The sequence below is a fragment of the Eublepharis macularius genome, chromosome 6, assembly GCF_028583425.1.
Source record: "Eublepharis macularius isolate TG4126 chromosome 6, MPM_Emac_v1.0, whole genome shotgun sequence".
NCBI classification, from domain to species: Eukaryota; Metazoa; Chordata; class Lepidosauria; order Squamata; family Eublepharidae; genus Eublepharis; species Eublepharis macularius.
This window is the reverse complement of record NC_072795.1, coordinates 121208224-122293587: the sequence shown is the minus strand read 5'-3', so window position 1 is coordinate 122293587 and position 1085364 is coordinate 121208224. Positions and strand designations below refer to the sequence as shown.

The 1085364-nt window shown below is 43.8% G+C and overlaps 1 protein-coding gene, 1 non-coding gene and 1 pseudogene across 4 annotated transcripts; 2 read left to right on the top strand and 1 right to left on the bottom strand.

The window, feature by feature from the left end:
- Positions 1-160681: 160681 nt before the first annotated feature.
- On the top strand, positions 160682-160788 carry LOC129332960 (U6 spliceosomal RNA). Its single transcript, XR_008597362.1, has one exon. It is a non-coding gene; the product is annotated as a U6 spliceosomal RNA (small nuclear RNA).
- A 47091-nt stretch (positions 160789-207879) lies between these two features.
- KCNMA1 (potassium calcium-activated channel subfamily M alpha 1) lies at positions 207880-950417 on the bottom strand. 3 transcript variants are annotated; one of them, XM_054982574.1, is made up of 29 exons: positions 950073-950417; positions 783411-783578; positions 646694-646755; positions 546847-546940; positions 543084-543195; positions 504153-504228; positions 491657-491732; positions 488860-489030; positions 486649-486740; positions 442936-443046; positions 439098-439203; positions 436954-437036; positions 426383-426452; positions 422692-422847; positions 414997-415106; positions 399125-399193; positions 384667-384753; positions 379524-379600; positions 332348-332441; positions 320543-320666; positions 316493-316717; positions 312430-312622; positions 239715-239828; positions 235146-235276; positions 227839-228033; positions 226206-226324; positions 222607-222831; positions 219853-219881; positions 207880-208624 (listed from the first exon to the last, which is right to left on the bottom strand). In XM_054982574.1, the coding sequence occupies exons 1-29, from the start codon at positions 950415-950417 to the stop codon at positions 208470-208472; spliced, it is 3669 nt and encodes a 1222-aa protein (XP_054838549.1). In that variant the 3' UTR covers positions 207880-208469. The 3 variants fall into 3 exon arrangements, with proteins under 3 accessions (XP_054838549.1, XP_054838548.1, XP_054838547.1); XM_054982573.1 differs by lacking the exon at positions 219853-219881 and having other exon boundaries at positions 208516-208621; XM_054982572.1 differs by lacking the exon at positions 207880-208624 and having other exon boundaries at positions 219745-222831.
- A 132753-nt stretch (positions 950418-1083170) lies between these two features.
- Positions 1083171-1085364, top strand: part of LOC129332731 (nucleoside diphosphate kinase-like) — a 5217-nt pseudogene continuing 3023 nt past the window's right edge.

Sequence of the window (1085364 nt, the reverse complement as noted above, 5' to 3'; positions counted from 1 at the left end):
TTGCTTGGGTTCGCTCTCTCCCAGACCAGGGGAGGGATCCAAGTAGAGAGAAGAAGGTCCGGGGAAAGTTCAATCCCCTCCCTTCTCTAGATTCAGGCAAGGTCCTGAAAGCTGAGGAACCGGAAGGTAAGCTGGTGCACAGCCTTGCCCCTCAAGCCCCACCCCTTGTGCCTCACATGTTATTGCTTTATTTTGAGCTGAACCGTTTGGTAGTAATCTTAGAACGCTGGGTGATAAATTTGAGAAAGCAGCTTGCCAGCAGCTTGCACAAAATTCTGTGAATGTCTTTCTCCTTTGTTTTGGTTTTTGCTAAGATCAAATATAGTAAAAAAGTAATGTTCAGAACAACAGATTCTCTGGATTTGGATTTCAATAGTGAGAAAGGCGGGCTTTCCTCGGCAAAACAAGTTGTGCAATTGGTGTGCAGTGCAGCAAGAGAACAGATGCAGGCTTTAGTTCTCGGTTTGAATGACGCATTTCAGTCACACAGTTAAGATTTTATGACTTAGAGTCCTGAACATGTTTCCTTTCTTTTTTGATCCACAATTTTCCCTTGTGTGTGTGGGGTGTGTGGGGGGGAGATGTTCTCTCTTTCCTTTCTGTTCCCTTTTGTGTACTTAGCACATTCCTGTGATGAAGGTTGAGGGAAATATTTCTGACACTTATATGGTTTGTGAAAGAGTGGTGGTGTTTATAGCTTTTGCTTCCCTGTGAAACTGTCACTTCCTCAAGTCTTCCAGGCTCAGTTGGTCCAGGGAGAATTAATCCTTGATTGTGTTCCCAGGACCTCTGCATAACCAATTCGGCCTGGTCTATCTGGGAAGGCTGGTCTTCGTAACTATAGCTGTCCCATTTCAAATCAGTGTGTTTGGGCGGCACTGAATACCATGAAATTGGTCAAATAACCTAAGGAGTTTAAAAATTATTAGATTTATATTCCATCCTCTTCCTTGCACTTTAAGGGACTTGTACAGATTTATATTTTGTGTGTGCATGAAAGGAAAAGGCAAAGAACAAAAATCAGAGTACTGCAACTATGCTAGGACTTAGAGTGAATGTATCTAACTCTGTATTTGAAATAGATCTTCTCTCCCAAGGTCCCCTGGATATGCAACCAATCGGAGGGCATATACAGGAGCCTGAAATGCAACATGCAGAAGGACGGAGACTGGGTTAGTCTCTCAGGTCCTTCTGGGAAAGGATGGGAAGCAGCTAGAACAAGTTGGTTTGGTGCTTGGCAGCCGAGCTAAATCTAGGGAAGGGCTGCAACCTCCATCAGGTAGATGGATCACAAATTTGGAAAAACCACTGGGGAGTCTGTTGAAGCCATTGAACAAGCAAGGGTCCTAACCAGGACTGAACTCTAGGGGAAAGCAGCCCCACCTGTTCCATGTGTTTTTTTCTTAGGACCCTGTGCATGCATCCGGCTCACATTTTATGAGCAAAGGCTGATATTTTGGGATTTCTCTTACATAGGGTGACTTCCTCATTGGACTATCCTCTTCGGCAGTCTTGGCAATCAAAAGGGAAGCTTTCCATTCCCTGTTAAGACAAGGAAGGCACTAGGAAGTGATGGTGTCAGCAGCCACCCAATACAATGTATGTATCGCATGTATGTATTCCATAGGTCAACTAGGGCTTTGGTCAGGGGTACTAGCCTTACTATCTGGAAATTCCCTGAGAGACATCAAGAAACCATTCAGATCTATTGGCCTCATGGGGACAGACTGTCCTAATCCAGCCAGCATCTTTGTGGAGCTTCCGTTTACATCTCGCCAAACAATGGTTAATGTATTGTCGAAGGCTTTCACGGCTGGAGAACAATGGTTGTTGTGGGTTTTCCGGGCTGTATTGCCGTGGTCTTGGCATTGTAGTTCCTGACGTTTCGCCAGCAGCTGTGGCTGGCATCTTCAGAGGTGTAGCACCAAAAGACAGAGATCTCTCAGTGTCACTTTTGGTGCTACACCTCTGAAGATGCCAGCCACAGCTGCTGGCAAAACGTCAGGAACTACAATGCCAAGACCACGGCAATACAGCCCAGAAAACCCACAACAACCAAACAATGGTTAGTTCACGTAAAGTGAAGCATAGAAACTTCCCCCCTTACCAATCCATGTACTTTGTCCCTGGAGAAAATCAATATTGTGGCCCATTCACTCCTGCCTGAACATCCCGAAGGAGAATCCCTGCCTTGGTGCCACTGTTCCAGGTAGACTGCTGGAAAATGATATTAAAGATAGCAATTTTTAAAGCAATTGTATATAAAGAGGAACAAGTCCTGCCAAGAAAGAATCAGCATTGCTTCTGCAAAGGAAAATCCTACCTCATAACCCTTTTTGTGTTCATCTGATGCTCTTTCCTCTGGGTTGGCAGCGCCTCTGGGTTTGGGGTCAGCCACTGCCCCTTTAACTGCTGTCCCTGCCTTCTCAAGATACTCCTGTCTCTTCCTCATCTCTCCACACTTATCATCTAACTCCTTACTCTCCATCCTGCTTGTAGGGGAGACTCTCCTTTTCTCCCTTTACCAATCCCAGCCACCACCTCCTAGCTCCGCCCCTAACAACCTAGCTGCTGCCTTGGCTGCCTTAGGCAACCACACCTGTGGCTGCTCTGCTGTTGGCTCTTCCAGGCTACTCCCCGCCCTTTCTAGCCTGTCTGTTGGTTTGCTGTGCTGCTGCACCTCTCCTGCTGGCCTCTGGGTGGTAGTGTGGCCTGGTGCCTCCTTTGCTGCCTTTGGCCTGCTGCTTGGGTCGGTGCTGTCTGGCTGTCTCTGCCATCTGCCTCTTCTCCCCCTGGCTGGGCTGTTGTTCTTCCCCTGGGCTGAGGAAAGAGGCTGCCCTGGAGCCCTGACTGGGTAACTGGCAGTTGTTAGGACCCAGGAGACATCGCCTAGCCTGCCTCCTGTTGTTGAGGCTTTGCCTGAGCTTCTTGCACCTGGGGCTTTGCCTGAACTTTCTGCACCTGGGGTTTCTTTGGCATTCTTGGCCCTTGTTGGTGTCTCTGATGTCTGTCCTCTCCTGGTTGGGTAAGTGTTAAGGGTGGTAGGGCTGGACTGGGGGGCGGCAAGCCTTGTTTCTGGAGTGGGTGACCCTGTCGGGTGTTCCCTAAGTCCGGCCCCAGCACCAGACAGTTCTTTGAGAGTGTTAATGAGCATGTGACCATTGCAACAGAATTTTTATGCTAAATTATTAGTATTTGCATGAGCTGATGATTCAAGTTCCATGGGAAGGATGGAAATTGGAAGAGAGCAGGTGGGTGACGAAGAGGGTGAGTCAGCAAGGAATGCTCTTGGGTTCAGGCTGGGTGGATTGGCCTTTTAATTTACTAGGAAAGTTCTTGTTGGGCTGCTACCCTGGGATACCACAGGAGTTCAGGAGAATCTGAGCCAAGAGGCCTCTGTATGAGGGCAATACCACACCATTTGCTCAACTAAGACTGGGCTGCCATTTTTTCCCGAGCCCAAGGCTGATCTGAGCAGACTCAACACTGGGCTGTTATAGAAACAGAATAAAGTGATGATGCATATTCCACTAAAAGCAAGGTAAGGATTCTGCTTCTGTCCAGAAACTGATGTTTTCGAGCCTGTTGGGATTCAAACCACAGCGAATATGTATGCTGGCTCTGGAGGGTTTTTTACCTCCTGAGCCCATTCCCAGGCCCTTTCCCCTACACCAGCCAGTTGAATGGCAGCAGGGAGCAGAGGCTGGGAGCAGCCCTGTGTGTAAGATCTATCTTAGGAATTCAGTCTAAGCAAGCAGGAGACCTTCTGGAGGTCCCAGAGTAGGGTGAGGCCTATATCCCAGGCTCTGTACTGTATGCTTCCAGAGATGGGTGGCAACCAAAGACATGGCATTTATCACTGATATCACCTTGTTTATGGAATGCCCTCTCCACTGAAGGTTGTCTGGCACCTGACCTGTCTTTTCAGCTCCAGACAAAGACATTTTTTATTTCCTTGGACTTAATTGTGATTTTTTAAAAAAAAATCTTGGGTAAGTTTGTTAATCCATCTACCTCTTTATGGAGCTTAGTTATATTGTTTTGTTTACTAGACAGTTTTATATTATGGTTATGGCTTTCTGGGTTTTATGCCTTTTTAGGTACTGCTGTACTTGGTTTTACTGTGCTGTTCTAAATTCTTTGCCATTTTGTTGTTTTCAATGCCGTTTTGCTGCCTTTTTAAAAGTGTGGCACCAAAGCTGGATAAGTAAACGGAGGCAAAATTTCCAGTATCTAAATTTCCATCTTCATTACTTGGGCAGAATCCAGAGGAAAGACTGGCACCATGACTTTGTCTAGAGGTCAGCCAACACCTGCTGTTTCTTCCCAGCTTCAGATATTTAGAAATATGTGTTACCAAGCGTGGTGGTACCATTAAGGTATCATAGCTATTGATGGCCTTTCCTCCATGAAATTGTCCTAGTTTTTAAAAGCCAATCTAAGTCGAGTCACTACATCCTGTGGTAAAAGTACTGCACATTTCTATGAAGAAGCACTTCTTCGTGTTCCTTGCCACTTTCTTCCACAGCTTCAAGCAGATCTCTGGAGAGGCAGCACGTATATCTTAGAAGGAGCGGTAAAACCGACAGAGCCTTCAGGAGGCAAAGAGGAAGTTAACAAACCCTCTGAGCAGCATCTCCCTGGCTCTGTAGAGAGGTGAAATTGATAAAGCCTTCTGATCTCTTTTATAACTCAGCTTCTCGACTCCCTTCACGTGCTCCTCCTCATGTAATTCATTTCTTGTAGCTTGGCTCTGAGAGACAAAGAAGACATTTCTCCACTTCACGCATGATTCAATAAACTTTTCTAATGCCCCTTCATTGTAGTCCGCTTTCGAAACTTTTTTAAAAAATGCTTTTTTGCTTTTCCTCATGAAGAAAGCACTTCAGCTCCACGAACCTTTTAATTTCCCAGTTTCGGCACCATTTCCAGCATTCTGTTTGTAGCCACAGAGCAGCTGGCCCTTCATAAGAATCACCAACACCCAAGGAAACTGAAGAACCAATTATTTGCTTGAGGACATGCCTCTTTGTGTAGCCCATTAATGTGGTTGGCTCTGACTTTGATTTTTTTAGCCTGGCCTCTATATGGGAGAACTCGATGCCTCAGCTACACCCCGTGTCAGCTCCTTGGCAGGACACAGTCTTATTTTTCTTAGTGAGATTGGCAAGGAATAAGAGCCTTGAGTGGTTGCGAAACGATAAAGCAGTGGGATTCGGATCCATGTGAAGGCACCTATTGTACTGCTGTGAAGTCATTCTGACTGCTGCCACATTTGTGGCAATTTGACAAAAGGATGGCCAGTTATTCTTTGTGACTATTAACTCTCAGCATGCTTTGAGAACTGAAATTAAACTCTGAGCCACTGAGGCAGGGAAGCAGCTCACCCACCTCGCTTCTCAGAAGAATAAACTGTGCTTGTGGCTAAGGCAGGCCTAGAAAGCCCTGGATCTGATACCTCTGAATATTGTATGGAAATGGATGTCATTTTCATGGGAGACCGTCTGATTCTAAGTAAAATTCCCAGGCAAAGCGATGAATTATATCATGTTGATTTCCTTACTGATCCCCCTCATGCTGGCTAGGACAGATGTACCCCCCCCCCAAATCCTTAAACATAAAAAGTGAGCCGTATTCCCGACGACTCATCTCTTATCCTGGTGCAAAAGCACTGAGGACCCTGCAGTGTACCTGCGCCAGGATAAAAGAGATGTTGGCAGCAAGCCTCTGAGGGGCTGCGGAGCCAGCCGGGAGGTGTAGCATGGGAGAGCCCCCCAGGCAGCCTTCCTGCTGCCTCCACGGTGGCTGTGGGACCCTGCTGCACCTCCCTGCCAGCTCTATGGCCCCTCAGAGGCCTGCATGCAGAGTCAGTGGGGAGGCACAGTATGGGGGAGCCCCCCATGTGGCCTTCCTGCCACCTCCATGGCAGCTGCAGGACCACACTGCGCTGCTCCGCCACTCATCAGAGGCCTGCCTGTGGAGTCAGCGGGGAGGCACAGCGTGGGGGAGCCTTAATATGCAGGCTTCCTGCCGCTTCTGTGGTGGCCAAGGCCCCACTACTAAAGCCCTTTGTATTTATTTTTACAACGGCCTCTGTTGCTAGTAAGCAACCTAAGTGAAGAGGCCCTCATAATTTAAACTAACAGATTATCAAAAGCACCTGATTTAAAGGAGACACCAAAGAAGAAAAAGTGCCATGCTAACCCTTAGCAGTGTGTGGCTCCATTGACCGGTGTTACATTTAAACAAGGTGGCTGACAGTTTTCACACAGCAGTTAGGGCAGCCAAGATGTGCCAGTGTCCCCGTTTGAATGTGACACTGACTACATGTGACACTGAAAATAAAACATGTGATCAAATGTGACACTGATCACATGCGACACTGAGAATAAAAAAAAACCCTGACCATCTAGGGTTCCATGGGAACTCCACACAGGTCAGGTGTTTTTTAATTTTCCTAAAGGTCTGTTTAAGTCAAGCCCAAGGCCTGCAGCACAACACAAGTATGAGAGGTGGAAGAGCTCCTTCTAAATGTAAGTTCAGTACCCATGAGGGAAACAAAAAAAGAAGAGTTCTGAAGGGGGCTGTGAAAAGACTATAGAAGCTATTTACAGGTGCAATAAAGTCTTGCTGGGCCCATTCATTTGTAAGGTTACAGATGATAATTAGGTGTACAGAAAGCAGTTTGTAACCAATTTTTCTCCAGAGACTAGCAAAGGATTTCTTTCAGCTTCCTCCTCTGAAGGCACAATCCTCTCCACCCTTTTCCTGTTGTCACCTGTTCCAACTCAAAAGGCAGACCCTGAGAACTCTGAAGTCTCCTAAAATGGGGCCTCTCCAACTTAACACTCTGGAGACATAAGCCCTATCTAACAGAAACTGAGAAATTCCTTTTTTCTCTCATTCTCCCCCTCCCATTGGGCTCCTTTCCATAGATCCTGACTGGCTATTAGCTGGTCTACTCACGTACCAAACAGGACTAAAGGAGACTGGTGATTTTCAGAAAGGGCCAGGACCTTTGTCCATCTCTCACAATTTTATGTTGGAAACATCAAAACGTACAACATGGAGCTTTGCAGTGATACATGGTAGAATTCCATTACTACCATCTAGCACCTCATTTGGCATAAAGTGTAGACACGCTGGAGCTACTAAGGGTGTTATACGAAATCATTGGTCTGTTCTTTGACAAAGTTTAGTTTAATTAACATGGGATTAGAATAAGGTCACTATGCTTATGTTACATGGAATCCCCCTTCCCCATCTCTTCCATATCTAGAAGTCTCTAAACAATAGGAGTGATACACACATTACTCTCCCAAGGAAGAGCCCATTGTACTGGAATTCCCTTCCATTTCTTTTGGGGTAGTATATATGGAACAAATTTCATTTCACCAGTAGGTAGTACAAGGGGAAAGGGAAGGTGAGGCTTCCATGACATACTTAATTACTGCTTTCCCTTTGCATACACTGAGGGAATCTAGCCTCCTCAGTCTCTCACACGCCACTTAGGCTATATCTGCACACCACTAGATATTAAGTTATGGTTGCTATGATGGATAACCTGGGGGCTAGCCACCACCCCGCAAATGGTTTTTTCCCCTTCTTGCCACAATTTCAATTCCCCGCGTACTCCACTGCCACAATTTCAATTCCACCATGTAGCCCCCTGCGTACCCCACTAATTTTCCTAGTGGAAAATTAAATTAAAAGCATATTAAAATTAAATTAAAAGAAAATTAAAAAGAAGAATATAAACTGGGTTTGAGGGGATAGGATCTGGGCCTAAGTAAAAAAACAAGGGGGGCCCATTGCTCACTCCCGCACTGACAATGCTGCACACACTGGAGACGTCACTTTGCAGATTGCCCCTTAAGTGTTTGGTTCAGTAAATGAATTTTGGTAGTTGAAGCCAGCTGGGTCACAGCTCTCTCAGCCCCAACCACCTCACCGGATGATCGTTGTGGGGATAATAATAACACACTTTGCAAACGGTTCTGAGTGGGTGTTAAGTTGTCCTGAAGGGCGGTATATAAATTGAATGTTGTTATTATTATTTAACCCTGGACCCACCTCCCATCAACACAATTTGTTGCTCCTGAATTCTAGTAGTTTGTTGCCTATGTGTGTGTGAGATTGATTTCTGTCTAAAGCCATTCATTGATTTTTAACATGTAGCCCTAACTCCTACCCCAAGGCAACAAAATAACCCCAATGAAATCTTCCTATTTTATTGTTTTTGTTTCCCGATTCTTGGGCTGTAGGTTAATTTTTGCCTGTTTCTACTGCTAGATTTTTAATGATTTTTAAAATTATTTTTTGCTGTTGTAAAGTGCTTTGAGTTTTATAGGAAAAGCAGTTTATAAGTATACAATAGGAATTCACCCTGCTCTCAAATGTTGCCAATCTATCATGAGTTCAGACTCAGCCTTTGTATGTTCCACCACCAAGTCTTCTAAGCAGGTACTCTCCTTTTCGGCATGAAATAATGTTGACTGGTCATCAGAGAGAGAGAGAGAGAGAGAGAGAGAGAGAGAGAGAGAGAGAGAGAGAGAGAGAGAGAGAGAGAGAGAGAGAACACAGACACGTCTTTGAAGAGATCTGTTTTCATTAGCACTAGAGTGTTTCCCTTTCCTCCTCCTCATTGTAGCACAATTATTTTTTACAATCCCTCAGGGAAATAGCAGAGATGCCAGGGCATAGCTTTGAACAACACCTCCCTTTACTGTGAGGTTATACTGGCACCTGCTTTTCTCTGTGGAATGCCAGAAGAGGCAAGCTGTTTATCCACAGAGGATAAATCCTTTTTCCATCCTAGTGAGTTTGAGGAGGAACTGGAAACCAAAGACCTTGCTCAGTCATATATGGAATTAGCACTTGTTCTTGTTACATTCACAAGGTAGTTCATGGTTAAGGTTTAAAGAACAGCGTTTCCCTGTGAAAGTACAGTTTGACACACTGACAGAAACAGTCAAGCCCCATTCCAACACTCGTTACGGACAAGCAATGAGTCACCTATAATTCTTGCCAGTTCTGCTCCTGCAGTACTTCTAATGGGGTCCAGGATGTCATTTTTTAAAAAGATTTGATGCCTCTGACATTCTGTTTTCACCCCTCTTCCATTCCCAAAGCCACTGGTGGGATAGGACACCATAGAACTACTCTGTTGATAGCCTCCAAGCGCCCAGTATTACAGGCTGCTTCTACTTAGAGGTTCAGCAAAATCTCTGTTTCAAGATCTCAAAATCCCCTGGAACATCCTGGATTCCAACTGGATCCAGGAACTTCTGGCAGTGGACCGTCCTGACTAGTCTGCTGTGAATCAACTATGCCTTCAGCAAAACATCAATTTGCACATTAGGAGTGTGCACCCAAAAAACAATCCGGGTGATCCACACCCAGGTTTCATGTTTATCCAGGATTCCTGAAATCTAGGTCAGATTCTCTGATCTGGGTTAGAAAAGCTCAGATTTAACAGGCCATTATTCCCAATGGGGGAAAATGTCGGGGGGGGGGCTGAGGGGGGCTTTTAAAAGCAATCTCCACCAAATTTACAGGGGATGTACTCCTGACTGATCCATTAAAAAAACCTCAAATTCCAGGAGGATTATACCCTGGAGTCCAATTCTATGGGCCCCTGAACAAACTTCCCCTAGCCACTTTCCATTATTTCCCATGGAGGAAACATTTCCAAGCCTTTTAAACTCCACATCTCCCCACTTTTGCTTGGGCTTCTCTGGTTTAACTCTCTTTCAAACTTATTGTCAAACCAGAGAATCCCAATGTCAAACCAGAAAATCTCTAAGGAGCTGAAGCAAGAGGGGGAAGACAAGTCAAGCCGCCAAGTTCAAAAGACAGCTGCCAGCAGCTTTGAGGAGCTCTTTTGGAGTTTGGGATGCGGGAATCGCTTCTGCCTGCTGCCTTCTCCCAGAACAGATTTAGTTCTTTAATGGGAATTGGGAAAGCCAAATTTAGCTGGATTGGCATTAATCCATCTTTCTTCCCAGTTCCTGGACCCAGATTGTACACCCCTAGTGTATATGATACCCAGCTCTATATTTTCTCAACAAACCTCTGCAAGCAGCCATCTCTTTCCTTGCCCGGCACTTGCATGCCAAGTGATCAAGTGACTGAGGGACAACTATTTGATATTTAATCCAGACAAAGAGGAACTGGCCAGTAAGGCCCTTGAGGGCCTGCTGTTTCATCTGGGTGGTGTGAACCTGTCATTTGTTTACTGTATTATGATTGTAGTAGTTCTTTAACATCTACCTTTATTATTTGGACAACATGTCAATATGGTAACCAGAAGTGATTTTATCTTCTCAACTGCATTTGATGTGGCCACTCTTTTTTCTTCAGCTCTGCCAATCTGACCATACTGATCCCTGCTGCCATAGCCCCAAAGTCGAATCATGGTAAACCACTTTTTGTGGAGCTGTCCTTGAAGACAGTGTAGAAACGGTAGTTGCTTCACAATGCATCAGGAAGGGTTTTTTTTTTACTGGAGCTAGATAGTTTGTCCTCTCACAGCTACATTCATTGCTTAATATGCTTCTGGGTTCAGTTTGAGGTGTTGATTATCACCTTTAAAGCATTTCTTGGCCTGGGACAGACCCACAAAGGACCACTTGTCACAGTGAGAATCCACACTTCAGCTTCAATTTTCCCAACAATTCTTTTTCCTCATACTCTCGACCAGGGGTCATTTCATAGAAAAAGAGCTGGAAGAACTCATTAGCACAACTCATTAGCATAACTCATTAGCATATGCCACGCCCTTTGCCATCACCAGAAGTGTGTCATTAGCATAACTGATTTGCATATGCCACATCCCCTGACATCACCTATCCTGGCTGTTTTGGACTCAATCCTGGCCATTCAGGGCTGAAATTGAGCTCAAAATGGCAAAAAGGGGCTGAAAATGCCCCAAAAGTGGTCCAAAATGGTCAAGATAGAGCCATTGCTGAGTGGGAGAGTGATCCACCACCTGTCAGAGGGCCAATCCGGGCTGTTTCAGCCCCAATCCAGGCCGAAACAGGCCCCAAATGGCCAAGAGTCAGGTGGGCGGGTCCACCTGTCATGTGACCTCTTCGGGGAACTTCCAGAACTGCGTTCCTGTGCATTCCCCCTCAAAATGAGCCCTGCTCTCGACCAGGCTGATTAGATCTTCCTCTGCCCTACCACAGATCTTTTCTGCAGTGACCCTGGCTGTGTGGAACAATCTGCCTGAAAAGGTTACTGACCCTACTGTTTAGAATTTATCCCCTCCTTGTATCTTTGAATGGTGTTGTAGTTATCTGCTCATTGGGGATTAATTGGGTGCATCTGATGAAGTAGACTTTGGCTGACTCGTGTCCTATGGTTACCTGTCTTTAAGGTAGCATAGAGTTCCTTTTTGATTTTGCTACCTCTCTAGAATTTGTCTATGGAATGAATTACTTCATTTGTGCTCAGACCTCTCCAGGGCTTAACCCAGAAGTTGTTTTCAACTCCAAGGCTGAGTGCTGAAAGAAAAAGGTACCCATGAGCATGTACAGGGTGTGGATAACTGCTGTTTACTACTTCCCCACATATTTTACCATTTAGGAGCAGGTTGCTTCTGGATTTTCCAATATACAGGCTGAGACCACAACCAATTTCTTTTAGAAAACAAACCTTCCAGTTCTGATTTTCTATCCATGCCTTTTGCCAACTTCCATCCAATATAAACTAAAAATATCCACCCCCCTACTTTTAAAAATAACTTACAAGAACCAGCAGAAGACAAAGTCATTTTTCAACTATTGATTTGGATACTTTGTCAATAAATTGAGCTCTGTGTTGAAGTTTGGAAGATGACCTTTCCTCCTTCAAAGTTTTCAGTTTCCTATGCATAGAAACTTCCATTATAGACCCTGTCTGGCTTCCTCAATCTGAGTTTGGATGGAGTTGAATGCAGCCAATAATAAATGCATTTAATTAGCATTTAACATTGAAGCTTCTTGGAGGAAAATTGGGGAGGGGGATCTACAACTCCACTTACAACAATTTATTTTATGCCAGTTTCTTTTGCATGCCTCAGTAACTATACAATTAACAGCTATAAAGGGAAGGGAAAATGGGGTTTGTGTCACGTAATCCTTAAGGTTTCAATTTAGGGTGATATAAATGCTGTAAAGAAAAGCTAGCTGCTTGTGAAGCTCTTGACTTCAGCTTTAGAACAAAGGGGGGGAGGAGAGACCATTGGAGGTGTCTTCCAACTGGGCAGATAGCCAATGGAAAGGGACAAGGAAACAAAAGCAACAGTGAGATGGTAGGATTTGCTCAGCTCTTCTCATCGTGGTGGAAGCTGCTGAGACTGGTATGTAGTATTTTATGGATTTAGCCTTCTGGGGTTTGAAAAGTCTGCTTTACAGTTGTTAGTTGATCTTTTATTGACTGTGTTGTTTTATTGTTGTTGAGTTGATCCAGAGGCTCAGGTAGTCTCATTCTGTAAACCACTTCGAGCCCTCTTTGGATTGGGGAAAGTCACAATAAAAATATTTGGATGAATGGATGGATGTTATGCAAGGTGCATGTCAAAGTTGCTTTGGTGATTAATAGTGCAATCCTAATCAGAGTTAGACATGGGCATGAACAGCATTATGAACAGGAAAAACCCATGAACAGCCCATTCATCTGTTCGCGAACAAGCCATTTGTGAGGCCCCATTCTAAATGAACAGGTGGTCATTGCAAGCCTCATTCGTTGCCTTCGTCAGCTGTTCATCAAGCCAGACACCGGTAATCAATTCCCTTGGCAACCTGAGGCAGGGACTGAACTCTGTCTGAACTCCTTCTGGCTTTAACCCTTCAAAGTACTTCCAGCAGAGAGTCCTGTTTTTGCTACTGTGAAGAGAAAATGACAGCAAAGGGGGGGGGGGACCCATGGATCGTGCCTTTCCCAGGGTGCAATCTCTCTGAAACTTGGGGGGGGGGTCCTTCGGAGGACAGTGAGGACTATGTCCCCTGCAAATTTGGTGGGTGTTGGACATTGGGAAGATCAATTTGTAACCCCTCAAAGTAGCTTCCAGCAGAGAGTCCCATTTTTGCCACTGTGAAGAGAAAATGACAACAAAGGGGGAGACCCATGCATCATGCCTTTCCCGGGGTGCAATCTCTCTGAAACTTGGGGTGGGGGGGTCTTTGGAGGACAGTGAGGACTATGTCCCCTGCAAATTTGGTGGGTATTGGACATTGGGAAGGTCAGTTTGTGGGGTGTGTAAAGGGCCCTGCCCCTTGCATTCGGCTGGCCGGCGGCAGGGGGGAATCCCCACCTGCCAGCTGATAGTTTAAAGGGATCTTTAAAGAGCCACAAACAACGAACATGTTTGTGAACAGGGTCATGTTCATTATTCGTTGTTTGTGGATGGCAACGAACAACGAACAGCTTGTTCAGGGTTTTTTTCCATTTGTGCCGATGTCTAATCAGAGTTATTCCAGTCTCAGCCCATTAATTTCAATGGGCTTAGACTGGATTAACTCTGCTTAAAGATACACTAAGTTTCTTTGCAACTAAGTACAAACAGTACTTCTAAAGCACCATTGACTTTCAGATTATAACAAATTAGCATCATTTTAATGCAACATTAGCATAAGTGTGACCAAACAGGCACTTATATTCAAAATAAGTGGAACACACCAAAAAGATTTTAAGCGAGAGGTATCCGAAATTTAATATCATGGTCTTCTGTGGAGGGTGCATAAGGTAAGTATGTGCTGTGGAGACTGGTGTGCATGTGTGTGTTGTTCATCATTACAGAGGCCAGGTGAGCATTGTCAAATGATTACAACGTCTCCTCCAAATGTCCATGCTCGAAGTGAGGTCTTCATGGGCAGAAGAGAGATGAGGCATGGAAACTCAACTGAAAGAGCAACTACCAAGGAGGTGCCTCTATCTCAGCCCCGCATCCTTTACCACCTGCTGACTACCTGAGCTGAGGTGCTATCATTACAATATGGCCCCACATCTGTCTTGGCTCATTGCAGGCAGTCCTCCAACAAGTGTGAAGGCAATGGTGTTCCCTACACCCAGCGCATTTGTGGCAGTGCCTGGCATTCCCCCCACTGTTCTTGGAGGGTCGCCAAGTTTCTCCTTCTGCTTCCTACCATAACCTGATGAGCTATAGTATTTTCAGTAGGGGCAAAGGCACAATGACACCTTTCAGGCAGCCAGGTTATGCTTCATGTGTGCAAGTTAGTGTGTCACGTATTAAATGATGTTATCATGGTGGTCCCACTACTGTCACATGTGATTCCTTTTGTCAATGGGCAATGGAGGACATAATCAGGAATGAAATCATGGCCAGCCAATGGTGATCAGCAGCAGTTTGCTAGAAGTTTGTCGGAGTGGCTGTCAACATTGTGATGCGAAATCTTGACACTGGATTGGAGAGTGTAGGACCGGAATGAGTTACACCAGTCTGAACTCCAGCGTTGTGGAAGCCATCTTTTGAAAGATACCTAACACTGTATCCCAGCTATGTGTACTTCAGTCTTTCTCTCAGGAGCAAAGGGCATAATTATTCAGCCTAGTGGTTAGGAGTGTGAGCAATGAGCCCAATGCAAGTAGGACTCCTCGTTTCAAATCTCACCTCAGCAACCAACTCACCCGTTGGCTGTTCTTTCAGTGTCACACAGGCACCCACATTGCCTTGCCTTACAGGGCTGTGGTGAGAATTAGTGAGATAGTATATATCAATGCTTTGAACTCTAGAAGCACACTATGAAAAGGCAACACTACTGGTTCTCAAAGTGCTTTATGACTCAATAGTTGAATTATATGAAAGACTTGCAGGCCTTATGAGAGGAAGAAATTCTCAGTAATTAGGCAACGCTGCATAGCCTTCTTGTAAACAGGCGGACACAAATCTTGACTAGGAGATTAGAGGCTGAATTTTTATTCCCTTTTTTTTCAAAAAGGCTGTGTATGATTCAGCAATGGACTGGGAGATTTGGGTTCAAATTCCTCCAGTGCCATGAAGCTTGGTGACCTTGAACCAGCTGTGCTCTCACTCTCTCTCAGTATAACCTACTTGACAAGATTGTCCTGAGGATAAAATGGGGGAAAGAGATCCTCATACACTAGAGGAACGACAGGATGAGAATGTTCTACTAGATAGGTAGATAAATCCCCTTTGTTTCCTGCTGACTTTGGTTGGTATCCTGTTGTGCTATTTTCTGTCTCGTTGGATGGGTGGGGGGAAGCATAGACGGCCTGGAATCGGTTATATATATTTCTGTCCATGTACATAAATGTGTGTGTGTATATCTCTACATAAAAATGTGTGTGTGCACATTTGTGCATGCACATATGTATCTAAATCTATATATTCTTCCCCTAAACAGACGGTGCAATGGCTGCCTCCCCCCCCCCGCACATCCCGTCCTGTCATCAAGGCAATCGGCAGCCGTATGGGAGATCAGAAAATGACCCCATGCCCATAAGAAAGAAGCAGGTGGCTGGTGTGATGTAATGTGCATCAAGAATGACAAACTCAAGGATTTTCTTCCATTCCCGGAGATTATTGCTCTTGCCATTTCTCATCTCCTGCCTTCAGGCTGCTCACTCTGATTCATGAGATGAGGGAGGGAGAACCCTTGAAGCTTTGGTGATCTGGTTGTCCTTATCCTATTGCCCAGAGCTGCACATGCTCGCTGGGGATCATAAATTTATCCTAGCCTTCTTTAATAACCTAGCTGCTTTATTTAGCCCTCTGACCCCTACTGCAGTGAATTCTGGGTCTGCCTGGTACAAAGCCGTATTTCTTTCATTTGTGCTTCTTCTTTCACCTGCTAGTATTTCTCTTCCTTTTTCTGTGATGGGAAGGAAGTGTAAAAGACGAGGGACCTGAATTCTGAAGTAATATGGGATGCCTTCATAGTCTGCGACCTCTGTGTCTTGAAGCAGACCTTTCTTTTTGGAGTGAGAATGCTGTTGGCGAAGAAAAAGCTGGAGGGTAATATTAAGGCCAGACTATGTTGTCAAGGAAGCTGTGGCCTCATTGTTAGACAATTGTAATACTTTCCAGGACATTCTGCTAAGCAGTAACCCTGTTCACAAGTTACAGTGAACACATATACAATCTAGCCCTGTTAACAAGTAACGGTGAAAGTACATACTATCCGTGTACAATGTACACTTGATTGTTCTTTGTATGCACATTGAGTAATTCTCATGTTACATTCAGCACATGTACAACTGAATGTGTGAGTCAAACCCCATCCTTATCCAGGTTTACCCCTGGTTTAATTCATAAAGTGAACACACGGCTTTTTCTTATAAAAAGATGTTTGCACATGCAGACAAGATGTACGTGTTTTCAGTGTAACATGTGAGCAGGGCTACTATGTACATTGTACACTTGATTTTTCCTTATATGTGTGTTGAGTAATTCTCATGTTACCATCAATGCACATACAGCTGAATGTGTGATTTAAGCCCCACATTTATCCCGATACTGGTCCCTGGTTTCATGTGAACACACATTTACTATTTCTTACAAACAGATGTACATGTGTACATGCAGAGGATATGCATGTTCACTGTAACATATGAACAGGGCTAATACGATCACACAATCACCCAGTTGAATTGCACTATTTCCTTCCTGAACACAGGTTTAGCTGTTCAGCATACAGTGATGGCACAAGTAGAGATGGGCACAAACCAGAAAAAAAGAACCATGCGGTTCATGGTTCGTCAAGTTTCATGAACCACGGACTTTTACAAACCTGCCCCGGTTCACGAATTGATTTGTTTTGGTTTGTGAAAATGTCACTTCTGGGCCAGCAAATCACCACTTCTAGGGCAGCAGAAGGTCACTTCCAGGTCAGCAGAAAGTCACTTCCAGGTCAGCAGAAGGTTTGCAGGAAGTCCATCCCCTGTTGCCTAGGAAACTGATTGATCAGCGCCAGGCTGTATGCAGTGATGAACTGAAAAACGAACCAGCCTAAAGTTCATGGCGGTTCGTCAGAAATTGGTTCTGATGAACCACTGGTTCACGAACCATGAACCGGCCTGGTTCGTCACGAATTTTGGTTTGTATTTCAGCACAAATAATCATATTGAAACTCATCCAAGGGCTTGACCAGATGAAAATGAACCCCGCTGTAAAACCTTCCAATCGTGCCACTTAGGGGTTCTGAAAAGCAGGAAAGATGCTCATGTATGAGAATGACCAAAATAGTGATTCTCTGGTAGCAGGAAAATTCTCATGCATGAGAATTGCTATGATGGAGATTCTCTGATTGGTAGATTATTGTTGCCATTTGCTCTTTAAAAAAAAAACAGGAAGTGATAGAAAGCTGCAGAACGTGAAAATGGCATGGGTACACCAGGGGACTTGATGATGTTAAGGAAACACCAGTCATCAAAAAGAGGGTTGGACGCTTTTTTAAAAAGTGGGTGGTAGTGGATGGGGCAAACAAAACCAAAAGAAACAGTAACTCAAAACTGGCTTCTAAAAAAAGATTGGGGTAAAAGCGGTCTCAAAAGAGGTGAGAAAAAACTGGGAGTTTAAAAAAAAAAGGCACAAAAATGCATGCAGGAATCAAGAAACACCAAAGCAGCACGGGGCCAGAACTGATGGGGAAAACCCTGTGCAGAAAAGCTTTTTAATGTTGACTGAGTCTTCATTGGTTCTGCTGCAGATTATTTCAGCAGAATTGATCTGCAGGTCTTTGGACATATACAAAGAGGGCTAACAAGGACCTAAGACTGGAATAGCAGGTTGCCAGAAAAAGAGGATAGTCTTCTGAAGTGTTTGCATTCTGCTAAGGTCCAGAAAAATTGTCTGAAGTATGATTTTGTTTGGTTGGGTTTTTTTTGTTACAGAAGGTTTTTGTAAAGGTTTGACTGGCAGGTTGTCACTCAAGGCTCTGAGATCTGCCTGCAGGTTCAAAGAGCCTGGCTGCTGCTGGAGGCTAGGTAGCCTTGTCCGAGCAGCACTGTTTTTGGGGATGGATGTTTAGGTGTTGCTGTTGCATTCCTGCCCAGCTGCAGGCTAAGGAAAAACGGACGGTTCAAACTAACCAGGCTGTTTGGGGTGAATTGATAAGCTATCAGAAGGGAGAGCGGAGAGGGCCTAGAAAAGTAGCAGACAGAGCTGGCACTGCGGTGAGCTGTGTTTCTCTTTCAATTATAGCAACTGTGTGTAAAGTTGCATGTGTGACAGTAAATAAGCATGTGCAAACTCTGTCCTCTTTTTTGAGGGCTCTAGACTTCTTTTTTAGTCCATAGGACATGCTAATTCTCTCTGCACTTGCTAGGTGTGGCAACAAAAGCCGTGTTTCTGACAACCCTGAGCATTGCTGCAGGCCTCTGAGATGACTTGTAAGGCTTACAGATCCCCCAGGACACATTCGGTTTGACAGGCATGCCTAGTTTGGCACCGGGTCAAAGATACCATTGATATGGTCACAAGATATCTGGGCACATCATAAGGAGGTTTCAAGGCCATTCTAGGCCTCACCACACACAGTATTTTCAGATTCCATTTTGGAATGAAATCCACATCTCTAACTCATAGTTGTAGGAGCTGTTGGGTATCAGGTGGTGTCAGATACATCCTCTGTCACTATGAGGGTCCCCAACACTGCCTTGGCAAATGCTGGGAGATTTGGGAGAGGATGGAGTTTGGGGATGATGTCACTTCTGGGTAGTGCTCTAGGCTGACTTCCCTATTCTCTATGGCCTTTACTAGGGGAAATTCCTAGAGCATCACTATGTGGAAGCCATTTTCTCTCTTGCTCCTCAGTTCCTCAGGATCCAGAAACTGGGGCTGGGAACAGGTAATTCCCTGTCCTGAGTGGATAAATGGGAGGCCTAGTGACTAGTGATGGTGGAAAGAGTTATCAAGTCTCACCTGACTTAGGCAATCTGGTAAGGTTTTCAAGGCAAGACAAACAGAGGTGATTTGCCATTGCCTGCCTCTGTGTAGCAACCTGGACTTGTGTAATGTCGTGGCAGACTGCTACTGTCTTAAATGGGGGAAAGACTGAAAAATTTGATTTCCCTTTTAAAATAATAACTCCCAAAATCTTCTCTCTTGAACAATTTCAGTTATCATGGTATTTCAGGATGTAAGGTGGGTGGAAAAATATTGTAAATTTCCGAATCCATTCTATCTTCCATTTCCCCTTTTGCACTAATATACTGTACTGATTCTGCCATTCTAAAAGCTTCCCTTAACATACAGAAAGCCACTCTCCTGCCCACTGGTTGATTTATCACTCTGTCTAGGTAGCCCAAATGATTTAAGTGGAAACCAGCCTCGTAGCCTGTAGGTATCACTGACTTTTTAATAAGAGGAAATTTTGTAAAAATGCAGTTTGCCAGAGGAGTCACATTATCACAGTCTGATTGTATTTGGAGGATGCTAAAATTAAATCCACAGAAATTCACCTCCCAGGCCATTAGATTAAAAAAAATGCGTTGCCCATATTAAACTGGAAGTTAGACAAAGATCACAGCTTCGTTCTCTGAAATCAATGACAAGCTAATTGCTCGGCTATCGTGCTCTGGAGGCCTACCTCTTGGGCTGACACTCCCCATGTGCTCTGAAAGCAGCTCAGTTTTAAAAAGCCACCCTTCGTTATGGTTTTCGTTGCATACGGGACCCTGTTCAGCAAAGTGCTATCATGTGACATTGGCATAGCACTGATAGCTGTCGATTCTTGGACCGGCACGCAAACTCTCAGCTTCTGGATTGTGTTGCCAGTAGTGTAACACACACATGCACCATTTACAAGATGTGAGTTGAACCGTGGCAGTCACTGCGGAAATTACACTATGAATGGACCTTGAGGTTTGTGGAAGATCCAGATCTGGCAAGGCAGAAATCTGCTGATCAGTTGCAAAATGGCATGGGAAGGCACAATCTGAAGTTGAGAAGTGGGAAGCAGGTTCTTAACTCTCCCCCACCCCTGCCCCGGCCTTCCTTTCCCCCCGAAACATCTTCTCCTAACTTCTTTCCCCTAGCTGGGACTCTAGAACCACGTGGCCCAACACTGTGGAAACTGGAAGCATTCCATTAGAGATAGACCCTGCCATGTGCAGCACACTGGACCACACCTGAGCATTTAACTAGTATACTCAATATCCAGTTTGTGCTCCCCCTTCCCTTTGAGTCTCCCAGTGGGTCTGTTGCCTGTGGTCTTAGAAGCTTCTGTTTCCTTTCTTAACATTATGGCTTCTTAGTCTATGGAGATCCCTGCCATCCTTCTCACAGCAACAATATCCAGCTGTCTTCATTTGGCATCCCTTCCTTGCGCCTCCCTTCTCCTCTGGGACTGTCCTGACTAACGTTTTGTTAGTCACCAACTCACAATTTGCTCCTTGCTCACTGGTATTTCTTGCCACCTCCTTAGCCCATTTTATAGTGCTCGGACACTGGCAATCACTTGGTGGTTCGAGATCCATATGTAGCTCTTTGACATGCCACCTGTGGCTCTTCTGAGCCCCATTCCCCATTGCGGCACCTGTCCCATGATTTATGAAAGTGGACAAGGCCCTTGCTCTGTAAGGCCTGTGATTGACAGGTGGTTCCTACCTTGAAACAGCCACCACCAGAGGAATGGTAAGCTGCTAGCCTTCTTGAGATGGAGGCCTCATGTCAAAGACTGAAGTAAATGGAGCTAATTTGGTTAGGGCAAATGAGAATGTAGCGCTCTGTGAGCCACTGAGTGAGTACCACTGTGCTAGGACTTCTGCATGGACTAACTATGCTGTTGAAATACTGCCTTTGCCATCACAGAGCTGCCCTATGTAGTCGACTAGGATGCCAAGGAGCAAGGCTGGTCCTAATTGCACTTTGATCACAAAAAAAAAATCTGCCACCGGGGGTGGAGCAGGAAGAAGACATTTATTTATTCATTATTTATTTATTTATTCGATTTTTAGCCCGCCCTCCCCACAAGTGGACTCAGGGTAGGTTACAATAGTATAAATAATACCAAAAAAACCCATTTTAAATACATTTAAAGTCAGAACAGTAGTATATGTACAGACAGAGTCTCAGATGGCGGCCTCCTCCATTCTTCCATTACCACACTATAAACAAAAAAGGAGTGGGGAGTGGGGGGCGCAGTTGATATCATACAGTGATATTGCATATGGGGGGCAGATGGTTTAATCCCCCCCCCCTGACAGGAGACTCGTTGGGAGGCATTTCTAATAATCTAAGAATCTTATATTCACATGAACCTCCAAATCCTTGTTATGATAGCCACCCACTCCAGGCCGCCATAGGTCAGGTGACCATCTGGGGTAAACCAAGATGGCCTCATTGGAAGTTACCTTGGGAGCAGCTGGGCTGCTTAGCGCCAGGCTTAGTGAATGGCGTGAATGCCCATTTCTTGCATGAAAATAATATTTCCGGAATTCAAATGGGTCAAGGGCTTGACAAATTGCTGTCTGTGACTTGGAGGAATTAAGCCAAAAAAGAGAAAAAAATTTGCCCTGACCTTCTATGAACCTAGATTTTTGGGTGGCTGGCTCAATGTTACGGTTGCTTCATAGTATCAATTAAATGAGGAGGGACGTTGTTTTAAGTTTCTGAACTATGGCTGTTGCCTGCATCCATTTATCTGTTTGCCACCCCCTCCCCTTTTCTAATGTGACATGATGAGGATTCGATGTGACACACACCAAACTTTGAATGTCCCGCAGCCAGTTTCAGTGGCTTGGATGCTGTCATCTTGAGCCACGTCAGAAGCACTGGCTCAGTGGCTGCGTCGGTGACACATGTCAGAAACTTTTAAACGTCTGCTCTTTTTTTCATCAGGCTGCTTCTGCATCCTAGCAAGGGAAGAGCTGACATTTTCTGTTTGGGTGGAAGTTGCTGTGGTCCCCTCTTCCTGCCTCCTCTAACTGTCAGCCTGAGTTTCCCCTAAGCATATCAAAGTACAGTCAAATAAACCTTGTCATTTAGAAATACATTCGGTAGTATCCAGGCTTTTACAACCCTGTGTGTGTGTGTGTGTTTAAAAGAAAAAAAAGAATCAACTTGGGCACATTTTCTTATAGAATAGATGCACTACACAAAACACAGCACCAGGCTATCTCTGACCTTTTTTACGTGCCATGCTTGGAGAATGATGTGCAGAACTCAGCTACACATGAATTCCTTAACATTTCTGGAGTCCCCTCCCCCCCATTAAAGTGGAATAATTTGGCATATACAACACACAGCATACTAGACGTGTTCTCCATCCTCTCTGTTGCCAATAGTTGGAGGAATTAACATTTTGATTAAAAACATTCCGTTTAAGCATTAAAAAGAAGAAAATGCCCTCTCTATATGCAACTTTAGATCATTAAGAACGGCTTTTATTGCAGAGCCTCGATAGGGAAAGCCAGTATTGTAAAGAGGTTAGAGAATCAAATTAGGGAAACAGAAAGGCACAGATTCAAATCCTCATATGGCCATGAAACTCAGTGGGTGACTTTGGGCCTGTCACTCTCTCACAGCCTAACCTACCTCAAAGGGTTGTTGTGAGGATGAGAGGATATCCCTGTATGCTGCCTTGATCTTGATGGAGGAAGGACAGAATAAAATTATGCTAAATAGAAGTACTTGAAAAGAAGAAATGATCACGATATATGCACGTTGTTTCAATAAATTCATTGTAGAGTTCCTTAATTTCCCCCCCTGTAAATAAGGATAAGAGAAAGCCTGTAGGAGCTGAGTGTGAATTCATCAGACCCAGCATCCTGTATCCGACAGTGGCCGTTTCCACACTACTCACCTTCATCCGGAACGCTGCGGAACATCGCGATAAAAACACGGAAGATAGCGTCTTCTTGCGTGAGTTTTGCGTGACGTCGCGCAAAACTTGCGCGAGAAGACGTTATCTCCTGCGTTTTTTCCATGATGTTCCACAGCATTCCAGATGCACTCAAAACTCGCACAAGAAGACGCTATCTTCTGCGGGGGGGGGGGTTGCGATGTTCCGCAGCGGTCCGGATGTGAGAAGATGTTATCTTCCGCTTTTTTTGCGACGTTCTGCAACGTTCCGGTTGAAGGTGAGTAGTGTGGAAACGGCCAGTGATCAGCCAGGTGCTTCTTAGACTTTTCCTGGCAGGGCATGAGGGGAACAAGCCTCCTTGGTTGCTTGCGCCTCAGTAACTGACTTAATTCTTCTGAACATAGGAGTCCATTTAGACTGTCAGCAGAGTGCCTGTGCAGAGTCAGGGCACTGAACTGATTAAGAGTAACAACAGTTTTATTAACAGAACTAACAAACTGGATAGGAAAGAGAAGAAAATAAAGCTAAATTGCCTTGCAGTAGAGTTCTAGTTTTAGAAAAAATGCCTAAATTTTGTAGACTGACAAGGAAATGCCCCCTTTCCTTGTCAGAACGTACTCCCCTGCAGTCCTGTCTAGCCCAAACTTGTTGCCCCTTGCAAGATCTTCTCTTCTTTGTTCACAAGAGGTTGCTATACTCCAGTGCAGCATCCAGTCCTCCATGCTAGACCTACAGTGCAATCCTAAGAAGAGTTGTACCCTTCTAAGTCCATTGAAGTCAATGAGTCTGAGAAGGGTATAATTCTGTTTCAGATGGTACTGCTGGCCGCCTAACCCCTTTCAAAGCCACCTCAGCTTGTGACTATCTGTACATCTTGTTTTAGTGAATTCCATAGGCTAGACAAGTGTCATATGAAACTGTATTTCCTTGTGTCTATCTTGAATCCACTGGCAATCAGTTTCACTGACTGCCTGTGTTTTTTTGAGTCTATTCTTTCCATACAATGGTTAATTTTATAAGTAATTATCTACAAATAATTTGGTGAAGGAAGGAGGGGAAGAAATGTTTCCTAAGCAAAGGCATTCTTCGAGTAGGGTGAAAATTGAGCTTGGAGAATATTTATTTGTTTATTTTATGTCATTTATATTCTGCCTTTCTCACTGAGACTCAAGGCGGATTACATAGTGTGAGATTACTACAATCAGTAGCAAAGACAAGGGTAGGCATTTCAATACAGTGTCAAGAACATTTCCATAAACAATGTCATGAGGTAAATGAATACAAGTTTATAAAGACATAGCATTAGCAAGGGTCCAATATGGGGTTGAAGAATTGCTGGAACGGAACATAATCAAATCTAGGACTTACAGTAAACAACATGAAGCACAGATAGTATATAGGAGTACATATTTAAAGGAACAGAGAATATGTAAGACAATGTAATGGTGAAGTCTATGGTTCCTAACTCATATATGTCCCTAGGCAAATTCCTTTCCCACACTTTTGTCACCACAGGATTATGTAGGATTGGTGGCAAATTAGCGTCAGAAGCCATGTGGTATGCATCCCTTGTAGCTAGTTCCTTTCCCCCCACTCTTTCTACCTTCTTCTCTTTTCCAGCTATCCATTGGCCTTCTTCCCTCCCGTCACCCAATCCTCTAGCTGCCCACTTCCTCTGCTTCACAGGGTCTTTCAAAGACCGGCCTCTTCCTTTCCCCAAGTTTCTTCTTCAGTTGAGTTAACCTTTTCTGCACATTTTCAGCTCCGTGGTATCATTTCTGAGATGGGAATGACCAGAACCATATGTGATATTCCACCAAAGATTTAAGAGCCAAATGAAAAACAAGGTAGTTGCTTAAGTTATGAGTTTAATATTTTTTTTATTTTTTCATGTAGACCATTTATATGCTGCATTACCCTACTAAAAAGATACCCAAGGAGGATTACTGTATAAAAACTGGAAAACAACAATAAAAATACCTCATAAAAGCAAAATCATCCTAAAACAATCATTGGAATGAAACAGCGGTACCATGCAGCATACTAATCAGTGCCAGCTTAAAAACATAATTCAAAGGCCTTCTGGAATAAAATCATTTTAAGTTGTCTCCCGAAGGCCTAGGGTAAGGGTGCCAGTTTGACCTCCTGAGGAAAAGAGTTCAAGAATTGAGGGAAGCAGTAACGGCCTTCCCACCCATCCACCCTCTCACTCCAAACAATGTAGGTTCCCATGAAGAGGCCTCTATCGTTGCTCTTAAAGCTCACAATGATTGGTATGGCAGTTATTTAGGTACTGTGGTACCAAACTATTTAAGGCTTTAAAAGACTGAATCAACACATACATTGGGCTCAAGATGGAAGCCAGTGCAACTGACACAACATTGGTTGCCCTGGAGCTGTCCAAGTTCTATAGAGGCTACAACGGTCAAGCTATAACCAATAAAATATATTGAAAATAAATATTTATTATGCAGTGTACACAGTAATAAAATTAAAAACAAAGGGCCTGAATGTCAGGCAACATAAGAAAGATTTAGATAAGCTGTAATGTTCTCCAAATACTGTTGATAAACATGTCAAATGACTAAGACAAGACCATACGTGTTTCGGTCTGAGGGCCTTCCTCAGTGATCAATTATATTCACTTTTGCAATAAACAAACCCACACATCCAGAAACCAATATATATCAATCCTGTTGAGAAAAGAGGCAGAATGGATTTTAAAACTGAAAACTCTGCACTCTAATGGGTTAAATGAGAACATTTCCTTGCAAATACTCATGTAGATAAGAACTGAGGCAAGCCCAGAAAGCTCATTCTGCTATAGTGTACATACGGAAAAGATACTAAAGGAATTTAGAAGTGATTTATTTATTTAGTTTATGTCATTTATAGTCCGCCTTTCTCACTGAGACTCAAGGCGGATTACACAGTATGAGATTAGTACAATCAGTATCAAGTACATTTCAATACAGTATCAAGGACATTTCATAAACAATACCATAGAGTAAATCTGATACAAGTTTAAAAGACATAGTATTAGCAAGAATCCAATACAGAGTAGAAAAAATACTGAAACAGAACTTAATCAATTCTAGGACTAACATTAGACAACATGGAGCACTGGTGGTACATAGGAGTACATTATTTAAAGCAGCAGATAATATGTAAGGCAATATAGTGATGAAGTCTATGGTCCCTAACTCATTAGCGAAGCATCTTCCCTACAATACAGCCCTCCCATTTGAGTAAAAATCCTTTTGGAATAATTCGGTTTTGCATTGTTTACGGAAAGCCAGGAGAGTGGGGGCTCTTCTGACTTCCTCAGGCAGGTCATTCTGCAGGGTAGGGGCCACCACAGAGAAAGCCCGTGTACGTGCACCTGTGTGCAGCCTGGCACCTGCAGGAGACCCTGTTCAGATGAGCGAAGCTGCCATGGAGTAACATAGGGAGGGAGGCGGTCCTGTAGGTATGCCGGACCAAAGCCGTGAAGAACTAATACCTTGAACTGAGCATGGTAGCTGATGGGTAGCCAATGAAGTGACTGTAGGATGGGAGTGATGTTCCTGCTCGCTCCTGATAACAGTCGAGCTGCAGCATTTTGCACTGATGTTTTAAAATGGTTATTCACAAATAATGTAAATGAAATTTTGTGTGTGTATGATTATGAGATATGTAGCGTATGTTAATGTTAGTTCAGGCATCCAGATACTGAGTATGTATTATGAACTGCACTTTGTACGTGCTCTGTGAACTTGTCCTGTGTTTTAATAATACATTTTATTAACTTTTAACATTATGTACTAATTATCAATTTATATTTTGTTTTAATTGGTAGATCCCCCCGATGAAGCTGTTTGCAAAACGTGTAGGGGTTTACTAGTATTAAAGATACTTTTCTTGCAACAATTGCTGTTTTTTCCTTTGTTTTGCCTTGGTGTAGCCCCCCCCCATCTTCTTCACTGAGGCCTAGCAACAGCCACTGAGAGGGCATTCATTTTTTAAAACTACAAGTTCTGCTTCTATTATTTGGGACTGTTTATTTGGGGGGGGGGTTGTTTGGTTTTTTAAAAATGTCTGATTTTCCGGCAAACCTGGGGCTTTTCTCAGGTATGTAGAAATATCTGTATTGACTGTTCATGAGTCATGACCCTAGTCTTTGGATTTGAACATCCATAGATGGAGTCATATTGAGAATTAGATACATTGACGCTTTTGAACTGTCACACTCTTTTTGCACAGACTTTTTAAAAGGAGGATAAAGGGCCTAGTCAGTGACGGAAGCCAAGCTTATACCCATTGAAGGAACTCAATCCTCTCAGGATACCCTCCTCTTTTAGATCTCTCCCAGAGGACAGAGCCACCATTACCACAACTTCTGAGGGGTGATTCTAAGGCTAACAGCTACCCCTCCAAAAATAACACTCTCTGCTTGTTCTGCTACCTGTACAAAGAACAGAAGAAAGGCAGAGCTTAATGAATCACAGCAAATTAATTGTCAGGCAATCAGAGTAGATTAATGGCTGAGTTTAAATTAAAAATTTGGAAAGTCTGCAAGTGGTTTTAAATAAAGAAAAGTCTTGCTGCCTCTGTCCCCTGATGTCCAAACTGGCATTCAGGAGGAAATACCATTTTTACAATCCTTCTTACAATCCTTCATATTAAGTATTCTAGTTGCCTCTGCTGCTGCCCCGGTCACCTGCTGCTGTTGGGACTGGCATGGCTGCAATTGCATCTAAGAGTGTACACCCCCCAAAATTGGTAAATCTGATTTTTTTACCAAATCTGAGAAAAAAATTAGAATTCCCTGAATCCCAAACTGATTCTCTAATTCAGTTTGGATATTTCTGAAAAATTCACCTGCCTACACCAAAATAGTAAAGTGCCCAGTAGCACCTTTAAGACTAACCAACTTTATTGTAGCATAAGCTTTTGAGAACTACAGCTCTCTTTGTCAGATGCTCTAGGCTCCACCTCCCAAATCTCCAACCTGGGGTTGGCTGGGGTTATGAGGAGATAGCTGTGGCCTTGGTTAACAGAGACAAAGTATTCCTACAGGCCTTAATTCCTTTCAACTCAATCCCCCTCCATTGTAATGGAAGAAAACCCAGCATGATTCTGGCTGCTGATGGATCTGCCACCACCACTATTGGGTGAGGCTGCCACTGTACCTTATGGGGCTGTTGCTTTGATATTGCTGTTATAGGGTTACCAGGTCCTTTTACCCTCCCAGTGGGAGGGGGACCTGGAATTCACCTTATTTGAATTTGTGCGCTTGTGTGTGCTCCCATAACATCACCCTAACATCAACTGGGGGACCTGGGATCCCTACCAGCGGCTCATCTCCCTAAAGCATTCTTCTATGTCTCAGCCTCTTTCCTAAAAGTTGGGGGCAGAATGTAGGGATTTGCCACAACATCTATCTCCCTTCTGGCTAGGGCAATTTCTGGAGATTTGAGAGTAGAGCCTGAGGGTGCAGGGTTTGGGGAGGGGAGGTACCTCAGCAGAGTATGCTGCCATGGAGTTAGAGATCCCATTTCCCTGGTGAGGGCAGAGGATCCCCCACTGCCAGCCTCTGCCCCCCACCACTTCTCACCTGGCTGGCAGGTGGAAAAATGCCTGTTAACAGTAGGAGTACGCCTGCCTACAATTCCCAGGAGCCCCTGGGCTGTTTTGGCACCCTTCTTGGTCAATCAGAACACATGGGGCTAGTGATATATAAGTCTGGAAGGGGGGGAAAGCCTTTGTTCTTTCTCCCAGGAAGCAGGCCAGAGGAGGTTTCTGCTAGGGAGAGAGGCCCTCATCCAGGTAGGGTGAGAAAACAGGCCTGGCAGACAGAGGGACAGTGAGTTCAGTTGTGCTAGGGCCTTTTGTTTATTTTGCTTTCACCCATCTATTGTTGCTTAGGCACCTTGTTTGCTTGTTGTTTTTGTTTGTTGTTACTCTGCTGGGTCCTCACACCTGTTTATTGGCCAAGCTACGGAGGTCAGAAGGATTGGGAGGGTACTCTGGGCCTTCCCAAGGGACCCTAAATCCCAGAATGGTGGCAGCATAAGGTGGCTCACCCTGCCTGAGGCATGACAGGGTGTCAGGGCTTGCCGCAGTCGCCACTGGGCGGGGTGCTGGGTGGTCTGCTCCTGACATCAAAGGGGGGCCAGGGATTCTGCGGAACCCTGCTTTGTGGATGGAGGGGCGGTATACATCACCCAGACGCCCTCTCACTCCACTCACTGGCCCGCTCAACCTGTGCCACTCACTCCCCTTGGTCTCTGCCATCTCCTCCTCCTTCATCCACTCTCCTCCTTGCCTTTGCTCTTGCTTGGCTCTGCTCCAACTCCACTCCATTACTCCTACTCGAAACCCACCCCACCCTGTGGGCATGCTTCCCTTTTATCCCTTCAGCCTAGCCAGGCTCTGCCTGCTAACCACGCCCTCCTGCTGCCTTCCACCCCAGGGCCCTAGCTGGCCTAGGCAGCTGCACCTGGGCTCGTTTGGCTGGAAGCACTGAGCTGGTCCACCTGTGCCTCGTTGGCTGGCTGTCCAGCCTCCCTGGCTGATCTGATGGCTGAAGGCAGGCACAGCTGAGCCTCCCTGGCCGGCTGTCCATCTCCTCCCACAGAATGCCTCAGGCAGCTCTACCTGAAGCTGCTTAGCTCCTAGCATCCCCTGTGCTAGGTTAATGCTTTCCAGCAGGGCTGCAGGCTGGGGCGTGGCTCTGAGATGCTGAGGCAGCTTCTCCTCCCTGGCTGGTAAGGCTTCAGCTTGGCCCCCTGCTGGCTTCCTGGACTCCCACTGGAGGGTGGGGATGGCTGGTCTCCACCTGCCCCTTCTAACCCTCTGAGGCTTGGGTGTCTCATCCCTTCCCCCTGTGGCTGGCTGGGGCTTGGGTGTTGCTTCCCTTCCCCCTGTGGCTGGCTGGGGCTTGGGTGTCGCTTCCCTTCCCCCTGTGGCTGGCTGGGGCTTGGGTGCCTCTTCCCTTCCCCTTGTGGCTGGCTGGTACTGGGCCTGGCTGCCTGCTGAGGCATCTGGGCTGCTGTCTCCCGGGGGTCTCCCATCCTTTCCTCCAGGTAAGTCCGGGGGCTGGGCTGTAGACCCCGGACACAGGGGCCATGGACAAATTCTGCACTCTACTAGCCCCCCTCAACTGCTGCTCATAGAAACTTTACTCTGGTGTGTGTGTGGGGGGGGGGTAGTAAAAGCTTTGAATGCAATTGCCAGTGCAGTTAATTGAAGTGTGTATAATGTGATCCAATTGCTGAATGAGGACGTTTCTAGTTGTAGAATGACAAGAGAATTTCTTTTTGCTGTTCCTGTTCAAAGTTCACTTAAATATTATCCCATCACAGTCATTGTGGCAAGCCTTTAGAGAATCATTGACAGCTGAAATAAAGCTACTGACTGAGGCACATACACGATGCTCAGCTTAAGGCCCCTTTCAGTTTTAGGTATTTTCTTCAGGTCTACATATGATACTTCTGCTGTGGGAGGGAAGGAGGGAGGGAGGGAGGGAGGGAGAGAGAAGATTTAACAGAAGTAAGATGCATTTGTTTTTGGCTTCTAATTAATCAAGATAACATCTCTTTCAGCCATTAGACAGTAAAATCAATAGCCTGGGCAGCCTGACTGCCATTTAGACTTATATACAACACCTATTATTGGCAAAATAGTGATGTATTTAACCATTTCATTCTTTATTATATTTCAAATAAGGATCAGTCTCCACAAGAAAGAGATGTACCAAGTGCCTTGAGAGGGATTGCTGTGCTATGAGCCCCTCTATGTACTTCCTCGGGTAGGTTTGTTTTAGAGATTTTTTTTTTAAAAGCTGAAATAACAGATGCTGTCAGGTAGCTGCCACTGAATTTCACTTAAGCTGAAATTCAAGGCAAAGTAGTAGGTCGAATGCGTACTGGAATTTCTAAGGTACTTAAAAACAATGGAATAGGGCTGAGGAGAATCCACTCTGGTTTTGCAGACATTTTCAAATGTCAGCTCAATAGCCTGTGTCACCCTCTTTGTAATACAAATACTTCTACTAAAGTCACAAATGCCTCCTTGGAAGCAAAGACACTAGTACAAAAGTCCAGGGCACTGAGATGAAATTGGTATACTTTGAAGCAGACAAAATGTATCTAGTCCACTTTTATCCCACCCTACCTCCAAGGGCAATATACAATATTTCTCTCTTCCTCATTTTATCCTCTTGACAATCCTGTGAGTTAGGTTAGATTGAGAGACAGTGACTGGCCCAAGGTTACCTGATGACTTTGGTGGCTGTGTGTGTGTGTGGGGGGGGGGGTATGAACCTGGATCTCCCAGATCCTACTCCAACATGCTGATCTCTGTATTAGAAATGACCCGGAGCATTTCCCAAGCTTTCCCACCAGCATCTGCTGGCATCTTCTTCATGGAATTGTCTTCTTGTTGAATTTCTTTGACGGTTGGTAGCTGCTTTCCTTCTACTGCCACCACCACTGGTGCCAGGGTTTCTGGTGCCCGCGGCCACCCCCACATGCGCGCGCACCCCCGGACTGCGTGATGACATCACCACGTGATGATGTCATCACGCAGCAAAGCTGGGCCCATTGGCCGGCGGGTGGCTGGGGCGGTGTGCAGAGGCTGCCTGTGCTCCGCATGCCACCCCAGCCGCCTGCCGTGCTTGGCCTGCGGCTGCTGCGCCCAGCCGGGGGCGTGTGGTGGTGGCAGTGGCGGTGTGGGGCTGGCTGGCTGCAGCAGCTGTGGGCCGGGCACGCCAGCTCCGTGGCACATGCCTCCGCCCCCAGCACCCCCTCCGGCACCCACGGCACCCGCCTCACCCCCTCAATGATGGCACCGGCCCTGACTGCCACCCCTATTACCATCATCACTGCTATACTTGTACATGCTACACTGGCCAGGTCACATCCACTGCAGTGTGGTGACATCATCCCATCTTTCAAGAACTATCATCGTTTTGTAGTAGACAGCAAATTTCTACCTAGCATTTTGGGTTTGGAGAGGGAAGGACTGGCAAAACGGAGCTCCAGGGGAGCTATGCTGAATATTACCCAGTTTTTAGTTTTGAATTAAAAACTGTCATGCTTAAGATTGTGTGCTTTTTCTTCTTAGATTGTGAGCGAGTCTATTTCTGTTTAGCTCAAAGGACTTAGATTTCCTGAGAACCGGTGAGAATGATGAACTCTTTTCCAGTCTTGCCATTGTGTCCTTATTTTTCCCTTACTGGTATTGCTAGTCTTACCTTCCTAGATAGATCCCACCCACTCAGTAATAAACTAATACATATCACTGCACGCTGCAAAGCCACCTGATTTGGCCACATGAGCAGGTGGGGCAATTTAGCGTACAGACAACTTAAATTAATAGGTGGATATTTTCTCAAGGGATGCCAAAACAAAATGAAGAGACTTTCAGACCTGCCAGAAATGTTGACTAAAAACTGTGAGCCATTTTGGCTCAGCTTTTCTATGTAGATCCTTTTTGGTGGAACGTTGGATAGCACATGAGATATCACAACTCGCTTTCCCTCCTTCACTTCCTAATGTAAATTAATGAGAACAATATTTTCCTTCTGCATAGGTTAGACAAATGTTAAATTATACTTGGGCTGTATCAGTAACTAACAGCCAAATGTGAGTTATTCTCAAGGCGCTACAACAACAGATGATGGAACAGTCTCATTTTAACAAATCTCTAAGGCTTAAGGACAATAAAATATTGGATATATATATATATATATATATATATATATATATATATATATATATATATATATATATATATATATATATATATATGTATATATATATAATTTGTCTACAGACTTAGAAAGCTACATAGTTCTTTGGAGAAGTATGTATTTTTATGTAGGTCACTATGGTTCAATATTCATAAAGAGTCTGGTACCTATACTTGCATGTCCCTTAGCACTTGGTCTCAGGATTGCATCCTTTGAGCTTTGTAAGTCATCTTCCCACCTGTGAATTCCTTGATTAGGTAATTAGCAGTACACATCAGCTGCTTCGACGGTTCCCCGTGCACAACGATTTCACGTGCATGTACAAGACCTTGTTGATTAGCTCAAGGGATTTAGCCAGTAACATCAAGGGGCGATCCCAAGGCAGCTTGCTTTTAAGAGTGTCTAATATTAATAACCATCTCAGTATATACTGTAACTCACTCTACGCAGGGCTGCCCTTGGGGCTTGGTCTGGAGACTTCAACGGGTCCAGAATGCTGCTGCGCGTGTCCTAACTGGAGTGTGTAGGACACACATTACGCCTATCTTGCAGCAGCTTCACTGGCTCCCAGTAGAATTCCAGATCTGGTTCAAGGTGTTGGTTCTGACCTATAAAGCCCTAAACGGACTGGGACCAGCATACCTAAGGGACCGTCTCTCCCCATATGTGCCCCAGAGAGCGCTTCGTTCAACTGGAAAACATCTACTGGTGGTCCCTGACCCTAGAGAGGCTTGGCTGGTCTCTACCAGGGCCAGGGCCATTTAGGTCCTGGCCCCAACCTGGTGGAACTTTCTGACTGAGCACTCTCGGGCCTGACAGGATCTTGTACCATTTAGGCAGGCCTGTAAGACTGAGATGTTCTGCCAGGCATAAGGTGGACGTTATATGCTGACTGCATTGCCGAACTCCCGACCTCAAGCGATCCGCCGGCCTCAGCCTCCCGGGAGGCTGAGGCCGGCGGATCGCTTGAGGTCGGGAGTTCGGCAATGCAGTCAGCATATAACGTCAGAAGACGACTGTATCGGTGAGCTGAAAGGGTCCAGAAGAAGTGGCCCGGCTCATACTAGCGGAGCGCAAAAAGCTCCAAAGATCATAAGGAAGGCATAAGGTGGAGGCTAATTTTAGTCCATCAGTGCCGAGCCTTCCACTGGTCTCCCTCTATGAGGGGTTTTGGAGAGTCCACTGCTGACTTCCCTGAAAAGGGGTACAATATTCTATCTGTCTGCTACTAGCTCCCCCTTTTGTATGCTGACAGGCAGGAGTGCAGGACTGCCCATCTTGGAATGGTTTTATTAATTGCTGGTTTTATGCTGTGATTATTGTTTTTATGTTGTATTTTAATCAATGTTGTACCTTGGCCTGAGCCCACTTGAGGGGAGAGCGGGTTAAAAATATAATAAATAAATAAATAAATAAATAAACGTCTTGACTGAGCTGGAGGGTTTCTGAACCCAGTATCCTATTTGAAAAGAATCCAAAATGGCGGGCTTGCCTGAAAGCCAACTCCTCTTTATGTCTCTCAATCTCTTCTGCATCCTAACTTTGTCCTCTTGCTCTTCTGTCTCCTTGCAATGTTTTAATATGCAGTTAATACATTTTCCAATATAATAGAGGTTTAGTTCTCTACTGCTAGCTTTTGTTGTCTTGCTTCATGAAAGAACAATGGCCATAGAAAGATGGCCTCCGGCAGTGCACAATTTATAGGTATGGAGTGGTTTAAATAGCCAATTTGTAAAAGCTTCAGACTCAATTTATGTGCTGGGCTTTTTCCCCCCATGGCGTTTATTTTGAAAAAAAGTGTAAAATGTGCCAGACTTCGATTCTGTTTACTCCTCTTGTACCTCATCAGCTCACAAACACGTGGTGGTGGTGGTGGTGGTGGGGGCTGCTCAGTACTGTTTGAAAGTCCATTTTGTCACTCGAAATAGCAAATGCAAGAATACTCTCTAAAAGCCATAAACTGAATTACACGTTGAACTGTTCTTAGCACTGTTCCAGACTTATTACTGTTTTGATTTTTGCATAGAAACTTCAGTTTAGATAAGGGTAGACATTTTTCTTGAAAAACACTTTTTGTAGATGTTCACCTTTTCATGGAGGGGATCCCATTTGGCACTATTGTTTCCTCAGCTGTCCTTACGGCGCTCTTTTTTCGCCTGGCTGTTGCTGTTTTGTTATTCCTGGTTGCATCAGTGACTCCTGGCACTCAGAGGTCATGTAGTGATATGGATTATGTTAGGTTGTGTTGCAAATTGAATTTGAGCTAAACTAGATATGTTGAGAGGAGATCCATGAATCTATCTACCTGCTTTAAATGTAAAAAAATCTGCTGTGCCACCCCCCACCCCTACCCAAATTTGAATCAGGGACACACCGCAACATGGCAGAGTGGAAGGTATTAGCCCTTTCCTGTGCACCATCTCAATCACCTTTCCAGGTTTATTGGCCCCACAAGAGAAAATATACAGAAAGAGATCTATAGTCATGTCTAGATGAAACAAACAGTGAAATCCTAAGTAGAGTTACTCTAGTCTAAGCCGTTTGAAGTCAGTGGGCTTCAACTGGAGTAACTCTGTTTAAGATTGCATTGTAAATTGCTGAGTGCCAATAACAGCATTTAAAAACAAGGGCAATGTGGTTTGCAATAGTCACATGCGTGATCACATCAAATCATGGCTCATGCTGTGAACAAGATGATCTCATGGTGCTACAGAGCCAATGAGAGTTGCCTATATGATGATGTCAATAAAGCAAGTGAACTGAGAGATGGCAGTGTATATAACAAAGTGGGCATTTTTTAAGGAATGTTAGAAGATCCTGAACTATCTTCCATTGCTGATGTCACAGGTGCTGGGGCCCAGGGAAGCTCTCTGTAGGCTGCCACCACTCTGGTACAAGTTTTCTCGGACGGGCCCAGAGCACCCAACAACTCCTTCTGTTTACTTTTTCCCAGTAGGATTGATTTAGTATGTGACCGAATGAGGCGTGAGGACCCAGGTAGAATAATAAAGAACTTTATTTAAAAGGTTCATTAGCAACTGGTGTTCAAAACTGTAAAGTAGAGAGAATAGTAAGGGTTGGTGAACAAACAAAATGATAACACCCTAACGTGTCTAACTAGACTGTTCTTAACTGTCTTCTGGCAATTGGCTTACAACTCTCTCACCCCTTCTGGACGAGGGATCCCTCCATCTGCAACAGTCTCTCCTCAGCTCTGCTCCCTAGGAGTGAACACCCTCCCACTGTGGTGAGGCCTTTTATCCCTTCTCTCAGGCACCTACTTTCCTATTGGTGCAATTTTTCCTCAGAATCCCTCCTACTCAATCACAGGGGCCAAAGGGAACCTGGGAAATGTAGGCTCTGCAGTCACTTTAGTGCAGGCTTCCCCAGAGCCACTAGGCCTCACTAGGCCCAGGCTCATAACAGCTGAAAATACTTACAATAATTGAAAACTGATCTTAATTTTGTGGCATTCTAACAATTTGTGAAGGTTCTATGAACATTTCTATATACCATTCAATAACATTTTTGCTACTACATTGCTTTGGATCTCTGGAAAATGTGAATAACTTAGTGTAACCGTTGTCCACTAGAGGGAGATAAAGAGTTGGGGTATTACTTATAAGGGAGGGGAAAGCACAATTTTCCCTGAGAGACTGGAGGGCCTGAAACTGCAGGGAGAAGCACTCTCTGCACAGCAGAAGGGAGAAGCTGCCTTTTGGAACCACACAACTCCTGTTACTTTTTGTGTGTGTTTGTGGGGGTGTCCTTAATTGTTAAGGAGCACAATACTATGATAGGAAAGAAGGAAAGAACATTCTGGCTAGCCAGCTATGATAGGAAGGTAAGTACTGAGAGCACATTTTGCCCTTATGGAGGTTAGACGAAAAAGCAGGAAGAGGAGGAGTTAGTTGGAAGGAAGTCCTTGAGACTAGCAATCGGGGGGGGTAAACAAAGAGACAGACATCTACAGAACAGACACGAGGAAGGATACAGAGGGATATGACCTATATGCCTTATCTACAGCCCCCTATGGAGTACTGGTGCTCTTGGTACAAAGAAACATTGTACAGTCCTTCACTTCCAACTAGGATTTCCAGCCTCCAGGTGGGGGCTGGAGATCTCTTGGAGTTACAACTGATCTCCAGCTGACAGACACCAGTTCCCCTAAAGAAAATGGCAGCTTTGGAAAGTGAACGCTATGGCACTATATCCTGTTGAGTCCTTCCTATCCCCAAACTCCACCCTCTGCAGGCTCCACCCCCAAATATCTGAGTGTTTCCCAAGAATGAGTTGGAAACCATCCTTTCAACAGGCTTGTCAGCAGCAGCCATCATGTCATCAATAAGGAACTACAGCTTTACTGGGAAATACAGGAAGGTGGAAGTGCCAATGGGAGATAGGGCACTAAGTGGGTGTGTTTACAAAAGGTCTCATGACTAGAAATGGGCACGAACAGCAATATGAACTTTAAAAAGCCACGAACAGCCCAATCAGCTGTTCACGAACAAGCTGTTCATGAGGCCGCATTCCAAACGAACAGGTGGTCGTTGCAAGCCTCATTCGTTGCTGTTCGTCAAGCCAGACAGTCTAGTACCTGCAGTCAATTCCCTTGGCAACTGGAGGCAGGGATTGTCTGAACTCTGTCTGAACTCCTGCTGTTTCCCTGGAAACCCCAATCTAAGCCCAATTTAGCTTGATAGGCAGGTCTTCCTTTCAAGTGTGGAGCCCCAAATTTGTTACAAGGAAGCAAAGAGCAGGGGGGAGGGGGCTCTCAGCTCTGGTTTTGCAGACAGTGAGGGAGAGACCGTTGCTGTTGGCATTTGGAGAGAGAGAGAGGGAGACATTGGAGCTTGAATTTTCTTTGTGTGTGGTGGGATAGGGATCTACCTCTTCAAGTTCCAGGGCTGCTGCCAGGCTCTGGGCCAAGCTATTATTTATTACTGGTACGTTTCCTGCTGCCTGCTCAGGTAAGGTTTCTGGGAGTGGTGTGGTAGGGATCTACCCCTTCAAGTTCCAGGGTTGCTGCCAGGCTCTAGGGCCACCTGACAATTGATATCCATTTCGGAGCTAGAGGAGAGACTGCAGCTTTGTGGAACTGCACAACCACCAGTATATAGCGCTCTTGACAAAGAAGATACGAAACAGGAGTTCAGCTTGCCTCCTGTTGAGCGCACGATGGCTTTCCATCCTCCCTGCAGGGTTGGCGTCCTCCTTGCGGAATCTCCTGACTGGGGGCTGGTCATTGGAATGTGTTCATCATTTGACCACCATGATTAAGAAGAAAGGAGTGACTCACTTCATTAAGAGACAATTTTGGGACGTCTTCCCCAGAGGGGAGTGTGGACTTTTTGTTGTGCAGTCCTTGTGTTCATTTTGTATTGAAAAGGAACAGGCTAGTGGCCTTTGTGATTAATATTGTTCATAAAAGTGGTCAGTAACTTACACCATAATTGTGTGTTGTACTTTGTAGACTTTATGTTAAGTTGCTAGTCCTTACTGTTGTGGGTCTTTTGATTCGTTAGGCTCTGGGGCCAAGCTATTAATTATTACTGGTACCTTTCCTGCTGCCTGCTCAGGTAGGGTTTCTGAGAGTGGTGTGGTAGGGATCTTGATGGCTGGAGGAGAGCCTGCTGGCCCCCATGAACAACGAACACCCAACATGTTCATGAATAGGTCATGTTTGTCAATGTTCGTTGTTCGCGGATGGCAACGAACATCATGTTCATTTTTTTTTCTGTTTGTGCCTATGTCTACTCATGATACCTTGATATACCATAAGGCCGAATGGAATTGTGCTCATTGAGAAGGTGCCAAACATTCATAGGTCTGGAGGCATTCTACCTTGATAAGTCTGCTGTTAGCACAATCCTTTGCTAGACAGGTGTCACACTTGGACTCCTTCTCTGTCCCCCTACAAAATGGAACTACCAACATAGCTTCTTGGTGGCACGTGTCTGAACAGAATGCTCCCCAGCCTCTCCACCATGTATTTGTTTAGCAGGGAGGAAACATGCAAAGCCACAACAATATTGATTCTGGAGGTTTAAGTGCATCAGCTGCAAAAAGTCTTGGTGCCTAGTCTTGGAATTGCTGTCAGCAGTGTGCTGTTAAAGATGGGGCCGGCTAATTCAGTCAGGTCTGCTCTTTCTGCCACAGCTTTGAGTGACGTGCATGGCCCAGTGCACATTCACTGAAAACTAGTATCAGGGAATGACATACAGTTTGATAACATAAGATGCTTAGGGTTTTTTTTGGCTCAAGTGAGATGTTCAGAGCTAATAGCCCCGGTGAGCGGAGTTTTAGCTGTGATCTGTACCTTGAGATATCGGCGGTGTCTGGCTGAGGGAAAAAGGGGAAAGAATGAAAGCTTATTTCTAGAAAAGGCTTCCGATGAGCAGCATTTGTCATTGAAGGGGAGATGGGTATAATTAGCTTGTCAGTCTCGTTTGGGCTGAGCTGGCTTTCTGTGCTAAGAAAGATGGACTAACTGCCAGAGCCGCTGACAGGTAGTCGATAATGCAGCAATTAATGTCATAAATAATTCTGGAACCAATTATATCAAAATGGACTCTGAGCTTTAAAAAAGATCAGAATTCCCTTCTTCTTCTTCCCTGCTAACAGCAAGCCCGAGCTTTTCATTTTTCTCAGTAATTACTTTTCATTGTATATAGTCATAAAGTAGGGCCTTTTTCTTCTCTCCATATTTTTAACGCCCCTTTCAGTCCTGGCCCCCTCCTCCCTTGTTGCCCCTCTTCACCCCTCCCCTCCCCGAGGACTCAGTTGTTACAGGATATCTTTGGGTGAGCGCTGTAATCTTTTAGCCTGGCTGTTTACATGATAACTCCCACCGCACCGGAATGATTAAGAGCCCAGTTTTCTCAAATGTCATGAGCAATGACAGCAAAGAACACCAAAACAATGGCATTTGGAAATGAAGACATTTGTGAAATAAATTGATTTGTCTTATTATTTTAAAGGTTGTTCTGACTTTGCTTACACTGAACCTATTGATTTTTGGGTGCCCCCCTCCATTGGCTGTACAGTTGAAACCAGTAAATGTGAACCAAGCTTATTCCCTCTTTGCTGCAAACACAATTCACTACAAGTTGAATGGCTCTTCTGTAACCCTTTCAGTTTCTACAGTCTACAAGGCAGGAGACAATAGGAGAATAGCAGTACCTGTTCTGTATTTTTTCCTGATGCATATTTTTGGAAACAATGCTGCAATTTGGGCAGGACAGTATCTGGGAGTCTGTTTAGGGGAAACAGCCTTCAAATATCAAACACCAGGCCCCAATGCCTCCCCCCTGCTTCTAGGCAGCCCCATGCTTGCCACCAGCCTGCCTGGCCACCCAGCCACGGGTGCCACCAGGGGGAGTGGTTAGCCAGCCAGGTCGGTTTCCTACGTGGCACCTGGGAATGGCCAGCCAGCCTGCTGAGAAGTGGGGAGACGCAATGATGTTACTCCCAGTAGTGATGTCATTGTGCTGGGCTGGATGAGCATGTGTACTTTGAGGCCATGTGAGTACATTTTTTTTTAAAAGTCCCATGCCTCCCTTTCTCTGGGGTCCAGTTTTGGTTTGATACTGTACCGAGACAATCCCACCTGTGTTTGTTTGAAACTTGTATAGGCCCACCATTCCCCCAGACAACTGGAACTGAGGCAGGTAATAACAGTACAATAGGCATAAGGTAACATAATTCTAAAAGCAGCAGAAATACAACCAAAAAAATCAGAAATATTAAAAATAAAATCTTTCAGGACACCCACAAAGCTATCATATTGAGGAAACAAAGGCTCATCTAACGAGCTCAAAGACCTCCAGAACCACAAGAGAGATGTTGATCTTCTCGTTTCTTCCGGGTGTAGGGGTGGGAATGACCAGAAGGCATCTTCGTGGTGTGCAAAGTGGCTGCACGAGCTCATGGTAGAAGAGACAGCATTTCAGGCGTCTGGGCTTCAGGTTCTGAAAGGCTTTAAAGGCAGGTTAGGCAACGTGGCACATATATAGCTTTGAAGTGTTCACATGCAGCACCCCTATATTATATTATCCTATATTATATTATCCTCATATTGCAGATATGGGATGCTGAGGCAAAAAAGACTGGTTTGCCTGAGGCCATCTAATCAGGTCATGCAGGGACAATATTTGAATCCAGCACTCCCTCACTGACTTTTCAATCGGTTTGCTACAGTTGTTCTTATATGCCACATTTTTCACCACACTTAGGTATTTACTTTTGAGTTTAGATCCAAAGCACTGCCAGAATCACAACTTCCCTGTAGGGTTTCCAGCCTCCCAAAAGTACAAACTGACCTCCAGATTACAGAGATCAATCCCCCTGGAGAAAATGGCGTCTTTGGAGAGTGGACTCCATGGTATTATACCACGCTGAGGTCTCTCCCCTCCCCAGGCTCCAACTCAAATCTCCAAGGATTTCCCAACCGGAGCTGACAAGCCCACTTCCCTATCTCTTGCTGCAGCCTTCCGTCCCCCCTCCCCCAATTCTGCTCCTGAGGGCCAGGGGGCCCTCGAGAGCAGTATGAGATGGTAAAGTGAGGTTCTGTAGTGGGAGACATGACCTGGTGAATATTGCCATCCCTCCTCTGCCCACAGAGGTGCCATTCTGCTAAGAGAACAACATCTTTGAGCCCAACCATTTATGAGTAAATTATCTATTTGACAAAAACTCTTATGCTGTTAATTCATAACTCAAGAAATACACCAATTGTTAATAAAAGTTCAGGACTTGGAAGACAGTCTGGAGCTAAAATGCATGTTTTCAAAATGAGTTTTGCATGCTGCCAATGTTTGTAAGCAGGAAGGCTCTAGATTAATGTAAGAAACTTACGCTGAAAGTGAATTCAGAAAAATAGAAATCTGAGGAGAACGATCAAGATGGGTCGCTGTGTTCGCCTGTTTGTAGCAGTAGAAAAGAGCAAGAGTCCAGTAGCACCTAGAAGACTTAACAAAATTTGTGGTAGAGTATGAGCTGAAGGAGCTGTGACTCATGAAAGTTCACACTCTACCACAAATGTTGTTAGTCTTATAAGTGCTACTGGACTCTTGCTCTTTTATACTACTTTAGTAGAATGATGCAGAGGAGTTAGCCGTGTTAGTCTGTGATAGCAAAATCAAAAAGAGTCCAGTAGCACCTTTAAGACTAACCAATTTTATTGTAGCATAAGCTTCTGACGAAGAGAACTTGATTCTCGAAAGCTTATGCTACAATAAAATTGGTTAGTCTTAAAGGTGCTACTGGACTCTTTTTGATTCTAGTAGAACGATGTTATCCTATGTATTAACAGAAGTTCTGTTCTAGTGTCACCAGAAATATTACTGGAGCCAGGCGGAGTCACCAGCAGATGTATTCAATTCCAGACTTGAGACTCCCTGAGCTCAGGGGATGGGGCTGCAGAAGTTTTTGCTCTGTGGCCCAGGCCCATAGATTCCTGGTCTGGTCAATCAAGGCTTCATATTAGTCGGTATGAGGCATTTGTAGAGAACTGAGTTCCCATGGTAAACTTGCAAGCTGCTATCTGACTGCCTGTCCCCATGGTAGCCACCAGTTTAAATGTAACACCTAGTTTGACTATAGGTCCCAGCCTCCTACCAGGACATTTTCCATTCAAGGCGGGGGGTGGGGGGGAAGCTGGAGGATGTCTGGCTAGCAGCAGCTGAATAAAAAGAGTTGATTTTGTTTCTTCTCTTGTTTTCAGTTTAGTTTGGATACAACCATGCCTTTGGCACGATCCAAATGGTGAAAATGAAAGAACTCTTGATTCTTAGTCCACAACTCACAGCCAGAGGCCGTCAAGTGACCTGGCCAGTGGATCCAAACCCTGGATCCAGTTCCGAGGTGATCTCCCATCTAGGCACTGATGAAATTCCGACTTGCCTAACAACAGCAAGGTGAGTGCATCGTACGTCTTCAGACTGTACCCTGCAGAGCTTTTATTTTGTTCATACATTGCCATATGTCAATAGATGGGGGGGGGGGAGAGAACTTGTAACAGTGAATCTGCCTTTTGCTGAGGCCCATTTTGCTATTCTGTTTTGTATGGATAATTGTTTTAAATGCATTGTGGAAGCAGCAAATTACCGTAGCATTCTTTCACAGCTCCCCCCACCCCTTCTTTGAACCTGACAACTGTTTCCAGTTTCTCAGCCATGGTGGCATTTACTCATGGGAGGTTGGAGGAAACAGTTCATGAAGTTCCCACTGTTCTTAAACTAGAAACATCTGCTAGGATTGTATGTTGTTTTGCCCACTTGGTTCTGGTGCAAAAAGAACCTTGCAACCCGATCCTCCCATCTCCTAGCAGTAGGTGTCATTGCCCTGAGTATTAATTACCGCAGATAGTTGCAGATTTGTCCAAGCCAGCAAATGCATAAACATTTACTGTTATTTTCAAACCAGATGCACACCGGAGCTGTCTGTGTGTTGTCTCAGGATGCATCAGTAGAGACGTAACTGATTCGGTCAAGCTTGTGAAGCAACAAAGGTTGTCCAGATTTTTAATTTTGGAAAACACAGGTTGTTGTTCTGTCAAGAGGGTTGCGCGTTCTTCGGCAAACAAAGCACAGGATCTGAAGGAGATTTGGGGCCCAAACTAGGGGTGTGGATGTTCTAGAGATCATAATATACTTCTTTTCTTCTCAAACATCTTTTACCTCCTCCAGATGTGGTGATGACTTCGTTACAATTTTTAAGTGTTCTGTTTCCTGGAGAATTCCAGGCACTTCTGCCCACATTTCTGGATACAATGTTCCTCATATGGTGCTCTCAGAAAACCACAATGCTGGAAGAAATGAGAATCTCTGGAGCATTGGAGGACACTGGGGGTACTATGTGGTTTGGGGGAATTATTCTCGCTGTTCATGGAAGAATATTTTTCCAGTTATTGTTTCCTAGAAACCTCAGGAGATGAGATTCTTGGGAGTATCCAAACTTCTTCAGTTTCTTCAGGAGATTCCTGGGTCGAATGTTTAGCCCTGGGCAATAACATCTCCCCCATTACTCTGTGATGTTGTAAAAACTGTTAGGTATACAGGGCTTTTTTTCTGGGAAAAGAGGTGGTGGAAATCAGTGGGTTGCCAGCACAGGGGGCAACTCTTGGTGAGAGGTAGTGCCCCTGGTACCACATGTGCAAGCTCAAAGTGTGCACACGCTCCCAGGACCACACAGTGATGTCATTTTGGGTCATCTGGAACAAAGGGGGGGGGTTAAATTTAAATCGCCCTTGGCAAAAATGGCCACATGGCTGGTGGCCCCACCCCCTGATCTCCAGGCAGAGGAGAGGGGAGTCTAAACTCCCCTTTGTCTGGAGATCAGGGGGCAGGGCCACCAGCCGTGACCATTTTCAAGAGGTGCTGGAACTCCTTTCCACCATGTTCCTGCTGGGAAAAGCCCTGATGGTTTGGCTAAATTAAATTTGAAGCAAATTTAATAGGTGGATCTGGAAGGTCTAGCCTAGGAACATCACAAGAATTTCAAAATTATCAAAAAGAGTTTTGATAATATAACCTCTACTGTATGGGTTCTATGGGGCGAATTTAGGAAAAGCAGGTGGGGAACACGTGTAAGTATCATAATCATCTCTTGAAGGCAGGAGAAAAGCGCTTTCAGAATTTGGATCAGAAGCAAACACAAGTCCAGGTAGATGAGGTTCTTCACACATGGGGAGGGGGGAGAGTGCGCCACTCCCTCTGAGCATGAAAATAATGTCTCATGGGGTATAGGCACATGGCTGGCATCTGATTCATGCACTCCTTCACTCCTTTTTCTGCCCCTTGAGGCTATCACTATTACCATTGTTGAATGACAGGCAGTGTTCCCACTTGTCCACCACCTGATATTGATCACTGCCCAAGTAAGCCAAAAATGAGTCACTTTGGAGCCAATGTGCCTTAACAATGTTGAATTTGTAGACTCCTTTGCAGTTCCCTTCAGTCTGGCTCGCTTGCCAGGTATTCATTGTGATTTCATTAACTGAAGTGGATAAAAAGCGCAGTGTTTGCAAAAAGGGGGTGGACTAAAGAAGCGAAGGAAGGAAACTATAAGGAGAACAAAACGGAATTAATAAGCACTCCTGTTTACCAGATCCATAATATGCGACAGCTGCTGTGAAACGAAATGCACGTCAGGCTGATTGGAGGAGACACTCTGTGGCAGATGAAGCAGTATTCTCAACTCCAAAAATGCCAGGGAGAAAAAGCAACCCTTGCCGGAGTAGGTCTGATGCCACAGAGATGTGTTCTCTCCCCCCACTCCCGTTGTTAACTTGCTGTCTCCACAGAAACAGATCTTAAAAGGCCTTCTGTCAAGTCCTGCGCAAAGTCCCAGGTCTTACCAACTTTGCCCACTACATGGAGATCTACTTCCATAGGCCTAAAGCCTCAACAGGATAACTAGTGCCAGTTAAGGGTAGTTCATATCCACAGCACAATCTGACTAAGAGCTGAGGTCTCATCAAAACAGGTTTGTGACAGATTGCAGGAATGTAGGGTGGGGGAGGAGCAGGAAGGAGGATAAATAGAGAATGGCATCACGTGCACGCTCCCCAAAACAGCACTGCATTTAGGAAATCAAGATGAAGTAAAATAGAAAAGAGTCCAGTAGCACCTTTAAGACTGGACTCTTTACTATTTTGCAACTACAGACTAACATGGCTAATTCCTCTGGAAGATGAAGTAAAGCATCCAGAGCCAGTGTGGCACACTCTTTCCTCCTCTGTGTGAAGAACCTCATCTACCTGAGCTTTCGTTTGTTCCTGATCCAAATTCTGAAAGCGCTTTCCCCCTGCCATCATTGCAGAATCGGAACTGGGGACGGAACATAAGCAGTTGCAATCAATGAGGCCGTGAAATGGTTACGTCATATGGCCTGTCATTTGACTGTGGTGAGACCTCTCTGCGCAGTGTTAGGAATCTTCTAAAGTAGGATAACTCATCTCCAGATGGGGCCTGGAGACCGCCCAAAATTATAACTGTTATAACCGTTCACAGAAATTCATTCTCCTGAAGAAAATGTCAGCTTCAGAGGTTAGCTCTACAGCATTATACTCTACAGCAGGTCCCTCCCCGGACCTTGCCCTTCCCAGGATCCCCCTGAAGAAATTTCCCAAGCTGCAGTTGACAATCCTATTCTAAGAATACCTTCTGATCAGGAAAGGCCTTCTTAGAATGTTGTTAAAACATTTGGAAATGGTGAGTCTGTCTATACTGTTAGGGATCTTCTCAAGACACACAAAACATAAGAAGAGCCCTGCCGGCTCAGACCAGTAGTCCACCTAGTCCAGCATCCTGTTTTAGACAGCAGTTGCCCTGGAAACGCACAGAGCACAAGGACTGAGGCCTTCCCTCAGTGCTGTTGGTACTGAGAGGCATACTGCCTTTAGAGTTATCTATAGTCACCCTGGCTAGTTGCCATTGATGGGCCTCTTCTCCAAGAATCTTCCCCCTTTCAAGACATCTGTGTTCCTGGAAATCACTGTGACTTAATTAGGAAGCGCCACCTTAGGACTAACTTTTTAAATATAGGTTTTTGGCTTTGTATCCCAAATCCTCTTGGGAGGGAGGACATCTTGAGAATTCTGTGCACTCTTCCAGCAATTTCTATTGGATGTCTGAAGCAATGTTTTTCTTTTCTGTACTCTGAACGACTGTTCTCATTCCTCCTATGTAGAAAACACAGTTTTGCATCTTAATTTCATCATCCAACAATTACCAGCTTGTTTTCTTTCTTCCCTCACCCCAGTTTAACAATCTCCAAAGTCAGCTGTGATCAAATACGTTAAAAAAAAACAATAAGGAGAACATGCTGCCTAATCACCAATGAAAAGTCATAACTTCTATGGCTGTAACTCATGCCAGAACAATGCACTTTCTCTCGGCAATACCTTTTCCCCATCTAATCCGCAAACATACTTACTAGGCAGATAATGAATAACTTATTCTTGGACAGAGTGGCCTAGGTTTGATTTATCTTTCTGTATAAATAAATAAGAAAAGGCTGTCAAATCTAGGTACATAAATCTCGTCTCTCCTGTAAGGCTTGAGTATTAGGATGAAGGGGAGGAGAACCAGTGAGCAGGTGCTTTTACCCTAATTGGAGATATGGGGGAGGGTTAACCCTTTGCAGGCGGGGGGAGCAAAGCAACTCATAAACCAGTATGAGTGTTTGGAGATTTTAAAAAGCGGAATATTTGAAGTTAGATTTTGGTCCAGTTTTTCCTCATGCAAATGTTGAGGTGCTGGATAAAATAATGTCTGGAGTGAAGATGTGTGAGCCACCCTTGAGAAAGGGAGCTAGTCTTGTTGCCCCTTTCTTGGATGGTCTACCTGAGCAAGAACTTGCAGATTGCAACTGATATGGTCCTTTAGGCAAAATGTGAGGGAGCCTGTGGCTCGGTGGTGGAACATCTGTTCTGCATGCAGAAGGTCTCGGGTTCGATTCTTGCCGTCTCCAGTTTAAAGGATCATGTAGTCAGTGATGTCAAGATCTACCACATCAGACCCTGGAGAGCTGCATAGAGAATACTGCATAGAGCATAGAGAATACTGACCTTGAAGACCAATGGTCTCTTATTTAGTATAAGGTAACTTCATATGCTAATTAGTCCACTGTATACCATATGGTATGGAAACTCAAATCCTTTAGCTGTATCGTGCAAGCAAGCCACATAGGCTGGGAATTGTTCAAGTATTTAGATGTAGTAGAGCCAGAAGAAATAAAAACAGGGCATGTCAGATCATTAATCCGGATAACATAACTTTGTAATCAGCTCAGTAAGATACTTCCAGATATATGGAGCAGCAAGAAAAAATGGATGGGAATATTCAGGACTCATTTTGAGGGAGAACGTGCAGGAACACAGTTCCGGCAGTTCCCCAAAGAGGTCACATGTCAGGTGGCCCCGCCCACCTGATTCTAGGCCATTTTGGGCCCGTTTCGGCCTGGATTGGGACCAAAATGGCCCAGATCGGGCCTCTGATGGGTGGTGGATCACTCTCCCACTCAGCAGTGGCCCGATCCTGACCATTTTGGGCCCCTTTTCAGCCATTTTCAGCTTCTTCTTGCCATTTTGGGCCCAATTTCAGCCTTGAATGGCCAGGATTGGGTCCAAAACAGCCAGGATAGGTGATGTCAGGGGATGTGGCATATGCAAATCAGTTATGCTAATGAGGTCCTCTCGCTCTTTTTCTACGAAATGACCCCTGGGAATATTTAGCAACAACAACAACAATCACTGAAATAGCCTCCAAAAGTAGAGCAGGACTAGCAATTTCTCTTGCCCTGCCCAAGCGGATATGCTGGTATGCTAAAATAATATTGTTAAAACTCACTGATACCCCAAATAAAAGAGTTTAAAACACAGACTTGCGGAGTGCTGATGAACGTAGCTTTCAGCTCGCGGCCATTTTTCTGCAAATCCTCCAACAACAACAATAATAACATTCGATTTATATACCACCCATCAGGACAACCTAACACCCACTCGGAGTGGTTCACAAAGTATGTTGTTATTATCCTCACAACAAGGCTGGAAAAGACCATTTCTCCAAACAGATGAGGCTGGTTAAGAGAAGGAGTTTGTACTGAGTGTGGAAGGGGATGGAAAGCCTACATGGGGATTTGGGGAGGGTCATCATCACATGAACCGAATTAGAATAAGAAAGGTAGCCCAGAACAAATGACCACACCATTCTTGCAATTAATGTAACATCCTAACGGACCTTGTCCTTGATGCTTCTAGAAGGCACCATTGTACCGCGCACGAACTATGAAAATGTAGCATTCAAAATTTAGCACTTGCTCATTTTTATGATAAGAACAAAATCCCAGTAAAGATCTGGAAGTCACGTGTCTTTAATGGTTTCCTTTTTATTCTCAGCCTGGTGCCTGAATTGGGGAAGGAATGAAGATGCATACCCTCAAATACATTTTCTCCAAACTCACTTTCAACACCCCTCCCCCACAAAGATTCTTTAAGCTATAATGGAGAAATTGGGCAAGAAAGTTTGAAATACATTGTACTAAAGCTTTACAGTGCAGTACTAGGCAGAACTATATCCAACTTTATTCTTGAAGAATTGTGCCTCTAGCCGGTTAAAGGTTGTATTCGTTTCTTTTTTAAAACAGATGTTATTATTTTTTCTTAATGATATATATTTTTTTTAAAAGAGGGCTTCAATACAAGGCGCGCATTCTTCAAAAATAAAACTGGACATCACCCCCCCCCCTCACACACACACACACTGTTAACAGTAGTCAGGCTTATATATTATAGGCCCCAGCAGATGTGGGCTATCATTAGTTAAATGTATACCAGTAAGATTTCACTTCATAGGTCATACTGTTGTGGTGGAAATGTTAACTCTAAAAATCCAGCAGAGGTGTGAGATGAGCTTTCGCCAAAGATCAAGTTACACCCCCCCCCCTGCAACTGTTGACTCACGAGGAGTCCATGGGTAAAAGGCATGAGACAGACAACTATGTAAAGTGAAGATTTGAGAAAGAAGCGCCCCCCTCCAATTTGGCTGCATGTATCATCTCAGTTTGATAGATGAGTCTCATCTACAGGATGAGACACAGGAGGTGGTGGCAGCTACAAGCATTGCCAGCTTCAAGAGGGGACTGGACAAATATATGGAGCAGAGGTCCATCAGTGGCTATTAGCCACAGGAGATAGATGGTATTCTCTTTGTGGGGAGGTGGTGCTCTGTTGTCTTGGTGCTGGAAGGAAGGCAGTGGGAGGGCTTCTGGTGTCCTGGCCTCACTGACAGTCCTTTAGATGGCACTGGATTTCTAGCCACTGTGTGTGACAGAATGTTGGACTGGATGGGCCACTGGCCTGATCCAACATGGCTTTGCTTATGTTCTTATGTTCTTAATTCATCCAGAGAACTTGCCAAGTGGTAGCAGCGTAAAGGGTTTCTAGAATTCCATTTGTTGCCACGGATGCAACAAAAAAGTCGCACTGCTCAAATGGGTTCGACGGGAAAGTCGGGATTGGCTTTCCATGGCATAAGTTCAGCTGCTTATGTATACAACGTTGGCAGCAATATGGATGGGGAAAGCATGTGTTGAATACATCTTGAGTGTCTTGGGTCTCTGAAGGTCACTCTGTGAAAGTAATATATAGTGCTAGGATTGGTAGCTCAAGGTCAAGTCAGCTTGCTTTTCATAATGCATAAACCTGAAGCACTCCCAGACACCAATCATCTGACCTAAAGCCTTGGAACAAATATTTTACTAAGTAAATCAGAGAGCATGCTGGCATTTCTATTAACCTTCAATGCACTGGTGACAGGAAATGAATAATGATAAATAATAACTCAGGTCTGTAAATCATACTTAACATGGAGTGGGGGTGGAATCCTGGTAGACTACCATCTGTTAAGAGTAAAGCCAGAAGAGCTTGCTCAAGAAAAAACAAAGGGGGAACAGGCTGGCCCTCTTTCCAAAGATTTTCCAAGGTGTCCTTATAAAGAATGAAAGAAACATAACATATAATTTCCTAAATGGGACTGAAATAGATCATGTAAGAAACCTCTGTGTGTAAAGATGTACGGTTTGTTATAAACGAGCATCAGCAATTTGTCTGAACACAAGCGGTGTCTGTGAATGAACCAGGGCTGAACCCTAATGCCCCCAACCACAAAGACAATGTGCTCTTAAACCCAGTGTGGGCCGCAAACAAGCCCTTCTTTCTTACCTCTCAGCTGCTTGATTGTATTTCCAGGGTCATAAAGAAGTAACTGTGGGCCTAGGGCAAAACATAAGGGTTTTCCGCGTGGGTTTTTTTCCTGTCGGTTCTGGCCCCGTACTGCTCCGATTTATCCTCTAATTTCTGAACGCATTTTTTTGGCCTTTAGTTTTCGCTTTGGGTTTTTTTTGGTTCCCCCCATTTTATCCCCCAGTTCTTTTGAGACTACTTATACTGGAAATCAATTTTGAGTCATAATTTTTCTTGTGCATAATGTTTCTTTCAGTTTTCTTTGTCCTTCCTACTCTCACCCACTTACAACCCACTTTCCCATGACTGGACGTTCATCATCATTAAACCATTCCTCCTCCCACCTTCCTTTCTCCCCTCTTGGTTTTGTTTCTATCTTTTTATCTTCAATTTTATAGCATTATATTGACCTACTATTGTAACAAGACATGCAGCAGATTCTCTGAATTCTCAGCTTTTATTTTTTTAAAAAAGGTAAGTGTCGAGTCCATTCCATTGCATAGATATGCCTTTCCTTTATATCTCTGCTAGGGAAGGGGCTAGAGGCTTACTTTTTTAAAAAAGTGAAAGCTAGGAATTCAGAGAATTTGTTGCATGTGTTGTTATTACAATGGTAGGTCGCTGTATCGCTTGTCACTTCTGGCCTGGGCTGGATCTAGGGTTGCTGGCACCGAGGGCAACCCTAGTCCACCCCCCTGTGCGCGTGTGCATGTGCATGCTCCCAGCACTGTGTAATGATGTCATTTCTGTGACATTATCATGCAGGGGCAGAGCATGCTGCCAGCGCAGCAAGCTGGCTGCCCTGGTGCACAGTGCGCTGTGGAGCTGGTGGCAGCAGCGCGGGCGGCTGGGAGGCCACCTGTGCCATTCACCTGCCCTGCTGAGGGGGTGGCTGGCTTGCCATGCACTCCTTGTCCTGCAGGGCAGGTGAATGGCTCGGGTGGCTTCCTCCCACCGCTCAGCTGCCCGTGCTGCTGCCGACGTGCTCCCGGTGGTTGGCAGCTGTGCCTGGTGCCCCCTTTGGCAGCACCGGGGGCAGACTACCCCCCCTGCCCCCTCGTCGATCCAGCCCTGCTTCTGGCACCAGAAAAAGTAGTTAAGTTTGAAAAGCACATTGCTGTTGCTGCTGCTGGTCCAGACTCCATTTCAATAGATGTTGGATTGCCCTGTTGGTGCTGAACTCCACAACTGTAAAAATGCAAAAGAAAAGCAGACATGCAGAGGAACCGTACCCAAACAGATTCCAGTGCTTGGGGCTAAGGAAATCAGGAATAAGTTGGCCATGTGGCAAAGCCTTTGGTCCTTCATGTATCCTTCCTCACAAATGCTGCCTGTAAAATGTCATAGTGTGTCAAGATAATAAATGTATATATAATTTAATATGTAGCATTTAATTAATTATTAATCATGAATCTCTATTTTGTAAATAGGCAAATAGCCTGCCTGTTTGATTCTTTAAGCAACTGCCTTGAAGGTCAAAGGTTTCGGTTCCAGGGGTTTGTGGAATAATTCTGTTCCATTACTGTTCTGGCTGGCACAGTGCAGACTCAGAACTTACCCGTTTGTGTGTGTGTGCGTGGGGTTCGTTTTCATGAGTTTTGGCCCCTTGTATGAATGTTGGCCATGCATGCACAAATGTATACTATTCTTTTCAAGGGGGTGGAATATGAGGCTCTGGGTCAGTTGTTTTCCCATGCACCAAAATCACACAGAACACAGTCCTCTATCTGAACCATCGACCCACTTAGTTTGAGAACACTCAACAACGAAGTTCTGTGTTTATGGATCCTGAGGAATGTTTGGAGAAGGTGCATGCCAAGGTGAGTATTGGGCACCTGCGCACTCATGAACCCACTGGGTGTATTTGCATCATCCAAATATGTGTCAGCCCAATCAGTTTCTCCTCAACTACATGAAAATGCATACAACCAATGGACCCCAACGCAGGTGAATTTTGGCAGGTGCACACAAAGAGAAGAAACAAGCAGTGCCAGCACGGCACTCAAGCAGGGGAGCGCTTCACTGCCAATGGCACAGCAGAGCAAAATTTTTAAAAATAATATTCCTGCTTTAGTGACAAAGCCAATAAATTATTGCCTTTGAATCCCGCTGTTATGCCATGTTTCCCTAATAAGTGGTGAAGCCGTCCTCGCCAGGAACTCCCTGATTAAACCTGCCGACCATCTGTGAGTAAAAGCACATGGAAAGAGTGGGCTGTGTGTTAGTTTTTCCTTCACGGGAAGCGAAGTAGACGGAGAATGGCCCTCCTTTTCTCCTATCTTTTATTATTAAAAGTGAGAGACGGGACAGGTTGCTGGCTGCCAGTCTGCCTCTCTGACTAAACTCAGAATTGAATGAAAAGAAAACAGGAGGAATCACAGGAGAAAGAGTCCGGTTGTACCCCCCCCCCCCTCCCAAATCTGACCAGATCAAGCCTTCTATATGGAATACTGAGCTGGAAAGACATGGTGTGTGCAAGTGTGTAATGCACACACCTGCTACCTCCCCACCATTTAATACTGGTTTAACAGTTTTAATCAGAAAAAAGCTTGAAAGCTTTCTGGACAAGATGAAATTCCTCCTGGTGCTCATTGACCTGCTATCTTTGGAGAACTTCTTTAGTCACAGTGGCACCATGGCACCTAAGCAAATGACAGCAGCAGCAGCAGAAGGCTACTGAATGCTACGAAGGCTACAGAAGGCTACGAACCAGCTCCACATGCCTGGAAACTCTGCAGTAGAGCTCTCCCTTAACAATTGCTTTTTCTTTCTAATTTTCACCATAATCTGCATAGCGTGAACCTTTGCGGCAGCCAGGGACTCAGAGGCTAAAGGAGACCCCTTCTTCCTCAAACCCACAAAGCCTTTCCTTGCATTGTATCTAAAAAAGTACAGAAAGGACAGTGGCACTGATGCCGATGGCACCATACCATCTGCTGCTCCCTGGCACAAAGCAAACTTTTTACAACTGGATCCCTATGAGCCATTCAATGCCATTGCCCAGAATGCAAGAAAAAATGCACTCATGAGTGGTACATATCCCTGTCCTGCCAACAGAGTGAACGCAAAGGGCTCAGTCTTTCTCCTTTGGATCCAATTGGTTGCATGATGAGTGTAGATGCAGACACACTTGCCATTAAGGAAAACAAGATGCTGCTAGCTGGCCCACCCCACTGCCTAGCCTGCCTGCGCGGTCTCTGCTCAATATGAACCGAAATGAAACACACAAACTTTTTGGTGGAGAGCAGTCATTACAGCCTCAGTTCCCAAACTTGTTCTGCTGTTCCAGAAGTCACTTTGACAAGCCGAACCAGCGATTTCTGTGTGTATTTTCAGCTTGGTTTTTTTGTTATGTATACCCCGAGTCAAAGGTAAGGCAGGCTCCACCATATTTATTCACTAACTTTAGGCTGTATGAACCAATGCATTGGGTGATTCTGCACAGAGCAGGTGGGGGGCTTGGTTTGACCATAGGTCCTGCTTTTTAAAATTTATTTATTTATTTATTTATTTATTTATTTATTTATTTATTTATTTATTTATTTATTTATGCTCTGAATCCAAAGACAGGGACGAAGCAACTTCCTCTGGAGCTGGTGCTACTAATTTCCTGCTTCTGGGCATTCCCCTTTATCTCTTTTTGGGGTCTCATTCTCTGGAGAGGTGGTGAGTCTCTCTTGCTCTGCTACCTCCTGGGCGTTTTCCAACTCCTCCCAAAAGGGGCAGAGTCCTGCTCCACAACAATACCATCACTAACCACAAGATAGTGTTATAATATTTTCTTGTGGTTTGTCTGGTATTTGGCATGTTACCTTCTTGATGTTCTGTTCTGAAAACGATCTGGATGTTTAGCCACATTGTAGTATGTGTGTTTCTGGGGTGACATTTTTCCTGTCTGTTCATTCACAAAGAATACCCCAGCATCTCTGGAAGGAGTCAAACCATTTTCCAGCAACTTCTTGCTGCCAGTTGTGGCTCTTACAGGCAACAATCCAAATACTTGAAAGGTTGCTAAGAAGGAGGTCTGGTCCTATTAAAATACAGAAAAAGAAGAGGTTGAGGGAGGCAGGGCAGTGTAGTTTCTGAATTCTTATTTACGTGCACTGAAAAAGCTGTTCGATAGAGTGAACTTTCTCTATTCCTCCCTGCCCCAGGGAAGGCAAGCGGCACTTGCCAAGACAGATCTGGAGCTAGAATTGCAGCCAGAGGCCTGTATTCCTTAGCAAGCTAGGAAAGAATCCTGTACTGAAGAGGAAATTTCTAGAACTGTCAGTAAAGGAAGATGCCACCCTAGCGAAATCTGTGGTCTCCATTATAGAAACATGCAAGCAGCGTCGGGTGGCTCTGTAAAGAGCTTTGTTGTGAACTGTAAGGCTTGAAGTACCTGTCTTATGCTTTCATTTACCCCTCCTGGAACAGAGGTAGCTCAACATCTGGAGAAGGCCTTTCAAAAAAGCCTGGGAATCAAAAGAAAGAGGTAGTTTCCCAAGTCAAACCTGGTCACATCTGCAGACAATATGAGGGCAGGAACCACTGGGGGTAGGGAAGATGAATAGAGGGCAAATGCACCAGGGAAATTAGAAGGAGCTGATGCAGGAGGGGGGAATATTCAAGGACCATAAAAATAGCTCAGGTGTTCAAACAATTGCTTTTAGGTGACTGGGAACATCAGTAAATGAACAACAGGGATGCTTCCAAAAGCTTCCTCCTCCATATTTCTCTCTATATTTTGAAGTTTCCACTTAAGTGTGCTGGTTCCTAAGGGGGACACAAAATTGCACCTCTCACTGTATCAGCAGCAAGTGGGTCAGAGGTGGGCAGGGACAGTATTTCTTTGCTGCTGACACTGAGCCACTCTCTGCTGGTGCCACCCCTCCTCACCCCCTTGTCCCTCATCAGATCGGTGCAGAAGTACTGATCCAATGGGAATCTTGGCAGGCCCTTCTGCACCCAGGGCATCCTCTTTTCTCCTCAAAGAAGGCCCATTAAAAAGCCAAACCCGAAGGGGGGAGGAGCGTAGCTTCTCTATTTTGAAAGCGACACTAAGCTCCTCCCCTACTATGCACTATGGTGTATCTCAGGTCTTTTTAAGCACTCTTGCAAAGAGCAGGAATTGAACTAGGGACTAAACTTGAAATGGTCTGCTGTATTATAAAGCAGCAATCTCCTGTACTCTAAGGGGCCCTATGCATATGTTAATTCATGTCAGTTGTTGTTGTTGGAGGGTTATAAATAGTTCACATTGCAGCAAACTAATGGAAGTTTTTTATGTGAGAAAGGTATGCGTGTACAGTAGCGTACCTGATGCTGAGATAGTAAAGGGCACCCAAGACAGTATTTTAAAATTTGTTTTAAAAAGCATTTCACTCATTCTAAAAGAGCAAATGCTCTTAAAAAAACAATTTAAAAAATTAATTATTGTATTTTATAAAAAATAAAATTACAGATTCAAACCTGGATCTCCCAGATCCTAGTCTGATACTCTAATAACTGCACCATACTGGCTCTTGCTGCAGATTCATCCACCTACTATATGTACCAAAAGTGTTTCTTGGGGCCTAATGGAATACGAGTTTCTTAAGCAGGTCTATCAAGTGTGTGTTAAATTTACTCATTTGCCTATTAATTTTGTCCTAGAGAAGTTATGGCCAGGACCTCTAACAAATTTGCAAGGTATTCCCTAGTGTATAAGATCCCGAGGAGTTAGCCATGTTAGTCTGTAGTTGTAAAATAGTAAGGAGTCCAGTAGCACCTTTAAGACTAACCAAAATTATAGCTTTCGAGAACCGCAGCTCTCTTCATCAGATGCATGCATCTGATGAAGAGCGCTGTGGTTCTCAACGCTTATGCTACAATAAAGTTGGTTAGTCTTAAAGGTGCTACTGGACTCTTTTCTAGTGTATAAGGAGTTTGCAGAGCAGTCAATTCACAATCTGCCCTCTCAGCATTCATGTGGCAAGAAGATGTTTGTGCCAAGTGGTAAGCTGCAGCAATAGAAGCAGCGAAGTAAAGAAAGTTTAGAAGAATGTGAGCTACAAAAGCCCTACATTTCTGTCACTGGCAATGTACTCGAATCTAATCTGGGAAATCAGTGAACCATTGCATTCTCCCATTCGGGCATAATAGGGTTTGCTTACTGTCAAGTCCCCTCCTGTCCATTTGCGTTAGTTTCTGCCTGGATGCCCATGATCTGAATTGACAGGAAGGATCTGGTCTCGTCACTTGCCCCTGTTATCCTATCCTACCCTTCTCTAATTACCTGCTTCAGCATCTCATATTTTTTACAATATTTCCACATCCTACTAATCATATGGCAAAGTCTGTCTCTCTGCCCCTCTTCCACTAGTGGTGAGAAGTTCCAGGGACAAGGCTTATCCAGAATGATTACATTTAGAAAAGAGAGAGAGAGCACTGGAGACATTTGCTGTTTTTATAGTATTTACTTTATTTTCAGATATGCAGGCAGAGCAGGCATGGAGGCACAAAGCCACTTCTACAGGGCAAGGGATTCATTAGCCTGCATCAAATCTACTGAGAGATCTTGCAGCCCCAAGGTTTGTCAGCCATCTCCAGCAGTGCCTGCCTGTTACTCTCACAGTCTTTTTCTTTTCATACACTCACATTTCTGCTCCCTACCTTAAGCTGGGGGGGAGGGGTGCAGTGGTTATATCTCCAATCCCTAATGGACACTTAGATGATGATAATGATAACGAAAATGATAACGATGACAAAGACGATGATGATAAATGGAGAAACTGTCAAAAAAAGAAACAACAAAAAATAATGACCAAAGAAGGGAAAACATCATGGCTGAACAGACTGAAGCCACGGTGGAAGAACATGCTCTACCTGAAATACAAGCTATGGATCAGTCTGATAATAATGATGTGAATGAACAGCAAAGAGTTCTGAAAGAAAAAAAATTGAGTCATGTCAGCCAAGGCAGTGAACGACAAAGACTGCATATAATTCACCAAATAAAAAGAAAACAAGTTAAAACTTTACTGAATGTAGTCAATGATGTCATCAATATAATTCCAACCAACACATTAAAAGAAACAAATCAACTCATGTATAGTACAGCTGCTATAATAACAGCAGAGCTTGGCTACAAACTGCCAAAAAAGAAAAAGCCTGGCATACCAAAATGGAAAATCCGACTGAAAAAGATTAATAAACTACATGGAGATATCAGTAACCTGGAATACTTGAAAGATGGGAAATTGAAAAATGAGAGGATAAAAGATGGACTATGCCAAAGGTATGATTTGGAAAGGAAAACAATTGCTGAAACCACAGAAGAATTAAAACAATGGGTAACAGCAACAGCAAAGAAAATAGAAAGATATGATGGGCAAATAAAACAGTATAAAGAAAATTTGTAATTTTGTAGCAATCAGTGATTATTCTATAAGTCACTGGGAGAAAATACACTGCAGAAGAACATCATCCCATGTAAAGAAAATGCCCTGAAATTTTGGCAAGAAATTTGGGATAGCCCGGTAGAGCATAACAGAAATGCCCCATGGGTTAAAGACATTAGTAAAGAATTTAAATGGAAACGGATGAATGATGTGCTAATAACAACTGTAAAGGTTGCCAGACAAGCGAAGAATATGAAAAACTGGAGTGCACCTGGGCCAGATGAATTGCATGAGTTTTGGCTAAAGCATTTGACTAGTTTTCATGGCAGTGCAATTCAATGAAATGCTTCAAAATTCTACCAGTGAAGAATGGCTCACAAAAGGCCACACATTTCTGGTTGTGAAGGATGAAGGAAAAGGCAATGAGCCTGGCAATTACCATCCAATCACGTGCCTTCCAACAACATTCAAACTTTTCACAAGGATATTAGCAATATCAGTATATGATTATTTAATGGAAAACAGTATGTACCCTATTGAATAGAAAGGCAGTTTTTAAAAGTCAAGAGATCAACTGCTAATAGACAAAATGGTACTGAAAAATTCAAGAAGATGAATTTGAATATGGCATGGATTGACTACAAAAAAAGCATTTTGATTCATTGCCACATCGTTGGATTACTATCTGCCTGGAAATTTTTGGAATTAGTGAAAACATCAAACTGTTCCTTAAGAAAAATATGCAAAAATGGAAAATCATGTTAATGGCCTATGGTGAAGAAATTGGGGAAGTTTGTATTCAAAAGAGGTATATTTCAAGGGGACTCCTTTATTATTCACCATATCATTTATCCCCTTGACAATGTCCTAGAGAAAACAAAAATGGGTTATTATATTTCTGATCAGGCTGGGAAAATATACTATCTCCCATACATGGATGATTTGAAATTGTATGCAAAGAGTCCCACTGAACTTGAATCATTGCTTAATTCAGTGAAAATGTACAGTGATGATATTCAAATGCGATATGGCCTAGACAAATGTGCAGTACTCTCCATGCAGCAGGGAAAAGTAAAAAAAAATATTGACAGAATAGAACTTGAAAATGGTGACATTATGCAATCATTATCAAACAATGAAAGTTATAAATATCTTGGAATATTAGAATTAGATAACATCCTGTATGTGAAAGTAAAAGAACTGACTCAGAAAGAATATATCAAGAGAGTACGAAAAATTCTGAAGTCAAAATTAAATGGTGGAAGTACAGTCAAGGCCATAAATACATGGGCAATTCCTGTGATCAGATATCCATCTGGAATAATAGATTGGACACAAAGCGATTTAGAAAAATTGGATCAAAAAACGTGAAAACTAATGAACATGCATCACTCTTTACACCCAAAAAGTGATGTTGACAGGCTATATTTACCACGAAAAATTGGTGGAAGAGGACTGTACATCAGGTAGTGGAAGAAGAAAAGAATGATTACATCAGTAGAAGTACAGAAAAATTACTTCAGGCTGTAAAAACAGAGAACATATTAAAAACAACCGAAACAAATGCCGAATACAAGAAGAAACAGTTTGAGAGTAGATTAAATGGCTGGAAGAACAAACCCTTACATGGGCAACATCTAAAAAATATTGAAGGAAAAAGTGACAACAGCCTAACTTGGGCATGGCTGAAGATGAGTACATTCAAGAAAGAAACTGAAGGTCTGATCTTCGCAGCACAAGAACAAGCATTGCAAACGAATGTTATGAAAGCCAACATTCAGAAAATCAGTGAAAATCCAAAATGTTGACTTTGGCAGGAAAAAGATGAAACTGTGTCCCAGCTTATCTCTGAATGAAGCAAAATTGCACAGACGGACTACAAAGCTAGACATGACAGCGTCGCAGAGCTGATTCATTGGTCATTGTGTAAAAAGTATAACTTGCCAGTATCAAAGAATTCATGGGGACATCAGGTGGAAAAGGTGCTAGAAAATGAACAAGTCAAGACCTTGTGGGATTTCAGAATTCAAACTGATCGGCACTTTGAACATAATACACCGGACATAACAGTCATGGAAAATCGAAAAGTCTGGATAATCGACATAGCAATTCTTGGGGACACCAGTCGAAGAAAAACAACAAGAAAAAATGATTAAATATAGAGATCTGGCAATAGAAACCACCTGACTATGGAAGAAGAATGCAACAGTAGTCCCCGTTGACATCGGGGCACTTGGAACCATCTCGAAAAACTTTGCAATTCATATGGAAAAACTGCAGCTTTCTGACATAACACCTACAGAAATGTAAAAGACAGTGCTACTTGGAACAGCAGATATATCACGTCGATATCTGGTTGATACTTAGGTCTCTGGTGGAAAGTTGTATCAGCTTAGCAAGACCAATCGGTAATAACATGTGACCTCTGCTTATTGTTGATTGTGTTTCAGATAATTCAAATAATAATAATGATAATGATACTTAGGTCTCCGGTGGAAACTTGTATCAGCTTAGCCAGGCCAATCAATAATAATAAGTGACCTCTGCTTATTGTGTTTTGGATGATGATGATGATGATGATGGATGATGATGATGATAAAAAAAAAAAATTTATATACCGCCCTTCAGGACAACTTAACGCCCACTCAGAGCAGTTTACAAAAGTATGTTAATGTTATCCCCACAACAATCACCCTGTGAGGTGGGTGGCATCCAGCTGGCTTCAGTTGGAGGAGTGGGGAACCAAACCTAGTTCTCCAGATTAGAGTCTCGACTCCCGTCAGTCTTAACCACTACACCAAACTGGCTCTCCCAAACCATCTCCTAAGGCCCATTGAAACCTATGATCGCTGAGAGACATTATTGGTCCTTTGGTCATGTAGGCTAGAGTGATCTGCAGTAATCAGCATCTAAGGTTGCAACTCCTGTCTGTCCGTCCATCCGTCCGTCTGTCCACGTTAGTCTGTCTCTCTGTTTCGTTTGTATTCTATCCTTTTTCCACAGAATTCAAGATGGTATACATGATCTCTCCATATTGCTGATTTTTTTAAAAAAATGGCCAGATAACCTGAAAACTCAATTCTGCCTCTAAACATTTTGTGGTTTCATCACTCATGTCCTGAACAGCAGAACCTTGAAATTCCTTTTCCTTAGAAGAAATTTTGCATAACATCCTTTCCTGCCGATTCTCTTTGAATTTCCCATTGATCAAAACAGAATTACTGTGAACAGACTCCAAATTCCTTAAAAGAGGAAAAGAAATCGATAAAGAGGAACAAATTAACACTATTTTCAAACTTTCTACCATGAAGGAATGTTTTCTACTCAGAGTTGTATATCGTACTGTCCTTGAGCATAAAACATGGGACTTGAAGTCTTTCTACTCAAGACATCTTACACGGGGATGCTCAAGTGACTTACTTTCTGTGTATTCTTATATTCAAGTGTCTTATATTCAAGTGTACTCTGTCTCCCTAGCAGTGCATGTGTATCCACAATGGGAGAACAAGTGTAAGATCTTTCACTTGAGCATCCCCGTGTAAGATGCCTTGTGCAGAGAGACTCTCAGTTATGCTGCGGAGGTTTCTAGGGCCATGTTTTAGGGTGCATTCTTGGCCTCTAGGCTTTTGCTCTTTGGTTTCACAGTCAGCTCAGTTCCGAGCACTCCCATATATGCCGGCTGTACACTTTAACATTGTCGGAATAGATCAGTAATAGCAGATAAACTGTTTTTTTAAGGAAATCTTGTTCACCATCATTGATTGTCTCTTTGAAAAGCCCCTGAGAAGCTCCCAAAGACACCCAGCATTCCCCAGAACTCAGTTTGGAAATCACTTATATTACCCATTTCAGTGTTTGGGTGAAATGCAGTTAGTTGCTGCATTAACATCTATACTCTGTTATCTCTCCTCTTGGGAGAAAAAATGAATCTTGACCTGAAGGGACCACTGCAATAGCTGATTTATTTTCTCCATTGCTCAGCTCCAGTTATCCCCAGAGAAGACCTTTCCAATTAAGCAAAAATAAGCCAAATAGTATATTGTGCTATCTGATGGAGACTGGCCCTTATGCAAGACAGACAAATTAATTTCAAAGACTTAAATGCTCAGTCTGTAACCAGTTCCTGAACAGAAAGCTCAGCGTTTTGTCCCTTTAATCTCTACCTTCCACTTTTTCAAATACAAATTAAACCATTTAACCATGATTTAATAAGCACTAAAAAGTGTAATGAAGTGGGTAATGAATAGGAGTGTGTATTTTCTAAATCCACTTGGGGCCCAACCCTCTACATTCTTGTACAACTCTCCCTAATTTCAGTGGGACTCCTGCTAGTAAGCTTCTCTCTGAGTTTTGCCCTTTAGTAATCTATATTTCTCATTCTTATTTTTATTATTTTATTTACTTCATTTATACCCTGCTTTTCTCCCCAGTGGGGACCCAAAGCAGCTCACATCATTCTCCTCTCCTCTATTTACTTCTCACAACAACCCTGTCAGGTACGTTAGACTGAGAGTATATGACTTGCCCAACTTTCTTTGGCACAATGGGGATTCAAACCTGGGTCTCCCAGATCCCAGTCCACCTCTCTAACCATCATACTACACTGGTTCTGTATTTCTTAAGAAACATTATACGAGACTCCGGGGCGCATGTCTGTCAAGTGTCAGAAGACACAATGTTAGCCGGGAAGTGTAGTTTTGAAAGACAGAGCCAGTGGAGATCGCTCCGGATGGGACGGATTCTCTCACAGCCCTCTACCGCCTCTGGCATGCTGGATTGTCTCTCCTTCCAGAGTTTTTACCCTGCCACCCTCAATGCTTACAACTAATTTAATTGAGCCTCAGCAGGGCAAAATCTCCAGAAGGGGCGGCGGAGGGCTATGAGAAAATCCATCCCCTCTGGAGCGATCTCTGCCGGCTCTGTCATTTAAAACTATGCTTCCCAGCTAACATTGTGTCTTACGAAACGTAAAGAACACGTGTCGAAAGTATTGCATAAAGAGACTCAAAGAATGATAACCATGACAATAGACAATGATTTGGACTGATATTTTGCCATAGGACTGAACTGGGTGGATATCCAATGTACTGATAAAGCACAACTTTAATGAGATCTCATGTCAGATGTCATTTGACAGTTCATTTTGTATCTTTCTGACCTTATGGAAAAATGAATATGGGAGTACTATTGGAAGGTGGTGTCCTGAATATGCACACCATCAAAGAAGAACTTGCACTGTGGTGTATCTCAGGTCTTTTTAAGCACTCTTGCAAAAAGGGGGAATTGAACTAGGGACTAAACTTGAAATGGTCTCCTGTATTATAAAGCAGCAAGCCCCTGTACTCTAAGGGGCCCTATGCATATGTTAATTCATGCCAGTTGTTGTTGTTGGGGGGGGTTATAAATAATTCACATTGCAGCAAACTAATGGAAGTTTTTTTATGTGAGAAAGATATGCGTGTACAGTAGCGTATCTGATGCTGAGATAGTACAGGGCACCCAAGACAGTATTTTAAAATTGGTTTTAAAATGCATTTCACTCATTCTAAAAGAGCAAATACTATATAAGCGGTCCAGCCTCGCTTTATCCTCCAATAATTTCAGTTCTTCCATTGAAAAAATTAAAACAACCCCACCTCCAAAGCCCTCTGTAAACTCCCCCTCTCCCTTGCCAAATCTGGTTTGTTAAATTCTTGGAGATTTGGGGGCCGTCCCAGGGAAGGGTGGAGTTTGAAGAGAGAAGGAAGCTCAGAGGGGATGTGATGTCATAAAGCCCACTCTCTAAAACTGTCATCTCCTTTTGGGGAACTGATAAGGTTGCCAGATGGTTTCAGCCCAAATTCCAGGCATATTTCATGTTCCTCATGCACGCGTGTGCTCCAGAGGTCCCCATGACATCACTTCCAGTAGAAAAACAGAAGCTGCAGGGTCTCAGTGGGGTCAAAATTGGGCCAAAACATAGCATTTTTGCGCACACAGAGCACAAACCTCACAGAGCACAAACCTAATCCTGCATATTTACAAGTAAATATCTGGGAGTTCAGTGGGTTTTAGTTTAGTTTTAAGATAGTTTAGGATCGCAGCCACGGTCTATTTTAGTTATGCTACAATAAGAAAGAAACATATCTTGAATCATGTACAGAGTGCCTCCCCTTCTCCTCTGTCTCCAGTTCATACATACTCTGCTCCGTCCCGCTTCTAACTTTTCTCCATCAACTTCGTTCAGTCTAATGTTATGCAGCAGACAGAGTTTAAATGCTCTTTTTTGTCAAGGGAGCCTGAAACTGCCTTCAGGAAAGGGGTGCGCGTGTTTTGAACATTTAATCATTCCCATATTGAGATTTGGTGGGAGGCTACCTGAGTCTTTCTGCACTGGGGTAAGGCAGAAAGTGCAAGTTGGATATCAACACGAGTCCCCATCCTACCGCTGGCAATTATCCAGCTCAGGTCACTCTGGTTATGATCCTGTAAAGGAGGACAATTGCGAGAGGGAAGGGGATTGCACGGGCAATTTGAGCAAGTGTACTGCCGCCTTGAGATGGAGAACGTGATGCTGGCTGAGGTGGCTGGACAGCAGAGGAGGGTGGAGGCAGGGAGGTGGAGCCTGAGCTCTGCTCTCCTTGGCAAGGGCCTGTGCTTTTGTGCCCTTCAGCAGCAGATTGGCAGCTGGGTGGAAGCACAGGGAGGAAAGGTGAGGAGGCAGGGAGGAAGAGCCCGATCCCGCCACTCTCCTTGGCAAGAGACTTCTCTTACCCTTCCCTCCTACCAGACATTGAGACACCAGCCAGCCATGTGGCATTTCAGCAGCCATAGCAACCTGCTGGCGCTGCCATCTTCACACCCACCCACCCCCGAAATTCTTGTGCACCCAGGCACAGCAGGAGTGGGCATTACTGCTCATCTTGCTTGCCTTGGTTGCTCCCCACTGCACGAAAATACCAGACTTTTAAATGTCTGGTATTTTCTTTGAATTTTCCCCAGGCAATCCAAGAAAATACCAGACTGTCTGGGTGAAAACCAGACATCTGGCAATCCTAGGAACTATTCTATGTAGTCTGGAGATCACCTGTAATTCCAGGAGAACTACAGGCCCCATCTTGAGGTTGGTAACCCTTCCCACACCTAAAAAAACCCAGCCTTTCTCCAGGACCTTCATAGACTGAAGTTTCCTCAGTATATGTTTCAGATTATGCCCCAAGATAAAGGGTTGCCAACACAGCATTGGCAGCCAGCAAAAGCCTTTTGGAGGCAGGGAGCAAATATGTGTGATGATGCATGGTGCCATAATGTCACTTTCAGTTCGTGCCCAGAAGTGACATCACAATGCTCTAGAAATTTGCTTGCCTCTGTCCAGCAATGCCATCCACTTTTCCACTACCACCGCAGATGGTTGGATGGAGGCACTGGTGAGGGAGGAGTCTTACACATTTATGTTTTTTACAATAGAGATGTGCATATTCCTAGAGTAGTCTGGTGACAGTTCTGGGTACAAACTTGAAGTGACATAATGATGACACTGCTTCCCACCCTTGTCCCTAGCTCCCACTGGAGCAAAGATTTCCAGTGGAGCCCTGAACCTAGGCATGGGAGCTTGCCTACCATCCCCAGGAAGAATGGTAGCTGTACTAATATGTGATTGCCTGAAATGACCCCTAGTGCAGCCTAACTACATATTATGTTTGCCTTGGAACATGCCCAGTTCAGATCAAGACACAAGAGGTGTTCTGGAACCCCATGCTTCCCAGGTGTGTGTAGACCTAATTAAGATAAGGACTGTAGTTAGGCTTGTCTTTTGCCCACTTGCAGCCTTGGCCTAGGCCCCAATCCACCACCCTTAACAAAATGGCTTCCACGGTGACATTATAAGAATTTCCATAGTGACACTATATTTCTATGGTCTTTACCATAGAGTTCAGGGGAAATTCCTAGAGTATCATGTGGAGGCAATGTCACATCCTCCTCAAATTCCACCCTTCCCTAGCACTGCCCTCAAAATCTTCTAACTGCACTGCAGGGTGGGAGGGCTTAGACTCCAGCCCACAATGGTTCCGTGACTTGAAATGGCACCAGGGACCCACTATTTGTTGTATTGGGGACTACATTTGTATTGATTATCAGTTCTGTTTCCCAAATGGGGCATTTTTGGTGGGCACCTTTTTGCTTCATTCCTCCTTTTAGTGATTCCAGCCAATCACAACTGCACACTAGACATATGACATTGTAATACTAGTTGGTTCTATCCCTGTACAGATATCACAAAGGGCTCATGAAACCCGTTATTGTGAAGGCATCAATTCTGGGACTGGCCATATAAGTGAACCTGGCCAAATCACTGTCAGAATCAAACAAGTGGGGGGCATGCAAGGACTTGCGTGGGGCATCTCATTCCCCCTCCCCCACGATTTCCTCTTTCTCTTCCCTGAAAACCCCCATAGCCTCTCCTCTTGTTCTGCTACCTTCTCTACTTGTCTCCCACCAGTCACTCTACTTTTATTTGGCCTCTCACCTTCAGCTTTCCTTCCTCCCATCCCCCTGGAAACCTCTACCCAGGAAAACTACAGCTCAGTTGCAGTTGGATGAGTCATACAAGTCTCATGGCATCAAGTTGCCCAGGGTTGCTTGTAGGCCTGGCCCCAGTAAGTCCTTGTTTAAAGGCCAAAACAGTCTTGGAAAGCACCCTGTCCCCTCCCCCTGTTTTTTACTGACAGAAACTAAGGTTTGAAGGCTGGTAATATTTCTGTGGTTGCCTAGCAACAGCCACAGAGGACATTAGTTTCTTAAGCTATAGGCACTGCTTCTATTGATTTGGGTTTTTAAAAACGCACACACTTTTTTTTAGATCCTTCTACAAACCTGGGGTATTTTTGCAGGTGTGTGGAAAGATCCATCTTGTCTGTTCAAGGTTCCAGTGTTAGAATTTACGTATCAACAGATTTGGCCACATTGAGAATTATGGATGGTTTGTCTCCCATTTTTCAGCAAGCCTGTAAAAATTGTGGGAAAGGTCCTCCAATCAACAAGCGTTTTTGCCAAACTGCTCTCTCTCTCTCTCCCTCACACACACACACACACACACACATCACTTTTGGCTTTCTACAGCAGAAACAGTAGAAACCCCCCATTGGGGGAAAGAAAATTGCTGCTGCTGTTGACAATCCAAGCAGTAAAAAAGAGCAAACTTTAAGTGATAACACGGAAAGGACTGGTTCATACATTCTCTTTCCAAGAATCATATGCACACATCTTCTGCATTCCCACCCCACACGCCCCAATACCATGTGAATAAAATAATGCAAGATCAAGCTATGCCATACACAAGCACCATTCACACAATCCCTCCCTCTGCACATGTACACTTTAAGACACTAATGTTAAGTAGAACGAATCTTCAGATTAATTAAAACGAAACAGTGGATATTCATTTTGTGCTGCAGAGTTGGTGATGAATAGCTCTGAAACCCACGTCACAGATAAATAAATGGCCCTTCATTTCTTCCATGAGCCCATATAGACAACTTGATATATTGTAGCCATAGATGTCTCAATGAGTGTAATCACTTGATCATAATAGATCATGTTGCATTAGGATATGTCCGGAGCTGTAATTTACTCTCCAAAATGTGAGGTATTAGCACCACTGGAATAATCTCTACATGGAACAGAGCGCTTTGAATTCATTATGAGCAAGCTTTGGACTTTAAAACGTTAATAATATTGTAAACTAAAGGTACACTTTGTGTACCATAAATCTAAGTGTCGGCTCATCCTTTGCGCTCAATAAATATACTTCTCATCAACTTTTAATTATGCTGTTTACATTATTCTGTCCTGAAGAGGATAACGCTCGGTAAATCACCTACTTCTAGTGTATACTGCAGCATAAGTTCAGTTAATTAAACCATATATTTTATTAGTTCTTGCTCTTCCTTCTTACAAACGTATACTCTTCTGGAAAAAAAATAGGGAAACCTTTATTTATGTTAGAGTCAGAGACAGGGCTAGAGAATCTCTAGGAAGTATGTTGTGCTGCAGCCCTGTGGCTTTCTTCTGAACTTCCAGGCATGAAGAGCTCTCATCAGCCAATAGAAGGCATCACTGGTGGAAGTTGTAGCTGCCATGGAGTACATGAGGGTGCCATGACCAGGGCTGGCACGTCCATGGAGGTGGGTCCAGCAGCTGCCTCGAGTGCTGAGGCGCCGGAGGGGGCACCAGGGGCAGTGGTGTGCACCACGGAGCTGGCAGTGGCAGTGCTGGCAGATGCGCAGGAGGGCTGGGAAGCCACCTGCATGCCGCCCCTGCTACCTGCCACACCTGGCCCACAGATGCTGTTAGGGCTATGACAGCCTTTCCAAAAAAAGATGTGTTTGGAAATAATGTAGTAAAGAAAGGGTTGGATCCAGTGGACAGAACATGTTCACAGAACAGATCTGTCCACCTTCTCCCTGTTCCCCATTCTGGAGAGTTGGGAGAGGGGGGGTGTATTAAAGAGGGAAATCACCTTCCCCTCTTGCATGACCTCTTCTGTGAGTGGAACATCCTCAAGCGTTTGAGGGCCATTTTGGGCTACTCTCCATTCTTACTCTCGTCCCAGGAGCAGCACTGGAGAGAAGGCAACAGAATGAAGGGCAAGAGAGTCATTTTGTGAATTTATTGCATTCACAGTTCTTTGGACCAAACCCCAAGTAATTTCTGTTTTAAACTTTTCAGTATGGATTAACATCTAACATATCTCTGTATTAGTATAGTTATGGTAATTATGTTTTGATAAATAAATCATATGTTGGACCCAGAAACCTAATTCAAGGATTCCATGTTTGGGCCATTAGCAGAATCTGTCTTTTAGCAGTGGAAGCGCAGTCATAGGTGGTTATGAGCTGGTTCTGCTGGCTGGTGTGTGTGCAGGAGAGAAAATAACAAAGCATACATTTACTTAGAAAGGAAATAAGAGTTCTTTATTATAGGAACTCCATACTCTGATAGGAAAGGAGGAGAGATAGATCCTATCTACCTATCTAGTCTAAGGATGGGCATGCATGCTAGGACAAGTCCTGCATTCATGGATCCAAGATGGAGGGAGGAGAAGGAGAGAGATGGCTCCTGGAACAAAGCCAGGAAGAGAAGAATGGAGAAGGAGGATGTCACGAGGAGGAAGTCCTGACAATAGCAATCTACATATCAAAGGGATAGTCAGAGCAGTAGACAGTAAACAGGATGTCCTGACCTCTGTGTCTTTCTAACTCTGGTTTGTCTCCCTCTGAAACCTGAAGAAAGGGACGGCGCTGAGTCCTCCTCTTCCAACATGTTTTCCTTTGGGAAATGCTTCTGATTAGTTAAATGGAAGTCCAATGTCACCTTAAAGACTAACAAAATTGATTCCACCATGTTTCATGAGTCAGAGCTCACATCATAAGATGCATGCAGGCTCATAAAAGCTTACACTGGAATCAAGTTTGTTACTTTTTAAGGGGCTGCTTGATTCCTGTTTAATTTTGTTATGACATGCTATCTCAGTTGCCACTTTGGAATTATAATCATGGAAGGTTTCAGATTAAGGTTCGTTCTGTTTAATATGTAGACTTTGTTTTGAAAGTTCTATTCCAGAGGGACTGCTTGACCTTTGGATATGTCTTCTGTATGTGTTGCAATCCTAAATCTTCCCTTCCAGGCAGTTTTCTAATACCCCTTTTTGTTGATGGCTTTCCAATGCAATCTCGATGACAACCACCATCACTTTGAATAGGTACTCTAAATACAGAATATGTCATTCTAGACTCACCCATGAATTATCAGTGGATTCTTATTTGTCACAGAGCGGGAACAGAGATCAGTTTCCTGATCTTGCATCTTAAAGATGCTTATATGAGGTCAATGGAAAGCAAAAAGTGCCGATCTTCATTACCAAGAAACTGAGATAACGCGGCTGATGTATGAACCTTATAGTGTTCCTGAAAAAATCTAGCAAGTGGTCTTGAAACTCCTCATCTGATGTTTGGTAAGAATCCAAAATGGGGAAGGAGATCATTTCCCCCCTGAAATTGAATGCCAAACATGATTGCATTCTAAGGCTTGTTTTGACATTTTTATCTGTGCCGTGGTAAATGTCACAGTTAACCAGAAGCTGATAGGAAAGAGGATAAAATTTGGAACTCTCTTCCCAGCAAAACTGCTCTGCTTGGCTTTTAGGCAGTTGGTCAAAATAATTTTACTTCAGAGAGCATTTGAGGTAAACTGATTTTGAGTTCTATTTTGTAACTGCTACTGATTCTTTTTCCCCCCTAATATTTTTTTTTTATTTTCTTCAGTTTCAGGTTTGTTGCTGTTACTTTATCTGTGTTAATTCTGATGGATTATTTGCTGATTAATTAGGTTTTGGGCCTCTGGTTTTATATTGATATCCTTTTATTTTTTAATGGTTTAAACCCCCAGTGGGGTTTTTTTTCCATCCAGGATCTGTTTGCAGATGGCCTTTTTGGCCACGCTCCACCTTCTGCTCCAATCAGTGCACCTGCACCCAGCCCACACCCGTCGGCAGGGCCTTGGGGTTTTTCTTCGGTCTTTCCTGCAGCACCGGTATCCTTCTTCCCTTGTTTGCCATGTTGCAAGTATCAGGATTCACTGGTGGTTGGGATCCTTACAGTTGCTTGGCATCCTTACAGATTGCCAGGAATCCCATTTTCTGAGGAGGAAAATGGGATTCCTGGCAATCTGTAAGGATGCCAAGCAACTCTAAAATGAGGACTTTGAGTAGTAAAAGTTCTTTATTGATAAGCTGCCAGAGTCATACTCCATCCTTGCCAAGAATAATGGTCATAGGAAAGCATCAAGCAATTATAGGTTCAAAAGCACAGTTAACTTCCAAGCCACCTCCCCACAGTCTAACGTCATCGAGCGGGCATCAGGAATGCAGCTACAGCGGGAAGGAACGGGAAGGATAGATGGAGTTTTCCAAGGCCATACCAGTGTCTTTCCCAGGCTCAGGCGAGAGGTTCAAAGGAGTAGTCAGATAACACCAGAGTAAACACTCCTCTCAAATACTTTCCCATCATGGGCCCAAAGGCAAGGTTACGTTTGACAGGTCAAGCACTTGAGTCATAACATAAAGCATAGAAATTCTTACACTAGTCACAGCCCCAGATGGGGCCAGGTTTGATTATGACACGTGATACCAGACACTTGACAGCCAGGTCCCTTACCCTCCCAATGGGAGGGGGGACCCGACACTCATCTTCTCTTTGTTCCTTGTGCCAGCGTGGTGACATCACTTCTGATGACATACGTCTTGGTATAAGTACAATTATATTTATTATGACAGGGATAACATAACATGTAATGTTGGATATGGAAACCTTACCCACTTGGCAAGCCTAGCTCCCAGTGCAGCATGATGTCAGTCCTGTGAGTGACACCATTGTGTAGGCCCCTGCTTCTTGCCAGATCAATTTGGACCCCAAACAGGCCAAATCGGTCTGGTGCAAAGGGCGGGAGCTAAACTTCTGGCTCTTCAGGAGAGTTCCCAGGTGGAAACCAAGCCTCAGATGGGCCCACCAAGATTTTGCAGATTGAATTAGGGAGTCCAAAAGGTGCAAGCCTTCCAATAAAGTTGAGGGACAAACAGAACTGTTATTATTCCAGATCCTTATCCAGCCCAGGTAGTGGTGTCAGTAATACACGAGTTCCTTATTACAGGCAAGAGTTATACAGTTTTAGAAAAACCATTTGGTGATGAACCTCCATTAACCCCTCATATACAATTACTGGAAATATAAGGAAAATCTTCTTATTTTTCAGGGACAATAACACTTTTAGCCCAAAGTGGCTTAGTGACGGGTCATTTCCTAGAGAAAGAACTGCAGGAACTCATTACATTAACTCATTAGCATATCTCATTAGCATATCTCATTCACTCTCTCTCACAAGTCACAAATGAAAATAAAGCAGCAGAATGAATTCAAAGCAGCTTACCCTCCTTTGGAGTCCAGCCCAACCTGGCTTGCACTCACTCATTTTCTCTCTCCCTCTCTCTCACGAGTCACAAATGAAAATAAAGCCGCAGAGCAGAATGAATTCAAAGCAGCTTATGTTCCTTTGGAGCCCAGCCCCACTCGGCTTGCACTCTCATTCACTCATTCTCACTCTCTCTCTCTCTCTCCCTCTCTCTCACAAGTCACAAATGAAAATAAAGCAGCAGAGCAGAATAAATTCAAAGCAGCTTACATTCCTTTGGAGAACTCTCACCGCTTACAGGCGTCAATGACGGCCCATGCCCCTGCCCCCCTGGTTCCTACCAGGGAAACCAGGAGGTGGTAGTGCTGCAGCTGCCGCTGCCTGCTGCTAAAGACAAGGAGAGCCAGGAGGGAAAGGAATCACCTGGGCAGGGCCAAAACCCATGTGACCTCTTTTCAGATCTACCGGAATGCCATTCCGGTGAATTCCGCCTCCAAATGAGCCCTGCTCCTCACATTTTAACCTCACAACAACCCTGTGAGGAAGGTTAGGCTGAGAGTGTGTGACTGGCCTAAGTGTGTGACTGGCACCCAGCAACCTTCCATGGAAGAGCAGGGGGTCAGACTTCGGTCTCTTAGATCCTAATCCAACACTCTAACCACTACACCATGCTGTTTTTTATAGAGGGAGTCTTAGTACCCAACCATGGTTACAAAAGGGAAACTATCTCATCCCAAAATAAGTTAATGGAGGATTGTCCTCTTATCCCCTTATTCTTTTTCATACCCCTTCTTTCAAGATATTTTTCTTGTTTTCCCTTCTTTCCTTCCTGTTCTCTTTTAGTTATAAAAAGGGGGGGGGGGGACAGAGGGCAGTCAGGCAATATGCTGGCTGCTAGTGAAGTAAGGGAAAATGAACCCGGATCAAAATGCATAAGCAAACTGGTTGCTGGTGAAACATCTCCAGGGAGCATGTGTTTGAACCCTTTCTCGAGCGCTTATTCACATTGAAAATAACTGTTACTCTAAATCAATCTGCTCTCTTTGTTTTAATTCCATGCTTATGCCATAAATAGGTATCAAACAACATAAGAACAATCGTTGTTGCTTATTCTCTAAACTGCACTTGAAACCATTAAGAGCCCTCTCTCCAGTTTCTCTACCTGCCTCCCACCTGCGGGTGATTGTGGACTTATTGACAGAGCGCAGTCTCCTCTAACCCTGCTGCCGACTGTTCTGTAGTTAATACAGAATTGGCCCGGAGCTCTGAATCTGTATGCTTGACTTTAAACACAAACAGCAAAACAAAACTGCACTGAAAACAATGACATTTATTCATATTATGATCACCAGTCAGAAAGGGGTCACCGAAGGAGAAGCTGCTTTCTCTTTTTACTGCACAGGCCCCCTCTGGAGGTAGATGCTGCTTCTGTAATTGATCCCATCTGACCGTAGCCGTTCTGTAATATTCACCATGTGAAGAGCATCTCCAGTTTGGACTGGATGGGGGAGAAGGAGTGTTTGAGTGTATGATCTTTGGATTGACAGTTACGAGACAAATTAAGCCCTGAATGCCAGCATTCAGTTTAAAAGAAAGACACTGTGTGTGGTCCCATCTCTTCTGCGTTTCTCTTCCTGATAGCTTCTCCCTTTTTTGCATTACAAGCCCTTAAATGTACTTTAAAAGCATTTTCTTGCTACCGGTTGAAATTAATTAAAAGGCCTCCAGCAGAGTGATACATTTATAAAGAGTGGCTGGGGTTACTCTGATGTTGCACTACTCCACTCAGTACATTAATTTGAAGTTAATGACTGATGGTAGTGATAGCGGTCATGTGCCAGACAGGAAGGGCTAGGCCAGGGATGGCCAACATCTGTGTTTATCAGGGCTGCTCTGTTCTCCGGTAAGCAGTCCAAGGGCTGAGAGTGTTCTTCATTCCCACATAGATTGGCTCTCTCAGAGTTTTCATCCTACTATATAAAAGGTAAGCCATATTGGTGACGACTCACTTTTTATCCTTGCGCAGGTGCCCTGCTGAAGACTCTGGCCTCGAGGCTGCTGTGAAGTGCCTGCTCACCACCAGGAGTGGGACTGCAGACCTCCAGGCCGCTCCGTTTGCCACCAGGAGGAGTGCTCAGAACTTTGATTCTCTGGACTCCCTGAAGGTGGCAAGTGGGCACTTTGCAGTGGCCCCCAGGCCAGAGTGGGGAAGAAGAGCAGAATACAAATTAATTTTTGCACAGGCACATAGCTTGAAGGGGGCCCGCTGAATCACTGGCCTAAGTGCTCCTCCCTGCACCTCACCTGAGGGTTGCTGAGGAGAAGGTGGAAGCCCCAGCAGCACTGGATGCCTGTCTGCGTTTGCCTGGGAGGGGTCCCCGCCGGATCCTGTGGAGTTATTCTCCCCTCCTTAAAGAAGCCTGCTGCAATTCTGAAGGCAGTTCCCTTGAAGTAAGCTCTGTTAAATAGCATAGGCCTCAGGTCAGAATAGACCTTGATGACTTACTGTTATGTTTCATGATAAAATAAAAAAAATGACCAACAACAGTTTTCTAGAGCCCATTGTATTTTTCACACAACAGGCTTTGTTTCTAGTGTTTTGTAATGGAGTTGTTCCCTTCAAGAAGTAAGAACTTTGCTGTTGGGGAATACGTAGCATTACATGCAAATATGCATGGTCATACTGTAGATCCATGTTCTATATGTATGTATGTGCTGTCAAGTTTTGACTGACTGATGGCGCCACTGGCAAGGGTCTTTCAAGGCATTGCCTTCCTCTGCAGTCTTCCTTGGTGGTCTCTCATCCAAGAACCAACCCTGCTGAACTTCCAAAATCTGATGAGATTGGGCTACACCATGCTGCCTTCCTTCCTCCATCAAAAAAAAATCAAATCAACAGAAAAGAGATATAAATATTAAAGTGCAATATCTCTACGTTCTTTTCTGTTATCAAACCCAAGCTTCTTTCCACATCTTGATAAAAGATGGTCAGGATTAGCATTGAGGTTGGAACTAACTTGCAAGCCAATTGACTATCCATGAGCCAGACCCTTAAAATTATAGCCTTCCCGTAGAGGGAGCACAAGCAAGCTAGATCAGAGAGTTTGAACTCAGAGAACCTGTTGACATTTTCTCATATCAGTTTATTCAGTGTGTGATTAGTGAGTAAAATTGTAACTCCTATTCCTGGTCATTTGAATATCTGCTTCTTAAGCATCTTTGGTTGCGGGACACCAAGTTAGACACAGTATTTTCTTTCTTTCTTTCTTTCTTTCTTTCTTTATTTATTTTTATTAACTACATTAACTAACAATACAACATTAACTAACAATACAAAGGAAAAGAAGGGAAACAAGGGAAGGAAAGAGAAAAAAAAACCAAACAACAACATATAACATCTACACTACACAGAATGCTTTCCCTTCATACTGCCATTATTAAAAACTAAAGCTTTGTATAATATTGATGGAGTGGTCGACCTTACAAAATGCAAATTACAATTCAAATTCAAATTAAGCTTTCCTCCCCCTCCCGGGTCTCGGACGCAGTTCTCTCTGAGCAACTGCAGCCGCAGTGCTCGTTTCCTCCCCCCGCCCCTCAGACTTCTCGTTTTCTTCTTGCTTGGTGTCTCGCTGGAATTCCGGATTTTTATCCTCAAAATCCCTTAGTTGATCTTCTGATAATATCTTGTGAGCTTGATCTTTGTGACTAAACCAGATGCCTTCAGGAAATAACCATTTGTACTTTATTCCACGTTCCCTCAGAAGAGCTGCAAGCTTTTTATACTTAAAACGTCTTTTCCGAACTAAAAATGGGACGTCTTTCAGTATCTTGACCTTGTTACCCAAAAAGTCCAGATCCGCATTGTATGAGTTGTATAGGATGATGTCTCGGATCCTTTTAGATGAGAAATCGATAATTATCTCGCGAGGCAGCTGACGCTTCATTGCATATTTTGAAGAAGCCCTACGGACCTCCAAAATGGCGCTTTTAACCTCTTCTTTAGTTGCCTTCGCGGGTGTCGCCAGTAGTTCCGAGACCAAACCCCATAAATCCTCATTTTCCTCCTCTTTCACATTCTGGAGGCGCAAAATTGTTTGTGTTCGTTCCACTTGTAGCCCGATCAGCTGGTTCTCCACCAGCTTTAACTCTTTATTCGTAGCCTTCACGAGTGACGCACTTTCCTGAGCAGACTTCTCTGCCCCCCCCCCGCTGCTTCCTTAATGGTTTTCACTTCGCTCTCAATTAAGCCCACCCTTTGATCTGTTTCGTTCAGCTTGTCAGCAAAGGGTTTTATGGCTTTGGTAACCGACCTCCGCACCAGTTCTTCGAGCGACTCTCCCTTCCCCTGCAGGGCAGCCAAGATTGACTTGCCCAGGGCGGGACTCTGTTTTTTCGCTGCCATTTTAGGGGAGGGGCACCAGCCAAATTCTGAGACTCAGCGAGGGGGAAGAACTAGCCTTCTTAGCTTCAGATCCCACCACTCCTTCGCGTGCGCTTGTAATAACAGAAGGGATTCGCTTACTTGCAGGCTTCCGCCTAGTTCTGCTCTTTGCCGTTTTCCATGGCCCGGCAGCACACGAGGCGCCGTGCACGTCTGCCGGCCTCCTTAGGGACAAATGGGCAATTTACCCCCCGCATAGGTTTTCGGGGGGCTCTTCCCGCAGTGTCCCGGACCCTGCGTCCCTCACTGGGAGTCCTGGGGGCTAATCTTCGCAGATCAGCCGCCCGGTCAGAGTGCTCGGGCGCTTCCTCCTGGACCTGCGGAGAGGAGCGTCCGACATGGCCGAGAAAACGAAACCGAATCAGTTAGACACAGTATTTTCAAATACAATTCTGAAGATGTTTTTTAAACATTTAATTCACAGCCCATCCACAGTAATCACTTGTCATCTTGTTGGAGAATGAAAGAGCTCTCTCTGGGACATTAAGAGTCCATATCAGTTGCTTGGAACAAGCAGGACAACTTCCAAACACTTTCCTTCTCTCTTTTCCCTGGTCAAAACAACAAGCCCTCATGCAAATTAAGTAGTTGCTTTGCTCCAATCAACAGCCAGATCAGGGCCAGATCAATGGGGGGAGAAGGGGTAGAGTGCCCCTGGTGCTGTCAAAGAGGGGGCGCTGGGCGCAGCTGCCAGCCGCCGGGAGCATGCGGGTGGCTGAGCAGAGGTTTGGGAGCCTGCTCGCACCATTCGTCTGCCCCACAGGACAGGGGGCACACGAAAAGCTGGCCGCCCACTCAGCAGGGCAGGCGAATGGCACGGGCGGCCTTGCAGCCACCTGCGCTGCTGCCGTCACCAGCTCTGCGGCACGCTGGGGCAGCTGGCTTGCCACGCGGGTGGCGCGCTCCGCCCTGCGTGATGATGTCTCGGAAGTGACGTCATCATGCAGTGCCAGGAGGGCGCACGCACTGCGCACACAGGGGGGCGGACTTGGGTTGCCCTGGGCACCAGCAACCCTAGATCCAGCCCTGGCCTAGATTTCCAAAGCTCTACACATGCATAGGTCTCCAGCATGCTTTCTCTTAATAAATAGCCATGGGACCCCCAGATTGGGTGTGCAATGCGAGTGTGTGTGAGGGGAATAACTCTTTGTACTGTGCTGTTTTCCAGATCTCAAACACCAGCTCTCTAGAAGTGCTATTTGCTCTCTTGGTGAGCCATATGGGGACATAGAAGCAAATAGCAGTGCCAGGGGGCCATTTAGGGCACTTGTGTAGAGTGGAAGAGTTAACCCCTTTCAGTGTATTTCAGCCCCCACATGAATAGGGTATTCCCAAACTGCTGTCTGTCCATAGAACTTGGAGTGTTTCATCTTGTTAAGCCCTAAGAAGCATGTTTGAGCAGCCTTTTGTGATCAAATTATATGGGTGGGGGTAGAGTTGAACTATCCATTTTTTGTTTTTATCATAGGTAACTGAAGAAGCCTGTTAAAAAATGGCTAGTCTGAATATAAAGGCTATTCTTCACACTGATAATCACTTCTCACCTGAAATTGTCAAGGAATTCAGCCCACAAATATGGAACAATGTACAATTGCTGCTTGGAAATAACTACAGACAGCAAACTGAAAGACTTCATAATACTTCACGCTGTGTAATAGCCTACATGCTGTAATTCCAGATCATTCAGGCTACCATAGTTCACGTTACTGAAAATTCACAGCTCTTCAAGTTTTACAAATATAGGCCAATGTCAACAAAAAGGCCAGCTGCTTCCAAGTGATGTCCAACATTGTGTGACATCTTCATCTGGAACAGTTACAAGCTTATGCATATTCAGCAACTAAAAGCAGGCAGACAAAGGTGGAAATGAATTGAAACATTGCACTCACCAGACATCATTTTACAGGCAAATAAATTTCTTTAAACTGTTAACTGAAGGGAATGGCTGCCTCAATAATAAGTTCATGATGACCAAGAATGTGAAAGCCTGGTCCTTTATTTTAAAGGAATATTCTGCCGGGGGTGGGTGGGGGGCAGGGCGGGATATCCATCAAAACTCCAGACATCATAAACTGCAAGCATAAATGGGATGTGTATCCAAAGATAGATGATGTCCTTCACTTTCCAGAAGATTTTTTCTTTATTTAAGCTATAAACAGTAACATAAAAGCTATAAACAATAAACATAAAAGATAAAAACACAACATTCTAAAAAACAAACACACACACACACTAACAATACATAAAAACATAAAAACATAAAATAACAAACAAGAAAAAGAAAAAAAACCTAAAACTAAACTACAAATTGAGTTTCGATTTTCTCCACCACAAATATACATCGTTTTGAAAGTCTCACTTATTCTATGTTAAACATAAGAGCCCTCTTTTTTCTATTGTTCATGATTCTTAATCCATAAATCCAGATGTTATCAAGTCATTATTATCTATTTCATGAAAAACGTCTATGAACGGTTTCCATTAAGTCAAAAATGTAACTAATGTCTTTTCTCTAATCAGTGAAGTAAGTTTTGCCATTGACCCTCTTTCAACGGGATGTGTATCGTAAGATGCACATCCTCCTTCTTCCACTCCCAGCTGGCTTGGGCAAAAGTATGCATATCTAGACACAGATAATTCCCCCCCCCCCGATAAGAAATATATGATAGAATAAGGCAGAAGTTTGAATAGCTTCTCCTCCACAAGCAGTAATTATTCAGGTCTCAGTAAATTTGGGCCCTGACCTGGATAATGGACACAATCCTGATCTTCTCAGATCTCAGGAGCTAAGCGGGATCAGACTTGGTTAGTAATTGGATAGGAGACCTCCAAAGAAGACCACGGTTGTGATGCAGGGGCAGGCAAGAGCAAGCCACCTCTGTTAGTCTCTTGCCTCAAAACCCCCAGCAGGGGTCACCATAAGCTGACAGTCAGCCTGGATGCCTAGGCAGCCTCCTCTAGCTGTGTGGCACAACCCAGGAGAGCAGCCAGTCAGCCTGGACCGCCTCCTGCAGCTGCATGGTGCCACCCAGGAGTAGCACCCAGAAGTGGGAGGGGCATTGTGACATCACTTCCTGCAGTGATGTCATCACGCCATCCCGGAAGCATGCGTGCACTGCACACACACATCATCTATATAAAAAAGTAAGTCTCTCCCCCGCCCCCCACATCTCCCCAGGGTCTGGTGTTAGTCCAGACCCCATCTGGCAACCCTTCCATCAAAACAGCACCTTATGCTAGAAGAGAATCTTTCTGCAGATGTATAAATGTTGCATATTAGAGGTCAGTTTTGTCAGGTTACTTTGAAAGAAGCATCTTCCCAACCTGAATTTAGAGTTGTTATATCTGACTGGAGATGTTTCCTGTCCGTTGTTGTCATGGAGTGGCTATTTATTTTTATTTAAGTATCTTTCACATTTAGGTTGTTTTCTTTTTGTCTGAAAGAGACCACTGTTGCTGCTTGGGATATGTTGACAATTATCTGGATTACTCTGACAAAACCAGAGTATTAAGTAATCCTACAAGATGAATATGTAGAGACAGTGTAGCAATAGAGCTGCTACCCATTTAAAGATTGATTATTCAGACTAATTATTAATCTCGTTGTTAACACATTTGCATGCTACTAAAAAGCTGACTATGGTGCTTTTTGAAGATGTAGATAGGAGCATGAAAAAGTTTACAATTTAATAAATGAAAGCATTGTAAGAATGAAAGATAGTCTTTAATTTTTTTCTTTTGCAAATCCTATTACATGTTGCACATCACAACCAAAATAGCCCCTGCCATTTAATTTCAGAGGGGTAGCTGTGTTAGTTTGTTGTAGCAAAATTGCACCAGAGTCTGGTAGCACCTTAATGGCTTACAAAATTTACTTCTCTGAGAGCTTTCCTGAGTTTCATAAAAAAATCATGGTGAAATATATTTTGGTAATCTTTAAGATGCTGTTGGACTCCAGAATAATTCCCTTCCAATTAAAACACTGTACCCTTAACCCTTAGTCCCAGCTTAAATTTTATCCCACTGAATAAAAGTGTTCATGGATTAATTCCCCCAGTCAAACAGAGAAAGAGCTAAACTACAAGAGACGAATTACACGAGGACGCTCCCATGAAAGGAGTCGTAATGTTAGCCAGGAAGCTGAGTTTTAAAAGACAGTTTGGAAGGCTCTGTCAATTTCCCCTCTCTTCAGAGCCAGCAAAGACAGCTCCTCAGAGGGTTTGTTTATTTCCTCTTCACCCCCTGAAGGCTCTGTCAGTTTCACCTCCCCTTCTAGGGGGCAAAGAGGAAATAAACCCTCTGAGGAGCGATCTTTGCTGCTCTGTAGAGAGGGAAAATTGACAAAGCCTTCCGATCTGTCTTTTAAAACTCATCTTCCTGGCTAACATTGCGACTACCTTCATGTGAACGTCCTTCTGTAATTCGTCTCTTATAGTTTAGCTCTCAGAAGCGTTGAGAAATTCCTAGAGATTTGGAGGCGGAGCCTGGAAAAGATGGAACTCAGCAGGGACGTGCCGCCATTGAGTCCACCTTGTGAAGCTGCCATTTTTTCCAGTGGAACTGATCTCTGTAGTCTGGTTGTAGTTTGGGGAAAACTGCAGGCCCAACCTGTATCTTGATAACCTTATGCACAGATCCTATTTATGGTTTAATTTCTAGGTAAACTTGCTTACAATTCACTGCTTGCGGCTTGTATAAAGACTATTCTTACTATGAAGGGACCACTTGTGATAGAGATGTATATTCCTGTCCAGAGATATGAGCGTGCTCAGATGCACACACAAATCAGTTATAAGTGGGAGCTTCTCCTTTTATTGAATTGAAGGGACTTAGTCCAAGTATAGAAAAACTGAATTTCTTTAAGCTTTCTTGTTGTTTAAATCTGAATTGTTTGTCAGATGATATACAGGTATGCTTCCTGGTTTTGATAATGCAACTGCTAGAGTCTAGTAAGAGATGTAGTTGGGACCAGGGCTTTTTTTCAGCTGGAATGCGGTGGAATGGAGTTCCGGCACCACTTGAAAATGATCACATGGCCGGTGGCCCCGCCCCCTGATCTCCAGACAGAGGGGAGTTTAGAGTGCCCTCCATGCCAAGCGGCATGAAGGGCAATCTAAACTCCCCTCTGTCTGGAGATCAGGGGGCATGGCCACCGGCCATGTGACCATTTTCGCCGAGGGCGATTTAAATGTAAAAAAACTCCTCCCTTGTTCCAGCTGACCCAAAGTGATGTCATTGTGCAGTCCGGAGTTCCTCCACTGAGTTCCACCACCTCTTTTCCCAGAAAAAAAGCCCTGGTTGGGAGTCCTTCAAAATAGCAAATCTTGTAGTTGTGTGACTGCTTACTAATATGTATTTTAGGTCAAATTACTTGTGGTGGATGAATAACTGTATTGACAAAAGAAGGATTAGACTGTTACAGTGTGAGGAGCCAGATGGAAAATGTTGTCCAGACAAACTACCCTGAAAACATTCTAGTACTGCCTGTAATGGAGGATAGTTACTATGATCTTGATGTGGCAGTAGTGCTTGTTATCAGTAGGGTTGCCAAGCAACAGGTGGGAGTTCTGGGGGCGGGGACATGGGGAGTGCATGCGGCATCTTGGACATTGCCAATGTCATTATGTCACTTTCATGTAAAACCCAGATGTGACAAAGAGTAACCCAAGGAATTAACAAAAACTCTATGGTAAAACCATAGTTATCAGGAATCCGTAATATGCTACATACTTTTAAAATTTTTCTTACATGTAGTATTTCCACAGCAGTTAGGGATGCTTCCACATTTCAGTCTCGTTCTTTCCATTTGAACCCCCCCCCTTTTTTTTTTTGCTTTTCTCTTATGTAAATCAAACACCTGAGCCTTCACCTCTGTGCACTTTTCTGCATCCTTACATCATATTCATATCATTTCGATGTTATTTTTGACTCAGTCATATCGAAATGACGTCTAAAGGGTGCTTATTTTATAAAAGGTAGAGAAATTGAGTAGAAACACCCGCAAAAGAAACAAACCAATTGGGAAACAGCAGCAAATGAAACAAAATGGCTTCAAATGACAAGAAACGCCCCGCCTCCCTACCGCTTCCAAGTTTTTCCAAACCATTTTTTTCTTTCCAGGAGTGCCCTCGGTCTTATATCCTAAATGTTGTCCCTGATATATTGAATGTGCACATTACCCTAGATAGTACCATCTTTTGAGTTATACATCAACAGAGTGAGTCATTCTGATGATGTATTCTAGAAATACATCACCCTAGCACCTTGTTCTGCTGTTGCACTAATGACATGTTACTGTAATACATCATTGGAGTGAACTGCACTGAAGACATATGACTTAAATGGTGATGGCATTAGATGAGTAAAGGGTGAGAGATCAGATACGGCTTTATGCAAAAGCAAAAAAAAAATCAGTCCTCATTGAGCATAAGCACTTTCCTAATAGCAAAGCTGTTTCTTACTGAGCACCACATTTCTGGGCCACAAACCTCGGACTTGTGAACAATTTTGATTTCTGCTGCACTTCCTGCAATGGCAATAGTGGCTTAGATCCTGTGCAGCGTGTGCAGAACAATTTCCTTTCATGCTCTGCCATTAGGTTAGAGGAATCACACCTGCTTGCACTATTGATCATGCAACTGCACGTTTATTTGAGGGTACAAAATCAAGTGACTCTTGGTGCTGTTTCAGAAATAAGCATCCGCTTGTGCAATCGAAGATATGCAAGCAAAATGATACTGTAGGCTCCCAGCTTTCTTTTTTGCTATGGTATTTGCTGTCTGTCTCTACTCTCAAGCTAGGAAGTTAACTCTAGCATTTTACATCCTCCACAATGATGAGAAGCCGCCAGTGCATTAAGACAAGTACCTACTGCTCTGATGCAATATGATGCAACTTGCTAGGAAATAGTGCAGCTGTGTTTATCAGGTGACACAAGGGACCAATGATGTTTCACTTTGCCCTATAAATTCTTAAACATTTGGACCATTTCTTCACTGTGACCACCCAGTCTCCATTGGACTTCTGTCCTTGGCTCACACTAAGTGCGGTCAAATTACTTGTCAAGCCTATAGAATGAGCTTAGACTGGAGTAAATTCATAGGATTGCTCTGTTAGTTATGACTAGAGATGGGCACGAACAGCAATACAAACTTTAAAAAGCCACAAACAGCCCAATCAGCTGTTCAAGAACAAGCTGTTCCTGAGGCCCCATTCTAAATGAACAGGTGGTCATTGCAAGCCTCATTCATTGCTGTTCATCAAGCCAGACAGTCTGGCATCTGCAATCAATTCCCTTGGCAACCGGAGGCAGGGACTGCCTGAACTCTGTCTGAACTTCTGCTGTTGCCCTGGAAACCCCAATCTAAGCCCAATTTAGCTTGATAGGCAGGTCTTCCTTTCAATTGTGAAGCTCCAAATTTGTTACAAGGGAGCAAAGACCAGGGGGGAGGGGGCTTCCAGCTCTGGTTTTGCAGACAGTGAGGGAGAGACAGTTGGTGTTGGCATTTTGAGAGAGAGACAGGGAGAGTGCATTGGCGCTTGAATTGTCTTTGTGTGTGGTGGGATAGGGATCTACCTCTTCAAGTTCTAGGGCTGCTGCCAGGCTCTGGGCCAAGCTATTATTTATTACTGGTACCTTTCCTGCTGCCTGCTCAGGTAAGGTTTCTGAGAGTGGCGCGGTAGGGATCTACCCTTTCAGGTTCCAGGGCTGCTGCCGGGCTCTGGGCCCAGCTATTATTTATTATTGGTACATTTCCTGCTGCCTGCTCAGGTAGGGTTTCTGGGAGTGGTGTGGTAGGGACCGTGATGGCTGGAAGAGAGTCTGCTAGCCCCCACGAACAATAAACAACGAACATGTTCGTGAAAGGTCATGTTTGTCAATGTTCATTGTTCGTGGATGGCAACGAACACCATTTTCGGGTTTTTTCTGTTCATGCCCATGTCTAGTTATGACCCAGTTGCCTGGCCTCCATAGATCTTGATGTGCCTCCAGCTTGTTAACTGTAACAGCCATACTACATTAGGGATAGTTTGCACTTGCCCTTGGCCTAGCTCTAGGTATTTTCATCTAGTTTGTACCTTGGGTGAGGGTTGGGATCTAGAGTTCATTCCATCAATTCAAGGCTACCACTGTAAGGGTCTTCCTTGTGGTAGCCAAATTGTTCTTCTTCCTTAACTGATGATAAACTGAGCTTGATTTGACAACCACACTTTGCTAGCGGGTGGATATAGAGACAGGGGGCCTCGCCATTCTTTATGGTGTTAAATGGTAACCCCCTTGCAACACAGTCTTTTAAGTCCAGAGAGAGTTGAAACAATCTGCACATCAGATGTGGTGTAAATTTGGAAAAGTACTAAATGTTAAAAACGCTAAATATAAAACAATTGACCAAAATTTGGTGAAACAGTCAAATTTGGAATAAAAAAAAATCAAAAATTCACGTAAGAAGAATTTAGACTCCTTGAACTAAAAATATATTGAACTAAAAATATCTGTCCATCCCTAATTTAGTGTTTATCTGGGCCCCAAGTATTTATTTCGGTCATATTGAAGCACACAATTAAAAGTGCATAATTTGGCATAGGTCCTCAGTATTGCTCTACCCAGGGACAGAAACTAGGTCTTAGGGCATGGCTAGTGTGCAGTAAAATGTCTTATCAGATGTTATCTTGTATGCAGTAGTTAAGTGTTCACAATTTAGCATGTGCAACTCATGCCCTTCAGCATTGCTCTTAATGGCTTCCCCTCACCAAAGTAGTCATAGTCAATATGGATCTAATTAACATTTCTTTTCCGGGAAGATCCATACTGACCCATTAGTACTGATTTAACCTTTATGTTTTAACCAAATTGAATTGAGGAAAAGTGAGACTTTCTTGTCTCAGAGAAGGAAGTTTTGGAGGAGAAATTACTGTATAGACTACCTCTTAACCTTCTAGAAACCAGCAGTATTAACAAAATATCTCTCTGGCCTCATTCAGAAGAGTAAGAGCCAACAGAACGTGACATTTCTTTATCTTGAGTTAGGCCTCAGGTCAGATCACTGCTATCTTTTCTGACCCACACATTTTCTTGGGGTTGTCAGGTACCCCTTTACCCTCCCATGGGAGGTGAGGGGACCTGGTACTCACCTATGTGGCAATCTTCTGTCAGTGATGTCATCGTGCTTCATGCTGGAGTGCTGCTGCACTTCACATGGGTTTGTGGCCCAAGTCGGCCCCTGTGAAGTGCGAGAGCACTTCCACACGAAGCACAATTATGTCACTAGTCCAAATGGAGTGCTCCCTCCCCTGCTTCAGGAAGTGACATCATCGCAACGCATTGGGAGTGTGCAAAACCCATTGTCCTAAGTGAACAGCTATTACAAAACATTTTTTCCTTTGCCAATAAGCAAGTGTGAATTACAGCAACACATTAGTTGCTCCTAAACAATAAACACAAATTTTAACTGTATGACATAAACCTTTTCTCTGAGTCCAGGGCCTCAGCTGTGATTGACAAATGATGTGGGACTAACAATTGGACATGTGCAAATGTTTGAAGACGCAGAACATTATGTTTAGCCTAGGTCTCTGGCATGGTTTGCACATCCAAAGTTGCAACTTCAGACACCATGTAGGACAATGCTTAAATTTCATTCGGTTAAAATAACTGTGACTGTCATACAACTACGACAAGGTACATTGGATCTTTAGCATTACTTTTCATTTATGCATACAACAAACAAAAAACACTGTCTTTAAGACCAAGTAAACATGTAACTATTAATTTCATGTTGCTCAAGGGTCAAATCCTATAATTTCAAAAGAAAACATTATACGTGCTAAAGAACATTAGATTGGTTGTATGCACTCGGTCCCCCACTCTATCAAACTAACTACAGCATGTATTATAGCTAGCTTCCTGATGCTCTTATTTGCAGTATCCTTCCCACTTTCTATCTAGATAATAATGATTCCTTCCTTTTTCCACTCCTCATATTTGATGAAGGGAGCTTTGACTCTCGAAAGCTAGATTGGAACTCTAGTTGGTCTTTAAGGTGCTATTGGATCAAGGTCTCGCTCTTTGTGTGTGTGTGTGAACTCTCTCTCTATAATACACTAATACAGGGCATCTTTAGTCCATCTGAACTCTAAGGGAAGCCATAATGTATGCTGCCTATGCTTCTGTTGTTTTCCACTGCATTTTGTGCTTCTCTTTTGTAAGTGATATATCCTGCAGATCTGTCTGCAAATGGAAGACCTGCAGTTAGTTAATGCTTCTTGCAACCCTAAACTTTACAGAAGGAAGTGTGGGCCTGACCCCAGCTCTGCTAACAAGAAGCAACATCAAAATGGAGATTTTCACATTGAAATTATCTATTTGTTTAGAAAATGTATATGTTGCCTTCCTAGTTATGAAATTTCTGGAGATTTTTAGAGCAGAGACTGTTAGAAGAGGGGACTGGCGCTGTCTCTTGCTCAGGCCTTTAGGACTGCCAGCATAGAAGAAGAAAGTCAACAACCATAGAGTCAGTTAGATAGACAGGCTGCTATCAGTCTCCTTCCTGCGAGGGGAACTTCCTTCCTTCCCTTCTCTCCCCCTCCTCTCGCTCTTCTTCCCTGCATGCACCAGGAGAGGCAGCATGGTGTCTCCTCCTGAGAGAGATGGCCTGTTTTCAGTCTAAAGCCAACCTTGCTAGTTAGATCAGTTACTAGTTCTTTCTCTCCACTAAACTTATGGAAATATATTTCTTTAGATAAATAAACAGTTATTCGTTCTCTAACTTGGATGAGAGCTTTCTGTGTGCAGTTTGTTTAGTTAACATGCCTTAACTAAAACTAGGGTTGCCAGCCTCCAGGTGGTAGCTGGAGATCTCCCGGAATTACAGCTGATCTCCAGGCCAAAGAGATCAGTTCCCCTGGAGAAAATTACTGCTCTGAATGGTCAACACTATGGCATTATATTCCACTGAGGCCCCTCCACTCCCTAAACCCCACCCTCTCTAGGCTCCACCCCCCAAATCTCCAGGAATTTCCCAATCTGGACCTGGCAACCCTAACTAAAACCCAACAGAGACTGGGGAGGGCAGGGTTTAGGAGGAGAGGAAACTCAGCTTGGTACAATGACACAGAGTCCACCCTCCAAAGGAGCCATTTTTCTCCAGGGGAACTGATCAGAAGATTAGTTGCAATTCTGGGAGATCTCCAGCCACCAACTGGACATTGGCACCCTACTTCCAAGGGATCTGGCTGAGGAAACACACAAAATAAAAACAGTGCAAAATAATTTTAAAAAACAGCAAAGGAATTATCTATATTAAAACAAGCCATTAAAAACAAACCAGGGGCATAACACAGCATTCAACTTCCTAAAAAAAATCCACAAAACAGTCCTTAGGTCAGAAGTAGACAACAACAACAATAATAGCAATGTTCTATTTATATACCGCCCTTTAGACAACTTAACACCCACTCAGAGTGGTTTACAGAGTTTGTTGTTATTATCCCCACAACGATCGCCCTGTGAGGTGGGTGAGGCTGAGAGAGCTCTAAGGGAGCTGTGACTGACCCAAGGTCACCGAGCTGGCTTCAGTGGAGGAGTTGGGGATCAAACCTGGTTCTCCAGATTAGAGTTCTGCCACTCCTAACCACTACACCAAACAGCTTTAAAATGGAAACTTTCATTGAAAAAACTAGGTAAAAAGAAATATTTTGGCCTAAACGACAATAAAGTAGGCAGCAGGCAATGCCAAAGGGAAGGGAGAATGGGAGTATTGAAACTCAAAATTGCCCCTGCTATTGGAGAGATGAGGTATTTTCCTCTTGGTACAAGCTGTGAAGAAGTGTCTCATAGTTCTTCAGGGCATGTTGCTGCTGTTGTTTTACAAGTAGCAAAGTAGCATAGGAGCATGAAGGAAGGAAGCCATGTATCCCAAAAGTACTGCAGCGAAGTCTGGGAAAGGTCTAATGCCATAAGGTGAAGCAGAGGGATATGGAATTTGACCTGCTTAGGGCCCTGTGAATGATGAGGACAATTTCTTTTGTTGTGAACAAAGCTCTAAATTGGTAAGATTAGCACACGCAGCATTGTGCAAGTTCAGCACCAGCCTGCTCCGTGTGGGTGTCCTTGGCCCAGTGTTTATTGGTTTGTTGACCCCTAGGACTGGATTTCATTATACTTGATTGACTTGTGTGGCATTTTAGATTTCTGCATGTGTGTGTTCATCTATTAATCTCACCTTGCAAATCAGTGAGTGGACATCCATCAACTTCACTGCTGTCTTCATACATCTAATATAGGGCTCTTCCTGACAAAAGGCCTTGCCAGGATAAATTAATCCGTTTTTCTGAAGCAACTTAAACGGAGGCTTTCTTTCTGTTTAAGCTAAATATCCTCTGTTCTTCCAGTCTTTCCTGTGCATTGTTATGGCCATCATTTAAGATGACATTTTTTTCATTCAAGGTTTTCTTAAACTAATAGATACAAGCTTAGATCCTATGGAGCGCGCCTGTGAGGACTTAGTTCTCCCCCTCCTCGTTTCCCCCTGAGACTTTCAATATATGCTAATATAGTGGTTAAGAACAGTGGGACTCTAATCTGGAGAGCTGGGCCGTTTCCACACTGCTTACCTTCCCTCGAAACGACCCAAAGCATCGCACAAAAAATGTGGAAGATAGCGTTTTCTTGCACGAGATTTGTGCGACATCGTGCAACTCTCGCGTGAGAAAACGCGATCTTCCGCATTTTTTTTGCGATGTTCTGGGTCATTCTGAGGGAAGGTAAGCAGTGTGGAAATGACCCTGGATTTGATTCCCGACTCCTTCACTTGAAGCCAGCTGGGTGACCTTGGGTCAATCTCAGCTCTTCCAGAGCTCCCTCAGCCTCACCCACCCCACAGGGTGATTGTTGTGGGGATAATAATAGCAACATACTTTGTAAACCACTCTGAGTGGGTGTTGTTGTCCTGAAGGGCAAGATATACATCGAATTATCATGAGGATAATAATAACACACTTTGTAAACTGCTCTGAGTGGGCGTTAAGTTGTCCTGAAGGGCGGTATATAAATTGAATGTTGTTAAGTTGTAATGTTGTTGTTGTAGATCACAGAACTTGGGTGTACAAAAAACTACGTGGCCTTTTCTCCACAGGAGTCCTGCAGGCTCCAGCTTCAGGGTTTGGGCATTCTCAGAGGGCTGTTGAGGCAAAACGGAAGAGTGGAAAAGAAGCACTTCCATCAAATGTTCTTACAGAGGATCCAAGTCACTTATTATTCCTTAGTGGACAGCAGTGGTTAGAAGATGCTTTTTTTTTTTTAATTTTCAAAATTTTTATTGAAAGCGTAACAAGTAACAAGATCAACAATAAATGCGTGGAAAAAAGGTGTTATCATACGTAGCAATGTTCAGATACAACAATACATAAACATCAAAACACTAACCGACTGCAGTACTCAAGTGTGTAGATTATATACATAATCAGTAAAGTCCTAATACAGTGTTAAGCAAGCTAGGTACAACTACATCGGGAGAAACGTGTACAGGCACATCTAGCATGTCGCAGAACAAATCTATAATTCAGATTTCGGGGTTTATAATCGTGTAGTGAGGTAGCTTAGAGATCAGCCATTCATTCTGAGATAAAAATTCCAGAAAAGGGGACCATTGTGCGTAAAATTGTGTAGGTTTGGAGGGGTTTTGCAACATTCGAATTCTGTCTGTTATCTTTTCCATTATAAGGTGGTCCCACACCACTCTATACCATATATCAAGAGTGGGTGGGTATTGCGATTTCCACCTGAGTGCAATTGCGGTTGAAGATGCTTTCTTAAATAAGCAATGGTTGGCGGTCATGGGCAGCCTTCACCTGGGCCGATTACAGATGGGCACAAATAGAGCGAGTGCTTTCGCTTTTTCAGCGACCTCACTCGTAAAAACCCGCAATTTCCCGTCCCGGCTTACCTGCGGTCCATGGTGCTCAGTTGCACTCTATAAGCGGACGGTGTGAACGCGGTATTGCGAGTTTGCACACTTCTGGACGCTTCGTCGCCGCAGAGAGGCCCTCCCCTTTCCCTCCTTCCTTTGCCGGCCGGCAACAATATTCCCTTAATTTTTTTTTTAAAACCGGGCGCCATTTGCGCAGTCGCACGTTTGCACAAATGCACAAAAGTGCACAAAAGTTGATGCTGCATATTCGCATACCTGCACGTTTGCGCATTTGCGCAAAACACGTAAAAAAAATTTTTTTAAAAAACTGAAATGCGAACCAATGAAGGCCCCCGACGTCAACTGTGACGGGGGGAAACAACCAATCCCGGGTACCTCAGTTGGCCGTGTGAACATCCGGAAGAGGGACGGCACGGCACGCTGCGAGACAAAGCGGATGGAGACGAAAGTGAACGCGTGGCCGGTAAGCGATTATTTCCGCAGAAAAACCACAATTTCTGGCCATCTGGAATCGGCTCTGTTTGGGTGGGATAGGGAGAAAGAGCATGGCTTGTGGAATTTAGCCAGGAAGGGAGTTTCGCAGCCTTCTGTCAAGAAGCTACGTTAAGAGGGTCCAAGGGTATGTCTTTTAAAGGGTATGTCTGGATGTGCCCATTCCCGGTCCCCAACCATGCTTAATAGCAACACTTTTAAATAAACAGACATTACAGAAAGTCATGAGTCCATAGTCCTGCCTGCTTTCAAGGAAAAGGCTGCTCCCCCTCTGCCTCTCCCACCAATCCCCTCAGGAAAGTAGTGAGAATTTTCAACCACTTAACCATCTGTGTTTTACTTTTCTCTGAATCTTCTCCGTTGTTTTCTTCACTGTTTTGAAGAATAAGAATCAGCTAACATCACTAATATATTTTTGACAGTTTTCTGCCCCAAAGTAATGCTATAAAATGTGCTTAACAATAAATGCAACATTTTCAGTGAGGAATATTGTGCCATTTTCTTCACATTCTCCTCCCTTCCCCTCACAGACTTTGTTTTTGTATAATCCCTCCCCAGAATTTATCCCTGGTGTTTTGGAGACACAATAATAGATCTATCAATTATCTCATTAAAAAGAAAATAATATTCAGCGCTGACAGATGTCAGACCTATGAGTATGTAAATATTAATAAACTAGCTGACACAATCCACATAAACAAAGAGGGATTTTGATATTTCAACATCCCCTTGTGTTTTCCAAATATAAGGGCAGAACGAAACCGAATAGATGTGGAATTGTACCACACAATCTCAAATTAGCTTACTGTTACTTACTTAGTATGTATTCCAGGGTGAGAGAACAAAGGCTTAATTTCTTAATAAATCAAATTTCCAACATGTAAATGTCTCCAAATCTTTAAATGTTTTTTTCCTCTCAAATCTAACAAAGTTTTCAAAATATGAGCTTGTTTCATAGAGGAAATACTTGCCATACTAAAATACTGTCTTAAATAAGAAGAACCTTGATGGATCAGACAGTCCTGTTTCAATGGCCAACCAGTTGCTGTGGAGGACCAACAAACAGGTTATAGAGTCCAGGGGCTTCCTAAAACTGACGTTCAGACATTGACTGCCACTGGATGTAGATGTTCCCTTTATTTTTTTTTAAAGAATTTTTATTGGATGGGTTTACAAACATAAACATAAAAATCATTATCATTATCCACCCCATTGCATTTTCCCCATCCTTCCCCCCCCCCTTTTCTGGTGACTCCCAGCAGTTTTCCATACCCAACTTAATCTAAAAAGTATATCATATAAATTCTTAAAATCTATAATGTATATCTATATTATACATACTAATCAAATCTCTTTACTTATCTTAACTATCTACACTATCTATATTGCTTATCTTAGTTAAAAATATAAAAATTATATAAGTAATAATAGGTACATATACTAACTAAAAAAACCCTACATATATATATGTAACATACTATTCCTTACATACCAATTAACTATATTATCTATATTTCACATATATTCCCTATAACCTTATTATTCATACTCCCCTGTAAATATACTATACAAATCCAATAAAATACAGTAAAATATACCCCTTTTTAAGCTTAAGTAAGTTTCTATCTCCCCTAATTCTCCAAAGACCTAGATGTTCCCTTTAATTATCATTGCTAGTAACCATCGATGGACCCATTCTCCATAAATCCGCCTAACCCCCTGTATTAACTTTAGCTAATAATTGCCTCTTCCATTTAACTGTCCTGATAGTTGTACGTATCCATAACCTCTGTCATGGAATTGGTGAATACTGGTGCAGTCAGCCGCTTGTAGAAAGAACAAGAAGCACCGTGCCTCACTACCCTCCCCACCCCCATAGCTGATTGGCATTCATTTTCTGACTGGGCTTGGCTGATTGATTGGGGTAGGAATTAGACATGGGCACGAACCACAAAAAAACTGAACCATGTGGTTCGTGGTTCATTAGTTTCAACGAACCAGGAACCATGAACTCCCACAAACAGGCAAGTTCATGAACCAGTTCGTGGTTTGTGGGGTTTAAATGCCCCTTTCCAACTGCTTAACAGCAGCAGGGAAAGGGCTTTTGTTAGTTTAAAGGGCCCTTTCCTGTTGCTTGCAAGCTACAGGTCCCTTTAAACTATCAGCTGGCAGGCAGCGAGGGGGGGGGGTCCCCAGGGAAATGGCCATTTAAACTGCCCCTTTCCCTGCTGCTTTGCAGCAGCAGAGAAAGGGGGGCATTGCCCTTTAATACAAACCAAATGAACCAGTGGACCAGTTCCATGGAAGTCCATGGAAATGAGCTTCCACGAACCACTGGTTCACGACCCACAAATCGGTCTGGTTCATGGGTATTTTTGGTTCGTATTCAGGTTCACGCCTGTCTCTAGTAGGAATTGACACAGTTGTTTGTATGCATGGTTCCACATCTGTCTATGTATATGGATGTTGAAGCTAATGCAAATTTTCCGCACTAAGTGATGCCTTGCAAGAGCCTATATTGTTTAAAAGTCTTGAAGAATACCCCATAATGATTTTCTTCAGTTTCTATCTACCTCTTGTATGAAACTGTTTTAGATCTAGTCTAGGCACTGCAGTCTTTACGAGGATGTTTCTGTTCTCATGTGCCATATTATTTCTTTTAGACGAGTTACAAGGTAGGTTTTCTGCCCTCTGTGGTGAAACAGTCCAACTGACGCAGCAACAGGCAGGAGCATAAGTTTAACTTAAGGGTAGCATCCTCCATCCCAGGCTATTTGTGTCCCAGAATAGTGCTTTTGGTCAAGCAGGAACCTCCATGATCCATCTAGGAACTTAAGATGCAAGTTCTCAAGCCCATATCCTTCTAGTTTTACCTTCCCAAAGAAAATATCTCTCTTGCAGGTAAAGATATAGAAGTGAGAGGATTGCTTTTTGCAGCATGCATGTCCTTCAAGCTTAATTCCATTTTCTCAGTGGTAAGCCAGCTGCAGCCCCTGTACTCCAACATGAAGGTGGATCTTAACAACTGGAAGCATCAAAATCAATCTTCTCCCATCTTTCCCTTTCCTCAGCTGCCAACTATGATCCTTGAAAGGGCATTGTTGAAGATCAGGAGACCTTGTGGACAAAAATCCAAACAGCACAGAGGGTTGCAGAGAGGAGCAGAATGGGGCACGATTACCCCTCCTCCGTCTTCTACCAGCAGAGCTTCTACTGGTGAAAAAGGGAGGGGTAGCCCAATTCCTATTCGGAACTGTAGCCCTCTGTGTTGTATGGTTAGCTGTCCGATAGAGTCCTCCAATATGCTTTCCTGGGGATCACAGGGGGCTGCTGGGGGAAGGGAACAGATTTTTATCTTAGTGAGCACCTTGGGCTAGTTGTACTCCCTGAGCCTAACCTAATTTACACCGTTGCAGTGAGGATAAGCTGGAAGAAAGGAGAACCAGGGACACAGTGCTCCTAGAAAAAAACGAGAGCCCATGAACCCAGTGCTCCTAGAAAAAAGGCAAGATAAAATGTTGCCTAATAGTTATGCCAGCCATCTAGTTCTTAATTTTTATTTATGAACCTAAGGCTGGCTCAGTATTGCTGCCCTTTCTGATTTCTTAACCAGCTGAGCTTTGTGTGAATGTGCTCAACATCCAAACAACACTCCCAAGTTATGCTATTTTTACTGTGTTGGACATCTTAAACATTTATGACGAATTTGCTTTCAGCTAACTTTTGTATTAATGTGCTTCTGCTTGAAGTTAAAACATGTGGGGTAAATAATATGACTAATCATTATTACATCTGTGAGGATACATACCAGGAAACAGAAAAGCCACGCTAGTGAACACTGGAGAATTGCATTTTCTTGGATTTCAATGTTCCCGTATTCCTAAGGCAAAGCAAGCCATGAAAGAAGATGAAAGTTTCAAGGCTGGTAGTTTTTCAACCCTCCCAGGCAAAAACTCCACATGAATCACCGTTTAAAACAGAAATGTGCGTGGAGTGCCAATATAAACCTCAAAATATTTGTGGAAGAACAATGCACTGGGGGATTAAGGCATGCATCTGAAAGGGAAACCTCTAAACAAGTGAAAAGTTATAGAAATTACATTAGAAGCACAGCCATCAGCCAGAAGGGTAATCTATAAACTGCCTTCTAGACAGCATGGGCCCGCTTTAAAAGTTTGCAAAGGAAGATAAAAACAAAGTCAATGAACTGAGTAAAACAGAATGAATTGAATCTCAGGAGTTTCCCAGAGTAAAGGGTAAAACCAAACATAATTTGCAGAAATTATGAATTAAGCCAGGATGTAATAGCCAAAACATGTTGTAAGAATATTGCCACTTATTTTGCTGTCAAAAGTTCCATAAGTAATTGTTTTTACAAGCAGGGAAACTGTGAGGACTCACACACGAAACCTGCCCCCTCCCTACAGCCAATCATCCTCCCCAGCCCATCTTCATATTCCCCCCCCTTCCCTCTCCACCACAACCTCTGCAGCTGTGCTTCTTGTACTGATTCCTTCCTTCTCTCCCACCTACCTTTCTCATCCCAACTGCTACTTTCCCTCCCATCTTCCCCTCTTGCAGCTTTCCTGCTTTCTTGACTCCCTCCAGTCTCCACTCACCCCTTTTGTTCAATTTTTCATTCCTTCTTCCCTAATCTTTCTTATTTCTTTGCCTTATCTTGCCTGCCCACTCTGTTTTTCCTTAGTTCACCTCCAATCTTGAAGGGAAGGTTCAGTAGCCATTTTGGAATACCAGAGTTGCCTAGGCAACCTATAGGCTTCCCAGGTCCCTATACTCTCCCTGCAGGAGAAGGGGGGACCTGGAACATACCTGGAGTAGACTCCACCCATGCATGCTTTGCACACACGTGCTCCCAGTGAGGCACAATGATGTCACTTCCAGGAAGTGACATCATCATCCTGGCCACAGGTGTGCTCTCGCACTTTGCTTGGCTCCAATTCAGCCCGTTTGGGGAAAGAATTGCCCCCAGTGAAGTGCAGAAGCACACTTATGGCCAGCGCAACAATGAAACTTCCAGGAAGTGACGTCATCATGTTCCATCAGGAGTGCACTTGGTGTGTGCTTTCCTGGGTTGCCTACCAATGGTGGGCAATCTCCAGGAGGGTTGCCACCACCTGCCCATCACCAGAGATTAAATGTGTCAGGAGATTGCCCACCACCAGCAGGCAACTGGGGAGCCTAGGAATCAAAATGACTGCAGATATCTTGTGAAGAATTCCTGTGGGATCTTAGCATTTTAAAATACTTTATTTTCTTCTCCTTATCCTACTATATAAAAGGCGTTTCATATTCCAGACAACTCACCTCCTACTCTGGTATGCCTCCAGAGGGCGCTGCCATGGAGGGAAGCCCGGACAAGGCAGCTCATCCCTCCAGAGGGCGCGCTGCAGTGGGAAGCCCAGGCCAGGATCAGGCACAGAGCAGGTGACAATGCCTGCCCCCCGCCTTCATCCAGCTGGGATCAGGAGGAGAGCAGGTGGCAATGCCTGCCCCCGCCTTCACCTAGCTGGGATCAGGACAGAGTGGAGCAGGTGGCAATACCCCTCCCCTCTTCACCCAGCTGGGATCAAGAGCGGAGCAGGTGGCAATGCCCGTCCCCTGCCTTTACCCAGCTGGGATCAGGAGCGGAGCAGGTGGCAATGCCCGTCCCCTGCCTTTACCCAGCTGGGATCAGGAGCGGAGCAGGTGGCAATGCCCGCCTCCCCGCCCTCCCCTTTCTAGAGCCCATTGTATTTTTTTCCCACAACAGGCTTTGCTACTAGTTGTTTTATAATTTATTTTTTGTTTTTGCAAGTCCTTGAGGTTCCCCAAGTTTGGAAAAAGAGCTCCTTCCTGCATATATGGCCCTAATCTCTGGATTTTATCATCTGCATCTAGATTCATGTCAAGAATTAGATATAACAAGCTGGGGACCCACAGGGACTTGTAGGGGGTCCTCTGATTTTCCCTTTCCCCAATATTTCTTCTTTAACTTTCCCGAAAGCCCCCATAGCCTCTTCTTTTTCTCCTTCCTTTTCTCCTTCCCACCCACTAGCCAGTCTACCTTTATCTGCATCTCTGTTGCAGTATTTCTTCCTTCCCTATCCCTGGCAGACTCTACCTGTGGAAACTATGGCCTAGTTGCATAATACCAACTTCCAGGCTGGTGCTAGTTACTCATTGAGGAGCCTGCCCCTCAAATGGGATGGAGCGTCTTATTTTCCCCCTGTATCCTCTTTCATATTTCCCTCCTCCTGGCTATTCCCACATCCTCACTTTTTCCTTCTTCCTTCCCACTGACCAACCTACCTTTTAGCAGCCCCTCATCTTCTGCTATATTTATTATTTGTTTATTTAATTTATAACCTACCTTTCTCCACAATGGGGACCAAAAAGCAGCTTATATCATTCTTCTCTCCTCCATTTTATCCTCACAACAGCCTTGTGAGCTAGGTTGAGAGTGTGTGAATGGCCTAAGGTCATCCAGTAGGCTTCTGTGGCAGAGTGGATATTTGAACCTGGGTCTTCCAGGTTTTGTTCTGAAATTCTAACCACTAAACCACACTGGCTTTTATGGGGTGACTGTTGTTGAACAATAGCAAACAGCCAATCCTGGATGAGTCTTGCAAGTAGGGTGGAAGCAAGTAGTCTGATTCTTACTGGTAGCATGGAAGCAAATTGCCCGATTCTTGCTGGTGGGCCTTGCCCCAATATGTCCTCCCTAGGGTTACCAGGTCCCCATACCCTCCTGGCAGCGGGGGGAGGGGACCTGGTACTCACAGGTTTGAAATACATATGCACACTCCTGTTGGGGCACATTGACATCATGTCCCGGAGTAATATCATTATGCTGGCTGCAGGAATTCTCCTGCACTTCACACTGGGCCACATCTTTAAAAGTTGACCTGTTTGGGGCCCAGATCAGCCCCAGTCAAGGTGCAGGAACATTCCTGCAGCCGGCGTGATGATGTCACATCTCACTTTCCCTGAACTTAAGCTGAAAAGCATGGAATCAACTTGTATGTGGCCATTCACACCGCTCTAAAACTCGATATTAAAATCTTTATTTTTGATACCCAGACATTTAGCCCCCTATACAATACTCCCACCCATGCCAAAGCAAAAATGATTAAAGGGAAATTCCCCCTCTGCTTTCAAACCAGCCGTTTGTTGATCCTGTGCTGGACTTTAATTTTTTTTTTAAAAAAAAGAGGAAAGAGGGGAGTGGGGAAGAATGGAAAGGAGGGAAGGGGGAGTGGCTGGCTAGACGAGAGTAGCCAAGCACAATGCAGTGGGCTAGCAGGGGGTGGAACACCAAAAATGGAATAAGGGGTATGCACAGCGAAACAGCCTACTCCAAAGTGGATTTCTTTAACAACGCTGGGGTCTAAGCGCTCCCCGGAAAGCCAGGGAAAAGCTACAGTGGTCGAAATGACTACTCATGGTGCCAAATCTGGTGCAGACAGTCACGAAAAAATGCTGCAGTATGGGAACTGAACTGACAAAATGAACCCATGCAGATTCAGCTTAATGAAGGTGCTTTGCCATTGCCTGCTGGTGCAAAGCAGCCCTGGCCTTTCTTGGTAGTATCCCATCCAAGTACTAACCAAGGCTGGCCTTGCTTAGCTTCAGATATCTGACAAGATGGGGCTAGCCTGGGCCATCCAGAGAGCCAGTTTGGTGTAGTGGTTAAGAGCACGGGACTCTAATCTGGAGAGCTGGGTTTGATTCCCCACTCCTCCACTTGAAGCCAGCTGGGTGACCTTGGGCTAGTCACAGTTCTCTGGAGCTCTCTCAGCCCCACCCACCTCACAGGGTGTTTTGCCCCCTCAGTTGGAAGAATGAGACAGACACAATTTCTTGGAATAAATGGCCGCTTTATTAAACATAACATCAACACTAAACTGCGGCAAGGGCAAACTATGCGGTACAGGTCAGGCCACGGGGTCCCTCAGACCACCGCCCTGACCTGTCTGGGCGAGCCCCGCTGCCCCGGGCGTAATCCATTCATGGAATGGCCTCAGCCCGGCCGGCCAGGCAAAGGGTTCCCCCTCAAGCTCCTAAAGCCTCAGCCATACAGCATGAGGGAAAGACTTGCACCTGGGGTTCCCTGGTGGCAGTCTGCACAGGTGGTGGTAGCCATGAAGCATTACCCTCCATCCTGAGAGACCCCATTTCCCCACCGTTGGGGAATTGCCAAAGGGGTGCTCACCAGCCCGCTCCCTATTTCCCCACTTTCTCCTGCCAGGGGAAGCCTACTAGGCACCACCCTTAAAAATACCACCATCCTCTGCTGCAGTACAAGGTAGGCGAAAAACCTACCCCCCCACCAAGGCCAATCAGGGGGGAGCAGGAAAAAATTCCTACCTGGCTCAAATGCAACCGGCTAATCCTGCACTGAAACAGGGAGAGGAGGGTGGGCCGATCGCTTGGAGCAACTGCGTGCTGGAGAGGGCGGAGATAGAAACGGCTCTATCTCCGCCCGCCCCCAGAAAGCCCCGGATGGGCGGGAAAGTCCCATCCTCCATCCGAGGCTGCAAACCCGGCCCCCCGGCCATAGCCACTTATGGCTGCCGGGAGTGGCCGAATTGTTGTGGGGATAATAATGACATACTTTGTAAACCACTCTGAGTGGGCATTAAGTTGTCCTGAAGGGCAGTATATAAATCGAATGTTATTATGTTGTTATTATTATCCAAGTCAGAAAACTGTATTTTCCTGAATATCTGGGGAGTCCCCAACTACGTAGAAACTCCTACCTTATCTGCAAATAACCTGCTTTTGTGATTTACAGCGCAACTCTAAACAGAGTTATCTAATTTACTTTAATGGATTTAGAAGGCTGTAACTAGGGTTGCCAAGTTCAGGTTGGGAAATTCCTGGAGATTTGTGGGGGGAGCCTGTAGAGAGCAGGGTTTGGAGTAGAGAAGAACCCCAGCAGAGATGTGATGTCATATAGTCTACCCTCCAGAGCTGTCAGGGGAATTGATCTCTATAGCCTGGAGATGAGTTATAATTCTGGGAGATCTCCAGGCCTCACCTAGAGGTTGGTAACTATTTGTATAAGTCTGCTTAGCATTGCAGTATGAACTACCCACTTTATTATTAAATATAGTAACATTTAAAGATAAAGATTTATAAAAGTCTCAAGCTATATAAGTACAGGTACAAAAGCACTAATATTTTTCTGTGTTGCAATGTACCATTGTGGGTTGCTGCTAGCTGCCCAGTTGGCTTGGATCTTAGAGGAATTCTGTATGTTTCAGTCCACTGTTGAGAAAAACCTTCATTTATATATGATCAGAAATGGTAATGAATATCTTATAAGCTCTGAATAGTTGGCTCCCTAATTTTTCTTCTGGACATTAAAGGAATTTGATGCCTGTGAGAACAAACAAGCATGCCTGTTACTCTCAACTCCACTTATCCCATCGAATAATCATCTAACTGGATGGCCAATTTGATTATGCCACTGAGATCCTAATTCTCAACAGACGGCTTCATAATTTTGTATAGAACAATGTCAAAACAACATTGCAGATGAAAGTTACTTCATATGTAATGAATTACTCCCTACAAATAGTAGCAGTTTTGTTCTGCTTTCAGATAGATGCAGACTTCATAACTTTTCATATGGGCACCATTCTAATATACTTAAAAGCTTTAGTTAATTAATTGGTTAAACATATTAAAGCTTTTGTCCCAAAGCTATGCAGAGCCCGTCTGAGAAATGTTGCTAGTCTGAACATAACTATGTGCTTCCCTCAGAAGCCGTCAGATATTTAGACTGAATTTTCATTTTGCATGTTAGGTATATGGAGGAACAAAATACCTTACCCGGGACAATTATACACAACATTATAATTTTAATGCTGATTGATACAGAAATAATATTAAAAAGTATATACATTTTATAGGAAGAATTGGTGCAAGGAAATGGAAAAAAGATACAAACATGAGTTTGGTTTACAAGAGAAAGAAATGAAATTGAAATGGGGTATTTCAAAAACATTCCTAATGGAATGTCATGTACACTTGTGTTTTACTTTACATCATCCGGGGTGTCTGTGTAGTCCCATAAGTGGTATGTTAGTGTTTTTACCCATGTTGAGAAGATATGAGAATCTTCACTTTGAATGTTATGGTGTATGAATAGAGGAAGTGGCTTTCTTATGGTTCCTATGTTTTCCTCACATTATTAACTCTGAAATCGTGTGTATACATGAAGTGCCATCCAGTAGCGGCCAACTTATGATGACCCCAGAAGTTTTTCCATGCAAGAGACAAACAGAGGTGGTTTGCCATTGCCTGCTTCTGCATAGCAACCCTGAACTTCCTTGGTGGTGTCCCATCCAAGTACTGACCAGGTCTGATCCCATTTAGCTTCCGATATCAGACAAGATAATGTGCATTCAGGTTGGTATGGCTGTAGGCCTGAAATCGTTTAGATTATTAAAATGATAACAGTCTTCCACCCTTCATATAACATACAAAATGTTATGTAGAAACTGACGTTATATTTGAAAGAATTTTTGTTGTGTATCTCAATGTGTAAATTAATGTCTGAAGTGGGACACGGGGAGGATCACAGTAGTGACTTTGATAACTAGAAAAAAATGCATCTTGTGGTTTTTCTAGTCATGGAACTAGCCATTGCAATCTTTTGTATACCCCAATACAAATAGACTACTTCTGTGAGTAGCTATGTATGATGGATAACCAGCAGTAATGTCCACACTAGCTCTTAGACAGCAGTTTTCAGTTTCCCCTTTGATGCTAAATGGCTCCTATTCGGTCAACTGGAGGACAGGAGTAGATGTCTTTTATGTGTATTTGGTCTTGCATAAATTTAATTAATGCTATACCATCCAGTTGGCAGGGTTAGGGCAGACTGTATTGTAGACATGACATGAAGTTAATGAATTTACATTGACTAATCCATAAAATGCTTAGGACTTTTTCTACAGGACTAATATCTCTTTTTTAAAAAATGCAGCGAATGTCCTGATACACTAACGTCCTCACTAAATCACTATGCTATACTGACAGGATTAATTAGCTACCAAATTTGGTCGTTTGTGGATATACTGCCATTTTGGTTACACTGCCAGGATAATAATTGTCATTAAAGGAAGGGTTGATAATTTTACACTCAACGATTCCAGCACGGCTTTGGAGATAAAAGTTATTTCACATGTAATAAATCATTGCCTAAGAATAGATTGCACTTTTGTTCTGCTTGTAGATTGATGCGGACTTTGTAATGTTGCATATGGTAACCATTCTAATACACCCAATGTACTCTACAGTTCTGTAGCACTTTGATTTCTGGCCTCCCACATTTAAAAGCTCTTTTAGAAGTGTCTGTTGATGGATTACAGAGTCTTTCAATATCCCATTCACCCTTTTCAGTTTTGCTTGCTTGATAGCTGCTCTTTGGCAATATGTGGAAGAGGAAATTAATGGAGAAATGCACAGTTGGGGCCAGATATCTTGCCGTCTGGGAGGAAGGGTGGACATATGAGTAGGGAATTGAACCCAAAGAAGCTTCTTAGTTGACCATTTGCAAAATTTTGCCATTTGATCATTTGTTTACTTTGATACTTGTTCAGTAGTTCAAGCATACATTTCCTTAGTGTTACTGCCCTCAAAACCCATTGCTTTACATTTATTAGAATTTTTACTAATGTAAAACTAGTATACCTTATGGACTTCCCTCTCAAGATGATGTAAATTAAACAACATGGTAGATCTCATTTTCCTGCTCTCACTTTTCCTTCACTTACCTCAAGCATACATCTTCCCACAGATCTCACTTGACAAATTGACTACCTTATTTACTTCTGCTCCTTTGGCAAACTTCTGCTTTGTGCGCTGGTCATTTATTGTCTCGACTGTTGCAACTTTCTCCTTTCTGCTCTTCCATTGCTGCCTCTTGCCCCCCTCCCTTTACCTCTATCCGGTATTTTGCCTCCAAAACATTCAGCTTGACAGCTTTCAATATTCCAACCTTGTGATGCCCACTCTAAAATTCATACTGTCATTCTCAGAATGAGCACAAACTGCTCACCTTCATGTACTCCTCTGTTCTTCCTCTATCGTAGACTGATACACTGCCTACTCGAGACCTTTGGTCCTCTAGTGCCGCCATGTCAGCCGTCCAAAGTTCTCCATCCTTCTCATATGATTCATCCTGCCCTTGTGTCTTTTTCTCCTCCTAAATGAGGTGGCTTGTTGTGAATCTATGTGGTCTATTTAGAAACTCTCTGCTGAAATCTGTTTGCCTTTCTATATTAGTTTTTTTTGTTTACAGAGAAGGCAGCAAAAGGACCTCCTGCCCTATATCATTTTCTGCCAGAGCTGCAATAAAGCACCTTTCTTGTGTTAAGATACAGTCACTATGTTTGTCCCAATTCCTTTTCTTTACCCAACAGGCATTAGGCTGCTCCAGGGCTTGCTATCCAACAAAACTATCAAGCACCAAAGGAGATCCACAATGAAGGCAATGTCAACAGTGATTGTTACTGCTAAGATATAAATCTAAGTTTTCTTCGCCTTTCTGAGTACTGTAGTGGGTCGCCGCAGCAGCTGTTGTATTTTGACACTAGTTGCAGAGGTGTCAATAGCTGGAAAAGAGAGTATAGTCTTACATTGTGGGCAGAACTTAGACATTTGCCACCCAACACAGATGTCTTAAGTTCTGCCCCATCCCTTGAATGGATATTTAACCAGACCTTATTCCACTATGTTTTGAGAAATGCTATCCAGGGGAGGTTGAATCTGTGGCTGTTTTTTCATGTCTTTAAAATAGCGCAATACTCACGGAAGGCTGACTGCTTCCTCGTGCTATTTTTGATGCCGTCCGTTTACAAAATGGAGGCAGGCAGTGATGATGGCACTTTTGTGGCTGCCTGCCTCCATTTTGTAAATGGATGGCATCAAAAATTGTGCGAGGAAGCTGGCAGCCTTCCATGAGTATCATGCTGTTTTAAAGACGTGAAAATGGCCTGTATGTCCACTTTTATTTTTAACATCCAGTTTCATACCTTGAGATATCTTTAAACGAAACAGAATGCCTTTTGAAACCAGCCCTGTGGCATCTGTGAGGCCGAAGGAAAGAAAAAACTTTTGAATCACCCAGAAGAAGGTTTGTGACTTTCCTCCATTCACATCAAATACCAATGTCAGTGCCTGCCATGCCCCCTCTCTCCATCTAATTCACTTTCTTGAGGGCTCCAGGGATTAGTACAAGCTTTTTATATAACTGCCAGCATGGCGTAGGAAAGGAAAGACCAAAGTAGAAGAAAAAGATATTAAAGCATCGTACTAGGATGTTGGGACCATCCTTCATAATCAGCGCTGTCCTTGGGAAACTGCGGCTGTTCCTGCGACCCTTAGAAATCATACTGTGCCACTAAATGGAAAAACAATAATTATTTTCTGATGGATAGGCAAGATTACAGTATTTCTTATTTTCACTTCTTATAGCTTCAAATAAAAATTCCACCCTTGTTTCTCGTTGACTTGCAGCTCCTGGCTGTGATATTCACTTCAGCCAGGAAGCCTTTTATGAATCTTCACAGGCCTTCTGCATGTTTTGCCCACATTGTCAGTTTTACTCAGTCAACGGAGGTAGACTAGAATTGGGGTTCTAAGGCAACACAAATGTTTGGACCAAAAGTATTTAGCTTCTTCTTAGGGAGTCGACCAAATGGCTTGTATCCAACAATCTATATGTAGAAGGAACATGGATTATTCCTGAATTCCCTTCTTCTACCTCTGCTGATGAGAGAGAGAAAGAAGGGGCCCTTAAATGCCTTCTCCCGCCACTGCAGCACGCACACTTATGGGACAGTTTATCTATATTAGTCTTATGAATTCAGGAATCATCTTTCTGGGGGTCAATTGTGTTGGGGAAAAGGTTAAAATAGTTTAAATTCAGAGTTGCAATGGATCTTGAATCAATAGGGAGTCAGACACTTGGTTTGCTTTTAAGAAAAGTTTACTTCTAAAGGAAAAGGTGCATGGGTTGCTACAAAACAAAGAAATCTATCACCTACATCTTGACACTACAAAGTACAAACTTAGACTGAGGGCCAAGCTACAAGTGACAAATGACACTTGAACAGCAAGTGTATTTCTCCCTACATCTTTTCCACACTGTGACACTGAGAGATCTCTGTCTTTTGGTGCTACACCTCTGAAGATGCCAGCCACAGCTGCTGGCGAAACGTCAGGAACTACAATGCCAAGACCACGGCAATACAGCCCGGAAAACCCACAACAACCATCGTTCTCCGGCCGTGAAAGCCTTCGACAATGTATTTCTCCCTGTTCACTTGCCCTCCACTCAATCCTCTTGCCGTTCAAGTGTCATTCATCACTTATAGCTTGGCCCTGAGATACCACGCTTGTTATGGTGACCTTCTTATTGACCCTAGAAAAGAAATCACCTGATCAGTTCAACTCAATGGCAGCTTAATTGCTGCTATGAAAACTATTCAAGTTCTAAAAATCTATATATATATAAAGACAAGTGTCCTAACTGACTCATCAACGCCCAGCCCAACCCCCTGGACCTAGAAACATGAAATTTGTGGAGAACATTCCTTTCACGATGTAAACACCCACTACGATGAGATTTTAAGAAATTTGCCCCCTAAGGGGGTGAAAAGAAGTAAAATGTGTTTCCCAACCCCCGAGATAGTTGGAACACAGAGGTCATTTGCATATGTGGCCTGATTGGTCCTCACCCCCCACATTCTAAACAGTATGCAGTTGCTATTGGGAGTTATTGAATGTGCCCTGAGGTAAAAGGCACCTCCCAGTCTTCCCCTAAAAGTTCACTAGGGTTGCCAGTCTCCCTGCAGGACCTGGCTCTCCTGTGTGGCTGGCAGGCTCTGGCCTGCTTGCACCCCCCTCTCTCTGATTTAAATAGTTAAATAGTTAAGTAGTTAAATAAAGTAGTTAAATACTGTAGTGAAACACAGGTATCAAGCACGGGTAATAATTATATATATATATATATATATATATATATATATATATATATATATATATATATATATATATATATATATAGCTACTAACATTGCAGTATCATTTATCGGCAATTCAGACTCTCCTTCTAAAGTGAAATGGTTTCTTAGAAGTCCCATCAGGCCTGTACTCAATATAGAGTAAGAGAGAGAGACCGATATTGGTATTCATATTTTCAGGATGTTTTTGCTGTTTCAGGGTCTTTATATTTTGGAATTTCAGTGTGGAGTAAAGGTTAACAAATGGGGTCCTGGGATAATTTATAAGGAAGGGGGCACTACTTTTATACCTCGTAGACAGTCATTGAATAGGAATTCTCTAATATTAAAATGTATTGCAGAGACTATCCCATTTCATATTTAAAAACCTAAGTGAAGAACTAGGTGGACTCTATAAATGACAGAACACAGAGAGAAGGCAGAAAGGCTCAATGCCTACTTTGCCTCAGTTTTCTCCCTGAAGGAGAGAACAGGCCCACCTAGAGATGATAGTAGGCAAAGCATGGCATCAGGGCTGCTGGCTGATATGGGCAGAGAACTTGTGGAGAAGCACCTGTCTGCACTGGATGTGTACAACCCCCCTGGGCCAGATAGGGTACACCTGAGAGAGCTTACAGAATTTTTGAAAGAGATTGCAGACCTTTTGTTGATCATCTTCCAGGTCTCTTGGAGGACAGGTGATATGCAGAAGACTGGAGGAGGGCAAATGTCACCCCAGTCTTCAAGAAAGGGAAATAGGACAATCCTGGAAATTACAGGCTGGTCAGCCTGACCTCTGTCCCCAGGAAGATGCTGGAACAAATATTAAAGGCATCAGTCTGCAAGCATCTGACAGACAACTTGGTGATACGGGGAAGTCAGCATGGATTTGTTCCTAACAGGGTCTGCCAGACCAACCTCATCACCTCCTATGATTGAGAGACAGGCTTACTGGATCATGCAATTGTTGTCAATGTGACAGAGCCAGTTCGCTCCCTAAGGACTTTTGCAGGAGAGCTCAGAAAGGAGCAGGCACGAGAGATGCTTCATAGTTGCCTGGGCAATGCTGACATAATCCACCAATTGCAGGGCGGCTACAGTTGACAGCATTATGAGTGGCAAGGAAAGGTGTAGCCGGTCCATGGACTGGGCCGCCTTCCCCATGACCAGCTGCCAATACTACTCCCGCACCCTCCAGAGAGCAAGTGCACAGGGCAGGAAGACCCCCACAATTGGGCTTGCTGCACCCTAACAGAGGTGTCTGCCCTGAGAGGAGCCCTGCCTCATGGGGGGCACTGAAGGTGCAAATAGGACACTCACCCACCTCCTTGCCCAACCCTCATTTCTGACAAGGGTCAGGCTGGCAGCTGAAGCACCACTCACTTGCAAGTTTACCCCCTGCTGCCACTGCCACTCTGAAAAACATGCATACCCCTCCTTGAAAGCACCCATCATTCCCAGCACTCAGAATCAACCCCCTGAGTATTGAAGATGCAGCTCCTTCGAGGCGAGTGGGGGGTGAGTTCTGAAATAAATGATGGGAATTCCCATTGGAAACCATAATAGAAGGGGGAAGGCCTATTGTATGTGACGGGAACAATGAATAGCCATCAACTTGCAGTGGATCCATTGAAACACATCACTGCATTGCAAAGATGTGAGGAGAATGTGGGGTGGACTCCGAGAACCAGTGCCCCAGTCCCAGGATGACAATCTCCAGAGTGGAACACTGGCCTGCGGGACCAGACAAACTGCTCCAGGCCCCAGAGAAACTGCTCTTGGCCCATCATCCTACCCCCTGCACCAGATTCCCAAAATCCATCCCTACCTCCACAAACAGCAAAAGAGAGGGTGGTCTAGCCTTGCGGGGGAGGAGCCCCAGAAATCCCAGGATGTTGCTTCACATACAACCCTCTGGCCATCAATCTTGCTACCCACATGTGGTGATCTTCTGCCTGGCTTATCAGATGCCAGCAGCACTGTCCATTGGAAAATGAGTGTCCTCTGTGGTGCCCCTGCCACATACACACAGGCAACACTCCAAGTTCCACCCGATTGCCTGCAGAGAAATTGAGGGGGGGGGGAAGGGTGCCACTGGGTACCTGCTCCTTTTGGCAGCAGAGCAATGGCAAGGCACAGAAGCACCTGGAGCCTCTCTGGGACCACCCCATCTGTCCCAGCCCAGAGCCAGAGACCATTTGCTGAAATGTGTGAAAGGGCAGTCCTACAGGGGGCACTGTCATGCACAGGCAAGCAAACAGACAGGGAAGGAGTTGTTGTTCAACGCAGACTTTATTGAGCAGCCAAAAGTAAGAAGGATGTCTGGACACATGTTGCCAACCCAAACATTATTTTATTCATTTTAAAAAGAGGAGTTAGATTTATGAAAGATTCTAAACTTTACCAGTGGAGGTAATACATTACTGATATTTACAAAAGGGGCTGCAGAACTAGAATTATCATCTAATGTAAGATTTACTTTTTATTTAAAAGAACATCAAAGCAATACATTTATGTTAGAAGACAACTACATAAAATTTGTCAGCATGAATATCTGCTTGAGAGTAATCCATTTGAATGGATTTTTCCCACTATGTAATTTATCAGTAAGGAATTTTACTTCTGTCCTTTCCCTCAAAGATATGGGAATAAATCCGGGAAGAACTATATCAAAAACACCTTTCATTCATTTATTTTTAGATTTGGTATCTTGGAATATGTAATAATGCCCATATAAAGTTTTTGCTTCAAATTGCTGCACAATGAATTTAATAAATTTCATCAGTTAAAATCCAATCTAAAAATAAGGGCCACAAAAATTCTTCCCTTTAAGCCAATAAATTATCACTTCCCTTTTTTTTAAACAAAGACCTCAAATTTTAATTCTGTTTTTCATATTTCTGTTATCAGTTGACTCAACATACTTACCCAGGTCTTCTAAGCCCTTCCCATTTATACTCCCAGCCACATCAGAAATCTTCAAATTAAGTTGAAAATCTTCTCTTACTCAATTCTTTGTTCATTCTTTATTTCTCCAGTAATTTGAATTCCTTGCATCAACTATCACTGAAACACATTAAATTTGTACTCCAGGGTATTCAGTCTGCTGTTTAATTCATCTTTCAGTTCTTCAAATTGCTTACATAGTTTACTTACAAGTCATTTTAAATTTTAGATGCGTTTTATGAAATTCAGAAAGAACTTCTTGATCTCTCTCAAGAAGCATAACAGCATCTGATGTAGCAGTAGAGTCTTCTCTACATGGCTCGTGTTCACGTTAAGAACTGCAAATGGCTTAACTAGATAAAATGAGGATTAGAGAGCTTAAATCTTAGTGACTAAATATCAAAAGAACTTCGATTATTGTATCAGTTAATTCAGTATAATGTGCTTGAGTGGAATCATGCATAACAAAAACTATACAAAAGAAAAAAGCAAGGGATTAAGATTGTAATTAAACAATCCACAGGCTTTACAGTCCCACAGCAAGGAATTTCGATTCAACTGAGAGTTTTGACACTTGAGAGTTTTGGACCAAGTTCTGAGAGACCCAAGGTTGAATTCCTACTCTTCCATGGAAGCTTGTTGAGTTACCATGGGCAAGCAACACACACTTAGTTTAACCTACCTTAACCTTACCTTGTTGTAAAGATAAAATAGAGGACAGCAGAATGATGTAAGCTACCTTGAGTCCCCATTGGAACGGCAGGTGAGGTATAAAGGAAGAAAATAAATATTATTTTCATAAAGTAACTGTAAATGCCAAATGAAGTGCTTCCCCTGAACTGGTTGTTTTACATTAATGTAGAAGGATATAGCAGTAATAAGTCAAAAAAATGACAGTGCATAAATGCTTTGTAAGCAGCAAGAACCAGTTAGTTTCAATTACCATAACATATACAGAAACAGAGCCAAGCTGCATCAAGAATTTCTAGAAGGAAAGTAATGGGTTTCAACAGAAGTGCTCACCAGTGGGATGCTGCAGCACGAATTCATTAGCAACTGCCATATGCCTGATGCTCTCTCAAAGAGGGTTCGGTGGGGTCTCCTCTTTCTCTCATAACAAGAAGGAGGGGAAATCCCTCCACAACAATGATAGAGGATACTGACAGGAGAATACAACCGAGGAGTGGGTCTGGACCTCACCTGCCATTGCACACATAGCCTCAGAATGCCACTGCAGGGGAAGGAAGAGCTCCTGCCTTCCCCCCAAACCATTTCCCTGCGTCAAAATAGCACGGTGGGGAGCAGCAAAAACAGAGACCCCCCTCACTATTTTGGAAAACGGCTTGAGGGGAAGGCAGGAGCCCTTCCCCTCCACCTGTGGTGACATTCTGAAGCCATTTGGGCTCTCCTTTATTTTTTAACAGCCACTCCCAGTAGCTGCTGCGTGGTCACAAGGAACCTGAATTGGGTCCCAGACCCAACTCTTTAAATACCTGCATGTCTAGTTTGATCCTGAACTCTAGGGATTTTTAAAGAAACATGATATTAAAAAGTTTTCTTCGTCCGTGTCCGCCAGGCAATAACATGATAGCAGGTGTAATATTTGATGCCTGTTTGATTTACATAGCAAAGAATTTTGCATTTTGGCCTGATCACATGCAAAATTATGCATGGACAGTGAAATGAATGGGGACTTAGGCATGCATAACTGCTCTGTTTAGGATTGGGCTATAAGCCATTCTGTTTGAAACGAACAAGAATTCATTTTGCTTTTCTTTGTCTGAACTGTGCATCATGACATGCACCTCCTTGAAATTGCATGGCTGAAATTACAGTTTTGTCCCATTAAGTGTTGACTGCAACATTCAAGATGCTTTGCCTTATCAGAAATGGGATTTGAACCCTTATCTTTTTGAAGGTTGTCTTTATTCCTCCCATTCAGCACTGAGCTAAAATATGTTTTGCAAAGCTTACAGACACTCACTCTCAATTCCCTGTCTATTATTATTATTTCTGTCTGTTTCTTTCAACAGTGAGAATTATTTTTTCACACCTCTGACTGCCAGCCATATAACCCTAGGAATGGAATTCCCACAAGGATGTAGTAGAGAATGTACATCCATTGTTGCTTTTATGTACAGAAAAATACATATAATAGATAGAAGGATAAAAGCCAGAAGAACAATCAACTTTGATAGCAACCAAGAGGAAAAAGTTAGATACCCAAAGGGGAAATTTATGAACTTCACCTAAACCATCAAATGACTGATATAAAGATCACAGAGACTGTAGAACTGTGAATGTTTATCTGACCTATTGTAAGTGTTAGCTCAATTACAAGGACTTGGGGGGAGGGGTAGAATAAGGTAAAACACAATTATCTTTTTATCATTCATCATAGATACTGTTACAAGTCATTTCCTGGCTTTCTTACTGCCTTGTCCACCAACAATGAAAGCTGATAAATGGGCAACCAATGTAAGTTTGGAATACAAGAACAAGACATGCTAGTCCGTCAGAGTGAGAGCTGAGAAGTGAAGCATTTTTAGGACACGTTCCTGCCTATTTCCCATCTGCTAAATCAGTAATATGTAAATAGTTGATTCCTATAACCATCCTAAATCACCAGCATTTTCTCTTGCAAGGAAACTTGCTTTGAAACAGATGTGACTAGTTGGGGGAATGCGAAACCAGTTATCCGGTCTGGGAGATTTTCATAGAAATGCTGCATGTCTGGGTTTATATAATGGTTGGCCCACAAAGACTCATGGGAAGGAAATTAACCCCCCCCCCCCATAGGATCTTTTCAAATTTTGTGTCACCCCTCACCCACTCACAGTTTGCCTATAGAACCTGCCTGCCCACTTCTTCTCCCCTGCCACTCATTCGGTTTCAAAATGGAATGATAATCAAAATCTCACAAGGTAGTCTCATGAGATCTTGGAAGCCATTTTAGATTGTCTAGGCAATCCACTTAAGTTCTTAGCACAACTCTTCTGTTTTATTCTATTCTTCTCCCCTTTTAAGTTTAAACATTTTCAGCTACCCAAGCTCTGTGTGACTCCATTATGTAGAGTTTTTAATCCACACTGTGGGGCCACAGTCTGTCTATTGCAGGGGTGGGGAACGTCTGGCCCATGGGCTGTATACGGCCTGCAAAGTCATTGGATTTGGCAGTGTGATGACATCATTTCTGGGAGTGACATCACATGCACAGGAGAAAGGGCGCTCCCCTCACGGGATAGAAAATAAACTTGGCCCTTGGCAGAAAAAAGGTTCCCCTGGTCTATTGGTTGTGTGCATTTGCTAAAAACAAGAATTTTTTAAAGAATACTAACATTCTAGAATTGAAACAAGAATTGTTGTTCCCTTTGTTGAACTCTACACTATTTATCCCACTATCAAGTACTGAAAGTTTTAGAGAAAGAATGATGCAGATTCTGCAACACTGACTGAAAATTTTGGAGGAGGGAGGAGGAATGTAAACTCAAACCTTCCCCCTTTTTCTCTTCCTAATCTTGTGAATCCTACTTCAAAACTGTTTCAAAAGTGCTGATGGGATGTATGGGACAACTGTCCTTCAGTGTCGTGAATGAAAACCTTTTTAAATTTATTTGTAGGCTTCCTTTTGTTTGATCTGTTGCTTACTGGCTTCACATCTTTCGGAGAAACAACTCCACTTTTAATGTAAGCGGTATATTGTCACAAGGGAGTGGATGGCAAGATTTCTTAAATTATAACTAAACTGTATTTGTATACTATCATTGCCCATGTTTTGCCTGAGATTTCAGTGGTTTAAAGTTCAGCCACTGTCAACAACATATCTTTAGGCAAGATATCCTCCTTCCAGCAGGATCTTTTGGTTTTTGTTATTAAAATATTATATTCTCTCTCTATATATATATTCTAAATTGCCCTTCATTATCTTGTTTATTTCTAAATTGCCCTTCATTCTATTCTAAATTGCCCTTCATTATCTCGTTTATTTCATTTGGAGTAGTATGGTGTAAACTTTTAGTTTAGATTATCATGTCTTTCTTAAGCACATTTGTTGTCTTATTTTCTTTCAAAAACTCATATCTTGAATTCATGGCTTAATATAACAAAAATCGTTTCATTTCCCTCAGCGCTTTCACTTCTACAGTATTTTATTTATGTGTAGAAACATATACCTATGGTAGATCCACTGTAGATGCACTTCATAACATAAGCAAAATAAAAGAGGGCTTAGTTTGGGTGTGTAAAACATTCCTGAGAGATATTTGTTAGTCTTACTGAAATCTTTTACAACTTCTCTCAAGATCCCTTGACTGTATCAGGTGTCGCCAAATTCATCTCAAATGTAGTATAAGGTAGAAATCAGTGGCAGTCTACGTTTCAGGTGGGTAGCTGTGTTGGTCTGCAGTAGAACAGCAGGATTTGAGTCCAAAGGCACCCAAAACAACAAGGATTTCAATCTAAGGATCTGTAAAATCCTTCTGAGGAATTTTCTTGGTTATCAAAACACTTTTGGTTCTGTCAACTCCTCCAATGTTTAGCCCAAACAGGAATGGCCAGTTAATCCAGGGCATGTCACTTTATGGGTTATAAGTAGATGGCAGCTGTGGAGAGGACTGTATCTGGATTGTATCCAGTATGGCTACCCAATAAATAAGTCATGGTAAAGCACTAAATAAATAGTGAAATTTAGTGGATTAATGTATCCCTGTTTTCCCCATAATCTCCCAAATCCAGTGTTATCCTGTCACATCTTGGTAATTATAACAAAACCGGGCTTCATTTTGTACTTGTGCCTAGTATCCAATACAATTTTGTATTATAGTTGCAAATATGGAACCTCTTATATAGGTCTGAGATTGTGGGGGTGTGGGTTGTGTAAGAGAATTATTCCTAACATCCCTGTAAAATAGGAAGTAAATCAAGATTGGTGAAACCTAGACTGGTTGATTAACAGCCTCCAATTAAGTAATTCCCCAAATGATGGAATTTAACACTTTTTAATTCTTTTGACAGGACAACATGTATTTCAACACCTATTACACCCTCTGCCCAAAAGCATCCAGATTTGTATTCCTTGTACTTTGTCAACCTCCCGGCAGGTACCGTAGGACTATGCTAGCAATGTATCTGAGGGTGAGGAGAGTGTTGCTTTGTCGACACAACCTTTTAAGTAATTTATGAGAAAGTCTTTAAGCCACATATATCAAAAATAATAACAAGTGATTACTTATATTAATGGGAATTTCATGCTACAACAGCAGTCTCACAGAGGAAATGTAAATTTTTAGGTCGACTTGTAAGCAAAGCACGCACATTTACTCACGTATGCCTGTTCTGCGCAATTATGCAAAGAGCACGGACATGAGCATGTAAACCTCTTGTACAATGTAAACTAGCCAAGCTATCAGCACAGTTGTCATGTGCAGTTGCAAAATAGATATTGCAAAACCTCTCTAATGATAAAAGAATTATACTAAAGCAAGCGCCACATGCAGCAAAACCTCAGAGGTGTTGATATTATATGGTATAGAACGTACTGTGACGGTTTGAGATGCTCTTATCTACATGAGGCATTAATTAATAAACACAGTTTCAATAAACCCTTGACCTGATTTAAAGGATGAATTAATATACAACGTTAATAAATCAACCAAACACTTGATGGTTGCAGTTGTCATTTGAACACCATATGGTTGCAGTTATTACTTGAAGTTACTGTCTTGGGAGATACATGAGAGCTGGTGTAGTGTAGAGTCCATGAGCGGGGAAGTCCCATTTCAGGTATCATATCCACTACATTCAATCCATCTATTTAGTACATTTAAAAAACCTCCTTTCTTCTAAGCAACTGGGACTGAAGGCGGGTATAACAGATTAACAACTGTATAAACCACAGGCACTTTCACACATCTGACTTTTAAAACAGCCAGCAGGCTTTATAAATACCATCCCCAAGAGACCTTTGCCCCTAAGAACCAAGAAAATACAGAAGCCATCAAGATACTCTCTTTAAAAATTCTATCTTACAGTTCTTGTAAAATGACCAGAGGGACAGGGTCTTTCTAACTTTTCAAGAAGTCCAATGCAAAAGGCTTGGAGCAGCTACAGCTAAGGCCCATGGACAGCAATAGGAAAGCACACTCACAAGGTTGGTATAACTCACAGATGCTGCTGTGCTGAGTGCAGTTGTCACAGGAGCTCATGCTAGGAGAGACAGTTCTTCAGGTATATGGGCCCTTAAATCATGAAAGGCTTTAAAGGTAAATTCCAGCACCTTGAATTAACTTGGAAACCAATGCAAAGATAGCAGAGTAGATGCCTTATGAACCCTACAGCCCTTTCCTGCTACTGGACAGTCTCCCTCATTTTGCACAAGCTCCAGTTTCCAAATTGTCTTCAAGTACAGCCTACTCCCCACCCACCCCACCCCCGTGGGGAAGTACCAGGCAGATAAGGTATTTTTCAGTGGGGAGATCATGATACTGACCTACACAGGGCTACTCAAGCCAGTAATCCCCAGCACTATATAGGCTCTATCTCATATATATCACACATCTATGTATCACCAAAAAAATCATCTGTAACTAAATACAGTTTGTAATAGTGGCTTCAAAGATCTGTTCAACCACCATCAAAGGTCCACAGCCTTGCAGAACTTTCAGAACTGGGACAGTGTAGAAACCATCCCCTTTTGGGGAAGGCCATTCCAGAGGATTGGTGCTGTATATTGAGATTAATAGCTCTTTATTATAATAAACATCTTTATTGGAGACTGGAAGCAGACAGACTCAAGACTCAGGCTCAACAGGAACCAACTTATACTTGTAGAAACCACTCCTACTTTTATAACAACCAATACAATGTAAGCAGCTAGAAGCCTTCATTTGCATGAACTATATACAAGTATCTACTTTTGAGCACAGCGACTGGACTACAAAGCAACAGTTCTGATTGGCCGTGCCGGCACCCAAACACCAATAGCTTTGTAGGCCTCAGGACAGGAGCCTTCGTTCTACTCAAGCAATACATAACAGGTGCCACAGCTGAAAAAGATGGCTGTGGCAGATCTAAGAACTCTGAAGGTGGGAACAGACAGGAGGGAGTTCTGAGAGGATTTCCACGGGCACATGCTTTCTTCTGAGGAGAGACACTCCTTCTAATAGAAAATACTTCCTTAAAATCCATTTTTCCCATGAATCCTCTGGTTTAATCCCTCAATCCCATCTCCAAAAAAGACTGAATACATTACCGCATTTATCCCATTATTTTCTGATATCTCCTCTTTATTTCTTAAAGTTCCACATACATTGATGGTGCTATATTGATGATGGTAAATACCTTACAGTAATTGTCTTCAGCTTTGCGAGAAGCAGGGCCCAGCTTTAACCCCCAATGGCAGCATGAGGCGCACTGAGATGCAAGCACATTGCAGGCAGCTGTGTGACATCACAGAAAGAGGAGGATTCTGAGTTATGAGCTCACCAGTGTCTGCAGGGCAAAGGAGGACTGGCGAGAAAGAGGGTGGCAGAGCCAGACCGTGCTTGGTGAGAGGGAGAGAGAAAGCTAGGAAGAGCTTCTGTCGGGGGGGGGGGGGGTAGTATCAGAACCTGCCTGTGTGAAAAAACAAATCTTCTCCATAGGTGAGTGACCGTTCCTTACTGTCCCAGTGCTCTTTACAGGGCCAAACTAGAGGTGATGGCCTGTGGATTCACCACCATTTTAAAGGGCTTTAAAAATGCCAATCCTGGTTGGACCAGCTCTTGTCCAACCAGGAGCTTTTGTGCCCCTCCCACCCAGCCCTGCATGCTTTTCAAGTGCTAAAAGGGCCATAGGGGGGATCACAATCAGGCCCACACAGCATTTTAAAATCCCTTGAATAAGTTGCAGCCATGGATTGTCACATCTAGGTTGCCCCTCAGAGAGAGGGTGGGGAGAGAGATAGAGTGCGTGTGCACACGCAGTGCTGGAGGATCATACTCTTAGCTGTCTGCACATGCGCACTAATAGCAATTCCTTCCAGAAAGCAGCAAAAATATGGCAGCTCTATAGCAGATCTCAAACTATGGACTGAAGTCAATTGCCTTACAGCAGAACTGAAAGGGCTCCTGAAGTAGGCCATGTGAGGGTCTTTGATGCATTATAATGATACGGATGATTGTTTAGTTGATTGAAACATAACAGGAAACTTAATGGTCTGTTGAGTGTTTCCTGGTTATCTGAGCTTCCTCACCCACCCTGGTTTGCTGGTTAAGCACAGGCATTCAGTGATTTCTCATAGCCTTACCCTCAGATTTGGCCACTCACCACTAGTGCCACCTTACAGCCCAATTTTAAGCATGTTTACTCAGAAGGAAATCCCACTGTGTGCGCCAGGAGCTTCCTCCCAGGTAAATGTGCATAGGATCAGAATCTTTGCTGCTAATCTTCAACATAATTGTACTGCCAAATAATGGTTATTAAAACATAATGAAATACAGAACTAACCTAAAGCTGGGGAAAATGCAAATAATCTAAAAAGACTGACATCAAAATATAAACATAGCAGATCTATCTCAGGTACCATCATTGCAAGCAATGGAAACTGAGTCATGTTCCTCTGTTGGAGGGCATGTATAAGTTTAGCCCTGTTTCACTTTTTTCTCTTTATTAATAGAAAAGAGCAAGAGTCCAGTAGCACCTATCGGACAAACAAAATTCTTCAGATACCATGAGCTCACGAAACCTCATACCCTACCACAAATTTTGTCTGTCTTATAGGTGCTACTGGACTCTTGCTTTTTTATACTGCTACAGACAGATTAACGCAGCTAACTGTCTTGATTAGAGACGGGCATGAACCAAAATACGAACCAAAATTAAGCATGAACGAGACCAGTTTGTGGTTCGCGAACCAGCGGTTCATCAGATCCCATTTCTGACGAACTGCCACGAACTTTAGGCTGGTTCATTTGATTCATTTTTTGGTTCGTCACTGCAGACAGCCTGGTGCCAATCAATCAGTTTCCTAGGCAACAGGGAATGGACTTCCTGCACTTCTGCTGACCCAAAAGTGAACTTCTGCTGGCCCAGAAGTGACCTTCTGCTGACCTGGAAGTGATTGTTCTGGAAGTGATCATTTTCTGACCTGAATGTGACGTTTTCACGAACCAAATGAACCGGTTTGTGAACCAGGGGCAGGTTCATGAAAGTTCGTGGTTCGTGAAATTTGACAAATCACGAACCACATGGTTCGGGTTTTTTTCGGTTCATGCCCATCTCTAGTCTTGATCTTTCTCATTATTGACTGTTTTAATAGTGTATTCACCAAAGCAGGATTGCGGTATAATCAAACCAAAATAATGTCAGTTGACTTTACACCCTCCAGCCCCGTTCAGTGCAAGCAATATGGGAAACCATTCCCTTATAATGAGAACCACTTTAGGGTGCCACATATTTTCCTTGTCCCTATATTGCTCCTTAGTTTGCTTCTCTTTATAATGGAACAACTCAGTAATAGGGTTTTGGGCTTTATATAGAGATGCAAGAAGCATCTCCTGACAATTCTGGAGATGAAAGTATATCTTAAAGTAATATATTCATGATGGAAAAGGGGCAAGAGGGGAAAAGATATTTAGTTTCTCTAGAATCTCTGATATTTCTCATTAGCTTCCATGAAGATGAAAAACAGTCGGTTTACAATTCCTTTTTATTTTTCTTCTTGTATCTTCTCTCTTCTCGTTTGATTGAGTAGGTCAGTAATGTAATCTGATAAACTGGAGGGAAACATGATGTGGACATGAAGACTTTAATCAAGCTCATCATTTTAGAATAGCCCTCAAGTGAAAAAAAGAGGGCAGTGTGTCTGTTGCGTTGTATATAGCCAGAAAAGTTCCAGTTTTTACAGCATTCATGAATAAAGCATATGAATCCCATGCAAAATTTCTAAACTTCTCAAAGTGAACTACTGCCAATATTTTTACAGGTGTTGTCATGAAGTACAAGCGTCTGCATTTGCCTTAATACTGGTTATTATGAAATTAAGTCACAAACTTTGATTCACAATAATATGCCCAGAAGGCTTGTTTTACAGTAGGGCAGTGGAGCATATACTGAGATGTTTTATCAGTTCAAGCAGAGCCCCAGACAAGACCCAGCAAAGCCTATTATTGAGTTGTTCCATTATGAAGAGAAGCAAATATAGGGACAAGGAAAATATGTAGCACCCTAAAGTGGTTCTCATTATAAGGGAATGGTTTCCCATATTGTTTGCACTGAACGGGGCAACTGACCTTATTTTGGTTTGATTAGACTTTGAATACCACAATCCTGCTTTGGTGAATACACTATTAAAACAGTCAATAATGAGAACGATCAAGACAGGTGGCTGTGTTAATCTGTCTGTAGCAGCAGAAAAAAGCAAGAGTCCAGTAGCACCTAAAAGATGAAAAAAATTGTGGTAGAGTATGAGTTTTTGTGAGTCACAGCTCATGGTATCTGAAGAAGTGAGCTGTGATTCACTTCTTAGACTCTCCATTCCTTTTTCACATTATGATTTGTCCAAATGTCCATTTCTAACAAATCCAGCACTTTTCATAACTGCTTCATTTGGGATATGGAGATGCCTGTCTTCTATTGTTGAATTCAAGTTCAGCAATCTTACATTGTAATTAGGGGTGTGCACCAAGAAAGTTTCCACTTCAGTTTTGGTTCCAGGATCATTCTTTTCCATTACTGATTTGTTCCATGTCAGCCAGTGCTGGCTTGGGACTGATCCTTTATTATTATTATTATTATTATTATTATTATTATTATTATTATTATTATTATTATTTTCACAAGTTTTGGTCATTGCACACATGTTGGCTGCTCATGCACAAGCTCACACTCTTCATGCACAAATGCACAGAACACAGTCCTACCTCTAAACCATTGACCCACCAAGTTTGAAAGCAGGGTTCTCTGTTTATGGACCACAAGGAATGCTTGGGGAAGGCACACATCAAGGTGAGTGTTGTGCTGCATAGTGCGCATGAACACACTGTTCTTTCCAAGTGGTGGGGGGAGAGTTGGGGAAAAGAGGCTGTATTCACACTTAACCAAAAACTCATTGGAACTTCAATCCAATACGTTGAGTTTCTCTTCAAACACAAGAAAACTCACATAACAATGGACCCCAAAGATGGTGAGTGTTGATGTGCACACACAGTAATAATAACAATAACAACAACAACATTCGATTTATATACCATCCTTCAGGATGACTTAACACCCACTCAGTGCAGTTTATAAAGTACGTTATTATTATCCCACAACAAAACACCCTGTGAGGTGGGGATGAGAGAGCTCCTAGAAGCTGTGACTGACCCATGGTCACCCAGCTGGCTTCAAGCGGAGGAGTGGGGAATCAAACCCGGTTCTCCAGATTAGAGTCCCACGCTCTTAACCACTACACCAAACAGTGCAGGAGACTTACTGGCAAAGTGGCAGCATGCCAGCACAGTCCGCAAGCAAGAAAGCATTCCATTGCCAACCAGCACAGTGCAATGAAAGAAAAAACAATTGCGTCTTTATGATAGCAAAGCAAATAAATTATTACCTTTAAATCCTGCTGTTTGACATGTTTCTCTGTGTCTTGTAGTTTCATTTCCATGATGCTTGTGCATGTGCATCATGATGCTTGTGCATGTGCATCAGAGGCTGCAGAAGTCCCCTTCTTCCTCAAACCCACGTGTGCACGTCATTGTGGATGTTGCCGGGCTGGCCTTTGCTTGCATTGTGAGTAAAAGTGCACAGAAAGGAATGGCGACGATGGTGCTAATGGCACCATGCCATCTGCTGCTCCCCTTCCTGGTCCAAAGCAAACTTTTGAACTCTATGAGCCACTCGCTGCCAATGCCGTTGTCCAGGTGGTGCTGGGAAAAAATGTACTCATTATGAGTGCTGCACATATCCTCTTCCTGCCAATGGAGTTAATGCTAAGGGCTCAGTCTCTCCCCTTTGGAGCCAATCGATTGCATGTGCAGATAGACTTGCCATTAAGGAAAACAAGATGATGCCAGATGGCCCCCGACTGCCTGACCAGCCTGCATAGCCTCTGCGCGGTAAGTACTGAAACATACAAACTTTTTGATAGGGGGAGTCGTTACAGCCTCATTTCGCAGATTTTATTAAGAGTTCTAGAAGCTGCTTTAAAGTGCTGAATCACTCTGTGTAATTTCAGCTCATTTTTTCCATCATGTACACCCCTAGTTGTAATCTTCTTTTGAATCATCTCTGTTTGAGGGCTGCCAGTTTTAGGTCAGCAATGGAATGTCCTGGGAGATTAAAAGGTTCATCCACTGATTTTGAGTGTTGTGATTTTTCATGTCAGATTTATATCCATTTATTCTTTTGTGTAGGGACTGACCAGTTTGTCCAATGTAGAGAGCAGAAGGGCATTGCTGATACTCGGTAGCATGTATAACATTGGAAGATGAACAAGTGAATGAACCTGAGATGGTATAATAAATGTTGTTAGGTCCAGTGATTGTGTTGTTGGAGTGAATATCAGGTGATTACAATGTGAGATTGCTGAACTTGAGTTCATTCACAAATTCAGAACAATGGAGCCCCTGGGGCTGAATAAAGACACCGGATTCATTTCTCACTACTGATGGTAATTTTTAACTCTAATTACGCCCCATTGTACCATTGGACCTTTGCATCCTGACAAACTTCTTTGCAACACCCCTCCTACCTTCTAACTGGGTATAAAGGCTCAGGGATCTCCATTCCTACTTGTGTCTGACAAAGGGAGCTTAGACTCTCAAAATCTTATACCCTGAAAATCTTATTGGACTTCAAGGTGCCCCTGGACTTGAATTTTACTCTTCCACAAGCCCTTGAGTAACTCTCAAAGACTCAGTGGCAAGTTTCATTAAAATTATGATTTTTTTCAGGGTTTCTTTCTGAATCCTCCTATTCCCCACCCACAGATATTTTGTGTTTTTAGAATATTCCAGGAAGAGATATTCTTTCCCTTGGTATCACTTCATTTCATGTATTTTTCATTCATTCTGTTGTTGTTTTTTAAATAGCCTCCAGATTCATCCACATTAGCACAGATCCCTTCAGAAACTCAGATGGGTGATGTGTGTGTTTTAACCTCATACCTGATTAAAAAGAAATACACCCTAGCTACACTGGGAAGCATTTATCAAACCTAGAAGATAAAACAGAAACCCTTGTATGTCTTTCTTGTTGTGCTTTAATTCTGTTAATCGCCCTAGGTAAAGATTAGCTGCTGTTGTCAATTTAATTCAGCTTCAAACAAAGCAACAAGGTCACTTTTTTTTTTCCTTTTTAGCAAACAGGATTGAGTTGTCATGTAGTCCTAATAGGCAGCGCAGGGAATCATTAGTCCTCCTCGACTCCCTGACTGATGGGCATTTCATTTCAATCATCTGACGGAGCTCCAGTGGTCCAGTACTATTGACACCATGTCAGCGCTCAGAGTAGAAGCCTTAATCGCCTCAGACACCCTGTGCATTGATTTGACAAGTTGCCGTAATGACCTTCTTGGTGTTTTTTCCCCCTCTCCCCTTTCCTGAAGGATTACTGTTTACCCAAGGAGGAGCCTGGGACTAAATGTGCTACATTGTCATGGAAACTATTATTGTTACATCTCAATCCCATTAACGCCATGGTATGTGACATTGATATGAGACACTGAATATTTCAATAGACTGCAGACTCCTTCGATATCACTAATCTCTCCCCATTAATCAGGCTTTTGCGCAAGCCACAAGTTGTTTTTCCACCGCAGCTGAGCCAAGAGACGGTATTCAAGTGCTGCATGGTCTCTCTTTTATCATAGGTGATGCTTAAATCTGTTTTCAGTATTTCCTACATGCATAAATTAAATTTCAAGTTCTCATTGGCTGGAATCGGGGATTTTTTTCAGCTGGAACGTGGTGGAACGGAGTTCCGGCACCTCTTGAAAATGGTTACATGGCTGGTGGCCCCACTCCCGATCTCCAGAGAGAGGGGAGTTTAGATTGCCCTCCGCGATGCTCCAACGGAAATCTGAACCCCCCTCTCTCTGAAGATCAGAGGGCGGGGCCACCAGCCATGTGACCATTTTCACCGAGGGTGATTTAAACTTTAAAAAACTCCCCCCTTGTTCCAACTGATCCAAAGTGACCTCATTGTGCGGTCCTGAGCTCCACCACTGAGTTCCACCACCTCTTTTCTCAGAAAAAAAGCCCTGGCTGGAATATATAAACATGAATTCTTTCTATCTCACACTGACAACATTCACAAGCAATGCTATGTACATATGTGGCTTATTAATTTTCATTATTTGTAAATGAATTTTCAGCTTTGAGCTTGATTGCCTAGACTACCCCAGTCCCTTCAGATCTTGGAAACTAAGTAGGATTAGTCCTGGTTAGTATTTGTATGGAAGACCACCAAGGAAGGCCAGGGTTGCTATGCAGAGGACCACCATTTCTGAACATCTCTTGCCTTGAAACCCTTACAGGGTAGCCATAAATTGGCGGTGCCTTGATAGCTCTTTACAGACATATGCATTTTCAATTTTGTAATTTATTTATGTGCCCTGACTAGGATAGCCCAAGCAAGCCCGATCTTGACAGAAGCTAAGCAGGGTTGGCCTTGTTAGTAATTGGATGGGAGACCTCCAACAAAGAGTAGGGTTGCAGAGGCAGGCAATGGCAAACCACCTCTGTTAGTCTCTTGCCATGAAAACTCCGCTAGGGGTTCCATAAATCAGCTATAACTTGATTCCACTTCCACTTCAATTTATTTATGTAGGAAACCAGGAAAAATATAATTTAGACAAAGAAAAAAAGTATACAATGGAATTCCAAGGTTACTCCTAGATACATGGAGCTTCCTGATTCAAAGCCTTACGTGGAAAGCCAAGAGCTCCACCCTGGCTAAACACCTGGAAGGAGAAGAGGACCTCAGTCCAGATTAGACATGGGCACGAACCGCATTACAAACAAAAAAACCCCACAAACCGCCTGATCATCTGTTTGCGATCCAGCAGTCCGTGAGGGTCCATGGCCAACGAACCAGCATTCGTTGGAAGCCCGGTTCATTGCGTTCGCCTGCAGTTCATGAAGCCAGACAGTCAGGCACCATCAATCAATTCCCTTGGAAACGGAGCTGGGGGAATGCTCGAACTCTGTCTGCACTCCTTCTGTCGCCCTGGAAACTCGAATCGAAGCCCAGCTTACTTTGATTGGCAGGTCTTTCTTTCAACCATGGAGCTGCAAATTGGTTACAATTGGCTACATGGGAGAAGACACCTGGGGGGGAGGGGGAAGGGGGTGTTCTGTAGCCATGGGCACTCCAATCTCACCCCTGCAAACCCTGATAGGCAGTTCTGACGGCCAACCCCTTGTACACTGGGCCAATGTCAACTGGTGGCTCTAATTGTATCGAGTGTGAGTTTCCTGGTGGCCTCGGATTGGAGAGGGTATAACTCCAAGAACCCTATTGCAATCTTGACTAAACTTGAGTGCTGGCTGGAGGAGAGCCTTCTAAACATTCCCTGTGAATATGGGCTCTCTAAGTGCAACGCAGGCCGTTCTGAGCCCCATGAACCGGTTTGGTAACGAGAAATGTTCATTTCGGTTCATTTGTTCAGGTTCTTTGGCGGCACCAAACCACGAACTGCAGGTTCATTATTTTTTTTTGGTTCATGCCCCTGTCTAGTCCAGATTAGGTATGCTCAATCCCTCCCAGTAGGGTTTACACCCTGTTTGCCAGTCATGATGAACAGGGTGCTGATTTTTCAACGATTTGTTCAACTATTTACTTGTTCATTGCTGTTAGGTAGGTTGTTTCACTATAGTCCTTCCTAAAAATGCAGTACAGCGCAACTGGCTTTTGGAATGTACGTGTTCTCACACAACCCAATTGAGTTCTATTCCTTTCCCATCCTTGCTGCATAATTGCTCCGCTCAGCATGCATTTCTTAAAAACAGACAGTTAAATGAGTTTAAAATCATATAAGTTGATCATAAATAAATGCTGTGTTTTAATTAAATCCTACCCTTTGGTGTTTGTCTGAATACTCCCTAGTGACAGTGATGGCTTCCATAAACCTTGGTATTTTAAACAAAATATCTTTAATTTTCCTCCAAATTCCTGTAGATATTTAGTGGGATACAGGTTTTATATTGTTTGGGGATAATACTGGCTGCATGAAGAATAGAGTGTTTTAAATCCAGATAGTTCAAACTTCCTTTCACTACTATAATGTTGATGGATTCTATTTTGACTCCATTCCCCTATTTTCTAACTTAGGTACCTTATAACACTGCTCCTTCTTGAATACTAGTTATATTTGCAATTATTATTTACATCAAACAAATATATTTAATTTTAATAAGTATATAAAACAGTATAAATTTATGTACTAATTAAGTTATAAATAATGAATTCCATGTTTGCTGGGGATTAAAGGGTGCTTTGATCCAATAAGAAATATTGCGTATATTTCAGTCCGCACCCCATTTCCATTTTGTTCTAGAAAAGAATACCTTGGAGGCGGGGGGAACTTATTACAAAGATTTCTGCAGAATGTACATTGGTCTGTGCACAAGGTTACAAAATATTTCTGTAGAGTTTGGGATCCGTGAAGCTCCATTGCTCCAATTATCTATATGGTAAGCAGTAGGAAGCAAGTCTACAGAACTCGTGGTAGCACCCCCTTTTATCCTGGTGGGCCCTTTCTGCTGGTGAGGAGGACAAGCAGCCACAAGCTGGCAGCATACAAGTTGTGGAGCAAGGTCTGCCTATGGCAGCTGTTATTCCAAGAAGTCAAATGTTGTGCAGGAGTTTAGCTCAACTGAATTGTTCAGGAGGTAATAGGACTCTGCTGTAAGGAAAATGGTTCAGAGAGATTCACTGGAGAGGGATATGGACTGTACACTATACTACTACGTAATGTTTGTTGCTGTAAGTATGCTCGTATTGGCTATTTTCCTGGTCTTGCAATAAATCATGCCAGTTTGGTTATGTTTTCTTTCAGCACCATTTCAGCTCTATGTCAGATTTCTGCTTGTTTTTTCTGCTATCCTTACCGTATTGTATTGTTTATTGAATGTTCCAGCTGTTGACCGTATTGTCCTACACAGTGTAATCTTTCTTGAATCTCCATGAGAAAGGTGGACTATAAATAATGTGAATAAATAAATAATAAAACTATTATTATGAAGTGTTACTTTGAACAGCTTGAAGTGTATACTCTGAAACCCTAATGTTAGGTGCGTACAGGATCAAAGTAATTTCCAGCAACATGTTGCTTTTTCACTAGTAGGCTGTTTTCCACCATGTTGGAAATTACCCTTTAGATATTTATTTACTTATTCACTATGTGGTCCTCCCAGCCGGCAGGCCCGGCTGCTCAGGCCGGGGGCTGGGTTTGCTGACCCGGAAGAGGAAAAGGCAGCTGGCCTCTTCCCAGGCATTGGCTGGGGGCAGAGCCGAGGGCTTATAAGCTGGCTCCACCCCTCCGGCCTACAGTTGCCACCGTGTTATATCTCACCTTTCTCCTGATGGGAATCCAAAGCAACTAACCTCCTTCTCCATTTAATCATCACATCAACCCTGTACAGTAGGTTAGGCTGAAATTGTGTGTCTGGCCCAAGGTTACCCAGCAAACTTCCATGACAGAATGGGGCTTTTCACCTGGGTATCCCAGATCCTAGTCTGACACCCCTAACTACTACGCTACACTGGCTCTCTATAGATGTATTTTGGATGCATAAATACCAAGAAAAAAGGTATTTCAGAAAACCATCATGCTAGATGCGAGAGCTTCTGTGTTTGGTACTGTGAAGAAAATGCTCCTTTTCTAACTCGAGACTGAAGCCATGTTTTTTGAAACTTTGGTCAAGAGGAGCTTTGCTAAAAAACCTCCTGCTAGAAAAATTCTTCTTTGCTGTAAACCTCCCCCCTTTTGCTTGAGAAACATGCTTGAGAAAGTACTAAGCTTCAGAAGTTCTCTGTTCACTGCAACCTTGTAGATGAGATAACTTGTGAGCCTCCATGGTATGGTTTTCTCTGAGCCAATTAACATTCTTGATTCATCAAACAATTTGACACCTGTGAGAACTGGTGAGTGGTACCAAAAACTGCAGATTTGGTCTCACTCCTCCTTCTCTCACATATGCACTTACCTTAGGTGACATCAGCATTTGGACACCCAAATGGCATAAAAATAGCTAACAAACGTGGAGCAGGGCGCTTTAGCTGAGCTTTGGCAACACGTGCTTCAGCTTCGCTATGGTACCAACTCTGGCTCAGATGCTGCAGATGGACGCTCATGCAACCATCCCTCTGTTTTGCTGTGATGCCTAGTGATGGAAAGAGACTTTGATTTCTGCACCTTTGACAACATTTTGTTTTGCCTTCTGGAATACCGTGGCATGTATTAGCTAGAGTTAACATGCTGCAGGATTTATTGTTTTATCCCCATAGTTTGTCTGGTGTATTTTGAAGAATTTTGCCCCTTAAATAAATAATTATATTTTTCCTTTTGAGCAGTTCTTGACTCTGCAGCCTCAAAGCTATAAATCACTCCGTTGAGCCCACTTTGTGTACCTCTTGGACCACCTACAGAATTAAAACTCTGTTTTGAGAACTCTGCTTGCAAGACACTCTGCTTGCAAGGTAGACTTCTGTTTAGTTCCTTGGAGATTTGTCCCTTTACTCCTGTGCCTAGGGAAAGACAAAGGGAATGGTGGCAGCATATCAGTACAATTGTGAGGCTTTTCTCTCATTGCCGGTTGTGTAAGTTCTGTAACCCAACTGCCAGCCACTGTGTGGCTCTTCCCCTTAGCTGGGCAGAGATGCCAGGGCCGGGTAGCATGACAGGTACATCCAAGAATGTTTTTCTTTGTAAATAGCAAAGACATACAACAGCCCAATTTGTATCATGGCTGTAGTGCGGGGGCAAGGGGATTAACCCTTTCCCCCACGATCTTTTTCGATCTGAAATAGTCCCAAGGAACTGCTATTGGAATAAACCTACAGGCTTTTTAGATAGGAAAATGGGGCAGGGGAGAGTTCAACCCCCTTACGCCGTTATTCCAGTCCTCTTGCAGATTTATTTATCTTGGAGAGAAAGTAGTTTGTGTGTGGCAGAAATGGTCCATTTGCTAGCCTAATAACCAGATGTCTCCAAATGCAATGAATGGGGGTGCAAATGACGTCCACCACTGCACTGAAACCATTTTCATTCATCTTTTTCTACCCTTTCATCTTATGCCTTTCAACAAACAGAAGTGTGGTGTCTGTTCCTATCTCCAGAGCAAGCAACAGGATATGACAAAGTTGGAAAGTCACTGGAAAAACTTAGGAATAATTAAGGATGCTTGAACACCTGCTGGTTCAGCTCATGCCCTGTTTGCCAGTGGTGAACAGAAACTCTGGAACTGATTTTTTGATGTCTTTGTCAACCAGTGGATGCCTGTTTGGCAAGTAACTTCATCATATTCTTTCCTAATAATGCAATACAGTGTTTCTCTAAATAATCCATATCAACATTAATGGCTGCTGATATATTTGGATCAGCGGTGTTTTTATGTCTGTGCGGTTTTGGAAAAAAATGACACAAAACTGTTCTGCAGATATTTGAGTCATGTGGTTCCAAACCAAACAGATCTGGAGATCAATCAGTTCATAACTGATTGTCACAGACAAACAAGACAAGTTCAACTGTCAAACACTTTCAGTACGAAATTCATGGCATCCCTAAGAACAGGGGCGGTGCAAGGGTTTGCTGTGCTTGTGGCTGGCTGGCCAGGTGCCCCCACCCCCCCTGTGCGCAAGCGCGCGTGCACCGGCCTGCGTGATGACATCACGAGTGATGTCATCACGGGAGCGTGCCACCACCGGTTCGATCACTGCGGCAGGCAGCCTCCGAGCTCTCCCGCTCGGTTGCCTGCGCCGCCGCAGATGCCTGACCGCGGCGACTGCACCCGGCCGGGGGCTTGTGCTGGCAGCGGCGGCGCAGGGCGGGAGGAATAGGTGGTGGCTGCTTTGTGGTGCGCGCTCCTGCTCCCCACGCCTCCTCCAGCACTCCCTCCGGCACCCCGCACCTGAGGCCACCACCTACCTGGCCTCAATGGGTGCGCCGGCCCCTGCCTAAGAATAATACGCAAAAGTCCTTTTGCCCAGACTACCATTCCCTGTTTTTCATGCATGGTTATGCACTTAAAGGCTTATTAAAAATACAACCATGCAGTTGTACAGGGGGGAAAAGTTAATAAGCATAAATAAATATAATTAACAGCATTTTGCATTCCTTCAACTCTTCTGGGGCTACCCTCATACATTTAAGAATATGTTTGTGCGCATATTTCATATACAGGGCAAGATGTGTGTTTATGCACATGATGTTGGAAAGGAAATGACAGGAATATGTGCTATGTTCAAATAGATCATATAGGGGCTTGGTTAAATATATATTAAGATGACAAGACCCCAACTGTGATCCAGTTGGAAACTGCTAATAGTATGTTGTCTGTTGTTTCCATAGTGTATTACCAGTGATTCAAATTACGGAGGGAAGAAATGCAGGCTTATGGTGCGTCACTTTAAATTGATGCATACTTTGGCAATGTACAAGGGCACTGCTGAAGAATATTTATCTGGCACCAACATGTTATTGTTGTAATAGATTTAGCCAAGAGAAATTCAGTGTGCAGAGAAAAACAGTAATAAATGACATCAAAATTAGGAGCAGAATGAGCCTAATTCCTTGAATGGAGGCCCTCGGGGCCAGCATGGAATATGCAGGCTGCGGTTGTTCCTTATCTTGGCCCTGTCCTTTTCTGTTTGGTATTTGCCTTCTACTAGAATTGAACTTCGCCTAGCTCTGCTCAATAGCAACAGTGTGTCTGATTAAAATGGAATTTACTGTAGAGTTGTTTATACAACCATAGATCCAAGTGTGCCTGCCAGGATCCAGGGAGCCAGCATATGAGAGACCAGGTTAGGAGATCTGTTTTACCTCCAGCATTTCTGCTTCTCTTGGCAGTTTAGATCCACCCAGCCTGGATGACTACAGTTGGAAAAAGGCCTTCATGCTAGCCCAACACTAGGATTTATGGAGATTTTTCAGATTTCATACAGAGGCAGAGCTGCTAAATGGACATTTCTTTACTTTAGAGGCTTCTGGGATCTGGTCCTTTGGCAGCAAATTTCTGTGGAGAAAAGTGATATTCAGTGCAGCTAAACTAGGGGGCCCTTGGAGGCACTATGTTTGCTATAAGACTATAATTCCTCCTGAGTGAGTCCAAGGTGGACTCTTACTCATTCAGGTCAGACTCTGGCCTAGTCCTGACTAGAGATGGGAACGAACAGCAATATGAACTAAAAAAAGCCACGAACCGCCTAATCAACTGTTTGCGAACATGCTATTCATGAGGCCCCATTCTAAATGAACAGATGGTTGTTGCAAGCCTTGTTCGTTGCTGTTCGTCAAGCCGGACAATCTGGCACCTGCAGTCAATTCCCTTGGCAACCAGAGCAGGGACTGCCTGAACTCTGTCTGAACTCCTGCTGTTGCCCTGGAAACCACAATCTAAGCCCAATTTAGCTTGATAGGCAGGGCTTCCTTTCAAGTGTGGAGCTCCAAATTTGTTACAAGGAAGCAAAGAGCAGGGGGGAGGGGGGCTCCCAGCTCTGATTTTGCAGACAGTGGAGAGGGAGAGACAACTGCTGTTGGCATTTTGAGAGAGACAGGGAGAGTGCATTGGAGCTTGAATTTTCTTTGTGTGTGGTGGGATAGGGATCTACTTCTTCAAGTTCCAGGGCTGCTGCCAGGCTCTGGGCCAAGCTATTATTTATTACTAGTACCTTTCCTACTGCCAGCTCAGGTAAGGTTTCTGGGAGTGGTGCGGTAGGGATCTTGATGGCTGGAGGAGAGCCTGCTGGCCCTCATGAACAACGAACATGTTAGTGAACAGGTCATGTTCATCATTGTTCGTTGGTCATTGTTCATGGATGGCAACGAACAACGAACACCATGTTCAGGGTTTTTTTTTCCTGTTCGTGCCCATGTCTAGTCCTGACAGGGAATAAGTAAATGAAAGTGAAGGAAAGTAAGAACGAATGAGTGAGAGACAAGCAAATGATAGCAATAAAGTTAAGCAGTCAGGGCAATTCTAGAACATCTCAGACTGAATGCTTACCTCACACAGGAAGTTAATACATGACTTTATTAATAATATTGGTGGTGCATCTAGAACAGCTCGGACTGAATGCTTACCTCACACAGGAAGTTAACACATCACTTTATTAATAATATTGGTAGTGCATCTAGAACATCTCGCACTGAATGCTTACCTCACACAGGAATTTAATACATGACTTTATTAATAATATTGGTGGTGCATCTAGAACATCTCGCACTGAATGCTTACATCACACAGGGAGTTAAAACATGACTTAATTAATAATATTGGTAGTGCACTCAAACCTTAGAGTATGCTGTATGAATTAAACGTTGTGTGCCTTAACTGATTCTGTGAGGAAAAATGGAAACTTCCTGGAGCCCCATAGAAGCTTGAGCTTATGAATCAGCTCAGAATTCCCATGGCCACTTGAAACTGAGTGGGGAACAACCAGCATGATGGGTTGGAATGGAGTGATAGCCTGACAGAGGAGGGGAGTCTGAAAAACATGGCAACAGCCTTTGTTCAGCCGATAAATCTCTGAGCATATCACAGCACCGGGTACATTCAGAGGCTGTGCTTCTAAGGGGTACCAGCCCCCCTTACCTTAAAAACAGAAGATGGGGGATTGCTAGGCAGTTGGGGAGCTGCGATCCACTTCTTTGCACATGTACAATTCCAGTTGAAAACCAGAAGCTATGGAGTTTCAGCAGAGCCAAAATTAGCCCCATTTGGCCCTGGTGAGACCCCATAACTTCTGTTTTTCCACTAGAAGTGCATTAGTGGGGCCTATGGAGTGCACGCACATGTCATTTCACTGGGTGCTCTAGAGGCTTCTAGCCTGCTTCCCCCTCCTTCCCCTCCTCCCCACTGGCCAGGTGAGCAGGGCTGGAGGAGGAGTAAGGCTGGGGGAGCCCTCGGTCTCACCAAGGAGCTGGCATCCATACCTTCTTCAGGTGTCCCCACCCTCCCAAATTAGACAAGTGGCTGTCCTGTTCTGTTGCCATCTTCCACCAAAAGGTGAAGACTTTTTTTGTTCCACTTGGCATTCCCTCCTTTCAGTTTTAGCCTTTTTTAATTTTATTTTTATTTTAAGCTCTGTTTTAAATTGTTTAATGGTATATATGTGTGCTGATTTCAATGGTTTTTAAGATTATTTTAATCTGCATGCTTTAATTTGTTAGCTGCCTTGGTGGCCCCATTGGCAGAAAGGCAGGGTAAAAATCTTGCTAATAAATAAGTTCAATAAATAACCATCCCTGTACAGGAAATACTGTACCACATCTATACATTGGTGGTGCAAAATTATGTAATTCAAAAAGAGCTGTCATTTCCCCAACTAGTTAGATTTTCATGACAGGGTAAGAGATTTTGTAGAAATTGTGGGGTGCTGTATTAAAGGAACCTTTCCATTGTGACGCCATGTTATGCCGTGATCTTCACTTCCCTCACGTTTGAAATGGTTGGGGAAGCAATATGGGCAGATGTGTATCAAATTGCCAGTGACAAAAATGATGATGTGTTGACACCTGGTGGGGCTACATTATGGTTGTGGTTGTTTTAAAACCTGTAAATGTTTAATTTGTTCTCCGCACACTCAGTAAGCTGTGTCATGTTGTTTTTTACATTTTTATATACACATCTGTTTATCTTTTATTCCCCTTATAGGAAAACTGTCCTCTAGGACTGTGGCTGGACATATGTAAAGAGTTTGCTATTGTCTTAAGTCCAGTCCTAGAGGACAATTTCCTTATAAGAAACCTAATCTCCTGTACAATACTTTTCCTCTTTTCAGGGGCAGACGAAGATATTAAAACAGCTCAGCAGAAAGCTGAGCCCAGTGGTTCCTGCTAACGCCACAGGTCCACTCACCTCAGCCTCTGGCTGTGGCAATGACAGCAACAGGTGAATGCTCACCCAGTTAATGAGCTCACACGTTGTCACTGTGGCCTGCGTCCAAGCTGAGCAGGCCCTGAGGCACTGACACCACCATAGAGGTCAATTGTCTTAGCTTGTTGCTGGTTGCCGCAGGCTCTCTAGAGGAGTGGCCCACTGGAAACTTTCCTGGTTGTACAGGCCCCAGAACAAGGTGTCCCCAGCCACTACTTGCAAAGAGGGGAAAGGGCTCTGCACCCCACCCCAAAGGGAAGAAGGAACAAGCAAGAACTTCAGCATTGCAATTATTCCTTATGAGGTACTTTTTTCAGAGTGGCTGTTTTTCAACCAAATGATGCCAACATTGCAGCAGAACTAGAGCTGCCTGTGCACTAAAGAGAGCCCCCACCCCCACCCCCAGTTTCAAGCAAATTCGATCAAGGATTCCAGTTCTGCAGGCCATGAAACAGGATTCCTCCAACCACTACTTGCAGAGCTTTGAAACTGATTTTTTTATATCCCTGCCTTTCGTTACATCCAGGGCTTTTTTTCTGGGAAAAGAGGTGGTGGAACTGAGTGGGTTGCCCTTGGAGAAAATGGTCAGATGGCTGGTGGCCCCACCCCCTGATCTCCAGACAGAGGGGAGTTTAGATTGCCCTCCGCACCGCTCGGCGGCATGGAGGGCAATCTGAACTCCCCTCTGTCTGGAGATCAGGGGGCGGGGCCACCAGCCATGTGACCATTTTCAAGAGGTTCCAGAACTCCGTTCCCCTGCGTTCCAGCTGAAAAAAAGCCCTGGTTACGTCTGAGATTTTTGGTTATGAGACACAACTTTGCTGGAGTGCTTATTGGTTTGCCCCACCTCTTTCAATAGCTTATTTATGCAATGTTTCCTTCTGTTTCTCTTCAATGTACTTTGGAAATAGTCAACCTATTGATATATAGGTTCTCTTTTGACAGTATACTTTCAAATATAGTCTTTTATAAACATTTATGAGTCCCCTGTCAGGGCTTGCCGCAGCTGCCGCTGGGCGTGGCACTGGGCGGTCTGCTCCTGACGTCACAGGGGGGCCAGGGACTCTGCAGGACCCTGCTCTGTGGAAGGAGGGGCGGTATACCTCACCCAGACTCCCTCTCAGTCCACTCGCTGGCCCGCTCAACCTGGCCTGCTTACCCTCTGTGTCCTCCATCTCCTCCTTCCAGAACTCTCCTCCAAGCCTCCACCCTTGCATCCTACTGCTCTCACTCCACATCATCACTCCTCACTCACACCCACCACCGCAGAGCTCTTCCCAGCCACCCTTTATAGGGTTTCCTTTCTCCACCCCGCCCTCCTTCCAGGCTTGTTCCCTCTCCTGACTGGGCCCAGCTGTGCATTCCTCCAGGTGTTTCCCTCCAACTACTAATCCCTCCTGGGCCCTTTTGCCATGCTGGCAGGGTGGGGTTGAGTGCGAGCCATCCCCAGCTGAGGGCTCCTTGGCCTTGCTCACGAGGAGCTGCCCCAGCCAGCCCTTGTGCTATTGAGCTTGCCTGGCCTTGTTCACGAGGAGCTGCCCCAGCCAGCCTCTGAGCTACTGAGCTTGCCTGGCCCTGCTCACGAGGAGCTGCCCCAGCCAGCCCTTGTGCTATTGAGCTTGCCTGGCCTTGCTCACGAGGAGCTGCCCCAGCCAGCCTCTGTGCTATTGGGCTTGCCTGGCCCTGCTCACGAGGAGCTGCCTTAGCCAGCTTCTGCGCTGCCTGCTTAGCAATGCTGGGCGGGGTTACCCATCTCCTCCCCCAGAATGCCTGTGGCAGCCCCCCCTGGAGAAGCTTGGCTTCTAGCAACTCCTGAGCCAGGCTGCTGTCTTCTAGCCATGGTGTGGCTCTGGGCTGCAGCGGCAGCGTCCTCTCCTTGCCAGGTAAGGGCTCTGCTTGGGTTGCTGCTGCTGCTGCTGGACCCACCTTCTCCCTGCTGTGTCCCTTTCCCTCCGGCCTGCTTAGCCCCCTCTCTTCCCCCTGGAGGGTGGGGCTGGCTGGTTTCTCCTTGCCCCCTCCATCCCTCTGAGGTACTGGCCTTTTGCCCCTTCCCCATGGAGTAGGTAGGTTCTGGCCCTGGTTGCCGGCTTGGGGGGTGGAGTTGCTGCCACCCTTTTGTCCCCTGCTGTTCCCTCTTGTCAAGTCTGGGGGCTGGGGCTCAGACCCCGGACACGCCCCCCCGCTTGGCTTTGAGTTGTGGGGGTCTGGCTCAGTCTCAAACATGCGGGACATATAGTCCGCGTCCACATGCCGTGCCCCCCGGCGGTATTTGATGGTAAATTGGAAGGGTAGAAGGGAGAGGTACCAGCGTAGCACCCTGGGGTTGTGCGCCTTCATGCGATGGAGCCACTGCAGGGGTGCATGGTCCGTCAGCAGTATAAAGGGGTTGTTGGCCAGGTAGTACTGCAGGGCCCCCACCGCCCACTTGACCGCTAGGGCCTCCCGCTCCACCGTGGCATAGCGCTTCTCGGCGGGCTGTAGCTTCCGACTCAGGAAGAGAATCGGGACGTCTGCTCCGTCATGTTCCTGGGTCAGCACAGCCCCGAGGCCGGTGTCCGAAGCGTCTGTGGCCAGTGTGAAGGGCCGGTCAAAGTCCGGGTTCCACAGGGCAGTGGCGTTAGAGAGGGCGGAACGCAGGTCTTTGAAAGCTGCCTCTAGTTCTGGGGTCCACCGGACTTGGTTGGGCAGCCCCTTCCTTAAGCTGTCCGTCAGGGGCGCCGCTCGGGAGGCAAAGTGAGGGATGAACCGCCCATAATACCCCAGCAGTCCTAGGAATCTCTGAACCTGCTTCTTGGTCTTGGGCTTGGGGCGTCGGCTATTGAGGCCACCTTGTCCGGTGGTGGCCTGACTTGTCCTCCCCCGACCACGAAGCCCAGGTATTGGAGTTCCTGGAACCCCAGGTGGCTCTTTTTTGGGTTCGCCCTTAGCCCAGCTCGTTGGAGGGCCCTTAAGACGGCTTCCAGGTGTTGGAGGTGGGTGGGCCAGTCGGGGCTGAAGATAATAATATCATCAATGTATGCCATGGCGTACGCCCGGCACTCTCCCAGCACCTGGTCCACCAGCCGCTGAAAGGTGGCCGCCGCCCCATGCAGGCCAAATGGCATCTTCTTGAATTGGAAGAGGCCTTGGGGGGTGGCAAAGGCCGTCTTCTCCCGGTCCTCTAGCCGTACGGGCACCTGCCAGTAGCCCTTTGTTAAGTCCAGGGCCGACAGGTAGCGGGCGGACCCCAGGTGGTCCACCAGCATGTCTGCTCGGGGCATGGGGTAGGCGTCGAACTGGGCCACCTTATTCAGTTCGCGATAGTCAATGCAAAACCGGGTGGTCCCGTCTGGCTTGGGAACCAGGACTATCGGGCTCCTCCAGGCACTCCGTGAGGGTTCGATTACACCCAGCCGGAGCATCTCATTTGTCTCCTTCTCCACTGCCTCCCACCGCTTCCTGGGGATGGGGCACCAGGTAGCCCGGGCTGTCTGCCCCGGGCTGGTTGGGATGGCATGTTGAATCAGGCTGGTGCTGCCTGGCCTGCGGGAGAAGACCCCGGGAACCCGTGTGCAGAGGTCTCGTAGCTGGGCCCGTTGAGCTGGGTCAAGCTGGGGGTCCACCTTGGGCGCCTCAAACTCCGGGGCTTCAGAGGTCCACGGCAGCTCACTGTCAGGAAGCTCCAATGGGTCCTCAGCCATGCCACACTCCTCTTCGGGGCGCTCGTGCCACTGCTTCAGGAGGTTCACATGCAGGGTCTTCCGCCGACGTCGGCCGACCCCGCACTGGACTTCATAGGTAGTGGGGCCCAGCACCCTTCGAATCGGGTAGGGGCCCCTCCAAGCGTCCCCTCCCTCTCTGGGAAATACCGAGTGGTGCACCAGGACCTTCTCTCCAGCCTGGAAAGTCCTCATCCGTGCACCCCGGTCGTAGGCGGCTTTCTGCTTCGCCTGGGTGCGAGTCAGTCTGCGGTTCGCCTCGGCTTGGGACTGTTGCACCCGATCACGGAGCTGGCTCACGTACTCCTGTGGGGTGGGCGCAGGGTTGCTGGCCTGGGGCCCCCAGCGTTCTGTCAGCCGGGAGAGCATCCCTCGTGGCTTGCGCCCATATAGCAGCTCGAATGGGCTGAAGCCAGTGGAGGCCTGCGGGGTCTCCCTGAGGGCGAACATGAGCGGGTCGATGTACAGGTCCCACTGGTGAGGCTTGTCCCGTGTCATCTTCTTCAGGGCCTCCTTGACAGTCTGGTTCAGCCGCTCTGCCAAACCATCTGTTTGAGGGTGGTAAGCCGAGGTGAACACCTGCCGGATCCCCAAATTCCGGCAGAGTTGGCGCATGGCTGTGGCACGGAACAGGCCCCCTCAATCCGTCAGGATTTCATCTGGCAGCCCCACCATCGCGAAAAACTTGGACAGGGCCCGGACCACCCCCGGGGTCTGCATGGTTTTCAGCGGGATGACCTCGGGGAACCGCGTGGCATAGTCCACAATCACCAGGGCAAAGCGATGACCCCGGGGTGTGCGTGGCAGCGGTCCAATGAAGTCCATCGCGATCCGTTGGAAGGGTGTCTCCATGACGGGTAGCGGGGAGAGGGGGGCCTTCGGTGGGCGGCGGGCTGCCACCCGCTGGCAGGTGGGACACGAGCGGCAGTGGGCCTTCACATCTGCATTCACGGAGGGCCAGAAGAACTGTTCAAGGATCTTCTTCAGGGTCTTGTGGTGCCCCAGATGCCCGGCCCACGCATGCTCATGGGCCGTGCGGAGGACTTCGGCCCGGTAGGCCGCCGGCACCAATAGCTGGTGGACCTCCCCCTGGCCACTTGGGGCACGAGCTAGGCGAACCCAAACCCCTCCTTGCTTCTCGATGCGAGGGAGCCGCTGGGACCTCCGTTCATCCCGCACCTGCTCCTCCTCACGAGCGGCTGTCTCTCGCAAGCGCTGCAAGGACTCATCTGCCCCTTGGGCATCGCGGAATGGGCGGTCTGCCGGGGGTCCCGCTGGGTCTTCAACCTGTGGTTCTGCCCCTGGTCTGACAGAGGGACCCTCGCCCGGGTCGTTGGCCTCCTCCACTTGCAGAGCGGTGGCAACTTGAGGGCCTGCCAATTCCCCTGCCGCCTCCAGCAGCAGCCCGGCATTCCCGGGGGCGTCTCTTCCCAATTTCTCCGTTGCCTGCTTGAGGAGCCTGAAGAACCATGGAGCGTCTCTTCCCAGCAGCACTGGCACGGGTAGGTGGGCTACCCGGGCAACTTCCATTTGGTGGCAGACCCCTAGGTACTCTATTGTGATTAGGGCCGTAGGGTACGGCTGGGTGCGGCCCATCACGTCCGTCACCGGGATCCAGCGGTGCACTGGGGTGGCAGCTGGGAGAAGCTGGGGTTGAATTGCTGAGACTGCACTCCCGGAGTCCAATAGGGCTTGTAGGATCAGCCGGCCTATCCTCACGGTGGCGCATAGACTCTGCACCTGCTTGCCAGGCGGTGGGTTATTTTCCCAAACGAAGGCGCAAACCCTTGGCAAGGCCTCTGTGAGCGCGCCGGCTTGCATCCGTGGCTCTGCTGTCAGTGTTAGTTCCACTGGAGCAGCTGGGCAGGCTGCTTCCAGCCTTCCCCACATCCTATCCTGGCGTTCCTCCAGCCACAGTCCGAGCTCCACTGGGGTGGCGGCCTTGGGAGGCCGCCCCTTGACTGGCGCCTGCGTCGGAACGTCTCTCCCTGTACGGGCCACCAACTTGTCAGGGCTTGCCGCAGCTGCCACTGGGCGTGGCACTGGGCGGTCTGCTCCTGATGTCACAGGGGGGCCAGGGACTCTGCAGGACCCTGCTCTGTGGAAGGAGGGGCGGTATACCTCACCCAGACTCCCTCTCAGTCCACTCGCTGGCCCGCTCAACCTGGCCTGCTTACCCTCTGTGTCCTCCATCTCCTCCTTCCAGAACTCTCCTCCAAGCCTCCACCCTTGCATCCTACTGCTCTCACTCCACATCATCACTCCTCACTCACACCCACCACCGCAGAGCTCTTCCCAGCCACCCTTTATAGGGTTTCCTTTCTCCACCCCGCCCTCCTTCCAGGCTTGTTCCCTCTCCTGACTGGGCCCAGCTGTGTATTCCTCCAGGTGTTTCCCTCCAACCACTAATCCCTCCTGGGCCCTTTTGCCATGCTGGCAGGGTGGGGTTGAGTGCGAGCCATCCCCAGCTGAGGGCTCCTTGGCCTTGCTCACGAGGAGCTGCCCCAGCCAGCCCTTGTGCTATTGAGCTTGCCTGGCCTTGTTCATGAGGAGCTGCCCCAGCCAGCCTCTGAGCTACTGAGCTTGCCTGGCCCTGCTCACGAGGAGCTGCCCCAGCCAGCCCTTGTGCTATTGAGCTTGCCTGGCCTTGCTCACGAGGAGCTGCCCCAGCCAGCCTCTGTGCTATTGGGCTTGCCTGGCCCTGCTCACGAGGAGCTGCCTTAGCCAGCTTCTGCGCTGCCTGCTCAGCAATGCTGGGCGGGGTTACCCATCTCCTCCCCCAGAATGCCTGTGGCAGCCCCCCCTGGAGAAGCTTGGCTTCTAGCAACTCCTGAGCCAGGCTGCTGTCTTCTAGCCATGGTGTGGCTCTGGGCTGCAGCGGCAGCGTCCTCTCCTTGCCAGGTAAGGGCTCTGCTTGGGTTGCTGCTGCTGCTGCTGGACCCACCTTCTCCCTGCTGTGTCCCTTTCCCTCCGGCCTGCTTAGCCCCCTCTCTTCCCCCTGGAGGGTGGGGCTGGCTGGTTTCTCCTTGCCCCCTCCACCCCTCTGAGGTACTGGCCTTTTGCCCCTTCCCCATGGAGTAGGTAGGTTCTGGCCCTGGTTGCCGGCTTGGGGGGTGGAGTTGCTGCCACCCTTTTGTCCCCTGCTGTTCCCTCTTGTCAAGTCTGGGGGCTGGGGCTCAGACCCCGGACATCCCCTCCCCCCACCATTTTTATTTCCCACACAGCATTTATGTTTTTTTATATCTACTTCATTTATACCCCTCTTTCATCCCCAATGGAGAGGAGACGAAAAGCAATGTATGTCACTCTCCTCTTCTCCATTTTTCCTTATTGGACTATTATTATAATTTATTAGTACCTGGCCATTGAACTTCTGCTAAACATCATTAGGGATGGGCCATCTCAAGCATTTATCAGCCAAGACTCTGCTCTGCTTCTTGGCTGGCTTTCATGGCTAGCTTTGACCCTTCTCAGGGTTGGAGAGGCAGACCCTGAGCCACTGCTGGTGGTCCTATCATGTCACTTCTGGCCCAACCATTCTTCCACTTGGGCTGAAAGGAGGACAGAACAGATGCCTAGCTCCTGGAGACCTCTTGTTACCTCACAGACAAAATTTCGGTTGCAGACTTCAAAGTCCAGACCTCTGAGAACTGGTAAGTAAATTTCCTGGTCGAGATTAATTGTAGCTGTAATGAAAATGTCGTTTAGCAATTCTGCCAAAATCAGCTACAATAGAGAAAGCCCTGGGCTACCTTTGTCTTGGCTCTAATTTCTGTCTCAAAAACATACAAACACAGAAGTTTCTTTTTAATAGGAATGGAATTGAATAATGACAGCCTGAGGAAATATGAGAAATAATTTTTATTTAATTGGTTTTAGACCCAACCTTTGGTTGTTTATCGGGGTGGGGGGGCAGTTAAATGCTAATGGCAATGCAACCTTTTTCAAAGATAGAAACGGCTATTTACACAATAAATTGTGCTGTTTTGGAAATGTCACCAATCTTTTTTTCTACATATACATGTTGAAATGAACCAAAGATCATTTAGTCATTGGAATTTCATGTTAAATAACTAAATACTCTCCCTAGGCAATATTGTAAAGGCACAAACTGAGCTCTTTTCTGGAATTGAGTTAGGCTGGCAAAAAGCTGTATGGGGGCTAGGCAGGGAGGGGGAGGAGGGGTTCGGATCCTTTTACCTGTGTGCCCTTTTCACTTAAAATTAAATCCCACCTAACCATGGCTTTATATGTGGGAAGAGCAAATATGTGAAAAACAAGCATGGCTGCCTTCTGGAAGTGCCGTTATATCTTAACAATTGATGCTGATGTTTCTAATGTGTATATATATTTCTTTAATGAGCCAAGAATAATTTATTTCCCTCCCCATAATATTTCCTTTGCTTTTACCTGCACAATCCATAATTGTTCGCATGTACAAATGGGTTAAGTTTCAAACTTGGTTGCCTTCGACCAAGAAAGTCGACTGCCCTTCTTCCCCCTTAATGAATGCCAAAATCATCAGGAAAGCACAGCTCATGAATAATGCATTTGCGGTCCAATTAAATGTGGCTGCTGCTTTATTTCTTGCAAGGGATATTTTGATGCCAACAACTACCTAGGAGTCAGTGGCACCGTCTTTTGACAGACAGACCCACAACCTGTAAAAACATAGTTGGGAGTCTATAAATTAAAATGGCTTCTGTTTTAAAATCTTCACTTTAAATATGATTTCCCTGTCTAAAATAAATTAAGTCATGCTTAACTGAGAAAAAAAAATTAGAACTATCTACATCTATTTCTTTATGCTAGTGGAGAGTACAGAGCAGAAGAATCTTGGAACCTCAAAATAAGAGTGGCAATCAGCATTACTCCAGTGGAGACAGTCTTCCCAAGTGCTTTAACCATAATTACTGTAATTAAGGGACCAGATCTTTAACAATAAATCCTTAAAGGTTCTTAATGACTGGGGACAGTTTGTCCTGAAGGCCTTCATAAGGCGACATCCCATAGAAACAGAGAAAGGGAGACAGGGAAACCTTTTGGACCCTTGATCTCACATGTATAATAAGGCATGAATCTCTCCCAGTTGTATCTAGAAGGGTTCTTGGTACAGCAGCAGATGACACTTTATGGTTAAGAAGGGGAAGTTGGTCCTTCATCCTATCATCTCTCGCCTGAGAGCCAAGCTACAAGTGACGAATGACACTTGAACGGCAAGTGAACAGACTAGTGTGTACTCCTCCCTGTTCACTTGCGCTCCACTGGAGCGTTCAAGTGTCATTCGTCACTTGTAGCTTGGCCCTTAGTTCTGGAAAATCTGAACAGATTAGGGGTTCTGTTGGGATCCTGCCTGCCATGCTGCTTAGCCCCCCCCCCCATCTGAGCTATTTGATGTTGAAAGCCCCCGCCTCCTGAGGGATTTCTTCATTCATGCAAAAACCTTTTAAACTGCACAACAGCCATGGGGCTGCCTCGCAACATCTTAGTGCCTGTGCATTTTGTACTCTCAGTTTGGTTTTCTCTTTTGCCCATGTTCAAGTCCAGTGTGATCTAGGATTGGAGAAAACACTGACAATTCTTTGTGTGACTTCATAATGACTTCTATCTTGTTAAAATATTTTCATAGCATTCACTCAAATGCCTTCCATCTTGGAAGGGCAGGGATCAATTTACCTCAGTTGTGTGATTAATTTTTCAAAGAAGCTTTCAAAATATTGATGACAGATAATCCTTGACATCTACATATCACATTAACTTTGCAGCTCTTGTACAAACATAGGTTCACAGGCTAGAAATATTAAAAGATCAACCCTGCCATAGGTACCAAGCATGTCCTCATTTGGGAATGTTTCTCTGGTACACATTTTTGTCATGGGAGTAGAGCCCCTCCCTAGATACGCAGCACACAACACTACAGAACTAGGCCTGGACTGTCCTACAAACTGCAGTTGGAGAACTACATGATACGATCTATCCCATGAGGCCAAAACTAAATGTTAGGAAGAAGGGATTTACTCTAACCTCCCTGACATTTTAGTTTTCTGTGAGCAGGGTCTTTTTTAGATGGAGGATCAACCAGTCAGGCAACCTTCAATCTTACCTAACAATCCTACAGAATTTGGCAGCATCTCTATGTAAACCTGGCTGTAAAGATAAGAATTATAATTCAAACTCCCTCTCAGATTTTTCCTGTCAAAGGAACTTCGATTGGTCATTTATATAAGTTATTTCTAAGTCGCATTGTTGCTAAAGTTTGCTTATATTTCTAGATAACACATGTTTATCCTGCTGTCTCTCTTTAGAGTTCAGGGTAGCATAAGTGGTTCTCCCATCTTCCATTTTGTCCCCTCAACAAATTTGTGAGGCAAGTTAAACTGAGGGCCAAGCTACACATGACGAATGACACTTGAACGGCAAGTGTATTTCTCCCTGTTCACTTGCCCTCCACTCAATCCACTTGCCGTTCAAGTGTCATTCGTCATGTGTAGCTTGGCCCTGAGAGTGTGTGACTGGCCCAAGGTCCCTCAGTGAGCTAAAGAACATAAGAGCCGCTGCGGTAGATCAGACCAATGGTCCATCTGTTCTAGATTCCTGTTCTTCATAGTGACCAGCTAGTCCCAGTCTCTCCCTGTTGTTGCCTTCATAGATGAATAGGGATGAAGAATCAAGCTAGCTATGCTCCGTGATCTTTCTCCTTATGCCAACTGCACAGGAAAGGCAGATATCAAAAGCAGGACCTTTACATTTATTAAAACCTCTTCTGATCTTTCTCAAGAAGTATTCACATCAAAACTTAGGGTTGACAAGTCTCAGATAGGAAATTCCTTGAGATTTGGGTAGATCCTGGGAGGGCAAGATCTGGGGAGGGGAGGGAACTTAGCAGTATATAATGTCATAGAGCCCACCCTCCAAAGCATACATTTTCTCCAGGGGAACTGATCTCTGACCTCTGTAGAGGAGTTTGTGATTCTGGGAGAACTCCAGGCCCCACCTTGAGGTTGGGAACCCTGTGTACATAAGCCTGTGTTTGCTTGATGAATGGCTCTGAGCCCTCACTCCTTGTCTGCCTGAGCCATTGCTTCTTTTAACTCACCCGTCTTATCTTGAAGAAACACATCTTGTTCTGTATCCGAACCAGGTTGCTTATCTCACCTCCAGAGACTGCCCATCAACAGGGAGGGTGTGAAGCAAAATGACTTTGCCAGCTATCAGCTCAATTTGCAGCCAGCAACCCCATCTCGATACCAACACATAATTCAGTTGGCTTTGGCAGATTGTTAAAAGGAAGGCTAGAATCATACCGCCAGGGACACTGAATCATATCAACTTCAGACAAAAATCTCAGCCCTGCAGGTCAGGATTTGAGGACACTGAAGGAAGCCTCAACTTGTACTGGAAGGAGGAAAATATTTTGAAATATGGGTACTTGACGCAGTTGAAAGGGTGGTGGCCCTTGATCTTAACCTTCCCAAATTTTCCTAGAAACTATTAAAGAGAAGATGAATGATAGGGTGCTGTTTATAATGCTCTTATAGCTAAATCCTAAGAAAGGGACTAAGTAAGAAACTGCCTTGAATCATACGGGAAGGTGGGGTATAAATCTAGGTAAGATTCGGGTGATCAGATTTCCTGATATTTCATCCCCGCCCCCCAGCACCTTAAAAGTGCAGAGGGGGTTAAATTGGATCAGGGAACTGATTTAACCCTCTCCCTTGTACTGTTTTCCAAATGCTCTCCTCCAAATGCTCAATTCCTGGGCAAATAGTTGAATGTTTCCCCAATGGGGCAGCTTTGGGAGAAGCTGTGATTTAAATCAATAAAAGGACATGGAGGAAGGCTTAGAGTGTAATCCTCTGCAAAGTTACTGTAGTCTAAATCTATTCATTTCAGTGGGCTAGATTCTCTGTAGTCTTGCCATGCTAAAGACCCAGTACTATGGCCGTGATCAAATGTGAGGGTATTTTGGCTGCTTTAAGGGCGGGGGGAGGGGGGGGAAATCTGATAATGAATCTCCTGCGTCTCATTCTAGTTTGAGCCTTAAGAACTGCTGTGCATATCATTTTCTATGCACAGGGCTGTGTGTATGTCAGGATTTCTTGGGACTGAAAATTATTGGGAGTACAGATTCTGACAAGTGGTGCAAAATGAAACTTTCAGAAAATGTCAGCTTTCTTTTGTTTAATTAAATTTTTTAGTCCTTAAACTGTGACAATATGGTTGAACATGGGAGGGTGTTGCCTACTGTAATCTTAGAAGCCAGAGAGACAGCTGAAATAATGTGTAGTTAAACTATTCAGTATTTATCTCCTTAACTGCTATTGAACTGCTATGATTGCTCTTCTCTGCTTTGCACATTATTTTATTAGCAAGTTTCAAGCGCATGGTCATGTTGGATTGCGGTAGAAGAGCAGTATTTGAGTCCAGTAGCCCCTTAAAGTCCAACAAGATACAAGTATCTGATGAAGGGAGCTTTGAGTCTTGAAAACTTATACCCAGGTTCTGGGTCTTTAAGGGATGACTGGACTCAAATATTGCTCTTCCTTTTTGCTGCTGTTATTGGTTCTTTATTGCAATCACCTGCTCATGTCCCAGTTGTCCATCATGAGTAGAGATGGGCACGAACAGCAATACGAAAGCCACAAACAGCCCTATCAGCTGTTCGCAAACATGCTGTTCGTGAGGCCCCATTCTAAACGAACAGGTGGTCATTGCAAGTCTTCGTTGCTGTTTGTTGTTGTTTGTTGCTGTTCATCAAGCCAGACAGTCTGGCACCTGCAATCAATTCCCTTGGCAACCGGAAGCAGGGACTGCCTGAACTCTGTCAGAACTCCTGCTGTTGCCCTGGAAACCCCAATCTAACCCCAATTTAGCTTGATGGGCAGGTCTTCCTTTCAAGTGTGGAGCTCCAAATTTGTTACAAGGAAGCAAAGAGCAGAGGGGAGGGGGGGCTCCCAGCTCTGGTTTTGCAGACAGTGAGGGAGAGACAGTTGGTGTTGGCATTTGGAGAGAGAGGGAGAGTGCATTGGAGTTTGAATTTTCTTTGTGTGTGGTGGGATAGGGATCTACCCCTTCAGATTCCAGGGCTGCTGCCAGGCTCTGGGCCAAGCTATTATTTATTACTGGTACCTTTCCTGCTGCCTGCTCAGGTAGAGTTTCTGGGAGTGGTGTGGTAGGGATCTTGATGACTGGAGGAGAGCCTGCTGGCCCCCACGAACAATGAACAACGAATATGTTCATGAACAGGTCATGTTTGTCAATGTTCATTGTTTGTTGTTCGTGAATGGCAACAAACAACGAACACCATGTCTGTTTCTTTTTTTCTGTTCATGCCCATGTCTAATCATGAGCAAGGAGCTGTTTGTCCTGTGGACAGTTTAGGTTGCTCACAAACAGTTCCATCCTGTTTTCTGGGTAACTTTTCATGCCTAAAAGGAGTGGTATGCAGTTGACATTAAGCCCACCCCCCCCACCCCCCCACACACACCGGCTGGCATTGTTTCACCGTGCTCCGCCATCCATTGTTTAAATGAAAAATGAACAAAAATTAGCCAGGCACGTAGAAATAAATACTGTGTAATTTTTTTAAAAAAAATCTTACCAGTTGGTGTTTTGTTATATCTGTCTGATAAACAGATGCCAATCTGTCTTGATCTGCACCACTTTGCCCGTGTATATTTTTGCACAGTCTGACAGGAGGTATAATTTTCTATTTGCAAACTTACACACCCAGCGTCACTGAATTTCCTGGCTCAACCATGACCCTGTGTGAGCACAAAAGTGGCTACCAGGTAAAAGGAAAGGAAACTCTACTACTGTAGCTGCAAATACTCAGCGCAGCATTTTGCATTGGGCACCAAAGGGGAGACAAGCCAAACTGAAGCTCAGTTCATAAGGGACTGTTAAAAACTGTATGTTCATCTGCTGAACATGTTCACTGTAAAGTTCTCACAATGCTAACATGTAATGTCATGGGTCACTTTCTTGAGATCTTTGGTTTCAGGGGCTGTGGACCTATTTTTTTTAAATTTCCCCTGTGTTCACAATCACTGAGGATGCAAGGGTGAGAACCCCTTGGTGAGAACCCCACATGGGCTGCTCATCATTTTGATTCAAGGCCAAGCTAGAAGTGATGAATTACACTTGAATGGCAAGTGAACAGACTCACATGTATTCCTCCCTCACATGTATTCCTACGTGATCGAGTGGAGTGCAAGTGGAGCCCAAGTGAACAGGGAGGAATGCATGTGAGTCTGTTCACTTGCCATTCAAGTGTAATTCATCACTTCTAGCTTGGCCCTCAGTCAGCCAGAGTGGGGACCAAGATGTGACTGGAGAATCCACCCTAATAACATTTCAAACATCCCTAATACTTGTGGGGGTGGAGGGAGGAAGAACAGACAAGTAAGGGCAAGATGTGTCTATTTCTGGCATTTGGAGGCATTGATTTATTCTGGGCTGTTTCCACACATCTTACCTGCCTGCGGAACATCGCGTGAAGACAGCATCTTCTAATGCGAAATCGCGCCAGGAAGATGCTGTTACCTGGGAGTTTTGCGCGATTTCGCGCAAAACTCCCGGATAACAGCGTCTTCCTGGCGCGATTTCGCACAAGAAGACGCTGTCTTCCAGGTCTTTTGCGCGATGTTCTGCAGGCAGGTAAGACGTGTGGAAACGGCTCTGTTCGAATTATCAAAATGCTGCTGTCCCTCATCTGAGTGTTCATGTTTCACAAACGTATAATTTTACCTCCCTCCCTGCACCTACCCAATCAGCATCCATTGTGAGCATCACCAACCCAATCTGTTAACAAGAGAGGCTTCTTTTTTCAGGAGATGTTTCTCTCTTTTTTTATCCCAACATTCCAGAATCCCACTTTTCTCCTTCAGCTACCTGCTTCCTTGTTGATAGGGAACAGGATAAATAGAACAAGCTAATTTGTAATCCCGGATAGAAAATGATGGCTCAACTGTTTCCAGCATTGAGCACTCTGCCAGTTTAAACAGCTGATTAGTCAGCTTCTGTGGAATCGATCTGAATCAGTTCCACCTGCATGCTCCCACCAGGAGCCACTTTATTGTAAATCAATCATTCTGAAAACAACTCACAAAGGGGCCAGTCCTCACTAACAAGCCATCAATTTAACCTGTCTGTCTGGAGCACACTGCCAATTAGGAGTGCAGCAAACATTTATTCAAAAATTATGGGCAAGTTTATACTGTTTATTTTTCTCCTCTTCTTAAGCATTGCCTGTAACTCTATCTTTTGCCATACCCTGTTTCTTTAAAAATTTACATAGGGAAGGGGTGTTTTTTTTCCCCTAGACCTCACAGTAGAATAGGGCTTTTGGCATGTCAGTGATCAAGGAAACACGATCAGAATTTTAACAAACAGATGGGGCAAATAGCCTTTATTATGAAAAGCCAATGTTAACAGGAACTCTGAAGCTTTATATCCTGCCCTTGGGCCTCCAGGGTGTGAAGATCAATCTGGGGAGTGAGAGAAGTTCTCATTCTTTGACATGATGAATTGCTAACTTTTGGCCATGTGGATAGCCGTGCTTCCCAATAGGCAGCACTTGGAGAAGTTGCTCCAAATCAGACATGCAGATATGTGGTTTGGCATTTCAGCTTCTCCTTTAAGACGTTTCAAATTATCCCTACATAAAAGGGAATGGAAAAAACAGGGTTTCTCACCTGTAACTGTTGATCATCGAGTCTCTTCTGTGCAGACACACATTGGGACTGCGCAGGCGCAGGCCAGCCGCGGAAAAGATTTTTCTAGCTTTTAGAGATGTGAAGGGGACGTTCGGATCCACCGCGCATGCGCGCCGGTGTTCCCGCCAATTTTGAATGCATATATATCCGAACGTCCCCGGCATTCCCTCAGTTCACCTGAGCCGCCGGAGAAACTCAGAAACCAAGCACTCACAGCGGGGTAGGTGGGAGGGAATGTGTGTCTGCACAGAAGAGACTCGACGATCAACAGTTACAGGTGAGAAACCCTGTTTATCGTCTTCGTCCTTCTGTGCAGCCCCACATTGGGAGAATAATTAGCATCTCACCAATGGGGGCGGGTGTGAGTGTCTACTGGAACAGAGAATGCAGGACATCCGTGCCAACAGCTGATTCACGCCGTGCATTCACGTCCACAGAATAGTGTTTGATGAAAGTGTCTGCAGTGGACCATGTCGCAGCTTGGCAGACGTCCCGGAGCGGCACTCCTCGCAGGAAGGCAGCAGAAGCAGCTTGCGCTCGAGTGGAATGAGCGGTAACCAACAAGGGACACTGGACTCCAGCATGCTGATAGCAAAGTTTAATTGCAGACACAATCCAGCGAGAGATGGACTGGGCAGAAGCAGGTGAGCCCTTGCGAGGGCCAGAGTAACATAAAAACAGGGCAGGAGACTTCCTGAAGCATTTGGTGCGATGTAAATAAAACAATAAAGCACGCTTTACATCCAATGTGTGTAGTGCCCGTTCCCCTGGGGATGAGGGTGATGGAAAAAAGGAAGGGAGGACCACCTTTTGCTGTAGGTGAAATTTGGAGACCACTTTGGGCAGAAATTCCATGCTAGTGTGGAGCATGACCGTACCAGGGAAAAACTGCAGGAAGGGAGGGTCACACCTCAGAGCAGACAACTCCCCAACACGCCTAGAGGACGTGACCGCCACCAGAAAGGCCACCTTTTGTGTGAGCAAGGGCAGGGGACAGGTGGATAGGGGCTCGAAGGGCCGGAGCATCAGTTGGGAGAGTACCAGGGACAGACTCCACTGAGGAATCGGCGGGGCCCTAGGAGGGAAGGTCTTAAACAGGCCCTTTAGGAACTGCTTGGAAAGCCAGTGAGTGAAAACGGTCTTTCCATCAATCTGCTCATGAAAAGCAGAGATCGCAGCCATGTGGACCTTAATGCTGGAGAAGGCAAGACCCTGTGAGCACAAATATAGGAGGTAGTCGAGAATCACAGGCAAAGGGCAATCAAAGGGAGAGACCCCTTTTGAGGCCAGCCATTGGGAAAAACGTGACCACTTCCTCTGGTAGGATAGCCTGGTGGATGGCTTCCGGGCATTTAGAATGACTTTAAGAACCTCCGAGGAGAGGCCTACTCCGGAGCGCACAGGAGCCAGGCAGCCAGGCTCAGAACTGCCACATTGTGGTGTCTGACCCCGTCCCTGGTCAATAGGTCCGGGGCCGGCGGAAGTGCTAGGCACCGTCCCCGTGAAAGGGAGAGTAAGAGCGGGAACCAATCCTGGCGGGGCCACCGTGGGGCAATCAGGATACAGTGGGTGTTGAAGGCCCTTATCCTGGAGAGGACCTTGTGCAGGAGTGGAAAGGGCGGGAAGGCATAAAAGAGCCCCGGGGACCAGGGTATCTGAAAAGCATCCCCTAGGGAGTGACGGCCAACTCCGGCCCGGGAGCAGAACAGCGGGGCCTGCTTGTTGTGGGCCGTGGCGAAGAGGTCGATGAGTGGTGTGCCCCATGATCGGAAGACCTGGTGGAGGTAAACCCTGTTGAGGGACCACTCGTGCTGAGGTAGAAACACCCTGCTCAGTGTGTCTGCTGCGGTGTTGAGCTCCCCGGCAATGTGAACGGCCCTGGGAAGGACGTTGTTGACCATGGCCCACGTCCAGAGAGTCGTTGCTTCCCTGCAGAGCTTGAGCGAGACCGTTCCTCCCTGCTTGTTGAGGTAATAGCAGGCTGTGGTATTGTCCGACAGGACCTGAACCCTCCTGTTCCGAATGATATCTGCAAAACAAGCAAGGGAGTAACGGATCGCTCTAAGCTCCAAAAGGTTTATGTGCATGGATGCCTCAGTTGGGGACCAGACACCTTGGGCTGAGAGCTGCCCACAGCGCCCTCCCCATCCCAAGTTGGAGGCGTCAGTAAAGACGGTGACCTCTGCCAGGAAAGGGCCAAAGGGACAACCTTCGGACAGGTTCTCAGGGACAGTCCACCAGGCCAGGGAGCGCTGCACCACCCTGGGGATGGAGAATTTCTGATGCTGGCCCATAGTGAGGGGGTTGTACCTCCGGACGAACCAGTTTTGCAGAGGCCTCATATGCAGGCGTGCGAAAAAAACTACCCCTGTGGAGGAGGCCATAAGGCCCAACAACGTTTGGATCAAAAGGGCAGTCTGGAAACGGTTATGCAGGAAGTGACGGGCTAAGGAGGAAAGCCTGGTCAGGCGATTGGGGGGCAGGAAGGCTCTGCCCCGGGGAGAGTCGAGATGAACCCCAATAAACCTAATGGCTGTGCCTGGAGTAAGGACGGACTTATCCCCATTAACCACCAAGCCCAACCTAGCCAGTACAGACAAAGTGAGGGCAATATGGGCCTGGAGAGAGTCAGCTGAGGGTCCCACCAGGAGCCAGTCATCCAGGTATGGGTAGATAAAGCATCCCCTGGACCGTAGGTATGCCACCACGGTGGCCATGCACTTCGTGAAGACCCTGGGTGCAGAGGCCAGCCCAAAGGGCAACACCGTATATTCATACACAGAATCCCCATAGACAAACCGCAGGTACTTCCTGTGGCCCTCGAAAATGGAGATGTGGAAGTAGGCGTCTTTCAAGTCCAGAATAGCTAACCAAACGCCAACCTCCAGGAGCTCTATAACCCGTGCCAGGGTCAAAATCCGAAATTTCTCAACCCTCAAATAACTGTTGAGGCCCCTAAGGTCCAAAATGGGCCGGGAACCTCCATCCTTCTTATCCACCAGGAAATACCTCGAGTAAAATCCCCAAGGGGAAGTAGCGACATTGACCAGTCGGACAGCACCTTTGTTCACCAACTCTATAACATTATTGTGTAACACAATATCACAACATGGAGAACAACGGGGAGGGAGAGAAAGGGGAGGTGCATCAACGAATAACAATTTGTAACCATGGGCCACAATAGACAGGACCCAAGTGTCAGATGTAACAAGTTGCCAACAGGGCAAAAAAGGCCGAAGCCTGTCCAGGAACCGGGCAGTAGAGGGAGTGTCCTCAGAGGCCAACAGGGGAGCGTTCAGGCTTAGTCAGAAGACTGAGGGCTTCTGCACCGAGGTCGAAGGCTTGGGTGAAGAGGGCTGTTGCCTGCCCTTGGACCGGCCGGAGCGCCTGGAAGAGTGACGCTGCTGGGCTGAATAGGATCGGTGACCGTAGGACTGGCCCGAAAAGAAGCGCCCTTGACGCTGCTGGTAAGGCTGGTAAGGGGTCTGGTAGGATCGGAACCGACCATAACGATACCTCGGACCCGATGACTGAGCTGAGGGGGCGACTCCGAGGGACTTGGCCGTCTGCTGATTCTTTTTCATCAGGGAGAGGGACTCATCCGTCTTCTCCGAGAAGAGCTGGGGCCCCTCGAATGGGAAATCCTCCACTTTCGCCTTCTTCTCTGGTGGCAGGGCAGTGGACCGGAGCCAGGCGTGTCGACGCAGGACCACCGAAGTCGCCATCGAGCGCGCCGCGGAATCGGCAGCATCCTTGCCCGCTGTCATCTGCTGTTTTGACAGCCGTATGGCTTCCGCCTGAAGGGCCTTCACCAAGTGGCGGCGATCCTCGGGGAGATCGGAAAGGTAAGAGGACAGCCGTTTCCAGAGGAACAGATTGTAGGACCCCATTATGGCCTGGAAGTTGGCAATACGGAATCCCAAAGACGCGGACGAGTAGACTTTCCTGCCCATGCCATCCAGCTTTCTGCCTTCACGGTCCGCCGGGGCCGACGAGGAACCGGAACGGAACCGAGCCTGACCTTCCTCAGCCACGATGGACGAGGGTTTCGGATGACTGAAGAGGTACGGGCAAGCATCCTGTTTTAAACGGTAGTACCTCTCTACCTTCTTTGCCGTCGCGGACACGGACGCCGGAGTTTGCCAGAGCGCGAGAGCGCTGTCAACGAAATCCTCCACAGGGGGAAACGCCACCGACGCGGGGGACCCGGAATACAGTGCCTCCAGCAGCTTACTCTTGGGCTTGGAGGTCGTGGAGGAGACGTCTATCTCCAGCGCGGCGGCCATCCGCATCATTTGCTCGGAGAACAGCCTGTAGTCGTCATTCGGGGACGACGAACGGGACCCACCTACGGTGTCATCCGGGGAAGGGTCAGAAGCCACATCCGAAGAGTATTCTGACGGGGAAGCCAGGCCCTCCTCATCCTCGGAATCTGAAAATTCTGCCGGCGTTTGCGTCGGAACCGAAGTCCGGCGATCAACTGGGGCTGAAGGACGAGGCGCAGGAACCGAGGAATGGACCAGCACGCTAGCCGCAGGAGGAGCAGGCGCAGGGTGCACAATCGGCTGAGCCAGAACGGAAGGCTGCGGAACCGAAGGATGCTGCAGGAAGGGCACGGACTGCTGGAACCAGGCCACAAAATCCTGCCAGGAGGCCATATTCCCTACTCCTGGGACAGACTGGCAAGGAGGTAGAGGAGCGGGTACCGGGGCAGGCCAGCGAAATGTTGCCGGAACCGACGAGGCGGACGGCATCGGAACGGAGGATTCCGAAGGCGCCGGGGCAGACGGCAGGGAACGCTCGAATGGCTGATATGGTTCCGAAAAAGGCGGGAACGGCAGGAATTCCTCCGGAACCGACGGAGGAGGCGTGCAAGGAGGTGACGGGGTGTGGAGACTCACCACATCGTCAGCTATCAGGACCGGTCTGGGCGGAGTACCGGGAAGCACAGTTGGAGCCGGGGATGGAGCACGGCCCTTGGCCTTAGACTTGGCCTTGGCCTTTTTAGGCAGGGGCTCCGAAGAAGCCTCTGTGGCCGAAGTTTTGGACGAGGGCTTCGATTTGGATGACGGACGCTTCTTGGCCTTCCGACTCGAAGGACGATCCACGGAACCGGAGTCAGATCGGGCCTCCGGAACGGGTTGCCCCGTCGGTTCCGATGGAAGCGGCTCTGGCGACTTACGAGACGGCGCCGGTGACGGAGCGGCGGAGCGGGGCCTATCTCCCGAAGAGCCCGATGGCTTGGGGGGGAGAAGGTTAGCATCCCACAAGAAGGCACGGAGCCTGGCCTTCCGATCGCTCCTCGCTTTCGGGGTGAAAGACATGCACACCGCACAACGCTCCACGACGTGCCCCTCGCCCAGGCAGATGAGACAGAGCTCATGGCCATCCGAGTGTGTCATTTTCGTTCCGCATTTCAGACACTTTTTAAATAAGGACGTCTGAGACATTTTGAACGGTATCTCCCGCCGATGGACACAGGAAAACACCGAATAGCAGAAGAAAACGACCAAAGAACTCTGAAGAGACGCTGAGAGACAACGAACGCTAGACAATAAGAACCTTTTCGACGGCGGCAAAAAAGGAACTGAGGGAATGCCGGGGACGTTCGGATATATATGCATTCAAAATTGGCGGGAACACCGGCGCGCATGCGCGGTGGATCCGAACGTCCCCTTCACATCTCTAAAAGCTAGAAAAATCTTTTCCGCGGCTGGCCTGCGCCTGCGCAATCCCAATGTGGGGCTGCACAGAAGGACGAAGACGATCAAGCTATTCTAGTGTCCCCCCCCCCCCTTTCTTGTTTTCAGTTGCTCTGTCTAGGTATTTCCTTTCAGATATGAAGAATCATATTTGGAAGCTGTGCTTAGCATTCTCTTTTGATGGGATGAAGTGGGAGTGGCAGAGGTGGGAATTGCACAGGGCTGTGCTTTAAAACATGAGCTGTGTTGCCAATCTCAGTTTAAAGTTTAAAAAGTGCAGTTGGGTACTCCCCTTACTGTATTGTCAAATTACTTTTGGAGGTTAGTTGACTGGTTATTGTTTGCTGTTAAAATCAGGCCTTGTGTCCTACGAAGCTATAAAATAATGAGGGGAGGGCTATCAGAGGACCATTAAGAGGTGCCCAGCTGGTTAAGTCCGGTGGTCTATCTAGTCCAGCACCATCTTTCACACCATTATTTATTGATTTTATTTATTATTTATGTCATTTATAGTCCGCCTTTTTCACTGAGACTCAAGGCGGATTACACAGTGTGAGATTAGTACAATCAGTATCAAGTAAGTCTCCATAGAGTATCAAGGACATTTCCATAAACAATGCCATTGGGTAAATAGATGCAACTTTAAAAAGACATAGCATTAGCAAGAATCCAATACAGAGTAGAAGAAATACTGAAACAGCACATAATCAATTCTAGGACTAACATTAAACAATATAAAGCACAGGTAGTACATAGGTGTACATATTTAAAGCAACATATAATATGTAAGGCAACATAGCGGTGAAGTCTATGATCCCTATCTCATTGACAAAACACCTGAGACTCCCTCCCTACAATATAACCCACCCATTTGAGCAGGGCTCATTTTGAGGGGGAACGCAGTTCCGGCGGTTCCTCAAAGAGGTCACATGACAGGTGGCCCCGCCCACCTGACTCTCAGCCATTTTGAGCCCGTTTTGGCCTGGATTGGGGCCAAAATGGCCCGGATTGGGCCTCTGATGGGTGGTGGATCACTCTCCCGCTCAGCAGCAGCCTGATCCTGACCATTTTGGGCCCCTTTTCAGGCATTTTCAGTCCCTTTTTGCCATTTTGGGCCCAATTTCGGCCCTGAATGGCCAGGATTGGGTCCAAAACAGCCAGATAGGTGATGTCAGGGGGTGTGGCATATGCAAATGAGTTGTGCCAATGCGTTCCTCCAGCTCTTTTTCTACAAATGACCCCTGCATTTGAGTAAAAAGCCTTTTTGAATAATTCAGTGTTGCATCTTTTGCGGAAAGCCAGGAGAGTGGATGCTCTCCTGACCTCCTCAGGCAGGTTGTTCCATAGGGTAGGGGGCACCACAGAGACAGCCCATGTACGGGCTGCTGTTGATTTCACCCATGTGCAGCCTGACACCTGCAGGAGACCCTGTTCAGATGAGTGAAGCTGCCGTGGAGGAACATAAGGGGGGAGGTGGTCCCATAGGTACGCCAGACCAAAGCCATGAAGAACTTTGTATGTAATAACCAATACCTTGAATTGAGCATGGAAACTGATAGGTAACCAATGGAGTGACTGTAGGATGGGAGTGCTGTTCATGCTCCTGCTCGCTCCTGATAACAGTCAAGCTGCAGCATTTTGGACTAATTGGAGCCTCCTAGTTAACTTAGGAGACCTATGTATAGTGCATCACAATAGTCAAGCTGTGATGTTACCATAGCATGGATCCAAGTGGCCAGGTTAGCCACCTGGATCCATTCTATGGTAACATCAAGGCTTGACTATTGTAATGCACTATACATAGTTCTCCCATCTAAGCCAAACAGTTGACCTGGAGGACCAGCAGAAGAGATGGCCTGCTGCTCCACCTAGTTCAGTTCCTCTGCCAGATGGTTTTCAGTTTTTCTGCCTTGAGGAAATCTCTTCCTTAACAGCTCACCTGCCAAGAGACACCTGCAAAAAAACCTTTAGTGTACTGTAGAGGATTCTAAGGCACGTTCTATAATGCACAAGGGCTCGTGTAAGGCATTTCTCAGGCCAGTTGGGTCTGCCCCACATGAAGTAGAATATGCAAAATTCTCCCCCTGTTGCTGTGTATGCCCTGGTAAGAAAGGTATGGTTGAGTACTTTTTAGCAATAATACACACATTCCTCAATTCATTTTTTACAGAAAACAAAACATTAATCCATTTTCATTATATTTATCAATCCCGTCAACACCAAAGCTGTTCAGATGGTCTTGTTTCCAGTGTTTTTAATTCCTAGTAAAGGAGAAAATGTGGTGATTCTCAGATCTCTTTGGGGCAGTGCAAAACAATGATAAAATTTACTATTACAGCTAGGGGTGTGTGTGTAATTTGATATCGATATATCAAATATATATCAGGATAATGGCTAAATTGACATTATCCAGATATACCAAATCAAATTAGAGAATCCTGAATAAAATTGGGATATTGAATATATTGGTGGTGGAGAGTGCCCTCAAGTTATAGCTGATTTTTGGTGACCCCTGGTGAGGTTTTTATAGCAAGAGACTAACAGAGGTGGTTTGCCATTGCCTGCCTCTGCAACCCTGGTCTTCGTTGGAGGTCTCCCATCCAATTACTAAACAAGGTAGACCCTGCTTAGCTTCTGAGATCTGATGAGATCAGGCTCACCTGGGCTATCCAGGCCAGGGTACCAAATACATTAAAGCCGGGTAAAACCAAATATATTCAGTTTTATCTATCAAACACAGCTCAGCCAGTTCAAAGGTGGCTTGTTGCTTCTCCAAGCTGTTTTCGTTACTTTGCTTCAGGGGGAGTGAGAGACTAAGTGGCCAAAGGATATACTTTAGGGAGCTGGCTTTTTTTCTGATTGTGTTAGTTTAAAGAAAAGAATTTGCTTTGCTGCTTGCTAGTGTTTATATATTATTAACAGATTTGGGGCAAGGGAGGGGGAGTTGCTTAAGCAGTTGCTTGCTGTTTATTTACTTGTTGCCTCTTGTAGGAAGGGGATTGCTTAAGCAGTTTATTCTGGATGACTTTGGTCAGGCCTGATTCTGATATAAGTGCACACCTATCTCAAGAAGCCCTGAGCATCTAGTTAGCATCCCTATATCAAACTATTTAACTGCTGGCCGGAGGTACACCACTGATAAAGCCTTAGGTTTGTTACCAGGTATTGTACACAAGTAATACAATTATGGAGTCTCTCTGCTTCCGTTTTAAGCCTTTATTATTGCAAAGTAATTATTCAGTATTCTTAATATCAACTCAATCAATAGAAAATTATACTATCCATTATAACTACATAGATCATTAAGGGAGAGCAATTACGTGAGTGCAAGAAAGTATCTTTTCCAAAGATATGAAGGTCACAGGCAAGGAGCCTCTTCTAAGAAGAAGCTCTCAATCAATTTAGCCTGTCATATTTATAGGGCTTCAGAACCTTCTCTTAACAATCGCTGTCTTTCCCACTTCAACGACTCACATTCTTGGCTAACTTATTATCTTATGACTTCATACACCAAAGTTATCGATATTTGGAACATCTTAAAACATGTAACAATAGTTCATTCTTTCTTTGTTTGGGAAACCGTTTTATAATGCTTTATAAATAATTCCCAATTGGATTTTGACCAAGACTGAGGCTAAGGGTAAAGATGACAGAATTTTAAAAAATGAAAAAAGGTGTTTACAGCTGCGTAGGTCCAACAGTAAAATCTAAAAAACCAAAAATCCAATCCATGATTGCGTTCTTTTATTAAGACGAGCCAAATGACCCATAGTATGCAAAATTTCAAGTACTCCAGAATTCTTCTTCAGATCGCATGTTACAAAAAATGTTTTTAAAGGATTTTGAGAGAGGTGGATTTTTTAAAAAAAATAAATTTTATTGAATGGTTAACATAACATACATAACGTTATTACATCTTACTTACTAATTACCCCCAAAGATGTAGTGTGTGCTCCCCATCCCCTCCCCTCCCCCTTTCCTCTATTGACTTCCAACAGCACTACAACCCCCCTTTTCTGTTACAAATACTGTCTCTTAGTTGTCATTTTAAACTCAGTGGTAAAGATTTACATTATGTCTTATCTTACTTAATAACACTCAAAAGACCATAATTGTCCTTTAAGATCCCATCTTTTTTCTAAGTATTTTTTCAATTTCCCCCAGTCCTCAAAAAATTCCATTGGATCTTGCTCTCTCAGTTTCCTTGTTAATTTGTTCATTTCCGCCATATATAACACTTTTTGTATCCATTCTTCAGTTTTCGGCATTTCTTCTTTCTTCCAATATTGTGCATACAAAGTTCTTGCTGCCATTATCATATAGTACAATATTACTCTGTCCCTTCTATTAATGCAAGGATAACAATAACATTTCTGGATTCTTAACTACATTATTTTGGAGTATTAAGGACATTTCAGTTCATATTTTAGACCAAAAGTCTCTAGCCTGAGAGAGGTGGATTTTTCAGGATATGATCACTCCTGCTGAAACCTTGGTTGTGTGCTAGATGTGGAGCAGATTCAAACAGAGTTGATTTCAAGTTGTTATGGGGGTGAGGAATAGTAGAGACTTAAGTTTGATTTTCATAGGATTAGAGGGAGCGAGGAACGCCTGAAATAAGCCTCTGAATTGCACCTGATGGGAGGAAGCTGGAAGACCTGAGATGAACAAGTATTCACAAGTGGAAGGTTTTCCCAATGAAAGCCTAAGCAAGGAGCAGGGCCGGATCAAGGGGGGGGGTTGTCTGCCCCCGGCACCGCCAGGGAGGAGGTACCGGGAGCAGCTGTCAGCTGCCAGAGGGTGCCGGCAGCAGCAGCGCGGGCAGCCTTGCAGCCCCCTGCGCTGCCTTTCACCTGCCCCACAGGACAGGGGGCGGCCAGCTTGCCACGCACCCCCTGTCCTGCAGGGCAGGCAAAAGGCAGCACGGGGGGCTGTGGGGCTGCCCGCACCATTCGCCTGCCCCGCAGGACAGGGGGTGGCCGCCCGCCCGCTGTCCTGCGGGGCAGGCGAATGGTGCGGGTGATTGCACTGCCTTTTGCCTGCCCCGCAGGGCAGGGGGTGTGCAGCAAGACGGCCGCCCCCTGTCCTGTGGGGCAGGCGAATGGTGCGGGTGGCCTCACAGCCCCCCGTGCTGCTTTTGCCTGCCCTGCAGGGTAGGGGATGCGCGGCAAGCCAGCCGCCCCCTGTCCTGCGGGGCAGGTGAAAGCAGCATGGGGGGCCATGCTGCCTTTTGCCTGCCCTGCAGGGCAGGGGGTACCCGGCAAGCCAGCCGCCCCCTGTCCTGCGGGGCAGGTGAAAGCAGCGCGGGGGGCTGCGAGGCCGCCTGTGCCATTTGCCTGCGGGGAGGCGAATGGCACGGGCGGTTTCCCAGCCCCGCACGCTGCCTCTGTTCTGCCCTGTGTGATGACATCATCAAAGTGACATCATCATGCAGTGTGGGGAGCACGCGTGCACTGTGCGCGCGCGCAAGATGGCCGGCCGAGGGTTGCCCTGGGCACGGGCAACCCTAGATCCAGCACTGGCAAGGAGTTAAGGCTGCTCTGGGAGGAGTTTCCTTGAGTGAACAGGCTGAGGTCACCAGAGGTCCTCTCTGTTAAGCTAGATCAATACCAGTCAATGATGCATTGTTCTTCCATTGGATCAAAATGTTTAGAAAAATAGCCATGGAGCCATGCCTGATTGAGTCGTGACTTTAGGCTTGTCCTGCATCTTTCAACAGATTACTAGCTGGCCATTGTATTCTACAAGTGGGGGACCCATAATGACTTGTGGGGGGGGTCATCATATTTCCCCCTCCCCCACCATTTTTTCTTTCACACTGCCTTGGGAATGCAGCCTAAAAGCTGAGAAGGAAACTCCTATTCTGTCCCCACCCCCAATAGCAACCAGAGACTGAAGCAGGAAATTGCCAGTCCTTCTCATGTCTCCTTTCTTGGTACTACTTTATTACTGCTGCAGTCAGCCCATTCTTCAGAAATGCTAGAAGTGCAGTGAAAAAAATAAATGGTTTCTTTAGCCTGTGCTTGTCGTGCCAACTGATCCTTGGAATGCCTTTTGCTATAACTCACATACACTCTCGGTTGAAATTATGGAAGCTCAGTGCTGAAAAGCGACACCAAATGCTTTGTATTTACTGTTCCAACGACTTTCACTGACACACAGTTTGCAGGAAAAGAAAGATGGGCAGAGATCTGAACGGGACAGAGAAGGATTCACAGCAAGGCGCGCCCACTGGAAGCAGTTGCCCACGTGGGAGCCATTTTGTGATGGGCCATTGCAATTGTTTTCTGGTGGCATTCACTAACTTGAAATTCCACAAGTGTCCCCCCAAACTCAACAAAGTTGAGAACCTCTGCCCTGGGGGAGGGAGTGTTCTGTTGACAATAGTGAAGTGCAACAGTAGGGCTCCACGAAAATTGTATTGCCGTTATTGAAATTTTCAACAGCAACAATGGTGGTTTGCAGCAGCTCTGAAAGGGAAAAAAGCAGCTGAGCTCCAAGGGTGCTGAGAGGACCCTCTGTTAGGCAGCTTCCAGCACTAAAAGGGATCCTGCTGTCTGAAAGCTCCAGGGAATTTGGCAGAGAGTGGGAAGACCCTGGAGTGTCTGGCACTATGTCTCAAGACCTCTCAGAATGTAGGGATGTCTCTTCCAATGTGTTATCCTACTCAGCAGCTCCAGGCATTGGGTGCAAGAGGCAAGCTCCCTTCAGCCAATAATCAATGGAAAAGAAAACAAAATATGCAGAAATGGTGGTAGTGATGGTGAAATGTATAGGTGTGTTTTAAGACTATTTTGTTACACATTACTTTCTTAAAAGTAGGCCTAGTTGAGGACTAGGGACACTGCAAAAAATTAAAGGGATCCTGCAAAAAAACTTTGCATAAAAATGCCATCAGCATTTGAACTTACAGTCATCAAGCTACCACAATTGCATTGATGTTCCGTTGCAAGTTCAAAGCAGATGCCAAGCTGTGTCATTAACTGCAATAAAATTTTCATGGATCCCTCCTGTTGGGCTTCACTATTGTGAACAGAGCAATCCCTCCAGAGCATAGAATGTTATTGAGTGGGGGGAGGGGGGAGGACGCTTGGAATTTCAAGAAAAAGTCATGTGCTCGCTTCGGCAGCACATATACTAAAATTGGAATGATACAGAGAAGGTTGGCATGGCCCCTGCGCAAGGATGACATGCAAATTTGTGAAGCGTTCTATATTTTTCATACTATATGGTTCCCTGATCTGGTTCCTGGGCCCAATAGAAAAACTTGAAAATCTACAATTAACCTTCTTCCGGAAAATACTTGCTCTACTACCATGTATAGCCTCCACAGTCATACAACTTGAATTGGGCCTTCCAAAAATCTCAACTCTGAACTGGAAGGCCATAGTCAATTTCAAGAACAGACTGCAAAACTCCAAAGATCTTCCCGACTTCACTAAATCAACAGCCCAAGAGCGCTGCTGGTCAATGTGGAACAAAACTGTGGACACGGAAATGAACAAATTAGGTTCACGAGACCAGAACCTGGGAAAAACCCAGAACAACTAATAGAGAAGCTGCTAAAGCAGGACTGGGACTCCCTTCTAAAAGATGCGGCACGAAAAGGCTCCCCGCTCTACGTGGGAATTAAATGTCCTTCCCAGTTCGATGAGCCTCATTACCTCAGTATGCTAGTGGTCCCAGAACTGAGGCAGTCATACATGGTTGCACGTGGCAACACATTGCCGACAGCCCAGACAAAGGGCCGCTTCCTTAGGATGCCCTTTGGCTGAAGTTGACTCACTCACTAGCCCATATTTTCTTTCACTGTCCAAAGGACAAACTAACCAGAGAAAGATTCTTTAAAAAATGACTACTGAGGCATTCAAACATCTCTACCGCCTCAAAATTACTGAGGCGCCTTTGTAAAAACTGCATTGTAGACATGGCAACCTTTTCTTTAACCATTATTTTTAATTCTTAAACTTTGTTAGAGTGTATGGCTTACGGGCTGTTCAGCTGAATAAACTGAAACCTAAGTTTTTTGGAACATCTAAACTCCCCTCTGTCTGGAGATCAGGGGGCGGGGCCACAGGCCATGTGACCATTTTTAAGAGGTGCCGGAACTCCGTTCGCATTCCAGCTGAAAAAAAGCCCTGGGTACCAACAATGCCACCAAATACTAGGTGCCATTGCATGAAATGGGGAAAGAAAGATGGAATTCCAGATCTATAGTGATTTTCGTGGCGTGAAACTGCAGTTTAGAAGTCCAATAGCCTTCTAAAAACTGTTTGCCTTCGATGTTGCTTGTAACTTAAGTATCAATATATCTCCTATGGATGTACGCTTATATCTGATAAACTGACTATTACTCATGACAGCTTTCTCTGGAGTAAATTTTGTTAATCTTTAAGGTTCCAATGGCCTTCTGATTGATTTCCCTTGCGTGTTTAGCCTGCGAAAGAACATCTCAATTTGCTTCTAATGTGCACTTTGCTTTAATGGAGTGGGGGGGGGGGAAGAAATTTTGATAACCTTATTGACGCTCTTTTGGCTTCACATCTAATTCCTTGCGATCTCCACATTCACACAGAATGTGCCTTTGGCTCCTCTCTGCCATGTCACTTATGAACATGGTCACCATGGGACTGAAAGTAGGAGAAAATTTGTGCACAGCTTGTACTCCGTGTAGGTTTTATATTCACAATGCATTAAAAGACAACTGTGGTTTTGGAAGGAAGAGTTACAGCAAAGCTTCTCAGCTGTGTGGTCAAAGGTTGCGTTTTGCAAAAGACCTCTCTCTTAATTACAAAATGTATTGTCCTCTGTAGGACGAGTGAGAGAATGGTTCCATCGACTTCCATGGCAAGAAGCCAGTGTGAAACCACGGATGGAAAAGCAGCAGATGGTTTTGGACCTCAGTAGAGCAATGACAACATTAATAAGTTTGTCCCTTTATCAGGCAAACATCTTGAAGCAGAGCCATGGTGCCGACTGGAAGAAAATGAATATATTTCCCTGTACCTTTCTCCTGCTTTGGGTTGCTAGCCATCCAAACCCTCCAGATTCACAACAGCACCTACTTCCAGGTTTCTTACAGATCTCCTGGGATTTGTACTTGCCATGTGCTACACAAATGCAAAGTATCATCATACTATTCTATACAGGGTTGGCGTTTGGAGTTGAGAAGAGGGTAAGCCCAGCTCCAAGCTGAGAGCAGATCAAACAGATGGCCAAATATCTGAGGTGTTCTGGAGCTCGCTACAGGCTATTTAATGGTGTGTGCACACGCTTGTTTAATATTTTGATTAAAACCAGGGCTTTTTTTCTGGGAAAAGAGGTTGTGGAACTCAGTGGGTTGCCCTCGGAGAAAATGGTCACATGGCTGGTGGCCCCGCCCCCTGATCTCCAGACAGAGCGGAGTTTAGATTGCCCTCCGTGCCACTGGCATGGAGGGCACTCTAAACTCCCCTCTGTCTGGCGATCAGGGGGTGGGGCCACCAGCCATGTGACCATTTTCAAGAGGTGTTGGAACTCCATTCCACTGGGTTCCAGCTGAAAAAAAGCCCTGATTAAAACCAATGACATTTGATTTTCTAAATATTTCTATTGAACCTACCCTTTCAAATAACTAGGTAGGCTGGACCCCACCCTAAATGCAATCGCTGCTCTTCCTGGGACATTCATCTTCAGATGGCTCACTGATTAGCCCTCTTGTTATCTTGTTCTTGTTCTCTCATATTCTTGAGCCTATCCTTAAAAACCTCAGCAGTGTTCCAGTATCCCACATCAAGCTGTTACCAAAAAGCTCTACAAGTCCCCCACCAGCTGCTAGTGTTTGAATAAATACTCCAGGGTTACCTCTACAGCCAGATGGCCCCTGATCAAATCTTCAGATGTCAACTTCCATTGTAACATCAGAGCAGTTCCCCCCTCTGTCTTGTACATACATGAAAAAACATTGTTTTACTGCTTTTTTCCTGCCATTATAAGGATTTATTTCATGCATAAGGGCTGCTTAGGAATAACAGGAAATCAGACTTTTGTACTGAATTCTGAATGTCTGACCTCCTAACTTCATTTTAGGCAAACCTATAGGCCACATAGTGAATGCTTGAAAGCTATACATTTGATAGATAGTCCTACTAGACTGTATTGTAATCAGGTTTGCCAGCCTCCAGGTGGGGGCTGGCGATCTCCCAGAATTACAATTGATCTCCAGACAGCAGAGATGAGTTCCCCTGGAGAAAATGACTGCTTTGGAGGGTGGAGTCTATGGCATTCTACCCTGCTGAGGTCCCTCCCCTTCCCAAACCCTGCTATCCTCAGGGTCCACCCTCAAATTGCTAGGTATTTTCCAAGCCAGAGTTAGCAACCCTATGTATAAGGCACCCATCCAACTGATGAGGTCAGAACTCCTCCTCTTCCTGTTACATGATTTCCTGACACGTTTTTGCTGCTAATTGAGGCCCTATGAGGCTGACTGGGTATTTAAGCTGTGCCCTGGTTCTGGAAAGGTTGAAGATCAGCATCATGGAGAAACTGTTTGGTCAGCAATTAGATTTTTTTGAGAACTGGGGTGGGGGAGCTAGTTATGTTTGCCTCTAAGGTGTCCAAGTCTCCTGTTTTGTGCCCCCTGCCCAATCCAGAATGAAGAGACAGACACAAGGCTTGGGTACTAAAGGGCCACTTGATTAACGAACATAAGATAACTAGCAGTTCAGGTCAGGTCCAAGGGGTCGCCTGGACCTCCTCCTTGACCTGTCTGGATGAGTAACCCACTGCCCCAGGTGCAAACCATCCATGTGCATGGCTTAGGGTTGCCAGGTACCCCTCACCTCCCATCGGGAGGGTGGAGTCCCTGGCACGTACCTTGTGCCGAGTGCATGCCCTGGAGCTGGCATAATGATGTCACTTCCATGTCACCGCCCCGGCTGTGTGAGTGCTCCCACACTCTGCAGGGGCCGATTTAGCCCATTTGGGGCCCAAATCAGCCCCAAATGAAGCATAGGAAAGCTCCCGTGGGTGGCACAACAACATCACTTCCGGAAGTGATGTCACTGCACCAGTTGGGAGCATACACCTGGTGTGCGTTCCTAAGGTCCCTGCTGGCGGCAGGCAAACTCTGGGAGCTTGCTCCCTCCTGCTGATCACTGGATGATTGGCAGATGAGGGGGCAAATCTCCAGGAGTTTGCTGCCACTGGAGGCCACCTGGGAACCCTAGAACGGCTGTACCCTGGTCCAGCCAGGTGATTGGTTCCCCCCTTAAAGCTCCTAAGACCCCAAGCCATGGAACCTGCAGGCAGGGCTTGGTACATGGGGTCCCCCAGGCAGTCTACCCTCTCAGCTGGCAGATGTGAAGCATGCAAGCCAATCCCTGATAGACACCAATTTCCCACCAATGGGGAGGTGCTACTGGGTCCTCACTGGCCTGCTCTGTCTACCCAATCTAACCTGCTAGTGACCACTATTGCAGCACCACCTTCACCAATGAGCACAACCCAGAAGCAATACAAGATAGGTGAAAAACACCCTTCCTGAGAGCCAATTTGGGAAAAAGTGAAAAAATTCCTACCTGGCCTGGACAACCAGTGACCAGCTAATCCTGCATTGCTATGGACCAAGCACGCTGAGCCAACTGCAAGGCTCCAAGAGGCAGAGCTGCCTTATGTAAGGCCTGGGTCCGGCTCCCTAGAAGGCCATGATGCCCGGGAAGAGAATGCCTGCCTCTCCCTCCGATGGAGTGGGGGTGCCCGGCCCCCAGCCTGAGCGCACCAAATTATTCTAGCAGAAGCATCTGTAGATTGCAGCCCAGTTCTGTTGCTATGAATAGATCCTTACGATGGTTTCCTACTGCTTTCGTTCCTTTGAGTTAAAATGCTCTTTTTATGCTGGGTTGCTTATTGTTTTATATTTAGATGTTTTTTATCTGTTTTATTATGTTGTATGGTTTATGTGATTTGCTGAATGCAGGCTGGAACAAATTTAGAGGTGGTATATCAGTATATTGTTATCCAAGTCACGATGTACATGTTTCTCTCTCGTGCCTCAATGGACGGTCAGGTGTGCCTCACTGCAGTGCTGCCCAGTGACATGCAGTTGCTTTGGTAATTTCTGTACCATTTTGTTTTATTTTCAGTATGTAGAAACAGGGCTTTTTTTCAGCAGGAACACAGTGGAATGGAGTTCCAGCACCTCTTAAAAATGGTCACATGGCCGAGCGGCGCAGAGGACAATCTAAACTCCCCTCTGTCTGGAGATCAGGGGGCAGGGCCACTGGCCATGTGACCATTTTCTCCAAGGGCAACCCACTGAGTTCCACCACCTCTTTTCCCAGAAAAAAAGCCCTGTGTAGAACCTGTTCTATGAGCCTTCCCAAAAGTCTGAGAGGGACTTTTGCCCTCACAAAGGGAAATTCTTATCTGTTTTGAGAGAACCTTGGAGGGGGAGTAATCTATTATCATCCGTTCTTCAAGGAAGATTGTGTTAGAACAATAAGGGCCTCCAGTGTTAATTTCAGAAGAAACCTTGTTCAAAATCTTTTAGTATGGAAAGGGTTGTTCTGAGGATAAAATGGAGGAGAGGATAATGATGTCTGGAGCCAGTTTGGTGTAGTCGTTAAAAGCGTGGGATTCTAATCTGGAGAACCAGGACTGATTCCCTACTCCTCCACTTGAATCCAGCTGGGTGATCATGGATCAGTCACACCTTCTAGGAGCTCTCTCAACTCCACCCACCTCACAGGGTGTTTTGATGTGGGGATAATAATGACATACGTCGTAAACCGCTCTGAAGTCATCCTGAAGGGTGGTATATAAATCAAATGTTGTTGTTGTTGTTGTTGTTGTTGTTATATAAACCACTTTGGAGTCGCCACTGGGGAGAAAGGCAGGGTAAAAATGAAGAAAATAAAAACTGAATAGGTAATTTGTCATCTCGCCCAAAGAGCACATGAGCTTACTTCTAGAGCAAGGCTTAAAAGCTGTGGAACAAGATGTTTTGCATTGCAATCATAAGCAGAATTACACCCTTCTAAATCAATAAGCTTGCAGCAGTGTAACTCTGTTTAGGATAGCGCTGTTAGTTGCTGTTTATATTAAAATCATTTTAAAGTCATTCGCCATTTTGGTAGTGTTACCTGTGGACCCAGAAGCATTACAATAACAGGCCTAGGTGAAATTTAGTCCACCACACTTCATCCAGGGCCATAGATATACATCAGACCTCTCAACGTGCGGCTTCAGCTGAAAAAATCTGAAATTTTTCAAGTTGTTTTGAGTGCTTGAGTTGAGCTAGCAGAGTCTCACATTACTTGATGTTGAACATAGATGTGTGGCCCAGATATCTGTGCTCTTCCTTTTTAGATGCATTTTTAAAGAGCATGTGTGCATGCAATAATGCCATGAAAGCAATCTGATGTTCAATAAGACCCCCCCGCCGCCGCCCTTTTTATGCATGTATCATGAAGCTTAGTTTAAAAACAGATTCCACTGTACTTTTCAGAAAAAAGAGCTTCCATATTTGAACAGATAGGGTGCTGGTTGGGGGCATACTTCGGGTCCTGTTTGCCCAGTCTCAACTTAAATTGCAACCAGCAGAGAGTACGTCCTTCAAATATCAGCTAGCCCCTAGGCACTGGCGATGGTGTCTAACATTGAGCAGTAACACTTCAGTCCCAGGAAAATTAAAGCCAATCTCTGGACACTCAAGTCGGGTTTTTATTCATGCATCAAGACAGCATGGAGACTGCCTTGCCATATACTGACACAAAGGACAAATAGACCTAGTTATTATCTGTGACATGGTGAGAACCCGGCTGACATGCTCCGACAATGTCTGGAAACAGCAAAATAGAGATGTTGAAAGGAACTGGTGTTAAGAAGGAAGCCCTGAGGATTGCATCATGGATCAGCGGCAGGATTAGGTGTGTAATTCCTTAAAGTAGCATACTGAGATTTTATATGTATTAATAGCTTGCCAGTTAACTTTAAATCCATATTAAATGTGCAGTGACCACAGTACAGTATCAAAGACTTTTTTTTTTGCTTAGTGGTCACAGTGCAAGAAATTCTTTTAGGGAATTATTATTGCTATACATTAAGCAGAGTTCCATGATACTTTCGTGTGTAGGGTGTCTATGTGGTTGTGTTTTTAAAACCCTAAGTAGCCTGGAGCTGGTTGTGCTTCAGCGGAAGGAGGAGGGGAAGGAAAAGATTGCGTAAATATTTTGCCTCTCGTAGTCATTTTTCAACTCAAAGTCAGCATCTCCAATCTGCTTCCTCAAGAGCTCTGTAACTTCCTCAGATAAAAAGCAGCTTGGGCAGGGCAAATTTGCCTTGAAAAATAACTGGAGGGGAAAGGGTTAATCAGTCATTTTCCATATGGCCTTTTTTTTTTTTTTGGTCTTCTCCTGGCAGAGTCTCTCCTAGGGATGCTTTTGGTTTAGGGGAAAAAATAGGGAGGGAAGAAAGTGTTACGGAACCCCAGGCAGCATTTGTTTGAACCTTGATGTCTCATAGTTTAAACAAGAGCATTTCAGATTAGTTCGCTTCATATTCTTTGATTTGCATGTGTGAACACACCATTACAGATAAAAGCAGAAGGAAATGGAAGTCTATCACAGCTTACATGACGTCAAAGCTGTTTGGCAGCTGCTCAGATCAGACCGTGGCGAGGTGAAGAGGTCTGAGGTGAGGTAAACTCAGTTCACAAGAGATTGCGGCTGTCGCAAACGGTATGATTGCCTGCCTACCAAACATATTTGCTGCGAATTTCACGGCACCTTCTCTAGGTATTGCTCAGGGCCTGCCTTCCAGTCTCTTCAGGCAGTTGTGCCATCTGATTTTTGTCAGGAGTGAGCCACTAGAACCCAGACTTTAAACTGGTTAACCTGTTAGATGGAAGCCTTTTTCTTTCCTTTTAGTTGCATCCTATGGGCAGTGTGTGGCTGGGCCCCGTCAAATGATACACAGACACAGCATGGTTGGTAGAAATGGCCACGGCTTTACTGATTCAGCCTTTGAAGCATTGGCAAGGCATAGGGCAGCAGATCCACAGCATCGAAAGGCCCCACACTGTTCGATGCATTGTTCCCCAGCAATTCTTCTGGCACCACGGGATGGCAAGTGATGTCCTGCCACCAACAGCTGCTGGATGGCCCTTGTCACCCTTGGCAGGCAGAAGAGCTGCTCTTTCCACACTGTTCACCCTGGTGGATAACAACAACAACATTCGATTTATATACCACCCTTTCAGGACAACTTAACATCCACTCAGAGCGGTTTACAAAGTATGTTATTATTATCCCCACAACAACAATCACCCTGTGAGGTGGGTGGGGCTGAGAGGCTCCTAGAAGAGCTGTGACTGACCCAAGGGCACCCAGCAGGCTTCAAGTGGAGGAGTGGGGAATCAAACCCAGTTCTCCAGATTAGAGTCTCCAGATTAGAGTTCTTAATCACTACACCAAAGTGGCTCTCAGTTCCAGCCCAATGCCTCAAAACCCACCAAACCACCTAAAGTTGTGACTAGACCCACAGTACTCTGCCACAGAGGGTGGGTGAGCGAAAAAGCGTCCTGCTTGTGCTGTTGTTGCCTTGGAATAGTGGTGACTAGGGGTGTGCAAAGGCACACTGTTTCATTATTCTTGTTTCGGGTTTACCTGAAACAAGAATCTGTTTCGGATACAGGCAAAAGCCGAAACGGCTAGCCGTTTCGGCTTTCGGCTTTCGGGTTTGTTTCTGCTTGTTTCGGCTTTCTTTCGGCTTTTTCAATGGGAAAATGCCTCCATCTTCCCGGATGCCTGGGGGAGGCATTTTCCCACCGAAGCATCCCAAAAATGGTGGGGACCTTCCTCTAACCCCTCTCTAACAACCCCCCAAGTTTCACACCGATTGGACTTTGGGGGGGCCATGTTATGGCCCCCCAAACCAGGTCCCCCTATCCTCGCATAAGAAAGGGAAGGGTGAGCATATTGTTAGCTTGCTGCTGCTCATCTTTTTCTTCATTATTTCCAAGGTGGTGGGGGGTGGGAGGAAGGGTGGGAGAAGGGCCCCTGAGGGTAGGGGGGCATTTTGCATGCAAAATGCCACCCCTGGCAAAGGAAGCCTGCCTCTTCATTTTTTCCCCATAGGAAATAATGAAGAAGAAGATGAGCAGCAGCAAGCTAACAATATGCTCACCCTTCCCTTTCTTATGCGAGGATAGGGGGACCTGGTTTGGGGGGCCATAACATGGCCCCCCAAAGTCCAATCGGTCTGAAACCTGGGGGGTTGTTAGAGAGGGGTTAGAGGAAGGTCCCCACCAATTTTGGGATGATTCGGTGGGAAAATGCCTCCCCCAGGCGTCTGGAAAGACGGAGGCATTTTCCCATTGAAAAACCCGAAACAACCCGAAACGTTTCGGGTTATTTTCTTTCGATTAACCCGAAACGTTTCAGGTTTCCCAAAACGTTTTGGATAACCTGAAACAACCCGAATCAAGTTTGTTTCAGGTTTCTTTCGGGTTTCAGAAACCCGAATTGCACACCCCTAGTGGTGACCTCGAGGTGATCCTAGGAAAAGCGATCCCTTTCTCAGCTCCTCCTCTTCTGCAGTCATCGTCCTTCACCTTGCCCCAGCCTGCCCTCATCAGCAACAAAGCCCCTGGTGAGTCTGTGAACTTATTTTGCATTAGAAGAGTGGCTCTTGATGGGCTACCTCAAGACTGAGCTTGCAGGACTTGTGACTTAGCATCATTCCCCAACCAGTTCAAGCTTACCAGGACTTGCCAGGCTTCTGTTCTTGCAGTCCCAGGAATACCTCAGAAACAAGAGAGTTCTCAGGCCCCTGAGGGGATGTGGTGCATTGCTGGCAAGATGCATTTATAATAATAATAACTGCACTTATGCACTGCTCTTCTACATTGATTAACATCTCACTAGAGTGGTGAACTAAGTCAGTGTTACTATTATCCCTACAATCAGGGCTTTTTTTCTGGGAAAAGAGGTGGTGGAACTCAGGACCACACAATGACGTCACTTTGGGTCAGCTGGAACAAGGGGAGTTTTTAAAAGTTTAAATTGCCCTTGGCAAAAATGGTCACATGCCAGTGGCCCCACCCCCTGATCTCCATACAAAGGGGAGTCTAAATTGTCCTCTGCGCCTCTGGCTGGAAATCAGGGGGCGGGGCTACCGGCATGTGACCATTTTCAAGAGGTTCCGGAACTCCGTTCCACCGCGTTCCAGCTGAAAAAAAGCCCTGCTTACAATACAGCTGGGGAACCAGGGCTGAGAGGAGAGGAGTTTTGGGGTACTTTAGCTATAGCAGCTTATTTGGCTTGGTGAGATTCTCAGATTCCCTAGAAGATGGTGATGAGATGAGACTATGGTGAAATTAGTAAAAGGGCTCACCGGGAATTATGTATCGTAAATCCTAAAACTAGGCCTGCTTACAAGATCATCTATCCCTGCAGTTCTTGGGGCCTGCCACTGTCAGCGCAGCCACCAATAAAAATGAACCAATGACGATGATAAAGGGAATTTAGAAAGACGAGGATGTGGAGGAGTGGAAAAGATATTTTTCATGCATAAGTCGATCAAATTCAGCAGCCTGTAGAGATGGGAAAGATGCATAATATGATAAGGCTTGGTAGCAAAGACACGTGTGATTGAACAAACCAATGAAGAGATAGCATTTGAAAGCTTTACAGCTTGGAAAGCTGTTAGCAAGCTGGTGTCCCCTTCATCATTTTTAATTTTAGTTTTACTGCCCTTCATTTACTTTGACGGGTTGATGTTGCCATGGTGCAGCTGAAATTCTCATAAAAGTGCTGTTACCCTTTTCAAGATGGCTATTTTTTTCCTGGGGTTTATGCCACATTTTATGGTTATGTCAGAAGGTTTACTCGGTTTATGAATTCTGCTAGCACCAGGATTGCTCTGAAAACTCTGGTTTGCTTTTGGGCATTTGCCATTTAATGGCTTAAGCTTTAAAGCATCTCCTTTTCAATGTGTTGTGCCCTTAAATAATTAGAAAACTCATTTCAAATGTTTTTTTAAAAATTAATAAGGCATAGAAACAGATTTATACATATGCTACCCATTTAATATAGAAAATATATTTGTCAGAGAGGGATTCCTGAGGGTGTTTTTCAAAGAGAAGAGCAGTTCTGTGTCCTTAAAATCTTTTAATATGCTGCTCAAGTTTAGCAAACATTAATCAGTTATGAAATCTATGGCTAGAAGATCCCTGGTTTAAGCGTGCTTCCCTCCTATAAGTGGCTAACATATATGTGTAGCAAGTCTGGGCTTGCCCTGGTTTTTTGGAGAAGGGGGCAGACATGTTGCCTCCAAAATATTTTCCAAACAACCAACAAACTATCCGGGGTAACAATATATAGCAAAAATATATATTGTATTTAATGATTCGTATACAATACAAAAGTGCTTTCAGTGAATAATAACAATATTCCCAATCATTCCAATTTGTAAACCTATGCACTGGTGGAAAACTTTTCATATATAATCTTCAGGATGCATACAAGCATTCTAGTATGGTAGTAAACATAGGTAACTGGTGGGACATTATAGTAGAAAGTGTACATAAACAATCAAATACAATCTTTCAATTTTTCAAATACAATTTTTTCAGTTCAGTTGTCAACTTCAATCTCTGTGGTATACACCTACACAATTCGGAGCATAAATATAGACAAGTCACATCATGTAATTTCCAGGACACGCAGTCTCTGTAATCTGCAGCAGTCAACCTTGAATAGGCATATGAATGAACTGCGCCAGTCAGCGTTGAGAAGACCAGCCACACCCTACGGGTTTTGCCAGCATGGAGACTCCTCCCTGTTTCGTCCAATCACTTCCTCATGGGCAGCATCAATTCATATAATCTGTGAAATGACATGTCTAAATATACTGTTCCCAAGCATTTCAGTAGAATAGCCCTTGAACCCAAATACTTACTCATGCTCACACAATCAAGATCAAGCCACCATGATGGTTGGCTCAGGACGGTCTGACGCCGTGAAGTGGTGCTCCTGTTGCCTTCCCTTTCAAACACAACCATTTAAAGGGACAGTGGAAGATTTTTACCTCATAAGAAACAGCTAAGCTCCATAGTACCATTTAAACCATGGGGACTCAAACTATTTAATCTAAATATCCACTTAGATTCTAATGGTAACAATTTTGTGGTAGTGGAGTATCCAAAATATTTTCGGCAAGCCTACAGAAGCTCACTAGAGAGCCATTGGCTGAAACCCTAGACGTGGCTATCTGGATTCATATCTGCTTCAAATATTCATAAACCTGCCTTCAGAGGATAGAATAGCCATGATCTCTCCTACCCTTGTCAAATGACTAAGGAGTCAATGTAGCATAGTGGTTATAATGGCCCTTTTCACACTGCTTACCTGCTCCTGAGACGTTGTGAAATATCGCGCAAAAAACGCGGAAGATAGCGGCTGATTCCGCACATGTTGAATAATGCACTTTCAATGCACTTGATCAATCGTTTGAGCTGGATTTTTTGTTCCGCACATGAAAAAATCTGTTCCAAATAATTTATAAAGAGGATTGGAAGTGCATTATCCAACATGTGCGGAATCACCCAGTGTCTTCTCATGAGAGTTTTGCACAATGTCGCGCAAAACTCTCACGAGAAGACGCTATCTTCTGTGTTTTTTCCGCGATATTTCGCAACATCCCAAGAGCAAGTAAGCAGTGTGAAAAGGGCCAATGTCAGACTAGAGTCTAGAAGAACTGAGTTCTAATGCCCACTGGAGTTAGCCGTGTTAGTCTGTAGTAGCAAAATAGAAAAGAGTCCAGTAGCACCTTTAAGACTAACCAACTTTAAAAGCATAAGCTTTTAAGAATCACAGTTCTCTTCGTCAGATGCAAGACGAAGTAATCCCCAGTATGCATGAAACTCACCGGGTAATCTGTAAGGCCAATTATTGTCTCTCCACCCAAATTACCTCACCAGATTGTTGTGATAGTAAAATGGGGGAAAGAAAACTCCTTGGACAAAAGATGGGATACAGATGTGATAGACTAATATCTATAAAGTAAGTAGTACATTTGTTGTTCTAAAAGAAAACTCAGATTGGTAGGCCCAGTTTCTAGCAGTACTATTCACGTATATTGACAATTCTGGCCGTATCCCAGATCAATGGAGAACTGCAATTGTAGTGCCCATATATAAAAAGGGGAGGAAAACTGATCCTGCCAATTATAGACCGATCTGCCTCCTAAATATTATTAGCAAACTGTATGCAAGGCACTTACTGGATAAATTGGAAATATGGTTGGAGCAAGAAGAGATTATACTAAAAAAACAAGCTGGCTTCAGAGCAGAAAGATCGACAATGGAGCACTGTCTGACCCTTCGACATCTAATTGAAAAATATTCAGCTAGAGGTCCTACCTCACTGTATGCCGCCTAGTACATTTGTTTTATATCAAGCTAATACGGGCAGCATATTCATGTGGCAGCATACAATCCAAATCAGTGGGATCTTTTGAAATATTTCATTCGAAAAACAATTTTCAGTCCAGCTCAGAATGCATATGTAGAGATCACAAATGTACACACTGTTATTTCAATGTATCAGCATTGGAGAAGTGATTCAGAGCAATTCAGTATTGAGATAATCCTGCTGTGTCTATACCTCCAGCTTTTAAAACAACTGCCTATTAGTCTCCAGGAAAATTTGAAATGCTGGTTGGTTACTGTAAATCTCTAGAATCTGGGACAGGGTATTTAAAAGGCTGCTCCCTCGTGGACCTGCCCATCAATTAAGATCTTCCTAGGGGATCTTACTTTGTTTGTCTTCAGTCTCAGAGGTGAGGTGGCTGACTGGCTGTTCACCAGAGACAGGGCCTTTTTAGTAGTGGCATTTTGTTTGTGGAAACAAAATCTTCACAGATGTCTGCTTGGTGCCTTAGAGTGTAAACCTAAATCAAGCCCATTGATTTCACTGGGTTTTAAATCTTGTTCCCCTAGGCTTTGGACTCATACTTTACTTGGTTTATTATGCTATATGTGTTATGTTGCGTGTTACTTGCAGTCAAGTTGCTTCTAAGTCACGGAGACCCTATGGAATAATGACTTCCAAAAAGTCCTGTCATTAACAGCTTTGCTCAGGTCTTACAACGTAGGATTGTGGCGCATTTATTTATTTATTTATTTATTTATTTATTTATTTATTTATTTATTTATTTATTTGCTGTTTGCCTTTCTCATTGAGATCCAAGGTGTATTACACAGTGCAAGTGAAATATAATCAACAGCTAGGATAATAAACCACTGTTAGGACATTCAGTGAACAAAAACAGTGGGATATGGTAGCAGAACATTTGAAAACAACCATAAAGTCGAGCATAGATGTGAAATCTTTCTGAAATAATACATAACTAATTTACATGGCATGTTTAGCAACATAGAAACTCCCTAACAGGCACATATCTGCATCAGCAGACAATACCCAACAGAATAGCGTATAGCCCCTGTCCCTTTCAATGCATCCCTCCAAGCTACTTCTTATGACACAGCCCTATAATCTGGGTAAAAAGCCCTTCAGAATAATTCAGTCTTGCATAGTTTGTGGAAAGTGGGAGAGTGGGAGCTTTCCTGACCTCAGTCAGGCCATTCCACAAGGAGGGGGCTACCACAGAGAAACCACGTCTATGTGTATTTTATCAGGGTTCTTCCTTCCATGAGCATGTGCTCACACCCAGAGAATTTCTGACTATTTGGGGGAAATAGATTTTATTTTGCTGAGTTGATATTTATTGCGAGGATGATCATTAAATGACCTTTAATATTTTATTGTTATAATGCCTTAATAATAATACTATTTTTATTTGCAGCAATTGTTGAGATAAAAGAAAATTTGAAATAAATATTCTAAAGACAAATCTTTGCACACACAATCAGATGGGGGGGGGGCGGTAATTCAATGTCTGAGAAAATTCTATTGCCCAATAGCTCTAGAAGGCTGACAATTTCAAAAATAACATTTCGATCATCCTTATTCAGATTTGAAAATTTCAGGGGGACTGTTGATAAAACGATGAGAGTACTAACAGAACTCTCATGTGTGGGAGACAAAATGTTTAGAAGGAATGCTAGCTGTAAACATTTTGCTCCTCCTGTTAAAGAACAAATTGTGGTCCTCCTAGCCTTACTTTTTAACTAATGCACCGGGGGTGCGTGGGTGTGGAATAAATGCTTGAAACTGGTGTCAACGCTGAAATCTGCCACCCAAACCAAGTGGTTCACCTGGGTTCATGGGAATGAACACTCATAAAACATTCAGCATCAATGGTACTGAACAATATATAACTTAGAAACAAGTTTATTTCTACGCTAATGTCAAGGTGCCACTGCCTATCTTCAAAATTCTATCTGGCTGTGCTGCAGGATTCCTGCACGAATGCCTAACTCCAGATCACTGAGCTCCGGTAATGGATCTCTGCTGCAGGTGCTGCTTTAATGTGAGTTGCCTTTGACCAGGGCTTTTTTTCAGCAGGAACGTGGTGGAGCGGAATTCCAGCACCTCTTGAAAATGGTCACATGGCCGCTGGCCCCGCCCCCTGATCTCTAGACAGAGGGGAGTTTAGATTGCCCTCTGTGCCAGGCGTGGAGGACAATCTAAACTCCCCTCTGTCTAGAGATCAGGGGGCGGGGCCACTGGCCATGTGACCATTTTTGCCAAGGGTGATTTAAACTTTAAAAAACTCCCCCCTTGTTCCAGCTGACCCAAAGTGACCTCATTGTGCGGTCCTGAGTTCCATCACTGAGTTCCACCACCTCTTTTCCCAGAAAAAAAGCCCTGCCTTTGACAGTTAATAGAGCATCCTGTGTTGTGGCAGGGCATTTATGGGATCCATTACTGCTTCATACCTTCCAGAACTGAGAGCTTGAACTCTTTAAATGGGCCTGGTAGACCATCTTCTTGGCATGCATAAAGGTCCTGGATCAATTCCCAGCATCTCCAGTTGAAAGGACCAGGTAGTAGGACCCCAGAGACCTGCTGCATGTCTGAATAGACAATAAGGGCCTTGATGGACCAAAAGGTCAGATTCAGTATAAAGCAGCTTCATGTGTGACTCAGTGGCCATGGGGACATTTATTTTTCAGGCTTTCAACTTCCTGTGTGACACAGCTAGGATAAGGTTGTATTAGCTAACAAATGTACTTTTCAAGGTTTTTTAGTATTGTTCTCTGCTTTGAGAACTCATTTGAGTTGAAAAGCAGGTTATAAATCTACTAAGAGATACAACATAAATCAAAATAGTGAAGAGTCCAGTAGCACCTTTAAGACTAACCAACTTTATAGTAGCATAAGCTTTCGAGAGCCACAGCTCTCTTCATCAGATGCAGCTGACAAAGACAGCTGTGACTCTTGAAAGCTTATGCTACTATAAAGTTGGTTAGCCTTAAAGGTGCTACTGGACTCTTCACTATCTTGCTACTACAGACTAACATGGGTAACTCCTCTGTACCTATGAACATAAATCAACTTGTTTATGGTTTTTGTCGCATCCCTTTTGACAATCTAACTTACTCCACTTTTGCAATATTCTTTAATACGGTATTTCTTAAACTGGGGTCTCTACATCCCAGATGTGTGTGAGTGTATGTACAAAGCTATTCTATAAGGTCCATGAGACCATTGGCTATGCAAACAAGCCAAAGTTGGGGATCCAGAAAGGGCATTGAGGATGAGACGTGCTCATCTTTAGAGATCTACCTACTGTTATAGACAGAGGTGACAGTCAAGCATAAATGTACTGGCTGGTGGTCCAAAAAAATCTGCTTGGCTGCAAACCCTATCTACACTTAACCAGAAGTAAGTTTGTTTATTTACTTTATTTATTTCTCCCAAGCAGCTGATATCATTCTCCTCTCTTCTGTTATCTCCTCACAAGAGCCCTGTGAGGCAGGCTAGGTTATAAGTGTGTGTGACTGGCCCAAGGTCACCCAACAAGCTTCCCTGGCAGGGTGGATGTCCCAGTTCCTAGTTTGACACTCTAACCACTACACCACACTAGCTCACAGTTGAATTAAAATCAATGGGAATTGCTTCAGTATAAACTTGATTCCTTCTAAAGTTAAAGTTTAGTTAATATTGAGTTAAATCTCTTTAAATGGAGGAGGAAAGAATACTAGCTGCAAAAAAGGTTGAATCAGTCACTTTTATTGTAACTTTATAACCATGCTTAGTGTTTAAAAAACAGTGTCCTGTCATTGGTCCCCCCTTGCTCAATATTTCCTTCCTTAATTGCCTTTCCATTCAAGCCGAAGAAATACAGTGGCAAGCCCAGCGTGGCGCAACCCCCTCCCTCATTCATTCATTTGTTCATTGTTATCGGTTATAGAGTCTCCTAAAGGAGCACCTTAGTAAGAGCCAACCAGTACTACTTGAAAGGCACAAGATGGATGATGTTCATAGTTCATTATTTGAACAAGGGTATCTGACTTATGGCAAATCTATCTGAGGGAGTGTTATAGAATTCTATTTTATCTTTAAGGAATGGTGTTTTATAAAAGTAAGATATTTACTTCTGTTGCAGTGAAGAATTTAAGTAGAAAAATTCGCTCTAATGTTTGTTTGAATCATACTAGAATGATGAGGCGAGGCCAACCCATATGTCAAGCAACTGAAGTAGGGGAAAAAGGTACTTTATATTGTTTGAGCTGTGCAGAGAATTCCCTGTGTGATTTCTAGCCCTTTCTTTCTTTCTTTCTTTCTTTCTTTCTTTCTTTCTTTCTTTCTTTCTTTCTTTCTTTCTTTCTTTCTTTCTTTCTTTCTTTCTTTCTTTCTCTCTTTCTCTCTTTCTCTCTTTCTCTCTTTCTCTCTCTCTCTCTCTCTCTCTCTCTCTCTCTCTCTCTCTCTTTCTTTCTTTCTAATTTGCAGAAATGTCCATGTTCGGCAAGTATCATCACAACAGTTCCAGCTATTCTATTTTTCATATTAATGGAGTATACCCTGGTGACTTTGCAAGAGTGAATTGCCTGGGTATACATAGCCCCATAATTCTTGCACTGTGCACAGTCCGTTTTTGTGTTTTGTGACTGCAGGGTTATCTTGTGGATACTTCCCTGTTGGTTGTGATTCTGTGGCCAAAAGGGCATACCCAGCCCTGCTTGGCTGCATCACACATGTAGCATATTAAACCACCATTGACTGCTAAGGAGGAAATAGTTAAAAGTTCAGAAAAGAAGGGGAGCATTCTGTTTGTTTAGGAACAATTTCCACTGATCTGTGTAATGCCGGCTGATGGCTTGTCTATCTATCAAGTTGATTTTTACCCCACCCTTCCTCCAGAGAGCACAGGGTTCTCCTTTCCCTATTTTATCCACACCATGGCCATTTCCACACGGCTTACCTTTTGCCGGGATGCAGCATATTCTCGCACGAAATCGCGCGATAACAGCATGTTCTCGGCAAAATAGCGTGATAACAGTGTCTTCCTGGCGCGATTTCGCACGCGAAGACGCAGTGTCCCGACAAAAGGTAAGCCGTGTGGAAACGGCCCATGACCCTTTGAGGGGCATGGCTAAGAATATGTTACCCTTCATGGCAGAATGGGAATTTGAACCTGGACTTCTCTGAATCCAGTCCGACACTATGGCCTCTTCAGCACACTGCTTCTCTACTCATTAAACAGGCAGTTACCAGTAATTCTATCACAAATGGGACTTTGTATCACGTTATCAGTGGAATTTCTACCTTCCCAGTCCTTTTAAGCCAGTTTTGTGAGGTTTAGCTGTGAAGGTGACTTTAACACTGCAAGACTGAGATCCAGGAAGAAGGCTGTTTGGCTCTGAAAAGTTTTATTGAAGAGTTAAATTTCCCAGGCCCATATCAGGTCAAAACATGTCTCTGGCTAGTATTTTATCATGGGGTAAAAAAACACACCCTGATATGTTGTGAAGCATTTGAAGAAGCATCCTGCTACCCAGGCAAGCGACACTGCTTTGTAATGATAGCTCTGCCGAGCAAGCATCTCGCAAATCATTCCGGCTGCAGAAGCAGAGCAGAAATGATGTGGGCCAACGTTGCCATTTAATGTGGTTTTCCAGCAAACCTCTCGTAAAATTCATGGCAGCAGCTGACCCTTGTTACTGTGCCCTTCCTTCTCTATCTCTCTTTTAGGGACCAATAACCTGCCTCCGTAAGACTCATGCAGCAGAAAGTGATGTTCAGAGAGTCATGTTCTTTTCAGCAAAAGATACAGGAGGTGAGGACACAGTCAAACAGTTGATTAAATGTCACAGTGCATTGCGCCATCTCCTAGACGGTGACAGGATTGATTTCATTCTGTCTCCACAACAAGAACTTGACCCTACACTACTCCAACAGAAAAGCTGCCACCGAAATGTTGGCTAAAGTGCATTTTTGCAGTTGCTGCTTAGGAGGGATTTCAAATGAAGCCAAAGGAGTTCTGATGAGTCTTAACTGAATGTCGCAGTTTTCAAACATTCCTAGTCCGACATGTCATGCAGATAGATATTATATAACTAGAGAGGTGTGGAGTCTCTCACAGGATTTCCCCAGAACGTTTTTCTCAGGCAGGTCCCAAGCCTTGCGCCAAGGGTCCGACTGTGAGTCAAAAGCCACAGTATCATCTAAGCTCTGCCAAGTGCCCTCTTTAATGTGGCGGCACCGACATTCTTCCCTGAAAGTTCCCATGTACAGGTGCCATTTTGGATGTTCACCCATGCAAGAGAACTGATGGGCCCGTATTGAAGATGGTATCCAGTAGGGAAAGTTTTGAGGTCCACCGGATCATGGGGATACTCGGGGTTCCCTTTAGTATTCTGAATGTCAGTCCACTTTATTCATATTTGGAATTGCCCTTTAGCAGATCTTAATTTACCCCTGGCTAGTTGCTTCATATCAAGCTGTAGTCAAAGGGGTAGCTACTGCAGTCCTTTGATGTACTTGCAACTGCGAAAAAGAACCTTGGAGGCAGGCCACCTTGGAAGTCAACTTTGGCCTTCAGCCACCATCCTGGTACCCTGTACTGCTTTTAATATTGTAGTAAAGAGATACAAAGTATGATACAAGGGCCGTTTCCACACGACTTACGTTGTTCCAGAAAACAGCAAAATCTCGCTCAAAATCTCGCATGAAGACACTGTTATTGTGTCTTCTCGCGCGATAACAGCGTCTTCTCGCACGATTTCATGCATTAACAGCATCTTCTCACGAGATTTTGCAGGATAACAGCGTCTTCTCGTGAGATTTCGCTGTTTTCCGGAACAAGGTAAGTTGTGTGGAAACAGCCAAGAAAGAGAATGTTTGAAGGAGAGGCCATTGGCTGTTGTTGTTTTATTTTTATTTATTTATTTATTTATTTATTTTATTTGCGTCATTTATAGTCCGTCTTTCTCACTGAGACTCAAGGCGGATTACATAGTATGAGGTTAATACAATCAGTATCAAGTACATTTCAATACAATACCATAAGGTAAACAGATACAAGCTTAAAAGACATAGCATTAGCAAGGATCCAAGACAGAGTAGAAAAAATACTGGAGCAAAACATAATCAATTCTAGTACTAACGTTAGACAACATGTAGCTCTGGTTGTACATAGGAGTACGTATTTAAAGCAGCAGAAAATATATAAGGCAAAATAGTGATGAAGTCTGTGATCCCTAACTCCCTACAATACAGCCCTGCCATTTGAGTAAAAAGCCTTTTTGAGTGGTTCAGTTTTGCATCGTTTATGGAAAGCCAGGAGAGTGGGGGATCTTCTGACTTCCTAAGGCAGGTCATTCCACAGGATAGGGGCCACCACAGAGAAAGCCCTTGTACGGGCTGCTGCTGACTTCACCTGTGTGCAGCCTGGCACCTGCAGGAGACCCTGTTCAGATGAGCAAAGCTGCCGTGGAGGAACATGAGGGAGGCGGTTCCCCTAGGTATGCCAGACCAAAACCATGAAGAACTTTGTATGTAATAACTAATACCTTGAACTGAGCATGATCTGCTAGAATTATTGCAGTTCAAGCCTCTAGGCACAAGTTATATGTATATGAAACTGTTGAGTTCTTTCACCAGCAGTTGAGATCAGTTCTATGGTGAACCTTGAGAATTTTCCTAAGTTTCTTTATCACAAATATGTGAAAAGAGTCATAAAGAGCAGTCGTGGCCTGCTTATAAGCAGCCTGTAAAAATTTGGCTCCATGCTCACCACCAGCAAGCAGAATATGAGCTATACGGGTGGGTGTTTGAGCATCTGAAGATGCAGCCAGTTGTGCCCACATATCCATGTACATTCCCACCATCCTGTGGGCCTTCCTCTAGTAACAACAGGCTGTTCAGTGCAGGCAATTTGGAAACAAAGCAACAACAGAGTGCATTAGTCCAGCAAATGGCAGCCATGCAGAAGTTAATCCATTTCTGTTGACCAAAGCAGCTAAGGTCAAGGGATTCTGACATTTTTTTTTAACTGTAAGACATCCATGGATATAGGGTGACTGCATAGGTTAGTACACCAGCCCCCAGTGGGGCTGGGGATCCCCTGTCCCCAACTTTTGCCCCCTCAGCTCAGCTCACCTGGCCTGGGGGGGGAAGAGGAGGGAGGCAGGCCAGCAACCACCAGGACATATGGAAAAATGGCGCACACGTGCACTCCAGAGGTCCCTGTGACACACTTTTAGTTCAAAACTGGAAGCTACGGGGTCTCAGTGGGGCCAAATAGCCCCAAACATAGCAAAAATACTGTTTGGGGCTGCTTTTGGCACTTCTGAGGCCACAAAACTTCCCAATTTCAACCAGAAGTGATGTCATCAGGGCTTTTGGAGTGTGCACATGTGAGGAAGAATAATCGGGGGGCCCTGCCCGCCTGGCAACCCCACATCCACTGGCAACCCTAGAAAATGTCATGGTGCATGGTCAGCTCAAAAACAAAATGAAACAAAAAACAGCACATGATGTGGAAGGAAGGAGGGAGGGAAGGAAGGAAGGTAGGTAGGTAGGTAGGTGATATGATAGAGGCCAGCTGTGATTGGTAGTGCGTGCTGTGAATTTGATAGTGCTTTGCCTGTGAAGGTATCATTTTGCTAGACCTGTGGAAGTATGATTAAACAAAATAGACATCACTGCTGTAGTTTTAAGCATGGCTTGTTCCCCAAACCAGGGATGTAAGGAACATGTTTTCGAATTTTTTTGAAAAAATCTGAATTATTCTAACCATATATAATGGTACTGGTCCATAAAACTCTTGTCTTCTTTGGCAATACCTGAATACAGCCAAAATGTGTTATATAGTGGCCAACAGGATGCCCTATTATTTATTTTTAAACTCTTGATTTTGCTTGCCTGTGGGGATGGTAAAAATATGGATGGATGGTCCAGTAACTGGAATACTGTTATGCCTGAATGGTGGGCCATGTTGTGGAGGGCTTTTGTAGTGGCATTTTCTGGCCAGATGAGGCAGATTTAATGCACATGGTGAGAACTCATTCTACAGGAGGAAACATGTTCCAAACATTAAGGACATGAGCCAGGTTTGTGGGTTTCTTGTTAAGGACTTATAGGATGGCAAAGTCTCTTCTCTTTCATATTTCAAAAACAATGGTTCTTTGTAAACTCTCAGCATAGTCCTGAGACTGACCACAAGGGCAAACAGCAGGCACATAGCCTCTGGACAAGAGCGTTCCATTCATCAAAGCAGAAATAATAGTACCGCCTGAATTGGCTGTTCAGCTATCGTCTTCAGCCCGAACTATATAAATGCACTGGTGCTAAATGTCTTCATTTATATGAGAGGATACAAAAGACTGGTCTTTAATTATTTCTGGCACATGTCCTTTAAATTCAAAGCTGGAGAATTGCAGTGGGCAAAGGGTAATACTTCTTAACAGGTTACACTTCCCTCAGGATTTCTTGATTGACATCAAAATTGGGTTTTTTCCCCCTCTCTCCATATGATTGACAGGATGGCAGGTGCGAAGTGATCATAGAGTGCTGTAATAATGTGTCAAAAGACCTTAAATCAAGACTAATGTTGCTCCAGTGATAGGTTCCCCATATGGCTCATATAGAATTAAAGGGACACAATCATCCAAAGTAGATACCTTTGGAATATTTAGATTGCTGAATACTTCAGCCCTGTAGGAGAATTTGTAGAGAGATTTAAGTAAAACTCATTCTGAAATTTAACACCCTTTGCAAAGGCAAGAAAAGTGCAAATGAATCAGCCATATTGGATTTTATGAGGTATAGGAATATGCAAATCCTCATTAAGAAATGTCACCAGCTCTATCAAAACTGTATTTATTTTTTCCAAGGAGGAATCACCCAATATCTCTTGAAATTTCAGTTTCACTTAGAGGATAGCAGCTGGACAAGCCTGCCATTGCATTCTTCACCAGCCCTGAACTCCCCAAATCCATTGTTAAAAATTGCTGGCCCCGCCGCACAGTTTGACTATCAAACCATGGTACTGTTTATTGCGGGTCCCAGAAATATTGCTTACCTAATCCAAACTTTTTAGGCATCCAATGAAATCTTTGGAAGCTTTGCTAAAGTTAGAATTTCAAAATTCATTCTGAATTTTCCGTATGATGATAGCATATCACCATTTTTTCTGCCTTTGAATTTTATACTCATTATATTGTCGAAGGCTTTCACGGCCGGAGAACGATGGTTGTTGTGGATTTTCTGGGCTGTATAGCCATGGTCTTGGCATTGTCGTTCCTGACGTTCCAAGACGGATATGTGAACCGCACTTTCTCAGTGAGGAAATTAATCATCTAAACCATGCACTTCAAGCAAATGGCTACTCCAGAAATGAAATCAGAAGAGTGAGTAAACCAAGGATAAATCAAACAACTAAGGAAAAAGAGTCTCCAACAGGAAAAGTGTTTTTGCCATATATCAAAGGAATCACTGATCAGATGGGAAAGCTTATGAAAAAGCATAGCTTACAAACGGTATTCAGACCCACCAGAAAAATACAACAGATGCTACGTTCAGCAAAAGACAGTAGAGACCCCCTTACCTCTGCAGGAGTATACTGTATACCCTGCAGCTGTGGACAAATTTACATCGGGACCACAAAGCGTAGCATCCAGACAAGAATAAAAGAACATGAAAGACACTGCAGACTTGGCCATCCTGAAAAATCAGCAGTGGCTGAACATAGCCTAACTCAAACAGGACACAGTATCCTATTCCAGGACACTAAAATACTTGACAATACTTCCAACTAATTTGTCAGACTGCGCAGGGAAGCCATTGAAATTCACAAGCATAAGCACAATTTCAACAGGAAAGAAGAGACTTTAAGAATGAATAGAGCATGGTTTCCAGTCCTGAAAAACGCCAGGCTAACAAAACACTCTATACCCGACAATAGCCCTGCAGAGAAGATTAGCAAATCAAGCACCAATCCATATGCAAAAGAACCTCCTCAGGTTACAGTGAAGCCTCCCTCCATTAGCATTCCACACCCTGGGAAACTCTTACAGGATGACTCAGCCCAACCCCAACCCTCCTGAGTAGATATAAATGACCTGTCAACATCTTTTCCACACTGTGACACTGAGAAATCTCTGTCTTTTGGTGCTACACCTCTGAATATGCCAGCCACAGCTGCTGGCGAAACGTCAGGAACTACAATGCCAAGACCACGGCTATACAGCCTGGAAAATCCACAACAACCATTTATACTCATTGCTATCATTTTTAGAAACTCAATTTTGTCATCTTCTAGAGACTAGAGAAAAGAGATGAGGGGTTGGGAGAAAGAGAGAGGTGATGTCTATTCCACTAATATAGTAGAAAAGAGCAAGAGTCCAGTAGCATCTGCTTGGCATGCAGCAGGTTCCAGGTTCAATCTCTGAGCCAGTTTGGTAAGAGAGGCAGGACTCTGCTCTAGAGAACGGGATTTGATTCCCACTCCTCTGCTTGAAGCCAGCTGGGTGACCTTGGGTCAGTTGCAGCTCTCTCAGCTCCACCTATCTCATTTAGGTTCTGTTGTGGTGAGAGGAATGGAAGGTGCGGGGTAGTGAAGGGGAGGTATAAAACTAGCTCTTCTGCTTCTGCTTTTTTTTCCTTCTTCTTCTTCTCCTTCTGCTTCTCCAGTTAAAAGGCTCATGGCCAAACTACAAGTGACGCCTGACACGAGTTGGACACTTGTCAGCTTCCCTCAGGTTTTGATGGGAAATGTAGGCAGCTTGGCGGAATGTTGGACAAGTGACAGTTGAAAAGTCCATTGGACAGCAGTCGGAGAGCCAAGCTGCAAAACCAGGACGCCTACATTTCCCATCAAAACTTGAGGGAAGCTGACAAGTGTCCAACCTGTGTCAGGCCTCACTTGTAGCTTGGCCCTCAGGCAGTCGATGACATGAAAGGCCTCTGCCTGAGACCCTAGAGAGCTGCTGCCAGCCTGAGTAGACAGGACTGACCTTGATGAACTAATGGTCTGGTTTAGTATGCGGCATCTTCATACGTTCATATGTCATTGCATTACTGTCATTTTAGGTGTATTGTTGACATTTTTAGTTTTAATTGCATTTTGGATGCCTTAGTATATTGTGTCAGCTGGATTGAGCCCTTCAGGGGAAAGGCAAGATGATATACAAATTTTAAGCAGATTTCTGTTGAAGAGTTGCTGTGGGCCAGGTTTATATCTTATTCTCTCTGATTCGCATCCGTAAGATCAATGTGTGTTGCGATTTTCCTGTGTGGCACCATACATTTGTGTTTTAATTTGGGATTTTCCAGCTGTGTGTGTGTGTGTGTGTGTGTGCGCACGTGTGTGTGTGTGTGTGAGAGAGGGGGGGTTCTCTACACAGAACAGAGTGGGATGTAGATACACCAGCTTGCAAGAGCTACCTGCAGGCAGAAGGTCGTGGCAAACACTCATGGGGCAGCAGCTCTATGGGGTAGTAATTTAGAGAGCTCTCTTCCATCCCAACCTCCTCCTTTGCCCTTACTGAAGGTGTCACGTTCCTCAATAAAGCTTTGGGGCCATTTCAGTCTAACTTCTTTTTTCTCAATACTCTGGTGGTTTCACTTATCAGAACACAGTTGTGAGATCCACTTCCCACCTGACAAACAGCATTATATCAACCAAACAGGCCCAGCATGCAGGTGTTTTCTTTGTACACGTTTACTGTGTTGACTTGCAGGCACCAACAGTACAAAACCGCCAACGTAACTACAGCTAGAGAGCCTGAATTTATTTATTTAGTCTGTGTTCTTCATGCATTATGTTGCCTAACTAATGAACTATCCCACACTTTTATATTGCCCTGACCTGGATAGCCGATGTGAGCCTGATTTTGTCAGATCTCAAAAGCTAATCAGAGTCAGTCTTGGTTAGTAATTGGATGGGAGACCTCCAACGAAGACCTGGGTTGCAAAGGCTGGCAATGACAAACCACCCCTGTTAGTGTCTTGCCTTGAAAACCCCAGCAGGAATCACCATGAGTCAGCTGTGACTTGAGGGCTCTCTCCACCACCATCCCAATTTACATCAGTTGTGAGGAAACTTGGATATTTGGCCCTCGTTTTGTCTCCATAATCCTCCTCAGTTGTCTTTCTTCTTTTCTCAGAGGCACAAGATAAGCTGTGATGTACTGATTGGACATTGGCATGAGTTAGATTTTAAAGAGGAAAAACCTATTGCAGCTTACCAGCCATGAGAGCCAAATGGAATCTCTGGCTTTGGAAGAACACCTCTGGCTGCCAGACGCTGGGGAGTAGTTCGCGCGGGAGGGCGGTTGCCTGTGGGCTGGGCTTGTGGGCTTCCTTGCGGTACATGTCTGGCTGCTGTTAGTAAGAGGATGCTGGACTAGAGGCACCATTGATCTGATCCCATATGGCTCCCCTGAAGTTCTTATGCTCATAAACCTTCATGTTACCCTCTCCTTTCCTCCTTTTCTCTTTTGCCTTGTGTTTCTCTAAGAGCCAGCTGCTTCCAAATATGAATAAATCTGAACGTCAAACCAGACCTCACTTAATACTTCAAATGCTGATCTGAATTTGAATGTCAGGATTAGAGATGGGCACAAACAGAAAAAAAAACCTGAACATGATGTTCGTTGTTTGTTGCCATCCACAAACAGGGACTCACGAACACTTACGAGCATGACCTTTTCACGAACATGTTCGTGGTTGGATGTTTGTGGGGGCCAGCAGACTCTCCTCCAGCCTTCATCCAAGTCAAGATGCCTACTGCACCACTCCCAGAAACCTGACCTGAGCAGGCACCAGGAAAGGTACCAATAATAAATAATAGCTTGGCCCAGAGCCTGGCAGCAGCCTTGGAACCTGAAGGGGTAGATCCCTATCCCACCACACACAAAGAAAAATCAAGCTCCAATGCACTCTCTCTACCAAAATGCCAACAGCATCTGTGTCTCCCTCTTCACTGTCTGCAAAGCCAGAGCTGGGAGCCCCCCTCCCCCCTGGTTTTTGCTCCCTTGTAACAAATTTGGAGCTCCACATTTGAAAGGAAGACCTGCCTATCAAGCTAAATTGAGCTTAGATTGGGGTTTCCAGGGCAACAGCAGGAGTTCAGACAGAGTTCAGACAATCTCTGCCTAAGTTGCCAAGGGGATTGATTGCAGATGCCAGACTGTCTGGCTTGACGAACAGCAAGGAACAGCAACGAACGAGGCTTGCAGTGATCACCTGTTCGTTTAGAATGGGGCCTCACAAATAGCTTGTTCGCGGACAGCAGATTGAGCTGTTCGTGGCTTTTGTTTGTTTGTATTGCTGTTCATGCCCATCTCTAGTCAGGACCCTGCAGATGCTTAGTTTTTTGTCTGAGCATTTCTTGCCTCTCTGGCAGAGTGATTTGACTTCTCTGTATTGCATTAGACCACTGTCATTAACGATAGGGGTGTCATTTTGATGTGATCTGAGGCAGCCGAATCTTTGAAGTTGAATGATAGAACAGACATGGAGAAATTGCGCTCAGAGTGTGCTGCTATTGCAACCATTATTGCAGGCAATTATTTTGCCAAGTGACACATCTGATAAGAAGTCATCCAGCTTTCTACAAGAAACAGGCACAAAAAAACCTTCCGTTCATTGCAGAAATGTGGTAGATCTGGTGATTTATTTTTATTTATTTTTTTACATACAAAAGCTCCTTACTTTGGGCCACATTCATTCTCTGTTGTGCTGTTTTCCAGCAGTCTTTGCACGATGCGTTTAAAGCTCAAGTTTCTGTCTTTCTGGATAAAAGCAACATTGCTGTTCAGCAATTGGCTCCTTGACTTACCTGCACACCTGTTTACCTCTTCATTGCTGCTGGTACAATGAACAGGAGAGGGAGATGAAGGCCACAGGCAGAGTGGCTAAGGGAGGGAGAAGCAGAAGAGCAGGGAAGGCAAGCCAGAGAAAGCTTCACTTCCTGAGCTGGGCCACGTCGCCGTCACCGCCACATTTTCACACTCAGACTCTGGCAGGGATTTTGTTGCGATGGTCAAACATGCACAAATGTTGCTGTTAATTTTTGGACCCCAAAATTAGTTTCTTCTTTTCTGCAAACTCAGGTTTGGAGGACATTTAATTGCAGCCCTGGTCACCTCTGTTGTGCAGATTTGCCTGTCTGCATAAGAACCAGCCTTTAGCTATTAGATATCAGGAGTAAGGAAAATAAAAGGCTGGTGGTAGTAGGGACGTTTCCATCTATATGCCAACCTATATGCATGCCAGCCCTTCTGTAGACTAGGCCCATGGTTCCTAAAAAATCCACTACACCATCTAATGTGAACAGGGAACGCTAGCAGAATTGAAGAGATCTGCAAACCCTAGCTAGTTCTGGGAGCAAGCTCTGGATATGGGGCATGACTAAAGAATGGTTACAGGTTGAGCCACAGCATAGTGTACTGTCAGCGAATATCACAAAGAAGAATGTTGCAAGGAAAAAAAGAGAGGCCTGGTGCCAATAGACAAGTTTCTGCAGATAGGAATGTGAGCTCTTAGAGCCAAGCTAGAAGTGACGAATGGCACTTGAACAGCAAGTGAACAGACTCATGTGTATTCCTCCCTGTTCACTTGCGCTCCACTTGCGCTCCACTTGATCAAGTGTCATTCGTCACTTGTAGCTTGGCCCTTTTCCTAGGAGCACTAGAGAGGTTGAGACATCTGAAGGGTCACTTCCTGTTTAGGAACAGGCGCAATGCCTGTAATCCCAGTCTAACCACGGGAGGCTGAGGCCGGCAGATCGCTTGAGCTCGGGAGTTCGGGACTGCAGTCACCATAACGTCAGAAGACGACTGTATCTCTGAGCTGAAAGGGTCCAGGAGAGGTGGCCCGGCTCATACTTGCGGAGCACGAAAAGCTTCAAGGATCATAAGGATCGCACTATGATGCTCTAGGAATCTCAAAAATCTGTTTTACCATAAATGTGTTGAAATTCCTAGAGCATCATCATGATATCACTTCCTGTTCCAAACCAGGTCTTGATGTTCAGGCTCTGATTGATCCCATTTCCCCCTGCTGCTCCATTGAGTGAGGGTGGGAGGCAGGGAGCACTGCTGGGGGGTCCTCTGCAAGAACTGGGTAAGTAGCAACCCTAAGGGCAGAGGCCTCTTTCTGTGTCCTAACTGAGTGCAGGCTAAATTGTTCCTGTCTTGCAAATCCATCTTTCAAATGCAACACAAAGAGTGCAGCGGTTGTCCAGAAGCTCTATTTGTGAAGTGGAAATATAACAGTGCAATCCTATGTGGAGATTCTCCACTCTAAGTCTATTAAAACCAATGGCCTTAGCCTGCAGGAACTCTGCACAGAATTGCACTGCTAAGTCAGTTTTTAAACATCCACATCTCTTTCCTCTTAGTAAAATATTGTAATATGACGTTTGTCAATTGTAGGTTAAAAAAATAACACAAGGTACTTTAAGAACTATTCATTCAGCCGGAGTGTAAAACATCTATCAAATCTCAAACACATTTTAAAATTAAGGTAATGTGAACTGGAGGTTTTCATCTATTTGCCTCAACACTCAACTATGAAACAAGGCAGTAATTACATAGACAAGCATGTGTGGGTTCAACTAGTTTGTATTTATTTAAACATTTAACTTTAAACTGCTAATTTTTGTCAACACTTATAAACTGACAATTTGAGGGTGGGGTGCACTAGGCATCAACCTTGGATGCCCACCGGGCAAGTTCACACTAGCTCCAAACTTGGCTGGCAGTTTCGCCTGTTTTGTTTATCCCAGCCTGCACAGCCCCCCCTGTGCTGAGAGGTGCCCAGCTTCATCCGCTTCTCCTGACAGGCTGCAAGGCATCGACCAGGTTCAAGGGATGCTGCTTAGCACCCGGGGTGCTCGTTCACAGAACACTCAGCCGCCCACCCGGCATGTGAAGGCCTGTTCTGGACACCCCGCCCCATCACCAAGATGTCTCAGGGTGTTTGTCGATTAACCCAACCTATCCTGAGCAATCTGCCCTATTCCTGACAAACAAGGGGGTTAGCCTAACTTCACACAATTATGTCATGCAGGCAGGGCTTTTTTTCAGCAGGAACGCGGTGGAACGGAGTTCCGGAACCTCTTGAAAATGGTCACATGGCCGGTGGTCCCGCCCCCTGATCTCCAGACAGAGGGGAGTTTAGATGGCCCTCCACACCACCGAGCGACGCGGAGGGCAATCTAAACTCCCCTCTGTCTAGAGTTCAGGGGGCGGGGCCACCGGCCATGTGACCATTTTCTCCTAGGGCAACGCCACCTCTCTTCCCAGAAAAAAAGCCCTGCGTGCAGGCCATGACAAAGATCAGCCAAAACAGAGGTCTCATCCCTCCTCGGAAAAGTGGACTCCGTCACTTCCATGCAGGTGTGGCCAATCATACCTCATCAAAGGATGGGAAATGCTAGCCCCTTTGTTTGCCATGACAGCCTTTTCAAAGGCCATGTTGCCTTTCCTCCTAGCATTCTCAATTCCACCTGGTTTGCTTGCACCCCTCCAGATCCCCTCTGAAGGAGTTCCATCCAAAGCAGCAGGAGGCCAGGGCATAAACATCTAATTCTTTCTAAATCCTTCTGCATGCCCTAATTATAAGTCCACCCCTTTTGTCGGCACCACATTGTTCTCACCTAAATGAATAGCCAAGTCATCAGGACATCTGCCCTCTCTCAAAACGTGATGGAGAGAGGGCCGGAGCCGGCCCCACAATATCCCCCTTTTGCCACATCATCTGATATTTGCAAGAAGGAAAAGGCCAAGCTGTGACCCATCGACGCTAGCTTCAGCTCTCCTTTTTGCCCAAAAGACAATCAAGTGGCCCAAAGTGAGGTCTCTAATGGAGCTTCATGATATGCGCACAGCTGCAAGACAAAGTGTATGTAGTAGTCTCAAAGATGACCCAGTTCAAATGGCTGAACAAGCCCTGTGTTATCTAATGTAACTCTTGAAAATCTTGGATCGTCCTTGGCCGATCTGCTGCATAACCTGGCCAGGGAGGTCCAAGCCTGCAGCCGTTGAAGCTGGTCCAATCTGGAACAGTCTCCAGATTGCCAGCTGGCCAATCCACCATGCCACTTGGCCTGACAAGGCCCCAACGTGCCACAGATCACCACCTGGCTGTATCATGCAGCCTGAAAGGTTCCAACTTGCCTCAGGCCGCCCCCTGATGGTCTGCTGCCTCTCTCAGCCAAGCAGGACCCCACTTTGCATCTCTCTCTCAGTCACTTTGCATCTCTCCAGGCCAGGGGCAGGCTCCCCATACTGCATCTCTCTCCGCCAATTTGCATCTCTCTCATCCAGACAGGCCCCCCATCTTGCAACTTTCTCAGCCCCTTTACATCTCTCCAAGCCAGGAAGCCCCCTCCCCTTTTGCATTCCCCTGTGCCCAGCATGCCAGGCAGGTGACTTCTGCTGCTGCATAAGGAGGCACCCACCGTTCCCCTGTATCTATCAGCCTGACAGATCCCACCCTGTTTCCCATGGCAGGCCTCCAGTTTAACCATCCAACCAGTACCCTGGTTAAATTTCTTCTGTGTGCTCAGCAATTATGATATATCCCTGATTAAGAACATAAGAGGGGCTCCGCTGGACCCAATCAGTGGCCCATCTAGCCCAGCATCTCATCCCATTTTAGATTGATGAGACATTAAATTTCAAACAACACAAAGCAAACTGCACTCCCCTAGAAAATCAGATTGCTGGTGGATTGACAGACAAGGGTGCAAACCCTCGGGAATTTGCCCGGCTGAGGCAAACTGATCCATAGCTTAAGCCATGAACCTCACTTTTTCTAAAACAATATTCAGCCCCTACCCTTCCTCCAACATCACACTTGTTGCATACTCCATCCATCCATCCATCCATCCATCCATCCATCCATCCATCCATCCATCCATCCATCCATTCACTCATTCATTCATTTTAGTACATTTTTATCTCACCCTTCTTTTAATGGGCTCAGGGTGGGGTACATGATTCTCTGTCCTTCTCTGTTTTTATCCGCAACCCTGTGAGTAGGGTTCTCAGGTGCCCACCAGTGGTGGGTAAACTCATGGGGGTTTGCACCCTTGCCCGCCAATCCACCAGCAATCAGATTTTCTAGGGGAGTGCAGTTTGTTTTGCGCGGTGGTAGGTTATGCCTGTAGAGAGTAACTGGCCCAAGGTGCTTTTCATGATGAATGGGGGGTTTGAACTTGGGTTTTTCACATCCCAGTCCAACTCTTTAACCAATACATCATTAAAACATTGCCAAGAGTTCTTAGGTTTTGCAGCCCTGCCATTTAGAACCACGTCACATTCATTCTGCCATGCAGAAAATAATAAGGGTCCCTGAGGTATGGGTAGGGTTGCCAGGTCCCCATACCCTCCTGGTGGGAGGAGGGGGGACCTGGCACTTCCTTGTGCAGGTGGTGTGTTCTTTGCGCCCTCTGGAGCCTGTGCAATGACATCACTCCCAGAAGTGACATTATCGCGCCAGCCGTGAGAACACTTCTGTGCTCCATGTGGGGCCAATTGGCCCCAAACAAAGCACAGGAGCGCTCCCACAGCCAGCGCAACGACATCACTTCTGGGCGTGATGTCATTGCGCCCCCTGGGAGCGTGCATGCTGTGCGTGCTGGGGTGAATGAAATTAGTAGTAACTATATGAATTCCGTTCATCGCTTATTGCATTGATTATTGTGTAAGAAGGACCTTTTCTGTAGCTTGTGACAGTTTTTCTGTAAGCCTCCCAAGTGTTGATTTGCAAAACTGAAGTATTCAAGAGGACTTTTTATTCAGATAGAAGGGCTGGGCTATAAAGAAGCAGTCTCAAAGAATCCTTAAAGGGATAGGGACTAGAGACATTACTCCTAAGTAGTGTCTATTGCTATAAATATGATCCTACTGGATAGTTGCTGTGTTTTTTAATATGACAGTCTCAGAATTGCTTGTGGTCTGTTTCAGCGTTTCTTCAACTCGGTATTGGATTTCTGCTGGTTTTAAATCTTTGCAAATCTGCATTTATATACCCTATTCCATTGCTCATTGAAATGTCTTTGAAATTGACTATGCTAACTCACACTGTGTAATATTGGCTGATAAAGGACATGTGTTAGATTCTCTAACATAATCTATATTTGATGATGAGTTACATGTTAAATGCAAAAATTGCCCAAATGGAATATTTCTCTTGAGGTTCCTGGTATGAAATGAGGAGTAATGAAGATACGTGCAGTGGTCTGTACTGTTTGTATAGGGATGTCACTTCCAGGGTGATGTAGTTTCATCACTTCTAGAGCAACCTGGGAGTAACGTTGCATAGGTCACGCTTCAGCATTTGCCCCCAATTTTAAGAGTTTATCATAGAGTTTTGGGTGACTGCTATCTGGGTTGTGTCACCAGTGACATCACTGTTCCTGTTACTCCCCCATAGACCCACATAGTGGGGGTGGGGGGAGGAAGCATGCTGCTAGTGGGAGGCCTCCCCCTGATCTGGCAGCCCTATCTGTTGGTGAGGTCAGGGCAGCAGGTCATGCTCCTAGTACATATGACAATCCAGAGGTTTCACATTGCCTGCTAGTTGGTGGTGGAGGAGAGTGACCTCACGTCAGAGTTGACATGGCAACCTGTGCTGGGATTTTCATGGCAAGAGACTATCAGAATTGGTTTGCCATTGCCTGGCTCTGCAACCCTGGTCTTCGTTGGAGGTTTCCCATCCAATTACTAACCAAGGCTGACTCTGCTTAGCTTCTGAGATCTGATGAGATCAGGCGCTCTTGGACTATCCAAGTCAGGGCGCCTGCTAGTTACAGGAGCCAAAGTTGCACACTGCTTGTCCCTTCTCTGCCTGAGTACACACAGCCTGAGTACACAGAGAATGCTAAGCTGTATCGAAGTCATGGGTAGTATAGTCTGACAGTTAGTGTAATTATTTTAAGTGTGTGTGTGTGTGTGTGTGTGTGTGTGTTTCTTTAAATGCTTGGTGTGTTACAGAAGAAGAATGGGGGGGGTAAAAGAGAGGGATAAGTGAGTGAGGTGATTGGTTGATGACTGAGAGTATTAGTGGAGCTGAGGGGGGTGTGTGTGTGTGTGAGTGTGGAGAGAGACAGTTAGCAGAGAGAGCTGGGACTGACAGTCAGGAATTAACAGAGAGTTTTCCAAGTAGAATCCACAATAGTGGTGTGAAAGCCATTGAGAGCCTGGGCAAAGCAGGCAGCCTGTGCGGAAGCCTGAGAGGATTCTCATTCTAGTCCAGTCAGGCAATCTGTGTGAAGCCTGAACTGTGTGGCTTTGTGAGAAAATGTGTGGAGTTTATTAGCTTAAAGAAGACCTATGTGGAAAATTACTTTGTGTGTCTGGGCCTATGTAAAGACACCTCTAAAACAGATAACTATCTTTGAAACCACCAAGCTTAAGTAATAGTGTGAAACCAATACACTTCATGTAATAATAAAAGTTTATTTTGTTTTTTGGAATTTAATTCCTGGTGGCAGCATTATCTACCCAGAGGGTGTAAGAATAAGAGGGTTTAAGACACAAAAATCTAACTACATGATAGAAAGGGAGTCATGACAGTTAGTGTGTGGGGGGGGCACTAGAATTTGGGAGATTTAGGTCAAAATCTCTACTCTGCCACGAAACTTGCTGGATATCCTTGGGCCAGTCACTCTTTCCGCCTAACCTACCTCATGGGGTCGTTGTGAGGATAAAATGAGGGGGGCTATATATGCCACCATGTTCCTTGGAGGAAGTCTGGAGTTTTTAAAAAGTACTGAATAGATAGTTCCTGGTTCAGATCCTGGGATTGTCAACAGCTGTTTGTGGTTATAGACTGGTGAAGTAAATGCTGTCTGCACATACATAGAGGCATTCTCTTGTTTGTTATTAAGGCTGTGCCCTGGCATTAGAAATATGTTCTGTGTGAACCCTTGTGCTCAGAAAGCTCTATTGCCACTGTTGCTGTAAGCACCTGGAGCTTAGAACTCTGCTGAGGCAGAAGTTTGGGGACCTACAGCCTGGCAATACATAGTATACCTTTTTCCTTTGTGGGATGTAATGCCGGAGAGTCCACCCTCCAAAGCAGCCACTTTCTCCAGGGGAACTGATCTCTGTAAGTCGGGAGATCTATTGGAATTTCAGGATGTCTCCATGACCCCCCCCCCCCCCGGAGGCTGGCAACCCTAACTGTTGCAAACTGAGTCTGTGAATTTGGAAGAAGGAGAGCTGGGGGTGGGGTTAAACCCCTGCTCAGTTATGAAGGGCTCTGGGTGACCTTCAGCCAGACACTTACCTCTTTAACCGACTCCACATAGTTGTTGGAATAAAATGCTATAATCCCATTTTGCTTCCCTTACATTCTGGGTAATTCCAGATAAGCGTGGCAAATATTTAAGGAAGGGAATACTAAGCTGTGTAAGATAAAAGGAAGCTGTGAAGGCAAGAGGAAGAGATGCCTTTTGGATCTATATAGAGCTGGTGATATGTCATGGCTAAGAGTGTAAAGCAATGATCTGCAACAAGATACCCACGGCACCATGGTGCCCTCTGAAAGTTTTCCTGGAACCTATTTGCTTCTTCCCCAAAGCAAACCAGCCAGTCCTGGTTTTCCTGAACAATGGAATAGGAGGTGCTTCAGAAAAAACCCAAGAGGGTAAGTGCAGGAAGCAACTATTCAAAGCTGCCTTCGTAGTGCAAAGACCACTTTGCTTGGAACCTCTCTCAGGTCCCAGCCCAAATAACAACCATTTTCTGGAAGTGCCCTCTCAAAATTTCAGAAGTGCTCATAGGCTCAGTAAGATCAAGGATCCTAGATTTAAGCCATTGAGCAGAAATCTTGTGGTTCAAATCTCATCTCACCCACAAATTCACTAGAAGATGGCTGTAGACATGCCATTATTTTGTTTGTTTAACTTTATCTATAGTCCAGCTTTCTCACTGAGACTCAAGGCAGATTATTCTCCCAACCTCACTTGAGTTACAGAAATACAGGACTGCCTTATAGGTTGTTGTAAGGATTATTGAAGGAATGCAAATGGAACCCTCGAAAGTGAATTATTAATTTTACAGTATTATTCTTATTATTTGTCCATAGGCCTGTAGTTCTGCATCATTTATATGTGGGGGTTTGTGTTACTTGCACATCTGAATCAGTTGGGATTAGGATTTAACTGTCATGAGAACTTCCATACAGATAAATCACAAGGTATTGCTGTGGAAGCACTGAGTGGCTGTGTTTGTTTTATCATTTTTAACGTTTTTTAGTAGATTTGGTGTGTGTGTGTGTGGTGGTGGGGGGTGTTAGTTCCTATGAGAACCTGGCTCAGGAAGAACTTCGATCATGTGCAGTACAAAGTGGCCGGGCCTTGTATCAGCCACGGTCAACACAGGAATGAAGTTGCTCAACTTGAAAACATGCCATCTTGAGTCTGTATAATTTCTCTTCTAATGATGCAAAATTCTTTCTACATTCCTATGGCCCCGTCTTTGGGCAAGAGCTGTAACTCTTTTGACAACGATAACTCTGCTTTCATGGATTTGGGTCCTTGTAGTCCATGAATCTTTGGTGTAGTCCAAAAGAGAGGGAATTGCCAGAGCACCAAAATGGAAATTAAGTTAGAGCAAGTGCACCAGTAATTTTTTAGCTGGGATTCTGCAAACTTGACAAAAGGGTGGCTTTTATCACACTATAAAGAGGCATTTACTTATGCAGCAAACTCTGCTGGGATTCAAGTGCCAGGCACCCCACAGTTGTTGATCAAAGTGATTCTGCAAAGTCCTGGTGACTTTGAATGAGAGAAAAGTTGGGAGGCAACTTCAGGATTTTCAAGCACTACCATAACAGAAGCCTTGGACAGCATGTGGCTTAATGGGAGGGCTACTTTGGTGTAGTGTGGAAGGCCAAGATCCTGCTCATCTAGTAAAAAGTGCTGCTGTATTTACCCATTTCCACAAATTGTTCTTGATTCTAGGTTGCCAGTGGGAGGGTGGGGGGCAGCAATGTTGGATCTGGGGCCTTCTGGCATGACTTCCTATTTAAAGGCTATGGATAGATCTCTCTCCAAGAGCAGAGGCATCCTTCCTTCCAGCAGGGCAAACTTTGCTTTACTTTGCCCTCTAGGCTCCACCATTACACATACTCTACTCTGACGTAATTATGGCTTTTCAACGTAAGCGACAACCAATTCTGCAAAGCTGGCTTCTTATGGAAACAGAAAGAACCAGTTGTTCCTGACTTTTGGAGATGTCTAAGATGCTATAATTGCAGGCCCAGAGCTCAGTTCATAGTGAATTTATGTCTGCATGCAGCACCAACTGCTTAAAGCAACTGATCCTGAATGAAGTTCAATCCTGAGAGGATTTGGGAGCAGGGGGAAAGCTGACTCATTTTATCAGATGATTTACCTCAAAGTTTAGGGAATCTCTGATAAAAACACTGTGCCAAGATAGAACCCAAGTCCTTGTTAGCCTTTCCCTTTATGGTTGGGTGGAAGGGAGAAGAAATGTCTCTCTCATTGACTTGGTGACATTACAGTATTATTGGCCTACCTGTTGGGATGGTTTTAAAGATTTCTGAAATAGTATATGTGAAGTACTTGGAACTCTCCAAGAATGCAAAACATATAAGTACAAACATTGGAAGAAACTGAAGCTGATGGAGATGCTATTATTCCATTCAATAGAGATAGGTTTGGCCCCCGATCCCACGGCATGGGGACACGGTTGGCAAAGGGGTAGGAAGGCCAAGGGCAATGACAGAAAGTAGGGTTTGGCAAAGCAAATGGGAGAAAACGGAAATGGAAGGAAGCAAGGGGTGGGGGGTGGAGACTGGTTGGTGAATTGGAGACCCTGTCCCCCAAGTGCCTCCCTCACAGGATGTGTTTTACACAGGACCACATAATAAGGAAAGGAAAACAAATCCACACCACTCTCTCTCCTTGATTTTTAGAACACAAATACATAAATTTTTAATCTGAGAAAAATACAAAATGAAACCATGTACAAGTTATGTACAAACCCTTTTTACAAGACAATATATTTATCACTGGATATTACAGATGACAAAGTCAGGTAGATCATTTCTGAGCACCAGCATTTGCGCTTGCTTGCTCTTTCCCTCCCATCTTTAGTCAAACAAAAGGAAACAGAAATGATGAAGCCACACTCCTTTTTCTTGATGAACTTTGGAGTTAATGCCCCAGCCTCTTAGTGTTAGACCTTTGGGAGAAACAGCTGGCTAACGTGGTTACTTCTAGAAGTTACACTTCCTTATCTGCATCACTGGCAGGGTGGGATGTGGGAATTGGTAGGCCACATTTGACAGCTCCAAAGATTTCTAGATCTTAATCATAAGAGTTTTTACGGGTGGGATGTTAAAAATTGTCATTGCCATTCAATTGTGCCCTGGATGCTAAAGAAAACAAATGTTTAAAATTGCATTTAAAAGTCTCCTAAGTTCACTTAAGGAATATTTGTAAGGGTTTCTGTTCATGATATATTATTTCTTTTTTAAATTGTATTTTAATTAGATATGTATGCAGGGCTTTTTTTCAGCGGGAATGTGGTGGAACGGAGTTCTGGAACCTCTTGAAAATGGTTACATGGCTGGTGGCCCCGCTCCCTGATCTCCAGGCAGAGGGGAGTTTAGAATGCCCTCTGTGCCACCGAGGAGCGCGGAGAGCAATCTAAACTCCCCTCTGTCTGGAGATCAGGGGGCGGGGCCACCAGCCATGTGACTATTTTCTCCGAGGGCAACCCACTGAGTTCCACCACCTCTTTTCCCAGAAAAAAAGCCCTGAATGTATGTCTATGTTTCTCTCCCACCCCCAGTCTGAAAAGCCTCTAGATGAGAAACTAATTGGGAAAGGAAGAGAGGCAGGTGGCATATGCAGCAATAGCTGTGAAAACTTTCTTGCTTCACAAACCTGCTGGAAGCATGTATGCGTGATCCATGCATAAAGCATGCATTGCTGCCAAGCTTCAATGCTTATGCCTGCTCCAGAGGCACTTCAGTGTGGACTTATCAGTAAGGGGGGGGGGAACCCTGCCAAATTCATGCAACATAAGCTGGCAGATGAGGTCTTTGTTGGAGAACACTAGCAGGTGGGGTTGCCAGAACAGATTTTGTAGAAACGAAGGAAAATTTGGAATCCTACTATGAGATTTAAGGGTATGTGTTCATAGAATGTGTGGAAGTATGAGAAATAAGAGAAAAACCATCCAGTCATGAAGATCCTCGTGAATCCTTCATGTGCCTCTTCAGCAGAGTCACAGGGATCTGTTGACCGAATGTGATTTTTAAGGAATTGCGCAAGCAACATGTTGCCTACAACTAGAACTAGATTGGACTACAAAATGTTATGTTCGGTGGGACTACAAAACTCTAGCAACCTTGACCATGGTACACTACAAAATGGAGCCCTTATCAAATGCTACTATAGTGTATTTCGCTCTGAAGGCAATGCTAAGGTACTGATCAGAAGGCAGGGCCTAACTGTGAACTGTGCTGGGAAAGACCAGATCATTAACCAACTGGAAATTTATTGCACTTGTCATGAGGCTGACTTCTACCATTTATTATTGCAAACTTTTTTTAAGCAGGAGGGAGGAAGTGACATAACTTACTCCTTGACTTTTCCTCTTGGTTCCTCTATGAAAATGTTATGGCTAATTGGTTCCTCAGTGTAGCCCTCTGTCTGGATCTAGTGAGAAGATCTCTTTGATGGATAGAGATCACACTGCAGCATCTTTCCTGGGTTGTCTGCATAAGTGAGACTTACCCCGGAAATGAAGAAGGGGGGTGAGGAGAAACCTTAATTAAAAAATTAATACATGAATGTTGTTATGCACAACTGTACAGACTGTTAATTATACTGCAGAACAAAAGAATTGCTTTGCTTGATCAGACCACCATTTCGTTTATTCTAGCTCTATATTTCTAATAATGTCCCAAATGCCGGGGAAGCTTACAAGAAGGGCGACGAGGGTGGAAATACTGGGTCCTAGGGGTCATTTAAAATAGGGGTGTGCTATAGAGATGGGCACGAACCAAAATATGAACCAAAAATAAGCATGAACCAGGCTGGTTCTTGGTTTGCAAACCGCGGTTCATCAGATCCCATTTCTGATGAACCGCCACAAACTTTAGGCTGGTTCGTTTGGTTTGCTTTTTGGTTCGTAACTGCAGACAGCCTGGTGCCAATCAATCAGTTTCCTAGGCAACGGGGGATGGACTTCCTGCAGACGTTCTGCTGACCTGGAAGTGACCTTCTGCTGGCCCGGAAGTGACCTTCTGCTGGCCCGGAAGTGATTATTTTCTGACCTGGATGTGACATTTTCACGAACCAAACAAACCGGTTTGCAAACCAGGGCAGGTTCGTGAAAGTTTGTGGTTCATGAAATTTGACGAACCATGAACCACATGGTTCAGTTTTTTTCCGGTTCGTGCCCATCTCTAGTGTGCTATTGCCCACGTGATCAAACCCTTGAAGCTGATCTTGAGATGGAGAAGGGAATAAGGGAGGTGACTAAACCAGATAATGTTGTGATGCTGGGTGACTTCAAATACCCTCACATTGACTGGGTAAACATGTGTTTGAATCATGCTGTGGAAATGAGATTTCTAGATATCATAAATGATTGTGCACTGGAACAGTTGATCACATAGGGGTGGTGATCTTGGATTTCCTTCTGAGCAGGGCCAAGACCTGGTGAGAGATGTAGATGTCATTGTACTAATCGGGAATAATGACCACAATGCTATTAAGTTCAGCATTCATGTCAATGGAAAGTTACTCCTAAAATCCAAAACAGTGACATTATTTCAAAAGAGGGACATTTACAAAAATGAGGGGAATAGTTAAAAGGAAGCTGAAAGAGAAACACAGGAGTGTTTAATCCCTAGAGAATGCTTGGAAGCTATTTAAAAGCACATTCATTGAAGCCCAGGTAGAATGCATTCCCCAGGTTAGGAAAGGTGCTGCCAAGTCTAAAAGAATGCCTGCGTGGTTAACAACCTAAGTCAAGGAACCCATAAAAAGTAAAAAGTTTTCTTTTAAGAAGTGGAATTTCTTCTCCAGTGAAGGGAAAAGAAGGGACCATGGGGTCTGACAAAAGAAATGTACATTAATAATTAGACGTGTGAAAGAGCAATTGAGAAGTGGATTGCTAAAATAAGCATTTCTATAAATATAACCAGAGCAAGAAACTAGTCAGAGAAGCAGCTGGGCATTTGGAGATGCAAGGAATAAAAGGATTGCTAAAAGAAGATGGAGAGATGGGGGAGAAGCTAAATGAGTTCTTTGTATCTGTATTCACTGTGGGAAGTGTGGGGCATGTACCCATGCCACAGCCACTTGTTTCAAGAAAGAGAAAGATGAAATTCAAGACCTATTGGGGTAATTAAAAACTAATTAGTCTCCAGGTCCTGATGGCATATAGTTGAAAGTTATCGAGGAACTCAAATGTGAGATTGTTGATCTCCTAAATCAGCCACTGTATCAGCAGACTGGAGAGTAGCAATTTTGAAAAGGGGTCCAGGGGGGAACCAGGAAATTATGAGCCAGTTAGCCTAACATCAGTCCAGACAAATTAATAGAAACTGTAATTAAAGTGAATTATTAGGCACATATAGGAACAAAGCCTGTGAGGGAAAATCAGCATGTCTTCTGCAACGGGAAGTCCTACCTCACCAATCTTCTCCAGTTCTTTGAGAAAGTGAACAAACATGTAGCTAACAGTGACCCAGGAGACATTATGTGCTTGAACTTTGAAAAGGCTTTTGACTAGATACCTCAGCAAAGACTCCTGAGTAAGTGTAGCAGTCATGGGATAAGAGGACAAGTTTTCTTACGGATTAAAAATTGGTTAATCACAGGAAGCAGAGATTAGGAATCAATGGACAGCTATTTCAGTGGAAGGAATAACAATAACAACATTCGATTTAAATAGTCCTTCAGGACAACTTAATGTCACATTCAGAGTGGTTTACCATGTGTGCTATTATTATCCTCACAACAACCACCTAGTGAAGTGAGTGGGGCTGAGAGAACTCTGAGAGAGCTGTGACTGACCCATGGTCACCCAGCTGGCTTCAAGCGAAGGAGTGGGGAATCAAACCTGGTTCTCCAGATTAGAGTTCTGCTGCTCTTAATCACTACACCAAATGGGGATTGGTATTGGGAATGGTGCTTTTTAATTTGTTCATAAGTTATCTGGACCTGGGAGTGAGCAGTGTAATGGCCAAGGTTGCAGATGACACAAAAGTATTCAGGATGATGAAAACCACAGAAGATTGTGAATAGCTCCAGGAAGATCTCCACAAATTGGGTAAGTAGGCAACAATGTGGCAAATTAAGTTCAATGTAGGTAGATGTAAGGTAATACATAACAAAAAATCCCAACTTCAAGTATATGCTAATAGGGTCTGAACTTGCTGAGACTGAGATGGAAAGAGACCTTGGGGTCATAGTGGATAGCTCAATGAAAGTGTCAACCCAATGTGTCACAGGAGTGAAAAAGGCGAACTTTGTGCTGGAGATTATGTGGAAAGGAATTGAAAATAAAACAGCCAATATTATAATGATCTTGTAGAGACATCTGGTGCAGCCTCGTATGGAATACTGCGCAGTAGTCATGGAATCTCAAAAAGGATATTCTAGAGCTGGAAAAACTACAGAAGATGATTAGGGGGTTGGAGTAACTTTCCTATGAGGAAGGACTGAAGAGTCTGGGACTTTTCAATTTAGAAGAGAGACAACTAAAGGGGAGCAGGATAGAGGTTTATAAAATTATGCACAAGGTAGAGAGAGGAGACAGACAGAACTTTTTCTCATCTCTTCTCTCTCATCTTCTACTATAACTTGAGAGCATCCCATGAAGCTGATGGGCAGTAGATTCAGGACTGAGAAAAGGAAATACTGCTTTCCACAACATGTCATTAACATGTGGAATTTGCTGCCAGAAGATGTGGCGATGCCCCCCCCCCCCGGCACAGACAGCTTTAAAAGGGGATTAGACAGATTCTTGGGGGATAATTTTATCAGTGTTTCCTAGCCACGGTGACTAAAGGAAACATCTACATCCAGAGATAGTCAACCTCTGAACACCAGCAACACCAGGGGAAGGCCTTGGCTTCTGTGCCTTCTTTGTTGGCTCTTGAGGGCAACTTTTTTGGCTGCCGGGTGAGAAAGAATGGTGGCCTAGATGGACCACAGGTCTGATCCAGCAGGGCTCTTCTTATGTTCTTAGTTCCACTGATTTAATGGAGCACCCCCCAAAAATAATGGAAGAAAAATCACCCCATGCTTGTGAATTTGCTCTTTACTAGCTAAGTGTTAACTAAGTGTGTTTATTTTACTACGTTTAATGTCTCCATTTTCTTGATTTATAATCATGGCTGCATTCATAGGGGGAGCAAAAATCACCTCTATTGTGGCAACAGCAGCAAGCAGAGTGGGAGGGGTAGGAACAATGTCCACAGACACCTGTTCCCATGCCAGTCGCGGCAGCTGCTGCCGCCCCTGTGATTCCTTCCCCTCACCCCCATGCCTACGCAAAAATGCAGGTGCAAGGCACCTGCACTCAGAAAAACAGGGTTGCACCTACCTGTGTTTTTCATTCAGTGTTGTTCTGTGCAGGCACACATGGGAATCATGCATGCGCAGACCAGTGCAACTGGCCTGTGCCTGCGCAGTTCTCATGTGGGACTGCACAGAAGACACAAGAATGAAAACAGGGTTGTACCTACCTGTAATTGTTGTTTATTGAGTGTTCTTCTGTGAGGCACACATGGGAACTGTGCATGTGCAGGCCAACCACGCTGACCTGCGCATGCACAGTTCCCATGTGGGACTGCACTGAAGACATGATGAACCCCCCTTTCCTCTCCTTCTTTCTCCTCTGAGCCACACTGTAATGCTGCAGCTGAGCTTGGCAAGGAAAAAGCCCTCACAGCTCTTCCAGGATACATAGACATATGAACAATTTAACGTGAATGGAGCAATCATGGATTTGGCCAACAGCATCCCAGTGATCATGGAGCTGGAAGAAGCTTTGCCCTGACCATTACATGGGGATGGCTGCAAGGCTGATTTGGGTCTTTCCCCCAGGGCTGTGTATATATTTCAGGCTAAGTCATTAAAATTCTTTGTCCTGGCAATCTAAGTTCTGTACCAAGAAAAGCTGAATTTTGTGATGTGTATCAATTATGCAAACTGAACAACATGTACAATTTCTCTTATTTTACACAATGGATACCACAGTGGTTCCAATCTTGCATGATTCACTCCCCACCCCACCCACCCCTCGATGGGCATGGGGCTATGCAAGTTGCCAATGGTCCACTCCTAATCTTTGGAAATTTCTTTCAACCCACTGCACTGGCATGTGAGATTCCAGCAGAGATTGGGTTGGATCTGGTGTAAGAACACATACATCACTGGAATAGCCGTTCTGTTGCCAAAGGGTGAAAAGTTCCTGATTCCGCCTAGGAGGAAAACCCTGACTTTGCCTTCCAGACTGCTCATGAGAATCCCCTCACCCCTGAGGGCAAAATTTCAGTGGGCTGCAGAAGGAAACTAGAAAAATCCTGTGTTAAGAGGTTCAACCTGCTTGCAGTATTTCAGAATCAACCCAGGACTCACAGACCTTCAATCATATTCCTGCAGCTGTAAGGGGTAGAAACTTGCTGTAAAAATAAAATGAAAGCTGAAACTTTCCAGAAATTGAAAATCCAATAGTGCATTGTTTTCACTTTATCTGCAGCTCCAGAATTATGGTTGGCCGTTTTCACACTGCTTACCGGCCACGGAACATTGCACCAAGCTCCTGGAACGATAGCGTCTTTTGTGGCCAGTAAGCAGTGTGAAAACGGCCGTTGACACACAGATCCATCCTTACTAAATCAGCAATCAAAAGTAGGAAACAGAAAGAAAGCTTTTATTGTAATTTCAATATGAGTCCTCTTGGCATGGATGTATCGGTTAGTTATGGACATTAACCCCCCCCCAACAGATGTGTGTTCCTAGATTAACATTTTGGAAGTACTCATCATCTGCTACTTAAGTGCTTTACTGTTCAAAAATGTTTTTTGCTTCATAATGTGGCCTTTGAAAGGAATGGGATGATCCACTTAAAAAAGAAATGACTGTACAGTCTTACTCTGATTGTAATAATTTTCTGTATTGAAATATCCAATACATTTCGATGGAAACTGAATTAGTTCTCTTGGTATTGAGGCAGATGGTACTTTTGCCATCTTGAAGTTCATGAATGAAAAAGGAGCACAGATGGAGTACAATCCACATGTTTTTGTCCCCCATCTCTGGTGAGGCTGTGAGATGTTCTCGGTGGATTGTGCCCTATGAAGAAATAGTTTTAAACGATCTAATACAAACTCCAGAATTCAAATTGCAGCCTGCCCGTAGGTTTTCAGTGGTAATTCTCACCATTGTTTTAGGTATCATTATATGGCTAAATAAAAAGGATTGCTCTTTTTTGTTTTTAGGAAACTGGTAAAATAAAATTGGAACTTTTGAGAAACAATCCAATTTTCCAAACATTATATTCACAGTTATTATTTTTCCCCTTTTGAGTAGCTAATTCTACAAAACATAATGACAAAGTAGTCACAGTCGAAGAAGTCACTCCAGAGTTAAGCCTATTAGGTGTGAGTATGAATATATTTGTACTGCAGCCTGTAGACAAACATTAAAGCTGAGATAGTTTGAGCTTAAAATATTGGGTTATATAGTGGACACCTTTATCTGCTCAGTACTTGTTTGATTCACTGATATTACTCTAATGATAACAGTATCACAGAATGTTTAATCTCAGCATTTTTACAACTTTGCACAATTACAAAGCCTAAAAATTAGCTTGTGTTGTGGGACCCAAAGCCATCTCTTCCCTCTGCTCTTTTAAAGAAACATCAGCCCCAGCTCGATCTAGATCAGCAGTTGATAATTTAAACTGGAAAGAATATATGCTAAATTATTTAGATCTTCAAATGCTGGGGCAGCAGAGGTATGAAACATCACCATTTCCCCCCCGATGTCTAGAAAGCCTATTGGCCATTTAGTGAAAAACTACTCATTGAGTTGTAAGTAGTTTCTCAAAAGACCTTTTGAACATCATATGAAATACATTCATTATTCTTTGTTTCTACGTTGATGCTTGTTTGGGTGTTACTTTTTCAGTGGAGTCCCAAAAGCTTGGACATTAAAAGCAGATTTCTATCACGTAGGAAAAAAAAGAGGAAGACAAAAATTAAGTGGCTATAGGACAGCATGAGCAGTGGCTGAACCATACATAGTATTTGCATCACAGTTAGAACTCACCTAATATCCAGACATCTTAAGAATGAGGGGCTGGATCTGGCCTTCATTAGCACAAAGGGGCCAATGGCAAGATGTGATATGCAAATCAGTTTTATCACCTCTCCAACTGTATTGTGGGAGATGAATTCAGGCCTAAGTCCAGCCAATTTTTTTTTGAAAAAAATTATGGTGTAAAATATCTTGATAAGATTTTTTTTTTTAAAATCTGGTCTAAGTCAAAGCCCTCTGAAATTTGGTGAGGAACTTGGGAGTTCCATGGCTGACCCCCCCCCCCCTTTCCACTGAGATCTGCTGCTGTCAACATGAAACAGAACATAAAAATAGTCTCACTTCTCTGTCTTTCTGGAAGGTACCAGGATCAGTCTCTTGTTTATGTGCTGCGTTTTTGTTTTAAGCTGTAATATATACTGCCTTGTTTTTGACATTATATTTATCTGTGGCAAAGATGCTCGGTATGAACATCTGTAGTCACTATGATGGAAAACAGATAATTTGAGAGAATGTTAAATCTACAAAAATATGACTTTCCCACTTTTTTTTTTCAAAATAAATATGCTTCAGTTTATTAAGAGCTGGTGTCAACGCTAAACAAAATACACATCTTCCAGGAAAGAAACATTCTAGTAAACTCTTCTTTGTTTCTTCTGCTTCTTTGATTTACTAAAAATACAAGGTGGACCTTCTAAAATACATTTTTTTTGTTTCTCTTAATTACATTTTTCCTTTGAATTGTGACCATCATTCTCCTCAAAGACACTGAAAGAAAGAGCAGGAATATATAATTTTTCTTCTTTTTTTTGTATTTTGCTGGAGTCTGGCCACGTTTGCAGCTGTGCCGTTAAGGGAAAATACTTGACAATGAAATAAAGAAAAAATATATTTTCTTTCTAATAAATAAAAATAATTTAAAACGCTAGAGGCTATACATGACTGTTTTGATTATGTTCTTCTTCTTTTTTATATAAACGGAACAGTTTCCAAAATACATGGAAGCAAATTATTAAAGGCAGACAAACAAAGATCTGTCTACTTTGCTTTCCGGCAAACTCTTTTAACTTTTTCCACCAGTGGTTCAGCATGAAAAGAATAATAAATGTCACATCACCATTCATGAAGTCTGTCAGGCTTTTTTAAAAAAATAGTTCTGGCCTTCTGTAAGTCAACACTCATCTTCCACTTCTCTGATTGGTGGTATCAGGCTGCTTGTAGACTTATACTGATTGATCTGATTGGCCACGTGTGTACTCATAGGCTTGATTTGAATGTTTCTGGGGTAGGCATTATCCGGCTCATCTGTAAACCATTTCTTTTCTGCTAAAGAGCAAAACAGGTGGAGAGACAGAACAAGGGAGCAGGGAAATGAAAAGTTTAATTAGTGCCAAGCCAAAAGCAGTTGAGAAAAGTGCACAGGGGGACAGGGAAGTGGGAAGCAAAGCAATTGATAGTAAGTGGCTTAGAAAAATGGCTTGCAGTGAAATACTATAGATTTAATAAACCTGAAAAAACTGATTAGAAGAGAGGATTGAAAAGTTTGAAGGAAACGGATTAAAAAGACTGACTTGTTTGCTGAAGGTGACAAGACCCTTTAGGGGAGAATAGCAGAAGACCTGCTTTCTACATGAATGTGATTACTGAAGTGATTGGTGATGAGAGAGTTTTTGTGAGGTACAACCACAGTTCAGGTTAGAGCCCCGATGAATTTGCCCCATACATTCTTCAAAGGGCTCACCTTTGTGAATCTCAGTATCAAATAGTCCTTGAAAATCTGACACCTAGGTGCGATTAGATCTTTTGCTATGGCTGGAATCTAATATCAATATTTGACGAGGACATGTAATGGTGTATAGTATTTGATGGAATCATTAGCTGATTTGCAGTATTCTTTCAGATCACTACTTGGCACGTGGCATGCAAAGGTAACTACTATTTGATGATATTTGATATATGACAGATGATGGAGTGAATATTGGACAGTATTTAGCATCTAACTGGTGACAATTTGTGAGATTAGGATTGGATACCTGCCCAAATCAAAACTGTGAAGGGATGGCTGAGCCCAAAGGACACAAATCTTCAATATTATGATGGAAAACATGTTTAAAATATGAATTCAAATTTCAAAAGGGAAATTTAAATTCAGCCTCTGAATGGCAACATTGGAAAATATATTCAACAAGTGGGGCCCCCATGAGACTCACTTTGGGGGGGGGGTCTACTTTCCCACAGCTATGACAGCAGCTCCCCCAACACACCTGACCCCAGTTTCACAGCTTCTGCCACAGTAATGACTAGAGATGGGCACGATCCACATTACGATAGAAAAAAACCACGATAATGGCGATCGCGCTATCATGACCCGGCGGATCGTGATCGTCCACGGCCAACTATCCAGCAATCGGGAGAGGCCTGGATCATTGTGTTCAGGCTCGGATCGGGGATCCAGACACTCAGGCGCTAGCAATCTATTCCCTTGGCAATGGAGCCAGGGGAAAGCCTGAGCTCTGTTTGCCCTCCTTCTGTCGCCCTGGAAACCTGAATGGAAGCCCAGCTTTCCTTGATCAGCAGGGCTTCCTTCCAACCACGGAGCAGCAAAGCAGAGAAGACACCCAGGGGAGGGAGGGGGAAGGGGGTGTTCTGTAGCTATGGGCACTCCAATCTCATCCCTGCAAACCCTGATAGGCAGCTCTGATGGCCAAACACAACCTCCTGTGTTGCTGAATGGGACCTGAGGGGAGGCGGCTCATCGCCGGCTCCCTGTGCCCGCCAGGCCCGGCGGCCGCCGCCAGCACCCACCATTCATGTATCGCTGGGAATACCAGCGCGCTCCAGTTTGGCCTGGTGGGCGGGCACATGGGGGGTGCTGCCGGCGAGTGGCCAGACCCCCCGCCCCCTGAGGGGAGGCGGCTCATTGCCGCCTCCCCGTGCCCGCCAGGCCCGGCGGCCGCTGGCACCACCCACCTTCCCACATAATACCAGCGTGCCCTGCTTTGGCCTCCACAATCACGATCCACAGCTCGGGAACGGGAGATGGTCGGCACGGATTGTTATTTCGGGATCGTCGTCGGTGCTGATCCACAATCCGCTGGATCATTAAAAATTTTTGGATTGTGCCCATCTCTAGTAATGACACTCCCTCCTAGCTTGCTCAACCATTTTCGATGCTTTTTCTAAACGCTCCCTGCATCACTGCCACTGGGCCCACCAATGAAGGAAGCAGTAGGTTGCTTTGGGGGGTGGAATTTAACCCCCCCCCCCGCCTCATTTTTAATAGTTTTCAGATTTTTACACAAACCTAGGGGGTCCCCCAAGTTTGCAGAACTACGTGTGTTGTGTCAGTGTGGCCCCGATCTGCAGATTTAAGTGTCTGCAGATGGGAACCTGCAAGGACTTGCAAGGGGGTTACTTCATTTCCCCCCATATCCCCTTTCCCACACTATTTCTTCTTTTTCTCTTCCTCACAGCCTCCATAGGCTCACCAACAACTTAACTTTTATCTGCCCTCCATCTTCACCTATATTTCTTTACTTCATTGGTATACTGCCTTTCTCCACAATGGGGACCCAAAGCAGTTTACATCATTTTCCTTACCTCCATATTATCCTCATAACAACTCTGAGAGGTAGGATAGGCTGCTTCCATTCAAAAGAGCACACAGAGCACAGGGAGACGAGCACTTCCTCTACCTGTTATGGTCCTTTGATACTATACAAATGGGGCATTTAGACTGATAGCTGTAAACACAGCTGTGATATTTATTGGTATATATCATAAGTACTTATCATATATAGTGGAATACTTAATATTTATAAGACCTTGATGATATTTTGACTGAATTTATTCTCTTTTGAGCACTGTGCACTTTTAATATTAAAAATCAGGAATTGCTAATACAAATCTATTTATTATCCACGGAGATTTTGTATCTTTAAGTAGATTTCCACTGGGCAAGGCTGCAATTATTCCTTGAAATATCAAAGGAGTTTGTTTACCCCAAATCCTGGGGTACAGAATATCCTCACCACTAAAGAACTTATCAGAATTCTTCCCCTTTGAACAATTTAAACATGTCTTGAAATCTTCAGAATGTGATCTGGATTTTCTCGGGCCTCATTCTTTTGTACTGTACAGATCTTGGGAGATTTAGCTGCAAGAAAATGGGCAAACACTAGACTATTTACATGAGGAGCAGTTCCTGTGAGCTTCTATCTTGGAAAAAAAAACAGCTCAGGGAGAAAGAGAATAAGCTTTGCTGAGGCTCCCAATTCTCACATTTGGTCAATATCTTTGCCTGTATGGGGCCAGCTGCATAATTTGTTTGCAAAGTTTGGCTGGATTCATGGAAGATTCTCTGTGAATGAGTTGCTGTGGCAAACATGACAGAGGGTTGGATCCAGCCAGCTTTCCCACTGGTTAAAAGAGGAGGAGGGAGACCACTTTGATCACCCAAAATGCCTATGCTGGGGATAATGGAACCTGCATGGACAGAAAGTATGTGGGTGAGACTGAGTTGGCTGGATCTAACCCAGTGTAATGTTTTTGTTTCCATAACAACCACAAGAACTACCCTGAGCTCCACTGAGGATGTTGCTGATATGCTGGAGCTTGGTCTGGCATCTAGCAATGTGGTGGTCTTACTTTTCACAGCTGTCCCACTTTGTGTGCTTAAAAATGGCTAGAGCAGGGGATTTACTGCCCCTAGCAGCTTGCTGGGTATCATTTTATATTTCTTTTGTAAGTGATCTTATTCAATGAATTATAAACTCAAAGGAAGATGTAACTAATATTTGATATATATTTATGCTCATTTGAGCCAAGTTTGCTTTCCTCCACAAGGTAACGCACATAATTTGGGACCAGGTCCTACTACGCTTGCTAATCAAGTTTGCTCTGATTTGAACAGATTGGCCGATAGGAATTCATAATGTTAAATCCTGCATAGTGAAGCTAACTGATTAAGTGCCTTAAATTATTCTTCCTGACAAAATGATAAAGTTACAATCTGTTCTGAGATGATCTACAGCTTGCCAGACTCATACAGCTTCTTTCTATATTCATTAATCTTTTTTGTCACACACATATACACACACACATACACACATATATATATTCTCCATCCATAGATCTTTTAAAGTCATCGGAACATCTGAATTGTTAATGAGGCTCTAAGGGGAAAGTCCCTGTCAGGATGGTTTCAGAAAGGTTATAGAGAAAGAAAAATTCTGGGAAATGTGTACACATCAAAATAATTTCAGCTCCATTTAAAAACCATTTAGCTCAAGTGTGACACATGAACCATTATGCATTTGTGGAAACCAATTTTATATGATCTATAATTAAACTAACCTTTCAGAGAGGTGTTAAAGTGTGGTTCTTGTGTGTTTAAAAGCCTTGCAAGATCACACAAACAATTTCAAACTAGCTTTTTTTTTCAAATACTTAGTATTTAAAATGATTTTGAGAGAAACCAAGCATTGTGCTCCTAATCGGTCTCTTTTTCTGTGATTATTTGTCTGCTGTGCTACTTTATAAACTTTCCTTGACACTTGGGAGAACTTGGGGCAAAATAATCCAGCTCTGGAAGTGTCTGAAGAAGAAAGCAACAGTGCTTCCCGATGCAATGAGAGGAAATGTGCCTACAAATAAAGTAACCACCTGCAAGTAAATTTCCCTGGGCTGAAAATCAAGATTAGACATGGGCACAAACCAAAAAAATTTAATGAACCAGCGGATTGCGGTTCGGTGCCGCCGCCGATCCCGAAATTGCAAACATTTTCTGTTGCCAAACCGGTTTGCGGTTCGTTGGGCGCGGAACGGCCCCTGTGGCACTTAAAGAGCCCATATTCCCGGGGAGTGTTTAGCAAGCTCTCCTACAGCCATCACCCAAGTTTGGACAAGATTGCAGGAGGGATCTTGAAGTTATACCCTCTCCAATCCAAGGCCCCCAGGAAACTCCCACAAAAATTCAAGCTCAATTATACTCTCAGTCTCTCTCCCCAAAGGCAAGTGGCAAGCAAGAGCTCTGTCCCACTCCACTACTTGCTGAAAGTAAAACCCAGCCTGGGAGCCCATGGCTATTTATAAGCACAGGTCCCATTGAGCAACACAGGTCTGTGTTTGGCCATCAGAGCTGCCTATCAGGGTTTGCAGGGATGAGATTGGAGTGCCTGTGGCTACAGAACACCCCCTTCCCCCTCCCTCCCCTGGGTGTCTTCTCCCAACTTGTAACTGCTTTGCAGCTCCGTGGTTGGAAGGAAGACCTGCCAATCAAGGTAAGCTTGGCTTCCATTCAGGTTTCCAGGGTGACAGAAGGAGCACAGACAGAGTTCAGGTATTCCCCCGGCTCCGTTGCCAGGAGAATTGATTGCTGGCACCTGACTGTCTGGCTTCCAGAACCGCGGCTGAATGCACCGAACCAGGTGTCTCCTTAATGCTGGTTCGTTTGCCGTGGACAATCATGAACCGCTGGATTGCAATTGCACGATTGCCAATTTCATGGGTTTTTGGAGTTCGTAATGCAGTTCGTGCCCATCTCTAATCCAGATCATCCGAATCCAATTGATCTTCCTGACCCACAGAGTATCAGCTCTCCAGCTAGGGTTTCTAGCTTGGGTAAAATGTGAATTTGTACATGGGTTTCCTTTTGTTGGATCAGTTAAGATCTGCCACACAAACCTTGCTCTTCAGAAGTGAGGCAGGTAGTAGTTAGAGACAGGGCTTTTTTAGTAATGGCCCCTTGTTTGTGGAATGCTCTCCTCTGTGAGGCTTGCCTAGTGCCTATGTTACTCAGGACAAAACATTTCTGTTTACTCAGGTTTTTGAATAAAGGGCTGGTCATATTCCTTTGAAGTTCATACAACATTTTGCCTGAACAGAAACTATTCAGTTTAACACAAAACTTTGCTACCGAATAGAGATGGGCACGAACCAAAATACGAACCAAAATTAAGCACGAACCAGGGTGGTTCGTGGTTTGCGAACCATGGTTCATCAGATCCCATTTCTGACGAACCACCACGAACTTTTAGGCAGGTTCATTTGGTTCATTTTTTTGGTTTGTCATTGCAGACAGCCTGGTGCTAATCAATCATTTTCCTAGGCAACAGGGGATGGACTTCCTGCAGACCTTCTGCTGACCCGAAAGTGAATTTCTGCTGGCCCAGAAGTGACCTTCTGCTGACCCAGAAGTGACGATTTTCTGACCTGGATGTGACATTTTCACGAACCAAATGAACCGGTTTGCGAACCAGGGGCAGATTTGTGAAAGTTCGTGGTTTGTGAAATTTGATGAACCACGAACCACATGGTTCGGTTTTTTCCCGGTTTGTGCCCATCTCTACTACCAAATTAACCTGTTGCTTGTATGTGTTACTCCACTTAGGATTTTCCCACCACTGGTTAAGAAGTGTGTAAGAAATTAGAACGTAGTTTGAGACAGGCAGTGCAATAGAAGCCAGGACTCCTGGACTTTTATGAGTTAGTTAGAAGAGAGCATTTGAGTTGATCTAGCTTATATGATTGCTGCATGACAAATCAACCTTTGCACCCAAAGTCTCTTTACTCTCATGTAAATAAGCTTTGTTCCTATGAGATGGCTTGGCCATGCTCAATGTTGCCACCTTACTGAAGGCAAAGGGCTCCAATCAATAGTCTGGAAAGCTGGAAGTATAATACATATTTTTATAAGGTATATCCTTTGCATCTGGCCACCTTAGGAGGAAGATGTCTTGGGCCGATTCCAGACGGCCCTCCCCATCCCGAAACGTCGTGCGGAAAACGCAATGTTTTCCGCGCGATGACGCACGACGTTTCGGGATGGGGAGGGCCGTCTGGAATCGGCCTTGGTTTAGCTTCTTTAATTTTTTGTTTGTTTAAAAAGTGTTTACAGCCCCAGAATACAGAAATGAAGTCAGTGGGAGAAATTTAAGTCTTTAGAATTAAGGGGACTCAATGGGATTACACTTTGGATTGGTTTTGTAAATCTCTAAAACATATGCCCCTGGGGATGGATGGACAGACGGACACACAGACACACGCACACACACAGAACCTTTGCTATCATATTCCTAGCAAGAGTTCCATCCAGGCCACCGTCCAAAGAGCTCAAGAGCCTATATGGATCTCTAGTTTACCCTCACAGCAACCTAAGCTGAGAGAGAGATTTGACCAAAGACACTCAGGGAGCTTCATGTAGAGTGAGGATTTGAACTCTTCCCAGTCCTAGCCCACACCCCTTACTATTCTTACCGGCTTTCCTGTAAACTGTGGTTTCAGAAAGGATGTTTTTGTCAGAAAATAAGAAAAAGCTTTTGTTTCTTAAAAAAAAACCTGTAGTGAGCACCAGCAAAAATACTGATTGCTTTGTAGGTGGCATGTTTAACATTAAAATGGCAGTGTTATGGGGGGTACACAGATTGCATCCAATCCCCCCTCCCAAATTACAAGTATTAAACATCTACCACCCCCATACTTGTTTGTTTGGCAGGGAGTATTTTATATGCACTCGCTAGTAATCAAATTGCAGGGAGGTGAAACTGCTGTCATTATTTCTGAACTTATTTGACTGTTCCCAACATGGTTTCCCCCTGCAAATATGTTTTTGGAACGAAATGTTAGGAGATGGAATAAACGAGGCTGTTATTAAAGTTTCTAACTTCTACAACATGGCAAATAAACAGGATACCACTTCCCCTGATTTTAGAACCTGACTTGTCTTTGCAGAGGGGAGGCAATCTAGATAGGGCAGCGGCAGTGACTTTTGTTCTGCTTCAAGTCTGCCCTCTTCATATATAACGTTAGGTGAGACGGGAGGTTTAATTTTAACAACGAATGTGCCTCCATGGGGGAAGATGAACCCCCAGCCCAGCCCTCATCCTGGAGGCAGGGGGAAAAGATGGGCAGGTCAAGCAGGGGACAGAAGTGGGTTGGGTCATTTCTTTTGACCACACCAAATGCAAACTGCTTCCTATCTTTTGCATTAAACACAAATAAAGCAGATGCTTGATTCATCAGCTGCTGCCATCAGGCCTACTTTGGCCCTGACCTCTGTAACGTGTTCATTTTCCAGTGTGGGAATTTTCCTGCTCCAGGATCAGGAACATAGGGCACTTCAATCCATTTCTGGATCCAAACAATCCAAATAAAGAACTGCTTTGTTCTTAGTGTATGATTTGTTCAGCTGTCAATAAATACTGAAAATGTGAAAGGAATCCTGGAGTTCTTGTAGTAAAGGCACTATTGTAGGTTCAGAAGAGGACAACAGAGGGCTCTAGGCCTCTTAGAACTCCAAGGACTCCACCTACCCTGCAAATTTCATTCTACAAACAATGCTATGGCTCTAGCCCTCATGGTTCTTGTTTAGTGATTGTTTCTTTCCAAGCCAGTACTGAGTACTGGCTCACTGGGGCAGGGGGGAGCTCTGCCAAGTCTTGAGGGAGGAATTGGTGGAAATCAGTGCAACCATATATATGAGAACTGGCATGTTTTTTAAAACAAAAAAAGCACTGAATCACATTTTGAAAATAATATACAACTGGCAACACATCTGCCAGCTGCAGTTCGGGTATCATTCATGTTAAAAATTATGTGCAAATGATTCACGATAAATTATGCAAACCAGCTGCACCCCTGTGACTCATGGAAGAAGTATGTATACAGCATGGATCAATTTGCCCACTTCTGTTGAAAGCATAAATGCGCAGTCCAGCAAGACAGCTCCTCCTGTTCCGGCCAGCAGCTAAAGTGGTTGAACTGTGTATTTGCATCCACGCTGAAAGACCCATCCAGGCTCTGCTGGAACTTGCTAAATGGATTGTTCTGTGTGGATGGGGATTGGGAGGGTGGCACTAATTTTGCACACTATTGCATATGACTAGAGCTCAGTAGGCTATGAAATGAAATGCTGGGCTGCATCAAACATTTACTACTGAACATTTCTGGCATGAAAACAGGTTTGGGGAGATGCACAAAGATCTCCCAAGTACCAGTTTGGGTCAGTTTGGAGCATCTTCACATCCCTGATTGGCTACTCCCCCTGCCCCCCAAACAAGTGAGTCATCACACAGTTAGCACTGGGAATGTGATGATGTTACTGAGGACCACAGAAGCTAATTCTGAGTGCTTTCTGATTCACCTATTTGTAAGGGAGTGGGAATTGGGTTGTACCTACCTATAACTATGGTTCATCAAGTGGTTTTCTGGGCATGGCCGTGCAGTCTTAGTGTGGGGCTACACAAATCCACAAAGATGTACAGGGACTCATGACAAGGAAAGAAAGGTGCTGGAATAGCAGCTGGCCAGAAGTAAAGATACTTGCCCTGGAGTGCTGTAGCCACCACCATGCTAGGTGCTGAGCTGGGGACCCTGAATGAGTCTCGGGAGATCCAAAGATGTGCGGCAATCATTTCATCTAGTTATCTTTGACTGGGGGCAGTTACTTTTCACATCCCATTCAGGTTGGCTCTACTACTTATTCTTAAACCATGTGTAAATTAACAAACAAACAACATTTTGCCACTGCAGTTGGATGAATCATCACTTTTGCTTGTTTACCAGTTTTAAAGATGCAGGTGGTTTCAAGCAATGGTTAAAAGTTTGCTTTGGTGGATATATTAGTGCTTTATTGCATTTACATCTTATTTATTTATAGTCTGCTTTTCTCGCTAGGACTCAAGGCAGATTATGCAAAATATCTTGCCATTCTTCCATGATGAAAGTCATGACAGTGTATGTCAGGCTCCAAGGATGTCTCTCATCCAGATGTTCAATAAATACAGCTCTGCTTAGCATGAGCAAGATTGCCGTATGAAGTGCCCTCCTTGGAATCTACTGAAGTCCACAGTAACTCAAAAACATTCCTTGGAGTCAATGCAATGGAAACTTCCAAGTTGACATATGGAGGCTCAGGCCAAACCAGCTTGTGCAAGTGGCACCTACACTCTGGCATTGTTGCCTAGTTAGATCAGCACGCAGGGCCTGAGGTAGCAGATGGCAGGAAACTGGACCCATAATCAGCCCAGGAACATTCATGTGGAGGATATCAAATAGAATACTAAACCAACTGGAGCAATGGTAACCATACACCAACACTGGCCTTTGTGCCGCCCTTCCTGTTTCTCCAGAGCAGCCTCCTCTGGCTGTATCTGCAGAGCTAACAGCATGATCTGGGACCCAAGAAGTCCCCTATGCAAATCTTGTCTCAGCCATGAACTTTGGATGTGGCCTTATGCTAGATATTCCTACTAACTTTACAGGGCCACTGTAGAAGCACCAGGTTGCTATAAGTGAAGCAATTTCAGATGTACAACATGCTATGTAAATACTAAAACTCATTAAAGATTTTTAATAATTTGGGATCTATAGATTATGAGCCATCAATATATTAAGGCAGAATTTTTAGATGGATTAAAATTGTAAGTGGGATGCAAGGACAGGAGGAACTAGAGTGTGTGTGTGGGGGGGAGCATATACTTAATATTCATTCTTTTTCACAGTCTTTTCAAGTGCTTTATGTGGTAAAGCCTTAAGGAATTATAAACACTGGACATTTATTCAAAATCAAGGATCTTCAAATAAGTAAACACATAAACAGTCAACACCATGCACACCATTTCTACTAAATCAATCTATTTGTATATTGAAAGCAGTGTAAGGCTAGATGACAGTACAGGGTACAATCCAACAAGCTGTGCGTCATTTCTCTAGCACATCTATGGAATTCCTGTGGCCACAACCCATTGGAAGGAATAAAGAGGCAGGTTCAGCAACAGGATTTGCTGGATTGGATCCTTCAAGGCCCAATTTTGGAATGGCTTTCACTGAAATTTTTGCTCTGGGGCAGTATTTTCTATGTTCTTCTAATGCCAACGAATTCTCTATTGCTGTCTTTAGTTCAAACACACAAATTATTCACCGTTCCCCCTCAAGAGACATTCGTGGCTCTCAAATTCATGTGACAACTGCTTTCATATGAACATCCCTTCCTCAGTCAGAGGAAAAGATGAAGTGGCGTTAACAGAAAAGCAGGTCCAGTGGCAAAGCAGCGGGTGTTCTCCCCACCCCACCTTGGAGTGTGTCTCTAAATAAATTGCAGCATAAAGTCCAGTCATTATCACCATTATCAAGAGAAAGATGGAGAAGGGCATACAGAGATACTGGGTGAGGATAGTGGGAGAAAGTGGACGAGACGAGGTGGCCACAGGAGGAGAATAATTCCACTCAAGAGTGAACACTGAGATGTTTGGGAGGAGGACACACGTGCAGTTGGGAATGCAAGCGGATGAAAGGGGTTTAAAACGAAACCAAAACCAAAAGGGAGGGATCAGCAACAGCAGCAGCAGCCACAGCAAGTTTAGGCTGGGTTTAGAAATAAAGCACAAAAAAAAAAAATTACGACAATTCCAAAATCAAAAGAAAACAAATCAAATAACCGCATCAAGTTTGGTAACTTGGTTTTTAATGTGTCACAAGTTTTCACAAGGACAACGTTATAGAAGGAAACCCCACAGCAGTGTTTCTAGCTCATGCAGAACCATCAATTGTCATACCTTGGCCCATTCTATTCATCCTTGTCGCACTTTAGAAAGAGAAGTAAGCTATGTAAGTTTTACAAAGGCTTTTAAACTGTCACACGTCCTGTTGAGCACTTTAACTGGCATATCCTTGGTATGAGCTGGGAAAGACCTGATGGAAAACATCAGGACCTTCTTTTGCAAACAAAGTGCAGAAATTTGATCCATGGTCAAGAGCTACAAGGGGGAGGGCAGTCGTGTTGCTTTGGAGGTTGGGCAAAGGAGAGATGGGTCAGTGGAGGGCAAGCTTAGTTCAAAATGCTTTTTAGCGATACCAGCTTACAGTCTCCCTTCAGGTATATATCACTGGGAACTCCAAATCATCATCACTAGTAAGGAGGAGATGTTTTGTGTGTATCCTACATTGTACCAAACCAGAGGTTGTCAGTAAAAGTGCTTGGCTTTATTGTCAATTCACACAGCAAGCTTCTAGAATTGTCATGCTTTTGGGGGGGAGGGGAAAGGGAAACGCAACACTGACCATAAAAACCACTTCTCCGAAGAATTCTCTATCTGCTCTGCAGCTCTCCCGTTCCCAGTATACTGTCTCAAACATACTGCTTATAAATGCCAGGCAACTCGCTAGCTATTTAATGAAGATAAAGGCACAGGGCAGGAAACAAGGGGGCAAGATATGGTGCTGTTTTGAGGGAGGAGGCATCTGCAGTGGATAAATAAAGTGGTGCAAGAACTCAAGGCATCATCCGAATAGGTCAAAAAGCTCAACATTTTTTATGGACCTTCAATTCTGATTCTATGCCTGTGAGCTACATTTAATTCTCTTCAATGGCATTAGCTTGGCTAGCACTACATGACTAAGCGCACCTACATTAAATTAACTAATAAATAGGCTTCCTTGCAAGTAAATGCATTTAATATAGTAGTGACCAGAGCAAAGGACTGCATGACATCAAGTCAGAAATCCCGCTTCTGTCTTTGATACAGTGATGCCCATGCCGTGGGCTGGGTCACATTAATATGCTTCAAGGGGGACTGAAGCCATGCCTTGACAAAACAAAGCCGCTGTGATGACTGTCCCCACCACTCTGTTCCTTTTGGAGTGGGGAGACTCTGTGTGCCATTTATTTCCTCTCTCACCAATACACGGGTAAAGAGAACACCCCAAAGGGAGGAAGTACCAGGATTTCCTGATGCAGAATCCTGCACTATAGTTAACAGGCTTGTGGTAACACATGAAGCACTGCCAGTGTTCAGAAAACATAGGCCTATCTCTTGATCCTTGGGTAGCTAGACAGTTAAGGAGGAAAGAATACTTAGAGAGGGTTTCCCCATCATTTTAAGGTTGTCCATTGTACTTGGGGCTGCTTAAGAAAATATCTTTTTAAGTATGAGGTTTAAGTCAAGTGTTCCTCCTTTTGATCTGCAAATGAGGTGTACCCCAGACATTAACTCTTCGGGACCCATTGTTGAATGGTTCCAAGGCACTAGTATCCGGCAGCCTCATTTGAGGCAGTTGCGCTACTTTCCTGTGCCAAGCAATCCTTTCCTTGGATTTTTTAAAGTTAACAGATACCATCTGAATAATGTCAGCAGATATTAAGGAAGGAACGATATTGCTGTGCGCCTCTGCTAAACCCATCAGCGAAAATGTGACCCCATTTTTTCTGAAAATGCACAAGTACTTTCTGGAGGTTTTAATGTCACAAAATTAAGCTATCAGAGGAGGAAAAAATGAGTCCTCTTGGGACTCATACTTAAACATGGAAAAATACTTGCTTTTTTCTGAACATTATGAGTATGATCCTCTGCCGCACATGAAGAGATCGTACCCCATTCGTTCTGTACATAAGGTGACTAATTCACCTTTTAATAGATGTAAAGTCTCAGGAAGGAAGATTCTAATGAGTTGCATTCAATATTTATGATACACATGGCTTTTCATCCCAAATGTCAAAAGTGAGAGAAAATATAGTTATTCATGTGGCAATATAAATACACAGAATTTAATGTACAATTAGGCCCGTCAAAAAAGGTTAAATCATTAGAGTTGTAGAACTCAGTTCCTGGCCATTTTTTTTGAATTTTAGCATTAAAGCAGAGAAGGCACCCAATCCATAAGGACACTTTTTTTTTTTAAGTAAAAAAGAGTCTGTCTAAGTGCAGGAGAATCCCTGATACGACTTTAGTATAAAAGCAAGTGCAGTAAAACTATACAAAAAGTTCAAAATTTGTGTTGTTTTCTACCCACAAGTGTGAAAAGTCCCCCCAGAATTGAAGTACATTTCTCTGATGCTTAGAAAACTAACCCATGAGGGGGGGACACCTAACTTCATATGTGCAAACTTTAACATCCCTTTCACAACGCAGCCTTGCACTACATAACTATCTTCCTCTAACTGACACCACAAACTAATGTTCACGCTGCACATGCTTTCGCCTCTCATATGCAAGGTAGTTATGGCAGTGTTAGTCACATCTGCTCCTAGCTCTTTCCCACCTGCTCTCCATCATAAATAACTTTTTGGTCCGTCTGCTTTGTTGCTGTTGTGCTTAAGGGTTTTATGGTATTGAAATAAAAAATGACAATCACATGCACACTGTTATACATATGCAAAATATGTGTATAAAAATGGGAACTCCATGGGGGAGGAGAGGAGAACAAGGAAAACTACTATTGGACACACCAATTGGGAGGGTATGGGTGGTGGATACAGCTGCACACACAGTGGGAGTGGGTACATGTATCAAAGTCTATCTTCTTGCACGTACTTCTGCTTTTCCCGAGAGTCCCTGGTCTTTGCACGGTTCTGTCGGTTTGTGGTGGATGGGATAGAATGAATCGATGAGCTTTTCTTGCTGGAAGCGTAGGAGGAATGGGAAGAATGAGAGAGACTGGCCCGGGACTGGCCGGCATTGTGGTCAAACTGCATCAAACAGAAAATCAAGTCTGTCGGCACAAGCTCAAATTCATAAGGTGGGTTGGCTATAACAAAACTGAAAGAGAAACAGAGAAGAATGGTCTTACTTCCCCTTCTATGAGGCTTCCATGGCCTGAGCTCTATAACAATACTAGTATTTCTGTGTTTCTTCAGTTCATACTTTACAGATAGAAGCATACATACCTTTTATATGACAACTGTTTTTCTGGGGCTTCTCTGTGGCACTGCTGTAACACTGAAAAGCCTGCAGCCACATTGGCTGGACCAATCTCCCCAACTCTACCCTGATATCATCAGGTGACTAAGAAAGGGGCCATGCTAAGGAGAGCAGGAGATCGGTGTGATTTAACCCTGCCCATGCCTGCAAGTGTTACTTTTGGAAAGAATCATATTCAGCAGAGAATTTGGTGCGTACAGTTAAGTTCCACCAATAATTTCACTTGCAATGAAAGTTAAGAGTTCAGGGCTCCTTCAGAAGTGGAACATATGCTGAATATTGAAGTTTTGAGTTTTGATGAAACAAGAAAAAAATTTTGATGAAACAAAAAATTTTCAGGAGGCGGGGAGGTGTGTCTGGCAGGCTATAAGCAGATTTTGCATTGGTGAAATTTGAAGGGATCTCAGGTCCTCAGGTAAAGAATTTCAAGGGAAAGCCAAAGAGTACCAATTAAGAGTACTGAAATTGTTCAGGAGGATTCCATACATCTCTAGCAACCAAGATAATGGGATTTTTTTTTTCAAAGTGAACACGTTTAGAATGGTATGTTCGTATTAGCACAAGAGACAAGAAACAGCTGCCATCAACTGAGGTCTTTTGCACGCAGTGAGTAAAGCGGAGGCAGCTTGAATCTATGTTTGTAGCTACTCTCTTTGTACTAACTGGCAGCATGCAGGTTGTTTTTTTTTTTTAAGTGCTGCTGCAAAACATTTCTGCCAATTTGTGGTCGCGTGGTAAAAGGACCCGATCCGTATGAAGGAACTGTCAGGCAGATGGAATTTCAAGCAACCTTTATGTCTGTTCGCATGCAAGAGGGCCTCAGTCTTGAACAATGTAACTTGTACTTTGATTTCTAAAAATTCCCTGTATGTTTATATTCCAGTCTATTTGGAACATATATTTTTTTTGCTCAAAAGTCCTTTGCACATATCATATATCAAATTGTAAGTCTGTTTGTCTGACCACACCGGCATAAAAATCATTTTGAATTGAGTTGGTTGGGGTGTGACCCTTATACAGGAGCCGTGTTGACTTCAGATTCAATACCTTTACCGGTGCAACATCTCCAAGATTGCTCCAATGCCGCGGCCACTCACCTCATGGCTCATTTCTTTCCTCACTTCCGTCCATCCCCACTCCTCCTGCATGCTTTGAGAGGTTGAAATTCCCCTCCTCTCCCTAACCTTCTACTGCTACCGCAGCCATGGAAGCATCAAGCTTATGTTTATTTGGGGTTTTTTGGTAACGGTCACCTGACAGACCACATCTGATTATTCTGAAGTCAGAGAAGGTAGATGGCAAGGCTTTATTGATTCAGAAAGATTTGCCTTATTACGCTAATAGTGGAGACTACTCTCTGCGCCGAGTTACTGGCCACTGCTCTACTACACAGGCACGGCTGCTGAAACGTAACTGGGGGCAAAACATAGTTGAGGGCCCTCCTCCTGCTCCTCTCCTCCCAATACTAGTTAATCATATATTTCAGCACATGGAATATTGACATAATACATGTATTATGTAGTTAAATTGGCATACATCAGTTGGAGTCTATTGGCAGCGCCTGAATGAGTAACAAAATTGTACTGCAGGGATTAATCCTTCATGGATTAAAGCTCACGTCTGCAGATGCAGGAAGTGGTTCCTGATGCAAAGAAAAGTCCACTCATTGCATTCTTCTCTTCCTCTTGATTTTGTTCACCTCTCAAGCTATTTCTCTTGTCTTCCTGTCTTCAGTCGTCCCTGCTCTTTGTTTCCTTTCCCCATCCATTCTCCTTCCTGACTCCTCCTTTGAGCTCCACCTAGCTTGCCTTACCTTATTTGCTCACCTGGGAACTGCAGAGGCTCTACATACTAGCTGCACTACCTGGGCTTTGCTGTGCTTATTGGAGGAGTGGGGATCCGAACAACATTTTCAAAAAGATGGATGTTTGTAGTCAATTAATTGTGTGTGATTGTTCTAAATGTTTAGATCTTGCCTTTCTACCAATTGTTCACAAAACAGCAAATAAAATAGCTAAAGGTAACAGAACTGCAGTGCTGAAACACTAATATTCAATAACACCACTTTGGATGTAATGGCAGCACGCAGTACCCTTTAAAAGGTTTTATCCACCACCCTTTTCAACAGCCTGACCAAATAGAATGGTTTTTACCTTTCAGTGGAAAGAGAGAAGGGAGAGGTTTTTTGTGGACCTGTTTTGTTGTTGACTGCAGTTTTAATGGTTGTATTCCTCCAGCTTTTTGTGGATCTGTTTTATATTTTTATGGCATTTTAATAATCATATTTTAAAACTTGTTAGAAACCACCTCAGTATTTTCTGCTGATGAAGCGGCTTAGAAATCTTATAGAGAGCCAGTTTGGTGTAGTGGTTAAGAGTGGTGGGACTCTAATCTGGAGAACCGGTTGATTCCCCTCTCCTCCGCTGGAAGCCAGCTGGGTGACCTGGGGTCAGTCACAGCTTCTAGGAGCTCTCTCAGCCTCACCCACCTCACAAGGCAATTGTTGTGGGGATAAAAATAATATACTTTGTAAACCCCTCTGAGTGGATGTTAAGTTGTCCTTAAGGGCGGTATATAATCAAATGTTGTTGTTGTCGTTGTTGTTGTTATTATTCAATAAATAAGATTGTGGAGTCTGGGTATCAATATGGAAAAGTCTTTTTCTTCTCCTCAAGAGTTCTCTGATCATCTGTATTTGCCAGGTCCTCACTGTGAGCCTCTATATATTTTCCCATTAAGCCCTCAAATTCCCTCCGCAAATTCTAGAGAACTAGGCATGGGCTGTCTGGTGGGCAGGTACAGCTTGGCACAGACCTGCCAGCCGGAAATACCTGGTGGCCATGGTGTGTTAATCTCAGCTTATTCTTCTACTTCTTCTGAATTACTTCATCTCTTGGTCCATTCTAAGCTTGCTCAAATATAATAGTGCTGAATGAACTATTTTTACACATCTCTTTCCATTCCTAAAGTTCTACCAAAACTGTACATAGATGATAGAGCTGAACTGTGCAAACTTGTGGGCTTTTAAAATAAAGGACGTATCATTAATAGCTCTTTCAAACCTTCAGCTGGCTCCTTGCAAATTTTGCTAATATTTTTTGCACCTCTAATCATAACAGACACTTGCACCTAAGCAAATAGAAACCCTTAAAGCAATAAAGCTTTACTCAAAGATGCTAGAAAGAGCCAATACAACAAAGTTTGACACATACCGCTTGGTGCATTGGCTAGGTGTATTTTGATGGAAATCTCTCAATCGGTATATTCCAAAACAAAGCATATTGTATGTTTTCAAAGCTTTACAAAACAAATCTCCATAACAACCACCATCCTAGGAGACAAAAGGAGAAAAAGTTAGAGGGTTTTTTTTTCTCACCCCAATTCTGACAATAACATTGTAGGGGAGGGAGATATTTTAAGTCAGTAGTTCTATCGCCTAAGGGACAAGGTGTGAGGCGATCTGTTGTTTACTTGTCGCAAGTGAGAAACAATTAGTCAGGAAGCTGTCTAATTTAAATGTTTAATCTTGAAACCAGCTAATAAATGTGTGCACGAGAATGTTCTCTCTCAGTGACTGTATTATATTAAAAAAAAAAATTCTGAACTAGGAATCATGACTGACTTTTATTTTAATTGAGCATGCAAGCTTTGGGGCCAGAAAACAGCTATTCCACAAATTAAGAGCAATGTAGTCTGAACAACTAGATGATTAAGAAGGTGTGACTTTTTCTTTCTTGCTCCAGTCTTGGAAATTATTGTGTCATATGGCTCAGTTTCCTTAACCATTTTGTCAATTTTCACCAAGATAGTTTGGATTTCACAACGGAGAATAACATGGTGACAGTAGGTAAGATTCCCCCTCCCACTACACACTTTCATTCCTAAAAAAAAAAGAGAAAGTTAAAGAGAAGGATAAAAAAAATATATTTGTCTTTAAGAAATGCTGCCATACATCAAGATTCTCTTTGGTCCCCCCACACCAAGCATTTGCTGTGATTAGGGGATTCAATTGGCAATGAGGATGGCAGATACAGAAACTGGTTCTTGTACATAATACATCAAATTCTCAGCTTTACCATCATCAGTATAAATCACAGCAAATTTAGGATACATTTAGTGCTGCCCAGCTTGTCAATGAAGAATAAAAGACAAGCTGGGCAGCACTAAACGTATTGCCTGAGGGAATGGAAATGATGGCTGAAAGCAGATTCACATGTGGAAGGGACTAAGAGTTAGTTCACATGCTTATCTGCCTGGAATCTTTCAGGCATAAAGGAACATCAGCACTGCATATGAGTCTCTCACCACATATAGGCTGCAACACATGATGTATGTATGTAAATACATGAATGTGAGGCTTTAGAATCACATAGATTAGACATAAACATGTGGGTGTGGAATGATTTATCCAATTGATTATACTGTATGCCCGTTTCCATTCCCCATGACTTGTCTTGTGTTTAAGAGTCAACTGCCATTGATTGTGAAGAACTCTGTCCCAGCCTTGGTCTTAGTGAAAGGAGGTGGCATTAAAGAGCCCTTTGCATTTGTTTCAGATTATCCGTGGTCCTGAGGATTGAAGATTATGGTGGTGCCAACTGAGAAGTTTTTCGGGGGGCTGGGGTGGAGTGTAGGTTGAATGATTCCTTGGCCATCAGTGTTTGCACTGTTTAACATGCTGAAAAACTGACTTGGCTGAAAAAGGCTATGTTATGGCCTTGGGCTGTTCCCAAAACAAAGCTGCACATTGCCTTCAGAGTTACAATTTTTATTTATCATCAAGATAGAGACAATGGCAGTCATAAAATGGCTGCCCTTAGCTTTCTTTTCCTGTCTTGGTCTTACCCCGAGGTCTGCAAAAGGCCCATCTAGCAATGCTAGCTGAGCCACCCGGCACCTGTCCCTGTTTGCAAGTGTCTGGGGTGTACTGTAGCCTCCCCTCAGAGCGTTCTCCTCAGCAATCAGCGATTCCAGCTCTGGCGTGGCTCCCCCTGTTACCAACGTACGTATCAGCGTGAGAATATTGTCATTGAAGTATGTCTGCAAAAATAAAAGAAAGCTCTTTAAGCAAACACCATTAAAGTCACAACTGAAGACATTCAAATTACAACTTTTCCAGGTTTCTGCTGTTTAAAGTTCTTGGCTGTCTCTTCAAATAATTTCCCATCGGAAGTGAAAAGACAGCATCTCCCAACTACTTTATTGTCTTTTGTCCCATTAGGCTCTTGCACTCAATCCTTCAACTCCCCCCCTTTTAAAAACCCACACCAATTCAGGGCTGATTTTTATTACAGAACAAAAATGTGAATCATTTATGTCTCCTATAATTGGTGTTAGTGGTGAAGCAATGACTGCCTTCCTTCTCATTGCCTTCATGTCTAATAACAGCTTTTAGGATGTGTAATTGTAAAATCCTGACCACATTTAAAGCTTACAGGGCTAGATTGCCTTTTTATACTTGTCACCAATCTGTTGGGGAGGCGCCTCTGTGCTTCAGATGTCATTACTTATTATGGTGGCTGGGCTCTCGCCGTCTTCCCAATGCATTGTACTAAACATCTTATTACGAGGCTTGACAGTGTTCAGACATAAGCAGGTATCAATTAAACATTTTGAGTTCATTCCAGATAAATGCATGATGAGTTTAGGATCCTGTTGGTCCTTTTTAAAAACTCTAGGGTATAGGGTAAGAGTAGTTTATTAGGCAAGATTTACACTACAGTGACATTTTGCCAGCGTCGGAAGCTGCACTGGCCTGTCAAGCAAACAATGGGCATTTTAAATATTAATTTAATGCCAACAGAAAGAAGTTCATTTAAAAGTACAGTGGACTGGTTCAAAGATGCTCCATTAAAGAGTTGCACTCTATGACAGGCCGAGTACCACAGTAATAAAAAAGAGAGATACTAATCTCTAATCTTAATGCTGTCTACTTTTCTTCATATGATTTCACAGAGAAACTTGGTGATGACCCAGAGACACTCTGAAACTTCCCAACTCTCAAAGCTCTTGTAATGGTGCCCTCAAAATTCTTCAGATGATTTGCCTCAGATGAAATCCCAGAATTCACTGTGAGGATGAAATTTCACTTTTAAATGACATTTTTGTGGCAGCTCCAGCCCCTTGACTTTGTAGTAACCTTACAGGGAATTGACTGCACTCTGACCAGAATCACTAGAAGCATTGAAAGGGCATGGAGGATTGCTGTCAGTATGCCTCGAGATGAATACCTGATGGTTGGCACAGGAAGCCTTCTGCTATTGTTGCCTATACTACTGATTTGCAAGTGATTGGTTGGGGTCCATAAATGGGCTGAAGGATGCTGCACCAATGATGTTGCCAATGTTGGTTTTCTTTCTTGTTTAGGGATTTTATTAGCAGGAGGAACTCATGCAGTGGAAGACAGGGCTTCTTTAATGGATAGCTGTGCAGAAGATGTAGTCTTGGCAAGTGCAACTTCTCCCTCCCCCAAAACCACATGACACACAGCACCTGTCACCACTTTCCCTCCTATGTAGCTGTTAAAGTCATAGGAAGACTATATTCCTTTCCACATGGTCGTCCTAGAGAGAGGAGGGAAAAGGAGACATCTATGGTAAAACAATTTTGGAGAAGTGGGACCCACATCACAGGTTGGGATTAGAGGCGGGTCTGGGATCTGAAAGCACTGAAGAATACTGACAGACTATAACAAGGGATGTTGTTTGCTAGTGTGACTAGATACAAAGAATTAAACAAACAAATAAATAAGAGCTCTGTACTTTTCATGGCTGTATCAAAGAAGTATACCAAAAGGAAATAGTAGCTATTCTTACCCCTTAAACAGTTAAAGGCGCAGAAGCCACAGCCCTGCTCTTGCTCAAGGCAGCTGCTGGTTTGAGCTTCAACAGGAAGGTACTAGAGATAACCCTAGCTATACTTCTTATGGTTTTGAAAACATACTGTTTCCAGAGCTACTTTAAAAAAAAATTAATTGAATACCAGATACAACAAAATCAACAGCTATAAATTTCGTACAGGGTAGACCACCCAGAAGCCAATCCAAATACAAACAGACAATCTAAATACAATCAAAATAGTCAACCGTCTACAGAAAAAAAAACATAAAAATATCATATCTCTGTAAATTGGATTATCCTAAATAAAGTCCTGTTCAGCCAAAAATTGCACCAAAGGTCCCCATATTGCCACAAAATTACTGTGGGCCTTCTCAGAGTATGGTTGTGTAGTACCAACAGTAATCTTTGCCATAACAAAGTTAGACCATATGCGACCCATCCAAGTATCAATATGGGGTGACAAGGGATTTTTCCAATGAGCGGCAACGGTATTTCTTGCCGTAGAAAGTAAAATAGAAATTTGCATATTATGTTGCTTATTTTCTATTAAGGGGTTTTGATATTCCAGTAGAAAAACTTCTGAAAGGAAATTTAACTTTACACCTATAATTGAAAAAATATTTTGGTGAACTTGTTTCCAAAAAGATGCAATAATTGGGCAAGTCCACCACATAAGGAGGAAGTCACCTATCTGACCACAATTCCAGGTACATCGAGGGAGACTCTATGGAGTCCAGTTGGAGGTAAGTTCCAACAGGTCACCATTTTTATCATTTGAAATTTTACATTAAAAATTGGGGACCTAAAGGATTGGGATTCCCAAATTTTTCCCCAAGCATTTGGTTTAAATCTATTTAAAAGATTCTGTTGCCAATTCAAAACTAAAATTTGTCAGTAAAATTTTATATATCTTAGAAATGAGACCTTTTGAATTTTGTTTAATATCTTTCAAGATGTGTTCAAATTCTGAAAGAGGTCATCATGATAAGGCAGCTTTGACTTGAGGTAAAGATAAAGCATGTTTTAGTTGTAAGTAGTGGAACCAATTGACCTTAGAACCGAGTTTCCTTTCTAAATTAATTTTTTCAAGTATGTTATTTTTATCAGCTAAATCTCTTAACACTTTAATACCTTTCTCTGTCCAATGATGATATATATTGCCATCATACTGAGAAAGCCCTGGAAGGAACCATAATTGCTTTGTCAGCAGCATGATAGGAAAAATATTTGGCACTAAAATTTGTCTATGTTTTTTCGATATTTTCCATGAATTTACCAAATATGGATTAGATTTGGCTAGGACAGAAAGTTTTTGTTCATGATCCCAGAAAAAAATCTTGTATGGGGGTCGGTGAGGTATAATTATTTTCAATTTGCAACCAAGGTAGTTTTAAATCATCTGTTAAAATTTTAGTTGTTGTGGCAAGGGCAGAAGCTTCTAATATAGCCTGAGGTTTGGACAATCAAGACCTCCTCTTTCTCTGGGTCTATAAAGTAGCTTATATTGAAACCTCGGTTTTTTACATGCCCAGATAAATTTATTAATTTCGGATTGCCATTTATTAATCTCAGTTTGGGTAACTGGAATAGGTAACACCCAAAATAAAAAAAAAACATTTGGTAAAATAAATGATTTTATTAACTGAATTCTATCTGGCCAAGAAAAGTTCTTTGTGTGCCAATTTTTAAGTTGAATCTGAATCTTTTTAAACAGACTATCAAAATTATTTGTATATAATTTAGAAAAGCCAAAGGGGATATACACCCCTAAATGACACCAATTTTTTGTGATCCAATTAAAAGTAAAATTCTGTTGAAACATGGTTTTGGTAGTTTTACTCAGATTGATTGCATAGAGGTTTGATTTAGCTCGGTTAACGTGTAGGCCCGAAATATGGCCAAACCCTTCTAAGATGGATTGAAGTGTATGCAAAGATGAATTTGACATGAATTTGAAGTGTATGCAAAGATGCTGGATTTTTTAGGAATAAAACCATGTCATCTGCATACATCCCAATTTTGTGGGTAGTGCCATTAATGTCAATTCCCTCTATTTTAGGATTATCCTGAATTAATTGGGCTCGGGGCTCAATTCCCCAGTGCGAAAAGCAGTGGGGAGAGAGGGCAACCCTGCCTAGTTCCACAATATAGATTAATTGTATCTGATAAGTATTGATTAATTTTCAATTTAGCCTTGGGGGACTTATAAACAGCATTTATAGCATTTTCTGAAATTAGGACCAAAATCCATTTCTAAAAGAATACATTTCAGATAATCAATTTGAATGCTGTCAAATGCTTTTCTAATATCAAGAGCTAGTACGACAGCTTCTTGTTTTTGAGATCGACAATATGTAATCATGTTTAATGTACGTCTGATATTTTCTGTCAAGTCTCTCTCAGGGATAAAGCTGACTGATCTGAATTTATATATACAAATATAAATTTATTTAATCTATTTGTAAGAATTTTTGTAAATAATTTAGCATCCAAATTAAGAAGCGAAATAGGTCTATAAGCTTCTGGAAGTGTAGGATCTTTTCCCTCTTTTGGTATGACTACAATGTGAGCCTCAGTCCAAGATTGTGGGAACTGGCCAGTTATATTTGTCATTAATGTTAATAATGGCGGTATTAATGTTTCTTTGAAGGATTTGAACCATTCGTTAGGCAGCCCATCTGGGCCAGGAATTGAATTAATTTTAGATTGCTGTATCGCTTCTTCTAGTTCTATAGCTGTAATCAGCTGGTCTAAAAGAGAGAGCCATGTAGTGGTTAAGAGTACAGGACTCTAATCTTGGGTTTGATTCCTCACTCCTCCACTTGAAGCCAGCTGGGTGACCTTGGGTCAGTCATAGCTTCTAGCTCTCTCAGGCCCACCCACCTCACAGGGTGTTTTGTTTTGGGGATAGTAATAACATACTTTGTAAACTGCTCTGAGTGGGTGTTAAGTCATTCTGAAGGGTGGTATATAAATTGAATGTTGTTGTTGTTGTTGTTATTCAAAATTTGATGTTGTGGTTGTAAGAGCTAGAAGGATAATTTTAACATGAAATTTAACATGAGCTGTACCTCTAGGTCATGTACTTGGTGGTGGTGGTAGAAGATGGAATTTAGACAGATGCAGTTTGTCAAACAAGATGGACTTAACTGTGGTTCCTTCTTCTGCGCAACTATTGAAGTGCCTTCTTTCTAATCTAATAATCCTCTGGGTTATTATCACAATTCCATTGACATTGAGAAAGTGGGAGCTCTTAGATTCATGCCTCATTATGTCCCCCCCCCCGCCCACACACATGGACAATCAAAAGAGGGACACATCTTCAGATGCAAAACTTTACAACTGCTGCAGAATCCTAAGAAGTTGTACACATCTGACACTGACTAAAGTCTTTGTGCATTAAGAGTACCCGTAAAGCTAAATTAATTTGAAACTATTTTCTGTTCAATCTATGAGACAAGGCAGCATGGTCTGAACCTGCTGTTCAGGGTAAGAAAGCAGTCTGAATGTTTTTACAATTGTGATTTCTTGCTCTGTGATTTAACACAATCCTTTTTAAAGGAAGGCGTGACTTTCCTGTAAAGTGTGTCACTATCACTGATCAAAAAGCTCTAGAGGCTGTCTTCAGCATTCCAGTATTGAAATGTACCCTGAGTAAGGGACAAAGCAACTGCGCCAGCCTTGCTTACTGCTACCTGGGCAAAAGGCTGCCATTTGTGAGCTCGGTATTTGAGCTTGCAGTGCCACCTAGCCCCTGATCCTGCATCCCTTTTGAGAGGCAGATATTTGGACACTGCTTTTGGCATCCTCTCCCTCCACCACTTAAAAATATATATATAAACATATAATCTTATGGTTCATTATTGCTGTCATGCTTCTTAGACTAATTGGTCCTTTACAGAAAATTTAACTGAAAATTAACAGATCTTTTTAATACGTTCCAATGGCATTTTGCCTTTCATTTATAATTACTCTGAAAGTGTCATTTTCTGTCATAGCTGCTATTTTTAAAATATTTGCTAGTTTGCGCAGTGTATTATGAAAAGTCCAGGGCCTTTTGGATGGTGGGGTATTTTTTAATGTGCATTTCAAGCCAATCACAATGTCTGAATACATTTTTCTATACCCAGCATTTATTTTAAAAGTTTGAACCTCCAAATGTTGACAATCCTGAACTGAAATCATTACCTTAAAGCTAATGATGTTACAGGGGCTGAACAAGGCAAAAATAGCAAAAGGTTTGTAACGTATTATATTTTGAATCTACAGTGCTGATTCATCAGGTTTTATGTAAGGCTATCAGAAGAATAAACCAGGGAGTGGTTTAATACCCGTTAATCCTTCCAAACAGCAGGAAACAAACAGTTTAAGATTTGTGTTTTCATTGCAACTGTCAACTAACATGGAAAAAATGGTTTGAGCAGATTGCCTTGTTTCAGACTGATTGATTTAATTTAAACAAATTTAAAGATGTAAATTTAAACAAATTTACAGCTTGCAAAACCTTGTTTTGTTTTGTTTGTGAGAATTCATCTCTGAGTGCTGGTCAGTTCCTCTCCAGTGGCACTTCTGCTGCCTCTCCTTGGCCATTTCCTTCCATACTTTATATACCAGGCTTCTTCCATCCATTTCCTACTCCCCCACCCCTAAACAACTATCCCATTCCTGCTCTAGCCCTCACCTCAGGCATTGGCCTCTTCCCTGTATTTCAGCCCATCTCAGTTATAGTCATAGAAATGCGGTGAAGGGACAAGTGAGTAATTTTGCACTGAGCAGGTTGTTCTAAGTGGGGACAGGAAACCTCAAACAAAATGTTTCCCCTCACAACATATAGAAAATGTGCCCCTGCTTCTCAAAGGCCTACACACAGGCATTTATTGATGTAGCATGGGAACAATCTTTTCTCCTCAGGACAGACCACAACATCCATGAAGTAAGGGCCTCTGGGTTGCTAGGCAGCCTTTTGAACTACCAGAACAGAACGAACAATACCTCTTCACTGGCAAATTCTTTATATTCTTGTAAATAGTTGTGCAAAGAGGCTCCATAAAATATTACCAAGCACTGAGCCTACCATCTTACTTATTTGTTCATTCCCATTCTATCTCCTAGTGCAAAGGGACATTTGAGGAGGCTTTCTGCCAGTTGAGAGGCTGAAAGTTTCCTGAACAGTGCCTATTACTTCCCCCACCATTCAGAATAACATTATATAGGTAAGAATGGGAGAAATGTTCTCCCTCAGCCTGAAACCAGCTGTAAAGGTTACTGCGAGTTCTACTCTCTACACGGTGAAGAAACAGACATGGTGCTTACTGCGCTCATGAGAGAATCCAACACGCTAACTGCAAATGCAGTTCCACACGCAAAGGGTTGTGTGAGATACAGTTCTGTATCAGGGTCGTCATCATCATCTTGGTCCAAAAACTGAACATTTGAATCATTCACTAAAAAAAAAAAAGATTATATATACATACACACACATTAATACATAGATACAAAGAAATTTGTTTCAAAGTACCAGAAGATGGCCTTCACATACTACACAAGAAGAAGAAAAAAGTTTGTGTGTATCTAGAAACATGGGCATGTTTTGAATGTTACCGAGAATAAACTCAAAATAGATTGGAAATGTGCATCTGAAGAAACTCAACTGATCCTTGTGAAAGATGAATATCTCTGAGGAGCAGAAGTAATTTTCTCAGGTGAGGAATTTGTGACACTATCTGGAATATGGGGTTCACTAACCATAGTGGAGTCTGCATTATCAGGAAGAGAGAACAGCTCAAGAGTTACGTTGTGAAATGGAGATTCCACAAAACGCTCTCTAAGCTCAAAGGCCTGGTCTCTTTTAAATGGTCTGATGTGGTGCATTTGAGGTTTTTGTGTGTGTCTGAAATTGTACTGCACTGCACACAACACAACGAACACAATGCAGATGGGAAGGGAATTTTGAGAACATCTCCAACAGTTGCGTAAGATCCAACATGACTTTCTGTTTTCTGTTCCTGCTGTAGGTAGTAGGACATAGCCAGAGGCCTTTGATGTGACTGCAGTGGAAAGAGCCAAAGGGGTCTTGACTCTTGCCCTATGTCCCTGAAATACCTATACATATCTAAATAAGTAAATAAACCATGCAAGAATGGTAACTGGAAGGGGGAACTAAAGATATAGAGAGATCTCCCCCCACAAACCCTGTTTCCCCACTACAGAAAAATATTTAAAAATCACTGACGTTATACCTCTCTAGGAATTGCCAGAAATTCTATGGTCTTACTCATATCCCCTACTCCAGACTCTTGCTGGTTTCCAGCTGCTATCTGGCAACTCTAAGGCTTGTTCTTTGCCCCAAGTATTAAGGAATTCCAATTTGCGCCTGGGCTTTTACTGTGCAGCACACAGCACAGTTAATGTTCATTTCCCAAACAAAACTGCACAGCACGAACACTAAAACATATGTTCCATGCATTGAGTACTTATTTATATCAGGCAAATTCTGGCAATCAATTGCCACAGATTTATGCCTCACCAAAGTTTATATCTGTGCCTGGGCTATACCACTTTAAATTGCAGTTGGGAATGTACACAACTGAATGCAAAAAAAAAAATGCCTCAGATAAAAAAGTTGAATATTAGGGAGAAAGCTAGGCCAGAAGAACTCTTCTCTTAAGATCTAATTTTTAAAAATAAGGATGGCGGGGGGGGAGTGTCACATGGAGAAATAAATACCAGGCCTTAGAATATTACAGGCAATGACTGCATTGCAATGACTAAATTAGGTCCAAATAACTTGATCAATCACATGGTGCCAATGGAAAAATCAGACAAAGGTTGGCATCACCTGAATCTGACCAGAAAAACAGTATTTCCAAAATAGTTTTTCCATTTGTGATGTCAAATAACACAGAGTCTGAAGTTTATTTGGGCTGTGTTTTTCCTTTGATTATCATGTCATTGTGTTCAAATAACCTAATACCACTGGAAAAATTATAAGTTCCACCATAGGCTTCAATGATGTCAAATATTTTCTTCCATTTTCCAACTAGCAATCATGTATAAGTTGTTCTGATCCCCATGCTATTTCACAGCTTTTGAATCTTCTTCAAAAGCAGTTTGCTGTGAGATGGGGAAGAGGGGGCCACTGTGTTGACTCAGGAAGCTTGTGTCAGAATTGTTGGGATCCTTCCTGACCTTGGTTTTCTTCTTATAAAGGTTATATTTTCAAGTCTCAAAAAGTCATCTACAAAGAAAAATTCATAACCATTTCATTTTATTAAGAAGACCATTGTGGTGACACAGACAATGCATTAGGCTGATTCTCCTATGCAAACTGGCCACATTTTCCTCTTGTGATCCCAGTTGCTCATCTGCTTTGTGTGAGAAAATATTCCTGTATGTAGACCACTAGACACATTAAAACATTATTTTGAACTCACTGAAACAGCAGTTTTCAGGAATTTGGCGGCACTTTAGCCCATATAACTAAAGCCACTACAGACGAGACCAGAGCCAGACACTCCAGTTCTGTCTCCTCCTTTGTTTCAATGAGTTCAAATAATGTTTTGCTTATTCACAACATATATAGAAGAGCAGCTCAATTTGAACATTTCCTCATACCGTAACTATTTGAAAGAGTATTTGCACTTCAAAATTTACCTCAGGGAAAGACAGAGCCTCTTCTGAAATGGTAAATTAAACAAAGGCACTATCTTCAGGAGCATTGTGTATTGTACCTGCGACTGGTAGAGTAATATCTCACACAAAGTTAATACTTGACACAAAATCTTTCCCCAGTTGTAATGCTGGTGACAATTTTTGAGTCGCAGCGAAATCTCAGGTGAATGTTGCAAGAGGTAGCCGGAGTCTCAAACCTCAATAGCTTTATCTTTCGTGGCCTATGTTGTCCCACTATGATTTGTGTGAAAGGTCTCTGAGCTGGGGGTGGGGGGTAGGGGGTGGGGGGGGTTGGAATTAGTTTTAGAGAGGATCTTCACCACAGTAAAATGCTAATCAAAAATCTCACATTGCAGAAGGAACCTGCTTAGAAGCTTAGCCAGTTTTAGGGGCTTCAGAACTCAACCCCCCTCCCTCAAACAAACAAACAAACAAACAAAAGAAAAGCAAAAAACAAACAGCTTATGAGGAGGTGTGATGCTGGGGTTTCTTTGTTTTTTCTCCCTCAAAATCTTTTATTTCTTCTTTGACTCCTGTGAGAGCTGTTAAGACACGTCAGTCAACCTGACAGGTGGCTGGAGTTTTTTTTTTTAAAGGAAAGAAAAGAAAGCAAAGCCAAGGGCAGGTGGGGGGAAGGTCTAGACCAAAGAAAAATGAATTGGTGTGAAGATGCTATGGAAACAGCCAGCAGGTCAGATGAGTGTGATCAAAGATTTACTGATGCTATGTGTGGGGGGAAAATCATTAAGAAAGGCCAGAACAAGACAGTTGATTTCAACTGGAATCACAAATAAAACACATTCAAAGCGGTGCTATGAGGGTAGCCCCCTCTGATACAGCCAGATAAATAAAAATGAAAGCCGATCATGGTTGGAACAACAATAAAACAAAAGGCAGCTGAGGTGAAGGGAAAAGGCACTTCTTACCCAGTTCAGTTATCATTAGAATGTGAGTTCCACTGTTTTTTTCCTGACTGATTGAAACCAAAGCCAGAAGTTTGCCTGGCTTAGCTAATAAGTAAAGTGTTTAGGAGGGGGGATTAAGGGGATGGGGTGGGAGAAAAGAAGGCACAAAAAGAGAATAATGTAAGGGAGTGAGACAGGTCAGGTCTAAAACTAAATGGAAAGAAAGTAAAAGGACAAAAAGGATTACAAATCAAACTTGTCTTTGTTGTGAGCGACAGAATAGATGGCTCTCACACTCCATACAGCTTGGCAATCGCCTCCTGCCTATTTCTGTACTGGAAATGAAGCTAGGCAATTGGCCGCCTCACTCTCAAGAGTGGCAACATGCCCCACACTATTACAGTACAAATTTATTGTTGATTTGTTAGTGTAATAGCAGAGGGATTGACCAGTAAAGTTTGAATGCCAGCTATGAGGTTGGTGGCAAGGCACTAGACTGCACTTCTTGTGCTACCCAAAAGTCCACCTATTTCAGGCAGCCAGGGCAAAATACATGCCTGCAGTGGCACCACCCCCACAACTGCAATGATAGGATATTTTTTTGAATGTGTGACTCACAACTCAACTCCGCATTGTGTTCTAGTTCTGCTCCACAGAATACCACTCATCGTTGGACACTGCACAATTATTGCGATAGAGTGGTCACTCACAACTGGATTTTCCTGGTACAGACAAGACAATCCATTGGCAAATGATTGCTAAAGCAGAATGATAGCACAATAGCAAGTGATGCATGGATGCAGCCTAGGTGTGCTACAAGTCATATTAAGCCCCATTCTCCCCTACCACCAACAATTCTTGCTAGAGATGAGAGCGCAGAATTGATCTGATTATACCACACACTATAGTCAGGTTTATGTGCCCACTTGTTCTAGGCCAGAAATGCTACAAAACTATGCCACCATCTCACCTGGCATTTTTGCTGTAGGCTGCCCCCCCCCATGCCTACAGAATGTCATGTACAACTTCCTGTTCTGTGTATCAGCACTGGGTTTTTTCCCCTGAAAAAGCAATTCTGTCCCTTATGGACCAAATTTTCATTTGTTATGCATGGTAATCAAGGTTGGAAAGAAGTAAAACCATATTAATGCTTCAAAAAGAAATCTTGCATAATCATTGGGGGGTTTTTTTCTCCCTTCATGAGCATAATTCTATACTGGCAAGTTAATGAAGAGCCTGCAATAAAGAAAAGAAAACAGGAGCAGAAAGCCACATAAAAGGACAGATCACTTTTTGTTTTCCTTACCTAACTCCGTTATAATTGGGATATTAGCCCCTGTTGTGATGGAGGGTTGACGTAGGAGACCATGGACTGGACTGTTATCTGGGGATGACCTGTCCATTCCTGGTGGAGTAAACCCTGTGAAGAAAAAAATTCATAAATTGAAATATTACAGCACAGTCAAAAATGCAATTTTGTTAGTGACAATAAAATAAAAATAAGCATTTTATAAATATGAGACATATATGTGGTATTTTCCCTAATTTCCCTGATAACATCTAGGAAATTGAACCAAGCTTAATTGTAACACAGTAATTGTTCATGTAGCACATACATACATGTTTAAGGAAAGATATAATGAACTCTGCACTACCTCTAGGAATAAAATAAGTTAAGAAAGGACAAACCAAAACAACCTTTCTTAGAATTTAAAAAAAAATTTCTCAAGGAAGCCACCATTTCCTAAGAAAGATTCAGTTTCCAAAATGCTGGAAAGTGTAAAGAACCAGTACAGAGAGAATCATGAGAGTCAATAGCCAAGAGCTATATCGGGACATAGTAACTAAACAATAAATCAATTTTCCAATATAACTGTCTTATTATTATTTGTAATAAATATTTTCTTATACACAGAAACTGCCTTCAATATATATTATTGCATGCAAACTTCCCACCACAATGGCTGTACATAAACATAAAGTCCTATGAACAATCATTAAAGTGCTAATAAGGCAAGATAAGGCATATTCAGCAGCAATTCAAAACATAGAGTTCATAGGAGAAATGCCAGGTACAGCATAAAGGGTGTAGATGGAAGGACAATCTGACGGGCAGACTGGTTCACTTTCTTAATCCCGTTTCCGTTCTTTATCAAAGATGGTTGAAGAGCTGACGTCAATTTCAAGTTCTAAAAGCAAGCCATTCATGTATTGATAATACAGATGTCAAGAGGTGCTCGTTTGTGCTGTACCTGGCATTTCTCCTCTGAACTCTATGTTTTAAATTGCTGCTGAATATGCCTTATCTTGCCGTATTAGCACTTTAATGATTGTTCATAGAATTTTTTATGTTTACGTATGCACTAGACTTTTTGTACAGCCATTGTGGTGGGAAGTTTGTGTGTAATAATATATATAGAAGGCAGTTTCTGTGTATAAGAAAATATTTATTACAAATAATAAGACATTTATATTGGAAATTTGATTTATTGTTTAGTTAGTATATATATCCCTTGGAAAGTGTAAAGAAGCACGTAATTATTGCAGAATAAAATCAGAAACTTCCATAACCTTTTGTGATGAATGAGCAACTTTTCCAAGTATGTTAGACATACAGTGCAATCCTATGCAGAGTTACTCCAATCAAAGCTCATGGAAGTCAATGGGCTTAGACTGGAGTACCTCTGCATAGGATTGTACTGTTAGAGTCTGGATACAAATGGGACAGTAAGCTTAAACCCAGTTCCAAACACTTGTGCGAATTAAGTATAGGGCTTGATGGATATAAGGAGACAGCAGAGAAGAAGTAATAGATGAGCTAGAGCAGCCATGTTGGCAGGACCCCCTTTCTGATGCTAGTTTGTGGTTGAAAAATGTGCTGTATCCATTATATCACACTGGATCTTGATGTCCAAAAGAGCTCAGACGATCATAAATGTGATTCCTGACTGTTTTTGTGATACAAATCAGACCTAATTCATTTCAGGAATAACATAGGCACCTACAGGGCATTCTCTGGGCTTGAGGTCAACCCTGGGAGTACTACTGCCACATTATCTTTGTGCTCACTGTTCTAACTGGCTTAAAATCTCTGTATTAGCCTTAAGAATGTACACGGGGTTATCTCCCAAGGAATCACAGGGGAGGGAAAATCCTCATTTTATTCCTCCTGTGCTTGTAAGCTGTAGTGAGGACATGCATAGTGTATGCTTGAAGCTGAACAAGAAATGCCCCCCCCCCATTCAAGCAGTTGACTGGAGAGAGGCACAATATACATTTCCCCAATAAACAAATAAGCTCGACAAGGATGGCCCATTTACAATGAAAATATTTTGATAAGAAGCTATTAATTAAAACTGGAAAAAGCTCCTCCTTTCCTAATTAATGCTAATAGTATGCACCAAAATTGTATTCCATTTCCTATTCAATTTTTGTTCTTTGATAACTGTATTCATTTGCTCTGTTTTTGTTATTACATGTGTTCATTTCTTTTATTCTTTTCTTCATTTGTTTCCAATTTTATCAATGGGAAACTTTTTGTTGCCAAATTACAGACAGGGAGAAAGCAGGCAATTGAAGGCATGATACATTTTTGGCTCCCCCCACCCCTCAACCAACCAACCAGAATGATGAGAGGATGGTTTCATCTCCTTCCCCCTCCCCACTGCAGCCTCTAACTTGCAAAGCTATTATGCCTTGTGGGTCCAGCAACTTCAGGAAAAAAACTTTTCCAGCACTGGATGGGGTTTCTAGGGGGAAAGGAACATCAGAAAGATCTACAACCATCATTGCTTTCCATCAATGGATCCCTACACCCACGCCCACACCCACACGTACATTTGTACAGTTGAATAGTGTTGCACATGTTGTGGATTCAGATACTAGTTATATTGGAGCTAATCCAAAGGGCAGAACCTGGAAGTAATGCAACTGAGCTCAACTAACCAAGATTAGTTAGTGATCTGCCCCCCTCACGGAAGCAGTCTCCATCAGAACAAGCTGACTGGGTTTTTTGGAAATATGATAGAAGGATTTATGGAAATTGCTTAATTGTTTGCCCTTGAAAAAAGACGAGTGTGCGAAACAGATGTGGCCAACAGTATGTAGGGTGTCTCGATGGGGTGGAGTCCCATCCTCCTTCAAGATGCTTGAAGGAGGAGTAACAGTTTGAAGGCGGTTGAATAGCAATTTGTGCTCGCAAAGACAGTTCATGGACTTGGATTGTACTTCGATGGTATCTACCTCATTATTATCTTCGACGGGAACAATATACATCTCTTATTGGATTCATTGTACTGCATATGGACTAAAGTGGACTGTATCCTTTATTATCTATTACCCAGGAGCTATTCCATGTACTTGATTACATCGGCATTTGTATCTGTATTTGTATGTATTTATTGATTGTTATTTATGACTACTTATGACTGTATTCCCAATTTTTCAATGCACTTGTAGCACTTATTCACTTTCAATATATATTTATAAAATTAGTATTTATTGAGTGGTTAGGTAAATCCATTGCTGGAGTGTTTTGTGTTGAATTAGTTATATTGTGCCATCCTGAAGCTTCTTACATGAAGACATGAAATTTATAAATATATTGTTCACTATATATTTGTACTGTAGGGGGGCTAAATGGCTGAGCTGTGTATCAGGAAAATCCTTTGGTTGGATACAATTTCTGCTATGAGACCTATCTAGGATTCAGCACCAAGATCCATATTCAGTATGGGGAATAAAACTGACCTGCCTATAGGATTCTGAAGGATTACCACAAGATCATGTATGCAACAGAAATGCTAAGTATTATTATTTCCATTCTCTAGAAAGAGGCAGGTAGAAGAGAGACAAGCAGCAGGTCCTTTTGCTAACCTCCAGGATACATCCATCTTGCAGCCTGCTTTCAGGCCCACAGCCTGAATTTTAGATGCTGTCTATTTTCTTCCTTCAGGGGGGAAAAAAAGTAAAGGAAACCTAAACTGTTTTATCACAACTTTCATTTGAAAGCATGAAAAACTGCAAGTGACAGCTGTGTGAATTCAGTGAATGTGAAGTTTTTGAATTTCTTCAACTTGACAAGTAAACACCTTAAATCGGTAATGCTATATGCATAATACATGGCCTGTATTTTGACATCCATCATTGAATGCTGACTTGAGAAAATACAGATTTGTTCATCAAGGAATAGCACCCATAAAGCAGGAAGAAATTCAGGTCACAGGGTATTAGGAAAACAGTTTTTCATTACAGCACCAGAAACAGACTAAGTCATGAGCTGTTTGGGGCTCTGAAAAGACACTCTTCTTATGCACAGGACCTTCCTTTAGTTCAAAATGGAATCATTTCCTTAAAGACCATTTTTAATTTTCCTTCTCAAATTCTTGCTTAAAGATCAGCAACCATAAAACTGGCCGAAGACTGGCAATTGCTATTTTGTTTTCCATTTGGATGAGAAAATTACCCTCACAATAACTGGGAGAGTTTTAAAAGTAACTTCTTCTGTTGTGATTCTAAAAATCACAAACAATATAAACACACATTCAGACAGACTTAGGGCAAGACACACAAAGCTAACTCTGGGAGATGGTGTGACAAGATTGGGCTTTTAAATGAAAGGATTACTAAGTGCAGCACCCAAAGAGTGGAAGGGAAAGTGTTAAAAAACTGCCTGAAGGCAGAATGGTTGACAGGCTGCTCTTCCCTCTCTTTGACTGGCCAGTGAGAAGGTAACAATTGGTGCTGCTGACAGAACTGTAAAAGGAGTTGACGCTTGGAGTCTGACAAGGAGGGTAAGTCTAGTAACCCTTTGTGTGAAGAAAAAAAGGAAAAGTTTGCCCTAACTGGAACAGCTTTAGGTTTAAAGAAAACTTCAGTTAAAGTACTTAAGTGTGAAAGCCAGCACTGATTTTCACAGACAAGTGAGAACCGGGGATGTGTTGTTGGCAGAAGAAGTAAGTAGTGAAAGGAGACTCCAATCAAGTGATCAGGCTTATATCTTTTGGAGAAGAATAATTCCTGCCCAGTGTCTAAAAAAGGGGTTTGGCTCTGAGGAGGACCCTGGGTTTAGTGTAAAGGGGAAAGAATGCTATATTGAAGTCAGAACACCTAAGCGGTACAGTGAAATCTATGAAGAAACCTTGTTAAAGTAACCTATGTCTGAAACTACCAACCTTTCACTTTTCAAGATCTGTGACTATTGAAACTAAACTTTAAGAAGTTAGTTAGAATGCTTTATTGCTTCAGCACAGCCATAGCAAATAACAAGAAAAATACAATAATATTAATACGAAATTACTACATCATAGAATTTAAACAAAAGTTAACAAACCTCCATCTAAAACTCTAAATCCATAAAATCCATAGCAGCATATAATATAATATAATAAATCCTACTAATAAAAACTTATTATTAATACCTTTAAATAAATCAAACTTGCTTCAATAGTCTTAACTGAGATTTAAGAAGATTATTGTGCTTAATGCTTGTGAAGTATTCTGTTCTACAATCAAAATTTACCTCAGCTTTACTTTCCCTGCCTATCTATATACCAAACCTGCCTGTTTAATAAACTTTCTGATTCCTTTTGAACTTTATTCATAGCCTCTAGTGCCATTTCATTTGAAGAAAACATTGGCTCTCGCTTCTCCCCTACCAAATATTTGGGCTGGGATATAAGCCATAAATACATAAGAATAAAGTGTGGGATAAAAAGATCTTTAAATAACACCCTGAGACTCACTTTTAGTGGCTGTCCAGCCACACCAAGCAACATTGACCGTTTGGGAGGAAAAATATGCCTCACAGTGGGAGAGTGAGTGGGGCTTACTTCATAGATGGCTATTATGAGGAAAGACAACAAAACTACCCCCTTTTCTACATTGCATGCTTGTGTGTGTGCGAGACAGATGGATGGACGGACAGACAAATGCTGGATGCGTAGTGTACAGAATAGTTACGTGAATAGCCATGTTGGTCTGCAATAGAACAGCAAGATGCAATAAGTATGGCAAAGGGTTTATCACAGTGGTGGTCAGCTGCACCTCTCCAAGCACCCCTCCAGATACTTGAAGAAGAAAGCTCTAACTTTCAAAAGCTCTGACAATCTTGTTGGTCTCTAAGGTGCCACTACCTTCTGAACCTAACTAGGCAATCCATTCCATCAAGATGCAACAAGTATGGCAAGGGTTTAACACGGTGGTGGTCAGCTGCACCCCTCCAAGCAACCTATCAGCATCTTCAGGCCAACAACAGCTGGAAATCATCCAAGCCACTACAGCTAGGCTGAATTTGGACAATTTCTGAGATTACCCAGAAATAACACTGATGCATATGTAAACGTTTTCAGCTGTGAACTGTCTTGCCTCTAAAGACTATCTGGGTATTCCATTCAAAAAAGCTTTGGGCAACCAGAAGTGTAGCTGTCACAAAGCAGGTGTCAGAATATGTTCTATTTGTATTTGATCATGCTTTTCCTGTTTTCTTCATCTCCCCCAGCTGCTCTTAAGCAAGCCGCAATCTTATTCTCACAATTACAATGTGATAGCTTACAAATAACAAGAGTTACTACCCAATGCTATAAGGAACGGCCATTCTTAACACCTTTAAATATTATTATAGTTAGTAGCTTGGATCCAAAGAATCACAGCCAGAGTTCTACTTCTGCAATGGCCTTTTCTGTCCCTTTACCCCTACAGCCCATTAAACTCTATTGAAAGTCACTAAGAAGGCTGGTTTCAGGTGGGGGAACCTCCAGAATGGAACAACTCAGAGGGCTGCAGCTTAAGGAACTGGAAATCTTCCTTTTTGCTCACACAAAGGGCTCCTTTGATAGAAGGAATTAATATTAAAGGCAGACTTTATTATTTTCTTTTTCTTTCCCCAAAACAGCTACAACAATTAATATGTGGAATTACTTATTTATGTTATTCATAGTCTGCCTTTCTCACTGAGACTCAAGGCAGATTACATAGCGTAAGTCAATATGATCAATGGCTGGGTTGCAGAAATTTGAAAAACCATCATAAATTCAAATAATCAATGAAAGTTGATTCATTTACTAGTTAAACAAATTCTGTCTTGCAGATAATGCACTGTTTCTGTTATATTTGAAGGCATATAGGGTTGAAAGAAGACTGGCTGTGATTTTGTCTCAAGAGACTGAGTTGACCTTGGACCTACCTTTGTGGGCTTCCCTCTTACCTCACCTTGAGGAAACCCTCCTTGATATGCCTATTATCAAGCGAGCAGAAGCACTAAGTTATACAAGCAGATTTCATCAGCAACATCTAGGGAATCACTTAACCTATCACCATGTTGCAAAGAACTCAAGGCCAGAGTGCTTCTTAACTCTTTAACTGTGCACAGTTAGTACAATAGTGTTTCTGAGGAGAGTCAAAAGTGAGTCCTATGTTTAGTGAATGTGGAAAATTACTGCTTCCTAGACTAAACTTAACCAAATGGCAAGGTTTAAAAGCTGTATTTTACCAGCTGGATTGTTTAAAGGATGCCTGTCCCCCTTACACACACACCTATGGTGCAATGCCCTTAAAGCACCAATAACTAAACACAGTTAGATTGAAGACTGCCAAAGCATTGCGGGGGGGAGGGGGGTGATCAGGAAATCCATTTTTTCTAGATACACATAGAAAGAAAGCCGGTATATTTTCTATTTCTCCCATTAATCAAAAATATATTCACTATTTAACATTCCCATTTTCCAACTGAATAGTGAATCTCAGAGCCCCTTTACACATTGTACAGCAATATTTGCTTCAGTTACACTGGAGCCAGCCTCAGAAGCCATGTGAAGTGTGAGCAGCTCTCATGTCAGTAAATGCGTATGTGAGGCAGCATAAAAGCCCCTGAGAATCTGCAGAGTTTATCTCTCCCACTGAATAAAAAGAAGCAATCCATCTAGGATTCTTTTTTATTCAAAGAAACACTTAGAACTGCAAAAGTGGTATGTGACTGTAATTGGCACACAGCACACACTGCTGCAGCACATCTGTGCATTCCTTGTGTTACACAAATTCTTCGTTACTTAGAGTCATGTTTTATGTCGTACTGAGCAATCCTTAGAAGGGTACAGCTCTGCTTAGGAGAGCACTGTCAGAAGCCTACCCAGAATGGGAAAAAATCCTCAGAACTGGACACTGGAGGCCACTAATGCAGAAGACTTTAATTTTTGAACTGCACAAATATTGTTTTGGAGCCACACATTTTCTACAATAGAGAATTTATTTAGTTTTATTTAATTTATTTACTTCGTTTATACCCTATGGGGACTCAAAGTGGCTTTCATTGTTCTCCTTGCTCTATTTTATCCTCATGACAACCTATGAGGTAGGTTCAGCTGAGACTGCGTGACTGACCAAGGTCACCCAGAGCTTCCACAGCAGACTGGGAATTCAAACCTGAGTTTCCTAGACTCTAGTCAAACACTCTAACCATTAAACCACACTGGTGTTTGTATCCTGCTTTTCTCCCCATAGGACTTAAAGAAGCTTATTCTCTCCTTTTCCATTTTATCATCATAATAACCCTTTCAGGTAGGTGAGGCTAAGAGTATGTGCTTTTCCCTAGGTCACTCCATGAACTTCCATAGCAGAGAGGAAATTCGACTCTCCCAGATCCCAATCCAACACTCAAACTATTCAACCATGCGGACTATTTTTGTGTCTAAATGCTTGTTCTAAAAAGCTTGAGGATGAGAAAAGTCTTTCCAGAAAGTTGCTTGGTTTACAGATAATATTATTTTAGAAATTAAGCATCCAAGGAATTTTATGGGAACCTGAACATGTTCCAATAAGATTAGCTAAACTTATTATGGGGTTTCACACATCTTTAGAAAACGGACCTTTGGACACTTACCGTGAAGGGTCCTTCTCCTCTGAGGAAAGGAGGACATCTTGGGTGATTCCCACCATCCAATCAGGGAGGCAGGAACTAACTTTCTTCCTCTTCCTGTCTAGCCTGTGGGACCACCCTCTCTTCAGTTTAGGTAACTCCACAAAGCAGTAACATTGAATTTATCATTCAGCAACTGTCAATACTGAGAGAAAAAACACTGTTGCATTAACATGTACTGTAAATAAAGCATAACCCGGAGGAGGTAGAAGAATGAGGCAGCAGGGTAGAGAAGGACGGAGACCCGGGGAGGGCAAGATGTCCTCCTTTCCTCAGAGGAGAAGGACCCTTCACGGTAAGTGTCCAAAGGTCCATTCTCCCTCTGAGGTGGAGGACTTCTTGGGTGCTCCCAAAGCAGTTTCCAGTTTCTGGGTGGGATGTGGTCTTTGTCCACGATCATGCACTGCAGTACTTTTCTACTACAGACAGTGTCCGCTGAATCATATAGATTTCATTTGTAGCATCTTAATAAAGTCAAGACTGACAACTTTGTTGCTGCCTTGCAGACTTCTTCTACAGAAGTGTTCCTGTGTAATGCTGCACTGGTAGTAGCACTCCTCAAAGAGTGAGCTGGTATTCCACAAGGAACCTCTACGAAGAGAGTTTTCAATAGTGCCGCTCGGCAGCATGGAGGGCAATCTAAACTCTCCTCTGTCTGGAGATCAGGGGGTGGGGCCACCAGCCATGTGACCATTTTCAAGAGGTTCCGGAACTCCGTTCCCCCGCGTTCCTGCTGAAAAAAAGCCCTAGTTTATCTGTTTATTTACTTACCTTGCCCTTCAACAAGTGCTGCCAAGGTTACTTATACTAAGATTTCATAAAACCATAAAAATACAAAAATCTGCATCAGCATTTAAAACTTTAAAACACTAAACAGTTGTCCAGATACAGAATTAAAATCAAATAATATGCAATAGATATAATCAGTTTATCTCAAACGGTAATAAATGCCAATGGAGGAGGAGCATAATTTTAATCAGCCTTCTCAAATTTGGGAAAGAAGAGGCCAAGTACGCATGAATGAATTCCAAAGAAGAACACTTGGCATTCCCGAGACTGACTAGATCCGGTGCATGGAAATGTTCAAATTTTGCCTTGGAACATTGCTGGTTGGCATTCTAAGAAATATGGCCTTTCATTTCTGAACTATCTTTCCTTGTTTGATATTGTTCTTCTTCAGGAGACCTTTGCTGATGGATGGGTTCTCTACTAGTGTACTATTGGCTTCTGATTCAGGGGGGGGGGGGAGGGAGACCTGGAGGGGGGGATTGGCTATTTTAATTTTCTCCACAAAATTACAAGCCACAGTGACAGAAATAGGACATGATGCCCACCAGGCCCAGGCTCTGGTGGTTCAATTTCAGAATTTCCATCTTCTGGTTGTTAATGTGTACATACCCCCTTCACATGACAAGCCCCAAATTCAGGAGATTTGGACCAGCCGAGAAAGTTTCATAGCTGGTTTGCTATTGAAATTTCCTCATGCCTATTTTCTGATTGCAGGTGATTTTAACACTAGAAGTGGTTGTTCTACTGAGTCTTTGTACTCAACTTACAATGCCATCCCTCCAGAGGAAGAGTCCTCATTGCCTCTCTTCCTTAGACATTCCAAAGATGTTAAATCAAATTGGAAAGGAATGTGCTTAGTAAAACTAGCTAATAGTTTACACCTGTTCATGGGGAATGGTTTTGACAATGGAGACTTACCTGGTGAATTTACCTGGCAGTCAAACCAAGGAGCCAGCACCATTGATAATATTCTTGTTTTGCGCAACTTGTTAGAACATTTAGTTTTTGACTTGATTCTTGACAAGATAGTGATCATCTACCAATAAATGTAATGTTTAAGTTCCAACATTCCCCACTTCGATTAACTATGAAATCTGAGGTAGAACTGTCACAAGTTTCCAATTATAAAAGAATTCGATGGTCCAGTAAAGTTGTCAATCAAACAAAAGTCTTTTTAAACTCAGAAGGGATTAGCCAGCGTCTTAATGAAATGACCACAAATTCCAACCCAGAAGCTGTCTTAGAATGCTATTAGAAAATTTTTAACAGGTAGCTAGATATATGCCTCCCTAATAAATCAACTAACAGGTCTCAGGAACTTAAAAATTATTCTCAACCATGGTTTGATCATGCATGTCGAATAGTCAAAAAACAGCTAATAGATAAGTTATACGTCTTAGAATCTGCCATCAATTCCACCAGAACTACATGCCTTAAAGCAGCAATATAAAAACCTAATTAAAATGGAAAAAAGCGAGGCACTTAAAAAAAACTTGGTTACATCTCAACCTGGTTGCAAAATTTAAAAATGATGCACTTTTTTGGAAAATAGTTTCAGGAGGCCTCTCTCTAGAAGACTCCAAACTTTTGTGAGATCGCGAAAATTTGGAAAGAGCATTTCTATGCATTGTACGCAGCTGAGACATCTCAGATGCAATGCCCTGCAACTGATATTGACATGCTTCCATCATGGCCACCAGTCATGGTTGTAGAAGTAAAGAGACTTATATCTCAGATAAAACTAAGGAAGGCCCCTGGAAATGATCTAATCCCACTGAGTTGATAAAATCAGACGTTGACTGGTGGGGCCTGGCGCTAGCAACTCTTTTCACTTATATTGACCAAACAGGCACAATTCCTAGAAACGAGGGCATGGCAGTCATTATCTCAATATATAAGAAAGGGATTAAGCAGGGGTCATTTTGTAGAAAAAGAGCTGCAGGAACTCATTAGCATAAATAATTAGCATATGCCACGCCCCTTGATCACGCCAGAATGGCCAGGATTCAGTTTCCGCCAGACTGGGGGGTGTTCCCCCACCTGGCAGTGGCCAGATCAGGGCCTTTTTGGCCCCAATCCAGGCAGAAATGTGCTCAAAATGGCCCAAAACAGCCCAGATTGGGTCAGTGTTGGGCAGGAGAGGGGTCCCCTGCCGGACACCAACCCAATCCTGGTGGTTTTGTCTCTGACCCCGGCCGAAAGGGGCCCCAAAAGGCCAAAAGTGGCCATTTGGGGCCCATTTGGGACTGGATCAGGGCCAAAACAGCCCAGACCTGGTCAGTGCCAGGCAAGGGAGGGTTCCCCCACCTGGCGCCAACCCAATCCTGGCCATTCTGCCCCTGTTCCCTGCAGAAATGGGCCCAAAATGGCCATTTTGGGCCCATTTGGGCTTGGATCAGGGCCAAAACTGCCAGGATCGGGTCGGTGCAGGGCATAGGATGATTCCCCCACCTGGAACTGACCCAATCCAGACTGTTTCAGCCCAGATCAGGGCCAAAACAGCTGGGACCAGGTCGGTGTCGGGCGGGGGATACTCCCCCCACCTGGCAACGATTCAATCCAAGCCATTTCAGCCCCGATCCAGGGTCTAACAGGCCCAAAATGGCAGTTTTAGGCCCGTTTCAGCCCTGATCAGGGCTGAAATCGCTGGGATCGGATCAGGGCAGGGCAGGGCAGTGTTCCGCCGCCTGCCACTGACCCAATCTGGGTTGTTTCAGCCCCAATCCAGGCCGTTTCAGTCCCAATCGAGGCTGAAAAGGCACAAAATGGCTAAAAGTCAGGTAGGCGGGGCCACCTGACTGTTGGAGGAACTGCCGGAACAGAATTCTGGTGCGTTCCCCCTCCAAATGAGCCCTGGGGTTAAGATCAAACTCTTTTAACTATCGACCCATTAGCTTGTTCAGAGTGGTTGGGAAAAATATACACTATATATCTGTTTTGGAAACTTTGAGACTAGATAGATAGGGAAAATATATTAGCAAAAGAACAAGCTGGATTTAGAAGTGGCTGATCTATGATAGATCAGTGCCTGCTTGTGCAGCATCTAGAAGAGAAATATACAGCTAGGACACCAGGAACCTTTTATGCAGCTTTTGTTAATTACAAAATGGCATTTGATAGTATCTTGCACAATAGACTCTGGTTAAAACTTGAAGTGCTTACAAGAGATAGGAGATTGCTGGCCCTCCTATGAGACCTTTATGAGGATAACCAACGATCAGTAAGATACAACCCATAAGGTGTCTCATAAGGTGCCAGTTAGGAGGAATGTGAAACAAGGCTACATACTTGCTCCTTATTGTTCAGTTTCTACATCAATTCTATGATACAGTCCATATCTAATCCAGATTCCCATCCTTCAACCGTTGCAAATAGATCGATCTCCATGTTCCTATATGCAGACAACGCAGCTATTCTGTCATATACTGAAGTAGGGCTGAGAAGAGTCCTTCGAGCCCTTTTGTCCTATTGCAATGAGGAACACCTCACCATAAATTTTACTAAAACCAAAGTACTTGTCTTTGCCAAAAGACCCTCAATACACAGGTGGCAAATAGATGGACATAAGATTGAGCAAGTCCAATTGTTCAGATATTTGGGAGTTGCATTTCAGTCTTCAGGTTCAGAATCATGGGCTGCACACCTTTCCCAGGTCATGGAACCTACCCAATAAATGGCCTCAGCCACGCCGAGATTCTTCCATATAAAAGAAGTTCATATTCTATATGACCTGAAGGTCTTTCAGGACAAGACAATATGCCAGCTTATGTACGACATGCAAATATCCCTGTACAAAGATTACTCGAAAGTATTTATTTAATTCAAATTTCTATTCCGGCCTCCCCGCGAGCGGGCTCCGGGCAGATAACAACACACTAAAATACAATTAAAAATTCATCTACATTAAAACATTAAAATAACAGTGTATTAATACACATTTAAAACAGGATGGTGGACAGTTGAAGTAATCTAATCAAAATGTTTAAGATCTTTATTAGGGGTACCAAGATGCATCCATAATGCTTTGCTCAGGCTAGAGGCTGGATTTGTATAATTGTAAACCCAGGCCTGGTTCCATGCCATCTGTCTATGGCTCAAGATAAAATTTTCCCCTTCAGGATTAACCCCTCTAATTTTCTTAAACAGTTTCTGCTCAAGCTGGATCTCAGAACACAAATTGTTAATACCGGGCTTTTCCAGCACAGTTCCGTTGCACCTTGGCCATCAAGGAGCCAGAATAATTATTAAACAGAAACTATGGGACACTTCTCTACAAGCAGATGGAGCACAAACGTTATATATCCCAGCAATGGGGAACAGAAAGCAAAATTTACTCTGCCCAACTATCTTTTTTCATTGGAATTTCCAAAACACTGCAGAGCTTTTACCTTAGCACGTTTTAATGTTCTCCCATCTGCTCTCTTGGAGGACAGGTATGCTCATATCCCATATGCAAACCGCCTCTGCCCCTGCCAATCTGGACTGGTAGAGACAATAGACCATGTTTTTTTATACTGTCAGTATTATCAGGAGATTCGAGCAAAGTACATTTTACCAATTATCGCCACCTACCCAAGCAAACCAAATCCATTTTATTCTGCTCTCCTTTTAGCTGATTGCTGTAAGGAAATTACTGCCAAGGCAGCAAGATTCTGCACTCTGACTAATGTAATCAGACGGAATACTACTTCTAAGAAGACAGGGTTAACATACCTGTAACTTATGTTCATCGAGTTCTTCTGTGCCGACACACATGGGTACTGCGCACGCGCAGGCCAGCCGCCGGAAGATTTTTTATCGCTTTCCCAGCTCCGAAGGGGCCGTTTGCCGCGCGCCTCAGCGACCGTTTCCCGCCCAAACGGTCACATGCTCCTCCAGCGGCCAACGGCCCCTTCCCTCAGTTCTCCCTTGCCGCCGCTCATCCAATACACAGAGCCATAACCCCGATAAAGACTAGAGCCATAGCCCAGCAATAGTACAGCAATCTGTGTTGGAGTTCACAGCGGGGTAGGAGGGAGGGTTGTGTGTCGGCACAGAAGAACTCGATGAACATAAGTTACAGGTATGTTAACCCTGTCTTCATCTTCGTTCTTCTGTGCCTCCACACATGGGAGAGTACCAAGCTTCACATAATAAGGAAGGTGGGGTGAAATCCAACTCAATTTTATTATACAACAGGAAAAAACAAGACAACATATATACACATATACATATGTGGCAAAAGAAAACATACCAACCCCACAACATCCAGCAAGTATAAATATATATATATAATATACACTATATACAGCGCCTCCACCTCCCCCATTGGAGCATATTAATCAGCATACTCCTAGGGAAACAAGGAGTGGAGGACGGCCCTAGCAACAGCTACATCTTCATTGGCATTTACATCCACAGCGTAATGCCGTACAAAGGTATCGGCGGACGACCAAGTTGCAGCCCTGCAAATATTAGCTAAAGGTATACCCTTGAGCAGTGCCGAAGATGCCGCCTGGGATCGTGTGGAGTGAGCCCTGACACCCAAAGGACAGTCCACCTTAGCCGTGGCGTAGGCCTTCACAATGGCTGTCACAATCCAACGGGACACCGTCTGTGCAGACGCCCTGCGGCCCTTGTCCTTCGGCCCGAAACACACAAAAAGGTAGGGACTGGTCCTGAACACCCTTGTCCTCTCCAAATAAAAAGCCAAAGCCCTCCGCAGATCCAAACTGTGGAGGGCCTTTTCCCCTTTAGTAGAAACTTCAGGGAAAAATACAGGCAGAGAAATCTCTTGTGAAAGGTGGAAGGTTGACACCACCTTGGGCAGGAACGAAAGACACGGTCGCAAGACCACCTTATTCGCATGAAAGCGAAGGAACGGGGGGTCTGCCCTAAGAGCAGCCAGTTCGCTGACCCGTCTGGCAGAAGTGATCGCCACGAGGAATGCCACCTTGTAGGAGAGCAAGTCCAGAGGGCACGTAGCCAAAGGCTCAAAAGGGGGCAACATCAACCTAGCCAGGACCAGGGAGAGAGACCACTGGGGCACAGGGGGTGACACAGGCGGGTAAAGATTAAGCATCCCCTTCAAAAACTGGCGGGACTTCTGGTGAGAGAAAACCGTGCAGCCATCCACCTGATCATGGAACGCAGAGATGGCCGCAAGGTGCACCTTCAGAGATGCTACACTAAGGCCCTGGTCCTTCAGCTCGCAAAGATAATCCAAGACCATCCCCAAGGGGCTATCCAGAGGCGCCACCTTCCTAGAGGCGGCCCAAGCCTCAAACCTACTCCACTTCGCCTTGTAGGCACGCCGTGTGGAGGGCTTCCTAGCGTTCAGTAGGACCTTCTCGACTGGCTCAGAGAAGCCTAGGGACGGGGCTGAATCCGCCAAGCGGTCAGGTGTAGTTTCCTGGGCTCGTGGTGGAAGAGCTTCCCGTGTAGGAGGAGATCCCTCCGGGGCGGAAGGGCCATGTAAGCTCGGCCGGACATCTCCAGCAGCTTCGGGAACCAGAGCTGCCGTGGCCAGAACGGAGCCACTAAGATGCAGTCCGTGTTGTCCCTCTCCACCTTGCACAGCAGTCTGGGTATGAGAGGGAAAGGCGGAAACATGTAATGTAGTCCCCGGGCCCAAGTAAATTGGAAGGCATCCCCAATAGAAAGGGGATCGCTTCCTGCCCGAGAACAAAAGATCTCGGCCTTGGTGTTCGCCGATGTCGCAAACACGTCTATGCTCGGGCGACCCCATTTCCGAAAGATCGGCCCAACGTACTTTGCGTTGAGCCCCCACTCGTGATTCAGCATGTGCACCCTGCTGAGAGTGTCCGCCTGCACATTGTCCGACCCAGCTACATGAATGGCGCGAAGCGTCACCCCATTCCTGATTGCCCATTCCCAAATGAGCGTGGCCTCCCTGCAGAGGATCATGGACACCGTGCCGCCCTGTTGGTTCAGGTAATACATAGCGGTAGTGTTGTCCGTCTGCACCAGCACCTGATGGTTCTGCAAGATTGCTGTGAACGACATAAGTGCAAAACGAACAGCCCTCAGTTCAAGCACATTAATATGGAGACCCTTTTCTCTCTCAGACCACACATCCTGAACACATAGCTCCCCACAGAAAGCCCCCCACCCTTGCAGAGAGGCGTCCGTGGTTACGGAGAACTCGGGATGATGGAAACCAAATGGGGTCCCTTTAAACAAATTAATATCCGACAACCACCAGTCAAGAGAGGATATAACGGCTCTGGGAACAGAGAATTTAGCAGTCGGAGGATGCTGTAAAGCATTGTATCTCCTCACAAACCAATTCTGGAGCGGGCGCATCCACAGCCTCGCAAAAGGGACCACCGGGGTGGCAGCAGCCATATGCCCTAGCAAGCATTGAATCATGCGCACTGGCTGAAAACGATTTCGTTTAAACAAGGACACCAGTCTCTTCAAGGAACGTGCCCGCTCCGGAGGCAATAAAGCCTTGGCCTCCAATGAGTCGAACACTGCCCCAATATAAGGCACAACACGGCTAGGTGTCAGCTTAGATTTTTCAAAATTAACCAGGAGGCCCAAGCGTTCGCAAGTGTCTAGCACCAATGCCACATCTTGCAGCAGCTTAACCTCCGAGCCCGCTGTTATAAGCCAATCATCGAGATAGGGGTAGATGGTACAGCCCCGCTCTCGAAGAAAGGAAACCACAGGAGCCACGCACTTAGTAAACACACGTGGGGCTGTGGAAAGGCCGAAGGGGAGAACCTTGTAACGGAATACCCGCTGCTTGTAAACGAAGCACAGAAATCTCCTGTGCTCCTCCAAGATCCCCACGTGGAAATACGCGTCCTTTAAATCCAGGACAGCGAACCAATCCCCCCTCTTCAAAAGGGCAATTACAGCAGGCAGTGTGATCATCCTAAACTTGGTGACCCTTAGAAAGGCATTTAGGCCCCTAAGATCCAAAATGGGACGTAGACCCCCATCCTTCTTAGGGACCAGGAAGAACCGGGAAAAGAAACCCTTCTCAGACTCCACAAATGGCACCTCTTCCACAGCACCCTTAGCCAAGAGGGACCTAATTTCATCCTCCAGCTCAACCAAGGTATTATTCACCGCACTCAGCGGTGAAGTACACATCGGCAGTTCAGTGAATTCCAGCCCGTACCCCTTATCAACAATCATTAAGACCCATGAGTCAGATGTTATTGACTCCCATTCAGACAAAAAAGGACTGAGTCTGTCCGAAAAGTTCAGGGCTGCCGCAGGGCCGGGTCTTCAGAACTGCCTTCCAGCCCCTTGCGGATCTTTTTGCTGGGGCGGAGGTTGAGACGAGCGGGGCTTGAATGGCCTACGCCTCCTGCCCTGGTGTTGCGCTGGGGTATACTGGCGCTGCGAGGTAGGGTATTGCTGATAGTACGGACGGGGTTGATATCTGCTGCGGTACTGGTAGGGATTATACCTCGACGAGTACCGAGGCTTGAACGTGGACCTGTCCGCCGGAGTGACCCCCAGGGAGCGTGCCGTCTGCCGGTCCTCCTTCTTCTTTTTAAGCGCCTCGTCGGTGGTGGTAGAGAAGAGGGAGTCACCCTCGAAGGGCAGACGTTCAATCTTGGCCTTCACCTCCTGCGGGAGGGCAGTCGACCGCAACCACGAGTGCCTCCTCAGAAGCACCGCTGACGCCATACCCCGAGCAGCCGTGTCAGCCGCATGACTCCCGGCATTCATCTGTTGCTTCGATAATCGTACTGCCTCCGTCTGCAGCAACGACACCACCGCCTTCTTGTCAGCAGGGAGGTCAGTGACATAGTTCGCCAGCTTTTCCCATAGGTAGAGCTGATAGCCCGCCATAATCGTTTGATAGTTGGCTATCCGGAGGGCTAAAGCAGCAACTGAGTACTGACGTCTACCCAGTGCGTCCATCTTCTTTCCCTCCTTATCCGGTGGGACGGAGGAGGACCCCGACCTCTTGTGCTGAATCTCCTCGGCTATCAGGGATGACGGTGGAGGGTGCTTGATGAGAGACTGCCACGTCCCCTGTTTGATCTTATACATCTGTTCGATGCGTTTGGACGTGGCAGGCAGGTCAGATGGTGACTTCCAGACCTTGTCGATGATCTCCTCCAAGCCCTCCAACATAGGAAAACCTACTGTAGCCGGGTTCTCCCCATAGATTCTGCACAGCAACTTGTCCTTCGTCTTCGGGACCACAGAAGACACGTCAATCTCCAAGGCCTTGGACATGCGGGCCATTTGGTCTGCATAAATCCGCAGGTCCTCGAAGGGAGAGCTGGTGGAAGGGCCGACATTGTCGTCCGGAGATGGCTTGGAGAGCGACTCAGAGCGGTAGCCGGACCCCGCATCCTCGTCATCCTCATCAGACGCAAGTGCTGACACTTCCTCTCCTGGGAAGGGTGGAGGCAACCACTCACGACGGCTAGACGACGACGGGCCCGGATCCGATGACCTGAAGCCAGGTGGAGCCCCTTTCCACTGGCACCGATAGGCCTCTGGTAGACCTGTAGCCTGTTGGTGACGCGCAGCCACGGACCGCTCGGATCCGACTCGCTCGGATCCGACACTCCCCTCCGACCAACACCGCTGGCTACGGGCAGACTGTGCAGGCGACGGATCCCTGGTCGTCTCTCGGATCCGACGACGCGGAGCAGGGCTCGATTCCGGTGTTGGCGAACGCCGTCCACTCGACAGGACCACATAGGCCCCCGGATCCGGCATCTCCTCCTCAAGGAGGGGACGGTCAGGGGAGTCCAGGTGAGGTGATGGCGTAGGTGGAGACACCAGGACCACCTCTTCTGTAGACCGGCGCCGAGGGGACCGAGAGCGATGCTTGGTCTTCTTAGCCTTCTTCTTCTTCGGAACCGATTCGGAGGAAGCTTTCGGAACCGATGTCCTCTTGGTCGACGCCTTCCGTGCAGCCTCCGGTCCCGGGACTGTCACAGGCCCTTCGATCGACGCCGGGGCTGACCGTATCGGATCCGACTCGCCCGGTTCCGGCCTCGGAGCCGACCTCCCCGGTTCCGACCTCACCGACGCCGACTTGTGCGGGGACTTTGCAGACCTCGCCACCGAGCTTGCCCTCGACGCCGGCTTGTCTGCCGGGCGGGATGTAGCCACCAATTTGGAAGAGGTTACAGAGCCCGCTCGAGACCGGCTTCCGGCATGGGTGGGGGTTCGGCCAGCCTTCTCCGCGGCCCCGGGTTTCTCCGCCTCGGAGGGCCCAGGGGCGTCCAAGACCCGCTGCCACAGTGAAGCCTTGAGGCGGGCGGACCGCTCCTGCCTGGCTTTATGCGTAAAGCCCTGGCAGATCTTGCAAGTGGGGACTACATGTTCCTCCCCCAGGCAAAGCAGGCAAAGGCTATGCCCATCCGTTTGAGCCATTTTAGCACGGCACTGGGCACAGTGCTTAAACAGGGCCGTAGAAGCCATTCCGAGGGGCAAAAAACAAACGCGAAGTCAAAAACAGTCCGGGTCAAATACTCTACCAAGATCAGTCCGTCCAAATCAGTAAGCAGAAGAGAAGTCAAATCCAGATCCAAGTCAGTCACGAGAAAGCAATCCAAAGACACAAATAAGCACGGAGCTACAAGCGAACGTTCTCCTCAAGCGGCGGCAAGAAGAGAACTGAGGGAAGGGGCCGTTGGCCGCTGGAGGAGCATGTGACCGTTTGGGCGGGAAACGGTCGCTGAGGCGCGCGGCAAACGGCCCCTTCGGAGCTGGGAAAGCGATAAAAAATCTTCCGGCGGCTGGCCTGCGCGTGCGCAGTACCCATGTGTGGAGGCACAGAAGAACGAAGATGAAATTTTAATTAGATTTAATGATTTTATTCATTTTAGTACATAGTTGTTTTTAATTCTTAGATATGCTTAAATGTAGAATTAATGCATTCGTTGTATCTTACTGTATATGCCAATCTGAATTTTGATCTTGGATCAGGGAGTGAGCGCAGCTAGTGTAGCTGTTCAGAGAGAATTGAGACCGAGACGCAGGGGGGAGGGAAGAAGACCTGATCTTGACTGTAGTTTGTATTTTATAAGATCTGCCAATCTAATAGCATATGAGAAAGTTTAACTTTAAAGAATTGTATTATGAAGGGAATTCAATACTTGTAGTTGTAGTTTATGTTCTTACGTTTTTTTTTACCTTTCCCCTTGTTTCCTTTTTCCTTTTTTTGTTTGTAGTTTGGTTGTAGTCTGGATGTTAGTAATTAAAAATAAAAAAATATTATAAAAAATGAATTTTGATCTTGGATCCTTTTAATAAAACTGAAGACTGAAGACACTGAATAGTAGCAATGTTAGTAGTAAGCCACTGCCAATGGAAGACAGAACCTAGAATAATATAGAATAATACTGCCATAACTATTGTATCTACTTATTTGGAATTATTTATATGTATATAACTTTTTAATTTTTAATGCATATTGGTATCACATTTTAAATCATATATTGCTTTTACATTTTTATATCTTATTTTAGGGTAGTGTAATTTCTTGTTTCTGTGTTATGCTGGTCTTTGACCATAATAAAGAGGTTGACTGATTGAATTCCAAAGTCTCAATGCTACCACCAAGATGGCCTTATCCTGTGTGCTCACCGACTAATTTTCTGAAGGTGATGAAGAATGAAACAGAGCATTTTTCAACTGGCTTGCAGTTGTCCATTCACGCTACAACAGCTCCAGCTGTATGTTCCTTGCAGTTGAGTTAAAGTGGTTGTCACAAATAAGCATTTTTAAAAATCCAAACATGCACAGGTAAGATCTTTCTGGTTTCTCACTGTTTTAACTTATTCAAATGGTTTATGACTTCTATATTTGGAGCAAAAGGACCAACAGGTCAATGTTCCATAACATCAGAACATGCTAGTTAGGCAGGGGTGGGCAATTGTTTTGGCTCGGGGGCCACTTTGTGGGAGCGGAGGTTAGCGGAGGGCCGCACCTTTTAAAATGATTGCATTCATTAGTTAACTTTGCATTTCAGAAAAGGTATAAATTGTATCATAAAAATCAATAAATATAAATTAAATAAAATAGTGGTAGTTTTATTCAATTTATTTATTGTGCTAATTTCATATCATCTATAGCTGCAAGCACATTTAATTTTAGAATCAGTTTAATGAGACAAATTTTTTCTGACTGTCTTGGCGGGCCACAAAAAAACTCTGTAGCGGGCCGCATGTGGCCCGTGGGCCGCAATTTGCCCACCCCTGCTAGTTAGGTAATGTCATGGCTAGTAACTGTTGATGATCTTGTGACAAAATGGCTGACAGTTGCTGGATTTCTAAAAAGTTCATTTATTTAATAATTGGTTCCAACTTTTTGAAGACCACTCAGCTCTGCCCCTATGCCAACAAGCTGCTTGTTTGTTAATATGTGTGCATCCTCAACTTCCTGTCTCACTCCCCAAAAGATGTGGATTCTTTGCCACTTAGACCACAGGAACTGTTTCTCCTTCATCTGTATAACTTTTGTAAACCATATATTCCTACTCTTTTTTTATTGACTAATTCTTGGTCCTCCCCTCATTTGCATATGGAGCAATTCTGACAATCATCATGGGATAAACTTTCAAAATCAAGGGCGAGACCTGTGAGATTTTTAAAGAAGTGTTTTGGCAGAATCAAAAGTTTCCCTTTCTGATACCACGAGGTATGTAAGATTATCTAAAACTGCAAGAGCCCAAGTAACATGTGGATGATCAAATTTTTAACCCTTTGAAATTTCTTAAGCAAATGGATGCTCAGAACCATATAGGTTTTGGAGACTCTGCAGGACTGAAGGACACTTAGTCCTCCCTTAGACTAACTTGGGGTTGCTTCTTTTCATAACAGGATTCTAAAGCTTTCTGAAGACCTTTGGAAGAATACTACGATTTCTGATAGAGTTTAGATCTTTTGGGGAGCAGGCAAATAGATGGAGATACAAAGGGGATGGGGCTGACTGGCCTATTCTGTGACAGACTCATCCACAGGGATGGCGCCAGGGTTCCTGGCGCCTGCAGCTGCCCCTATGTGCGCGCACATACTGTGTGATGACATCACCATGTGATGATGTCATCAAGCAGCAAGCCGGCCCCATTGGCCAGCAGGTGGCGGGGGAGGTTTGGCACGCCGCCCTGGATGCCTGCTGTGCCTGGCCCATGGCTGCTGCACCTGGCTGGGTGTGCGTGTTGGTGTTGGTGTTGGTGGCGGCATGGGGCTGGCCGGCTGTAGTAGCTGCGGACCAGGCACGCCAGCTCTGTGCCTTGTGCCTCTGCCCCCGGCACCCCCTCCAGCGCCCCCTTCAGTGCTTCAGTGCCCACGGCGTCCGCCTCACTGCCTCAGTGGTGGCACCAGCCCTGCTCATCCACTATGAATTTCCTTAATCTCTTTTTAAAGTCATTTCTGCACTCGTAGGAGTGAAATCCATGATTCTTGTTTCTGTTTTCCTTATTGGCTGTACTTTCAAATAATTCTGATTATAAAACAGCTGTTACCTAAGCTCCTATTGCTTGAATGATACAAGTCACTATTAGACCGGGATCCTGGAGCCAAAAAGAGCAGCCAGGGCTGACATAGTCCAATAAATTAAACTCTGTCAAGAGGTGTGTTGAGACAGGTACTCAATAAGCATTGAAATGGGATGTTCACTGTTAAAACTGATCTTTAAACACTAGTTACAGGAGGATTCTGTATACACCTGTCTTCTTAGCAGAGGGCAATGGGAGAGAAAAGGAGAGTAAAAAAGATCTATGCAAACAAAAATAGTTTGTTAAGCAAATGTAACAGTGCTGTTTAACACGATTGTCAATTGCTGATACATAAATTATAAAAATTCCCCATTGCCACTTATGGGGAAATTATGCAGATTAGAATTTGATTAGGTTTATATCAGGAGACTCAATTTGGACTTTTAATCTATTAAGAGCCAATAAATGAGGCATCTGAATAGCTCCCCTGAGCAGAAGCTGTAATAACCTCAGCAGTCATTTTTTTAAGGGGGGCAATATGTATTCCAACCATTTTTTTAGCAGATGAAGTTTACGAACATTCCAGGTCTTCGAGTACAATTACTTCTTAACTAGAATGAAAATGTCAGGTGTGCATAGTAAGGGAAATGGAAGCCTTAAAACATGCTTAAATGGTGTTTTTTACCAACCTCAACTTTGGCTACCTTTGCTGGGGTGACTATTTTTTTCTTTCAGGTTTGATTTGCTTGCTGGGAGGGTTCAGCAATGCCAGCAGACATGGAAATGTCTAGTGCTGCAGCTGAGCTGCCGCAATTAAAATTAACAAAATGCCCCTACTGTTATGCTGGACAAGGCCTGTATTTTGAATTCTCCAATGGAAGCTTCTGTTGGTGGAGGCTGGACCACCCAATCCAGCCTCCAGCTGCAGATTTTGCCTCCTGACAAGAAATGCCCTACACTCCAGGATTCATGTCACAGTTACAATAATTGGGATTGCACTCTTTATGTGCTCAAAGTGCCTATCTACAGGTTAATTGCTAGCAATGAGGAAACTATAGGGGAATGAGTTAACGTCCCAGGGACATGGCAAATTAGGGACACATATGCTGATGGCTCTAGAGGGCTTCAGATAACACTTTGGCCAGAGAATCAGCAGCACCTAGGAGAGAGAGATGTGGGAACCCACAGCTAGGACATTTCCTTTTGTGGAGAAAGAGATGGCACAATCTACAAGGGATGGGTCAGAGCAGAGGCTATAAAATCTCCAGGCATGGAGAAAACAGGGTTAACATACCTGTAACTTATGTTCATCGAGTTCTTCTGTGCTGACACACATGGGACTGCGCAGGCGCAGGCCAGCCGCCGGAGAATTTTCTAGAGCTTCCATGGCTCCGAAGGGGCCGTTTGTCGCGCGCCTCAGCGACCGTTTTCCCGCCCAAACGGTCACGTGATCCTCCAGCGACCAACGGCCCCTTCCCTCAGTTCTCCCTTGCCGCCGCTTGACCAACACACTTCAGCCATAACACCTTAAAAACACCAATTTCCGTTACAGCCATCACATTATCATGCATTGGAGTTCACAGCGGGGTAGGAGGGAGGGTTGTGTGTCAGCACAGAAGAACTCGATGAACATAAGTTACAGGTATGTTAACCCTGTTTTCATCTTCGTTCTTCTGTGCCTCCACACATGGGAGTGTACCAAGCTTCACACCATAAGGAAGGCGGGGGTGAAGTCCAACACAATTTTATTTAGCAAACAAGAACAACAATAAATAGACATACATATATACATCTATGTAAAAATACTGTGTAGGGACACATAAATACTCAATATTTACATATATACACACCCCCAGGTACATATATACACTTTCACTCAAGGGTACCCAACAGGTACGCCAAGAAAGTCATTCCAAAACTCCCTCAGGAAAAAAGGGAGTGTAAGACAGCCTTGGCCACAGATACATCCTGCTCCGCATTGACATCAACGGCGTAATGCCTGACAAAGGTGTCTGCAGAGGACCATGTGGCTGCTTTACAAATGTTAACCAGGGGCACCCCCCTGAGGAGTGCCGAAGAGGATGCTTGGGACCGCGTGGAGTGGGCTCTGACATGAAGCGGGCAAGCCACCCCTGCCAGGGAATAGGCCTTGCTAATGGCCGTCACAATCCACCTAGACAGGGTCTGTGAGGAAGCCCTGCTACCCTTGTCCTTGGCCCCAAAACATACAAACAGGTGAGGACAGGTGCGGAATTCCTTTGTCCTATCCAGGTAATAGGCTAGGGCCCTCTTCAAGTCTAGGGAATGAAGGGCCTTTTCCCCCTTAGAGGAAGGTTGAGGAAAGAATGCAGGCAGTGAGATATCCTGCGAGAGGTGGAAGGCGGACACCACCTTGGGCAGAAACCCGAGGCAGGGACGCAGGACCACCTTGTTGGGATGAAACACAAGAAAGGGAGGGTCAGACCGCAGTGCAGACAGCTCACTGACCCTTCTGGCCGATGTGACGGCCACCAAGAATGCTACCTTGTAGGATAGTATATCCAAGGGGCAGGTAGCCATAGGTTCAAATGGAGGCAACATGAGACGTGAGAGCACCAAGGACAGCGACCACTGAGGCACTGGCGCCGACACAGGTGGGTAAAGATTGTACATGCCCTTAAGGAACTGGCGGGATTGTGGGTGAGAAAACACCGTAGCACCCTCTACTCGGGCGTGAGCAGCTGATATCGCTGCCAAGTGTACCTTGAGGGAGGACACCTTCAAGCCCAGGCCACGCAAGTGGCACAAATACTCGAATACAACCCCCAAGGGACTGCTGTCAGGCACCACTCCTCTGGCAAGTGCCCAGAGCTCAAACCTGCGCCACTTGGCCGCATAAGCGCGCCTAGTGGATGGCCGACGAGCATTCAGGAGGACCCTCTGTACCTCGTCAGTAAAGCCTACAGGGGAGGAACGATCCGCCAAGCCGTTAGGTGCAGCTTCCTGGGATCGTGGTGGACTAGGCTCCCGTTTAGGAGAAGATCTTGCCGAGGGGGCAGACTCACATATGTCCGTTGGGACATCCGCAGGAGCTTCGGGAACCAAACCTGCCGTGGCCAGAAGGGGGCCACCAGGATGCAGTCCGTCCCGTCCTCCTCTATCTTGCACAGGACCCTGGGAATCAAGGGGAACGGAGGAAACATGTAGTGCAAGCCCTGCGTCCACATAAACTGGAAGGCATCCCCAATAGAGAGGGGGTCGCTCCCTGCCCTGGAACAGAACGTGTGGGCCTTGGTGGTCGCCGCAGTGGCGAACACGTCTATCACCGGATGACCCCACATCTGGAAGATCGGCCCAACGCACTCTCCGTTCAGTTCCCACTCGTGGTCTAGTAAAGGGGCCCTGCTGAGGGCATCTGCCCGGGCATTGTCTGACCCAGCCACGTGTATAGCTCGGAGCGACACGCCGTTCTTGATAGCCCACTGCCAAGTGAGTGTGGCTTCCCGGCACAGGGCCATGGACACTGTGCCCCCCTGCTGATTCACGTAGTACATGGCAGTCGTGTTGTCCGTCTGCACCAAGACCTGACGATTTCTCAGCAGTGCTGTAAGAGACACAAGTGCGAAACGAATGGCCCTTAGTTCAAGCACATTGATATGGAGGGTCTTTTCCCTGTCAGACCAGACATCTTGCACAGACACATCACCACAGTAAGCCCCCCATCCCAACAGAGAGGCATCAGTGGTAACCGTGATGTCATGGTGTTGATACCCAAAAGGGGTCCCTCTAAACAAGTTGTCATCAGACAGCCACCAGTCCAAGGAGGAGAGGATGACCCTCGGGATAGAGAATTTGAGGGACGGAGGGTGCAACAGAGCATCGTACCTCCGCACAAACCAGTTCTGGAGGGGGCGCATACGCAGCCTAGCGAAAGGCACCACAGAGGTGGCCGCTGCCATATGCCCTAGTAAGCACTGGATAGTGCGCACAGACTGGAACCGGTTCCTTTTAAACATGGACACTAGACCCCTTAGAGACCGAGCCCTCTCCAAGGGGAGCAGGGCCTTACCCTCCACAGAGTCTAAAAGTGCACCAATGTAGGACACCTTGCAGTTGGGCACCAGCTTGGATTTCTCCAAGTTCACCAGGAGCCCCAGGCGTTGGCAAGTGCTAAGTACCAAGCCAATGTCCTGCACCAGCCTAGACTCCGATTCAGCCACGATGAGCCAGTCATCGAGGTACGGAAAGATGGTACAGCCTTCTTCCCGCAGGAAGGAAACCACAGGGGCCACACATTTAGTGAACACTCGTGGGGCAGTGGACAGGCCAAAGGGGAGCACCTTATACCGGAAAACCCTTTGCCGGTAAACAAAGCTCAGGTATTTCCTGTGCTCCTTCCGTATGCCCACGTGAAAGTATGCGTCTTTTAAGTCAAGAACCGCAAACCAATCTCCCTGTTTCAGCAAGGCGATCACAGCCGCCAACGTAACCATTTTGAATTTGGTCACCTTGAGGAAGGCATTAAGGCCCCTCAGATCTAAAATGGGACGTAAGCCCCCATCCTTCTTAGGGACCAGGAAGAACCTAGAGAAGAAACCCTTTACAGAGTCCTCATAGGGCAATTCTTCCACAGCACCCTTGGCCAAGAGCGACACGATCTCCGCATCCAGCTCGGCCATAGTGTTATTGACAGCTGTCAGGGGTGAACTGCATCTAGGCAGCTCAACGAATTCCAGCCCGTATCCCAGTTCAACAATCGTTAAGACCCATGAGTCAGATGTTATTGACTCCCACTCAGAGAGGAGTGGACTCAGTCTGTCCGAAAAGTTCGGGGATACGGCTGGCGTGACCCGTCAGTATTGCCTCCCGGCGCCCTGCTGGTCCTTATGCTGGGCCGGTTGCTGTGCCGGACGAGGCTTGAAGGGCCGACGCCTCCTTTGCTGTTGTGCGGGAGGGTAAGGCCGCTGCTGGTAGGCAGGAAACTGTTGGTAGCCCGGCCGCTGATGTTGGTATCTGCCCTGATAATGGTAAGGGCCAGACCGGGGAGCGTACCGTGACCTGGAGGAGGGCTTGTCTGCTGGAGCCAGACCCAAAGACCGCGCCGTCTGCCTGTCCTCCTTTTTCTTCTTCAGGGTCTCGTCGGTGGACTTGGAGAACAGCGAGTCCCCTTCAAAGGGCATGCTCTCCACCCTGGAACGCACCTCTTGGGACAGGGCCGTCGACCGCAACCAAGAGTGGCGCCTGAGGACCACCGCCGACGCCATCCCCCTAGCAGCAGTGTCAGCAGCGTGGCTCCCAGCGTTCATTTGCTGTTTAGACAGCCGGACAGCCTCTGTTTGCAGCAGGGACACCACAGCCTTCTGCTCAGGAGGGAGGTCCCGGGTATAGGATGCCAACTTCTCCCATAGGTACAGCTGGTACCCTGCCATGATGGTCTGGTAGTTGGCAATCCTCAGACCCAGCGAAGCGACGATGTACTGGCGCCTGCCCATGGCATCAAGCTTCTTGCCCTCTTTATCGGCAGGCACCGAGGAGTGACCCGATCGTCGGGGGTTGAACTCCTCTGTGACCAAGGAGGAAGGTGGAGGGTGTTTCACCAACGCCGGCCAGGTGCCCTGCTTGATCTTGTAAAGCTGCTCGATGCGCTTGGACGTTGGAGGTTGATCACAGGGCACCTGCCACACCTTCCCCACAATCTCCTCAATACCCTCGAGCATGGGAAAGCCAACGTACGCCGGATTATCCCCATAGATACGCTTGAGGAGCTTGTCCTTGGTCTGGGGAACTGCCGAAGAGATGTCCATCTCGAGAGCCTTGGCCATCCTTGCCATCTGGTCGGCGTAGATGCGGAGGTCCTCGAATGGGGAGTCCGCAGATGGCACTAGCTCCTCAGCTGGCGATGGTTCGGACCAGGACTCCGACTGGTAGCCGCCAAAGCTCTCCACATCCTCCTCATCGGAACCGAGCTGGGATTCCGGAACCTGGAGCGGAGGGGGAGCCCACGCCGACCTCGATGTCGAAGGCCTCGGTTCCGACACGGAGAAGCCCGCAGGTGCCCCCTCCCATTGGCAACGGTATGGCGAAGGGAGGTAGGAAGCCTGTCGATGCCGGGACGCAGCGGACCGGACCGATCGGACACTGTCCCCGGAACCATGCCGCTCACGACCGACCGGAGGTGGAGACAGACGGGCAGGCGACGGACGGCTCCGACGAGGAGACGGGCTCGGTTCCAGCCTCGGCGACCGAAGGGCAAGCGACGGTCGGCTCCGACGGTGCGGGCTCGGCTCCGGCCCCGACGAGAACTCTGCGGGCACCGTCTCGAAGGCCATCGGATCCGGCACCGGCACGGAGATGTCTTCTGGCTCCGGGGAGCCCAGATGAGGGGAAGGCGTGTGAGGAAGCACGATGACCTCCTCCTGAGGAGCGGGACGCGGCGACCGATGATGCTTGGTCTTCTTCTTCTTCTTCGCTGGTTCCGAAGAAGACCTCGGAACCGACGCGCTCCTCGCCTTCGAAGGGGACCTCGGCTTCGACCTCTTCGCCTTGATCGGGATCGAACCGGTCGTCGGTTCCGACCGGGGACTCGGTACCAGGATCCTCGGTTCCGAAGCTGGTCTCGGATCCGACCTGGTAGATGACGCGCTACGGGGCGGCCGCACCGGTCCCTGCGCTGGAGAGGCCGCTCTCGACGCCGAGGTACTCGGGGGACGCGGTTTCGACCCCGACCTCGCGGAGGCCACTGAGCCAGCTCTTGAATGCCGTTCGGCAGAGGGGCTTGGGCCGGCCTTGGAGGAGGGCAACGGAGCGCCTCCGGACATGACCTTCTGCCACAGGGAGGAGTTCAGTCGGGCCTTGCGCTCCTGCCGGGCCTTGCTGGTGAAGCCCTGGCAAATCTTACAGGCCGTCACATTATGGGTCTCCCCCAAACAGAACAGGCACAGTTCATGGCCATCGGTCTTGGCCATTTTCGTGTGGCATTGGAGACAATGCTTGAAGAGAGCCTTTGAGGCCATCTTCAGGGGCACGCGAAAGGAAGGTCAAAAACAGTCCGAGTCAAATTACCGAGTCCACAACAAAGTCCAAAACGAGATCCGAAGAATAGTCGAGGTCACGAAGTCCGAAGTCAAAAGCCAAGCAATCAGTCAGAATAAAGCACGAAGCACAAAAAAGCACAGAGCAACGAAGCTCACGTTCTCTCCAAGCGGCGGCAAGAAGAGAACTGAGGGAAGGGGCCGTTGGTCGCTGGAGGATCACGTGACCGTTTGGGCGGGAAAACGGTCGCTGAGGCGCGCGACAAACGGCCCCTTCGGAGCCATGGAAGCTCTAGAAAATTCTCCGGCGGCTGGCCTGCGCCTGCGCAGTCCCATGTGTGGAGGCACAGAAGAACGAAGATGAAGCAATGATTTTTAAGATCTACACTGTTATGATCTTAACCTCTTCTCACTTAATATGAGGGATTAAATAATGCATATCTTGATCATGTGCTGCTGAACAAAAGGAAAGAAGCCCCAACCTAAGAAAATAAAGTAACGAAGGCTTGCTAGAGGCTGTAACTCTAAGGAATAGCAGCATATCCTAAATTTACCATCATTTAGGGTATGTATAGAAGTAAAGAGAGAGGTTTGGGATTTATCCCTTTTCATGTTGATCTTTGCTCAAGATTGCTGTATAAAACAGAATGTGTGCACTTTGATTATTTTATTAACTTTATAATTTGGATGCCAATAACCTCATCTCTGGACCCACATTGCCCCTCATTCATTCATATGAATCCAGGAGAAGTAAGGGGGTGGTTGTAGATCCCTTCATCCCTAGAGTGTACAAGTGTGTATGTGGGTCCCCACAGTAGCTGGCAAGTATGAAACAGGGCAAGAGGCAAAGAGGTGGAGCCTTTAAGCAACACTGTGGCAAAAAGTGCTAAAGTACAATCCCTTCAGCAAGAGATATGCTTTTAAAGACTAGAAGGTGGCAGTAGCAGAATTACCCAGAGAGAAGTTGGCTACATGGGAGTAAGGGAAACAGGAGCCTCACCAGACAGAGACCTGAGGAAAGGCATTGATCTTTCCAAACCCCCACATGGACAGAAACATGGTTCTCTATACCTCCATTCCATCATTGCCCCTAAAGACAACACTTTAACTTTCACCATTGGAGTAAATGCTAACAATTCATGTTTTCTTGGAAAGGTTAAAGGATGAAATCAAGGGCATCATTGAGGGGTAGGATGAAGTTGAATTTCCAAATAAGCTTCTCAGACTAGAGCACAGAGTTCTAATTCAAGTGACATCACCACTAGGTGTCACCTAGAAGTGAGGCCACAGCATTTGTGCCCACCCCTGACATTTTTTCTTCCTCTTCTCTCTTGATTGAACATAGGCAAGGGTGGAGACAGGAGTTCACCCACTGCGCACTTCAGGCTAAGAGGGAAAAACTGGCTGAAGGTCATCCAGCCAGTTTCATGCCAGAATAGGGACTTCAATCTGGGTCTCAGCACCACTGACTGTCTGAGACACTTTTAATCAAACGGGAAGCCACTTTAGGAGGCGATATAGCTGAGAATGCCGGGTATAATTATTTTAAATAAAGAAACAGCCATCTGTGCCACATATGAGAACACTAAGGGGGGAGATAGACATAGCACTAGTCTAGGCAAGTGCTATGCAAGGGAGGGAGGGCATTTGGAAGCATTCTCGCTGCATTTATCTTAAACTTACATTTACTGCTCTGAGGCTGAGTGCTGGGGGGAAAGTTTCTGCAAACATAAAGGAAAAGCTGGCAGCAGACAGTGCCAATTTGCCATGACATCACCTTCTCAGCTCCCAATCTACACTGCACATTTGTAAGTTTTTAAATAAAGCAAAGGATGAATGCATACATATAAAGGGATAAATTACCAATGCTGCGTACTTTACATTGAAAAAAGCAAGGTGGGCATTATGCAAAAAACATGGGAGAAGGTGCAAGGCTGATGGCTGACTCAGTGTTTGACTCACTACTAGCATATCTGACTGTCATGCAAATGGCATAGCCAGGAAGATGACTGGCTCATATCACAGGAGAAGAAACTCCTGCAAGGTTTACAAAGATATCAGTGCCTTCACTCTAAAAACCAGTTCATACTCCTCTGCCACATCTAGGTAAGTCTTACACATCAATAAATATGAATGTGATCCCATCCCACCATTGACAGGACGGAGGGGGGGGGAACACACTATTTGGGTGCCCCCAGTGAGCAGTGAGTGAGTTGGACTGCCAACCTCTAGGAGGGGCTTGGGGATCTCCCAGAATTACATCTGATTTCCAGGCTACAGAGATCACAGAGTTGGAAGGGGCCATACAGACCTTCTAGTACAACCCCTGCCCAATGCAGGATGAGCCTAAAGCATCCCTGACAAATATTCATCCAGCCTCTTCTTGAAAACTGCCAGTGAAGGGGAGCTCACCACCTCCCTAGGCAGCTGATTCCACCTTTGAACTACTCTGACTGTGAAAAAGTTTTTCCTAAGATCCAGTCGGTACCTTTCTGTTTTTTTAAAAAAAAAAATTATTTTTGAGTATACTTTTCAAATTCAATACATACATTCCCTCAATATCTAATTAACCCTATCCCCCACCCTTTTCCTCCCCCCTCTCTATCGACTTCCAACAGCTTTCCAACCCTTAACCCCTCTTATTACTTAATAAATCCCTTACTCTAAGCACATTCTAATTTTTTTTCCAGGTATTCTATCATATATATCAAATATCCTATCAATATAGTATACTTCTATCAATTATGCTATCAAATATTCTATCAGTATAATATACATCTATCAGTTATACTATCAATATAGTATAGATCTTATACCCCTCAATATAGCAGACCAGTATAATATAGTATAATATATAACAGAAATCTTAATTTAAACATATTCTATTTCTTTTAAACATATATTCTATCAAATATACTATCATCATTATAATATGTATTAAAACCCCTACCGTGTGCCCTGCCACCAATGTGGCACAGCATACAACACCGTACTACACATTCATTATATAATATACAATCTGATCCACTAACATTATAATATATATAGTATGCCCCATCAGTATATTTATTTAACTATTCCCTTATTCATATACTCTAAAAAAGGTATTACTTATCCTAACCTCCCTATCTTATTCTTTACAAAATCAGTTCTAAATTTCACCCCTTTTCTACTATATTATAATCCAAGCTTAGATTAAAATAGATATAAATTCTTAATGGTAAAGTCACTTCTCTCTTCTGTTTAAAATGTCTTATTTTAAAAATTCTCAAACTGCCACAGTTCTCCTTTCACATCCCATTTTTTTTCCAAAAATTGTTTCAATTTCGCCCAGTCTGCCAAATACTGTCCCGGATCCAGGTCTTTGAATTTTCTTGTCATTTTATCCATCTCTGCCATGTACAACAATTTGTAAATCCAGTCCTCTACAGTAGGTACTTCTTGCATTTTCCATTTCTGCGCATACAGTAATCTTGCTGCTGCTGTCATATAAAATAACAATGTTCTATTTTGCACTGGAACATTCTCCATTCCCAAGTTTAGTAGCAGCAGTTCTGGGTTCTTATTTATTTGGGTTTGTAACACCTCATTAATTACTTCTATTATATCTCCCCAGTACTGCTTCGCTACTTCACAAGTCCACCACATGTGATATAATGATCCTTCGTGCTTTTTACATTTCCAGCACTTATCTGACATATTAGCGTTCCCCAGCGCAATTTTCTTCGGTGTTAGGTACCACCTGTATATCATCTTGTATACATTTTCTCTAATATTCGTACACGTTGTAATCTTAATTGTATTCTTCCACAAGTGCTCCCATGCCTCCATTGCTATTTCTTTATGAAAATTTATTGCCCACTTCACCATCTGTACTTTCACTACTTCATCTTCAGTATACCATTTTAAAACAGTCGGTACCTTTCTGCATGTCATTTAAGCCCGTTGCTTCGAGTCCTATCCTCTGCTGCCAAATGGAACAGCTCCTTGCCCTTCTCCAAATGGCAGCCTTTCACATATTTAAAGAGAGCAACCATGTCCCCCCTCAATCTCCTTTTCTCCAAACTAAACATTCCCAATGCCCTCAGTCTTTCCTCGTAGGGCTCAGTCTCCTGACCCCTGATCATTCTCGTTGCTGTCTTCTGCAGTCTCTCAATTTTGTCCACATCCTTTTTGTAGTGAGGCCTCCAGAACTGCACACAGTACTCCAGGTGCAGCCTGACCAAGGCAGTATAGAGAGGGACTATGACCTCCTGCGATTTCGATGCAATGGCTCTTTCGATACAACCCAAGACTGAGTTTGCCTTTTTTGCCACCGCATCACACGGACTGCTCATATTTCGTTTACAGTCCACTCTTACTCCAAGATCTCTTTCGCATACACTACTACCCAGAAGTGTATCCTCCGTCCTGTATTTGTGCTTCACATTTTTGTGGCCCAGATGTAATACTGTGCACTTATCTATGTTGAATTGCATCCTGTTCCCAACTGCCCACTTCTCCAGAGTAGTCAGGTCTTGTTGAATTTTAACTCTATCTTCCTCCCAATTTGATATCATCAGCAAATTTAATGAGTAGCCCATTTACCCCTTCATTCAGATCATTGATAAAAATATTGAAAAGTACTGGGCCCAAAACAGAGCCCTGTGGCACCCCACTGGACACCTCCCTCCAATCTGATGAAATGCCATTGACCACCACTCTTTGGGTGTGGTCCTCTAACCAGTTCCCTATCCACTGAACTGTCCTGTAGTCCAGTCTGTAGTTTTCCAGTTTACCCATTAGAATGTCATGGGGAACCTTATCAAAAGCTTTACTAAAATCCAGGTAAATCACGTTGACAGAGTTCCCACGATCCAGTAAGCTCGATCCAGTGACTGCTTTGGAAGGTGGACTCTACAGCATCACATCCCTGCTGATTCCCCTCTCCAGGCTCCACTCCCAAATCTCCAGGAATTTTCCAACCCAGAGTTGGCAACCCATGGAATAAAGCTTGCCAGGAAATGCTGCTCTGAAGGGGTCTGGGTCCTCCATCCCCTCTTGTTCATTCCTTTGCTACGACATCCTGACAATCCAGATACAAGGAAAATCTGGACAGCCTTACTTCCTAAGGTGATTGTGAAATGGAGAAGCGGAGAACGATATTGTAAGCTGGTTTGGTTAAAAAAAGAAAGCTTGGAGACATATGTTTATAGCTAGGAAATCCCAAGGGACTGGTGCATGCTGAATTAAAAGAAGTGTTATATGTTTCATCTTTGGGCAAAGGATTAGAAGAAGAGAAAAAGGTTTAATAATAGAAGCCAAAGAGGATAGAATGAATACTGATGGCAGATGCACAGCCATTTCATGGGAGTAATTATTCATGGGAATGATTAGAAACAAATGAAATATGATGCTTTTCATTCCAGAGATAATCATACTGGAGAAACATCTTTGTGTGTGAAGAACCAAACCAGCCAGACCTTGCTGCAGGGTCGCCAACATGGCCCTGCAGCAAGCAGATGCAAGAGGTCCCAATGGGCCTGGCAGCAAAGACAGGGGCCACTCAGCCCAGACCTGGGCTGCTGTGACAATGGCAATTGGTTTGGCCTACGCCTGTTGCCATGGACACTGGCAACATCCTCTTGGAACACCTCAACAGCCCTACAGTTCCCACCCAATACTGGCACTGTGCAAAGATTGTTTTGCAGGTCAGGGGAGAGAGATAATTGTGCTTCTCGGGGGCTGTTCTCCTTTCTGCCAGATAAGAAAAGCCTTCTCTGGTTACTGCACAATGTTTTAGCCCTGTATTTTGCCTTAGTATAAAAAGACCTCAAAACTTCTACATGTAACATTTTGAAAAAACAGCTCTAGAATCAGCACCCCACAAACCTAGTGTATGGTTCCGGTTTGTGGATGATACATTTATCATTTGGAGCCATGGGAAGGAAGAATTGATGGGGTTTTTGAATCATCTCAACAACATCCACCTGAACATACAATTCACAATGGAGAAAGAAATCGAGGGAAAACTCCCATTCCTGGATACCTTGGTCATCCGCAAAGCAAACTTTCAGTTAGGTCACAAGGTCACAAGGTCTACAGGAAACCAACTCACACTGATCGGTACTTACACAAAAACTCCAATCACCACCCCCGACAGAAAAGAGGCATAATGAAAACATTAATGGATCGTGCAAGACGGATATGTGAGCCGCACTTTCTCAATGAGGAAATTAATCATCTAAACCACGCACTTCAGGCAAATGGCTACTCCAGAAATGAAATCCGAAGAGCAATCAAACCCAGGATGAATCAAACAACCAAGGAAAAACAGTCTCCTACAGGAAAAGTGTTTTTGCCGTATATTAAAGGAATTACTGATCAGATGGGAAAGCTTATGAAAAATCATAACCTTCAAGCAGTATTCAGACCCACCCGAAAAATACAACAGATGCTACGATCAGCAAAAGACAGTAGAGACCCCCTCACCTCTGCAGGAGTATACCGTATACCCTGCAGCTGTGGACAAGTTTACATCGGGACCACAAAGCGTAGCATCCAGACAAGAATAAAAGAACATGAAAGACACTGCAGACTTGGACAACCTGAAAAATCAGCAGTGGCTGAACATAGCCTAACGCAAACAGGGCACAGTATCTTATTCCAGGACACCAAAATACTGGACAACACTTCCAACTACTTTGTCAGACTGCACAGGGAAGCCATTGAAATTCACAAGCATAAGCAAAACTTCAACAGGAAAGAAGAAACCTTAAGAAAGAACAGAGCATGGTTTCCAGTTCTGAAAAACACCAGGCTAACAAAACACTCTATACCCGACAATAGCCCTGCAGAGAAGATTAGCACATCAAGCACCAATCCATATGCAAAAGAACCTCCTCAGGATACAGTGAAGCCTCCCGCCATTAGCATTCCACACCCTGGGAAACTCTTACAGGATGACTCAGCTCAACCCCACCCCTCCTGAGTAGATATAAATGACCTGCCAACATCTTTTCCACACTGTGACACTGAGAGATCTCTGTCTTTTGGTGCTACACCTCTGAAGATGCCAGCCACAGCTGCTGGCGAAACATCAGGAACTACAATGCCAAGACCACGGCAATACAGCCCGGAAAACCCACAACAACCATAGACCTCAAAACTATTTCACAAAACAATTTATAGCCATATATGGAATTCTGCTTCCAATCCCTTGGTTGCACTCTTCCATACTTTTTCCCAGCTCTGCAATATCCTTTTTGATATTCGGAGACCAGAACTTTCCTTTCATATTCTGTTTTGGCTAGCTTTTATATTGTATAAAATGAGAAGTAAAAACATTGTGCACCTCTGGGAATATATGCAATATCCCCTGAGAAATTTCACCTATCTTATCAAAATTCATTTTGCTCCCTTCAACATTGCTCTAATTTTTTCCCCAAGGATCTCCAGATTCTTCTCAGAAATGTGCTGAGCATGCTGGTCCTAGATCTTATACACTTTGTGGCATACTCTACGAAGAGGAACTTGACCAGCTCCAGACTCCCAACAGGGCCTCAAGTGCTGGCAACAGGAAGATGGTATCTGTAACACAGCTTGCATTAATGGTTTCTGAGGACCTTAGGAATGGTATCCATCTTCTCCTGTAAGAAATTTTTCTCTTGCTTCCCCTGAAATAGTCACCCAAGCAGGAAATGCAACTCAAAAGTTCAGTGGCAGTTCTAAATACTAAAACTCAATTTGTATATGCAGGATGTACTCTGAAATGAGGAATCTCTTCCCATGAACATGGATCTATGATCCTCCATACTTTCTCACACCGTATGCTACATTACTTGTATGAGCTACATGCATGTTTCAGTGGTTAAAGCTTTGAAGTTCATGTGTAATGCCTGGAGACAGGCTTTTGTCCTTTTGTTTTGATGAGGCAAGATATACATTCCAGTGTCCCAGGCAAATCTCCAGAATTCTGGATCAGCATGTCTCCCTAGCCCCCACCCCACCCCAACCTGCCTGTTGTGGTTTGTTAGAGTAAATGTTGTAACTTTTTGCCGGCTTTTTTCTCCTTTATGATAAACTTTCATCTTATTATGTATTTAGGCACCAGTGTCATTTTTCTGTTTTCTACCCCCAGGATATATTTTACGAGCCCACCAGAAATAATTCTGAAATCTGAGAGCCACAGAAGTTCTACCTAAGAACTGAGAGGGAGCCATGAATCAAGAAGCAGTTTTCCAGCCTAACACCCCAAAGGGCTGCACTGCAACATGAATCAGGTCATCCCTCATGATGCTGACAGCTGGGGAGCATCTATAGCTCAGAAGCACAGCTGATGCTTTTTATTCAAGAGTCCAAGCTCAATCCCTAATATCTCTAGTTAAAGGGTCTCAGAGTTAGCAGTGCTGGGAAGATCTCTGCATCCGTAGATAATAACAGTCTAGATGGTCTACTCAAGATAAGACTGCTTTATATTTCTAGTTCCTTAGTAGACTTTCTCAGGAAAAGCAGAAAGAGCACTCCTAAGCAAAGCTGTGGAGGTACTTTTATCATCCTATTCCTTCCTTTGGAAGGAAATATTTTATCTTCTAATAAAATTGAATCAACATTTAGGGTATCTTAATGTGGCAAAAACGGTGTTGAAGGATCAAAACACCACAGATAAAAAAAGGACCAAAATTATCCAAAATGATGTGCTGTCTATAGTGACAGTACCCCCCGCCCCTGTATGGATTGCTGACATATCCAAAGATTCTTCAGCAATAATGTGTCCAAAAGTAAGTTTACTGTATCAATTTCATAACGTCATCTCTTTCATCCCTTGTTTACCCTTGCGAACCATAAGAATGCAGCAATCTGCACATGAAATCATAAATACTATCCAACTCTAGACTACCCATCTATGATTTATTGATTGATTGACTGATTGATTTATTGATTACATTTGTTGCCCACTCTTCCCGTGGACGGGCTCAGAGTGGATAACATCAAAAATGACATTTACATTAAAATTGTAACATTAAAACCACAATAAATAACAGTTCAGTCATAAAAACTATTCCCTTTCTGCCTTGAGGTCCCCTCATAGAAGGGCAGCTATTATCTCTGCAGCAGCTTTTGGAGTCATTTAATTGGCACAGGACCTTCGTACCCAAGCTTCAGAAACGGATTTAAAGCAGAATTGAACAAAAGAAACAGTGAGTACAACCCAAGAAGAACAAAAGAAGTAAAGATTGCTATCTCCCCTAACGGACTCAATAATTAAACAAAGACCAAAGTATATTGAATTAAAGAGACAGATACCTAAAGTGGAGGAAGTAAGAAAGTGACAGGGAGTGGAAATTGTGACTTTTTGAATATAAGAGAGCTAAAAAGAGTGGAAAAGACGTTTTGTTTTGCATACCTGTGGTTTGAGAGATAATGACGTGGGGAAGGAGTGTGGGAAGCAGCTGGAAGATCGTGAGAAGTTAAAAGCAGCGAGCCGCGGCTAGAAGGGCAGGAAGTGCATTGGGGAAGCAACGGAAGGAGAACTGCGTGAGACAGAGGACCTGAAGAGAAAGTGGAAATTTGCCATCTTGAGCGTGGGAAAGGTTGAAGACTTCACCATAGACTATATTATAGGGAAAAAATGCCCAACGTTTTGAAGAAGAAGGGAAATTCACCATTTTGAGTAAGAGAAGGTTGTGAATTTTACCATAGACGGTACCATAGAGAAAAGATGCCTGGGATTTTGAATGATATAAAAATTGGACTATTAATTTAAGATTCGATACGGGAGTTTAAAGTGACAGGTGAGAAAATGGACTTGAGAAAGAGAACGGATTCATGGGGTGCCAAGGCAAGTCCAGCAATGGCAAAAAAAGATAAAGATAGAGACTGGCAGATGGCAATTGAAAGCTTGGACAAAAAAGTGACAGAGGGCAATAAAGAAATAAATGAAATTATACAAAAGACACAAGAAATGGTACAGGAATCGCAAAAGCAGATACAGGAGTCACAGCAAAATTTATTGAAGGATATTAAAGAGGCTATAAAATCTGAAGTGGCAGAGTTTGCGAAAAATATTGATGAGATAAAAGAGTTGCAAACAACACAGCAGAAGGTACAGGAGGTGGAACTTAGAACGGATGGCATAAAAGCAGAAACATCAGTATTAAGTGACAGGATGGTTATGATGGAATGCAAAGCAACGGAAAAACAACTTCATTTTAGAGGCATTCCAGAGACAATGGCAGGATCAACCTTGAAACAAATCACTGAAATAATAGCAGAATTTCTAAATAAGGAAAAAGAAGAGGTGGCAGCCAGCCTGGATATAGCCTACAAAGTGAATTCAAGATATGCAGAGCAAAAGAATCTACCAAGAGATGTTATTGTCCAGCTAACTACAAAGAGAATGAAGGAGGAAATTATTAGAAAGCATTTTGAATCCCCGTTGGTACTTGAGGGGACAAGGGTCAGAATTATGAAGGAGTTACCAAGGAGAGTTTTGCAAGATAGAAAGAAATACAGAGATTTGACACAGAAACTGAAATTTATGAATATAAGATATAGATGGGAAATACCTGAAGGTTTGAGTTTTGAGTTCCAATCTGTGAGACAAGCGATTAAATCAAAACATGCAATGGAAGTGTTCCTGTTGGAGAACGAAAAGGACTTACCTAAAACAAGTAGACTTTAAATATGGGAGTATAAATTAATATCATAGAATGTAAATGGACTTAATTCAACCTCAAAACGCAAGGCAATATTTCATTGGCTTACCAAACAAAGATGTAATTTAATTTGTTTACAAGAAACCCATATAAGAGACCAAGATAATAAGTATTTACAAAATAAGAAATTGGGAAAAGAATTTGTAGTGGCAACAAAGCAAAAAAAAAGAGGAATTGTAATTTACATAAAAGAAGAATTGCAACAAAACTGATTGTTGGTGATAGAGATGGTAGATATCTGGTGGTGGAATTTGAGTGCAATGGGAAAAAAACATTGATTTTGGGCATCTATGCGCCTAATGGAGCAAAAGAACAGTTTTTTAATGAAATAATGACTCAGTTGGATCAAATGACATATGATCAAGTGATTGTGGCAGGGGATTTTAATGGTGTTGAGGACTTAAAATTAGACAAAAAAATAAGTATGAGTAAGAACAAGATGGGAAAATTGCCAAAGTCATTTTTTGAACTTCAAAAACAAGAAAGTTTAGAAGATATTTGGAGAAAGCATAACCCAAAGACTAAGCAATACACTTTTTTTTCAGCAAGTCACCAATCATTGTCAAGAATAGATATGATTTGGGCATCCAAAGAATGAGCAGTGTGGACTAAGGAAATGGATATTTTGCCAAAAATTAGTTCAGATCATAACCCTATGTTGTGGAGATTTGGAATGAGAAGGAAAAAACTGAGATGGAGATTAAATGAAGATCTCCTGCTTAGCCAAGCAAATTTGGATGTTCTTAAAAAAGAGACTAAATGCTTTATTCAATACAATGTGGATCAAGTGTATCAATTCATAAAGTATGGGATACCTATATGGCTGTTATTTGAGGAGTACTGATAGATCTAAATGCCAGAGATAAGAAGAATAAAGAATTGAAATTGAAAGAAATTCAAGAAAAGATAACGCAAAAAGAGCAACAATTAAAGAAAAGACCAGGTAAAAAGAAATTGCAACATGAGATTAGAATGTTACAGGAACAAATAAAAGTGATGGAAAACAAGGAGGTGGAATGGGAACTGAAAAGACTGAAACAAAAATCTTTTGAAGGAGCCAACAAACCTGGGAAATATCTAGCATGGCAGTTGAAGAAAAAGAGAGAGAAGAAAATAATAAGCAAAATTATAGAAGATGGAAAAGAGCTATTTGATCAAAATGCAATTGGGAGAGCATTTTATAAATATTATGCGAAATTATATCAGAAAAAACCTATTGGCAAAAGGCTAATGGAGGATTTTTTTCATAAAATGAAATTGCCAGAGGTGCCTAAGAAATTGAAAGACAATTTGAATGCTAAAATTACAGTAACAGAAATTATGGAGGCGATACAAGCAACGAAAGTGGGAAAGGCACCAGGACCAGATGGAATTATGGCTAAATTTTACAAAGTATTGGCAGATGAATTAGTACAATTGATGCAAAAAGTAATGAACGCAATATTAGAAGGACAGGAAATACCGGAAACATGGAATGAAGCCAACATCTCACTTATACCGAAAGAAGCACAGGATTTAACGAATGTTAAAAACTATAGACCGATATCTCTGACTAATAATGACTATAAGATTTTTGCAAAAATATTGGCTGAAAGACTTAAAACCTGGTTGGTGGAGTTTATAGCAGAGGAACAAGCAGGTTTTCTGCCGGATAGATGAATAAAAGACAATTTAAGAGTAGTACTGAATGCAATAGAGTACTATGATAAGAATCCAGGGAAAAAAGTCGGTTTTTCCTTTGTGGATGCAGAAAAAGCTTTTGACAATTTAAATTGGGACTTTATGTTTGCCATGATGGAAAAGATGCAAATGGGCAAGATGTTTATTCAAGCAGTGAAGGCAATATATAAAGACCAATCTGCAGCTATAATCATAAACTGTGATATAACAAAAATGTTGGAAATAAGAAAAGGAACAAGACAAGGATGTCCACTCTCCCCATTGTTGTTTGTGATGGTATTGGAAATTCTATTGAGGCAGATACGTGAAGATGATATGATAAGAGGCTTGAAAATTAAAGGATTCTCATATAAAGTGAGAGCTTTTGCCGATGATATTATGGTGATAGTGGAAGATCCAATCCAAAATATGCCAAGATTGATGGAGAAAATAAAAGAATTTGGGGATTTAGCAGGATTTTACGTAAATAAGAGCAAATCAAAATTAATATGTAAAAATATGCCCAAGCAAGAACAACAAGATTTAATGGAGATAAACTGTGAGGTAGTCCATAAAATAAAATATCTAGGTATTGAGTTGACTGCAAAAAATATTGATCTTTTTAAAAACAACTATGACAAATTATGGCAGCAAATAAGATATGGACATGTTGAAATGGAACAAAATGAATTTATCATGGTTGGGTCGCATTGCTGTAATTAAGATGAATGTACTTCCGAGGATAATGTTTTTAATGCAAACAATACCAATTGTGAAAGATAATAAGCAATTTGAAAAATGGCAAAGGAAGATTTTGAACTTTGTATGGGCAGAGAAGAAGCCCAGAGTCAAGATGAAGGTATTATATGATGCTAAGGAGAGAGGCAGACTACAATTACCGAATTTGCAATTGTATCACGAAGCTATATGTCTGGTTTGGTTGAAAGAGTGGATGTTATTGAAAAACCACAAGCTATTGACATTGGAAGGATATAACAAAATTTTTGGATGGCATGTGTATCTGTGGTATGAGAAGACAAGAGCTGATACTATGTTTTTACATTATTTTGTGAGATGGAGTTTATTTGCGGTTTGGAAAAAATAGAAGAGATATTTATATGAAGAGACTCCAATGTGGATTATACCTGCAGAAGTTGTAAACCCAAAGGTGGAATATGATGGAGAGGAGTGGAGGACATATAAAGAAATTTTAAGAGTAGATGGTGATAAATGTATACTTAAAACCAATGAAGAACTGCCGTTTCAGTATGGTTGGTTTCAATATAGACAAATAAAAGATTTATATGATACAGATCGTAGAAAGGTAGGATTTAGGACTAAAAACTCGGAACTAGAAGAATGTTTACTTCAAGAGGGGGAAAAGATGATATCTAAAGTATATAAGATTCTGTTAAAATGGTTTACAGAAGATGAGATAGTTAAAGTACAGATGGCGAAGTGGGCAATAAATTGTAATAAAGATATACCGATGGAAGCTTGGGAAAGGTTGTAGAAAAATACTATAAAAATTTCAACATGTACTACTATAAGAGAAAATGTGTATAAAATGATGTATAGATGGTATTTAATGCCCAAAAAGTTAGCAAATGGTAATAGTCAAATGTCAGATAAGAGTTGGAAGTGTAAGAAACATGAAGGTTCTTTTTATCATATGTGGTGGACTTGTGAAAAAGCTAAACAATTCTGGGGGGAAATTGTAGAGGTTATGTCAGATATTTTACAGAAAAATGTGATTAAGAACCCAGAATTGTTGTTATTAAGTATGAACCTAGAAGAATTTAATAGAATGGACAGAACAATGGTGTTTTATATGATAACTGCGGCTAGGATGTCTTATGCACAGTTGTGGAAGACTCAAGAGATACCATCAGTGGAAGATTGGATTTTGAAATTACTAAATATGGCAGAAATGGACAAGCTAACAAGGAAGTTGAAAGAACAAGATACTGTGGAATATGTTATGAGTTGGGAGAAACTTAAGAATTATGTGGAAAAAAAGTGGGACATGAAAGGCAAAATGTGGTCTTTGAATAATTGTTAAGAGGGGAGAATAGATCTTTATATTAGTTAGAGGTAAAAATATGGATAGTGTATAAGTAAGAATAGAAAGAAGACTGAGACAAATTAGAAATAGGAGAAGCCAATGTTTTTGTCTTCCAGTGATTCAAGTAGAATGAACCACTGAAAAATGTGGTGGGACTAAGCTAATTGAAATTGAATGTAATTAGATGGCTGTTTCTCAGTCAGATCATCTAAGTTTCCCTTTCCATGAACATCTTTTAACTAGCACCATCTGGGGGGTGGTTCTCAGCATTCTTGGTTGGCTCTAGATTGTACTGAAAGAGAAACTGAAAGAGTATTGACTTCTTAACTCCTAAATCTGACCCCACCCTTGCTCAAGAACAGACACATTTGGAAAGTTTTTTTGCTGATAAATTAGCTCAATGTGCTCTGATCTGAATGCCAGTTCTAATACAGGTGAAGCAGAAGTAATACTCAACACACCATCCTGTCCACTTCTGAAATCATTTTGACCCAGTTACAGTGATGAATATTGACTGAATTCTAGCATCAGTGAAGGCCACTACTTATATACTGGACCCCTGCCTATCCTGGCTACTAAATCTTGTAAAGACCATATAAAGTAGCCCTTGATGTCTATCATAAATCAATCACTAACTCAAGGCACCTTCTCTTCAGCCTCTCAAAGTGGTGTTCATCCACCTTCTTGGACAACTCCAGTGCTCTGGACCCATTTCAGTCTGGTTTTAGGCTCTTTAGGATGGAGATGGCTCTAGTGGTTCTAGTTGATGACCTCCACCTGAATGTAGACAAAGGTCATGCTTCATTGTTGCTCCTCCTAGATCTATCTGCTGCCTCAGATATAGTAGACCATGCCATCTTGTTGAGGTGTTTGGGGGCAGAAGTAGTTATCAGAGGATGTGCCTTGGACTGGTTTAAATGGTTGCTCATGGGATGGTTTCAAAGGGTTGCTCTTGGAGACCAGTTATTAACAGTGTGGGAATTATCTTATGGGGTTCTACAAGGAGCAATCTTATCTGCCATGTTATTCAACCTCTCTATAAAGCCTTTAGGAGAAATCGTTAGTAGCTATGGAATTGAGATGCCATCAATAAGCAGATGTTGCCCAGCTCTATAGTTCACTGCTGAAACCTCCTGGTGATGTTGTAGACATAGAGTCGTTGCTTGATAGCTGTTGTAAAATGGTTGAAAGCAAACAAATTGAAATTGAGCCCAGACAAGATAGAAATGATGCTGGATGGAAAAACAGAGATCTTGAAAGACATTGTGCTTGTAACCTTTGATAGTATCCACTTAACCCTGGCTGACTCAGTGATCCAGCACTGCTGTTAGGGAAGCAAATAAATGCAGCAGCAAAAGGCCTTCTCCCAACTTAGACTAGCATGGAAGATGGCTCTCTACCTCAACACAGCTGATCTAGACACTTGGATTCACACCATAGTAACCAGGGCTTTTTTTTCTGGGAAAAGAGGTGGTGGAACTCAGGACCTCACAATGACATTACTTTGGGTCAGCTGGAACAAGGGGGGAGTTTTTTAAAAGTTTAAATCATCTTTGGCAAAAATGGTCGCATGGCCGGTGGTCCCACCCTCTTTTCTTCAGACAGAGGGAAGTTTAGGGGTGGGGCCACCGGCCATGTGATCATTTTCAAGAGGTGCCGGAACTCCATTCAACTATGCAAGACTAAATTATTCAGGAGGGACTTTCTACTCAGATTATAGTGCTGTATCATAAGAAATAGCTCAAAGAGATACCTTGGTAAAGGACAGACTATAGACTAGGCTATTGGTTACTGTTTGCTGATGTAGATATGCTCCTACTGAGTAGTTTGATGTTGCTAAAGTTGGTGTGTTATTAATTATGCTTTAATTCAGAAAGGCTTCAACTATGTGTTTAATCTTTATGCTAGTTTTAAAATTTGTGGTGACCATGCCCTATTGAATCTGTTTTCATTGAATGCCCTAACTGTTGACCATATTGTATGTTTTGTTCTGTGGATGTCCTAGCAATCGATTATATCATATTCACTTGCAGTATGTAATCCATCTTGGATCTCAGTGAGCAAGGCACACTGTAAATAAACAATGACAACAACAATAATAAATATATATGCTGAGCAAGAAAGAACAAAGGATTATCCCAATAGATAGCGTTTAAATTGAAAGAGGCATCAGACGCAAACAACCTAAGTGGAAGGCATCCCCCCTTCTCAATCAGCTGCACTCCTCTGGCTTCTGTTGCTCACACTGCGACTCATCACTTCTTCTCCAGGCCTCACCTGAGCACAGCAACCAGACAACTATGCTCATTAAAGAAACATCTTTCTAGTCATCACAAGCTATTGACGAAGTTTCTTCAGCTAGCTTTGGGTAAGTAAATACATTTAAGGTTAAAGCCTGCTTCAAATCTCTTGGAATAAATAAGAACACAAATCTGCCCTGTGCTCAGAGGAAAAGCAACATGATGCCGAGCTGCGGAAATGCTTATTCACAGTGTCAAAGGGATCTTGGAGGTCATCTAGCCAAATTAACCTTAAGATAATAACAAGGATGCACAGCAGTGTTATGTGGTGGTTAGAGTATCGGGCTAGGAAGTGGGAGACTCACGTTCAAATCTCCACTCTGCCATGGATCTTGGGTCAGTCACACACTCTCAGTCTAACCAACTTCACAGGGTTATCATGTTTTGGGTCCCCACTGGGGAGGAAGTGGGGTTTAAATGAACTAAATAAATGAACTAAATAAATAATGTAACAAATCTTCTTGTTCCTCCAGTAATTTTTTGAAAGGAGTTGCATGTTAAACATTGCCTCAATAAGAGTTCAGAGCCCTATTCTTCTGAAATAAAGAGAAAACACTGTAAAAATGAACTTGGAATTCATGAACTTTCCAAAAATAATTGCTCAAATGCACATAAATAACTGTTTATTAAACAAACAATATGTGCCAAACCAAGAATGGGTACCAGAATTATGCTCAGGAGGACATCTACTAGCAGCAGTAACTTTAAACCAGGCTCATAATCTTATAATATATTATCGATATGTTGCATTTTGTCAAAGCTATCTTCATAATCAAGGTACTATCACAGCCGCTCTGGGCATTGAAACTATTTTTAATTTTAATTTAAAGAGCAATTAAAGAAAGACAATGGATACACAAGATAATAAAGTAAGTGATTAGCGGCATGCAAACGACACTGGCTTAATGATAATATCCTGCTCTATTCTCCAAAGGGCCTGTTGAGAGAAACCTTCCTACTCAGGGGTTGTTTGGCTAATGTGCCTCAACCTACAATTACAACATTGCTGACACCATTAACCACTGAAACAACATCACTTCGCAAAACCCTTGTTGTCTCATTAAAATGTAAAGGGTCAGGTAATTTACCAGCTTTGTATGTCTAGTTTGGTTGTTGATAATTAGCAAGCATTACCCAGAATAGACCTCCTCTGGGACCAGTGAAACTTTGTGAAATATTAAAGAGGAAACTCTTCACATTTTTATAGAAAATTGAAAAAGATTTGCAATTGTCTTGGAAAATAGCTTAGCTGCTGGAAAATAGGGCTGGGGCCTCACCACAGAGAACGACTGGAGGAAAATGGAAGCAAACAACTATTTTCATTTAGATGAAATTTATTTCAGTGAAGAGTTGAGTCTAGATATGGTTTTTCGACATAAGATGATGATGGACTCAGTTTACCAGCAATGTCTTATGCAGAAGGCCCACCGAATCACAAAGGAACACAGCAAGAGTAGAAAAATGTAGATGCTTGGAAGTCAGTCCCATGAGATTCAACAAACTTACTTCCAAGTAAATGCCGGTAGTAAGATTGGATTTACAGGCTCAAAGCCTTAGCATGATTTGTTTATACTCTGCCAAAACTAGAAGATTGAGAGAATACATCTTGAAATTCCCGTCCCTCCTTTTAATATTAGTTGCCTTCCATAATTTTAAAGCAGCTCCAATAACATTTACCATCAGTTAATACGTTGTCTGGGAACCAAGCAGTGTCCTGCTCTTTTAAATGGATCTTTTGTGGCATAAACTACATTCCAATAAAAAGTGAAGAGAAAATTATGAATTCATTAAACCACTTTGGTATCTTTGCTGCTACATATAATATTTATATTCCAAATCCTGTAAAAATATGCTTTAATATCTTTAGGCAACTATAAGGGCTTAAATATTTATAAAACGGCTAAAGATAAAGCATGGCCCTCTTATTCCGACATACAGATGATGTAAGGCATGCAATCGAAGACAATAACGCTTTCCACCCATTTGTCATCTTAAAGGAGCCTTTCGACTTCGGTTCCCTTGTGTGCCATCTGCGGGAGAGTTGCTGCCTGCACAGGGCACTCCAGAGGAGTTTGCTCCTTAAAAACTACCAAGAGTGCTATACTTCACATAAAACAGGGTTTTCGGAAAATGGAGACCGAACTATAAATCTGCAAGCAAAACAGCTCCAAGTGGGGCTTCAAAATACTGCTGTATTTATCTCTGGGACATCTGGGAAACCGGAAGCATTTTGATTTAATATTTCATAACACAGAGGCAATTGCTTCCTTGCCTGGTGTATAATTAATGCTCATAAAAGAGAGGTTATGTGTATGTTTTTAAATTTTGTTTCTCAGTATCAGGAATAAAAAAATGCACCTGCATATTAAAAGGTTTTTTTTTCTTTTAAGATGCACAACAAGAACCAGTAATAAAAAGGAGATGTCATTTATATTTCTGGAACTATTAAATGTTTGTACTACATTATTTTTCTCCCCTGTCAATGTTTGGCTTTCCTATTTGTTCATTTGGCCAGAGTTAGTTTGCCTCTAATTTTTCTGTGGTCAGACATGTCAAAGGTGTCTTTAACTCAACTCTAGCCATTTGCATTCAAGCCCATGTGCTTTCAGATCCCTTTATTCTCCCACATGCACCTACAGGCCAGTGCAGACATAATGCACTGTCAGTCACGGTTAGCAAACCGAAAGTCAATTTCAAGTACACATGCTTCCTCCTTGAAAACCTTCCCTTCCATGGAGCCAGGGCTTTTTTTCAGCAGAAACGCGGTGGAACGGAGTTCTGGCACCTCTTAAAAATGGTCACATGGCCAGTGGCTCCACCCCCTGATCTCCAGACAGAGGGGAGTTTAGATTGCCCTCCACGCCGCCAAGCAGCACGGAGGGCAATCTAAACTCCCCTCTGTCTGGAGATCAGGGGGCAGGGCCACCGGCCATGTGACCATTTTCGCCGAGGGCAATTTAAACTTTAAAAAACTCCCCCCTTGTTCCAGCTGACCCAAAGTGACGTCATTGTGCGGTCCTGAGTTCCACCACTGAGTTCCGCCACCTCCTTTCCCAGAAAAAAAGCCCTGCATGGAGCATATTTCACCCATAACCACATGTGGTCAAAACTAACGCGAGTTTCCATAATATCAGGATTGGGGTTAAACTGCCACTTTTGTTTCCAGTTTAATGGAAATCCTGAAGGAGGGTCTAGACCTTTCACGTTACGAAGGCTTTCAAATGAGGCTGGCAAGGTCTCCCCTGTCCTTGGTGGGCCCTTCCAGCCACCACTCTTTCTGTATGGATATGTTTGTCTGAGAAAAGGGGAATTGGTGGGCAGGGCTGACAGGCAGCAGTATTGGCAAACCTGTTATAAGCGGGGTCCAAATTTCAGAGCAGGTCTGCAGTTGATCTCACAATGGAAGTGTGGACTTTAAAACTGGGGTGCAATTGTATTTCAAATCACACATGTTCAAAATTTACACCCATTGCTTAAAAAAATGAGCATTAAAAATCCTCTAGTTAGAGCTTGGGACAGTTGTTGGATAGGCCTCCTATCAATCATTTGGACCAGAGGAAGGGCTCCTCAAGAGCAGTAAAGGGGATATGAGGAACTGTGGCTGGATAGAATACTGGGGTTGAGTAACAAGACTGGCATACTGCAGTCTGCAAGAATCAGGAAATAATCTAAATGGTGCAGTTGGGCAGCACTCCTTCTGATTGGCTACAGCTGTGTGCATGTGTAGGGGGGAGATCCTCCCACCCTTTCTACTGGGAAATTGCAAGCTTGGACCATATACATATCACACCTGTATGGACCTTTATACACTTACATAGCATCAGTCCTGGTCTGTATTGGTGTATCTGAGAGCTGGAGCCCTGGGGATTAGACAGACTCCACTGTGTGTCGTTCTGCTGTTGCTGTAGGGTCAGGGAATTGTGTTGTGGAGTGGTAACTATGGCTTCCACTACATTCCTTACATCTGCCATTATTATTGCTGGCGTGGTGAACTTTTTATTATGGTGGTCAACTCAGCATTTTCCCCTTGGTGGGATTCACACTCTCCTTTCCTGTTCTCTATTTTAGAGCTCTCTGCCACTGAGAGGCCAAGCAAGGCCTTGTTTCTGGCCCCCTGTAAGTCGTACATTGTAGTCCCAGCTCTTCCTTGAGTATGTTACCCTCTTCCGTGGCTCTTCCCATACAGACGCCAATGCAGTTGTGCTATGTGAGGGTACTACTTTCCCAGCAGGTCTTGAACCTTTTTTTAAGAGAGCCGATGGGTTTGCTATACATGCTGCATCCTGAAGGAGCTACACCTGAGTCAGGCATGTCAACCACCTTTTCTCTGTGTGGCCTTGTGTGTTTGCTCATCAAAAGGGAAATTGTTTGCAGAAGGCATCTGTGCTTCCAGAAGATTCAAACCACTGCCTGACGGGAGCATCACAGTTGATGGGCTTCATCTACCTATGTCATGAGATATGTATGAAGGAGAATGCTGTACTGGACAGGGTGATGGCCCAGAATTGTCTGCACACTGACAGTTTCTTCCCAGAATGGTTAATATGGTACACATTGCTGGTATACAGCATCATAGTAATGGAGTGGCACTGCCGTTGCCACAGGCAGTGTGGCAGTGTCTGTCAGGGTTGCTTCAGTATTCATATTCAAGTGGTCCCAGTTTGCCCGTGATACTGGTGACTGGGTATGAAGGGGATCTCAACTGCATTACACTGACATTAGCCGCTGCAAGCATAGAGAGAACATAGGATCATCCCACTTAATGCTTATTTTCCCTGAGTCATCCATTGCCCTCTGGTAGCCTTTGCTGTATTGCAAAACCCATTACAAGAATTGTAAATGGAGCTCACAAAAGGATTACTTATGTGGCTGAAATACGATTCCCAGGGAAAACTCTCATAAGTAGAAGTCATTCAGAAAATGTTCTCTGAATGCTCTAGTGCTGAACTACATCTGAACTGTTACACCATAATCTCTCTTCTGATGCCTTTTAGGAACAAAAAAACAACACCAACATGTTACTAAGTGATTCCGCTTTCTGCCCCAATCCTACTTCAGACCTGCTCAAAGCTATAAGGTAGCTTTTTATTGTTTAGTAAGAGGTTTTAATAAAATGTATTGCCCTTATTATATAGGATTCAAAATAACAGCTAAATCATTATACGATAAAATAAAATTATTGGGCTGGATATCCAAAGTTACTACCCAGTAGCACTACTCTACAGTACATATAAATCTCTAAACAGTTAAGTATAATTGTCTTTATGTTTGGGGGAAGGAAGCTTTTCAGCAGTTTCCATTACAAAGGGAAAAAATATTTTGTATCGGGTCCTTTTCAGCAAGAATCAGCAAGTTGAGGTAGAAGAAATATGAAGAAGGAATACTAAAAGAAATGGGATGCTATATCTTCACAGGATAACAAGGTGCTACTTGGCAGTGTGTATCTTCAGCCACCTAATGTACACACTGACAGTGTTTAATAAGAAGGTGATCCATACCTCCTCTTAGAAATTGTTCATCATGCTACTTCACCTACACATGAATAGGCCATCACATGTAGTGTTCATACACAATTTAAATAAATAATCTTTTTTGTGATTAGGAAACATGGAGAGTATATTAATGTTCGATTAGTTACCTATATATTAAGTATTTATTATGAATTACAATCTGTACATGCTCTGTGAAATTGTCCTGTGTTTTAATTATATGTTTTAGTAGCTTGATACCTGTGCTTCGCGATGGTATTTAACTACTTTAAATCCAGTTATAAATCCAGTTGTGGGGCCTAGCAACTCTCATGAAATTTGAGGGGAAGATTGGGAGGTGCATTTGACCTCAGGACACATTCAATGACTCCCAATAGCAACTGCATACTGTTTAGAATGTGGGGGGGGGAGCGCAAGGACCAATCAGGCTACATATGCAAATGACCTTGAAAGGCTGGCCCAATCAGGGAACAGTGGCCGAGCCGGCAGTGGACGGAGGGGCAAGCAGGCAGCAGCCTGCCAGCCATAAGGGGAAGCTGTATCCTTTTGGGAAAACAGATTTTACCCCTTTTTACCCCCTTAGGGGGCGAGTTTCTTAAAATCACTTCTTAGTGGGTGTTTACATCATGAATGGAATGTTCTCTCCAAATTTCATGTTTCTAGGTCCATGGGTTTGGGCTGGGCGTTGATGAGTCAATCAGGACATGTGTCTTTATATATACAGACTAGCTTGATGCCCGTACTTTGCTACAGTATTTAACTACGTTAAATCCAGTTATAATTCTTATGGGTATGTAACATTTTTTGGTTTGTGTTTTTTTTAGTTGGTTTTATAGTATAATAGCATAGTATCTGAGCTTCACAAAGGTGTGTGAACAAAGCGAAGCATGTTGATGCTGAAAACTGATTAAAGTGAATTTCGAAATGTAACATTTATTGAAGAGATTTTAAAAGGAAAAGATTGTAGTGCAATAAATAAAGTGAAAAATACGTACAACCTTTTTTTTCCGCTGAAGGACCTCTTTGTAGGCCTCATTGGTGGTTTTCCCCTCAGGTGCTAGGATCACCAGGCTGCTGTGTGAGCTCACTCTGCAGCAGACCACGTAGAACTGCCCATGTGAGAAGCAGTCCTCCCTCAAGTCAATTCCTGCCACCTTCTGTATCTGCCTTGTTGATTGTCACAGCAAAGCAGACCTTGAGGGGGAAGTGCAGTCTCCTGAACTCAAAGAGGTTATCTGATGGTATGAATGGTATGCGTGGTATGAACACCGACTCCCCCTGAGCACTGCCAGTGAACAATGTAGCCTTGATGATGTTCCTGTGGAGGGCTTTCACTGGTAGTCTGGTGCCATTGCAGAATTTGGGTGGGCTGAGGTTCTGGAGCAGCATCACTGGAACCCCCACTTTGAGGAGAAGCTTGTGGACTGGGAAGCCAGGAGGGTTGAGCATGTTGAGGAACTCCACAGGGTAGTAGACCGCATCATCCATTTGCACCACTGAATCCACAGATCTGTACTCCATTTCTGCCCCTTCAAGGGAGTTAAGATGTGTTCCATTAATTATGGCAGCCTTGTCATTCATGGGGGTCAGAATGGCACACTTGCACAGCCAGTCCATGACTTCTCTGTAATAGTGATGATTTCAGGGTATATCGTGGCTGTTAGGTCTGGTATAATGCCTTGACACATACAATAACCTCATCAGCTCGAGTTCCCCTTGGGACTACTGGCAGAGATGCCCCTGACATCTTTGAGGATTATGCTCAGTGCCTCAAAACACCCCTTAAGCACCCTCATCCCAAACAATGAGCTTACAGTTCCACAGCACTTGGGTCATGTTGCTTTGTTTTAAGACGCTGAACAGCGGTGTTTCTGCATGGATGAGGTTAAAAGGCAGCTTGAAGGTAGCGAAGGATCATATACTATGCCTGAGTGAGCCTTGACCTTCCATGGAAGTGAGTGCCTCTCTACTCATCTTCCAGGATCTTTGCTCTGCTGCTCTGTACACCTTGGGATGATCTTGCTGGTAACTGGCCACTGCTGCTCAGTGCACCACAGGAGTAGGATGTGCATATTTCTTTGCTGCATCTCTAAGTTGCTTCCTCCTTTTAGCATCGGTGTATCTTGCACGATGTCTGCCAGAAGGCTTCTTAGCGGCAGTAAGAGGTGATGGCTGCGAGAGGTGTGAGGTGGAGTTGGACTGAGGGAAGGGTGGTGTGGTGGCACTTCGGCAGGTTCATGTGAGAGGTTCACATTGAAACGGCCCCTAGAAAGGTGGTGCACCATCTCCCCATGAACATTTAAAAACTCAGTTGCCATACTGACTTTTATATAAAATCCCTTTTCAGGAGTCTTGTACTGACTTTCTTCAACTTTCTGCAGTTTCCTTTACCTGATTTTTACCTCAGAACACAGAGTTCCACAGCTGACCAATCAGGGAGGGGAGGGGTGCAAGCAGACAGGAGCCTGCCAGCTACACAGGAAAGCCAGGCCCCACAGGGAGATTGGCAACCCTAGAGGGGAAGACTGGGAGGTGTATTTTTACCTCAGGATACATTCAATGACTCCCAACAGCAACTGCATACTGTTTAGAATGTTGGGATGATGACCAATCAAGCCGCATATGCAAATGAAGAGTGGCCAAGTTGGTAGTTGGTGGGGGGGCGGGGGGAGAGCAGCCTGCCAGCCACACAGGGAAGCTGTAGCCCTAAGGGAAAACACATTTTACCCTTTTTTACCTCCTTAGAGGGCAAATTTATTAAAATCCCTTCTTAGTGAGTCTTTACATCATGAAAGGAATGTTCTCCCCAAATTTCACGTTTCTAGGTCCAGGGGTTTGGGCTGGGCATTGATGAGTCAGTCAGGACACTTGTCTTTATATATACATAGATTAATATGATTTATCAACTTTGAAGATGTTGTATTCATATATTTTGTATTTCTTGATAGATCTCCCTGATGAATCTGTTGCAAAATCCGTAGGGGTTACATAATTATTCAAGACTCTTCCCTTTGCACCCTTTGCCCTTTCCCCCCTTCACTTTGGTGCATCCCTCTTTCTTTTCCATGGGAATGTCCCATGTGATTGGCCTTGCAATTATGCTTGTATCACTTCCATCCAGCTCCCAGCCATGTGGGACCACATTACAGAAAAATGGCTCCCACATGGGTGTGTCTGAAGTATCCTTATCTTTCCCCCCAAAGCTACCAGAAGAGAGAAGAAAAAATGGCTGGGGGAGGGGGGAAGCATGAAGCTGACCCTTCCTCTAACATAACAGTTGTCTGAGCAAGATTGCAGGTTCCCACACAAACTTAATTTTTAAAGGAAGTGGGGAAATAACATGGTACTGCATGTTTCATTTATTTATTTATAATTGTATGCCCACCTTTCTGATCAACAAATGGGACCCCTGTAGACATTTAGCTTGTAAAATAATCCTTGAGAAATCATGGGAAACTGGAAAGAGCAAAGAGATGCCTAGAGAAAGTTACATTCATTGAGCAAAAATTAATGGATCGCAATTAAGCTAGAAATATGTACCAAGTGATATTCTACAGGAATCTCTTCTGCAAAAAGTTATCCATAATCCTCAAACACAATTTGAATGGTGGGGGGAAGCGAGTGAAGAATCTGATCATTAGTTTTGCAAAAGAATACAAAACTGGGGAGAAATAAAGACAGCACAGATCACGGGTTTACAATCCAAATAGCCTTATTGAATTATACTGGATCGTAAAAAGAAATAAAATGGAATTCAACAAAAAGAAATGACAGGCATTACATACTGGAAAGAAAAAGCAATTGTTGAAAGGGAAACTAATGGGAAGTTGCCTAGGTTGTACCATTGTTGAAAAAGAATATTGAAAAAATGCACATGCCAAGAACAAATGAAATCAGTGCATTTTGAATTTCTTTAACAGAAATGTAATGCAAGCTTCAGAAAAAAATAACATAAATCTGCTTCACACTGACGAAGCATATGAGGTGATCTACTGTGTCTATTTTGAATGCTATGAGTTGGATCCCAAGGTCATTTTCTGCTGGCATAAGTCACTTCTATATGTTAATAATTTTTAGTCTGCCCTTTCTCCAAGGAACTCAGGGAGGCGTTCATGAGTCTCTCCAGCCAGGAGGAAGGCAATTTTCATCCTTATTGTAATGGAGCCAGCCTAAATGCTGCTTTTAGGTGGCAAAGGATCTTCGGGAATGGCATGGGAGGAAAAGTGAGGGATCTGCAGAAGGAACTGGTGAAAATCACCCCCTTCCTTTGGCAGAAAACGACCTTTGAAGTTCATCAATGTGTTTGGAGACGGTGCAAATGAAAGCATTCAAATGAAAACAGAGGATTAAAAAAGCATTAAAGTATAGATTTTTTTTAAAAAGCTAAGTACGTTTTACAGTGTTTCCCCCTAATGAAATACTTCATTATATTTGGATGTTCTGTTTGGGTGAAATTAGAAGGGAGCAAGTAAGCAAAAAGAGTTTAAATTATTGAAATTCATTACTGAAATTATCAAGGAAGAATGAAATTTATCAGCTAGTGAAATTTACCAGGGAAGTATGAGTGCTGGCACATTCCTAAGTTATAACTTAGATGTTGAGGCAAATATAGAGGCGCCTGCTTGCATGAAACAGAAATTTCAAGGGAAGCAAGAAGATTTTTTAATACGGTAGCACTAATCACACTTCCAAGAGGGGTTCCACATAGTCCTAAACAGGCCACTGAGGAGAAATGAATATGCTCAAATAGATCCAATGTTTTGTATTGGTTAGAGCAAGGGTCCCCAAAGTGCCGCCTGCCAGATCCCCCGGCAATCAGTGCAGGGACTACAGGGGCAAGACTTACATCACTTCCAGAAGTGACATCATCATGTTGCCAGCCTGCCTGAACTGCTCCATTATTTGGGCTTCACTCGGCGATGTGATGACATCACTTCCAGGTGTGGAAGAAGTGACATCAGTGCATCACCAGCAATGTCATTACATCACTGGCAAGCGCCCCAGCAGCAGGTACATCCCCTCCTGTTTTACCACTATTTCTTTCTCTGACAGCCAGTTCAGTGGCAGCGAGGGATGCTGGCTGGGGGTGGGTAATTCCGCATCCCCCATGGAGAACTAGAAACTCTAGCCTATGAACACGTATCCTGATACTGGCCAAGTGTTTTTTTAGAAAGTGGGTGGGGCCAGGTGGCGAGGCTTCTGATTGGCTACTGGAGATCTGATTGGCTGAATAGATTTTTAAAAAGAGTTGCTTTTGGCAGCAACTGCCACCACAGCACAAGGATCTTCGCTGTGTGAATGAGGTTCAGCTGTGTGTATGCAACAGAATATTTTTAAATGGTATGTTCATTTTTAAAAGCATCCTATTAAGCTGAGCATCTGCCAGAAATGTCTTGAGTGTTACTATTAGGGTTATGCATCACCTCACGTTTTGTAGTTGGTGCTGCCTTCTGTGGCAGCCATTTTGTGGTTGTGTCCATCACCCTGTGTTAGAATTCCAAAGATGCCCACAGAATCAAAATGCTTGGGACCCTAGGTAAGAATGTTGGTCTAGGATCAGGGAGACTCGGGATTGAATTCCTACCCTGCTGTTGAAGCTTGTTGGTTAAATGTGGGCCAGTCACACTCAGCCTAACCTACCCCCACTGGGTTGTTGTGAGGATAAAATGGAGACAGGGAGATTGCTGTAAACTGCTTTGGGTCCTTACTGGGAAGAAAAGTGGAGTATAAATGAAATAAATAAAATGGCAACAAACCAGTGTGTGTGTGTGGGGGGGGGTTCAACATAAGAAGAGTCCTGCAAGATCATCAATCAAAAAACCACAAGGTATATAACAAAATAGTGTGGTTGGTTTATTTGCAATGAGTCATGTAGTGCTTCAGCATGATAAAACGGGGTTGCACCTATGTGTAATTGTTGTTCATTGAGTGTTCTTCTCTGCAGGCACATATGGGAACTGTGCATGCGCAGGCCAGCCATGGGTGTATCTTAGAGATCGGCATGAACAGGAAAAAAACCCGAACACAATGTTCGTTGTTCACTGCCATCCATGAACAGGGATTCACGAATATCAACGGACATGACATGTTCACGATCATGTTCGTAGTTGGGGGTACGTGGGAGCCAGAACCACCCCCTTGGGCCGGGGAAAGGAGAGTCCATGGGTCTCCCCCTTTCACGTCATTTTCTTTCCACAGTGGCAAAAACTGAACTGTCTGCTGGAAGCTAATTTGAGGGGTTACAAACTGACCTTCCCAATGTCCAATACTCACCAAATTTGCAGGGGACATAGTCCTCACTGTCCGCTGAAGACCCTCCAAGTTTCAGAGAGATTGGACCTTGTGATAGCCATGATCCATGGGTCCCTCTCCTGTAATTTTCTTTCCACAGTGGCAAAAACTGGACTGTCTGCTGGAAGCTACTTTGTGGGGTTACAAGCCAGAAGGAAAGCCAGAAGGAGTTCAGACAGAGTTCAGACAGTCCATGTCTATGTTACCAGGAGACTTGATTGAAAGGCACCAGACTGTCTCGCTTTATGAATGGCTGAGGAATGCCACAAAGAGGGCTTGGAACGAACACATGTTCGCCAGGAACGGGGCCTCACAAACAGCTTGCTCGTGAACAGTGGATTGGGCTGTACCTGGCTTTTTTTTGTTCATATTGCTGTTCGTGCCCATCTCTAATGTATCAAAGCTCCAAAAGGTGTGAGACGCTCACTTGGCCTTTTCACGTTTTTTTAGTGGGAGCAGCTATAAAAGGCAGGGCGAGTGGATCCCTCCCTCAGTTCACTAAGCTGCTGGTGAAGGAGAAATTAGCATATACAAGAGCACACAGCAGGGAGAGGCATCTGTGCCTGTACAGAAAAATACTCGATGAACAATACTTACAGGTAGGTGCAACCCTGTTTTCGTTGCCGTGTCTTCTGTGCAGTCCCACAAGGGAGAGTAGCAAGCTAACTTACCCAGGAGGTGGGCATGTTGCTCTTCATCGAAAAAGACTCTTCAGGACTGCTTCGCCAACTGCAGCATCCCTTCTGGGGTCTACATCAATAGCAGAGTGCTTAATAAAAGTAGGCGGCGTCGACCAGGTGGCCGCCAGTGGAATGCCCAAGCTAATTTATTTATTTATTTATTTATTTATTTATTGTCCACCTTTCTCAATGAGACTCAAGGCAGATTACACAGTATGAGATTAGTACAATCAATATCAAGTACATTTCAAGACAGTATCAAGGACATTTCCATAAACAATGCCATAGGGTAAATAGATATAAGTTTAAAAGACAACAGTATTAGCAAGAATCCAATACAGAGAAGAAAAAATACTGAAGCAGAACATAATCTTTCTAGGACTGATATTAGACAACATGGAGCACTGGTGGTACATAGGAGTACATATTTAAAGCAGCAGATAATATGTAAGGTAATATAGTGATGAAGTCTATGGTCCCTAACTCATTAGCAAAGCATCTGAGAGAGACCCCATCCCTACAATACAGCCCTCCCATTTGAGTAAAAGGCCTTTTTGAATAGCTCGATTTTGCATCGTTTACAAAAAGCCAGGAGAGTGGGGGCTCTTCTGACTTCCTCAGGCAGGTCATTCCACAAGGTAGGGGGCACCACAGAGAAAGCCAATGTATGGGCTGCTGCTGACTTCACCCGTGCGCAGCCTGGCACCTGCAGGAGACCCTGTTCAGATGAGCGAAGCTGCCATGGAGGATCATAGGGAGGGAGGCAGTCCCACAGGTATGCCAGACCAAAGCCGCGAAGGACTTTGTATGTAATAACTAATACCTTGAACTGAGCACAGTAACTGATGGGTAGCCAATGAAGCGACTGTAGGATGGGAGTGATGTTCATGCTCCTGCTCACTCCTGATAACAGTCGAGCTGCAGCATTTTGCACTAATTGGAGCCTCCTTGTTAACTTAGATGGGAGTCCTATGTATAGAGCATTACAATAGTCAAGCCTTGATGTTACCATAGCACGGATCCAAATGGCCAGGTCATCCAAGTCAAGATAAGAAGCCATCTTCCAGGCTACAGTGAGGTTGTAGAAAGCATTTTTTGCTGCTGCCTTAACTTGTTTTTCTAATAATAATGCTGGATGCAGTATAACCCCTAGGCTCTTAATTGAGTCTGCAAGGGTCAGATGAACTCTATCGAAAGTGGGGAGTACGATGTCCTTCAAGATCTCTGCCTTCCCAACAAGTACCACTTCAGTCTTGTCTGGGTTCAATTTGTTGTTTTTCAACCATTTCACCACAGCTGTCAGACAGCGATTTAAGATTTCTACTGCATTCTGTGGGGACCTGGATAGCGAGATATAGATTTGGGTGTCATCTGCATATTGATGACATCCAACTCCATAGCGCGAATGAGTTCTCCTAAAGGCTTCACGTGGAAGTTGAATAACATGGGAGATAAGATTGCACCCTGCGGAACCCCACAAGATAGTTCCCATTCTGGAGATAGCTGATTTCCAACAGCAACCCTTTGAGTCTGTTCCAAGAGAAATGATTTAAACCAGTCCAGGGCACATCCTTTGATGCCCACTTCTGTTTCTAAATGCCTGAACAGGATGGCATGGTCTGCTGTATCAAAGGCTGCAGACAGATCCAATAGAAGCAATAAGGAGGTGTGGCCTTTGTCTATATTCAGATAGAGATCATCCACTAATGCTACTAGTGCTAAATGCTGACGAGGTAGATTGGGTTCTTGTAGAACGCGCCCTGATGTTAAAAGAGCAAGATTGTTTGGATTGTTTACAACACTCTTTAATGAGCCACACCAACTAGTTGGAGATAGTCTGAGCAGTGACTTTTTGTCCTTTTTTAGATCCCCTGAAGAAGACAAATAGGTTGGAGTCCTTTCTGAAGGCAATAGTCCTGTCCAGGTAAAAGCACAGAGCATGTTTGACGTCCAATGTGTGCAGCAGTCTGTCAGCCTCTGTAGAAGGCGAAGGAAAAAACACTGGCAGAGTAATGTCTTAGTTGAAGTGGAAAGCAGACACTACCTTGGGAGGAACTGGAGGCTGGGATGGAGAGCCACTTTGTCTGCAAACATTCTGAGGAAAGGAGGATCGTACTTCAGGGCTTGCAGGTCACTCACCCTCCTAGCTGATGTATGGCCACTAAGAAGGCCGTCTTGGCTGTTAGGAATAGAGGCTCAAAAGGCTTATGCATGAGAATTGCTAAAACTAAAGATAGGCTCCACTGAGGAGTGGGTTTGGACACTGGAGGGTAAACATTTGCTAATACGTTAAGGAAGGATTTGCATTCTGTTTGGGAGAAGAGGGACCTTACCTTTCACCCACTCATGAAAGACTGAGATGGCTGCCAGATGGACCTTTACAGAGGAATTAAGAGAGTCCTTAGTTCTTGAACAGGGCCAGATAATCTAAGACAGATGGTAAGGTGCTGAAGAAGGAGCTAAGCCCTGTTCCAAAGCCCAAGGAAAAAACGTTTCCACTTGACTTCGGGGTGGAAGGCTTTCTGGCCTGTGAAAGTATGTACCTGACTGGGGAAGAGAATTCTAGAGAGGACACAAGCCAAGCTATCAGCTTCAGTGTTTCTAAACCATGGTAAAGAACCACGTCCTGAAGAAGAGTTGGTTACAGAGGAAACCGGTATATCCTTCCCTGTGATATTCTGGACAGGGTGGAGAACTAAGCCTATCTTGGTCAGTAAGGGGCGATAACAATTGCTGTTACCCTTTACCTCATCATTTTGCTGACTGTCAAAGTCTCAAGAACTGAGGGAGGGATCTGCTCACCCTGTCTTTTAAAGCCTCACCCACTCAAAAAGCATGTGAAAAGGCCGGGCGAGTGTCTCACGCCTTTTGGAGTTTTGGTATGTCCACAGCTTGCCTGTGCATGTGCAGTTTCCATGTGGGACTACACAGAAGACGCGACGATAAACTATTGGAATCATACCCTGCAATGCTTGTGTGAATGTGACTGCTGATTGAGCAGAGATCGGTGCAAGTGATCAGCAGGCACATGATTACCACCATAAACAGTACTGGTGACTCAGCATATCAGCTCCTGCACTGGAGAAGGTCATGTGACTCAAGTTGTTAGTGACAGAAAGATGATGACTCTGTCTGCAGCTCATATAGTTGCTGCCAGTTAGTTTCCTGTGCACAGAATGGAATTCTAAGCAAATATGAAGGGTATTTTTTCAGATAGATCTAACAAGAAATTTCTGAAGAAGCCAATACAATTTCAACAAGACTAGCGAGTTGGGATTTTTTTTGAGCTGTGTATTTTTTAAATTCTTTGTGGGTGTTTAAACATTTTGCTTCATCCCTCCCTTAGTTTTCTTACTGAAAATGCAAATTTGGCTGATTGTTCTGTACTAGTATGATAAACTTGTTATTTAGCCGTCTAGTTTAAGATGCCTCTTTTAAAATCAATTAAAATATATCCTATTCTTGGAAGTATTTAAAAAGTCTTTGTGAATGGGCTGTTTGCCTTGTATTGTTTTGGCTACCCTCCCAACGGCAAGCTAGAAAGAATGCTACTGTTTCTGTTGGAAATCAGTGGAACTTAAAAGACTCTCTCCCCTGCTTCGTATGTCAATAGGATATTATTGCTCACTCCCCTCCCCATACAGAATGATTGTTTCTGTGCCATTCCTCTATTTTTCTTTTTAAAGAAATCAACACATTTCTTTTTTGGCACTAAATACTTAATTGTTCAATGCTCACATTGTTTCAGCCAGCCATTACAGATGTTAAAACTTTGTTTTTATGCATTTTGTAATTGTGATTTTATTTATATTGTAAGCTACCTTGAGTTCCTGTAAAGTAGAAAGGTGGTTAATAAATGTTTTAAATAAAAATAAATAAAAATAAATGTTGTTCTTTCTTTGCACACAGAAGGGTCAGCTCTTCCAAGCTGACACAGATGCTTAAGAAACAGAACTATCAGGGGCCTATTTCTAGGCCCCTAATGTTAGGTCATTAACCTAACAAAGGAATGATCAGCTAACATTAATAGCAATACTATTACAGATTCTAGCAACCACAGTTTTTAATTTTTTCAGTTGGACAGCTGCCATTTTTTTGCTTCTTCTGCCCAGAATACTAGTGATGAAAACTTGTGCCCTTTCAAGTCAGGACATTCCATCCAAGATACAGACAAGAAGCCTGAAAGACTTTGGTTTTCTCTTCCCTTCTCCTTTTTTTTTAACAGGCAGCTTGATGAAAAGCTATAAAGAAAACAAAAACCTGCCCACTACTGTGTTGTATTATTTTGATTGGTATTAATAAAAATGTATGAAATGGCTTTTATTTACAGATCACAATGGGACACTTGGTATGAACACATCTAGCATTATGTCAGCACAATAACATTCCAAGTTAGAAAAGAAAGAAAGAAGGATAGTGAAGGAATGTCAAAAATCACATATAACAAATAAGGGGAAATGACTCAAAACACTGTGATTAGAATGTAACTGACAAACATGAAGATCTTTTTTCCATCTCTACTTTACCGTGAGCTGCATTTATCCCTACCTCTGGATAGACCCTCCTGGTGCTCTAAATGATCATATCCTTCTTTAACTGTTATCTTCTAATGTGATGCTGGACAAACATCCAAAGCCACAACCAGTCTTTCCAGTTCCCAAAATTGCACTGTTTCTTTAAAATCAACAAGGAAACGCCTTGGACTCTGTCCTAATATTTAAATATTTGGGTATTCATAAAATTTAGTGTAGAGCTATATTGACTTTTAACCATGTAAATGCTCTGACATGGGTGCCTCAGCTAGCCCGATCTTGTCAGCTCTTAGAAGCTAAGTTAGTCCTTGGATGGTCGTTCACCAAGGAAATCCAGGGTCACTATGCAGAGGCAGGCAATGGTAAATCACCTCTGAATGTCTCTTGTCTTGAAAATGCTACTAGGGCACCATATGTCAGCTGTGACTTGAAAGCACTTTACACACTTACATACACACACATACACACACACTTAAAAAGACAGCCATTAAAAAAGGGAAAGTGCTTGTATAGATATTTCCTGAGGAGAAAGAATGGAACTCTTCTTATGAACGGCAAAAATGTACAGATGCAGATATTAAAGATTATTTTTTTCTTATGAAGTGATTGTAAAAATTGCTTATTTGATCATGTCAGTTTCAAAGTTGTCCCTTAATGTTTGCTTGAAATGCCTACTAAAGCACAAGGTTTTTAAAGAATTGTTTTTGGAATGGCTGTTTGGCTCCAGAAATGATTTACCACCTCAAAATAAACTGTTAGGATTACAAACAGCTGTTGGAACAGTGGACAGCAAACCAACTCAGCTTTGTGCTGCTTTAGCGAAGAGGTGAAACTGAAATGTGGTTGGGACAGATTCCCTTATTATCAGACAAGAATGAAGGGTCTAAATGAGAACAGTTGGGCCTCATCAGGATGCACATATGTAGGGGAACAGATGTGACATCACTCCTCACTACCCAGTTTTGGCCACACATGGTCTCTAAGCCATGCGATTTTAAATACAAGCGTCATCACATTAGACATAGTGTCATGACTAGAACTAAGTTGAAACAGTTACTGTTACTACAGTGTTCATGCACAGGCTGTAAAGCTGGACTCTCCTCCTTTTTGCCAGTGATTCAGAGAACCCTACAAAGATGGATGAGGCAGAGAAGAATCCTTGTGTTGCCGAAGCAAATAATAATAACATTTGATTTATATACCACCCTTTAGGACAACTTAACACTCACTCAGAGTGGTTTACAAAGTGTGCTATTATTATCCTCATGACACTCACCTTGTGAGGTGAGTGGGGCTGAGAGAGCTCCAAGAAGCTGTGACTGACCTAAGGTCACCCAGCTGGCTTCAAATGGAAGAATCGGGAATCAAACTCAGTTCTCCAGATTAGAGTCCTTGTCTTCCAATTTTTTTTGCTTTTTCTTTTTGCAGCACACTGCAGGAAAGGACCAACACTATTCAGCCTTTCCAGATGCAGGATCCACTGAGCTCCAAGCATGTGACAGAAAGACACATGATATCAGAGTCACATGACAAGAGGGGGACCTAGAGTTATGACCTCACTAGTATTAAGACCAGGATCGTGGGCTGCAGACTAGAGGTGGGCACAAACCATGAAAAAAAAAATTGTGCGGTTCATGATTCGTGGGGTTTTCACGAACCATAAACCACGAACTTCCACAAACTGTGGCAAGTTCACAAACCAGTTCGTGAGGGATAAATGCCCCTTTCCGTCTGCTTAGCAGCAGCCGGGAAAGGGGCATTTAACCCCCCCCCCAAATCAGCTGCTTGTTGGGGAGATCCCCAACAAGCAGCTGATCATTTAAACAGCAGGTCTGTTTAAATGGCCACTCTGAGCGGCGGGGAAATGGGCATTTAAACTGTGGGCAGGGCGGGGCAGGGCTTGGCTGGCCAGCCAGGAGTTCCAGGCTGGCCAGCCAGCCAAGCCCTGCCCACAGTTTAAATGACCATTTCCCTGCCCCTCCAAGCAGTGGGGAAATGGCCATTTAAACAGTGGGGCTTGGCTTGCTGGCCCGGAACTTCTGGCTGGCCGGCCAGCCAAGCCCCGCTGTTTAAATGATCAGCTGTTTGTTTGGGATCTCCCCAACAAGCAGCTGATCCTTGGGTTTAAATGCCCCTTTCCCTGCCGCTTTGCAGTGGCACAGAAAGGGACATCGGTGTTAAAACAAACCAAACGAACCAGCAGACCAGTTTGTGGAAGTCTGTGGAAACGAGCTTCCATGAACTGCTGTTTCGTGGGTTTTTTTGGTTTGTATTCCAGTTTGTGCCCATCTCTACTGCAGACTGAAAGAGCTAGGGTCCAAGAAAGATAAGGAATCCTCTCCACCACTGAGTGACTTTGTCTCACTGTCCTGTTGATTTTCTCAGAATGCCTGCAAAGAGAGGCAGGAGGCATGGCACTCTTCCTCTGTACACAGCAGGTCCTTCCAAAAGGTAGCTTCCCAAAATGTCAGATCTGTAACACCTTGCAACCCGCCTGAAGGTCCCATCCCATGTGCTGAAGATAATGCATAAATGTTCCCTTAATCGCCGGGTGTTGATCTGCCATCTGGTTGCCTGGGGAAGAGGCAACTTTCCCTGTCTTCTGCTGCTGTGCTGTGAGCCACTGTACCAACGCACAGGTCGGGGGTGGGGGGCGGGGAGGGGATGGCATTAGTCTCCTTCAGAGCAGAAAGACAAATTGCCACAGCCAATTAGTTAAAATGGCACTGTGGGTAAATGAGGCCTAGGGTTGTTGCAGACAACATAGGAAAATGGCACTAAGCACAACAGTGAAACAATGTTTTCACATCAAGTACAAATAATCTTTCAAAGCAAGAGGTTTTCAACAAAATTGAGGTAAATGCTTTCAGCTCAGCACAATAAATTAAAAATGTGATCCTTGTGAAGGACAAACACATTGTTCTAGATTTTTAAGTTTCAGAATCTTACCAGTTCAACCTTTAAGCATGGATACCATTAATGTTAATTTTTCTCTGGTTTTCTGTCATTGGGAGTGAACGCATTGGTATTCTTAAATTAGCATATCTACCATTCCTCTATATTTTTCCCTGATAGGGAAAACTAACTAGGGCAGAAGTCTGAGAAACTTGTGTGCCAATGAGCTCTGACATGAGGATCATTTCACATCTCACACAGCAACAAACTCAGGCTTGGAGCTGCAGCTGACTCAAGCCATCTGTTGAGTTGCTTGCTGTATGTTACACCTGTTTACAAATACCTCACATTCACACATTATCATGCTCTTGGGGGGCCCTAGGGCTGCCCATCAACACCCCACTCACTGTAGAGAACCATTCTCAAGGCTAGGAAGTTAGGAGTTGCTTTGACAATAGCTGGTGCTCCGTTCCTCAGCATCAGCCTCTTTCACCATTCCCTTAGCATCAGCAACTCAGTTGTAAATATGTGTGGATGGTAGGAAAAAAGTGGAGATCAGCGCAACTGAAGGGAGCAAATCAGGCTAAGATCAATGCAGAGAAGTGGAGAACAACAACAACAACATTTGATTTAAATACCGCCCTTCAGGATGACTTAACACCCACTCAGATTTTACAAAGTATGTTATTATTATCCCCACAACATAACACCCTGTGAGGTGGGTGGGGCTGAGAGAGCTAGAAGCTGTGACTGACCCAAGGTCATCCAGCTGGCTTCAAGTGGAGGAGTGAGGAATCAAACCCGGTTCTCCAGATAAGAATCCTGCGCTCTACATCAAACTGGATTACTGGGATTACAGGGACGTTTGGTAGGAGAGACGAAGGAAGCTGTTTTAGCAAGTAAAAGGATTTTGGAGAATAACCAGTGGCTGGTGGGAAGTGGACTGAGAGCGAAGAGGGAAGAAGAATCCTGGATCCCTTTACCTTTTCCCTAGGGGTTGGGAAAGAGGTTTTGAAAAGACAAAAAAGAAGAGGGCGAAGCAGCCTTGCCATCCAGTGTTCCCTCAAGATTTCTGTTCAGTAAAATAGCAATCTATCAGGAGTCTCTTCAGATGCCTTCCTCTAAGGATATTCTGTTTAGCCCTTAGAAGGTAGGGAACTGGCAGCTCTCTCTTTCTCTCTCTCTCTCTCTTTCTGTGTGTGTGTGCGAGAGAGAGAGAGAGAGGCAGTCAGGGCTGGGACCACCACTGAGGAGGTGAGGGGACGGCGGGGGCGCCGGAGGGGGTGCCGGGGGCGGAGGTGCACACCACAGAGCTGGCGTGGCTGGCTGCAGCCAGCCAGCCCCATGCCGCTGCTGCTGCCGCCACACACTCACGGCCAGGCACAGCAGCCGCGGGCCAGGCACAGCAGGTGGCTGGGGTGGCGTGCAGAGCATGGGCATCCTCCGTGCGCCGCCCCAGCCACCCGCTGGTCAATGGGCCCGGCTTTGATGCGTGATGACGTCATCACGTGGTGACATCATCACGCAGGCTGGGGGAGGGCACGCGCACTGTGTGTGCATGCACAGGGGGGTGGCCGCAGGCGCCAGAAACCCTGGCGCCAGCGGTGGGGGCAGTGGTGGTATTGTTGTAGAGATTTGGGGAGGCGAAATGCTGAAAAGTGGCACTTTGGGATGAGATGATGAGGGGAACTATTTTTAGAAATTAAGCAAGGGTCCACCTACTGTCTCCTACTTCCCCTGCCCATCTACACCTGTACATTTTCAGTGAAAAGTCTGGAATATGACCTCTGGCATCTGCTTGCTGAGAACCTGGGCCCTCCAAATCATCTGCCACCTTTATTTCTACCTCTGACTGGTACCTTTAACAGTACCTGGTGATGTTTGTTCCATCCTGTGTCTCTGGGCCAAGCTACAAGTGATCACTACGTGATCAAGTGGAGCGCAAGTGAACAGGGAGGAATACACGTGAGTCTGTTCACTTGCCGTTCAAGTGTCATCCATCACTTGTGGCTTGGATCTCTGTGTCTGTGAATATTTCTAGGTGTCAAGCTACCGTTAAAGGCATGGAGCAGGGCCAGAAAAGGTAACCGCCTATGTGGGGGGTGGGGGGTAGTGAACAAAACTCCCCCACCAAAATGTTTGGTCCAAATTTGACTGCTGCCACTTTTCAAAGCAGAAAGCGGTGTCCTAGGGAAGGCCAGTGTTTATGCATGATGTGAATGGAAACGTTCTCCCAAGATAAATAATGCATCTGCTTTAAGCAAAAGGAAAGTGACAGCCTCCGCTGTAAATAAAAGCACTTAGAAAGGACCTGCAGAGTGGAAGCACTCTTGACTGGCTGGCAGATGCAGGATCCCTGCCTTGCATCTTGCTTCTGTATACTGTTGTGCCTTCTGTATACTGAGCGCAATCCACTGGGGAAGGTCTGTGGGGCAAGCCCCCACTGAAGTGGACAGGAGTTGCTCTACAGCACTACAGCACTGTTTATCCAGCTCCCATTCATTTGGGGGATCTTGTGCAGGAGACCTTCCGCCACTCAAATTGCATCTCACAAACCGTATCTCTCAAACTACATCTCACAGACACAACTGTCACTCCAAATACATTTTCCACCAAAGTCGGTGCCACCCCTTTGATCTAATAGCTTCTGACAATGTGAATCGTGGTATTTAACATCCTTCAAGAAAATCTCCTGTTGTGTCATGAAAGTGGAATACCAAGATCAGAAGTGTGCTCACATAAGTGGCTCAAACCTCCATGAAGCTAAGTGCTTTGGTTCTGAGCAGTTTTAAAGAGTAGACGCTCAACACTGTGTGGTGTCCCACCCATATATGTATCCTTCCCAATCTAGAGCTCATGTTTTAGATCAGGCCCTGGTTACTTAAGCCTTTGTTGAAAGGCCAGTTTTATACAGAGGGTCAGTTTTTTTTCAGAGTAGCTTTAGTAACAACCAGTAGTTCAGAGAGTGAATGCATGGGCTTTGTTCAACCCATCTACTTGTGGGTAAATACTAAGAAACCCCACTTACAACAGCACTGGCTGTTCAAGCAGAGCACAAGGAACACAAGAATGGTAACATAAAAATGCTTTGCTATTAAGATAAGGCATTGTAAGCTAAGCATTCTGCATTACTAGTATTCACACTTTTCAGCCCCAGGGCCCTAACCTTCAACATGGGATCCAACTTTAATTGTGGATCTGTCCAACTTTCTACCAGTGCTCTGGAGAACCATCATAGGTCTCATACACAGGCCATCATAGATCCCTCTGTGTGTGTGTGTGTGTGTGTGTGCTCTCAAGTCGCTTCCAACTTATGGTGACCGACTTATGGTGACCTCCAAAACGTCCTATCGTGAACAGCCTTGCTCAGATCTTGCAACCTGGAGGCTTCCTTTATTGAGTTAAGTCATCCCATTTGGGGTCTTCCTCTTTACTTACTGCATTCAACTTTTCCTAGTATTATTGACTTTCCAGTGAGTTTTGTCTTCTCATGATGTAATCAAAGTAAAATACCATCAGTTTTTTCATTTTAGCTTCTAGGGCGAATTCAGGCTTGATTTGATCTAGAACTCACTTATTTGTTTTTTGGTCCATCCATGGTATCTGTGAAACTCTCTTCCAGCACATTTCAAATGAATCAACCTTCCTATCAGCTTTCTCCAGTGTCCAGCTCTCACATCCATACATAGTGTGGATTATCTTGATCTTGGTCTCCTTAAGGATCTTCACTAGTTCCATTATGGCTGCCCTTCCAAGTCTCAATATCCTTCTGATTCCTTGGTTGCAGTCTCCCTTTTAGTTGATGATTGAGGCAAAGAGTAGAAAATCTTTAACAATTTCAATTTTGTCGTGGTCAGCCTTTAAATTGTATAATTCCTTGGTACTCATTACTCTTGTATTCTTGATGTTCAGCTGTAAGCCCACTTTGGCACTTTCTCTTTTATCCTTCATCAGTAGTCATTTCAAGTTTTTACTATTTTCTGCTAGTAATTTGGCGTCATCTGCATATCTCAAATTGTTAATGCTCCTTCCACTAATTTTTACTCCAACTTCTTCTAAATCTAATCAAGCTTTCCTTATGCTGTACGATGACAATGTTTAATTCTGCTTTTTCTCCTACTTTTGCAATCCAGTCACCTACACTTATTAGTGTATCTTGTTTAGATGTATGATCGATTTCTTCTCGGACACTTGCATAAAAGCTTTCAATTTCTTCCTCTTCAGCATCTGTAGTTGAGGCATAAACTTGAATGATGGTTATGTCAACAGGGTTTCCATGAAGTCTGATTGATATTAATCAGTCAGACTTTGTATTATAGTTGCGCTGCTTGTGTAACATCTTGTCTCACTATTAAAGCAACACCATTTCTTTTGAGTTTGTCATTTTTGAAGTAGAACATTTCGTAATTTTCTGATTGCAAATGACTTAGTCCAGTTCACTTTAATTCACTCACACCTCGGACTACAATGTTTAAATGTTCCATTCGTCGTTTTACAATTTTGAGCTTGCTTTGATGCATATTTCTCACATTCCATGTTGCTATCATATGTATCACACATGTTCTTTGGACATCTATGGATGTCCTTTCAGCTTTATTCTAGTCCCTTCATTATGAACAGTCCCATCATATTTGTCCTCTGCTCTTCCCCAGTAGACAACTGAGTGCCATCTGACCTGGGGGTCCTGTCTTCCAGCACTATATCTTCTTTCATTTTGGATTGTCTCATCATAGGGTTTTTGAGGTAAGAGATTATCAGAAGCAGTTTACCGTTGCCTTCTTTTGCGCAGTACTAACCAGGGTTAGCTGAAGTGTCATTGCCACTGGTTGTGAAAGATCCTCTGCCAGTGTCACCTTCCATTACTGCTTCATTCATAGTACCCATATTCAAACCATTATCACATGAAAACAAATCCATGAGCCCACAGGGTGACCCCCTCTGGGGATCTTGTCCCCAAGGTTTTCCCTTTAAGTAGCCTTGCTTTCAACTTCCCGAATCCTTCTGCATCCTTGGTTTAAACAGCTCTCCCAATACCAACATCACAATGGCACCCATGTGCATGGCACAAATTGTACTACGCAGCAAACTACAATGGTGTTATAGGGTTCTGCAAATCTGGAGGAACCAGAGGTCTTCTACAAAAATGTGACATTTGGGGGGGGGGTGCTATTTTGGGGTGGAAAACTGCAAAAGCCTTAACTGAACAGTGGGAGTGGCAGAATTCAATGGTGTCAAGTGGGAGCTGCTTCCTTCTTCCTCTTATTCTATTTCAGTTCAAGTCTTAACACTTGTTGCCTGGGTTGGGCTTCGAAACAATCGTTTCATGGGATGGAATGTTATTTTGCTGGAGGAAGGGGGTGGCTTTTATTTACTGTTGTGACCCTTTTTAATGGAGCGGGCTATAAAGAAATATATAGAAATATTACAATCAAATTCACAGTTGCTGTGTTGATTGTGAACAATCCTGATTACGAAGTTTTATTTTCCATGTTGCAGTACTGGGGTTTGATGGCAGGCACACTGGAAACACATAGTCTTGTTTGTGGGTTACCATTTTAGAAAGGTTTTGTTTTGCTTTGTTTTGATGTGTGTTTTAATCCTCCCTATGACCTTGAGATAGCAATGATGAAAAATAAAAATAATGTGTGGCCAGAATTTAGCTCTCTGTTAATCTATTTATGCTTTCTGAGCAAGAAATCACAGAGAATTTTACAGATGTGGTGTGAGATCTTCCCTGCAGATTTTTATACAACTGCTCCCCACCCCAAACTCTTCCCATTCCTTTTTCCTTTTCTCTTTTTCATGTAAAGGTGTTATTACTATAAGTATTATTATTGTGCTGTGTGGCATTTGGCTGCAAACACCCTTGTCAGGCAGCATTTGTAATTATCCTGTTTTGCATCCAGCCTGAGGACAAGCCTCCTCTGCCTACATGATGAGTACCAATGTGACTTTATTGCAATGAACTAGAAGACTGTGGAACTGTGTGGATTTAGCAATCTCCTATCTGCGAGAGAAATGAAATAACATGTTCTGCTCAGTCACTTCTCGCTCCTCTGCTAGGAGCACCAAAATTTGTGTGTGCGAGCGCATGCGTGTATAGTACAGAGTGGTATTTGTGACCATCCCTTTAAAACCCATCATACCAATCAGCAGGTTTAACTGTCAAGCAAGCTGATGTAAGGTCCCTTTGAATTACTGAGTGAGGGATATTCTTCCTGCCAGGTCCCGTCCCCTGTAGGCACCATCGAGAAGTATTATAGGGCAGTTCTTACCTTGGGAATTAGCCTGCAAGACCCCAATGCTGTCATCAAACTGCATAGACTTGATGTTGAGTGACGCCAAGATGCATTCCTTGTCCTGCAGCGAAGAATCGTCAATATTATTCTGATTGGCTGACAGGATTACGCACATGTCGCAGAGGTTGATGTTGACAGCCCTTAAATCAGCTCGACTTAATGGTGTACCCTTTGGCAGAGAGAGGGAGAGAGAGAGAGAAAGAGAAAGAGAAAAAAACAAATTAAATACTGAGAAGGAGCTTTGGGAAATTATTTAACAAGTATCCTTTTTATGCTCTGACATTAAGCTGGTCTAACTACGTGCCAGGGAATAGAAGAAATGTGCTAATCTAAAGGGTAGTTGGTGCTGATGGCAGCATTTTAGAGTTAAGTCTCAATACTCAGTCAAGCTATTACTAACAAACAAGGAACAGGAATGATGCCAGCGTGCTGCATCTCGCCTGCAACTCAGAATCGTCCTGATTTCCGTCACCCTCATTCAGCATGCTCTGCCTTTCAGAGCATAGCGAATAGGTGTGTTCCAAACATCTGCTGGTCAAAATATCTAGCCAAAAAAGTAACAACTGAAACCAAGGATGGCTTTATGCACCTAAACGCTCGCAAGAGGAACCCAAACACAGACTCCCTGAAGCCAAACACAGGAAAGGCCCCTTGTTTCCTAGTTATCTTCCCCCTGCCCTGCCCCAATGGTCTTAAACAAACAGACTGATATTTAAAGCCCTTTGAAAAAGAAAGAGGCTACTAAGCTAATATGCACCGTCTCTGTACTGTTCCCCGGATGAAAAACTGCAGTGATGACAATGCTCGTTTGATTTCTTTCTTTTGTATTGCCACTGACCCTCCAATCCTAAAAGATGTTTTCTTGACAGTAGTGGACGTTTTAAGTTCACAGCCCTTGTGTACAGACCACTCAAAAGCATTTGCCACGTATGAGTGTAATTTTTTTAAAGCTCTTGATTTCCACAGCAGTGCTTCCATTGTCCAAGCATTTGAGCACTGCATACTCAAAGAACTCATGCATGAGATCAGGGCCTGGCAACTATTACTCCAGTTATCTGGAGTGTCCATGCTGTACAGTGCCATAGTCAGCAGTTTAAATTGGCATTTTGTGTGTGTTACGTGCTGTCAAGTCACTTCCAATTTATGGCAACCCTATGAATTGAAAGACCTCCAAAATGCCTTATAATTAATCATCCTGCAAACTGGAGGCCATAGCTTCCTTTATTGAGTCCAGCCATCTATTTGGGGGTCTTCCTTTTTTCCTATACCTTCCATTTTTCCTAGCAATATTGTCTTTTCCAGTGAGTCTTGTCTTCTCATGTTGGGACCAAAGAACAACAGTTTCATCATTTTAGCTTCTAGGGGGCATTTAGGCTTGATTTGATCTAGAACCCACTTATTTGTCTTTTTGGCCGTCCATAGTATCTGCAAAACTCTCCTCCGGCACCACATTTCAAATGAATCAATTTTCTTCCTATTGGCTTTCTTCATTTGTCCAACTTTCACATTCATACATAGTAATGGAGAATACCATAGTTTGGATTAGCTTATTCTTGGTCCCCAGAAACATTGGCATTCGGAGACACTGATTTCTATGGAAAAGTACTGGCATCTACTTCCTTGGTTTCTGCACTTATTTTGCATGATTCACAGTTGAATTGGGTAGTTATTTATTTTTTTATTTAGGTATTTGTATCCTACCTTCCTTGTGCACGAGACAGCTCACAATAAATACAAAATGCAAGCCCAGCAATTCCGTCATGAAACAACTGGCTGTACTAAAAAGCATTCAGTTTTTAAGGGGACATTAGGAGCTCTGTTTTCTGTGCAATATTAGGTATGGGATGGGTTGTTTGCATATGCAAATTATCTCTGTGGTGATAAACATGCATATGATGATATTATTTAAATCACCCTCTGTCCTATAGGCTCAGAGCAATGTTACTCAGCTATAAACCGTTAAACCTAAGGCAGCCAAGCCATGACATTTCTTAGCCTGTATTTTACTCCTGTAAGTCAATATTGCATGTATCACGGCTATTCCTGTGTCTCTGGTCTAGATCTGATGAGCTATTTTTTTCAGTGCTGCCTAGATGGACTTTAACAGCCAATTCAAAGAAATGCACTCATTACATGGTGGCTGAAACTATCACACAGACGTAAGGTTAAAACAGCCATGGATAAAGATTTCTCATTTAGTGGATGCTTTACCAGACAAGCTGATAAACTCTCATTTGATAACTATTGAATTAATGGAGCATAAATTACTTGGGTATCATGCGATTATTTCTGAAGATATCCACAGATGGTCATAAAGGATACAATCTAACTTCTCCTACATGGCTGCTTTTTCCAAATGAATGGGTGGGGCTTGCAGAAGAAAACATCTCAGTGGACTATGCTGAAAGCATTGTACCTGTGGATTTCTACATCTGGCAATTTGAAAGATTTCCTGTAACTTTTAAAAGACAGATAACCTCTAAAGCTGAGGGCCCAATCACATTTTACATAGCAAGTTGGCTTGGAGGGTAAACTTTTTTTTTAAGTGCTAAACGTGGTACAGTGTGAAGGGGAAAGCCCCATTTGCAGACAGGTGGGGATATACACCCGGAGCTGGGAAGGGATTAATGACAGTTCCCTAGCATATGTCCCAGAATGTTTATAGAGGCAAGCTCCCCTTCACGTTGCATATGTTTAGCACCACAAACACAGGAGCAACTATGTAGCATATAACATAAATACATCAGCCCCAAGAGAAGATGTTCGAATTCTAGTGATGTAATTCTAATTAGAGTTATGCCCTTCTAAATCGATTGACTTCAATGGACTTAGAAGAATGTAATTCTGCTTAGCTATGTGGATTACCTTGGGCCCAATTTAAAGGACACAGTAGTTGCACATAAAGCACTCTCACATGTGGGTTGGTGTTACAGTGAAAGGGGTTTGAACCTATGAGCTGACTCCTACATACAAAGTGCTTGCACACCAACATGGCTAACCTGTGGGACATGGTTAGGTGGTATGCAAAGTCTGTATGCACTGAGATGTGTGCAAAATGAGAAACCTTTAAATGAAATACTGCTTGAACCACATGGAACACATTATGCATGCTCATAGGTGAACTCATTATGCATGCTTGGCACCTTGATGAAACTGGTCATCAAAAACAAGTGTAAGCATAGCTGTTCTCCTACATTTTTTAAAATATGGGGACAAAAGGTGACTTGTCAGAAAGCTGCAGCTTTTAGAGGTGAAGCTGGACAGAATTGTCTTCCACATTCCAGACTGTTTTTGAAAGAGCTTTTGATTTTTAAGGGGGGAAATATGGATACAAAACATTTCACGTGGAAATTATTGCAATTCTCTTGCTGTTTTATGCCTTGTTCACTGAATGCAAACAACAATGTAACAGAAATCTGCATTATGGTTAGCAGTCAGGCATAAATGGCAACAGCAAGTATTGAAGAATTGGGGCCTCTTCAATAATGGACTTGTTTTATTAAACGACACTCCTATCATAGGGCTGCATAAATCCCCTTAAAAAGATGAAATGCTGCTGTCAGGGTGTTAAATAAAGCCAAGCCAGCAGGCCAGCATTCTGAAGGTCTTTACGGATACAAATAGATTAGGTAGATAGACAAATAATACCAAATGTTTTCAAAGGTTTCACAAGCATAAATAATGACATAAAATAAAGTCTGTCATTCTGTCAGGAAAAATCATAACATCAAAATTGGCTGCATGCAGGGCACTCGAGCAAGTGTTCAATAGATAACGCAGCTAATATATTTGATAGCTGCTGAAATTCATCCCTGACGAGGGACTGAGCATGTCGGCAAATTTCTCCTAATAAGGTCTCCCCGGGCTCAGTATTCATAGATACAACAAACAGGGAAAAGGCCAAGTCCTGAGGCCTGTAACCAGACACAAGTTAAAAGAAAGAAAAAAGTCCAAGATCAAAGCCAGTGTGATTCTGTCTAGTTGGTATCTTTAAAAGGAAAGCGGGGAAGGCATAGAAAATGTGGCTTCTTGGACTTACAGGCAAGATTGAGACCTTGGGGAAGTTATGCAGCGTCTCCCATTCTCTCCTCAGGTATTCAAGAGAGCCCACAAACACAATGTGTTTAAGCTCATGGTAGTGGAAGTTGCTGGCTCTCAGGGGCATCACAAAATTTCTTAATCCAATCAGAGCTGATGTTACATCCCCAAATATGCAAACGACCACATGTCCACTTAATACCGTCATGGCAGCTTCGCTTCGGGTCTGGAAAAGCAAAATGAGTTCAGAGAGGAGAACAATGCAAAGAAACTAAAATAGGATTATTATTTTTTTACCGAAATCAATGTTGAATCGATGCTACTGAAAACCGGAATAAATTCCACGTTGACAGAATTCATCAGAACACCCAGGAAAAGAAACAGCCGGTGTTTATTCTGAAGTCTGCATACTCTGGGGTCCAAATTTACTGCAGCAAACTGCATTTATCATATAGACGTGAATGATCTTTCAACGATATTCAAACATGAAGATAACTCGCGTGAATGATCCCACAATAGAAAAGGAAATTTCTGAATTAACCCTAATCAAATGGTCATGAGTTCAATTTTGAGCTTAAAAGACGATGTTTTGCTGGATAGACCGTTGCCTCTGGGCAAATATGCCACACTATTCTCTTTGACCCTGTCTCTTCCCCAAGCAGCACAGGCTGTAAGGCAGGAGGACACAGGGCAGTAAATGTCCAAATCTCTCTACCAAAAGCCTTGTCATGATGAGAAATCGGCTAGAGGAGTGATGGTATGTATGAGTGTGTACATACTTATTTTAAGCATGTACACGGCCACCATTGTCAGTGTTACTACAGGTCACACACCTGCATTGTCAGCATCTTATTTCCTTGACAGGCAACAGTGACTGTGAAAGCAGCACATACAAGCCAAGCAGTACATGAAACTGCTTTATAATGGTGCGATCCTAAGTAGAGAGACACGTTTCTAACCATGTTAACTTCAATGAGCTTAGAAAGGTGTAACTCTGCTTAGGATTGCACTGCAAGTATATGATTTGTTAAGATTGTGTGATATCTGGGCCAGATGAACCCCTAGTTTAACAAAAAAAATATATGGGGGGGGGGGTTACAAACCCAAAGTAAAAGAAGCAGCTTTAAGAAACAGATGCCCTCAGTGGCCAATGGTAGGCAACCACAATAGTACTACCAGCCTTCAAGCACTGATTTGTCAGTAAAATGAAGGGGAAGAAGCAGGGCCCTTTCCAGCAGCCACAGGGCAACTGGCTACCACATGACTTGCACGAGTCACCCGACCTGGCTGCTTGGGCCAGTCACTCCAAGAAAGCCAGTGGTGTGTAGTGGTTAGAGTCTCAGACACTTTGCCACGGAAGCTCACTGGGTAACCTCGGACCAGTTACATATTCTCAGCCTAACTCACCCCACAGGGTTGTTGTGAGGATAAAATGGAGGAGAAGAGAATGGTGTAAGCTGCTTTGAGTTGCCATTGTGGAGAATGGCAAGGTATAAATGAAATAATATAGCTGAAGATGGGAGGCAGATAAAAGGTGGGTTGGTTGGTGAATGGAAGGAGAGAACAAAGCAGGAAAAGATAAGGATATGGGGGTTGCCAGGAGGAGGAAAAGAGGAAATAGTACGGAGAGGGGGATACAGGCGCAAATGAGGTGTCCCCACAAGCCCTTGGGGTTCAGGTGGGAGCTGAAAGTTTTCCTAACAACGTTACCTATGATGATACACATATTTCTTAAATCCCCAGTCAAATATATTATTTTGTTCAGAGCAGATCTTAACAGTAGGAAAGGTGACTTGCTAACTGAGCTTATACTACAGTTCCAAAGGTGTGTTTACATGTTGTCCTCCCTGCTCCCTATCCACCTTTTTCATGCAAACAGAGGAAATTAATGTTAAGTCACAATCAGGCAAGGAGGGCACTCCCAATGTCATTTTTTTTTATATGCAAACTTTTTGCAGTGGAGCATTAAGGTCATTAGTGTCGTATCTGTTTGAAATATATTTAAAAGATTCTAGTTGACATCTGTCGCCCTTAGTTATTAAGCAATGCATGGGAGAGTTGTCTCTAGCGGTCTAGTGAACACTGCAGAATGCATATCAATTTAAGCAGTTTTGAATCAAACTTGTAACAATTTACTCAGTAGAATTGACTGGTTTATCGATTGCTTAAATGCCAGTTTTGCAATTGCAGACAATGTCATGGTTATTATACCAAATCCCCGAGGAAAGTGTGGAACAAGGTTTTGTCTCCCGATCGTTAGAGTAAACCAGAGCTGTCACCATTATTGGCCGCACCATGCAGTGGTACGGCGAAATCTTGAGAGAGCAGACACTGAGAAAAGCTTCATCAACTACAACAAAGTGAAGACCCACCAGGGAGCTCATTTCACATATCATCAGTTTTGTCTATGAGATAGAGAGTTGATTCCTTGCTACTCTTTGATTCAGGAACATGAACATAAGTGGCACAAACTTTCACTGAAGTTAACAAACTAGGAGAGGCCTTCTCGTTATATTTAATTAGTTGAGTCAGTTCGATGGCTGCCCCCACTTAAGACATAAAAGGAGCATGCAACGAGTCCAAAACAAAGACTTGGAGATAAAGAGCAGCAGCCTCATGCTTCAGCTCACTTGTCTGCGGATGGAACCGAAAGTTATGAGATGCAGGGCTGCTGCTGAAAATGGAAAGGGTGGGATTCCACACAGGAATGCTGTTTTTTGTGGCAGGGTCATGTCATAAAATTAAATGTTAATTTTTTATTTAGATATTTCTGCTTTACTTCTGCCCCCAACAGGGACTTGAAGCCACTTAGAGCACCATTCTTCTCTCTTCCATTTTATCTTTACAACAACCCTGTCAGGTAGTTGAGGCTGAGAAGAGTGAGATGGCCAAGGGTCACCCCGCAAGCTTTCATGGCAGGAGGGGATGCCTCGGGAGACCTGGGCTGTGGGAAACAAGACTACATGGTGGCAGCAGCCTCCAGTTTGTATAGTGCATGTTGGAGCCTGGCTGACTAGAAGGGGCCTGAGAGGTGTCACTGCTTGCACTGCTGGGGAAATGAGAGGTGGGTGGCAAAGCTTATTATATATTTTATATTTCGTACACCTGTAGTCACAGTCGCAAAAAAAATCTTGAATTTTGCCTTGGAAGTTAGAGCCAGTTTTCAGTGTTGTAAATACAGAAACTGACTTTAATAATCAAGTAGCACACAGCAGAAAATGATCTGAATGGCCATCTATGCATGTATCTGAGTGTAATATTTTTGCTATTAAAATCTGGCCTGCATGCATTAACCAGATATACTGCAGAGTAATAAGCTCATTCAGAAATTCATATTTAAAATGATTTTAATTGGACTTGAATATTAAACTGTGAAGGCTGTTCAGTCATGTCGATGGCACAGTTACGAATGATCTGTGTTAAAAGATATATGTAAAGGCTCAGTTGTTTCAGGTATTGGGTTATGGATCCTCTGTAGAATAAATGGCTTGTTTATTGGTATTTTTTTCAAATTATTATTTATACTGCAGTAATTTTTTTGTATTTGGTTAACTTGGGTGTGGGCAACTTCAGATTCTTGGCCCACTCAGTATGGCTGTAGATGTTTGATTGTGCACAGACACCTCTGGATCTCAGCTCTTTACCCATCAAGGTGAAGGATGGTGACGTTATGTCCCATGAGAGGTAGAACTGGATGGCAAAATGGGTATCATACTTGTAGACTACAGACATAGAAAAGGCAGTTGCAGTCAATCATTCATAAAGCAATTTGTGGAGCTTCCAAAAGAGAGGAGTAAGGGATTGGCATGCAGTATGTATACTGCTCAATCCACAAAAAGCACACAGCAGAATTGCAAACAGTTGTTTGAAACCTACGGATCTGTTCCAGTTAATGGTGGTGCATTTCTCTGGGGTAAGAGGTAGGGAAAGGTTCCTTAAGTCAGAGAAATGTACCACTGTTAACAGAAGAGACGTGTGGAATTCAACTGAATGTGCTTGTGCAACTTATTGCGTGAATTGGCTTAGCAAGGATTGTCTTTCAGATACCCACCAAAATAACCTTTTCAATATCCTTGGCTGTACACCAATGAAACATGCCTGTGGAGTCGTATTTTTTCACATTGCAGTCCATGTTGTCAACTTGTTCATTGCCAGGTATTAATAACGGGTCATGTCTGGGGGAGGAAACACAAGAAGTTTCATATTGGGCAAAGCAATAACAGACTACACTCAGAGAAAACTAGTGCATGTAACACATTTCGACACACCTACTTTAAAGTGACTAATGAAAAAATGAGATTAATGTTTAAGTGTGGGGAACTGAGCGGTAGAGAAATAAGCCCACCATTACCTTTCATCAATAACCACTTTGGTTAAAATCATCTTTCCAACATCTGAAGGCTCATAAATATTTTCTTTCTTGTCCCTTCCCCCCCAAAAGAATCACAAGAGGCTCTGTTAGCATCTGCGATGAAGTAGAAGCGATAGGTACGGAGCCCCCATGCTGACTGACTCGCATGAGGATGGAAAGCCAATTGCTTGCTTTCTCCGCATACAATTTCTGACATGACGCCCTTCGAAGTAAAAGCTTTAACAGGCTGCACTTTAAATATTTCAGCGATTTGCCCAATCATATTTTGCTTTCCCAAACTGAAGCCCTTTAAAGATTCAGCAGTGTGTCATTTTACAGCAAACTGACTAACAAATGCCCACATCAGGAATACATGATTTTAATACTAAGCAACAACATCCATTTTTTCATGACGATTACAGGATCTATGGCAAGTTGGCAACATTCAAAGCAGTTAATAATAATAAGAATGCCTTTTGTAATCACATATTGTTGAGAGACCAGACAGAAACTTTCTAATTACACCCCCCTTTCCCCACCCGCAGAAAGATGCCTTGGTCGTCTGCTCTTCTTGAGCGCAACTTCAAAGAGCAAGTACAGATGTCCATTCTTCTATCAATTTTGATTTTCTCTTACTCCTTAATCTCGACACATATTCTGCTCAGAAGGAAGATAAGGGCAGAATGCCACTCTTATTCTCTGATTACAGGTTCTCTCAGGTTGTAGTTGTAGCTCAAAGGGCAAGTGCCATATTTTCCAAATGGCATTCTAGCTGGAGGTTTCTTTGAAGTTGATTAGTAGGGGTGCAAATTTTCTGTTTCAGATTCGAATCAGGGATTTCTGAATGAGCTATTGGGTTTTTTTCTGGGTGGAGCATTGCTATTTCATATCTAATCTGTTTGGTTTCTTTTGTTATCAAGAGTTTTGGCCCCCTTCTTTGCAATAGTAACTTCCAGGCTCTTTTTGAACTTTACAGCACCAAAATCGCACACAGCACAGTCCTCTCTCTCTCTCTCTCTCTCTCTCTCTCTCAACCATTGACCCACCAAGTCTGAGAGCACACACAATGGGGTTTGGTGTTAATGACCCCAAAGAATGCTTGGAGAGGGCGAGTGTCAGAGGCACATGTGCATACTGTTTTTTTCATGGGGGGTTGGGGAAAATGAGGCTCTGGGACAGTTATTTTCACTCTTAACAAAAAAGCATATCAACTACTAGTCCCCCTAAACCATCAATCCACTGAGTTTTTCCCCAGTTACACTACACACACACACACACCTACACCTACACACACACCCCAATTTTGATCAGGACGGGGCTTTCTCCTCCCTCCTGATCACTACCTGCTACTGCATGTTAAGAACCAAAACAAATCACACAAACTTTTTGGTGGAAGGGTTCCATTATAACTTGGTCTCCTGGATTTGATTAAGTGTTTCAGAAGCTGCTTTAATGAAATGAAACAGCAAATTCTGGTGTATTTCTGGCTAGTTCGTTTCATTTTGATCAGGGTTTCTTCAGTGAGAAAACCGGTAATTTGTGGGTAAGTATCCTGGAACAGGCACTGCCCACAGTACCAATCTTCACCAGCAATACACTGCAGTTGAGGATTCCAGTTCACATGAAGCAATCATGGGCACTCAAAGAGTTGGTCCATCACGTGAGTCCAGAAAAAGGTTCCCTCTATTCCACAGCATTCTGACTCAAACTGACATATCACGTGAAAGCGAATCACATAGTTTGCCTGGTTCCATGAACTCCTGGAAGTTGGCCCTGCCCTTTTGGCAGCCTGCTTGCCATCTGAACATGCACTAGAGCTCATGTCCCAGGATCCTTTGCATTGTGCAAAGTTTCAGTGGCAGAAAGTTCGGGCTTCCTTAATAGATATACTGATGCGAAAAACAGTTCCTGAAAGTGGAAAGTTTGAAGCCCACTAGGCTAATGAGTTGCCTCAAATTAAATTTTATAGCCTCCCACCCCATATGCCCATACTGTTAGCTTTGTACACGCTTTTGACTAAATAAAGTCATGTATTCCTCCTCCACCCAACTCCCCCTCAACTTAAAAGTGTAGCTTGGGGACACCTGCATTGCTGCAAAGGCGCAACTGAGAATCTGTGAAAGGAGCAAAGGAACTCTACTGGTTTAAAATTAAGAGCATTATTTTAAGCTTGATAGCCAGAGGGTCTAAGTTCTCCATTCACAGCTATAACCACAATTTTTGTGCAGGGAAATAAATAGAGACCAATTGCATGTGCTTCAGAAAAGCTACTGAGCCTCATTTCTCACATCTCTCTCTGACCATATAAATAGCTCTGCTGTTCTTATGGCAAAAATTACGTGCGCCTGAGTTAAAGCAACGAGGAAAGTACGATCTTTTGAGGGTTTTGCAGAGCATATAATGCCACTTACCATCAATTAAACTCAAGAGCGACACTAAATGCCAAGCTATAGCTGCAACCCCAAAAAGCCTGCCTGGAAGACAACAGCCTAGAGCAAAAACGCAAATCCCTTTCCCAGCAAACCTGCGGCGAGAGCGCCAGCAGTACATTTGAAAGAGCACTGCTCCACATGTAATCATTTGCAAGAACTCTAAGCACATCTTCAACTTCTTCTGACTGACCTGGAAATGGAGGGGGGATGCCAAAAGGATGAAACAGACCTTGCTCCCATTTCACTCTCTCTGTTGTCCACTCTTCTGAATATTCCAGGGGTAACAGAGAGGGCTGGTTCCCTGCCCCCACCAACAGTGACGCTATCGAATTTTCATCAAGTGGTGGGATGTGATTTTGTAAGTTTCATTTGTAAATTGGTAATGGATCTTAGTGAAACTTACCTCTGAATAAACCTACATAAGAGGTGTGTATGTCTGTGTATGTGTACATACTTCATTCCTTCACCATACATTGGTAAACTGGAGGGGGGCTGATTTGAGGACGCTTTGGAGCACAGAAGTCGCAGATTGGGAAAGGGTATCCTCTCTTTCTGCTTACTGTTTCTCCATTCCAAATCCCCCCCCCCCTTTTTCCTCAGGAAAAACAACTACTGGGCTTTGGTTACAGACATTTGCACGTATAATGCAAGAGTTGAGATTCACTTCCCATGTAGTAAGATAACATCTGACATGAGGTATCTATGGTAAGGTTGTTGTCTGTGTGTGTGTGGGGTGTGTGTGTGTGTGATTAGCATGATTCCTTCATTAAAGGGGGGGAATCACATGACTCCCTCTAATGCATGGAACATTTGCCTTAGGCTACTCTGCATGGTAAAGGTAGCGCTGCCCATCCCCATCTCACAAAGGCATTCCAAGGCCAGGTATGTTTAGGAAACAGCCTAGGTCTCCACTTATGCTGAGAGAGATTCAGAGGAGGTTGCCCTACAAAAGCGAAAGTTGAATCCCCTCTTTTTGGGGGGGGGAGGGGAGAGATGCACTTGTGCCTGTACAAGCATCTTCTGTTTTCCATTTCCATTAAAAACAATGAACTGGTTAGCTTGGGTTTTTTGGGAAGGGCCGAAACGGGGCAGGCATCTAGCAAATGCATCCTGTCTTTGAGATGCAGCGGGTAACGTCTCGTGCCTTTCACATTTTCTCTTACAACCGCCCTAACAAATTGTGGCAATTAACATGCTGTTAGTGTTAGATGTAGGCAGCAAATGCAGGTGCTAATAATTGAAAAAGCATTTAGAGCTTTTACACCCCAGCTGAATATTTCATAATGTGCGGTATGCTTCGCTATTTGCTCAGTGGGTCTCTGTCACTTCAATCTTCCCTGACTGCTTTGACTGGCGCTCCAAAGCTCCACCAAGACAAGACTGACGGCTTGTCACAGGCAAGCTCTGCTGACTACTGCGGCAGCTCGCTGGGACTGGCTGCAAAGGTTGTCACGCGGCTCTGATGGAACTCAGCAAATGTTTTCTGACTAATACACCCAACATTTGTCAGCTAACATTAGCCATTCCCTGTGACCCTTTTCAGTCTGTACCAACGGCATTAAGTTGTAATGAGAATTTGTCACCAGCGTGTGTGTGCGCGTTGCACTAATGACACTCTCCGGCTGACCTTTACTTTCACAAACTTAATCAGCAATGAAATTTCCAAGGGATTCAGAGCACATATGAAAGAAGCTTTCTTAGGCAAGAAGCACAAAGTGATAAGGAGAGAAACTTACACTCTTTTACTGTGGTTCTTACGGGGCATCCTTTCTTGTTAGATGAAAGAAATGATAGTAATGAAACCGCCATTCCGTCTGTGCTCTGATATTCCTAATTCAAACTATAGTTATTGACAGGGCTTTTTTTCTGGGAAAAGAGGTGGTAGAACTCAGTGGGTTGCCCTCGGAGAAAATGGTCACATGGCTGGTGGCCCCACCCCCTGATCTCCAGACAGAGGGGAGTTTAGATTGCCCTCTGCACCGCTCGGCGGTGCGGAGGGCAATCTAAACTCCCCTCTGTCTGGAGATCAGGGGGTGGGGCCACCAGCCATGTGACCATTTTCAAGAGGTTCCGGAACTCCATTCCACCACGTTCCTGCTGAAAAAAAGCCCTGGTTATTGATAACAAAGATCTCATGTACACCTGAGTAGACTTTAGAAAGCAGGGAGAACATTTGGGTCATTTTACTCCTTGTTTATTCACTACATCACACAAGCTCTTAATCTGTTTTCAAATGTGCAATATGGTAGTTTAGGAACTAGTTATGAGTAGATTGCCAAGGTTTTCCGTATCAGTGAGGTCTGTTTTCACTGCTTTCGGTGGGTATAGCTTATAAGGTATGTTTCACCTTTAGCTTCTCTTTCTAATCGTTTAGCAATTTTTCTAAGGATTTAGGTAATTTGGTAGTGTATATGTGTGGAGGGAACACCTAACAAATCTAACCTGCAGAACAAGAAGTACACCCTTTTAAATGCTTTGAAGGTAATGTGTAACTCTGCTTAGGATTGTACTGTACATGACTAAGAATTATCGCCAGATGAAGCTTCCCCTTGACCAATTACTTGAGTTTCTGTTTGAACAGAAGATTCAAATCAAATTTTCTATCAGTTGAAGGGCAATGATGTTCAGCATGTGCTAGCCTTGGGGGAAAATTAACCAGTGTCAGCTTCGGAATGTGGTGAGCAAGCTGCATAGAGCATGGGTCAAGTTTTAGCACTTGGTCTTAAATGCATCTGTATTTGTTACTGAATGCCAAAACTCAATTCATGCTGAATTCAGCATGTGACAATGGACTTCATATTAATGGATGGAGCTAACATGGTCTGAATTTTCTCAAAGCCAGTGTGAGTATGCAAGGAAGGTTTGTGTGAATGGGCACTGGTGCTTTTTTCCAAGGCCAATTCAGATAACGAACATTTGATTTATTTTCAAACAACAGACTTTATATTTACCAGCATGGATTAAATCCCGAGGTACAGAATCAGACATACAAATAATTCCATAATATCTTCAGCTTTTGATTGGAAGTTCTAGGGTGCACATTCCAAAAATACCTTTAAAGTAATGTGCTGAGAGTGAAGAATGTGCGGGTGCTCTCTGATGCCTGCTTCATCTTCTATTTATAATTCTATTTATTTATTCTAAAGTGTTTCCCCTTCTTTGTCCTACAAGCTTAATACAGTGCACAGAAATAAATGGACAGAGCCATTCACATAATACAATTCTGCATTAAATAGAAAAAATACTTGACATTAAATATCCACTCTATGGCTGCATTTCTGTACTTATCCTAAAGTAAGTCTCATTACAGTTACAGAACTGTTGTCTTTTTCCCTGTTATTTTTCAGGACCATGCCACTCTCTGAGCAAGTTTAGGATGTCCTGTTTGGATTGACATGGCCTGAGAGCAGGTGTGCGGAGGTGAAATCGAAGGAAAATCCTCAAGGTTACAGAATTCTCCTTGGCAACCAACAGGAACCTCTGCAGACCTACTGCCTCTGTGATTTTTGTGTGTGATCAGGGACACTAATGATAATGACCCCTTCCTGAGTACACTGCTTGTCTAGAAGCCAATGTCAAGTATACCATTCAATTGGGAGTGGACAGGGACAAACTATTTGTTTGCACTTCAGGCCCCTGGGCCCTGTCACATGCCATTTGCTTCTGCATTAAGAGGCATTGTCTCAGCAGGTCTGACATTTCCTCCTAACTCTGTGTGCTGGACTCACGAAACTGTAGCTACTGAAGCACCAAGGACTGAAAGGACAACCCACCAGAAACGTTTTCTGGTGCAAATGCCAGTGAAATGGATGGGAGATAACATCCAAGCATGCATCTGCTCTAAATAACCCCCATGCCCATTAACACATGAGGTCCATTACTCTGGTGGATTGTGCTCTTCAGCATCATCAACAACTTTTGGAAAGAATAGTCAGTGTGGGTTTGGGGGTTGCCACAATTCTGTTTATTTGTCACCAACAAATATGTATGTGTATCCAAACACAATTTAAAAAAAATAAGAGTTCATGTGTAAAAAAGTAAAACACTTCAACCAAAAAAGAAGACACTCAGGTATCAAACGACAATTTCCATTAATATATATGTATGCAATACACAAAATATGCCTTGATGATGCCAGGTAAGTAAGAAAAACCCAAGCACACTTTAACAACATGACTTCATCAGCAGTTAAAACTGAACATACAGGTTCACCAGGAACAAACATTAAAACCAATAATAAGTGTGAAACCAAGTCTGGTCTGTACACCAGAGTAGTAAACGTCATCCACGGAGATTTTTGTATATAATACCAATTAAAGATATAAGCTCCATAACAAAAAAAATTCTGAAAAAACTCAGGTGTGGCTATATGCAGAATTCACATCAAGATCCATCTAAGGTCTCAACTGACTTTGCTGGATCCCTGTGAACAGAGATGCTCAATTTTGACTACTGATGAAGACTTGTCAAAACACATTTAGTTTTTTCTTACTTATTTGTCATAATTAAAAGTTTCATGTATTGTGTAGGCATATATTAATAAAAACTGTGGTTTGATATATAGTACAGATGTTTTCTTCGTTGGTTAGAATGTTTCATTTTTTACACATGTACTATAGGTTTTTAATTGTGTTTGAAGATAAATATACATATATATTTGCTGTTCCATAGCACTGCTTTCTTCTAAGGCACAAATGAATTTATGTTCTGGATACTAGCAATGCTGCATGACATTTGTTTTCAGCACTCACTGGGATGTAACATGGTGGAAATATTGATATTTTCAATGTGCAAGCCTTATGTTATTTCAGAATTTATCACACGTCTTTAGATGCACATCTCTTAATTTCTTCCTGAAATGGGGAGAGGAGTTGGGGAACATTTTGAAACAGATTTCTAAAAAGAAATCCAAACTTGCCACATCCACAATCTTGCTTAAGTTCACCTCCAGCTATTTTCTACCACTGCTGGTTACTAGAATGGGTACTAGCTGATCACATATTTTAATACATGTACTGAATATCTATGGGTCCAAGCTGTAGATCTATTCTCATTTAGTCTGTGTTCTACCATTGTTCCATATTCATTAATAATTTTTAAAACCCTGGGTGTTGACTGAACTAGTTGCATATTAGTAATTATTAAAGTGCTGGCCCAAGGATGGAACTGAACTTCCTTAAAGATTCAATAAAAGCAGCATCTCCTCCCTCTTCCACTTCCTGGTAATGTGTAGTAAAATACCATTCCTTCCATTTGTGACTGTTTCTAGGGTTAGGGAATTTCTGGGCATTATGATGTCACATCATGTGTTTTACTTTACTTCACATGACTGGAGGAGGGAAGGAAGGAAACAAGGAAGCAGGGAAGCAAGGAAAGGACGCGGGGCGACTGTTTTTGAGAGCAGCTCCGCAGATTTACTCATGACTAGTTTCATCTAAGACTCCATGGAATACATTAAATGGGAATTGGTTCCTGGTTGCAATATTTTTACCTTTTAAAATGTGCCAGAACAATTGTTGAATTTGATGTTAGCGTATGTCTACTGTTTATGCTGGAGGAAATGTAAAAAACTATGATCATTAATGACTAGAGTGATTTAATTCTTCAAATCCTTCTTGGTTCTGCTAATTGAAACTAGGCTCCGAGAGCTGTTTCTGGCATTTCAAAAAGGAAACAAAAAGGTATTGCCTCTAAAACCCAATACTTTTTCATTTAAAGTGCTTATAAAAAGGCTGAGAGCTCATTTTCAGTTAGTAAGATTGAGGATGTTTGTACACATTACAGAGTCCGTAAGTTGGATCTGGGGTCCCCACTCTTGTGTACTATGGAATAATCAGACAAGAACTGTGGATTCTCCATGTCCGGGCACATATTTTAACATACACGGAAAAGAGCTTCATCCTCCCCACTTCCCATTTTCCCAGCCCAGGTGCATGACCTGGCCCAGGGGGGAAATCCACACATGTACATATTGATGGTATTACCATAATTGCAAAACTTTATAAAATTGTTGCTCTTCAACATGAAAGACCCAAAGTAATTTTGAAAAATCTTAATAGTAGACTTTAAAAGAATGATGGCACAGAAGCTATAAAATGAATATTGTTTGCCATTTTTGCTACCGTATTGTTTTATCTCTAGAAAAAAAGAACCAGAAACTTGGAGTACAGGAGGCCTCTTTTTAAAAAAATCACAAAGTGAAATTTGAGAAGTTTTCCTTCCTGTACAAAAGTCAATGCACAGTTGCCCAGGGAGGTTTCACCCATTCCTAATTTGCCACCTTTAAGTGAAATTTAAAGCAAATTTAGAAGTTCTTCCTGAAGCCAACTTACATAGAACTCTAAAAGAAGAAAATGTTTCAGCAAGGCTAGCAGCATATCTGAAAGGATGTTCATGCACCCTTAGCATAGGCACAGTAGGTATTCACACAAATAATTAGGTAGAGGAACACTTACTTTAATGATACTGCTCATTTGGCCAACAGGCCTTGAGCAATGCCACATGAAATAAAAAACAATTTTAAAATGACCTCGGTAGAGGAAGACAAAGGGATCTTTCTGGTTCAGCGTTTTAGTTTTAGCAATGTTGAGATATTTTGTATGTATGCCAAACGATTCAATCTTATTGTAGACTGTATTGAGTCTCATAAACGTGGGGATATCAAATGATATCTTTTGTGGTGGACAACAGCAGGCAGGGTGTAGCAGCGGGGAAAGGTTGAGGCCAGCCACCGAGGAACAGTGAGTTGAGTCCAGCGGACAGACAGAGAAGGAAGCAAGGCAAGTCTGGTTCTGGAGAGTTCCCAACTCATTGCCTGATCAATGATTAGCAATTCTGATGTGTTACTGAGCAGACAGCTCAAGCTTGGGATGAGTAATCTCCCTTAGTCCCTCTTCAGCAGGCAATGAAAGCAGGCTTCACTTTGAAAATTCTCCCCCCATCATGCAAGCTGACACAGGCATGCTTTTCAAAAACCCACAGCCAATCTGTTGATCATTACTTATTTACAAAGGCCTTCGGGCAGAAAGTCCTGTAAAAACCATACTTGATACGGTATACACTAGCTTTTTCGGCTTGTGGAAGAGGGGGGGAAGTCCCCCTAAGGCTACCTCAAACCATCACTTTCTATTGCGCATAAAATGTACCGTGTAACACTAAAGTATTTAATATATATAGTATAATATATCTACAGGAAAGGCATTTGTGTAGAAGTGAGTTAGCCTGTATTTGGTAATTTGATGTTTTGCTGAAGGCGATGACTTGAAAAAGCCTGCACCTAGTGCCGAGGACCTGTCATCTCAGTACCCAAGAGCCAGTAGAATAAAGAAGTACCCTAAAGCAGCAAAACTTTGACACAGCTTTGAAGCATATGAAAACAGTATAACTCCCTAGAATTATTATGACTCCAGATCAAAGAAATGAGGCATACTTTACATAGCAAACAGGGACAGTGCACTTCGCTCCAAATGTTGCTGTGCTCTCTTCCCTCTGACTTGCTTTCCTCTTATTTCTTTCACTTTTATACTACATTTAACAGATGATGGTGGAAGAAAGGGGAGCTTTTTTCCCATTTCAGGGGGATAACACTAATGTTTTTGGCCAGGGTAGAAGACTTGAGGATAAGTAAACTGAAAATGAGGGTATAAAGACAGCAAAAAATTAGGAAATTGGTGGTGCATTCATTTCACTCTTCCCCCTGTGAACAGCCATGTAAATCAATGTTGCAGGTGCCAGGATGAGCTAACAGGAAGTTGAGTTTTTCTGAACAGCAGTAGATAGTCAAAGGGAAGGGACAAAGCTGGGCATATTTTCCCTTTCTGAATGAGTCTTGGTGTTTTGGTCTCCCAGTCCTAAATATCAAAAAAGATGGCTTGGAGAAAGAAAGATGCCATACTTTGCAGGAGCAATAAAGAAGAAATGGATCATTTCCTAGACAGATTCAAGTAACTGTAAAGGTAGGTGGATTCCCACTAAATAAAACTCCATACTTTCAGAAGCAGCAATTGTTTTAAAAAATCCAGAAATCTACCCCAGAATATTGCCTGAAGTAAGCTAAAATGTGAGTCTAGGGCTTCTTCCTTAGGCAAAACAGCTGGATGATGATAAAGGAAGACAAAGATATTTCAATAAGATTAGCTACATTTTTAGGTGTGGTGTATGTGCATTTCTAAGTTGCGACTAAATTTTGCTAAAAGGGGCATTCAAAATTAATTTGGAAGTTAAATATCTGAGGAATTAAGTGTTACAGGCACATCCATTGCCCTATATAATTTTAATATCAACCTGGAAATGGGATCCTTTTCTCTATCAGGTCTAGAAATTTTGCTTCGAATCTGTCTTATGAAATCAATCATATGGGAGGGACCCTGATTGAAACACCCTACTACTAACAATATATGAAAAAAATGACTAACGTGAATTTACCTGCCTTCATAGTACTGATACTCCTTTAAAAACTCTGCTTTTCATAATTAATATTGCTTTTATCCTTAGCTAGCCTGCATTAATTCTGAACTTCGCTTTGGCAAGTACATAGATTATCAGGTCTTTTTTTAAAAAAATAATCAGTCAAAATCAATTAGAGGAAATTTGATTTCAATCGACAGGATAAAAGGAAGGTAATATTCAGGTTCATTTTTGATTGTGATGATACATCTCACATATGGCCTTAAGTACAGAAAACAGTACTCAGAGGGATTCCAACAAAAAGAGAATTGCCTCAGGCAAACTAACCACACGAGTTCTTCTGATTGGTTAGCGCTATCATTAGTGCCACTGCTGTTTAAGAACTACACATGGACAGGGTCGGGTGACAGCCAAGACTTTAAAGCCTATGTATTTTTCAAACAGCTTTTCAAACTGTTTTTCATGACAGATTTTTTTTCAGCTCTATCATTAACTGCTGACAAGCTGACAGAATAAATACTTCAGCCTTTCAGAAACCATCTAACAATCTTCTTCATTCCCCACCACCCCGCTATGACCCCCCCTCTTTTTATTGGGGGAGGAGGGTAGGTTGGGAGACGAAGGATATAGGAAAGGAGATAAAGATATGAGTTGCTTCGAGCCTCACCTTATCATCTTGGGCGAGGAGTTGGGCGAATTCCTCATGCCTCCATTTCGTTGCTTCTTTTTGGGTGACAGTGTCGAGGGCTGCTCGTCTTCAACTGGAAATACAGGCAACTCATGAGGTTTTGAACCCCTCAAATTGACACATGAAAAAAACAGATAAAATATCCAAGAACACACACTCACATTCCATTCACACACTGCTACTTCACTGCTATCTTGTTTAAGAGTTGAAAGACCAAATCGGTGTTAGTCAAAGAGATCAATTCGAAATGTGGGGAGGAAGAAAAGGGGGGGGGGAAGCAGAGCATTGGCTGAAGAAGTTTTGAATATGGTCTCATATTTTAATGAAGTCTTATTGTCAGTTAAGCTGTGTTTTTGGAGGACACAAATTAGCATTCCGCTGAATACACCAAAAGATTAAGTACTACTTGGAATCCAGACATAGACTGCCAGCCTGCACTTGGCTAATGAACATGACTCCCATCAGTTCTTGCTCCTTAAATGCCAGACCACAGAGTCTTCATAAGGAGATGTAAAGCATCCATTGCCTTGATATTCAATGTTGCAATTAAATCAAAACTACACAGTAGTACACACATCTTCAGTACAACTCAGAACTCATTGATTCACCCTTTATCACAAAGGGGAATGTTATCTCAGGAGCAAGTGGAATGATACCAAATGACAGGAGAAAGTCCTGCAAACGACGGACGGAAATTCTTGGAGATACTCTATTTCAAGGAAAAAGTACACATTGAGTGGAAGGTCATTTTCTTAGAAGTAAACAAAAGGTTGCTGAAAAGAACACATCACTTGTCCAAAGTTTTACCTTAATTACAGTGACATTTCTAATAAGCTACAAGAAACTATTTAGCTATCACTGCTCATGTATAAGACTGTCCCATTATTAGCAGATCAGCATTCTGACTGCTACTCTGTGCCAATGTTCATCTAGGCAAATTCATATGTAAGACACAACAAAATAAAAAGGCTGTCATCCTATAATTAACAAACAAACAAAATCAGACTAATAGAGCCAAAGAATCTGAGAACTAGGTGATATTTACCTTCAAGTTAAAAACAATGCTGGGAAAAATCTGTTTGTTCTGGGAAAAATCCTCCTCTCAAGTCCATTTCTTTTATAGTTTTAATCTTTAAACTGTAAAGTCTTTAATAAAAGTGTATTTTATGAATGTTGTGACCCCTTTGGAGGCATAAATCTGTATATAGATAAATATCATGAAAAACAAGCCTATGTATTCTCAAATTATTCCAGATGCCACTGAGGCAGAGTGCAACAATATTCTCTGGCCCCACTTCTTGGCAGCAGCTAATTTAAGTATTATTAATTTCGACCAGGGATGTAAGTAATCAAAAACCTGGACCAATTATGCCATCTTTTAAAAATATAGTTATAAATAATCTGAATCAGGACTAGCTCAGTCGCCTGCTGGGGGCAGGGGATCCCCTACTCCCAGCCTCTGCCCCTGCTGCCTCTTACCTGGCTGGCAGGGGGAAAAGGTGTGGCGAACAGGCCCAGCACCTCTGGAGCATACTCCTGTGCACTTCGAAGCCTTTGTTGTCATGCTGGGAATTATGTCATTCCCAGAATACCTCTATGGGGAGGGGCTTCCTTTGTTGTTGCACCAAGAATGACTTCATTCCCAGTGCAATAACGAAGGCTCTGGACTGCGTGCACATTTCGCCCATGAACACGGTAAGTTCCTCCCATGCTACCTACCCCACCACGACACCCCTCCATTCTCCAGTTTGGAGCCTGGACGATCTGGCAACTGCAATTAGAATATGAACAACATTTGGAAACAGTCAGGAAAAAATGTTAATCCTTGTTGCTGCCATGAAAACTTTAGATCACAAAATCTACTGATATCAACAAAGATACACAAAGGGTTTGTTCTGAGGAATTTCTATTTTTACCAGTGGCACAGAAGTATGCATTTATTTATTTTATTTACAAAATTTATGTTCCACATTTCAGCTCAAACAGGGCCACAAAGTTGGCTAACAATTTAAAGCAGAACGTTATAAAACACATCATAAAATCAGTTAAAACAAGAATAAAACATGTATTAAAAACAGCAATTAAAATGTAGGGCAGGAAAGGGAAGTCACTGAGGGAGCACCAAATGAAACAAAACAGCCTTCATCCAACAACAGAAGATGGTGAGGGAAGGGGACAGAGGAATATCCCATGGGATGGAGTTTCACAGTTCTGATGCCATGACTGAGAAAGCCCAGTCTTGGGTTGACAGACATCCACTTAAACTCTTAATATGGGAGTACATGAAGCAAGGCCTCAGAAGATTATTGTAGTGGTCAAGTAGGTTCATATGGGTAGGCAGAGTGGTAGGGGAGCAAGCGGCAGGGCAGACAGAGTGATAGGGATGGGGATAGGCAGGGGGACAAGCAGGAGGCCAGAGGGGAATGGTCAGGGACAGGTAGGAGGGCAGGCAGAGCAGTGGAAAGGAGGCAGGAAGGCAGAGTGGTGTGAGATGTGGGTAAGATTCCTCCTCCTCCATGAGATTCTTATGGGTCTCTGAGGAAGGAGGACTGGGATCCCAAACGTGGACAGGTGAGTGAGCTAAGGGGGAGAATGGGACTCCCCTCTGCAAGTCTTACAGGTCCCTGCTTATATTAATAATAATTGCTCAGATAGCAGCAGAAGAGGAAGCAAAACCTACAAATTCCTGCGAACAGCACTAAAACACAGGCAGTCTCAAAAATTTATGAGAGAAAAAACTTGATGTAGTCTTAGACTGTACCATTCTACAGCAGGAGTCCCAGCCTTTTTGAGCATGCAGGCATATTTGGAATTCTGATACAATGTGGTGGGCGCAGTAACAAAATGGCTGCCACAAAATGGCTTTTGCAGGAGATGGATCCAGCTACAAAATGGCTGCTGCAATTAACTTCCAGTCACATAGTGAAGATTCTTGTGCTGTGGAAGCAGCTTTTGCCAAAACTATGTTTTAAAAAATCTGCACAGCCAATCAAACCTCCCTACCCACTTTCTAAAAACACTTGATGGGCACAAAGAAAGATGTTGGCAGGCACAACTGTGCCCATGAGCACCACGTTGAAAACACCTGGGCCGATTCCAGACGGCCGTCCCCATGCCGAAACGTTGCACGTCGTCGCGCGGAAAACGCAAAATATCGCGTTTTCTCACTTGAGTTTTGTGCGACATCGCGCAAAACTCATGCGAGAAAACGCAATATTTCGCATTTTCCGCGCGACGACGCGCAACGTTTTGGCATGGGGAGGGCCGTCTGGAATCGGCCCTGTTCTACAGCATGAAACAACTACTCCTAAACACAGAGACCAATGTCTAGGAATAGAGAGGTCTAAACAATGAAGAATAGCAATACCAATGTATCTAAAATGTCAAAATTTGTATGTTGTATCTGAACAAATCTACAGAAGGCAGTTACTGGTAAAGAGGGAAAATCTTGAATCAGTTACAGATTTTTCCCTGCAAGCCCCCACCCCCACCCCCAATCTAATATTCACCTGTGGTGCTAAAGGATGCTGCTGAACTATTGTGAAGCAATACATAATCTCAAAGCAGTCAAAACCTCAGGTGGCCTCAGAGCACAAAAACCCAGGGGCCTCATTGGGTGCACTCTAACTACTGTTAGAAGTATGAAGCATTTTGGTTGATACTTGAGGTTCTTAAAGAGCAAAAACATATATAAAATACAATGTTCTTGTTGTAAACCTAGACTTTAGGCTGGAATATTTGATTAAATACTATGTATTTCCCAAACTGCCTTTATTAATGAAAATGTATTGCTTCTTTTAAAAAAATCTGTTGCCATTACATTATCAGCTGGAACAGAATTGTGATGACGTGAATGAACTGTATGGAACTATACAGAGTTTCTATATCAACAGGCAGGGAACCCCCAAGAACTTGCAGTGGGTAGCCCATTTCCCCCTCCTCACACTATTTCCTTTTTCCCTTCTCCTGGTAACCCCATATCCTCTCCCCTTTTCCTGCTTCCTTCTCTTCTTCCTGCCCACCAGCCAACCTACTTTTTATCTGCCCCTCCCCATCTTCAGCTATATTAATTATTTATTTACTTCATTTATACACCACCTTTATCTCCAATGGGGATCCAAACCAGCTTGCATCATTCTCCGTTCCTCCATCTATCCTCACAACAACCCTGTGAGGTAGATTAGACTAAGAATGTATAACTGGCTCAGAGGCACCCAGTGAATGTCCCTGCAGAGTGGTGATTCAAATCTGGGTTTCCCAGATCCTAGTCTTACACATTAAACACTACACTACATTGTCTTTTGTACAGTGGCTACTGTTGAACAGTAGCAAGCAGCAAAGCCTTGTTGAGTCGTGGAAGCCATTTTGTATTAAGTTGCTCAGCAGCTGCTGCCATGTTTGGTCCCGCTGAGTCCTCCCACAAAGGTCAAAACCACCCTGGAAAGGGCCCTTTCTCCTCCCCCAGCATTTTATTAACAGAAACCAAGGCTTAAATGCTGTCAATACCGTTATGGTTGCCTAGCAACTGCTACTGAGAACAACCATTTGTTAAAGCTAAAGATAGTGCTTTTATTATTTAATGTGCTTTTTTAAATTTCAGAAACTGTTTTTTTTCCAGGTTTGTAGAAAGATCTATCTTGTCTGTACATGGCTCAAATTTCTGGATTTAAGTATTCATAGATATGGACATGTACAGAATTAGATTTATTGATCATGAAGCTATAGGGAGGCTTAGGAATTGGGCGCAGAAAAAAAATAGAATCTGAACTTTCTGCAGTGGTGCTCTCACAAAGCTCAAGACATTGGTTTTCTGGGTATCCTTAATTGTAACATACAATGTACAATCCTTGCATCAACCTACAGTTCACTTTTGCCTAATAAGCACAACATCTAACGGTTTTATCTTGAGAGGAAGACTTGGTGTTGGAAAAGTGACAGACAACAGCTAATGAGACTTCAGATAGTTCAGTTTAGACTGCAGTTTAATTTAAAAGTCACCAGGATGTTTTAACATCTTTGCTTATTCCTGAATAATAATAAAAAAAGATTCATTATTTCAATGACATAACCTCTAGACAATGTTCTGTGAATTGATTTAAGATGTGCCAGTAATATGAATGGCCTTTGCACAAAGGCGAACATCTGAAACAACATCTTACTTGGCTTTTATCCCCAGTTCTTCCTTTAAGCACAATCAAGGAAATGTCTTCAACGAAGCAGTGGTCAAGTTCTTTAGCTATTTAGATTATTTTAATATGCTTATAAAAATAAATCTATCATCTTCATTGCCTAATCTATGTCACCAACAAGACAATCAAGTCAGGTTTTAACAAAACCAAACTTTACTGCCCCTACAATGTAATATCAAATGTGATTAATTGCATATTAATGCAAACTTGTATACTTGCCAAGTATATTGATAGAAAAGGGAAAGATTTCAAAGCCAGCCAAACATGAAACACAAAACCAACCAGAAACCATTAGTTGACTTGCTATCTCAAATAAGGTATTAATCACTACATCTGAAGAAACCCACATCTGCAAGAACTTAGCAGAGCATTAGTAATGTCATTTTCACATTGAAAACTCTCAGATTGCACAACCCATGCATAAAACAATCTCCATTGCCTGATGCATCCGGTTATGGGGCTACCTACGGAGCTCTTGGTTCAACCCCGGATTTTTATTCTGGAAATGGAGGCATTTGTCCGGTAGGCTGAGTGCCCTTTGCAATCTACAGTAGGAAGTTTTTCCTTGCTCAACAGAGCCCAACAAGTTAAGGTGCAGCAGTGAAGGTTTGTTGGGTAGAAGAAGGCTTCCTTTACGGTTATTAACAAGCGGGATTGGTTCCAGGGTTCCATCAGTGGACTTGGTGCCAACTACTGCATGAGTACTTGTGATCTTGAACTGAACTGAGTGGTTTGGATAACTTGGATTAGCTTCATTCTTTACTTCTAAATAATAAGAAAAAGTGAATATTAATGCTTTATGCATTAAATCATTTCCCATACTACCTCTGTGAATCAGCTGTTAATATTATGTGGCAACTTTGGATTAATGGTAGTTCCTTTCAGAATCACAATTCGCATGGGCTCCAAAGAGCAATGGGAAACCACTGCATGACGGTATTTGACTCGTGATTCTGGCAATCTTCATCAAACCACCAAACTGCCTCCCCAAAATACATCTACACTTAAAGGTTTAACTATCTTATCCATTGCTAAACCAGAATTTTATGACTGGTATCCATGTAAATATTCAAAACAGTTTTGTAGGTACATGGGTGGGGGACTGTCCTTGTTGAAGAATTATATGGTATTTTGGATGCTTCCCCGGAAGGCTCCCTGATATTCAGATGTGGTTTTTTTCAGGGTGCAAGTAGGGCTACAGTGGAAGGAGGAGCCCTGAAGACCCCCAGGCTGTACGTTCAAGCTAAGAACACAAATCTTTGGCTCTCTCGTTTTAATTTCTACTAAGAGGCTCTTGTAAAAATAAGGACAATCAGTTTACAAAACTATCACCTGTAAGCAATAATCTCAATCTAGAGAAATTGGCTGCACTTACATGTCATAACAAACTGCAATTAAACTGCAGTTGGGCATGAACACAGTTTATTGCTGTGCTGGTGTGCTCCCATCTCTCCTTTTCTCATGTATGGTGTTTCCTGATTTGATCAAGCTGTAATTTGCCATGATCTTTGAAGGCATGGTTCCCCCCCAAAGCCAGGATTCTAAACCTTAATTAAACTCCAGTTTAGAATTCTGGTTTTTGGAAAGCAAACAAACTCCAGTTTGCCGAGGTGCCTACATTTAGATGTCATCATGGCAAATTGGATATTGATCAAACTGGGATGTTTTCAACCAACCTCTGTGTGCTAGAGGAGTGGGAGGAGTGTGTGAGCACCACAACGATCTGTGTTCACATCCAGTTGCATTTTTTGGTGTCTGAATGCAGCCAGTAGGTCTAAAGCAATGTTTACTTCCTACATGTTGAAAAAATCGCAGTACTTGTTCATGGCACAGAAAGTGGATTCTCTTGATCTACCTAAGCAACAGGGATTGTATTTTTGAGGACTCTTAATATTCCAGGACCAGTATTTTCAACTGTGTGTCCAGAATTAGGCAGCTTCTCTTGGGAAGTTTCCAAGTGGTTAACAACCCATGAAAACTGTTTTAACAAATTCCTTTCAGTATTCAGTCAGACTGAACGTCCTTGAATCCAAGTATTCTGGTTTAAGCAAATTGAGGATTGGAGTACACAGCTGTGATACCCAAAGAAGATAGTCAGGAAAAAGTCATATTGATATTCTTCAAAGTTTCCTTCAGTCTGAAGACTTCTTCCAATGGAAGTGGGTCTTTCACCAGTAGCAGAACAGCCCTTTGGAAGAAGACTGCTTAGGCTGGAGGAAGACTTTTGCTCAGCAGTGGGAGAATACAGGCCACTGTCTCAGGATTATTGAAGAGCATGTGATTTGAGGTTGACATCCAACCTGATAAATATATAAACCATAGCACTGATTTCTTGTATTTTGATCTCTTGTATTCTCAAAAATGCTATCTATTTTTGTTTAAATGCATTATTTCTTCTATGTGATTATCCTGCTATAAATTGATTTGAACAGAATTGTATGGAAAAACAATGGGAAGAACAATCCTATGAAAGTACCATACTACAGGCGATCCACTCAGGCTGGTATAACATGGAAATATGGAATCACTATCTCAAGGCCCTTCCAGTGGCAAAAATAGGCCACAGGAATACACTGCAAATGATTCTATGTGCTCTTTCTCTCTCACATACACACAAGCATGCACGCACACACATATAAATAAGCACATCTATAAGAACCAGTCAAGGAATGATAATCCTTTTCTGCTGTTTTGCTTTAGAACAAGCTGTAGCATTTGAAAAAATACACAAATATATTCCGTGTTAATTAAGGGACAATTTTAAGGCACAACTCACAGTATTATTGGTCAAAAGAAGGAAAAGAGGGGATTTGTGTTCACAAGTGCACACTTTTTTTTGTATGTTTCAGAAGGTATAGAATGTTCTGAAATCAAATAAATAGACACTAAAGCGGCTCGAATGCAAGTTACCAACGTCTCCCTGACAACCACCTGCTTTCCAGAAACAGGAACTTGCATCTTCCACAAAAAGCTGATCACATGCAATGGGCACCAGATACATTGAAGATTGAAGGCATTGACCAAGGTTTGGTTTTTAACAAATCCATATGAATCACTTAATTGGATGACTGGTTTAGGAGCTAAAATGAGGGCAAGTTCTCATGTAATATTTTGCACCTAGAGCCAGGGTCCAAGAATAAGTCCTGGGGCTGTGTGCAAATGAATACATGTCATCTGAAAGATAATTCTGCTTGCAGATATGGTCTTATGAACATCAGGATTAAGGATGAACAGGCTCAGGGAAGAGGAAGGGTCCTGCCAGGTCTGGAAGCTGTCGTGATGGGTGGGCTGGTTGCTGCAGATTCTTCTGCATAGGCAGCAGAGCAAAAAACTTGAGCATCCAGCATTAACCAGCAACCTCCCATTGCCCGTGAGTGCTTGATAACAAAGTTTTTACTGTATTAGACATTATCAGGGAGAAGGAGAGAATGAGATATGGGGCTGTTGGTTCAAGCGGCAAGATATTTTCAGCTGAGGGCCTGCAGTAAATTTGAATTACATAAAGATAGTTCAGTATTTCCCTCATTTTTGGCTTGGTATTTATTTGCAGTATTCAGATTAATTTGAATGATAACTGAGTCTTGAAGCATTTTCTTAAAAAAGCAACTATTGAGGATAATTGAGTATTTCCATGCCCGTGGCAATCTCTACTATATTCATTTTGAATGTGCACTAGCCATAAGTTAAAAAAACTGGCTTCCAATAGCTTTAATTTAAATGCAACAAGGCAGAATACCAGTGCAGCATTTGGGAAGGAATAGCTGAACCTAGCTCCTGACCAATTTGCCTGGAAGCAACACCGAGCATGCATTCACAATAAAAAAAGGAAATCTCTCAGTGCCAAAGCTACTCTAGTTTGGAATTGTTAAATATTCAATATTCCTGTTTCCCTAGATGTCAATGTAGCATGAATTGTTGTCAGTGGTGGAACACTCATATTTATCCTTCTTTTCACACTCAGATCTCCTTAATCTTCATGAACCATTATGCCACCACTATAATTGTGACTTCCATAGCCAACTACTGGTCCTCATTTTAGACACTATGTTGATTTCCCCCAAATTCACACTTTATTGAATAACTAGTCATTTATCACCAAACCAAACCACTTCTTCTCCTGTTATATGTTACCCATTATCTAGTGCAACAATTAATATATGCTTAAGCCTTTGATGATAAAAGCTCTCTTCGATCAGGTTGTCATTAAACAATAAGCAATTTCTCATTTTTCAATGACTGGTGATAGCTGTTTAGCTTATCTACTTCACACTCTGTGAATCTAAAATACCTACAATTGTTCCTCTAAACTGTCAGCTAATGCTGTGATTCCACCCAGCACCCCCAGTACAAGACAACAGATTAACCATTAGACTAGATACGTTGAAAATATACAGCTTCAACCTTTCCCCAGCTAGCTCAGAGCGATGTATAGATGATTATTTCAACCGTCAGCTGCCGCATAGACTTAAACCCCTGCACAATAACTCCTGGATTCATCTGCCCCTTGTCAAACTCACACAGCCTTACTTTGAGGATACGTGGCATGGCAGTTTCACTGCGGATCTCGAATAATCCAGACGGCCACTGTCTCTTTGTTAACAGGAAGCTGAACTGATGAGTTTGTAATGCATTTCTTATCAAAGGTAGTTACATAAAAATATACTCAGTAAGTTTGGGTTGGAGTTTATCATATACTCAAATAGAGGTAAGTCAAAACATTTGATTTTTGTCAAGAGAGAAACAAAAATCCTTGTGACCTATTTAATCCATTCTCCTCCACAACGATTTAATTATACGGTGGTCATCATTACCTTCCCGCCCCCCATTTTTCTCAGCAGAACATGCCGTAAAATTATTGACGAGCAATGACATAAAGTGTTCGTTCTCTAAAGCAGCAGAATGAAAGACCTGCGGACATGCTTAGATGTGAAGCAAATATCTGTCATTTCTTACTTCAGATGAGAACATTTGGGAGCATTTTATGCTCCAGATAAATGCCCCCAAAAGGCAGAACATTTGAGAATATTACTGCACTGCTGCTCGGGACGCAACTCATGTGTTGTGCAATGTAATGCACAATGGTGCTACAGACTGCAAAAATTACTCAGATTTGCATTATTCAGATTGAACCACCGACCACTCCCCAGACATGCATATATCAATTATATTATATATTTTAGCAGGAAGTGTTGAATGATGATTAGTAACAATGAATGCCAGTTCACAAGATAACAGGCTTCCTTTTTGACACTGCACACCACTGTACTGAAGGTCAAAGGTGAAAAGTCAAAGGGATGCAATCTTGTAAGCATAGGCAATGTTAACCAATATGTTGGGGGATGTAGTTTCCCCTCCTCCAATCCCATCTTGATCCTGGCAAACTGGCTGAGTTCTGAATGAGAAGCAAAAAGTTGCACAAGCTGACAGAGGTGATGAGAGCAGAGATAATGCACTCCTTACAGGTTGACATAGTGGACAAATGCTTCCTTTTTGCCTCTTGGTTGTGTTGGTCTGAGTGCTAAGGGACGATGTACAGTGTGAGAAAACTCAAGCTGCAAGCATTCATGTTTTACATTATATACTTGGAAAAGTAATAGGTTATAATTTCCACACCTTTCCATTGTGCTTAAGGCTTTGTTGAACTACGCATATTTTGGAATCCCCTCCTCCCATACTCCATCTTGGCTTTCCAGGCCTATCAGTTGTGCTTCCTTCCCAATTTATGAATCACTGGCTGTTTATTCAAGCCATAACAGTATTATTGGCAAACTGTCCAATGAAAGCTTTCAAAGTTATCAGTGGGCATTTTTCTCTGTCAATATGACAATCCATATATGTTCATGCGACTGTGGTAGAAAAAGATATGATTAAGTTATTTAGAAGCAAGGCCTTTTCACTATAAACACTAAGAAAACACAGTGGGGCGAAAGTTATTCTGTCAGTGATGCCAAATACCAAGAATCAGGTAACAAACTCCCTGGTTTCAGGGCATGTTCAACTCAAGCAAAGTGAAAAAATATAAGTTTGAAGAAGCTTATAAAAAAGAACAATGCTGTTCAAAAAACATCGATAGCAAGGCTATACCCTCAACAAATAAATTTCTGGTGGTTGATCATTCAGTGATCTTCTCTTATATTTAAAGGAAAAAGCTGTGTTTGGGATACATAAAAAAAAGTCTAGATCCCAACTGTATGTATACACAATAGGAAGATTTGTCACTTCCAGGGAAAACCCAGAAGTGACATCAGACCTCTCTAGGAATCATTGAAAACTCTATGGTTATACCATGGTGTTTCAGCCAATTCCTAGAGAGATATGAAGTTGCTTCTGGGTTTTTGTGGAAGTGATATCACACCTTCGGTTGTCACCCTCCACATCTCTGCTCCCCAGAGTCTCACTGGTTCCCAAGCCAGGCCGGGCAACCCTAATTGATGATCAGCCATGTTCAGCTTTGTAATGAGAATAAATCATTTGGGCATTTTTTTTCATGAATGAGTTATAAGAAGTTATCTTACAGCAGTGATGGCGAACCTTTTTGAGCCCGAGTGCCCAAACTGCAACACAAAACCAACTTTTTTATTTCAAAGTGCCAGCACTGCAATTAAACCTGAATACTGAGGTTTTATGTATTGTCGAAGGCTTTCACAGCTGGAGAACGATGGTTGTTGTGGGTTTTCCGGGCTGTATTGCCGTGGTCTTGGCATTGTAGTTCCTAAGGAACTACAATGCCAAGACCACGGCAATTCAGCCCGGAAAACCCACAACAACCACTGAGGTTTTAGTTAAGAAAAAACAACTCACAGTTGTCCCAACTAATTAACCTCTCTCTCTCTCTCTCTCTCTCTCTCTCTCTCTCTCTCTCACTCACTCAGGAGCTACGAATGAAAGTAAAGCAAGTTAAATCAAAGCAGTTTGCCCTTCTTTAGACCAGCAGCCCTGCTTGCAGGCACTCTCTCTCTCTCTCACTCGCTCAAGAGCCACGACTGAAAGTAAAGCAAATTAAATCAAAGCAGTGTACTCTTCTTTAGAAAGCCAGCCCCAGCAGCCTCGCTGCTGCCTCCGCTTCCTGCTGCTAAAGAGACGGGCAGCAGGGAGGCAGCCTTGAGGAAAAGGAATCACGTGGGCAGGGCCAAAACCCATGTGATCTCTGCTCAGAGCTACTGGAACGCCGTTGCAGGTGTTCCCCCTCCAAATGAGCCCTGGACCTAGTGATCGGTGACTTGGCTCGCGTGCCCACAGAGAGGGCTCTGCGTGCCAGCTGTGGCACGCGTGCCATAGGTTCGCCATCGCTGTCTTATAGTTACCACCAAAAGTAAAATGCATTTGGAGGTTCATCTTTAGGAGACACATCTGATGAGTCCTGAGAAAAATCCCCCAAAAGTGTTTTGAAAGGATTATCAACATTTTAAAAACTGTTCTATGGATCTCCCTAAACTGAAACCAGATCTTTGAGAAAGTTTCGAAAGATCTTGGGGGCAAGGGGCATAGTGCATCCCTAGGTCACTTTCTTACGTTCAAGCAGATATCCCCGCTCCTTCACAGTCCACTTTGCTCAATGAAAAAGATTGCAAAAGTTTAAAAAAATGACACCATGACTTTTCAATACAGTATCTCATGCCAATCTCTCAATTCATTGTTAAAGCACTAATAACGCTAAACAACACTGTTAAGATTATCTGTACGTACTCGACTGGATATGGCGCAGTCAGATAAAGAGTATCCTTTTTTAAAATGTTGAAATGAAAGACATTCTCTCAGATAATGTTTTGACACCAGCATCACCAATGTGGGACACACAGGCAGGAAGCAGCATTGTTACAATCATTAGCCGGAGCTGGCCGTAATAATGTACTTCTTTCAGCCTATCCTAGGGATCTGTCCCACTATTGCTGAAATCTAAAAACTAATGGAGGTTGCCCCTTTGTAGCCACATAGAAGGCAGAATTATCCGTTTTTGTTAAGGTCAATGAAGTTCCCTACAAGGTCCAAAAGTAGAGAGGAGAGGCAGTCCTTATTTTTAAATGCATCACCCCGAATCAACACATACTTGTGCTTGGGAGCTGTTTCTGCTCATCTAGCCTCCCTGCGATTCTATGAGAGAACATAAACTATGATGGATACAAGAACCATACCGAGAGAGAGAGAGAGAGAAAATAGGGCCCTTGGTGATTGTTCTGCTTGTCCGGATTTAGAAGGCTTCTTTTTATTGCAAACAATACTTTTGACAAGAAACTAAAGTTATTTAGCACAGAAGAAAAGGGACCTCCGATACATGCCTAGATACTTCTCCCTGGCACTTAGGAATAAATCTGGACACCAGCTCAAACTTTCTTTCCTATTACCAAATACACCAACAATGCTAAGTATAAAATTCTGCCCCAGTCAACAGAGTTGGCTTGTCATAGAGGTTCATCTTCAGGTAGCTCATGAGACCTCGGGCCAACAAAAATTGAGCTGTATACTTGAAGCCAGAAGCCTTCAACTTTTTCAGATTCATCTGCCTTTTAACATGGGACCCATTTTAAATTTTTATCATACAGCTCACCTTTCTCCTCTCTGTCCTCCTTCTCCCTCCTACTGTCCCTCCCCACTCCTACTTTCTCCCTCTTTTCAAGCATCTAAAACAACAAGGAAATCTTGGAGCAGCTACTGCTGTGCCCCAACGTAGGTTATCCTACCTCTCGGTCTCAGCCCACCCGCCCAAGACCAGTATTCGAAGCTATAACCCATCATTGATTCCACTCCACTTCCTTCCCAAACAAGCTATTGGAACAGTTGGGCCTTTGGAGTGGGGGGAGGGGGAGGCAAACAGAGAGATTCATCATTATCAAATGCCATGAGACAGTCCAATTATATCACTGTTTGGTGCTTCTGGGCACAATCTATACCCCTTTCAAGTAAAATGGCAAAGTTGCCATTGATTTTACTTTTTGAGCGGCATTGTACCCACTGCTCATGCATAATATTCCCTAATATTTTTGTCAAAGGTATTCTTAAACAACAGTATTGTTCATAAGACTAAGGGCATTACATTTTCAGTGTACATTACATTTTCATCTTAGATGTACGCCTAAAAATGCAAACTATAACAACAGCGAATGCATGTTGATGCATGTGTGTAATACAGATACGATCATCAGTGAACTGGGATTGACTGTAGCTCCCAGTCACAACTACACTCAGTATTGCTGCTGCATAATGTGCAAAATGCCCAGTAATTACCAGAAATTACTAGTACCTTGCTGAAGTGTAACTTTTAAAGGCCTTTATCCACTTACACTAACATTGATTCACAGTATCCCGTTACGATCTCTAAAATCAAATTGTTAATCTTAATCTATCATCTGTGCACCATACAGAGCAAGATTCATGATGCCTTTTGGTTATGAAAATTCCTTCTCGTGGATGTTCCTAAGTCTGAGTATCTTCTGTAAAGTGTTCTTAAAGCATTTTATTTGAAACAGATTGCTGTGAGGTAGAACTGACGTTTGCCTGAACAAATTCTAGAAGCAGTATTTATCTTCTTTATACACATGTTGGCAACTGGACCCAAGAATTAAGCAGGTTGGTTTGGGATTATTTTGTTCATGTTGCATGCCGTATTTTGTGTGTCTTTGTTTTAAAATGTGGGTTTGTCGCATTGGGAAGGGGGAGTACAAATTGAAAATATGTGTACTAGATTCTTGTACTGTAGTTACCCTGAGCCAGCAGAACAGGCTAAAACTTTCAGTTCTATCTGTTTTGAATCTACACCCTCACTGTCAGAAGAAAATTAAGATACCACCAACATCCTAGTGTCTGGAGCTCTCCAGGAGCACAACTCTTAAGTTGGAATTTACAAAAACAATGTTTAAGGTGCTGGGGGCGGGGGGGACAGGGAGATAAGATAGAAAGATTATTTCATCCTCAGGTCTGTGTGCCACAGCAACACTACAGTAGCCATCTAAGTGGAATGGGGAAGAAGAGGGGGAGTTGTCCTCCAGTTGGGATATGCAACCTGGGAAGAACATAATGACCAATTCTGCACGGCTTACCTGAAGCTGGGATGCTGCGAAACATGCTGGAAAAAACGCGGAAGATAGCGTTTTCTCGCGCGTTTTGCGCGATATCGCGCAAAACTCGCGCAAGAAAACGCGATCTTCCGCATTTTTTCCAGCACGTTTCGCAACGTCCCAGCTTCAGGTAAGCCACGCGGAATCGGCCAATGTTTGCACCAAACTGGAAACAAGTCTACGCTCATATTCTGAGCAAAGGGAAATTAATTTTGGAGGCATGACTACATTTTCGCTTGGCTTCTCCTTCTTGAGTGATCCCAGACAATTAAGAGAACGTGATGACATCATGACACTATGAAGCTAATTCAATTAGGCCATGTGACAACAAATCAAAGCCAACTCAGACAACGCTTCCTACCTCGACTCTGAATGCACAGACATTTTCGCCCTTTGTTTGCAGACCCCAAAATCATGAAACAAAGGGGAGAGAGTTCTCCGAGGAGGCAAAAGTTTCCAAAAAATTGCCTCCCTGAGTCTTGGCCATAGTTTTGTTTCCATACAACATAGCAGAAATATGAATACATTTGTATGCACATGTAGGCAAATGATTACAGATGTGTTCTAATATAACCAAAGGTGCTTTCACCGAAAAAAATAATTTTTAAAAACAATGTATTTGACAGCCTTACAGGGGTTATTTGATTTCTAAGATGGGAGCACCATCTGCTGGTGATAATGAGTTCTAAGATACTTCTGCAATTATTTTTCCTCACCGTATTTCATGAAATGTACACTTAAATATGTAGCCATATTTCTAGGCTGCAGTTAACTATAGGAGTTTTAGTATCATCTTTTGAGCTCGGAGGTTATAGTTTAATAATACTCTATTACCTGAATTATGTCATCCATAAAGACAGGGAAAACTTAATTGCTCCAAAAACTAATTCTTATATGTAAACAATGTAAGTCACCAAGAAAAGTCCCAAATAAAAGAAAAAAGAACAATTTTGTTGCAGCAACAGCTTGCAATTACAGATGCCACCAGATTATTTACAAAAGTTAAATGTAGTTCACAACACAGAGGGAGCAAGAAGTTTATTGTAAAATACAAGTACTTCTTTGTTGTAGTGAAATGCCCATTATTTTGAGGTAAGGTTGGAAGTGAAAGCTTACAGAGACATCTTTTCACCTCCACCAATGGGAGTGATGGGCAAATTTTGTGCTTACCACATTTTCCCACATGCATTACTTTATTCCTACATAAATAGGGTTGCCAACCCCCCGCCCGGGGCGAGGGATCCCCCGATCCCACCCTTCCCCCCCCGCACCAACTTCCCTGGCTGGCGAGGGGGCGTGATCCCTGGGGCGCCCCTCCTCAGGTGGCGCGGTGCACCCCCCCGGGTGTGGGGCGCACTCCCGCATTGCGAAAGTGGGCGGTGGCAGTGGCAGAGAGAAAGCAGGCGGCGGTGGCAAGAGCAGGCCGCTCTCACTGCCACGGTCGCCATGGGTTGCTCTCTCACTGCTGCTGCTGTGACTGCCACAGCCAGCTCTCTTGCTGCCGCCACGGCCGCTGACCCTGTGCTTCCTGCGCTGGCAGGGACAAGGGCCGCCGCAGCGGTGAGAGAGCGAGCTGCCCGCTCTCTGCCCTTTGACCCTGCGTGATGACATCACTCCCAGAAGTGACATCATTGTGCATGCCAGGAACGCGTGCATGCGCACTTTGCACGCATGCAGCCAAACCATCCCGATCGGCGACGGGGTTAGAACAAGCATCCCAGTCTCCTGCTGGGAGACTTGAGGGACCTGGCAACCCTATACATAAATGAATTGCAGTGTTCTCCTATGGCAGAAAGTAAAGGGGTGTATTCAGGAACACAATTGGATGAGTTATTAAAACTTGCATTGCCCCTTTGTTGGACAGGTTTTGCTCAGTTTCATCTGCGTCTCAGAATGCACACGGTTTGCTTTCTCCTATAGAGTCAACTAGAGTCAAACACTACTCAATCGGCCAGTACCTGCAGAGCTCCACTCATTCGTTTTTTGGGGCCAAGCTAGAAGTGACGAGTTACACTTGAATGGCAAGTGAACAGACTCACAGGCATTCCTCCCTGTTCACTTGCGTTCCACTTGCACTCCACTCGATCACATTCTGGTCACACGTTTTAGAGGCTTCGGTATCTCATGCGTCTCTTTTGTTGTCTGTAAGCTCCACCCCTAAATAGACTTGTCACTCCGCAAATGTACTAATGCAACAAATAACTTGTATTATAAATAGCAAAGATTGTATCTGTAAAATAATAGTAAAATAGCGGCATTCAAGGATGACAGAGCCATTGCATATTTCAGCAATATGGAGCAGGAGGCCAAGTGTGGCCTGTCATGTTTTGGTAGCCAATTGCAAGAGAGAAAAGGCAAAGCAGCACAGTGAAATACAACTATGAATGCGCGATAGTGAAATCTGATTACATTTGCAAACAAGCAAACCAACAGACCTCTCACACAATGAATATATAGAAAAGCATCTACCAAAGCATGCAGTACTTTGGCTACAATTGATTATTATGGAAGACCCCAGACTGGCAATTCCATGAGTGTAAAATAAACTGTAAGTTAAGAAATCTGCCAGTGATAACTAATGGCAGTGATACTTACAACGGTGATTTGATCTCTAACAGAAAAAGTGCGCTAAAAGATGGATGCATGCAGCCCAGGTCATTTTTTCATATAAAAACAAAATAGGATCAAGATGCTTCTACAAAATAATGGATGGCTGCTATACGTTTCCACTGATTTGATCGCTAACAAAAATATTACGCTGATAACACTCATATAGCTCCAGAGAGTAGCAGAGGACGACTTACAGATTGTAATGTGAAGGGGGGGGGGGTGCTTCCCATATTTCTGTGAAATGTGATGATGTGTTTTTGAAGTTATGGAAATTACTCTTCCCTAACCTGTGTTAGCAGGCTTCCGGGTCACTCAAACGTCATCCATAAAAAGGAGTTAAGAGTTTGGTTGTTATGGCTGCACATGGCACAGAAGGAAACCACTGGTAGACTGTGTTATATTACATTAATGTGCAAGACTTATTAGTGAACTCCAATTTATCATGAAGGATATACTATTTGTGTCATTTTCTGTATTCATGTTCTGGGTAGCTATGTCTCTTATTTCAGCATTCTCTTGTTGTTCCATTGGAACATTTTTTTCAATATCTACTACTTATCACAGCTTGGCTCAAAGCAAGCGGGGCAAGTCTGCAGATCCGCTGCAACCCCGTGACAAGAGGCCATTGATGTACATCAGGTGCACACATCTGAGGACTGTTAAAATGGTGACCAGAAGAGCCCACTGCCTGGCCCCTTCTTTATCCTGACCTCACCATGCCCGGCAGCCACTGACTTTCATGCATTTCATCAGAGCTGACACAGCTACATTACTTCACAAGAGACTAACCCAACCAGCTGCACCAATGTAGGTTTCTGGGTTGGATGGATTGTGTACCAGATCACAACGCCTGCGAATTATGACTGCAATAAACCAAGAAGTGAGAAAATACTATTGGGATGAGATGAAAGCAAGGGGGAGGGTATCATGGAGAAGAATAAAGCAGCACTAGAAGAAAGGAGGTGACCAGGATTCTAAATCCAGCCACTTTTAGGCAGGTGCAAAGTAAAACGAATGTTGTCCTTGACAAATATTTGTCACTGCACAATGAAATGTAAAGGAGGCTAAAACACCTTTACCTTTAAGGGATGCCTAGGACAGAGAATGCTGGTGGTGAGTGAGAAAAGTAGCAACTGCCCAAATTCTCTCTTCTAAACTATTTTGGGTGCAGGCTCAATGCATGGCTTTCCATCCACGTGCACTCTGCCATGTGAGCATTTCCCCCCTGGCTATTTGCTGGTTCTTCTCATGGACAACAAAGGTTAGGAGATTGAGCCATGAACCAAGACGCTGCTAGTTCAAATTTTACATCTGGCATGAACTCACTGGGTGGCCTTAAGCAACCTATAATTTTCTTAGCTGCAAGATCCTTTCTCAAAAACAATAATACTTTACAGAGATGTTGTACAGACAATTGTGTACATTGTTTTGGCCATCCCAAAAATATTATCCTTATTTTTTTCAAGCATGGTGTAATAACTGAAAAGGAGAGAACTGGTTGTATTCAGGACCAAATTACACGACAGAGAAAATCAGTGAGTTTTCCATTTTCTTAAAATTCATTCATGGGGGAGAGCTGTGATTGCTGCAGGAGCTCTGGAGGAAAGAACACAACCATTTTCCCATGGGACATTTTTGCCATTTTGATAAAAAGAAAAGTCACATGAAAAGGGCAAAGCACCCTTTCACACCCCTACATTTGCACATGCACATACAAGCTGCATGTCACTTAAAAATGCTAGAAGATTTGACCCTCAAAGAAACTGAGTCTGGAAACTGAGCTCTAAATTACTTGTTCTGGAAGAATAATGAAAGCAAAAGCAACTGATTTGTGTACTAAAGTTTAGCATTAAAAGCTACTATGTCATAAACTTGGCAGACTTTTGGAACTCTTGCTGGACAGAGTTAAGGTTATGGACATTCTCCAAAGGAACATGGGGAACCTGAGCCTTGAGGCCAACCACAGGCCTAAAGGAGTTTATGGGCATTTCCTCAAGCTAGAGTTGCAACACTTGTGATGGTCTGGCCCATTTACTCTCCTATCTCTGAACAGCTGCAGAGACAAAAATGTAAAAGAATAAACCAAAATTCTTTTGATTTGGTTGAGGTGGGAGGACTCCCCCTTCTTTGACCAGCCTCCTGCCCGGGGGGGGGACACTGCCCCCCCATTTGTATAACATCTGTCAGTTTGTCACCCACCCCACAGGTTTTAGCGAGGGAAGGACAATGTGGGTGCCGTTGGATTTTATAAATTGAATCTGGTTCTATTATGCTACCTGTTTTATATTGTGATGTAATCTGCTCTGAGCCTGCTTTGCAGGGAGAGTGGAATATAAATATAATAATAATAAATAAAAATTCAGAATCAGTGCAGAGACAGAAACACAGAACCTGAACATTAGTACAAAATACATATCCACTGCAACACCAGGTTTTGGATGATGGTTAGAAAGGTTTTGCTGGTGCTACCACAGTATCACCAGCCAAAAGAATAGCTTGATTTTTCAAATACATAAAATGTAGCATATCTGGAATTATTAAGTAAAAGCATATCTTCATGTCATATGCATCTCAAGAAACTGTTATAATTCCGCTATCTGATTTTTCTACTACAGCATTAACTTCAAGAACTCCAACATCTAGTACAGCATCCTGTTTCGAATGGTGGGCAGCCAGATGTCTCCAGGAAGCCCTCGAGCAGAGCAAGGGGCAACAGGCCTTCTCCTTTATATGATCTTAGCACCTACTGTTCAGAGGTGTACAGCCTCTGAATATAGATATTTTTATTTTTTATTTTGCTTTTTGCCAAATAGCCATTGATAGAACTACCCTCTATTAAATGTCTGCTCCATTTGACAACCACTTAAGACAGCTGCTGTCACTTTTACTTTGTGCTAGTAAATTATAAACAAACATTTGGCTCATGAAGCTCAACATCTCCAGTTAGCTACTGTCTTCTTCCTCTGCGAGCATAGGGTATGATCTGTTCAAAAGTTAAACAATTTTATAGCTAGCATTGAAATTCATGGGACTTTGCATTGGATGACGTAGACTATTACATCCAGAAGCCCCAGCCTCTGAAATGCCACAGCATAACTGGCCACCTGAGTTCTAAGAATATCTGAATTCAGCAACATAGAGCAAATTTTTAAAAAGTGATTCATTTCATGGCGCTATAGGACATGGAAAGGAATTCCAGGGAGCCCCATGTTGCGTTGCAGCCTCTCCCTCCGTAAACAGGGTTGTACTTATCTGTAACAGTTGTTCATCTAGTGTCTTCTCGAGGTACACATTGGGACTGTGCAGCTGCAGGTCAACCACAGAGAGGGATTCTCTGGCTCTAAAACTGTAGGGGATGCTTTGTTTGCTCAATGCGCATGCGTAAGCATTTTCCCACATTGCAGAGCAGAGCACCCCCTATCCCTCAGTTCTCCTCAGCTGCCAAAGGTCAAGTCTAAAAACGTACTTACAGAGAGGCAGGAGGGAGGGAATGTGTGCTTCCACATAGACACTAGACAAACAACTGTTACAGATAACTGTAACCCTGGCCGTTTCCAGATGGCTTACCTGCCTCCGGAACGTCGCGCCATCTTGCGGGGAAAACGCAAAATATCGCGAAATATCGCGTTTTCTCACGCGAGTTTTGCGCGACGTCACGCAAAACTCGCATGAGAAAACGCGATATTTAGCATTTTCCCCACAAGATGGCGCGATGTTCCAGAGGCAGGTAAGCAATCTGGAAATGGCCCCTGTTTTCATTGTCACTCTTGCGTGTGTGGTCCCACATTGGGAGTATAACAAGTTACTTACCAGTGGAGGAGGGTGTGAGAAACCTAGCTAAAAAATGAATGCAGGATGGCCATCCCGACCATTCAGATTTTCTTAACGATCTTGTTCTGTGTAAATAGCACAATAAAGCTCTTTTAACATAGGCAGAGTGATCCTCTGGGGCCCTCCCCATAGTAGCATCAAACCTAGCCCCTATAAACTGAATACTTGGGTAAGTGAAAAGGAAGATTTTTTCCAGTTAATTATGAGGCCCGAAGAGGACATAGTGTGTATGGTGACATCAATATGGTTTAAAAGCAGCTCTCTCAAGTGGGCAACAAGGAACCAATCAAAACTGCAAGTATCTCACTGCAGTCTGGGAAACTGCTCCAGAAAGAGCACATGCTTTAGAATGCAACTGCATCCCATTTTCAAATAACTGCCAAATTCAAATCAGCAGTTTAGCTCTTCCTCAACGTATTGCTGATTCAGTGTTCTCCTACGAGTTAATAACCCTGGAGTTACTGGTCTGATGCTAATTTGAGGTGGTGTCCAATCACATCACTACAAATTAGCTTCAGACTCCAAAACAGTTTTCAATTTAGAGTTAGGGGAAATCTGTCCTGAAAACTGGTGTAAGGAACTTCCCAGAACACTTGATGTGCTTTCTCATTCCTGCAGCTGTTTCTAAAAGCTTCCTCCCAAAGGCACATTTAGGACCAAATTAAATGTAACTTTGACTTAATTAACGCTTTAAAAGATAATGAACACAACGTAGATTCATAGGAAACATTTATATTGTGTTGTAAAAATAGATAAAAATTTAATAACTCTTTGTTAATAAGTGATGTCTCCCAGACCAGAAAAGCCTAAGGCAGTCCAACGTGCTACTCTAAGATCTAATCCAGGTTCCCTAATGCAGGTGGAAGAACAAGACAGGAGACTGGCTTGACATTTGCTCTAAGCCTGCTCTGGATCAAGGCTCTGCTTGTTCATAAGTACTTTATTTCATATAAGTAAAGGTCAGAGTTTGGGCTCAAGGCAGGGCTACGACAGAAACGCTCAAGAGGGAATGGAGCTAGTCCTGGCATCTGTCGCTTGAGATAGCTCAGGAGAAGGGGAGATGGAGAGCTAACTGGCTAGCATCTGTCCTACACCGAGGAGGTAACAGGGAGAATCTGCTGCCTGGTGGTAAGAAACTGTCAGGGTGAGTTTCATGACAACCAGCCACACTCAGGAAATAAAAATGCAAACATAATTTCCATGTCACCTTGCATAAAGCCCTCTCTGAAACCCGCTCCACAGGCTGAAGACAGCTTCTTTTGCTTCCCCTAGCCTGTCCCCATCAAGGCAATCCATTCACTAGTCACTTTCCTGTGACCCTGGTAAGAAACACTACCCAAAGTAGAGGCCCAAAGGGATTTATCAAAAACTCTCTGTCTCCTCACCATTTCCCTCCATTTCGGGGGGGGGGACGGGGGACGGGACTGCTACTAAACTTAAGAATGCCTGCTTCTTCCATGGAAATCACAATATATAACATACTTTCACAGACAGCATGAATCAGCCTAACTCCTTCATGATAATCTGAGTGGTGGTGATCCACTTAATACTGCAACAGAACTTTTTGGTTTTGTTCATCATACTTTTTGGTCACTCGAAACAACCAGTCACACTGCCTTGTGCTGTTTGCCATTCTACTGGATGACAAGAAACTGCTGGAGTTGGGTGGGGCTTCTCTCCTCCCCCACGTCTCGTCACATCTCGTGTTTCTCCAAATCTTTGTATCCTCAAAAGAATACACATCCAAATCATCAGCTGATAAAAACACAGAGAAGGCCCCTGCTTGCTTTTTTGCTGATAATAGCACAGATTCTGAAATAACAAATAATAAATGATTTGATACAATTCAAAAAGAATTTGATGGAAAATGATGGGTGCTAAACTTTAGAAGCACAACAATGAATCAGTTTAAAATGTCTAACATTCTGAATCCTAATTATGTTGTTTGAAATATTTTTACTGAGTACTGGAAAATAATAACATTTCCCCTAACTCTGGCCATTTCCACACGGCTTACCTTATTCTGCAAAGTAGCGAAATCTCGCGAGAAGACGCTGTTATCGCATCTTCTCGCGCAATAACAGCATCTTCTCGCGAGATTTCACTATTTTGCAGAATAGGGCAAGCCGTGTGGAAATGGCCTCTGTATAGGCACAGCTGCACGTGACCCAAAGGACGTAACTGCGTATCTCAACTTGGGCCAAACCCCCAAAATGGTAGTAACTCACAAAAATATCAAAATGCAGAAAGTGTTACATGAGCTATGTATACGTTATACATACCTCTAGTTACCAAACAACACACAAGTATGTCTCCTATGTCTCCATGGTCTACCACCAACTCCTTTTGTTTAAAATAATTAAAATTTAGCAGAAAGTGGTTATTTTCTTTCCCCAAACCAAGACATCCTGCTGCCACCAAGATTTAGAAAATGGACTCTTACCCCAATAATGATCAGATTTCAAAAACTTCAAAAATATTTCCCTAACACTGAAGCCTAAACTGAAGCTATTATGACTGCACTTGTGCATATTCATCCCATTAGACTTGTTTTCTTCCCTTTGTGTAAATCTAGAGAGCAAGGTCTTGAGGGCAAAGGACCTGCTTTCTGCTTATGTTAGCTCATGTACCTAACTGCTTTATCACACTTCAAATTTGCAGTCACGTCTGAAAAGTTGAATATAAACAGCAGTTAGTACCATACACTCTCCTTCCTTCTTAACTGTGGCAAACCTTTCTTTACACGGCTGAAAGCTAAAGGAAAGTATTCTTTGTAATATTTTAGAGTTATCCATTTCAGAATTGCTAGTGAGGGGTCTACAAGATGGAAGGAGTAAATGGCTCTTAGAATTTTCACTTGCTGCGAACGACACAACTGCTCTCACCTCTGTCCAGAGAGCTTTTAGCTTACTGCTGTTCTTTGCAGGATGAGGCATTCGAGGGCTCTGTCACAAGCTATTCAAACACAAGGCCTATTACTTTTAGAGTTACCCCCACTGAAATCAGTGAAATCTGTAAATACACAGAACAGTACATTGCGAAACAACTGCAATACTTTCGTTTGGTGGCTTAAAGCAGAAAAGTGGAGGAAGAAATTCTTTAGGTTTCAAAAGAAGCCAAGCTTAAGCGTTTGCACTGCTTACCTTTTCACAATAGTGCTAACATCCTGGCCACGCCCATGTGGCATCATCTGGAACAACAGCTGACATGCTTCCCCCAAGCTTTGGTTTGCTAGCACAGCCAATCTGAGGACGAGGATCTATACATCATTCTCACTGTGTGACATCCCGGCGTTCTTTAAAAGGGCTGGGTATTTGTGACAGATCCCCCATGTGATTAGTCATCTCTGTAGGTTTGAATTATTACGATTTTTACTGTGTCACTCTGCCCTTGATTTAATTGTCTTTTTATATTAGTCTCGTTAACAGAATGTCAGGCCAGAGTAGCACTAATATTCTCCAACAGAGACCGGTTGGGTCATTTCATAAAATCTGGGTTAGGAAAACACAGCTGTCTGATTGCAATCTCTTGCATAGCCACTAACAAGATTTTCCTGGAGGGCTTAAAGTCATCCCTTTCTTTTCTTCACTGCAACAGTTCCCAATCCACACCTTCAAGTACATCGCTTCTCCTTATTTGTGGACTGTCAATACTATGCTAGTGTTTTATTCAGTTCCAATTTTTCAAAATAACCTGCTAAACCCTGGTCTCCTCTCTCTGTACTGTATAAAAATAACAATGGTCAATGCATACAACACAGAAAGGTTCGCATGACTCCCTAACAGTGACAGTATCTGAACACAGAAGTTCTGTTTTGAAACAGATGGAAGCAGCACAAGGTTTTGCCCATAATAATTTGGTAGTCACGTTTTTTTAAAAAAGATTAGTTCTTGCAGTGGTTTTTCCTCATTTTTAATTATTACTGAATGTTTTCATTTCTCTTTCCCTTGAAATGAACAAAGTGAGGGAGAGAGGGAGAGATGAGAAGCGCATTAAGTGATCTTAGAAGCACACACTGACTCAACTGGAAAGGGGGGGGGAGGCTGTGACCAAAGCCAGCCCTGTAATAGTATAATGACCTTTAATGAGTGTCTTGGGAAACAATACAGTCCTAGCATAAAAGACAAAGGGCAAAACCAATCAAGGCTCAGCTGACACTAATTCAAAATGATTTTCTGAACAACTGAAGAATGTAAGAGAGGTAATCGGATCCACCAATCTGACCTCACTTTGATTCCAGGGCCTTACTGCTGCCATTTCTAATTGTCGAGCCCTCTACATTTCACATCTGCTCATATTTAATGAAAAGCTGACTTTCACCACTGTTCTTTGAGCTAACCAGCTCTTGTCAAAATGGGCATTGTCTGACCTCTCCTCACTGGAAGGAAAATGATTATTTCTATTGACGCCTTGCCAATGGGATTTCAAGGGTGTGCGAGTGGGGAAATACAGATATTACAATTAGAGACACCACTAGCTAATCATCTAGCATGGGTTTACAAAGAGCATGAATAGACACAGAATTTTTTGTTTCTGATTATTAACCATCAAAGGTGAGTGGTCTCTCACAGGAGAGAATGAAAATTTGTTGTTTGATTGATGATGTGATGATAGATGGGAAAGGGAGAAGGAAGAAGAGAGTACTAAAGACTTTTGGAGCTGTCAATATTAGTTTTGTGCCTGAATGCAGCAGGCAGCTAATGTGTCTTTCCAAACTGTACTTTAGAGAGCAATGATATCACAAGCAGGATGGTTTGGGGCTGAATGGGTAATGCAAACCCAAAACTAAATGCTTCTTCCACAGTCAACAACTAGAAAGCCACACAGCCTTTCATGTTACAATTTTCCTTTGCATACCATAGACACTACCATGAGTAGAAGACAAACTCTTCTGTAGGAGATGTACTCACTGAACTGTTTGGTTGTTATGAGCATTCAGATTACATGCTCGTCACTTTTCGAGTAGAAATTGTTACGTACAATGCACTGGAGCAGTGCTAGGACGACAGACATGCAGTGCCTCTGCCAAAACGTATTTTGGGGCCTCTCACCACTGTAATATCAAACTCTACTCTCTTCCTAGAGTCAAGCAGCCCTCCCCCCCAAGCAATATAGAAGGGGAGTGCACCCTACCACTTGGTACCATAGAGCATTCCCCTCTAGGCCTTTCTTCTGGAGGAATGTACCTTGATCAAAGCGGCAGGACACAACCAAGGGATCTCAGGATTATCAGTCACTGATGGATTTTTAGGCTGGAAGCATTTGGAGCATTTTTCTTCCATTATGCTCCTTGAACACTGCAAGTCTGGTCCTTTCCACGTTCTGCTATCAAATTCTCTCTGGGCATCAGTTTCCTTGGATTAGCTCTCTAGATCTGACCTCAGCTTTCCTTTTTTGCCAATGATCTCAGCTCTGGTCAAACATTTCGGCCAGATAATCTAGCTACAAAGGAGCCCAGCTCTGTGCAGAACCAGATCTTCCATGTCTCCCACTGAGAGGCTCTGAAATGGAGACTTAGACAACTCTAGTGTATGACCCAGGCACCCTAGCATGGATCTTCCGAACCACAATGCTGATAGAATTATCTTGCATTTAGTTTGCTGGCCACCATCTCTCAAAGCTTTCCAATAGCCTGCTTACATGTTACATTACATATTATATGAAAAGCTGATACATCTAAGCCAGACTGTTGAGAACTGCCATAGTCCTCCTGGAGAGAGGCACAGAAAGCTAGAAGCGAATACAACTAAACAGACAAGCAAAAATTGCTAGCCACATTTCCCTATCAATCTGTTTGTTAATCTTCTCTCTTCCTTACTAGCTAATCTTTCCTAGGAACTGGGAAGGAAAGGAGCGAGCTTGCCTTGGAGAATGTAATAGAAAGGTGGGACATAGTTTGATTAAATCAATAAATTAATTAAATACAATTAGCCACTAAGGAGAAAAAAGCATCAATGATCAACAGAGAAATGGAGAAAGGTGGCCAGCAGCTCTGCGATCCCTTCCAGCTCTCTGCCCGTTTCCAGGGAAGCCTTCAGAATTTTCAGCAGTTAGAACACAGCTATATTCTACATGACGGGTATCAAATGTCATGAATTCTGCCTGAGATGTATTGGAAATGTTCTCTGTTTGTATTGAGAATCTGTTCGTGGTAACTGCCAGAAGAAGGAATACAGAAAACGGGAAGGAAACACTAGTACCCCCATTGCAGTTACACCTCAACTTTGGAACATTTTCTCCTTTAAATGTGATGGACATTTTCTTCTGAAGACATTCAACTTTCATTGTTTTGTGTATAACTCGAGGCACTGTCACTTTATATCTGCAAGCATTGGTCACTTTCTGGCTTATATTTATTGATATTGATTGTACTTGAAGCATTTGCACTTCATTACTGTATTTGCACCTGATATATAAGCTTTTGACCTTTCTTGCTGTACTTCAGCCTCAGAGTTTAGCAGCCACAATATGTCTTACTCTGTATAAGATGGTTTTCTTTATAATCTCTGTTTATTGCTTCATTTGGATACATTGTACTGTTTAGTTAGTCTATCAGGGTGCTTGTGTAACTTTCATCTGAGGTATCAAATGTAGGCAAGCTCTCAGAATTAGTTCAAGTTTATGCACAGATCCAGTTTGCACCTATGTTTTGCATGGAAATGAGCCTTTGTCTACATAAAAACCTTAATAACAGCACATATTATTGCTGTTACATGGTAACACCTTGTTGGCTTGTTGTTGGGAGCTGCCTTTTTGAACAAGATGCTATCCCAAGACTGTCCCTCTGTGGAGTTAGCCAAAGAATGATACTGGCATGTTTATGATGATAGACATGTATACAAGAAAAATCTTGTAATGTGAAAATCATTTTCACATGCCGATAAGCCCCGGAAAATTGCGCAATACTCACAGCATGACGGCGTCTTCATAGCGCGATTTTCTGTCATGATCCCGTTTAATTGTGTGATGACATCAGAAATCACGCCATTAAACAGGATCATGACAGGAAATCACGCTATGAAGATAACATTGTGCTGTGAGTTTTGTGCGATTTTCCAGGGGCTTACCGGCATGTGAAAACAGCCATGGGCTGAATCCACACTACCCCTTTTCTTCCGTTTTTTTTACGTATTTCCCCCGCAATTCGGAGCCGCGGTCACATTACCTGTTTAGACAAACGCATCTCATCCGCATATTCCTCTACTTTTTAGGAACGGGTTTTTCGCGAGATGTAAACGGTGGCCGTGAACGGGCAATCCGCGATTTTTGCGGCTTTTGTCTTTTAACCGTTCCCCCCTCCATTTTTCTTGCCGTTCCCAGAGTTCCTATTGGCTGTTCAAAACATCCATAAATTCGTGTTTTGTGAACGGCTGTGTTTGACCTTGCAGTTTTAAAAACATTTGTCCAAGCAGAATCTAGTCACCTTTTTTTGGGGTCAATGGAATGTTGGGGAATGACTTCTTTCGATGGCCCTTTTATAATTTCGCCTTTTTTTTATTTTTTCGACTATAATATCGAAATAACGGCGAATAGAGCAGTCGCTGTTCAGATTAAATGTAATGACACCCGATCGTTGAACGAAAATTTTTTTTTTTAAAGTCGCCCTGCACAGACGTCTCTCCTTCTCGTTTGCTCTTGCCATGTAATGGTGGCCAAATATGAGCGCGGTCACAGGTTATAACGTTATAACGGAATAGGTTTTTTTTTTTTTAAAAAAAAAGGCGGGGGAAAACGGTCCCGCCCAAAACAACGGTTTTCGGGCAGGCGTGTGACCGCGAGGACGCGCGGAAAAGGCGGATTGGAGGTGGAGATGTGAACGGAAAAGACAAAATCGCGGATTGGAGGCAAACGGAAGATATCCGGAAAAAATGCGGGGAAAAAGGTAATGTGGATTCAGCCATGGTCTTAAAAAGTTAACACAAACATTTTCAGCAAGTTTTGCAGTCTGAACACCAATATTAATCTTAGCCTCTCACTCTTTCAGGGACCAAATACAACCAGATGGTATTATGGAGCAATGTTTTGGAAATGAAAGCTCTCTTTTAAATACTCCAAGTGAAAATCCTACCTGAGATACAATTCTCCCTTTTAATTGTGAGGCTGCCAACAATAGTGCCAACCAAGAATTAAGAACTTGCCCAATTCTGACTGCTGTGTGAGCTGCTGCCTTCCTTGGGCAGGTAGGAGCTTGGGCAGGCAGGTTATCCATTTAGTTCAAGTATTTCTATCCAACACTCTCTGCTAAAATACCTCTAGGGAGGCATACAACATCCATTATACAACAAGACAAATCAAATCGCATAAGAACGAATCAGCAGGCTAATAATACATGAGAGTGGTAACAGTCATTAAAAGCAAGAAACAAGGCAGATAGCAATGAATAAAAGCAGCAATATTCCAGTCTTTAAAACCAGTAGTGAAACAGGGTTTATTCAGGGTACTGCCACCCCTTGAGCTTTCAGTTACTTATCCCAAAGGTATTCTCAAGCATACCCTGGGTAATATTAACATAGCATGGCAATCGATAAAGTCAAGCAATGATAGTATAAGTTTTAAATAGAGCATGTTTCAACGTAAAAGATACTAAGCCAAGAAAAATAAGGGGGAAATGCAATACTTCTTTAGCTACCCATCAGTTACCAGGCTCAATTCAAGGGCATGACTATCACATTCAAAGCCCTTCATGGTCAAGGCCCTCATATCTGTCCAACTACCTCTCTCCCTATGTTCCACCATGACCACTTTGCTCATCTGAACAGACCTTTCTGCAGATACCACCCAACAGTTGAGCTAAACCAACAACTGCCCATACACATGCTTTCTCTGTGGTAGGCCCTATCTTGTGAAATGGCCCGCCTGAGTAAGTCAGGAAAGCTCTCTCTCTTCTGGCTTTCTGCAAACTATGCAAGATTGAATTGTTCAGGAGGGCTTTCTATTCAGATCATAGGGGCTGTGCCATAAGACATAGTTCAAAGAGATACCTTGGTAAGGGACAGGGACTATAGACTAGGCTACTGGGTACTGTCTACTGATGTAGATAATTCTTCTACTGGGTAGTTCAACATCATGTTAATTACTTATGCTTTAATTCAGAAAGGTTTCCTCTATGAGTTTGGCTATGCTAGTTTTCAAATTTGCGGCTACTGTGCCCTATTGTACCTGTTTTGCCCTGTTAATCATACTGTATTTTTGCTCTGTGAATATCCTAAGCTATTGATTATCTTGTATTCACTTGCAATATGTAATCCATCTTGGATCTCAGTGAGAAAGGCAAACTATAAATAAACAACAACAATAACCCCTGTCCCTGAATATGCCCTGATCAGACATAGTAACCATTTGGATCCACCACATACGGTTTCCTTGGCTGCTCCCTGAACCAAGTATTTCCAGCTTCTATTTTCTTAAGAGCCTTTCCTGCACTCTTCTCTTTAGTTCTCCCTCTGCCCAACTGCCTCCAATTGTCTCCAACTGTCTCTAAAACAGCCTTAGAATTTTCAAACTTCCACCAATCAGGTACACATCTTCCCAAACTGACCAATCACAGGCAAGCCAATCACCAACCAATGCTCTTTAAATAATGCTCTTTCAGTACCAACCTCCCCACTTAATTCTTCCTATGGAGTTTTAACTTTACTGTGTATTGTTTAACTGGAGACATCATTTGGTCATACCAACAATAAACAGCGGAAGTGCCAGCTGCGAGAAAACAAAGCTATAGCTCAGAATCAGTCTTTAAAAGTAAAGGCCTAAATCGCCTGAGACCAGGACGTTTAAAGGATTGCTTGCTCCCATTAACATGTGCAGTTTTCTGCAGAGACCATACCCTGTGTGCCCCTATATTGAGAAGGGAGTCTGATGGCCACTAGGTAAAGAGCTTTATCTGGGGTTGAAACTGGGACTGAGCCCTCCCACCCTGCCATCCAGTCCAAGGAGTTTTAGGTGGCATTGTTACATACCTTTAAAATTTCTGGTATTGTTACCTACCCGTGATATTATTTGTATAGCTTTTATGCTAACTGTTGTGAAGCATTTTGAGGTTTGTAATTTTACACAGCTATGGTTGTTGTGGATTTTCCTGGCTGTATAGCCGTGGTCTTGGCATTGTAGTTCCTGACGTTTCGCCAGAAGCTGTGGCTGGCATCTTCAGAGGTGTAGCACCAAAAGACAGCCCGGAAAATCCACAACAACCATCGCTCTCCGGCTGTGAAAGCCTTCGACATTACACAGCTATATTGTGTTCACTCTGAGCTGGATAGCCCAAGCAAGCCCAATTTCATCACATCTTGGAAGCTGAGCAGGGTTAGCTTTGGTTAGTACTGGGATGGGAGACTACCATGGAAGGCCAGTGTTGATACACAGAGCCAAGCAATGGCAAACCACCTCTGCTCGTCTCTTGCCTTGAAAACTCCAGCAGGAGTCAGCATAAATCAGCTATAACTTGACGGCCTTTCCACTACCATATTGTATGCACCTTTGATTTTAAGCATATGTTTTTAATTTTAATTAATTTTAAACTGTTAGATGCCGCTAAAGGTAGTAGGCTCAATGTTTGCAGGACATATAGAGGGAGGGATGTGCATTATAAACCATCAACTTGTGACTTACTGATTTTACCTTAAGTTAACGAAGACCTGCTCCTCAATGGGAGAATGCTTAAAGTAGCTTCTCCTTCTCACCACTGGCCCATACACCCAGTTTGAGCATGGATGTATATGCTGAGTGGGCCAGAAAGCAAAGTTCTGACTTGCACATTCTGAAGCATCTAACTTTTAATTTAAAATACTGACACAACCTAGCATTTCTTCAGAGTCCTGGTACCTGGTAAGCCATGCAGGGAGGCTGGCAGATCATGGCTGTCATTGAGTTAGCTCTGAGGTTTACAGAGTGATACCATGAAGAAATTGGCCAGCTTAAGCTGGAGTAACTGTTCATAAGATTGCATAGTCAATGCCTTTTCAGAAGCCAGTACTGGTTGGCACAATAAAGTTTTGCTGGTTGTGTTACCTGTAAAATAATGGTTAAGTTGGCTGTCCTAGCACCATACCCTATTGTGCACATGGGCAACCATGGAACTACCTATGTGGCTTATGGCTTGCCCTTTATTCACCAACAGACCAATGGTGATAAGAGTCTAAAGAGTGCAATAGCATCTTTTGAGAGTATGATGGAGAAAGCATCTAGTATATTCACTAGCCACGGACAGGTTGCCCGTAATGCTTGGGTGAAATGAAACAAAAGATGGATAAACTGCAGACTTCAAGGTTAAGCATTCTGCACTCCATATCACATACTACCCAGCCTGTTGAAAATCTCCCCGAGTATCTATAGCATTTTCTCTAACCTGTTGGCCATACATCTAGTAAAATAGTTTTCCTATCACGATAATAAACAAAGCCTTAATAGCCATTTATAAGTTGGTTGTGACACGACAGCACTTGATTATTATAGCGTGCATATGAATTAGAAACAAAATGCCATCAAACCGCTAAGATGCGCTTTTTTGGAAAAGCTCACAAGCATACACAAGTGGGCACTAGTCAACAAACAAATACTGTTATTCTTTTTTTAAAAAGAACATTCCAGAATATATAATACATAACTATATCAGTGAAAGGATTCATAAGGAAAAAAATGCACCCGTACAATTTATTTATTGAGGAATACCCAATAGAACCACAACGTACGACACAGGACAGGGATGATACCACAGACACCACAGACACGGAACAGCACGTGCTGGCGTTCGAACTTACAGGCACGTAAACTGGTGGAGCAATCATTAACAGAGACAGAAGAAAGTGGGAAGGCTCTCTCAAGGGTGTCCATGTTACTATGCACACTGCCTGACATGCAAGAGCAGTCACGCTCAGCGCGTCCACAACCAAAACAACATGCCAGTTTGATTCTCTTGTAGATGGACATCTGGGCTATAACCATGGTTCAGATGGGAGGAGAGGAAGAGGAGCAGGTTAATGGAAAGGTTAAATATCACAATGCAGCTGGAAGGTCATTTCAGGGATTTAACAGGCAGGCCTTAGTTTATGACAGTCTTGACCCAGGGGAGAGGGAGAATAATTCTGATTATTAAGAACAGTTCAAACGTAGGGGGGAAAGATAAATTTTGCTTTACATCCCATTTAGGGGTGAGCACAGGGCAAGCATTCTTATTCAAGTTTTTTGGTGAGTGACAGAAAAATCAGAAGAACCAAGTAAAGGCAGAAAATTGTAAAGACTCACCGGCACAAATACAATTTAAGGGACAAAATGTTGTAAAGAAGGGGTGGGGGTAGAGAAATAGTGCCAGTCAAAGAAATCATTTCGAGCAGTTTGCTTTGTTAGCAAATTTTGGTCTTGTAAAATAAATGTTTTCAGGATTAAACAATGTCTGAGATCATAATCACGTTGAATGAGTTTATCATACAGACCTTTGAGGAAATAAAAATGCTTTGATAGAATACCAAATTCTGTCCATGTGAGAGACACTGCTACTAACAGCCAATATGGTGGACACTAAAGGCAGTTCACATGAGGCATCACCAAACCAAATATGGGTCCACTGGAACATGATGGGCCAATCATCACAATCCAATCACCATCTTATTTTCCTGGTGGGTTTCAGTATTGCAACTGCCATAAGAAATCAATTTGAAAAGCCATCAAGTGTCATGAAGCCATTGATTTTCCTCTTTTCAGCAGAGATGACAAAACTCAATGTTCATTGACAGTTCTTCAACTTGCAACGTTTTATATTGAAGCAGTGCCAGGACGCTGTCTTTCTGAAAGCCTCATTGGTGCGATGCTTCTAAAATGATTTCATTCGCACACCAATGTGAAACCAAAGGATGTCTTTAACATTGTTTCCTATGTTGCAATGGACCATATTTATTGGTAATGGCTTAGCATAAACTAATTTAATTTTAGTGACACTGAAACAGATTGCTGGCAGCCAAAAAACACAAACCTTAAGAGCAGATGTAGCCAAAAAGTTTTTTTTTTTTAAACTGGCTTGTAAACTTACATAGAAACAGTCATTATTCATGTTAATTTAAAACATTTCCCATTGCTGTTGCAAATATTTTTATCAAGAAAGGGGGATGTAAATCTACCAAAATGGGTCAAGCCCTGTTCTAAGGCCTCTGTGATTTGCCATACACAGTATATTTGTCAAGCAAGGGTAACATCATGGTTGTGGCAAAGCAGGCATTGAGGGAGATGAATGGGTGATCTCTTCAGCAGTGACTCCATTCCTGTAAAACAGCCTGCATTTCTTATGCATTCTCTTAGGCTGCTTTCACACTGCTTACTGGCCACGGAACATCGCGCTGAGCTCCCAAAACGACAGCGTCTTCCTGGCGCGATTTGACACGAGAACTGCCATTCTCGTGTGAAATCACGCCAGGAAGACGCTGTCGTTCCAGGAGCTCGGCGCAATGTTCTGTGGTCGGTAAGCAGAGTGAAAACGGCCTTAGAGTTATCTTGCAGCTGTTAAGATATGTCAACATGCAACACCAGGCCTAATCAGCACACCATACATCATTCCCTGCAGCTTGAATTTTAGAATAATGCTACGATCCCACTACAGTTTTTGATGGGCAGCCATTTAAGCACCAAAAAGTTACTCAGGATATAGCAATCTTGTTTTCCAGTGGTTCCCCTCTTCCTCCCTCCTCTCCCCAGCTCATTTAAGAGTTGTGGAACAGGGAGATCGGAAGCATCCTTTATCATCCAACAAGATTATATTTGTATCAAAGCTTCTGCTTTAAAAAAAATGAAAACTCAATCTTTGGTTTTGGTTGTTTCTTATTTAAAGAAAAATTAAGTTGGTGAGAGAAATAGGAATGTTTGACCATGTATGCTATACACCTGCTCTGAAGAACTTTCTCTTATCAAATGCTGTAGTGAAACCTAAGGAACCACCCATTTTATAATGTTTTATATTGGTTAGTAAAAGTCCCTGGTTTTCATTTCCATCTAAGTTGTATTTTGTCAGAAGTCAATAATAGAATAAGACATAAAGGAGAAAAACAGGAGAGGACGATGTTTTAAAACCAGTTTTGTCAATAAGAATTTCTTCCCTTTTTCTGCTCAGTAATGGAACTAGCATATATTTAAGACCCAATGCATTTCAGGGACTGTTTTTAATTATTAATATTAGTGATTCGAGACCATGCAATCTTTTTTTATAATTTACTTTGTCAACATGCAGGAAAAAAACTTAAATCTGATAACAAATGTATCAAAAGGACTTGCCAGGAAGGTTTTAATCAATCATTATGTGAGCAATCGCGTAATCAGAGAAACACAGTTTGTAAGGCAACATGCTTATTACTCGTCATTCCTGTTACACAGTCATTTTGCATTCATACCAATAGAACAGCAAAATAAATATTTTGAAATGCATCTGCACATATAACAAGATGAAGTATTAGAAATAAATGGTTGCTGAGCAGATTAAGGGCGCAATGGAATGATTTAAAACTGTGCAGCCAAACACATACTATTCCCCATTAAACCACCGTAAATGTTAATTAAATACTGCAATCAGCAGAAAGATAGAAAGTCTCTTCCATACAGCTTCATTAATTTGGGGTGTCATGGTTCTCACAACACCTCTGAAATTTCTTTAAAAACCAATCATTCTCAGGGTTACCCTAGGAAGAAGCCATCTTGGTACCCAGCAATACTACTAATTTGAGAAGTAATACAAATAGGAATAAAGGCCTTCTTCTTCTCTGCTGATTTCCCATTTTTTGTTACCATTGTCTCTCCAAGGCTACCACTCCCCTGCCTCACTGGTATAGCATCAATGGTAACAAAGAGTAGATCTATGAGGACATCTAGTGGATCTCCACCAAAAGGCAACTGGATAAAGAGGACCTGGCCTCCATGTCAGTCTACTGGGGGATGAATAAAAACAGAGAGAGAGAGAGAGAGAGAGCTGGACTCCCTTTAAGAATTGAAATGGATACACTGTCATTTCAATTCAACTTCTCTTACGATCCACAGCAAGAGGTAAATGACAACAAAGAGAAACTTCACAAAGAAATTGTGCTCACAAAGGAACTGTGGTGTTACAGAAATAGCCGGATTGATTTAATTCTGCCTGATGGTGACGTTGGTTAAGATCAACAGCCTAAAGAACAGCAAAGGGTTCTCCACTGTACAATTTCAGCTTCTTTAAAAAAAAATACAGCAGTGTGTCTTAAAACTAGTTGTGACAATTGATTTTTTGCTTTACTCACCAGAAAGCATTCTCTCTTGCTTATTTCACTGTTTGCCAGGGAAATCTTTAAGGCAACCAACCACAGCCTTTGTATTCTTTTTTTTATTATTCCTCCTCCTTCCAAAGTTTGGATTTTAAGGAATGTCAGTTATAGGGAATGTGTTAGCTGTATCCTATAATCTGCTGGTTATCAGGATTCTGCCATCAAAATTCCGTAAGTGTGTGAGGAATCAGTCTAAAGGAGGACCCTCTTCAACACTGTACTGCAGGGCAGTTTTTCTTAATGTTTCTTAATATCGAAGTTTAATAATGTTGAATTTTTATTTCTCACCTTTTCTAACAGGCAAACATTTATGTTTTTTTAAAACAGAGATTTAAGCACCACCAAAATTGTTCTGTTTTTACTCCAGGGGTAGAAATGTGCTATGTGCAGAGGGGTAGCTCTTATTTAACATACTGCGTCTCTGCAGCCCTGTCACTTATACAACCAAATGCAATTTTTGAACTAAATCTGGTTTTGTGAGCATTCTGGCTGGTTTAGAGACTTATCCAAGCAGTTCTTCCAGCAGAGAACTCTGCATTCCTCCCATACTTTCCCCTCCCATCTAAAGTACCGTGCAGAACTCTCTCCATAAAGGGTTCCATATATAGAAAGGCATACCTGACTTAGGGTTGCCAACTCTGCGTTGTGAAATTCCTGGAGATTTTGAGGGTGGAGTCTGGGGAGGGCAAAATTGAGGAGAGGAGGGACCTCAGCAAGGTATAATGCAGAAAGTCCAACTTCCAAAGGAGCCATTTCTCCAGGGGAACTGATCTCCATTGTCTGGAGATTATCTCCAATTCCAGCCACCACCTGGAGATTGGCAACGCTAGCCTCACTTGGTGCATGGTAAAGGAGAGGGGCACATGGTTGCTTCTCCACCATAAAAATGGATCATTGCCAGGGTAATCTGTCAGAATCAGGCCTCTGCCTCCCCTCTAAAATTTTAAAATCTAAATTAACAAGTGATACAATCTCACACTGAAATACATTTGCTCCTGGATTACTAATCAACTTATGAAAGCCTATGATTTGTGGCACTGTGACTCCTCCTCCTACTATTCATTGTAAAAAAATCAAACTCTGTATTCCAAGCTTTGCATAGATTTTAGAATTTGCTTACAGCTAGTTTGCCCAGGATAGGCCATGTTTTTTCCCCAGAGGGTGTGGCTGTGTTTCCTCCTATTTTATGCAGAGTAGACAACTCTGACTCTTGGTGGTTGATTGCTTATTCCAATTGTTATTTCTTTGGTAAGAAACGGAGAGGAAAAATATAATGCTCACAACCCAGTACAGAGTTAGGTCAGCTTAGGGATTCCAGACTGTCTCTGCCTTTTAACAGCTTCCCAGCAGCTTTTCCCATCTCACTCCTTCACAAGTCCTCTCCTCTCCTTCTCTCTTGCTATGTGACAGAAGGAGAATCCTGTGTATGGATTTATGGACTAGCTGTATACAAATCCTCTGAGAGGACTCGTATCTATCTGAAGCCAATGGCAAATCTTTGGCTTGGATCCAGCAATGTGCGGGCAGATATATGACTGGAATTAGAGCAGTTCTGATGGTGCAAGACCACGTGCAGTACCAAGTGCTTTCCTTCCTATCTATTATAGTACTCTGAAACTGGTTGTACAGGATATTGCAGAAGTGGAAATGTGAGTGGAGATATAAGTTTGACTTAGCTTAAGTAGCTACCGTGGTCTTTTCTTGCAGTTCCACTTGCGGAAAAGTGCTAGTGCAAGCAGAAGCTTTGTACTGGATCCAATAGGCACTCCTTAATGGTTCTGGATGCAGAGGAGTTAGCCGTGTTATTCTGTGGTAGCAAAATCAAAAAGAGTCCAGTAGCACCTTTAAGACTAACCAATTTTATTGTAGCATAAGCTTTCGAGAATCAAGTTCTCTTCATCAGATGCCTGATACAGAGACTCTGTATCAGGCATCTGACGAAGAGAACTTGATTCTCGAAAGCTTATGCTACAATAAAATTGGTTAGTCTTAAAGGTGCTACTGGACTCTTTTTGATCTTAATGGTTCTGGATTGCATCACTAGTGGCCTATCCATTCACTATGTATACAACCTCTAAAGGAAAGCTGGATTCAAAAGCTAACTTTACATCAACAGTCCTCCTTGTTCTATCTGAGAATCACAGAGAGAGGGTGGATGCTTAAAAAAGAACAACTGAAATCGGACTCTTCAATCTTTTACAGAGTTTGCTGTATCTACTGCATAAAAGACGGCAAATCTGATGTGAAATCTACTTATAAGACAACAAGGCACCATCAATTTCACTACTGCTTGCAGAGTGGTTTTTCTAATTATAGCCTCATCCCGCTCCCCTCTAGTATTTTAAATGCTGACAAATTCAAGTCTACAGGATTTTTTAAAAATTGCAACAGAGCTTTAGTACTTTGCAAATCCAGATGTGTTTGAGGGTGGAGGATGACACTTCAAAAAAAAATGAAGAATGGAGAATCAGGTAGGCCTGGCTGCTCTTTACTCTCATGTGATGCTAAGGCTAGGTCTTGGCTGAAGTCCTTGCAAACCTTCATGTCTGTTAAGAAAGTCTGTGGACCAAACAAGAAATGGCGGAGAATCTATGTGTATTTCAGTGCATGTTCACTATCTCTAAAGTGGAAAAGGGGTTTATTTTTCTAAAACACAAATGGAGCCTGTAGGTGAGGGAGCCCCCATCCTACTCATATTACCTTGCTGCACCTAGTTGCTTTCAGCAGCTCTCTTTCAGCCTAGATCCCTTCTGGAATTGGAATGATGTTGGAAGAAAAATGCTTCAGGTGTTGTCTTTTCAGAGATTAGTTTACGGTACAATCTTAAACAGAGCTATTCCAGTCTAGACTCTGTTTAGGATTGTGCTGTTAGTCTGCCAGGAAGTCCTAATCTAGCATGCAAAGCAGATATATTAGCTCTAAATTCTGTCCTGCAATGGGCTAGTTTTCTGATGAAGTCATGGTGTGAAAACTTGTGAAAGGTAAGTAGGTAGCAGAGAGAAGATTAAGTTCACTCAATAAAACTTTCGTAGTAAACTTAAGCACCTCAGAGCTAGCTATTATACAGATTGTTTTCTGTTCTGGACCTTTGTGACATCTGAAAGCATTCTTAACCGCCCTACTAACTCTTAATTCAAAATTCTAAAGAAGTAGGGTAGTTATAGTGACAATGGGCCCAAAGTTAAATGCCCAATTATTAGGGAACTACTTATCAAACATTAGGTCTCTTATGGCTTGGGTAACATTTGCATGACCCAACATTATGGACAGTGGCTCACTGAAAGTGGCCTGAGCACAAAATTGGTACCTTGATGGGTGAGTGTGGCTGGATCTGTGAGGAAATCCCACACAATTAGTCTCCTCTCATATGGCCTGGTCATGTGGGAGAACACAGAAAGGTTTTCTCAGAGTATTTAATAAGATGGGGAGGGGGGAACTGTCTTGGTGCAGATGCAACACAAAACTAGGGTTTATTTTAATTACTGTTAGTTTCTGAAAGCAAAGTTCAGCTTGAAGATGATGCTCAAGTCCTGCTTTGCCTTGACACATACTAGTTTGTTCTATAGAAAGGGGACGATGGTGGGGAACAAGCCAGGATTAAGTCACGGTATCTTGATCCACACAGCATGTGAAACCATGGTTAAGACTAACTGCGGTAAGCCACATGAAACCATGGTTCCAGATTCTAGTTTGATGTACACCAACTAACCGTATTAGTTTTATACTTCGTTAACAGGCAAGTTCCCCCGCTGTCCCTAAATCCTGAAAACTGTAGATTGGAGAAGGTGCTGAGAATTCTCTGTTAGTAATCCCACATCCTAACATTTGCCAGAGGTCCTTGGAGACAGGGAATATTAAACCTCCTTGTGGTATACATATGCCCCAAGCATGATATTTCAAAATACATCTAGGGATAAATTCTTCTTAAAGCAGATAGGCATTGAATGTGGATGGTAATTTCCCTCCACTAATAATGCATAAGGAATTAGAACAGGGTGATATTTTATAGATGAAAGAAATTTCCAATTAGGAAAATGAAATTACAGTTTTTGGGATGGGACAGGGTGGAGAAAAAGAGGACAAGAGAAGACAAGCTGAAAGACTGCTGTATTTTCTTCAACGCCACCCCTAACCCAGATGGGTGTAAAGAATGAGAAAGGTGTGGGTATGACGCCACTGCTACATGCAACACTAAAAAAAGTATAAAGAAAAGAACCAGAATACTGAACAAAACGAATACTCTCTACTGGAAGAAAGACAGGTTGGATTGCACTCAGGGCTACAGGGAACCCGTTTTTACTCACAATAGATCACTATCAGTGTGCAGTTAAAATATAGTAGGGGCCGTGCCGTGTTCCAAGGCAGCAAGAGGAAAAATAAATCAAAACATTGTCAATTATCAAAGGTTAACGCAATTTCCATTAAGTACATCACTGTACACATGATCTGGCCCTGGGGGACCCAACCCCCACCGTTTTTGGTAGCAGGTATCATGGCTGAAAAAGAATCATTACATGTTTATACAAAACTGGTTAATGCAATAGTGCAAGAATTCTGTCCACAACTGGAATTTCCATCCCAAGGTAGCTGTGACTGGTAAGAAGACTGGGGAGATCTCACCCAGTTATATAGATCTTAGTTGATTAACCATATCTATATTTTAAACTCGCATACATTTACATATGAATAAAACACTAGTTCTGATGAATAAACATACTTTTTTGTTTTCATATGATGCACATATTTTGCAGTGAACACAGTCAGAATAAGTCCTCCCTCCTGCGTGTGTGTGAGAGAGAGGGGTGCCTCTCCCAGCCTGGTGCTGCTGCATGCCACTCACGCTTTTGTGTATTAAGATGATTCTTTTAAAAATAATCAGCTGCCCAACTAACTACAGGCACCTTTTCAATTGATCTTTCATAGGTGAAATAAAGCAATTAATCGATTAAACACTGTAGTCCTGATAAAGATGTATTTAGGTAACTGCGATCTCTATACATATCTTAATACTGGCTCATTCCTGGAAACCTGCAAGGAAATTAAAAGGAGAGAAAAAAATCTGAAAGCATAATATACTGCGAGGGTCCCATAATCATCTGGTGTGTGGAATTTTCACACCCGAATTTCTTTTTGGACAACGTGACATGAAAATCTGCAGATTACACAAAGGGCAGGGAGAGGAGGAACGGAAGGGGGAGGCAGGATCTGTGAAAGGAACGCGAGGTTACTCTAATTATCTCTGGCTCTGTGAAGACGCAGAGCTCTGTGCTGAATTATTAATATTAGGCCTAACAGGTTTGGACAAATAGCTATGTAGGTCAGGCTCACTTTTAGACCCTGACAATACTGAAGCTAATGTTCAGACAGCATCTGAAGGGACGTGAAACCTCAGATGCATTATTAAAGAACATGGCTTTCAACTGTCCCAGGAAGCTGCGTGTAATTAATGCCACAATAATTAAGATTTCCTTGTAAAGAAGACATTCTTTCAAGTTTCATTCACCTGGACACACCGGTTTATTCTCGTGCATTTGTTTCATCTTATGCATATTTTTTCCCACACAACGGATCCTCATTTTTATTATGGTGCTCGTTAATTAGCAAAAGCAAAGGGGGGAACAGAAAAGAGTCCCCCTCAGTGCCATCAGAAATAAAGCTGAGAAACTCTAAGTTAGGGCTGCAGCCGAAGTCCACATGTTGTAGCTTCACCCAGTCCGCATCTCTATTTTTCAGCCCTAAACTGCCTGGTTGCCATTCCACTGCAGAGTTGCCCAATTCTGTCCTACGCAGAGAAGAAGGCAGCAATGGGGTGAGGCAGTAGACAGGCAACCTTTCTTTTGTCCCTGAAATGCTTCCATCCTCATACCATCTCCCGTTCTGTGCCCAAATAGGCTCAGATACCCCACTGAAATCAGTGGATCTACTCATGTGAAGCACTGTGTATAACTTCCATCAGAATTTACCAGAATTCTAGGTGCCCCTTCTAATTTACAAAAGGGAACTCAATAGTAAGAACAGATGGTCTGAAGCTCAGTATGTAGCATCTCTGATGAAAGGGTATTTTGGGTAGCAAGACTGAAAAAATCTGTCTAGCTCTTGGATGGCCGGATTCAAGACCTATTACGAGCAAGAGTACATGAGCAGATTTCCAACTGTGTTCCATGCAACACGGGTGTTCCCCTGAAGCTTATCCAAGAGGGTTCCTCTCTGGGAACATCTGTAACAGCAGACAAACCTCTTCAGAGGACAAACTGGCCACCATTGCCAATTTCCCCCTGCAATGCCCAGTCCCAGAGGCATACTGGATGTGTTCCAGGGGATACTCTGTTCATGCAGGTAGGGTGAGTCCACTGAACAGAATGTCCATGCTAGAATTGTACCCAGAATCCTCTGCAGCACAGAAGGGCATTGTGTCAAACAGACAGAGGTTCCTGAGAATAGAGGGCAATGTGAAGTCAACAAAGAGGCAAGAAGGTTAAGGCCGTTTCCACACTACTTACCTTCATCCGGAACGCTGCGGAACGTCGTGAAAAGATAGTGTCTTCTCGCGCGAGTTTTGTGTGACATCTTCCACGGTTTTTTTGCGACGTTCCGCAGCGTTCCAGATGAAGGTAAGTAGTGCAGAAACTGCCTAAATATTGCTAAGTTGAGTGGACCAGTACTCTGAACAAGGATTGGGAAAACCCTTATATGATACACATGCATACTCTATGAGTCTCTCTACACAAGACATCTGACACGTGTTCTTGATGTGTCAGGAGAAGCAATGTTATCTAGGAAGTGTGGTTTTGAAAAACAGAGCCAGCAGAGATCGCTCCGGAGGGGACGGATTCTCTCACAGCCCTCTGCCACCTCTGGCGTCTCCCCTTCTGGAGCCTTTGCCTTACTGAGACTTGCTTAATTCAAAGTTTTAAGCAGTGAGAGCAGCAGGGTAAAAGCTCCAGAAGGGGTGACAATCCAGCATGCCAGAGGGCAGCAGATGGGAGGATCACTCCACTCCAGAGTGATCTCTGCCGGCTCTGTCTTTCAATACTACACTTCCTGTCTAACATTGTCTCCTGACACTTGATGGACATACGCCCCGGCATCTCATGTAGAGAGGCTCTATATCTGTTCTATTTGTTTGTAATTTGACTTAAGAGAAAACAGTGTATAATTTTAATTGTCATTAATTGATAATCTAATGTAAGACAAAATCCACATATCTTTTATTAGCATCAGCCTAAAAACACAGAACCGTGTGCATGGTTCTGTGACATTAGGCTGGTCCTAATCAAAAGTATTCTGTGGATTGTGTTCTTGGGTTTTGGATTTTTCTTTTGGACCAGCATGACTGACAACTTCGTTGAACCTAACTTATCATCTACTTTCAAAAGATCTTGATCAACCCAATGTTAGATTTGAAAATCACATCGGGGTCATGAAAAAAATCTTAAGTGACTTAACTGTCCTCACTCTCAGTTACATCCATTGGAATCAGTGAGATCTGAGCATGCATTATTAGCCACAGGTTGCAAACTGATGGGGCATCAGTTATCACAAGTTGTGAGACACCAGCTGCACACCAAGCTTGGGGTTAACTACACCACCCATGGCCAAGTGGCCTTTTCAATCCACAGCCACCACTTTTCCACTGCAAAGAGGCGGAATATTCTGCAGGTAGAGTCTGGCACCTGCAGGCAAAATAACCTGGATGCAAAGAAAGCTGCTTCTTATCCCTTCTCCCATATGCCATTCCTCCACTGCAATTCTTCCTCACCCACTAGCATTGTACACTAGGCTTCTGGGGCAAACATGCAATGTGGAAGTGGGATTTGGCGGTGCCATATGCACCTCCAGCCAATGTGCACTTGTACGCAGGTAGGCTCACAAGAGAAAGGGAGATTAGGAAAATGTTCCAAGGTTTGATTTGCTGGTCAGTGCCTCCCCTTCCTTTGATCCTCTTAACCCATCTGAGTGATCTGATGCTGAGCACAATGCTTCCGACATCTGTCTCCTTTGTCATCCCTCATTTTATTTTGGTACCTGTCCAGCATTTTGTCATTTGCTGGAGTGACGGACGCTTGTAGTCAGTAGACTTATTCCTTTGATACAGAGGGCTGTCAGTTCAGGCTTCCCAAGGCATTCCTGTGTTTCTAAATTTATCTTTAGCCAGAAGGCCTTTCAGAGGATTCATTTCCAGTTCTTTCACTGCCCTTCTTTACCAACCCAGACTACCCTTCTCCTTCTGTTCTTCAACATATTGCTGTACTATTCTTAAAAAGACTGAATTTTGTGATATATGCACCATATATAGTGCTAATCTAAGTGGCAGGTTCCACAATCAGCAGTAGGAAGCAGTGAAGCTTTTCCTGGATTTTTCCAACTTCAGCCTCCCTCCTCCCCAAAGCAACTCCTTGCACATAGAAAAGTAGCATATATCAGGGAGAAAGTTATGCTGGTTATAGTTCTCTATTTACAGGGGCATTTACAGTGCAATCCTAAACAGAGTTATTCCAGTCTAAGACCACTGATTTCAGTGGGCTTAGACTGGAGTAATTCTGCTTAGGATTGCACTGTTAGTTTTGTTGCAAGGGGGCATTTGAACATGCAACCTTATGACCTGACCTTTACCTGCAACTGGAAGTACAGCCCAGGAAAAATTCCAGTCCAGGGGAAAAAAACCTTTATAATTAAATTCTTCTAACTGTATAAAAAGGCATTTATAGTAACTCTGTTCAGGATATGGTAGAACCGTGAATTCAACAGAAAAACATGAAGCCCACTTAAATGAAAATGGCTGATATCAGCTGATATCAGCACAATTTCATCATGTGTGTGTTTGTGTGTGATAAGAACATGTGATCTGGAAGGAATATGGGATTCTTATCAAACTGCAAGACTGCCCTGATAAAAAGATTGTACATGATGAATTCACCCAAAGGGTGATCTTCCAAGGGTGAACTTTATGTATTGTGAGATGATTTTCTCCCATACATCTCACATTAGTCAAAATAGAACTGGGTGGCCAGGAATGAGTTGTTCAGTAAGCCTTGACTAAAATATATGGCTGATTCTCATGGATTTCTAGCCACTAGTACCACACAAGGACATGAATGTGTGCACTGCCAATGGTGTGCCACAGCGCTCTGCAATGCTGACTTTTAATCTACTGCTGAATGAAGGGCTTCTACAGGGTTTTCAACAGTTGAGAGAAAGTTATCATATGCCTCTACATGACTACCCCAGTGCACGGCACTAGCCAGAACTGTGGCTGCCACGCCAAAGATCTAGATCAGCTGGTGGGACTGCGGCTCATGCAGCACAGAGCATGGTAGCATTGCCATGAAAGGAGACTATATGAAAGGACTCGTCTCGTGGCTGAAGCAGGGAGCTCCTCTGAGCTTTGTCTCAGTGGATGAGCCCATGAACAAAAAATAAATTCAAACAGGAAAAAAATATAATTTTCATACATGTTTGACAGGAATTCTCCTCCACTTTAGTCCAGAGAGGTAGCTGTGTTAGTCTGTTGAGGCAAAAATAACCCCCAGTCTTGGGGCACCTTAGCGACTAACAAATTGTTAGTCCTTATGGTACCACTAAAGTCTCTTATTTAAATAATTGATAGGAACAGAAATTCATGGAAAATTAGACTCAAGAGCAAGTTACTGAATTTGAAAAGGATCAGGACTAGAGCAAAGCTGTGTGTCACCTCAGTATCTCAGTATTTCATTGCTACTATCATTAAGAGGTTGAAAGTTGATACTTGCTTTAGGAACTGATGAAACTTGACCCCTTTGCCTATGGCAAGGGAGACCAAGGGCAATTAATGGATTTTCATACTGCATGGGTGGAGGTCTGCTTCAACACAGCTAAATTAGTTATCTATGAAGCGTACTAGTGGGTGGTGGAAAATAAACTAAACATTACATATTAAATATAATAATTTTTTACATGTACATGTAATGGGATAATTATTGGAATGGTTAACTTGGGCCCCAAAGAAGTTTTAACAATGATGCAGGCGCAAGCAAAATATGCGTGAGGTAATTTTTACAATATTTATGAGTCGGAATTACCCACTACACTTATTGACCAGGTTGGTAATATGCAGATTTCCTAGCCTCTCTCTTCAACTGTACAAAATGCAGAAAGAAGACAGTCTGTATGGCTGAGCAGCACTTTGAGAGGGAGACCGTGGCCAGGAAGCGGGCACATTACTTACGTCGTTTGCAGCCACACTTTTTTATCCTTTTGGGATCTGTGATGTCATCGTGACAGGCCTTGCAGTAAAAATATGCCCTGGAGAGGAAGAGAGAATGGAAAAACTGACACATTTCTTAATCCATACAAATGAAATTAGTCCCACATTTCCTCCTTCCTACAAGTGCCAAATTAATGAAACATGCCAGCACTAATTTCCTCTAATCTTTTGAAAGGTTTAGACATTTAAAGAAGGAAATGTTTGCTACAAGACAATTAATTTCAAACACAAGGCTGGGTGATTTAAGTTCGTGCTTCTTTTAATAAATTTAACTCAAAAATAATTGGGGGAACAGTTAATAAATATGACATGGTGGGTCAGATCAGTGGCTTTCATCTTGGAAAGAAGAATCCAAAGTGACTATTATCCAAACACAAAAGAGACAAAAACCCTGGCCTTCGCATGGGGTATCACAGGCTCAAAGCCCCCCGATTTCTGAGAAAGGGATATAGAAGTCCATTTGTTCCACTTAGTTTCACTTAGTGTAATGTTCTGGAGGAATTTTGATGTTGTCTTGAAATAAATGCAGGACAGCTGTAATTATTTCTGTAAGCGCGGTATCTGGGTAACTCCGGCGCTTTTCAGACATCGCTTTGGTTTCTAAGACACTGTTGTGCAAATAAAAGTACTTCTGCTTGTGTGTGCGGTCAGGCGCATTTTCTTCCTTCGGCACTCCCCCCCCCCTTTCACAAGCTCTCTGGTGTTCTCAGCATTCTGAGGCCAATGGCCGTACTCAGTCCTTGTCAAGCTGTTGTGAGGGCGAGAGGTTTTTTTCCGAATTTGCAACATAATATTTTAGTATGCCCAGGGTTGTGTGTGGGGTATACTTCCTTCATGACAGCCACTCAATCGCAATGTTTGCTATTAGAGAGAACAAGCTAGGGGTTTGCAAGGGTTCTGTCCAGAGGTAGGGGAGAGGATTTTGAAACTTCCTCTCGCACACAAACTCAGAGGGGCTCCCCAAGATTCTATACAGACTCAGGGGCTTGAAAAAGCCTATTTCCCCACTTCCCTCTGAAAATGACTTTCAGCTGTCCTCCACAGTTCACATTTCCAAATGGATGTCGCATCAAGCTCTGAAGGGTTTTTTTAAAAACTTTTTTCCTTTTCACTCATCTTTTTGCATACATGTTGAGTCCCCCTGAAGGTATAGAGACTCCAACCAGTTTATGACTTTATCATCAGATATGCTGGAACAAGCAGGGGAAGAACAAGATATCACAGCTGGGGAAAATGCTTGGGAGATTTCCCCTTTGACTCATCTCTCCTATAGCACTGCCCGGTGAGGTTCAGGGCTCTCAGGAACCTGCTGATCTAGGCCAAAACCTAAGAAAGGTGTGCAGGGACGATGGTGCTTTTGACCTCCTCGCTATGTTGCAAGACAGCATTTGGGAAAGGGCTGTGAGCACTTCACAGGCTCTAAGATGCTATCAGCTGTTAGGGATTTGATATGCCCATTTTTTCTTCCCTGCTTCTGTTATCTATTTCCCCCCCTCCATTGCTAGCTCCTAGCAAGCAAGGGCATGCTCAGTCTTTGCTGGGCTGTTTCTGTGTAGATGTTGGTTTTTCTTTGCTTGTTATCCTGAGTACCTGAGGACTGCTCTGGGTGTAAAGTAACCCCCCCCCCACCACCACCACCTTATTTGTGGGGAAACCTTCAGATCAGCACAGGACCATCGCATTTTAGATGGCCCAATGCAATGATGATAGACCATGGGTCAGTCTGAACTGCCTTCTTGGCTATGAATGCATGTAATACATCGTGTGGTGAGATGCTGCAAAAGTAGAGGTTGGGATGGCCAAACCTTTGTGATAACTGCAACTCTGAAGCAAGAGGTGATGGGATGAAATGCTGGGCTAAGGGTGGGGAAAAATAACTTGAGTGTTTCCTGTGTGGATTGAGGCTTTCTTCCAGTTCCTGCTTCTTCAGGATGTCCAAGACTATTTCCATATATAGCAATACAAATCCAAAATCTGGTCTAATGTGTGACTCTCTGTTCTGTTATTTGGCCACACATGTCCAGCAGCACACCAGTGGGTGTGAGAAAAACATGGGGACTGTGTGTACAAATGGAAGAGTTAATCAACTGAGATGCATGATTCTTTCTTCTCTCCAAAAGTGTGAATCATGCATAACCATACTGGGAGAATGATCCCCAGGCTCAGGCATGACATCATTTGCACATCAACAAGGGTGTGCAAATGAGGTGTGACAAACATGAATAGTTTCAGCTCCGCCTCTCCTGGGAAACAGCCAATGAAAGCTGTTGGAATATTAGGGCTAGAGACTGTTGGAATCCATTAAGGCAGAGTGTGTGTGTGTGTGTGTGTGTGTGTGAGAGAGAGAGAGAGAGAGAGAGAGAGAGAGAGAGAGAGAGAGAGAGAGAGAGAGAGAGAGAGAGAGAGAATTTGAAGCTGCTTAGAGTTGAAGAGCATTACTGACACTTGATGGTATCAGGTGTCATGTTGGGATGTGCATTTTTATGAGTGAGAATGCCAACCAAGATGCAATCTCTGTCCACATATCCATTCCAATGTTATATATGCCATCAAGTGTCTGCAATGCCCAACTCTCTATATTAGACACACCTCAGTCACTTTGCAAAAGGACATTAATCTGATACCAAAAAATAGAATATTCAAAAACTTGTGGGAGAACCATTTAATCTGCCAGGCCACTCCATTGCTGACCTAAGAGTAGCCATTCTCAAGCAGAGACGCTTCAAATGAAAATTACAACGTGAGATTTCTGAAATTGAGTTTATTTGCAAATTTGGAACAATGGATCCCCCAGGGCTGAATCAGGACATAGGATTTTTTTCACATTACAGATGCTAATTTTACATACTTTGCATCCATATTCTATCCAGCTAATACAACATGTATTATAGCCAGCTTCTTGACTATCTAATTTGCAATACCCCTCCCACCCTCTTCCTGGACTTTAAAAACTCCTACCCTCTTCCACTTCATGTTTCTGATGAAAGGAGCTTTAACTCTCAAAAGCTCACACCCTGGAAATCTACTTGATCTCTAAGGTGCTACAGGACCTGAGTCTTGTAAATAAAAGTTACTCTTGATTCTGTTTTAACCCTGCATGGTTTGAAGTTATTGGCTAAGAAAAAATAAAACACACACATGAACAACAGACATCTTGGTCGCAACCAATGGGCCTAAGTTAACTGAATAGTTAACTTAGTTATAGAGGGATTATAGAGGGAAGTTAATCCTTCCCTTTCTCAATACCTCTAGGCAGTAGCTAGGTGAGGAGTAGTGAATATAGGGAGCTCGCTGCCTGTCTGTTGGAACCTCTGGGAAGAGGAACGAGAGGACCTGGTGTGAATTTGGGTCAGAGCTCTCTGCCAGATAAATAGAGGTTAGACAGGTGGCATTTTGTGACTGCCTTTAACTACCTGTAAAGCCCCAAACCTGTATATGCAAGTTTATGATGGGTTACATGAGGTTTATAATATCATTCAGTGATACAGTGAAAGTAGGCAGAGAGAGATTTTCTTCCTCTAGCAATTCTAGAAGCTGATGAAATTGATCAGCAGCAGGTTCAGAAAAAATGAAGTATTATTTCACACGATGCATCATCGATCTAGGGAATTCCCTGCCAAATGATGTGGTGACGGCAATCAACCACTGTGGCAACACAAAGATAACACTGTAGGTCTTGAAAGTGGATTTTATAGTGTGACAAGAGTGTATAAGGAATGTTTGAAAGAGAAAGAAACCCCAAAAGGTAAAAGAGCAGCTTGAGGAGAAGAAAGCATTGAAAATGCTTCCTTTCTATTGTATAATAAATATTAATTTAAAAGGCCCTTAGCTCTGACTGGATGAAACGGAGCTTATCATCCAGGACTGGATGAGAGAAAGAGACGAGTCTTTTCAGTTGGAAGCTAAATGACAGTTGGCAAAGGACGGTTGGTACTTGTGGGTTGGGATTACCTGAAGGAGGGAGAGCTCACTAGCTCCGCCCCCATACATTCATTCCCCGCCTCACAAAATTTCTGGCGATGACCTTGGGAACAAGAGATTTGAACGATAGGACAAACAGTGTCAAAAGTAGGGCATAATGTGTGTGAGCACATGCGTTAAATTGGCCTTAACTAGTTGCTTTTTCTAAAAGGGAAAAAAGCCTAACCTGGTTCACTGTTAACTATATATTAAACACCAGGTTATTCAAATGTAAAAGCTGGACGGAGATCCAGTTTATATAGTCCTCGCAGCGAATGCCTTACTGCTCTTCCAAAGACTGTCTTTTAAGAAAGGTGCTGGATTGTATGAACGAGGAAAAGACCTCTTACTAAATTAGCAAGCTTTGGGCAACGTCTTAGGAGAAGAAGGTTATCACAGGACCAAGTGCCAGTGGTGTCAGCAAGTGGATATTAGATGAAACCAACATTCCTGCAAGTTGAGGGTTTTTAAGATCCCAGAAAATATACCTATGGGACCAACTGGATGCTGCAGCAACTAGTTTATAAAGCTTTCAAAAGTATATTCAGGCGGGTAGCTATGTTGGTCTGCAGTAGAAAAGCAAGGTTCAAGTCTGGTAGCACCATAAAACTCAAGATGTCCAGGGTATAAGCTTTCAAAAGTCAAAGCTCCCTTATACTCTGGACATCTTGTTGGTCTTTAAGATGCTACTAGTCTTGAATCTTGCTCTTTTAAAAAGGGTTACGCCTCTCCATGGTATATTAAGGACTTGATAGCTATGATAGCGAAATGAAACAGCCATATTTAGGGGCAATGTATCAATGAATGGAAGAAGCTGGAGGGCTTGGGGAGGACAGTAGCTATTTCTCCTTATGATCTTTCTGCAGGCTTCTCAAGGAAATCTGGCTAACTACTGTTGGAAACAGTACATCGAATGGAATGGATCCTCAACTGGAGACTCTCTGTATGAATACTGAGGGTTTGCCCCATCCCATTATCACACACAGAGGACATCACAGGGGGCAAATTCTGAACCATTTTTTAAGCATTTGCCAGCAAGGTCAATATGGGGTGGCTTTAAGTTGCATAGTATACATCATGTTAACTGAAGCAGAAGAGAAGAAGGCATAATTAGTGAATTAAATTCGACAAAACAAATCCTTACCTTTTTACTTCTTTGGCATCGCTTGCAATGAAGAATCCTAAGGTGCCCTCTTGAATCTTCACTTGGTTTCCAGGATTGATTAATATACTGCCCGATGAAACAAACAAACAAAAGTACCCCATTTTTTAAAATAAAAAAACACACGTAAGAAGATAATGCCATTAGATCATGCTGCTTTTCAATTACGAAATCAAAGAAATCATTTAAGCTTTGTTCCATTATAGGGGGCCCATTACTCAGAATGTTTTTTTAAAAAAAACTAGAAACAATTTTACTGAGTTTCAAATCTGACCAGGGCATCAATATAAAATATATTAGGTATTTTAAAAAGTTAAATCAGAAACGATGGCCGGTGTTATATCATTAACTTCGAGGTCTTATATTAAATCATTCTGTATCTTGCATTGGGGGGGGGGAATCTACCAAGCCCCAGAAAAGTTTTGAAGTCTTGCTTTTATATTAAAGGTTGACAAAATCATCATGATTAGTGAAAAGGGAAATGATTTCCAAGAAAGAGTTGCTTGAAAAAGTCCTCTTCTCGTATTTAAAGGTACATGTTTCCATTGATGTCAATTTCTGTTAAAACTGAACATTATTAATGGGCCCCCTATGAGTATATGTTCCGTTATTTATGGTATAATACACACACATATATGTACTCAAGGGGAATGGTACAAGACAACCAGTTACCATTGCTAAAGAAAACATACAATGAGTATAATGGTTAATAATTCCCACATCCTAACACCCCTTCTCCATATGTACCTAATGGATAAAAATAAATTACTCATCTTTGTTGGAAAATCAAATCAGTTATGTTTGAAAGGGATGCATTATGAGAGCTGATTTCTGTGAATCTGATACATGATGATAAAATCCGGCATTCGGTTAGTGTGGAATTGAGGCAATCATCAGCAGAAACCTTGTGCTAACCAAGGGATCTTGGACACAGTATTGCCACTGGGATATAGGGTCAATACTGACGATCATAGGACAACTTATCACAGAATGCAGGCATGTAACCACTGAATTCATTAACTGAATGCATCACCCTGCCAACATTGAAGGAGAATTTTATCTCAATTGCTCAGAAATGTGAGGAACTGGTAAACCTCCCCACAGCAGGATGCTGGAGACAAGCAATTTACCACATGGTAACACACAAATATATATACTGTGGTAAGCAGGCAGTGAGTCCCCTGTATTTTCTTGCACAGAGAATCTTGCAGGAATGATTAAGATATGTGAGTCTCCAGGGGTTTTAGCATGTTAGCACTGATAAAGGCTGGGAAAGCTTACTCTAGTGTGGCATCCTAACTTCATGATGAGCATGGGTGTTGCTTGAGCACCCATCTCAATGGCATCCCAACTCCCATGGCTGAGAAACCAGATTTTCTTGTTCTAATGAAGAGGAAGAGATATTTCCCCAGCATTAACAGCCGCAGAGAGTTTGGCTGTTACTATAGCACTGTGTTGTGTTGTTGACTCCAACCATCAAGAATTCCACTTGGGCTGGCAAATTCACAATTAGTTTGGATCTGCATAGCCCTAAATTCCAGGCTACACCAAATTCTCCAAAATCTTTCACTACCAGTATAAGAAATAGGACCCCAAAGGTTTCTGATAATCCTTCTTTTTTAAAAAATTATGTTCTCTTATAATACTCGCCTCTACTCTTTTAGGCATTTTTTTTACTTTTATCTCTATCATCTTAGATGGGCTAATAAAATGGATCCTCTGAACTATTTTGGATCTTCTTTCATTTCCTATGGCAAAGTAGTTTAATAAATCTCTAGGAAATGTGTCGTTCTCTTAAGTTAGAGGAGAGCTAACATCCATGCAATATTTGTAGAAAGACGTCCTGTAACTGGAACTGATTTGCACTTAACAGAAAACATGTTTTCAAGGGATGAAGTAGATAAAAGGACAGTCCAAGCACATACGTATGAACAGATGGCACAAAACAGTGCAGGTTAGACACAGTACAGCCTCCTAGTTCCATTTTTTCAGAATAACTAAAACCTAATATTCAAAAGAGTATCAATTTTACTACTAATCTGGTTATCTGGAATACTTCCAAATGAACTGAAGATATTCCAAAGCACACTGTATGTGCAGAAACAAAGGTGATAGGTAGAGAGTGCTTTTCAGATATCCTGCAATTTTTCATATGGCCATATCTTGCAGAAGCAAAATGACTGATATAATTGACGTGGAAGGTACACACTGATATGTGCCCCCTTCTCCTTTATAGGTCAATACACACAATGGTAAGTATCGGACATGACATCATTGCTTCCTTTTCCTGTCAATCATATGAGTACTTTTGCACTAATTGGCTAGAGTACTGGAAGTAGAAATAAGAACAAAGCCACTTTGATAGTCCAAAAGCAATGGGGCATTATTTGAACCCTTAGTTTCTACGTTTGGGGAGGGATGGTGGCTCAGTGGTAGAGCATCTGCTTTGTTTTTTTTTTAAAGCCCTCTATATGTCCCTGGCCCTATTGTGTAGATTTTTGATGTTCACTCTGGGGCCTGATTTTGAATTAGATGTAATGTGTGGACAGGGTAGCAAACTCTGGTTTGTGACACAGAGCTGCAGTTCTCTGATGAGAGATATATGCATTTCCAAAAAAGTCGATTCATTTACACATTTTCCAGGCTGCATTTAAGAAAAAAAATCTTATACGTACCGGCACCTATAGAATGCAACATGTTAAGGAACCCTCAGCTGTCCTTGTGCTTTATGTGCTATCAGCTCATTGGTTCCCAAACACATTCCTAGAATTGTGTGGTTTTTAAATTATACTTTGAGCTTTAATTTACAGTGGAGGCCACAATGCAGTAATAACTGCTTCCTGCTTCTAAATGAAATAGTGATAATAAATGGTATTTTTACATGGTAAGAGGAGGAATAATATTACGGGAGATTTCAGGGTTAAGTTTAATAAAATGGTGGGCAAGCCACACGATGCTCTCCCTCAACCACCTTAAGTGATGTTCTTTGTTGAAATCCATGTGAAAATGGGGTCTTCAGAAAGAATCCAACTTATACTTGGATCCCATGTAAACTATTGACTAAACATGTGGTGAGTTGCAACAATAAAGTTCAACTGGGGGTGAATGCCTCACAAGGCCCAGCACCACATGGATGTTATAATAGGACGATGGCGATGAGGGGGGGCCATTACTGCCGGAGGGAAAATGCAAACCTACCCTTAGCCATGCAGGATCACATGGTAGAACACTAGATACATCTGCATGAACTAAATGGCCTAATAGTACCACAGACCTGAAGCCTCAGTTTAGAGTCTGTGGAACTACCTGTTGGGAGATGTATAAAAAAATTAAGTGGGTTTTAGTCCGGGGGCTGGGCTGCGGACCCCAGGCTGCGGACCCCAGACAGTTTTAAATATGGAAACTTCTGTTTAAGACATTCAACTATTGTTGTGATACTAAGCCAAAACTGGTAAATAGCTACTCACTAAAGATAAAGTTGCCAGTATCTTCTGACTGAAAAACTTGTAAACTTCATCTGTGCCCAGACAAAAAAAACACTAAGGGCCAAGCTACAAGTGACGAATGACACTTGAACGGCAAGTGAACAGACTCACGTGTATTCCTCCCTGTTCACTTGCGCTCCACGTGATCAAGTGTAGTGCAAGTGGAGTGCAAGTGAACAGGGAGGAATACACGTGAGTCTGTTCACTTGCCATTCAAGTGTCATTCGTCACTTGTAGCTTGGCTCTAAGAGACCCATGTAAGCCACCCAGAGCCTCCGAAGGGTGGTGGTGGGGAATACAGGGACATGATGCTTGTAAAATAGCATTGCTATGCCTTAGAGTAGAGCATGGTAGGAAGATATCGACAAAGCAGGAAATGCAAAGAAAGAGATTACACCTGCTAAACTTCTATCATGCAGTTAGGGATGGTACAAAAGAACCTTTTAGGTCAAGAGTAAGCATCCCCAGTTGAAGGCCAACTCCTGGCTCTTTGGTTGGTAAAATGTCCAGATAGCTAAGTCTACATCCATATGCTGTATGTCTAGGCATATAAAGAGCACTGAGACACACATAATACCTATGTATGTATAGTTTGAATTCATGTGTAAGACAAAAGCCAAACATTTGACTGGATGAGCGACAAAAACTCTATGACAAATAACTTCCATGATACGGTAGATGTGCTGTACCATTCCCCATGCAATTAAGATCACAACAAAAGATATTATTCACCATTGCATTGTAATAGCCATATTTAATTTAGCAAACATGGGATGTTCTTGATTAGTTATCACAAAAGTGGGCTGTTGTTGTTGTTTTTTCTTTTCGGATCCATGCTGTGCCCAAACGAAAAGACAGGTTGCAATGTGGCAAACAGCGAGTTAAAACAAAAATTTGGTCACTAGAGCAGCTATGAATTATAGATGGACTTTTTTTTTATCTTCATGGATTTTTGCAGCTCTTATTGACAAACAATGTGGAAGGCATGCGCACACATCTCACTGGGGAGCTGTGTGTCTCCCAGCTACCGCTTCTTTCTTCTGGGTTTCCTCTGACTGATGTTAATATAGATTCCACATATTTATATTACACAGAAAAATTCCACTACAGACACGAAAGAGAATGCAGACAACAGGCAAGGCAGCTCCATTAAAGCTACAGAATACTGAAGCTCCAGTTTCACCAAAGCAGACAATCACAAGAGCTTGCTCCCAGGGGTAAAAGCCCTTGGATAACAAAAAGAAACACAGATTACACAGTGTTGGTTGCTTTAAGAGGAACATGTCTAAACTTACGCAAGCAAAATGGTGTCGAATGCAGTATGTTCCCAAGCATTGAAATCATCTGTTACTCATGGTCATGAATCAGATTAATGAGAATAAGCACAACATAATGCCATTTTATTCTGGGAGCAAGCCAGTGCATTTTTTCTTTAAACCACACACATTTCTCACATAGCTCAGCATGCCTTTATCACTAGGTTAAAAATTACAGGAAAACAAGAAGCCAAACAAGAGGGTGCAACAACTGCAGATCCTTGAAGATGCCAAGTGTTGCAGTAACTTCTCTGCAGTTGGATCATATGAATAATGCCAAACTGACAGGAAGCTACCTCTCTTTTTTCGCATATCTACTCCAAATCCACAGGAGAGAAGGACTAAAAAGAAAGGATGTTACACACTGTACAGAGGGGTATGACAGAAACAGGAGAAGAGAAAAACAAAAACAACAAATGTGGAGGTGTGCAGTTCAAGAAGAAATAATAACATGTCGAGGATGAGAAAGATCCCAGGGTGGGCACCCTGAGAAGGTCATAATAGTAAAAAAAGAAAAGAAAAGAAACTAAGAAAGGAAGGGGATTTGGTAGTTCATGCCTTACTTATTTCAAATCCAAAACAGCAGGATGGCATGTAAGCTAGAAATACCGCTGAATATCAGCGTGCTAAAATAATACGCAAAACATGCCAGCACAAGTTGGGGAGGGGGGATGAAGCCAACTCATTCAAAAGTTCCAATCAATGACCACCTATGTTGGAATGAATATGAACATGTAGTCCAAAGAGCTACCCGGTGTGTAAGGATGTGAGATATAGTAGCATCAAGCGTGTACCATATTTCAATCCATCTGACCCAATGTTCTATCAAAAATAATAATAAACCAAAGAAACCAAGGCAATCATCCGTTATTAATGAAAGGTAAAATGAAAAAGGACATGAAGTACTGTGCAGAACATGTATGCTGAAAGAGGAATCTAGGGATATCTCCATAAAGACATGAAGGAATACAAAGACAATGTGGCAGCACAAAGGCTAATAGACAGGGGAGCAGACATTGTTGCAACACAAGGTAAATAAAATGGGGGGGGGGAGCGTTGAACAGGTGAAACAGTTTTCCTAATGAAATAACCTGATGCACCCATAGTGTGGTAAAACAAAGGCTAAAACTTGTATCTAATTTTTTTTGTTTATGTATATATATATATTTATGATACATTATAAATATTTCCTGCAAAGAAGTTAGTGCATGAGTCACAAGAACCAACAAAGAAACAAACTGTTGCTATAGAGTTCTCTCTCCTCTTTGAAACTGGGGGGATGGGGGCTCATATATAAATATACATATATATGTATATATATGTACATATGGACATGTATATATAGAAAATGATATAAATATATATGTATATATATTGAGAGAAAGATAGACAATGGTGTTATCTTCCTGAATTCTTGGCAAGGGGTTAGTCCTGAAGTTAGGAGGAGTGAAGGTAGGGCTGAGGTTGGAAGGAAAGGTAACGAAGAGGGCATACCGCTTTCGGCTTCTGCAAACGACAAGAAAAAAATTGCAAATCAAACACTTTAATAAAAAATCAACTGACACCAAAACAAAGGCAAAAAAACCCTTTCATTTCAAATCCTCCGAAGGCTGCAACATTTTGGTTCTTTTTTAGAAAAAGGTTTTTCTGCAGAAAATGAGGATAACAAATAAAATGCAGAGACAGGGAAAGAGTTTAACAAAGGCATAAAACACTGGGTACATGAGAGAAGGAATGCCGGTCATCTTTCCATTCTCTTTTCTTCAATGAAAAAAGGACACAGTAAAACTGTATCTGAGGACAGAGGGTTTGGGTTGGACAAACTGGTTTTTGCATTCCAGTGTTGGAACAGCTAGTTTTTAACAAAAGTTTTCATCAACTTTTCTTTAAAGATGCTCTCAGATGGGATGTTTCATTCTCCTTTTTTTACTCCTGCCATTCTTGAGGCTTCAGTGCTTCCAGAAACTTTGGAAAAGTTCAGAAAGGTGGGTCCAGGTGACCCACACTGCAGAACACTACTATACACTTTGGGGGAAGCCTGCTTGATTCATACAATACAAAAACCTTGTGGTCATCACAAGAACTTTGCATCACATGTGCTGGGCATTCTGTGCTTCCCAGGCACGCACAACATCAAACCAAATCAGGACCATGACATGCATGGAAGGGGCCTGAGATGCATGCCATTGTGCTGACCTAAAATGGCTGCTAGATTGGGCGGGAAAACTTATATGTAATGATGCCTACGCTCACATTTCCTAGTGGAGCAAACAGTGGCTTCTCAGGGCAATTTCAGGAGGGAAAATGGTGCGGGGTGAAAGGTCAAAGATCCTCCTCTTTGCACACTGAGGTACCATCTGAATCAGGCCTACAAATGCCTGGGAATTACAGAACTCCCAGTGCACACATTATACAAAGTGCATGCGTTATACTTCACATTGTGTGAAGTGGCCCTAAAAGGTTAATTAAAATCTTTCCCCTAAATACATATTCTTGTTCCACTGATTTCAGCAGTGCAGACAACGTTATAACACTTGATAATCATTGCTCATGAGAGACAGAATTTTGGTTGTGTCCTATTTCAAAAACCTACAAACCTCTTTGAACAGAAAACACAGAGGGACAGAAAAGAAATCAAGATGTATATTGACTGCAGCATGCTGGGTGGGAAATGTAAGCATCATATCAGCTTTTCAACTGGCGAAAAGGGGAGGAGAGGGCTCTTTTGGCATCCATAAAAGCTATGTTGGGGATTGAAAGACCCATGAGGACAAAAGCCACATGGGATGACAGCTACAGTGAGGAAGGGGAATAACTGCGCAAAGACTGAGCGAAGAAGTTGGTAGGATCCAACCTAGTTCGCCTAGGATAGCAGTGACTAATGTGGACTCTAGGGAGAAGGCATTTAAATGATAAATATTGCCATAATTCAATGCATGACAAAATAATAACCACCAGAGATCTGGTTTAATGCTCTACAAATGGTTTCTTCTAAAATACTAACTTGTGGGCTCCAGGACAGTACTTACGGACACAAGATGTACACCCACAATCCATGTACAATGGTAGGAAGAAGGATTTCATTAGTACTTATGAATAAGTGATATGAAGTCTGTGAATTAATATTATATATGTTTATATGTTGTGTATCTATATAGTTAAATCTTCCAAGCTTTTGAATGACTTAAGCCATGAAATACCAGGGTGTATTATAAAAATAAACGGTCTAAAACTGATCCCATGTTTGCAATGTTTAGATGTCCCGATCTTCTTACTATTGTGCTCTATTTTGAATTCTACGGATCACGTGAAAATTTTAAATAGCTAGGCTAGGGTACAAAAACACACACACAACTATTGTCCATCCCATGGGGTTGGACTTGCATTTTTTGCCGAGCAGCATCTCTCCCACCCCACGTCTCATAGCAAAATGCTTTTGAAACGGACTTGCAATATGGCATATCAAAAGTCCCAATGGGCATCCTGAGTGATTAGTAAAGGTGCCAACTCTGTACCAGGAAATTCCTGGAGAGTTGGGGCTGGAGCCTGAAAAGCATGGGGATTAGGGAGGGAAGTAGAGTTGCCATTCCCCCAGTGGTGCGGGGGGATCTCCCATTCCCACCCTCCACCCTCAACCACCATTCACCTGGCCAATGGGGGGAAAGGTGAGGGAACAGACCTCCAGGCCATGCTCCCAAGGTGGTGTGATGTCTTGCCCCAGAGTGACGTCAACATGCAGGTCCAAGAATGCTCCTGCGCTTCATACGGGGCCAACTAGGGCCAAAATCGGGAATTCAGAGCCCAAATCAGCCAGGTGTGAAGTACACGCCTGCTGTCAGGCCTGTGCGATGACATCAGTTCCGTGAAGTGACATCATCATGCAGGCCTGGGAGTGCCCCCATGCCTTGCACAGGGCCATTTGAAACCCAAATAGGGAGGGGAAAGACAGGGGGAAAGGCCTACAGGGCGCACTCAGGGGTGGCACTCCTACACTTTGCACAGGGCCAATTTAAGCTTCAAATGGGCTGAATTGGGCACATGCTCCCAGGCCTGCATGATGATGTCACTTCCTGGAAGAAGAAAAAGGTGAGTGCCGGGTCCCCTAACTCCCGCCAGAAGGGTAAGGGGACCTGTGGTAACCCTAGGCTAGTCCCAAGAATCCTGGTAAACTAAAGTTCCTAGGGTTCTTTGTGCTGAAAACTTCTTAGTGGTAAGGTTCTTGCTCTGCTTCAAGTTTGGGAGAAAAATGGAGGCAGGATGCTGGCAAAATGGAAGAGGAGGGAAAATAGCTGCAGGAACAGCCAGGGCAAAGCATTGTGGAATGGGACAGTTCTTTCAGAAATTTCAGCAGACTCTCTGAAGAAAGTTATTAGGAAAGAGGGAATGCATTCAAAATCAATATTCATCCATGCCTACTTTGGATCTAGTGTAATCATAAGCATTTTCATCTTTCTAAGCCCACTGACTTCAGAGAGTTTGTAAACATATAACTCTGCTTTGGACTGCACTGCAAATGGCTAAGAGACTTCTCTATGATGCAACATCGATTGACATGTTTCCAGTGCTGTTTTGCGGTGACGGATTTATTTCAGCTCCCTCTGAATTTCATAAAATCACCCCAATTAATTTAAAAGAAAGACAGATTATCCCATTTACTAATGAGGTGTGAATGTGGGAAGCTCCATTTTTAATGTTTGTTAGTAAATGGCAATAAAAATTACAGCAAAGAATCAGAGCTTGGATTCTTCAACATGAGTAAATTAACTTATGTAAGCATTTGCTTTTAACGTTGCTCACCCATTCGTCATTCTAATAATGAGCAGAATTGCTCAAAAGCAAAAGCTGGCTTCACATCTGCTAATGCGTCAGAGGGCTGCTCAGTGGAAACGTTTTGGATGTATCATTGAAGAAAACTTTTTAAAACCTTTCAAATTTGTGCTTTTTTTTAAAAAAAGGCACCTTTGAAATACACAGGTCTTATTATTTGACAAAATAAGACAAACACTGGAAATCACACACACACCCTTTTTACGTATCATACATCAGCCAAGGGTTACAGGAGATATGTAGGACCAAACATATGTATGACTTTGTTCCAAGCAGAGTTTTTAAGTAGTAATTGAAGAAGAAAAGAAATAATAGGTACCAAATAGGAAATCAATCAGTTTGGAAGTACAATCCCCCACCACTTCAAGTTTTCAAAAAAATGGTGACAAATTTGGCAGAATCCTCGTAGGGTCTCTCTGAGATGGCTGCTGTACAGAAAGATTGTGTTTAACCACCATCTGATGGTTGCTGGGAGGAGAATGTACATGGGTCAAGAGAGACAGAGTGGTCCAGTGGTTAGAATGTCAGAGTCAGGCTGATGAGATCCAGGATCAAATTTCCATTTTGCCATTAAGCTCACCAGGTGACCTTGCATCAGGCACTGTATCTCATTCTAGCAGACCTCACAGTATTATTTTAACAATCAAATGGAGGGGGAACAACTATATATCGTCCTGAAGATGAGAAAAAAGAGTGAAACAAAAATGTCATGAATAAAATAATAAATAAAAAGGACGATAAAGGCCAGTATTAGGTGCCAAGGAAAGTGTATGTTATAACCCAAATTACTTATCTTGTTTTCAGTCTGTGTTTGTTTTCACAAGTATCGAAAAACACTTTCCATTTTTTGCCAATTTTCAGCACGTTACAAATGCATTGGCATTCTTCCAGCATTGTTCTTCTGGCTCAATATTCCTTTTTAAGCTTTGGCCTCATAGCCATCAGGCTCACTGACTCTTATTGCTGTTTTATGCTATTAGTTGTGGTAACCCACATGGCTTTTGCTGATCACATCATGAAGCTCTCCTTGATGTGATGAGATGATAGACCCGTGTAAATGAAACAAAATGGGTCACCAGAGCCAATCAGACTAGAAGACCACTTGAAGAAATGAGAATGTCAACTATGAATGAGGAAAAGGGTACCAAAGAAAAGGCAAAAGCCCTAGGAACAGAAGCATATTTGCATGTCAACAATAGCTACATAACTTCCAAACACTAATCTGGTCATTCAAAAGATTAATTCAGAGAAGTAACTTTAAATTTATTTATATATTTATTTACTTCATTTATACCCAGGGTTGCACCTGAAACACTGTTGGAAGAAGGGGTGGGGACGAAATCCAGACATGACATCAGGACGCTCTAGGATTTGCCAAAAACTCTATGGTTAACCTTGGCGGGGGGTGGGGGTTGGCAAATCCAGAGCACCTCTCACCTGGTGTCATAACATCACTTCCATGTTTCTCCTGAAGTGAAATCAGCATGCCATCATGATGTTGACATGCTGTTCCCCTCTCCCCACATGCTCCCAGGGTTGCAGGCTGCAACATGGGCAACCTTATTAATACTCCACTTTTCTCCTCAGGAGGGACCCAAAGGAACTTGAAACACTCTTCCCTTCTCCATTTATCTGTACAACAACTCTGTGAAGATGAATGTGTGTGACTGGTGCAAGGTCACCCAGCAAGCTTCCATGGCAGGGTAGGGATTTGAACGGATTTCCCAGACCCTCGTCCAACACTCTAACCACCATACTACACTGGCTGTACATCACAATCAAACTATGCATTTTATAGTTCTTTGGGAAATAACCTCCTCTTCTCCTCTCTAGGCAAGAGCCAACATTGTAGACAAAGGGCTGGACTTGGGCCAAACTAGAGTGTCTCCAGAAAGATCCATCATAGAGGCCCCTGACTCTGATCTAAGCAATAATGTGGGAGAAGGGCTGCTTAACCCTTTCCTATATACTTATTCCACTCCCAGGGGGAAAAAAACCACCCATGGATCAGTTATCCCTATGCAAGGTTGGAAAGCAGCCTGGGGGGCTATTTTGATTAGGAAAAATGACCCATTGGAAGGGTGATACCCGCTTTCCTGGGCTGCTTTGCTAACAAAATCCAGCACTCCCCTGCAGTTGCATTTAAATGACAAAAACAATCAAGGGCCACTTCAGGGGTCTTCTGGGATTGTAAATTTGGCCCTGGAACCAGGGAGACCTGTGTTCAAATCCCTCAGCTATGAAACTTGACTGATGACCCTAGGTTGGATCGAACCAGCTCTTCTGCTGGTGAAAATAGCTGGAGGGATGTCCTTTGACCATCCAAAAAGGTTGTGCTGGGGGTCATGGGACCTGCATGGACAAAGGCTATGTGGGGAAGAATTTGGCAAGACAGAACAAAAAGCTGGCTGGAACTCCCTGTCTACCTCTACCTAACAGACCATCTAGATGAGATGCATGACAAGGATCAGAGCTCTCTTGATCACTTTAATCTTAACACTGCCTGTTTGCCTGTTTCCTTGAATTCCCAATAACCTCCCTCTGAAACAAAGGAGTTTAATGGCTGTAAAATGTGGATACTTTCCCTATGTGTCTGAAATAGGGCAGGGAGGATCCTTTGGGTGAGGTGTACATTCTTTGGTAATTTCAGCATAAATGGAAGAAGGGAACACTACTGTTAAATTTGTGTTTCTCATTTAATCTAACGGTTTAAAAATATGAATACAAAAACAATAGCATTAACGATTAATTTAAAGAGTCCGAAGTCCGAACTGAGTTGTTCAAAAGAAAACAAACTGGAAAACACCCACAATATTAAAAAAAAACCCATGTGCAGATTATTAGAGAGATCTGGGGGCTGTTTCTAAAAGAGGGTCATGGTCCCTCCACGTAGGGAAAGAGCGCGTGTTCCTCATGTAGGAAATGAGCATGGCTCGGAAGAATAAGAGGGGGGTGAGGGAAAGTATGTGCCATTTCCTTTCCTCTCTCACCTTTCCTGTTGATAACCGCTGTTGCCCTGGGTTGTGCCCTTCAGTCCTTCCAGTGAGGTCCAGAGAAGGCTGCTCCTTCTCTCGGCTCCTCCCAACTGTCCCCTTATGTGGCTCCCTGCCTTTCTGTCAATTGTAAAATGGCCTTCAAGATTCCAGAAGCCAATTGTTTCATCACAATTCCTTTTCTCAGGCAGAGGGGCAGGGTGTATACTATGTGCAGCATAGAATCCTGCACATAATACCCTTTTACACATGTAAAGTTCTCTCTGGGCATGCAGCTAAAACCTACTGAACATGATAAATTCACATTCTGACATCACAAAGAGCAAGAGAGAAAATACTGATTGACAACAACGTTCTTGAGCCATAAAAATCCAGTGTTTACTTGCCAGCAGCATTTCAACGACATGCCGGTTTGCATTTCCTAAAAAAAGCTCTCTTTTTTCAAAGTGAAGAGTTTCACAAGTTCATTCAGGCAACCTGCCCAGTTGAAACACATTTGGCAGATCAAAATGAATTTTATGGCACATTATTATCAATATGGATTTGTATGATTATCATTGAATGTGAATTCAATTTCTACAAATATTAACTTTTTCCCCTTTTCTACTTTGTTTTGGGGAGTTAGGCCTGAATCCTACTACTTTGCTTGGCAAAGAATGAAGTCTTCCTCCAGTCTAAGGAGGCTTCCTCCAAGATTAGAGGTTCGTCCACATTATTCTCTAGTTTACAGCCAAGGAACAAATCTGGCCCTGGAGAAATATCATGCTGGACCAGTAAAGAACCAATATATAAAGATAATTTACTATATAATATAAGAGGTAATGGGAAATAATAATTAGCATTATTATTACACCATCACTATCCATAAGGAAATTAGAACCATGTTTGCACCTCTCTTCTTCTGTAACATTCCTGGGTATAGATTAAAATCTACGTACCTAAGGTACAGGGGCAGACTGGCTATCTAACTGAAAGGGAAATTTCCCACTGGGCCACTGCCCTAGAGGATCACTGGCAGCCAGGGGTAAGTAAAGCCAAGTCCCAACACCTCTGCCAAAGCCTCAGGGGCCACTTGGCTCCAGTGACTGGCAACAGTAATCTGTGTCAGCACGCCCATCGTCTCCTGGACCAATGGATGAACTAATGCCCATTGTTGGAATGGCTGGGCTGATTGGCTCCTACAGCCCTGGCTTGTAGCACCATAAGGACCACTTGGTTTGGCATGTTCCAGGGCCGTTTCCTTTTCCTACTCTGCTTCTGCTAAGGTAGTTAAATGATGTTATTTATCCAGATACAGTGGCCATTTGTGCATCCTTCCCCTTATTTCCCCCTCTCTCTTATCTCTCCCCTCTTTGTTGTGTCCCTTATTGCAAGTTCCTTGGGGCACAAAGCTGTGCTCCAGAAAGTACCATGCACATTGAAGGCACTATAAAAATAATAATGTTAATAATAATAAGCAAAAGAATTTGTCGCCTCTGACAGCCAAATTCCAATATTTCAATTGGACAATTTTTTTTATCAAGTATATAGAAGAAAACCATCCCCAAAGTAAAAAGCAAGACTTTAAAAGCAGTCGAAATTAAAATATCCTTCTTTTTAACCAACATTATGGGAATCTGGATCAGGAAAAGGATGATGCAGCCATCTGATTAGGTTATGTGAGCTGGTGTAAAGTGATGTTGCAATGGCTGAGGATTAAAATGCGTTCATAGGTAGAAAAACCCATTCAGGGGTAGGATGGGGAGAAGACATCTAAGCAGGCCATTATTATCCAAGGTGCATTATGAAAACCAGTCAGTTTTTGTAGACAGTTACATACCTGCTTTCCCGTTTTTCCGACTTGTATTCTATGGCTATCATTAAAAGCCTTAGCTTTGCAAAGACCAGTCTGAAAGAAAGAAAGAAAGAAAGAAAGAAAGAAAGAAAGAAAGAAAGAAAGAAAGAAAGAAAGAAAGAAAGAAAGAAAGAAAGAAAGGTGTCACCAGATTAAAAGAGGTTAAAACCAAACACTTTTCATTACAAGACATATTAAGACATAACTTTCAGTTGAAAACAGGTGGCAACATTGTCCCTGCTACCATTAAATCTACTTCTCTACCAATTTAAACAATATAGTCTGTTTTTGCTGACTGTATCAAAGAATATTTCTAAAAATAGAGTGAGACTTTTAGCAATTTTTCCTTTTATTTTCCCACTCATTGTCTTCACACTTCTTTAAAAGAGACACTTGTCAAACAGATTGAAATACTTGAGAACTTTAAAAATAAACTAATATTTACCAACTTTTATACCAAGTGGGTAACTAACCTATCTTCTTGCTTGTATGAAGGAAAACATACTTGCAGATACATGCTACAGATAACCATGTAGAAATTTTGCGTCTCTTTTTTATAGATGGATGACTGTAAATGTAAGCAAGTGCAGATTTAGAAGTTCTTATTCAGACATAATGCCATACATTGCTTCCATTCATAACACACTCTCACAGTGTGAATTAGATATAAATGACTCCATGATAATACCATGAAAAACAGGGTTTCTCACCTGTAACTGTTGATCGTCGAGTCTCTTCTGTGCAGACACACATTGGGACTGCGCAGGCGCAGGCCAGCCGCGGAAAAGATTTTTCTAGCTTCCAGAGATGTGAGGGGGACGTTCGGATCCACCGCGCATGCGCGCCGGTGTTCCCGCCAATTTTGAATGCATATATATCCGAACGTCCCCGGCATTCCCTCAGTTCACCTGAGCCGCCGGAGAAACTAAATTAACGAAACACTCACAGCGGGGCAGGCGGGAGGGAATGTGTGTCTGCACAGAAGAGACTCGACGATCAACAGTTACAGGTGAGAAACCCTGTTTATCGTCTTCGTCCTTCTGTGCAGCCCCACATTGGGAGAGTAACTAGCATCTCACCAATGGGGGCGGGTGTGAGTGTCTACTTGAACAAGGACTGTAGGACAGCTGTGCCAACAGCCGAGTCACGTCGTGCATGCACATCCACAGAGTAATGCCGGATGAAAATGTCTGCAGAGGACCATGTCGCAGCTTGGCAGACGTCCTGGAGCGGCACTCCTCGCAGGAAGGCAGCAGAAGCAGCTTGCGCTCGAGTGGAATGAGCGGTAACCAACAAGGGACACTGGACTCCAGCATGCCGATAGCAAAGTTTAATCGTAGACACAATCCAGCGAGAGATGGACTGGGCAGAAGCAGGTGAGCCCTTGCGAGGGCCAGAGTAACACACAAACAGGGCAGGAGACTTCCTGAAACATTTGGTGCGGTGCAAATAAAACAATAAAGCACGCTTTACATCCAATGTGTGTAGTGCTCGTTCCCCTGGGGATGAGGGCGTTGGAAAAAAGGAAGGGAGGAACACCTTTTGCTGTAGGTGAAACCTTGAGACTACCTTAGGCAGAAACTCCATGCTAGTGTGGAGCATGACAGTACCAGGGAAAAACTGCAGAAAGGGAGGGTCACACCGCAGGGCAGACAGCTCCCCAACACGCCTAGAGGACGTGATTGCCACCAGGAAAGCCACCTTCTGAGTGAGCAAAGGCAGGGGGCAGGAAGATAGAGGCTCAAAGGGCTGGAGCATCAGTTGGGAGAGAACCAGGGAGAGACTCCATTGTGGAATGGGATGGGCCCTAGGAGGGAAGGTCTTGAACAGGCCCTTCAGAAACTGCTTGGAAAGCCAGTGAGTAAAAACGGTCTTCCCATCAATCTGCTCATGGAAGGCAGAGATTGCAGCCATGTGGACCTTAATACTGGAAAACGCAAGGCCCTGGGAGCAGAGATCCAGGAGGTAGTCCAGGATGACAGGGAGCGGGCAACTAAAGGGAGAAACCCCCTTTGGGGCCAACCACCGGGAAAAACGTGACCACTTCCTCTGGTAGGACAACCTGGTGGACGGTTTCCGGGCATTCAAGATCACCCCAAGCACCCCAGAAGAGAGGTTCATTCCCGGTTGCCCAGAAGCCAGGCAGCCAGATTCAGTACAGCCACATCGTGATGCCACACCCCGTCCCTGGTTAAGAGGTCCGGGGCGTGAGGCAGGGGGAGGCATCGCCCCTGGGACAGGGAGAGCAAAAGGGGGAACCAATCCTGGCGAGGCCACCGAGGGGCAACGAGGATACAGCGGGTTCGGTAGGCCCTGACCCTGGAAAGAACCTTGTACAGGAGCGGAAAGGGCGGGAAGGCATAAAAGAGCCCTGGGGACCAAGGTATTTGGAAGGCATCCCCTAGGGAGTGGCGGCCAATGCCGGCCCGGGAGCAGAACAGCGGGGCCTGTTTGTTGCGGGCAGTGGCGAAGAGGTCGACCAAAGGCGTGCCCCATGTGCGGAAAACCTGGTCGAGGTAGACCCTGTTTAGGGACCACTCGTGCTGAGGCAGAAACACCCTGCTCAGCGCATCTGCCGAGGTGTTGAGCTCCCCGGCAATGTGCACGGCCCTGGGAAGGACGTTGTTGGCCACGGCCCAATTCCATAGAGTCGTTGCCTCCTTGCAGAGCTTGAGCGAGACCGTTCCCCCCTGCTTGTTGAGATAGTAGCAGGCCGTGGTATTGTCCGACAGGACCTGAATCTTCCTGTTCCGAACGGCATCTGCAAAAGAAGCGAGGGAGTAACGGATCGCCCGAAGCTCAAGAAGGTTGATATGCATGGACGCCTCAGATGGGGACCAGATGCCCTGAGCCGAAAGCTGTCCACAGCGCCCCCCCCATCCCAAGTTGGAGGCATCGGTATAAACTGTGACCTCAGCTAGGAAGGGGCCGAAAGGACAACCCTCAGACAGGTTTCCAGGGACAGTCCACCAGGCCAGAGAGCGCAGCACCACCCTGGGAATGGAGAACTTCTGATGCTGGCCCATAGTGAGGGGGTTGTACCTCCGGACGAACCAGTTTTGCAGAGGCCTCATATGCAGGCGTGCAAAGAAAACCACCCCAGTGGAGGAGGCCATAAGGCCCAATAACGTTTGGATCAAAAGGGCAGTTTGGTAACGGTTATGCAGGAAATGACGGGCTAAGGAAGAAAGCCTGGTCAGGCGATCTGGAGGCAGGTAGGCTCTGCCCCGTGGTGAGTCTAGATGAACCCAAATAAACCTAATGGCTGTGCCCGGAGTAAGGATGGACTTATCCCTATTAACCACCAAGCCCAACTCAGCCAGTACAGACAAAGTGAGGGCAATATGGCCCTGGAGAGAGTCAGCTGAGGGTCCCACTAGGAGCCAATCATCCAGGTACGGGTAGATAAAGCACCCCCTGGACCGTAGGTATGCCACCACAGTGGCCATGCACTTCGTAAAGACCCTGGGCGCAGAGGCCAGCCCAAAAGGCAACACCGTATATTCATATACAGAATCCCCATAGGCAAACCGCAGATACTTCCTGTGGCCCTCAAAGATGGAGATGTGGAAGTAGGCGTCTTTCAAGTCTAGAATAGCTAACCAGACGCCCACCTCTAGGAGCTCCATGACCCGTACCAGGGTCAGCATCCGAAACTTCTCAACCTTTAAATAGCTGTTGAGGCCCCTAAGGTCCAAAATGGGCCGGGAACCTCCATCCTTCTTATCCACAAGGAAGTACCTCGAGTAAAATCCCCACGGGGAAGCAGCGACATTGACCACCCGGACAGCACCTTTGTTAACCAACTCTATAACATTATTGTGCAACATAACATCACAACATGGAGAACAACGGGGAGGGAGAGAGAGAGGAGGTGCATCTGTAAACATTAACTTGTAACCATGGGCCACAATGGACAGGACCCAAGTGTCAGAAGTAACACGTTGCCAACAGGGCAAAAAAGGCCGAAGCCTGTCCAGAAACTGGGCAGCAGAGGAGGCGTCCTTGGAGGCCAACAGGGGAGCGTTCAGGCTTAGTCAGAAGACCGAGGGCTTCTGCACCGAGGTCGAAGGCTTGGGTGAAGAAGGCTGTTGCCTGCCCTTGGACCGGCCGGAGCGCCGGGAAGAATGACGCTGCTGGGCTGAATAGGATCGGTGACCGTAGGACTGGCCCGAGAAGAAGCGCCCTTGACGCTGCTGGTAAGGTTGGTAAGGGGCCTGGTAGGATCGGAACCGACCATAACGATACCTCGGACCCGATGACTGAACCGAGGGGGCGACTCCGAGGGACTTGGCCGTCTGCTGATTCTTTTTCATCAGGGAGAGGGATTCATCCGTCTTCTCCGAGAAGAGCTGGGGCCCCTCGAAGGGGAAATCCTCCACTTTCGCCTTCTTTTCAGGCGGCAGGGCAGTGGACCGGAGCCAGGCGTGTCGACGCAGGACCACCGAAGTCGCCATCGAGCGCGCCGCGGAGTCGGCAGCATCCTTGCCCGCTGTCATTTGCTGTTTTGACAGCCGTATGGCCTCTGCTTGAAGGGCCTTCACCAAGTGGCGGCGATCCTCGGGGAGATCGGAGAGGTAAGAGGACAGCCGTTTCCAGAGGAACAGATTGTAGGACCCCATAATGGCCTGGAAGTTGGCAATACGGAACCCCAAAGACGCGGACGAGTAGAGTTTCCTGCCCATGCCATCCAGCTTCCTGCCTTCTCGGTCCGCCGGCGCCGACGAGGAACCGGAACGGAACCGAGCCTGACCCTCCTCAGCCACGATTGAGGAGGGTTTCGGATGACTGAAGAGGTACGGGCAATCATCCTGCTTTAAACGGTAGTACCTCTCTACCTTCTTTGCCGTCGCGGACACGGACGCCGGTGTTTGCCAGAGCGCGAGAGCGCTGTCAACAAAATCCTCCACAGGGGGAAACGCCACCGACGCGGGGGACCCGGAATACAGAGCCTCCAGTAGCTTACTCTTGGGCTTGGAGGTCGTGGAGGAGACGTCTATCTCCAGCGCGGCAGCCATCCGCACCATCTGCTCGGAGAACAGCCTGTAGTCGTCATTCGGAGACGATGAACGGGGCCCACCCACGGTGTCATCCGGGGAAGGATCAGAGGCCGCATCTGAAGAACACTCCGACGGTGACGCCAGACCTTCCTCATCCTCGGAATCTGAAAACTCCGGCGAGGTTTGTGTCGGAACCGAGGACCGGTGAGCGCTCGGGGCCGACGGACAAGTCGCCGGAACCGACGGACGCAGAGGCAAGCCAGGAGGTGGAGGAGCGGATGCCGGGAGCCCGACTGGCTGAGCCAGAACGGAAACCACCGGAACCGAAGGGTGCTGCAGGAAGGGCAGCGACTGCTGGAACCACGCCACAAAATCCTGCCAGGAGGTCATGTTCCCAATCCCCGCGACAGGCTGGCAAGGGGGCAGAGGAGCAGGCACCGGGGCGGGCCAGCGAAGAGGCATCGGAACCGACGAGGTAGATGGCAATGGAACGGAGGTCTCCGAAGGCGCCGGGGCGGAAGGCAGGGAGCGTTCGAATGACTGGAACGGTTCCGTGAAAGATGGGAACGACACGAATTCCTCGGGAACCGACGGAGGAGGCGTGCAGGGAGGAGACGGGGTGTGGAGACTCACCACATCGTCAGGGATCAGGACCGGTCCAGATGGAGTACCAGGTCGCACAGTCGGAGCCGGGGATAAAGCACGGCCCTTGGCCCTCGATTTCGCCTTGGCCTTCTTGGGCTGGGGTTCCGAAGCAGCCTCTGCGGCCGAGGGCTTGGAGGAGGACTTCGGCTTGGATGCGGAACGCTTCTTGGCCTTCCGGTCAGAAGGACGATCCCCGGAACCGGAGTCAGGTCGGGCCTCCGGAACGGGTTGCCCCGTCGGTTCCGCGGGGAGCTGCTCTGGCGACTTACGAGACGGCGCCGGCGACGGAGCGGCGGAGCGGGGTCTATCTCCCGAAGAGCCGGATGGCTTGGGGGGGAGAAGGTTAGCATCCCACAAAAAGGCACGGAGCCTGGCCTTCCGATCACTCCTTGCCTTCGGGGTGAAGGACATACAGATGGAGCAGCGCTCGACAACATGCCCCTCGCCCAGGCAGATGAGGCAGAGCTCATGGCCGTCCGAGTGCGTCATTTTAGTGCCGCACTTAAGACACTTCTTAAACAAGGAAGTTTGGGACATAATGAACGGTATCTCCCACCGACAAGGGGAAAAAATACCGACCAGAAGATCACAATCCAAAACTCCGAAGAGACGCTGAGAGGATAAACGCTAGACAATAGAACCTTTTCGTACGGCGGCGAAAAAGGAACTGAGGGAATGCCGGGGACGTTCGGATATATATGCATTCAAAATTGGCGGGAACACCGGCGCGCATGCGCGGAGGATCCGAACGTCCCCCTCACATCTCTGGAAGCTAGAAAAATCTTTTCCGCGGCTGGCCTGCGCCTGCGCAGTCCCAATGTGGGGCTGCACAGAAGGACGAAGACGATCTGTGGATTCTAGATCCAGAGGAGTTAGCTGTGTTAGTCTGTAGTAGCAAAATAGTAAAGAGTCCAGTAGCACCTTTAAGACTAACCAACTTAACTGTAGCATAAGCTTTCGAGAACTACAGTTCTCTTCGTCAGATGCATCAGATGTGGATTCTAGACAGCTATACCTCACAAGTCTGTCTATAACCAGAAGACAGATGCATGTGAAGTCAATGCTCACAGGAAGACATTTGTACATGCATCAGGTATAGCAGTGACTGATACCCTGTATTTGCAAAACAAAATTACATAAGCTTTGGCCTGAGCATGCTCCTTTAAATAATGCATTCTCCAGAAGCTGATTACAATATTAATAATCTTCTACATAGATAAAATTAGAATCTGCTTTTTTAAAAAATTCTGTTTTCCCAATAAACAATGGTCTGTTCAGGACAGATTCTTGGGTGCAGACTGCACCTAAAAGTGACAAAATCCCATTCATAGGACACGGGCACACTAACTTGCTCCCCCTTGGGGATTGGACCATTGCAAGAGAAGGATCAGCATTGCGTGCTATGGCCAGGTAAAAGCTGCCTCAGGCAGCATGGCTGATTGGAGGAGTTTCTGAATCTGGCTGTAGGACCCCTTCCCATTGTCAGTCTTTTGTGAGCAGGGTAACCCAGCCTTCCTCCCTGATGCTTCACCTGCCCACCCTGGAGACAGGGTGGGTGAGAAAGTGAGGAAATTTTCTGGACATCAGCAAATCCTCAGTTTAAGCCTTATTAATCTTTCAATTGTTTCTTTTTTGTAAATTCTACCCTTCCTCCAAGAGGCCCACACTCTTCTCCCTCCCTTGTTACCTTCATAACAACCATGAATGATAATGACTAGCTCAAGATTACACGATGAACTTCATGGCCAAATTAAAGATTTGAACCTGCTGCTCTGCAATCCTAGTCCAGTGAAGGAGAGAGACAGAGAGGCGAACTAAGGAACTCCTGCCAGTACTGAGAGAAGCCAGCTGCTTAGCCTCACCCTCCTCTGTGCCTGAGGCACTATAAGAGCGCCTGCCTCCAGGGCCCTATGCTGTCAGAGAGAGAGAGGGAGAACTCCTGCCTATGCCAAGAGAGATCAGCTGCTTTGAATGATACTAACACTGTATGCCTCACTTTGCTGCTCAGCTGGATTTAGTTCTGGCTGTATACATCTCAGGCCTGCAGGTTGGAATGTGCCTCTAGGATCAGTATATCACAACAATTGGGGGGGGGGAAGTATGGTGGTGGGAGGAGGTACAGAATTCAAAAAAGTGGGTCAAGATATGGATATGCTCGCCTCCCTTCTAACCTCCGTTCCATCCCTTGGACTGATGATGGTCGGGCCCAGCACGTTTCCTTCTCTTCCAGTCTGATGTTGTGTAATGCCACATCAGTGAAGAACAAAATTGAAACCATCCAGGAGCTTATTAGGAAGGACAATTGTAACCTGGTTTGTGTGACTGAGACCTGGCTGAGTACAGAGGATGTGGTCCCTCTCATGCAATTAACACCACCAAGTTACTTGGTCCTTCATCAGCCTCTAACAGAAGGTTGTGGGGTGTAGTGATACTTCTCCAAAATATTTTTCCCTTCTGAGGGTCCTTGTGCTAAAGATTTCAGGCACTGAACGTTTGGGAATCTGGAGAAAGAATGGGTGTTTTGCTGGTATACTGACAGCCCAGCTCGCTAGCTGACAGCCTGCTGAGGCAGTCAGAGGCTGCTGCTGATTGGGTGCTGCAGTTCTCCAGGTCGGTGGCCCTGGGAGACTTCAACATCCACACAGAGGCTGTCTTATCAAGGGCAGCCTTAGACTTTATGGCTGCCATAGTCACATTGGGTCTTTCCCAAGTTGTGCAGCCAGCAGGAAGCTGGCTACACATTAGATACGATCTTTTGTTCACTAGTGCAGGATTTGTTAGCTGCCACCTCCCACTTGGGCAATGAGCAGATTTATGCTCACTTGCAGAGACTTATGTATCCTAATGGATTCCAGAATTCATAACAGGATTTCTCTGGGCCTGCTTTATATATATATATATATATATAACTTTAACTGGATGAAGTTAAATCCTTTGAAAACTGAGGTCCTGTGGCTAGGAAGGACTTGGGATGTGGGGAATTTGCCACTCCCATTACTCGATGGAGCCCAGCTTTCTGCTGAGGATTCCATGAAGAGTTGGAGGGGAGGCTGGCTTGATTCTAAGCTTTCCATGGACAAACAGGTTTACATGGTGGCTAGAACAGCATTTTTTCATCTTCTCCAGGCCCGACAACTTTTCCCATATCTATCTCAATCCAACCTTATGATATTGATCCATGTGATGGTCACCTCTCATTTAGACTTCTGCAACTCGCTCTACATAGGGCTGCCCTTAAAGAGGCTCTGAAGACTTCAGGTGGTGCAGAATGCTGCTGCTAGATTGTTGACCAATTCACCATGGTCACCTCATATAATGCTGATTTTGAAACAGCTGAATTGGTTCCAGTTGGCCTCTGGATCCAATTCAAGGTATTGGTCCTCACCTTTAAAGCCCTTCACAGTCTAGTACCCATTATGACCCGTGGGGTCATAATGGAGTCACAATCTGGGACCCATACCTTCAGGTCCGCCTCTCCCATTATAAACTCCCCCCCTCCTGCTTTGTTCATCTTTGCAGGGTTTGCTGGTGGTTCCTGGCCCCGAGGTGGCATGACTTTCTTCCACCAGGAACAGGACCTTCATGATTGTGGCACCCTCCCTTTGGAATGCACTGTCAAAAGGTACTCATGCTCAGCAAGACCTGCTGATGTTTTGAAAACTCTTTAAGGCAGAACTTTGCTATCCAATATTCTTTTGTGAGGCAGAGCAAATTGCTTTGCATTTTTATCTATCTGCAATTTTTATATTATTTGCAGGGCTTTATAGGCTGGGCTTGGGACTAGAACGGCTGTTTTATTGTGATTGTACTGAATATTATATTTTTGTATTGGTTTTAACCATTGTAATTGCTGTGAACCACTTCAAGATCTTAACTGAAGAGAAGCGGTTTAAAAATTGAATAAATAAAATAAATAAATATGTTCCCCTTGCTCTCCATATATAAATTCCTGAGTTTGAGGGCAACAGACATATATGGGTTTAAAAGTAATTTTCTCTTCCCAGAGATCCTTAGAAAATATTCTTCTATGGAAAAGCTTACGATTTTAAGAGAGATGGTCCAACTGGTATAAAATCAATATAAATTTGTAGTATCATCAGGACTTTTGCTAACAACGTAACTACTTTAAAACAGCTGGGTCGCCTTCCCCCTCTGTAAGTACCATGTTGAGATTCACAGAAAGTGAAAATGACATTATAGGGAGTTTTAATCTCTTTCCCTCATTTTTAACTACCAACATCATTTATTAACAGAAGCAGTTTGAACACAGATGTTCCTGCACAAAGACTCTAAAGAAGCCAGGACCAACTGTGCCTGCCTACCCAGGGGGAAATAAATTCTTCTCCTAATTAAATCAGTATTTTTGAGGGGCTGAGATCTTCACTTGCATAAATTAGAGAGGAAACCTTCTATACTGTTGCTTCACTAAACCATCTAGACAAGAAACTAGGGATGTATCTATCATCTTTTTGTTCCGCCACCTGCTGTCACTACAGAACGTACTGATGCAAATTTGGCTTGATGTTGGTTATTTTTGGAAAATTAATGTAGAAAGAAAAGGAGAGTCATCACTCAACATTCAGCCTGCCAATGTACAATAGGTAGGAAAATGTAATCATCCAAAAACAAGGACAGATAGAATAGAGCAATAAATGCCTTCACGGGCGCATTATCCCCATACAGTTACATGAGGCAAGAAAAGAGGCAGAAGTCACCTCGCTCCTTGGGAACTTCATTAATTTGACACCAGAGGAAAAATTCCACAAATGATGAAATGAAATCACTGTTTTCACTTTTTTTATTTAGATATTTATACCCCCCTTCTGTTCTTAGCCCTATAACTGAGCCACTATTGTGTAGTGGTTAGATTGTAAGGTTAGAATTTCAGAGCTCTGGGTTCAAATCCCCATTCTGCCTACTACTCACTCTCTTAGCCTAACCTATCTCATAGGACTGTTGCGGTGAAGTGATAAAATAGGGAAAGGGAGAACCATGCATGCAGCCCTGAGCTCCTCCCAGGAAGGGCAGCATAAAATGTAATAGACAGAAGGGTTTAAAACGTATTTTACTTCATCATTCTTTTTACTCTGGTGCCACTAGACTTCAGTGGTGGGAAGGGGAAGCAGTGGAATTGGTGAGACTTCCTCTCCCCTGAAATTTCACTAAAATCTTCTGAACTATTTTAGGCTTCCTTGAATGTCCTCAGATTTCGCCCCCCCCCCACAAGAAGGACACCCCTTTCCCAGAAAGTTGTTTTGGCTTTATCTTTAGGTACCATTTTGGTAGTTTTAGATAGAGATGGGCACGATCTGCATTATGATTGAAAAAAACCCACGATAATGGCAATCGCGTGATCGTGAACCGGCGGATTGTGATCGTCCACAGCCAACGATCCAGCAATCAGGAGGGGCCTGGATCCGAGCGATCGGGCTCAGACCGGGGATCCAGACACTCAGGCGCCAGCGATCTATTCCCCTGGCAATGGAGCCAGGGGAATGCCTGAGCTCTGTTTGCCCTCCTTCTGTCGCCCTGGAAACCCGAATGGAAGCCCAGCTTTCCTTGATCAGCAGGGCTTCCTTCCAACCACGGAGCAGCAAAGCAGTCACAAGTTGGGAGAAGACACCCAGGGGAGGGAGGGGGAAGGGGGTGTTCTGTAGCCATGGGCACTCCAATCTCATCCCTGCAAACCATGATAGGCAGCTCTGATGGCCAAACACAGACCTCCTGTGTTGCTGAATGGGACCCATGCCATGGGCTCCCAGGCTGGGTTTCACTTTCTGCGAGCAGTGGAGTGGGACACAGCTCTTGCTTGCTACTTGCTAGCCTTTGGAGAGAGAGAGAGAGAGAGAGAGAGACTGAGAGAGTCAGCTGCCGCCAGAACCCACCTTCCCACATAGCTGGGAATACCAGCGTGCCCCGCTTTGGCATCCACGATCCACGATTCGGGAACAGGAGATGATTGGTGTGGATCGTTAATTCGGGATCGTCGCTGGCACCGATCCATGATCAGCTGGATCGTTATTTTTGGGGGGATCGTGCCCATCTCTAGTTTTAGATAATCTGGTTTTAAGATTATCAATGAATATTGAACAGCAATAGCCACTATGATGGATTTTGAACCATGATGGACAGCTTGCCATTTTAACTACTCCAATGAGATATATTTTTAAGAGAGCTGATTAAAGGCAGATCATTGCTGTTCTACCAGATCTGATTATATGGTAACTAATTCACTTTCTTTTCAGGAACCAAATAAAAATGTATTTTGACATGTTCTGTTATCATAAAAATGAACAGACATCCCTTACTGCAATGAAAATAGTCACGCACTAAGTGTGGTAATGTATGACACAACATTCTAATTGCTACTAAGTTTTAATTAATCTGAATTGAAGAATCACATTATCATTAAAATGTTGGTTAGGCTTGACTTACAGCCTCCCTTTAAATTAAACCTGAAAACAGATAATTAAGCCTCCAGATAATCAAATGCTTCAAGAGGATGCCAATGATGTGGGGAGGCATCTAAAACTCATTAAAATCCCCTTCTTTATGGATTACTCTATCCTTGCTATACTAGCATGCAATATGAAAGATAGCCGTAGATTCAATGCAGGCATATCAGAACACGTTTCCAAGGACCATATGGAAACACAGCTGCCTTGACAATGGAAAAAGCTTGGAGCTTCAGCTCCCAGGGGTGTGCTTCACTTTGATCCTGCCCAAAGGGGCACAATTAGCCATAATGCAAAGTGGTACAAGAATCATTTGAAATGTTATGCTTAGCATATGCCTATTTCTGCCAAGATTCATACAGGAAAGCTAACATTGTCCATTATTAAGCTAAGTCAATTGTAAGCCTTTATAAACTAGTGAGCACTTCATAAATTGGTTCCGTTCACAGGCAGAAAAGAATACAAACCCAGTGTAATGCTGGGGTTACAATGACTAGGATCTGGACACTCCACCATGGAAACATGCTGAAGGACCTTAGGCTAGTCACACAATCTCAGAGTTGTTGTGAGGATAAAATGGGGGAGAGGAGAATGATGTAAGCTGCTTTGGGTCCCCCACTGAGGAGAAAGGCAGGGAGTAGATGAAGTAAGTAATTAATAAAAGCAGCTTCTGAAGTTTACACTCCCTATATCCTCCTTATATTGATGTAAAGAGGAGGGCTTGAAAAGGATTGTGCCACATGGAAATGAAATGGGCCGGTGTGGACAACATTCGTCCTAAATGGGCAGCTCAGGGGGGTTCCTCAAGGGCTCTGCTTTCACTGTTTTGAAGTGTCAACTTTTAGGCCTCATAATTGCAAAGCTACGTTTGACTATATGGTGAGAGATTAAATATGTAAAAGTTCTTTCTGCACTCTCAGAAAATGGAAATATGAGACCTCTTAGTAATTTTGCAAAATTGGCTATAGATATATTTTTTAAATTGTTATCTAAATTTTCTCGTGTAGACTGATGTTAAAAGCGCCTGGAACTAAATGGGGGTGGGGTGCAGGGGGGTAAAGGCCTACAATGTCACACACAAGATGCTGTTTGAAACTCTCTCTTTAGTCAAAGGTTTTTATTATCCGTCAGTTTAAAAATATTAGACAGTGGCCCAACTACCTTGTTGTTTGTTTAAGGGCTCAAGCTTCAGAATAATTAATCCCGGCCACCATGCATTAATCCTGCAGACTTGCCCTGGTACATCCTGGTTCAGCCAACTCTGACAGCTAATTTCCCATCAAGGATATATCAATAGAAGGACAGGAAATATATTTGCCAGACCCTCTCTGGGGACAGGTGGTCCCCTGCCCCCAAATGCTCCTTTCCCATTCATCTAGCGAGGGGGAAAGGGTGTGGGGAGAGGCAGGTGGAGCAGGCTGAGAAATGGTGCCCATGCGCTCCTCAGGGCTTGAAATGACATAACCTCCGGTTCACACTGGAAGTGATGGCATTTCAGTTTGGGAGGGGGATTCCTAAATAATTGTTCCCTTGGAGATGCCGTCGCTCAGAAATACCATTGCATGGAGGAAGAACTGGCACTCCCCCTCCTGTCCAGCATACTCCCATCCCCCCAGAATTAAGGTAGGGGGACCTGGCAACCCTGATAGGAAACAGGTTTCCCTGCTACAAAATAATTTTTCGGGGGGCCAATGAAATCTTTCTGGTACGTCATCGAATATTCTGCTTCATCCTCTACAGCTGCAGCCCTGTCATGGATGGAAATCTAGTCCCTATATGTACTTGTATCTATTTACCCTTCTGCTGAATTCACTTCTGGGTGAACAATAGCTGACTGAATGTTTAGATTGATTACTTGTCTGTAGACTCTTGCCTGCCTAAGGCCCTATGCGGACTGGGACCAGCATATCTGTCTCTCCCCATATATTCCTCGGAGGACATTCCACTCTAAGCAGCGGGGAAATGGTCATTTAAACAGCGGGTGGGGCTTGGCTGGCCGGGGAAATCCTGGGCCGGCTGTTTAAATGATCAGCTGCTTGTCGGGGAAATCCCCAACAAGCAGCTGATCTGGGGGTTTAAATGCCCTTTTCCTTGCCACTTTGCAGCAGCAGGGAAACGGGCATTGGGGTTCAACATGAACCAGTGCAAATTCATGGAAACGAGCTTCCATGAACCAGTGGTTCGTAAACCATGAACCGCCCTGGTTCGTGGTTCTTTTTAGTTCGTATTCTGGTTCGTGCCCATCTCTAACTTGAACTATAGCTACAGACAGGTAATCCTTCCCCACATTTTGATTTGAAGAACACAATGTTGAAAAAGACCGAAGGTTGGAACCAAAGTTGCCCATGGAAAATGCATATGGACACTATCTTCCACTTATAGAAAGGATTTTTATACCCCACAGAAGAGTTGTGTGTGAAGAAAGTGAAACTAAATCCAAAGATGCACAAGTACAAGCACTCTGCTACAGAGTCACTATATGCAACAGCAAAGGGCTGGCCCCTATGACTACCAAATTTTTAAATAAAAAAAGAACCCATTCAAACTTAACAGCAAAGTCTGGACATGCAAACCACTGATATGTGAGCTCTAAAACAGCAGTGGTAGCATGGATGCCACCATGGGGACAACAGGGAGATGGGAGGTCAACACTGGCTATGGTAAGGAGGGGAGATACGGGATTTTCCCACCCTGACTATTCTTCATGGAGCCCTACTTGATTATTTATAATGGCATTCCTCAAACTCTGCCGCTAGCATTTGTGGAATTACTATCTCCATGCTGCTGGAATCCAGTCCTATGACGGAGCAAGCAATCACATAATTCACAGGCTATAAAACATCAGGACCCCAAACACATCTCTGTATTTGAGATTATGTCACAAACCAATTAGCTGCCTCTGCCTCAACTTAACACTTACCTGATGATTTCTTTTTCTTTTTCTCTTTGTCAACCAAGCCATTGTGGAGGCAGTACATAATGCATGCCTATTCTGGGGTTAGGGTTGCCAAAAAGCATGAAGGGGGGGGGATCCTGTTCCTTTAATAGAGGCATAATGGTGTGTGGAAATGGGCAGTTGGAAGTTTCCAGGGCACAGAGGTCAACAACATCACCTGGTCAATCACATCCCTTTAAGTGTTTATTAAAGGGAGGGCTCTTTTTTCTCTCTAGGCAATTAGCAATCCTACTAACAGCCTCCATGCCTGTGCATGTTACCTTAAATCTTTAATTTTTTTTGAAACTCCTGCAGAAAGAAAAGTCAAATAAACCTGCATAATTATGAATAGTAAAAAACCTTGTTTAAAAAAATCATATATTCTGTCCTGGAAAGAGGTGACAGATGGTACAGGGGACCAAAACCTACTCTGGCCACTGGAAATTCAACTCCACCCCCTCAAAAAAACCTTTCAAGCCCATCTTCACTGTAATATGGGCCAAATAGTTACAAGAACCAGTGAGAGCTTGACTCTCAAAAACATATACACTGGAAACTCTTGTTGGTTTTTAAGGTGCTACCGCACTCCAACCTTGCTCATCTACTGTACACCATCTAGCTTCCCAAATAAAACATTTTTCCTAGCTCTCTTTTTAACGTATTTCATATTCTGATTCAAATCACATTTACATGGAAAGCATTTGTATTTGAGGAAATGTTCTATAATGCTAGAGGTTTGATGTTTGATTTTTCTAGATTTCAACGGAAGCAGTAACGGTATTGGAAACAGCTCTCTCCTGTTTACTCTTTATAAATACTTACTCACAAACAGCAGGGAAGGACAAACCAACAAAGGCACTAGAAAGATACTCTGTATACATTTCATTCGCAACGCCTTCCAGGTAGTATTTCTGCCATGTATCCTCCTCTATCTAGAAAAAGGGAGAAACAAAAACCATTGCAGATTTTGAATTCACTTCCTGCAAAAATAAATTGAGGTGATTAAACACTAATCAATGTTTAGGTAATTGCACTCAGTATCTCAGTTAATTGTTTTACTGGTTAATAATCTCTGTTAAGTTTCTGTGGGATTTCTTTTCCATAATCACCAGCAACCCCTGCCCTCCAAAAGTCATGTGCAGGGCTCATTTCGAGGGGGAACGCACAGGAATGCAGTTCCGGCAGTTCCCCAAAGAGGTCACGTCAGGTGGCCCCGCCCACCTGACTCTCAGCCATTTTGGGCCCATTTTGGCTTGGATTGGGGCTGAAACAGCCTGGATCGGGCCTCTGACAGGTGGTGGATCACTCTCCCACTCAGCAGCGGCCCAATCCTGACCATTTTGTGCCCCTTTTCAGCCATTTTCAGCCCCCTTTTGCCATTTTGGGCCCAATTTTGGCCCTGAATGGCCAGGATTGGGTCCAAAACAGTCAGAATAGGTGATGTCAGGGGGTGTGGCACACACAAAGCAGTTATACCAATGACACACTTCCGGTGATGGCAAGAGGCATGGCATATGCTAATGGGTTATGCTAATGAGTTATGCTACTGAGTTCCTCCAGCTCCTTTTCTACGAAATGACCCCTGGTCACGTGTACACAGTAAGGGAATAGTTTGGACAGCAGCAAGGAAGGAAGTTCTATGGAATTCTGAAAGGTATGTTTACTCTAGAGAAAAATGACTAAATAAAGTATGCAAAGGCTATGCATACTTACTTTGAAAGAAGTCCTGTTGAATGTAGGGGAACTTGCTTCTGAGTAAACATGCAGAGGATTAAGCTGATAGTACAAGGACCCAACAGATAACCATTTCCAGTCTCCCACTTTACAGAATCACTACCCATTCATCTTGTCCCTCTGGCATTGTAGATTTTTTTAAAATCCGGTCAATTATTGCTGAGAGTATGCAAAGGACAGGCTAGCCCTAATATATGGCTGCAAATTTTATGAACAAGAGATACAGTCTCTCTCTATAAAATTCTTACTACTACACATTTAATTAAGTATTCAACACTGCAGCAACTATTTGCTGCTGTTATTACTCATAGTATTATTATTACTGCTATTTTTATTTAAGCATTAGTATTGTTACTGCTGTCAGTATTTATTATACATATTCTACTCTCCCTTATGCATCGGGGCTCCTTGCCAACAGTGCTGCCTCACTTAGGTACAGATCAGGTCCACACACTCAACTGCACAGCTCTTCCGTCTCTGCTGCCTGGCCGTATGCTGAGTTAAACAGACCACTGCAACCAAACTGTCCTTGCCACTATCTCTTCATTGCTTGGGCCAGGGGTCACCAATGTGGTGCTCATGGGCATCATTGTGCCTACTGACACCTTTCCTGATGCCGACAAAGTGATTTAGGAAGTAGGTGGGGCTTTTCTCAAGCATGACTTTTGATAGGTCATTGGAGGTTTTATTGGCTGTGCAAATTTTTAAAAAACATTGCCCTGACAGATGCTTCTTCCACACTCAAGGATCTTCACTGTATGACTGAAGGTAAGTTGTAGCAGCCATTTTGTGGCTACAGCGGCCCTTCCTGCAGCGGCCATTTTGTGGCAGCCATTTTGTTGCTGCACCCACCACACTGTATCAGAACTCCAAATGCGCCCGCAGGTTCAAAAAGGTTGGGGACCCCTGGCTTAGGCTATAGCATAGTATATGGAATATAGCCCTAATTCCTTCCCAAGGATGTCTTCCTTCCATTTGTGTGGCAGGCAACTTCAGCCAAGTGGCACCCCGACAATCCTGGTAACATGAATCAGAATAAATCTCTGGAAAGGAGATTCTTGACATTGGGACTCCTTTCTTCAGTTGTCTCCTCCATGCATCTTGTTTCTAAGATCAGATGCAGCAGGGTCAATCCTCTTCAAACAAAAGTGAAACCAGGAGTAGATTGGGATCTCACAACAGTCTTAGAGAAAGCTTAAGCAAGCAGTTCTTGTGGTGCAGGCAGCCCTGCAGGGGCCACAGCAAGGATGGCACCACCAGCCAGCTCACCCCATGAGCCAATGTTTGTGATTGTTATTACCATGGTCTGGGTCCAAACTTAGAGGCATCTGTTGGGCTGCCTGAAAAACGGGGGCTCCTTGGCTTAGCTTGCTTGAGACTGCTAGTGACCCTCCAGGGGAGGGGCCCACTGGGAACTTTCCCAGTAAGTTGACGGGTCATCCTGCCCCCAGACAGAACTCCCAAGACTGCCCTTGTGTGTTTTAAAAGGCACTGCACATGTGTAATGTGTGGAAGCTCCCTAAACCTAGGTTATCAGTGCAATCCAGGAACTCTTGTATAAATGTAATCCTCTTCATTACTGAAATCACCAACAGAAACATTTTAAATGTGGCCCACATATGCCAAAGTTTTTTTTTTTTTAAAGCGGGCAAATTTTACTCAGATGTGCTTCTGCCACTTTGTCATTTCGCAAGTAGTAAAGATCCATCTTCCAAAGCATACAAAAGCCTTTGAGGAATAGATCAAGTCCCAGCTCTTAAAACAGCCGGCACATCCACAGAAACCACAATGAAGTGGTGATAAAGCCTGAGTCTCCAGTCCATGGTATCTGAGAGAAACTAACACATCCATCTTCTTGGACTCTCCAATACTTAATAAAGAGAGATTTATACCTGGTGCCTGAATGAGTTTATTCAGCAAAACAAACAAAAGCTTTACAGCTGCAACCTTTGCTCTGAAATGAAATCCATTCTTGCTGGTTCAACTTTATTACCCCATATTGTAAAGAGTTGGGTGATTTAAGGTATCAAAATCAGCTGTCATGGGGGCTGGAAATAATGGGAGCTCCAGCAATGCTTTCAATGACAGGATGGTGTCTTTATAAAGGGAGGGTAAAGGCTGCTTCTTATATTACTCCAGGCTTTCTCTCAGAAGTCACACATGATTTCATTTAAAGCCTTTCTGGTTGAGTTTGGCGCAATGGCAACTTTTTACATGACCGCTGGAGAGGCGGGGCCACCATTAAAGACTGCATTAGAGATTGCATTAGTTGTTCCTGCTACAAGGGAGGTAGATACCTGCAGTCAAAGAACAGGCTGGTTAGTTCAGCTCAGTGGGTGCAATGCAGCCCCCAATCTCCTCACTGGCTCTTGTCGCCCAGTTACAGTTTCCAAAGCAAGAGCTGCAGTAGCAGGGAGATGCCCAAATTGGCTGAAACCCCCATCTACATAATTCTTAAAAGTACAGCAGCACCATGTAAAGATCAAGATTCTTGACCTGGATCTCCTCAGTCTTAGTGCAACACTCTAGCCATTACATTTACTTGTCTCTCCTCAATTCTTTATTTCTTTAACAATCATCCTTTTACTCAAGTCTCTGTTTTCTAGTCCACTTTCTACTTCACATGGCTTCACTGCTGGATATTAAATATGCAAATATCTAATGCCTACCCACAGGGCTTTTTTTCTGGAAAAAGAGGTGGTAGAACTCAGTGGGTTGCCCTCAGAGAAAACGGTCACATGGCTGGTGGCCCCGCTCCCTGATCTCCAGACAGAGGGGAGTTTAGATTGCCCTCGGCAGCGTGGAGGGGAATCTAAACTCCCCTCTGTCTGGAGTTCAGGGGGTGGGGCCACCAGCCATGTGACCATTTTCAAGAGGTTCTTGTACTCCATTCCATCGTGTTCCAGCTGAAAAAAAGCCCTGCCTACCCAACAATACAAGTTTGTAATCCAAAGATTGTTCTTTTCTACTGATGAACCACTGAAGAAAAAAACAAGTTAATCTTTAATTAAGAAATGAACCATTCCAGTTAAGTGGGATGACGCTTATGCCCTGTGATTTCAACTCTTTGAGTGCACGTATAGGGTCTGGCTGTGGGATGCAGCCGGTGCTGCCCTAGTTTTCTTTCCAGTGGGCTCGGGCAGGCACTTCAAGCTACAAGAGCCTGCTTGTGCAGCTTCTGGGACTCCGCAAATAAGCACAGAAATTATTCCGTTCATCTCCCTCTTCCTGGCTGCTCTGACTCCTGGAGTTGGAACTGCCTGTATAGACAGAGTGCACACACCATCCCTGGCTGCAGGATTGCCCCATCATCACTCACCATTTAACTTGTGTTAATCCACACACAGCTATTTCTGCAGAGAGCAACAACTCTGCCTAGTTCTGAGTTTATTTCTCTGCTGATGAGTACTTCTATTTTACCACGGTTACGTGGCCATAATGATATTACCAGACAGCTTAACAGCAAAATACTCTTTCTTATACTATTTAAAATCTTCATTACATTTTTAAAGTATTTTCAGAAATTGTTCAGATCGTGGACAACTGTATGTTATACACTTGGGCTGAATTTATTTTTCCTTGCGTCTGGTTTGATGGGAAATAAGGGTTTCCATATGAAGAATGCCGTTATGAAAGCAAAAGCAAAATATTAACCTGCAAAATAACATTTTGAATCTTCTAAGTTTTTTTTTTTACTTCTAATGTCAGCCAAAGAGTTTACACAAATAATTTGGCTGCAAAGTTAAGGCATAATCAGTTAAATGTGTGCAATGTCACTTGTAATCATGTACTCTTGTCCTTGATTGACCAAATATTTATGATGTACTCTACTGCTTTGTAATCAGACAAGGGAGAACGAGGAGGAGGAAACTTTCCACCTCAATCTATTTTTCAAAAATGACAAGGCTTCTGCTAAGATTTTTGTTGGCAATCGTCTAACATGTGTCTTTCCACTAATATTACTTGCCTGGAGCATTTTATACATGGTCTGGGACTAACTGAAAAATACTATTCTACCAAAGGAAAAGTTTCTCCTTCTGCACCCTTTCTGTGCCATCCAAATAGTTTGGAGATGCTTACAAACTTGGCACATTAGCAGCTTCTGAGGTCAAAGAGAATTGTGGAAAGAATGCTGCTTCTGTTGGAAGCGTTCAGTTGTTGCCTGCATGACTCTTATGACAGCTTGCATGCCTGACTACTTTGTGACAGTACCGTGAAATCAGGAAAGGGAAATCAAGGAGGCCACCATGATAGCTATGGATAGCAAAGGCTAAGGGATATGCTTGCTTTCTTATTTTCTTAATATATACCCCGCCTTTGTCTCCAATGGCAACCCAAAGCAGCTTACATAATTCTTCTCTATCCTCACAACCCTGTAAGGTGGATCACAGAATCTCCTTCCCAGGAAAGAAAGGGTTAACTGACAGGAGTCAGTTGTAACTGACTGATGACTGGGTAAGACTTGGCCAAAATTACAGTTGTACGGATCTGTCACAAGAGCAAAGTGTTCACCCCATATAGCTGCTCTCCACTGCTCTTGAGCACTGATTTCTCCCCACCCCTAAACATTTAAGCCAAAAGATGCCAGAGTGAGGCCAGGAAGCATTGCCTGCACACTATTTTGGTTCAAACACCATAATGTGGCCCATGTAATTGATGCACCTTGCTTCCCAAGGAGACTTTACTTGTTCCACTCCCACCTGCCAGAAATAACTGCGCTCTGACTTGTTGTTCGTTGCCATCCACAAACAACAAACAATGAACACTGATGAACATGACCTGTTTATTAACATGTCTGTTGTTCGTGGGGGCCAGCAGGCTCTCCTCCAGCCATCAAGATCCCTACCGCACCACTCTCAGAAACCTGACCTGAGCAGGCACCCGGAAAGGTACCAATAATAAATAATAGCTTGGCCCACAGCCTGGCAGCGGCCCTGGAACCTGAATGGGTAGATTCCTACTGCACCACTCCCAGAAACCTTACCTGAGCAGGCAGCTGGAAAGGTACCAGTAATAAATAATAGCTTGGCCCAGAACCTGGCAGCAGCCCTGGAAGAGGTAGATCCCACCACACACAAAGAAAATTCAGGCTCCAATGCACTCTCCCTGTCTCTCTGTCAAAATGCCAACAACAACGGTCTCTCCCTCACTGTCTGCAAAACCAGAGCTGAGAGCCCCCCCTCCCCCCTGCTCTTTGCTTCCTTGTAACAAATTTGGAGCTCCACACTTGAAAGGAAGACCAGCCTATCAAGCTAAATTGGGCTTAGATTGGGGTTTCCAGGGCAACAGCAGGAGTTCAGACAGAGTTCAGGCAGTCCCTGCCTCCGGTTGCCAAGGGAATTGATTGTAGGTGCCAGACTGTCTGGCTTGACAAACAGCAACAAACAGTGAACGAGGCTTGCAACGACCACCTGTTTGTTTAGAATGGGGCCTCACGAACAGCTTGTTTGCGAACAGCTGATTGGGCTTTTCATGGCTTTTAAAAGTTGGTATTGCTGTTTGTGCCCATCTCTAGCTCTGATCTCAAGTTCCTTGGTACTGTGGAAGTGAGGGGAGGGATTCTGCATCCTTGTACACTGGGAGTTTTTATCCTCTCCCTTCCAAGAAGGAAACCATACAAAAGAGAACAGCAAGCAGACTTCCACAAGAGCCAGCTCTCCTTTCTGCTGGCAAAGATCTTTCCTATCTAACCTCGTTTGCAATTTGGAGATCCCTAGATAGGTGGTCACATTTGTGCTCTGCTCTGAGAACTTTTATCCCAATGGACTACAGGGGAACAAATGTGTGCTCTTTCCTTGCATCTTAAAGTGATTCTAGGACAAAGGCAGTGAAAACATTTTCTATTCTAATTTCAGTACTAGGGATGCTGTTTGTAGCCTTCGAACAGATATCTGTAGCACCCCTGTACAAGACTGGGGTATACTAAAAAGTTATGAATCAATGATTGTGCCATGTTTGCTATATTACCACTTCTACTCCTTTGCTTCCGTGACTCCTGCCTGTTTCCTTGCCTTCCACATGTCCAAAAAAAATCTAACCCAAATTCCCAATGTGAAGAGAGCAGCCAAAACAAATTGCAGACAAATTAACGCTGAGGGAAAGAGGGAGGATTTAGCTGAGCAACTGACTCCATTCCTGCCTCCACAAATATTTGAGAATGACTGAGCTGCACTTTTTATTATTGTTGTTGTTATTGTTGTTATTGCCACATAAATCTGGAGGACCTCATTGACTGAGGAGATATAACTAAATGAATTATTGGTGCCAGTGGTTTGGACTTTTGTACAAACATATGGCCCATATTTATTCTTGTAGTGATGGATCCACTGGCTACTTGACGGGGAAGAAAAAAAGTAAAAAGTAAAAGGCAACAAAGAAAAATGATTGGGACTTTTTCGCTCAGCACTTTGTTATCATATGGATTGGATAGAGATCATTTTTCTTTTCTTTTTTACTACAGAGGCTTTCTACATTGATAAACATGTGGTTTATCTGAAAGAAATAAAAATAAAATAGATTGCACTTTGAACAATATTTAATAGCCATGGATGTGCCAAATAAAAACAAAAACATAATTTTGAAGGAACCTGGATCACGGCCCAGTTTGTAATAGGCTATGGGGTCCTCCCCCACCGCCACCCTGGGTTTGGAATATGTTGTTTTATGTTTTAGCCATCAGGGTTGATGTATTTCTCTCTGTTTTGAGTTTAGGCCATGCTCTCTACTCAGCCCCGTGACAAATTGAATCCCACGCTAATGTCCTCTAATGAGATGAGACATTACCTTTATGAATGACCTCATAGAGAAGAGATTGGCCAGCATTGTTGATAGGCCTGGAGCCAGGCAGCTCTGGGCGATGAAACCCAGCTTCAGCTCTGCAAGGCAGATTGCGTCATCCCCTTCTTTCCAATTCCAGCTCGGGATATTTAGCAGATGGGCCTGTAAGGAAGAAACACTGGTAAAGAACTCCCCTTAAACAAAACTAAAAATGCACCCGCATTTTGCCCAAATGGTGCAGGCATCTGCTATGAAGTTGTCCATTTCTCACTGAAAACATTTCGGCACCTCAATCTGAGCATCTCAAAGATTTGATGTGTGCTTTGCCTTTGTTTAGTGAATCAGCCACTGTTTCAAAAATCATTCATTCATATTATGTATTGTTGGTCTTTCTCACTCAGACTCAAGGCACATTACACAATGTAGCCAGTAGGATAATGCATCTAATAAGCAATGTGATAGGGCTGGGATTGCAGATATGTAAACAAGGCTGACATCAGAACAAAGTACAGGTATTAAACAAGACATGTTAAACAATGCAGAGCATGATATTACATCAGTTGTAACACAACACATTTTCCTGGACCAATCTGTTATGATATAACCCTATTTCCTTTATAAAAATGCTACCCTGAATAAATCTGTTTTACATAGTTTGTGAAAAAGAACAGAGCACCTCTGAACATATCCTAGTGCTCCCTAGTGCTCCCTAGTGCTCCCTAGTGCTCCCTCTAAAGGATACATTCTTGTGTGCCTGTGTTTTTAAAACACATTATTGAATACAGGGAAATAGCGAAAATATAGAACACACAATTTTTCCTGCTATTACCTTCTTTTCTGGCTTCTAATAGGAGGGTGAAATTTTGGATAGTTAGCAAGTTGGCTCTGAAAAGAAATGCTGAGCCCAAGAAAGGTAATAGTCTAGCGTCTTCCACCTAAAGTTTTTCTTGATAGTCAAATTGATTAACAAGCCTCTCCTTGAAGTATCAGTTTCTCTTACTCAGGGCTGGATGCCAGACAAAGCTTGCTAATGGACATCAGGAAGCTGTTTTGGCCTCCCTCTGGCTAGCTTAGTCTTCTTTCTAGTCCTTGCTTGGAGTCTAGGGAAGTAGAGGCGGGCTGGCCTAGGTACACTCCTTGAAATTGGCAGTAGAGGCAGCATGAATGCCTTGCGCCCCAGACTGAAGTGCCATGACAAAGTACTCTTACATGCACCCAGGGCTTTTTTTCAGCTGGAACGCAGTGGAATGGAGTTCCAGAACCTCTTGAAAATGGACACATGGCTGGTGGCCCTGCCCCCTGATCTCCAGACAGATGGGAGTTTAGAATGCCCTCCATGCCACTGGCGCGGACGGCAATCAAAACTCCCCTCTGTCTGGAGATCAGGGGGTGGGGCCACCAGCCATGTGATCATTTTCACCAAGGGCAATTTAAAATTTTTAAAACTCCCCCCTTGTTCCAGCTGACCCAAAGTGACGTCATTGGTCCTGGGAACATGCGTGCAGTTTGCGCATGCACATGTGGTACCAGGGGCACCACCTCTAGAGATGGGCACGAACAGCAATATGAACTTTAAAAAGCCACGAACAGCCCAATCTGCTGTTTGCGAACAAGTTGTTCGTGAGGCCCCATTCTAAACAAACAGGTGGTCGTTGCAAGCCTCGTTCGTTGCTGTTCATCAAGCCAGACAATCTGGAACCTGCAATCAATTCCCTTGGCAACCGGAGGCAGGGACTGCCTGAACTCTGTCTGAACTCCTGCTGTTGCCCTGGAAACCCCAATCTAAGCCCAATTTAGATTGATAGGCAGATCTTCCTTTCAAGTGTGGAGCTCCAAATTTGTTACAAGGAAGCAAAGAGCAGGGGGAAGGGGGGCTCCCAGCTCTGGTTTTGCAGACAGTGAGGGAGAGACAGTTGCTGTTGGCATTTTGAGAGAGAGACAGGGAGAGTGCATTGGAGCTTGAATTTTCTTTGTGTGTGGTGGGATAGGGATCTACCTCTTCAAGTTCCAGGGCTGCTGCCAGGCTCTGGGCCAAGCTATTATTTATTACTGGTACCTTTCCAGCTGCCTGCTCAGGTAAGGTTTCTGGGAGTGGTGCAGCAGGGATCTTGATGGCTGGAGGAGAGCCCGCTGGCCCCCACGAACAAACAACGTACATGTTCATGAACAGGTCATGTTTGTTCATGGATGGCAACGGAGAACAAATACCATGTTTGGGGTTTTTTTTTCTGTTCGTGCCCATGTTTAACCAATTCCCGCCAAGAGTTGTCCCCTGTGCTGGCAACCCACTGAGTTCCACCACCTCTTTTCCCAGAAAAAAAGCCCTGCATGTACCGCATTAGTGGTGCCTTCCATGAAGCTTTTCAGGTAGGTAGCCACACTGGTCTGCAGTATGGTATGAGCTTTTGGGAGTCAAAGCTCTGCTGGTATCTGAAGAAGGGATCTTTGATTCTCTAAAGCTTATACCCTTGAAAAGTCTTGTTGGTCCCCTCGATGCCACTGGACTCCAATTCTACTATATTAGTGGGTAGCTTCTCTCCCACGGGTACTCACACCAGCAAGAGCAGTGCCAGTGCCATAGAGAGAAAGGCCACAAGCGTTTGATACACTTTCATTAATCAGATCCAACCAAGGATATTTTTCTAATGCAGAGTGTGAATCTGTCACAGGACAGCCGCGACAAGGATGCACAAATTTGCCAATTTACTTTCATCTCAATTGAAGAAACTGACTGGCTCAATCATATGGGATGAGGATACAGCTATGGTGGCTTGATTCATATACTTACCTAGCCAGAGATGCTTTTTGCATGGTGCCCCCACTCTACCATGCATGCATCCCTAACGTATCAGGTAAGTCTTCCACGTGGAGGCCTATTAGCACAATTCTTTCCCCTAAGAAAAGCACCTAACGTATGCATTATATTACATGCCTGATCAAAAAGAAGAACATGCACCCAATCTTCCCCAGGCAAAAATGCCAAATTAGTAAATGGGCCTCAGTTCTGCACTACAGAGGTCAGAGAGTAAGGCTGGTACACTCTCAACACTGCAATTCTCCTGGATAGCTGTACTGCTCCTGGAGCTATCCTGTCAAATTTTGGGCTTTTTTCTAGTCAGCCACCGAAGGATGTTAGTGTATAATTGACTGCATTGATACCGTGAGCAGTCAGCCTTATTCTAGCTGAAATCATAGGGCAGTTACCAATGACCATTTTACCACATTTTACCACATATTGACATCTGATTAGTGGTAAAATGCCTTGCCACTTGTCAGGATTAAGACACAGATGACCCTGGGGTGAAAAGGTTCACTGTGGGGTAGGTGGGTCACCTGCACGGGCTCTAAGAATGAAGCCATAAATGGTTAGGATGTTCCAGACGCCCCACACAGGGGACCAAGCCATCGCAAAGCAAGTTCTCTCACACAGGAGTTGCTTGGTCACCTACATTGTCCTGCCAAGTAGTAAGGAGAATTTTACCACACGTGAAATGTAAATCTGGGGCAAAATGTGTAGGAAATTATTGTAAATTATGAACACTCTCAAGGGTTTCAAAAGTTACAGGTTAATCAGAAGGCACTATTAGAGACATGAATCAAGAAGTCATTCCTGTACATCGGTGTAATTTAAGACATGACAGAAAATGGCATTACAACAGACAGTTGGAGGCATGAGTTCTTCAGACATTTTTGTTACCTTGTTGTGATACTGCAGCATCTGAGTGATTATTCTTATTTTCGGATGGTAGTTCTTTATGGAAATTACTCTGGGAAGAAAGAAAAGAAACCAACATTGACCACCTTTGTCCAGTACAAATGTGGCAAACACGATACCTTGATGCTATTCAAAATCCTCTGTTTTATAAGTCTTTCTTTTTCTCTAGTTTTTAAAAACGAGGAATTGACCCAGAGCCCCTAGTGATGCTATCGGAAAGCCAGATCTGATTGGCTACCAAGCACAGTGACATCATCAGGTTCGCTAGGTGGATCTGCAGTTGAGTGGGGTCACCCACGTGACCACTGCCTGGAAATACTTCCTCTCAAATTGATGTTGTTGGCTCTCCATGACATCTTGAAACCAGTCCGATTGGCTGTATAGCATGACAAAGCCATCCTGGTGACAGTTCCCCAGCTGGATAGGACTGTCTGTGTCTGTAGCATGAAGGAAAATTATAGGGGGTCATTTTTTTTTAAGTAGCTGAAAGCAGCAGAAGATAGGAGAAATTTATAGTCTGACTTACTACTCAAGCTCTTCAGGGGGCAGCGAACATGATAAGACACATGAACAACTGCACAATTTAAGGGGGCTTTGGGGGAATATTTCTCTCCCATCAAAGCCCTGCTTTGAACCATAAATCAAGATGGGACAGCCTACTCAGGAATACTAACATTTGCCAATCCTCAGTGTTTCCAACCAGAGCCTAAGCATGGATTAGGGAATCCTTTACCAGGGCCTGGAGACCTAGGGGTCCTAGGTAGCCCGGGATGCATCCCCATTCCTCTGAGGAATAAACTGAACTTAAATTGTAGGTTGTGCCTGACGATATCGAATGGCTGTGACTATATAGGGTGCCCAGATTGCATGAGATTTTCCTGTAGCTGATAAGCCATTTTAGAGATGAACAAGCAAATACTACACTGCGAGTTAGCAGGGCTGCTAACTCTGGGGTAGGAAATTCCTGGAGATTTGGGGATGAAGCTTGGGAAGTGAGATTTGGGGAGGTGAAGGATCTCAGCAGGGTATAATGCCATAGTGTTCATCCTGCAAAGCAGCTATTTTCTCCAGGGAAAATGATCTCTGAAGTCTGGAAATCAGTTGTAATTGCAGATCTCCAGGCCCCATCTGGATGCTGGCAACGCCAAGGCATGGAGAATGACAGGTTCATACTTCCATGAGTGACATATAGAGCGGCCAGGTCCCATGAACCCCTAATGGGAGATCTGGGGCCCGGCTCCTACTTTCTCCTTTCCTTTTTGCACGTGTACTGCACATGCATGCACTGCCAGCTTGTGCAATGATGTCACTTCCTGGAAATGATGTCATTGCACAGGTCATGGGCCGCCCTGGGAGTGCTCCTGTGCTCGCAAGAGGGCTGAATTGGGACGCTGTGGAGCACAACAGCGCTTCTGTGCTATGCCGTGGCCCAATTCAGCTGGATTCAGGCCTGATTCAGCCCAAATTGGGCCCAAATCTGGCTGAATCAGGCTGCTCCAGTGCCCAGGAGCACATCTCACTGCCTGGGAGCATGCCCCATCACCCAGGAGCATGCCACGCCACCCAGAGGCATGCCTCAGGAGGCACGTGCCCCCCTCCACCAGCCAGGTAAGCAGGGGTAGGGGGTGGAAGATGGGAACAGGCGATCTCCTGCCCCCAGCAGAGGACTAGCATCCCTAGTGACATACCTGGTATGTTTCAAGAACTACATACCAATCCCTTGTGTAAAGGCAAGGGAAAGGCACAGAGAACCATATTAATCAAGGACATTCATTTCAGGGCCAGTGAGGGCTGGTCCTAGCTGCTGGTTGGATTTCCAGGCCTAAAATACATGAGTTAGGGTTGCCAGGTCTCCTTGTCCTCCCAGTGGGAGGTGGGGCACCCGACAACTACTTTATCTTCTTTTTCACATGTGCAGAGGAGAGTGCAGAGCACAGAACACACTCCCGGGCCCATGCAATGACATCATTTCCAGGAAGTGACATTATCACGTGGACCACAGCCACCCTGGGAGTGCTCCCATGCTCGGGGGGGGGGGCAGATCCAGGCCAATTTGGCCTGGATCAGGCCATTGCAAAGCACAGGAGGGCTCCCACACTCTCCAAGGGCCTGATCCGGGCTGGTTTGGGCCCAAATTAGCCCGGATTGGGCCTGAATCAGCCTGGAATGGGCCACTGTGGAGAATGGGAAGTGAGATCTGTGTGGGGTTTGCAGCATGGCCCCCAGACTTGCCAGGAGGAGAGAACGGGAGACAGCCAGGAGACAGCTACCCAGCTGCCCCAGCAGGCCCCCGGGGCCTGGACCTACCTACACAGGAGGGAGGGAGGGAGAGAAGCCCTACCTACTCAAGAGGGAGGAAGAGAAGCACCCAAGCCTCAGAGGGTTAGAAGAGGCAGGTGGAGGGCAGCTAGTCCCACTCTCCAGTGGGAGGCTAGGAGGCCAAGCAGGGAGAGTGGGGTCAATCCAGAGGGGGCCAGAGCAGAGGGAGAGGTCAAAGGAAGTGGGGACAGACAGCCAGCAGCTGACCAAGCAGAGACCTTACCAGCCAGGGAGGAGAAGCAGCCACAGCAGCTCAGAATCACGCCCCAGCCTACAGCCCAGCTAGAAGGCAATAACCTGGCTCAGGGGTACCAGGAACAAAGCAACTCCAGGTGGAGCTGCCTGAGGCACTCTGTTGGAGAAGCTGGGCAGCCAGCCAAGGGGCCACAGCTGGGCCTGCTTTCAGCAATCAGCTCAGCCAGAGAGGCTTGACAGCCAGCCAACGAGACACAGCTGTAGCTGGCCAATGCAGCCCAATTAGCTACCCCAGCTGCAACTGCTTGAGGCAGCCCAGGACAATGCTGGAAGGCAAAAGAGGGGTGTGGCTTGGCAGGTGGAGCCTGGGATGAGGGGTAGGATATAAGGAACACCCACAGGGTGTGTAGGAGGGATGGAGTGGGGAGTGGGGAGGAGTGGAGTGAGAGAGTGTGAGGAGGAAATCTGATGAAGGAGGAGATGGAGATTGAGTGTGATGCTGGGAGCAGGTTGAGCAGGCCAGCGAGTGGACTGAGAGGGAGTCTGGGTGATGTATACTACCCCTCCTTCCACAGAGTGCGGTCCTGCAGTATCCCTGACACCACTTTGAAGTCAGAGCCAGGTATGCTGGCACCCCACCCAGCGGTGCCCACAACAAGCCCTGACAAGCCCTGACAACGCAGGCCTGACAATGCAGGCCTGCGACAGCCCTGGGAACAGTCCCGTGCTCCATGAGGGGGTTGAATCGGGGCCAAATCAGGTGCAATTCAGGCGGATTTGGCCCAGATTAGGCCCGAATCGGCCCCAAATCAGCCCATATTGGGCCCAAATCAGCCTGGAATGGGTCACTGCAGTGCGCCGGAGCCGATTCAGAAGTTAAACAAAAGGAACTAAAAGAAGATAAAGAACCCCAATACATAATTTTGCTGAATTTCTTCACTAACGTAAGCCTTCGAATGAGAAAAAATATTTCATCAGATGCACAAAAATCAACTGCAACTAATTTTATGTGACGTGTGCATAGCCCTATGGGTTTGTGGGGGAGGGGGCGGTGTATACTGCCAGTGATTGTGGCAGAAGCTGAAAGAAATTTCATAAAGAAGCATTCATAAAAAACTGCAGATATTCTACTATGGGACAAGAACTGTTAAACCACCTCAATGCTCTATTGAGTGTAAAATTGCAAGAGAAATTTGACTTTAGGGAGATACATTCATGATTTTGCAATGAAAAAGGCCAGAAAAATGCCAGTTTAAAGTAAATTGGTTTATGGCATTAGCCTATTAAAATTAAAAATAAATTAAAACATCAACGTATCTTTGGATCAAGTCAAACATCACAAAATAAGATGGCAAGCTTTGCTGAATTCTCTTTCAGGTAGAATGTTGTTAAACAAAAATAGCAAAAGAGGATAGGTGGGTGTTTGAGTGCAGGGCATTCGTCTATGGCACAATGTCAGAAATGTCCAAATTAAAATAGGAAATTTTCTTTTTTGACTAATGAGATTGTATGCAATGTAGGGATGCCAACCCTTGGTGGCAATCTCAAGAAGCATTGAGGGACAGAGACTTCTTGGAAGTCACTTCCTGTTTGTAAACACATCATGATATAAAGATTCTTGAAATTCTTAGAGTGGCATGGCATCACTTTCTGTTCTGGAACAGGAAGTAGCTTCCATTGAGCATGGGTGGGAGACAGGTAGGATTACTGAGAGGTCCCCTGTCATTACTAAGTAAGTGCCAACCCTAATGCAATGGGATTGTGGCATGTGTCTAGGGTACAGTCCATATTACAAGTTTACTCTGGGCCCCAAGAAATGATGTTTGCAGGCTGTTGTCAGCTTAACAGTCTCTAAATTTATAGGTGTTAACCTATAAAGCCCTATGCAGGCTGGGACCGACGTATCTGCAGGACTGTCTCTCACCATATGAGCCCCGGAGGACTCTTTGATCTAGTGGAAAGTATCTTCTAAATGTCCCTGGCCCTAGGGAGGCCTGCCTGGTGTCGACCAGGGCCAGGGCCTTTTCGGTCCTGGCCCTGGCCTGGTGGAATGCTCTGTCTTGCGAGACTAGGCCCCGGCGAGATTTGCTTGCATTTCACCGGGCCTGTAAGACGGAGCTATTCCACCAGGCATATGGCTGCCGCCGGGCGGTGCCCCCCCCCCTATGGAGGGGGGTTAAACTATTCTCCCATGTGAATGCAGATGCTGCTGCTACACTTATTATTATGGTATGGATTTGCTCTGGTAACACCGCTGTGTGATATACTAAACTTTTGCTATGTGCTGCTTTTAAAAATCTTTTAATTATTTATATGAAATAGATGACTCTCTAGTTGATATGATTGTGTTTTAATGTGTTTTAATGCTGTGTATATTTGTATTCTGTTATCCGCCCTGAGTCTGTGAAAGCGGGGAGGGCAGAATATAAATACAATAAATTAAATTAAATTACTGATCACTGTTATCCTAAAATGGAAGGAAGGCAAACGTTTATCTTGCCAGCAATGAAGATGGTGGGTGAATTCTATCCATTAGTTAGAAAGGACAAGGACTCTTAAGAGATTCTGAATTTCTCAAAAAACAGAGGGAAACTCCTACTCAAGTGGGCTATTAAAACCTATCTTTGAACGTATACTTTGTGACAACACAGATCCAAAAATATCGTGGATGGATGTTAAAGAGGGACAGGTTATTTTCACAATGTAATTCTTCCCACAAGTGGCACCAGAAAGATTTCTTCTGATGTTCTTTCCTCCACTGCATACCATCCTTCCCCAAAGTATTTCAGTAGCAATATTACAAATAAAATTTCTAGATAGGCACCGGTAGTGGAGGAAAATGTATTGCTTGTATATTCCACAATCGAGCACAAACTTGACATAATTGGTAGTATAACTTGTTTGGCAAGAAGATGTAATTTGTGAAAATCAGTATCCCAATCTAATTCTCCTTTTAATTTTTTTCAGCTGAAGCATTTAATTAAGCATTCAGTTTTATTGAATCAAATTTACTTGTTCTGCAAATACACAAGAGAATTCTGTTCACCGGATAACTGTTTGCTCCTATTTTTTAAATTAAGCATATGGAATCTATTTAAAAGCTAACACATTTGCATTGGGATTTCTCTTTAAACTATTTATGTAATTTAAAACCAAAGCAAATGTTCTCCCACCAGATCAAAATGTAGGTTTGAAAATGAATGTACTGGGGTCTGTTCAACAATGCCATCATAGAGTGCAGCAACAGAAGGTGCTATATGGATGCTCCTTTGACTTTCTGTAACTAAGGATCCCAACCTAGTGCTGGCACCTGGTGGGAGAATGTAGGGGATTGGAATCTACCCAATCAACATCACACCAACACTGTGATGTCACTTCCGATGTGAACTGGAAGTAACACCCTGGCATTGTTGTGATGACAAATTGCCCACCCCATTTCCCCCCTCACTGCTCTCTTGAGTGGCAGTGGGGCTCTGGGGGTCCATACGACCTGGCTTGTCTATCTGTAGCCCCCTCCCCAAACCAGTAATACCTGGAGTCCCCAAATCTCATGACTCTGGTAACTTGCTGCTTATGACAGCACTGTTATGACTGGTTCTGGTTGGGAGCTGCCAATGCTATGACCCTGAGTACTCAGTCAAACATAAGAGGTGTCCTGCTGGGTCACAGATCAGAGGTCCACCTAGTCCAGCTAGGGATGCCACTTAGCCTGTTCCAGTGGGAGACTTCCTGGCGACGCTCCCCATCCCATTCTCTTGCTTGATGGCACAGTGTGTGTGTGTGGGGGGGAGGGAATTGGGAGAAATGGTGTCAATTGACATCTGGATGTCACCTCCTGTTCTGGAAGAGGAAGTGATACTATGTTGTTTTCGTTTCAGGTGGGTAGCCATGTTGGTCGGTAGTAGAAGAGCAAGATTCAGGCACCTTAAAAACCAACTCAGAATCTCAAAATCTTTGGTATTTACCACACAGATTTGAAAATTCCTACGGCATTGTTCCAAAACAGGAAGTGACTCATAGAAGTCTCCATCCCCAATGGTGCTAGGGATAGCCAGCCAATGTCTGGCGTCCCTAAATCCTGCATCATATTTTATGCAGTGGCCATCCAGTTGCCCTGGAGAACCATCAAACAGAGCACAGGGACTGATGTTACTTCTCAGCATTGGAATCCCTCTGGGCCCCCACCATACCACCTGGACCCAACCCAAATATCTTATGAATGCAAAGCATATTGGCTTGTCCAACTCCATGGACAACCCAGAAGCGATGTTTCTGCATAGGGGCAACACTGTGGCATTCACCCAAATGATTTTGAGTAATGTTGGAAGTGATGTCACTGGCGACATCACAGCATTGGAGAGGCCCTTTCTGCTGATAAGAGTCTTCCACTAGCTGCCAGCCTTGGGCTGTCAACCCTACTGGTGGCAGATCTGTGCCTGGGGTCTCTGGAAATGAGTCTGTCTGCCTGAAGTAACTGTGGGTAAGAGGGAGAATTTGCAGATCAACACAGAATCAGGTCAGGGCTATAAGTGACCATATCCACATCCAGGTCAGAGAGGTCAGTTGCTTCATCCAGGAATTAGAGCCTGAAATGCAGCAGACAGAATATACTCTTTGGTGATAAGGCATGGGGAGAAGGTATGACACCTAGTGTTTCTACAAGGCCCAGCCAATTATAATGCTTTGGTTGAAGGGGCTGTATGACATATGTGGAGCAGTGGTTATTATTAGCACCCAGCTCCTTGGATGACCACAAGCCATGATGGACTCAGCTTTTACCTAGGGACTCCATCTTGTCCATGTGGCGAGACAACAGAAAGAAACCCAATCATGAGAATTAAAGTAATGCTGAACTTTAAACTCCTGCCTCTTCAAGTAAAGCTAGCCTGTCCTATAGAAACATCATTTAGCAAGTACCCATTGTGGGGAAAGATGAATGCATGTTTTTGCCTTTTTGTTTGTTCCCTTGCTCAGCCTCAATTGCTTGAACAGAACATATGTATTCTTTTATTCATTTATTTCTTCATTTATTATTAATGTTCCAAGTCTGATCCTGCCTATTCGCTCTTGCCATCTGAAGTGTGATAACAGGGAGGGGCAGTAGAGAAGCTCACCACTTCTGGACCACAAGAGCTCTAAATTGCAAAGTTGCAATAGATTACCTCCACACTTGCTTGTAGAAACGGAGTGGGAGGCACGGCAACTAGCTAAAGGAACTAAGCAGCAATGCAGGTACATATCTGTATCACATGTGACTTTGTCTGGCAGGAAATACTCTCAGACTCATTGATGGCAGCAAGTGGTTACCCGGGGGGAGGGGGGGAGGTTGGCATTCCTGGGGCGCAAGGGGGAAAGGGTGGCATTGCCAGGTGAGCTTATTCTGACCCGGCCCAAAAGAACGGAAGAATGCAGCAGTTGTGCTTGCTCATTGCACTTCTCCTTTTAAGGACTTCCTTCAAAAATGGCACTTCGTACAAATACAGGACATTGTCCCCATGGAATGATCCTTTAATTTATACGGCTTCTCCTGTTTCATTTTACATGATGCATGTATCTGACAGCCCAATAAAACGGGTTCAGAATACAGGCCAATTCACTGTGTTAGCTCCTGTTTAATAGATCTCTGACATTTTAGTGTTAAAAAAGGCAGATTGGTCCAGTAACTTAGAGCCATATGCATAAAATACAAATAGTATGAAAACTTATCTTATTATAACTTCAGGTTAGGCTGCAGTAGAAAAGCAAGATTTGATTCCAGTAGCACCATAAACACCAACAAGATTTCCAGGGTATAAGTTTTCAACTGTCAAAGCTCCCTTCACCAGATGACGACTCTCGAAACCTTATATCCTGGACATCTTGCTTGGGTTTTAATGTGTTATTGGACTCAAATATTATCTTATTATAAGCACACTATCATTTTTGCTTCCTTTCTGTCATTGAGATAAGCCATATTCTTCATTTAGATTCAAATTTTCGAGCCAAAGTAGAAACATACTGCCTGTGAACAAACTAAGACCTATTTTATGAAGATCCAGCCAGTGTGGCTGATATTGCCTCAGTGGGTCTTCTTAAACCATCTAGGGGCTGTGTAATAGCACATTTTGCATATCTTCTTAGGAAGTGTGATGCACTTCCTAAGAAGCTGGATGGCACCAGCTAAACGATGAGAAAACCCCAACTCATGTGGGAGGCTGAAAGCCCTGGAAAACAGCCAAGCTCCCTCCTACCGCTAGGCACCCCTGTCACCTCATGGAGGAGTGAAGTGTCATTTGGGGGGGGGAGGAGGCACCAACACTCCCCTTGCCAGCTGCAACCCTGCCAATGCCAGCAGGCCCACCGTGCTTCTCCTCCCCAGACACACTATGCTACAGCAGGCACAGGATGAAGCCAAGCATGGCTGGGCCCATGCTCCTCCTCACCAGCTGCACCTCGCCAGCACAGGATAAAGCCTGGTATCATTGTGCCTGTAAGTTGGTCTGGCCATAGTGACTCTATGCCAGTGGCGCTCAAACTCCTCACTCGCCCCACTATGGGGATGGGGCTTAGGGCAATGGTCCACTGGGATTTTCCTTGGCAATGTAAAAGACCAATCTGTCCCTGGAAGCCACGGACTACCCTTGGAGAGCCTGAGCAGTGTAGAGGTTAGAGTGTCAAAGTGGGATCTAGGAGATCTCTGTCTCCATTCTGCCCTGGAATCTCACTGGGTAACCATGGACCAGTCACAGACACTCAGCCTAACCTACCTCATAGGGTTGTTGTGAAGATAAAATGGACTAGGGGAGACATATATCACCCTGAGCTCCTTGGCGAAGAGGCAGGATCAATACCTAAGGCAGAGCTAGCATTCCAATCCTATAGCAGCTGCTTTGTTTGGGAACATGTGGCCCAATGACAGAAATGTTGATCTCTGGGAAATCTATTCTATTTTTTTATCATAGTATCTCCAAGGCTGGCATATCCAGTGCTCCTCTCCTCCATTTTTTCCTGAGACGCTTGTAAGGTAGATTAGGCTGAGAGAGAATGAATGATCCAAGCGGCTCAGAGCCGAGTGACAACTGAACCTGGCTCTCCTTGCTCCTCATCTAACAGTCTCTAACCCCTAAATCGTACCACTTCTTCTGCACACTGGAAATGTAACTTCAGTTTTTCAATGAGTGATTAGGGAGGAGACAGCCTTTGCAATTTCTGCCTAGAGTACTCAACTCAACATTTGAGCATTTCCCATCTTGCCTAGTTCCTACTTCTCAGCTTGGGAAGGGACTCCACACAAAAAAGCAGGGGAGAGGAGGCAAATGCTGATATTATGATCATCACCTTAACTCAACACATCCCAGAGGCTCAGAGCGGATTACAAACGGAAAAGGAAACGGGACAGGATAGGATCCATACATGAGGCGAAACTCTTTGGCATGCATTGTGGTGCTCTTTAATTTCCTGTTGTTTGCTCCTGCAGCTGTTAGTTTCTGCACACAGCAGTGAATCCCGCTTCCCCAGACCTCTTCTGATATGGTGGCAGCCGCATATCTGGCTTGTGCACGCGGTCCCTCTCTCCATCCCCTGTCCCTCCTACAGAACCTAAGTGAAAGTTTTCTGGTCTCAGAAGTCTGCAATCTCCAGTTTCTTGTGATGTCCAAATCCTGGAACAATAGGACCTTGTTTCTTCCCTAACCAGGACTGGAATTAAAGTGAGGGTTTAGAACCTTCTTTTGTTGAGGAGGAAACAAAACTCCAGTTCCTCCAGGAACTCACATTCAGATACTACAACAAACTTGAGTTATCCTAAAATCTTACAAAATCAGAAATTCTTAAAACATACTGTTTGTGAGAGTAGAAGGAAAGCAGTGGGCACGCATGGCAAGAAGCCAGTTTTGCGCCAGTCAAGAACAAGCTGTTTCTTTGTGACATCTGAATGCGGAGATCGAATCTGTGGTTAAAACGTGCAGTAAAATGTCTATCAGCATCTACCGATTTTCAATGAGATCCTTATACAGTGATACTTTTCAGCTTCGTAAAAATGAAATTTTGAAATGAAATACCTCATAATATTGGAGGCGTCTTCAGCATCTGGGTCCGGGCAGTATTTGTTGGCAAGGATTAGGCACGCGTCTGCTGACTCTATCTGAGACACCAAAGGAGATGGCAAACATAAGAAACAATATGACATTTGAAAGAATATTTCATCACTTACCACCTTCCCTGGAATTCGGGTCATCTCTGCACTATTTCTCAGTGGGAAAGAATGAAGTGCCCCCCCAAGGCTGTGACTATGTCGTGTTGCATCGCGTCTTTCAAGCATGCTTGGGCCAAGAAAAGACACTGTATGCCTATCTATACTCTAATGTTCATTTCCACAATCAGTAATGGAGGGTGGGAGCGTGAGTCATCACATTATGTATTTGGGGGATCTAACTTCTCCTCAAGGACCTCAGGATAGCCTACATGAGTACTCCTGACAGGTCAGGACGAGCTAGTTCCTCTGTAACCTTCCTCTTGCCTGCTTTGCGGCTCTCTCTCTGTTTATTCAAAATCCTTATCTCAGGGACTATCCAATCCTTCTGGCTGTCTCCTTCTCTTCCTAGTTTTGTACTTTCTCTGACTCTCTCTCTCTCTCTCTCTGGCCTCCACAACAGCAACAAATGATTTCAGAATCTCTACCCATCCTTTAGTTAGAGAGATTGCTAGAATGCCTATTCTACCTTTCCTGCCTGGCCAGCTCTCTTGATATAGAGGGAGACCTCCTGCCCTGGCCCCCCCCCGCTCCTCTTGCTACTGTTTGGTGTAACAGGAGAAATTTGGGCAGCCGGGGGGGGGGGAGGAATTGGCATTACGCCAATTCCATGATTTTATTTCTGCCACAAACCTGAAAGTACAGGTGAAAGGGGGAGGTGGATTTCAATCCAAAGAAAACTAGGTAATCAGAAAGGTTGAAAGTAAAAGAAAAACCTAGGGTCTTCCTCATTGGTTTAAATTTGTACAATACACACCATATACTATATTGTTTTGATTACAGCACACACATTAGAATACATAAAGGAGAATATTAATAATTAATTTCAGACGTGTAAAAAGCTAATTGAAAACATAAAAGAATTTAAACAAAAATATGGTAATTTACTTCTACTAACCAGGTCCCATACCTGTATTCCAGCCATTTGAACGACTAACAATCACCACCTTGACAACCCGTCGCCACTAATTGTGCTGATCTACTAGAACAAGGAAGTGAAATTTACATCTTCCATAATTTTTTTTGCATCCTGTTGGTGCGAGTAATCTAAAATTGTTTTAAATAACTTCAGAAGTTATAGTTTATTATTTATAAAATACACAAAAATTAATTCAAAAATTGTTTTCTCTTTTCTCTCCCTTTTTTAGGATGTTTAGTGCTTTACTCAGCCATGGTATAATCTAAACAATATACTATATGGTGTGTATTGTACGAATTTAAACCACTGAAGAAGGTCTCAAGGCTGAAACACATTCAGTTTACATGTGTTTCATGATATAAATAACAGTACCTGATAACCTGAAAGATGCCTGTAAATGTGTGACATCCCCATGTGTATAAGGATAACTGTTCTTAAAAAAATTTTACATTGGGGAAGTTATTCATATATGTAACTATAGCGGATAGATTTTTAATGCACAGTCTTTGATTTTTGGAATTTGATTAAAGATTTTGTAATTTAATATATTTTTCACTTTTTAATATATTGATACTCTCACATACCTAGAAGTAACATCACCACATAGTAGCAACAATCTACGATTTACCCAAATTAACCCAAAAATCAATGGTGAAGACCATAGACTTTCCACTGAATACTAGAGAATCAACATCCAGAAGCGAAGTCGTGCAGTTGATCTGACGCTGATCATGAGGACTCCCTGCCTAGTCTCCCAAGGGTTACCAGTATGCATTTCTTTAGCAATAAAAGACAACCACTTCTGTCCTAAAGCAATAGCCTCCTGCAGATTTTATTCTAAAAGGAGTTCCAGAATTGACGGACGAGGTAGAGGGGAGGTAGATAACATCAACCGGAGTATTGAAAACCATGACCTTCCTGGCCTCGTGGGCTATCAGAATATTTTCTGTAATAGCTTGGGAATAAATTTAGGCATACCCTTGGTTAAATGTAGACAGCAAATAGTGAGGTAGAAAATGGAAGGAAGCCATTACCTTTACTCTAGCCAAGTCATGCGGATTGAGAACTGAACCCTGAAAAAATTCCACCTGAGTGAAGTGTCGTTTAAAAAGAGCTTCCAACTCAAGGTTAGGGGAGATACTACATTGAGAAAGAGAAGACAAAATAAGCAAAATCATGCCATGAATATCATCTTTTTGTTATTCTTCTTTAAATGATGTTTTCAAACAAAGGAAGAATAAAATTTTGTAAAAATTCTGTAATGTAGGCACCATTTCAGTATTTTCATTTTATTTCTCTACATTCAGTAAGAAGCGTTTTTTTTTAAAGAACAAGGAAAGATAGTACCTTTCAAAGGCATGTGCCAGTTTGGTGTAGTGGTTAAGAGCGGCAGGAATCTAATCTGGAGAACCGAGTTTGATTCCCCACTCCTCTACTTGAAGCCAGCTGGGTGACCTGGGATCAGGGCTCTCCAGACCTCTCTCAGCCCCACCCACCTCACAAGGTGATTGTTATGGAGATAATAATGACATACTTTGTAGACTACTCTGAGTGGGTGTTAAGTTGCCCTGAAGGCCGGTATATAAATAGAATGTTTTTATTAATGTTGTTAGATTAGATATGGATTTTATTAAAGGCTTGATTCCTCTCCCTTCTTATACAAAAGTAACCTGGACACACTGGATATGCTTTGCCCTAAGATCCTGAAAAATTGTTTAATTCTTTGTTTCACTAGGGCGTTACAATGGGGATATTCTACAATATAATAATAACATTAAATTTATATACCGCCCTTCAGGACAACTTAATGACCACTCAGAGTGGTTTGCAAGGTATGTTATTAGTATCCCCCCCAAACACCCTGTGAGGTGGGTGGGGCTGAGAGAGCTCCAGAGAGCTGTGACTAGCCCAAGGTCACCCAGCTGGCTTCAAGTGGAGGAGGAGTGGGGAATCAAACCCGGCTCTCCAGATTAGAGTCCCACGCTCTTAACCACTACACCACAAACTGGATCTCAAGAACAGGTGCACATTCACATCACAGAACTGTTTCTTATAAACAGTTGCAATTCTAACTCCATACGTGAGTTCTTTCTCTCTCTCTCTCTCTCTCTCTCTCTCTCTCTCTCAGTCCTGTGGATTTTTATCCTGCCATTCCTCCAGGGAGTTAAGGTCAGGTTCTCCAGTATTTTCTGCACTTGAGAAATGTGATCTTTGTTATTAGGAAGAATCCTAAATACTGCACACTTGCAGGTGTTACTTTCAATATGTATTCCCTGATTTTTTTTACAACAATATTTTGATTTTTAAAAACCCCTGTGTGTCATCTGTGTTTTGCTTTATCCCACACGTCACAATCATTATGACCCCTTTAATTGTTTTGACTGACAGTAGTTAGCTATAAGAGTTCTGATATCTCTCATTGGGAAATTGCCTCCAGCTCTCAATGTAGCACAAGCTGTTTCTTACAGGGACAGGTCAAAGCTGCTTACAAACAGCTATGTTTTTTTTTAAACTACCTGTTCTGGCAACACATGTCAATTGTGATGTAGAATTTTATTTTAAGGGCATGTTCACGACAAACAGCAAACATTTTTAGCTTTCATGACTACTGGCAAGGACATTCCTAGGCAATTAATGCTTCTCAGGAGAAAATGAGGCCCAATCCCTCCCCCCCCCCCCCCGAATAATTCAAATGGATTCGACGCCAAAAAAACATTGCTGTTCTTTAGTCTATCTCTTTTCTATTCTTGGGCCTGTGCCACATTTTGTTTTTTAAAATTGTATGCTGCCTTTCTGCCCAGTTAAGGCCCAATTATGAATTTGCATTTGTACCTTAAGTTTTATGAAGCAATCTTAGATTTGGGAAAGTTTTTCCTTAAGAGTGGCTCACACAAGAATACCTGCAATGTGTGTGTGTGTAAAATGCTGTCAAGTCACAACTGGTTTATGGTGATGCCAGCAAGGGGCTTTCAGGACAAATGAGAAGCAGAGGTGGTTTGCGACTGCCTTCCTCTGCAGAGTCTTCCTTGATGGTCTCCCATTCAAGTACCAGCCCTGCTTAGTTTCCGAGATTTGACGAGATCAGGCTATACCATGCTGCCTCCCTGCCACTGCAACATGACGCCTTACATATTTAGTCACTCATCTGGTTGCCTGTGGCAAGTAAGATTTATCTGCATGTGGCCAGGAAAGGCAGTTTTGGGACTTGGGGGAGAAGGTTGTCTCTTTTTCTCCCTCTCAGTGTGCCACAGTTTATTATAATTTGAGCCAGGTTTGCATCCACAGGTCGGATTTTGGAATGTCTCCTGCATATGTAGAAGATGGTAAGACCCTGCATCGGCATTTCTCCTGTGATTGGCCAGAACTGATTTTGATTTGGGGTAAGATTATAACGCATGCAGTAAAGAGAATTATTTTTGGTTCCAAGTCTCTGATTTGTAGGAGAACAGGTTGTAGTGTAAATTAGAATCCATTGCCAGTTTTATTTCATTATTTGGATGACTTCCTCTTTAATGAGCTTATATTTAATCCTACAACAACAGGAAAGGCTATAGCAGGTAGGCCAGTGGTTTTTAAATGGCTTATCCATATATTTCTACTCTCCCCTTCCTTCAAGCAGATGACAACATACACAGCCCGCCCCCCAGCCCCACATTTTTTTCTCACAGCAACCCTGAGGTAGCTGAGACTGAGAGAAAGAGACACAGAAAGAGATTTGCCCAAGGTCACCTAAGGAGTTTCAAAGCTCAGTTGGCACTGAAGGCCAGGTTTCCCAAGAATCACAGTGCAATCCTAAGCAGAGCTCTATGCCATCTAAGCACATGGACTTCAGCCAACTTAGAAGTGTGCAACTCTGCTTAGGAGGACTGCACTGTTAGTCTGGCACTCTGAGCACTATGACACACTGTCCTAGCCCCTCAGGAAATCCTTTCCCCCCTCTGTTTCTCTGTGGAAGATATTTGCCCCAAACCTAGAGCTTCACATAAGCATTACATTGGAATGTGACATCACTTCTAGGTATTTTCTGCAAGTGACCTCGCACCAATGATGTGGCACTGCTTTTCAGACATCCCCTCCCCCCACCTATGCTGCCCTGTCAAGAGGGAGGCTGAAGTGGGAGACCAGGTTTCCCTGTTTGGGTTACACGCTCCATTCCCATGGGATACTGGCCATAATTTTCAGGCCTCATCTGTGTCTCATATGAATTAAAAGTGCTCTCCGGAAATCAGCTGTGGTTCACATTGCAGGGGGAAATTTGTAGCACTGGTCAAGCTATCGTTTAAGGAAGTCTGCTCAACATTTATTTAATTAAATGTGTTTGTTTCGTTTGTTTATACCCCAGCATTCTCCCCAACGGGAACCCAAAACAGCTTAAAGAAGCCTTCAAGGAAGCTCTGGATTCCAGGAAAAAAATTAAAAACCACTGAATTAAGCACAAACATTTCTTGATTGTTTTAAGAAAATAGTTAGGTCAGGCCTGCACAATATTTGACATACCAAGCCAAATGTAGCCCAGCAGCCATATAAGTATGGGGAAAGGCACAGTAAACAATAGAACTGCACAAAGAAAAAGTTCATGAGTTTTAACTGGTTTAGGTATTGTGCACCTCTATTGTAAAACAATGTTTCTTGTATAAAGCCGCTGCTATGATCCAAGGATCCATTTGTTTGTGTATTTTGTATATGCCCCGGAATTATGTGTAGTTTCTTCTCTTCCAAAGCAACCCTCCAAATCCCCCAGCTGCTCTTTTTTACTACCCCAAATTGAAAGAAGTGGTTTGACATAACAGAACCTCTTCCTATGGTTTCAAGACCTTTGTATTTTATTTCTCTCTTTAAGAAAATAATATTTTGATCTGTATGGCTACTTACTTATGCAGAAAGACGATTTCTACGTTGACATCATCCCTGTCCTTGTGTAGGAAGTCCTTCAGGAAGTTGGACACACTTTCCAATGTGATGTGACCACAGACAACAATGTGCCTGGGACAGAAAAAAAGGAACAGTTGAGTTTGCTGAGAAAGCAGTGAGGGCTGAACACAAACAAGCTTGCCAAAGTGGGAGAAGAAGGAATTTGTTGTGAGGAGAGGGAGGAACTGATAGGAAAGAAAAGAACCCTGTTGAGGTGAGGGGTCTCCACTCCATTCCTGGAAAAAAAGAAAGGAAAATACAAACACCATGAAATAGGTAGAGACCAAAGTACTTCTGGGATTCCTCCTCAGCTGCCGAAAACAGCTATTGTAAACTGATGCCCAACAAGTTACACTTTTAATAATGAGACAAAACAGACAGGTGTGGGCCAAAATGGGAAAGAGGGCAGGTAGAACCACCCTGCCTTTGCAGAAAAAGAGAAAGAAGCAGAGGTGGAGCAAACTGCCCCCAGCTTCCCACAACCTAGATGAATATGTGCTTCCCTCACACTGCTAAAGGAATATCCACAGCTGCAGAGGGTGGCATGCAGGAGTCATCCCTAGACAGGTGGTGGGATTGTGCTGGAGGAGTGAGGTGCTCCCTTCAGATACAGGCATCATCAGGGGATGACCCGTGTCATCCTCATATTGCCAAAGTTCACCTTGGAAGGAGTGTTTGGGCTCTTAGGAAGTGCCCTCTCTGCCCACTTGACTCATCAAGTTCCCACAAAGGTCCCCTCAGGGACAGTGGGGAGGCTCAGAGCCAAGCTACAAGTGACGCCTTACACAGTTTGGACACTTATTAGCTTCCCTCAAGTTTTGATGGGAAATGTAGGCGTCCTGGTTTTACAGCTTGGCTGTCCATTACAGCTGCAAGACCAGGATGCCTACATTTCCCATCAAAACTTGAGGGAAGCTGACAAGTGTCCAACTTGTGTCAGGCGTCACTTGTAGCTTGGCTCTCAGTCAAAGCAATCACAGAGTGTTTGCAGGAAATCCTTGGCCTCCAAGACAGCCTGCTGCTGCTTTGGTGGGCTGCATCTGAGTCTAGGGTTTTTGTTTCTGCCCAGGACACCCCTCTCCAAAGATCACTTGACTGCAACATAAACAGAGACCCTTCACCCCGCCCCTTCTCTTTCCACTGCCATTCTTTGTTCCTGCTTGCATGTTTGCATTTTTCACTCCTTCCAGTCAAATAGTGAACATGAATCCCACGCCTATCAGCAAGGAAGCAAAATGGTCCTCCCTAGGGCTGGTCGGCAGAGCCTGGGCAACCAATGGGAAGGTTGAAGGGCAAGGACCTAGGAGGGCATATGACATCAGGGTTGACATCATTACATCACTTCCAGATACAACCTGGAATTGGCAGCCCTAGGAATCACTGGAAATTTTATGGTAAACTCTTTGGTTTTACCATGGAGTTTCTGGCAATTCCCAAAGCTACCCACTGCCACTTTCAGGTTGTCCCATAAATAACATGCTGGCATGTAGGATGCCTGCATTTTTTTATTTATTCTTCTCTCACCACCAGTCCAAGTCATGGTAGGCAATGGAGGCTACCCACAGACTAGGCAAAAAGTTCTGCTTATTTATAAGGCTACCCAGTGAGGACCAGACATACTCATGCCAGTATTTCATGGAATAGAATAGACAATGTTTACTCTTAGCAAAACGCTGATTTGGCTAGCTTGCTGTCAGGACTCCCATATGGAGGTGAAGGCATCTCTGGGTGCATGCACACCTAGTGGCAGCTCAACACACCTGAGGTTACTACCCTCAGTAGGGTTACCTAGTCTGGCTTGGGAAATTCCTGGAGATTTGGGGATGGAGCTAGGGGTGGGTGGGTGGAATATGGGAAGAAAACAAAGCTCAGTGAGAGTGTGATGCCAAAGAATCTACCTTTTTATACGAGATTTTATATTGGCCCAATGGTACGCTCCCATGTTCTGCTCCATCTCCTCTTTGCTGGCACATACATTTAAATATCTTCCTTCTGTGCTTTTTCTAACCTTTTAAAAATGTCCTCCATTCCTACCCTTGTATTTTTACCTCAGAAGTGAGACAATAATGGGTGAGGCATTGGTTGAAACTCTCCAGAGGGATGCGAGAGGGTGTGAATTCTCTACTGAAACCTGATCCCTGCCTGAAGATGAGGGATACAAATCCTGACAAAAACATAGCCAATGAAGCTTTTGTGGTGATAAAGTGACCTGAAAAGCTCCTCCATAAATGACTACATGGTTGCTTAACATGGAGATTTGTTTTTGTCTTTTACCTTAAAATATTTATTTTATATATTTTTGCATTTTATATAACATTTCTATTGTCTACAATCTGTGAGCTGTATAAAGTGACGGAGAGCGCTGTCAAGTCATAGCTGACTTATGGCGATCCCTGGTGGGGTTTTCATGGAAAGAGACTAACAGAGGTAGTTTGCCATTGCCTGCCTCTGCAACCCTGGTCTTCGTTGGAGGTCTTCCATCCAAGTACTAACCAAGGCTGACCCTGTTTAGCTTCTGAGATCTGACGAGATCAGGCTCACCTGGGCTATCCAGTTCAGGGTGAGCTGTATAGACCCACCTGTTAATAAATGGAAATGGATTTTTTAAAAAAAGAATCTGCCCTCTGAAGCAGCTATTTCCTCCAGGGGAACTAATCTCTGTAGTTCGGAAATCAACTGTAATTCCAGGAGAACGCCAGGCCCCACCTGGACGTTTGCAACCCTAGCCCTCAGTCCACCATCCTGCTTTGCATGTTTTCATCTTGCCTCTGCCCACTGCCTCTGCTGGAGGCAGCTAATGTGCCTCCCCTGCCCTATGAATCTCTAAAGACTGTGTAGCCAGCCTCATGTATCCAACAGGACTTCCTAAACTTTAGTAAGAGTTTGGAAAGGTCTCCTGGGCAGGTGCTTGCTTAAGGGAGTCAGGAGGGGAAAGCTTCTAAGTGGGGAGGCAGTGGCAGTGAGGGAGGGGTGGCACACAGGCTAACTGCACCCTGAAAATCCGCCATACAAGGCCACATGCTCACCATGACTCATTACAGAGCCAGGCTTTCCCCAGAATCAGCATCAGCCCTTCTCCCAGCAGCCCCATCCGGTGTAATGACACACCTTTTGCTTGCACAATCATAGCAAAAAACAACGCCAGTAGTAGCACCTGACAGGTTCAAAATGCGCTTCACATTCATCATCTCAGCTCAGACATGAACCCATAGTTCATTTTGACTATGGTTAGCTTGTTCAGCCACGATTCGGCTAGCAAATGATCACTCCAATCCAGATTCACCAGGAAAGGTGCTGGTTTCACCACATTCACTTTGGCCAGGCATTTCTGTTGCTGGGAAGCGTCCAAGAACAGTGCCATGGGAACACACCAACAGTAAGGCAGAATAAAGACCAGGACGTCCACATTTTATGGTGCACAAAGTCATACTGAAAACTGACTGTGATTATTAAGCTAACTTCAAGTAACAGTCCGTCTTATCCTAATGAGCCTTTGTGAGAAGAATGACCCATGTCTGGACAATCACACTAAGAATAGTAAATTTTATTAAAACCATAGTTTCTTCTTAAGTCTGAACTGAGCCCATGTCTTGGGAATCCTTCTAAACTAGACCTGGATTATTATTCCTCCCTTCCCCACAATACTACTGAGAGAAAGCTGGAGCATTGCTGCTTGTCTAAAGCCACTCCGTGAGTTTATGGATGTGGCACAACTTGATCTGAATACTTTCCAGCTTGGAACATGTACTTTTATCCACTCTGCCACACAGACGCAGGAATCTGTTATCTCATTCCTTTGAGTGTCATACCTTCTCTGCATTCAGATTTAGTAATTATGTGATTACCTTTCATTTTACAGTTTATTATATGTGACTGCAAATCATCCTGGAAAAAAAATCTTTTGTATGTAAATAGAGGACATAAAGCTAGACCCATTTGTTTCACTGGAAGAAGGTGGAGAGCCTAGACATAGCATGTTATTATTCTTTGCACCATACAAGAAAAGATGTGACTCTGTAATGTGGCAGAAGACACACTATTTAATTTACAGTCAGTCCTTGAACATAACACCAGAAGAGCATCCCACTGATTTCAAAGGGATTCATTCCCTAGGATTGCAAACCAGATAATATCAAAAATGAGCAACAAATGGATTCGATTTCTCATCAGGGATGTGCTGCCATTTAATATTTCTCGTGGCACAGCCTCCAGTGCCTTGTAACTTAATTCCAACTGCATTAACTTGAAAGTAAGCCCCTTTGATTTCAATTGATCTTTCTTTCAAGTAAGTGTGCTTCAGACCATGGAGAGGAGGGCACTGGCTCCCTTCCTGCCAGCTAATATCAATGGGATTTATTTCCAAGTAAATTTGCACCTTGTGATCTCTTATTGTATTGAAGTCTTGATAGTTATCTGAGTATGTAAAGCAAGTCACATTAGAAACCGGGACGGAATTATCCAGATGTGAGTTTAGGCTTTCCATTACAACATAGGTCTAAAAGCACTCTTTATTGACCATTATGACTACACAAATGGAAGATATATGCTTCCAATCGTTAGTCTTGCAATTTACTTGCCTTTTTTTATTCCCTTTGATGAAGCATAGGGTAAACTATGACAACCATTTCCCAACTGGAATCCTACTGGAGTATGGCACTTGGTAAGCTTGTCATAGGTAACATAAACGCACATTAAGCTGACTTATGCTGAGTCAGACCCATGGTCAATCAAAACTAGTACTGTCTACTCTGGCTGGCAGTGGCCCTTCAGGCTATCAGGTTGAAGCCCTTCACATTACCTACTTTCACATCAAACTTGGGACCTTCTGTGTGCAAAGTTGATGCTCTATCACTGAGCCACTGCCTCTTCCAGCCAATGGGCTAAGAGAATTTCATCATTCCCTCGTTCCTCTCAACTGGTGTGGAAGAATAGGAGAATTCCCCTCACAACTTGGCAGGACAAAGAAGCAATAAGTTATCAAGTTGTTACATGTGCACTGTGGGAAGTTGGTAAAGGCCCATCTGTATTCACCCCTGGCGGCAGAAAGAAGCATGGCTGCTGTTCATATTTATCAGGGAAATAGCACCAAGCTGTTCAGTATTCTGAGCTCAAGGAGGGGCACCAGGCCTCTTGGCCAGGCAAGATGGGCATTCTTGTTGGCTGGCAACTGAACTGACAGCAGGTGGCAGATAATAAGCAAAGCAAAGCGCTTTCAAAGGTAACATTTAGACTGCTCAGGTCACTCCTACTTCATAATTGTTCTGAGCACATTCCAATAGCCATGGACAGGGAAAAAATCATTGGCTAGAAACAATGAGAGAGAGACAACAAGACAGACAGACTGGGCAAGCAATCACCATCCATGTAATTTAGCATTAGGGATATTAGGAGTGCTTGCCCTTGCTTCATAATTCCATGCTTGACTAAAAATGTGAGGAATAATTGTGTTGGTCTTGTTGGTGGAAGGATAATGATGCAGAACAATGGATAAATCAATAACAAGCACGAAGACGTTATTAAAATTGCCACTCAATGTGGCTGTACTTGTAGTGGCGCCATTAGTGACTGTAAAAGTACAACATTATAAAAACACAGCACATTCTATATAAGGTTGTTTGATTCAATGGGCCAGAAAGAGCTTGTGGCATGCACATTTTAAAAAAAACAATAATTTTTAAAAATCTCCAGATGTTTATTGCTAATTTTAAGACAGTATGTGCAGTATTGTTACAAGTCAACACCTTGTGCGGAGAATATGATGCACAGAGGGTTTGTGGGTGACTGGAATCAAGGGGGGCCTGACTGATCACTCCTGAGAGCACTAGGGAGGGAGAATGCAGAAATCAGCAGTGTGATGCCATGACGTCATGTCAGATTTGTACCCAGAAGTGACATCACGGTGTCATGCAATGCTCTAGGGATTCCTGAAATCATTATAATTTTTACCATTGGGAAATTTCTAGATTATCACAAAATGTTACCCACTCCATTTGGCTCTTGCCTATCCATCGAGGAGCAGCAGGATCCCAAGGCTGGGAGATTGGCAATCACACTGAGGACCTTAGAGCTGGGGGGGGGGGGGTAACAGGAGACAAAAATGTGGCAGGAGGTCAGCTGAAAGGAAAGAGTAGGCCTGGAGCAGGAACTGGGAAAGAAACAAACAGTATAGAAGGAAAAGGAAGGGTAGCATTGGTGAACAGAGGAGCAAAGGGTCAGGGCTAGTTCTCACCACAAGGAGTGGCTTCAGGCAGAACAACAAGAGAATTGCCTCCTACAGTTAGCGGAGTAGGCTGGCCCATCCTTCCCCACACTGCTCCTGCTTCCTTCTGCAGCAAAAGTGTACTTTGCTTGGGATGACAAAACATCTTGGACTGGCCCAACAAAGGAGCAGAGGATGTCACAAGGGGGTGTGGTGCTTTAGATGCACCCAGACGCTGCCTCTGGGGTGCATCTAAAGGGTGCATCTAAAGATTTTCTAGGGGAAAATCTATTCCTCTCCAGTGGACTCCTCCCTTGTCCAATAAGGAAGCAGAGGTCCCCCCCCACACACACACACACACCGCCGCTAGGAGTAATGAGTACGACTACTGGATTCACCTCAGTGTGATCATCTTTAACTTTCTCCTCAAAGCTTTTTAACAAGCCTGTAAGAACTACATTATCAGACTGGCAGAGAACAGGTAAGGTGCAATGTGTTTTTTAAAATTCCTAATGTACTAGAATGCATAATGAGATTCAAGCATTAGGCACCTCAAGCAAATTCTAAACTGAGTTACGGGAACAATGGTACACAAGAATCCTACCAAAGACTCAACTGAGCATGATATTCAGTCTCAGACAATACAAAGAGTAGCCATCAGCAGCACAGCAAGGCTAATGTCTATTTCTAGATGAACAAAAAAGGCAAATACTATTAATATAGGAACTAAAAACAGATGATGGCCTCAAACATACAAAGAGCCTTAATGAATCAGTAAGGTTGGCCTATGCTTAAATGTTCCTATTAATGTAGATATAATATAGTCTCATACATCTGGTCAGAAGCTTCTGGTGTGTGTGAATTTATATAAAACTGCCTGAACATCGTGATGCATCCTTTGTCTCATCCTACCTGCTCTCACCAGATTCCCCCCTCCCTGAACTTAATTGCTTATTTGCAGGGCTTTTTTTCTGGGAAAAGAGGTGGTGGAACTCAGTGGGTTGCCCTCGCAGAAAATGGTCACATGGCTGGTGGCCCCGCCCCCTGATCTCCAGACAGAGGGGAGTTGAGATTGCCCTCCGCGCCGCCGAGTGATGCATAGGGCAATCTAAACTCCCTCTGTCTGGAGATCAGGGGGTGGGGGGCACCAGCCATGTGACCATTTTCAAGAGGTTCCGGAACTCCGTTCCACCGCATTCCTGCTGAAAAAAAGCCCTGCTTATTTGTCAACAGTTCTCCCAACATCTCTTTCCTTAACGCTGTAATGCTCTCTACTCATATAATGCCTGTAAAAATACCTCCTGATCAGTATGAACAAGAAAAATGAACTTCCCACAACAGGTTAACCAAGACACACTCAGAAGCTGTGTGCTATAGGATCATCATCTTGCCCCTTTGTGCATAAGTGTAATATCAATGGCTGATGGCAGCCATTCACAGTGGGGATGGGAAAAGGCTGTATCTCAGAGGCTGTCGCTGAAGGACATAATGGCAGGATTTTGTCCCAGCCGCTGCAGCTGTTCACAATGGAGAAGAAAGAATTAAGGTGGCTGTGACTCAGGTTATGTGAGAATGAGTCAGTGGGAAGAATTACTGATTCAGTCCTTGCTCACCTCAAAATATGGCTGCTGTTGAAAATTAGTTTTTGATGGAAAGTAACAGATTCATCCTCCAAATCCTCCACATGAGAAAGGCCTCCACAGGGATGGCAGAAGAAAACCCTCCTTATAAAAGTTCAGCATACATTATCAGCCGTCCACTGCTTCCCTCTCAGGTCTGAGGCTAATCACATTTCTTTGTGTGCATCTTCCTATTCCTTATTCTGCTCCTATGACTGTAATCCTCTTCTGTTACCACACCACCACATAACTAAATCTACACATTATTACTCACATATAACAACTTCTATCTTTCCACTCTTCTCTGTCAAGTCTGGAGCCTCCCTCCAGTCCAAGAAGACTTTCTCTGCTGGAAGAGAGGGGCCAAAGGAAGGCTTCAAATCTGGCTGAGCAGAGTGGTAGGATGCACATAACTATCTTTAGTTAATTTTGTGTGGATTAGGTTGGATGGTGCAGAAGAAGAGAATTACCAATACCTGTAGGATCATGACGCTCCAATTCTGGGTCCTATTAGAAATAATATCCTACTTCTTCATACTCTTTTTCTTATACGTCTAAGAATCACTGTTTTATTTTGCCGAGCTTCCATCTTTGCAACCAAACCTTCAGTCACCTATGCGGCTTTGCCATCACAGCACATGATACCCTCTGCCATGTGGTACTACTCTACTGCTGAAAGGAAACATTGAATTTTGAATGGCAAATATCTATTAGTCTCTGTGTGCCACTTGGCACAATTCAAGGGTGTGGACAGCAGGTCAATCTCACTATTAAGCAGAAACTTGCTTGCCTGCCCACCTCTATTCTCCAGCTGTCCTCCCACACATACCTTCTACCTCTTCCTGACTATAATCAACACAACCTGTTGTCCTTGGCAGATCACATCCATTATCATCCCATCATCTCCTCTGGATGGGGTACTTCACCCTCAATCCACTACCATCTGCCTATATCACCTGTTTCAGTCCAAAGCTGTTTTCCTTTGAACAATCCCACATAGTCTTCTGATTTAATGTTAGGTATCATGCTGTTAAGCTCTACTTGGTGACTTTCCTATGACCCTCTTTCCAATGTTCGGCATTTAAACAGCAAGTTGTGAACCGGTGTTTTTTAAATATGGGACATACATCTCCCCCCTCCCCCCATGGTCAACAACAAATCGGGTGGGCATTCAGAACAGGGGTAGGGGGTGGGGCACATTCAGGATTTTAGGCAACCCCTTCTCTGCAATGTCTTCTGACAGCAATCTAAGGTAAATTGTTTTATAATGCACCCTGAAGATACAATTGCAAATCCCAGATTTCTCTCCCAGACCTTTAAAAAGCGGCACAAATCGAACATCAAGGAATTGAATTATGGCTGTAAGGCTGTGAACTGTATGCATATATCATAAACACACTTGTATTAATAAAAGTTGGCTTGCCTGAAATACTGCTTTACTTTTCTACTTGTGGCTGGGTGGGGGGAATATGATGATAATGAGAACACATAGTGCATGTTTCAGAAGCCTGATGGGACAGGGGGAATCTGTACCGTATGGATATGAACGGCACAGGAAGTACAGGGAGGGATGAAGTTCAAGAAGCTGTATGTGTCAGAGAGGGCACACAGTCCAGAAAAGGAGAATTCTGAAAAATGAGGGGATTAGGTGAAAGGGAAGGTAAAGAGGATCAAATCCCTTCAGGATGCTTGGAAATAATTTAAATCCACAATAAGAGAAGCTAAGATAAAATATACATAACAGATTAGGAAAGACATCACCAAATGTAAAAAGAAGCCATAGCAGCTAACATGGAAAATCAAAGAAGCAAACAAGTGACAACAGGAAAATTACCCAAAGCAGATGAATCATACGTTTTGACACAACAGATCTGTGCAATGAGGAGTTTATTGCTTAAAAATGAACAACAGGAATTTTAAATATATAAGAAGGGACTTCTGTTATCTTAGTTATTCAAACATTTATAGGCTTTCTTGAGGCTCTAGCTCTTAGTTCTTTAATCTTGGTTTTTGTTTTGATAGCAGCTGACCTTGCTCAGCTTGAGCAATTATCTCTCACTCCCCACCCTTTCTGAGACGCTGAACCATGCCTCATTTTCTGGGCTGACTAGTAGGGAAGGAAATTGATCTCTCTCACTTATTCTAGGTGGCAAACTTGTGTACTCTTTGCTGTTTCCTTTTAACTAGTTTGCTCTTTGTTCCTTTAATCTCATTTCTGTTCTGTTGCCTAGCCGGCTGGTCCTTTTAGTGGCCACTTTAGACTGCTGCTGGGTGTGTGAGTTTCTGCTTTCTTTTCTCAGCCTGGTTGTGGGAGGTTTTATTCTATTTATTTATTTATTTTAATTTATTTCACTTATCTTATTGTTTGATTCTGATCGGGTGGGTGGTGGAGCAAGGGAAATTAGAGAATAAGATTAATAGGGTGTAACTACTCTAATTAGTAAGACCTCGCTACATCCTAATTACACAGCTGATAGCACTATTCAGCTGCATTTATTTTTCCAGCTGTATTGTGATAACGCTAGGAAGTTGAACCTTACACTACTGCTGTGTTATTATAATATTTTAACTTGTCTTAACAAGTAAAACCTATACTTGGAATTTAAAAATAAATGGGAAAGAAACGGGGCTGCCCATTCAATGATATCCCTGCTCCCTGCTCTAAGCAAAGTAAAATGGAAGATTTCTTCCCAGAGGGACTCTCAAACTGCATTAGACAGACAAACAGATACCAGTGTTTGTCTGAAGAGTCAGGGCTGTCTCCAATCTCCAACCTGCAACACCTACAATTAGACGAAAGCCAGAAGGAACTGAATTTTAGTGATCTTTCTGAAATTCTGTTATCAAGAAATGGAGGACCAGAACCAAGTAAAGCAGAAACCCTGGCCTATTTAGCCAATCAAACAGTACTAATACGTCAGACTCTTGCCAAGATCTATGATAAATTGGATCTGATAACCCAGTACTGCCAGGGACAATCATTGACTAATCAAAAGACCCAATTAAATAATAATCTTCCTCCTGGGACCTGTCCACTAAAGGAAGTGAAAGGAAGGACCTCTGGGAGGACTTATTTTGATGCAGTTCCCCATTCAATTCCAGATGAGGACTTTCGTCAGGTTGTGTTAAAGATCTATCCTTACCAAGAGAGACATATTAATTGGCTCCCAAAATGGCGTGCTAAACTACATCTAGCCTTCTTACTGAATGTACCACATATAGACTTAAGAACAGTAGAAAGAATCCAGGGTCCAATATACTATGATCATATTCTACTTACATTCTTTTCCCCAAAGTTATCAAGACTTATTTTGGCTAAAAGCAATTTTTTACAAATATATGGAATAACTCCCTTAAAGCACCTCCATGACCCACTAGTTAAACCAGTGGTTCTATTAAAATGTTTTATCTCTGAAAGAAGGAGTTGCGATAGCAAGATGAATAGGTCTAGTGACAACATCGACCTATGTAAAGATTTACCACCATCTTTAGACCAGAAAAAGGATTCTAATGAAAGGGAAGGCAAGCAGGGAAAGTCATCCCCCAACAATAGAAAGGAAACTAAAGAAGTAGTTGATCTGAATCCAACTAATGACTCCTCCAACAATTTAGCTAGCAAATTCCATGATCTAACCGCTACATCAGCTTTGGACTCAATTGAAACCAACTTGTTTATATCCTTTTCCAACCTGGACTTACAAGAACAAGGCAATATGATAAAACGTTTTCAAGTTCTTCAACAGAAACTAGAGGATCTTCATCAATCCTCTCATAGAAAATATAGCAGGCTTGAAACGCAAAGTCCTGCAGAAATGTACTCCACTCCAATTGCCCAAGCCAGTGCTCATGATGGAGCTCTCAGTGAGCTTGAAGTTAGTAACATGGAGCATGAAGGCAATGCCCCGCTGCCCCTTGAACCTAGGATTGTAATTAGGAAGCCCAAGGCTTGCACCACACAGACCCCAGATACGATCTTGCCATTTTCCCAAGATTGACTCCCAAGCACCTCTGTCAAAATCCTTTCATGGAACGTGGCGGGATGGACATCTAGGATAGGGTCTCCAGGTGTAGCTGAGTTCCTCAACGACTTTTCAATAATACTACTTCAAGAGACCTGGGCTCTGGAGGATGTGTCCCTCCCAGGATACACAACCTTTACGGAGAAAGCAATAAGAGGGAGGAAAGGGGGGCGCCCCAAAGCTGGCCTCTCAAATGCTCTGAAATATGATAGAGTAGAACTTCTGGAATCCTCTTCTTCAATATTAGCTATTTATTTGGTGCTCAATGTCTGTGCCCTTATTTTGGTGACAGTCTATATCCTTCCTATTTCTAATAAAGTCCATTTAAATCAGGCTTGGTCTCACTAAGAGAATCTGATAGATAGACTAACCATCCTCCACCCTAGAGCAAAGATTTTGATGGCAGGGGATTTAAATGCCCATATTGGAAAGAATGATGAATTATGGCTGGCCTCAGCAGGACTTACTGGGATTGAACCGAACGATCTGGGATATCTGTACTTCTATGAAAGACGATCCAAAGATGGGAAAGTTAATCCTGCAGGCCTGAAAGTCTTGGATTTTGTTTTCAAGACCAATATGATAATTCTAAATGGGAGGGAAGTAATGGGACCCTTGGATGACAAAAGGGTAAAAAGATTGCTAAAGGTAGCCAGGCAGATTGGAATAAATGAGCAAAAGAAGTTCAATACGAAAAAGTGCAAAGTGCTGCACACAGTGGCAAAGAGTTATAAGCCAAACCAAGTGGTTGGCTAGAATTAATATATTCCTGGGAGTAGTCCTAAGAGCAACTACTATGCACAAACTTACGGGTAAAGGAAAACAAAGCTGAACTTATTGCTTAGTAAACTGCCTCAAGCACTAAATATGGTGAAGAGGCAGTATATAAGATAAATAAATAAATAAATAGACAAGAATGAACTCAGTGTTTTGCCCAACAAGACACGTTGGATCAGAAAAGAAAAAAACAGGATGAGGAGGAAAACTGTCCATACGGGCCGTTTTGAGAGGTGGGATTTGAGGCAGACTTAAGAAGATTCCAGAACTACCTTTTAATGAACAGTTGGTTCAATGCAATAATAAAAAGTTTACTAAAAAGCATTTATTAAAATAATTTGTCAAAAATTTATTAAAAGTAAGGATAAGATTTGCATAGGATCTGGTGCCAGTGGACTGGTTGCTCTGCATTAAGAGAACCTAAATCTTTTGGTGCTTTACATTCATCCTAGGCAATAAAAAACTGATATATGCAACAGGAAGTTCTTCAATACCTGACTGTTAGGAAAGAAGTAGGGAAGAATCCTACCCTGTGTTCTGACGAACAGCTGGTTTTTATATTACAAATTATATTACATTACATTTATATTTCTGCCACCATGCCCTAGAACATCTTTTCTTTCCTTCCACTTGAACTTTTTGTACTTCAAACTGATGAAAAGTTGTGGGGAGCTCAAGAAATTGAACAACTATTTTATGGTATGTTGCTTGCCCCAACAAAAAGAAATCATGTATTTACATTATTGTTGTTCTCAGGCTTTCCCTTCAGTGGAATGATGTACACCAGGGATCCCCAACCTTTTTGAGACAGCGGGCACCATTGGAATTATGAAAAAAGATGGTGAGTACAACCACAAAATGGCCACCGTGGGAGGGTGACCCAATCACAAAATGGCTGCCATGGGGTGCAGAGACAACTGCAAAATGTCAGGGACTGATGTCATGCATAAGAGTTTCATATAATATTTTTGGCAGAAGCTCTATTGAACAGGATGCTTTATGTTGTTTAAAAATATTTTATGGCCTACACACAGCTTACCTTCAGTAACACAAAGAATATCCTTGTGCTGTGGTGGCAATTGCTGCCAAAGCAACTTGTAAAAAAATGTGCAGCGAATCTGATTTCCAATGGCCAATCAGAGGCCCAGCTGTCCAAAAGCTCCATCTGGCCCTGCCCACTTTCTAAAAACACTTGGCAAGTGCCCGGAAAGATTGTTAGCACAAGGACTCTTGATCTACATTCTACCATTTATTGTCCTGTGTTTGGTGGCTTTTCCACTGCAGAACAGTCTTAGTTATTATTGCCTTAGTGGCTTCTGACCCCCCAAAACTCTAGCTATGTAGTCAAACTGCAAGAAGAGATCAGCTGGTTCTTCATTCTCATTTTCAATTGAAAAGGATTACTTTTTTCCTCCTACTGGGATCAAATTTATGCTATAGGTAAGATTAAAACCAGACGTTGCATGCCGAATGAAAATGATTAGTTACACTCTTTTAGAATCTTTGGAAAAACCATACTGTTCTAATCATTTGATTTGAAGATTTACAGGTTCCCTTGTCTAATGCCAAAAAACATCTCTACATTATTTCTTACTTGGGTTTTTCAATCCCAGCAAACATTTCCAGGAGCCAAGATAATGAAAATGTTTGAAATACAAAACAATGAAACACTGGAACAGTAATTTGGGAGGCAAGGAGAACTTCCATCGAAGCGTATTTTAAAATTTATGAACATATGTAGGAAAGGTGTGTTATCAGGAGGAAACTAATGAAAACCCAAACCAAATACCCTCTATTCTATAACATTATACCAAATCTGAATAAAAACAATGATCTTTAGAGACAATAAAAAAACCACTACTCTTTGGTATTTTTTTGAATGTAACTAAAGCTGTTTTGGTTCAACAAGGACAGTAGGAGAGGGCAGTAGGAGAGGGAAGAAAGTGGGTCAGTGTAAGTGACAGGCATATTACCCCACCAGCAAAGTATAGATCAATCTTGTAGCTGCCACAAAAATTATTGTGCTTGTAGGTTCCTGTATACAATGTTTCTTTGTGGTTGTTGAACTGATGTGGTGGGCTTTTTGAATTCTATATAAGCAGCAGAAGTACAGCCACTTGACAGACTGTATATTTATTTATGAGACCATGTATTTAAGGGAGACTAAAAAAATTAATTTCAGCAGAAGCATTTGTGAGTCAGAGTTCACTTCATTAGGTGCATGAAGTACACATAAGACATGTACATTTACACTAAAAGCTACACACAACAGAACAGGAGGAAGGGAAATGTTATGGAGATCAATTTTTTTTTAATTCCAATCAAAAGAGAAATAAATTACTCAAGGGGTGATGACCATTTTCAAGCGTAAAATGGGTAAAATGGGACGGAAACATCAGATCTGATCCAGGAAAGTACAGAGCAAGACATGGCAAGTAGTTCTAATTAGAAAAGTACAGCTAGCATCTACAGGTTAGCTGGGATTAAAAGTAGAGATGGGCACGAACTGAAATATGAACCAAAGTTCAGCACAAACCAGGCTGGTTCGTGGTTCGTGAACCAGCAGTTCATCAGATCCCATTTCTAATGAACCACCACGAACTTTAGGCTGGTTTATTTGGTTCGTTTTTTGGTTCGTCACTGCAGACAGCCTGGCGCCAATCAATCAGTTTCCTAAGAAACGGGGGATGGACTTCCTGCAGACCTTCTTCTGACCCAGAAGTGGCCTTCCGCTGGCCCAGAAATGACCTTCTGCTGACCCGGAAGTGGTGATTTGCTGGCCCGGAAGTCACATTTTCACTAACCAAAACGAAGCAATTAATGAACCGGGGCAGGTTTGTGAATGTTCATGGTTCGTGAAATGTGACAAACCACGAACCACACAGTTCTTTGGGGGGGGGGGGTCATGCCTATCTCTAATTAAAAGCACCTGTAGGTCAATCTAAGATGTTATGACTTACATTGAGTGAGAACCTAAACTTGATGATTCCTTCAGATTTTCCTTAATGAGAACTCTTCATGAATCCATTAGATTCTCCCTTTGAAGTTATTTTGTAGAACAGTGACCTTTAGATCAGCAACAGAATGCCCAGGAAGAGTAGAATGCTCATCCACTGGTTTCTGATCATTATGCGTTTTAATGTCAGATTTGTGTCCATTTATTCTTTTGCATTGAGACTGACTTGTTTGTTCAGTACAAACAGCAAAAAGGAAATGCCTCCTGTGTATTTATGGGTACTTCTGTAGCTTGGTGGTGTGTTTTGTTCTTTATCAAAGAATAAACATGAGTAATAACAAAATAAAGATTACAAATAAGTATTTTAAAGAACAAAACATGCTCAAATTAATATAAATCAAACATAAATCTTATTATTTCAACAAAAGATGTGCATTTTTCCTAACCTTATTTACTTGCAATAGACAGAATCTATTCCAAATGCTATTCTTACACAGGATACTCAGTCTTTACTTCATTAACATAAATCTTCTGTTTTGTAGGTAATGAATCAGAGCTATATATGCAGACCCTTGCTGCTTGAGCAAAATAAATGAATAATTTTTTAAAAATCAGCAACATGCAATTATGCAACCAAACCTACTGGTTTCATGCTGGACCTTAACGCTGCATCTCTTTAACACTGCATAAAGAGTTCACTTAATTTTCAGCTGTCTGACTGCAATTTATTATGATTTTATATTCTTTTCTTTTTTAAAAAGCTTGTTCCAAATCCTTATTAATTCCATACTTACGCAAAGTTTTGATCGCTGTTGGAATTGACTCTTAGCACTGTAGGGTTTTCACGTTCCCACTAGTATCACAGCTAGGTAAAGGATAGCTGCCAACTGCGCTGCTTTCTGAGATATGAGATTGCCATATTTGAGATTAGGAATGGAAAGCAGGTCAATCACATTCACATGAGACTTCTTCCCCTAGTATATTACTGTGGCTTACTTGGAAAAGTACTAATGATTTAGTTGGTTTAACATAGTTACTCCTAGCACAAACTAACAGTATAGCTGCTGGCTGAAAATAGTGGAGTTCTTTAGAACTTTTTCCCTACTCATATCAGAGCTTATTTTACCAGAGTAATACAGTTGCTGATTCTGTCCTGCATACTTTTAGCTTAAATGCAGTGCAGCAGCCATGTATATTGTCGATTCTTCCAAAAAAAAAACAACCACCCACTACAGGTATCCTATGACCACCATTCTTATTTTCACATTTAAGCAGGGTTTCCCCAAACTTCTAATGGTACCCCTACAGAGAGGCAACAAGAACTACCCCCTAAAAGCCGGCTGTAATAACTAATGTTGTGGCCTGATTGTCCCCAGCACAGTGTGCTTGTGTCACCTCCCCCGCTCTCTGCATAGCATGTCCCCACTCCAGGAAAAACAGGGTTTCTCACCTGTAACTGTTGATCGTCGAGTCTCTTCTGTGCAGACACACATTGGGACTGCGCAGGCGCAGGCCAGCCGCGGAAAAGATTTTTCTAGCTTCCAGAGATGTGAAGGGGACGTTCGGATCCACCGCGCATGCGCGCCGGTGTTCCCGCCAATTTTGAATGCATATATATCCGAACGTCCCCGGCATTCCCTCAGTTCACCTGAGCCGCCGGAGAAACTAAGTTAACGAAACACTCACAGCGGGGCAGGCGGGAGGGAATGTGTGTCTGCACAGAAGAGACTCGACGATCAACAGTTACAGGTGAGAAACCCTGTTTATCGTCTTCGTCCTTCTGTGCAGCCCCACATTGGGAGAGTAACTAGCATCTCACCAATGGGGGCGGGTGTGAGTGTCTACTTGAACAAGGACTGCAGGACAGCTGTGCCAACAGCCGAGTCACGTCGTGCATGCACATCCACAGAGTAATGCCGGATGAAAGTGTCTGCAGAGGACCATGTCGCAGCTTGGCAGACGTCCTGGAGCGGCACTCCTCGCAGGAAGGCAGCAGAAGCAGCTTGGGCTCGAGTGGAATGAGCGGTAACCAACAAGGGACACTGGACTTTAGCATGCTGATAGCAAAGTTTAATCGTAGACACAATCCAGCGAGAGATGGACTGGGCAGAAGCAGGAGAGCCCTTGCGAGGGCCAGAGTAACACACAAACAGGGCAGGAGACTTCCTGAAACATTTGGTGCGGTGCAAATAAAACAATAAAGCACGCTTTACATCCAATGTGTGTAGTGCTCGTTCCCCTGGGGATGAGGGCGTTGGAAAAAAGGAAGGGAGGAACACCTTTTGCTGTAGGTGAAACCTTGAGACTACCTTAGGCAGAAACTCCATGCTAGTGTGGAGCATGACAGTACCAGGGAAAAACTGCAGAAAGGGAGGGTCACACCGCAGGGCAGACAGTTCCCCCACACGCCTAGAGGACGTGATTGCCACCAGGAAAGCCACCTTCTGAGTGAGCAAAGGCAGGGGGCAGGAAGATAGAGGCTCAAAGGGCTGGAGCATCAGTTGGGAGAGAACCAGGGAGAGACTCCATTGTGGAATGGGATGGGCCCTAGGAGGGAAGGTCTTGAACAGGCCCTTCAGAAACTGCTTGGAAAGCCAGTGAGTAAAAACGGTCTTCCCATCAATCTGCTCATGGAAGGCAGAGATTGCAGCCATGTGGACCTTAACACTGGAAAACGCAAGGCCCTGGGAGCAGAGATCCAGGAGGTAGTCCAGGATGACAGGGAGCGGGCAACTAAAGGGAGAAACCCCCTTTGGGGCCAACCACCGGGAAAAACGTGACCACTTCCTCTGGTAGGACAACCTGGTGGACGGTTTCCGGGCATTCAAGATCACCCCAAGCACCCCAGAAGAGAGGTTCATTCCCGGTTGCCCAGAAGCCAGGCAGCCAGATTCAGTACAGCCACATCGTGATGCCACACCCCGTCCCTGGTTAAGAGGTCCGGGGCGTGAGGCAGGGGGAGGCATCGCCCCTGGGACAGGGAGAGCAAAAGGGGGAACCAATCCTGGCGAGGCCACCGAGGGGCAACGAGGATACAGCGGGTTCGGTAGGCCCTGACCCTGGAAAGAACCTTGTACAGGAGCGGAAAGGGCGGGAAGGCATAAAAGAGCCCTGGGGACCAAGGTATTTGGAAGGCATCCCCTAGGGAGTGGCGGCCAATGCCGGCCCGGGAGCAGAACAGCGGGGCCTGTTTGTTGCGGGCAGTGGCGAAGAGGTCGACCAAAGGCGTGCCCCATGTGCGGAAAACCTGGTCGAGGTAGACCCTGTTTAGGGACCACTCGTGCTGAGGCAGAAACACCCTGCTCAGCGCATCTGCCGAGGTGTTGAGCTCCCCGGCAATGTGCACGGCCCTGGGAAGGACGTTGTTGGCCATGGCCCAATTCCATAGAGTCGTTGCCTCCTTGCAGAGCTTGAGCGAGACCGTTCCCCCCTGCTTGTTGAGATAGTAGCAGGCCGTGGTATTGTCCGACAGGACCTGAATCTTCCTGTTCCGAACGGCATCTGCAAAAGAAGCGAGGGAGTAACGGATCGCCCGAAGCTCAAGAAGGTTGATATGCATGGATGCCTCAGATGGGGACCAGATGCCCTGAGCCGAAAGCTGTCCACAGCGCCCCCCCATCCCAAGTTGGAGGCATCGGTATAAACTGTGACCTCAGCTAGGAAGGGGCCAAAAGGACAACCCTCAGACAGGTTTCCAGGGACAGTCCACCAGGCCAGAGAGCACAGCACCACCCTGGGAATGGAGAACTTCTGATGCTGGCCCATAGTGAGGGGGTTGTACCTCCGGACGAACCAGTTTTGCAGAGGCCTCATATGCAGGCGTGCAAAGAAAACCACCCCCGTGGAGGAGGCCATAAGGCCCAATAACGTTTGGATCAAAAGGGCAGTTTGGTAACGGTTATGCAGGAAATGACGGGCTAAGGAAGAAAGCCTGGTCAGGCGATCTGGAGGCAGGTAGGCTCTGCCCCGTGGTGAGTCTAGATGAACCCCAATAAACCTAATGGCTGTGCCCGGAGTAAGGATGGACTTATCCCTATTAACCACCAAGCCCAACTCAGCCAGTACAGACAAAGTGAGGGCAATATGGTCCTGGAGAGAGTCAGCTGAGGGTCCCACTAGGAGCCAATCATCCAGGTACGGGTAGATAAAGCACCCCCTGGACCGTAGGTATGCCACCACAGTGGCCATGCATTTCGTAAAGACCCTGGGCGCAGAGGCCAGCCCAAAAGGCAACACCGTATATTCATATACAGAATCCCCATAGGCAAACCGCAGATACTTCCTGTGGCCCTCAAAGATGGAGATGTGGAAGTAGGCGTCTTTCAAGTCTAGGATAGCTAACCAGACGCCCACCTCTAGGAGCTCCATGACCCATGCCAGGGTCAGCATCCGAAACTTCTCAACCTTTAAATAGCTGTTGAGGCCCCTAAGGTCCAAAATGGGCCGGGAACCTCCATCCTTCTTATCCACAAGGAAGTACCTCGAATAAAATCCCCACGGGGAAGCAGCGACATTGACCACCCGGACAGCACCTTTGTTAACCAACTCTATAACATTATTGTGCAACATAACATCACAACATGGAGAACAACGGGGAGGGAGAGAGAGAGGAGGTGCATCTGTAAACATTAACTTGTAACCATGGGCCACAATGGACAGGACCCAAGTGTCAGAAGTAACACGTTGCCAACAGGGCAAAAAAGGCCGAAGCCTGTCCAGAAACTGGGCAGCAGAGGAGGCGTCCTTGGAGGCCAACAGGGGAGCGTTCAGGCGTAGTCAGAAGACCGAGGGCTTCTGCACCGAGGTCAAAGGCTTGGGTGAAGAAGGCTGTTGCCTGCCCTTGGACCGGCCGGAGCGCCGGGAAGAATGACGCTGCTGGGCTGAATAGGATCGGTGACCGTAGGACTGGCCCGAGAAGAAGCGCCCTTGACGCTGCTGGTAAGGTTGGTAAGGGGCCTGGTAGGATCGGAACCGACCATAACGATACCTCGGACCCGATGACTGAACCGAGGGGGCGACTCCGAGGGACTTGGCCGTCTGCTGATTCTTTTTCATCAGGGAGAGGGATTCATCCGTCTTCTCCGAGAAGAGCTGGGGCCCCTCGAAGGGGAAATCCTCCACTTTCGCCTTCTTTTCAGGCAGCAGGGCAGTGGACCGGAGCCAGGCGTGTCGACGCAGGACCACCGAAGTCGCCATCGAGCGCGCCGCGGAGTCGGCAGCATCCTTGCCCGCTGTCATCTGCTGTTTTGACAGCCGTATGGCCTCTGCTTGAAGGGCCTTCACCAAGTGGCGGCGATCCTCGGGGAGATCGGAAAGGTAAGAGGACAGCCGTTTCCAGAGGAACAGATTGTAGGACCCCATAATGGCCTGGAAGTTGGCAATACGGAACCCCAAAGACGCGGACGAGTAGAGTTTCCTGCCCATGCCATCCAGCTTCCTGCCTTCTCGGTCCGCCGGCGCCGACGAGGAACCGGAACGGAACCGAGCCTGACCCTCCTCAGCCACGATTGAGGAGGGTTTCGGATGACTGAAGAGGTACGGGCAATCATCCTGCTTTAAACGGTAGTACCTCTCTACCTTCTTTGCCGTCGCGGACACGGACGCCGGTGTTTGCCAGAGCGCGAGAGCGCTGTCAACAAAATCCTCCACAGGGGGAAACGCCACCGACGCGGGGGACCCGGAATACAGAGCCTCCAGTAGCTTACTCTTGGGCTTGGAGGTCGTGGAGGAGACGTCTATCTCCAGCGCGGCAGCCATCCGCACCATCTGCTCGGAGAACAGCCTGTAGTCGTCATTCGGAGACGATGAACGGGGCCCACCCACGGTGTCATCCGGGGAAGGATCAGAGGCCGCATCTGAAGAACACTCCGACGGGGACGCCAGACCTTCCTCATCCTCGGAATCTGAAAACTCCGGCGAGGTTTGTGTCGGAACCGAGGACCGGTGAGCGCTCGGGGCCGACGGACAAGTCGCCGGAACCGACGGTCGCAGAGGCAAGCCAGGAGGTGGAGGAGCGGATGCCGGGAGCCCGACTGGCTGAGCTGGAACGGAAACCACCGGAACCGAAGGGTGCTGCAGGAAGGGCAGCGACTGCTGGAACCACGCCACAAAATCCTGCCAGGAGGTCATGTTCCCAATCCCCACGACAGGCTGGCAAGGGGGCAGAGGAGCAGGCACCGGGGCGGGCCAGCGAAGAGGCATCGGAACCGACGAGGTAGACGGTAATGGAACGGAGGCCTCCGAAGGCGCCGGGGCGGAAGGCAGGGAGCGTTCGAATGACTGGAACGGTTCCGTGAAAGATGGGAACGACACGAATTCCTCGGGAACCGACGGAGGAGGCGTGCAGGGAGGAGACGGGGTGTGGAGACTCACCACATCGTCAGGGATCAGGACCGGTCCAGATGGAGTACCAGGGCGCACTGTCGGAGCCGGGGATAAAGCACGGCCCTTGGCCCTCGATTTCGCCTTGGCCTTCTTGGGCTGGGGTTCCAAAGCAGCCTCTGCGGCCGAGGGCTTGGAGGAGGACTTCGGCTTGGAAGCGGAACGCTTCTTGGCCTTCCGGTCGGAAGGACGATCCCCGGAACCGGAGTCAGGTCGGGCCTCCGGAACGGGTTGCCCCGTCGGTTCCGTGGGGAGCTGCTCTGGCGACTTACGAGACGGCGCCGGCGACGGAGCGGCGGAGCGGGGTCTATCTCCCGAAGAGCCGGATGGCTTGGGGGGGAGAAGGTTAGCATCCCACAAAAAGGCACGGAGCCTGGCCTTCCGATCACTCCTTGCCTTCGGGGTGAAGGACATACAGATGGAGCAGCGCTCGACAACATGCCCCTCGCCCAGGCAGATGAGGCAGAGCTCATGGCCGTCCGAGTGCGTCATTTTAGTGCCGCACTTAAGACACTTCTTAAACAAAGAAGTTTGGGACATAATGAACGGTATCTCCCACCGACAAGGGGAAAAAATACCGACCAGAAGATCACAATCCAAAACTCCGAAGAGACGCTGAGAGGATAAATGCTAGACAATAGAACCTTTTCGTACGGCGGCGAAAAAGGAACTGAGGGAATGCCGGGGACGTTCGGATATATATGCATTCAAAATTGGCGGGAACACCGGCGCGCATGCGCGGTGGATCCGAACGTCCCCTTCACATCTCTGGAAGCTAGAAAAATCTTTTCCGCGGCTGGCCTGCGCCTGCGCAGTCCCAATGTGGGGCTGCACAGAAGGACGAAGACGATCATCCAGCTCCCAGCCATAATCAGAAGCATCATGTGCCAGGGTGGAAGTGGAGGAGGGAAGGAAGCAGGATGACATGGGGCAATTTCTGCCAAGTGCTGGCTGTCTTTTCAGCTAGGTGAGCTTAGAGCAGCTTCTAACAGCCTAGCCCTTCATGGACTGGCTGAGAAGCAGAGAGGTCGTCATTGGACCTGAGGGCTTCGGGTTTCAATCTGGTCCGTGACTAATGTTGAAAAGGAGAAACTGGCATGTACACAAAGCGTTTGGGAACTCTCCCCCACCAAATTCTAGCTATATCTGAAGAAGTGAGCTGTGACTCAAGAAAGCTCATACCCTACCACAGACAAACACGGCTACCCATCCCTCATCAAAGACCCACTCTCCTACCCCATGTTTTCATATTGACTCTGTTGTGGTACCTATCCTTTGCTATGTCTGCAGAAGATCACTGGTTAGGGCAGGAAGGAATCATGAGATACTGGGCAATCACCTGGAAACTTTTAAAGTCTCCGTGGAACTACCACAGGATAGCTTTTGCAAGCCTTTACAGGGTCTCCACATGGGGTAAATTAAGCCACGGACAGTTCTCTGAGAAGCCATCAGCGTACTAGAGCGGCTCAGCTTCCTCTCAGACATCAGCAGCACAGGAGTCAACAGGCATGACCTCATGGTGTTGCTATAGGGGCTCAGCTTCGACTTGGACAGTAGCCTTATTGGAAGAAGCGAGGGATGCATGTTGCTTGGGGTAAGAAAATCCTTGAAATGGCCCTGAGGTTATACCAAGCTTAACAAAGGTTCATAAGGTAAAGCAGTTTTGGGGAGTCAGGCAGAACATAAAATAAGCATTCAAAACCCAAGGAAATAGGAATCTCCTTTAACAATATTTGCCAGGTTTGAATCCAGGCAGACCTGACTGATAAGATGCTGAACAGAAAGAAAGCATGTATGCTGTCAGTCCGTTCCTAGGTGAACATACAGCATCAGCTTGCCCTGTTTCTACAATCTTTTCCTGTCAGTCTAGGAAAATCTCTTTAAAAGCCTTGCCACCTGCGTCTACTGACCACTCCTCCCATACTCACCTTCTTCTTAGTTTAACGGCTCTTTCCCAACTGTCCTACTCCCTTATAGAACTTGAATCTTATTGGCCCATGTAAGTAAGAATCATCAACAATAACAATTTTGTCCTGATGGATAATTCCACTGCATTTGTGTTAGAGGAACTGACTAGATAAAGGAACGGATGATTTTTCAGAATGGAAAATGCTCGGACTCTGAAGTGGTACAGCCCAGGCCCAAGCTGACCACCTCATCAAGAATCAGACCTGTACAGTCCAGCATCACAGAAGAAACAAAAAAGCCAAAGCAATATTCCAGTGGATGTATGTATGACTAAGAATGTGCTCAAGAAGCTTCCGAGTTGTCACATTTCAATATGACAAACTATTTTAAACTGTTCCTATCATTCATTGCATTATCTCTGGAGCAAAATAAGTAGGACACTGAGGGGCTTAATAGAACTACAGTGTAATTCTGGGTATCTAATCCTACATCTACATTTAATAATACAAATACTGAAAGTATGGGGAAATTGATCTACAAGTCATTCTAGTGCCATATGTTCAGTTTCCAGACTAGACAGAAAATGATGCGTATATTTTTACAAAACCACTTATACGTACATATGAAAGACATGTTATGCATACATGTAGAGGACATGTTTTTAATGGCTTGTTTTAGTTTTTTTTTAATATTGATTTGTGTTATTTAATGCTTTTTTTAAAAAGTTACTGTAAGACATCTTGAGCAGGATACTGAAGAGATGGCATACAAATTTCTTTAATAAATAAACAAGGTCAGAGTAAGGCCAGAGCAATGCGTTATGTACAGCTGCAACAGAGAGCATATTCTGTGGATGAGTACTATTTCAGCTTTTATTTAATTAACACTTTCATTTAAAATGTAGCACGCTCATCTACCCCACCTTAGAAATGATTATGTGAGTATGAATCCATGTGAGTAGACTATCCTGGGTGGAAGGTGTGCATTCACATTCAAAAGAATGTGAACTTTCTCTTCTCCATGTGAGGATCTTTGCCAACAGCAATTGCCAAATTAGTTCCATCACCAACGAGATTTGAAACCAAGCTACAGAGTACCCTAGAGGAAATACACTGAAGACAGCCCATGTAAACTATATTGCAAATTAAAACAATGCCAACCTCGGTATAATCCTCGAGGTGGGATCTCTACCCATGTTCACAGAGAAACAATGACACAAAGCGCAAAGCTCTCTGGGCTGTTTATTTTCCAGGAAAATTACATCCATTCTATTGGAACAAATATAAAGAGCCTCTTAAAAAACCACCCTTACCATCCCATCATAGTAAATCATAGAGAGTAAATCGCAAATTTTGTTCCACATTCACTGACTACATTGAGTTTCTTTTGTCAAGCAAGTAAATGAATTGTGACATATATTGATCTAGATGTCTCTGGGTAACTATAATATTTATATCAAATACATATGCTCGAGTCTGTCCCTCCCTCCACCCCCCTTGTCTCCCTTCTTAACTTTCCAATCAGGCCTCCGTCTACCGGCTGCTCACCACTCCTCTGCCCTCCCTGGTCCTTCCCTTCTCTCTCCTCTGGTAGTGGGCTGGCAATGTTGAAGAATACTCCAGGTATAATGTAGGGGAGGCAAAAACAAATTCATGTGTGTATCATCATGATCATAAAAATAGGGCATGCTTTCCTTATTAAATTTATAATAGAACTCTCATACAAAAATGCCCAATCATGATCACTTCGCTTAAATTGAGCACATTATCCATTTTGGGATTTAGATTCCAGAAAATTGAGTCAAGGGGGTATGCTTCTTCTTTGGCAAAAGCCACATACCTAGTTACATTGTTTTGTCTTCCATGTACCCCGTGTCAATTTTACTCATTCAGACTGGTTAAAAATAAAAACCCACATAAGCAACATTAGATCAACATTTCTGTATTGATTTGAGATTATGTCTGGCCAAGGTCATTGAGCAAACTTACATGGTGGCATGGTGATTTGAACCTGGGTCTCTCAGATCCTCATCTGAAACTCTAACCACTATACCCCACTAGCTTTCATGGGGCAGCCAGGTCTGGGCGAGTCATGCATGTCAGGCGGTAGCAAATTGCTTGGTGGTTGCTAGTGAGCCTGGCCCCGATGAGCTCTTCCTCAAAGACCAAAACAGCCCTAGAAAGGACTCTGCATTTTACTGATAAAAACCGAGGCTTCAACTGGCAATATTATTAGACTTGCCTAGCAAATCCACAGAGGGTGTTTCTTAAGGTTAAATGTGCTGCTTTTATTTTTATTTTTCTTGGATTAACTCAGGTGTTTTCCTCACGGCACACTTACATTGGGTTTCCTGGGTATTCGTCCTGCGAGGATTGGTACCACTTTCAGCTTCTATAATTCTGCACTTGAGGGAGTCAAACCGAAATGGTTTCTTGTTGGTATCTGATGTTTATTTCTGCACTTTAAAAAAAAAAACGCCCCTTTTCTGCTGAAGGCTTTCTGGGGAAGACCAACATCAGTGGTTTTGTCAATGTTGGTTTTTAATTTAAAAAACAAAATAAAACACTGCAGTGGGGTTTTTTTACTGCCTATTTTATGTGTATCTTATGTTTATTGGGAATTCCTAAGAATTAAATATATGGGTAGGAAGTCTTTTTAAAGTCCATTTGATAATGTACTGAGTAGGGCTCCTCGGTCCCTTATTGCTTTGGAGGTCATGGAGGAGCCATTGGGGTTCCTGGGTGACTCAGCACTAAGGAGAATGGTGGCATGCAGGCTTTCCCTAGGAGCAGCCAGTGAAGTTGCCCTCCACTCTTTCTCTGGTAAGCCGTTCCAAAGGACTGAACCTACCACAGAGAAAGCCGGTGACCTAGCAGTTGCTCTACAAACAGTCCTAAGAGAGGTCATCGCAAAGCAGTCTGGGCACTATGGTTTGCCCTGAGCCTAAGAGTTATATCTTAATATCACTTTTAACAGCACATTTAATGTTTTAGCTTCACTATCTCCCTGTCTGATGTCATAAAGGTTGCAAAACTAATAACCAGCACAGTGTATCAATTAACACAGGTCAGCTGCAAACAAAAATGTCCCCATTCAAATCTCACCTCTGCCATGAACTCATATGGTAGCATTCAACTAACCGTAATTTCACTGACTCGGCTCCTCCACACTATCATGATTTGGGAATACTACTAGTCTGGATTGCAGGGTTCTTGTAAGAGTTTCTGAGATGATGTATAAAATTCACGTTAGGAGAGTATGGAATTTATATTCCAATGGTTTGAACTGCTTCACTATAACATGGGGTAAGCCCATGGTCTTCTGAAGTCCAAAGGCTAGAGTCATATGAGCTCTTAGAGTTTAAAGTGTTGGACTAAAATTGGAAAGAACTGGGTTCAAATCTCAACTCTGCCAAGAAGTTCACTGAGTAACCACGAGTCAATTATATGGGGAAGGGACTCCAGGCACCAACATGAACTCCTGGGAGGAAGGCTGAGATGAAAACCATGTAAATAAACATTGAGGATCAACCCCCAACTACCAGTCCTCCCTCCTTTCCCCACTGACCCTCCAGGAAGCGGCAACAGCCAAGTCACACTTTTCCCCCATCCTGGTTTGCCAAGAATGCTACAACAGCAGGATGAAGAAGGAGCTCTGGGAAGTTTTTGTGTCTTTATCCCAGTAAACCAACATAGTTAGGAGCCCTGGAGAACATTATCCAGAGTTCCTTGTACCTGGAATTAGGGGGCTGGAGATCGCCTGGAATTACAACTGATTTCCAGACTACAGAGAAGAGTTTCCCCTGGAGAAAACTGACACCTCCCGAAACCCCACTCTCTCCAGGCTCCACCTGAAATCTCTAGGAATTCCCAACACGAAGTTGGCAACCTACCTGGAATGCTGCTACTGCAGTGTTTGAAACAACCCGTTGTGGTGAAAATGACCTTGCTGCTCTTACCACCGTTGACACTGCCCCACTACCAAAGTAACTCTGGGACAAAATCAAGGGTGGAGTTGGGGGGGGGGGTACATGAGTTCACTGGGGTCCAGGGAATTATGATTGCCATTTACTTCTGGTGAACTTTTGCAAGGCTCAAAAAGCCTTGAGAGCTTGCTAGGAAAAACTGCAAAACAAAAACCTGCAAATTTAGTTGAGCTAAGTGGAGTTTATCCATTACAGGTTGGATCCCGCTGCCTTTTTCATTCAGGCTCATCTGAATTCCTCCCCTGATTACAGCACCTTTTCCAAGTGGCTTTTGTCCAGGCAGGTCCCATAATCCCCAGCATGCCCTTTTTGGTGATCAAAGGAGACCCCCTCCTCTTTTATTTACCAGTGAGAAAGCTGGTTTGAACCAATCCAGCATCTGTGAAATACTTTGAGCAGCTGTATACATGTGTTATTATTGTTAAAGATTATTGGGTTTGGGTCATTTGTATCGTAACCCTCCAGCCCCATGTTCAATCAACCGTGGGCTTGATACATGCCCTGTTTTTGAAATACATCAGAGATTGTTAAAATAGGGGCAGAGGAAGATTGTCAAATATATGGCAGGTTGCACTGCATGGCTGGTGGGCTGTGTTGGGCTTGGCAAGTCACACAGGCAGAGGAAAAATACACTGCAAGGAGGGGAGAACCCCAGAGAGTGAGGTGAAAATAGTTCTCATCTGAAGGGAATTTCCCATGACATACTACCACCATAGGCAACAGAGATATATGGACTTCAGGACATAAGCACAAAACAGAATTCATTATCTTAAGGATCTTCACCATCTCAAGAAATACAGGTAACAGAAAGTGAAGTGGGTGACAACCGGAGTAGCCAAGGGCCCATGCTTTTGGAATGCCCCCCCCCTTCAGATCCACTTGGCATCTACCTTAATGTCCCTTACACATAAGACCAGAACATTTCTTTTTTTAACTGCAGTCTTCCATCTCTTTTAGCTGCTGTATGGTCTGCTTATAGCCTGAGGGCTGTTTTATGAGTATCATTTTAGGATGCTGAATATTGTTTTATTCTTCTTTTATGCTTCTACTTTTTTAAAAAGTTGCTTGTTTTTAATACTGTTGTTGGTCGTTATTTTAATGTTGCTGTAATGTTGTGGTTTTTAGGATTTTGTTTTATGCTTTTTACTGTGTAAGCCTCCTTGAGAAGGTCTCTGGAGATGCAGCATTTACATTTTTAAATAAATAAAGTGGTCTTAATAATGTTGGAAAGAAGGATGAACTCTAGCCTCCACTACAGCACAATGAAATCAAGTGCTTTTAGGGGCATGCCACCCCCACCTCTACAGTTCTGTATTCTTAACAGAATTTTTTTGTGTGCACTTCAAATGTTTTAAAAACAAAGCTGTTTTCCAAAGGAAAATATATGACAATAAACCCTTTCTTTCCAATCTAATATGATTATACCACATACTGCAATATGCAATAAATAGAATCCTTTTCCCCCTCTCCAATGAGAGGATTATTTCTATTACATTTTTACTAGTAGGATTATTTCCATTTCTCTCTCAATGTTTTGCTGAGCACAAAGCTCTAGAATGCTCCTTGAAATTCTGCTATATGCAAAATTCAGCAATTATTACCTGAACTGAACCTCCCAGACATTTGTCCAGTTGTATCAAAACTCTCTGACTTCTCTTGAAATTCCTCTGATTTCTCCCCTCCCAAATTCACTCTGAATTTTGCTTGAACTGAAGTTTTGATGGCAACTCATCGTGATGTGTTTGCACCAACCTGGACTATAATCAATTTTTAAAACTGAACACAGAATCTGTGATAAATTCTTTTTCATCTGCTTCCAACCATACAGATACTTCTCTTCAGGGTAAATATTTTGTACAACCTACTGTGATGAACGGACAAACAGGTCTAGATCTCCATTCGCTAAGACCTTAGACTGAAACCAAAAGGCAAAACGTTAAAGTGCTTCGAACAGACAGTGAGAAGGACGTGCTAGCTAGCAGATTATCATGATACCAGAGCAGCAAACCACACTTCTAACACCAGCACATCCGTATCAACCAGACTTTCATCTACTGCTCTAATCCTTTGAAAACTCAGAATTTCTTGAGCTCCTAGAAGCAACAGTTAGGACCATACAAAAGACACCCTGCTATTATTCGGAAACCAACTCCAAACTATAAGAAATATACTGTTACCTAGTAATCTGCATATAAAAAGTGAAATTTCTTCAGAGTCAATGTGTAAGATAGATTTGAAGTTATAATTAACTTCCCACAACTAACAATCTTTAAACCCTTTATTTGGTAAATTGATCTACTACAGCTTTAGTTAATTAATCCACAGTGGTAAATTTTAATCTGTCAGATTAGGGCCCAAAATTGAGGACAAAGATTTATTTTTTTATCTAATTTGTTCTTGGTGAGTTACTGTAATAGAGTATCAAAATAATTTTTAAAAAGATTGAAGATGGTCTTCTAACAAATAGTTATGCACCCTGTAGTATCCAAGAAAGGCACCTGTATTGAAGCTGAGGTAATGTACAAAACTCTTTCCGTGCAACTGATTAATTGCTAAGAAGGTGTCAGCTGAAACACTGTAACTGGCGGGAAGCCTTAATATTTTCTCATGGCTCGTTCAAGGTAGTCTTGCAGTACAATCCTAAACAGTTAATCCAGTCTAAACCCATTGACTTCAAAGGTCTTAGACTGCAGTAACTCTGTTTAGGATTGCACTATTGATCTTGTAAATGGTCACAGAGGATTTCGGAAGAAAAGTGCTCCTGCCTTACAAGTACAAGTTAAGGGCCAAACACACATGTGACAAATGTGATTTTTTAAAAGGGATGGCAGAGTTTGTTCCACCATGTTTCAGATCTCCTTTGATCAATTCTGATCCTGTCCAACTCCCTGGTTCTGCACACTCAGTCCAGTTCAGCTCTGGAGTATGCATACACAGAAGCAAGCTTCATTTATTGTGGTCCTAAGTGGATGGGGAATAATTGCGCATCAAGTGGGTGCTGCCAATCAGTTTTCTGAGCGGGGGAGAGGGTTAACAGCTACTGTTATGAACAAATAATACGTATAAATTATTTTTAAATACACTTCCTTTTCCAGTTAATCTTGAATACATCCAAGAGAAGCAGATTTCTCACCAAATCTCCTTCTTCTCTCTCTCACACACACACATAGATATACTGGAATTTAAAAGTTTCACCGAACCCTTACTAGCCTATTTTCAGCGACTGGCCAAGAAAATCCCATGCAGTCTGAAATCTGGATAGTCTTGAGAATATTTGTGTATTGGGGTTTTTTTGGCTGCAATAGACTAAAATGGCTACTGCTCTGGAATTATTATAATAATGCATAGGTCTCCCCTTGATCTCATCTCAGAAACTCCAGTCGGTGCAGAATGCTGCAGCTTTGTTATTATCAGGAGTCAGTCCTGTTCTGCAGTCACTCTGTCTATCGGTTCCCAGGCTCAATTCACAGCGTTGGCTATCGCGCAAAAAGCCTTTCATGGCCTTAGTCCTTCATATGTATAGGACCACCTTCCTTTTCCTATTCCACCAAGGCAGCTTTGCTGTACCTCTCTTCTCTGGGCGACTCAGCGCAGTAAACATGGGACTCTCAATTTATCCTCACAATTAAACACCCTCTCTCAGCCTGTTTTTCTAAGGCAATGTAGTGAGCAAGCTTCATTACCAAGTTGGGCCTAAACCTGGCGTTATGTTTTCTCAAGACAACACCTTATTCATTATATAATGAATCTTCTTTCCTTTAAAGGAAACACAGGTGGTGAAATTCCCTGTAAAGTGAGAACTGGTTGCAATTTCTCTCTGTTTCTTTGATAATCTCTTCTTCCTCCTTTCCCAATTTCAATACATCTATTGGAAATGAATTCATGCCCTTTGATGAATTTACACACTTCTAAACTCACTGACCTCAATGGACTCACAAGGGAGAAAATCTGTTTGGGACTGTACTGTTAAACTCCACTGATTTCAGTGTAAGCACTAAACAGGAGCTCAAAAGTGGTTGGACCATGACTTTATCCAGCTTTGGGATTTGAGTTGTGTGTGTGTGTGTGTCTGTCTAGGGAGGGGAGAGATTTCTGGTATAAACATTTATCTTCATCCACTGGGATTGGCGCATATGGCTTTATCTGCGTCCAAGAAAGAACTGGTAGGACAGGGACTTATGCTTTCTCTGAAGTGGCCCCTACTCTCAACAGCTCTCTACCCTAGAAGATTCGTCTGGCAACCTCTCTGTATATGTTCTGCCAACAGGTGAAAACATGTTTATGCATTTGCTTGGGGCTGCACGACTGCTATTTATTTAATTCTGCCGTTCCTACTTTAAATCTGCTTTGGTATTCTATTATGTTTTAATAATATTATTTGAAGTATTTTTTTAAAAAAATATACTTTGCATCAAGCGACTGAAGTATAACAGTAGAAATCAGTTCCCCAACAGATGCCACTGAGTGCACATGTGCAAAACGGCAATGCAATCTCATTAATGTTGGTCAGTTAAAGGATGCAACCAATTGTGCAGGTGAAATGAAGGGACAAACTGCAAAGAATTCCTTGCTTTATGCAAGCTGGTCAATTTAATGACCTCAGCAACTACAACCCTGGGGGTCAGCAGCACTTCTTTTGGAAACAAGATGTTTTAGTTCTCAAATGGGGCAAAAGCAGCTGCAACAGCCAAAGATCTATTATGCAAACATACAGCTGCTAAGCATGGTACTTTGCTCAAGAGGGAACATTGAGGCGATCCAATCCGGAGCTCACCGCACGAGTAACTGATGGAGTTTCAACAGTGTCTGTCTGACAAGCATGCAATGCAAAGTTCTCAGTGAGTCTAAAGAGAACTGAGATTTAAAGCAAACATATTCAGCTCATAGCTCATGCTCTTAACCAGTATGCTACACTAGGATATCAAATCGGCCATTTATCAAAAGATAAATGATAAATTAGGCCATTTATCAGAACATTTAAGAGAGAGAGAGTGCGTGTGTGTGTGTGTGTGTGTGTGTGAGAGAGAGAGAGAGAGAGAGAGAGAGAGAGAGATCAAGTCATTCTGTATTTTGGAACCAAACCAGGATGTTTAATGAATCCAAGGTGGCCTGTCGATTTATATTATCTGTTTGTCTGTCTGTTTACTTTGTCTGTCTCTTCATGGTTCTTTTTTATGTCTGGGAAATACAGCTATCAAATCTCATGTTTCCTTCTGGAAGGACTCTCTAACAGATTATCCTTCCTGATGATATGTTGATTACTTGCTGGTTTATGCCATATAAATTAAAGAAATCTGAAGAAATCTCTAAGAAGCAGAGAGAATCACAAGCAAAGAGAAACCAGAGATCTTTAATTATTTTAAAAAGCACAGAAGTGAGGTTTGCTTAAAGTGCAGGGCTTTTAGACATACGTTTGAACTTAGAATATCTAAAAAGCAAATACCAGCAGGCCCCAGACCAGGGTATATTTTACTGTGGCTCGGAAGTCAAGGGGGCACAGTTATCATTACCATGATATGGTCTTATGCATCATTTTAGAAATAAAATGGAAACGTTCCTTTCCTGATTCATGGGATCGGATCATGGGGTAGGGTTGGGCTGTGTACAGAAGGCCTGACAGAAAATGTCTAGTACTAAGTCATCTGAATAGAGTTGCAGTTCCCTCGGTGGGGGCAGGGGGTTTCAGAGTACCATGAGAGAAACTGTTTGCAAAATTTCTTACAACTGTCAACCAGGAAACCTCTTAATTTCACAACATGCAGTGGCTGACAGAAAACAAGAATTCAAATTAAAAAAATGAGAGGTTTTCCACAGTTTTCAGGGCTTGTCTTTAGGAGAGAACTCCACCAATTGCATCCTACAGAATTTGGCAGTACTTCCAATGAGGTCATGATAGAGAGCCTTCTGTAAATATATTCAGACACTTCTCATCAACTCATAGCCAATATAGGGTTGTTAGATCACATCCTGACTGATAGCTAGTTTGCAAGAGAGGGCATCCCTGGAAAAAATCTGCAGTTTGTCGTCAATTTCTTATTGTTTGCTGGTAACAGCAAAGAAACAAAAAAGAGTCATCTTGCCAAGGACTCTTTCTAACCATGCTCCTGTCTTCTTGTCATGTAGAACTATCTTAAGGCCATTAATCCCATCTGATAAGGTCAACTGTTGATTGGGGATCACATAATGCACCTGTTAATAGGACTGTCAACTTCAGGTTGAGAGGTTTGGGGGTGGAACCTGGAAAGGGTGGGATTTAAGTAGGGGAGGGACCTCAGCAGGGTATAATGCCATAGAGTCCACCCTCCAAAGCAGCCATTTTCTCCAGGGGAACTGATTTTCACAGTCTGAAGAACAGTTGTAATTCAGGGAGATCTCCAGGTCCCACCTGGTGGTTGGCAACCCTACCTGTTAAGCTCTAGAAAGCCTGATTCATCCAACACTTTCATTTTAAAAGATTTTCTTTTATATGAAGATCAAAAGCCTCTCATTTGTTAAGTGTTAAGACGGTTCAAGGCTAACATATGTATGTATTATAACAAATGGAAATCTATGTCATATACAGTATTGCTAACATTAAGCATTTTTTAAATTCCATTCATTCCAGTAGGAGAGATTTAAGGCCATAACTTCAGACTCAAATTAATGAGCCTTAATAGTACTTAAATGAGCCCCGTGGCGCAGAGTGGTAAGCTGCACTACTACAGCCCAAGCTCTGCTCACAACCTAAGTTCGATCCTGGCGGAAGCTGGGTTCAGGCAGCCGGCTCAAGGTTGACTCAGCCTTCCATCCTTCCGAGGTCGGTAAAATGAGTACCCAGTTTCCTGGGGGTAAAGTGTAGATGACTGGGGAAGGCAATGGCAAACCACCCCGTAACAAAAGTCTGCCAAGAAAACGTCGTGATGCAATGTGTCTCCCCACCCCCCATGGGTCAGTAATGACTCAGTGCTTGCACATGGGGCTACCTTTACCTTTAATAGTACTTAAACTTTGACAGGTTTTGTCCATTTATACTAAAACCAAAAACTGTACTTCCTAGAAACAGGGGAACAATGATTTTGCATCTTTTGTTGCTTTTTACTTCACTTCTGAATGTTTTCATTCAGAATATTTTTAATGCCCCAACTTTAAATTTGTTCTTTATAAAATTCTAGGAAATGACTAAGCTGTTACACTCATATTTACTAAACCTATTATGTCATGTGTCTCTATTTTACAAAGAAACACATACACTACATAATATCATGTGTCATTTAACAGTAGATTAGCTGCAGCATACACATTGTAACCTTACATATCTGAATGAACCACACAGGAGGCCCAAATAATTCAGATGGGACAATTAGTTTTAGACAGGAAAACAAGTCCAGACTGCTACTCAGACAAGGTTACAACAGCTTGGGAGTTTGTGGGGCCACACATTGAATTTGGATAACCCAGCAGAAATTCTGCTTTAGATTTACATCTGCAATGTGGCTCCCAAAGAGGGTGATACCACCCCCTGGGGGGCAGTGGTATTACCTAGGGGGGTGCTAAGAGGCAAGGGGGTGGGAGTGCTGGGGGTGGGTCCATCTGAGCACACTGTTTGCTTATTTATAATTGACCAACTGCACGGTGCTGAAATCTGGTGGAAACTATCTGAATTGTAATAAACACGCCACCAGAGCTCTAGTCAGACCAGCATATGATGTTTTGAGAAACTAAACAGAACTCAAATGTTTTAATTGGATCTTGAATAAGTTGCAATTATTTGTTACTGTTTTGAATTTTATTGTTATTATCTTCCCTTAGTAGTTTGTGCAAACCGCTACTTTGAATAACACTTTCTATATGGTAGGGTAAGGAGCGCTGAGGATGTGTTTTGGATCCAAGGGGGCAGCGGCCTGAAAAAATTTGGGAACCACTGATCTACATCTTCACCTGTAAATAAAACAGAACATGGACAAGTATGCTATGCTATGTGACATGCAATTAAGTACTGAGAGGTTTGGAACATTTTTCTTAGCTTTAAAAAACTTTGGGTCTTTATACACTTTCTCCTGAGTGCTCTGCACAGATATCACCTTTCCCCTGCTCCAAACAAGTGTCTGCGTTTCCTAGTAATGAGCACCAAATCCAGCTGCTCAGTAGCAGCAATTTTTATATTATTGTTACAAGGCTGAGTGGATAGTGCCTGAAGACGAATGAAGATGGTGGCAGTTCTGGAACATTTTCCAGTGCTTTATTTTTTCATGGATTTTTTTCCATTTCTAAATATTCATTGTTTCGTTGGAATAAAAGCAACATACAAATGCAATTGCTAATACAAAAATAATTACTAAATATTTTTTCACGTAAATATCCCTAGGAATTGTGAGAGACAGTAAATGTTAAGTTTTATTAATTTGCAGATGGGAGAGGGACTACAGTCATACGTACGTATAATAATCCAAATAAAAAGGAGGTTACGAGTTCACCCGATTGGCTGTGCTGGACAAAGCCAAAGTTACGATTCTTATTTCTATGTCCCCTCTCACATGGTGGAAGGGATATTGTATTCAATACGGAACTAGCAATAATGCAAATAATGAGGTCCCCCAGTGACCTTCATAGACAAGAGATGAATTCTTTTGAAATGGATAAGTAGACAACCATCTCCCTGGCCTATCATGCACGGCTTCTGGGGTGTGCTAAAACTGAGTTCAGTGAATTCAAACTGAAGGAACTCTTCTCAAGGGTAGACTGTTTGTGTGTTAAAAAGTTTTCGCTTTTTAAAACAATGTAAAGGGGGAAAATGCTGGATTATCTTTAAATGTGTACAAGTTTAATTCTAATGAAATAACTTTCACAAAGAGCTCTCTATAACATTTAAACCATACCTATTTTTCCCCCCTTTTTGTTGCTATTGGGACATATATTACGATTCTCGGTAGTTGCTCAGAAACGTATTTGTCATTGCTGAAAAGCATTTCTGAACAACAATCACTTCTCCACTCTCTTTCCCTGTGATATATACATAAAGGAGAGTGTTGTGGGATATTTTAAGGTGTGTTGTCAGTCCACGCAGACCGAATGCACTTTAAAACATGGTTCAATTTTCTGCAAGGCAGGGATTCCACTTTTCCATAGCATGAACTGGAGTTCTTTGGCAGACAAATGAGCATGAAAAGCATTCCCTACATGTTAAAAATTTAAATTACGGCTAATCTAGAGCATGTTGGATTATTGATTAAAGTGTCTGATACAGTGAAAGTACACTGTCTGGAGTTTGTTCTTCTGATCCATGACACTGCAATGGAGAGAGCATGTGTGTGTTTGATGGGAACAGTGTTGGCCATAGTGATGTAAATAAATATAAGGGTAAACCAAGTAATAATCAGCCATCATTTCAATTCAAGTATTTATCTAAAACATTTTTATCCCAGTCTTCTCCCAAAGAGCTCAGAACAGTGCCCAGGTGAATCTTTAGAGATAACCTAGCTTAGCAAGTTCCCAAATCCATCTTGGTATTCAAACAATGTCATTATGAACAACTACTTTGTGCCATGCTGTACTTTGCTTTGGGCATTTATTTAACAAATAAGTAACTCGCAAATTCCATAAATAAGTAATACAGCGGTATCATGCCCTATCCTAAAAGTTCACAGCAAATAACATAAGCAAGACAGATAAGAGTATAGGGATATAAAATATGGAGTAGAATAAACTAAAACAGCCCCCTGCCAAGTCAAACACAAACTGCTTTAAGAAGATTCTCTGACTGAACCTATGGCAATGTCTAGGGAGAACATGTCCCACGAGTGTTGACCATAAACGTGCCTCCATTATTCAAACTCAAAGCATGATAGGTATATTCTGAAATAATGTTCCAGCGGCATGTCAGCAAATAAGTCTGTGCTACCTACCTCTTCCTTCTCAACTACTACACTGGAAAAGGCAGAAGAGTAACCGTTCCGAAAACCCAGAGGGAAAGAACCCTCTGTTTTGGGGATCGCATCACCTTTCTCCAGGGAGACAGACCCACAAATGGCCAGTCCTCCAGGAACAGCACTAAGGAACAGGTTTTCCCAATACAGAGTTAACTGCCATTGTGACATTTGCAGCCAGTGGTCCAATCATATCTCTCTACCCTCTCAGCTATATGCATGGTTGAAAACATCAGGGTTTTTTAAATGGCAACAAGGGCTATTTCAACAAGGGATTTCAAATATTCCAAGTATTTGGTAAGCATCCTATACATTGTTCGTAACAGCAACGACTTCACATTTAGAAGCACTTTTAATGAGTTAAAGCACTTCCTAGACAGGTATTATTTGTGTGTTTGTGTGTGTGCGCGCATGTGAAGTCAAGTCACAGCTGATTTATGGCAACTCCATAGGGTTTTCAAGGCATCAGACAGTACAGAGGTGGTTTGCCATTGCCTTTCCTTGCCTAGCGACCCTGAACTTCCTTGGTGGTCTCCCATCTAAGTACTAATGAAGACCACGCCGACCGAGCAGGGCTCATGCAAGCAGCGGCCAGGCTGGGCTGCGGCCCAGAGCTGCATTATCCGGCAGGGTCCAGACGAGCACAGGGGAAGAGGCAGTGGTGCTTCAGCCCGCCACCGCATCGCTCTGCAGGGCCTTGGCTTGGGCAGGGAAGGCAGTGATGCTGCAGCCCGCTCTGGCCAAGCAGGCACGCCTGCGTGCTGCAGTGGCCAGGACGGGCTGGAGCATCGCCCGCCTCCCCTGCCCAGTCTCTACACTGTAGCGCAGCGAGGTGGCCGCTGGGCCGCAGCCTGAAGCTGTGGCACGCTGTGGAGGCTGGACTCAGAGTTGCAATGCCCAGTCAGCGCAGTGTGGCTTTGGGCGGGGGCTGGGTGAGCGGGGAGGAAAGGCAGTGACACTCTGGCCCGCCACCACACTGGCCTGGGCACGCATGCCATGTCACTTTGCGGGGGCCAGGCAAGGGGGGGAAGATTCAGTGATGCTCCAGCCCGCCCTGTCTGCTGTGCAGGGAGGGAAGGGGGGCAGGAGAGGGGCCCTGAATCCCCCTCAGCGGAGGGGAAGGGGGCGCTCTGCAAGAGTCCAACGCCTGCCCCCCCTCCTGACCGCGTGTTCTCCCTTCCATAGACTGCCGCTCTGTAAGCTTCAAATTAAATGGAGAGCCAAGCTGCAAGAATGCCTACAATTCCATCAAAACTTGCGTGAAACTAACATGTGTCTAACTCGTGTCAGGCGTCACTTGTAGCTTGGCGCCATGCATAGTTGCTCTCACAGTATGGTCTGGGTGCACTCATAGTTGCTTCAGTAAGGGAATTTTCACACTTGCGTTTAGAAATCATGATGGGTCACTAAGTATGCCTGAAAAACCTGTGACTCGCCCTTTCACATCTTTAAAAGTCTCATTAAGCCTACTATTTGTTCTGACTACTGAGTATGGCCAAGCTCGATTGTTCAGCATCTGGTAGGCTAGAACACAAGGCTGGTGCCCTCCATTGGGTCTGACGGATTGTAAGTGGTGCAGGCCTGCTCTGGGGCTTTATGCAGCAAAATACTCTGTGCGTTTACTTAGAAATACTCTCGCTGCTAAAAGTGTGCGCAGGATGCTGTCTCTTTTTTTCCTCTCTGTTTTGCATTGCATGACGGTATCTATGCAGAATCTGTGAAACTGATTGCACAGTCACATCAGGATTCCATTTAAGCTTTAATTTAATTAATGCACTCATTAAATTATAGCGTAAAGTGGAATTTTGTGTGATTCTGCAAACACCCAGCAACCTTCATTAAGTGTGTGTGTGTTATGTGCTCTCAAGTTGCCTCCAACCTATGGCGACCCTATGGAAGAAAGACCTCCAAAACGTCCTGTCATTAACACACTTGCTCAAATCCTGCAAACTGGAGTATGTGGCTTCTTTTACTGAGTCAAGCTACCTCGTTTTAGGTCTTTTCCTACTGCCTTCCACTTTTCCTAGCATTATTGACTTTTCCAGAGAATCTTGTCTTCTCATGATGTGACCAAAGTACAACGCTTCTAGGGAGAATTCAGGCTTGATTTGAATAAGAGACATGACTGAAATAACAGCAAGCTTCACATGTGTAAATTCTGAAATAGATTTTAGAAAATCTCCACTTTGAGCTGGAAGGCATGCCAAGCACAATCCCATGGAGCAAAAAAAGGAAAACCCAGCCATCGCTATTTTTTAAACTCCTTCCACTGCGTGACAATTTATATATATTATTTAAATAATATGTATAAACAAAAGATCTTAATGTATGTTCTGACCTGGGAGTGAGAAAGGCAAATGCTATTTTAAGACTCTGAATAACATCTTTCAACAAAAGTTTCGTGGCTCCAGTGTTTGCAAATGCATTCAACCTTATCTGGAAACTTTCTGACATTAGAAATCACAGAACTGTAGTTTTTCATTATGTCTCCTGCCAGAATCTTTGCTGAGCTGCTCAGCTAAAGACCTTGTATTGCTAATTACTACCACATGCCCCCATCCCAAACGATGGAAAACTGATTGGTTCTGACAACCCATTTTCTCAATGCTGAATTCCAAAGGAAAACTCAGATTTTGGCCAAACATAACATTTCATCAATCTTGTTCTACTGACTGCAAAACCAATATCAAACATAGCATGCTAATGGTTTTTTACTATGCTGCTCCCAAGCTTATAGGCTATGATGAAAGATGTACATGAGTAAAAGCCTTCTCCAAAGTACTTAGAAATTAGCTTTCTGAACCAGGAAACGATGCATAAAGTGAATCTCACGGCCCGTGTGCTGATGCTAGAGCTCCGTTTCAGCCAACGGAATATACAGGCAAGCAGAGACAGATGGACGGACACAAAGAGCATGATAAAAAATCTAAAGCCACTAGAAATGCAACAACATTAAGCGGGCCTCGAAGCTCACAGAAAAGCCAGATTCGGAAGTGGGAACTTGAGGATCGGTTTCGGGGCTAGAGAGCAATGCTGGGAAACAAAAGATTGTGTCTTGTTGACTAGCTCCTTTAAAATATTATTTACTGGGACCAAATCTCTACAGTGCATTTCTCTAATACCTAAGTATTTCACTTAATGTTATTTAATGACTGGGGCTTTGCTGAGAACATGTCCCAACTAACTTTTGATCCAAACCCCATTCTGTTATTTTCACTGGGACTTAGATAAATCCTAAAAATGTACACAGAATGAAGAAAGTAAAATTCTGGACTGTACTATTGCAAGCTGCAAATAGGGGTGCTCTATCATTTTAAATTGTTCCATATGCCTAATAACATATGAGTTGTATCACATGAATGCATTGCTCTGAGGCTGGTGCGCCCCCTCTCCCCTACAAGGCATCTTTCTCCTGACGCAAGAAGATCGTCGGGAGATGATCATCGGGAAATGTGCCTTGCTTGAAGGAAGGTGCCTAAGGTAACAGAATGACTGCCGGATCCAATTCCATGCAATAGAACAAAATGCAGTTTTCATAGGCATGGTGTAAGGAAACTTTCAACGTAAAACATTCCACTGTTGGTCTGAGGCACTGCTGCCCGAGAAGATGATCATCTTATTCTCCAATGCCCAAAGAGAATCAGAATCAGCATTAAAATGTTGATCCAAACTTTTCCGTTTCAGCTAACATATTTTCTATTTGTGACAACTCCCGTTTTGGCAAGGGGACTGGACTATTCTGAACTGCACAGGGATTTGTCCCATTTGTTTCAGCAGCGGTAAGAACTATAGGACCACCATTTCAAAAAACGCAAAGTGTCAGAAGAATTAAAAATTCTAATACAATAAGGAGGATAGTGGCAACAGTAACTCTATCCCATAATGCAATCGCCAAACAGAATAGTAGAAAATTTTGGGTTGGAATGAACCGGGAGAGGATTAAAGTTCTTTTTGGAACTTGCCAGTTTGGGAGACTAATTGTATAAAATGCTATCAAAATTATGTCACATCAACAAATGTGCAGTGAAATAGTGAATGAGATTTCTTTTTCTTTTCTTTTTTTACTTTTATAATGACTCATGGATGGCATTCAGTTGCCAAGCTCCTTCCATCTTCCTGGTAATACACAGATTGAACATAAAATGAGACAAGAAGACCGAGGGAAAAAACAACTTTCTGAGGCAATTCCCCTGCGGTTTACCAACGGTTTTTGTGTCAGTGACAACTAACAAATATTTGGTTGACAAACCTTCAGAGCTTGGAAGCTTGTTAAGCGGGGTTATATAAAAGGTGTCTAAAATAAAAATGTAGGTTGCTAAGGCATCTAATCAGAGAACGGTTGCTGCTGCTGACACTACTTGTATCAACATACAATGGGGAGGATCCAATCATTCTCCAAGTAGTCGTCCTTCGGCCTAAGGAAGACGCCTAAGCCAATTCAAGCGACTCTAAGCTTAAGCCCACTTAAGTGGTTCTTTCTCCAATGAAAGTGTTGCTTAAGTTGCAGGAAGGCTCCTTAGACAGGAGGAAGACTTATAACATAAGCCAAAAGTAAAGGTGAGGTATAAATAGTTTAATGATTAACTATATAAATAAACTTCGCTCAGCAGAGTTTTAGGATAGGAAATAGACCCACCTCATTCTCTCCATGTTAGTCACTGTTACTTTGATTTATGTCAATGTCATTAACAAACACATTCACAAAAACCTGACATTGATTTGTAGAATGCCCTGGATTGGAATGCATCTATGCCATTTCCTAATGACACTGGCTGGCTCATGCTTTGGAGGGTCTCTGAGAATGGGAAAGACTACTGATTCTAGATGATGGTGATATTTGTGTGAAACAGCAGCTCCATATAAGAGCCATACACGCTTTTTTGGAAACCAAAAAATGAACAAATTTTTGAGGCACACCCAAGATCAGAGATGTATATCCTACCACTCCGAGCCTTTTTCAACCCCTAGAAAGATCATTCTCAGGGTTACAAGCTGGGTAAGGCTGTATTGAGGAAGGACAAAGGTGTGAAATTGCTCCTCATTCCTCTTTCACGAGCACACCTCTGCTGGGAAAAGGGGTTGAATTCATTCCCTTGTCCCTCATCAACCCACTGACCCACATGGCTGTTCTTTCTCATGGATCCCCACAACCCCAGGAATTATCTTTCCAGGGCGCTAGAACAAAGAGGAATGTAGGAAAACTGTGCCTGTGTGCCTGATATGGGTGATTGCTGCAGACCCTCTCTGACTGCACACTGAATGGCAGCAATGAGTAGAGGCCTTCATGGTGATAGTTTGAGAGCTGTCATAAATTTGATTCAGTTGACAGACTGAAGGGCTTAAGGTCGAGGGTGACAAAAAAGCAGCTACAGAAAAAGTTACATGCAAACATAAAAATAAACTTTGATACACCAAACAAATTAGTTCCATAAGGTAACAGCAAATTAATAATAGCAGGGTTGTCTTCTGATTTGTACCAACTGAGTTCTAGCGTTGTCCACAGAAAACAGGGAAAACCCTTGTCCCTTAGCACTACCCAGGTTTCTAATGCACAGTGTGACAATTTGGTGAGGAGGAGGAGACATCTTATGTCAACAGGACACACGTACAAACACATGTGGCACACTGGAGTGTGTCTGTGAGTCAGATGCCACCACCTTGGTAGCCTGATTAAGGTCACACAACCATACCCGGTCTTTCTTTCTTTTCCTTTTTTTTTTTAAGACTTACTTTCTGCCTCTGGTTGCGTTAAAAGTCCCGCCGTATTTCTTCCGATTAAGGATGAGAGCAGCAATTTCTGGCACGTAGCGCGCAAACATTGCCTACATGCACGGAACAAAAAACAAACAAAAACAAACAAAAAAGAAAATGGCATGCAGAGAGGTGTTCTACTGCAGCACAGGCAGCAGAGCCTTCTGGGATACTTACTTTCTTCCACTAACCGCACTATAGGAACCACCATATTTCTTGCGGTTTCCTATTAACTCTATGATTTCAGGGACGTAGCTGGCAAACATGGCCTAAGGAAGAAGATAGAAGACAGAAGAAAAGACTAAAAAGAGAGGCCAAAGAAAGGGGGAATGATGAATATTTTTAAGAAGATATATCATCTTTAAGATCTGAAAATGTAAAAGATTTAGATCTATAAAGGTTGTGTTTTTTTTAAAAAAAAAACTTTTAAAAAATGCTTATAAAACCAAAACAAGAAAGTCTGACATAAGAGTCGGTCTTGAGAGAGACGCACATCTGGTCCAAAATGTGAGGGGAAAGAAACTGTTCCAAAGTGTGGGGGAAGAAAAAGTGTGCAAAACAAAATGGAATTTTAAAAAAAGAACAAAATGACGTCCAAGGGGCATCTAGAGCGATAAAGCCCATGGCTACCACTTCCTGAGAGTGGGCAAGTGGAAATATTGGAAGATTACAGGCCGCCATAATGAAAAAGCACACTGAAGACTAGGCAAGTCAAAACCCTGAGATATATCACTGGGCGAATGTTAACTTATTTATAAAAGACAAGATTAGGTGGTTTCCACCCATTGTCAAAGATTAAAAAAATGATCTACCAAGGGCTTTTCTCTCTGCACATAAGAATGGATATGGTATAACTATGATAACACACACACACAAATATATACATTCATGCATGCACACACACACACACACACACACGTGCACACGCACACACATATACACGCATGCGCACGCGCACACACACATTTATATATATATATATATTAAATATATATATAAATATATATATATATATATACACATACACACACGCATGCACGCACGCACACACACACACACACACACAAACACCCAGGGAGAGTTTATATATATATATACACACATATATATTTTTAAAAGTTCAACTTTTACAAAAGTTGATAAGGACATGTAAGGATGTGTAAAAGAAAAAGGTGATGAGGAGAAAAAATATATATAAATCTGCCATGTTTAGTCCAACAAACATTTGCCAGGGGCTGGATGCTTCCAAGAGCGGCTGCTTGTAAACTTGGCTTTTTGTTTTGGCATATGCCACTGTTGTACTTCTTTTCAAAATAGATGGACACGTATGTATCCCCTATAACACATCTATTAAATATTGCAATCCTACAGAAAGATGTACACAAGAGATACAAAACTATGTCAAACTACATACAGTGATTATATGCCTGCCTATGTATATTACACATGCTGCGCACTGAATGTGATCAGTACTTACCTTACAGGGTGTAATTTTTAGCACTAAGGATGTGGGGAGATTTTATAAGACAAAAATGCAAAAGTCTTTGGAATAATCAGAATTTGTTTAAAAAATGAAATTAACGAGAAGCTCTCTCGTGTGTGTGAATGTGCACACTCTGTGTTCTTGCTTAGCTGGACAAGCATAGCAGAGAAATAGTTTGTTGACCAGTCAGGGAATTTGCATCTAAGTTTATCTCCCATGACTGCCATGGTTTGGAAAGAAGGACTGGCACGGTTTTGCCATTGTCTGGAAACGGCCAGCGGCTCTTGAAAGGAGATCCGAAGCCACAGTGTTTGTTGGAATATTGGGGAGGAACACAGAAGGGTAGGGAGGGTTGAAACCGCAGCTACCTTTAAAATAATATCACCACTGTCAACTTAATGTACCACTACTAATCACTAATGTGAAAGTAACGGTTTATGACCCTGTTAGTTCCTATGGCACTTTGCTGTATCTGCATGCATTATTAGATCAAAGTATTCCTATTTTAGTTAAAGCAATGGATTCTGCAAAATGCAACAAAACGTTGAACTTTTACACCAATGCAACTTTACACAAACTGTTTTAAAGTGAATCATGAATTTACTATAATTAAGGTTACTGCTAGGGTTGCCAACTCTGGGTCAGGGAATTCTTAGAGATTTGGGGGTGAGGCTTGGGGAAAGGGGGGCTGGGCAGGAGAACGGACTTCAGTGTTGTATGGTTCCTAGACTCCACCCTCCCAAGCTGTCGTTTCATCCAGGGAAGCTGATCTCTGTAGTCTGGAGATCAGTTGTAATTGTGGGAGAATGCCAGGCCCGATCAGGAGATTGGCAACCCTAGCTACTAGGCTGCAGGGGGGGGGGGGGTGGAATTAATCCAGTGGGAAAATAATGTAAGCATTTTACCAATCCCCCGAGGATGAAGAAGACCATGAAAAGGCGACCAAGGGTTGTTTTTGCATAAACATCTCCGTAACCAACAGTGGACATAGTAACCATTAGTAAATAAACACATTCCCAATATGTAAGAGCTTGGTTGTTTCTGAAGTCTTCCCATGGATCCCCTGAGTTCTCCACCTACAAAAGAAGAAGAATGGCAGATGAACAGATTCTCAGCCACGCTGCATAAAGACACCAACCTGCTACTTCTAGGCCCACAGAGGTCTTCCCCCGCTGCCCATTAACAAGAGAATCGGGAGCTAGTTTGGTGTTCTGACTTGGGATGAGATCAGCCACACAGCTTATCAGGTGAGGTCAACCCAGTTGCTGCCTCTCAGCATAACCTACCTCACAGGGATGCTATAATGATGAAAGGTAGGCCTTTTATGCCTTTGTGACCAAATGTCACAAAGATAGCCAGCAGGCTACCCTGAATGTGCCATGAACTGTTTGGAAACACGTATGGGAAAAAAACCTTTTAGAAGTGAACCTAGAAATGGTGTAGTGCTGAAGTTTGGTGAAATTCTATTTTCTCAGGGTAAAGGCTACAAAAATGTTTATGATAAAAAGGCTGCGTTTTACTCTTTCACAGCCAATTCATGTTTCTTCCTGGTCACTGTTCCCTGGTGGGCTGCTGGGGGGAGGCGCTGATGCAGCGTAGAATGACACTCGCTTGCAGGGAGAGTGGAATATACATTTAATAAAATAAATTAAATTAAATATTTGAATGAGACTAATAGTATTCTGCACTTTCACTTTTGACAGCACATACTTTTTAGCCCACACAAGGAAGCTCAACCTGGCCGCCCCAGCGACAGGGACACTTGACAGGGACGCTCCATCTTCTCTCTAATGCTGTCTCTTTGGGAACACCTTCACACTCTTTTACACTCCGCAAAGAGGCCATTTTGCAAGAAGAAAAAAATATGTTTGCAAAATATCCCACTGAAACACCCACGCACACAAACACCAGTACTAGCTATTGAGAGGGCAGGCATTTTGCTAGAATGTAATTTCTTGGAAATCAAATGTGATCCCCATCTTAGAAGCCTTGAGCCAAGAGAACTGCCTTTTAGCAGCTGTGCTGATGGCAAATCCCAGGCATGCCTCAGGTCTAAAGACTGCGGGGGCCCACCGTTTGCGCACTAGCGGATGGTATCTCCTGCACCTGATCACTGCAGACATGCACACCTCTGACAGAGTCTGACTAGACTATGTTTTGCACCTCCTGGACAGGTGCTGTGGCAACTGTCTGATCTATCACAGTTGCGGCAACAAGTGATGCTTCATTCGGGCTACACTGCAGAGCAAGTCAGAATAGCGCTGCTTGTTTATGGACTGCAGCCTAACTTCATAAAATTAGCTAATACCGATCTTAGCAGAAAGAATCAGACCATAGACTCCACGTTGTTTCCTTGCTTACTGTTCAGGGTAACACCGCACCACACTAAAATGGTGATTTAAATCAAACCCGGCAGCTTCAATAACACTGGAAGAGAGTTATATTGATGGAAGAGTCAGCCATATAGTCTGCTTTAAGATTTTTTTGAATTTAGACTTAATATTTAGATCTAGATTTGTTGCACTGACCTAAATGGCTCAGGCTAACCCAACCATGTCAGGTCTCAGAAGCTCAGAAGGATCAGCCTCAAGTACTTGGATGGGAAACCTCCAAGGAAAGTCCAGTATCAAACTAAGCTCATACTGTGTAATCCGCCTTGAGTCTCAGTGAGAAAGGCGGACCATAAATGACATAAACAAACAAACAAATAATAGCAAACCACCACTGACTGTCGCTTGCCTCAAAAACCCTACAAAGTCACCATAAATTGGCTGCAACTTGACGGCACTTTCCACCAGCAGCAGATTTGTTCATGTGTCTAAAGTGTCATCAAGTCACAGATGACTCATGGTGACCCCTGCAGGGGTTTTCAAGGCAAGAGACTCACAGAGGTGGTTTGCATTGTCTGCCTCTTTGTGGCAACCCCAGACTTCCTCGCTGATCTCCCATCCAAGTACTAACCAGGGCTGACCGTGCTGAGCTTCTGAGATCAAGCTAGCCTGGGCCATTTACACCATATTAAATAGTTTATGCCAAAAAAAGTGGAAATAAATGAAAACATTATTTGATGTAACAATTAGGAAGTCCTTTGAAGAATTTTTACTCTTCCGTATTAGTAACATACAGCTGCTGCTTCTTATAAGATATGGTATTCCTACTTCATCTTTGGTGACAACCTTTTCCTTTCTTATTCTTGAGGAAATACTGCCACCTAGTGGTCATGTGTTGTTATTGAAAACTCAGGGAAACCATCCGGTACATTCCAGAATTATGTACCGGTTAATCAATCAAGGAAGTGTATTGATGTTTTAATTATCAGAATGAGATTAGAGTATGTTGAAAGACGTGGCACTATGGCTGCACCTGAAGCTGTTGTGCTAAATATCTGAATTTTGACAGGGAGACAGATGCTCCCTACATTTTCCAGGGCACGTAGCTGGGAGTTGTCCTGGGGCAAACACACAAATGTGAAAGGAAGGCACATTTTTCCAAGCATGTAGTTAACATGTGTCTGAGTCTGGCTCCCCCTCACAGTTCATGTGTTTGCCCCAGGACACACTGACCAAACAGTGGTTCTACAAAAATGGTGAAGCAGCTTTGGAGAACTTAAACTATAATCTATTGCTGTTCAGGGGAATGGATAGCAGCAGCAGCTGATCTGAAAATATCTCCCAAACCCAACTGGCTTCAAAGTATACTTACCAAATGTATAAATCCAGCTGCTGTCAGCCATGTGCTGATAAATATAGAGCACAGATTCACCAACTTGATGGAATTACTAGTAAAGGGGGAAAAAATCAGAAATAAACAGATGTTCCATTTTCTTTTTGCTGAGCAGCCCAAGCAGGGAAATTTGGATAACTACCATGTCTACTGCAGAATTACTGTGGTAATAACAGAGTTACTTCCAGGTCACACACCCCAGGACTGAGCAAACTGTGTGCTTCTAATGATTTTCCCGGAGGCTGGATACCACCATCATCCTGGATTTTCTCTGACAAAGTTTCCAACCTACCCCATTGCACAGGGGTTCCCAAAAGGAATTTATAGTCCCACCCAAGCTTGGATTGATAACTGAACAATATTAAGTTAAACTGACAAGAACACGATGGTTTGTTTTATTTCCAGTGAACAAGAATGAAATTTACTGAGAAAGAAACAATCAGCTGAGGTAAATATTAACACTCAACCAGAATCTGTGATATATTATGCTTCAAAAAAAGTACACCCAAGAAAAACTCTTTATCAGGAAGATTTATAATACAGACCGTTGTGTCAACTAAATTACGTACAAGACCTAGCAAACAGACATGGGCACGAATCGAAATACAAATCCAATTTCATGACAAATCGGGCTGATTCGTTTCACAAAAAGTGTTTTGTGTGGCTGCGGTTTTCACAAAATTCACGACTTTTGGAGCCAACTGGTTAATGATTCATGATGCCAGACAGGCTGGTGCCGATCCATTGATTCCCTAGGCAACATAGGCCCAGAATGTCTGCAGACCTTTTGTTGGCATTGAAAACTCCAATCTTAGCCCACATAACCTTGATAGGCAGCTTTCCTTGCCAACTGGAAAGCTTCCATTCTGTCCTATACAGCAAGGAGCAGGGTGGTTAACCCGTAGGCAACTGAGGAGATGGGCCTTCTGTAGCCATGGGAACACAATCTCATCCCTCCAAACCCTGTTAGGCAGGTCTGTCTGCCAACCAGAGACCTCCTGTTCTGCTCTATGTGAGCATTTTTTATATAAGGCATAGCTCTCTGCCTCGTGTTTTTCAGTTCCAGTAGACAGAGGGAGAGGGAAGACCTGTGAGAGAGTGGAATTGGGAGTGTTTGGCTGGATTTTCTGCTGCTTTAAAAGAGACTGAAAAGCCTCTTCCTTATTTTCAGCTCTTGGCCTTGCTGGGAAGGTCATTCTTTCATCCACCCCACCCAACCCCAGTCTCAGGGTATTGCCTGGCTCTGGGGCCTAGCTTGACTGAGGCCTTTTTTCCTTTAATTTTCTTTGCTTATATTCTTATTTAGAGCATTTGTTCTGGCTTGCTGGGTGAGGCTGGGTGGAGGAGAGACTGCTGAAGTCTCCCTGCGAGTTTGGCATCTCTGGGTAGGAAGGGGGCCATTGAAATGCCCTGGGTTCTGATGAATCACAAAACTAACAAATCATTTCATGAAACGGGACAATTTCATGAAAGTTTGTGATTCATGGAATGCGAGGAAACACAAAACGCTTGTTTCATTTTTTGCCATTTTGTGCCCATCTCTGCTAGCAAATCCTGCTGGCCTATTGTAACATCTCAGTTCCCCTAAAAGGCAAACTCAAGCTAAGATCTGATATCTCCACAGACCTTTAATTCAGATTATTCAAATTATTCAAATGCTTTTTACAACCTCACTCTTGCCTGGAAGATGGCCTCTTATCTCGACACGGCTGACCTGGCCACGTGGATCCATGCTATGATAACATCAACGCTTAACTATTGTAATGCATTATACATAGGTCTCCCATCTAAGCTAACTAGGAGGCTCCAATTAGTGCAAAATGCTGCAGATCAACGGTTATCAGGAGTGAGCAGGAGCATGAGCATCACTCCCCTCCTATAGTCTCTCAATTGGCTGCCTATCAGTTACCGTGCTCAGTTCAAGGTATTGGTTATTACATACAAAGCTCTTCATGGCCTTGGTCCAGCATACCTACGGGACCACCTCCCTCCGTATGTTCCTCCATGGCAGCTTTACTCATCTGAACAGGGTCTCCTGCAGGTGCCAGACTGCACATGGGTAAAATCAACAGCTGCCCGTACACGGGCTTTCTCTGTGGTGGCCCCTACCCTATGGAACGGCCTGCCTGAGGAGGTCAAGAGAGCCCCCACACTCCTGGCTTTCTGTAAACAATGCAAAACTGAATTATTCAAAAAGGCTTTTTACTCGAATGGGAGGGCTGTATTGTAGGGATGGGGTCTCAGATGCTTCGGTAATAAGTTAGGGACCATAGACTTCACCACTATGTTTCCTTACATATTATCTGTTGCTTTAAATATGTACTCCTATGTATTACCCGTGCTTTATGTTGTCTAATGTCAATCTTAGAAGTGATTATGTTCTGTTCCAGTATTTTCTTCTACTTCGTATTGGATTCTTGCTAACACTATGTCTTTTTAAACTTGTATCTATTTACCCTATGGCATTGTTTATGGAAATCTCCTTGTTATTGAAATGGAAATGTACTGGATACTGTATGGAAATGTACTTGATATACGGTATGAAAATGTACTTGATACTGATTATACAAAGCTCGTACTGTGTAATCCGCCTTGAGTCTCAGTGAGAAAGGTGGACTATAAATTACATAAGTAAACAAACAAACAAATAAATAAACCCTCCCACTCACAACTCACCACTTCCCTGTGTCAACCCCCTACAATCTAACTGATATCCCAACCTTCAACTTTCTCCCAGACAACAGCTCCTACAGGCTACTCTCATTGGCTCCAGTGTTGCCGGGATACATTTCTGTGCTCTACCTATCACAGTGCCCCAAAGAGGAAATAGCTAAGGAGTCTGAGGAAGTCTACATCAATTCTGATTGGATGCTCTTGAGGAAAAGATGAAAAAAAAATGAGAGATCTGTTAACCATTTTAATTTTGTATTCTGAATCGGAGGACAAGAAATATTTTATCCCCATTGCACCGTGACATACTCATTCAGTGGTCAGAATTTGACATGTAAAAACTACCAAACAGAATTTTGACCCACTTGCTACAGTTGGCAAATTGAGCCTTGACAGCAAAATGAAAATACAGCCTTGTGTTTGCCATGGCTCTACATGGATATTTGCAAACCGTACGCTTGTGAATCCTATAAGTTCTGCAGTACCCACAGTTCCCAATCTGGATACTCCTCAGGGTCTAACCTCAAATCAGCACAATCTGTATTGGAGGGTCTCCCAGATCTCTGCTGGACTTCCAGCCAGTGCTGGAACTCCTCAAAGATGCATTTGAAAACTCCATGATGCCAGTCTCTGGGCCAGGGAGGGATGTCGACCTTCCTAAACTGAATCAGACTGCCCACCTCTCCAGGGGAGAAGGCAAAAGGCACAATCTGAGAACATTCAACGATGCCACAGTGTGAGACTTCAAAACAGTTGGACAACACTTTCACACTCCATTATTATTATTACATTACTCAGGAGGGCTTTTTTACTCAGATAAGAGTTTGGTTATATAAATATCTAGGGGTTATTTTTGATGATAAAATAAGCTGAAAACTGCGTATTGAAGCAATCAAAGCTAAGGCCAAAAGGGAAATTGGGGGAATTGTAAAAATTTTCTTTACAACAGAAGCGCAGTGCATTTCCATGGAACTTCAAGTGTTTACTGTCGAGCTACAGTGCAATCCTAAACAGAGTTACTCCAGTCTAATTCCACTGACTTCAACAGGCTTAGACTGGAGTAACTCTGCTTAAGACTGCACTGTAAATCATTTTTTATATGTGGCGCAGGTTTGGGTCCAAGCAAGTACCCCTTCTACTGAATTAATTCAATTAAAAATCTTGAGAACAATTTTTAAAGTACCTAGATGTGCACCTTCTATGGTCCTTAGATTAGAAAGTGTCATTTACAAATTTGGCTTGGTTACAGAACCATTTTCTTCATAGCTTAATGACAGATCCTCATACCCAATCTTGGTTTAATCCAATAGACAAGAAATTGGCCGCCTTGGGACTTTCAGTTTCCTTTCTGAAATCACTGGGGTCAAGCAAAGCTACTTTAGCAATTAACATCCGTGTAAAGGATACTGATTTCCACGAAACATTGACTAAAAGTCATGGCATGTATTCTCCTCTTCTTTTTGATTTAGTCTCAATGATCCCAAGCCAACACACATGTTACTTATCAATATTAATTGTCCCAAGATACAGCTATGCACTTATGCTGGCCAGATTTAACATGTTTCAATCTGCATTGTTGACAGGGAGATATCAAAATAATCACAGATTTTGCCTTAGTTCCAATAACATGGTGAAATTGTCGGTTCACATGTTATTTCATTTTAGATTTTCTGTCCAAGAATGCATAGATTTTCTGGAACCAGTGCTGGGTGATAAAAAATGGTTCTCAGAAGAAAGGATGCTAAAAATGTTATTGGCGGTAGTTGACCAAAGAATGATAGTCTCTCGACTCTCTGTAGCCAAGTTTTTGCTTTCTGCAATGAAAATACAAGCTGAGTTAATGTCCCGTATGTAAATTGTCTAGGTTTTAATTTTTTTAATGTGGTAATGGATTTGAATGAATGTAGTAACTGGGATTGGTGTGGGTTATTGATAATTTTTGTGTTTGTATGGTTTGTAGGGCTCAATAAAGTTTCTACTGGTACTATACTTATGCGTGTTTTCAGAAATGTTTCATCTCTGCGTTCAAATTTATGCTTGTTTTCAAATTTCTGCAACCCATATCCTGTTGTATTTGTATATCCTAGCTGTTGTTCATATTGTATTTCGTTCACTGAATATGTTAGCCATTGATTATATTGGCTTGCTCTGTATCATCAGCCTTGGGTCTCAGTGAGAAAGGTGAGCAATAAATAAAATAAATAATAAATTCCCTGCAATTTAAGTTGGGGAGATTTCTGGTGGCCCTGCTGGGATATAGGAAGGGCCCTCTGAACTCTAATGGATAAAAAAAAATCAGCAACTGCTAACTAGGATCTCCAGGAACTGTAGAACCTGATTCTGTCCTGCCTCTATTAGCCTTGTACTCCAAACCTGAAACCTGCTAATGAAGGGCACAACTGATGAAAGGAGAATCAAAAACTTCCATCATTCTGTAAAGGCTACACTGTATACATGTGCAGTCTTAATTCGGAACTGGGATGGCGTGGGAGGGAAAGAGGGAGGGCTGAGTACTCAAAAGACCTTCTTTGTTTCTGCTAACTGAAAACAGTCTTCCTGGCCCATTATATTATATTATATTATATTATATTATATTATATTATATTATATTATATTATATTATATTATATTATATTATATTATATTATATTATATTATATTATATTATATTATATTATATTATATTATATTATATTATATTATATTATATATAACCTCCCTTCCCTTTCCATCCCATGTGGCCTCATTTCCAGATCACTGCTACATGCCAATTACTTCAATCCAAAAAGAGTCCAGAGTCACATGGAGCCTATGAGACTCGGGTTCAATTTCCAAATCAGCCACAGAGCTACCTGGCTGACCTTGGGCTGGCCACTCTCTCTCAGCATAACCTACTTTGCAGGGGCGCTGTGGAGATAAAATGCTCCCAAGATCCTTAGAGGATAGGCTGGATTAAAATAAGATCATATAGACAGATAGAAAGAGAATGTTGTGTTTAGGTTTGCCAAGTACCTGCTGGTAGCAGGCAAACTCCTGGTGGTCTGTCTGCCAACGGCTGGTGATTAGCAGGAGGTGGCAAACTGCCCAGTGATCACTGGCCACTGGCAAGCAACCCAGGCAAATGCATACTCCCAGCTGGGCCACGATGGCATCACTTCCGGAACTGATGTCATCTTGCTAGCCATAGGAGTGTTTGTGGAGTGGGGGGAGTGTTTGGGGTTGAAATTGGCCCTGTGCAAAGTGTGGGAGCACTCCCATAGGCAAAAGTGACACCATTGCACACCGGCCAGGAAACTGAACCCTGTTAAGTATCAGCTCTGCCATCAGTTGCCTGGGAGACCTGGCAACTCAATTGACCAGTTTAGTGTAGTGGTTAAGAGCAGCAGGACTCTAATCTGGAGAACCAGGTTTGACTCCCCACTTCTCCACTTGAAGCCAGCTGGGTGACTTTGGGTCAGTCACAGCTTCTTGGAGCTCTCTCAGCCCCACCCACCTCACAGTGTTAATAATGTCACACTTTGTAAAATGGTCTGACTGGGTGTTAAATTGTCCTGAAGAGCAGTATATAAATCGAAAGTTGTTGTTATTATTATTATCCTACTATATAAAAGGCAAGCCATATTGGCGATGCCTCACTTTTTATCCTCATGCAGGCGCATTGTCGACGACTCTGGCCTTGCTTACCGCCAGGAGGGGGCCCGCCGAATTGATGGCCTAAGTACTCCTTCCCACATCTCCCCTCAGTGCCCTCCCGTTCTGGCCTCCAAGCCACTGCGAAGCACTCACTTGCCTCCGGGAGGGGGCCTGCTGGATCTGTTTGCTAGAGCCCATTGTATTTCTTCACACAACAGGCATTGTTGCTAATGTTATATATTTGGTGGGCTCATACACGTACCTATTGAACACAGCCAAATGTTTAAATCAACTCCACTGAAATGTACTGAAGTAAAAGTTCAGAAACTGTTTGTCCACAGCTGCAAATCAGCACCTGATACGGCAAGCGATCAAATTACAAACATGCATGTGTAAAAAATTATCACTGAGCACATGCACAGAAAGAGCTTTCAAGCACCCAATAACTTATCCACCAGCATTTTGGAAATGTTTCAGTGGCTCTTCAGCTACAGTTTACACTTCACATGTTTATGTAAAATTGCTTCCTGCCTGCCTATGAAATGCTTCTGACTTTTCAACCAAGGTTCTAAATATAGAGGAAGGATTAGTCACCAACATTTTTCTGCTGTTTAAGCTCTTTGAGACAGCTGTGCCATTCCTAATTCTGACTGAGCCCAGTCTAAGCCCCTGTAGTTTCACTGAAACATCATTTGAATCAGCAAGGGGGGGTATTAATAACAATAATTTGAATAGGTTTCCTTGACTTTTTAATAAAACGATAGAAAATATATGTAGCAGACAAATGCACATGTCTTTCTGTGCATCTACACATCAATAGCAACTGTAATAATGTCGACTGCAGGTAAGTAAAGGGACCTGATTTTCTTTGCCATTAGCTAATTATCAGGATGCAGTGTTGATGGTTCTTTGCTCCAGTCCAGCTAGGAGAGACATATGTGATGGCTTCCACATGCAAATCCCTACCTTGATGAGGAACTATGCATGTAAAAGTTGCACGCAGAACTCCTAAGATAATTTGGCAGTTATTCAGTGATAGTATCCATTAGGTGTCTGGAAGGGGGTGGAGAATGCGTTGCCTCTTGCTTCTTCCTCCCCCTGCAAATAGCTGGATGGTGCTCTTGCCAATTATCTGAGTGGAGCTCTATGCCCAAGTAGCTTATATTGAGGCTCCTTGGCCTCTAGAGGATCTGATAAAGAAATGAGAAACTTTCCCCGAAGGTTCAGAAAATTACATAAAAGCCAGGCACCAGCATTTAATATGTCCACTTTCTATTTGTAGGCTGTTGTAGCTGATTTACAGAAGATCACAGTATTATGAATGGCCTTTGCAATGACTACAGGAATGAGATTTGCTTGCCTCTGTAATCCAAGCACTTCATCTACTATATTCACTGAGCTTCTTCCTCTCTCTGACTTCGTGCGCTACGAAATATTGTTTTTTGTAGGCAGTGATTAAAAGCGCAAGGGAGGAAGAGGCAAAGCGGAAACTCAAGGAAAGTGAACCTCTTTTTCCCTTGTCATGCTGTGTGATCTTTTTGTGGACAAGACGAAATCTGCAATAATTAAACAGCCAATTTTAGAAGCATTGAGAAAGTGCTGAAATGGGGTGGGGGTGGGGAGAATCACAAACATGACTGTCACTGTAAATTCACTGGGGCAGGGATCCATCTATTTTAGCTTAGTACCTTTTATGGCACTGTGTATATTGCTGGTGCTCTACAAATTTTAAATAGTAATATATTCAAAACATTCCAGGTTTCCAGAACAGAAGCACACACAGAACGGTAGTTCGGTTAAAATGCAAACCCAGGGTTAAATTGAATTATGGTTATTGTGACTGTGACTCAGCCACACAGATCACTGACTGCACCTTGGGCCATCACTCTCTCTAAGCCTGAAATACCTTATGGGTTTAACTGGGGTTGGATCCAAGCAGGTTTTCTGCTGGTGAGAAAGGAATGAAGGGTTCCTACTGACTGCCAAAAAACCTATGCTGGGAGATCACGGGACCTGCATGGACAACAACCATGTGGGACGAGGACTGTAGCAAGGAGGGTTATGTTAGGGTCAGGAGAGAACAAATAACAAAGCTGGCTGGACCCAACTGAAAATGAAGGAGGGGAGAACTGCAGTCCAGATCCAACCAAATGGTTCTTCGGGCAGAAGGGTTGAGGCGGAAATGCAGAAGAAAAAGTTGCTATATAGACTGTGCTATTGTGAAGTTCTCTAGCTTTTCCTCCCAAGAAAACACGTCACAGGTGAACCCTTCTAATGTCCTAGATAAGCACAGCCCTTCTCTTTACGCGATGAGCAAGATTACCATGGATCTGGGCACAGAGCTCAACCCAGAAGCTTTTGCAAGTGTGAGCAGCTCACATGGAAGAAATGTGGCAGGAGTAAAAGAGCACATTCCTAACATCGGGGGTCTATTTCATCGGAGCTGCACTGTATCGCGGAATTTACAGGCCTCGTGGAGCAAGGCTTTCCCCCTTCCCCTCCCACAGCAGCCCTGTAATAGTAAAACATGGCTAATATACAGGGATTTTCAAATATCACAAGAATACATACTGTCTGTGCTCAGCTCATTACTGTAGCATGAAAACATTGGGGTACAGGCCCCGTCTTTGAAACATGAGGGCAACTCCAGCTCCCTTTCCCTCCTCTTTTTCCCTTCCACCTGCCCCACTCTATGGCATTACTCAGGCATGCCTCTCTTTTGGGGATGTTTCGTGAAAACAGGGAATGAACGGTGTGAAGGTCACTCGTGATGCTTATTTTACAAAACTCTGGGTATTTCGAAATGGTATTTGTCCCTAATAAAACAAATGAGACTGGCATATTAAATCAAATGTACAATGTGGTTTATATAGTTTTCATGATGTATCCCTGCAGAATTTTGCTCCAGAATTTTTGTTGGAGCAAGGGGAGTCACAGATAGGATTTCCAAATTCCAACGTGAAAACTGTCATTGTGTATTGTTTGGTGTATCCCACCTGTCTCCCCCTCCTCAGACCCTCTCCCCCTTTGCTCACCTGAGCCAGGCTCTACACATGCTGCACAAGTGTAAGTGTAGGAAGGAGGTAAACAAAAAAACAGGAGAGTATGGCTGGGAGAAGACTAGATTTTGAACAGTGCAATCCTATGCAAAGTTAATTTAGCCTAAGCCCATTCATTTCAATGGACTGGGCACGACAAACCCTGGCACATGTTACAGTGAACTCACATACATTCTGCATGTACAGGCATACATCTGTTTGTAAAAAACAGCCAATGAGCGTTAACTTTACAAATGAAACCAGTACCTGGATAAATGTGGAGTTTCAATCACATATTTGTAGCTGGGTGGCAGGTCCCTCCCCCACTGATCTTCTCTTACTCTCATCTGCCAGGCATATTTTGGGGGCAGTGTGAATGTAAGTGAGAGGTGTGCTCTGGAGGCGTGAGCTCTTAGCCTGGGGTGAACAGCCAGAGTACAGACATCACCTGTACCAAGTGGAGGATGCTAGAGGATAGGAAGCGCTCCACCAATTATCTGCCTGATTACTACGAGGAGCTGGAAGGGAAACTTCACCAGTTGGACAGTGTTTGCATCAATACACCATAACTGTAGCCTGGACTGATGTTTAAGCTGAGGCAACTAGCACGTTGATCCAACTAGCACTCTAGTGCTTTGGACTCTTTTCAGTCTGGATTCAGGCCAAGCTATGGGATGAAGATGGTTCTAGTCGCTTCAGTGGATGATCTCTGTCTAAATATAGATAATGGCTATGGTTTGTAATTGCTCCTCCTGGATCTATCTGCAACTTTTGATACAGTAGATGATGCCATCTCATTTAGACGTTTGAAGGCAGAAGGGGGTATCAAAGGATGTGCCTTGGACTGGTTTAAATTGTTTCTCGTGGAACAGAGCCAAAGGATCGGTGTCGGAGATCACCTATCTCCAGAGTGAACATTATCTTGAGAGGTTCCATAGGGCGCAATCTTATCCCCAATGTTATTCAACCTCTGTGTAAAGCCTTTAGACAGTGGCATAGCATGGGAGGCAAGAGGGGTGGCCACCCCGAGCACAAAATTTGTAGGGGCACAAGAGACTGTGCCGTACCCATGGGGAGGCCACCTGCACCACCTGCGCGCTGACAGGGCGGCCGGCTCGCTGGGCACTGATCTGTCCTTCCAGCAGTGGCCAAGCTGGTGGCTCAAGCCAAGCTGGCTGCAGTGCACTGTGCCCATGGGAAGGCCACCCATGCCCCTTGCATGCTGACAGCGTGGCCAGCTTGCTGGGCGTTGAGCTGGCCTTCCTGCAGCAGCCAAGCTGGCGGCTCAAGCCGAGCTGGCTGCGGCGGTGTGGGCAGCTGCAGCGGAAGGGGGGAGCCCTGCGCAATAATGTCACTTCCCAGAAGTGATGTCATCATGTGGGCCTGTGAGTGCAAGCGTGCAAAGCATGCACACAAGAGAGAACAAAAAATGTATTGGCGAGACTTGCCTTGTCCGGGGCGCCCTCAACCCATGCTACACCGCTGTCTTTAGGAGAACTCATTTGTACGTATGGAATTGGATGCAATCGATATGCAGGTGACACCAGCTCTATATCACACTACCCAAATCACTGCAGGATGCAGTAGAAATTTTGGTCGCTGCCTAGCAGCTGTAGTCAAATGGCTGAAAGCAAACTGCTTAGAAAAACAAATTAAGGCAGGTGCATAGAAGATGCCCCCTACCTCAACATAGCCAATCTGGCCAGCTGGATCCATGCCATGGTAATTGAGACTTGACTACTGCAATGCATTTTATATAAAGTCTCCCCTCTAAGTTAACTTGGAAACTCCAGTTTGTGCAGAATGCTGCAGCTCAGTTATTATCAATGACTAGGAGATGATATTACTCCCATTCTGCTGTCTCCCCAATGGCTACCTATCAGTTACTGGGGTCAATTCAAGATATTGGCTATTACATACAGAACCCTTCATGGCCTTGGTCCAACATATCTAAAGGACCCCTCTCTCCATATGTTCCACTGTGGCAGCTTCACTCATCCAAACAGGGACTCCTGCAGGTGCAAACTTGGACATGGGGAAATCAACAGCTGTCCATCACATGCATTCTCTGTGGTGGTCCTCCTGACCTTATGGAATGGCCTACTTGAAGGCCTCAGGAAAGCTCCCACCATCCTGGATTTCCATAAACTATGCAAAACGGAATTATTCAATAGGTCTTTTTACTCAGGAGGGCTGTACTGTAAGGAAGTGGTCTCAGAGAGATGCATCAGTATAGAGATAGGAGTCATAGACTTCACTACTATGTACTATGATCCTAGTAGGTAGTTCTGTGTTGTTTAGTATGTCAGAATTGCTTATACTCTGTTTCAGCATTTCTTGAACTCTGTATTGGATTTCTGCTCGTTTTTAATCTTTGAAAATTTGCATTATATACCGTATTACATTGTCTACTGAAATACCCTTGAATTTGACTGTACTAATTCATACTATGTAATCCACCTTGAGACTCAATGAGAAAGACGGACTATAACTAACATAAATAAATAGATGAGAATTACTCAATGTACAATAAAGAAAAATCAAGGATATACACTGTGCTCATTTTGTACATGCAGTCAATGTAACTTGTAAGCAGGGCTTCTTCTGAATGGGGATTATGAATCTCCCACTTCATTTAGGAATTTAAAGGTGTTGTGACAATTTCTGGGCCGCAACCTCACAACTGCATTGATGTTAGAAAGGAAGGTCTCAGGAGCAGCTAAGATATATTGCATTTGAAGCTGTAACAGATTTCCTACTCTGGAACCCAAAGGGACAAACCTGCTTGTCAAAACAGATTTCGGAGAATTCAATGGCAAAGATTTTTAAAAGAATCACTACAATAAACATACACTGAGTAGGTCACTTTTGAGGGGACCGTTTTGGCGATACTGAACTGCTGGTTTACTAAACGGATAAAATACTCCTTGAATGGTTGTGGAGATTAACGCCATACTGCTTTTAGCCTAGACTTGCTCTGCAGTTGTCAAAATGGCTCTGCCAATTAACCAATCAATGCATGCTATCTAAAGGACTCCCCAGATCAAGAACACCAGAGGGGGGAAGTACCAGCTAAATCTGTCCTTTCATGCCCTTGCGAAGGAGAAAGTAAACAATAGATGTGAATGCCTTACCTTGTTTTAAGGATATTCAGAAACTGCAAAATTTCTGAGAATTGAATCAGCCTAAGAGCTCGTAAAAATCTTAAACCTGTAATTACAAAATGACAAAAAAAGAGCATTAGATTATGTTGACCCCATTATGACTTTCAACAGCAGCTGCAAAATCAAAATTGGCTGACATGGTGAATATCCAGTACTTCTGAAACATTGCTGTATACTGATTACCTTGGCTACTTCCTAAGATCTCTTTCCAAAGACGTAACTATGTACCATTCAAAAACTTAAGTCTTTGAATTATGAAATCCATAAAAAGGAATGCCTTGCTTCTGAGATAGTCATAAAAAATCAGAACTCCCCACTTCTCACATCTACCTGAAAAGAGAGATTGTGTGGAAACCTGATTTTAAAGAGAACCAGACAGCAATTTAAGATAATTTTGTGTGATGCAAAAATCTTGTTAAGATGCTCCATGCTTTCACAAAGTTTTCATGAACTGTGGTTTCATTAGACAAAGGTTCAACTAGTCTTCCATCTCTTTTAAACAACTCTGTTTTTTCTAAGAAATTACATTTACATTTATAAATTCAGGTTGCAGTTAGCAGACCCACAGATGGCTGCACAGGACCTGATACATTGTACGAGATAAAGGGCTTAAAATATTTTAAGACTTATGAATGATACAAAATAATTTTGCTGCAAATCTCTTTCAAAGGAGTAAAGGTACATTGAGTATTATAAACACACAGTTTATAGAATCAAGAAGAGAAATTTAGATAGCTGGAGTCACTTTGCATAGGAATGCAGTGAAGTCTGGCCTGGAGCACTCAAAACAGCATTGCATAGTGAAATGCACAGTGAGGACTCCTAACCCGTTATTGTTATATTATGTATCACTTCCACCTAACAAATAATGACTGGGATCCAAAAAAGTACAAAAGGAACGCTTAATTGATTTTTTTGGGGTACTTTTTGCCTTTGAATGGCAGACCACCACCACCTGTCCCATATTACAAACAGTTTTTCAAACTCCTCTCCATTAAAGAAAAAGTTTGACTAGCAGGACAGGGAAGGGAGTCAGGGTTGAGTTTCAGAAAACAGAAGCTCAAAGCTGCAATGGAAAGAAGCAGCTCACTCACTAGGCACCAGAGGGTGGGGGGCACCAGAGGCTCCCCCGGCCCCAGCACCACTGCCTTGGCCAGCTGGCCACCCAGCTGGCAGCTCAGAGTATGCCCTGTCAACTGCCTAGCTCCAGATTCACTTACCCACTGATGTGGTGGGAGAAACTTGTTGAGGGGTGTTGGAACCCAGAAGTAATTCCACTTCCAGGTGATGGTCTGGGAACCTTCCCCCCAACTCTATGGTCTTTACCATAGAGATTTCAGGGATTCTTAGAGCGTCACCCAGAAGTGATGTCACTTCCAGCTTCTGATACATGTCAAGTCAAGCAAGCCTTTATATAAAATATAAAATTTTAAATACAGAGACTCCATACAAAATGAGATTAAAATACAGATAGGAGCAGGGCAACAGTGCAGCAAAACCAGTACAGAATATTACTTGTCAGGGAATATAGCCATGGCACTGTAGAGAAACTTAGCTACTATATCAGTTATTTCCCCATCTGGGTTGTCAAGCAGGAACTGAACCTTAAAATCATCAGAAAACTCTGAAAGTTGGGCTAATATAGGATGTAGAAGTTCCCGGAGTGGCGCCAGATAAAAAGGGCACTGGAGAAGAACATGGGAAACAGTTTCAACACAGTCCATCAAACAACGACAACACCTGCTATAATAAGGAATCCCATGAAATCTGCCAGATAAAATGGCTGAAGGAAGAACATTAAATCTGGCCAGAGAAAAGGCTCTACGTAAATTGGGAGCCAGGAGTTGGTAAAGGTATATTGCTGGGAAACTCAGCTTCCGACACAGTTTCCCCTTACTTTCTCCCATTATATTAATAAGTGAGCCCCGAGACACTCAGCTGCTTGCTGTCTCAGGGACTGCATGAGCTGAGTGGTAGGGTGGGGGCAGGGGCATGTTCAGCCTGGCCTGCTGAGGGCATGGAAAAGTCTTGGGCCAGCACTGGCACTGGGAATGCAGTACTAGAACATTCTATTGTTCCCATGTCAGACTACAGCTAGGGGCATACCTGAGTTCAGATCTTCACTTTGCCATGAAACTCACTGGATGACCTTGGGCCAATCACTCTCTCCCAGCCAATCCTGCCTCAAAGGTTTACTGAAAGAATAAAATGGGAGTAGGGGACCACGTATACTCCCTGAGCTTCTTGGAGGAAGGGCAAGAAATGAAAATTAAACAAATCAATAAAACAAGCTGCATGCTTTCTTCCCAACTGAAATGAAATGTGAAGCCACTTTAACATCCAAAGACTGAACAATGTTTGCATTTCATTATTTTATGCTTTAGCTCTGGCGCACATTTTGTTATTGAAAGATTTTAAAGGTTGTAAAGCTTGGGCAGATGGAGAGGATGGTTGATATTCAGAGAATAGAAGGTTGGTGCTCACACCGTGATGGTGGACACAGGACTCCCCAACAGGAAGTGCGAGGTACCTGTGCTCTTTGATTGCTCAATCATGATGCTCAAGCAAGCAAGACCTCTATGGCTGAGCAGAGATTCAAATCCAGGTCCCAACCCAACAATCTATTTATTATACTGCCTCAGTAAGATCACAAAGATCTGGGATCAGAAGTACCATATAAAGCATCAAGTTTTGTGCAAACAAATACATATCAAATCTTCCTGTGTGTGTGGTGGATTAGCACTACAATTGGTACTCTACATGCCGATCATGAATCTTCTTTGCTCCTTACAATTTACTTCAAAGTCAAAAGGCAAAAGATTTATGCGATCTGAAGAGAAACCTGTTTTTCCCATTCAGGTTTCTACAGGGTTTGTCTGGCATTTCAATGAAGCAACACATAATTTGCAGCCATTCCTCCTCCAGGAGTCTACACAAACTTGAACCGTTGGACACAGGTGGCTCCAAATTTCGTGACTGGGTTTTCAATCTTGATGCTGTATTTGTGATCCATCCCCAAATTTTCCCCATGGGTTGGATTGATCAAAAGAGATCACAACGAATATCATTTTCCACAGCCTTAGATAGCTTTCACAGCCTACCATTTCCAAACTATTCTGACAGTCATGTTAATGGGCCATTATACTAAACAAATTGTTGCCCAGTGCCTATGTTCTTGTGGGATCCTAGAAGCAGAAGGTTTTCCTCACTACATTTTGTTTTATCCTTCCTAGGAAGAACCTAGATCTAAATTTCTTGCCACAATGCTAGCCAGCTCTGACCTGGGTCCACCAGTAAAGAAAATTATTTTCCTTCTAGCCATTGAACACTGTTTCCTTCATTGTTTGCTGCTATGAAAATTCAAGCTACAGTCATGCTTGAGACCTATTGTTTCTGCCTGATTTGTAGTTTTGAGCCAGGCTATCTCTTTGTTCCTTATCCGTTTTCATCTAATCTGCTTTTATTGTTGTTCTCTTGTTATTTTAATTTAACGTTAAATCTCAACTCCTTTCAGCTTCTCTGAGCCCTCAGTCACGAACAGTCCATTGAACGTACAGTGGGGCCTGGCAAGTGTTCAACTAGGCTTGCCAATTCTGGCTTGGAAAATTCCTGGAAATTTGGTGGCAGTGCCTGGTCAGGGAAGAGTCTGGAGAGGGGAGGAAGCTGTGGGAGAAAATTAGGATTTCTATTTCTCCTAGGTTTAAGATTTCGTTTTCTCCGATTTCTCCTTTAGACTTTATGGTATAACATAGCATATGATACGGGAGACGGTTTTGTGTAGTGGTACAGAGCAGCAGAACTTTAATCTGGAGAGCCAGGTTTGATTCCCCACTCCTCCGCTTGAAGCCAGCTGGGTGACCCTGGGTCAGTCACAGCTCTCTCAGAGCTCTCTCAACTCCACCCAGCTAACACAGTGATTGTTGTGGAGATAATAATAACATACTTTGCAAACTGCTCTGCGTGGGTGTTATGTTATCCTGAATATAAATCAAATGTTGGTATATAAATCGAATGTTGTTGTTGTTATAGAGCCCTTTGAAGCTGCCATTTCCTCCAGAGGAGGTGATCAGCTACCACTCTAGGAGAATTCCAGGCCCCACCTGGAGGCTATTCAAGCCTGTTTTTTGCAGCCACCAACAAGTCTCAAAATCAGGAGATTCAGTGAACCTTTGATGAGACTTACATGGATAATGGGATATACTTGGCTTGTGGGACACAGCATACAGGTCTGCACTTTTAAATATCAACAGTGCCTTTCTGAATCAATTCCTAAAAATGAGGAGATATACAAACAAAATATTATTGAGAGGCAGAACCACCCCAGAAGAGTACCCAGCACGTGCTGGTCAAATGAACTGCTTTCTCTCCAGGAGTGGAGATCAGTGATACACGGTTCTCCTATAGAGATCCCATTCCCTCTGTGGGGGTGGGGGATCCCCTGCTTTCATCCTCCACCCTCACCACTACTCACCTGGCCAATGGGGAAGAAGGGCATGGGAATGGACCTCCTGGGCACGTTCCCAGGGGCAGCATAAGAACATCACTCCAGGGAGTGATGTCACTGCTCCACCCCAAGAGCATGGGCACACTTTGCAGTGGGCCAATTTGGGCCCCAAAGTGCGTGCGTGTTCCTGCACCCACGTGGTGACATCACCAGAAGTGTTGCCATTGCTCAGCCATGGCTTCACGCATGAGAGAGGAGCATGCTGGGGCCACAAGACAGGTAAGCACACGCTCTCCAGCCTCCCGCCAGGACAGTAAGGGGGCCTGGCAACCCTGTTCTCCAGGTTTGCAAAGGCAGGTTGGTGAGCATGTAACTGACTGGCATGACTGTGGTATTAAAAGTCCACATTCCCCATCCAGGGTCACTTTTTACACCTTAAAATGCTTTAAAAATAAGATGATGACTATTTCACATTTAAAAATCATTAACAAGTTCTGCACTTGAAACAAAATTTAAAAGTGGATGGTCTACCTGAGACATGGGCGGAAAGACAAGACAAGACCAGAGTTTCTGGCATACAGATTCTTTTACAGTAGCTAAACAGTGAGGGAGATTTTTGAGGGAACCCCAACTGTGGCTTTTTTAATGATACGTTTCTACATAGGTTCAATTCACCTCTTTCATTCATGTTTATAAAAGGTTAAAATTTTGGCATGTGCAGCACCATGCACACCTATGCTTGATTTCTCAAAGAAGAAAATGCGTAAGCATAAGAGAGTCCCTGCATGCATGAAGCGCGATGGATCACTTGCACTTAGGGTTGCCAACTTCCAGGTAGATCCTGGAGATCTCCTGGAATTACAACTGATCTCCAGATGACACAGATCAGTTCCCACAGAGAAAACTGCTGCTTTGGAAGGTGGACTCTATAGCATTGTACCCGCTGAGGTCCTTCCCATCCCCAAACCCTGCTCTCCCCGGCTCTACCCCCAAAATATCCAGGAATTTCTCACCTTGGCAATCCTACTTGCCATGCATTACTTAAGGAGCTTTCAACAAAAATGAGTCTGAGGGTTTCCCTGAACTTCATGAAAAACTAGCACTACAATCTAGGTCATGAAAATTCTGTCACATCTCAGGAAAATAACTATGAAGATTTTAGCCTGACGTTTTTGCTTCAATACAACCTACTGTGCCCATTGCATGTTTTTGATACATTTAGCCAACCCAACAGGCACCAGGACTTTCCAAAGGTTCTAAGTCACCAAGCAAGGGAACTCCCACGCAAAATAATCCAAACACGAAAAAGAGGGGGAAAGAATGGGGAAAGTTCCAGAATTAAATTGCTTTGTGGCTCAACACTAAAAAGGCCTTTCGTCTAGAATAAGGAACAAGGCTAGATAACACAATCATGCATCTTAAATATCACATATACTCATGCAAATCAAGGAGTTACTGGGGGGGCACTTTCTAAAAAAAGGTCTGCTAGTTTAAAAATAACTGGAGGGATCAGACATTGGGAATCTCTGGGCTGGATCCCGTGGATCCATTCCAATAATGGTGGTACTTCCCCACAGCACAAAGGCTCTTGAAAAAAGGAAAGCCCCCTTGAACTGGGGGAGTGCACCACAAGTACCAGAAAAAATGCATGAGATTGAGCCCAATTTTTCTGCCTTGCTAACTATGCACAGAAGATTAAGGAAGCTTCTAATATATTGAGATTAACTGTTCTTTATTATAATAAACATCTTTATTGGAAGCTGAAAGCAGACAGACAAACACTCAGGCCTAATCAGGCCTGTTTGGGGCCCAAATCGGCTCACTGTGAAGCGCAGGAGCGCTCCCAGGCCCTGTGCGATGACATCCCTTCCCAGAAGTGATGTCATCATGCCACCCTGCACGCGCACGCGCACAAAGTCAGCAACAAAGCTGAGAGCCAGGTCCCCCCTCCCTCTTGGCAACCCTACCTACACATAAAAATTAAAATCCAATAAAAGGCTTTATTCCACAGCAAATAACAATAGCATCAAAATTCCTACAAAAGATACAAAAGGAAAGCATGGAAAGAGTCGAAAATGAGACACAAAAGAAAGGAAAGAACAAGAGAAATATTTTCACAGACGGTTGCCACCTCCAGGTCAGGAAATTTCTGGAAATCTGGAGTACAGTCCAGGGAGGACAGAGTTTGTGAGGGTGGAGGGACCTCAGTGGCATAAAATGCAATAGAGTCCACCTTCCAAGGCAGCCATTTTCCCCAGGGGAACTGATCTCTCTAGTCTGGAGATCAGTTGTTATTCTATACCATGCCTTAAGTTGCCAACCTCCAGGTGGTAGCAATATAGGAGAGGCGGTCCCCAATGATAAGTGAAACAAACAAAAGCTGTAACTAGCAGGGAAACCTACACAATTAATTCAAATTATGAAATCACTTGATTATATTTGCAATGCAGTCCTCATTAATACTCACTGAATGACATTACAACAATAAATAACATTATGTGTAACTGTATCAAAAACACTTCAAAAAGATACTTTCTAACAATCTATACATGCAAAAATGAAACACTCCAAACAATGAAGGTGTGTAAACATCAGACCGTATTCCCTCAACCCAGTAAATCAGTCCTGAGGTATGATACTGTCCTTTTAAGCATGTCCCACACACTGAAAACCCCGCCGTGAACGGGACTGGACGAGGCTCCAAACGATGGAAAGGTAAGAGGTGACGGTATCCCTGAAGGGTGTTACTCCTGGTGTGGTGAATTCCAGTTGCAGGTGGAGTGCAGGTGGTGTTTCTTGGGCTGATTGAGGACTATAGGATTTTTGCCTATGTTGACATTGTCTCTTTAAAATAACCCATGGAGTTCTTTTGGGTATGGATTCCTTTAAATTTCAGTTAGTGTGTGAGTATATATTTCTCTATGATGGTGGGGTGCATTTACCATGACCGTTCCTGTATAGGCGCTGAAATGCATGCATAAAAGTTTTTCTTCATTGAGAGTTGGGTAAGAAATTCACAGATTATAGAGAAGCTCACAGCCACACTTGATATGGAAGTATTTTCATTAAGAATGTGCTTTATTTATTCATAGATAAGCTTATTGCAGAGGTGGATTGTGAGCCGTCCCCTGAGGAAGATTGCTTGAAACAAGCCGAATTACCGGACGCTTGTAGGGCGGGGAGGGGGGGCCCTTTCGGGTCCTCCGTTCTCCTCTGTACTCCACCTGCAACTGGAATTCACCACACCAGGAGTAACACCCTTCGGGGATACTGTCACCTCTTACCTTTCCATCGTTTGGAGCCTCATCCAGTCCCGTTCACGGCAGGGTTTTCAGTGTGTGGGACATACTTAAAAGGACAGTATCATACCACAGGACTGATTTACTGGGTTGAGGGAATACGGTCTGATGTTTACACACCTTCATTGTTTGGAGTGTTTCATTTTTGCATGTATAGATTGTTAGAAAGTATCTTTTTGAAGTGTTTTTGATACAGTTACACATAATATTTATTGTTGTAATGTCATTCAGTGAGTATTAATGAGGACTGCATTGCAAATATAATTAAGCGATTTCATAATTTGAATTAATTGTGTAGGTTTCCCTGCTGGTTACAGCTTTTGTTTGTTTCATTTGACCTCCAGGTGGTAGCTGGAGATCTCCCAGAATTACAACTGATCTCCAGGCAACAGAGACTAGTTCCCCTTAGGTTTTTCAGTTACCTGCCAGTGGCAGGCAATCTCATGGTGGTTTGCCTCATGGCCCACCAATCGCTGGCAATCGTAGGAAGTGGCAAACACTCCAGAGATCACCTCCCATCAGCAAGCAACCTGTAAAAACACACACTGGGCACGTTCCTGGTGGGGAGCGATGATGCCACTTTAGGACATGACATCATCACAAAAGCAGCAAGTGTCAGGTCCCCCGTCCCGCCAGGAGGGTCTAGGGATCTGGCAACTCTAGTTCCTCTGGAGTAAATGCCTTGGAAGGTGGACTCTGTGGCGTTATACCCAACTAAAGTCCCTCCCCTCCCCTGCCTTCCCAAGGCTTCATCTTTTAAAATCTCCAGGAATTTTCTAACCTGGAGCTGGCAACCCTATGGACACCCTGTCTTCACATGAGAATAAAACTGGGGGAAACCTGCATTGTTTAATATAGATCATATTGAGGAGTGAGCCCAGAAAGTACATGGAGGGTATTCCATGTAGCATAAGCTTTCGAGAATCACAGTTCTCTTCATCAGATGCATCTGATGAAGAGACCTGTGGTTCTCGAAAGCTTATGTTACAGTAAAGTTGGTTAGTCTTAAAGGTGCTATTGGACTCTTTTCTATTTTGCTACTACAGACTAACACGGCTAACTCCTCTGGGTATTCCATGTGGCATCCTAAGCACCCAGGGACCTCCATGGATTCTGCCACAACTGGATTCAGGCACAACTCTGTTTAGGATTATACTGTTCATGTTATACTGTTCCAGAAGCATCCCATTGCCAAGTCTCATTGCCACGGCCACCCTGAGCAGCGGCTGGAGAAAAATGAAATAAAAAGCCATTTGTCACTGCCCCAGCCTTCCCATCAGTTGCCGGGCTTGGCCTGGCAATAGTCACCTGGAAGGACAGTTTGAAAATATGGTTGTTTCATAAACGTGCATTTGTTAAAGAATACACATATTCCAAATGCAATTTTCAAGAAACTGAAAAGCATTTTGATCTAGCTATTTTTAGAAAGCAAAATTGAAGAAATGGAGAGGCTTCCTTGAGATGAGGAATAGAAACAGAACTGATGATTCTATCACCTAGAATTTGAAGCTTCTTCCCTGACCACTAAGGACTACTTTTACTAAAAACATTGTGTCTGAAGTGGGGGCACTGGCAGAACTGAGTAGCATGCAAGTTGGTGGATTGTTTTTTAAAGAAAAATATATACATGTTATGTTACCAAAAAAGACAATGAGATAAAATGGAAAAGCAGTATTTAAATTCATAAGGATGCTGTATTTAATTTATAAAAGAAGAGCGATAAAACAAAAACAGAGTCATGTGCATATGAACTGTGAAATTTCTTTATGAAATATATTCAACAAGTCCTCTATTTATTAAGGCCACCTTTCTCAATAAAACACCAGATTCCATTTCTAAAACAGAATCATTATCTGGAAAATCACTTTTGCAAAACAGAAACTCCTCGAGACATTGAGATCCAAGCTCCCCCTCCCCTCAGCCTTGTAAATGCAATTTTGAAGCAACTAGACAAATTTTCTAGTAAGCAGTTAACTTTAGCACCACACCTGCTATGATGAAATCGTACGGGGCCAGGAAGTAGAATGTGAAACGTTTTAGACACTTCTTACCCCAGTAGGAGCCAATCCTGTAACAAGACACCAAAGTCTGTCGAAAAGTATGTTGATCTTCCTTATCAAGATGGCTATGCCCAGTCCTGACTCTGTATCCATTTTTGAATAAATCTCCATGGGACTTCTTTCGACGCCGGGGAGCTGTGTACGTCTCAGTTCGTGTACCCCCAGGGGGGTTGTGATAAACCAAAATCTTGCTGGGGATCATCACGTCAGGGAAAAATCAAAGTGAAATGTGGTTTTGCCTAGAATTTAGGCAAAATTAGAACAAGGACCCCTTTTTTAATTAAAAAAAAACCTGTATAACTTGTGAGGATATTGAAAACTAGCAACTTTTGAAGAGAGTGACAAAACAACAGATTAGGTAGTTGTTAAGTTACTTCCAGAAGGAGGGGAGAAAAGGAGATTCTGAATTTAAAATGTAAAAATTAGAGTAAATTTCTACTCCTGTCTCCACTAAGGCTTCCTAGAACACAGAGAATATCTCCAAAATGCAGAGACAAATTGCTGAGAGATGAAGGCTGGCGGTACAGACGCTCTTCTGATTTGTGCTGTGTACCCAGGCTTTAAAGCCATCTTCTATCCGGATATTACTATATAAGCTTCTTTTGTGCCCCCTCCAGCCTGCCTCTTCCCCAGCCAGAGGAAACAGGGCAGATTACCCTTTCTGTAGAAGGAGATGCTCTGATCTACAAGCCCCACATTCTGCAAAATGTAGCTGCTTGCAGTGGTAACTGTTCCTTTCACAGCATTGCACCATCCAGTGTTTGGTTAAAACGTGTGCGCTGCAAGCAGCAATCACATCAGTCAGCCAACTCTTACAGGATGGGGTCGTTGGGTGGGTTTGCGGGAGGGGTGGCCACCTTCAACTAATCCTTGGTTAATGACAATGAGATATTTTTAAACTGGTAATGCAGGAGTACAGAGAAACAAGCACAATTCGATAACTTCTAATTGCTGTTGAAGTTCACACATTTGTTGCTTCCAACAAAAGTCTCGCTCAGACTGAGAACAATGATAATTCATTTTTTTTTAAATCAACTGTTTCATGAAAGAATGGGGGGGAAACTAAGCCTCTGCACAGCTGTCAGATGCAATGGCTTACACAGTCCATTATAAATTTAAATGCATGTTCTTTCTTAAGCTCTGCTTTCACATACCAAAAAAATCAGAAGTGTCACTCCATCCTAAGCCATCTCCCAGGGGTTTGCCCTATTACCGGCCGATCACCAGCCAGGGTACAACCCCCCCCCCGAGATTGCCCACCAGTGGGAAGCAACCCATTGCACCAGCCATGGGCATGCTCCTGTGCTTTGCTGGGGTCGATTTTGGCTCCAAACGAGAGGATTTTGCCCCGTGCAAAGCGCGGGAGTATGCCATGGCCAGTGTGATGACATCACTTCCAGGAAGAGACATCATTGCACAAGCACCAGGAGTACGCACACAATTTGAGCACACACAAGGAAAAGACTCCCGGGAGGCACAAGGTGAGTGCCAACCCCCGTCCCTCTTGCCAGAAGAGTATAGGGACCTGGCAACCCTACTCCATCCCCCCAAAGCTAGGCTAAATCAAGGGACTGTTTACCCTGTGCATTTGTTTCTCTTACCAAGTGCAAGAAAGCTAGCATGGTGAATCTCCATTGACAGACCTAAGTGGAACCTTCATTTTCAGAGGCAGTACGTTGCTTGAATATCTTCAAAGGCATTAATATCCATACATTTTATAAGATCATCATTTGAGCCTGCCAGCTACTAACTAATCTGAACACCAGAAACAATTTCCCCCAGCCTTCAGAGTCAAATAAAAATACTCTGACAAAAATGATCTAACAAAGGTGTACATGACTGTGTAGATTATGAAAAGCTATGGAGAGTCTTAAAAGAAATGGGAGTTCCACAACATCTGATTGTTTTGATGCGCAACCTGTACTCTGGACAAGAGGCTACTGTCAGGACAGAATATGGGGAAACAGAATGGTTTCCAATTGGCAAGGGTGTCAGACAAGGATGCATATTATCTCCCTACCTGTTCAACCTCTATGCAGACTATATCATAAGGAAAGCTGGATTTGATCTAGAAGAAGGTGGAGTGAAAATTGGTGGGAGGAACATTAACAATCTGAGATATGCAGATGACACCACATTACTAGCAGAAAATAGTGAAGAAACAACTACTGATGAAGGTTAAAGGGAAAAGTGCCAAAGCAGGATTACAACTGAACATCAAGAAGACAAAAGTAATGACTACCGAGGAACTACACAATTTTAAAGTTGACAATGAGGAAACTGAAGTTGTTCATGATTTTCTATTCCTTGGCTGGCTCAATCATTAACCAACAGAGAGACTGCAGTGAAGAAATCAGAAGAAGATTGAGACTTGGAAGAGCAGCTGTGAGGGAGCTAGATAAGATCCTTAAAGATAAAGATGTCTCTGGGAACCAAGATCAAGATAATCCAAACTATGGTATTCTCCATTGCCATGTATGGATGTGAAAGTTGGACAGTAAAGAAAGCTGACAGGAAAAAAAATTGATTCATTTGAAATGTGGTGCTGGAGGTGAGTTTTGCAGATACCATGGACAGCCAAAAAGACAAATAAATGGGTACTAGATCAAATCAAGCCGGAATTCTCCTTAGAAGCTAAAATGACAAGACTAAAGCTATCGTACTTTGGTCACATCATGAGAAGACAAGATTCTCTGGAAAAGTCAATAATGCTAGGGAAAGTGGGAGGCAGCAGGAAAAGAGGAAGACCTAAAACAAGGTGGCTTGACTCAATAAAAGAAGCCCTGTCCTCCAGTTTGCAGGATCTGAGTAGGTCTGTTAGAGATAGAACGTTTTGGAGGTCTTGACAGCACATAACACACACACACACATTCTAGGCCATGTATATGAATGATTCATAGAGCAACCCTAAGTCGGCCTGCTCAGAAACTACTCCAGTCTCATCTACGGGCTTACTCCCACGAAAACATTTTGAGGGTTGCACTGCTAACCATAATCAGTGTTTCCGTTGGCATGCCCGCAGTGATCCCTCCTTCATGTCCAATGTTTTAACTATTTTAATAGCGCAATCCTAATAAGAGTTATTTCAGTCTAAGCCCATTGAAATCAATGGGCTTAGACTGGTGTAACTCTTCTTAGGATTGCACTGTAAATGTTCTGTTCTTTTTATGTCTCTGTATTTTTTTAAAGTTCTGGTTTTAACTGGTTTAATGGCCTATTTTAATGGTTTTGTAAAGTGATTTTAGTATGTATGTATTAATTTGTTAGCCGCCTTGGTAGCCCTTATGATGTCAGAAGGCATGATATAAAAAATGTCATGAGTATTCAGATATTAAATAAAAACATTTCTTTAGTATTCAGATGACAACAGCTCATCAGAATTGAAAAATGATTACAGCCTGTGATCATGGGAAACAGATGGATCTGGTTATTATTATTTTGATACCTAGCAGTCTAGCACAGAGTTCAAGAAACTCAAGAGAGAGGGGGGGAGTGAAGAAAGGGCATGAAAAGAGGGATCCAGTTACCAGGACCAAACCGGAGGAGGTTCCTATACCTTTAAAAATGGCATATAAGATCAAACCACTGGTCCGCTGAACATGAAACAGCTTGCCACCCGCCCCCATGGGGTTCTGTATACAGAGGGATTGTTCAATAAGAATGCTCCAATGTTTTTACTGAAGTGTTTTAATTGTTATGCTGCTTGATTTATATCTCTTTCTGTGATCCTCTCTGAGCCTGGTTTTCAGGGAGTGTGGAATAAAAATGTAATAATAACAATAAAAACTTCTATCATAACAACATTCGATTCAGATACTGCCCTTCAGGATGACTTAACACCTAGAGTGGTTTACAAAGTATGCTATTATTATCCTCACAACAAAACACCCTGTGAGGTGGGTGGGGCTGAGAGAGCTAGAACCTGTGACTGACCCAAGATCACCCAGCTGGCTTCAAGTGGAGGAGAGAGGAATCAAACCCAGTTCTCCAGATTAGAGTCTTGCCGCTCTTAACCACTACACCAAACTGGTTCTACCATGCTTCTACATAACAGCAGAGCTTTCTTGGGGTCTGCCCTAGGGAGCCACTGAGGCAAGGAGATGCATAAGCTTATTGGAAATGTGCTGTGCAGGACCAGACCACACCTCAGGTGCTCCATCCAGTCTTCCACCTCATGGCATGAAAGATTAGCATGACTGGCAGATGCTCAAATCTTCTCTTTGCCTTCCCCCCATCTATGGCAACAGCAGGTCTGCCCTGTCTCTGCTGCTGAGGGAGACAGGCAAGGGGAGCAGGAATCCCAGCCAAGAGCAGCTCAGCCAGGTTGCCCACTACTGGCCTGACCGGGTTTCCTTTCTTCTGACTGGTTTCTGAATGATGTCTTCTTCTTCTTCTTCTTTGAGTAAGAAGCAAACTCAGTTTTAACAATTTATTTATTATTGTTTCCCTCACAATCTAGAAAGACTCAGGTAGGTCTGGAGAAGACTGGAGAGTTCCCTGTGATGTCTCCTGAAGTCAACCAAGTCATTCTGATCGTGAGGGGAGTGAGCAGGGATGGCAGACAGGATTTATAAAGACTTCATCATCCCTGCTGCTGGACCACACTTTTCTCCTGCCTTCCCCAAATTGAGGTTGGAGCAGAAAGAAGCAGGAAAGGCCAAACTGCAAACCGTGAGTATGTGACAGTGCACACAAAATCTTCACACAACACATCATTAATGCATGGAGCCTGGTGTCACAAGGAGTGATAGCCGCTACAGCGGATGACTTTCAAGAGAGAAGAAAACACATTCACAAAGGACCAACTGAGGCTATTAGCTGCTTAAGCTAAACAGAACCTCCATTTTCAGAGATAGTATACTACGCAGTACGAGATACGGAGTGAAAGCTAAAATGGTAGGCAATACATAAACCAAGCTAGTAATGCCTGGGGCAGAAAGCAGACAATGGAGGGGAGGGTGTTAGTGGGTAATGTACTGCTGAAAATTTGCTTTCCAACAATACAGGATAAGAGAAATTGAAGATGTAATCAGACAAATTGAATAGGTGACACTATAAACCAAACATTCGGAATAAAGCTTCACATGTTTCTACAGAAAATAAACATACAAAGAGAAATCTAAAAACCATATAAACACTTTGCAAATACAGTGACTAAAATCCAATTTTCATTATTGTCCCAGTTTCTTCTTTTTTAAAAGACGACATAGAGAGTCTCTCCTTCCTCGTTTAACTGCAAATATTATAGACTGAAGGGAGAGCAGGAAGAGACAGTTACCACCCAATGCTTGTCGGGGGGAGGCAGTTTGGGAAGAAATGTTGTGTGTGTCAGGTTGTGGTATTTTGAATCCTGGAATTTTTTAAAAGAACGATTGAGAGGAAACTGGGTAATAAATAAAATAAATCCTGTGATCTTTCTGAGCCTTCTTTTCCCCTGGCTGACTATTAGTTATTTAAGTTTGGAACTGCTGGATCCCTTGCTCTTTCCTCCCTGCCCTCCTCTAATGAAGCCCTATATATGTCTAGTTGGACATGAGTCCCATTTTGCTCAATAGGGCACAGCATAAACCATGAACTGACTCATTTCTTATTTCCTTTCCGCTCAGCTCATGTTTCCTACTATGGCTGCTGCTTTCTCCTCTTCTTCAGTTAACAGGAAATAGCACAATTAAAAAAAAATCCATACAGCCCAAGGCACAGGGTTCCCAATTCCAGGGTGGGAAATTCCTGAAGAACTGGGAGCAGGGGATGGAGTTTGGGGAGAGGACTGAGCTCAGGGGGATGTGATATCATACAGTCCGCCCTCAGAAGCTGCCATTTCCTATAGTTTGGAGATCACACATAATTCCAGGAGCTCTCCAGGCCCAACCTGCATTTGCCTCATACCCCAATAATTTGCTTGGGTGGAGCTGCAGATTTCTGCCCCAAGGCCCAGCCTTGTGATGCGCTGCCTGCCTGCCTGCCTTGCTGCTCAACCTTTACTGGTCCTCCCCTCCCTCCCATTTCAGCTTTGAACAAAGTATATAATGGGTGGGCCCCTCCTGAAGGGGGTTGGTCCTGGGCCTGTCCTGGACAGCCCCTTCATGCCAAATGTATACCTTCCAAGAGATGGCAGACCTACAGGTAACCTCACACTCTTTCATGGCTTCATAGGTAGGGTTGCCAGGTCCCTGTACACTCCTGGCAGGAGGGGGGGACCCAGCACTTACCTTGCTCCTCCTGGGAGATTTTTCTTCACGCACATGCTACATGCATGTGCTCCCTGTCTTGCGTGATGATTTCACTTCCAGGAAGTGACATCATCGTAGTGGCCATGAGCATGCTCCTATACTCCGTGCAGGGCAAAAGCAGCCTGTTTGGAGAAAAAAATGGCCCCAGTGAAGCGTGGGAGCACACCTCTAGCCAGAACAATGATATCACTCCAGAAAGCAATGGCGTTGCATCCCACTGGGAGTGTGCCCAGTGCATGCTTTCCCAGGTTGCCTGCCTCACTGGGGGGACAGCAACCTCCCACAAGGGGGCAAACCCCCAGGAGATTGCCCACCACCAGCAGGTAACTGCGAAGCCTATTCATAGGTGCCAGTCATTTTGCAAGGGTGGGACATGTATGTGGAAATGTAGGCAAATTGCTCCACTAACCTTCCCATGCTCCTTCCCTTGAAGTCATCACCATTGGCCACTGTCTTATCCCTAAGATTTAGCTCAGGTACCTGCTTGCTTCCTTCCCCTCAGGCCTCTTCAGCTGTAGCCCATCCCTGTGGCTGTCTGAGTTATAACATCAGCAGCCTTTATGACATCAGCAGCCACTGCACCAATCTCAGACCTCTTTTCTTGTTTTGGTTGCTAACCATACAAATGGGTCCCAAACTGAGGTAAGAGCTGCTGATGTCACAAAGATACTACTTTATACCTAAAGCAGGGGATACAAGGCCCATTTCTCTACCACTAAGGGGAAAGGAGGATGTGGAGGTGGGACTCTCTGCCAGTTGAAGGGCAATTGGTGCCTCACATACATGGCTCTACTTACAAGTATACTTTCCAAATGCAGTTGTTTATTCCAGTAGTAGTCTGCAATAAAAAACATTCATCTAAATAGGGTAGATTAACTGGGGGAAAGCGAGTAGTTTGGGGCATGTATACCTATCAAGATGAAGTGCATTGCTACCTGAGGAGAAACAACAGTTGTTTCAATGTTACTGAAATCTGAGGTTGCAACGGTTGCCAGGAGGTTATCAAGAAGGGCTACCTACTTGGGTTTATGTCTTCAGATATAGTTTGACATCTGATAAAGATTTTGGGAACAGATCATTTTCCATGAACCATACTTTTATCATGTCCTGGAGGAAACTGCTCAATCAGTTTGAGTGTGTGTGTGTATATGTATATGTAAGATTCACCTCATCTTTCTATATCTGTCAAAAACTCCACATTCTTCCTTAGATTAAGGAAGACAAACATAGCCACAGAAGGTGGACTCAGGTTTCCTTTGAAGCTATTATATTTGGCCTGAAAACCTGAATTGGGCCAGATTTGGGCCAAATCAGGACCAATTCGGCCCCCTGCAGAGCATGAGAGTGCTCCCAGGGGCGGCTCCCACCCTGCGTGATGATGTCACTTCCCGGAAGTGACATCATCATGCACCCTGTGTGCGCACTTCGCGCACAAGAAGGGGGGACAGAATGGTGAGTACCAGGTCTCACACCTCCCGCCTGGAGGGTAGGGGGACCTGGCAACCCTAACATGAGTCCACCTTTTTGTAAGAAAAGATACTTTATAACTGAAACTGGGGACCAGTACCCGGATAAATGTGAGGTTTAAATCACATATTCAGTTGTGCATGCATTGAATATAACATGAAAATTACTCAATGCAAGAACAATCAAGTGTTAACTATACACAGATTTTATGTGCGTTCACTGTAATGTGAGCAGGGATAATCTCTATTGCACGATCAGGTCCCAGGTTCTGGGCGCTCCCCCTCCTCTTTTCATATATTGGCACCTGAAGGAAATCATGAAGCCTCTCTTCACCATTGCTCAGCACAGGCATTTATTGGGTGCATAAAATGCTTTTGCTGCAAAAGGGTTAACTTAGCAGGCTGGAAGTGAAAATTATTGAGAGTGACAGCTAGGGAACCTTTGAGTGATCTTGCCTGACAGTATTGAGGAAATAGGAGCTGCATAGCTGGCACTCTTTCCACCTCTTGCTGCATACTGTTAGTCAGTCAATTAACTTTGACTGCTGCATGCTGTCATCTGCTGCTAATCAGGGACACCCATGCCTCTGGACAGATGCATTACTTTGAAACAGCCTTTTGGGCAGGAGCAGGAAGACAGCCAAGACAGACTTTCTGGCCCTTTTGGTCTTTTCTCTACAGTCCCTAATTATTTGAGCAGGCCCCTCTGAGGTATCATCCTTAAAAGAACTGCCAAGAGAATAGGGTTCAGGGTTGATTGGTCTGGGGTTAGAAGAAGGGCATCGAGGGAAAGGCTTGGCTTCAGCAGCTGAAACAGCTTCTCCAAGCAGCTCCCTCCATGTCAAAGAAAACAGGGTTAACATACCTGTAACTTATGTTCATCGAGTTCTTCTGTGCTGACACACATGGGGACTGCGCAGGCGCAGGCCAGCCGCCGGAGAATTTTCTAGAGCTTCCATGGCTCCGAAGGGGCCGTTTGTCGCGCGCCTCAGCGACCGTTTTCCCGCCCAAACGGTCACGTGATCCTCCAGCGACCAACGGCCCCTTCCCTCAGTTCTCCCTTGCCGCCGCTTGACCAACACACTTCAGCCGTAACACCTTAAAAACACCAATATCCGTTACAGCCATCACAGTATTGTGCATTGGAGTTCACAGCGGGGTAGGAGGGAGGGTTGTGTGTCAGCACAGAAGAACTCGATGAACATAAGTTACAGGTATGTTAACCCTGTTTTCATCTTCGTTCTTCTGTGCCTCCACACATGGGAGTGTACCAAGCTTCACACAATAAGGAAGGCGGGGGTGAAGTCCAACACAATTTTATTGAACAAACAAGAACAACAATAAATAGATATGCATATATACATCTATGTAAAAAACTGTGTAAGGACACATAAATATTCAATATTTACATATATACACACCCCCAGGTACATATATACACACTTTCACTCAAGGGTACCCAGCAGGTACGCCAAGAAAGTCATTCCAAAACTCCCTCAGGAAAAAAGGGAGTGTAAGACAGCCTTGGCCACAGATACATCCTGCTCCGCATTGACATCAACGGCGTAATGCCTGACAAAGGTGTCTGCAGAGGACCATGTGGCTGCTTTACAAATGTTAACCAGGGGCACCCCCCTGAGGAGTGCCGAAGAGGATGCTTGGGACCGCGTGGAGTGGGCTCTGACATGGAGCGGGCAAGCCACCCCTGCCAGGGAATAGGCCTTGCTAATGGCCGTCACAATCCACCTAGACAGGGTCTGTGAGGAAGCCCTGCTACCCTTGTCCTTGGCCCCAAAACATACAAACAGGTGAGGACTGGAGCGGAATCCCTTCGTCCTATCCAGGTAATAGGCTAGGGCCCTCTTCAAGTCTAGGGTATGGAGGGCCTTTTCCCCCTTAGAGGAGGGTTGAGGAAAGAAAGCAGGCAGTGAGATATCCTGCGAGAGGTGGAAGGCGGACACCACCTTGGGCAGGAACCCAAGGCAGGGACGCAGGACCACCTTGTTGGGATGAAACACAAGAAAGGGAGGGTCAGACCGCAGTGCAGACAGCTCACTGACCCTTCTGGCCGATGTGACGGCCACCAAGAATGCTACCTTGTAGGATAGCATATCCAAGGGGCAGGTAGCCATAGGTTCAAATGGAGGCAACATGAGACGTGAGAGCACCAAGGACAGCGACCACTGAGGCACTGGCGCTGACACAGGTGGGTAAAGATTGTACATGCCCTTAAGGAACTGGCGGGATTGTGGGTGAGAAAACACCGTAGCACCCTCAACTCGGGTGTGAGCAGCTGATATCGCTGCCAGGTGGACCTTGAGGGAGGAAGCCTTCAAGCCCAGGCCACGCAAGTGGCACAAATACTCGAACACAACCCCCAAGGGACTGTTGTCAGGCACCACTCCTCTGGCAAGTGCCCAGAGCTCAAACCTGCGCCACTTGGCCGCATAAGCGCGCCTAGTGGATGGCCGACGAGCATTCAGGAGGACCCTCTGTACCTCGTCAGTAAAGCCTATCGGGGAGGAACGATCCGCCAAGCCGTTAGATGCAGCTTCCTTGGATCGTGGTGGACCAGGCTCCCGTTTAGGAGAAGGTCTTGCCGAGGGGGCAGACTCACATACGTCCGTTGGGACATCCGCAGGAGCTTCGGGAACCAAACCTGCCGTGGCCAGAAGGGGGCCACTAGAATGCAGTCCGTCCCGTCCTCCTCTATCTTGCACAGGACCCTGGGAATCAAGGGGAACGGAGGAAACATGTAGTGCAAGCCCTGCGTCCACGTAAACTGGAAGGCATCCCCAATAGAGAGGGGGTCGCTCCCTGCCCTGGAACAGAACGTGTGGGCCTTGGTGGTCGCCGCAGTGGCGAACACATCTATCACTGGATGACCCCACATCTGGAAGATCGGCCCAACGCACTCTACGTTCAGTTCCCACTCGTGTTCCAGTAAAGGGACCCTGCTGAGGGCATCTGCCCGGGCATTGTCCGACCCAGCCACGTGTATAGCACGGAGCGACACGCCGTTCTTGATAGCCCACTGCCAAGTGAGTGTGGCTTCCCGGCACAGGGCTATGGACACTGTGCCCCCCTGCTGATTCACGTAGTACATGGCAGTCGTGTTGTCCGTCTGCACCAAGACCTGACGATTTCTCAGCAGTGCTGTAAGAGACACAAGTGCGAAACGAATGGCCCTTAGTTCAAGCACATTGATATGGAGGGTCTTTTCCCTGTCAGACCAGACATCCTGCACCGACACATCACCACAGTAAGCCCCCCATCCCAACAGAGAGGCATCAGTGGTAACCGTGATGTCATGGTGTTGATACCCGAAAGGGGTCCCTCTAAACAAGTTGTCATCAGACAGCCACCAGTCCAAGGAGGAGAGGATGACCCTCGGGATAGAGAATTTGAGGGACGGAGGGTGCAGTAGAGCATCATACCTCCGCACAAACCAGTTCTGGAGAGGGCGCATACGCAGCCTAGCGAAAGGCACCACAGAGGTGGCCGCTGCCATATGCCCTAGTAAGCACTGGATAGTGCGCACAGACTGGAACCGGTTCCTTTTAAACATGGACACTAGACCCCTTAGGGACCGAGCCCTCTCCAAGGGGAGCAGGGCCTTACCCTCCACAGAGTCTAACAGTGCACCAATGTAGGACACTTTGCAGTTGGGCACCAGTTTGGATTTCTCCAAGTTCACCAGGAGCCCCAGGCGTTGGCAAGTGCTAAGTACCAAGCCAATGTCCTGCACCAGCCTAGACTCCGATTCAGCCACGATGAGCCAGTCATCGAGGTACGGAAAGATGGTACAGCCTTCTTCCCGTAGGAAGGAAACCACAGGGGCCACACATTTAGTGAACACTCGTGGGGCAGTGGACAGGCCAAAGGGGAGCACCTTATACCGGAAAACCCGTTGCCGGTAAACAAAGCTCAGGTACTTCCTGTGCTCCTTCCGTATGCCCACGTGAAAGTATGCGTCTTTTAAGTCAAGAACCGCAAACCAATCCCCCTGTTTCAGCAAGGCGATCACAGCCGCCAACGTTACCATTTTGAATTTGGTCACCTTGAGGAAGGCATTAAGGTCCCTCAGATCTAAGATGGGACGTAAGCCCCCATCCTTCTTAGGGACCAGGAAGAACCTAGAGAAGAATCCCTTTACAGAGTCCTCATAGGGCAATTCTTCCACAGCACCCTTGGCCAAGAGCGACACGATCTCCGCATCCAGCTCGGCCATAGTGTTATTGACAGCTGTCAGGGGTGAACTGCATCTAGGCAGCTCAACGAACTCCAGCCCGTATCCCAGTTCAACAATAGTTAAGACCCATGAGTCAGATGTTATTGACTCCCACTCAGAGAGGAGTGGACTAAGTCTGTCCGAAAAGTTCGGGGATACGGCTGGCGTGACCCGTCAGTACTGCCTCCCGGTGCCCTGCTGATCCTTCTGCTGGGCCGGTTGTTGTGCCGGACGAGGCTTGAAGGGCCGACGCCTCCTCTGCTGTTGTGCGGGAGGGTAGGGCCGCTGTTGGTAGACAGGATACTGCTGGTAGCCCGGCCGCTGTTGATGGTATCTGCCCTGGTAATGGTAAGGGCCAGATCGGGGAGCGTACCGTGACCTGGAGGAGGGCTTGTCCGCTGGAGCCAGACCCAAAGACCGCGCCGTCTGCCGGTCCTCCTTCTTTTTCTTCAGGGTCTCGTCGGTCGCTTTGGAAAAGAGCGAGTCCCCCTCAAATGGCATGCTCTCCACTCTGGAACGCACCTCTTGGGACAGGGCCGTAGACCGCAACCAGGAGTGGCGCCTGAGGACCACCGCCGAAGCCATCCCTCTAGCAGCAGTGTCAGCAGCGTGGCTCCCAGCGTTCATCTGCTGCTTAGACAGCCTCACAGCCTCTGTCTGCAGCAGGGACACCACAGCCTTCTGCTCAGGAGGGAGGTCTCGTGTATAGGATGCCAACTTCTCCCAGAGGTACAGCTGGTACCCTGCCATGATGGTCTGATAGTTGGCAATCCTCAGACCCAGGGAAGAAACAATGTACTGGCGCCTGCCCATGGCATCCAGTTTCTTGCCCTCCTTATCGGCAGGTACCGAGGAGTGACCCGATCGCCTGGGGTTGAACTCCTCTGTGACCAAGGAGGAAGGTGGAGGGTGTTTCACCAGCGCCGGCCAGGTACCCTGCTTGATCTTGTAGAGCTGCTCAATCCTCTTGGATGTTGGAGGTTGATCGCAGGGCACCTGCCATACCTTCTCCACGATTTCCTCAAGACCCTCGAGCATGGGGAAGCCAACGTACGCCGGGTTGTCTCCGTAAATGCGTTTGAGGAGCTTGTCCTTGGTCTGGGGAACTGCCGAGGAGATGTCCATCTCGAGAGCCTTGGCCATCCTTGCCATCTGGTCGGCGTAGATGCGGAGGTCCTCGAATGGCGAGTCCGCAGATGGTACCAGCTCCTCAGCTGGCGATGGTTCGGACCAGGACTCCGACTGGTAGCCGCCAAAGCTCTCCACATCCTCCTCATCGGAACCGAGCTGGGATTCCGGAACCTGGTGCGGAGGGGGAGCCCACGTCGACCTCGATGTCGAAGGCCTCGGTTCCGACACGGAGAAACCCGCAGGTGCCCCTTCCCACTGGCAATGGTATGGCGAGGGGAGGTAGGAGGCCTGTCGATGTCGGGACGCAGTGGACCGGGCCGATCGGACACTGTCCCCAGACCGACGTCGCTCACGACCGGCAGCTGGTGAAGATGGACGGGCAGGGGAAGGACGGCTCCGACGAGGAGACGGGCTCGGTTCCAGCCTCGGCGACCGAAGAGCAGGCGATGGTCGGATCCGACGGCGCGGGCTCGGCTCCGGCCCCGACGAGAATTCCGCGGGCACCGTCTCGAAGGCCATCGGATCCGGCACTGGCACGGCGAGTTCCTCTGGTTCGGGGGAATCCAGATGAGGGGAAGGCGTGTGAGGAAGCACGATGACCTCCTCCTGGGGAGCGGGATGCGGCGACCGATGATGTTTGGTCTTCTTCTTCTTCTTCGCCGGTTCCGAAGAAGACCTCGGAACCGACGCGCTCCTCGCCTTCGAAGGGGACCTCGGCCTCGACCTCTTAGGTTTTACCGGAATCGACCCGGTCGTCGGTTCCGATCGGGGACTCGGTAGACGGATCCTCGGTTCCGATGTCGGTCTCGGATCCGACCTGGTGGAAGATGCGCTACGGGGCGGCCGCACCGGTCCCTGCGCTGGAGAGGCCGCTCTCGACGCCGAGGCACTCGGGGGACGCGGTTTCGACCCCGACCTCGCGGAGGCCACTGAGCCAGCTCTGGAATGCCGTTCGGCAGAGGGGCTAGGGCCGGCCTTGGAGGAGGGCAACGGGGCGCCTCCGGACATGACCTTCTGCCACAGGGAGGAGTTAAGACGGGCCTTGCGCTCCTGTCGGGCCTTGCTGGTGAAGCCCTGGCAAATCTTACAGGCCGTTACATTATGGGTCTCCCCCAAACAGAACAGGCACAGTTCATGGCCATCGGTCTTGGCCATTTTAGTGTGGCATTGGAGGCAATGCTTGAAGAGAGCCTTTGAGGCCATCTTCAGGGGCACGCGAAAGGAAGGTCAAAAACAGTCCGAGTCAAATTACCGAGTCCACAACAAAGTCCAAACGAGATCCGAAGAATAGTCGAGGTCACGAAGTCCGAAGTCAAAAGCCAAGCAATCAGTCAGAATAAAGCACGAAGCACAAAAGCACAGAGCAATGAAGCTCACGTTCTCTCCAAGCGGCGGCAAGAAGAGAACTGAGGGAAGGGGCCGTTGGTCGCTGGAGGATCACGTGACCGTTTGGGCGGGAAAACGGTCGCTGAGGCGCGCGACAAACGGCCCCTTCGGAGCCATGGAAGCTCTAGAAAATTCTCCGGCGGCTGGCCTGCGCCTGCGCAGTCCCCATGTGTGGAGGCACAGAAGAACGAAGATGAACGGCTGTTGTAGAATGGTGGGGTCTGGAGATGAGGGTGTGATGGATGGCGGCTGACCTTTGGCTTTGATGGCCTTGAGGAGACATCAGCTGTTCATGGGGGAAGCCTCCTGTTATGATTATTAAGCACATGGTTCTTTTGGGAACTAAGGATGAGGAATCCAAGATGGAGACTCTGAAGTTCATGTTATATATGAGAAGGAAAATTGAAACAGGACAGAGAGCCATGGGCTTGCAGAGGAGAAGAGAGTTCTTGCTAACCTCTTACTGTTCTTCTTGTGTATATTTATGCATGCTGTCAAGGCACAGCTGACTTACGGTGACCCCTGCTGGAGTTTTCAAGGCAAGTAGCAAGCAGAGGTGGGGTGCCATTGCCTGCCTGTGCATGATGACCCTGGAATTCCTTGGTGGTCTCTTGTGAGTTCTTGTGAGAGTCTGGGAGTTGTGCTGGCCCTGTTTCTTCCCTGACACTTTTGGGTCAGCAGCATCTGCTTGTGGCAACAGGAACAGGGACTTAAAGGGTCCAGACTGCAGTGCGGTCTTTGATATGGCCTTCTTTCTTGCCGTGCGGTGGTGATGGGGTAAGTCCATGGTGGCCCCAATGCCACAGGAGGCCCTGATCCCAGACAAGACCCTCATTGTTACCGGTCTGCCCCCCTCCTCAGAAGGGCTATATGCAACAACAGGGGCTGCCCATTATATCTCTTTCTCCTTCTGCCTCCAGAGGCTTCATCTTTGTTTCATATGGTCCTTTTGTAGCTGGTTATCAAAGACCATTATAATGGTGTGCTACCAAACCTTCTTTTGCCTTTCACTATATAAGATTTTACTGTATAAAATTGTTGCTAAATATTTATAAATATTTAAAATATATATGCTAAATATTTATAAATGCCATTCTCCAGTTTTAACAGCCCCCACCTCAGGTCTAGAAGATAAAACTTCTGAGTGTGTGTGTGAAGTGATATCATTACACAGCGTGGGAGCCACCCCTGTGCTCTCCAGGGGGCTGAATTGAGCTGGATTGGGCTGCTGCGGAGCACATGAGTGCTGCCATGCTCCACAGTGGCCTGATCCGGCCTGATTTGGCCCAGGAGGCGAGTCCCCCCCCATAGGCCAGGTAAGCGGGAGTGGGGGGTGGAGGGTGGAAACGGGGAATCCCCCTCCTCTAGCAGGGGATTGGCAACCCTAACTCATGTACATGCATTCACCGTAACATATCAACAGGACTATTCACTGCTGGAGTAGGAAAGGGGGGCAGTCTTTGCATTTTTGACGGATTGGCTCATACAAAACAAAAAGTGTCTAGAATTGGTCAGTATATAGTGGAAGGCCCCAAATGAAAGCTGGATTTGTCAATAAAGTTTCAAAGTATTTACAAATAATAATGTCCAAGGGTAGTAAGGGTTGGCTCTTACCTGGATAGCCCAGGCAAACCCAATCTCGTTAGATATCAGAAGCTAAGCAGGGTTGGCCTTTGTTAGTAATTGGATGGGAGACCTCCAATGAAGACCAGGGTTACAGAGGCAGACAATCACAAACTACCTCTGTTAGTCACTTGCTGTGAAAACTCCACCGGGGGGGAGGGGTCACTATAAGTTAGCTATGACTTGATGGCACTCTCCACCAAGGCCACTAAGGGTTGGATCCAAAGTTTTTATAATGATAACTCTGGATACTTCCTCTGTTGGAAGAAGAGTTGTCTGCTGGTAGAAGGTACTTTGCACCAACAAAAGGCTCCACCGTTAATGGAATGGAACCTTCGGATCCAAGCCTATGTGTTTTTGAATGTTTTCTTACTATAACATAACTAGCTAAAGGCCCATCCAAATGACTTTGAGCCACCCGATGTCTATGCTCTTCCCTCACCATCTCACATCCTTGCAACACACTGTATTCACATGGAAAACAGGCACATGCAAGCTAGGCTCTGTAGGTTGAGAATGGCGCCAGCTCAATTCCCCCTCATCTCTTGGGGACCATCAGCTGCAACAGGAGAGGCAAGATACACATTTGAAAGGCTGGGAGAAGGCAGATGCCCTGCAATCACTTCTAGCTTTCTTGACTGGTTTCTGGGGGAGCTTGAAAATCCTCCACAATCAGAGTCGGACTTATAGGTGGCTACTTTTCACATGATGAACTCCATGAGTAGAAGCCATGCTCAAAGGACTACAGAACCAGGGCCTATATTTACAGAACTGGAAGGAAGCATCTGAATTGTTGCAAAGTGATGGTTCCTAACAAATCCATCTGATTGGTTGCTCAAAGAGAACTTTGAGAAGGTCACCATTATGCAATTGTTCTTCAAGAAAGAATTTTAATAGTTCCCTCCTCTGCAATTCAGTGAGGGCTACACTCCCTGAGGGAGACGACTGGATCCAGTACTATGTTCTACCTCTTATTTCCTTTAGACAGGGCTGTTTCCTTCTAGCGCCTGAGGATGGCAACAAGGGTCCCTCAGGTAATAATTAATTCCTTGAGAATTTCATCCCAATTGGTTAAGAGACAGGAAAAGGTGGGAATGTTTTTCCAGTTGGAACCAACGTAAACACCATACACATGCAATAACAATCCAAAAAACATTACTAAACTCTATTAAAGAATAAAAAATCAACTAAAGAAGCTGAACTCAAAACATGGCTAACATTTTTGTCCCCACCCTTATTTTTCTATAACATTTCAGTTTCTAACTGTGGAGTGCTTCCATTTTGAATAAAGGTTGACATTTTGTTGTACCTGCCATAGCTCTTTCTATATGCAACTTGGGCATATGGAAGACGTTTAAGGGACCTACACAAACCTTAATATTCACAATGTTTTGGTGATGTCACAAAAGAATGTCAGGATCAGATTATGGAAATTGTGACTCCACAAATTTCCTACATGGTCGACATAAACCCTCTCCTAATACAAAAAGGTTTTGTGTATGAAGAACTGTCATAGTTGAATCATAGTTTAAACAGAGCACACACACAAAGAACTGTGAAAAAAGATTGAATTGGCTTTTATATCAGGGGGAAGGAGAGACAAGAACGCTTGAATTTCTTTTATGCATTCTATCCTTAACAATCAAGTCATATTTTTGTTCTGCAGGAGTATTATAGGAAAAGAAAATAAATGTGTAAGTAACACATGACTTAAGCCCCCAAAGACAGCAGGTAAATACTGCCAGTCTCTTTATAATGCTTTCAACAATATCTGGGTCGAATCCACATTCACCCATTAACCGCATGTTTATCGGATATCTTCCGTTTGCCTCCAATCCATGATTTTTTCCTCTTCGTTCACATTCCTGCTTCCAATCCGTCTTTCTCGCACGTCCCTCTGGTCACACGGCCGCTCAAAAACCGCTTTTTTGGGCGGGACCTTTTTTCCCGCCCATTTTTTTTAATTTTTTTGAGCGCACTTTTCCGTTATTTCGATCTTGCCTTATAAAGAAACATCATTGAAGATAATGATGCCTCTCTTTCCCCCACTGACAGCACTGATGGCTCTCTCCCGTTTCTTTTTTGGAAATTTGGAAGCATGTGGGAAGCTTTTGTGGGCATTTCCTATGCAGGACAGTTCAGTGCCTGAATTTTACTGAAGTTTCACTTCCTTGAAGTGTCATTATTTCAATATTTTGTAATTTTGATATTACAGTAATATAAAATAAAAAAAAATTAAAAACAGTTAAAAAGGAAGTTTCACGAGTCCGTTCTGAGGATGGGTTCACCCCAAAATGATTTTTCAAACTACCAGATTTGATTCAGAAACAGCATAATCAATAAATCCAATGCTATGAAGTCAAAAACAGTCTTTTGCAGACTACGGAGCACTTGCAAGTTGAATCAGCCAATAGGAACTCTCAGAACGGCCGGAGAGACAGGAAGGGGGGGGTGGTTTTTTAAAAAACCGCGTAAATTGCGCATTGGCCCATTCACGGCCACTGTGAAACTCCCGTTGAAAACCTGTGACCACATATTCTGGAGAAATGCGAATAAAATGTGTCTGTTTAATGAGGTAATGTGACCGGCACTCGGGATTGCGTGGGGAATGCGGGGAACATGCGACTTAGAATGAGTAATGTGGATTCGACCCTGGATTGGATTGCTTTTTTTTAATTTGTGGAGAATACATTTTACTCTGGAGGTTTGGACTGTACCAAAACCTTCACCTGTACTTTAAAAATGTTTCCCATTCTCTCTTAACAGAGAACAGACAGGAAGATGGGGGAGCCAGCACATTTTAAAGATGCTAATGGACTCTGTGCCAGGGACAATGAAGTAGTTAGCTCACACCTCTAGGAAAGCTTTCTTTCTCCTGCTATGGGGTGGGCAAACAGAGATAATAAAACCTCTTGGCATGGAGGGGAAAGGTTTTTGTTTTTGTTTGCCGATTCCATCTCAGCAGAAAGAGCTCCCACACCCAGTTTCATGCAGAGGAGACAAAGGGCTGCATGCCTGAACAAAGACCCCAAGGTAATATGAAGTTTTTAGAACACTGTAGTGTGTGTGTGTGTGTTACGTGCCATCAAGTCGCCAACCAACCTATGGCGATCCTATGAATGAGAGACCTCCAAAACATCCTACCATTAACATACTTGCTCAGTTCTTGCAAACTGGAGGTCGTGGGTTCTTTTATTGAGTCAAGCCATCTCCTTTTAGGTCTTCCTGTTTTCCTACTGCCTTCCACTTTTCCTAGCATTGTTGACTTTTCCAGAGAATCTTGTTGTCTCATGATGCGATGACGTACAATGGCTTCAGTTTTGTCATTTTAGCTACTAGGGAGAATTTAGGTTTTATTTGATCCTACCTACTTATTTGTCTTTTTGGCTGTCCACAGTATCCGCAAAACTCTCCTCCAGCACCCCATTTCAAATGAAAGAATTTTCTTCTTCTCAGCTTCCTTCACCATCCAACTTTCACATCCATACTTAGTAATGGGGAATGCCATAGTATAGATTATCTTGATCTTGGTTCCCAGAGAGACATCTTTATCTTTAAGGAATACTATAGCCTGCCTTAGAATAAGATCAGCTGGTGGATGTGCAGAGTGAGGGGCAGAGGAAATGTGTATTCACACCTTTCTTTTGTGATCCCTTGCTCAATCTGCTGCTGTGCAGGGGTGTGCATGTTGAAATTTTTACAAACATTTTATAATTTTAATGTGGGTTATTGTTCTCTGCAGCACATAGAAACATGCTATTTATATCTATTTATTTATATCATTTATAGTCCACCTTTCTCACTAAGATTCAAGGCGGATTACACAGCATGAGATTAGTACAATCAGTATCAAGAACATTTCCATAATTATCGAAGGCTTTCACGGCCAGAGAACGATGGTTGTTGTGGGTTTCCCGGGCTGTATTGCCGTGGTCTTGGCATTGTAGTTCCTGATGTTTCGCCAGCAGCTGTGGCTGGCATCTTCAGAGGTGTAGCACCAAAAGACAGAGATCTCTCAGTGTCATGCCACTGAGAGATCTCTGTGACACTGAACCTGAACCTTCTTTCACATCAGCTTCACACCACTGAGCTTCACACCACTGAGAGATCTCAGTGTGACACTGAGAGATCTCTGTCTTTTGGTGCTACACCTCTGAAGATGCCAGCCACAGCTGCTGGCAAAACGTCAGGAACTACAATGCCAAGACCACGGCAATACAGCCTGGAAAACCCACAACAACCATTTCCATAATTAATGCCATAGGGTAAATAAATACAAGTTTACAAAAACATAGCATTAGCAAGAACCCAATACAGAGTTGAAGAAATGCTGAAACAGAATATAAGCAATTCTAGGGCTGACATTAGACAACATGAAGCACAGGTAGCTTATAGGAGCACATATTTAGAGCAACAGATAGGACGTAAAACAACATAGTGCTGACGTCTATGGTCCCTAACTCATTAGCAAAGCATCTGAGACCCCCTCCTTCCAATACAGCCCTCCTATCTGTGTAAAAAAAATGGTGCTAGGAGAAGGGAGTGCTGTATTGCCAATCCCTCAATGGTGTGCAAGTACACTAAGCAATCCAGTGGTAACCAGATACTGGTGAGTGGGAGACACAGACACGAGGTGGGGCCTAGGAATGGCAAGCAAAGGGAAGTGAGCTGGGCATCCTGTTCCTCTCAACAGGTAATTCCTACAATGGCCAGGTGGTGGCAGTAGTGTACCAAAAGAGGGAGTGAAACCCCCTCACAGGGACAGGGAAGCCAGGAGAGGGCACATTGCCAGGAGGACACTTGGATGGTTGCTGGTGCCCAGACACCTCAGAGGGTACACTCCCTGCAGATCAGCAGGGCCGTTTCGCCACATATTGGCAGCAGTATGAACATTCTTGATACGCACATAAAACTAATCAGGGACTTTTCCTGACATCATGATCTCTTCTATGATATTGTACCCTAAAATCTGTAGCTCAGATATATGGAAACACAGTGATTAACATACTCCTTGAAGTTGAACCCACTTCTAAACTTTGGCTCAGTCCAAGCATCATATGAAACTATGGTTTAATTAAACTAGATGTGGTCAGTGTGATGGTCTGAATGCAGGCCACTCCACAAACTGTGATTAGTTAGAGTCCATCAAATCAGAACCTGAAAACATGGTTTGAAGCTGCTCTGTTGCTCCTACCCTGTTTCCAAAGAAACTATCCGCTTTCCATATGTGGTATGTACAGTTTTTCCTACCACACTGAAGATCATTCAAGGGCAAGGACCTATCAATGTGTTCAGTTCCTTTTAAGTGCCTTCAGCACTGCAGGAGGCCTAAGTTAGCAATTTCTGCATGCAAAATAATTAAGTCAAGAAGGTGTGTTCCAGGTTCTTCCAGATGTGCCTTGCCATTAAAAATTAATGTACACCTAATAATTACTTTAATACTCGTTTTGTTAACATGGAGATTGTACTTTGATGGGATATACTGGAACTTTCATGGAGAATGTGTATAAAATACCAAATAGATTCAGCTCTGTTATTCACCTTTTTTCTACAGTTTTTGTAGATTTTTTGTATACATACATAACTTAAATATTTTGTTTGCAAACCTCTAGCTTTCCCAGAATACTAACTGTTTTTCTTGCAGAGTCTAACATCGTTCTTACATTATATTCTATATATAAAGTATCAATTATCTCTTTCAATTTAACTGTCATATGATACTTTGTTCTTTCTGTTAATTCTCTGAATGCAACAGGGAACTCATCTTTGTAAGGCTTTATGCAAAAGAAAAACGAAACCTTAATATCAAGGAAGACAAACTTTGGAAAGTGCAGAAATGTCCCGCTTATTCTTATCGAAAGATCTAATTATTTCCTGTGACATATCTGCTTTCACATGCATATTAAAAGCATCTCTTAAGATTTGGCCACATTCGGTTGGAAAGGGCATCAGTGTGTGTGCGAGTGCACATGTGAGTGAGAGAGTGCGCACTTCTGAAGTCACCAAAAGCATTCCCATGGGTTGTTCAGCTGTTTGGCAACAACACTTATCCACTGCCTGCACTTTCATGGATTATAGGATTGCGTAATATCTTTTTAAAGAATGCTTTGAAAACTGTGCCTTGCATTTATTTCCCCTAATGCTCTCTTGGGGAAGTCACAAAATGGCATTCTGAAAGAACACTCAATTGCTCTTTCTTCCAAAGGATTATTTTTCATGCACTAAACACCAAAACAAGAGGGGTCGGATGAAAATAATATATACTTACAGAATCATTCAACATTAAATTACTTTGGAAACAACAACTTTTGAAAAAGGGATGGCGTGCTTATGTGCGCGCGTGTGTGTGGCTTCCACTGGATTCCTCTATAGCCTAGCAAGATAGTTTGTGAAGGAAAGTGCACAGGGATCATTCTTCTTCCTTGTCTGCTGATCCTGTTATTCCATTTTCTGCACAGATGCATCTAGGGATGTTGCTCACTTCTATTTCGGTACATGTCTGTCTCTGCACCACACTCTGCAAGAGGCTTTTAAATCTCCCCTAAGTTCAGAGATGTCTGTGATGATGCAACAGGGATGGGAGATAGGGGAAGGCGTGCAGTTCAGAGAAAAATTACCCTGCTGCGCATGCAAAATATAGCATGCATTCACAGATAAGGGGGCTACCCAAATCTAGGATATTAATTAAATAAAAGTAAAGTGCTTAGGAAAGCACTATATAAGCCTTTCTGAAAAATCTATTCTTATTAAAGTTAAATAATACTGATATCGCCCAACATCTGTAAGAATTCTGAAAATCCACTTCTTTTATGCCATTTCCTTCAATTCCACCACTCAACAGGCATTTGCTCTTTCCTATGGATATTACTGATTCCAGCATGAATTATTATTAAATTTACAAACCAACAAATTTATACAATGGCAGCAAACATAGTCATTTATACAATGGCAGCAAACTTGAAGATGAAGTCCAATACTTCATCTTCAACCCTATGGCAGCCCCTTTCTCAGAGATACTGCCACCCAACCCTGGACTAAAGTCTCTGCATTCAGATTTGGCTATGACTTGTCTATCTGTCATCCATTGCTGACAGACATTCCCAGTCAGAAAGATTGTGGTTGATATTTCACAAATTAATTTCCCAACAAAAACAAACAAGTTTTAGTACATATTCTAAAAATGGAAGTTGCCAATTCCCCTCCTTCTTCCCAGAAGACTTAGGTACAACTTGACAGCAGAGAAAAGAACAGACCTTCAATTACATGGGGAAAGAGTTCCCTGTATGCTCAGCCCCTGATCACCCCATTAACTCCCCAGGCACCAAGAACTGTTTTATCCTGTAGCCTCATCATGATAGAATGTGACAGGAACTCAAGATCTGTGATTTAATCCTAGATCTAGATGGGGTTTTATTTACTGTGGGACTCTGGTTTTTATGCACCAGGGCAGGCATCCAGGCGATCACAATAAATGCGACCGGAGCTTTTCAGCCCATAAGATTGGCTTGGCCCTGTTCCATTGGAGACGATGAATGGGAAAGATGTATGGATAGCACAATCAGCCCAGCAGCAAACAGATGCCCTTTCAAAAAGCTAACACCACCTCCAGTCACCATCAAAAAGCTTTCTTGTAGGGTTTTGATTAGGGTTGCCAGCCTCCAGGTGGTGGCTGGAGATCTCCCGGAATTACAACTGATCTCCAGGTGACAGAGATCAGTTCCCCTGGAGGAAATGGCTGCCTTGGAAGGTGGACTTGGAAGGTGAGGCCCTTCCCCTCCCCAAACTCCACCCTCTCCAGGCTCCACCCCCAAAATCTCCAGGAATTTCCCAACCTGGACCTGGCAACCCTAGCTTTGATGCATGTGTTTTGGGCATAATCAAAACTTAGATCTATTTTGGTTAAATGTGATCCAGTTTCTAGATGATATGTTGCACCACTGGCCCCTAAGCTAATTCTATTAGGTTATTTGAATTGGTAACTTCTTCAGATGCTGACTTAGTTTCAACTCTGCTTACTGCTAAGGCAGTTATTGTGGCACATCGGGGAGGGGGAAGAATCCCTTTCAATAAAAGACTGGTTTAATTGTAGCTGAATGTAGTCTCATTAACTAAATTAACATATCACCTAAGGATGCAAAGAAATAATCTGCAACATACAGATAAGGTTTGTGCATGCTGGGCAATGTTATTATGTAGTGGAATGGAAAAGGCAGAGACAGAACATATTCTCTTGCTTGTTATGAAATGTTGCAAACACTCTTCTTCTTTTCCTTCCTTTGTAATAAGCTATTATTTAATGTAATATATGCAATATATGCAATAAGTAATTGGCAACTGTTAAATAGTTTTACCGTGGAGACATTGTGGCAACAATTTACTCATACTCAGCTTTCATTTTTTTAAAAGAAAGCACTTTTTATTGCAGAGTTGTGAATAGAAATAAATAGGCTGCACATTTCTCCTTATGGCCACACGGCAAAGAGAGCTAGAGACTTACTTGGGAGAAAGGAGGCTGAGAACTGGTGGGTCATAACCATGGATTGTTTTAATAATATAGTGCTAGGCAGGGCTCATTTGGAGGCGGAACGCGCCAGAACTGTGTTCCGGTAGATCGGAAAAGAGGTCACATGGGCTTTGGCCCCGCCCACATGATTCCTTTTCCTCCGAGTGCAAGCCAAGTGGGGCTAGGCTCCAAAGGAATGTAAGCTGCTCCGAATTCATTCTGCTCTGTTGCTTTATTTTCATTTGTGACTTGTGAGAGAGAGGGGGAGAGAGAAAAAAATGAGTGAGTGAATGCAAGCTGAGTGGGGCTGGGCTCCAAAGGAATGTAAGCTGCTTTGAATTCATTCTGCTCTGCTGCTTTATTTTCATTTGTGACTCGTGAGAGAGAGAGAGAGAGAGAGAGAGAGAGAGAGAGAGAGAGAGAGAGAGAGAGAGAGAGAGAGTGAGTGAGTGAGTGAGTGAGTGAGTGAGTGAGTGAGTGAGTGAGTGAGTGAGTGAGTGAGTGAGTGCAAGCCAGGTGGGGCTGGACTCCAAAGGAGGGTAAGCTGCTTTGAATTCATTCTGCTGCTTTATTTTCATTTGTGACTCGTGAGAGAGAGTGAGTGAGTGAGTGCATGCATGCATGGGTGGGTGCAAGCAGGGCTGGCCCTCCAGAGGAGGGTAAGCTGCTTTGAGTTCATTCTGCTTTAAGGAAATACCTGGAGATTTTTGGGGAAAGGGGCCTGAGGGGTGGATGTTGCCTTCTGACACACGTCCGGTGATGTCAGGGGGTGTGGCATATGCTAATGAGTTATGCTAATGAGTTCCTGCAGTTCTTTTTCTAGGAAATGATCCCTGGTGCTATGGCAATCCCCCATCCCTACTCACGATCTAAAAACTTCTTAGGGATTGCTGTTCATAAAGTGTGCTTGTTTGTATAAGTAAAGGATTAAGCCCTACCAAATCCACAAGAAGCCTCTATCTGCATATAGAAACATCATTCCCATGTCTTCTGTTACATTCTGGCATGACCGTGAATGCACAACATTCTCAATGGCTCCTACAAGGGGACACACTTCTAAGGAACCTTTCTAAGGAACATTTCTGCTACTTTCAAGGTGACCAACATAGGTTAAAACAAACATTATATCCAGAGAATGTGAGATACAGAGAATGGTCCATGGAAGGGAAATGGAAGGCAGCGGCATATAGGAGGGGTTTATGTAACTGTTGAGTCACTGGATATGGCTTAGTATATTTTTCTATCTGTTTTACAATATGCTACGAGCCCTGATACTTTGGCACAGCATGGAACATAAATGTAAATGAACAAGCAAGCCAAAAATTTAAGATTGTCAGATTCAGGACAGCTTAGATAAACTTAGGAAAGGAGGAGGATTTATTTTATTTTTTTTACCCATGATAGCAAAATGGCCAGCACTGGCCCAGAAAGTAGTTCAGAGAACAGAACACAGCAATATCACTACTATTAAGTAGTTAATTCCTGGAGGACACTGAACATTTGCTTCTCAATCTCACATTTTCAAACTCGTCATGTGAAAATGCACAATCCAGTGGATGTATCCCAGGGTTCTGCAGACCGGTGGAGTGGGTTCGCCTGACATTATTTCTTCATGAAATTAAACAATGGACAAATATTATATTTGAATTAGACCATAGGACTCTCCAAAAATGGGAAAGAAAGCATATTTTAAATGGTAAAAACCTTTGGGACTGATATTTTTTTTTTGAAAAAGGTATTTTTAACTAACGTCTAAAAAGTTTTAGTTTTTGTAGTGAAGTTTGTTAATAATATACACCTGCAGGAAAATAAATTTATGAAGAACCAGCATTTCCAGTCTCATGAAAGAAATATTTCTGTATCTAAGTTACAGCAAATTTTCCTCAAGTACCTTATATAATGTTAACCCTCATTTGATTTTTTTATCCCGATCTTCCCTGAGGAACTCCCTCCATTTTATCCTCACAACAACCCACAGAGGTAGGCGGAAAGAGCAAGTGAGAGAGTGATTAGCCCAAATGTCACCCAGTGAACTTCATAGGCAGGACAGATTTGAACTGAGGTCTCACACTCAACACCCAGTGTTCTAACCACTACACCACATTGCCTCTACTCTATCAGCTTTCTAACCACCACTGTTTCTGCAAGCAGAGAAAAAAATGAGGTGTCCCAACGGTCCAAGAATTAATTGTATCCATGTCTTTAAATTATTTAAATAAACTTGATCTTCCATTTGATTTAGCTGATCAGTTCACAGCAAGAAGGTTTGTTCCCTTAAAGAAGGCCTCATGAAGCAGTACACATTTATCTGAGGGGATCTCAAATCATCATTCTTGGAATACTGGAGCCAAGCAGACACCAAAGTCAAGATTTGTCTTAAGGAAGAGGAAACTATTTTGGGGGAGGAAACTGAGAAAAAGAATGCGTACAGATGTTTGTGGCATGGAGCTTCCTGTAAGTCATAAGGGCACCTGCTCCGACTAACATTTAGATTATAGTTATCTTGGAATCAAGTATCTCAGTTTAAGCTGGACAGGCACAGCCTAGGCCATCAGCCATGTTTTATGCCCTGACAAGCACTTAAAACAAGCCATTTTACAATCCGAGGCAGGCAGCACAAAACAGGACCCTTCTCAAGCTCCTGAAAGAATGCATTATATCACTCGCAGGCCTGGTATAAACCTATGACAAGCAACATAAACTGCAGACATTTTTTGCATAACAGCATTTCATTTGACTGGTAGCACAGCAAGAGGGTCACCCTCCCATAGACAATTCAATACATTGATGTCAGCACCAATGAAAGTTACTCTGCATTTTTTGCAACCAAAGAAGCATGGTTTTAGGCTTGGAGTATTAATAATAAACCATCTTGGTTTTGAAAGGGGAAGTCATGCATCATGCTGGCCACTAGGTGGCAGAAGCAGACAGTTGTTTAAACCACATTTGAACTCGAAAGGAAAAACAAATTAGTAACTCTGTGGCAGCTTTTAACATCTGTGGCTGCGGAATCAGCAGCGGTAAGATTGATCCTCAGGCCAGCAGAGTCAAAATTAAAGTTACGAAGCTTATAATTCCTCTCATATATCACTGTCACTGTTCTAGTCCCTCGTTGTTGCTCTTGTTAAACATAGACACTGTATGTTCCAAGCAAGACTGCTGCCTTTATCCAGATGGAGCTCTTGCGCCTTTAACGGTAATCTGACACACAGAAATTCAGCAGGTGAAGCAGAAAGTGTCAGGGGAAAGGTTCCTGTGATTAAAAAAGCCCTGTGATAAACGCTGGGCTGCTCTGAGACTCATCGAAGCAGGGTCAGTAGAACAGTGGCAGTTCTAGTCATGAAGCAGTGGCAGTTCTAGCCACAATTAAGAAAAGACACAAGATCTCAGCACTGAAAGAGCTTTGCAAGTGATGAAAGAAAGGCCCTTTGATGGAAGGACCCAGACATAGTACAAGGAAGACGGACCTTGCATCCTTCCTTGCCAGGCAAAGCAAAGCAATTTGAGGAAGGCTTCTTAGGCTGGCAGAAGGCTTCGGAGTTTCCGGAACCAAGTGGCAGGGTATAAAGCAGTGGTTGTACAAAAATTAGTTATCATAGATACTTGGATTAAACAACTCTTAATCCACAGTGCAAATACTTATTGAATTTCAGCAGCAGATGTAATGTCAGCAGCTTCATTCTGAAAGCAAGTGATATAGTGCCATCTATAAAACTAAGAAGTTCAGTTAGAGTCTCTCTACACGAGACCTCTTACATGAGGACGCTCAAGTGAAGGGAGATGCAATGTTAGCTGGAAGCGTAGTTTAAAAAGACTGAAGCAAAGGCTCTGTCAATTTCCCTCTTTACAGAGCTGGCAAAGATTTCAGGGCAGATGGTTTGTTTATTCCATTTTCGCCTCCCCAAAGGGGAGATGAAATTGACAAACCCTTTGGGGAGGCAAAGAGGAAATTAACAAATCCTCTGAGCAGATAATAGAGAGGGAAATTGACAGAGCCTTTGCCTCTGTCTTTTTAAACCAGATAACATTGCGTCTCCCTTCACTAGAGCATCCTCATAAAAGAGGTCTCATGTACAGAGACTCTTAGTTCCTTGACAGGAAAAAACTAAGTAAATTCTGTCAGTTGCAAATGCCATCCAGCCAGATTAATCTTGATGCAGGCTCGTTGTTGGCACATCCCTCTGGTACCAACTGGACAAGCAAGGAGGAAGTTCAACAAAGGGCAAAGATGGACACTGAATCCAGAACTGGTAATGAGTCAGGAGGGCTCCTTTCAGGGTGGATCAAAACCCTGTAATTACACTGTCGGACTATCCTTTTGCTACTGTTTGGGTTTGCTGCCATGTCAATGTTAACACCATCCAGCTCATAAATCCCACAAAGGCAACAATGCAGGAGAAGAAAATGTTCCTGGCAGACACAATCTGGTTGCCACTGTCACCTGCAGCTTCCACATCTCAGTCTGTGGTTACCCTGGTCATTTGACATCAGTTATTAAAAATAAAGAGGTAGGATGCTATTTACTTACCCAGCCAACTTCTGTTCAAATACACTGAAACGAATACTGGAGGAACCGTGAAGAAATCTACCACTGAGTTTACTTCTAGCCAAAACCACAGCTTGTCATTGGCTGCTATGAACTGAAGGAAGAAAAATGAGAAGATACATGAAAAGGATCATGATACTTGTATTTTGGACAGCATTCTTCTTTAGCAAATACTTATCTGTCTCAGGCCACAAACTCAGGTTCTGTTTTGGCATTTATAGAACAAGGTAATAATGAAATACCTTCTCTGAGGATGGTTTACAGACAGAATTTGTAGAAGCAATCACAAAGGGAAGAGAGACTTGTAGGGCTTTACCAGGGCTTTTTTTAAGCTGGAACGTGGTGGAACGGAGTTCCGGAACCTCTTGAAAATGGTCACATGGCTGGTGGCTCCGTCCCCTGATCTCCAGACAGAGAGGAGTTTCGATCACCCTCCGCAGCACGGCAGGGAGGGCAATCTAAACTCCCCTCTGCCTGGAGATCTGGGGGCGGGGCCACCAGCCATGTGACCATTTTCTCCGAGAGCAACCCACTGAGTTCCACCACCTCTTTTCCCAGAAAAAAAGCCCTGGGCATTACCATAGACTACAGCATACCTTCAGGATTGTCTGCTTCTGCAAGTACCTGCTCAACTGCTATAGTCATCATCTGAGACTCTGTTTCAGGTGTCCTCCCCACCTTCTGAGGTTAGAAAGGTAGCAACCCGTGAGATGGCCTTCTTGACTGTGGCACCAAAATTGGGAAACTTCCTCTGCAGGGATATTTGTCTGTCCCCTTCTATCACTATCTTCTGCCAGCAAGTGAAGACTTCCTTGTTTCATTTGCCAGTGACCTCTCCTTCCTGCTCCATGTTTTAATTGTTCTGGAGTTTTTTTACATATGAATTTTAGCTTTGGTTTTAAATTGGTTTTACAGTTGTATTGCGATTTCTCACTTTTAATTGTTATCCGCCTTGGTGACCCTGATTGGGCAGAAAGGTGGAATATAAATCCTGTGGATAAACAAATAAATAGACTATTAATCTGGTCTGACAAATCTTCTCACCTCAGGGAACTGTAGTTCTGTGCAGTTTGATCACAGAACTTTCAGCAGGCTACAAAATTCTCTGTGGCAAATTAAAGCAGATATCTGTTTGTGCTACAAATATGAACCTGTGTGATTAACTGGGATGAGCTTGGGCATCTGTCAGGAAAAAAAGGATTCACAGGTAGAATGGTCTTGGAAACCCTCCTGATTAACCTGCCTGGATGAGGTGAATCTGGCCTCTGGGGTGTACGATGGCACCATCTGGGCTGGATTGGTGAAGTGCAATCAGTAGGGATGAAGGGGTCAGAGACAGCCAGTGCAGTGTAGTACTGCTTCACGGGTTGAACAAGCACCTTGGGGGAAGGGGGCATGGGTTCAAACTCCTGCTCAACCATTAGCATGACTTCTGCAAAGAGAAGTCCTGCTTCACCAATCTTTTGGAGTTCTCTGAGAAAATAAGCAAATGTGTAGATAATGGTGACCTGGTAAACATTATATACAGTACTTGGATGTTCAAAAGGCTTTTGACAACGTCCCTCACCAAAGACTTCTAAGTAAGTTTTGCACTCATGGGAGAAATGGAAGGTCCTCTTATGGATTGAAAATTGATTAAACAGTAGGATTTAGAGAGTAGGAATAAATGGGACAGTTCTTGCAATGGAGGAAAATGAGCAGTGGGATCCCTCACAGAGCAGTACTGATGTGGAACTTGGGGTTAGAAGTGTGGCAGCCAAGTTTGCAGATGACACAAAATTATTCAGGATGGTGAAAATGAAGGGCAACTGTGAAGATCTCCAGGAGGATCTCCACAAACTGGATGTTGCAAATGAAGTCCCGTGTAGGTAAGTGGAACAAAAAATACCAACTTCAAGTATATACTAATGGGGTCTGAACTTGCTGAAGACTGAAAGAGACCTTAGGGTCCTAATGGATACCGCAAAGAAAGTGTCGACTCGGTGAGCAGCAAGCAGTGAAAAAGGCAAACTCTATGCTGGATACTATTAGGAAAGGGATTGAAAATAAAATGGCCACTATTACAATACTCCTGTATAGATCTAGGGTGTGGCTTCATTTGGAACACTGTGTATGGGTCTGGTCTCCGTATCTCAAAAAAAAAAAAATGAAGCGCTGGAAAAAGTATAGAAGTGGGCAACCAAGATGATTAGGGAGTTAGAACACGTTTCCTATGAGGAAAAGATTAAAAGTCTGAGACTTTTCAGTTTAAAAAAGAGATTGATGGGAGGTTTATAAAATTATGCACAGGGTAGAGAAGGTAGACATGATCGAGGTTTATAAAATTATGCACAGGGTAGAGAAGGTAGACAGAGAGAACTTTTTCTCCTTGTCCCCAAACACTAGAACTCTGTGGCATCCAGTGAACCTTGATGGGCAGTAGATTCACAATGGATAAAAGAAAATGCTTCCTTATGCAACGATTAAACAATGGAATTTGCTACCAGAGGATGAAGTAATGGCCACAGGCGTAGACGGCTTTAAAGGGGATATAGGCTATAGGAGGATAGCTAATGGCTACTAGCTACGGTGAGTAAAGGGAACCTCCACATTCAGAGGCAGTAAACTTCTGAATACTGTTGCAAGGAGGCAATATCAGAGGAAGGCATTGGCCTCTGTGCCTTGTTGTTGGCCCTCCATAATAACCGGTTGACCACTGTGTGAGACAGGATGCTGTACGAGAAGGAACATTGGTCTGATCCATCAGGGCTTTTCTTATGTCTTTAGGAAGCTTAATCGGTGAGGTTGGGTCTTTCAGACTAACCCTATCATACAGAGTTCTTTTGGGGACTTCAGAGAATGATGTCAAAACCCTGAGCAATATGTAGGAAGGGTGGGATAAAAATGTACTAGACAGATGGACAGAAAGCATACCTAGGATTATGTGATGTGTGTGTTTGTGTGCTGGGAGGTGGCACAGCATTGGATGCTAGAGAAGAGAAAGAGGGCTAGGTCTTGGAGAGACAAAGGCTAGGTTTAGGGTCATACCTGTAATCTTTCTAAGTTTATCAACGCTATTCCTATAGCTTCATGGTTCAAACAAATTCTTCTCTGGGGACACTAATTAGAACAATGCTCCCACCATCACCACCACCAACTGATGGAGAGTACCATCAAATCATAGCTGATTTAAGGCGACCCCTGGTGAGGTTTTCACAGCAAGAGATTAACAGAGGTGGTTTGCCATTGCCTACCTCTGCAACCCTCATCTTCACTGGAGGTCCCCCATCCAATTACTAACCAAGGCCAATCCCGCTTAGCTTCTGAGATCTGATGAGATCGGGTTCACTTGGGCTTTCCAGATCAGTTCCCCCACCCCCAACCATCAACTAAAGGAAGATAAATTCTGTAACACAAGAGATTTCTTAGACAAACTAGATAGTCAAGAAGTTTGTTTGTTTGTCTGCTCTCCTCAGTAAGCTTGGCAGAAATGGCTTTTATTGCTGATCACTTTTTATTGATCTTATGGACGCCATCTGAGGTGCTATGCTATGCTGATGAGAATAGGACACGTCTTTTGAACAAATGAACGAATGAATGAACAAACGATGGATGGATGGATGGATGGATGGATGGATGGATGGATGGATGGATGGATGGATGGATGGATGGATGGTGAGCAATTTATTTCAAATAACTGGGGAGGCTTCATTCACCCTTTGTACATTTCATAAGCAAGGTCACCCAGGAGTCAGTTAAAACTTACCCGCAAGCCAAAGTAGAGTAGGAAGAACACGTTGAAAGCCATGTCGATCTGTAACGTGAAATCTTTGTAGAAATTCTGGCAAGATTCTATTGGGCTATTAAAGAGAAGAAAAGAGGGGAGTAACCTGGAGGGAACCAGTCTGCATATACAAATACATCCCCTCCCCCAAGTTAGCTGCCCACTTTCATTTTGACTACACAGTGGACTGAACACAAGAACTGCAGATGGGCCAGCTGCTCTCTCCCCACTCCATCCAAAGCAAGCAGACATTTATTTGAAAGGACTTGGTGGTCAGCCATTTTTACCATTCATCTGTTCAATTAACAGCTGAGATAGAAACATGCAGGCACCTTTAAGGAAGGCCAAGCAGGAGAGTCTCTTCGGGTTTCTGACACCCCCCCCAATCATTAACCCTTAAAGAACTGTCTTCAGAAATCCATGGCCTTTTAGCAACATATTCAAATGAGAGCCGCCAACTTTTCCTAGCACCCCTTGTCCTCCTCCACTGCTGCTTAACAACAGCGGGTGGCAATGCTAATCCCCAAACTGGGAAAAGCTTCACAGGCTAATTGCTGGGGCTCAATGGGCGACTACCATCGCAGGCACCTGACAGGTTTTTTTTCCTCCTGATCAGCTAGCAGCCTTCAGTCCCGTACCTGCAACTGAATCTCATGAGATTATTCTTTCTAGATTTTGAACAGGATTTTTAAAAATAAATAATCCTTCTGAAAAATTACCTGATTAATGCCATTTTATTCCCTCTTCCCTTTTCTGCTTAAAAAAAAGAGAGCAGCCCTTGCGCCTGAATGTCTTCTGCAACTGGGAAAGGCGGGAGGAGGGTTGGCAAGCTTTTCTTGTTTGCCAAACAAGAGATCTGTATTTGGCTGCCTACTTTGCACGTATAATATGATGAAGAGCCTTAAAAATGGCAGGATTGGAAGCGGTGCTCTAAGGGTTAATTTCCACATGCACTGCTGAACACACTTCCCCTCAGACTCTCAGACAGCCATTCCAAATTTCAGTTTTGTTCACAGAGTAATGCAACCAGTAGCATTATCTATACAAACTGGTACTGTGGTAGAGGTTCGAGATATTTAGCTCATAATCCACTGAAGAAAGTATATTTTGTGATTTATTTGAGACATTCCTAGGAGAGGGGTGACAGCCCCCCCCCTTAAACAGTGTAACCTGATATTCAAAGCAAATTCTCAGTCCATCAGCATAACCAAGCTGGAAAGATACTTTGTCAGGCTTCAAAACTGACAAAGCAGAAGGGGAGGGGTGGGGAGAGAGACGCTTGAGGAAACAGAAACAAAAAAAATCCCTTGACTTTAATGGTACAAATAGAGCGCCAGGTATCATACCAGTTAGTATAGCTGCAGAGATCAGGCTAAATTGCTAAACGAGCAGATTCTGTGCATTAGGACCATCAGTAATCTAATTAGAGGCAGCAAAGGAAATGAGATTGCCGAGGCGTTGAACATGCAGCCAGGTTCCCATTGGCTTCTAAACATCACCGCTCCAACAAGATCACAGCATGCCCCTTCTGGTACTTAGGCACTTTATTGTGGTGTGAAAACGTCCCCTTGGAAAATAGTGAACTCTTAACAGTGCAGTCCTGCACAGAATTTGTACTCCAATCTAACCCACTGAATGAACTTAACCAACGGAGCAGCCCTCACAAGAACTAAACCTAACAGTATAATACAAGGGCACACAATATAACAAACAACGTAACAAAATTGAATGTATCAAAATGAATTAAAGTCCAAGGAGTAAACCAGACATTAAAGTAAGTCCCCACACAGGGGAGACACAGGCAGCAATAGTCAGTGCAGCAAAGCAACATAGCAGGGTGCAACGTAAGTGCAGTAAGGATCTTTAAACATCTTGTCTGAAGACAAAGCTTTGAATTCTTCATGTTGCTTGACTTGTTTATTTTCTGTACAGGTGTCCACAGCCAAACGAGGCGTGCAAAGACCCCAACGACTCATGGCAAAGTTACTAGTATCTCATACTGTACTGGCAGAAAATAAAATCTGGTTTCTACCACACAGAAAACCAAGCAAAGCCGAAATCCAAAAACAACCACGTCATATCTTGAGTTAAAACCAACCAAAATAATAACCGTATGCAAGATCTGGATCATATTTACATTATGCCTGCCCCATTTCTAGAGGATACAAAAACAGAGACACCACCAAAGCCTGCCGCATTTCTACAGCACGGAGTTTTTCCTACCTGGAAAATTGCCATCCAAAGAGATTGCTTCAGTCGGTAGCCAAGTCATGAATACTGCGTACATTTCATTCCCATTTTTAAAAGTTCTTATTAGTTTTAACTATTAAGTCCACTTTAATCCAGAATGAGCAAAGAGTTAATTGTCTCACTATGCACTAAGGAACAATTGCCCTTGAGTGCTACAAATACCACCCAGCCAGCCATGAAACAGGCACACATTACGCTCATAATAAAACTCAATTTTATTTACAGAGTAAGAATTTCAGGGCAGGGAGATCATCTGGCAATACAACTGAGTATTGCAAGCAATGAGAATCTTATTGAAACCTCAATGATACTATAAATGTAAGATGAGCTTCCTTCCTGACATTGCTAGCTTTCTCTATGCAGGGAATTATTGTTATGGGGGATTATTCAGCATTCTAGTGATTATTAAAGCCTCAGCCTCAACACTGTCACCAAGAAGGCCCAATAATAGCAGTCAGGGCCTTCTTGGTGGTAGTGCTAAGGTTATGAAAATCTTTTCCCCACAAGGTTCACTTTTGTCTATCTCATTTAGCTTTCAATAAGTTGGCCCAAACAATCTTGTTTAGAAGGACATCTGAATTAAATTAATTTGATTACCAATCTTGTTTGGTCTGCTTTTTAATTTCTTCTGAGTTTGTTGCTTTTCTGGTTTATAAGTTTAAGTTTATTTACTTCTTTTTTGCAATGGGGACCCAAAACCATTTACATCATTATCTCCTCCAATTTAGCTTCATAACAACCTTGCAAGGTAGATTAGGCTGAGAGCATATGACTGAACCATGGTCACCTGGTAAGCTTCCATAGCAGAGCAGAGATTCGAACCTGGGTGCCCCAGATCCTAGTCGGACACTCTAAACACTAAAGCACAATATTGATTAGTTTTTTTGCAATGGCATCATTTTGTTTGACGAAACATAATTGAAAAACTGAAAATATCTTAATAAAAACATGTATACTTAGTAATCTCATTTTAAAAAAAAAGTTTTGGGTGCCCATCTTCACAGGAATGCGTGGTAGTGACAATAACCAACTCTGTTGAGTCCTGGATCAAGTTCAGCCAGAAGAACACCGTGGTCATGCACCCTTGTCTGTGATTGATGTTACACACACAGTGCAATCCCAAGCATGAATACATAGAAGTAAATTCCAGTGAGTTCAATGGGACTTACTCCCTAATAAGTGTACTTAGGACTGCAGCCACAATCACCCCCTAATACCATATATGCAACAACCACAACCTCTACATCAATAATATACAAACACATCATGTACACAGAAGATGATCAGCTTTTGTACTCTGTGCACAAAGACCAGCCTGTTCACCACCCAATAGCAATTATGGATTATCAAGACATCCAAACACCTCTGAACTGCTTGGAAGAAGGCTAAGAAAATATCTAACATATGAACTTCTGCCAGCAGGCACTGCTCCTTAACACCCTTCTCATTCCTTTCTTCCTTTCCACTAACTTCCGTTGATGCATTTGAACTAAGTCTTTCATGCATTTATAAAATTATTAAGCAGTCTATAGTGTTCCAGACAAGTGGCCTCATGTTTTCGAATCCTACCGGACAGATATTCTCTTTCTCCTGTCTTGCTGTGAGATAATTAGAAGTCCACCACTGCACTTCTAACAAACTCTACAGCATTTCAGTTAACAGATAAAATAATGCTGACTGGGCAGGTTGCAATAAATGCTTAATTTAATCAGAAATACTAAGAACAGCAGAAGCAGTAATTGATAAACGGAAAATGTAAAACGAAGAGATTTCTATATAATCAACACATCATTTGCAAGTTACTATATAAGGAGCAATTAGAAATGTGTTCGCCCCACTGTTTTCTGAAATCCCAGAGCACTACTCTACTACTACTCTAGTGCAAATGAACATTTTTGATGCCCAAGGTGAAAAATCTAAGAGATATGTAACATCTATACTAGCTTCAGCTCAGAACAGACATAATGTGAAGCAGCAATGGTTTAATTAAATTAAGTGTTGATATTGTGATTATATGAACATGTGCCAGGGCCGCCACAAGACGGGCACTGGGGGTTCAAACTTCAGGATCAGCTTGAGGGCCTGCTAATCATGCTTCGTTGCAACAAAACACAATTTCCCGTGCAATAACAATGTCTCCCTATTTTATTTACAGTAATTGCATAATTTAACAGAACTATACCACATGTAACCAGTTCTAGGAAAAATTATTTTGCAGGCGTCATATATGCTCCAAAGTCCATACATAAAGTGTCCAGTGCTTCAAGTGCTCTATTAATATTGCAACAGGTATTAAAGTGCAAATGCTTCCTAGCACCATGTACACATTAATTATTTCATACAAGCTCGCCTTATATTCCAACTGGAGTTGGGTATAGTCCAAGATTTGGTTCCAATAAACTGTGTAGTTCACAGATCACAAGTAGACCTTTGCGTGTATTCTTTAGGTGTACATTGATAATTCTGTGACATCATTATTCTAACGGAAGGTCCAGATCACCATTATATCCGTTTCCAAACTCTTTCTCAAAGAACACAGTTGTCAAAGTTTCATGCAGCTACCACTCCATATTAGTCATCAGTTTTCCAATTTTCACCATTTGCCAAATACTAATCAAGGCTGACACTGCTTAGCTTGAGATCTGACAAGATCGGGCTTCTCTGGGCTATCCAGGTCAAGGCATCCTCATATTGACAGAGGAATTTAAAAAATGTAATTCAGCAATCCTGTTGCTTTCTCTGCATCTTTAACAGTGAAATCCTAAGTAGAGTTACTCCAGTCTAAGCCCACTGAAATCAATCAGTAGCAAACTGTAAGTGTGCCACTGAATTATTAAAGTGTGTAGAAAGAGAAGACACCACGGTTTTTCAGTGTTGAGGGAAAGGCATTCTATGGATGTCTGGAAATATTTTTCTTTCAGAACTCAGTCTGTGCCGAAAACAAATTCTTGGACTAAGCCCTAGTGAAATCTTGCCACAAACTGAGTAATTCGAAGGGACAGAGTCTAGATGTCTGTTGTGGCAAAACCAAAAAAAGAATCTTGCACCATGTATTGTTATTTCAGCTTTCACAGTTAGAATCTATTTCATCAGAAGCATGAAATGAATTTTCAGTCCACAGCTACAGCTACACAGAAAGGAAAGCAGTTTCACATTAAAATGTATGATATCGACCTATGATACCTTGCAATTGATTGATATTACATGTTAATTTTTTAAAGCACATATATAAAGGAAACCAAACACTGGACATAGGCCCCATTGCATAAAATGGGACTTACTTCAAAGGAGACCTGCTCATGATTGCTCCCAAAAGATCTAGTCAGTTCTGAGCCTGGTTTTCAGGGAGAGCAGAATACAAAGCTAATAAAATAAAATAAATAAATAAATACGACTTACAGTGATTTGGTTTTGAAGGGCTGGCTTTGAAATAATGACATCAAAAGGCTCATTAATCTCTTGGATCACAATTTTTTTTTTTGGTAAAATCACTTCTCGGTTTGACCTACAAAATGTGTTCAATGACTAGAAAAATTTTCCTTTCCAATTGATGAATTTTTCCCTCTAAATCAACAGAACACAATGGTAGAAATTTTGTTCTTTGAATTAGGCAAAGTAAAGCAGAATTTAAGATTTCAAGTTATGCAGAACTCTTTGCTACTCAGCCTTTAAAACAGTAAGGCAAACGTTTATTGTCTAAAACTGTTTTGACTTTTAAATTTGAGATCATATGGCCAAGTAACAAGTTCCCATTGTCACTGGGAAATTAACAGTTAATTGCTTTTAAAGAAAATATTTAAATTTGATCACACACGTATGCAGATCAGTACAAAGCAGGTCAATTCAAAGACATTCTTTGGTCAAGCCTAAGATTAAACCAAAACAAAAACATCCAACATGGAGGCCAAGAAAGATTGAAGACTAGGGCTGAATCCACACTTACCAGCACACCGCTAAACACTTGGAATGATAGCATCTTCCTGGCGCTTTTTCTGATGTCATCGCACCATGAGAGCGGCATCGTGGTGCAATGACATCATAAAATGCGCCAGAAAGACGCTATCATTCTGACTGTTTAGCACTATGCTGGTAAGTGTGGATTCAACCTAGGTTGTCATTGTTATCACTACTGCAGTTAGCTATCTCAAGCTTTTATCAACTCCCTTCACAAAATGTTGTAAATATACTGGTTTTCATTCTAAAAAAACTGGGGTAGAATCTGGGAAGTTTACATACAGTTAACTCTTCTATTGAAATCAATGAGACTTTTAAGTGTTTAACTTCATCTGCCTGAATAAGAAAAGATCCTAACATTACAAACAAAATTAATACACAGCATTCAATATGCTAGCAGTGAAATCCTGATCTAATTATCACATTCTTTCAAGCAAACGGTATCTATCATATTTCCATCTCATCCTTCCTCCAAGGAGCTTACATGGTTCTCCCCTCCGTTTTATTCTCACACAACAACCTTATGAGGTAGGTTGAGAAAGAGTGACTCAATGGAATTCAGTAAATGAGCAGTGTTGTTGTTGTTGTTAACTGGAATAATTGCTAATATAGTTTAACAGCATCTAATTGATAACAACTTTTTACTAAAGGAACTCAAAGGAAACTGCCAAAAGAAACAAACGATCAATTACTGGTGGATAAAATGGTATTAAAAAATTGCAATAGGAGAAAAACAAGTTTGAACATAGCCTGGATTGATTGCAAAAAGACATGTGGCTCCTCTCTGCTTTCATGGATTGAAAAAACATTAGAAATGTTCATATTTAGCAGCAATATTAGAAAGTTCATGTAAAACAACGAGAAAATGATGCAGAAGTCTGACAGCTAACGGAGTGGATGTGTCACTAGGATGTGTCAGTATCAGAAATGGAATATTCAAGGTGATTCCCTGTCACCTTTATTGTTTGTCATTGCTATGATACCACTAACAATGACACTAAATAAAACACATTGTGGATATGAGATTTTGAAGGGAGAGGGAATAATATTTTATGTGCTATATATGGTCAACCTTAAATTATATGGAAAATCTGAAGAGGAAAGGTATCCAGTGTTTACTGTAAAAACGTTTAGCCAAGATATAGCTATAGACTTTGGAACTGGAAAATGTGCAATGCTATCAATAAAACAAAGGAAGATGACTGAATCGGATGGAATACAGCTTGTGGATGGAAACAGAATCAAAAGCTTAGATTATCAAGAAAATGACAGGTATATAGCAAGCTAATGATATTTAGCATAGTGTGCTGAATACATAAAAAGGGTTCATAAAATACTCAAGTCAAAATTAAACAGTGGAAATATACTTCATGATATAAACACCTGGACCATCCCAATGATTCAATCCTATGCTGGAATTGTAGATTGGACACAAGCCAAATTGGATGCACTATATTGCAAAATGAGGAAAATCATGATAGCCAGTCATGCGCTACTTCCTCGAAGTGACACAGATTGACTCTATTTGTCACAAAGTCATGATAGCCAAGGATTGTTACAAGTAAAACAAACAGTAGAAGAAGGAAAAAGGGCACCGAATGATTATATCAAGAGCAAGAAAGAGAAGATGCTGGCTGATGTTTACGGAAATGAAATAAAATCAAGGGTACAAAAGACAAATATAGGAAAGAAACATTGAAAAACTACATGGTGGCATTGCAATGTAAACCACTGCATGGTCAATACTTGAAGAATACGGATGGTAAAGTTGACAAGAGCAACAACTGGAAATGGCTAACACAAGGAATAGTGAAAAAGCCAGCTAAACAAGAGCAAGCATTTAGAATGAACCGTATGAAAACAAAAATTGAAAAGACCAAGAATGACAGTAAGCACGGATTATGTATTGAAGCGGATGAAACAGTTGACCATCTCATCAGCAGGTGCAGTAAGATTGAACAAACTGATTATAAAAACCACCAGAATAAAATAGCTGCAATGCTGCGCTAGAATTTATACAAAAAGTATACAAAATACTGGTGGGAACATAAGCCCAAGAAAGTTGTTGAAAATGAGGAAGTTACGGTCTTCTGGGATTTCCAAATCCAAACAGACAAGAAGTTAGAACATAATACTTCAGATATTACTGTGGCTGAAAGTAAGAAGGACAAACTGATCAATGTGACAACCCCAGGTGAAAGTGAAGATAAAGAAATTGAAAAGATAACATTGTCTTTGGGAGAAACATACAACAGTTATTCCAGTAGTGATAAGAGTGCTAGGTGTGATTCCAAAAGGACTAACTAAGCATCGATTCTAGGCTATATCTGCAGAGACAGGATAACAATTGGACAGTTGTAAACAGCCAGACTACTTGGAATGTGCCACATACTAAGGCAACATCTCAATGATTCCTAGATTCTTGGATAACATCTGAGTGGGTGACAGACCCCCCAAAACATCCAGCCCAAATCATAATTATTTACTTTATTTACTTCATTTATACACCACGTTTCTCCCCAATGAGGATCCAAAGCAGCCTCCATCAGTCCCCTCTCCTCCACTGCATCTTCACAAGAACCCTGTGAGGTAAGCTAGGCTGCGAGCATGAGACTGACCCAAGGGTCACCCATTAGCATCTGCAGCACAGCAGGGGTTCAAAAGCAGTTGTAAGCTGTGCTGGTCGAAAGGGGGAAAAAACTCAAAAACAGAGAACACAATCCACATAATACCTTTATTAGTACCGACCAAATGACACATGAAGGCTTGCAAGTCTCAAGTACCCTAGAACTCTATTTCAGGCTGAATGTTACAAAAAAATTATAAAAAATAGGAAAAGATGCTGTGGCATGATGTAAAGTCCTGGTGTAGTCTGTGTTGTGCTTACACCTTAGATGCAGATCTTATGATGATATCCAGTGATGCTAGAAAAGTTATTATGCGGACTGTGTTCTGGATGTTGGGGAGTTCAAACCTGAGTTTACCAGATTCTGGACTGACAGTCAAACCACAATACCACAATGGCTGTCTACATGAACATCCTTCCCATTAGCCTTGCAGAAGACTATTTGAGTGAGATAAGTTTGGACTCCATGGCGGATGTATTTTATTCTCATATTCACTGTAAAATCTTTAAATCTGTCACTGACCCAAAGAGAAATGGACAACAAATAAACAACATAAAAGATGATAGCAGGTAGGGTTGCCACTTCTGGGTTGTGAAATTCCTGGAGATTTTGGGATTACAGCCTGGAGAGGGCATGGTTTGGGAAGCGGAGAAACCTCTGCAGGGTATAATGCCAGAGAGTCCACCCTCCAAAGCAGCCATTTTCTCCAGGGGAATTGATCTCTGTCATATGGAGATCATCTGTAATTCCAGGAGATCTCCAGGTGCTACCTGGAGGTTGCCAACCCTAAGTAGGATATAATCCCAAACCATTTCACTCCAGGGTTTTTCCAATAATATCATGGAATTACTCAAGTTAAAATGGAGTTTAGCTCTACAGAAAACAGTAAAAAAGTACTACCATAACGTATGTTATACAAATGAAAAACATCAACATTTCACTGAGTGTGACATCAGCTGAAAAGGTATACAGAATGCAGTAGAACTGTAGCAAACACACCAACCAGTACATATAAGAAAATTAAGACAGTATCTTTTTGTCAATTTCACCATGTATGCGAATTTTCATTTTCCATATCATTGGAGCAAAAAGTGCCCAACAATGGCAGTTTGCACACTACAATTTACAACAAATAAGAAGGGAAGAGGGAGGCCATAGAAAACCACAAAGGCAAATGGCTTCATTAAGGTAAAGGGATAGATGGCCTATAAAGCTGTAAGAGATGGAAAACAAAGCAATATACATTTTCCCACTTCTTGGGGTCAACTGGACCCCATTATGTGCCAAGGTTTAAAACTAATAACAAACCAGAAAATGCAGCTTTAAGTTTTGCTTGTAGATGGAGAATGAAAAGCAGGAATAGGTGTGGTGATGGTCTTAGAGGAACAGATGGTAGTCTTAGAGAAACCAATAGGCCTTCTGCAGCATTGACACCAACATGGAATGGATAGTAAACTACCCTGATGTTCTAGCCATTCTAGGCCTGTGTAACAGAAAGAAGTTTGGCCAACTCCGTTTCTTTCACCTCCAAAGTACCAAGACAAATAAGATGCACCTCACACAACTATTTTTAATGCCCAGCAAGACCAATTAAGGGCTGGGATCCAAGGAGCTACTTTAGATATACCCAGGAGTTTGGGCATCCCCATCGGATTATTTGCCTTCTTTTGTACAGCAGGCTCCCAAACAAAAGAAAGCCCCTTCAATTTATATGTAGCTTGAGGGCTACTGTACAGGAAACCCAAGATAGTAATGCAGAACTAGCTTATGGTTCTCTGGACTCCTGCTATTTTCTCTAAAAAAAATTGAAATCATAGGATGAACGTCTCAGGGAGCAGAAGAATAGATCTACAGGAGAGATGGATGTCTCCTTATATCCAAGTATATTGCAGAGACGGAGCCATAGCATATATTGAATTTTGCAGAAAAGATAAGCGACTTATGAGTCTGAACAGTAAGTCTTGGTGACCTCTTATGGATTGAGTGCTGAAGCCTGGTTTTGTCAAACTAGATTAACATTTTTCTTTCTCTTCCTTGCTAGTCAGTTTATTTTCCTTAGCAGATTGAATTCAGGGCTGGCATTAAGAACTCAGCCATAACAAAACAAGTTATTAAATACAGGGTTGTGTCTCATCGGCAAGTACAGAATTGTACATCATTCTTGGGAGGAAGATAGTGATTCTCTGGCTCAGCGTGATGTTTGGTATATCAATCTTCTTGCATGTCTGTAAAGCTCCCTGTTATCTGCTATAACACATTTCTCTAGATGACAAAGAATTTAGGGTACTTAATGTCATCAGGAAAGCAATTAAGTCATAATTGTAATCCTCTTGCTGTTCAAGGAACATAGATATTAATATAAAAAAAGTACAGGTGTGAATTTGCAACTGCAGATTCTGAAGTGTGATGAACTGCAATGAAACAAACATGTAAACACATTTTCCGAGATTTTGTTGTCCTCTGCCCTCCCTCCACATATATTTGCTCTCCGCTGTCAGACCTTCTAGGGTAAGTTAATTATCATTTTTACCAGGTTTCCGTAGCTAAATCAGTCATAATTCTGCACCTCTCAATTGCCAACAGAAAGGCAGAAAAAGAGTCGGAAGCAGGATTATCTGTGACAAAAGGAGGTCAAAGATGGCACGTGGGCACTGGCCATGAATGTTGGGCCAGACAAGTGACATATGTGAACTGAAAACACAGCCTTGGACACATTACTGCCCTGAAGAAGACTGGGAATGATGGGCAAGCTGTCTTTCTCTGAGATGATAAAATCTGTACAATATAAGATCAGATCTTTTCACTGAGGAGCCTCAAATAAGCTTCCATGTAACAACAGGATTCCCCATGACGCAGAAATCAATGTATACAAGTCAAAGTACTGTTTCACCCCCACCTACGCCCATTACCACATGCAGAAGGCAAAGCCCCAATAAACTTTCTACTGTAGCACAGTGGTTAAGTGGTTCTAAAAAGTCATGTAGGAAGTGCCAGAATTGTAAATGCAGCAATGAGTAGTTGAATGAGTGACCCAAAGGGGCCGAAGCATCCAGCATCCAGCCAAGACCACTGAACTAAGACCTGAAGGAGAGATGAAGATCCTAGGAGAGACCACTCAGCTGTTTGGAATGCAGCATCACTGGCATGCTAGTGATATGCAGCACTTCTTTTCCATCTCATACAGGAACGGTGGTTCAGCTCTTCAGCATGGTAGCGGGCTGAAAGAGGTTTTTAATAAACTGAAGATTAATCCAGATTATAATAACTGGCAGACTCAAAGGACAGAGGAATGATATGTGATGCTGAGGAATAAACCTACAGGTAGCCCTGGATCCCACATTGCTTTTTAATTCCTAGGTGGCTTCAAGGACCAAGTTTCCTAGTCAGGTCTATCTAACTTTACATTTGTATCCCACTCTTTCTTTCTCCAAGCGATATACAAGTCTCTCACCTTCTTCTGACAGCAGATGTTTCTATCTGACTGAATTACTTTATATATTAGAAGAATTTGTTCTTGTTGAGTTAATTTTTATTTTATGGATTTTATGTTTTGTGTACATTATGTGCTGCCTCTTGGTGCTTATAAATGGTTAAACTAACAAACACAAACAAATAGTGCTACTAACCTTTATAAAAGACAATATAAAAACCCAAACTTTTTTTTGTCTTTGCAACTTTACTTATTTGCATAATTTTCATTTTCATGCTCAAGGTAGCAATAAAATGCTTGCATCATTCAGAGCTCTTTCAGGAGTTAAGAACATGCACTTTCCCTTTCCCATTTATCACACATTCCTACAGACTAGCAATCATTTCTGAAATGAAAACAGGCAGATTATTACATTGCAGCAGAGTTTGGAGGCAAAAGCCCTGGGACCAATCTCTAAGACCAAACGAAGGTCAAAAATGTACTGCAAGTTACCATTTCTGGGTAATTCAGTAGTCAATCAAGAACCGCTTCACTAAAGTGTTGCTAAATTTCACATCCCCTCCTGCTTCCACTAACACCTTTCAAAGCACAACATTAATGTAGCGCTCTTGAGGATGATTGAGAGACTTCTTTTCATTTCAAATCCCATACACTGGGGGAGGGGGTGATTTTGCTTTTTTGGGTGACTGCCATTTGAAGCATACTTACTTGGATTGAGACTGCCATTTGAAGCACGCTGAGACTAATAAGACTTGCACTAACTGTGTTTAAGATTGGGTTGTACATTTCTGTTCAGATATTTGCAACAGGCAAATTAAGGAGATTGTATAATTTAGCTTCATTTCAAAACTTGTTCTTGTATAAATGCTGGCAATTTTTTAATTTAGGACTGGCTACTTATCCGACTACATTTTATTATTCTGCATCTGCATCATCTACTAAGCTCTACCAAGGCTTGTCTACAGGTATGCAATGAAAAGGGGGAAAGGATGGGAGTGAGTTTCCTTCTCTCTCAAAAAAAAAAAAAAAAAAAAGCAGAGTGAGCATGGTTATTTTCCAAACCGTCCACTGCCACTTGTTACCTACTGTGCTTAACCTGCACAGATCCATCCCCATTTAAACCAATGTATGGTAAGCTTAGAAGATTTCAGCATTTGGACAGAGCCCAGGAGAAAGCAAGGAATATTCCCCAGACCCTCACTGAGGTCTTGGCAACATGCTGCGGGCACACAAGCTTAAAGTTTCAACTGCCTTCTTTTTTTCTACACTCAAGAACTGGGTAGAGTTTTTAAAGTTTTACAAGCCTTGACCCTGTGTTGATCAGCAAGCCTGATGCACAGAAATTGCACAGATGAAGAAAGTGTTTCCTACAACTGCAGTGAAGCGATGGGAAAATCCTTACCTTCTTAATTCTGTGTGTTAGGCTGCTTGGTACTGGCACAAGAGCTGGGCAGTAAAAATGCTGGCAACTCTGGCACAGAAGGAAGGCATGCTGCTGCCATTAGGACAAGTTAATGACTGGGGCACAGGGAAGGTAGGGGGCCACAAGTGTTAGCTTCCCTATGGCAGAACGTTGTGCTCAAAGGACCCTCTTGCTACACAACCCACACTGCCTCTCTGACTTTTCCTGGAATCAATGCCATCTTCCCACACTTTTTCCCCATTCCCTCACCTCACTAAATAATAGGGCTATCTCGTCTGACCATTTGCTCAATGTAGGAAATCCACAGGGAGATCACTGCTGACAGATGGCTGTCTGGGCTCAGCTTCAAGACCTCCAGAGAGAGAAAGTTCTCCTTCCTCCAGATAACTGGATCCATCATCAAACTGTTCTTACTTTTAGGATGTTTCTCTCAATACTTAATTGCAATCTTCCCTCCTATGACCTATGCCTATTCTTGCCTTCTGGATCAACATCTGATAGTCATTCCTCCCATCACTGACAACTGACTGCATGGTTTCAGGAAGGCCTGAAATGTGGCAGAAGCTTGCTGCAGGTTGCTGCCATGATCATCACCATTCGCATTGGTATTATTATTTATATAGTACCATTGTTGTAGGTGGTATTTGACAAAGTAATGCAACCAAAGAAATACTTCCCCAAGTAGCTTACATGTGTTGTTCCCTTCACCTCTCCCCCGTTAAAATTTCAGTGCTATAGAGAGTTGTGAGAAAGGAAATCTGACTAGACAAAGGAAATCTGAATTGTGGATGGGTTTAATTAGGCAAAGTGATGCAGCTTGGAGCAAAATAAAGAGTTAATGGTGTGGAGCGGGGTTGTTATCTGTATCTCTCCAACCACCTTGGATCATTGTCATCCTTGTTCATTCACTAAGTAGCCTAGAATAACAATAAGATATCACACAAGAAGATTCTAACCTGAAAGACTCAGCGCACATTGCCTCTTCCTCACTGTAAGAGCAACCATTCACTCAAAGTATCACATAACCTGGTCTTGATTTCGGTTCATGCACTCAAGGCTTAGATTGCATCCAGCATATTGGCTGTTAGAAGAGGCAGGTTAGCATGCACCAAGCACAGTCTGCATTAAACCCAAGGCCACCGGAGGGGGGAAAGGTGAAGTTGCATCATGCAAGCGAAACCAACAACTTGCTCTTGGCTGCCGTGCAGAAAAAAAACCTACATCAATGAGTCTGCCGAGCGGCTCCTAGGTAAGAGTTGATACGAAAGAGGTGGGTTATTTCAGCAATGAAGACACAAGCGGAAAAGTTTATACTGCTGTAAAAAAGATACTGTACATAGCAGGAAAGTAGGCCTTCAGTTTGTTTAGAGCATATTCAATCCCTGGGGAGGGGGCAGGACCAGAAAAGACATAGATTATGTAGTGATATACACCAATCCTCAAAATGACCACCCTTTTATGTAACTGGGGGAGGTTCTACCTGTTAGAACAAATTAACATTTTGAGGTGGCTTCTTCAAATCTGAAATCATGTCCCTTCCCTAAACATCAACATCTGAATTACGGGATCAGATGAAAGAGGAAGCAGAAGGGTGCCTGAATTTTCCTTGCACATTAACAGGTGCTTCTGGGCAAGAATCAGCCAGTGGGACCATTTGCTCAAGCCCCTTCATCCTTTCAGAATCCCACAACAAAGAGCAAAAACACTTAATCCAAACGGTCACATTGGGACTGCTTTTGCTGGCATGCGCCCCTGCCCCCCGGCACCCCCTCCCATGCCTCAGCACTCGAGGCGGCTGCCAGACCCGCCTCCATGGACGCGCCGGCCCTGCCCCTAACACTACAGAGAAAAGGCTCAGCTACCACCCTGTCCTCTGAATGCTGGTTCTGCACATGCAAGGGATTTAATTGTGTGGTGTTCAAAACTTTGGTCTCTGATGTATCCTTTCGTCAGCTGAAGTGGTACAACCCAGCAGCAGACATGTCTCACGAGAGTGCCGATAACACAGTTTGGCTTTAATGTTCACAGCTAAAAGCTTAGTATGTGACTGAAACTACATGTACAAAAGATTGGTGTGAAGAAGGGGCAAATTGGAGATCAAGACTGACCTAGAGCTTATTGTTTTCCAGTTGCAAAAAAAAAAAAGTTCAATGTTGGCATAGGGCCACAAGGTCAAGCTAAATGAGACACCAGGCATGGGCTGATTCCAGTGGCCAGTGATACAATTTTACCTGGGAACTGTAGTTTTCAAAGACAGAGTTGCAGGCTCACTAAGGAAGGGATTCTCTTGCAGCCCTCTGCTAGCTGCTTGGCTGGCTCACACACACACACAGACACATATATACACACTCTATCTCTCTGGCTGCTTGCCTGGCTCCCTCCCTCCTCCCCCACTCTGGATGGCAGGATGGCTGTAGCTGTTCATCTGGGGCTGTGGGCTGAGGGGCATCGGGCCCCAGTACTGCCTTCCTCCTGCCTTCGCTTCCTCCAGGACTGCGGGCATGCAGCCACCCAGAGCATGAGGTAGAGAGAGGAAGGGAGGTGGGGGAGCAGCTGAAGCATGGCGGGGGGGGGAGGAAGGGAACTGGCTAAGCAGCCAGTAGCGGGGTGGCTACCAGATGGAGGGCTGTGAGGGAATCCCTCCAATCCCCCTGTGTGCCACTGCTGTGAAAATTACAGTTCCCAGGTAAAACTGCATCACTGGTCACTGCAATCAACCCATGCCAGATGTCTCCTTTAGCTTGACCCCTTATCTATAAAAGATGGCCACAGAATGGGTTGGATCCAGACTAAGTTGGCAGCCTCCACTGATTCTTCATGTTGCTCCTAAGGGTCCCCTATCCACCACCATCATTTCATGAAGATCAGTGGAAGGGGGTGAGTCAGGAAAATTCTGTTACACTGGTGGAAAATTTAGTCTGAATCCAACCACATATTAGGACCTGTGAGCAGGAGGAGGTTACTTTAGGGTTAGGAGGTGATTTAAAGTCCAGTTTCAATTGTACACAGAGGCAAGGACAGGCCTAGTTACAGACATGCCATGGCAAGCTACACTTCCTCAAAGGAAGCTCCTGGCATGAAAATTAAATCTCATGATTGAACTTTCCAAAGGCACAAATCCTCTTATGGGGGTGGGGTGGGGGAATCCTCCTGCACAAATCTCTTTGAAATGAACAGGTGCTGTGGAGCTGTGTAGTGACAGAAGTAAAGGAGATGTTCAAGTGGTTCTACATCATGGTGTTTATTTACCATGATGCCTTATTACAACATAGGTGTTCTCTTCTGCATAAAACACAGGAAGTTTGCTAGTACTAAGACAAACAAAGGAACACAATGCTGCCCCCTAGTCCTAGATCCTTGACATACCCTTTATCTTTTGTTTTTACAGGTCATGAGATGGCAATTCCTCCATGTGCTATTGTCAGAGAGAATGCCTGCAGCTTGAGCCCCCCACCCCTTCATGTCATTCAGGAGATCTGTGGTTTAATGTGAAAATCTTATGATTTGAAACTAGTGAGCTACTCAAAAGACACATTATATATACTCAGGTTTCTTCTGACCTGACTTCTAGGTGTTGGTTCTTTCAGAGCGATCCGGCATCAAGGAATTCCATGACCCAGATTTCATGTGTGATACAATCACCTACCCCTAACCCCAGCACTGAGCACATGGAAACAGCACTTTAGAGCAATAAAACATAGCGACCAAACAATTGCCTTCAAAATCTCCTGGGTTTTCATACTGTGTTTTCACATTTAGAATTCTGAATTAAAACTTCCTACATCCAACCTAGACCTGAATTCTGATGTTAGCTAAACTTATTTTATTTAGCTCCTGGCCTTTTTGCAACTGCTTTGAAAATGTTTGTGGAAATCTCATGTTTCTCATTTTTCCCCCCAGGACAGGAGAATAAAAGCCAGAAACAATGCTTTTTGAGTTAGAGAGATCCTTAAAAAGGTCTCGAGACTGTGCAAATATATTTTTTTTCTTAATGGAAAGAAGAAATCCCTACAAGAACAACTGAACAATATTGCATGTCCTTCAGAATTCTTCTCATATGATTGGGCTTATAAATTCCCTCTGCTTTCAGGGAGTCAGTCTCTCTTTCCCCCACTTTTTGTTACTCGCTGTTTCAGCAGGATCTCATGTTTTTGCTAGGGGTGTGCAAGCCAAAAATTTTCGGCTATAGCCGAAAGTAGAAAGCCGAAAGAAGATTCTCTATCGTTAAAGCCGAAAGCCGAAACAAGAATCTCTTTCGGCTTTCGGGATTCTTTCGGCATTATTTCGGCATTCTTTCGGCTTTTTTCTATGGGAAAATGCCTCCGTCTTCCAGGACGCCTGGAGGAGGCATTTTCCCACCAAATAAGCCCAAAATTGGTGGGGACCTTCCTCTAACCCTTCTCTAACATCCACCCAAGTTTCAGACAGATTGGACTTTGGGGGGCCATGTTATGGCCCCCCAAAGCAGGTCCCCCCATCCTCCCATAAGAAAGCGAAGGAGCAGCATATTGTTAGCATGCTGCTGCTCATCTTTCTTCATTATTTCCTATGGGGAAAAAATGAAGAGGCAGGCTTCCACTTCCAGGGGTGGCATTTTGCATGCAAAATGCCCCCCAACCCTCTGGGGCCCTTCTCCCACCCCTCCTCCCACCCCCCACCAAGGCTCAGCCTGCTCCCACTTGGGGGGGCATTTCATGGCCTCCCCAAGTAGATGCTCTGCTCTCATCTCTACCACTGACAGCTGGGGGAGGCTTGTGTTGCCAGGGGTGGCATTTTGCATGCAAAATGCCCCCCAGCCCTCTGGGGCCCTTCTCCCACCCTTCCTCCCACCCCCCACCAAGGCTCAGCCTGCTCCCACTTGGGGGGGGGCATTTCATGGCCTCCCCAAGTAGGTCCTCTCAGCCCCTAAAGTCCACCCCTTACAGCCCCACACAAACCCAATTCCCCCCCAGCTGCCACACACAGACCCAAATCCCCACATTAGCCCCTCACAGACCCAAATCCACCCCCACCTGCCCCACACCCATAACCCCAGGAACAGGCTGGCAAAGGCCAGCCCTCTCCCTTTGTTCCCTATGCTGGGAACTTCTAAACTCTCTTTCCCTGGGCAATTCTGGACAGCCCAGGGGTGCCACAATGGTGGGCACACTTCTGAGTGCCAGCTGGTCCCTGTGAAAGAGCACCTGAACCACAGACACCCTCCCTCAAATTCCCCCACCACCTACAGAGATGGCTGGCCAGCCAGCCCCATTGTTCCCTATGATGGGAACCAACTGCACAACAAAGAATAAAACACGAACAACACAAAATAAAGTTTTTTAAAAATTATTTTCTCCCTTTCAAAGTACAAGTAGGCAAAGCATTATGACACATTACACCAGCAGTCCCCCACACAGAAAAATTAACACAACTCACTTAACATCAGAGAATCACAAAACACGATTCCTGTCAAAAACACTTTATTTCTTGAACAGCTTTAGGATACACAGCAGGGGAGCACACCAAAGGGCATGGCAGCACTATCTTACACAAAAATAACACAACTCACTTAACATCAGAGAATCACAAAAGCACATTTCCTGTCAAAAACACTTTATTTCTTGAACAGCTTTAGGCTACACAGCAGGGGGGGGGGACACCAAAGGGCATGGAAGCAGTATCTTACACAAAAATAACACAACTCACTTCACATTAAAGAATCACCCCAAAAAATTGCTGTCAAAAGCACTTTATTTCTGTAACTGCTTTAGGTTACACAGTAGGAAGGCACCACAGAGCAGGAAAGCAGTGTACTACACAAAAATAACACAACTCACTTCACATCAGAGAATCACACAAACACAATTGCTGTCAAAAACGGTGAAGTGGGTTGTATTATTTTTTGTAGTACATTGCTATCATGCCCTGTTGTGCCCTCCTACTGTGTAACCTAAAGCTGTTCAAGAAATAAAGTGTTTTTGCCAGGAATTGTGTTTTTGTGATTCTCTGATGTTAAGTGAGTTGTGTTATTTTTGTGTAAGGTAGTGCTGCCATGCCCTTTGGTGTTCCCCCCTGCTGTGTAACCTAAAGCTGTTCAAGAAATAAAGTGTTTTTGACAGGAATCGTGCTTTGTGATTCTCTGATGTTAAGTGAGTTGTGTTATTTTTGTGTAAGATAGTGCTGCCATGCCCTTTGGTGTTCCCCCCTGCTGTGTAACCTAAAGCTGTTCAAGAAATAAAGTGTTTTTGACAGGAATCATGCTTTGTGATTCTCTGACGTTAAGTGAGTTGTGTTATTTTTCTGTGTGGGGGACTGCTGGTGTAATGTGTCATAATGCTTTGCCTACTTGTACTTTGGAAGGGAGAAAAAAAAATTTAAAACTTTATTTTGTGTTGTTCTTGTTTTATTCTTTGTTGTGCAGTTGGTTCCCATCATAGGGAACAATGGGGCTGGCTGGCCAGCCATCTCTGTAGGTGGTGGGGGAATTTGAGGGAGGGTGTCTGTGGTTCAGGTGCTCTTTCACAGGGACCAGCTGGCACTCAGAAGTGTGCCCACCATTGTGGCACCCCTGGGCTGTCCAGAATTGCCCAGGGAAAGAGAGTTTAGAAGTTCCCAGCATAGGGAACAAAGGGAGAGGGCTGGCCTTTGCCAGCCTGTTCCTGGGGTTATGGGTGTGGGGCAGGTGGGGGTGGATTTGGGTCTGTGAGGGGCTAATGTGGGGATTTGGGTCTGTGTGTGGCAGCTGGGGGGGAATTGGGTTTGTGTGGGGCTGTAAGGGGTGGACTTTAGGGGCTGAGAGGACCTACTTGGGGAGGCCATGAAATGCCCCCCCAAGTGGGAGCAGGCTGAGCCTTGGTGGGGGGTGGGAGGAAGGGTGGGAGAAGGGCCCCAGAGGGCTGGGGGGCATTTTGCATGCAAAATGCCACCCCTGGCAAGACAAGCCTTCCCCAGCTGTCAGTGGTAGAGAAAAGAGCACCTACTTGGGGAGGCCATGAAATGCCCCCCCCCAAGTGGGAGCAGGCTGAGCCTGGGTGGGGGGTGGGGGGAAGGGTGGGAGAAGGGCCCCTGAGGGCTTGGGGGCATTTTGCATGCAAAATGCCACCCCTGGCAACACAAGCCTCCCCCAGCTGTCAGTGGTAGAGATTAGAGCACCTACTTGGGGAGGCCATGAAATGGCCCCCCCAAGTGGGAGCAGGCTGAGCCTTGGTGGGGGGTGGGAGGAGGGGTGGGAGAAGGGCCCCTGAGGGTGAGGGGGCATTTTGCATGCAAAATGCCACCCCTGGCAAAGGAAGCCTGCTTCTTCATTTTTCCCCATAGGAAATAATGAAGAAGATGAGTAGCAGCATGCTAACAATGTGCTGCTCCTTCGCTTTCTTATGGGAGGATGGGGGGACCTGCTTTGGGGGGCCATAACATGGCCCCCCAAAGTCCAATCTGTCTGAAACTTGGGTGGTTGTTAGAGAAGGGTTAGAGGAAGGTCCCCACCAATTTTGGGCTTATTCGGTGGGAAAATGCCTCCCCCAGACATCCGGGAAGACGGAGGCATTTTCCCATTGAAAAGCCGAAAGAAAGCCGAAAGAATCCCGAAACGTTTCGGCTTTTTTCTTTCGGCTACCCGAAACGTTTCGGCATTCCCCGAAACGTTTCGGCATTCCCCAAAAGAAGCCGAAACACTTTTGTTTCGGCATTCTTTCAGCATTCTGAATGCCGAAACGCACATCCCTAGTTTTTGCGTCTACCGCTTCCCAACACTCTGCACAACTGTTAGCACAGCGCTTTGGAGAAGTGGGCAGTGCTTCAAAAAGGACACAGTCTGATGCAACACCTAGAGGAGGACTAAAGACCAAGACCCATTAAACCAAATGCAGCCCTACTTGCTTTTGTTGACTGCCCGGGACTTCAAAAACGAGGGTATCGTCACGCACCTGACAGATGGAAATGCAGGGCTGGAGGGCTGGATGTGGCTTGGGGGTGAGTATTCATGTAGTGCAGGCCTGGGCAACAGAGGTGGGTTCACATCCTCACTGCGCTATGAAATAACACAAGCAAGTCTCTGTTTCTCTCAGTTCCTCACAGGTCTATAGTGAAGCTGAAAAGCTCTGGAGGAAGCTCAAGATACAACCAAAAGAAAAGAACATTGAAGACTGCCACCCAAGCAAGCTCAGTGGTGCCTACAATTCAATTCAGCTATTTCTACACAGGTGTCAATGGGCTACATCAGCCCAGAATGGAATAAGAACAACTGGAGCCAGTTCAATGAGATTTTCTTCCCTTGCTTCTTCCCTTGATTGGTCCCCAATCAGAAATATAGTCTCTGTTATTCTTTAGGGATTACCATTTAATCAGAAAGCAACTTTTGAATTTTATTTCACAAGTTCCTCCTGCTTTCAAAGGCAAACAAATACATATAGAAAAGCCCTGCACATGCACACCTAGCTAAGTACTCTTTGGCTGATTAAAAATAAGAAAAGCTCTTCTGGCAAAACCAGAAGCCTTTGTGGAAGCTGCACAACACAAGGAGCGTTGGGCCAAAGGAACTTAGAAGCCATGCTTGCGAACTTCTAAGGAAGGCAGGGCAAATAGGCCTCATAATATCAGCCACCCATATATAATATAAATTATACATACATATTATATATGTAAGTACCCCCACACATATTGTTTAGAACACTAGTATGTTGTATGTTCAAAGTAAACAGCAAAAACGTTCACAGAATCTATAAATATGAATCAACTAAGGAAATAAGTTCGTGTTTATTTATTTAAAAAAGCAATTGTGCCCATCAGAAATAAGAGAAGTATCTTATTTCTGATGGGCACAATTGCTTTTTTAAATAAATAAACACGAACTTATTTCCTTAGTTGATTCATATTTATAGATTCTGTGAACGTTTTTGCTGTTTACTTTGAACATACAACATACTAAAGCAATTTCAAGAATGCATAAATTGTTATTGAAGTGGTACATAGAAGATGAAACAGTCAAGGTACAGATGGTAAAGAGGGCAATAAATTGTAATAATGAAATAATGATGGAAGCGTGGGAACAATTGTGGAAAAACAGGTTAAAAATATCAACATGTACTAGTATAAGAGAGAATGGCTATAAAATGATATATAGATGGTATTTAACACCGAAAAATTAGCCATAGCCAATAAACAGCTATCCAATAAGTGTTGGAAACGTAAGGAGCATGAGGGCTCTCTATTTCATATGTGGTGGACTTGCTGAAAGACTAGAGACTTTTGGACCAAAATTTGTGTTGAGATGTCTTTGATACTCCAGTATAATGTTGTTAAAAACCCAGAAATGTTGTTAATATCTTTGCATTTAGAAGTTGTTAATAGAAATGATAAGACATTGTTATATTATATGATAACAGCAGCAAGAATGTTATATGCTCAATACTGGAAGAAAGAAGAAATACCTGAAATTGAAGAATGGACAAGGAAATTGTTGTACATGGCTGAAATGGACAAGTTAACAAGAAATCTGGAAGATCAAGATCCGAAAAGGTTTTTGGAAGACTGGAAAAAACTAAAAAAATATATGGAAAAGAGATGGGATGTTAAGGGACAATTATGGTCTTTCGAAGGGTTTTAAAGATATTAAGTAAGATAAGATATAGTTAAGATCTTTACCAATAACGAGACAAGAACAACTATAGTATAGAAATAATGTGATAATAATAATGGGGGGTTGGAGTGCTGTTGGAAGTCAACATGGAAAAGGGGGAGGGGTGGGTGGGGAAATAAAGCTGTGGGAAATTAAATGAATTGTACATGTATTTTAATTTGATTGTATTGACCCATCCAATAAAAATTATTAACAACAACAGAAAAAGAAATAAGATACTTCTCCACTTTTGCCTTGGTGTTACAGGAAAGATTTTCTAACCCAGAATATGTCATAACCCCATCATCCCACAGTGATCAGGCACTGACTATGAGCAGGAGGCACAGAGTACCCATGCGCCTCTCTGGTCATGCAACTCCACCCGCAGAGGAACTGAGCACTGACATGGATAATTAAAGGACCCCCTTGCAGATATCCAGCTATAGCTAATCCTCTGGGCAGGGTATTTCCTCCCTCTGAACTGAATCTTCTCGAAGAACTCTCATGCCATATATCCAAGGCTTCCATCATCTCCCATACCATGTCATCAGAGACACCAATGGAATTATCAGGAACTATCAAATGATGCAAAACTGAGGGTGCAAAACTCAAGGTTAAGGGACTGTCCATTTAAGAGTCCCATTCTTCAGAAAGCATACATAGACTGTGTTGGAAAATGGGACTGGTGCAGAGAAATAAGGATGAAGTCAAGCTCTGAAACTGGTTGGGGGACGCTTTTTGGAGCTGGGCTTGGTACTGCAGATTTCATCTCCTGCCCTGCTTGTCCTGCCTCCTCATTTTAATGTGATGCCTGGCCTCATGTAGAATATTTCCCTATTGGTTATGTGACTGTCCTTACATCTATAATTGCTCTCTGCCTCCCAGGAAGGAAAGTTCAACTGACGTAACACACATACCCTGAAAATTCCAGCCTAACAAGAGTGAGAATGGAGTTCCTTGGATTATCATATGGCTAGATACTATAGGAAGTTCTTACCCACAAAGTAATGTTCCTGAACCTTTACTCTACTTACTTAAATAGTGTATTAAAACACAATCAAGTGATTAAAACAACATGAAAAGGGGAAGGAAGGGGTCAATACACTAAAAGAGAAACAGCATGGAGCAACACCCGCTGGAGAACACACTTGAACACCCGGAGAGATGCCCACCACCCCTGCATCCTAATGCAATCTCTAAACCTAAGACACATAGGCTGTTAATCCAAAGGACATGCTCCTGTGAGTAAGCCCCATTGAATAACATGAAACTTACTTCTGAGTAAGCCTGCTTACTATTGCTCCAACAATTACTTATAGAAAAAGACCTAGAATCACACATCATCGCCATCGGTACTAGAAGGTACTCCACCTTCCAAGAAAAATATATAAGGTTTTCACTACAGAACTCTCAAGGGATAGAGCCATGCTGCTCCAGGGTTACAGTGAATCACAGCCAGGGGTGTCTTTCACTGTTCACTAGAAGCTCGGACCGTACATGTCACTCTAGCCTTTTCCCCCCATTGTCTCTCTATGGAGTTAGTACTTAGTTTGCCAGGGCTGAACCAAGGGATGCATGCCTCTCCTCTTCCTCTACAAATCAATGTCAAAACTCAAATGGATTTTAATGGAGCAGGATAGCAGCCTAAGTCTACAAAAAAGCCTGAAGAGAGCTGTTCTCAGTCACTGTGAAATTCCCTTCCCTCTGCCAAAGTCCCTCTCTAAGAGTCCCACTAAACACTGGACATTTTATGATGACTAGGAGATGGAGGTAGGCTGCAAAGCATATATACAGAAAGATAGGTAGGCAGGTAGGTAGGATGGGAAAGAAAGAAAGAAAGAAAGAAAGAAAGAAAGAAAGAAAGAAAGAAAGAAAGAAAGAAAGAAAGAAAGAAAGAAAGAAAGAAAGAAAGAAAGAAAGAAAGAAAGAAAGAAAGAAAGAAAGAAAGAAAGAAAGAAAGTCATTTTAAGGGGCAAAGATGAAGAACAAGAAAAGATCAAGGGAAGGGCATATTCTGTACTAACAGGCTTGGCAGGCTGATTGCCTGCTGACCTCTGGGGCAGAATCAAAAAAGGGCAAGGTCTCCTAAGCAGATACGCCCACCAGGGACAGACCACTATCTCAGGTTGGCTCACTAACTCAGTAACTATGGATATAAGCTATTAAATGAGCCTGTGAAATCAGTACACATGTCAGAAGCACAAATCCCTTTGCTTCCAAAAGGGTTGATGGTTTCATCTGTGCTTGTAACATATTTCTAGTTATTATGCTTCTCAGTTACACCCCCCCACCCCCAATATTTCCAGAATCTGGCCTTGAACCTTGCTGTGAATTTCATCACATGCATCCTCTCGCCTGAAAACAGGGGGTGAACTCTTGAACATACATTCACTGCTCTAAAAAGACATTTCAGAAACTGAAAACCCACCACAGAATGTGCGATCAAAATACTTTTATCACATTTAAAGCATTAGGACTGTCTTCACCTTTCAAATGTTGAAAATGTAAGATTTGCGACATAACCCTAGAAACTTAAAAATTGCAGATATTATGTTACATAAATTTATAACCTAAATTATGGGGGGAAATTGTGGAAATGCTCCTAACACATCCTTCCAAACATAAATTGTTTTCACAGATGTGTTTCCACAAATGCTTGGGGCATCACAAATTCAGTCTTTAAGCCAGCCTAAAGGAGGGGCAGGAACGGAATTTAATTGTGATTACTGATGGCCACAGGGTGAGAAATATTCCCTCCTTATTGAAATATGAGTGTCATACAGATAATCCTAGATAATCTGACCATAAAAAATCCTCATTTCTTTTATTAATAAAGCCATTAACAGAGATTCAAGTCTGTTAAATCATTAGCAGAGATTTAAATGCATGGGGTGAAAAGGAATGGTTTTCTTTTCCAGTTGCATAGTCTGATAAATGATACCAGCACAAAAGTCTAGCATATTAATAACTTCTTTCACTGGTTAAAATGCACAAAACTGACAGTGGAAAATGAAAGTTTGCCACTATGGTAAATGAGACATCTTCCCTGTGAAGTACAAAACACCCATTTGTCATACTAATTGATGAATGCACATTGTATTTCTCTTATAATATGTCAGTGGGAACAATCCATCAGAACTGGATCCTGCGCAAGGCCCATTGATTGTAGAGAAGCAATAAAATGCAGGCATCTCGGGTTGCTACTTCTGAACCATCCCCTGAAGTTGTCCCTTTACCAGCATGCTGTTGGTAAGGGGCAGCTAGCTCCATGTAACAAAATTAGGGTTGCCAGCCTCCAGGTAGTGGCTGGAGATCTCCCGGAATTACAACTGGTCTCCAGCCCACAGAGATCAGTTCACCTGGAGAAAATGGCTACTTTGGAGGGGGGGTGGACTCTATGGAATTAAGCCATGCCAAAGTCCTTTTCCTCCCCAAACCCCACTTTCTCCAGGTTTCACCCCCCAGATCTCCAGGAATTTCCTAACTTGGAGCTGGCAACCCTAAACAAAATGCTTCACCTGTGCTGATTGCTGCTCGTCTAAGCTCTGTTACAACTACAGGAGTAGGCCAGCCTGCTTTTTTTCTGACCAGACAGACTTTCAAAGAACTACTGTAGGGTGTTTTCTGCATATGGCTTTTCCAACAGCTCTGGCCCAATACCACACTGATTTTTCTTCAGAGTTCTGCACGCAAGCTCAATATACCCCAATTCAGTCTCCCAACTGCTTCCCATATTTTTTTGCATTCTGCATGGGAAAAGGCTGCAGCTGCTGCAGAACTGATCTTTCCCCAGCTTTTGTGCAGCTTTTCTCCCTGCACACACACACAATTTCCGGCCCCCCCAAACAAAGTCAAACCATGGCTTTTTTGAAGAGCAGACTGCTTTCTTCAGTGTGAGGCCCAGCTCTGGCCCTGTCTTTCATCCTCCTCTTTAACCCCCTGCACCCGGACAGGTTGAACAGGAACCAAACCAGGTTTTTTTTTCCTTTTTTTTTTTAAACAGCAACATTGCCACTTTGGTGCCTAAAACAAACAAACAAACAAAAACCCTTACAATTGATAGGGGGGGGGAAGGCTGCAATATGGCTAACTGAATCCCAGTTGATATTTTGAAGTTTCCCTCTGTGCTTCCTGTACTTTTTAGTCCATTCTTTTTTGTTTGTTTTTAAATAGCAACTTTACAACTTGCTGTCTTAAAAATAACAAAACCAAAATCCTTTTAAGTTTCCTCATCTGATCAGCTGACACTTCTTCAGCCAATCAACCAACGAAACTGACACGTTCCCCAGAAAGCCCCCAGCAAAAACAGGGCATTTTCCAGTGCAGAAAAAATAGACAACACTTTGCTTCGACCCTTTCAAGTACAAAATTACAGGGGCCCAAAGCGAATTGAATCCTCACGGATCGAATATTCAGAAAAGTGTAAGTGTACATGCATAAAACACCGAGGTGTTCTGAACAGACTGAACATGCCAAGTGTTATTTTTGAATTCCTTTATTTTTAACAACAGGAAACGTTTTGCCATCCTCTTTAAAAGTTGATGCAGTTTCAAAATCAGTTTGCCACATGCATGGATGGGCACTGAAGGCTACTTATAACATTCTTTAGATCATAGTCTTTGTATCTATTATAATAAAATGCAGCCAATTTGGTTTTTTTTTTAATTAATGTGTTCAGAGCTGGCTTCAAGTTACATATCACTATAACCAAAACTTATAAAACAGTCTGAAAATATTGTATTTATCATTTATTTCTAGATGCCCTGCGCTTCTTCCAACGGACTTGGCACAAAATACAAAGAGGCCAGGGGCACCAAACTTACTTGTTACAATCTGACATAACTTGGTTGGCCATACCATAAATTATCAAAATGCTTTAAAAAGTACTCATTTTATTAATACCCTACTGATAGTTTAAGGAGTAGACAACCTCAGGGCCAGTTCCCTTCTTACTCCTGAGTTCTTCTGCAATTCCCCAAGTTGCAGTCACTGGTTTTTCTTTCATCATTCCTGAACCTGTAAAAATGTCTAAGCTCAGACTTCAGCTGAAACAGTTGGAGAAAATGGCTGAAGGCAATATTACAGAAGGGTGGAGAAAGAAGGCCAGGAGCAAGTACACGGAAGCAAGCAGTACATACACACAGAGGTGAGTGGGAGTTGCTTGCTTCTGTGTGGTTGTGAACTCCTTCTTGAATGCCCCAACTCTCATGATACAGGTAATGTGGCAGCTGATCCTTTAGTTTTAAACATATGGAACCAATAAAAAAATCTCCCTCCCCCCATATTTGTAGTCTACAGTGGTACCATCCATTCTACATCCCATTTCTACTTCACAAGGAGGGACAAGCAAAAATTGTGTGTGTGTGGGGGGGGGGGGGGAATTCCAGGGAATCGTGCCAAGTTTCTTGCCCCTCTCCACTGTACAAAGCCTTCCCCTTTTGGGTCTTGGAGGAGAAAGGTCAGGGGGGCAAAGGGCAAGAGAACTGGGGAGGGAAGGGGGCCGAAGGAGAAAGGTATTTGGTGAGAGCAAAAGGGAAAGGTGTTTGGAAAGTCCCTCCCCCCACTCCCAAAGATCCTTCCCATTCCCCCCTCCACCTTGTGGCTCCTAGATGGATCTTGGGCCACTAAGTGTCGCTGCACCAGGGCTCTCCTAGCCTCAGAGTGGGTTACTGCTGCCAGGCTTGCGCCCTCCTGGCCTTGGGGCTGCTTGGTTCTGTCACACTCGGCCTTGGTGTAGCTCACTACAGCAGTGCTTTTCTGACCTTGGCACAGCTGCATCTGCACCATTTGAGCTTGGTGTGACTTGCTGCTGCAATGCCCAGGCTCTCCTGGTCTAGGGCAGCTTTTTTTCTGCAGTGTCCATCCTCAGCACAGTTCACTGAGGCAGCACCCGGGCTCTCTCGACCTCAGCACTTCTCACTGCCATGGAAATGTGACGCTTCTGTTCTCAGCGCAGCTCACTTCCATGGCACCCAGCCCCAGTATGGCTCACTTCTTCCATGCCCAGCCTCAGACAAGTTCAGGGGTGGAACCCCTCTCTCCCACCATGTCTGCCAAGTACACAGCGAACTTACGCTTACAGAGTGAACTATGTTTTTTATGTTTTTCATTTTTTGGACTCCCCACACCCATTCCTTTCTATTTTCAATTTTTTCTCCAAGTCTGAGGGGTTTCCCAAGTTCGAAGAAAAATGTTCCTTGTGTCATGGTGGCCCAATCCACAGATTTATGTATCTGCAAATCAAGGTCACTTGGCTTTTAGTATATAAGATTCTTCTGCATGCCCAAACTAGCTGGCTGTCAAACATACACACTACACACTGTGCTGTAATAGTTAAGAGTGTTGAGCGAGAATCTGAGAGACCTGAGTTTGAATCCCCACCCCACTCCACCATGGAATCTTGCTGGGAGACCTAGCTCAGTCAGTCTCTCTTAGCTAACCTACCTCACGGGGTTGTAGTGAGAATAAACTTGAGGTGAATGGTTTAAGCTGCTTTGAGTCCCCATTGGGGAGAAAAGTGGGGTACAAATGAAGTAAATAAATCCTGTGAGAACAAATTCCATGAATTAATTATGCCTTGTGTGAAGAAACACTTCCTCTTGTTAGTTATTAACTGATTCTCAGTCAGTCTCTAGCTATGAAGCTGAGTTTCTTAACTTTATATATATATATATATATATATATATATATATATATATATATATATATATATATATATATATATATATATATACACACACACACACACACACACATATGTGTGTGTGTGTGTGTGTGTGTGTGTGTGTGTGTGTGTGTCCAAATCCTGACAGTCTCTATCCTTTTATCTTACGAAAGATGCTCAAGTGAAAAGTTTAAGTGCCCCTTTCTGTACCTTCTCTAGAGTGGTGATATCCTTTTCAAGTTGGTAGATCTAGAGGAGTTAGCCATGTTAGTCTGTAGCCGCAAAACAGTAAAGCGCCTTTAAGACTAACCAACTTTATTGTAGCATAATCTTTCGAGAACCACATCTCTCTTCGTCAGATGCATGGAGGGTATGAAGAAACTGGCCAGAGATATATAGGTGGTGAGGGAAGGGGGGAGTAGATGCAAATCAGTTGCAAAAGTCATGAAAGAGGTATAGTGCACAAAACGCCCCTCCCTGTCCTGCCTATAGAGCTTATACATTATCCCATGGATTTCCCCATCCCACCATGTTTCTGAGACATCCATCTCCTCCTTGACTAAATTCTGGTTAGCACCAAACACGCCAGCTCACCCATCTCGGCTCAGAGGCTTCTAGCATTGTCATACAGACACCTGTGTGTCTCCCTCTCCAACAACCCTCACCTCCCTCTGCCTCCGCACAAAGCCCTCCTTTGCCACCCTACTCTCACTCCCAAGTTCTACTGCACTCCCACCAATATTATCCCAGGTGTTTTACACTATTGTCCCTTTGGACTTACTTGTCCCAAACTCGAGGCCTCCCAGCTTCTGTCAACATTCCCCCTGGGATTACTTTAAAAGCTGCTCTGTCACTTTTTTTTGATACTAAGCACCAACAGTGTGGTTCCCTTTGGGGTGAAATGAAAGCTGTCTCTTTTGTGCAGGTTTGGCTTATCCCAGAAAGTTCTCCAGTGCCTAACAAATCTAAATCCTTCCTCCTGGCATCATTTTCTCATCCACGCTTTGAGACTCATAATCTTTGCCTGTTTAGCTAGCTAGCCCTGCACATGGAACCGATAGCAATTCTGAGAGTTGCTTTCTGCTTGATAACCTAGCTGACTAGTAACCTAAACAGAACTTCCAGGTGGCAACGGGAGGCACAAAGAAACAGCCACAGAGAAGAGTCCAATCTTGTTGCAAAATACATGCATGTCTGATCACATGGAGGACAAGAGGCAGGACAAGCAGTCTATCTTTGACAGACGTATTATGAAAAATGGCTCTCAGTGCCACAGGGAGGGATGAAGAAGAAATATAAATATCTTTCCTTATTGCTTCTACTGTAGATACAATGCATATGCAATGGGCCATTTTCTGTTATTCGTTATGTGTCTTCAGGCAGACCTGCAGATTTCTCTGAGGTTTAAAGACTGGAATGCATTATCTCTCACAGCAACAGTAGCAAACTGAAGGTTATAAATTATTTCACGTTTACCAACAGACGTGGTTTTCTACCCCCATGCACACACTGTCTGGTTAGAATTATGGCCTCAAGAAACACAAGCAAACTGAGAGATACCCTCCCTGTCAATGCTGACATCAATTTTTTTTCATCTATGCATTTTAAAACAAAAACACTGCTATATTCCTAGCACATCAGGAAGTCTGCAGCATTCGGTCCTGAATCCAGATTCCCATCTTCCAAAGGCCCCAGAACAATCAGACCTTATTCAAGGCTTCTAATTCACAAGCAAAGGTCTAAGGCCAGGGAAAATGTGGAATGTTCTTTATGACCTCTGTCCAATTCATCCACTTTGCCTTGAATTTTCTGCTTATTTACAAAATGAAATACTGATTTATTATTATTACTACTACTACTATTACTACTACTACTGTTGTTGTTTGTTGTTGTTGTTGTTGTTGGAGAGAACAATAAGATCTTTTTTTTTTATTGACAGTAGGTACGAACACACTGGAAATAATAAATGCAACAGTGAATGCAGAAGACACCAGTCACCATAATAATAGAGGTCACCACCAAGTTATCAGAGACTGGAAGAAAATGACCATTCTCTCTCCTTTCAAAATTCTCTTTGATAAGGATGTATAAAAGACTATGCAATGGATTTAGCTTTCCTCAACTTTTTTGTTGTATGAGTAATGACTAGGGATGTGCGTTTCGGCTTTCTGAATGCCGAAAGAAAGCCGAAACAAAAGTGTTTCGGCTTCTTTTGGGTTAGCCGAAACGTTTCAGAGAAAGCCGAAACGTTTCGGTTTAGCCGAAAGAAAAAAAGCCGAAACGTTTCGGCTTCTTTAGGCTTTCTTTCGGCTTTTCAATGGGAAAATGCCTCCGTCTTCCCGGACGTCTGGGGGAGGCATTTTCCCACCGAATCAGCCCAAAATTGGTGGGGACCTTCCTCTAACCCCTCTCTAAAAAAACCCCAAGTTTCAGACCGATTGGACTTTGGGGGGCCATGTTATGGCCCCCCAAACCAGGTCCCCCTATCCTCCCATAAGAAAGTGAAGGAGCAGCATATTGTTAGCATGCTGCTGCTCATCTTCTTCATTATTTCCTATGGGGAAAAAATGAAGAAGCAGGCTTCCTTTGCCAGGGGTGGCATTTTGCATGCAAAATGCCCCCTTACCCTCAGGGGCCCTTCTCCCACCCTTCCTCCCACCCCCCACCAAGGCTCAGCCTGCTCCCACTTGGGGGGGCCATTTCATGGCCTCCCCAAGTAGGTGCTCTGCTCTCATCTCTACCACTGACAGCTGGGGGAGGCTTGTCTTGCCAGGGGTGGCATTTTGCATGCAAAATGCCCCCCAGCCCTCAGGGGCCCTTCTCCCACCCCTCCTCCCACCCCCCACCAAGGCTCAGCCTGCTCCCACTTGGGGGGGCCATTTCATGGCCTCCCCAAGTAGGTCCTCTCAGCCCCTAAAGTCCACCCCTTACAGCCCCACACAAACCCAATTCCCCCCCAGCTGCCACACACAGACCCAAATCCCCACATTAGCCCCTCACAGACCCAAATCCACCCCCACCTGCCCCACACCCATAACCCCAGGAACAGGCTGGCAAAGGCCAGCCCTCTCCCTTTGTTCCCTATGCTAGGGACTTCTAAACTCTCTTTCCCTGGGCAATTCTGCACAGCCCAGGGGTGCCACAATGGTGGGCACACTTCTGAGTGCCAGCTGGTCCCTGTGAAAGAGCACCTGAACCACAGACACCCTCCCTCAAATTCCCCCACCACCTACAGAGATGGCTGGCCAGCCAGCCCCATTGTTCCCTATGATGGGAACCAACTGCACAACAAAGAATAAAACACGAACAACACAAAATAAAGTTTTTTAAAAATTATTTTCTCCCTTTCAAAGTACAAGTAGGCAAAGCATTATGACACATTACACCAGCAGTCCCCCACACAGAAAAATTAACACAACTCACTTAACATCAGAGAATCACAAAACACGATTCCTGTCAAAAACACTTTATTTCTTGAACAGCTTTAGGATACACAGCAGGGGAGCACACCAAAGGGCATGATAGAAGTGTGCTACACAAAATAATACAACCCACTTCACCGTTTTTGACAGCAGTTGTGTTTGTGTGATTCTCTGATGTGAAGTGAGTTGTGTTATTTTTATGTAGTACACTGCTTTCATGCCCTGTTGTGCCTTCCTACTGTGTAACCTAAAGCAGTTAAGGAAATAAAGTGCTTTTGACAGCAATATTTTGGGGTGATTCTCTGATGTTAAGTGAGTTGTGTTATTTTTGTGTAAGATACTGCTGCCACCCCTGGCAAGACAAGCCTCCCCCAGCTGTCAGTGGTAGAGATGAGAGCAGAGCACCTACTTGGGGAGGCCATGAAATGCCCCCCCCCAAGTGGGAGCAGGCTGAGCCTTGGTGGGGGGTGGGAGGAAGGGTGGGAGAAGGGCCCCTGAGGGTAAGGGGGCATTTTGCATGCAAAATGCCACCCCTGGCAAAGGAAGCCTGCTTCTTCATTTTTTCCCCATAGGAAATAATGAAGAAGATGAGCAGCAGCATGCTAACAATATGCTGCTCCTTCACTTTCTTATGGGAGGATAGGGGGACCTGATTTGGGGGGCCATAACATGGCCCCCCAAAGTCCAATCGGTCTGAAACTTGGGGTTTTTTTAGAGAGGGGTTAGAGGAAGGTCCCCACCAATTTTGGGCTGATTCGGTGGGAAAATGCCTCCCCCAGACATCCGGGAAGACGGAGGCATTTTCCCACTGAAAAAGCTGAAAGCCGAAAGCAAGCCGAAACAAAGCCGAAAGCCGAAACGGCTGGCTTATTCGAAAGAGATTCTTCTTTCGGCTTTCGGCTTTAGCCGAAATTTTTTGGCTTGCACACCCCTAGTAATGACTGTAGCAAACTACAACACAAACAGAACCAAATTTATAGATCGGTATTCTTTTTCAGCTAATCTCTTCACACTTGCTTTCTATAAAATGAGTCTTAGTTTAGCAATTGTTTCCTTACTATCAGTGCAATCCTAAGCAGAGTTACTCCAGTCTAAACCTCTGGGCAATCTGCTTTGGATTGCACTGTATATCACCTTCTCCCTAGGACTGTGGTTTTCAAATTTACTCTGTTCAGAGATTACTAGTTTGCATGCTGACTTGCCCATAAAGAAATACCTGCATAATTGCTGCACAATTCCTGCATGTTATAAAGGAATCTTGGGCCTACTCTAGGTAGGGCATACACAGTTCCTGTGAGGCAGTTTCTAAGATTCTTGGGCCTCATTGTTGCCCTGCTTGACTTGAAAGTGTGTCTTGAAAACAGCCAACATTCCCGTGATGGCACCTGGTTGTAGAAATCAGAAGGACTGTGGTTTTCATGGAAGCCTGTCTGCTACTGGTGGTCTCCAAATTAAAGGATTCTAAAGTCTAAGCTGTGCTGCCTCTTATTTAGGTCCCCATATACCAGCTATCAAAAGTTCAGGAAACATCAGTGTAATGTCTGTCTTTGACCTTATGATAGCTGTACTTTTCTTCTCTACAAACCCCCTCCCCTTTTTTTTTTAGAAAATGTATATCCTGATATCCTGACCTTCTAATGGACTTGGGATGACTAACAAGAACTAAAAACAGAACAACATCTACAATCCAAGAAGTAAAGCACTAAAAATCTCATCTGATAATGAACAACTAGAGACATTCTCCCCATACAACTCCCATAATCCACCACGTAACTTTCACCACAGTACAATTTCATCAGTCAACAACAGGCATAATGGATAACAACATCTCCATTTGCAAAATTCCTTAGCCCAGTAACTATCAGCAAAAGTTTGGTTTTACAAGCTTTCTGGAAGACGAAGAAGGAAGTGTTCTGATACATAGTATCCGGGAGGCTATTCCACAATTGGAGGAGGTGGCCACTGAGAAAGCCTGATTCTTGAACAAATCTAGCTGGACTACCTGTGATGGTCCAAAAAGATGGGGACCAAGCCTCAGTGGCAGAACATCTGCTTGGCATGTAGAAGATCCTGGGTTCATTCCCTGGCATCTCCAGTGAAAAGGATCAGATAATAGGTGATGGGAAAGACTGTCACCTGAGACCCTGGATAGCTGCTGCCAGTCTGAGTAGACAATACTGACCATGATGGGCCAATAGTCTGGTTCAGTATAACGCAGCTTCATGTGAGATTGTTGGGCCAATCTCAGTGTGAGCTTGGAGTTTTATAAAGAATGACAGGGGCCTGGTTCTCTTAAACCCTCAGCAGTTTAACAAGGGTGGTTTCTCCTTCCTCACTATTTTCTTTTTGTTGATATTCAGCTCTTCTCAATTCTCCATTCCTTCTGAAGCATTTTCAGTCCATAGATGGTCAGTTTTGTTTTGTTTTTTTATTTGGTTAATACACAAAATCAGAGGGAGGGTTGCACCCCTGTGAGGTCTTTTGAGTGCAAAGAACTAGGGGTGTGCAAATTGAAACAAGCAGAAAATACACATACAAATTTGGTTGGATAAAGGGGCTTCCAGAATGGCGAAACAAACTGGGAAATGAAGCAGAAATAAGCTCCCACCCTCCAAAGTCCACGTGTTCCAGTTCGGTTCTTACTGTGCAGCAGCAGCAGTATAGGCAGGCTCTGGCCCTAGGTCAGCAGTGGCAAGTGACAGCATTTTCCTTAACGGCAACCAGCCTAGCAGATCTTAAGGGGAGAGACTGAACCCTGTTGGCAGGAACGGGCATGTGTGCTTTGTGCATTAGTGCATTTCATTGTTGGATCAATTTGCAAAAGGCTTGCTTTGCACTAAGGAGGGGAGCAGCAGGTGGTATGGCACCATCAGCGTTGCCTCGTCAATTGATGGAAGCCCTAGATCCAAAACTGAAATGGAAATTTTCTCAGTGCACACCTCTAATAGATACCTCTTTCCAGAGGTGCAGCGAGGTAATTTTAGATTCTGGACAATGTCTTATGCTCCTCTTCCATTTACAGACCTTAAGGTGTACTTCATACTGAAATTACTGCCTTCTCTAGAGCCCCGCTATCCTAATCCTATGACTTTCACCCCCAAATCCAGCCCTTATACAGCCACTGCACCTGCTTTGTTCATGTGTGACCTTTCTTTGTTGCTTTCATCATCCACAACAGAGTTCCGTCATCTTACATTTAGATAATGGCAAGGACCTGTGGGGGGCATCTCATTTTCCCTTCCTCTACCATGTCCTCTTTCCCTTCCCTGGCTGCCTCTATAGCCTCTCCCTCTTTCCTGCCACCTTCTCTCTTTCCCATCCATCTCTGTCTGCACCCTTCTCTTCAGCTTTCCCTCATTCCACCCCACCACCACACACAGCAGCCTCTCCCCAATGGCCCAGTTGCATAGTGCTGGTTAGGGCTGCCAGGTCCCCCTGGGCTGAAAGCAGGGGATGGGGGTGTGGGCAGGGCAATATTGCAGGTTCTTATCTTGTGCAAGTGCACAGCACATGCACACTCCAGGACACTCCCACATCACCCTGTGAATGACATCATTCTCAGCATTATGTGGAAATGACGGGTCATACAGTGGGCCGATATAGTAAAAATAGACCCCAAATTTAGAGTTTGGGGCCAATTTTTACTGAAATGGCCCCTGGTGCAATGCAGGAGAATTCTGGAATTTCCATTCCTGGGTCTCCCAAATCCATCTCTGAAACTGTAACCAGTACACTACACTGGCTTTTGAGGTGGGGGCGGGGGGGAAGGAAGGGTGCTGTTGAACAGTGGCAAGCAGCCAGACCTGGGTGAGTCATGCAAGTCATGTTGTATCATGTCATTTGGTGGTTTTTTCTGGGTCTGGCCTCAATGAGTCTTCCAAAACAGCTGCCTTCCCCTTCCCACTGCCTTTCCTGACAGAAACCAAGCCTGAAATACTGGCTAAAGTGTTATGGTTGCCTAGCAATGGCCACTGAGGGCATCTGGTTAAAGCAACACGCTATCCTTTTATCCTTTGGGTTTTTTTTAAAAACCCATTTTATTTTTTTAGAATTCAGATTTTTCTGCAAACCTAGGGCATTTTTCAAGTGTGTAGGATGATCTGGCTTGTCCATTCATGGCTCTAATGTCTGGATTAATTATCCACGGGTCAGGGCCACTTGGCTATTACTATATAAGATTCTCTGGGAATCTGAGCCGTCCTCCAGTAGACTCTCTTTTGATATGCAATCCCATGCCTTCTAGCAGTGATGTCTCTAGTTTAGTGCTGAATGCTTGCATGCAAATATTACCACTGAAGTGCTCGCTAACTGGAATAATAACGTAGGTGGGTTGTTAGTCATCTCTGCTATTGAAAAATGTTTTTTAAAGGTATAATAAAAATAGCAGTTATGACTTTAATTATAGTCCCCAGTGCTTGGGGCATTGTTAACATTATACTTCTTTAATACTTAAGCATGTGTTCACAAAAGCAGGTTTGTGTGTTACCTCTTTTTGCAGGAGACATTCTACCAACACTGATCTCTGGGCTTTGACAAATCTCAGAAAGTGTTCCTTTTCTTCACTCTACAGAACATTGAATGCACAGTTGCTGAAATCAACTGTTACACTTCAAATTTCCCCTTCTTGTCCTAAATATCAGGCAACCTGGCCATATCCTTGCATGACAAAATTGTGGATGTGGACAGACTAAGGCAAACCACACGCTGTTGGTGGTAAGGATCAGTGCACTGCTAGAGTTACTGCATTTAAACCAATGGTTAAGACTGGAGTAAATTTCATGGGATTCCACTGAATGCCACCAGAAAGTTGGCTGAGATATTCTGGAGGGGAATGTGACCCTTTTTCCAATATGCAAGCCAATCCAAACTATCAATCACTTTCCCCCTCCCTCAGCCATTCCATTCTCCAAGGACCTTAGGGCCACATATACAGTTCTCCTGCAACAACCCTGTGAGGAAGCCTAGGCTACGAGAGAGTGTCTGGCCCAAGGGACTTTAATGGCTGAGTGGAGATTTGAATCTAGGCCTCTCAGGCCCAAGTCTAACCACTACACTACATTGGCTCTATATTCTCTGAGGCACAGCTCCACAATCTCTGTTAGCTCACATATGTGACTAATGCCCAAATCTCTTTAAAATAAATGAGAGGATATTCACAGTAAGAACAACTGATTTTGCCTTGGCATAGAGCTTTAGAGAAATGCTCCAACATTTTCAGACCCAGGAGTTAAGTTTAATGCTGAGGCAGCAGTAAACAGTTAACAGAAAGTCAGATGATAGTTATGTAAAAAGAAAAAGGGGGAACTAACCGAAAGAGTGTCAAGGCCAAGACCGAGAGAGCTAGGGACACCAAACACAAGCTGAGCTCCATGTGGTGTACTGTAGTGAGATACAAGCCAAGGGCCATAAAAAATCCTCTCCATTGCTGAAGTTGTCATCCTGCTGCACCTCTCAGCTTGCCTGCAATGAGAGGCAGGAGGCTCTCTAATCATGTGTATTAGCAGCAGGTCCTTCCAAAAAGCAGCCAAAACCCCCAAACCAACATGGCAGTTGTATAAGAATCTGTCACCCAGCAGGCAGGACTCCAAAATCCTCCAGGGAGTCTCAACCCAGGGGTGAAGACCACTGCTTTAGAGCGCTGAAAACACTAGTTTCCTGTAATCTTTATGGCCACCAGGAGGTTAATGTTTTTATCTCCATACTAGCAACCAAGCCTTTTTTAAAAAGGGGGCTCTACAAATGGCTCCTGCACTTTGCAGTAGGCCAAATCGGGCTCATTTGGGGCTGAAATTGGCCTGCTGCGGAGCACAGGAATGCTGCTGGGGCAGCGCAATGGGTCCCGGAGTGCTCCTGTGCTCCACAGCGGGCTGGTTCCGGCCTCAAATGAGCCAAAATCAGCCCGCTTTGGAATGCAGGAGGACTCAAGAGTCCATTGTGCCACCCCAGCCTGCTCAGGGCGGCCACCATACTGGGCCTTCCCGGGCCTCCACAGGCCCTAAGGAGGCAGCAGGAAGGCAAACTGTGTTGCTGCTGACTCAATTCTTATCCCTGCGGAGTAGGCCGGTGTGGGGATCAAAAGTGGGTCATCTGCAACACAGGTTTGCCTTTTATGTCTTAGGATTACAAATGGGGCTGAGGATGGAGAGTGTTTTGCCTAAGGCACCTTACAGAGCTCAAGATGAATCTAGTTTCTGAATGAAGTACATCCTGAATCACAGCTCAGTATCTTAGCCACTAACTTACACCAGCTGCCACTGGGATTGTTGAAAGGAGTGTCTCCCCTGAAAGAAGAATGTCACATGTAGGCATGACTAGAAGCTGTGCTGTCTTGGTAACTGGTTAAAAAAAGATGTTTCAATGGTGTGAGGAAGAAGAGGAAAGTATTGTAAGAATAAGTCCTCTATAAATATGAACCTAAGTATAGAGTATTCAAACCGGCATGATGCCTTACAAAGATACCGTCGGTAAACACATTCATGCCTCCTCTTTCCATCCCACATTAAAATCCCTGGCTTAAAGTGAGTGTGACTTCATTGTATCATTTTTTTGCCCAAGACTGTTTCCAGTTTCTATGTTTTCACTTTCTCTGTTTCTAAGGTTTATCGTCCTCACGCCATTATTTCAGCTCCAAAGATGTTCTTCATGCACATTTGTCAGGTATTCAAGCATTAAAAACAATAGTTGGAAAGACTCTGAACTGGCTTCCAAGGCAGCCGAAATGAACTTAGTGGGGGAAATTTATATGGAAAAGTCAAATTATTATTTCCAAACACAGTTGGGAAGTTCTGAATGCTTCAGCTGTAGAAAAATAATGTTATACCTTGTAGAAAAATATAAATATTATATTTTGTAACAGCCTAGCATATTTGGATGGCACAATGTTTTCTGTAAAAGAATTCTGTCAGGGTTGGTAAGCAGCCTAAAGCACCTTTATCACATTTTGTTTTCTTTTTAACAATGATGGATAGATTTCAGAAGGTCCATCGCATTTTCCTCCTTTCCTTTTATTTTGCACTCTGATCGCTGTAGTAGAGAATATGGGGTGTTACATCTCAGGAGGAGTGAAGAAAGTAAAACAACCCCCTCCCAATAAAGCTAAGATGAAAAATTGAGCAGTCAATGTTTTTAACAAGGAAAATATTAACTCATTTCGATGATCAATGGACTTTGCAGCTATGCGCAATCATCAATCATGTGTCCTTTCAAGTTTTGTTTATGGCAGTCATTTGTATCTGAAGTACAATGCCCTTTCCTCAAAACTCACAACACCGCTCACGCCAGCCTCCTGTTATGTGGTTTGACTTTGCCTGCAGCACAGAGGATGAAATTCAGTCCACACCCAACTTCTGGGCTCTAGTTGTCCCATATGGTTGACAGGTCACACCCAATGCTACATGACAGAATTGCCCTTCTATTCATCTCATGAAAGTACAGCAAACCTATATGTCCTGGCAGCTTCTGAGGTCCCAGCCTCCCAAACCTCCCTTCCTTCTCTACAACATTTCTGCCTCTCATGCATACCTCCTGTGAGATTTTGCCACTGACTTCAAGTTCCTCCTGGTCTCTTCCTTCATTCAATACCATGCCTCCACCATCAATTGTTTACTCATGTCCTTGACTAGTTTTCTGCCCTTTTTTAGCTATCCTTTCTCAGTTCCCTAGCTTTTCTCTCTCCCTTTCCCTTAGTACACAGCTCTTCCTCACATTAAGCACCATGAACACTCTTCTGAATCTCTTTTCCCTTAAATCTCCTCTTCTTCAGCAAACTCTCTCAGGTTCCTGCTTCTCAATCTTCTTTTGGCCCCTTAGCTCCCTACTTTCTTGGATCTCTAATCCTGTATCCCCAGTCTGCATACAAAGACTTTAGTACAGACAAACATTTCTTAGAAAAGCTAGACTGAAAACATTTTATAGCAGTTTGTTCCCTGGGCAGTCAGAGTATCTGCAAACATTCTGTGTCATCACACTGGTTTAGCTGATGAATGTCAATGTTATTTATGGGGGCATTACTTACATATGAAAGGGACATCCTGAACTTGAGATTCTACTGTAGCCTTCAGGTCTTCACTGGAGCCTTTCCCTATCACCTCTAGTAAGTAACAGAAAAGTGAGTGTGTGAAGGCCCCATTTTCATCCTGATGAACTGGATCCAGACTCTAGAGAATCTAAAGTTCAATCTGAAATGGCTCTAAGGAGAAGGAACAGGCTGAAGATCTGGGCTTGTATCCTACTATTCTTCTCAGCAAATTCTGAAATCTTCCTCCTAGAGAGTCTTCCTTCAATTTCTGTGGCTCTTTGCTGAGCAGAGAGATAGGATACGGGTCCTGATAAAACAGGGTTGACATACCTGTAACTTTTGTTCATCGAGTTCTTCTGTGCTGACACACATGGGACTGCGCAGGCGCAGGCCAGCCGCCGGAAGATTCTTTACCGCTTTTTTGCTCCGAAGGGGCTGTTGGTCACGAGTGCACAGCGACCATTTCCCGCCCAAACGGTCACGTTCCCAATGACGAGCAATGGCCCCTTCCCTCAGTTCTCCCTTGCCGCCGCTACCCAGTACATGAAGGTAGTATTTCTTGAATTCACAGCGGGGCAGGAGGGAGGGATGTGTGTCAGCACAGAAGAACTCGATGAACAAAAGTTACAGGTATGTCAACCCTGTTTTCATCGTCGTTCTTCTGTGCCTTCACACATGGGAGAGTACCAAGCTTCAGACAATAAGGAGGCGGGGTGAAGTCCAACTCTATTTTATTATGTACAATAACCATCTGTAACAGGAACAACAAGATAAGTAACCATGTTCAATAAAACATATTCTCACAAAATGCGACTCTCCATCATTGGAGTAAAACATTCCAGTGAGTATGAGAACAAGGAGTGAAGAACAGCCCTTGCTACTGCAACATCTTGCTCTGCATTGACATCCATAGCATAATGTTTTACAAAAGTTTCAGCAGACGACCACGTAGCCACTTTACAAATGTTAGTCAACAGCACACCCCTGATAAAGGCTGATGAAGATGCTTGAGATCGTGTGGAATGGACCTTGATCACCAATGGACAATCTACCCTGGCCAGAGCATAGGCCTTACTAATGGCCGACATTATCCATCGTGACACTGTCTGTGACGATGCTTTGTGCCCTTTGTCTTTAATCCCCAAACAGACAAAAAGATGGGGAATATTACGGAAATCTTGTGTCCTGTCTAAATAAAAGGCTAAAGCCCTCCTCAAATCTAATGTGTGAAGGGCCTATTCTCCTTTAGTAGATGCCTGTGAAAAGAACACAGGCAACGTGATTTCTTGTGACAGGTGGAAAGCAGACACCACTTTGGGCAGGAACGTAAGGCATGGTCGCAGAACCACCCTATTAGTATGAAAGCGTAGAAATGGAGGGTCAGCCCTAAGCGCTGTTAACTCGCTGACCCTCCTAGCAGAAGTAACAGCCACCAGAAATGCCACCTTATAAGACAATAAGTCCAAGGTGCACGTAGCTAGCGGTTCAAAGGGCGGTAGCATCAACCTTGAGAGCACCAGTGATAGAGACCATTGAGGCGCTGGTGGTGACACAGGCGGGTATAGATTAAACATTCCTTTTAGAAACTGATGAGACTTGTAATGCGAGAACACTGTATGGCTGTCAACCTGATCATGAAATGAGGAAACAGCCGCAAGGTGCACTTTTAGGGAGGTAACCCTAAGCCCTTGGTCCTTCAGATGACATAAGTAGTCAAAAACCAACCCTAAAGGGCGACTAGAAGGCACTACATTCTTTGAGACTGCCCAAGTCTCAAATCTAAGCCACTTGGCCTCGTAAGACTGCCTCGTGGAGGGTTTCCTTGCATTTAATAAAACTTCCTCCACTCACTTAGAATAGTCTACAGGCGGGGTCGTATCTGCCAAACAGTCAGGTGCAATTTCTTGGGCTCGTGGTGAAACAGATTCCTGTTCACTAGGATATCCTGCCGGGGAGGTAGACTCACATATATCTGTTTGAACAGCTGCAACAGCTTTGGAAACCACACCTGCCTGGGCCAGAAGGGTGCCACCAGAATGCAATCTGTATTGTCGTTCTCTATTTTGCATAACACCCTTGGTATCAGTGGGAATGGTGGGAACATATAGTGCAACTTGTGGGTCCACATAAATTGGAAGGCATCCCCAATAGAGAGGGGGTCGCTCCCTGCCCTTGAACAAAATATCTGGGCTTTGCTGTTTGCTGACGTTGCAAACACATCTATGCTGGGTTGGCCCCACATCTGGAAGATCGGCCCAATGTACTTTACGTTTAGTTCCCACTCGTGGTCCAACATGAGTACTCTGCTGAGGGCATCCGCACGAGCATTGTCTGATCCCGCTACATGTATAGCCCGAAGCATCACACCATTCTGAATCGCCCATTGCCAAATGAAAGTGGCCTCCCTGCAGAGAATCATAGATGCTGTGCCCCCTTGCTGGTTTAGGTAATACATGGCAGTCGTGTTGTCCGTCTGTACCAACACCTGACGATTCTGCAGAAGTGCTGCAAGGGACACAACTGCAAAACGTATAGCTCTTAATTCAAGAACATTAATATGTAGGTTCCTTTCTCTCTCTGACCACACATCTTGCACACATGCAGCACCACAATAGGCCCCCCATCCTTGCAAGGATGTATCTGTGGTCACTGTAACCTCAGGGTGCAAAAAGCCAAACAGGGTTCCTTTAAACAAATTGTCATCCGACAGCCACCAGTCAAGGGAAGACAGGATGACCCTAGGTATCGAGAACTTGAGAGATGGAGGGTGCTACAGAGCATTGTACCTTCGCACAAACCAATTTTGAAGCGGACGCATATGTAGTCTCGCAAAAGGTACAACTGATGTAGCAGCTGCCATATGACCCAGTAAACACTGAATTGTGCGCACAGATTGGAGACGATTTCTTTTAAACATGGCAATTAATCCCCTCAGAGACTTAGCTCTGTCCCGAGGCAGTAGTGCTTTACCCTTTACTGAGTCCAATACGGCACCAATGTAAGACACTTTACGGCTTGGTACCAGTTTTGATTTTTCAAAATTTACAAGCAGACCTAAATGTTCGCAAGTCCTGACTACTAAGTCCGCATCTTGAAACAGCTTAGTCTCCAAGTCTGCCATGATAAGCCAATCATCAAGATATGGAAAGATGGTACAGCCATTCTTCCAAAGGAAAGACACCACAGGCACCACACACTTAGTAAATACTCGTGGTGCCGTGGATAGGCCGAAGGGAAACACCCTGTAACGGAACACCCTTCACTTGTAAACGAACCCCAGAAATTTTCTGTGTTCCTCTAGTATTCCAACATGGAAATAGGCGTCCTTCAGGTCAAGAACAGCAAACCAAGCCCCTTTCTTTAACAAGGAAATTACTGCAGACAATGTGACCATCTTAAACTTTGTAACTTTAAGAAAGGCATTAAGTTCCCTTAAATCTAAAATGGGACGTAAACCCCCATCTTTTTTGGGAACCAGGAAGAAGTGAGAAAAGAAGCCTTTCTCAGACTTCTCATATGCCACTTCCTCCACAGCACCCTTGGCCAACAGAGACATGATCTCATCCTCTAGTTCCACCAAGGTATTATTCACAGCCCTTGACGGTGGAATACACACAGGCAGTTCACTGAATTCCAACCCATAGCCTTTATTAACAGTTGTTAAGACCCAGATGTTATTGACTCCCATTCAAACAGCCTGTCCAAGAAATTCAGGGCTGTGGTTGCTTTGTTCTTTCAGAACTGCATCGCTGCTCCCTGCGGATCTTTTTGCTGGGCAGGAGCTTGAGATGGATGGGGCTTGAATGGCCTACGCCTCCTTGGTTGCTGTGCAGCAGTGAACTGGCATTGAGACGTGGGGTTGTGTTGGAAGTAGGGATGGTGCTGGTATCTTCCATGATACTGGTATGGATTGTATCTGGTCAAATACCGTGGCTTAAATGCAGACCTCTCAGCCGAGGTCACTCCCAACGACCGAGCCGTCTGCCTATCCTCCTTCTTTTTCAATGCCTCGTCCGTCGTGCTGCAAAACAGGGAATCACCCTCAAATGGCAAATTCTCAATCTTGGTTCTCACCTCCATGGGGAGAGCCGTTGACTGCAGCCAAGAGTGCCTCCTCAAGAACACTACAGCTGACATACCCTGGGCAGCAGTATCTGCGGCATGGCTCCCTGCGTTCATTTGCTGCTTTGAAAGGCGAACTGCTTCATTTTGCAGTAGGGACACCACAGCCTTCTTGTCTGCAGGCAAGTCAGCAACATAAGAGGATAGCTTCTCCCACAAGTATAATTGATAGCCAGCCATGATAGTTTGGTAGTTGGCTATACGGAGGCCCAACGCCGAGATGGAGTATTGGCATCTGCCCAGGGGATCAATCTTCCTTCCCTCCTTATCAGGTGGGGCAGAGGAGGAATCAGATCTCCTGTGCTGTATTTCATCAGCTATCAGGGATGATGGTGGAGGATGCTTGACAAGTGATTGCCACGTGCCTTGCTTGATCTTGTACATCTGCTCAATACGCTTCGATGTTGCTGGCAGATCTGAAGGCACTTTCCACACTTTCTCCACTATCTCTTCCAGGCCTTCCAGCATTGGGAAGCCCACTGTTGCTGGGTTCTCACCGTAGATGCGGCACAGCAGCTTGTCCTTTGTCCTAGGAACAGTCGTGGAATAAACTGGCTTTTCCCGATGTAACACTTCCAGAAATATAGGTCCTAAGACCAACGGGAAAACAATTATTTATCAATCATATATTACATATACATAATCATTATTTTAATATAGCATATTACAATATTGCAGCCAATTTTTATCTTCGTTTTGCAAGTTTCAGTATATAATTTATATTACATATATCATTCAAGAATCCTCCCCAGGAGGATCAAGGGGTGCAGCGGCAAATTAATGACTTGTACTATATCAACGTCCTTTCAGGAGCTGGTTAAACAAGTTCATGGTTTGTTCCAAGATGAAAAGTGGAACCTTCAATTGTACAGGTATTGTAAATCCCTGTATTGTAAATCTTTTTTTGTACAAAAATGTGAACGCTAGGAACTGCATCACGTAGGAGTTTTCCACGTCATTGGGTGAACTGACGGTGTGCCTGTTAAATGACTTTGGATGGGTGAGCACATGTAGATGTTTTAGCAAGACTATTGGTAATGTGTAATATATAAAATAATCAATCAATGTACTATTAGAGAATATATAAATGAGCTAAAATGAATTTATGTAATATTTATTCATTTTTATGTAGTTGTAAATGGTTGCTCCTGAGGAAGTCCGTGGGGACGAAGAACTAGTTGGAAATTGCCGGCCTTAGTTCCGGGCACCATTGAAGGTTCCACTTTTCATCTTGGAACAAACCATGAACTTGTTTAACCAGCTCCTGAAAGGACGTTGATATAGTACAAGTCATTAATTTGCCGCTGCACCCCTTGATCCTCCTGGGGAGGATTCTTGAATGATATATGTAATATAAATTATATACTGAAACTTGCAAAACGAAGATAAAAATTGGCTGCAATATTGTAATATGCTATATTAAAATAATGATTATGTATATGTAATATATGTTTGATAAATAATTGTTTTCCCGTTGGTCTTAGGACCTATATTTCTGGAAGTGTCCTTTGTCCTAGGCACTGTGGAGGATATGTCAATCTCCAATGCCTTCGCCATGCGGGCCATCTGGTCAGCGTAGATACGGAGGTCCTCAAAAGGAGAATTCGTACTCGGACCCAGGTTGTCATCTGGGGATGGTTCCGACACTGATTCGGATCCATACTTTGAGCACTCGACATCAACCTCCTCCACATCGGAAACAGGGGCAGACAGAATGTCCGTTGGGAACAGTGGAGGTAGCCAACCATGCTGCCTGGAAGTTGATGGTCTCAGATCCGAGGAGTCATACCCTGTCGGCGCACCTTTCCACTGGCAACGAAATGGGGCCAGAATATAACAGGCCTGATGGTGTTGCGAAGCCAGGGAACGCTCCAAGCCTGCACTCTCTTCCTCGGACAATCGATGTCGGCTCCGAGTGGATGATGCCGGAGATGCGGGAGATGGCTTTCTGGCCGAGTGTCGTTGGATCCGACGATGGGTAGTCGGGCTTGGTTCCGATGATGGGGAACAATGCTCGCTGGAGACTACGACAAATGCACCCGGATCCGGCACCTCCTCATCAAGTCCAGAACGGTCCGGGGAATTCAAGTGAGGCGAGGGTGTGCGTGGAGAAACTAACACCATGTCATCAGCTGATCGGCGCTGTGGGGACCGAGGATGTCGATGTTTAGACTTCTTCGGCTTCTTTGATGGAGGTTCCGAACTGGCTCTCGGATCCAAAGCCCTCTTGGCCATCAACTTCTTCCCAGCCTCCGGTCTTGGAGTAGCAATACTCTTCAGATCCGCTGTCGGAGCTGATACACTAGTTGGATCCGCCGTCGGAGTCGACGCACCAGTCGGATCCGGTGTGGAACCTGGCTTGCTCTTCGGATCCGATGCCGAAACTGCGCTGCCATCCGACCCTGGCTTCGACACCGACTTTCCTGTCGAATTCGATTTAGGAGACGCCGTCTCCCTAGGTGTTTTTGGGGACTTTGCCACCTCCGATCCTGCCCTCGAAGCTGTCTTACTCGTCGGTCTAGATGTTGTTACCGACTTGGAAGACACAACTGAGCCCGCTCTTGAATGCCTCCCGGCTGGAGCAGGGCTTTGAGTGGCCTTTGGGGAGGACAACGGAGTTTTCCCCGCTACTGAAGGGGATCTCAAAGTTTCCTTACCATCCAACACTTCTTGCCACAGCGATGCTTTTAATCGCAGAGACCTCTCCTGTCTTGCTTTATGAGTGAATTTTTGGCAGATCTTGCATGCTGGTACATTATGACCCTCCCCGAGGCAAAACAGACACAGATCGTGTCCATCGGTCTGGGTCATTTTCATTTGGCACTGGGCACAGCGCTTGAATAAGGCCTTAGAAGCCATAAGGGGTCGAAATGTTGCATCGTCAAAACAAGCCAAGTCAATACACACTGAGTCCAGAATTAGTTCAAATCAGTCAGAAGATGCGTTGTCCAAGTCCAAAATCCAAGTCAGTACCGAAATATCCAATAAAAAAAAACACTCGATCACGGAGCTGTGAAGCGGGCGTTCACTTCTAGCGGTGGCAGGAAGAGAACTGAGGGAAGGGGCCATTGCTCGCCGTTGGGAACGTGACCGCTTGGGCGGGAAACGGTCGCTGTGCGCTCGCGACCAACGGCCCCTTCGGAGCAAAAAAGCGGTAAAGAATCTTCCAGCGGCTGGCCTGCGCCTGCGCAGTCCCATGTGTGGAGGCACAGAAGAACAACGATGAACTGACTCTTCCCCCTTCCCTCTTCTGGGACTTTGGTACCATCACAGGCCCAGTCCCCTGGGTAGAATCCACAATGAAGAACAGAAGCCTCATAGAGGCCTTTTTAAAAAAGATGTTTAAAAGCTTGTTTGGCTTATAAGAAGGTGAAGCCAGTACACTGGTGAAGCTGCAAAAGTCTGAGGAAACAGTTCTTAATGGGTTGTGAATAATCCATCATAGTTCACTACACATTTAAATGATATAAAAAATTGTCCTTGTGTTTTTCACATCTGTTCGACAGCCATTTAAGTAAGTGGCAGGTAATGATGAATGAATCTAGTAATAATGTACTCATTCAAAAACAGATTATCATTGTTGTTTTCTCAGCTGTCTAGACTCCAAACAAAAAAGTGTTTTCTTCTTCTTCTCCTTCTTCTTCTTCTTAATTAAAAATGTTAAAGGACTGCAACCAAGAAATGCTACCGGAACAGTTTGGTCTCATAATAGCTAAGAGCAAGCATGAATTTTAATCCTCACTTTACAATGCAGCCTTGATCATGTCATTAAGTTTTCAATTCATTCCCAACTCTATACTTGAGAAAGGTTTGTGTGCATTGATGTATACATGTAAAATACGAATATTGCCTTTTTTAAAAAGAGGTCAGTAATTTCAACAGATAAATGGAAAGTTCTGTATTTAGGTAGGAAAAATCAAATGCATACTTATAGCATGGGGGAGACTTGTCTTGGCGGTAGTATGTGCGAAAAAGATCTAGGGGTCTTAGTAGACCATACACTGAACATGAGTCAGCAGTGTGATGTGGTAGCTAAAAAGGAACATGCAATTTTGGGCTGTATTAACAGTATAGTGTCCAGATCATGCGAAGTGATGGTATCACTCTGCTCTGCTCTGCTCTGGTAAGATCTCACCCAGAGTATTTTCGGTTTGGGGCACCACAATTTCAGAAGGATACAGACAAGCTGGAACATGTCCAGAGGAGGGCAACGAAAATGGTGAGGGGTCTGGAGCCCAAGTTCTATGAGGAAAGGTTGAAGGAACTTGATATGTTTAGCCTAGAGAGGAGATGACTGAGAGGTGATATAACCATCTTAAAATACTTGAAAGGCTGTCAAATAAGAGGATGGTACAGAGTTGTTTTCCATTGCCCCAGAAGGTCAGACCAGAACCAATGTGTTGAAATTAAATCAAAAGAACTTTCAGCTAAACATTAGGAAGAACTTCCTGACAGAGCAGTCTCTCAGTGGAACAGGCATCCTCAGGAAGTGGTGGGCCTCCTTCTTTGGAGGTTTTTAAGCAGAGGCCAGATGGCCATCTGACAGCAACGCTGATTCTGTGAACCTAAGCAGATCATGAGAGAGAGGGCAAGAAGGGTTACATAAATACTTCATTCTCATGGCCCCTTCTTACACGCCCAGGGTAATGCCGATTGCCACTCTGGGGTCAGGCAGCGGCGTAGGGTGGACGCAGTTCGCCTGGGGCAGGGATATCTTGCTCCCGGGGCCTACACGATGATGTCACTTCCGGTGATGTCATCGTGCACTGTTGCAGCCACCGCCCCCTGCGCCACCACAGGGAGCTCGGCCAGTTGGCCACCCAGTGAGCCAGCTGCCTGGTCGCATGTGGGCAGACTGGCAGCCCTCCTGAAGGGCGCAGCGCAGTCACCCGTGTGCTGATGAGGCTGCCAGCTTGCTGGGTGCCCAGCAGGCCAAGCTCGCTGTGGCAGTGTGGAGGGGGAAGACAGAGGCGTCTTGTACCCCTTCAAATTCTGTGCCTGGGGCAACTGCCCCTCTGGCCCCCGGCATGCTATGCCTCTGGGGTCAGGAAGCAATTTTCCCCAGGATAGTTTGGCTAGGGATCCTGAGGGTGTTTTGCCATCTTCTGGGCATGGAGCAGGGGTCATTGGGGGGGGGCTGTTGTGAATTACCTGCACTGTGCAGAGGGTTGGACTAAATGACCCTGGAGGTCCCTTCCAACTCTATGATTCTATGATTAAGGGACATCTATTAGTACTATAAAAGTTATCAACATGGGAACTATTTATTTTTGTGATCTGCCCAACAATTGACAGAAAGGCAAAACTCACTGGTTTTGAGTCTAGTGAGTTAATTCTCTTACAATGCAATCCTATGTAGAGTTACGCCATTCTGAGTTCATTGAGATCAATGGGCATAGATTGAAGTATCTCAGTACAGAAACTAACTATTCACTGAGCTAAACAAGACTTTTGGTTTAATTCACCTGTTGGGCATCCTATTGGTTTGTTATCCCAGAAACTCCATTGCAAATACACATATACACACAAATCAATCAGGCCCCAGTCTGTATGTATATCTATATGGTGGCAACATGAAAGGGAAGCAGAGTTTAGTTCCCTAACCCAATAGGTGTGAGAGGTTTACACAAAGTCAGTTGCAATTCTAAAACAGTTGGGCATCTGATACTTGCTCCTTTAAGCCTGAGATCTACTCATTCCTCTCTCTCAAACTACAACAATGAGGATTATCTCAAAGTATCTGAAACCAATTAACAGATAAGGTTGCATCTAGAGATGGTTGTTGCTGGTCAATTGATGAAAAGTAAACAGTTTGTCTTCATCTGACAGAAAGAGTCTTTAACTGATATCACAGAAGAAAACTGAGCCCAAACTTTCCAGCAGTGGCAACCTGATGAACCTCCTGCAAAAGGTTGAACAATTTCAAGAGAGATATTTTCCGTACCTGTAAACAAATACTCAGGTCTGTTGAATTCATGGCAATCGGTGAACACAATCATTTGACTGAAAACTAGCAATTTGTGCAAAACTTAGATTACTGAGAATCTTCCAGTCTTCATTGACAGTCTTCAGAAAATGATAATGGAATTTCCAGTCCTCATAAAAAGATTTTAAAAATTCATGCATAAAGCATATTTGGGGAAAGTCATTTTTGAGACATTCCACCATTCTGGCAACCATTCAAAGTGAATTTGGGTTTCCCTCTCAAGCAAAACATCAGAGGAATTTGGAGGGAAGCCAAAACAGTGATATTTCTTATGCAGGTTCGCTGTATACAACCACAGAATTTCTGCTCAAGTGAAATTAAAACTGAAAAGTGTAGGTGCATGGCTGAGGGATTTTCAGAGAGGCCAAATGCATCAACATTAATGAAAACATTCAGGGAAGTTCCAGAGACTCCTAGTCCTTAATATGACTGAACCCAAGGAGATGTGGTACTTCTCACAAACAAATGTGTGGCATGGTGCTCCCTCTTTTAATGATCTTTCAAAAACTGCTCTGAAACAGAATGGAAATGATCATCCATTGACAGTGAAGAAATGCCCTCGCTCTCAATTGTCTTGCTGATGTAATTACACAGTCAAATATATTTCGCTTTCTAGGGCTTGATGCCATCATGTTCATTAAAGGATTCCCAGTTTCCAGGACAATAAGATTCAGTCATGAACAGGGAACTAACAAGTAGCAAGCAGGCAAGTAATTGGATATGAAAGCATAGGGGGAAATGGCAGTAAATGTTTTTGCATCCCTTCAATCTACCCCCCACCCATGGGCAACTATTCAGTACAGTTTTGCTCCTGAAGCAACACTGACAATTGGGGGCGGGGGGGGGGACGTACTTCAAGGTGTATTTAGCATAGAGTACCACAAGACGGAGACATTCTATGGTTTTCTCAATCTCTTCAGAACTTTAACTTAGTCTAACAGATTAAGAAAGCAGATTGATCTGTGCACTGCAAAAGCTTTTTAATATTGCTCACCTACCCTTCTTCCCTCATTAAGGCCACCAACAAGTATAAAAAGCTAATGTTTTCTAAGCAGTATTGCCCCTCAGAGGTATCTGGCTTGTGTGATTGACATTAGTGATATTAGGGGCAGTTCCCTGAGGCTGTGAGCAGGCCATACCTGGAAGTCAACCCTGTTAATTTAAATGACTGCTAAAATGGCTTCAAGTATTTACCTTTTGGCACTAAGTGATCTTTTAACTGTATATTCTACATCCAAGCTTAAAAGGAATACCTTTATTCCTGGAGATTTTGAGGGTAGAACTTGTAAACGGCAGGGTTTATACTCCTCAGTAGGATATAATATCATACAGATCACTCTCCAAAGCAGACATTTTCTCCAGGGGAGCTGATTTGTGATTTATGGAAATCAGTTGTAATTTGAAGGGATCTCCAGGTTCCACTTGGAGGTTGGTAACCCTACTTCAAAGTAATTAAATTGAGTTCTATGCATCTTGCTCCCAGGTAAATATGCACAGGTCTACAACTTTAGGATAAGTTGGCTGTATTTAGCAGAACCAAGGCCTGGAGCCCGATACTGCTGTGATAAACTGCAAAATGGCTACAGCTTCAGAAGGTCCTATGCTGCAAAAATGTTCCTTCCTCTGAATCAGCAACAACTACACTACCTTTCTTTTGTATAATCAGGGATCATTTCGTAGAAAAAGAGTTGGAGGAACTCATTTGCATAATCATTAGCATATGCCCCGCCCGCCTCTTGGTATCACCGGAAATGTGTCATTAGCACAACTGATTTGTGTATGCCCCACCCCCTGACATCACCTATCCTTGCTGTTTTGGTCCCAATCCTGGCCATTCAGGGCCAAAATTGGGCCCAAAATGGCAAAAAGGGGCTGAAAATGGCTGAAAGGGGGCCCAAAATGGTCAGGATTGGGCCGCTGCTGAGTAGAAGAGTGTTCCACCACCCGTCAGAGGCCCAATCTGGGCCGTTTCAGCCCTAATCCAGGACAAAACGGGCCCAAAATGGCCGTGCCAGGCAGGCGGGACCACCTGACATGTGACCTCTTTGGGGAACTGCCGGAACTGCATTCCTGTGCGTTCCCCCTCAAAATGAGCCCTGTGTATAATACTATACATTCCACAGCATATGTGAAAACAGGGATCCCAAGGGCCTGCCAGCGGTGCACAAACTCCTGTCAGTTTGCTCCTTTGCCCTCCAATTGCTGGAGATCGGCGGGAGGTGCAAGCCACCCTGGTGATCACCAGCCACCAGCAGGCAGCCCAAGAAAGGACTCAATGGTGCACTTCCAGTGGAAAGCAACGGCACCACTTCTTGAAGTGACATCATTGCAAAGCACGGGAGCACTCACAGGGGTGCAATGACATCACTTTAGGAAATGACATCATTGCGCCGGGGACTGGAAGAGTGTGCACACTCTGTGCGTGCACAAAGATCATCCCTGGGGTGAGTACCAGGGGTGGCCCCTCCCACCAGGAGACTATGGGGACCTGGCAACACTACTCCCAAACAACCTATAGAAGGAAAAATATTTTAACTGCTGATACAATGTGTTTGTGCATGTGCATGCTTGGTCATTCACTTATTCACTCATGGGAGGGATCAAAATGATAATTCCATTAACTAGAATCATTAAATTTTGTAATGATCATCACCCCCCTCCACACACACAAATATTCAAAAAAATATGGAAATTCCTATGTCTCCATCAAAAAAGAGACTCAAACAGTACATATAAGCACCCTGATTACAAACAAACAAAAAAAGTCCAGAAAGAGAACATTTGAACAACTGACTGGCAACAATGCGACACAGCATTTACTCTTATAACAAAGTAAGCCGAACAATATAATAGGTGGAATGCTGGACAAGGGAACTCAGTTGCCTCTTTACTCTCAAAGGAAACTCTGCCATTGGCAGCCAAAGGCATACAGCTTATGCTTGCAGAATGCAAGCTTCATTTACTAGTAGAAAAATAATAAAACTAGGGAGATTTAAAAACTGTCTTGTTAAAAATATGAGTCTATTTGCTGTTTAGGGTCTGGCAATTCAGCCTCTGCCTCGCCTCTTCATTGATTTTTTTTAAAGTAGCTAGTTTTTTTTTAAGCAATCCTGTCTAAATAAACTAACAAAACATTACCCTTGTATTGCTGTCCACAGTGGTTTCACTGTGGTTACAAGGCAGGCATCGTGTTTACCCATTTGGATGTATTTTGCTAAAGCAAGTTTGTAATTTTCTTTAAATATCCAGGTAGTGTATGTTTAAATTGCACCCACAGGACCAAATTATGTTCTGTGGGGGAGGCTTTTTGCAAGGCTGAGAAAAAATATCACTGACCAGTTTGCTATCCAACACGTCTATGGTTCTGTTCTATTACTGCTGTATGCTGCACCCCTTCCAAATTATTTCATACCTAAGCTCTAAATGCAGTAAACAGTGTTTTGCTGTCCAGAAACATATTCTATTCTATTCTATTCTATTCTATTCTATTCTATTCTATTCTATTCTATTCTATTCTATTCTATTCATATATCTAATTCTCAAGATGGTTATATCTGTAGATACTTAAATCCAGAGAATGGGGATATGGACAAGACAAGACAGATCTTTTGACAAACCTGAGAGAAATCCCAGGTGTGTAGAAAAAACTAAAATTCTCTAAAATGATAGAAGCAGTACCTGCAGATTTAAGAAACGAATGCCCTCAATGGCCATTGTTAGGCAACCACAACAGTATTGCCAGTCTTCAAGCCTTGGTTTGTCAGTAAAAAATGGAGGGAGTGGGCAGGGCCCTTTCCAGGGCTGTTCTGGCCTTTGAAGGAGGACTCATTGGGGCAAGGCCCAGAAGCAACCACTGTCAACTTGATACCATGAAACTTACATAGTCACTCAGGCCTGGCTGCTTGCTACTGTTCAGCCAGAAGCAGGGCAAAACTCAGGGAGACAACCCGGTTAGTAGGAACAAACAGAAACAAAGCCGTGAATATAACAATATGTATCTCTATTCTATTAAAGTGCATTTAAGTGCAAATAGCAAAAGTGTTGTAAACAGTGTACAAAAAGCAATAAATATATCAATCACAATCCGTCAATGTCCATATATATACTCCATAATGGGAGATCCCAGGAAGGGGAGGTGGAGTTCCAGTTGGAAACAAATTTCCAGGAAAGTTCATAAATAATTTAAAAGTCATAATCCATGCACGATGACCCCATTATTGCCGACGGTCCGATGTGTGCCCTGATGTTTCAAATCCCGTTTCGTGGCAAAAAGGCACTTCTTCATGGGCATATATCTTCTGGAAAGTAATAACTCCCGGTCCAACACACTCCCGGATCCAATACACCATCAAAAATTAAAAATTGTCCGTCGTAATTTTTGATGGTGTATTGGATCCGGGAGTGTGTTGGACCGGGAGTTATTACTTTCCAGAAGATATATGCCCATGAAGAAGTGCCTTTTTGCCACGAAACGGGATTTGAAACATCAGGGCACACATCGGACCGTCGGCAATAATGGGGTCATCGTGCATGGATTATGACTTTTAAATTATTTATGAACTTTCCTGGAAATTTGTTTCCAACTGGAACTCCACCTCCCCTTCCTGGGATCTCCCATTGTGGAATATATATATGGACATTGACGGATTGTGATTGATATATTTATTGCTTTTTGTACACTGTTTACAACACTTTTGCTATTTGCACTTAAATGCACTTTAATAGAATATACATATTGTTATATTCACGGCTTTGTTTCTGTTTGCTACTGTTCAGCAGCAACCATTTCACAATAGCCAGTGTGGTCTAGTGGTTAGAGTTTATTTATTTCTTCCATTTCTAGACCGCCCTCCCCATCAGACAGGCTCAGGGCACTGTAACAGCATACAATTTGTAACATACAGTTATGGTGACTGCCCTGGAAAGTGATCTTGAGCAAAGGTGAATTGGCAATTAAGGGCACTGGGGCAAGTCCTGGTGGGCTGCTGGCCTTGGCAGCCACCTTCCACCAAGGCCATCCTATCACTGGGGATGAACGTGAGTCACCACTGCAGCCACTGCCAATCTGCTCATCCTCTTCCCCTCACCCCCTCCACCAGGGGGGCAGAGCCCTTTTGAGGGCCATATTGGCCTCCCAGTCTGCTCCTGCTCTTGGGATCATGGATGGTGGGAAGCTTTATATTTATCCCTACATAAAAAGACTACATAGTGAGGAATGGATCCATTCAACGCTTTTGAAGATGAGAACTTAAGTCAACAAAAGCTTATGTTGGAACAAAGTTTTGGTTTTGTCTTTATTATATCAAAATCGCTCCAGTACAAGTGATACATGGAAAGCTGTTCATGTGCAACAGCATCTATGCAGTTTTAGTACATATACACTTGTTTTAAATTGCTTCAGCAAATCTGAATAAAGCTAGTGACCAGAATAAAATTTAGATAACAATGACGACAATGGCTAGAATGTAAACTGAAGTAAGATTTCCTCGAGAAGCCTCTCTCTCACTCTCTCTCCCTCACACGGCACAGAATGAAATTTGTGTCCATTACCCATTTGTCTATATTTTAAGTTTGCTCTATTCAAGCAGCAAAAATTGAATCATGCTGTATATTTTGAAAAGGGCAAAACGTCAGCTTTTTGGCAAAAAATCTCCCAGAAGCAAACTTCAGTTCCTTTTTCCCAGTCTGGTGTATTATTGATAATGTTATTGGCATCATTTGTGCCGTGCTATTTCTGTGCATGGAATGTAACACGCAAATAATGGGACAGATGGGAATGGTAACTATGTTCAACAATGATTCACGGGCATTAATGTATGGCTCACAGGACTTCTGTTTATCCCAGCACTGCTAAATTTTGCATCAAGTAAGAAAACAAGGAATTTGAATTTTTTGGGCCAAGTCAGAAAGGTGTACATTGGGAAAAAAATTATTCATCCCAAGCTGGGTATTTGCCAGTGACATTCATGTTAATATTTTATGCAATTTGGGTTCACGTTGCTAAGTGCTTTTTGACTTGTACAATCTATTCCATTCCAGAGGTTCTAATTTCGAATACACTGACAGTACAACCCTCTGCAAGTTTACACAGGAGAATGTCCCATTATCCAGGTAAGCTTGCAAAGGACTGCACCATAATTGTTTTTATCCTATGTCCATGTGAAAATGGTTACGTTATGTGGACCGTTGGTCAGAGTATATGTGTGAAGGATGCCTGATTCTTCCCAACTTGACTCAGACATTATTTCTCCAAATACTTTCTTAGAACTTCTGCACCTGTGTGATAGGCCTGCTTGATCTCATCAGATCACAGAAGCTAAGCAGGATCAGCCCTGGTCGATACTTGGATGGGAGACCACCAAGGAAGTCCTGGGTCAGTATGCAGAGGCAGACAATGGCAAACCAGCTCCGCTCATCTCTTGCCCTGAAAAAACTGCAACATGGCAGCACTTTATACACACACATATGATAACAAAATAGAGCATTCATGAAACAAACAAGTGAGAGGGGAACAGAGGAACAAACATGGTTTGGAAGCACAAAACAAAGGCCAGCTCCACTACATTTTTGGTGAGCCAATCTGGTGCAGTGGCTAAGAGCAGCAGGACTCTAATCTGGAGAACAGGGTTTGATTCCCCACTCCTCCACTTGAAGCCAGCTAGGTGACCTTGGGTCACTCACAGCTCTCCAGAGCTCTTTCAGCCCTACCCACCCCACAAGGTGATTGTTGTGGGGATAATAGTAACATACTTTGTAAACTGCTCTGAGTGGGCAAGTTGTCCCGAAGGGCGGTATATAAATTGAATGTTATTATTATTACATACAAGCAAGAGCTTAATATCCAACTTAATGAGCAGAAGGCATGAAAAGCTTTATAGTGCAGTGTGTTGAAATAAGGGGAAGAAATGTCTGATGACACATTTTCAATGTCAAGGCCCTGAACCAAATATAATCCCCAATGGTAATTTTGGTATTAAGGCATTATCAACCTGTTTTAGGGAAGAGCTCAGAGATAAAGATGGGTTAATAAAGATTGATTCCAGTCTAATAATAGTAAACCTTCTAAACTAACAGTCAGTGCCCAAACACAGTAAATAACCTCTTTGTTTTTCATGGTCATTGAAAAAGTACATTATTTGCGTGCCTCTGGAACTCGTGTGTGTGTGTGGGGGGGAAATCTACTTAAAGGACCATCTGGAGCAGGGAAAAGTGGGTAGAGAATGTATAAAAAACACACAAATGCAGTTTTTCTGATCTCACTTGCTATTCCAGAGGTAACTTATTCTACATGAAGAAGGATGCTTGGTAATCTTACACCTGTAGTAGCCCCACAAAATATGGATTCCTATCCCCGCAATCATTAAAGAAAAGTAGTAATGGTCAGTTAACACTAGGTAAATATTGAAAAGGGCAAGTCACCAACTAGCAGTGAGTGGACGAGCCTGAACCTGCTTGGAAAATAGTCCAATCTCAGGACTAGGCCAATCTCAGGACTAATCATCAGGGATTAATGCCCCCTAACAAAGCACCCTCCCACTGAGGGAGGCACAAAGACAGGTAGTCGCAGGCCATGGTAATGCAACTTTCCTTAATGTTACTTTGAGTATTCATAGTTGCATTCAAGGACTGAGGGAGGCATGGTCAGGACAGGAGCCCACCATCCGTGGTCTTGCTGAGCTTGTAGGAAAGGAGAAAGCTTTTGCCATGTGATTTGTTTCAAAGGGACCATGTGCTTAAATGGTAGCAGCTATATAAAAAATAAATACTGGAAAAAATTTGCCATAATACTCACTAGGTTTTTTTAAAAGGGGGGGCAGAATCGTGGGAGAAAGAGGAAGTAGACTCTAATCCACAAAATCTTATTCTAGAATAAAAATCCGGGTCCAGTAGCACCTTAAAAACCAACTACATTTCCAGGGTATGAGCCTCCGAGAGTCAAAGCTCCCTTCATCAAATAGAGGGAACTTTGACTCTTGAAAGCTCATGCCCTAGAAATCTAGTAGGTCTTTTAAAGGTGTTACTAGATCTGAATCTTGCTCCTACTTAGGGTCGCCAAGTCCCCCTACCCCCTGGGAAATGATGTCATTGCTCAGGCCAGAAGCTACCCTGGGAGTGCTCCAGCGCTCTGCAGGGGTCTGAATTGGGCCCAGTTGGGGCCCAATTTGGCTCGAATCTGGCTGGATTTGGCCAGATTCAGGCCTTAATCAGCCCGAATCATGCAGCTGTGGAGTGTGGGAGGCGCCTTCCCCCTGCCGGCCAGGTAAGCAGGGGCACATGGGTGGAGGGTGGGAGCAGGGGATCCCCCATGGGGTACTGGCAACCCTACTCCTATTACAGAGCAACATGGCTACCCACTTGAAACTATCTAGAATAAAAATACTCATCTTTAAGATCAGTCTCCTTTATTATTTTTAACCATTTTCAGGCAAAAAAGTGAGCTGCAGAAATGAAAACCAATTCAAAATAGTATCACTGCTAGCAAAAGCAGGAGCAGAACTCATTTGCATAAAGTGGACCCTCTCCTGGCAGACACCTCACAGAGAGGAGCCAGTTTGATGTAGTGGTTAAAAGTGGCAGGACTGGAGAATCAGGTTTGATTCCCCACTCCTCTGCTTGAAGCCAGCTGGGTGACCTTGGGTCAGTCACAGCTTCTTGGAGCTCTCTCAGCCCCACCCACCTCACAGGAATCAATGGGCTTAGATGAGACTAATTCTTCTTAGGATTGCACTGTCTTTCCCTCTTTGCTGCAACACGTTAGCTTTCTGGAATCTTAAATATATTTACCTGCAAACTAAGACAAAGCACACTGAAAAATTATCATCTTTTCAGAGAAATCAGCTAGCAACCGGTGTGCTATAGTGGTTAGGATGTTGGAGAGAAAAGATGGAAACTCAGATTCTAAATTCTTCCTTGTCATGAAACTTGCTAAGTGACCTTGGACCAATCACTTCCTTCTCTCAACATAATCTCAACTCAGCCCAATATCAACTACCTCAGGGTTGTATTGTCGAAGGCTTTCACGGCCGGAGAACGATGGTGGTTGTGGGTTTTCTGGGCTGTATTACCGTGGTCTTGGCATTGTAGTTCCTGACGTTTCGCCAGCAGCTGTGGCTGGCATCTTCAGAGGTGTAGCACCAAAAGACAGAGATCTCTCAGTGTCACAGTGTGGAAAAGATGTTGGCAGGTCATTTGTATCTACTCAGGAGGGGTGGGGTTGAGCTGAGTCATCCTGTAAGAGTTTCCCAGGGTGTGGAATGCTAATGGCGGGAGGCTTCACTGTATCCTGAGGAGGGTTGCTACCTCAGGGTTGCTATGAGGATACAACTGCGAAGGGAGAAAACAACATATGATTTATGCTGCTATGTGCACCTCAGAATATGGGAGAAATAAAAGTTCACAAACAGCAATATCTATCACCACCCTCAGTCACTAAAACAAGAGGGGAAGCTTTGTGCCACCCCCCATTTGCTAATTATAAAATCCTTATTGTCGGCCAATTTTTAACATAGGCTGTACTTCAATCTAGGCAAGATTTGGAAGACTAGTAACTAGGCTTCCACCCACTGAGCCACGCAAGCCCACAATGCAGGCAAAGGCCTCTAACTCCAATTTCCTTCAGCAGAGGTTTTGGCCAGGCTTTTCCCTGAGGCAGCACAGCAGTTCAGTGCCTCCCTTAGCTCATGCAAGGGAGTGAACGCTTGAGGTGGCTAAGCAGAGAATTGATTGTACCTCTGCTGTGTTTGGCCATATAAGTATTTTTATATTTTATTTCTGCTAATTCATGTGGGGTTTTGAATGTTTTTTTGTTTGGGTTTAAAATGCAGGCCTCTCAAGGGAAGAAAGAGGGGGCTGGATGGGTGAGTGAAATGTGTCATGACTGGATGGTGGCTGTTCCCTAGGAGGCGGAGTGGACTGCAGGTTGAGAGAATGGTTCTGAGGGAGAGTTGTGTAGAGAAAGGGAGAGACAGAGTAGTTGTGCAGTGTCGTACTATGAGAGAAGTCTGCATGTTCTTTCTTGTGGGTTATATTAGCCTCAGGGGCACCTGAGGGAAATAAGTCCTTGTGACTAAGTCTGTTTAGAAAATACAAAGAAAACCTATACCTATCATGCAACTAGGAAATAATATACTAAACTATGTAATACAGTATTATGTTAATACATGTATTTCTACTAAGATTTGGGCAGAAGAATGCAGGAGGAGGGCCCAAAGACTATGGTTTGCCTGAACTGCAGAGATGACCTCTTCTCTGACTGCTGCACCATCACGGTTCCCCTTATATCTGTTGAGATTTATGTCTGACACACACACTCGTGCCCCAAAGCCAATGGCAGTAGGTCTCCTTAGGCATAGGGGGATTCCCTCTGCATTAATAAGAATCTGCACCAGAAGCTTTGCACGTATACAGTGACATTGGATTGGGGTAGGGTTACCAGCTTCCAGGTGGTGGCTGGCGATCTCCCGGAATTACAAGTGATCTCCAGGTGTCAGAGATCAGTTCCCCTGGAGAAAATGGCTGCTTTGGAGGGTGGGCCCCATGGCATTATACCATTCTGATGCCTCTCCCCTCCCCAAACCTTGCTCTATCCAGGCTCCATTCCCCAAATCTCCAGGAATTTCCCAACCTGGACCTGGCAACCCTAGACTGGGGGGGGGGGGGTGATCTGGTAGCTGTTGTCAGTGAGGGTAAACATTCTTGAGGACAGTGTGCAAAATGCAGCTACGAATGGCATTCTGTTTTTATCAGAAGCTTTTGTCCTGGGAAGCTAGAGCTGCAACCCTTAGTCTGTTGCCTTAAGATGACATTTTCTAAGATGGGCACATCACCACCACTACTATTATTGCTTCTGCCACTGAGGTGTATAAAAATTCAATGCAGAAGGATCATTTACAAACAAGCTAAGGTATTCTCAGGCAGTTTTTAAAAAATTAGGGAAAATACTTGGATATGCATTTTTGTTTCTGCCAAGTTAAAAATCAAATTTTGATTTTGCAGCTGGAGTAGCAGCCTGTGTCTCCTGCCTGTGTCTCACTTAATCCCCAAAGTCTCCAGACAGTTCTAGGAAAGCCATATTCTCTCCTCTGAAATACAGGGTTAGCAAGACTGGCTTACCTTGCAGACCTGTAGTAAAGATCGTTAAGGGAAGCTATACAAAGCATTGTATAAGTGCAAAGCAGTCTAGGACACAAAAGCACAGATTTGCACTGCAAATGCCACCTGTAAAATATACAGCATACTCTTTAGAACTGTTAGAAGAGGAAGAATAACGCTGTCCCTTCCTTAGGTTTCAGAGAGGGACAAACCAGAAAGTTAAAATTATAGAGGTCAGGGATTTGCTACCTCTTTGCTCTTTACTGCCTTGGCATTATCCTTTCATGTGTAGATTGCTATTCTCAGGAGTTCCTCCTCATCACATCTCATCTTCCTCTCTTTGTCACAATCTCTTCTCTCCTCATCATTTTGCACCATGGATGCAGAGCTCATGCTACCATCCACTGGCATCTTTAGACTAGACAGATAGGGATGTATCTCTCTTCTTTCCTATGAAGTCCCTACAATAAAGAACTCTCATTTCTTTCCTAGTCTTAATCAAGGCTCTGAGTATTAGTTTGTTGTTTTCTGTCTCTCCCACAGACACCAGCCATGCAAAGCTCCTACACTCACATTTTTTTCTGTGCACACAATGCAATTCTGCTAATAAGAACCAACAGTCTTATCCTACCCTAACAGTGCATATTTACACACAGTTGCTCCAGTCTAAGTCCACTGAAGTTATTGGACAGACTGGAGCAACTCTGCATAGGATTTCACTGTCAATCATCTTTTTAATGTCAAGTTTACGGAAGTAACGCTGGGAGGCAACTGTGGCAATTCTTGAGGCCTGTGTCACATCAAAACTAATTTTTGCAAGTGGCCAAAACCTGTCCTCCAAACAATTGCTAACAGCAAATGAGAACTCTCCAGGGAGACTAGCTACAACCTTCATAATGTGGGGAACACACTGAAGCTGCTCCAATCCATCCAAAGAAAAGACAGATGCTGCAATCAGTTCCTAACCCTCTTATGACACCAGGATATTAAAGAAAAAAGCAATCTTTAAAAAGTCCACCTCTAACCCGACCTAGAGAATGCTGTGCAAGGTCTCTTCCACACAAGCACAATTCCCAGGATGCCTTTAGAGGGCAAACATGACAGCTGAAGCTTATAGCACAGACATAAGAACGTAAGAAGAGCCGTGCTGCATCAGGCCAAAGGCCCATCCAGTCTACCATTTTATTCATACAGTGGCCAATCAGCTGCCTCTAGGAAGCCCACAAGCAGCAGCGTCCTCCCGCCCATGCTCCCACTCGTGCTTCCCAGCAACTGCTAGATATCCATCTTTACTAGCAGCCACTGATATTCCCATCCTCCATAAATGTGTCCACTCCCCTTTTAAATCCTTCCAAGTTGGCAGCCATCATCACATCCTGTGGCAGCAAGTTCCACAATTTAACTATGCACTGTGTGAAGCTCTTCTTTCTGCCTGGCCTGAATCTTCCACCCTTCGGCTTCAGAGGATGAGCCCAAGTGCCAGTATTATGAGAGAGGGAGAAAAGTCCTGTCCACTCTCTAAGCACCATGCATAATTTTATAGACCTCTGTCATGCCTCCCCTTACTCACTGTTTTCTAACCTAAACAGCCCTATCTTAACCAATGGTCATATGGCAGTTGCTCCAGCCCCAATCATTTGGTTGCTCTTTTCTGCACCATTTCAAAAATCCCTTTTTGGGTGCATTGACCAGTATTCCAGGTGTGGTCTCACCATAAGGGCTGTATGACAGGAGCAGTTTTATTCTCTATTCCTCTTCTAATTGTAGCCAGTGTGGAATTTACTTTTTTTAAGCAGCCGCACACTGGGTCAACATTCTCCACTACCACTATCCACTATCACCCCAAGATCCCTTTCTTGATCTCTCACTGCCAGCTCAGATCCTATCAATGTATATGTGAAGTCAGGATTGTTTTGCCCCAATATACATCTCTTGAAACTTGTTCACTTTGAATCTCGTTTGACATTTTAATGTCCATTTCCCTAGTTTACACAGATTCTTTTTGACCTAGGGCAGCCCTGCAAGCTCTGTTTGAAAACAGATTTATTCCATTGATATTCAGACTGTCAGATATGGTTCCCCTGAAGTCAGCAGGGTACCACATATTGGAACATAAATTCCAGTAAGAGGCTGAAAATGGCAGAGAAAACAGGGTTAACATACCTGTAACTTATGTTCGAGTTCTTCTGTGCTGACACACATGGGAACTGCGCAGGTGCAGGCCAGCCACCGGAAGATTCTTTACCGCTTTTTTGAGCTTCGAAGGGGCCATTGGTTGCGCGCCTAAGCGACCGTTTCCCGCCCAAATGGTCACATGCCCTAACAGCGACCAATGGCCCCTTCCCTCAGTTCTTCCTTGCCGCCGCTTTGAAATATATACATAGAATTTTTTTTTTTTTTGGAATTCACAGTGGGGCAGGAGGGAGGGATGTGTGTCAGCACAGAAGAACTCGATGAACATAAGTTACAGGTATGTTAACCCTGTTTTCATCTTTGTTCTTCTGTGCCTCCACACATGGGAGAGTACCAAGCTTCATACAATAAGGCGGGGTGAAGTCCAACTCTATTTTATTATATACCACAAGCAGTAGTACAAAAATAAAACTTGTTCAAAACTATTAAAGTTGGTCAATAATACACACACACACACACACACACACACACACAACGTGTCATTCTCATCATTGGAGTAAGGCATTCCAGTGTACCCTTATGAGAACAAGGAGTGTAGGACAGCCTTGGCCACAGCAACATCATGTTGTACATTGACATCCATAGCATAATGCTTTACAAACGTGTCAGCAGATGACCACGTAGCCGCTTTACAAATGCTAACCAGCGGCACACCCCTGATAAGTGCTGATGACGCTGCCTGAGACCATGTGGAATGGGCATTGATCCCCAATGGACAATCTACCCTGGCCAAAGCATAGGCCTTAGTAATGGCCGACACTATCCATCGGGATACCATCTGTGACGATGCCTTGTGACCCTTGTCCTTGATCCCAAAACAGACAAAGAGATGGGGACTGTTACAGAACTCCTTAGTCTTGTCTAAATAAAAGGCTAAAGCCCTCCTCAAATCTAAAGTGTGAAGGGCCTTTTCTCCTTTAGTAGATGCATTCGGAAAGAACACAGGCAAAGTAATCTCTTGCGACAGGTGGAAGGCAGACACCACCTTAGGTAGAAACTTAAGGCACGGTCGCAGAACCACCCTATTTTTATGGAAACGAAGAAATGGAGGGTCAGCCCTAAGTGCTGCTAACTCACTAACCCTTCTGGCAGACGTTACAGCCACCAGAAACGATACCTTGTAGGACAATAAGTCCAAAGGGCATGTAGCCAACGGGAGGTAGCATCAACCTAGATAGCACTAGGGAGAGAGACCATTGGGGAACCGGTGGTGTTACCGGTGGGTAGAGATTAAACATCCCCTTCAAAAACTGACGAGACCTGTAGTGTGAAAATACCGTACAACCGTCAACCTGATTGTGAAATGCAGAGATTGCCGTAAGATGTACTTTTAGGGAGGTAACCCCAAGCCCCTGGTCCTTCAAATGACATAGGTAGTCAAAGATTAACCCTAAGGGGCTACTATTAGACACTACATTTTTTGAAACTGCCCAAGCTTCAAATCTAAGCCACTTAGCTTTGTAAGACCATCTAGTGGAAAGTTTCCTTGCATTTAGCAAGACTTTCTCCACTTGCTCAGAATAAATCACAGGCGGGGTAGAATCCACCAAGCAGACAGGTGCAACTTCTTGGGCTCGTGGTGGAACAAGCTCCCGTTCAGCAGGAGATCCTGCCGGGGAGGTAGACTCACATATGTCTGATTGGACATCTGCAACAGTTTGGGGAACCACACCTGTCTTGGCCAGAAGGGTGCTACCAGAATGCAATCTGCATTGTCGTTCTCTATTTTGCATAACACTCTTGGTATTAGCGGGAATGGTGGAAATGTATAGTGCAACCTGTGGGTCCGCGTAAATTGGAAGGCATCCCCAATAGAGAGGGGGTCGCTCCCTGCCCTTGAACAAAATATCTGGGCTTTGCTGTTTGCTGACGTTGCAAACACATCTATGCTCGGTTGGCCCCACATCTGGAAGATCGGCCCAATGTACTTTACGTTTAGTTCCCACTCATGGTCCAACATGAGTACTCTGCTGAGGGCATCCGCACGAGCATTGTCTGATCCCGCTACATGTATAGCCCGAAGCATCACACCATTCTGAATCGCCCATTGCCAAATGAGAGTGGCCTCCCTGCAGAGAATCATAGATGCTGTGCCCCCTTGCTGGTTTAGGTAATACATGGCAGTCGTGTTGTCCGTCTGTACCAACACCTGACAGTTCTGCAGAAGCGCTGCAAGGGACACAAGTGCAAAACGAATAGCTCTTAATTCAATAACATTAATATGCAGGTTCCTTTCCCTCTCTGACCATACATCTTGCACACATGCAGCACCACAATAGGCCCCCCATCCTTGCAAGGATGCATCTGTGGTCACTGCAACTTCCGGATACAGATACCCAAACAGGGTTCCCTTAAACAAGTTTTCATCCGACAGCCACCAATCAAACGAGGATAATATGACCCTAGGTATGGAGAATTTGAGAGATGGAGGGTGCTGCAGAGCATTGTACCTCTGCACAAACCAATTTTGAAGTGGACGCATACCCAGTCTCGCAAAGGGTACCACTGAGGTAGCAGCTGCCATATGACCCAGTAAGCATTGTATCTTGCGCACAGATTGGAAACGATTTCCTTTAAACATGGAAATTAATCCCCTCAGAGACTTAGCCCTTTCCTGAGGCAGTAGTGCTTTACCCACTACTGAGTCCAATACTGCACCAATGTAAGATACCTTACGGCTAGGTACCAGCTTAGATTTTTCAAAATTTACAAGGAAACCCAAACGTTTGCAAGTGCTCAGTACTAACTCCACATCTTGCAATAGCCTAGCCCTCGAGTCTGCTACGATAAGCCAATCATCGAGGTAGGGAAAGATGGTACAGCCTTTCTCTCAAAGGAAAGATACCACAGGCGCCACACACTTGGTAAATACTCGTGGCGCTGTAAATAGGCCGAAGGGAAGAACCTTATAACGGAACACCCTTCGCTTGTAAACGAAGCACAGAAATTTTCTGTGCTCCTCTAGTATTCCAATATGGAAGTAGGCGTCCTTCAAGTCAAGGACAGCAAACCAATCCCCTGTCTTTAATAAGGAAATTACTGCAGGCAATGTGACCATCTTAAACTTAGTCACTTTAAGAAATGCATTAAGACCCCTTAAATTTAGAATGGGACGCAAACCCCCATCCCTTTTGGGTACCAGGAAGAAACGAGAAAAAAAATCCTTTCTCAGACTCCTCATATGCCACTTCTTCCACAGCACCCTTCGCCAAGAGAGATATGATCTCATCTTCTAGTTCAACCAAGGCATTATTTACAGCCCTTGCTGGTGGAACACACATGGGCAGTTCAGCGAATTCCAGCCCATAACCTTTATTCACAATTGTTAAGACCCATGAGTCAGATGTTATTGACTCCCATTCAAACAGGAAAGGCTTCAGCCTGTCCGAGAAATTCAGGGCTGCGGTTGGTTCATTCTGTCAGAATTGCCTCCCTGCTCCTTGCTGATCTTTTTGCTGAGCAGGAGGTTGAGATGGACTGGGCTTGAAAGGCCTACGCCTCTTGGGTTGCTGTCCAGGAGTGAAATGGCGTTGAGAAGCAGGGAATTGCTGGAAGTAAGGACGTTGCTGGTATCTTCCATGGTACTGATACAGGTTGTATCTTGTAGAGTACCGTGGCTTAAATGCAGACATGTCTGCCGAGGTCACTCCCAATGACCGAGCCGTCTGCCTATCCTCCTTCTTCTTCTTCAGCACCTCATCTGTGGTGCTGGAAAACAGGGAATCTCCCTCAAATGGCAGATTCTCAATCTTGGTTTTCACCTCTTGTGGGAGAGCCGTTGACCACAGCCAAGTGTGCCTTCTCAGGATCACCGCTGCTGACATACCACGGGCAGCAGTATCAGCTGCATGACTCCCCGCATTCATCTGCTGCTTTGAAAGGCGAATGGCTTCATTCTGCAGCAGGGACACCACTGCCTTCTTATCCGCAGGTAAGTCAGCGACATATGGCGCCAGCTTCTCCCACAGGTACAACTGATAGCCAGCCATGATGGTTTGGTAGTTGGCTATCTGGAGGGCCAGTGCCGAGGTGGAGTATTGGCGTCTACTCATGGCGTCAAGCTTCCTTCCTTCCCTCTTTATCTGGCGGGGCGGAAGAGGAGCCAGACCGTCGGTGCTGGATTTCCTCAGCTATCAGGGATGATTGAGGAGGATGTTTGATAAGGGATTGCCACGTGCCTTGCTTGATCTTGTACATCTGCTCAATGATGTAGCTGGCAGATCCAAAGGCACCTTCCACACCTTTTCCACTATCTCCTCCAAGCCTTCCAACATGGGGAAAACCACCGAAGCTGGGTAGTCTCCGTAAATGTGACACAGGAGCTTGTACTTAGTCTTAGGCACCGCTGACGATACATCAATCTCCAATGCCTTTGCCATACGGGCCATCTGGTCAGCGTAGATACAGAGGTCCTCAAAGGGGGAACTCGTACTCGGGCCCACGTTGTCATCTGGAGACGGTTCCAACAACGATTCAGATCGATACTCAAAGTTGACATCAGCTTCCTCCTCTTTGGAAGCAGGGGCCGACACATTGTCTGCTGGAAACGGCGGAGGTAGCCATCCACGCTGCCCTGATGTTGATGTTCTCGGATCCGATGAGTCATACCCAGCTGGGGCCCCCTTCCACTGACAACGGTATGTAGCCATTAGATAGGAGGCCTGTCGGTGTCATGATGCTAGGGAATGCTCTGAACCTGCGCTCTCCACATCGGAAAAACGGCGTCGACTCCGAGTGGAGGAAGCCAGAGACGCGGGAGATGGCTCTCTGGCTGCATGTCAGATCCGACGGTGAATAGTCGGGCTTGGTTCTGGTGAAGGGGGACGATGTCCACTTGAGACCACGACGAATGCACCTGGATCCAGTAACACCTCCACAGGAGCAGAACGGACCGGAGAATTCAGATGAGGCGAAGGCGTAAGTGGAGACACCAGCATTACATCATCAGCCGATTGGCACCGTGGGGACCGAGAATGCCGATGCTTGGACTTCTTCGGCTTCTTCGGAGGAGGTTCCAAGCTGGCCCTCGGATCCGAAGCCTTTTTGGTGGATGACTTCTTACCGGCAACCTCCGGTCTTGGAGTCGCGGTACCTTTCGGATCCGACATCAGAGCCGATGCTGTAGGAACCGACCCCTTCAGCTCTGATCTCGACGCCGATTTCTTCGGATCCGAATGTGACGATGCCTTCTGTCTGGGTGAATCCGGAGACATCACCACCTGCGACCCCGCTTTTGAGGCTGCTTTACTCGTCGGCCGAGATGTCGATACCGACTTAGCAGACGCCACCGAACCTGCTCTAGATTGCCTTCCGGCAGGAGTAGAACTGTGGCTAGCCTTTGGAGAGGATAATGGAGTTTTTTCCACCACCGAAGGGGGTCTGGGAGCTTCTTCCCCATCCAGCACTTTCTGCCACAACAACGCCTTCAAGCGCGCAGACCTCTCTTGTCTGGCCTTATGGGTAAACTTCTGGCAGATTTTACAAGCTGGGACATTATGACCCTCCCCAAGGCAAAACAGGCACAGATCATGCCCATCGGTCTGGGCCATCTTCATTTGGCACTGAGCACAGTGCTTGAATAAGACCTTAGAGGCCATCAAGGGGTTCAGGCAATACACGTCGTCGAAACAGTCCAAGTCAACACACACCGAGTCCAGAATCAGTCCAAATCAGTCAGAAGAAGAGTAAGTCAAATCCGAAGTCCGAGTCAATACCGAAATAACCCAACATACACTAACAAGCACGGAGCTGCAAAGCGGACGTTCACTTCAAGCGGCGGCAAGAAGAGAACTGAGGGAAGGGGCCGTTGGTCGCTGTTAGGGCATGTGACCGTTTGGGCGGGAAATAGTCACTTAGGCATGCGACCAATGGCCCCTTCGGAACTCAAAAAAGCGGTAAAGAATCTTCCGGCGGCTGGCCTGCGCCTGCGCAGTCCCCATGTGTGGAGGCACAGAAGAACGAAGATGAACCAGTATACTCTTTTAACACTTTGTCTGATATGGCCTCTACAGAATGTTCAAGTGGCTCTTGTATACCTGGTTGATGTAGCAAATTCCTTTTCTGACCACAGGTCCATAGCACCTAGGTTGAACCCCCGTTTGAAATCTTTAGAAAGGCCCATATATTAGGATGTGTTCCCAAATTCAAATTTTCAATTAGGACAACTAGTGTATCAAGCTTGATGTATGGCCAAAAGGCATAACCATTGTGAATTAGCCAATCTCCTTTCATTTTTTCACAGGACAGCATCTGTAATTTGTACATCTATATGTGATCATATCAACCCATAAAACATACAATTTTGTGGAACATAAACATGGATAGATATGAAACCTTTGCATGGAAAAGTGGTAGTGAAATTTAATAGGGCTTAACCAGAGAAATGCAGTCAGATCAATATACAGTCCAGTTTCCATAGGATCAAACTACTCAAAAGCCTGCTCTGCACTTTATTAAAGATGGCATTGCTCCAGAGCTTTTGATACTGTGAGTTGTTTTTTTCTGTGAGTGAATCAATATCCATCACTCAAATTATGGGGCTAATATTTTCTAATATATTATTGGAAACACTAGCTAATAGACAAATGACAAGAGGAGTTTGGTACCCTGGATCTCCCCTCCACCTTTACTGCCTCTCAGCTGATAATGCAGCCTGTTTTTCTCTTTAAATATTTCTAGCTGTGCAAGCTGCTTTACAGAAGTTATTTCGCCTACACAGATATTTCTTCAGGGGGAAGGGAAAGCAGGCATCCAAAGATGGATTTGGGAAGAATATGTTTGTTTCTCCCCACCTTATGTGAAATATTATTCGGTATAGTTTCTATGTCCTCTGAAATCCTGCCTTAAATGAGATTTGAAGCAAATTTGTAGGGTTCCTCCACAAATAAACTGCTTGAGGACTCAGGAGTCAACCCAGGGGCGGTGCCATGGTTTCTGGCACCCGCGGCTGCCCCTACGTGCGCACGCACGCCCCCCCTGGACTGCGTGATGACGTCACTGCATGTGACATCATCATGCAGCAAGCCAGCCCCATTGACCAGCAGGTGGCTGGGGAGGTTCCGGACGCCTGCAATGCTTGGCCCGCGGCTGCTGCTCCCGGTTGGGGGCATGTGTTGGTGGCGGCGGTGGCAGCGCGGGGCTGGCCAGCTGCAGCAACTGCAGGCCAGGCATGCCAGCTCTGTGGTGCGTGCCTCCACCCCTGGTGCCACCTCCAGCGCCTCAGCGCTCGAGGTGGGGGCCGGACCTGCCTCAATGAGCGTGCCAGCCCTGAGTCAACCTGTCCTGGAGATGGTTGTACTCCCTGAAGGAACTGGTTCATAGTTTGGGGATACTGTTGGATCTTGGCCTAAAGTTGGAGGCTAGGCATCCCATCCCCTCAGTGCTTACCTAGCCGGTGCCCCCCACCACTGCTTACCAGGCTGGTGGGGGAACAGGCCCAAGAGGCAAGAAACCTCCTGGGCAAGCAGGCAGCAGCAGGCACATTCCTAGAGAGCATGACAATGTCATTCCTGAAGTGATATGGTTGTGCCCAGCAACAGGGCATGCTCTCATACTTCACAAGGGCCAATTTTTGCCCCCACCAGGCTGAATTGGACCTGCGAGAAGCACGGAAGCATGCCTGGTGCTGGCGCTATGGTGCTGGCGCAATGGCGTCACTTCAGGAAGTGACATAATCACATTGGTGCAGGAAGCATGTGTGCACTTTGCATGCAGGCGGGAAGGAGACTCCCAGTAAGTGCCAGTTCCCCCCTCCTACCAGGAGGGTATAGGGACCTGGCAACCCTATTGGAGGCCCGATCTCCTTTGCGGCACAAAATCCCTTTTATCAGTTTTGGCTGGTATGCTAACTAGGCCATTCTTCTAAAGGCATGATCTGGCCATGGTGATTCATGTTCTCATTATATCCATGCTAGATTACTGTAATGTGCTTTATGTGGGGCTTCCTTTGAAAACAGTCTGGAAACTTCAGTTCATTCAAAATACAGAAGCCAGGCTCTTGTTAGGGGTGGGATACAGGGATCTTATTACTCCACTGATGAAAGACCTGCACCATTCAAAGTGCTGGTTCTCATCTTTAAAGTCCTAATTAGCTTTGGGGCTTGGTACTTGAAGGACTGCCTCCTCCCATAACTGTCCACCATGCCAGCTACGATCTGCTCTCTGTACTCCTAACTTCAGAAATGATGTGGGGCTTTTTCAATAGTGGCACTTTGCCTGTCGAGTGCCCTTCCCCTTGAGGCTTGCCTGGCACCTACTGTTAGAAGAGGAGCACAGAGCGCTATCCCTTACCAAGCATATTGACATGAAGGGTCACTTTGTAAAACAACTACAACTGAAAGGCATTATGAAGACTAAGCCACTACCAAGAGTTCACTTTCAGACTCTACGAGACAAGATGAATCTCATAGACTGATACAAGCAACAGCGAGAGGGGATGTTAGAAAAGGAGCACTGAGCACTGTTCCTTTGCTCAGGTTTCAGAGGGGGACAAACCAAAGAGTTAGAAAGACAGAGAGGTCAGGGCATCTGTTTACTGTTTACTGCTCTGACTCTCCTATGTAGATTGCTATTCTCAGGACTTCCTCCTTCTGACATCTTCTTTTCACTTTTCTCTTCCAGGCTTCATCCAGCCACCATCTCCTTCTCCCTTTCCTCCATCTTGCAACCATGGATGCAGGACTTTCCCTGTCATCCATGTCCATTCTCAGATGAGATAGGTAACTAGGATCTATCTCTCCTCCTTTCCTATCAGAGTATGGAGTTCCTATAATAAAGAACTCCTATTTCCTTTCTCAATATAAATAAGTGTATGCTTTATTATTTTCTCTCCTGCACACACACCAACCAGTAGTACCAGCGCACACCACCTATAATCACGCTTTCACTGCAAACGATATACTTGCTAATGGCCTAACCATGGAATCCTTTAATTAGGTTTCTGGGGTCAACATATGATTTATTTATCTCCTACTTTGCTTTCCTTTAGGTTCCAGGCCAAAATATTTCTGTTCAGGTTTTCAATTGAGGTGATTTTTTTTCAAGACTCCTTTAGTCTTGAAACAGTTATTTTAAACTGTCAGCTGTCTGTTTATATCGTTTGTGTTGTGAGGCTGGGCTGGGGTTTTTAACGCTGGAATTTAATTAATACCTTTTAATATTTTGTTTTTAGTATTTATTATTTTGTAAGCCACCTTGGGCAGGTTCCAAGAGAGGTGGCATAATAAATAAACTGAGGGGAAATTTTGAGGGAAGCAACAAAACATTCTTCATAAAACTAGGTAAATTTCTTTGGGAAGGAGTTTGTGTAGTCTACAATGAAACTCAAAGCAAATTTGGAGGTTCCACTTCTTGTGAAACATCCAAGGTGTGTTTTTGCCAATGAAGCGAAAAACGAGACAACTGGTGCAGCTGAAGAATTAATTTTAATTCATTCTGAGACCCTTATGCATTTCACATATGGCCACAGAGTAAATTAAAATTAATTTTCCCACTTCACCAACTGTCTCTTTTTTTTTTTGCTCTGTCCTTGGTGTGGCCCTCCTTTTCTTGCTCCTACTTAGCCAAGAGAGGTCAAAAGCATTTCACAGGATTTCTCAGCTCTGGGTCATATAACATGTCCTTTTCATAAAACAGAAATGAGGCAGATCTGTGAATCTCCAGAACAAACACAAACTGGCACTCTGGCCATCTTTCAAATGAATAACAACTTCAGCAATTTTGCTTATGATCTATCTTGCAAAGACTTTTCACTGCCTTCAATATGTAACCATGATGAGAACACCTTAGCTAGTGAAGCCCACTTGTCAAGTCAGATCTGTTGAAATTGAGGCTGAAAAGCAATTTCTTACTATAAAAATCATTTATGAAGGCAGCCTGTCTCAAATAATTCCATTTCGGTTGCTTTAACAAGGGAAAAGAAGTGGCACCTGATGGGAAGAAATTCGTAACAGGTCCCCTGTGGGGGGGAAGGGGTGTCATTCATTTCAAACAAAGACAAAGGCTGGGGACATTAACAGTGCAATCCTAAAAAGAGTTACTCCAGTATAAGCCCATTTAAATCAATGGGCTTAGATTGGAGTAAGTTTTCTTAGTATTGCACTGTATATGATGGAAGAAACAATAAATCACAGTTTTCACTAATGGAACTCATTCTTTTCTAACAAATGCCAGGTTTTATCCACATGTGACCTCACTGAAGCAGATAAAGAAATGAAACGCCACATCTTGAAGCTCTCCTTGATGCAGCTTTTATCCTCCAAAGTGCAACCCCCCCCCCCCCCGCCCCCGGCTCCCTTAGCTTGGGTCATAGAGCTACCTGTGCTGCTACCTGGATCTTGTCTCTACAACCACTCCTCAGATAGGCCTTTGTCTCAAATGTGGCCTGCCACTGACACAGCCCCCTTAATTTACTCTTCTATGGATCTTCCCCAGCACTCAAGTTAAAATACTAACAGTTCTGTCAGGACTCACATTTCAGTTCCCAACTTCCCAATAGGATTGCAAGGTTTCAGGCTCCCCTTCTCAGGACTTCCATGGGGAGGAGTAAAATCTCTAGCCGATGGTCCAGTGTAAAGGGCCAAGGTATTTTCTTGCTTGGCTTGAGAACAAAATGTACTACTGGCTCTGTAATTATGTCCATCAGACTCCAATCCGTCACATTCCCTGACTCCACCAGGTGCCACTAGATCCTGCCCTCAGCTATCAAGAATCACCTTGGATCTGCAAGGCTCTTCCCCCTGACTCACAACAGCTGAGTATTTGGAGAGTTTACAGGTGTACCTCCTTCCATGTCCAAAAGCTGACAAATCAAAAAGTTCAGGGACACAGAAACAAAAAACTTGACAATCAACTATAAAGTATATTTGGCTCATAAAGATCTGGCTACAGCTAGAAAATGTAATTTCAATATCTACCTATTTCATCATATACATATAGATCTTACGCACCACTGAATCCGTTCCCTATTCATTAATTGGGAGTTCACTTGACACGTAAGGACATTTCAAAGACTAATTGCATAATAGACACTGAAAGAGATTAAACATAATTTGGAAGATCAGCTGTTGTGACTGAGAAGAATAAAGTGCATGCCTTGTCCAAAGTGTTGATTTTATTTCAGAAAGCTCATCAGATGCATCTGGAACCAAAGGAACCTAGACTTGATCTCAGCAAAAGGGGAGTGAAAGGAGGGGGGGGTCACTTTTGGGAAAGATCAGCAGAGAAGAAGAAAGACTCCTCCTTGATTTCCACTGCAAACTCTTTCCCCCAGGAGTTGTCTTCAAGCAGAGCTCAGTTCTGAATTTGAATCCCTGTCAAGGAAAATACTCGAAAATTGCTCCAGTAGGAGGTATTTATACGGGGGGGAGCAGGGGACAATTAAACACTTGTTCATCAATTCTCCCTTCCAGATCTTGCGGTAGAAGAGATCCAAGTGTTTCCTTTGTAACATCTAGCACAGCGCTCAAATATGATGAAACTAGAAAGTTAAATGATCTCCACAGCTATATCATTAACTATTCTTAATCTTTGATTTATGCAGGAAAAAGTAACTAATCATTCCTAAATATTATACATCATGTTCAATGGTAATTATTCTTCAGTTAGAAGTAAAAATAAATTCTCAGGTTTACTAATAGAACAAGAAAAACATTTACATATCCCCACGCATCCCATGGGCAGGCAAAATAAGAGAAGCAGTCATAAAAGGAACTTTTATCAGTATTAAGTAATGATGTCATATAATATTATAGTTGTATCTACTTTAGTGTAGATGAAAAAAATATATGAACTCTATGTACAGACTGACCTGGATAGCCCAGGTGAGCCTGATCTCATTAGATCTCAGAAGCTAAGCAGGGTCGACCTTGGATAGTAATTGGATGGAAGACCGCCAACGAAGACCAGGGTTGCAGAGGCAGGCAATGGCAAATCACCTCTGATAGTCTCTTGCAATGAAAGTCAGCTATGACTTGAGGCACTACATACACATACATTTATAGACTACATTCTATACATACTTGTTTCAAATTAGAATGGTATATTTATATAGATAAAACAATGTTAACTATTTAACATCAATATCCATATTAGGATGGGCTATGCATCTCAACAAATGGGTGTAGGGTGACTACTAAAGACGATGTGCCAGAAAGCTTTCTGCTACATGGGTTCAAAACAAAACAAAAAAGGGACCCACAGCACCTTTGGAGATTTCAGTGTCATACCTGACTTGGCTACCACCACTGACAACTTTGAGGTTTGGAGTAGGGATAGATAGAGGATGTAGGAATGGGCATAGAGAGAAAAATGCCACATAAGCAACAATTTCCAGTTTGATCTGAGAAATCCATCCATCTCCACTTGATCTGCTTGAAGGGTTGAAAAAAGCGGAGCTGGTGGGCGGGGTTGATCATATCAATCAATCAATCAATCAATCAATCAATCAATCAATCAATCAATCAATCAATCAATCACCTTTATTGGCATTAGAAGGGGTTGATTATAATTAGGAGGGCTAGAGGTGGGGACATGGGAGGTGCTATGTATCTGATGTGACTACATCACTTCCAGGTGTAATCAAAAGGGTAGTTCTAGGAAACAAAAGGGTAGTTCTAGGAATCACTGGAAACTTTATAGTAACCAGTTTCAGCAGTTCCTAGAGCTACCCATCACCATTTCCAGAATGTTCCCAGAAGTAACATAGCAACCTCACTGTTTTTTTTTTTACTCCCTAGTCTGTACCACTCAGAGTGGTGGAAGGCAATGAAGTTTACCAACAGTAGGCCTCCTGCCATAATAACAGCAGGAGGCCTGATAAGCATAGTCATAATTGGTGGTACACGCTGTAAACTTGGCAATACATCAGATCTCCACCACCACTACCACTCCTTCTTTCTTGTAATTTTTCTTCTGTTTCAGAGACTGCTCTGCTTTGATGTCACCAGGGCTTTTTTTGAGGAGGAACACTCCGGAACGCTGTTCCAGCAGCTCTAGAATCTGCCCACCTGATTCCTTCCTCCTTCGGCCCTGCGGGCTCTGCAGAGGAGGCTAAGCTGCTTTGAGTTCATTCTGCTTTTTTCATTCATTCATTCATTCATTCATTCATTCATTCATTCATTCATTCATTCATTCATGAGAGAGAGAGAGAGAGAGAGAGAGAGCAAGCAGAGCTGCTGGGGCCAGCTCAGCAGAGGAGGCTAAGGTGCTTTGAGTTAATTCTGCTTTTTTCATTAATGACAGACAGACCTTCTGGAGCAGCCACAGGGTAAGAGCCAGCGTCCCAGTCTCCCACCAGGAGACTTGAGGGACCTGGCAACCCTAAGTGGGTGAGTGGGGCTGTGTGTGTATGTGTGCTGCTTTGAGTTCATTCTGCTTTTTCTTTTCATGGGAGTGGGTAAGGCTGTGCATGAGTGTGTATGTGTGTTGCCTTCATTCTTTTGTTGACTGAAGTTGACATTGTTATGGTTCCCACAGCTTTTGAATGCAGATTGGTTCTGTGTTAGTTAAATATATCAGCTATGGTTATTTGTATTAGTTAAAATATGTTATGGTTATTCCAGTTTTATGTTAGGAATGGATACCTGTGTCCAAGTCACAGAAGGTTTTCATCAATATATTCATCAGCATATAGGTGTTCTTATGTCTTAATAGCTGTAACTCAAATGGTTCTCCCCACCCTCAGTTGATTAACATCATTGGAATTGCAAGGACATATGGGTGTTAAGGAAGTTTTTATGAATATTGTTTGTGTGGGACACTGGAATATTTATGAGCATTTCACAATGTCGCAACAGCTTAGCCATTAGTAAGGTCTAATCTAATACAGCTAAAGTTGAGTATCTAATTTTGAATTGCTCCAGTAAAGCAAAACCCTCCCTGAAAATTTGAAAATGCAATATTTATTACATTAGGAATTTCAGACTCTGTGGAATTTTGAGAAAGAATTTTGGAATTTTTTTCTATGCTGGCAGAGGGAATCTGTTAGAATTTAGATTTGTGAGATGGTTTTGGATTTTTAGAGGCCCCCTCCTTCTTGTATATTTTAAAATATGATTCCAAAGAAATGAAATGTTTGGGAAAGGGAATGGAAGATTTCACTTTTTGTAGAGGATACAGAAAGGAAACAAACCCTTTCTCATAAGTGTAATTTTCCAAGCTTACTAACATTTATCTCGTCGCAATGCATTGTGCTGGGTTCTAGGAAGTGGCATCACTTTCTGGGAATGACGTCACTTCCGGAAGTGACATCACCACGCCTTTCTGGGAGCAGGAGCATGCTTCGTGTGCGCACATGTGATAATAGAGAGTTCCACCCCCTCTCTTCCCTGAAAAAAAAGCCCTGGATGTCACAGTGAACTTGGCCAAGCATAGGTGCTCCAGCTCCTTGACTGCTGTTGGCTTCACTGTCATCCTGATGCCAGCCCAGAGAATGCTCTGAGGGACATAATATTGGTGCACTGTTAAAACCATGTAGGTTTTGCCCTGGTCAGTGCCTGGAAGCTGTATATCAGTTGCTCTGAGCTTCCTGAAGGAAAGTAGCAGCGCAACAAATTATTCAATGTCACCATCTTCCCTGGATGTCACAAGAGGACTTTAAATCTGGAAAGCTGACCTTATGAACAACCTCTATAAAATTAAACAAGGGAAGTAAAAGTGCTCTTTATGCCACTGACACCTTCTGGATACCATTTATTGCATGGTTTCAAGCTCTCAAGGGACAGCCATAAAACATTTCCTGCCTATAAGGCATGATGAGAGGCTGTGTTCTGAATGCTTAAGAAAGTACGGGGGAACAAATCACACAACTTTAAAAGATGGAATTCTGGTTTTAAATCTGTTGTTGAAGGCTCAGCTATCCATTGTTTCACACGGAGAAAGCCCTACACCCCTCCCCATTTAGCCAAGGGGTTGAAGAGAATGTAGGATGTTACTTTGAAGTCAAAAACATGCTTATTCAAGAAGGATGAGATTGTTAGATTGTTAGGACAGTGCAATAAATGTACAAAGACATCATCTCAACAGAATACTTTGTGATGGTCTGCAATGATGAGGCTGTGGGCTACCAAAAATGTCGTCATTAAAGCTTGTGGATTCAGAAGCAAGGAATTCCAGATTCGGAATTGAGAAAACATGGGTGTGCTCAGACCACAAGGCCTTCATCAGGCTCAGAAGAGAACTGGGGTATGCAGCCTTTGCCCCTGCAAACAGCCAACTGGATGGATGAGAAGACTACGTACTAGGAGCCTGGCCTTCTTCCTAGTTCTCAGAGTAGTTCCTTTTGCTTTCTGCAAATCTATAAAGCCCTGATTGCCAGCTGCGGCTTCCATTCTCAAATCTGACTCCACCTTGGTTCTGTTTCTAGCTGCTGACCTCAGGGACCCATTGCACTGAGAATACATTCTCCCAGCCCAGATTTGGACATGGATTACCATGGCTCTAATCCCAACAGTCTTGCAGGGTACTTCAAATATAACTGCTGAATGTCACACCTCAAGAGGCATCATCAGTATTTGCAACAAAAAGGCAAACTGTTGGTTCTGAAAATTGAAGTGGAGATACCTTCCAATAATTTTGCCCATTTTTCTACTGCAAAAAGTTAGCTTTGCTCTCAAGGTGCCTTTAGTACACATCTCCCATATACTGTAGACACACTGTACCTGTGAGCACTAATGGGAGCAGGCCATGTTTGCTAGAAAGTCAACAGGAACTTCAGCCATATACGTAGGACTTGTCGACGACACCAACAGATTTATTGTCCTTTCAGCCCAATAAAGCATAAAATATGCCTAATAAACAACCCACAGAAGTATATTCAAACTATGCAATATATTCTGAAAGCTACAACCCAGCCTCAGTTCTATACTTTGCCCGATCCAGCCGTACTCCCCACATGCCCCACATTGCCTTTTTTAGGACAGCTGGTTTTAGCATGTTGAAGCAACAAGTCCTCAGACAAGTCCTGAGCCTGCTTGAGGGTAAGGAGGGCAAGAAATCAAATAAATCAAATCAAATCAATGCCATCATTTCACCTTCTTTGCAAAAGAGGAGAGATTCATCTAGTTGCTGGGTATTAACTATTTCCACTATCAAAGTTCCACTGATTTAACAGATATTTTACTTTTTCCCCAGGGTATAATCTGTTGGTTCAGCAACTGTGGGCTGTTTGCCTACTGGAGATTCCTAAATAAATCTTGTGATAGGTAAGATATTCATCTTCACCCAGAATGTGTGGAACCGATTCCTTTCTTTCCATGGATTTTTCAACTTTTCTGCCTGGTCTGACATATCTATGAACATTTCAAGGATGTCTCATATCTCCTTGCTTTTAGGCATTTTTGATGGTAGATCAGATGATGCATTCAGATGTGCATCCAGATTCGCATCTAAAAGCAGATGCCGTCCCTTCAATAGAATTCATGCTCAGATGTGCATTCAGATGCACATCACCGTTCTTATGCCTGTGGCGAGCCTGTTCAGCCTCATATTTCCCCCAACAGTCTTATGGGAAGTAAATTGGAAGCAATAGGAATGAGAGTTCGGGATAATTATGTGTACTGATGAAACGTCCCAAACTTAATCTGCTGGATTAGAACAACATCCCTAATTCACACAATTCAGGCCCCTTTCTTCTACGTTGTGGACATCTCAGGCAGGACATGACTTGAAACATCTTGTTCAATTTAGCAAGGGTTTAGGGTGTCCCACTTGACACAGAGCTTCTTGCAAAAACAGCATCCCTGTACCCTGGATCTCTCCATCTCCCTTAGAATGGCTTATCTCTCCCGGCCTGTGATGTAGAGTGGGCACTAAGGAATATATAAGGAGATGACTTTAAAATATGAGGTAAGAGAGGTGGAAGCAGAGAGACCTTAATTTTGGGGTGAAAGTTTTGGGCAGCAGCCCTGTCTGGAAAGGCACGTCATTCCATTCTTCATCTCTGGCAGGAGCGGGAGATGGTGTGGCCTTCGCTTGTTAAATTGTGATGTTTCATATCACATTTTTACCACTGAAATGACTGAAGGATCTATTTTCAAACAAGAAAAAAAGACACAGAGGCTTTGCTCCCTTGACGAGCAAAATTCCACTCAGAATCAGAGACTCGCAATCATTGTAATCCTAAACAGAGTTACACCCATTTAAGTCCACTGAAGTCAATGGGATTAGAAAGGCATCACGCTTCTTAGGTTGGCACTATATACTGAGGTTTAATTTTAATGCTAAGATGAGGAGTTATTACTCTCCCTCTGATGAGAACAATGTATTTTATCAAGCAATAGTCATTATTATTATTGTTGTTGCTGCTGCTGCTGCTGTATAGTTAACTGTATTTAGATTCAATCAGTTTAAATCTACCCCAGTTCTAGTTACTATATATTGTTATGGTTTTGCTGGTTGTTTAAACTGTTATGTTTTTTATTGTTGGGGGAAAATAAAATAAATAATAAGCTTAAAAAATGGTCATCTAATTAACTGAATGTTCATATGACTTCTCAAATCAGGGGACACATCACTAGAAGAGGAAATGGATTTTAAATAGAAGTAATTGGGAGCTCACTCCTAGAGGTACTATTCAAACTTCCTACTTTAATGATGTACCTGAATGCCTGAAAAGAAAATATAGGAAGGTCATCTGGGTCTATCTTAGTTGTACTGTGCAATACTAAAATAGCACCTTTGCACAAATGGACTATTGACATCTCATTTCTGATAGCACAATGCTTCATGCAATATGGTACTTAGGATTAAAGTATCAGGCTGGAAGAAAGCATGTGCTAACTCATTCTCACTTTAAAGATGTTACCGATTTCAGCTGCAATATAAGTTCCTCCCCATTTATATTCTGGAAACAGCTACCCTCCAGTTTAGCAACAGTGTTTAGACAGACATGCCAACCTATTTATATTCATTAGGCCAAGGGTCCCCAACCTTTTTGAGCCTGTGGGCACCTTTGAAATTCTGGCACAGGGTAGTGGGCACAACCACGAAATTGCTGCTACAGGAGGCAAAGCCAACCACAAAATGTCAGGGAATGATTCCTTTTTAAATGAACATGTTCTTTAAAAATATTCTGTTGTACACACAGAGCACCCTTCAGTCACACAATGAAGATGCTTATGCTGTGGTGGCAGCTGCTACCAAAGCAAGTTTTTAAAACTCTGCACTCTCTAACAGCCAATCAAAAGCCCTACCGGGCAAAAGTCCCACCTGGCCCCACTCACTTTCTAAAATATTTGTCAAGCCTTAGGAACAATGTTGGCAGGAACCATAGCACCCATGGTACCATATTATGGACCTCTGTGTTAGGCTATTCTTTCTATATGTTGTAGGGGCATCTAGCAGGGGGCCATGGCTATGTACCAAGGGTTATGTAAACAATTATGTAACTTTGAAGTTTAACTGCAAAGTTTGGCAGGACAAAGGGCCATGAACCAACAAAACCTTAAGCACACCCCATTAATTTCAGTGGGTGAACCGTAACAGGTCACTTATGCCCAGAGCAAGTGCTTACTTCAGCGCCCTCACTACCACCAGCAGCACATTTGTTCCAATGCAGGAGTTCTTGTGAGAAGGGCTGCACTCTTGAGAGCAGCAATTATTATTGTTGTTGTTGCTGCTGCTGTTGCTGTTGTTATATAACATTCAATTTATATACCACCCATCAGGACAACTTAATGCCCACTCAGAGCCATTTACGAAGTATGTTATTTATCCCCACAACAAAACACCCTGTGAGGTGGGTGGGGCTGAGAGAGCACCAGAGAGCCGTGACTAGCCCAAGGTCACCCAGATGGCTTTAAGTGGAGGAGTGGGGAATCAAACCCAGTTCTTCAGATTAGAGTCCTGCCACTCTTAACCACTACACCAAACTGGCTGAAAGTCAAAGATTACTACCCAAATAGCCTGCTCCTGAACAGCAGCTACTGTGCAAAAAGACCTGCTGGCTATTGCCACTGCTGCTGTTCACTTTCACAGATCTCTGATTTCCTTCCCTGACAGCATTCTTAAATGAATGATTTGAAAAGGTGCTGCTTGGCCTGTCCTGAGCCCCTGAGAAGACTATCAGCTGGCTTGTCACCCACTATCTTGAAAGCATGCCTAATTACTCAATACCAGGGCTTTTTTCAGCGGGATCTCCCAGGATCTGAGATCCGGCACCTCTGAAAAAAGATCACGTAACTGGTGGCCCTGCCCCCAGCACCCAAAGACCCATGGGCCGTCTCCCTGATTGGAGCATCTCCCAGGCCACCTACTTCCCCAGGCTTTCCCTCTCTCCCTCCCTTTTTCTCTTTCTTTCCATCTTTCCTTGCTTCCTTCTTTCTTTCCCTCCCTCTGTTTCTCTTTCCATGTCTTTTCTTCTTCCCTTTCTTTACCTCCCTGAATTGCTGCCATTGCCTGGCTGGCTGAGAGGCAGGCCAGGAGGGAGAAGAAAGGAAGAGAAAGCCGCCCTCCTGTTGCTATTCCCACCACCACTGCTGCCGCACCAAGCAAGGGGTGAGAGAAGGAAGGAGATGTGCGGCTGGCTGGAGGCAGTGGTGAAGGAGCAGCTCGGTGGGGTGCTCCTCCCTCAGCCACCCTGCATGGAAAGGGCCCCCATCCTGCCCACCAACTGCATGGTGGTGTTGGTGGAGGCACCCACTGAAGGGGAAAAGGAGGAGTGCCCGAGGGGACAACCACAAGGTCACTTCCAGAAGTGATATCACTTCTGGAAGTGATGTCATCATGTGTTTCTGGCGGTGCATGTGCGCTTTGCGCACGCACATGAGAGAACAGAGAGATCCACCACCTCTTTTTCCAGAAAAAAAGCCCTGCTCAGTACTAAAAAGAAATCACATAATCAAACATCTTAATAATTTTAGTGTGATCCCTTTTGCCCAATTTAAACAGGAAAGAGATTATCTTTCTCTCACTGAAATTAAACGTCATGCCCAGAAATGTCTCTCCAAGGCCAACATTTGCTTACAGAAAAGGCATTGATGAATTATAACAAAAACACAGTAGCCACAATCAGTTTCCCCACTGAGCAAACTGTTTTAAACTGTGCTATTACAAAGCATGCCCAACATATGGTACACCTAAAGGCTCTTGCGCATATTATATTTTTAACAGCATTATGCCCAAGGGTGTTGCCATCTGTCCACAAATAGGTTTAAAGTTATTCTGAAATTGCCCACAGTGAATTACTACAATGAACTGAAAGACTGAGCTGAACAAAGCAGATCCCATGTAATGCCCCTTTTTGAGTCAATTGGAATGGATCCTGTGATCCGCTGGTGTAAGCACTGAGGATTTTTCCCCACAGTCCCCTTCTGACACCCACTTCTACTCTGACTCCTCCAGTTTGGATGTGAGTAGAACCAGAAGAATGCAAACAAAAGAAAGGCAGGACTTTGAAATGGATAGTGTTCAACAACAGGCACTGAAAAGAAAGGCACATGGCATCTGAATGAATTTTTAAAATTGCTCAGAAGGCTTCTTGGAGCAGCCACTAATGAAACCGATCTTTTGAGAAAGAGAGATCGAAGGAAAGGCTGTCCCATGTTGACTCTAGTCAAGTATCATTTCTTTTAAGAATTTGCTTTTCTGATAAAGTGAAATTTATTTAATACATTTTTTTAACACTCTTTCCTCAAGGAGTTTATGGCTCCGTGCGTTGTTCTCCCCTCCTCTATATTTTATCCTCATAAAAACCCCGTAAGTTAGGCTGAGTGTGACCAGCCCAAAGTAACTCAGCAGACCTGATAGTAGAGTGGGAATTGGAACCTGAGCCGTTTCCACACATCCCAGCATAGTGCTAAACTTACAGAATGAGAGCATTTTCCTGTTGTGATTTCTGATGTCATCGCACCACAAGAACAGAATCGTGGCATGGTGATGTCAGAAACTGCACCAGGAAGATGCTCTCATATACCGGGACATGTGGAAAAGGCTCTCCCAGATCCTAGTAAAATACTCTGCCCACTATAACACATTGAGTACCTCACATTTTGACAGGATTATATTCTTAAAGAATGAGCTGGGCTTGCTTCCTGCTAAGAAAGATAACCCTTTACATCCTGACTGGGTAGCATTTGAAGGAAACAAAGCTGATTCCCAAAAAACTGAACAGTGCCTTTCCCCCTTCAATATATATTTCTGAAACTTATGGCAGATCTAGCTAAAATTTGTTCACCCACAACTATGCCTTCTCAAAGAAGTCCATGTTGCATTTTCTCCTTTTTCTCAACAGGAGTTTCAAAATATTAACAACCCATAAATATTATGGACATGATGCAGGGAAAGGAGCACCATTTTTAGGAGATAAGTTAGCTTTCCTCTGATCCTCCACAGCCCACTTTTTATATGTACCTTGACAGAGCTACAAAGTGGCTTAACAGGAATGGCTGAAAAAGGGTCAACAACATTTTTGGGAAGGGCTCCTGTGCTTTGAACAGCTGCATGCTGGGCAGAAGTTCAGCTATTCCCATTCCTGAAAGTGCACAAAGTTTGGGGGGAAAATAATCTTTACCTGCTGAATTTCTTGCACTCATGGAGCGCAGGAAAAAAACTGGCAAATCTCACTCTCAGAAGAAAGCAGAGCTGTTGCTATAGAACGAATAGACCACCATTTAAAAAAAGGGGGGGTGTTCTTCCTTTGAAAACTTCAGGCTCATCACAGTTTGCACAGGATTGCTCATATAAAAATCTGTTGGTTCCACCCCAAATCTTGAAATGGCACCTCTGTTTTTAATGAATATATTCCAGGAGGCTCTGCCTCTTTTCTTCCCTATTTAAAGGCAAGATATGAAAGCTTCTAAGGACTGGTTTTATGTGCAGCAGAATGAGGCAGCAACAGGGTGGTAGAGTCCTCCTGAGGTAGCAAAGTGAACTATACCACTTCAGACTGCAGCTGCTAGATTCCCATTCTGAATGTTTCTTTGCGTAAAGATCTTCGTAGAAAACTACCAACGCAGGGGGAAAGTTTTTTTTTTTACACTGAGCTGGCAGTCTATTTACAGGAAGTTCTTAATAGTTCAAATTAGGGGGACAGTTCAAAATGTCACACTCTATGTTCTTCCATCTGCAGCCTGAATCCACTCTACCACCTCAGATCTCAGCCGCCTCATTGCATGTGTGAACCAGGTCTTTCATAATTCAGAGAAACAATATCTGCATTCCAGATCAGACTTATTGAAATGCAAGAACAGCACTAAACCATCCTTAAATCCCAAATATTTATATCTGGCTATCTCAGACAAGATCCCGAAAGAACAGAAGCAGAACAAATGCAAACAGCTTGGTAGAAAGCAGAGATGGAAATTATAGCTCATAAACAGAGATACTTAAGACATGCTTGAAGGAAAGGCTAGAACAACATAACAAAGTCAGGCACAGAATTCATTATTAGGCAAGAGGGAATGAGAAGGACTAACAATGTTATGGAAAGTAAGAAGATGTGATGCTGACAGCTTTTGGTAGAATATAAGTTTCGTTTCATATAATACTGGATGGATGAGGGGGTCAGTTCCGCACCACCACTCCAAGGCTTCCAGGTACAAGAGTGAGTGAGCATAACAGAAATCAGGAGGCAAGTTGAATAGCAAATCCTGAAGGGAACAGCAGATGAGTAGGCAGAAGGAGGCTTTGTGGTCCCAGCAGGTAAGGAGCAGGGACTGACTCCTTAGCATGGAGATATGGTGGAATAGGCTTGGAGAATGCCTTTGAAGTGAGCCTGAGAAAGGATTCCTGACATTCTGTCACAGCAGGGACAGAGACCCAGAGGAGGGAAGACAGCAGTGGCAGGGGGAGCCAATCTCCTTCTGAGGCCTTGAGTACCACTGACATGGTCCTCGGGAAAGGGGTGTACAACACCATGCACAACAGTTAATGCTTCATTCTCAGGAAGCAAGAGTTCCCATTTGGTCACTTTCACACACCACATCTTGCTTTTGCAAGGGTAAAGAAATCGCTTGCCTCTCAAGTACCTGCCCCAGCTCCCCAACCCCAACACTGCCTTGTGAATGAATGGGGAGAGGTGTTGTTGCGGTATTTTATTGTTTTTAGACACAATGAGCACAACCGGTGCTAGAAGGTTTCTTCTAGTGGGTATGTTATGAGCCGTCAAGTTGCTTATAACTTATGGCAACCCTATGAAAGAAAGCCCTCCAAAACATTCTATCACTGAAAGCCTTGCTCAGGTCTTGCTAACTGAAGGCCATGGCTTCCTTTATGGAGTCAATCCATCTCATGTTGGGTATTCCTCTTTTTCGACCGCCTTTCACGTTTCTTAGCATTATTGTCTTTTCCACTGAGGCCATTTCCACACGTCTTTCCCTAGCGCAAAACTCATGGAACGAAGGTGTCTTCCTGGCGCGATTTCTGATATCATCGCGCCACGTGGCGCGATGATGTCAGAAATTGTGCCAGGAAGACGCCCTCGTTCCATGAGTTTTGTGCTAGGGAAAGACGTGTGGAAACAGCCTGATCTTCTCATGATGATACCAAATTACGATAACCTCAGTTAAGTCAGTTTAGCTTCTAGGGAGAATTCTTCTAGGTGACACTTCGTTAAGTCAGACAGTTCTAAACGGGATAGAGGACTTGCCCCTCCCAGATCTGCTGAAACATGCAGGTCTTAAGGCCCGGGAAAGGAGCAGAAAAGAGCAATCGAAACTAAGCAGGTTCTATTGTCTCTACAAACGCACTCAGTTTGGGGCAGACGAGCTGATCCCCAAGTGTTTTCTTATTAACATCTTTAAGATGAAAATGAGAATTGTGCAAGCGATATCTGAAATGGAATCCTGGTTAGCTAATGAGATTGCTGGCTAGAAAACATTCCAGATGAGCAGGTTCCAGAAGGGAAAGCACAAATTTGTTGCTACAGTTACTTTATCACTACTGAAGAAGCAACTGAACTAGCAGAAATGACTGAGGTGAACTGAGGTGAGCAACTGTAAGAGACAGCGGTGATCCTAGAAACAAATGAACAACATGGAGCTTCCTAAGCAGGCGGTAGAGAGTGGGGGGAATCCCACATTTCACGTTAGCTGCCAAATTTGTTTTAGGACTGAGTTGGCAGAAATGACACACTGGCTGCAGATGTCTCCACCAGTTTCTTCCCCATCCATGCACCCCAATCAAATACCTTGTCCTTGCGGAACATAAGGAGTCGCCTTCTAATGAATGAGGCCACTGGTCCATCCAACATGGCGTTTTTTATTATGTTTGGCAGCAGCTCTCTAGTATCTCAGGCAGGGAAAAGCCAGCTGTTTGCTATCGTTGTACCAGAGATTCTGGGAACCGAACACGGGACCTGTCATATGCAAAATGTGCTCACCAGTACTGAGCCACAGCCCCTTGCCAAGCCAACAGTGGCTCTTGACAGTCAAAGGCAGCAAAGTTGTTTATGAAAAAAAGAAAATGGGGGAGATTTCCCAAAGACAGGGTTCCTTTACTCCTACAGCCAAAAACTGGGCTGTCATTTCAATTTTTTTTTCTCACTCAACAGTCTCCTTCTACAGAAGCCTTACAAAAAGACCTCTCAGTGAGGATTTTCAAAAGATTAATTAGGTTGATCAGTCACTTGCAATCCAACGATGAATGGAGTCAACCATGTTTTACTAGTTGTCAGCTTTTGCTTTCTAACAACTTTTTGCATCAGTGCATGAACAGTTATTTCAAGGAACCTCTTAGTACAGGAAAGGGAAGCTGCCACCAGGCCAAATTAACACCTGGAAATAAACAATGGGCATTTCCTACTCCCGAGGACAGGCAAACCCAGAGCTCGACAAGAGAAGGGAGCAGGTGAAGTAGATAATGTCAGGGAGAGATAAAACAGTTGCCTATTGACTGCCTAGCACAGTCCTTTGTCCTTTAGATTTCTGCTTGTGGAACTGTGAAGGGTTAATTATTTAATTATTTTATTTACTTATACACCAACTTTTCCACCAGAAGGACCCGAAGCTGCTTACATCATTCTCCTCCCTTCCACTTTATCCTCAGAACAGCCCTGGGACTGGCCCAAGATCAGCCAGCAAGTTTCCATGTCAGAATGGGGATTTGAACCTGGGTCTCCCAGATCCTAGACTGACACTTTAACCACTACACCACACTGGTTCTCTGTTAAAAGATGGGAAACAATCTAAGCAAACCATATAAGTAGCCTACTGCCTATGAAACTATATGCAGCAATAAATTAATGCTCTTTCAGATTCCAAGGATGGTATGTTTATTATGATGATAGCAGATGACAGAAATAACTGCGATAATTTGTTTTTTTTAATAGTCTACCATTAGAAAATATCAACCTCAAAGTGAACAGATGCCTATACATGCCAATTGTTTGTTTTTTCTTCTTATTTTAGATAACTTCTGTGCCCAAAATAATGTTTAGCTCAGATGCAACTCCAGAAATAGTAAGTAAGAGAAGTTTTAGAACTGGGCTCCTTGTGGCAACTGGATTAACTGTTTATATAGTCTGACATTGTGTAGAATAAAGCAGATTTGAGACCATGTCACCACCACCCTCTCTCCCACCTTCGCTCAGCATTTCCAAATGTATGCTAGGATTTCACCAGGCTGTCTCCTGCTATGTCCCAGCATCACTGCTCCCCGAGAGTTTCTCCACTCCAGAATGTGTCAGGAGGATCTTGAGGGGGAAATTCCGTGGGGATTTCCCAGAGAAGGAAGACAACATGCCTAGGACCCTAAATTTGGAACTTTCTGTGCAATGCTTTCAGATGAAGAGTCGGCCTCAATTCTCTAGCCACCCAATGGTTTCCCTGAGGTCCCTGATGGAAGAAATAGAGATGTTCAGGGTATTCAGCACCACGTCCACAAGAAGACATGGTTCAGGGCCCTACCTTTGCAGCTTTATATTAGCTGCAAGTATGTCTTCTGCAGTTATCAGGTTGGTCCCAGATAAATAAAAGATCAGGGACTATGGTCTTCACACACAGACAACTTGCCTGCTGCCTACAAATTGTCTGTGTTTTTGTGGATCTTGCTCCTGGCAGAGTTGGTCTTAGCCACCAGACAGCAGCTGGGCCCAGACCCAGTCAGGGCAGACTGGGAGGCCCCAAATGTCCTGCAAATGCTCAGAACCCAGGGGGACTAGATGGCTTGACCACCCCAAACTGGTCAGAGGCCTGCCACTTTTTAAAATTCTTTTGTTCCTGGCCCTAGTGTAATGACATGACTTCAGGAGTGACATCATCACTGGCGGACAAGAGACTGGGAGGGCTGGCTGGCCGCTCCCAGGCATGCAGGAATCCAGTGAGGCGAGTGGGTTGGCAGCTCCCTGAGAGCACAGGATGCCAGGTGGGCGAGGAAGCAGGCTAGTCTCTCCCTGGGCATGCAGGATGCCTGGCAGGTGCACAAGCAGCCCAGCCTCTCCCCTGGCATGGGTGCGTGGGCTTGCCTCTCCCCAGGAGCATAAGACCCCAGTGGGCAGGTGTCTGGTTTTTTTACTCTGTTTCCACTGGACAGTCCAACAAATAACAGACTGTCCAGTGGAAAATCAGACACCTGGCAGCCCTACTGTCCATGGTCCTACCCATGGTGGAGAGGGGAAGAAGGAAGAGGAAATCAGAGTCCATTTTATCCATACAACTAGCTTGTGAAGTAGGTTAGGGTGGTCAGCCCAGGTGCACTTCCATGGCAGAACAGGGATTCAACCCTGGGTCTTCCAGATCCTAGCCCAACATTCTAACCACTACACTTCACCTAAACAGCACACCAAAATATACCTAGTCTATTAAAGTATTGAGTCATGTTAATTATCCCTCAAAGGGAATCAGCAAGGATTCCAGGCCCACCAGCTGAGAAAATACTAAGCAAAGTTCTGTAGAATATATGCAGTTACCAAAAATGTCTATGCATTTAAAGTAAGAAAGAGGGTTATCTCCTCCCGCCCACCCCATTATTATGCTCCCAAGTGATAGTGTACAAAGATGGCCAAGGTTAACAGATGTATACTAACATGACTAGCAGCCACCTCGATATTGAAAATTTTCCATTGAATGAATGTAGCATTGCATTGTAGCATTACAGTCACAGGGGAAAACTGTACAGGATACAATTACCTGAAGCAGAATTTTGCTCTTTCTCAAGAATGGCTGCAAAGTCGATCTGCTCTGTCCATATTGATCCTACCACCTATTAACACTTTTTTTGATAGCATTAGTCATGAGGCTTTTCTTGCCTCACACAGGCTCTAGCAAGAACAAATGACTCATCCTTTGCAGTACCCTCTTGCAAAAGCTAAGTGATGCTGGGAAGCATCATCTGAGTGAATGTCCTTATCAGGGTCAGCCACACACGCACTTCCAACTGCAGACTCCATGTCTGCCCTAGCTCAGTGGCAGAGCACCCGCTTGCCGTGCAGAAGGTTCCAGGTTCAATCCCCAGCATCTCCAGTGCAAAGTATCAGATATAGGTGATGTGAAAGGCCTTTCCCTGAGACCCTAGCTGCTGCCAGTCTGAGGAGACAATATTGACATTGATGGACCAGTGGTGTTATTCCATATAAGGTCTAAGGTCTGATTCTGTATAAGACAAGACCTTCAAGAAGCTGCGCTGGGGGAATTGCTTCTTGAACAACTGCATCTCTTGGGACAATGGTGGTTCTTTGGGGGTCCAAGTCACTCTTATGGGCAGCCTTATCACCACTCAGTTATGGTGGTGGATAGAGCTGGGTGCAGGCTGGGAAGTCCAGGGTTCAATCCTCTCTTTGTTTTCCAAGGTTACTGGCAGGTCTTAACATGAGGCACATCACTGCCTCTAATCCTGACTAAGCTCACAAGTTTGCTGTAAAGATAAAATGGAGATGGGACCGTAAATGATACGCTGAGCTCTTGAAGGAAGAGCCAAGATAGGAATATAAAATTTGTTAGGTATCTTTCCAACCACATAGGATCCAAGATGCTACATACTCCTCCTAGAATCCATCATAAAAAAACTACCTACAAAGACATGGCAGGTGAATGAACACAGTGAAAGCTAAATATCTGCAAGTGAAAGCTAAATACTGAAGGGAAAGTTTGATCTCCTACAAAAAAGAACTCGTCTCAGTATGTCATGCTCTGGAAATCTTGTTGGTATTTAACATGCTACTGGACTTGAATCTTGCTCCATAATACAGAAGGCCTCCTTTTGCGCCATCCCTGATTCAATTACAATGAATTATACTATATGGAGAAAGGCCTTTTCTGGTGATCTTAGTAAGAATGGAGTAGCATACAGCAGTACCTGAAGTATATAGGGCCCAGGCCAATAGGAATGTGAATACCAGCAGCTTGAACCAGGCACAAAAGCCAGTGATCAGCCAACACAATCCTGCCAACACTGGAGTGATACAAATTTATTTTTGTGTTCTGGCCACAAATAAGCAGCCATATTCTGCACCAATTGGAATGCTTCGACAATGTTCAGGTGCAGCCCCTTGTAAAATGTATTACAGTAATCTAATTAACAGCACATGGTTTTTAAAAACTGGCTTCATCTAACATTCAGCTCTGGAATTGCTGTGACCCTGACCTGTGGACCCACTTGTTCATACACGGAAGGCTTGACGTACTTTTTAAATTCCTAAGGCAGGATGCAGCCCAATGGCTTTTGAGTAATAGGATGCAACATAGCTTGTCTGAAGGAGGTTGTCCTCTGTGCAAATTGAAAACAAATGCTGGGCTGGTTTTCTATTTGCAGTCTAGTAGTTTTTAACACAGGAGAGTGTTTCAAAATGCTCCAAAGAGGTTGTTTATTCATTAATTGGTGGTGGGGAATGCCCTCAAGTGATAGCATTACTACATCCTATTTTTTTGTACACACAGTATCATTTGTCCATTAGGAAATGCTCTTTTTTCCTGTTAATTTTTGCCCATATGGGAGCACTCCTTTCTTCACTTCTGCGAAGGAAGTTAAGTTGGCAAGAAACTGGTCATGCATCTCCAAGGATCCTGTCCTTTTTCTCAGACAACGGTTACTGAAATGGATCTCCACAAAAATCAGACAAGCTGATGCACTAAGCCAGTTGTGTAAAGGGGCACTCGCCTATGGCGCTAAAGTTTTACATCTGGTTTGCACTCCTGTAAATAACTGGAAAACAACAGAGAACACATATTCCAAGCCTACTCCCATTAAAACTTTGCTGTGTGCGTACAGACCTGAGGCTTGGTTCACACATGCAAGAGAAGGAGGTGGTAACAAGGTGGAGGTACTTTCAGGTGGCAGAACGGACTGTGCTACTTCTGACAGCAGATGGTAAACTTCAGCTCTTTGTGTTCCTCCGTGCAAACAGAAAACAAAAACTGGGCTGGCTTTCTATTTGCAGCCTTGTAGTTTTTAACACCGGCAAGCATTTCAAAAAGCAATCTGCCACCTGCATCCTGGAGTGAGATGGCACTTCTCTGTGCTAAAAAAACTCTTTTTCACTGGAAGAAAAAAATCAGGAATGACTGGTGAAATGTGGTATTTTTAACGTTAGACACCCACATTCCGGAGATCTAAAACCTTTTCAAGCATCCTTTTACTATATTTCATCAATTGTTTCAGTTAATTACTAGATACCTATTGCAGGGACTAACAGCAAGAGTGTCACTAAATATCCACCAGAATCCTTCAATAAATTGTTTTCCCATGGTTATGATCCAGGCCTTATAAAATAGCTTATCCGATTGGTCTCCCATTAGCAAAGACACCTTTGCAAGCAACTGAATTACCTGAGTGCTATATGTGAATTCTTTCCTATATTTTAGATTCTTTATCATTCTATCTTGTTATTAGCAGATTATACACATCCTTTATTATTACATTACATTTTCTGTGTTTGCTGTTGCTTACTTTTGCTAGAGTTTTCTCATTAATACTACATCCTTCTAATTTTTTGTACATACAGTATCATTTGTCCATTAGAAGAATCTCTTTTTTTCCTGCTTATTTTTGCTCGTATAGGTTCACACCTTCCTTCCCTCCTAGATATTTCGTTCATTCTTAGCTTTTTCAGTCCTTGCATATTCACAAAACAAGACCACAACTCTCTGATGAAGTGCAGCAGCAGTTAAACTTTTCACACCACTTCAACAAACTAAGCTTGGCTATTTGGGATCCTTAATAAGATAATATTTCACTCTACTGGACTGTACACTGCCCTAACAGATGTTCGTTCAACCCAATGTGAGAAATTGGGTCAGAGTATCTTACTCCAGAAAGCTGAGTATGCTGTTTCTTAGTTGTCAACTAAACAATAAGGGAGACACCCCCACTCTGCCCAAATAAAGAATGTAGGTGGAGAAAATAAAAAAGCCACTTGGCTTGACATTCTTCAAGATGGCAGTTTTCCTTCATCTAAGCTTTTATTAACTATTTGTCTATTTTCAGAAGGTAAAAAACAAAACCTAGAGGCTGGAGAAAAGCACTGATTAACTGATCTATCTAAAGTTCAAGCAACCCCAAAGGCATCTTCTATTAAGAAAAAGCTTCTGTCTGAAGGATGGGGAATTGCTTTAATCAAAGGGTTTCCAGAACCCTCAGGCAGCAACTCCCAAAGCATAAAACTATCATCAGATAATTTAATTTTTAGCAATAGCTGAGTACTTACTGCTTCAGAACAAACACAGGAACAACAAGAGGCTCCTTCAAATGCTGTCAACACTGATTTGGTGGGGGTGTGGCATTGGCATGGGAGGAGGAAGATGCTTAGTGCCCAGGCTCCGCCCCTCCCCCAGCTATCCAAATAAAAATCCCACAACCCCTGAAAACCCATAAATTATGGGCAAGCAACTTGCAAAAAAGAAGAGGCAACAGCCAAAAGCGGTAAAAAAAACTCCATGAGTTCTTCCCGTGGCCATAAACATCAACCAAGTTAAACAATGCAACAGTCGAGGGGCTCAAAATGGTGGATGAGGAGGAGGCTACTTCTACACAAGACCTATCTCTTACTTCAGTTCCATCACATATGGAGCGAAACTTATTTAAGTAAGATGATATCTCTTTTGCAATCAATGACTGAAAAATTCGCAAGAGTTAAGAATAGCACAGAATAAAGCAGCTCAGAACTCTAAGACTGCAATTGATCTTGGTTTATTGGTACAAATGGAGAGTCAAGAACTGCAGCAAACAAATACACAACTACAAGAAAGAATTCTAAGACTGGAACTATCTGCAAGGCAACTGAATATTAAATTTCGGGGGTTTGAAGAGAACATTACTTCAAAAGGAGACACATTTCTGGCTTCTTGGCTGGTACGATTTCTCCTACTGGAAGAGGGGGTAGTGCAGAAAATAACGAAGGCTTACTGAATGGGAACTCACAATCAATCTAAAAGAAAATATCCAAGAGATATTGTGGCTACGTTTGCTGATTGGAGAACTAAAAAGAAGATGATGGAATTGGCTAAGGAAAAGGGCATATTAAGCTTTAATGGAACTCCCATCCTAGTTCTTTCCGATCAACCACCAGAAGTTTTAAACAAAAGGAGGAAACGTAAAGAAACAACACAGGCACTAAGCAGGGAACAAATCAATTATAGCTGGATCAATCTCACTACCCTGCAAGTTAAACATCAAGATACCACTTATATAGTCACAAACAGAGAAACGGGAGCAGCCCTTCTAAAAGACATAGGAGTTGAAACTTCAGTGGACACTGAAAAAACATCATAGAAAAATGATCCAGGCACTATCTCCACACACAAAAAAGCAAGATTCCAGTATGCTTGTATTGACTATTTAAGCCCATAATAAAAGGTGTATACATTTCTTGTTGTGGTTACAAAACACTATAATTAAAATTGTGTTGGGGTTGGGGGGGGAACGGAAATCTAGTGCACTTTGTTCCCAGTGTTTCGTTTACTGTGCTCAAGTTGGGTACTCCAATAACTGGTGAGGTTTATTCCCACATGGTCCCACATGGTTACAAGCACAGTATTGTTTGGGTGTTACAGGGAACAACTAATTGAGAAATGTTCTATAGTTAATAGTTTAGCATTAAGGGGAAATAGGGGGTAATAAGGAAGGGGGGAGAGAAAAATGGGAAGGAGGGATTATTGCAGAAGGTAAATAAGAGTTTTGTTAATTGTTACAAAACCAATGTTTATATTATTACTATTTGAGACTAAAGCTATCAAGATTTGACATTATAATAACATCAGTACATAAAATCATTTCCACTATAGATAAAAAAATTGAAATTAAAAACACCTTGACAAAAACCAACACTAATACCATTATTTATATATCTAATTATAATCATACAAGAATTTACTTTAATAATAATGTCAAATCTTTAGAAAACACATGGAGAAAAATATTTTCTTTTTGAGGATTTAAACTAATACTAACCCTTAATTAAAATTTGGAGATTGTATTATGACAGTTAAACAACCTAATATAAGGAATACTCATTTGTTATATATATAGCAGTATCAATAATACCATTGTATAAAAAATATTATATTTGTACCTGTTCATTAAGTATAATAATAAAAAAGGGAAAAAGAAAAAAAACTGAATTTGGTCGAATTGAAACAACAGCTGAATATAAATCATTGACATTGCTGGTTTGACTCAAGCAAGCCTGGCTAAGGATGTACAATTCGGGTTTGGTATTCCTTTGAAAATACTGAATGTTACTTGATTCAGTAAAATTCGGTATTACCAAACTCAAGATTCAGTATTCCCAAAATCAAGTTTACCAAATTAATTTGTGTTAATTTGGTAAACTTTGGTAATAATGGCCGGGCTGTTCCTTTGCTTTTCCTTTCCGAAGCACACTGTTTCCCACCTTTTTTTCCAGATGGGAAGGGGAAAAGGGAGGGGGGTGAGGCAGAGGCAGAACTGAGGGTAGTTTTGTTTGCAGAAAATAAACTGTAAGTGATAACTGGCTGTACTTTAGGGACATTGTTTACTACTGCCCAGGTGACAATGCCGTAAGAGGAAAAGGTTCTATAGCCACTGTTCTTTGAATCCTGCCAAAAAAAGAGCAAATGCAGTAGCTAATTCATCCCTATAGCGTGGTTTATGCTTGAATTTCCCTAGGAGTATGCGTAAGGGTAGATTCCAGTGCTTCCTGATATCAGTGAACATTGTGCCACACACACAAAGCATCTAGAATGTAAATATGGGACCTCTACTGTTGCAGCCCTCCCCACTGCCTATCCCCTCCCCCTCTACAAGGGTAAATTCGGAAAAGGGGAGAATCAGCAAAACACATAGACGGTGCATAACTGATCCAGTTCTGAAACAGGTCTAAACCTTCAAGTAGTCTGGGTATTTTGCTGCCCTGGTAGAATCCTACTTTACACAAAGCTATGGTGATGCCACAGACTTTACAGCCAATTCTAACTGCTTCTTCAGCTTGCACTCCAGACTGCAAGATACCATAGCCAGTATTGCTCACAAAATTTGGACCCTCACACATTATGTGGCAGCCATTATTGTCACAGCCAATCTCATCTCCCTGACAAACATGCAATTTCCAATGTGTGTTCACTACCTCCTCAGTTTACTTCTTTAGGTATAAGCTTTCAAAGACTACAGATATAAGTAAAGAATAGATCATGATCCACTCAAACTGAAACACTTTCAGAGTCTCTCTACACAAGACCTCTTATACGAGGATGGTCAAGTGAAAGGAGACGCAATGTTAGCAAGGAAGCATAGTTTTAAAAGACAGAGCCAAAGGTTCAGTCAGTTTTACCTCTCTAGAGCCAGCAGAGAGAGTTCCTCAGAGGGTTTGTTTGTTTCATCTTCGCCTCCTTCAAGGGAAGGTGAAATTGACAGTGTCTTTGGGGAGGCAAAGATGAAATAAACAAACCCTCTGAGGAGTGACCTCTGCCGACTCTAGGTGAAACTAAGTCTTCAGCTCCAACTTTTTAAACTATGCTTCCTGGCTAAGATTGCATCTCCCTTCACTCGAATGTCTTCGTGTAAGAAGTCTTGTGCAGAGAGACTCTCCCATGGTTTTTAAACTTCATAATAAAATGCTTCACTCTGAACTCTATAGGACTAAATTGCTTAACGGTGGATGCATCAAACATGAAATGTAAAAAGAGACCAAACTTCAGCACAATCATCTGGTTGCCTAAAGGTGTGGACCTGTTGATAATCTGACAGGTGAAACTTTTGATGTAATTATTAATTGGACTGAGGAGAAATTATAATGTCTTGTGAATCAAGACATGATCCTTATTTGAACAACAGGAAGGCATTATAATAAAACCTTGGTATTTTTTAAAAGAAATATGTATTACTATTGCACAACCCATGCCAGTACCCTCCACTATTAAGTCCAGAAGAAAATGTTTGATGATTTCCAGGATCCTATGTCCCACACCACTACTTGATGTGACCATAGAGATGTTTATCTGATTAGTTTTATGAGATACTGCTGAGATTCTCAGGGTCAAATTAGAGATCAAGGTAAATGTATAAATGCATCTGAAAATGGCCATTCCCTCCCAATAAACTCTGCAGTGGTGATATGATACCTGTCTGCTCTTGTCCTACATTACTGGTTGCCAATGGTGGACAATGTAGAATGTTATGACATCACAAGATGATGTAAGCTCTATTAAATCTTCCAGATGGGGAAAGGAGGGGAAAACATGGTGGCTACTTTCAGCTGTAACAGAGCATTTACATAACATCTAATTTGGTCTTCCAGAAATACACGTGTTTCATACAGATCTCTAATTTCATGAATCAGGTTCTTTTTCTCTAAACCTTTCTGTGATCTTCTTTTCTAATATGGGTAGGAATTTATCCTACTGACTACTGCAAGAATAGAATTTGTATCATGTATGTATACTCTGAAAACACAGGAATTATTTTCCTCCCTTTCCAATCTCAAAAGATGACAAATAATCTTATGAGAAAAGAACTTTCCCTCATGTCTTTGAAACTAAGTCTGGAAGGCCTTCCTGTAGTTTAAAATCTCCCCCACCCACCCACCACATTGCCAACAGATTACAAGTATGATGCTTTGAGCTGAAGTAGATGAATGGAGCAATTTAAAGTTCCATAATTGCTTTGGGGGGCAGGGAGTGGGGAGGGAAAGGAAAGGAAATGTAGTTGAATACTCACTTTGACGAATCTATGAAGTATATTACAAGAGCACCAATACTAAGAGCGAAGACTAAGACAACCTGCAAAAGAGAAGGGGAGGGGGGGAAACACAATCATTTTACGGAAACAAGTAAACCATATATTTTTAAACAATATTTGAAACAGGAGAATTGCTCCATCTAATTGCTTTCTGTAAACCAGCAACAGGCTTGCGGAGTTCAACCTGACTAAGATACTAGGCTGGTAATATATATATTCAGAGGCAGTCCTTGACACTTTTGTGCTCGAGGCAGAAAATCCAGATGACAAACAATTTGGTAGTAAACACATAGTATCAGACGAGATAACTGGCATTATGCAGCTCTTCAACGTTACCCCAAATTAACAACCCAAAGCAATCTGCCTCTCTCAGGCTGACCTAGTATACATGGTGTTTATAGCACATTCCCAAAGGCCCTGAATTCTTCAGGAAAGGTTTTGCTTTCAGCCTCATTTTTCCAGAATAGATCTTGTACTAGCAGCTAGGCCTTCTCAGGTGTTGCTCACAGAGGTGTGCCAAATTTAGTGCACACAGCTCAGCTTTAGGCAGTTTTTTGTTTAAAGTGTTTTGTCATACAGCTTGGGACAGGCTAGAATCTTTGATATCTGGCAGTTGCTAGTAAGATATTTCATGATGACCAAGTGAGTTACTGGTAGAGCTAATCTGGTCTGGTAAGCTATGAGCTGGACTTGGTGCAATCAATAGCTGTACAAAGGTTTACTGCAAACCCTCGCTGGCTATTTTCACATTGTTGTATACAGCACTTTTGTGCTATAGCAAATCATTCACAACCGGGCAAGAAAAATCCAAGAGCTCTCCATTTTTCCAACTGAAATTGAAATTTTCTCCTCCAAAACTACACATTGGGAAATGATGTTAATTCTTAATCTGTTATGTTATGGTGTCGATAACCCCCCCCCCCCCAAATGCAACTGTGGTAGCTGTTGCTATATTGTCCAGAGATTACAAAGAAGATGAGAAATTGTGGTAATTACAAGACAGAAGTACAAAGACCATCTTCATACAATAGAGACTGTGTTTCTGATACACCCAAAATCATTTTAAAAAATCACAACAAAACTCTAGAAAAATCAGGAGTGAAATGGGGAAAGAATGGAAGAATGGTGGATTAATGATGATGCGCTAATGATGGTTTGGAGCCAGTGTACTCGAAGGACTGCCTTCTCCCGTACTGTCCAGCCCTGCCAACTAAGGTCTTCCCCACAAATCCTGGTCTCCATGCACCTAGCTTCAGAGGCAAGGCAAGTGGCAACCAGTGAAAGAGCTTCTTCAGTGATGGCACCTTGCCTGTAGAATAAACTTCCCCTTGACACTTGCCTGGTGCCTACGGTGCTCTCTTTCAGACCCCAGACAAGAATGTTTCTTTTAATCCGGGCTTTTCATTAAGGGATTGATCGTTCAAACTGCACTTTTATATAGCGTGCTTTTATTCTGGAAACTGTTAAATTCCTTTCAAGTTGTTCAATGGTTTGTGTTGTTGTGCCCTAGTTGGATTTTAATGAACAACTTTTAATGTTTTGTGTTTTTATTGTATTCTGTTTGGTAAGTCATTTCAGGCAGGCTGCCTGCAGAGGTGGCATAAAGATTTTCTAAAGAATGAATAAACCTCCCAAATCACTTCACGTTTGAATGGTCGTAATTGTGCCACATTTGACTAGTGTGGATCCTCCCCCTGTGAAAATACAAATAATGAAACATAAGGTTGCCAGCCTCCAGGTGGTAGCTGGAGATCTTGCAAAATGACAATAGATCTCCAGGCCATAGAGATAATTTCCCCTGGAGAAAAAGGCTGCTTTGAAGGGTGGGCTCTATGGCACTATACCTTGCTGAGGTCCTGCCCCAAACCCCGCCCTCGACCCTCAAAATGTCCTGTAATTTCCCAACCATGAGCGTGCAAACCTAAAACGGTTGGTTGATTTACTTAATGACTGACTTTCTTTGCTTTGTTCTCAACCTCCCTTCAAAATAATGAAGGTACAAAGGTGTGTGAGAGAGGCAGAAACATCCAGATTCAAATCCCTATGCTGCCAGGAAGCTTTCACCCTAATCTCCTTGGAGGACGGGTGAATTAAAAGTCTCATCTATTTATTGATATATACCCTGCTTCTCTCCCCAACAGCAACCCAAAATGGCTTATAACATTAATCTCCTCTCAATTTTAACCTCACAACAACCACCCTGACTGTGTGTGCCTGATTCAAGGTCACCAAGCAAGCTTCCCTGGAAGAGTGCAAATTCAGACTTGGGTCTCCTAGATCCTAGTCTAGCACTCTAAGTACTACACAATTACAGCCTAATCCTATGCAAAGTTACTCCAGTCCAAGCCCATTGAAGTCAACTCTCCCTAGGACTGGACCGCTTATGATCTAGTTCATGCATGAATGTGACAAGTGTCCATTGGTCAAGAGTATGGACACTGCAAAAGAATGCCAGCTCTTGCATCTGAAGAAGAGAACTGTGATTCTCGAAAGCTTATGCTACAGTAAAGTTGGTTAGTCTTAAAGGTTCTACTGGACTCTTTTCGATTTATGCTACTACAGACTAACACGGCTAACTCCTCTGGATCTATAAGCTCTTGCTTTGTATCTTTTTGACACCTTTACAATTTCCTATTCTGCCAGTAGCTCTGAGGCTTCATCATGCAAAGCTGTCAGTTTCACAAGTCATTGTGAGTTCTGGCTGGTGCATGCCTTTCTTCCTGAAAACTTGCTTCTTGGAAAAGGTCCATTACTCAACAGTAAAGCAATGTTTCACAGACAGGAAAAAAAAAACAGATTCAATGCTCAGCATCTCCAGCTAAAACATCTCAGGCAACAGGGCTGGGAATCTATTGAAATGGTCCTGCCAAAGCAGATGTCTCTAGCCTTAATAGGTTATGGTCGTCCCTCATATTTTATACATCTCACAGGCAACAGGAAAAAAATTGACAGCTGCACAGATCTCTGCCATGTCTGCTGGTGTTGAGGCTGAGAAGCACGTATGGCTGGAGACCGATAAAAATCAATATTGTATGTGCAGAAAGGAACGATGGAAATCAAACCTAAAGGGAATTACAGTTCAGGAAGAGGGGAGAAATTGCAAAACCTTAGGCAACAAACTCTATTTTCTTTCAAGAAGGAGGCCCAACACCATTGCTGGATGGAGCCAAAATTAAAATAATCCTCTCAGAAGTTTCCACTTCACTCATTCAATAAATTATTTGGGTGCAGATAATTGCTTAACCCATTCAAAGACATAGGAAAGCAGCTCAAGTCAGGCTCCTGTTGTCTATTTGAGCCAATAAACAAAACAAAACAAAAATGTTCAAAACAAAAAAAATGACTTTCTATCACACCACCTCCATTTGCAATGAAATCTTAGAATTACAAATAAACCTGGAAGGGATATGGGGAACCCTACGCAAACAGGAAATGTCTCATAGAGCATATCAGCTGCCTTAAGGCCTGGTAAACAAGAGGAAGGAAAACAAGAGTAAATATATTAATCTTAAACAGACCGAGCATGGTCAGCTTCCATCTATAAAATACAGATTAGCCTAGTAGTTCCTCCATTTGCCTTGGGACCATGTGGGGAAGAAAAAAAAGGTTTACAATGCAATCCTAAACAGAGTTACTCCAGTCTAAGCCCACTAATTTCAGTGGGTTTAGACTCTGCTTAGAAATGAACTGAAAATGTCTTAACCTCCACTTGTTTTCACTCATCAAAATTGGCTCCCTGCTCTGACATTAACAATTCAAAGAGGGAAACGAAAACATATCCTTTATAAACATATCTCCACTCCAACCCTTTTAAATGCTAATAGCAAAGAAGGGACCTGGTTTTGATTAGTGAAAAGAAGTGGATCAATGAAAATCCTTGTTTCCCTTCTCTCCACGGCCCAAGGCAAACTGAGGCTGCATGAATGCGCACTTGGTAATGCCTTTTACAGACATCTCCAGATATGCAATCTTCATATTATCTGAGTTTTCCCCCTTAGGAGCAGAAGCAGCCATGCCTCAAGTTCTGCTTTAAATACTCTGAGGCAGCCACAAGGAAGGAAACACACAAGTTTCCTCTCCCTGGGTTTCCACCCTCATCTGAAGTGGAAGAGATGCTCATTTTTCAGGAGGGCCAAAGTTGTTTTTTGTTTCTGCATCTACCTGTGGGAAAATGCAAATCTCTTTACCTTTCAGACAAAGCCCAGCAGTGTGCAGAGGGGAAGTGAAAGTCACTCATGCTTCAGTCCCGCCCCGCCCCCCGCCCATTCTCTGGAAGAGTATGAGCTACTCCATGCAAATGACGCTATGCGATGATGGTGTTTTCAGCCTGAAAATTCTTGTGTTTACTATATTAGTCGGTAAGCAGATCAGTGACATCTAGAACCAGATTCACAAACCTTATGGATATTCTGTGAACTATATCTGTGAACACCCCCATACCTTAAAAATATTGTTGCTTAATAATAATAATAATATAATAACATTTTATTTATATACTGCCCTTCAATACAACTTAACACCCACTCAGAGTGGTTTACAAAGTATATTATTATTATCCTCACGACAATGTGAGGTGGGTGGGGCTGAGACAGCTGTGAAAGAGCTGCGACTGACCCAAGGTCACCCAGCCGGCTTCAAGTGGAGGGATGGAGAATCAAACCCGGTTCTCCAGATTAGAGTCCTGCCGCTCTTAACCACTAGACCAAACTGGCTCTCTGTTAAGCTAAACTGGCTTAACAAATGGTTTCCTGCCTGACTCATTAAAGACTACAATAGCATGTGTTTATGGGAAGCAACATCTTACAAATCTACAGTGATTTCTGCCGTGCCTGTGCAGCCCTCTGGGGAGGGGGGGGTTGGCTGAAAGCATTGTAACCACATAAGGATAACTGCTTCCCACAAACAACTTTCCCACATGGAGAACTCCCATGGGTTCTCTTTTCAAAGATCTTGCCATAGTGCAGTCATACTACAAAAGATGGGAAATAATTAGCAGAACTCCCCAAAGAGACCAGAGAAAAAAGGGACTTGGAACCTCTGTTCTCCAGACCATCACTCAGCTGTGTAATAGTACTTTCTGAAGCGTGGATAACTGTTATTATATATGGTACACTGAAGCTCTGTGGAGGCCCAGTCCACAGAAAAGCTAACTAGGTCTTGCATTGTTTGTTTTTGTCTAACAAAAGAAAAAAACATTAATTCTTGGGTGTGCAGCTTTTCTGCACTCTGCACATCAGTCGAGTTGAAATTATTTGTGAGGACGCTCGTAAAATCCAAATCACCACCAGATTCAGCTGCCTTAGTGTCTAGATTTGTATCCTCATTACAGCCCTTTCACTCTAATTTTATGCCCCCTCCTCTGCCTCTTTGAATAATGTTTTACTAATCATTTTGATGGTGGAGGCTGCTCTTGCAAAATTGGAAGTAGCCATTCAATCCTGAAAGAACAAGTTATGGAAGTGGGGGGTCCATCTCATAGGAATCTTCCCATCCTTAGATGATAACAGGACATCTCAAATGTCAGAGTACTGGCCCAATTCAAAGAAGACATTACTACCATGGAAACAGATATTCATGTAGCTGGTCTGATGTCTGATTAAGGCATAAAGCACATGGCAGTGACTTCTATGGTTCAAAAGCAAGCAGACCTTCCAAACCACATGGCTAGAGATTTTATGAGCTGGTAGAGCTGAATTACAGGAATGGAGTAGGGAATTATGGTGGGGGGGGGTGTCCATGGACCAGGAAGACCACATCCCAGCTCACTATCCCGCAGTCTCATTTCCCCATCTTTAAAATAATAACATTAAGGGGTCATCAAGAGTTTGTTGTGCAGGTGAATGAAACTAACCCTAAGCAAAGTTACACCCTTCTTAGTTCACAGAACTCATAGAACCTGTCTAAACTCATAGAGTTACTATGGGTTTAGACGGGTTCTATGGGTTCTGCTTAGGACTGCACTATAAAGCATATTGCAAACTAAAAGTGTTAAATATGAGTCTTCTTGGGAGAGATGTTCTTATCTAGTGTTCCTGATGGTTGTTAGATATTAACACAAGGACACAATTTAGATTTATGTGGGTTTTTCCAAAGTTAAACAGATCATAATCTGGTATCACATGCTTTGAATATTCATACAACTGGTAGGAGACCATGGTATTACATTTGTGAGAACCAATGTGGAGTACCAGATAGAGTGTTAGCTAGGGAGACCTCAGTTAAAATCTCTACTCAGCTACACAATTTTAGTTGACTAACTAAACTGAGGCTATCATAGTTTCGTCTCATCATGAGAAGACAAGACTCACTGAAAAAGACAATCATGCTAGGAAAAGTGGAAGACAGTAGGAGACCCAACATGAGATGCCTTGACTCAATAAAGGAAGCCATGGCCTCCAGTCTTCAGGACCTGAGCAAGGCTCTGGATGATAGGATATTGTGGAGGTCATTAATTCATAGGGTTGCCATAAGTTAGAAGCAAGTTATGGGCATGTAACACACACAAAACTCAACGTGCTCATCTCAACTAAGATAAAAAGTGAATGCAATTAACAGTCCGTGCCACTGTTTACTGTGTTTTCTTACTTTTACTGCTTTGTTTTCTGCTTTTGTAAAGCCTTTTTTTTTGGCATTGTTTGACCTATAATGTCTGACCTTTCTTTCCAGTTTCTAGAATGCTAGTCCTGTAACATTGTTCATTGGATGTCTCAAGCTATTTGACTTCATTGCTTTATGCTGTATTCTACCCTGAGTCTTAGTGAGAAAGTTGGGCTATAAATAAGCAAAAAAATAAATAAACAAGTAAACTAATAATAGTAATCGTAATCGTAATTGTAATCGTAATAATGGATTTCAGTTCTGCACAAGAAAAAAATCCCATTCACTCTCATCACAGAAATGTCTATATCAGTGTCATTTCGGTGAAGCTCACGCAATAAATTTCTTAAGCATATTTCAACCAGCTTGATTCTATTTATATTTATTTTAAAAGAAGCAAAGCATGCATAGCACTACAGCCATAATAGGTGGATCTACACCATTTCAGATCTGACCATCAACAGCTTCTGCTGTTTTTCAATCCCAGAAAAAAATTCTCTCTTAAATCCAACTCTTCAGTTGAGTAGAAATTGTGTAGCAAGCTAAACCAACTAGCTTCACCAAGTTAATGACAGTGGGATAGATCCAGCCACTCTACTCTGCAAGTTTGAGCCTTCCTCTAGCCTAAGGAGCCTTTCTCCAGCTTATATTTTAGAGGAAGACTCCGTAGGCTAGAGAAAGGCTTCAAACTTGCTGAGTAGGGAAATGGAATCCAAACCCACTTATTTTAATAGAACTACCAGGGCATAAATTGCTACAAAGCAATTATAAGTATTCTCTCAATCAAATGTTCCCAAATATTCACTCACTTAAATGATATGGCAGCAGAGCCCCCATTCCATTACTGGAAGCGGACCATCCAAAGGACAGAACAGGGAGAAAAAATGGAGAAGGCCAAAAACCAAAATGCTGTTCCTGCTAAAAGCTGTCCAGCCTACATCAACAGCTCAGGCCAATACCTTTTAAAGAGCTGAGCTAGAAAATTTTATCAATTAACCTAATTAACCTTATATTTAAACACCCTCTTATTTTTTGTCCTCATCACTCCAAGAAGTGGAGTGGCAGGGGTGGAATGCTCCAAGGTCCAAAATGATGGCACCGTAGTGGAAGAACACAGCCTTCCTTTGGACAGAGAGCCTTTCCTTCTGCAACCAAAATGGCCCCTTCAGTTCTCTAAGTTCTCTCAGGAACTGCTGCTCAACACATCCACTTCCTCCACTGTTCAGACCATGTCACATTTGGTCTCTACCTTCTCTGCATGCCCTCTTCTACATTCTGCACAAGCTCTTGTCTAAATTTCTAAAGCTCTCCACAGTTTCATCTTCCCATCATCTTATATCCCAGAACGCTCCGGTCCATAACCAAGACTCTTCTCACTCTACCACCTTCAGGAGCCAAAAAGTCCCCTACTCTTTTAAGCCACTTTACTCATCTTCTACTAGCCACTCCCTCCCCTGCCCCCAAGCCTGGAATCCCCTCTCAGAATAACTGAGAAATGCAGATTCTTTTTCTTTACCTCCCAGTCCTAAAGGAAAATTCACTCTTCTGTGATGCGTTTGGCTTAATGCTTAGTCATGGTAAACTTACTCAATACAGCATAAACAAACAAACAAACAAACAAACAAATAAATAAATAAAAACCATAATGCCCATGTCTTAAAATAAAAGAAAAATATATCAATTCTTGCCTCACTCATCTCTGTTGTATTAATTACTTTGGACTCTCTTTCCTTCCTTTTTGCTGCTTTCTCAACTAATCCTTCAACTGTCTAAATTTAGACCGAAAGCTCCTCAAGGCAATGTCAGGTCTTTTGCTTATCTTGTGCTGTATAGCCGCATGCCAACTGTTGGCAGAATAAAATTATAAAAGCACAATCTAAAGAAACATAGGATAATTGCCAGGGTAGTTCTTATTACAAAAGAAAATAGCTCCTTCCTGGATTACAATATATTCACATTCATAACTAAGGCAAGAATCATGACGACAGGAGAAAAATACAATATTAAGAAAAAGCTCTCAATGACAAAAAACACTACAAAAATCATAACCATTCCAAAGTTTCATTTTTAGCATTTATTAATATTTCTGATCCAAGTTTGTAATCCTATACACAATTCATTGGCCTGTACTCCGAAGTATAGCATCACACTGCATGCTCCTCTATAACCAGATCATGTGCACTTTGCAGTATGCTGGAACACTGAAAACATGACTGGAAATCAATTTCCTTGAATGGCCATTTATATACAACTCTGAGTGGGTGCTTCTTTATTATGCTACCTCTGGGTTTCGGGTCTTATATGGTGGTGGTGGAGAGTGCCCTCAAGTCAGAGTTGACTTATGGAAAGAGACTAACAGAGGTGGTTTGCTATTGCCCACCTCTGCAACCCTGATCTTCATTGGAGGTCTCCCATCCAATTACTAACAAAGACTGACCCTGCCTAGCTTCTGAGATCTAATGAGATCAGGCTTACCTGGGCTATCCAGGTCAGGGCACCCTAAGTATATATAATGCAAAATAATGGAGGGAGAGGGTCTAGATGAAGCTGGTAGCTTTTTTCTGAAAACTGGAATGATTGAAGAGCTGGGTTTTATTCCAAGACAGGGTCCTGAAAGGGGGAGTTTGTTAACTGAAATTGGAAAACTGAAGTATGAAAATTTGCTCCAACTGGGTTACCCAACACTGACAATGACTGAATGAAATGGTATTCTCAACATGAACCTTCCTTAACTGCAACAAAAACCCTCCTCTAGTTTTGGAAACAGGAATATCCTTCAGATCCTTCAGCTTTGGACAGCTCCTGCCTCTGCAACTAGATGCCAGAAGGACAGAGGGAACCTAAAGAATATCTGGTCTTATGTGTAAATGTAATGCGAGAAGCCTACCGCTCTCCATTTTCAATAAGGGTGCAATAGGTCATCTTTCCTTGTAGCTACAAAATTCTTGGTAATGGTGAGAAGAAAAGCACACATCAGCATCCCCCTCAGTAGCTGAGGGGTCTTTAAAGATAAGAGAGAGGTTGCTATCCATCTTGTCTGAGACCCCACAGTTACTAGTTCACTTTAGCATTTCTTGTGTATTAAAGTCAAAGTGGATTAATTCTTCAGCTGATATGGATGGATGTGTTGAATTAATTCCATGAACGTACCAGCAGATCATGACTTATCCCATTTGACAAACAAACTGGGATGCGGTACATTTATTATCTGGACACAAGAGGAATTACCTCGAAGACCAGGTCAACATGCCCACATACGCTGCAAATGTCAACTTGTGTGGACTTCCACACACCAAAAAATGGCTATGTCCTCAACTAACACAGCAGATGATGAATCGCCTTGAAAATAAATTATAAAAGCATTTTTATTAGCCTGTCTACATGCAGCAGCCACATGCACGCACACACAAAATACCCAACTTTTCTTAAGCTTCCCCATCTGGTCACTTGAAACCTTAGTTGCCATGGGTAACTAGTCGACTATTTATAGACCAGCTTGTTAAACTGAACTAACCATTGCTGGGAGTATATCAGCTGAATCTACATACTCTTTCTGAAACAGAAAAAATGCTCTCCCCTCCCCAACCAACAAAGAAATCTAAGGGATATGTAAAGGAAGTTTAAAACGGGAGGTTATCAAGAATGTGAGGTTTAAGTATGTAGTTCTTATACAAATGTCATCAGCAAAGATGGATAACTACTTCAGTACTAATGCAAATCGTCCAAACAAGTAAAATGATTTTCAGGCATCCCAAAGAACTCTATTGGGGTCTTTGCTTGAAAATTCATGTTCAGACTTGGGAAACTGCATTATTCCATTAATTTTACACTGAAATCTTGTGCCGTTCACTAGGTAGAAAGTTTCAGTGGTGAACTTGGCGGGACTTGTTTACAAATGAACATGGAGAAGATCAGACTGCAAATATATTGGTAGCTATAAAGAAGCATAGTTTGCAAAAAATAACCTGAAATTTGTACCTGGAAATACTGAGTGAGCACATAGTGCTCAGGGATAAAACTATTCATAGTTTTGTGAGCACTACTGCTGAATGCTGAAAAATATTCAACAAGCATTTGGGGGCAGGTTCATCTGGACACTTGCAAATGTGCACACTCACAGATAAGTTCTCATGAACTTCTTGCTGGTTACCCTTCCCCTTACCTTTCAAAAGGGGGTTCATTCAGTGAGGGAAGGGCTCTGTAAGCAGAGGTCAGGCTTTGACTAGGCCCTTCTTTCCTGCACACTGCTGCTCTCTTAATCTTCGCTAGTATGAAGTTCTACTAGGATTGATGGGAACAGCATCCTAAATTGAATTGGAAGACAAGAAAACTACAGTCCCCATTCACTTCATGAAACCCACTACATTTGGAACATCTATCAACAAGCAGGTACTGGATGATATACCCTAAACACAGTTTAATTTATGAGCAAATCATGCAAGCATATGGATTGATCAACAGCAAAAAGAAAAAAAGTACGTTGCAAGCAGGGAAGTTTGATTTTCGAGTGCATAATGTGCAAAGATCACATTGTCATGTAAAACCTTTGTTGAATGTACTGACAACTATTTACATAATTTGTACAATAATTGATGTTGGGTCTCCTTCCTAGGTTTGCCAGCCCCCACTAGGGGTGGAGAATCCTTTGCCCTACCAGGGATAGTGGGGAGGCAACGAAATGTGACACATATGTTCCAGAAGCCCTGATGATGTCACTTCCCATTGAAAACTGGAAGCTATGGGGTCACAGCTATGGGGTTTCGGTAAGTTTGGGGTCAATTTGGTCCTGCTCTGACCCCATAGCTTAAGGTTTTCAACCAGAAGTGGCTTAACTGGTGTCTCCAGAATGCATGTGCATGTGCGGTAGATGAGGCATTTCTACACCTGCCTAGCAACTCCTCATCCTCTTTTTAAAGATAGAGGACTGGCAACCCTACTCCTTCCTAAAGATTCTACAAAAGACAAATCCTATCTTTCTGCTCTCATTCCCCCCGCCCTCCATTCGTCTGGATTTCCCCTCCCTAGATTATAATAATTTGTGAGCTAAGTGATATGTAAAGGGCACAAATCTCTACAGGAAAGAAAACTGAGGAAAATAACTGAATGAAAGTTGATTGCTGAGTATAGCCGTGCAGGTTTCCTTTGTAAAGCCAAATGATTAAGCATATTTAGATTCATTTCTAACGATCAAAAGAGCCACATTTTAAGTCTTCAAAGAGCAGGATCACTAGGAAGCCAAGATGGACCTCTGCAACCGTCAATCAAAGAAATCAATTTAAGTGAAATGACTGAAAAACAAGAAGAGGCAAGAGAACAAAAATGTCAGAACATAAAATTTGCAAACATGACCTTACAAGACCTGTATTTTTCCGATTGTGTCATGAAGAGTATAAGACTGAGAAGCAAAAAAAAATTAAGATCATACAGAAGCTTTACATTTCCATAAATGCTTCTACCTTCTCACCCTAGAGCGGAATATTTGAAATGCTTTTCTGAAATAGGTAATATACACAATTTTTTTCCTTTTTAAAAGGGCCAGTATGGCATAGTGGCTAGAATGCTGGACGAGGGTCTGGGAGATCCAGATTCATATCCCCACTAGGCCACGAAAGCCCACTAGGTGATCTCGGGCCAGTCATTCGCATTTAACCTAAGCGACTTCACTGGGTTGTTGTGACGATAAAAAGGAGGAGAGGAGAATAATGTAAACTGCTTTGGGTCCCCATTGGGGTGGGAGGTGGTGGATAAATGAAGTAAATAAACAAACAAATGGAAGTTATTATACACACAATACAATGGGGCAAAATGTATTCAAGCCCTAAAAAGTACTCAGTAAAAACAGAATACAAAGACAGAAAATACTGGAAATTCCACATAGCTGCATGAGGTTTGTAATCCACTTTGAGTCTCTGTGAGAAACGTGGGCTATAAATAAATAAAATTAAATTAAGCGTATTCTTAACCAGCTGAGTTCTTAAATCGCAATCTGTTGGTCCACCATCATTGTGTTTATTTGTAAAATAATATGAATGTGGTCCTTTCTGACTGATGATATAAGAAACTGATCCTAAGTTTCATAAAATAAACATCGGATGCTAATTTAATTAAGCATTTTTAAGACCATAGATATCATAAATAGATAAGGAATTTCTTCCAAAGCCATTTTTTGTTACACAGTTTAGCAAACATTACTACATTTAAAATAGCACATCTACCCTTGATCCATTCACCAATCCTTCAGCTAGCCAAGCAACACTCATCATGGATCCAGCAGCCACTCAGTGGCTTGACTTGTGGTTTTCTTCTTCCATGCTTGTATGTGCTGTTGGCATAAAAACCTCTTCTCATCAGCTCCTTTTTATATTAAGGAAACCTTGAAACTAAACACCACTCTGCCCTGGCTAAATTAGTTGTGAATAATTACAGCGTGCTGGTGACCACACAACTGAAATAGCAATCCCTGGATTGCCACATCATTGAACTAATCAACAGAGAGTTTGCTAATTAAGCATAGGAAAGGTACTGGTGATGCAGCTAAATAAAACTTATCTGAAGGTCAGGTTGAGAATGGTTTTCTTTTGCAATGCAGCTTTTCTTTTATCCCTCATATAAAAATATCTGTAACATTTTGGGTGGTCCTAAGATATTATTCTGTCAGTGTTTTGATTTTGTATTTGTATAAGTCAATGCACGAGTGCTGGGTCCCACCGTTCCTGAAACCAGAGCCACCAAAAGAGGGAGACTAAGAGAACAAAATTCCCAGGGCCCTGTTAGCTCTGAAGATGGATAAATCATGCATTCAGAAAATGCATTTCAGTTTTTAAATTTTGGTGCAGTTCTGCCTGCAGCCACTAGGAGAGCAAAGGGACCACTAAGCCCAGAAAACTGCCAGGAACTGGCTTACTGGTACTGTGCTTGTAGCTGCCTTTTTATTATTGTTGTTGTTGTTGTTATTTAGTGGTTTATTTTTTAAAGAAAGCTCTCCATGGCTGTAATAAAGCTGAGGAAAGCATGGACCCATCGACCAACCTGGTATACTTTAATTCCTCTCCCCCCTGCCCTTCTAATTCTCCTTGTGTTTGTCTCTCTCATTATCCTAGCCTTGGCTGGGGAGGTGTATTGAAACATATTTAATTGCAGAACAGAAAACTTTTGTTCATATTATATTCAGAAAGGGTGCCCCTGCTCCTGTTTTGTTCCTGTTTATGGAAGCAGCAGGAGGGAAGGATGCTGAAGCTCATTGGGTTTCAGCATCCAGGGACTAGAACATCTGTCTAAAATTAGGGTAGGTGCAGGAGGACAACATTATATGGAGACTTGGCTCACCAGCCTCCTCTCCCTGCAGGATAAAACCACCTTTCACATCTCCTCAATTCTCCTTCCCACTTCAAGCATCTTCATGTTTCTGTTTGTTTTGGACTAGGAAGAATATTTTAACATATATTTTTTTCAGTTTAGTACTTTTTGAGAGACTGCTGCGCTATCTCATTTTATTTAATTAGGCTTATTCCCAGTAGAATAAATCTGACCGGCCAAAATGAAACACTATTTAAAGACGATTCTTACAGAACTTGGACATCCATACAAGAGGATCCACAGAGGTGGACAAAGTTGAAAATTTCATGGTTGGGCAGAATTATGGCAATAAAGATGAATGAAGAATCAAAACTGAATTTTTATTCCAGATATTACCAATTTATGTACAAGAAAAAACAATGATTGAATGACAGAGAGAAATAAATAAATTTATGTGGAATGGCAAAACATGAATGTTTAAAGCACTACAAGATGATAAAGAGGGGAGGATTAGCAACACCAAATATTAAACTATATTATCAAGCAACCAAACTGGTTTGGATTGCAGACTGGATTATACTGCCAAACCCAAAAACTTGAAGTGGCAAATTTATGGACTAAAAACACTTTTAAAAAACAAATATCATCCAATCAGACAAGGATTATTTAAAATCTGGGGGAAATGTCGAACAAGAATCAGCCCTTCAATATCTCCATTAATGTCTCTATTGGAGGCATATTATGATAAAAATATAAGAAAGAATAACGACTCAATAACTTATGGAGAAATGATTAATTCACAAGGAAGGGTAAAAACTTGGCAAAACCAAAAAGATGAAGGTAAAAATAAAACAGAATTTATGTATATGTATATAAGTGTGATGGTTGCAGAGTTTTGATAAGCGGGTTTTAGAATAGTTCTTAATCTTGGCAGTTTCAAATATAATTATATCTTCTTAACGGTATTTTCACAGAGTCACACAGAATAATTTTCCATTTAGATTGTCACTAACAGGATAAACATTCCTTGCATTTTCGCTTTGGCTTTTCCACACAGCTTGCCTGAACTAGATAGATGAATCTCACACTCAGATATACACAGACTCTCAGGCACACACATAGCAGACACAATTTCTCAGAACACCCCAGATTCATTTCACCCCTTTCAGGCTTCCACACAGTTCGTATGACTTATCTAGAATTTCTCACAACTCCATACAGACAGCTCAGGCTCCACACAGATTGCCTGACTGAACTAGAATGAATACTTACCCTCAGCACACTAACTAAAAACAGCAGTTTACTACAGAACCCTTTTTAAAAGTAGCACAGCTTGCTTTTGAGAGGGCTACCAGGCTTGGGGGATTCAACTGAAGTTTCAGGGGTTCAGCCTTAGTCTCAGGAACTTCAGTGTGGTGTTGTGGTTAGAGTGTAGGACTAGGATCTGGGAGACTTTGGTTCAAAACCCCAGTCTGTTAAGAAGCTTTTTGCGTGACTTAAGGTTGATCAGTCTCTCTCTCTCTCTCTCTCTCTCAATCATTCAATCAACCTAACTCACTCCATGGATTCGTTATGAGGGTAAAGGGAGGAAGGGAGAACCATGCACACGGAGCCAAGCTCCCTGAGAGACAGTACAAGCTGGGAGGGTCTCATTTTCCCCTCTCCAACTATTTCCTCTTTCCCTTTCCCCAAAGCCCCATAGCCTCTCCCCCTTTCCTGTTTCCTTCTCCCTTTCCTACCCACCAGCCACATGACCTCCCCCCCCCCCACCCCAGCCCATATTCAGCTTTCCCTCCTTTCCTACATCTGGCTGCCTCTACTCAGAAAAACTAAGGCCCAGTTGTGGAGTGCTGGGCTGGCTGTTGGGCTGGCCTCAGTCGTATACACAGTGGGGAACCCAAAAGGACTTGCAGGGGGCACTTCAGTTTCCCCTGTATTTCCCTCCCTACGCTATTTCTTCTTTGTATCCCCTTTCAGTTTCAATATCCTCACTTTTCCTTGCTTCCTTCTCTCCTTTTCACCACAATGGGGACCCAAAGCAGCTGACATCACTCTCATCTCCTCCATTTTATCCACACACAACACTGTGAGATAGGTTAGGCTGAACATATTAAACTGGCCCATGATCACACAGTGAGCTTCCATGAAAGCATGGGGATTTGAACTAGGGTCTCCCGGATCCTAGTCTGAAATTCTAAAGATTATGTCACACTAGCTTTTGTGGAGTGAGTAGCAAGTCGCCAGTAGTTGCTACCAAGCTTGGCCCTGATGAGTCCTCCCTCAAAAACCAAAACAGCTCTAGAAAGTCCTTGCTCCTTATCCCTACCTTTTACTGACAAAAACCATAGCTTGAAGGCTGGCAGTTCTGTTTTGGTTGCCTAACAATCCCTACAATGTTCTTTTGCTTCTTAATGCAATATTGTTAATTCTACTACCCAGTGGGGGTTACCCCCCCCCCATGGGTGTGTGTTTGTTTAAGATTTCCTGGGGCTTTTTCTGGTTTGTAGAAAGCTGTCTTGTCTATGGCTCCAGTCTTGGCATTTAAGCATCCACAGATCTGGCCACAGATATATTGATTAAAATCTCCCTGAGGAGCCAGTATTAAGGGAACAACCTATTTTTCACCTGGTATGAGAGCTTTAGCTACATGCCCTGCCCCTCCATCAGGCTTCCCCTCAGAGGCACCAGGGCATGGCCAGGCTGTCTGGGGCTGCCTTTTGCTCTCACCAAATACTGTTAGGCTCTGCCCCTATCTTTCCTGGATCTACTCCCTGAACTGCCAAGCATCATCTCTAATGTGCCAGGCCCTACCCTGTGTCTCAAGGTCACGTCTAACTTTTGAATAGTGTTTTCAGATATTATCTTTTTCCCCTTCTTAGGTAAAAAGCAAGGTATTAAGTCCTGTTTCTATTCATTTTCCCCCTCTGGTCTACTTCAAAGTTTTTGTATGCCCTTCCTCACACTCATATACATGTTCAAAGTCTTTTGACATTTGCAAGCGTCTGGTGGAAAAATACCAAAGACAAAAGAAGAGTCTAATAAAGAATGACCTCATTTACAACATTTAAATAATTGCCTCAGGCATAACTCTGATTTTTTTTCCACTCATGACTCTAAAGGAAGCCAATTGGATTTATGATTTGCTAAAGACTGCAGGTTCTAACTTCCACTGCCTTCAGTCCTTAATATCTCTTTACACTAGTGTAAATATGATAGAACTTACATTTTTATGAGCAACTGAATGTGAAATTAACAGGATCAGGACAGAATCTCAGCAGTGCTCTGGCTAGGGTTGTCAACTCCAGTTCAGGAAATTCCTGGAGATTTGGGGATGGAGTCTGGGAGGGGGGGTTGATGAGGGACTTCGGTATAATGCCATAGAGTAAACCGAAGCAGCCATTTTCTCCAGGGGAACTGATCTCTGTCATCTGGAGATCAGTTATAATTCCATGAGATCTCCAAGCCCAACCTGGAAGAGGGCAATCCTAGCTTTGGCATAGGTCTCATTTATTTTTGTGCAGGAGGATTTCTACATGGATTGTGCCCTTTATCTAAAACCATAGTCTGGTTTATCAGAAATCACAATAAAAATACATACATGATCATGATATAGTTTGCTGTCCTAAATTAAACTCTGAGACATCTCCAGCAAGAAAAATGAGGATATTCACATTTTAAAGAACTTGACAAAAGATAGTAGACAACAGGAAAATATAGCTACAGATATTGGTTTTCACAACGAGAGAGTTGTGTTAGAAATCAGTATTCATCCCTATCAGCTACAGGCAAGAATCCACAGGTGCTTTTTAATTTCCTCTGCTTACTTATTTAAAACATCCTAAATGCAATCCTAAGGAGAATTTCCTGGACGTAAGTCCCACAGAGCAGACCTTTATCAGATTCCAAGTAGACCTCCTTAAGATAGCACTTAAGAACGCATAGTCTTCAAGAGAGCTTATAAAAATGTCAACTATAATACAGTCAATTTAAAGAACTAATACGAAGTCAAAGTAAGCAAAGTCATCCACAAAACACTGTTAATCTAAATACTTGTTCATACCTGAATGTTTAGGCTACAGACTAGGGATAGTTTTTCATCTGGGGCTTTTAGAGTACAGATTGTGTAGCAAAGCAACTTGCTGCCTATATGCTCAATTTTTCTCACTGTGTGTGTTTGTGTAAATATGATCTTAGATCCATTTGTGCTAGTTTTTGTAGGCTTTTTGAGTTTCTGATGTCCTTCAGAACATGAGGCAAAACATGAGGAAGCTTTCATAATGAAGGAAAGTAAATAGAGAATGACACAAGTATTTGTAGTAGGAGCCCTGCTAATTAATTTTTTTTGTAAATGATCATTAGTCATGGAAACAGTGAGGTAGCAATGCTTGCAGATGGCAACAAATTATTTAGGGAGACTACAAACTGCCTTGCTATCCTTTAAACCAAACTTTTCCAATCTGTTAAACCCTTTCCCTTCCTGAAGCATCAATCATTTTCCAAAATGACTAAAAAGCTTGACCTTATCATGAAGCAGTTACATCATAAGAATGAATACTAACTGAAAAACATCAACAGACCATTCTGGGTCATCAACACAATAATGGAATGGGCAGCCAGACCAACAGCAGGTTAGAAAAAAGCTTCTGTAGTTTACTCCAAAAACCATGAGAAAAGGCATCAAATTTTTTGTCCATTTCCCTGTTAAAGTTCATCTGTAAGTCCAAATTGTTAACAGCTGTATTTCAGCCCACAACCAAAAAGAAACCATCAGAATCAGCAAAGTCTTATTCGAAGTAGGAAACTTATTAAGTTCTTGCGCAGCATTAAAGCAGCAATCCTTATTCTTGTTTTATGGTCAAGTCAGAAACATATGACAATGCAATCCTTAAATCCATGGGCTTAGAAGGGTATATCTCTGTTTAAGATTGCATCGTGACTGTCACATTTTTGTAAGAGACAGACCATTTCCACACATCCTTAACAAGACTCATGGAACGCTGGCAGCTTCATTTTCATGGCACCCTCATAACTGCCTGCATCTGGGTGACGTCAGAAATCAAACTAAGACGCCGCCAGCGTTCCGTGAGTCTTGCACTATCTTAAGGATGCATAGAAATGGCCAAGATCTTACTATTCCAGAAGAAGATGAATGACTTTTCATTTTTTTTTACCATTCCATGATTCTATTCCTTTGCTTCATTAACAGCTGAAGGTGAATAACTAGCAGTTGCAAAAGTTCTGTTTGATGATGTTTGGACAGACACTGCCATTAAAGATAATGCTTGCTAACATAAAATACTTTTGAAGAGAACATCGGCATATTAAACTTGGCCATGCGTCTCTTTCAGAAAGGGGCCTGTATTGATAACACACAATGCACCTTTGATATATCCACAAGAATTCCCTATTGCACTGCCTCACAAATGGGATGGTTCTAGAACAAAGATACTCCCTGTGCTCTGATTACAAGCTTTGGCAGTCCAATATGAACATAACTATTACAGCTCCAAATCCTTCCCTGGCTCACACTGTATATTCACCTCACTTCCTTCCTCCTCCTCACCTTGTGGTGGCTTCTGTGGCTGGCAGTGCTGGTACCTGGTGGGTGGCAACCAGCCAGCCAACATGTGGGAAGAAAGATTCTCCTTAAAGCTGTCTCTCAAGTGACTTCAGCCAGCAGCTCAGATGTTTTTCCAGCTACATCTGAGATATGCCTAAGCCATGACTCATTGTTGTTTAGCTAGGTCTGGTAGGTTTAAACCAGGCATGAATTCCTTAGGTTCTTTCACAGAACGAGAGTTTCCAGAGATACCTGAGAAGAGGGAATAATAATTAAACCTATTTTAAGTCTGTAACGCAGATTTGCCTAGTAAGTGCAACCACACATTTTTTACCAGCTATAGATATACATGAGGACACAATAACTTTTTGTTTCTTGGTGTCTGGAGTCTGGTAGAGCATCCATCTCCAGCAATGATCATGCTACCTGCCCAACTAGCTGACAGGGCCATACCTACTTGGCACAGTATGAAGTCAGGCCTCTGGCTGTGCTGCTGCCCTATTGGCCAGTGAGCTGAGCTGAGCTGAGCTGAGCCCCCCCCCCCCCAAGTGCAATGGTGGCCCAGCTGGGCCGAGCACTGAAATGCCAGTAGAGCTCCCAGTCCTGCAGTGGGGCTCACACAAGACTGGCCAGTCTTATGGGTCAAGGGATGGGGGTGTGGCTTGCAGAGGCTGTGGAGAGGGATTTAAGCTTCCCGAGCATGAAGCTAATGAGGAGGACATTGGGGGTATTCCTCTGCCCAGACCCAAAGCCCAAGAGTCAGTTTGGTGTAGTGGTTAAGAATGGTGGGGCTCTAATCTGGAGAGCTGGGTTTGATCCTCCACACCTCCACCTGAAGCCAGCTGGGTGACCTTGGGTCAGTCACAGCTCTCTCAGAGCTCTCTCAGCCCCACCCACCTCAGAGTTATTGTTGTAGGGTAATAATAACACACTTTGTAAACCACTCTGAGTGGGCATTAAGTTGTCCTGAAGGGTAATACATAAATCGAACATCATCATCACCAGAACCAGGAGAGAAGAGGGAGCAACCCAACGGGAGGAGGAGGAACTGGGTGAGCCCAAAACCCTTTCCTTCCAACTTGAGGCTTCTAAGGAGGGGAAGAAGGGCACCCTATTGTCAACCTTCTGTCTAATTGGCCAGCTTGGTAACCCCTAACCTCAGTAGTCACACCACTACAGAATTTGAGAAACTCTATCCTAAATAGTGACGCAATTAACTGTATTTGTCAATATTCAGGGCTTTTTTGTGTGTGTGTGAGGGGGAAATGGTGGAAATCAGTACAACCTTATATACCAGTACCACAGCCTACAAAAGATGTCAAAGGTATTCTGAGAAGACTTGCGCAATTTCTCTATGTAGTTTTCCACAATGATAGTAGGGGGCAGAGATGCTGAGCTGGATATGCTGCTGGCAACTCTTCACAGTAGTTGAGAGAGCTGGGGACCCCCAGCCCATTGACTCAAGAAACCCAGATCAGCATGCAAAAAGCACAGAGGTCTCAATAGCAGAGGAATAGCAGTGATGAAGTTTGTTTTGTCGCACGTGACATAGTTGCTGAGCGAGCTTGTCTTTAGCTGCGCTGCTGCTGGGATGAGAGAAAGTAATCATTCTGTACGCAGTACTTGGCAGCGGCTCTATCAGAGCCACCCCTCCAGCCAATTTGTGGACAGGAGAATTTCTGCAGCAGCAGAATTAAAGAACAGTCGTTTGATTCCCCAGGCTTAGTAGCCAGGATTTTGGAAGAGACTTTTCAAGCAGAATTTTGCAGCCATTTGGTACAAATCCACTACAAAACTATTATCCTCCTTTAGTTTTCTGCAGATCTCGGTGTTGTGTGTGTGTGTTTTTAAAGTACTAACAGTGACATTTAAATGAAACCCAGAAAAGATAAGATTTTAGCCCTCGACTTACAGAGGCAAGCCCTACCTTGCTCTCTCATATACATCACTGAATTTACTCCACTTGATTTTCACGGTTATTGTGAGATGAATTTTTCAAAAATAATAATACAGATTATGCATGAAGCGACTACTTCGAGTTTACTTAGACGGTACGTGTGACTTGTTCTTCTTTCCCACTCCCCTGTTAGCTGACACAATCCTAGTGCTGGGAGGTACATATACTTAAGAGTTACAATGTTTCAATTTACAGCAGCTTTTAACTTAACAACAGTAACTAGAAAGCTTGGCACTTTTCATTGTTTTTTATCTGGGAACAGCATCCAAACTCCTGCCTATAAGGATCAATCACGTTCACTATAGTTCCTAATGGACTCACCCTTCGTAGCCCAGGATACCTCTTCTCCCTCCAAAACCCAACCATCCTTTTTGTCGGTTGGCTGTTGACAGTTAAAGGACTCCACTTCAGAGTTCCTTTCAGATTTTGATTCTGATTGGTCTGCTCTGACTAAGGAGAACAAAGGGCGGAACCTTCTTGTGTCTGTCACATCATATTTTCCCCCAGCAGTGGGGAAAGTCAGTGAGGCAATTAGATAATTTTAAACTATATAATGGTGTTAAGGGGAACACTCTTCAGATGGCAATGTAGGCTTCAGATACAAAAATACAGCTTTCTTTCAGACATTCACTGCTGAGACTATGATCTGGGATCTTGGCTTTCTTCCTCAAAGTCCAGCTCCCATGGCACAACCAGTGAGACAAGATCCAGGATGGCTTTTTCCAGTCAGTCAATCTTTTCTTTTTCCAAGAACATGTAAATGTTTTTCTCTCTCTCCCAACACCATTCTCCTCCATAATAAAAGAATTCTGGCATCTAAATTTGCAAAGGATAAACAAGTTGTTTAAAATAAATACAGAAGAAACCATAATATGTCACTAAGCCCTACATCATCTATAAAAGAAGATTCTATTTTAGTGAATCTTATCAGATTGGTGGTGGTGGAAAGTGCCATCAAGTTGCAGCCAACTTATGGCAACCCTTGCTTGGATTTTCAAGAGAAGAGACGAACAGATGTGGTTTGCCATTGCCTGCTTCTTCCTAGGTCCAATTACTAAACAAGGCTGGCCCTGCTTAGCTTCTGAGATCTGACAAGATCAGGCCTGCCTGGGCTATCCAGGTCAGGGCCTAGGGTTGCCAGGTGTCCAACTTTCCCCCAGACAGTCAGGTTTTTTTCCTTAAGACTGTCCAGAGGAAGGGGGTTAAAATACTGGGCAGGCCTTCTTGCACCATCTACCCCCCTCCCCCTCTTCCCTGCTTCCAGTGTCGGAGGAGCGGGTGGCCATCCCACTCGGCCTCCTGCATGCCCAGAAAAGCAGGCTGGCCTGCTTTCCTGCCCATTCTCCTGAGCACTGGAGGAGCAGCCAGCCAGCCCACCTACGTAGCCTCCTGAGCGCCAGGGAAGCAGCCAGCCGGGGCCTGGAATTTATCAATATGCCATCTGACAATTCTGTCAGGGTTTTATCAGATTACAAAAAGGTAAATATATTGACTGCCTATCGGTAGAAAGGCAGATTAGAGGAAGAATGGAATAATTAGATTTCATTGAAACTAATGAAACAATTTGCATGCAAGTGGCTGTGGTACAAGGCCCATGGCCAGACTCCAGGAGTTCTCTCATTCTCGACCGTGGCAGGGAAAAATGAGCTTTTGTGAACTTTTGTGCAGTAAAAAGCTATCCATGGGAGCTTAGTGATCCATACAGAGTACTGAATCACAGCTAGTTTGTTTATGATCAGAGAGTCAAAAAAGGTTAAAAAATTTCACTGATTTTATTTCAACTGTATGGCAAAAGAAAAGAAAACCCTGAGTCATATTTGTTGTCACCGCCTTGTATTGTACATTGATATTTTCTTTATAAATTTAGCTTTAGTATTATTTAATCTTTCCAGTAAAATAGCAGCTTTGAAATTACTTAACCTTTCACCAACTATAATATTTATATTAGGAACAAAAAAATAAATAAGGCTTAGTAAGCTGATAAACTTTTTAGGAAATTGTCTAAAAAATGTCTTATAATAGTAACTGGTACAGAGAAAAATATGTAATAAATATTTGAGCTAGTTTAAAACCCCATGAGATTTTTTTCCCCTTCATCTAGTCCCAAGGAAACAAAATACCACTTGACAATTCTATTACATTTGTCACAAATAGGTATTTTTGGCCCATGCCTAATATTGTACATAAGCCCTGAAAACCCTTCCCAATGTAGTTATTCAAGTCTCCGAGGAGCGCAGGACTTGTAGTATTTAAAATGTTGATATCAAAATACAAAATCAGCACTTATATGGCATGAAGAACACTGCTGAGAAAAAGGATGCTGAATTTAGCAGGTTCAATTACTAAAATTTTTAGAAAAGGCTGGAGTCTTAAAAGAAAACTAATAATTTCATCTGTATCCTACTTTTTAACAACTATTTCCATCCCACCCAACCCTTCCAGGAGTTTGGAGCGGCATACACTGTTTTCTCCCCCTTCCATTATGCTCCCAATAACCTTGTAAGGTAGACCTGTCCAACATCACCCATGGAGCTGGGACTTGAACCCACATCTCCCCAGTGCTAGCCCAGCACTTCAACCACTACATCACTCTGGCTATCCCATCATCAAACCAGAATCTGAATAGCCTAGTCTGTACTATGCCTACAGAGTAGACAGAGATAGCAGTCTGGCTTACTCCAGCACAAATGACTTTCAGACACCATGCTTCCAAGAACTTCCATACTTACTCTCAAGTAATAATGTTTAGTTTTGGGGGTTCATGTCAGTTCATTCACTATTGCATTTCCAGTTTCCACGTACACCCAAGCAAATGACAAGGTTTCAATTTGGCAAGTGTCGAGCCCCATCCAGGGGAAAGTTTCTTTGGCATCCATCCCAATTAAATTGAATGGAATCTGCAAAACAACAGCAGTGTCTATTCATTTCAATGGAGCTCATGCCAGAGAACTTCCCACTGGATTGACTTATCCTCAATCTCTGTGATAGCACAAATGCCTCTATATTCATTTAATTCAAGGGCAGCAGTGGACAGGAAACCCATTCAGAGTCTAGCTTCATTGAAAGCATCTGCATTTGAGTCCAATCAAGAGCATCCTCTCAGCTCTCTAAGGTTAGATATGCCTATGTCTAACTGTGGGATTTATGCTGATATCTTGCCCTTCCCTGTGACCCTAACAACAAAAGACAGGTCTGAAAGCCTTTCTCGAGTGATAAGAAGACATCCTTCACAACAATAAGACCTTTTCTGTTTTTCAATAATGCATGTGCATTATAGCAAATATACAGCTGCCATTCCAGGCCCACTGTATTTTGTTCCTATTATAAAACTGATATGCAACTGATGGGATGTGAAACCTGTCCACATTAGACAGAGGCTTGATCCAGCACAGAATTCTCATCAAGAGTTCCATGGGTATTTTTTTATCACACGATGTGTGGGCTTTCTGAATGTTCAGGGGGTTTAAAGGCACCTAGAGCAGGACATTGGCTGTACAAGGAATCCCCCAGCACAAGGGCTCCATTTCGCGGGAGATACATCAATGTTTGATCCACTCCTACTGCTGAGAATATTTAAATTAAAACTGCTTATAAACAAGTGCCATTGACTTTGGCCAGAGCCATCAGTTTTCCTATATATTTATCTTTTTTTCTGCAGGGAATGATATTAATGTATTGAAAATTAAAACACAGGCACTGCTGAGGAAAGCACATTAGACAGGACTCTGTTCCATCAAGGCAATTGGGTTTGCAGAGCTGCCAGGAAAACGAATGCAATGAGCGTTTTAAAAAAGCAAAAACAAAGCTAGCTAATCCTTTCTTCTCTTCTTATGCAACAAGTAGAAATGAATACAAAACGGTCTTGGCACAGTAAACACCTTATGTCTTTCATACAGTGAAGAAATGGTGGGTAACAAATTAGCTGGCCAGCTTCAGTCTGTTATTTTTGAACATGTGGTTCACATATATCCAATGTGATAAGGACATGAAAGGGGGGAAGCAAATAGAATATTTTGTAAGAAAGGCAGGAACACTCTTCCCCAAACCAGCATTTAATAATGCATTCTTGGTAGGGTTACCAGTCTGCTGGAGGGAGTGGGGAATTCCCCACTCCCAGCCTCCACTCTCTGCAACCACTCACCTGGCTGGTGGGGGGGAAGTATGGGGAATGGGCCCAGGTGCCCCCGAGTGTGCGAAACTGCACCCCAGAGCTCTTCCTTGTTGTGTTGGGAATGATGTTATTCTTGGCGAAACAAGGAAGAGTTCTAGAGCGCACATACATTTTGTGTGCACACAAGGTTAAGTTCCCACACACCCACACACCCAGGTTGGGATCCAGGGGACCTGGCAACACTAATTCTTGCTGTACTTTTCCCTATATTTTACCATACTGAAGGAGGGAAGTTTTTTGGAGTTTTCCACCCAGTAGAGTCAAATAAATCAAATTCCATTAATACAAAAACAAGAAAATAAATTTTAGGAATAATCTAGTCAACATCAAGCACTTCTAACAGTGCAATCTTAAGAACATTTTCCTGAGAGTAAGCACCATTGAATAGGCCTGAGTAGGATTCTGAGTAGACCTGCTTAGGAGGGCACTGTTAATCTCATCTGTTTCAACAGGAGAATTCAGTGCATCATTTAAACTCTTAACTGGAATTAACTTGTACAAGACTGTATTTTTAATACTTTCTAGAGGATGCTCATCCAACAATTTAGATATGCTTGATTATTGTTTCTACTATGAGACTAGCAGCACAATCCTAAGGCCTGCCTTCCTGCTGGCACTCATGTATCTGCAGCGCTGCTTATCCCTTCATTAAGGACTTTTGTGAGAGAGCTAAGCTGACGGCCGAGCCCAGCAAAGCACAAGGTCACACCAGCCGTTTCCCTGACAACCCCACCAGCATCCCCCAATGGCCGTGCTGCCTCCATGATAGGCCCGAGAGTGGCAAGCAAAGGCACAGTAAATGCATGGGCCACAGTCCCTGTTAGCCACTGATACCTCCATCCCCCCCCCCTCCCGAGAGTTGGCAGCCAGGTACTACTGGCCCTGTGATCATGGCACTCTCCCAGGGCGGTCATCATGAGCACTCTACTCGAGAAGGCCAGCCTCCTCCACCTGACTGCACACATGGAGAGTGTGCCATGGCCTGCCCTAACAACAACAACAACAACATTCAATTTTTATACCACCCTTCAGGACAACTTAATGCCCACTCAGAGTGGTCTACAAAGTATGCCATTATTATCCCCACAACAAAACACCCTGTGAGGTGGGTGGGGCTGAGAGAGCTCCAGAGAACTGTGACTAGCCCAAGGTCACCCAGCTAACTTCAAGTGGAAGAGTGGGGAATCAAACTCGGCTCTCCAGATTAGAGTTCTGCCACTCCTAACCACTACACCAAACTGGCTCTCCCTGGCTGCCACAAAGGATCTCTTTATGCAGATGAGAGGGACCTCTGGCCAAAATCCCCCATTGGGGAGGGTGCTGAGGAGGTGGAAAGAAGCATCTTGGGCTGTTGTATGCTGCGGACACTCTTGAGACCTTCCAAACCAAGGCAGCAGGCCCACTTGCCACAACAGAAGGGACCCACCAAAGATGGTGGGCTGGGGGAAAGGGGGTTAGAGGCTTATTCCCCTGTGACTTTTAACCCTGCAAGGACTGACAAAGAGTGGGTGTGTGCTTGCATTCCCCACATGCCCACTCAGATCTCCCCAGATCAGTATTCCACATGGAAGGAACCACTGGCCCCTCCCACCACTTTTTCCTTTCCTTCACTACTCTCTGGGTTAATGGTTGATATTTGAGGTTGGTTAATAAATATGATACGCAGAGCCTTAGAGATGAATGGAATAATGATCTGTAGTGTCCAGTTTTGCTACTGCAATGGGATAAGGCTTTAAGCCATATACTTATTGCTGCTATGGATCTCATGTTGCAACCTATCCAGCAAAATGTTACGGGTATATTGGACACCACAGCTTTTTACTAAAGGTAAGCACAGTATCTAACTGCTGGCAGTGTAATTTACAAGATGCATCTCTTAAGTATATGCTTTGGACATGTTCAGTCATTCAACCATTTTGGGAGGAAGTCATTAGTCATATTAATTTTGTATTAGAAAACTCATTTATTTTTGAGGATGTTAATGTATTGTTAAACTATTTGCCTGTCTCTTGGAATCTAACTGAGGGTCAACAGAAATGGACCCTCTGTGCCTTTATAGTTACTAAAAGACACCACAACATTGGAAAGACAAAAGTCCACTTCTTGTAATTCACCTTATGAACTTACCAACATTTAAACGTATCACATATAGACAGCAATTGTGTATGGTCTTATTTTTAGATATCTGGAAACCTTATGTATAGATTTGCCAATAGTGTTTTTGTAGCCGGCACTGCTTTCATTTTTTCTGTTTGCTTTTTTATTTTTTGTTTTGTTTTGTGCTAATAAAATAATTTTTAAAATTTGAAAAATAAGATTGTATAGTGTTGATTTATGTCATTCACAAAAATTCCTGCTCAATACAAAGTTTCAAGTGATGCAGGACTAATAAAAAGAAGAAATATTTCTTTACATAGTATGTAATTCACTGCTGCAAGAGGTCATGATGGCTGCTTTGCTGTAGGTTAGCTGGAGTTGGCATACCACCCAGTTCGCCTTGGCAACTCTTTACATCCCTGATTTCTGGTCAGTTGGCACACCACAACAGGAATCAGGGAGTAGTTGTAACATGTTTCATCTTGTTCTCTCATCATTCACAGAGCACAACATTCCCATACACTCTAAGTAATATTCTTCTATGCTCTTTCCGTTATGCTTCCTAGATTAGACAAAAGTCTGATCACAGCATATTTTGCTTAGTTGGCTGAGAATGGAATGTGTAACTTGTAACTGTTGCTATAACCATATTTGGGCATCCGGGACTTCCTGAATACAAGCTAATAAAACTCTCGCCTCCATCTTTGGAGGGTCAGACTTTGCATCCAGATCCCTGTCTCGTGTCGTTACTACACTGCTTGGCTTTGAAAAGGGATTGGATGAATGGTGAAGGACTGGTCCATGAAAAGCTTTTAGTTACTATGAGCAGAACCACAAGTGACAAAAGGCACAGATTGGACACTTGTCAGCTTCCCTCAAGTTTTGATGGGAAATGTAGGCAGCTTGGCGGAATGTTGGACAAGTGACAGTTGAAAAGTCCATTGGACAGCAGTCAGAGAGCGAAGCTGCAAGACCAGGATGCCTACATTTCCCATCAAAACTTGAGGGAAGCTGACAAGTGTCCAATCTGTGCCTTTTGTCACTTGTAGTTCTGCTCTATAACTAAATAGAATTTCCATGGACAGAACATGGTCAAGCCACCCAAACAACTGCTTTTGATGGCACGAGGAACATGCCCATTCCACAGGGGCTCTCATCCATCAGTGGTTTGGAGAAGACCAGCATTCCCATCAGGGCTCATGCCACCATTGGCCAGATCCAAGTTTGGACTTCCCTGGTGAGGCCCAGGCATGAGGTGGGTGTACTTACTTGGTCATCAAAATACCTTGAACAAGCCCTGGCATTAAGGCAGTATACCTCTGGATATAGGCGTATTACCATTTACCATTTGCCATCCATGGCAGGTAAACCTCTGACCTTGGCTCCAATCCCTCACACTTGAGAAACTGAAGAGCAGAAGACAAATAACTGGAAAATGGCTGGAACAAATGGCTGGAAAATGGCCTCCATAGACATGCTATAGGAATTTTTATCTATAGTCTTTACCAGAGAGAGTAGGGGAAATTCCCAGAGCATCTAGAAGTGATATAACATTCTCCTCAAACTCCACACTCCCCAGGCACCACCCTCAAAATCTTCTGGCATTTGCCAAAGCAGTGCTGGCAACTATCTGAATACCACACGCTGAGGTCAAGAAACAGGAGCTTCCAAAGCAACAGGAGGGCTACTGTTGGGAATACAGTCCTGGACTAGATAGAGTTTGGTCTCACCCAGCAAGACCTCTCTTATTCTCACGTGTTCATTCACATCTGATTAATTTCCTCTAGTCAATGTTTAGAAGTAGCAAGCAGCCATTCAGCTGCCTACAGGAAAGCATTTCTACCTCGGGAGGTACAGCAATCACAGACTAAAATATAATTGGTCTCATGAGTCCTTACATAAATTCCATTCTAGAGCTTTGAGTCCAACACAAAAAGTTCCAAACCCTTAATAAGATCCAATGTCATAAAGGTCTCTGCCGCCACCACTCTCAGTTAAAAATGCTAAGCTATTTCAAAATACAGGTGCTTATATAATGGTAAGGATAAGCCATCCAAAGCAATCTTCCTCCCAAAGGGCAAGCTAGCTTATTTACCAGTATATACACACACAAACACTCAACCCTCCCACTTCCTCTGCGAATTTCCATTTTTCAAAGGGACTCATTAGATTTTGCTTTCTAAAACATTTGATTCATTGTTCCAAAACACATAAAAGGATGAATGGAGGGGGGGGGGATGAGAGGTGTATGCAGAGAAGGAAGAAGAAAACAGAGGAAGTATGTGTGTCACAAAGATTAATACAACACAGAACACATTCATAAAGGTTGTACATATTGTCCCAGTGTGCAGTTCTACAGCTCACCAAGCCACCTGATAGAAAATACACACCATCAAGATCATCAACCCTTAGACACAGGTGCATTCCCAATTCTCACTGTTTCTGATACAGTCAATGATTTCTCACCCTATAATTCAAAGCATATGATTCAAAGTCCAAACAGCCTATCACAGGTAATTTGCAGGGCTCTCCCACTACCCCTGAAGAACCCAGAGAATCTGTAGCAATAGGTGCCAAAGCATGGCATATGCCCTTGCATAGCCCACCCTCTATTAAAAAGGGAACCAATCCATCTCTGCATGCCTTTCAAGGCCCCTACAGCAGATGGCATTCTCCTCTTGCAGCCTTTTTCCTCCTAGAGAGTAGACTGTATTAAGAGTTTAGATAAATAAATTAAATTATTCAGCAATGAGTGTTTTGTTAATCTAAAGACAGTGGAAGAAGTTGATTTTGTGGCTTTTTTTCTCCTTAACAATCACAATCTAGCAAAGGTCAAGTAGGCACCTCTCAAAGGCAATCCTTTTTTATCCTACGCTTTGGTGAAGGAGCCAAGATATTCCCCTTCCAGCCCAAACGTCTATAACTGTAAATGGTACAGAGCTGTTGTAGCATAGCGATTAAGTGGTTGAGCTGCAAATCGACAATCTGCTGGTTCAAATCCCACTATTGCCATGAGCTCAGCAGATGGCCTTAGGTAAGTCACTCCTTTCAGCCCCAGCTCCCCAGCAGTATTGTGGAGATAATAACACTGACCTTGTTTACCTCTCTGTGGGGGCAATAATCTGTCTAGAAGAATAGTGTGGAAGGACAGTTATTATTAAGTTCTCCCAGATCTGTCTGAATTCCTAAAGCCTGCACATGAGGGCTTTCACCCAAACTGTAATGAAGTAAATGGAAGTTACTAGGTCTAACTTCGAATTACATGGTATGGAACATTAGAAAAGTGCTCTCAGCCATAATGTGATGTCCTCACCATCTATCGCACAAGTAGGTAAATGTTACATAGTTATAGTATTGGTACATGTTAATGGAAAAAAAGCTATTACACAGTAGCTACAATCAGGGCTTTTTTTCAGCAGGAACAAGGTGGAACGGAGTTCTGGCACCTCTTAAAAATGGTCACATGGCCAGTGGCCCTGCCCCCGATCTTCAGATAGAGGGGAGTTGATATTGCCCTCCACACCACCGAGCGGTGCAGAGAGCAATCTAAACTCCCCTCTGTCTGGAGATCAGGGAGCGGGGCCACTAGCCACATGACCATTTTCACTGAGGGCGATATAAACTTTTAAAAACTTCCCCCTTGTTCCAGCTGACCCAAAGTTACATCATTGTGCGGTCTTGAGTTCCACCACCTCTTTTTCCCAGAAAAAAAGTCCTGGCTACAATTATCTGAACTGACAAGAAATAAACAGGGGTGGCCCTAAATACTGGATATTTGTTTAGGGTTGCTAGGGGCCCTAGGGACCAAGTGGGGTTACAGGGGGTTCGGGATTGAGGAGAGTGGGATTCCTCCATTGTTTTTTTTTTTTATAAAAATTTTTATTGGATTAGATACATATAAAATTTATTACAATCACATTCCCTTAAATTTTCCAATTCTAACCCCCTCCCTTTCCCCCCCTTTTGTTGACTTCCAACAGTTTTCCAACCCCTTGTCTATTCTCCCTCTACTCATTTCAAACTTATTGTACTTATTATAATATACTTTCAAACTCTTCTAAGCTTTTCTATAGTAACATAGTGCTATCTCTAATTTCCTTCCCAAATGGGTAAAAGTATGACAATCTTAACTTATCTTTTTCAATAATAATAATAATAATCATTTTGGTATTCTGTACTCTATCTTACTCTTTCTAAGTACTTCAAAATGAGACAAACAATTTGTCCCTCTTTATGCATATCTTCACATACTTCTATAAACATTGCATACATTTATTATAAATCAATCAATTTGACTTGTACTCTATGTGTTGCTCTTTACTTTCTTTTACATGTCTTGTCCTTTTTGATTAACTAATTTCTCCATTGTAAAACTACACAACAAACAATTCATGTACACATTCAACAAAGGTCTATCAATTAGACCTATATTATGTATGCTAATGTATATTAATTCTCCATTGTACAGTTATCTGTTTACTTAAAAAAATTAATTAAATTCTATCCTTATAATCCTTATAATAGTAACACTATTGATACCCAACTATTCATACTAATCAAATAAAACAATTGCTTAGAATTTTTTCACTTTACTCTCTCCCCCCGGTATAGTCACTCCCCTCTCCTTTTGTTATATTTCAGTAATATCAAACTGCCACAGTCCTCCCACCTCCCATTTTTTCACCAGATATCGTTTCAGCCTCTCCCAGTCCGTGTTAAACTGTCCCGGGTCAAGGTCTCTCAATTTTCTTGTCATTTTATCCATCTCCGCCATGTACAGCAATTTGTAAATCCAGTCCTCAATAGTTGGCACTTCTTGTACTTTCCATTTCTGCGCATATAAGAGTCTAGCTGCTGCTGTCATATAAAATAGCAATGTCCTGTGTTGTGCTGGAATATCTTCCATTCCCAAGTTCAGTAGCAGGAGTTCTGGGTTCTTATTAACTTGAAATTGTAAAATCTCACTCATTACTCTTATTAATTCCCCCCAGTACTGCCTAGCTACCTCACAAGTCCACCACATGTGATACAGAGATCCCTCATGCTTTTTACATTTCCAGCATTTATTAGATGTATTCACGTTCCCTAGCGCAATTTTCTTTGGTGTCAAATACCAACGATAAATCATTTTGTAGAGATTCTCTTTAATACTGGTACATGTCATAATCTTCAATGTATTTTTCCACAAATATTCCCACGCCTCCATTGTTATTTCTTTATTAAAATTTATAGCCCACTTCACCATTTGCACTTTAACTACTTCATCTTCCGTATACCATTTTAACAGTACTTTGTATATCTCTCAGTGTCTCTGAGAGATCTCTGTCTTTTGGTGCTACACCTCTGAAGATGCCAGCCACAGCTGCTGGCGAAACGTCAGGAACTACAATGCCAAGACCACGGCAATACAGCCCGGAAAACCCACAACAACCATCTTCTAATGCATTGTTTCTGCCCATGGAGATCTGACAAAATCGCCTCTACAAGATCTTAGGGATACTAGCTCCCCTTTTGCAGCATTAGACTGCCACCAAAGACTTGACGGATGTCAGCCTCTGAAGGCTCATAAGCTTTCTTACATAATGGGAGTCCTAATCGTCCGAACCGATAGAGCCACCTGCATTGCTCCCATAGCATAAAAGCAGCACTTTGGGATGAGTAACATTAAGTGATGATTGAGTGGGTAACTGTTGTTCTAACACTACAGATGGAAACTTATCTCGTTAACATAATGCCTTCCGTTGTGATCGGTCTTGCAGCTCTCTATATTTGGAACGGGGAAAGAATTCCCACTCTTTCTAGGCAAAGTGGCCAGTACTCCTGGAGTTTCCACATTCCCATACATTGTATGTGAAACTGCTTGAGACATCTGGATTTGTTGCACTTCACCACTCCTTGCAGGTATGTTTCTCTAGCAGGATGACACGCATTCTGACTCTCCACATTGGAAATTATTTGCAGAGGATTCTAGGCAGAGGTTCAGAATTAAACATTTTCCAAGTCCCTTTCCACTCCATAATTCTGTTACTACAATACTCAGCGTAAGAACCCCGTGGCGCAGAGTGGTAAGCTGCAGTACTGCAGCCCAAGCTCTGCTCACGACCTGAGTTCGATCCTGGTGGAAGCCGGGTTCAAGTAGCCGGCTCAAGGTTGACTCAGCCTTCCATCCTTCCGAGGTCGGTAAAATGAGTCCCCAGTTTCCTGGGGGTAAAGTGTAGATGACTGGGGAAAGCAATGGCAAACCACCCCCTAACAAAAAGTTAACATGAAAATGTCGTGATGCGATGTTTCCCCATGGGTCAGTAATGACTCGGTGCTTGCACAGGGAACTACCTTTACCTTTTACCTTTAATACTCAACATGCATACATGGAAGCAAACCCTAATGATTTCTATGTAACATCCTTCCAAAGAATGTTTGGGGTCACAGACTATACTGTTGAAAAGCCAATTGGTAATTCAAAATTATAGCCAAGAAACAGGACTTTTTCCTGTCATTAATATACACATATTGTAATGGAACTAGGAACCACAGGATTCTGTGAGTGGGTGCATGAAGAGAAACAATTCTGGGGAAGAACAGCAGGCAGCTGAAAACTAGCGGCCATTTTGAGATTCATTGTAAAAAGAGTAATGGTTTGTTCCATAATTCAGTATACCCTAGCAACATTTTATAGTTTGCAGTAGTAAATATTACATATTATTTTATTTTATGAGCTAGACGAGTTTTTGACTAGCCTCTTCATCACTCTGATAGTACAGTTTTCAATTAAATGCCCTATGTTTCTATATGAATATTTCATTGCACGGAAACCAGGTTGCTACCTACACATCAAAACCTATTCCAAAGTTATGCCAATCAAACAAGCTTAATTATAGGAACGTTCTGCTGACTTGATTAAAAAATCATGGCCACATATGGCTAAAAGAGCATTCTCAGTGGGCTTTTTTTTTGGTGGGAGGATCGGTACTTAATTAGTTTCTAAATGTCATTCCCTACAACACAAAATTCCAAATAACACAACTGCAAAAACTGGCACATCCAAGAATGAACCTTTTACATCACTACATCTTCCTGCTTTATTTTATTATTTAAAGGTTCTACTTATACCCACTGGCACTTGGGATCAGAATTCCCAGGGCATCTCCTTCTCGAAGATTTTACGGTAAAGGAAGAATGGAAAACCAGTGAATATAAATACGGAGCTGTCATCGTGGCCGAACAATGCCCCAATACTCCAATGATGTATTCACGTATCCCTGCATTTTGTGCTATTGTAATAATTCACTTTCTGGATTTTCCTGTCTAGGTGTCAGGGGGCAGGGGACCCCCTTCCCCAGACTTCCCCCCCCCAGACCAGAAGACAGAAGCGGGAAATGACCACAAGCCCCGTGGGGTGACGGAGAACAGCTTCAAGTCCAGTGGCTGGCCAGGGGGCAACGAGTGGGGCTGTGCCGCTTTTGCACCATCTGCCTGGCTGGTGGTGGCCTGGGAGGGCAGCTGGGTGGGCCAGGCCCTGGCCCTGCTGCCTCCCCGGCCAGCAGCCACGTTGGCAGGTGGCCCACCAAGGTGCCTTGTGGTGGCGCGGCCCCCTGCGGCTGCGGCTGCAGCTGCGCTGCCATTGCTTCCAGTGGCCCCTGCCTTGGAGGAGCGGGTTTGTCAGGCTGGCAAGGGTGGTTTGGGGCCGGAAGGGACACCAAAGGCTGGCATGGCCACCCGGGCATGCAGGCTCTAGATGGCTTGGCAAGGCCCCGCCAGCCCCACCTTGAGAGCAATGCCCCATTGGGCACTGGGACTGGGGGCCGGAATAGGCAGGTGCCTGCTGGTTGGACCAGTTATCCGCTCAGCAGGGGAGGAGGGCAGTGATAGGCAAGAGCCTGGGGGAGGGCCATGCTAAGTCTGAGGGCAGCCCCATAAAAGTGGGCAGGGAGGGCAGGCCGGGGAGGAGAGTTTGGTGGAGCTTGGTCAAGGTGGACCATCAGCCTGAGAGAGAGAGACAGAGACAGAGAGAGACAGAGAGCACTGTCCACCCTCGGCAGACCAGCCCACAGCAGGGGGAGAGAGGGTGCGAGGGTGCTGTATACCCCTCGCACCCTCACAGGGTGAATGTCATGAGGATAATAATAACACACGTTGTAAACTGCTCTGAGTGAGCATTAAGTTGTCCTGAAGACGGTATATAAATTGAATGTTGTTGTTGTTGTTACTACAACTACCCATGATATACAACATAGAGAATAATATTACCGAGCTACCTTATAGAGTTGTTGTAAGGGTTACCATGTATGGTCAAATGTTTGACGCTATTTCTCCAGGTTACAGTGGCATCATGTTCTGCTAATCTCTCTCTTTCTCTCTCCCTAGGGGGGGGGGGGATAGTCTGTCTAGAAATAGAGATCCAATTTGTTCAGGTACAAGTGCTACAGTCTTCAGAAACCTACAGTCTGATATTCATTATATTACTTTGAAATCCCACTGATTTCTTTTTATAACGGCTGTGTGCTTCCAGCTCTTGTGGTGACAAGGTTTAAAGCAATAACACAGCTCACCTAATAGGTGTAAATGAATTGTAGGGCAGTCCTAACAGTGGCAAAGATTGTGACCAAAGACAATGCTTGTTGGCAGATTTCAGGAGGGAATAAAACTGATCGGGCGCCTGGAGGTCTCTACTGAAGACCTTATCACCTGATCCGCAATGATCCACTGTAAAAGAAGATAATGAGTTGAATCTGTCCAGCTTTTCTGCTGGTGAAAAAGGGAGGGGCTATACTAGGGATCTTTGGACCTGTATGATCAAAAGTCATGTGGGATGTAATAAAGAAGGGCGATAGATAAGACTGACTCAAAAAGATAGCTGGTTCCCACCTAATCTGCATATAATTGCCAGTTTCTCTGTGTCACATTCAGAATATATGATAAAAACACCCGTGGGCTAGGGAAGGGACATCCTGCCATCTTCTCCCTAACTCTCCAATGGATTGATCAGGAGGTTCAAGGAGGACTGAAAGCTCCGTCTTTCTCCTGCCACACAAATAAACTGCCAGGGAAATTTCACATAATACAATCTCAAAGAAGTCAACGGTTACAGAAGAAATGTCATCAGCGCAGTTCCTTTAAAATCAAACTCACTGGATGGCAAATAAGCAAAGAGCTGTCTCTTTAATCACAAGTGCGCTTTTCTGGCTGGAGTGGAAACCCCTTTGTGGCAGTTTTTATAAATAGATCTTGACCTAGTTATCTGGAGAGCAGGAAAGCCCCTTAAAGAGCCAGCAGGAAAAGCATTTACCTGCCTGTGGATTATAGCAGACAAGCAAATCATGTTTTATACCCAGCAACAACCTTCATCTAATGCAAATGCCATCTTCGCTTAGGAAAGCATCTCAACAAAACAAACAGCACGGGTAGCCAACACCCCTTGCTCTAAAATATAAAGCTCAGCAGATTGAGGAGCCTCTGCCAGTAAAAGCTGTACTGAAAGGAAGCCAGCGTGCTTGGTGTTTTGCATCACTCCTCTTCAGTGCACAAGAAGATGGATGGAAATGCTCCTGGGCACATTTGCTTCCTAATGCACAGACAACTCCTGTCACTGCTAATAGGTTGAACTGCAGATATGGGGTAATTCAGCACAGTTTACTCAGGCCTTCCAATGGTACTAAAAGCTGACTGATAAAAGTGCTTTTGGTTAAAAGGCAGGTGATTTCCATTCACATGGAATAAACTTAGATATTATTCCCACCCACCCACGCAAATCTCTCTCTCTCTTTCTCAAGGTATTACAGGAACTATATGACATTCTTCAATAAATAAAGCCACTACTCCTCACTTTAAGAAAACGCCGTCTTTAACATCAGCCTATTACTTCCCTATTAAAAATAACAAACCATAAGCAAAAGAGCCTTCATTTGTAGCCTCGCCAATTAAAATCTGCCCAGATTAAAACTAGCCAGTACCATGAGCAGTTGGAACAGCAGCATAGTGTAGTGATGAGAATATCAGACTATGACCTGGGTTCAAATCTCATTCAGCCAGGAAATCCACTGGGAGGTCCTGAACCAGTCCCCCTTTTTCAGTCTCACCTACCTCATAGGGTTGTTTTGAGAACAAAATGGGAGAGGGAAACTGCTGCTCAAAAGGGCAGGATAAAAAATATATGGATAGATAGGACTAGCTAAAGATTTAGCTAACTTATTTGCAGATTATTATAGCTTTCATCTTTACTAACAAGACTTCGTTTCAGATAAGAATGCTGATTAAAATCCAGAAGTCAAAATGAATAATTTGTTCTTGCTTGCTTGCTTGCTTGCTTGCATTCAAGAAAGATGAAAGAACAGAAATATTTGACTGGGGGAATTCTTAGATACTTCCATTTATACTGGGACCTGGCTGAATGTATGAATAAAGTAATCAAATAACATTCTGTTTTTAGTGGTTTCTTCACCATGGAGTACCAGGGCTCTATTGGAAAGAAACTGAAATGCTGTTGCCGTACCATTAGCTGTTTCGTGATAACAATGGGGCTGGGTGGACCCCTTATGTATTTTCCCCTGTGGATGAGAAAACCACCAGGGGCTTAAGGTGTATGTATATAGTTCTTTTAGTATAATATACTTTAAGGATTGTGTTCTCAAATTGCTTTTTCTATCTGTATTGTATATGATTATTAATATTTTGAATTATATAATAAAGAAAATTTGAACGAAAACTGTCGGGAGGGCAATTTTGAAACAGATAAAGCATTAAGCACCGCCTTCCTTTCTACCACTGCTTCAACTATAACCACTCTCCCACCATGCCTGCGTTTCAAAGCCAAAATACATTACAAATATGACACTAGTTGGGTCATGGGGTCCCTGGCCCAACTCACAGTCACACATATGATTAGGGGAATTCCACTTCAAAGCAGCCCATAGTTCAATTTGGCTCAGGGGCACTGGGGGGGGGAGAACAGGGTTCAGGCTTCTGCCCCCTACCATTTTCAGCATGGCCAAAGGAGAGGAGCCTGTTTGCCCCTATCTCAGGCTCCACCTGTCCTGGATGGCTCGTTCCTATTCCCTTTTACACCAGCAGGAATGCTGACAGTATTCAACCCAAGGGAAGTGTTATTATTGTTTTGAAAGAGCAACTGCCAGGGCGTTGGCTGATATACATAATTTGAGCACTCAAGGACAGGGTAGATAAAAGCTCACCCCTTTCGGTCAGATGAACAATGTTCCTTGTAACATCAAGTCTAGGAGAAACTGGCTATGCCAGTTTCCAGTAGAAGTCAGCTAAGGCAAAGTGTTGATTGGCTAGGGCATGTGACATCACAAAGCAACTCTATCTCAACATTTTTTAAAATGTGTATGGCACTAAACCAGTAATCAATAAGGTAAACAATAACAAATGATCAATGTAAAAAGTCCACCAGAAGCATGGGGGAAGGAGAACGAAGAAAAAATGGATGTTGGATATAGAGATAAGTACATATGTTGTACGTCTAAGGTGTGTATGTATTATTGCCTGCAACATGATAATATTTATACTTACTGGGATTTCTTAACTTATGTACAATCTTCACTTGTGTTCAGCCATAAACATTTTATTTGTTTTTAAACCTTTTATTTTGATCATTTTAATATTATTTTATTCATTTTCCTTTTACATCACATTTCAGATCCAGTCAATAAATATTCCTTTTCCCCACTGCACCACTGGCATTTGGCCTTTCCTTCCTACATGGAAAGAACCCCGAAGTCTGTACAAAAATCTAATTTGGAGGTAGACTGCAAAGTCTGCAAGCAGAGAGATGCCACCTAACCCTTCCTTCAACTGAGTTTAGGAAGCAGCTGGGGTTACTATAGCCACTCAAAATGGCCTATATGAACATAGTGGTAACAGGAAGTAGAAGGAAGCAAGAGGGGGAGGTGAGAAGAACCAGTGGCTATTGGGGAGAAAAGGGAAGCTGGTGCTTGGAAAGTTAGAGCTGGCAGCCAGGGGAAGGTGAACAGGGTAGTCTGGTCTCCTGGTACTGAAGGAAATCTCCTGTTCCGGGGGAAAGGGGAGTGATTCAACGCCATGCAGACACCATAAAATTATTTTTGGCATGACTTTGCATCTTGTATTTTAATAGCCCTTGTAGTAGTGTTATATCTGCTTTGTTTGCCCCCCTTCTTTTCTGTACCCCTCCTTTTCTTTGCTTAATAAAAAAATAAAATAAGAAATAAACATTATTTTTGGCATGAAGTGATGTCATCACAATGCTCTAGGATTCACCCAAAATTCTATGGTTAAACCACTGAGTTTTTTGTGACTCCTACAGCATTGTGCCGACACAATGACATCAATGGTTGTTGTGGGTTTTCCAGGCTGTATTGCCGTGGTCTTGACCTGTGTAAATTAACTGTCACTGACATAAGATGGAACATGAAATTGCAGAAATCATGTATCCATTTAGACCCCAATCAAAACAGGCAAATAAGAGATTCTAATGGCAATCAAACATCTGTGGCTTGTTTTTTTATTCCATGTGCGATAAGAAAATTCATTTAAATGATGAAATTGAACACCCAACATTATTCTGTGATCCCTATAAGCCACTCAATACTTTTCTCATTTTGCCCCTCAGATGCATCAGATGGCCAAGTTATCCATAATATTCCACATTAAAAAACAGCAGTCATATACACCGGTGAACAAATATTCTAGAGGCTACTATCCAATCAGTACAAAAATTCTTCACTTCAAGGTTATTGAACTGCAAAATTTTCTTAGTGGTCATATGGCATTGTTCTCCGCTGTTTTTCAAGCAGCTTTCCCACCTTTGTCAAACTGCACAGTAACAGTATCCAGTAGCATCTACCTACAGCTACACCCAGCCAGTGCTCCTCAGACCAAGCAAGGACAATGCTCCTTAGCTTTGACTTTGACGTGATGCGCTACAATCTACAGCACACTCCATTAAGCACCAGAGCCTGGCACCAGCCCGTTACCCGCTAAAGTGACCATTGATGGCTCAGCTGCACTGTGTCCTTGACTGTGTGCTGCTGTAAATGGATTCTGAATGCAAGAGCAGCACGCCAATTTTGTTGGTCTGCTTGTAGAACAAATGCCCTCCCCTCCTTCTTCAAAAGAAGAGGAAAACAGGTGAAAAGAATGTCAAGGTGAGCAATCCTTGTGCCGCTGCAAGCCAGAATTGTAGGGGACCACACAGGTGCAACTAGGACAGTGGCATCAATGATGTGTGCTGCCTCACCCCCACTGCCTCCTTGTGCTCCACAGCTATGCAGAAGGCAACCACCAGTGAGATGACTTTGACCATGGCTGCTGTGGAAGGAGCCAAGCAAAGTGGCCCCACAGCACAGCTGGAGCTACTGCGCTTGCTCCTGGTCCACCAGTGGCTCTCCAGGGCAGCGGCCGGCTAGGAAATTTCCCTGCAGGCTAAATGGTCACCTTTAGCCATGGAGATGAAAGTAAACTTGTGAAGTTGAAAGGGTGGAAATCTACAGCGGACACAAACACAAACACACCTACATTTTTGTTTTTATTTTCAGAGCGTGATGAGAATCGGGAAGACCAAAGCGGGCTTCCACTGTGTCTGAAGTGAAGAGGTCTCCACAGGCTCCCTGAAACCCCAGTTTAATTGGTCCTAATTTATTCAAATCTTCCGTACCCACTGAGCATCTTTCTCAGGTTTTCAAGAATAAACTGTTTTTTTTAAAAAAGGGATGCTGTCATTAAAAGCATCTAAGAGTTCCCAGTGCATTTTCAAGCCGATTGCTGCTTTCTTCTAGAATTAAACATTTAACAGCAGATGAAATATTTCTAGCAGGAACACAGCATATTGATACATTTCCTCATGGGGATCAATTACAAGAGAGTTGTACCTAACTTTTTCTCCTAATTTGCCAGAAAGGGTGTTTTGTTGCCAGAAAAGAAAGGAAAACGTTAGTCCTGTTTGCTGAGAAGGGGATTAATTTACACATAAAATGACTAAAATTTTATTTTGCAACAAACGACACTTGAGTATTGAAGTCCTCCTTGCCCTTCCCAGTGGTCATCAGACACATAGGTTCAAATCCCCATGACCCTAAACTCTTTGGAAGAAGCAAAGGACAAAAACAAAAGTGGTGTGGGATGTACCAAGCAGAGAAAACGAAATCTGCCTACACGAATAATAAGCCCCTCGAGTCCAGACTAATCAGTTCTGGATATCTCCTTTTGGAAATGCCAAAGCAAACTCCAGAAGACTTCCTTCCGAGCAGAGATCACAAGCTAGCCTTTGGTCAACTTAAGAAGGTTTGCAAAAAAACCCACAGACTCTAGCAGGGGAACTCAGAGATGCCTTACACTCTGTGCCAAATACTCAGCTTGCCACCGGGAGGAGCTGCTAGCTGCACTTTAGCAACATGCATTGCAGATGGCCAGAGGCTGGCATTGTATAGACCAGCTCTGGAGAGGTGACTCAAGGCTAACAGGGCTGCTCTAGTCCTATAAAGCAACAGACTCAAGCTCCTCCAGGATTTGTAAGCACACTGCTTAAACGAAAAGCAGGTTCCATGCTGCCACTTATTTATAAGCACCTATGTTGCTTTAGTTAACATGAGTTAGGGGAGGGGGGGCGGGTTCTGGTGTTCTATGCCACTGATTATAATCAGATACTCATTCACCATGTGTGCAAGACCAAGAAAGAGAAAAAGAGCCCAGATTTATTCATGAGTCTTGAATACTCAGCTTCTCATTAAAGTCACTGTATTTGCAAGGCATAGAACATCAGATCTGTACAGCCAAATGCATGGTGTCAGCAGCTGTGTCCGGATGCTGAAGAGGAATACAAAACATCCTGGCACTGTATTTAAATTGACAAGGGTTACTATATTGGGAGTTTTTGCTGCCTGACTAGGAGCCTAGGGACACAGCTGTCAAACCAAGAAGCTAGGAACGTCCTGCAAAGTGAACTCTGTCAAACCGCTTTTGTTTCTGCAACAGGACCTTTCCTCTGCTGGTGCTCTTCTCCTTCCTCCTCCTCCTCCTCCTCCTGACACAATGGCTTGTATAGACTGAGCTCCTAGGCTGTATGATGCCATTCATCTGCGACAGATATTGCGGGCAAGGGAAATGGTTTCTGCGAGGCCTATGTTTATAGATTCAGGAAGAAAACAATTCTAAACACTGACTGGGAACTGATACCATCCAAGTCAAGTAAATACTAGAGTGAGTTTCTCTGGCATAGGCCGTTTTCACACTGCTTACCAGCCACGGAACATCGCACCAAGCTCCCGGAATGACAGCATCTTCCTGGCACGGTTTCACCAGGAATGGCAGTTCTTGCGCAAAATCGCACCAGGAAGACGCTGTCATTCCGGGAGCTTGACATGATGTTTCCTGGCTGGTAAGCAGTGTGAAAACAGCCATTATTTCAGCATGGGTTCAAACAACTATGATTTGTGGGTCACATCTAGTAAGTGTGAAAGAGGAAGGGAATCTAATTTCATTTCTGCACTATTACTAGAGTAATGATTACACCAATTGTAATTTTTGGTGCATGCTCCAGATCAGGATAGTTCTCCAGCCAATCATGACCACTGAATGACACAGCCACAGAAGTTCACAGGGACACACTTGCCTTAGAAAATCACTAACTGTACATCATTTTTTGTTTGCTTAAAGTAATGTGAACAGTGGCTATAAGGTCATGGTGCAGGCAACTGAAACAAAGCAGTATGTGATGCACATGGATTATTTCTTTTCAAAACTGAGCATGCTCCGTCTGGATGCAAGTAAACCGTCTGTCAAACACTTGGGTGTAATGCTCAGGCTGGTTACAAGTTTGGGGTGCCCTGTACAGAGAGTGTCCAGGGCCCACTGTGTCTACTACCAGGCTCCCCTTCTTGCCTATCCACCTCCATGTCCCTACCTGCCAGTGCATCCTTCTTCAGCCCACTCGCAGCTCTCCCACCACCTGAAGTCACAGCTGCCTGCATCACCAGCATGCCCTTTCCCCAATGGGGCTGGGCAATGGGTGCAACTGGGAGTGCCACTGCCATGACCACCAGGAGCACCTCTGCTGTGTGCACCACCCACATGTCATTCTTGGCAGAGAACATGCTACCAGGAGTGTGGGTGACAAAGCACTCACAAGCAGGCAAGGGAAGGGCATGAGTGAGGGTGTCAGCAGGAGATGTGTGAGTGGGAAGTCAGCAGCAGTGGATCTTGCCAAAAGTCCTGGGCCTCAGCAGCTGCCCTGCCTCAGGCATGCTGACACTAACAACAACAACAACAACAACGTTGGATTTATATACCACCCTTCAGGACAACTTAACACTCACTCAGAGCAGTTTACAAAGTATGTTATTAGTATCCCCACAACAACAAACACCCTGTGAGGCGGATGGGGCTGAAAGAGCTCTGAGAGAGCTGTGACTGACCCAAGGTCACTCAGCTGGCTTCAAGCGGAGGAGTGGGGAATCAAACCCAGTTCTCCAGATTAGAGTCTTGCCGCTCTTAACCACTACCCAAACTAACCCAGGTGTGGTTCGCAGGCCACAAACCAAGCCTGTGGCTGAAAAAGCATCCCTGTTCCTAAGGGCAACTTCATGAAGTTTGAATTCTCTGTGTCAGCCATGTTCTCAGTGGGTACAGAATTTCCTGTATGAACCATCTTTGATTATCAAATTTTTGGCTGATGGGGTGAATCCCAGAGCACCCCTGTTCAACTCACAAGACTCTACAAAAAATGTGTATCAGGACTAGCGTGGCAATACTTGCCTTGGAATTAGTTGGGCGTATTGTAAGAAATGTTTATGCTGAAGGGGTACACAGATTTCAAATTGAAAAATCAGAAGAGAGATTCTAATCCTGCAACTAAATTCTAATGGAGACATTTTATTTGGGGGACCTGACAGTGTTCCAAAAGGGTTCCACAGATCGGCGCTGAGCTATCTTCAGTCATACACAGTCAAATCCAAAATGTTTACTGTGGTATATAACCAGCACAAGAACAACTTAAATGAATCTACAAGGTACATAAAAGAATGGTGTCAGTGTCAAAGAGAGCTTAAAATAAACATAAAAGACATATGCTGTAAAAATCTTTTGATTTCATGCTGCAATGAATCAACTTAGGTGGATTTACTGGTGTAAATATGAAAATATAAATATAAAAAACAATATAAAATTTAAAGTTAAAAATTAAAAAATTTAAAAGCCAGACTCAGAGAAACAAATAAAACATGGAGGACTCTAGTATCATGTGTCCAATGCCCTCTATAATTGATCGTAGCGTGTTCTAAGTGCTACAGCAAGGAATCTAGCACAAGCCCGTGTAAACTGTGGAGTTGCGTCAGATAATAGCTTTTTAGTGGTTTCCAAATCTGAGCAGGTGGGAAACATCCTAAACAAGGGATGTAAAATTTTCTCGTGGGCTTCCTGGTAGAAACTGCATTATCAATCTTTATTCTAAAACAGAAATGTTTGGTGGTCCTCTGATATACTTTAAATTCGCAAAACAAGGGTGAATTCTAAGGCTTTGTAACAATTAAGGCACAACTACAGTTTTCTTAATGATACTTGGATATCCCAGGTATGTGATCATCTTACATTCACACAGAAGTTACAGTTATATCAAATAATAGTTTGTGTGTGCGCGTGTGCACATTTTTACAGAAGTGGTCTTACATTTAGGGTCATCTTCCTTCTGAATATATACAGTACTCTTTGAATTTCTTACCAAGAAAAAAGGTTGGTTTCTTTTCTTCCCTCCCGTCCCATGCCCTGCCTTTTCACATAGATTTTGTGGATTTGAGTTATTAATGCTCGTGTTCAATGTTTTTTGAAGCTTTTCAAAAGGCTGCTTTACTGAAGGGAAGAAATCGACCACAATCAACATCCATATTTAAATTTTCTCTAGGCTGAAAAAAAACTTCTATTCACATCCTCTTTCTCTCTTTCTAATTACACAGCAAGTTAAATACACTGGCAAAACACATCTGCATAAAACCAAAGGGAAAGTATCGCCAAATGTAATTTGATGCATTAAATATTTAAAACACTTTATATAACACCCAATAAAAGCACTTTTTCTTCTTTTTTGCCTTGTCTCCTACAAAGCAAACAAACCAACCAAACAGAAAATTCCTGACTTAGCTAAGGAAGCCACAATGAATTCAGGCCATGCCTGTGGCAGGAGAGAGAAAGGAGGTCATGTCTTAGCTTGACAGGGAAGAAACTTCTATGAAGCTGCCTCCTGACCTGGACGTGAGTCTCAGCAGATTTTCTCAACAGAATTTTCTCCATGGATATTACAACTTGATTTTTTCCCAGTGATTCTGGTTGGATTTCAGGCAGAGGGTGGGTGAGACGTAGAAGAAAATAATGTGGCAAACTGTTCTTAGGTTGGCTCCCGCAGATCTGTTCCGCTAATGGGAGAGGGGTCCCTTGCTCTGGTATCAGGATTCAGGAGCCTCTCCCTGGCTCTTCCAGCAGGAAAAAGGCTCCTGGGGCCAGAGAAACATGTTGCTTTTAGTGGACTAGATCCACAGGATTCAATTCAGTTTATTGCCATAAAGTTATCAACAAGACAAACTTTATTGGATCAGCTCCTTCACATGCCATTACGAAGGGGCAAAATAACAGTGGCTGCACTCATGTACTAGCTAGGTTGCATTAACATTTCCCATACAGGTATGGCCTGCAATAATGGGAAGCCCACCATGTGAGTAACTGTGAGCGTGTCATTCAACAGTATCTAGGTTGGCAGGTTCCCTTACCCTGCTGGGGGGGGGGGGGGGGCTTGGCACTTACATTTGATGATCTTCTCTCTGGCATGCAAAGTGCACACATGCTCCCAGCAGACACGATGATGTCACTTCTAGAAGTGACACCATCACATCCGGCAGGAGCAAACCTGCTGTGCACTGGCCTGGGAGGTTTTTTGCTTCCCAGGCCCATTCCCTGGGCCTTTCCCCCCTGCCAGCCAGGTGAGTACCAGTGGAAGCAGAGGCTGAATGTAAGGATCCCCCACCTTCACCAGAAGACCCAGCAGCCCTAACCGGATCACAGACTCAGAGGACTGAGCTTGCAGTCAAAAAACACGGGAGGAGGGGAACTGGCCTAGAAAAAATGTTCTAGCTTTGCAAGTCTTCAGTAAGTACATTCAGCAAATAAATTTCTTTTCTATTTCTACTTAGATGTTTTTTTTAAAGATCTATTTATGTTAAAACCTGAAGTTGCTGTTGATCTCAGACGAAATCGTGTATGTTATGGTACTTTGCAGTTTGTCAAAGGGCAATGCTCACTTGTGAGCACATAAATACATAATTCAATGTGACCCCTGGCTTCTCTTTGCATTCTGCTTACCAGGCTCTCTACTTTAAATCTGCCCTTGCCCCTCTGGCACAGACATGTGCCTGACTTTCGGATCACGTAGCTGAGGATATAACCCATCCAAATCCCTTGCGTGCCCAGATCGCAAACTTTAGGATTCAACTGCTTTAGAAAATGGGTTTAAGAATCCTCAGTTTCCTGAATAAGGCTTGGTTATTTGTTCAAAATTTTATTCACATCTTCAGATTAGCCCCACAGGATGGAGAAAATGTACGACACCTGTCAAGCTTGTAAACAGCTGCTGCTCACTTGATCACCTGTGGTTAGTACAACTTGCATCTGGATAACGAGACATCCGTGTTTTTATAAAAAGCATAGGTTCTCTATTTGTGCTATAGGTTATGGCACAAATTATGGCTACAGAGTTAAATCCTAAGGAGCCGTCCCACCAGCATAAAAGCAACGAAGGTGGAGCATGGGACTTTTGTGGGGCAGAGATAAGAAGGGCAATTGTTGCTGATTTCCCCCCCGCCCACCCCCACCACAGACATCCACTTTGCCCTCACACTCTTTGTAGAGTACCTTGACCCCAAGGGACAGAATTTCAGGGGCTTCAGGGGGCTGTAACAAGAAGGGGGAAGGCAGGAAATTCCCACCTTACAGGCTTCACTTATTTTGCAGAAAGAAGGTGTGCTGTTATACTTGGAGGCATACTGTTGTTATCATACACACCCAGAGACATGGTTTGCCCTGGTCAGACCTAGAAAAGTACACAAGATATTTGAAATAACAGCATCCCTTCTTTCTACAATGTCAGTGTGCTTGGGGTATGAATAGTAAAAAGTCCAGTAGCACCTTTAAGACTAACCAACTTTATTGAGGCATAAGCTTTCAAGAACCACAGCTCTCTTCGTCAGATGCACTGGACTTTTTACTATTTTGCAACTACAGACTAACACAGCTAACTCTTTTGGGGTATGAATATTTATTATATACAAAGGGTTGGAGCCAGTTTGGTGAAGTGGTTAAGAGTGTGGGACTCTAATCTGGAGAACTGGGTTTGATTCCCCACTCCTCCACTTGAAGCCAGCTGGGTGATCTTGGGTCAGTCACAGCTCTCTTTCAGCCCCACCCACCTCACAGGGCAATTGTCATGAGGATAATAACATACTTTGTAAACTGCTCTGAGTGGGCATTAAGTTGTCTTAAAGGGCAGTATATAAATCAAATGCTGTTGTCATCGTCATCGTCACCATCATCATCATCATATCATCAACCCAAACCATTACTACATAGAGTATATATATTTTTGCCTTATTCTATGGCTGGTCAGGTTTCTTTTATTCCATGAAATAAACAGATAATTGGTGTATAGCAATTTAAGAGTGACCAACCACTGTAGAAAGCTTTAGAGGCCAAAATGTGTATGATCTATTGATTACAGTGTTGTTCTGATCATTTGTAACATTTTCATTTGACACCCTTATATGTATTGCTTTGTCTTCTTCATTATTTTTCAGCATCAAGGAAGATGCTATACTGAGATGTTACCTTATAGCTACTGTTTTAATCTCCTGTTTTTATTGCCAATGGATCCATCCCAGGAATTTTCTTCACAAACCGCATAGCATTTTATATCATATTCCAATCTGGTTTTAGAATTGGCATCACTTCTTCGCATGAATGAAACCATTAAAAAGACTGCATATGACATTTTAATAATATTCACCTTGAGTCTTCTTTGAAAGCGGGGCTAAAATGGTGAAAAGTAAAAAAATTAAAATAATGTTTACTCAGTACTTAATCCATCCTTGTATACAATCAGCCACACAAAGTGAAATGTATAAAGGAGAATCCCAGTTAGTGATTTATTTCTTCTAATAATAGCAGAGTATGGGGCAGATAAGGGCAAGCCTTCTATGAAGTTTTTAATGTTTGCTCATCAGGAAATACAAGACCTCCACTAAGCCCTTACACCTTTGTTCACCTCTGGAATTTCTAATATAATGGGCTTCAAATACCAAATCAAACAAATGGAAAACATTTTACCAGCAGCAGGAATCAAATTGCCTCTCAAAATCTGACAGAGTAAATATCTGGAAAATGAATCAGGAGTGTTAATTCTGAAGATACAGCTTTTTGTGTGTGACTGAGATGAACCATGTCAAACCCCAGAATTATTCATCTCCACCTTATTAAATGTTCCCGCAGCCCAATTGTTATGACTCATTTTGACTACTTAATTTCTGCCACTCAAAATACATACATTCTTCAAGAAGAAGGAAAAAAGTCTCGATTCTCTTTCACTTTTCAATCTAAGAACATTCACAGACACTTCATGACAGACTGGAGCATCTTAATTAACTCTGGGAAGATAAGCAATCAAGGCGGCCATTGTAGTATTTCTTTACTAGCAGGAATCCAGAATGAAGCTAAAGTAAATTTCACAGCAACCCCTTTTTTATTCAAATGAGGAGTAGGAAAGCACCTTCTTTCTGAGATAGGCAAAAATGGTGGAAACATTATTTCTTTGTGGCAGAATGCGGCTGGATAGTGGTATGCAGGAGCCAGGTTCAAAAGGGGTGACCCGGGCTTTGCTCTTTTCAAAGCTGATCCTTTTCCAGGGTTAAGAGAAATTCTCTTTATTCCTCCTTACTAGAGATGCCAGGTTCCCCAGCAGGGCCGTATTATTCATAAGGCTGACTCGGATAAAGCCCACGGGCCCCGTAGGGACTAGGGCCCCGTCAATTTTTTTGCTGAGGCACACCCCCACATAAATTATAATTGATTCTCCTTATATAACCTCTATTAAAAAGATAATTAACTGCTTCCTTACTGAAGTGAAATAAATTGTCTCTTATACTAAAACAATTATCCATACATTATATATATTTTAATAAATAATAACAATTTTTTTCACTTCAAAATATTGCAATATTGAACAATTATACTTTCAAAATGTGCGTTCCTGACGAGTTCTACTCATGCAATAAAACATTTTTTAAAAATGTGAATAGAATTCTTCAGGAGACCCTCAAAATGGATATAGGGCTATGTACTGTGGTCTAGTATCTACCATACCAGGGTCAGGCTGTCAGCTGTAGTGGGGTGAAAGATTGAAGTGCCGGAGGGGGCCTGAAATACCTGAAAGCCTAGGGGCCCGGCCATGGGTTAATACGGCCCTGTCCCCCAGGCTTGAAATCAGGGACAGGCAGGTTTGGGGAGGGGGGTGTGTGCTGGGAGGACTCATCTAGATTTGGAGCTAATTTTTACCAAATTGGCCCCATGGAGGCCACATTGCTTCCACATTGTGCCAGAAATGATGTCATTCCTGAGGTAACAAGGTGCTCCAGAGCATGCAGGAACATGCTATGGTGTTCCCAGGCCTGTTCCCGTGCCTTACCTCCCCCCACCGGCTAGATGAAAAGTAGTGGGGGGCGGAGGCTGGGAGCAGGGGATCCCCCACCCCCTCTGGGGAAAGAGGATCCCTCCTCTTTACCCAATTTCTCCCCAAAAGCCAACCATCTGTTTCTTTCCCTCTTTTTAGGAATCTGGAGTCAGTTTCTAATCAAATTCATTTTGATCAAAGATAAATTCTACTGCAGTTATGGGAAAAGATATTATTTCTGAACTGCTGTGAAAAAGGCAAACTGAGCAAACTGTACTGCCCTCTTCTATTGCTTTCTGAAGGCCAATAAAATATACCTATGTTAATCAACAGTATTAACATTTATGTATTGCTAGGCACAACAAATCCGTCTTTTGAAGCTCAAACACTGTCTACCTGGGGAATGGATGGGAGGTGGATAAAGTTACATATATACACCCTTCTGATCCAGGTCTTAGTATACAAATGTAAATCAGGGTTTCCTATGACAATTATAAAGATTTGCCAATGCTTGACAATTTTTGGTATTTCCACTATAAAAGAATAGGGTGGAAAATTCTGCAAATTGTTTGAATCATGGATCAATTTAAATGTGATGGCTTGTATATGGAGGCAGCTGAAAAGCATTCAGATCTGTCCATGTGGTGCTGCTGATTCCATGTGCTGGTCCAGATATGCACGTAAGATTGGTTCATCGATATTCAATGGTCCAAACAGTGACCACATCTAGTTGAGACTAGTGGCTTACCTTTACAATGTTAGATTTGGGTCACCCTCTCTGAATTGTTGCTTGGTGTGGAAACAATTGGTTTCCAAACTTCCTACTTTCTGAGAAGCCTTTTCACATTAACTTCTTTTTATAGTTCTGCAACAAAACTCAGGTTTCTTTTAAAAAAACAACAACCAGGAGTAGCCATACATGGGTGTTCTGCTGCATTCAATTAGGTAGATCTGAAATTGTGTAGGCTTGATCTTGTCTTGTGCAATGAAGACCTGTGCATTTGTAAATGGAAAACACCACTGGAGTGGAATCTCACATGGTTGGCACCAGTGTTGTTAGGCAGATGCCAATCCCAGCATCCCAAGAGGCTAACGATGTGACTTCACTTTGTCTGGGCTATTCCTATTGTTTCCCAGTCACCTGGCATAAAGAAACAGCTTCCATCCTTCCCAGTTTCCCCTGTGTATTACACAGTGCATAGAGGAGCAGCATTTGGCTTTTGAGCAGGATATTCAGGAAGGAGTGATTCAGTGCCAACCTCAGCCTTCTAGGAGAACATGAGTGATGTGCATGGAAAACAAGTCTGGGCTGGGCACAGGATTAGCTTCATGAGGTGTGGCTGACTCAGATGACAGATTTTAGGGGGCAGGATCCTCCTGTCCTTCCCACCACCAAACAATCAGCTGCCCTGCCCAAGATCCAGAGGGGATGCTTTTCTTTACCCTCTCCCCACACCCCAGGCCTCTTTCCAAGCCATGGCCCAAGTCTTGCCCACCAGCTCCTCAACCCTCACAACCTTCTGTCTTCACACCAGAGTTTGGCTTCCATTTCTGGATGGCTGTTTAAAATGGTGGCCAAAGTCTCCTGAGAGAGAGGAATCGCATGAGAATCCAGGGAGCCAATAGAGGCATGCGAGGGCTTGCTTTGCTATTTTCAAAGAGAGCAGGGGTAGCAAAGCTGTAAAGGAGTGTTATCTCCTCCTGCTCCTGGGTAGGAGTGGCATCAGAAACAGTGAGGGAGACTGCAAGGGAGCCTCCATAGCCACCACTGGTTAGGTAGTTAAAGTATCTTGGTTCGTATTAAACTTCTTGGATGGTCAGAAAAATAACAGAGTCATTCGATGCCCTAGTCCTTCATGGGATGTGTGATCAATAAATAAATGCTGCTCCCTCCAAGCCCTTTGTCATGCACAGTCTAGGTGAGGAAAGGTACAAACTCTTCACCCATCACAGCCAGGGATATTTGAGGCAGAGCAAGGTAACTGTTCTGTTTTTGATTTCCCTGAGTGCCCATAAAAGGAAGAAAAATCCAGGTGAGCTCTGGGGTGGGGGTGGAAGGAGGAAGCACCTCAACCTCTCATTAGGAAAGGCAATTAAGTGATGGATCCCCCCACCCCAAAAAAGCCTAGATGTAATGCTATGGTAGCATTTTGCAGTTAAGCATAGTGTCAAGCTGCTAGTCTTCTTGTTTAGAACAGGATAAATTTAATTTCCAGCCAATGATAGCTCTCCAAGTCTGAGCAGATGGTGACATTTTTTGGCCTGATCCATTTTTGGGGCGATCTAAGAGAAACACTCAACAGAAACTTTGGACTATAAGAATATGATTCCTTTAAAGGAAAGAGTCAATTAGACTCTTAACCAAAAAAAACACCCAACTTTAAATTAGTTGATGAAAAGATCCATTATAGATTAACTGATGCAACCAACGATCACGCATACTCTGCTCTTTGACACACAGAATGCTTCTTCTCTAAAAGAAGCTATTGAGCTGCCTGAAGAAGCTGGAGGGCTCAGAAGACCCAAATTTGAGACTAATTATGCAAAATATACTCAGAAGCTCTACATTAGCAATTAATTAATTTGCTTACTAAGCTCATGAGGAAGTAGAGAACAGATGATGTCAAATTTTAATTTATCCTCAAAAGCTGAATGACACAAAAGTGCTCCCCCCAACTTTGATCAGGTCTGCATAGCCGGAGATCTGTCAAGCCAAACACAGCCCATCAGCCAGGCATTGTGGCTGGGCTAGTGCTTGACAAACCCCTCCTCTTTCAGCTGCAGGCAACCAGGCTTGTCTAATGGGGGACAGTCATACATGGGCAAGTGGCTGCATGTTTTCAGAGGATGACTGGAATCCTTCTTCATCAGGATGACAAGGAAGGGCAGATTCCCTGCTCTGATTGTACTTCTTTCCCATCTTGGTAACTGTGTAAAAGCAGGTGTGGAAATTGTCAAGTGTTAGGATGGGGTGGGGTGGGATAGGGTGGAGGTCAAGAACAAGTTCCACAGGGCTGCCAGGTAAGAGAAGTGCCATTAACCAGCTAGAGGGCAAGAGACGAAAGGCACAGGGAAGCAAAGGAGAGCCGCAAGAACCAAGGAAAAACCTGACCTAAGAAAGGAAGGAGCTTGAAGCTGTTCTGGGTTGCTGGGGCCAGGACTGAGGTAGTGGCAGGTGAAGCTGGGCCTCAAAGTCTGGGTGGAGCCAGGGACCATGCTCTGCACTAGCTCCAGGAATTTCTGATAGTGGGTTGGATCCAGACTCCAATTTTCTCTCCTGGAGGGCATTTTTGTCAGTGTAACAGAAGAGCCTGCCTCCCCCCTCACTGCCAGTTCAGCCCACTGATCTCCCTGAAATGCTTGAGGGGGGGCAAGATAAGTCAGATCAGGGGTATGCAGCAGGAAGAGGGGATTGGGGGGAATGACCCTGGCCATTTTCACACTGCTTACTGGCCACGGAACATTGTGCCAAGCTCCCGGAATGGCAGCGTCTTCCTGGCGCCAGGAAGACGCTGTCGTTCCAGGAGCTCGGCGCGATGTTCCGTGGCCGGTAAGCAGTGTGAAAATAGCCCCTACCTCTTCTGTTAGAGGCAAATTTAATCTGGATCCAACCCAGTGGCACTGCGCCTCACCAAAAACAGTGGGTACCATTTCCTGTTGGAAATGAGGTCCTGGGTTCAAAAGGCCACAAGTTTGATTCAATCCAGTCTGCACATATGAATGGTAATTTCCTAATATGGGGTAATACGGGAGCATATTAAGTCATTCAGTGAAGCTCTAGGATGGAAGAGCACAGCAGTGGAGTATGTTTGGCATGCTGCCTTATAGCTGTGTATAGAAAGAGATCTTCATCCACAGTATTTGTATCTCATGTGCACACACAAAGACAAAATGAGGCAGTTGTGTGTTACAAGAAGCTGGGAAGTCAATAAAGCACTAATGCCCCTTTTTGAGAATTCATCTGCCTGCATTCATTTCCTGTTTGCCATTCTCCTCCCTCTAAAAGCAGACGTGGGTTGCAACAGATGTTGCTTTCATAAAGCAATCTCTGTTCGAGGTGCTGATTAAACTGCACACAGCAGCAAAGACAATTTACTGCTCCATTGCTCACATCCTCCAACTTCCTCTGCCCACAATCAAGTGTTGATGTTTGCCTGGCAGATGCAGAATGAAATTGCAGGAAGTCAGGCCACAGACTGAGTGGTTTATAGTGGGGCGGGGGGGCGGGGGGGAAGCTGGGTGGAACCCTAATGGAGCAGCAGAACTGTTGGATGGAAGAGCCTCTGAACAACAGATGGGCGCCCCGAGGAATAAAAGGGTGGGAATGTAATAAAATCCCACCTGTCAACTGACATCTCCAGCCAATGGATAAGAAAACACTTGGGAGTTCCACACACAGGCCTGTGTGGTAAAACAGACTATGTTTTTATTGTTGTATTTGTGATTGTCAAGTGAGAGGAACAGTGGGCTATACAAAGGGAAAGAAGCGCTTATACTTTGGGAATTACGTTTCAGTAGGGACAATCAAACTAGTAGGTAAACCTAGGAGCTGTGTGAAGGGGCTGTGAAATGCCAGAAGGGAAACCTCAGCCCATTATAACCTCTCCAGGCCCAAGCCTGGCTCTGGAAGGCAGCTCCAGCCCATTTCCATTCCTTGCTGCCCTCTGGTTGCGATCCCACACAGTTTTAGAGTGGAGAGGTGAAACTGACCAGAGCCTTCAGAGAGGCAAACGTGAAATTAACAAACCCTCTGAGGAGAGATCTCCACTGGCTCTGTGTTTTTAAACTACGCTTTCCGGCTAACATTGCATCTCTCTACACTTATCTCTCATATAGAGAGACTCTTGGAGGCCAGATTTTGAGGAGTGCCAAAAAGGTTTCAAGGAAGCTTGGCTTTAACTGGTTTCTAGTCACTGTATCTGTTGACTTGGGTTTTCTACGGCTGCCATGGAGGGGTCTTGAAAAGCATACTAATTTTTCGTTTTAAATTGTTCATTTTGAACACCCGCCATGTGAAACATTCATTCTAGCTTCTCATTTTTTCTCCATTGAAGGGGTGGGGGTGCCATAAGCCTAGGGTGCCAAAACATCTTAGGCCAACCCTGCATTCCAGGGAGTTTTTTTTCATAGCTGTGCCCATCATTTTATCAAACCACACCTGGCAAGACACCTAGAGGGAGCTCACTTATCATTTGGCAGTTGGTTCTCCCACAGCATCCCTGGTCTAAGCAACGGAAGGAAATCCATTCAAAATGTCATATGCGAAAACAGCATTCACTTCACCATACAACTACAAAGCCTTGTCCAGTATACTTCTTTTGTCTTCAAGAAAAATCCATCATTTATACATTAGAGTTTGAACTGAGGGGTTTTTAATAATGCTTAGTATTTATACACCACTTCGAGTGTTCAAAATGCTTCACAGACGAATCCTTATAATAATCCTTCAACATAGGTCTGCATTATAGCATTGTTATTATTCCCATGTGATAGGTGGGGGAAAGCCTTTGCTAAGAGTTAACAGTGTGCAACCTGACTGCCACCCACTATGTTCACAACACAGACACAGTTTGAACTGATGGATTTCTCAGAAAGTAACTGCCGTTGTGTTTTGAGAAATGGAAAATGTGTTTGAATATTTAACAAGCTTAGCAAAACTGCTTCTTGAATCCCGATGGCATATAAATGATCCATGTATAAGAATGGAAGACTCAAGGGAGACTGCCAGTCTCTTAAAACCAGGACAAACAGATTAAAAGATTTTGGGAAATCACCATGATCTAGCAAAAGGAACTACTGTCTTTAAGACAAATAAGTTAAAAGCCTGGTTGAGAAAACCAAAACTATCAGAAATCCCAAATTCATATCAACGTCTACATGTCTGTCTTTTCGTTCTGGCTCCTACAGCATAAATACGGTTATCTTTAGAACACAGTCGATTGAAGCAATTTCTCTGCCTTTTCAAAATACTCCCTTGAGGTCAGTTCCTTGGAATTCCCTTCTCTGGTTATGCAACAGCTAATACATTGCTTTAAAATGTTCTGCCTTGGAAAATTTTACATGACAGACCTACCCCATTTTTATTCTGTTTTTCTGTTAGACTGTTTTTCACTTCTAGGTTTACAGTGCAAAGGACTATATTTATGGACTGTCCTCTCCAAAATGAACCTATCCATCTATTCCAGTGATCTTCAGAGGCTTGGCTTCAGATGCCCCAACAACTGAAGCTAGATGGCTAGCAACCCTTCTTGGTTGTGATGCCAAAACTTTGGAAATCTCTCCCTGGGGAGATTCATCTGCCTCCCTCTGTCATTGTCTTCTATCCCTGTAACTCTTATTGGCCATCCCCCCCCCCCCGGTTTATGCTGCGTTTATATGTGTACATATATTTACTGAATTGTATAAATATTTTAAATGCTGTTTTAATGTCTTAATGCTTGCGTGTTTGTGGTCTTGGGGACGCTGTTTGGGTGGAAAGACAGCACAGAAATGTTTTAAACAAATAAATAAAATAAAATTTACTAGAATCTTTATTTAAAGGAAAATGTATGAGGAAGAGCATGGGGTGTGACAGCACAGAGGGTAACCAACAGGTGAAGCAATAGTGGTAAATTTTAGTAATGTGGATGTTGATAGAGCCGGGCTACATTTGCCAGATTGTTCTTCTGGCCTTGGGTTTCTGTATCGAGTAGCTAGGCTTAAAGAGGCACATTAGCCAGATGGCATATTTAAGTAAATGGCCCATCAATGCAGACAGAGCCACACCGCTACCCTTGGGCACCATCCAAGCAAAAGTCAGTTGCACAACTAAATCCAAAACCTCTGCAACAGAACTTAGTCCAGTCTAATTTAAATCCCACTGAAAGCAACAAAACTGAGTGTGGATCTAGGTATGTATCCTTAGGAGTCCAAAAAAGTCTTTTCTCTGTGGCAGTCTTTCCCACTGATCCACCATCTTGTTAATATCATATTAGTATACAATTTGAGAGGTACATAACAGCCTTTCCAGTGAAGGAAAGACATTGGTCCCTTAGAGCCAAGCTACAAGTGACGCCTTACACAGGTTGGACACTTGTCAGCTTCCCTCAAGTTTTGATGGGAAATGTAGGCATCCTGGTTTTACAGCTTGGCTCTCCATTACAGCTGCAAGAGCAGGATGCCTACATTTCCCATCAAAACTTGAGGGAAGCTGACAAGTGTCCAACCTGTGCCAGGCATCACTTGTAGCTTGGCTCTTAGTCTCACACAGGGTTGCCAGGTCTCCCTAGCAACTGGCAGGAGGGGGGCCAGGTCTCCCTGACAACAGGCAGGAGGGGGGCAGTACTCACCAGAGCTCTTTCTCACACATGCTCCTGGCCTCTCCACGATGACCTCAGTTCCGGAAGTGATATCACCGTGCTGGCCGTGGGACTTCGCATGGGGCTGATTCTTTGAGAATTGGCCTGTTTGGGGCCAAAATTGGCCCCACGTGAAACTCAGGAACACTTCCACAGCAAGCTCAATTACATCACTTCTGGAAGTGATGTCATCCCACCTATCAGAACACGCACACCATGTACTTGCCAAAGTTGCCTGCCAGGGACAAGTGATCACCAGGGAGCTTGCCACCTGGCAAACTGCCAGAAGTTTGCCGACCATCAGCAGACATATACGAATTCTACCCACCCAGCATACTGAACTGTAGTTTGGATAAATAAAATAACTGTAAAGCATAGTTTTACACTGGAAACATTTGATAAATGGTTGATTTTAAAAAATGGTAAGCGAGGCTCCCCCTCACCTAAGCTTTCCACGTTTTTGAGAATTATTAACCACCTATGGCTGGGAAGGGTTTTGATTTGTTTCTTCTCATTATATCAATTATCTTTTTTTCTAGATATCTATTTTGTTTTGCTTTTGCTGCTTCCCCCCAAGTCAAGCACACACACCCTGCTGCAGGATTTGTTTGTACAAGGGGTTTACTACATGGTTATAATGCTAAGTTAAAATGCAGTAGAAAATACGGGATGAGATCATGTCTTGTGTATAATTTACTCAGAGTCTAACCCTTAAACTGTTAGATATATTTGATGGAATAGCTTATGCAGAGATATTATTATATGTAATAGCAGTGGTTTTTTTCTGATTGGGAGCCATAATTAGGGATCCCAGGTGCCCACAGGAGGTGGGCAACTTCCCAGTGGTTTGCCTGCTTACCCGCTGGTTGCTGGAAACTGGCAGGAGTTTGCAAGCTGCCTGGTGATTGCCGGCCTGTGGCAGGCTCCCCAGGCACAAGTGCAGAGCACATGATCCCAGAGGGCATGACAATGTCACTTCCGGAAGTAACATCATCGCGCCAGCAGCAGGAGTGCACCAGCACTTCACTTGGGGTGTAACACCCCCCTCCACTGGTGAGCCCGGGAGACCTGGCAACCCTAGTCATAATAAAGACTGACCATCTAACTTAACCTAACTTTGCAGTAAACTCCTAGTACAAAGAAATCTTCCATAAGTCAGTATAAGCCTGTCGGGTCATAGTCCTTCACCTACAATTCACCTGGATTAACTAATGGGGATATCCAAAGGCATTTCTGCTCTCCTTGACTTTGTTGCTCGTCTCTCAGTAAGAGGGAGGATCTCTATGAGGGGACTTCATCTTGCAGATGTGGGTGTACATGATGGAATATTCATCCATTTACAACCCCATACCCCAAACCCCTATGCACAAAAAAAAAATGTTGAAAAGAAGGGTTCTTTAGCCTCCGCTTTGAAAGGCATGCGTTCTACATGGAAGTATTATTTTTCTGTAAGGAGTTGAAAAGTGAAGTCCTTAGGAGGAAAAGGAAAAATACAGGTGGAACTTTTCATTTCCATGAACTGTTTTTTTCAATTTTTCTAACAGAAAATTTGCTAATTTCATAAAGCACCTAAATAACAAAATTTCTATGAAATAGTTTTGTCTTTTGGAATTAATTAAATACTTTTTTGTCAAGAAAAATGTAAAGAAAAATGGAAAATGGAAATATGTATTTTTTTAAAAAAAAACTTTTCTTTTTCTCTCCTTTTTTATTTGGTGTTTGGTGTTTCTCATTTGGTGTTTGGAGTTTGGTGTTTCTGACGTTAGAAAATTTAAGTCAATGCCCAAATGTGGTGCTAGTCCTGCTGTGAAACTGAATTAGTGTGTTTCTGTTTGAATAATATCCTAAATTTTGTTTACAAAAATTGTCTTGTCTATTCTTGGTTTTTATTCTTTCCTGTGATAAGGTAGTGTTGAGTCCAGCAGTTTGCAGTGCGCTCTCTCTCTCTCTCTCTCTCTCTCTCTCTCGCACTTTTGTTTGGTGTAAATTGAAATATTTATACTTTACATTTCAAAAATATACAAAATAGTACAATTTTACTTGCTAACTGAAAAAAAGCATTTGAAGCACTAAAATAAATTTAGGGTTGATAGAAAACAAGTATTGCATATATTTCAGTTTTTCTCAAAATATCCCTTACAAAATGTTTAAAAACCCAGATTTTTCCATCAAACTTTTTTGGAAATTTTACACATGAAATAAAATGTAAAGTTACGTTAAGTCTTCACTGCCATGTCTGAAATAGTCCAGATCATACACAGGTCAATTTTTTTTTTGGAGGAGAAATTAAGCTTGGCAATACATCCTAAATAGACTGAACCCTTTCTAAATCTATTGAAATCAGTGGGCTTAAAAGGGTGCCACTCTGCTTAGGACTGCATTATAAATTATCTCCTTTCAGAGGCTTTTGCAATGCTGTCAAGTTACCAACTTATGGAGACCCTATGAATTCATGGCATCCAAAACATCCTATCATTGACTGCCTCCGCGGTAGCCTAGTGGTTAAATGGTTGGGTTGCAAATTGGCACTCTGCTGGTGTTAATCCCACTACTGCCATAAACTCAGCAGGGGGCCTTGGTAAGCCATTCTTCTCAGCCCCTGTTTCCCAGCTGTATCTTCTTCTTCTACTACTACGGTCTTGCAAACTGAAGGCCATGGCTTCCTTTATTAAGTCAAGCCATCTCATTTCGGATCTTCCTCTTTTCCTACTGCCTTCCACTTTTCCTAATGTTATTGTCTTATCCAGTGAGTCTTGTCTTCTCATGGTACTGTAACCCTAGTTTAACATTTTTAGCTTCTCAGGAGAATTTAGGCTTGATTTGACCCAGAACCCACTTAACTGTTGGCAGCATTAAACATGAGGCCATATGAGCACTGGTCATATCCCTTAGATTGTTATGCTACCTATCCCTGCCAGCAGAGAGCAGAGACCAAATTTCCATTCAGCTAGAGTGACCTTGGGCCTAACACTCTTCTGCACCCTGAGCTACCACTATGTTTGCCAACCTTCAGGTGGTGGGTGGAGATCTCCTGAAACTGCAACTGCTCTCCAGGCCACAGGGAACAGTCCCCTTGGAGAAAATAGTTGCTTTGGAGAATGGAGTCTCTGACATTATACCCTGCTGAGGTCCTCCACTCCCCAAATCCCTCCCTCTCCAAACTCTACCTGCAAAATTTCTAGGAATTTCCCAACCTGGAGCTGGCAACCCTATCTACGGCACAGGTTGTTGAGGGTAAACTCGAATAACTCAAACTTATGCATGCCATCTTGAGCTCACTGAAGGAAATTTGAGACACAAATCTGATTAATAACTATCTAAACCCGTTAGGCTTTTCGCTGGTTCTGGAGTCCCCTCCGATGATCTCCAGAGCAAGGCCTCTGCAGAAGCAAGGTAGTATGTGGGGAATGTTCCCTATATGGCCTTTCATGGGAAGGAGGCCATTATTTCCTTTGGCCACTTAGTGCAATTCTGAATGGCAACAAATTAATTCACAACTTGGTATTTCAAACTGAAAGTGATTAAACAAGCTACTTTGATTCATTTGAATATCTCCGAGCATACTCGGAAACAACAGCTCTGAGTAGTAAGTATACATCATTGAGTATTTTCAATAGAGGCTTAAATTGCATTAAGCCTCTTGCAGTTGTTTGTGAGCACTTGTGATCTCTTCTGATGTGAATGAGGACGAGGACGTCAAACAGAGGCTTTTGCAAAGTGAAGGAGCTAACTTCATTCTTAAATATTCGCATGACAAAAAGACTGAAGCAAGAGCTGCATTAAGCCACAGTAAGCTTCACCTGCTAAAATGCCTCTGAACCGCTCTCAAGATATTTATGTGAACATCTGATCCTTGCTAATGCAGCAGATGGGCATTTGTAATGCACATGGGCATTCTGGCTAATGGAGGTTTTACAGTTCCTGAGTCACTGAAGCAAGAAGTACTTTAAGCTTCCAGTGAGAAAAGGACCTAAGGAAAAAAAGCATTCCAGACTCCATGGAGATTCTAATTGATTTGGAAAATGGTGCCTTAGGAGGGATTACACCTGTCTACTGCCACAAAGTTGGGAGGTAGAGGAGATTCAACAACAAATCAAAATCTCCTCTTTCCCCTCAAACAAAAGAGAAGATCCTCATAAGAGATCTTCTACATCTTATCTAATTTAGCCCTAAGAAACTATTACCAATCACAATAAAATAAATAAAATGCCTATACCTACCACCAATCTTTGTGAAGGGGAGAAGTATATCAATGCAAAAGGACTGGGAAAGACAACTGTCTCTGTCTTCCTCAATGAAATCATTTTAAAATCCAGGGCATTTAAAAAAAAAAAAACCTCCTTTCTTCATATTGGGTAAAGGGAGGGGCAGTATTGCAAGTAATACTGTGGAAATCATTCTTGCCTGACATTATTTAAATTGAATCTCAGTGAGCACTATCCATAATTTGCAGCGAAAAGTTGAAGCTATTAAAAAGGCTCTGTCCAAGATTAAAATTTAGAATGCTGTTTTAATAACACGGAATTCTGCTACATATTCACAGAGCTGTCATTTTCAAGCTCAACCAGTCTGACAGATAATATATAGAATTCAGAGTAATTGTAGCTATAATTTCCTGTCTTTTTCATTCCAACGAAAGAAAGATATTGTGCAAGGAGGAGATTAATTGGAGCATAAGGAAAGAAGAGAGCAAAAACAAACACAATTGCTCTTAGTGGTCAGACTCCAAGTTCCATGCTTCCTCTGGGAATGAAACATGCAGATGACAAAATCAAAGGTGATCAGCTCAAGAGCTGCCATGGATGGCTTGTGCATGCGCAGACATATGGTTTGTCATGGGTCCCAATTTTTTTGAGCCTATGGACACATTTGGAATTCTGACACAGAGTGGAGGGTACAACTACAAAATGGCTGCTGCGGGAGGAGCTGAAGCTAACCACAAAATGGCTGTTGCAAGGACAGAGTAAGCCCAAGTGCAGAAGAGAAGAGGGACAAGTAAAAAAAACATTGGGAAAGAGGCAGGGCTCATTTGAAGGGGGAATGTGCAGGAACGCAGTTCCAGCAGTTCCCCAAAGAGGTCACATGTCAGGTGGCCCCATCCACCTGACTCTCAGCCATTTTGGGCCCGTTTCAGCCTGGATTTGGGCCGAAATGGCCCAGACCAGGCCTCTGACGGGTGGTGGATCACTCTCCCACTCACCAGCAGTCCAATCCTGACCATTTTGGGCCCCTTTCCGGACATTTTCAGCCCCTTTTTGCCATTTTGGGCCCAATTTCAGTCCTGAATGGCCAGGATTGGGTCCAAAACAGCCAGGATAGGTGATGTCAGGGGATGTGGCATATGCAAATCAGTTATGCCAATGACACACTTCCGTTGATGTCAAGGGGCATGGCATATGCTAATGAGTAATGCTAATGAGTTATACTAATGAGTTCCTCCAGCTCTTTTTCTACGAAATGACCCCTGGAAAGAGGAATGAGGAAGAATAAAACGAGCACTCTGGTGGCAGCTGCTGATGAAACCATGTTATTTTAATCTGCGCAGCCCATCAGAGCTCCAGTGGCCAATCAGAAGCCATTCCTGGCAAGAGCCCCACCTGATCTCACCCACTTTCTAAAAACACTTGGTGGGCTCCAAGAAAGGTGCTGATGGATGCCATGGTGCCCAAGGGCACAGCACTGGGGACCCCTGCTTTATGTGAACTAGCTCTTCCACATGGGCAATATAACAAAGGCTGCCACAACTTCGACAAGGGCAACGGCTCAAAAATGGTACCACTCTAACAGAAATATCAGCAGTCGCATATTATAAGCTAGCCTTGGGGAGGCATCGTTTCACACAGACGGCACTCCACATGACTAGAGACCCATCCATTCCTAAGACCACTGGCATGGCAAATAGTTGTTACAGTCAATGGCCGTTTCCACACAGCTTACCTTATTCTGCAAAACAGTGAAATCTCGCACGAAATCTCGCAAGAAGACGCTGTTATCGCGTCTTCTCGCGTGATAACAGCGTCTTCTCGCGAGATTTCGTGCGAGATTTCGCTATTTTGCAGAATAAGGTAAGCCATGTGGAAACGGCCAATGTAGTAGCCCTCAGACAGAACTTGCACAATACAAATAAAATGGCCACTACACAGCTGTCACTTTAAATACCTCCCTTGCAGCAGCTGTCTTCACATTGAAAGCTTCTCATCAGGAAATATGAGAGAGTCTAGAGAAAATCCGTAATATGTGTGGGAACATATAGCAGAAATGGCTTTAAACAGTAGTTCAAAGCAATCTTAACATGGGTCTAATTTCATGCACACTGGCCCTCCATTTATTGGTCTGTAACTGCCACAACTGCCACAACTCTGCAGTTCGCAAAGCAAGTTGAGGCATACAGCTGTCTGTTCATTCGCGTGAACTGGAATGTGGACAAAAGCTGGTGAACGGCTACCAATCTGGGATATTTTACATATAGACAAGAAAGTACCATTCTGTTGATGAAAAATCTTTCCAGTTAGCAGGAACAGCCGGAGGATCTGGCCATATAGGATTGAAGGGATTTCCATCAGCAGAATGGTACTTTCTGGTCTGGCCCCTCCCGCCACAGCCGGAAATTCTCTCCCAAATTTTGTTCTTGGAGGTCAGAGGACCCTAAGGAACAATGGGAGGGGCAAACTGAGGTGGTGGTCCAAAATGGAAGAGGAACTGGCAAAAACTGGGAATTTGCCACTTTGCAGTACTAGCCAAGGAGAAGAGAGGGTTCCAGCTAAACCCTTCCAGGGTGAAGCAAGGTTTGATCCCTTGCATTAAAGTCATTTTTCTTTGCCTTTGTGGGCAGAAAGGGATTCAATGCCCTGTAGAATATGGTTATCAATATCTGCACATCAGAATAGAGCAGAAGCATAGTACCTGCTGCCATGCCACTGAGAGACCACATCCAGGCACCTGAAAGTCATTAAGCAAATGGGCCTAGCTACCTCAAGCTAGCTATTGGTATATACACTGGTGCTTTCAGAAAAGATAAAAGATTTCAAATGAAATTTTTGCTGTGTGTGTTATGTGCCACCAAGTCACCTTCGACCTATGGCGACCCTACGAATGAAAGACCTCCAAAATGTCCTATCATTAACAGATTTGCTCAGATCCTGCAAACTAGAAGGCTTCCTTGAGTCAAGCCATCTTGTTTTAGGTCTTCCTCTTTTCCCTACTGTCTTCCACTTTTCTTAGCATTATTGACTTTTCCAGAGAATCTTGACTTCTCGTGATGTGACCAAAGTACGATAGCCTTAGTCTTGTCATTTTAGCTTCTAGTGAGAATTCAGGCTTGATTTGATCTAGTACCCACTTATTTATCTTTTTGGCCGTCCATGGTATCCGCAGAACTCTCCTCCAGCACCACATTTCAAATGAATCCATTTTCTTCCTGTCAGCTTTCTTCATTGCTCAACTTTCACTTCCATACATCGTAATGGGGAATACCATAGTTTGGATTATCTTGAACTTGGTTCCCAGAGAGACATCTTTATCTTTAAGGATCTTCTCTTGCTCCCTCACAGCTGCTCTTCCAAGTCTCAATCTTCTGATTTCTTCATTGCAGTCTCCCTTTTGGTTGATGATTGAGCCAAGGAATAGAAAATCTGGAACAATTTCAATTTCCCCATCAGCTTTAAAATTGTGTAATTCCTCAGTAGTCATTACTTTTATCTTCTTGATGTTCAGCTGTAATCCTGCTTTGACGCTTTCTCTTTTAACTTTCATCAGTAGTCCTTTCAAGTCGTCATTATTTTCTGCTAGTAGTGTGGTGTCATCTGCATATCTCAAATATATTTAAAAGATTAGGGGCTAGAGCAGGAAAATTTCTGATTAAGGAATCACATGTAATATCCTCCTTCTTCGATATATCCCACAGCAGGGGCTGGGGAGGTCAAGTCTAATTCTCAATAAGATGACAAGCCAGTATTTGGGCTTTATCCCTTCAGCCTGCAGGTGAGATCATACATAATGAAATGCTCCCCCATGGAGGGGCATATCTAAGACTAGTATGTCAAGAAGAAAGAGAAAATGGCAGGTTTAGAAGATGAATCCTATTGCAACACCTCCCCATTGACCCAACTCCCCTCCCCAAAATGTGTCCTTCCTGTGTTCCACTCTTAAATCTTCAGGAATTTCCCAAGGCAGGATTGGCAACCGTACTATAGTAGTCATGGTCACCAGTGGCCTGAAAGAAAACAAGGGGTATAGCAAATTCTCTCATTAGCTGATGACTATATTGAGGAAGAGCTACTGACAAGAATAGTAACAACAACAACAACAACAACATTCGATTTATATACTGCCTTTCAGGATGACTTAACACCCACTCTGAGTGGTTTACAAAGTATGTCATTATCCCCACAACAAAACACCCTGTGAGGAGGGTGGGGCTAAGAGAGCTAGAAGCTGTGACTGACCCAAGGTCACCCAGCTGGCTTCAAGTGGAGGAGTGGGGAATCAAACCCGGTTCTCCAGATTAGAGTCCCACGCTCTTAACCACTACACCAAACTGGCAATGTACTAGGGAAGGCTTTGGATAAAGGCATTGAAATCCATTATGGGCCACTTCAGATCAGTGGTGTACTCATAAGACAATTCATTACCTCAGTCCTGGACTAATGTTTTATTAGGCCTCAGTCCCTCTCTGAAGGCACAGAAAGTTAATAAGACACCAGTGCAGGATTAAGATAATTAAATAAACAAATAAATACGTAATTTAAATAAATATCACAAGGGCTGTGCAAAGAGTTTGGAAGCATGTAAGCTAACCTCAAGAATTTACTTCAAGAATTAAATCAAAGAGTTACCTTAAAATTAATTTTGTGACTTGTACAAAATGTATTGTGGCACTGTGGGCAGTTCTGGTCTTGTGTATACTATGAACCTAAGGCCTTTGAAACAATAAAGCAAGAAGAGACTTAAGTATATCTTTCGACACCTTAAGTCCTCACTACAGAGAATATGAATGGGCTTAGTTATAGATAGGTTTACCAGGTCTCCTGAGGGGGGTGAGGGCGAGGGTGCATGCATCGGGTATACTTCATCAAATCAGCCCCACATGGGGGCCTTCACTTCTTTGTTGTGCTGAAATGATGTTATTCCCAGTGCAACAAGGAAGTGTTCCAGAGCATGTGGGGGTACACTCTGGAGCTCCTGGGCCCATACCCTATGCTCCCTGCCCCCCGCCAGCCAAGTGAGAGGTGGCAGAGGGCAGAGTCTGAGACTGGAGGATTCTCTGCTCCCACTGAGGACTAATAGTAACCCTAGTGGTAGAACAGAATTCCTTGGATAAATTAATACCCTAACAAGGAACAAGCCATGTTTCAGTTGGTTTTGCACACCATATAATGATACTTTTCCATTGGTGCTGCAATCAGAAGTCTACCTTTCTATTTGCTAACGCAGAGAAGTTTGGAATGCAATGATATTTTGTGAATCATTAGTATATTTCTACTGTCTTGAGTGTTTTCCACACAAGGACAGGCTTGCTGATTTCCCCATTGCAGCTATGGCTGCCGAGTGCCAATACAGCAAAGTGGCAATAGGGTTGCCACAGGGCAGGTTGCTCTTTAGTTTCCCTGCCCCAGTCCCTTAGCAGCAGTCACCACTAACATCCCGAAGATACCAAAGCTAGAAAGTGCTTTTGATTTAAATCTAATTTTGTAGACACAAATTATAGCTCAGGTTGAGTTTAAAAAATGCCCCTTGAGGATGATTTTTAGAATGGACCAGTGCCAGAAAGTCCAGAACCAAGGGAGGAAAGAAGCTGTGTAATCTCTGTTTGTCTGACCAACTGCCGGGAATCTCCTATAAGACAGACAGCCCATAGTTTTGCAAAGATTTTTATCTTTGCCTCTTCTACTCCCTCCACCAGCCTTGTCTTTCTTGGTCTTATTAACATATGGCAAAGGAGCGAAAAATTGCTTCTCCCAGAAACCTCAGTATTATAAGCAAGGAATGCCAGTACAAAATATCCTAGCAACATGTGCAGGGGCTCCAGGTAAAGGAAAGCCAGGTGGGCAGAGGGAATTATCCCAGCATTGGTGTTCCTTTGGAGGAAAGCAAGCCATGGCATAGGGACTACATATTCCACAATCTGCACTGAATCAATAGCATTTGTGTAGCATTAGCAGAAGCACCACACAGTGGTCTAATTTTTATTCATAAATTTCAGCCTCTTTAGCTGATGACCTGTATGAAATTACAGAATTGGATTTTCTTGTTATATTCCAGCATTTGATCACCTATGATCTGATGTGCTTTTCTTTATATATATCTGATTCATGCCTGTCCTTTTTCTATGCAGAACGATATAACTCTTTCTGATGAACACACTCTAAAATTGGAAATCAGGTTAGCATTGAAATGTTTCTATAGTAAAACCAGAAAATTCACCACTTACACTGTATTTATTTATTTATACCTCACCTTTCTCCCCAATGAAGATGCAAGGTGGCTTACATCATTCTCCTCTCCTCTCTTTTATCACCACAACAACCCTGGGAGGTAGGCCAGGCTGAGAGTGTATGACTGGTCAAGGTCACACCGTGAGCTTCCATGGCAGAGTATGAATTTGAATATGGTTCTCCCAGATTCTAGTCTGACACTCTAACCACTAACCCACTGGCTCTCAGTGGAACAGCTATCCTGCTGTACTCCATTAAACTATCGCCACACCTTTAATGCTTCCATAATTTGTGGGAGAGGGTACCATTAGTTAGCAAGAGCCCCGTGGCACAGAGTGGTAAGCTGCAGTACTGCAGCCCAAGCTGTGCTCACGATCTGAGTTTGATCCTGGTGGAAGCTGGGTTCAAGTAGCCAACTCAAGGTTGACTCAGCCTTCCATCCTTCCAAGGTCGGTAAAATGAGTACCCAGTTTCCTGGGGATAAAGTGTAGATGACTGGGGAAGGCAATGGCAAACCACCCCATTGGAAAAAAAAGTCTGCCAAGAAAATGTCGTGATACGACATCCCCCATGGGTCAATAATGACTCAGTACTTGCACAGGGGACTACCTTTACCTTTTTACCATTAGTTGCAAGGCTTTTTAATGGTCTAAAGTTAGTTGGAGCAGATATCATCCTCTCCAGGACCAGCAGATTAATATCAGTTTTGGGTGCTGATTTTAGAAGACTTTATAGTAGTAATTTGTTTCATATCCAATTTAATATACTGGCATTTGAAATAAAGCTGACATATGTCAGGTGAAAGCTCCCTTTCAAATTTCTGCAATTCCTAGTCCTGTTACATTGCTTATTAGATGTATCATCCTATTGATTGCACTGGGTTACATTGTGTAATCCACCTTGAGTCCCAGTGAACAGGTGGACTATAAATAACATAAGTAAGTAAGTAAGTAAGTGAACACCTGGAACACAGCACCATACTAGGCCACATCTGTGATTATATGTAAACAAAGCCTCAATCAGTGAAACTGAACATTCTTTGTACTGTATTCAGGGCTGCTACGCAACAAGCCAAAGGGCAATTTGACCCAAACTATCGATGCTTGTTTCAAAACCAACCACGATGATTGTGGATACACACCAGCACTAACAACATTTCTGTGTGTGTTTTAAAGATTGAACACAGATATATTCTTGTCCCACGTAAAATTGTTCAATAAGCAGAAATCCTTGAGAGAGCTCTTCATCTGATAATACTCCAAAAATCAAGTTGGTGGCCTCTAGCCTTGCTTTGAGAACATAATTTCCCAATTTTCAGGCATAATTTGATCAGAAAGTCAGTGTTAGTGGATGCTCTCATTTAATTCTATTTAGTTTTTCCTCTGTAGAGCTGGTCTCTTGATCAGACTGAGATTTTTTCTCAAGGAAAAAAAAAAGATGACGCTGTTGTTGAGCTTTTCCTCTTCCCGTAGGGTACCCTGTCCCTTTAACAGCCTCCCTGTATAAAGCAGCTTCTGCTTGGGGAACATAAGGCTAGAGTCATTATTTTGCAATGTTAATTGACTCACATGGAGGGGAAAGGAAAGTCCAAGCTTACACTAATGTGAAACTTTCAAGTATTTATTCGCATTTTTACAACATCAGCTGGAGAGAACTTCTCCCATATTTGGTCGCCCTTTCCCTGGCTGCATCAAGAATACAGAATGTTTCAAGGCCTGCCAGGAGGCGCTATAAACACATGAAGCTGTGCGTTCTCCTTCCCGCACTGTGCTGACATTGTTCCTTTTGAAACCAAGGGTCCAACAAAGTACAGAAAGCTGTTGCCACTTGTTATTAAATAAACCTTGTCTTGGCACTATTATCACCAGCATAAGCGCATCGATTTCTGTACAATTGGCCCATTCCTAGCGGTAATTTTTTGATTAAACCTAATATAAAAAGTTGGAATGCTTTCATGATTCAGAGCAAATACGTTGCCCTTCTTGGATCAAAAAAAGGTGATGAAGACTGTCCAACCACAACTCAGAATCCTAATGGAATTCAGCAAACACAAATGCAGCATCCTCCATTTCTGGAATTCAATCACCCAGGACAGCTTTTCCAAATGTGAATGGCAAGAAGGCAAGCTGGTGCAAATGGAAATGAATTATAATTGGGAGCAGTTACAGCATGTAGGAGAGCACCAGGCAAAACAGGAGTCATGGAAATTATCACAGGAGCAGAGTTGAATTTAATTGTTATGTGGAATAAAGAAATTCAAATGCATCTTTGGTACACAGTTTCATCACTGATACAGCTGTCAGATACTGTTACCAGAAATAACCCCAGGGTACCATTGCCAGTACTAGAGCATTTCTCCACCATCTTCCCCAGTAGTAGCTCTCAGGTGACACTTAATGGTTGGATATTATAGAATACTCAATCAAATTAGATGGCAGTCAACACATACATACTCTGCCTACCGCCTGCTAGCAGCCAGGCTGTGGCAATCTGAGCCAACTGGAGATTCCAAATTGATTTCAATGGCAGATCTATGCAGAGTGTGTTACCCTTTGAGGTAACCACATAATAGATCTAGGTGACCAGACTGGCCAAGTCACAGTCATATAATTTGTATAAAATAAGCTATAAATGAAAAGTATGTCATGTAAAATGAACAGATCCTGAAACCAGCAGCATATACTCTGAGTATAACTGAAACATTATGAACAAGCTGACTAATGCTAATAAAATTAAAGAAATAATTAAACACAAGCCAAGTATTGTCTGAACATATGCTTGCTTGTGACAGGCTGCTTTTTACCCTTCATATCACATTACAATGGCACAACAGGCAGAAATCCATAGCTGGGAAAATCTACACTATCACATGGTTTTAAAAAACCCTCAAAGACAAATGAATGTGAAATCAAAGAGAATTCTTCTTTTGAAAGAGGAAAAGAGAATAAGAAAAACCAAATGCTATATCTAAAGAAGAAAATGTTGGAAGAAGAAATTCCACCCTCTATAATAACCTCACTGGGAAACTCAGCTAGTCTTAAATCCCCTACAATGTTTGCTTGAAACAAGACCCTCCAAATCTGTCTCAAATTCTTCTTAAGGTCGCTCCAAAGTTTACTTGTATCAAGCACATAGGCTGAGTGGCTTATTTATTGCTAGTAGCGATGCTAATGACATTCTAATCAAGGAGGCTCAAAATGAGAAATGCCCACCCATGAGAACGCTTACTGTTACAACAACCACGTCTCCTTCCACTGGTTCCTGTCGTTGCTTGGTGGAGCAGTGAGATCAAAAATAAAGAAAAAAGCAGAATCACAGAGATGCTCTATGAATACCCCAAATCTATGTGGTGCATACCCAGAAGTGATATTGCTGTTTTGTGTGCCACAACACCACCCTTACCCCACCCCACCTCGCAAATGCCTGGGGGAGCAAGTCCAGACAATTTCAGATTCAGGCCTGAGCTCACATGTATTCACACTGTGGTTCATCTCTCCCCTTGCCCTCCCATCCTTCAAGTATACCTGTCAGTGCATCAGGGGTAGCAGCAGTAGCAAAACTCTTCTCCCTCCCTCTGTAAACACTCTGCAACAGCAAAGGCGTAAGAAAAGTGTAGTTCTCCAATGCCCCAGTCCAACAAAATGGGCTTAGAAGCCCTGGAGAACTACATTTACCTTCAGACACATCTTTTTTCTAATTGTTCCAATGTAGGGAGGGAAGAAGATCCAAGACAGAGGCCCTTTGCTGTCACTATTTACTGCCAATATCAGCTAAGTTTAGGAGGAAAAGAGTGGTGGAGGAAGACTGTAATTTATGCCGTGTTTTTTGTGCATAACTGAAAATTTATTGTTTTGTTTTGCATGTATTCTTACAGAGAGCAAGTGTAAACTGAAGCCATTTGATGGAAATTCACCCATTACTAATCTCAACATGATTCTGCCTTTTCTCTCAAGAAATCCTGGCCATTTACATGGGGTTTCTTTTAACAGCAAACTAACGTATGCTAGAATGTGAGACACTGATTGGTCCCACATCACCCAGGGCCGAAGTAATTCTACACTTGAATGGCAAGTGAACAGACTCACATGTATTCCGCCCTGTTCACTTGCGGTCCACTCGATCACAGTGATCAAACTGGAGTGCAAGTGGAGCGCAAGTGAACAGGGAGGAATACATGTGAGTCTGTTCACTTGCCATTCAAGTGTAATTTGTCACTTCTAGCTCGGCCCCCAGTGAGAACCTGAGCATGGAAAACTTCACAACTGAGAAGAGACATGGACCCAGGTCTCTGCAGTCCATGCCCAACATTCAGCCCATTATCCTATGGTAGCTCTTCACCTTGGAAAGCTGATTTATGATTCATAAAGATTGCAGTAAACAACTTTTATTCACCAAATATGTGAATGCAGTTTTCCAGAGCACCGATGTTTGTTCTCCCCAGGTGGATCCTACAAACGCAAGCCACCAACTGGATGTGTCAAATTTGAAAATGAAAAATTGATATTATAGAAATTGGGGGGAAGGCAGCTTGGTTCCTGAGAGGTGCTACTAACAAAAGTTTCAAAGCAATTACTTCTCATTGCACCCTGTAGATGAATTAATCTACTCACTGTGTTTGCCATGCCAAAGGTTCTTGATACATAAATTAAACCTCTTTTCAATCTCCACTGATTCACCTGGCACCCAAATATCTCATCAAACTGGAAATAAGACTCATTCATTTGGAACGCCCTGTTAGTTCCCTGTTAATAGAACAATGACCTTCTTTACTCAAAAGGACTATTACTTCCAAGGCAGACAGGTATTTTTGTCCTCATGCATCCATGAGACAGTTCTCACTAGTTTATTCTTTCAGGTATTTAAAAAAAATGTTTTTCAACTATTACAGCCCCATTAGATATTCTTCAGACCAATCGCGTAAGCTGCTTTTTTGGCTTAACTTGGCCTAAACAATTTTTTCCCTATCTAGGAAGAACCAAAAATACAATTCACTTCAAAAACCATTACCGATGTAATCGGCTTTCCCATCTCTCTTTTACCGTGAAACAAATAGAATGTCTATTAGACGGATAACAAAAATTTACAATAGTAATTTCTACTACCGAGGATTCATTTCCAATGCACTTAATTTATATTTATGCTTTTTCTATTGGTCTCTTCCATTTCCACACCAAATTCAAAGAGCCAGATTTAGACAAAAGCTAAGTAAACTATAGTTTAGGGTCTCGGATTATGAGAAGACTCTAAATAAAGAAAGTATTACTAAACATTTCTAAATTGCCATTTTTCTATAGGATCCCTTAGTTTAGGGCCTTAGCATATTTTAATCTGGCCCTGTCTGAATCTTCTGCCCTGGATGGAATTGAACATGTCTTGTAACACAAGGTAGAAGCATAGGACTACTACTCTTCTGTATTTGTTTGTTTGTTTGTTTAAAGTATTTGTATAGTGCCTTTCCACCCAAACAGGGTCCCCAAGGTGGTGGATATCATCAATACACTACAAAAATTAAAACATTTTAAAACCAATTTAAATTTAAAACATTTAAATAGTACACAAATAAATAAATAAACACACACAAACAGATAACACCAAGATAAAGGAGAAGAACCAATAACAATTACTGGGGATATGCCAAACAAAGCAGAAAAGTATTCACCTACTGGCAGAAGACAGCAATTAACAGGGACAGGCAAGTCTTCCTGGGGAGGGAATTCCAAAGTGTTGGCACCATGCAGGGCCAGCGCACCCATTGAGGCCAGGTAGGCGGTGGCCTCGGGCGCGAGGGCACTGGAGAGGCGCCGGAGGGGGTGTCGGGGGGTGGAGGCGCGCGCAGCAGAGCTGGTGTGACTGGGCTGCAGATGCTGCTGTAGCCATCCAGCCCCGTGCCGCCGCCGCCACCACATGCCCCAGCCGGGTGCAGAAGCCGTGAGCCGCTGCTGGGGCGGCGTGCAGAGCACGGAGCAGCCTCCGCGCGCCACCCCAGCTATCCTGCGCCGCGTGATGACATCATCGCACGATGACGTCATCACGCAGTCCGTGGCATCCACGCGCGCTCTGCGCGCGCGCGCACGAGTGACCACAGGCGCCAGAAACTCTGGTGCTGGCCCTGGCACCATGACCAAGAAGGCCCTTTCTCAGGCTGCCACCAATCTAACCTCAGATGGCTGGAGCAACCACAGCAGGGCCTCTGAAGACGACCGGAGTGAGAGGGTAGGTTCATATGGGAGAAGGCAGTCCTTAAAGTATGCCGGCCCCAAGCCATATAGGGAGTAAAGGTAAATACTAGCACCTTGAATTGGACCTGGAAGCAAACTGGGAGCCAGTGTAGATCGAATAAGACTAGAATAATATGGTCCTTAAGACTGACTCCAATCAGCCTTCTGGTCCCAGCATTCTGCACCAAATATAGCTTTTGGACAGTCTTCAATAGCAGCCCAACCTAGAGTGCCTGACAGTAATCTAACCTAGGTGTTATCAGGGCATGCACTAAAGTGGCAAGATCTTTCCTGCAGAGAAGGACCACAGCTAGCTCACCAGCCAAAGCTAGTGAAAGGCACTCCTGGCAACTGCTGCCATCTGTTTATCCAACAAGAGGCTGGGATCCAGGAGCACCCCAAGCTTTGAACTTGCTCCTTTAGAAGGGGAGTGCAGCTCCATCTAGAACAAGAGATAACCCATTTCCTGGGTCAGACCTTCCCTCCACCAATAATACCTCCATCTTTGTCAGGATTGACCTTCAGCTTATTAGCCTTCCTCCACAACTGTCTCCAGACACTTGCTCACAGTGGCCACAGCATCCCTGAGATCTGCTAGTAGCACAAGATAGAGCTGAGTGTCATCCATATATTGGTGGCAACTCAACCCAAGTCTCAGGATGACTTCTCCAGCAGAATTATAATGATGTTGAAAAGCATGGGGGACAAAGATGGAACCTTGAGGCATGCCAGAAGCCAAAGGTCAAGGGGTGGAGCAGCAGTCCCCCAGCACCATACTCTGAAACCTACCCATGAAGTAGGATTGGAACCACTGCAGTACAATGCTTCCCAGTCCCAATCCCAAAAAGTGCCCCAAAAGCTGGCAAGAGGTCCAGGAGAATTAATAGGGTCATACTCCCCCATCCATCAATTAAATCAGTTCCGACTAGAATGTTGGCCCCCTCTTCCTATGGACCGCCCTCTTGGGAAGTGGAACTGTAAATTTTAAGCTGTTTTATGACTGTGATGATTTTACTATGGTTTAATTGCATTTATGCTTGATGTAACCAGGCCTGAGCCCGTTTGTGGGGAGGGCAGGCTAGAAATTGAATAATAAATAAATAAAAATAAATAAATCTCCCAGAGCATATCATCAACCAGGATGACCAAGGCTGTTTCAGCTCCATAACCAGGCCTGGAACCAGACTGGAATGGATCCAAACAATCCACTTCATTCAGGAATTGCTGGAGCTGGCCAGCCACCACTTGTTCAATTAGCTTATAAGGTTGGCAAGCTCCTGTCCCCGGGTTCTAGGCCTCACCAGGTGTCTCTGCTCCAGTAAAGACAAAGGGGCAGGCAAGGCAGGGAGTGAATACACTGTGACATCACTTCCAGTTTGTACCAAGAAATGACATCATGGTGCTCTAGGAATTGCATGTCTCTATGGTAAAACCCCACAGAGACCTGCAAATTGTTAGAGCACTGTAACTTCAGTGTACAAACTGGAAGTGGTGTCACAACTAGGGATGGGCACAAACAGCAATATGAACAAAAAAAAGCCACGAACAGCTCAATCTGCTGGTTGTTGGGGGTTTTCCGGGCTGTATTGCCGTGGTCTTGGCATTGTAGTTCCTGACGTTTCGCCAGCAGCTGTGGCTGGCATCTTCAGAGGTGTAGCACCAAAAGACAGTGACACTGAGAGATCTCTGTCTTTTGGTGCTACACCTCTGAAGATGCCAGCCACAGCTGCTGGCGAAACGTCAGGAACTACAATGCCAAGACCACGGCAATACAGCCCGGAAAACCCCCAACAACCATCGTTCTCCGGCCGTGAAAGCCTTCGACAATACAGCTCAATCTGCTGTTTGCAAACAAGCTGTTCGTGAGGCCCCATTCTAATCAAACAGGTGGTCGTTGCAAGCCTCGTTGTTGCTGTTCGTCAAGCCAGACAGTCTGGCACCTACAATCAGTTCCCTTGACAACTTAGGCAAAGATTGTCTGAACTCCCGCCGCTTGCCCTGGAAACCCCAATCTAAGCCCAATTTAGCTTGATAGGCAGGCCTTCTTTTCAAGTGTGGAGCTCCAAATTTGTTACAAGGAAGCAAAGACCCGGGGGGGGGGGCTCCCAGCTCTGGTTTAGTTTGCAGACAGTGGAGAGGGAGAGACAGTTGCTGTTGGCATTTTGATAGAGAGAGTGCATTGGCACTTGAATGTTCTTTGTGTGTGGTGGGATAAGGATTCATCCCTTCAAGTTCCAGGGCTGCTGCCAGGCTCTGGGCCAAACTATTATTTATTACTGATACCTTTCCTGCTGCCTGCTCCGGTAAGGTTTCTGGGAGTGATGTGATAGGGATCTACCCCTTCAAGTTCCAGGGCTGTTGCCAGGCTCTGGGGCCAAGCTATTGTTTATTATTGGTACCTTTCCTGGTGCCTGCTCAGGTCAGATTTCTGGGAGTAGTGCAGTAGGTATCTTGACTTGGATGATGGCTGGAGGAGAGCCTGCTGGCCCCCACGAACAGCCAACCACGAACATGTTCGTGAACAGGGCCATGTTCATGGTTGTTCGTGAGTCCCTGTTCGTGGATGGCAATGAACAACAAACATCATGTTCGAGTTTTTTTCTGTTCGTGCCCATCTCTAGTCACAACATCGTGTGATGATGTTCCCTACCCATTAAAAGTTCCTGCTGGCTGCCAGCATTCAGTTGTCTGAGCACCCTGGGCAGTTCTTAGCAGGGCTTGATAACTGGAGTGTGCTACCCAAAAATGCCCACAGGCATCATTCTAAGCCTCATCACCTGACCCTGGGAACCCATGAAACTCCACCTGACCCTATAAAACGTCTGTTTTTGGAGCCTGCTTTTTAGTCTTCTGGTTAAAAAATCATGACAGATTGAGCATCTTCTCCCCAACCCCCCATGTTATACCTGGGTGAGTCTGGGTGGCTGTCATTATTTCAAACAGTACTTCACAGATAATTTGTTGACTTTCCCTCCAACAAGGAGGGAAGCAGTTTAGCAGTTGCATGACACCAGGCAAATGGGTAGGATAGTTTTTTCTTATCATTAGATCTGCATGATGGAATAAGCTCCACCCACTATTTTGCTGTGTGTGCAGCTGCACTCAAAAGCTCATGGGAAATGTTCGGGTCTAATCCCAGAGGAATCCTTGTGGGAGAACAGCAATTTATTTAAACATGCATTTGGACCGATTTTGTGTGGCAGTGGGAAAACCTGTGCAATGAAGATTTAGTTATTGTGCAATTGGAGGGGTTCAAATAAGAAGAAAGGTTATTTCTGAAAAAAGATAAACATAACAGGGAAAAAGAGTAACATATTTGCTTCTTGTTTGTTTTAAATTGTTATGGCTCTTAAAGAGCAAATGTGATGCTTTCTCTACATATGTTAGAAAAATCATGTAAATCCTCCTTTCAGAAATACCACAAAAAGGTGTGTTTCCCTGCAGGTTCATCAACAGCGAACCCCCAGCATGCACAGGTCTCCTAATCCAGAACCTCACAGGCAGTATCCATCCAACTTATTTTCATAACTATTACAGAAAAAAATTATTTCCTCATGTTGATTCAATAGGGCTAAAAAAGAGGACTTTACAGCTTGCTGTGAATAAGACACTTGTTCTTTCTGACACAAGGGACTTCTCAGCTAAAAAGCATATTGGGGTTTGTGGTGTTATGAGCAATTTTTTAAGTGCACTCATGCAAACTTAGTAGTGTTTTTCTGTCACCAGAACAAAAGCATTCCAATTATCTTGCACACAGAAATCAATATTTTGCTAATGTTCCATTTCATCTATGTCCCTTGCAACTTAATGTTGATTAAAATATAAAAACTGCATCAGGCCTTAATATTTCTCAATTAAGCTTCATAAATTAGGTTTCTGCAGCATGCCCTCCCCTTGGTTTTTCTGCCTCTCTCTGCCCCAGCATCTTTTCTGTCTGTGTGTGTAGTATTGCCAGCAATCAGCAGAACGTGTCATCCCCTGGGATTGCCTGAAAAATGAAACCAACAGACTGGGCAGCCATCTTTCAGCAACAGCCAACTGAACAAATTGATAAATGGTTATTGAGACACGTGGGTGGCATGCAGACACTTAGGAAGATGAATAAATATAGGCTTCCCTTTGTATGGGAAACAGAGAGAGAGAGACAGAGTGAGTGAGAAAAGTGAGTGAGCGTATGACACAGGTGGACTGCCCAAAGGGATGATAAGTTGATGCTACAATGCTGAGAGCTAGAGCTTAACGTTAAGAAGGAGCTGTTGCAGGAGTTTAAGAAACAGGCTTCCTGGAAATAGCTGGCTTGCAATTCTCTTAAGAATACAAAGGCTTGAATCTAGACTAGACATTTCCATGGGTGCAAGGATTTCCCATAGAGTGCAATTTTCCCGCCTCCCCCCACCACAGCAACCCCAAACGCCCCCAAATTGTGTTCCCAAACATCCCCTCTACCCTGGGGACAGGATTTCAGGGGGCATTTTCAGCTGTTTTGGGAAGGGAGAGAGTAGGAAAATCACCAACCCCAGGCTGAACTCTTGTGGCTGCAAAGAACTGTAGTCTGAATCCAACCAGAGCATTCAAATAATTTCAGAACAATGGTAATTTATTATGAAGTCAGATTCCTTCCCTGTTGTGCGTTGCCACAGTGTCACTCGGCTCCTGCATGCCTCTCACCCTCCCAAAGAAACTGCTGCTCAGCTATTGGAGGCTGACCAATTTCGTTCCCCACCCACAGCAGACACCAGTTGGTGATGGTTAATAAATCCCCACCCCTACACACTTCCTTTGTTAAGGAGATTTTCCAAGTATCCAAGCATGCTGAGAAACATTCCAAGACCTTTTGATTCAGGTTTGCTCTTGGTCCTGGGAAATAAGCTGGTTGGGCTAGCTTTTGTTACTTTTTTTTTCTTTTTAAAATCCTCAATTACTACAAAAACAATCCTTCTAATAGAAAGTATGGAGCACCTATCAGGAGACTCTACATGTATGCAAAAAAAAAAATAGCTTGCAAAGAACAAAGAAAAGAATCTCCCCAAAAGTTCTGACACAACACATGTGTGTTGTAACAAAAGTTGACTCTGCACCCTAAAAGTTGGCACATGCATGCTAAATTTCTCACTGTGCAAATGTTATAATAGGTACCTCCTTATAATAGGTACCCCCATTCCCCTGGAGGGGTGACGGGAGGGTTGCCAGGTCCATATCGGGAAATTCCTGGAGATTTTGGGGGTGGAGCCTGGAGAGGGTGGGGTTTAGGGAGGGGAGGGGCCTCAGAATGGTATAATACCATAGAGTCTTCCCCTTCAAAGCAGCCATTTTCTCCAGGGGAACTGATCTTTGTCACCTGGAGATCAGTTGTAATTCCAGGAGATCTCCAGCCACCACCTGGAGAATGGCAACCCTAGGTGGCGGGGATCCTTTGCTTTCACCCTCAGCCCCCTGCCACTACTCACCTGGCCAGCAGGGGGAAAGGTGTAGGAACAGGCCTCCCAGGCACAGTCCAGGGGCAGAAAGCGCTCCTGCACTTTGCCACGGACCAATTTTGGCCCCAAATGGGCCTGTTTGAGGCCAAAACTGGCCTTCAACAAAGCGCACACATGCCCCTGCACCTGTGTGATGCACCTGCATCACACAGGTGCAGGGTGTGTGTGCATACACCAGGAGGCGGAGGGGGGGCTGGTAATCCTACCTAATAATTAATTGCACTGATGTCTTGATGTCATGAAGGTTATAAAAACTCTGCTGCTCATGTGAGGGGCAGAGGGAACCATTTTTTCAGGCATCAAACTGCCTTGGGTCTTTCTCCTCTTATTGAAATAAAAGTTATTATAAATCACTCTCTCTACTCCAATCTCCGTGTCTGATTGGGTGGGATACAGAGAAGCCATTTAGGCCTAACGCACTCTCCCATAGCACATGGAGAGAGAAAGATCTCTCGTTCGGGGACAGACAAAAAGTTTTCTGTTTGCTTAGCTTTGTGCCTCAGCAATCAGAGCTGACACACCGACTTCAGAAGTGCACCACAACAAGCGCTGGAAGCCAGCGGCACCGCTGAGGTGTGGAGGGGAATCTTCTACCATATGCCTTTGCTCATGAACAAATGTACCACCTCTTCCTTAGAGAGGCTCTGGACAGCATAATTTGGATCCTGGCTTTTCTCTTCCCCAGAAACCCTGTGCGGGAAAATTCGGCTGAGAAAGCAGTACTGGTTCAAGGTCGCACGGTGAATTCAATAGCTGAGCAATGGTTTAAACCCCAGTTCACTTTCCTTTATCCACCGTACCCCACCATTCCTTTATCCACCGTACCTCACTTGCAAACAGGATATTAAACATTAAAAATGAGATGAGATTGGAGGGCTCTGCTGAACTGCATAAACATATGCAAAAGGCAGGAGGTGGGGAGTAAAGAAACATTACAATAAATGCATGTTGGTGTAGAGTGGAAAATTAACATGCACTCCTGAAAGAATTCTGTCAGGAGCAATAAGAGATTAGACAATGCCACCTTTTAAATGTGTGTGTTTTGCTAATAGCAAGCACAACCTTGCAAACTGAGCTAAATTTGCTGCTTTATCCCCAGTAGTTTATTGTGAGTACAATTTCCTCTTGCAGTTCTTTTATTTATCGACAATGTCTGCTTGATACTTGCTTGTTCCCTCATTATACATTGGGCTGCAATGCAATCTAATCAAAATATCAATGGTTAACCCTGAAGGATAATTATGAGTTCAAACAGATCTTGAAACAGCTCCATGTTACATTTATTTGGCCTATTCTTATCTCTCCAATGCACAGAAGGCAATCAGCATTTAGAGTTAGCTGATGCAGTATCTTTGACTTGACCTACCAGAGCGATTGCCCGCAACCTTCTCAAAGGATACAATCCAAGCTTGTGTGTGTTGATGGATGAGAAATCTAAAGATCTGGTCTGAGAGATCAGCTCAACAAAAGGTGTTGTTCCAACGCAGAATCCTTTATTATTTTCATGCTGAACCAAAATTGGAAAGCTCATAACAAACTCCAATGGCCATTATTTCCTTGCAGGTTTCCATAGAGAAGAACGATGCCTGCTAATGTGCTTAAGAATGGTAAGACCTAATTCAGGGTGTTGAAAAAGCAAGGGAGGAAAGTGTCACACTGATTCTTTCTTGCCAGAGGGAGAGAATGGCATATACTGGAAGGCCAGAAGGCTCTTTGGCCGTTTTCACACTACTTACCGGCCACGGAACATCGCACCAAGCTCCGGGAACGACAGCGTCTTCCTGGCGCGATTTCGCACGAGAATGGTAGTTGGTAGTTGTCACACGAAATTGCACCAGGAAGACGCTGTCATTCCGGGAGCTCAGCACGATGTTCTGTGGCCGGTAAGCAGTATGAAAACGGCCTTTGTCTGGAGGCAAACCCACACATGGACACATTCCCTCAGCTTCTGCACATCCACCTGAGATTAGTCCAAGTTCTACCCAGTATCAGAGGTTTACAAAGCTGCAAGATAGCTGACAACAACGATAATCAATCTCTTTCTATTTACCAGCTGCCCCTCAACACCAGGCACACAGACCACACACATGCGCACACACAAATTCTCCATGAGTTTCAAATAACTCTTTCTCCTGCCCTGATATGGCCCTGCAGAGGTGCTATTCATTCTGTGGGGCACACAAATAACATGGAGGGGGTGCCTTTATGTTTTTCCCACCAGATCACATAAAAGCTTTGCGAGGCCATTTCAGGGTCGGGAAAGCAGCACAGTCAAAATCAAATCTACATGATCTTTATGCATGTTATCATTCACTTGCTTTAAACACACACGCACAAGATATACACAAGATGTATATCTTGAGGGATCAATAGGAAAACCATACTGTCATTTTTATGGAAACATACAAAGAGACAAAAAAGTCCAGAACGATTGAGAAAATTCCTGAATTTGGAGGACCTACTCTACTTTGAAATATTAGAAATGTACAACACTGTCTCTCAAATAGAAAGACTGGCCTGACAAAGCCAAGTAAACACACACACAGCAAAGGCAAACACCTAATGCAAACATTGACTGAACATCCAGTCTGAGGCCATTTCTTCTACAACTTGAAAACCTGCCCAGTCCTGAAAGCTTGGCGGAGGGGGGCAGATAAAAAGCAATAACAATATATGCTGCATTATGAAAGGATTAGGCCTGTCCTCCATGGATCTATCTTTTAATGGCTCTTAGCCATGACTGCTGACAGGGCCCACTCATACTGAAAATCAATAGAGCTCTGAGGTCCAAATTCAGCCCACCAGCAGTGGGAGACAGCTGCCTCAACCCTTGCTCTGCCTAACAGCTTTCCAAAGCTTTATGTCTAGGCTAGGGTTGCTAGCTATGAAATTCCTGGGGTTTGAGGGTGGAGCCTGAGAAGGGGTGGGGTTTAGGAGGAGAGGGACCTCAGAAGGGTATAATACTACAGATTCCACCATCCAAACAAGCCATTTTCTCCAGGGGAACAGATCTCTGTTATCTGGAGGTCAGTTGCAATTCCAGGAGATCTCCAAGCCCCACCTGGAAGCTGGCAACACTAGGCACTATCAGATAAAGCACAGGACCAGGCAGATGGGAGTTGCTATGGGCTGGAAATATTGTGCGGACCCCTCTTCCAATTTTTAAAAAAGTGCTCAAGCTTGTACCTTGACAGGTTTCCAGGGAACAGGTTGCTAACTTCCTAGTGGAGCCTGGAGTTCCCACAGAATCACAACCAATCTGCAGATGACACAGATAAGTTGCCCTGGGGAAAGTGGCTGCTTCAGAGGATAGACTCTATGGCATCATAGTCCCCTGAGCTCCCTCCCTTCATCAAACTCCACTCTCCCCAGACACTGCCCTCAGATCTCCGGGGATTTCCTATGCCAGAGCTGGCAACCCTCCTAGTCACAAATAAAGTCACAATAAAGCTTCACTTCTCAAACTGGAGCACAAACAGTGCCTCATGAAGACTGCATTCAGAAGTCGCAGTAAACCAAAGTGTGATTAAACTTCACCCGTGTGTGCCATCTTAAGGCTGGAAATTACACCAATGCTTATTAGTGGTAAAGAGTGCCCTCCAGTCACTTATGGCCATCTCTGCTAGGGTTTTCATGGCAAGAGACTAACAGAGGCGGTTTGCCATTGCCTACCTCTGCAGAAGGACCACAAACCAGGATTCTAAACCAAATTTACATCCTGGCTTGAGAATCTTCATCTATAGTAACTCTATTTAATTGTGACATCTGAATGCAGGAATCTCAGCTTAATCTGAATCACAGCTGCAGAGCATCCTAACAAGAAGAATAATCTGAATAATCTTGCTGCACTTGCTGCAGTTTGTTCTCACTGGCCAGGATGGGAGGGGGCAATTTCCATGTCGACTTCAGTTAGTTTCAATCATCTGCTATGCTAACGGTGGTTAGTTCAATAAACCATGGTTTAAACTCGTGACAGTAAATGGCAACAATTGAATCTAGTCTAACTGAGAAAGGGAGGCCTCAAATGAAGAGGAGGTACTCAGCTGACGTCAAACATTGTTGAACTGAGGAAATCAAGGGCTGTTCAATATGGCACATAATTTATTTCAGCATCATAGGCCATAGAACTAGTAAGACATCAGCCATATCCACTCCACAGGCCAAACGGAATTGTGCAGATGTATTACTTCTGCATCCATTCTGATTCTATGTTAATTGGTTCAATTACTTTCAGAGTGTCTAGAAAGTAATGTAACTCTTGCAGAGGAAAATAATGGACAGAATTAATTTCTTGCCCTTACCATGTCTTAAAATTGCCCAAGAGTTACAACTGCCACTAAAATTTCACCTAAAGTGAAAATCAAAGCAATTCAGATACTCCTTCTCAGGGCAAAGCGTCTAAAGAATTTCAAGAGATCCAAAGGAGTTTTGAGAAGGCCAGGAGACTTTCTTCAGAGAACAGCCTCACACATACCTAAATAGTAGAGAACCACAGCTGTGGTTCTCGAAAGCTTACGCTACAAATAAGTTGGTTAGTCTTATAGGTACTACTGGACTCTCTACTATTTTGCAACTATAGATTAACACGGCTAACTCCTCTGGATCTATGACACATCCCTAAGTATGCAAAGACTGTTCTTTTTATTGTCCACAAAATTTGCCTCCCTGCCTGCTTGGATATCCAAGGATAATCTGCTGAATGTCTTGCATGTCCTTGCTTTTGCAAGTGACCTCTGTCTATGGTGGGTTCTTGGGGTCTTCTTACCCCTGAAAAAGTTATACAGCTGACATGCCTGTGGGCTAGCTCTACTGGTTGTAGTAGACAGGAATGTGCATGAGAAGGGTACTGGACTGAAAGAAATGCAGTTCTGACAAACATTCGTGCTTGGATGTGCAATCAACCCTTGTTTTTCTTCCTCTCTACTTGGCTTCTACAAGAATTTGCACATGCAGTCACTGAGTATTTTTCACCTGACAGAAAGTAAATCAGACTGAATTGGACATCAGGAAAGGTTTGGAATAACTGTCCACATTGCTGGAATGCAGCATCTGTGTGGGAAATTGAACTAGGCAGATTACTGTGGCATCTGTACGGTCATCAGATTTTGACTAAGGGAAAACAAATTTGGAGGTTCCTCAAGAGAAAGAGATACCGGAAGGATTTCAAGGGAAACCAGACAAGGTGTCAATAGAATCACTGACATTTCTTTGGGGTGTTCCATGTTTTGTTACTTAAATGCAGTTAGGCTTCCCTTTGAGATCCCATTAGAACTTTCAAGGATTAATATAAGAATGACAGCTTGACTGATTTTAGGGAACCTGTTACTTGTTTAAAGCAGAAAAACTTAGAAAGGGCTGGGTAACAGACTTGTTTCCAACTTGATTCTTAAGTAATACAATGCAAACAACATACTGCATCAAAAATATTCCCATTCATAATTATATAATGTTTTGTGTTAATAGCTCTCTTATCTGATCAACGACCTCTCTCTTCCACATGGGAAAAGTCTTTAATGGGAATCTTTAAGATCTGCTAAAAGAAAAGAAAAATCAACATTCTGCAATGGGACACACCCATTTCTACTGAAAGAAAAGCTGAGTCCCCCCATGACCTGTACAGACAATGCGTTTTTAAGCACATTTGCACAACCAAGATGACTAGAACCATTCTTTTAAAAACATAAAAGCTGAATTTTAGTCAGTACCCTAAATGAGAAATTGTTCTGCACGTCCACAGAACAGTAATAATATACAGCCTTGAACATAAAGTTACACTTCTTTACTGTCCCTGTCCAATGCTTTTAACAGCAGCTGAAATAACAGAAATTAATAGACTGAAGTGTCTCAGCACCTCTCCATGCTAGGAAAAGCTTAACCTAAAGGCACAGACAGTCAAAAAGTTGGCTACTCTACTTAAACATTCTGGAATAGGCATAGCCACAAAGAACCAACCCTAAAAAGAACTCTCTTAACAGGAGCAAGCACAGGAACACCTAAGCAAAGAAAATATTTCATGAAGTCGAACAGGATGGTAAGCAAAGAAAAGCACAGTCAAATTTTCTGTTGCTTTTTCACATTCTGCACCTCTCCTCTTCAGAGCTGACCACCACAATTGACAGCAGGGGAAAATCAATTCATAGAGTGTTTGAATGGCCAAAGATTGTTCCTGCCCTCCCCCAGCATAGACTTGAGCACTGCACAGACCAAAACTCTCAGTTTCACATAGAGCCAAGCTACAAGTGACGCCTTACACAGGTTGGACACTTGTCAGCTTCCCTCAAGTTTTGATGGGAAATGTAGGCGTCCTGGTTTTACAGCTTTGGCTCTCCATTACAGCTGCAAGACCAGGATGCCTACATTTCCCATCAAAACTTGAGGGAAGCTGACAAGTGTCCAACCTGTGTAAGGCGTCACTTGTAGCTTGGCTCATAGTCCCTAGGACAGCAGCCCCCGTGGCCATCAGCTCTGCATCATGCCTGAAATGCCCATGTATGAACTGCAAACAACTACCGTCTCATTTTCTTGAAAAACCCTGATTGGTTCAAATACAGAGGAGGTTATTAGATCAGATCTCTTTATTATATATGCTCTAGAAATAAAACTCATTAGCAGAGTCAAAGCCACAGAAGCGAAACAGAGGGCTTTTTGAAATGCCAGTCCTGGACCACAATTACATTTTCCCCTGTATGAAGAGAACACTGAGAGCATCTATGATAAGCAATGAAGCACTGACAGCTTAAAGGGAGGTCAAAGGAGCGGCAAGAAACAAATTAAGAAGTCTGACTGCAATAAAACACTGCAGAACTAAGATGCTTCTATGCAACAATGAAAGAAAGACAAAGGTTCCCTTTATGTTCAGACAATGGAAACGGAACACATTTATTAAGGAGATCCTTGCAGTGCCAGCAGAATCCATTCTAAAGGGACCACTTTCCTTCTAGGAGAACAGATGAAGACATAACTATAACCATCCCAAACATTCAGACACCACTCACATGCCTCTCAAACGTGAGGTTTGTTTTCTGTTTCTTTGTTTTATTATCAAGGTTCAAAAAGCAGATCAGCAAATGAAAAACACCTGTGTATTTTACTAAACATGCAGAAGTTACATACTTTGGACCAGGGCTTTTTTCTGGGAAAAGAGGTGGTGGAACTCAGTGGGTTGCCCTTGGAGAAAATGGTCGCATGGCTGTTGGCCCCGCCCCCTGATCTCCAGACAGAAGGGAGTTTAGATTGCCCTCCGCACCGCCAAGCGCGGTGCTGAGGGCAATCTAAACTCCCCCCTGTCTGGAGATCAGGAGGCGGGGCCAACAGCCATGTGACCATTTTCAAGAGGTTCCAGAACTCTGTTCCACTACATTCCTGCTGGAAAAAAGCCCTGCTTTGGAGAAAACTATCTCTTTCTTGTGTGCATGGGAGTGGCAGTCAAGAAACTACAACTGCCATTGTTTGCATGACTCAAAGCAATATTTAACAGAAGGAGATTTAAATTCCACCCACCCCCCGATATGAACACCTATATCTGTAGCCCATAACTGCCCTTGAAATGATCAGCAAGTTGCAATGCCATTTTTACATGATGTTCAGGCATGTTCTAAAATATGCAACCAGGCCAGCAACACTCCTGCCAGACTTTCATTTCACTGATGATAGCAGGGGGGATGCTGTACCACAGCAATGGACTCAACAGAGACTGGACACCATCAGGGTTCAGTGACCTTCCATAACTACAAAGTGATGTACATTGTATAGAAAGAGAATTATGGTGTTCTTTTTTTAAAGTGGTCAGTTTATCTCCTACTCCAAAACAGCTTTACGGTTGCCGGTGGCTGCATAAAAATCTTCCAAATTCCCATTCCAGTCTATTGCAAACTGTGAGGAATTAAGAATCAGATCTTTGGTCATATACAATAACCAGAAGATTTCACCCAATTCCTTCCCTCATGCATAATGAGAGACTGTTCCAAACAGAAAATCCCCTATTAAGTTTTTGCATCCTAGCAACATCCTTATCCTCTCTCAAGTCTTTCCCACACATTCTATACCAGAAAAAAAACAACTAACTTGGATTGTAGCCACGAGAACAGTAGTCAGAGAGCTACAACCAATGCTAGCTATCTGATGAATTTGTCACGTTCACATGTGACATTTTTAGGTGGTCACTAACAATTTTAGGTGTACATTTAAAACTATAATGTTTGAATCTGGGGATGCCAGGTTCTGAGTGGGGCCAGGGGATCTCCTGACCCAAATCCTGTTTCCTGCCACCACTCCAATGACCAGTGGGAGATTTTTTTTTTGTAAATCACTATCAGTGTGACAGCATTACATCACTTCTGGAGAAAATTTGGAAGTTACATCAGTCCACTCTAGGAATCACCAGAAAATCTATGGTTAGTTTCTGGTGATTTCTAGAGCAGACTGATGTCACTTCTGGGTTTTCCCCAGAAGTGTCATAGTGTTGTTGCACCAGTGGTGCCCCAGACTCCCACCAGTTGCCAATGGCTGGCAACCCTATTTGAGTCACCTGTGAAGCTGTCACTACACTGGCATTTTACATCCATTTTAATAATTGTACTGCCCATGATAATTCTACACAACAGTGGTAAATGCGATATTATGAAAGAGACCAGTAGCTGATAACAACAATGGGTCCTAAGTGGCCATCCCAGAATCACCAATGGCCTGGCCTGACATACCAGAGGCCACACTGAAATTATTATTGTTGTTGAAGAACCACTTGTTTCTTGATGTTTCCATCATATGCTAGTGGAGCAACCCACTTTCCAATATATATTTTAAAATCTACACTGAAAACCAGCTGGACTTGTCAACAAGAGAAGCAAGCATTGCAGTATTTTCCTACACCGTAACTATCACGTCAGGAAAATATGACAGCCTGAAAAGCCAAACAGACAGCATTCCTCCTCAATTTCTACCTGTACTTTTTGTACAGGCAGAAAGATCACTGTTCAGTAACAAATGTAAGCCTTCCTCTGATCTTTCCACATAATCAATGAATTCAAAAGCACTGCATTACACTAATGCATGTGTAATTGGTTTTTTGCAAAGTATTGCTCAATCTTTAATTTTGAGATGGTTGTTCACAGCAGCTTTAACCATAACCTTGCAAGTCTCTCTCCTTGAAGGTTATCATTAAGTGTTTAAAATCCCCTTCACATCGCTTTGTTATTTACATGCAGCCCTAATTCCTTTTTTCAAGCCATCCAGTGTGTAAGCATAGTGTTAGGGTGGAAATTTATGAATATCTTCTAAGTGCACAGGGAAAAAGACAGCTTAAAAGGTCAGCTCTGGAGCAGATTCTGTCTCATGGTCTCAGCTTCGCACACATTTCACAGAGGATATTTAGGGTGGGAATTCACAATGTTTGAGAAAGTATACTTTGAGAAACAGAAATTCTTGTTTAATAAACTGTATGTTCATTTAAGAAAAAAACACCTAACTTATTATTAGGTGCTAGGGTGGCTATGCAGTCGTTTGAAAGAATGACAGATAAATGGCAAAGTTGCAAAGAACACTTATCCACTTGGAGGGGTGGGCGGGATATTCTATAAAACCTGAAAGTTGGCTACTTTATTCCATCTAAAGTTCTAGTCCAATAAAAAGATTATTCTAAAGTAATTCTGACCCTGCCTACCTTTCACATATTTTCGCACAGAAAACTATGCGTAGTCAGGCAGATATTTAGCAGGAATTCAGCTTCTGGGCAACGTGGCTTTTGCAAGATCTCAGAACTGGCAGCTTTGCAGGGCCACACGGGGCTCTGTCCTCTGCGGGGCTGGAACACAGAGAACCACCCCTGGGGTCACAGTTTCTTCAGCTCTCAAGTGGCCTTGATATTGTGCACAGTACAGCACCTAACCTGCCATCATAGTCTCTAGTTTCAGGCTTCGCACCAGATGAAAAGGCCTTGTATGTATTAATTTATTTAACAATGCAAACACTCTCTACTGCTTTACCTAGGGTAGGGGGGCTAGCTGGGTAGCAAAATGGATTGACCAAGCAGGATTTGAATTGCCCAGTAGGAATTCTAACCACAATCCTCTGACAACACAAACAAGTTCAAGAGGAGCTGGTTGGCATATCCTATTTCTACCTCTGCTGGTTTTCATGAGTTCAGTAAAGCCTTAAACAGTTTCAGATCAGGATATGTGAAAGACCACTTCAATAGCTACGTCCTTGTCTCAAGCCCTTCCATGAGTGCCCCTGTATTTAAGGTGGGACAACAGACAGGGCTTTCTTGGTGGTGGCACTCCATCATTGAAACATCCTCCACTTTGATGTCAACTTGACCCTGATGTTCACATTTTGGCACCAAACTAATACTTCAGTTTTCCCAGGCTTTAACTGAAGTTTTGTCTCACCTTGTAATTGTCTGCTTCAGTATCTTTTACAATCTTATGGACTTTATTCCATCTGTCAGCAGTTTTTATAACTTGCCGTATATGCTGCTGAGTCACTGCTGGGGGGTTTTGCTGTGAGTTTAATAAGTGTTAGATTGCTATGGTTTTATTACTGGTAGGGTTATTTGAGACGATTTATTTATTTTTATTGATTTGAATTTTTCATTGTTTTAAATGTTAATGGTTAGCAGTCTCAGATAGGTAGGTACACACATGCACACAAACACATGCGCACGCTGTATCTGCATCCATCCATACATACAAAGAAAATCAACTGAGAACACACAAATCACACATTTATAAGATCATTAACAAATTCAACATATAGGCTGGGGGGAATATCAAAAACCTAGTGAATGTTAACATGTGAATACTGATGATACCAATTTATCAGTATGAATGCCCCAAGATAGATTATCTATTTCCCCACATTTAGGACATACATTAGAGAATACTGATAACCACATTTAGATGACTACCAGTAGAATGTTTTCATTCACAAAATTTGTCTGAGATTGTCAGCACTCAAATGAGAAAGTCAGTGCATCTGCTGTAATTCATTCCTGACTTCCCTGAACAGTAATACATGTAGGGGTTCGATTCTTCCAGTGGGGGCAGGGATCTCCCACTCTCAGTCTCACCCTCCACCACAGCTTACCTGGCTGGCGGGGGAGGGGGGAAGTATCAGGAAATGGGCCTGGGAGCCCCACAGCATGCTCCTCCATGCTCCGGAGCACTTCCTTCTCGCACCAGGAATGATGTAATTCCCAATATGACAAGGAAGTGAAGACCCTTGTGCAGGGCCTATAAACAGTCGGCCCAGCCTCCACCATGTTTAATAGCTATTTAATACAGCTACCTGTGACATAAAATCACAAGGCACCTGGATTAAACGCAGTTTGGATTGCAAACAGAGGAATTCCAGTTAGCAGTTGCTGAGTCCTGCCTGGGGGATCCAGGCATGAATGGAATGCCGCATGTAAATGCAGAGTGACCAGCAGTGATTAGTTTACAGTCCTCTCAGCTCCGGGTGGAGCCAGAGCAAGAAAGGTCTCACAGTGACATCCCACTTAGCACGTTCCTTTCCCTCCTTCCATGATGAGATCCCCAGCCCATGATTGAGGAGAAATCAATTAGCACTCATAAGTTTTTATAATTCATTCTTGGGAAAGGTACATTCCCCAACTAAATTAATCAACTCAGCTCTGGTAGAACCCATTAACAAACTGCCCCTTTTTGTGCAGTTCCAGGAGAGACTTTGCATTTTCTTTTACACACGCTGGCAGCAAGCAATCAAGGTAATCAAACCTTTGTTATTCCCAGGAACTGACCGTTGGAGTCTTTGTTCCAATGGCTGGGAGGGCTCTCCCACCTCAGGGCATGGTTTGCCCTGTAAGAATAGGGACGCTTGCCTCATTCAAATTGAGTAGTGCTCACTTATCGGATCCAAAGTACTGCTCCCTTGAGGATGCCCTAAGCCTCTTGCTCTCCTGGCCAAGGATGCTGGATGTTTGAAGCTACTCTCTTCCTCCATGGACTGGACTACTCTCCAGGACAGGTAGATATACTTCCTCTCCCTCATTCTATTCCAATTTCTTTCTAGCTTCCTAGAACTCTGTGTGTGTGTGCAACCATTTTATTATTTACTCCTGTGTGTGCGTGTGTTTTTCCTCTTTAATAAAATATTGATCTTTGAATCTAAAAGCACCAGCCTCATCTGCTATCTTGGGGAAGGGACTCAGTAAAAATTGGTGAAAAGATCCCGTTGTTACCCCTCTCACATTGCCATCTTCCTTGCTGCTAATTCTCCCCACACACACACACACAATTCTATTACTCACAAAGAGACCAATTCAGATAACAGACCGATTTGATAAAAATCGGCCCCAAAGCTAGTTCACCCAACATGAGTCCCCCCCCCCCCCAACGCTCGTCCCCTGGTTTGGGCCCTGGGGGACCTGGCAACCCTAAGGACAGTTCTGAAAAACACTGGAGACTTCTGTTTTAGATACAAATGTTGCAAGCAAAGCATAGTAGAAACAAGTAGGTTGCTGACAACAAGCAGCTAAACCATCCATCTTGCAATACCCAGCCCACCTCCAATGCTGCATCACAGTTTTAGCTAGATAAATGAACTCAAGCCTTTGGAATTTAAGATTTTGAGAGTGTCTTCTTCCAGTGAATGAGAGGTAAATTAACCAGTTTTTAAATTTCAATTTGGAGAGAGGCTGAGAGTTTTAACTGGAGTTAGCAACTGGTGCAACTGGCTAGGGGTGCAACTGGCTAGGTACTAAGGTAGTCTACAAGAATGATGGGTAACACAAGTGAAGCATGAGTCATGGACGAGTTGATGGGAAATGCCATTTTTAGGCTATGTTATGTGAGGCATGTAGAAAAATTTTGTGATGTTTTTGAAACCATGGTTGTTGATGTTTATTGTGATTGGGTAGTGGGGTGCTGCCAAGTCAGACTCGAAATTCGTTCCTTTTCTTCCACTCTCATGATTTTTGTGGCCATTCTTTGCAATGGGAAAGAGGATGGGGGGCTGACTGAAGGCTCTGGGATGTTTGTTCCAGCACTTAACAGCACCAAAATCACATAGAACACAGTCTTCCCTCTAATCTAAAGAACTTCTAAATTTCAAGCAAATTGAACAACGGGGTGATTTTACAGCCCTCCCCCCAAATAGTCCTCTCTCTGCACAGCAGCACTAAGTTTTCTCTACTAATTCCTAAAATGGTTATCAAGCAGCAGCCAGCTAGCACGAGAGCTTCATCTAGCCACCAGCATTTAAATAAAACAAAGCTCTGTCTGCATTAATTTCATTTCTCTACTCTTATAGTGACCAACAATTTAAAAAATTACTTTCCATTGAAAATTCTGCCTTTGCCGCCCTTCCTTGTTGTAGTTTGTTGTTTGTTTCCTTCCAGAAAGTGAGGAAGACTTCTGTTGCAGCCTTCCCTGCACCATCACTTCTATTATTCTATGTGGATGATTGGGGGGGGGGTGTGGTTTTTCAACCACATTTCACCAAAATTGCAGTAGAGTTTCTTCTGCCTGTCCTTCAAAGAACCCCCATGTTTCAAGCAAATCGGGCAAGGTGTTCAAATTCTACAGGCCCCTGAGCAAGCCTCCCCCCACCATTAGACTTTTCTACTTTAACAAGAAAAAAGTTTCTCTACAGCCCACAAGCAGAGGAGAAGGGGGAAGGAGAATGGCAGCTGTCTTTCAGATTAGCTGGGGATACTCTTTGCTCCTCCAGATCTGATTGGAACACAGAAACAGATTCGAGTAAAATGTGCACTCATGCAGCATTGCTGGTAAATGCTGGAACTTAGGGGAAAACACAGATTTCATGAGGGAGGGTTTCCGTGACGACCAAGCAGCCAGGACTATCATTTCTGTTCTGGAGAGTCATAAATAAAGTTCAAAAATGGGAGGGGGTGATTTTCGTGGCTTGGGATTTTGTTTATGCACGCCCCTGCTATCTAAGACTCTGGAAGAAAAATTGCTTCATTCAACTGTGATAAAGTCATCATGTGGAGAAGAATGCACTGTTAAATTTTAAACACAATACTCTAAGACAATATGAAAAGATCTAGGTTTGGTCCCTATGCAGCCATAGAATGTAAATTTCTCCATTTGTTAAGAAAGAGAAATAGTGAGAGAAGAGGGTCTACTTGTGTGGATATTTATTTTAAATGCTTACCCACCCCTCAACCAAAGAAGGGGTTTGAGGGGCATCCTACTAAACTATTCCAAAATCATAAACCTGGAAAAAATAGAAAAAACAGAAGAGTAGAAAGATTTAAAAAGCATGCAGCAATACAATTTATGGAACCAGCAATAAAACATCAGAATCAATTCAACATAACCAACACTACCAACACTTGAACAAAGGGGGGGGGAACCACCCACCTCACTTAAAAGCCCAGGAAAACAAATGAGTTTTCATGCAGTGTAAGGAAGAAATCAAATCCAGCACCAGGTGAGCCTTCTCCAAGGGGAGGGGCATTCCAGAGTTATGGAATGCTATTCATTCCCTGCTATTCATCACCATCCCTACCTTCAAAAAAGACAGAACAGGGTCTGACAGCCTTAAAGGATGGGCAGCAAAGTGTGGAAGAAGACAATCCAAAAACAGCAGATAAAAGTTTTATCAACCTAACTACAGCAAAGTTGCTGCGAAACACTGCCATTTTTGCACAGGAGACCATTTTGTGACTACCTCCACCAACTGAGCCACCCTCTTGCGACTGAGCAATTTACTGGCCTGCATTCCTGACATGTCATTCCTGGCATGACATGGAAGTACTGGGTTGCGCCTAGGCCCAACTGAGTGAAAATCAGCTCCTATTTAATGTTTGGGGTCAATTTTCACTCAATCGGTCCCTGTGCTACCCATTACTTCTGCATCGCACCAGAAATGATGTGACTCCCCCTGTGCCCCCATCCCCAAATTTGACTCCCCCAGGGACCTGGCAACCCTATGTCTCACCGAATTAGTGTGTGGCGGGGGGAGGAAGTAGAGTTGGGAATCATCTGCATATGAATGAGCTACTTTATGGGTACAGACCCCAATTTTCACAGAAGGTTCTACACAAAGTAGGAAGATATAGCCTCCATAGGCTTGCCTTTCCCCCACTCCCACATGCTGCCCCCCCTGTCCCTGCTCGCCTGGCCAATGGGAGGGGGGAGGCATGAGGTGGGAAGAATTGTGTGCACGCACTCCCATACTCCCTCTTCACAGAGGAATCCCCTTGTGTGCTGAAAAGGAGCTGAGTGAAAATTGCCTCTCCTTGGAGGCAGATTTCACTCAGCTCTTCTTCAGAGCACACACACGGCCACTCCTTCCTTTGTCCCATTGGAAAATGAGAGCAATGGAGGCGTAAGAAGTCACTTTCCCTCCTCCATCATGCTCATTTTCAGTGGAACAAAGGAAAGAGTCATGACGCACGCCCAATGAAGACAAGTGGAGTGAAAACTGCCTCCAAAGGGTCTCCATTTCAGCTCACCTCTTCATCTGTGGAGCGTGGGAGTTAGTACACGCTATGCACAAAAACAGAAGGTTAGAACCCCAGTTTTGCCCCACCCCAGCCTCCTTCGCCCCTGCTTGGGCCCCTGGGACCCCTAGCAACCCAAAATTTCCAGGTTCACTCTTGCAAAAACTATACACTGGGCAGGGCTTTTTTCTGGGAAAAGAGGTAGTGGAACTCAGAACCGCACAATGACGTCACTTTGGGTCAGCTGGAACAAGGGGGGAGTTTTTTAAAGTTTAAATGACCTCGGCGAAAATGGTCACATGGCTGGTGGCCCCGCCCCCTGATCTCCAAACTCCCCTGTCTGGAAATCAGGGGGCGGGGCCACCAGCCATGTGACCATTTTCAAGAGGTGCTGGAACTCCGTTCCACCGTGTTCCAGCTGAAAAAAAAGCCCTGACACTGGGGCTGTCTGTGAATTCTCTTAGGAAAGCATGCTGGAGATGACTAAAGGTCAAGTATGGTCACTCTACAGAAAAAAAAAGAATTAGGGGAGTTTCAAGACCAGTCTTTGAAATCCTGGCTGCATGACTTTGGTTCAGGAGTGCAAGTTTCCACAGGCCCAGCTCAGTCTGGTTTCTGAGAAAGAATGTGCAGGCCTCCTGATTAGTTGCACCTGGAGCCTGTTGTTCCCAAGAGAACAGTCCTTGGCCAGCAGGGAGAATTAGCCTCCATCTCCCCTCCCTAGTTTTTCATGCTTGCACCATCAATTATCTAAGCGTGCCTTGATTGGCTAACAGTTCTTGAAAAGATGGCTTCTCACAGCACTGTGGATCCTCTTTATTCAGAACCGTTCTACCAGCATGTGAGAGAGGCTCTTTGCTCCATGCTCGATTCCAAGATGACCAGAACTGCCTGGTATGGACTGGACTTCTTTTTCTAAGCCTGTGGGTAAGAGAGCAACATACCTGAAAGCTACATCAGAGATGCAAGTTAGCAAGCCTTTTAATGTCTTGTCAGTTAGTTTTAGCTGGCATAGACAAGTTTTACTATTTGCTTTATCTACTGCTTGTACACGAATAGAGTGGTTCCTGCCCAGCATACACACTTCCTAATCTGAATTACTTAATAAATCTAAATATATTTTACTTTATGATGTCAAGAGTTACTAAATTTGTGCCTATATTCTCAGAAATGAATCCAGGGGCTGAAGAGTCTCAAACTAAGGGCTAGACCCCCGTAAGGCTACTAGGAGGTTACAGGGGGCTGTCAGTTCAGCGCTTGGAAACAGCAGCAGGGGCTCACTAGGTCTAGAGAGGGAGATGCAGTAAAATATTTTAAACAACAGCAGACTGGGAAGAAAAATTGTTCAAATATCCTCCAAGGAAAAGGGACAAGGCGCAACAGATTGAAATGTCAGGAAGATAAATTTTGTATAAATATCAGGGAAATATATTCTCACTATGAGAGCAAAATCAAAAAGAGTCCAGTAGCACCTTTAAGACTAACCAACTTTACTGTAGCATAAGCTTTCGAGAATCACAGTTCTCTTCATCATCTGACGAAGAGAACTGTGATTCTCGAAAGCTTATGCTACAGTAAAGTTGGTTAGTCTTAAAGGTGCTACTGGACTCTTTTCGATTTTGCTACTACAGACTAACATGGCTAACTCCTCTGGAACTACGAGAGCAGTTCATGTTATGGAACAGGCTGTCAAGAGCAGCAGAACTACAAAAAAAAAAATTCCTAACCAGAGGAAGTTCAGCCAATGTAGCTTCTCTTACCCTAGAAGCATCACAGTGAAAGCAGCTTTGCTCGACAGCTATCTTCCCCATTCAGAACTGCTGGAAGTTCTACGGTTAAGAATCTGATGTAATAATAGGAAGTGCCTTTGAAAAGAATGCAGTTCTTTTCTTGAATGGTGCTGATTCCCAAGACTCCTTTCAGTCTGGTTTCTGATTCAGTTTTGCTTTGCTCACGCTTAAGATGCGTTTGGAAATGAACAGGGAGACCACAGTCCTGTTGGTTCTCCTTGAACATCTAGCGCCTTTGGACACCATGAACTCGTCAGGTCCTTTTTAACATTTTGAGAGGACCAGGAACTGACTGTTCCTTTCTCATTATACCTGTGACAGTATCAATTCTCCTCAAAGGGAAAAATAATAGCTATTTATATCATCTTTTCAAAAATGAATCTGTATTTGACATCAGAATTTATGTCAGCTAAGTGTTGAGATGTTTACATCCTGAAAATGGAAAGCACACACAAACCTCCTACTCTCCTTTGGATTCACATACAAGTTTCAGCACTTCTACAAAAGAGATCCTCTTATTGTTTAGTGAGTTTGGGCCTCAAATTAACTGGCGAGTATTCCTTTCTGCTAGCAGCTGGATTTAAGGGCTCCATCACCCTACCCTCCATCCATGCTCAGCCAAGCAATTGGTCTGCCTGGAAGTGTCCTGAAGAGGATGAAGGAAGGAGAGAATGGACCACATGCTGAATAAATCCACAGGAAATGCAACTAAAAGATCAGAACCACCTGCTGAAGTCAGTGGCCCAATAAATGGAGCATGAGGCAAACTCAAAAGTAACTGACATCACTCCCAGTTCTGGGGTTATATTTACATTGACTTGTGTTTCTGCCTAGGAAGAAGGATCTGGTAATTTCAAGCAGTGGAATATAACATTGTGTCACCGTTGAAGTAGTCCCTTCCATATTCCAAATTTCCGCCTGGCCACCACGACCCCATGGCCAGAGCACAGTGTTTTTCTGGATAATTATGCTGAGATGGGAGTCAGAAAGGGCATTGTTTTCAGAGTTCTGGTTCTTCATAGTGGGTACAGTCTAGGAGAACACTGCTCTATCCTTGGCCATTGGCTAGTGGGGTACCTCAGGACTTCATTTACACACAACTACAAGGAGAAGTCCTTGGGAGATTTATGGTGAATTGTCACTAGTATGTTGGCAATACTCAGTTCTTCCCTTCTTTCTCTGAAATTCCAAGGAAGCAGTGCAGGTTCTGCACAAATGCTTGGAGTCAGCGAAAAACAATCAAATTGAAACATAAACCAGACAAGATGAAAATTATTGTTGATTGAGTACATGTCTGACTCAGTAGGCATACAGCCTCTGAAAAGATTTGTCATAAATGCAACTATTACATTTTGAGTACAGACATTCACACACACACATACACAATATGAAAGAAATGTGCGGAGAACAGTTGTTTTTACAAGGGAGGCTAAAATTTCCCGTTAACATCTTTCTCAAACATTCAAAGAAAGAAAACAGATTATTTCATGTTTGAGAACTCTTGTTGTCTTCATAAAGACAAAACACAGATGCATGACACCCACCCACACACGCCAAGAAATTCCAGTATGAGTTTATAAAAGAGTTTTGGGGCACATGTTGCAATCCTGAATGTGAACAGGCATTCATTCCTAAGAAGCACAGAGGGCAGAAATCAGTTTCAAAGGCCACCTTAAGTAAAGTAACATATTTAAAAAGCTGCGTTGTTTGGCCTTTATTTGTCATCATAGGTGAAATCAAATGGAGGTGCCATTGGCTGCTCTTGGTCACAGCACCATACTTGTGCAGTAAAACAGAGAAAAGAAACATTGAGTGCCATCTTAAGCAAAGGTGCAACCTTCTAAGCTCATTGACTTCAGCAGAGATAGAAGGCTGTAACTGCTGTTTGAAGTCTTGATTCCACACTGAGGCCATGTACTTCAGCCAGATTTCTTAAACACTGTGTGATGCTTCAAGCAGCTGCTCAGAAGAGAATTAAGTTGATTATCTCAGAGACTTGCCTTTAAGAACAACCCCTGCTGCTTAAATGCCCTTAAATGGCTTTTCTGTCTCTTCTCTTCCCTGGCCCTGGTTAACTGTGGAATGTTTTTTAACTATAAATCACATGCTGTTCTTCCCATCACTGGAAAGTTTAACAGGCTTTTTCTGTAGAGCAAATATTTAATATACCTGTGATTCAGGCTTTTAAAAAGCCCATTTATAACCTAGCCTTCATTCACCAAGCCGGCATCTTCACCTCTTCTGGTCCCTTTCACGATTTGATGTATTCATTAGGCTAGATATAAAATCCACTATTTATGGTCAGTTTAAAAGTTCTGTGATTATTAAAACACTCCATATTTAGAAATACAAGGTACTAAATAAAACTCTTACCGTTAAGCTAAGGTGCTTCACTTTGAGGAAAGTGCTTCTGCTGGCATAACAGATCTGCAAGATCCAACATGTTGTTCTCTACAAATATAATTGTCTCCTTCCACATCTCCGTAATATTCTTTGCAATGGACAACTAGCCTTGCTGATGACATGGTCCAATCCAGGTATGTCTATTCTACTTCAGAAATGCTCCCTCAAAACTAAAGCAAGAGCATCTTCAACCATAATCGTATCAGTAAACCCAGAATTCCCTCCATGCCTTTTCCCACAAGATCCAAAGTACTATTTTGGTGCAGCCAAGATATCCATCAAGGGACTGCAGTTAAAAGGAATCTATCAACAAATCTGCTTCAGGCTGTTATTTGAGGGATTTGGGGTCCAGGCTTTTCATAGTTTTGTGAAAACACTTTTGAGTGTTGAGAGATATTTTCAGTGGTTATTCCTTGGAGATGAACGCTCTCTCTTGGAAGGTCTTTACACTTGCACATCTTCTAGAGATACGGATGCTTGCTACTTTTGTCTCAACATTTGAACAGCTGTAAAGAGAAAACTGAACCTACCATACCCTTACCATATCCCTACAACAGGTAGGCAGGCCTGAACAATTCAAATTCATGTTTTCTACACTAAATGTGTTTGGAGATTCTAAAAGAGAGGGGTGGTGGCAGCACACAAACCATACCCCTTTGTACAACCTCTATAGCAGAAGATTAGAGTTAGCTTTATATTTATATTTTTAGAAAGCAAATGCTCTTCTAATTTTTGTAAACTATTAGAAGATATTTTGAAGTGGATATAATTTTAAATTAAAGATCTAAGAAGCCAAGAGGAATATATTACGCTTTGCACACTTCACAGAAATCATTACACTTCTCAGTGATCCTTACAAAAACCTGTAAAAGGAGGCCTGTATTATAAGCCCCACAAGTGTGAGGATATGGTTGAGAGAGGGTGGCTTCCCTAAGACCACCTATGGAGCTCCTGGAATACTTGGCTTTAAAAAAACACCTTGAATTATTTTGTCAGCAAGATACAGACTATTTGTAATATTTGTTTTTCCATCATAAACGAAGAAAATGAAGAAAGACATTCAGGATTCTCGATGGGATCCATGACTCAATCAAAAAATTTCATGGATAGAATATCATTTCTTCCCGTGAGAGCACAATTAATAGCACAAACTTTTAAGACATGGTCTTGAAAGGCAAACAGGAGCAGCCAACCTATACTTAAGAAGACCGGGAATTATGCTACCTTTGTAAACTGAATGATACATAGAACAATTAAACGTGCCTGGAAAGGGAGCAGCTTTTCCCTTTTTAATTTTTTTTTCTTTTATATACAGAATAGTAACCCTTTAATTAGTGTCAGACAAAATGTTTACACAAATGGTCCATCTACCACATCTAAACGATTGCTCTCAGCATAGGGATCCCATTTCCTTGATGGGGACAGGGGAATCCCCCCATCCCCAGGTTTGTGCCCCAGGGGACCCAGAAACCCTGCCTTAGCACCAAACCCCCACCCTCAAGAAACTGAGGAGCAAGAGAAAAAAAATGGCTGGAAAATGGCTTCCATAGTGAAGCTCTAGGAATTTCCCCAACTCTCTATGGTCGATAGCACAAAGATTAGGAGAAATTCCTAGAGTGTCACCCAGAAGTGACATCATATCTTCCACAAACTCCATCCTCCCCAGGAACTGCCCTCAGAATCTCCTAATATTTGCCGAGACGTTGCTGGCAACCCTAACAACTACACCAGACAAGAGAAAGACTTATTGGAAGGACCCTGTATCATGAAAAGGCATGGGAATAGGCCTCATAGGGCATGCTCCCAGTGCAGCATGACAATATCACTCTCAGGAATGACATCATCGCACAGGCCCCAGGAGTGCTCCCGCACTTTATGCCAAGCCGATTTTGGCCCCAAACGGGCTGACATGAAATGAGGCATTCATTAATGGCTCAAGAGATTGTATTATATGTTGGAATCCGGAAAGGGAGGGTTACCATCTGCCTGCCCCAGTACATGCTTGCCCACTAATCCACTAACTTTCCTGCTGCTGCTGATTGTGAATGCATGTGGGGAACTGCATCCAAATCTGAAAATGGGCGACATTCTAGGAATCCTCCCCTCCAAATCTCTATGGTCTTTATCATAGAGTTTAGGGATATTTACAGAGCACTGCCCAGAAATGATGTTACTTTTAGATTAAGGTGCAATACTTCACCCCTACTTTTTGACCCAAGAATGATCAGCAGGTTTGGCAGCTTTCAGGGAAGGGGACCCATCCTACAGGTTTGTATTAATCCCCAAAGCAAGGACGGTCTGGCCTGGCTTTCCTCCCATTATGACACAGGCACATCTTTACTATGCAATAGCTTGTCCTCCATGACTCCTGAAACAACACTGACCGTAACTTTTTTCATTTTTGGAAAACTTGAGAACATTTGACAGAAAGTTCAAAGTCGCAATAGACCTTGTGATACTTTCTGTACAATAGCTACAAGTCAAATACATTCATCAATTCTGAGCATCTTGGTTAGTGGTTGTGTGGGGGATGGGGAGGAGAAGTGGCATACAGCTGTTTTGTTTTTCGACAATCAAAAGACAATTAATAGCCACAGTCTAGGTCTCATTGCATAATGTGAAAACATGGCAGTTTCTGGTTGAAAAACATAATTGTACTGTATTTTTATACTTCGTTCCAAATGATACTCATAGCATGTGAAATGTCAGGTTGGACACAAGATGCTGCTTTAGTATTAATGCATAGGAGAGAGAAATGAACCCTTAAGAATGCTAGTGAAAATATATGCCCTTCTACACTAAAGGAATTTTAAAGGGCATCCATTAAATCTTTCCAAAAGGCATAAAGTGAGGCAAAATAAGGAAAGTGATTTAGCACAAACACAGGAAAATAGGGACATAGCTGGAAAATAGAGTATGTATAAGCAATTCCCATGGTCGCTTCTCATTCTGTTTCTCTTTTGATGTGCTGACTCAGCAAAAGGAGAAAGAAGGAGGCTGAATCATATGACTCTGTTACAGCGCAACCCAAGGCAGCATTACTCCAATCTAAGCCCACTGGGGTGGATCTAACCATCCTCTAAGAGTCTTTCTACACAAGACATCTGACACATGAAATACGTTGGGAGATGCAATGTTAGCCAGGAAGGGTAGTTTAAAAAGACAGAGCCGGTGGCAGGGCAAAGGCTTTGCTACACACTGGAGCTGTGTGAAGGGGCTGTGAAATGCCAGAAGGGAAACTTCAGCCCATTATAACCTCTCCAGGTCCAAGTCCAGCTCTGGAAGGCAGCTCCAGCCCATATCCATTCCTCGCTGCACTCTGACTGCAATCCCACAGAGTTTTAGACTGGAGAGATGAAATTAGCAAACTCTCTGAGGAGCGATCTGCACCAGCTCTGTCTTTTTAAACTATGCTTCCCAGCTAACATTGTGTCTCCCTACACTAGATGAACATGCACCAAGGCATCTCGTGTAGAGAGACTCTGAAAAGCCTTCTTCCAACAGGAGTATCTCTTCCTCCAACAGCAGAGTCACTTAAGTTGGAGGAAAGCTTCTTAGACAGGAGGAATTCAAGCTTGAGCTAAAAGTAAATGAATAATGAATGTTCAACGGAGAGATAGTATAGGGACAGGATCCGACTCACTGATTTCAACTCTACATAGTGCTGTACTGTCAGATTATTGGATGAGAATTCTTTGCAATCAACTCAGACTACCCTCTCCCACAGTTCTCTTTGTCAGATGCATCTGATGGGGAGAGCTGTGGTTATCGAAGGCTTATACTACATAGGAATTGGATGGTCTAGCTTACTGCTGCAAACTAACGGGGCAAACTCCCTTGAAGCCTCACTCAAGCCAACTGACCCCAAAAGGACACCAAAAGGAGATGTTTACATTTACTAGCAAAGGAATGTTTTGATTGCACCCTCCCTCTCGCCCCCCCCCTAACTGCATCTTCTCTCTCCTCCCCTCCTCTTCTATATTTGACCAGTTTCTGTACCATGCATCTGACAAAGAGAACTTGATTCTTGAAAGCTTATGCTACAATAAAATTGGTTAGTCTTAAAGGTGCCACTGGCCTCTTTTTGATTTTCCCATATGGAAAGTGAGAGTTCTCAAGACATCCCATGTAGTAAAAATATCTGAACCATTGAGTGCAAGGTAAGCAAACCCCAGAAAGATACCAAAAACAAGTCCCTAAACTCTCCTAGAGGTTTCTTCCACATTATATTCACTCTGTTATATACCTCTGTAGCAGCATTAGCAATTCATTCTCTGACATGTCACAGGATTCAGAGAGTTCTAAAATTTAAGAATTCTGTTGTGCTATATAATCTAATTGGAATAGAACGGCCACTGTAAGAATCAATCAAGAAAAGGACTATTTCGTTTTTGAGTTAGCTTGATGTGGGTTTTTTTTAGCAATATCTATCCTGCTAAATACGTCATAAATCCCTAAATGCATAATTTTTGAGGAGGTGAGGCTAGAATAAATGGATAATTAAAGAGACAAGCAGAGATTTTTTTAAAAGCCACTCATATAAACAAGGGAAAGACTTTACAGCAGGGGGTACAATCCAATAAAATGAAATTACAACTAACTCTCATTTGTTTCCATATGAATGAAATCTTGCAACTGATCTCCAGACAACAGAAATCAGTTCCCCTGGAGAAAAATGTTTGCTTTGGAGGGTGGAGTCTATGGCATTGAACTCTGCTGCGGTTCCTCCCCTCCCCCAGCATTTATAAATCTGCACCCAATTTAGGATGAAACCTAGCAGGCATAACCGGCAAACTAAAAAGAACAGGATCTTTTATTTCATTATCAATTGAAAAGATAGATTAGAAATGTATGTATTTATGTTCAGCACAGAAAAGAATTTCCCACCTTCCTGTTTCTACCTGGGCCATTTCCAGACGGCTTACCTGGCATGACATCGCGCAAAACTCGCGCGAGAAAACGCAATATTTCGCGTTTTCACCACAAGATGGCGCAACGTTCCGGAGCCAGGTAAGCCGTCTGGAAACGGCCCTGATCTGGTCCAGTTGCTGATACTTACTGAATCTCAACCTAATGCCAGACATAATCTGTCAATTGTATTTATTTGGCTACTTTCTCTTCTCCATTTGTGTGATTTATTTATCTAACTTCCTTAGAAAACGGGTCTCACCATTTTGCTAGTATTATGCACTGAACATCTGGAGTCAGTGGCTTGCTAATAACATTTACCTACTATCAACATATCTAATTCTCAACATAGTCCCTTCTGTGGATACTTAAATCCAGAAAGTGGGGTCATGGACAGACAAGTCTTTCTATAAACCTCAGAAAAGCCTCAGATTTGCAGAAAAATCTGAATTCTGACACACACACACACACACACACACACACACACAAACATACTGGTTGGTTAAAAAAATCCAAAATGATAGACACAGCACCTGTAGCTTTAAGAAACTATGCTGTCAGTGACTGTTACTAGGTAACCACAACAGTATTGCCAGCCTTCAAGCCTTGGTTTCTTTCAGGGGGAAGAGGGAGGGCCATTTCCATGGTTGTTTTGAGGGAAGACTCATGGGGGCCAGGCCTATCATCAACCATCAGGTAACCTGCTACCAAGCAATTAGCTTGACTCACCACAAATGGCTGTCTGCAATAATTCAACAGCAGCCACTCCACAAAACCCAGTATGGTGTCATGGATAGAGTTTCAAACCCAGATTCCAATCCCCACTGTCATGAAGCTTTCCAGGTGACCTTGGGCCAGTCACTCTCTCAGGGTAACCTACCTCACAGAGTTATTGTGAGGATAAAATGGAGAATAAAATTATGTAAGCCATTTTGGGTCTCCATTGGAGTGAACAGTAAGGTATATATGAAGCAAATAAATAAAAAATGTAGCTGGATGGGGGAGGGGCAAACCAAGGGTGGGAGGCAGCAGGAACTTACCTTCCATGACCACCAATCATGCCAGGAAATCATGACATTTGCCAACACGACAAGAAAGATATGGGTCATATTAGGGAACAATTTGTTAAAAGCTACTCATTTGGCTGCAATTTTTACTGCATCACACACACCCCAAAGCGACTTGTAGCTTCCGCATCACATTGGGAAATGACATCATTTTCCAGCACAATGTGAAAGCATGTGCTTTGCAGGTGTGCCTTCCCTGTTGCCTTTCCCCCCTGCCAGCAAGGTGCTGGGAGGTGGAGGAGGGCAGGGGCTTGGAGAAAGGGAAGGAAACAGGGGAAGTCGAGGATATAGGGGATGTCAGGAATAAATAGTGTAGGAAGCAAGACACAGGGCAAAGGCAAAGTAAGGTGCTCCCTGCAAATCCACGCAACTTAGTCCAGGCCAGCAGCCCAGCTGACATTGAGCAACTTGGCCAGCCTTTTCCTGGGGAGAGGCTGCCAGGAAGAGGGAAGGAGGGAAAGCTGAAAACAGGGGAGCAGATAAAGGTAGGTCGGCTGGTGGGTGAGAAGGAGGGAAGGAAGCAGGAAAAGAGGAGAGGTTACGGAGGCTTTCAGGACAAGGAAAGAGAAAATAGTGGGGGAGGAGAAACTGAGATGCCCCCTGCAAGACCTTATGGGTTGCTTGCTTGTTTATATCTAAATGTGAAGTAAGTTTTCTGGATTAAAGCAGATTTTAAAAAGAAATACAGTCAATTTAATGTGAAGTAACTGACATAATTGCCTATGACAAAAAAAGGCATAAAACGTTGGTTTGAAATGTCATCGTCTAAGACACGAACAGACAGAAAGTAGGCCACGATCCACTAGTGGACCACTGACTAATTTTAGTGGACCACCAAATGTCTGCCATTTGCTAAGACTTCAGCCAAGGAATTAGGCAGACTGTGATCTGACCCAGCAATCTGCTTCTTCTGTTTTTAAGCTAGAGGGCAGATTCAGGAAGATCACTTAACACAACAGTCATGCTTTCTCCTAATGAAGAGATGCTGAGTATAAGCACGTATGGGTGGCCCATAGAGATTTGTGTTTGTGTGGCGTGTTTTTAAAGCAACTCTGTGTTCCCCCCATGAATCAGTTGGTTTAGTTCAGGAAGGGCAGAGTCAGTGAATGGAGGTTAGCAGCAAAGGTTGTGTGTACGCTGGAGAGCTAGAGAAGATTACCTGGGCTCCCATCACCTTTTATAAGGGCTATATTTCTAAATTGAAGATGATAGCCTGGTTTCTGTGATGTCTAGTTTAGCCAAGTGGGTGTAGCCAATGGGCTAGCTATAACAAAGTTGTTGCCATTGAGTGGTAAGACTTCCATCACTGGTAAGACTTGAGCTGTAAGACTTCATCTTTACTTTAAAGCAGAGACCATGTCTGTCTCTTATAGCTTTTGAAGGGAGTGATATAGGCTGAATCCACACGTACCTGCATAGTGCTAAACTATCGGAATGCCATTGTCTTCCTGGAGTGGCATCGTGGCGTTATGACATCAGAAATCGTGCTAGGAAGATGCTGGCATCCTGATAGTTTAGCGCTATGCCGGTACGTGTGGATTCAGCCATAGTCGGTTGAACTGGATTAAGATTTGCTAAATTCATAGAGGCCTGTTCTCATTTTGGTGTCTCACAGATTCTAATATACACAAAGGGAAGCCAGTGCTGATGCTAAAAGCTTTTCTCCCAAAGAAAATAGCTGTAGTAGATTGGTTAAGTGGCTGAGCTACGAATCTGCACTCTGCTGGTTCGACTCCCACTAATGCCCTGAACTCTGCAAGTGGCCTTGGGTAAGCCACCCGTCTCAACCCCCACAACCCAGTTGTATTGTAGGGATAATAATAGCACTGATTTTGTTCACCGCTCTGAGTGGGGCACTAATCTGTCCAGAAGGGAGGTACATAAGCACACTGTTATTGCTAGCAGCAGCCAAGGTCTGACCTCTATGAAGATTTTTTTGTGAAGATTTTTTTTTAATCCACAAAATGGTAAACTTGAGGAGGGGGCAACCAGGTTTGCACAGAAATATGAATGGTTTTTTTTTTAAAAAAAGGGATAAAACCCCTCAAATGTTAAAAGTGGTCTGTGCATATGCAGACATTGAGGGAAAAAACTCTGGGGAAATTAAATAGAGGCAAACAGCTGACCCCCCCCCTTTCCCAGTGCAACTATCATCCATACTGGGGGAATGTCATCCATACTGGAGGTGGTCTCTTAGGACTGTTTACTTTCAGCTAAACTACAAGTTTGGGCCGCTTATCTTGGACCATCATGCATAGAGTTGCCCAGAATTAAAATTACTTCAGAGAAGAAAGATTGCTGCAAATGATATAACTGAAAAGAATCTCATTCTAATAGTAAACAAAGCAGGCTGATCATTTCTGCATTGGATAGAACTCCTTTTGAGGGCTAGAAATAACTTTAATGGTGTTAAAGGAAATTGTTCTCTCTTCAATCTTCCTTTTTAAAATCTTTCCAGAAAGGAGGCAACTCTGAGAAGCTTCTTTCCGAGGTCACCACAGAAATTAGATTTGGGTCCAAAGTCCTGAACTTCAGATCTAGGCAGCAGTAGTGCCTGCCATAAAGAGGCAAAGGTTTAGCTAGAAAGAGGGCAGCACTGGGAAAGGCTATTATTTCTTCCATGCTGTTAAATAAGCCACACTGCTAGAAGCCAAACAGAGAGAAACATGATTACACACACTCCTCAGTGTAAAGGCAGGCAGAGTCGGGGGGCATATGCCCATCTGTTTCCCCTCTAGATAACCAGCAGTATTTTAATATATGTGCACTGCATTCAATAACACCAGAAACATAGTGGTAAACAATGACTTAGGACCAAAGCATACAAGATGCTAGAGATATGATCAGAGGTCTCTCAGGGTCTTTAACATACAGAAGGGGTGATGGGGGGAATAACCCTTCCACCCAGAGGTGTTTCACCAAGAGATATTGCCCCCCTACACACAGAGAAACTAAACGAGCAAACTTCTGTTGACTTGGAAAGAAACCAGAGGGTGAACAGGGATCTATTTTAAATTTTAAAATGGAGCATGAGGGCAAGGAAAGGGCAGGTTCTTATCTCTAAATCAGTGGTATTCAACATTTCTAGACACAGGACCCACCTTTAACACTCAGATGATGGCACAGGGCTGATGGCCAGGCTACAGGTGACGAATGACACAGGTTGGACACTTGTCAGCTTCCCTCAAGTTTTGATGGGAAAAGTAGGCAGCTTGGCGGAATGTTGGACAAGTGACAATTGAAAAGTCCATTGGACAGCAGTCGGAGAGCCAAGCTGTAAGACGAGGATGCCTACATTTCCCATCAAAACTTGAGGGAAGCTGACAAGGGTCCAACCTGTGTCATTTGTCACTTGTAGCTTGGCCCTCAGTGAGTTACAACCACAGGGCATGAGCTTCACATGACAGGAAGAGGCAGGGCTAAATCATGACCACAGGGGAGGGAGTGGCTTTACACTGCAAGTGGTGGGGGGAGGGGCTTGGCCAGGAGAAGAGGGAAATCAAAGGAGAGCTTTTGCAGGGAGGGAAAGGAGGACTTCTGAACCCACCTGTACATAAAAAGAATCCTCCTCATTATGGCGTAATCTCTCCTTGCCTGTCCTGCAGCTCTGTCTGTATGCAAAGAGGCATCAGGCATGATACCTTTCCTCTCTGTACATAATACACTCACAGCAGATCCTGTAGAGGCATGCTAACCAGTTGGTGGACCTCTGTGACTACTTATTTGAATGGTCTGGTAATACAGAGCTGCTGTAGCACAGTGCTTAAGTGGTTCGGCTGTGAATCAGCACTCTACTGGTTTGAATCCCACCACTGCCATGAGCTCAGTAGGTGGCCTTGGGTAAGCCACTCCTCTCAGGCCCAGCTCCCCAGCTGCACTGTGAGGATAATAATAGTTGTTCACTGCTCTGGGTAAGGCACTAATCTGTCTAGGAGAACAGTATATAAGCACATTATTATGAGAGCCAGTTTGGTGCAGTGGTTAAGTGCGACAGGACTGTAATCTGGAGAACCGGGTTTGATTCCCCACTCTTCCACTTGAAGCCAGCTGGGTGACCTTGGGTCAGTCACAGCTTCTAGGAGCTCTCTCAGCCCCATCCACCTCACAGGGTGTTTGTTGTGGGGATAATATGTCAACTGCTCTGAGTAAGCATTACGTTGTCCTGAAGGGTGGTATATATATCAAATGTTATTATTATTATATTATCATAGGGCACCTAAAGGATCACCTGTTTTCATATGAGCCTGTCCTTGCATTGATGTCAATCACTGCAGGCCCTGCTTCATGAACTAAGTGACCACTTAGGGCAGGGCCTTTTCCTTGTGGGGCCCCAGTTATGGGATGACCTCTCCGTACCCCTCTGCCTGGTGCTACCAGGTGAAAATTTTTCCCCAGAAATTTTTTTCTAAAGAGAAGTTTTAACTTTAAGATTGTTCTGCGTTGCCCTTCACTCCTTCTGTTGATCAAGGTTAATTACTAGGTATAATGGGGTTTAAATATTTAGTTGATGCAGTTGATGCTGTTTAATATTTTAATATATGAAATGGGTTTTTATTTATTCTGTGGCTGACTTTGTTGTGATGCTTTTCGGGTGTTCTTTTAACTTATTATTATTTGCATTTGTATTGGTCTTGTAGTTAAATTGTTAATGGTTGTATGTTTCAGCAACATAAACTACCTCATAATTTTTTTAAATTGAGAGTGTATTATATAAATGCATTAAATAAATATCTATAGAGCCTGGTAAATAAATATCTATAGATCCAGGCATAGCAACATGTTTCCAATTTGCTGATCCCCAAAAGGCGGTGTGTGTGTGACATGCAATATGTTTGCACAACAAGGCCCATTTCATGGAATGACAAGGAGTCACCATGGACAAAAGCAAGCCAAATAACAGTGTTCATAAGGAATTCTCAGCTCAGCCTGAACATTTTGGATGTGCTTGCCTATGCAAAGTGTTTCCTGTGGTGATGTGTACGTGGCTCCCTCTCCGTAATGTCATAGCTGACTCTTTAGAGAATATTTTGCTCACCCACATGGAAACAAAACTGAATTATGCAGGAGGGCTTTTATGCACAGGTAATAGGACTATACTCTAAAGAAATATTTTTCAGAAGGACATTTTAGTAAATGGATAGGAACTGTGCTCTGTACCACAGTGTCTAGTACATACTGTCTCCTGCTGTAAGTATGACCCTATGTAATTCCTGCATCATTTGATATGTTCTGTTAATGCTCTTATGCTTTGTTTCAGCTTAGTTTTTGCTTAGATTTCCACTCATTTTCAGATTTCTGCAATCCAAACTTCTATTGTATTGTTTATTGGAGGTCATATTCCTGTTGATTTTAATTGTGTGTCACCTTGAGTCTCAGCGAAAAAGGCAGACTATGAATGACATAAATAAATAAAATCTTAGGGTATACCTGAATTGATTTCAGGTTTCTAGGTTCACTTTACAGACCATCCTCCTCTTTCGATCAATCAATTACTAACAAGCTCTTCTGCAAACTGAATACTATAGCATGAATGTCTATCCCAACTACAGATTTATTAATTAGGCTGAATTATTCCACACTCTCAAGCACTTTTCACAGACACCAAAAATAACTTTAGATAGCCAATTACATCCAGGTACAAGAGTAAGCAAGCCATTTCTAACCAATAAGCAAAAACTGGGATTCACTGCCACAGGAGGTGGTGGCAGCTTCAAGCACAGACAGCTTCAAGAGGGGATTGGATAAACATATGGAGAAGATGTCCATCAGTGGCTATTAGCCACAATGTATAGATGGAACTCTCTGTCTAGGGCAGTGATGCTCTGTATTCTTGGTGTTTGGGGGAGCAATCAGTGGGAGGTCTCCTACTGTCCCTTCCCCACTGGCAGACCTCCTGAGGACACCTGGTTTTTGGCCACTGTGTGACACAGAGTGTTGGACTGGATGGACCACTGGCCTGATCCAAAATGGCTTCTCTTATGTTCTTATGTTCTTAACACCATCAAGGCAGTTGGAAACACACATCTGTTGTGGGGGTACAGAAGCAAGAACACTAAATAATCATGTTCTTATCTCTCACATCCTCGGAGGAACACAGAGTGGCATACTTAGTTCTCTCTTCCTCAATCTTATCTTCACAAGAACCCTGAATCTTACCAGCCTTAGCCCAACATTCTAACCACTAAGACCACACTGCAGCTCCAGGGATTTCTGTGGTCTTCTGTACCAATCAACAGGCTTTTGTGGCAGAGATCCAAACAGCAAAGAAGGTCCCCATTCTATTCAGAAAACTGCTTCCAAACCTTGGGAGAACTTTTAATGTGGTCTCTGTCACAGCGCTAAGGCTGAGCTGAAATAACATTGAATGTGTTGCTTTCTTTACATGCTACAAAGACCCTTTGAAAAAAACCCTTTGAAGACACCTCCAAATGAACTGTTCAATCATCATACTATTGATGGCAAAGCCCTCTACTGCCTTTCCCCCTCCCCTTTTCTTCCTACCAACATGACATCAGAGTAAGAGCAGGAAAAATTGCTCTCACTCTGGTCTGGCTTCATGACAGTGTTATAGGTTGGCTGCCCAGTGGCAAGGTTTTCCACCTTCACAAATCCAGAGAGTATCATGCAAAATGAGAGGAGGGGGAAATAATACAGGAAAAGTTCACTAGTACATTCAGCTGAGCCTTGCAAGGAGCTGCTATAAGAAATAAATACCTGTACAGAATACAGTTCAGAATCTAGGCTCTGCTTAGGAGTAACGTTGCAAGAGCTCACCTCTTGCTGTTCCTAATGACAAGCAGTTGGCAAGAGTCAGAATTCAAGAGGACCAAAAAGACAGTCTGCAAGAGACTGGGAAGCCTTCTAAGGATGTGCAGAATCTCATTTGGGGTTTTGTTTACCTATGACCTAATTAGAAGACCGGGCTCAGCCCCAGAACCAGTCTGCATTGCCAAGACCTTCATTGCCAAGATCTTCAGTATATGTAAAGTAATCATGAAGGCGAGACAGCTTCTAAAAATGGATGTAGTTTCCACACCACTGAGTCACCATGGCCATTAAACATACATCTGGGATTAAGGAGAAGGCATTCAACAGTTTTAAATGCTGGCTTGCTCCTCTAGCTCATGAAAGTAAGACTAAGCATCATGCAACTGGGCTCCTGGATCCCTTTCCATCCCATGCCTTGTCCTGTCTCAGCTGTCTGCATCAACCCCAGGCAGCCAACTTTATTCTTGCTGTCTTCTGGAAATGGAAGAAGCCTGGGCTCTTTCAATGGTCAACCAAATACAAAATGTGCTGTTCCAGGGTCATTCCACAACCCAAGTCATGCAGAAGTTGTATTGTGTTAGCTAATATCAAAAGTGAGTGATAATAACGTGAAAAGCAAAGTTAAGTAAGAAGTCCTGTGTCCTCCAGAAATCACAGCTCCCAGACTTACCTGGGCAGCTGGGGTTGCAGCGAGTGAGTAGCTGAGGGGCATGGAGCATAGTAGCTGCCATGTTTGTGGGCTTGCCCGGCTTCCCCTGCGCAGACCTGCAGCCAATAGGGTGGCTGGGACATTGCCCAGCAGGGGGGCCGGGCTCCGGACCAGAGGGATGCAGTCTTCCCTCTGCTCAGGCAGCATGAAATATAAGGGGCTGCTGGCCCAGCCTTCGCCATTCCGCTCTCGGCTTGCGATGCCCATCTGGCCCTCCCTAAATTTTGACTGCTTGGATTGCTGTTCAGGGGCTGTATTTCTGTTCATTGGTTCTACCTTCGTCATAGCTTGGCTGGCAGTATGGCATTGGGGTAGGATCCCTTTGGGGGGAGGCAGGGCCTGTATGCTCAGTCTCCCCAATAAGGGGATTCCCTTAAGGAATCTTGGGAGTGAGTTATGGTGGTGCATGCCCAGCTCGGGGGCTGCCGGGACATACTCACTCCCAAGTGGCAGGGGAATCACACAGGGGTGTACACCCACATGATCCCCCTTTTGCTGTCACTCCTTGGTTGCCCCCCCCCCGAGGCAGTCTGGGGGGCTGGTGAACATCAGCTGGCAGGCAGGTCAGCCAATGCTTGGGATCCAACCCCTATGCATCGCATCGCTAATGCTCCTCATAGTTGTAATTCAATAAAGTTGTGGCCATTTTTTACTCCAGACAAATGCATGTTGTGCTTTTCTTGCTGGGCTCCCTGCCCCTCAGTCACCATCATCGCTTTGCTGCAATCCCAGACCCTAATCACAAAAAGGGAATTATTTGTTGTGTGTGAAGCATTAATATGACACTCTTTGGCATTAGGGCTCTCTAATTCCCAGATCTGAGGACTTCCTCTAACTCCTTGTAGGCTTCTAATTGTAACAGAATGTAATTCTAAACCACAAAGCATGTACACACACTTATACACACACAAGGAAAATGTGTGTGTGTATGTAGTAACAGCTTACACTTTGTGTGCAAATTACAGTCACATACAACTGCACACTTCCAAATTTCCTTTTAGAAAAGTCCTATAACAATCTTTGGAGATCATTCTAGCCTTCCAGAAACCCTATTCCTATGTCTGCCTTGGTAAATTCAGGGATGGCCAGAGAGTAGCCTGTGGAGTTAGATCCATCCTGTGGAACATTTTCACCCGATCCCTAACTGCTCTACTGAATTTCCACCCACAAGTTTGATTTTTGGGAGAAAGAGAAATTTCACACTTTATTTCTTCCTAATACCATGTCAGAGTTGATGTACAGAGTAAATGAAGACCAAGAAAGGTTCCTGCCCATTGAGCTTACGATCTCCATTTTTTCAGAAAGTGAGATAGAAATGGGAGTGGAGGCGAAAGGCAGGTAAAGTAATGGGAGAAAAATCTGCACAAACCCAATTACTTTCATACCAGTGTCCTCATTGCTACACTGGCAGCATGGTTTAGTGGTCAGAGTTTCAGACTAGGATCTAGAAGACCCAGGTTCAAATCTCCACTCTGCCGTGAAAGTCTCTGTGTGACCTTGGACCAGTCCCACACACTCACTCAGCCCAACCTACCTTCACCGGGGTTGTTATGAAGATAAAGTGGAACAGAGGAAAACAATGTAAGCCACTTTTGATCCCCACTGGAGAGAAAGGCAGAGTGTAAATGTAAATAAATAAATTATAGTCAACTGTAAACCATATATGATTGGCTATTCTAGCGCATAACAATTCTTCTGGCCTGCAGGACATTGTCCATAGAAGAGAGTCATCTCCAGAAATGCAGAGTTTGATTATCCCTCAAGTTTCCTTGAATTGCAACTCTTTTCAGTATGAAGCTATTCTAGAAAACAAAATAAAAGGCAGATTTTAACCTTTGTTGCTTGGGTTTAGTCTTGCTTCATGGTGTGGGAGTGGATCCTGAAAAGGACCACTGAGGAAGGGGAACGATAGTTTGCGTGATCTTAATCAAGTAATTCCTGATTTGCTTCTCTAGTGTCCTAAAACCAAAGAGTTTATCAGTTCATTCTGTGTCACTTCCTCCACAACCAGAGCCAGTTTGGTGTAGTGGTTAACAGCGGCAGGACTCTAATCTGGGGAACCGGGTTTGATTCCCCACTCCTCCACCTGAAGCTAGCTGGGTGACTTTGGAGCAGTCGCAACTCTCTCAGAGCTCTCTCAGCCCCACCCACCTCACAGAGTGATTGTCGTGAGGATAATAACAACATACTTTGTAAACTGCTCTGAGTGGGTGTTAAGTTGTCCTGAAGGGTGGTACCTAAATCGAATGTTGTTGTTGCTGTTACTACTACTAGCACTACCACTACCACCACTACTGCTATTATTACTACTACAGGTGTGACCAAGAGAATCACACCTGATATTACTCATCACCATATTGTATTTGCTTAATATGTAACAATTAAACAAAATGTTGCTATCGAAAGGTCAAAGCTCCCTCCTTTCTTCCCCTTCTCGCTCACTCTCCCTCTGCATGAGGAGGCTGCACAGCCTCAAGGGGAAGCCATCTGTGAGGTTTTGTTAAGAATGATCATTTGCACAAAAGTAAGCAACAGTTTAGGCCATTCCCTCCACTTCATTCAGTGCCTAATTATTACTGCAAGCTTGAAAATAACAATAGCGAGAAAACACTGCGCCATGCAGTTCCAAACAGGTTGAAAGTATTTCATTTTGTTTGTTTTTTTAAACAAACAAACAGCAATTAGTTATGTTTTAGTGGATTTATTGAGAGAGGAGGGAATCTCTCCTCTCTTAAACCTGTTTTATTCTTACCCCATTTATATCAGTGTGGCAGCCACAAAGTGTGCAAGACTTCATGGAGTTCCAAGACACATTTATGAATATAAAACAATTTGCAAACAAACAAATAATGCAACCTGAGTGTTTATGATGAATGCTGAAGATCACGTTTCATTTAAAATATAACCTTTAGGCCATTATGACTGTATAATGTATGAAAATATAATAGAAAAAAAACTATCAATGATTTTCTTTAAAGCATCCAAGAGTAGGGTTTCTAACTGTCAGGGTTTGACCTGAAGTTTCAGGGTTTTATTAGAAGAGGAATGGAATCCCAAGAGGAAGGACAGGTTAACTTTCTGCTTGGCTTGATAACAGCTTTTGCAAATTCCCTCTGCTCCTGCATCTGTCCGCCTGCGCCCTGATCCATCTGGCACTGTGAGGTTCCACCCACTGGCCTGCACAAGTCTTAGTCCATCTTGTTCCCCCAGATTTGCCAGCCATCACCTCTTTATCAACAACGCTGCACCCCATGAGTCTCAAGAACTGAGGCTATACAGATGTGACAACCATGATTAAGACCTTCAAACCTTATATTATGCATTTCTAAACATGTATCAAAATTTACCACAGGCTGGATCAATATTTTGCTCACAACCTTCTCGAAAATAGTCCACTCACTATAGTTTGAAAGCCCTGGTTGTGATCGTTCAGAACACCACAGCAAGAAGGAATGTACTACAGCGAAGAAAGTAAAGCAGTTTTTAAAAGAGAACAGCAGAAGTCATCACAGCAATACAGTCCACATCAAAGGATTGCAAATATTTTAAGATGTACCTGTTGAAGGCCTGGCTGTATATAAAGCTTTTCTCCTGATATCACAAGCTATATGGTGATGTATCCAAGCAGGGCTTCTTCACTCCACTGTGTTGAATCTAATGACTCCCTTCCCATAAGCCTTTTTTCAACAGAGAAAGGTTTCTTATATTGCAGGAGGTTTCTCCATCACAGCAAGTCTTGGTGGAATGGAGAAACGGGACCCAACTTCATGGAAGGGGTTCCTGGATCCAATCCATACTCTTCAATAAGCAAGTTAGTTAATATCCTCAAACTCATGATACAGGAAAGGGGCAAAGATGTCTGAAATAATGCATGGTTATTGGTTGAATGACTGCTGATGTCATAAAGACACTGCTTTCTCCCTACTATTTACATGCCTAGTAACCACAGCACAATTCTCGAACACAGAAAGAGATACCCAACAGGGCTAAAGGGAAAAGAAATAGACCGCTGGGACCTGAGGTCCTAGGATAAAGGCAGCAGACCTAGGTGAGGTTCCCAACAAGTGGGGAAGAAAGGGGGAGCCAAGCCAGCAGTAAGCTACATTTCCAGCCTCAGTTTTCTCCTTGGTGTACTAGTTTTCTACAAGCTGGAAGTTCTTCATACGAAAGATTGTATGAGTTCCCCCATGTAGTCTGAAACAGTACAGCCCAGGCACAGGTTTACCACCTTGTTGAGAACTGGATTCTAGATGTGAGCAGAGAACAGATCAAAAAGCCATCCGACACATTCCATTAAATTCACGCCAGAATTATTAAGAAAAACCAACATGGAAGTCTTTGCTTATATGTTACTACCGATTTATCCAGAGTGTCCTACTGAGGATTTCCTCTAAAAATATCTTCCTACAGATGGTTTGACTGGAGCACACACGTGCTTAATTTATCTGTCAGAAAGGCTTCCTTTCAAAATTAACACTTCAGCCTTTATCATTTTGAGGCAATCCAGGACTAGGCATCATCAATCATTCTTGCTTTCTTATTTATTGGTCTTTTGTTCCGTTTCAAAAGTTTTGTGCAGTAATTTATGTGGGAAGTTTCGGCTTGTTCCTTTCTCCGTTCTGTTTCATCCTCTTGGGGAAAAATTTGCCATGTCAAATAGAAGTCCAGTTCTGCACCTGTGAGGGGAAGGAGCTCCAAATATTTAAGGGAGGAAGCAGAGATGAGTGTGTCACTCCTAGCTGTCAACTGCACTTGGAGTAGACAGAAGTCTATTGCTGGTTACACAATTTGTTTTCACAGATTAATGAACCAATGACTGTTAAAGCTACACTCTGAGTGCTAGAGAATTCATAGTATATTCAACAAAAAGGTGAGTTTCTCCTGTTTGAATAATACAGATATTTTCTTTTGAACATCATTCTAAACCAGTGGTCCCCAGCATGGAATTCATGCACATTAAGGCATCTGCTTATGCGTTTCCTGATGCCCACTTACTTCTTCCCCCCACAGCCAATCCATTTCAATGGACAAGAAAGTGCCTCAGAAGATCAGAGGAAGCACAACACTTGGGTCTACAGGAAGCACCCATCTGGAAACAAATGCCTTCATGATAGGAAGATACATGGCTTGGAATCTTCTAACATTTTATGGAACCTCCCAAAGTTTTCTAATTGGCCTCTACCCCCATGGCAGCCATTTTTTTTGTGGATACCGCTACCTGCTCAACAACTCTAAATTTCCCACAGCTTCAAAATGTAGGGGGGCCCTGCCCTAGGCACATAACCTGAGTATCAAAACCTAAGTATTGCGTAAACCCATGCCATAACTAGGCAACATTTTCAAGGGGACAAAATGTAATATTTTGAACAGGGTATTGAGGAACTGACGAAGCACTTGGCAGTGTTTTCTTTTTTTAGCCCTGATTTATAGGTCCTTCATTTAAACACCTAATTCTCCACTGGGAAAGCCCAAGTTTCTACTGTGATTTAGTCCAAGTTTTCCATATCCAGAAGCAACCTGCAACACAGAAGCCACTTGTTCTTGCTTTGAACAATGCCCACATTTTCTCCCTTCTCCATCTAGGATGATCACCTGCAAAACAGGATATCTCCAGGGAGAGAATTTCATCAGATGCAGCTGGCCAGGGGTGGCGCCAGGGTTTCTGGCGCCTGTGGCTGCCCCTATGTGCGCGCGCAAGTAGTGTGTGTGCGTGCCCCCCAGACTGCATGATGACATCACTGCGTGATGACGACATCACGCAACAAGCTGCCCCCATTGGCCGGCGGGTGGCTGGGACGGCGTGCAGAGGCTGTCTGTGCTCCCAGTCGGGCGCAGCAGGTGGCTGGGGAGGTTCTGCATGCTGCCCTGGACGCCTGCCATGCCTGGCCCATGGCTGCTGCACCCGGCTGGGGGGGTGTGTTGGTAGCAGTGGCAGCAGTGCAGGGCTGGCCAGCTGCAGCAGCTGCGGGCCAGGCTCACCAGCTCCGTGGCACGCACCTCTGCCCCCAGCACCCCCTCTGGCACCCCCTTCGGTGCCTCAGTGCCCGCAGTGCCTGCCTCACCGCCAGCCCTGCAGCTGGCTAAGCAGGGGTAAGAAGAACTACATCTGCTGGAAATCCTGCTTCTAAACAATGATTAAAAGAAAGAGAAGATTGGTTCCTTGTCTTTAAAAGAAAAAAAACTATGGTGTGCACTTCACATTGTGACACGTGCAACCCTCCAGTTAAAAATCAAGGATCTTGTTAGCATCTGACCATTCAGACTGACCCCTCTTGCCTCAATTTGGCACAGAACCACAGTGCTGCATGGGACACAGTGAGCCACGGAATCCAGTTACCCTGGCCAATAACCCTGTATGACCTATAAAAACTTTTGAAAAAAATCAGGATCTGCTGGTGATTACATAGTGCAGAAATACAAAAGCAAGTTCATAATGATATAAATAATAATATAAGTAACAATATAAATGTAATGAATAATAATGAAATATGAATAGATCACAGATAACATATTGAAATATAACAATATCTGTGAACATCAAAACCATTTAGCCACCAGCAATCAATCTCACAACATTGCCAAAGACTGAAACATCTAGAGAGATTAAGGTGGACTAGGATCTGGGAAACATGGGTTCAAATCCCCCTTCTGACATGAAGCTGGCTAGGTGGGTGACCTTGGGACAGATACACTGTCGGGGTGTGTGGAGAGGCATCACCTACTTCACAGGGTTGTTGTGAGAATAAAATGGGGTAAGGAGAACCAAGTACACTTCATTGAGCTCTGCGAAGGAAAGTTGCCAACTGACAGATGGGGCCTGGAAATCTCAGAATTACAACTCCAAACTACATCCTTTCAGATAAGTAGCTGTGTTGGTCTGCAGTAGAACAGCAGGATCTTAGTCCAGTGGCACTTTACAGACCAACAAGATTTTAATGTATAAGCTTTCAAGAGTCAAAGCTCCCTTCTTCAGATATAGGGAGTGAAGACCCCAGAGCCTTTATATCTCAGTCAGGAAGTACAGAAGGGCGTGAAGAAAAGACAGGAGTCAGGATGTACAGGTACAATGCAGCTTGATTAAAGGAGAAATTAGCATCTGTAGTGAGATAAGAATTCTATGTCTCTATTCAACCCCAAGGGATTCTGTTGTTCTGAACTTGTAAATGAACTCAAGTTCAGCAATATCATGTTGTAATCTGCCCTTGAAGGTTATTTGCTTGAGGACAGCCACTGTTCAGCCAGCAAAGAAATGTCCCAGAAGATTAAAATGTTCTCCCATTGGCTTTTTAGTACTGTGATTCTTCATATCAGATTTGTGTCCATTTATTCTTTTGCCTAGGAATTGACTGGTTTGTCCAATGTAGGGAGTGGAAGGGCATTCCTGTCACTTGATAGCATATATAACATTGGAAGATGAAAAAACGAATGCATCTGAGATGGTATAACTGGTGTTGTTCGGTCCATTGATTGCTTCGGAGTGAATAGGGGGACAGAGTTGAGTATCTCCACTCCTCCCTTTATCTGAAGAAGGGACCTTTGACGGAAACTCAAATCTTTAAAATCTTGTTGGGCTCTAAAGTGAATGGTCATGGACTCCAGTCCTGCTGTCCAAACTACATAAAACAGCTTCCCTGGAGAAAATGGCTGCTTCAGAGGGTTGACTCTATGGTATACCATAGATACTAGGTGAAATTTCTTCCCAAATTTTCCTTTCCACTGGCACCACCCCCAAATCTCCAGGAATCTCCCAGGCCTGAGTTGGCAACCCTAGAGAAAAGATAGGATTAAAAAAACACACTGGACCAATGGATCTTGAAGTATATCAGGCTATATATGCCTATGACAGTTCCAGACACCACACATTCTGCGTGAAGGAGCTCCTCACACAGCCCCATGGTGACCCATTCAATTACCGTATGAGTCCTACTTAGATTACGTCAAAACCTTGATCCCAAGCTTCCGCTTGTTATACTTGGACTCATTAATAATACCTGAAGATTGACAGATGCTAACCTTTTCCTCAAAATCAATAAAGGAATGAAATCCCACAGTCTTTGTATACTGCTCGGCCCATTGTTAAATTGTTTTATAACCAAGAAACTGTTTCGGTTGTTTAACCTTGAACGCCTTGTAGTTCTTTATTTTCAGCAACACTCCTCTGTACTGAGGAGATGAACAAGTGGAAAAGTGTATATAGGAGGCTTGTTCTTAGGCTGTCTCATATATGGAAAAGCTCCGCTGACTAATCCCCAGACCCACCTAGTTCGGCACTCTGACAAGATGCCTATCCCACTCCAAAGCAGAGCAAATGCCAAGCATCAGAAAATGCAGGGCTTCTTACCATTACCATCATCAAGGAAGAAAAAGTATTTTGTGGTTTGGCCTCTAGAGGGAGTCGTTTTCTATAGATATAATAGCAAAAATGAAGACTTGATAGTGAAAAATCTTTTTCCATTTTTTTAATTAGAATTTTTCTTTCAATTTTCTGAAAAAGAACAGAAAATTGCTTGTTTCTAGTAAGTAAATCCATACCATGCAAGGTTAACCTCCCACTAGAGGTGGGCATGGACCAAAAAAAGGACCAAAATTTAACACAGACCAGCCTGGTTTATCGTTTATGAACCGGTGGGTCATGGGACACCCATTTTTCATGGATGCCACGACTTTTGGCTGGTCCGTTGGTCCATTGGGTCGTGAATGCTGGAAACAGGCGCTTTCACTTGCTTCAGCTGGGACCTCTCCTGTCAGCTGAAGCAAACTGTGCAGCCCATGGAGGCTGCCGCAACCGGGCAAGCTCAAGCTGCCCAACTGCACCGCAGCCCCGGCTCCCTATCTTCACTCAGCCAGCTCCAGCCAAGGTGCCATGGAGGCTGCCATATGAACCTCCAAGCAGTGCAGAGGGCCCTTTAAACTCCCCTCTTGCTCCAGCCGTCTGGTGGAGCCTGCCAGCCAGCTGGAGCAACGGAGTGCCCCCCCCACACCGCTTGCAAGCGGTGTGGAGGGCCCTTTAAACTCCCCCCTTGCTCCAGCTAATGGCGGAGCCCGCCAGACAGCTGGAGCAATGGAACGCCCTCTGTGCCACAAATGGTGCAGATGGCCCTTTAAACAACCCCCTTGCTTCAGCTGACTGGCAGAGCCCACCAGCCAGCTAGAGCAATAGAGCACCCTCCACTCTGCTCGCAAGCATCATAGAGGGCCCTATAAACTCCCCCCTTGCTCCAGCTAACTGGAGCAAGGGGAGGTTAAAGCTCCCGTTTCCATGCCCCTTGTTTGCAAGCGGCACAGAAACCAGTGCTGATTGACCACAGATTGACCAGTTCGCGAACCGGGGTGGGTCCATAAAAAGTTCAGGGTCTGTGGTCCATGAAACGCGATGGCCTGATGGCCCATGGTTTTTTCTAGTCCGCGCCCACCTCTACTCCCCATACATGACAACCTTATCCAACAAGGATAAGATTAGATTAATGCTGGAATCTGCACATTGAGACTCCGATTCAAAAGCAACTTTCACTAAAGGGTAAAAAATGAAAATTAATTAAAAATGATGACAGTATCTGGCCTGGCATAATTCTGTGGAAAAATGTAAAAACATTATGGCTGTTTTCACACGTCTTTAAAATAACATGAATGGAGGCAGGCAGTGGCAGTATCAAGGTGACAATTCCTTCCTCTCACAATCTGTGGCCTCACAGGGGCCTGATAGGAGGCTCAAAGAAAACCCCGCAATGCCCAGGAAAAGCAATTGAGAGTACTTCCCGCTGGAACTCAGATTAAAAGTACCTGAAGGCTATGGTTTGCTCACCCCTCCCTTAACCACATCCCATTTGGAACTAGGAAGGAGACAGGGTTTGTTCCCACAGTTGTATTGTGACTCAGAGACTCCAGGATCTTTTTTGGAACCCATTTTTAGTCAAGATCTCATCTTCACACCTTCAGAAATGGGGCAGGACCAGTAGGAAGTACAAATTTTGCTTGCTAAGACCAATTGTATATGCCATTATCCACAACATTCAGAAGTCACAATTAAGGGAATAGATAAAACCATGCTTAATTGTGTCTTTCTAGCTTCGTTTCTCCATTTATCAACACCACCAAATGAAGACGTTGAATTGTTTTTGTTTATTTATATGGTAGCTCTCAATTTAAAAAAAAAATTCAAAACACTGTTTGGAGCTTTTCAAATCCCAGTGTTATTAAAACGTGAGTTAGGCACATAAAAATGCCAACAGCCCATAAAAATTTGGACAGATGGCAGCATTAAAGGTTTGATAGCAGTTTGGTTTTTATTTCAGGAGTGTAAGGGAAAAGATACCAGAAAAAAAGAGAGAGGGAGGGAAGGAGAGAGATGTGCCATAAATACATTTGTCCTTCATTCTCCCTAGAATGATGCTTGCGAGTGCCGCCTGCAAGCAGAAAAGGAATTACCACAAATGCACTGTGGGTGTGGCAATATCAGTGCAGAAGCAAAAGATTTAAAAAAATACAGGGGGGGGGCTGGATTAAGGGAAGCTGCAGTTACCATAGAAACCAACAAGACCAACTCAACACTGTGTACTTTGTAGCATCATCATCTTGTGGCTGATGAACCCCAACGGGAAGCATTGTTCATGTCCCTATGGAAACCTAGGCAATAGCCCACACTGTAGTCACGGGAGATGAAAGCAAACTGGAGGACACTTCTTCAGTTCAGCAATGAGCAATCTCTCACATTGAGAGCTACGGCAGATTAACACAGAGACAGAAAAAGCACATAAATCTTGCTCATCAACAGCACACCCAAGACAACAAAGGGCTCCATCTATGAATTAAACACAAGGAAAGAGGTACTGTTCACATGAGTTAATCTGCTTATGAACACCTAGGAAGTGCATTTATGTAGTCACTCCCCAGAGCACCTCCAGTACAAGGTTTAACAATCGCTCAACAACTGCTGGGTATATTCATTTTTCTGATGCACACTGCAACTATTGATCATCAGCTCCCATCTTCATTCTTTTATTTTTTAAAATTTATTTCATTTATACCCCACCTTTTTCCCCAACAGGGACCCAAAGTGGCTTCCATCATTCTTCTCTCCTCCATTTTATTCTCACAACAACCCTGAAATGTAGGTGAGGGTGAGAGTATGTGACTGGCCCAAGGTCACCCAGCCAGCTTCCATACAGAATGGAGATTTGAACTTGCATCTCCGTTCTGCTAGGCCTAGCTTACAAGGAGTATTTGGAACAGAGACCAGATACAGCCTTCTGGTAGGAAACAAGTTTAACAGTGTTTCAACCCTGCCCCCAACAGTCTGGTCTATCTCCTGCATAGTAGGAGATTAACCCTTAGTTTACCATGATACCCCACATCCTAGTTCTTGCCTGTGGTAATCTGCTAAACAGGAGCTCTTAACCAGCACCACATTCCATAGGAAAGCAACAAGTCATGCGCCACTTCAAGAGCTACAGTGCTGAACGGCATTAAACATTTTTAAAGATGATGCTAGCAGAAATGCAGCATACTGCTACCAGGTTACTACAGCTCAGTGCTATAGCAAGCCCCTCCGTACTATGCAATATGTAGTAATTCCCAAATCAGTTCTTCTACGAGTAAAATGCAGACACTAACTCACAAACAGCAACAAGGATATATATGAATTTACAGCTAGGGAAGTTAGGTATGTAGAAAAAGCATTGTTATGAAAACAAGCCACTCAGTTTGTTTGCTTTCTTACAGGATCCTGTCAAGCGAAAGCACCACTGGAACCAATCAGGTGGTCTCCTTTAGACAAGGGCAGATTTTGGATGATGCCTGTTGGAAAAGAGGGAAGTGTGCCTGGAGAGTCTTGCTTAAGTTTGCAATGTGCTCTCAAGCCTTGCTTATATTAACTGGTCCCCCGTGTACAGGTATCACCCTCTTTCCCCATGTGTTTTCAAAATGCATTTATTAGTCCCTGGGACCTATGGGAAACACCTCTCAATTCTTTTGTCCCTCAAAAGACAAACAGACTCCAAAAAGTGCTACTGGGGGGAAAAGGTGATTTAAAGTTTAAATCACCACAGGTGGTGGCCAACAGTGAGGATGAGGAGGCTCTGTGACCCTGTATCTTGTGAGATCCTATTTTTTTTCTTCCCTGAAAACTGGGGCCAGATTCTGAGAACTGACAGCCCTCGTCATATTGCGTAGGCCCAAGTCCAGAACACTGTTTTATTTTTGTTGTTGTTCTTGTTTTGGGGGGGGGAAGAAAGCGGGGGAAGGGGTGAATATGATATAATCAATAGCTAGGACACTCTCAGCAAAAATACAATATGGTTCAATGAAAACCGATACAATAGGGTATGGTAGTAGTAAATTTGAAAACTAGCATAAAGACAAGAACACAAAAATGAAACCTTTCTGAATAAGTAAATTGTCAAACTACCCAGCAGGAACATATCTACATCAGCAGACAGTACCCAATAGCCTAGTCTACAGTCCCCCTTTTTTTAAAGTTTTTTATTGGATGGGTTAACATATATCACTCATAACATTCAATTAACATCTCCATCCCATTTCAGTTCCCCCACCCATTCCCCCCTTTTTATAATAGACTTCCAACAGTTTTCCAACCCCCCCACTATTTAAATTGCAGTCTATCTGCTATCTCTTCTATTAAACTATTTTTAACAATAAAAATCCCTTATCTATCATTATCTATTGTTTAAATATTTCAGCTACCAGCAAAGAACTACCTTCCCCCTTTACAAGTTATCCAAAGACCAGATTTTCCCCTTCATGTCCCCCTTTCTTTCCATATAGTTCTTAAGTTTCTCCCAGTTCATTTAGCAGCAGCACAGCAACCTTTATTAGCATAAATAATACAGACAAAACAGAAGAAATGTCCAGTTCATAATAAATTCTTCTATATCTTGTTCTTTAAGTTTCCTTGTTAATTTGTCCATTTCTGCCATGTTCAATAACTTCTAGATCCAATCTTCCACCGATGGTATCTCTTGTGTCTTCCAAAGTTGTGCATATAACATCCTAGCTGCTGTCGCCTAGTCTACAGTCCCTGTCCTTTACCAAGGTATATCTCTTTGAGCTATGTCTTATGATACAACCCTATAATGTGATTAGAAAGTCCTCCTGAATAATTCAAGCTTGCATAGTTTGTGGAAAGCCAGGAGAGTGGGAGCTTTCCTGACCTTCTCAGGCAGGCCAATCCACAAGGTGGGGGCTACCACAAAGAACACGCATGTACAGGCAGTTCTTGATTTAGCCCAACTGTAGGGTGGTATCTGCAGAAGGCCCTGTTCAGATGAGTGAAGGCACCACAACGGAACACAGCGAGAGAGGCAGTTTTGCAGATACGAAGGGCCTTGGACACGAAGGGCTTTGAATGTAATAGTTATAACCTTGAATTGAGCCCAGTAATAGATGGGTAGCCAATGGAGTGACTGCAGAATGGGAGTGATATGCATGCTCTGTCTAGCTCCTGAAACTAAACAAGCTGCAACTTTTTGCACCAGCTGGAGTCTCCAGGTTGACTTTGAGGGGAGACCTATGTAGATTGTGCAGAATGTCTTTGATACAACTCTTCAGCCTTGGTTGCTTCCCTCAGAACTCCACATTTTATCCAAGCAGGAGCCATCAAACTTCCTATAATGTTTTGTTATGAATTTCCAAATTTGCCTCAGAATTTTGCTTTACACAAAGCTCTGTGACAACTCACGTGCCATCCCCTTAAGTTCTTGCAACTTTATTAGAGGAGCAGGAATGCACCAAGTCCTGATTGGGGATTAAGTTCCCTAAACATAAGTAAGACTACACTGACAGATCCCTCTTCTGCAAAATGGATTTCCTGGTTGCTTTTGAGACGTGGCTCCCTGGTAAGAGACAGCAGCTTGCAGGAGGCCACGTTGAAAGACAGGACTTTATTGTTACACTGATTTGCAGAATGACCTCACACATATCTCACTCCCCGCCCTGCAAAAAAGTGTCAAAGCAAAGAGTGAAGTCCACGCTCACTCAAAACTTCTGTGGAAAAAAAATGTGATTTTGTATTTTAGGGAGCTTTTAGAAAGTTTTTTCTAAATGTAAACATTGTTCTGCAGTTGTGGGTAGCATTAGCAGGGTAGAAATAAACTGCCAGTGGTATCGTCCCTAGATTGCAGATGCCAAAGCATGGCTGAGAAGTAATCATGTCCATATGGACCCTGTGTGGACCCAGTCCATGGTTATTATGCATTGCAGGCTAGGGTAGGGCGGGGCAGAGTATGAAAGAGTGTGGTTTCTGGCAACCCAACAGTGCAGACCACTCTTAATAAATTAATATTCTATCGCTCTAGACAGATGGAGATCTATTCTCAGATCAAGCCAGAAGCCTTGGGATGTGTTACTCTGCTCTTTCTGTCTGTCTTTCTTCGGGATGTAGGGTTGCCAACCTCCAAGTGGTAGCTGGAGATCTCCTGGAATTACAACTGATCTCCAGGCCAAAGAGATCAGTTCCTCTGCTTTAAAGGGTGGACTCTATGGCATTATATCATGTTGAGGACCCTCCCCTCCCCAAACCCCACCCGTCCCCAGGCTCTACCCCCAAAATCTCCAGGAATTTCTTAGTCTGGAGCTGGTAACCCTATCAGGATGTCACTTGGATCCTGCAGCACCCAATTCCAACCCACAGCCTGTAAACTGGATCTCTGCTACATCCGGCAGACCTGCTCCCCATGCCCTCCTGCTGCCTAGTGCTCCTTGTTGCTAAACATCCGATGTTCCAGACTGGTTACCCTGAGCCCTTGGCCAGCAACCGCATGGGTTTTAAACCCAACTGGAAGAGAACACCTGGCAATGTCTCTACACTGTGTGACTGTGCCCAGTAAAAAACATCTGCCATCCTGGGCGGGAGAGAGAGAAAAGAGAACACAGGCCAGCAACTGACCAATTAATGGTCAGCATTCAGGAAAATAAGGCCGGAGAACCAGAAAGGCTCAATGAGAACTGGAGTGTGGATGAGATGCCACCCTCAGAGCATTTCTATGTCAGAGACAGATGGAGCCACCCCAAAATTAATTGCAAGCCACCTTGGAGATCCTTCTGGAAAGGCAGGGTAGAAACTAAAACAATCAAAGAAATACTCTTTGAAATAAATGTCATCTTTTTATCTGTTAAATCTCCAGTGCAGATTTAAAAATCCACATGATAGGGCCAGTCACAGCTACTATTTAGGATTCTGCAAAATCCAACATTTGTTTTAAAAAAAAATCTCTCTGTGTGTAAAAACATTAAAAGCAATGTCTGAACATATGTAGAATCACCTTAAAATAGCCCAAGAGTTTGTGTGGTATTTTTGGTTGTCATAGCAATCCAAAATGGCACCTAATGTGGCAACAGCAGTCACCAATACCAAGAGGAGGAAAAAGTGAGGGGGGGGGGGAAGGAAGTGGAGGCAGCACTTGGGAAAAGAGGGTCTGGTGCAGGAAAGGGATTTCCCCTCCCCTGTAAGTTCTCCTCTTGATTTATTTTTTTCATAGATATATCTAATTTGTGTTTACTGAAAGATGTGGCACCTTGGCTCAAGACCCAAACTAGAGAGCTCACTTCCATCAGCAGGGTGGGGTGTACTCTGTGACCCTTCAAAGCAGGTAAATATTCCTGCAGGTCAGCAGAAAAAGTATCTGCAGGCTGGAATTTCCTAACGGAATCACAAAAACAGCAGCAGTTTCACAATATCGGCATAATAATTCTTAAAACCTTAATGTATTTTATGTAATGGAAAACAATATACTGAGCAGAGTAAAGAACGTGGGCGATCCTGATCTGTGACATGCTGTGATAGCTTTATAGCAAACTTTCGTTGTAAGCTCGCAACACATTGTAAGCATCACATGAAAAGTAGCCACTGTGTAAGCCAAGTTCAGTCTTCTGGAAACTCTGGAGGCTCCCCCTAGAGCTTGGCAGAGAAACCTAGAACCATTATTCACCTTTCTCTTTCCATTGTTTATGCTTATCTTAACTATCATTAGCAACTAATTGTTCCTGCCCCTCTGAATCCTTAGGGGAAATTAGCTGCTAAAGGAGAGGTAGAATAAGGAGAGAGAAAACAAAGGAGAGAAGGTAGAAGGTCCATTCAAGATTTTCTTGAGATATCTTAGTGGGATCTCTCAGAATTCTAAATAGCCCCAGCCTGGCCTACTTGTCACACAATAACAATCACATAATGCCACGGGAGTTCCCCAGGAAGTTGTGCCCAGGCACATGGTGAAAGTGATGCCATCCATACTAGGGGACCTTTTTACAGTGCTGCTGGGATGTTTCCATTGACTCTACTCCCCTCTCTGGTCACTGCCTTCACTATTGCCCCAGTAGGAAATGTTGTACATGCACAAACCTATTTGTTAAAATTAGCCTACTGCTGCAACAACAGAAACAGAAAAAAATGGCTAGATCAATGGAGCACTCAAGTTGGTTCTTAGAAGGTCCTCTGCTAGACTGAAGACCTCCTAAGGAGCCATGTGAATGTTTCTTATCCCAAATTACGGCTGTACAAATAAGCCTTTTTTCATTTTGTCACTGTCAACCTTTCTGTTTTGTCTCTTTTCTTCATTGGTGTTCCAAATTCACTTGTTCTTGTGACAGCATTTTAATATTATTTTTACACTTTTTATATATTGTACATCACTTATATACCATTTAGGTTTTATTTCTATGTAACTGATACAAGAATATTGATTAAACTTGCATACTTTTTACAGGGATGAAAATATGGACTTAAAATCTCAATTTCCATAAAGAAAAGCAAAAAAGCCAAATGGGAATTTTCCAAGCCAAAATAATAAGGCTGCAAAATTCGTCACATCTCTAACGCCGTTCTGCCTAAATTGACCCCCTTATTCACCACTGGAATCCTTCAATGGATTCTACTAATCCTCCACAAACTGTTTCCCAAAGCCAACAGTTAACAAAGTTACACTGCATAAAATAAATGCATAAAACAAAACAATTTATCCATCAAATTATCCAAAAAACTTTATCTTGTTGTTTCCCACCAACAGAATTATTTTTGAAATATTCTCAACTAACTTAGAACCAAATTAGCTTTTACAAACTGTTCCTGGTTTCTGACAGCTGCCCAGGCAAAGAATGGCACATTCTAAATAGTTTTCACACATTCCCTTGCTAACAAGCTTTCTAATTTTTGGAAAGATGGAAATGAAAGACATTAGAGATGAGTGGCTATTCCCTGTTCCAATATACTGTTCCATGGTTTGGCTGATCAGCTCCACTTTCTTTCCAGTTTAACTTGGAACTTTTCTAATACTGATTTTGGAACTGGTACATGTGTGTTTTGCTGCCGTTTTCAGCGACATTTTTTCCATCCAGCTTATAAAAGTGTATGATTTCAAATATGCACTAATTAAAACTCTACATAGAATAGCACTGACATAAAACTCCTATTTTGCACGTGTACTTCTATATTTATACATATGAAAAAACAAAAAGTCTCAAACTACATGGGCATAAACAGTCAAAGTTTAGAAATCAAAGATGGAAAAATAGCAGATCACGATGCATCAGTACACCTTCACAGCTCAGATCAGGTCATTCAGACCTCATTCCCAAAATCTGGCAAGCAATGCAGATGCGGAGAACTGTATAAAAAGAGATCTTGAACCGAAATGTGGTTGGTGCATAGATAATAATCCAATAACTTGTGACAATCTACGAGGAGTTAGAGTATGTGCATTGAGGAACAGATTAACTTCTTAGTAATTAAGTGCTAGATGAAGGTTTAACTCTCCAAAGCCTTAGAAAGATGAGGCTAAGTCAAACTGGCAATTATGGTGTCAGGAGTTAAGCAGCCAGTGGGACAAATCAATCTATCATGCTTGATCTATATTTCCTTGTGTTCCCTTCTCTGTCAATTCACATTCGGCTCCTGTCTTACATTTACAGTATCAACTCATTGCGGAGCAAGCTGTCTATTTTATTACTGCTTGTGCTTATTCAGGGCCTAATTTTAGACAGTCCTAGTCCACTGGGACAATATTGTATTAGATAAACACATTTGCAGCCATTTTTACAAGTACAGTTTAAGCATGCCTGCAATTAAATAATCCTACCAAGCAGCCTTCAAGGAAGTAAGGGGGTACCACTGATACCTATTTACTGGCGCATGTAATAGCACATGAGCACACAGATGGGCCAAGGGGACCGATCCTCACCAGTTGCATGACGCTTAGAAGTACTTCCTTATGGAGGGAAACTAGACTGTCTTTTTGTGAGTCTCCATGCCTCCTCTGTGGCTTATAGGAATAAAGAGCAGGGGACTGGAACTCATAACATGGGGATAACTACTTACTGGACTGGATCTGAATTACAGAGCAAATCTCACACAACAGGGCAGTTCCATCTCTTTCTGCAGCCCACGAACCCCCCTTCCAATTCTGTTCCTGGTGGGCCAGAAGTAGGGTTGCCAACTCCAACTCAGGACATTCCTCGAGATTTGGGGGTGGAGCCTGGGAAGTGTGGAATTTGGGAGGAGAGCTAAAAAGGGACGTGAGGCCACAGAGTCCACCCTCCGAAGCTGACTTTTTCCACAAGGGAACTGATCGCTGTCATCTGGAAATCAGCTGTTATTCTGGGAGAACTCCGGTCCCCACCTGGTGGCTGATAACCCTAGCTAGAGGGCCCCTATCAACAGCATAGGGTGGCAAAGTTGGGTGCTGCAGTAGGGGAGAGACTGGCACCTTTGGATCTAAATGCTTTATGCACATTAGGTTGAATCCTATCAATTGTATCCACTAATAGAAGCAAGGTGATTTTCACCCATTTCCCCATCCTGCTGAAGATCGCCAATTTGTCCTTCATAATTGCTGCCCCCGCCCCAGAAGCAGCATTTCTGGCAGATCAGTGGGCTGCAGAAAGAGGAAGGGAAGCAGGGCAGGTCTGTCCTGCTCATGGAAATGCTGTCTGTTAAAGGAAATGATCGATGGGATCAAGCCCACTATCTCCACAAAAACTGCAACAGCCCCATAAGGTTGGTCAGGTATATTATCCATACATTACAAAGGAGGAAGCTAAGAAATAGCTGCAAGTACTGATTTGTGGCTGTGATTTGATCTACCGGCTCACAGCACTGCACTACACCATTTCTTCGAAGAGTCAATACTCAATACCAGGGCTTTTTTTCAGCAGGAACGCGGTGGAACGGAGTTCTGGCATTTCTTCAAAATGGTCACATGGCCGGTGGCCCCGCCCCCTGATCTCCAGACAGAGGGGAGTTTAGATTGCCTTGAGCACTGCGCTTGGCGGCGCGGAGGGCAATCTAAACTCCCCTCTGTCTGGAGATGAGGGGGTGGGGCCACCAGCCATGTGACCATTTTTGCCAAGGGCGATTTAAACTTTAAAAAAACTCCCCCCTTGTCACAGCTGACCCAAAGCGACATCATTGTGTGGTCCTGAGTTCCATCACTGAGTTCCGCCACCTCTTTTCCCAGAAAAAAAGCCCTGCTCAATACAGTTTTTTTTTAAAGTTACAGGCTAGCCAAGAATTACAGGCCTGGAGTTTTCCCGGAATTACAACTGATCTCCAGACCAAAAAGATTGGTTCCCCTAGAGAAAATGGCAGCCTTGGAGGGGAAACTCTATGGTATCACATCTCCAATGGGCTTTCTCCCCTCCCAAAACTGCACCCTTCCCAGGCACTTCCCCCAAAATCTCCAGAAATTTCCCACGCTGGAGTTGGAAACCCAATGAAGAGTCATTCCTCAGAGGAGGTCATACCAGTGGGTCCATTACATACGCTCCAGCCTACAGTGTGAAAAAGAAAAAGTTTGAGATTTGCATTAGGAAAACCAAACACAAATGTCATTCTCTTTCACACTGATGTTTACACCACACCTTGCTACCTTTTCTTAGCAAACAAATCTATGGGCCAAGAGTTGTGCAACAGCTTTCTTTGTGTGAGCACATGTAACCAAAAGAACAGTTGCTACTCTGTCTCTTCACCACCAAAGTGCTCAGAAAACCACTTCCTAAAGGTTATGTAATGCTGGATGTGGAAGACTGATTTTTATTTTAAACCGCAGCCTCCTGTATGGAAAGGTACTGTAATTTCCTCATCTGTCACTCTCCCCAATCTAATTTTGATCTGCAATTGACCTACAAAAAGCCATAATCTTTTACTCAATAAAACAGAATTTTCTGCCATTAGGTTGGGGGGAAATGGCCAAACGTTTCAGGAAGAGGCTGTGCTAAATCACTAAGAACCAGAGGCTAAATATCTTTAAAAGATTTTTCAATAACAATACCCTCAGTTGCAGCTGATTTTTTCTCCCTGTAAAAGATTCACAGCACATAAAGTCAATGGCAAAAAGTCCCACAGAAATGCTGGATGTGATAGAAAAGGCTAACTGAAGGCAGAGGGCATAGGTAAACGTATGGCGAAATAAAAGGCATCCGGGACGTTTTGATAATAAATTAAGGAGAAAATTTATACTTCCTTTGGGAACTTCATTTTGGCTTTAATTCTTCTCCGTTTCTAAATTATGAGTCCAGAAAGTAAAACATGGTTTTAGCAAGGACCATCTACTGACTAAAGAATTTTTAATTGATTAAAACATTGGATTGGATCCAAAGAATTGCCAGCAGAGCCCTGTAAAGGGAAGAAAACTTTCGCTCCTCTCCTCTCTCAATGCAGTTTGCTTAGCCCCCCACAAAGTTGTTCCTGAGCAACAAGAAACTCTCAAAAACACCAGAGGTGGGGGCATGAGAGTCTGCAGTAGGAAAGAACAAAAATCAACCCATTGCCCCTGCCTCTAGGGTTGCCAACTCTGGGTTGGGAAATTCCTGGAGATTTGGGGGTGAAGCCTGAAGATGACAGTTTGGGGAGGGGAGGGCCTCGGCAGGGTGTAATGCTGTAGCGTAGTGGTGAAGTGGTTGGGCTCCAAGTCAGCACTCTGCTGGTTCAAATGCCGCTACTGCCATAAGCTCAGCAGGCGGCCTCAGGTAAGCCGCTCCTCTCAGCCCCAGCTCCCTGGCTGTAATGTGGGGATAATAATACACTGACTTTGTTCACCACTCTGAGTAGGGCATTAATCTATCTAGAAGAGCGGTATATATAAGTATGATTATGATTATTATAGATAGATCAAGATAGATAGCCGTGTTAGTCTGTCTGTAGCAGTAGAAAAGAGTAAGAGTCCAGTAGCACCTATAAGACTAAGAAAATTTGTGGTAAGGTATGAGATTTCGTGAGACACAGCTCACTTCTTCAGATGGTCTGAAAAAGTGAGCTGCGGCTTGTGAAAGCTCATACGCTTGCACAAATTTTGTTAGTCTTATAGGTGCTACTGGTCTCTTGCTCTTTTCTATTATTATTCATCTTCCAAAGTTGCCATTTTCTCTAGGGGAACTGATCTCTGTAGTCTGGGGATCAGTTGTAATTCCGGGAGCTCTCTAGGCCACACCTAGACCTATCTCCCTGTCTCCTGGCAGAAATGCTCCACACTAGCAGAAAATGACCTAATTTTATTAAAGATGGTTCTAACTTGCAAATATTGAAAACAGAAACAGGGGTTCTTCCTGCCTTTTCAATTCTCTTGCATCATAGAAAATGCAGGTATGTTAAAGAGTTTAGTTAGTTAGAGTCTTTCTCATTAAGCAAAGCAATTGGAATTTAAAAGAATTCTCCAGTTATTGTCGAAGGCTTTCACGGCCGGAGAACGATGGCTGTTGTGGGTTTTCCGGGCTGTATTGCCGTGGTCTTGGCATTGTAGTTCCTGACGTTTCGCCAGCAGCTGTGGCTGGCATCTTCAGAGGTGTAGCACCAAAAGACAGAGATCTCTCAGTGTCACTGAGAGATCTCTGACACTGAGAGATCTCTGTCTTTTGGTGCTACACCTCTGAAGATGCCAGCCACAGCTGCTGGCGAAACGTCAGGAACTACAATGCCAAGACCACGGCAATACAGCCCGGAAAACCCACAACAGCCAGCATTCTCCAGTTACTTAGGCCAAAAAAGGAAAGTCAGTACTACCCAATACGCAGTTCGATTCTGTGAATCCTCAGACACAAGTCCCACCGAATCAAATAGGACAGACTCCTTAGTTAAATGTGTTTAGGACCGTAGCGAGTATCTTGTCCAGAGTTTAAATAACAAACTGGGGGAGGGGTTTAAGAGGCAGAACATACATTTTAACTGCATAATTATACCAAGAAAAAAAGAAAACAAATCCAAACTAGTCCAGGCAGATCACATTATCCTAAATCTTTTTTAAAAAATTCTTTGATCACTGTGATTTTTAAAAAAGACTCTTTGTGACAGAAATTGCAAGATGTCTTTTGTCAGTCTTTGAAGACTTGCTCATTGCAGATGATCCTCATTCCCTTCATCAAACCACATTTTCTCTCTGTGTGTGTGCGTGTGTGTATTCCAACTCACCAATATAAAACTCTAAATCTCAATCAAATCCAGGTAAATTAAGCAGAACTGGTCAGCTGGCAGCAGCATACCACAACAGGCTGTTACTTTTCTCTTTTCCTGCCTAAAAGCACTGCTGCCACAGGATCTACAACCAGAACAGACTCAGAGCCAAGCTACAAGTGACGCCTGACACAGGTTGGACACTTGTCAGCTTACCTCAAGTTTTGATGGAAAATGTAGGCATGCTGGTCTTACAGCTTGGCTCTCCATTTAATTGAAGTTTATAGAACCCACCCACCCACCCACACACACACACCCAGTGGAGGGGAAGGGGGGCACCCAGTGAAAGCCCAACGCCTGCACTCCCCTCCCGACCGCACGTTCTCCCTCCCATAGACAGCCGCTCTGTAAACTTCAATTGTAGCTTTGCTCTCAGATCAAGCGGGATCTTTCCCTCAGAGACAAAAGGTTTAGAGTTTGACAGTACAAAATTCTATATCTCAAAGTTAACAGCGTCAACCCTTTCCATATTTCTGATATGTTTTCATGGCATAGCAAGTTAACCCATTTCTCCAGTTCATAGCATAGCATCCAAACAGGGATCACACCATTGAGTACCTTCCTCTGATCCATTGTATGCTGCTGTTACACAGAGTGAAGAATATTTAAGGACCCAAAGTCAATATTCTAATTCTCTTCCAGCTGAGAAAGTCTACTTTTCATACGATCCTCCTGGTCTTTTGTAAAGCCAGCTGTGTCTATGACGGAAACAGTCATGATTTCGTATGCACAATATAATTGATAAGGGAAGCATGAGGCATCGAGAGGTGGGTATAAAATTATTACTATAATAACAATGGCCTTTTCTGGGTATTATATCCTCCCTGAAATTAGAAGTTAATTTTCATAACTTCAGGTGCTCCGAAACAATAAATTTCCCAGCAATGGCAAAGAACTGCTCTGTTAATTTTCGGTGCAGAAATTAGTCTAGCGAAACTCAGTGTGAAAGTTCTCTCAAAACAGTCATTCGAGTATCTGGTAGAGTTATATAACATGGGATCCTGACCCTGTCCTATGTTAATTTGGATGGGGTCCCATACATTTCAATTAAAACTTAATTCCAAATGAGAATGTGGAGGAATATAGACCCAGAGTGGGTTCACATTGCCACGTTTTCTATCTAGTGAATATAAACACCAGTTGAAGCAGATTGTCTGAAGGCTCCATCCTGTATCAGCTTAGCCCGCTGAAGCCATTTTCTGTATCACTTAGCAGGATACCACAAAAAGAAGAAAAGGCTATTAATGTAGAGCTTTCCCACCCTATTTACAAGGTTATTAGAAAGACACATCTGAATCCACCCTTAAAGAAAAGCAAAGCCGTATTAAAATCAAACATGAGAAAACTCACAAGGACTCTGCCAGTCAATGTCTGGGCTGAAATCATCACCCCTGCCCAGTCTTTAACAGAAGTCATCCAGCCCACTTCGACTGCTGGCACAGTTTCTTCTTTCTCATCTGTGGGTTTCAAGTCCCCATCGGCCTGGGTCTCTGCAGGGGCATTTATCTTCTGGACCTCCTGTAAAGTAGAGAAAGGGGAGGCGTTAGAACAGCAATGTTTAAGAGCAACCCAATAAATACAAAAGAGCTATCTTTACAACACAGAGAGTGGGGGTGGGGGGTAGGGATCAGGCTCCTCTGCCACATGGAATCACAACCCATCTTCTAGAGAATACCCAAAGAAGGATCCGTGGAACGGTAATTCTGCAAGAAGCCACCTGCTCTCATTCTGCACCAGCCATACTTCTATTAACTTTTGCACAACAGAACACAACAAAACATGCCCTCCCAAAATGTGCAGTGTTTGCATATTAAGCAACACCTATCTTGATATAGGGTACCTTCAGCAATAAGCTCCGCCCATATTGTGACCATAATGGTGCGCCTATGAGCAATGCTTGGCAATAAAGAAAGGTATGCTAGTCAACATAAGAGGGAGGCACTATGTTGCCTAGCATACCTTTCTGCCTAGTCCACTTAACTAACAGTGTGGTGTTCTCCACACCCATTTTATATGGTGAGTGATATTTTTTCAAAGGATGCTAGAGAGAACCTGTAGATCAGAGGTTTCCAACCTTTTTCAGCCTGTGGACACTTTTGGAATTCTGACAGTGTGTGGCAGGTGCATCCACAAAACAGCTGCTGCAAGAGGCAGAGCCAGCTACAAAATGGCTGCTGCAGTTTACCTTCAGCAACACAGTGAAGATCCTTTTGCATTGGTAGCAGCTACTGCCAAAGCAATATTTTTTAAAAATCTGCAGTCAATCAAATCTCCACTAGCCTTGCTGGGCAAAAGCTTCACCTGGCCCCACCCACCTTCTAAAAATACTTTGCAGGAGTCAGGAAAGGTATATGTGGGCACCATGGCACCCAGGGGCACCACGTTGCGAACCTCTGCTATAGATATTTTTGATTTGACGGCTACCAGTTTCCTTTCTTACTTCACATGTACAGCATTAGGAGATCTGGAACTAGAGATCCCAGGTCCCCCGGTGGGGGCAGGGGATCCTCTGCTCCCACTCTCCGCCCTCCACCACCACTGACCTGGCTGGTGGGGTGGAAAGGCGGGGAAATAGGCTTCCGTGGTGCGCTCCCAGGGCAGTGTGAATGGCATATGCTTACGGTCTTATACGCAAATTTGAATGCATAAATATGCACAAGGACAAAATAAACCTAAAATTCATTGGCAGTGAATGTGAACATCAGCCACGTATCATTTTCATTGATGGTTTCTAGAATTAGTTTTTCCCTAGGATGCCTGAAGTATAGAGTATGTGAATAGAGATGGGCACGAACAGCAATATGAACAAAAAAAAGCCACGAACAGCCCAATCTGCTGTGGTTGTTGTGGATTTTCCAGGCTGTATCTTCAGAGGTGTAGCACCAAAAGACAGATCTCTCAGTGTCACACTGAGAGATCTTGGTCTTTTGGTGCTACACCTCTGAAGATGCCAGTCACAGCTGCTGGCGAAATGTCAGGAACTACAATGCCAAGACCACAGCTATACAGCCCAGAAAATCCACAACAACCATCGCTCTCTGGCTGTGAAAGCCTTCGACAATACAGCCCAATCTGCTGTTCACGAACAAGCTGTTCATGAGGCCCCATTCTAAACGAACAGGTGGTCGTTGCAAGCCTCATTCGTTGCTGTTTGTCAAGCCAGACAGTCTGGAACCTACAATCAGTTCCCTTGGCAACTTAGGCAGGGATTGTCTGAACTTTGTCTGAACTCCTGCTGTTGCCCTGGAAACCCCAATCTAAGCCCAATTTAACTTGATAGGCAGGGCTTCCTTTCAAGCGTGGAGCTCCAAATTTGTTACAAGGGAGCAAAGAGCAGGGGGGAGGGGGGCTCCCAGCTCTGGCCTAGTTTGCAGACGATGGAGAGGGAGAGAGTTGCTCTTGGCATTTTGATAGAGTGCATTGGAGCTTGCATTTTTGTTGTGTGTGGTGGGATAGGGATCTACCCCTTCAAGTTCCAGGGCTTCTGCCAGGCTCTTGGCCAAGCTATTATTTATTATTGGTACTTTTCCTACTGCCTGCTCAGGTAAGGTTTCTGGGAGTGGTGCGATAGGTATCTACCCTTTCCAGGTCTGCTGCCAGGCTCTGGGGCCAAGCTATTACTTATTATTGGTACCTTTCCTGGTGCCTGCTCAGGTCAGGTTTCTGGGAGTGGTGCAGTAGGATCTTGACTTGGATGATGGCTGGAGGAGAGCCTGCTGGCCCCCATGAACAGCCAACCATGAACATGTTCATGAACAGGGCCATGTTCATGGTTGTTCGTGAGTCCCTGTTCGTGGATGGCAATGAACAACGAACATCATGTTCATTTTTTTTTCTGTTCGTGCCCATCTCTATATGTGAATACAAGAGTCTTAAACAAAAAGCAGAGCTGACAATCTTCCAGAAAGCCACTGAGTTTTCAAGGATCCCTTTTTTCAAAGGAAGTGTGTGTGATTAATCTGAGGGACTCTTCTTTGGATCAAGCTAAACGTGTAGGTTTTTAAAAGAGTTGGGTCTGGGAGGCTTTCCCCCTTGTTTTTTCTGCTCCACATGGAGTATTGCATGCACATGGAACAGTAAAAACAGGAGGGGAGAACTCCCCCTGTGCAATTTTGACATAGGAAAACAGCTTGAGGGGGGAGAGAGGAGGCCCTCCTCCCCCCCATGGAGGCATTCTGGGACTGTTTGGGCTCTCCTTTATTTTTTAACAGCCATTTACTTTTTAATGGTGGAACCCAATGTTTTTTGGCTGCTGAAACCCAAGCTGGGTCTGGGGAATCTAGCCCCAACTCTTTAAAAACCTGCTTGACCCTCTGTCTGCAGGCAGTGGCCTTTACAGTCACCAGGGGGAGAGAGGAAGAAGCAAATTAACAAGGAGCAGGGCTTTTTGCCAGCTGTAACGCAGTGGAACGGAGTTCCGGAACCTCTTGAAAATGGTCACATGGCTTGTGGCCCCGCCCCCTGATCTCCAGACCGAGGGGAGTTTAGACTGCCCTCCGCGCCATGGTGCGGAGGGTAATCTAAACTCCCCTCTGTCTGGATATCAGGGGGCGGGGCCACCAGCCATGTGACCATTTTCTCTGAGGGCAACCCACTGAGTTCCACCACCTCTTTCCGCAGAAAAAAAAAGCCCTGACAAGGAACATTTTACTTGCACTAAGCTGACTGGTGAGTCATTTTTGGCCACGGCCGTGCACATTCAGCGCTAGCAGCCATGGCTATGAGGATGCTGTGCTACTATGTGCCCAGTTTCAGTGAGCTTTAATTGCAGATGGCACAGAAAATTCAGAGGAACACAGAGATGCTGCAGTTAGAGAACTAGAGAACACACCTCCTTCCTTTCACTGTCTCTTAGCCTGCCACAATTGTGGATTTCCCTTCACCTGTTTATTACATCCTGCTACTTATGCAGATCTCCTACTTAAGTCCTCAGGTCCTAAGTGAGGTTTTTGTTGCAGTCCTATTTTCTCCGTGGCTTTTCCAGTCACACCACCAGCCACAATTGTCTCACAGCCATACTTTTCAGCCCAGTCTCTCTTTGTCAAACTTTTTTTAGCTGCCCTGTTTCCTTTCCACCAGATTCTTGTTTCTCTGTCTACTGTCTATGCTGCAGCTCTTCTTCAGCTTCTTTGCCTCTGGTCTCCCTAACTATTTCAATTTCTTATTTCCTGGGACCCTATTCCGCATCATCAGCTATTACTGCCCTAGATCCTGTGTGCAGTTTTAAGCTCAGCCAAACTGACAGCTTTCCCTCCGCTTGTTTGCTCACGTTTTGTTCCCCGAGTAGTTGAAATGTTTCTGAATATTCTATGCTATTATACCAACTCAGTCAATCACCCTCAGAGGTTTCATCAACACAAGCATAATATATTGAATTTGGACTGGGAAGACATTAGCATAACCCTCCATTATTTGAAAACATATAATACATGCAATCCTAAACAGGGTTACACTCTAAAAATCCATTGAAGTCAGCGGTCTTAGAAGGATGTAACTCTGCTTAGGATTGTACTGTGAGCTTTCCAAGATTTTGTGAACATGTATTTGTTAAGAATACAGCAATCTTGCATTATATGTTAACATGATGAACTGTTCTTTGAGAGTCCTGATGAAAATTTGCACGGTCCCTTACTTCTAGGAAGTAAAAAGGGCTCTGGATGTCAGTAGAGATTTTCCAGTCTTTCAGAAGCAAAGCACAGGTGAACTTGTATAGCATCCTCTACAGCTGAAATAATGGTACAGATCCTGCCCCTCTCCCAACACTCCACTCAGCAAAGTTTATTCATTTATTTAACCAGTTTCTTTAAGATGTAAAGAACAAGTTGTAATTCCAAATGAAAACTTTCATATGGTTGAAATCCTCTTCAAATGTCAAATAGATCCAAATGCACATAACCACAATATCAAACTTAAAGTTAAACATGCATTTTACATGGTAAGATAGATGTACATATGGTTCAGACATGCAAAAACAAAGTTTAATTTGAATTAGAAATGTATTTGGCAGGCATCACTATAAATGAGCCTGCCAAGGAATGTCTATCCTGGCTTTTCATAGTTGCCTGAAACAGCCTTGAACAGTCTTCTAAAGAAATAAAATTGCAGAAGATTTGGGGATGCGTTCTGATGCACAGACTCCTTGGATGTGGGCCTTTTGAGGACGCTGTCTTAAAATTAACATTCAAAAATATGATTTCTAAGTTGAGAATTCAGTTTTAAAGGAATAACTGGTATTTAGAGGACAGCTAAACGAAATTGATTAGCAGGAGATTCAGGAAGACAAAATATAAATACTCCTTTGTGGAACATACTGCTAAAAATGTGGTGTTGGCCCTTGCCTTAGATGGTCTTTTAAGGGGATTAAGTAAATTCATGGAGGGCCGGTATGTCAAATGCTACAGAACTAGCAAAATGAACATTCCAGGCATACCCAGTTCCTGAGACGCAAAAGTAGGAGCAGGCTATTGTAGGTTTCCAGAAACATCTAGTTGGCTATGGTTGGAAATTGGACACTCTCGTACCCTGGTCTTTTCCAGCTGGGCTCTTTTAATGATTTTATGTTCACAGTCCTTTTTTCAAACTAACCTTTAGGGAAATTGTTCTTGATCCAAAGACAGCATTTGCTTAAAATCAGTGGGCTAATTTTTGTAGGATGTGTCACTCATAAATGTGGAATGCCAAATGTCTGATTCATCATATCCATATTTATCAGTCTATGCATAACTGGAAAAGAAACAGCGACTTTCATCCTTACCACAAATGATTATTCAGAGAGCATGGTGTTCTGTTCTAAATTACAATTCATATATGTTGTAGGGCTGAAACCTTTTTAGCAACAGAAAATGACACTATACATGTTTTATTTAAGTTTATAGTCTAGATACAAGCCATATTTGGAGATGGAGCACAAAAACAAGTATGCATTCGGAAGGGGTGTAAATAGTTTGAACATCCATTGTCTGCATTCAAAGACATTTATTTTCAGGGTAGAGAATTTGTGCCTTCTATCAGACATAGAGGCTTTGTTATAAGGCAAATCCATGTTTAAACTGCTTATTCTGTGAAACTGGGATTCATCTTGCATATGATCTTTGTTTTCCTCAACAAATGTTGATTTTTTTTTCACCTTTACTTTGGGCTGGGGAAAGTGGTGCTGAGGAACAAGCTAGAATTAAGCAATGATGCCTGTATTCATAATCACACAAAAACATAGTTAAGACTAATTGTAGTTAGTAAACTAACTTCAAGTCATGGTTTCAGATACTGGTTTGATGGGCCCTAGCTAACCATAATTAGTGGAGTGGGCTGCATTCTGGCTGGCACCTAAGACCGCTGTGTCCAGGGCTCTGTCTGGACCAATCCTGGAGATTCTGCCCTAAATGCAAACCCCAGAGACTGGCCAGCCAGTCACAGCCCATGTCTAGGGATGTCAGGTCCCTCTACCTTCCTGGCAGGAGGGCGGGGGAGCTGGCATTTACCTGTTTAGCACCTCTGGGTCTTCCTATGTGCACACACTCCTGTGCCTATGCGATGATATCATGTCTAGGAAGAGATGTCATAGCACAGGCGTGGGAGTGCATGCTTCTCAGTGAGCCGATTTGGGCCCCAAATAACTCTAATTCGGCTAGTTTGGAGCCCAACTCAGCTTGCTGAGAAGCGCAGGGGTGGCACGATGACATCACTCCTGGAGGTGATATCATCACGACATGCTGGAAGAGCGCCCAGGGTGGCATTCCCCCACCTGTCCTCCCCTGCCAGCCAGGTGAGTAGAGGCGGGAGCGGAGGGTGGGATCAGGTGTCCCCCTCCCCAATGGAGAAATGGCATCCCTACCCCTAACACTAAAATGGATGGGAGGGGGATGAGACACCTCAGCTTAAAAAGGGGTAAGTGATATATTTTCCTTTGGACAGGGATATTGCCACCTTGGATATGGGCATAAGCTGAGCTGGGTTTTTTATTTTGGGGTTTTTAGTTAGGACTTTGGACTCACAGCAGCGCAGGAACCTTGTTTTAAGGAATGAAATAAGCACCCTGTAAAAAGGCCCATCCAAAATCTAACTTTTCTGGTACTCAAGCTAGATTCTCTGGAAGTTTAAAAGATCACTCTAGTACTTGAGTAGAAGCCTGTCAGTTGTGGGAAAGAGGTTACAAATGACCTTAAATGATGAGGAGCGCTCTTTGGAAGAAAAGAATTAATTTCTTCCCTCAGCATCTGTGTTCTCAATTTAGGATCAGGTTCAACAAGTTAACCTGAGGGGACATAACCTCTGAGGGATGGAGTTTGAGCCTGTTGTACCTTTGTTCTTACTATTAATTCCATACAAACCTTTTAACTGTTTCTACAGAAAATATTTATTTTCTGTAAATAAATATTTAATCTTTGTTCTGTTCCATCTGAGGGTTGTCTGTCCAGTCAAATAGCTGAGGGAATGAAGTTTCTAATCACTTCTCTATCAAGTACCATATTATGAGGGCCACAAATAAAAGCCTTTAGAGAACAAAAAGCTAGGAGCTACCAAGCAGATAATAAAATAAAACATTGTATTCTCCCATTTCATTGATAATGAGGTGGATAGAGTTAAAACAGAGACAGAGTGCTCTGTGACAGGACAGTATTCAATCCAGAGAGCCATTTACCTCAGAGGTCCCCCCTCAGCTCTCTCTCCTCCTACTTCCATCATATCAGGGCTGCGCCACAAATAAAATTAGTGGTAGCCAAAGCCATGTAGTCACAATATACAACAAAAGTGGTGACAACCAGGTGCTAACCTAGGGTTCCCAGATACCTGCCAACAGGCAAACTCTCAGTTATTTGCCCCTCTGCCCGCTGGCAATCGGTGGAAAGTGGCAAACTGGCTGGTGATTAGCCACTACCAGCAGGTATCCCAGGCATGAATAACACACACAGGCTCCCACCTAGGCACGATGACATCACTTCCTGAAGTGACATCATCACACTGGCCATGGGAGCGCTCCAACACTTCATGTAAAGCCAATTTTGGCCCCAAACAGGCAGATTCTTAAAGAAGTGGCCCAGCACAAAGCGTGGGAGCACTCCTGCGATCAGAATGATGTCACTTTCAGAAGTGACATGATCATGTGCCGACCAGGAGTGCACACGCATGAAGAAGCCCAGTAAGTACTGTCCCCCGCTCGCCCCCTGGTTGCCAGGGAGACCTGGCAACCCTACACTAACCTTCACAGCATTATTTCCTGTTGGGGGAGGTGAATCAGAATGCAAAGGAGAAAACTGCAAATCTCATAATCCTTTCCAGGAAACTGCCAGGAAAAATGTGACTTGTGAATTATCTTCTGTGTTTGATGATCTTTCCCTACTTCCTGTTACCCCTCCCTGTTTGACAGTTATTTTTATTCTGGAAGAGGGAAAACAGGCAAAAGGTGAGTGATGCACATTTGTTTGGAGGGGGTTAAAGGGACTGTAGGGGGTTGTTTTTGTTTTTCTAAATACCCATATCAAGAGCTCAAAAACCACTTCAAAATTTGTCTAGTGCTTGATTGGAATGCTTGAAAAAAAAAAGTAATTCCATTTTGGGTTGAGCTGGAGTGTGAGAGGGTTCACCCATTGTTACATGGAAAATGTTTCCTGGAAAAAGAACGTTTCAATACCACTACTCCAACAAAAGAGATGAAAACACAGAAGTGCAAGAATATAATATAATGACCATTCTGTCCCAACTAGGACACAACCAAAGCAGCAGATGGAGAGTGTTTGGTGATTTAAGTAGATATTTGAGGATTCTTTTCCTGCAGCATGTCAAGGATTGTGCGTTGAGTTTTCAAAACTAATTGAATTCCTTCCTTATCAATGGCACAAGTGTGCTCTGCTATTTGTATGTTGCCCCAGAGAATTAACTAAATAATCCTGCAGCCATCCACAATACATAAAAATGAACATTTCATAAAGACTAATATGATGTTTTAATTGGTGCCTTATTTAGATGCTTGACAGGAATATTTTAAGCAAGTACTATCTTTATGCAGGATGCTTACCTGTTGTTTTGTAAAGTATTAATTATTTTAATTGCTCGATGACAGGAACATATAAACAGAGTGAAGTGGGAGGATGTAGGTAGAACATGGTGAGATACAATCTCTGAGATTTATAAATGATGAGATGCCACAGAGTTCTCATCAGAAAAGAGGACTGGGAGTCAAGTGACTATAGGAGCACCCTAAGCAGATCTACTTAGATGTAAGTCCCATATAAACCAATGTGATTTACTCACAGGAAAGTGGTCTGATGACTGTGCACCTAAGAATGAATTTGAGGCTTTGCCAGGGCATTTAGGGTATTTTATTTTAACTGGCTGGTCATCTATACAATTCTATTCACAAACTTCAGGATGGATTGCTGCCCATAAAAAATTAATTCCAAAGGAATTCCAAATCAATATATATAATTCTCAACATAGTCAAATCTGTGGATACTTAAATCCAGAGACTAGAGCCATGAACAGGCAAGACAAATCTTTCAAGAAACCTGAAAAAAGCCTCAGGTTTGCAGAAAAATCTGAAATCTTTTTTTTAAAACGTGTTTTAAAAAACCTAAATAACAAAAGTAGTGCCTGTAGTTTTAAGAAATGAATGGCCACTGTGGATGTTGCTATGCAACCACAACAATATTGTCAGCCTTCAAGAAGCCCTTTTCAGGGCTGTTTTGGCCTTTGAGGGAGGACTCATAGCAGCCAGGCTGGGTAGCTTCCACTGGAGACCCACTATCACCGGACTTGCATAACTCACCCAGGCCCAGTTGTTTGGTTGACAGATAATGATTATGAGTTTTTGTCATTTTCTCAGTTGAGGCCTAGCTATGACTTGCCAATCTTTATGATGTCACTTCCAGTGATGTCACTTACAGGCAATGTCATCATGCAGGTGCAGAAGCGTGAGCACACTTTGCAGTGGGCCAATCTGGGGTGCAAGAAGTGCACCCCAAGAAGTGCACTGCCAAGAAGTGCACTCCCAATAAGTGATGTCATTGCACCGTCCCAGGAGTGCACACAGGAGGCCTGTTCCCACACCTTTCCCCTAGTCAACCAGGTGAGTGGTGGCAAGGGGTAGATGGTGAAAGCGGGGGATCCCCCACTACCGCTGGAGGACTGGTAACCCTAGCTGTAAGTAACCACATGGAAAAGCCCAAAGAGAGAGTGAGTTCTTGAGAAAACAGGGCGCAGAGCGGTGGGGTTCCCTGTATAAAGAAAATGAAAAAAGTAAGACTGGATTCTTCACCCTGAGATGCCAGCTTTTTTTTTTTCAGTCTAGAAGGATTTCACACACACACACACACACACACACACACAAACCAAAATTCAAACATGTACAAGCACACTGTACAGCCAGAACTGGTATGGTCCAGGAATAATTACACTACAGTTCTGTATGGGGGGGGGGTAAACAGGAGGATATAGGGCCAGTCATCTTCTATCATCCTAACCTACCTCACAGAGTTGTTGTGAAAAAGTGGAGGATGGGAGATCTGTGTGCTCTGGCTGAGGTCTTTGGAGGCAACATTCGAAAGAAATGCAAGTTAAAGTATCTCTATTCCAGATGGGCTGCTGAGGTTCAGAGTCTACATAAGACCACTGCCTGGTATCTGATGAAGTGCACTTTGACTCACAAAAGGTTATAGCTTGGGAAATTCTTTTAAGGTGCTATTGGACTCAAAATTTGTTCTGCTACAGACTAATACAGCTACCATCTGAAGCTACAGAAGACCTCCCAGAAAATTTTATTTTACTATTATTAAGAAAAACCCAAATGACCTTCATAAACATAGGACTGAACAACAAAGGTCACTTATGTATACACAGGCTTTAAAAAAAAAAGACAAGGAAGGTTAGGCACACAGAAGGGAAAGATTCTGCAGTCTAGCTGTTCTGTAAGAAACTGGTGTCCCACGGAGCTAGAAGAATCCGTGCACTCTCTAAGAAGACCGGAAAGGAACTCAGAAGGGCAGGACCTCCCCATCGGAGGCAGAAAGAGCAATCTAATTCCTGCCTCCTAGAAGAGGAGTAACCAAGCATGTCAGAATATCCTCCTCGTCTCAAGCAGCCTTTCTCCATGCAGAATGCAAAAAAGTCTAGAAAGCAGTTTGGAGATTGAATCAGAGGATTTTGATTGTGCATACAAACCTCTGGAGAGAAATCAATGTAGTATGGGGCCCGAATGGATGAAAAAGCCCCATGTGGAAAAGACCAGAGCTATGATGGAGCAAGTCCAAAAGCATGGAGGAGTCCGAAAGAGAATTCAGGATGTATACCCAAATGTCCATTGTGTTCACTGTTATGCCTACTGGTTGGATTTGATAATGCAACAAGCAGCATCCCAAATCAAGGATGTGAGTGTGTTCTTTGCAGACATTTCTGGGCTTCCAGCCTTCTTTGTATGTTCAGCAAAAAGAACTGAAGTTCTGGAAACAGTTGTGAAAATACAACTTCCAAGATTATCTCAGCAATACTGGACCTTTAATATCCAAACAGTGCTTATGGCATTAGAGAGGAGATAGCTTCCCATTCTCTTTAAGGAGCCTGGAATTTTGATGACTGCTGTCTGTGAGGGGATTCATTTGACTGCTGGAAGAAAATGGGGAATTCCTTTACTTTGTGTCACAGTTTAATAAAATAATGCATAACATGGATATTCTCTGCAGTGAACTCCAGAGAAAAGACATTGATTCTGCAGCAATTAGGACAGCTGATGTGTTAGAAGCAGGGCTCATTTTGAGGGGGAATGCACAGGAATGCAGTTCTGGCAGTTCTCCAAAGAGGTCACATGTCAGGTGGCCCCACCCACCTGACTCTCGGCCATTTTGGGCCCATTTCGTCCTGGATTGGGGCCAAAACAGCCCCGATCAGGCCTCTGACAGGTGGTGGATCACTCTCCTGCTCATCAGTGGCCCGATCCTGATCATTTTGGGCCCCTTTTCAGCCATTTTCAGCCCCTTTTTTGCCATTTTGGGCCCAATTTCGGCCCTGAATGGCCAGGATTGGGTCCAAAACAGCCAGAATAGGTGATGTCAGGGGGTGTGGCATATGCAAATCAGTTATGCTAATGACACAATTCCGGTGATGGCAAGAGGCATGGCATATGCTAATGAGTTATGCTAATGAGTTCCTCCAGCTCTTTTTCTACGAAATGACCCCTGGTTAGAAGTATTAATGCAGTCAGAGATTCTACCCAAGGCTTGTTCATTGAGCTACCTGAGCAATCTCAGCTGCCTAGAGGCAAGAGCAAGGAAACCCTAAATCAACTTGCTGCAGAAGTTTGTGATATCATAATTTCCCATACCAAAGAATTATTTAAATTCGCTAAACATCTATTAAGTGCAACCCAGATACTGAATAGTTTATTCAAAGTACATAATTTGAAGTTCCCGGAACAAGCCCTGCACGAAGCACTAGAGGCCGACCCAATGCTACGGAAAGACAAGCTGAACTTTCCATCATGTACACAAAGCTCCACCACAACAAGGATGCTTCAACACTACTAAACACACTTCTGGACAAAATCCTGGGCCCTTTTCACACTGCTTACCTTCACTCGCAACGACGTGGAACATCGTGCTAAAAACGCGGAAGATCGTGTTTTCTCGAGTGAGATTTGCGCGACGTCACACAAATCTCACGTGAGAAAACGCGATCTTCCGTGTTTTTAGCATGATGTTCCGCATCGTTGCGAATGAAGGTAAGCAGTGTGAAAAGGGCCCTGGATACAAGTTTTGCAGAAACAGCGATGTTTTTGATAATCCCAGTAACAACTCCAGTGACTACTGCAGAAGCAGAGCTGTGCATGGAACGAGAGCTAAGATCCAGATTTTAATCATAATGGAACTGATACAGTAAACCAGAAAGAACATTAAGATACCTTTACCTGCATAAGTCAGGTAAGAAGGAAAAAAGAAAGCAGGAGGTGAAGCCATCAATCTACATCCCAAAACGCTGAATAGAATGCAGACCATCAACACTATTTACCTGCTTGGCTTTTTTGTTTGACAGTAATGTTTCATATTTTAATGCTTTAGTTGTTTGTAGCCATCTAAAGTTGCGTAGTTTTCATATGAAGTATTTTAATAAAGTTAAAAATAAAAATATGCCTGGTTTGCAAAGATTATTTGGAGACATCAACCTTTCTGTGCTCACGTATGAGAAGCGGTGGAGTATGTGGGATCCAGTCTCTTCTCAAGTATATTTATTTGCATGTTATCTATTAAGAAACTTATTACTATGCTTGGGTGCTTTTAGTGTTGCAAGCAACAAAGATGAGACAAAATCAAGGTTATTTTGCTCTGGCTCCCCCCATCATTTGCTGCCCTGCCCTCCACTCTATTAGCCCACTGGGAACCAATCACCACTGCCATTTAGTCAGTGCAATCCTAAGAAAAGTTACTCCAATCTAAGACTACTGAAATCAACTCTTCTTAGGATTGCATTAATAGTAACACAAGTGACCACTTTCCTTATACTTTTTGATCTCTGAATAGCTGCTGACTTTAATAATTCAATAAAGTCATATTTTACTTAACCAAATATCCTTCTTTGTGCTTTCCAACACCTACAAAAAAGATTCTTGTAGCTACTAGTAGATAGCACCCTTCCTATTTTTTGTCTTGATACTGTTTTGGAGATGACACAACATAGTTCAACAAAGCAGATCCAGGTGCAAAAGAAGTATCTTCTTTGTAACCTACATTGTTTAGTTTAGTTTAGTTTAGTTTAGTTTAGTTTAGTTTAGTTTAGTTTAGTTTAGTTTAGTTTATTCAGTGTTTAACCCGCCCTCCCCACAAGTGGGCTCAGGAAGGGGTACAACAGTCATAAAATACAATTGCATAGCAAATTCTACATTGTAAACTTCCGAGAGGGTATCAACAACCATCTTCCAGAGATGTTGTGCTCTAATGCATCTGAAAGGCAGCTTTTTTCCCCATGCAAAACCAGTTTCCCATTACTCTTTTTATAGTTCATTGCTAACTTTCATAGCATTACTCCTTGCTGAGATATCACTCACTTGCCATTTTAAAAGAATTTTCACAAATTTGACACTTGACTGAAAATAGCAAAAACAGCTCTTCTTGCACAGAGAAAATAGTTTTCCTTGCATAGAGAACATGCTTTTGCCATTTCTTTACATTTAATTTGACATTTTACAGTCCAGTTATAATAATTGCTTGTACACTTTGGAGGGAAAAAACTTTCTCAGAGATAAGTTTTGAAGTCCTGGCCCACAGTTCACACTTTTAACCTGTACATTATACCTCTTTCTAAACAGTGAAATCCCCTTTTGACTGTTTTACCAGCTTTTAGAAAGACCATTTGAGACAAAAATATTTTTTTCAATTGGTTCAGAAATTCAACTCTCCTTTTTTCAAAATATTTCCAGCCTAAGAGTTGGAAAGCTGTTTTATTATACAGAACAGCTACAGTTGCCTACAGGTTAGCAGGCTATTTTTATGCTTCCTTAGTCCATGCAAACAGTTAAATGGAACTCTAAATAATTCATCTTTCCAGTGCAATTGCATCTTTTGGCACAAGAATGACTTCATTTGGAAACAGAAAACTCCAGTTAAGCTACAGCTGAGAAATAAGATCTCAGCTTTGGAAAGTATCACAACAATTTGTTTTTAGGATACTGTTGAAAGCACCATGTAGCTAGGCATATACTGTGAGTTGCTGCCAAATACACCACCAATTGCAAATTCTCAGAAACACACAGAAGATTCTATATGGAAGAAATCCAGGTAGATGCCCGCTGAGCTCACTGGGATTAAAACCAAATCTGTACGAGTCTGTTCAGGGCCAAAGGCAGCATACAGAAGGTAAAAGAGATTGGAAAGGAGGAAAGGATCTACAAAGCATTTTAGAAGGGAGATAGAGGGCACTGCAATGGCAACTGATTTCATGTCACATAACAGCAATGGCTGCTGCCAAGTTACTAGCAGCTTTGCTCCGATTAGGTTGCATTGGCATCAGGTATTATATTGTACCCTTGGTTTCGATAGTTTAAAGGGATTAATTATTGATGGCCAGAGGAAAAATTTGTGGGGTTTATTTTCAGTAAAGAAAGGCAAACAGAGAGCTGAGTGGAAAACTCATCTGGTGAATCAACCCAACATTTTTTGCTTATAAAATATTCACAAAGGGTGTAATGGGCTAGTTGCAAATTTGGCAGCTTAAGAAAGCCTGAATCCAAAACAGGTTTTCAGTCTTGCAGGTCAATCCCACGAATGTCTGCTTGGAAATATGGAGTAAAATGAGGTGTATGGCCAAGTGGACATAAGATTGAGCCTTTAACAGCTTGAACATGAACCATCTGAAACAGGGGCAGCTCTTCCATTAACCACGATGGAAAATGGAAGTTCCATGCTCGGAAGCAGTATACCTTGAAAACCAATGGTTGAGAACAAACCTCGAGGGAGAGCTGTTGACCTCATGTCCTGCTTAGGGGCTTCCCATTAAACATATGACTGGCCACTATTGAAAACAGGGTGCTGATTTAGATGCTGGTCTTCAGTATGACACAGATAAGACTCTTCATACATTCTTGCGGTTTGACATACCTTTGTGTATTCCTATGTGCGTGCAAGCATGTGCACATGTGTGCAATATGCAGCATTCCAAGGGATCTCCCCCTTATAACACTATTTCAAGTCATTATACTTAATGTTGAGGTATCCCTTGGAAAACTGAGCCCCTAAGCTTAGAAAAGAGATCTAGGGGATCAAAGCCATGTTCAATCTTCCTACATGTGATTATTTATCTATTCACACATACCCTCCATGGCTTGGACAGATGCTTTCTTACTAAATTCCCTGCAGTGTATACAATAGAACCATTTCCTGATCCAAGCTAGCATTCCAAAGTGCAGCAAGGCTCCATCTATACACTCAGCACAACGAGGTAGAGGACAGCTGACACGGTAAGAATGAATTACACCTCTGAGCACAGGGGAATGATTACATTTTTTTCAACAACCTTAAAAGCACTCCGGGCTGGATCGTATAAGAAATCCCTTCCCCTAAGTGAACAGTCTTGCTCCAGAGGAAGGAGTCTTTTCAAACATGACTTGTAAATTAATGGTAACAATCTGGGGTGCCGTGAAGAATTATAGGAGCGGACAAGTTGATTTAAAGATAATATCTCCCCACCTTCAAAATCTCCCCCACCAGGATTCACTAACCTCTCAGAGGCTTGAGCATGTTGATTTGTCCCCCTTCCTGTCTATCCTGGAGCATGCTCAGACCTTGTGAGGCTGGCTGGGGGTGGGGGGGCTCCTTTCTTCAAAGGCACATTTTCCCTCATAACTGGGAAGTCTCGTAGGTATAGATGCCTGCCTGTGGAGAGCCCTGTTAGGCTGCTTTCATCAAGGACAAGCTAGGCTACTATTAGAACACTTTTGCCTAAATTGGAACATCTAATTAAGCCATGTTCTCAAGGAATCTTTTGAGGACTAAAGCAAATTTGTACTTAATAAGGTCATTCGTCTTCTTTATAGTGCTCTAGAAAAGTACTGAATCAATGTCCCTGGAGAAAGATGTCCTGACTTCTTTGGGTCCCACTTGAGACACAAGCAGCCTATATCCCATCATAATACTTTTCTTACATAAATGTCACCTTTCCAAGCTGACCTACAGTGCAATCCGATGCAGACTTATTTCAAGCTAAGACCACTGAAATCCATGGGCCTGGACTAGAGTAACTCTGGATAGGACTGCCATTCCAGTGATATAAATTAGTATAAATATTAACTCAAAATAATTCTTTGTTTTTTATTCACTGGCCCTTTTCCTCCTGATTATTCACATTATCACGTATGATAGAATAATCAGGGTACCCTTTGTGATTAATGAATTATGTCATATTGCAGGTAAAGAGTTCTCAAGTCCCAAAAAGAGTATGTGAAAATGCAATTCCTTTCATTCACCTTGCATTCATTTCAGTGAGGACTTCTGCTAGGGATGCCAGTCCCCCATTGGGGGCAGGGGATCCCCCACTCCCACCTTCCACCCCCAGCCCCCGCTTACCTGGCTGGCAGGGGGGAATGTGCCTCCTGGGGGGTGCTCCTGGGTGGCAGCACACTCCAGTGCTCCGCAGTAGGCCAATTCAGGCCAGATTTGGGCCAAATTAGGCCAGATTCGGGCCACTGCAGAGCATGGGAGCACTCCCAGGGTGGCTGTTGGTCCATGCAATGACATCACTTCCCAGAAGTGACATCATCACGTGGGCCAGGATCACGTGTGCACACTCCACATGCACACACAAGAGGGAACCAAAAGGATAGGTGCCAGGCCTCTGACCTCCCGCCTGGGGGGCGGTTGGGGGACCTGACAACCCTAACTTCCACCCACGCATCAGATCTGCCCGTTTCCCCCTTTCCTGCTCTTGACCAAAATCAGCTTCCTAATACAGCTGCCTGGCTTTCTTTCAGGTCAGGGCTTCTTCTCTGCTGTGTCCTTTCCTCCACTCTCCAGATGCCTTTCTTTCAATCAGACAATTTCCTTCATTTTCCCCTTTGTGACAGCTTTCTTCTTAGCTATCACATAAATGTCTTCACTCAATGAAGGGAGCTGACATTCAAATAAGTGATATGGAGAAATCCCTGAGTCAGATGAGCCCCAGAGCTCAGCAGAAAAACATACCCAGGGTGACTGGCCAGCTTTCTTACTCAGTTTCTGCCACATTTCTGAGTCATAAAGCTTCCTTCACCGAACAAGTTTAAAATTACAGGAGAGCTTGAGATGTAGAACTTTTGCTCCTAAATTTGGAAAATGTAGCCTTAAAAATAGCGTTCATATTGCCAGTGCTGCATTGAAGAATTCACCAAGGTCTTCTGATGAATAAGGTCTTGAAATCTGATGCAAATCTGAACCCAAACCTAATATTTTTCTTTGGTCGGGCAAACTTTGGTATATAGAACTAGTTGCAGGGGAAGACTTCCCTGGCAATGAAAAGACAGGAAAAAGCTTCACTTCTAACTTTTTGTCCATCAGTTTACTCTTGTAGGCAAAGACAGAGTAAAATGAGGCAGCCCTCCTCCCTAGCCCGAGTCAGGTCATTCTTCTGAAATCTTCTGCATTCGTTCAGGATTATGTTTCTGGCTATTCTCTAGAAACAGGTTTTTCTCCAGCCACAGAGTTGGAGAAATGCAGTCCGTACATGGTAGATAGTCTCATATAGTTACCTCATAGCTTCGTGTTCTGTTTGGGTTCCTATTCTCATAATGATTGATCTAGTCCTGCCTGAAGTAAACTATGAATTAGAACTTGGAACTGTCTATAGGCAGCCTCCAGAAATCTGGCACTTAATTTCATTTGGGACTTTAATTGAGTTGGCCTGTGTGCACTCTTTTTCAGGGGAAGAATTTCAAGTTCTGATTCCAGTTTTGATAATGGACACTTTGTGCTGTTTAATGTTTTGTCTTTCAAAAAGTATGCAGTACAATCCTGTTGCATTCTTTTCTGCATTCCCTTTCTCCAGGCCCTTATATGGCTGCTATCAGGTACTGCCTGGAGATTTGGTTAACATCTGCACTCTGTTTCGGAAGAAGCCTTTGTGTTACGGCACAGAAAAATGTTCTAAGAACATCTGGATAGAGTCAATGCTTTAATGTATGAATTTCCAAACAGCCAAAGAATTCAATCTTTCTGTCCAGTTTAAGGGTCTATCACAGATGTTGCCACTGCAAAGAAATCCTGAGTGATTCTGGATCCTTCTAAGGATATAGCTCTGACTTCATATTATTGCATACTGGTTTCATCAAAAGGAAAAACCAGCCAGTCAGAACATGAGTGACCAGCAGGGCCGGCGCCACAGTTGAGGCGGTGAGGCAGGGGCCGCGGGCACCGCAGGGCCGGAGGGGGTGCCGCTGCCAGCCAGCCCCGCACTGCCACCACCGCTGCTGCCGCCGCTGCACACACCCCAGGCAGGCGCAGCAGCCATGGGCCAGGGACGACAGGCAGCTGGAGCGGCATGTGGGTGGCCTCCTCGTGCCGCCCCAGCCACCCGCCAGCGGCACTGCGTGATGACATCATCATGCAGTCTGGGGCAGCTGCACTCTGCGTCGGGGCTGGTGCCGGGGCTGGTGACCAGTGTCCTCTGCTGAGGACAGGCAGGGCCAGTACAATTTATTTCATCACCCTAAGCAAAATGCACTCACCAGCTCCTGGGCCACTGCTAGCTTCCCATGGCTTCACTTCATGCCAGCTGGCAACAATACAGCCCCAAGAGGTGATGCCAATCACTTCCCAGGCCACTGAACGAAGAGAAAGCCAAACCTATGCAGGTCACCGGCACCCTCCCACCCCAAATAGGGGCTTGGCTGGAGAACCGGCCCTGGGTTTAGGGTTGTTTTGATCTTACTTTCCAGCCCTGTGCGGTATATTAATGGAGCTGTCGTTGGTGTATCAAGGTCAGTCTTGTCTATTTTGAATGGCAGTGGGTCTCCAGGGTCTCTGGCGGGGGTCTTTCATACCAGCTATTTCTTTTACCTGGAGATCATAGAGACAGAACGATTGGTGGCAAACAGTGGGACTGGGGCACCTATTGATGCTACCTTGGCACCTATGTGCACCAAAACAGAACTGCCTGTCTGAAGATACCCAGGGCTTTGAAGTATCAGAAGCAAACCCCAGTAGGCATGAATAAAAGCCAGCAGAAAATGCACAACCCTACTTCAGATTCCATAAAAGTCTACTGAATATGTTATCGAGTGTATAGAGTGGCAATGATGGACAGCATTACCTCCATGCAGCCTAGCTCTATCTTAACCCTTTATCAATATATTTAATTATTATTTCCTTAAGAGAATACACATCAGCATTTAGGCCATTATTTGAAGGAGGAGAGGATTTGCCCCTTCAGATGTTTAAGTTTTAAGTCTGTGTTGGCTATCAGCCATATGAAGTGAAAATTCTTAGTTTGGAATGGGAAACATAATCCCTTCCCACAGCCTGAGTTTGTCTTCATTGGGCCATCTAAGCAGAACAGCCTTATCCAGTCTTGGTTCTTTCTAGCTTTCATGGACACTAATGGCCTGTATTCATTCCATGGGTGGTAAAATCTGTCGGTTATTAATATTGTAAAATTTTAAAAGACAGCCACGTGTTTGGCACGACAAATAACCTTGGAATATATATCACTGTATCCAAGTAATGAATCTCCTCTTTGTTACTCTGGATCTTAAGTCTCGTTTTCAAATTCACAGATAAATTTGCTTCGTGATGAGTAATTTGCAGTGACAGGAAGATAATTTGCTTGTTTTTCAGATAAATGTAAACTCCATCATGACAGACTTATTATCTTCCTTGTTCTTTCCAAACTGCTTAGTATGGTAGCAACATTGCTTTCCAATTTTATATGCTCAGTTTAGACTGACAAATGGCTGTGTTGTAACATAGTCAAGATTTAAGTGACTATATAGGACTGTTCTTTAATAGAAATTATATCTTTTTTTAAAAAGTCAACCAGAATTAAGATATTGAACCAGAGATCATGGCTCTTTTCACACTACATACCTGCTTCCAGAACATCGTGAAATGCAGCGCAAAAACCGTGGAAGATAGCGTCGTCTCGTGAGTTTTGCGCGATGTCGCACAAAACTCGTGCAAGAAGACGCTATCTTCCGTGTTTTTTGAGCTGCATTTCACGATGTTCTGGAAGCACGTATGTTGTGTGAAAAGGGCCCATGTTGCACACTCTTTCGGAAGAAGCCTTTGTGGCACAGCACAGAAAAATGATCAATTTCAGAATACATTCCTTGATGTTCCCAATGCTTAGCCTGATTGTAGGCTTTGGGGTACAGATCACCAAAGTGATGCAGAGTCAGATCAACTAGGAGATCCGCTTGGAATCCAGCACTGACCGTATGTCAGCAGCAAGAGTATCCAAGTCGGCTGAGAATGTTCAGCCTGCATTGCTCAGTGCAAGAGTGGGACTGACTACATATGACACACATGTGCAAGAGTCAACAACCCCATAACACATTGTTTTTTAACAGTCACCTTGAAGCAGGACATTGAAACAAAAACGGGCTCATAAAGTTTACTTTGCTCTCCTCTTTTTCTGGCTAAATGGCCCAGATCTATTTTTTTTTTAAAATTATGTCTTTCTCTCTCCCTCTCTCTCACACACACAAGGGGAAACATACATTTGAAATCATGCAGAGAAAAGAGTGATGGATTGGGTCACGGACACATGGTTGCTCCAACTAGACCCCTCCTAAAGCTGCTTTTCTTTCTCAGACTGGCTTCACAGCTCACTGTTATATGCATAGTTTATTTATTTATTTTATTTACTTCCCTTTGTTCCCAATGGAGACTCAAATCAATTTACACCACTCTCCTCTCCTCCAATTTACACCAATTTACCCTATGAGGTAGGTTAGGCTGCGAGTGTGTGTCTGGCCCAATGCCACCCAGCAAACTCCCATGGTTGAGAAGGAATTCGAATCTGGTTCTCTCAGATCCTAATCCAACACTCTTAACTACGATATCATACTGACACTCAGAGTGCTGCTCACATTACACTGATGCACACATCCCAAAAATAGAATCCCATATACATTTCTAGGTGTACCCTTAAAATATCTTAGGTGTGCTGTTAAAAAACCACTCATACAACAATAATGTATCTGAAGAAGGGAGTTTGGATTCTCAAAAGCTTCTATCCTGAAAATCTTGTTGGTGTCTAAGGTGCCTCCTGGACTCCAGCCCTGCTGTTTTACTGCATAACAACATGACTGCCCACCTAAAATAACAATAATGGACTTGGAAGCAGCAAGACGTCCACCACCAAAGAGCAGAGCCACTGCAAGACTGACCCTCTGTCCACCAAATGAGCTTTGGAGGTGCTTTAAAGTCATGGTTTTGGAGAACCTCTGAAGGCAACTTCCAGAACAAGCCTTCATGCTTTTCCCTTCCATGCAATCTGGGAGAAAATCAAGAACTCAGTGCCTACAAAACTCAAGACGGGGACTGATGTCATTGCGCAGGGCTAGAAGCACTCCCATGCTTTGCAGAGGACCTATTTGGTGCACTGCGCAAAGTGTGGGAGCACTCCCAGGCCTTGAGCAATGATGTCACTTCCCAGAAGTGATGACATCACGACGTTGCGCATGCAAGGATGAACAGAAAAGGGAGTGCAGGTCCCTTTTCCCGCTGGGAGGATAAGGGAACCTAACAACCCTAGCCACAACCATTAGTATTATTTATTTCATTTATATTCCACTTTTCTCCACAATGGAGACTCGAAGCGGCTTCTCTTCCCCTCCTTGTATCCTCACAATAACCTAGTAAAGTGGGTTAGTCTGAGAGCATGCAACTGGCCCGGGGTCACCCAGCAAGTTTCCATGGCAGAGCGGGGGTTTTCTCCTGGGTCTCCCAGTTCCTAGTCTGGCACTCTAACCACTCCACCACGCTGGCTCTCAAAAGACCAGGCTAAATGTAACTCAGTATAATGCAATTCCAGACAATTTATTATTTGGGCATGCAATTTATCACATGAAAAATAGGAAGCTCATTTGTGAGGGAACCATTCCTCTATTTGCTTCCCCTTCTTCCAAAGGGGGTTGTCTGTCAGCTTTTTTCCAAGGATATAAAAAGTGAGTAAAATATCATTATTAATTATGTATTATTATCTGTGGGAGTTTAAGTATTGTCAAGGCAAGTGACGGTAGACATTTGCCAAGATAAATTCCTGACATTTCAAGACAAGTTTCACCTTCTTTGACGGTATAGCAATTTTTGCTTAGGCAAAGACAGTTAATCTTGTTTGGTTTGTGTCATACTAATCACCAAAACGCTCTTTCCCTCATGTGGCTTTACAAGCGTATTTGGATTCATGTTCAGGGAAAGTACTAATGTTATTTGTAGATCAAAAATAGCTAAATCACTTTTTAAAGACATGCTCTTCCAAGAAGAGTAATTTTCCACTTTACATATTGGCTTGGGCATTCAACATCTACAACAGTTCTTTGCTGTCTTTCTCTCATCCTCCTTGAAACCCACTAGCTCCCCAGGTACTTTCTGCTGTCCAAAGATAGCTGAACATAGGAGGAGGAAAGGCCAAACAGCCATCACAGGAGGCAAATTTTGGCTACATTTCAGAACATCTGAGTAGGTCACAGACAAGTTTAATCTGGGGAGTACAATAATCCACCAGTAAATTCTTCTAAGGAGCCCCACTGAAAGGAAAAATTCACCACCTCAGTATAGAAAATTAATTTTTATGGTGGGTTATTCTAGAACTACCATCTCTTGCCTGGTTTAATATTAATTACTTTCTATCATGTATATCTGAAAAGCATTCTAGGCATTAGGAAACTATGCAAGCAAGTACTTCACTAAAAATAATAAAGCTAGTAAAGAAAACCCAAATGTGTAAAAGAAACTCAGTTACAATAAAAAACCAACTATTAAATAGCATTTAATGAAAGTCCAGGAGGGTTTTGTTAACATGAAGATTTAAAATCCTATAAATAAAGCAGTTATGTATCTTTTTCTAAACAATCTATGAGGAAGAACTGAAGCAGAAATTTGGGGGCAAAGAGTTTCAGACAACGGAAGCCACAGCACAGAGTACCCTGCTTTAGGCTAGGGATGAGTAGACTCGCTCTGTTGTACTCCACTGACAGCAAGAAAGCACAATTTAGGGAATATGATAATGGTCTTTGTGTGAAACAAAAAGGCATATTTCTGGCTGAGATGTATAGATATGTTTTAAATAGTGAAATTAATCAAATTCTCTGAAAACAGTTGTCTTTCTATGAAAGCACAAACCATGCAACAGCATTTTTGTGCAACACAAAAAGACGATCAGGAGAAAAAAAATAACCCCCTCAAAATTAACCATGTGGGCCAAAAATATATTTCTGTTTTGGAAATTTTTTAATTATGATTTTGTGTTGGTGGTGATGGAGAGTGCCCTTGGCGGGGTTTTCACCGAGGTGGTTTGCCATTACCTGCCTCTGCAACCCTATTCTTCGCTGGAGGTCTCCCATCCAATTACTAACCAAAGCATTTTGTGTTGGTATGTTTCAGGAAAAAAAGAAATCTCTTTCAGACCTGATCATTTGTGTGGCAAACCCCCAAACTGCAAATTGTGATTTTTTTCAGTAAGAGAAAAACAGCAAAGACAAATTAATATGCAGAATGGAGTTTTTGCCTTTTTTAAGCATTAATCTTGTATATCTTCTAAAAAGAGGATTACACTAATAACAACAACAACTGCGCTATATAGCGCTCTTCTAGACAGATTAGTGCCTCACCCAGAACAGTGAACAAGTTAGTGTTATTTTTATCCCCACAATACAGCTGGGGAGCTGGGCCTGAGAGGAGTGGCTTACTCAAGGCCACCTACTGAGCTCATGGCAGTAGTGGGGTTCGAACCAGCAGAGTGCTCATTCACAGCTGAACCACTTAACCACTGTGCTACAGCAGCTTCCACCTTAAGAAGGTCCTGCATGTTTTTAACTTAAGCTGTTTGTACATCTGGTTGCTCAGGGTAAAAATTAAATGGATGCCGAGCCTCCTTTGGTTGCAGAAAACCACATCTCCCCAATCTTAAAAAAAAAACAACAGTTTTTTAAATCTACAGAGCTACGCTTGACCTTGTGTCACCTGGCCAAGATGAATCCTCTATACCAGTAGTTCCTAAGTCTTCTCATAATGAAGATCACCATCAGAACGTAAGAACAGCCCTGATGGATTATACCAGTGGTCCTTCCAACCAGTATCCTGTCTCACAAAATGGCCAATCAGTTACTCAAGCCGTTACCTCTTAGCACCAGGTTTCAGAGGTTTACTGTCTCTGTCCCTTTACTAACCATAGCAAATAGCCATTGATGGCCCTATCCTCCATGATTCTGTCTAACCTCCTTTTAAAGCCAACTGTACTGTGGGCCAGGCTCAAACCAGGGTGGCAATATCTAAACCCAGACATCTGAGGGCCCCCAAATCCTGAGGTTAGTTTCTTTAGCTGGAATTTAAGGCCTGGGTGTGAACCTGAAATATTAAGCTTTGCATGCAGAAAAAAACAAGAGACCATCATTGCACTGGGAGAATTAATTTTAATTCAACTCTGCGACCCCTACACATTTCACAGGCACTTCATCAGAGGGGCTTGTGAAATATCATCGTCTGAACAGTCCTCGCAGCAACTGTTAAGACTGCTATTTTACAGCTCGTGGCTTTATTCTTAAACTCTCCAAGAAACAGAACCTTATGCTTCGGGGCCTTTTACAGAATCTGATGCTCCTCCAAATTATTCTACCCAAGTCATCCTCTGCAATGTGTCTGTCTGTGATCACACATGGAGGACAAACCTGTGATCCAGTGCATTCCTAGATGTAGGAGCAGCTTCTCTGTAACTATTTCTACAACTGTGATATCACCTTTTCAAGCTGTTGATAAAATTGCCATAAGGAAGCTGCGGCTGTATCCAGGGGGACATTAACTCATATGTTAAGCCTTTCATTCAAATGTACCCCTGGGGATTGGATGCCAGGAGGGAGTTTGGATCATATAAATTGGCATATTGGTGGAAAGGCCACAAATGTTGTCTAATTCTAACCTTGTGCACCAACAGAAGATTCACAAAATTTTTCAGTCCAACAGATTTCCCCATATTATGCAGCTTACAATCTGTGTAAAGAAGAGTGTGGAAGGAAGGTGCATGGTATAGCTACATCTTGTCAGATGTCAGAAGCTAAGCAGGGTTGGTACTTGGATGGGGGGGGCACCTACAAAGACTCTTCTGAGGAAGGCAATGGCAAGGCACTTCTGCTCCTCACTTGCCTTGAAACCCCCATGTGCCGGCATTGCCACAAATCGGTTGTGACTTGACAGAACGTAAGTGCATAAAGAATGGTGTAAACAATGGCTTGCTTTTATGACAACATGGATTTGCAGCATTTCATGCCTCTTTACTAAGCTACATCTTATAGAATCTTCCACCCTATGAGAATTCCGTCTTCACTGATTCATAAATTAGCAAGTTTGCTTGGGGAGGGCAAAATTATCTGAGTGAAGGGATACATGAGAACTTTTGTGCAAATAGCTGCCAACAGACAACGGAATAAATCCAACAGGAGGAAGCTTGTTTAAGCACTTTTTTAAAATTTAAGGGTGAATATATTATACATTGATTCTGTGGCTTCATCAACAAGAATGGAACTAATGAGGCTGACACATGAAGATAGAATTTGGCTAGAAAAAGGAGAAAATTCTTCCGAGCTATGAAATGCTCACCCACACAAAGACAATTTCTCTATAAATGTTGGCTAGTTGAATCCTCCTCAGCCTTCTATTTCATTCCACCTTCTCTTTTCTGTGCATGTGTGCGGTGGGGGATTTATCATATATATCTCATCTCAGGCTCTCTGAAGGCAACTGATGAGACACAATCATAATGCAACTGTTAAACAACACTAATCGTTGTACCTATTTGTCAGCCAGGAAGGAGCAACAAGGGAATACAGTGTAGCAGTGGACCGGGGATGGCCTGTGACCAGGGAAAATGGCTTCAAATCAATGCTCAGCCTCCCATTAAAACTTTTGGGGGATTAACTACCTTTCAGCCTAATGCTCCTCACTTATGACAGGCGAATCATGAGCGATACCTTGCCTCTTCTGCATGAAGTGGAAAGGTAGATTTGGCTCTTTAGCAGCGACTTTGTTTTTACAATACTTTCAAGGTCTACTTGAGAACCTGCAAACACCGCCCTTCTGCCATTTATACCGAACAAAGAGATCGGTGTCTATGCAAAATAAGTAAATGTGTGCTGTGACAGAATTTAGAGACATTCCTTTGTATTTAATAGTGTTAAGGAACTGGAAATGTGTGGACTTGCCCTAAGATCTCATGATCTTATTTACAGAACAAGTCTTAGAGTTTGCAGTACAAGGTGTTGTATAGTTGCTGATCATATGAAAGTTGTTTTAAGCTATTCTTGGTTCTGTTCTTGATGGGCGAATAGAGAAATATTACAAATCAGATCTTAAAATGTAAAGTCTCAGAAACCAGTGGGAGAACCATTTCAGTTGCCCTGGTCGTTCTGTTCCAGATTTTAAATCCACCACATATCGATTTTAAAAAAAATTAAAAGAGGATATTCCAGTCACCAAAGTGGGATTCAGAAGTAAGTTTTAAAACTGTGGCATTTGGTGTCAACAAATCCTGGGAACAGCTAATACATGGCTGAAGAAAGCAATCGTCCTTTTCTAGGATGCCTATTTACATTTTTGGCATTGACCTCTATTTAACTCCTACTTGGGACTTGGATCTTAATCCATTTCATTAACCTGTGTGGTCTCAGACATGCACACTATGTGTTCTCTATACAGTGATGTCCAGGGCTTTTTTTCTGGGAAAAGAGGTGGTGGAACTTAGCGGGTTGCCCTGGGAGAAAATGGTCACATGGCTGGTGGCCCCGCCCCCTGATCTCCAGACAGAGGGGAGTTTAGATTGCCCTCCAAGGGCAATCTAAACTCCCCTCGGTCTGGAGATCAGGGGGTGGGGCCACCAGCCATGTGACCATTTTCAAGAGGTTCCGGAACTCCGTTCCACTGTGTTCCAGCTGAAAAAAAGCCCTGGTGATGTCACAAAGTCACATTATATATACCTACCCACTTAGGTGATCAATCATGTACTAGGATTAAGTGCGCCTCAATCCACAAAGGCTTATACCAACAGGCATCTTTGCTGCTTTTTGCTTCAACATACAAATGTGGCCACATCACTAGGCTGCTGGGGGGGGGGTAGGGACCAGACAGCCTAATATGCAGCACCCTGATTTTATTGGATGGAATACAAATGTGAAAAGTAAATTAAATGAGTGACAGTAATCTATATCTGCATTTATTTTATTTCTGGTAAAATGAAGTTTTTGCTATCTTTCTGAGGGTAAAATCATATGCATACTTTAGAGAGCTGCTATAGCATAGTGGTTATGTGGTTGGATTGCCAATCAGCGCTCCACTGGTTTGAATCCCACAATTGCCATAATCTCAGCAGGTGGCCTTGGGTAAGCCGCTCCTCTTAGCTCCAGCTGTATTGTGGGGATAATAATAACTGAATTTGTTCACTGTTCTGAGTGAGGCACTGATCTATCTAGATGAGTAGTATATAAGCGGAGCTGTGGTTGTTAGAGTAAGCACCACTGAACATGGTGAGACTTACTTCTGTGTACTTACTTACTTATGTCATTTATAGTCCACCTTTCTCACTGAGACTCAAGATGGATTACACAGTGTGTGATTAGTCCAATCAGTAGCAAGGACATTGGCAGGCATTTCCATACAGTGTCAAGGACATTTCCATAAACAACATCATAGGGTAAATAAATACAAGTTTACAAAGACATAGCATTAGCAAGGATCTAATACAGGGTTGAAGAATTACTGAAACAGAACATAATCAGTTCTAGGACTGACATTAGACAACATGAAGCACAGGTAGTATATAGGAGTATGTATTTAAAGCAACAGATACTATGTAAGGCAACATAGTGGTGGAGTCTCTGGTTTCTAACTCATTAGTGAAACCCCCTCCCTACAATGACAACCTCCTAAGTAAAAAAGCCTTTTTGAATAATTTGAGACCCCCCCCTACAATACCACCCTCCTTTTTGAATAATTTGAATAATATCTAAGCATATGCGTAGATACGCATATGCTTGCCCTGAGAATGTGCCAGTAAAAAACCAAAGAGTTTACTAGGAACTAACATCCCTAGATAAGGAACTATCATGGGAAGGCCCAGTTTCTGTGGTCACCAGCCTCCCCGGAAGTCAAAGGCATACAGAACAAAGCAGCCTGACTATATAATCCGAAAGAACTCTGGAATCACTTCAGACACAATAATGTTCAATAATGAAAATTAACAAATTTGGCGGGGTACGTATTCCATGAAACTACCTCATCATGCTGCTAAGTTTGTGAACCATCTCTATGGGAAATCATTGTGCTTGAAGGGACTGGAGATGACATCACAATTCTCTCTACAGTCTTTGATCTGTAATTGATCCTTATGCAAGTCTTCACATGATGTTGTAGTCAGGGCTTTTTTTCTGGGAAAAGAGGTGGTGGAACTCAGTGGGTTGCCCTCAGAGAAAATGGTCACATGGCTGGTGGCCCCGCCCCCTGATCTCCAGACAGAGGGGAGTTTAGATTATCCTCCGCGCCCTCAACTCCCCTCGGTCTGGAGATCAGGGGGCGGGGCTACCAGCCATGTGACCATTTTCAAGAGGTTCCAGAACTCCATTCCACCGCGTTCCAGCTAAAAAAAGCCCTGATTGTAGTCATCAAGGAGGATCCCACATGTATAACCCCAGTTCACAGGTGTTGAGTTCTTGCAGAGATTGGAATTTTATTTCTTTTATGGACTAAGGCTGTAAAACGTTGGTGTGGATTACCCATGAGCCCAGAAGTCGGATTCTTTCTGTGTATTCGTCTTCTCCGAACTCTGTAGCATTTTTCACAGCAAAACTAGACATTGGAGGGGGGTGGTCCCTGCATATTTGCTTTCTTAATTTGTTTTCAGGACATATTATAAACAGAGACATTTCTGGACAGTTAATTAAAATCACTCTATGATATGTTTTCCCCCTCTTCAGCGAAAGAGACTGGTGATTGCAGCAATTAATTGCATGTGACTCTAGGCCTGCAGGGACTCCAGCACACGGGCACTCATAGCAGGGTATATCAACCGTCGTTCCAGTGAAATCCCAGGCAAGCCATGCTGCGCTGGTTTAGCTGAGCTAGCTAGTCACAGAGGTGGAGGGACACTGAAATTGCACACAGTTCTGTGCTGTGCCTCAACAGAGGCCTGCCCATCAGGGATTCAGGTCCATGTAATCTTAGAAACTTTATGGTTGTGGGTTCAAATCTTGCCTCCTTGCCTGTGGGCCTCTAACTCACAACTGTGACATTACCCAAACATTGCAGAAACATGACATGCTGCCCTGGTATGAACATCGTGGATCATGGTGGCAGCTGTTACAGTCTTAATAGCCTTTCTATTCAGAAGTTGCCTAATCGTATTGCCTTATTACAACTTCAGAAAGCTTGCAGCAACATCTTTGCTTATTTAACTGATTGTGGCCTTTGTTTTATTCATTCCTTCTCCCTGCCACCAGCAGTTCCATGTCAAAAAATTAATAAAAGCAAGGCAGACAAGCGGACATGGTTATAGAGCAGGTTTTCATACAGCCCTGCATTTCCCCCAGGAAGGCTGTATCTTTAGCTGTCCTTCCGCGTATATGTACTTAATCTTATCGAAAAGCCAGTAGGATTAGCCGGAAGGCACAAAGAGAGCTAATTGGTCTTGCTACCCTCCACTATAAAAAGGCCCTTTTTTCTACTCAAAGATATTACCCCTGACAGTAAAACAATGAGTAACTACAGTAAAATACTCTCTTCTGCCCTTTACCCATGTGCCATTTGAATCAAGAGGTGCATATGTACATACGGGAATTTAGAATGAAGTATTTCCCTTCTTAACCATCTACATAAATAATATTTGGTGTTCATGTTTTCCTTTTTAAATCCTTCTGTTTTGAAAAGCATCAGTAAGTGTAGTCCACCTTTCTATTGAGGCTCTCATGCCCAAAATTATCAAGTAAACTATTTGGCTGAACAGGAATTTGAATCTGGGTCTCTCCGATCCTTCCAACACTCTATCCACTACACTGATCTCTAGTGTGTCTCTGTAAGTGGTTTCCTTTATATATGTGATGCAAACTGATAAATACAAAAGAGCAAGAGTCCAGTAGCACCTATAAGATTAACAAAATTTGTGGTAGGGTATGAGCTTTCGTGAGCTACAGCTCACTTCTTCAGATACAGCTAGAATGTGAGTCCATCTTTCCTTACATCTTGGAGAGTGGAGTGATTAGAAGCTGAATGATAATAGCCAGTGAATGACAACGGCAGGCGTGACTGAATAGGGTGGGGTATGCAGAGGGGTAGTGGGTGTGGAGAAATCCACATTGGTAATGAGACAGGAAGTCTAGGTCTCCATTCAATCCAGGTGGATGCACTGTCTTGAGCTTCATTATCAGCTGCAATTCAGCAGTCTCTCATTCTAATCTCCTTTTGTAATTCCTCTGCAGGAAAACTGCTACTTTTAGGTCAGCAACTGAATGTCCTGGAAGGTTAAAATGTTCTCCCACTGGTTTATGAATGTTTTGGTTTCTGATGTCAGACTTATGTATGATGGATACAAAGTTGGCCTTACACCTTGGAAGCCTGAGCAGAGTTTCACTCATCCGAGAAGTAACTAGTTAGACATGGAGAAGTTATCACCCCTTGGCTTCAGTTCCCTACATATAAAACTGAACTCAACCAAGGATGAAGAAGCCTGTAAATCAGGTGAGCCTCACCTCTCCACGTGTTCAATGGATCCATTTTTCCCATTTGAAATATTTAGACTTAAAAGGTATAACTCTGCTTAAGATTGCACAGCAAAAGTCTCCTTTCCTCTAGAAAGTTATAATCAGGGCTTTTTTTCTGGGAAAAGAGGTGGTAGAACTCAGTGGGTTGCCCTCGGAGAAAATGGTCACATGGCTGGTGGCCCCGCCCCCTGATCTCCAGACAGAGGGGAGTTGAGATTGCCCTCCGTGTTGCTGAGCGGCACAGAGGGCAATCTAAACTCCCCTCTGTCTGGAGATCAGGGGGCAGGGCCACCAGCCATGTGACCATTTTCAAGAGGTTCCGGAACTCCGTTCCACCGTGTTCCTGCTGAAAAAAAGTCCTGGTTATAATCATAGAGGAAATGTTGGCAAACTGTTTTATGTCATCACATAACAAATGATTGTTTAGCCAGCAGAGCTACAGTTGTGAAAAAAAGCAATATTTAACCCCAAATTTCTGAACAACAGGTGTCAGTACTGATGTCTGGGGGGTTTTTTCCAGCCAAAGTTTGTCTACAAACTATAGATCTAAAGCCCGTTTGTGGGAAGGGAGGGATAAAAATTGAATAATATAAATAAAATAAATAAATAGATCAAATTACTAATATTAGAGTCAAACATCCCTACATTTATCTACATCCCTAAATTTATCATTACCTACCCCCACATAGCTGTTGTGAAAGCAAAGAAGAGGAAGATTTAATATGCTTTGTATGTCTTTAATATATATAAAATAGGAAAATAAATAAGAAATGAAACAAAAAGAAAGGGAGTCTGTTAACTACCTGGCTGAAGACTACATTACAAAGCTCCTGGGCCCTGCCTAGCCAATGGTTCACAGCAGTAAAGCCAAACAACATTAACTGAACTATGAATCTATGGAATGATGATACAGTAAAATTAAATCCTCCCAAATATATACACTTCTATGTCTCACTGAGTATTGTAACTGTGCTTGGAATCTGCAGAACATTTTTCTGCACAACTTGCAGCAGTGTGCAACACAAAACTATGTTCCCACTATTGGAAAATTCACAGTAGTAATGCCATTTACACTGCAATCCTAAACAGAGTTACACTAGAGATAGGCATGAACTGGAAAAAAAGAACCGTATGGTTTGTGGTTCATTGCATTTCACGAACCATGAACTTTCACGAACCTGCCCCAGTTCATGAACCAGTTCGTTGTGGTTTGTGAAAATGTCACATCCAGGTCAGCAGAAGGTCACTTCTGGGCCAGCAGAAGATCTGCAGAAAGTCCATCCCCTGTTGCCTAGGAAACTGATTGATTGGAGCCAGGCTGTCTGCAGTGACAAACCAAAAAATGAACCAAACAAACCAACCTAAAGTTTGTGGTGATTCGTCAGAAATGGACTCTGACGAACCGCTGATTCGCGAACCACAAACCAGCTTGGTTCATCACGAACTTTGGTTCGTATTTCAGTTTGTGCCCATCTCTAAATTACACCCTTTTTGCAGACATCACTCTACATAGAATGGTGTAAACTGTTTAGGATTACCTTGTTTCTACAGTAGAAGCAGGATTACAGTTTAGGTTGCCAGTCTTCCAAATCTGAGAACAAAGTCGAGAGTTTGCTATAACCTCAGTTCAATAGCTGTCTCACCAATACTAGATAATGTAAAGAAAGCTGCCGCTGAGTATCTTAGGGGTTTTTTTTTCCATTTCATTTAACATAAGTGGTTAGACAAGCCTGAATTGCCAAAACACGAGATGTCTGAACATTTTTCCAACCTTGTCAAAGCGAAAGACAAACACCTCAGTGCCAATATCTTTAGCGATACATGAGTCTCTGGAGAGCAATAGGATAAGACAAGACATCTATAAAGAGAAAGGCCTTCTGATTGCTTTCCAATCGTCCATCATAACTGTTTGTTTAGGATGAATTCAATTTACTCTAGATAAAGATTTGCTGACATACTTTAAAAAGAAAATGTAGTTGCCTATGAAATCTATATATCTCATACATTACTCTTGTTATAGATATATAACAGATGTACATAAAACCTGCTTTATTTCAGCATGCTTTTGTGAGGTTGTGACTTGCGAGTAGCTTTTACGATCTGTTTTACTGTTCAGCTAATGGGTTTTTTTTCCTGACATTTGTATATTATGATCTTACCTGGATTCCTAAAATAGATTTTTGATGGGAGTTTTCTTGGTTTAAATCAATAAAAGTGGACAGACATTTGGGTCTCTCTGACAGATTGCCAAATTCATTTGCTTATTCAGATAGCAAAATTGTTAAGGTGTTTCTGAATGTCTTGGGAAGGTGAAATTTGGTACAATCACAGCCTAAGATTACTGAAGAAAAAAATCAAAAAGTGGGACATATTTATATATAAACATCATACATCTGAGTTTTGAAGGATGATGAAGACTAAAAATGGAAAAAGGAAAAAAAAAACCAGAAGGTTAAACAGCCTTTTTCATTCTTCCTGCCCAACCTGCAGTAAGTAGAAGACTCACAAAATTTGCCATAGTATGTCATTTGAGGTGAATTTTTCCATTCTCTTAATGCTTCCTTGAACGATTAGTTTATTTGGGAAGAAATATATTTATATGAAAGTTCAAATACTGGCCAGGTGTTTCAACTTCTATAGCAACCTCGCATGGCTTGTGATCCGGTATGCTGAATGCAGCTCATCAGTAGCTCAACAAATCAATTTTTGCTCCATGCCTAGGACTATGGGCCAGCTCAAGGGGTTCCATAACCCAAGCAAGATACACCCATCACTTCCTGTGCTTGCACTACCATGGTCAGGGCTTGGACTGGGGGCTGGTGGGCTCAGGAATGGATGCCAGTCACCTCTTCCTTTCTTTTTATAAACTCCATCCAAAGTATCCCTGAGCATGTACAGAATGTCTTTACCACTGCAGTATACTTTCCCTACACACTTTTAGATGTCAAGAGCTGCTTGCCTCTCAGTGCAATGATAGGTCAAAGTTTTTTCTATGAGACTGAGCCAAAAGAGTCTTTACCCTCTACAAAAAAAATGAAATCCTGGTTTGCTGTCATTTTTGTCTTTTAAGAGAGAGAGAGAGTTTGTGCCTTTGACATGCATATTGAGTACACAGTACCTTCTAACTTATTATAACAATAGTCATTCAACATGTAGAACTAATGAGGTGGCCATAAAACAGTCGTTCCTCAAGAATAATCAAAACAACCTTGCATATCCTAAATGTCTCCCCTGATTTGCTTATGTGGCAGGGTGAAAATCTATGTGGTAGGGTGAAACCTGGCTTGCCTGGAGAAACAGAAAGCAACAGCAGCAGCATTAGTCAAGTGTCCAAAGATCCTGAGAGTTAACATTTGTGCTGGTATCAATTTTCGAGATTGCCATTTTGGGTTTCTCTCTGTGTGATACAATTCCTGTTCCTGAGATACCTGCAAAATGGAAAGAGCTTTGATCTTGTTTCTCTTCAAATATTTATGTGAAAGGAAAAACCTTTCTTTCAAATTTCGAGGTTGTGAATCATTGAATCCCAGGATCTCAGCGGCGTACCAATTAAACCTCTCCAGAATTGCTTTCCTGCCTGCCATTTGGCCTTATTTATCTGGACAGGAAAGGCACACATGCTACCTAGTGAACATGCTCTCTTCTTTTATTTACGATGGTGCAGCTCAGGTTAAGCTGTCCTTTGCATTAAAAGTTGTTGGGAGGGGAGAAAGAGAGGGAGAGAAAGGGAGGGAACTCTCCCATAAAACCATTTCTTACAATTTGGATAAGTTTCAAAACTGCATGACTGCTCATTTTTAGTATGGACGATAGTGAGGAAATATCTAATTCCTTATGTATTTGGTTTAAATCACTTGTACTGCACCTCTACAAGGCTCAAGGCAGCTTCTAACAGAAAATAACCAATCAAGATACTAAATAATATAACCAAGTAAAAATAGTTATTGAAAAACAGTGCAATCGACAGCCAGGAGCAGAAGAAGTTCTCGAGCATTAATCTGGAGGCACTCACTCCCTTCGATTGCCAGAGAACAACCAAACATTGGATGCTCCTCAGGCACCTAGTGTGAGCTCTATGCTGAAGACATCTGATGTTGTGATAAGGAGGTGGCATAGATCTCTATCAGAGCCCATTAATGCACCGAAACAACTGTGAAACAATCCAGGCATTTACTCATCAGCATCAGGAATAGTTATGTTTGGAAGCAAAAACTTAAGCAGTTACCTCAGCCTAAGTCCATTGATTTCAATAGGCTTGGACTGGAATAACTGCTTAGGATTGCACTGTTAGTTTAACTATTCTGTATTTATCATTGTTTTTAATGTAAAATTATATTATGTGGTATTATGTGAGGGAGTTTTAAGAGAATATTTCCAAGTTTTTTTAAAAAAAAATGTTGATTGATTGATTGATTGATTGATTGATTGATTGATTGATTGATTGATTGATTGATTGATTGGAATGGAATTCTGAAAGAAAAGCCTGGGATAGTGGCTATTCTGGCACAGAGTCATGTTTATTCCAGATTGGAGTAAAATTGCCATTCTAAGCAGTTTACAGACTGGTTTTAGAATGGCGACTTTACTCCAATCTGGAATCTGTCTTTTTCTAGTTTTATGCAAATAACATTCTTCCTGCAGCTAAAATTTTATTTTTATATTAATGTTATAAAGTATCATACCTTTATAAATTTTTAAAATATAATCAGGTTGGATTATTTGAAATAACATACCCTTTTACTTGGTAAAGTTCACAGAGAATGTTCTTCTAAAGTGAATCTCTCTCTCTCTCTCTCTCTCTCTCTCTCTCTCTCTCACACACACACACACACACACACACACACACACACACACACACACACACAATTATATAAAATTAAGAGGGTCATCTTATTTGAAATCATGGTACTTTTTTATAGTATATATTTGAACAGGGGAAACCTGAAAGTACTATTAATGGTATAAAGCTGCCTGATCAATTGGAGGTTATGGGATGAAACTAAAACTTCACATATGCAAGGCATTAGCTTTACCACTGAGCTGTTGTTTTTCAATGATGTAATTTGTTTAATAGTTAAAAGGAGTGAACTCTCTCCAAAAAAATCTTTGATTAGTTGCCTCAGGAGCCCTTCCCCCATGTTTGTATTTAATTTCTAAGAATCCATATAGCTGAAACCAAGCCGCAGTTCTGCAAAAGAACTGCAAAGGTTTGGTAACTATTTAGCTTCATAGTTCACAAAGGATAGAATGAAGGGGGAAAAAACAAGCAAAAAAGCAAGTTCTTCTTTGCAACTTTAATACCTGGGTGAGCTTCCGGCAGCACTTTCATCTAAGGACTTCAAAGCAATCTGTACAACAAACTCGCACATTACTGGGGAAGCCTCAGAGCTGGCAGCCCTGAGACACATCTTATCCCTCTGTTTCAGAAAAACATTGAATGTATGAATTTGGCTTATATAATGAGTCACACCATTGCTGCATCTAGGCTGGTATTATCTACTCTGACTATTGCAATTGCAGCCAAGGTCTTATACAAACGTTTTTCTTTTCCCACCCTGTTATAAAGAGTGTTTATAATGGAGATGTGATGAATTCAGCTTGAGATCTCCTGTATGCAAAGCACGTGCTATTCCACTGAGACATGGGCCCGGCCCTCAAATTTAGACCCAAGGCATCATGAAACTCACACTTTTCATAGCAATGATTAAATGAGACCGCTTCTGACTAATGTACCAGGCTGCTCATTTTCTGACTTGGAAGAATGTGCAAACCACAGAAAAAGTGACATTGTTTTTTAATGTATTTATTGAGACCCAGTCCTGGATGGCGAAATAACTCTGGTAATCCAAATAATATCTACTGTTCTGTTCTAATGACTGTACAGTAAAGGGTCTTCTTCTGCACTTGTTGCAGGCAAGATAAAAAGTTGTATTTGACCTCATTCTATATGTAGTTTGTGAAGCCAGCTATATCAGGTTAGAACCATGGGGAAGTAACCTTGCCTTGCTGCTCTGCTGCATATGAAGAGAGGAAGGGAATTGGAATACTGTCACAATCTAGGCATATGTGCTAATAGCAGGTCCTTCCAAAGAACATGGTGCTGACACAGAAGATGGTGCTCTGTGACCCAACTGAAGATACCACCTAAGATTCCAGACCTCTGCACATAACCCTCAGGAGATTACTAGTGCAAGGGCTTGGAGAAGGTTGTGACTGACCTGGAAGTGACATCACTACGAGATGACGCTGTAGGAATCTTCCCCAATGTCTTTGGTAAAGCCCATAGAGATTGGGGTATTCCTAGACCCTAACCTGAAAGCTACGTGACTTTCAGGTTAGGCATCATTCCTTGACTTTTCTCTAGCTGTGAACATTGGTGTGGTGGGAATGTGTGCATAGGAGTGAGAGATTGCCTGCTGAAAGGGAGTGCTTGGTAAGCCTAGACTCTAGACTACTGATACAGGTGGATGTCGGCTAGCAACTTGTGGGCTAAACTTGCCAGAGCTGGGTTTGTGTGCTTTGTTTTTACAGGGCTTAGGGAGTTTCTATTTCTGTCTTAACTTAGGAAGGATCACTCTTATATACTAAAACAAGGACCTGAGAGGAACTGATATGAATAATAATAATAGCAACAACAACAGCATTAGATTTATATACTGCCCTTCAGGACAACTTAACGCCCACTCAGAGCAGTTTACAAAGTATGCTGTTATTATCCCCACAACAATCACCCTGTGAGGTGGATGGGGCTGAGAGAGCTCTGGAAGAGTGGTGACTGACCCAAGGTCACCCAGCTGGTTTCAAGGAGAGGAGTGGGGAATGAAACCCGGTTCTCTAGACTGGAGTCCCACCACTCTCAACTACTACATTAAACTGGCTCTCCTAATATCACCAAATATGGATTTCAGATTTTACCCCTTCAGCAAAGTAAATCTCTTGGTTGAAAAAATAAGCCACTGAGGTAAAAACAAAATCAACCTTGTGCCAACTGAGAAGATATAGAGAAGACAGTAAAAAAGGGATAGCACAACTGCATTGTAGTGAAAATACATACAGTTAAAATTCATACTCCCTTGAGCAAGGCTCTTTGGGACTAATTCAAAGATGCCACATGTTGTACCAATACAAGAGGCCTGAATGTCAGGCTGCTTTAAGAGTCAGAGCAAGCTTGACTCTTGTAGTATCTTCAGGATATTTTGGGTTGAATTTGGGGTCCCCCCCTTCTTTTTTCTTTAAAGCTTCCCTGTCCATCATTCCCATCCTTTCCCTGAAATAAACTGAGTTATAGGGAAAGGTTGAGTGTGTTTTAGAAAACCCTCCTGCAAGCCCCTTGTACAACTGCCATATATGTTTTGCAGCATTTTGGAAGGATCTCTGGTGAGACCAATATAATTCCTGCCTGTCTTTGTTAAGAGGAGCAACTGGACAGTGAAGTTAGGTCACTCAGAATTCCACCGTGGCTCCTCCTAACCCTTGGCTTGTTCTTATGTTTCCCTGCCCAGCTCTCTTGGTCTGCTGTCCATGGTCCTGGCCTTGCGAAGTCAAAACTCTTCAACCCCCCCTTCCTGTCACATGACTGCAATGTGACACGGTTGCCATTGAGTGGGCCTCATGCTGCCATTAGTTGCTTAAAGATGAATCCTGGATTTGGAAAAGTTGAAAACCACTGATCGATCTCTCTCATTCATCCTTTTTCTCTCACACATACAAACACATGGTTCCTTGGCAAACATATTTATGTAAAGTGGGTTCCCTGAGGACAGCGAGACAGAAAGATGATCAAACAGATCATATCTGATATCAGTTTGTTTTTGAAGAACTCTTGGTGATCAGACAAACAGAACAGTATACATTCCCTTGCCTCCAAACTGACACGATTTTGCAGTTGTGCTTGTTTATGCATTGTTGTCACCAACGAGTAAGTGATCCACTGCTCCTTTCATTGTTTGATTTGTAAACTTTTTTTCAGACAGCTTCTCATGCACAGTTTCCTCCATTTAGCATCTCTCCCCACATCTTACATGTTACCAAGGCACCCATGCACATATGCTTGTTGATTAAAACACCACACAGAAAAGGATCCTTGAAGAGATGACATCCAGCATTCCCTTTTGCCTGAAATTAAACTTAGAGATTCCCCAAGGCAAGAACAGTGGAGCTCAGGCCAAAGCCAAAGCAACAGAGAATTGGGGGGTGGGGGGTGGCATCTGTTCATACCTAGTCCACAGAAACATACATCAAGACTATCCGAGGTGCCCCTAGGACACTTTCCATGTACTGTTTGTTTTCAACAGCAGCTGGAAAGCTCTGAATAAGCTCTCCTCTTGGCACTTCCCCAGCTTCTGACAATAACCATAACGGCCACCTGAACTGTGATTAGATGTCCAAGTAACACTTGAGGTAATTTTCCGGATTTTTTTTGAGCAAACCACTGCAAAGCAGCGGTTTGCTAAAGAAAAAAAAAAGGATTTCATTAAAACAGTCAACTTTCCTATAGATTAAAGTTAACTGATAAGCCTGCACATTAACCATAATAAACAGATCTCTCCCAAGATCTACGTGTAACAACTTTATATGAGACACGGCCAAATAAGAAGTTTTGCTCATGTAACACAGTGTATTGAAGTATAGTTAGTCAAACCTCATTCCCTTTTCCCTTGGAAACAGTACTGCAAAAAAAAAAAGCACCCCTCAAAGGCTCAACTGCAAGGCATGGTGGGAGGGATCTTTAACCTTTCCTCCCCTGACATTTTCTCACTGGAAAAAACCACTTACAGGTACCCCTATTTTTCCACAGAGATGATAAATGTAGCTTGCAGCGGCAGTTTCAGGGAGAAAATGGTAAGGGAAGAAGGGGTAATGCTTCCCTTTCCCCTCCCCCTTCACCATTCTTCTGTTTGATAAAACAATTATGGAGGTCACGTTTGCAAAAGAAAAAAAAGTTGTTTAAAATAAACACAGAACACAAGAATTCTGTAACTTGTAGCTGATCCCTAAAATGTAAGAAGTAACCTGAGTGGTGTCGAATTCAGCACTGAGCTGCCAAGTGGAAGGTCCAGAGAGATGCTGCCAGGAAACCTATAGGCAAAGTATGGAAACGGGTACTGCTACCTTCTAATAACTGGTATTCAGTGGCATATTGACCTACAGAGCTCACTTAACTATGGACCCACCAAAGAGATCAGCTAAATCAGCAAGGAGATAGATACATTCAAGGCATATCTATAGACCTAAACTTGTTTGGCCAGCCTTTTCTTCTCCACAGAGCATTCTAAGCACGGCTAACGCAGAATCTTCTGCCTTCTCTCCCAGCTACAGTTGCCAAAATTCGTGGAGAAATGGCCTGGCGGTTTATAAAACTAGCAGAACACTGACACAGCTTTCTTACAGTAATGCATGCTGAAAACTGCTTGTCTTTATTTGTTCACACCCCATCTAGGGTTGCCAAGTCCAGACTGGGAAATTCCTGGAGATTTAGAGAGTGGAGCCAGGAAAGGGTGGGGTTTGGGGAGGGAAAGGGCATCAGTGAGGTATAATGCCATAAATGCCACCCTTCAAAACAACCATTTTCTCCAGGGGGACAGATGTTTGTCACCTGGAGATCAGTTATGATTCCAGGAGATCTCCAGCCACCACCTGGAGGCTGGCAACCCTAACCCCATCCGAACCTCATTCAAACAAGAATATGGCAGAGCAAGCCATGCAGCTTGAACTTTGAAAACCTGTCCATTTTTGAAGCTTTATCTAATCCATATCTTATACCTAAATTCAAATTCACAGGGAGAATAAATGAATACATTTCCCCCAGTGCAATACTGATCAACTAATTACAAAAAACCACCATTTTTATGACTTCCCACACACTATGTCGGGTGAATTCAGCAGAACATGGAATTCTTTTTACAATCTGCTTTCTGACAGCCTCAACCATCACAATGATTGAACTTTCAGAAGGAAGTTTATCTTCCCCATCAATCTTATCTTTAGTTAGCCTGTCAGGAAAGAGAGATAGGAAAAGGACAGATCCAATTGGTAGTAATCCAGATAATTCTTTTTTTTTAAAAAATCTGTTGAGAAAAAAAGCCTATCAGGATTTTACTTAAATTTATTTTAATTATTTCTTGGCAATTCCTGACATGTTGCCTTGCATGTTGGGTACCATAAGCCTCAATCAGTACTGGCGGTTTCCAGTAATATCTGGGAACACGGAAGAGGAAGGAAAGGAGTGCAAAGAAACATGCGATCTGTAAGGGAGTGGCAGACCAGGGACAGATGTAGCAGCTGCTGGAGAAAGACAAGCAAGGTCACATCTTCCAGTTCTTGCCTCTATGATTATACTGATGTGCAACTTTTCAGCTGCAGAAATTTGGCCCATCTTGAACCTTTGGACAGTTTTTAAAAACCTCCAAGGAATACATGATGAGGTTCCTTTTCTACCTCCTGCCAAACCCATTTAGCCATTTTTAAATTCTCCCCATGAAAGAACTAGGCCATGCAGCCATCTGTATTCTTTATAAAAGCGTAATTATTAAAAGGTAATTTGCAATGCATTTAGGTCAGATCTAGATCATGAACAAACAGTTCCACATTCCAGTCCCACAAGAAACAGCACCCCATAGAGAATGAAAGTTAAGCCAACCCTTTGGAAACCATGAACTCAGTTAGTTATGCAAGAGGAACCTGGCGTATCTTAAACACAGGCATTCTCTACTGCTGGACCAAACTAAGGCCATTTTGACAACGGCACAGAGTACTACTTTCAACAAATAATCCGCATCAAGTCTGGGATCACACACACACAGCCAAAATCTGTTAACTGATATGAAAACTGTTATATTTATTTACAATTTCAATTTATAAACCACCCTACCCCTGAGTACACATGACTCAGGGCAGTGAATAACAAAATGATAAAAACATTGGATAAAATAATAAACAAACAGTGTAAATAAACCATAATTTAAAACAGTCTCAGATGGCGTAAATACTTCAGATTGCAAGTTTCGTCGTTCCAAAGATGGAAGGGGAAGAAAGGAAAAAAGAATAATAAAATAAGGAGGGGTGGGAAGAGGAGGGAGTGCCAGTAAGATGATATCCGTTGCTTCCTCAACCAAAAGCCCAGTGGAACATCTCTGCCTTGCAAGCCCCGCAGAACTGCACTAAGTCTCACAGGGCGTAGAAGTTATTTGGCAGAGAGTTCCACCAGGTGGGAGCCAGGGCAGAAAAGGCCCTGGCTGCAGTTGAGGACAGCTGGACTTCTTTCGGGCTGGGAATCACCAGTAAGTTGTTCCCTGCCGAGTGCAACGCTCTTCGGGGAACATACCAGAGGAGATGGTTCCAAAGATATGCACATCAGATTATTCTGTGACAACCCATCACATAGTAACTTGCTAAGGATGCTATCAACAGACAACACATCATAAGACATAAAAGGCAAACCATGTTGCCACCGTCTCACTTCTTATCTCCATGCATGAGCAGCACACAAAGATAATAAGTAAGTGGAGGCAAAACCATTTGCCTCCCTACTGCGCAGCTGTGGGAAGGCCCGGTGCCATGGAGCAGGGCCTTCCTGCTGCCTCAGGGCTTCTCAGCTGGGCAGGGACAAGGTGGGCAAACCGCCATTTTCTCCCTGCCCAGCAGATCCGCGGGCGAGGTGGCAGTGGTGGAGCCCACCCACTTGACTGCTACTCAGCGGGACAGGGAGAAGCTTTCTCCCTTCCCAGCTGATCCGTGGGCAAGGGAGGCAGCAGTGGAGCCTGTCAGCTGCTCAGCTGAGCAGGGAGAAGGTGGCCCGACCTGCTGCAGCCTGCGGCAGCCTGGCCTGCTGTGGACCGTGGCAGCCCAGCCCAGCCCCCGCAGGTATAGCCCATTGTATTGGATGTACCAACTCAGAGCTCTCAGAGCTGTCAAAGATAATGATAGAATGTTGGAATGCACATGAATTGGAATTCATATGCAAATTTGACTCTGTCAAGCTGGGACTGAATAGGGACTATGAATGGTTATCACATTATCACAGGTAACAGATTTCCTTTACAGCGGCGTGGTCTGGGGGAGCCCAGTGGCGCCTGGTATGGGCTTTTGGGGACCACAGTTCTCTTTGTCAGATGCATCTGGCAGGGAGAGCTGTGGTTATCGAAGGCTTATACTACATAGGAATTGGATGCTTTTACTGCTGCAAACTAACACGGCAAACTGACTCCACACCAAAAGGAGATGTTTACATTTACTAGCAAAGGAATGTTTTGGTTGCCTCCCCGCTAATTGCATCTTGTCCCCTTCTGATATATGTCCCCTTCTCTCCCCTCTCCCTCCTCCTCTTCTGTATTTGACCAGTTTGTATCATGCATCTGACGAAGAGAACTTGATTCTCGAAAGCTTATGCTACAATAAAATTAGTCAGTCTTAAAGGTGCTACTGGACTTTTTGATTTTGATAGAATGTTGGATTTTTATGAAACATGGCAGGACTTCATTTCATATACTAATCAGAACAGTCCCCAATACCAGCATTTATTTGAACCCTTCCTCAGGTTATGGAAAAGAGATTAGATTCACAGTATATATAGAAATGTTTTTTTAAAAAGCCCTCCCATATGCCATTAAAAATTTCCTCTGTATGTTTTATATTGGGCAAGATAAATTCGAAAAGTCCTCCATTAACAGTTTGATTCAACTTTACTTGTTTTCTTTTTTATCTTTCTCATTTTTCTTCCTTTTCTTATTTAATCTTGTTGCTGTTGTTGTATTATATGCCCACTCCTTATTCTTATATGCAATATTGTAGGTTATGTATGTGGTTTAGATGATGGGTTTTTTGTTGTTGTGTTTGATAAATTAATAAAATCTTTTTTAAAATTTATTTTATTATTAAAGCAACACACAGCCATGCCAACATCTTCAGGTTTTGATGATGATGATGATGATGATGATGATGATGATGATGATGATGATGATGATGATGATGATGATGACATTCAATTTATATCCCAACCTACAGGACAACTTGACAGGTGATATATAAATCGAATGTTGTTGTTGTTGTAAACCACTCAGAATGGTTTACGAAGTGTATTATTATTATCCTCACAACAACCACCCTGTCAGGTGGGTGGGGCTGAGAGAGCTCTGAGACGCTGTGACTTACCCAAGGTCACCCAGCTGGCTTCAAGCGGAGGAGTGGGGAATCTCCTGCCACTCTTAACCACTACATCAAACTAGCCTTTATGGAGACTAAATGGGAGGTTCACTCAAGCCAGTTTTGGGAAGTAGTGAGCTTGACTGACCCCCTCTGACCAGCCCAGTCACTCTAGCTAGGAGGGCTCAGAGGAAGTGCCTGAGGTGCCAAGACCAGGGGATCAGGAGGACCAGAGGGATCATGAAGGGCCTGATGCTGCAGAGGAACCTGCTGACCGTGCTCCAGCAGAGCCAGCGGCCACCCTGCCAGAGCCTGCAAGAGAGTCCTTGCCTGTGGCCTCTCAGATGGCCAGTAGGCCTTCACCAGGCAGGACATGAACCCAGGCCCTGAGCCCCTCAGAATCTCCTCCCAGGCTACAAGGGTGGCATCAGTAAAAGGCCCTGGCCAAGGCAGTGCAAAGAAGGCAAAGGGCCTGGCAGCATGCACCCCCAGCCTGGATCTGAACAGGGCTCTGGGAGCAGGACTTCTTTGCAGGACCCTGAGCAGGGCACAGCACAGCCTCTGCAGCTGCCAGCAGGTGCAGATGAGCCAGATCGACTCCCAGCCTATTTAGGCTGAGTCTTGGGAAGGCTGCATTGCTGGATCAACCAGTCCACTAGGCACAAGCCCCATGCTCCAAGTTCCAGTCTAGCCTGCAAAGCCTCTGGCCTTACTCCAAAGGAGCCCTGACCTGACCAGCCTGCAGAGCACAGAACGGCAGGCCCAAAATACAGTTATGTATTGGAGGGAGGTGTCTAAAATGAAGAAGAACCAACGATAGTTCTACAAGCCATGAGCAACTGATGAAGCCAAAGGACTACAGTTATACTGAAAGCTATTCCCTCTTTAGAAGCAGTAAAACTGCCACTCTTTTCTGGGTGAACACAACACAAGGACTACTGAATGTTCTACAGCAAGGATGGGGTTCCCCATCCCATGCTGGTCTGATAATAGTAACACTGGGGTAGAACACAAGGGGGAACTGCCACACTGCTTTTCCCTGTGTCCATCTTCCTCGGGATACTTTATTTTCAGTAATATTCATCAGTAGCTGCTGTGACCCAGGACATCTCAGGAGAGATACAGTTTTAACAATCCACAGTCCAAAGGAAGCTGTCATCGGTGGTTAAACCAAAGACTTCCAAAATCCAGGAGAATTCCTCAATCTGGGGTCTGTGCATAATGGGAGCAGCACGCAACAAGAGGGCTGCAGGCTTACTTCTATCTGAACAAATCAATATTTGTTTGTAATGTCTGAATGCAGCCCTAGACTTGAGTGTTCAAAATATTTCACTCACACACATACAAACACACCTGACCTGCATGGCCCAGGTTAGCCCAGTCTCATCAGATCTCGGAAGCTAAGCAGGTTCGGTCCTGGTGAGTATTCGGATGGGAGACCACCAAGGAAGGTCAGGGTGCTTACACAGAGGTAGGCAATGGCAAACCACCTCTGAATGTCTCTTGCCTTGAAAACTCTATGGGGTTGGCCATAAGTTGGCTGCAACTTGACAGCAAAAAACAATAATGAGGGAGACAAACGCCACATCTATCCTATATGACTCTTCTATAATTAATTAACTCCCATAATGAATTCACATCTGAAGCGAGGCCTGGACTGGGGACTTTCTAGTTCATATTTCAGTCAGCCATTAACATCCCAGGATATTCTAAGAGGATGGTATTCCTAAAATCCAGTTTAATGTACATGAACACATTTTCTTCCAAGCAAATGGACAGGACCACAATTACAGCTTGTAACAGAAGTTCCTGGTTCAAAAGTCAAAGGGAAGCCTGAACTTGGACGGTCTCCCAGGAGAAACAAGAGGGGAAGCCTACAGTGTATGATTTCTTCATTAAGCCATTCTTTAAAAATTCTGTTCTACTTTCTAGCAAGTGCTGAGGGGCTTTCAGTCCAGAGGGTCTAGTTACTCAACAAACACAGCTTCTGTTAAAATCTCATTCTGTCAATGTATTTCACCCTTAAAATGTGGAAGTGATCCATTTCTAACATTTAGTAGTATAAAGGCACAAAAGACACTCTTTACACAAACATAACCAACATTATTTATCATTAACCAGCCCAATTTCTCCACAGCTTACTTAAATAGGGGGACAGCAGGTTTTGAACATCCTGACCTGGATGGCCCAGGCTAGCCCTATCTGGTCAGATCTCAGAAGCTGAGCATGGTCAGCCCTGGTTAGTATGTGGATGGGAGACTACCAAGGTAGTCCAGGGTTGCCACAAACAGGCAGGCAATGGCAAACCACCTTTGAATGTCTCTTGCCTTGCAAACCCCACAGAATCACCGTAAGTTGGCTGCAACCTGATGGTACTTTACACAAGATCTGCACTCACTGCAACAGAGTGGATGGTAGTTGCATGTTTATAAGGAAGGAAACAACAGCACGTGGGGACACTAAAACAATTTTCTGCCTTTGGTCATCTGAGCCACTGAACCTGCTCCTATTTATCTAGTTCTTTTCTATCATCTATCTAAAGCCACCCATCATCATCCCACTCAGCAAACCAGACTGATTCTATGGTTGTTCCAGATCTCTAGTAACCATGGCCAGTACCAAACAGAATAAGATAGCCATGGCTGGAGGTAGCCTGGTGGAACCAGCAACCCAATCCACAGAGAAACACTTTACAGAAGTGGTAGGACCAGATGTAGAGCAAACATCCTGGTCAACCTAGGCAACTGAAACCCTGTGAAAGGCCACTCCACCAACTGCCAGAGGCCATAGCTACACAGTTCTACCTGCAAAAGATTCTCAGTTGTTGCGTGCCTGAAGGGTGCAAAGCTCCAAGGCAAACTTGGCCTTTTAAGGAGGCTCATCTGACACAAAAGAGGCTTGTATCTGGGGGGCTGCAGTAGGACAGGAAAGCTCAGTCTGGCTCATTAGGGCAAATTGGCCTATGAGGAGCTGTCTAAGGTTCCACAGCCCTTGTCTGGGTGATCTTCTGATCTCATCTGATCTGACCAGCCATTTCTCTCTATTATCAAAAGACACAAGAGATGACTATTAAGTGTGTGGAGGGGAATGTTCAAATTTGAATGGCTCCACATACCAGCCTTATTTCTGATACCCTGAAATGGCTGCTGCCAGGGGTCATTTTGTAGAAAAAGAGCTGGAGGAACTCATTAGCATAACTCATTAGCATATGCCAAACCGCTTGACACCACTGGAAATGTTTCATTATCATAACTGATTTGCATATGCCACACCCCCTGGCATCACCTATCCTGGTTGTTTTGGACCCAATCCTGGCCATTCAGGGCCGAAATTGGGCCCAACATGGCAAAAAGGGGCTGAAAATGGCCGAGAAGGGGCCGCAAATGGTCAGGATCAGGCTGCTGCTGAGCAGAAGAGTGATCCACAACCGTCAGAGGCCTGATCCGGGCCATTTCAGCCCCAATCCAGGACAAAACAGGCCCAAAATGGCCAAGAGTCAGGTGGGTGGGGGCACCTGACATGTGACCTCTTTGCGGAACTGCCGGAACTGCATTTCTGCGCGTTCCCCCTCGAAATGAGCCCTGGCTGCTGCTCTTATTGTGGTGGTGGTGATCTCATTCACCCCCAAATAGATTCATCATTTGGAAGCAGCAACAGAAGTCGGCTGACACGGTGTTCCCAGACGGGTGAACTTCACTTGGTTTTCAGCTCAGCTCCTAACTGATGACTTTGCTCAAGTATTTAACAGGAGTCCAAAAAGAGAACTTTAAAAAAAAAAAAGTCAGTCAGCAGAGGCTTACATTTTAATTTATTTTTAATTGAATGCACCGTTAACGATGCATCAAAAATGTCTTTCAAGCCACATTTCCCTGCCTTTAGTAGTTGGTGGTCTAATGAAGAAAACTACACAGCTAAATTCAGGCTTTTCCAGCCGACTCATATATCACTCAGCTAATGAGGAATTTTAACTACGAGTTGGTTTTTTACTTCATAAACTTGAGGGTTCATTACAAAAGCTAACAGATAGGAAAAGACCAACTTCTGTGTCTGTTGGACTGTGGCATTCAATGATAGATGCCCATTGCTAAAAATCACATCATTTAGCTTCTACTGTTTCTTCTTTTCTTAATCCTGCCTTCCCTCCAAAGAGTTCAAGATTCATCAATTTTATCTTCACAACAACCCTGTGAGGCAGGTAAGGCTTACAACAAAGTGTCCGATGGTCATTTAATGAGCTTCACGGCTGAACAGGGATCAGAACTGGCACCCCTGCAGCAACATCTTTCCCACCTTTTTATTTCTAGTTTCCAGGGAAACTAAAGGAATACAATCAGAAGATCTTTTCTTAAGGAGGAAGAGGAAGGAAGAAATGTTCTTTTTTGATGTGTAAACTGCTGCCAATTTACCTCTTCAAAATTAAGTAAATTCATTGTCAATGCATTACTAATTCTGGCTTAGACAAATGAAAACATGCCATTTGACCGTACCAACATCACCATTCAGCTACAAGTAACTGACTGTTGTTTGAGACATTCAAGAAGATTCTTTGTGCACACTTAATTTGTGTTTCAAATGAAAAGAATAAGTGCCTATGTTCACACGCAAGCAACTTTATGCTCTCTACATATTACTTTGAATTTGTACGTTCAAAACCTCTGCACCCTCTTGAGATGTGTAATGTTAATGATTGCATAGATACATTTTAGTGTATGCACTCTAATTTGCTAAATACTAACCTCAGAATGCAAAATATGCACACTCAACAAAGTTTTAGAGGTTAGGAAGGTGATACCCAGTAGCTTAGAGAGAGCAATCCTAAGCAGGTCTATGCAAAATTCTACTCAGGTCTATTCAGTGGGCTTACTCCCAGGAAAGCGCTCTTGGGATTGCACTGTTAATCTAACAACATATGGAACAACACATAGAGGCCTCAGGAAGTATTTTATAAATGATTCCTGCATTGCCCATATTGTATATTGAGATTAACAGCTCTTTATTATGATAAAAAAAATTATTGAAAACTGGAAGCAGGCAGATTGAAGCCTCAGGCTCAATAGTAACCAATTTATACTTGTAGAAACCACACCCACTTGTACAACAACCAGTACATCGTAAGCAGCTAGAATCCTCCGTTTGCATGAACTATATATAAGTATCTATTTTTCAGCACAGCGATTGGTTACAAGGCGACAGTTCTGATTGGCTGTGCCGGCACACAAACACCAATAGCTTTGTAGGCCTCGGGAGCCTTTATTCTACTCAAGCAATACATAACAGCCCAGTTTCTCCAATTAAGGCTAAGACTGATTTCACTTTGGATCCATTTCCTGTTCTTAGACATGCATTAAGAAAATTATAAAACAAACAATTAAGATGTAGTGTCATATAGTGGCCACAATGCTGGATTTGGAGTGGGGAGACCCACATTCAAATCTATGCTCAGACGCAGACATGAAACTCACCTGTTGGTCTTTCACTGCATAATGTTAATCTATGCTGCCCTGAACGAACTGGAAGGAAGGGCAGAATACACTGAGATTTTTCTGGGAAAGTGACATGTACATTATTAGAGAAATATAATACATATATGATGATGAGAATGATAAGTTTGCTTATTTACTTTATTCATACCTCACCTTTCTCCCCAACAGGGACTCAAAGCGGCTTACACCCTTCTCCTGTCCTCCATTTTCTCCTCACAAACCCTGTGAGGCAGGTTAGCCAATGGTCTATGACTGGCCCAAGGTCACTCAGCAAGCTTCCACAGCAGATTGGGGATTTAAACTTCGGTCCCTCAGACCCTAGTTGACTGCTAAACCAGATTGGCTTTTCAAATAAATGAAGCGCAAATTACCATGAAAAAGTGAGAATGAACCCAAGAGAGCAGATACAGAACTGGGTTAAATTCTTTCTGAACACCGTATAAGGCTTACTGACTTGGGCTAATTACTGAGAGCTCAATTTGCTGACTAAACATCATGTTCAAAATTATTTTAGACCTTGGCCCCAGCAGTCTCAGCCTAACATAGTTTCTTAAACTGGATCATCATTCAGGACAGCCAGTTAATTAAATTAATTAGCAGTCCTGGTTTTAAAAGGCACCTCTAAAAAGAAACCTGAAAACACATTTAAAATTAATTTGACTGCCTTTCAAATTTTATTGCTTTCTCTTATTGCTGTCAACGGATAATTTTTGCCTGAAGGAGGCCCTTGTGTTACCTCAGGCCAAGTACACATAGACTTCTGGGTAGAGGGAAGCCACTGGGCACGCCCCAGGCTTTAGGTAGTAGGCCAGACCAGCTGTGACTCCCAGCTCAAGGAGGTAGTGTAGCTGGAATAGGGGGTATGCAACTCCTGTCCCTCTCCATCTGAGGCCAAGAGAAGGCGCTTTAGCCCTGGGGCATTCTCTCCCATTTTGCTCCCCAAACAATCCCCCCTATAATTATTTCCATTTCAAGGGTGGGTGAGTTATTGAGTCCACTCCTCCAGCCCCGGCAAATGCAGAATGCGAACCTAGAAATCAGGCATGTGCGCTCCCAAACACTGTACATCTCGCACGGAAGCTGCAGAACACTCCTTTCAAATCCAGTCATGTAATACTTGCTGTGATATTTCATAGTATTTTAACTGACAAAGAGGAAAGGCTTATAGTGATAACATTAAGAGCTACATCACAGGCGCTAAGAATGTATCTGTATAAATGTGTTGCTGAGAACAGCTCAGATAAATATGGCAGTACTTCTTATTTGTTAAGCTACTGTGAATTCCTATTCGGATTTCAGCTACTTTTAAAAAAAATGTGTGTTTTACAGGCACTGCAACTGTGTAGTGCATTTCTGAGCAATAATTTAAGCAACCAAGATTAGTTGCTTGCCATCTCCATGAATGTGAGCGCTCAAACTTAAAAGTAATTAAGCTATTAGCCTGGCTGAGTTCTATGAAATTTCGAAAGCAATAGAAGAGGAATACAAGAAAAAGCCCACCACAAGCTGGGTCCATGAACATTTTTATCTAAGCACAGTTAAAGAGTCCAGTAGCGCCTTTAAGACTAACCAACTTATTTGTAGCATAAGCTTTCGAGAACCACTGCTCTCTTCGTCAGATGCAGCTAACAGTTAAACAGGACATCTGGATCCATCCTATACACTGGGGGCTACAATGTAAATAAACAGACAGAAACTCTAAGCTCAAAGAGATACAAGGATGATGGATGACCTTTTTCACTTTAAAATAAGTTATGAGAAACTTCTCTTAAAATCCTAGAGGAACAGATTTCTCTTCTAAAATTATCTATTCAATGATAGGAGAGAATTAGAACCAAGGAAACACACAGGCCTCTAGTGACTAGAATCTCATTTTAAATACTAAGACAACAGGGAATACTTAGTAAAGATTCCAGGCAGGGAGAGCTGTGGGTAAATAAAGCAGTTTTTGTTTCTGGTGGGGGAGGAACGCAACGCTCCTATGATCCACAGCAATTATATTATTAAGGGCACACTGAAGGACATATTTTACTGGACAGTTGAGAAAAATAATGTCTGGTTCCAAATATCTTTCCATCTCCACTTTTGAAGCGACATCGGTATGTAGAAGGTTTGAGAGATTATTATCTCCTGCATTTGGTGCTCTGACATGCAATATATGTTTCACAGCAAACAAAAACACAAAACTAGCATGTATTTTCTTATCTCAGACCCTAGATCTAGACAGATATTCTTCTGCATGGTAAGTAGGTCGATTTCATCAACATTTACTACAATATACTAGGGTGCATAACACTTGGTCCAGTCTGGCCTAAAGTCACATTAGCCTTCCTCAGTCTATTTCCATCCTTCCACATGCTGTTCATTTATGCTGCTGTAATCCTATTGGGTTTCTGCAATATCACCCATTTTTCTTGTCTGCAGTATCACCACAATACCACATGTAGCTCTGCTGGAAAAGCACTGCACATCTTTTATCCTAATTTATGTAATGGATTTTTATACTGTCACTCCAGAGACCCACTCAAGGTAGATAAACATTAAACATAGATATAAAGTTCAATTCAGCAACAGTACAATTAAACTAAACACCCCAGCAATAAAATCATCCCCAAGGGCTAAAAAGGAATGCTTTCGCCTGACACCTAAAAGACAGCAGGGCAGGCACATGGCAAGTCTCAAGGAGGAAGGGCATTCCAGAGACGGAGTGCACCACCACCAAGAAAGCCCTGTCTCTAACTGCACAGCTCTGTGTTAGTGCCATTGTTCAAAGGGCTGGTTCATAGCTGACTACGTGCAGGTAACTGTTTATGCAGGAGAGCACACCAACCTTGTATACACAGACCTGCCGGCTGAATCTCTTGCTGCATGCACAGCCCAGCAAGAGATGCATAATATTGTTTCACCCCATTCAGGAGCAGATGGTTCTAAACTGTAATGAGCCAGCATGGCGTAGTGGTTAGATTGTTGGATTAGTCTCCCCGCTCTGTGCTGGTGACCTTGAACCAGTCACAATCTCAGCCTAGCCTACCGTACAGGGTGGTTGTGAGGATAAAAGGAGATGGGAAGAATCTTGAAAGCCACTCTGAGTCCCTGCGGGGTACTCAAAATGAATACATTCCTGAGAGCTGCCGTGCCAACATGTGCCATGGAAGGGTACATGGAATGTAGCGCTGGCTGAATATCATGACTTCCAGGAGTGAGTGACATCAGCAGCAACACGCAAACTAATCCAGGATCACCTTTAAGACTAACCAATTTTATTTTATTGTAGCATAAGCTTTCGAGAATCAAGTTCTCTTCGTCAGATGCCTGATACAGAGACGAAGAGAACTTGATTCTCGAAAGCTTATGCTACAATAAAATAAAATTGGTTAGTCTTAAAGGTGCTACTGGACTCTTTTTGATTTTGCTACTACAGACTAACACGGCTAACTCCTCTGGATCTAATCCAGGATGTTGTTTTTTCTCCCGCTGCTACAAAGAGTATCCAAACAGAGAGCAAAGACCCAACAGGTGGAAGTGTCACTTGATGACATTATGGTGTTTAATTTTCTAGACAAAAGGACTACATGAAAGGGTTTGGTAGGCAGGGCTGACGTGCCGCTTATCAAGTAATGGATGCCATCAATCAATAGCACCTCCATCACTCTCATTAATCAGAGTGGTTCGGCTGCCTGACAGGAAATGCAGCCGAGGAGTTACAGGGGGAAGGGGATCATATTATCACCCCAGAGTGTTGACAATGTCCGCTTGGAGACCTCTTTGAGACAAAAGGCTTGGTGTTTGAAGCCCTGGCGGGCGATAAGCAAAGCAAAAGGATCTGTCAGCAAACTTCACAGCCTGTACAATAACCAGCTGCCATATGGACCGGGTTTCAGGCTTGATTTCCAAGTGCTGACAAGCCGGGTTGCCACCCACTCCCTCCCCATCCCCTTGCGCATTCAGCTTTCTCCCTCAAAATCAAAACTGAAGCTTTTTAAAAGAATCATGGTGCTAGCAAATGTACCAAGCCTGTTATTTGCCATTGAGTATTTTTGATGACTTGCACGTGATGGATGATCTGAAATGTACAGAAGCTGGCGGGCAATAAAGTTGCTCACCAGGATGTTTTTCCATGCACAATATAACAATACCAGCTGATTCACTCCACCCCTGAGAATAAAAGCTTATAATAAGCTTGTAGAGGTCAAGCTGACAAAGTTACAGGACCAATATCTACTTCCTTCCCGGGGGGGGGGGAGGAATTGTACTTTGGGGTACACTTCCAAATACAACATACTCACAATTCATCACAAAGCTCAGCATCTCTGCTGAAACGGTACCATGCATAAGTGGGATCAATCTGTTTTTTCTGTACATGCCATTGGTATCTAGGGACTATCACAGTATAATTTACTTCCATTTAATTTAATTTATTTAAATTTCTAAACCATCCTCTCCACGAACAGGGTCAGGGCGGGTAACAACATTATTAAACTACAACAATAAATACAGTATAAATACAAAGTATAAAACTCAGTTTAAAACCATAAAAACATATCCAACAGTGGCAAAAATGTTAAGACTATACACCTCTTCAGCAATCAGAGGGGATAGGGCAAGCAAGTCATAGATCCAGAGGAGTTAGCCGTGTTAGTCTGTAGTAGCAAAATCAAAAAGAGTCCAGTAGCACCTTTAAGACTAACCAACTTTATTGTAGCATAAGCTTTCGAGAATCACGTTCTCTTCGTCAGATGCATCTGACAAAGAGAACGTGATTCTCAAAAGCTTATGCTACAATAAAATTGGTTAGTCTTAAAGGTGCTACTGGACTCTTTTTGATTTTGCAAGTCATAGATGTTTCAGATAACAATGGACCAAGGCCACAGCAGAGAGGCAGATCAGGTAGCCCGTCCAGACCTCAACCACTGCCGTAGGCCTGGTGGAACATCTCCGCCTTACAGGCTATGTGGAACTGTAATAAGTCCTGCAGGGACCTGGTCTCGATGGAGAGAGAGTTCCACCAGGCCAGTGCCAGGGCTGAAAAGGCCCTGGCCCTAGTTGAGGCTAGGCGAACATCCTTGGATCCAGGGACCACCAGATGATGTTGATTGGCTGAATGCAGAGCCCTCCAGGGAACATATGGGGAGAGCCTGTCCTGCAGGTATGTAGGTCCCAGTCCGTTTAGGGCTTTGAACATCAGAGTCAATACCTTGAACTTGACCTGGAACTCAACTGGAAGCCAGTGCAGATGGCGCAAGATAGGTCTAATGTGTGTCCTAACCAGATTCCTGGTGAGGAGGATACGTGCAACCGCATTCTGAACCAGCTGTAACTTCCGGATCAATCTCAAGGGCAGTCCTGCATAAAAGTTGTTTCCTCTAAAAGGTTTCTTGGAAATGAAAAGGAAAAGACAGCTTACGCGCATGCTAAGCATTCAGAAGTGATTTGTGGACTCCAACTTCCTTTCACCCAATATGCAGGATTCTGCCTTATGAAGACTTATTTTACTGTGGATACATAGTTAATCTCTGTGTTAATTTTTGTGAGTGGTGAACACTCCATCTTTTCAAAACCACAATTGTGACTACACACATTCCCAGTTATCATGTGGTATAATCCCTAGTGAGTCTGGGAGTACTACCATTTGTACTGTTTTTCCATGTGACATCATCACGCCCTGGCCCACGGTTCTCAGAATCTGGAATGTGGGGGACTGGCTCGACAACCCTGTCTCAGAGTCAAACTACAAGAGACAAATTACATGAGGAGAAGCATGTGAAAGGAGTTGCAATGTTAGCCGGGAAGCAGAGTTTTAAAAGAGATTGGAAGGCTTTGTCAATTTCCCCTCTCTACAGAGCCAGGAAGAAGGCTGCTCAGAGGGTTTTGTTAATTTCTTCTTTGCCTCTTAAAAGGGGAGGTGAAACTGACAGAGCCTTCCAGAGACAAAGAGGAAATTAACAAACCCTCTCAGGAGCTCTTTGCTGGCTCTGTAGAGAGGGGAAATTGACAAAGTCTTCCAATCTCTTTTAAAACTCAGCTTCCTGGCTAACAGTGTGACTCCCTTCACATGTTCCTCCTTGTGTAATTTGTCTCTTATAGCTTGGCTCACAGAGAGCATACAGAACAGTGCTTCTGTAGTCTAAAGATCATAGGTTTGTATGAGAGCACCTGGGGTGCAGGTCATTTAGGGATTTAATAGTGATACAATATATCTCTCACCTCACTTCAATGAGCAAAGGAATGCTAAATAATTTCCACAAGCCTGGATATGTATCTGCTCACCTAGTTACCTGCAGCCAGTAAAAAATATCTCCAGACTTTTATAAACTCTACAAACATGCCACAAACACTGCATTTTCTACAGCATTTACACACAAAACAGAGAGGAGAAAATTATACAGGGGTTCTTTGGCCCTGCCCTCCTTCCCATTGCCAATACATCCAAAGAGTCAAGCTATTAAAGCCCACTATCAAAAAATCTGCATAGAAGCTGAGCTGCACTCTGCTCGCACCGCAAATACGTGTGAACATCTCTTAGCAACAACCAGTCATGAGTTAGCTAGGAAAGGCAACATCAAGCCCATTTCAAGCATCCCACTTATGCATCTAAAGTGATAACGCCACCAGTGAAGAAGGAAGGGGGGGGACTTTCACCTCAAACGCTCACTTTACAGTGAAGCGCATCTGAAGAAAACACCTCCTGAGAAGCAAGAAATAAAACCAAATAAAAGCAATGTTGAGAATCTTGACAGATTTGTCCTTAAAACCAGGCCTGGTCTGCTTTTCTGCTTGCTGCATTCCAGCTCAAGAGGGGGGGGGGGGGGAAGAGGCTATATTACTGGACCAGCCTCTACTGGGATTTCAGTTTTGAACTGCATGCCAATCTTGATCAAGACCAGGGCTTTTTTTCTGGGAAAAGAGGTGGTGGAATTCAGTGGGTTGCCCTCGGCGAAAACGGTCACATGGCTGATGGCCCCGCCCCCTGATCTCCAGACAGAGGGGAGTTGAGATTGCCCATAAGGGCAATCTCAACTCCCCTCTGTCTGGAGATCAGGGGGCGGGGGCGGGGCCCATAAGGGCAATCTCAACTCCCCTCTGTCTGGAGATCAGGGGGCGGGGCCACCAGCCATGTGACCGTTTTCAAGAGGTTCCGGAACTCCGTTCTCCCGCGTTCCCCCTGAAAAAAAGCCCTGATCAAGACTGAAACTTTAGTGAGAACTTTTGGCTTCCTTTAGCATTTGAAATTTCAGTGACACTTGGCATACGATAGATCAAGATGGGTAGCCATGTTAGTCTGTTTGTCGCAATAGAAAAGAGCAAAAGTCCAGTACCACCTATAAATCTGAAGAAGTGAGCTGTGGCTCATGAAAACTCATACCCTACCACAAATTTTGTTAGTCTTACAGATGCTATTGGACTCTTGCTCTTTTCCACTGCTACTTGGCATGTGAGTTTTTATAGTCAGGCATGACAAATTCTGGAGAACACAACCGACATTTTGCCTCCTGAGTGCTTTAGGCTCATCCTGCATTGGGCAGGGGGTTGGACTAGAAGGTCTTTATGGCCCCTTCTAACCCTGTGATTCTGTGGTATATATTTGACGGTTTGACGGTAATTCAGGATCCCACTGCAGCCCTGATCACTGCCTCCTTATACTATAGCGGAACACTGAAGATATACGCAAGACGTTCTTGGTGGGTTACATTTGTTACATCAGGAATCCATACTTGCAAATTTATAAACAGAACCCCTGGTTCACGGGAGGACTTATTAAGGTGTGAGTTCTTCGGCAAGTACTAGTAGTCTTCTGAGTTACTGCATGCACTGCCAACAAAACCAAATGAACAGCTCCATGGCAGTGCTTGCAAAATGCCCAGTAGGTGAAAGGTAGTATAATGTGGTGAACAGAGTTTTAGACTTCAGCTGGAAAGACCCAGGTTCAAATCCATGACCACCAAACTCAGTAAGTAATCTCACAGGGTGCTTATAAAGCTTTAAGTGGGATACTAGGCTACCATGTATGCTAGTCTGAAAGAAGGATGGGATAAAATGAAATAAATTATACTAATAATCATGTAATTTTTGTTTTCTTTAAAGCAACCTTGAATCTTTGTCAAATGTTAGGTGCAATCCATTATAATCAATGTGCCCTTAAGTTTACATCATGCAAGGTATGGGTGATTGTAATATGGTGGTTAGTGTCAAATTAGGATTTGGGGAGACCCTGGTTCAGATCCCCACTCTGCCATGGAAGTAGGGTTCCTCGGTCCCTTTAGTCTCCCAGTGGGGGACTGGGAACCCAGCACTCGCTGTCCGTAGTGATTGGCACCCCTTCTTGGGCATGCGCATAGCACACGCACGTTCCCGGCGTGCATGACAACGTCACTTCTGGGAAGTGACATCATCATGGGGTCAAAGGGCAGCATGGCATGCACTCCCATGCTTGCCGAAGCACTGAATCAACCCCCCCCCCAGGCGGGCCCAATTCAGCCCGAAACGGGCCCGTTGCAGGCATGCAGGGGGGTGTGCTGTGGCAGGGCGCAGGGGTGCACTGCACCGTTGGGGGGGGGAAAGAGGTGGGAATAGGAAGTGGGAACAGGGGATCCCCCCCCGGTGGGGGATTGGCAGCCCTACATGGAAGCTGGCTTGGTGACCTTGGGCCAAACATGCACTCTAGCCCTGACAATACCTCATATTCACATGACCTTAATTTTTATTAACAAACAGTTAATAGTTATGGTGTGATTCCTAAGCAGACTTACACCCAGCAGAGCGAGACTATGATTTGGACATCACTATCAGCCTGTTCAAGTTCTTCTAATATGTTGGAACATATGTATGTTTCCGATACCTGTAATACTATCACATGACGTGGTGCTCTTATAAAAGGTGGCTATCGTTGATACACAGAAGCTGGAAGCACGAAATTATGGCAGGAAAAATCTTTTTTTTTGTCAATAGAAACTTCTCACTTAGCTTGCTTTATGTTATGTATCCATAATCGTCTATCTTCCTCCCAACTGAGAAGGAAAACGTAGCCTAATCGCCATTGCAAACTGTAAATCTTAATATTAAATTTTTACTCCTCAACAAATCTGATGTGCCAATTTAAGAGATATAAGATTCTTCTCAGAGTAGTGCTTTAATGAATGCTCACATTGTGTCATTTTCCATTCCATTGATAGCAACAGATGCTGTATCTTGAGCAGGCATAAATCTCCCTCATCACATAACACCAAAGTAGGAAATACTTAGTGTGGATATGTATATAGATTAATGTGTGCAGTGTGATGTGTGTTCAGGGAGCAGCATTAGGTTATAAATAAGGATTAGCACAACATAAGGGAGATTAATGTGCTCTGACTCTCTGTTTCTTCTTGCACGAGGGTGAAAATACATTCCAACCAATCCTGACTGTACAAAGATGTGAAGGGATTCAAGATATGAAGGAAGCATGAGAAATGCCCGCCATTTTGAAAAAGGGAAGTATGGATATAATGATAAGATATAATGGATATAATGATATATAAACAATGATATAAGCAGGTGGGGGCACTCTGATCAGGAAAATGATACAGGGGAAATGTTACCCCCCCCTTTCCAGAGTACTACAGCTCTCATCCATATTGCCCCCAAAACATATCATATATCAGAATTTCCAACCATGAACTTCGACATCTGGCATAGCTTGGCCCCAAGATGTTTAATATTTTGAAACTTTGTTTCCATGTACATATACAGCATTATCTTTGGATGCCTGGTTTGTTGAATATTAATAGCACATATGCAGACTCTCACAGACATTCATTTTACACTCCTGGCCAGAAAAGAATTTTTGGAGTTGGGGAGAAATATCCTTTTGCTTTGGGGTTTGGGCTTGAAAAAACCTACATATTTAATTTTAAAAACTTTTCTCTCTCCTAGCAGAATACAGGCAAGGGGGAGGGAAAGAACTGCTACCAAGCATCACCCAATAACCACCTATCAAAGCTTTGAAAATGCTAATGGCCAGCTTGCCCCTTAGCTGGAATCAGACACCTAAAAGTTGACAGAGACTTGAGGGGTGCAAAAAGCTAGATGGTGCCTTCCTGAAGACTTCAAGAAAGGACTCCTTCACCCACAAGGAATAAGCAAACAGAGAGAATAAAATCCCTTGGTCTGGAGAGGGGCCCATTTTGACTGATTTCATTAGGGAATAACGTGCAAGAGGGAGCTATCACAACGGGCTCCATTTTGGATGGAGGTAATGTCCATGTCCAGCAGACAAAGGGCTGGCTGCCTGGATGGGGACTCCAAGGTAATGGGAAGCATTTAGCAAACTGTAACTTCTAGCTTAAGAAGCCTGCCTTAGAACCAAATCACCTAGGGCATGTATAGGGCTATATAGGGATAAAGGACTGCTGTGTTTATCAACATTAAAAGTTAATGCTCTGCATTTAAAATGACCGGCTGTGTACTGCATAGTGTCTAAAAGTGCAACCCTAAGCAGTTACAAACTTTGAGCAGAATTATTTCAATAGACTTAGAAGGGTAAAACTCTGTTTAGGGTTGCACGATGAGTATTCCTGTGCATACAAGATATACCACCACCACCTCCGTTCCCTCCTTTCCTCTGAAGATTTAACTGAAAGTTGAAGAATGCCAGCTGAGGAATCTTATATTAATAAAACTTTGCAAACATTATTTCCAATGTAGAGCAAGGGGGGAAAGGAACTGTGATATTATGAGGAACACGTACCAGAAAACTGGTCCTGTCCCTGGTAAGTAAGGCCCTTGGAACACACTGATATATAACTAATTCTCAACATGGCCAGACCTGTGGATACTTAAATCTGGAGACTGGAGCCAAGAAGAGACAGGACAAATTGTTCTACAAATCTGAAAAACACCCCAGGTTTGCAGAAAACATGAAAACCATTTTTTTTTCAATCTGGGATTTAATCCCCCCCCCCTACACACACACAAAATAATAGAAGCAGCACCTGTAGCTTTAAGAAACAAGTTGCCATTACCAGGCAACCACGACAGTATTCTCAGCCCTCAAGCCTTCTGTCAGTAAAAAGCAGGGGGCGGGGATAAGACCCTTTCCAGGGCTGCTTTGGCCTTTGAGGAAGGAATCACTGGGGCCAGGCCCACCAGCAAACACCAGGTGACTTGCTGCCACCCAAATTGCATAACTCACCAAGTGCTTTCTATTGTTCAGTGGCAGCAACCCACGAAAGCCAGTGTGGAATACAGAGTTAGAGTTCCAGACTAGCATCTCAGAGGTCCAAGTTCAAATCCCCATCGTGCCACAGTACTAACTAGATGACCTTGGGCCAGTCACACACTTGCAACCTAATCTACCTCACATGTTTGTTGTGAGGATAAAATGGAGGAGACGAGAATGACGTAAGTTGCTTTCTGTCCCTATTGTGCAAAAAGGGAGGGTATAAACAATAAATATGGATGAAGGCGGGGAGCACATAAAAGGATGGCGAAGGGGAAGGAGAGAAGGAAACAAGAAATGGTGAGGATAGGCGGGCTACTAGGAGGAAGGGAAAAGGAAATAGTGCAGGGAAATCAATGCAAGGGATTTCCTTGCAGACTTCTCATTGCATAAGTGGACCTAGCACAGTGGCAGGCAATATGCAGCTGGGACCAACCCAGCCCCAGCTATTGGAACTGTACAGTTTTTCCAGGGAAAGCCTGCCAAGCGAGGGAAGGACGGACAGATGAAGACGGGGCAGATAAAAGTAGGTTGGCTGGTAGAGGAAGCAGGAAAAGGAAGAGACTATGAGGGTTTTCAGGAAAGGGAAAGAGGAAACAGAGGGAGAAGAGAAACGAGATGCCTACTCCAAGTCCTTGTAGGTCTCCTGCTTCTTTGATAAGAGTTCTGAACACAGCTAAGCTATAACATCCTCGCAGAAACCTGGTATGATGAGGCACAGAAACAAAGGAACATATTAAAACTAGTCATAAACTTTTATTTTCTGATATTTTCAGGTGTTTGGGGGTGTTAGTTTTGCCTGAAATACTTACTTTCAAATATGCAAATGGTGGGATACATGTGGCAGCATTCAGACCACATCATCTGAGGACAGCTTCATATGACTAGGCACTAGTCAGGTTCCCATACCTTCTGGGCAGGAGGCAGGAGACTTGGCACTCACCTGTACTGAAGTCATGTAGGCCATGTGACATCCCTGGGAGAGCTCCTGCGCTCCAAAGTGGTCCAAATCAGGCCCTATTTGGGCCGAAGCAGGCTGCTGTGGTGCGCAGGAGCACTGCCGTGGTCGCGCGGTGGGCCCTGGAGTGCTCCTGTGCCCCACAGTGGGCTGAATCAGGCCCGTTTGGGGCCAAAATTGGCCTACTGTGCCACGCAGCCACCTGGGAGTGCACCTTTAGGAGGCGTGTTACCCCACCTTTTCTCCTGTCGTCCAGGTAAACGGGGTGGAGGGTGGGAGCAGAGGATCCCCTGCCCCCAGCAGGGGACTGGCAATCCTACTGGGCTCCTATATGACATTTGCAAAAATCAAATGAAAACATGATCTGATAAACCCATCCATCACTAGGATCTCTGAAATCCAAACGCATGGCACACTTGCCCTAAATGGTCATATATGAAATAAGATGAACTCCAAAAAGAATAATAGCACAGGGATAAAATAATGGTTTGGCGTGTACAAGCAAACTTATGTTTGCACTGTCCCTAATATATTTACAGGATGCTGGACCATCCATTTGGAATAATGGCAGCAGCATCCTCATCAGTACAGTAAATCAGTACAATAATTATAACCTAATTTCTCATTGTTCTTCCTCCACTTTATCCTCTGCCCTGTGAAGTAGGGGAAGCTGAGAGATTAGGAGCAGCCCAAGGTCACCTTGTGAGTTTCCATGGCGGAGCAAAGATTCAAAATCAGTTGTCTCTGTTCCTATTCTGACACTCTTAACTGGTGCACCATGCCGACATATTTATTTTTTCATTGCTGACCTTTAAGGCTAGCTGCTCACGTGTGTGGATTCACAAGATATTCAAAGAGAGACTGCTGATTACCACAGTAGAATATTGATTAGAATGAAATCCCTGTTGATTCTAAATAGTATATTTTAGGGATTGTAACAGATAGGATATGCCAGAATAAACGCATAGAAGAAATAGGGTAGTTCAGTCTCTAAGCCAGCACATGTCACAGGACAAGGATCTATTCTGCCCAAATCCCTCATTGTAACCACAAGGCTCCCTTGGAGCAGAAACAATTCTTCATCTTGTGTTTAAGAAGAAACAAATGAAATGTTTTACTGGTCCCTGGTTTTTCAGGCTAGCCATTTATCGTATGGAAGTGAAGTGACTCACCAACTATAGCATTTTCCCTTCTCAATTTTCAGCAGTATATGCAGAAATGCTATCTTGAATATATACCTATGTTAACAAGTATGCCCCCAAATCACTGTAAATCAGAGGCGATGCTAATGAAGTTCCTTCCACTGCTATCTTTAGACATTATAAATGCCACAAAATCAATTAACACCATAGTACCTGCCGCTCCATAGAAATACTCAGTTCCTCTTTGTCGCATCTGACTTATTCAGAACTCCCTCTGTTCTACAAAAAAAGTCCCCCATTCATTCAACACAACATCCCCTTTCCCATTCTATGCTTGTTGCAGTGCTCATGAAGCAACAGTAGAACTACAACCAACAGCAGTCTTAGAAGAGGCCGTAAGATATCTACAGTTGGAAACGGAGAGGAGGAGAGGAACTGCCCACAATCAACATGAAGCCTACACATGATGGGGTGGATCCTACCTCTCCACAAAGCAAAGTATGAATGAAATCTACGCTTAAGAAGACTTGCTCCAACTTATCAGCATCATCATCATGGGGGAGGGGCACGTCAGAGCAGCAGCAGGGCCAGAAGGACAGGAGGGAAACAGTCAGTGAGAGGAACCCGAAGAGAGCCCAAAGAGAGTCTTCTGCCACTGCTAGATGCCTGTCAGCTTTGGGCTCGACTCTCCTCGAGCTCCCCTCGCGGACTCTTTCCCTCTCGTCCTTCTGTCCCTGCTGCTGCTCTGACCTGCCCACTGCCCTGAAGATCCCAGGGGGAAACCAGAGCAGAGCTGATTTCTGCAAGGTACACTCTTGCAAAAATCCACTCCACTCGGGTTTTTCTTCAGGAGCTTGGGGGCGGACCCAACTACACTTCCCAGGTAAACTTGCGGGAACCCAACACATGCCGGGCGTTTCATGTAGTTTAGCTCTTAGTAGTAAAAAAAAAGTAGCAAATATCACTTTTTAAAAAAGAATTTTTGACATCTCCAAAAAGCAGGATTTGTAATAATTTGAAGACTGCATAATCATTTTCCTTAGCACAAAACTGCTGAGGAAATTCACCCTTGGCTTAAGTGTGACTGGAATGGCACATTGAGTTATTTGAAAGTAGAGCTGTGGTTGCCAAAAGGGAGACAAAGGCAAGGAAGTGCTGTTGTTTTCTGCTTGGGGGCAAGACAAGTGTGTCAAGAAAGGAAGAACAGAATATCACTAAACTCTAAACCTGAAGAAATGAGTCATCCTCCCTATCTAAATAAATCTTGATCTCACAGGACTCCCTTATCCAAGCAGTCCCTGAGGAACAAAATATATTTATTTCTCATTCCATCCAGGATTTCCTTTGCTATTTATTTCCCATTCTCTTCAGCACTTCTCTGAGGTGAAGAGTTTATGAAAAACAAATAATGAATATACTTTGGTTTGCACAAATAACGAGAGTACAGAAATTAGCTATTGAGGAGAAAGATACCCATAGCTAGAAAACCACCCATGACTAGTCCGTAGGGTTGTCAAGTTCCCAGGGGTCAAAAGTGGGAGATGGGGGATTGTGGGGGGAATTGCATGGGGGAAAACACTAAATTAGAGGCTGATTTTTACCCAGTTGGCCCCCAGCGCAACCCACTACTTCAATGTCATACCAGGAATGGAGCGATGCAGGGGCACTCTGGAGCACGCAGGAGCACGCTTCACCTCCACACACACACCCCATTCCTGTACCTTTCTTCCCCCCTCTGGCCAGGTGAGATGCCGCTGGGGCAAAGGCTGGCAAGACTACTAGTCCACTATCAGGTGGGCAAGGATCAGCCTGCAGACAAGATTTGGCCCAGGGAAGTGAGTTTCTCTTGTCCTTGGCAGCTGGACCATATTCATACCAAGGGGTGGATAAAAAATTAAGATTTTGCACAACTATTTCACTTGTAAGGAAAGGAGTTTCAAAAATTGTGAAAGAATTTTTCCATACCTCACAGCAGAGTGTTGTTTTTCACAATCATTATTTTAAAAAAATTGTACAAGTGCCCTGAAAAGTAGGCCAGTATCCACATATAACAGATGGGGAGTAAAAAGACAGTGGCTTACAACGTGCACACTAAAGGTAAATGTAACGGGGCGGGGAGAGTGTAGACTGGATTAACTTTCTACAGGGAATTGTTTTGTACAGGGCTTTTTTCTGGGAAAAGAGGTAGTGGAACTCTCCAGAGGGAAATGAGGGAGAAACACACAGGCCCCCTTACAAAATGGCCATTTCCTCCAGTGGAAATTATCTCTGTCTGGAGATCAGGGGGCAGGGCCACCGGACACGAGAGGTGCCGGAACTCCATTCCACTGCATTCCCGCTGGAAAAAAGCCCTGGTCTTGTAAAACATTTAACATTGTTGTGCCCCTCGTCTACTGCACGGAGTCCCACTGTTAATTTGTAACGATTTGCTCTGAAATACAAAACAGGTGTGAAATAATTGCTTTACTACATAGATTTTAAGACAGCAAAAACTGATATTGTTTCCAGATTGATTTGTTGAGCAGCAGAGTCCAGGAGGGGAGCAGCAGTGGGAGAATTAGGGACCTAGGGAGAGAGGCCATAGCAGGAGACCCAGAAGCCCTATTCTGCTTCCAACTCGGAAGGGGAAAAAGTGAGCAATATGGTGGGTAGGACTGGCTGTGATTGGTGGTACATCCTGTAAACCTGGCGCTGCAAGATCACTGCTGTACACTATTGACAATACATGCATGCACGGTAATGCTAAAAAATGACATTTCTTAGGTATATCAAAAAAGATGGCATAGTGCATCAATCCCAAATGGATCTGTCATATACAGATGAGCTAACTATGCATAAATATTTAACTTACCCAAAATAAAACCATTCATCACCCACCCAAATGGTGACACACTGTGCAAACAAGAGTATATTCATCCAAAAGCTAAAAACTTTTGAGGCTAACGGCCTCTTTCCATTACTGCCAAATCTAATCAATAGCCACAGAGAAAAGCGATGGAAAATTACACCATTATTCAGGAGGAAGGCAGGACAGGAGGGAATCGTCTTATGAGTAATATCTCCTGATTTTGTCCTATGTACATTCAGCACAAAAAAGGGAAGCCGTTTGCATGATCTTTGGTGTTCCCAGAACTTAAATCAATGAGAAATCTGTAACTGCAAAAGATAGCTCCCCTTGGCCCTGCATACGCAATTTGTTGCTTCGTTGAAACAAGATAAACGTAATTCTTTGCTGCTGTAATTTAAGTAGCATTCTGTCTTGTCAGCTGCAAGAAATCTTTGTCATCTGCAAGCTATTGTGTCTAGGAATGGAGGGTTGAGAGCACTCCCTGCCCCGTTCCTTCACAAAATATGGCAATTAGAAGTTTGTGAGGTGGCGCTAGAAAAAGAGAGAATTGAATTACTTTACTTTGTTTTTAACACTGCCCCATTCCTTTTGTAATTCTAGTATATTTTCATATTTCTTGAAGGACATTTCCCCAAGATTACTGGCAACCCTAGAGGGTGGTCGGCCTCTAGGTGGGGCCTGGCGTTCTCCTGGAATTACAATTACAGATAGGCTTCCCAACCTCCAGGTGGTGGCTGGAGATCTCTGGAATTATGACTAATCTCCAGGTGACAGAAATCAGTTCCCCTGGAGGAAATGGCTGCTCTGGACAGTGGACTCTATAGGATTATAATCTGCTGAGCTTCAGCCCCTCCTCAAACCCCCAAGCTCCACCCTCAAAATCTTCAGGTCTTTCCTACCTGGAGCTGGCAACCCTACCTTCAAACTACAGAGTAGGGTTGGCAGGTCCCTAAGAGGGCAAATGGGGGGAGGGGGGATGGAGGAGAGTCCTGTGGGGGTATTTATACTAAATTTTGGGCTGATTTTCACTCAGTCGGTCCTCAGCGCAACACATTACTTCCATGGCATGCCAGGAATGACATTATTCCTGGTGTGATACAGGCGCGTGTGGGGACACTCTAGAGCACATGGGAAAGAGTTTTGCCTCCAGCATGGCATTCATTCACCTTTATTTACACCGCTGGCCAGGTAAGAAGAGGTGGGGGAGAGAGGCTGGGGGTGGGAGATCCCCCACCCTAGCAGGGGAATGGCAAGCCCACTACAGAGATCAAGACCCCTGGGGAAAATGGCAACTCTCTGATTCATGTATTCAAAGATCCAGGCTCGTGGCCTAAAAAAAAATTACAGATTCTATCCGTCAAAAAATTGTTCTAGCTGATGTCCTGACTTCTGAACAACCACAGAAACTAGCAAGGGAAATGCCACAAGATAACGATGGGCATAATTTTCCTGAATTTCTTCTTCTATATTCTTCTGGCAAAATTCTGGCTGGTTTGAAACAGTAGTCTGCAAGTAGGTTCCTGCCTTAGAACAAAAGGGTTTTTTTCAGACAGTCCACACCAATTTTTCTGAAACTTTTCATTCTAAAGAAGAAATTAAAACAGAGATGCACAAATGAGGTATCATTTAATAGAAAATAATAGCCATTCTCCTATATTTTAGTACCATCCACAGAATTCTAACATGCAAATATAATTTCATATAAAATCTTATCCATCCCTCAATGTGCAAAAATAAGAGCTTTCTCCTATCCATTATATGTTGTTTCTAATGTACATTTGCCGATGCTTCAGTAGATTAGAGGAAATATTAATTGTGTATTTAGAGAGCAGGAAAATGACAGCAGCTCAGAAACAGAAAGCTTGTCTTGACCACCAGTCTGATTATGAAGGCAAAAACCCATAAAATAAGACAGGGTGTTGAAATGGTGGAAAGGAATTTAAAGCCACTTTGACAAGCAGTATTTACGACTCGTTTGTGTACCAAATGAAATAGATGTATTGTATTTGTTAAGGTGGCTGCTTAAGATTTGCAGGATGAGATAAATTCAGGATTATTTATGGCCTGCTTCTTGAACTGGACACTATAAATTCAAATCTCTGGGATTGCGTTCCTTCCATTCCTCCACACCTCCTCCACAACGCACCATTTTTTAATCTTCTTTATGTCTCTGGAGTTATTTTAAGATAATGTACTATCATTCAGGGATTTCTTAAAGAGGAGGCCAAGTTGGCATAATGCAGTTATCCCAATGCCAATGCTGCAATTTAACCAAGAGACGCATTAAGTGCGGGAGACAATTTGTGCAGCTAGAACGGGCTGGGCATTTTTAATCCTCTCCACCACCAAGGCTTTTTTTCAGCTGGAACGCGGGGGGAATGGAGTTCCGGAACCTCTTGAAAATGGTCACATGGCTGGTGGCCCCGCCCCCTGATCTCCAGACAGAGGGGAGTTGAGATTGCCCTCCGCGCCGTGACCATTTTCTCCAAGGGCAACCCACTGAGTTCCACCACCTTTTTTCCCAAAAAAAATGCCCTGTCCACCACCACACCCACCACACATTCCTGAGATTTTCTCGTCACGCCTATCTGCCTCAAATAACTTAGTCATGCAGTTTATCACAGTAGAGTTGCCTCTGTTGATAGCTAGGAACTGCTCATCATCTGCCGAGGCTGATACCCAAAGGTGCTGGTCCCTTGCAGAAACAGTGGCACAGAAGCCTGTGGTACTCAGAATTGCACTGTTTATTGTTGCAGAGGAGTTAGCCGTGTTAGTCGGTGGTAGCAAAATCAAAAAGAGTCCAGTAGCACCTTTAAGACTAACCAATTTTATTGTAGCATAAGCTTTTGAGAATCAAGTTCTCTTCGTCAGATGCATGGAACAGAAACTGGTCAAATATAGAAGAGGAGGGGGGAGGAGGGGAGGAGAGAGAAGATGCAATTGTGGGGGAGAGGGAGGGTTCAACCCAAACATTCCTTTGCTAGTAAATGTAAACATCTCCTTTTGGTATGGAGATTAATTGGTTTGTGTGAGGCTTCAAAGGAGTTTGCCGTGTTGGTTTGTAGCAGAAAAACAACCAGACCATCCAATTCCAATGTAGTATAAGCCTTCAATAACCACAGCTCTCCCTGCCAGATGCATCTGACAAAGAGAACTGTGGTCCCCAAAAGCCCATACCAGGCGCCATTGGGCTCCCCCAGACCATGCCGCTGTAAAGGAAATCTGTTACCTGTGATAATGTGATAACCATTCATAGTCCCTATTCAGTCCCAGCTTGACATAGTCAAATTTGCATATGAACAGGTAACATATTTCCTTTACAGAGGCGGGGTCTGGGGGAGCCCAGTGGCACGTGCCGTGGGCTTCCGGGGACCACAGTTCTCTTTGTCAGATGCATCTGACGGGGAGAGCTGTGGTTATCGAAGGCTTATACTACATTGGAATTGGATGGTCTGGTTGTTTTGCTGCTACAAACCAACACGGCAAACTCCTTTGAAGCCTCACACAAACCAATTAATCTCCATACCAAGAGGAGATGTTTACATTTACTAGCAAAGGAATGTTTTGGTTACATCCCTCTCTCTCCCCCCCTAACTGCATCTTCTCTCTCCTCCCCTCCTCCCCCCTCCTCTTCTATATTTGACCAGTTTCTGTACCGTGCATCTGACAAAGAGAACTTGATTCTCGAAAGCTTATGCTACAATAAAATTGGTTAGTCTTAAAGGTGCTACTGGACTCTTTTTGATTTTACTGTTTATTGTGGCATTCACTTGTAAGATTTACTTACTAATAAGACTTCTACTGTATACAGCGAAATCTAGTGCCTTTCCTAGGCACCCATTCCAAAATGGAGGATCCAGGCAAATTTGCTAGTCTTTAGGGTGCCACAGGACTCTGCTGTTGACTTTGCTCTAAGGGACTAGCAAAGCAACCATTTGGGAGTTGATCTCTAGAGAAGGTATGCATGAGATGGAGATCTGTCAGTCATATATAATTCAACAACATTTTTATCTCCATACACTCAAGGTGGCTAACAATGCAACAACAAGCAGCAAGGAGACAAAAACACTGCAATTATCCTTTAGAAAGATATAAACAACACACCAATTCAATCTGAAACCAGATATGAATATGGCCCAATACAGAATATGTGTAACCACAACAGTCAAGAAAGGCACACTGCCACCCTCCTTTACAGTAGATAGACATTGCCCCTGGAAAGTGAGCAGATCCTATGCCGATGTATTTGATAGGGCCAAGCAGTAAATACCTGCAGGTCCACTTCACAACCGAAGTTGTATGCATGCCTCCAATATCCCTATCAAAATGCAAGACAGGATCCACACGCTGGACATTCCACTGCTGTAATTCTTGATCTCCATAATTTGTATACCTGAATGAATATATCCCAGTACAAAACATATCCCAGTATAACACATATGCATGCATACTAGGGTCTCTCTACAAAATGTTTTACACTGGGATATTCTCTACACAAATACAAAACACTGTACAAAAAAAAGTGGGATGGTGAAATTTACTAATAGTGAATCAATGAAATGTCATTTCTGATCTTATCCTGATACAGAGTTTTGTCTCAGCAGCATCTTTGATTTGGATAGAGGATGTTACAGAGCAAGAAAATGACACGTATAATCTTGCCTATTCTCGTTGCCAGTCAATACTCGTGCTCAACTCAGGTCCTGGTGCTTTTCCTTGGAGCTCTCTCCTAAACAGGCTAAGGGACAGCATATCTTGCAGAGTACCTTCTCCCACATGAACCTCTCCATTCAGTGACATCAGAAAGGGCGGTCTTGCTTCACGATCCTTGTTTTACTCAAGTGAAATCAGCTACATCCCAAAGCGGGGTCTTCCCTGTGAGGGCACCCATGCTCTGGAACACTCAAAGAGGAGCCATTTGTCTCCCTCACTGCTTGCATTCTGTGGATGTAAATATTTAAGCAGGAGTTCTTTTGCTGGTTTCTGTGTTGCCTGGTTTCTGAGGAGAGAAGTGCTCTGCTTATCTTTTTAAGTTCAGATTTAAAGCCATGGTTGCCAGTAGGATTTTTGGCACTCATAAAAAATGTTTCTATCTTTAGTATATGGGAAGGGGAACTAAAAAAAGAGGGGCTTACAAAAATGCATACAATATTTCTCTTTTCCCAAACAAATCTCCAGTGATTAGCGGCTCTTGTTTCTCCCTTTTGCGGCTGTTTGATTTAGTACCATTTATTTCTGTTGCGACCACAGCAAATCAGGGGTCACACAGGGAGCATCATGGTGCCACACGGTTATCTTTGGCTGCATGATGATGCAAGGGAGGGCGTACAAAACCCTGCTCTCATTCTGAATGGAAGACAATTAATAAGCCTCCAAGGCCAAAGCCAGCTCCGCCAGTGCTCTGTCTGACTGCTCTGCAGAGCGTTCATTGCCTGGCCTCGCATCACAATGCAGGAAAACCAGGAGGCATCGCCTTGGTTCCCTAGGCAACACGAGGATGCCTGCTGCTGTCTCGCTGCACTGCTGTACAAGGGCAGGCCGTGAAATTGCCACAGGGCAGGTCAACAAAACAGAGAGCACCAACCTCACTGCCTCCCCAACAGGGGTTTGCCAGGGACATTTTTGTGATCTTTCCATGATGTCGAGAAATTGCCAAAACAGCAGGAGGTGGGGGGGAAGTGTTTACAAAAACCAGCCTCTTCTTTCTGGGCGTGATTAGGTTTTAGCAGCTATTCTAGCTGAATATCAAGATATGCTATGGAGTTGCTTTGTCTAATCAGCTTGTCGCTAGAGTATTTTAAGATGAGAATGTGACCAAGACATTAGTAAAGGAAAAGAAAATATATATGTTTTAAAAATTACTCTGGCACAATAGTTCAAGGCAGGTGACTCTGGAAATATACCAAAGAAAAATTAAAATCAGAATGTGAAGAGATATTTTAAAAGAACTAATTAAAAATAACCGTCTCATTGTACCCCCCCCCCAAAAAAGCCTACATCACCAATGGAAGTCAATGGGTATAGAAGGTTGTAACTTTGCTCAGGATTGCACTGTAAAAGCCAAATAGAAAAGACCAATATCCATAATATTCAATGCCTTCCTTTCCTCCCAAAGACATGTAGTCCAGTTTCTTCTTTGAGGTAGGTTATGCTGAGGGAAACTGACCCATCCAAGGTCACCCAGGAGCCTTGGCAGTAAAACAGGGGTTCAAACCGAGCTCTCCCTCCTCCAATGTGGTGATGGTGATTGCCCTCAAGTCAGAGTTGAGTTACGGCGACTCCTGGTGAGATTTTCATGGCAAGAGACTATCAGAGGTGGTTTGCCATTGCCTGCCTCTGCAACCCTGGTCTTTGTTGGAGGTCTCCCATCCAATTACTAAACAAGGTTGACCCTGCTTAGCTTCTGAGATCTGATAAGATCAGGATCTTGTGGGCAATCCAGGTCAGGGCCCCTCCTCCAATGCCCTATCCAATATACCACCTAAAATTCCTGACACAGGAATACTCAATAAACTTTACTAAAAGACATCCAGACATCCAGTAATTACTTTACACCTTCCTTCACCTGAAGTGTTCACTTAAATTTAAGATTGCCATTAAATTCCAGAACCAAACCACTCTGTATAATACATATCGATCTCTGCAGAACAGCGTGACTGCTTTTCAAAGAATTAGAAAGCGCATAAAATTTATTTCAAGAGCACTCCTCTGGAAACACCCAGGTGGTTTTAGGACTAAACAGCAGGGAGCCAAATTCAGCAGATGCAGTTTAATGAATTCTCTGCATAAAGGGAGAGCTCCCTTTAAAAAAAAAAACAAATACCATAGAATGACAGGAGGAGATGGAAGAAGACCCAACGCTTTCAGGCAGACGTCACTTCCACAAGATGTGGCAGCGGCAGCTTTAATGCAGCTTTACACAAAGGCTGCTTCCACACACTTTGGATAATCTACTTTCAATACTCTTTAGCGAACATTTGGAACTGCTTTTCCATGTGTGAAACAAAAAATCCACTTCCAAGGGATTGCTAAAGTGCATTGAAAAAGTGCATTATTCAATGTGTGTGGAAATGTCCCCAGTCGGGAAGGATAGTTCTTTCAACAGCGATTCACCATTATATGGTTCGATGGAAACTGTGAGTTCAGAAGTGGTATCCTTTTAAAAATTGGACACTTGCAATACAAAAAGAGATGCCTCTCGTCCGCTTCATGTCCTGCTTGTGAATGTTCAGATTCATCTGGTTAGAGTGCTGGACTATGGTCTGAGAAACCCAGGTTCAAATCTCTGTTCTGCCATAAATCTTGCTGGGATCATCCTTGCCTGCCTCAGAGAGTTGTTTGGAGGACAAAATACACAACCATGTAAACGGCCTCAAGCCCCCTAGACGAAGGGTGACATTAAAATATACTACAGATGGGAAAAAATCAACAAGGGACACAATCCTCTCATTCCATAGCAGTGCAGGTCTCATGATCTGAACAGAAGTTTCAGGGCTTTCTTTTTTTTTCCACTCACACACACACACACCCCGTCTCAGAGCCAAGCTACAAGAGATGAATTACACAAGGAGGAGCACATGAAGGGAGTCACAATGTTAGCCGACAAGCTGAGTTTTAAAAGAGATTGGAAGGCTTTGTCAATTTCCTCTCTCTACAGAGCCAGCAAAAATCCCTCCTCAGAGGGTTTATTTCCTCTTAGCCTCCAGAAGGCTCTGTCAGTTTCACCTCCCCTTCTAAGAGGCAAAGAGGAAATAAACAAACCCTCTGAGCAGCATCTCCTTGGCTCTGTAGAGAAGGGAAATTGACAAAGCCTTCCAATCTCTTTTAAAACTCAGCGTCCTGGCTAACATTGTGACTCCCTTCACGTGCTCCTCCTCCTGTAATTCATCTCTTGTAGCTTAGCTCTCAGGTAAAGGGCATGAGGGGCAGGAACCAAGAGGGCAGAATATGTTCTGAACATCTTGAAAGCTTTTGATACTCAATCTGCCCATCAGTTGGTGCTATCAGGCACTTCCGGGCTCTTACTGTGAATATCCACATATCTTCCTCTGTTTCTACAACTCCCCTCAATTGATCCCACCTTTCGGTCTCAAGTAAACCTACGTACAGCACCAGATGCTGCTTAGGCTATTATTAATAGAGCTAACAAACTCAGCCTGCACAGAGGACAAGCAGCACAAGTCCTTCCCTACTACCATCCACATATCATCACATGTGAGTTAAGCACACACCAGCCCAAGGATACAATGACATCATTTCCGCAGTCTTTGACCTCTGGAAAACAAGAGCATGGAAACTGAATTAGGATCCCTGATGTGTATGTGGGCCTGCATATGGACTATCCTCATATGTGATCTTTTGTGGGGAAGGGATTCAAACCTGGCTCTCTCTCCTCCAATGTGGTGGTGGAGTATGCCTTCAAGTCAGACTTGACTTATGGAGACCCCTTGTGAGGTTTTCATAGCAAGAGACTATATCAGAGGTGGTTTGCTATTGCCTGCCTCTGAAACCCTGGTCTTCGTTGGAGGTCTCCCATCCAATTACTAACCAAGGTCGACCCTGCTTAGCTTCTGAGATCTGATAAGATCAGGCTCTCCCTGGCAATCCAGGGATAGGGACTGCGCCAGTCCTCCTCCACACAAGATGAGCACCATTAAATGGACAGGAGGGGTTTAACACCTCTCCCTGTAGGTCAGCAATTGCATGTGCTCTAGTATGTTACATGTAAGCAAACACATTTTAATACAACTGTTTGACTGTATAGCTCTTTTTAGACACTATGAGAATGCATTCGGGAAGCAGAAGTGGGAAAACAGCAGCAAGCACCATCTACATCTTTATTAAAGGAACAGAACATTTTTTCCTCCATAGTTGGCAACCCGAGAGCCACCCCTGGAGAGTCTGCCTATCAAATGATTATTCAAGGAGAATTCAGACCCTAACAACCCTCACTCTTCTCCCTTTTAAAAACTGACTGTGATCTTTAATTGCCCTAATTTTTTTGTAATGACTCACAGTTTGTGGCAATAGAAGAGACAGGTTGTTTGCATCTTTCCAGGACCACATCTTCACCTAATAATTCAAAGCAAGAGCTTTTCTTGAATGAGAGATTTTCTGTAGGTTAAATTTACCTGTGGGCTAATTTCCTACAGAAGGTGAATCCTGTTGTTAGGAAAATATTCAGTGCCAGTGGCATTGTATTTTCCTACATAAGTACAGACTTATTTGCAGTGAAAGGGAAGCCATACATCCATGACAGCTAAGGGGTATTTGTTAGCAAGAAGCAGCAAGCTAGCACATGGGAAGGAAACCCAAGATTCTTTGTAACAGGAATAGAAATGAAAGAGTTTTGATGTGACCATGTTTGTATAGTTAAAGCTAGAAGAAAGGGGAGAGGAGCATGGGGCTGGTTTATTTCCAGCTACCACTAAAAAAGGATGAAAAAAAGGTGGGGTTCAAGGCCACTTCCCCATAATTCTTTGCAGAGGCAAAATGAAATAACATTGCAGATCTCAGCTGACTGGGAGGGCTGAAAAGAGAAAGGGTGAGGAGAGACAGAAGTACCAAGGTTGATGAGGGGGAAGAGATTATATAAGATCTGGGTTTATCCTTGGCATTTAAAGATCTGGACAGTCCCTGAGAAGATAGTCACTTGTAAATCAGATACAGAAACTTGTTTATAATATCCCTTATCTGTGGGGCATATTTCAAGCACTCTGCAGCCAATAATGGGGGGGCTTTAAAGATCATTTTAATTCAATATTATAAAGAGGTCATGGCCTGCAATACACCCCTCCCCCACTCTTTTCTTGTTTTTTGCACTGAACCTGATGAATAGTTCTGGGAAACTCAAAAACCTGCATGTGGTTTTATGTCATTTTGGTTGGTCTTAATAAAAGGTCTTATGTGGTTTATCGCTTGAGGGATTTTGCTTTGGAGCAACACAGCATACACTATCAATACTTAGCATTTCTGTAACCCTTTTAATTCAGTCCATTTCATTACATTATCTCAGTTATCTTTACATTAGCAGTATTATTACCCCATTTTGTATATGGGGAAGCTAGACTACCAACTTCAGTTTGGGAATTTCTTGGAGATTTGGGGGGGGGAAGGAACCTAGGGAAGGCAATATCTAATGCCAGAGAGACCACCTTCCAGAAGCACAGGAGACAGGTCAAGCAGGGGGTGGGGCTTCCTTCAGACATTACTTCAGCCTCTGGCCCTGGGATTGGCCCACCTCTTGGGGGTGGCAATAAAGGGGTGGGGCTGGGGATGCAGAACGAAATATAAGGAGGGCTCTGAGGCCAGGCCGGGGAGGGGGGAAAGGAAGCACTGTTGAAGGCAGTAGCCACTCTCAGGAGTCATTTCTGTGCTTTAGGGTAACGTACCCATGCTCAGCACCTCTCTGTCCGAGGCTTGTGAAAGCCACTGCAGGATGGTGGACAAGCAAGGGACAGACCCTGGGTCCATAGAGGGTCCACAACCTTTTTCTACAATGAGGACTAGGGCTGCCAGGTTTAAGTTGGTGGCTGAGAGCCCCTGCTATCAGCAGGAGCTTTTTGCCACCACTCAGCTGGGTGACGGGAGAAAAATGGTGGAGAGAAACAAGGGAGTAGGGCCAGGTAGCATCCCAAGGTGTTAACATCACCCCCTGTGTGCCTGGAAGTGACATCAGCATGTCACTGGGGTTTAACCATACAGTTTTGTACAAATGCTACAGGGGCCCTGGCAATGTGCTGATATTTCTTCGGGGCACATGGGATGAATATCATCATGTTACTGGTGAGGGGCCCTCCACCTGAGTAAGCTGCCTGCTAGTTGACCAACTGGGGACCCAGAGCAGCTTACATGATTCTAGTCTTCTCCATTTTATCCTCAAGCAACATTGTGAGATAAGTTAGGCTAAGAATATGTAACTGGCACAAAGCCACTCATGGAGCTTCCATGGCAGAGTGGTGATTCGAACCTGGGTCTCCCAGATCCTAGGCAATAACTCTAATGACTACACCACATTGGCTTTTGTGGGGTGGCTACTGTTGAGTAGTTGCAAGCAACCAAGCCTGAGTGAGTCATGTAAGTCTGGTGATAGCAAGTTGTCTGATGGTTGCTGCTTGGCCACAATGAGTCCTCCTTCAAAGGCCAAAACAGCCCCGGAAAGGGCCCTGTCCCCTACCCCTGCCTTTTACTGAATGAAACAAAGCCTGGCATGCTGGCAATATTGTTGTCATTGTCTAGCAATGACCACTGAGGGCAACTTAAAGCTATAGAAGCCTTTTTTATCATTTGCAGCAGTTTCAGCCACACCTCTCTGTGTGTGTGTGTGTGTGTGTGTGTGTGTGTGTTTTACAGCAAACCTATGTCTTTTTGCTGCAAACCTATGTCTTTCCTTAGGTTTGAAGAAAGATATGTCTCATCTGTAGGGGTGCTGTTCCCCTACTCAGGGCGGGAGATCCCCTGCTCCCACTCTTTCCCCACATGCCCACTTAGTTGGCTGGCAGGGGGGGCGCTCCCCAGGACACTCCGCCCAGGCAGTGCAGTACACCCTGGACAGCACAGCCTGCTCCCGTGCCCACAGCGGCACGATTCGGGCCAAAACATGCCCCATAGCGGGCCCGTTTCAGGCTGAATCATGCCCCGCAGCAGGCCGATCCAGCCCACAGGAGCAATCCCAGCTGCCCTTTGACCCTGTGCAATGACATCACTTCCTGGAAGTGATGTCATCATGCAAGCTGGAAGTGCATGCATGCTGCGCACAGCATACACGCATGAAACCAAGACCCAGGGATGCAGCAAGGTAGGTGCCAGGCTCCCACTCTCCTGCTGGGGAAGTCAAGGGACCTAGGAACACTACTCATCTGTTAATGTTTCAAGTAACCCTTACAGACCAGTATGGAGTACCAGTAAGGAAGTGGATAAAACAGTACCTGCCATTTTCTGCTTCCAGTCAGCCTCCCCCCAATAAAGATAAGACTATTAAGAAAATTACGTTAAATGCACCCTGACTATACTGCAAGAAACAAAACCTAAACTAAGTGATAAACGTTAGAAAGAAGGGCTTGCAGCATTGATGTTCCTTTACCTGAGGTGAAATTTAACATTTTGATGAATGGCAAAACAATTATGGATAAGTCTAGATGGCTGGAGAAAGATGACCCTCCATCTTGTTCAAGTTTTACACATCTGGTACAGGAATATGAAAATATTCCCTTGTACCAAGGACTGTAATAACTAGACAGCAGGAAGCCCAGCTGTTGGGTTTTGCTTTTTTGTGGTCTGACAGCCCAGTGTTCAGCTTTACCCACAAGCTACTCACTGAACTCAGCTTCATTTTTGCAATCATCAGCAAGACTTGGTACAAAATGGAGAGAAAGCTGCCGGCTTCCTTGGGAACCAAGAAGCAGGGTCCCCTTTTGGTGCCCGTGTTAACTCTGCAGAAGAGCTACCATTACATGAAAAATAATGAATGCCAGTACATTCCCTCAAACAGGCCTGCCACAATAATCGGAGATGTCATTTAAATATTTATTGCAAACACTTATCTCCAATTGTTTGAAGTGGTTTACAAATGGAACCAAAAGTCAGTGACACCAACATTCCACAGCCCAGCAGAAGGAGTTACAACTGTCAGCGTATTACTACTACTCACAATTTTAAAAGGCTTCCCTAAATATATGAGCCTTACCTAGGAAGAGGTAGCATTACTTCTTCCAGTGAGTGAACAAAAGCTGTGGTCTTCCAAAACTGTGAATCCTGCCAGATTCTGACCAGGACCTGACCCGAACATTGTAAAGCGGGCACAAAGGTGTTGCCCGGAAGCCACTCTTGGGAGGGGGGGAGGGTTTGTAAGCAAGAAAATGTTTTCAAAAGTTAAAGGATATAATGCAATTCACATATTATCAAGTGAAGAAAGCACCAGTCAAATATCTCACTAGCTTTAGCTGATGATGACAGACAAACTGAAGGCAGAAATTTGATACTCTTCTACCAGGGCTTTGCTTTGCAAACTGCTGTCCTGGCTGTGTGGAAGCAATTTGAACGAGATTTTCAGATTTAATTATTTGGATGTCTACATCTTCTTAAAATCTTCCTACCTTTCTCTCAGGGGTTTCAGAAGTTTTCTGTCTGTCGTGACCCCAGCATTCAGCAGTGGCTTGGATATTTAAGGAGGAGGCAGAGCTTCTTGGAGTGTGCAGTGCAGAAGAACCACCAGGTATTGGCTCCAATGCTGAAAAAATCCCCTTGGCACAACCAGGAGTCAGAAGACAGCAAGACCAAGCAACCAGGTCACCTGAACCATCAGAGTCTAAACGCTCTGAGGAATTGACATGTTGAAAGCTCCATAAGCTCCAGCTCATTTCACCAATGATCAGTGGACATACACATACATTCTCTGTGGGGGTCCCACCTTACGAATGGCCTCCCTGAAGAGGTGAGGAAAGTGCCCACTCTCCTGGCTTTTCACAAGTTATGCAAAACCGAATTATTCTAGAGGGCTTTTCATTCATATAGAAGGGTTGTACTGTAAGGAACTGGTCTCAAAGAGATGTATCAGCAAAGGGATAAAGAGAGAGACTATATTCTTCACTACTATGTACTGTCTGATGCTGTATGATCCGATTGGGTTTTCCCTGGATTGTTTAATATGTCAGAATTGCTTGCCCTGATCTGCATAGTACAGATGAGCCTGATCTCATCAGATCTCAGAAGCTCAGCAGGGTTGGCCTTGGTTAGTAATTGGATGGGAGACCTCCAACAAAGACTAGGGTTGCAGAGGCAGGCAATGGCAAACCACCTCTGTTAGTCTCTTGCCATGAAAACCCCACCAGGGGTTGCCATAAGACAGCTATGACTTGAAGGCATACTCCACCACCTAAAATTGCTTATGCTCTATTTCAGCAATTCTTCAACTCTGTATTGAATTTTTTCTGGTTTTAAACCTCTGCAAATTTGCATTTATATACCCTATAACATTGTTTATTGAAATGTCTTTGTACAGTGTGTAATTCACCTCCAGTCTCAGTGAGAAAGGCAAACTATAAAACACATAAATAAAATAAATAAACCTTTGGGTAGTTCTATCAGGAAGCTACCAAAGAACTAAATGACACCTGCCCCGCTCAGAGAACAGGAAGAAAGCCTCTGGTGGTCTTGGTATATAAAGACTTGCCTGTTTTGTCTGCTACCTGTGAGCTGTCCTTTGGGATCCTACGTGAAGCTTCTAAAATCATCTCTGACTAGTTGTCTTGCTTCAGAGAAGAAACACCCTGTGCCCTGCAGGTTCTGACCTACTGTTTGGCTTTTTATGTAAAGAAATTTGGAAAAGAGTCCATACAAACATTGGGGTGGGCTTTGCCTATTGCAGTTCTGTGGTCTCCTCAGTGAAAGCCTTATCATGTGTTGATACTGTCAGATCTTCCAAATAAACATAAACCTCAACTATTTGTTCCTCCAAAGAAGTTTTTGAAAGAAGTATGACTAGTAAACCCCAAAAACCAGAGAAAGAGGACACCAAAGAAGTAGGACCAGAACTGCAATTGAACAAGTAATTCATATGGACAGGCTAGGCACACCCATTTACCACATTAAACATCTCTGTTAAACATCCAGTCTGAACTAAATGCCAAGGGTTGTGTTATCAGACAGCTGACTTTGGTGGAACAGACAGCTCTCTGCACCCCACCCCAACCGAATGGCAAAGCCAAACCAAACAGCCACATCTGTAGCCTATGGGAAAATAAATTGCTGGTCTGACTGCATGACTAACCCACTCCACAGTTACCAGCAAGCTATATGTGGTGCAAGAGATGGATCTGCAATGGTTTTATTTACAGAACACAGGGCTTTTTTTCAGCAGGAACGCGGTGGAATGGAGTTCTGGCACCTCTTGAAAATGGTCACGTGGCTGGTGGTCCCAACCCCCGATCTCCAGACAGAGGGGAGTTTAGATTGCCCTCTGCGCTGCTGCGCGGAGGGCAATCTAACTCCCCTCTGTCTGGAGATAAGTGGGCAAAGCCACCGGCCGTGTAACTATTTTCGCCAAGGGTGATTTAAACTTTTAAAAACTCCCCCTTTGTTCCAGCTGACCCAAAGTGATGTCATTGTGCGGTCCTGAGTTCCACCACGGAGTTCCACCACCTCTTTTCCCAGAAAAAAAGCCCTGACAGAACATAATCAAAGACTCTCATCCATCTAATACACCACTACCTAAGCCTCATATTCTTGTGTCCGCTTTCAAAAACAGCATAAAAACATCCAGGGAAATCATCACGTTTTATCTTTCAATTCAAAGAGGACACTTATTAGGAACAAATCATAAATGTGTATTGAAAGTTGTCATTAACCAGGAGCAAGGGCTTCCATTTCACTTCCCAGTTTTGTATGCTTGTTGCGGAAGATGGATGCTGATCCACCATATTCCTTATCAAGGGTGATCTGGGCCCCTTTCCTGAATGCTCGGCTACTGATGTTTTTTTTTTTTAAAGAAGGCAATCTTTTAGCCCTTTGACTTACAGAAATATAAGGGAAAACATGCAGGCAGCATTCTACCCAATCACTTATTAAAGGAAAAAGGAAATCTATTCCCAACTCCTTGTATTTTACCCAATATATATAAAGGCACCAGCATGACAATCATTTGGTACTAAGGACATTAATTTCATTACCATGTTGTATTTTATTCACATTTACCCAATTAAATAACTTTGTATTAAATATATTAGACTACCTGCCTTTGGGTCAGTGCTGTTTCATATCCTGTCTTTTCCCACTAGGTAAATCTCCACCTATCCCAAATGATTAAATGCCTGGTAGGTGAAGATGGAAAGAGCACACTGTGGAACATGAGAAAGCATCAATTTCGTAATTAGCATAGTGTTATATCAGATTATAAAGAATTTTTTTTTCTCCAATAGTACACGTCTCCACTGCGAGTAACTAAAGAAATGACACCCTTCCTATGAGATGCATTATCTCCACTCAGGTGTTCCTCCCATGATAAAAACTGGGAAAGAACATAACCCATCAATGTGGTAATTCCACCACTGAGTCTTGTATGAGTTAAGCCAACAAACACAAAGCATGCACAAGACTTCATGCCGCTGTATTAATCTTCCTGTTAAAATTCTAGATGATGCAGGATACCACTGTTCAAGTTAACAAACATTCTAAATTCTAAAAAATACACCCTCGTGTCAACGCACACACAACGTGATGTAGTGGTGAGAGGATCACACCAGGATCTGGGGGAGATCGAGGTTCAAATTCCCAGTGCGATGTGGAAGCTTGCTGGGTGATCTTAGGCCAGTTACACACACTCAACCTAAGCTATCTCATATGGTTGTTGTTGGGAGGATAAAACAAAAGAGGGGAGAATATTGTAAGCCACTCTGGTTTTCTACTAGGGAGAAAAAGCTTGGGCATAAATGAAGAAAATGAATTGAAAAAATACAAAGCGAGCACTAAAAATCCTATGATGTCCGCACTGACCATGTCTCCAGACAGAGCCGGCTTTTGCAATCAAAGGTGGCGGGGCGGGGACCCTTTTGTACTGAGTGTTAAATGTGGTTACAAGCAATGTAAAAGTTGTTCTGTACACCAGATGCCAAATTAGTCTGTTGGTCCCGAGTTCAAATTTTGTCTCTGCTAAAAAGTCACTATTTTATTTATGTGGTACATAAGTATTTGTCTTCCTTCCAAGGAGCTAGAAATAATCTACATGGCTCTCTCCTCTCCTCCACAAAACACCACTGTCAAGTAGGTTCAACTGAAAGAGAATGACTGGCACCAAGTCACCTACTGACCTGATTATGGCTCAGTGCATCACAAGTCAGTTCAATGTTGTCTAACTGATGCAGTTGCTCTGTAAAGTTGCCTGCCAAAAGGGCTTTATCCCACCATATGAAGGTGCCTCATGTTGCATCAGAACAGTGGTCTGCCTAGGCCAACAGTGCCTATTCAGAGTGCTGGTGGTTCTCCAGGTTCTTCAGGAAGCTTAACCTATCTAGAACATTTTTATCCTGCCCTTCCTCCAAGAAGCTCAGGGAGGCATACATCCTTTTCTTTCAAAATCACAGCTGCCCTGTGAGGCTGAGAGGTCGTAACTGGCCCAAGCTATCCAAGCAAGCTGTAGAGAAGGGACTTGAATCCACAGTTTCCACATCTTAGTTCAAAATTCAAACCAGTACACAACACTGCTATCTGAGATCTTTGAGGAGATCCTTTTTGAATTGTTGACTGTGCAAAACAGGGATCACCCACTAGGGTTACCAACTTCAGGTTGGGAAATTCCTGGAGATTGGAGGGGCAGAGCCTGAGGAGGGTGGGATTTGGGGAGGGGAGGGATTTCAGTGGGGTATAATGCGATAGAGTCCACCCTCCAAAGCTGCCAATTTCTCCAGGGGAGCTGATCTCTCTAATTTGGAAATAGGTCATAATTCTGGGAAGATTCCACACCCCACCTAGAAGCCGGCATCCCTGTCTCCCACTGAGCTATGGCTACTTCCTAAAGTATCTCTTATGAGGGTCCCATCAAGAAAATTAAGAAAAAGGATTTCATTATATTGTGAGCTGCTGACTTTAGGCAAGCAGATGGTGCAAACGGTAGTTCCAGCCATTTGTGGCCTGAGAAGACCCCACCAAGTAGAAAAGAGGTTGTCAACACTAATCAAGAAAGAAAAGTAAGCCCTGATGCATATCTGGCTGCCAGTGGACTTCGGGAACGGGAGCCACGTTGCATGCTGAATCCAATCAATAACCCATAAAACTGGCGCTGAGCTACAGGCTCCCTGCCAACTGACAGTAGCCCCTGCATTTCTTCAAAGCCAGATCCCAGGCTTCTGCCTATATTCAGTTTTAAATTAGTCCCAAGCATCTTTTATTTAAGCAAGTAATTCAGAAGGAGATGCCAAATGAATCAGCAAAAGAGAAGAAAAAGAGTGTGTGTGTCTGTATGGGAGGGCCTACTCTGTACGGATAATTGAATCAGTGTCAATTACCAATTGCTGGCATGTCATCTCTTGCCCTGGGTTGCCTGCTAGTGCTGTGCAGCTTGCAAGCTCATGGCTTATACAAGAGGTAACAATTGTGCTGAGTGCAATTTTAAACCTTCTTCCTCTTCCACACAGATTCATATGCTGAGGAACCCCAGCATGTAGTGGAGAAAGACGTGGTGCCAAATGCTTAGCTGTTACAGGGCACTGGCCGGACTTCTTGGGCCTCACCTTGAATTAAGGTTCTGCACTAAAACACACTCAGTGCTTAGGCACAGCAAAGTAGGATCATTACTGTGAAAGCTTGTCTACCACTACTAATAATCTCTTTGAGAAATCCTCACAAGCTCCTGAAGAACCTCCGGATTCTAGAGCATTCAGTTTCAAAACCACAGTCTTCAATGAATGGACAAAATCATCTCTACACATACTGTGTCAATTTATATCCACAAACCTGCCTCTTCTTGTGGTTTAGGAGCCTGTTCAATACCCTCCCAGCCATGAACAGCTCATTTCAATGCCCCAGCCACATAGTCAGGTCCAATCACGTGGGCCTTCTCCACAGAATCAGCACCGTACAGGGATGGAGAGATCCAGCATGGTTAGTGCGTTGGGCTAGGCTCTGGGTGACCCAGGTTTGATTTCTCAGAGCCAAGCTACAAGTGACGAATGACACTTGAGCGGCAAGTGAACAGACTCATGTGTATTCCTCCCTATTCACTTGCGCTCCACTTGATCACGTAGTGCGCACGTGGAGCACAAGTGAACAGGGAGGAATACACGTGAGTCTGTTCACTTGCCGTTCAAGTGTCATTCGTCACTTGTAGCTTGGCCCTCACTCTGCCATGGAAGCTTGCTGGGTGACCTTGGGTCAGTCGCACCATCTTGCCCTGAGCTACCCGCTCTCAGGGTTGCTGTGAGGATAAAATGGAGGACAATGATGTGAGTCATTTTGGGTTCCCACTGGGGAGAAAGGTCGGATATAAATCAAATAAATAATTCTATGCCTAAAGCCTATGTACTTGGCTTTTGCATGTGAGGTTGGGTCACTTGAAACACTCCCAGACATGCAAGAGCTGCATGTGAATAAGCAACCCCTACAGGGCTGGAAGCAGGGCTTTTTTTTCTGGGTAAAGAGGTGGTGGAACTCAGTGGTGGAACTCAGGACCGCACAATGACGTCACTTTGGATCAGCTGGAACAAGGGGGGAGTTTTTTAAAGTTTAAATCACCCTCGGCAAAAATAGTCACATGGCCGGTGGCCCCGCCTCCTGATGTCCAGACAGAGGGGAGTTCAGATTTCCCTCTACACCTGGTGATATGGAGGGCAATCTAAACTCCCCTCTGTCTGGAGATCAGGGGGCGGGGCCACCAGCCATGTGACTATTTTCAAGAGGTTCCGGATCTCCGTTCCACTGCGTTCCAGCTGAAAAAAAGCCCTGGCTGGAAGTATATCCACAGGAAACTGCATCATTTCAGCCTTTACTGCTGTTTTAAAAATAATATTTTTACCTCTCATGGCCCAAGACCCTCCTTTCCACATCTAATCCTAATTCAATCACTTGCCTATAACAGTAGAGAGACTACAGTACATTTTTTTACAGGATCTAGTGTTTTCTTTTCTCCTGAATTTGGCTGAGCAGGGCAAGATGAAGATATGGAATGACAAGGCATATAAATGGTTTTCTACTGAAATCTTCCAGATACCATCAGACCCTCAACTCACAAATTCAGCTTTTTTTTCTACCTCCAAGATTTTTACAAAATTTATTCTGCACAGTTGATCTATTTTCTTCCAGACATTCAGCTCAATCATCCTTTGCAGATGATTCAACACACATCAGATTTTTGAATTTCAAAGTCCACTGTGATAGAGTGGTGAGTGGGCATGTAGCTTATTCATAAGAAAAAAACCTTTTGAGGGCTATCATTCCAGTAGACAGTCAGAACCATAAAGGACAAACACTCTTAGATCATTCAGTTTTGACTCATCCAAAATCCTGCCAGAATCTCACAATGAGACACTGGCCTCCATAGTAAACAGAGACCTGGCACAACAGAGGCGACTAAAAGAGTGGACTGCAAATCAGGATGTGCTCAGTTCATATTCTGCCTGTACCATGAACTCATTAGGAAGCCTTAGGCACCTTTCTGCAATGTGGGAAATAAGACTCCTGAAATTCCTTAAGGAGTTGCTATAATTGCACCAAATAATATACACCTCAAATCACTTTGAACATTCCAGAAATGTAAGGTATTATTATCATGGTTTTCACAGCCGCCTGCATGCATGTCTAGTACAGCCATTGTGCATGGACAGATGTTTTCACTATGAGGAAGATATCCAGCATTGCATTACGTCAAAAAAATGATTTGGAGGTCAAACACTTTGCATAAATTTGGATGTGGATAAAATCCACAAAATAGTTTGAAACCAGCAGCAAGCTGGCCAACAGCAAAATGCACTATACACAGGTCTCCCATCTATGTTAACTAGAAGACTCCAGTTGGTGCAAAATGCTGCAGTGCAACTGTTACCAGGAGTGAGCAGGAACATGAACATCACCCACATTCTCAGAAGCTCAGTTCAAGGTATTGGTCATTACATACAAAGCTCTTCACAGCCTTGGTCCACTATACCTACGAGCAGGGCTTTTTTTGAGCCGGAATGCCCTGGAATGGTGTTCCGTCAGCTCTTTAAAATACCCACGTGACTGATGTTACGTGGGTATTTTTGAAATGGCCTATTTTGGCCAGATTGGGCCCAGATTGGGCCCAAAATGGCCCAGATCCGCCCCAAAACTCCCCCACCGACAGCGGCCTAATCCTGGCCGTTTGGGGCCCTTTTGGGCCCAATTCAGGCCCCAAACAGCCAGGATCGGGCCCGAAATTGCTATAATTGGGCCCCTACCAGGTGGGGGAAGACTCCCACACCCAGCAGCAGCCTGATCTTTGTCATTTGGGGCCCAAAATGGCCAGGATTGGGCCCAAAACAGCCAGGATCGGGCCTCTGCCAGGCAGGGGAGCACTCCCCCTCCCAGCAGCAGCCCAATTTGGGCCCAAAAGGACCAGGATCAGGCTCAAAATTGCCAGGATTGGGCCTCTGCTGGATGGGGGACACTCTCCCACCCAGCAGCTGCCCAATCCTGGCCATTTTGTGACCCTTTAGGCCATTTTTGTCCCAATTCAGGCTGAAAATGGCCAGGATCTGGCCCGAAAGGACCAGGATTGTGCCATTACCGGGCAGCGGAGTGCTCTCTCATGTGGCAGCAGCCCGTTACAGGCCTATCCGGGCAATTTCTGGCCCGTTTTGGCCCAATTTGGGCTGAGAATGGCCCAGATTGGGCCCTAAACAGCCAGGTTCAGGCTGCTGCCCTGCGGGGGAGTGCTCTCTCGTGTGGCAACAGCCTGTTCCAGGCTGATCCGGGTTGTTTTGGGTCCATTTTGGCCCAATTTTGGCCCAAAAGGGCCCAGATCCAGCCACTGCTGGGCGAGGGAGTGCTCCCTCGTGGCAGAGTAGCCCGTTCTGGGCCAAATTGCACCCCCCCTCCATGGAGCACAGAAGCGCTCCTGCGTGGTCACGCCTGTGTGATGATGTCACTTCCTGGAAGTAATGTCATCATGCAGTTCCGGGAACACGCGCGCAAGTATTGAGAGGCACAGCTCCTCCTCCTGGGAGTTGTCCCGTGTGAGCATTCCCCTACCTCTTTCCCCAGAAAAAAAGTCCTGCCTACAGGACCACCTCCCTCCCTATGTTCCTCCACGGCATCTTTGCTCATCTGAACAACAGGTGCCACCCTGCACAGAGGCAAAATCAACAGCAGCTCGCACATGGGCTTTCTTTGTGGTGGCCCCTACCCTGTGGAACAGCCTACCTGAAGAGGTCAGGAGAGCCCCCACTCTCCTAGCTTTCCACAAACGATGCAAAACCAAATTATTCAAAGAGGTTTTTGTATTGTAGGGAGAGGTCTCAGACGCTCTGCTAATGATTTAGGGACCATATACTTCACCCATAAACTTCACCACTAACAACAGCATACTATCTGTTGCTTTAAATATGTCAGCCCTAGAATTGCTTATGTTCTGTTTCAGCATTTCCTCAACTCTGTATTGGATCCTTGCTAATGCTATGTCTTTGTAAACTTGTGTTTATCTACCCTATGGCATTGCTTATGAAACTGTCATTGAAACTGACTGTACTAATCTCACACTGTGTAATCTGCCTTGAGTTTCAGTGAGAAAGGCGGATCATAAATAAATAAATAAGCAAATAAATAAATAAAATCAGTTTAAAACAAAATTAGCTTCAGAAGACCTATTCCCACATCAATGTGTTCTGAGGAATCCCTGCATGTGTACCATGATATCAGGATTCTAGAAATGTTCTGGGACACACAGGCACTGTTTACACAAGGCACTACCCGGATTGCAGGGCCACACTACCACTCCATGTGAATTGCACACTAGAGTACATCCAACTCACCCCTGAGATACTCATTCAGGGCATGATCAGATGTACTGAGCAAACTGTCTATCAGGGAAACTTGCCTGTCATTACCAATCTTCTTATTGACCATCATGTGTATGAATACTCTGTTTCACTGGTCTGAGTTCTAGATATACGACCAGTTCAGTGTAGCGCAGATCTATGGAACCAAAGATACATTTCTTCCTGCTAGCATGTTAAATCTTATGGGATTCTTCCACTAGGTGTAAATGTTAACATTACTTCAAGGTTCCTAATTTTTGAAGCAAACTATTGACAGCAATCAGAGTGGTGGGATCCTGAATTTCCCTGACCTGCCAGAAGGAATGAAATGAGTGACAGCTCTCAAAATGAGAAGCAATTGAGGTGCTTGAAAGACAATGGTGATGATAGAATTTGTTTCCTTCCCACTGTTGCCCTTTGGGGATGGACGGTGTGGAATATCCACTAGCTGACAGGAGGTTTACACCAAATCTCTCAACACAGCTGATGTGTTACTACATGTGGATCTGTTCATTCCATCACTAAATGGAAAACAGAAGCTATTAAGGACATTAAAAAAAAAACTTCCATATGAAAAGCGTATCACAATTACGTATCTTGATAGGCTGTGATATTTTCCTCATGGTACTGCCCTTAGGAAGAAACCGGGAAAGGACCCAGAGCGCATAAGGACTTGCTATGCTTGCCAACTTCCAGGTTGATCTACCAGCCTACCAGTCTGGGGATCTACCAGTCAATTCCCCTAGACAAAATGGCTATTTTATTTCGGAAGGCTGACATTCCCAGTGAGCTCCCGCCCCTCCCAAGGCTCCACTCCCAAATCTCCAGGAATTTTCCAACCTGCATTTGACAATTTGGACTTGAACCATTCTCATTCACTCCTTTTATTAATTAAACAAAATACAGTTTGCATACAGGATCTCCCCTGACCATTAGAAACTTGACTCTCTTTAAAGAAGAGCACACAGCCACAGAACAACAGTATCTCTGGTTTGTTTGTTAGTGTGGGAGGAAAGGAAAGAGCTACAAATTTGGGGCCCGAATCCAACATGGAATCCTCTTGTGAAAGTCCCACTGCCAGGACAGTCGCCCACTGCATTATGCCCTTGGCCTTTAATAAAACCTTTAGAGACATACTCTTGAATGGAGGAAAATATCTACACACGTTTGATTTTATAAGATGAACTCCCCTCACCAGTCAAGAGTGAGAGCAAAAGCCCAGCCAGGAAACAATCTTAGATACGTGCTTGCATGCTGCTGTTCCTCCCCTCTGAAAAGGCACGATCCATTAAAGCTGCTGGCCCTTTACAAAAGGGACCCTGACTTCATCTCTCTGGCATGGTTTCTCTTTACCCGGCCATGCAGGCATCCTTGTGTTCTCTTGTTCTGAATGCTTTACGTAAGGAAGCTTCAATGAAATCTTACTCTCATTGTGTCTGCCTGCGGTAAATAAAGAACAGATCTATTAGCTCACAGCCCCTGCTACATGCTGATCTACAGAAACCTTAGGCAGGGAGCCAAATTCAGTCCTCAGACGCAGGCACGTGATGGCTGCTAATAAGCTCAATGTGATCCTTATGCGCTTGCCCCCAAGACGCAATTTGCCTTTATGTTTTTAAAGCCTAATGTAACGGCAATAATCAAATGATTAGGAGCTGTTTTTAGAAGCTGGGCTAACTTGGGCCCTTTCTTTTGTATCACTAAAATAGGGCATAAATAATACAAACAGGCAAGTGAAGGCAGAATTTTCCAATGCACCGTGCCCGAATTCAAGTATCGGTTACAATGAAATAAATTAGGAGTACCTTTGCTGGAGTTGCCGCAGCTCCAAGAACAGAACCCCACTGCACGCAAGAGTTTTCCACATTTTAACCTCTTAATTTCAGCGCTGACCCCAAGCTAAAATTTGAAGAGCTGCAAGAAGTACAAATTGTTCAGCTGTATGTACAGAACTGTGCTCCCGTTATCATATGGGGCATGCTGAAGGAGATCAATGTTTTCTCAAATGGAGATACTGTCAGTGAGAACATAAGCAGAGTTTCAGTCTTCTGTGCCTAATGACTTCAGTTTGGAAGGGTATAATTCTGTTCACAATGTACTCTTACCAGTGTTTAAGCCCCATTTAGCATAACCTTTCTAATTTCTGGATAAACATAGGGTTAAATCTCTAAGATTATTAGCGACACCTTTGCCTACAGAAATCTAACAGTGTGACAGAAAGAAATGCGACAGGCAACTTGAGTTTGGTACAAAAGCATCAAAGACTGGGGGTCTCTGAAAAAGGTATCTTAAATACTAACAGAAAAGTAGCTCCGATCTGTGGATACTTAAATCCAGATACTGGAGCCATGAACAGACAGGGCGGATCTTCCTGCACATTTGAAAAATGACCTGGATTGCAGAAAAATCTGAAATACTAAAAAAAAAAATTACATTGTTTTTAAAAAAACAAAAAACAAAATGATTAAAGGAGCTCCTTTATCTTTAATAAGATGCCCTCAGTGGCAGGTGCTAGGCAACCAAGTAAAAGGTCAGTATTCCAGCCTTGGTTCCTGTCAGGAAAAGGCGGGGGAGGCAGCAGGGCCCTTCCTTGGGCTGTTTTGGCTTTTGTGGGAGGACTCATGGGGGCCAGGCCCAGAAACCACCACCATACGACTTGATACCACACGACTTCCATGCCTCACCCTGGCCTGGCTGTATGCTACTGTCAAACAGCAACCCGCCCCCAAAAGCCAGAGTAGTGTAATGGTTAGAGTTTCAGAGTAGGATCTAGGAGTCCCAAGTTCGAATCACCATTCCGCTATGGAAGCTCACTGGTTGACTTTGATCCAGTCACGCATTCTCAGCCTAACTTCCCTATCTGGGCTGTTGCAAAGATAACATGGAGGCAAGGAGAATGATTAAGCTGCTTTGTGTCCCCACTGTGGAGAAAGGCACAAGTAAATTAGTAAATATAGATGAAGATTGGGGGCAGATAAAAAGTAACTTGTTCAGTGGGTTTGAAGGAGAGAAGGACGTAGCGAAATGTGAGCATAAGGGGGCTGCCAAGGAGGAGGGAAAGAGGGCATAGTGTGGGGAAGGGGATACAGGGAAAAGTGCAGTACCCCACACAAGTCCTTGCAGTTCCTCACCATGCAACTGGGCATGGCTCAGCTGACACCATGCAACTGGGCCACAGGGGAGAGGCAACCTGGGGAGGAAAGGGGGAAAGGTGAAAACAGGAAAACAGACAAAGCTGGGTGGGAAGGAGAAATGGAAACAGGAAAAGAGGAGAGGCTATGAGGGCAGAGAAGGGAAAGAAGACATGGTGCAGGAGGGGAACATGAGATGCCTCCCACCAGTCCTTGTTGGCCCCCCACTTGTCTGAATCTAATTCCTACAAGGCCATACACAAGACTGAGCTGGTCCCAACCCGTCTACACCAAATACAGGAACCATGGCAGGACCAATACAAACCACACAGTCTCATTTACTTGAAATATTTATATCCTCTACCTCCTGCCGTTTGAGGAAGATTACAAAAGCAAATCACCGTACACAAGTTACAACATTTATCGTGGTACATATAAACAACCCACCCCCTAAAAGAATAATGTTTAAAAAACACATCGCTAAGCAAACCTAACTCCTTTCTCAGCTGTCAAAATCTTGAGAAAACAAAATGGCTTTATATATCTTCTGGGAAAACAGCATACGGGAACAATGATAGATTTCTTCAGGGAGCTCCTTCCAAAGCCTGGGGCTAAAGATGAAAAGGCTATGTAGTTTCATAGAGCAATCCTAAGAGCACTTCCCTACGAGGAGGAGCCAAATGCAGTATCTCCTTCCTTACTTTGCAAAAGAATTGCATGGCAACCATACTGAATGCATGAAGCTATTTTATTCAGAGTCTGGCTATTGGCTGTCAAAGTCTTTTTAACTTTTGTCGGAAGCCTGTTCCCGCCACTAGGAGGACGGCAAGCCTGGAGAGGGAAGGCATGAGCTTCTGAACATTTATCGGTACTCGTGCAACAGACCAGCTCCCTGGACTTGAAGACGAGAACACAGCTCCCTCTCTGCTTTGCATAAGAAGCTCATGGCAACAGTCACTCAGGCCTGAACCACACACTGGCTAAGGAAAGCCCGGTGCTTCCTAAGGTCCCTGACCTGTGATTACAGCTGATGTCCAGACCACAGAGTTCTCCTGTAGAGAATGGCAGCTTTGGAGTATGGACTCTATTTTCCATAAGAAGTACAAATTTGCAGGTTACATTCCAACCCACAAGACCATCAAGAAATAAACCTGCTCCAAGTTTCCTGGTTTCTACTCCGTGAGCACCAAGAGAGTAGGATGACTCAAGCATTTGGCCTTGCTCTGTTTGCACAGAAGAACCACCTGCTGGATTGTGTTCTATGTACAGGATAACATTTGAGGGAATGGAGGGGATCTTGGCATAGCCCTTCTACCCTACAGAATGGGAACGGCAAAATGTGAATTGCACGAGATAGTTTTTTGCCTCTCTTGAGAACTGTAAAATAAAAGACCATCAAGCCTTCTGTGGATAGAGTGGTAACATCTAATTGATGAAATTAATCATTAATGTTCCTGTTTACCAGCAAGAACAGGGATGTTCCTGACCATTCAAATCACCAATGGCGTATTTCAACTACGTGCCATTAATCTGACATAAAGGGCAATGCTGTGGCCATCAACTTCCACTTCAGTATGCAACTTGCAATTTCTGTCATCGATTTCTAAATAAATATGTATTTAGCCGTTCAACGTGTAACAGCCCCTAAAGGAATTATTGGCACATAAGAGTAGAATTAACTGATTAATTTATAGGAACTAATTTAATTAAATGAATAATGGGCAGCTCAATTTCCCAAATAAGGAAGAAATAGAAAACAACATTTTTGGCTCAACAAAGCAAGCCTTAGAGGTGGCATCTAGTGCAATCCTAACCAGTGTTACTGATTTCAATAGACTTAGAAGGACGGCACTGCACACGTCATCACATGTCATACATGTGAGACATCTGAACGCTTTGGCAGAAACGTACCAATGAATATACAAATAAAAATAATGGTGTTGATCTGAAAATCAGACTCATGAAAGCTTATGCAACAATAAATCAGTTACAGTGCAATCCTAAAAACCCTTGTTTGGAATTAAGTTGCACTGAACAGATTTGAATAGAAGTTGAGTATACCTGCTTAGGACTGCACTTAGTCTTTAAAATGTTACAAGACTCCTGGCTGCAACACTATCTTATCAGACATACTTCAATTCCCACTCTCTGAAAATCTCAACAAAATTATCTCAGTGAGAAAGGCGGTCAATCCTACTATATAAAAGGCAAGTCATATGGGTGACAACTCACTTTTTATCCTCACACAGGCACATTGCCAACAACTCTGGCCTTGAGGCTGCTGCAAAGCACCTGCTTGCTGCTGGGAGGGGGACCACCAAATCAACAGCCTAAGCACTCTTCCGCACGCCTCCTCTCAGCGTCCTCCCACTCTGACCTTCAGGCCACTGCAAAGCACGTGCTTGCTGCTGGGAGGGGGCCCACCGAATCAGTTTTCTAGATCCTGTAGTATTTTTTCACACAATGGGCTTTGTTGCTAGTAAATAAATAAATCGTCAGATGGCAACTGCTCAAGCAGAGTAGCAAATACATGGAAAACCCAGATTTCCAGTACCATTGTTGTGATTATTGTTCCAGGAAGCAGGAAATGATGGCATTTTCATGATTGCCTATGAACACTGCACACAATCCTTTGGGAAGGTCTCCTGTAACCAGTACAAGAATATACTGGCACAGGTATTGCCACTGGATAGTGTCCAGGGCTTTTTTTCAGCGGGAACGTGGTGGAACAGAGTTCCGGCACCTCTTAAAAATGGTCACATGGCCGGTGGCCCCGCCCCCTGATCTCCAGACAGAGGGGGCAATCTCTGCAGTGCGGAGGGCAATCTAAACTCCCCTCTGTCTGGAGATCAGGAGGCAGGGCCACCGGCCATGTGACCATTTTCGCCAAGGGCAATTTAAACTTTAAAAAACTTCCCCCTTGTTCCAGCTAACCCAAAGTGACGTCATTGTGCGGTCTTGAGTTCCACCACTGAGTTCCACCACCTCTTTTCCCAGAAAACAGCCCTGATATTTATTTATTTATTTCAAATTTGTATTCCACCCTCCCCACGAGCGGGCTTAGGGCGGATAACAACAAATTAAAAATACAATTTAAAAATTCATGTTCATTAAAAACAACACATTTAAAACAGGATGGTGGACAGCCTTCACAGGGAGGGTTAAGATTTATATACCCCTTTTTCCATGCTGGCAGAGACCCAGCCTCAGCCATATGCCTGGCAGAACAACTCTGTCTTGCAGGCCTGGTAGTGTCCATTATCATTTCGTCCCCTATTCCAAATCTTGCCCAGACGTATTTTGAGGAAACCAGGGCTGTGTAAACCCATAACAGCCATTCTATAAAAACTGTAGTCACACAGCCACAAAGGAAATTCAAAAGCTACTCATTATCCTGGGGACTAGTTTCCTCAATTTCACCACAGTTGCATCTGTAATTTATATCTGAGATGTTCAAACCAATCAGTTACAAATTAGAACTCTTTGGCTTGGGGAATACTTTCTACTCTGGATCCTTGCCTCTCCCTCAGAGTATCTGCAAACTACCAACGTTGCAGGAAGTTGTACCAGGATATTCAAGGGCCGATAAATTAAGCTGCTACAAGAAGAAGGGTGATGCCACACACAGCTAAAAAGATAACAGAACATAGCGCATCTTCATGAAGGACCAGAACGAACACATAACAAGAGAAAATAACCTTCTCAGGCTCAAGGAAACATTATATTCCCATTTTTGGCAACATGATTCCTACAAGATATTAGAATGGAACTAGACAAGACCCTTGAGATAGGGTGACTACTGAAAGCAGCCAAGCTCTCGAAATTCTCTCTATAACATTTATTTAAAACCTTTGAACATTACAGGAAATTGACCATGTTGGGCAGTGGCCCCATCTCAGGCATCTTGTCTTGCTACCTCAAGTTCCTTTACACAAAACCTGGATCTTGTTTGGTAGAAACCCAATAGGGGAGCGGAACAATCAACATACTTCTGTTTCCTTCATTTGTGAAGCAGCATGGTGAATTCTCGCCGTGAATCAAATGAGTAGTTCCTCATTAAGGCTCTTCCCACAAATCCCGGAACCTATTAAGTAGAACCCAAAATAGATGAGGGATAAAAAGAGCAATTCCTCTTGTTTTCCCAGTTCACCTGGAAGCATCATGACTTCTCCCCAAGAACCAAATTAGTGGAGCAGAAAAAGAACAGGGACGACAACTGCTCCAGTGCCGAAGCAACCTATTTATATCCTCCCGCAACTATCAGTAAGGCCACAGACTGAACAATGCTATATTAAACTGCAAGAGTTAAAAGAGCTTTTGAGAAACAATAAAGCATCAGCCTCTGCAGCTCAGACTTCACAAAGTTATCAGTGTCTGCTTGGATTTCCTTTCATGGAGGACACATGGTATATCACAAAGAATTACAAAAAAAATCCTAGATAAGGACCATAAATGCAGCACTTTTGTCTGACAAGGAGGCAGTCCCCATTCCGTAAGTTGATGGAGGTTGGCAACCCCTGTTAAGACGCAGAGTCTGCAGTTCTGCTCCTTCACAACAGGAGGAGGGGCTGACACCAGGGTCTCGGAAAAACAGTCCAAAGTTTCAAGGTGAGGCACAAATTATTTCCCTTTCCCCAAATTGCTTTCTAATTGTTCTAATTACCAGTGATAACAAGGAGACTGCAGGTCCCGTAAAAGCTTGTGCTTTGTGGAATTGTAGAGAGAAGAATGATAAAAACAAGAGTTCAAGAAATAACAGAGGAAAATGTGTCACCCTCTCTTCTCAGGAAGCCGGCCTGTGTTCTTTTTACAAGAGGAATCAAATCCTGTTTTGGCTGAGGTTCAGATTCAGGAGGTGTGACATAGTTATCCTTCAGCCAACTAAGATTTAAGCTTTTAAAAACCCAGTAATGCGGATTCCTCTTTTTTTCTCTCCAATTGTTTATAAAACCACACATGAGCTGCAAAAAGAACACAGGGAGCAAATTTCATCTCTCTCTTGTAACACTAGAACTCAGAGTAATGTAATAAAAAAGAGTGGCAGTGGATTCAGAAAGAGCTTGACCCAATGTGCAATTAATCCAGAGAATTCCCTACCAAGAGATGTGGTAATGGTTTGTGCTGAAAGAGATAGCAAAAAGGACTGCACCGATTTTAAGTGCAAATCATGGATACCATTGTTTTTAATTCTTTCCTATGTAAAAATCCCATGGCAGAAGAAATCTCACAGAGAAAGAAGAAAGAGCCTGCTTTTCAGAGGTCCTGTTTCCTTCAACCTACCCATCCTTTTTTCAATTCAAAATCACTTTCCGCGAGTCAGTTTTCCACCTGCATGGGAGAAAGGTGTGGGGTACCCATATCTCCCCCTTCATAAAAACCATCCTGTAGAGGATGGTTTTGAGTTGGGAAATACGAGCATGGAATGAGTTAAGCAGGCTTTTTCCTGCCTGCTCTTCTTTGGCTTAGAAGCCACCTGCTCCAGGCTGCCTTGGGTTTTAAAAAAAGCTTTTTGCGGGAAATAAATTACAGAACACTCTTTAGTGATGTTTGAACCCAAAGGACTAGACACAAAGATGGGTGTGGAGTGGAAGAAAAAACCACAGCAGAGAGATCAGCTTAAGAGAATACCAACCTAACAAATTGCTAACAGGGATGTAAATACCCCAATGGAGGGAGCTAACCAGAGGGCAGTAGGTAAATGGGCCCATTAGTAAGGAGCAGCAAAGGACGGTCAGCATCAGGGAATAAACTTGTACGTTTATGGGGGAATAAGTGGAGAAAAGAGAGCCAGAAGGGGTACGAAGAGAGAAAAGAGCAGACAAATGTGTAGGAGCAAGAGAATAAAAACATTTGAAAGTCATCAGGAATGAAAAAGGAATTAGAAAGCCTTTCTCTGCACAAATAAGTATGATTCCTGTGGCACCGCATGAAAAGTATTTTAAAGAGAGACTCCAGTTTGAAAATACTGGTTTGGGATTCACTAAGAGATTTCACTTCCAACTCTCTAGAGCTTACTGTAACTAATAAAAGCTCCCTGTATTACATCTGAATTTTACACAGTTACATTTCAACATGTACTACTTGCATTTTACGGATCCTTGCCCCTGTTTTTTTCTTTATACCTTTTACATGAAATGACAGCATAGTTAAGATCTGCTCACTTCACAAAGAAGTGGGCTCTAATCCATGAAAACTTAAATGGGAATAAAATTTTGCTAGTCTTTAAAGTGTCATAAAATGCCTGTTTATTTCGGCTGCAACAGACTTATACGGTTTTCCCACTGGAAGGATATCTCTGCACAGCCTTTATTTCTTTCTCTGGGCCAAGCTACAAGTGACAAATGACACTTGAACAGCAAGTGAACAGACTCCTCCCTGTTCACTTGCGCTCCACTTGCCCTCCACTCAATCACGTGATCAAGTGAAGCACAAATGGAGCGCAAGTGAACAGGGAGGAATACACGCGAGTCTGTTCACTTACCATTCAAGTGTCATTCATCACTTGTGGCTTGGCTCTGTGTCTTAAAAAGAGTTCTTCCAATTCTTGTTAGCATTCTTTTAAGGAGTTGCCAGCTTAGAAAATTTAGCCAAAAATGATCAGTACCTAGTTTCTGGAGCTCAATTCATTTGACAAATGGGTCCTGATGGAAAAGAAGCTCACCTTTCTTACATGTTTTCACTGTTATCCAGAGGAGAACCAAAGAGATGGACAACATAGAGTAGTGGTTAGAGTGCTGGACTATGACAAGGTTTGAATCCCCACTCTGCCACTGAAGCTTGCTGGGTGACCTTGGGCCAATCACAGTCTCTCAACCTCACCTACATCTCAGGGTTGTTGTGAGGATAAACTGCAGGAGAGGAGAACTATGTAAGGTGATTTGGGTCCTGCTGGGGAGAAAAATAGGGTATAAATGAAGTAAAGCCAGTTTGGTGTAGTGGTTAAGAGTGTGGGACTCTAATCTGGAGAACCAGGTTTGATTCGTCTCTCCTCCACTTGAAGCCAGCTGGGTGACCTTGGGTTAGTCACAGCTTCTAGCTCTCTCAGCCCCACCCACCTCACAGGGTGATTGTTGTGGGGATAATAATAACAAACTTTGTAAACCGCTCTGAGTGGGTGTTAAGTCATCCTGACAGGTGGTATATAAATCAAATGTTATTATTATTATTAAAAAAATAAGTAAATGAATAAATAAAATATTGCATTGGTTATCTGAAAATTTCTATCCCACTTTTCTGCTTAAAAAGCACTCAAGCTGACTAACAAAATAATACAACGGTTAAAACGTAAGACCGTAAGACAGCAGTAAAAATGAACTTGAAAAGGAACAGAGCTACTAAAGAGACATTAAGGAACAGAACAGCAGTCTCCTTTAAAATGATTACTGTTTTAAAAAAATGAAAACTTAAATGGTGCCCCTTGACATCTTGGTTTTAGCTGGAGAGAACAATGCCTGTGAACAGATTGAATCTCACTGTCTTCCTGCTTTTAGGAATTAAAATTTAACACACTTTTTCCTTCTCGTGGGAATGCATTTGGAAATTTGGGGTGGGTTGGGGGTTTGTGACTATTCTCTAGTTATTGAAGACAAAAATGTTTTCTTCTAGTAGTAAAATAGCTGGTATACAGCTGACCCAGAACCTAAACAGCTCAAAATATACCAGATATTATTTGGAAGTTCTGCTCAATACCACACCACTCAACCAAGGGCTGTTTATTGATGGAAATGGTCTGCAATGGAATCCTAACAAGAGTTACATCCTTTTAAGACAACTAAAGGCTATAAATAGGGTTAGGATTTCACTGCTGGGCACAGCACAGATGAGAATGGAGCAGAACTATCAATACGGCAAAGGGAGAGAGACTGAAATATGCTCCCTTATAAAATTTGAAGAAGCATTTTCCTTCACAGCTAGGCTTTTTATTGGTTTAGGGAATTGATATACCACCATTCCATTGAAAATGTTCAAAGCCAGCTGACAAGTACTGAACTTCTTCAAATGCAAGACTAGGCTATTTCCAAGGTATGCCATTAAATAAAAGAGGGGGTTGTCTCACATCAACACACAACGGATAGTTATATCCAGTAATTTTTGTGTGTGTGTAAGATTTGTAAGGTGACGGGTCATCTTCCTGTTGAGTAAATACCATTAAAGCAGATAATCAATGCAGTGAAAGCCTTTAACATCTAAATAATACTTAACTAAATATAGCCAGGGCAGAGATCTGAGTTAAAAGACTTTATAGAATTTTTTTTTTAATCTGAAGCTGCTGCCAGATGATTTGTAGAGAAGGGAATCAATAAGGTTGCCAGCTCCAGGTTGGGAAATTTCTGGAGATTTGGGAGGTGGAGCCTGAGGAGGGCAGGATTTGGGGAGCGGAAGGACCTCAGCGGGTCTGCTATAGAGTCCACCTTCTCCAGACAAACTGATCTCTCTTGCCTGGAGATCAGCCATAATTCCAGGAGATCTTCAGCCACCACCTGGAAGTTGGCAAGCCTAGGGTCACACAAAATTCCAGAGGGAAGTCATTCCAGAGAGTAGAGGCAGTAGCCAAGAAGGTACCAACCAAACATATATTCAGAACGGAGAGTTCTTCCCAACAGAGCCTGGGCAAGGTTATTGAATGCAGACCTCCTCCACCCTGCCTGTACCTGGAGGTTATCCAAGAGGGCTCTCTTGCGGGATCCCAGTTTCTTGGAGCCAAGCCATTGAGCAGAACCACAAGTGACAAAAGGCACAGATTGGACACTTGTCTGCTTCCCTCAAGTTTTGATGGGAAATGTAGGCAGCTTGGCGGAATGTTGGACAAGTGACAGTTGAAAAGTCCACTGGACAGCAGTCAGAGAGCGAAGCTGCGAGACCAGGATGCCTACATTTCCCATCAAAACTTGAGGGAAGCTGACAAGTGTCCAATCTGTGCCTTTTGTCACTTGTGGTTCTGCTCATTTATGCCTGTCACCTTTTCCTTATTTCAAAGAACTGTTCCATATTTATTTATTCAATTTAGAAATGCTCATGGGAAAGAAGAGATGCACCGTGACTGCAAAAACATATTACAAGGACTATATATTTTAAGAAAGTACGGGTAAAATTTCTGACACGCACAAGATATTTCCTTACAGTCCTTATTTTTGGTGTGGGTTGCTTCCCACTCTGGATTATTTCAGGCTCTCAGTCTTTAATCTCCTGAGTAGCATTCGAAGTGCTAAAATATGCTAACCAGTGACTTCCAATTTTTCTGCCTCAAGGTACATGTTCCATATCAACATATCTTTCAAATAACCCCACTGCAAAACATTTCAGGGTGCTAAAAAGGGAGTAATAGGGCCAATGTAAGATACAAAGAGAAAATCTCAAAGGTGCAAAGAAATTAGGGATGCTGTGAATTTTGCTATGAACATGTCTGGTCAGATTTACCACATTCTAAGGTAGCAATCAGATGTGAGCCAATTACTCAGTCTGTTTGGTTCATGATGAGCAGCTGTGAATGCCTGTTGACCTGGTTTGCATTGGGTTTCCCCAAAACTGCACATGTGCAGGGACAATACTGATTCAACCTGATTGGCAGCTATTAACATTACTAAAGGACTACTTAGACGAACTTAGCATTTATTTGTAATTGGTTTACCTAGTTTTTGAGTGATCTACTTGTCTATTTTTACAATTGCCTGCTGAGCAGAGCAGGTTGCCAGTCCCCCGCTCCCAGCCTCCACCACCACCCCGCCACCACTTGCCTGGCCGGCGAGGGGAAAGGTTGGGGGGATAGACCTCCAGGGCGCACTACCAGTGCAGCGCAATGACATCATTCCCAGGAGGAGTAACATCATTGCGCAGGCCCTGGGAGGGCTCCCACACTGTGCACCGGGCCAATTCTTAAACAATTTGCCTGTTTGGGGTCCAAACTGGCCCAGTGGGAAACATGGGAGCACTCCTGGGGCCTGTGCAATGACAACACTCCTGGAAGTGACGAAAATAGCACTTATCCCCCATACACGCTTCACAGCCTATAATAAAAAATAAAGATAATATGCAATTATAGCCTCCTTGTAATCTAAAATGCTATTCTATTTCTTCTTCATTTTGTAAAACAAACTCTCAAATGCAGTTTATTACAAACAAACACAAACATAAAATATAAGTCAACTTTTTCTCAAAGGCCTTCTGCCAACTCAGCCGTTATAGGGTGCACGCCCTTGATTTAAATCGTCTTCTTCTGGTAAGAACAACTACACGGGAGCTTCCAGTAGGGGCACAACACCTCCAGGGGGCTGATTTAAACTGCAGAAAATGTTGTGAAAGAAAAGGCCCCGTCCCTCACAGCTCCTAGAGCAACACAGCCCTGATACAGGGCCCCTCCCACCTGCTGTTTGTTGAATTTCAAATAGACTAGAGAGCCAATCACAGACCTCAGAGAACTGGATGGACAGATCTCCTTCCTTTCTTCCTCTCCCTCATCCTACAAGTTATTATCAGGAATTCTGATTTCTTTCTCCATAAATTCTCCCTAGATGTGTGTAAATTTCAAATTTAAAAAAAGGTTTCTATGACATTTTATCAACTTATCTTCCTTTTCATGGGCCTTTGCAACTTGGTGATCTGACATAATATTTGCTGCCTGATTATATCTCAAGAGAACATCTTTTTATTCCTCTGCTATCAGATTCTGGCTGCACAGACAGACCTCACTGGAAAGTTAAGTTCATTGTTTTGAAATACTACTTTACACACACTGTTTTATCTTTGAAAATTGGACTGGTTCATCATAAATGCCACAGTAACAAAAGTAAGCACCTTAAAAGTTGAACGTCACTGTCTACACAGAATTCTGCAGCAGTGTCAAGGAAAGCACAGCTGGTTACGGGACAATAATTTCATCTTTTCAGCTGTGTACAGTGTTCTAAAAGGGACACTGTCTTCAAGATGGTCCACAATCTGAACATAAACATCAGATTTCTTGGCTGAGAGTACCAGCAAGGACGTTAAAAAATACTAGTTGCACAGATGATTTTTGTAATGTCTACTTAAGCAGCATTTCCCAACTTGTGGGTCCTGACCCTAAAGCGGGTCGCACAACCTGTAAAAGTGAATCTCAGGTTTTTGTAGTTTTATTGATCTGTACATGCTCTATTTTTTCAATTTGGGCTTGTAGGTCACCATTCCAAAAAGGTTGGGAATTAGTGTTACACTATTGTGATGCCACCATCTCATTGCATAATAACAACAACAACAGCACTTACATACCACTCTTCTAGACAATGAGTGCCCCACCCAGAGCAGTGAACAAGTTAGTGTTATTATTACCCCCACAATACAGCTGGGGAGCTGTGGCTGAGAGGAATGGCTTACCCAAGGCCACCTACTGAGCTCATGGAAGTCAGATTTGAACCAGTAGAGTGCTGATTCGCAGCCAGACCACTTAACCATGTGCTACAGCAGCTCTCTATAGACTTCACATATTCCAAGCACATAGATTGACAGAGAGTCTCTCTACATGAGACATCTGACAAATGAAGAACATGTGTCAGGAGATGCAATGGTAGCTGGGAAGGGTAGTTTAAAAAGACAGAACTAGCGGCAGAACAAAGGCTTTGCTATACACTGGGGCTGTGTGAAGTGGCTGTGAAATGCCAGAAGGGACACTTCAGGCTACTGTAACCTCTCCAAGTCCAAGCCCAGCTCTGGAAGACAGCTCCAGCCCATTTCCATTCCTTGCTGCCCTCTGGTTGTGATCCCACACAGTTTGAGACTGGAGAGGTGAAACTGACAGAGACTTTGGGGAGGTGAAGATGAAATTAACAAACCCTCTGATGAGCGACCTCCGCTGGCTCTGTCTTTTAAAACTACGCTTCCTGGCTAACATTGCATTTTCCTACACTTGACAAACACGTGCCGAAGCGTCTCGTGTAGAGAGACTCAGAGTCAGCTTATATCAAGATATTATGCAATTACACAGAGGTTTTTTGTAATGTCTACTAAAGCAGCATTTCCCAACCTGTGGCTCCTAACCCTAAAGTGGGTTACTCAGCCTGTGAAAGTGTGGGAAGGGTTCTCTGGAGTTGGATTCATCCACTGAGGAAACCCAATAATGAAATCTCATTGTGCTTCAGAGGATCTGAAGGCAAGTTTTAGAGTACACATTTAGTCAGGATTGCCAGTTCTTGGGGTATGAACTAAAGCTTCGGTATTAATCTCCTTCTCAAGGAAGGAACAAAAAGTGAGGGAACAGAATCGAGCATTGTCTTTTTGCTGGTTGACTGTTCGCTCCACTGTGAGCCACCAAACAGTCATGTTCTTCTCTCTGAGGGCCAAACTACAAGTGACTGCTGACACCAGTGGGATACTTGTCCGCTTCCCTCAAGTTTTGATGGGAAATGTAGGCATCCTAGTCTTGCAGCTTGGCTTTCCAATTGCTGTCCAATGGACATTTCAACTGTCACTTGTCCAACATTCTGCCAAGCTGCCTACATTTCCCGCCAAAACTTGAGGGAAGCGGACAAGTGTCCAACTAGTGTCAGGCATCACTTGTAGTTTGGCCCTGAGTCAGGATCTGTTCTCTAAAAAGATACCACACCCACCCCAATCAAGTTCAGTGATGGTTTACTTCTTCCTATCAGGCTCCACCCCTGATTTATGAGGTCCACCCCGCTTGATTCTCAGAGTCTGAGCCTAGGAAGATGTGAACCCTAAGTGCCGTTATTCAAATCCTGGTGTGCCTCAAAAAATGCTAGTTTGATTGCTATCTCCAGGCACTGCGGGGGGGGGGGGGGAATAGTCAGGAAACAAGTCAGGATTAAGCCATAAGTCTGCATTCAAACATCAGCAAAATCATCGTCAAATAATGGTTTCAGATCCTGGTGTGGTGGACTCTAACTAATCATAGTTAGTGGAATAACCTGCATTCAGATAATCACACCAATCAGATACTTTAATTAAAGAATACTTTAGCATCATATCTAAACTGATGTACATTATGTACATCTGCCTCACCATATTGAATGCATGACTGTTAGCCTAAGTTTGGAATTCTGTGTTTGAATTTTGCATGTATTAGAATTTTGGGAAGGAGTGCCAGGTGAGTGCACCATAAAACTTCTTTCTTTCTTTCTTTCTTTCTTTCTGAATGGGAGCTGGAGGGGGACTTGTCTGCATATGAAAAGGCAGAAAACAATTAGGGTATTCCAGTGCTGGGCAGTTCTGTCCTTAACCTGTGCACACATACTGGCTCCTCAACTGTTCCACCAACATATGGAACAATAAAATTTATTAGGAAAGGTATTATCAGTATTTTTTTTCCTGACGCTGTTGCTCGGACTGTACGCATGTGCTATGCCTGAACTGTATCCTCCCATTCGCCTTCTGTGGAAGGGCCGTAGCTAAGTGGCAGAGCATCTGCTTGGCATGCAGAAGGTTCCAGGTTCAATCCTCGGCATTCCCAGTTGAACAATCAATTAGTAAGTGTTATGAAAGCCCCCTTTTTTTGCCTCAGACTCTGGAGAGCCAGTTGGAGTAGACAATACTGATTTTGATGGGCATGTGGACACATGAAGCTGCCTTACACTGAATGGGAGCCAAGCTACAAGTGACACCTGACACAGGTTCGACACTTGTCAGCTCCCCTCAAGTTTTGATGGGAAATGTAGACGTCTTGGTCTTGCAGCTTGGCTCTCCATTTCATTGAAGTTTACAGAGCGGCAGTCTATGGGAGGGAGAACAGGCAGTCGGGAGGGGAGTGCAGGTGTCGAGCTCTCACCGGGTGCCCCCCTTCCCCTCCGCTGGGTGGGCGGGGGGTTCTGTAAACTTTAATTAAATAGAGAGCCAAGCTGTAAGACCAGGATGCCTACATTTCCCATCAAAACTTGAGGGAAGCTGACAAGTGTCCAACCTGTGTCAGGAGTCACTTGTAGCTTGACTCTGAGAGCCTTGTTCCATCAAGGTCAGCATTGGGTTTAGGTTGAGCTCTTTCTCATTACCGCCTACCTGATCCTGGAGATGCCAAGGACTGAACCTGGCACTTTCTGCATGGCAAGGAGATGTTCTACCACTGAGCACACCCCCTCCCAATGGCCTGATTCAGTATAAGGCAGTTTCATCATGTTGTCATGTGCCCCAGAGCAATACAGGCAAAGAAATAAATGGCAGGTTGACTGTTGTGCCTCCTTTGTCAGTGGGGGAAGGGAGCAATAGGGAAATCAGCTGGGTTTTTTGGTAAGTTTTGGTAAGCCTTTCCCATAAATATTAGCAATCAATACCGAGGTTTGCATCAAAGGTATCCCTTACTCTAATTGTCGCAGCAAATTTGATTGCACGTAGATAATTGGTGTTGCCTGCACAGTATTTTAATAAGCGTGGTAGATGCCAAAGGACAGCTGGTCATGTTGAACTTATTTTTGAATGTGCAGTGCTTGGGGGGAGGGGAATCTTATATTTAGACATCACGAGAGCTGGAAAAATAATTATCTAGACTTCACCTTTTTTAAAAGCTTATCCTTCTTTAGTCATTTTTCCATTCCATTTTTAGAACTCTCTCTGTGGCCACAAGGGCAAGTAATTACTAAACCACTATAATGAATGGAGATCAATCAACAGTGTGAAAACACAAACTTGCTCTAGTCTTTAAAACAATCTTCCTCAGAATGTGGAAAAAGAATTAAACCCCATCGAGCCATTTCTGTGCTTTGGATCTTAGTAATACCTGGGGAGGCTCAGGTAAGTTAACTCTGGATTTTGGGATCCGTACAACGCCAACTTAAAAAAAAGGCGGGGGGAGCTCTCTTCCTAAAAGCGTTTACGTCGCTTTATAAAAATGATTCCTAAACCACATCCTGGACATAGAGTCCCTCTACACAAGACACCTTACAAAGGAGAACCTTACAATGGGAGAACAAGTATAAGATCTTTCAAGTAATCCTACTTGTGTAAGATGTCTTGTGCAGAGAGACTCACAGAAGCTTAGAGGGACTGAAATGTGCCTTGAGAAATTAAGGTACATGCTGGATCCATCCATCACTCTATGGGTTGGATCCAGACTAAATTTTCAAACAGCAGAATGAAATTTTCCTACCTATGTGCTCCCACTGCGACCCACTGGTTTAGTTTATTTACTAACTTCATTTACATCTCACCTTTCTCTTCAACAAGGAATCAAAGTGTCTTTCATCATTCTTCTCTCCTCCGTTTTATCCCCTCAACAACCCTGTGAGGTAGGTTAGGCTGAGACTAGTATGAGTGGTCCAAGGCAACCCATTGCAGGAGGGGAATTTGAACCAGTATACCACACTGTAGTGTGAATACATTCACTTTTTGTTTTTACTGGTCATTCTGGCTGGTGTTTCTTGAGATGACAGAAGTCTCATCTCCATGAAATGTTGCTTATGAGGAATAAGGGGCCCTGGGAAATGACATGGGGAGAGGGGGTCTGCAGTAGTAAAAGAGTAGAAACTGCAAATTTCAGTCTGAATCCAACCCTCTGTTTTTCCACAAGGTCGAGTGCTACACAGCACTGCGCCAACTGGTCTGCCTATATACAACATGTGACATTATCATGAGGGAGGAACGATACACCAAGGTACCCTCAGGTAGCACATGTACCTGCTCACAGGCACTCGGAAATCCCAGACACAGCATCATCACTCATAAAGTACAGTCTCATCCCAGAATCCTGTCTGATAGGGCAAAGGATTCAGCAGACAACATCAGCACTGTATTGCAGTCGCAAGAAGGATACCTGTCAATTTTCTCTGGGGACCAAGCTGGAAAATATATGTATAACTCTTTTTTTTTTTAGATCCAATCCTTATCCAGAAAAATATTTCTCAGTTATCTGAACTTGGAGGAACATTGCTGTAATACCTGTTCTTGTAGAGCTCTGTATAATTTCAGAAGCTCCTCAGTATATTCATTCATTTTATCCATTTATTCCTTAGATTCTACCCTGCTTCCAAACAAAGCAGAAAAAAGACTACATACAACATTTGTATGTAGATTTCCCTTGCCTTTCCTTAAAGCAAAAAACAGCTATAGAGGCTGCAAGTACCTGTAACTTTTCCTCTACAGGTAAAAAGCAGTTTGAGGAGGCATGGTTATTAGAAGCAGAAAACAATGGACGAAAGAACATTTCTGCAGCCCTTTCACCATCAGCTTACCTTCCCACTCAAGTTTTATGTCTTTGTGTTGCTTTTGTTTTGTTCTCTAAAAAAGACAGAAATACTAACATGTAACTGAATGCACCGTGTAGTTTCCACATAAGGCATAAGGAATCATCTAATCCTAGATTTCTGTAAATGGACATTCTGTAGCTGAATGATACATTCAAGATGGGGAACTGGATCTCATTAGCCAACTCACTTTACTCAAAACAGGTAAAGGATGACACACTATCATTTGGTAGAACTTCTGATGACTCACCTCTAAATGTCCAGTCATTTTTAGATTCATCATGTTGCCAAGAAGGGAATGGCTTTTTCTTTTAGGATAATTTTTTTTTTTGTAAACTTCAGCATATAACTGTAAATTATTCTAATGATGGGATTCTACTGACTACCAAAGCTAGTTGATTTAGAGAACAAGGACACTGAAATACCCAATAAATGCTGGAAGTGCAAAGAAAAAGTGGGCACCTTTTTCCATATATGGTGGCTATGTAAAAAAGCGAAGAGATATTGGAAAGGGATACATGAGCTGTTGCAAGAGGTGCTAGAAATAAACATACCCAATAAACTAGAAATGGTCCTGTTAAATATAATACTGGAGGAGCTAAATAGGGAAAATAGATATTTGATCATACATATAATAACAGCAGCAAGAATAGTATATGCCACATACTGGAAAAACACAGATATACCAACAAAAGAAGAATTAATAGAGAAAATCTTAGAGATGGCAGAAATGGACACACTGACAGAATTAATAAAAGAAATAAATGGACATGATAGAAAACAAAAAATGGACCCCGTTTTATAGATGGGTTAAATGGGAGTATAAAATAGAGACATAACTATATGTTAGCAGAACACAATCAAATGAATGAGCAGAGTAAAGAAGTACTAGAATTAAAGAATGCAGACTTATAGTGATAATAGTGTAGTGAAAACAGTATAATTATGATGGAACTGTAGAGATGAAATGGAATGTATGATTTATAACATGTATCCAAAGAATGTAAGACTTTTGATCAATTTTGTTATTAGAATAAGATGGAACTAAAACAAATTAAAATATTTTTTTAAAAAATATATGTACAGAACAAGGAACACTGTGCCACTGTCTTATTTGCAACAGAAAACCAAATAGGACACTAGCACTACCGTCCTAAGAAGAGCTCCTTTTAAGTCCAATGACACCCTCCCCCAAAGTGAGCTAGAATGGAACCATTTTGTCATTGAAAAAGCAAAGAAACCCAAGAAATGAAGGAGAATACAAAAAAAACAAGCAGCGAGGTACCTAGAGTCAACTCCCAACGTAAGCGTGTAAGGGAGTCTGGTTAGCAATGGTACCATGAAAATGTTTGTAATTGTTACTAATAGTGAATATGCTTGAACTGAGGGGTGACTGTGGAAATTACTGCTGCATTTGTAATGAGTTTTGCATCTCATAAACCAATTAATTCATGAATCTGAACCATGGTGCTGTCATCCTGGGAATATACTGAGTAACACTGATGACAAGAACACCTTCAACAGCGTTGGCATGCAGATTTCCCGTGCTTTCTGGGAATCCACTAGATCAGTATGCTTGCATTTACACCCCCCTACATAGGCCTCACTGCAACAGAGAAATCTTTATGGTGGCTCCCACATGACTAGTGTAGACTTCAAATTGACCCCAATTCAGATGTCACTTTAAGGTGACATTTAACCTGGGACTGGGACTGCATACCTGCGGGACCGCCTCTCCCATTAGGTCTCCTGCAGGGCGTTGTGCTCTGTGGACAAGCAACTCCTGGTGGTCCCTGGCCCAAAGGACATCCATCTGGCCTCAACCAGGGCCAGGGCAGAAAAAGCCTGGTGGAACGCTCTCCCGCTGAAGATCCGGGCCCTGTGGGACCTGTTACAGTTCCGCAGGGCCTGTAAAACAGAGATGTTCCACAAGAACTTTGGCTGAGGACCAGCAGGTGTCCCCCGCCCCTCTTCCAGCTAAGACCACCACTTTTTCTGGGACTGCCCTCGGCCATGTGCTATGCCCATATGTATGCCTATATATGGACTCCAAACTGTTTACTTACCTATGGATACGGCACCTGGACTACTTTAATGACAGTTTTAAGATTATTACTGATTTTAGAGTTTTATGATTAATTTATTGTATTGTATGAATGTTGTGAGCCGCCCTGAGTCCATTCGTCAGGAGAGCAGGTTATAAATCAAATCAAATAAACTAAATAAATAAACCTGCACACCCTGGTTAGAAGCTAACACTTTTTATCATTTTGTGTATTTATTAAAATATTTATACCCTGCTTTTCCTCTTGGCTCAAGGCAGTCATCAGTGAGGCTTGAATGCAAGAGTTTGGGTTAACTGGAACAAGTTTCACAAACCAGGATTCTAACAAATTACATGTCTGCACTCATAAATCAGAGTTAACTGTGGAGTGAGTTTGTCACCAGGATTGTTCACATAAGCAGGAAAAAGGGAGAAGAGGGGAGCACAGCATGAGGACAAGTCCAGCCACACACCAGGGCTGCTTCCACACACGTTGAATAATCCACTTTCAATATTATTTAGTGATCATTTGGAACTGCGAGTGATTCCTCACACATTGGATAATGCACTTTCAATGCACTTTATCAATCGTTTGAGGTGGATTATTTGTTCCACACCCAAACAAATCTGTTCCAAATGATCTATAAAGAGGATTGGAAGTGCATTATCCAACGTGTGCAGAATCACTGCTTTTCCATGTGTGGAACAAAAAATCCACTTCCAAAGGATTGCTAAAGTGCATTGAAAGTGCATTATTCAACGTGTGTGGAAATGTCCCAGGTACATGCACCTCTGAGCCTAATAGCTGTCTAAAATGATATTTCAATGCTGTTTTTTAAAAAGGATCCCAACAACATTATCCTTAACTTTCTCCTATTTTACTTAGTTTGGTGAAATTACTACTGGTAAGCAAAGAGTATGAATTCCCTAATGATTACCAGAAGAAAGGGAGGAAAGTGAATTCTGGAGCACCAAAAAGACACAGTGGCAAGAGACAAGTTAGCAAAGAGAAGATAAAATCAATTCACTAATCATCAAGACAGCTACATTACAAATGATGCTTAGGATAATCCATTCAGAACTGCCCTATTCCGATATGACATTTTTCTATGAATATATAAATAAGAGATAAAATTGCTCATTTCTTAACTTCTAGTTCCAGCAAGAGAAAAAATCATTGTTCAGGCATGCGTTCAATATTGAGGCCCATGTATCTCAACATCTGACAAGATAAGTTCAGCCCTGATCACGAGGATCTGTCTACTTTGAACACAGACGACTCTAGCTCAACACTGCTCCTTTCCCCTGCAACTGGCTATCACCTTTTTCTCTCCTCACTCCCCCAAGAGAAATTCTACCAATGCCTCCTTCCCTGAGCTGTGACGGCCTCATTATACTTCAGTCTTCACCTAGTACATTGTTAGATGGGACAAACAAAATGGCAGACAGAAACTACAGGAGTCGCCTGGGGCAAGCATCTGGAGAAAATGGCCCATTATTCAGTGAGGAAACCTGACTTTTAATCCCAGAAGTGCTGGACCACTGTAATTCCTCAACAGAAAGACAAGGGCATTCTGCACACACTCATGAAGTGCTATCTTCTTAATTACTTCATGCTTCAGGGCTGCATCCTCCTGACTGTGAAAGCAGAGTCTAGGAGCGGAACTACAAGTGACAAAAGGCACAGATTGGACACTTGTCAGCTTCCCTCAAGTTTTGATGGGAAATGTAGGCAGCTTGGCAGAATGTTGGACAAGTGACAGTTGAAAAGTCCATTGGACAGCAGTCGGAGAGCCAAGCTGCAAGACTAGGATGCCTACATTTCCCATCAAAACTTGAGGGAAGCTGACAAGTGTCCAATCTGTGCCTTTTGTCATTTGTAGTTCCGCTCTAGGTCTCCCTTCCAGTGCAGGTTAAATTTCAATTCCTTCCTATCAAGTGGTTCTTTGGTGAGTCCAAGAATCCAGAATTCTGTGGGTGTCCCATAGAAAGTATAAAGAGTGGGAACAGTGTTTGTACAGGGGGAGTGGCTATTCGGAAGTGGAGAAGGAGCAAGCAGATAGCAAGCCAAGCAAACGAATTCATAAAATGTAGGTTGGCCTTATAAAATGCAACCATCTTCCCCCACTCAAGATTAGTGCAAGAGTATTACGTTAACGGAATCTTGAGAGAAAGCTTCAAAGCAGGCCAGCTTTTTTCTGATCAGCTTTCAGCCTTCCTTCCCACGACTAAGAAGCCCACCCTTCTGATCTGGATAGGTGGCTCCTTTCTGAGTTCACCAACCAGGTGCTCCACAAGAACAGGCGATGTTACACCATCACCTCCCGCACCAATTATGGTCCCAGCACCGATTAGCCTTGTTCCCACTGTCAATGAACTCAAAGTGAGTCTTTTTCACATGCACCAAAGTCCATCAAGATGGAGAAAGTTTTGCCAACAATTCCACACAACACACTGATTGCATTAGTATACCAGTATCCTCACAGCAATTTTTTTAACCCAAACAAGGATATTTCATCTTCTTGAAATAAGGTTCTCTCCATCGCAACCCTTCCCCTCTCCCGAATCCAGAAATGATGTAACGTGTGAAAATCCTCTTTACCAAATGTACAGCATTAAGTGTCATTCTCAGCCTTAGGCCTCATTAGCATTATGAATATAACAGGAATGATTTTTAAGGGTACTGATTCACAATTTATATAAACAAGTAATAAAAACTGAAGCAGAGGTGACAGTTGGTGTTTTCCAGTTCAAATGGATCACATTTAAAAAGCAAAAAGTGGCTTGACAAGCCAGTTCCTCAACTAATCCTGAGATGGTTCCATTTGCATCTTGTTTCCAACACAAGATACACAATTGGAAAATCTCTGCTATCTGCTAGCAGGCTTACAAAAAAATCCCTGTTCTCCTTCATAAGCTTGAAGCTAGAAAAGCCGTATATTTTTCAACAAAAACACAAGCACGTTCCATCTTTGCCACATTTAATAACTTGAAACATGTTACAGTTACCAGCCCAAAATATCATTCTGAGCTTCAATGTTGAAAGAGCAATTCTTCATTTAGGAATCTACCATTAAAGCCTACTGTCTGCCATGTATGTCTGATACCTTCTATAGAACCAAGGTTGCCAGATTTCCGCCCACCCCCCACTTCATGACAGGACTAGATCTTATGGAGCATTTTGCATTAGTGGATCCATTCCGACAAGCACCTTGCCCCAATGGGCGGCTCCTTCTGTTGCAGAAAAAGCTCCTCCACTAGCAGAACTGATACAAAAGATCCAGTCTCATCTTTTCCGGGGTCTGAGCCCCAGCCCCCAGACTTGACAAGAGGGAACAGCAGGTCAACCAGGCTGACGGGCAAACAGAGGGGGCAGCCAGCAGCCAGCAGGTCAACTGGTCAGCCAGCAGACAGCAGGTCAACCCCTCCCACGGGCAAATGGAGCCAGAACCTGCCTGTGCCAGGGGCAAGGGGCAAAGGCCCAGGGCCTCAGGAGGCAGGGGGAGACAGAGAGAGGCCAGCGAGTCCCACTCCCCTGGGGAAGGAAAGGGGACTAAGCAAGGCAGAAGGGGGCAAGGGCAGAGGGACTGGGGGCCCAGCAGTCACCCACCCAAAGACCTTACCTGAGGAGGAGAAGCAGCAGCAGCCCCAACAGCCCAAAGCCACGCCCCAGCTAGAAAATAGTAGCCTGGCCCAGGAGTTGCCAAAAGCCAAGCCACTCCAGGTGGGGCTATTGGAGGCACTCTGCAGGAAGCCCTGAGCAACCAGCCAAGGAGCCGCAGCTGGACCCACCTTCAGCCATCAGCTCAGCCAGGGAGGCCGGGCTGCTAGCCAGGGGACTGCAGCTGGACAGGCCTTCAGCAATCAGCCAAGGCAGGGAGGCTGGGCAGCCAGGGAACAAGGCACAGCTGGTGCTGGTCAGTGGGGCCAGATCAGCTACCCCAGCTGCAACTGCTTGGTGCAGCCCAAGACCAGGCTGGAAGAGGGGTGGGACAGTAGAAGGAAGCCCTATAAAAGCTGGCTGGGAAGAGCCCTGAGGTGGTGGGTTTGAGTAGGAGTGATGGAGTAGAGAGAAACCAAGGAAAAGGCAAGAAGAAGAGTGGAGGCTTGAAGGAGAGTCTTGGGAGGAAGAGATGGTGGAAGATGCAGGGGGTAAGCAGGCCAGGTTGAGCAGGCCAGCGAGTGGATTGAGAGGGAGTCAGGGTGAGGTATACCACCCCTCCTTCCACAAAGCAGGGTCCTGCAAAATCCCTGGTCCCCCTGTGATGTCAGGGGCAGACTGCCCAGTGCCATGCCCAGTGGCAGCTGTGGCAAGCCCTGGCACATCTGTCTTTTTAACTGGAGTTCAACTTGCAGGAATTTTTAATTGGCAGGAATTTAATAGACAAAACTTCCCCGACCCCAGGAACATGTGATTAATTACTTTGCTTTAATTTTCTCCAAGAGGCTTGGTAGTAGCATATATGCCTTCCTCATTTTATCTTGACAACAACCCTGTGAGGCAGGCCAGGCTGAGAGATGGTGACTGGCCCAAGGCTGTCCATTAACTACTGTACCAATCTGGCTCTTAATTGATGAAGAAAACTATGAAATTGCATTTCTTGTTATTCATACCATTGCTAAAGACTGCAACAAGCTAGACTGGGAATCCGCGTACCCTTCACAAGCCTTTTCAGAGAATTCTAGATGGGAACGAAACCCTCCCTTTTTTCTAAGCATCCTTTCCCCAGCTCACCTTATTGGTTACATCTTAGTATTTTTAAATGCTTCTCAAATTTCATTTTCTTTTCTTATCCAAGTTGCGAATGCTTCTCACAACTCTTCAGGTGCCACACAAATCCTAAATTCCCTCCAAAAGACTCCAGGGAATGCCCCAAGTCTCAATATTAAATTCAAACTAGTGGTAGAGCTGCAGCCATTCGCAGAGCCCTTCTTCTAGCTCATGTGGCTACTGTTTGGGCCCAGCACTGTTCACCTGCCCCGGCACTCTAAGAGTGAAAAATTCTACAACTCTAATAATAGAAGTATCCAGTTAGCATTTCATGTTGGGACTTTTGGTGAGGAAGCATTCTGTGCCTTGTGCCTGCATAGTTCCCAGGAGGAGGTGGTTCAAAGCACCCTTTTCCACCACCTTTTCTGAGCTGTGGTTAGAGACCAGCATGAGGAACAAGAATAGGCTTAAATGTAAAATACAGAAATTTGCTCACAGAACCACAAAGCAGCCTGAATGCAACTTTACATTTCCCAGTTACTAGGGCTTTTTTTCTCGGAAAAGAGGTGGTGGAACTCAGTGGGTTGCCGGGGGCAACTCTTGGTGGAAGGTGATGCCCCTGGTACCACATGCATGTGCGCAGTGTGCACACACTCCCTGGACCACACAATGACATCACTTTGGGTCAGCAGGAACAAGGGGGAGTTTTTTTAAGTTTAAATTGCCCTAGGAGAAAATGGTCACATGGCTGGTGGCCCCGCCCCCTGATCTCCAGACTTAGGGGAGTTTAGATTGCCCTCTGTGCCGCTGGAGTGGTGCGGAGGGCAATCTAAACTCCCCTCTGTCCGGAGATCAGGGGCAGGGCCACCAGCCATGTGACCATTTTCAAGAGGTGCCAGAACTCTGTTCCACCGCGTTCCAGCTGAAAAAAAGCCCTGCCAGTTACAATGCTATTTTGCATTAGGAGATGAAGAAGACCTTGATGGGGGGTGGGGAGGGAAATCATGCTCATTTCATAAAACATCAGACCATTATGGAGCTGTATAAGTTTGTATTCCAAAGCTGGCAATGATGAACTTTGGTGGCCTGCTCCTTTTCCCAGAATTAAAGATGCCTAGAACACAGAGGTAATCAAAATTGTTAGTGCATTTCCATGTGACCTTGAATCACGAAATGTGATGCGTCTATTATCAAACACATCCTAAAACTACAAACGCCTGAAAACAGGGCATCTGAACACATATCCTTCAAAATTAGAGAGATGACATATTTTCCAAAACAAGGTAGTTTTGCATGCCACCCAGAAAACTGACATTTGGTATCACCATATTTCAAGATACCCTTATTGTTAGGAAAAGACTGAAAGAGAACATTTGCACATCTCTGCCACTAACTGGGATATAATGTGAAAGCCCAAATAGTGCATTTCCACACCACCCAGAAAGCTGAAATATAATGCACTGCAAAGGTCTGAGAGCTGGATATGATTGAGGTAGTTTCAAAATAGAAGTTAGCTTTCCACAAGAAGCAAACCAAGCTACACGCTGCAAAGCATATTGGGCTAGAGGAGTTCTTTGTGAATCAGACTTGGATTTGGATGAATGACAGGGCTTTCAGTACAAGCTAGAACATAAGGTATGTTTGCAAAATTTATTTTAAGCTGCAATGGAGTACCTTAGAACTGCCCTGAACACAAGCAAGCAAATATACAAAACTAACTACAGTTTTGTTCCTTTGGACAGAATACTGTCATTGTCACTGGGAAGTGCTGAAGTCACAGTTTCGCATCCAATCATAACATTTCTCCTTTCAGCTACTCACTGTAGGCAGCCAGTTCAGCTGGAGTGGAATTTTCCTGCAAGAACATTAGTCACTGCCACGCAGAAAAGGCCAAGTGACCTCACCATCCTTTCGTCAAAATAATTTTTGAGAAAGCAACAGCTTATATGTTTTGGTTAAGTGACTTTAGAGTCACCCCACTCCTCGAACACAACATTAGAGGTAACTACTAGGTAACACCCACATTAGGCCTAGTAAATTTCTATGTACCAGAAGCATTTATGGACTTATTTTTCAGGCTGTTCTGAACCCTGTACATATCGACCGAAGTTGCTGGCACCGTCATTTCTCTCTAATCAGAGGCTAAAGACAGAAAGGGCAACTAAGGGATCGAAGGTGTTGTAGCTTACAGGAGAAAAAAGAAATTCCTTTCTCTCTAGGACATTTCTATCCTGTCCTTTTCTTCGAAAGACCTCAGGGTTGCAAAAGTGGTTCTTTCTTCCCCACTTTATCCTCACAGAAACCCAGGGCAAACAGTATATGACTGGCCCAAGGTCATCCAATGAATTTCATGTCAGAGTTGGGAGTTGAACTCAGGTGTCTTGAATCCTAGTTTGAAACTCTAACCACTACACCACTCTGCCCCCCTCCCAATGTTAGAGGGAACCAAACCCTGGGCTGTAAAAAGAACTGGTTAGGATAGTAGCACTGGTTTGTTTAGACTTAGTATGGGCCTTTCTAGTTTTGCTGACATGTGTAAAGACTTATTTAAAGAAGCTTTTCATGCCGTGAACTGGAGACTATCTGTTAATGGCTGTCCTGTTTTATTATTTACTGTATGTTTGTAGTTTTGTTATCATAAACTGTCTTAGGTTTTGAGTTTAAAGAAAAGCAGGGGTCAGCATAATGTTCTTTCCAAACAGAGCAACTTCTCCTGCAGCCATGTGCTTAGCATGCATGGAGGCCACCTCCTGGGCTTTGTGTGACCATAACTGGAGAGGTGGGAAGAGGACATTGCAAGACTTCCGCGACAAATGAAAACCAGCTATTGGTCTTGCATATTCCATGCAAGTGCTTCCACATGCATCACTGCAGGTCTCCATCAGAAAACCAACATGGAAAATGGTTGTATGAACGCTAAGGCTAGGAGTGATGTCCTCCATTATAGCCACTTTAATGTTTTAGACTGAGGAAGACATCATCATTAAAAATGAAGCCATTAGAGTTCAATATATTTTGAGCTTAATTTAGGAACTGTGTGTGTGTGTGTGTGTGTGTGTGTGTGTGTGTGTGTGTGCATGCACGCGCATGTGTGCACTGCAGGAGATGACAAAGAGCCAGATTTCTGGCACTTCTAAACTTACTCATTTGGAGTAAGAGTTTTGGTGTGTTACTCACTGAACAGTGGCTTTACATGCCACCAACAGAACAGAAATACAACAGGTTAACCAGTCAGATTTAGTTTAGCCTCTGCAGAGGGGGATTCTATTTGTGCTTTAAGATTAGTTTTAACTGATCCGAGGTTTAACTATTGCAATCAACTCTTACACTACACTGAACAAGTTTAGCTGCTGAAATAGTAATTGACATAAATTCAGTGGTCTTCCTTTATAGTGAAACAGACTCCTTTAAGTATACAGGAGATTCTTCCCTACCTCCCATTCAGCCACTACTTTCATGTATTACCTTTCACAACCCCTCACAGCGACCTGTCACACTTCTTTCTGCTCTTCAGCTTAAACAAAATAGTGCTTTTGTTTTTAAGTGAAAGGGCTTTACAATGCTTATCCTAGTCAGAAAGTGCAGATAATTACTCCAGTAAACAGTCTTCTCACAACTGTCTAGCAAGGCAGATCCCTCTAATTTGCATTTTGCAGAATGAAAGAGAATGTGTTGCCTAGGAACACCCAGCCAGTCCATATGGTGTAAAGTTGATTTGGTGATGGTGGTGGTGATACTGCACTTTGCTGTTGGCTACTATTTTGAAGAGACATTACTCTAATGTGAGAGTCTCTCTACACGAGACACATCGGCACGTGTTCATCAAGTGTAGGGAGACGCAATGTTAGCAGGGAAGCATAGTTTAAAAAGACAGAGCCCACAGAGATTGCACCTCAGAGGGTTTGTGAATTTCATCTCTGCCTCCCCTAAGGCTCTGTCAGTTTCACCTCTCCAGTCTAAAACTGTGTAGGATCGCAACCAGAGGGCAGCAAGGAATGAAAATGGGCTGCAGCTGCCTTCCAGAGCCTGGCTTGGACCTGGAGAGGTTATAGTTAGCTGAAGTTTCCCTCCTGGGCATTTCACAGCCCCTTTACACAGCTCCAGTATATAGCAAAGCCTTTGCCCTGCTGCTGGCTATGTCTTTTTAAACTACCCTTCCTGGCTACCATTGTATTTCCCAACACGTGTTCTTCACGTGTGAAATGTCTCATGTACTCTAACTCTTTATCTACCTTATGAATAGTTAACCAGAGTCCTGCACCTTCTGCAAAGTAGCTTACAATCCACTTGGGGCCAATTCACAATTGGTATTGACGCTAAACTGGATTTGGCATTGAGCGAACTCTCATCAGAAGGGGCAATCAATCATGGCTCTCTGTTTCTTATACCTGCGTGGAATACATGTTTGTTGCATTCCCACATTATTTGTGTGTGGGGGGGGGGGGATCTCTTGCTAGTTATTTTCAACACATTCCTCCCAAATCCTTTTTAGCCAGACGAGCTTCAGGTTACTTCACTTTACACTTGAGGGAAATTGTTTTCTCATTTCTCTAACAGGTAACACTTCAGCTGGAAAAGAATGAAAAAGGTTAACTTTCAAGTGTTGGGACAAAAAACAGGATTTTAACATCATATAATCCCTATTCTGGCCTCTAGGCTTCGTATGAGGCTAAAAATAAAATGGGTTACAGTTTCTGTAGCACTGTGGGACATACAAGCCTACTTTAAGGCACAATTCAATGCTTGTGTTTTAAACAGTTTGGTTGGGAGGTCCCAATGCACTCCGCCCCCCAGCACTGAGCATCATTTTCCTATGGCTCTAGCCTGGAGGAGGGATTGAATTAAAAAAATCCTTATTACTGACCTCACTGTAAACTCCCATCCCAAGCTGTTTCCAAGCATGGAGTACTTAATGAAATATAAGATAATCCTCCAACTCTGGGACCACAGTGTAACTCAAGGCTTACAAGAAGGGAAAGAGACGATTTGGCCCTGGAATAATGGCTGCATGCCAGGATCCAGCAGGTGGGGGGAGGGGGTTGTAACCTGTACCAATAACAAAGTGGACCCTCAGTGCAAAGTATGTTCCTCATCTGGATCCAAATCTGGGAGCGTTGCTAACTGGCACAATATCTCTAATCTCTGACCTATTTCTGACAGGCTACAGGAATAGAGATAGACGAATGGGTGGTCTTAGCCACTGTCGGTGGCTTTTTGGTTGAGAGGCTGCAGAGTGGGGGTTTTAAGGATGAATGGGGAACAAGGCCTAAACGGACTGACATCTAGGCCAAGAATAAAGCTAGCTGGCAGGTGGCTCCCAAAGAGGGAGACCTTGAACTTTCTCAGTGCTGCAAATGGCCAGCTTAAATTGGAGGCAGCACAAAAAAGTCAGATCCTCTTCTTCCACATAAAGTATACACACCTCTCAAACACAGGCCTTTTGCTCCATCAGCATCATCTTTGAAAGAAACACTTTCATCTTACTGCAAAAACAGCAAAAAGCACAGTGGAGATGAATAACTTTATTAGGCTATAATATTTCATATATTTCAGCCTTCATTGGCAGGAATATCATGTCTGAGCCTCAGCTGAAAAGATCCAATTCCTTCAGCCCTAAGCCCTAAATAATAATGAAACTCCACTGTTGAGTCTCCTTAGTCTTGGTAGACGATAGAACAGCATTCTCGACGTGTTATACAACCAACACAGTTTTTAGACTATCTTCTACGGAGCTCTAGTAGTCCTCTGAAGTTTATCAAGGTTGCTCCAAAAGAACAGTGAAATTCCCTGAAAGACAGCTGGCATACTACTACCAGTCTTCCCCTGCAATGTGCAGCTGCATAAACACTGGAGGTTTTAAAGATTTTCTTTTTCCTAGCTGAGGACGGCCAGGAAAGGGGAAGTCAATTGCTCTCAAACCTTGACAAGTACCAACCACCAGAGTTTCAGAAATGCTAATGGCCTTCCTGGCTGGAGATAATGAAATAGTCAGCTCATACCTTAACTGGGAATCTGACACCTAGAAGAGACACAAACTTGGGATTGAGGGCCAAGCTACAAGTGACGTCTTACACAGGTTGGACACTTGTCAGCTTACCTCAAGTTTTGATGGGAAATGTAGGCGTCCTGGTTTTACAGCTTGGCTCTCCATTACAGCTCCAAGACCAGGATGCCTACATTTCCCATCAAAACTTGAGGGAAGCTGACAAATGTCCAACCTGTGTCAGGCGTCACTTGTAGCTTGGCTCTGTGTCTTTCTAGAGGGTTCAGGAAAAGATTCCCTGAATCACATGAGGGTGGGAAAACAGAAGAGATAAAATCCTTTGGCATGGAGGGAGGGGAGATTTTTGCCGGTTTATCTTAGCTGAATACATCAAAAGGAGCTTTCACACCTGAGCTCCCATCTTGATGGCTGCCCTTGCCATGTGAAGCAGACAAATGGCTAGCTGCCTAGACAAAGACTCCAAGGTAAAGGAAAGCTTTTAAAACTCTATAACTTCTAAATTAAAGAGTTTGCCTTAAGAATAAGATTGGCTAGGGTATATACAGTGAGGGATAGGAGAATTTTTGTATTCTTACTCAATCTATTGTCGTGCAGAGTATATGTGTTGATATATTGTCAAAGGCTTTCACGGCTGGAGAACGTTAGTTGTTGTAGATTTTCTGGGCTGTATGGCCATGGTCTTGGCATTGTAGTTCCTGACGTTTCACCAGCAGCTGTGACTATATGTGTTGACTTTTTACTAATAAATTGTTTACTATTTTAAACACTGGTAGTTGTTCTCTGTGGTTGCTGGTAACCAACCACCATTTGAACACACTATTTAAAACGGGAGCCAGACAAAAGGGAGGCAGTCAGTTGGTAAATCGCTATTTCCCCAGAAGTGCACAATTGCAGCAAGCTATCCCCATGCTAAACAGTCTCTGGGTAGCAAGAGACACAGGTATTAGGCGGAGCCTTAAAACGGCAACATGTGAAGGGAAGCTGGGAACACTGGCTTTCCCTGCAGGTAATTTAAAAAATGGCCAGTTCGTTGCACCAGTACCAAATGTGTGAGAGAAAACCCCTGCAGGGTTTGTGCAGGCCAGGAGAGTGATGCGTCACCAGGTGGAGACTTGGCAGCCACTGATGCCTAGATGACTTGGCGGGCCAAACAAAGTGGCGCTGGCAGATCGGTAGGGCCATTCTGTCACAAGGTGCATTCTTGGTTTATTTAGAATGATAAGACAGGCCCAAGAGACTTAGCTTGTGTCCACTAGAACATGCTCTAGTGTTCTCTGCAAAACACTTGAGAGACAGACCAGTGTGGAATGGGTTCCATAATGACAGAAAGCTTGGAAATGGCTGTGACAGAAGAACCCACCTCCCTAGGCTGGACCAATAAACTGACGCCACACTTTGCAACCCAATCCCAAGCTTATTTATTTGGAAGTGGATTGCAGTGACTTCTGTGGGGGCTTTCTTCCATGCTCGAATTCTTAGAAGTATATTCTCATCATGCACTCTATTCCACGGATTGTTAGTGCAACTGTATCAGAAACAGCAACCTTCTTCATATGTCCTTTGAACTTTGCCACTGGAGTTCGGTTTTTATCTGCCCAGCTCCTACTGCTTTTTAATTGGACTCATGCAGCTTAGAACCCTACATAAACCTGAGAAGGGCGGAAACAGCGCATCCTCTGCATAACGAGACTCAGATAGACCCTCGGGCATGCTGACTACCATATGGTCCCTAATGGCAGCACTTTGCTTTAAAAGAACAAAGGGCAGGGAGGCACCACACTAAATGGAAGCACCCTGGGTGATAGAAACGGAAGTTCTTTCCACAAAGATGCACAACAACCAAAGAAGTTAACTTGCAGATCACAAAGCCATAAGGAAAAACGGGATAGATGCACTCTCGTATGTAGCCCCCAGTGCTAAGTGCACTTTGCAACATACCATAATGCTATATATAATCAGACATTTGCACCAAGATAACTCTGTTTTATGCTCTCATGCTCTCATTTCTTCAACTGATACAAATTATGCCTAACTGTATTTTCATGATTATTTATTTGATTTTGTGTAACTTCAATATTTTATTAGTGTATAATTTATTCTAGTTTAGAATGAACAAGGAAACTGAAGCGTCAGACTCTGGCGACATCAATTTTATTCAGCTATGCCTCTGGTTTCTGAAAATTCACCAAGCACCACCCACACATTTTCAATCATACCTGGCAAATGCACAAACTAGAAAGTTGTTTATTTCCCCTCCACTTTCATATTGCATTGTTTAAGGGATGCCTTATATTGCCTTTATCTCAGTTTTCTTAAATCAAGTTCATTGGATCCTGTAATATTTGTGAAATCTAGGCTGTTGTGTGTATTACACTGTTTTTATTCCATTGCTCTTTAATTGCATAACCCAGCTTTGTTACATCATTCATTGTATGCACTGTGCTGGTATGCATTAACTCTGTAATCCAGCCTGAGTCAGATGATGAACGCTGTAAATAAATAAAATAAATTAGGAAACGGACATCTTTGGCCAACAGAATATTCAGCTGCTTTTCTGTCCCTCTAACTACAACTTCAGACATAAGCCTGAGCAAAAGTTTAGTTTGGGCTCAAATTCTGCCTCTTTCTTGTTCACCACAGAATATACTACCATAAAGCCAAGATTCTGAATTTCAGCCTCATGCCACAGTGATTGCAATGAGGTCTAGCACAGTGCCACAGATCTAACCAACTCACTGCATGAGAAAAAAGAGAATAGTTTCTAGCCACCAATGGGGGCATCACATTTTTAATGTTCTTTCTCATTCAAGCTCCTCCAAGAAGAAAACGAACACAGCAAAGGGTAGAGTGGGCTGAAACCATTTTCACAAACATGCTAGGGTTTGGGGGTTTTTTATAGTCAAGATTTTTTTTAGTGCAATGGAACTCTGAAAAAAATGCATCCCCCCCCCCCCCACACACACACCTTTGGAATCAGAAACAGTAGCTCTGCTCTAATTACATGAGGATTCTACCGCCCCATTTTACAAGATATGCGCACCAGTTTTTTCATGCTTGTGATAGGGAAAAGGCATTCCTATAATTTTTGCCTCAAATATGTGCCATCTCACTCTTACATTGCTTCTCACACAAAAAATATATGACTTCACAGAAGTACTGTGAAAATCTATCCGACAAATGTCTAATTACGGTAATGATGGGAACAGAGAATGGATTCTCCAAATTGCTGGTATACCAGGGTCTTGTTCAAGCTTTAGTCAGATATTATTAGCTGAGAAGAGCTATGGCTTAGTGGTAGAGCTTCTGCTTTGTACATAGCAGGCCCAAGGTTCAATTCCCCATTATGAGGGTGAGGCAGTAGGAGATGTGAAAGACACCTGAGGCCTTGGAGAGCCAATGGCAGTCAGAGGACACAAGATAGTGCTAAGCTGACTGGCCTCTCCATTGGACCAAGAGAAATCATGGTTTAACCACCATCACCCCAAACTTTTTGAGTCTGCAGACACCTCTGGAGCTCTGACACAGGGTGGTGGAGTGCAACTACAAATGACTGCCACAGGAGTCCAAACCACAAAAAGTTGCCACAAGAGGCAGAGCCAATCACAAAATGGCTACCCCCCCCCCCCAGGAGGCAGAGCCAATGACAAAATGCTAGGGAGTGAGGTCATGTATAATTCTAACAACTCTTAAACATTTCAGACAGAAGTTCTGTTTAACAGGATGCCTTTTAAAATCAACGTATTGTTTTAAAATATTTTCTTGCATACACATACCTTAAACTTTATGCTCCGGTAACAAGTGCTGCTGAAGCACCTTTTCTTTAAAATCTGCACAGCTTTCCAATGGCCAATCAGAAACCCTGTTGGGCAAAAGCCCTACCTAGCCCTATTTCCTTTCTTAAAATACATAATGGGTTTCAGGAAAGGTGTTGGTAGGACCTCCGCCCTAATTTTTAAAAGCAAAGCAAAAGAAAATCAAGTGCTTAAGCAGTCACTCTCAGTTTTATTGTTGAACTTGGAAATAGGCATTCAAAGGTAAAGGATGCATGAAAAGCATCCAAGAGAAGAATTAATCACACATCTATGAAAAACGGTACAAAGGATATAAAGACAGCAGGAATCAAAGCATTCCATAGGCAAATACATGGATTGAGCCAGTTGAAACCATGGGAACAGCTTAGTCCAAGATAAACAACGATTTAGACATCTCTTGTGATAGCAAAAGTTGTACAGTGTTAAGTTGGTGTGCAATCATAATAATAACATTTGATTTCTATAGTGCCCTTCAGGACAACTTAACAACCACTCAGAGTGGTTTACAAAGGGTGTTATTATTATCCTCACAACAATCACCCTGTGAGGTGAGTGGGGCTGAGAGAGCTCCTAGAAGCTGTGACTGACCCAAGGTCACCCAGCTGGCTTCAAATGGAGGGATGGGGAATCAAACCCAGTTCTCCAGATTAGAGTCCTGCTGCTCTTAACCACTACACCAGATTGGCTCTCTGCAGCACAGCAAATATTACAGAAAGGAAACACCTTTGATATATTGATGAGAGAAGAGGGTTAGTGTTCCATTTCCAGATAATGCTGCAGGAAAGTGTGGGTCATAGACGATGGGGCAGAGAAGAACCTATGCACTCTAAAAATGTTCTTTATCACAATTATGGGCATCTACCAAAGGCTTTTTCAGCAGAGATGGCCTTAGGAATTTAAGACAGCATGTAGGCATGGAAGACTCAGAGCAGAAAAGGTCCTATCGATATGCACAGCCTGATCTAGAACATAGTGGGTGCCTGAGCTCTGCCACCACATGAACCTTGTGGGTGAAGATCCTGCCACTGCACGTGAACCTAGTGGGTGAATGGGACTGTGATACGGCTGCCCTAACAGAGTACAACACATTTCCTCTCCTCCCTTCTAGGTGTTTTTAGAAGATCCACTTATGCCCAAACATACTTTTTCTCTTTATTAAAAGGATATAGTTTAATGCAGTTTTATTGCTGTGTTTTAAAATTAAATGACTTGACCGACAGGATTCACCCTCCCCTCAGCTGTGCCCCTGCACAGCATCCTTGTACATTTATTTCTTTATATATTTATATTTCACTTTTCTTCCCAATGGGCAGCTTACATCATTCCCTCCTCTGTTTTATCCTCATAACAAATCTGTAAGGTGGGTTCGGTTGAGAGAGAGTGACTGGGTGCAAGGTCACTCAGTGCATTTCCCTGACAGAGCAGGATTTGAACCTGGGTTTCCCAGATTCTAGTCCAAGACACTAATTAATCACTGCACCACAGAACTCAATAGCAGCCATTTAGAATGGAGCCTTCCCCTATCTCCACAGCCCATTTCAGCTGGATAACCCCACCCGGTGTTCTATTTGTTAGTCAAAGTACATTCCAACAAAGATAAAGGAACCATCACTTTTACATGACGGTATGTCCTGAGAAGACAACTGGCTTCCAGCAGATCACATCAGGAATTCTTAGTGTTTCTCATCCATAGCCTGGCAGCTGGAAAGCTCAGAGGTCCATGAGGGGCTGCATCTCAAACAAAGGTACACACCACAGTTCAGTGACACAGAACATACTTGCCAGAGTCAGAAGCCCTCCTCCCCACAATCAATCCCGTTTCCAAAGCATTTATGGTAGCAAGGCTACGAAAGTCCTCTTTCCAAGCTGCTGCTGAGAATAAACAATAAGGACCTAGGTGGACCAGTGACCCCATTCAGTATAAGGCAGGTCCATAAGCAGGGCCCCCTGGAATCATGCGCAGCTGTTTTGCTAGTAGGGAGAGAAATGAGGAAGGTCTCAGAGGCTGAGTCCCCCTATTGATCATCAGCGGCTTGAGCCTACCCCGAGCAGCTTATGAATTCTTGCTGGTGCCTGGGGCCAGCCTGTGACTCACCGCAAATGTACTGGCTGCATTACGCTAAGAACATTCTGGGAGAAGGAAAAAACACAATCTCACGTCCTGCCTTTTTGGCTGAATGATCCCATGAATTGAAATCCACTATATAAGAAACTTCTTCCCTGTCTTCTCACAGATGGGGAACAATTTATGTATGGTTACTGATACACAATGTTCAGCTCCAATGCCGTGACCCATTGATGTGCTGTAAGTTTGCCATGGGGGTTCCAATATACACATGGAGCTCCCCCAAATGAGAATAATCCTGTTCATTTCATGGTCAGAAACTGACGTGTGTCTAAAAAGGGACGCATGTGAGCAACTGCTTTCTACATGGGAAATGAATAACCCTCTTCAGGCATTCGCTTCTAGAAGGGACCACTGAGATCACCCCCCACTGGCTCAACTTTTGACTTCTGCGTGATCAAGGGCTCTCGGTGCAGGCAGAGGTAGGCCATGGTTCAAAGCTACAGGAGCAAGGCAAGGTTCAAGGGAATGGTCACAGCAGTAGCAAGACTGCAACATGTTGCTTCCACACCTGGCAATTCCTCTAGACTGGCTTTTATAGCCAGGCGTGGTTTGCAGCCAGCTGCTTGGACTCTATCCTGATGCTACTTATTGTCGCTATCCACAAGCAGCTGGTGTCAGCCCAGGAGGGAAGCTCTGTGCCATCTCTCCTGTAGTTCCACTCTCTGCCTTCGTCTGCAGCGCTCTGTGGCTGTGGGCAAACCTGGGGGGTGGGAGCCCCTGGTTGGGCTTCACCTGTGATGTTGGAAGTCCCTGGCTGAGCTTCCTCTGTGGTGTTGGGGCTGGAGGGTGCCAGTGGCTCTGCCTCAGCTGCTGGCTGTGGACTCTGATCAGCCAGCAGCTGTTCTTCCTGATCACCGGCTTCTGCTGAGTCAGGGCTGGCTACATGAGGCTCCTCTCCTCCTCAGGAGTCCTCACTTTCACTGAGCCCAGACTGGCCTGTTACAGCCCTGTACCTGGGGGAGCATCTGAAGGGTGGAGCAGTCAGCTGGGGCAAGAGGGGATTTAAAACGCTCCCCTCACCACTTGTAAGTGGCGCGTGGAGCGCTTTAAACTTTTAAAAAACCTTTGCTCTGCAGAGCCTGCCAGTCAGCTGGAGCAAGGGGGGGTTAAAACGCTCCCCCTGCCGCTTGCGAGCAGCACGCGGAAACTTTAAACCGCCTTGCTTCATCTGGCAGGTGGGGAAGTCCCGGACCAACGGAACGGCCCAAAAGTCATGGCGTCCGTGCAAAACGGGCATCCCACGACCCGTCAGTTCACAAACACCGAACCAGGCTGGTCTGTGTCAAATTTAGGCCCATTTTCTGGTCTGCGCCGGAATGATCTCGAGTCTGATTAAGGAGTGAATGAAGAGAGTTTATTCAGGAACTACAATGCTGTGAAGATTAAGCTGAGAGCTTGCAACCCAGGTCTCCCAGATTCTAATCTGACACTCTAACCACTACACCACGCCGGCTCTCCATTACTGTAATCTTACAGTACTTTTCAAGGATGGGTAACTCCCAGAGATCAAGAACAGACTCCCTCAATTATGGATCCTTTCCGGTTTCTGCACCAGCCCCGCAAGCTAAGCATAATTTAGTTGTGAGAAGACATTCATCCTTTGGTCCTCATGGAATCGAGAGGCTGTCACTTCTTAGCAAAAGAATGGAACAAAATAGGGAGAGGAAATGGATGTATAACTTAATTGCCACTTGGATACACAAATTACCGGGCTTTTAAAACCCAGATAACCACGGTATTTCACGGGAAATTGAATCAATCTTTTTTTTAAAAAAATGGTTGTGCCATTAAGATGGGAAAAGTTAGAGCAGTTAAGTGATATGCAGAAGCAATATGCTTATTTTTATAAGATCATTTAGATGGAATATATCACTTAACTCTACAAAGCCATGTATCAAAGGAAGCTTTTGAACAAATCCAGCTCCTTCCTAATTCCTAATGCTCCTGATGAAACTAACGATGCTCATTTGTAGCAGCCCTCGACTTTTGGGTGTCTGAGGCAGGAAACCCATAGAGTACCTGTTTTTTAAATATTTTATTCAGGCAGGATTCCTGTGTTAAAGTGCAGCCTGAAAGGCAGGAATTCAAAAGTTTTATCCCCTGAAGGGGCAATGATGGGAAAAGTCCCCTACTGAATTTCTGCATCTCCCAGAATTATAACTGATCTCCAGCCAACAGAAATCAGTTCCTCCAGCGAAAATGGCTGCTTTGGAGGATAGACTCTATGGCATTATACCCCGCTGAGGCCCCTCCCCAAACTCCACCGTCTCCAGGCTCCATCCCCCTAAATCTCCAGGAATTCCCCAAGCCAGAGTGAGCAATCATAGGGTAGATGTTTCATTCTGACTAATGGTGGGATGCCCTGACTGGGATAGCCCAGGTGAGCTTGATCTCCTCAGATCTCAAGAAGCTAAGCAGGGCTGGTCTTAGTTAGTAATTGGATGGGAGACTTCCAACAAAGACCAGGGCTGAAATGGCAAACCAGCTCTGTTAGTCTCTTGCCATGAAAACCCCACCAGGGTCGCCATAAGTTAGCTATGACTTGAAGGGACTCTAAACACACACAATGGTGGGATGTCCCACCTGGCTATTATTTGCATGAGTGCTGGCGTAATTGCTCCCCCACCCCACAATTCAAAGCACTCTATCCTTGACATTGCAACGTTGAATCAAAATTTTAATTTCAAGAACACTTCTAAAATTCCACCTTAATCAGTCCCATGAGAGCCTTGTTAAATGGGTTGAATACTTCTTAAAATTAAAATCAATAACCTTTTATGCTGTTAATTTCCTAAGCCCATTTCTAACCACAATGATAATTAAAAGGAAAAAAAACTCACTGACCTCTACAGATAGCCACTGTGCAAACTCAGTACACCAAAGAACCAACCTTTGATTTTAAAAAGTCACATGGGATCAATTATAACCAAGAGTAATAGGATTCTCTGCAGCTGTTCTTTCCCAGCACAATCCCGTAAGCCACTATACTGCCACAACATGCCCTTCCACTGAACATTACAACTGTAGTGACAGAAAAGGAACAAAAATGTGTACCCTTCACAGCCAGTCCTAAAGCAGTAGCATGTATTAGCCATGCAGAATAATGTGAAATTCGAAGGGCTAAAGTCAGAGTACAGATGTAAAATTTTTGGAAATTTTGAAGCATGGGGGGAAATGGTGTTTTGGAGGGAAAACAATGGAAATTTTGGTGGGAAAAGGAATAAAAATAACACTTATATGTAAATATAATCTCCTTTTGTTGATTTAACAAGATAAAATGCAGTGCTTATTACAGAGGCCTATTCTACACAGTCAGTTTATGGCAATTCAGATTCCATTCTGCTTCTCTCGATCTCCAGATTTTCACATGAGGAAAGGAGGCGTGAGATGCAGAATTGGTCTTTCCCTGGCTTTCCCCTGACTTTTTTCTGTGTGCACATAAGTCGACTTTTTTTAAGCTGCTGTTGAGTCGCTGCTGATACATCCTGTGTGTGTGCAGAATTCTTAGTCCCTAACTGCGTCTCTTCCTCCTTTTCCTTTCCCTGGGAGCTGATTGGTTGGCCACCCAGTGGAAACCAATCCCTCCCCAGCTCGCCACACACCTTTAAATTTGTTTTCCTTTGGTGTAAGGAGAAGCCTAAAACAAACTTCAAGCAACTGAGCATCCACTCCCTTTTTTTTAATGAGGAAAGAGTTGCAACACTGTGACATTTGTGCATTCTACCCCTTTAAGCACAACGTCTGTCCCATTCCCTGATGGCAATCCACATTCCCCACTGATCACTTCTTGGGTTTACTTTTTTATTTCCTTTCTTTAAAATCAGGGCTCATGTTCATGGTGATTTAGAAATGGAGGTGGGCAGGGGTCATTTCGTAGAAAAAGAGCTGGAGGAACTCATTAGTATAACTCATTAGCATATGCCACACCCCTTGCCATCACTGGAAATGTGCCATTAGCATAACTGATTTGCATATACCACACACCCCCTGACATGACCTATCCTAACTGCTTTGGACCCAATCCTGGCCATTCAGGGCTGAAATTGGGCCCAAAATGGCAAAAAAGGGGCTGAAAATGGCCGAAAAGGGGACCAAAATGGTCAGGATCGGGCCGCTGCTGAACAAGAGAGTGATCCACCACCTGTCAGAGGCCCGATCCAGGCCATTTCGGTCCCAATCCAGGCCAAAATGGGCCCAAATGGCCGAGAGTCAGGTGGGCAGGGCCACCTGACATGTGACCTCTTTGGGGAACTGCATTCCTGCGCGTTCCCCCTCAAAATGAGCCCTGGAGTTGGGGGACTCGTCTCAAAGAGTCATCCTTCCCCATCCCAGAACACAGTCACGTGATGTGAGGAGGCCAATGAGAACACTGTTTTGTTTGGGCAACGGCATTGTAACATTTTGCTCTGGCAGGGAGGTGCTATTTTGCATCAAGCAGACAATTCAAACCATACCAAAGCAATTTGCTAGAAGCTAGTGGAACAAGTGCAAAAAGTACATTGTAGGTTTCCCTCCAGAACTCCACGGCCAACTGCCTCTTCAGATTTTTTTTAAAAGTGGTGGGCATGGAACTGCCCAGTCAGTGAATACAGGGTCAGGAAGAAGGGGGGGATGGTGGACACACTAGGCTTCAACATTGCAACATTAGGACGCATGAGCTGAATTTTTTTTTTAGAAGTGACGGCTCCAGTCCCCACAAAAGGCGGCTTCAAACAGACATATCTCATCTCATCTGGAATAACAGTGCAGACACTAAATCGCCTCGAGGCCATGCAGTGTAGAATGCCAGGAGCCCAAGCCGATTCAGTGCCGATTAGCACGAATACTCAGAGTGGAAATACAAGTGACAAAAGGCACAGGTTGGACACTTGTCAGCTTCCCTCAAATTTTGATGGGAAATGTAGGCAGCTTGGCGGAATGTTGGACAAGTGACAGTTGAAAAGTCCATTGGACAGCAGTCAGAGAGCCAAGCTGCGAGACCAGGATGCCTACATTTCCCATCAAAACTTGAGGGAAGCTGACAAGTGTCCAACCTGTGCCTTTTGTCTCTTGTAGTTCCGCTCTCAGAAACACCGGCTTAAAGTGTGCCATGCGGAATGGGCCTTAATATTCAGCGTATTAATGAAATTTTAAAGTATACATGCCTTAGTTTACTACAGGAAAAATTGTGAACATACCCGGGAGGGAGGGAAGGAGAACACAACAAAGTGCTGCATCCAAGATAACATGTGTATCATACTTCTTGCCATCTGAGAGGCAAGAAAAAAGTGAACGTTGAAAACACAGCACGCAACTTTGTAGTAAAGAAAAGGTAGCGTGCTATCTGATGAGAAACTCTCATATAGTCCTAATGTTAAAAGTATATTAGAAACTATTAAGTTAAACTTTATACCATTGAAAACATAAACAGTGTATTGTTGTACACATAATAGCATAACAACTGCGGCTAAATTAATAAAAAATAAACAATGAAAGTATGTTTGAAACTATTTTATCTATAAGCCTAGAGTATACGCAAGAATTATCAATCACCACTGGTAGAGAGCCTTCCATTCAAAATAAATAATGCTACACATTTTGAGTAGCACATTGTCTTTAAAATAATTTCACTCATTCCAAAAGACAGAAAATATATAGGAATTTTTTTCCTATAGGAATTTTCTAATATTTTCACTGGGAAATAAATTGGGGGGAAATTGCCAGAAACACATACACACACACACGGGTTTTCTTTTCTCCCCTCTGGACCATCACATCCTTACGAAGCGGCATCTTTTGAGAAACCTCCAAGCAAGATTAGAACCACTGCAAACTAGTACACCTCCTTACTTTCCTGCCGAAGTGGCTCTCATTTGATTTAGATTTAAATTCAGATGGTAATTCCTTGAAGGCAGGGACCTGCCTTTTAGATATTTGGATACATTAAGTGCCATGTGCCCCCCCCCCAAAGTGCTATATAAATTAAGTAATCTCCATTCCTTTTTACCTGAAGACAAGGCACTTCTGTCTTTGGAAGGAAAAAAAACTATCCCTTTGACTCCCAACTCATTCTGTACATTGGCAGAGCAAGAATTTTCAGTATAAAGAGGGAACGGGCTGCATTTTTGTAGGGAAGGTAGTTATTTAAATGTCCAACTGAGGAGATCCAGGTTCAGATCCATACTGGGCCATGCAGCTCGCTTACTCTCAGTTATCAGGCTCAATTCAAGGCCATGACTATCACAGTCAAAGCCCTTCACGGCCTTGGCCTGTCATATCTGTGTGACTGCCTTTCCTCCTATGTTCCATCACTGCAGCTTTGCTCCAGGGCACCTGCAGGAGACCCTGTTCGGAACAGCAAAGCTGCCGTGGAGGAGCACGGGGAAGGAGGCAGTGCCACAGGAATGCCATGAAGAGCTTTCTAAGTGATAACTTATACCTTGAACTGAGCATGGTAACTAATAGGTAGTGACTGCAGGATGGGAGTGATGTTCATGCTTCTGCTCACTCCTGATAACAGTCGGGCCACAGTGTTGTGCACTAATTGGAGTCTCCTAGTTAGTTTAGATGGGAGACCTACATATAGGGCATTACAATAGTCAAGTCTTGATGTTAACATAGCATGGATCCAGGTAGCCAAGTTGGCCATGTTGAGGTAAGAAGCCATTTTCTAGGCTAGGGAGAGGTTGTAGAAAACATTTTTGCAGGTGCCTTAACTTGTTTTTCTAGTAATTGTGCTGGATCCAGTATAATTCCTAGGCTCTTAACAGAGTCCGCAAGGGTCAGATGAAATCCATAGAAAGTGGGGAGTTCAATGTCCTTCACAATCTCTGCCATCCCAACAAGCATCACTTCCATCTTGTCTGGGTTTAGTTTTAATGTGTTTGTTTTCAGCCATTTCACCTGCATTTGTGGACTGAATATCCTAACTGTTGTTCATTATGGTGTTTATTCAGTGAATGTCCTAGCTGTTGCTTATATCTCATTTGCACTATATAATATGCCTTGGATCTCAGTGAGAAAGGCAGACTATAAATGAATACATGATGATGATGATGATGATGATGATGATGATGATGATGATGATGATGATGATGATGAAGTTTATATGATTACTTTGGGCCTCTCTCTCTTTTTCAACCTAGCCTACTTCACAGGATTATTGTGAGGATAAAATGGGGGACAGTGAGGATAAAATGGGGGAGCCGAGAAGCCAAAGCTAGTTAGAAGAGGAAAGAACCAAAGGGCTAAACCTGGAGTCACTGGTGGATTGGGCAGAACGAACCAAGGCTGAGATAGATATATAAAGGATGACACAGAAAATCACTGATGCTTGATTTTATTCAATGCCTAATCCAGGTCTGGAGACATTAGATTCAACACCCGCTTCCCAGCACTGCATACCAGCTAATTCTCTGTTCTACACTTGTGCTCATCTCACTGTTATCTTGCTTGCATTTCAATGCTGAACAGCATCAGCCAATGTCCCTAGGGCTCCTAATTCAGTAAGTATAACAATTATGGTACAATTTATGCACACACACATGCTGTAACAGCTACTTCAACACATAAGCCATCCAAAAACTCTTAAGAGGAAAAAATGGTGTGTTGGTGAGGTTCTGAGAAAAGGTCCATTAGTGTCCAAAAGGAACGATGAAGTAACAAAATTGCATAAACAATTACAGAGAGCAGAGTCCTTAGAATGTATACTCAGAAGTACCAGTGAATTCAAAAGGCTTACTCCCTAGTACGTGTGTTTAGCATCACAGTCTTGGAAAGAAAATGGACAGTTTTATCTTCTGATGTATTTCAAAGGAGTAGGAACAGAGGCAATGGAAACAACCGATGTCAAACTTTTTTTTAAAAGGTGATTAAATTCAAGTGTATCTATTCTTGTTGCTACTATGTATCATGAAGCTGAGGCCACACAGAAGGTACATAACCAACTGGCAATTTTATTATAACCATAAAGATACATTTTTTCACGTTACTTGGTTCCTATTGTTATGATGCTCTTATTGTATATCTTTAATTGTATATCTTTGATGTAAGCCGCCCTGAGCCCCCTTGCGGGAAGGGTGGGGTATTAGCTGAATGAATGAATGAATGAATGAATGAATGAATGAATGAATGAATGAATGAATGAATGAACGAACTGAAGCAAGGACCATACTGGAACTTGGGGCTTCCAGATCCCCAAGGGTCCCAACCAGGAAGCAAAGATATGGTGGTTGGCTATGGGGTACTTGCGCTCACACATGCCCCCATACTCCAGCACAATGGGGAAGGTACCAGGGGGGATCATTAAAATCATCCTCAAACACTCAGTTTGAGGTTGATTTTTAAGGAACCCCCCAATCCCCATTGAGCTGGAAAATGCCATAATTGTGTATGTCTCCCCCCAATGTGCCTCCCCCTGCTACCAGGTGAGTGGAGGAAGGCATGAAGGTGCTGGAGGCAAGGGGCAGCATTTTTCCTAGTTCCTAGTTCGGCCAGCAGCGAGGAGGAGGATTGCCAGGCAGCTCCATTGAACAGCTGTGGCAACAGGACTGAGACTCATAGATGGTCTCAGTATGAGTCTATGATTAAGCTTGCTATATTATCTCACAAAGTTGTATGTCTATTCCCAACATATTAATATTAAGCTTAGGGTTGCCAGCTGGTATTTGATACCCAGTAGAGATGGGGGGGGCAGGGACATGGAGGTAACTACAGCATCGATTGCAGGGAGTTATTTCTGAAGCAAACCTCAAAGTGATGTGCTCTGGTTACCACAGAATTTCTGTTGAATCCTAGAATGGCATGGTGTCACTTCTGGGTTCACCCTGGAAATGATGTCAAGCCATAATAACAACAACAACTATGCTTATCAACTGCTCTTCTAGACAGATTAGTGCCCTACTCAGAGTGGTGAACCAAGTCAGTGTTATTATTTCCACAACGCAGCTGGGGAGCTTGGGCTGAGAGGAGTGGCTTACCCAAGGCCACCTGCTGAGCTCATGGCAGTAGCGGGATTCGAACCAGCAGAGTGCTGATTCACAGCCAAACCACTTTAACCACTGTGCTACACCAGCTCCGTGACAGCCGTTTTGTCTTTATTTTTACCCACTCCAGCCTACTGAGCAACAGCAGGGGTTGGGTGCTGCTAGAGGAAGCAGGAAACCTGGCAACCCTACTTACTAACAAAATGTCTACCATCATGCCGTGCAGTGTGTGGGGATGCGGGGGTGCAAGAATATGATTCTGTGTGCCCTATGTACACTGTGTGTCATTCCTAACAGTAGAAAGTGGGTTACCCACTTTCAGAGGTGGAGAGACAGTTTTATCTCCTAGATCTAGTGACTGTTTTTCACTCTGTTGCAACTCTTCAAATCAGGGAGAAAAGGAAGGTCTTCTTTGGTACACCATTACGGCAAGGGTTAGTCCTTCCCCCAGTGTCTGGTGTACCAAGTATTTGCCAGTGAGGGCCACTGTGTTGCTTGTAACAACTCCATTCCTTGATCCAAGCCAGTATTTCAGATTGCCCAGTGTTAACCACAAGCCAATCCACCCCAGAACTTACAGTGAGCTCAAAAGATCGAACTTCTCTATCTAAGCTCCTCTCTACCAGGGAACTGACACTTGAAAGATCCATGACTGAATTCACATCAAACTTCTCTGCCTTGACTCCTCCCTCCCCATAAAATTCCCCATAAGAATTTTCAATGTTTTTCCGTTCACCTATCTGAAGAAGTGAGCTGTGACTCATGAAAAATCATATTGAAAAATGCTGTTAAGGTGCCGCTGGCCTTTTTATTTTGCTATGATAGACTAACACAGGTACTGCTTTGCAATTTTCTAAAAGACTAAAGGAAATCTTAGTTCAGCTGCAGCTGTAATTCTGCCCAGAAGGAACTTCATTATTAAACTCTGCATCTGTTTAAGCCTGTGCTGCCAACTCATTCTCATCGGTTTTTGTTCTTCTTGATTTAACACTCACATTCTGCCTCCAATTTACATGCAGGACCCCTCCGATACGATCCTGCCTGACTGAAATTTCTTAAAATGATACTACAGCGTGACTCTCAGAAGTGGCAGTTTTGGAAACTGGTTTTTGCAAGCATCAATGCCGTTCAACCCAATCTTCTACATACGAGCTGTAGGGAAGCAAAGTTAATGCTCTTCCAATCCAATCCTGTAACATCAAAACAGAATGCATACTCAAAGCCTACACACATGTAGCCCTGAAAAGTGCAATCAAGATACAGATGATGGGGAGGAGGAGCAGACACACGAGTGCAATGCTCCTGCCTATGTTGTGATTTAAAATATTTACTTTGAGAACTGAACTTGATAAGCACAGCTGGGCTGAAGCCTTTGGGGAGAAATTTATAGTCTTGCTTGGAAGGATATCCTTTGAATATTCAAAAAAGGAGAACAAATTCCCATGAGGAAGAAGAAATACCAGAGAGTCCACTGCTCTCTGACCAAATCAGCCAAGCAACTTCATCTGGATGATCTTATCTCATGGACAGAGGCAGTAATAAGTTACAGAAGGGCAATCTAGGAACGGAACAGACCCTAGTGTCTGAGCCAAGGAACAGTGTATTCTTTTAGGCATTAAGTGCCAAGGGTCCAATCTCACTCCTCCTACTGCCTTGAGTTTAGAAAGAATTATCTAGTCCAAGCAACTATTTCCATCATAAACCCAATAAAAAAACCCACCGACATTGTCCAGTCGTTTCAGACTATTAAAGACATCTCATTTGTTTTATAGATGTTGCTTTGAAATGTTGAATAAAAATCAATCTACCATTTGTTATAACAAGGACATTTAAGGAAATATAAAAGGACTAGCAACAAAGCCTGTTGTGGGGAAAAATACAACGGGCTCTAGAAAGGGAAGGGCAGGCAGGCAGGCATTTGCTCCTCCTCCGTCACTGATTCCAGCTTGTGAAGGAGGGGGGTGGGCATTGTCATCTGCTCCATGCCTGATCTGCCTGATCTTGGCCATGTGAAGGGGTGGTGGTCTTTGCTACCTGCTCCATGCATGATACATGCCAGGTAAGGGGGGGGGGATTGCCTCCAGTTCTGCGCCTGACTACAGCTGGGTGAAGGGGGGCAGGCATTGCCGCCTGCTCAGAGACTGATCCCCGCTGGGTGAAGATGAGTGGCGGGCTTTACTAACTGCTCTGCTCCTGATCCCAGCTGGGTGAAGGGGGTGCGGGCATTGCCACCTGCTCTGACCTGATTCCAGCAGGTTGAGGGGGGGCAGGCATTGCTGCATGCTTGGCTCCTGACTCCAGCAGGGTGAAGACAGGGTGGGCATTGCCGCCAGCTCAGTGGCTTATTTCGGTAGATTGAAGAGGGTGGGCATTGCCACCTGCTCTGTTCTTTATCCCAGCTGGGTGAAGGTGCAAGGTGGGCGTTGCCACCTGCTTCTGATCCCAAATGGGTGATGGCGGAGGGTGGGCATTGCCACTTGCTCCACCACTAATACCAGCTGTGTTAAGGCAGGGGAGGGCATGGCCACCTGCTCCACTCCTAATACCAGCTGGATAAGATGGGGGATAGGCATTGCTACCTTCTCCACTCCTAATACCAGCTAGGTTAAGGCAGGGGGTGGGCATTGCCACCTGCTCTGCTCCTAATACCAGCTGGGTTAAGACGGTGAGTGGGCATTGCCATCTGCTCCGCTCCTATTACCAGCTGAGTTAAGGTGGAGGGGTGGGCATTGCCACCTGGTCCGCTCCTAATACCAGCAGGGTCAAGGTGGGGGTGGGGATTGCCACCTTCTCTGCCACTAATACCTGCTGGGTTAAGGCGGGGGAGGGCATTGCCCCCTGCTCCATTCCTAATACCAGCTGGGTTAAGGTGGAGGATGGGCATTGCCATCTGCTCCACTCCTACCAGCTGGGTGTTAATTATAGTATCTTAGTCTGTTATTTATAGCAGCAAGTGCTGTTGTTGGGTGGGGTGAAAGCAGGAGGCAGGCATTGCTCCCATCCTGCTCCTGGTCTGGGCTTCCCACCATGGCACATTTTCTAGAGGGACATGGTACCTTGCCTAGGTTTCCCTCCATCACAGCGCCCTCTGGTAGTGCACCAGGGTATAAAGTGAGTTGTCTGAAATACGCTTACTCAGTTATATAGTTAAGATGTGATGTTTGTTTTTTACTACAGCACATCACTTGTTTTCTCTTTCCCCTCTTAGCATCACTAGGCACCAAAGCCCAAATAAAAGATACGTTTCAAAGAGTATTCATTTTGACTCACTGCTACTGGTTCAAGTCCAGTCTCTCACATACAGCCCTGATGCCGCTTTCCTTTCTTGGTTATAGCAAGAGCACCTAAGTTGGCATTCCTTTTAAGAACAGAATTCATATTCACAAAAGAAGCTGGAGACAGCAGCATGCGTTGCTTGGAGGAGCTAAGAATAGCCCAGCGTTTAACTGGAAACTCTCCTAAAATCAGGCTTATGTTTTGATTTCTTTAATTTCTTCTTTGCATTTTAACATTTCAACTCCAAGAGGCTTAACCCCTTAGCGCAAAGCATGCATGCATCACTATTAAGGGTTGTTACAAATAAAAATGTAGAGGAAGATTTCTGGGAATTTTTCACTGTTAAAAATAAGGAATAAAAGTAGGTGTGGGTAAATTGAATTGTACAGTTTCAAGGAGATTGCCTCCTTAGTCTCAGAAGCTGCCAGGGAACTTTAGGGGTTAGAGTTCGGACGAGGACAGGGAAAACCTGTCATGAAGCTCCCAGGGTAACTACGGGCAGGTCATTTCAGGAAAATTTCAAACTGCACAGCCGTAGGGGACTAGAATTTGTCCACATAGTGTACACCTGCACATTTTTCTTGTGTGCGCATTGGTGCCCTCATCATAGCATGGACAGCTTCATGTGACTTGCCAGAAAGGGGAGTTCCCATTTTCTGAAATGATTTTCTTTGTCATTGAAAAACTGGTGAGCACTCGGTGTGGGGTAACTGGGGGAGAATGGAGAAGAAATGGGAATGCCTGATCAGGTCCCGTCATTCTAGAAAAGCCATGACTATCTGCTGTATTTTTGACATTATCTGTTATGTTTTACATCAGCGTCACACAACGTAACTTTTGCCTGACTTTAATTTTTTAACTGCACAAACCATTCTTTAGGGACTGCGTGCTTGTTTTGTCTGGTTACACTTTTTTTAAAAAAGCCTCAAATCTCGCTCAAATGACCTACCTCTCATGGTTATTGTGAAGAGGGAATGGGGAAGGGGGGAAATATGTAGTGTTAGAGGGATAAAAAAGTATGGAAAGATCAGGTAGCAAATCTTTCGAACCTTGAAACTGTTGTACTGTCAGGGCTCAGGGTGGGATATGAATGACTCTGGTAGTAAATTGATTACATACCTACCTTGCTCTTCTGGAAGGGAACTTGTGGCAGAATGAGACACATTTCCCCCATTTTATCCTCTCCATGATCCTTTGACGCAGGCAGAACCTCAGTTACTGCATCCAGGACACCCAGCAAACTTTACAGCTGAGCAAGGATTTGGACCGAGAGCTCTAAGTTCCAAGTTAAATGCTCTATCCCCTACATCAGACAAGCATTTTGAACACCTGAAATGTGCGATATAAACAGAGATTTTATTGCAATTCATACTCTCCCTTGCTGAAGTATAGCACGGCGTAATCCCTCTAATTTTATTTTATTCACTTAATTTACATCCCGTCTTTCACCCCAGTGGGAACCCAAAAGAGCCTACATTGTTCTCCTCCATTTTACCTGCACGACAACCTTGCAAGACAGGTTAGGCTGAGAATGTGTGACTGGCCCGAGGTCACCCAGCAAGCTTCCATGGCAGAGCAGGGATTTGAACCCAAACCTTAGTATGTCATTCTAACCACTACACCACTCCGGCTCTCTGAAACCTGTGTTCATAAATGCAGCTTTCATTGCAGTTGGGCCCATTCTCAACTGCAGAGACGCTACCCAGCTGCACACAAACAGGAACTGTCATGCTTCCCCTACGTGTGCAGTTGGCAGGTTGTCTGAAGAAGCGCCTCTGTATCGTGAACTGTTCCAGCGCTCTGAACAGGATGCAGACACGGCCCATGCCAATCAATCATTGCATCAATATCCTACCCCACTCTGCTTCCGCTTGCTGTGCGGGGAAACTAAGAATATAAGACGAGCCTGCTAGGTCAAACCAGTTGACCATCTAATCCAGCATCCTATTTCACACAACAGTCACTCTGGAGGGCCAACAACAGGGCATCGTGGTTAGGGACCTTCCCTGATTCTGCCTCCCAGCACTGGTATTCAGAGGCTTACTGAGCTAGAATTTTCTGGACAGAGCAGGCAGAAACAGGACGGTGGGGAGAAAGGACTAGAAGAAGACTAAGGCGAAGTTTCTTGTCGCCCTATGCCTTGGAATTGTTAAAAGAGATTAGTACCACCTCTGAATGAGGACCTTTGCAAGCCTACCTAATGCAAGGATACCTTATAAAATGCAAGTGTCTCTCTACCTGTGATCAGGGAATCCCATATCAGCATCTGTTCCTTTCCGGCCACCCAAACAGACATTCAGCAACCTGTGCATTTGTGAACGATATGCACAGTTCAGACTGTGATCCAGCCTGTATCTTCTTGGCTGTATCACTTTAAGACTGCAAGCTGAAGTTCACATGCTGGAGCCGTTTTCCAAACACAAATATCATAGCTTGTAAATTCCTACCTGTAGTCTAAGGTAGAACAGCCTTGACACAAACTTCTTGCCTCAGTGAAAACTAGGCCAGTCAGACACTGACAGTTATCCTTTCTATAAAGATATCTGGAGATTTCTCAAGATTAAATAAATCAATCTTTTAAAAAAAAAAAACTTTTACTGCACATATGCTGTCAAGTCACCACGGACCATCGTCAGGCAGGTACTCATTTTAAGCAACACTTTTTCGATTCAGTTCTACTGGAGCTGCAAGAGTCGATCCCCGGCATTGTCCCCTGCTTCCCAGTTCCCCGACAGCAGGTCATTACAGGGCAGCTTTACAGGTTGGATTGGAGGAAACAAATTCAGAATTTCCTGGGGTCCTCAGAACAATCTGTTTATGCACAAAAGCTCAGGCAGAACAGGGAACAAGCAAGCACATGAACAGTCAAGCCTCAAAACTGCCACGGTACCAGTGCTGCAGCCACCTCCCTAGGACTGGTTCATGAGCCAACTCCAGAAATTTCTTTCTCTAGCCAAATCCAAACTCCATAAAGGGTTGTTGTAGCCCTACCCAGGCACATTCACTGAGACTCAAACATTAATAGTACTGTTACAGCCTTGAAGGGGAGGCTGGTATTATTAACCCCAGACTGCAGACAGGGGCTGTCAGGTTACAGCAGCTTATCAGTCCTCAGTTTGGGGCTGAGAAGTATCTGTAGCAGGAATCCCCCAGCTCTCAGCCACACTCTCTTGTGGGAACAAGTGCCAGACTCTACGAAACTTTAGACTTCTAATCGTGGTAAAATCTCCAGGAGACACAGAAGGAGAGAAGCAGAGAGCAAGAGAGAGAATATACCCGTTGCATTTAATTTTTATTTGGTTTATTTACTCTTCTCTTCTTCCAAGGTGCTCAGGGCAGTATTTGTGGCTCAGCATTTATTTATTTACTTCATTTCTACCCTGCCTTGCTCCCCTCCCCCTGCAATGGGAACCCAAATCAGCTTACTTCATTCTCCTGTCTTTCTCTTTATCCTCACAACCACCCTGTGAGGCAGGTTAAACTGAGGGTATGATTGGCCCAAGGTCCCGCAAACCTCCATGGCAGAGTGGGGATTCCAACTTGGGTCTCCCAGATTTTTGCCTATTCAAATTAAAGCCTTAAAATCTTCAGTTGAAGGATCTCAAGTAGCAAGTGCTGAGAAAAAACATATTTTGCCCAAGACTTTGAGAAAACTGCTGCCAGTGATGGCAGATGATTAGATGAACTACTGGTCTAACTTAGTATGAAGTAGATCAAGATGGGTAGCCGTGTTAGGCTGTCTGTGGCAGTGGAAAAGAACAAGAGTCCAGTAGCACCTATAAGACTAACAAAATTTGTGGCAGGGTATGAGCTTTTGTGAGTCAGTATAAAGTAGCCACATAGATTCAACAACCCTGTAAAATAGATTAGACTGAGAGACGGTGCACCACACAAGACCATGAAGTGCCTAAGCAGGGATTTGAACCTTCAGTCCTAGACTGACATGCTAACTACTACGCCACACTGGCTGTCATTAAAAATGCCATGCCTGCAACACTGTGTTTTCATATAGCCTCTGGCTGCCATAAAATGGATTATGATCTCAGCTTTGGATCTCTAGGTACCGATACACTGCAAATGAAAATATAGAGTCTCCTCTGAAATTCTTCATTCCTTGTAAACAAGATGCCATGTGTCGGTGGATTTTTCAGGATACATGAGCCAGCTCGGATTGCACCCAAGTATTTTTAGCTTGCCAAACATGCACATTGGAACAGTTTATGCCAATATCCTAATACCTCAAAAGCCCGATTTGCACCACACATTCAAACAATGGGACAGTCAGAGGGTACACTGGCAATCTAAGTGACAGGGAGGTGAACACCAGAAGCTGCCAAGGTCAATATCGCTTCCTCTGATTGGCAGAGCCTCTCCAGGTTTCAGGTGGAGGTCTTTTGCATCACCTATTACCTGGACCTCTTAGGTAAACCTCTGTTTAAACTCCAGCTTGGAGGATAGAATTCCTCTAATAAGTCCCAACGCAGAATGGAAATGTAAAAAATGTACCTGACTCAAATCAGTGATAAGGAACCAGTAGATGAGAGATAGAAACAACAGATCATATTCTACTCCACTGCCCTCTCCACCAACCAGGGCCAGAGTGCCCATTGAGGCTGGGCTGGCAGCTGCCTTGAGCACTAAGGCACCGAGGGGGCACCGGGGATGGGGGTGCGCACCACGGAGCTCAATTGCCCAATGCTGCTGTGCCCAGCCAGAAGCTCTGTGCTGCTGCCGCCACCGCCACCGCCGGCACACAGCTGCGGGCTTGGCATGGCAGGCAGCCGGGGCAGCGAGCAGAGCAACTGAGCCGGAGGGAGGACGCATGCGCGCAACCCCGGCGGCCTGCCATGCCTGGCCCACAGCTGTGCCTGGCCAGGAGCGTGTGCTGGCGGCGGCAGCGTGAGGCAGTTGAACAGGCAGCCTCCCAGCCCTCCCGCTCAGTTGCTCTGTGCTGCCGCCGCCACCACCAGCACACAGCTGCAGGCCAGGTGCAGCAGGCGGCCAGGGCAGCTTGGGGCAACTGAACGGGAGGGCTGGGAGGCCACCCATGCGCCGCCCTGCCCTGCGCGATGACATCACATGCAGTGACGTCATCACGCAGTCCAGGTGCACGTGTGCACCAACGCCCCTGAAGCTGCCTCAGGCACCAGAAATGCTGGCGCCGGCCCTGCCACCAACTGATTAGTTTGAAGTACATATCCTCCCTACTTGAAAGATTTCCAGGCCACTCAAACATGTAAAAATGTTACTTACAGGTGAAAATGAGCATATAATAGTATCAATCGCAAAATTTTGTGCAGCTATTGTAAATCTTGGCAAAATACCTAAGACAATAATGAATAGTAGTAAATTTACATCAAACTACTATTACTTGAGGGGATACAAATTAGCGGGCATAATTTTAAAACGATTCTTTTGCTATATTATCACACTAATCTTTTAAAATCATTTATATATAAATACTCTTTTTTTAGTTTTTAACCTATATTGGTAGTAGATTTTAAACTGAATGTTGAGAAGCACAATTCTTTGCTTTGTGTTATGCTGGTCTAAAGACCCTAATAAAATTCTAATTCTGACGGCGACAGCACGGGTGGCTGAATGGAGGGCAGGACGGCCGCTGCGCCATTCGCCTGCCCTGCTGACCAGGCAGCTGGCAGCAGTGCAGGGTGCCCCCTGGAAGCATGCCGCCTGCACTTCCTACAGCTGGAGGGAAGGGAGCATGCAGCAAGCCAGCCGCTCCATCACCGGGGAAGGGGAATGGTGCAGGCGACCTTCCAGCCCTCCACTCAGCCACCCAGATGGCTGCCGCCAGCTCCATGGCGCACCATGTTCCGGGGCGGCCAGCTTGTCGTGTGCTCCCTTCCCTCTAGTGGCAGTGGGGCGGCATGCTTTTCCTGGGGGCCCCCCATGTGATGATGTCACAAAAGTGATGTCATCACGCAGTGCTGGGAGCGTGTGTGCGCAATGTGTGCACGTGGGGGAACACAGGGCTTGGGTTGACCCGGGCGCGGGCAACCCTAGATCCGGCCCTGTTGCTCAGTGCTGGGATGTCTGGTTTCATGGACTGACGGACCGATGGACCAGCCCAAAAGTCATTGCGTTCATTAAAAACATGCGCCCCATGACCCCCTGTTTGCAAACGCTGAACCTGGACAGTCCATGTCAAATTTTGGTACATTTTTCGATCTATGCCCAGCTCTATTTATGAGATTTTTACCTCGCCTTTCCACCATGGCCACCAAGGCAGCTAACAAAATTAAAATCTCACCTTAAAAACCATTAAAATCAGCTCACATAAACTTAATTAAAACAATTTAAAACCAGAGCTTAAAATTAATACAAGAAAATAAAAACAAAACACTGAGGAGGGAGGAGGGATCATTGACGGAATGCCAAAAGAAACCCCCCAAAAAAGTCTTTACCCGCTGGCTGAATCTTATTTTGTCAGCCACCTCAAGCAATTTCTATGGAGGTAGCATAAACAGTTTCTAAATAATAAAATAAGTAGATGCAAGATTTGAGCTTGGAGAGGATGAGAATGAGTGCACTTGTATTCAATCCCTGGAAAGGGGAATGGAAAGGCTAAAAGCTTGCTACCAAGATAACTTCTTAAGTCATTTCAGAAACAGACTAGAAGTCCCAACTCATGAGACTGTATGTATGGAAGGGGAAGGGAAAATAATTTTCTACTGGACCCTGGGGAATTATGGTTGGGTCCTGAGTAGATGGAAGGGGAGGAAACGATAACAGACACTGACGGGGGACAGTAGGAATTTCTAAACGAAGATTCTCAGCCTCCTCGAAAGGAGTAATAACAGGCGTAAAATTGGTTTAGCTTTGTAGTGTTCTTGAGTTTGCAGTTGATGGTAATATCCTCACCTGACTGGGAGTGCAGAAAAGGTGCTTTTGGTTCACCATCAGCTGACTCAGCATTGGGTTTCGAGGTCAGCCCAGGCAGCGGCTGAGAAATTCCTAGCCCCTTTCCCCTCTCAGAGCTAAAGTTGCCAGGGTTCCCTGAGGAGAGGGAATGAATACTAAACTCAGCTTAAGGCTGTAGTACAGATATGCCTATCACAACTAGCCATGCAAGAGAACCAACGGCAACAAAGCCCCTCAAATCCAGAGTCGCTGTTCCAACCACCATTAGTCTGGTCCACTGTGAAATCCAACCTTCAAGCCTCCTATAACATTTTTAATCTCCCTGCACGGTATACTTAGTCTTCAAATTATCTGAAGATTCATAAAATAAAGGGGGAAAGGCCCTTGCAGTCCAGCAGCAGCCAAATTGCAAGGCAGACAGCGGTTCCGTCATCTGTGGCGCAGTATGTAGGGCAATGGGCTTCCCTCCAGAATCCCAGGGCTTGCCATCCTCTGCCAGCCAGTTGGCTCCAGATTCCCATCCGCGGAGGGCAGCAAACATGTGTCTAGTCGGTTCCAAAGAGTGAATTTCCAGAAAATTGTTCCAACCCTGCCAGCTTTCCATGTACTCTACTAGCATTTTTTTTTCATTCAACAAGGGCTTACACAAACCAAAAGTGTGCGGGGTTTAGACTTTAAGCTCAAGAAGTCCCATCATCATCCAGTTGTGAATGGATATACGAAGCTGCCTGACAGTGAATTAGACACAGCCCCCCTGATGCAATACTCAAGGCATCAAGCAGAGGTATTTCCCAGCTCTGCTAGTGGTGATGTCAGTGGTATAGAGTTCTCAATACTGCCTAGGAAATGTCAGAAGATTCGGGGGGCAGTGCCTGGGGAGGGTGGAGTTTGGAGAGGATGTGATGTCACTTCTAGGCGACCCTCTACAAATCTCCCCTCATCTCTATGGGAAATTCCTATAGTGTCATTACGGAGGTCATTTTTTTGTCCTGCCCCTCAGTTTCTCAATGGCAGGAGATTGGGGCTATGGCAGAGAAAACTCTGCCGGCCTCACAACTGGTAAACCTACAGGGATGGATTGTGGGACATTCTGCGTGCAAAGCGTGTGCTCTGTTACTAGGTGAGACCAATCAAGCCTCATGGTTTATCTTCCATATGTCCTCCCTGAGATCGGCTCAAATATCTCAGGGCAATCAATGTTAAATTTGTGAATGTCCCCCCACTGCCCCATGAAGAAATCTCCATCTCAAATAAAGATCATCTCATCTCTTAAAGCATGACTGGGAAATTACATGTGAAATGAAATAAAGGAACATCTGAGTAAAAAACCAGCCCCCATCCCCAAAAGGAACTTTGCAAATTACTCAAGATATTTGAAGTGGTGTTTACGTAACTTGGAGTACTGTCTCAATAACCTGTTTAAACTGACAACTCTCTCATTATCCAATGACAAACCAATGAAGTTTCTAGTACTTGGTCTTAAGGACAAGTAGACATCACAAGAACATTAGAAGAACTTCGCTGGATTAGACCAGTGGTCCATCTAGTCCAGTATCCTATCTCATACAGCGACCAACCAGTTGTAATGGAGGGCAGGCAACAGCATGCAAGATGAGTCCTTCCCCTGATGTCGCCTCCTGGCACTGATAATCCGACATTCGCTGCCTCTGAATGTGGAGGCTCCCTTTAGGCACCATGGCTAGTAGCCACTGATGGACCTTTCCTCCATGAATGTGTTTAACCTAAAGACATTAATCGACTGCCAATCTCCCATCTCTTTCCTCCTCCTTCTGTAATGCTTAGCTCTGCGCTGTGCATGGCATCACATCATTGTGTTGCACGTTCCCTTCCACCTGCAGTCAAGGAGGGCAGGGCAACACACCACTTTAGCAGCAAGCAGAATTCAGCATAAGAAGCTTTCCCCATCACTCACTGCTGTACTAGGGGAAAGCTTCACCTGTTGAATGTATGTCTGCTGAACAGCTGTTAAGCCTTGAGCAGTCCTGGGTGAGGGAGGGGAACGGCAACTCACATTTCAGTATATATTTATCTCAAGCTACTGCAGTTAAAAAAACTCGTGACAGGCTGGGGAAACAACCATCTGCCACTGATGAATTAGTGCCCAGCACCTGCAATGATCACAAAGACCAAGCATGCGCATGTGTATCTCTATGCCCAGGGCTTTTTTCTGGGAAAAGAGGTGGTGGAACTCAGTGGGTTGCTCTCGGAGAAAATGGTCACATGGCTGGTGGCCCCGCCCCCTGATCTCCAGACAGAGGGGAGTTTAGATTGCCCTCCGCGCTGCAGCGCAGACGGCAATCTAAACTCCCCTCTGTCTGGAGATCAGGGGGCGGGGCCACCAGCCATGTGACCATTTTCAAGAGGTTCCGGAACTCCGTTCCACCACATTCCTGCTGAAAAAAAGCCCTGTCTATGCCCATCATTTATTTAACTAAACTGCTTCCAAACAGGCTCCAATGGCCAACAATTTCATAACGAGACAATTGTGTTTTCTCTATAGCTTTTGACGCACAGAGGAATATTTCTTCAATGATCATTGATGGCTGGTGCTACCAAGTTCACACACCTCTCATGCTCAGGCGGCAGCCAGACAATTAGCTGGGGTTTCCAACGGGCCTGAGGAACGAGACCAAAGCTTGACAGTTCTGCCTCTGACTGGAAACCTTTCACAGAAATGAAAGTTGTTTTGTAGACCATCAGTGTATCTCGGTACATGCCTAATATTCATTGCTCAAGATGAAGACTTCTAAAAAGAAAACGAATTTCATAAATATAGAGGAGTTAGCTGTGTTAGTCTGTAGTTGCAAAATAGTAAAGACTCCAGTAGCACCTTTAAGACTAACCAACTTTATTGTAGCATAAGCTTTCGAGAACTACAGCGCTGTTAGTCAGATGCTGATGAAGAGAGCTGTAGTTGTGAAAGCTTACGCTACGATAAAGTTGGTTAGTCTTAAAGGTGCTACTGGAGTCTTTACTAAATTTCATAAAAACACCTTAAGTGTTCCACAGCCAGACTGGTCTTCACTGGGAACCAGAAGCAAAAAAATGGGCCAAAATTCATGACTGGCTGATGGAAGTAAAAGAGACCTATACCTCGTGAAACCAACAGTCTGCCAACAAAATAGAGATGTTTCCAGATTAGACTCATTATGATATGATCCCTCTTAGTCTGCTCAACATCAAGCGGCTTGCCGCCCACCCCCTATGTATATAGAAGGATTGTGCAATAAGGATGCCAAGTTCTTTTTATTATTCAAGTGTTTTAAATTTTATGCTGCCTGTTTTATATTTCTTCTGTGATCCGCTCTGAGCCTGGATTCAGGGACAGTGGAATACAAATGTAAATAAATAAATAAATGTCGACTCGATGGTTGTATAGAGAATGGAACATGCAGCAAAATGTGAAAGTTCTTAATTTCACAGGGTTTTTATGGTTTGGGTAGACCTGTTTGCTCAGTACTTATTATGTGTTCTCTTTTTTATTATGTATATCTTTTTATTGTATCGAATAAATACTAATTTTTAAAAAAATCTTAAGTGTCCAGTTCTCTTTTTTTTTTTTTACTAAACTTGGTAACAACTGTTTGCAGAACTGTGTATTAAAAAAATACTGTTCAACTGACTGAGAACCAGTTTAGTGTATTGGTTAAGAGGGTGGGACTCTAATCTGGAGATCCGGGTTTGATTCCCCACTCCTCCACTTGTAGCCAGCTGGGTGACCTTGGGACAGTCACAGCGTCTAGGAGCTCTCTCAGCCCCACCCACCTCACAGGGCAATTGTTGTTGTGGGGATAATGATAACATACTTTGTAAACCGCTCTGAGTGAATGTTAAGTCATCCGGAATGGCGGTATATAAATTAAATGTGGTTGTTGTTGTTATAAAATGCAGGAGAGGAGCTGCAACGTGGTGCTACAGTCTACCTGTTCCCCAGGTTGCTTCTTACTTATGGTGACAAAAATCAGACAGGTGCTTGGGTCTTCTTCATAATTACAAGTCTAGAAGATCTCCACATTGGTGCTTTATTCCTATAAGGATTTTCCAGCACCAGCTATTCATAACTTCAAGTTCCCACAACATACATTCGTTGGGGAAGAGGAGGGTGGCACCTGCAGGCAAGTTGCAAGGAAAGCACATGGTGCATAGTTCATTGGAAACACCCTTGCAAGGATGTTCATATAACTGTTTAGGGGCCGTTCAATTTGTCTGGATGTAAAACAGGGAAACTGAACCATTCCATACTCCTATACCAAAACCACCCCTGCTAAACCTCACACTGGGCACACCTGATGCTCGAGTCCACACAGGATCTGTGCCAATCCTCCTGTCTATGGTGGCATCACATCACTCACCAACAGCTGTGCCCTTGTTCAGTGCTACAGTGGCAGGGACTGGGATGGGTCTCCTCTGCTCAAACAAAAGTTAAAAACTCTCTGCCAAATAATTCAAATTCTGCAGTGAGAAAAGCTGAATTCTGCAGCTGAATTCTGCGAATTAAGTACATCCACATAGTACAAAATTTATTTTGATTCCCCAAGAAATTGTGTGGTGGGCTAGGAGCCATGCCGGGCGTTTAAACACTGCCCAAACCACCCTTCTGGAATTTCAGCAAGAATTGTCCACACATTTTCAGGCACATCCTTGCAGCCGTCAGAGCTACACAGTTGTTATCTCTCTTCAATGATAGCAGAGAGACTGGTGAAGCTGAATTCTGGGCTCCATCCACACCACATGCAAGCATTTAGAAGTTCTCTGGAAGCACAGCCTACACACATGCCCTTGAGCTGGGAAAAGCTGTGGTCTGGCTATTTTCCTACAAGCAGGTGCTACCTTGCACATGGGCGAAATCAACAGTCTCTGTGGTGGCCCCTACCCTGTGGAATGACTTGCCTAAGGAGGTCAGGAGAGCCCCCACTGTCCTAGCTTTCCACAAATAACGCAAAACCGAATTATTCAAAAAGACTTTTGTATTGTAGGGAGGGAATCTCAGATGCTTCGCTAATGGGTTAGGAACCATAGACTTCACCACTACGTTGCCTTACATACTATCTGTTGCTTTAAATATGTGCTCCTATGAACTACTTGTGCTTCATGGTGTCCAATAGCCCTAGAATTGCTTATGTTCTGTTCCAGCATTTCTTCAACTCTGTATTGGATTCTTGCTAATGCTATGCCTTTGTAAACTTTTGTTTATTTACCCTATGGCTTTGTTTATGGAAATGTCCTTGATATTGACTGTACTAATCAAGCAAACAAGCAAACAAATGCTAACTGGATTACTATCTGTTAAAATGTTGACCAATGTGCTATTTCTCAAGCAGTTGCTAAAAAAGATGGTCTATTGCACTACCCCCCCCCCCAAAAAACCTCCAACCTAAGTATGCAACACGTTCCTGCATTAAAAAAAATAGCAATGAACTTTGCTTCAGCACTGTGTTATTTTATTTAGGATTAGGGTTCCCATTCCCCCAGAGGTTTACGGGACCCTCTGCTCCCACACTTCACCCCCCACCTCTCATCTGGCCAGTAGGGGGGAAGGGAATGGGTCCCCTGGAGCAAGCTCCTGCGTTCTCCAGACTTCTTCTGTGTCACACGAGGAATGATGTCACTTTCGGTGCAATGTGGAAGTGCAGGGTCACTCCAAGGGCGGATTTGGTAAAAACTGGCCCCCAACAGTAGAGTGGAAATGATTTTCATTAAATTGGCCCCTGGTGTCACCCGTCACTTCTGCACTTCTGACATCATTCCTGGTGTGACATGGAAGTGTTCCTCTGTGTGTGTGTGTGTGTGTGTGTGTGTGTGTGTGTGTGTGTGTGTGTGTACTGCGTGCACGTGAGGTAAGCACTCCCATCACTCCCCCCCTATGACCCCTCCGCCCCCCTGTTTTGAGCCCTGCAGGACCTGGCAACCCTATTTAGGATAGATATTGCAAATATGCAAAAAAATTGTTTTAGGAGTCAAAATAAGACATGTTTAATTCCTATATTTGATTGTTTAGGCTCATGACTTGTGATCCTTCAGAAGAGATTATCATAAAAGGGGGGGGGAGAGAGATTATCATTTGCACAAGAGTTTAATAGCAATAAGGAGAAGAGAATATATATATATATTAAAAACAGCTGCACTGGTAGAACACTGGTCCTTGATTCTTGATGTACTTTATAGGCTAAGCAATCAGAGAAACAACCTTCTCTATGAGGTAGTAGGGAGATAAAATGAACAGTGACACCAGTTGAAAACTGCAGGGAACAGCCCTGAGAGGTGTAAATAGAGTTGCTTCATCTCTGGCAAGCTGGCTGCCAAAGGCACCAGGACTTGACTCATTGAAAGATGCTGGAGCACTCCTGATACATATGAATCTCTGCTATCAAATATCTTGTTCCATGGCAGAGAGCATTCAAATTGTGCTAGCCCAGGTGCTATGTGTCAAGAAAAGCCTCAACAAACACACCCTTTCCACACACAGCTGTCTCACCTGCATCCCTTCGATCACCCAGACTACCACTTTCACCATCTTCAGCCTGTGGTTTGATTCACACATCTATGACTGTCAACTGATGGCTACAACACCAAGAGATTGCCTTGCATGTGTGAATGGGAGGTGTAACACAACAGGGAGAACTTTATGCTCAGCTCACATTATCTCAAATGCAGATACATTGTCTCTGATTTGAACATTCAGCTGCCCAGCGTCAGGTGTAGAACAATCCAAATGATGTTTGTGCATGTGAACTATCACCAATGTTTATGTCTCCACAAAGCCAGTCTCAAACTGCTCCAAAATGCTTATCTCGTATATTCCCCTACTCTCCCTACGCCTTTCCAAAGTTGGCCCTCTTTTAGCCCTTTCTACGTGCTTCATGCAAATAGGATCAGGAAATGCTGCCTGCTTTTCCCCACTTGCCTGTGGCACAGCATCTGACCTTCACAAGGAGATAAATCACTAGATTTCTTTTCCTGTCCTTATTGCAGAAAGGCTGGGAACAAAATCTACTTTCTGAGATGCATGCAGCAACCACAGGAGAGCTGCTTAGGTATTTTAGCTAGAAACATTCACTTAGCAAAGCATGCATACTTCCAGTAATCCCCCCCCCCCGAAGTCTTTTCTGTAACCCAGCCATTAGGCTTATAAATTAGGGTTGCACATACGTACAAGAAAAAGAAAATAATTCTGTGCTGGGTGAAAGTTCAGCCATCTGAGAATCTCAGCTTTAAAAAACAAGTTTCTAGTCCTCACAAACATAAAAATATGCTTTAAAATGTTAAGCAACATTTAGTGGAATCTCAAAGGCCAAAAAGGACCTCAGTCAAACTTCCAGTAGGATTTGAGTGTCCTACATAGATCCCCATATCATTCCACAACAGGCAGAACCAAAGTAAATACTGGAAAGCATGAAAAATTGTACTGATCTACACAGGTTGTAGAATGCATCTTTTTTTGGTGCAGAAACTGTTTTCCCTTGGAACATAATTTGTATTTCTTGAACACAGAGAACAAACATCTTGGCCTGCTAAAATGCATGATTTTTTTTAAAACAACCCAAAGTATAACAGTCTCTAAATTCCAGCAAATTTTGGTTATCCATCTAAAATGTACATCTGAAAAGCTTATTGGAGCAAAGGAATATTGATGCTTGAGGGTGAGTGTTCACACACACACACACACAAACTCTTTATAATCTTTTGAGGGATGCTACATCAAGTGACAGATGACTCAGTGAAAACAATCACCACATATACCACCCCAAAGCCCTCGTATTAGCACATCTCAAGTACAATTTTTTTTCAATGGAGGCAATTCACACTGAGTCATTCAGAAATGAGGTGTCAAGCAACATGTCTATATGCGTGAATCAGTTCTCAGTTGACTATTCTGAAATGTCCAACCCTCAAACACAAGCAACAACAAAAATCTCCATATAATTGTAAATTCCCTTCAGCTTCTGCAAATCATCGCTGGCACTAATTGCGACCAGACTATATAGAGAAAAAACATATGAGCACCATGTAATGCTACTACAAACCATTGGTAGCATGTGAAGAACCAACATTCCAGCATCTCCTCTTCTGCTCTTAGGCTTGCAGTTCAGGAAGTCCCATACTTCCAGTTAGGTCCTCTGGGTCCTCACATATTCCAGATCCTAGACCTAACTTTAACTGGCGGAAGGAAGTATGGGGCGCCCTGAGCTGCAAGCCTATGAGAGGAAGAGGAGGCGCTGAAATTTTCACTTCACTAGTGAAAAGGGATTCCACACTGCAAGTGCGTACAAAACAAGAGAACTAAATTTATAGCGGTCAGTTTGTTGCAGGTGAGGCAAAGAGAAAAGGCAAGGGAGAGTTTCTGTGGAGCAGAAGAGGGTGTGTCAACGTGTCTGTTGAGGAATGCTGGTGCTAGAAAGGGATCGTAGCCACCACTAAGTAGCCTCGCCTCACTGTCCTGTTTCTCCTCTCAGCACTCATGCAAAGAGAGGCCCTCTGTGCATGCCCATAAGCAGGAGATGCTTCCAAAAAGCAGCAAAAAAAGGGCAGTTCTATAAAGGCTTGCAGTCCAGCAGCAACCCAATTGACTATCACAACCCTTGGGGTAAAGAGCCAGAGAGCCAGTTTGGTGTAGTGGTTAAGAGTACAGGACTCTAATCTGGAGAACTGGGTTTGATTCCTCACTCCTCCACTTGAAGCCAGCTGGGTGACCTTGGGTCAGTCACAGCTTCTAGGACCTCTCTCACCCCCACCCACCTCACAGGGTGTTTTGTTGTGGGGATAATAATGACATAGTTTGTAAACCGCTCTGAGTGGGTGTTAAGTCATCCTGAAGGGCGGTATATCAATCAAATGTTGTTGTTGTTGTTATTGTTATTGTTATTAAGACCAATGACCTAGCACAGTATTCTCTAGCCTGACTAGTAGCATCTCTTCAAGGTCTTCCCCAGCCCAGCTTCCAGAGATATTTTTTTAAAAACTGGAGATGCCAGGAACTGAGCTTGCAAATCATGCTCTTTATCACTAGGCTGCTGTAGTTCCTCAAAAATATACACAGGGTTTTAAAATATCCCAGTCTTTATTAAAAGCCTTTGCTGAAATAAATGGGTTAGTTGATTTTACCCAGCTGCAATGGTTACAATTTACTGGGGTTGGCTATTTCTGCTTGTGCTCATCTGTAATTACAATCATGGGCAGGTCAACATGACTCCCCAAAACATCTGTTTTCACAGAAACAGCTGCAGCATGGTTAAGATGGGTTTGGCAAATGTGCTCTGTGCCATCTGGCACAGTAAGCCATGCACAGATAAGGACAGAACAGGTCTACTGCGTACCAGGCCACAGATACAAGGAGAACGTATACCTTTGAGGATATACAAGGTCCCTCCCTCTAAATTTCAATCTTTTGTTTTACAAAGCAAGTTTCTAGCCATATAAGGGAAAATATGCAACGTTCCAAATTGTCCCCTTAAGGGGCAGAGGAAACTCCAAGGAACTCTGCTGGAGCTTGTTCCTGTCCTACATCAGTTAGCATATCACTGATCCAGCCTGATCACTGCAAATCATCGTACAACAATGAAGCCACTATCAAGTCCTCATCCTCACCTTGCCAAACCATCTATCATTACAGCTAAAAAACTGAACAGGGCATAGAGTGGGCTTGATCTCACAAAGTTCTTACTATAAAATAAGTAGTACTGGGTCACGTGTCCTCCTGACCTGGATAGGCCAGGTGAGCCTGATCTCATCAGATCTTAGAAGCTAAGCAGGGTCGGCCTTGGATAGTAGTTGGATGGGAGACCTCCAAGGAAGACCAGGATGGCAGAGGCAGGCAATGGCAAGCCACCTCTGTTCCTCCCTTGCCATGAAAACCCCAGCAGGGGGTCACCATGTCAGCTATGAGCTGATGGCACTTTTCACCACCACAGAGCCATGTAGGACCAAAGGACTGGGGTGGGGGTATGATATCCAGGCAGTGTTAAGCTCTGCTCTTTACAGAAAAAGGAAGCCCTGAGGAAGACATTTTCAATGGTTAAAACTGACACGCGTGCTCCTAAGCATGTACAGAGTTGTCTTGACCTCACTGTAGATACCCTACACTCTCTTACTTGGCTTATATTAGGAGACAAGATCAAAGGCTGTGACTTGCAGTCAGACAGAGCTCTTGCATCAACTCATTTTAGTAATTAATGCATGGATTAAAAGCCATTTTCCCTCCCAATACAATTCTGAATCCTGTCTCACAAACAGGGCTTTTTTTCAGCAGGAACGCAGTGGAACGGAGTTCTGGAACCTCTTGAAAATGGTCACATGGCTGGTGGCCCCGCCCCCTGATCTCCAGACAGAGGAGAGTTTAGATCGCCCTCCGCGAGGGCAATCTAAACTCCCCTCTGTCTGGAGATCAGGGGGCGGAGCCACCAGCCATGTGACCACTTTCTCCGAGGGTAGCCCACTGAGTTCTACCACCTCTTTTTCCAGAAAAAAAGCCCTGTTCACACACCACAGCACCTTAGGCTTATGCCCTCCAACAGCTCTTGAAAACAGAATACTGGTAAATGGGATAAATCCAGAAAAGTTTCATAAAATGGTAGTCAGATCATTGTTTCCAGTTGGATTATGCCATGTTGCTGGTTTTTAAAGTGTATTTATAACATTTTTAAAACTCAACAAAAGCACTTTAAAATTTAGGAGTATTAAAAATGTGGATCCAAGCACACTAGCACACTTTCAGTTCCCCAAGGAAGGCAAACAGCATTTTATAGCCTGAAGATGGTATAATTGGAAGTCAGATGGGATGTTCTAGTACCATATTCATCTCTGGCCCTGCCATCCTCTCTCTTTCCTCCCCATTAACTGAAAACCCAAACTGTTTTCTAATGCTTCACTTTCAAAATGCAAAATTCACTTAGTCTGGTAATGCTATGCTGGATAGACACAAGTTCTCTGTTGTGAATGGTCACAACCGTTATTGGTCACCGTCACCCTAACATCCTAGGGCCTCAGTAAGAATTTGGCTGCCTGGTGCTTAAAGCCCAATCAAATTTAAATAACGTCAAACATATCCAATTTATCTTTTGTTTATTGCCATTTTATATGGAATTGCAAGGGAAACTTTACCACATTGTAGTATATTTTTAGACCCTCTCCCTATACAACATCTGGCTATGGGCTTGATCACTGGTTTCCCACATAGCAAAGGAAGCACCCCCAAAATGTTGGCCTTTCATTCCACTTTAATTTTACTTCATTGATGCCCTCTCTTTCTCCCTACCGGGGACCTGAAGTGGCTTGTATCATGAATGTGTGACAGTTCTTAGAAGACCAACTCCCTTTGTTAGATACAAATAGGAATAGAGATCCATGAGCCATTATATCCCAATCAGAAGAATGTTGCCAAGAAAGGAGTCAGAATGCAAAGGTATGATGTAGGGTTGCCAGGTCCAGGATGGGAAATTCCTGGAAATTTGGGGAGGTGGAGCCTGAAGAGGGCAGGGTTGGGGGAGGGGAGGGACCTCAGCAGAGTATAATGCCATAGAGTCCACCCTTCAAGGCAGTCATTTTCTCCAGGGGAGTTGATCTCTTTGGCCTGGAGATCAGTTGTAATTCTGGGAGATCTCCAGCCACCACCTGCAGGCTGGCAACCCTAGTAGGATGCAAAACTCCTATACAATACTTCTCATTATCTAAGGGCCATAATCCAAATTTGAGTAATTCCCTCAATCAACTATCTGTCTTTTAATATGAGAAAAAAATAGATACAGTTAACGAATAAAATAAATATTTTCTTTCTAAGTCAACTGTTTGCACTTGCAAATCTTGATTTAGTTGAAATGAAGACAAGGTTTCTACTGAGACACAATTTCATCCTTATGTTTAAAGAATATTTCCCTTTTCAAACACCCCTGAAGAATCCACTATAAACAAAACAGGAGAAACATTACCATATCAGAGATATAGTGTTCATTATCCTCAGACTGAAGTAGCTTAAATGGATTCAGCAGCAATGAAATATTGGGGGGGGGGGATGTCTGCCATCTCCTTTCAATCTAATGCATCTCCATTTCTAGAAAAATCTGAGACAAAAAGTTCTTTATGAAGTGTGTCAAATATTAAAAGAGGCCAGGACATGAGAGATTCCAGTTGCAAAACCCCGTTCTATGAATCTACGTTGGCCTGATCCATAAAACATAATTTCTCAGAACTAAAACAGATAAGCACAAGTAACACTTTATACACCTGGTTCAGCACTGAGGTCTAGTTCTTGGGGAGATGGTACATTTGCATCTGGATTATAGCACTTCAGGTTCCTGGCACGGACACAACTGAATCCTTCCCTATAATGAACCGTATCTCACACAGAAAATGAGCATATCAGGGCAGGTAAAGGGCTAAGTTAGCCCCCTTCCAAAGCTGTTTTCTATGTGCAAGGAATTTCCCATTTCCCCTTTTTTCTCCTTTTGAATATTCATTCATGTCAGTCTCCATCTACAGTCTAAACCAATACAGGTTTGCCTCTTCAGTGAAAACCAGGCATGAATGTTCAAAGGCTCCCACTTTAAAAACAAGCTCCTTATACAAAAAAAAAGCATAGCAAGAAAAAAAGCTAGCCCACAACCTTCCCGCTTGCATGCCAATTTGTAAGAGTGGGGGGGGGGGCGTTGACATTTGACACCTTCCCACATCATCACTTGCATTACAAGCCAACAACAGGCTCACAGTGCAGGCCATTCTTCTTGCTTGCCTCACCAACTGTCGAAGAATTCTCCTCCATATCAAGCCTTTTTTCCCCTTATGATTTCAGGGAAACATTCTGCACTTCCCATGCCCTAGGTATTCTGCGTTTACACTTTATGGCAGTGTGAAATATGGCTTCTGTTATGACAATCCAGCACATAGTCACACGCACTTAAACATGCCGGTTTCAAGTATTTCTAAAGGCCAGCTCAGAGCCTACATTTCCAGGGAATGGGAGGATTCAGCAGCCAAGACTAAAAACCTATTATCCTTTCATTCTTTCTTCTCCCTCAGTGACATCAAGGACAGTTAAACTGGCTTACCAGTTACTCCCTCTACCGAGAGTTCTCTAGGAACTGTAGGTCTGTATGGTATATGAACTGACGTGTTGGACTTGGACTCAGCAGAGCCAAGTTCAAAACTGCTCTGCCATGAAGTTGGATGAGTCACATACTCTCAAGCTAATTTACCTCACGGTTGTTGGGAAAATAACAGTGCCAAGAGAGAGCGATGCTCCTTGGAGGAAGGGCAGAATAAAAAAAAACTATTTGACTGATAGCTTTGTGATTGTAGGTGAGCCATCAGGGATCTCTCAAAGAAAATCCACAGCACCTCAGGACCATATTAACCCATGGCCAGGCCCTCTAGGCTTTCAGGTATTTCTGGCCCCCTCCAGCACTACAGTCTTTAACCTCACTAGCCTGACCCTGGTATGGCAGGTACTAGACCGCAGTACATAGCCTTATATCCATTTTGAGGGTCTCCTTAAGAATTCTATTCACAATTTTTAAAATATTTTTATTGCGCAAGTAGAACTCTTCAGGAAAGAACATTTTGGGGGTATAATTGTTCAATACTGTAATATTGTCAAGTGAATAACATTTTTATTATTTATTAATAATATATATAATTTACGAATAATTGTTTTAATATAAGAGACAATTTGTTTCAATTCAATAAGGAAGCAGCTAATTATCTTATTAATACAGGTTATATAAGAGAATCAATTAATTGTAATTTATGTTGGGGTGTGCCTCAGCAAAAAAAAACCTGCCAGGCCCCTAGTCCCTGCGGGGACCCCAAGTTTCGGCCTAGTCAGCCTTATGAATAATACAGCCCTGCAGCACCTCCATAATACAATTCCCCAGTATTCTCTCAAGGAAGCCATGACAGATAAGCTACTATATGACAAGAGGTTTGTTGTGTAGATCCAGTGTGAACATATTTTCTTCTCTACCCTTGCAAAAAAAAAAAAGCAGCCCACATGGTGTAACGATTAAAATGTCGGACTATGATCAAGGAATCCAGGTTCAAAACCACACTCTGCCATGGAAGCATGCTGGGTGACCTTAGCCAGTCAGAAACTCTCAGCCTAAACTACCTCACAGGGGTGTTGTGAGGATAAAATGGAAAAGGGGGAAATATTGTAAGCCACTCTGGGTACCCAACTAGGGAGAAAAGTGGGGTATAAATCAAGTAAATAAAGAAAAAATAAAAACAAACCAAAAACGCTACAAATTAGAAGTTCTGTTGTTTCCCTGAAAACGTTTCAAGCACTTTCACTTCCTTCTTCCAGATGGACAATTCTGGATGATCACAGAACTGACTTTGTTTGCTCCCAGGCGTAAAAGCAGAGTGTCAGCCTGGAGTGTGTGACCTTTTCTCTGTTTCCAGCTACTTTCAAAAAATTTCTCACATGCACACACAACAGTTGGCTGGTTCTTCATATATCTACTGTGATGTTTTTGTTCGTTTCACCTACTTTTTGAGATATACCCCTCCCCCTGCCTTTTTATAACCGTGACACCGTGGCACCAATTTCTGAGAGATAACCATGTTTGCTTGCTGCAGCAACAATTGACAAGAATCTTGAGATACTTCAAGATTAAAAAGATTTTATTCCAGCATAAATTTTCATGGACTAGATGTATGCAGTAGGCCGATTCCTGGCAGACATTTATAGATAAGGTTATTAATAATTTCTTTTTCTTCAGAAGAACTTCATATAGAAATGTGTGCCAAGCAAGTACCCACTACATACATCCATGAAATCTTACGTTGAAATAAAAATCTTAGTGAGGGAACTGCATCTTCTTTTTGTGTACGTACATGCAATCTAGCACAATAAAGCAGAATTCAACTGCTGTCTATTACTGGTGGGAGAGGGGGAAATCAAAGATTTGGAATACCAGAGATTTTACCAGTGACTCTCCAATAGGTCTCTTTAGGGGCCAGTCCTCTGGGAGTACAAAATTAAGAGTTTGGGCACAGAAATGACACATTCTTTGTTGTGCTGCCTTTGAAGTGTGTTTAGAAGCTTCCACTGGTGCAAAAGAGAGGCAGTGAAATTGCTGAGAGTTACCGGGAACATATCACACTACCAAGGAGTCCTACTGCCTGTCTGCTCTTTTCCAAATGCAATTTAAGGAGCTGGTCATTACCTTTAAAGCCCCAAATCAACTGAGGCTAGGATGCTCAATGAACTGTTTACTTCCAGGAGAATCCAGTCATTAGTTGAAATTTTCTGCAGAGGGCTTATTCTATATATGCCTAACTTCCACATTAGAGCCACCAGAGGCAAGGTCTTTTCACAACCAGCACCTCAGCTCTGCCATTTCCTTTACCCAAGGCTGCTCCCCTTGCACCAGCCTAGCACGCCTAGTTTGAGAAGTCAGGTGAAAACTGTTTCCTTTACTCAGGATTTTTGTTGTGTGAGTGAATCATGAAGCTATCGTATATGGAATCTGACCATTGCTCCATCAAAATCAGTACTGTCTACTCAGACTAGTAGTTGTTCTCCCAGGTCTCAGGTTAGAGGCCTTCTACTTGGGGGGATAAAACTCACAAATATAAAATAATCATTTTTTTTAAAAAAAAAAGTTATGAATTCACTTGATTGTCTATGCAGATGAAATCAAATCAAAACTAAAAATCTTACGCAGCCCTTCCTTGAAGGAAAAGATCTTGCCACTCTAGTATATGCCCTGGTAACATCTAGATTAGATTACTGCAACATGCTCCATGTGGGGCTGCCCCTGAAGACTGTCTGGAAGCTACAGCTGGTATAGGATACTGTAGCCAGAATGCTGACTGGAATGGATCAAAAGGACATCACTCCTGTCTTATTCCATTTACACTGGCTCTCAATTTGTTTCCGGGCACAATGCAAGGTGCTGGTATTGCCCTTTAAAACCCTATATGGCTTGGGACCAGCATATCTTAAGGACCGCCTTCTCCCATATGAAGCTACCCATTCAGTCATCTTCAGAGGCCCTGCTTCGGGAGCCCCCAACCATCTGAGGATAGACAGATGGCAACCCAAAAAAGGACATTCTCAGACGTGGCACCAAAGCTTCAGAACTCCCCTCCAGGGAGATTCATCTCTCCCCCTCTACTGCTGTCTCTCACCAGCAGGTGAGGAATTTCTCGTTTCGTAGGCATTCCCCCAACAACTGCTATTGGCCCTCCTCCTTGTTCTTGGTGTTATGTGTTTGTGTATTTTTATTGAATTATTTTTATACAATTTTAAATAAAGGTTTAAATTTAAATTGTTTAATGTTGCTTTAATTTTTTTAAATGTTTTAATATATACCACCTTGGGGACCCTATTTGGGAAGAAAGGCGGCATATCCATGTGGTAAATAAAATGAATAAATAAACACATTTCACATCATCTTTTACCTGATCCTTTTTTACAAAATGTAGATTCTGTGGATTGAACCCGGGACTTTCTGCCACTGAGCCACAGCCCCTCTCCGACAGATGGAAGCCAGGATCCCGTCTTGTGTGTTGGGTTCAGTCCACTGCTGTATTTTGGTGACAGCAAAATGAACTAAAGGATATTGTACTTTTCATTTGTACTCTCAGAACTTTCTTAAACAATATTATGTACAGTGTTTTTAATTGGTGATTGCTTTCTCTCTGAGCCACCTCAGAAACCATTTGGATGAGTTTTATTATGTGAGATAAACATATATCTCACATAATATATATGACATATACACATATATGGCAGAAAAGAAACTCCAAACAAATAATATATATGGCAACACCCATCATTTTCAAAGAAGTAGGGGATAAATTATTATTTCCCCTGGAAGACATGGTCACAGGACAAATTAGGGGGTGAGGCAAGAATACTTAGTACAGTTACTTTTGAGTTCTTGGTGGCCAAAAAAAGAACAGTAAATGATGCTAATCACCTCTACATATTGTACAGGATTTTGGTGTCTTCCAGACTCCCTCTGGATTTATTTCTCATTACCACATGTAAAGAACACTAAATATATGAAATAATAAACTTCACCAGGCCTATCCAACATTTGGCTTTCCACCCAGAGAAAGCAGCTTTCTTTTCTGAAAATATATACTTATAATAAAAACACCACTGAGGCTGCAATTCTTTCCTGGGCGTAAACCTCTCGGAATAACATGGATTACTTTTGAGTAGACCTGCTTAGGAGTGCTCCCTGAGTGTTATAGCCACAACAAATCTTTCAGACCACAACCTCACACTGATTTTTGTTTGAAAAATAAGAACGCAAATGTTTGGGGGCGGGCGGGGTGCAGGCCACTCCAGTTATTTACTTAGCATGTAACAACCTGAATTTTAGTTTCAATTTACCCTATTGCCTATACCGATCATATTTTCCACCAAAAACTGTTTTAAAATTATATAAATCTATGGAAGATAGGACACCCTTTTTAGGAAATGCTGATTATATTGTGATCTATTTAAAGAATAAATAAAATGAAGTTAGAAAACAACTGTCCCAGTGTGTAAGACATAGACTTTAAGCATGTTTCAGTGCAATCAATGAACTTCCCCTGATTTCAGCAGGATTTAAACGTGTCTAAATTTCTCAAGGTTGCTCTCATAATTCTCAGCATGATGCTTCACTGCAGTGTTATTTTCACCACTGCCGCCTCCCCCACCTTTCCAAATTAAAAATGAATCCATGTTGCACAGCCAGGTTATGCCATATCTTGGGGGAAGCCGGGAGAGCCGATGGCTGAATGTCAAATCATGACAGCAGCCTAGCAACCACGTATATTTAAAAGGTTTGTGTGTTTTATATGTATCTATGTGCCAGGAATAGCTGGAGCAGATCTATTCTTCCATTCGTAATCCGAAAAATGTGAAAAGGGGAAGGGAGAAACTCCAGCTGCTGATCTATTTTGGAGGGTCCAAATTGCCTGTCAGTTGCCACGTTAGCAAATAAATCCTTAATGGTTTTTTTTAAAATAAAAAAAATAGGCTCCTGAAAAGAAAAAAATATCCTCATGGTGCTCAATCTCACAGCTTTCAGAACACCACGGCATTTTAAGCACATTCTGCCTTCTTCGTAGTTATACATAAACTCTTAAGGGAAGGAGGGACCTGGTAAATAAGACACAAACCAATTACGATGGAATAGGTCCCATTAAGGAAAAGTGGGAGCTATCCTAGAAGGAATAATAATGTCTGATTTATATACCGCCCTTCAGGACAACTTAACGCCCACTCAGAGCGGTTTACAAAGTGTGTTATTATTATCCTCACGACAATCACCCTGTGAGGTGGGTGGGGCTGAGAGAGCTCTGAGAGAGCTGTGACTGACCCAAGGTCACCCAGCTGGCTTCAAGCAGAGGAGTGGGGGAAATCAAACCGGGCTCTCCCGATTACAGTCCTGCCACTCTTAATCACTACACCAAACTATCAGCCTCAGAACCAACCTTAGTGAGAAGTCATCACTTGACTTAAAGATGGCACCCAACCTTCCCCCGCCTCTGCCCTTTCAACCTTTCAGAGTATTTTATTTAAGATGGTATGTTTCAGGTTTCAGTAGGCCACAGATATGAAGTAAAAGTCCTGCCCACTATTACCACTTGTCCTGAGTAGAACAGCAGTGTCGATTCTGCATACACTCATCACTTGACAGAGGAGGTACCATCACAAACTGAATATTCATATGGCCTCTGACACAATGGCTTTCAAGGGAGCCAGTTCACATGTTCAGCTACAAATCTTCAAGTGCTGAGCTGAACTTACGAAGTGATGTACATGCTAAGAGAACTGGCTTACAATTAAAGGGAACAAAGAGGTCAATGCCAATGCCAAAGGAACAGAACCAGCAAACCACAACATCTGAACAACAATCTTAAGATTGAGTCTGTTACTTTTTCAAAGATTATTTCTTCTCTAACCTCACTGGGAACAGAAGCAGCAATAAGGAGAAAAAAATGTACATCCCTTTCCATAATAAATCAGATCTGGATACACAAGAAACACTTGCAAAATTTCCAGAGAAGCCGTGTTAGTTGCAGACTTAGTAAAATTGTTGATGTTATGGTTTCCTACAGCTGTTGGAAAAGGGGGAAAAAACACTGTAGAGGGAAGCTGTCGACAGGGAGCCACTGTCTTAGGTCTCACCAGCCACTATGCTTCAGGGAAGCTCGAATCTACTGACTTCTTCGGTGTCCACTGACAACAAACCCCACAATTCCACAAGGAGTTTGCTGTGCAGAGGGGGAAAGAGAGACATCCAAACTTGCTCAGCATGAATTCTAATTAGCAGATTTTGCTTGTATAACTCTTTAGGAAGAATTAAGGGGAAACGAGAGGGAAGGAGACGGATCTGAAAACGAGATCTCCTCTTCTCTTGCTGCTGAAAGCCTGAGTTTGCACAGACAAGCATTGGGTGACTCTCAAAGATAAGTGGTTTATTTTAGTTACTTGTTGTGCTCTGCCTACATGATCTTCCAGTCCATCATGCCCTATAGCTGAAACAATCTCCTTTTTTACAGAGGCTGCTGAGAATTAACACCAACCTCAAACTCCCCCACAGCCTTTTCTTTTTAACCAAAACACATTCTATTTTATAAAATCCCAGATCCCTGATTGCCAGCTGGTTGGAATGGATGCTATTCTCTTATCTGATCCCTGTTACCTTTTTCTGACGGCTGCATCCATTTTGTTTATTGATAATTACAAGCTTATCGATAACTTGGTTAGGGCTAGCGGCTAGCGTGAATACAATTTTATTCCAGTGTATCAAGTCAACAACAGGTTTTTTGTTAAAAGAGCTGAATGCAAGACAAACATGGCAGTGATAATATTGAGAACAAACTAATTGGAAAGTTTATCTTTATACAATGCCCCGTTTCCTCTTTAGCCTCAGTCATGGTAATGGCAGTGAAAAAGAAAGCAATAGTTCGATACAGAAAAGAAGAGCAACAACAACTACAAACACCATCTAGGTTTCCCTGGGTATTTCTCCCAAGGGAAAAGTCAACCTTTCAACTGCAACACATCCATGCCCCACAGCTGAACTCTTGTTCTGGCTCAACTTTCTCAAGAACTGGTGGTTTTCAAGGATCGTCGCCTTCTGAATATGATCATTTCTTTAGCATCACACAAGTCACCAAGAAAGTATCCTATAGCCTACCATACCCTATTACTAAAGAAAACCAGACAGGCAAATGGGGTGAAAATGGCACAGCCGTGAAGCCAACCTATAGTCCATTTTAGATACCACACTGAAGCCCTTATCATTATTCTATCTCTGTGGATGTACAAACACCAACAGGACATGAAGAGCCACATCGGCAGAAGGAGGAGGTAGGTGAAACAGAGAAATGGAAATGGTGATTACAAAGGAGTCAAATAAGAGAGAGAAAAGAGACTGAAGAGCCCAACCCTGTAATTTAGGATTAAGTCTCAGGGCATTCAACAGCATTCATTCACAAGTAAGTGTGCATAAGACCTGAGCCTATGAACTCTCTGAACTCAGCGAGACCTCGCTCTGCATAAACGAGCACAGGATCCAGTTGCCCGGCTGCAACCCAATACCCTTTTCTTGTAAATAAGTTCCACTGAACTGGGGGGGGGGGGGAGTGTTCCACAGCAAAATACATAGAGCCAAAATGAACAAGGCCATTTCACACATTCTGCAAGTGCCAATCTCAGTGAGCCAACCCCAGCTACTTGGTGAATGTACCCAGGGCTACTGAGGGTGCAGGGGGGAACAACAACATGCACAGGGCTCTAGTCAACTGATGGGCACAGAGCTGGGGCAAGCCAGATGATTTATTTTCACATGATGTTTGGCTTGGCTATGTCCGGGGCGAGGGCAGAGGAAATCTTTAGCTGAACCTCTGGGGGGCTCTCAGCAACCCCGAGCATAAGGACTCCTCCAGGATGGATTGGCCCTGGAGCTGACAAGGAAAGTCCCTGGCTGGGCTGCTGCCCTGGGAGGCCATTGGTGGCCAGGAGCAAGCGGAGAGAAGCAGCCTTTGCAGTGTTGGCAACACCACAGGGGACACTCGGCTCAGCCCCACTGCCAACGGCAAAGGGATGCAGACTCGCTGCCCCCACTGTCGTCGCCAGCGTAGCCAGGGGCAGAGTCTCCTGGGGCGGCTGCGAGCAACACCAAGGCCATCAGGCCGCACTTGCGCCCGGTGGTGTGTTCTCAATACACGTGTGTGGGGGGGAGGGGGTTTCCTGCTTTCTCAACAAGGCTGGAGGAGGGTGCAGGGGGGGCCGTTACCTTCTCCTTGCCCCCACAGTGACAGCAGACGGTCCACAGGTACTTGAGGGTCCTCCAGAGCAAGATGATAAAGAGCCCTCCAAAAAAGGTGACCATGGACGAGGCCAGGAAGGCCCACCACATGCGCTGCCCAGTGTCGCAGGGCACCTCCATGGTGATGGGGATAATGGGCGCCTTGACGGGCGCCGAGGAGGAGTCCGCGTTCAGGCTGCCGCCGGCGCTGATGGGGCTGCTCATCCTAATGTTGCCGCCGCCGCCGCCGCCGCCTCCCGAGTAGTAGCTGCTGCTGGAGCCGCCGCCGCCGCCACCGCCGCCTCCGCCGCCGCCGCCGCTGCCATTGGCCATGGCTAACAGCGGGCAAGGCGCGCCGCCGGGGCCCCGGAGAGCTGCTGCTGCTGCTGCTGCTGCTGCCGCCGTCGCCAGCGCCCTCCGCCGAGCCCATGCCCGGCCATGGTGCTACTGTGGAGAGGGAGAGGGGCAGGGGAGCCGCGCCAGCCGAGCCCTCCGCTCACGTCCAGGCAGGCCGGCCGGCCGGCCGGCTGCGGGGCGCCTCGACGCCGCGCCTCTCAGCGGGCCCCCATGCCGCCCGCGCTCCCTTCCGCGCTCGCCCGGCGCCGCGGGCTGAGGCGAAGACCAGGCGCCTGCGGGCTCTTCCTCACACGGCGTCGCCCGCCGGGCAGGCCAGCACCCGCCGAGCCTAATGCAGTCGCCGCCACGCGCCCGGCTGCCTCGGCGTCCTCGCTGCTGCTGCCGCCGCCGCCGCGCCGACCATCCTCCCCGCTCACCACGACTGCCAGCCCGCCGCTCCCGCGCCTCTCGCCAGCCGGGCTTGCCCCGGGCGCTTCGGGGCTGGGGGAGCGCGGGGCCGGGGCTGCGTCTTCCTCCCTGGGTGGCGGGCCCGAGCCCGGCTGCCGCCTTCAGCCGCCCCTCGCCGCCAGCTGGCCTCTCCGAACGGCCTGGCGCGGAGGCGTCTGCGAGCAGATGGAGGCGAGAGCGAAACGCGCTTTACAGGTAGCGGCGGCGGCGGCCGTGCCAGGCGGGCGGAGCCAAGGCGCAGCCCGTGTGACCTGCGGCCGCTCCAACAAGTCCTCCCGCTGGCTCGCGGAGGCGGCCGGGGGTCGCGCCTCCTCTCGCGGAGCCCTCAGAGGATTGGGCAGGCGGCGACAAACGGGCGCACGGAGCGAGGCGGAGGGAGGGCGTCGAGCCCAGCGCCTGGAGGATGGCGTGACGCGCCGCCGTCAGGCTCCCCCGCCCGCCTTTAATCCGATTTGACTCCCGATACAGCGACGTGGTTACAGCGCCCGCCCCTCAGCGCCCCGCATTCCCAATGCGGGGGGAGAAGGGATGACAAACTCCCGGGAGGGGGGAGGCGAGGGGAGACACCCCCTCCCCCCCCGGCTTGCCATTCATCCCTCCTTCCCGCCCCAGAGGAAAAGCGGCGAGGCGGCCGAGCCATTAACAAGCCGGGCGGCTGAACCGCTGAGGGGGGGGATTCGCCTCCGAAGGCGCTCTCGGGGCTGGGGGGAGGCGGGAAGGGCGAGGCGAGGCGAGGCGCGCCCGCTGGGGCCGGGCTTGAGTTGCGGAGACAGGTGCTGCGCCGTGCCGGAGCGGGGAAGCCGAGCAGCCCCCCGGGGAAGCGCGGCTGGCCTTGGGGCTTTCCGGCTCCCTCGCTGGAAGGGCAAGGGGAAGCCTTCGCTCGTCCCCACCGCGCCCCTCCAGCGGGCGGAAGGAGAGCGCGACGGGGGCGCCTCGGAGGCCGCCGCGGGACTCCCAGGCGAGCGGGGCTGGCGATGCCGCCGCGGCCGCCGCAGCATTCTGGGCAGGGAAGCTCCGAGAGGCGCCCGGGCGCGGAGTGACGGACGCGGCCTCCTGTTCCCGGCGCTCCTGCGGGAAGTCTCCATTGCAAAATAATCGTTACTTAACCTGTGACCCGCGCGGGCGGGGGGGGGGGGGCTTTGGGCACCTGTCACCGCTTTAGAAAAAACACGCGCCCGCCTTTAGCTAGTGAAGACTTCGGCATGTTTGCCCGCCGGTTGCTTGCGAGCGCTTTTTTGCTAGGCAAGGTCAGAGGAATAAACAACCGCGCGGGGGGGGGGGGTCACAACCCAACTGGCGATTCTCCAACATAAACCCTCTTGAAAAGAACAGAATCGCGGCAGGGGGTTGTGCAGGAGAGCAGCTCCTTCGGCTCCGCTTTGTTTGAGTGTTACTTATTAAATACAGATTTAAACCTTCCACCCCCTGCAGAGCGAATGTATTTGCTCTTCCGCTGGTGTTATTGGAGGAGGAGCTGGCAGAGAAGAGCAAGGCAGGGGGGGGGAGTTGGCAAATGGTGAGGATGGGGTAATGTGGGGGGCAAAGATCACCAATAACAATAGTGCCGAGAGGATGCAGGAAAGGATTCTCGGGGGCCAGGGGATGTTTGGTGGGGAAAGACCCGGTTTAAAGGAAGGAATTGCTCCAGGCACGGGAAGCAATAGGGCTTTATTTAAACCATTATGCCCCATTTATATTTCAGATTCAGGAACATGATGGTTAACTGTGAAGAGTGCTGTTTGAATGGACTCAAACACCTTCTCCATGTGGAAGGACAAATAGTACCAGGGGACGTTTTTAAATTTGGAAAGGTGGCTATGAAGTGTGGGGGGGGCATTATGTAGATTTATTAAATGATGCACAGGGTGGTGAATGAAAAATATCTTCTCCCAGAAGACAAGAAATAGGGACCACCCAATGAAAGTGACTGGCAGGAAGCTGTTCAGGATTGGCAAAGGAAGTGCTTCTCCATGTGTGCCAGAGAGCTCACTTCCTCAGATGCGCTGGAGTGTAAATCCATCAGGTACATTTATATACACAACAGACCATGAAACAGACGTTGGTTCAAAACAAGATCCTGTCCAAGGGTAATTCGTTTCTGTGAGCGTGAGACTTCCAACTGTTATTTAATAGGCAAAATGCATAATTGAGATAAGTAGACACAATAAGGAATTACAGAGGTATAGCTGATACAATTAACATAAAAAGGACAGACAAGCTATTGGCACCTCTGGTGAGTAAAATCGAAGAGTCCAGTAGCACCTTTAAGACTAACCAACTTTACTGTAGCATAAGCTTTCGAGAATCACATAGCCGGAGGAGCTGCTCTCCTGCACAACTCTGGAGAGTAAGGAATCTCAAGTCTCAGTTAAACCCCAGAAGTTACTTTTTCCTGTGTTTGCCAAGGAATTCGATCACCATGATGGCCACTAACATAGATGGTTTTAGAAGGGGACTAAACAAATCCATGGAGATCGGTCTGTCCGGCATGACGGGTCAGGGGCTCTTCCTTGCTGAAAGGTAACGGGGCCTCTGAATGGTGTGGAACAGATCTCGCCTTCCTGCTGTTTGCGTGATCTGGAAACGGGCTAGTGGAGGAGATGAACCTTTAGGTTGATCCAGCCGGGCTTCTTCTTGCTCCAGAAAATGCCAGGGTTCACATTTCAGAGGATGGAGCAAGAGGCCGAATTAACCAGGGAATGAGAGAATAAAGAAGAGAGCACGAATGAGAGAGAAGAAAGCATTTCCAAGCATTCACCGTTGCCCACACATTGCCTCGGTAACCTCTCTGATGCCGCTGCAAGGGGTGTCGCTGCGGTTGCAGCAATGCAGAAGAGAGCGGGAGGGTGTCTTCCTACGGAGTCAGGAGCTCTTCCAGGATGTCCTGATTTACTGCATGGCTTCTCAGCCATCCCAGGCTACACCACAACAGCCCTCGTTCGAGGCAAGGCAAATGTTCCCCTCACCCATAAACATTTTTACTGAGTGTTCAGGACTCAGATGATTTTGAAATTATGAACTGGAGGGGAGGTGGAGCTGCCCACCAGATGCCTTCAGAGCACAAGGAAAAACCGCTGGGTGCCTTTGTTATCTCTGGAAGAGGGAGAAGGAGATTAACAGGCCATAGAATATAAAAGATACATATTTGAATACTGGAGCACAGAGGAGCTCCCCTTTGTCCAAACTCTAAACACAAATGCTGATCATGAATAGGCGCTGGGTCTCCTTCGATACATGGCTTGCAGATTGATAAACATACAAATGGGGCCCATCCAGTGGCTCTCTTGGATTGCTCACAGCCCTCCTGCCAGCACAACTCTCCACTTAGGGTTTGGCTCCAGATGGGGAAAGGGGATCAGGAAGAAGAGACCCTTACATTTGGAGCACAGCATGTGTGAATGTCCAGGGGCGGCGCGGCAGAGGGAAGACTGGATCATACCCTTGGTATTTAGAGTTTACTATAACTGAAAGATGACATGCCGTGTCTTTGACAGTTGTCATGCAATGGCATCTGACAAGCAGCAGCCAGCGAGACTGTGTGCTTTGACAGCTGCCGAAATCAAAATAATGCTCACATGTCAAAGTCGACATGTGATGTTGGAGTACCGTGCTTGGAATTCTGAGTCCGCCCTTTGGCCCTGGAAAGCACCAGGAAGGTCCCGGATTCAGGACTGGGGTTGCCGAGCGGAGGAAGTGGAGGCTCAGGTCTTCTCCACTGAACCTTTTCTGCAATAAATAATGCCCTTTCCAGACCTGCTTTAAGCATTGGTAGGAACAAAGTTAACCATAATGTGCCTGTTCTCTATCATGGATTAAAATAGTCTGAACAGGAAAATACAGGGAAGTAAAAAACCCTTTTTTTGGCGCCGCTCCCCTGATCCATAGAACTCGTTCCAGTTGTTTTTCAGGTAACACATCAGAAGTTCAAATTCTCTTGAAGCACTTCAGGCTGAGAGGTAAAGTTACAATTCTTTCCACTGAACGCAGACTCAAAGCTGTTTCCAAAAAGAGCAACGCATACGTTTGTTAACATATCATGTCTAATACTTTTTTGCTTTGTTTCAAATTTCTGTAATCCTAGGCTGATGACATCGTTTATTAGATGTCACATCCTATTGATTGCAACAACTTACACTGTGTAACTTGTCTTGAGTTTCAGTGAGAACGGCAAACTATAAATAAAGTAAATGTATAAATAAAACAGAAAAATAATCAGTGCAACCAAAAATATTTACATGTTACTAAACAAAAATATCTGCCATCAACAAGATAATCCGGAGGATAGGGAAGGGAGCAGGGGATGTAGTGACATCTCTGCCCTTGATGGAAAGACACAGCCTCTCCCCAAACAGGAATTCAAGCATTCACTTTTTACTTTCACACTAAATTTAAACCTCACCCTTTTTTTTCCATATTCCAATTTTTTCTCTTACAATTTCAACAAGAAAAATCTAATACTGCCAAATTTTGAATTTAAAAAAATGTAATTCTACCTTCAAGTTGGACATTAGACAACGACTGCATTATTGTGGCGGCTGGCAGGGCCGTGAGAAAAACCTTGCCCTTTCTGACAACGCTTCGAAAAACAAATATTTAATTAGATTGTTCTGTCATCTTATCTTGAAGGCTCAAGGCCAATTGCTGCATTTTCAAACCACAAATACATATTCTATAGATGCAATAAGCTTTTTAAAAAAAACCCTAAGACTAACATTATAATTAAACAAGGTAGATAGATCTGAAAGCCATCCAAACCTCCCGGGGCTTCTGGAATGTTCTCCCTGGGTAAAGATCACCTCTGTCAAAAATGAGAATCAATATGGGAAGAATCCACAGGAGATAAATTATGAATTAATAACTAATTGGAACATTTAGGATTTTGCCACTCATCTTGTACTCTAGCACAGGGGATCTTAACCTCTGGGTCATTACCCAGAAAGTGGGTTGTGCAGGTCTTTTGCAGTCGGGTCACAAGTCTCAGATTCCAAAACTGAGTCTCTCTGGGACCCTTCTTCCCATGGTAGGAAAAGGGAGAGAGATTTGCTATACCCCTCCTCCTCTGCTTAGAATCTCTATTCATTCCTAAGAGATCACCTTATTTCCAGTCCCCAACAGAATGGGAGGAGATGGGGATAGCTTGAATTCATGACCTCCTGGACCTGTTCTCCCAGCGCGGTGATGGCAGATCCTAAAAGGTAGAATAAGCTGATCTCACTTCAAAAACGTTGAGAACCTCTGCCCCAACCCATGATCCTGGAAGCATCTACATTACAAGGACAGCCAGCACAGTGTAGTGGCTAGCACGTTGGACTAGGGTTTGGGAAACCCAGGTTCAAATCCCCACTCTGCCATGGATGCTTGCTGGGTGACCTTGGACCATTCATTCCCTTGCAACCTAGCCTACCTTATAGGGTTGTTATGAGGGGAGGAGAATGATGTGAGCTGCTTCAGGTCACATCTGGGGAGGAAAGTGGGGTACAAAGAACTAAATAAGGTTTTTAACATGCTTTAACTGTGCATCAACACAGATCCGATTCAACAGTGACCGTCTGTTACCTGGTCTGACTGCATGTTGACTAATCGCCACGCAACAGGGAAAGCAACCTTCTCCTGCCTCGGCGTCCCCTTGGTGCTCCCAGCTGTGCCTTTTTTAAAAAAAGAAACCAGTGATGAGGCTGGCAACATTTTCCCCAATGCACAAATGCTCTTCTCCATGGAGTCTGGAGCTCCCTACTAAAACAGTGGAGATGGGGGGATATTTCATGGGTGCTTTTCCTGTTTTCAGTGGGTGTGGCAGGAGATGGATGGCACCTTAAAGACAAAAACATTTATTATCGCATAGGATTTTGAGACAGAGCCCACAGGGCCAGATGTAGAGGCTCATGAAAGTTGTTTCTAGGTGGACATTTTCCTCTGCTGTGGCTTTTCAACTGGAGTGCTGCTTTTTTGGAGAACTCACATGATGAGGTCTGTCTTTTAATTGTCCACTTTCTAGATTTCCCCCTGCTTTACTCTGATCATTCCTGAACTTGGTTTAATGTGATCTTTCTGTCTAGATCTGCATTGCAAGCGTATCTGCATGCCTTGTGGATGGGAAAGTGTGCATTTTTAAATGTCCTGCTCACATCAGCATCATTTTATAACAACAACAACAACAACAACAACAACAACAACAACAACAACAACAACAACAACAACAACATAGATCCAGAGGAGTTAGCCATGTTAGTCTGTAGTAGCAGAATAGAAAAGAGTCCAGTAGCACCTCTAAGGCTAACCAACTTTACTGTAGCATAAGCTTTCGAGAACCACAGTTCTCTTTGTCAGATGCATGCAGCAAAGTTGGTTAGTCTTAAAGGTGCTACTGAACTCTTTTCTATTTAAAAGCAACATTCGATTTACATACTGCCCTTCAGGACAACTTAACACCCACTCAGAGCGGTTTACAAAGTATATTATTATTATCCCCACAACAATAATCACCCTGTGAGGTGGGTGAGGTGGAGAGAGCTTCTAGAAGCTGTGACTGAGCCAAGGTCACCCAGCTGGCTTCAAGCGGAGGAGTGGGGAATCAAACCTGGTTCTCCAGATTAGAATCCCATGCTCTTACCCACTACACCAAACTGGCTCTTTTCCTTGCCTAGCTGCCACATTCTCTGCTGCAAAACCAGAAGGCTTTCAAAATTTGCAATATAACTAATGCATTATAACACAGAATTGATATAGCTAAAGCACACTGGTGGGGGGGGGGCGGGTGCAGCCAATGGAAGAGGCACTTAAGTTGTAGAGTGTCTCCTTATATTGGAGGAAGGCTCCGATGTTGAGCCAAAAGGAACGGTGGGATATAAGTATTGTAAGAAATAGATAAGTAAATAAACATTGGCCAGTGGAGTGGTAAAATACTGTAGGGGCAGGGCTTTTTTTCGGGGGGAACGCAGGGGAACGGAGTTCCGGCACCTCTTGAAAATGGTCACATGGCTGGTGGCCCCGCCCCCTGATCTCCAGACAGAGGGGAGTTTAGATTGCCCTCCGCACTGCTCCAGCGGCACGGAGCAGTAAGATCCAGCCCAGTACTACTAGCCACTTCTTCATCAGTTAACTATAGCATTACACTTCATTCATGCCTGCAAGAAAGTGGAGATTTTGAAATATTGTGTTAAGTTAGCATCTGAAGATAAAATGGGACCAAAATGGAAAAGAAAAAGTAGGGGATTGTAACAGTTCAGGATGAAATTCTGGATTCTTGGGACTAAAACAGTAAGAAGATGGAGTTAATAAAGAAACTAGCATGGAAGCACCCCCAGTTGGGCCACCTTGAATGTAATTAAGAGTCACCTAAAGAACAATTACATTTAACCAGGCCTTTTTTTCAGGGGGAACGTGGGGGAATGGAGTTCCGGAACCTCTTGAAAATGGTCACATGGCTGGTGGCCCCGCCCCCTGATCTCCAGACAGAGGGGAGTTGAGATTGCCCTCCACACTGCTCCTGCGGCGCGGAGGGCAATCTCAACTCCCCTCTGTCTGGTGATCAGGGGGTGGGACCACCAGTCATGTGACCATTTTCTCTGAGGGCAACCCATTGAGTTCCACCACCTCTTTCCCCAGAAAAAAAGCCCTGCATTTAACCATCCAGGATAAGATTCTTCGTGAAAATGTGGAGTGCTGATTTTATGACTGAGGAGTAGCCATGTTATTCTGTTGCAGCCAAAAAAAACCCAAACAGAACAAAAACAGGAGATTTGTGGGACCTTAAAGACTAACAACATTTTATTCTCACATAAACGTTCATGGTCTAAAGTCTATCTCTTCAAGCTTTGCATTCTCCCCCTCCCCTATCCCTTCCTTTAGTTTTCTCCCTCATTATATGCATTAATTGACCTGACCTGGATAGCCCAGGCAAGCCTGATCTCATCTGATCTTGTAAGCTAAGTAGGGTTGGCCTTGGTTAGTAATTGGATGGGAGACCTCCAATGAAGACCAGGGTTGCAGAGGCAGGCAATGGCACACCACCTCTGTTAGTCTCTTGCCATGAAAACCCCCATCAGGGGTCGCCAAAAGTCAGCTGTAACTTGAGGGGAACAGGACTCTGTATCTTGGGATGTAGATGGATAGTTTTCCGGAGAAAGATTTCCAGACCATGGCTCAGTGCTTTGCATGCAGGAAATCTCAGGTTCGATTCCTGGCCTCTCCAGTTAAAAGATCTGCAGCAAGCACCGCGAAAGACTTGGAGAACAGCTGCCCATCACGGGAGCAATGCTGAGCAACTGGTCTAACTCTGTAGAAGGCAGTTTCGCACATTCAGACTGCGCTCAAGGTTTAATTCTTTTAAGTGGTTTAGCTTAAAGTTGCTTCTCAAAGAGGTCCTTTTTCTTTCTTATGAGGATGTCCCTGCACAGCGGTTTTAATAAGCGCTCAGATGCCACATGGACAAAGGTAGTGGAATGGAAAAAATGTAAGGTAGACAAACTGTCTGTGAGGTATGTAGGGGTAGTTATGAATTTCCTGCATTGTAAAGAGGGTGGAATAGATATCAGCCTATCAGCTCTTTATTTAGTTCTTTGTACCCTACTTTTCTACCCAGATGTGACCAGAAGCAGCACATATCACTCTCCTCCCCTCACAACAAACCTGTAAGGTAGGCTAGGCTGACAAAGGAAGGAATGGTCCAAGGTTCACCCAGCAAGCATCCGTAGCAGAGGGGATTTGAACCTGGGTTTTCGAAATCCTAGTTCAACATGCTAGGCACTACACCGTGTTTCAGTATATGAAGAGACCAGAGGGAAAGTCTCTAGAGACGCCCAAACACCCACCCCAGAACAAACAGCTGATTTTTCTATGAACTGTTAGTTGACTCGCAACTGGCTTTTCATGCATGCGCATTCTAACACAGCCCAAGAGAGACCTGCTTCCCCACCATTTTTGCTGTGCTGCTGCTCTGCTTGTCAGGCAATTGTTTCATAAACAGCTAGAAGTTCATATAAATCAATCATAAATAAGCCATGTGTTTTATAAACATTCTACCATTCGGTGTTTGTATAAGCTGACCTCAGCAAGTTTAACAGCTGCCAATCTGTTGGTGCGTGTGCAGTGTCGAAAAAAGTTAATGTGAGCCTGTTTGTCAGGCATTTGAAGTATCTAGGGTAAAACTTGAACAGACCTAGTGGTCAGCTCACATGTGATTGCGGCAGTTGAACACGGTAAGTTCACCTTTCAAACATGTTCAGTGTGAAATGTGCAGCATTCCTTCCAATCTCTGCTCACCCATGAATCTTATCAGGTTAGAACCCTTACCTCTGAATAACATGTCTTATAGTGAGGGTAACAGCTTCTTGTTGAAAGGGTGGGATAAAAAATGTGGACCAAAAAATAAATTCACATGCATTTCGTCTACTTTATAGTGAGATTTTATTTGATTATTCATTGCCAATTAAAGCAGTGACTGAATGCTGTAGACACATGAAAGATCCTATTAAATGTGTGATAAAAACACACAAGAGGCATATATAGTTCATAACTGGAAAAACATTTTTCCCATATGAAGTTTTCACTAACATAAAACCTTAAACCATGACGTGTTGACAAGACAGTCCAACGAACACTGTAAAACTACCTTCCAATTATTCTTTTAAATTCCCCATGAAGATTTGTTGGAATGTTTCAGATCTTTTCCCCTCAGCAATTGAAGAATGTTACTATCCTCATGAGTGAGACTTTGTGGTAACGTTGTGAAAGGATAATTTTATATCTTGGTGTTTCTATGTCCCAACTACCAATCTAAGCAAAGTGTTCAAATATGGTGTGTTAGCTGCATGGCTGTTTTTATCCTGGCTGGTTTTAGGCCTACCACCTGCTTGTATGATCTTTGCCCTTCCTGGCTACTTAAATCTGCGAGGGGCCAGGAGGGGGCGAAGGTGGTGGTTGACTGGGTCTGAGAGATAGCTAATGCCTTCGTGAGAGGGCGGTGGTCACCCCAGCCTTGAAACAGCCTCTGGTGTGCCCACTTCTAAAGAAGCCCACCCAGGACCCAGAAGATCTCAGTAACTATTGACTAGTCTCAAATCTTCCATTCTTGAACAAGGCGATTGAATGGTGGTGGCTGGACAACTCCAAGCTTTCCCGAATGAGGTGAATTGTTTTGATCTTTTCCAATCTTGTTTTAGGCCTAGTTGTGGACCTAAAATAGTCTTGGTCATGCTTGTGGGTGACCTGCACCAGGCAATAGACAGAGGGAATGTGATTCGGCTGATTCGGCTGGGTTTCTTGGTGGCTTTCAATACCATTGATCATGGTATCCTTCTCAACCACTTTCAGATCTTTTCCCCTCAGCCACTGAAGGGGAGGTGCCATTTTTCAGTGGTTCCAACCCTATCTGGAGGATAGGTTTCAGAACATGATACTGTGGGACTGCAGTCCAGCTCCTCAGCCTTCAGCCTGTGGGGCACTGCAAGGTTCTATCTTGTCCCCTATGCTTTTAAACATCTACATGAAACTGCTGTGTGAGGTCATCCAGAGATTTGGGCCGGGACACTCAGTTCTATCTCACACATTCAGCTAATCCCAGGAAGGCCGTAGAAACCCTGAACCGGTGCCTGGAGGCAGTTTTGGAGTGGATGCGAGTTAATAAACTGAAGCTTAAATCCCGACAAGATATAAGTGCTGCTAGTGAGAAGAAGATATGACCCAGGATTTAAGATATTACCTGTTCTGGATGTGGTTGCTCTTCCCTTGAAGGAACAGGTCCATAGGGCTGCTCTTGGAACCAGGCCTATTGCTGGATAAGCAGGCGGCAGCTGAGGCTAGGGTGTCTTTTACCAACTTAAACTTGTGAGCCAGCTGGGGATTTTCCTGGGCAAAAAAGATCTGGCCGCTGGGGTACATGCCCTGGTTACACCTAGATTAGATTTGGAGTGATTCCGCACACGTTGGATAATGCACTTCCAATCCTCTTCATAGAACGGGTTTTTGGAACGGATTTTTTTGTGTGCGGAACAAAAAATCCACCTTAAACAATTGATAACGTGCATTGAAAGTGCATTATCCAACGTGTGCGGAATCAGCCAAAGCTGTCCTTGAGAAGTGTTCAGAAACTTCAATTGGCACAGAATGCTGCAGCCAAGATGTCGTCTGGAGTGGGTTGTAGAGCTCACATCACCCCAGTCTTGCCCCTTTAATGCAGCCCTGAAAAGCTGTTCATGCTAATGGGTAGCTCCTGGCCTAGATGGACCCTTATCATTATCATTATTTCTAGTCCCACATCAACTGCAATAATAGTTAAGAATAAATAAATCAGTTTCGTGGGGACTTGCCAACTCATATATTTTAATTCCTCAAGAATTACTGGGGGAAATCTGGATTTTTTAAAAAGATAGTGTATTTTGTTTCTATAATTTTGATGAGCATTGTATTTTATTCTGCCAGCTGTGTTAGTAAGGATGCTCGGAGCATGATTTTTACACAAAAGATAAGAACAATGTTTTCAACAATAAGGAAACAAGTGATCTTTAGAGCTCCCTCTTGTCGAGATTCTAGGCACTGTATATTTTAATTCTAATCTGCCAATTTTTTAAAAAATGCAAATACAAAATAATAAAACCCAAGCAAGTTGGGGGAGGGGGAAGATCAACATAGACAAGCCCCTTCCTTAAATGTTCATTTAAAAACAAGAATGGCAGGATTAATTCTTCTCGCCAGGCCTACAGCTACTGCACTACTAAGTCTTTCTTGTCCCATACACTCACCCAAACCCCCAAAAGGCCAGTGGCGGATTCACAGCAGCCGGTCTACTTGGGTTGTCAACGCCAGGATAGAGAATTCCTGGTGATTTGGGGGGGGGGGTGGAGCTTGAGGAGGTTGATGTTTGATTGGGTGGGGCCTTAGTGGGGTCTAACGCCATAGAGTCCACCCTCCAAAAGAAGCCATTTTCTCCACGGAACCTGATCTCTGTCATCTGGAGAGCTCCAGACCTCACCTGGAGGTTGACAACCCAGCTGCCTGTCCATTGCTTTCAATACAGGCCCCAAGCATAATTGTTGTGGTCCCAGTACAAACCTCCCTCCACGATCCCATCTCCTGAGTTGTGAAATAAATCATTCTGCTTTATTTCTGAACTGTCATAAGTAGGTTGTTTCATAGTAATCGGTGTGCAATCTGAAGCAAGCATCTCATCCCTAAAGCATGCCCCACCCCCATCCTTGGATCCTGCTTCAGTGGGAGACTGAAATGAAGTTCAACTCAGTTTAGGGTTGCCAGGTACCCTCCTGGTGGAACGGGGGCCTGGCACTTATCTTTAGGATATCCTCAATGGGCTGAATTGGCTGGCAGAAAGCCTGGGCCTGTGCAATGACATCACTCTTGGGAGTGACATAGTCACATCACACCAGGAGGCCCCTTTCCCACCCCTTTTCCTCTGATGGCAGGGTTGCCAGCTCCAGGTTGGGGAATTCCTGGAGATTTGGGGAGCAGAGATTGGAGAGGGCAGGATTTGGGGAGGAGAGGGACCTCAGCAAGGTATAATCCCATAGAGTCCACCCTCCAAAGCACCCCTTTTCTCCAGGGGAACTGATCTCTATTGCCTGGAGATCAACTGTAATTCCAGGAGATCTCCAGCCACTACCTGGAGGCTGGCAACCCTATCTGACAGCCATGTGAGTCATGGCGGAGGAAGGAGGCTGGTAGTAGGGGATCCCCTCCCCACACCGGGAATGGCAACCTTAACTCAGTTTTAGGCCTTCCTGCTTCTGAAAACCTAAATGTCGTCTGATGTGTGGTTTCATTTACAAGAACATACCGATCTATAATCAGAGGCCCTGGTTTGTTTGCAAAGTGAATGAGTGTATAATCTGAATAAATAAACATGTATTCCTAGTTTTTCCGCATACGAAGTGCCAGACATTCTCTGTGACAAACTTAAGGCGGAGCTAACTAGGTGCTAAAAGTATTGGCAAATCATCCCAGAGAATTTCCTCATTGGTAGACATCTCCCAGAATGACATTGTCTGGAACTCAAAAGGATGACCAAAAAGTGTAGGCTGTTTTGAGATGCTACTCAACAGAGGATTAAAAGATTTAAGTATATTTGGAAAAGTGGCTCGGTGGACTTGGCGGGAGGGATAAAGACTTCATCTTGTTCAAATGTATGAAAAGCAATAACAGCCATCGTGATGGTGTCAAATCTCAATCAAAGAAAGTCTTCCAACGATTTTTAGAGATGGTTAATTATCTGGGCAAAAGCAATTTATTAGCCTCAACTGCATAATTAAGAAAACTGCTTAGGAAAACAAAGAAATATAGCTTGAAAAAAACCCTTGAGGGCTCAGGATTCGAAGCAGAAGTTCATGCAAGGCCCTCACGTTCTACTACTGGATCACAAATAGTTCAACAAATGAACCCCATGCAATGTTGTGATGCAGCAATTGCACATATGTATTTCATAATTAATATATAAGGAGAGATTGTAATAGCGGAAATAGACTGTAAATCAATATTTTGGAAGCCACTGAATAACTTCAACTTAAAGTTTCAGAGAAACAGCAAACAGAAGATTTAGTTGTTACGTACATCATAGGTAAATTTATGTATGCCGCAATGGAGATAGCATCGAGAGCAGTAATTTGCCATGCGGAATCAAAAGAGGAACAGAAGTTTGTGTAGATTAACAGCCTGAGTATTTCCATTAACTAACCGAAGTACAATAGATAAAAGCAAAAACAAAAAGATTGATCACTTGAGAAGCGTGAAGAAATGGCAGTTAGAAGGTGATGAGAAAGTGGAAATGAGCTGTGCTTCAAGCCTAAGACACTTTTAAAACTGCAGCCATGGACTTCAAAGATACCAGGGTCAATTTTTTAGCACAGCAAGATATTGGCACTGTACAGCCATCAAAATGATATACATGGCAAATAAAGTGAAATACGAAGGAACTGAAATTTAAAAAATGTTTTAAAAAATGTATCTGAGAAATAGTGTTACCAGCATGTTGGGAAACTTCTATCTTGCCTCAAATGTAAACTGAGTTATTGAAACTACACTAAAAAATACCAAGTACATGAAATAAAGGAAAGTACCCAAAGATATATAATTCTTGGGTCCAAGTGTTGCCAATTCTAGTTTCGGAAATTCCTGAATATTTGGAGGTCAAGTCTTTGGAGGATGGAGTTTGGGAAGGGGAGGGAGTTCAGAAAAGATGTGATGCCATAGAGTTCATTCTCCAAAGCACCCATTTCCTCCAGAGGAACTGACCTCTGTAGTCTGGGATCAGTTTTAATGGCAATCTGAAAACTGAAACCTTACTAACACTTACTTACAGAGCCATGTACACTGGTTGAGGTGTATTAATCATTGTAATGATTTAGAAATTTCTAACCCAACCATTCTATGAAAATAACACTAAGGGTTGATCACAAAGTTCAGATGAAAAATGCCAAAAAACGCATCATAATCTAGAAACACCAAACAATAACAAAAGCAGCGTAAAGCAAGCCAATTCAGAAGCAATAAAACATTCCAAGTTGTAAAAGCAACAACAGAAATCAAGCCAACTAAAAGCAATTAAAAGTATACCTAAAGCATTAAAACAGCAAAATAAAATCAAGATCAACAGTTTTTTTTAAAAAAAGACTAGGAAGACCCAGTGGGATTACTGAGCTAAGCTCTACAAATACTTTCATGCCCCTAGAAAAATGCTCCCTGTTATTTCTGATTTTTTTTTAACAGAACACACACAAAAGCCAAGAAAATGTTCTTGGGGGAGATACCTGTTTTTTTTAAACCCTGGGCATTTACACAAGCACACAGCAACAGGGCTTTTTAAAACATGTATTTTATGATAAATATTAGCATACGCATCTGCGTAGTACAACAAGATGGCAGTCCTAATAACTCAGACTAGCCTAATTTCATCAAGCTCGGAAGCTAAGCAGGTTGGTTCTTGGATGGGATACCACAAAGGAAGACTAGGGCCAGTTTTGCAGAGGAAGACATTAGCAAGCCTCCTCTGCTATCTCTTGTCTAGAAAACCCCATGAGGTGGAACTTCATGGGGTGACTCCACTTGGCCCTGACCTTGATGATCCAGGCTAACCTGATCTCTTCAGACCTTGGAAGCTAAGCAGGGTCAGCCCTGATTATTACTTGGATGAGAAACCACCAAGAAAGTCTAGGGAGAGGCGGGCAATTGCAAACCACCTGTGTTCGTCTCTTGCATTGAAAACCCTATGAAGTTGCCACGAGTCAGCAACAACTTCTCAGCACCTTACACTCATACTGCAACAAGGCTGCAGGGGCAGGGGGGGGGAGTACAAGTGACATTTTCAAATTAAAAAAAAATTACTCCATGGTAACAACAGATCAGGGCAGCAATAGCTCTGATCGAGTCAGGCATATAGAACAAAAGAGTCGGGTTTTTTTTCTCCAGACCTTGCCATACACTGTGAAAAAGCCATTTTAAATAGAGGATAATGAAACAAATCTATATATATAAAGGCAAGTATCCTGACTGACTCATCAACGCCCAGTCCAAACCCATGGACCTAGAAACATGAAATTTGGGGAGAACATTCCTTTCATGATGTAAACACCCACTAAGAAGGGGGTAAAAAGGGGTAACGTGTTTTCCTAAAGGGATACAGCTTCGATGTATTGTCGAAGGCTTTCACGGCCGGAGAACGATGGTTGTTGGGGGTTTTCCGGGCTGTATTGCCGTGGTCTTGGCATTGTAGTTCCTGACGTTTCGCCAGCAGCTGTGGCTGGCATCTTCAGAGGTGTAGCACCAAAAGACGGTCTTTTGGTGCTACACCTCTGAAGATGCCAGCCACAGCTGCTGGCGAAACGTCAGGAACTACAATGCCAAGACCACGGCAATACAGCCCGGAAAACCCCCAACAACCATCAGGATACAGCTTCCTTGTGTAGCTGGCAGGCTACTGCCTGCTTGCACCCCCACCCACTGCCAGCTCGGCCACTCTTCCCTGATTGGGCCATCCTTTCAAGGTCATTTGCATATGCAGGCTGATTGGGACTCACAACATTCCACACCTCATCCCGCCCCCCCAAGAGACAGTTAACACAGAGGTTATTTGCATATGTGGCCTGATTGATCCTCACCCCCCACGTTCTAAACAGTATGCAGTTGCTATTGGGAGTCATTGAACGTATTCTGAGGTAAAATGCACCTCCCAGGCATCCTCTAAAAGTTCACTAGGGTTGCCAACTCAAAAAAAAAAGTTACATACCCATAAGTATTGTAACTGGATTTAAAGTAGTTAAATACCATAGTGAAGCATGGGTATCAAGCTAATTATATATATTTCTCATACACTATTGCCTCTGATTTTCTAAGTATTTTATTCGGATAATTTTGATTGATGTCTTGGTTTTCATGGCTTGTTGCTTTGTTTTGACCTGTTTCTGTGATACTCTTTTGCACACCCAGCAGAGGAGGGTAGCGGGCACAGGGGCCGACAGCATGACCACAGCCCCTCAGTTGCTGGCTGGCTGGGCTGCCATGACCTCGGATGAAGCACAGGAGTTGGCAGAGCAGCAAGGGCAGCCCTGCAGCTGCCACAATGACCTTTTGCTGCCCCGCCTCAGCTGCCTATTATGCATATCTGGATTTGGGAAGGGGAATGAAATTCAACAGTTGTCAGTGTACAATTATGCAATAACAACAGACGAACAAAGCAAAGCAAAACAAAACATTTCCTTCAGTGAACCATGCAGAACTGCTTTTCAGCAGCCCCAATTTCTTCCTCAATTTCCCCCTCCCCTAGAAGCTTGCACTGTTTTCTTTGTGAGGCAGGTGCCTGCCATTTTTCTTTCAGGCAAAACTTTACAGGACCAGCGTTTACAGTCCTAACCTATGCACTTTAGTCTAAGATTTCAGTGGGCTTCCACTGGAAGAACATTGTGTAGGACTGCACTGCTACTTTACCCATCACGCGCTCCCGCATAACTCACCAGTACTTTCTTACAAAATTGCAACGTGAGCTTGGAATCGTCATAATTTTATTTATATGCAATAGATTTAGTTAGGGAAACACTTTTGGAATATTTTTGAAGGTTTTGGGGGGCAGAACTCAGATCAGGAAAAGGAGACGTTTAAGGTATGTTCTTCTTACTTAACAGTAACTAAATTGTAGAATTGATTGCATTGACAGTGATGGTAACAAGGGGGTCAGATGGATATATGAAGGAGAGAGCCAGCAATGGCTGTTAACTGTAGTGTGTAAAGGGAATCACAATATTTGGAGGCAGTAAACTTTCAAAATCCAGTGCTAGGATGTGGGTTGTGAAATCCCTGGAGATGTGGGGGTGAGATAGCAGAGTTTGGAGAGGAGAGGAAGCTCAGCAGGGATGTGACTAGGGTTGCCAGGTCCAGGCTGGGAAATTCCTGGAGATTTGGGGGGTGGAGCCTGGAGAGGGTGGAGTTTGGGGGGAGGGGCCTCAGAATGGTGTAATGCCGTAGAGTCCACCCTCTACAGCAGCCATTTTCTCCAGGGGAACTGATCTCTGTCACCTGGAGATCAGTTGTAATTTCAGGAGATCTCCAGCCACCACCTGGAGGCTGGCAACTCTAGATGTGATGCTATAAAGTCTACCCTCTGAAGTTGCCATTTTCTCCCAGGGCACTGATGTCTGCAGTCTAGTGATCAGTTGAAATTCTGGGAGAACTCCAGGTCCCGCCTGGAGGCTGGCGACCTGCTTAAGAAGGGGAAGGCCTTTATGCCTCCGGGGAAACTGCGGGGTCCTCTTATGTTCACATGTTATGCTTAACTTCAAACTTTCTGCACTGGCAAGTTCAATGCAATCTTTGACATTTTCTGTTACTCAGCAATTTTTCCTGAAATGTGGCCAAATTACCCTCTTCCCCGTACAGGTTCCCTGTGCCAAATTTCAGACTGGTGGAATTATTGCCTGGATTTTACGAGGAATAAAATGAATATGCCTCATAATGGCAGGATGCTGTTTAATCAATGTGACAATTTTTGGAACTGCTCCCAAGGGGTCCTTGATTAACAACCAACAACGGCATATCAACTTGGAACTCAAAATATCATTTGAAAGTTACATGCTACTATTATTGTTCCTGTTATCCTAAATCTGTACGTTACACATCACAAGTCAGCCATGACAAATACTCTGAAAACAGAATTCCAGATGTAACTACTAATAATGGATGATCATTTAAGTACCGAGCTTAAGTATAACTAAGCTCATCAGTTATGCAATTAAATCGAATAGAAGCACTTTGCAACTTTGAAAAGAGATGTATTCAGTGCAAAAGATCTATTCAGTCTAAAATACATTATGAAAATATTTGATTTGCTGGGTTGAATTTTTCTACCAGGGCTTTTTTTCCAGCAGGAACGTGGTGGAACGGAGTTCCAGCACCTCTTGAAAATACTCAGCAATAGTGCATAAAAATAATATTATTTCAAAGAATCCCATGTGTTTCTTCCTCATTTCCCTCTTGAGAGTTCCGCCACCTCTTTTCCCAGAAAAAAAACCCTGGTTTCTACCCTATCAAGATACACTTTAGAATTGTAGGTGAATGTTGACATATCTATCAGTGGGGTTGGGGAGTGGGAAAATGCACTGGAAAAAATCCATTTTGCCAAAGTAGAAAACCAACAGGATTTTTTCTGTGAATGAATGAAATCTGATAGCAAAAAATACCAACAATAAACAAAGGTAGAATTATCCAGGGTTTTTTTTCAGCTGGAATGTGGTGGAACGGAGTTCTGGCACCTCTTGAAAATGATCACATGGCCGATGGCCCCGCCCTCTGATCTCCAGACAGAGGGGAGTTTAGTTTAGAATCTAAACTCCCCTCTGTCTGGAGATCAGGGGGCAGGGCCACCAGCCACGTGACCATTTTCACCGAGGGCAATTTAAACTTTAAAAAACTCTCCCCTTGTTCCAGCTGACCCAAAGTGACATCATTGTGCAGTACTGAGTTCCACCACCTCTTTTCCCAGAAAAAAAGCCCTGGAATTATCCATTAGTTTTTCATCTTTCTCACTACGATTACACAAAGTACGTTAATACAATCAACCAGATGGGACATCCAATAGTGTATAATACAGTTTGGATTGCAGAAATATGGAAGCAGCACTGAAACAAAGCATAAGTTTTAATATGACATGTTAATGCAAAAATTACTTTGTAGGATCCTACTCACAGCAACAGGCAGTACAAGCTATACATAGTAGTATAAATTATATTCCCTAAACTTTTACCCAAGTAGCTTTCTAAACCATTCTGTACTGTACAGCCCTATTATCTGTGCAGAAAAACCTCTTGAATAATTCCGTTTTGCATAATTTGTGGAAAGCCAGTAGAGTAGGAGCCTTCCTGACCTCGTCAGGCAGGCCATTCCATAAGGTGGGGCAGTTGTTGAATTTGCCCATTTGCAAGTTGGCACCTGCAAAAGGCCTTGCTCAGATGAGAGAAGTTGTCATGGTGAAGCACAGGGGGACTGGTGGTGCTCCCACAGGTATGAGGGACCAAGGCCAAGAATGGCTTTCTGTTACTAAAACAAGTAGAGAGGTCTTTCTATCATACTAAGGACCATAAAGGAACTCCTAGGAACAGCTGAATATATAGTATTACATTTTTTGGTATAAATTTTCTTTGTTTAAACGGTAAACATTAAACATAAAAGGTATAAACAATAAGCATAAAAGATAAAAAGCACAACATTCCAATGACAATACATATAAACATACATTAACAAGCTAGACAAATAACTAATAATAATAAAGGAAAAAACAGTTTAAAAAATATGAGAAGGAAAAGACTAAGCTACAAATGGAATTCCAATTTTCTCCGCAACAACTATATATTGTTTTCAAAGTCTCACTTACTCTATGTTAAACATAAGAGCCCTCTTTTTTCTATTGTTCATATTTCTTAATCCATAAATCCAGATATCATCAAGTCATTATTACCCATTTCATGTAAAAAGTCTATAAATGGTTTCCATTCAGCCACAAACGTAGCTAATGTCTTTTCTCTAATCAGTGAAGTAAGTTTTGCCATTTTTTAAAACTGATGGTGAAGGCGGGGTCCAATGTAAGAGAGAATTTGACTGGGTAGGAAGGAACCCATGAAGATCACCAGATGATGCAGATGAATACATGAAGTTCTACTGTGTCAGAACATTTGTCTGTCAAATGACAGTAGGCATGACGGCGCCCCTGTGTCCGTCACAGGGACAATGTCATTTTAAGGTCTGGATGTTCTTGTTTTAAAAACACTGCAGGGATTGATTCTGAACGCCTACCGGATGATGGGTGGGCAGAGACCCAGGTGGTCTTCCCCTGGCTGAGGAGGCTTGAACACAGTATGGGGGGGGGGCAAGACAGGAGCCTTCCCCCAGCAGTGGAAGTGAGGGGCAGTGCCAGCTGAGCAAGGAGGGAACAGCCAGGGATGGTGGCAGCTCCATTGCTTGGCAAGCCTCTCCTCCACCTCTGCTGCTGCCAGGGTTCCTGTCTCCCCTGTTGTTGTAATGTGTACAAGCAGTCTCTAGGTCACAGCTTTCTGCTTTGTGTGTCTTCAGTCTCGGCCCTTCAGGACTCCTGTACAAATTGGTAGCTGCTGAGGCTTGACTGAGAGGCTGACTGAAAATGCAGGCTGAGCCCGAGTGAGAGCTGAATAAAAGCTTGTTTTCTGTATATAAACCCTGACCTGGATAGCCCTGCTTAGCCTGATCTTGTCAGCTCTCAGAAGCTAAACCAGGTCAGCCTTGGTTAGCAATTGGATGGGAGACCTCCAATGAAGACCAGGGTTGCAGAGGCGGGCAATGGGAAATCACCTCTGTTAGTCTCTTGCCTTGAAAACCCCACCAGGGGTTGCCAAAAGTCAGCTATGACTTGAGAGCTCTCCACCACCATTGTATATAAAACGGGGGTGTCGTGGTGTTCAAGATACAACACCCCTACACTGCTTCAGTCCAGTAAGGATGCCATCAGCTAGGCTTTTGGGATTGGACCCTATAGCATTTTTAGAATATGAAAAACCAAGTCATAAAATGGTGGCGGTGGCTCAATTGTGGACACAGGGTGCCATCACATATAGTTGAGGCCAAGGTCAGTATTGTCTACTCTGACCGGCAGCAGCTTTCCAGGATTTTAGGCATTTCTTGCCTTTCATAGCACCTGCCACTTTCCCTTCTTCACCTCTCAGCAGCTTGTATAGATGAGGGAAATGATGAACCTCTATGTTCTCCTCTCTATGTTCTGCCTTCCAGCCTCTGCTCTCCCCTATAAGAAAGGGAACAGTCCAGGCCCAACAATAGTCCTGGGCTCATCACTTCACAAATGTGGCTTGCCGGGGTTAGAAATCAGTAGGCTCATTCTTGTGTTGACCAAGCCAAGCATTCTCATCTGCTTGAGGAAGTGGCTGTTAGGGGTATTTGTGAGTTATTTTAGCAAAGTGAAACACTCTTCAAGCCAATACGCTTATTTATTTATTTATTTAAAACTTTTATTAGCTGCCTTTCTACCTTGCAAGAACTCAAGATGGCTTACAATATAAATAAAATAACAGTCATAAAATGAATAAAAGAACAGTTTTAAAACACAGTTAGGATTGCCACTGAACATAAAAAAGGTAAAATATAGACATCATTTGCTACACGCAGGAAAATCCATTTGTGAATGATTGCTGAAGTATAAAAGTAGTATCATATACAAGGATTTCTGGGTTGAATTACTGTATTTCTCCTGCCTGTTTTCTCACTGCCTGTTTGTTAAATCAGAGGCTCTGACCACCTTCAGCCAGCAGAAATTCTAAACACACCCAGTAGGTGAGCAAATTCCGTACTAACAATATTTGTAATTGGTGCATAACTCACTACATTGTACAGTGCATGAACAAGGTGTTAGCTACATAGCAGATATTTTCATGATGCAGATTGTAACGAGTTGTCTTTCTTCTCCCTCATCTCATAGCCACAGAGTTGGCAACTGTTGTCAATCCAGAATGAACTAGAACCTAAATTCATTCTGAAACTCTGCATATTTCAATTAAAAATGAAATGTTATAAAATCTCATGCTTTCATGGTTCCAAAAGTGTTTATCAGTCCATTCATATAGACATCTCAATTTTTACAGTCCAGGCTTGGGCATGTTTACTTAGAAGTAAGCCCTACTGAGTTCAATAAGATATAGGCCGTTTTCACATGTCATTAACGTCACACAACATTCACGGAACTCTAGCGTCTTTATGGTGCTATTTCTGACATCATCACACCACAAAAACAGAATCATGACAGGGTGGCGTCAGAAATCACGCCATGAAGCTGCCACCATTCCGTGAGTGCTACGTGATGTTGCACGACATTAATGACGTGTGAAAACGACTGTAGGACTGTAGTCAACAAATGCTGACTTTCACCTGAGCTTTTTATCAATCTGCAAAATATGTAAAATTGAATTATTCAAAAGGGCAAACAAATATGAATAATCCAGTTTTATTTCACAGATCCTTTCATGTATTATACTGTCTACTGCATTGTTTGCTAATTATATCATTCCCCTTGAGTCTCAGTGAGTAAGGTGGACTATACATGAAGTGAATATGGGGTTGCCAATTGTAGGTTGGGAATTTCCTGGAGATTTAGGGGTAGAACCTGGGAAGGGTGACTTTTGGGAAGGGGAAGGACCTCAGTGCAGTATAATACAATAGAGTCTGCCCTTCAGAGCAGCCATTTTCTCCAGGGGACCAGATCTCTGTAGTCTGGAGATCAGTTGTAATTCTGGGAGGACTCCAGGCCCAACCTGGTGACTGGTGTGAATGCCAACTGGAAATATGTGAAACTTTGTAAAAATTGAATTTTTGTACTCAACTGCAACATTGCCCCCAAAGCAGCCACAAGCTATACAATTGCATTATCGACACAATGCAATGGAAGAACCTTTTCCTGTCTTTTTTGTGTATTACAAATTCATGAAGAGCAGCAGGGCAACAGAGAGGACAAATAACAACGGAGCAAACGTCACCTAAGTGATTGTGTTGGCTCTTCTCCTGACTGTGTTCATCACCGGGACCTGATTCTCAAAACCATTGAGCCAAACTGTCCTCGAAAGAAGGCTCTTGCTTGCTTGCAAAATCAGCTTGCTGTCTAGGATTGTGAACAGGATGGCCAGCTTCCAGGTGGTGGCTGGAGATCTCCTGGAATTACAACTGATCTCCAGCTGACAGAGATCGGTTCCCCTGGAGAAAATGGCTGCTTTAGAAGGTAGGCTTTATGGCATTATACCCCACTGAGGTTCCTCCTTTCCCCAAACCCCGTCCTCCCAAGGCCCCACCCCCATCCCCGACATCCAGGAATTTTCCAGTCTGGAACTGGCAGCCCTAATTTGTGCAGTTGATGGCAGAGACTGGGAAGGTCTTATCATTCGCGGTGCTCAAATAACTAAGATGATTCCTACCGCAGCGCACAACCATTTCTCCCCAGTTAAGGAAATCTATTAGCACCCCATTGCTTTAGAGAAAAAGTACAATTTCCAATTTAGCAATAATGTAAGGCCTTCCATTAAACTGCATGATGGTCTTTTTTAACAAAAGTCACATCTGATCCAGAGCGCAAGGTGAAATCTTGTATTTGTTCAATTTATATTCAATTTGCATTCCACCCTCCCCGCAAGCGGGCTCAGAGCAGACACTGAGGTTTTCCTCAGCTTCTTATAAAGCACTGCACCGGAGTTCTTCTACAAAGGGATAGAGCACAATTATAAACCATTTCAGCCTTACCGTGCTGCATTATCAATATGAAGTTATATCCGACACAGGTTTAATGTAATAATACGCTCTGCAAGAGAGATTAGTTTCTCTGGCGAGGTGTTTTTGAAGTATTCACGCCTGCTTGGCACCAAAAATCAGTTTGAAGGATGGGGTGGCAGCAAGATTAAATTTTTGTCCCAAAGATTTGTTCCACCTCAGATGGCTTGAATACACAAGCTGGTTACTCCTTTAATAAAGTCAGAGAGGAATTGACTTATCGGAGCTCCCCTTTTGCTGGTACATTATCGTCCTTGGATTTCCCACTTTTAATTTTATATTAGATGTTTATGTTCTTTTTTTAAAAAAAAAAATCTATGTCCCACTTTTATCAACAGCATGGGGTTTATTTTAGCCGTAAGCGGCTTCTGGACCAGGTGAGTTTCTGTGAATGTATAAAGCTGACCAATATGGAATCGGACTACTGGCCAGGTTTGTGCAGAATTGTTCACCCCAATGATCTTCGGTCCGTAGTTCAGAATCAGGAGCCTCATGTGGGTCACATAGAGTCCCACTAGCTGAGTTGTGTGCAACTTCTTTTTATATGGGTTCCATGGGGCTAAATTAGGAACCAAGCCTGCAAGACAAATGTAAATTAAGACATTCCTTTAAATCAAAACCTTTCAATAGTCAGACCAATACAATGCAAGACTTTCATTTTAGACAGCATTTGGAGGCTATGATAAAGCAAGTTGAATTGTTTGAAATATTCAATAATTGTTTTTTAAAAAAGAAATGCTGTCACCCCCCGAACTGTTTTGATTCAGACATCCCATCAAAGATCAAGATCACCTGACGGTTATGCGTTTGAGCAATTCCGAAATTCTACTGGCATCACCCAGTCTAAAACAGCTGCTTCAGTTAACAATCCCTTTGCTACTAGATCACTGAAATGTTTGCAAGGCTGATATTAGGTCACCTTTCCAGTATAGCCTGAATACCAATGTAAGATTAAGAAATGGTGGAAGCAAGTAGATTCTGTTACACTGAAAGCATAACCTAAGTGACATTCAGCAAGAGCTTAAATGGCATTTTAATAAGCTACAAACAGCAGATAGAGTCTGATCCCAGGGGAAATAACTCTTGAAGATTTTCCACTTTGATAATGCAATGGACCAATCAGCAAGAGTCAGAGTGAATGAAAAAGTCAAGTCATTGATTCCTGGAGAATCCCTTGACTTGTGAGACAACTTAATGCCTCCTTTACAGAAAGATGTACCCGCCTGTATAAACTACAGAGGTTTTTATGAATTGTGAACAGAAGGTCACAACCAATACGTAACTTTCTTGCATCTATGAAAGTATATCAGGAGGAAAACTTGAACTCAATAGCCTTTTAGCAAGAGCCAAACTAAGCCATGAACTGAAAGTGCTGTTCTAAGAGGCATTTGCTATGGTTTTAATATGAATTCAGTCTATTTTTATGGATGAAGAACAGTATAGGGAACAGCCCAGTATGAAGTTTTCTGGCAGAAGCCCCCTTGAAATGAATGGGACTTGCAAAAGGGCATGGTAGGGGGCTCATGCAAGAGAATGATTTGCTGGACCTAATCATTAGCATTAGTTTGTAGTGTCTGTTACAATTAGTCTCATTCTGTCCATCAAATGCAAATGGGAGTCTCATGCAGCCACAACTGCTTAATCCTTCAACCTCCGATTGGTTCTGCTGTTCTAAACTAGGCTCCCTGACTTGCTGGGAGAATTGTAAATGAGAAATAATGTGTCCTTTTAAACACACACACATTGTTTAGCATGTTTGTACATGAGTTTCACAGTCATTCCTCTCTCCAGGAAAACTCGCAAGCTGTAATTACACAAGATGAGGGATGGGCTTGGGGTACTGAACAGAGATTTCTTAGTACCATTGTAAAATTATAATTCCTGAGAGTTTTTTTTGTGAAATCTGTGATAGCAAAATGGTTATAAAACCAATATAAATTTATAATGCAGATATGCCTTCTGTACAGTAAGAGCCAAGCTACATTGATATAAAACACACTTGTAAATAAATCTTATCTATGTTTACACAAAAGTAAGTCCTGTGAGTTCAATGGTACCTATTTCCACAGGATCTCAGCCTTAATTTGTCTAGGGGATTTTCCTCCCAAGTTATTTTGGATGCAACATGTTTTCTATGTGCCAATTTCTTTGACTCACGATGTCGTTCTTATAGGCATGTTGCCAGTTTTCAACGTGCACTTCATCCTGAAGATTCTAATGCACAGATTAAGAATGATGGCTTAGTAATGGGCATTTATGTAAAACTGGAACGTGAAAAAGCCAGATCTTTCAATGAGGCATTAGAGAGGGAAAAAGCAAACAAAAAGTAAGAGGAAATTCACTAGAGAAGATAAGACTTTTATCTGCTAGATGACAGACAGGAATACGGATCAGAAGACAAGCCTGGAGGAATACACTGCAAGAATTAGAACAGAAAGAAAGAGCTCCTTGCAACTTTGCAGAGAAAGACTATTTGAGCGGGACAGCATTCCTTACAGACAAGGGACTTCAAACGGAAAATGAGCATGTAGGAGGCATCAGGGCCTTATTCCTGGAGGCCGATAACATGGCCTACATTTAGCATGTTCTTTCATAATCAAGGTAAATATGCAAATTATAATAAACAAATGCACAATATGAAAAAGCCAGGCAGGTGTTTTTCAACTAGTCACAACCAAAAGCTATAAATGTAAACACCAAACAGAAATCCTATTGATTCATTCCACTGTGTGATAGGATGCTCTTGAGATGGTTTTTTGCATCCCTGTGAAGATGCCATGATAGCCATCTGAGTGGCTGGCCTCTACACTGTCATGTGACTGAGGTGGTGGTCCACAGGCCTAAAGGAATGTGACATGACCTCAGGCAGCTGACCATCAGCTGCATCAGATGGATAGGCTTTGGGTCATTCAGAGGGGGGCTCGAGTAAGGATCTGAAAAAGAGTAATTCCCAGATGGAAAGTGTCAGTCCTGGTTGCTGGACCTCTGCCTGCAAAAGCTAAAAGGCAGGTGGCAAACCAGCCTTCTCGTGGCCTTTTTTGAAACACTTGTCCAGAAAGGTATGGAGTCTTGTAAACAAGAAGGCTGGGGGCAAGCACTACCAACAGCCCAAGATACTTTCAGCACAAGTTGTAGTAAACTGTACAGCAGGGCAGAAGCACACACGCAGAAAATCTGAAACAGCCTCACACATACACTAGTGGGGCACTGTTGGTGGGGGTATCACAAAATGAGATTTTTAACACTAAGGGTTTTCTGCAAATCTGGGAGTACCCAGTCCAGCTCTGTTGTATGGATTTGCCTATCTTCACTGGAGTGCAGCCCTTGACAACTAGGTAGGGATTTCATTCCCCTGCTTTCACCTTCCATTGCCACCACTTACTTGGCCGGTGGGGGAGAAATGTGCAGGAACGGGCCTCCCAGGCACGCTGCAGGGGTGGAGCGATGCCGTCATTTCCCAGGAGTGACGTCATCACTCAGGCACGGGGACACAAGCGAGGAGCATGATGGGAGTGGCAAAAAGGTAAGCGGCGGGTCCCCTCCTCCCACCAGGAGGGTAAGGAAGCCTGGTAATCCTACAACTAGTATAATTAGAAAAGTATCACGACAAAACACTAGCAAAAGAAACCAAAATTGTGAACACTAAGAACCTCCAATAAAGAGAAATGTGCAATAGGCTGTAAATACAAACACAAATATGTAAATACAAACTTTATGTTTGTATTTACAGCCTATTGCATAGATCTCTTTATTAGAGGTTCTTAGTTAGTGTTCACAATTTTGGTTTCTTTTGCTAACCCTACAGCTAGCCAACAAAGAGACTAAGCTGTGGTAAACTTACTAGAAAAATATTTAGTATTCCAGTTAAAGGTTTGTATAACACTTTTCAAGGGTCTTAAATATAGAAAGACCATCAAACAAGTAGCACATATATTAGAATATGGTTACATAGAGAAGGCAGAGCATCTTATAAAAGTTCAAAGTCACTTTAACAATGGCAAATACAAAGTGCCAAGTGCAAAGGTAAACATCACAAATTTCCTATATAGATAAAGTGCCTGTGCCTGAAATTGACAACAATATTGTCTAACAAGTAACCATAATACTATGCAAAATCAGTCTAGTTATTGACAGTGCAGATTAATACAATAAAGTCACATGGTTAAAGTGACTTTGAACTTTTATAAGATGCTCTGCCTTCTCTATGTAACCATATTCTAATATATGTACTACTTGTTTGATGGTATCTCTATATTTAAGACCCTTGAGAAGTGTTATACAAACCTTTAACTGGAATACTAAATATTTTTCTAGTAAGTTTGTCATGGCTTAGTTTCTTTGTTGGTTGGGTACGGTACCGTGATACTCTCTTTTTCTCAGTAACCCTACAACTAGGCCAGGCTTATCTTTCCTCAGGAATGTTCTTGTTTGAATGGAACTGAGGCACATACCTTGCCGTCCTTATTCCTGCCAGTGTTAGAGCCCCTTCACTTCAGCAATTTATGGACAACTGATTAGTATTATAACAACTTGTTTATCTGCATTACTTCTTGAGAGCCAGTGTGGTGCAGTAATTTAAGTGTAGGACTAGGATCTTTGAGACCCAGATTTGAGTCCCCAGTCACTTGTAGATGCTCAGTGAGTGGCCTTGGGCTAGTCACACATTCGCAGCCTGAATTACCTCACAGGGTTGTTCCTGTGGGGATAAAATGGAGGAGAGGAGAATGAGCTGAGCCACTTTGGGTCCTCGTAAGGGAAAAAGGCAGAGTATAAATGAGTAAATAATGCAATGTTAGGAACAAGAAGTCTATGGAGCAATGAAGACAACAGGCTTTTTTTCAGCTGGAACGTGGTGGAATGGAGTTCCGGAACCTCTTGAAAATGGTCACATGGCTGGTGGCCATTTTCTCCAAGGGCAACCCACTGAGTTCCACCACCTCTTTCCCCAGAATAAAAGCCCTGGAAATAATCAATATCTTCTTGTATGTGTGTGTGGGAGGCGGGAATGTGGGCTTGCACTTGCTAACTTTATTCCCAACTCTCAAAAGTTGACCAGGCCTTTATGCACAAACTCAGCCTAAGTACGCCTTGCATAGAAGGTTTAACCAATGCATGCCATTCCCCTCGTGCCTGGATTTTGTGCCATTTGCTCACAGCAATATTCACTCCACAGAGAGCTTACATCTAAGGCCTGATAGAAACACGGCACCTGGGAGACTGAAGAAATAGCCTGTGTAACTTTGCACTTACACAGCAACACATTTAAATTAGGCAGCGGCTCATGCAAAATGGCTAGAAATGCTTCATTATCGTGCCAATGCGCCAAAGCTACAGACCTCTTCCGTGCTAACTACACAGACACAGCTGCTTTGGGTGGATAGCAGCCAAGTTTAAACAAGAAAGGGAAATCATCATGGTTAGCATCATAGCGAGCATCACCAGGCCTAAGATTCTCGCATACAGGCCCAAGAGTGACGCAGAAGAAAGATTAGCACACAGGAGCATTAATCAGCGCTCCAGGTTCCTTAGCGCCTGCTTCAAACCTCTTCTGTTTAAGCTTGCAAGAAGTCTGTTAACTGAAAGCCAGGGGCAGAGGGTCTTCACTTGCTGTTAATGCCCAGACACATGGCACTAAATCTAGTACAGTCCCAGTGTGGACATGGCACATTGGGGTGTTGTATAGTACTTGGGTTACATGCATCAACTTAGCCTCTGCTGCTGAGAAAACTAAGAGTTAAAACTACACGAGATGCTCACATGTTGGGTTCCTGCAAGTTTACCATAGGGCCAGAAGGACGGAAGGGAGAGAGTCAGTGCGGGGAGCCCAAAGCTGACAGGCAGCTAGCAGCTGTAGAAAGAGCTGCTGTGGCTGCCACCACTGCCATTAAACACAACCATCCCTTCTTACAGAGAGGGGAAGGAGACTCTGTGAGAAGGGATGGTTATATCTAGAAACTGTGTCAGCCTCAGCAGCTCCTTCTGTTGCTGCTAGCTGCCTGTCAGCTTTGGGCTCCCCTCACTGACTTTTTCCCTCTCGTCCTTCTGGCCCTGCTACTGCTGCTGGCCCGAATACACTTCCCAGGTAAACATGCGGGAACTCAACATATGTCAGGTGTCTTGTGTAGTTTAGCTCTAAGTCCCTGGTTCTGCCTCTTGCAGGTCCCTCTCCTCCATAGGCAGATTCCTTTCCAACTTTTGTAAAAACAAAAACACTTTGCCTCCCAGGGGCCTGTTTAGTTAGTACTAAAGACAATTATAGACTTTAATTAATTTCATGAACATTGATTCTACTTAGTTTTTGACATGGATTCTCCCTGTTCAATCTGAAGCCACAGGTGTCTTTTTCCCCAGCCATGTTAACAAAACTGATAGATGATTACCATTAAGCTGAGTGTTGTGTAAGAGTAAATGGAATTAAAATGCTCAAAAAGAAACAAATGAATCTGGAATGCCTGCAACAAAAATGAGCAAAAATTTTACCCCCCTCCCCCAACAAACAAAGAAAAAAGCATATTCATACATCCCTAAAAAACAATGGATTGTAGAAGCCCACAGGCAAGGCTGTGCATGTTTGTATACACAATGTGTATACACATACACATACACATTTTATCTTCATACGCAAGGGGAAAGGTGATTGTCAACTATTCCTCCTTCCCGTGGCTGCTCTCCAGTTGCCCTCTCACATTGCTCGGTGCCCCCCATCCCTCAGGAATAGCATTCGGGGTTTCAAAGAGAGGTTGTGTGTGGGGGGGTCATCCTTCCAAAGATGGAAGCGCTGCGTCTCTTCCCACCCCCTGCCAAGAGGAAAAGGGGACCTGGCCACCCTAATTTTGGCTGAAAGTGACGTCAATGCGTGGAGGATGTCTCTCTCCCCCAATTTCCCTCTGCCACTCCTTCAAGCAGGGAGGGGCCAGGAAGCAGTGGGGTGAGATTGCCTCCCATAGCAGGTACGTTAGCAACCCTATACTCTAATTTCTCTTCTTTGTACCTCCATTTCTCTCCTCAGTTTATATCCTTCCAAATATCCCTACGTCCCCACTTGATGCTACCATGTAAACAAGCCCTCCCCTTTGCGTTAAAGTAATAGTAGTCTTGCCGATCATGTTAAACTTAACCATGCAGAAACAAACAATAAATAAATTAAAGTGTGAGAACGAAACCCAATTACATTTTGCAAGTATTCAAGCAGTTATAATTGACCAGAAAACATTCCCAGAAAAAAAAACACAAAACAAAGCAAAACACTGGAGTGTTTTCCAAGAGAACAAATCTGGCGATGGCTCGCCTAACAAACGGGGCCCAAAAAACGCTGTATATTCTTCAAGTATGAAATAATAAATGCTAAATACAGGGAGATTTAGATGTAAACACAATTTTATCCTAGTTTCTTCTCCAGCAGTCTAATCGTCAGCAATCAGGCCTATATGTTTTCCTGTTTCCTCTTTATACACTGCTAGGACACATTGGTTATGATTTATACTATTCATTCATAGGCTTCACTGTATCATTGCATGTATGCTTATCCTTTGTGTCTACCTCATTCCATTTATCCTGTATTGTTAATACTTTAATAAACCATTTTATCTGTATCAGTCACACTCTGTCTGCATGCATTTATTCACTAGCACCATGCAGATCTGGCACCCTGTTATGTACTTGGGAGTGGATCTTTTTGATAAAGTTAGCTCCTCTGCCTTTCTGTACACGTTCAACACTCATGCGGGATGTACCTCGTGTTGGGGGATATTCACATGTAGGCCAACACCACCTGGGGAGGTTGGTAATCCTACCTCCAGTGTTCAGTGCAGTTTTTGTGGTATAAGAACCAATATTTTTGTTGATATCCTGCAAAGTAGACAAATTGGAACAGATTCACAGGAGGGCAATAAAGATGGATGGAGGTTTGACGAACCATCCATCCTATGAAGAAAGAATCCTATGAAGAAAGGCTGGAGAAACTAACTAAAGAAAGTAAATAAGCAAACTGGATTTCCTGAAATGACCCAGTAGGTGATTTGGACCACGTGGCCTATAAGGCCCTCCAACTATGTGATTCTAAGGGCCAAAGTAGATGATACCATGTCCGAGTCCCCCACAGGGACGTGACATCAATTTAGCGCTGGAGTTTTTTTACTTTTCAAAACAGCGAAAAGGTCTAATCCTGCTGGGGACTGCAGTGCAGGGAGATGAGGGGCTCCTCTCTCCCTCGCCCTACACCATTTTCAAAAGCGGAAATAGATCCATGGCAGACTTGGAGACACAGTATTGGCCGTCATCACAAGGCCATAAATTTAGCGCCAAACTAGCGCCATCTCCCGCTGATTGCTCACCTTATTCCGGCTCTCTTGCACTTTTGCCATTCTCCCCAATTCACACTTTGTGACTCCTTGTGTCATCTTTAGCCACTTCCATGTGAATGCCCTTGATCGACTATGAATGCTTTGCAATACCAAAACACTCACTCTCCCCGATCATCTGTCTCACCTAACACTGATTCTCCTGCCCTACACTCCCACAAGCCCTAGCGCGACCCACAATTAAGCCTCAAAGTAATTTTTTTTTAAACGTCAGCCTTATAGCGCTATAACACTATAGCGCTATAGTGCTATTCTGCCATGGGCAGGAAACCTCTGCTACCTATCATGATTGGCTTTTGGGTTGGCCCAGCACAACATTGGTATAATAGAAGAGTGATATAATGCAAATATGCGAAAAAATTTTTTTTAAAGGGGGCGGGATTTTTTAGGGGCCTGTTTCCGGAGACACTTTGACTGACCGTCGAATTGCTCTTTTCCCTTTTAATGTGACTGACTGGAAGTGCAAGCAGTCATCAAAAGATGGGAGAATCCATTCTAATAACGATAACAGAAGAAACTATTTCTAGTGCAAAACTGACGAAATAAGGGCCCGTGTGACGACGGCCATTGTCTAGTTTGGTCCTCAGAATTGTGCATATTGATGGCTCTGTGTAAACAAACATGAACTCTGCATAGGAATAAAACTTGCTATGCCTGCAGTTTCTCAAGCTCTCAAGCAACGCAATCCTAAGTACATCTACTCAGAATCCCACTCAAATCTACTCAATGGCCTTTACTTTAAGGAAAATGTTTTTAGGATTGCACTGTTATCTAGTTTCCAAGTAGTTATACAAGGAAGAAAATTAAATTATAGAAAATCTAATATTTGAATCATCAGTACATCATACAGAGATAAATCTAATCTTAAAAATAGATCTAATCATTGAATAAGATCTGGAGACAACCATTGAGTTATTATAATGGGCAAAAGGTGCCATCCTGCCCAAGGATGGGTTGGTTTTACTCTATAAAAAGGACTGCTTTCCAGCCCCCGCGTGTGCATGTCTTTGGATACTATACCCATTGTCAAATGCTTGTCTGAGTTGCAAACTCAGACACGCATTTCTTCTTTCTTCCGTGGTCACTCAATGCTGCTTTCTATGGACATTTTCTTCCTTCAAGACTGGTAACTATCACCCATCTCTTGAACTGCTCTCCTATTTTCCTCCCTATTCTCTGGTTATCTCTGTGTTACTTGCCTTTTTATTACTTTTTAAATAAAAACCACTCCTGTTGTACATTCACCTGTTTTATTTAAGAGCAATGGCAAACCACCCCATAACAAAAAGTTTGCCAAGAAAACGTCGCAATGCAACATCTCCCCATGGGTCAGTAATGACTCGATACTAGCACAGGGGACTACCTTTACCTAGAGGAACTATCCTTGTATATATTGGTGGAAGAATCTCGCTAGTTATCTCCTCTTGCTGCTTCTCTGTGTATGCTATTTCTCCCAACTCACAAGGAGAGCATCTATTGGGTAACACTATAAACATACATTCACAATTCTTTCAAGCTCCACCTATAAACCACCAGGATGTGTCCTTGGTGTGTTCCGATTTCAACAGACTCCTCTAACCTGACCTGCCAAATCTCGGTTCCCCGGACTCCAACAACTGACCCCACTTGGGGGAAGGTCAGACTTCTTGCAATAAAATCTCAGAAGTTATCCAGATGCTAGACGATGGCATTCATAAGCCCCTGATTTTGAAGTGATACACTTCCATACAGATTTTGTGCCTAGTGTCATTGTACAGTCTTTTATGTGCAAGGGTAAAAAAAAAAGAGCAAGGAGCATCAAATCACAAGCGTGCAGAACTTTCTGGGGGAAAGCTTAACAGGTCTACAGTCACTTGAATGACAGGTGCTCTCAAGGTCTTGGTGACATTGGCAACAGTGCAAAGGAAGTATGTGTATATATACAAGGACAAAGTATTCTGAACTATTTCACTAATGTGTCAGGCACATCAATTATTTCCTTTAACATCTCTCACCAGCAACATTATCCAACCCCCTTCTTTCTAAATCCAGGATATGATGGTAAAATAAGGATCACAGATAAAATAACTTCCCTTGGATATGGAAAGTACAAAACCAGGAGGCATTCTGTCTTGGCTGTTCCATCTAAGTTCTTGTTCTCTGTCAGCATTATTATTTACGTACAACATTCCTGCCAGTTCTTTGGGTACTGGGGAGGAACTGCTTGTTTATAGCAAGGAACCCTGTTGGGGCAATGCAGGACATATCTACATGCTTCTCAGACACTATTGGACTAGTTGTGGAAGTAGTTAACTTGCAACAGAAAGCAACCATCATTTTTCAGACCTTTATGTGCACTGTATATGCCTCACTAATTTGCCATCATTTTGGAGTAGGCCATGCTCGCTCTGATGGAATCTTTGACACACCTGACTACATTTTCATTTCACTGGTGCTCCATACACGTGTCCCACTAGGCTTTGTAAACTCTGTGCACATACTCACTACACCATCCAGCAGGGTCCTTACAAGGTGGGGCCGTTCCTATCCGTGCCGAGTGCAATAGGAAGTAGGACAGAAATGATCAAGCACTGCTGCTTCAGAACTGGGGTTCACTGTGGAAAAATATGGGGGAGCAAAAATGACTCCCACTCTGAGAGAAATCCTCCAGACTGCAGGGCTATGTGTGAGGTTGCATAAAAACATTGTTCAAGCCACCAAGAATGCCTGTGACAGCAAAAACGAATGCATAGGGGCTGTTGCTACATCCATGTAAAGAGCGGCCACACAATTCCTTCCAGATTTGTACAATGCTCTCTGCAGGTCATGCCTGCCCTGGAGCAGCACCAGGCAATTCCCTGAGCTTTGACACCAAAGAGAAGAATGGGACACTCAAGGGATGGGCAGAGGGTAGGAAGTAGGATCAGTGGCACAACATGGAGGGGTGAGAGGGGCGGTTGCCCAGATGCAAACTTTGTAGGGGCACAAGAGACTATGCCGTGCCCGTGGGGAGGCCACCTGCACCACCTGCACGCCAATGGGGTGGCTGGCTTGCTAGGTACCAAGCTGGTCTTCCCACAGTGGCTGAGCTGGCAGCTCGAGCCAAGCTGGCTGGGGTGGCGTGGGTGGCTGCAGTGGAGGGGGACGGAGACTGTGTAATCCCCATGCCCCCTATGCGCTGACAGGGTGGCCAGCTCCCTGGGCACCGAGCTGGCTTTCCCGCAGCAGCTGAGCTGGCAGCTGAAGCTGAGCTGGCTGCGGTAGCTCAGGCAGCTGCAGTGGAGGGGGGCAGCCGCACCCTGCACGATGACATCACTTCCCAGAAGTGATGTCATCATGCGGGTCTGGGAATGCAGATGCACAAAGCACACACACGAGGGAGAACAAAAAAAGTGTAGCGGCAAGACTTGCCTGGCCCAGGGCGCTCTCAACCCACATTACGCCGCTGAGTAGGATAGCTCTCTCTTCCCTTGACCCAGTCCAATGTCCCTGCCGTTAATCTCAGCGGCAGAGCTACCTGCCCTCTTCCTTGCATCTTCCAGGGACTGGGAGGAAGGAACCTACCAGAGGGCATTTCTGCCCTATCTTGGCAGTGAACCAGGGAGGATCACAGAGAGGGGAAAAAAGGGCAAAAGTGGTAGAGATAGGCAGGGCTTTTTTTCTGGGAAAAGCGGTGGTGGAACTCAGTGGTGGAACTCAAGACCGCACAAAGACGTCACTTTAGGTCAGCTGGAACAAAGGGGGAGTTTTTTAACGTTTAAATTGCCCTCGGCGAAAATGGTCACATGGCTGGTGGCCCCGCCCCCTGATCTCCAGACAGAGGGGAGTTTAGTTTGCCCTCTGCTGGAGATCAGGAGGCAGGACCACCGGCCGTGTGACCATTTTTAAGAGGTGCTGGAATGCTGTTCCACCGTGTTGCTGCTTTAAAAAAAGCCCTGGAGATGGGGAAGACAAAAGTACAAAGGGGAAGAGAGAACATATGAGGGGAAAGGGAGGAAGATGGGGGAAGATGGAGGAGAGAGAAATGGGAAGGGTCTCTTTACACCCCTTTGACATGCCCCTCCTAACCACTTTACCATCCATTTTTCATCTAGGACTACTTGCATGTGCAGATTTCTAGAGGTGAAGCTAATATTTTCATCAACAAACATCACAAAGCGGCTTTATTAGTAGTTGATTGCTGTAAGTTTTCTATTTTGTGTTTCAAGTTTATGAAACATGCACTTGTCTGTCATCCTCAGGCGTCTCCAAATGATTCCATGCTGTGATTTGGGCAGAAGAATGGAAAGTCTAAGGAATATGGGGAGAGAAGTGATAACTAAGGCCAAAAATAGGGGTTGGAAGGGCTAAAAAAAATCTGAAGGGGAAATGAATCTTCTGTCAAACAATTTCACTTGATTTGTAGTCAGTTGACTTGCTGCTTGTTAATTTATTATGTGACATTTTCAGGTTATTCATCCATCAAGAAATGAGACTAGGCAAGAGCATATGGGGAAGATGGAGCTGCCAGTTTATGGTGACAAAGGATCCTCTTGGAGCCAGGCAGCCTGGCACATCCAGAGGGCTGCTCTTTTCAGCTCGGTGTGAAAACCGCACCATCTCTTTGATTTGTTAACCTCTTTTATTGAAACAGGGGAATAGCACGCTCTGGAGGTTCAGAACTCCAAGCCCAGATTGGGCAATTGACTTTGGAACGCGTGGGTTGGACTCTGAAAAGTTGCTGACCCTTTACATGTGTGTTGTGTGTTGCAAGAGACGAGAGCCTGTGTTTGTGTGCATCTCCTATAGAGGTGGAAAACAGATTACAAATAAATCTGTTTTAATCTGACTCAAAGCGGAACATGCAGAGTGACTGTGTGGGAGTCTCCATGTGGACACTCCCTCCGTTTTCGCTACAGGGAGGGGGAAGAACAAACCTCTGCTTTCAGAATGGTGTGGGGCAGCCACCCCCCATTCCTTCTTCATCCTTTGAGTGGCTTTTTCCTTTTCGCAGCTGAGCTGTGCGATAGCTTTGCTGGGCTATCAGAAGAGAAAGGGAAAATGAGGGTGGTTCCGGGCCTTAGGAGATGCTGGCAAAATCACCATTGCAGCTGCCCTTAATCCAGGTGCGAAGGAAAGAAAAAGGGGATCTTGGCAGGTGCACAGGAATCGGTTTAACGTGCATGCTGGTTCCACTCCATTTTCTGAAAGCTGCCATTGCAGGGGTTCGCTGTTGTGCCCTTATGCAGCTGCATCTAAAGATTACCTACATGATTCTAGGCTACTATTAATAAACATGAATACTTTGTGGATATATCTGAATATTCTTTCGTGATTAAAGGTAAAGGTAAAGGCAAGCACCAAGTCATTACTGACCCATGGGGGGATGTCGCATCACAACGTTGTCTGGTTTGCCATTGCCTTCCCCAGTCATCTACACTCTACTCCCAGGAAACTAGGTATTCATTTTACCGACCTCAGAACGATGGAAGGCTGAGTCAACCTTGAGCCAGCTACCTGAACCCAGCTTTCGCCAGGATCAAACTCAGGTCGTGAGCAGAGCTTGGGCTGTAGTAGTGCAGCTTACCACTCTGCGCCACGGGGCTACTTCCTTTTTAAAAGTGCAGCATTCTTACTAGGGCAGGAATCTTGAAGGGCTGTGCCTACTTGGCAATCTGGACCCATCCCATCTACCTAGAAACTATTCATCTATCTAAAGCGTTTTTCAGGGAATTGGATATAAAATTGCACAGAAATTGTATTTGCTACTATTCTAACTTGCTAGAGTAAAGGTTAGTTGATAAATGGCAATATTGACTAGCACAGACATGTTCAGAATTGTGAGGGGGAATATTACTTTTTAGACATTATGTTGCATATAACTTTGTTTACTACAGCTTAATATGATCTGTTCTCTCAAAACGGATGGTATGCCACGTGTTAAAAGTTTGATAGAAGCCTTCTTGTTCCTTCAGACTTTCCTCCTTTTCTAAAAACCCCTCAGACTCTCCGTTTTGGCCCTGATTATCATCTCTCCCTCACATGGCATATTTCCATCTCACATATTACCACACAGAATGTGTAGGGAAGGAGGGGAGCTGGGTGTACTTCCGATACTTCTAACAGTGCCTTGCTAGTTATTTTCCCAGTTCTTCTCTCAACTCCTATTACCTGTAATCTCTGTGGAATGCTTCATTTCTCCCTCTATTCTCTTTCTTTCATTTCTATCATGTTCAGTTCAAGTTTTTCCTACTTTAAGTGTTCTCATTCCTTAACAATTTCCTTTTCTTTTGCTTTGATTATATCCTGTTCTCTTGGCTTTTTTCCTACACATATTTTTTTAAACCTGTGATTTCCATTTCTACCTTCTGCTTGTGTGAGTAGCCAGGGCCGGTGCCAGGGTTTCTGGCGCCTGAGGCAAGATACCTACCTGCGCACCCCCCCTGCTAACCAATTTTAAAAAACAGAAAAAAATGTAGGAAAAATGAAAAGCACAAAACTTGAAAATTTTTGTTTTTAATTTAATTTTTATTTCTTAAATTAAGTTATAAATTTTAATTTTTTAAATAAATGTGAGAATAACAACAATCTTTGTTTTTCTTATTGTGAGCCAAAAATCTATTTTGTGAGCAGAAACAGTAGCTTGCATTGAAGTATTGAGCACACCTCCTTGTGTGTGTGTGTGTAAAAAAGTTTCCCTCTCTCTTTCTTCCCTCCTTTCTCTGAACCCAGAGACTCTTGGCAGTAGAAGGAGGGCTTCTCTTACAGGGCCTGCTTGGAGGAGAGAGATGTTTGGAAGGGGGAGACTGAGCTGAAGCCTTCTCTTTCTCTCCGACCCTCTACAAGCCTTAAAATATTGATCACCTTTGTCAGAGATCCCTTTCAGGAACTACCTTCCATGCTCATCCTTCTCCCCCCGCCCCTTGGGTTTGAAGTGAATGGCAACTGACAGCTAAGCATGTGGTGTATAAATATTGAAATAAACTATTGGGGGAGAGGGGGAAGGTGGGGTGATATATGTAAACTAGGGAATGAGAGAAGGAAGGTGATAAAGAGGGAGGTGCAGTGCGGGGTGCTACTCTGCTGGAGTGAAGGGGAAGCAGCATTGAGACAGGAGAATAGCAAGGGGGAGGGAGAACGAAAGGGAAGAGGAGGAAAGTAATAGAATTTAAAACAACAACTTTAAACCCAGCAACAGTGATTTGCTCCTACCTGTCGCACAGGGACTGAAAGGGAATTGTGTGTGTCTCACCTCACTTCCTCCTCCCTCTGTGGCAGTGCACACACAACCAGCCACTCTTTCCACCATAAGCAGCCCCCCCCAAAAGCCTGAGGAAAGGTGAGAAGTAGAATTGATGCCAGTTGGGGAGGGGGAAAGGGATTTACTAAAAGGAATGACAGGATTGCCCACTGGAAATAATGGGAGAGGCTTAAATGCTCATTGGAGAAAATGGGAGCCAGGAATGCCAATTTACTTGCATAGGGTCCATTGAAATGCATTACAACACAAAAAAAGAGCAAGAGTCCAGTAGTGAAGAAGTGAGCAGTGGTTCATGAAAGCTCATACCCTACCACAAATTTGGTTAGTCTTGTAGGTGCTACTGGACTCTTGCTTTTTTTTACTGCTACAGCCAAACATGGCTACCCATCTTGATCTATCAACACAGGCCCCAGAGTGGAATGACAGTCCCTGGGAGAAGAATCAGTGGTCTGGGACTGGAATGGCAGTGGGTGTAGAATAACAGGGGGTGTCATTCCAGTCCCAGAGCCCTGATCCTATTCCCAGGAGCAGTTGTTCCACTCTTCGACCTGTCATTCTAGTCTTTGAGCACAGGTTCTATTCCTAGGGGCTGTCATTCCACTCTGGGGCTGTCATTACAGTCCAAGAACAATTCTGCTACTCCCAGGGGCTGTCATTCCATTGTTGTGCCTGTAATTCCACTCCAAACATGCTTCTTTACTAACAGGGGCTGTCATTCCACTGTGTAACCTGTCATTCCTTCCCAGAACACAGATTCTGCTCTGAGGGGCTGTCATTGCACTCTGGGAGTTGTCATTCCAGTCCCAGAACACTTCTCCTCCTCCCAGGGTCTGTCATTCCAGTCTGGTGCCTGTCATTCCAGTCCCAGAATGCTTCTTCTACTCCCAGGGGCTGTCATTGCACTGCACTCTGGGGGCTGTCCTTCCAGTCCCAGAACACTAAACCTATTCCAAGGACTGTCATTCCACTCTGAAACCTGTCCTTCTGATCCTGGAGGAGCACTATAGCTAGGGACTGTCATTGCACTCTGGGGGCTGTCATTCCACTCCCAGAGTATTCCATCTGGTCCCAGAGACCTTTATGGAAAATCCATTCCACATTTTCTTTGCAACTTTTTTTGAGTTGTGATGCATTTCAATGGGGCCAAGGCAGGTAAATTGTCATCCCTGGCTCCCATTATCTCCAATGGGCCTTCAAGCCTCTCCTATTATTTCCAATGGGCAATCCTCCGGTCATTCCTTTTAGTACATGGTGGGGGGGGGAGCAAGAAAGAAAGGAGGGAACAAGGGGGACAAAAGGTCAGATGGGAGCTCGCTGCTCCCCAGCCAGCTTGAGTGTCTCTTGCTTGTGGAAGCTTTGCCCAAGGATTAAATTGAGAGAGAGAGAGGAGGAGGAGGAGGGGAAAAAGGCAGAGAGAGAAATGTCCCCTCTGATGGGGCTGAACTCGAAGCTCCTCAGGCGCTGGCTGAGCAGGAAGACAGGGCTGCCCTTCTACACTCCAGAAGAAATGCCTTGCGCCAAGAGAGGAGAATTCCTGCATGAGCACATGGGAGCACGCACACTGCAGGGAACACCGGTCATTGGGCCAGCACAGCACATCCTTCAGAGTTCAGTGCCCGAGGCGGGGGCCAGCTCTGCCTCAATGGGAGCACCAGCCCTGTGAGTAGCTGCCCTGTATAACTGAATGATCTCCTAACTTCACCTCCAACCTCCCCCAGGTTTTGTACATAATCATCATCACCATAAGCTTTATTGCAATAGCTCACAGCCTCCGCAATTGACACCAAGAGCATCAAAATTATAATACAACAATCACAATACCAATAAAAACCCTAATATACATTACATAACAATCATAACAAAATTTAAGCTAAAACCAACATCAATTCAAACAATTCAGTCAAATAGTCAGCAAAATATATAAGTTTATCCACCAGCCACAATAACGGTAGACGGTTTTGATAAGGCCTTTATCACCCTTGCAACAAATGTTGCCATTTGCAGCATTATCCATATGCTTTTGTTGGCGAGTAATATAATTAATCTATCATTATCCACTCTCCCAGGATATTGTAATAAACTATCCCCAAGGTATCTTTCATGTTCTAATGCAAATCTCAGGCAATAGAAGACTACATGGCCTAAATCTTTGATAGAACTCTGATCGCAAATATAGACATGTTCTTTATATGGGACTGCATTATAACAGCCTCTTACTATTGCCAGTTGTAAGGTATCTAACCATGCTTTGGTAAATGCTTTCCTGTGCTTGGGATTAAGTAAATTGGTAAAATAAAATGGAAGAGTCAAAGGAGAAGGTGCGAATTGCTTGTAAAGTTGTTTGTAACGGGGAGCTATTCTCAGAGTACTTAACAATGCTGCATTCATCTCAGCACATATCTAGCAGACTTTGTTTTATTAATTGCTTTGCCCGAAGAAGTCAAGCCCTCTAAAATAGTCTTCTGAGAATCCGAGTTCGGGTACCTATTTCAATATATAACTCCTCCACAGATTGCTTTTACCTTCCTCATAAGCTGTAGTTAGGAGATGTGAACCTATCCTTAACCCAGATTTTCAACCAAGAATTAATAATGACTTTATGGGCTGAGACCAATATTGGCAGTAAGGCAATTCTGATCTAGTTATGGCTGCTGGTGTTGGATTAGGGACTGCTAGCATACAAGTAAACTTATTCTGAATGATTTCCAATGGTTGTAGGATACCACTCCCCCAAACTGGAGCTCCATATAGTATCTGCGACAATACCTTGGTCCTGTAGATTTCTAGCAATAGAGGTACCAAATAGCCACCCCTTGTTCTATAGAATCTAAGGATATCCAGCAAAGCCTTTTCAAATTTCCTCTTTGCATGCTTGATATGCGCTGGCCAGGAACCAGAGCTATGAAAAATTACCCCAAAATATCAGAAAGAAGACACTTGTTCTAACAGTTTCCCATCCATCATCCATTTATGTAAATGAGCCTTTTACTAAAGACTATTATCTTAGTTTTGTCATAATTGACTTTCAGTAAATTTTTTTAACAATAGAGGCATAATTGTTTTAGAAGCCTTCTAAGGCCAACTTGTGAATGGGATACAAGTAATATGTCATCAGCATAATGGAGTCATGAAATGGCTTTCTCTCTAAGCCGAACCAGAAAATATTGTGTTCCTGACAAGTATTCAACCATATAATTTATGTATAAATTGAAAAGCAAAGGCGCCATGATAGGACCCTAACATACACCTCTTGAAATTGGAATGGAATTGGACAATTGACCAGAAATTCCTAATCTCACTTTAAAAATAGTATTAATAGGGAGATCTTTAATTCGACCTAATAACCTGCTTGTCAATTTTCAATTTATTTAATTTGTTCCATAGCCGCTATCTGAGGATAGAATCAACAGCAGCTTTGAGGTCAATAAATGCTACATACAATTGCTTCACATTGTTAAAATATTGCAATGAAAAGCAATGATCTAAGGTTGAATAGCCTGCCCTAAATCTAATTTGTTCTGGTTCCAATAAGTCATTTCCAGACATTCAGTCTTCTAACTTCAATAGAAGGTACCTTGCTTAAAGCTTACCTATAACATCCAATAAACTTATTGGTATAATCATCATCTACAAGAAGCTTTTAAAGAAACTTGGGAAATCCCCATGTGCTTTCTCTGATCCAGTCCAATCCTGACCCCATTCCTTGCATATCATAACTGAGGACAGATAGAGCTGCCAAATTTTAAAAATTTGTAGTTCTTTTAAAATTGCTTTGAGGCCCCAATCCAGAGAGCATGTGCTGCAAGACGGCCCCAGGAGTGCTCGTTCCCCCCCAACACACACACACACACACACACACACACACACACACACACACACACACCCCTTTTCAGGTGCCAAAACAGCAATGTGGGGAAGAAGAGCTCCTGGGGCCACTGTGCCACACATGCACTCTGCATCGGAGCCTCATGGCAATTTTAGAAGTGCATATGCTTTTAAAATGATACCAGCAGCCATGGATGGCAGCAGCCATGGATGGACCCATGCCCACTGTCACTTGTAGTTTGGTTCATAGCTGCTGCATCTCAAGGCCTGGTTCATCCAACTGAACATATGGAAGAAGGCCTGGACCATGTCGGAAGCAGGGCCATCACATACACTCTGGCTTTTCTATACTGAATCTACTTCTCTTGTGCTTATGTTAAGCCTGTGACCAAGACTGTCCTTCCTTTACCTCGGTAAATTGCATAAACTGTATCTTTCCAGTTATGTGTAGAATTGGAGTTTCTGTTTATAAATTGACCCCCCCCCCCCCAAAGGCTTGGGAAATAGAGCGTGCCAGGTGCCAGATCTGAGACTATGCTACAAATAGTTCACGTGACAGCAAGTGAATTAATTGAGAGAATTTCAGTTCTTCAAACTATTCAGAAGCCTAGGCTGCTAACTATCCCCCAATAAATCCACAAGAGGTTTAAAAGTGGTGGAGGGATTTGTTTTCCTTTTCCTTCTGTAGAGACACCTCACAAAACATCCAGAGACCTGTAAAATTAGACTTCAAGAAACAACCAGTATCTGAGTCTGTGGAACACAATCCTGGCTGCTCTGCTTGCACGGAGGCAGAAGCTGGGTGGGCCATACAACACACAATATTACTCCAAAGGTAAACCAAGAGTAGAGTTTGCCAAGAGCATGGAGAAAAATTGTCCTGCCCTATTAATAGAGACTTAATAAGCTGTTATTTACATCCAAGTCATGAAAGTTTTGACTGCCCATTTCCATGAATTAAGTGTTTGTTAAAGAAACAAGTCATTCCCCCCCCCGCCCCCCACAGGCTGTTAGCAATCCTAGTCAAGAGTAGAGATGGGCACGAACAGCAATACGAACAAAAAAGAAGCCACAAACAGCCCAATCTGCTGTTCTCGAACAAGCTGTTCATGAGGCCCCATTCTAAACTGTGGCGAAACGGGGCCTTTCCTCCCACTGCTAGACCCTGCTCTGCCTACCCCTCCCTTTTTGCCTCTGGCCAGGCACCTGAAGGGGCTGTCTCCCCTTCCTGTCTCTGGGTATTTGCTGCCACCACTGTCCCTGTATGGGGTTAGGCAGGACAGCCTCCTAACCTCCCTCCTCTCCTACTGGGCCCATGCGGTTGGGGGACTATGTGGAACAGAAGAGCTCTCTTCCTTCATAAATTCCAAAAATCATTTATTTAACTTCTAACTATACACAGGCAAATATACAGTGAACGGAAGGAATAATACAAGCTAAAAAGAAACCCCTACTCTATCTCCCTCATGCCCTAATTAGATGTTGTGTAGGGCAGGCCCAATCCTTTGATACCTGGGCTTACCTTAGATCTACATCTCCCCTCAGAGCCATCTCTCCCTCAACTCTTCATCCACCGTCAACTTCCAACTCCCCTCCACCAACTGACTCCCTCTCCTTCCAATCACATTCTACTCCAGAACTGGCCCCTCCCCTCTGCAGCCCATAGAAAGTTAACTCCACAAACTCTGCAGCCCCATTCTAAATGAACAGGTGGTCATTGCAAGCCTCATTCATTGCTGTTCATCAAGCCAGACAGTCTGGCGCCTGCAATCAATTCCCTTGGCAACTTAAGCAGGGATTGTCTGAACTCTGTCTGAACTCCTGCTGTTGCCCTGGAAACCTCAATCTCTATTCAAGAGCTTCAACAGAGGCAGCTGAAGAGAGACCCTGGCCTGGAACTAAGGATAGATTCAGTATTTTGCTTGTTTAGCAACCAGTAAGCGCTTTTATGGAGTTGGCAGAACTGCTTTGGGACGTGGTACTCGAGACACCGATTGTTCTGGCTGTCTTCAACATCCATGCAGGAGCATTCCTCCACAGCACCCTTACCAGCAGACCGAAGTATTACAGTCTAGGAAAAGCTGTGCCACATAATTTTGCTGACTATATAATTTCATACTAAAAGTATTTTGGCGGGCATGGATTGGAAAATTAAAATGCTCCTAGAGCAAGACAGGATAAATGGCCCCTGTAGTATTAAGCAGAGCTACTGGAGCTCGGCTCTGTTTGCTCCCGGCTCCCGGTAACCCCCCAGGGTAAATTGTTCATGCTTCTCTTGCCCGGTCATCTTTCCTAGTGTCTTCTTCCACCCATATACATTAAACTCTCTCTCTCTAGTTTTGCAAGAAATGCAACTTTTTTGTTATTTCTTGTCCCAGTGAGAAATACTTTTCCTTCCCCACATCTCTTTTCCTTCTGTCTTTGTCCTTTTAATGACCTTCATTGCAGGACCTTTGCCAGTTTCTTTATACTGCCTGTTATGTTTTAAGTGCTTTAGAAGTATTGAATGATGATGACGATAAGACTGTTTATATATAAAACCTCTGTCCTACTTCTTAATGTTTAAGCTTAACGTTGTAATCAAACAAACCATTGGCAATACCAAACTCTTACATTGTATGTCAATAGTGAATGAAATGGGTCCTAAATGTCATTTCCTGTCTGCAGCTGGAAATGTCCCCTGCCCCAGATCCAAGACTGAGGATGCAACAAGATTCCCAAACTCCACATTTGTTAAGGGGAAAGTTCAGTGTGCTACAATACCAGCCTCCATTATGAGGTAATCATCATGCTATGTTTGGATAGTCAGATGCTAAAATGCTCCATTATGTATGACACATTTTCTACCGGACCACCAGCTGCAAGTTTCCCAGGAAAATTTAATCCTGAAGCGCCACAGGGGCCATGGCACAGAGGGAAGAAGAGGGGTTTCACTGTCCCCCCCCCCCCCATGGTAGGGTTGCCTCCCACCAATCGCTATTGCTTCCCACTGTTGTCAACTGCCGTTCTGAGATGGGAGAAAAATAAAAATGTTGCTGGCCTCTATGCCAGTACATCACTTCCAAGTACAACCTGGAAGTAACGATTAGTAGCTCTAAGAATTGCTACCATAGAGTTTCTGGTGATTCCTAGAGCTATCCTTTCTCATTTCTTGGTTGGAAGTGATATACCTGGAAGTGATACAGTGACGTCAGTGACACTGGCAACATTACACACACACCCATGTTCCTGCTCCCCCACCCTCCTACTGGTTGCCAGGCTCAGCTCGGCAACCCTACCCCACAGTGCTATTTCCTGGACTCAAAGCATTCAGGTCATAAGCAGCTCCTCCAGTGGGGCAAATAACACCCTGGGTCCCAGGGAAATGGCACAGAGGGAACACTGAAGCCCCTCCTTCCCCCACATCATGCTCTTGATCTGAATTGAACCCCTGTGGCACTTCAGAATTGATTTCCCACAGGGAACTCATAGCTGCTGTACCACTGCAAGTCCCCACGATGATCATGAGTTACATGTGATGTCTAGTTTGGACCTTTGCTAGTGTGACAGTGTAACCATTGGGGGGGGGGGGTTGCACTACTTTTAATCACATTTCAAGGGCAGGATGCACAGATGTTCCCCCATGTGGTATTTTGTCTAATCACCACAACATCTTGGGTTTTATTAATGTCCACTGCCTGCTGTCTTGTGGCCTGGAACTTCCTTATTCAGTTGGGGTACACTTTGAGTTCTCCATTTTGAGAGAGATACATATAAATTTCTTTTTCCAAGATTTTTCCAATACTCAGGGTGTCTGTGGCCACGCACAGAGTAAAGCCAATAAACTCTGAGTTTCCCAGCCATAAGCCTCAATTACCGATTTACAGCTTGTGGATGAAAAATTCTCTCGTATGCTTTCAAAATGTGAAATGCATTTCAAATACTACCTATTCCCTACAACATTTATAACATTCAATTGCTTTCCTTAGAGTTCCAAGGGGTATTTTACAGCACAGTTGGGAATACAATGTAGATTGTGTCAAAATCAAATGTTTATTCTTGCAGAGATTTGATATATTTTGATGGTTTTCCTCTTCTCATTTGACAGTATCATAATCTATAGGGTTTTTTTTTAAGTAGCATGAAATTGTTGGAAAACAAGCTTTCTAGCACATATTCTAGTAAATCTGTCCAAAAGAAAAATACTCAAGAACGGCATCTCATTGTTGAAAGTAGATGCTCTACATCAGACCTGGAAAATGGGAGAAAGAAGAATGAGGTGGAGGTGCTCCCCCCCCCCGCAAAAGCTAAAAAGGTGTCGCAGAAGGATTGTATGTCAAATGGCATTTTTATATGATTCGACTTCATTCATCCATCACTTCTTAACTATGAATCCATGTTTTAAGGAAAGCCATGATATTGGTGCTGTGCTTGTCTTTTAAAGGCTAGTTTAACCTAAGACGATAATTACTACTGAACTGACTAAACAATAAATTGCAAATGAAGTATAATAAATATCACCAATTAAACGAAGATAAAGAGCAGGGACTAGGCTCAGGAAGGGATCTGAAATTATTTTTTGACCATCTTGTGGGTCATAAAACAACCACACGGGCTCTTCTGAATCACTGACAGGATCTTGTTAAAAATTCTCACAGTTTAAAAGATGGGGTCCGTGTTGTGGCGAGAAGGTAACCCCTGGCACAAACCTTACAATAGTAATGAACTCACTAGAGTGGATTTAGGAAAACCACTGCCCCTCCCTCACATTAGGCTGGAACCTGCAATCCCCGGGAGCTGTTGGAGGAGTGGAACCTGGGAGGAGGAAGTGTTGCTGCTGCTGTGACATCACCCCCCCCACACACACACACACTCTAGGAATTCCCATCAATATGGTAAACAACACCATATTGGGTGGCCTATGGTGTCATTTTTACTTCACTCAGTTATTCTCCCTCTGCTCACTGGATTGAGTGGACAATGGAGGACGGGGAAGGGAGTTCACCCACCATGGGTGGGCACTTGACAACCCTATCGCGGGCCTGTGTTTCCAATATGGTGGTACTGAGGTGGATCCAATCACCCTCCAAGTAGCCTTCTTCATGTCTTGCTCCAATGTATATGGCTTTTCCTTCAAAGGAAGAGCCACTTAGATTGGAGGAAGATTTCGTATGAGGCTAATAGGTAATAGAGGTGTGCTGTAAGAAATGGCTCAGAGATCCTTTGGTAAAAGGACAGAGACTGTCAAGTATACTACTAGGTACTAGCTGTTGGTGTAGATATGCTCCTACTGGATAGTTTCCACATCATTAAATATGTTGCGTTTTATTACTTATACTTCATTTCCGCAATGTTTCATCTCTGTATTCAGATTTATGCTTGTTTTCAAATTTATGCTCTGTGACTCACACCTATTATATTGTTCCTTGAGTGTCCTAGCTGTTGATCATATTGACTTGCACTGTGTCATCCACCTTGGGTCTCAGTGAGAAAGGCAGGCTATGAATGAATGAATGAATAATAAAAACTTGATCCAAAAGGAAAGGTGGGGTATAAATATTGTAATAAATAAATAAGTAAATAAATAAACTTTGTTCAGTGGAATGGCAGGATAGGGGTTGGATCCTCCAACATAACTCTGACCTACTTCCCAAGGCTGTTGTAGGAATTATGTCAATGCATGTGCATTGCTTTCAATACTCTTAACCAGGGCTTTTTTTCTGGGAAAAGAGGTGGTGGAACTCAGGACCGCAGAATGACATCAGTCTGTGTTAGCTGGAACAAGTGGGGAGTTTGTTAAAGTTTAATTTGCCCTTGGTGAAAATGGTCACATGGCTGGTGGCCACTGGTGGCGCAGAGGGCAATCTAAACTCCCCTCTGTCTGGAGATCAGGGGGCGGGGCCACCGGCCATGTGACCATTTTCAAGAGGTGCCAGAACTCCATTCCACCGCATTCCCGCTGAAAAAAGCCCTGCTCTTAACAGTGCCACACTAAGCAGAGTTAGACTCCTCTAAGATCGTTGCAGTCAACGGTCATAGAAGGGTGCCACTGGAAAAGTGCTATATGAAGTAATATCATCACCACCACCATCATCTATGATAGAAGCCCCTGCTTTCTTGAGCTGATGGGCACTTTTGGAATTTTGAGGAACCCTAGAGGACATCACCAATAAAATGGGTGTGGGGCCAAGACAAAATGGAGTCAATCAGCTGGTTAAGAGCTACCAGAAGCTCTCTTTCTTGTTTGCCAATCAAGACCCTTTGGACTCAACAAGCAAGCAGGTACCAGGAAACATATGGATGGGAACCATGTTGCATAATCAGCACCATGTTAGGATGCACTGATCATATGTGAACACTTTTGATCATAGCAATGTTCTACCATACATCTTAGGAATTGTTCTTGTGCACAGATAATGCACCTTATAGCCCCACCAGTAGTATAACAACAGCTTTACGATTACAGTTAAAAACCTAAGAATTCATTTGCTGGATCAGACCAAAACCCACCTTACCCCAGCATTGTTTCCAAGATGGCCTCTGAGAACTCCCAAGCAGAGCATAAAGGCAATGACCTGTAGTTTGTTCTCAGGATCTGAACATGGATTTTCCATTGGGTATGTGGAGCCTGGAGTTTTTATGCCTGATCATATCCTAAACAGGGCTTTTTAAAAAGGAAAATTTAGAACTGCATAGTGGTATAGGATTGGAATTTACATACATAGTAGACACCACTACAGCCCACGTTTATGTTTTCCTTTTGTGAGTACACATGGTTTGTTTCTTGAAGTTACAGTCCATGACAGTCACAGTAGGATGCTAAGCAGAGTTACACTCTACCAAGCCCATTGGCTTCCACAGGTTTAAAAGGATGTAACTCTCCTTATATAGAAAATCCTTAGTACAGGGAATTTGATAGTAATAATGCTGAATACTTGAATTTTTTGAAATGTACAAATGTATTTGTGAAACCGTACCTTTTCATTAAAAAAATGGACTCGTCCTAAAGATGGAAACATTTATTTAATCCAATTTTAGTTGAATCTTACTGGACTGAGCAGAGGCTAGCGCATCAAAGATTTGACGGCATACAGGTGGGTCACATTCCTACACTGGGTGGCATCTCAGATGCCAAAAGTTAATCCAACCAGTCACTAACATTACCCATACTTTCACTGCCACTGCCACTCTACAAGCAATCAAGGGGATAACAAGATTATCTGCTTAGGTGACAGGAAATGACTTTGCCAAAACAAGAGGGAACACCCTGTACTGTGAATGATAAAATCAACACGTCATGTTTATTTTGCTCTTCCTTGCTCCAGGATCCAATTAAGCCATCTATTAACTTAACAGTAAGCAAACAGGGCAATTTTGTCAAAGTACCCAACCAAGCGGACTGGTAGATCCCACAGAACTGATTAGCAGCTAGTCTTTAGGGCACAAGCAGCAGTCTTGTGGCACCTCCCAGGTCTATCAAGACATGAAGTTTTGTGGACTGGAGTCCACTTAAAGCACTGCAAAGCAAAAGCAGCAAGTGGCAGCTGCTAAAGTCTGGTTAACATGCTGTACTTCTAGCCATAGCTAAACTGGAATAAGAGAAGGTTCCTCTGGACTTTCCAAGGGCTTTGAATGCCCTTACGCACGGCTTCCTTCTTTGGCTTGGAGAACTTCCAACACGGACTGTAGCCTGAGGATGTTGGAAAGGAGTTTGGAGAAGGAAGGCCAATCATCTATTTATTTGACTCTTGTCCTTCACGGCGGTTGGGGAATGACTAATTGAATCCAGGATGAAATGCCACCTTGAGAGAGGGAGAGCCCAGAAAGCAGCATTTCTCAGTTGCTCTTAAATAAACTGTCCTTGGGCCCTAAAAATGATTGTATTGGTCAGTCACAAGTCTCCCCTTCTTCAAACAGGTGGTACTTTAACTGGCAGCAGCAGCCCAGGTGTATCCTATTTCAAACTGGCTTTCCAGCCAGGTTTGGTACAGGAAAAGTTTCGATCCCTCTGGTTGACAACCTGAACTGGGAGTTAGATGGGAGCATGGGTGTTCCTTTGGGTCTTCTGAAGGCTTCCCATCCCGTTAGTCATGGCTCCCTTCTGGAATGCCTGTCCAGACTGAGTTTTGACAGTTTTCCTATGACTCCGTCTCCAACTCTACCTGCAGGGAAGATTACTGAAAGTGGTACTGGGGAGTGGGGTCATCTCAGTTCTTTGGCATTTATATTATGGAGGTCCAGAAGGCTTTATTTTACGCATCATGATCTTCAGCCTATACATGGAACTGCTGGCCGAGGTCATTGAACAGAAGTGTGATCAGTCAACTTATGATGACACCCAGCTCTATTTCTCCCTTTCATTGGATGTTGCCGTGGGCATGCTGAACTGAAATCAATAACGGACTGGATGACAGCAACCTTTGAAGTTCAGATAGAATGGAAGATTTGTTGATGGGAAGTTTATCCAGAAATTATAGGCACCCCGTGCTATATAGGCTTGCAGTCTCCCAAAGAGGTAGTTGTAGGTTTGGCTTTATTACTGCAGGCCTAAGAGGAATCCATGGCTCAAAGTGTGTTTCATATACTCAGTTGGGTACATCAACTGTGCCCTTTCTTGGAAAAGAATTATCTTACTAGAGCAACTGTAATAGCTCCACAGCATCCGGTTCCAAAGCAGTTCAGAGCTTTTTTGGACATAAGCAAGGCCTGGTCTGGGTCCTGCTTAGGGTTGCCAGGTCCCTTTAACCTTCCAGTAGGAGGGAGAGGACCTGGCACTTACCTCCGTAATCTTCTCCTGGCAGGTATGATGACGTCACTTCCGGAAATGATGTCATTACACTCAGTGGTGGTGCATGCTCCTGCCCTTCACAGGGGCCAATTTGGACCAACTTTGATCCCTGTGATGGGTGGGAGCATGCCCGTTGCTGGGTGCAATGACATCACTTCCAGAAGTGAGAATTCTAATCAAACACACAGAGTGGCTAAGTAAAACCATGAACAGTGAACTCGCAGTTTTGATCTGAGCTCAAAAGATAAAGGAACTATGTGGTTTTTCATTGTCCTTACATCAGAGGCATTTTGTTTGGAAAAGGTATTTAATGTATGCTGAAAATGTGTACGGCACCTTACATCTTGTCACTTCCCTTGGCTGACAGAGATGTGGGTCCACAGTGCTGAAACTTTATGTACTCTCTGTGTGTATCTCTATTTCTTTGTGAATTTTTGTTTATTCTGAACTTGCTCCTGTTCTGAAATAAAAAGATCTTTCACAGATCACTGTTCACAGGTTCCTGGGTTAAAACTGCCCCAACACTATGTTTATGTCACCTGTACCTCACTCTTAGGGATTGTTGGGTGAAAGAAGATACTAATGTTTTTTGCTGGAACAAGAGGAAACTCACATATTGGCTGATACAATACAAAACTCAGATCTGATTTGTCTCACCGTGACAGCAGGGACAACCACAAGCAGCCAGACGTCAGTTCTCCCCTTCCTAATACACACATAAAAATCCTAGAATTAAACGAAAATTGCAGGGGTTCCAGCAAATGCTTCCATTGAGTTCTGGAACTGCTGCCAGTCTGGCCACAGCAGGCAAGTGTGCAGCAGAACTGAGTAGATGAAAGGGAGAGAGAACAATCCTTACCAAAATTAAGGGAAGGGGAGGTTAGTCCTTAAGAGAGTGGGGAACCATTGAAGCTACTCGGTTCAGTGTCGCAAGCACAGCTCCTTATTTGACGTCCGTACAGAAAGAAACTGAATTGGCCCCTCTACGATGGACTTTTAAAAATGTGGTACCAGGAACATAATGTGCAGCAGGGAAAGTGTAGGCATGTATGCAGTTCAAACATCCAAGTCAGGCAAAAAGTGTCCTATGTTAGCTGATACAAAAAGCCATTGATTGATTGTTAGGAAGGGAGCACAGTGACTTTCCTTGCTGGGAATCCCACTTGTACCAAGGGTTTCCTGGAAAACACCTAGTAACTGGCTGCCATCCCTCAAGCATCTCCTGAGAACATCTAGACTGACCTGTTGAGAAGGGGCCCTTCCAACATAGTACTAGAATAATACCGAAGTAACCAGATATAATTCCTGGGAAATATCTTCTAGCAACTATGTAGTGCCTATGCAATCTGGCATGTTCAGAAATTCAGAGAAACAACCAAGAGAAATATATTGTATTACTAGGGTTGCCAGATCCCTCTATCCTCTCACTGGGAGGATAGGGGCGTGGAACTTACCCTCATGCGCATCAGTGTGCGTGCGCTCTGGCAGCGGCATGATGACATCACTTCTGGAAGTGACGTCATCATGCCAAGTGCGTGGGGATGGCACTTCCAGAAGTGATGTCAGCGCCCTGGCCATGGGAGTGCTCCTGCTCTCCGATTTGGCCAGTTTGGGGCCAAATCGGAGCATAGGGATGCTCCAGCGGCCAGCATGAGGGATGGGAGTGTGCGCACAGGGCACACTCCTGAGATGTGTGCCAGTGACGGGCATGCTCTGGGAGTTTGCCCCCTCCTGCCGATCGCTCAGAGATTGGTGGGTAAGGGGGCAAATCCCCAGGAGTTTGCCCATCACCGGCAGTTACCTGGTAAACCTATGTATTATTGAAGCAAAAAAAAAGTGTTTATAAAAAAAGTTTATTATACAGGAAATGGGGGAAATGGAAGTTGGCTTGAAAAGGGGTAGGAAAGAGGACAAAATGCAAAACAGAGCATACTATCACACACACAGGCTCTCAAATAAAAACAATAAAATTGGGCAAACTCAGTGAAAGACTTTACCTAGTTTGTACCAGGTTCCTCAGAGAATGTCCAGCATTCCGTGCAGTGCTAAGATAGTGGAGGAGTCCTTAATCCCTGCCACTGGCAGGGCCGGATCTAGCGTTCCCGGCGCCAGGGGCAACGCTTGTAGGTCGTCGTGTGCGCTCGCGTGCTCCCAACGCAGCGTGATGATGTCATTTTGGTGACATCATCGTGCCAGCGCTGGAGGCAGCGTGCGGGGCGGGGAAGCCGCCCGCGCCATTCGCTTCTCCGCAGGCAAATGGCGCGGTTGGCTTTGCAGCCCCCCACGCTGTCTTTCGCCTGCCCTGTGGGACAGGGGACGGCCGGCTGCCCCCTCTCCTGCGGGGCAAGCAAATGGCATGGGCGCCTGCGCTGCCCTTTGCCTGCCCTGTGGGACGTGGTGCGTGGCAAGCCAGACGCTCCCTGTCCCACGGGGCAAGCAAAAGGCAGTACGGGAGCCTGTGAGGCTGCCCGCACCATGCACCTGCCCCGCGGGACAGGGGGCAGCCGGCTGCCCCCTCTCCTGTGGGGCAAGCGAATGGCGTGAGCGGCCGCGCTGCCCTTTGCCTGCCCTGCAGGACAGGGGGTGCGCTGCAAGCCGGCCGCCCCCTGTCCCACGGGGCAAGCAAAAGGCAGTGCGGCTGCCCATGCTGCCGCCTGCGCGCTCCAGGAGCTGGGAGCTGCTCCCGGCGCCCCCTCCCTGGCGGCGCCTGGGGGCAGACTACCCCCCTGCCCCCCCTAGATCCAGCCCCGGCCACTGGTCTTGGGGTCTTCAGATGCCACAGTGTTCCAAAGTGAGCGTAAAGAATCATCCAGAGTTCCCAGATATTTATGGGCAATGGGACCTGACCAAAGCCGGCTTCCTCTTTGAGACTACCATGGGGATCTAGCTAATGCTGGGTAAAGCTCCATCGCTGACACCAGAAGGTACAGCTACTAATCAGAGGATTATTACAGGACAGCCTCTGCTTTTGGCTCTGCTTTTCCATAGCAAAATGTAGATCTGGCCCAAACCAGCCGGTCCTTTTTCCAAAAGGAATTAAACTCTGGCCAGGTAGCTGCCACGTGTACTGTGGAGAAAGAGCTATTGTTACTCAAACTCAAGAGGTCCAAGAACCCAGATACTCTTGATGGTGCCCTTGAGCCATACAGAATGTAGGTTTTCTGTCACAATGATATTGTCAGAAATAAAGTGAGTAACGTCGGCTCCTCCAGAATCCCCACACCCTGATCTAACAAAGGAAGTTAGAGGTAAAGATGCTTCTTCCCTGACACTTCTACATTAGCACTGCTGAATTCTCATTTCTGAGGGTTTTCTCCACTCTGTGTAAGTTTCTGACAGTGCCATCCTAACCAGAGATGTGCCCATTGACTTCAACAGCAAACCATTTTGATTATACGACATCCATGTCAAACATAACAACAACAACCTTGTGCTTATATACTGCTCTTATATACTGCTCTTTGTAAACTCAGAGCAGTTTACAAAGTCAATGTCATTATTATCCCCACAAACAGATAACTTGTGAGGTAGGTGGGGCTGAGAGAGCTCGGAAAGAGCTGTGACTGACCCAAGGTCACCCAGCTGGCTTCAGGTGGAGGAGTAGGGAGTCAACCCCAGTTCCCCAGATTAGAGTCCTGCCGCTCTTAACCACTACACCAAACTGGACTCTCATGTATCTGCTGAGTTAGTTATCCTCTCTCTTCTCAGCACCACATCCTGCTGCCTGGTGAAATAAAATTAGACAGCAAGATGCTAGAACAACTTTTCACATTGGAAGGTTTTCAACCACTCCTAAAAGTCAGAAATAATCTTGTTTATATTCAGAGCACTTTCACATTCACAATTTGAGACTCAAACCCTGAAAAGAGAGACATCTGCTCTGTTGCATATTGTTTTATTTTTAAAAAATTAATTTAAGTTTTTAATAAAATCTTTACTGCTCACTTTATCTCTACTATGAGGTAAATTTTATTAATAGCCAGTGTGAATACCTAGGGATGCCCAACTGTGCCTCATTTCATGTGTTCCCCCTCCAACTTCCCATGCACTCACTCGTACAGTCACACCTTCATTTGCTTCATGTGAGTACATTCATGCGTTCGATATCAGTTCCTCCTCAACAGCTAAAACTATCCCAGGCTCCCTAGCTGTTTTTTTTTAATTATTGTGAGCCGCCAGTATTTTACATTTTTCCCTTCCGATAACATTGTGGTTTTAAATTGATGCAAACTTGCATTACATTTCTATAAAGAAATAACTCTGGCTTTGCCTTTCTTTGCTACCTCTGCACTTAACCTTTGACAAGGAAGTTCTCTGTTTACAATTGCCAAATTCCCAGTTTCCTCCACCTCCCACATCCATTCATTGAAATGCAGAACTTAATATTTTCTCACACCTTAAATAAGAGCAAATTGGCAAGTCAGAGGAGCCGACAGTACTTGCTCTACAGTATCCATTTCTGAGAGTTCTCACTGCAAAAACAGAGCTGAATTGGTGCTCTGCCCTTCCGATCCGGTGGTGGCATTCGCACTCTCTTGCAGATGCAATCACACCAAAGGAGCTCCCGTAAAGTGGCATGCAGGTGTGCCAAGCAAGATACAACCTGCATGTAAATTGAGGACCACACACAAAATCCTGCACTTGCGTCCCCAGGTACTTCATGATGTTTATTGCCACTCTGAGACAGCTGTCAAGGAAGAAACTGGAGATCTCTGTGTGATGGATACCCTTTTCCCCTGATTTGCTGTTGAACCAGGTGTGGTGGGTCCCATTGTGGAGAAAGGTGGAGGATAAATGAAATAAATAAAACATAATAAAAACTATAAGTAATTTCTGCCTCCAATTTGGAACCTGCAGGCATTGGACATTACGGTTTGGTAGACAGCCTAACTTCAGGATGAGGGACTGGCGTGTTGCTGTTGGTGAGTACTAGAACAAGCCAGCTTTCTCTCTGTTCAGGCTTCTTTGGCTCCCCACTACTGTGAAATTCCTGGTATGCCTTACTCAGAACATACGAACTGTTAATTACCTCAACGGCAAGAGTTTCCCGTGAAGGAGAATTCAGGACAGTGAAAGCTTTTTGTCTTCAGCCCAGATTCTTTTTCTGTGCACCACACAAGGAAACAGCTGTTCACGACCAGATTACTGAAGTGGATGGCAAAACTATGGGAGAAGCAGCGGCTTTGAAATGTGCAACTGCTGTCTGTGGCATGCCAGAGAGCCCTTGCGTTGCTTCTCAGTGACTGAGAGGGAAAGAAAGCGTTTCTGTGGGTCATATCCAAGTGCTTTAATTGGACCACCATTTAGAAGAGGTCAAGGATAACACAGTTGCTAGGCCCAAAGCCCTGCAGTACAAGACTGGAAGAAGGCACGTGTAATTCTAAAAGGAGCTCACATGCACATTCTTCAGATGCGCTACGAGCATGTCCTCACAGATGGAATGGCAGGCAGGCCCACAGCAAATCCAGGCTGGTTCTGTCTGTCTTCTTGTCCCTCATCACTGCCTTCTGTGCCACTGGGGGTGGGGGGTGGGGTGGGAATTAACAAGCATTAATTTGTCATTGGCTGAGATAAAAGTGGCTGAGATGGATTGTGTGATACAGTCCTGAATTTGGCTTCCTGTAGCCTCTCCACAAGTACATGTGGCAGAAGACAGGCATAACAAAGTTGTCTGCTAGCCGTTACCAAGCACCCACTTGCAGAGTCTTCGGACTTCTATGCGCCGCATTTTTGCTCCAGCTTGGCTTCTTAAATGCATCAGTTTCCCCCTCTCTTACATACAGTATCATTTACTAATCATTGCTCTCCTGGTTGTCTCTGGATTTTTCCCATGGTTTTGGACCACTTTTGTGGTGGTCTGAAAAAACATGGAGAAAACTGTGTATACCTGCTCATGGAACTGCATGTGAAGTTATGCAGAAAGACCGGTGTCGACTCTATGTATACACCCATTTGCAAATTCCTGTCAAGGAGGGGAGGGCAGATGCTCAGGGTTCGTAAGTATCAAATAGCTTAGCAACCGTTTCTGGTGGGTAGCTATGTTGGGTCTGTAGCAGAAGAGCAAGATTTGAGTCTGGTAGCATCTTAAAGACCATTCTGTTCCTTTTCTTAGTTTGCATTCTAGTCCTGGAACTGAGTTGCATATTGTAGTAATAAAGTTCTATTAGTTAAGACATATTGCCTTGATTCCTCCTTACAGCCTTGGCTGCACATTCATGCTACAAAAATGTACCCCTTGGTTGCTGTATCTGTGGGCAGCAACTAAGGAAGGGGGCTCAGAGATAGGCAAGAGGTGATGGCAAGTGTGGTGGTGGTGAGATATGGGAGAGCAGCAACCAGTTAGCAATACTATATGTAAGGGAAGGGGAGCCAAGTACAACATAACAGCTATAGCTCATGGTATGCAAGCCAGGAATTAATTTTGCTCTGAAAACATTAATATCAGACCATCTGAATTGTGCAACAGAGGGCAGAACTGTCATCTAGAAAAAAACAAACAATGTTTTCGTACAGTGGATTTGGCCTGATTTCTATTACAGCTTTTAATCTATCAGCACTTACAACCAGGCCTGAATCAAGTTTACTCAAAAGGAAGCCCTTCTGATTTTAATAGGATTTATGTCCTGTTTACCTGAGCAGCAGATTATGTTGTAAAATAGTCACTGGATTACGCAATATCAGCAAGGTTGCCCACCTCCAGTTGGGTCTTGGAGATTGCCCAGAATTACAACTGATCTCCAGACTATAGGGCGAAACATGTTCCTATAGGGCGAAACATGTCCTGAGGCTGGAGAGCTCTCCCAGCTGTTGGGACAAAGACTGTAAAGGTCAGTCTCTGGGAATTACAAAGGTTCAATTGCATTGATTACTTGCTGCTGGGGTGTGTGAAAGAAAATACAAAGTCTCTCCTGGAACTGTACAAAGAGCCCTTTGCTAATGGGTTCTACCAGAGCTGAGTTGATGAATTTAGATATGAGAAAATATAAGTTCCCAGAGACAGAAATTAAGTCATGGATGCTGATCGATTGCTCTCAGTCTTGGGGTAGGAAATGTAATCATGGGGAGAGAGCATTGGAATGTGCTAATGGGGTGACACAGCACAGCCCCATTTTGTTGTGGTCTCAAGCCAGTTGCTGAGGAGACAGTAAATCCAATCACCTTCGTCCTTTGCATTTGCATGCACATTCCAGATATACCTGAATCTCTTGGGCTGGGTCCAGCAACATTCTGCCTAGCTGGCTTGGAATTCCCCCGATGCAGCCCAAGCTGCATTAATCCAGGGGCTCTGTGACCTTTTATATCACAGGCCTGTATTAAAGGTGTATCAAATATGGCAAAGGCCAGGACTGACAGCTTTCATCTGGTGTGAGGCAGGAGAGAATGGCTCTTGCAGGGACATTGCCTGGGGAAATGGCTGTCACGTGAGTGAAAATCCAAACTTTTTCACCGACACAGCAGTCAACGAGGCTTTACGGCATTCTTTCCCAAAACTTCACAGCAAAGCAGGTATGCAAAAGATAGAAGGAGCTGTGGAAACCCCCGCAAGTGTATGAATGCACCATGACATTGTAGAGAAGCAAAGGGAGATAGCGGCTTCCCAACAGCACTGAATCCAGGGCAGATAACTCACGTGGAAATGGCTTGTGTTTGTGGAATATCACTCTGATAGGACGATGGTCCAAAAAACACAAAGGGAACTTGTTGTATATAAGCCGCACGTCTCTCTGTGTTGCTCACATTTAAAAATACAAGGTGAATCCCAGTCTCCTCTTACAGATGCCAGTCCTGTGACTTCCAGCCAGACACTTACCTAAGCCACAAAGAAGACCTTCATTCATCAAAAGCAGTAATTTGTCAAAGCGACACCTTTCCCTTTCCTATCTCACCATAGATTGCATGTCAAGCTAGTGCCATCAAGCCTGTGTTTTATTTACTTTGCTGACTTGGGAGTACCTTTTTCAGCAAATCCATCTTTGCTATGAAAAGCCATTTGTCTACATCACATCTTCTTTCTACCATCTAATACAGGATGAATTAGAGGCACAGATTAATTCACATATTACCTGAAAATACCAAGGAAACCCTTAAGTAACTGTGCAGAAGAGACTCTGTTGTGCCTCATCAGTGACTTCAGTGAAGTGCCAAGAGTCAGCAAATAGGAAGGTATCTCTGCTTTAAACTTCCAGAGTGGAGTCAGTTGTCATTATCTCTAGGGATATATAAAGAAGTATTTCTTTTTGTCTGTCCTGAACCTATTTTCCAACAACTTCAGTGGATGCCACCAAGATCTAATATTTTGGTAGAGGGAGAAAATCACACAAGCCTGTCCACTTGAGAATGCCATCCTAGTAGCTGTGGAAGTCTGCATAGCAACCATCATGCTGCAGTACACGGAATATGTCTTATTTACCACAGTCTCCTCTTTTTTAAAAAAAGATTCTAATTCTTGTGGGCACTAAAAAGTCCCCCAAAGCACGTTGCTGAATTTCCCCACGCAATTTAACAGCAACTTTTCCCAGCAAGAAATTGGAAGGGTGGAAAGGGTTAAATTTTCTGCCCCCCCTTCTCTGCCCACCATATTCTCATCCTTGATAAAGAAATACCAAAGGCTACATTTGCGAATGAAAAACAAACTTTCCTGGAAAAGAAACATGAAATAGGTGGGGTCTCTTGATTGAAAACAGCGTCAGCTACTTTCCATGGCTCCCATTAGATGTTTTCCTGCAAAGAAAGACTTACTATTCACCTGTCTGCCTTTTCCCACATCCATAGAGGAACTGAACTGCCCCTCCCTCATATTGCACGGAATGTCCACCTCAAATTTGGGGGAAGGATTTTTGTGGCCTTTCGGAAGGAAGGGAAGAATTCCATCCAAGACTAGGGGCATGTTGGGAGCAGAACCAGAAAAGCAACAGAAAAGGAGACACTTTCTTCACCCGCCATTTTTGTGCTCCAAATTGCCTTCTAGGGGAGCGGAAAGACGGAGGGACAAGTTGGATCAGAGAAATGATAAGTGAAGGAAGGGTTAAGCCTTCTATTGCGCCTCTCCTTCCAAACCTGTTTTTCCTTAGGAGGTTATCTCTGGACAGCTGTTGTGTTAGTGTGTTTGCATGAAAGTTGTAGTCAGAAATTTGTACTCTTGTCCAAAGTTTGAGATGTTAGGCAAGAATATATCAAGTAATGTACCAAAAGACAGAATATACTTATAGTTTCAGTTTAGTCTGTAGTAGTAGAAGAAATGTTGAGTCCCAGTACACCTTGGACCAGTAGAATTTTCCAGAGAATAAGCTTTATCTGATAAAGTGAGCTTTACTCACAGAATCTTCTACCCTGGAAATTTTTGTTGGTCTTTAAGGTGCTGCTGGAGTCGAACAGCATTTTCATGTTAATGAACACGTATGTTGTCCATGCTCCTGCTGTGATTTTACAGCCAATTTAACACGAACCATAAGACTCTAACAGTGGAGACTCAGACTTCCCTGAAATGATCCCTGCCACGATTGCTAAACTGCCATGTTTAAAGGCAGTATACCTGGGACTATCAGGTGCCAGGGCAAACAACATGGGGGGAGTTGCTCCCTTCGTGTCTTGCTTCTGAGCTTCATGGAGGAATCTGGTTGGCCATTATTCAAAACAACATGATAATATTTTTGTTCTGATACAGCAGGCTTCTTATGTTCTTTATGTTGGGCTGCCTTTGGGCTTGACCCAGAAGTTACAATTGGTTCAGAATTAGAGATGGGCACGAACAGAAAAAAACCCGAACATGATGTTCATTGTTCATTGCCATCCACGAACAGGGACTCATGAACAACCACGACCATGGCCCTGTTCACGAACATGTTCATGGTTGGCTGTTCGTGGGGGCCAGCAGGCTCTCCTCCCGCCATCATCCAAGTCAAGATCCCTACTGCACCACTCCCAGAAACCTGACCTGAGTAGGCACCATGAAAGGTACCAATAATAAATAATAGCTTGGCCCAGAGCCTGGCAGCAGCCCTGGAACTTGAAGGGGTAGATTCCTATCCCACCAACACAAAGAAAAATCAAGCTCCAATGCACTCTCTCTATCAAAATGCCAACAGCAACTCTTTCCCTCTCCACTGTCTGCAAACTAAGCCAGAGCTGGGAGGCCCCCTCCCCCCTGCTCTTTGCTCCCTTTTAACAAATTTTGACCTCCACACTTGAAAGGAATCCCTGCCTATCAAGCTAAATTGGGCTTAGATTGGGGTTTCCAGGGCAACAGCAGGAGTTCAGACAGAGTTCAGAGAATCCCTGCCTCTGGTTGCCAAGGGAATTGATTGCTGGTGCCAGATTGTCTAAGCCAAACAAGGGAAGAAAACCGGATAGTGAGGAGTACAAGCAACAAGTCCGGAAATATGCAATTAATGCTGGCTTTTATATAAATGTTGCAATAGTGCAAACGTGCAAAGTGCAAAGTGCAAATAAATAACATGCAATGAATACAATAAATATAGTTAATACAATTCAGTTGTCCAAGTCATAATATAAATGTCCGAAACAAACCCACAATAGGGATATACTAAAAAGGAAGTCACAAGGCAGTCTTATGGTGGTGGCTCAAGTCCAATGAGATGTAAAATCCACAGGTACCGACGGGATTATGCAGGCATCTTATACAATTCCCGTTTCGTATGAAACATACTTCTTCTTGGGCACAAGTACAACTGGACTGAAAAAAATTAATATATAAGTCAAACCTTAATTAATCCATTGAAGTGCCAACGAACATGCGTAGGCATCGTGTACTCACAGGTTGCCAATCCACTCCAACGTGACTGCTCAAGACCTATTACATTTCCAAATGAATGACGGACATAGGTGAATGGACAAGACTCATACAGCAGATAAGGGATTCTAAATACATCATTACAACTAGGTTAATGGGCCTAATTTGGCATAGTCCACGTAATTACATCCAGCTGATCTTAAAGGGCTCAGACCTTATATATACAGTGCAGACATTGCAAATTACAATAAACATTTATTCTATTACAGCATCACATCCAGCTATTCACCTCATACATAGCAGCGTACCTATACAGAAATTAGGGGTGGGGGAGAGGAAATCCCACATGGTTTAACACAATAAACATTATAACATTAGGCTGATCTTAAAGGGCTACAGACCATATGCATATTACAAACAGATTATGCATCACCTTCAACTGGCCGCATCCTGCAGAGCACAATAACCTTGTGAAGAAAAATGAGGGGGAACCAGATGGACCACTGGCTAACCCAAAAAACAGGAGAAATCGATTTCATTATTAAGTCCCCCTGGTGCAAGGCTCTGAAGTTTAAAAATCCATCTGCTCTCCAGTTGCAAAAGTTTTCTTGGACTATCATCAGTAAATGGTTCATGAATCATATCAACAACAGTTATTCTGATGTCTCCAAGACTGTGGTGCCGGTCCTGAAAGTGTGTAACCAATGGTGCCTCTCTGACCTGATGCCTTATTCTTGAGATATGTTCTTGAATCCTGATTTTGAGGGGGCGTGTTGTGCTACCCACATAGATTAATGGGCAGCTGCATTGGATCACATAAACTACATAGGATGACCGGCAGGTGCTAAAGTTCCAGGAAATCTCCCGTCTGTCTGTGAACATTTCCTCAAGCTTAACCATATGCGTGCACACATTGCAGTCACCACACCGAAAGTGGCCTTTGGGAGCTGGTCCTGATGACCTGTGCAGTGGATTTTCGCATTTGAATTCAGAACTGGTCAGTATATCTTTAAGTGATTTAGTTCTGCGAAGACCAATGGCCGGATTACCTCCACATCCAGGGATGTTGTCTATAAGATGCCAATATTTCCGAACTATTCTTCAGATAGGAGTAGCCAGGGGCGTGTAGTCAAGAGCCCATTTCAAACAGTTGTTATCTACACACGGTTTGGGAACAAGTAATTGCTCACGTGGCGTGGCTATAGCTCTGTTCTGTGCCGAGCGGAGGGCTGGCAGCGGGTATCCCCTGCTAGCAAAAGCTTTGGTTAATGTAATACTGCTAGTTCGGAAATCCCCGGAGTTGGAAGAGTTGCGCTTGAGCCTGAGAAACTGTCCTATAGGGATGTTATATTTCAAGCGTGACGGATGGAAGGAAGAAAAGTGTAAATAGGAGCACCTATCCGTTTTTTTCTTAAAGGGCCGCACCCCCAATCTCCTGTCATTCAATTTATAGATGGTGACATCCAAATAATTAATACACTCGTTACTGCCCTGCCACGTGAATTTAATATCGGGGCTGATCATATTAATCCATCTGCCAAATTGTTCCGCGCTCTCCTGAGTCTCCATAATGGCTATGATGTCATCTATATAGCGCCAGTAATGTAAGATGGATTCTCTAAGGGGATTATTATGCCTGTCCAAAATATACTCCCTTTCCAGTTGGGCCATAAATAAGTTGGCAATGCTGGGGGCAGCAGCACACCCCATTGCCACTCCTTTCGTTTGATAGTAAAAGACCCCGTCAAACTTGAAGTAATTGCGCTCCAATATAATATCCAAGACATTTAAAAGGAACGGGGTGGAAGGGCTCCGAAGAGATCGAGTCAGCAGAGCCGTTTCCACCACGGACCTCGCCCCCTCATGGGGGATCGAGGTGTATAGGGAGGCAACATCAAGGGTCATCAAATAGGCAGAACGGGGAATCCTCAGTTGTTCCACTAGGGAAATGAGGTGCATGGAGTCTCTCAAATACGCCTCCGTCTGCACAACTAGTGGCTGTAAATAGTGGTCAAGAAAAATCGAAAGGGGTTCGAGCACAGAGTTACTGCCCGAAATTGTTGGGCGCCCTGGTGGTGGAATGCCCCCTTTATGTATCTTGGGGAGCATATAAAACACAGGCGTGCGAGGGTTTCTATTCTGCAAACCCTCATAAGTCTTGACGTCTATTTCATTCTCTAGCAGCCCCTCATCTAAAACGATCTTAATTACTCTTTGTATCTGGGGTAATGGGTTCGCAGGGATTTTCTTGTAGTCAGAGGTAACCGAAAGCTGCCTGGTCGCCTCCTGGATGTAGTGTGTGGTATCCTGTATGACCACACCCCCGCCCTTATCTGCAGATTTAATAACAATGTTTGGGTCTGACTTCAAAGATTGGAGGGCCGACCCCTCTTCCCGGTTCAGATTATAACAGCGGAATATATGTGCCCGCTCTAGATTTTCAATATCTCTCAGCACCACCCTCTCAAAACATTCAATGGAGGGATCCGAAATGGGAGGACAGAAGGTGGATTTTTGCCTAATGATGGAAGGAACGCTTTCAGGAGCAGCACCAAAAAACTTTTTCAGTTTAATAAGCCTGATTAATTTGTACACGTCCAGTCTTGTATCAAAAGCATTATAATTTGGCGTAGGTACAAAACCGAGACCCTTATTGAGTACCTTTCTCTCAATCTGAGTGAGTGGTCTAGAGGATAAATTAAAGACTAGGTCCTCGGTTTGTGTGTTCTCTTGAGACGTGCTGAACCTCTCCCTAAAAAACTGTTGTTGCCTCTGAAGGTGTAGGGGACAGAGCGATTACCAGATTGTCTGGCTTGACAAACAGCAATGAACAGCAACGAACAAGGCTTGCAACGACCAACGAAGCTGAAGTCTCTGGTGCTGGTGCTGATCCAGTCTCTGCTTCTGGGCCTAAGGCCTCGCATGTGGCCTGCTTCCAAGCACCCAATATTAGACTTTCTTTGAACAAGGAACTGGTGAAAATATAAGCCCCCTGCAACCCCAGGGGGTTGCAATTTGATCCAATCTTTGGATCAAATCACACAGATCTGAACTCCAGAGACTGTCCCCCGCCGCAGCTCATATGCTGTTTCTGATCCATTCTCTAGTTTTGGAGCTGAGCCCTCCTATGTGGCATGCTGGCAAGAACCTTGTATTAGTCTAATTTTGCGTGCTTGGAAGCAGGCCACATGTGAGGCCTGAGGTGCAGAACCAGAGACTGGATCAGCACCAACACATGTCCTCTTGTGGGGGACAGGCCCTGGAGTTCAGGGGTCTGTGATTTGGGGTGATCCAAAGATTATTTGGGGTTGCAGGAGGCTTATATTTTCCCCATTTCCTTATTCAAAAAAATGTCTAATACTGGGTACTTGGAAGCAGGCCACATGCGTGGCCTGAGGTCCAGAACCAAAGACTGGATCAGCACCAGCACATGTCCTCTTGTGGGAGACAGTCTCTGGAGTTCAGGGGTGTGTGATTTGGGGTGATCCAAAGATTATTTGGGGTTTCAGGGGGCTTATAATTTCACCATTTCCTTATTCAAAAAAAGTCTAATATTGGGTGCTTGGAAGCAGGCCACATGCGAGGCCTTAGGTCCAGAACAAGAGACTGGATCAGCACCAGCACATGTCCTCTTGTGGGGGACAGGCTCTGGAGTTCAGGGGTATGTGATTCGGGGTGATCCAAAGATTATTAGGGGTTGCAGGGGGCTTATAATTTCTCCATTTCCTTATTCAAAAAAAGTCTAATATTGGGTGCTTGGAAGCAGGCCACGTGCGTGGCCTTAGGTCCAAAACCAGAGCCTGGATCAGCACCAGCACATGTCCTCTTGTGGGGGACAGTCTCTGGAGTTCAGGGGTGTGTGATTTGGGGTGATCCAAAGATTATTTGGGGTTGCAGGGGGCTTATGTTTTCACCAGTTCCTTATTCAAAAAGATTTCTAATACTGGGTGCTTGGTGGCAGGCCTCATGCGAGACCTTAGGTCCAGAACAAGAGACTGGATCAGCACCAGCACATGTCCTCTTGTGGGGGACAGGCTCTGGAGTTCAGGGGTATGTGATTCGGGGTGATCCAAAGATTATTTGGGGTTGCAGGGGGCTTATAATTTCACCATTTCCTTATTCAAAAAAAGTCTAATATTGGGTGCTTGGAAGCAGGCCACGTGCGTGGCCTTAGGTCCAAAACCAGAGCCTGGATCAGCACCAGCACATGTCCTCTTGTGGGGGACAGTCTCTGGAGTTCAGGGGTGTGTGATTTGGGGTGATCCAAAGATTATTTGGGGTTGCAGGGGGCTTATGTTTTCACCAGTTCCATAGTCAAAGCCATGTGTAATAATGGGTGCTTGGAAGCAGGCCACATGCAAGGCCTGAGGTCCAGAACCAGAGACTGGATCAGTACCAGCACATGTCCTCTTGTGGGGGACAGTCTCTGGAGTTCAGATCTGTGTGATTTGGGGTGATCCAAAGATTATTTGGGGTTGCAGGGGGCTTATATTTTCACCAGTTCCTTATTCAAAAAGATTTCTAATACTGGGTGCTTGGTGGCAGGCCTCATGCGAGACCTTAGGTCCAGAACCAGAGACTGGATCAACACCAGCCATGTCCTCTTTTGGGGGACAGTCTCTGGAGTTCAGGGGTGTGTGATTTGGGGTGATCCAAAGATTATTTGGTGTTGCGTGAGGCTTATATTTTCACCATTTGCTTATTCAAAAAATGTCTAATACTGGGTGCTTGGTGGCAGGCCACATGCAATGCCTGAGGTCCAGAACCAGAGACTGGATCAGCACCAGCTCATCTCCTCTTGTGAGGGACAGTCTCTGGAGTTCAGATCTGTGTGATTTGGGGTGATCCAAAGTTTTTTCCTGCTGTAGCTGCTGCCCCTTTCTTCTTATTGAATTGTTCTGGGGGGATTTTTTGAAGCTGTTTACTCAAGATCTGGGTTTTGTAGGATGACCCAGCATAGGTCCACTTAGAATGCTGAGTCTTGTGAATATGATGGTGTATAATATGTGCCCCTGCAAACTTCATTTTGGAGTGTAGAGCTTTTCAGTTTTCCCACAATATTTTTCTTTGGCTTTGCGAATAACGAATAAGGAATAAGGAAGTGCGAATAAGGAACTAGGAATAAGTAACCAACTTCAGCTTCATAGTTGGTTCCCAGTTCCAAGTTCCTTATTTGCAGTTCCTTATTCCTTATTCGTTATTTGCAAAGCCAAAGAAAAATATTGTGGGAAACTGAAAAGCTATAACTCCAAAATGAAATTTGCAGGGGCACATATTATACACATCCATATTAAAAAGACTCAGCACTCTAAGGGGACCTATACTGGGTCGTCCTACAAAACCCAGATCTTGAGAAAACAGCTTCAAAATAGGATTCCCCCAGAACATTTCAATAAGAAAAAAAGTCTCTGAACTGCAGAGACTGGGAGGCGCGTACGGCGGGGCGGGGGGGCGTCGGGGGGAGCGGCGCAGCCGCGACCCCCGGGGGCCCCCGGCCCGCCGCAGGCGGGGCGGGGGGCGTCGGGGGGAGCGGCGCAGCCGCGACCCCCGGGGGCCCCCGGCCCGCCGCAGGCGGGGCGGGGGGCGTCGGGGGGAGCGGCGCAGCCGCGACCCCCGGGGGCCCCCGGCCCGCCGCAGGCGGGGCGGGGGGCGTCGGGGGGAGCGGCGCAGCCGCGACCCCCGGGGGCCCCCGGCCCGCCGCAGGCGGGGCGGGGGGCGTCGGGGGGAGCGGCGCAGCCGCGACCCCCGGGGGCCCCCGGCCCGCCGCAGGCGGGGCGGGGGGGCGTCGGGGGGAGCGGCGCAGCCGCGACCCCCGGGGGCCCCCGGCCCGCCGCAGGCGGGGCGGGGGGCGTCGGGGGGAGCGGCGCAGCCGCGACCCCCGGGGGCCCCCGGCCCGCCGCAGGCGGGGCGGGGGGCGTCGGGGGGAGCGGCGCAGCCGCGACCCCCGGGGGCCCCCGGCCCGCCGCAGGCGGGGCGGGGGGGCGTCGGGGGGAGCGGCGCAGCCGCGACCCCCGGGGGCCCCCGGCCCGCCGCAGGCGGGGCGGGGGGCGTCGGGGGGAGCGGCGCAGCCGCGACCCCCGGGGGCCCCCGGCCCGCCGCAGGCGGGGCGGGGGGCGTCGGGGGGAGCGGCGCAGCCGCGACCCCCGGGGGCCCCCGGCCCGCCGCAGGCGGGGCGGGGGGCGTCGGGGGGAGCGGCGCAGCCGCGACCCCCGGGGGCCCCCGGCCCGCCGCAGGCGGGGCGGGGGGCGTCGGGGGGAGCGGCGCAGCCGCGACCCCCGGGGGCCCCCGGCCCGCCGCAGGCGGGGCGGGGGGCGTCGGGGGGAGCGGCGCAGCCGCGACCCCCGGGGGCCTGGCTGTCTTTGTCTTTGTCTTTGTCTTTGTCTTTGTCTTTGTCTTTGTCTTTGTCTTTGTCTTTGTCTTTGTCTTTGTCTTTGTCTTTGTCTTTGTCTTTGTCTTTGTCTTTGTCTTTGTCTTTGTCTTTGTCTTTGTCTTTGTCTTTGTCTTTGTCTTTGTCTTTGTCTTTGTCTTTGTCTTTGTCTTTGTCTTTGTCTTTGTCTTTGTCTTTGTCTTTGTCTTTGTCTTTGTCTTTGTCTTTGTCTTTGTCTTTGTCTTTGTCTTTGTCTTTGTCTTTGTCTTTGTCTTTGTCTTTGTCTTTGTCTTTGTCTTTGTCTTTGTCTTTGTCTTTGTCTTTGTCTTTGTCTTTGTCTTTGTCTTTGTCTTTGTCTTTGTCTTTGTCTTTGTCTTTGTCTTTGTCTTTGTCTTTGTCTTTGTCTTTGTCTTTGTCTTTGTCTTTGTCTTTGTCTTTGTCTTTGTCTTTGTCTTTGTCTTTGTCTTTGTCTTTGTCTTTGTCTTTGTCTTTGTCTTTGTCTTTGTCTTTGTCTTTGTCTTTGTCTTTGTCTTTGTCTTTGTCTTTGTCTTTGTCTTTGTCTTTGTCTTTGTCTTTGTCTTTGTCTTTGTCTTTGTCTTTGTCTTTGTCTTTGTCTTTGTCTTTGTCTTTGTCTTTGTCTTTGTCTTTGTCTTTGTCTTTGTCTTTGTCTTTGTCTTTGTCTTTGTCTTTGTCTTTGTCTTTGTCTTTGTCTTTGTCTTTGTCTTTGTCTTTGTCTTTGTCTTTGTCTTTGTCTTTGTCTTTGTCTTTGTCTTTGTCTTTGTCTTTGTCTTTGTCTTTGTCTTTGTCTTTGTCTTTGTCTTTGTCTTTGTCTTTGTCTTTGTCTTTGTCTTTGTCTTTGTCTTTGTCTTTGTCTTTGTCTTTGTCTTTGTCTTTGTCTTTGTCTTTGTCTTTGTCTTTGTCTTTGTCTTTGTCTTTGTCTTTGTCTTTGTCTTTGTCTTTGTCTTTGTCTTTGTCTTTGTCTTTGTCTTTGTCTTTGTCTTTGTCTTTGTCTTTGTCTTTGTCTTTGTCTTTGTCTTTGTCTTTGTCTTTGTCTTTGTCTTCGTCTTCGTCTTCGTCTTCGTCTTCGTCTTCGTCTTCGTCTTCGTCTTCGTCTTCGTCTTCGTCTTCGTCTTCGTCTTCGTCTTCGTCTTCGTCTTCGTCTTCGTCTTCGTCTTCGTCTTCGTCTTCGTCTTCGTCTTCGTCTTCGTCTTCGTCTTCGTCTTCGTCTTCGTCTGCCCGCCGCCCGCCGCCCGCCGCCCGCCGCCCGCCGCCCGCCGCCCGCCGCCCGCCGCCCGCCGCCCGCCGCCCGCCGCCCGCCGCCCGCCGCCCGCCGCCCGCCGCCCGCCGCCCGCCGCCCGCCGCCCGCCGCCCGCCGCCCGCCGCCCGCCGCCCGCCGCCCGCCGCCCGCCGCCCGCCGCCCGCCGCCCGCCGCCCGCCGCCCGCCGCCCGCCGCAGGATGGGGATGGGGATGGGGATGGGGATGGGGATGGGGATGGGGATGGGGATGGGGATGGGGATGGGGATGTTTATTTTTGGCAACCTCTTCATGCAAAACTTAAAACTTTTGTGGTACAATGTTGTAATGTTATAAAAAGGTAAAAAATTCATAAAATTGTAATTTTACTAACAATCCAACTCAAATAAGTATATATATAATTCAAACAGTATTGCTTCTATAATCATATTAGGCATAAATATTAAACATAACTTTTAATCATTAAATAAAAAGTATTAAATACTCAGTAGTTTTATCTTCAATCTTGAGCAGCTTGAAACCTTCAAGTGAGAACTGAAAACACGTTTCTCTGTTTTAGAGAAACTATTTGTCAGTACAAAATAAACAGGATGGATGTTTTTGTTGCACTCTCCCAACCAGGAGACAGACTTCTCCTAAGAGTTTAATGGCTTCTTTCATTAACAAACGCTAGTCTTTTTCATTAAGTGAGGTATCAAAATATAAATGATTATTTAAATAAAACATAGAAAAATAGAACAGATGAACACAAGAATTAAGTTTCCTAACGTTCTTAATGAAATCTAACTCAATCAGATTAATGATGAAATGCATTTAAGTTACCGTAGCACATATTACAAGGATAAGTTTCCTGCCTAGATCTTCATGAGATTTCTTTTGGCCAAAACCCTGATCTGCTATTTGGATTACCATTTTTATATATTATCTTATGCGGAAATCTAAGATCTTTTCATATGATAACATAGATAAATATCAAACCAATCATAATTTAATTATTTTTTACTATTTCCAATAATGTGACATTCTACCTAGCCAAAAGTACCACTATGCCCAGCTGCAAGGTAAGAGATATGGATAGTAAAAATGACAGGAAAAGTTACATGACCAGGTCATCCTTGGTCTCTGCTAACAATTACAGAACATTTATCTGATACTGTTCACTATTTTTAATTGGCTGTCAAAGATAAAGAAGCACCAGTTATACACCGTACTAGAAAAAGAACTACAGTGAAGTTCATACAGCGTTATTTAGAATGCATATGTTTCACTAAGTATGTGTTCTAAACCATAATCAGCAGTCTACTGGTTTGAATCCCACTACTGACATGAGCTCAGTAGGTGGCCTTGGGTCAGCCACTCCTCTCAGCCCCAGCTCCATTGTGGGGATAAGAATAACACTAACTTGTTCACTGCTCTGGGTGAGGCACTAATATGTGTAGAAGAGCGGTATATAAGCACAGTTATTATTATTATTTATATTTCCATGACGCCATCCCTTGACCTGTGAAATTAAGTATTTTGATAAATATGAAAGTGATACAAAATATAAATGCATTGCATAATGTGTGAGTGTACATATACAAACTTTAAAAATTTTATTGGATAATACCGCAAAGCATGATTACTGAGAAAGCCGCTTTCACTGCTTTCAGTGTGGAGAGCTGCTTGTAGATCAAAACAACCTGGCAAGCTGTCTTCATGCAGAGTGCACGATTCTCTTGGCTTTCAATTCTGCTTTCGTTCAGCACGGGTAAATCAATGTGTCAGCAGCAGTAAACATTTGTATCACTCCTCTCTGAATGAACTTTTAAATTTTACTTCCTATTGTGTCAAAGCAATTAAAATTAACAATACAGTTACTAAGCTGCTAAGATCAATTAATGGCTCTTAGGCTTTATCTATTGATCTAGTGACATCTTCAAAACCCACTGGTAACAGACTATACATACTTCTCTTCTATCCACAATATATACACAAGGATTAATTACATATTCTTATCTTCTAAATAACATATTTAAATGACATATTCTTATCTCCTAAATTAATTAGTCAAACTCTTACATCAAGGATTGGTGACAAGTTGTGGACAGACTATGCTTGGACAGAATGTACACTGAGAATAAATGACATCAAACAAATTGAAAACTAAATGAATCACTTTTATTTAACAAATAAATTTCTTCTGAAGTCTCTTTAGAAATTAAACAATAGAAACAAACTATGTGGCATTCCTCAAATCCACGTGCAGGATGCTATGGAAGTGGTACTTAGAGGGAAATTAATCTCCATTGCCTCCTGTCATGAAGAGCAAAAAGAAAACATTAGAAATGAAATGATATCTAGAATAAGAAAACTAGAAGATGAACACAAAAAAGGACACCCAATCTATCAGTGGTGACACTGAGAGATCTCTGTCTTTTGGTGCTACACCTCTGAAGATGCCAGCCACAGCTGCTGGTGAAACATCAGGAACTACAATGCCAAGACCACAGCAATAAAGCCCGGAAAACCCACAACAACCATCGCTGTCCCCTTTCCCCATTTCTTTTTGCCATAACTATAGACAGGGCTGGTGCTACCATTAGACCAACTAGGCAGCCGCCTTGGGCACAGACCTCAAGAGGGGCATAGTTTTATACAAATTACTTTCTTGAAAAAAATGCAACTGAGAAAACCTATTGAGCACCCCCTAAATGGTCCTGTCCACAGACATGAAGCAGCTCAAAAGCTCACGGTAACATTTTTATTTATTTATTTATTTATTTATTTATTTATTTATTTATTTATTTATTTATTTATTTATTTTATACCCTCCCCTCCCCACAGATGGCCTAAGGGTGGCTAACATTAAAAATACATTAAAATCACAGAAACATAAAATCAATAATATATTTTTTTAAATGATTAAAATAGTCCAGGAGCAGGCTATTTAAACAAATATTGGGAGTCCTTATACAAGCATGGCAGATGGCTGAGGGCAGCTCCGGAAGAAATGGTAGTCTTAGATGGAAGAAGAAGGACACTCGCTGGCACTCAGCCAAAGGCCCAGCAGAACATCTCCCTTTTACAAGCCCTGCAAAACTGTAACAGGTCCCACAGGGCCCAGATCTCCAGCGGGAGAGCATTCCACCAGGCCAGGGCCAGGGCAGAAAAAGCCCTCGCCCTGGTTGAGGCCAGATGGATGTCCTTTGGGCCAGGAACCACCAGGAGTTGCTTGTCTGCAGAGCACAACACCCTGCAGGGGACGTAATGGAGCAGGCGGTCCCGCAGGTATGGAGGTCCCAGTCCATGAAGGGCTTTAAATACCAAGGTTAACACCTTGAACTGGATCTGGAACTCCACTGGAAGCCAGTGCAGCTGGCACAGCACATGATGAATGTGCGCTTGGATGGGCGTTCCGGTAAGAACGCGTGCCGCTGCATTCTGGATCAGCTGTAACTTCCGGGTCAGGCCCAAGGGCGGTCCAGGATAGAGTGAGTTGCAGTAGTCTAGCCTGGAGGTGACCATTGCATGAATTACTGTGGCCAGGTCCTGGGGTGAAACATAGGGCGCCAGTTGCCTGCTCTGTCAAAGATGAAAAAAGGCAGACCTGGCAACAGTCATGACCTGGGCCTCCATTGAAAGTGTGGCATCCAAGGTCACACCCAGACTCCTCACCATCAGTGAAGGTTTCAATTCTACCCCATCGAGGGCTGGGAGCCGGTTCCCAGCTCGATTGCCCCATGATCCAGACACAGAACCTCTGTCTTCAGGGGATTCAATTTCAGGTGACTCTGATGTAACCATACCGTCACAGCCTCAAGACCCTTGACCAAGGAATCCAAAGCAAGATCGGACTGGCCATCTGTAATGATTCCAAGTAAATGTATCTTTAAATGCTTGATGAGATAGGTGAAGAGTGGGGGGTGAAGGAGATGGATGAGTGAGTGATATGATTGGTTGAGGACTGAGAGGGTGGGCGGAGTGAATGCAGTTTGAGACTGAGAGTAGAGAGAAAATTTTTAGTCAGAAGAAAACAGGCTAGCTGTGTGCTGCCTGAATATGTTGAAGTGTTTATGAGAGAAATATAACTTGTGTGGAACCTGAACTGAGCATGTTTGTGAAAGGACACTCAGTCAGGGAAAGAGAGGCCAGCTGTGTGAATGAGAGTAAATGAAGTAACTTTAAGAACCGAGAACTACGTTTATGAAACCGATATGCTTCTTGACTAAATAAAAGTTTATTTTTGTTTTGTTATATCCCAGTGTAGCTGTTATTGCTATATCCCATTCCTATCTTCAGGGCCACATAGAACCACGAAGGAGCCTGACGCTTAGGAACGTTACCAAAGGGAAAATTTAAATAAAATATCTTGGAATAAAATATTCCTGGTGGCAGCAGACTACCCAGAGGGTTAAAGGATAGATTAAAAGAAAAATCTACCCTAAAGAAAGTAAAAGTCATAACACCATCCATCAGCAGAAAGAGCTGAGTGTCATCCGCGTAACCGGTGACAACCTAGCCCAAAGCTGTGGGCTAACCGGGCAAGGGGGCACATATAGATGTTAAATAGCATTGGGGAAAGAATCGCCCCCTGAGGGATGCCACATACCAAAGAATGGTAAGCAGACATCTGTTTCCCGAGTGCCACCCTCTGTCCTAGATTGTGACGGAAGGAGTTCAGCCATTGCAGGGCTGTTCCACGAATTCCCACATCGGCAAGGCAGTGGGTCAGAAGATTATGATTGACCATGTCAAATGCTGCTGTAAAATCTAAAAGTATCAGCAGTGCTGACCCACTCCAGTCCACGTGTCGCCGCAGATCATCTGTGAGGGCAACCAGAGCCGTCTCTGTACCATGGCCAGGCCTGAAGCTGGACTGGAATGGATCCAGGATAGAGGCATCACCCAGGTATACCTGCAGCTGTTCCGCTACCGCCCTCTCAATTACCTTACCCAGGAATGGAATATTCGAAACTGGGTGATAATTGGCTGGATCAGCAGGATCCAGTGATGGGTTCTTTAATAAGGACTGCACCACTGCCTCTTTCAGTGAGTCTGGAAAAAACCCAGAACTCTGAGAAAGATTAATGATGTCAGCTAATGATGCCCAAATCCCATCACCACCACTTTTCACCAGCCATGATGGGCATGGGTCCAGTGGGCACATGGTAGGTTTCACAGCATGCAGGACCCTGCCCACCTCCTCCTGGGAGAGTGGCCTGAATTGATCTAATATCAACCCTGAGGACAACCAAGGGGCCTCCAGTACATATACTGCATCAACTGTGGTGGACAGATCCTGGCGGAGTGACAAGATCTTATCCGCAAAATAGTCTCCAAAAGCCTCACAGCTTATTACCGAATTTACATTTTTATTTGTCCCATGCATGAGGGACATTAAAGACCAAATCACTCTGAAGAGTTGTGCCGGGCGAGAACTAGTGGACGCAGTGGAAGCTGCATAGTAGTCTCTCTTTGCAGCTTTCAGTGCCATCTCATAGGCCTTCATAAACGTCCTATAAAATGTTCTTGTCATTTCATCATGAAGTCGCCGCCACACTCGCTCTAGCCGTCTCAGATCCCATTTGATTTGTTGTACCTCATCAGTATACCAAGGAGCTACTCTAGTTCGGGGGCGGAGAGAGCGACGGGGAACGATCTCATCAATAGCTTCAGAGAAACGGGCATTCCAGTCCTCTATCAGCTCATCCAATGAGCCACCAGGGGGCATCGGATCCTGCAGAGCGTTCTGCAATTCAATTGGATCCATTTGACTCCACGGGCGAGCATAAATCAGCTCGTTGCCCAAGCAGGAGGGGGTCATGGTGCCCAGACAAGCCCTCAGGATGAGATGGTCTGACCATGGCACTGCTATAGCTTCATCCAGATCCACCTGTATCCCGAACCCAAAGATCAAATCCAGTGTGTGTCCTGCTCGATGTGTGGGCATTGATACAACCTGGGAGAGTCCTAATGCTGCCATGGAGGCTATCATGTCCATGGCCTGTGAGAAGGTAGCATCATCAGCATAGACACTGATGTCCCCTAAGACCAGAAGCCTGGGGTACTCCAAGGCCCAGCCAGCCACCGCCTCTAACAGGCCTGGCACAGCATCTGCTGGTGCGCTGGCCGATCGGTACGCCAGACAGATGGCTATACTCTCCTCGGCATCCCACACCAGGCCCACACAATCAATGCCAGCAATCTTTGGCAAGGGGAGCAGCCTGATGGAGAAAGACTCTCGAATGAGCACCTCTACCCCAACAAGACATTTCCCAATATGTAAAACAAATATGAGAAACCTGTACCATAAATGTGTTGGAATATATGTGTGTTGCAAGGTCTGAGATTCAGTCATTATGGGGTTAATGTGTTTACCTACCATGCTATCGTTTAGATTGACCTGGAAGGGGAACCTGGCTCAAAGCCAATAATCTGCAAGCCCGGAAAACTTGAGAGTGTTTGTAAACTGTTATTGGTCAACAGGTCAGGTGATTTTCTTTCAGGGTCAAGAAGACAGAGGAATAAGAAGATTCTCCATTCAGTTATCCCAGCTCTTTGTTTGTAACCAGTAGTGAGAATGTAGCTCCAGGCATTTGTTATTTTGTAGGCAATCCTGTTAACCTTTTTCCTTTAGAAGTAAATGATTTTAAAAGCTAAACTCGTGTGCTGACTCTATTGATTCAAGATCCATTGCACCTCTGAAGAAAAGCTATTTTTTAACCTTTTTCCCCAACCAAGTGGACCAGTTGAAGTAATTATTAAGGTGAAAAAGATGCTAGCGATTCGTGTATATTGTTCTTTGAATAACAGCAGTATGGTATGGCTTTGGATAGGCAATATGAGATCATTAACTCTCAAAAAAGGCAAACCTTATGAGTTATATCATCCTGCTTTCAGATAATACTGCCAGTCATTGCTGCATCTCAAAATAGTCTAAGAGACTCAAAGTTATCTCAGAAGTCTCAGTCAACTTGAGAGGAACAATCCTTACTGAAACTACTCCTTTTTAGCTCTCCAGAGAGCCAGCTAAAAAGAAGAAAGCAAACAAACAAAGTAACTGCAGGCAAAAGTATCTCCTTTTCAAGTACAACATAATGCTCTCTCTCATTGTCTCACAGCAAACATGAGAAGGGGGTGGGAGTAGAAGACACTCTGTTGTGCCAGCCAGGAAAAAGGTGGGGAAATAGCTTCCAATGCTACAAAAAGAAACTTTTCAGCAACTTGAGGAAGCCAAGCAAGAAGTGAGAAGGAGAACAAAAGGGAAAAGGTGGGAAACTGCCTCCAGAGCTAAGAAAAAAACCCACTTCTTAGAGCAAACTGTATCCCAGCAACACCAAGAGAAGCGGCAGAGTGGAAAACACTAAATCTTCACAGCTATTCTGCTGTGTCTGGAAAGAAATGGGCAGAAAGTCAGCTTCATGGCTGCAATAAAAGGGAGGAAAGTAGGGAAATTCTACTGTAGCAATGCGCAGAGCATACTTGCTGCAGGGGAACAAGTGCAGGGAAAAATACCTCTGCACTAGAACCTACAACTATATAGTCAAGCTTTTAAGGTTTCCTCAAAATCTGAAAATCCTTTAAAGAGTTATGATGACCTCGTCCAATCCTTAAGGCCACTTTCAGTAGGTGCTCGAGAGGGAAAACTGGTCAAGACCAATTTGTCATCTAAACCTTGGTTTGATCAAAGCTGTATTTGTGCTAAAAATGCTTTAATCTATGCCTATAAGCTAGCACTGAGAGCTGATGAAAAGACCAGACAGGATGCATATCGTTCTCTTTCATTTTAAAAAAAGAAATATAAATCACTGGTTGCCCGCTGTAAGAAAGAACATACCAGAAAACTGTGGGCCAATATAATTGAAGCAGCTACGAGCAAAAACTCAGTGGTGTTCTGGAAACTAGTGTCAAACCGCGCCTCCACAGCCGCCTCCTCCTTGGCTTCCTGTATCCCCCCAGATAAATGGACTTTTTTTCCAAAAAATGTATGATGATCCTATTCAACCCCCTCCTGCCCTAACAATAGAAAATCTGGCCAAATGCCCCCCAGTTCATGCCGAAGAGGTAAAAGCTTATATTAGCCAGTTAAAGAATGCAAAAGCCCCTGGGCTTGATGGAATATCTCCAGAATTACTAAAAACAAATAAGGACTGGTGGGAAACTTTCCTAGCCTCCCTATTTACTTATATTGATGAAACCGGCTACATCCGTCCCCTTCCATAAGAAGGGAAAGAAGGAGGATCCATCCAATTATAGGCCCATCAGCTTACTAAGCATTGTAAGCAAATTGTCTACAAAACATCTGCTGGAGAAATTTTCAGACTGGCTAGAACAGGAGGTTATAATTGCTGATGAGCAAGCTGGGTTTAGAGCTGGCAGGTCAACAATAGATCACTGCCTAGTAATGCAACACCTTGTAGAGAAATATGCTACAGGAGACCAAGCATCACTTTACCGGGCATTTGTTGATTTAAAAGCAGCTTTTGACACAGTCTCTAGAAATAGACTTTGGAGGAAACTGCAGGCCTCCTCTATTGATAGGCGACTGCTGTTCCTTTTTGGGGCTATGCACAAGCAAACTGCCCTGAGTAAGGTGCAGCTGAATTGGGCATTTGACTGACCCCATTCAAACTTACAGGCAGGTGTGCCTTCTAGCCCCCTTTCTGTTTATCTTCTACATCAACAATTTGGTAAACCTTTTGAATGACCCTGGATTGCACCCTCCCAAATAAGAAAATAGGCACATTCACGTACTACTCTATGCAGATGATGCTGTATTACTTTCTAGGACCCCCATAGGGCTGAAACGAGCCCTAAAAAAATTCTCCCAATTCTCTGATACTGAACACCTTCTAACTAATTACCAAAAAACTAAGATCCTGGCTTTCGATAAAAATCCAAAGATCAGACAATGGGAGCTTCAGAGGCATCAGTTAGAACAAGTTACCAGCTTCAAATATTTGGGTGTAGTTTTGCAAGCCTCACGTACCAAAATAACACATAGCACCTTCATTGCTGATGTGGGAGAAAAAACAGCACACAGTATACTGAAATTCTATCGATCACAAGGGGGACAGTATGTACCGGCTGCACTCAGATTGTTTAAAGCCAAACCATTGGCCCAATTAGTATACGGATCATTCTTAGGGCTGCCATCCTCCTCTTTCTCTCAACTTGAGAGAGTGCAGTCCAAATTCCTTAGAGCCCTATTACAAGTGCCCAAATGCATGCCTAACTCATGAGTTAGACTGGAAACAGGAATGTTAAGGGTAGAGGCCAGAATCACCATCCTTTCCATTTTCAAATGGCTGTCAGGATGTCTAAACCCACAAGGTCTGCTCCCTCTGTTATTCCAAGACAAATTTCAATCTAATTGGCAAAAGGCGACTCTGAAATCCCTGGGAAAATTGGGTCTTTCCCCTCAAAGTTTGCTAGTCATGGGGTTAGACCGAGCAAAATCACTCATTAAGCAGAGAGCGACAGACATTGAAAGACAAACAGATTTACTTAGAGCACCAGGTTTTATTTCTTCAGATACTACTAAATATATTGCCGGTCCTGCAGCCTACTTTTACTTTCTTGAATCCAGTAACTTCAGAAGGGCTAGAAGTTCAACTCTACCCTCTGCTGTTCTGGAAGGAAAGTTTAAAGCTGTCTATTACTCTCTTAGGCTTTGCTCCTATCCCCTAAGAGAAATTGACTCAATGGAGCACATCTTCTTTAACTGCCCAAGTCATAGTAAAATTAGAGCGGAAACCATCAGTCCATTAGTAGAAAGATGCCCTGGAAGTTCAAATAAAATCAAACTTGATTATCTTTTGTCTGATCGGAATCACCAGACAACAAATCAAGTAGCAAGATTCTGTGGCCAGGTCTACAAGCAACGTAAATTGCATAAGGCAGACTGAATGTATTTTAACCTTTTAAACAACTAATTTATGATTATCTTATTTTTTTACTCTTATATTTATTCATCATTCTTCCCCTGTATCCAGTCTCAACTGTTTTTAAACTGATTTGCAAATGGTTTTATATGTACTGGTCACAGACTGTAATAATAAACTTGACTTGACTACCTCTGCACTAAGAACAGCAGAAATACCTGAACCTACTTCATGGGGTGAATTATCCTAGCTACCACCAGAAGAAGCTGAGAAATGGAGAAAAGCGGAGGGTGTGGTGTCAGTGTTGAAGAGAATGATAGCACATTGAAAGAGCTCCATCTCTCCCATGCCTGAAATTTAAGATTTATGTTGGAAGGGCAAAATAAAAATATTTACCCTTCCAACGTAAAGATACACTAAGAGATCCAAAATGCAGATTCATATTTATTAAAGGCACTACAGAAAACCAAACTTACACATTTGGATAAATTTATGCCCCAAGCCAAGACAGCCTAATGAAATTCTAAAACAAAGTTCATTAGAATACACATGTATGGGGGCGTGGCGTCGCTGACTCCGGGATGGACGCGTGCTGAAGACCTCCGCTCCTCCCAACCCCCAATTCTCCAAATAAAGCTACACAACTTTACTTTTGATCGTTATACTATGAAAAATAATAACGCTAAGAAGAGAAAGAACATAGTGAAAGCAGCTAAAAACTTACAGCCGCTTTTTTCGGCGCCTAAGGAGAGAACGCAGAGCGAAGGAACAAAAATGGAGAGATCCAAAATGGCGGACGGACTATCTTCATACGCGATCGAAAAGGTACATAACTCAGATATCACCCTAGACCCTCAGCTCGATAAACTAAAGAATGAAATCCTAGACCAAATCGCTAAATTGATTGCCCCACTAACAGCACAACTGGCTGAAATAAAAGTGGACTTGCAAGCAACTAATCTAAAAGCAGATAAAGCTTTAGATGCAAGTTCCTCGGCACAGAGAGAAGTGGGCTTACTGCATGAGGCTTTTGAAAATCAGCAAGAAAGATTGATCAACCTAGAAGTCAATATGAGACAGAATCACTTGAAGCTGAGGGGGATTGATGAACTTTTGATACCAAAGGAAGATTTAATGCCTGTAATCACAAGATGGCTTGCAAAGCATCTGGAATTAGAAGAAGGGGTAAACACCCTGATTACAAAAGCCTACTGTATTGGAACTCCTAAGCAATACAAGAACAGACCTGTGCCAAGAGACATAATCATAGAGATACCTGATCAAAAAATAAAGATGAAAATTATTGAAACAGCTAAAATATCGGGCTCAATACTGTTCAATGGAACCCCAGTGCAAATATATACTGACTTACCGAGAGAAGCATTATTAATAAGGAAAGAACTGAAACCTATTACAGACGCGCTGAGAAATGCCAACATCAGATATAAATGGATAAATCATGTCAAGATATTAGTGATTCTGAACGGGAAACATCATGTTGCTACAAATTTAAGGAACGGAACAGAACTCTTGAATAACATCGGTGTGGAGATACCCATGGAGACAAGCAAGCAAAATCAGAAGAGAAAATCGACGGACATGCTTTCTCCACAGAAGGGAAGTAAGATCCCGATAAGAAATCCCTAGCAGACTTTGGAGGACAAGAACTTTTATTGAATTAATCAGCTATCGTTGTGTCTCATATATTATAATTAATACAAATGGAGATTGGGGGCAGGGGGGAGAGTGAAGGCTTCAACACAGCTCCGTGGTATTAGAACTTTTCATTTGGAATTTTACCTTCCAAAACTGTGGCGTGTAGTTAACGACACAGTTTGAAAGTTCTAAGAAATAGCTGGCAGCACGTAAATTGATTGTTAAATTGTTATTTAGTTAAGAGTGCTTATAAAGATATTTGATATCTTAGGGGTAAAGGGAGGGGAGGGAGGGGGAGAATTTAAGGGTTTAAGATTATTAATAACACAAGTTTTAAGAACTAGGGGAAGGAAGGGAAGGGCTGTATAGTTTAGTATAGTATAGGAGGTAACAAGTTTATAAGGAAGCATATCAAAGTTCATATATTTACTTAGTTAATTATATTATATTTATATATAAAAAAAATTAATTGAAAAAAATAAGAAAAATTATAAGTGAAAACTCCCTCGGGGGGGGGGAACAACAAAAAACAAAAAACAACAAAAAAACAACAACAAATAAAAAACAAAACCAAAAAAAACCCCATAGATAGGATATAGAGATTAGCTATAAGTTTTTGTGAAAGAAGAGAGTGGAACTAAAATAAAGCGCTAAATTGTATACTTTTTACTGTTTGATATTATTGTAGTAGATTGGAACTTGTGTTATATAAGAGAAGCAGAACTATATATTTTAAATCATGGCTTCTAAATTTAAAATGACTTCTCTGAATGTAAGAGGTTTGGGAAATCCTATAAAGCGGAGAAGAGTGATTTCATTGTCGGCCAAAACTAAATCTCAGGTAATTTTTCTACAGGAAACTCATGCTAAAAATAATGATACAGATATTTTAAAGGCAAACTGGATTCATTCACAATACTATGCAGCAGGTAATTCAAAATCGAGGGGGGTGGCAATACTATTTACAAAGGATCTTCTATTTCAACATAAAAAAACCCTCAAAGATCCTAAAGGAAGATTCATCTTTGTTAAAGGTTTAATTCAAAAACAAGACTACACCTTCGCATCCATTTATGCCCCTAATAATCAACAATTAAATTTTATAGAAGAAACACTAGGAAAACTGGAGAAATTTCAGGAAGGTCACCTCATAGTAGGGGGGGACCTAAACTACATAATGGATTACAAATGGGATAGAACACACTTTGAGAAAAAAACCGCTCAAAAAAATAAGAAGACAAAGTTACCGCCCATCTTAAAAAGACACAACCTTATTGACATATGGAGACATCTACACGTAGGGGAAAAGGATTATACTTATTACTCTCAAAGGCACAACTCATATACTAGGATTGACTTTATTTTAGTTTCTGAATCACTGCTTGAGCAAGCGATTGATTCCCAAATTGGATCGTGCTTAATTTCTGATCACTCCTGGGTCAACGTTTTAATAGCATCAGAAACACAAAAACAGAGCTCCAAACAATGGTGTTTGCCGAAAAATTTACTCTACAATCATCAAGCAGCTAAAGAAATAGAAAAAATCCTAGAAAGAGCCATAGCCGATAATAACTCTGAAGAAATAAAGGCCAATATACTCTGGGATACGATTAAGACGGTATCAAGAGGACATATTATAGCGCTTTCAGCGAATATAAACAAAGAAAAATTAAAATATAGACAGGATTTAGCAGAGTCCATTAAAATTTTGGAGGAAGAGCACAAATTGACAGGAAGCAAAAAAACGTACCAAATACTAACTGCCCAACGTAAAACTTTAGAAACGCTCGATAGTAACAGTGTACATAGAAGTTTAATTAAATCTAAGCAAAGATATTGGTTTAATACTCCCAAAGCCCTAAGAACTCTATCGAATAAAATAAAACAGAAGAATTTGAAAAATAATATTCACCTACTTCAAGATGAAAATAAAGTAAATTGCCATGATTCCAAATCAATTTTGCAAGTATTTAGAGAATTTTATACGAATTTGTACTCATCAATAAACCCCAAACAAACTAAAATTATGGATTTTCTATATTCACTTAAAAATGTAAAGAAATTGGAAGAGAACCACAGATTAATTTTAGAGAAACCAATCTCCCTACAGGAAACCCTAGAAGCAATTAAGTTAGCCAAAAACAACAAAGCCACGGGACCTGATGGATACCCATCGGAGTTCTATAAAAAATATGCAACATTACTAGCTCAACATCTAACTAATACTTGCAATCTGGTTTTGGATGAATATAAATTGCCCCCTACTTGGAATATGGCCGATATAGTAGTTATACATAAACAAGGAAAAGACCCAATAAAAGCAGATTCATACAGACCAATATCACTTCTCAATCATGATTATAAATTATTTACATCAATTCTGGCTCGACGTTTAAACTCATTTATAAGCAACTATATCCATAACAATCAGGCAGGTTTTATACCCAAAAGAGAAATTACAGACAATATTTATAAAACGTTAAATTTGATTGAGTTTTGCAATAACAACAGGACTGAAGCATTGTTCTTATCTTTAGATATCCAAAAAGCATTTGATTCGGTTGATAAACATTACTTATGTAGCACCCTTCAATTCCTAGGCTTTGGTGAGAAGTTCCTAAATACTATTGGAGCTATATATTCGCAACCTACAGCTAACATTAGACTTAATGGTTTACGTTCAGAAAAAATAGTAATCAATAGAGGCACTAGACAGGGCTGTCCGTTATCTCCCATGCTTTTTGCTATAGCTTTGGAACCCTTCGCAATAGCTCTAAGGGAAAATGAAAATATACTTGGAATCCCTATCAAAGATAACTCTTTTAAAATCTCACTTTTCGCTGATGACATGCTAATTTACTTAACTAACCCAACAACCTCAATGACACAACTCCACCCCCTGTTATCTGAATTTGGTGCTATATCTGGCCTGGTTGTTAACCAATCAAAATCACAAATTCTTCCTATCAATCTCTCTAAAAGTACTGAAAATCTAATTTGTAAACAATATAAATATCAATGGGCCTCAAATCATCTAACTTACCTCGGTATTAATATCACCTCTAATCTAAACAATCTCATCAAATTGAATCACCAAAGAATAGCAAACCAAATCAAAGCTGAAATTATCAATTGGAATAAACTAAAACTTAGCTGGTTCGATAGATTTCACCTAATAAAATCATTTATTTTACCTAAGTTTCTTTTCATTTTCAGAGCAATCCCAGTAACAATTCCCATAACGCTAATTACTCAATGGCAAACAATGATCAATAGTTTCTTATGGCAAAATAAACACCCAAGAATTTCATATTCCACGTTGAGACGAAAATCTAGAGATGGAGGTTTTAATTATCCAGATCTTAACTTATATCAAGCAGCAATCAGACTTCTAAACTTACTTCAACTCATCTCCGTGGAAACTACAGCAGAATGGATCACCCTTTCCAATACTCAATTGGACAAATTCTCCTTCAATGATTTAATATGGAACAAACAAATAAACAGACCCAAAAGCATTAACAAAAACACGTTTTTATTAGCAATTTTGCAGATATGGGACAAATTTAAAGCTAAACTAATTCCAGAAAAATCCAGATTTTCCTCATTTGTTAATCAGTCTTGGTTTCCTCCAGGTCAAGAATCAGATTTCATAAATACATTTCAACAAGCTAAGATGACAAGATTAACTGACATCGCTACAAATTCAGGCCTGATGGAGAAATCAGAAATAGAAGACAAATTAAAGCAAAAAATGTTATGGTTTAGATACTTACAGATTAAAAATATGATGGAACGAATTGGCATAAAAACAATAATGAAAACTCCCCTGACGGAGTTTGAAATGATATTACAATCTTATACAGTTCAAAAAAAAGGAATGATCTCCATACTTTACACTACATTACTGAACACACTGAACAAAAAGCAAATCCTTTGTCAATCCAGCTGGGCTACAGATTGCAATGTAGATCAATCTCTTGAAACATGGAATAAGATTTGGACTTCAGCCATATTTAAATCAAATATCACTCTAACTAAGCTGCAAACATTCAAGATTATTCACAGGTGGTATCTTACGCCTAAGAGATTATCCTATATATACCCATTTGCTTCCCCACAATGCTGGAAAAATTGTGGAGAGACGGGTACGTTTGCCCATTGTTGGTGGGGTTGCCCTTTTATAAAAAGTTATTGGGGAAAAGTGATTGAATCAATCAGAACAATTACAGGATACGAAGTCCCGTTGGATCCCAAAATCATTTTTTTAGACCAGTGGGAAGACTTAGCAATACCTAAGATCAGAAGAGAATTGATTGCAACTCTTTTTGTAGTCGCAAAAAATGAGATAGCATTGGTCTGGAAGAAAGATCATGCACCCTCTGTAGATTCATGGTTTGAAAAAGTACGGAATCATTTCATAATGGAAAAAACCCATAACGATCTCTATATAGCTGAACAGTTTCCTGCAGTTTCCAAGTTCATGGAAAAATGGCTTCCATTTTTTGAATATGTTGATAAAAATAATATCCAGCCTAGATCAAAGATACTCCAAACAATTACTCTCTCTAGAAGCTTTATATTATAGTTTATAAGTTTTGTTGAACTACATAGCTTTTAACTGTATATACTTAACTCCCTCCTGTATCACAATAGTTTTGTACTGGTTAATGTTTCGATTTATACGTGTATGTTACTATGTTGTAATGGTTTAACTGCAATAAAATTTAAAAAAAAAAAGAATACACATGTATCACTTAGTATAATGTGCTCTAAACCATATTTTCATGACAAACCCACAGAAACAGCAGCAACATAATCTAAGAGTATAATGGAGAGCAATAGAAACAGAAGGATTAAAAGTATCCTGCTCACTAGGTTGGAGGCAAGTTCTGACGACAACAGGGCCAACAACAAAGATTCTCAGGTCAAACTCCATGGTCAAGTAACAGATTCCCAAATCAAAGACTGTGACCCACCAAGGCTCAGGCAGCCAGAACCAAAGAGCTCACCAACAGCCAAGACCAGAATACCACAATTGTGACTAGCTAATCCCATGCTAGCTGCGGCCTTATAAAGGGAGATTCTCCTACAGGTGAGGCTGGGTTCATTAAGCTTCTTGCTCCAAGCTGGCTCATCTCTGCTACTCAGGAGGAGTAGATCAGATCCTCTACTGGCTCTCCTGACATTTCCTCAGCAGGGGGAAGGCTGTGGGCTGCCAGGCATGCGCTCCTGTGCTTGGTCCATGCCTCTGCCCTTACCCTCAGCCTTCGCTGCTCCTGGGGTTCTTTGGGAGACAGTGGCAGATCTGGCAGCAGGCAGGTCCATGCTAAGGCCACCTGTCTTGATGACCCTGTGGTTGCCAACCCTCCTGGACATCCCCACAAATTACAACTGATCTCCAAATGACAGATTTTAACATTCTCCAAGACATGGAGGCTTCTTAGGCTGGCCTATGTGGAATTATACCCCACATAGGTACTACCTGACAATTGATGTCAACCAACCTAGAGAACTCTGAGAGTTACAAATGACTTTCAAATGACAAGTTTAAATTATCTCAAACAGAATGGTGGCTTTGGAGTGGGGCTCCTGTGGAATTATACCCCACTGAGGAGCCTCCATATTATGATTGCCGTACCTGGAGATCTCCCTCCATTTCAGCTGAACTTCATATGTCCTATTTTACCTAAATTGGAGACAATGGTGGTATTGGGTATTGGCAACTGGGGTGTCTGAAGCACCTCCTTACAGGAGTTGCCAACTTGGGGTTACGGGGGGCTTATATTTTCACCACTTCCTTATTCAAAGCCATGTCTAATACAGGGTGCTTGGAGGGAGGCCACATTCGAGGACTTAGGTCCAGAACCAGAGACTGGATGAGCACCAGCACATGTCCTCTTGTAGGGGACAGTCTCTGGAGTTCAGGGGTGTGTGATTCGGGGTGATCCAAAGATTGTTTTGGGTTTCAGAAGGCTTATATTTTCACCACTTCCGTATTCAAAGCCATGTCTAATACAGGGTGCTTCGAGGGAGGCCACATAGTAGGGCTTAGGTCCAGAACCAGAGACTGGATCAGCACCAGCACATGTCCTCTTGTAGGGGACAGTCTCTGGAGTTCAGGGGTGTGTGATTTGGGGTGATCCAACGATTGTTTTGGGTTTCAGAGGGCTTATATTTTCACCACTTCCTTATTCAAAGCCATGTCTAATACAGGGTGCTTGGAGGGAGGCCACATTCGAGGACTTAGGTCCAGAACCAGAGACTGGATCAGCACCAGCACATGTCCTCTTGTAGGGGACAGTCTCTGGAGTTCAGGGGTGTATGATTTTGGGTGATCCAACGATTGTTTTGGGTTTCAGAGGGCTTATATTTTCACCACTTCCTTATTCAAAGCCATGTCTAATACAGGGTGCTTGGAGGGAGGCCACATTCGAGGACTTAGGTCCAGAACCAGAGACTGGATCAGCACCAGCACATGTCCTCTTGTAGGGGACAGTCTCTGGAGTTCAGGGGTGTGTGATTCGGGGTGATCCAAAGATTGTTTTGGGTTTCAGAGGGCTTATATTTTCACCGCTTCCTTATTCAAAGCCATGTCTAATACTGGGTGCTTGGAGAGAGCCCACATTCGCGGCCTTAGGTCCAGAACCAGAGACTGGATCAGCACCAGCACATGTCCTCTTGTAGGGTACAGTCTCGAGTTCAGGGGTGTGTGATTCGGGGTGATCCAAAGATTGTTTTGGGTTTCAGAAGGCTTATATTTTCACCACTTCCTTATTCAAAGCCATGTCTAATACAGGGTGCTTGGAGGGAGGCCACATTCAAGGACTTAGGTCCAGGACCAGAGACTGGATCAGCACCAGCACATGTCCTCTTGTAGGGGACAGTCTCTGGAGTTCAGGGGTGTGTGATCTGGGGTGATCCAAAGATTGTTTTGGGTTTCAGAGGGCTTATATTTTCACCACTTGCTTATTCAAAGCCATGTCTAATCCTGGGTGTTTGGAGAGAGGCCTCATTCGAGGACTTAGGTCCAGAAGCAGAGACTGGATCAGCACCAGTACATGTCCTCTTGTAGGGGACAGTCTCTGCAGTTCAGGGGTGTGTGATTTGGGGTGATCAAAAGATTGTTTTGGGTTTCAGAGGGCTTATATTTTCACCACTTCCTTATTCAAAGCCATGTCTAATACTGGGTGCTTGGAGAGAGGCCTCATTCGAGGACTTAGGTCCAGAACCAGAGACTGGATCAGCACCAGCACATGTCCTCTTGTAGGGGACAGTCTCTGCAGTTCAGGGGTGCGTGATTTGGATTGATCCGACGATTTTTTTGGGTTTCAGAGGGCTTATATTTTCACCGCTTCCTTGTTCAAAGCCATGTCTAATACAGGGTGCTTGGAGAGAGGCCACATTCGTGGCCTTCGGTCCAGAACCAGAGACTGGATCAGCACCAGCACATGTCCTCTTGTAGGGGACAGTCTCTGGAATTCAGGCGTGTGTGATTTGGGGTGATCCAAAGATTGTTTTGGGTTTCAGAGGGCTTATATTTTCACCACTTCCTTATTCAAAGCCATGTCTAATACAGGGTGCTTGGAGGGAGGCCACATTCGAGGACTTAGGTCCAGAACCAGAGACTGGATCAGCACCAGCACATGTCCTCTTGTAGGGGACAGTCTCTGGAGTTCAGGGTGTGTGATTCGGGGTGATCCAAAGATTGTTTTGGGTTTCAGTGGGCTTATATTTTCACCACTTCCTTATTCAAAGCCATGTCTAATACAGGGTGCTTGGAGGGAGGCCACATTCGAGGACTTAGGTCCAGAACCAGAGACTGGATCAGCACCAGCACATGTCCTCTTGTAGGGGACAGTCTCTGGAGTTCAGGGGTGTGTGATTTGGGGTGATCCAAAGATTGTTTTGGGTTTCAGAGGGCTTATATTTTCACCACTTGCTTATTCAAAGCCATGTCTAATACAGGGTGCTTGGAGGGAGGCCACATTCGAGGACTTAGGTCCAGAACCAGAGACTGGATCAGCACCAGCACATGTCCTCTTGTAGGGGACAGTCTCTGGAGTTCGGGAGTGTGTGATTTGGGGTGATCCAAAGATTGTTTTGGGTTTCAGAGGGCTCATATTTTCACTACTTCCTTATTCAAAGCCATGTCTAATACAGGGTGCTTGGAGGGAGGCCACATTCGAGGACTTAGGTCCAGAACCAGAGACTGGATCAGCACCAGCACATGTCCTCTTGTAGGGGACAGTCTCTGGAGTTCAGGGGTGTGTGATTTGGGGTGATCCAAAGATTGTTTTGGGTTTCAGAGGGCTTATATTTTCACCACTTGCTTATTCAAAGCCATGTCTAATACAGGGTGCTTGGAGGGAGGCCACTTTCGAGGCCTTAGGTCCAGAACCAGAGACTGGATCAGCACCAGCACATGTCCTCTTGTAGGGGACAATCTCTGGAGTTCGGGAGTGTGTGATTTGTGGTGATCCAAAGATTGTTTTGGGTTTCAGAGGGCTCATATTTTCACTACTTCCTTATTCAAAGCCATGTCTAATACAGGTTGGTTGGAGAGAGGCCACATTCGAGGACTTAGGTCCAGAACCAGAGACTGGATCAGCACCAGCATATGTCCTCTTGTAGGGGACAGTCTCTGGAGTTCAGGGGTGTGTGATTTGGCGTGATCCAAAGATTGTTTTGGGTTTCAGAGGGCTTATATATTCACCACTTCCTTATTCAAAGCCATGTCTAATACTGGGTGCTTGGAGAGAGGCCTCATTCGAGGACTTAGGTCCAGAACCAGAGACTGGATCAGCACCAGCACATGTCCTCTTGTAGGCGACAGTCTCTGTAGTTCAGGGGTGCATGATTTGGAGTGATCCAACGATTTTTTTGGGTTTCAGAGGGCTTATATTTTCACCACTTCCTTATTCAAAGCCATGTCTAATACCGGGTGCTTGGAGAGAGGCCACATTCGTGGCCTTAGGTCCAGAACCAGAGACTGGATCAGCACCAGCACATGTCCTCTTGTAGGGGACAGTCTCTGGAATTCAGGGGTGTGTGATTTGGGGTGATCCAAAGATTGTTTTGGGTTTCAGAGGGCTTATTTTTTCACCACTTCCTTATTCAAAGCCATGTCTAATACAGGGTGCTTGGAGGGAGGCCACTTTCGAGGACTTAGGTCCAGAACCAGAGACTGGATCAGCACCAGCACATGTCCTCTTGTAGGGGACAGTCTCTGGAGTTCAGGGGTGTGTGATTCGGGGTGATCCAAAGATTGTTTTGGGTTTCAGAGGGCTTATATTTTCACCACTTCCTTATTCAAAGCCTTGTCTAATACAGGGTGCTTGGAGGGAGGCCACATTCGAGGACTTAGGTCCAGAACCAGAGACTGGATCAGCACCAGCACATGTCCTCTTGTAGGGGACAGTCTCTGGAATTCAGGCGTGTGTGATTTGGGGTGATCCAAAGATTGTTTTGGGTTTCAGAGGGCTTATATTTTCACCACTTCCTTATTCAAAGCCATGTCTAATACAGGGTGCTTGGAGGGAGGCCACATTCGAGGACTTAGGTCCAGAACCAGAGACTGGATCAGCACCAGCACATGTCCTCTTGTAGGGGACAGTCTCTGGAGTTCAGGGGTGTGTGATTTGGGGTGATCCAAAGATTGTTTTGGGTTTCAGAGGGCTCATATTTTCACTACTTCCTTATTCAAAGCCATGTCTAATACAGGTTGGTTGGAGAGAGGCCACATTCGAGGACTTAGGTCCAGAACCAGAGACTGGATCAGCACCAGCACATGTCCTCTTGTAGGGGACAATCTCTGGAGTTCAGGAGTGTGTGATTTGGGGTGATCCAAAGATTGTTTTGGGTTTCAGAGGGCTCATATTTTCACTACTTCCTTATTCAAAGCCATGTCTAATACAGGTTGGTTGGAGAGAGGCCACATTCGAGGACTTAGGTCCAGAACCAGAGACTGGATCAGCACCAGCCTATGTCCTCTTGTAGGGGACAGTCTCTGCAGTTCAGGGGTGTGTGATTTGGCGTGATCCAAAGACTGTTTTGGGTTTCAGAGGGCTTATATATTCACCACTTCCTTATTCAAAGCCATGTCTAATACTGGGTGCTTGGAGAGAGGCCTCATTCAAGGACTTAGGTCCAGAACCAGAGACTGGATCAGCACCAGCACATGTCCTCTTGTAGGGGACAGTCTCTGCAGTTCAGGGGTGTGTGATTTGGGGTGATCCAAAGATTGTTTTGGGTTTCAGAGGGCTTATATATTCACCACTTCCTTATTCAAAGCCATGTCTAATACTGGGTGTTTGGAGAGAGGCCTCATTCGAGGACTTAGGTCCAGAACCAGAGACTGGATCAGCACCAGCACATGTCCTCTTGTAGGGGACAGTCTCTGCAGTTCAGGGGTGCGTGATTTGGAGTGATCCAACGATTTTTTTGAGTTTCAGAGGGCTTATATTTTCACCACTTCCTTATTCAAAGCCATGTCTAATACAGGGTGCTTGGAGAGAGGCCACATTCGTGGCCTAAGGTCCAGAACCAGAGACTGGATCAGCACCAGCACATGTCCTCTTGTAGGGGACAGTCTCTGGAATTCAGGGGTGTGTGATTTGGGGTGATCCAAAGATTGTTTTGGGTTTCAGAGGGCTTATATTTTCACCACTTCCTTATTCAAAGCCATGTCTAATACAGGGTGCTTGGAGGGAGGCCACATTCGAGGACTTAGGTCCAGAACCAGAGACTGGATCAGCACCAGCACATGTCCTCTTGTAGGGGACAGTCTCTGGAGTTCAGGGGTGTGTGATTTGGGGTGATCCAAAGATTGTTTTGGGTTTCAGGGGGCTTATATTTTCACCACTTCCTTATTCAAAGCCTTGTCTAATACAGGGTGCTTGGAGGGAGGCCACATTCGAGGACTTAGGTCCAGAACCAGAGACTGGATCAGCACCAGCACATGTCCTCTTGTAGGGGACAGTCTCTGGAATTCAGGCGTGTGTGATTTGGGGTGATCCAAAGATTGTTTTGGGTTTCAGAGGGCTTATATTTTCACCACTTCCTTATTCAAAGCCATGTCTAATACAGGGTGCTTGGAGGGAGGCCACATTCGAGGACTTAGGTCCAGAACCAGAGACTGGATCAGCACCAGCACATGTCCTCTTGTAGGGGACAGTCTCTGGAGTTCAGGGGTGTGTGATTTGGGGTGATCCAAAGATTGTTTTGGGTTTCAGAGGGCTTATATTTTCACCACTTGCTTATTCAAAGCCATGTCTAATACAGCTTGCTTGGAGGGAGGCCACTTTCGAGGCCTTAGGTCCAGAACCAGAGACTGGATCAGCACCGGCACATGTCCTCTTGTAGGGGACAATCTCTGGAGTTCGGGAGTGTGTGATTTGTGGTGATCCAAAGATTGTTTTGGGTTTCAGAGGGCTCATATTTTCACTACTTCCTTATTCAAAGCCATGTCTAATACAGGTTGGTTGGAGAGAGGCCACATTCGAGGACTTAGGTCCAGAACCAGAGACTGGATCAGCACCAGCATATGTCCTCTTGTAGGGGACAGTCTCTGGAGTTCAGGGGTGTGTGATTTGGCGTGATCCAAAGATTGTTTTGGGTTTCAGAGGGCTTATATATTCACCACTTCCTTATTCAAAGCCATGTCTAATACTGGGTGCTTGGAGAGAGGCCTCATTCGAGGACTTAGGTCCAGAACCAGAGACTGGATCAGCACCAGCACATGTCCTCTTGTAGGGGACAGTCTCTGTAGTTCAGGGGTGCATGATTTGGAGTGATCCAACGATTTTTTTGGGTTTCAGAGGGCTTATATTTTCACCACTTCCTTATTCAAAGCCATGTCTAATACCGGGTGCTTGGAGAGAGGCCACATTCGTGGCCTTAGGTCCAGAACCAGAGACTGGATCAGCACCAGCACATGTCCTCTTGTAGGGGACAGTCTCTGGAATTCAGGGGTGTGTGATTTGGGGTGATCCAAAGATTGTTTTGGGTTTCAGAGGGCTTATTTTTTCACCACTTCCTTATTCAAAGCCATGTCTAATACAGGGTGCTTGGAGGGAGGCCACTTTCGAGGACTTAGGTCCAGAACCAGAGACTGGATCAGCACCAGCACATGTCCTCTTGTAGGGGACAGTCTCTGGAGTTCAGGGGTGTGTGATTCGGGGTGATCCAAAGATTGTTTTGGGTTTCAGAGGTCTTATATTTTCACCACTTCCTTATTCAAAGCCTTGTCTAATACAGGGTGCTTGGAGGGAGGCCACATTCGAGGACTTAGGTCCAGAACCAGAGACTGGATCAGCACCAGCACATGTCCTCTAGTAGGGGACAGTCTGTGGAGTTCAGGTGTGTGTGATTTGGGGTGATCCAAAGATTGTTTTGGGTTTCAGAGGGCTTATATTTTCACCACTTGCTTATTCAAAGCCATGTCTAATACAGGGTGCTTGGAGGGAGGCCACATTCGAGGCCTTAGGTCCAGAACCAGAGACTGGATCAGCACCAGCACATGTCCTCTTGTAGGGGACAATCTCTGGAGTTCGGAAGTGTGTGATTTGGGGTGATCCAAAGATTGTTTTGGGTTTCAGAGGGCTCATATTTTCACCACTTCCTTATTCAAAGCCATGTCTAATACAGGGTGGTTGGAGAGAGGCCACATTCGAGGACTTAGGTCCAGAACCAGAGACTGGATCAGCACCAGCACATGTCCTCTTGTAGGGGACAGTCTCTGCAGTTCAGGGGTGCGTGATTTGGAGTGATCCAACGATTTTTTTGGGTTTCAGAGGGCTTATATTTTCACCACTTCCTTATTCAAAGCCATGTCTAATACAGGGTGCTTGGAGAGAGGCCAAATTCGTGGCCTTAGGTCCAGAACCAGAGACTGGATCAGCACCAGCACATGTCCTCTTGTAGGGGACAGTCTCTGGAATTCAGGGGTGTGTGATTTGGGGTGATCCAAAGATTGTTTTGGGTTTCAGAGGGCTTATTTTTTCACCACTTCCTTATTCAAAGCCATGTCTAATACAGGGTGCTTGGAGGGAGGCCACTTTCGAGGACTTAGGTCCAGAACCAGAGACTGGATCAGCACCAGCACATGTCCTCTTGTAGGGGACAGTCTCTGGAGTTCAGGGGTGTGTGATTCGGGGTGATCCAAAGATTGTTTTGGGTTTCAGAGGGCTTATATTTTCACCACTTCCTTATTCAAAGCCTTGTCTAATACAGGGTGCTTGGAGGGAGGCCACATTCGAGGACTTAGGTCCGGAACCAGAGACTGGATCAGCACCAGCACATGTCCTCTTGTAGGGGACAGTCTCTGAAGTTCAGGGGTGTGTGATTTGGGGTGATCCAAAGATTGTTTTGGGTTTCAGAGGGCTTATATTTTCACCACTTCCTTATTCAAAGCCATGTCTAATACAGGGTGCTTGGAGGGAGGCCACATTCGAGGCCTTAGGTCCAGAACCACAGACTGGATCAGCACCAGCACATGTCCTCTTGTAGAGGTTAGTGTCTGGAGTTCGGGAGTGTGTGATTTGGGGTGATCCAAAGATTGTTTTGGGTTTCAGAGGGCTCATATTTTCACCACTTCCTTATTCAAAGCCATGTCTAATACAGGGTGCTTGGAGAGAGGCCACATTCGAGGACTTAGGTCCAGAACCAGAGACTGGATCAGCACCAGCATATGTCCTCTTGTAGGGGACAGTCTCTGGAGTTCAGGGGTGTGTGATTTGGGGTGATCCAAAGATTGTTTTGGGTTTCAGAGGGCTCATATTTTCACCACTTCCTTATTCAAAGCCATGTCTAATACAGGGTGGTTGGAGAGAGGCCACATTCGAGGACTTAGGTCCAGAACCAGAGACTGGATCAGCACCAGCATATGTCCTCTTGCAGGGGACAGTCTCTGGAGTTCAGGGGTGTGTGATTTGGGGTGATCCAAAGATTTTTTTGGGTTTCAGAGGGCTTATATTTTCACCGCTTCCTTATTCAAAGCCATGTCTAATACAGGGTGCTTGGAGAGAGGCCACATTCGTGGCCTTAGGTCCAGAACCAGAGACTGGATCAGCACCAGCACATGTCCTCCTGTAGGGGACAGTCTCTGGAATTCAGGGGTGTGTGATTTGGGGTGATCCAAAGATTGTTTTGGGTTTCAGAGGGCTTATATTTTCACCGCTTCCTTATTCAAAGCCATGTCTAATACAGGGTGCTTGGAGAGAGGCCACATTCGTGGCCTTAGGTCCAGAACCAGAGACTGGATCAGCACCAGCACATGTCCTCTTGTAGGGGACAGTCTCTGGAATTCAGGGGTGTGTGATTTGGGGTGATCCAAAGATTGTTTTGGGTTTCAGAGGGCTTATATTTTCACCACTTCCTTATTCAAAGCCATGTCTAATACAGGGTGCTTGGAGGGAGGCCACATTCGAGGACTTAGGTCCAGAACCAGAGACTGGATCAGCACCAGCACACGTCCTCTTGTAGGGGACAGTCTGTGGAGTTCAGGGGTGTGTGATTTGGGGTGATCCAAAGATTGTTTTGGGTTTCAGAGGGCTTATATTTTCACCAATTGCTTATTCAAAGCCATGTCTAATACAGAGTGCTTGGAGACAGGCCACATAGTAGGGCTTAGGTCCAGAACCAGAGACTGGATCAGCACCAGCACATGTCCTCTCGTAGGGGACAGTCTCTGGAGTTCAGATCTGTGTGATTTGGCGTGATCCAAAGTTTTTTTCTGCTGCAGCTGCCGCCCCTTCTTATTGAATGGTTCTGGGGACATCCTATTTTGAAGCTGTTTACTCAAGATCTGGGTTTTGTAGGACGACCCAGTATAGGTCCCCTTAGAGTGCTGAGTCTTATTAATATGGAGGTGTATAATATGTGCCCCTGCAAACTTCATTTTGGAGCTGTAGCTTTTCAGTTTCCCACAATATTTTTCTTTGGCTTTGCCGCTTTGCGAATAACTAATAAGGAATAAGGAACTGCGAATAAGGAACTGGGAACTGGGAACCAACTTCAGCTTCGTCAACGACCACCTGTTCGTTTAGAATGGGGCCTCATGAACAGCTTGTTCATGAACAGCAGATTGGACTGTTTGTGGTTTTTTTTGTTCATATTGCTGTTCGTGCCCATCTCTATTCAGAATGTGGCAGTACATGTCCTTATGGGGACACCATTTTGGGCACATATTCATCTTGTGCTGTGCCAGCTACACTGGCTTCCAGTTCTGTTCTGGATCCGGCTCAAAATGTTGGTTTTAGTGTTCAAAGCCCTTTACAGACTGGGACCTGCATACCTGTGGGACCACCTCTCCCATTCTGTCCCCCGCAGGGCCTTGCACTCTGCAGATAAGCAGCTCCTGGTGGTCCCCAGCCTGTGGGACATTCGTCTGGCCTTGACCAGGGCTGTGGCCTTTTAGGCCCTAACTCCAGCCTGGTGGAACACGCTCCCAATTGAGATATGGGCCCTGTGGGACCAGTTACAGTTCTGCAGGGCTTGCAAAACGGAGATGTTCCACTGGGCCATAGGTGAGAGCTAGCGAATTGTCCCCTTCCTGTTTGCCACATCCTGTGCTCTGCTGGCAGCTGCTCTGGGCTGTGCCGCAGCTATGTATATGATTTTTTAGATATTTATTATCACCTGAGTTGATCATGGCACTAGTTGTTTTGTATTGTTTTTAGATATGTATATGGTTTTATTTGTAAAATATATGTTACTAGCAGCCCTAAGCCCATTTGCAGGGAGGGTGGGGTATAAATTTGATAAAATAGATAAATAAATGTTATGTTCTTTATGTTATGTTATAACAATCTGAACATAAACCAGTATTTGTTCATCAGCAATAAGGGTTTTTTCTTCCTTCTATGTGGTATTACGATGGCTCATAATTTGAAACAATCATATTATTTTCAAAAATACTGACTATTAGGCTTTTTAAAGCTTTTTTAAAAGCCCTTTTTTCTTCAGAACCAGAAAAGAATTTAGCATAAACTTCCCATTCTTGTTAAACAATCGTTTTGAGACCAGTGAAGTTCAGGACTGCACAGAACTGACGAATCAATGCAGAAGTGTTACTGTATTATTGGCTGAAAGAAAACTTGACTTTCTCATGTAAAAATTATACCCAGTGGACAATTGTAGCTGTGCAACAAGCCGCTAGCTTCCAGATTATTAAAAATCCAATGTTCACGTCGAAGCCAAGAGCTAGTTTATGCAACCATCACAATCACGTGGAGGAAAATGTCCCAGAACTTTTCATGCACGTGTCTTCTCACACAGCCCGATGGAATTCCTCTTTGCCCCTTGCTGCACTAACGCTATATAGACAATTAAATCAGTCACAAATCTTACAAATCAGTCATAAATAAATGCTGTGTTTAAAATAAAATCCTAAAATTTGGTGTTTGTCTAAGTAGCCCTTAGTGATGTTAATGGTAGCCAGGGATCTTTTCAAGGGGGAACGCACCGGAACGCCATTCTGGTAGTTCCCCCAAGTCAGGTGGCCCGCCCACCTGACTTTCAAACATTTTGGGCCGTTTAAGCCTTGATTGGGGCCAAAATGGCCACAATTGGGGCCAAAACAGCCAGGATCAGGTACCCAGCACCGACCCGATCCAGGCCCCTTTGGCCCCAATTCCAGCTGTTTCAGCCCCAATCCAGGCCAAAATGGGTCAAGAATGGCCATTTTGGGCCATTTTGAGCCCGTTTTGGCCCGTATGGATGGCCAAAGGGGCCTGGATCAGGTCAGTGCTAGCACCATCACAGTCCCGGCCTTTCAGGCCCCAATTCAGGCTCAAATGGGCCCCAAATGACCATTTTTGGCACTTTGGGGCCATTTTGGGCCCAGATCTGGGCCAAAACAGCCTTGCCTGGGTCAGTCCTGGGCAGGGGAGGGTTCCCCCACTCAGCTGTGACCAGATTCGGTCCTTTTCAGACCCAATCCTGGCCCAAAAGGCCCAAAATGGCCACTTTTGGCCATTTGGGCCATTTTCTGCCAGGATCAGGTCCAGCACTGCCGGGATCTGGTCAGTGCCAGGTGGGGGAACCCCCCCCCCCGGCCAGCACGGATCTAGTCCAGGCTGTTTCAGCCGTGATCTGGGTCCAAACGGGGCCCAAATAGCCATTTTTGGCTATTTGGGGCCCTTTTTGGCCAGGATCAGGACCCAAACCACCAGGACTGGGTCGGTGCCTGGTGGGGGACCCTTGCCCTGCCCAGAAACAACCCAATCTGGGCCATTTGGGGCCTGATCCAGGCCAAAATGTGCCCAAAATGGCCATTTTGAGCCATTTTGGGCCTTTGGGCCTGGATTGGGGGCAAAACAGCCCTGATCAGGCCACTGCCAGGTGGGGGAACACTCCCCTGTCTGGCAGCAGCCGAATTCTGGCCATTTTGGCCCAATCAAGGGGTGTGGCATATGTTAATGAGTTATGCTAATGAGTTCCTGCAGTTCTTTTTCTACGAAATGACCCCTGATGGTAGCATTTTTGCACATCCTCAGCTTTGCCAAAACCTAACTCAAACCTGTCTGGCAGGTGTTTGAATTGTCCAGTGATGAACCAAACAGAGCCAGTGATCGGCTCATGTTTGATCACTACAGTTGAACACAGCAAGTTTGTCAAACCCATTTGTCGTAAAATTGATAGCACCCCTAAACTCTGCTGGGTGTCACTAACACAAAGAATTCGGTGACACAGATCAGGTTAGCAGATCCATCTCCACCCACTGTGCCATTGTAACGATTGGTTTTCCCGTGGACCAGGGCTTTTTTTCTGGAAAAAGAGGTGGTGGAACTCAGTGGTTTGCCCTCGGAGAAAATGGTCACATGGCTGGTGGCCCCGCCCCCTGATCTCCAGACAGAGGGGAGTTGAGATCGCCAATCAAAACTCCCCTCTGTCTGGAGATCAGGGGGCGGGGCCACCAGCCATGTGACCGTTTTCAAGAGGTTCCGGAACTCTGTTCCCCCGCGTTCCCCCTGAAAAAAAGCCCTGCCGTGGACTATCTTAACGCTGCAAGACTGGGGCTTTACATTTAAGTTATGTACACATTTGCTTATTAAAATTTACCAGCTACCTTCCCAGCCATGTTGTTGTTTAGAACAGCTCTCAAAAGTAAAACCAGCAATAAACAGCCCATCAAAAATACGTATGAAAACATCCAAAGCAGCAATAAAATATTGATCTACCTTTTTAGAAGTTTGAAATAAAACTCTTTCATCTACCAATTGGAAGAGAATGAAGTGGGAACTCAAACAGTTAGATTTTGAAAGCTGGAGGCTGCTGCCAGGCCCTGCTCGGACTTCCAAGCTGCCTGACCTGACTAACAGGCAGATACTGTTACAAGGCCTTATAGCAGGGTTGCCCATTGTGATGTCAGAGCACCCACATTGCAATGCTACAGCATTCATATTAGCACAGCCCCATTATATGCATATTGCCACACAGAAGCTGTGACACATGGGATGGTCCCACAGGCAAACAGACAGACAAATAGTGTTTTGATATCTGTACTCAGTCTCATCTTGTGAACAGATATAAAAGCCTCAAAGGGCGATGGTTAAAAGCACAGCATTGTACAGGTATGAACTCTCTCTCTCTCTCTCTCTCTCTGTATGAGAAACCTGATTCCTGACAGTGTGAAACAGACATTTTCCTGCCTTGCTCCTGTTGGGAAAAGGGGTTAAAATAGTTTAAATTCAGAGTTGCAAAGGGTCTTGAATCAATAAAAAGTCAGACACTTTGTTTGCTTTTCAGAAAAGTTTGCTTCTAAAGGAAAAAGATGCATGGGGTGCCTACAAAACAAAGAAACCTATCCTCTGCATCTTAACTCTACAAAGTGCAAACTTAGACCACACCAGTAATGGAGTATCTCCTTCTTCTTGACCCTAGAGAGAGGAAATCGCCTGACCAATTGTCCAATAGTAGTTTACAAACACATCTTACTTTCCTGGGCTTTGAGTTAGATTAGGCTATTGGCTCTCTGCCAGGTTTCCCTTCCAGGTCAATGCAAACAATAGCACACAGGGTAAACACTTTAACCCCATAATGACTGAAAGTCAGACCTTCCAGCCTATATTCTAGCAGGTCCCCCCTCCTGTATCATTGTTGCCTTTGCACACACTTCTATGGTCTTAGCATACTGGTTATATTTACTCCAATTGTGGATTGAATGCTATATCCAAATAATATATTTGTTCATGTAGCCTGATTAGTTTAAGAGTTTGTTACTTTTCTATAGTTATATTACACAGGACTTGGGGGCCTGTGGTGGTTCCCCCTCAACAGCCTGCATACCAGCCACTACAACCGACTGCCTTGGAACCTGGAGGCCCCTTTTGGCTATCACAGCTAACATAATTCAGAAAGAAAAACATTCAAGTTTCTCATACAGAGAGAGAGTTCATACCTGTACAATGCTGTGCTTTTAACCATCACCCTTTGAGGCTTTTATATCTGTTCACTAAGCTACTGATCTCCAGATCTTGTGACACTGAGTTCCATAAGTGAATTCCATGGTCATAGATTCAGAGGAGTTAGCCGTGTTAGTCTATAGTGGCAAAATAGAAAAGAGTCCAGTAGCACCTTAAAGACTAACCAACTTTACTGTAGCATAAGCTTTCGAGAATCACAGTTCACTGTGATTCTCGAAAGCTTATGCTACAGTAAAGTTGGTTAGTCTTTAAGGTGCTACTGGACTCTTTTCCATAAGTGAATTGTGCACAACATGAGGAAGTATTTACTTCTGTCTTTCTGGCATCTATTGCCCATCAATATCTTTGAGTTACCCCAAAATCTAATGATATGGGAAAGAAAGAAAAAAATATTGATATTCTTCATATCTTGTATAATGTTACAAGCAGTTCTCATACCCTCCCTTCCTTGCCATCATTTTTTCTAAAAAAACTAAAATGCTCCGACATTCCCAGCCCTAACTCTTAAGGAAGGCCCTCCAACAATTTGATAATTTGGTGTCCTTTTGTAGACCTTCTCCAACTCCATAATATCCTTATGGAGCTGAAGAGGAGGGCAGGGGAGATCGTATTCCAAATGGAATTGGATCAGAGTCTTACATAACGGCATTCCAATAAGGGCAAAATTGACAGTCAGATTCTTAGTTTAATTCAAGATTAAAATTGCAAAAGGTTTTTATGTATGTATGTATGTATGTATGCATTTATGTATGCATTTATGTATGCATTTATGTATGCATTTATTTATTTTGGTTATTTTAATTTTCAGGAATATAAAAAAGATACTCCTAGAGAATAATGGGGCAGGGGAGGTGACAACCACCCTCCCAGGTGCCTTCCTTGCAGCCTGACACACAGGGCATTGTAATAATCACAGATGTCAGATGATCTAGTCCCTGATCTTTACACTTTCAAACCCTGAAAGGATTGTGCATGTGTGCCTGACTGCAGTGTTCATGGTAGTGTTGCGGCACCTGGACTGAAATGCAAACCCAACTGGTTGCACGTTGCAAGATCAATAGCAATGGAAAACTTGCCTCCTATTACAGATCATAGCAAGGAATCGTTGCTACGGTTCTAAGGAATCCGAGAGGTTCCCAGAACACATACAACAATGGCCCTGTTATCCTTTTCCTCCAGGAAATTGTATATAAGCCATTGAGTGCTGTTGGGAGCCAAGCACGTCACTTGGTTTATGAGGTCCAAAGGTCTTGTACTCTGGTTAGCTGTCTGTTACGGTAGCGGACTGAACAACAACAAACATGGGTTGACTGGCAATTAAAATGTAGCTCAAAAGGCTACAAGAGATTTTCATGTCCAGGTCAGAAATTTGAAGGGGGAGGGGAGGTTGCCTAAGCCAGCTGCTTATTGACTGTTAGGGGCGGGGGGCATAGGAAGGAATTTCCATTAGCACTGAGCAGCATTCAACTGAACACTACTCACTGTGTGCCATGGGTTTGGCATTTCTTGGCACAATTCTGTGCAGGAAATTTTGTAAAAATTGAAGTACACAGAGGTGCTCCTTGGGGGAAAAGTCAAAACTAGATTTAATAGATCCCAGTTTTCTGCACTCCAAAGTAGATTGGGTCCACCAGATTATCCTTATAAACACCAGTGTATTTCCGGTGGCATTTGACTTTAATAGAAAGATATGACATTAATGACAATCAGATGATAAATGTCCAGACCAGTTGTGCAATTCACAGCACAGGTTGCATATCCCATTACCAAATACCTTAAGCCAGACATGTCCTGGGAACCAAGCCATCTGATTCATGAACTCCCAATTTTCAGTAGTGTTAAACTAAGCCTCTTCCTACGGCAAATGTTAGGTGAACAGTGAATCTCTCATCAAATTAAAGTTACCATCTTTCAAGACCTAGGGATGGCAGGGAAAGAAAAGGCAGTGGGTAAGCCGTACTGTGAGGCTCCTCCCTCACCAATACCCCAATCCAGTCATCCCCAGATGGATGTCAGGCCTCAGGTGGGCAAGGAAGGAGGTTGCACCACCTGGTTCCTTCTCCTGACCAGGAAGTGACAGCACAACCCAACTGCCTCTCCCTGTGCTGCCTCCTCTGCTACCACAGGAATCTGCTTTTATTCCCTATCCCACCTCCTTGGGTTTCCTCCCAATCCCAATTCTTTAAGAATCTTAAAGAATCAGCCTATTTGGAGCCCAAATCGACCCAGTGAGAAGCACAGGAGTGCTCCTGGCGCAGCACAATGATGTCACTTCTGGAAGTGACATCATCATGCAGGCAGGCCCCAGGAGTACTCTTGGGAGGCCAGTTCTTCTGCCTTCCCTCTACCCCCACCAGCCAGGTGATTGGTGGCAGGGGGGGCAGAGGCTGGGAGTGGGGTATCCCTTGCACCAACCACAGGACCTGGCAGCCCTAGGGTATACTGTTCCTGTCCCTCCAGAGAGTTCTTGTCCCTCTTTCCTTACTTCATGCCCATGAGACTCACTGAAACTACCCTAGCAAGAGTGTTTTCCTCCACCTCTTCTGTGCCAGCCAGCCAGAGAAGTCCTCAACCTGCCATTCAATTCAGGGTTGCTGCTTCTCTTGAGGCTTCTTTCTCTGTTTCTCTCTCCTTCTTTCTCCTCCTACCGTGGACTTGTTTTGTGTCTCGGAGCAGCCTGGATGAGATGGCATGTTCCCTGAACATTCATACTCCGTAAGGAAAAATGTCAGCCTTTGTGTTTACTCACAGAACATGGAAACACGTCACTCAAGTTGAATACCAGCCCTTCTAGAGACTTCTTATTCAGATTAAAAATTGTTTCCTCCATTACACAATGAATGTAACTCTTTGAATTCTGATCAATTCCAGTCATATGCCATTATATCTAATAGCCAAAGGCTGGCCCCAGTGTGGATTTAAAAATCCACATAAGAGGGCCAGCCACAACTACCAGTTAGGGTTCTATGAATCAAGAAGAAAATGCAGATTTCCAGAAAAATCCATTTTGTAAAAAATAAAAAGCGTGCTTTAGGAGTAAAAATCCCCTCAGCATTAAGAGCAACATCATCAGGGAAAAACTGGAACTGGGGTACCATTTTGGGCCACCGGCACCATGAAAAAGAAAAGGTGCTGATAATGGTTGTGGTGGTAGGTGGAGTCAGAGGCCATAGTGGGAGGGGAAATGGAATCAGTAGGGGGCACGGGGCTGGGATTTCCTCTTCTCCTCAACTTCTCACAGGTCCCCACTTGTACAATTCTGTTCCCTTTCAATTCTGCCTAACGAGGAAGCCCATTTGGAGTCATGCATACTCTGCTCTAGGTTGAACCAAGAAAGGTATCGATTTTCCTACTTTGTATCCTCTTCCTTTAGCGCTTGCATCTCTCTTAATACTCCAAGAGCCTTCAAAGGAGGTTTGCCATCCTTAGATTCCTTTCCAGCTGAAGAAGCTGAAGTCATTTGGATTCTGTGTGCATTGTTCACAAAGCCTTATAAAGCGAAATCTTAGCCTGGAATACCTGCCAGAAAAAGACTACATCAAATAAACCCAAAAATATGCAAGGAAAGACTCCAGCCTGAAGGGAAGGCTTTAAAAGCATTAAGTCCCCAAGCAATTGAATATGGTATATTTTCGTTTCCACAATCTTCCACAGTAAAAGTCAAGGCAACAGTACAGCATCATCCTGAATATTATCACAAAAAAAAACAAGTATCATCCAACCTATTAAAATCCTTCGCAAACACAAAGCAAATATGGATGTCGGCTTTCTGTCCAGCAATTTGTGAATCAGAGTAGATAGAACATCCCTCACATGCACACACTTTATTTATCCTAGTTTTAAAGCAGCAGATCACATGCTGAAAGTTTACAAAAGAAATACCAACAAATAATGAAGAAAGAGCAACAGCGACCACTTGAATAATAATTTACCAGAAATGAATCTAAAAAGAAATTATTAAAGGTGATTCAGGAAAATTAAAATAAACATAATATGTTGGATTCTAAGTAGTGTCAATGGAGTGAAGCCACAAAGCAAGGCTTTCCAGCCCTCTGCTCCTGTTACAGCTCACTGCGCCCCCTCAGAAATGTGGTTCATAGGGGGTTCAAAGTACAGCATGGGGCAAAGTGTGAGTTGCAAGAGGAGGAGAGAATTGGTGGGATTGGCCTGCCCCGTCTCCACCAACAGATGTGCCATTATACTGGTGTAACTTCTGTTATGGTGGCAGAACGACACTTTAGGATCCAAACCAAAGAATGCAGGACGGCTCCCCTCTCCCAAAGCTGTGTGAGGTGAAAATCCACAAGATAGTGGTAAAAAAGTAATCCAATAACTGGTAACAAGCCAGCCTTTGCTCCTGGAATCAGTTTCTTGAGGAGAAGCCTCATTCTCCTACGTAGTAGGGCTGGTTCTAGAGAAGTCTGGTCTTCTCCTTCCCTTGCAGTTTAAGCCACTCAGTGTTAGTATCACGGACAAAACATTACTGAGATTTGTGCAATCCGTCACCCAAATTTGGCTGTGGAATAAATGAATAATAATGTATCTCTGAGCGACTCAGTTATGGAGAATCGGGGCTTTTTTCCAGCTGGAACGTGGTGGAACGGAGTTCTGGAACCTCTTGAAGATGGTCACATGGCAGGTGGCCCCACCCCCTGATCTCCAGACAGAGGGGAGTTTAGATTGCCCTCCGCGCCTCCGAGCGGCACGGAGGGCAATCTAAACTCCCCTCTGTCTGGAGATCAGGGGGCGGGGCCACCAGCCATGTGACCATTTTTTCTGAGAGCAACCCACTGAGTTCCACTACCTCTTTTCCCAGAAAAAAAAGCCCTGTGGAGAATGATTAACTTATCATGGAACCTAAAATGGTGATCTGAGAAGAAACTCATGATGTCCTCTCGTTCTAAAGTGTGGCTAATTTATAGACCGTACATGATTGTGCTTTAAATAAACTTAGCAGATAATCAGGCCTCACAGGGGTGTTAAGCACTCTGAAAAACTAATATCTTTTAAATGGTTTTTCAATTGGCCAGCCTCCATCCATGGACTAAATATTTCTCAGGAATTCAACCGCTTACCTAGTTCTCTTCCTTCCCAGATCAGGATCCAAAGAACCACACACAGTTCTGAAGGCCCAAGGAAACTGTTGGCTTCTATATTTCTCAAAAAGTTGATTCCTCATGCCAAACCTCAAGCTGCTTCCAAAACTGACGGGACTTTTGTTACCAGAACTGCTCTTTTATTATAATGGGGAATTAGCTGTAGCAGTCTGTAACTTAATATTAAGCGCGGATCATAACCTATGTATACGGAGGTCCCGATCCCAGACACTCTAGTGAAAAAGAGGCAGACAACAAATAAGTTCCAAACACGTGTATTTAGTGTGGCATAAGCCTAACTTGCACAATCATACAAGGAACACACAAGATCTAAGAAACATAGAGTAGGAAATGCAGAGACGTTCGCATTAGCGGGTTCCCAACGATGATAAGGGAAATACTCACAATCCTGGAGCGAAGCAGAGACACAGCAGCGAGGGTGGCCCAATGCCAGCACTGGGACCACAGACGGACAGCAAGGAGGTCTGGATAGGGAATGGCCTGAGCCACGGACAGCAAGGGGGGGGGTCTGGATAGGGAATGGCCTGAGCCACGGACAGCAAGGGGGGGGGGGTCTGGATAGGGAATGGCCTGAGCACCGAGTGGTCTGAGAGACCAGCTTAAATACCCCAAAACGTACCCTGGGGCTGGTGCTGTACTTGGTGGTTCTCACAGTTTAAAACAAAGGTTCTAATGGGTTACTGAATGGCTTGGATGGGCCACTTTGGTAATCAGATTGGGATAAGTGACACCTCAGGAAGAGGGGACAAAAGAGGGAGGGGGAAATCCAAGTGGGCTGAAAGGATGTTCCAGCGGACAGGGCTTGTCCTGATGTCATCAGCTTCTGGAATGCGGAGGTTTCTTTGAGATGCATTCTCTAAGTGCTTGGGATGGTCAGCACTTAGCTCTTCTCCGGGGCGGCTCCTAAGATATGCAGAGCGGGGCGAGGGGCTCTCGCTGCGGACGTGGTGTGCCCGCTTCGCCGAAATGGCTTCCCAAAGCAGTCTTCTTCCCAGGGTCTTCTGGCTGCTTGAGAACATGGATGCCGGCTGGGTATAGCTGGGGCTGGATAGCAGGCTGCCCGGTAGCGAGGGCAAGCTCGGCGACCGGCCCGCGGGAGGCTCCAGGCGGGAACTGACCAGGGAGCGCCTAGCCAGGCTCGCTGGAGGTTTCCCCGGCAGGCGCCCGGCTGCTAGCAGCGGCTTGGGCCCATATGAGGCAGGCTTCCATGGAGGCAGGGGGAACAACACTTAAAACACAGTCCAAAGCAGGGAACAGGCACGGTCCGTGGTAGATGGCAGTGCAGGCACGGGGCACACTTGTAATAAAGTCCAAACACACACTGGAAATCCAGATATAGGTCAGGGCAGGGCTGCCCAGAAAGAGAGTCCTTTGTGCAGTTATCCAAACATGGAGTCAGTAAACTACACAGTCTATTACAGCAGCAGGGCAATTGACACGCAGGCAGGAAACTGACACGTGTATTAACACACACACGTGCGAGGCAGTCTTTGGTGTAGCAGTAAAACAGCAATGCAGGAAACTTTAACACAGTCCATGGCGGGCTTTAAAGCAGGGGAGGGGGCCTACTTGGCAACAATTCCCCCCCTCGGGGACTCCGGGACGTCAGGCACGGCGGTCCCCGAACTTGACTTCAAAGGCGAGGTGGTCGGCAATGTCCGGTGGTCGAGCTTCGAGCGAGGAAGGAGTGGGAAGGGAAGGAGGGGGAGGCATCACTCAAAAATTTAGTTTGGAGAACCACCTAACCGAATAAGTGCAATTTAGATCAGCCAATGGGCTGCAGGTCTCTGGGTTCACACCAGGGGGTGTGTTAAGTGCAACCGTCAGAATAAATAGCAATAATTCATAAGTAATAGCAATTCATAGTGATATAGGCAGCAATGAGCAATTCATGCATATAAATAGCAATAATTCATATTTGTGTACATTGATCAATTCATAGATGGGGGTAATTCATACGTAATTCATGGTGGATTAAAAGCACTAAAAACCAGGAGCAATTCATATACATGGATTAATTCATAGGCATAGGATTAAAAGCAAAGGCAATTCTTGGATACAATTCATGAATGTAAGAATAAAAGCAGGCTATTTCATAGGAGGTTAAAACAAAGCTCATAGGTGAGGGAACAACTCATATAAGGTGAAAAGTGCAAGTGAGGCATAGACCAATTCATAGAGGGTAGAGTAATTCATAGATGGTTAAAATCATAAATACATAGATATATATGATTAAAAGCAATAAACCAGGAAGTTAAAACCAACTCATAGATGAAAGCAGCAATGATAAAAGCAAGTGCGAGGAAATAATTCATGAGGGTAAGCGGCGGAAGGGCTCATGGGGGCAGAAAAATAAACTTCTCTATTAAAAGGCTAACTCATGCAGCCAGATTAAAACCAAATTCATAGAGTCTAAAATCAGGAATAAAATAACCCTTAAAAGAGACTGCTCAGGAGAAGTCCCGGATAAAACCCAATTCATAAAATGATAAATAGGCTAGAATTACCTCGGCGGAGGGAGTCAGGTTAAAAAGGCAATTCCTAAGGTTAAAATCAAATTCATAGGGATAAAGTTAATAGGGGGTGATAAAAGGGTCCCAGTTCATGGGAAGATCATGGGCGCACTTGCAGTAAATAGAGGGAGGGACTAGTTCGGGGCTAAATTCATGGGAGTAAAATTCATAAGAAGCAATGGCAAGAAATTCATAAGACCATAGAGCAACAAAGATCACAGATGGCTCAGTCCGCAGTACAGCTGCTAGACTGGGTTGCATATTTACAGAAACAAGCAAACTTAGTCCATGTGTTCCAAAACACACTTCCACCCCCCCTTGCTGTCTGCGTCAATCCGCAGAGCAGGGTCGGCTGGCGGCAAGAAGGGCTTCGGGCACACAGTTCTAGTCCTCATGGAGGTGGCGTCGCTGGCGGTCGTTTGGAGACGGGCCGTGGGCTGGGAGGCAGAGAAATATGTCCCCCCCTAGTCCACAAGAGGGCCTCGGAGCGGTGTCCGGCAGCAAAGCGTCCATGGGGCCGGTGCAGAGTTCTTACACATAATAAAACATAGTCATAGTTCATAACAACATAAGCAAATAAACAAGGGTTAAAGGAGGGCGCCAAGAACAACCCTTAAGGCAAGAGGAGGTCTGGATTGTAGTGATCCAGGCGGTAAGACAGTTGGAGTTGCTGGAGCTGTCGGCGGCTCCAACAGCCCAAATAGAGTAGTGAGGCACACAACAAAACTTGGAAGGCCAAAATAACAACGATCGGGTGTAAGGCCAAATTGTAAATTCCAGTGGCAGTGGGGCTCCAGCCAAAGAGGGTTTCCCACCACGAGTGCTCTCCGGTGGTCTTAATCCGCTGGACAAGATCCAAAATCTCCTTTCCGTTGTGGGACACAACCAAAGCAGTAGTGTCCCCGTCCCTCTGGATGCTCTGGAGGGTGCGGTGGAGCTGCGGGTGGGCCAGGAGCTCGTGGATTAGCTCCAGACCGATGCCAAGGGGAATGGGCTTCACATGTCGATAGAGGGAGGGTGCCACCAGGATCTCTTCTTGGGTCCAGACCGGTACCGTGTAGGTGAAGTCGCAGGCTGCCACCGAAGACAGGTTGCAGAAGCAGCGGTTGACTCCCGGGATCATGGGCTTAAGCTGGAACGAGTTCAGGATCACAAAGTCGCAGGCCGTTCGCACGCAGGCACATCCTTTCCCAAGGTAGATCACAGCGGAGCTGTTCTCCTGGACGACCTCGAAGGAGCACTCGTTGAGGGCGTCGATTTGCGGGGCTACACAGGGGTGATGAGGTGCAAAGGCTTGGTCTTGGCAAATGAAGCCGGTCTGGTCTCGATGCTGGCACCCTTGGAGGCTGACGAGCTGCCATCCGATCGGGGTGAAGCGGGCCCAATGGTCAGGGTGGCGGGCGTAGAGGACTTCGGTGTCGCTGACTTGGAGTCCCAGAGGCACGACTGGATACACGTGGAATGACTCATGCGCACTGGCCGTTAACAAAAATAATTTAAGTTCCTGGGTGGTCGGTGAGAATGAGGAATTTACGAGAGACCACCAGGATTCAAGCTCCAGTTCTATAGGTGACAATTTGGGCATAATCAATCTTTTAATTTCCAGGGGCAAGTGCCCGTCTGTGGCTTGCCGAATTAGCCCCATGGCCACAGCCTGGTTTAATTGTTGGGCTTGCATACATGCCATGGCTATTGACATGTTGCGTTCCAAAGACTGTGTTCCTTTGAGCAGCAGAGAAAAATCTCTTTCAATTTGACTCTCCCAGTTAACTAAAATGGAGCTGATCTCGTGTTGCCCATTCGAAATGGAATTTAGGGACTGCACCACCGGTTTACCTAAGTCGGAGATGCTAGTCGTGACATGGGCAAACTTATTAGCGAGAGTCTCAATGTTGACCGAATCCATGATTGCTAAGCCTCCGGCTGCAGGAGCAGTCCAGTCGGCGATGCTTCGTCTGGCACGCGAGAGAGAGGGGGAGGGATCGATCCACAGTTGTAGCCATGCATTCCAACCCTTGCTACCGGCCTCCAGATAGGGAGCACACTGCGGCAGCCTCTGGGTTACATTTAGCTCAGCTAAGTCTATGCGGATCTCTTTTAAAGACATTTGCGGGCGGACTAGAACTCTCTCTCGAATGTCAGTCTTCAAAACATGGGAGCCCACTATATGCGTGCCGCCTTGGCTTAATTGTTCATTGCTAGCAATCAAAGGGTCAATTTGGATGGTGTGGGTCTCCTGGGTCCGGATCAGCAGGGAATAATTGCCTGGTTCGTGAGTCAAATTTACAAAGAGCAGCCCAAGCCGGTGAAATTTCTCTACTAGGGGCTTGGTTTGGCATTCTGGCGTCTGTTGAACCAGTATCCAATCGGGTGGGCCGTGTTTGGCTAGGTCTTCTTCTTTTACAATCCAGGTCAGGTTCTCCCAGCGTTCTATAGCAAAGGAGAGAGCTGCGCCTGAAGGGGGCGTGATAGTGACTGATGCAGACTCAGTGGTAGTGGTGCCTAGTAGGATGGTCATCCTAAAGGGGTCTCCTGCCTTCCATACTGCGGCCGACACTAAAATAACTTCACAGTATGGTCCGAAAGCCTCAGTGACAAATGGCGAGGTTTCGAAGTTGGCAGGGGTGGTATATTTGTCTACCACCGGGACTGCGGTGGGGGCTGGCCTGATGAGGGGAAGAAACATACAAGGAATCGGAGCAAGTGGTGAAACCGTATCAGTAGTTGAGTAACATACTAGTTCCTGGGACATGGTTTTCACTCCCACACATAAAATAACAAGCTCTGGGGGTCGGATCCACTGCTCTTCGCAACTGCAGAAGTTAGTGCGATCCGTAGGGGTGGTTATATTGCTCTGCTGTACAACCTTGCAGACCATCATTTCATTCCCTGCTAGGGTATTGATACATCTCCAGTGGGGGTAGGGCATTAATTTGGACGGGCGTCCCTCTGTTAGGGTGCCTGCCAGCACGAGCAAACACAGAGTAGCCAGGTGCCTCATCTCCTGGCCTTCTTTTTCCTTTTGTGGTGAAAATATCCTGGGGAGACCTGCGGATATAAGTACAGGTTCCCTGAGTTTGTTGCAGCAAAATAAATGAAGTGAAGCAGGGAAAAAGAAAAGGGAGAGCGTTTTTCTGCCAGCACTGTCTATTAGGTGGGGCTCGAACGAGAAGTCCCGGAGCACTAAGCGAGCCTTCCAGCTTGTTGCTCTGGGGAACTCCTGTGCGGGGGCTTCTTCCTATAGCATGTATCTTTCAGGGGGAACGTCTTTGCGTCGGGCAAGGGTCGGCTATACGTCAGGCGGGATTATGCAAACTCGCCCCAGGGGTCCCTGGGTGCCTAGGCTATGTGACCTTCAGGTGCCCCTTGCTCGGTGGCGGGCTGCTTTTATTTTGCGGACTGAGAACTATTGGTTCGGCTCGGCCTGGCTTTGCCGTTTTAAAAAGAAAAAAAAACTAGAGAGCGGTTTCCATTAACTATAAGGGTTGCTGCAGACGGGGGCCCTCGCTTTAATTTTCCTAGAATAGGCCCTCGTCATATGTTTGCAGGACAACCAATTTTTGGAGGGACTCCCTCGGGAGGCCCCATTTTCTGGTTTAAAAAAAAAGGTACACCGGGCAAAAAGAAAAATATACTGAGCAAAAGAAAAATGTACTGAGCAAAAAGAAAAATACACGGAGCAAGAAATACACGGAGCAAGAAGCATACGGGTGTGGGGTACTTTCGGGTTGCCCTTACTTGGGGTGCCTGGCAGGGCTTCATTATAACTTCAATATGTCTCCCCCCCTTCTTTTCCCTTATACGGTACGGGCAAGGGAAAAGATTACGTGGGGCAGGCGGCTGCTGGCGGAAGGGGCCGAAGTGGAGCCGAAGGCGCTCGGCGGTGTTTATCGAAAAGCGGCGGAGGCGACGAAAATCTTTCGGCGCCGCTGGGTCTGGGTTATTCGGGGGTCATCTTGGCGCGGGGGATCCTGGCTATGTAAATGAGGCACGCTGCCCCTTGTGCGTGGCGAACGCACCCCAATAACATATTCCAGGGGTAACATATTTACAAAATACTGGCGGGTCTTTTACCTTTGCACTAAAGCGTACTGGATGGTGGCGCCGTATAGCAACTCACCATGACGAATATGAGCATTAGTAAAAGAGGGATGTTGGGCTATCTGGGGGTCCTTTTCCAGGGGAGGCACGGCCCTCAAAGCCAAAGCCGACCATCATGCGAAAGCGTGGGTCTGGCAGGTGAGACCCCGAATCTACGTAGATGCGGGATCTTCACCAGCACGGCGGGTGAAATGTTTTCAAACAAAGAAATCACCTTTTTTGGTGATTCCACTATGTTCGAAAGAATGCATTCACCTCTGGGCTAAAGCCTGTCCAAACACTTTCACACACAGCAAATCTCTTTTGCCTGTGCAATTTTTTCCCGAACATGCGGCTTAAAAATCCAATTAAGAATCACTTTCGGTGGTGGTCCTATTTGGCTTTGGTTGCCGTGTTTCCCCCAAGGGTCCCAACTGTGGGGCCCGCCTAAGAAGGTTAAAGAATAGAACCGAAAAGAAATAACAAAAACACTAAATGATTATATGAAGCCAAGTTGGCTTTTTACATCTAATCTCAAAAGGGAATTGGGCTTCAGGTTCACACACACATAAAGTTAAGACTGCACAACGAAAAGGGACGGGGGCTGCGGGGACTTGAACTCAAGTCTCCTTAAGGTGGCTTTTCCACTCCTGGTTCCAATCCCTTCCAAATTCTGACAGGGAACCAGTGATTACATTTATTTGGGCTTACTTCAGCCTGGGAGAGGACAAAAGGACGAACTGGGAGGAGGTCAGAATCCTGGTCTGGCCAGTTTTTCCATTTCAATGAGGGGTGGGGGTGTAGCACTGAGTGGGAACAGTTTGTTTTAGACGCTGCTAGCAACTGGGATTCTTTCTGGAGTCTGCTCACTTGCCTTATTACATTCCTGACTGCACTTACTACTGGAAGCTTTACCTTTTCATTAAGTTTTGGGCTTGAGCCTTTTAAAATGAGGAAACAGCTGCACACATGTCTCTGAATTAGCTCGAGCACTACTAAACCACACAGGCCCAACATGAGGTTTTCTTCAGGGGTGTTAGTCAGGGAAGGCTGAGAGAAAGCTATTTGGTGTGTAGTTGCAAGCACTGGATTCTCAAAGCAATTTAATTCTTTTAAAGGAACTGCATTTTTACTCCTTTTTATCTGGTTCTTGGGATCATTGTAAGAGGGCACAGTCACGGTGGGCTGTGTATAGCTTGGCTGGGGGCAGTCTATGGGAGCCAAGACAATTTCTTGGGGAATGACTTTTAAACTCTGCACATGCTCAGAGGCTAAAGTAAATTCTGGCTTCTTGGGCATGGGGGCTGAGGCAGAAATTGGAGGCAAAGGTGACTGGCTACATGTTTCACTGCCTTTGGCGGGGCGGGGTGCTGATTCAATCACTGATTGTTCCTCTAAAGTCTTTAATCTGGCCTCAGTGAGTCTCTGGGATTCCAGGAGATTTAGCATCAGGGTTTTTAAAGTGGCAGTTTCATTATTCTGGTTCTCCAGCAAAGTCTGCATGTTAAGGAATTTATTGTGGAGCTGCTCTTTCTCTATTGTGCAAGCATTTAATTTCTCTTTTAATTCCTCATTCTCTTTATTAAGATCATTTATTTTTAAGTTCTGCTCCCTGTTTACACTTATGAGTTCGTGGATTTTATTTTGCAGCTCTGCCAGGTTTCTTTCAGAGGTGTCTGGCAAAGTTGGTGCTGGGTTCTGGGTTCGAATCACCCTTTGGAATCTTTCTTTCTCTCTTTTAAGTTCCAAGCTATTTTTAGTTCCCGGAGGTCGAAGGCTAGCCTCAACCTTTGGTTTTCTCCCATGGGCAGTTAAGTGGGGAGAATAATGTGTGACCCCCGGGCATCCCTATTGGAAAAAGGGGTTCCCAGCTGGTGGCGGCTCTTCTCTTACTGTAGCCACTGGCTGTGTATGTTGGGGAGGGCCTTTCCCAAAGATGTCTAGAAGGGCAGAGAGAAGAACTGAAGTGGGCTGCTGGTGGAAGAGCTCCATGTCTGCCCCATGATCCTTGAGCCGCTTCCAGAGTTCCCAGCGGAGTGAGTCCCTGGCTGGCGGTGGGCCGCCTAGGTCAGAGGGCTCCTCATGGTCCTTTGGCTGCGGTCTCCAGGGGTCAGCCTGACTTGGGGGAGGGTAGACCTGGTGATTGTAGGGGTGAGGTGCCCGAGGGGGCGGGGGTGCCAAGGGCAGCGCAGGTCTACAGGGCTCAGAGGGTCCCTGTGGGGAGGAAGGGTAGTGACTGGGGGTGGGCGCAAAGGTTACTCCTGGACGGGAGTCCCTCTGGCTGCGGCCCCGAGTGAAGCTACCGCTTCTCCCACGCAAGATGCCACCTCTAGGCTCCGAGTACGAGCTATGCCCTTGGGGCCGATATTGGGAGTGGGGACCATGGTTGGCATACGTGACTGTGTTGATGGGCTTACTCTCTTTCCTATGGGAGGCCGGGGACTTCACATGGTGGATGGCGCCGGTTTCTCGCAACAGGCCAGCAATGCTCCTGATGCGGGATTCCAGCTCTCCCCATGTAATGCTCCCGGGTTCGACTCCTGCCAGGGCCAGGCGAGTGGTGCTGTTGAGCCCATCTATGACTGCTCTCCTAAACTCTAAGTCATCGAAGTCAGGCATGTCGCTCAAGTCTAAGTCTACCTCGTCTGCTAGTTCGGCTAGGAGCTGCTTCCTGGCTAAATATGCCTCTGGGTCCTCTCCGGGTTTTTGAGATTCTGCTATGTATAAGGCCTTCAAGCTCTTGGTAGGCCAGAGGAAGGCGCACAATTCCTTCATGGCACCATACTGACTGCGAGTGGCTAGTCTCCGGTTAGAAATATATGCGTTAAGAGAGGTGACTATCTCGGGGCTGGCACAATGGCGAGCCAGCTGAGCTACATCGGAGCCACTGGCGGAGGGCTGGGACATGGTCACGTGTGCAAACCATTGTATAGCTGAGTCTCGGTTCAGGGGTCCCATTCGGTCCGCTATGGCTTGGAGCTCATCGGGCCTCCAATTGCGGGTCTCTTTAACTATTCGGTCTGTCTTCCTGCCATCATCGTCTGTGGTGACAATTTCTTTGGTAGCTATCGGATGGAGGGGCTGTGGAGCTTCCTCGGGCTGGGGCGAAGGAGGTGACCAACTGTCGGTACTACCTTCGGGGAGGGCCAAGAGGGCTGCGGGATGCACGGCGGAAATTACAGCCTGCTGCATCCCCAGGTGCTGTTTTAGGGCCTCTAGCTCCCTCTTACAAGCGGAGTGGTCTGCTGCGGCTATCTTTGCAACTTTCTGCTCTGCCATGAACTGGGCGGCATGGGTTAGCTTAGCGATTCTTTCCTGTCCCTCGATTACTGCGTGCTCAGCCATGTCGGCACGAGCGGTGGCCGCTTCAGCCTTGTGCTGGGCGTCCTGGAGGGCGGTAGTTAATCCTTGCTTTTCTAATATGAAATTGACGCGTTCAGCGCGCCACTTAACTGCCTTTTCCTCATGGTCTTTCTCCTGTTCGGTTAGCTTAGTCCTGAGGGTCTGGATCTCTAGACGCAAGGCGTCCTGCTCTCGTTCTGACCTTTCCTCTAGCTCCTCCTGCGCTGAGTGCAACTTACTAATGAGGGACACGCTGTCCTGTAGGGCGGTGAAAAGTGCCCAGGCCCCGTATCTGTCCTTCTTACTTGACCTAGGTTTCTCTTTTTCACAAAAATCTTGGAAGGCGCTTCTGACTATCTGGAGTGGGTCGGGTCCCTTGAAGGAACCGGCTTCCCAAGGGCAATCTCCCTTCTTAACTAGCCACTTCTCCAGGCGGGGCACGGTGGGGGCTGCCCGGTACATTTTTCTTTTTAGTTTACGGCTGATCTCGGGGGAGGTTAAAGAGTGGATCAGCGACACCAGGGGTGGGGCGATTAAAGCTGCTCAAGGGTTTTAACAACTTCTTCCTCTCTATGTCCCTTTTGGGAGGTTTATCCTTCCCTCAGGTCCTCAAGGGTTTTTACCAGGGGGTTTTAAGGTTCTACTTTTAGGTTCACAAGGGGATTTTTAAGGGTCCTACACTCGGTTCTTCTCCACCGGGGGAGAAGGAGAAATTCCTATTCCCGTTTCAAGCTTGCCTACAAGCCACGGGACCAGGAAACGTTTACTGGCTCAGAAGGTGCTCCCAAGCTCTCTAAGCCCAAGAACCAAAAACGCTCAGTGCTTCCAAGCCTCTGCCTAGAAGCCAAAGCTCAGGGGTCTCCCAAGCCTATACTCGGAAAACCAAAAAGTGTTCCCAAGCCTCTGCTCAGAAACTGCAACTAAGGGGTCTCCCAAGCCTCTACTCGGAAACCAAAGCTCAGGGGTCTCCCAAGCCTATGCTCAGGCAACCAGAACTGCTCCCAAGCCTCTGCTCAGAAACTGAACTGCTCCCAAGCCTCTGCTCAGAAGCTACAAATGCTCTCAAGCTCTCTGCCCAAGAACTAAACTCAAAAAGTCCCCAGGCCTCGCGCTCAGAGACAAACGGTTAAACTGTCTCCAAGCCAAGACTAAAAGACTAAAACGCTCAAGGACTGCCTCTGCAAGTCCCCAAGCAAAAGTGCTCAGGAGTAAAACTTACTGTACTCCCAAGCGAGGTGCGCTCAAGAGTTCTAACAACTCCCAAGCAAAAGTGTGCCCAAGAGTCCCACTGACTCCCAAGCGAGGTGTGCCCACGAGTCTGACTTAAAACTCGCAAGCGGAAAGGCGCCCAAGAGTCTACCTTAAAACTCTTAAGCACGGTGCGGCCGGCTGCCGCGGGGCTTCAGGAACCTGGCTTTAGATTCCCAAAGCTAAACTAAAACGAACGGACTAACGATCCCTTCACGTTTCCTCCGGAGCGGGGATTGAAGCCTAAGTGCTGGCAGGAACGGGGTTTGGACAGACTTAGGAGAGACAGGGGAGGGCGGAAGAGAATTTTATATGTGCTGCTTCAGGATGTATATATGCGTATATATCTAGAGCCTACTTCTGGGATCCCACCCACATAGACGCGTTTAGGCGGCCCGGAAAGTGGCCAGGAACTTCACCAGTTCAGAGGTCCTCACCCACAGTACACCGGTTATAACGGCTGGAGGGCCTCGCGGTGCACCACAAAAGGCAAGTAGTCCAAAGCTGGCTGAAGGAGGAAATGGGGAAAAGCCAACCCACAAGATAGAAATGCTCGCTAGAGCCACACACACTCACACTTTTAATTCCCTGAGCTAAATTGCGCTCTTTACACTGAGGTCTGGAAAATTTTCCTCTAAGTCAGTTCGCTGAAGACACGCGTGTCGACTCACGTGCATTCACACGAACTGGGTTATGCCCGCATTCTCCACCAGTAAACTGTTACCAGAACTGCTCTTTTATTATAATGGGGAATTAGCTGTAGCAGTCTGTAACTTAATATTAAGCGCGGATCATAACCTATGTATACGGAGGTCCCGATCCCAGACACTCTAGTGAAAAAGAGGCAGACAACAAATAAGTTCCAAACACGTGTATTTAGTGTGGCGTAAGCCTAACTTGCACAATCATACAAGGAACACACAAGATCTAAGAAACATAGAGTAGGAAATGCAGAGACGTTCGCATTAGCGGGTTCCCAACGATGATAAGGGAAATACTCACAATCCTGGAGCGAAGCAGAGACACAGCAGCGAGGGTGGCCCAATGCCAGCACTGGGACCACAGACGGACAGCAAGGAGGTCTGGATAGGGAATGGCCTGAGCCACGGACAGCAAGGGGGGGGTCTGGATAGGGAATGGCCTGAGCCACGGACAGCAAGGGGGGGGGGTCTGGATAGGGAATGGCCTGAGCACCGAGTGGTCTGAGAGACCAGCTTAAATACCCCAAAACGTACCCTGGGGCTGGTGCTGTACTTGGTGGTTCTCACAGTTTAAAACAAAGGTTCTAATGGGTTACTGAATGGCTTGGATGGGCCACTTTGGTAATCAGATTGGGATAAGTGACACCTCAGGAAGAGGGGACAAAAGAGGGAGGGGGAAATCCAAGTGGGCTGAAAGGATGTTCCAGCGGACAGGGCTTGTCCTGATGTCATCAGCTTCTGGAATGCGGAGGTTTCTTTGAGATGCATTCTCTAAGTGCTTGGGATGGTCAGCACTTAGCTCTTCTCCGGGGCGGCTCCTAAGATATGCAGAGCGGGGCGAGGGGCTCTCGCTGCGGACGTGGTGTGCCCGCTTCGCCGAAATGGCTTCCCAAAGCAGTCTTCTTCCCAGGGTCTTCTGGCTGCCTGAGAACATGGATGCCGGCTGGGTATAGCTGGGGCTGGATAGCAGGCTGCCCGGTAGCGAGGGCAAGCTCGGCGACCGGCCCGCGGGAGGCTCCAGGCGGGAACTGACCAGGGAGCGCCTAGCCAGGCTCGCTGGAGGTTTCCCCGGCAGGCGCCCGGCTGCTAGCAGCGGCTTGGGCCCATATGAGGCAGGCTTCCATGGAGGCAGGGGGAACAACACTTAAAACACAGTCCAAAGCAGGGAACAGGCACGGTCCGTGGTAGATGGCAGTGCAGGCACGGGGCACACTTGTAATAAAGTCCAAACACACACTGGAAATCCAGATATAGGTCAGGGCAGGGCTGCCCAGAAAGAGAGTCCTTTGTGCAGTTATCCAAACATGGAGTCAGTAAACTACACAGTCTATTACAGCAGCAGGGCAATTGACACGCAGGCAGGAAACTGACACGTGTATTAACACACACACGTGCGAGGCAGTCTTTGGTGTAGCAGTAAAACAGCAATGCAGGAAACTTTAACACAGTCCATGGTGGGCTTTAAAGCAGGGGAGGGGGCCTACTTGGCAACACTTTGAAGAGCAACCTGGGCAGAGAGCAGAGTGTCTGCTGTTTAAGAGGAACAAATCAAGGACCAGGTTCATACTTACAGGATCAGTGATGAAACAAGTACACATCCCCTTCTGCCACATACTCAGATGAAGATGCCACATGTAGTACACACAAAGGCCCAGTTCATTCTGTCTCACTTTCCATCACCACCACCACTTTTGGGCCATCATGTTTACATATCACTTTGATTTGCTTGCCAGGATTCTTCAGGTTCTTGTGGCGGAGAGGGGTCCCCACCCTGTTCCCTAAAGCTCCAATAACATCAGCATTCCTGTTAAGCCTTTTCAATGAACCAAGATTCCCACCAGGTGCACAGAAGCCGTTGTGTTGCACAAGCAGATGATGATGAGGTTCATACAGGAAGAACTACATACACAGTTCACACAGGGGGCATGTGCCTTTGGGCACACGGCTCGCAAGTTATGTAGGACCTTAATTTCAAATTGAAGCAAATGGACAACCAAAGACATTTTTTTCAGAACCAGTAAAATGTTCCTAATGGGTTGCCCTAGCTAAAATAGGCGTTGCTGCGTTTTGCAGCAATGGAAGCTTAGGAGTTGCGTTCAAGGGCAGCCCCATGTAGAATGTTGCACGGTAATTCAGCTTAGAGATTCCAAAACACAGAGCAAGAAGGTCAGGTCAGTTGAGTCTAGAAGAAATGATAACTTTTCAATAAGTTGCTCCATTAGCAAGGCTAGATCCAAGAACACCCCTACAAGTTCCCCCTGTGATTAATCTGTGAAAGCCACAGCCCATCTCAGGTAAGCAGACGGATAGATCCCTTTTAAAATCTGGATATATTTAATGACTGCAGTTGCCAATCAGTTTAGAATTAGGGTTGCCAACTCCAGCTTGGGAAATTCCAGGAGATTTGGAGGCAGTGCCTGGGGAGTTTGGGCAGGGGAGATAACTCAGTGGGATACAATGTCACTGTAGAACTTCCTTTTCTTTATGGTCTGCCCTCTGAAGCTGCCTTTTTCTCCAGAGAAACTGATTTCTGTAGTCTGGAGATTAGAGTTCTCAGCTGCCTCAGCAGATGCTGGGAGATTTGGAAGGGGGGGTCTCCAGGGAGGGCAGATTTTAGAAAGATTATTATGTAGGTGACTCTCTAGGCTGCCTCTCCCAGTCTCTATGTTCCTTACCACAGACATGAGGAGAAATTCCTAGAGCAGGCTCCCCAGTACAGATACCATGGGCTTTATGGCATCCATCAGTACTTCCCCTGGCACCTGCGGAGCTTTTCATAAAGTAAGTGAGACCATTATAAGGCAAGACATGCAACTGGCTACCCTCATTCACATGAAAGGTTTTCCATGGCTGTAATGACAGCAACCTCAGCCGCTGGAGGATCAGGCAGACTGGTAAGCAACAGGGCTTGTCTTTCCATATTCCCTTCAGGCGTTCCTTCTTTTTATTTCCCAGTCTCCTTGTCCCTCCACCCCTTGGGCTTTTCCTTCATTTCCTTTTATTCCCCTTCTGAGAGCCAAGCTACAAGTGACGGATGACACAGGTTGGACACTTGTCAGCTTCCCTCAAGTTTTGATGGGAAATGTAGGTCTTGCAGCTTGGCTCTCCAACTGCTGTCCAATAGACTTTTCAACTGTCACTTGTCCAACATTCCGCCAAGCTGCCTACATTTCCCATCAAAATGTGAGGGAAGCTGACAAGTGTCCAACCTGTGTCATTCGTCACTTACAGTTTGGCTCTTAGATTCGTTTGCAAAGTGAGGAGGGAAGTATTGTGTCCTGTGGAAGCCAATATGGAGTGCCACTCCCCACCCCCTCGCAAAATGCCAAAGGTGCCTGCAGGTTCAAAAAGATTGGTGATTCCTGCCCTAGAGCATTACTATGTGGAGCCCAGTTTTTCTTCTGCTCCTTAGTTTCTTAAAGGGGTGGGGGGAGAAATTGGGGCTGGGGGCGGGTACCCCGAGTGGGTAAATGGGAGCACTACTGGAGGTCAGCTGGGTTGCCAGGTTCTCCATTGAGGGAGGGGGATCTCCACTCCCACCCTCCACCTCTTGCCACCACTCACCTGGCCAGTGACGGGGAAAGGTGGGGGAACAGGCCTCTCATGAACACTTCCAGCGCGACGCAATGACATCACTTCCAGGAGCGCTCTTGGGACCGCAATTACATCACTCCTGGAAGTGACATAATTGTGCCATGCCGGGAGCACATGTGCACAAAGTGCCATGCAAGGAAGGTTAAAAAGTGACTGCTGGGTCGTCGTCCCCCACATACACCAGGAGGGTAAAGGCACCTGGCAACCCTACGGGTCAGCAATAATTCTAGAACTCCAGACCTGTCTTGAGGTTGTTAACCCTATTTAGAACATGATAGCAAAGCCGCTCCATCATTTCTTTGTACCAGTTTTTACCAGCTCTGGAGAAGAACAGCTCCCTGTCTGATGTATCTATTGTTTTTCAAAGCAGTGCTTGAGAGGAATGTATAGGCTATTAAACCCTAATTCCCCTTTTAAGGAATTAACAAATGATTGAAACGAGGGGGGAACAATTCACCAAGATCTCTACTGCAAAGGACCTAAATGCTGGCAGGAAAGAATGATGGTTTGTCATTGTTTGAGTTGCTTCATAAATGAACTTTTTTATCTGAGAAAAGGAGCAAAGGCCTATTTAGTGATCCTAACGTCAGGAAGTGGATTGTCTCTGCTGCTGTGCTGCTAACTGCATGCAGTGAATCAATGGGCCATAATTAATACTCGAATATTCTGCAAATCTCTTCAGGACTCTCCCAAACTCGCCTGCTGGGTCAAATGCTGTGAAACACGCAGAGGGGAAAGTGCCCTGCGGTTTACTACTGCCACTTTCCCAGCTGTACCTCCCCCAGGGATTTTAAAGAAAAGAGTCAGGGGAGAAACTAATCTCTCTCTCTGACTTTCAGTGGGATTTGAATGGTGAAATGTCTTCAGGAGCGTTGAAAAGCTCACCCACTCAAGGGGTTGTTCTTTCCTTCTCACTGTGTGCAGAGAAAACGCTCCATTATGGTAAGAAGTAGGCAGAAGGGGGTATAGGAGCGCTTGCTTCCATCCCTACCGCCCCAGCCCAAAACATGCATACCTGTTCTGCTCTACTTCTCTACTTACATAGCAACAGATGCAGTTACCAGCTTTTGTTAGGCAAAGGGTCAGCATTACTCTCACACTGGTTATAAGAACCCTGGAATGTATAACAGGATTCTGCAGAATGTGGTGCCAGTTGATGAACTCAGATTCTTCAGTAATTATTTTTTAAAAAGCAAGCTTCTAGCCCTTATGGCTGCAAAGTTATATTTTAAAGCATACAGGCAAACAGCAATCACTGAAGCCAGAGAGGTGACTGAATACAATTTACTAGCCTGGGGCAGGGTGGGAGACAGATCTTTGGTGTCTTGAATAACTCTTCACTCCTTTCCCTTGATAAGCTGGAACAGAATCCAACAACAACAACAACAATGTTCGATTTATATACCACCCTTCAGGACAACTTAACGTCCACTCAGAGCGGTTTACAAAATATGTTATTATTATCCCCACAACAATCACCCTGTGAGGTGGTGATTCCTGATTCCTTTTTTTATTATGCAAAATTGTTTTTAAAAAGTAGAACTCTACAGATTTTTTTTAGCATGCAGTATACTTAGCCTTAATCTTGTCCTTGTCCTGGGCTGTACTTTGTATTCCCAGTCACAAATAAATTTTTAAAAAATGAATCAAGAAAAGAATCATCCCACAGATTTCTAGCCTTTATTGCTGTGAAATATATGCATGAAAAATCTGTGTGCACAATAGTGGCTGAAAGAAGCCAGAAGGGTGCTGGAATAAAAGTTTCTGTAGTGGAGGTCCGCATATAACTTCCTCTTGAACTATCAGAACCAGGCAAAATGATGCCAGCTCACCAAAATTATGAAACGATGTGGTGTGATTTATGCAGGCCTCAGACTACCAGTTTGGCTTGATGCAGGATTTTAATATATTTCTTTTTAAAGCAAACCTCTGACTCTTAGAACAATGGCCCGTTCCTTTCTAATTCCACAGGGGCAGCCCTGTTCCTCTATTGTGGCAAAACAAAACAGACATCCAATGGCACCTTAAAGACTAACAAATATTTATTGCAGTATGAGCTTTTGTGAGTCAGAGCTCACTTTGTCAGATGCAATAAAAAGAAAGAAAATCATTTGCCTCTGTTTAAGGAAGTTGCAGAAAGGGAGGGGAACGTGGAGGAGTTGAAGCCTGGTATCATAAATCAGGTGTGATTCTCTAGTTACACATAACAAATGATGAGACGGGTCAGAGGTTGTGGCTGCTCTCTCTCATGTGGTGAAAATAAACAAAAGTTCAATAAAATACGGTAAATAAACTAATTAAGAGGCAGTTGGAAGCATGAACAAATTAACGGACAACTATAAAGGGATATGGTATGATAGGACAAGTTAACAATAGTCTATAAAAATTTAAATGCTGAATATAAATGTAGAGTATAATATATTTTAACATAAGTAAGTAGAGGGGTGGATAGGACAAATATTATGTGGTTTTAATACTCTGTTTTATATTCTATTTTCAATTTTATGTTTACAGTCTAATGATACTTTCTATTATTATGTAGTTTCAATATGTTGTTATATATTCTGTTTTCAATATTATATTTACTGTTTAATGTTTTTATGTATGTATGTACGTATTTATGTCATTTATAGTCCGCCATTCTCACTGAGACTCAAGGCGGATTACACAGTATGACATTAGTTCAATCAGTATCAAGTACATTTCAATACAGTATTGAGGACATTTCCATAAACAATGCCTTAGGGTAAATAGATACAAGTTTGAAAGTCATAGCAATAGCAAGAATTCAATACAGAGTAGAAAAAATACTGAAACATAATCATTCTAAGACTGACATTAGACAACATGGAGCACTGGTGGTACATAGGAGTACATATTTAAAGCAACAGATAATATGTAAGGCAATATAGTGATGAAGTCTATGGTCCCTAACTCATTAGTGAAGCATCTGAGACCCCCTCCCTACAATAAAGCCCTCTCATCTGAGTAAAAAGCCTTTTTGAATAGTTTGGTTTTGCATTGTTTACAGAAAGCCAGGAGAGTAGAGGCTCTTCTGACTTCCTCAGGCAGGTCATTCCACAGGATAGGGGCCACCACAGAGAAAGCCCGTGTACAGGCTGCTGCTGACTTCACCTGTGTGCAGCCTGGCACCTGCAGAGACCCTTTTCAGACGAGCGAAGCTGCCATGGAGGAACATAGGGAGGGAGGCGGTCCCGTAGGTATGCTTTTGATATTCTCTCTACAGTCCAATGTTATTTTCTGTTTTAATAAAATAATATTTTTAAAAATCTATTAAAATCTGCATCTTTTTTAAAAGGAGACAAATTATTTTCTGTCTTTTTGTTGTGGAGACCATCACTTCAGATGTTCAAGTGTGCTTTTCTGTGTCCTCACCCCAAGGAACAAGGCACGCAGCATATGCATGCAGAGAACCCTGTGAATACTTGTGCTAGTCCATCAGCCAGTCTCTGCAATCCTTTATTCTTTTATGGAGGTCCAAGTAATACAGAATTTGCTAAGCTAGCTTGCAAACATTTCCTAGCACCACACAAATGTAGGCTTAGAATGAAGGGTTGCCAACTGGTCAGAAAAAATGGCATGGCCTGCTCCTATGCCATTAGCAGAAGTCTGATATGCAGAAATCATCAGAAGAGCTATTTCCTTGCATGGAGTTAATAATATGTATTGCTGTACATATGGAGTTAACATATATATTGTTGTATCCCTGAGTATTGCTGCAAACTGCTGTTAAAGAAATAGCTCCGGGGGTGGGGGGTTCAAAGTTGGCAGCCTTAGGAGGTGGGTTTACCATGGGCCCAGATACCTAAACCTGGGCCGTTTCCAGACGGCCCCCCGCCTCGCGAAACGTCGCGCGTCGTCGCGCGTCGTTGCGCAGAAAACGTGAAATATCGTGTTTTCTCGCGTGAGTTTTGCGCGACGTCGCGCAAAACTCACGCGAGAAAACACGATATTTCGCGTTTTCTGCGCAACGACGTGCGACGACGCGCGACGTTTCGCGAGGCGGGGGGCCGTCTGGAAACGGCCCAGGTGTAAACATTCATACCAGTTCATTCTGTTCCATTTCTTTGGCAAGCAATACTCACAAATTCCTCTCAATACGGTGCCTGGCAGCAATATGTGATATTTTATTCAGCTTTCTAGCCACTGAAAGATGGAAACCCTATTTGGAATATTTAGACTATAAATCATTCACCTGTATAGGCAGCATTTTTTTAAAAAAACCCTTAAATCTTGCTTGTATCCCATTAATCTGCTAGCGCTGTAGCAGTAGTTTCCATTGCTTCTGCACCAAGGTCAAAGATCTTTGAGATATATGGGCTGATAAACTGCTAATAAGGGCACAGGAGAAGGAATAGAGAAGCAGACTCAAACAGATTCTCAAGAATACACAAGCCACCACAACGTGAAATGGAAATGTGGTAGACTGAAGCTCAGATCTGCCTTGACAACACACTTTGTTAAAGCATTAAGGACTTATTTCCAGACTTGGCTATAACAAAGAAAATTCTGCCAGCTTTAGAGGGTGGTGCAATAGATAGGCATGAGAACTGCCTTAGCGAATCGTAGCACAGGCCTATCTAGTCCTGAATTACATTTCCAAGAGAAGACATTCAGGGGTGCTCATAAGCAAGGTGAGATGCTGGCAATCTTTTGTCGTTTGCCCTAGCATGTGCAGTGGCAAACAAGAGAGAGGAGGCACCATTTTGCCCCCTTCTCCGCTACAGCCTTCCTGACCTGCATGCATACCAATCCATGTGGGTCCAGTGACCCTTAGAATTTACTTTTAAGGGGACAAGGGTCAGAAGAAACATAAAGCTTATGTGCTTTGAAAGATTTAGACACTTGCAGTGTTCAAGACAATGAAGTATTGTTTTCAGATTCTCATGACAGTTTGGATACTGTAGATCTGTTCCACTCATGGCTAGAGATGGGCACGAACCGAAATATGAGCCAAAATTAAGCACAAACCAGGCTGGTTCATGGTTCGTGAACTACAGTTCATCAGATCCCATTTCTGACCAACCGCCATGAAGTTTTAGGCTGGTTTGTTTGGTTTGTTTTTTGGTTCGTGACTGCAGACAGCCTGGTGCCAATCAATCAGTTTCCTAGGCAACAGGATGGACTTCCTGCAGACTTTCTGCTGACCCAGAAGTGAACGTCTGCTGGCCCGGAAGTGATGATTTTCTGACCCAGAAGTGACGTTTTCACGAACCAAACGAACCAGTTCGCAAACCAGGGGCAGGTTCGTGAAAGTTCATGGTTTGTGAAATTTGACGAATCACAAACCACATGGTTCAGTTTTTTTTCTGGTTCGTGCCCATCTCTACACCTGGCCTCTTGAATCAAAGGGTTGTGCAAAATGCACCACAGTTAGCTGGCCAGATCTGTGTAAGCTGGAGTTTTTTGGCCTATGTTTTATCACAAAACCACATCTCTAATATCTCTAGAATTATGTTTGTGAGATTAAAACATTGTGTTGGGTATCATTCATTTCAATTTTAACATGTAAAATGAATTTGGGGGGATTCTTTCCTTCAGATTTTCTTCATGCTAAAGAGGTGGTATACAACAGGGGCAAAACAAAAAGGACAATATATTTGAATAAAAATTGCAGTTCTTGGACGTTTTACATTATAAACAACAGGGACTTGGGGAGAAACAGTGGCTGTGGTTCACTGGTAGAGCGTCTGCTTGGCACACAGAATGTCCCAGGTTCAATTCCTGGCATCTCCAGTTAAAAGGATCAGGTAACAGGTGATATGAAAGACCTCCACCTGAGACCCCAGAGGGCTACTGCCAGCAAGAGTACACAAGTCTGACCTTGATGGACCACAGGTCTGAGTCAGTATAAGATGGCTTTGTGTTTTTCCTGCCATTCAACCATCTACTTGTATAAGCCAAAAGGGGGAAAAAAACAGGAAGTGCACATGTAGGAATAGGTAGAGCTAATTTCCCTCCATGGAAACAGAACAAATCAGTAGCTAAAGGTGGAGCAAAAGCAACCATTACATTAAAAAAACCAGCCCCGATGATCTTTATTGCAGTATTTGACCACACATTTAAGTAATGTGCAAACTTCCCCACTCTTCCTGCATTCATTCTTTGTCATAACATAAGACTTGGTCTTCCGTTAATTTTAATATATCAGTCCATTACTTTGCTGGGTTTAATAAAACCTCTTGGCTCTCCCAAATGGAACTGGTTTCTCCATCTAACAACAATCTCCACTGGCTCCAGGAATGAAGTACACACTATACATGAATTACATGGCCAACTCTGCCATGAATGGCAAATGAGTTAAAGAAGCAAGTGATCATTAATCTGCACAGACACCATTATTGAGTGTTAAAGCTATATTTATTGAGAATAATACACAAAATTATCAGCAATCAAAGTAGTGATGGAGTCTTGCAGGGTCTTCTCTATCAGCTAAAGAAGGTGGGGGACCAAGCCTGGATATGCTTAAGATTCCCAAAGCATCTGATGGGAAAACATAAGGTGGGCAAACACTATCTCAGGTGTATACTTGTGACGAATGTAGGAGGTGAGTCACCAGTTTCCCAAGCCTTCCCCTAGCAATAGCAACAAATCAATCAAATTGTAAATGAATCTTTCATAATTTCCCACCTCATTTGAAAAGGAAAGTTGTTATTGAAGGATCCAGCCAGGGTGTTATAGGACCACACTTGAAAGAACATCATGTCATATGGTTAAGTGTCAACTTTTGTATTTGCCTCTAACAAGTGCAAAGGGGAGCCTGCAAAGTGGGTGGAAGTGTCCATGAAGATACTCCGTCCATTGTTGCCATGGAGAGGGGGCAGAATCAAGCTCTGCTGTGGTTCACTGGCTGTGGTTCACTGGTAGAGCGTCTGCTTGGCACACAGAATGTCCCAGGTTCAATTCCTGGCATCTCCAGTTAGAAGGATCAGGTAACAGGTGATATGAAAGACCTCCACCTGAGACCCCAGAGGGCTACTGCCAGCAAGAGTACACAAGTCTGACCTTGATGGACCACAGGTCTGAGTCAGTATAAGATGGCTTTGTGTTTTTCCTGCCATTCAACCATCTACTTGTATAAGCCAAAGGAAAAAAAAACCAGGAAGTACACATGTAGGAATAGGTAGAGCTAATTTCCCTCCATGGAAACAGAACAAGCTCTGCTTGATTCTGGATGGATGCTCCCTCCACTGCCACTACGGCAAGAGGTAGAACAAAGTAGCTCCCTGCCATGGGCCATTCCCCCTTTAATCTTTTAAAGGGTTTTTTCCTTTTCTCTGATGAGTCGTGCTGTGGCGGTACAGCAGAGACAGGGAAAGGAGGGTTTCTGGCCCACAGGGAGTCAGGCACTTCCTGTACATGCAAAATGGGTAACCTGAAGGAGGTTAGTATAGGTTTTGGTACAGAAAAGTAATGCTGAAATTGGTGACTAGCATTCCTTTTGTCCATACTGCGATCTTGTTATTGCAGCATTTGAAAATAGCTTTGATTAAATGTACCATGTTTCATGTCTTTGTGAGTGTTTACTGACAAGGTTGGGGGAGGTGGTCAAGTCAATCCTTAATTAGGGAAATTAACGATCGATGAGCTGCTCTGTTGTTGGGCCAAGAGTGAAAGAGCAGAAGAAGAGCGATACAACAGAACATATACTTGCAAGTAAAACAAATGCTTCTCTGATGTTCAAAACAGTAACAAACAAACTGTTAAATTTGGGGCCAAATGGCACATGATTTTTTTTATGAGGTGGGACCAAAATGGCCACCAGGAGAGGCAGGAACCTCTCCTCCCACAAAACGGTCCCTAGCCAAATTGGTCTCCTGTAGGCCTTTAAAACTGCTGGGGAAAATGAGTTCAGTCCAGAGAACTTGGACCCGGTTCATTAGAAAATGTAACGTGTAGTTTGGCCCCAACCAAATAGTTTGTAGTGAACTACTGGTGTTCAAAATGAATCTGTTATCATTATGTAAATGGAAACTGAAGTGTGTGCGTGCACACTGGGGTGTGGGCATATTAGTGTCTACACATGAACAAGTAAGTTCAGTAGCTGAGCAGTGCAGTTAAAGGGGGTAATGTCTGCTTTTCTCCTGGAAACAAGCAACTGGCACACACAGAGCAAGTCAATGGTGAATTAATAGTGCTACTTATTACTCCACTGAATGCACTGTGCTGCATCTAGTGATACATTGTGGTGACGGTGGAAAGTGCCCTCAAGTCATAGCTGACTTACGGTGACCCTTGCTGAGGTTTTCAAGGCAAGAGACCTACAGAGGTGGTTTGTTATTGCCTGCCTCTGCATAGCAACCCTGGGCTGTTTTCACACTGCTTACCAGCCATGGAACATTGTGCCAAGCTCCCAGAATGACAGCATCTTCCTGGTGTGATTTCACACAAGTTCACGCGAAATCGTGCCAGGAAGATGCTATTGTTCTGGGAGCTTGGTGCGCTGTTCCATGGCCAGTAAGCAGTGTGAAAATGGCCCTGGTCTTCTTTTGAGGTCTACCCATCCAATTACTAACCAAGGCTGACCCTGCTTAGTTTCCAAGATCTGACAACATTGGGCTTGTCTAGGCTATCCAGGTCAGGGCAGTGATACATTATACAAAAGTGGAAAAACAAGTTAGAATACTAACAAGTTTTCTTAGGATAACACTCCTAGGTCGTGGAAAGCATCATCAAGTTGAAGCTGATTTACGGCAACCCCTGCTGGGGTTTTCAGGGCTAGAGACTAATAGAGGCGGTTTGCCATTATCTGCCTCTGCACAGCAACCCTAGTCTTCTTCTGAGGTCTACCCATCCAATTACTAACCAAGGCTGACCTTGCTTAGCTTTTGAGATCTGATGAGATTGGGCTTGCCTGGGCTGCCCAGGTCAGGGCATAGAACTTCTTAGCAAAGTAGAAAAGACTCTTGTGCTGGCTTAACAGCACTTCTGCAAACTGAAGGGTGTCACTCGATTCTGCTGATTACCTTTTAAAGCTCCTCTTCCATAAATGAGTTAGTAATACATTTCTTTCCCAGCGGGTGAAGGGGAAGGGTGGCCAATGTTTTCAAAGATCAAGTTTTTACTAGCAAATAAATGCCAACAAGCAGTCAGCCAAGGCAGCAGTGTACACTTTGGCACGATTTAAACCCTGGGCTGCCGTCTCACAGCAGGAACTGTTCCCACGATCATTCTTATGTTAAGTAATTGAGGATGGTCTACTCTCTGTCGGCTGTAAATTGTAAACCATGAACTTTATTCTTTTACATGGGATTCTGTGATAGTAATTCATTAGTACAGAAATAAAACTGAGCTGAAATATAAGCAAACACGAGCTAAAAATAAGCAAAGCAGTGTCTAAATATAAAAATAGAAGCAACACAACGGCATGCAAAGCTTGAGCTTCAGTCTTCAAGATCAGCCTTTTACACAAGCAGGACCACTTTGGTGACTGGTCTGGTGAAAATCTTCAGGCCATCGTGTCTGGCTACAAGGACATCAGTCTTGCAGACCAACCCATCCGCACTGGGCAAAACTCGATCTATAAGTCCCATCAGCCATGAGTTCCCCTTCGCTTGTCTCCGGAACACAGGGCCGACATAGCCAGAGGTGCAGCACAGGGCGGAGATCCTGATTCTTCAGAGAGTACATGAGCTCTACCTAGAACAACTTGAGAATGCCAAGAAAAAGTCACCTATACCCAAGAACAGCATGCTACTCAAGTTGAACCCCTACCTCAATGATGATGGTCTACTTCGGGTAGGAGGGCACCTGAAGGTGGCTGATGTAGCCCCAACAGTAGCAAATCCAATCATCCTTCCAGCTTGACATCACGTGACTGTCCTCTTGGTGCGACACCACCACGAGCGGGTCCATCATCGAGGACACCACTTCGCAGAAGGAGCCATCAGAGCGGCAGGTCTGTGGATCGTAGGAGCGAAAAGATGCATCGCCGCAGTCCTTCAGACCTGTGTACAATGTCAGAGGCTCAAGGGCCCCCATCAACAACAAAAAATGGCCAACCTACCACCAGATAGACTCAGTACTGAGCCCCCTTTCACCAACATTGGACTTAACGTGTTTTGACCCTAGAGCAAATGCCTCCAACACCTTTGAGCTGTTGGATGTAATTTTGTGCAGCCTGAGATGAAGATCCAGTTTGTGGAATTCATGGACAAGATGCTGCAAAATAAACAAGCAGAACTTGGACCTCCACTATGAGATGGAGAGGAATGTTGGTACCTGCCATTCTTTGGGGTGTACCATCCCCAGAAACCCGGCCAAATCAGAGTGGTCTTCAATTCCAGTGCCCAAGTCCAAGGCTTCTTGTTAAACAAGACCCTCCTAACTGGAGCTGGACCTGACCAACAGTCTAAGTGTACTCATCCACTTTCAGAAGGAAGCCATAGCTGTCATGGGAGACATCAAGCAGATGTTCTACTCCTTCCTTGTCAGAGATGACCACCTCAACTACCTTCGATTCTTATGGTTCAGTGACGAGCAATGTAACCAGAAGATCACAGAATGTCACATGAGAGTCCATGTGTTTGGCAACAGACCGTCCCCAGCAATTGGCAACTATGGGTTGCATCCAACTGCACGCATAGGAGAAGGGAAGTACAGCCTGGATGCAAGGCGATTTGTGGAATGGGACTTCTACGTGGACGATGGGCTAAAGTCCTTGCCCGCTCCAGAAGAAGCCGTGGACCGGTTAAAGAGAACACAACAAATGCTGGCTGTAGCGCACAAGACAATCCTTTAATGGGGCGTAATGTTGAGAGGGTTATCGTCAACTTGAGGACAGGAGGTAAGACAGGTACAAGAGTATCCCTCTCTGTCTTGACTTGTGAAATTTTGGAAGGTATGGATAACTATAGCAATGTTGTGAGCCATTATGAACATTCTAAATACAAGGGTAGTTAAAGTGTGGAAGGAGGGCAGCGTGTTTGTCCTCAAGTAATTTATCCAAAATAAAATGACGTGTCTTTCTGTATGTGTTCCTATCTGAACAGTTGTGTTATTAGCTGTCTCCTCCCTCCTCAATCCCACCCATTTTGCATTCAACTCAATCCATTCTGCACTGGAAAGAGGTCGAGATTTAGCATATCTTTTGCCAAGCCCCACTTCCACCCAATTTCTAGGCTGTGTTCAGGCTGAAATCCTTCTCCGATTTGTAAACCGAGGAGACTGCATGTATTGATAATGCCATTTACTGCTGCTATTTTAATTACAGCATCATGCCAAAATCAGAAATTAGTTTTCTGCAATTTCCCCCTCTCTTCTCTAAGTTATCGGTTTCCCAGAGGATTGATTGATTTTTGTGGTAACTTGCAAAGATTCTAAGGTATCCTAATGCTTCTTGTCTGTCTTCTCTGGAATAAGCTGACCTTGAAGATTAATTCCCTTGCCTGGAGTTTCAAGATTAAGAAGTGGTGCTATTTCCCATCTACAGCAACTTTGCCAATCAATGAATTATGACTTTTGTCCTGCACAGAGTAGGAATTCAGACCCACTGTTATAAATTCCCACATGGCAGCAGTAAATCAAAAAACTTGGTACCCCCTATACTTAAAACATGGTTTCTGCTAGCTGTCTTTGATCACAGTTATTATTTGTAAAGCTTAAAATAGGGGGCTGGCATCCATCGTGAGTTATTACAGAGCCGCTACTGGTGGGTGAAGCCAATGTAGACCATTTAACACTTTCCATTATTGCCCAGTCACTTGTAATAACTGCATCTTAACAGTGAACTAGCACAACCTTTTGTTTCCTGCACCAGTGTAACCAATTAAATTGCATAAGCCCGTTAAGCTCCCAAATCAGTTGAGATTCAGTTCCACTTGTAGACTTTGTCCACCAGACTATGCTGTGGCTGCAAATTTGTTCAAATTGAGTTCTCAAATGGATCATTTATATGGAATAAGGAAGTTACCAAACTATCTCTCTTTGGCCCATATTAATCAGCTGCAAAGGCCAGTTGTTTTCTTGGCTTTTATAAAGGGCTGGTGGCAGACATATGGTATCATAACAATACAAATCACTTGGCTTGCTGTTAACCAGGGCTTTTTTTCTGGGAAAAAAGGTGGTGGAACTCAGTGGTGGAACTCAAGACCACATAATGACGTCACTTTGGGTCAAATGGAACAAGGGGGGAGTTTTTTAAAGTTTAAATTGCCCTCGGCGAAAATGGTGACGTGGCCAGTGGCCCTGCCCTCTGTCTGGAGATCAGGGGGTGGGGCCACCGGCCATGTCACCATTTTTAAGAGGTGCTGGAATTCCATTCCTCTGTATTCCTGCTGAAAAAAAGCCCTGCTGTTAACACAAATCTTTAATGATAAAAAGATCTGTGTGTCTGTCAGTCTGTGGCAGGAACCGTGTTGAGATTTTAGCAAGTGTCATTCACTTCAGTCATTAAAGACTTAAATTGTTCTGTTTGTTTAGTTATCTAGCTAGTTAGCATAGGACCGCTTAGCTGACCAGTAAAAGTTCCCGCCACAGAAAATGGAGTCTTTAGTCTTAATTAAGGGACCTAGGATTGTCTACTGGATGAACTAGTTTGTTGGGGGCAATTAACTAGTAACATACTAGGGTTTTATCTCTCTTTGTTC

Excerpts from the sequence above, each read along its gene's own strand:
- KCNMA1 (XM_054982574.1), bottom strand. The coding sequence starts at position 950,417 with ATGGCCAATGGCAGCGGCGGCGGCGGCGGAGGCGGCGGTGGCGGCGGC. Across the intron at positions 222,832-226,205 it reads CCTAGCCAATGCACCAAGCG|TTTTGTTATAGCCAACCCAC; the intron begins GTATGTGTCAAA and ends TTTCTCTTTCAG. Across the intron at positions 219,882-222,606 it reads GACTCTCGGGAAAAGCAGAA|TGCGACAAGGATGAATAGAA; the intron begins GTACGTGCAAGA and ends CTCTTTCTAAAG.